The sequence below is a fragment of the Rhipicephalus microplus genome, chromosome 2, assembly GCF_043290135.1.
Source record: "Rhipicephalus microplus isolate Deutch F79 chromosome 2, USDA_Rmic, whole genome shotgun sequence".
In the NCBI taxonomy this organism is placed as follows: domain Eukaryota; kingdom Metazoa; phylum Arthropoda; class Arachnida; order Ixodida; family Ixodidae; genus Rhipicephalus; species Rhipicephalus microplus.
Genome location: NC_134701.1, coordinates 196,373,320 through 197,376,100, shown reverse-complemented (window position 1 = coordinate 197,376,100; position 1,002,781 = coordinate 196,373,320). Strand labels below are relative to the sequence as shown.

Sequence of the window (1,002,781 nt, the reverse complement as noted above, 5' to 3'; positions counted from 1 at the left end):
GTACTTCAGCGGGAAGGTTACCGCTCTATGTATGACGACCCCACTGTACGACCTCGTCATCGGAAACATCGACGGGCGCGAGGGCCGAATGATCCAGAATGTTTGGGAAAAGACCCTAAGATAGAGCCCTCGCAAACCCAGCGACCGCGAGATACAACGGAGGAGCATCCCGTGACGGATCTCACTCGAGCCCAAGGTGAAGCCGAGATGCAAGAGACAGTGAATGAGAAGATGATCGTGTTGAATGAGTTCACGTGCTGGGCAGCTGGACTTACGTCGGCACGACCTCAGCCGACCGACCGTGTAAAGGTGACGGAGTCGGCCAGCCAGGCCCAATGTCGTGACATGAACAAACGGGTGACAGGATCGGTTGAGCGTTATGACCCGCTAACAATGTCGGAAGTGACAACGATGGCTGAGACGCCGCCTCAGATACCATTGGTGGAAAGGGCTTGCCAGAACAAAACGAGGAGAAACAAGAAGAGGTCGAGCGAGCACCGCAAGAAAGGACGCAAGCGCAGCTCGAAGTACACGGTATAGGTGTTGAGGTCGATTCGGAATGTGTTTGACAGTGCTATATGTTAAGTTAATGTGGTTGTTATCCTGTGTCACAACTGTATGTCGAGAGAGTCAAAATGTTTGTTACGGTGATGTGATTGTACAATTGTTGTAATGAGAGAACTTTGTACATTTGTATTGTCTGGAATATGTGATGGAGTGTTGTACTCATGCACCTGTGGTTATATTTCATGTGTTGTGAGATTGAATTACAATGTACAATTGTATTGAGTGATATATTGTGAATGTGACGTGTCATGAGCGACGGACTATGTTACAGTCTTTGAGAGTGTGAGGACTGTTCGCGCTCGTTTGTGTGGTTTTGAATACTATGAGATAATATTCTTAAAGTAGGGGGCAGTGTCACAAAACGAGCGCTCAAAGAAGGGTGCGCCGCCAAATGCTCGCGACGAAGCGCCAAGAGGTCAACGATAAAAAAAAACAAGCATCCAAAGACTCCCCGGGCGCGTGTCCCTCTCCCCTCGGAAGCATAGGTTCGCCAACGAACCTCCTCGCCTCGGCGGCCAAGCAAGCCCTGCCAATTTCTCGATGGAAAGGGGCGTGGTGATGCCAGGTTGCGTCATCCGTCGTGGATGGCCTTTGTAGCGTCTCGCCCTCTCCCCAGCCTTCGCTGCGTATCGTGCCGACGAAATGGTGAGAACTTTCTGGAATCTCGCGCGGAAGGTATTAAACCGAGCAGCCGAGATGGGAGATCAGGAGAAGACGGAAGTTAACGCCAGAGTGCGTAGGGCATCCCGCCGCGTCTGTCGGTGAAGGTTTTGTCCTTAGTGACAAAGCAGGAGAAGAAGAAAGTATGCGCCAGTGTGCGTAGGGTGTTCCGCCTTGTGGGCGAAGCCTTTTGTCTTCTGAGACAAAGCAGGAGAAGGAAAGGATTTCCACCTGAGGGGTGAAGACTCGAGCTACAGGCAAGAGTGTGTGTCTACCGCTATCGAGCGAAGACGCGTGGCAACAGCTGCGTGTGGGAAGCCGACGTGTTTCCGGCGAAGAAGTTTGAAGCTTGGAGAGCGGCCAAGTGAAGACCCGAGGTTTCCTGGAAGAGAAACTTCGGGGGAAGCGGAACGACAACAACGCTGGACTTTGAGTGAGTGATTCTCGGAAGAGTATCATCCAGACTTTTCTTCCAAGAACTTTGAACTGAATAAGTTTTCTAACTCTTTAGTCTTTAAGTGTCTTGGTTGTTCGATGCATGCGACTGCATTGTAGTGCGTATTGTTGTCAGCGTCCTTTGTTTCGAGAGCGGCTGTTTGTACTGCGTAGTACGTTGTTTGAATGGTGACATATTATATTCAACTATTGTCGAGTGTGCATACGTGTGTATCGTTTTGGTCGGCCATAATTAAGAATATAATTTTGTTTTGTTTATCAACTATCGGCTCTGACTTGTTCTTTGGGCCACAGATGGCGTTCACTGGCGCGCCAAATAGGACCACTTCTAAATTCTCCACGTTTTCGTGGTGCGGTTCGGGGGGCCGATACTTCGGCCCTTGGAATTAGCCCGGCGATCGCCTCCCTTATTTACGGGACCCGTGGAAGATGGACAGGCAGACGACCTAATGGATGGAGAAAAAAAGAAACAGAGAGATGAATGGACAGATAGACAGAGACGGACGGATGGACCGACACACAGAGAAAGGGATGGACGGACAGATATACAGACAGACGGACAGACAGATATGCAGACAGAAGGATGAACGGACAGACAGACAGACGGGCAGACAGATGAACGGACGGATGGATGGATGGATGGGCAGACAGACAGACAGACAGACAGACAGACAGACAGACAGACAGACAGACAGACAGACAGACAGACAGACAGACATAGGAATAAACGAACACACAGACGGACAGATGGATGGATAGACAGGCAGACGGACAGACAGGTGGAGGGATAGACGGACAGACGGAGGGATGGACGGACAGACTGACGGACAGACAGATGGAAGGATGGACGGAAGCTTCGCCCCACTCATCGTCATTGACTGCCTTGCTGTGAATTTTTCAATGAAGAAACTCACAGCAGGCGCCCCCTGCGTCGACGTTGGGAGGCAGGAGAAGGGGAGTGTAGGAGAGGGGAAGGGACGCCCATGCGTAATAGGGAGCGCCAGCAGGTGTTAGGAGAGAAATAGAGAAAGTAACGCACCGCCATAGTTTCATACGATAATACTTAGGGCAGAATCCGCCACTGCGATCGTGTACCCTATGGGAATTTCGGGAAGTATAGGCTTCAGATTGGATTGCGTTTGCTAGCGAACTGCCCTGCCATGGTGGTCTAGTGGCTAAGGTTCTCGGCTGCTGACCCGCAGGTTGCGGGATCAAATCCTGGCTATGGCGGCTGCATTTCCGACGGAGGCGGAAATGTTGTAGGCCCGTGTACTCAGATTGGGTGTACGTTAAAGAACCCCAGGTGGTCCAAATTTCCAGAGCCCTCCACTACGGCGTCCCTCATAATCAAATAGTGGTTTTGGGACACTAAACCTCACAAATCAATCATCAATCAATTTGCTAGCGAACTATCTACGGATTCTTTCCTACAGTGCCAGTTTCGTTCTTTGCGCAGCGTGGGTAGTAGGGTGTGGTTCTAAGCACTCAATCAGCGCCTTTGTTGTTCAAAAGGCTGAAGACCGCGGCGACGACGACGAAGTGATTATTTCACAGAGTGCTTATACTCTTGTCTTAGTTTTTTTTTTTGCTTTTTTGCAAGTTTTGGGAGCTACGGCTCCCTCCTTTGCGGTGATGCTTCAGCACGCACCTGAGAATGTTCCTGGCGTGCAACTGTCATGTCGGGCTTCTTCCAGGAAACGTGTCAACGCGTCGAGCCAACCGATCGCCGAGGCAACCGAGTTCTACTCCGATGGCTTCGAGTCATCGGACGATGACTTCAAGGTCGTCATGAATCGAACTACAAAACGAAGACTGCGGCGGACGGCGGCATCGGCAAGTGTTTCCACCGTTAAGACTGCACCACAATGCTGGCCGCACACCATGCTGTTCATACCCGAAAACCCTGCGTCTGATTTGTGACTCCTCAACAGACCAGTTCTTCCCGTGCTTTTTGAGAAAACCGCGCCGAATGAGATCAAACACGTCAAGATAAATGCACCAACAAATGTCCTTGCTGTAGACGCTATGCGCCGTAGCACGCTGCAAAGCCTTCGGCACATAACAGAAATCGGCAACGTGAAAGTTCGGCCAATAATCGCTACAGGTTATAATGGCAGTGTAGGCGTCATATATAATGTGGATCTTTCAATCCCAGCTAATGACCTGTCAATTATATTAATAAAGCCAGCTTCAGATGGCAATCGCATCACGCACATCAGACTTGGAAACTCACGCAGATTGAGGTTTGTGTGAGCCCTTTAGGTCCTGGCGTGCTCAAGCGAGGACAGAACCCCCGAAAGGTGTTTCCAACGCCGGAAAAACTAACATCCGGGTCCTGCAAAGCATTCAATGCCAAGTCCTCCGCACATGCTTGGGGCTACCTCGGTGCGCTAATACGTTAGCAACAATTGGTATTGCTAAAGACCATCCGATCACGACATATATAACTGTCGACACACTCCAGACACATATCCGTCACATATCCAGAGTGCCTAACCACCACCTTGCTAGCTTACCATTAGAAAGACCAAAGGCAGCGTTTTCCAAAGTTGTTGCGGCTAACCAGAATTCCATCTCGTGGAGATTCTCGCCCGCAACCATACCATTATCTCCAGAGTGGTGCATGAAAATACCGACTGTGCACCTTGAAGTGCCGAGGATATCTAAAAAGGCAAGCCTGTCATCTGCAGCCCTCAATCAGATCTCACTGGACCTTTTGCATTTGTCGTATGCTAACCGAATTCATGTTTACATGGACGGTTAGGCCTCGGGAAGTTCGACAGATGCCTTTGTCATACCATCTCGATCAATCACCGTCAAATTAAAGACACCACACGTCACTACATCTACAAGATCTGAGCTCGCCACTCTTCGAGCCGCTGTGTAGTTTGTTACGCAAGAATCCCCTTGTAGATAGGCCATTTTCTGCGACCCCAAGGCAGCCTTTCAATGCGTGCGAAGCCTACGACGTGGAAACTACCACCAGGTGATGTATCGTATTAATGAAATTTGTCATCGCGCTGCTGATCAAGGACACGACATTGTTTTACAATGGTTGCCGGGCCACTGTGGCATCAGTGGTAACCACCTCGCTGACGACGCTGCCCGATGTGCCCACGATGGAGCACCCACACTGTTAATACCCTTATCAAGAGAAGACGCAGCTAGAGAACTTCGTCACATCGTGCATAATGCCACGCTTGCACACTGGAATTCTCCACCTGACTCCAATCATCGCCCTAAGAATCTTAAGTCGTTACTTCAAAAACAACTGCCATCCAAGATTTCTCGACGTGACGCTACAATGCTGTGCCATCTGTGGACTGGGGTAGCGTTTACCAAGTCTTTCAGCCATCGCACTGGCATGGCGAATTCATCCATGTGTGAAAGCTGCAACTGTATAGAGACTATTGAACATCTCCTGTGCCACTGTGCCAAATTTTATGAAGATTGCCGGACTCTCCAGTGTGCCTTGACTAGACTCGATGACCGGCCATTTAATCAAGCAAAGATCTTAGGAGCCTGGTCGCGCAGCACATCAGCACAGAAAGCCGCACGAGCCCTCCTGAGATACTTGACAGCAACTTCATTGAGGGACTGCCTGTGAAACTCGGCATTGTGTGTGTGACGTGACATGTGTATATCCTTCTCTCTCTCTTTTACTCCCCTCTCCCCCTCCCTATGTGTAGGGTAGCAAACTGGGTGCATAGTCTAGTTACCCTCCCTACCTTTCCTACATTCCTTCTCTCTCTCTCTGACGCCATTAAAGAAAAGAGAGGAACTGAAACCTAACTTGTATAACCCGCAAAGCATCCCTAATGGTATTGACATCAGTTCTCGCGCTGTCGCGTTCATAAGAACAGCAGCGACAAACAACAAAGATGAAAGACGACGAAGTAGACGCTGGGCCAATTAAGTGCGCATTTCGATATTTTTTTACTCGTAAGCCGCTGTTGATGTCGCAATATAAATTTAACAGAATGTTTTAACACTATATAGAAGATATAATCACTGCATACATTCTCAGGAAATGCGTATTCTAGTGATCGCGGGCCTAAGAGCATCTGTTCTCATTTGAGTACATGAGGGCTCGGTGGTTGCCACGTTTCGCAGGGAATGGTGTGGCGTCTCGTGGCCGTACAGCTGTTTTTGAATATATTTCAGGTGCTGGAATGACACCTCAGTTCTACTCGGCGACGAGAGCCCGTAGGCTCCGATTACGCCACTCGAATGCGCGGATCAATTAATCGCTCAGTTGGACAATGGCAACCTATCAGACGTCGGGGATAGTGAAGATGAGGAAGACGATGGCTTCATTTTTGAATAATTATTATTTAATATCCAAAAAATTTAAAAATATAAAAGGTGAGGTGAAGTAAATGCAGCTGAGTGGTAGTCACAACACCTGAAATCTCAAAATTTCTCAAGTTGACTTTTCCACTTTTTTCGTTTCCTCTCTTTTTATGTGGTTTTCCTTACATTAGTCATAATATAATACAATTTCATTTTTGCACATACGTATAATGCTGTCAGAAAAATTGCACTACACTTTGTTGGCCAATCCTCCTGAGTGGGTGTGGACCATCAGTCCAGGGAAACAAACAAACAAACAAGAGTCTGGGAGCGATGACTGCGTCCTATAAACGCGGGAAGCGTCAGATGAGTCGGATAAGGAACAGGCGTGTGAAGAAACATCACGGTGCAGGAAATCTTTTTAGAAGCCATCGACTGATTTCAGTGGTGTTTCCGATGAAAATAAATCGTTACACTAAGAATCGCTTCTGCCTCCACTGCACCCATTGAGCCCTGATGTCCTCATTTGAGCACATGGTTCCAAACTTTACATTAACCTAACCACGCATAATTTTTTCAATGAATAACACTTACTTATCGTGTAAAGAAGAGGAATATCACATTGCAAAAATTGTAGGTATGATGAAAAAATTCCAGGGCCAAAAGGGTTCGAAGGAGACAGCCTAGCTACTTTCATACGTCTATGTTACCATGTTCACCACGCAGTACGTCCAGGCGTTCCGAAGCCACTACAATGCTACAAGTGTTTCAAGATACGACACGTAAAAGGTGTCTGTGAGAACAAAATTGGGTACCCGTGGTGCGCTGAATCCACGGAGGAAGGAAAGGTAAGGAGAGGCCCTGACGTCACTCGTTGTGAAGCCGTGATGAAGCCGGAAGTCAGCCATATTGGCTAGGCAAATTCTCCTTTCTTGTTTACATATATTGCAAAGCAGAAGGCGCGACTCGCTCTCCGGCTCGGAAAGCACGTGGGCTGCGCAGCGCGTGTGTCGTGACGATCCGAAACTAATGGAACTGGGCTCATCACTCTGAGCCAGCACGACACCTTCAGCGAAATCGCTTCGTCCGAGTAATAACAGGGAGTAACAGCTCACCGACAACGAAGCTACTACGAGGGAACGCGCGCTAGATGCACTGACAACGGCGAGTGCTTTCACGTCAATTCAGCAACTGTACAGACAACACGATCGGTCGTGCGCCTTCTACGGTTGCATTCCGCCAAGCGGTCGACGCAGCGTCCTGCCACTGTGTCCGTGTTCCCCGTGAAACTCACCGGCGTCAGCATTCTGCGGCCATGGTGACTTTGAGCACGGTGCTAGTGACAGTTGAATGTGGTTGCTGTTACGTTGAGATTACAAGCAATGCTGTGGAGAGTGTACCAAGCGGAACAGAAAAGGTGTTTTAATACGCACATGCAAGTTGTTACTGTACACACACAACATGGAACTACGTATGTGCACTTGGTCCTCACGGCGTCTTGCTGGGCTCAACAGCGTCGTCCGTTGTCACAAGCAGGACCACTGCTCAACCGTCACTGACCTGCAAGGCGTTCGTCGTCATTCAGCTTCGTCATGGTGCCCAACGCAATTTCGCTGAACACTAACTGCTTCATCCGCGTCATCCGCCGCACGACACATGGATATGCACTTGTTCTACGCACTGTTGAAACCCCGTGATGGACAAAGAGATTTATAAACGTTGCTAAGAGTAATGATACAGCCAGGAGAACACTGCGTAACCAATAACGCGGCGCAGAGCAATAACGCGGCGCAGATATTGTCCGCCATGGCTCAGCACGAGACCTGGGGATGCACGCATTCCGCCGCCAGCCGCGGCCGCTCACTGCTGGACCAGCTGCACTGCGCAACACGTAACCATAGCAACGCCGCCATTGTGCCTAGTGAATATGGCTGCCATGATGTCATTTCCGCCACATTTTTTACGCCCTGCGCCGGCTGGGCATGCCCTCTCCTTACCTTTTTCCTTCCTCCGTGGCTGAATCCAATTCAAAAGACACCTGTGGTGCCACCTTGTTCCGATATCCACGATGCGACGGCGCTCATGAAGCCTCATCGAAAGATTGCCCGTGGACGCGAAACGAGCACGCGGTACTCAAGCGTATGGTGCAGGGCATTGAACGCACAGGGAAGCTGCCGCAACATTTCGCCGACGACGGCACCGAGGCCGAAGACCACGACAGGACTGCTCTACCGATAGAGAGATGCCATTCTCTATCAAACTGGCTGACCCACAAACACTGAACTCAATGAAAACGAATACTGCGCAACAGAAGACAGGGACCGCAGTGCCACCTTCCGAACAGTGGCCCTCACTTCCATGAGGTCAGCCTACTTGGGAGTCGCATCAAATCCCACCGCCCTCGACGGCCCCTCAAACCAGTAATGCGACGAATGAAGATCAACAAGTGATAAGCTTGCTGCAATCGCTGATGATGCCATGCGTGTCCTACTGAGCAATATGAAGATCCCGTCTGCGCAGACCGCACTGCAAGTGCTGGACACCCTGAATCCGGTGCTTGCAGCTTTAGGGGAATACCTTAGGCAGCGAGGCACCGTCGCTTAGAGTGTAAGTCAAGAATGCATCTATCTTTCAGTGGAACGCCAGAGGTCTCCAGTCGCGCATGTCTGACTTTTGACAGCTCGTATTTGTCAACCGTTTCCCCATTATTGTGATTCGCAAACCCAACCTGTTTGCTTCAACCAAACTGTCGGGATATGAGTGCTTTACGTCCTCCATTCACGGAGACTGCAGCAAGGTTATTGTATTCATGCGCCGTGACCTCACTTACGTTCACCACACAGTCTCACCTGATGAAGAGAATCAATATGTGTGCCTTATTGTAAAGAAGAAGAAGGTTGCTTTCGCGATTCTTGAAGCTTACATACATCCATCAAGCCACCTTGACTGCGAGCGCTTACGCGGTATTCTGACATCAACTCCAAGCCCATGGGTGATCACTGGTGACCTGGATGCTCATCATTTTCTATGGGGAAGCTCCAGGGTCAACTCTAAAAGAACAAAGTTGGCGTCCTTTGCCTCGAAGTACGAGCTTTGCGTTTGTAATGAAGGAAGCCTTGCGTATTTACGCGGATCACCCTATAGCAGCTGCCTGGACCTTACATTGGTTTCTCACTCATTTACCAGAAATGTGCACTGGCTTTAAGATCTGGAAACGCGGGGAAACGACCATATTCCAACTTACCCGAGGATATAAGGTTTCACCAGCTCCAAGTCTTCCAAAGACCTCAAATAAACCGATTGGCCGAAATTCAAAGTGTCAATGGAAGACTGTTGTAGCGACGGCTCAATCTATAACCTAAAGGACTCGATAATAGATGACCTGCAGAATGCCACGCATTCAATTTTGAGCAGTTACAAGCGCACCGAATTTGACATCGAGCTTGAGAAACTTCGCGCAGTACATTGTCGTGCCGAACGTTGGTACAGACGGACAAAGTGCATGGAATATTTGAGGCTGGCTAGACGCATTCAAAAGAAAATGACTGCACATGAATAAACATGCTTGGCGACGTTGGACATCCTTCTGCAAGTCGTTGGATTTACGAAAGCCTCTTTCACTAATAAGGAGAACTGTCCGTGGCCTTAGCACAACCAATGGTCAGCGACACCCGTTTACATCTCTGGCACTTCACCTACAATGCTGAGAGATTGACGGCGCAGAATTGTTCTGTAGAAAAATTACTGGGGAGTCCAATTTCACAGAAACAAGAATGGAAACACTTGACAACCCACCGTCCTCAAGTATTGCTCGTATGGAGTGCCAGTTTTCAATGCATGAGCTAGAAGCGGCACTGGTGCTGTGTAGACGTTCTTCAGCACCCGGACCTGACTTCATTACGTACTGTGCCCTTTGTAATCTTGGAGACGAAGCCCGGGAGGCACTTCTACGCCTTCACAACGACTCCTGGCAGACTGGTACGGTTCCCTAAGCTAGGACGTCAAGTCGCCTCATTCCACTTCTAAAAGCTGGTAAATCTCCTTTGGATATTGCATCATACCGTCATATCGCGCTTGCCAGTTGTGTGGTAAAAACAATGGAAAGAATTATACTATTACGAATGGAGTGGTATTTAGAGCACTACGAAATTTATGCAGTAATTGTGACTGGATTCAGGTGCGGTCATTCGTCGATCGACAACGTTGTTGATCTGGTGACATATGTTGAACACCAGAAAGCCTGTAGAAGACTGTGTGCCACCATGTTTCTAGACGATAAGGGGGCTTACGACAATGTTATCCGTGAAGCCATCCTTAGTGCTTTGGAAAGAGTAGGTACATCTAGGTTTTAATGGCAAAATATATACGTAGGTGTACAGGTACTTACAGCTGAGATCATTCTTTATACGTGAAGACAGCGAATGGCCCAACACCTGATTATTACAGCGGCTGAAGAGTCCCTCAGGGAGGATTGCTAAGCGCTATGCTTTTCAATCTGACCCTCATTGGACTACTCGAGCATCTATCAAGCGCTTTCAAGAGCTTTCTAACAACGCTGACGTCATCTGTCTTTGGACATCAGGTGTGACAAGGCTTCAGCTTCACGCCCGCCTTCAGAAGGCTGCTACAACGACGTCATGCTACCTTCATAAACAAGGTCTCGAGGTGTCCTGCGGAACAGTTGCAGCGGTAGCATTCACGCGGAAACCAATGTCTGCTTACAGCATATCAATTAATGGAGAACACATATCGTTCAGCAGAAGCCACAGGTTTTTGGGAGTCATAATAGACAGAAACCTGTCGTGTACTCCACAAGTGAACTATGTGAAGAAACGGCTGATCGCAATATGTCACAGGTTCAAATTCCTTGCAGAGAAGAAATGAAGAGTGCCCACATCATCCATGCTGCAACTTTACAGAACGCTGTTTATCGGTTTCTTGCGGTACAGATTACCTGTAATATATAACAACGGCAAGACCAACCTGTGCACAAATAGGAGCATTCAAGCCTGAGCACTTAAATTATTTCTTGGATTACCCCGCAGTGCTTCAACGGCTGAAACCATTGCCATCGCTCAAGATCACTCAATAAAGACGCATAATATTATAGAGACAATGCGCATGCACCTCAGGCATTATACCAGGACCCCTTCCCACCACCTAACGAGCCTCGCTACTGAAAGGCCCCGCACGACATATGGTGCCACTGTCTGCAAGGATCGCTTAACGTTTATTGAGGCGTACGTACATGCACCAAAGCCACTGCTTCCTCCTTGGAGCTTGAGCCGGCCGCGAGTTTGCGTCACGATCCCAGGAATGCGGAGAAAATCGTATTTACCGACACATGCGCTGAAACAACTGAATATATTCCTACTACAGTAACCACGTGCACATTTATGCGGATGGCTTTACCACATCGTCCAGTTCAGGTGGAGCAGTGGTTATACTATCCCAAGGGGTAACTCGGCGTTTCAAGACTTCACAAGTGACGACGTCCACGACGGCAGAACTATAGGCTCTGCGTAGGGCACCGGAACTAATCAATTCTGAAGAAATACCAAGTAAATGAGCCGTGTTTCCTGACTCGAAACCAGTGTTACAGTTCCTGCGGTCAGTTCTCCGACGTAGATGCCACGACCAGTGGACCTACCAAACCGTGAAACTTCACCACCTCTTAATACAAAAAGACCACGATATTGTGTTTTATGGTTACCTGGCCATTGTGGAGTAAGCAGAAATGATTCTGCAAATCACGCTGCTCGCTAGTCACATGAAGCAGCAAATAGCGTTCCGATTCGGCTTTCAAGAGCAGATGCGGCGAGGCAGATTTGTCAACTGGCCCGCAGTCTCACACTGACTGAGTGGAATACACCAAGCATACGCCGTACAAAATTACACGAACTTGACCCTTCACTACACCTCCGGCCTCCACCAGGCCTACATAGACGTGAAGCTTCGCTTCTCTACCACCTTTGGCTGTGAGTTGCTTGCACAAAAGCTTATTCTACGTTAATCGGAGTGACTGACAGTGCAGCATACCATGTTTTCGGCACCAATGATAATACTGTGCCACTCTCCTTGATTCGCCCTAGACAGACAAGTACTTGTCTACGCAATGCAGCGACTGGATGATCGGCCTCTTTCCGTGCAGGTGCCATTACAGCAGCGTCCTCCTCCCTCGACAGCACACAAGGCAGTGAAAGCCCTGCTGTGTTTCTTGAGAAAGACGGGTTTGTGTGAACGCTTTTGAACTGCGGTGAACTTCTACACGCTGGAGTGAAATTTCTGTCGGTCTCTCCTTTTTTTCCGCCTCTTCCCTCTTTCTCATCTTTCTTGTCCCCTTCCCTAATACCCCAGTGTAGGGTGGCCAACCGGATGTCTTTCTTGTTAACCTCCCTACCTTCTCCTTTTTGGTTGCTTCCTTCCTGAAGACAACTCATTCTGAGATTTGCAGTGGCTTCTGAGCTGTATGAGTCTTTTTTTGAAAGTGTAAGCGAAGCGTCGTCCACTCACCGCTACGCATTGATGTAGCGTCTCATGCCAGTGCAGAATATTACATCAAGTTCGTGTTTTTTCGTAAGCGCTTTTTGCTAAACCTAATTTATAGCGGCTACATAACAACAGCGAATCTAAGTAGACGCACCGTCACGCTCCTCTAAGCCACCGTCAAAACAAAACGACAGGTGCGTTGGTGGCAGACCACTTTGATAGAGGCACCTGGCATTGCAGCAGACAAAACGTCAAGTGTCGCTCACATGATGGTGTGCTGTTATTTCCATAAATAGATAATGCGTACCTTTGAGTGAAAGCCAGGCATGTTTGTTGTCAACTGCAGCAAAAATATTTTATTATATCTTGATGCCAAATCTGGAACGCTATGGCGGAGCCATGCACATTATGGCGGATAAATTTGTCCAGGTTTCAGTCCTACGTCATTGTTGATTTGATGATTTGATTGTTATTTGGGGTCTAACTACCCAAAACTAACTCTGCTGCGGTGGTCTAGTGGCTAAGGTGTTCGGCTGCTGACCCGCAGGTCGCAGGATTGAATCCCGGCTGCGGCGGCTGCATTACGCATGGAGGCGGAAATGCTGTAGGCCCGTGTGATCAAATTTGGGTGGAGGTTAAAGAACCAGAGGTGGTCGAAATTCACGGAGTCCTCCACTACGGCGTTTCTCTAATCGTGGTTTTGGGACGTAAAACCCCCATATCAATTAACTTCCCAAAACCACCATATGACTAATCCTACATCAGCTTTGCGATAAAGTTTACGTACAAAAAATGAAGCACTTTGATTTAGATAGAATACTATGCCACTTTGTTTTATACCTCGCAAACAAGCGTTGCGAATCTCAAGAATGTGATCTTTTCGAAGCAGATCTGGAGCCTGTACTACTCATAATTCATATGGGGGTACAAGCGCCCCCCAAGGCATAGAGTTTCCTAAATGTACACTAGAGAGAACTCTGGCGCTAGTGTCTATGGGAGCTGCAACGAGCGGCGCTTCAACGAGCATGGGAACGACGGATAGTACACGGATTTGTCTAATCTTCGTACTTATTGCTCCGTGTGTGTTCAAGTGGCTTGAAGCTATTTTCTCACGAAACAAAAATCAGCAGATATTCAGCGGTTGCATTTCGCCACCTTATTTTTTCAGGCTTACAATTTCAAATCGGGTCACGAAGTTCAAAAAAGTTTCATTTTTTCTTCGAAGCAACACCAAAACATAACAATAAATGAAGTCGTAAGTACGATTGGCTGCCCGCAAGTACCAAGACTAGGCAACTCCGTGTACTACGCATCATGGTCACTGAACTATTGCACTGCCATAGTCCCCTCTAGGTAATTTCAGGAAACTCTATGGCTAAAGGAGCCCGCGTAGGCACTAGCACTAGAAGTTTCCCCTCTAAGAATTACTGTATCAAACTATAAAGAGGGAAGGAGGACAGTCGCGCTTACGCAGTGTGAGTGCGGACAATTGACGTGTGACATACACGTGAGCAAAAGATGCTCCGCACCTGAAAACGTTTATTTACAATGTATGTACAAAACGTGGACGAGGAAGCAGCCAATGCCCGATGGACCAGCCTTTTGCAAGCGCCGCCAATGGAATTTTTTCTTGATTTTACATGGACATGTACTCCATGAGGTAGATGTCTTCAGGAGCTTGTGGAAACGTATGGTGCTTCTTGATGTGTGATGCCACTTTTGCAATTTTTCTCGTAGGTGATGTTCTGGATCTATTACTGAACTTAGTTTAGTGAAGCGTTCTTTGTTTTCTTTTATTCCCATAGTCATCCATACTTTTCTAACCACTTCCTGTATGGGACTGTACAAAGGTCTACAGTATTGTTAAATAAAATAAAAAAATGAAGATGCCTGGCATGCGCCAAATAAAATCAACATGACATGCGCCTGGTTGTTTGGACAATTTTTTTAACAAGGACACATGCGTCATAACAGATCAAGAGATCGAATTCACCACTAACAAAAACATTCTTTCGTGTCCAGAACGTTGATACTTGGGGTGTCACTCGTGTTCTCGCTGCCTGAGAGTATATTTTTTTCTTCAAAAAAAAAAGAAAAATGAGGGAGCCAGAGAGAAAACACAGTGAAGTAAAAGCCCGCTTGATGCCCGTAGTGCCCGAGCACTTTTCTCCTTCAGCAAAATTTGAAATGCCAAACGATGGCCGAAAGTAAAATTCTGGAAATTTTGCTGTGTTTTCGGTTTGAGGCCTGCATGTTAGGCTTGCGGTCGGATTCTTTTTGCTTAGACATCTCAAGGCTACTGATAAAACGCTAGCAATATGCCGTCCGTGGCGCTTCTGTTGACCAGCGAATGTGGTGGCTGCCCGAGCGTGGCTTTTACGGAAAGTGCGAAAGAACTTTTGACGAAAATGGTTCTACTTATGAAAGAAAGGAAAGAAGAGTATCAGCGCTTTCAGAGGCGCGCGTAGGAAAAACAACGGCTGCATTATCGTGCGTGTGCGCGAAGGCCGAACACCGCTTTCAGGCATACGCACAAGAACGCCGTTGTTTTGCTCAACGAAAGCACAGACCACCCATAACCTGCCTTTTTTTTTTGTTCGCTATTTCATATCTTCCGGCCTGTTTGCGGCGCACGGCCTAAAGTCAACAGCCATGCCCTGTTTTTATGACGTGCATTCTCCCTGTTCTCTTCCTTTAGGGTAGCTTTTCCCCCAAGGCTTGCGAGCTCTAGTGGTAGGAAATGCGCGTACAGCCTTCGTTTCTTATGTCTAGCTGATCCCTTACCCTTGTTGAAGACAGGGCGGATTGTTTATTTTTATCATATTTTTTTCGCAGTAAACAGCGGAGCCTACGTATTTTCGTACCATAACCTGAAATTGAAGCAGTAGGGAACGACACAAAAAACGCAGTCAATGTAAGCTCCTGTTGTAAAAGCGTTTCTTCAGTCGACACACACCATTTGTTCGCGAGACGCCTAAACATAACCTAGATTTTTCGCAACCACACACACACACACACACACACACACACACACAAACACACACACACACACACACACATATATATATATATATATATATATATATATATATATATATATATATATATATATATATATATATATATATATATATATATATATATATATATTATATATATATATATATATATATATATATATATATATATATATATATATATATATATATATATATATATATATACTCGAGAGTGTTATCTGGCAGTGTTTATGCAGCGCTCCTGACTCGTTATTTTTTCTACATGTAAATGACGTGAAAAGCCCACCTGCTTTCTGTGGCTGTAGGTTGGTTGTCCTCAGCGCAGCCGCCGCAGCATGGTGGTCACCCACTCAAGCGTTTCATTTCATGGAGGACGAGAGCGTACATCTTTCTTTTTTTGTCGTTGAATGGACCACATGCCTTCCCTGTATTACAGCTTAAACACAGAATGTCCCTTTTTTCCACTCAAGTAGTTCTTGTGACAATTACTAAGGTTGCACTTCGATAAAGTAGGTGGGCTTCAGAAGATACGCGTCTCTGTATGGGACTACCCAGAGAGAGAGAGAGAGAGATGGAGAAAAGACTTTACAGGACACAATGGGCCGGCAATTTGGTCTCTGTGGCTTTAGGTGGCGGCTCGTAGTCGCTGGACACGGACGGCATCCTCGGCCTGCCGGATGGCCCAGAGTTGGTCGTTCAGTTCTGTACTTTGGAGGGCCGCCTCCCAGCGGCCAAAGTTAAAAAAAAAAATTGTACAGTCAGAAGTGTTGTGGCTCGAGAGAGTTGGTCATCCACGAACTTTTATTAGTGTCTTCCTTTCTTCTGCGTCTGTGTCTTTTACTTCCTAAATGAACCGCGCTAATTCAAGCTATGTCCCTGTACAGTCACCTAGGGTCCTTCCATGGCAAGATACAATAGTTGGCATAAGTTATCTAAAGTCCAATAGTTTGCTAAATGCTGAGCAGCGGCCGAGTGCGACGATATCTTCCACTGTAGCGATTGGGCGTTCTTATATCTGGGTGAAATATGAATAACGATATAATTGGATGAGAATGCCCAGATAAACAAAAAGAAAACACAACTGACTGATTGATTGATTTGCGGGGTTTAACGTCCCAAAACCACCATATGATTATAAGAGACGCCGTAGTGGAGGGCTCCGGAAATTTCGATCACCTGGGGTTCTTTAACGTGCACCCGAATCTGAGCACACGGGCCTACAACATTTCCGCCTCCATCAGAAATGCAGCCGCCGCAGCCGAGATTTGAACCCGTGACCTGCGGGTCAGCAGCCGAGTATCTTAGCCACTAGACCACCGCGGCGGGGCAGAAAACTCAACTGTTTCTTCAGTCTATACGGAGGTTGGAACCTGCCAGGTTGAGCCTGTCTACCACCTCCTATAAGATCTGTATGGCCTAGAGCTAGAGTACCTGGCTGTCGGAGGTCAAAAACGTCTCCCAATCCGCATCTGAGGGAGTGCCTAGGAAATTGGAAGAGGGAGGGAGGGGGTGCTAGAGAATTGGGTTAAGCCTGGCTATTGACCCACCAAGACAGCGATCCGGTTCATTTATGTGAGGGTATATACGTGCATAAATGCACGTACATAAGAATATGTGTCTTAAACTTGTGACAGACAAAGTCTTGGCTCTTGGTCAAGTTGCCTTAAGCAGGTTGTTTTAACTGCCTCAAAACCATGAAGACAATGAAGAGGTCGTTTCTATGGGGATATCTTTTTCACACTCACTGCTGTGGACCTGTTTCATAGTATTGCTAGGGTATTAGCCGGGCTGTAGTATGTGCCGGGTAGGTAGAAGAGGAAGACGACGTTGTCTGGTGCAGCCTAAGGACTCCATCTTTACCGCGACTGCCGAACTTCATCCTCACCCTGTAAATAAATCCACCTATTCTTTATTTCAACCGTAACAGTTTTGTGGTGGAGGTGCGGGGTAATGAACCAAGCAACACGACGCTTCAAGCGGCTGATCTACGACGAAGCCTCCGCCTTGCTGGACTGACCCCATAACCACTGGCAGCTGAGATGTCTCACGGTGAAGAAGGAAACCGGATCCCCGCAGCTGCAGACCTTCTACCAGTCCCAGCAGCACCGCTAGTACCAGGTTCGCGTGTGGCTGGTCCCTGGTTGCGTTAGGATCTGATAGTGCCTCGCACATCCAGTGGCGAATCTGGTGAGGACGTGGATGCCTGGCTCACACACTACAAACGGGTGAGCAAATACTACCAGTGCGATGTGGCAACCCAGCTGACCAATGTAGTATTTTTTTTAACGGACACAGCACTAGTGTGGTACGAGAACCACGAAGATGCCCTCACGTCAAGGGGTCGCTTCGTTTCCGAAATAAGAGCGTGCTTCGGAGACTCCGTAGCTAAGTGAAAGCAGGCGGAACAAACGTTACTGCAGAGAGCTCAGATCTCAGGAGAGACGTGCACGACCTATGTCGAGGCAATCTTGAAGCTCTGCGAGATTGTCAACCCTTCTATGTTAGAGGAAGACAAAGATGGCCACCTGTTGAAGAACATTGCCGAAGACGTGTATCAGTTCCTCATCAGCAAAGACAGCCTTACTACGGTAACCGACGTCATAAGCCACTGTCGCACATTCTAGACCCTGAAGATGCCACGTATCACCCCCAAGTTCGGTCGCCTACTGAATGCAACCACCGTGGCAAGTGTTGACAAATACACACCACTTGATCTCGCGTCGACAATGCGCCAGATCGTTCGAGAAGAGCTCACTCGACACGGTCGCCCGGTGCCGTACGAAGCCAGAACCGCACCGCCTCTCTCTCGCCCTTCCGTGTCAATTGCCGCAGCAGACAACGATGACTGCAACTACAGGCCACCATCACAACTGAGGTCACAGCGCAATAACTACCCGCTGCTGAGGTACGAAGACCGCTTCAGTAACCCCCATCAGCCAGCCAACACCTATTACGACCCGAACGAAGATGTACCCGTACCACCACCACGTCAGCGAAATGCCTTTCATGAGTACAATGCATACCACCAAGCCCCTGTGTGCTACCGTTGCGGTATCGCCGGGCATATAGCTCGCTTCTGTCGTCGAAAGAGAGAGCCGATATACCGATATCGTTCCCCATCAGAGTTTCCGCCAGCGGGCACTGGTCACAACAACGGTCATTGGCCCGCCTATTCTAGGAGTACCTCACGGCGGGGAAATCACCGTGGCTGTTCTCCCGCTTCTGACCGTAGTTTGACGCCTCCATTTGGCCGACTGCATCGTTCCCCTTCGCCGGGACGACGCCTGTCATCACCGCCGCCGCCGGAAAACTAGCCAGCGTGACCGATGGGGGTGAGGTCGCACAACAGGATTTGCCTCAGATGCCTCCGCCAGTTATATTGTCCAAGAACAAGATACGTGTGGAAATAGATAGATTTCGTACAAGTGCTTTGGTGGACACTGGTGCTACGATATCAGTTCTGAGTCTTTCTTTCAAAAGTCGCATTGGGCGCAAAGTTATGTTTTCTTGGGGCGAATCAACAAGGTTTTGTGGTGTTGGTGGGGAAGTACTTCATCCTGTCGGAGTTTGTGCCGTGAATGTCTTTCTGCAGGAAAGGTGTTCCCAACAAAGTTTCTTGTGCTGCAACGGTGTACCCACGATGTGATTCTCGGTCTTGACTATCCCCAAGGATGTGGCGCTTTCGTCGACTGTAGAAGCGGTGAACTTTCCGTCAGCGGTGACATTGTTCCTGCCCTCGTCGATGAGGCGCCGCAGGCCGCGTGGACGCTCTGATTGTTTCCGATGAGCTGACAGTGCGGCCATGGTCAATGAGGTCAGTTGCGGTGTTCGCCCCAGAATCTGCCACATCTTTTGACGCCATCGTTGAACTTTTCATCGTTCAATGTGCTAAGAAAGACATACTCGTCCCTCGTTGTTTGGTATCTGTTGATGAAGGAGCAATCTTTCTGTGGGCACTGAGCTGTTCGCCAATGCCGGTTGTGCTCCCTCGAGGGATGAAGCTTGGCGTCTTCGATGATTCCACTGAAGGTTCTGTAGCGGTCGTTAACAACGATGAAAGCGAGAAAGGTACAGTCTCTGGCAAGCGCAGTGGCTCTTACGAGTCGCATATCCTAGGCATGATTAGCGCCACTTTGAGGTCACACGAGCAGCAGACGTTACGCCACCTGTTGAGGCGACATGCTTCTGTGTTTGACTTTTGCCAAGAGGAGAAGCCACTACCTTTACCATGTTCTCGCGCTCACCATAGGATTGACACCAGCACTGCCCATCCGATCCGACAAAAGCCTTACCGAGTGTCGTCATCAAAACGAAAAGTTATTGCCGACCAGGTTCAGGAAATGCTGAAGAAAGGTGTTATTGAAGAGTCGTGTAGCTGGTGGGCAGCACCGGTCATCTTGGTTAAGAACAAAGATGGTGCCTGGCGGTTCTGCGTTGATTACAAAAGACTCAATGCCGTGACCAAAAAAGATGTATATCCGCTGCCTAGGATTCACGATGTTATTGACTGCTTACACTCGGCTTCGTACTTTTATTCAATAGACGTACAATCAGGATATTGGCAAATACCTATGCACCCTTCAGACAAGGAGAAGACCGCATTCGTGACGCCTGATGGACTGTACCCATTCAATGTGATGCCGTTTGGGCTTTGCAACGCCCCCGCCACTTTTGAAAGGTTTATGGACTCTGTCCTTCGTGGTCTTAAATGGGAGGTGTGCTTATGCTACCTTGATGACGTCGTCATTTTTGGGCGTACCTTCGAAGAGCACAACGTTCGTTTAAGCCTTGTTTTAGACTGTGTCGGAAAAGCTGGCTTAATTCTGAACTCTAAGAAGTGCTGGTTTGGTGAACGACAAGCTTTAGTGCTCAGTCACCAAGTTGACAAAGCTGGTGTCAGGCCGGATCCCCGCGAAATTGAAGCAGTCGGCACATTCAAACCACCGCAGACACTGAAGAAACTTCGCAGCTTCTTGGGCCTATGTTCCTACTTTCGCCGCTTTGTGCCCCGACTCGCGGACGTAGTCCACCCACTGACAAGCTTGTTTCGAAAAGACAGCCCATTCGAATGGACACCTGATTGTGATGCCGCATTTTCTGAACTGAAGTTTCTACTCACATCTGAGCTTATTCTTCGTCATTTCGATCCTTCTGCTCCTACAGAAGTGCACAGTGACGCAAGTGGAATTGGCATCCGAGGTGTGCTTGTTTAGCACCATGATAATGCAGAGCATGTTGTTGCTTATACGAGTCGATCTCTAAGCAAGGCTGAAATGAATTATACCGTGACAGAGCAAGAATGTTTAGTGGCTGTATTCGCCATTCAGAAGTTTTGATGTTACCTCTACGGTCATCCATTCACGATTGTGACAGACCATCATTCATTATGTTGGCTTGTTACCCTCCTAGACCCTTCAGGGCGCCTTGCTCGTTGGGCTTTACGCCTTCAAGAATTTGACTTCAGCATTTCGTACAGAAGTGGACGATGTCATTCGGACGCTGATTGCCTTTCTCGCCTACCTATGACCACGACAGAGGACAGTGCAGATACCCTTGACATTTGTTTTGCTGCGGTCTCTCACACTTTTCCTGACGCCAATATCTTAAAACGAGAACAATTGAATGATTTATCTTTAGACCCTTTGTTCGTTAACGCTCCGAATCTCGAAGGCAGTGGTTGCTTTTGCATTCGTGATGGACTGTTGTGCAAAACCAATTACTCAGCAACCGGCGCACGTTATTTACTGGTTGTACCTCAAAGTCTTCGATGCGACGTTCTTCGTACTATGCACGATGATCCAACGTCAGGACACCTTGGCTTCATTCGCACCCTGTATTGAGTGCAGCAGCTTTTTTACTGGGCTCGAATGCGAGATTTTATTAAACAATACGTCTCGAGCTGCGAGAACTGCCAGCGTCACAAACGACCTACCAGTGCACCGCGCGGCCTTCTTCATCCCGTAGAACCGCCTACTACGCCTTTCGAGCAAGTGGGCATCGACCTATTGGGCCCGTTTCCGCGATCTTCGAACAACAACCGCTGGATAATAGTGTGCGTCGACCACCTTACCAGATACGCCGAAACCGCTGCGATACCATCTTCTACAGCTGACGGCGTCGCTGCCTTTTTGTTACGCTCCGTTGTTCTTCGCCATGGTTCACCTCAAGTAACAATCAGTGACCGTGGTCGCCAATTCATCACAGATGCTGTGGAAGAATTGTTTCGCCTCTGCACTTCACAGTTCGGACATTCGACACCATACCATCCCCAGACGAATGGTCTTGTAGAACGTACCAATCGAACTCTTACTAACATGCTCGCAATGTACGTCACGTCCAATCACAAAAACTGGGATGAGATCTTACCATTTATTACTTATGCATACAATACAGCGAAGCACGAGACCACGGACTTCACGCCCTTCTACCTGCTCTACGCTCGATCACCACGCAGCTCCCTTGATACAATCCTCCCATTTAGGCTCCATGCCGATGAGTCCGTGGCCGAAACATTGTGCCGGGCTGAAGAAGTCCGCCAAATTGCTCGCTTGCGCACACTGGCATCACAAGATCGCTCCAAGCAACGATACGATCAACGCCATGATGCCATTTCATTCTGCAAAGGTGAATTCGTGTGGTTGTGGACCCCCCAACGAAAACCTGGTTTATGTCAGAAGTTTTTACCGCAGTACACAGGCCCCTACGTCATTGTAGATCGCTTGACTAACTTGACTTACGTTGTGGCACGCTTGACGACACCTTCTCGTCGGTCAAATTGAACGCAGTTGGTGCACGTGGCTCGCCTCAAGAAGTTTCATCCCTCCAGTGACATAAACTCGCCCAGCGGGCTTCGTCTGTGAACCGGGGATTGCTACGGTATGAGCCGGGCTGTAGTATGTGCCGGGTAGGTAGAAGAGGAAGACGACGTTGTCTGGTGCGGCCTGAGGACTCCATCTTTACCGCGACTGCCGATCTTCATCCTCACCCTGTAAATAAATCCACCTATCCTAACCGTAACAGTATTTTGGTTCTGAACGCACGGTAAAGGATTTAATTCCAGACTACTGTGGCTGTAGTGAATGTAGATGGACCATGGACCACGCTCTCTGTACTCGTACATTTGTTTCAGATGGGTATAACTGTAATCAATTTATTTTCTTATTTTGAGTCCATTGTGAACTCCCGGAGTGAGTTTCGTGGATCCTGTAGAAACTGCTTAGCTTGAGCTGCCAAGCACGATCGTGCGCACACTATCTGGACAAAAATTATGTTGAGGCAGTGATAAAAGAACATAAAATAATGTGCCTCTGCCCGTGCCACCGTGGTATAACAGGCTTGAATCGATTAAAAATAAACGAATAGGGCTTCCGCCAAAAGAAAATTTTGTTTTTAAAAGGAAAAAAAGAAAAAAAAGAAAAAAAATGTAATCTACCATCTAGAGTCACCCCAGCCACGGAAGCGGACCCAGACAGCGGGTGTTTATTTTTATGCTTAGCACAATATCGATACGTGGTTACTTCTTTCTTCACATTTTGACATTTTGATGCCTGGTTTCTTCTCATGGCTCTTGTTCCGCCGTACTCCTGCACGGCCTTTCTCCATCGGCTCTCTGTGTGTCTGCTGTTTGGCCGCAGTCTTCGTGCCCGAAATCTCGTTCTCGTCACCTACTCCGCCGTATTCTGCGTGTCCTTCGCCCAGATTTATTCTCAGGTTGCTCCCTGAGATCCTGTTGTCTCCTGCGTCCTCAAGAAGACTTTTATTACCACGAGCAGAGGCAGCAGGTGCTGCCTCTGCTTTATCCCCCCCCCCTCCCCCTCCCTGTTTACCACCGGATCTCACCACCCTTCCCTATGTCCCCCTCAAAGCTGTAGCCCTCACCTATTATTCATCTGCTTACCCTCCCATCCCACCCTTTGCTCCTAATGTGGTGTCGTTGTCGACCGAATGTGTGTGTAATGTTATCCTAATTTAGGTGGTGTTTTCTAGCTATGTGTTGGTAGGGTGCTCTTACCTGTCGTGGAAGCTCTAAGGGGAGATAGTTATGATTTGAGGGCTGGTGGGACCTGTTTCGTTACCTCTTTTGTGTGGGTTTTGTTTGTTTTGTTCCTGCCATGTATGTTGGTTTGCTTGCCGGCCAATCGGTTCTGGTACTCGAACTTGGTTGATATTCTATGATCTTGCTTCAGTGTTTCTTTTTTTCTCTTGTCTTTTCTTTATTGTTTGTTCATGTTCCTGCTCTTTTCCTCTTTCCCTTTGCTATTCCTCTGTGGTTCCGTTCACTAGCGGCAAACTCCTATAATGTAGAATTTTGTGTGGCGTTCAGTTGCACGGCTGCTCTATCTTTTAATGGTGTCGCCCCTTTATATTTCCCTGGTTTTTCCCTTCGCCCTACTCTCTGTTGGCCTCACAATTCCTGAAGTGGTTCTTTGTGTTTGAATTTGGCGCTCACTGGGAGAGAAATGTTTATGGTTGAATTGGGGTAATTTAAATGTTTGGTATTTCAGTGCCTCCGTGGCCCAAACATGCCAGCCGGGGGTGAGTGCACGACTCTCCTCCTGAGTACCTTTGATTGTGCCGTGTTGTTTCTTTTTTTTCCCTGCTGGTGCTCCTTCGTGGAGATTGCGTGGGTCTGGGATCTTGGCTTAGGACATAATGTCCTTGATCGACCAACGACCCCGCTCGTGGGAGCGTGGGTCTGGGATCCTAGGTAGGGTTAGGGGCCCGTGATCTACCAACAACCCCGCTTATTGATGAAGTTCGGGTCTGTGATCTATTGGTGAACCCTTTGGTTCAGATGGGACATATTGTCCTTGATCGACCAGCGACCCTGCTCGTGGAAGCGTGGGTCTGGGATCCTAGGTAGGATTCGGTGCCCGTGATCAACCAGCAACCTCGCTTATTGATGAAGTTCGGGTCTGGGATCTATTGGTGAACTCTTTGGTCCAGATCTACCAACAACCCACTGCGGTGATGAAGGAACGTAGCACTTGATGTTTTCTGTGTCGAGAATTACATCATGGTGCGTGTCCATGTAATTTCGTGCAGTGATTGCCCCTCCCAACGAAGAAATTGGGCCACGGAGGGGATTTACTTACTTAAGTTTGTTGTGAGAACTTCTCCTTATTTTCTAATTTCTTTTTGTTTTCCTGACTCATACTTTGATTTTTCCAGTCCCAGTGAGCTCCGATGTATTATTATGCTCGTAAGATTTTTTCGTTTATATTCTGAAATATTTCCTCTATCACTGCAATGCTTTCTTCGTCCCCAATAATCTCCAGTTTGGAGTTAGACGGTTTGGTGTATTTTTGTTTCAATTTTTGAATTTCCTTGGCTGTTAATTTGCATGAGTCTCAGTAGTGGTCGAATGATGGTGCTTCAACTCCGCACACACATTGCTCATGGTCTGTTATGGCAAATCGCTTGAAATAAAAAGGGAAACGGCCATCTCCTGTAACTGCCTGAACTAACCAGTAGTTCGGTGGGAAAGATGTTGGGATGAGTTTTGTGTTCTTTATCCATTGGTAAGTGTATGAATCTTTGCCTTGCAGATTCCAGTATTTATTCCATTCAAGCACGCCTTGTTTTCGAAGTTCATTTTTGATGAACGATATTGACATTGGAACTGAGTATTCTTCGCCCTCTTTGGTCGCCTCCTTAGCCAATTGGTCGGCAAGCTCGTTACCTGTAGTTCCCATATGTGCCGGCGTATATACAAGTCTTACCTTAATATTTTTTAATTGGTTTAGTTGTAGTCGAATTTTATGAACAAATGGGTTCGTGTTATTTGGCTTTTTGAGAGCTTCTAGTGTTGATAAACTGTCTGTTACTATCTGGTATGTATTAGTTTGGCTCATTGTGCCCATTTCTTTTATAGCTTCATAAATAGCTACTGTCTCAGCTTCGAAATTGTTTGAGTGTTCTGGAAGTTTCATTTGTTTGTATTTTATTGCTATCTGGACAGGGATAAACATGTGTTGGCTCATACAATTGTGGTGATGTGTTCTCACATGTAATATACGGCACAAACACTAAACGCCACGGTTTGCTGCAGCTCCCACGCTTCCTTGTTCCAACGTTTTCATGGGTTACGCCAGGTTGAATGCTGCAGGAGTAACCTGCATGCTACTTTAATTTTGTATACAATTGTAATTTGTTGCTTTTGTACTCATTGTGTTGCCCTTGTGATGGAACTGTGACTGTTTATTTTTCTTTGTGCGTTGGCTATGACGCCATGCGTGAATGCGACGCAGGCTTCATTTGCACGACGTAATTAACGCCTGCAAGCCCACTCGAGAACTTATCTTTTGTCTGTGAATGGCTTCCCAACATAGTCGACGCACCCCCCAAGACATGCCTCACGAACAAGGCTACTTGAATCGTATGCATACATCGGCCTTCCTCGTGAGAATTTGTCCAGCGTCAAACATTCCGATATATCGAACTCTCTGCGAAATTTTTTGCATAACTCCGATACCTCAATCAATCACAAATATCAGACAATGAAACCAAAGGAAACTCTAGGAAACATTAATTGCAGTAGTTGTGATGAAAAAGAGAACATTCACAAGTGATGAAAAGACGGCTGAGCTTAAATTCACATGTAGATATACCTGATAAATGGGAGAAGAAGACGATCGCGGCCGTAGTTCCTTTTTTAGAACGGCGGATGCGTTATTGAAGGTTGCGTGTTCGGTTCTTGCAAATGGAAAGAAATTTGTGTTTGCGCCATCTTTATTGTCTTCACATCGACATTATGATTTCAACAAATGGTGTTCCTAGAGCTTTTTTCGGTTGAGTGTCTCTCACTTGTCATTAAAGTGCGCCATAGCAAAGAAAAACGGCCCTTAAAAATTGCCTTTCTTGCATTCATTCTATACATGTACGATGTATGGTGAACATAAGTGCAAATAAAAGTTGATTAATCTTTTTAGAATTGCCTAACAATGTATTGACCTACCACTCTTGTTTTTTTCATGTTACAATATTCGATACCGTTTATGTAAAAAGTCTTTGCTCACATACAATTTTTTCTGGCTGAAAACGATTGCGTACCTTGCAATGAAGACGCAATCCTAAGACACAGCGGAGCTGGTGAGCACCTGTATAGCCCTGGGTTTCACTGTTTTGCTTAGTTTTCGCAACTGTTATGTTTCTTTCTATATTTATTTGTTTTATAGTTTCTGTTTTTTTATTTCATTGTTTATATTTATTTTTATTTTGGCGTTTTCATATTCTTTCTTCCTCCGTATTCTTTCTTCCTCTATTTGTTTCTTTTTTTCGATATTTCTGCTTCTTTCATTCCCTTCGCTCGATATCTCCTTCTCTCTCTATTTCTTCCTTGCTTCCTGTTTCTTTCTATCCTATTACCACTGTATATGTCACTCAACTTTTTTCTCGCTTTTGTTTGATTCTCTTTATTTACCTTTTTCTTTCTCGCAGCATTTCTACCTCTGTATTTCTCTCTCTCTCTCTGATTTCTTCTGTGCTATGTTTTATTCTCTCCCCTCCTCTTTCTAACCATTAATAACTCATCCTCATGTTCACTTTCTTTTACCACTCGCTCACCACAATTTACTAGGCAAGGCTATGTTACGCTCTAAAAGGGTGCCTGGATATCCCAGTAGACGGCTGAGTGGTTAGGGCGCTCAGCTTGGATGGAGTGTACGCAGGTTCGAATTCCGTAACGTGAGGTGGATTTTCCTCTCGCCAAAAACTCATCTTTTAAAGACAGTGACGCCAAAATTTTTGTCTGTCTCTCTGTGTGAACATTTGTCTGTTAGTCCACGGTAACAATCGCCCTAACGGCACCAAACAATACCTCAAACCGCCAACCCCATACGCAGCGCCCATGAATATTGCTCAAGTTTCAACGTTTATACTTGTGCAATTGTCAATTAAAAAGCAATTATTGCGCATATCTGAGACACCATAACAACACGTCGATGTTTTGTATATGTGCCTTTCCACTAGAGAAGGCACACACAAGTAATTCTAAAAGAACCGTAGCGTGCCAATGCAACGTGAACAATGCAACGCTATGCCCAAACAGGCAAGTGTTTCTAACGATTTGCTAAGACGACACGGTGGTGGCACCTGCTCGTCGCCTTGCGTTCTACACCTTATCGCCTCCAAGACAGGCGTGCATCTTTCTCCGCGGGCGCGCACGCCCTCCTTCGTTTTTGAAGATAACTGCCAGATGACGCTCGTGTCTAAGGTGCCTCGATGCGCTCGTTTGCCTTCGCTGCACGAACCAAGACTCTCTAACGCAGCGCTTCCAAAATACAATTCACTGATTTTCTCGCACAGAACATAAAATGAACGTTTTGTTCGCTCTCTCCACACGCAAAGCTATTGTTTTTCGATGACATTTCCAGTAAAACATGCATATGTGGGGCCAATTTTTTCTATGGCTTTCTTTTTGTCGCTTCTTCTACCTCTCTTCCTGTTATCTGTCCTTCCTGTTATCTGTTCTTTTGGTTGCGGGACCTGCCAAGGTTCACTTTCTTTTGCTTAGTGTCATCTAGGAGATTGAGCGAAAGACCTGGCTGTACACGTCTTTGTTCTTTGGTGAACTCTGCCCCTCTTCCTACAAACTTTTCCTTTACATCACCAGCTCTTCTTTATCTTGAACGTCACGAAGAGCTGGACAGCAATTCTGTCAACGATGGGCCTTAAGAGGTCCTCAGAACCGTGGCGCAGCGTGTCTGACATGTCGCTGGAAATGTTCTAGGGACACAGGGCTTGTTGCTCACTCTCCTACGCTCCCTTTATCTATTCAAAGATCAATAAAGCCATTTTGCTCTCTCTGTCAAATATTTCTTTCAGTTATACGACTGCCATTTTACATTTTAATAAACTTTGCATGGTTCTCGACCCCTCGAATCTCTTATTTAATATCCAAGATTCCTGCGGCTTGAAAGAGGAAAGCTCCTAACTAAGACCAAAGTGGCTCGGGACGAATCACAAGATACTTCAGGCTATCCCACGAGGGGCCACTTTAATATTAAAACAAAATAACCAGCAATAGTACACGCGATCTTTCCCTGAGGTGTACTTGGGAGTTGTGTGAGGCACAGTCTGTTGGGCGAGGCGTGAGAGGAAGACAGTTTGGTATGGTATGGTAAACAGCTAAGAATATTACCCCAGTTACGTGGTCTCGCCAGTCTTACGATGGACCTCAGTTAACCAGAGTCAACTACAGTGAGCTCCTACCGCAGTTGGCAGTTGTTGCACATGCGAAAAAGCCGTCCTTAGTTTAGGTCTGGGAAGCAGGTCACGCGACACTAAGTTTCTTGATTGAAATGCAACGTTTATCCAGTTTTCATAGCTATACTGGTATAAGTCACAGGAATAAGGTTTAAGTTACTGCACCAAATGGGAGGGAACTCCCATGTTTTGTTTAGTGATTGCCAAGTAATGGCAAGATATAGCAACAAGGCAGCGCGCGAAATATATAAAGCTATTTTTTTATTCCTAAGGTAGGATCAGGGTGTATGTGTGCCCCATCTGTCAAGTTAATACACAATTAATACATATATATATCGATGTGAAAGGCAAGTTTGACATATAAATAAGCTGCTTTTTTTCACATTCGCCATCACTTCCTCTTTCCTATTGCTGCCTCATCTCCTCGTCCACCGGAATGTGTACATATATTCCCGCCATCTGTGCGAAAAAGTAATTGTAAGTGTGCGCCTGACCTTTATCTAAATTTTTTGTATGAAAAGTTCGACGCACAGAGAAAGCTTTTTGCTTTAAGAATTCAGTGCCAACCACTCAAGCAGCTACCCTATAACAATGGTGTGCATACCCGCTATAAGGGACGCAAGAGAAAGACGAGGGCCGACCCTTGCGCTGGCCTTGCAAGGACAATTTGTGGCGGGCAGCACTCGATGGCGCTGTAGCTCCTTGCCACCATGAAGTGGATGCAGTAAGGGGCATAATGGCACATAATGGATACGATAGCCAAAGAGGGGCCACAAGCTCAAAGACCGCGGCACATCATAGGGCCGGAACAGCTGCCTTGAGGCATGACTCCCATTGCTAGCGTCTGTTCCGTCTTTTACACTTCCTTTTTCTACTCTTTTTAGAGAAGAACCACGCAACACCCATCTTGCTCTCCAACTCAGAAAGCCACATTCTCTTTCTTCACCACTCTGAGGAAGCAGAAAGCGATTGTGTAGAAAAGGAGCTTCAGCTGCAGTAGTTACAAGCAGAGAAATAAAACGAGGGGAAAACAATGCAATTCGAGATGGGAAAACTCGCGCTCGGGATGCAGCGATGAAGAAGGGAGAAAACGGGGAGCAAAGCGAACTATGGGTGGGAAGAGTGAAGAGACACTTCGTCCAGCGGCGGCAACTATTGGCCTAGAGAGGAGGAAGAGGCCTTCGGGAGGGAAGACTAGTTGCGGGATAGCTTTGTGAGGAGGAAATGTTTAAGCGAAGAGAAGGGAAGAACGTGAAGGGAACAAAAGGGAGGAGGGTTTTTGAGAGAAATGGGGAGAGGCGACGGGATGGAGTGGAGGAGGAGCCAGGCCCACCGCCACCGACCGGGGCTCGGATCGGTCCGGGCCCCCAGTCGCCGGAGCCCAGCGCCAGTGCAAGCAGCCTGGTCGCGGCTGCGCGCCCTGTGAGCGGCGGCGTGGCGCTACACCACTGCCCCCCTTTCCCCACTCGACGCCGATTTCGACGACTGGTGCCAGGATTCTCTCATCGCCGGGCGCCGGTCCCGAACGCGGACGGAGAGAAAGAAAGAGGAAGGACATTTTAGTGACTTGACGCTGTCGGCGAGTTTAAGCCCGTCTGTGCTGTGCTGTGGTTCCGACTTTAGCGCTTGTCGCTAAGTTTTATTCGCTTTTGAGCAACTTTTCTTGCTGTGGCAGGCGGCAGCGGCGGCACTCGGCAGGGCACAAGTGCGTGGCCCCATAATATTTTCTTTGTGCAGGCCTTTGCGTGTATCGTCCCTGGGACTCGGAGAACAGTTTGGTGGAAGTCGTCGGACGAGCATCAGGAGCTCAACTTGTTCCCCTTTCACGAAGACCCACTGCGTCTAAAGAGCACATCACAGGCTCCCTGTGACTTGGCGAGCACATATTGAGAGATCTGTATATCATAGGCACATATATTTTACTCCTTTGTCAAATAAGCGGCCAGAATGTTTGTTCTTTATTACAAGTTCTAAACAAATAGAAGTGCTTTATTTGCAATTGCATCAGTTTCTAATAGGGCATTATCTTGACTGTCTCTATTCTGTTCTCTAAGCGGCACGTTTTAAATAAGGAAGGATACGTTTCATTCTTTTCTCGCAAGAACAATTGCCGATCTCCACCACTCGAAATTGAGCCATTTTGTCACACGTTACGTACTGTGGTGTCCTTACTTCATGGTTATTTTCACTGTTCGAAAAATCCTGCGCTTATCTACGTAGCGTGCTCAGACTTGAACTGGACCTCAGTGCATCGACGGCGTTCTTCTGCTTCGGCTGACCAGCGGCGAGCGAGTGCTACGGACAACCTGTTTGTGTTGTCACGGACGAACTTTCACCACTCCTTGCGAGCAGAACTGATAAGGATCAGTGATCGTCGTGAACCGCGTTCAGACAGCTCGCGATTCAGATCTGCTGCCTGGATTATCGCGAGTCTCGACGCTATTCCGGCACCGGACGGCATTGAAAGCATCGTCCCTTGCGCGCCGCTAGCATCGCAGCTACGAAAGGCGTGGCTTAGACGAGGCCGCATTTCGTTGCGCGAGCTTCTGAGCTTTGCTCGAGAGCGTTTCCCTGCGTGACCCGGAACGATGTGACAAGACGTGCGCGCCGAACAGTCGTTGCCAGCCGTGAAAAACTCACCGAGGAAAAAAAAAAAGAAACTGTGCACTTGCTTTTCTTCGGGACCCGATTACGAGCCGAAGCTGTGGAGAGTCTTCACGAAGACGTATCAGCGGAAGCAACTCGAAAAGACGCGGCTCCAGCTTACGAGCGGCGGCCTTCTGAGGGTGCAAAACTGAGCCTCGGGCTTCATTTTCGCGGAGCACGGTAAGTTTTTATCGTCAAGTTTTTTTGTTTTTTTTTCGGGCGCAAACCGCGTCACGGGAGCGTTCTACAGGTGCTCTCTTCGAACGCGCTGGTCACGCTATTAGGATATCGCTTCACGAGTGGAACGTAGGACCTTCAAGTGAAGGATTTCACTGTGGCATGACATAGAATGCTGTTCCAGTGGTAGGAATTGTATTGTGTTCGGTTTTCACTGGATCTTTGTCGATGTGGCAACGCACCCATAAGATACTAATCTTGAGCCAATCGTTGGTAGTTCGTAGGTGCTGATTGATGAGGAAAAAGTGACGTGAACGATAGTGCAAATGAATGAGAAAAATCTTCGCTTTACCAAGGACCTGTTCTCGTTTGAGTCTTTTTTTTTCTACAGCATTGCGCTTCAGACAGTAACGTTTTCGTGTTAAAATAAAGCATCACGCTGCAATTTATCTGTACGCTTCAGCGTTTTTTCACCACTTCTGTCACTCGAAAGCAATAATTTAGTTGACAGGTTGTTCAAGGTAATTCGAACACTCTTCGCTACACCGGTGTTGATTAGATTTCGGAAATTTCACACGGCCGCACAAATAAATAACATTTACAGCAACAAGTCGTGTTCTTCCAGAACATTTCGTGGACCTTACAACAGCGCGAATTTTTTTTTGACGTCGCATGTTTCATAAAGGAAAGGGTATTTGTGCTTCTAGTTTTTGTTTGCACGCTTTTGCAAACAAAAATAACTGTCGCTGAGTTTCTAAACAATCGCCAAAACGGGATGACGAATAGTAATCATCGACTACTTTTGTTGCTTACGGGCATGAAGTTTCTAAGATGAACTGTGCCCCGTCGCGGTCTTCTAGTGGCTAAGGTACTCGGCTGCTGACCCGCAGGTCGCGGGTTCAAATCCCGGCTGCGGCCGCTGCGTTTTCGATGGAGGCGAATATGCTGTAGGTCCGTAGGCTCAGATTTGGGTGCACGTTAAAGAACCCCACTTTGTCGAAATTTTCGGAGGCCTCAACTACGGCGTCTCTCGTGATCTTACGGTGGTTTTGTGACGTTAATTTTCGCATATCAATCAAATAAAACAATCTAAGATGAACGGCTTTACTAAACGACGCTGCACAAATTGTGCAAATAAGTTGTAAAATGTGAGTAAAATAAAAAAAGAAAGCTAAACAGCACATCTTATTCTTAATTAGGTTGTTCGTTAATGGCTCCTAGGCTAGTGCGGGACGAAAACACCGGCAGTGAGCGGGGCTTCACGCTTTTGTGAAAGATACAGCTAACAGCTGCATTGATATTGTTAACATTTCGTAAACGTTCTTGCATGTGCTGATTCGCGTCGTTACACAAAGCTGTATCCACCGTGCAACCGACAAAGCGAGCAACAATGCTGACATTCACGCAAGCGTTTTCCATGCTAAAGTGGTTAGCAAGATGTGGCACCATATGGCTGTGGTTGTGGCAGTAAATGTGGCGTATACGCAGTAAAATAAAAAAAAACTGTGTGCACGCGGCGCTTCTTTGTACTTCTAGAGCATAAAATATGGTGAAATAGCATCTGCGAGAGCGCCTCGTTACAATACGAATAATAACTGTCCAAAAGATTACGGCGAAGTATTCTGACGGAATGGGTGCTTATCTCAGCAATTTCGCTACGCAACTTCAGTAATGACAATTTGTGCTGGCCCGTGCTTTTGTTAGCGTGCACAAAAAAACACCACAAGAAAATCAGTGCCTCATGGTCTTCTACACTATGAATCTGTTGTTTTTTTGCAAGATATTTTGTTAGGTTCTGGCGAAATTACTTATATATGCATAGAATGCAAGTATGACCATGTTTGTGCTCATGAGAGCATAACATATGAAACCATAATAGGAGTATGCCGTCATTCACGTTATGACCCTCAACATGTTGCAATTTATAGAGGTCAGTTTTGCCCAGTTTACGAACCTTTCGTAACGACCCCTTGTCTAGCTTCATTACATCATTGCATATCAACTTCAAAAAAAATCAACGATTGCCTTTTCTTTAATTGATACTAGGCCATAATTTGTGATTTGGAAGAATCCCAGTTTTAACATTAAATTGACAGGTATAGCGTATTTGAGGCGCCACTCTACTTTGATTCACCCACCACTATAACTTTTACGTGGTAGCCTAATGAAGTACTGAATAAAGGCAATCCCCTTTATTTTTCTCTCAGAGGCAGAGAAAAATGTGTAGAGAAAGCTTAAGCAAGCGCAAAAAAAAAACTATCTGGTTTGTTACCTTTCATTGCGTGGAACAAAAAGTAACAAAAAAATGAAAGTGCAAAAAATAATAAAAATCAGCACGTACAAGTGTATACACGCCTACAGTGGTCAACTATCATGTCTAGAACGAAGCTTCGTGCTCGTAACTGGAGAAGCAACATCCGCAGTCGTAGATACGCCACATCAGAGCATACGCGGCGCCAAAAACACACTTCCCTTGCTATTTCGATCCATATTTGTCACCGCAGATGCAGCAACCGCTTTGGTCATTGAAAACACACATGGTACAAAGGTAAAACAAATTACAAAAAACGAACCAAAGTCGGTATGGTATGATGCCTGAAACCAAGAATAAGTTCGCAGTATAAAATGCGCCGTGGGCGAGTGGGCTTTTCTCGGTGGTGTAGATTTGGCAGCCTTAAACAAGGTGCTGGACAAAGAAAACACGGACAAGGAAGTGAACGAGGACTGCGCCTGTCCTCGTTCACTTCGTTGGCCGTGTTTTTTTTTTTTTGCGCTGCGCCTTCTTTAATGATGTAAAACAGACTCGCCCAGCAGCATGCATTATTGAAGTTGACACTGCTTCGAAGGCCAAAGCAGTCGCCGCGGCCAAGAACAAGGACAAAACCTGCAAGGCAGGCACATCATTGCCGTCGCGCGTGCTCTGATGTTGGCCGCTTCAAACTATAGGTGTCGCTTGTATACTGTTTGGAGTGCGGTACTCCGTCATTCTAGACGTGAGAGTTGACAACTGTACACTACAGAGCGGGATTGTCATAGTTGCAGATCGAGGCTGGTTGACAACGGAAACTTCAGCAGCGCCCTCATCGCTTTAGCTCGAACGTGTCGACATTCCGAAATTGTTGGCTCGGAATGTGGCTGTTTATGAGTGGAGTAAATATTTCTGTGGCGATTCAACCAGGGAACGCTTCATCGTTCTCTCACTTAAGATGACCGTCGCCAAGAAGAAATGAATCAATAAGCGTAAACGTCTCCAAGGGGCTTGGTTTTAACCCGAGACACCACGCACCGAAAGCGAATGTCTAAACTGTGAGCTATGGAGGCACACTTGTAATGCTGCGCAGTGCTCCTTTATGGAATGCTGAAATAAGCTCCATTCCTTTCTTAGTCACTGTTCGTACTGAATACACTTGAATATATGAATTAGTCATTATCGCGGTTCCAAACAAGTGTAAAGAGAGAGTGAATTTCGGGGAGGCTTCGTTGAATATTGTGGTAGCGATAATATATCTGTGTCGCAACATGTTAAGTCGACGTGGTGGGTTATACATACGAGCTCAATTCAAACTTTGCGAAAATTGAACGCGAAAGTCTCGTTTTGGTGGTCGCGCGATGTGCGTTCTGGAAGTGCCGTTCCACACGCCGAAGAACGCCGTAAAGAACATTAAAGATGCCACGCTCATGCCCTCAGAAAACACTTTTCTAGGGACGGCCACAATGAAGCTATACGGGTACGGATCACTTAATACACACTCAGAAGAGATCACATGAAGATTTATTACAAGCTTTCCAACTTGACAGTTCCATGGATTTATGCACTAGAACCGCGGACTACCACTGTTCATAAAATTCTTGTCGCCTTTCGCAGAACACCCAGACACTGTTAGGATGCTTAAACGAAACGGCCTTATTGAAATAGATTATCTTTTCTCTAGTGAGGCCTTACACAATCTATTGCGTCTTTGCGATAGTGCGACACTTGCGCAATAGAAAGGAGCGAGTGAGTTTGAAGGGGCATTTAAAATTTTGCTTGTGACCCAACGAAGTGAGCGGTCTCGTGCGCCCGTTTTCCTATGAAATAGGAAACTTTCGCTAACAAAAAAAAGTGGCCGGCTGCATTTAATGACTGCACATTTTGAAACTCGTGCAAAGCTACAAACTTGAAATTAGGGGAGAAACAACAGACGGGTGCCAAACTACCAACAGTTTAATGCCAGAGCATGCCTAAGCTTCCACACATGCAAACTAAGGCACCAGCTCAGCCGAAACGAGTTCGTATACATTTCACGACTCTTTGGCCCATGATCGAGCCACTGCACTGATACAGGCGCGGAAAATCGACGTCCTGGGTATCGTCACACTTATTGTGCTAGGTATTCAAGATAAACTGAGAATTGAGCTGTCGCTGATAAAAAGATAGAGCAGGCGAAACTTAATATAAAAAAATTATGAAAGAGCCCGTTCATGGTCCATCAACAGGACATGCAGCAGTCTTGGTGACCGCTAAGCTGTTTCGCACGATATTACATTGGTTTAAAGCATTTGTGTCATTGGGGTCTATTGCCTAATTGCAACTCTGTCGCACATATCGAGTTCAACAAGCAGGGTATTTTACTTTGTGGGATATTCTGGTCGGCCCAACTTAATTCTGGCTCGAATCTACGGAGCCTTCAAAACGGGGGCGAAGGACCCTCGGCTTTGAAAATCTGTTTTTGCGCGAGCACTCATGTGTCAGTCATATACGTGCGTGGAATACTGGCACAAACTTTTTGCTCAGATAATGACGCGTCCGGCTGCGGTAGCCTAATTTTGGTGAAGGCGTAATGCGGGAGGCCCGTGTTCTGAGCAGTGCGTCAAAGAATCTCAGCAAATCGAAATTTCTGAAGCCTGTCACTATGCTGTCCTTCCCAATTATATTGGTCTTACGGAACGTGGGGTGTGAACCTCTCAACAACAACAACAACAACAACAACAACAACAACAACAACAACAACAACAACAACAACAACAACAACAACAACAACAACAACAACAACAACAACAACAACAACAACAACAACAACAACAATATATCGCACTCGTTTCCATAACAGATGGAGGGCATAGATCCATGTTTCATGCGTGTCTGTTGCCTACATTTTCTTACCACTCTCGTGGGCGTGCGCGCAGCATTTGGGCAACGTCTATAAGGAACAGTGGACATTTCAGTCGTACAAACTGCGGATCCTTTTGACGTAACGGCCACCGCAATATTAGGTCTGTTACTACTGACAGATAGCAGCGATGTTTCCTTTTTGCATTGTTTTCTTCATATTCGTCATGCACTTTCATTGCATATGGGGGGGGGGGGGGGGCTGCTTTCCAGGCACTGTCTTTATAGCTGGACATCGTCTGAAGATTTGACTGCACTCTTTCGAGAGGGAATTCTGTAAATGCCTCTATCGAACAGTTGTTAATGTTAACGATGCCAATGAAAATATATAGCGGATGTTATTACAAGTAACTGTAATGTAAAGGTGAAGAAAGAAAACGGGGCGAAAATATAACTTGCCGTGTGCAGGGACCATACCTGTGAAATAACGCTTCCGATGCTCTACCACTGAGCTACGGCGGCGATCCACTTTGTTGGGTATATATATATATATATATATATATATATATATATATATATATATATATATATATATATATATGGAACAACAGTTACTCTGAATTCCATTATGATAGCCATGCTTGTGGTAGAAGCGTCCGTGAAACGGTCATCCACATTTTAGTCTTTATGTAGACTTGAAACGCCCTAATCTTGTGCCTAGCCGCATTTCCTTTGCAATTATTTTATAAAAAATGCTGTTCATTTTGTTTTTGTGATGTGTTAACATGCGTATTAAAACTGACCCTAACAATTCCGATACCCAATTTAAGTACATCGTACAATGCTTTGCCCATAAATTAGGTTCGCTCTCATAGACGACACTACAGAAGGCATTTCAGAAAATGAGTAGAAAAATTCTTCAAAAATGGAAATACAATATTTGCTCGTAAATTGCTTGTTCTCTAGCGGCAGAAACCTGAAAATGGCTCGAGACAGCGATTCCTACCGTAACTGAAGCAATTAAATAATTCACTTTTTAATTGCTGGACTCATTATTGTCTAATCAAATGAGAGAATAGAAGCTTCTCGGGCAAAGAACCCCCCCCCCCCCCCCGCCGTTTTGAGAGTTTGAAAAAAGTGGCCTCCAATAAGTATTTAGGACCAGTGCTCTTCGGCTAAATTAATCGTTGAAACAGAAAGCAAAGTGCTTAAGAGTAGAATTAGCGGACGATCAGAACGACTTCGCTGTTCACACTGAATGCAGTGGCGTTAGCTCTTCTCCATTCATTAGCGTATACGTGCGCCGTGTGTGCCGATTCCAAGCGCAGCCCAGCCAAACAATAAGGGATTTCGATCGATCCTCGATGAAACTACGCTCGCTCATAGCGCGCGTCTCGGAAGAACAGAGAAGTTGTGATTTCCCGCGCGTTCAGTTATCGCCGGTGATATTGGACAGGTTTCATTGCGTCGTTAAAAATAGCACCGGTTCAATTTTTGAAAATACCGAACTGAAAATGAGCACTTCGCGAAAAAAAAGGGTTCAAATTCTCTTAGTTCATCCGACCACCTGTATCCAATAATTAGTTGCTTTATTTAACAATACTGCCGATCTCGCAAGATATTGTAGCAAGAAGGGTGTACTTATAGAACTGGAAAAGAAGTCCGGCCATATATGTGTCTGGTGGGGAATGCAATGTTTTGTATGAGAGAAAGAACGAGCTTCAATCAACGAAAAATATTCCCATTGGGTGAGATTCGAACCCGCGTCTCAGCGATCTAAAGGCGATGGTCGTACCCACTAGGCTATCTAGGCACATAAAGCATAAGCATGTTAGTATACTATCGTACGTCTACAGGAAGCGAAGCCGGAAGAATAAAATGAAGACGATGAAGAAGACGGCGGGAAGAACGCGGGATTGTTTATGATGATAATTTTCTATCTACGACACAGAACGAATTTCGACGTACCAGCTCTGCTGCATCAAAAACTTAGATTTTAATTTATTTCTTTACAATCTTAATTGCGTGATTGGTGAATCTAGCAATCTTAAGATATTTTCCGCTACAAAAAAATTGGGTTATGAACACAATCAGTGAATATCGCATTTTTCTTAGTATCGACTATATTTAGACACACTTTTTAGAAAAACCGTGTGAGTGTGTAATTTAAGCTGTAGAGCAGATGAAGGCCCATTTCAGTGTTGCAGCTAATGAGCGCAGCTAGTTCATTGCAGCCATCTGGCATGTTAGATATTTTGAATAATATTCACACGTCCCCTGCTCTAGCCTACAATGTCGAGCATTAATTACTAAACTCTTTAAACTCTCAAATGTCTACCGAGGCTTCGCCGATTAAAAGCGCTGTCTCTCACGCACCGGGTATGGGTGGGCATCGTTACTTCATAACCGATATTGTAAATGTGTTTCATTAATATGCGACGTCAAGTTATTCAGGGAAGGCCCGCGCTCTTCGGCGGGAGTTAATATAAAGTTCGGGGCTTAATCATAACTTTTCCTCTTAGAAATTACTTATGCGCGTTTCTGAAGAGCATTGATTGCTTTTCTTGGCAAGCAACTCCCCCCCCCCTCCCCGCCCGTCCTACACACGGAGTCAAGAGCTATAGTAAAGTTGTGATCATAATGCGTAGGCGTTTCATGTCATTATCGAGCCGTTCCCTCCAGCCTCACATACTGGCGACTCGGGGTATACCAAACAAAAAGTATAAACATTGCTCCTGTTAAAACGATTATCATCTACTTCTGCACTTGTGCACACGCCCCGCTGCCGTGGTCTAGTAACCAAGGTACTCAGCTGCTGACCCGCAGGTCCCGGGTTCGAATCCCGGCTGCGGAGGCTTTATTTCCGATGGAGGTGGAAATTTGTAGGCCCGTGTGCTCAGATTTGGGTGCACGTTAAAGAAACCCAGGTGGTGGAAATTTCCGGAGCCCTCCACTACGGCGTCTCTCATAATCATATGGTGGTTTTGGGACGTTAAACCCCACTAATCAATCAAATCAATCAATCGCTTGTGTACACGTATCCGCTAATCATACGTTATAGATGCACTCATAGGAGTGCATCTATAACGCGCAGTGAAATGCTGAACAGATATGTAGTATCACAAATGACAGTGAAATCGCAATATTGCCAGAATAGTCACCACTTGAAATTCAGTGCTATTGTGTAGCCTACTCCATTTATTTTTTGAACTTACCAATAACCTGTGTGTTGGTCACGAAAATATACCAGCTTGATAATGAACTGCCTTGCAGTATGCCTAACAATTGAACATTGTTGATGTTCAAAATGTTTTGTCCTTTCTCGCCCAACGTGTTCTGTTCTTAACATCGCCCGTCCCTGCGATTCCACCACGGGCCCTAATTCCGCATTAGTGATCACTGGACGCCCAAAAATGAGTCGTAAATTGATCGCAGTGGGGCAGTGACGATCTTTCTTGCATCAAACTTTTCAATCTTGTCTGCTGTGATTCTATTTTGTAAGTTAGGGTTGTGGCAGAGCTTCTGCTTTCTAGTTCGAAGACACAAGAAAGAAAGGAAGAAGAGAGGTTGAAGAGCAGGAAAGACGCAATTTTTTCAGCCCAATCACAACAACAAAAGCGCCAACTTGCTGTTTAACGACTACATCTAAAAGCATCCTCTCATCAACAGAAACGACCACTCACCAAAATACGGCGCCTAAAGAGAGTATATGCGCTTGCCTAAGCGTAATATATTGTTTTTTTTTGTTTGTGTTTAAAGCTGGGAGCAACAACACTATAGCGATGCATCTTTGTGCGGTACCCCAACTGAAGGTATATTTTACGATGCGCGTCTACCCTCATTGTTGCACAAAGCCTGTAAAAAAAAAAAAGCTGTAGTCTTCGAGAAAGAGGTGGCCATTTTCGTGAGCCCGAAGGGCCCGCATGGGCGTATAGCGAAGTAATGTTCTCGCCTAAACAATTTTTACTAGCAAAAAGAAAGAAAAAAAGGAACAAAAAGAACGCGGCACAAGGATCGGATATATCGTGTCATGACCGTGTACATAGCACGAGGCCATGACTCCTGCGAGTGACGTCAAGCTGTCCGGGAGAGAAAACATCGCGTCGAAGGCACAACAGGCGATTTATGACGAATGGTCGAAAATGATTCGCGTAAGTAGAAAAATTGAGGGCACTGAAGGATGACAAAGAAGCGGTGACGTGAAAAAAACAAAACCGAAAAGAAAAAAATGCGCACATACGCTCCCAATCCGGAGACGCCGTCGAAATATATGGGGCAGAAAGTAAATTCCCCTTTATTTCCATTCTTTCGGGACGATGCCCCGCTTCCAAACCAAGACAAAAGCAGCAGCCAGAGAGCATCCAAGCAGCAAAGTTTTTCTCATCGCTTTCGAGACGTCACTGGCTCAGCTGCCCGTGCGTTTCTTTCGGGGAAGCATTTTCCGTGCTTCGCCCTCGACTTTCGTTTTGTCGAATGATTAGTGGCTGCCTTCCTATTTCGCTGCCCGAAGCTAGTCTTCGGAGCCATTTTCTTTTTTTTTTCGCCGCAGGCAGTCTGAGTGCGGGTGGCGAAGGAGGGGAGAGGCTTCAGTCTTACCGGCTTCTCACCAGAGTGCGGCAGTGTTTATGAGGCAGCTTGTTTGCTTTTACGGCGTGCAACATCTCCCCCAAAACGACGGGAGAACAGACAAACAAGCAAACAAATCCGACGCATCTGGCGAATGAGACGAAGCTGGAGAAATGGATTTTGCCAGAAAAGCGAGAGAAGGAGACTGGGGCAACCGGCAACTAGAGAGATGAAGGAAGAGGAAAGGAGTGGCAGGGGAAGTTATGTGCTCGCGGGACGACACGAGGGGCAGTAGTGTGGTCCAATTCCCGGAAAAGATGGGCCTCAGAAGAGGCCCTTTGAGCGCTTTGGCAGATATAGGCAAAAAAAAGCGAAATAATAGCATTCATGGTAAACAAAAGAGCGTGACAAGCAGAGAGATAAGCAAGGCGGGCTTTGTTTTTGCGATCGCAGTTGGCAGTTATCGTTGCTCCACGCTTCCTTCTCTCCGCATTATCGCTTTCTAGCATTTTTTTTTTGTAGAAAATACTGGGAAAACGGGTGTCCTCGCTAGAAATAAGAGCCACCTGATACGTGCTCCCGCTCGGCAATTTCTTCGTCATCCACCACGTCTATCGGAAAAAGATGATGGTGTCCTACCCTATCCTGAGCCCAAGGCCTATAAAGTTGGGTGCTCCAAGATTCAGGAAGACGCAACACGGGCATATAAAAGATATGTACGAGCAGAAAACAAAAAAAAACAGTACAAGATTAGCTCACGACATCAGCGACACACAAGAGTACACGGATTATTGGATGCGGAAGCACAAGTCTGGGGACGATAAACGCCAGCTCGGAGAAATGGAACGCGAAGGCTTGCCTGGAAAGAGCAACAGTAGCTTCACTGGGGAGCCCCATTTTTAGATAGAGGCTGTCAGAACGTTTTCTACGTGGAAGCGGGATAAACGATTGAAAAGTTAACCTTCCTCTTTAACGACCAGAAAATTTGTGGGATAGCATCTCCGAAACGTTTAAGCGGGTTATGGTGGCTAGACCAGCAGGCAGATGTCGAGAGAGAACGGCAGAAAATATAGGCAGCTACAAGGTTGCTGACTGTTCGCTCGTGGTTACAAGTTAGTTTCTTAGCTTTTGTTTTTGAACAGTGTAGTCAATATTAATCAGTGCTAGTATGCCATTACACTATACAAGCAAATACTCGGCATTTTCAAGCAAATCTCATGAAGAGACACTCCGTGATACAATATTTCTTGCTTTATGGAACCATTTTACAGTCATAACTGATTTTATTTCAGTCACAAGACGTTGTCTTGACCATGTCAAACGTTCCAATGGGGGTGGAAAAGCTGTAGGTGCTTGTGCTCAGATTTGGTGCATGTTAAAAAACCCCAGGGGGTCAAAATTTCCGGAGTTCTCCCCTACGACGTCTTTCATAATCATGTGGTGGTTTTGGGACATTAAGCCCCACATATCAATCAACCATAGCGAACGTTTCCAACACAAGTGTTCGAATAAACCTGTGGATCGCCAGTGAACCCTTCGAATAGAATGTTAGGTCACCACGATACTGAGGAGTCCTTCATTCTGATTGTCCCGTCTTCAAAATGGTTGAGTAGGATGAAGAGCAAATGTCACTGTGCCGAGCATTAAGCGCCCAGTGACAGAGAAGGCACTGTACTGTTTCCACGCCCACAGGCAGTGGTGTTGATCACCATGTTGAGGAATGCTCATAAGCATTCCTAAACGCAAATAGCGACCTTAGCTTACGCAATAGAATCTGGTTTCTTAGGTGAAGACTTCATATAAAAGTCGATTGCTTATGTTTTGTATCCAGGAGAATTAGGCATGCATGACACGGAGCTCGTTTTGTTAACGTATGATGCAATGAATGTGCAAGAATGGGTAGCTTCCGTGCAGCGCCTGTCCTAGAAATGGTACTCAGCGATATTGGTGGTTTTGTGAATGGCCTCAGTTGGCAACTGGAGTGACTCGTTCAGTGAACTAGACTACTGGTTCGTGCGAGAACGTACGGGGCCCGGCGGCGAATTGTCGATTTTAGACAAAGGATTGCCATTTAAGGTTCGCTTTAGTTTAGGTCATAGAATGTACACTCGGGACCAATTGCGGGATTCCTTTGTCCAAAGGTGCCCCTGTGTTCTTTATACATGCGTGGTATTATATTATTGTAGGTTTAGATCCTCACGTTTTTCACATCATTAAGCAGCCGTACTATAGGAAGGATATGCCTGAGGTTTCTGTCTTATAGTGCTGAGAGCAAATGTTACTTTTGCCAGAGTAAATGCCGAATGCAACACATTAAAGAGTATATTCAGCAATTTGGTCTATCTAACCTCACCTTTACCCCCCTGCCCATAAAACATTGTTTCAGTTTGGTTAGAAAATTTTCTAAAATATAAATAATGGAAGAATTCATATATTGCTTTATTCATAAATTTCCTATGGGCCTGCGTTTGCACTTCTTTCCTTTCCAGCTACGTGATGCTCCCAAGTTCTCGATAAATTCTCTTCTTTTTCAACTAAATCTACTTCTTCAATCACTGAGTGCTTTCCGCTTTTCCGTTAATTCTTCGGAAGTTAACTTTTAGGAATGTAGACCACAGTTTTTATCGCTTCTAGAAGGGAGCCATATTTTGCCGGATCGCTGAGGTTCACGTGCAAGCAATAGCGGTTATAGCAGGGTTTGTTGCAGCAGCACATTTTAGTTCTAGATCCCGGTAGGAAGCATGACGCATCGTCAGTGGAATAGGAGGAGGGAAACAAAGAATATGACAAAGTAGAGAAACTGGAAAAAAAACCAGGGTCTCGTCCATTGATGGGGGAAGCCGATGGGGAAGAGACTGTCCTGCAAGTTGTGGCCGCTTAACTGTATACGCGGAAGTTGAGGACGCTTCTACAAACGGCAAGATGCTGTGGAGAGCCCCAAGATTGTGAGGCAAAGTGAACTGGAGGTTGTCCGTGGTCATGGCCGGAAGGCCCTGCTGCCTGTAGGCAGTAATGAGCCACGAGCGTTCCTTTGCCAACGCTGGACATTCACAGGGAAAGGGCTAAATAGGGTTGGAGTCATCACAACGTTCGCAGGTCAGCAGGAGGAACCGTCCCTTAGCGTAAAAGCGCTCCGATGCCCACATGCGCGCGCAGGCGCCGGAGAGCGTGGCACTCTCTCACGTAGCGATGGTGCCATCAGGGAAATACTAGTAACTCCTGCCATTGGCCACTCAAGGATACAATTGGAGGGTTATTGTCAGCAGTTTGTTCAAGCACTGTCTTGAAAATCAGAGGAAGCAATGACTATTCTAAGTGGCACACTGGGATGATGGACGGTTAGGACCAGCGCGTACGCCTGCTCATTACCAGCGATTTCCAGATGTGCTGGCCTCCATAGAAATGAGACAGGAATCTCAGTAAAATCAAATGAATAGATGTTGGACCTCAGCAAGGACTTCGTAAGCCCAGGTCATATGTGGTTCACAAGGCACTGCAGGGTTGGCTTCGAGTCGGAGACGACGCCTGGTTGCTTAGAAGGGTCCCAAGGCAGCACGTCAGCGGCTTGGTGGAGACTTGCTAATTCAGGTGCTCGCTGAGAATGGGTTTGACGTATGACTGCCCCATCCGGGATGGTGCAGGCAGCGGTGGTGGATCCGTTAAGGCATTCTAAACCATCAGCGTACACCACCTCCTGCATTACAATTGCTAGTGAAGCCTTGCAGACAAAGTGTGGCGGCCTGCAAGGCACCCACTAGATCTTGTATTGCAGGTGATGATGCACGCCGTTTGGTTGCCCTGCCAAGCGACAGGTGGACATCCACCGGGCGGTGGTGTGATGAAGGCAGGATGATTACTACGAACGGATGCATGATCACCTGCTCATGGAGCAGGGAGAGACTTCCTATTGGTGAGGACGGCTGCTGGGGAAAACTGGCAAGCACATCACCATTTCGAGCGCAGTGTGTTTGCCTGGGGATATTTCGCACATCTTCGGAGAAAGAGGCCATTCTCCAGCCTCCGCCAAAGTTTCGGTGACCAGCGAGTGCTTTCTAAGCCTTAGGATACCTTGAATAGCACTTAAGTGCAGTCCCTCCCTCTAGCTGCTGTGAGTGACCAATGGCTGCCATACAGCAGCCCTGAGTTGTAGCGGCTTCTTAGTGAAGCAGCGAGTCATGTGTAACTAGTGACATTTCTCGCGCATCAAGCCTTTCCTGGTACCAAATCTCTTTTGCTACGCGTCGGGATAAACACGCATCTGAAATTGTCGGGGTTTCGTGTGTACACTTGCTTTTATTTTCTTACATTGTTGTTATGACTTACTGTTTTATATTTCAACAAGAAAATTGTGCAATTTCTTCAATTCTGATCTTTATAACTAATCCTTTCTTACTACAGAATTGTCTCTGGAGGTGCCACCTCCCTGCCCTCCCTCTCTTTCTTTTCTTTTTCTCTATACTTCTTACTTCGAAACTCTCTTACCGCTTTTCCCATTGGAGAGTAGCATACCTTGTTTCTACACCGGTTAACATCTTTATCAATTCTCTCTCGTTTCCTTCCTTCAGTCAATAAAAAGTGCATCGCGTGATATTGGCACCGTTGTTGCACAGACAAAAGCAGAAACAGCACCACGTCTACTCTCACTTAAAAATGAATGCTGTATATGTAAATTAGATTGATTACATTGTGTTAGTGCGGCATCTTTAGGTAGAATAACGTCACTGCACAAGCGAGCGACCTAAATTTTACCGAACTTAACCTCGACATCACTGATCTGTCTTATACTTGGTTCCTAAAGACAGAAAGCCGGATAGACTGTAGGTGCCGCATCGGGAATTGTGTGGGACGTCAGTGTCTTAAATGTCGTGTACTGGCACAAGATTGAATGCTTTCTTTCAGGGTGCAGAAGAAGCAAAAAAAATAGCTATGTTTCACTCGTGCCTTAGGAATGAAAAGCCAGGGTGAATAATTTTGGAATCGCGTAGAAAAATAATCATCAGCTATAGGGCTTTCAGCGTCGAACAATGGTGTCTCTGTGACCCTAAAGCGATTACTAAAGACAGTGAGCGACACACAAAACGCTGTTTCTGAACGAAACGGAGCGACCTTGACAACAATAGCCAGGCTGCGTGCGAAGCGAGAAATCTGGGCCGCTCAATCAAGGCTAACGCTGGTTCTGAAATGCGTGAGGCAGGGCACGGTCTAAAAGCGCGAACAAAGCGACGTCTGTATGGATCGACAAGACTACGCTGAATGCCGAAACAAATTCCACGTCGTATTTGACGGGCAGTCGTCTCCCTTTTAACGATCGTTGTGAAGGTCACAAAATTTTCGCATGATTCTGGAACCGCGCATGTGTATGCGGCTCGTATGCAACGAAGTCACCGAAAGGTTGCCAAGTGGGCTCCTTTGTTCAATAAGTAGAAAGTGATGATTGATGGTGCGATTAAGCATGGTATGTTAAAGGTCCTGACCCTATTTGTGTTCGCAGTAACTTGGTGCGGTGTTTAAACTCGCACCTGTGCCCGTTCAAAATGACATCCTCATGTCAAAGCTGTGCTGTTAGTCAACAAGTTTCGATGTGCCATGTTATGTCCTTGTAAGTCATGCATGAGGTAAGGTTGATAAAAGTACATATGAAACATCTTTACACGTCCGACTGTCGCACTCTCGAAACTGAGTTTAGAGCTAGCATATATGTAGAAACGTGGGCAGTTGGAACAGCGTAGAAAAAAAAGACGCAAGAAAAGAATTGACGAGCCATGAAGGTAATTTGGATAAATTCAAAGATTTCGAGCATTTGAGCCATTGCTGGAATAAACAGTGGTGTGTATCTCGCCAGTTAGAGGTCACTTACACCAGATTGCGCTGTGCAGTTCCACAACTAAATTATTACCTTAATAAAGCTCAGCTCAAGGCGTCACCGCTATGCATTTGGTGCAACGAAATTGAAACAATTGAACATATCTTTTTTATTCTGTCATCGTTATTCTTATCAGAGAAAAAGATTTTTAGTAGCCCCATTACAAAAGCTAGGAATACAAGTAAATTTACCAGTAATTTTATCACTTGGCGGAACTTCATTTGGTTACTGCCACAGGGATGTATGCTCCGCTGTGTTTGATTACATCAACGCAACTAAAAGATTACCATGCTAGTGAACCACTACCTTTTCAGATATTTAGTTTATAATTCGTAGTTATGCCTTTCAAAAACAAAATATGGTTTGACCGCTTGCTCAGCACACATTTTTGTTTTTTGGTAGTATTATTTTAAGCTACTTCTTCAGATTGCCTTCATTTTCAGTTTAGATTCATTTAAGTATCCTGCCGCCCGGTTCTTGGCCCATCCCTCTTAGTGGGTAAGCGCCATCCATCATAGGTCATCAGCATCAGCATCAGCTTCCGTTTCTCTTCTTTTCTGGTCCTGTGTCTTTCGCCGCGTTTTGCTTGCAATGATGCCCAGCTCGAGAACAAGAAGTTATCACCTGTCAGCGCTGCCAGTGCAAGAACACCGTGCCTAACTACGCTACAGCAGACATGGCGCGAACACTGGTGACAAACATAATATAATTGATTGATTGATATGTGCGGTTTAACGTCCCAAAACCACCATATGATTATGAGAAATGCCGTAGTGGAGCGCTCTGGAAATTTCTACCACCTGGGGTTCTTTAACGTGCACCCAAATCTGAGCACATGGGCCTACAACGTTTCCGCCTTCATCGGAATTGTTGCCGGGATTCAATCCCGCGACCTGCGGGTCAGCAGCCGAATACCTTAGCCGCTAGACCATCACGGCGGGGTGAGCATCAAATACGGACAAGCTAGATGATATCTTGATTTTTTTTTTGTTGCAAATACGGAATACGGCTGCCGAAATGACATTTTGTGTTCTATAGAGAGCAAAATTAACAGCAGAACGATTTATTGAAGGGTGACTGGTACTGACCTAAATAGAGAATGCATATGAAAAACATGAAAACACACACACACATACGCTCACACACACACACACACACACACACACACACACACACACACACACACACACACACACACACACACACACACACACACACACACACACACACACACACACACACACACACACACACACACACACACACACACACACACACACACACACACACACACACACACACACACACACACACACACACACGCGCACGCGCACACACACACACACACACACACACACACACACACACACACACACACACACACAAAATTTAAGAAAACACGACAAACGTGAGCTCTCAAATTTGAGAGTTCCATACAATGAAAAAAATACCTTTCGTACTTATATGTATTGTTTTTCCGTAAATTTATTTTTTGTACTTCGTTTTTATGGAACAAATGGTAACGTGGGAAAAAAGATATAGAATGATTTTCGTGGGCGTTGTTATCACGTCGCGTACCTTAAGAAGCTATTAACGGTTTTCTTATTACTTCGGCAACCGTGTCATGCCCCATTACGCCGCGCAAATGATAAATGATTATCGATATTGTTCTAGTGCGAGAACATGCTTACGAACGCCCCGATATCCTTTTGCTCGGTGTTTCGACACGATAAGAGATGCGCCCAAATAAACGTCAAGTTCGCCGTGTGGCAGCTGCAATCAAGCGATGGAATCCTGCCTTAGTTTTTTTATCGAACGTGACTGCACATTACTTTCGCCTACCACTTCGCACATCTGACCAAATGGTCGAATAGACGCAGAAGTGAACCCTGGTGAGGATGTACATGCGGCCACTGGCCAAGCCGAGGTGAAGAAACACAGAAACGTTTCGGAACCCGTACGGGTACCTTGTTCAAACTTCACCTTGTTCACACTAGGCTTAGTCTGAACAAGGTACCCGTATGGGTCATGAAACGTCTGTGTTTTTTCTCCTTCACTTGGTCAGTTACCGCATCTACATCCTCATAATGATACCTGACCAGACGCACTTTCGTCGAACTCTCAATTAACGAGGGAACCCTCTTAGAGACCTGCAACAATATAAAGCCCATACTATGCGATTGCCCGTGCATACAGGCTCGGTGAACGAACGCTGCAAAACTGTCAACTCAATGTTTGCGGGCGACAACTCTGTAAGGCGATTTTCTTTATTCATACACTCGTACAGCTATTTCGAAGCTTCCATCGAAAGCGTTACTAAAGTTGATGCCGAAGTTGCCTCTGCAAATAGGTTCTGTATGGCGGCTGCCTAATGTACATAAACACTCACACTTGTACGTCGCCATTATTTGTCCATCAACTCCCAGTTTTCTTTCTACACGCCCAGATCGTATTCTTTTCAATTTAAGTGTAAACAGTTTCTCCATCTTTTAAGAACTGTTTTGTAAAATTTGGGAAATCGGCTGTATTTAGATGTCGCGCTTCAAAACTTTTGAAGAACGTTCACATCCCCTTAATCATGACAAGAAGGCGGCCCGAATAAGAGCACCACGCAGTTGACCCGGAAGCTATGGAAGTGCACCGTACCATAAACATGGGATATGTTCCACTATGGTCGCGCTAAACTAAATGAAATATATACTTTCTGACCCTTGTAACAACTCAGTAAGGTGAAAGGTTACAGATTGTTTAACATTTTTATTTAAAAGAAGACAAAAATAAATTGACAAACGTGCAGCTTCCGTGGAAGTCCTCACCGAGGGTTGAAACGGAAAGCACGAACGCGAACGCAATAAAGCACAAGGTTTTGGGCGGGGCAAGTCACTTGTAAGGAAATGAAAAAAAGGCTTGCCTTACACAAAAAAGGGGGCGTTGGGCATGCATAAGTAAGTGAAGTCTTGGAAAATAGAAGAGGAACAAATTTAATGCCCTCTCTGCTTCACACTGCTGTACTTCACTATGGTTTTCACTTATATGCCAGTGTCAGACAATCTAAACGATTGAAAAGCGCAAAGTAATGCAGAAAGAAAGAGAGGTTTTGCGAAGAAGGAAAGTGAAAGACAGAAAAGTACTGACCAGGAAGAGTCGTAAGGGTGTTGAGCAAGGCGGAGACATCGTAAACAAAGTCGAAAAGATGGATTGATATAAAACGCAGGTGATTGTAAATGGTGACCAAGACACAGTGGAAGGGCGCGGAAGCGTGCGGGCAAGTGTGTGTATACGCATTGGAAATCGATGCTGAGACGCCGTCGTTTCGGCTAAACAGCGATTGAGTTTCCCGCCCGCGTCCGATGTTCCACGCCTGAACCGGCCACACGCCTGACGAGTGACCGTCCGTCCTGCCGCCCGGCACCGTATACTTCTACTTTCTGTGGAGCAAGATGACGACAAAACACATCGCCACCACGACAGAAGCCCGAAACACGGACTGGCGCCGTCACTACGCCCCCCTTTTTTCTGTGTCTTTCCTTTTTGTTGACTCTCCTGACGGTGTTGTCTGGCGTCAAGCGATCGACTTCCCGGCGTCTTGTTCCCTGGTTTCACCTCATCGCATAACCCCCTTCCTTATTTTTATGGATACGTGTTTTCCAGTGGTGAGTTACTTTTTCTTGCGTTTAGCCCCGTGTACTCCTGTAGCTGCGACGAGAAGAACTACCTCTCCCCGAGTCGTCTCACGATCGGGAAAACGGCACCGCTGATGGAATGTGCGTGGCTCGGCTCGTCGTGCTGCCATCCACTGCCGGGCCTTTCTCTCTGTGTTAGTTTGTTTATTTTAACGGCTGACACACGAAACACGAAAAGTAGTCATGAAAGTGCAATAGGAAATAAAAACAAAGGTGCCAGGTCTAAAACGAGAAGAGGCGGTGGTCGTGGAATGGCAGGTAGGGCGCGGCAGCGCAGTCCTCTTGATGTCAGCGCCATACCAGATATTCTTTTTTTCCACTTCTTCTTATTCTTCTGGATTCTTCCTGGCGTGAAGTATTTCCGACGACGTGCCAGATTAAGTTTTGCTTGCTCCACTGCTTCCTTTCCTTGAGGGAAGAGCATCCGGCTCTTTTACGGCCGCGTAAGGTGGACGGTTGTTATCTTGTCGTCTCCGCGTCGTCTGGTCACTCTGCTGAGCACTATCCCGTACCAACGCCCAAGTGACTCTAACGATAAGGAGTCTGCTGTAAGTTTGAGGCTGAACATTAGTTTGCGTATACATTTTGTTCACGCCCGATATAACTACATGATTAAATAATGAGGAGCAGTGGAAGGCTGTCTTGCGTGGCTTGGAACCAGGGGTCCGAAAGGCCATCCTTTGAGACCATTCTGGGCTACTGGACTATCCAGAGAAGGTTGCAGAAGACTACCGCTTGCAGCAACCTACCACTCTCTCGCTCACTCTGCCCATTCCTTTAAAAAGAAAAAAAATCTGGTTTTACCTACTTAAGAAAGTACTACCCATTTCACTTGACTAGAGCCCAAGGAGCCTAAGCAAATGCGTCCTAAATTATAACACGGTCGTGCATGATAGTAGATACAAAAAGAGTGGATGAATTTTCGATGTTCCGTGCCATGCACCAAGTCTTCAGGTGCACTTAGAATAAGCTTAACGCGAAGGCTACTGACGATAGTAGTCGCAGAGGAGTATGCGGAGACCGTAAAACGAAGACGGAAGGAGAAGAAATATAAAGACAAATGGAGACATGAAAAAAGTAGCGGATCGTCTCATTTATCGAGTTGGTTGTTCATGTCACTCAGGAATATGAGTGCTTAACTGTGAACAAGAGCACGAGGAAAGAGCTAGTTGACTTGTGATCTTCGGTCCTTGTTTAGTTCTGTACTCGTATTCGCAAGTAATCAGAAATGGTCAACGTTATATAGGAAAATGGCATCTCATACGCATCTCGGAGTGTTCATCTGACATCGCTAAAAGAGTGAATCTCTAAATACGGGAGGTATGTGAATCGTGCAATTCCTTTGAAGCAGCAAAAAAGTTCGTTTTCAGTCATCTATTGCCTTACCGCGGTGATGTAGTGGTCAATGTACTCAACTGCTGACCCGCAGGTTGCGGGATCGAATCCCGGCGGCGGCGGCTGCATTTTCGATGTAGGCGGAAATGTTGTAGGCCCATGTGCTCAGATTTGGGTGCACTTTAAAAAAGGCCAGGTAATCACAATTTCTGGAGCCCTCCACTGCGGCGTCTCTCATAATCATACGGTGGTTTAGGGACGTTAAACCCTACATATTGTCTTCATAAATAGCCAAATATTGGGGAGGCGTTAAGGGCGGTTTCGTACCCTCGTAGACATGTTCTATGAAGTGTTACATGCTTTCTGCATTCGTAAGTGTCGGTCTTCAGAAGTTGAGTCACACTACCTACAATTACAAACGTGACTTTGTTTATAGCCATACGTTTAATTGAATCACTGTATGTGGAGTTGAATTGCAGTCACAATAAGCAGAAAACACCAGTACCCGTTTGTTACTCAATAAGAAGGCTGTACAATTTTATGTGAGAGAAAATATAAAACACCAAAAACCTGCCGATAAGACTGACAGCGTAAAAAGTGCGACAACATGCGCGAGCTGTAGTAACAGCAAAATTTAGTTGTCATCTTCATCAAAGGCCGCCACTCTATCGAGCTATTCTTCTCTGTTTATTCAAGCTTAGCCGTGATGTCGAAGCTATCAGGGGCGTACAATATTTCATTACCACCTCATCGTTCATTTGGTGAAAGCGATCCCATTTGAAATCGATACATAAATCGAACAGAGCGAGAAGGTAAAAAAAAAAAGGTGCATCGCTTCTAACCTGCACACCAACTCTGCCTAATTTTGACTTGAATCCTTTTATTCAGGTTTTTATCCTTACTCGTAACCGTTTCGCACAAGCAACTATCTGCAAGCCCCTCACGCTGTGCTCCGATTCACTCATTCTCATTGCGTCGTGCCCCAAATGACAGGAAAAAGGCAGGAAGGGTGAAAGTGACAAAGCATTAGCAGAAAATGATCAACGTGCCAGCGGGCGTCACTCACTCCTTCGCTGGGGTCCGATGCATCGATTTCCAATGTGTTTCGTGGCTCCTAATGTAGTTGCTCGAACTAATCTTTTTTACGCCGAGCACAGTAGGAGTCATATCGAATGCTTTTTTTTCTCTTCCATCATTTTTCTATTTTTGTTTTTCGGGGTTTTTTTTTGTCTGCGTGCTTCCTCCTTGGTCCATTGTTTTGTGACAACACGTGTCATGGGCGCTTGTCACTTGCTTGCTCTTGCGGCAGCTGGGGCGCTTAGCGATTTCGTTCTCTTTAGCCGACGCAGATGGCACGGTGTGTATCGTGTCGTCAAAGACGACTTCGTCCTCGTCGTCAACTCGAGATGAGCGGAATCGACAACAACACCACCACTGCCTCTGAATATACCGATCATGGCTGCTTTCCCGATATGGGTTTTTGTTATCTTTTCTTCTTTCTTTTCATATAGCAAACAAAGAGAATAGCAAAGGGCAACAAGGAAATCAATAAGTTGGCTCCGCTGCCATTTACTTGTGCTCTACGCTTCCTCTTCCGGTGTTCATGACGCATTCCTTCTTTCTCATTGATGAAGATTCATCTCTCCCTCACCGCGGCCTTCATCGCCCGTGCTCCAACGTTCTCGGTTACATCGGTACTTCGTTTGCTTAATTGATCGTATGTGTCGAAAGTTCTGGATTTTCGGTATCTCCAGGACGTAAGCACGTGAATGAGTGTGGGCATTTCTCTTGTGGTGACAAGTTGCTGGCATATACATAGAGGCAGTTCTTCGCTTTCTTGCTCCAACGCTGTTTTTGCAGAGTGGCAAGTGTGACACGGCAATGCGTACCATGGATGGTAAAAAAAAAGCTTTTTTCCTAAATTACGCTGTAATGTAAGAGGGATTTCTTGAGTTCAGCAATGCAATGGCTCGGCAACAATCGTTACAGGCTTTTGGAAGCCTCGGCCACTCCACTGAATTGGGCCAAAAAAAGAACAATGGAACGGGACGTACAGACGTCATGTCGCTGGTTCGACAGGTTGGCCGGCATCAAGACAGGAAGTCTGGCGTACGAGCCAAAGATGGGCGGGATTCTTGTGACGGGCAGCGGCAGCAAAGAGGAATCCGCTGTCGCAATCTGTTTTAAGTGACGTGGCCACGACCGATGGCGCCGCGAGGCCGGTTAGGGTTGCCGATATTAACGTTCGCCTTGTCTCCACCGTTTCGTGCTCTCCCTAATACCACCGCTTCGCGTCCGGTTATCCCTCTTATCTTTCTGTCCCTTCGTATCGATTGGCCCAATCACTATTGCCTCTTTTTCTTCCAGCCACGGCGTCTTTTTATTCTCTCTTTCTCCGATCCCCGCTTCCGCTCCAACCTTACGGATCTTTGATTAAATCTCGATTAACTGTGATTCGCGCTCAGTCGTCCACCATTGGTTCTTTTCGATCACGACTTTCTTCGCTCCTCGCTTCAGGCTGATGCTTCCGCTCTTGCGCCGGTCTTTTTTCTTATCTTTAGTTTTGTTTCGGAGATTCGAGTGCTGTTGCTTGCAGGCACCAAACCCTTTCCCAGAGATACGCTCGATGGACACTCGTGTAAGACGTCGTTGCTTCGCTGCCCGTTTCCAATAGAGATGATGACTTTTTCGTCTTTATTCTCTATCGTGGTCCTTCTTCATTCCCGACGCTTGTTTTTTGTTTTCTGTACTGGTAAGGAAAAGACGAAATTGACGCCAAAGTCAACAGATTATTGTAGGGTAGACGGATTCAACACGTCCTCTATAGGATTTCATCTTCCAAGCTCGACTTCGCAATCTATTCTTAGCGTCAGCACTGATTCATGCCTGTTTCCTTTATTGTCTTTTTCTCTGCGATAATTTTTTTCAACTTTCTCCCAGTCATTTCCCCTCAGGCTATATCTATGTGCGCCGCTTTCCCTGTCTGTAATCTTATTATTTTTGTCTTTTTGCTTTGAATATTGACGAAGTCTAGTATAGCTGAAGTTTGCAACGAATCATTTGCAAAACTCTGGACGTGACTACAATCCTTCGCTCACGTGTCTTACAGCAGCACTCAAACATCGACGTCCATGTTTCTTGATCTCGGAGGCCATGCAGAGAGAAGCGCGTGGTTGTGATCTGTTCCACCGGGTGCTGCAGCAGTCCAAGCTGCTGACAGGAAAAGCGGATGCTCTTTCGATGAACTCATTTTTTGATTCTTTATTATTTACCCTGACGGTTCATTGCCCAATACGTAAAATAATCTTATGCTCCTATATGTGCGCTCAATGCAACCCTTAACTTGAACCAAGAACACCAATTTTCTATCAGTTTCATTTTGCATAAGGCCCATTCTGAATTATTCGAAAAGGTCTATCTTGACTTCATTGAACCAAGATACAATATAATTACATATTCGTTTAGCTACTTATGCTGGTGGCATCCTAAATATACATAGATACCTACCTCCACTGATTCGGTGTCAGTGTGTATTGATTATACCTCCCTCGTAGTTGGTGAAATGCCTGTGTGATTTCGTCATATTTTTGTTGAGTTGAGTCGGAGCTGACAATTTAGGATCATGAACTCACCCGGCCCCTTTAACAGTTTTGCATTTATTTGAAATATTTTTACTGGGATAGCGTTAATGAGTACGTGTCGCAGAAAACCCGCCACTGGCGTTGTCCCCGTTGGTTGTGAGCGAAAAATCGTCTGTGCGTCTGTGACCGAAAGATCAAGTTATCGAGATAGCCACGGGTGGCCGCTACTTGTCCACGCGTGGGCGCGTGATCACGCTGAAAAAGTCGCACATTCAAAGAACAAAAAAAGTGCTCAAGGTCACGAAGCGCGGTAGTTTATTTGCCCTGCCACCCTTCCCTGTATAGCTTCCAGCGCTTTCGTCGGGAGGAGAGAAGAGATAATGCGATTGCAGCATGCGACAAGCGTTTGTAACTCCACTCGCTCTGGACGGATTCTTAAAATTCTTGCCGCTTTGAATTCGCGAGGCAATAAACTCTTCTAGTGAATTCATTCCATGGTTACTTCAAAAAGTGTTTCGGGGCCCCTTTAACGCATTTTGTTCGACAGGTGTCACGATGAAAACGAGCACATTTGGCAATAATAGAGCGCGCTGGTCCAATTTACTGTGTGCTTCGTTGTGTGCGTGCGTGTGTATGTAACGAAACATATGAATAAGTATGCACTTCGCGGTTTAAGGGTTCACTAAGGGCCGGATTTCGCTGTTGCATTCAACTCCTAAAGGCGAAGCTTAAGGGTGCCCCAATTTTTTTAAAAATCGGAAGTGACCAACCAGGGGTTCTTATTGGAGATAGAGATTGTCAGTTGTTCATCGCACCACTAATAGTTGTTTCCTTGTTTTCTGCAGTGTGGTAATTGTTTTGTCTACATGGCCTTAATCTATTGAGAGGCGTTCTTGCGTTTGATTAACCAGTCGCAATGGTGGATATCGTATCACTGACATCTGTATGCAAACTTGGTGCAGCCAGTGCAGAAACGTTATTAACGCAATGAAAATAAGGAAATTCGGATCCTTCTTGATTATAATACTTAAAAACTTCAATTCTCAAAATATTAACTCACGATTGCGTACTATCAGTGACTACCGCTTTGACGCCTCCTTAAAATGAAAGTCTCTCACAAAAGCTCGTGTCGCAATCGCTGTCAACAATTGCTGGATGACATTTAAGTGATGTTGCGAAACACCACATTGCTGAAGATACCATCACCTAAATTCCGCTGCAATGTTCTTGAGCTTTAAGGATACCTGGTGCGGCCTTGTTTTAGTTCAAACGTAAAGCTGCAGGTAAACTTCTCTAGATGAACTTATTTGGAGAACATCTCACGGGGTTTGTGCCTGATTTTTAGCGTGTGCAGGTGCCACACATCCTGAAAGATAATCGTTGATTTGTTAGGATCATGCAAACTCTGTTTATGTAGTACGTCTATTTGCACTATTTGTACACGCTCATCATACGGCTTATCAAACATAAATGTAACAAGAATATTGGTATCAAAGAAGAAATTCTCGACTATTCTGAAAACAATGTTATCCACATTTATACGCAGTTTGTGCTTCATGAAAGCTTTTCACAAAGACCAAAGAAAAAAAGCCTTATTAGACAAAAAACGCGCTGACAGATAATCGAGAGGCATGCTTTCCACGTATTGCCCGCTTGGCGTTTCGTCTCAGGCTAGGTAAAATGCTTTCAGCTCAGTACATGGCTTCGTAAAACGACGTTTTATACATATCTTGCGTTCGCCAATTCGAACATTAGAAATCAGTTTGCGAAGTGCGCTCTCTGACCAAACCACAATTTCAAGGACCACAGAGGAACGTGAGCACAAAACGTGCCAAAAAGGAAGTGGTTTCCCGTCGCGCGCCGCTCGTCAAACCACAGCTAACTGTTACACCGGACGTCCGGGTGGCTATAAGCTCGACCTACAACACGGTGAGTAGGGAGAGTCAAAGAGAGAGAGGGAAAGGAAGAGGAGAGACGGCCATGCTGCCAGCGAATGACAAAACGTCTGCTGCGAGTGGATTAGCCCAAATCCTCGGGATCCTCTGCGCAAATCTCTGTCGCTAATGATGCCGGCCGTGCGGCAAACAGCGGAGCCACGGCCAGTGTCGCCACGGAAGGAGGGCGGAAGAGATTGGCAAGCCTGCCATGAACAACAAAGACACCAACGTGGTACGTGCGCGAGTGCTAAACGCAGCCATCACGCGCGAATGTGACGGGCTTCGCCGAGCAAGAAAACCGCTCGCTCGAGCCACGCTGTGGCCCTTGGGATAGCGGCTGGCTGGTCGCTATAGGTTATAATAGCGCCGGCTCTATGATGGCCGGAGGGCGAGCACGTACCAGAGCTGATGCCGGCGCTTAGCCTCGGAGGAGTCTATGTCTGTTTGTAGCTTTGCTTCGGGGAAGTAGAGGAGCTCACGTGAGTGACGCGAGGCAAACGAGCGAGCCTCACCTGTTGGAGCTCCTTCAGAGATGGACGAACGAAGACCTCGAGAACTTGCAGCAGTGTTTTGTTTTTCTTTATTTTATTCGGGTGAGAGTCGTAGTTGCCCCATCAAATGCGAAACGTTGGTGTTGGTGTCAACCCGCGAGAAAATTATCACGAGTGATTACGCCATCTTGACACCACAAGGAGCCACAGAACATGCTGTTGCCTGATGATATCATCAAATACCGTCGTCGCTTCGACAAAGGTTGGCAGATCGCGGGTATATACTACAAAGCAAAGAAAGTTGCACGAAGCTTGAAGGACAACAAGAACAAGGGCCGAAATAATGCATTTGATGGAGAACAGAGGTCTTAAGGAAATGAATATGAGACCATGAGACTTTTTGGCAAAAGAAAGGAACTTTTTCAGGATACTATAAGCGGAGTGTTACTGTTAGCCTATATTTAGTCTGCCGCTTTCCGACTCAATAAATTTGGGGAATATAAGTTTTGAGTCTATAGTAACTTCCGAACCCGCGACCTCAAGCTGTGCAGTATGGTCCAAGGAAGATGCTGCTTGTGTTGTCCTAACTCTGGAGAATATCAAGTGAATAATGTGCGCGAAGCGTTTTGAAAGCCGGTAACTATGAATATGAATGGAACCGTTTGTTTTCGACAGACCATTTCGAGAAACTAGGCACAAAACAAAAAAACCTTCTTGTACCTTATCCAAAAGTAGCAAAAAGCATAAGCAAAAAGTAACTAAGAAAAGAAATAAAGTTATTTATGACTGATCGTTTTTTTTTCTGTTTATTTTAGGTAGGCGTATCTCTCTTAGACGCAATATTCTCGCTCATTTTCTCCTTTCACTAAACATACGAATAATAAAAAGCACAAAAAATGAAGCGCATCGTAAAAGTGAACTGAACTTGCGCATGGTTCCATCGTAAGAACAAAACAAGGTGAGAAGAGACGAACCCAAAATAAGAACTTATAATGCTTGCGAACCACCCGAATTTTTTATCGTTCTAAGTTTATGGTTGGATTCTAAAAAATATGCACTGACTAGAAAACACGTAGGAAAGCATTAGGCACCAGGAAGCCATAAAGTCACTGCCCGTCGTTTTCATAAAACATCGACGATTTTTGATCAATTTTTTTTACTCTGTGGAAAGAAGTGATGATGAACAAAATACGTTCCATACATTACAATGTATGGAACGTGCTTTATTTTCATTTTATTAGTAATTAACCGCCTTTAAAAGGGAGCGCCGTTGCCTAAACCCGATGCAGACTTCCCGGAACACTTGTGCTGTATGAAGCTTCCTGGTGTTCGATGTTCTCTGGGCCTGATCTAGGCGAAAGGGAGTGGTGGCGCAAACGTCTTGGCCAGGCGCCGGTTTCGCAAGCCCACCCACAGCTATTCCGGCCACCTGGTGCCGTAGTAATCTCCTAGTCGTGAATTATACCACTGGCCGTTTAACCCGGCAACCTACGCTGCTCGAACGTTGTATTTTTCTACATCATTTCCTTCCTCGCCCAGTTATATTTGCTGACTCTTCCGTTCTTTCGTGGAAGAGTTCCCGTATCTACCCAGCTAGCTTCCCTTTTGGCCGCACAGCCCATAACTTGCTGCCGCAGCGCAGATGTGTGCAATTGAGCGTGCGGCAGTGCATACATTGTTACATTCTTCCGTTCGCCGCATTCTCATACAGAGGAGGTGTCGAGACTGCGGGCACCGTCAGTTCTACGGTTGCCATAAAAGCAGCGTCTTCGTCAGCAATTGTGAACAAGAAGATACATTTATACAACAAATTAACGCTGCCATTCTTTGCATGGGTTAGTTCGCGCTTCACCAATGGCTTTTTTTTCTTCTTTCGTCTCTAATCGACATGCAGTGTTTTCTCCAGTCCTTCCACAACCAATGATGAGCTGATGTATGTATAAATAAATAAACAAATAATAAAAAAGGCAACTGCTTTCTCCACTACCAAGCCATATTCTTTCTACATTTGGCATGTATACGCCATCTGCGAATCAGGGCGCCAATACATATTTAATTCTTTTTGTAACATTCGTACATTATCATTTTCTTTTATGTGCTCTAACTTAATTTCTTGTTAATCGTAATTAGAATAAAGTTCAACAAAAAACTAGTAATACGGATGCTCTCTGATTTCCCTAGCATCATCTCATTTTCCTCTGTTTAGTAGCGCTTATGTATAACCTGTTTAGTAAAGAAAACGATAGCAAAAGTTTGGAACAAAGGTGATGCCACCACCTTCTGCATATATGTGGTGCTGAGGAACATTATTCTTGTAACTATTCCTTTTATTCACTTTATTCTTTTTTGGGTGAAAAACTTGCCATGTCCGGTGATCACCAATGGAACTGTCACAAATTACGCTCCTGGTAGCGGGATAAAGTAAGGTGGGAAAAAGCCAGCAGAATGTGGAAACGGCGGCTCGACGAAAAGAAATGTGGTGGTGATATTTCTCTTATTGGATAACCAACTAATCAAACAAAAATTTTCCGGTATTGGAATTTAAAACGCACTTGTGGCCTCTAATATATGCAGCTTGATGCTCAAACCACTACGCTACAAGTTATTTGTTTCTGTTCCTTTACTATTGTTATTCAATTTAAACAGGGTTGAAAATAACTGTAGTGCCGAACAAATAAACACTTGAAAGAGAAGCGACCAGAACTCAGATTTGATCCTATGAATCAGCTTTCCTAACCTATCAAGCCACTCCACTTCTTTGAAACCACTCCACCTCCTCGATTTTAGGGAGGGTACCACCTTCAACAGAAGATTTATCGCTCTCTATGCCATGTCGACAAAATTCCGGGGGTGGGAGACATGGTTCCGGTGTGCTACCCTTTTGCTACACCCCTGACTTCTACACCTGAATTGTGCTTGGCTTGTATAAGGCGAAAGGGGACGCCTTTAACAGGATCCCGTGTTTGAGGAAGCGCTTCGAGAGTTTGTCGCAGTCTCTTTTTCTCTCAATCGCCGACAAGCGATGATGATTGTCATGATGTTGTAGGTTGCCGATGACGCTAGTTAATCTGCCAAAAATTGGGCAACCCGTTTCCTGCTTTAAGAATGTGTTGTTCGGATGCTCCACAAGTTTTTTTTCAAGGATGGAGACTCGTCTTCGGTGTCGTCTCCTTCGCACGTCATCGAGGCAAGAGGCCTGCTCCACCACTGGCAGGGCTCTTGATCTCTCTTGAGCTTCTGAATATTTATGTAACGTAATGACATCTGCCTTATTTTCTTTTATATGTTCAAGTGACCAGCCTGTTACACCTGTAACCATCGCTTGACATAGGTCCGGCCGGAATGTCAGGGGACCTTTCCTAGTCTTCTGATAAGACTGCACGCGTAACACAAATGTCTGAGCCTATTCTGGAAGTCACCCTGCTTCTAACCTGCTTCTAACGATAACAGAATATTCCATACTGCATGTATAAAGTCTGACGAGTAGTGCTAGGGATCGCATTATTCGACTATAGCCGACTGTAGCCGCCGTTATCGCTGCCCTGTGAGTGTTCGTAGGTTTACTGTGAGTGCCCTGTGCCATCTGGCTAAAAAAATGAGTGTTACACGTTAAAGTTGTGCAGGAGGTTCGGGTAGCCCGAGCCTGGCCCGGCTTAAGGGCCTGGTTCGGGCGGAACGATGACTTCTTATCTTTGTTTTTTGTTGACAGGCTGCGCTAGACACAAATTGCAAATCAAGCACAAATTATAGGTGTTGTTGCCGGAACTGTTTTCCACCACGTAGCTCCTTTCCCGTAACCACTATACACTCCCTCTCTCGGTTGTGCTTACCTTTAGCCACTAAATACGCCAGGAGTGAGGGTAAAAACCACACAATATGAGCTCCGTGATTATCTGTACACGGAATAATCCCGTCTTCAACATTTGAGGTACTAAACTTCTGGAAGTACAAACGGTCCAAATATTTCAAGGATACTCTGCCTGCAAAGAATACATAGGCGATTTGGGTTAGCTGCACGAGCAGGGAAGGGACCTTCACTTGAGCGGCATATGGGACGCAGGAGCGCTGCACTTGAATAAAGCCCGCATCATTGGACGGCTTATTTTTAACCGACAACGTGTAATCGTTGCATAAAGGGACTGCCAGTGTCAGTTGCTTACGTCCCACTTCGGTATGTTGAATAAAATGCCACATTGTTGGAAAACGACACCTTGTTTCCGCTGCAAACCTTCCTATTGTCAGACCAGACCGTGTCGTTCACGGGTCGGGTGGCTCCGGCCCGGCTCGCAGCCCCCTAGCATCGGGCTCGGCCGATCCTTCGACGCAGTCAGCGGGCCCGGGCTATGAAATTCGGCCAATGCACGCTTCTGTTAAACACTCGCCGGCATGGCTGCAGGCAGCGCTAACACTCCCAGATTTGCAAGCACATAAGTGAACGAAGGGACGACCACCGCCATAGCTCATATTGTAAGAATATTGCGGGTGTAGTCCGAGCGTTACCGGTTGTGTCCCGTATATCTTTTCAGCGTTATTATCTATATCAAGATTAGTGCAATATATTTGAAGCAATACAGTATGCCTCCCCCTTACCGTCCTTGGCTTTACTGTCTCCTGGTTTTCATTCAAGTTGTATCAAACAAAACAAGAGTGAGCGAGGTTCCCTTTTTTCATTCAGTTTTTTTTACAGTAAATGTTACTTTATTTACTTGGCACAAGTTCGCCCAATAAAGTTGCATCTTGAACAGCTTGTGGTATGTTCACTTCAGCACTACGATGACGGTATGATGTTGTCGTACGTCATCTAAGGGACCGAACAGGCTGTGAGTTTTCACGCATACATGGGAGAAAATTGTTATTGTGCCATGGAGAAATAAATCATTCCTAAACCGTGTGTGAAGGCCTTCACTTCGATACGAAAATAGTTACTCGAAAAAAAGAGAGTGACAGCACATGCGAAATTAATACCAGGCATCTGGCGGAACAGCAGTCTTGCCCCTCCAGGTGGCACTTGTCAGCGTGCTCTCTCTCTTCTTCCTCTGTGTGTCTGTGTTAGCAAATAAATAAATAAATAAATAAATAAATAAATCACTTGCGTTGAATACGTATGTTTATAACGGAAGTGTTCAAACTTCAGTTCAAGTAAGCTAAAGTGGCATGCTGCTCTTCTGTCAACACTGTTGCCCAGTCTTGTAAGTTGCGCCTGTTGTCCCGGTGAAACAATTATGAAAGCTAACCTCAATGCCAATAGGTTCGAGTAGAAGCACGAGAAGTAAAGGAAACAGTGCTGGATGAGAACGACCCAATCACTTAGTCCGGGTAAAAATAAAGCTAATGAACCGCGCAAAGCGCTCAATGGCACGTGCGCACATTTCTTCCCGGCAGTCTGTTGTGGACAGTTAACGAGGCTCCATGCTTCGTTTATAGGACATTGGATAGGCCCATAGTGCAGGCTTTTGGCCTATATTTAGGATATTCAAGAAATTCGCTGCCTAGGTCGAATCAGGTTATTGCTTCTAGACGCGAAAATACAGTTGCTTTTTTCTCTCTCTCTAATAAGCATTAGCGAAAATTTTAGTCATGAATTTTATTGCTGCTTTTGGTCAGGGTGTATACTGTTTCTTGGTAGAAACGTTCTTGCAGAGATAACAGGTCTACATAACAGGCAGAGGTTAGAGGTCTAAACTTTAGGCACCTTTGGTTCCCTTTCGTAACGTAAGCTGTGGTCGAATAGAAACAAGCAAGGGTGCGTAAATAGATGTTGTAACGTTCAGTGCCAGTGTTTAAGTAGGTCGTAAATTACAAGACAAGGCGGCTTCTCGAGAACGTCATACGCGGGTCTCATTCCGAACACGACCCGAATACTGGCAGACTTTCTTTTTCTGTATTCGAGTTGGCACCGCGACCCGGAACGACGGAAGCGTTGGGGGCAGGATATTCATTGACTCAAAGCTCGGCATAATTTTCAACTTAACTTCTATTGTATCGGCAATGAAGGCGATACGTTATCCGCAGCCCGTGAAGAGGCTTAGGATCACACGTAGCGTCTACCACGCTTCTTCATTCGGCCGAGAATAACAAAAACAGTAAAAAAAAGCCCTATAGCTCGTTCGTGGCGCATTCGCATACTTTATGCATGGCACTGCGCTAAAACAAAGGCAAGCCCGCGGAAGTCTTTAAAAAACCGGGAGAGATGCCTTTCCCGCCCGTCTTCGCGTTTGCCAGACCCAGTTCTTTCTCTCAAGAGAGCTTTAACTCCGGAGAGCAGTCAGAGCGTAGGAGATTCCTCGAGGATAAGAAATGCTTGAAGTGTGACTCTCTCATAGAGGCGGAAGCCGAGGCAAGTATAGCAAAGGAAACAGCCTTTACTTTCGCATTATGCTCGCGTGTTTGTGGGCATTGGTATGTTTCTCGTAGCCACGACTGCTTTTCTTTTGAGACAGTTCATTTGAGCTTTCTTATCTTTCTAAGCGTTCGAAATCTTCTTTTAGTTTCCCGTATTCACTATGTCATGGGCTGACAGCCGGCATTCTCTAAGAAGAGGTTTCCGAAATTTTCGAAAAATAGAGACAAGATACAGAGAGAAAAACAGCAAACCCTCACCTAATAATGTAGATAAAAAGTAGGATGAGCGAGAAACTAGCGGATGTAAATCATCCGTTCTTACTTTAAAATTCAATTTCTTTCGCCCTCCTGCCTGCACACACACGTTCGCTTCCCCAGAGCAAGTCGAGGAGTGTATGCAGTGCGCTAGAACCGCCGAATTCGCCCTGAGGGTTTGAGGTCATTTACATATCCGTACGTGCTGCAAATGCCATGCTTGGCAGTGAGGCTCGCGGGTGCTCTTACGGTCGGAGGCCCTGCTGTCAGAGGGCGCGGCGCGCGTTGTGGATGTTCACAGGCGAGCGCGCTCCTTGGAATTCTCACCGCTAAAACCCGCAAGCTGTCCTGCCATCTTCCCATTCCTCGTTCTCGCACCATCCTTTCCTCTTTTCTAGACTCTGCGCCGAGCGCAAACCAAACGCGAAACGCTGCTGATGCTTCGATGTCGCATGGGAGCAGCCATGCATTTGCGCACCGTTTTCCACTCATTGCACCGATGGCGGGAACGTCACGAAAAGAACGACCATACGCTGTTAAAGAAATGCGGTGCTATGAAGCACGTTTATTTTCAATCGCTCGTCGCACTGCTTCTCAGTTTTTTTTTTTCACTTTTTAACCAAAGCCACATCCGAAGAACTGTCTGAAAGCACGCTATAGTCTCTATGTATACATCTAACAATAGCAACAAAACAACAGTGCTAATTTGCACAAGGTGAAAGGAAAAACACAAGTGACCGGAGGCTGGCTTTGCTGAAAGCATTGTTGGCAGTCAGCGCCCGTCACCTTTTGCTCTCTGACCGTATGAAAATTAGCGCTGTTGCTTTCTGTTAGTTTTGTTTTTACATTTTTTACAGTTTTTTTTTTACAGTTGTTTTTACAGTTGCCGTGCCCAGCCCTTCCTGGAGATCATGCGTTCCGTCAGTAACTTACGAATTAACACTTTGTGCGCCACGAATGCGTGTTGAAAGTATACGGTGTTACATTTGACATGAAACTAGAGTTCGGGCTTCTTATAACAAAAAAAAAAAACTTTTATAGAGAATTATTTTTCACAGTGAACTAGAGCCAAGTGTGCTCGCTCATGCTTCATTTAAACGGCATTTGTTGGTTTGGTGACGAAACAGATAATGAGTGCAAAGCACATCGGCTGTAACGAAGAAATATCTGGTTTACGCGTGTTTTTAGAGTTGCAAAGCAGCATGAAAAACAAAATAAACATTGCAGTACAGTGTACAGCCACGTTCTCCTTGAATTGTTTAGAAAAATTGCGCTAACTTTTCTGACATTGTGGGAAAATTAAAGAAACCATGACAACAACAACCAACTGTTCTCAGTGCACTGCCGTTTGGTCGAAGTGTAAATGTGTCAAAGTGACAGCAAATGTAAATTTTTTAATGCCGGATTTCAAGCCTTGAATAAGACTTTATTTTATCTGCCATATTTCCCGAGCCAGATTACCGGTGATATAACACCGGTGCTAATCTCTACTGTTACGAGGAATATAGGAAATTAGGAAGTAATTTATGGTCTGGATGCTTCTCTATAAAAAGGTACTCTTTTCTTCCTCCCTATCACCCTTCGATTTATTTAATTTAAAGACACTTCAGCTTCTGCACCCTTGCTCTTTCGTTCGTTCACTTATTCTTCTTGCATATGGCGTAGATTAAAAATCTCGACATTTCTTGACCGTGCATCTCGCAACCCTTAATGCTACGGCACGTAACAAAAACGACCTGTAGCAGCCCTGTATAGCCCTTGCTACTTTGCTTGCGTGCCCGCTTGCATGTATGCACGGGAGTGTCAAGCGATGGCTTCGGAATTTCTCCTTTGTGTCTCCTCCGAAGAAGACTCAAAAGGCAGGTGGAACAACCCCGTTTTTAATTACGGCCTCTCGTACTACGCCGCTATCGCTGTTATTCTGCGTCACGAGCCGCATTTGAAAATAAAGCAGGAAGAAAAACAGGTAAAGTAAATTCAGATGCGTTCTTTCGATAATATTGTTTCTTTCAAGCTAGCATTACACATTAGGAATTTCAGCCACGAACTGCAATAAATAAATTACCCCCACATCTTCGAAGGATATCGTGAGGAAATGCGAATCCAGCTTTTGCGCCGAGAGAGGGTACCGCTGCCGTTAGACATTCGCCTTCACTGACTTCTGCCATCGCTTTGAGAGGCGCTCAGCCAGCGAACCGTCGAGAGTGAGGAGCGAGCGGACGGGAGAGTGGGGCGCAGGGGGGGGAGAGAGCGAACGGCGAGAGAAGGAGCGGCGAAGCAATGCACCGACCCTCTCCTACACTCTCTCACACCATGCGCTCTGGTTGCTAAGGACGAGGATAAGCGCGCGCGCCCACAGCTGTTGCTATGGGAGATGCAGTGAGAGCGGAGAGAGAACACCTGCCGGTGCGCGGACACCGGACAACGCCAGATGGCTGACATAGCCCTACTAAGAAATGCATTCGCATTTGAAAGGCGACTTGGCTGAGTTGATATTGGTTGATTTTTCAAAGTATCAGCGCAGAGCGAAATGACTTGAATGATAGCGAGAAGAAACACGCGCACGCAACTACATTCAGTTGGGAATCGGTGCTTGTTGTGTGCGCATTCCTCCTCCTAGCAGTGTGCTCGTTTTGTTGTGCGCTGTTACTTTAAACTATTCGGCTATAAATGCACGCACAACAGAGCCAAGATCATCCGCGTCTCTTGCATTAAAATGGCATTCAGGGTTCGGCAAGTAACAAAATTGGGGCACGATACCTCACTATGAGTTTCTCGCCCTATCATAGCAGAATTTACTCAGCACCCTCATGAGACCTGAATGAATAAAGGAGCAGTGACATTGTTTTCTTTATTTTTGTGTCTAAGAGATGTCTCCTAGAGGAGATACATTTGCAACAGTACGTTCGAGAAACTTCCTCTCCATTCCTAGCGCTTTGTGTCCTCTCGTTTCTGTAGCACTATTTGTTTTCATGTGAGCAGGCGAGCAGCATCTTTGTTTTCGAATCATGTGTGCTTTTCACTTTTTTAATATAACTTTGCGCCTCGAATATACTTGAGGTTCCAAGCAAAATGTTTAGTATCTCTCCATCTCTTCGTTTTGTGTTCCTCTGTCGCTAACCGCCTGCATCTAGCGCAAACTTTTCATACTTGGCCCCGCATACTACATGCATCGCCTGTATTGCCACGGCCGATTGTTGATATATCGAAATGCTGCAGCTTATGCGACCGTGGGTGTGATGACAAGGAGTCTTCGAGTCTTTTCCATAAACTGCGCGACGCTTCCATGGAATACTTTCCCATCTGCATGCACTTGCGCGCCTTACGAAACAGCATTCGCTTTACATGCAGCACAAGTATAGGGGCCAGATAAGGTCAGCTACACTGCTATGCGAAGAAAAAAGTCTATGAGCGTACTTCTACAAAAAGATCAGAGACGCCGAAGCAAAGAAAGAAAAGTACTTCCTCCGCATTCCGAACCAAAGAAACGGCTCCGGTTTGCATGCAGTTGTGTGATAACGCAGGGAAGTTCGGGAAGAGAGCGAGAGAGATTGAGGGACAGAGAAGGCAAAATGTGGAGAGGAATAGGAAAGCAGAGATGGTGCACGAAGAGCAGAACGCATGTACGCTCCTTTTTTTTTTGTTTATTCGTTTTCGTCATGCTTGTAGGGGAATATGCAAGTTTAGGAACATTTTTCGCGCTTTTTTTACGTAACGATACTTTGCCTTCGTGCCTAGAATGCTTTCAAGTATGCCTTTATTTCCGTTCTATCGAACTGACTCCCTCCCGGTTTCTCTCACATCTACTCAACGTGGCACATATACAACTTCCCATTCTCTCTTTCTCTGTCATAGCATTACAGTCATTATTGTTATTATTTTTATTATCGCCTACTCGTCCTTGCACGCTCCCACAAAAATCCCGTTCCCTCCGCGCTATAGCGAGTTCTGCATTCTATAGGCAGCCATGGCGTGCCACTGGTCCCCCCAGAGTGCCTTAGTCGTTCACGTTTTCTAGTTCGCTCGCTCTCTCGCCCGGCGCAAAAGAGCGCTGCTCGCTGCACCAATGAGCTTTTCTGAACTGGAGAGCAGTTAAGGAGCAGTGTTCAGCCACGAGATTAAATTCTGAGAGCGGTGCCGTGCGCCGGTTCTCGCTTTGCCTGCGAGTCACGCGGTCTACTATGTCCCATATACCTTACTCGAAAAAAAAAGGACATTAGTTTGGCCTCGATTCGAAAATGCATACCCACTCCCTGCTCTCACTGTTTTTACTTAGCTTCTTGATTCACTTTTGCGTGCCTTTCTATGCACTCTGTCGCATCGTTTCCTCTCCGCATGCCATTAAAGACTTACGCTCTAGCTCTTGTTGATTGTGTGGATCACGGTGTAGTACGTCTTGTATGTCTTGTTTTCCATAGCGTTCTGTTTATTGTAGAATCTAACCCGTGTTATCGTTTCATTGCTTCTCACATTCTGGTTTTGGCGTACTGGAACGTTACGTTTCTCGCAGCTGGCATTTCCGGTTTGAAGCGAACTCGTGCATTTCTGGTGCGACGCAATACCTTTACGTAACAGTCGCCCGGTTCATGTTCCCACTCTTGTCGCAGTTGCCAATCTTCTCCCTCCTTTTTTCCTCTTGGTTCAGGGTTCAGTTCGCGTCAACACACACACACACACACACACACACACACACACACACACACACACACACACACACACACACACACACACACACACACACACACACACACACACACACACACACACACACACACACACACACACACACACACACACACACACACACACACACACACACACACACACACACACACACACACACACACACACACACACACACACACACACACACACACACACACACACACACACACACACACACACACACACACACACACACACACACACACACACACACACACACACACACACACACACACACACACACACACACACACACACACACACACACACACACACACACACACACACACACACACACACACAATCACACACAATCACACACACACACACACACACACACACACACACACACACACACACACACACACACACACACACACACACACACACGTACACGTACACGCACGTACACGCACGTACACACACGTACACACACACACAGCCCTGCCGTGGTGGTCTAGTGGCTAAGGCACTCGGCTGCTGACCCGCACGTCGCGGGTTCCAATCCCGGCTTTGGCGGCTGCATTTCTAATGCAGGCGGAAATGTTGTAGGCCCGTGTGCTCAGATATGGGTGCACGTTAAAGAACCCCACGTGGTAGAAATTTCCGGGGCCCTCCACTATGGCGTCTCTCATAATCATTTGGTGGTTTCGGGACAATAAACCCCACATATCAATCAATCAACACACACACACACACACACACACGCACGCACGCACACCACACACACACACACACACACACAGTATTCCAGCATGCTGGTTCTGCGAGAGCCTTGAAATATATATTTTCGGCCACTCACAAAGCGCGCTAAGTTGAATCCCTGTACAGTTCAATCGAATATGACCACAGCTTCTAAGAAACTTTGTTTTCTTTTAATGTTTATGTCGTTAAGCTTCGTTGAGGATGACTGTATTTTGTCTATGGTTATTATGCGTACATGTTTACACGTCAACTTGTACTATATAGGATTGCTGAAATTCCGTTTATTAAAACGTACTTTTTTCTAAATGTTTAACGACAGCGCGATTACTTCATCACGTACTGTGATAAAGTTCAAACAGTTCATGTTTTGTCAGACGGGCGGTACGGCGGTACGTGTAGGAGACATGCAGCAGTGTATTTCCGTATTGCAGAGTTCAACCGGTGAACGTACTGTGTGACGCAAGAACGTCCCCGTACCTACGAATATTTAAGCGCTCATTCAATGACGACTATTCATCCTGCTCCCACGTTTATAACGTAGAACGACGGAGGAAACACGGGGAGAGAAAATTTAATATCGCACACCCAATTATTCCGCCTCAGTAAATGTCATTACAAGTTATGTATATGTTCATTCCGGCATTACGATTGCCTTGACAATCGCTTAACCTCAATCACTAAAACGCTCACGTTTGATGCAATATTTTTTGCTGGTGTTGCAGAAAGTGGTCGTAAAGAAGCAAAGAGAGTAAACTGTCCAAAAGCGAGCCCTTTTATGCAGTTACACAACTAGAGATAAACATGGCCTGGAATATTGGCTAGTATCGATAAATATTTTCTTTTAGATGCAAAGCAGCTCTTTGACTAACCTGTGCAACGCTGCCGCTCCGTACGAACGCGCTGCGCGCCGAAAGTGTTGGCACGGTGCCAAGTAGGTCACGCCGCCGCTCTGCGTTGACGTCACTTTTTCTCTCGCCTGTTGTGCGCTCGCCGTGGTGCCACTTTGTCGGTTCATCCTCAACAACTGCAGCGACCGCCGTAATAATCTGCAGCGACCGCCGTAAATAAGGAGTATACAATCTAACGCGCGCCTAACGTGCGCGTTGAAACATGTTTGTACGTGTCACCAAAACGGCCTACGCCAGCCATTACTTCAGGCAAATATTCCAGCACTCACCGCCGCACCCTGTTAGGGCCGTTTAACCCATGATGTCACCCGTGTGCAACGCTGCTGCTTCGGATCCCATCAAAGTTGCCTTTGGGGAGATGGTCCAGTTTTTTTTTTTTTAGAATTCGATATGAGCACAGGCGGGGACGAATTTATCACCACTTCATTTCGAAGGTAGATGGTTGCCTTGTAGGCCCATGTGCTCAGATTTGAGTGCACGTTAAAGAACCTCCGGTGGACGGAATTTCAAGAGCCCTCCACTACGGTGTCTCTCATATGGTGATTTCGGGACGTTAAACCCCACACAACAATCATATCAATCAGGTGGTTACCTTAAGTCCGCAATGGGTTCCCGCCTGTAAGTATCGTATTTACCCCGCTCACTGTTCTAAATGCAAAGCATTTCTTAGCGAACTTTGGCGTCTTTGAGCCTATCTATCTATCTATCTATCTATCTATCTATCTATCTATCTATCTATCTATCTATCTATCTATCTATCTATCTATCTATCTATCTATCTATCTATCTATCTATCTATCTATCTATCTATCTATCTATCTATCTAGCCGCTTACGTTTGGGTGCTCTCATGGTCACCCCATTTACTTGGCATGAACCAAAGTTAGCATGAGAGGGTAAGATGCTTTGACGAATAAAACGCGCTTGTCAAGACATGAATAATGTCACAATTCCATCGCGTCCGTCGTAAAACACTTCGCGCCAGACAGTGGCACATGCCCACGGGTGGGTATGTGCCGCTGGTATGCGGGTATGTGTCACAGGTGATTGACACTAGGTATTTGCTCAGAAACGACGAGAACACACATGGGCAATTTGAACACCTGAGTGTTTAGAAATACCCGACTTCTGTAGCGTCGACTCGACGAGTCCCAGCTGCAATCGAACCTAAGCATTCTGGGTGTCAATGAAGCATTTTACCACTGAGCTACGCTTGGTCTCGGAATTATAATTTTCAAATAGAGACTAATCTTCGTGAAACGCTAATAGTGGTTTCAGTGATGCCTACCCAATTTTATAAACATTACATATGTACTATTCTGATACAGCCGTCACGTCGGGTTAACGTCAGATGTGGTTAGTTACCATGCGCTGAAGTTGACTTATGTAGAAGTGTCCAGGGCAAGCATCTTCACGAGCATCAGCGCTTCATATCAGCTTCTGCTGTTGCTAATACACATGTTCCAATTGGGATCGTTGCGCAAGTGCAAACAACTGGTTCTATAAACATCTGCAACTCTTCAACATATGTCTATGTGTTCGACATTTGTACATTATTTTGATGTCATTTCATGACGTGTCGCTCAATAAAAAAAATGCAACTTGGTCACATTTCTTCTGCAAGCTTCGCATAACGTGGATTCCCAGCTACGCGGGATCTGCCGATTTTTGACACAGCATCTTGTGAACAAAATAAAAACTAATATACGCCAGTATACCGGCCCTTTATTCAAGCCACTGAACCAGCAGCCGCGTTTCGATGTGGATGAGTTGTGGGAAGTCCGTGTTGCTTACAAAGGCCGAAATATGAGCTATTCAGTATAGGCATTCATGTTCAAGGGGAGAGCGTACAAACACAGACACAAGATAAAACTCCAAACACCAATGGCTTAACTGAAGGAAGTCGCGAAAGCTTATCTGACGAAGGACAAAATAAAGTCTCTAAACAGTGGTCGCTCTCGTTGATCCCAACGCATGCAGTATAGATAGGTTTTCCTGTTGCATGGACATGCGCAGATAAGTTCTTATACCTTTTCTTTTTTTACGCCGTTGTCTATACCATTTCAGTTGATGTTTGACGTGTGTGGTGCCGTGGTTTCTATCCTGTGTCCGTAATGAATAATAATTGATTGATATTTGGAGTGTAACGTCCCAAAATCACCATATGATTATGAACAACGCCGTAGTGAAAGACTCCGGAAATTTCGACCGCCTGGGGTTCTTTAACGTGCGCCCAAATCTGAGCACACGGGCGTACAACAATTCCGCCTTCATCGTAAATGCAGCCGTCACTGCCGGGATTCAATCCCAAGACCTGCGGGTCAGCCGCTGAGTACTTTAGCCACTAGATCACCGTGGCGGGGCAATAAATAATAGTAATGCCTCGGGTTTAACGTCTCGAAACCACGATACTAGTTTGAGAGACGCTGTAGTGGAAGCCTCCGAGAATTTCGACCAGGGGTTCATTAACGTGCACTTATATAAAAGCGCACCGGCCTCAAACATTTTCACCTTCATCTAAAATGCGGCAGGTGCTGCCGGGATTCCATCCCGTGACCTGCGGGTCATCGTTCGAGTACAATATCTACCAGACCACTGTGGTATGTTTTCTTGTGCCTGTGCTCGTGCACTCTGTATCCTAAACATGTAGTTCATGTACTTAGATGCACGTTAATAAACCGGAGGCAGTTTAAATTTGCGGAGCCTTCCACTCCGACACTTTTGACGGTTATGCCTGGTTTTAACATGCAATTCCCGTGAAAACAATTGCGCAAGCCTCTAAATGTACCGTCGGGCTCTACAGTTCGAACAGCTGTAATTCTCAACTTTCTCCCGGTTAAAACGAGATGCTGGAGGAAGACTGGAACTGGGAAATGGGGCCGTCTATAACGCGAACTTTCGACGCAGTCGAGCTTCTTTCCTTCACATTGGCTACAGATGTGACTCTGATAATAAGCGTTTTCATACCAACCATTTTTGTCATGAAAATGACGTTCGAAATTGAAATATTCCGCGCAGTGAAAACGTGCCGCTATCTTTTCTCAACCAGGACAAAAATTCTTCCTCCTCAAAAAATAAAAAATAAAAAAGGGAACAAAGTGAATTCATACTTTCTTTCGACGTCTTAAAAAATTGCGTAAAGCTCTGACATCTCGGATACGTTTTTTTTTTCTAAATGCTGGGTCAGAGCTGATTAAATTGTGCTCAAGGGGCTTATGCAAAAGTACACGCATATGAACGAAAGCTCAACTCTATATTCTTTTTCATTTCGTTCTTCTAGGCCGAACAAAAAAAAACAATGTCTTGTAGCAGTACCAACGCAAAAGTACAATAAGGTACGCTTCTTTTTATTACTATCCTGAGCGTAAGCTGCGTACTGTTGAAGTGTTACCGGAATACGTTTCGACTCAGCCGCAAGATATGAGCAATACTAAGCCAGAATTCGCTTATTCTTCATCCGCCGATGTTCTGCTCTGAGTGTTTGCTCAAAAAATATGAGGAGCACGGCTACAATGGGAACACCGGCTGTGCCACCTTGAAGTGGACTGAAAGCGGACATGTTGACTGAAAGAATATAATATACATAGAATAGAGAAGGCGTACTAGGCTACGGTACTTAGCCTTCCCCGCATCTCCTCCGGAATGTCAGAATTATTTGTTACTGCGCACTGTACGTGGAAGCGAAAAGAGACGTTAATCTCGAGCACGTCATATCAGAGCCATTTTGACTAGCCGAACACCAACAAGTGTAGTGAAAATGTTAGGGTAACGCTGCGGGGGCCTCGAGTGGTTTCCTGGAACATTCAGGGTTGCAGGTTTGCAAAAACACACGCTCATACACCCATGATGCTAGAAACAATACATGTTTTACTACAGACGTGGCTGCATGTTGCCTGTACGAAAGACGGTCCGGCGTAATAACCCGCAAGAGAGAAGCGCGAAAGCGGTGGCGTATTTGATGTCGTACGGAAGTCTTTGCTTTCACCTTTGCTCGTATAGCTCCTTAGATGGCTCCGTGCGTAAAAGAGGGGGGTAAATGGGAAAGTTACGTCCCTCTTTGGTTTTTAACATGCATGTTTAATTCAAGTATGGTGACCTCCCTTTTTTTCTATTTCTCACTGTACTCTTCGATGTAGCACAGCCCACCCATGTGGGGTCGTGCCGTGCCAATGCGGGCTTTGTCAGCCAGCATGGCTGAAGTGCGGGCCTGCCCACCTCGATGCAGGCTTGCTCTGCCGAGCCAAGCGGTCGAGTCGAGCCTTTTTACGACCGATGTTCGCTCTCACAGTATAACGGAAAGCCGCCTTCGCAGCGAGAGACAGCAGTAGTGTACAGAGCTTGTTCTGCCTCCTGCAACAAGTTCTGTGCGCTTCAGCTTTCTCCTTTTGTTGCATGATGTTGGTGTTTTTTTTTTTTTTTGCTGGCGGCTATTCTGTGTACTTACACCGCTGCTATAGAGAGACACACGCCGATCCCGCATTCCACACTCGTCGCCTTATCCTTTCTTTGTGTTCGCTAGCGTGCACAGTGCACTCCGGTGCTGTCGGTTTTAACGTAGCTATGCGTTTTCGCTCAACCCGCACACTACGCCTTGCAAAATGGGTCTTCCACTCTCTGTTTTCTATTACTATTTTCAATGCCGAAAAACTCAGAGAAGGGATCGGGCATTTCTGATTCGTGAATGTAGGGGCATGGCCAGTGGGTATCTTCCTTCCGGCATATAGTTAACTTGTTTTCTCCACGTGGCCGAATCTCCATCCTCCATTCTCTAACGCTCGTTTACTTCATACATGCGCTCCGCCGTGTATCGCCGAGAGCCTAGAGGGGTTGCCCCATATATACTGCCGCAAGTATCCACTGCGGTGGCCTGCTCCTAGAAGCTGTCGCGGCATTTTCCCGCTGTAGGATTTTTCTCTTTTTTTTTCCTATATGGGTTCCAGCCCCGGATGGAGTCCAGGGAACGACTCTGGGGCGGCGAAAGGCACAGTGCTGCCCTGCTCCGACTCGCGGCCAGTGGTAATACGCTGTATCTCTCGTCCTTGTCCGTTTCGTTCAGTTTATCACGCGAAGCGCTGCTTCGCGATGGCTACTCTATGCGCCCCTATTCTGCATCATTTACGCCGGTTGCATTTTCCGTGGTGCAGAGTTCCACAGGCAGAGAAAGATTGGTCCTTTATACGTGTGGGCTTCTTATATTCGAAGAGGCTCAGCCGTCGCTGGCTTCTGGATTTGTGCGAGGGCGCTGCGTTCCGCACGTCGTCTTTTGCGGGTGAATCCCCGTTCTGGGACTTTTATGGAAGCCAGTTTGAATTACTCTCCACTGAAGAAGTATTGTGGACACTGAGGAAAATGGGTAGTTGTGGTGAACCATGACCACGAGTATTTTCGGGCCGTGCCATTTTCGTTGTGGGATCGGTGATGGTATAGTCGGAGCAGGCAAGTTGTAGAATAGTTATTTTTACAGTAGGATGCATCGTGGAGAGTATGTAGCTTAAACCTGTGGTTGTAAGTAGGCCTGCCGGAGAGATTGGGTGCTTTGTCGGAATTATTTCTTTTAGTAATATTTTTTGCGAGCATCTTGTGCCTAGTATGAGCCATATCCGAGACGTAGCGCAAATTATGGTCATAAGGCAGGCGGCGTGTTTCTCTGACTTCTTTTATATCGAGCAATCTGAAGTGACGTGCATGATGGTGGTAACGAGACGGGGTATACATCTTGCGTTATGTTTTATTGCGAGCATTCCGTTTGGGTATAAACTCTTGTAAACATGGCTTAGCTTTGAGCACTAGGGTCATGTTCTCCGTTCCTGCTTTCTGCTTCGGTTCCTTTATTTATCCCTGTGTAATTTGCTTTTTTGCCAGGTGGTTTAATAGACGCATTTCACCCAAAGACAACGACGCCTATACGGCACCACTCTGACCAACTCACAACACGAAAAGTACAGCTGCAAATGTTTTTCGTCTTTAGATAACGCTCTCAGGTGGACGTGATATATGGCGTTGCAGTTCAGCACTCATAGCCTTCTAAGAACTTCGCTACCGGGAACAGCGCGTACACCTTGTTCGTGCACTATTACGTGGCGTGTCATTGCTGATTCTTCTGATGCCTCCCGCCTCCTTTTCGCTAAAAAAAACATTTCAGCTTCCTTTCTGTTTCGTATCTTCGACAGAATAGGATAACTTTCTCGGATGAACAAGAAAAAATAGCTGCGTACGCTAGTTATAAATTTAAGTTCAGTTTAACAAGCTCCACTCGTTGACGACTACTCGTAAGTCTTAAAAACAAGTGGTAGCAAAAGCTGTACACTATGCGCTGTAGAAGCACACCAGACTGGACACACTTTAAGCTTAACTGAACGGACACACCCACCAGCTACACCAGCCACGCGTTTGTGTATCCGCTTTCTGGCGCGGACGGGCGAAAATACTAGACATAGAAAGATCTCCCAGTGAAATAAATGTATCAGCCTAACATAATTTCTATGTAAATTCCGTTAACCAAGAAGAAATGGTAGGCTACAGGTAATTAGGAAGAAAATGGTACGAATAGGCAATACTTCTTACACGCAGGCACTGTCAGACGAGGGTACACAAAAATGCGACTTAGTGCTGCTTTTAAACAAGTAAGGACTAAGAATAGCTCGACATAAAGTTGGACTCTACAAGGCCAACGATTCACAGGGTGAGGAGGCAGAAGGGAAGACATGCGACAGAATGAGCACAGGAGGAAGCGCGCGTGGTGCGCAGCGCATGTACCAGGTCGGGTGAACGCGTGTGAGTGTCGATGGTCGTGGTTGTAGCGGTTGGCTTGTGTGGCGCAGCCATTTCGAGCTCCCGATCAATCTTTATTACCTCTCGGCGCTCTTTAATAAGGGCGGTTTACGACCGCCGACCGCGTTTCTCTCGCTGCATGCCCTTTACGCGGCTACCGCTTGTTTGCAGTCTGCCTCGCAGCAATGACACCTTTTTTCCGAGAAAAGCGAGGATATTTCGTTCTTATACAGCTGCCCCATTGGGAAAGCCAGCAGCGTCAACAAGGGTGCCATGTTGCTCAGAAACATTGCTCCCGTTTTTTTTATCTTGCCATTTCATTGGCTGATACTAACGCTGCTGGCGCTATTGATGAGTATGTACTAGTAGCACGGCGCCTCGTTATTTTCTGTTATTTCTTTCGAAACAGGGGTAGACTATGCCAGTAAGATAGTCAAGGTAAGTTTATAGAGCACGAGAACATTGCAGCGAAGATACATACGGAGCTGAGGAATTTCAGTAACGTGGTCATACGTCAATTGGGTCGGCGAGATGTTTGGACCTGAAAGTCCTCGCGTATAGTGTTGTAGAGACTGCCGCTGCTCCAACAAAACGTGAATTTATTCAGAAAACATGATGAAGCCGAAAATCCCAATTACACGGCCTCAACAACACATGCGCAGTAGTACTATAGGACAACTTCAGATGAATACGCTGTAGCCCAAGTCACATTGCCTCTGTTTTGAATAGCTTTTCTCACTGACCAGGTGTTTTTTTCGTATTTTGGATTGACTACCATGACCAACTACTTATTCCCTTGCTGCAGTTATTTATCAGCTTTTTAATGATACCACTGCAGGGAACTTCCTAGACTTTATTTGAGATAAGAGAGATTAACTCAGTGAATGGCGTTGGGGTGATCGATGTCTGAGTTACGAACGAGCTCACACTGGAAACGTAATTAATATTTTGAGATCAGCGAAACAGCACTGAAAGTATGAATCTACGGGCGAATTTTATTTAGAAACCTTTTCTCTGGCTCGTTGCGCTATGCTTAAATGTATGCCACACATCACATGTCCGCATACATGTGATTATCGATAGCGAGCTGCCAAACGTCGTAGGCTTTTAGTGGTCGAATAAAGCACCCATTTTTTATCTACTTCAGCAAAAAAAAGCGCAATTTCGTATACATTTTTCAAAGGTGACTTGAGAGTGAAATATATCTTGTTTTTTTTTCTAATGATTATATTGCATGCCCCCCCCCTCCACTCAATAAAATAAAATAAGATAAAAATGCACTCCTAGCGTGTTATCTTGCTGCATCCTGGAACTGGCTTTTTAGACCAAGCGACGTAGTCACGTAATGACGTGACTACGTCATTACGACGTCAGCAGCGGGCCACAAATATTGGTGATCTGTGAAGTCACAATGTGACGTCATTAACTCCAGCGTTCTAAAACAATGCGAGATCCTTGCGAAGAATTGCTGGTTTTTACGGCTGTGCTAAATATCGCGCAAGTCTCGTGAACAGTAGCGCCAATATAGACACATAAAGCTTGATACTTCGATACTTGTCCTCAAGTTGAGACACTCCAAGTTTTGTGGTAAAAAACAATTGAGCTGAAATTAAGTCCTTGTATCTAATATTATAGTTCAGATTCATGATTCATTTGTTCACGATATATATATATATATATATATATATATATATATATATATATATATATATAATAATGAGCTCGTTGAGACAATAATGCCAAGGAAAGTCTAGGGGAAGTTATTAGAACCTGGCATTATTGTCTGTTAGATCTCATTAATGTGTCGAAACACGGAAGAACGAGCCCTGAAGTATACACTTCTTTCCCTTATTTATTAACGAGCGTCTCGTACTGGCAGACTTGGTGCTTTAGGTTGTATACGAGGGACTATCGGTCAGATACTAGCTCGTAATAGGTTCACGTGCTATGTGACGTCACACAGGCGATTAATTAGTGTGCCACACTCGCCGCCATGGTAGCTCAGTGGAAGAGCATCGAACGCATTATTTGAAGGTCGCAGGTTTGGTTCCCGCTTACGGCAAGTTATATTTTCACTCACGTTTCTTTCTTCACATTTGCATTGCAATTTAGTCTAATGACTTCCCCTATACTTTCTTTGGAAATATTGTCGGTTAGATCTCAACAATATTGTTATATATATATATATATATATATATATATATATATATATATATATATATATATATATATATAATTACAGTAGGAGACTTCAGTGGGTCTGGTACGTATAAGAAAAGGAGCTGGTGTACGCACAAGAAAGCAAGAAATTTCTTTACAAATTTACGTTTTGGCCGTGGCATGGCCGAAACGTAAATCTTTTTTTCTTATATATACCCATGTGCTCACCCCGGCGTGCACGCTGAAGAGCCCCAGGTGGTCTGAATTTCCAGAGCCCTGCAATATGACGTCTCTGATAATCATACGGTGGCTTTGAAAATATAAACCTCATCACATATCAATTAAATCAGCTCAATTCACTCGGACTCGGACGTTTTAGTTGTGAGACCGGCTTTTTTTGTATATATATATATATATATATATATATATATATATATATATATATATATATATATATATATATTAGTCAAGTAGATCCTCTGTGAGAACAGTAACAACAAAAGCGTTTATTCCAACAATTTCGGCCAGAGCCGGGCGTTCGTCAGGAATGGAGAGGTTGGAGCCTGTATCGCAGCACCAGCGACTCCTCCTCATTTAGAAAAAAATCTGTGCTAAAGAATTATTACGGCGACACAAAGCGTCCTACAAAAGAACACAAAATGTACAAAGAAACAGCCCATGAGTTACTCACGAATAGTTAGGTACAAGCTTACCTACACCAAACATATTTACGTATCTAGTTTCAGACGATTTTAATACGTGTTCCGTTACTAAGGAACGTGACGAGTAATTGGCCTGGAGACATTCGCCATGTATAATGTAAAAACACTGTGAACGTGCCCCTTGAGGCATACTTTGAAATGACCCTTGCAATCCCTTGAATACAGCCTTGTTTAATATTATTTTGCAGAGCCATAAGAAAAGCAGCTGCGAGCAAGCTTTCCGGAGGCTTCCTATACGGTAAGGTACGAGAGCATGACCAGCGCTAAGCATAATTTATTAAATTTAAGATGGTGGCACTCTTCAAGTTCTCATACAATTACACAGGCCAAGGAGTTTCGTATATCGTACGCCTTTTAAAGCTTTGTCGATTCTATTAGTTCGTATTTGTTTCTTGCAGCTACGCATATCACGCAATTATCAATAAATATGAGCCCTCTTGAGTGCAGTGCTCGTATGAACTGTTCGAACATTTTTCCCTCTTCTGTCTTTCTTTTGAAGCCTCGGTCTGTTGTCTTAGCGTATGGTAGCCAACCAGAGGAGCGTCAGGTTGACCGACGTGCTTTTCCGTTCATTTCCGCTCATCCTTCCTCATGATGCTATGTACGTACATGCAGTTGTCAGTTTTCCGGGGAACTTAGACTAAGCCGATAGCCTTGAGCAAGCAAGCTCTTTCAGCAGAGATACCTAGAGCAAATATTATTTCTGCTCCAAGCGTCACTGAGAGGGCCGATTTGCCGGCCCATGGTGCGGTCTTACTATCTGTTTGTTATAGCCGCATCGACGCCAGCTGCGGATTTTCTGCGTTCATTAGAGTGGTGGTTCCGATGACAGCTGGAGAGGCTCACTTCTTCATTCATGAAAAAAAAATAAAAGTCCATAAAACTCAACGTTACCGGTCCTGTAATGGCCGTTGCCCTGAGTTACGTCCAGGAACCTCTGCAGCTAAGGGTCTTCCTCCTGAAAAAGTTCATATCGAACTACCATCCTACCTTCACTAAATTTGTGTTTAGTTGAAGGCGTGCGACGTGGCAGGAGGAGATTGATTCAATTGTCGGTGTGCTCCCCGGGTCAAATACGCAGCATTTGTATTTTTCAACGGCAAGCAGCATGGCTATTGTTCGAACCAGTCCCGCTCTTCCGTCCTGGTATAGTTTGTTTTCTCTGGAGAGAGATATGAACGTAAGGGGGGGGGGGGGGTATAAGGGGACCCTAATTTTTGTGTTAAGTGCCTAGTATAGGGATACACGTACATTGGTGTTTGTGGGCATCTGTGTTTTTTATTGTCAACATTATGATTTCTCGTGCCACCAAAGTTGATCTCGGAGGCCATGTAGGAAAAAGCGATTGCGTGATATGTTCTTCGCCCGGTGCCTCGATGGTCCCACCTGCATGCATACGAGAAAACCGTCTGTAATTTCAATGAACTCGTTGAATTAGTATTCACTTGTTTGTCAATTGATCTCTGTATTATGTAATCTTATACTGCGTTTTCACATTTGTCCAATAGGGCTCGTAACGTCAATTGAAACAATCGATTTCGCAAAAGCTTTTTTTAGGTGTCTTTTTCTGCAGTATATAGGAAACAGGAACTAAGTGCTCGACCGGAAGGGTTGGGAAAAACAGGAGCACCACTTGGCGTTCGTGCCATAAAAACAAGAAATGCACAAGAAGTGCATTTGGTGGGCTCTCTGAAGTTGGAGACAGTGACAAAAGCTAATACAAAATGAGCTTAAGTGTTTCAGGAAGGTATGTTTTGCCGGTTTATTTTTAAAGCTATTGAAGCGAAAATACAGTGCGTTTCCACCTCCCGCTCTTCCAAATACAAGTATTTATCTACGCTTATAGCATCACGTATTTACACCTCATTATCTGTAAGGATCGCAGGGAGATTGTAATAAAGACATTAGCAAGGGCAGTACCCCTAAGGTCTCACACTCGAAGACGATTTTTATTTGTTAATTAAATGGGGACCTCTAGTTTTTAAACTGACCCGATACAAATTTAGAGTGTTCATGAGGACATAAATCATCATAAACGTAAGGTGATTGGTTAAAGTCTGTACAAAAAATGGAGGTTTTAAATAACCGAAAGAAGCATCGCGCCAACGACTTTACAATTTGCCATAAAAAAGATTTTGTTGTGCTAAATCTCCTTTGTGGCTTCACATTAGCTGATTGTAGTGCTGGCTGTACTAGTTGCCAGGAAGCTAATGCCTAATGGCAGTTACTCCCGTATAAAAGAGTTACATAAATTGAGGCACAAGGGTCTCCAATTTACGCATCTTATAGGTACGGAGGCAGTGTTACAAAAGAAAACTTGCTTGAACATCTAAGGAATTACTTGCAAAAGACTACTTATCTCTTCATAGCACATAGAAAGATGTTTCAGACACAGCAATTATCCGATTTGCCCACCAATTTTTAGAGTCGATAAAAATAAGAAAACATAAGAAAGTAAACAAAGCGGTCATGGAACCGCGATTATAGGCAACGAACGGAGCGAGGCAAGGCAAACACTTTTTCGTTGCAGTGTAATCAAAGCGTTCCTTTGATCCGTACCGCAACAAGCAACAAATTCTTCACTAAGCGCTGCCATGATGAACACCACGACGAAAGCTTTGCTTGTGGTATACGAATTGACACTGGCCGGTTTGCGTTGCTCTCCATTAGGTAAGCGCACTTGCCATAGCAAATCATGCGGGCCTTATAAAAAAATTGCCTGCTGTTGCGCGGGAAATACTTGTTTGCGTTGCATTCCCCCTACTTGTTCCTGCAATATCCCGATCATGTAAAAACGCTAGAAGTGCAGAGAAGATACAAAGAAGACTACTATGCCTATGATTCACAAACAAGCGCTGCAAAAACTCTATTAGAGAAGATCCGATGAGCAGAAGGCTCTTTAGAAGGGTGCCTTAGTTTACTCTACCCATACAGCGCCACCACTTATCCAGAAAAGCCGGCTGATAATTCGTTGGTGTATAAGCGCAGCCGTCTAATGCAAGCTCTGAGATTCTGAAAAAAGCGACCATAAATAGGCAAACAAAAATGACCAAATTGTCGGGTAGAGCTGACGAACGATCTCTACGACCCGTTTTGCTTTTTCGCTACCGAAACTAACAAATGTAGCTGAGAGATGAAAGATGAGGGCTATTACTGATGTCGGCAAACAAGTTGTTTCGATCGTGGAGTTAGGCTCCCAGCATCACGTGTTCCTGATTCTGACAGATTCAACGGGTCCGGCCGTTGACAGCTTGACGCTTTGGTGCAATATATCTGGCATCAGCCACAGTCACCATGCTTTGTCAATGGCACGGTTCTTTGTGGGCGTTTTTGGTGTAATGATGGAGTGGGACTAAAATCCTTCTAACCCCTCCAAGTAATGTGATCGTTTATTCTCAAATATAAGAAACATGCCAGCAGCGTTATCATTCTTTTTAAAGCGAATGCTTTACTAGCTTAGCCTTTCCACGGGAACGGACTGAACTTGCGATCTTCGAATTCGAAGGTGGCAGGTTCAATCAGTCGAATCGCGAAGGTCTCTGCCTGCAGCAAGGTTTTTTTGAAACCTACTCCACTATCAAAAAGCAACGCAGCAGAAAATATTATTACACCAGCGCATGACACTGCCTGGATCCGTGCGTATACAACTTACTATTCCATCTGGCCTAACCGTGCGCATACGACTTAATATTTCATCTGGCCTAAACGTGCGTATACAACTTACTCTTCCATCTGGCCTAACTCAGATGACGGCTCTCTGCTGCATATGTCTTGGTGTGTCTTTCACGAATGTCTTTACTTGCCGCAACCGGTGGGCAGACATATAACCATTGCGGTGCTGACAAAACCATTGAACGTGCTTTATGCCAGTGCCCTTAATGCAGCCCTTAGAGACAGCCCCTCCCACCAGTGTTTGTACGCCTCGACGATCAGCCGCTTTCTGAGAAGCATGACGAAGTCTCTACACATTGCAATTTATGTGGTGAAACCAAGCCGACTTCAATGACGTATTTCTGAATCGCCCGAATAAACCCAAGTCGCCGTGGCAAAGATAAGGGCACGAGAAGCGATGGGAGGCTGTTCTGCACACCTCGCAACCGGTTTTACAGCTCAGGACAGTGAGCTGGGCTAGAGGAGTCACCGAAGCACAGGAGTGTCCAGCCAACTACAGTGCCCCGAGGGCCCGCCGTCGTCTGGCTTCCCCTTCCCCTCCCACAGCTCCCCTCAAATGTTTCTTTCATGAATCAATCAAGTTGCTTACCTACCTACCTACCTTCTGCGAAATCGATCTAGGAATGCCAAACAGATCGAGCTTCGCGTCGGGAAGCGACGAAAGGGCTGGTGAAGTTCCTGCGAGTGGCTGGCCTCGTTGAACGAGCGTGACGTACACTGCTGTGGGTTTCTGTTTTCCTTTCTCCCTCTCCTATTCGTCTCTTCCTTACTCTTGTGTCTCATCATACCCCGTCGCCCGTGCAAGGGAAGGCAAGTAGATATTTCTTTTTTCCCGGTTAACCTCCCTGCCATTCCACATCAGATTTCTCTTTGTGAACAAGCATAGCCAAGCATAAGAATCTTTTGCTTGCGATATATGGCGTGGCCTACATGGTTTGGTGCCATTTTTTCTTCTCATCGAATGCATGGCACTGAAGAGCTAAGGCTGATTGTAGTGCTTTCCTTGCTTATCGACATGTCTCATTTCTTCAATCAAGCTTGCTTGCATCTCATTGTAAGGAAAAAAGGAGGAAAGTAACAGAAAAAAGAGGGAAAGTGAAATCTGAAACATTTTTGTGTATTGTTTCCTGCTATTCACGTTGCAACGTTCCTTTTCGGGGCTCTAGTACGGTGATGTGTGTGTTCTTTCATGTCTCGTACCGAATCTGCACACTGCATTTTAGCATTACTTAATATATTGTCATTCACCTGTAAGCACCCACGCTGCGTTGAGGTGATGTCGATCGGAAGTGTGTCGCTTGCCGGGCACGTCTCGCATGCTAGGCTACATGTGGAGTAAAAAAATATCTAGCCACTGCTCGGTTCACGAGACGTTGAGGGCCTCCTAAAGTCATTGAGTGAGGTTGTAACTCACTACGCTGGTCATTCAGCAGCCGCGTCGCCGGATACTCTTACGTATCACAGATGTTATTGAAATTTCGCGGTTGTGCCAGGGGTGACCCTCTTCTTTAGGAAAGCGTAAGAATATTTTCGGCCGCATGCCAGGTACCTTGCTTTACAATGAACAATTTACTGCAGCAAAAACATTCACTTTCCCTTGGCTACCAGGCATGTCGGTGAACTCCCTCTACTATTCTGGCCATGTGCTATATAGATTATAAAAGGCATCTGCTTTCGAGTTACTTCATCTAGTACGTAACGGAATGTTCTTTAATTATATATATCAGGGCATTCACGTATAAAAATGAGATAACCATAGCTACTGTGCCAGTGAAACTGACAGGTTACCTTGAATGCCTTTGCGAAAAAAAAAAGAAACAGGCTTTGTCATTAGCGCTATGCAATTGAATGAGAAAAACGATCAAACGCATACAAAAAGACAGCCACAGGATGAATCTCAACTATCCCCACAAGAGTTATTGCGAACAGAAAAGCCGAATCAGCGAAAACCAAAGTTTCTCGTTTCTACTGGCGAGAAAAAGAAAAGAAAATTCCGAGCTCTTGAACTGTCAGGACCCGTGGTATCCCTGCGGCTCAAGGGGTGCTTGCCCAATGCGCCGTGACGAAGTCCCGCACAGTCGCGAGGTTCTCGGCCCGGCCCTCTTACTGGTCCTGCAACGGGTTACGCAAGGGCGGAAGCCTATCTTCACGGCTCGTCACCTTTCGCCGCTGCTTTTGTCAACGCCCTGCACATATACTTTTATATTTTGTTTGTCTTTGAACTACCGGCTTTTGATTTTCGAACTTTTATTATTACAAAACGTACAATGTCGTGTTACACTCATTCACTGGATCTTCTTTTCCTTGATCCGGCCCACACGTCTCTCGAGTGCAATTATATCTACACCAGCTAATGAGTACCTCAGCGTTTCGACAATAGCAAACTCCGCCGTACCATGCCCGCATGCTGTATGATGCAGACGCAGGCATCGTGGCTTTACACTACACACATTTCTTACGTGCAACACACACACACACACACACATATATATATATATATATATATATATATATATATATATATATATATATATATATATATATATATATTGACGCGTGTCTACATATGGACGATAACGATGATGGGGCATTTAGTGGGCACGAGGTAGTGGGCCTCTAGCTTCTCTCGAGGCTGAAGAAGACGATCTTGTGACTGAGCTGTTCAGGACACGCTGCCTTTTGTCGTCCCAAGGTGTATCTGTGTTTTATTCGCGTTGTACCGCGACACTGGTGGAGGCGCTGGGCCGCAACCCTGTCTGATGCTCCACACGCCCGCTGGGAGCCGCTCATCGAGTCCAAACGCACTGTCACCTGTAGAAACACCGGTGCATCGCTCCAGTCGACGGTTGCGAGGCCTCGCGCCAGAGCTGACTCACTCGCCGGAACCTGCTAGGCACCGCACAGCTCAACCAATGGCCAACGCAAGCCCGCAACAGGTGCCCCAAGGCAGCTTTTCGACGCACCCATCTCAGGTGACCCTCTTCCAACCCCTTGTTCCCGATCGCTTTAGTGGCGGTGCCCATGAAGACGTTCACGACTGGCTTGACCACTATGAGCGTGTTGCCAAAGTAAATCATTGGTCGGAACAGGAAAAGCTTTGGCGCGCCTATTTCTACCTTGACGACGGTGCTCGTACATGGTATGAGAATAGAGAAGGCAATCTGTCAGCTTGGCCCGACTTTCGAGAGAAGTTCGTCGATACCTTCGCCAATATCGATAGAAGGGACCGCGCGCAGCAGTTATTGGAGCTACGGGTTCAAAAACCCAACGAAACCGTTGCAATGTTTGCCGAGGACATGACTCGTCTCTTCCAACGAGCTAACCCGCACATGACGGAAGATAAAAAGTTGAGTTACCTCATGCGCGGTGTCAAGGAGCAGCTTTTTGCCGGGCTACTGCGCAACCCTCCGACTACCGTGGTTGACTTCATTAAGGAGGCTACGGCTATTGAGCGGGCCCTTCATCAACGCTGCAGGCAATATGACCGCATGTCCTGCAATGTTCCAATCAATGCTACCGCCATGACGTCTGAGAGTCAGAGCTGCTTGCGAGACTTGATTAGGGAGATAGTTCGCGAGGAACTGCAGAAGTTGCGGAATCCTGTTGCTGAAAATCCCATCGCATCGATCGCTGAAGTCGTACGCGATGAAATCCACCAAGCGTTGTCTACGGCTAGTCCTGATGCTCAGCAGCGTCCTATGAGCTACGCTGCCGCTCTCCGACGTCCACCACCAGCTATGCCGACGCTGTACCACCAGGTGCCGATGGCCCCTTCGTATCCGCCGCAAGAGCAGACACTGCATCAAACACCTACGCTACAGCCACACAACCAGCCATCCACAGCCACCCCATGGGCATCGACGCGTCCACCGACCCGGAAAACAGATGCATGGCGCACCGTGGACAGGCGTCCACTATGCTTTCACTGCGGAGGTGCAGGACATATTGCCCGTCATTGCTGGCATCGAGGTGATTCATTCCGTCCTCAACGACCTTGGTTTGACAGTCGACGTGCCAACGACGAATACACTCCGCGCCGTGACGACACCTCTTTCTATGGAGCCCGTTATCACTTTGAGGACGGCTCTACCACTGCAGAGAAGGCAATGCCTGCTCAGCCTCCTGGTCCGAGACGTCAGTCCCGCTCTCCGTCCCCCGCACGTTCGCCTTTGTCGCACCACCGCACCTATGCGAACCTTAATACAAGAAGGTCACCTAGCCCGCGCCGGGGAAACTGAGAGCGGCGACCTCCGGGGGCAAGGTTGCAGGCCATAAAGATAACGACAAGAAGCCCCCACAGCACGACGCCATACAGCCGATAAGCCGTGAAAACGATGAAATTGTGACTGCTGACCTTAGTGTTCTTCTCGACGGCCAGAAAGTGACAGCTTTAGTCGACACTGGTGCCGACTTCTCCATTATCAGTCAGGACCTCGCCGACAGCCTCAGAAAGGTGAAGACGCCGTGGACGGGCCCTCATATAAGAACAGCAGGAGGCCAGTTATTGATGCCCTCGGGAAGATGTACCGCAAGAATTGACATTGGAGGTTCTCCTTTCACGGCGTCGTTCGTCGTTATCGCCGCATGCTGCAGAGACGTAATTCTCGGCATGGACTTTTTACGGGAATATGGTGCCGTCATCAACATACCAGAGAGCTTGATTACGTTTTGCAACAGTTCGGGCTTACCCGATTCCCCAGAGGCGCGACCAAACCAACTGCGTCTTACTGATGACGATGTGGTTCTCCCTCCGAGGTCATGCACGCTTGTTTCTGTGGCCGCCGCTGCTCAGTTTGACGCCGAAGGAGTTGCGGACCGAATAAGCTCGCTGCTCTTCACCCACGGTATTTCTGTCGCACGAGGTATCGTCAGAGTTGCTGCTGGACGCACGGACTTGCTGCTGACCAATTTTAGTGCTGAGCGCCGGCATCTTCCTAAAGGCACGGCTGTCGCTTACTTCGACGATGTCATAGATGCCGAAGGCTGCTTGGCGGTAGTCGACGAGTCGCTAAATCTTGATTCAGCGCCTGTTCTGGACGTTAGCATTACTTTGCCAAAAGACGACCGACGCAGACTCCTTGAGTTACTGGCCAAATTTCAAGACTGCTTTTCGACAACATCAAGAGTTGGCCGCACGCCTCTAACCAGGCATCGAATAATTACCGAGGAAACGGCGAGACCTATTCACCAGAACCCTTATCGCGTGGCTCCAAAAGAACGTGAAGCGATACAACAGCAGGTAGACAGAATGCTTGAAGATGACGTCATTCAGCCTTCACAGAGCCCCTGGGCGTCGCCTGTAGTCCTCGTTAAGAAAAAGGACGGCAGCCTGCGCTTCTGTGTGGATTACCGGAAGCTAAATCAGGTGACCAAGAAAGACGTATATCCACTACCACGTATAGACGACTCTCTCGACAGACTTCGACATGCTCGATACTTCTCTTCAATGGACTTGCGGAGTGGATATTGGCAAATCGAGGTGGACCCGAGAGACCGCGAGAAGACCGCTTTTGTGACACCAGATGGGTTATATGAATTTAAGGTCTTGCCATTCGGTTTGTGCTCAGCCCCTGCTACCTTTCAAAGACTCATGGATACCGTGCTTTCTGGGTTGAAGTGGAAAACATGCTTAGTATATCTGGACGACGTCATAGTGTTTTCCGCGACGTTTGACGAGCACCTTGAAAGACTTGAGGTGGTCTTACGAGCCATACAGTCCGCGGGCCTGACGTTGAAGCCTGAGAAGTGCCACTTTTGCTACGAAGAGCTGCGATTTCTTGGTCATGTCGTCAGTCATGCTGGTATTCGTCCCGATCCTGAAAAAATTGCAGCCGTAGAACAGTTCCCTATGCCGACCGATAAAAAGGCTGTCAGACGCTTTCTCGGCCTCTGCGCGTATTATCGACGATTTATCGCAGACTTCGCACGCATAGCATCACCACTAACTCGCCTAACAAGAGAAGACGTCACCTTTGAGTGGAATAACGAAGAGGAAGCTGCTTTTAACGATCTTCGCCAGCGACTACAAAGACCCCCAGTTCTTGCCCACTTCGACGAGAGAGCCCCTACGGTGCTTCACACCGATGCTAGCAATGTCGGTCTGGGAGCTGTGCTTGTGCAGCAGCAAGATGGCGCAGAAAGGGTAATCGCTTACGCAAGCAGAACGTTAACACGTGCTGAGGCTAATTACTCCACGACTGAGAAGGAGTGTCTCGCCGTGGTATGGGCGGTTACAAAATTTCGTCCGTATTTATATGGCCGCCCCTTCAAAGTAATTAGCGACCACCACTCACTGTGTTGGTTAACTAATCTTAAAGACCCTACCGGCCGATTAGCGCGTTGGAGTCTCAGGCTGCAGGAATTCGACATGACAGTCGTACATAAGTCAGGGAAGCGACATATGGACGCCGACTGTTTGTCCCGTTCACCCATTGAGTCGGCAACCCTACCCGAGGAGGAGGAAACATCATTTCTCGGTGTCCTCGACACGACCACCATTGCGCAGCAACAACGAGACGACGCTGAGTTGCTTGGCTTAATTACCTACTTGGATGGCAGATCTCGGAAGGCGCCAAGAGTTTTCGCAAGAGCGTTGTCATCATTTTGTTTACGTGGCGGAGTACTCTATAAAAGAAATTTTTCGTCGACGGGATCTGCCTATCTGCTCGTCATCCCAGCAGCCCTTCGCACCGAAGTACTGAAAGCATGCCACAACGAGATTACCTCTGGCCACTTGGGTTACACAAGAACGTTGGCCAGGGTACAGCAAAGGTATTACTGGCCAAGATTAACCACAGCCGTGAAGCACCACGTCCGTACCTGTCTCGACTGCCAGCGACGCAAGTCACCGCCAACTAAACCAGCTGGCCTCCTGCAACCCGTACAGGTCCCAATGACTCCATTCCACCAGATCGGCATGGACATTTTGGGCCCACTCCCTACTTCTACTGCAGGCAACCGATGGGTTATCGTCGCGACGGATTATTTGACCCGTTATGCCGAGACAAAGGCTATCCAGAGAGGTACAGCAGCGGAGGTGGCAAGATTTTTTATCGAGAATATTGTACTGAGGCATGGTGCACCAACCGTCGTAATCACAGACAGAGGAACCGCATTTACAGCAGCTCTTTTGGACCATGTTTTGATGCTGAGTGGAACAACGCATCGTAAGACCACCGCATACCACCCACAAACAAACGGGCTGACAGAGCGTCTAAACAAAACCATTGAAGACATGCTTTCGATGTACGTTGACGTCGAACACAAAAACTGGGATACAATCTTGCCTTACATAACGTTTGCATACAACACGGCCAAGCAAGAAACGACCCGCATGACACCTTTCAGCCTCGTTCATGGACGGGAAGTACGAACCATGTTAGATGCAATGTTACCGCACGAAGGCGACGACATCGTCCCGGACGCCGACACGTTTACGGAACGCGCAGAAGAAGCTAGGCAACTTGCACGTTTACGGATCAGCCAGCAGCAAGACTACGATGCAGGCCGCTATAATGCTCACCGCAGAACAGTCGTCTACCAAACTGGCGACAAAGTATGGGTTTGGACGCCCATACGAAAACGAGGACTTTCCGAAAAACTTTTAAGAAGATACTTTGGACCGTACCTAGTTGTGCGACGACTGAGCGATGTCACTTACGAAGTTGTTCCCGACTGTTCGTATAGTACAAGGCGTCGCCAGCACCATCCTGAACTCGTTCACGTAGTCCGCATGAAACCCTACGTCAGCGAGTGATTGCATGATACTTTAATTTAGAAAAAAAAACTGCATTACAGACTGCGCATCGGGGCGATGCTCTTTGGGAGGGAGGCAAATGACGCGTGTCTACATATGGACGATAACGATGATGGGGCATTTAGTGGGCACGAGGTAGTGGGCCTCTAGCTTCTCTCGAGGCTGAAGAAGACGATCTTGTGACTGAGCTGTTCAGGACACGCTGCCTTTCGTCGTCCCAAGGTGTATCTGTGTTTTATTCGCGTTGTACCGCGACAATATATATATATATATATATATATATATATATATATATATATATATATATATATATATATATATATATATATATATATATATATATACAGTCTTGCATCTTTTGTGCAAGCTCGGAACCGATGGTCTTTCAGCCGCAGTGAGAACAAAGAAACCCAGTTGTTGGGAGGGAGGGGGGGCTCCTTGCACATGCCAAATTTAACCCGCACATTTTTCCTCGCGTAACCAGATGACCACCATTAAGTTTTGTGGCTGTAGCACTCCCGCAGCATGGAATGACATAGGCTGAATAAGAAATGCCTCGGTTCTGGATGGCTGAGCGCTCGTGCTTACCCGGATACGTGTTTTCTCTTTGTCACCTATAATAATGACAAAACGAACTTGCTTATTTTTTGATCAACTACCTTTGAGCATCAGGAACATCAGAAGCCACGCGGAGAATGCGAGTCGCTCGCCTTTCCTGACGCAGTAACTGTACGTGCTTAAGGATTCAAGCGTTCATCTTATATTCGTGGTATTGTGTGCTGGTATTGATGGGAACTTGAAGTGCGTTATTTTCCGCATGTTGATAATTCAGCCATAGAGTTGAATGATGCACAAATATCATTCTTCAGGATAAGCGGTGTACATCCCGCACCCTTGGCTTTGCTTTGAACAAACCCTTACACACACCTGAAGGCATGCATATGCTTCTGAAGGTCTTCACTTTCGATGTGGGTGTAGAAAGGTGTATCGGGGGTAGCCACCATTTCTCACAGCGCATGAAAAAGGTGAAATTCAGCTTTGGCACTAAAACACTCAACTTTGACGTGCTTTGCAGGTAGACAAATATAATGCAAGATTTTTGTTTTAGCAGAAAGCAGCAACAGATAGGACGTAAGCGACATGTGATGGCGTCGTGAACTTCTATATATGGGTCGGCATTTTCCTTATCTCTACTTGGTAGGGATGACAAAAACCGGCTGAAGTTGCAGAACTCTGAGGGCCGCCAAGCATTGAATGGTGTATGAAAACAACTTTCCATTAGCTACTTCGACACCGTGCGCTCCATGGCCTTGCGGTTAGCGCCGCGCGCTGTGGACTGAGAGGCCACTGGTTCGACACCTCGTGACAGAACCTTTCCTTCCCGTTTTTCTTTTTTGTGCAAGCTGATTAGAATATATTTTACTACGTCACACCCGTGACGGAAATACGTCGTTCGAGGCGTGGTTTACCCAGGCATAAAACACTTTTGTTTAAAAAAAAAGTCAGCTAGGGCAGCAAGTTCAGATAGTTAGAAACGAGCATTATAGGACGTGGATAATATTGTAATGGGCAGAAGACAGTAAAAAGCATACACTCTTAAAAATAAAGGTCAGCATATTCATTACCTAAATACTAACCATTCACTTGTCACATAAAGCACTAGCATCTTAGTAAGGGAAGGTAGTAAAATGCAGGTTAGAGAAAATTACAACCTAGTTAGTAAGTGAATAGTGCTGACTCGAGTGGTCAATCCATAACTAAATGGTTAGCAACCCCTGCAAAGAGAGGTTTAAGCCTATTTTGTTACATGTTCGAATGCGTTGCCATATCAAAATGATTCATTACAAAAGTGTACAATAAAAATGAATTGACATGGCCCTCGTAAATTAATTAATGGAATCTAACTACGTCATGTAAATATACAGTGGTAAGTGTGTACCACACAGCTATGTATGTATAGAAAATTGACCAAATTATCATATGATCAAATCAGATTCACATATGATCATACATATGTCAATTTCATGTGCTCATATGGGCCTAATATATGCTCATATAAGTTCTCATACTCAAATATATGCTCATATGAGTATGAGAACTCATATAAACGGATCACGAAAACACGCATGCAAACGCATACACAAGCAAATTCTCAAGACTTGGACAGAGCAGATTTCTACTGTAGCAGCAGCTTGAAGGCTATATATACCCCTGATTTAAAATCACATGAAATCACATACCACGTACTGAATAAAAGCACAGAATTTATAAGATAATTGTTGTTTTTTACGCATCATCATGTCCCCTTCTGTTTGCTTATGTGTGTGTCATTACGTAGCACGAAACTTCTATTCCAAGGTAGTAAATAAAATTAGAGCTTTCCTAAATTTTGCTTACGATGTCGCCATTACGACAAAATGTACTGCGGCATCTACGAAAGATCTCGCAACGTAGGTGGCTTAGTAGTCGCTCAGTTAAAAACACTAAGAAAGGTTCCCTGGTTAGTAACGGCGAATATTACTACCTGCACTAGGTGCTGGCTAGTAAAGGTATGCCAAAAGGGTAGTAAAATACTCTGACAACTAGCAAATATGCGCGTTTACTAAAAGATTACTAACTTTTTTTTTCTAAGAGTATAGGACTGCATTTCTTCTTGCTATCATCACCTTAGTTACGCGTGCCATCCCGTCGCATCAAGAAATCACATAATGAAAAAAAGCAGTCATAACTTTCTATTGTTTTGTATGAAACTGAATTGTTATCCCTAAGAGAACATGGTCATGAACATTATAGCCGGGTGCAGATCCAGTTCGCCTCCATTCATTCGACGGCAGTGGCTCCTTCCAGAAAGTGCGCGCGCAGAGGCGCTCTGTTGCGCAGCAGCAGCAGCATCAGAAAACCTCGAGAAACAAGCGAAGTCCTGGAAGCGGACAGCTTCGAGCGTTCGTTTGCTGCAGCCACTACTACGGCACTCGCTCCCTAATTGACGCGCAACGAAGCGGATCTGAGAGACAAGCGCGCAAGGACGGCGCCCCGCCCACGCTGGACGAACGCTGGCCTTCCATCTTCCCTAAGTTGTTCCTTCGCCACGACCGGAACTCGGAAGCAACAACTATAGCCCTTCCTTCTTTTTCTGCGAGAGAGTTTCCTTTTGCGCACTGCGTGCGCTCGGCCGCACACAATAGTTCGGTGCAATGCTGGCTGTTGACGCTTTTGCAGGCCAAGAGTCCTAACGAAAATTTGGTAGCGTAATCTGTCATTGTGTGCAGCTTCATGTGCCGTTAGGTGAATATATATTATTTTCAATTTTGTTTACTAATACCTCACAGACCTCGGAAGAGGCATAAAGGGAGGGGGCATACAATGCCTTTGAATACGCGTATTACCAGAAATTCGTGACATAACAAAAGTTATAGCGCAGGAGTGAATACAGATCGCAGTTACAGTACATAATATATTACAGACAAAATTCGATTGCGTCATTATACCCCATACATAGCCATCATCCAATGCCTAGAAGGGGGCGGAGGAGGGCATGACACGTGAATATATAGACTAACGTCACATTTTGAATAAATCAATTTAACTTCCTCTCTCTCACTATCTCTCTCTCTGGATTCACATACAACGGCAAAGTATCTGTGTAGAATGTAACGTTGAAGAGCAATGTTTTCAGTATGACCCAATGATCCCCCTTTCCTACACTGACACTCATTATAAGAACGTGCTCAGTAAATTTTGACCAACTAATAGAATACCTCGCAAATAAATCAATGAAAACTTGCCACTATAGCATACACGAGAGCCTATATATAGGACGGCAGTCGGAAAATGATCAGGATGACCAATACTGCATAGAATTCCAAAACCACTCTCCTTGTTCTCTTGCGGCACAATGTCACTCTGCAAGTTTGTCATTTCCAAGGTAGTATTTCACTGTTGAAACGGCCATTCACAGTCCTTGCAAATATACGACACAAACAGCTGTGGTTATGCGGTGCAAAAATTCTGCGTTGTCCGATGAAAATACGCAACTCCGATCCCAGAACCAATCATTGACCCGCAGGGTCGAGGAGCTTGAGCAGTACTCTCGTCTCAGCAATGTCGAGATCAAGGGCATTCCATGTACCCAAGGAGAAGACTGTGTTGAAATCCTGAAAACAGTGGGGGACAAAATTGGTTGTCCCATTTTGCCCTATGATCTCGATATTGTTCATCGCGTGCCTACCCGATCTATTGACAAGAAAAACATCATTGCTCGATTTTGTTCTAGAACCAAGAAGGCCGATTTTGTTAGCAAAGCGCGTAAAGCCAGGCTCTGTCTTAGTGATATAGGGTTGTCTAGTCAGTCCAAATTTCCCGTATTTGTAAATGAGCATCTCACTGCCTGTAACAAGACTCTCTTCTCCAAAGCTCTTTCATTGAAAAAAGAAAAAAAATGGTTGTTCCTGTGGACTGACAACTGCCAAATTAAGGCCAGGAAAACAACTACTAGTAAAGTTCTACGCATTCGGGACGAATCTGACCTAAACAAAATAGTATAAAGCTGTTTGTTCATACTTTGGATAGTACAATCATGGCTTCCGTACTAAAACCAGATCAATTGCACTCTTTTCTGAATGGATTTCATTCCATTATTCACTTTAATGCAAGAAGTCTTCATAAACGGTTTGACATCATTGACGGTTTCCTCACTTCACTTTCTTGTTCATTTTCAATGATTGCCATCACTGAAACTTGGTTGTCTGACGATGACAAAAATCTATATTGCTTTCATAACTTTAATTCTGAATACTGCAACAGAATAACCAGTAATTACGGTGGTGCTGCCATATTTGTTTCTTCTGGAATAGCTTATCGTAGAAGACATGACCTATTCTTAACCGTTGATAACTGTGAGTCTGTTTGGGTTGAAATAGATAACTGCTTTTTGACTGGTGACAATAAGAACCTCATATTTGGTTGTGTTTACCGTTCTCCTTCATCACCAATTAGTGATTTCTGTACTAATCTCGACCATATTTTGCATAAAATTTCAATAGAAAATAAAAATGTTGTCATAATGGGTGATTTCAACATTAATTTACTAGATGAAGGATCACCCATCTGTATCAACTATACTAGTCTGCTTCATGGTTACGGATATGATTGCCTAATTGACGCTCCCACGCGTGAAGATTTTTCAGGCTCATGTACACTCATCGATCATGCTCTCTCTAACTTACTAGACCCACCAGAGGCAAAAGTTTTACACATTGACATCAGTGATCATTACCCCATCATCCTACGCTTCAATACTAATGCTCGACCGCATTCCTTTTCTCACACAAGATATGTGCTGGACAAAGAAAGTTTTAAAACGGCTGTTGCTAACACTAACTGGACTGAAATTAAGTCAATAATCAACCCACAGAAAGCTTTTTCTAAATTTCTTTCACTAATTTCAACGCATTTAATGAAATTCACTTTCAAAACAAAATGTAAAAAAATCATCGCCTTCTCTCATAATCCATGGCTTTCGCAACAGCTATTAACAGAAATGCGCAAACGAGATAACTTGTATAGAAAAACTAAAAAACAACCTTTTAATAAGAACTTAAGTGCCCGATATAAAATCTTCTGCAATGCTCTTAACTACAAACTTAAAACTGCCAAAAGACTTTATTTTGAAGAAAGAATCCAACATGCTTCTAGCACTAAAAAGAAATGGGAGATTGTGAACTCTTTTTTAAACAGGAACTCGAGACAAGACGAGGTACGTCGAATTATAATTGATGGAGTAGAATATGATTCCCCTTCAGAAGTAGCTGAGGCTTTTAGCAACTTCTTCTTCCCTGATAATACCAATTCTCCTACAGAAAGCATTAACACTTCTCGCTTACCCCACTCATTCTTTTTATTTCCTACAATACCGGATGAAATAACTGATGTTATTCGTAATTTAAAAATGACTAGTGCTGGCATAGATGAGATCCATCCTGCTAACATAAAATCTATTGTGCATATAATATCAGACATTCTTTCATTTATTGTTAATTTGATGTTCAAGAATGGTGTATTCCCTTATGAATTAAAGCGTGGCAAAGTTATCCCTGTTTTTAAAAAGGGGGATAAATCATTACTAAACAACTACCGTCCTATTTGTATTTTACCATTCCTTGGAAAAGTGGTTGAGAAACTCATTGAGACACGACTAACTAAATATCTTTCCAAGTTTAACATTATCTCTTCCTCTCAGTTTGGTTTTCGCCATGGCTACTCAACAGAGATGGCGCTTATTCATCTTACTGATCAGATAAAAAAATTAATAGACGAAGGACGCCTAGTTGCCTCAATATTCATCGATCTAACAAAAGCATTTGACAGCATAAATCATAATATTCTGTTCACTAAACTGGAGTCCATTGGCATTTGCGGCCCTGCTCTTTTATTACTAAAAAGCTACTTACACAACAGAGTTCAAGTTGTTTCTATTTCCAACGTCTATTCCCGACAGCGAACCACTAACATTGGTGTGCCCCAAGGCTCCATTTTGGGGCCACTTCTGTTTTTGATTTATATTAATGATTTGCCCAAGTGTCTGTCTTCATCACAATGCATTTTGTACGCCGACGATACCACCATATTCACCTCTCATAAAGACATCTCATCTCTTGTAACCATTTTGAATACTGACTTAGAAAGTATTTTCAAATGGTGTAATACTAATATGTTGTCTATTAATGCTTCTAAAACCAAGTTTGTTGTTTTCACCTCACACCAGCGGAATGTAACATCAGCACCTAATATTACTTTTGGCCCCCACTCTATCTCTCCTTGCTCATTTTCTTCCTTCCTTGGCATCCTTCTAGATTGCAATTTAAAATATCAGAGACATATTGCTCACATAAAAAAAAAATTAGCATATGGTATAAGAGTCTTGGTAAAAACGCGCCCGTACTTCTCACGCAGCACATTACTATCCCTCTATCACTCTTTCGTACATTCTCATTTTACCTACGGTATAACATGTTGGGGCAATACTTACAATACTCACATTTCGTCTCTTCAAATCGTCCAAAATCATGCTATTCGACTAATTACATCCAGCCCACGTTTTTCTAATGCTAAATTTTTACTACATGAAAATAACATCCTTACTCTCACTGAACTTACTAAGTTCAACCTTGGCATTTTTTTCTACAGACTTCTTAATAATCAACTTCCCCCTACCATTTTCCCGTCTTCTGATCTTGTTATTTATAGTAATACCCGATTTGCACTAAACAATAACTTCCTTCTACCCAGTATACGTACTAATTATGGCAAACAAACTGTTAAATTCACTTCTATCTCATTGTGGAATACTCTTCCACTTAACATAAAATCTATCAGTTCATTTCATCAATTTAAGAAACAGTATAAATTGTATTTGCTTCATGCGGACTAACCATAAGACTTACTGCTTGTTTTATTTGACGTATGCTTTTGTTTGGTCTGTTTTTTGTATTTCTTTTTATTTGTTTTTTTTTTATTTCCTTTTATTATTTAGTTTTGTATATTGATTGTTAAACTGTTCTATCGCTTTTTTTTTTTTTTTTGTACTTCACACCTTTATTTTGTTTTCTCTATTTTTTATGCGCTCAGTTGTACGCTTTGATTTATACTTATGCTCCTGTTGCTTTAATGTGTTTAATAACTCATTGCATTTGTACAGGAGGTCCCGATACAGTCACTTGACTATGGGACCTCCTTCTGTATACTAAATTCCTGTCACTTGTACCGAATTTTATTAATAAATTTCTGATTCTGATTCTAAGAAGCATCAATTCACGTACGCTGAGACGTGTTTTCGCGAGCATGAACGTTAGTCAAAAGCACATTTTATTACACCGTTAGCTACGATGCATGGCCAAACGAAGGTATCACTCACGTTCGCTCTACCAATTCGGCTCGAAAGCTTTTATGACGATACCACGAATTTCACTCATGTTTGGCGTACCGGAATGCTGGTACGCAGAACATGCTTCGCATATAAAGTGCGTCTCCCGCCGCGAGAAGTTAACTATGCTACTGTTTGAGTAGCAAAGTAAACACACCGCACACACAGCGTAAACGCTTGTCAGCACACACATAAGTGTTTATCAGTGTACACGTTGTAATCATACCACCCAGCACCTAATGTATCATGTAGTTCAAATCTCTGGCATTTCATTAAACCATTTCTCTCGGTATCTATCACCAAAGAGCGAGAATTTCCTTTTCTCGAGTTCGGCGTGCCTATAGAACCAGTATTGTTCGCAATCTCCCAAACACGTCTCTGTCGTGTCCCTCACTTGTTACATCTTTTGGGGACTCCTTTTTCTTTCCCGATGCTCTTGCGTTGCACGAAGGAACCGTCCTTCATACAACCGAAACCACCGTAGTAGCTTGCGCAGGATGCTGGACTGCCTATAGGCCATATACGCCTGTACACGCCTGAAGAGGGCGGTGCCGGCCTGCCAGCGACGTTCGTCATCCCACGTTGTTTTCTTTCCGGACACATGCGAGCTAATAAGAAGATGGAGCGACGCGAACGAGTGGGGCACACGCTGTCTCGAGAAAGTTTTCGTGCAGGGAGAACTGAGAAACTAGCTGATCAGTGTGTACCAGTGCGTATACGGCGATGGATTGCGAAGTTAGTACCTTGAAAGAAAGGCGTTCTGGGCGCCCTATGGACAAGGCACGGCTGTTCCGCTCGAGCGGGAAAATAAAAGTGGGAAGACAAAATGGCATCTGAAGGAAAGAATTGGAAAGAGCTATGTCGGTCACTAGACCTCCGGCCATAATGAGCGACTACTTCCTTCTTAACACCCCGCCCCTTGTTCCATCTCTGTCCCGTTGCCGTTGCTTTTGCGCACTTCTTCCAGTGGCGATCGTAATTTCTTCATATGTCGTTCGTTTGCGTGGATGACGGGGTAAGTGAATGGAAAGCTGGTGAGCTTGCTGGTGAACAAGTTGATTGAGCAAATGGGTACTTGTGGTGGAAATGACATCTTCCTAACCACGCTTGCTCATTCGCGTTCGGTGCTTTTGGCGGTATTTATATGAATTTTCCATGTTCAGCGCCAGTTTCATGTTCGTTGACAGTGAGAGCGACCGTATGCCTAAGTCTATCACGAATGCATTACGTTTCTTTTATTTGTATTGGCGTTTTCATTACATAAAAAGCCTGTCTTTAGGCATGGCGATTCATGGTGTCAAACGTTCACAGCTAAATTTGCTTCACGTATGAAGAGTAACAGTGAAGACTCAAATGGCTCATTCAATGAAGGTTGAGAGGTCGGCCAGGCTGGAGGCCCGTTTGATGGGAGAGGAGAAGACGGCTTAAATACAGCTACATAAAAGTCACCAACAAGTGTACTGTCACGTCGCAGATAGATTGGGTCTCAAGATTGGCACGTCGTACAAATTGCCTTTGATCAACAAGAAAATTCGGCCACCGCTGCTAACAGTCGAACTCAAAAATGTATGGCCATCATCACAACAATAGCCACCACACTGGTTCCTCGTGTGCATGGCTGTTTACGTTTGTTTGAGGAGCTGAATTGTTGAGCCAAGCGAAGTCATGTATTTAGCTAGCCGTGCGAAGTGATCCAATGACACTGAATGGTATCCCTTGAACCTGATTGCTTATTACACACGTCTTGAGTGGCGTCATTGTCTTTGTGCTATTTAGCGAAGGCTAGGTAGCCTGGAAATATTCAGCTCCATTCCTTCAGTTTATTTAACTCTTTTCGGATGCGAGGTTTCTGATCGAATGAGCCATTCAATGGTTGACAGTTGAATTTCATATGTGAAGTAAATTTTCGTATGATCACTTGACGTCATGAGTTGCTATGCCTAGGGACAGGCTTGCAGAATCAATAAACTAGTAATAAAGAATAAAAGAAACATAAGACAGTCATGACAAACTTAGACAAGAGGTCGCTTTTTGCTGTCAACGAACATAAACACGGAGAAAACCCTCATGATGTAGGTTTCATAACAGTAGCTGCTGCAAAACTGCAGCTTATCCAGCAGGCTCCAAAAGCCACAAGACTGCTATAGCAAAGGCACAAAAATCACTATGCCTGCTTGTGCGCTGCAGCTTTTTTCTGTGGAAAAAGTTCCTGAAGACTCTGCCACTTATTGGCCGGCGTGTCCTAAATCAGTCTAGACGACTACTTATGTAGCGTGTCACTCCTTTATCGGCAGGTTAATGTGAACCGCCTGCTCTCACTTGACAGCCCTGTGGCATGACAGCTATGAGCTTTGGCTCCCTAATGAAAGCGCATGTCATCAACTACCACTGTCTCATACGCATTAAATTGGCTTCTATTATTTTATTCATGTCCTTGTTACTATATATGACGCTAATGCCTCTGTGGCAAAATATGGATGCACTATGGCCGAATCTCAGTACGTACTGAATAAACTGCGCCCTATCGTATATCATTATTTTCTGCATAGTTAGGGCAACAAGTGCCGTCACAGTATCTCGAGAACAAGTGAAAAGGCATACTACACATCTATACTCACGGCCTGAGTAGAATACGGAAACGCCGAGAAAGTGTGCATTCTTATTCAGTCATCTTTGTTGTTCCCGTGGTTGTGTTCCGTATACATATTTACTTCCTGACAATCCTGATAATCTCCGGTGATACCCAAGTACGTTAATTACACTGTGACGGATCACACTGATCTCCTGCGTGAATCTTTTATTTTTGTCAACGCTCAAGAAAGGCATCGTATACATAAAGCACTCGCAAGTTTTATGAACGACGCGCAAATCATGGAGACGCCGGCAACACCATACTTGAGAGGATAAGTGGTGCGTAGGCTGGTGCAGCTATGAGAAACCAAGATAGAAAAAAAAACGCGTGCAGTGACCTCCTTTCAAAATTGTAGGAGGCGGCACCATGGAAAAAGAAGCGCTGCCCAGTTGAAAGCGTGAAAGCGAAACTTCACGATTTAAATAAACACTAGACCGAGGCAGCGCGAGAAAGCATTCTCACTGAAATTTATGCATTTACCCGTGAGGAACAACTTGAGCCTACGAATCGGAAGCGGGTCACTTTAAGTGTGGCCTGAAAGCTCGGCAAAGTTATGCGCGAGTGAGGAGCACGAGTTTCAGCCGGCTGAAACGCTCTTACTTCGCCGGAATTCATCCAAGTTTCTGAAAATCCGCTTATTTGCGTGGAAAGTGACACGGAATAAGCGAAGCCTAATTACAATATGAAGGAGTGGTTGACAGGCATCGTCGCTGAAGAAAAGGAAAGTGATAAAGACGCATAGGTTTCACGAATAAACATCGTAAAAACGACGCTCACTCCCATATTTTTAAGCGAAATGAAGGGAACTTAATAAAAGTAAGGGCTAAAAGCTGAGGAAATGAGAAAAGTGGGAGAAAGAAAAATAGTCTCTATACTGAAGGCGTTCTCTGAAACTACGCAGCACGGCTGGCGACTTGCACATAAAAAAGCCGTCCATGCATACATGAGACGCTGGCCACTGCCATCTTTTTCTATATAAAGATATTTCACCAACGTCGAGGAAAGCTTTTGAACTTAATCCCGGAAAAGTTGGCATTTGACCTCAGCGACCATAGTGCGCATCAAATCCCCATCTTCTCTCTCTCTCTCTCTCTCTCTCTATATATATATATATATATATATATATATATATATATATATATTAATTGTTAAGGCGTTTATTAGCCGGCCCACAGCGAGCAAGCACAATGGCGACAGTAACGGCCAAGCACGGGCTCTCAGCGCGAGCGGCGTCCTTGTTGGGTGGCCCCACTAGAAGGTACTCAAGTGTTCGACCCATTTCATAGTTCGGAGGCTTCGCTACAATTACCCCGGGGTCGAAGAGGGAGCCGCCTGGCGACCTAACAGCTTGTAATTATGAGCGGGTCATAATAAGCCTTCAGGCGCTCCACGTTGACGATGTCTCGCCCACGGCGGCGCATGTCCGAAGATTGTTCAACGGGTTCGATCAGATAGTTGACGGGTGAGGTGCGCTCGATGACACGGTAGGGGCCTTCGTATTTGGGACGTAGTTTGGAAGAGAGGCCAGCGGCAGAAGTCGGGATCGAGAGCCATACAAGCGCACCAGGAAGGAACGTGGGCTCAGAAGTGGTGGAGCCATCACGGATACTCTTCTGCCGCTCTTGCTCTTGCGTCGTAAAAGTCTTGGCAAGCTCGCGACACTCTTCAGCAAGCCTGGCTGTCTCGGAAATAGGTGTACACTCAGATGGATCCGGCGTGTACGGGAGTATCGTGTCCATGGTGTGCGACGGGTGCCTTCCGTACAGCAAGTAGAAAGGTGAAAAACCAGTCGTGCTCTGAGGGGCGGTGTTGTAGGCGTAGGTGACGAAGGGCAGTATATTATCCCAATTAGTGTGGTTGGCAGTGACGTACATAGAAAGCATGTCGCCGAGGGTGCGGTTAAAGCGTTCGGTGAGGCCATTCGTCTGTGGGTGGTAAGCAGTAGTTTTGCGGTGGACAGAATGGCACTCCGTCAGAATGGCTTCGACGACTTCCGACAAGAAGACACGGCCTCGATCGCTGAGAAGCTCTTGGGGTGGTCCGTTGCGCAGTATAAATCGATGCAGCAGGAAGGACGCAACATCGCGCGCAGCAGCCGCAGGGAGAGCGGCGGTTTCGGCGTATCGCGTTAAATGGTCAACGGCAACGATGGCCCAGCGGTTGCCAGCCGACGTATGAGGAAGTGGTCCATACAAATCGATACCTACGCGCCCAAAGGGACGGTCAGGGCAAGGTAACGGTTGTAGACTGGCGTGCGACATGTGAGCTGACGGTTTACGGCGTTGGCAAGTGAGAAAAGAGCGAACGAACTGCTGCACATAGCGGTACATCCCGCGCCAGAAGTAGCGTTGTCGAATGCGATGGTAGGTTTTAAATACCCCAGAGTGCGCGCATTGCGGATCAGAATGGAAGGATTCACATATCTCTGACCGCAGACTGCGGGGTATCACGAGTAACCACTGCCGGCCGTCGGCGTCGTAATTGCGTCGGTGTAGAAGACCGTCACGAATGGCGAAATGGCGAGCTTGACGACGCAATGCACGCGTGGATGGCGTTGCGAATGGATCAGAGAGCAAGTCGATCAGCGGGCCGATCCAATTATCCTTTCGCTGTTCGGTAGTGATTATGTCAACGTCAATGGCAGAAACAGAAGCCGAGGATACTGAGCAGAGCACATCACCTTCAGGCAGAGGGGAGCGCGAGAGGGCGTCGGCGTCAGCATGCTGGCGTCCGTTTCGGTACAGCACGCGGATGTCGTAGTCTTGCAAACGAAGAGCCCAATGGGCGAGACGGCCTGAGGGATCCTTCAATGATGAAAGCCAGCATAGTGCATGATGGTCGGTGACGACATCGAATGGGTGACCATACAAATACGGTCGAAACTTTGTAAAAGCCCAGACGATCGCCAGGCACTCTTTCTCCGTGACGGTGTAGTTTGTCTCAGCTCTCGTGAGCATACGGCTTGCATATGCTACGACATATTCAGGGAATCCGGGTTTGCGCTGCGCCAGGACAGCGCCGAGGCCTACACCGCTGGCGTCTGTGTGCACCTCCGTCGGGGCCGTAGGGTCGTAGTGGCGTAGAATGGGAGGAGACGTCAACACATGGCGGAGCTTCGCGAACGCGTCGTCGCACAGAGACGACCACGAATTCAGGGACCCGTTACTTCCAAGGAGCTTCGTGAGCGGTGATATGATTTTGGCAAAGTTTCTTATGAAGCGTCGGAAGTATAAGCACAGGCCCACGAAACTACGCAGTTCTTTGACGGACGCAGGTTTGGGGAATTCGGCCACGGCCCGAAGCTTGGCTGGGTCAGGAAGAATGCCATCCTTGGACACGACGTACCCAAGGATGGTGAGTTGCCGTGCTGCAAAGCGGCACTTCTTCAGATTTAGTTGCAAGCCGGCATTGCTGACACGTGCAAAAACTTCTTTCAGACGTTGGAGGTGCGTAGAGAAATCTGGAGCGAACACAACAACGTCATCGAGGTAACACAAGCACGTGTGCCATTTCAAGTTGCGCAGCACGGTGTCCATCATGCGCTCAAAGGTCGCAGGTGCATTACATAGACCAAACGGCATGACGTTGAATTCGTACAAGCCGTCGGGTGTGATGAACGCAGTCTTCGGTCGAGCGTCATCAGCCATGGGTACTTGCCAGTACCCCGAGCGCAGATCGAGAGAAGAAAAAAATTCGGCTCCGTGAAGGCTGTCAATTGCGTCATCGATGCGCGGCAGTGGGTAAACATCCTTGCGAGTGATCTTATTGAGCCGTCTGTAGTCCACACAGAACCGCGCAGAACCATCTTTCTTCGCAACAAGAACAACAGGAGACGCCCATGGACTGTCCGAGGGCCGAATAACGTCGCGTCTGAGCATATCATCAACCTGCTCGTTAATTTCCCGACGTTCAGCAGGCGACACGCGGTAGGGACGTTGCCGTAATGGTGGATGGTCACCAGTGTCGATACGATGCGTAACAGCGGACGCACGACCGAGAGAACTTCGCCCGACACCGAAAGAAGAACGATATTCTCGCAACAGGTTCAGAAGCTGGGAACGCTGTACCGACGTGAGGTTGTCATCAATGTAAGGGCCAAATACATCAGGAGATGATGAATCAGAAGTGAAAACAGCACTGATGGTGCGCAAATTGGGACAACGCGAGTCATCAGGTACGTCCAGGACCTGTGCGTTATCCACTGGTTCCGCTCTGCCGAGACATTCCCCTCGAACCAAGGTAACAGTGTACGGAGATGGGTTGGTCACGGAAATAGAGGCGTTGCCCTGGGTGATTTGCACGGTCGCGAAAGGTACTAGCAACCCTTTCCTTCGGCAAGCACGGTCGGATGGCGAAACGAGTGCAATTGTGTCGGAGAGTCCAGCGCAGTAGACAGATACACCCATCGTGGAGCTTGGAGGCACTATGGTATCGTCTTTCACGAGAATCTTGCTCACTTTCGAAGAACTGTCTTTCGGCGTCAAATGCGAGAAGGGGGAGAGTTCAATTTCGGCGGCGGCACAATGGATGACGGCGTCGTTGCGGGAGAGAAAATCCCACCCCAGGATGACGTCATGAGAGCATGCGGGAATGATGATGAATTGGGTGACATACAGAACGTCCTGAACGACAACGCGAGCTGTGCACCCTGCTGTAGGATGGATATGATGCAAACCGGCGGTACGAAGGGACAATCCAGAAATTGGCGTCGTCAGTTTACGAAGCAAGCGGCAAAATTTTTCGTCCATAACGGATACTGCAGCTCCTGTGTCAATAAGAGCAGATGCGTGAACACCGTCCACAAGCACGTCAATGACATTAGATGGGCGGCTCTGAGGGCTTTCACAACATCGCAGTCCTTGCCTCGGGGACTGCGACGACTAGTTTTCCCGCTCGTGAGCAGCTGAACTTGGCCGCATGGGGGACGGTGAACGACGTCGTGGAGACGGTGACCTACGAGAAGATGAAGCTAGGCGAGTTGGCGGTGGCATAGACGGCGTTTCCTCGTGATAGGTACGCCTGATCTGGCCAGAAACAGGCGACGAGATATGGGGCGTCTGTACGCGAGTGCAATAACGTGCTACGTGGCCGGCGTAACCACAGGCAAAGCAAATGGGCCGGTTGTCGGATGTGCGCCATCGGTTCGCCGGGGTAGGTCTTGTCCATGACGCAATAGCCGATGGACGGAACGGTGGCTGGAAAGGCTGCAGGGGGTGCTGGAGCTGAGTCTGAGAGGTCACGTCAACATACGTATATATATATCCGAACTCACACAGGCTAGCTCTCGGAGCGCCGCGATTCGCTTCGTTATTGGCGCCAGGCTGTGGAGCACTTGAGCACTCGTATGCAAAGTGACTTAGTTGGCCGTTTCGGTTAAGTTAGTCTCGAATTTGCTGAAGGAGAGTCTGCTTCACGCACCGCGATGTAGACCAAAAAGTAAATGAAGATGAAAAGCCATAGCGGCTGGAACTTAAGAGGCACACCCGCTTATTGAGTAATACGTATATATAAGTGGTTATAACAGAAGAAAAGAAAAGTGCCGACCCGTAACTGTCTCTCCTTACAAGGACACCTCAACAGGTCAGCACAGGAATGAGGTATGGGGAATAAAAGATATAGGGAGGGAAAGATTGGAAAAGAGAAAAAAAAGATGTGAGGGTTATTCAATCTGCTTCCCGCAACGGACTTACAAGCCCCCACGCGCCATGCGCAGCTGACTAGGAAAGCTCCCAAATGCGGGAGAGAGATATCGTCATCGAGAGGAGAAATACGTTTGCGGCCAAGTGATTGCGGCGGCCGCAAAGTGTTCCTTGAGAGGCCGGTGACAGCGGTCTGTGTATATGCAGCTTCGCACCCCGCTCCGAAGCCCTAACGAGAGACTCCGAGTAAGGGGCGAGCCCTCACGAAAGCGCTTGTGGCAAGGTTGAATGCAATCACGACTCTCGGTATGGTGTCGCAAGGTTCGATTTACGCAGTCCTGATAATTATCTGAAATTACATCTATCACGAGTATTTCATTCGTGGTCTGCTGTTTCTATAGTGATCGTTAACCTCGCTTCCCTGAATCGTCACTTGAGGCAGCGTTTTTTTTTTAGGTCGAACTTTGTTATTATTCGAAATGCTTTTTATATATGTTTAACGTAAACTTTTTTTTTGTGTTGGTGTGTTGCGAGATTTTACTCTCAATTCAGAGTAAAAAATCATCAGCTCCAGTAATGAAAAAAAAATAACATGGAGCCTAACTAGGGTGGACTGGTTGGCTTCTGAGCAGTCCGGTTCTTCTCATGCCATTCTTGATTTTTTTTCTCTTGTGTACGAGTAACATTTGTTTTTTTATGTTATGAAGTCAAATGACAATAGTTATTTGTGTTTGTATATAATTAATAATATATATATATATATATATATATATATATATATATATATATATGTAAGCTACTGGAAAAAACTGTACTTTCGTTGTGTTGCTAATGTATTATTTTATTTTGTTTTGTGCGGGTTTTGATGCTGGTCAAGCAAACATGAGCCGCTCTTTTCTTCATTTGCCTCCTGAAAATCTGCTCTAGTCTCGGCGAAAATAAAATAAAGCATACAAAGCATACAAGCATACTTCGATATGCTGTAGGTTGATGCGCATTCGCTTTTTGTGAGTTCTTGATTGCATTTGGCACTTCTTCTATCCACATGAAGTCTTATATGCGTGCTTAACGTAACTTCTTTGCAATAACTTCTTCAAAAACAAATAATAGCATATATGTCAAAGAATTGCGCAATTTCATTCGAGTCCCGGAACGCCCTGTTTTCCCTAAAAATGAGCCATCGCGTTGTGTTATGCTATGTTATGTTTGTCATGTTAATGTTACGTTATGTTGTGTCACGTTATGGCATGTTATCTTTGGTTACGAAACCTGTTTCGTTAGTTGTTTTTCGCGTATCGTATCAGATAAACCCTGCGGCGGAGATTCGAATTGTGTTAAATCAAAGGCCCTTGCAAGATTGACGTTACTACTTTTATGTGAAGTGCACTCTGCCCTTCTTATAGTTTAAACCAACCTAACCTAACCTAGACAGTTTCAAGAGAATATTGTTTACTGCAGGTGCTCGGTTACTCGCCCTGGGCGTGAACATTAGCGTATTTTTTTGTGTGTCTCTAAGGATTTTCAATTTTCTTGATGTAAAATATTTTCCATTCCCCATGAGTCGCTCTGTCAGTGATACCACCCTACGCGTTGGCTATATACATTTTTCCTTAACGGCGTTAATGTAATTAGCCAAGCGACTTTAGAGAATAATTGTTTCTCCAGATACGCCAAAGCTTCAATTTCCTCCTCCTTGTCAGGTAACTGCTTTCTCAAAACGTCTTCTGTATTTGAACGTCATTCCTGGAAACGCACTCGGCACCCATGCACTTCTCTGTTCAAACAAGGAAGGACCAAAGCCCGGCGGAAAATTATGAGCGAACATTACGGGAAACTTGGGGATCAGCCGTAATTAGTCTTCATAATGCGTTCCCTGGTTACGACGTCTCCTATGCTAGAAGACGCTAATATTACGCCTTTGCCAGGGGAGCACATTTTGGCATGTGAGCATGTCCCTCGTATTATTTTTTTTCTATTGCGTTCTCGCAGATTCTCTTATCTTCTTTCGCTAAATAATTTTAAAGGGACCTTTCACTATTCCTACCTTCCTTTTTCGCTTTCAGTTGTTTATTTTGTTGCGTTTATTCTGAGATGACTTTTAACGTACTCATTTCTCATGTGTAATCGATTTTCTCTTTTTCTCCATTGACACAAAAAAAGATAGTGGTGGCGCAGGGGAAGGGTATAGATGTGTGTTTATATTCTACTTTCGCTGAGAGGTGCAAATGGCTCTGCCTGTACGGTCGTTTTTCATCTCCAATGTGTTTCAGCGAAATCAGAGCGCTGACCAAGGACCTCCTTTTATGGGGCTAACATGTGCGTTTGTGTTTGTACATAATGCGCTTAGATTTGAGGTATTTTTCTTTACTTCAATAGATTTTTTTCGCACCTTGTTCTATACAGTGCCACTTGAAGCCATGTTGACGACTAAGCCAAATTCATTACATTTATTTATCCTTCCCGCATCAAATTCCCCGGAAAAAGATTTTTCCCTTCAAAAATTTACCACTTTCGCTTCGAATTGAAGATAAAGAGAACACAGCTTCATCTTCAAATAATGTAGAAGGCAAACGGGTTAACTCACCCAGCGGAGAAACTATGAGGAAAGTTCCGGTAGCGGTCTTAAAAATAAAAAGTCTAAAGACTTAGAAATAAGAGTGCGCTTGGCTATAAATCTTTAGATGACAGAAATGTACGCAGTGTGTGTGGTAGATTGAAGATATATCTGACGCTGAAGTTCCCAGAAAAGTGTCGTAAGTGTCCATGGACAAAAGGTGCTCACTTACTCTTTTGTAACTAGTGAACAACAGGCGAGGAACTGTAAATGTTCCCGATAGCGTTAGAGAGCTCGTGTCGCAGAATTCACGCCGTCGATCTCGGCCCCGTTGGTTGTGAGCGAAAAGTCGTCTGTGCGTCTGTGACCGAAAAATCCATTTACCGAGATAGCCGCGGGAGGCCGCTACTTGTCCACGGGCGCGCGCGCGATCACGCTGAAAAAGCCGCACAGTCGAAGGGGACAAATTCTCACGGTCACGGGGCGGGGTAGTTTTTTGCCTCTGCCACCCTTACCTGCTTAGCTTCCAGTGCTTTCGTCTGGACGAGAGAAGAGATAATGCAATTGCAGCATGCGACAAACCTTTGTAACTCCACTCGCACTGGACAGATCCTTAAACGTTCTGCGGCGTTGAGTTCGTGAGGCAATAAGCTCCTCTAGTGAACTTATTCCATCGTTACTTGAAAAGGTGTTTCTGGGCCCCTTTAACGCATTGTGTTCGACAGGTGTCACAACGAAAACGAGCCGATTCGGCGATTTGTAGGCGCATTTGGGAAGCCTGAAGTTACGTCGAAAAAGGCCGGGATAGTGCAGCCATCACCGCTAGAAACACACAGGAACTTTCCAACAGCTCTAAAAATGGACAACTGTTTCCATCTGGCGGAAAACATATCATGCCTTTTCAGAGGCGTTGATCAAGCAAACAGCAAACGCTAGATGTGAAGCATTGTGAGACTTCTTATGGCCTCCAAGATGGCAAGCGCGCGACGTGTATCTTGGAGGCCGTGCGACTCTTGCTTTTGATCAAAATCCTGTGTGTACCAATCGCGCGCGCGCGCGCTGTTACCGTCTACTGTGTGTGTATGTGTGTACGTGCGTGTCCTTGTACGTAACACAACATATAAAATAAGTATGCACTTAGTGGTTGAAGGACGCACTAGGGGCCGGATTTAGCCATCGCGTTCAGCTCCAAAAGGTGAATCTTAAGGGTCCCACAATTTTTCGTTTCATTTTTTGGGAACTCAGAGAGAAAGAGAGAGATAGAGAGAGAGAGAGAGAGAGAGAAATAAACGTTTATTTAGAAACAGTGTTCCGAGCGAGGCCCGGTGTCACCCTACGGTGGGAGGGTTCCTTAGTCCAGGAACCCTCTGGCTTCGGCTGCCCTCTTGGCCCTGGCGACGAGTTGTCGCTGGTCTTCCAGGTCCTCGAGGACGAGCTTGGCCTCCCACGTTTTCATTAGGTGGTCGTCGTGTATTCTTGGGGCTGGGTCCCGCTCCAGTTTCACGTCGTGGTTTGCATGGCACTGGCATTTCAGGAGCAAGTGTGCCAAGGTGTCTGGTACGCTGCAGAGCGGGCTCATGTAGCCATGTGTCGTTGGGTAGAGGTGGTGCATTAATATGCTGTGTATGTAAGTATTGCTTTGTAGGCGTCTGAAAATCACACTCTCTTCTTTGGTTAGTCTTGGATGGGGCGGAGGGTACACCCGTCGCTCCCATTTGTAGTGTTGAAGTAGCGACGATCGAGTAGAAGTTTTCTACTACTTCCATCTCTGCAGCAACGGATCGGGTATCCTTTGGTTTCAGGGCAGCCCGGCTGACGTGCTCGCGGGCAGCGGCGTGAGCCGCTTCATTTGCCTGTAGACCCTCGTGTCCAGGAACCCAGATTACGCAGGTATATGGAAATGGAGAGCTTCGACGTTGCAGGATGTTAATTGCGTCGGCTGAGACGCGGCCCTTCACATAATTCCGGCAAGCGGCTTGCGAGTCAGTGAAAATCACCGCGGCGTCTTTACATGTGGTGGTGACTTCTTCCGCTGCGTCTGAGTTGCGTGCCTTGACTGTGGCCGACGCTGACTCTCGGCCTTGAGAGTTTACGACGCTGATAGCATACGCGTTTCTACGGGAGTACTTGGCCGCGTCGATATATCAGGCGTTCGGGTCTTGCCTGAACTCTTGTTGAAAAGCTTCTGCACTAGCCTTTCGTCTACCTTTGTGGAATAAGAATAGTTATTTGAAACAGACAAGGCGTTCTTCGAAATTCCTGCGGACGTTCAAAAGTTTTTGTGGAGCCATATAAAAAAAACAGCTTCAGTCAGGAAGAGTGAAAGTAAAGAAATATACGAAGATGGGACATTCATTCTAGAAACAAATGATTATTTGATACTCTTGTGGCCATGGTATGTAAGAAAGAAAGAAACTTGTGCAGACTAAAAGTAGTAATCATCTGGTCATTCTAATGATAAGACAAACCTGAATGGTTTCACTCTTGGTCCATCGAAGTGCTTTCTGAACTATGACAAAAGGGCCTCGTGGACATCTTTTGCCGTCCTGATATCGCTTTCGAGACAATTGACGTTTGACATCTAACAGCATCGGCTGGTGGACCAGCCTTCTTAGGAAGATCTAAGTGAAATGATACAAGTTGCCCTAGCCGAGGGCCACCCTCACAGTTTGGAGGCCCCCAAAACGAAAAGAAAAAAAGACAAGAAAAAAAAGAAAAGTTGCAATTATATTTATAGTACAACTATAGTTCAAATTACCCACCCGCTTCCGGCGGCTCTCCCTCGCTCTTTTTCTTCTTGCTGTCTGTCGCTTGCCTCGTTAGCCCGTTTGTTTCGTTTTCTTGTTTTTTTTTCTTTCTTTTTTCTTTTTTTCTCTTTTGGAAGCCTCCAAACTGTGACGGTGGCCCTCGGCTACGGGAACTTGTATCATTTCACTGAGATCTTCCGAAGAAGGCTGGTCCACGAGCCGAAACTGTTAGGATTAAATAAATAAATTATTGTTTTGTTTTCTATACTGGACTATTCTCGAAGTTCATAATATATATATATATATATATATATATAGTCCAGTAGTCCTCCGTGAGCGTTCACAACATGGTTTATTTCGACGTTTTGGCCTAGAGCTTGGCCTTCATCAGGTGTATATATATATATATATATATATATATATATATATATATATATATATATATTGAGATTATTCCTGACATGCAAATCGGGTGGTCCTTCGTCAACTTCACCAAAACTTAATCCGAGAAATAGTCTGTCACGTAAATATCAAGAATACTGGAGCTCAACAGGAAAGATCACTTTTTAGACAGACAGTTTCTATTTCACATCGTTCGGGATGAACATGAACTGAATTCACTGTCTCTCTCCCATGTTTTATTATCTTCGCTCCTCTTTCCTTCTCAACTCACTTTTTCCGTTCCCTAATTCCCCAGTGTAGGGAAGCCAATTGGAAGTCTTTCGGGTTAACATCTCTGGCATTTTGCTTCCTTCCTGTTTCCCGTGAGATTGCCTATCGTTAAAATATCGAATGTGTTTTCGCATTTTCCATCCTTCAGCCTAATGATTCCGTTTTCTCTTTTTTGTTTCTTCGTTTTGACCACGACAATCATGGTAGTGTGTTATGTAGTCTGTTCAATCAGGACTGTCTTTTGAGAAGCTCTGCTAATTCGGTGTTTTTTTTCCGTACTCCGTTTTACGAAAGTGTCAGCAGACTCCGTAAAAGTTCTGTCGCAGCATTTTTATGTCAAATATAATAATCATGTCATGCTTTGTGGTAGTGTGGACCAACGTAAGGGCTTACTTGAATATGTACAGCAAGCTACGCTTCTTCAATTTGAACAGTTCTACCACCTCCTCGAGGACACCTAATAGACAACGGGTACGTTAATGTGACTGTCTATTGTGTTGGAAACTTGCCAAGGCATACATCGGTAATATAATTTGAACGTTACTAAACCACGTTTATGATTGGGAAACGTGCCCTTCTTATCATGGAGACTTCTACAAAAGACTTTTCTGTAGTGTGTCATCGTTAGGCCTTGCGGCTAACCAACTCCAGACTGAGAAAGATTTCATTCAGTTTTTCTTATCACAAGTTTAGTCACCGGCTTTGTGGGCAGAATTGTGCTTAGTGCAGGTGCAGTTGTAAAGGCGACTACGCCCTCGATTGGAAAACGACTGGCGCGCACGTATAATGAGTGGCAAAAAAATCTATCTGCAAACGCCGTCTACAAAGACAGCACTGGTAAGAAGATACCGCGGAGAGCTTTGTGCGTGATCGGGAAATCGTTGGGATGAGTTACGGCTTTGCGTCGTTGTGATGGACTACCGCATTCGCTGGAACTACCGAGTCTGTGCGAGCAATGCGCAGGCATCTTGCACAAGATATAACGACAGCATAGAAAGTTTCCCATAGTTAGGGGACGCAGGTGTTTTACCGTCAACCTAATCGAGCGAGGGCCTCTCGAACTGGTCGTCCAGTACGTGCGTAGTCACAGCGATGCCTATATGCTTGCACTGCCTGAATTCAGAACGCCAATTTCGCGTCTTCTGCGACCTCTATCTATGTAGACGATTCGGTGAGTAGGTGGTTAGGGGGGCGGGTTGTTAGGAAATTGTTACGCATTTAGCTATGCGGTTCATGAAAGTGTGGGTGTCACCTTTTTACATCGAGAGCTAGGAAGCCTTCGTGGTCGTGCCGCCTCCGCAGGCGCGTGCATGAATGCTCCCAAACGAAGGCTGTATATGGCAAGAGAAGACGAAAACCCGTCCGGCAGCGGTATCAAGAGCGCTCTTACATTGGCTGTGTTATCAATTACGTCGTTCCCAAGCACACGCGCCATTTGCTGCGTTCTGAGTGACGTCGTCGCAGCCGTGGCTCCGAGCCCACGCGCAACAGTGTCTCCTCTCCGATGGAGGCGGAAATGTTGTAAGCCCGTGTGCTCAGATTTGGGTGCACGTTAAAGAACTCCAGGTGGTCGAAATTTCCAGAGCCCTCCCCTACGGCGTCTCTCATACTCATGGGGGGCGCTGCGAGCGCTCGATGGTGACGGACGCACTCCACATCGCCTCCGTAGATTTCCTGCTATTTCTGCGGACATCCACCTTGGTACCCCTGAAACTTGGATTTATCGTCACCGCCAAGTTCTCCGCTTCGCCTAGACAACACCTTCGTCCAGGTGGGTCCAGTTTTGACAACTTGAGGGACGTCCTTCACTCCCGGCTACAACGCCGCCTCGCTAAGGGCTCTCAGCCCGGCGATGGCGGCCGCTAACGTGGTTACGGGCTATGATCCTACCTCAAGCCAAATGCTGTCCATGGAGATTTCATCCTCCGAAAACACTATGCCATCAGAAGATGAATACCTCGACGACATGGTGAGACTGTGGCAACGCAAGCAAGCGAAATCGAAGCCTGCGTCTCAACAACAACGAGACGCCACAGCGGGCCACCATTCCCCAGCCTTGCAAGGAACGCCGGCGCGCCATCCCTCCGGTGGTGTGCCTACCTCTGCTCCGTCCTCGCAGCCAGCGAAGCAACGCAAGTGGCGTCCGCGTCAAACTCCTCGCCTCTCTCGCGACGACTACATCGTGGTAGTGAAACCTCGCGTTCCCTGCGAGTTACGCACATTTGTCCCGGCCGATCGCGCGGGCGACGCCATCCGCAGCTACCTTGGCGACCGGACTACCACGCAAATTCAAGTGTGGCCAATCTGGGAACAGAACATCTTAGTCTGCAGCACCACCATTTTGCCTATGGCACAGCGACTCCTCGGGGACTTCCAGCTGCAAGTGGGGGACCAGCAGCTACCCGTTCGAGGCCACGCCAAGGCACCAGGGGATACATGCAGGGGCGTCATCAACGTAAACCCTGCTGAAAGCCCGGAAAAGATAAAGTCTGAACTGTATTGGCCTCGAGGTACTATCCTTGCGGTCCGCAAACTCGGAGATTCCGCGGCGGCGGTGGTGACTTTCGAGGGCACGAAGTTACCCCGCTTCCTCTTCTACCACTGCGTGGCGACGTACATCCGCGCCTACAAGAAAACGGTCCCGGTTTGCACCAAGTGCGGTACCATCGGCCATCGACCACCTCAGTGTCCTCACCCCGCTCCAACGCAGTGTGCCAAATGTGGAACCCCCGCACCTGCAGGTCTCAATGCCCACGACTGCCACCGCAAGTGCCTCCTCTGCCACGGCGCCCATGAGACTGGGACCAGTGGCTGCACGGCAAAATATCGAAAATATCGGAAACGCAAGCAGCCCTCAACATCTCCTCGAGGGACCACCTCATGTTCGTCACAGCCAGACAGCGGCATCAACCTGCATCAGTCGGCTCCACCACTCCACGCCGACACTCAGGCATTCCCACCGCTCGAAGCACCAGCGGTGGTACCTCAGGTGAGCAGTTGGGCAGGGAAAGCTGCTTCTAAGCCTCTCTCACCCCCTTCTGTCGATCCTCCTTCTCCCGAACTTGCGGCCCTTCGCCAGCAAGTTGCGGCACTTCAAAAGCAAAATTCTCTTTTAACTAAACAACTCGAACTCTTAAATAAGCGACTTCAACCCCAACAACAGTGTACTGCAAGGCCATCCGGTATTGCCTCCTCTGTCCAGGCGGCTACGCCAGCTACGTCCAAGCTTAGTCCTCGCGCTAAGTCCACTCCCATTAAACCGCCGGTTCAAGCAACCATTTGTACTCCAGCACTCGGAACCGGTGCCACATCTACTCCAGAAGCTCTTGAGGCTCCTGGGGCACCTCAGGTTATCTTGCCCGCTAACCAAACTCTCCCTAGCGAAGAGCGCACCCCGCGCGTAGAGGAACGCCTCACGCGCGTCGAAGCTTCGATTAATCACCTCCTCACCAGCTTCTCGGTCCAACGCATAGTAGTAGAGGTTACCCAGGCTATTCAAGCCTGGGCAATCACCCAGTTTCAACCCAAGGCATCGCGTTCCCGCTCCTGCTCGGTGAGCAGTGAGGGTACAGCTCCACGGCGTCGTCGTAAGGTGGCTACCACCACCCCGCCGTCGGACAATCCGGCCTCCGTGCCCCTCCCTGCCTCTGAGGAATCCGAGCGGGACATGGAGGACCAAATATAAAACCTAAGACAGTCACGATGGCTACCAATCGTACGTCCCGTTCAAATATTGCGTCTAAATTCGAGATCATACAGTGGAACCCTGGAGGCTTCGGGAACAGGCGAAAGCGTTCACATCTTTCCCTTTTCCTCAGCTCACTTGGCTCTCAGCCGGCCGTCTTGGCGCTCCAAGAATCTGGCCCTGCTCCATCCCTTTCTGGATACTGCTCCTATGTAGGCGGCACCACCACATGCCTCCTCGTGCATAAAGCTTACACGGCGGTACAGATTGACCTCGATCTGGATCTTCCTTACGACTACTGCATGATATCAGTGCTGTCTCAGCGGAGGGGCCAACCATCAATACATATCTTAAACGTGTACTGCCCCCCTCGCCTTGCAAGGGCTTCGTTTGCGCATCTCTTCCATCGGGCGCTGCGTATAGCGGCCCGACAACCACTGGTGATTGTCGGGGACTTTAATGCCCCCAGCCCTCACTGGGGTTACCACTACGAGAAGGCCCGGGGCAGAGAGCTCAAGGAGCTCATTTCCTCGCTGAGCCTGACGCTTCTTACCGATCCAGCACAACCCACACGTTCCGGCAACTCGGTCACGCGAGACACATGCCCCGACCTCTCCCTCACCCGTCACATCCGCGATGCTACATGGGAGAATTTAGGCGAAAACCTAGGCAGCGATCACTTTTTACTCCGCATTTCGTTCACACCGCGGCAGAAAATGCGCCAACACTGGGGCCAAGCCCGTCTCACCGATTGGACTCAGTTCAGAATGCAACCATTCCCCGCCAGCCTCTCCTCGACTGAATATGCAGCGTGGGCATCATACGCTCTCCATATGAAACAAGCGAACACTCGCACCCTTGCAACCTCTAATTTGACTCCTGCAATCGATCCACACCTCCTACATCTTTGGCACGCTCGCCGCGGGCTCATAAGGCGCTGGAAACGCAACAAACTTAATCGGAAACTTCGCGCTCGCATTGAGGCGCTCACTGCAGAGGCGGCCGCATACTCCGCACAACTTTCCGATGCTAACTGGGCAGACACCTGTTCGAAGGCTGCAAACCAGATGAGCTCTAAGAGTGCGTGGCGACTCTTTAGAAGCCTTCTCGATCCCTCCACCACCAGGGGAGAAACGCAACGCCAGCTCCACCGTGTTCTGCATGCCTTTCAGGGCACTACGGATGAACTCGCGCGAGAACTTTGTGACCGCTGCATCTGCTGCACAAATGATCCCGCAGGCCCAGCATATACGTATTCCGGCGCCCCTAACACCGACCTCGACGCCCCATACACGCTTTCTGATTTACGATTTGCACTCACGAAAATGCGACGGGGTACGGCCCCTGGACGCGACGGAATCACAGTATCGCTCCTGGCAAATCTTCCCGACCAAGCACACCTCTCACTACTCCACCTTATAAATTCGATATGGGACGGCTCTCCGCTTCCAACGGAATGGACCACATCGGTCGTGACATTCATTCCCAAATCGGCAAAGTCCGTTAGTATTGAGGCACTGAGACCCATCTCACTTACGTCTTGCGCAGGCAAACTCATGGAAACCATGGTTCGCGAACGCCTTTCCACCTACTTGGAGGCCAGGAGGACCTTTGCCGACACGATGTTTGGCTTTCGCCCCCATCTGTCGGCGCAGGACGTCCTGCTCCAGCTTCAACACGATATCATAGAGCCGACTACTATGCGCCATAACGATAAAGCCGTGCTCGCTCTCGATCTCCGCGGGGCGTTCGACAACGTCAAACACAGCACTATACTCACTAACCTGTCTACCACAAACTGCGGGCAGAAGACTTTCAACTACATTCGCGCCTTTCTATCACATCGCACCGCCTACATTCGCCTTAATTCTACCGAACACGGCCCGTACTTATTAGGCACGCGGGGTACACCTCAAGGGGCAGTCCTGTCTCCTCTGCTTTTTAACCTGGCGATGATGAACCTCCCCTCTCTTCTAAGCGAGGTCGAGGGAATACAACACGCACTATATGCGGACGATATCACAATCTGGACCAACACCGGCTCCTTAGCGCAAATCGAAGAACGCCTGCAAAAGGCTGCCCTTCTGGTGGACACCTACGCAGGTTCATGCGGCCTGGAGTGCTCTCCAGCTAAATCAGCTCTTCTTTCAGTCTCTCCGCTACCGCCGCCTCAAATTTTTCTTCCGTCCGGGCCCGTCCCGTCAGTGCAAAACATTCGGGTTCTTGGCCTTCACCTCACATCGTCCTTGGATCCAAAGGGCACAATAGCAGGCCTCAGACGCACCAGCGAACAGGTGAGCCGCATGATACGGCGAGTTTCTACCAAGCGCGGCGGCCTCCGCGGGTCTCAGTCCCTCCGATTGGCCCACGCGTTTGTGACCAGTCGCGTCCTCTACGCCTTGCCTTACCTTCGCCTGCGTCGTCGACACGAGCACCAGCTGGACGTCCTTCTTCGTTCAGTATACAAACGCTCTCTGGACCTACCTATTGCAACTTCCAACAGCCGATTCGTGGCTCTGGGGGTACACAACACCTTTGCAGAGATGCGCGAAGCTCATCGCGTTAACCAAATCAATCGACTGTCGCAGACGCCTTCAGGGCGCCGTCTTCTACACAGACTTGGCCTTAACCCGATATCTGACCAAGACCCTCTGCAGCCTGTACCAGAGCTCTGGCGTCAAAAGCTATGGGTGGAACCTCTACCCCGTAATATGAACCCCGACCTCCATCCTGGCCGTAGACTAGCACGCGCCGCGGCCCTTCATACGCGACACTCCGATCGTCCTGGTGTTTTCTACGTGGACGTCTCGGGTCCCTCCCCCTCGGGTCACTTCACGGCTGCCGTGATTACAGAGGGCAAACACGTAGATGGCCTCTCCTTTCGAGCAGACACAGTAACGCACGCTGAAGAGGTCACCATAGCTTTGGCCGCCTCTCATCCTGCCTCACGCACCATCCTGACGGACTCGCGCTCGGCCTGTTCTCAGTACCTTCAGGGTTCCATTGCCCCGCTGGCGGCTAGCCTGCTACAGGCAGCCTCTTGGCGCTTTAACCCTCATCCCATTCGTATAGTCTGGACCCCAGGCCACTCGGGCCTGCCCGGCAACGAGGCGGCAAATGCCGCTGCCCGCGCTTCTCCTGTCCGGGCCGTTGCCCCTCCATGTCCCGAGACGGAATCTGGCAATACCAACCTGACGCGCTTTCGCGAAATTTTGGCTTATTACCGGGCTTCACGCCGCCTCTACCCGGACCCCGCACGTGGTTTGGAGAAAGCGGACGAACGACTGCTACGCCGCCTGCAGACAAACACCTTTATCAGTCCGGCGGTCGCCAGGCACTTTTTGCCGGAAATCAATGGCACCTGCTCGACCTGTCATGTCCTCGCCGACACATATCACGTCGTAGCATCGTGCCCAGTTAATCCCGTCCCTTTCTCACCCCCTTTTCCTATCCCAACTAGAGAGGCTTGGGAGGAGCACCTGCTCGGCTGCTCTACCTTGGCTGCACAACGCTCCTTGGTGGAGCGCGCACGGGCAGCTTCCAGCTCCACTGGCGTCCCGGAATAGGGTCTTGCCACTCTAGCACGCCGATGGGCCACGTCGGCACTCTCTAGTATACTTTTTCCGAAATAAATGTTTTTTACCACCACCACCATCATACTCATATGGTGGTTTTGGGACGTTAATTTCCACACATCGATCAACAGCGTCTCCTGAGGCCTCCCCGCCGAGTTGGCTCGCGATGTGAAACGCTTGCAACAGGGCTGCGTTGCGCCCTCGATGTGATGATTGCAGGAGCGCGCTTGCTGGGGCGAACGCCGCTTTCGGCGAGAGTTTCTCCAGCGGCACATTGGCTTCGGCTGTGATGTCTAGGACCGCCTATGCTTCAAGAACAATCGCTGTGAATAACGCATTGTCAAACGCATTTAACCGTTCATTTATTACTCATTGACCGTGATAATGCGAGACACACTGCGCGGCACGTGATGTAAACGTTGTGATAGAACTGAGCGAAAGGTGCAGCATTAACATGTTATAACAAGTTACTGGTATACCAGAAATTGTGAAACACTTTAGTGCCACGTAGGGTTGAATCCACTGCTAAACACCGGTGCCGCACGATTCAGCTTCCGCTGGTTAATCGTTTGTAGGAAATGCTTGGGTGGCGATTGTTTTAGGGGCGAAGCTTTTTATAGCGGCACCTGTTCGTCCCTCGTAGCCGTTGCAGTGTGTAGCAAGTATAACATTTTGACCTCTAAGGTGGTGCCGGTGGGAGATTTCTTCTGTGCATTGTTGAAAAATAAAATATAGTGCTCAATGTGCATGCCAATGGCTGCTAAGGGGGAATGAGAGACAGGAGATTTCGGCTTTTAGTTAACGCGCATGCTGCGAATTTTTCGTTGTGCAACAACGCACAGAAGATAAGAAAGGGTTGCTACGTTATACTCACTGATCGTAACCTCCTAGGTTTTAGAAAGGTTTAGCGAGCGTTAGCCGCAGTGCCATGAATACAGTGAACTAAGATATACCATGAACTCGAGGTGGTTAAAGGTGGGAAGTAGACACGAAGCGCAAGCCGTACGAAAGAGTGCGTGTGCCTCCTCTCGTTCAGTCCTTGGAATGTCCGCTGGATGGCGGTGCTTCTATATGAGGAATATATGATGAAAAGATGCGAGATGGTGGTACTTCGAGTGTTGAATAGATGGATGAACGGACACACAGACAGATGCATGGATGGACGCACGGATGGCTGCATGGACGGATGGACGCATGGACGGATGCAGGAGCGGATGCATGGACGAAAACAGCGACGGACACATAGATGAACGTGTGGACGCACGAACAGACGCATGCACGGACGGGCGGATGGACGCACGGGCGGCCACACAGACGCACGCATGGATGAACGGAAGCAAGAACGAATGGACGGACGGATGCTTCGCCCCACTATCCATCATTCACTCCGTGGATATGCTGCCAATTTTTTAATGCGAAGCATTTCTTAGCGAATTTCGGCGACTTTGAGTTTATCTATCTATCTATCTATCTATCTATCTATCTATCTATCTATCTATCTATCTATCTATCTATCTATCTATCTATCTATCTATCTATCTATCTATCTATCTATCTATCTATCTATCCGCCTACGACTTTTAGCTCTCCTGGCCATTTCGATAATGGTATCGATACCAAACTTGGTATGGCATAACATGACTATATGAAGAAATATTCTGACTAGTCGTAACATGAAAATCATGGCATGTATGTCATGAACGTCATGACTTACACTTCATGGTCCTGCAGCTCATGCGCAGGTTTCGTTCACAAGTCGTGTTGCAAAACTGGTATGGTATGACATGATTGCTTGTCGAACACAAGCGACAGACCCTAGCAGGAAAATCATGACGTGCGTGTCGTGTAACAACATGACTACATGCCAAGCTCATGATGCGCTCGTGGCCGTTTCGCTGGCGTCACATATATCAAATTCGGTATTACGGTAAGTAAATGGATGACAAAGGCATGCGACTGGTGCAGACATGATAATCATGACGTGCGTGTCATGTGACAACATGAATACATGCCACACTCATGATGTTCTCGCGGCTGTTTCACCAGCTTCACTCATGTCAAATTCGGTATCACATGACGCCAATGGATGACGAAGGTATGTGAATGGTGCAAACATGATAATCTTAAAATGCGTGTCGTGTGAGAACATGGCTACATGCCACAGTCAAGGTGCCAATACATTTCGACGTGACGCGGTGCGCGTGATCGCCGGCGTTCATTTTGACGCGTCACGCTGGCCTTGCGAAGCCAGGCACCGGTCCTGCCATATACTCGCTGGCGCGCCGCGCAGCGTTGCTCTGACGCGTTCGCGTTTCAGCGCGTCCGGCGTCCCTCCGTCACGAAAAGAGGGAGACGCAGTGCTGTCTGGGTAACGCATCGGCGAGAAATGTAGCATGTCGTATTTAGCACCGGTTGCCATCGGGCCGTGCCGACGGACGCTGGTCACGTTGGTCGCGCCTGGCATAAAACTGTAGAGAGCTCGCGTCTTACTAACGTAGCGTCGCTGTGCCCAGAGTGTGAGCGCGTCAACGCTATACATTAGAGTATATTGGGCCTTTTATGATGCGCTCGCGGCCGTTTTGCTAGCTCCACATATACGAAATCCGGTGTTAAGTGACGCCAATGTATGACAAAATGTATGACTGGTGCAAACATAATAATCCTGAAACGCGTGACATGTAAGAACATGACAACATACCACGCTCATAGCGTGCTCGCGGCCGTTTCGCTAGCTTCGCATATACTGAGTTTGGTATGACGTGACGTTAAAAGATGACGAACGTAAACGACACATCGAAACATGATAATCATGACACGAAAAGTCATGCAGGGTATTATTTACCTCCATTTCGTAACACAGTGCTCATCTTAATGTGACATATCAATATTTTTCATTAGTGCTTTGCATATCATTGATTCCCACTGTACGAAGGATCTGCCAATTTTTTTTAATCGTGCATGGGAGCTACTGAAGTTGGAAGCGCATAACGCGTTTCTCGCGACAGAAAAATGCCACGTGCGGCGAATGGCACTATTGGCTGCACGCTTTATTGGATGGATAGATGAAAAACTTTTATTGCGGTCCCGAAGGATTCCACCCCCGTTTTGTAGGGGTAGGATCACGGGCCACTCCCACGTTGGGACGGAAAGGCCCAGCCTTACCAACGCATCGTGGGCCTTCAGGGCAGCCTTGAGTTGTTGTATGAGAACCAGACTCGTGAGCATTAAATGAAAGGAGTTCTCAGAGAATTTTAGATGCGGAAGCATCTTATACTCGCGCCTTGTAGTGCGCCGTCCACGCCGTCCGCGCCGTCCGCACCGCTTCTCGAACATTCGACAGCTGACGCGCGCGCATGCGCCGTCGCGCCGTCGCCCACTCTTCCACCATCTGTGCATCCCTTCCTCCTCTACACACCGCGCGTGCTTCACTCCTCCACCATCTGTGCACCCTTCCTTCTCTACACACCGCGTTCGACATCTACAATTCTCCTGATTCTCCAGTGGATGATGATGAAAAACACTTATTATAAAAGAGAGAAGAGAGAGGTACGGGGCCAAAGCATGACCCTGCTACATGGTCGGCGTCCTTAGTCCGGGACACCGCATGACGAGGCCCCTACTCGCGCCCGTCTCACTAGAGCCCGTTGAGACTAGTGATGAGCAGTTGAGGAGGGCAGTCTCCCATGCCTCTCGGGAAGGGGTAGGGGAAGGGGGTAGGTGGGGATTTTTCGGACATGCCCATACCATGTGGAAGATATCACACGTCTCCCCACAGTATGGGCACCGCCCATCTGTGTTCGCATCGAAATGCTTTAGGATTGCAGGACAGAGTAGAGTACCTGTCTGCAGGCGCCTTAGAGTTCGCTCTTCCGCCTTACTCAACCCCTTTGCAGGAGCCGGGTAAAGGCGGTGAGTGTCACGATAATAGGTCAGAATTTTTTTGAACCGCAGCAGCGGTGTATTGGCCTCCGAGTCATAAGAGCCAAGGTGAGGAGCCCGGTGGGTAAGCGCTCGGGCGGCCGCGTCAGCGGCCTCATTACCTCGTAAGCCCTGATGGCCAGGAAGGAGCCCATACGATGCGTTTCGGGGCTGGATCAGCGAGAGCCCGTTTTAGAATTTGGCTGGCTAGGGGGGATATCTCTCCTACCAAGTAATGAGTACATGCTTTCCGGGAGTCCGTGATGATAACTTTCGAGTTGGGGTCCGCAGCAGCAAGCGCTATCGCGACTTCCTCAGCGCGCTCTGGATTTTGTGCTCGGAACGAGAGCCCATTGACATGCTTTTCCCGGTGAACTACAGAGGCCGAGTAAAATCCCGTGGGCGAAGGCCCTGCTATATCTGCGTAGAATACACCAGGTCGGGAGCCGTGTTGCCTCTCAAGCGTGCGAGCCCGCGCCTGTCTTCTGCTTTCGTGCGTATGCTTATCCATGTTACTGGGGAGTGGAGCGACCGAGAGCATATGCCGCCATAGTTCCGGAATACGCTCCGCCTCCTCTGCAGTGCAAGTGTGCTGTATATGTAAGCGGTTTAGCAGGCGGCGCCCGGGAGCCGTCTGCACGAGCCGCGTATATTGATTCATAAGGTGGGCCTCCCGCAACTCCTGGTAGGAGTTGAGCACACCTAACGCCCTCAGTTTGGCGTTGGAAGTGGCCACCGGGAGATCCAGAGCTCGTTTAGTAGCCTTACGAATGATGGCATCTATTCTTTCGTCTTCTTGCTTGTTAGTGCGAAGGTATGGGACGGCGTAGAGGATCCGGCTAGTCACGAAGGCATGCGCGAGCCGAAGCGCGTCCCTGCCCCGCAGACCACCCCGCTTGTTGGAAACGCGGTGGATCATGCGCCCTACCTGTTCGCCTATTCTCTTAAGTTTCGCTATAGTGGAGTCCGGTCTAAGTCTGTGGTGAATGAACAGGCCCAGAACCCGGAGCTCCTCCACCTCTCTGATGGGAACCCCAGACAGGGAGATGTGTATGGCTGACTTATCTCTTGGCTTCGCTCTAACGTGCAGAAGCTCTGATTTGTTTGGAGCACATTGGAGTCCACAATCGTTGGCATACGCCTCGACTATGGATGCGGCCTGCTGAAGGCGTTCCTGCATTTCACCAAGGCTCCCTTCAGTGGTCCAGATTGTAATATCGTCGGCATATACTGCGTGTTGTGTGCCTTCCACCCTGGCCAATTCGCTTGGAAGGCGCATCATAGCAATGTTGAAAAGGAGTGGTGATAACACTGCTCCCTGTGGGGTACCCCGTGTTCCCTTCTCCAGTGGACGCGCATGTGGCGTCGCGCTTCGAGAACATTCAACAGCTGACAGTGCATGCGCCGTCGAGCTGTATATATACTCAAGGTCGGCGCTCGCTCGCTCAGTTGCCGCTCGTCGGTTGGTTTGTACGGCGCGTCGACGTCCAAGGTCGCGGTGAAATGAATTCCAACGAATCCACAAACACAATGATCGACGTCCCTTCGACCAGCGCCGCCCTTTCGCATACGTGTGTACGTGTTCACTCATTTAACACCCCCTCCTACAACCACGTTTACCAATTTAGCCATCGACCCAAGTAAGTCGCAATTTAACACCCCATTTCACAACCACGTTAACCAATTTAGCCATCGACCCAAGTAAGTCGCACTTTAACACCCCGTTAACCAATTATATGCTCCGCATCCTCCTCAGTGTTCCCCCGAGGGAAGCTGCGGGCAATTTTTTTCATTATTTCTTTGTAAAGAGGGGCACCTCCAGAGCATGTGGTTAAAGTCACTGCGATTCTGGGAGTCCAGACAAAGTTCTGAAATATCGGAGTAATGGCTATAGGTCACGAGGCTAGAGTATGTTCCCGTCTGCAGCACGCGAAGAGAGATCGCTTGTGGCCTGGACAACTTTTCGTGTGGCATTGGAAAGGATCTACGGCCTAATTGATAATGCTTCGTGATCTCGTTGAAGGTAGTCAAAATGTCCCTAAAATGAAGGCTGGGGGCTGACTCCTTTGTCTGAGAACCACAAGTCTCGGCGCGGTAAGTGAAGCCTCGCGCTTTGGAGTGGGCTAGCTGGTTGACATTGGGAAGGCCTCTGACCCTCAAACCAAGGTGAGCAGGGAACCAAATAATTGTGTGCTGAGTGAGTTCCTTGTGAGCGAGAGTTCTCAAAACTTCCTTGCACACGCAACCAGAAGCGAAGGCCCTAGCAGCGGATTTAGAGTCGGTATAAATATCTGTCCTTTGTGGATCAAGGAGTGCTAGTGCAATGACCATCTGTTCTGCTTTGTAATAAGGAGTGGTTCGAACCTGACGCCGAGGATAAAATCTGACCCTCAGTATCTACGGATACTACCGCAAAGTGAGCGGAAACGCCATACTGGGTGGCATCAACAAAGCATGAGACAGACGAGTGTTTGTGAGCTTGAGCTAAAACAGAGGAGGCTCGAGCAACACGCCTGCCCACGTTGTACTGTGGATGCATATTTCGTGGAAGGGGGCGCACTTTGATGCGAGAGCGTATATAATCATCGAGTGGCGTATTTTGCACTTCGAGCGTCAAGGAGTTGACTCCAGTGTCAACCAGGATCTTTCTCCTCGCTGGTGTGATTGAAAGCTTGGCAACCTGTGCCGTTTGTTGAGCCTCAATAACTTGTTCAAGCGCTTTGTGGACTCCAAGTTTCATAAGGTTCTCAGTGCTTGTGCGCATAGGAATGCCAAGAACTTTCTTGATGCTTTTCCCTATGAGAATGATCAATTTATTTCTTTCATGGAGTTGCCACCTTTGCATAGATGCGACATAGCTTATGTGGCTCATCAAGAATGTATGGAATAGTCTTAGGAGGTTGTGCTCTTGAAGACCACCCCGACTGTTGGACATGCGTGAGATTAGTCGGATGACTCCTTCCGCCTTAGAAGTCAGACGGTCGATCGTGCGCCTGTTCTGTCCATTAGCCTCGATAATCATGCCCAGAACGCGTATGGAGTCTACCCTTGGAATACGCTGCCGCGATGCCATGTGCAGCCTAATGTCAATGTCGGCCAGTGGTTGCCAGTTTCTGGCTTTGGGTCTCCGTCTCGTGGGTCGATATAAGAGAAGTTCGGACTTTGCTGGCGAGAGCTTGAGGTCCATTTCATTTATGTAGACTTGAGCACAGTCTACGGCCTCTTGAAGAGAGCTCTCCACAGAGCCCTCCGAGCCACCGACACTCCATATGGTGATGTCCACGTAGATGGCGAACTTGATGCTTTCTTGGTTTGAGAGCTTTGCAGCAAGGCCGCACATTGCAATGTTAAAAAGCAGTAGAGAGACGACTGAGCCCTGCGGGGTGCCAAAGGAACCAAGATCGTAGGGCTCAGACTTGGGATCCCCAAGCTGTATAGTGGCTTTTCTATTCCTGAGGAACGAGCTAGTGAACTTGTGAAAGTTGGCTCCTAAGTTGAGAAAAGAAATGGAGGCAAGTATGTGTGAGTGCGAGACATTGTCAAAGGCCTTTTCAAGATCCAGACCGAGAATAGCTCTAACGTCTTTTGTCTCCTGATATATGATGTGATGCTTCAGCATTTTCATCACGTCCTGAATAGATAGGTGTGGTCTAAAACCTACCATGTTGTACGAAAATAGGTTAGCCTTTTCTATGTGCTTTGATATTCGATCGTCGATGACATGCTCGGTGACCTTTCCTATACAGGACGTCAGTGAAATGGGTCGTAAGTTGCTAAAACTGGGACTCCGGCAAGGTTTAAGTGCGTGAATAACCGGCGCCCTTTTCCATTGCTCGGGGAAAGTCCCCTCTTCCAAATACGATTGATTTCTTTGGTGAGGTAGGTGACCGAGTCATCGTCTAAATTACGTAGTGTCTTGTTTGTAATGCCATCCGGGCCCGGGCTGGAGTTCCAATTAAGATTATTTAAGATGGTCTGGACCTCTGCTTCCTGGAAGGGCTTGTCCATTTCGAAGGCTGGTGATCCCGTGTATTGCGCGTAGCCAGAAGGAGGCCGGGTTGTGTCCATAGGGAGGTATCTCTGTGCCATGCACCTCGTTATTTCCGTGTCTGATTTAACCTTCCTTTCTGAGTGCAGTATTAGATCTACCAAGCACGTCTGGTTGGATTTAGATTTGGTCTCCTGCAGTAAATGTTTGAGAAGGTTCAATTTTCCTTCTACTTTCATCTGAGCATCCACCTTGTTGCAAATCTCGTCCCGATGCTGTTTTTCCAGCGTCTGACGGTAACTCGTTATTTCCTGGTTAAGACTTGCGATGCGTTTTCGCAGTCTTCAATTCATACGGTGTGCTTTCCACCTGGCTAGGAGGGCGCTTTTAGCCTCAAGAAGATGAGCAAGCCTGCTATCCATTTTATTGACTCTATCGTTTTGGGGGCCGACTTGACGTCTTCGACCAGCTGAGACAGCCACTTGTCGAAATTCGGTGAGTCATTAATCTCCTCTGCGCTCTCCGCTCTGATCTTGCGGAAGAGGTCCCAATCTGTGACTTCGAAAGCTTTAGGGAGCTTTGCTTGAATTTGTAATGTCGTACTCAGAATACAATGGTCACTCCCCAACTTTTCTCCTAAGTTTAACCATGATACCTCCCCCGTGGTTGTGACAAAGGTGAGGTCTGGGGTAGTATCCCTAGATCAAGAATTTCTAGTGCGGGTAGGAAACGTGGGGTCAGTGACCAAAGCAAGATTCAGATCCGATACCACTTGCCAGAGCTCGGCTCCCTTGGCAGTGGTTCAAGGGTAGCCCCAAGCTTGATGGGTTGCGTTGAAATCTCCCGCTATAACCATGGGTGCGTCCCTTTTCCTAGCGATCGTAACGGCTTTCGATAACAGTGAGGTGAAGCGATGGTGCCTGCCTTTTGGAGAGCTATATATGTGGAGTATGAAAATGCTACTTTTAAGGTTGCTGCCAGGTATAATTTCTAAAAAACAGTGTTCAATCTTGCCATTTGCCATGTGCAAATTGTGCTCAATGTAAGTGTACCTCTTGGACACAAACGTGCAGACACCGCGGCCATCTGGAGGTTTCGTGATGTTATGGGTGTAGCCTGGCAGGCTCATTGTTTCCGTAAGCGTCTTCTGTAGCATAATAACATGTGGTCGAATTAGCTGGGATTTAATATACTGCTGGAGAGCTGCCTTCTTTGACTGGAAGCCCCAGCAGTTCCACTGCCATTTTACGAAATTGTTAAGGTGTCCCGCCATTGTTGGGACCCTCAAAAGCTCTCTCCTGGGAGACGCTACGGGTTGCCACCTTCTGCACGATCCTGACCTTAGGTATTGCTTGGGCCGGAGTAGCTTCGGCAGATTGTAAAGCTTTAACTAGGTCAGCCTCGATCTTTGTGACTCTGCTGTCCAATACCGCAATCGACTCGACCACCGCCCTGAGAGCATTGTTGATATTGTTACGCCACGTATGTGCCGGACGAAGAAGGAAAAAGAAGCAAGGGGTGTGGAAGAAGAAGATCATCATCATCTGCCTGCGCCGATACGGCTCGTCCCTCGAACCGTGTATCAATAAACCCCCAGACGCCTACTGAGGTCGTAACAGAGTGGTGGAAGGTGCTGGGTATAGGAACCAACGACGGGACCGCTACCCCTCGGATTTCGCCGGAGTCGTCGCCTCGCCGGCCTGCCTCCTTCTTTGGCCATCATGCCTGACGAAACAGAAGCTCGGGAACCAGTCCCCAGCAGTTCTTGGCCGTATCACAGAGAGCCACGAACCTTCTCCGGGAGGGCCAATGACGACGTGGACTCATGGCTCAAACATTTCAAGCGAGTAAGCAACTGCAACAAATGGGATGCTGCCTCCCAACTGTCACGCGTTGTTTTCTACCTCACTGATGTTGCCCTCGTTTGGTATGAGAACCATGAAGATATTCTGACAACATGGGAACGCTTTGTTGAAGAAATCAAGAAGTGTTTCGGCAACTCAGCTGCAAAAAAGAAGCTTGCCGAGCAGAGTCTTGCACAGAGGGCCCAGCTATCCGGTGAGACCTGCACCGTGTATACTGAAGAGATTTTGAGGCTGTGTAGGGAAGTCGATTCCAGCATGTCGGAAGAGGACAAGGTGGGGCATTTGCTGAAGGGAATTGCAGAAGATGTTTACAACTTCCTTATTAGCAGGGAAAGCCTGACTTCAGTGTCTGACGTTGTACGGCACTGCCGCACGTTTGAAACCCTGAAGCAGCGCAGAATAGCGCCTAAGTTTGGTCGTCTGGCAAATGTCACCTCAGTAGCCAGCATAGAAGCGGCCTCAACTGGTGACCTTTCGGCAACCATCCGCCAAATTGTTCGGGAAGAGTTACTCAGACATGGCGAAATGACACGTGAACGGGCAGCTGCCACGTCTCCATCCTATTTCCCGCAGGACACCACTGCCCCACAGCTTACAGTTTATGAACATCCATCCGTCAACGCAACGGAGGTTGCAGGGCCTCGGCGTATTCAGCAGTCAAGTCCGGTTTTTTACGAGCGATCACAGTACCCTCAACGTTTCCGTTCCGTACGCCCATACCACCCACCGACAACTGATTTCATTGAATCTCGGGCTTACGCGAACGCTCGCAGACGTGAACACTTCGAAGAACGGCGACGACCTCGTCCTGCGCCTGTGTGCTACAACTGTGGTCTGACTGGTCACCTATCGAGGTATTGCGATCGTTCGCGCATACCACGCTATGATCAGTGGACAAGCTTGACCGATAAACCTGCTGTCCCACCTTTTCAAGGACACTGGCCCACCGACTCAAGACCCGGCAGCAGCTTCTGGCACGGACACTGGCGCAACAACTCCCCTGCCTCTGATCGAAGTGTGACGCCACCTCCTGCGCCTCGATCCCACCGGTCTCCATCGCCACGGCGCCGCCCATCGTCACCACATCAGGAAAACTAAACAGTGCGGCCGATGGGGGTGAGGTCGCTGGTGACTTGCTGCAAAACGAAATACCCCCGTCTGTGTTGATGTTCAAGAACAAGGTAGAAGTTTTTGTTGATGGTGTGTGTACGATGGCTTTGGTGGATACTGGTGCTACAGTTTCGATTATGAGTGCTGCTTTTAAACACCGTTTAGGACAAAAGGTGATGTTTTTGTGGGAGAAGGCAACAACATTCTGTGGCGTTGGTGGTAACTCGCTGTGTCCCATTGGTGTCTGTACCGCAGAAGTGTGCTTGGGTGATCAAGTGTTTGTCACAGAGTTTACGATTCTTCCAAGGAGCACACACGACATAATCCTGGGGATTGACTTCCTTCGAATGTGTGGCGCCACTGTTGATTGTAGAAATGGAGAGGTGTACATATGTGATGCTGCCCCTGGAGAACTATTAGAGAATTCAGACAGGGAGCACGGTGCGCTCCGGGTCAGTGAAGATAGCATTGTGCCGGCATTCTCTGCAGTCTGTGTTCCTGTATACTCTTCACGCATTGAAAACAGTGACAGTGCGTTCGACGCATTAGTGGAGCCCTTTCATCTCAGTTGCATTAAGAAGAACACATTGGTGCCGCATTGCATAGTGTCACTCGTTCAAGGACGCACAGGACTATGGGCGGTAAACTGTTCAGCTGAGTCGGTGGTTCTACCAGGAGGACTGAAGCTTGCCAAGTTCAAAACATACTCACCGATGGCAGTGGCTGCCCTCAGTGATGCTCCAGGTGGGGCCTCAGCCAATACTTCTACGGCCGATTCAAAACTTTTACCTATGATCGACAAGTCACTTACTACTGACAAACGCCGCATGCTTCTGGACGTTTTGTCGAAATACGTGGCGATTTTCGATTTTTCCCATGACCATGCGCCCTCGATTCCCGCGTCTCGGATTCTCCACAGGATAAACACGGGAACAGCACAGCCCATCCGCCAGAAACCCTACCGAGTGTCGCCGTCTGAGCGCAAGATAATTGATGAACAAGTGCGTGATATGCTGCAGAAGGGTGTCATTCGAGAATCATCGAGTCCTTGGGCGGCTCCCGTGATTCTAGTCAAAAAGAAGGATGGTACCTGGAGATTCTGTGTGGACTATCGCCGTCTAAACTCCGTCACAAAGAGAGATGTCTACCCTCTCCCACGCATTGATGACGCTCTAGACTGCCTCCATTCAGCATCCTACTTTTCGTCCATAGACTTACGCTCAGGCTATTGGCAAATACCTGTGCATTCAATGGACAAAGAAAAGACGGCTTTCGTTACTCCGGATGGACTATATGAATTTAACGTGATGCCTTTTGGCCTATGTAACGCGCCCGCTACATTTGAAAGATTCATGGACACCATTCTGCGCGGCCTGAAGTGGAACATCTGTATGTGTTATCTTGACGACGTTGTTATCTTCGGGCGTACATTCAGTGAACATAACGAAAGGGTAGAGCTGGTTTTGAAATGTATTCGAAATGCTGGCTTGGTTCTTAATGCAAAGAAGTGTCATTTCGGAGCTCGACAAACACTGGTGCTGGGACATCTCGTCAACAAGGATGGCATCAGGCCCGACCCGAATAAGACGGCGGCTGTTAGAGCTTTTAAACCACCTGGCTCAGTGAAGGAGCTTCGGAGCTTCTTGGGCCTCTGCTCTTACTTTCGCCGATTTATTCCCGCCTTTGCAGAAGTTGCCTTTCCACTGACCTGTCTTCTCCGCCAAGGTGCTAGTTTTGAATGGACTCCTGATTGTGAAACTTCTTTCAACCAACTGAAGTTCTTGCTCACGTCGCAGCCTATCCTGCGGCACTTCGATCCTTCTGCGGCGACTGAAGTTCACACCGACGCAAGCGGCATTGGCATAGGTGCAGTCCTCATACAGCGATGTAATCAAGTGGAACACGTAATCGCATATGCCAGTCGTACTTTAAGTAAGCCGGAACGCAATTACACTGTGACCGAACAAGAATGCCTTGCACTCGTCTTCGCTGTGCAGCGATTCCGCTCATACCTATACGGTCGTCCTTTCCAAGTAGTTACGGATCATCATTCTTTGTGCTGGCTTATCAACCTTCGGGATCCGTCAGGCCGTCTAGCACGCTGGGCCCTCCGGCTGCAAGAGTACAACTTCACGGTATCGTACAAGAGCGGCAGGAAACACGCGGACGCAGACTGCCTTTCAAGGATGCCAGTTGATGCTACAGTTTGCGACGCTGACGATTTCGATCATCTGATTGCGTCCGTAGCACCAGCGTTCCCGGATAAGGCCACCTTTGAAACTGAGCAGCGGAAGGACGTGAGTTTGAATCCGTTATTCGTGATCGCACAAGCATCCACTCCGGAAAGCCGCTTTTGCGTCCGTGATGGTCTACTGTACAAGAAATCCATCTCCGGCACCGGTTCCCGCTTCCTGCTGGTGGTTCCAGAGGCACTACGGTCATCTGTTTTGTACGCCATGCATGATGACGCCACTTCAGGTCACCTCGGAACGACGCGCACTCTTCATCGTACCCAGGAACGCTTCTACTGGCCACGTATGCGCCAGTCAGTTGAGTTGTACGTGGCCAGTTGTGCGCAATGCCAGGCGCACAAATCTCTCTCAGCAGCTCCGGCCGGACATCTACAACCTGTGACGCCTCCCAGTTCTCCGTTCGAACAAATTGGCATTGACCTGGTGGGCCCTTTTCCGCGTTCATCGAAAGGCAACAGATGGATTGTGGTATGTGCTGACCATCTTACTCGGTACTGCGAGACTGCTGCCCTGCCATCCGCGACTGCTGGTCAAGTGTCGTCCTTCCTTCTCCATTCTATCATACTGCGTCATGGGCCCCCTCGCGTCATCGTAAGTGACCGTGGACGTCAATTCACGGCAGACGTTGTCGAACAACTTCTCCGTATGTGTGGCTCAGAGCTCAGACACTCGACGCCTTATCACCCGCAGACGAATGGTCTCGTCGAGCGAACAATTCGAACACTGGTGAATATGCTTTCTATGTACGTTGCTTCGAACCACAAGAACTGGGACGATGTCTTGCCGTTCGTCACATACGCGTTTAATACTTCCCAACATGAGACCACCGGCTACAGCCCGTTCTTCCTCCTCTATGTTCGACCCCCCCGTTATACTCTGGATACAATATTTTCCTTCTCTGATCGGGACCAATCAGAAATCTCCCTAGCAGAAACTCTTTGTCTCGCCGAAGAAGCTCGTCGTCTTGCTCGTTTACGTACAATAGCCTCGCAAGACAGATCGAAAGTTCGTTATGACAGCAAGCACCGGCAGGCCACATATATTCCGGGAGATCTCGTGTTGGTGTGGAAGCCTTTACGCAAACGTGGCTTGTGCCAAAAACTGCTCGCGCACTACATCGGACCTTTTGTTATCCTTGACCGCCTGAGCGCAGTCGACTACCGCATCGCACGTCTTACAGCTAGCGGGAGACGTTCCAGAAAGACAGAGGTCACGCATGTCGCTCGCCTGAAGCCTTTCAGTCAACGCGACACTGCATGAAACGCGCGGCGCGCTTTGTCTGCGAGGGGGGAAATGTTACGCCACGTATGTGCCGGACGAAGAAGGAAAAAGAAGCAAGGGGTGTGGAAGAAGAAGATCATCATCATCTGCCTGCGCCGATACGGCTCGTCCCTCGAACCGTGTATCAATAAACCCCCAGACGCCTACTGAGGTCGTAACAATATCATTCAAGGTATCCTTGACCTCTGTTTTGAAATCTCTGTCCTCGTTATTGGCCGGTTGTGCTAGCGCTCTCCTTTTTGTTGGTTTTGCCCCTGGATGGACGTCCATGGGAACCTCATCGTGACTCGCATTCGATGTAGCCTCTGTACAGGGAACTTTGTTTGAAGGAGACGGAGACAAAACCTGCTGTGATTTCCTTAAGTCGGCTATTTCAGCCCTGAGTTGCTCGACAATGGCCCTGAGATTAGCATTTTCCCTTTGCATCTGCACATATATATGAGTGTTGCTCTGGATTGGTACTCCCCTTTACCTGTGGTTGGGAGCCCTTGATCTTGGATGCCCAGGTCTAGTGCTGATTTCCTTGCTGCACACCATTGCGGATGGTAGGCACCCGGGAGTTAGAACGGCCCTTGGATCTAGAATGTCCTCTGGATCTCGAACGACCCCTTGCTCTGCCTCTGGAACGGGATCGCCCTCGCGGTGGTTGTAGCTGTTGGCTGACAACACGCGGGCGCCAGATGCTGCTCGGGCGCTCAGTCGTAGCGCGGCCGCCTGCAGCGGCTGGTAGCGATAGGAAGTCTCCTCCACCATCTGTGAAGTTCATGTCGTCGGCGTCTTGTTCCGCAAATTTCATCGTATATTGCATCCGTCTCTCTCGTGTTCGTCGACGGACTATGTAGGGCACTTGAAAACGATGCTTACACGCCTTGCCTGCCATGAGATGTGGACCCCCACAAAACTTGCATTCTTGAGTATAGACGTGATCCTTCGAAGGAGATGACATACCACACCCTCCAACGACCGTCTCCTCTGGATGGGGACAAACATCGGCTTGATGACCTAGCTTTCCACAGGCATAACAGACATCCGTCTGTCGACGATACAGGGTGCAGCGAACCAAACTATTTCCACATATGACGTAATTTGGCACTTTTAGTTCGTCAAAGAGGATGATCACCGTGGTGGAATTCTTGATTCTTTTCACTTGGAGTGCAGTCGGGTTCCTTGGGAGTACAATAAGTGAATAAAGTTGTTCTTGACCGATGTCCGCGTCAGTACCCCTGATGATACCTTTGCAGGTGTCATCGGGGGCAGCTCGGTAGGCACTAACATCAAAACTGGCGGTACCGAGAGTAATGGCGGTGATTTTTGAATACGCTTTGGCGTTCCTCTCCGCTAGAGTGCTTATAACTGCGATGTCCTGCATCATACTCGGGCATATCACGTCTTCCGTGACTTCTTCCTCACTGAGCGCTGCAGCCACTGCGAGTGCCTTCGCGAACCTAATTTGACTCACAGTTCTCATGTCCAGGCCATTTCTAGGTCTCACGATGGCTCGATGGTGATCTCTTGGAAGGTAAGGAAGTCTAGAAGCAGCGATAAGACGCTTCTTCACCGCAGCCCGGGAGCGCTGAGGCGACCACGCTTCGCGGTGCACGGAGACGCTTGCTTGCGTCTCGGTCCTTGGGGCATGCGTCCCACGACGTTTACGTTTAGTGGTAGCCACAGACCACCCAGAGTCTTGAAGATCATCGGGAGTGATATCCTCCCCATCGACAGAGACTTGCATAGACATTCCGTGCGTAGAGTGCTGAAACACCCTTCCGAGAAAGGCCGGCGGCCGCTCCGCCGTAGCTTCAGCCTAGCGCGCTCAGCTGAGCAGATGGGCAACCAGAAGAGCCTCGAAAAAGGGTCAAAAAGCTCATCTACAGTAAAATACTTGGTATCGATGTAGTCCGTGCGGTTTTATACGTCGAGTGGCACCAGAAGACGCTCACAAATGCACGAAAAACTGTCCAAAACATTTTCGAACGCGGAGCCGATGTTTTCACATCCACACGAGACGGCGTCCCCCTGGTCACGCTGTAATGAAAAAAAAAACATTATTCTTTTAACGCTGGGTTCTCACGTGCGAAATGCCGTTATGCGTGTTACGCAATTCATTCGCATTTCCTCACGATTTTCTTCAGAGTATTGGGGACATCTTTTTTCTTATGAAACTTTTTTTTCTCTTCTTATTCCCTCTTTATCTTTAATTGATGTGATATATAAGGAGATGTTAGAAGACAAGTAAGGCTTCGGCTACTCCTTAGCCCTTGAGTGAATGTTGAATGCATATTCTAAAGGAAAAACTAAATGCTAGTGCATTCGAAAACATAACACCCGAGCTAACATATACAAAAAACACGCTGATACGCATATATAAAACAACACCAACACAAATATAAAAAAATGTTCGAAAGTCGGTCAGTAATGTCTCTGGTAATGTCTTCAGTTAGCATTCAGTCAAACCGGCATAAAATAGCAGTCTACACGTCTGGCACTTATGGAGTCTTATTCGCTCATGTGTACATGTCATTCACCTCAGCACACAGATATAATGGATGTCGTATAATATTGCGCATAATAATTACGACATGTCTCATTTCTTCTTCTTACACTCATGCAGGGAAACGTGTTTAGTTTCCATTTTGCTGCCAAGCTTTGATCATCCATTTCTCAAAAGGCCGAAGGCCGCAACAGGTAGGTGAGGTAATATCTACCATTAACTTAACGAATTTGTATGACTTTTAACGTCCTTGCTGCATTTAAGCAATGTTCCGAAGCATTGCGCTAGAACAGTCGCTAACAAAGGGCAGTAAGTGGAATATAAATATCTAATAGCGAAACGCGCCCAGACTATGGACTGAAAGAGGAAATTGACACAATGCTGAACTCGCATATAAATTTATGATTGTAAAAGAAAGAACGTATGCATGAAGTATGAGTCTGCGAAACTTCGCCTATGTCCGGCAAACGAACATAAACCATGTCATAAACCGTAGTTACTTTACGACGAACATCCAACAACCAGCCCCACACGTGATCTTGCTTCAAAAAGGGTGAGATACTGGCAGACAGATAAGTACACTTGTGGGCCCAAGACCGAAAGCCATAATCCAGCTGGAGCTCTCAGAGCTGTCACTGAAAAAGAACGGGAGTCGACGTGGCCGTTTTCTACGCATACTTGACTTTAAATTAGACGTAGGGCTAGTAAAAGTTGCTCTCTGTGCTCTCACCCGTGTGGTATCTAACTAGGCAGCCGTGTTCTTCTGAACAACATGTAATGACGTATTCACCCCAGATCTTGCCCTGCTTTGTGAACTATAGCATTCCTATTGAGTCCTAATTTCTTACGTTCGCAGGCATAATACATCCTGCGGAATCATTCAAGCCAGCACGCTGAAAGAAAAAGTCGCTAACCTGTCTACACTGCACTGATTAGTCTTCGCGCGCTAGTAAGCGTGCAGAACACGTTGTTTCAACGTGACTGTCGTAAACATAGTGTGGGTAGTTACTGTATCACAAAAAGTTTGGAATTCTCTTATATTCTATACACCCCAATCTACCAGCACTCACGAACTTGTACACGTGCTGTATGTTTGGTGAGGAACGGAACATACGAATAGTTGCAATATCAACAAATCTACTCTGTTGCTAACAACGCAAAAGTAGGGAACGTACAAAACGCTACGGACCTCCATGCATTATGCGCTAGCCTTACCGTTGCGTAATATACACCATTTATTTAAACTATGTTGAGAATTTGGATGATCTCTATCTTAGAACATCGTAATATATAGATGGCATTTCAACTTCCGATTGTTTTCATGCTATTCAAAAAAAGACGCTTAATTTAATAAGGATGTACTACAACGTAACGCTTGCTCTTCCAATACCATTCTGTGGAGCAAACGTGGCAAGCAGTGTCCCCCTTGCTTTACGGAAAAACACGTCTTTGAACTGCCTTGATTCCCTAGGAGCCAATATCGCCTCTTCATTCAATATTGATTGCCCCGTATTTAATTTGCAGCCTCGATATTTGCTTCTTTGTCGTGCCTATAGCCCGTCGTTTCAAGTGTGACGTCACCGACGTCGAAACGTTTCGTAGAGTCCTGATTAAATTTCATCTCCCACCGCCTCTTGTCTGGCCATCTTCCAATCGCCGTAAGTGCTGCAGATGTAATGCGTTCCAGCCACTGCGGTACGTTTTTTTTTTGTTGTATTCGAGACGCTTGGCGGTGAAAAACCGCAGAACACACAGAAGAACGCGCTCTTCTTCCTCGAAGCGCACATGAACTTTAGTCGCCAGAATAGCTGGAAATAATAAATGGAGTCGCAATGTAAACGGAAGGAAAAGTGCCTGTTTCTATGTGTAGGCAAATACAGTGAAACCGAGGAACACAACATTTAAATATCGCTGGAACCCCCATTCGGGCATCGCCTGTAGTACTGTTTCTTTCCCTCTTTGTGTGATATTTCAGGCCTCAATATAAGATTTTTGTATATCAACAAATTGAAGCGCAAGTCGCGAAGAAAAGATCTGGGGAAAAAAATGGCGAGCGTCGTGTGCTTTGATAAGCCGTTCTGCCGACACGCAGAAATATGTGCGGCGCGCACTTCGCGCTATACTTTTATATGGAGCACGCTGAGTGAGAGTCCAGTGAACGACTTGCCGAGTCGTTTTCAACTCTCACGACGTCTTCCTGCGAAAAATAAAAATAAACAAACTACATAGTCGGCAAACGTGAGAGCTGGACGCGAAAGAAGTGCATAAACAACCACGACGCAGAATCAGCTTTCTAGGATTGACGACCGGCAAGAAAGAGAGAGAGAGAGAGAGAAAGGAAACGAGGACTTTCGTGATGAACGAGTTATGCCCCGTACACAGCCGTTAGTATGTACGGACGCACTTCCTTGCATATAGGATCATCGAGCCATGCAAGGCACATCCTACTGGCAGGCTGACCGGATTCCCTTTGTCAAAAAGACCACTGCTGCGTAGCTATGCCTTGATTACCTCTGCCTTTATTCCCCAAAAGCCGTCTCTCTATATAGCGTTGCTCGCTTTACTTTACAGCCCTCTCTCCCTTCTCCCCGTTTTTTTTTTCGCTCAGAAAATGCTCCAATAGTGTTTCGAAATAACAAATGACATATTTCCGGTGCGGAAGTGACGGCGTCGCTTCCTTCTTCCCGTCGTTTTCTTGTCTCTTTGCTTCCTGTTTAGCCCTGTGGCTAGAACGGAAACGCAGTGTCCGTTTTGAATGGGCAGTGCGAGGACTTGAATTTGTGACACTGTCCGTTCAGCTGCGCTTTTTTTTCTTACTTTTTAAAATATTTTTCGATGGTGCCAAAGCTATGCGAGGAACGTCTTTCCCGAGGCTGCAATAAAAGAGGCTCAATTGGGAACTTCGCGGGCATTTTAAACCGAATGGTTCTGACTGTAAGTCGTTTGGAGGCATTCATTAAAGGCCGGAGATAAATAATCAGAAACAAAAGCCGGCTGGCACTTTAATGTCCTTCCGAGCTCTCCCGACAGCGGGGAATTTATGAAGTGACGATTCAAGAAGCACTGCCGTTATGCTCGAGGCAATTATGATAAGAAAAAAAGAAATAAGGAGTACGGAAGGTGGGAAAGTTGTTGAAGATTGCGTAATAATGCGGGAAACATGTACGGTGTTGCGGTAGCGTCCATACCCAGCGTACAATTCGCGAAGATAGTGAAGAATTTCTCGACCACTGCACTTGTGCATTTCCCCGTGACAAATTAAGTACTTGGTGTTCAGATGTTGATGTTCCTCGGCAGTTTTGATTCGGTATCCTTACTGGTACGCCGTAACTAGGTCACTGTTCTCATCACAACGGGGAAGCGATCTTGGCTTAAACCTTAATTCGCCCACACGGCCGACATCTTATGTGGGTCTCTTATCGCAGCTTAGCATTTAGAATCGCAGAAAGGCGAATGAAGTAATCTAGCTGTAAACGCTTCCGTATATAACGAAACTTATTTTTCGCCTTTACCAAATGGGCGGAAGTCGTTTAGGTTCGCTGCTGTATAAAGTTTAGTCGCTCTCGTTTCGAATGGCTCACTCGGTCTCTTTATTTCGTGATTTACTTCTTCATTATCCCAATCTTCGCGCAGTAAAACGAACACTGCGTCATTATTTACCTCGAGGTTAAAATAAAAGCCGCATTAAAAGGTTTTCAGAGATCGCTCTACAAATGCAAGCGCTGCTGACTCTCTACAAGCAATATTTACCGACGCTAACTTTCCCTAGCATTGACGACGAAAAAGGAAGGAAAAAAAAGGCTTGGGCTCATCTCGAAATACAGCCTCTGTTTTATTGTGCAGCTGTACAATTTTCGACTGAGGGATATCCAGGCTTTTTAACTTACGATGAAAGGCTCGAAGAATCGGTGTATTGGGACGTGTGAATTATTCAAGCCTGACCATCCTACTTATTTTTTTCTTCTTGAGGAAGATGGCGTGCTTGAGGGACGAACAGAAAAACAAAACTTAAAAGAAGAACGACGAGTAATCGTCTCGTGGCTTCTATTTGCCGAGCTTAAGAACCTATCGTATTTCCTCCTTCGCCGCCAAATTTACATTTCGCATTATTCGCTATCAGTCTTACTTTGCGGGGTAGCGTACCGAAGTATAACAAGTCACATGGGCGTTTCCTTTCAATCTGAAAGGAAATGCCCTGAGGTCGGTGTAGATAGTGTGCTTTATAACTGCACATCGCGAAAACGGAACAAATTGAGCGCATAGCTACAGAGATTATCAAGTGAAACAATACGAAAAAGATGGGGATGACTGTGACGTACCAAGTCCGAAGGGAAAATTCGTGCACATGATTTCGCGGCATTTTATTGTTGTAATTCTTTGACATTTGGCTTTTGGAGGGTGTGTTGGTCTACATCGAATGCATAGTGAAGAAATTTCTGAAGCACTGCCGTCGAAAACCACCAACTAAAGTCTAGCGTAATGGCTGACAGTCAGCTAGGGCGATCTTTAACAATAATATAGAGCTGTTATTAACATTTCAAAACAGGCGATATTATACAGAAGCACTTTGACAAAGATGAGTCCCCTTATTGAGACTTGCGTGCCTTAAGTGCTGGTTTCCTTTTCATGCTACCAGAACGGTTACTCTGTCGACTATTTTGAAAGCCCCGCACGCGCATTTCTTCAGTTACTGCACCATCGCGACTTCCTCCACCAACGTGCAAAAAGTCAGTTCCTGGAACTATCTGTAATATAGTAGCTGGCATTGAACAAAAAAAACTCTATTTTTTTTTGTCAACACCACCGCGACCTCAGTCCCATTTTCATCTCATCAATCTACGACCCCTCTCCTCTAACTCCCCCTCACTGAGCCGTCTTCGGTCCGCATCCATTTACGCTCTCCTCCGAGTACACGTTTCGTGCGTTCGTCGAGCGCGTCCACGCTTATGCACAGAAAGGCGCGAGAAGCGATCCTGAAAGAAACAAGGCCAAATAAAGACAGGCAAAAAAGTATTGGTGAAAAAAAATGCCACACACGTTCCTTTCTCCAACTACCACGCCACCGGTCTCGGGCCTCATTCGGTGGCCAGGCTCGAGCAATCCCTCATTTTCATTCGAAGAGCGGGACGCATTGTCCGGGCCTTGGACTTCAGCCGTCCACGAAGGTCATTCGTCTTGTGGCGGCGGAGGCTGCCCCCGGAACACTAGCGCGGTCACCACGCACTATAGCTCTCTCCCCTTCCACATCCCTGCCGGCGGGGCATACAAGTGCGCCCATAGTCCCGCAATGTACACACAGATAACGGTCCGTTGGATGCAGACTCGTCGCCACTATCACGCGCTCACGACACCATTCAAGGCACTCCGAGGGCTCTGTCGAACAGCGGCGGGATGCTTCTCTCTCTCTGTCGCTGAGGCGCTTGTATGAGAAAAGGAAGAGGAAAGATAGCTCCGCGGAAATAATGCAAGAGTGAGGGCCTGCCCCGAAAGTTCCCAGGAATACATAGAATAGGACCAACATTATCTTGCTTCTGAGTGGTGCAGTCCTGTATTCGTGGTGATGGGCATATAAGAATTTTATTTCAGCCATGTTGTCATTGTCTAAACGCTTTCACATTATGCACCCGGCAATGTGTTCTTACATCTCGAAGAAATGCAGTAGTTTGGCGTACACTGTAGTTTAAGTGTGCACTACGTTTTGTGACATTGCGAAGGCAATAAAAACTTGGAAAACTTTGTGGCACCGTTACATTAAGTGCACCAGAGCGACCACTATACCATTTGGCTTTATAACTGCATATACGTCAGCTTTGAAAGGCACTATTTTATCGCTCACGAAATTCGCTGCACTCAGCTATAACGCAACCCGGAAGTATCGGGTAACATGGTTTTTGCTAAGCAAGCAGGCATGAACAGCAAAATATTTAAAAAATAAACTCTCATAAACTGAACGAAGGGCACGAAGCAGACGAGGGAAACAACTCGAACTCTGGGCAGATTGCTCGAGCTTATTCTGAAGGAAGTAATCTGCGCAGTAGTTTAAACAGGATACTTTGTATCAAGAGGAGGGGTGAGGGTGGCTGCAGGCGTTTAAAAGGATAACCATGCACCTCTCTCGCGCTGTTTTTTTCTCTCCCATGTACTTCAAAAAACGCCAGGCCTGCGCGGAAGGCGCAGCACCGTCACAGCGAAAGCTAGAAGAGCGGCCTTTCAGAGCCTTTCCAAAACAGCAAGCACACTTGCTTGATACCTGCTACGGCATTATTGATAAACTTTTGGGTAGTAGGTCGGCATTCGCTATGCTATTTTTCGTCATTCTTCTGAGAAGCTTTCGTCATTCTTTTGGTATCCGCTAAGCACTTGCAAGGAATTTCGTTCCAGCCGTTCCTGCAGTGGCTGATGACGATGAGGAAGCGTGGCTGAAGTGGGTATGCGCCACAGTTAATAGGGGGACAAGAACAAGCTTTTGTAGTGGGTTGGAGCATTGAACGGCCCACTCGTTACGCTATTCGTAATGTGCGACGACTGGATGTTCTTTCGCTGTTTTAAAAGGCTTTATAAATCGTATTGACGCGATTGCTTTCCAGGCATCAAGCCTGCTTAAGGCAAGTTTGCGAACAAGTCGCAAGCACTGGTGTAGCTGAGTGGTAGAATACTGGGCTGGCACCCAGCAGATCCAGGTTTCTAGCCCCACTGTGTCTTTGGTGTTAAGTTTTTTTTTTTAATTTTGCACGATATGGCTATGGACGCCAGCGGCGGCGGCGGAGAACTGTGTGTGACCTGAGTTGTGACCTCGTAACAGCTTTCGCTGTAAAAGAGGTCGCGCTAAGGTCAGCTTTCTGCGATCCTTCGCTCCGAAGCCACGCTTTTTTTTTTCTCTTTGGTCACTTCGCAATCAGGTGCAGCCTCAAACCAGGACACTGCACTGGGCTGCCTGTATAATATTTATCTCGCTGCACAAACTGCAAGATGAATATGACATTGGTCACGCGCGTGATGTCTAAAAGCAGTACCCCGTTGCAAAAGAGCAGCTGCCGAAGACTTGGTCTGGTATTTTCTCCGTAGTCTTTAGCGATTCGCATGTTTGAAACCTTGTAATGAATGACAAGCTCTGAACAGAACGCTTTTTATTGGTCTGGAAATTGTTCATACAAGCTTCACTACCGGCACAACTCCTTTGTAACCAGCCGTCAAAATTGTGTAGTAGTCCCTTTAGCAAGGCACTTCAGCCAGCCCAACGATTGGTGTTCTTGAAGCACCGCTGAAAAAAAAAAACAAAGATGAAGTCAGCGACTGTTTCGACGACCAATTTTTCAGGAAATTTCAATTTCATTCATGAACCCCTCCAGCTGAAAAATAACGGGTCAATAGATACACAAGGCACATACCCAGATATTTACAATGCCACATAAACTTAATGTATGCGTTGCGTACTGTTAACACATCTACTTCTCCTTGCCTCGGGTTTATGCTACTAACATTGGCACCTGTGTTACCGCTGCCTTACTGAATTATCGCCCTTTGTGTCTCGCCCTTTTGTTGTAATACTTACATTGAGCTTGCTCCTTCACCGGCTGTATTCACGAATCACAATCTTTTTATAGACTTTTGCATCACTCCTGCACGTTACCAACCAATATGAATGAAGTTTTATGCTGCATTAATAATGACTTTTGTGATGAGGTTTGTTGAAGTAGGGAAGTCGCAACGTGGTCACAATGAAAAAGTACCATAGCAAGGCTGGCAAAGGTGGCACGGGCTCTCACGTAACCAGAACTTGGAGTTTTTCGTCCTCTTTCGCCGGCACATACACCTTGGTGCATGTGCTCCACTACACACTGAATAACAAGTTCCCTATCGACGACTGGTCCGTTAAAATGTATTTATATAGCACTTTCTTTCCTCTGAAATTATGTAACGTGGCTGCTTGCTATTTTTTTTTACGCATTGGCACTTCTACACCCATTAGACGAACTACGTGTCACTGCATACGCGTCAATCAACAGGTCTAAAATTGAATTGACATTTATCTCTGCATATCACATGAGAGAGGTTGCGTAAATCGAATACGTAACAAAACAAAAGATAGAAATGAGGTTTTAGGAGTGGAAGTGACACCGAGGAAAGCGGGAACAAAAAATAAAATTGCTCCGAAGACTCCGGATCATTCGCAAATCTTGCCTCGCAAGCTCACATTCGAAATGGCGCGTGACCCTCCTAGCTTACGTCAACTGCCTTTGTAGCAGGGCGCAGTTTCAACCGGTACGCGCAGAGTTAACTACGCTTGAAATGACGATCTCTCTGTTGCGCAAAGCACTTTATGATGATTTTGCTTCGTCCTTCCATAGAAGTCCTTTTGATTGCCTGTGAACAGCATGCCGTCAACATTGAAAAAGAAGTACGTTTCTTTCGCGTATGCATTGTAAAACAGGCAACCAGTGAGCGAGCCTGAAGACGAATCGAATAAGTGGAACGGGTGGCGTTCCGCTGGGCTGAGTTTGGCGGCAGCAACAAATCAGTCCCGCCCCGCTCTCAAATGAGACGGAAAGAAATAATTCGGTTTTTCCTTTCCGGCGGCCTGGAGTATTCATGATGGCCTCCCTTTTGGCGTCGACAAGGCTACGCTTTCTTCCAGCCCGTTCAGACATGTTACTGCCGAGTTTTCTGGCAGCCTGTGCGCATAAAGTCAAGAGTAGATCGCAATCATAGAGCGGAACTTGGATGAGTCAAAAATAGGGGCCGTGAAAAAAAAAAAGCGATCCGTTTGTCTTCGTCTAAGCAAAACCTTGGAGCTCCCGCTCATTTTCGGAATCTGAAATTTATGTCCTTTTTTGTTGTGCGTATTCTTTTATGTATTGACAGCGGTATACCCTACGTAAGACGTATATATAACTTCTATAAATACCTACACCGTCGACACGATACAGTCAATTTTGAGTTGGCTTTTTTGTTCTCTTGGGAAGGGACCACTACGATGTGAGCAAATGGCGCAGAGCTTCTCTGAGCTAAAAGTATCAAGAGTGAGAACTCGTTGTGACGCTACACTTTCTTTGAACTGTGGTATTTATCCCCTGGAGGTCCATGTAAATTGATTGAAAGAGATTGGCAGAGGACGTCACGTGGGGATGAGGTCAATTTGTTCATTTTGCAGTGAGAGAGGAGCTGCAAAGGCAACTACGGTTGAAAGTACTTGTTCAACGAAGCCCATCATTTGCGCACGGAAAAACAACGATACCTTGTCAGAAGAATAATATACATTTCTAACTGACGACGGCCTACTTGTCTTAGTTTATTCTTAAGAGGTTTTCGAGTCCTATCACAAGCGTCACTCCAGGCAACAGTATTATGCCGTTTAGTCGTTGATAACAAAGCAAGCGCAGTAAAAATAAAAAGGTTGTTAACTATTAGGAGCCGCGTTGGCATCAAAACTGCGGCTGTGATTGGTCTTTTATGTAAAATGTTTGGATCCTAATAAATCTGCAAGCTATAAATGAAAACTACGCGCGACCGCATTCACGCATGGCTTTAAATACGAATATACATTTATCTATATATGAAAGTGAAGGAAGCTGGTATGGGTCGCGATGGCAAAACTGAATCAACAAAGGGGGCGTTATTAATCTTGGTCGCGTGTCGGCTGCAAGAGGCTCACTCAATACTGTGAAACCCACTCAATACTATGAAAAGCATCACACTAAAGCAAGTGCAAAGTGACAAAAAGGTGCACATAGAAAGCAGGGAACCACTGCTAGGCTCGTGTCTATATTCAAAGGAGCAGGTCGTTCAACGTGAAATGTACAGCTTAGCGGAACCCTTCTACGTATTGCGATGCACTAGAGTGAGATATCACGTCAATCTTTAACTGTCTAATGGTCTCCCGTTTCAAAATTCTTGGCACCGCATAACCATTGCACTCGTCGGTATCATGCCATAAGTGCCACAGGAGAAGGTTAGGGCAATGTTCAGTAGACGAGTGCACTTTCGTAGCTACTGCCCGTTTGTAACGTCATGATTGATGACACCTTGCTTCGTTCGGCGACTGGTGGTGGTCTATGAATTCCTTCGAGATACGAAACTCGACCTATAATGGCGAACCACGGGTCCGTTTCACAGGCCGAAACCTTTTCATCCACACGCAACCTTTTCATTCGCAAAGGCACTGCCCTTTCTACGGCGTAATGACAGCACCCGCTGGGTTTGAACTGAGGGTCACCAGGCAGACCGCCTTTTCACGACAGCCGTGGAAGATGCAGCCCTTCGAGAAAAAAAGTAAAAAAAACGTGATTATCCCATCTATGCTTTCGTTCTGATGCCTTACTTATGCGGGCCTCCGCTTTGTCTCGTATGCAGTGAGCGCCCCAACTGAGATTATTTTCTGTTCCTTGCTATTGCATATCCACGCAGCTGGAGCTCGCACGTGTAGTTCTCATTTTCACTGCTGTCGCGCCTTGTAGCACGCACGTTGACGGCAAAGCCTATAGAGAGAGGTAGTACAGTAGAAACGCATGCAGTTCCACACTGCTGGAACTCGCACGTGTTTCATTCATTTTCCCTCTTTTCTGACGTAGTGACGCTTAGGTGACTGCGAAGCCCGTCTATTATGCAGTCTGAACGCGTCAATGGCGTTGGTCGTCTCCGCAGCTTATTCCTCCCTCATTCATCTATTACGACCGGGGCTCCTGGAAGCGGCATCTTGTCGTACATTCGTCTGCGTTCCTGCGCATATATCTACGCAGCACGAAGTGACACTGTTCTGCATGGGAGAGTTGGCCGTCACTCGTCATGCCGGTCACTAAACTTCTTTCACCCGGATATAGTGAGCAAAAAGAAAAAAAAGGCAGCCGGGCTTCTGGTGGTCTGCAAATGAGCCGCTTCGCCCGATGGTAGACTCGCACGTGCTGCGAGCGACATGACGAATGGGCACGAGAGAAGTGGCTCGTCAATGGGGAAGAACGAGGCGCATAATTATCGCCGCCGTTCGGGCAGAGATTTCGATCCATTCGTCAGCACGAGCACCGCCCTGATGCCCCCCTCCCCTCTCCATCTCCCAGAAAGAGGCACAGAATTCTGAAGTCGGCAGTCATTTGGCATTGACGACGACATTTGAAGTAATAAAAGAGCACTGCCGAATGCAGTTTCGAGCTCAACTCCGTGCAACTGCGCACTTCGGTGCAGCTACCGAGACACCACAACGTCGTTGAATGGGCGCCGGGAATGGGTGATTTATCGCATTGATACTAGAATTCATGACGAGAATTTATTGTTATTATTATTATTATTATTATTATTATTATTATTATTATTATTATTATTATTATTATTATTATTATTATTATTATTATTATTATTATTATTATTATTATTAGGTAGCATTAGCACTAGTAGTAATATTAATAACACTGTCACCAGATTACCGGCAAGGGGTACCACAATCTCTTGCAGGAACACTCGTCGCTTTTGCAAGGTGTGCGAATGAAGCAAATTAAGAATATTCATATGAATCCAAACTATAACCTCCAGACGACTACAATATGTCGTCGAAGTCCACATGGCGAATGCATCGTGTATAAAGAAAGCAAGAAAACGCAGGAAAATACTTTATTACGAATGAAATAGGTGTTCGGGAATTTTTTAGGCTATTGAACGAAACCTAAAATCTAAATGGTGGAGAATGAAGAGCTTTGTCCCTAAAAGATTCTCCGTCAGTGCACAACCATTAGCGTGCTCATCCAACAATTGGGCTCTATCGTCAATCGTTGCCCACTCATGGAGAATGTTTTGAGAAAAGGGCTCCCCATTCTCCGCCAGTGCGCAACAGTTGCTGACAGAGGCCATTGTTCGGTGTGCACACTACAGAAGTTGTTGTAACAGGATTGGTGACGCATGCTGTAGCCACGCGTTTTGCTTGGCACTTCTTTTAAAAAAAACAGCATAATCTTCTCTTTTGTTTGCTGGTTTATTTTACTGTGATACTATAGCGGCGACTCTGAGGCAAGACTGGGCCCACTGAAGATTTTATAAGCATAATCAAGCTCACAAAATGAGGAACTGCACGTGGCTGCAGCAAGCAATTCGTAAACAACAATAATAAATATTCGATACCGACAGCATGCATTTAATGTAACTGAATACCACATTTGAAAGTATTACGACCATTAAATTAGCCTAGAAGACCTTTCGGAAACCTGTTGGTTAGCGTTGAACTTCAAGCTCGCGGCTGCATTTAATATATAACTTCCTGGTACTAGCCCACATCTATCGTAATGTATGCGAGATTAATCAAACCGTTTCGGGATTTCGTGCTAGTTTGGTGCTGCACCCAATCAGCATCGCTGGGCGAGTGAGGAAGATGACACGCAAATCGGGTGGCTGGCGTGCGGTCAATGATTTACGTCAAGGATGCCGCTAGAAGGTCGATATTATAACCGTGACGGGTTTCAACGTGAGCGCCGAGGCAGGACGTGCGGTAGGTCTGGAGATTTGATGAACGCCTGCACGGCCAAATGGGGCGTGATAATGATAAGAATATGCTGATGCCACCCCCTTCCTCTCCTATCTCTACGCCTTCCGAGCGTATGAGTTATCTGCGAGAGCCTTCCGGATGCTCACTGTGCTCGGTTTTGTATGTTTTTTTTTGTCGTTTTTACGCTGCTGTGTATCCCGTGGTGTCACTTCGAGCGACGAAGCATTACTTGGTTCATGGCCTTCGTCGTCTGATGCGAAGCTTGAAGTTTGTGCCAGCTTGCACACAGCGATTGATTGATATGTGTGGTTTAACGTCCCAAAACCACCACAAGGTTATGAGAGACGCCGTATACTGGAGGGTTTCGGAAATTTCAACCACTTGGGGTTCTTTAACGTGCGCCTAAATCTGGGCGCACGGGCCTACAACATTTCCGCCTCCATCGGAAATGCAGCCGCCGCAGCAGGGATTCGATCCCGCGACCTGCGCGTAAGCAGCCGCGTACCATAGCCACTAGACTACTACGATGGGGCAGCGTGCAAACAGTGCAAATGTCTTAGCATGGTCATTCATCAGCGTTTTCTAACATTGTTCGTCAGAGCAGGCGCGCAATGGGTGTCCTTCTTCTTACTTTCCTTCTCACTAAGTCATGAAATTCGTAATTTTGTAGGGCTTTGCAAGACCAAGGCGACAACACTAATGATGAAACAAAGTAACAAAAGTGTCTAAGAAAACCTATCCGGATACTCAAGTGCACGTGCGCCAGCCGATGGCGTACAGACATCGTCAATGACATGGTCAATAACGTCACCGTTAATGTTGTGGCGTCGTCACATGACAATGTTGTGCGTCAAAGGCGCGAACATCACGAAGGCGATGCAAAGTCACGTGAAGTGAAAATAGTATGCCGTGCTTCACATATCGGAGGCCATGCAAAGTAACGTTAAGCGCAGCGAGCTATTAAGCAGGGGGAGGGGGGGGGGGAAAGGAGGGCTAATACCAACACAACTGGGAAAAGCAAAAGCAGGCTATACAATGCATAATGCATAATGCATCCTGCTTTGTTGTTTTCTTTCTTACATGAAAGTGTTTTACGCTGGAGTCCACCACGGCTCTACTGACATATTTCGTCAAGGACGTGACGTTCTAAAATATATACTAAGAGATGCAAAGAAGAAAAAAACGAGAAGAAAAGGTTTTGTCGTGCAGCGTCTAACCACTACGCCACAATTTTTACATTGTCATGGTGCTAACGATAAGTCATTTATATGCACTATAAACCGTGTGGTGGTTCTGAGATCTCCGCAACTTTAGCGCGTTTTCGTTATCAGGAACGAGATGGCACGACAAGTTTGCGTTCGGCACGCTGTATAGGTCATCGCCTCCACGGAGCGTGGTCTCTACTGCGTGGGCGCTTAGCTGACTTCTAATTGGAGATAGGACGAAGGTCACTTCGCTCGCTGCCTCGGTCACGTTTACGAAAGAAGCACGCGGCTGACACGCGACGAAGCAAGGATTGCGACAGTTGTTGGCGCTTGTCCTGTGTACACTTTTGCGCTCGTTTGATGCGTCTTTCTTTATGTTTGAGGCCGTGTGCTCAGATTTTGGGTGCACGTTAAAGAACCCCAGATCGTCGAAATTTCCGGAGCCCTCCACTACGGCGTCTCTCATAATCAAATGGGGCTTTTGGGACGTTAAACCCTATATCAATCAATTGTTCTGTTTGACGATGCACTTCAGGCGTCGATCTGTGATAGTTGTCAGTCCACGCTCGTTCTGTGTATGCTGATTTCGTGCGTGCTTTCTGCTTGAAGTGTGTGCTACAAGTTTCGAGCTGGTTTCCGTTCTTCACGTGACTTTGCAATTTGTTGATTTTGCTCAAACAATGGAGAATAAACGCTCAATTATGTCGGTGAAGACACGTATCACTTTCGTGTTATGCCGATTCTTAGATAGCGGCTTCAGCCACGTTTTTTATTATTGTATTAAAGAGCAGTTTCTGTTCAGTGAAAGTGCTGCAGGGAAAATAAAGTGAAGATAACTGAGCACTTCACATTTCCTTAATAGCATCGCCACATCCGATGACCTCAACGATCGATAGCAGCGGCAAAAAAAGAAAAGCAAACTGTTGACCGTGAAACCAACGTCAAAAATAGTGTACCAGAAACGGTAGCAAAATAGTGTGTCAGCAACAGTAGTAGTAAAGACATTTCGATGTGTTGTATGACTTTTTTGTTAAAGTTGTGGATACACTGTCCACTACAATCGGAACGTTAAATTCTATATCCAAGAATGATGACGCGTTCCCCTCGATTTGATGTCGATGGGTGTTTGACGTCTTTTACACCAAAAGCATCCAGCCGACACTCACACACAAATGGCGCGGTCTTGCTGCGGAGCCCCGAAATGAATTGCTCTTCACCTGCAAACAGACTCACCAAACAGAACCGTGTTGAACTAAGCCAGGACATCAGTCAAACTCAGAAGAAGCAGCCCGGGCTGTAAAACCACGATGCTAATACTTCCCAATTCAAACAAAGCATCCCGAAAGCACCTCATCCTGGGCACGGCGGCGAGTGTTGTCTCTCGAGAACGTGTTGTTCGCGCGGAATCATTATTTACGCGCAAGACCGTCGCCGGTGCTTCGCGCTACAAAGAGCGCAATCGGGTTGAGGAGAGCTAGTCCTTGCGGCAGTTTGCGGCACGGCACACGTGTAAGAAGGGGAGGGTAAAGAATACTCGAGGCATCTTCCTCAAAGTATAAGACAAAGGGGCGTCTCGTAAGTGCAGTGAGCCGGTGTAGGGGAGAGAGCGGTCGAGTTCTTCGTCAAGCGAGTGGGAGTGATTTGGTCTCCTTTCCCTTTCTGAAGCTTGCACGCAATCCAGCTCCTCCTCCTGAACATCTCCTTGACGCCACGGGGATGACTCTCAAGTGGCTGCCATCAGGCACGTGCCCTAATGAGCGACCTCTCTCCATCATACCTCCTCCCAACCTTCGGAGCGTTCGTCGCTTCAAAGCGTCGCTTCGGTGCGTGCCGCCGAGTTCAGAGGGATCGAAAACTTAAGCAAGCGAGATCCTCCTATGAAGCGCTGCCAGGCGAGTCGGGAAGTTCGTTCTTGGTGAGCGGGAACTAGTCGGCGAGAAGAGGGTGAGTGGAGGGCCCGGGTATTTCCCATGTGCGCCGTGAGAGGGACCAAGCCAGCGCGTAGGGAAGATTAAAGGGTTGGCGCGCCGATGACTGTCGTCTAATTCGCTGCACCACTGACGAGGTTGTCATGTGATGCTCTCGTGATCATGGGCGACCCGAAATAACCGATATGCATTCATTGAACATACTTGTTTCTTGTGGTTGTGCGTCTTTCATGCTCTGCTTCTCAGCTTAGGTTTGACCTTGTGCGCAGGACTTGTGCGTCCCAAAAGTTGAACCGAACACTTGGATATATAGGGTACGCAAGCTATGGAATCGCTGTAAGCTCCATGGTATGCACGGGGAAGCTGGCTTCCAACTTCGGTACATGGTACCTGCTTAGTCTGTGTTTAACGTATATTAAGGCACCACTGTTCACGCTTGATATCACCTTTCGGAATACTCTGATTGAAGGTCAAGTATTCTTGACAACGAAAATAGTCCTGAGAACTTGGATCGGCGAGAAACAGTTCACATGGCTGCCGACTACAACCAGTACCACTGGTAAATGGCAGCAACACTTGTACCGCGAAAGCTGTTATAAGGTCAGAACATAGATCACGTGAGGTTCAGTGGTTGTCCACCGCCGCCAATGGTGTCTGTAAACGATGTTAAAAGAAATAAAAAAAACTTAGTAAATAAGAAACACTAACCCCCGTATTCACAAATGCTCCTCGACTCGAGTTTCACCCTTCACTTGACAGAGTTGCGCACTGCGCCGCTGCTCGGCTGAAAATGACGCTGCGCTACTCAAGAATAGCAGCAAATTATCACTGAAACGCAGTGACTTTCCCTGCCTAGAGATGGCGCTCCCATCGGCTTTTCCAAGTGAAGGTGGAGCGTTGAGTGAAGGGGTGTTCTAGAATACGGGTGTAAAGACACAATGGGATTCCAACCCGCGTCCGATGCGTGCTAGCCCAGTATTCTACCACTGAGTCACGCCGGCGCTTGACACTCATTTCAAAACTTACCTTTGGCAGTGTTGATGTCGGGAAATAAATCACGCTAATATGGGTAATAAAGCATTTTAGAACATCAAAGAAATAACCGGGCGTCACATAATTGAATCTGGGTGAAGAGTGCGTCGTCCAACAATCCAGCCTTTTACAAAATCTTCTTCTTGTACACCTATATGTCACGCATACCCACTTCAGGCACGATTCTCCATCGTCGTCAGCACTGCATAAAAAATATTGCACAATATTCCTAGGAAGTGTGTAGCGGATACCACGCTTCTCCGAGGAATGATAAAGGATAGCATAGTGAATGCCAGCCTACTACCCAAACATTGTGATTATTTATGGCGTACTGGATACCCAGATAAGCGTGCTTGTAGCAGTTACTCCAAGAGTATGAAGAAAGGTCTCTGAAAGGCCGGTCTTCGAGCTTTCGCCTAGACAGTGCTGCGCGTTTTGTGCGAGCGCGTCGTTTTTTTTTTGAAAGACGAAAGTCTTTCTTGGGGACTTTCGACGCAAAAATGTTGGTCTGTCTGTCTGTCTACCTGTCTGTCTGTACATTTGTCTGTTTGTTCATTTTTACCGGCATGGGATACTTGAAACGGCTGACCCCATTCGAAGCGACCACCAATGTTGCTAAAGGTTCAGCATTCATGCTTGTGCAATTGTCAATTAAAAAGCAATTATTGCGCGTGTATGGGGCACCATACCAACACGCATATATTCTGCATATGCATTTCTTACTACAAAACACGTACATAAGTAACTTTAAGGACCGTAACGCTTGTCACGCTGCGCTTACCATGCAACGCTTGCACGGATCGGGATGTGTTTCCAACGCTTTGCTAAGACGAAATGGTGGTGGCACTTACCCGTCGCCTCGCGTTCTACACCTTATAACCACCGAGACGGGCGCGCACGGCCACGCGCTTTGTTTTCCAATAGAAACTGCCAGATGGCGCTCATGGCTCACGTGGGACATGACTTTATGCGCTCGTGAGCCTCCGCTGCCCGCTCCAGGCACTCTAACGCAGCGCCTCCGGAATACCATTCACCGATTTTCTTGCGCAGAACATCAAATAAATGTTTTGTTCCCTCTCTCCGCACGCAAGACTCGTCTTTCGACGACATTTGCAGATTACATGGAGATACGGGGCCAATTTTTCCTTTGTTTTTTTTGTTACGTTTGGTGAAGGTTCCACCTTTTTTTTTTATCGGTTAACTAATTGATGTCACCAGCGTAGGTATGACGCCCACCGCGGAGGAGATGTGCCATTGGTCTCCAAGATGAGGACGGCAACTACCAGTCTATCTGCATGCTGACGCTGCTTTCAATATCGTCACTGAGAATAGTTTGTGGCCCGTAAATAAAAACAGATTCGCCGATAGACATAGTGTAAACAACAAAGGCATGCTGCTGGGAGACTGATTCTTGCAAGCGATGGTTGTATAAAGCAGAACAAGAAAGCTTTGAAAAATATCTTTTTAGCTAAGTGTTCAATTTTAAAGCAATCATAGTTTTTGCGGAAAGTTTCTGAAAGTGTATCAGAGCTGACAAAAAGAGACACTTTAATTAGATTCAAAAATAATGGATGTTGTAGATGCACACCCTTTAAGTGAACTTTTACGACAAGTTTGGTCCTGGCTTTGAAAGCAGTACGCTTGCAGGATCGCCGAACAGCGTTTTATTACGTCTAATTTCCAAAGCCTTTGTGTTAAGGAGTAGTTAAACCACTCTTCCAGTAAATGTTCCACAAAATATTGTTCAATACTAAATGTCCTGGTATATACACGTTCTAAGTTTATTCAATGAAAGACAATAAAACACAGCTTTTTTTGTGTGACCTGCGTCCATGACCATTCATTCCGAACACCAGTGGCGTGCTTCGCCACGTTCCTCAGTTTGCTGCTAATGACTCACGCCTTGATTGTTTCGTCCATTTCGGCGGCCGCAGCAACCCTGTGTGGTTTGTACAACACGAAACCGTCTAGCCTTTCTGCATTTCTCACTAACTTTTTTTCTCTGGAGCGTCGGCTTCACCTGATTAATTACTGAAGCCGCCGTGCAACGGGACGCCACCCGTTGCTCACTTCTTGTAGCATGCAAAAACGTTCACCCAGGCCGTCTCGTTGGAGCCTGGCCCGGGTGACAGCGTGCTGTGTCGCTGCTTCATTATGCGATTGCTTCACTTCGTTTTCCTTTTTGTTTGCATCTTCCGGAGCGAAAACCCCTTGCCCTCCGTCAAGCAGCAGCATGATCCTAGCAGCTTGAACTATAGCTGAGGCAATCAGAGCGTGACCCTGTTTACACCGAACAACGCGCCCCTCCGCTCTCCCGGGCGTGCAGCTTCGCCTCATCTATATGCGAGCCGAAACGGGAGAGATTTTTACGTTGGCGCTTCCCTAATGTCCAATAAACAACAGCAACAAAAGAAGTACTGCTAAGAGAATCGGAAACGGCTCTGGCATCGCTGTCGGGTGCGGAACGGGGTGACATGACTATTGTTTACGTGCGCGTGGTGCCTCTTCCGTTTCTAGTATTGGTTCTCGCCAGATCGGGTAGAATGAAATTGCGCGACCGCTGCAGTACGTCTGGCTCTCGAAGCTGTTCTCTTCCTACACGTGTGACTGTCGCCTACAAGCTTTTTGTCTGTGCCAGCGAGCAAATACCGTACCCGAGCACGTTGTGGTGCGATACTAGCTTATGCAAAAAAAATTTTAAAAATGGGTCGAACGCTGTCTTTCCCCCGTGAGAAGCGATTCTGGTCCTCCGAGAGGCACATCGTCAGAGAAACTGCAAGAGGGGTGAATGTCAATGTTGCCCGCATCCGGGCACTGTTGCTGTTGCTGTACGTAATCACCGCAGCTGATCCGAAGTCTGGGACTTTCGAGAACAGAGCGAAAGCGCCGAGGGGGAGCGTATAAAGATTGCGTGCGGAGACCATTTGTTTTTCCTGGCACTGCTATACGTACTCGCGTGTTACAATAGATGAAATGGATCAACAATATATTAATCTATCACTCTCACTTGTTTAGGAACGAATGAAGGTGCGCATTCGGACATTTTTTTTTCACCTCATTTACTTGCAAAGCCGAGTATCAAAATAAATTGGATATTCAGGAGTCATCACACACTGTGTGGTGGATAACCAGAGAAGCTATAGAGAACATCACACATAGATAAAAGGTTAATGCATTTATGTCTAAAATTTTGTAATGATAGTAACATTAACGTTAAGATTACTGTTACATACATTGATTCGGTTCAAGCGGAAGATCTTTGCTAGCAAAAATAAATTTATAGATGACCATTGTTGAGTAGATCAATCACCTTGAATGTGGTTGCACTTCAAACCAGATGCTCTTCGTAGAACCTGAGTGAAACAGTTATCCACATAACAAAAATGTCCACACAGAAGTATCCAACAGTGAACATAACAGTACCGTTATATTGGTTAAACTAGGCAAATTTTGCGAATGTCACTAGGCTTGGGCGAGGATTAAATGAAGCGTGTATATTGGTATGTGTTTATTATAATATTTCTACTTATTATCGTCATTAAACCTGCAGGACTTGAAACCTGTTTTGCTTCCGCCACAGATCGGCCAACTCTCACCTTTTTTTTTTTCGTTGTCCAAGGAAGCAAGCCAAAAATGCGTGAAACTATGGCCAAACAGCCAGCCTCGCTGCAAAGCAAGAAATATGAAAGGATAATTTTAACCGAGGCATATGCAAGATAATCGTATGCAGAATTCGTATTCTTTTTGTGACAATGACTTTAATCAACATCGCCAAATTTGCAGCTACAGCCCGTCGTAAGACGAGAGTTTCAAGAAAGAGAAAGAGAAGAAAAATGCTGCTTTTACTGCCCTAGTTGGAACCACGGCTCAGCGTCTGCAAGCGCAGGATGAAGAAAAGACGGGTTAAGAGGAGCATAGAGGCGTCCGTGGCCGAGGACATGGCGGACGACCTCTACCATGCCCTCGGCTAGTAGCGCGTCGTAGTGTGTTCTGTTTTATCTATAGTGAGCTGTATTTACGAGCCACCCTAAGTTATCTTGCTCCACAGCCAGATAACTGGTGTTCTGGTAACTGGTCAGTCTGGTGTTATTAAGAAGGGGAAGGTTTGAATACCAGGGTGTGGCCATGGGTCGAAAACGGGAGGTCCTCATGGTACACCACTGGCAGACTCTAGCCTCGTACCACTATTGGTGAAGGCTACACTATACTGCAATCGTACTCGCCTTCCTCAATGCCAATAAAAATGATTAGCCGGGGTCCCCTGTTTGCATATAAGACGAGTTCAAGCCGAAAGCGTGTACGGCCCTTCAAAGGTGGCGCTTGTTATTATTACTTTTTTGCGCAAATGTCACAATGAGGAAGTGAGCGCACAGCTCGTGCGCCTCGAGTCGCGGTATTTTTTCGTCCTGCAGCAATTTTTTTTTACACTTTCGTAACCACACTGAATTTTTCATCGCATGAAGCACACACTGGTTTCACCTATCCAAACGTTTTCTCTTGCGTTCTCCGTATCAGAGTTCTCACCAACGGTATCTTCGTCATGACTTCGTGAGTGACTACCTAACTTAATGACGTACGTGCTGCGCCGAATTCTGACAGATGGCCGTTATTTCAAACCCCGCTACAAAAGAATAGCATTCGCAACTCACGCACTTCTGATTTTACGTGCGCTAGATCATGGCCTCGCATGTGAACGGCATTGCCGCGTTTTGAAGTCTACAAATTGCAGCACGCCCAGCAGCTTTCAGCTTCGTTGAAGCGAGGAACGCGCGGAAGCATCCTAGAAGATGGCTGCGAGGATCTTTTTTCCTCCACTCTTCGCGGGAGCAAGCCTTCCTCGACAGCGCACTCACGGACTCCCGCTGAAAGACCGTGGCGTGCAAGTTCCAGAAACGATGCGCTGCCAGTCACTCCTGAATAAAGATGAATACTGTCCCTCTTTTTCTTTCCTCTCTCCCCTTACTTTTTTTCTCCTCTGTCGCTCAGCGTTTCTGCTTACACTGCACGATGCTTTCTTGCTCCATCTTGTTCTTTTTTTTGCTGCGTTAGAACGAGCTCCCACTCTTCTCATCAATGTTGTTTGCGCTCGTGTCACGCAGCCTTGCTGTCTCTGTGTTTCCAGCCTTGAGTCGGTAATGTACGTAGAGTTACCGCGCCGCGGTGCCGTAGTAAAACCTGAGACGGCCCGAATAAAAGAGCAGGAAACTGAAGTGTCGAGCCAAAGTGGGGCAAGGCATAACAAACAAACCCAGAATGCACGCAGCTGGTGAGTGAGAAGCCAGTGAAAGACGCAAAGTATCGGAAGCTGTGAACCATAGACGAAGGTAAAGCGGAGCAACGGTGATCCGTTTCCCTTATCCACGTCAGCCACTGCGGCGCGCTGAGCCGCAGCAGCTGCCGGTTATATCAAATCTTTCTGCGTGCATTGGAATTTTCGGTTTTGTTTGCCCCTTATTCTTCGGCGTTCTCAGCTTCGCGTGATGTATTCGGGGCCGCGTTTTGTTTGGTTATGTAACTTCGCGCGGGAAGAAAGCTTTGGTAGGAGAGAAAAAAAAGGGGGTGAGACATCGACGTGCTGAGTAGCCGAGTGATGACACTTCTTTGTTCAGGCTCACTCTTTATCCATAATTGAAAATTTTGTTGAAGCACAGTAAAAAAACGGACGGACAGAAGAGGCTGACAAGGACAGCACTGGCTCTCACAACTGAAGGTTTATTATTCAGAAAAGGTATTTAAAGCGGATACACGGTCTTTCGTGGATGTGCATCAGAACAATTTTCAATCATGAACGTAATCCAACTGGCCCAACTTGCCATCTTGCTGCCACTCTTTATCCCCATTTTTTCATTCGGGTATTTAAGATTTTTATGTGCGTTTCGCTTTGCCAAGCCGTCTATATTGTTATCAGAACTTTAAAGCCCAGCTTGAAGTAGCAATATTCTGGTTAGCTATGCTGTCTATCTCGTTTCTATTGTAAACCCAAGAGATTTCGCTCTTTTTGAGATCTGGTTGTGGTGGTAGACGGCTTTAGCTTTATGTTATCTACACCTAACTGGTCTCGCGCTTCAGCAGATACAAATACCCTTGAAACGAGAAGCATGTTTAGTGCAACACGAGCTAACGGCATTCATTAGAAGGTTTCTTCACTCCAAAGGCGAAATGAGTTCGGCGTTTTTCTCTTGAGTTAACACGCTAGTTGTAAGAAAGGATGGGCTTCAAGTCTTCCATATACCTCCACAGAAGACAATCGGAAAGAATATTTCACATCCAAGCAACATTTTAGTCATTTCTGTATTCGCTGGGACATTTTTGATCGGGAGGTCGCCGCAGTATTTGCAAGAACGTTTGTCAGGCACTACGGGTCGCCTTAATTGCCTTGTAGTGTGTTATAGGTTGACGCATGCACACGCACACACGTACACCTTCACGAACACAGATAGTGGCTTCTGGAAGACCCGTGCGAGATGAAGCAGAAAAAAGCAATGACATATATGTGAATATTTTGTTATAGAACTCGACCACTGACCTGAAGTTCACGGCATCGAATCCTGGCCACGGCGGCCACATTTTCAATGGAGGCGAAAATGCGGCGCACGGTCTTATATCTTAACTAATTAGAAAAGCCCAGGTGGTAAAGATTTTCGAAGAATTTCACTAAAGCACGCCACGTATTTTTAAATATTTATTTATTTATTTATTTATTTATTTATTTATTTATTTATTTATTTATTTATGAGAATACTACCAGTTTGAATGTTAGACGTTAGACAGGGGCGGTTGGTCGCAAGAAATAGAAAAACAATAATACGCAAGAAATAGAAAAAATGTTCAACAGAATATGCAGCAGTATAAATGGTGGTTAGGAAAAAAAATGAACGCGTTGATTCACATAGACAAAACAAGAGCAGAAAGTGCAGTCCATAAATACTGTGCAACACAAAGCGATACCAAAAACTGTACAAAAGTAGTGCACGAGAAAAAAATGATAGTGTGGTATTGGGACGTTCAACCCAAAACAAGTGATAAATATGTACATTGCCTCGTTAGTGCAACATAATCTATACGTATAATTGGTACGCTCTGCTTCCGTGCCAAAGAAAGTGCGATTGTATAAAGCTTATGGGCGGCTCATTTCAATTATTTATTTTTAGTTTATATTTCTGGAGCGCCCACGGAGCAAAGTTAAAGCGATCTTGTTGATTGAAGAGCTCATAATTGTTTCCATCAAAAAAGCTGGTCTCGTGGCGAACGCGAATGCCAGGCATCTACGTCTTCATTATTTATAGCCCTAGGGGATCAATTACCACCATGGCGAATCTTTGAAAACACTCTGTTTAATCGAAATTTGCAACTGAAAGCGAGCGGAATCAAAGCGCTGAAGTATTGTTCGAATATAGCGCCGCGTCTGCCACAGGATCAATACGAATCCTCTCATTGTATTATTCTGGCACAACATGCGCAAACTTGTGTTCACAAGAATTCCGGAACCTGCCTCTATTGATCGCGGGGCACGTGAAAGGGCGTATTCTGCATAAAGACTCTCAAACTTCGTAGAATAAAAAAAAGGAGGGGGAGGGGGTCGTTCTCCAGAGGTGTCTTTCAAGCTTTACTCCCGCAATATATGTACTTCCACAAAGGCTTCTACTTCCCTTGTTTTTCTTATTAGTACTCCACTCATCAATCTTCGTCTTCTCATGATCTTGTTTTTATTTCTTTTTTTTCTTTCATCACCCACGTCCACGCTCTTTATGCATCGGCGAGATGCTAATGCCTTTCTTTTCTCGCTCACCAATAAGGAGAACAGACCATTAAGCCTTCCCTTGATCTGCATAGGGCCTGCACGCACATGAATACCCCACTGAAGAGAGATTAGCTGTTGGTCAGGAATGGCACGTGCGAGGAGGCTCGGGATGAGCTTGGCGCTCTTTGTGAAACCAATGAAGCGGGCATAGGTTATTCAAAACCAAAGCAAATGTGGCCTATCTTCCTATACGCACTGTACTCTGTGATTTTAGCAGCAGATTTTGCGATTGTGAAGTTGTATGGCAATTGTGAACTATGGCAAGTTCACGCTGACGGAAACAAAAGGATCTTGTTGCTCCGGCTGGTCGCGGATGGTGCGTGGTGACTCTCTCGAATGCCATATTCTCGCTAACACCGTGTTCTGCCGACGCGAGACAAAGGTGGCTCCCGGAGTTCTCGAGTTAGACTTCTTCTTTTGCAAACTGGGTTGACGAATTTTGCAGTTTTCAGTTTGTTTGTTTTTTTCACATCCTTGATATACAGGGTTTCCCACGTAACTTGAGCAAAGAATTTGAAAATGACACACTTCAGTGACGAATTCAACCAAACGCGTACTACCCGCACTAGCCTGTAGGTACTCAGGCAGTTTTTTTTTTATTTCTCCCCATACTAATTCATTATTACTTTTAATTACCTATTTTTCAAAATATGCTGTTAACTCAAAATATGAACACTGACATGTAGAGCACTTTCAGAAAGCACCGAAAAAACTGTTTCCTGTACGATTTTCCGCGTTGTAAAGAAAGCCTATCACAGCAATATTGTAGTGCGCTCACGGTCGTCACACAGCTTTTTTTTTTCACGTTTCGCGGGCTTTCTTTACAATGTGAAAAAAATTACAGCGCGAGACTTATCGCACAGGCAACAATTTAGTCGATTGTGTCTGAAAGTGCTCTACATATCGGTGTTCATATTTAGAGTTTGCAGCCCATAATAAAAATAGATAATTAAGAAATAATAGTTATTCAGTATGGGGAGAAATAAAAAATATAGCCTGAGTACCTACAGGCTAGTGGGTGAAGTATGCGTTTGCTTCAGTTTGCCTCCTAGGTGCCTTTCAGTTTCAAATTTTTGGCTGAAGTTATGTGAAACACCCTGTATATCGGTCACCCTTAATCCCAAAAGCTACAAAAGTAAACGCTCATCTCGATTCGAGTCTGTGCGTCCCTTTGCCGTCGCCCAACCGCGGTGGTCTAGTGGTTAAGGTGCTCGGCTGCCGCCCGCAGGTCGCGGGATCGAATCCCGGAGTCGGTGGCTGCATTTTCGATGGAGGCAAAAATGTTGTGGGCCCGTGTGCTCAGATTTGGGTGCGCGTTAAAAAACCCCAGGTTGTCGAAATTTCTACAGCCCTCCACTGCGGCATCTCTCATAATCATATCGGGGTTTTGGGACGTTACACTCCACATATCGATAAATATCACTTTGCCTTCTGCTCAACTCTTCGAAACGCCCACGCCACGGCCAGGGCCCGAATTGAGTATTCCACAGCACAAGCTCACCTAAACTAAGAAATAGTGTGGCTTCCTCTGAATCGGTTGTTATATACTGTGGAAGCTCTTGGAGACTTATCCATAGTTACTTTAGCTATTTTCAACTACAGCAACAAAATATTTTGTAAAATAGCCAAATATGAGTGAGTTCAACAAAATATTTCTGGTTGCTGACGTTCGCGTCGCGCCCAGCTAAAACTTCAATTGTAAGCTCCTTAAATAATTGCGACAGAAGCACGTCGTTCGATTCATTGAGGAAAAGCTCAGTGTACGCCGAACAAGGTCGCTGTTGGTTAGCGATGCAATCAACAATTAGGCGCAGCTTTTCTTTATGTGCAAATCACTTGTAGCTTTTTGAGAGATCTTGACTTTTGTATAAGCATTTCAGGCCTGGGGGTGTCACTTGACAACAATACACAACATTTCCCTTAGTAACCTCAAAACTCAACTAAAACTGATAATTTTTGGGTGAGTGTTTCGTCACTGATCCCCACTGCGATCTACACCACAATTGTAGACTTTCTGCTGAACTTGGAGCCAAAAAACAAGAAGTCACCTGACTGAATTCATGGGGGACGCCGAGGTGGGTAAGCTGAGGCGGGTAAGCGCAATTTTGGGATTGCAGTCGTAATTTGTTTCAAGGATTTCCACACTGCTGAATGAAAATTGATTCATATTTTATGTACTCTAGTGGGTGGGTGAGTGTAAAACTTTATTGTTGTCTGGCCATACGCATGTTTGTGCGCAGTGGGCGACTCCCTAATCGGGACGGCCAGGCCAAGCGTCGATTTTACTTTGTGGTCTTATGAGGTCTTATAAGCATTACGAGATCACACACGAAAATGTTCTCCGGCCAAACTAAAAAAAAAACTCGGGGCTGCCAGGGTCAATTACGAGGGGGGGGGGGAGGCGTCAAATGCATACACTTCCGATACAAAACTCAGTTTGCTTTACATTCGGAATTGACCTTCAGTTTCGAAACAATATCGCTGTGGTAAGCTCTTCAGTGTCGGCGGCATTGTTGCACCTGCGACGTAACACTGATAAATAGTGAGCTTGAGGCAAAAAAAAATATCGTGTAAGAGCAAACTTTCTTGAGCAATGAATCTCGTGTGACACGCTTGGCACATATCCGATAATCTAGCATGATCATAGGATAACACATATAATTTATATATGTTCATGGGAGATTATCGGATACGATAACCTTATGTAAATTTGCGATAAGGTGGTCTCTAAAACATGTTGTACAATTAACAGCTCTTCCCCGAGGTGTAAATTTCCACATTATTTTCTAGTTGCTGGTTTAAACCACAGTATTCGTTGCTTTGAATGCCTTAGATGAGACGTGCGCGTGTTCGTAAGTTACCGTCTACTGCTCATATTGCGCGCTCACGCATATCACTTTGCAGTTTATCACACCTGAATATAAGTATACGCAAGCTCTTGTTCTCTCAACTTTTGAGTGCGCCGCAGATGAGCTTCTGATACTTTCAATGCCCACGAAAAAAAAAGAGGTACTCGAAATTGCACTCAGAGGTATACCAAGGGCTTGAGGACTGCACTCTTCTAGGTGAACCTCTCGGTACGTGAGTGGTGGTCTTTAGTCGGGGATTTTCCTAAGTCGCTTATGAGTATTTACTTAAAACGGACGCCGTATGGGTTCATACGCGTTGTTAATTCGTACGTCATGTTGCGTGGTAATCCCGATGACCAAAGCAAAAAAAAAAAAAAACTACACATGCACGTTTGTGCTCGACATTTTTATTCTCAAAATAATTTTCATAGTTTAATGTTATTTATGTGTGCAAAAACCAGTACCCAGGCATAATATATTTTCAATGAGATACAGCAAGCGGACAATCAGTTACGAATGAAAACGAAATTCTATCCAGTTCCGATTACAAAGACATGCCTTAAAGCCCTAACCAAACGTGCGTGTTACAACAATCAGCATGTGGCGTGCCCTCTCTTAACTTAGGGAGGGGGCGCACATAGGGAGAGGGCGTGCCACACACTGACGCCATGTAACGCGCACATGAGGGGAAGGCTTAACAGTTGTGGGATAACATCATTTTACAGAGATGTTTTACTTCTAGCATATAGGTTTCTGAGTAACCTGAAAAAGTCCCTACCTTTGCCATATCGTCAGTGCGAGGTAAAACGAAACAGAGTACGTATAATGTATAATACCACGCCAACTACGAAAGTGATGACGTGCGCTCCACTGCATATAGATGCTTTCAAAGGTGAAGCCAACTTTAGAAAGGGGGTAGGGGGGCTTTTCAGTAGCAAGGGAAGTGCCTTGAACATGACCTTCCGTGGATGTAAATAGCGATGACACCTATAGAATACGCCTCTTCTGCCATTTCCACCACTTCCTTGCTGCTTGGCAATGCAATATTGGTAATACTGTGTAAGAGCTGGAAACGGCTAATGCTCGTCTTAGCGTCTTATCAATAACAACAGCAGCATTACCGCAACGCATAATTACATGCCTACTTCTTTTTCTATCTATCTATCTATCTATCTATCTATCTATCTATCTATCTATCTATCTATCTATCTATCTATCTATCTATCATTCTATCTATCTTTCTATCTATCTGTCTGTCTAATTAACATTTAATTAATTCATCTTCATTTGTTTTCACAGCGCAGGATAGGTAAATAAGCAATTTCTGGTTAACATACCGTACCGTCTGCCTTTCATTCATTGTTTTGTTACAGGTGACCACTCAAACTTGTAAAAATGCTGAGCTAACCGACTTCGAAAGCACCGCCCGAAACTATATCTTTCTGTCGTTTATATTTGCATTCGAGAAGTTTCTATAGCAATGAAAACGTTGAGTTTAGAAAAAAGGGTGGCTAACTTGGGCGATTTTTTTTAGCCGCGCAGTCAAGAAATTACGGGAAACACGGTAAATAATACGTTCAAGGAGTTCACCTCGACAGGTCTGCGCTTGAAAAAAAAAAAATGGCTGCATATCCACGGAGTGAATGATGGAGAGTGGGGCGAAGCATTCGTTCGTTCATTCGTTATTGCTTCCGTACGTCCATGCGTCCGTCTGTGTGACCGTCAATGTGTCCATCCGGCCGTCCGTGTGTGCGTCTGTTCGTGCGTCCGTCCCTGCGTTCGTCCATGCATCCGCCCCTGCGTCCGTTCATGCGTCCTTCCATGCATCTGTCTGTGTGTCCGTTCGTCCATCTATTCAACACTCCAAGTACCACCATTTCGCACCTTTTCATCATATATTCTGGATGGATGGATGGATGAATGGATGAATGGATATTCCCCATATAGAAGCACCGCCATCCAGCGGGCATTCCAAGGACTAAACGAGAGGCGGCACACGCACACTTTCTTACGGCTTGCGCTTCGGGTCTACTACCCACCTTTAACCACCTCGAGTTCATTCATGGTATATACTAGTTCATTGTATTCACAGCACTGCGGCTCAACACTCGCTAAACCTTTCTAAAACTAAAGAGGTTACAGCCAGCGAGTGTAAAGTAGTAACCCTTTCTTGTCAGATAGTGCTCAATGTACATGCCAACGGCTGCTAATGGGGAATGCAGCGTGCGTGTTAACTAAAAGCCAAATGCTCCTGTCTCTCATTTCCCATTATCAGCCATTGGCATGTACATAGAGCACAGTTCTTTATTGTTCACCAACGCACAGAAGAAATCTCTCACCGGCACTGCCATGGAGGTCAAAATATTATACCTGTTACACACTACAACGGCTACGAGGGGCGAACGGGTGCTCCTATAAGGAGCTTCGCCCCTAAAAAGTCACTGCTTTGTCGCAACGGCAAAGCAATTAACGCGATTGCAACAAATTGGAAGGTCACGCGCAGATTCGCAAGGAGATCAAAACGTGCCCCGCGTTTCTCGCGCACAAAGGACACACGAAACCTACTCACAGGTACAGATCAACGCGAATAAGCGTCTCAGTTGTTACTTCGCTGTGTCTGAGAAGCGCGCCCTTTTCGCAAACGGAGGCTGTGCCACGATTGCAGTGACTTTTGTGCGCCCCGGTAAGTGCAACAGAATCGTTCCGACCAAACTCAAAGGCTAACCAAGACGTACGATTTTCCCCACTGTAAGATAAGAGAATGCCATCGAGCGTACACCCTCCTTATTCTGTACGCGGGCCAAAGTACGCGTGAGAGATGACAGTTAGCCCACACTCACTGCGCCATCTTGCTGATAATGCTGAAAACACGATAGTCCCCCCCCCCCCCCTCAGGTGCCCGCCAACAGCAGTAAATGCTACATATGAATAGCTTGCCGTTAGAACGCTGAAGGAGGTACCTCACGGTGGCTCAGTTGTTAACGCCTCGCTATCACGACGCGGAAGTCCCACGTTCGATATCACTCGCCACTCGCCAGAATCTTTTTTTACTAGATTTTTTTCTTTCTTGCGTTTTCATATATATATATATATATATATATATATATATATATACGGTGCATGACGTCGATGCCGACGTCCACGTCGGCGCTGACGCCGGCGGCGAAATCCATCTGAGAGTGCCGATATTATAGCGATAGCAATTATGTTATTCATACTGGTTGCTTACATGCTGTGTACCACTCCTGCCGTATTTTCCCCATCACCAGACGTATATTTTTAAATGCATTAGAGTGATTATTTATCAGTAGTGGATTGTCAGTATCCGTCCCGGCATCACAAAAGATGACGTGCATCAAGCTGAGGTTTCCGGGTGCATGATTTTGAGTGACGTGGAAGTTTGTGAAGGCATTACCGCAGGAGCCTCCCTACGACTCGTCAATCACGTTGTCTCCCGCTTCGTGATCCTGGCCATGCCTCACTGTCGGGTAATGAAGACGCTCATGCGGCTGCTCGAGAACTCACCCTCCGAGCGGCCTCGCGCAGTGAAGCGGCCAACACCGAGCCAGGTTCTCCACTTCTCACATATCGCGAAGTCGCACATCATTACATACGCCAACGACAGCAATACCAACTCCTACCAGACTCCTTCACACGTGAGGGGGCTGTCACACTTCGCCAACTGCAGACCCGAGCTCTTCCAAACCTCCACTTCACGAATAAAATACACTCGACTCTTTATACTGATGCTTCTCCAGGCCTTGGCGCTGTCCTTACAGCTTCTCACGTTACCGTAGAGTGCTCCGCCACTTACTTCCCTCCGCTCCAACCATTCCTTCGGTCCACCCGTGCCCCAAGCAGTGGGAAGGCACCCTTTGCGACGGCGCCCCCGAGGTCTGCCGGGCCCTCGTTCTCAGGGCCTGGGCTGTCGCATAGGTTACCATAGGAGTCATAAAATAGGGACCCTCCCCGTTATCTTTTAATTTTCACAGTAAAATGTTTTTATCATCGTCATCATCATCCCGCTTCGTGAGTCTCTTCGTTTGTGCCGGATCCCTGCATGATGCGCATGGCGTAGTGCTGGAGCTGAGTGATGTGGTGCTTGTATATCCGGCACGGGTCTCTGGCGTCAGGCGACATCTCATGGTGTGCGGTGGCATCGTATATGGCCATGGAGTACACTTACTCGGTTAAGCGTGGTTCGTACCAGCACTGCTGCGCGTACTCCCGATCGTCGACTTGCTTGTATTTGGGGGAAGGCAAACTGGAGACCTATATACTGGCAGGATCGCGCCCCGCTGCGGTGGTCTAGTGGCTAAGGTACTCGGCTGCTGGCCCGCAAGTCGCGGGATCGAATCCCGGTTGCGGCGGCTGCATTTCTGATTGAGGCGGAAACGCTGTAGGCCCGTGTGCTCAGATTTTGGTGCATGTTAAAGAAACCCAGGTGGTCGAAATTTCCGGAGCCCTCCACTATGGCATCTCTCATAAGCATATGGTGGTTTTGAAACGTTAAACCCCACATGTCAATGAAATCAACCGGCAGGATCGTGCTTGAAGAACGTGTAGGGAGAGAAGTACGGCTCCACGTACTGTTGCTTCTGGGGCAAATCCTGAAGGCACATGGTGCCGCGTGACGGATAGTACAAGAATTCGTCATGTGGGTCATGAAAGTAAGACGTATCTGCCAAGCAGTGGCTCAGGTTGTGGGAAACCGTATCTTTGGAGTTGATGCACATGGTGTACCCGGGGTTGTCCTTAGTCATCGAACTCTTCATGGTGCTCCTTCCGAACGAGTCCATGCATCCAATCACCGTGGACCACGTGGATAGCGACAGTTCTTGCGGCGTGTACCCGAAACTCTTCAACTGGGGGGCGGGGGGAGATGGGCTCGAGGTAAGTAGTCCGTGGGCTTGTGCGCGGTGAAATGCGTAGCCTGTGTTAGTCCGAAGCGAGATACTGACATTGCAGTCGGGAAACCTTGAGAAGGTAATGTCGTGGTCCACTGGGAAGACAAGGCGAGGGGAGTCGTGAGGCCGGTTGATGGCGAAGTCACGGCTTGCTGCAATGTCGAAGCGAGAGGAGTTGACAGACCGGACGAAGGCGATGTCGCAGTCTGCTGCGACGTCGAGACGAGAGTCATCGTGAGGGTGGTTGACTGTGGAGTGTCGGCTTGTTGGAACGTCGAAGTGAGAGGAGTCGAGAGGACCATCGAAGGCAAAATCATGGCCTGCTCTGACGTCAAAGCAAGAGGTGTCGAGAGGCTGGTCGAAGATGAAGTTGCGGCCTGCAGCGAGGTCGAAGCGACAAGAGTCGACAGACCGCACGAAGATGAAGCAGCTGCCTGCTTCGATGTCGAGGTTAGAGGGTTTGAAACGCTGATCGAGGACGACGTCGCGGTGGCCTGCGATGTAAATGCGAGAGGCTTACGGAGTGCTTCCAGAGCGTAAACCCCGTGTTGAAACAGGGTACACTTCCAGAGCGTGAACCCCGTGTTGAAACCTGCTAAGAGGGAACTCTGTTTCTTTACTTCTCTTTTGCTTTTACGAACAACGTCTTCGTTTACAGTTACAGATTCAAAGATATCAGCAATAGGAGTAGATGCTTGAACGGCTACTTTTGTTTTGAGCCCATTTACTAATCTGCGAACTGTTGCACGGCTCACTATGACGCTCTAAAATTATTAATTCATCACTACAAAAAAAAGCCAAAGTGCACACGTAGCCACCCAGTCCTTGCCGAAACCTTACAACTTTCGTGTGCCTCTTCCCTTGTGTACTATGGTTTTTGGTATCCCGTTACTTCAACCCCGCGATCTTGCCATCGTCGTTGTTGCGTGATTTTTTTTTTCATTCTCTGCATCTGCTTTTCTCGAGTATCGTCTGAGTAGCGATCACCTTCGTCCTTTTTGCCCATACGCCTCATCACCGTCGCTTCGCCGCAAGGCCTAATCACGCATGCATACTTTGTTTCGAAGGAATAGCGACAAGCAAATAGATTCGCAGATGCCAGCCTTGGGAAGTAGCCTGTTCATAATCATGCCTACGGGCCACCGTTAGCCTCTTGCCGCGTGATTAGCGCGCTATTTCCCTCCCTCGGGTACCCTGAGAGAACATTGAGAAAAGAGCACAGGTGTGCGTAAACGAGACATTTCTCACGAAAAGCCGTCATGAAATCTACTCAGTGCGAGGTGCCCTAAGATAAATAGAAAGTGCTTGCCCATCACGTAGGTAGGATAAAAAACTGTAACCATTGTTCTTCACGCTGAAGGCGTTTAGTTTGAATTATGTGGTGCTTCGGAGATTCTAATTGTGACATTGGTAGTGTACTCAAGATTGCACACCTACTACGAGTGTAAGTAGCTACGAGAGACATAATCTCATGTTGAAAAAGACGGTGTCATTCGAGATATATATTTTTAGCTTCTTAGGTTCAAAGCACCTTAATTACTTGCCGACGTGTCATGTCGTCATCTAGGTTCATCATAAACGAGTACGCACCACAAAAATTTGATAAATTGTTTTACTCGCCACTGGTCTACACTATCCAGATTATGAGTTAAAGGTTCGTCGCTACTACGTAAACCATTGGGTTTGGCTTAGCAGCGGTGTCAGGATCCCCGATGAAACTTAGCAAGATGCCAAAATTTGTTAGTCAAAACTAAAAACACAGACATTGATCTCTATGGTAAAGTCATCTATTTGAAACACTACTTCTCGAAACATATCTGCTAAGTGGCGGTGCTTTACTCGCCACCTTCAGCTGTTTGAAAAATAAAATGCTTCCTTTTTCATAGTTTCGTAGCACCGTATAGTGTAATATTAAAAATGCGTCGAGAGTTCGTGTAAATTACACTGACGCAATTTCGAATTTTTTAGTGTATCGGTGTCTCTAGCGTTATTTTATGCGAGTCGAATAAACATTTCCCAGACCACTGAAAAGAAAACGTGAGATTGTTAGCATAACAAATCACCGACGACGCTAGTGGAGCTAAAACACTTTTTCCTACGTGCCATAGGAAACTGCAACAGTGTATGTAGAGGACAATAAGAAGATGAAACACCTTATAGGGTAAGCTGGATTTTGACGCAGTTTTACGATGATGTTAGGGGAGCTGGAACGCGTATCCCAATATTTTCAAGCTTTTTTTCATAAAGAAAACTTCAATTCCTGTTATTCATTTAGGGTAACTTTTCTTAACACCTGCACGCTACCTTATGCTGAGCTGCTTTTTAAAGCTACTTGCTTTTTTTTTCGTGTTTTCAGGCTTTATGGTGTTTTAGCCAAGCTGTTGGTCGTTTCAAATGGCCATGCTCTTTTCACAATGTTTAATTGCTATCTGCACACTTCTCATTAACAAATTGGCACCTCCCCGCATTCGCGTCATGGTCACTACTGCTTTCACACTTCGTGTAATAAGAGTAGTTGAAAGCACACCGATAGTTCTTCTAACCTCTGCATTTATATGCAGCTAGAATCGAACAGCCAAGAAATGCAAAATTTCTTTGTACTTTATGGTATGGCGACAGGTAAGCGAGCAATCAAAAGTATTAGTAGGACAACAAATACAATAGAACGGTCTGCTGTTTGATAATAGAACGCGAAGTATCCAACGAAAAAAAAAATTACAGCATATTCACGAAGAGAATGACGGTGAGTGGGCGGAGCTCAATGGGATCATCAACTACCGTCTTTCTTTCTTTCTCTCTTTCTTTCTTTCTTTCTTTCTTTCTTTCTTTCTTTCTTTCTTTCTTTCTTTCTTTCTTTCTTTCTTTGCTTCTTTCATTCCTTCTTTGTTTTCTTCCGTTCTTTTTTTTTCTTTCTTTCTTTCTTTGCTCCTTTGCTTCTTTCATTCCTTCCTTCTTTCTTCCTTTCTTTCTTTCTTTCTTTCTATCTTTGCTCTTTTGCTTCTTTCATTTCTTCTTTCTGTGCTTCTTTGATTCCTACGTTCCTTCTTTCTTTTTTTCTTTCTCTCTTTCTTTTTTTTCTTTCTTCATTTCCTTGCTTTTTCCTTTCATGATGTGCATTTCATGACCTTGAGAGAGAGAGAGACTAAATTGAGCGCGTTGTGCAGCTCTTTGAGTGCCGCAGCGAAAGAAACAGCGCTCCACGAGTGCGCCCAAGACTATCGTTTTTCTCTTCTACCCACGATCCGCGCGCTCGAGGTTGGCGCTCCCAGCGCGGGCAAGCCAGAAAAACGGCCATCGGAGGGACAACACTTCACCCTAAAGTGTTTCGACTCTAACGGCCTAGCTATGAGTGAGTGCTAATGTTGAATTAGTGCCAACCTCACAGTAATCATACCCGTAAATACTCACAAAAGAAATAATAATTTGCGTTAGTGCCGATTAAAGGTGACCGTCAATCTAATCACTTCCACTTCAACTGCGCATCTGCGACACTTTTTTTACCAGTTTATCAAAGGTTTCCTTCCAACGACCTCTGTCATTCTATAAGTGGTGATGTATACGCGCGTTCTCGTGTAGTTGAAGCTCGTTAACGAGGAGATTACGAGATAATAATGCTGAGACGCGTCACAATTTACGTGCGCTTGTACCTGCTTCCCATTAACCTTCCTAAAGGAATTGTACGATTCTTCTCTCGATGTCGAATTGAAAGGTTCGCCCGGTATTGTCTATCCAGAATTGTCTGACTTGACGTCGAATGAATGTGCACAGTTTGATGTGGTGCGGCAGTTAGTTGGCTCTTGGCAATCTTGCATGCTATCTTTAGATCTTCCGGGTTACAATGGTATATGACAGGCGAGGTCTGAGAAGGACACAGGACGGGTGCCTGTGGTCTTTCGCGCGTCGCTGCGCGAACACCAGGCGTCTCGCCATTAGACACCGAAGTTCATACACGGAGCTTCGGGCGGCTCACTTAACTTTCGACTGTTCCGCAGGCTCGCCTCTCAATTGCGGGTGGCGACAGGTTGGCAATGTGTCTTCGCAAGCTCTGTATTTCTGAAGGCTGAAATGCATGCTGTGAAGGGGAGATATTTCCTGCAGGCACCCACTCGTTGATACGTTCACTCTCGATGTAGCTCAGTGGTGAGGTTTAATTTGAGAAAGAGCTCGCTTCTACCAATGTAGACCTCTGGCCCTTCCAGTATGTGATTGCAGTGGCGGCAGCTGGCTCGGTCAAAGGTAACGGTGGCGACGTAGGCGGCTTTCATATTTCGCACGCCATTATAATGCGGCCGCCCAACGGAGTATAATGATGCACGCCCGAGACTACTTTGTGCGTTCTATGGCAAGCAGGCATGGCTCGGTGATTGCAAACAATGCTGTAGAAGATTACGATTATATACCCTTGTGGACCCACTCCTATACAAGCTGCTCATGGCCTCCACTTATAGCTGTCATCTAACCGGGGCTCCAATTATTTAACCTGCGGCTCACGTACGAAGTGCGCAATGGTAACCTTTGTACGCACGCCACCTGAGTAATTCTCCTCTCAATGAGGACCCCCTTCTGCAGCTATATACAACATTAGGCTAGCGCGATGATCATTAAACGTACGCGTGGAAACACGTAGCACCTGATGGATGTTCCAAATAGCGTGTCCACACTGCCGAATGAGCCACCATTCGCTCGCTCTGATGCTCACAACTGACACTACTGAGAACTGCCGAGGTAGATTACGGGTCATAGCAACCCTGTTGCTACATTAGTGGCCGCAGTGGTGGCGTCATAGAGTCGGCGAAACTCTTAGTGGCCGTTATTACGTCTTCTGAGATTTCCGACACACGGCCTGAGGAACGGAGGGAGATTGTAGGGAGGCGTGTGGAGGTGAGTGAATGGAAATAAGCTTTTTTGCCAAATGAGTACTCGTTAAGGTAGCCGTGGGAGCTGCCTATCTGATTCGTAGGGTCATCGGTCGTGGCTAGGACAAAGTGACCACCGCCTTTTTTACTGCTCCCTCGTGGGCGTCTATTGAACTCTCCTCAATGATGGTCCGAAGTTGAGCAAATGAGTTGCGCTGTTACATTCTGACACTTCTGATTCCGAATTCCCAGCGGAATTTGTCGATGTTTAAAGCGTGCCGCTTGCAAGGTCGTCCTCGTGGCATTGATATGAGGTGGACGGCGTTATGTCACTCGAACCCGTTTTCATTTCACTACGCACAGGCGTCGGCTCCTTCTCGTGAGAAAGCTTTTTACGTAAGGGGGAAGTGCGATTCGTGCAGGTGCAGTGCACTTTCCGGGACTCGCCGAGGGCTACTGGCTTCGTTTAGCGTCAGGAAAGCTGAAGTGCTGTTGGAGTGAGAGACACACCGGTAATGGGGAATAGCAAAAAAAAAAAAAATAGACTGTTAGACCCCTACCTATAAAGCTTCTTCTGAGCTCTCTGTTTTTTTTTTTTTTCATTTGCAAAGCATGCATCTTGGAGGCAGCAGTTGCAGAAGTTGTTCATTTGCTTTCTTACTTTTGTACTTCAGCTTTAACTGCTGCATAAGTAAAAATGTGCTCAATGAAAGGAATGAAGTGACGTGTTGGAGGCTTGCGCGTTACGGCACTCATAACTACTAGCTGAGATGAAATTGCGCGTATGTCATGAACGCAAGTGCTTTCGTGCAATTCTTTGTAGTACTGGGCACTTCATCGACACCCAACTAGTCGTTCAGCATCAAAACAAAACTTTTGTCTACCAGACATTGGGTAAATAATTCTAGCAATAAAAATAGGCCAGACAAATTATCAGATGTAACTATGGTCATGACAACACATAAGCTACAGCAGCAATAAATTCTAAGAGGTTATAGGCCAGAGTACTACAAATTACCGAATAGTTTGTGGGAAGCCTCCAATTAATTCGCAATATATGTGCACCCGCGAATGCGCACCTACTGTTGCATATTGTTCGTTTGCGTCTGCTAATTGCTGGTCGACGCTCGCTACCATTCGCTGATATTGATCATTCGCTCTTATTAAGACGTGATAAAATGACACATGTGCGTTACCATATCTTTACATCGCTTGTTTAAACTCTTGACACAGTAGGGCAGTCACATATAGAGTGTTTCACATCGTAAGGCGCTATATTATAACCCGTGTCTGATCCCTTACGTGGTGTGAAAATATGCAGTGTCCAGTTTAGTATAAAAAATTGCAGATGATGGTCTTTTCTTTAGAGCACAATGGTAGGCTTCACAAAGTGCCAATGTTGACGTTTTTTGTGTTACTTTATACTTAATAGCGTCAGAAACCATTGTCTACATTTATTTACTTTATTCACGCGGTTGTAAATTGATTCTAATGTAAGTCAAATCCACTAAAATTGCACGAAAAAAAAAACAAGGTCATTCTTAAAAAAACAAGAGGTCGCTGAATACGGTGTCAACTCGTCATCCCTCGTCATGAATTTCGATGAGCAGGTACGGCTGGCATTAAAGTACGTCCTCAAAAAAGGCATTTCTCGTGCCATGACGCGGGCTTTATGCGTGATAGTTTTGTCTACGTGTACGAAATGACACCAGAGAGAAGTGCATGAGCGGACTGGTGCTGGCTTCGTAGGGAAGGCGAGGAGGCCTTATGTCACGTCCTTCTCTCTCACGCACTTACGAAAATTAGCGCTGGAATAATTTAAGTTAGACGACATTATTCACAAGCCCCGCAACTTCTTCTCTAAAGCGCGCGAATTTCGTTAGGCAAAGGTAAATTCACGACATTGCTTTAAAGCTGCGCAAATAAGCTAGCTTTGCAGTAGTATGCGGGGATCATTAAAAAAAATCCGCGTATAGTAGCAGAAGGTACGTGTTATACTCATAAAAATTTGGCATTATTTACAGCTAGAACCCGAATGCAAGCGTACAGAACCATGCTACAGCACTTCCGACTTCTTGGTTGCCCCTACGTGATTGGTTTTACTAGCTCCGGCTTTGATTCTGAGTCGACGCCCCAACTTTCTATTTGAAATTCAGCCAAAATTCATCGACCTACAATGATGTGAATACGGTAAGCCTCAGCGCCGCTCTGTTATCCACGAGTGTTGTCAAAATACTGCACATCTTGGTCGACAGACTAGGTTAATGAGAACAGTGTGTGTGCAGTATATTAGGCGAAAAATTGTTCGCTATCAGGCGACCTCAAGGCTACGCTTGCCCCTTGATTTCGGGAAACGCCTAAAAATAAACAAAAGAAAAAGGTGGTTAGCGACCCTTTTCAAAACGACATCTTCACGAGAGAGATAGTGGAAGGTGTGGGAATGGGGTGGTTGTCCATCGAACCATCATATCAACTTACAAGCGTCGGAAATTCTGTAGTCGTTTCCCGAGAAACATCGGAGCAACTATGAAGAAGGGGAGGAAAGAAAACACCGGCTAGTGAGATAACAACGAGGATAGAACAACAAACGAATGAAGCGACGAGGAGGTGGAGGATGAAGAGCGGGAGGGAAGAAGCGAAAGTCTCGGCAATGGACGCCGGGTTGCGGAAAAGATAAACAGAGCCGTGTTGAAGCTCCGTGGGTTCTTCTTGCCAACGAGAATGCGATTAGAGAAACCGAGCCCGGCAAGCCTTGACCGCTTGTTTTTTTAGCGTCGTCGCCGCTTCCGTCCATACGCCTTTTCCAGTGCCGAACGCGGCCATGAGCACTTATCCCCGGAAAGCCAGCGTGGGGAATAACAAACGCCGCCATCGACTAATCCTGTGCATTTTACTCCTTTCACCGACATCGCGTGGCGTCAATGGCAAAACGGCATAGTTGCAGAAGTGCACGCCGTTGAGCTGCAGGGTGTCTTGAAGCACACGTGGGTTATGTGACGCTGTACCAGGCTGGCGTGACATGGTATCCTGTGCTGATAATTTCTGGTCGCTAAGTTGTTAAAGTGCGGGAGACAGAAAGTTAGTTGGGCAGATAAGATTAGAAAATTAGCAGGTGGAACGTGACAGCAGAACGCTCAAAGGGTTATGATGAAGATGTTACAGTGCGCTTCCATGTTGACGGGATATATAGCAAATGAACTAAGCTGGCGCTTATATGAATTGGGGACGATTGCGTCTGGCACAGAGAACACACTAGCACGGGGCGAAAAGAACAACAATCTTGATTAGTAGTCGACCTCCGTCCATTCTCTTTCCATCTCTTTTGAGAGAGAGAGAGAGATTAGAAATGTAGATAAAGAGTGAGATAAAAGAGAAAACCGCGGACGGAGTGATAGAATGCTAACTGAAATAGGTCTAGCAGGCACTGTTGTAAATGTCGGTGGCCGCTGTGCGAGAATGCAGTTTGAGGAGCAAAGCTCCTCTTAGTCTAACCTTGCCCCGCGTCAGGCGTAACCGGTAGTATATCCCGAACAGTACAATAGATGGCGCTGTCTAATCACCATTTCTCGTCTCATTTCCCAGATGACATTAGTCCAATAGAAGCGTGTGCAATAAGACAACCAGATGGACGGATGGACAGGGGCACGGACGCACTGACGAACGCACGCATGGACGGACGGATGAAAGCAAGGACGCACGGACGGATGGATGGACGGAAGGACGCACGGACGCACGGATGGACCGATGGACGGATGGATGCATGACCTGACGCACGGAAGCGCACACAGACGGACAAATGAACGCACGGAAGAACACATGGACGGACGGATAGACGGAAGGACGGACGGGCGCTTCACCCCACTCATCATCTTTCACTCAGTGGATATGCTGTGGTTTTTTCAACCAATCTTGAGGTAGAAATGCGTGCGCCTCGAAGCAAAACATACAGACAAGAAAATAGAGGCGCAGCTTTTCACGTGAACATAACTCTTTTGAACTCACCCTAGACGGGGATTCGCAGCTCCCAATGTGTAGTGAAAATTCGAAATAATTAAAGAGAGGTTCTAAAAGAGAAGTTCGCTTCAACGTGATCAGTATCATAGCAGAATCAATACTGTAATAATTTTTCAGTTTTTGCATCTTGACATAATGATTATCAAATGCCTAAACGACTCATAATATGTGGAGTCCCAAAGGACTCCGGATATTTCGACCACTTTTGGTTCTCACGAACATCTTGGATTCAACCACGTAAATTTGCACACACTGGTCTCCGGCACATTGATTCCGAAAGCAAAAATGTAAAAGTGTCTGGGAATGCCCGAGTTAGATTATGTGTGATGAAAAGTGATGTTAGCATCATTTTTCCCCAGCACCTATTTCTTCGAGGATGCCATGTGCGCTTGTGCTTTCTTTTTAGGAGCGAAGCTAATAGGGAGTTTTAGTGTTGGGTACCCAAGCGGCTTGCGTACGCAGGACGTTGGGGCGGCGGAATCGCGCTTGCGCGAAACCCCAAACAGATGCGTCGCAAGATTGCGGGGGCGATGGGGCCATGCGTCCGCGCGGTCCACCTTCGCAAGAACTCACGGTATCCGCACTGCGGATACTCTAGCCGTCGAGTTAAAATAAGCCAAAGTGCGAGCACTTATAGTGATTACACGGTTTCAGCCAGATTTCCAAAGCTAAAATGGCCTGGAACATAGAAACTAAAAAACATATGCCAGCCCTCGGCCAGCTGAATAGGTGGCGCCATCTAGCGCGGCCATAATGAAACAGACAACCACAACTTTGTTATTGCAGAAACATTGTGCATTGTACATCTGGTGCAAAAACTGCGCAGCGACAATATTACATATGAGTAACCTTTTTATTCATTTTCACCTCAAAAACATTACGCGTAAGCTAACATGTTCATGACTGCGGTTGCATGAATGTCACAAGATGTCGACACTGTCGTTACAGTAACCTTGTATTTTTCACTTTTTTGCGTATACCTGATTACTGTACACAATAAAAAAGTGTACTGATCACTATGTATGTTTAATTTAACAGTTTAAATCATAAAAAGACCTAAATAATACTTACGCGACTAGACGCTATGGCTCTGCGAGCGCATGTGAACTTCGTGCGGCTTGCGTTTGCGTGCGTGCCACCATGGCGCCAACTAAAAGTCATTCCTGTTGGGTATGGGTTGGGCACGTAACGCCGTGCGCTCCCAAGCCCGCATCGCCCCAAGAGAATGCGTACCCAGCACTAAAACTCCCTAATTAAGGCGTGGGCTGAGCGTCCCGTCGTACTCGTATGTAGCTACCTGTCGTTAGTTCTTCAACCGTCCGTAGAGGGCGGTTCTTGTACATATAACGAAATGCATATACGCTGAAAAATGCAAATGGTACGATGCTAGAGTATGTTACTTGTACTATGATAAATAATAAAAATCACATTATATCCATGGAGTGAATGATGATGAGTGGGGCGAAGCGTTCATCATTCCGTCCGTTCGTTCTTGCTTCCGTCCATCCGTTCATCTGTCCATCCGTCTATCCGTTCATCCGTGCATCCATCCATCCATCTTTGTGTCCGTCCATTCGTTCATCCATCCATGCGTCTATCCGTGCTCTCATGCGTTTATCTGTGCGTCCGTTCATCCTAGCGTTCGTCCAGGTACCCGTTCGTCCTTGCGTTCATTCGGTCATCCATGCGTCCGTCCGTCTATCCATGCGTGCATGCTCTCGTGCATCCATCCACGCGTCCATTCTTTCGTGCGTCCATGCGTCCATCTGTTCGTCAGACAGACAGACAGACAGACAGACAGACAGACAGACAGACAGACAGACAGACAGACAGACAGACAGACAGACAGACAGACAGACAGACAGACAGACAGACAGACGACGAGAATAAGCGGCCAGCGGATGATTCACGATTTGCTGATAAAAATTCGCCTCGTATCTGCATGTTACACTGCAAGTGTCGTCGAAAGATGATAGTCTTCCGTCTGAAGAGAGTGAAGAAAACGTTTATTTGATGTTCTGTGCAAGAAAATCGGTGAATGGTATTCTGGAGGCGCTCCGTTAGAGTGCCTCGAGCATACAGCGGAGGCGAACGAGCGCAAGTCACGTCACACGTGAGACATGATCGCTATCTGGCAGTTATCTTCGAAAACGAAGCGCGCGGCGTGCGCTCCCGTCTCGTAAGTGATAAGGTGTAGAACGAAAGGCAACTGGTAGGAGCCACCACCAAGTCGTCTTAAAGCGTTTGAAGCACTTGCCTTATCATGCAAGCGTTGCATGGTCAGCGCAGCATGATAAACGCTACGGTCCTTAAAATTACTTGTGTATGCCTTTTCCAGTAAAAGGCGCACATTCAGAGTATATACGTGTTGTTATGGTGTCCCAGACATTCGCAATAATTGTTTTTATTTGACAATTGCACAAGTATGAACGCTCATGCTTCAGCAATATCGGTGGGCGCTCGAGCAATATCGGTGGGCGCTGCGAATATGGTCGGCCGTTTGGGGTATCGCCTAGTGACCTTTTAGGGTAGCGGTAAGGGCGGACAAACAGACAAATGTCAAACAGACAGACCAATATTTTTGCGTCGAAAGTCCCCAAGAAAAACCATCGTCTTTAAAAGTAAGATACGTGCAAGACGCGGTGACTCACGCTCGAAGACAGAACCCCAGTGTGCGCGCGTGCGAGAAAATAGGATAATGTAACACGAAGACGTTGGCGATCACGTGTTCGTCGATGGCACCCTACGCTTGGGGGCGCTATGTAGTCAAACATAAACCATTGTGGTGTGCGTGCGTGTTCAGGTCGGTGGATGAACAAGGCTGCTTAGCGGCGGGTGTGCGCTAGGCGGTGGCGGCTCGCGCTCGAAGACAGAACCCCGATGTGTGAGCGCGCGAGGCAGAAGCGTGCCGTGAAGCTGCGCGGCAGCGCCGACACGATCCCGGCGTACGAGAATGGGAGGCCGAAGCGCCGCGGATGCAGCGTGCGGACCCAGCTTCACTCCACTCTCCATCATTCACCCCGTGGATGTGCTGTCATTGTTTTTAGTCGGTGATGACGCATTTATGGTTCTGGCATGCTTTAATTCTGCTTCAGATTGGCGGTCAGTTGAACATCGATAAGGCAGCGGCGGTGAAGTCTGAGGCCGTGAGGCTGCAACACCACCTGATTGAAAAACGTTCTTGGAAGCAACCACTCCCGATCATGCTTCAGCGCCTTGCGCTTCATATTCTTATGCGTGAATCTCCCCAACTATTCGTATCGACGTAACTCCAAATGTAAAGGTAAACAAACATGCTTTAGAAACGCTTATGCTTTTTGTGTTTATTTGTTCTTACCTTCTGCAATGTATTCTTTTGTGCACTTCAGATGCAATTGTTATTACTGACTAACTCGGGCAGAGAGCGACCTGACGCGGAATTTTCCCCTGAAACGTTAAAAACGCAAGTACTACAGAACAGCCGTGCTGCCCTTGGACTGTCACGCGTGGCGTTTTAAACATTACTATCGCTTCCTTGCGTGTCTAGGCCTCGTTTTGTTGGAATCGGAAAAGATTATAGGATTTATTTGCCGGTAGAAATGAGTACGCTAGAAAATAAGGCTGTCTCCGACGAACGAACCCGAAAGCGTCATTGGTGGCCCCGGGCACGGGGAAAATTGCTCGGACAATGTATAGCGGTGGATTTCCGCTGCACCTGCGCGCCCAGGCGGCCGTCTGCACGGTTTGACAAATGAACCCAAATAGAGAAGGGGGGAAAGGGGGTAGTGCCGGTGCCATGGAACTTCCTTTGGCGGGCGGCCCCGTTATTCCACTTATTGACCCATTTAATCCATTTCCGAAAAGGCCAGCACAATGAAATCAAGAAAGCCTGCAAAGAAGAAATAACATAACATTAAAAAAAGGAAACGTGAACGCCTTACCGATTCCTTCTGTCTCTCTCTCTGTTGGTGGGAGAACACCCAGCATATTGATCTGCGCTCGAGCATAATGCGGGTGTACCGCAATGATATATATGCTAGTACCAGGACTTCGGGGACAAACAGCTTAGAGTTATCATTGCAAAATGAAAGTAAAGTGGGTGTGCAAGGTGAGAAACAGAAAATGCAGGTTAAGTGGAGAGTTGCACGGAATCGCGTGTGGTAGGGCATGGAGGCATGAAGGCAGTTGAAACAACAACCGATCACGAATAAAAACAACATACAAAGAACAAGACGTTTCGTAAAATATAGGTAACATAAATGGCTCGTGTTGTTCTTTCATCTTCTTTCAGACCATTACCCTGTCCTTGTATACTACGGTAACAAGGATGGACAGGGTCTAGTTAACTTTTGTGGCTTTCGTTCATTCCTTTTGCACCCCTTCATATCTTCCTGCATCTCTTTCTCTGGACGGTTTACACGCAAACAGATAAACCACTATATGTAGATAGAACGCGTACGTGTATGTATAGAATCGTTACTAATATCAGTGAGACAGAACGAAATCATGAAGCCGTGTTAATTGCAGTACAGATAACCACGGCTCGGCTTGGGCATCAGGTTAGGATAACACAAAAAAGAAGCACAACGGAGAGGAATGGAACAAAAGTTCGTGGAATGAAAAGAGAACATGTCGAAAGGTTGTAATTGGTGCAAGGGAGACCTATCGCATGGGCCCCTGGACTGATATATTTATGCTACGGTCACGGTGCATTACCTGAGGAGGGTTAACGGTGACAATGCTAAAAGAAAATTACGAGGAAGAAAGCTGATATACGTTACGTTGTTACTGCTTAGAACAAATTGCCGCTAGTACAGGGTCCTAATTTTTGCCCGCACAAATCATGAGCATAAGCAAACTAATCTCGGCTGAAAATAAAACTTATGGGAACAAAATACATCTACGCTACAGTGTAGTTCTTCCCGACTATACTATAAGTAACTGTGTGTGGCTACTCAAGATAAAAGTATTTTACCAAAAATTGCTGATTCGGCGACAAAGGCATTCTCGTTCTTGCGGAGCAAAGCAATACAGAAACTTCATATTTGGCTGCTCACATCTCTCGCTGTGAAGCAGTGTTCTCGGCTATTACACTTCGTGTATGGCTTGAAGTTTGCCAACTTGGTGGTCTAGTGATTTTAATGCTCGGCTGCTCACCTGCAGATCGCGGGATTGAATCCTGATCGAGGATGCTGCATTTTCCCATGAAGGCGAAAATTCTCGAGGCCAGTTGACTTAAATTTAGGGGCTTGATAAAGAACCCCTGGTGGTCAAAATTTCCAAAGCCCTCCATTACGGCGTCTCTCGTTGTCATATGTCAGTGGTGGGATGTTCAGCCCTACCATCTATTATTCTTGGTGCTGTCTTTTCCCCGCATCTGGAGAGAGTTCCGGGTTCCGAGAGCTCAATTACCTCAATTTGCAATCGCAGAGCGGATCTTCAAAATTTTACGTGACGCTACTCACAACGCATGTTTTTTTTTTCTGTTTTACTTCGAAGCGAAGTGCGCAGTGTGAGGGAGAGCCGAGCTGCTTGCTTCGCAGTTAAATATGCATAACGTGGCAGCCCTGTTTCCTCATAGAAAAGTTCATTTGTTTTATCTGCCACCGATTCGATTATCGCTGGTCATATCTTCCTTCTATCGATTGCGGCTTATACACCCAACCAATTTTCTTCAATATGTACCCTAATCTTCCTGCATTTGTCTTTCAAGCCAATTTCAAATTTTTTTCTCGCTTCCCCCCCCCCCCTGCCCCTCTTTTTTTTTTCAGGCAAATCAAAATCAGCGGCTGAACTTTGCAGTCCTAAAAGCTAAATAAACACTGCAATTTCGCAATTTTGCTTTTTCGTATTTCTCAGAAAGTCGTTCGCTTGACCACTTATTACGAATTGAAGACTTTCCGCTCTCTGCATCCTCTTGAACGATCATAGCGACGAAACAGTCATTGTACATTTGCACGATGAGTAAAGACATGATTCGAAAATTTAGCAGGTTGCGCGAAAGGCAAATTGTAATGCCTGCGCTTCGACGCTAGAACAAGAACAAACGATGCAGTTGTGAGTGAGAACGAGGCGGCGGACGAAGAATCGCAATTTTCCATTCCTTTGTCTCTCTCTCTCTGCCATCTCTATTGTACGTATGAGCAACGAACAAAGTGGTAATCACGGGCGAATCCCCCACCCTAGATGCCTTAAAGGAAGGTCGATGTAATCTGAGAGCGAAGCCGGCACTGTGCGCATTGTCAAAGACAGCTTCCCGTAGCATTGTGCGCCTGCTCGGGCGGCAACGCAGGCATGGCTGCCGCCGACATCTCTAAGTCCGCTTGCTCTTCCGCCTCGGCTTCTTGCACTCTCTGCACAACTGACTCATCGAAAAAAATGTTGGCTTTTTTTTTTAAATGGCCATCGACTTCCACGGCTTCCGTCTTTTGAATCGGTCGTGCGTTTAAGTTGCACGCGATGTGATGATGAGCGTCGTGAAGGCACGAAAAAAAAGTTTAGGCTGATTAATTTTTTAGCGACTTAAGGTCGGGACTAAACAACGATAAAAATAAGTAGGCTCTGCATAGTGTTGTACTCTGGATCATAACTTTCAGCCTTTTGCTCGCTTTAATGAAAGTTTGCTATCCTCTACAAGGGTAAAAATTAGGCCTTGTTCGTAACAGATGTATGAATTTTCAAGAGATAAAGAACAATGATGAAAAATGAGGATCAGCTCGTGTTCTGTTCCTCCGTTTTTTGTCCTTGCGTAAGCTAATAAGTTAAAAAACTTCCTACTTGCTGGGATTTCTTTTATCCACGTAATACCAAAGATGAGTCCTATAAAGGCGTCACTATGACAGAGCCTGTCATATTCTTTCGAAACGAGTGCAACGTTCACTAGGGGTGAAATTTCTCAGTGACTGCACGCTTAGGGTAGAGGATTCGGTTGCTTACAGCAGAGGCTCTGATAAAAATATCCTACAATAACATTTTGTTGAGCACTGGTTGGTCAGTATTTGGTGCTAAACTAACAGTGTTTGCTTATCAATCGCATTGTTTGTATTTATCAATGTAGAATAACGTATAACGCAGAATTGATCGACATCGTAAATTTTAATCCGAGTCAATGAATAGAATGCAGATGAATAAAATTAATGTACAGCCCTCAGCTAGCGCATTACTCATGACTCGTTGTGTATATTGGGAGTGTAACACTTGGTTTAATCAATGAGCCGCAATGTACGGCTAAGATGTGCGAAATAAAACGAGCGAGTGAAAAATGATTCATAAAGTGACCCCGCGCAATTATACTTACGAATATAATTTTGTCGTCTACGCCGAAGCAAGCAGTCACGTCGTTGATTTACGGCAAGCTCTAGATTGATAAGGATGGCAGCTCTACGTTCAAAGATACATGTTAAATGTGTACGATGCAATTTAAAGTTTATAATATATCACCTGAATAAGTAAAACACCAGAACAGGAATGATGTTTTGGTTGTTCTATAAAAGCAACGGAGAGATCCTTCACAAACTACCTCATTTATTTATAGACATATTAAGTGGAAGCGAGAGGTCACATACTAAAACGACAGCACCAGAAAGAAACTAATTCGTAAGCCGTGCCCAATTCGTGCTGTAAAAGTAGACTACCAATGTGCGCAGCACATGCAAAATCTTTTTTTAAAGCCTTAGCAGCACGATGTAAATGAAATCCAAATCTTATATCGAACAGAACGTCGAAGAAGGATACAAACTTGATCTTGGCAATGCCGTTCAATAAAACGCACTTCATAAATTGTTCTCCTGATCTGATTTCTCAGATTGCGAACTATTGTCCCCAATTTTTCTTGCTTATAGACCACGCAGGAATTATTTTAGCTCGCCTGCAAGGCTCTCCCAGAAGCTGCGGTCAAGTCAACAATGTGCGATTGCTTCTTGACCTTAGCACGTAAACATAATTTCGATTTGTGCGGAATGCGTGTTCCTCTAGCCAGTCAGGTGCTTTTCCTTTCGTTTCGTGAACATTCTATTAATATGTGATCGTGGAAGGGAATGCATCAGGCAGGCACGCGTGGGCAGTTCTATTATTGATTTTATCCCGAATAAGGCTCGTCGTGCGCAAATCCTTCAATGTCGACGCACATAATGAATCTGATCCATCAACCGAAGGTCAGGCCTGCTAAAGATCGGCCCGGAACGTCCAAAACACGACTTGCCGACAGGAGGGAACGCGCCAGCGTGACGCCTGTGTACTTTTCATGCTTTTCTTTTTACTGAGTCGCAAGTGCGTGGGCCTAAAACACGAACTACGTTAATGCAAGAGAAAAAAAGTCACAGCCCTTCGTCGTTTTCCTGCAACAATTTCGAACAAAGCCAATTTCGTATTCATTGCTCTCTTTTATCTGCGAACGTATTCCCGAAAAAGCGCTGGTCGTGACATTGGTTCAAGAACAACGTTAACTTCTGACGTATTGGCAAAATTGCTCTTCCTCGGTCCCAGCCCCGGGGATCGCATTTCAATTACAGGAAAATTCGTTAGGCCAGCGTACCGTGCGAAAGTCAGTTCGCCTTAAAAACCACCGGGTAGTCTAAATTCCCCGAACCCTCCACTGCGGCGTTCCTCGTAATCATATCGTGACTTTGGGGCATTAAATCTCCACAATTATTGAATTTCTCCAACTACCTGCTCAAGATTTCTATTTCCCTCTCTTGTACTTTTGAAATAAGTTGTTTTTGGGCCAGTTAGTACATCTTAACGCAAAAGGATTAACGACGGACTCGTAAAACTAGAAGCACACATAAGCGCAGACCTGCAACCAATGTGTACGCCGTGTTTATTTATGTTCTGTTAGCCTAGACTGACTCCCTATTCAAACTTTCCCTTTGTCATTCCAATAATGTGGGATGTTAGCTTACGGGATTTATGGGTTTTTCGCAAGAATCTTAAAGAAACATACGGAATTGTTGCAATGCGGAACGTTTCAATATGCCTGGCCGAAACAATTGATTGTTGGAATTGTTATTAGTGCATAATCGTCCTCGTGCTTGCCCTCGTCTTCCTTCTCACGTCTTTTGCAATTCTGTTATTTGGGCTTAATACTAATCTGCTTCGAATTCAATGAATGGTAGCCAACTGAACGCTGCTTGAGGTAACCACCCTGACTTGTTGTGCCTGTGTTTCTTTCCTTGATAACATTGAGCACCACATTGAATTCCTTTCCGCCGTTTCCTCACGGAATTGCAACTAACGTTGAGCAGAATAAACAAGGTATTGATTGTATGCTGCAGAGTTTCAAGTCTCGCTCCAGAATCTCTAAATGCCCCTGGATATTGCTAGCTGACTCTTTCCTATGCCAGCAGGATTTGATCGTTACATTTTGATTGTTAGCGTTGCACTCACTAGTACTGCACGATTGACGCTGTATTGTACCTGAGCCACTTCAGTACTTATACCAAGAAAAAGCTGCAGTATCTCTAGGGGTGCAGCGACACTTTGAAAAGTGAATTCGAAAATTTCACTGTACAGCCGGAGTAATAATAAGTATGGCGAGAAAATGTGCAAAGCATAGCAAAGGCAGGCCGAAGTATCATCTAAGCTCAAAATTAGTTTTAAGCTGTGTTACTTATGTAATTACTTATGTTATTTTTTGTAAGAAAAGTGCTTTTTGTAAAATATTGCAATGTTTGAGCAAAAAAGCTGAGCTCAAAGTGCGATCATTCATCAAAAAATTAGATTAGATGTATTTGTTGATCATACTGTGGTCGATCCCTGACGCGTCCCGATGAAAATTGTACACGAACTTCAAAAATATTGTTGTGTGAGAAACTCAGATAATTACCATATGGTACAATCGCATTGCTCGTCAACGTGTTAATAAATAAAGTTCTAAAAATAATTTTTCAAGCCCCAAGTGCCCGCGATTGATACGTTTATGAAAGAGAAATTCTCTACCAGGTGATTTAAATCTCCGAAGACATTTTCTTATTTTTTTAACAAAGATAATTTCATATCACCTTAAGTCTGCTTGATGAGATAAATAGGGTACATTTCAGTTTATCAACTACATAAAGATTCTGGAAGGAATCTACAATGGACTTAGAGCCACCATCGTTTTCCATAACGAAAGCGAAAGAATCCCAATACTGAAGGGCAAGCAGACACGATCTCTCCAGTGCTATTCACCGCGTGTATACAGGAGGTTTTCAGGGTCCGGGATTGGGAAGAGTTAGGGATAAGAGTTCATTGAGAGTAGGTTAGTAGCCTGTGATTCGCTCATGACATTCCCTTGATGAGTCCCTCAGGGGACGAACTACAGATCTTGATTACTGAACTGGGCATGGAAAGCAGAAAAGTAGGTCTGAAAATTAATGTGCACAAAACTAAATAATGTGCAACAGTTTCGGCAGAAAAACAGCACTTGGCTATAGGTCCATGGAGAGACGATGAAATTTGTAAAGGAATATGCCTACTTAGGACAGGTAGTAACTGCGGAGCCGAACCTTCAGAGTGAAACAACTAGAAGAATCAGGATAAGGTGGATCATATCCGGCAAGCATTCTCAGATCATGAATGCTAATCTGCCACTAACCTTCAAGAGGAAGATATATAACAGCTGCATCTTGCCGGTACTTATCTATGGAGCAGAAACGTGGAGGTTTACAGAGAGTGTTCAGCTTAGATTGAAGACGACGCAGTGAGCGATAGAAAGGAAACATTGGCCCAAATCTGCATGTTACACTGCAAATGTCGTCGAAAGACGATAGTCGCGTCTGGAGAGAGTGGACAAAACGTTTATTGGATGTTCTGCACAAAAAAATGGGTGAATGGTATTCAGGAGGCGCTGCGTTAGAGCGCCTCGAGCGTGTAGCGGAGCCGAACGAGCGCATCGAGGCACGTTACACACGAGCGCCATCTGGCAGTTATCTTCGAAAACGAAGGCGTGCGCGACCGCGGAGAAAGATGCGCACCAGTCTCGGAGGTGATAAGGTGTAGAACGCAAAGCGGCGGGCACGTGCCACCACCTTGTCGTCGTAGCAACGCGTTGGACACATTTACCTTTTTGAGCATCGCGTTGCACTGTCAGCGCAGCGTGATAAACGCCACAGTCTTTAGAGTTATTTGTGTGCTCCTCTTCTAGTATAAAAGCAGACATACAAAACATCCACGTGTTGTTAGGGCGCCTAAGATATGTGCAATAATTGTTTTTTAATTGACAATCGCACAACTATGAACGCTATACCTTGAGCAATATTGGTGGGCGCTGCGGAGGGGGTTGGCCGTTTGGTGCCCTTTGAATTATCGTTAGGACGGGCAAACACACAAATGTACAGACAGACAGAGAGACAGACAAAATTTTTTTCGTCGAAGGCCCCCAAGAAAGACTGTTGTCTTAAAAAATTATAACTTCAGGAGACAAGAAGAGAGCAGAATATGTTAGGAAACAAACCGAGTAGGAGGATATCATAGGTGAAAATCAAAAAGAAGAAATGGAGGCTTGTATTACGCAGGCAAGATGACCGCTGGTCAAAAGTGGTAACTACTGTGTTGCTGGAGAAGGCAAAACTCACGAAGGGGAGACGGAAAGCTAGGTGGGCCGATGAGAAAAAAGAGCTCACAGGTATAGCGTGGCAACGGAAAGCACAAGACCGGGCTGATTGGCGGATCATGGGAGAGGCCTTTGCCCTGTTATGGGCGTAGTCAGGCTGATGATGATAATGATGGTGAGAGTTACAAAAACGTTACAAAAATCTTACAGTATTTTTTTTCGCACTCCTTGGCTGATGCTGCTTCTCCTTTTTTGTTCATGCGATTGTAAAAAAAATATTGCACCATTCTGAATACTCATGCCTTCCCATAATTTCTCCACAATTGTTGTCTGTTCTCCAGCAGTTGGCAATCGTGTAGAATCAATAGGTTTCTGAAAATGTTGTTTCAGTGTGCACGACCTCTAATAAAAAGAAAGCGCATTGGCACCTCGGTGGTTTCGCAAGATTCCATCCAACTTTCTCGCCTACAATTACGTTAGCTGCGTCAAATATTTACTCAGTGGAGGAACGCGTATTTTTCTCACACAAGTTTCTTTACAAACTGCATTTTAGTTTCACTGTGTGTTTAAAAGTTTCTGTGGATACTGACAGCCCAGTTTCGACAGTCTTCGCAAACACTGAGAAGTCGTTAAATTTCGCAACTGTACCCGAGTTCAGACCAACACTAACTGGTACGATCAAGTCGGGTTTCAAAACTTGTCGAGCGATGCGACCACTTCGAATTCACTACTGAGAGTGTTGCTGTCTCTCTCATGGCGAAATCGGCACTGCAGAAATGTGCGAGGTGAATATTGGTATCGTGAGCTTATATTGTTGATTATATTCAACCTATACAGATACATAGGAAAGACAACAACAATGTCAACGTCAACAACAACAATGTCAACGTCAACAACAACAACAACGTCAACAACAACAACAATAGTAATAATAATATGCAGGGCTTTTACGTCCCAAAACCCCGATGTGTTTGTGATAGACGCTGTAGTGATGGGCCGCGGAAATTTTGGCCATCTGGTATTCTTCAGTGCGCACTGACATGACGCGAGCCTCCACCATTCCGCCGCCACCAAAATGTGACCGCTTCGGCCAGGATTAAACCCGCTATACGTTCGGGTCAGCAGCCGAGCCACTGTTCCACCAAAGCAGACAGACGTAAGTAAAATGACCCTGGTATATTCCTTGTTCATCACGCATATTATCTCATCAATGACGGTCCATTGTGGTAACAGTATAAAATCCTGTAGTATAAACAATAAATTCTCTCGCCCCCCCCCCTCTTCTTTTTTATTTGAAAGTACAAAGATGGTCTTAGGATGGTTTTAGATCGGTGGTGTGAGAAAGAATGATAACACAAACTGAAGCAACAAGGATACGGCGCCACGTTAACGTAGAGATTACCGAGCTCTGGTGCTGACGCGAAGGCCACACTATTCTTTAGAAGGACAGATGTTAAGGAAAGTAGAAGAATATAAATATTTAGCTGTCATAATTTCGTTAGATCTCAAATGAGACAAGCAAGTAACATACGTTGTTAACAAAGCACTGACCGTTTTGTACTCATTGAAACGTTCGCTTAGATGCGCATCCGTAAATACTAAACGCCAAGCATACTTGTCACTCGTTCGATCAATACTAAAATATGCAATAATATGTTGGTTTCTCTTCCGTAAACATTACACTGCAGGTCCGATACCGGCCACGGCGCTCGCCTTTCGACGGGGGCGAAATGTTTGAGGCACGTGTTCTATGCGATGGCAGGGCACGGTAAACAGCATAAGATGGTTTCCATTTCCAGAACCCTTCACGGCGGTGTCCATCAAAATCATATCGTGGCTTTGGGACGTGAAAGCTCAGATTTCGGTGTTAATATGTGACTATTGTTATGCTCACCGCCGTTTTAGAATTAGTTATCAACTAGCCTTGAAGTTTGTCGCACAAAAATGACTTGATCGCTTTCTATTGAGACGAGTCATCCGTGAGGCAAAATCCTACATATTTACGCTTGCGTCACGTGCATTCTTTCGACGCGAAAATGCTGGATTAGTCGAGTTAGTTAGTTAGTCAGTCGACAATTTTTGTTTTGCACGACTTTTTTTGTCAATGGAAGCCATCCCAGAATCCAACACAATAAAGCTTCGCTTTAAGAACATTAAAAAAACCACAAGATTAAAAACAAAAGCACTAAAATAATAAAACTGCGGGGTTCCAAAATAGAAACAGCAAAGAAAGTCTACGCAAGTGAGAGCGTTAACGAATGGGATTTTTAAACCGAACACAAAAACAAAAGAAGCAAAGTTCTTGACAAGAGACTCTAAACAGAAACCATAAATGGACAGAAAAAAAAACTAGACATGAATTGTGGAAGGAAATATTACGCAGACAGCGAGTACATATTCCAACGTGAACAAAAAAAAAGAGAGAGAGAGATGGAACACAGGCCATTTTTTCTGTCGGATTGATCCGAGATGTGCCAGTTTTCCAGGGGAGAAGCAGGTGCATCTGCCTTTATAAATTAATCTTCGCCTAGTCAAGGCTGCGCGCACCTTCAATTTCCCGAGCGCCCATGGACGCGATTCGGGAACAGCGAGTTCCGAGCAGCGCGTAAGAGAAAATAGGGCAAAACAAAAATAATAAGAAGTAGAGCGGCTGGTTTCGCACCTGCCCGGGGCAGAAGCTTGGCCGCCGCAGACCGGAGATAGCCGAGAAAACGCCTTTATTGTCAAGGTCTCTGCGCACGTATATATCACTCACCACCCACGCACCCCCGCAGTCTGTGTTTGCCGGCGCTGGCGTGGTATAGGTACGAAGCAAGCGACAAAATGCACCGCTCAAACACCGAGTCTATATATATATATATATGGACAGACGAAGGTTTCATGTTATTCGGTTGAGGATGTGGATACAAAGTCACAGTGCAAAACACAATTATTTTGACAGTGCGAGTGGAAACGTGGTTTTATCAAAGATTATCTTGAAACGTACAATAACTATTATGTTCTTCACTGGGAATTTTGGTGCATGTCTGTCACCAAGTAGCCCGAAACATTCTCCTGAATATATATATATATATATATATATATATATATATATATATATATATATATATATATATATATATATATATATATTTACAGAGAATATATAGAGAAATGTAATATATACAGAGAGAAACAGAGAATTTTGAAAAAACAAAGAACACTACAGAAAGACTCGTATCACATGGTGGTTATGGGTTATGGTCGTTTTTCAAGGTTTATAAATTCCCCATATTTCATATGTATTCGGACTGTTTTCTGTTTCTTTGCTGTTTTCCTTTGTTCGCCTTTTATGTGTTGACGTTGTGCTCGCTACTGCAACGGTGGACCCACAAACTTGTGCGGTTACTATAATCCCAATACGACTTCAGCAATATCTTTTTTTTTCGTTCCTAATATTGGAAACCCAGGTGGATGTTCTAGCTTCATCTATTTTCACACATCACCTTTTTCTGTTGTTGGAAGTGTGCGTGTGCGTCTACCTGAGTGCACTGGAAAGCTACAAAAGAAATTGTCATTTTTTTTTCTTGCTCATGAGTCTATTGTACGTTCGTACAGGCTGACAAAGTTGGTCCATCTTACGTTCTGCATCATATTATTTTCTTTTTGTTCACGAACACGTGCAGGTCATGCTAACGCGGAATGCCGTTTCGTTGAGAAAGCGGCTCGTATTCTGCGGCCCTGCAGTAACTTCCTCTTCACACTTCTGGAGGAAAAATTCCCCAAATTCAACGTGTAAGAACTGCAATAACCGGGAAAGCATAATTTTATTAGCGTTCCGTACTTTCCGGCTACGCACCCTCCCGAGTTCCTAGCAGTTCACCTTCGGTTTTTTATAATTTTTTACATCTATGGGTTTTAAATCTCAATGGCGACGCCCTTCTACCGGCTTTATAAGTTGTGTTCACTTTTGTGGAATCATGAGCTTGTCACTGCTAACACGATTTGAGCCGGAAGGGGCGTCTCACCCGTGCTTGGAATGAAGGCTGGCTGCGAGATGTCTGGCCTGGGGAGTACCGCTTGTATTTATGGCAATTGTTGAACATCCACATCAGTGGTATGCCTCCTTTTTTCCGCGGTAGCCTTCTCTAATGCACACACATTTTTCGTTGTGCAAAGCGATGCTTTTGGTCCTTTCAAATGAGACCCTGCATGGTGTCTCTCGCTATCTGCTACGAAAGTGAAAGTCTAGATTCTGTTGGGGCTGTAAGGATTCACTGTGTTGTTGTCTTCTTTGTTGTTGTGTTTGTTTTTGCTTGACGCGTAGCTCATATTCGTTTTACAATAATGGATGGAGCTTGTTATTGCGCTCTGTATTTCTCCTCCCACTCCGGCCTCGGGCCTGAAAAGCAGGATGGAGTGGGAGGAGAAACAAATGAATAAATAAATAAATAAATAAATAAATAAATAAATAAATGAATGAATAAATAAATAAATAAATAAATAAATAAATAAATAAATAAATAAATAAATAAATAGAAACAGCTCCACGCAGAATTATTTTAGAACTAAGTGACGACAAGCGTGGGTGTTTCTTTCAATTTCTCGGCACCTTAGGGAGCCCGACCGTCTTATATATGCTGTCGTATGTTGTGATCCTGTGCCGTCATCCTCGCTCTGTGCAATGCAGGCAAACAAACATGTGACATAACAAACTGTAGCACACTGAACGTCTACTTGCGCTACGCGGAAGCCTTCTGCCTTCTTCGAGTGCATTGATGATGATAATAAATGCGAAGAGTTCTCCTGTGTTGAGAAACACGGCAGAACAAAGCACGTATGAACGTTGAAAGAGGAAGCGAGCGAGACATGGGAAAAGAGAAGGGAGGGAGGAATTATGAAGAAAAGGAGAAGTGAATAAAAATAACGAGAAAATAAAGCACAACTTGAAAAAAGAAAAAAAGAGAGAATGAAAGAAAAAGAAAATAACAATGAAGGCTGCCTAGTTTCACAGTTACGTCAGGCTCAGGACATCTATAGGGCGAAGCTGATTTAGTTTTTAACTATTATTATTTACGTGATACAGTTGCGGCATTACCTAGAATATTGTCTTATGAGGGAACCAGCATGACGTCTTTCACGTTTCAGCTTAGCGTTTCTCAGCGTCTGGAAGAAGCCCACGGGAGTCCGTACCGCGATTGTCTAACCGCGTGTCATAACGTTCAGTTATCGCCAGGTCGAAATTTAACTGATGTGCACAATCCTCCACGGCAGCTTCGAATCTTGTTGAGCTACGTGTCTATTCAAGTAATCTTTAATAGACACGTAGCTCAATAATATGATATCCCCCAATTTTTTTTAAATGTGTTTCTGAAATGGTGCCCTACCTTACCGAGTATAACTCCAAGACAGGGAAATATGAAGACATTCTTTAACGAGAGTTGCATGTGATGTTTTTTTTTCTGGCCATAAGACTCATGTTTGCTTTATTCCTGGTGAGAAAGGCGATGCAAAATTATATACACACACGCGGCTTGCTGTTTTTAATTGAGCTAAAATTTAACAACCACTCTTCTTCTCGTGAGATTGCTTTTTTGTTTCTTATTCTTTCCTTCTTTTTTGGTGCGTGGCAATCGGAGCGAAGTGTTCGCAGAATAGACATAAACTGAGATCGCGTTTTTTTAGGCATGAAAAAGTAAAGGGGCGGCAAATCCGCCGTCGTGCATCAGTGATTAAGGCAGCCAGCTGCTGAACCGAATCTCGTGAGTTCAGTCCCGGTCACGATTGTCGGATTTTCATGGAGGTGAAATGGCGGAAGTCTGCGTAGTGTACGATGTCCGTTCACGTAAAAGAACACCATTTGGTCAAAAGTTTCGAAGCCGTCCACAACAGCGTCTCTCCATAATCATACGATGGTTACGGCACGTAAAACACCAGATATTTTGCTAAACTGTCAGAAAAATCAATTTTGATGTGAGTAACTGATAGAACGTTTCATAGATCACACGTGAAGTTTTACCCGGCAGTTTAACATAAGTGTATCAATCACTGCAATGCCGAATAATTCTGGCCACTTATTTCTGGACACCGGTTTAGTCCAAATCAGCGGACTTGTTTACATGTTTTACTGACAGTTCTTAAAGCAACTTTATTAAATTATCAAGTTCACTACGATGAAAGTTTGGGGACCAGAAGTAACGTTCGTGATCACCGTACTCCCGCGTCAAAAGAGAGTTCGCGAAATAGCAGCGCCATTTCGTAAGAGCGACAGTGTTTTTAGCCTATGATTCTCCACAAACTATTGTTTGTCCAGATGATGTTGGCAATTGCTTTGCGTAATATCTGATGATAAAATCTCAAAGCTCGAACTTTTTATTTCTCTCCTAAGTATACGCACGAGAGAACAGTGGCTCGACTGTAATTTTTGTGTTTTTCCGTTTTTTGTTTACAGAAATGTTTGTTCAGATCCCCGGGTGCCGTATATAAGTCTCTCTCAAAGAGATTTCGGGGCGTACGACACCGGACAGAAAGATTTTCTGGACTTAGTGTGCCGCATGAAAACGGCATTCCGTGTCTGGCTGTGCGAGAGATAGCTCGCTCGACGAACAAAGGCGCAGACGTCAGCCACTCCCTGACTGCGCGATGCGGCGTAAGTGCGAGCGACAGATTAAAAAACACCGAAGAGCCCGTCTCGGGGAATGTTAAGAATCAACAGTGAAAGCCAATAAAACTTGAATCTCACTCTTTTCATCCCACTGCCTGGGTGTTTTCGTTTCGTTCCAAGCGAAAAATAAGTCAACCCCGCGCCTCTATTATTTACTTTACTAAGCCTCGAACGTCGGTGGTTAATCTGCCAAAACGATCCATACGAAACAGAGCGTCGGTGCTCATGTCGGGTGCACTGGCAGATGGGATCCGACGTGCGCAGACTGTGTGAAAGGGATTGTCAAAGTGGGATTGGCCGATCGTGTTATTTCGCAAGTACTCGCTATAAAACGACACGCTGGCGATTCGGGCAGCATAATCCCTATCTGGACAGCCTAAATGCTTCTTAGGCTAGCGAATTTGGACGATTGATACTTTGAGAGGATTTTGAAGATGAAGTTAGCTCACAGAAAGGCGATATTAGGGAAGTCGATGGTGAGCTACGAAATTGAAAGGCTACCGTGATTGGCGGTGCTGTCGTATTGCTGTCAAATGACGTTGAGTGCATTTTTTATGTCACCTATGAATTAACGAAACGTTATCAGCATATATATGCTTCAATTACGCTTTTTGTTAACCTCTCGGAGCTCTTCAGATCGAAGCCTTAAAAATACTCTTCATTTGCATATGTCACTCTCGTCCTCATCCATAAAGCATATCAGCAGTAATTCTGATTGTTTCTAGATGGCTTTGCTCAGCAAAAAAATATTGTTGAGGAGCACCACCTGCGCGATGTGATGATGCAAAATCCACTCATCACGCTTCCCGCTCAGCGTTGTTTCATCATTAGTTAGTAACCGACAAGGACGATAATGATTGCGTTTGTGTTTTTTTTTGTGTGTTGGCTTCGAAATTGGAGGTATTGTTCCGAGAATGCATCGCTGTTCAACTAATAATTCTCGGTCTTTTATTCTAAAAGAAAGAAATTCACAATTGCCAGGTTTCCATTGTCACGCACTGATATTTACATTCTGTTGCCATTTACCAAAAATAAGTGAAAGCGTAAACGACAAATTAAGAAAAATGACTTCACCCCTTCACTTGGTATCATCGAACACCCCGAAGAGTTAGCACTAACAACTGCAATCCAAAACATAAGTAACGAACCTCGTTTTGATAGGCCTCGGCAGCTACTAATACCCACTTAGGAACAGACGTGTCTCTATAGTATCCAACTACAACACGTGTTACGCTCTATTGCAGACGTAAAGAACCTATGGCACTGATATACGCAAAACCTTTGGAGCGCATGTCTCTGTCTACGTCTCCGAAGGCAAAAATAAAACGGACAGTGGCTATGCGGAAGAGATACAACGGCGCTTGTCACAAACAATCACAAGCACATAACTCACACGTTGTTTAAATATAGCTTCCGTTTCGTTTTTGTCTTGCCACGTGCGCGCTTCGCTGATCTTCAACGGAGGTGGTAGCGAGAGGAACCATATGTTTTCCCTTCCCTTTAGCGCCAAGCTGTCACCCCTAAGCGTGACGTATACGACGGCACATCGTTGTATATACGCCACCACACGCGCGGCCACCCGACGTCCCGAGCGCAGTCTGCCCACGTTCGCACGAGCCATCGGCTTCGGGAATGAATCCTCGAGTCGTGGGCGAAGCTGGACGACCGCACCTTTGTTTCCATTATTCAAGAAACCTTACCCTACTCCTGTGATGGGAGTTGCTTACACGCAGAAAGCGTGGCAAACACACGTTCCCCATCGGGTGACGGCACTCGCGTTTTGCTTCACGAGTGATCCGTGACAGTCGTTTGTCACCCGTAGCACACGCTGCGTCGTACTGCGTTGTACTCTCGTTAGTTTCTTTTTGTTATTGTTGTTTTGCGACCTGTGAAAGATGGTAGGTCCGATGTAGATCTCCTACGAGTATCTGCATAAACATGCACTAACCCACCGGTGCATTTCAAGTGTATCTGCTAGACTCATTTTTCTCTACAGGCAGTGCATGTTGCTGGGGGTGAAAGTATTTCTTATATCAATCTGCAATGTGATCTCTCAGAAGCATGAAGATAAATTGTCGGTGACAATTTTTTTTTACTATAACGGGTAAAATAAGGCTAGAAAACGACCACATGGTCGATAACAAGGTATTTTACTGGTTTGAGCCGCAACGACTTCGCACAATATCAGGAGTCCTCCTTCGCAGTTACTCTGAAGTCACAGACTCCATACTATGGTTGCTAATTTCTAATTCTTGGACTTTCACTAAGGTTTCAACCATTCTATTTGCGCCCCGCCGCGGTGGTCTAGTGGCTAAGGTACTTGGCTGCTGAACCGCAGGTCGCGGGATCAAATCCCAACTGCGGCGGCTGCATTTCCGATGGAGGCGCAAGTGTTGTAGGCCCGTGTGCTCAGATTTGGGTGCACGTTGAAGAACCAAAGGTGGTCGAAATTTCCGGAGCCCTCCACTACGGCGTCTCTCATAATCATATGATGGTTTTGGGACGTTAAACCCCACATATCAATCAATCAATCATTCTATTTGCGTGCAGTGTAACTATATTTAGTATTTTTTGTTTAGTGCTTTCGTTGCCCTTTTTTGCGAATTCACGCCATCGGATTTAAGAGAACCATAATGGGTGAAAACCGTAGGTGGTCCAGACCTTCTCTGAATTGCAAACTACTCGCCTATCAGTCTCTCTTGAGAAGTATATTACGCATAGAATAAAATATTTGGAACCTTCATCAACTGTATCAGAAGGATCAACTCGAATAGCTTCAAGAATAAGCTGCATGTTGTATTCATTCTAAGTACTCATGGGACGTTAGCATATCGGTACTGAAAGCTGAATTCAGATTATCATTAGTCGCATCTCGTCACCATACTGCCAGCATTTATCTTTTTCACAAGTTTTTTTTTTTGTTTTTTTACAACTCTCACAGCAAGCCACCACACATTATCCCCCCGACACGTTCCTCCAGTTGCACCTATCACCCGAAACAAGTTTTGGGCCTGCTGCCCGTGCCATCACCTTCTCGTCTTCTTTCATTTTTTGTGCAGCAGCAGACTGGAACGGCCTTTTGAATCACTTCACACTCATTACCTCTGTCTGCACATTTTGACCACCTTAGCAGATTACTTTGCACGGTAACAAATATACAATATAAAATATAATGAAATGTAATGAAATATATAAATGTTCAATGAAAGGATATAAAAATAAAATGAATTGTGTAACTCTCGAACATGTTCGATTGAAGCTCGATCAGGGAAGCAACTCGATGAATTAGGAGCCGTTTATACACATATTGTTGACATGTGAGGTTAGATGATTTGGGGAACTGTATTAAATGCAGAATAATGGGCAACGTCTTTTGTTAGAGGGAGCACCCGCAAAACAAAGAATACGGTACAGAATTTATGTGAAGCCATTTCAACCGATATTGATTGACAGTACTGTCAAAAAGCTATGAAAGAATTCGGTTTCATCAGCAAGATGAAACGTTACCATCTGTGTGCATTGTTTATTTATCCCTCAGTTACACTAAAAACGTAATAGTTTCGTAGCAAGGGCGAAGCGATGAATGCGATAGCAACAATCTGTAATGCAACGCAAGAACGGTAATTAGATCAAAACGTGCAGTGCGCTGCTCAAGACAAAAAAACGCACGAATAAAACACCCAGAGAACAAGCGCGAGCAAACGACGTTCACCGCTCAACCGTCAGTGCGCGGCTCAAACTCAAAGAACGCGCGAAGCGTATACGGACAGGTATACACAAGATGAGTGCGAACTAGTGCCACAGTCGTTACTTCACTGTGTTAGAAAAGCGCGCTCTTTACGCAAAATGAGAGACCGCAGCGAGTGAAGTGACCTCTGCGCTCCCTGTCACTGCAACAAAATTGCTCCGGTGAAAGCCCAAGACGTACGAATCTCTGCCACAACGAGATGAGCGCATGCGCCTGAATAAAGGGGGGAGGGTGAATACAACGTAGGGCAATGTACACGAGTGCGAGAGGTCATCCGTTCAATTCCGTTCGTCGAAAAATATTTTCTTTTTTTTATTTTGTGAATTATATATATATATATATATATATATATATATATATATATATATATATATATATATATATATATATATATATATATATATATATATATATATATATATATATATATATATGTACTTAGACTTGGGTGTGACACTCGGCGCCACCAGTAGCCATGGTGGCGAGCGTAGTACACTCTTTTGAGCTTGTTTGGCGTCACTTAGCACGTGAACTTATTACGAGCTGACAGCTGATCAATAGTCTCTCGTATATACAACCTAAAAGCACCAAGCTTGCCAGTGTGGTAGGTCAAGTATGGGACCGTCACTTTGGTTCAAGTGCGGTGCGGAGAAGAAACGAGCCAACGAGTAGTGACGCGGCCGGCCAAAAGCAGCCCAGAGTGTCTATATAATTGCTGTCGCCTTCAAAATACTTAAAGCGTCGAATAGTATCAACCCGTCAATTCGGTAATACTGCGTAAACTTTTTGTTATTTAAAAGAAATCTTCAAGAGATATTGGCAGCTGTGCTACATTTTCTTTGTTTCTCGCCTGCAGGCTCCCGAGGCCTGGACGAAGGACAACGTTGACTGCTCTTCCTCCTTCATACAGAGTAAGTTTATGCTTTCGATCACTCTTTCTTGTTTAATTAGAACAAGGAATAGTCTGCTGCAGTAATAATTCCAATACAGGTTTCTTTTTGAATTACTCCTGCATATTCTTGCACCCATTCCAGAACTTTCATGCTATGCCACTCTACGCAATGAGTGTTTGCGTCCGCCACGTCTCTTTTTTCTGTCACTTTAATATCTCAGTGTATTCATTTCTTGTGCTCAACGTGGTCATGTTTCTCTGCGTCTTGCGCAAGCCTTTTAAACACACATGCTTCAATGCCGAACCGCATTTCGCCAAAACCAGCGTTTTTCTACACGGCCTGGAGAAGTGACCAACGAACCGGTTCGATATGCGGTTTTCAATAGTTGCCACGCTTGCCGTAGTGCGCTCTGCACAAGTCTAGAAAACTTCTACGAAATGCACCCAATCTGCGAAATCGCATTGTGACTGTTTGTCACCTGCATCACACATTCAACCCATAATTCATGTGATAGACCAACCATCGATCAAGTCAGGTTCCATATCATCCCGAATTGCGCTCATTCGCCGTTCTTTTTCAAACTGCTTTGCACATAAAAATTTGAAGAAAACGCTTAATTGTTTAAAAAATTCTAATACACACGTGTGTACTCCATTAGCATAGGATGGTATCCCGTGAATTTACATTTTTTGATCTCCAAGAATTCCTATTCTGCAGTCCATTACAATGCACGTTTTTCGAATGTTAGCTCACGCCGCAAGTGCGTGAAGAAAATAAAATGTCAAGAAACGTGATAAAAACACAGACGGCGTACTGCCTTAAAGAAACAACTATCTATTTAAGCTTGTTTTATTATTGTCTCGAACTCCAGTCGAGATTTCTGGCGCGTCTTTCGTATGTACACTTCCCCAGGGTCAGGGCACTCACTCCCAGAGCTTGTTGTCGTTTCGCCATACCAGGTGCCTTGATGGTTGAGAAAGCGACAGACAGAATGAACAACGTGAAAGCGAAAAGAGTGCTTGAACAGAGATGAAGCTGTTGAACTAGCTTTATCAATTGATATACTGCAAACGAATAAACTAAAAGTGCAGAGAGCTTCGAAGACACGCGTCGGACAACAAGCCCTAGGATTTATTTATGAGGAGAAAATCTACAGTAGTGATGGGGCGGAGAGACGGACTGCGGTGGCCGCCGCATTTGTCAATGTCGCCCAAGAAAGAAAAATGTCAAGGGTGAACTTGTTTCTCTTCTTCACTGGGTCGAGGAACTCCGGAAGAAACGCTATAAAGCAGTGAAAAAGAAAGAAGAGGTGGAGTAGAAATGAAAGTGTTCCTCTAAACGTGAAGCGTGAGAGGTGGAGGAAGTCGCACCACGAAATTTCTCCAAGCAGCAATCGTCAAGCTTTGCTTACAGGTCTGAAAAAAAAAAGATACGATGGAAGACTGGCATTTCCAGAAAAAGAAGACGTCGCGTCAGACGCAACACGCGTGAACCAGAAAAGTACTCGGCAAACTTGCGAAGACGAACAACACCAGCCGAGAAAACTCGAAGGTCGAAAACAAGAGGCGAAGAGCATACACAGGCCAACTTCTGAGGCATCCAGAGGGAGAGGTCGATTGTCCCCGTTTGCTCGCACACGAAAGCGAGACAGTTAAAAAGTAAATAACTTTTTTTTTGAAACTGACGTTGGAGGAATCGCAAACAACAGAACTGCATGATAGAAGCACGCGTCAAAGAAAAGGTATAGGTGCTTTTTTTGCAGGTTGCGTTAAACAAGCCTCACCGGGTCCGTCGTGCACTTGCCGCTCGAGCAAACACATATTCCTCCAAAATCTTTTTTTCAGCACACTCGTTGTTCGGAGCGTATGTACGAGTCCTCCTTATGTATTCATTTTGTGACCTGCATGTCGAGGTCTTTCTGTATACCTCCGAAGGCATTCATTGTTATACGACTCTCACATAGGTTTTTTGTCTGTGAAATATCTGTTTCATCGTTCTCTGCGAAACTGGATATTCGCGTCGGTACACAGCAGTATATGTTCATCGCCTGCCCTCCACAAATCTGGAGCGCTTCTTTCGGTCGGTTGCATGGTGTTATTTGCCGAACCCGCGACTTGTCCTCCCTGTGACCTTTTCGGTTAACTTTGCATTGCCTAGTTTGAGTGCGTGGCAAGGGCATCTTCCTGGATTTGGTATGTGTCCTCTCTTTTGCTCATGCATATATTTTTTTCTTTATTTCCTTCTTGTTTTCTCTTTTTCTTTTGTTCTTTGTTTCTTGCTTGCTTTCTTTCCACTGCACGCACAAACACGAACTACTTCTTCTTCTTCTTCTTCTTCTTCTTCTTCTTCTTCTTCTTCTTCTTCTTCTTCTTCTTCTTCTTCTTCTTCTTCTTCTTCTTCTTCTTCTTCTTCTTCTTCTTCTTCTTCTTCTTCTTCTTCTTCTTCTTCTTCTTCTTCTTCTTCTTCTTCTTCTTCTTCTTCTTCTTTGCAGATGCCGCATGTTTTGAGCTCGAGTTAAACCAACACAGCATAATTAAAGAATGAAAGCAATATAAAAAAATAAAATAAATAAGTCAACAAAAAAAATGCCACGCCTGCGCGGAAGACGCAGCACAGTCACAGCGAAAGCTAGAAGAGCCACCTTTCAGAACTTATTCCAAACAATCATTGGGTAACTGCTGCAAGCACACTTGCTTGACACCCACTATGGCATTAATAATAAAAATTTTAGGGTATAGTAGGTAGGTATTCGCTATGCTATTTTTCGTCATTTTTCTGAGAAGCGTGGTGTCCGCTAAACACTTGCAAGGAACTTCGTGCCAATTTTTCATGCAGCCGCGGACGCCGATGAAGAATTATGCCTGAAGTGGGTATGCGCCACAGTTAATATAGCTCAACAAGAACAGCTTTTGTAATCTGTTGGAGCATTGGATGACCCACTAGTTACGATATTTGCATTGTGCGACGACAGGTCGTGCTTTCGCTGTTCTAAAACGCTTTATAGGTCGTATTAACGTGATTGCTTTCCCGAAATGAAGCCTGCCTAAGGCAACTTTGCCAACAAGTCCCAAACACCGTCGTGGCTCAGTGGTAAAATCCTGGACTGGCACCCAGTGGACCCGTGTTGGAGCCCCACTGTGTCATTGTGCTAAGTTTTTTTTTTTCTAATTCAATGCGATGTGGTTACGGACACAGGGGGCGGCGGTGGCGGTGGACAATTGCCCGTGACACTAGTTGTGATCTCGTAACAGCTTTTGTTGTAAAATTCTATCTTGTGCGAAAAGAAGGGAAAGCGCTACGCTCATTCATTATAGGTGATGCATCCGTACAGCGCGAAAATGGCGTGCACCTACACACTTGTATATGCGAATGTCGTGTGATCTTGCAAGGAAAACAAGACCACGTCACTCTCTCCCTCTCCTTTTTTTCAATGAATCCATACGTAACTAGGGCAGTCGTCACTCCGCGAACAGTAATCCTGTGCACAGGACATCCCTTCCACCGCTGTGGGCCGTAAAGATTGGGCAGACGCCGCACGTCGTTACTGGTAGGGTGCACGAGAACCCACGGGCCGCAAACACCATGCTATGTGTCACACGAATCGGGCTACAGCCCCACCACTGAACCTTAATTCTCTTGAAGATCATGCTGAATGAAATGAGCACGCGGCAAGCAAGGCAAAACGGTGCATGTCCCTGCGAAAATTGGAGAAAGCGAAGCACCATGGGTGCGCAGCCTGAGAAAACAGTGGAGAGGGGAGAGTTCCCCTTGTACAACCCATTGCTTCACTGCACATGGCTTTCTTGTTTCCTTGCTTGCTCGGCCTTTTGTTGTGGCTCTTACCCACTAAAGGGCATGGGCCAAGAAGCCGGTGGTTGATGGAAGGGGAAAATTAGGTCTGTGCTGGGTAAAAGTAAAAATAATTACGTTGTTTGTTTATAACTAAATCTGACAAAGAAAAATAAAAAAGAAGTAAGAACTACTGAATCTTTGAATATTTTAGAATCACTCATATTACATGAAGATTTAGTAGGTTTAATTATTACTGTGCAATAATTAAACCCAAAACATAAGCCTTATTTGGAAAGAGAGCTGATCAATGATTTGACAAGGTAATCTCCTTTTGACACACAGGAATAAGCAGAGGGCCCCGCAGACGTTCCTGTCGCTGAATTCCAAGAAGCTCTAAAAGCCTGAATATTCGAAGCACTAAGAGAAATTCTTAACTCCTTCAATAAAATTTCAAAGCATTTTTCTAAACGGTGCCATGTCAATAGAAAATAGTCAATATTTTCACGTTCGTTACAGCTAAAGCACGAAGGCAATATGGCACCAGACCAGACCTGTTTAAGTGGAAATTAAGCGGTTGTATACAGAATCGTAGTTTAGTTGTGGGTAATTTGTATTTACGCGTGAAACAGCATTGATTATTCCATGCGAAGCGCAAGCTTAAGAATTCTGGATTCAGTATAGCTAGAAGGACTCCAAGAATTTGAACGATTTGCGGACGGCAGCACTAATCTTTTTAGACACCCACCATTGTAAACAAAGTGGACTGTGTTCTAGATACAAGTAGCACTATTTTCAAGCAAAAGATCAAGAAGGCACCAACACAGAACAACGTTGAATATCCTTGAGGTTCAGCCTCTGTTTGCTTGTGATGGGTTTTATGTTTTATTATTGCAAATATCACGCCGTGTACACTATTTCTTAAACATGTTTATTGTTTTTTTTCAAGCATCTCTGTGTTTGCATTAATACGTTGAACACGAGAATTCTTGTGAATATATACGTTTATGAATAAAAGTGCTGTATTGTTGCTGTACGCGTTACAATATTTTGCACGTGTACCTTTTTTATCTCCTTTATCATTCATATCAATTGTATCTTGGTAACTGTTTATGATGGCTTGCGTATCTCACTGCATTTGGAGAAAACGCCCTTTGTCAGGCTTCTACACCTTTTGCCTACGCTCAATCTTCTGTTCATGTACAGAAAGAAAGAAATGAACAATCTCTGATAAGTTCTCAGGAAGAGAAAAATTTTTCAAACTCGCTGCTGTAACATAATCTGTAAGAGACCTGATTCGAACAACCGGACCAGCAAGATATGTTCACGCGAGTGAGTCAGCCCTTTTATTTAAAAATAAACTATGGCTAGGCGCCCATATCAAGCGCACTCGACGAGAGGAACGATGATGAGAGGAACTAGCCCATGGATAACAAATCAGTCATTATCACAGCTGTCGAATCAGTTGCAGGAAGTTTCCGAAACGCCAGAATGCTAGCCGTTAATACCGCTTCAAATATAGGTGTATAATCTGGGAGGTGTAATGAAGATGAGCAGGATAATCAGTGAGAAAAAATACCCACACCTGCTTCATCACTCATAGATGAATTCGTTGCAATTAGAGTATTCATTACTAATTGAGGCAGGTATTCTTCTAATAAGCTGATGAAATACTTAGAGGGCAAATATCTAACAATCGTTGGAAAGATATCATCGTGTTCTATTTGCACAATGCCGATGGGTTTGTCTGATGGAATGATTTCCAATATATTAACATTTAAAGCATCCAGTAGGTTTTGAGAAAACATTATTTGAGCTTTATAGACTCTGAACCAATACTCATTGGGAAAAAACAAAAAAAACACTGCATTCAGCACAAAATGCAAACTTCTCCCTCCTCAAAGTGTACTTAAAAATGTTTATGAAGGAGAGTGGGTATCCAAGATTCTTGATATAAAACGTTGTTGTAAACTTTGGCACGCCTAAACAACTGCGGCGACCTTCCCGCTCTGTAGAATCAAGTAGTTTATCTTGTATGGTGGTCCACCAGAGAATAGAACGCAACCAAATTCAAGAATTGGGCAAACATACATGCGGTAAATCATGATCAGTGTATCTGTGCATAGGCTGAAAAGGGGCTGGCCAAGTCTGCCTATTATCCCAACCACGCGTGTATGTCTAATTTTATAATGTTTAATATGGTTACGCCAGTTCAGATTTCATTACACAGTACACCCAGATATTTATTACAGTCAACTTGAGGAATTATTTTTCCTGGTGTTGACCAAAAATACCAACTGTCCTCTCCAAAGTAAATACCAGTATGAAACTTTTAGTAACGTTTATTTTCATATGAACATCATAAAACCAGGTTTTCGACGTTGCTAAATATGACTGTAAAGTTTAATGCAGTAAGCCTGTATCACAGTCCAACGTGAAAAACACAATATCTTATGCATATTGTAACGGATATAACAACCTCACAACCGGGACGTCCTATTTACAAGGTTTAATAAGGGCGAACTTGTGCCCAAAGCCAAAAGAACTACACAGTAGCTGGGAGAAAGCAGCGAACGCTCGTCGTCCTCTTCTTCTCTTCTTTTCCGCTGCTCGGTAGCAGCTCGTGCACAGGCTGGGCCGGCTCGTGCCTTCCGGCGGGCTTCATGAGTCGTAGCGATGCCGTCAGCGTTCCTCTTTTAACAACGTCTGCGTTGTACTGCGCCTTAACAATTCCTCGTGGCATTATCCCCCCTCTCAAGCGGCATCGCCCCGATGCTTGCGATGAGGCTGTTTTTTTTTTTGTGTGTGCAAGTTTGTAAAAATGAGGTTGCAGTACGTCAAGGTATTGGGGTGGCTAGGTTTGGAATCGGTCGTAGTACGGTTTCATCCGTACAATGTGTACACGCTCCGTGGGATTGCGTCGCCTCGAATGCAGGTGGCCTGCAGGCTTGACTTCGTAGACGAGGTCATTGTGTCGCTGTACGATCTCGTAGGGGCCAAAATACCGGGAAATGAGTTTTTCGGAGAGGCCTCGTCGTCGTACTGGAGTCCATATCCACACTTTGTCGCCAACGTCATATCGCGTGTCAAGTCTTCCTCGGTTGTAGCGGTCGGCATCGATGCGGTGTTGGTGGCGTATTCGGTATCTTGCTAACTGGCGGGCTTCTTCCGCTCTTTGTAGAAAGTCGTCAAGATCGGGGGGGTAGTCATCTTGGTCTATTGGTAACATAGCATCCAGTGTTGTGGTAACAGCACGACCGTAAACTAGTTCAAATGGGGTGATTTTGGTGGTCTCTTGCACAGCCGTATTGTAGGCGAAAGTGACGTATGGTAAAATTTCGTCCCACTTTTTGTGCTCGACATCCACATACATGGATATCATGTCCGCTAAAGTTCTGTTAAGGCGTTCGGTCAGGCCATTGCATTGAGGATGATATGCAGTGGTTTTCCTATGAACAGTGTGAGTCATGTTGAGCAGGCACTTCAAAAGTTGCGCCGTGAAAGCCGTTCCGCGATCGGTGATTACAACCGTTGGAGCGCCATGTCGCAGGACTATTTTGTGTACGAAGAATTGGGCCACTTCTGCTGCCGTTCCTCGTTCCAAAGAGTCTGTTTCGGCGTATCTAGTTAAATAATCAGTGGCCACAACGATCCATTTCTTGCCGAGTAAAGATGTCGGGAAGGGTCCAAGGAGGTCCATTCCAACTTGGCGGAAAGGCGCTTTCGGTGGATCTATAGGTTGTAGAAGGCCCGCTGGTTTAGAACGTGGTGTTTTTCGTCTTTGGCACTCGCGGCATGTTTTGACGTAGTGTTGCACTGAAGCTAGTAGCTTGGGCCAATAATAATGGAGACTGATCCTTGCAAGCGTTCGCGTCACACCCAAATGTCCAGATGTGGGCTGATCGTGACACGCTCGAAGTATTTCTTGTCGCATAGTTGCTGGAACGACAAGCAGGAACTTTTCGCGGTTGGGCTTGAAGTTTCTCTTGTAGAGAACGTTTCCTCGGAGGCAGAACAATGCGAGGCTTCGAGAAAATATACGGGGTACTTGTACGTCAATTCCTTGCAGGTGTTCGATAAGCGGGAGTAATTCTTTGTCTGTACGTTGGAGTTCGGCTATTTGAGTGGTCTCGACAATTCCTACGAACGGAAAGTCGTCTTCTTCTGATAGTGGTGTGTCTGTAGGAGCCCGTGACAAACAGTCGGCATCGGTATGTTTTTTGCCAGATCGGTATACCACTGTTATATCGTATTCTTGCAGTCTGAGGCTCCACCTTGCTAGTCGTCCAGATGGTTCCTTTATGTTCGCCAGCCAGCAAAGCGCATGGTGATCGCTGACTGCCTTGAATGGTCTACCATATAGGTACGGCCGAAATTTACTGATGGCCCAGACGACGGCAAGGCATTCTTTTTCCGTGGCCGAATAGTTTGTCTCTGCTTTTGTTAGAGTCCGACTGGCATAAGCTATCACTTTTTCTTCACCTTTCTGCCACTGTATTAGAACGCATCCAAGGCCGATGTTACTGGCATCTGTGTGTATTTCCGTGTCGGCTGTCTCATCAAAGTGAGAAAGAATCGGGGGGTTTTCTAACCTCTTTCTCAATTCGTTGAAGGCGCTTTGTTGCTCGTTTTGCCACTGGAAAGGCACATCTTCTCTCGTAAGTCTCGTTAAGGGTTCTGCGATCTTTGAAAAATTTCTCACAAATCGTCTATAGTACGCACATAGACCTAGAAATCTCCGTACTGACTTTTTGTCTGTTGGCACCGGAAACCTTGCGACGGCGGCCGTCTTATCAGGATCAGGGCGAACACCTTGGGCGCTGACGACATGCCCAAGAAAACGAAGCTCTTCGAAAGCTAATCGGCACTTCTCTGGCTTGATTGTCAAATCTGCCGAACGGATTGCCTCTAACACTGACCGAAGGCGCTTGATGTGCTCCTCAAATGTAGCCGCGAAGATGACCACGTCGTCTAGGTACACTAGGCAACACTGCCACTTCAATCCGGAAAGCACAGTGTCCATCATGCGTTGGAACGTTGCCGGCGCACAACAGAGACCAAACGGGAGAGCCTTAAATTCGTAAAGTCCGTCCGGGGTAACAAAAGCAGTCTTTTCGCGATCACGTTCATCAACCTCGATCTGCCAGTATCCACTTTTCAGATCTAGTGATGAGAAGAACTTGGCACACCGAAGTCGATCTAACGTGTCGTCGATGCGTGGAAGGGGATATACATCCCGTTTAGTCACAGCATTCAGTTTCCTGTAGTCGACACAAAACCGTAGCGTGTTATCCTTCTTCTTGACAAGCACCACGGGAGATGACCACGGGCTGTTAGAAGGCTGGATAACATCATCTTCAAGCATTTCTCGTACCTGCTTCTTGATGACTTCCCTTTCCTTAGGGGAAACACGATACGGGTGCTGGCATACCGGCCTGGTTGTCTCGTCCGTTATGATCCTGTGTTTTGTAATGCTCGTGCGCCGTACCTTTGAACTGTTGGAGAAACAGCTGCCAAATTCCCGCACGAGGTCGTATAGCTGTTGACGTTGAATCTCTGAAAGATTAGGATTTACGTATATTGTGTCGCAGGCATCAGATGGAAGTTTCACATTCGGTGACGTCGTTTCAAGACTGCATATTTCTGTCACTTCACAGAACTCATGAAGAAACGCTATTGCCGTCCCTTTTGCGATGTGCTGGAATTCGTTACCGAAATTCGTCAAGAGGATGTCTGTGCACCCGTTTCGCAGCTGGATAATCCCTCGTGCCACACAAACGCCTCTTTTCAAGAAAACATCCACGTTGCTCTCCGCCACACCCTCGTAGTCGCTGAATGCATCATTATGCACGAGAACCATTATACTGCTCCGTGGCGGTACAGTCACATCATCGTCGACGACGCGCAGTGGAGTGGTACATCGTTCATCTGATCGTGCTACCTTTAAAGCTTGCTCCGTCGAAAAGGACACGCTCGACCTCTGTAAATTGATAATCGCACCATTAGCTTGTAGGAAATCCATTCCCAGTATCACTTCCCTCGAGCACACAGGCAGGACGACAAAGTCACCGACGTAAGTGAAGCCCCGTATCATGACCCTTGCGGTACATCGGCCGGAAGGGGTTATGAGGTGACCACCTGCAGTACGTACTTGAGGTCCACCCCATTCGGTCAGAACTTTCTTGAGTCGCTTCGCTAATTCGTAACTTATCACAGAATAATCCGCACCAGTATCGATCAAAGCATTGAGCTCTAGTCCGTCAATCACCAACGGCAAGTCTGAAGTAATTTTCTCTGTACTGCACTCCTTTACCTGGAAACAGTCGTCGTTATCAGGCTCGTACCGCAGTGGAGGATCTTCATATCCCAAGTCGCCAGCGGCCTCGCCTCCACAGGTCGCCCTCTTCAGTTTCCCGGATTTGGGCTAGGCGAACGCTGCCTAGACGTGCTTGGGAAGGGACGTGGGCTAGACGAGCGGTAGCGCATAGGGGATGGTGAGCGTGGTTGATGACGACGAGGCGGGTCAAATTCCCGACGTGAGCATAGGTATTCTTCAATCTCGGAAGGTCTTTCGCCGTTTCGCGGACACGGTGCATTGATGGCGAATCCCCTAAGACCAGCTTGACGATATCGGCAGAATCGGTACAGGTGGCCAGCCTCTCCACAGTGGAAACACAAGGGCCTACGTGTGGCATCTCGCCACACATCGCTCTTCCGTGGCATCATCTCTCTCGCACGAGGTGGAGTGCGTGTTGCCTCTACGATTTCAGGCGGGCTGCGCATTGTCTGTACATAAGTACTTGGTGTCTCGATCGGCGAACAGTGCAGAGTAGGTCGCCTGAGCACCTCGGAGTACGTTACCGCCCGTCGTGTCGCCGGCACATCACTCCGCGGCTCCCGCATGGCCTGTCGAATTTCGTCTCGGACAACTTCAGCAAGAGACAGCTCGGGGGTGACATCAGGTGACTGCAGTTTCCTTAATTCTTCCCTGACAACAGACCGGACGAGCTCGCGCAATGTGTCAAGATTATCCACGACGCCTGCTGAGTAGACTCCTGCGGATGCACCGGCTACGTCGCGGTTGTACTGTCGGGCTCTCTGCTGAAGCGTCGTTTCGATGGTTGTTGCTTCCGACCGAAACTCAGCAACAGTACGGGGCGGATTGCGGATGAGTCCCGCGAACAATTCTTGCTTTACCCCGTGCATGAGGTGGCGCACTTTCTTGTCTTCCGTCATGCCAGGATCAGCTCGCTTGAAAAGGCGGGACATGTCTTCGATGTACATCGCGACAGTTTCGTTCGTTCGTTGAATCCGTGTGCGGAGAGCTGCTTCCGCCTTTTCCCGGCGATCACTGTTGGCGAACGTACTCAGTAGCTGCCGCCGAAACTCTTGCCACGACGTCAGAGATGCCTCGTGGTTTTCGTACCACACTCGTGCAGAGTCTTCCAACGCAATGTAGACGTTACGCAGCTTGCCTTCCTCGTTCCACTGATTTAGATTTCCCACTCTCTCGAAATGCTCTAACCAGTCTTCGGCGTCCTCGTATGGGTCACCATGAAACACCTTTGGGATGACCGGTTGGCTTACGATGAGTTGTGCCGGCGTAACTTGGCTCGTCATGGTGGTGGCGGCGCTTGTCTCCGTCACCGATGCCCTTGATACAGAAGGGAGTGGCCCAAATTCTGGCAACTCTCCTCGGATACGGCGGCTGACTCGTTGGTGCACCGGTGTAAGCTCCACTGGTTGCGGCTGGTCAGTGCTTGGACTTCGCTCTTGCGTGGGGCTCGGAATCATGTACCCAGGCTCCTCCACCAGAAAATGTAACGGATATAACAACCTCACAACCGGGACGTCCTATTTACAAGGTTTAATAAGGGCGAACTTGTGCCCAAAGCCAAAAGAACTACACAGTAGCTGGGAGAAAGCAGCGAACGCTCGTCGTCCTCTTCTTCTCTTCTTTTCCGCTGCTCGGTAGCAGCTCGTGCACAGGCTGGGCCGGCTCGTGCCTTCCGGCGGGCTTCATGAGTCGTAGCGATGCCGTCAGCGTTCCTCTTTTAACAACGTCTGCGTTGTACTGCGCCTTAACAATTCCTCGTGGCAATATATATACTCTTGTACGTTATCACACAGTAAAATTGAACTTAACGAAAGGGTAAACAAACGAGTGAGAAAACAGAACAATAACAAACACCTATCGTTTGACTGTACTTAAACGTAGAAACACCTCTTTGGGAGCAAAAAAAAAACAAAAAAAGAAAACGTTCTATCGTTTAAATACTCATGCAACCAATTTGTAATATACTGCGGGAAATTGAAGTATTTGAGGGCATTACTGAAAAAAAAAACTTGTTCAGCACTGTCACAAGCCTTAGCTAAATCAAGGGTTATTAAAGCCACGCCATCTGTGTCGAGCATGCTTAATACGAGCCTCAAAATCGACATACCTATGCTATGCCTCGCCCCTTTTCCTTACGCTCTTCCTTAAGCTCACTTCATATTCCCACCCATTCTATGATATACGTAACTTCAGAATCTACAACTCATTCTTTCTTTCCTTCTCACCATTATATCAGTCCTCCTCGCCATCACTTCTTTCTCGTCTCCTCGCTACACCGGGAGCTGCTTGGCGCATATCCGCGTTCAGTGGCGCGCATACTTACCGAACATTTCAGAGCACCTCTAAGCGGAATATCTGCCTTAAACACCCACAATGTTGAAAGATGCGTGTTGCACAAATTGAAAACTTTAAATTCATAAGCTCCGTTCAAAACAGACTTTCTTTACATTCAATCGAGATTCTGCGTCGTTCCATACCTTCCATCGAAATTGTGTGTCACCTGCCCCGCCGCGGTGGTCTGGTGGCTATCGTACTCGGCTGCTGACCCGCAGGTTGCGGGATCGAGTCCCGGCGGCGGCGGCTGCATTTTCGGTGGAGGTGAAATTGCTGCAGCACCCTGTGCTCAAATTGGGGTGCACGTTAAAAAACCCCAGGTGGACGAAATTCACAGAGCCTCCATCCACTACGGCGTCTCTCATCATCATATTGGTGGCTTTGGAACGTTAAACCCCACATATCAGTTGTGTGTCACCCATGTGTGTCACCTCGTTTTGTGCTACTTTGCAGGTCCTCTACATTCACGGAGCGCAATGGCTGATGCTATTCTTTGAAACTTTTTCATTCCTTCGCTGTGCACATATCTGTATTGCATCGCAGCAGCGTGCACGCGTCCTGTCCTATAGAATTCAGGAACTGTAGAGGGCAGAGGGTGTAGAAGGGACAAATATTCTTCCCTTTACTTTCTGCTGATTCCTTTTGCGCTTTCAAACAGAACTGTTTTGGAGTTATTCCAGTGGGAACAATCGCAGCAAAAAAGAAAGGCGGAGAGCTTATCTCCAGCGAGCGTGAAGTTCACAATGCGTATGGGTTGCATCCAGCTGCGCTGGGGCAACGAGATAAAGAAATAAAAGTGCTTTTAAACACGCATTTTTCGGAGTTCTCGTTAGGGCTTTTTTCGTGTGCCTCGTCTGAAAACAAGTTCCACTACTGTAGAAAAAAAAGAAAGGGTGCTATAACTCTCGGCTTACCTCCCCTTATTATTTCTGCGCACTCTCTCGTTCCCGGAACAACCTAGCTTTCCCCTGGTATGTCGCTTGCCCTTTTAGTTCCGTATTCCCTAAACGTCATTACCCTTTGCGTGTGCTCAGGTGCGGCGGGTCATACGTCATAACTCGCCTGGGTTATGCCCATTATGGTTGCTCCGTATAACTCTTCGTTACGCTAAGGACTAAGTGCACAACTCGCGTAAACCCGCGCGAGCTAACCGCTCATGGCGGACACTAATCTCAGTTCCTCGCTCGACTATTTTTTATGCTATCACGTCTCTGTTTTTGTATTCATCGTTGTTGCTCAGAGTACCCGAGACAATGGGCTTTATTTTTCTCTCTTCTCGCTAACGAGTGGCGAGTATCTCGGAGTCTTCGCCCGCTTGCTTTATCTAATCATCGCCGTAACGCCTCGTGGCTAGGCAATGTTCTCCCGTTGCTCGTGAAAGCTCGCGTGCGCATTGTAGCGTCGGTTCAGCTCGCAAAACGTGCTACGCCACGTTCTGGTTGTTTTAGCTCGAGCGCTGTTATTCGCACCGCTTCCTTGTCCTCATTTTTTTTTTGTCCCCCTATTTCTGACAAAACACTCACGCGCAGGAACCTCTTATCTGTGAGGCAGCAAATGCTTTACAAAATAAAAAAAAAACAAAGTTCACCTCTCGCTCATCGACACGCAGCCGAGCTCTGCTAATGGTTGCTCATTTGAAAACGCAGCGCGTTCTGTTTGTTTTCGGGAGCTAGGGGAAAAAGTAAAAGAAAGGGAAAGGGGGGGGGGAGTGCGTTATGGCGTGTGATGCAGAATCAGACGGGAGGATGCACCATTTGCCGGTTTTGTTCTTTTCATTAGAGTTTTCCTTCTTTGAGGCGAGCGCCCGCTTTCCCATTGTTTTCCACATCTTCTGTTTCCTCAGATGGCGCTGCAAACGTTCGCGTCCTCACCCCACCCCCCTCCCTGCCTTCTCCACTTCTCGTTTGCAGCGTACGAAACAGTGAGCGAGTAAGCATTCCGCGAGCATTCAGTGGCTTCTCTGAATGGCTTGAACAAAAAATAATAATTAAATTGCGCATTTCCAGCCACGCGTTTTCCCGCGTCGGCGGGTTCATATCGCGATGCTTCAGCTGTCGTTATAGCGGCTAGCGTGCACTTTAAAAACGTGCGTGGTTTGTGTTTTCTGTCCCGTTTTGTATCAGCTTGCGGTTGAGCACGTTGGAAACAAGCGTTTTGCGTGCGGAGTTATGGCACATTTCACTCTCATTGAATGCCTCGTGAATAGGGAGAGGCATTCAATGCATAGGAAGAGATGTGCGCAGCCGTCCGTTGACAATGGTGACCTCGATAACCCGTCGTGTGAGTGAAGGCGTAATCAACGACTCGTTCTGACGCAGTTGTCCGCTTCCTGCAATGATTTGGAATCCCGCACGGAGACAGCGATTCGTACTTCGAATGAGCAATGCCGGGTCAGCTGACGTTGACACGGCTTTCACGTTAGTACACGTGCGATGTAACATCTAGCTATCACTTCAGTCGTCATGGAGAAGGTGGTGAGCAGATATTGGTTGTGAGATTACGTCACGAGTTACTATTGGTATAAACTCTAGCTAGATTGGAGTGCATGTCATGTAGCTATAGTATAATTGGTGAAAAAATAATCATAAACCCAAGGAAACCATGAGGAACATGTGGAACATGTATTACATGTGTTACACGTGGAACATGTGAACATGTGTTACAAAACACGTGGAAACCATGTGTTATTTTTAGCGCGATAGCGTTAAATAGGTCGTTTTGCAGAAACTATGGCGTCAGTGTCGGCGTCGTTGGCTGTGAGCAAACAATCCTCACCTTATGCGCGACCGATTTATTCGAAAACAATGGAAGTAAAACAATTAAAAAAAATCTTGGGTCAGATTGGAGATCGAACCCAGGTCATTTAGGGCCGAGTGGAGATAGAACCCGTGTCGTAGGTGTGGCAAACAGATGTTCTACCATACGACCACGCCTCTGCTTGGTAACACAGTGAAAATAGGTTCGTCAGCTTAGAAATTTTGTGAAATTAACTCATTTCTTTACATGCACAGGCGTCCTGTAAAAATTACTCCCAACGCAACATAAAATATTGCAGTAACAATGCCTGGTACAAGCACCCATCGCCATCGGGTGTCAGAACATGCGACAATTATAATGACTTCGTAGTTTAACGCTGATATCTTACTACAGAAGGCACACGTGCTACTGCGCCTGTTCTCTTTAAGGTCACTTAGTCGGTTCATAGCAGTTTCGAAAAGGTTTCATGCTCTAAGTGTTTGAAGTACGCACTAGAAACAGAACGTTGATATCGCGTTCAGCTCATAAAAGTGAAGCTTTGTGGTCCCTTAATTTTTTATACTGTAGGTCCTGAGACGTCTAACTCGGACTCGTTCAGACCCAGATCGAGCTGTGAGTCTGAGTCTGAGTGAGTACAAGAGAGAATGTTTTTGTGAGTGTGAGCCCGAGTCAGTTTGGCTCAGAAACATTGTTGTGTGTCTGAGTCCGAGTGAGTTCAAAGCGTGAGATATATTTGTTGAGTGAGTCTGAGTGGCTTTCACTTTCTTTTGCCGACATATGGTCATATCTACTCATCTTCATCATTACTATCAGCCTTACTTGTCTTCGCGTTTACACTCACGTATTCTAGATCTATATATGAAAGCAGTGTCTTTCATACACCATTTCTACATTTATTGATCAGAGGCGTGAATTACGTAAGGGAAGGCCTTGACCCTCCTCTCTCCCCGCCAACTCTTGCAAGGCAGTTCTTATCTTATGTTGGCATGTTTTTCAGCAAAAATGACCTTACTAAATTACGAGACTTCACAACTCTTATTCGAAGACACTATATCAAAAGGCACCAAGAATGTGCATCAATTACATGAGATATTAAGGCTATGAGGCATTAACATCGTGCTTGAACAACATAATCCTAGACTAACAGACTTATGAGTCGACTCTCTTTTTCAAAATTCAAATTCTCTACTGTTGCCTTGTAAGGGCAGAAAAAGCTGTCAGAGACAGCTTGACAAAGCCACGACACCCTTTTGCTCAGCAGCAGCTTACAGCAAGGCTAATTAAACAACAGTATTAACATAGTGTACTGGCAAATAACCAATAATCAACAACCACAAGGGAAAAAGGAAAAAAAACACAGGAAAAAGGAAGAAATAGGCGCGGTGCCGTTCACTCTGTCTAAGCACGTGCCGCTAGCTGTAGTGCTGAAGTCGTGGTGCCCTCTCTTTTGCGCTAAATCAAGTCAACCGTCGTGATAGCAGCAGCAGCAGCAGACGACAGCGCCCGCTGACACACTGAGACCCTAAGTTGCATCATCCCTTAAATATTTGCTGTGCAATTGTACTGCACATGAGTATCAGTGGCTCTAGGTGACTTATATGGCAAGCCCTTAATAGAGCAGGGAACTTGGGCAACGTGTCTTAGTTTTGAACAAATATACAAAAGCGCTGTGGACGTCTTGAGATGCGCATGCTGACACGAAGGCTTGTTTATTAATAATTAACTGGATGTTCAACGCTTCTTTGCGTTTGTTTCGTACAAATGTGCGACAATTTAGAGCACGAGGTACTCTACTAAGGGAGACCAATAAGCTGCCCCAGTTTCAATAAGCCATAGATAAGGATGTTATACGAGCATTACCGGACCTCCTTGCTTTCCAGTTCCATTTTTCCTGCTCCATTGCAGGGTATAGCCAACCAGGCTTATTCTCGCTAACTTTCCTACCTCTTCCTTATCTCTCTCTCTCTCTAGTTTTCACACGCACCACCACTATCGCAAACAGTATATGTACTTAGAAGGACCATTCCTGTTTACCCCTTCATGGTTACCTGAAAGATCAGAGTATAGTTGAAATAAACCCCATGCAGAACATAATAAATGGTTATGAAATAACCTGCGCCATAGTTTTCTTAGGCTGTCTAATACGTAGATTAGGTTCATTTGCATACGGACGTCATGGGCAGTGGTTTCTGTTTTGCACGTTTTGCGTAGAAATGATTCACTTACAGTGCCCACCAAAGTGCGTGGTCCACTTCCATGTCCTACCAGTGCCGAAAGCTCATTTCGTGCGCGCGTTCGTACGCCCCTCACAAAGGGAGAAGGGACAAGGGGTGCCAAAAATAGCAGCTCTTATTATTGCCGGCCACGGCCTGCATTTCCTCTCGGTCAGTACTCATTGGTACTTTCTGATTACGTCGTTTCTCGCCAACATATAAAGGGAGGCGCCTTTCATCTCACCCGTCTCCAGTTTCGTGTGTGAGCGACCGTTAGGTCGAGAGGTCAAGACGGCAGGAAGCGTAAACGGAGCCTATTGCGTTTATTCCGCCGACGCACCACACCATCGTCAAATGCATCGCCATATATACCGAACGGTGCACGAGCGCTCGGTTGTTGCGGCTCCGCTGGTGGCGTGGTACCCTTATATTAAGGCCGCTCATTGAAGGTGGCGTTTCCCTCGGTCGCCCCAATGCAATCTTCGCCTAGCCAGCTATTAGCTCGACGATTCTCTTCTATTGCCTCCTAAGTGACGGCACATCTACGTCAATTCTTCTGTCGTAGCCATTAACGTCGTTTACTCGGTATTTTTTTTTTTGCCGTACGTATGGCAGCGCAGTCTGTATTTTAGCTCTAAGCAGATCGTTAGGCAACTAGTTTCGAGACATTTGCGAATAAGGTTAGTGTGACCATCAGATCTCGTTCTCTCACGGAGCGATTTGTCAGTGGTTTTTTTTTTTTTTTGTACATACTAAGAACTACTTGGTTATCTTTAGTCTGTAAAGATACACCCGGGTTTCGAGACAAGAGAGATAGAGAATAAATTGAAAGAGAGAGGCAGGGAGGTCAAACATAGTTTTAGCACGCGGTTTGCTATCCTTCACTAAGGGGAAGGGGAAGAAGGAAAGCGAAGAGAAACGTAGAGCCGTGGAAAAAAAAGCGCGAAGTTGCTATAGTATTTAGTAGGCAACTATCACACAAAAAGCTTAATGAGGCCTTGACTAATTTTCTGTGCGAAGGCGGATCGTGTTGCCATTCGGGCACTGGCCGTCCTGATAAGGGTCTGTCATGAAGGCGGGCTAACGGAGCAGCTTGCGGCAGTCTGTGCGTGCTGTAGAGAGGGCAGTCACACAAAAATTCCTCTGTCGTTTCATCGCAGCTGCAATGATCGCAAGCGACACTCTCTTCCATGCCGATTCGGAAGGCAAACTATTCGGTGTAAGCGATACCAGGCCACAGTTGGCAAAGCATTGTTGTCTCAAGTAGATAGAGTCTGAACTAAGGCCGAAGTCGTCGAGACGGGTCCAGCCTATTCAGTCACGTGTGCCGCAAGCTTGCTGTATTCCACAAGGGTTTTACGTGTTCCTCAGCAATCTGTCGTATGTCCATGACTGCATCAGTCCTTGAGATCGCGATAGATGATTCTACACCGTGGTCATGTACCGATCGAGTTGCTGCTTCAGCATGTTCACTGCCCAATAGGCCGCGGTGACTTGGATGCCGCTAAAACGGGATGCCATGTCTTTTGACGAGGAGGTGGTGGAACAGCTCTCTAATTTCTCGCACTGGTTGTTCATGAGGTCCACAGCGTAGGGCGAACAGCAAACACCGTAGTACTTCTGCCTTGAGGTCCGTGAACACGCTCCATTAGAGAACAAGCTGGAAAGAAAAATGGTAGCGGTTTAACTATTTTTCACCTATTCACGAGTAAAGGATGGCATTTAGACTGTTTTGCGAATAGTAGACGCATACCTTTACCTGCAGACCACGTGTTCCGGCAGCGTCTTCGAGTGAGCGCAGCTGCGATGCCTCTCTAAAAAAGACCAAGTGCAGCTACACCATGCATGTCACGCTGGCATTATGTAGGCGCTTTTGTTCCGGGGGCTTAACGAAGGCGAGTTCCTCATCCGAAATGTTGGCCTGAAGCATTCGTTTTTTGACGGGTAGATCGAGCTTATCACGACTCGTGAATGATTTTGAGAGACATGATGCGTAAACTTTAAGACGAATTTATCTAATTCGACCGCAATATTAGATATGCGTGTTTTTTTTAATTATTGCTTCATTGTGGTGGTTATCAGCAAATTGGCCGAGCGAGTGAGTGCAACAGCTTTATTCGCTTTACGATAAAGAGAACGTATTTAATGGGGCCACTCAAGGTTGCCCCTGTAGAGAACATATAACCGGTGCCTTGATTCTAGGGTCTTCACGAAGGCGAAGTTCATCTTCCGAAACGTTGGCTGACCCCTTGAGCAATCTTGTATGACGACTGGTCACTTTGATCCTTCCTTTTCATGTCTAGCTTGTTGTGACTTCTTGCGTGGGGAGCTTCACTTAACGAGTACTGTAATAAAGAAGTATGCAGCAACGTTTTCTTTCATCTTTTCTTTGTTTTTATTTGACATAAAAATAATCGCAAACAAATTTAGAGCGTAAGGCTACTGGAAGCTTCCAGGATTTTATGTACAATTTTTGCTTTACAGTTGGCCCGTTGCCAGGATAAGCCAGCTCGCGAAATAATGGCAGTCCCTCCAAGCGAATGTAACCTATCATTGAACTGAAGATTCAATAAGCCAATTTTTATTAACATTTACAATACGATAATAAAACACACACAGACTGTTGAACTAAATATAGCCTGCGGTTGTCCTGCGTAATACAGCCAATCTTTCTAAGTTTTTTTTTTAAGAGCCTAACAAGGTATTTGGCACAGAATGATGTGAGCGGGCGTTAAGACTAAGTCAGCAGACAAGTTTCTTCTGAATGTTTGTTTCTCGTAGCTTTGATTGTATCTGTTGTTGACGTAGGTATATTCCCCGATTTCAACTTTAGCTTAGTGTTTCTCTCTCTGCCTCTCTTTCTCTCTCTCTCTCTCTCTAAAATTGAACATTATTCACCTTGTTTTTAAATGAAGTCTACATACCTATCAAAACAAAATCCTGGCTTACACCTTTCATAAAAGAATTGTCCTTTGCCTGATAAGAGTAATAGATAAAAAAGCGTGAAGCAGCCACTTTTCCCACCGCGAGAACAAAAAGAAGGCCAGGGCCTTTCGTGCGGCTGTGCAATCGGTAATGCTTCTTCACAACTGGCCAAACAGGTCATTAACTTCTCCGAACAACCTGTGTTCTTCCGTAGCATTACCCGCCTCAGTGGTGCACCGTGGCCTTCAAACACCTTGTACTGTCTATCGAACGCAAAAGAGTCAATAAAGTGATTTATGGCACCACACGAAACAGTTGGGAGCCCGTCATGAAGAACTTGTACATCGCTACGCCTCCAGGGTATACTGCTGGTGGAACATGCCCGCAGTATTCCTTTCTGATTGTTTATCGATTGGGGACCCAGAGCAATACATAGCCGGTCTTTAATGCCGTGAGTAATATCGAGGGGTGAGAACAGGTAGGCAGAATCGGTCGATGCATTTTTTTTCTTATGCCTTGTGCTGATGTCTTTATATTGTAGAAATGATCGATATTGAACGCAATGGCTTCTTGGTAGCTTGTAGTTTACCGTGGGTGAGCGATGCGGTAAGTGAAAATCGCGAACAAAGAAGTGTTCTGTGCTTTACAAGCTTCGATTCACCGCTTTCTTGTGGTTTATTGCTAAACTCACTTATTGAATCACACTGACATAAGAGCACATGCACATTGCACATGTGCTAAAGATACCATGTCGAACTATATATATATATATATATATATATATATATATATATATATATATATATATATATATATATATATATATATATATATATATATATATACGTTCTTTCTACAGATACATGCATGTGCGTTGATAATGCTCACTATACACAGCTTATAAATACGCAGCTCCAACTTGGAGCAGAAAGTGTTGGCTGACAAAAGTATGACAATGGAGAGGCATGTTTAATGGCGTCACATTGTCTCAAAATAGAGCATAACTCATTTTATGCGCACAAAATAGAAACTAGGCTCGTTTATTGTGTGGACCAGTGCACAGTGATTATCCTCCTTATCCCTATGAGTGTGCTTATCATCCATTTAAATTCCCTTAAACTTACGTTCAGTTATCCTTGCGGTTATCTATGACCAAGTTATTTTGGTGGGTTCTCCGCGTTTACGAGTTATGCGGTGCTGTCTCACAATTCTCGGATGTTCGTGTGCCGACTGCAGCAGTTCCCGAACACTGCCCAGTGGATTCAACAACAATTCTCCAAGTGAAATACGTGCTGTCTACCTTTATCCTTGAGCTTTCTATGGTCAAGCAGCGTGGAAGAATCGAAACCACGCGCCATATGGCACACTTACCCCGCAAATAAACTCAAATATGCATGACCATTCGCGATATGGCACTACTTGTTATGCACTCCTGCTTTTTGGGGCTCAGTGCAGTTTCCTGGGGTAACAGTCGGCGAGGGTGCGACTGTTATTGTATGCTAGCTTACCGCTGTGCATCCACTTTAGACAAACTAGAACGGTATGAGTTAGAGCAATTGGGGAAGCAAGCCACGTGCAGCACTTGATAATAGGCGTATTTTTGAGGTAGATAAGAACAATAATTTACAACAAGATAGAGTTAGGCGAACCCGTGCGTCAGAGCAAGTTCAGTGCCGCACTTAGCCGCTGCGCGTGTCTCATTTTAGATCCGAGTCCGATAAAAAAAACGACGGGATTAGTATTCGCTGAATGCCGGGGAACAAGCAAGTCAACGCTTATGCTACTCTCAGCAGTCCAGAGTGTAGGCGATAGTGTGGGAATGAAATGGAGGGGAATTGTGCACGCGGGAAGGATTATTATTGGTCTAGTCGCCGTCTACCGCGTACATGTACTTGTTCTCGCTAGCAACTTTTTTGTGTCTTTACATTCGACTGCGTGTTTCGCTGGTTATTTGGCCATATGCAAGCTGCACCTGAAATTTTTGTGGCTCTCTTCATTGGGGTTACGCTGACGCTGCATACTTTGGAGTTACGTTCAAATGAAATGGATTTAAAGTGCAACATTTGTAGAGTAGAATTCCAGTGGGCTCATAGGCAATACTCTTGAAATGCGTGCATTTCAATGGAGCCAAATATGATAACGGAAAAGATTTGTTACGTTACGAAACTCGTTACAACGACTTTCTTAGTATTGCGGTCCGTCTTCACAATAATAAAGTGAATGCACGCCTTTGTGGAGTTCAACTTATTGCATGACCGTGAAACGTGTGAAGGACATGGACATAAAAATTGACTTTGTTGTTTTCTCCAAATAGTTGAAATTTATTGTCCATTCCACACGCTTATTTTGAACAAATAGGTTATGCACACCGCGCTTTTCGCATTTGATTAGTGGGTAAGAAGGTCGTCATTTTTAATGAGATAATAATCTACACACGGATCAACACTTTTTCATAGGATTTTGTGCTGCATGTAGCGATCCGGATATTTATCTTCTGGTTAACCACCATTTTTCACATTATCTTCCTTTCTTTTTTCTTTCTTTCTTTGTTTGTTTTTCTGTTTCTTTCTTTGTTTCTTTGCTTGTTTATATATTTATTTTTTTCTTGCTTCCTTTCTTCCTTTCTTTCTCACAATATTTTGTAGAGTGTAGGTGCTTTTGAAGCGTCATGGCTCAATAAAGTTATTAATTAAAGGTAGAATAAAATATGACGTGTGACTTATGTGAAGGGGCTTGAACGATCGCCTTTGTTTCAACGGGATCATAGGACTGCAAAAAACACATGTTTCTTACTTTTTGGGTCAGACACGTTTCTATGTACCATGCGGCATCATCCATGGAGGGAACAAGTGCTACCGTGCTGATACGAAGTTTTGCGATTCCCCTGTTTCCCATACAACCATTCATTAAAGCACGATTTTTCATGTTTTGACACTGAACATTACTACGCTTAATATGAGGAGGTTGAATACAATGAGTGTTTTGTTGATAGGAGCTTTATGAGGAAGATCAGTTGCAATGAGTTCACCTAGCCTTTTGATAGCCTGCGATAATTTCTCAGCACATACGCCCTTTTGAAGCCCGGCCTGGTATATTATATGGTTACTATATAGTATACCGCTTACTATAAGGTTACTATATAGTACACCGGTTACTATAGGGTGACTATATCGTATACGATGAACCTTGTCGCCTACATTTAGTAAGAGCCTTCCGTGGTCCGTGAAAGCTTCTTTGTTAGTAATACAGCACTGCTTAGGCATTCCGGGCAACTTTTCATTGCCTAAAATAATATGTCTACGCTGTTTGAGGTGACACAGCGATATTCCCTTCAGCTGACTGGTTCATCGATTCGTAACGTGCTCATAAACAATACGTGACAACAGCACTGCCACAACCAAGACACCCGCCACTCGCCATCACCCATCAATTTCGCTTGCCACGCCGATAACAGAAAAAAAATGACGTCGGGAAAAAGAAAGAGACAAAGAGATGAGACCAAATGGGGAGGTAAACTGGTAGCGTCACCGCCATGCAGTGTCATACGACCGCTAATTCACGTCCTACATCGTCGCTCCTAATTGAGGTTTGGTGCATCACTTAGCACTGTCATCATCGTTGCCCGTGGGCTCTTCGTCTGCTCATACGAGAGCCGAATCCGCTGCAGGAACGCGTGAGCCAAGCGCCCGAAATCGCAGCGAGGACCGAGCCTAGTCTCCTCTTCTCAGCCGAGCCGTGTATTCGCGCCATCGAGCTGGCCAAAAAGCCCTCGTTGTTCTACCAGCGCGAGAAATGCTTCGCTGAATGATTCGCTGTGCCGAGGCTAAATGCGTTAATCTCATCTATTCGTGTCGGTGCCCGGGCTGGCGTGATCTAGGCGCTGACGGAAGCCTTGCGTGATTACTCGTCCGGTTTTCTGGGAAGCACCGTACTTGAGATATACCCTTCTGTTGGGATCCTCTCTTTTGCCTCACGCCCGCAAATTCTCATGACGATGTCCATCCACTGCGCTACTTCCCACGCCGTTGACAGGCGAAATGTCGTAATTCGTTGTTGTCCTTGTGTTTACCGCTTGCGTGAAGAACATTCAGAGATGAAGTTCAGTGACACCTACGAAATAATAACGCGTGCAGTAAACATTCATGAAGAAGAGATCCGTACGTAGGAAGGAATGATTGTCCCACGGAACAATGCGACAGAGATATTGCCCAATCGCGTGGTATTTTCTCGTTTCTCGTTAGCAACACGTACAGGTAGATGCACCGAAGACGCTGGTCATGTTAAGTGCGCTCGCATGTCGGTCCGCCTAAACACTGACACGTATAGGTTCCAAGCCTACTGCGCGCATTGACGTCATAAATACTTGCGAAGCTACGTGGTGTGTACTGTCATAGTTGTGCCAGAGACCTGGCATATCGCTCGCTTCCATATTCATGCATTTGTGGTGCATTAGGGGTGATCTGTTTGTCCGCACACGTTGGGCGAATGGCGAAAGTCACTCGAGGTACACTATCGTCGTGTTGTTGACTGACGCGTAGACATGCCTAATGGACTCTCCCTGCCTACCTATTATACCCTGCACGTGTCTTTCTCGAAGGCCAGAAAATTTGGGTGCAAGCAGATTGAGCAAAACATTATTTCTTGTGGGATGGTTAGGTAACACGGCTTGTGTCCCAGAGAGAGATGACGAGCACTCTCTGAGTATGGAGATGAAAGCAGTGTCGGCGTTACTGATGAAAGGGAATATGGCAACATGACAAATATAATCACGAGGAACATTCTTTATAGTTAATCAACTGGTACGTAGCGTTGTTGGTCTAGAATGCTGATTTTGTGCGTCTTGAAGGGACTGCATGAATTCGCAGACGAGTAAATGAAGCCGACGCCGCGTCAAAGTTCACTCATTTTGCACTAAAATATGGTCGCAGGAGTGGATAGTATGGGTTAAGTGAACCATGTGCAAGCGAACCTATTAGCTTTACAATTCTCCTATCGCTCCACTACATGGATTACAAAAGTAATCAGGGCACTTTTTTAATTGTCTTGGGGGTCATTGCACATCACCGTAAAATCGGCGGAACCCTTCATAGGCGCCGAATCAGTTAGCATCGAAAGAAGTTAAAATATCAAATATTTCGAGCTTTTTTTTTAAGCACAAAGAAATCGTCGCACTCGGGATAAAAATTTTTGCAGATTACTTCGATGTTCTCGTTTTACACTTGTTGCCCTATTGGTAACAAGGAAGTTCCATTCCATGGCGGCGCGTTCACTGATCGTGGCTGCGATAAAACAAACCGTCGCGATATTAGAAAAACTCTGTTGCAATTGCCATTTTAGGTCACTTCATTCTGTCATGCACTATGCTGGGTTCAGCTTAAACTTGCTAATTAGTGCGTCTTTCCCTCAAGTTTTTACGTGAACTGAGGCATCATTATTATAGTTGACTTAAACTCACGCAACCCATTCGCGGTACATTCGGTTTTTATGCTTGTTATAGAACAAAAAAGTTATGCTCAATAATGTTTTAGTTTCTCAGCTCTCACATCGCATAATTCTCTAGGACCAGCTGCAATTACGGCAACCCACGAAAAACACCAATATCAAATATCTGGCTACCAATTATGTGCACTGCAGACCTTTTTTTCGCGCAGTTTTTTTTTTCATTATGCCAACATAACTGCCTCGCCTTTTTGCTGTTTTTTTTTTGTTGGACGCGAAAACATCGTGGAAACCGCTATAGAAATTGACGCCATTTCGAAACTTTCCATCAAGGCTTGTCCCAAGGACAAGCGCAAAGTTTGGCATCCTTGTTTGCTTTTCTTTCCCATTTTTTGTGTGTGTCTTCGTGTCAGACTCTAGCAATGCATTAGCGCATACCTTGTCTCTTAATTTATTTTTTCCCCTCTTGTCTCTACACCCCACCACTTCATCCGTTCCGGCCGGATAAAAGCGCAGTTTGCCACGCAGTTGTCCCTTAACCGATCTCGGTATCCCATTCGACGTCGCCTCTTCTCCCTCCCAACAAGCTCGCTTCGTTATATTTCCTGGGTCACGGCTACGCTAGCGAGTAAGCCACTATCGCGAGTGTACAAGGAGCAGCCAGCGAGAAGGCCAGTTTCATCTCCAGAGAGCTGGCCGCCCAGTCGTGTCGGCGGTAGAGCGAGTTGGATTGGAGAGTGCGGCGGCTGCCGCTATGGCTGCGTGTGCAATCTAACCGAGGTCTCCTGCAGCCTTCGCAAACTCAGTTCTAATTAACTAGACCGTTCCTCTCCGTTGTCGGTGGCCGCGGGGACCCCGCGATTAAGACGATGCTCCAAAGCGAGACAGGCTCACTCGACCACCCTCTCTGGAACATCCTACACCAGCCCACATACTTAGTATGAGACGGCTCCACTGCAGTACTCGAATCTTTTCTGGTTTCTTTTTTTGCTCCCTCTTTGTAATCATTCCCCGTGCGAGTGTTTCTCGTGTACGCTATTTTCTGTTTACGAATTTGTACGTGCACGTCGCTTCGCTTAGCGTCCTAGGTTGAGAAGCGAGACACATACAACAGAAAGGACAGCTTCCAATTTCCCTGTGTCGGTTTTTTCTTGTTGTTGTTTCTCGTACTTCTTCACCTTGGATACCATTATTTACAATTCTTTCGGGAGGAACAAGGAAAGAAAAGAGATATGCACAAAGTTGTAGTGTAACTGCGATGGTATGAGACGAATTCCTACATTCTTACTTTCAACAAGAACAAGTGAGTGGAGAGGAAAGAGATGTTCCAGCAAACTTATTTTCAATCACGCTTGTCTTCTTCGAAATGTTAGTCTTTCGGAGTCCCTAGACACTTTCTGGCGCCGGCTGTCTTCGCAGCGCGTCTTCAGTCTTTCGTGTCCGTTCTAGTTGGTGATTAGACTTCGAACGAAGGTCCACCTCAAGTATGGGTATCCGCAAAGCAACCGTTTGTGGCACGGCGTACTTACTCAGAGATGCTACTTAGATTTGCCATTTTCCTGCGCTATTGAGAAAGATTATACTGCAAATAAAGAGCTTAAGATGAATTAGCTTATAAGCATACTTGTTGACTGAAGTATATACGTCACTATTGCTTCTGGTCGAAATATTTTGCTATGAACGACCGCTTTGGTGAATGCAGTGCAAGCTTTTACAAGACGTAGAGCGTTAGCAGTATGAGTTTCAATTTTTCGGTTACCTTTGTAGGAATGCTGGCGGCCACCAGATAGCAGTCGCCTGTAATTTGAATCAGTCACTGAATTCGGTTCCTGAAGAAGTCCAGCATGACTTACTGCACAGTAATGAAATAATTATTTACATTTTGATTGCGTTTTCTACCTGTACCGTGCGCTTTCATTTTTTCTGATATTTTCACTTGGTTTCAATTTGATCTTCAGAACGTTGACATCTAACCACGAAAATTGCACCCATTCAGACGTAGTCGACGCGCAAAATTTGGTTGTCGCAAAGGGATAAAATGTCCATTTAACGTATGATGTTGCCCTGACAACACCGTTTAGTACAAGAATATCTCTCCTTTTTTGCTATTATGATCGAGAAGCTCTTAGACAAATATGCTAACTGTAAGAAGGATGGTTACAGAATCTTCGGTGGCTGAGAGGCTTCATCGAAACGTCATGCTGCATTTTTTTATTGAAATAAAAAATAAACGAAGGAGTTTTTGTCACCATTACTTGGCGACGGCTACCCCTTTCCACTTATTTGGTACAAATGAAAATATGAAAAAAACAATGGTATATATACATATATACAGTCCTAAATGGGTGAGAGCAAAAGTTCTCCTATATGGGCAGAACAAACACCTTCTTCTGTATGTCACTTTCCGGAGATACTATTCACTTAGAATTAGGTTACCGTGGCTTTCTCGCTGTAATTAAGAAAACCCATTCGAGAGGAAACATGGCATTAAGCAAAAAGAAAACTCTCGCCTTGGGAAGCCATTAAATTTGGCAGAAACATGCGAACAGCTTTTTTTGTTTCTTTGTTAACGTAGAACGACCGGCTTTTCATGGCATGTAATCAGACAACATTGTACACCAAGCTGTGAAATGGAACAGTTTTAGACTAAGGTACGTGAGAGGCTCGGGTCCCAGTAAAAACCATGCTTGAGTTTGGCTCTCGCGAAAGCAAGCCGTTTGCATCTCCCAAATGAAATCTTTTTTTAGCCTCTTACATTACATTCTTGAACGAGGCGCTACGCCTACGGTCGCCGATAGCGAATGTGGGACGAGCATCATTAGCATTGGTTAAGAAGATAAAAGCGAGAAATTTTCGAACTGCCGCAAGCCTTTAATTGTAACGAGACAAGGCGTGCAATCGTCGTAAGATAAGAAAATATTTCTGGCAAGCTTTAGCTTACTTATTGATAAGTACTGTTCTATCTTTTCGTAGTTTTCGAATGCGAGATGAAGCAGTCAACATCTGTGCTTGATATATACGCCGCAAGTTATCAAGGCATTGTGTATGAAGTGTATCCGTTGGCATTATCGTGAATTGCTTGAAAATATGCAATACTTTCCTACCACGGCACTTGTATTTGCATTTCGTTTGCGTTCTCCTGAAACGCCGAAATGATGGCCCCACACATATTGTGGACTTCCATAGGTCCTCAATTAAGCCGTTGCGTCATCTCCATGCAACGGGCCTCAGACCAGGCCGACCACCCGACCTTGACCGCTGGATCAATGGTCCTCACCACCATTTATTAGTTGACTTGACACGTGAAGCAAAATTTGTTTTTATATTTTTGATAAAACCTAATTATTACGTCTCAGAGCATATTTTCGAAAAACATTGGTGTGAGCCAGAGAACCGAAGCATTAGGTTAGTGTACTAAAACTTGGTCGATGTGCATGCGTCTTGAAAGGAATTGCAGGACGGAACAAACAAGGCAACGCGGTCACACCTGAAATTCAGCGGTACTAGAACACTGAACCGGCTCCGGCTTCTTTGCATCTTTCATATTTTCTCGAATATTCTTTTGCTGCCACAACCACTTCTTCATCCTCATCTTGCGCTCTTTGCTTTCTCCTCCCATCCCTGGCGTTGGTGTTGGGGCCACTAATTTTCCGGGTCCCTGGTTATCGCACACGCACGCACAAATTCATTCAGCCGCGTTACAGCTCCATACCTTCGAGCTCTCCGACTTGGCCGCCATCTTGCTTTTCTCCGCATAATGCCCCTCTTCTAACTCTTTCTCTCTCCAGCGCTCCCTTACGTACGTTGGTTGTTCTGTTTTGTTTCGCAGAATTTTCTTGTCTCTCATCCTATTTCTCATTGCGCAACGTCGCGCACATCTCCATATCTCTCTCTTCCTCCTGCTCCTCTTCCGTCCCGTCGCTCCTGTTTCTCCGGTGACCGACCCGGGGGTCGTTTATTTATTGGGTTGATTAGGCGCGCCACACAAACCTAATTTATATGCGTCGCCGGGACAGCCAGAAGCCGACGTTGCGCGCGCCGACCGAGTGTGCGCTCATGTGGGGAGGCGTAATTGGAATCAGAGCTCCCTTCTCTTCCCCCGCCTTATTCCCCGTAGCAGGCGGACTGCACTTGCGCGCGCTGCTGCTGCTGCAACGTTTGTTTTCGCAACATCTCTTTTTCGTCTCCACCTTTTGTTTTCATTTTCGTTTTCTTTCCCTAATGCGGATTTGTACGTTGGCAGGTGAGGCTATAGGCCACGATCCTCAGCGGTGAGCGCAAAGCCGGCTGTAGCCGGGAAAGCTGAGCGGCTAATCGTTTTCCGTGACGGCTGGTAGATGTATATGTGGCCCGCGGGATGGCGATCCCTAAGTGGAAGAGCTCGGCGAATGCGCGCTTCTTGCTTTTAAGCGATTACGCGCGGCACCAGACAGGCGATGGATGCGGGGCTAAAGTGGGTGCTTCCGTGGGTGTTACGGGCGTCGCGGGGAGGCCACGTCTGAACGTTCGGTGTGGGATGGCCTAGTTTGTTGGACTTGGCGAACGAGGAATGGCGATAAGAAGGCGCACCTGTATACGTTCTTCTTTCTCGTGCGTGGCGAGGAATCTTAATCGAATTAGGAAACGCGTTGCCTGCTCGCCACACCGTAAGGATGCCCAGTGCTAAGGTATTGAGGAGGAATCGAGAATTGAATTATCGAAAATGTTTCGGTGCCCCCCCCCCCTTCCCCCTCAAGTAATAACTCGAGATTTTCTTTAGATAGTAAGTACACCTGAGTCAAATCTGTACGTGTGAGTGAAGTGCTCCAAGTGTAGTGTACTTTTAGATCTGCATGGAAGCAGCTTATCCATGCGTCTGCTGGTAAAATTCGCTACCGGCTGTCCGGAACAGCACTCTAAGGCCGTCTAAGTACTGCGGACGCATGCTGCTTGCATTGCCGTATATGGAGAGTTGCTAGATCGAAGCTGCAGACAGCTAGGTTCTGGTAGATGGCGTCCGCAGTCAACCCCATGCTTAACAAATTTTTGAAGACGATGGTCTTTCTTGGGGACCATCAACGCAAAAATTTTGGTCTCTCTGTCTGTCTGTACATTTGTGTGTGCTTTCCGCCCTTATTGATACCCTGATAGGCAATAAGTGATATCACAAACGGCTGACCCCATCCGCAGCGCCCACCAATATTGCTCAAGATTTAGCGTTCGTACTTGTGCGATTGTCAATTAAAAAGCAAATATTGTGGATATCTGAGGCACCATAGCGACACGTCAAAATTTTGTGTGTGCGTGTCTTTTTACCAGAAAAGGCATACATGAGTAATTCTAAGGACCGTAGCGCTTATCACGCTGCGCTGACGATGCAACGCTTGCACGAAAAGGCAAGTGTTTCAAACGCTTTGCCAAGACGGCACGGTGGTGGTACCTCCCCGTTGCCTTGCATTCTACACCTTGTCGCCTCCGAGACAGGCGTGCACGCCGCGCCCTTCCTTTTGCAAGTGAACTACCAGATAGCGCTCATGTCTCACGTGTGACGTAACTTGATGCACTCGTTCACCTCCACTGCATGCTCGAGGCACTCTAAAGCAGCGCCTCCAGAATAAACCCTTTCAAGGTTTACAAAAATGGCCCCTTGATGACTTCCGGTTCGTCCACCGATCTGCTTTATTAGCATTGGTGGATCACAAGGACTTTGGAAAATTGCCGCTGATTTTCCACCCTTCCGTTTTCTTGTTTGGTCAAATATATTAAATCAAATGTTCTTTTAAGCTACATAAAATTGATAAAATATTTCCGTGTACTTTTCACACATTTCTTTTATGTGAAAAACAAAAGAGAGAGTCTTCTGACGCTTGAAAAAAAAATTGGAAACATGCTTTCATTTTCGACATTAGGAGCTGGTAAATGAGGTGACCGGGAGTTTGTTTTGGTACAATGCTTGTGACCTTGAAACCGTCTATACTATTCACCGATTTTCTTGCACAGAACATCAAAAAGACGTTTTGTTCACTCTCTCCAGACGCAAGGCTATCATTTTACGATGCGTTTGCAGTGTAACATGCAGATGTGGGGCTTATGTTTTTTTTTTCGGCGTTTTTCAAGCCTTTGCCACAGGTACCTTTTATCCCCATACCACCGCTGGTGTCTCTTTCACAGGTGTCGCGACGCTCGGCGGTGGCACTTCTCACCAATCGTGGCGCCCCTTTACCTCATGATGTAGAAATCACACTGTTACCAGTTGTTGTCATTTGGAGTCTCTGTGAGATAGACGCATGTCATTCGCTCGTAATGGGAAGAATCGAAGGATTGGCAACGAGCACAAAAACGCGATGGGTGTGAAAAGCCGTGGAGCCACTTCAAAAGAACCGGCAACTGCAGCTGCTGATTTTGATCACTTCCATCTTCATAGTGTAGACGAGCTCTGAATTTTCATAACTATCAGTGTGGCTATGACAAGTCCACGCAAAAATAATCATGTTTTTGTATAAACGTCAGAACAACTTTTGAACGTTTGTTATATTTTGCATAATGTCGTATACTTTGCTTTTCTACCAAAGTGATTTCTAATGAGAAGGAGTGGAATCACAGGTTCGTAGACAGACGTGTATTGTTTACTGGAAAATCTATATACCCATTCCATGTTTGTAAACAAGGGTATAAGCACCGCTGACCTACTGCGGCACTTGGTAAAGACGTCGTGGCACGTAGGCTCTGCCCATCCCAAAGCTGGCCCTATGTGATCACGTGACAACTGCTACAGCAGCTTCACAGCTGTCTTAGAGCCCAGTGCACCAGGAAGCCTTCCGCGCGTACGCTCTATGCTCTAGGGCAGTTATGCGGCTGCTGTGACAGTTTTCACGGGATCATAGAGGGCGGTGGCGAGCTTTCGGATGAACGGAGGCTTCGTGCCGTGACGTCTCCATCACGTGCTCCAGCATGTTGATAGCAACTACCCTTGTTTACCAATGTGGAACTGGTCCATAGTTCACAATAATAAACGTAAGCTTTAAAAGCTCAAATCATGCAACAGGTGCGCATTTCTCTGCTTCATCGCAGCATTCATGCACCAACGAAGATAAGAACGGTGGCCGTCGGTGTGAGTTTCGCACAGAACCACTTTCTGATCACACCGAACTCTAGGCGCTGCTTCTTTCTGCCAACTTTTTTTCGAAAACGCCATTCAACACGACCTTCGTGGGACGAGTTTTTCTTCTACACGTCTTGATAATCACAGCTTCTTATACCTGGGGTAAACTTTTCGGCCAGCTTGTGACATGACGTGCTATTTAATGTGCGGATAACATTGTGCCTTTCATACCAATTAAAAATATCGAACGCCAGCGCTTCTCTTAACAAGTATTGCTGATTTTCCTTCTTATTCAATGAATTCACACCTAAGTCGCACGCAGGCGCATCTGTCTGCAAAGCACGTCGATTTCAGGCTTACAAACGTAAACGAAAACAAACGGGATCCACTGGTATCGAGTGCATCTCTGGCATTTATTATTTCATTTCCGCTTCACATCGGGACCAATTCTTGGACGTACACTACAGCACGACATGGTCGCCCTCTCCACTGCACGCCCCCACGTGGTTTTGTTACAAATTCTTTCAACGTATTCGTTTTGTCAGCTTTGTACATCTTTCATTTCGCCGTGTTGTGTGCTGCCAGCGGTGACAAAAAAGATCGTTGACATCTGCCCGAAACCGCGAAAAACGTAAGCGTTGCAAGAAACTGATAGAAATCAGCTATATGGGATTCATCTAAGAACCACGCGGTGCCACAAAAAGTTGTTTCATGGCGTATAGTTTTCGTGTAAGCTCTAACTACGTCCTCAATAGAGCGCCGAAAGCACTCTGCTGCATGGGGCGTGCCTTTGTAAACACACTGCGCCTTCTCCTTTTGATTGTGAGGATTGACAGCGCTATACAAGAATAGCTATAGAACGGTGAGTGCGAAGCCTTGAACATACTTTGTAGGCATATCTGCGCCTTCAAAGCGTACACGCGTCTTTCTTTACGCCGCTGCGAGCGCTAAAAGCATCTTGCATTTCGCTTCGCGAATGCCTTTGAAGCGACAGGGCACGTGAAACTCGTAGATTCTACGCCGTTATGAAGTCTCTCCCCACGACGTGCTTTCGCATGTTCGTCCGTTTGTTTACCCCTGTATGTCTCCGAGTGCAAGAATACATTTCGTGCGTGCTGCTCTGCCAATGCGCTCCTTTTCTGTAATCTGAAAGAAAGACTAGTGGATGGGTGCGTTGGAAAAAAAAAACCTGGGAGTTGGAGGGAAAAGGGTGATAGCTGTCACCGGTGCAAACGCAGGAGGCCTGTGCACGTTTCGAAACAAGCAACACCGGATAAATATTTTGAGCAAGCAAGCATACAGTGTAACTGTGAAGAGTTTGAAGAAAGCATATCTCTACGCCCGCGTGGCCGAACAACGACCGGCTCATTCAGTGCAGCCTTTTTAGGGGTTTATTGTTCAGCCATTCCTTTTTTTTTCTCTGAATGGTTCTATATCGTGTTGGTGGATACGAAAAGAATTTCCAAGGCCCTTTCGTCGAAAATGTGCACGTACACTGCATACAAGAACGGGCGACGTCTTTTTAGCCCCGGGAGCTTTAGCAGATTCGAAAATAAAACTGGAATAGAAGAGAGTTGTCGTTCTTTACTATGGTTTTCTGATGCCTTAGGGTATTAGAAGCTTGACGAAAGAATAGAAGCCTCTACAGTAGTAACCATATGCTCAGTGCAAAAAAGAAAGGAGAGGGAAGGGAGGGGGTAAAGAAACCCTATCCGTTCTATAAACTACTTCGCTGTAGCATCGTGCGTCGTGTTTTGGGTTATTGTGAGCCCTTTTTTCATTGCGTCGAGATTATATACTTCCAAGATTATTAGTACAGGTTGTATAATGCAGTCAGTATCCAGTTTTTGCTGTAGTTCCCGTGCTTTTGAGTCGTTTTACTGAGTTACAGTTGAGTTGGAAAAAGAACAGTAGCCTGAAGTCACGTCAATGACACACGACCACCAGGATGTATACGATTCACCTTATTCTAATCGACGATACGTGCTCGTGTGTGTGCCGTGCAAAATACGATTAGCAGACAGAAATACGGATGGATAGATGTACTCAGCGTTATTGTATGAGGTAGTGTACACGGAGGTGTGCTGCTTTCAACTTAGCCAGTTAATCTATATTCATGCATAGAAACACTCGAAAGCCAGATGCAGTCACTACCACGGCTTTCCCGTCTGCCAAATCATTCAGAAGATTGAGAGTTCGGACGACGCAGTCAACGTTGGCGTGTACACATTTATTTTTTAGGAGCACGATTGAAATGAACTTGACTTCTTTTTTTTGTTATTTTGTGTTGTTTTTTGGTAAAAAATCGAATTGTTCTTCAAATGTCCTGCTTGATTGCCCGCTTGTGCAACAGTAAGTGACTCCAGAATTATCACAGTATATCTTACTATTTTTTTCTATTGTTCATAACGCAATCAGCGCACGCTGGACGTTTTGACCGTCACCTCACCATGATGGCGGTAATTCACGGACAACCTCACTGCAACTTTGTATTCAAGACCTAATAGCCGTACTCGTGGCCTTACCAGTCTATCCGACTCACGAGAGCTCCAGAAGCACCACAGGGCACCGCAAAGAGGCAAACGGTTGATCGGTGCATGGAGGCTCGTTTCCCTGATCACCCAAGCTGGGCGCGGGCTTTGATCGTCTTCAACTCCCCCGCGTACGCTCTCGGGGCAGAGCAACCCGAGATCGACCCCTCGTCTAGTGTTACGAGAGTATACAGAGTCCTGACGGCACATTAGGCTTTGAGCACGATGCGCTGTCCGTAGCGGCCTAGCTTCCTCCGCGAAGGGCATTACTGTCTTTCTGGGCCGAATGAAACACCAGAGACTTTCACGTACTGAGCGAAAATCTCGCGCAGGAGGCACATTCGTTGTGACAATGCAAACGCTAAGTTATCTCTATTTCTATATCTGAGCCGTGTAGCATGTTCGCAGAGAGAAAATACGTGTTTTCAGCGTTCTTATCCACTTCACGGTTTGTTTTGTGCGTGCGTACACGGTTGAGCTGCATGTGTTTCGTGATGTGTCCTACACTACGTACGTGGTTTTTATACAAAAAAAAGAAAAAAACTCTTTTGGCAGTTTTACACTACCGTTGCATAACCCGAGGAAAGGCAGGAGCTGGGCCAGCTGCCTTTGAATTGCTGAGTATTTTGAGCGTAAAAAACACATTCACACGACAAGAGCACCGGACGGGCCCTGCCGTGGTGGTCTAGTGGCTAAGGTACTCGGCTACTGACCCGCAGATCGCGGGTTCAAATCCCGGCTGCGGCGGCTGCATTTCCGATGGAGGCGGAAATGTTGTAGGCCCGTGTGCTCAGATTTGGGTGCACGTTAAAGAACCGCAGGTGGTCGAAATTTCCGGAGCCCTCCACTACGGCATCTCTCATAATCATATGGTAGTTTTGGGACCATAAACCCCACATATCAATCAAATCAAGAGCACCGGACGGGTGCTACTTTGGTCAACTATGCACCATATCACCGAATATAAAGATTTGTTAAACCATACACCTTCTAATAATTTATGTTTAGTCAATTTTTCTTTCTTTTTCTCTTTGTTTGCTCTATTTTTTTGTTGTGACTGTTTCTATTGGTTTCTATTTTTATCTTATCTCGCTATTTCTTTATTTTTCTCGTTCTACCTATCTTAATTTCTCTTTCTTTTCTTTCCTTCTCTCTATCTTTGTTTCTCTTCATTATTCTATTTCCATCTCTTTTTGTATTGCTCTGTTTTTTTCTATTTCTCATCTGTCTTCTTTATCGCTTTCTGTTTTTTGTTTTGTCTTTCTCTCTTTATGTATTTATTCCCGTTAGTTTTATTTCTCGCTTTCCCTTTCTTTTTATCGCGTTCTTTTTCTCTCACCTTCTCTCTTTCATCCTCTCTCTGTTTTTCTTTCTGTTTTATTTCTTCTATTTCTGTCTTTCTCTCTTTCGCGTGTTTGACGTGCTTCATTTCGCCTAACAGAGTTTTCGTTTAATGCTCGCGCCTGCTGTACTCGGTAATGGGGCTTTGCCAACCTCTTTGACGCGCACCTACCTGTGGAGTTTCGCATGAGGTAGCACAAGTTAACGATAACCTAAACAGGTTGGCGGTTAAATGTTGAGGCAAAACTACACAGATACCGGCTATATTAATTAAAATGTGTCATGAACATGAGAATAAAGAAGCTCCGGGACCAACCCAGGACAATCGTGCTTCCTGGACATAACCTTACCTCTTGTTCGAGCTGTGTTTTGTTGTTCGATGACGATTATATGAAAACTCTAGATAAATTATCACCGCCGCCGTCGTTGTTGCCACGGAGTTCAGCATAATTTCTAAAGGCGACGACAACGCCGAAGGCTTATCATGCGTTACGTGCGACTGAAAGCGTGTATGGGCACACGACAATCGGAGCCCAAGCGGCGACGATACGCGTAAGTAATCTTTCGTCCAAAAAAAAAAAAAAGACTCATGGTGTGTGCTGATAGTGGGGGACGTGCTGTACGGCTGCGACAGCAATGCGGACCATGAATGGCAGAGCCCGGTCGCGCGCGCTTTATCTTGACAGGAATTAGCAGGTGATTTGTACGCTTTCACATGGCGTGTTCTCTGTTCTCATCGCTAAGGTTGCGTTGAAGCTATAGACGTGTCGCTAACACTTACTTCACGTCAGCACTCACGATTCCACGTGCCAGCGTTTCGTTCTGTTGCGCCAGGTCGTATGCCGAAGGAGATAGCTTCTAGCCAACCGCGCCAAGCTTGGTTTACCTTCCTGCCTTTCCTCTTTATTTCTCTCCCTCTCTCTCTTTTCTAGCCTAACTTCCCATAATGCTGTGATTTCTCATCGCATTTATTGCTTTTTCCTTGTGCAGAAAATGACCCCTTGTTTTCTTTCTTTTCAAATTTGCTCTCTACCTTCATCACTATTATGACTGCATTACACACATTCACTTGCTATCGCTATCATACCTTTCGAGAGCGGCGTGAACAGTCATGCAGGTGATTATAGCAGGAGAGCTGGCATGGTGCAGAAGACAGTGATGGTTGAAAATCCGACATATTTCAAACATAAATAAATAGTTATTGCGCTTGCGTTTTAGGATTATTATCGTGCCTAATGTGTTTTAGCGAAACTAGTTGTAAAAAAGATGGCTGTCTGCTCACCACCAGTGTCCGCTGGTGAACTTCTTTTTTTTTTTTAAGTGTGGCTCCTGGGCGCTTCTTTCTGTGTTCAACGGCGTCACCGTTGCTCTCGCCGTCGCCGTCAGTGGCGTAACAAAAGACAAGAAGAAATGAAATGAAAAAAAGATTTTCAAGATCAAATTGGATACAAACCAGCACTCCCTGCACGACAGTCGCATATTCGAGCACAAAACCACGCTGTAGCTTGAATTTTATTTGTAAAAAAGTCCGTATGCATGAGTCATGTTGGGCAAGAAGTCGTTTTGACCTATGTGATTAAGCACGGCAGAACCGTAAGCTAACAAGCAGTCATCACACAGTGCTAGTTGCACAACGAGTGTGCGATGACAGCTGTGCAACCAAGAACACTACGATGCTTAACAAATGTTTACCTCCAAATTGGATAAGTATGTACCAATTGAGTTGTTGTACAGTTAAGTATACGGTACAAAAATAAGGTGCCACCTAAAATTTATTTTTCCAATTGAACCTACAATAAAACAACGTTCTTCAAACTCTATTGCGTTCACCTCTTGGGAGTACGTTCGCTGAATAAATTTTCAATGAATGGTAACGGGCATTAGCTATAGCATCTTACAACTTACAAAGTGAACAGCTTTCAGCTGTAAATAAACTCATTGTTAGGAAAAATAACAAAAAGAACAAAAAAGTCTGACGCTGGCACAATGAGTAGCAGGCGAGGCATGAAAGAGCCAGCATAGACATCTCTGTCACGAGTTTCCACAGAGATAAGCGCGAGAAACGCGCTTGCGACGCTAATCCGTACCCCCGAGATTAGGCCTGCAGCACGCAAGGGGGCTCTCGCCATTGCCACGAAGGTATGAATAAATAAAAGAAGCTACACGAAATTATAGTAGGCGTGGGCAAGTAAACAGAAAGTCGGGCAGCTATAAAAAAAATCGCCCGAATCCGTGCCAACGGTTGGTTGCTTTCCATGTTCTCAGACCTTTAGAGTATATACAGCAGCCACCACAACGAGTGCTTGCGTAGCCAGCGACTGATCTCTCCCGGTGTATCAGTTTTTGCCTAACCAGGCATGGGACGGCTCTTAGGCCAGCCGTTTTCACCGTTACAGTGGTGATTGAAAGCTGGCTCATTGCTCCGATTTATTCCTTGCACACCGTTCGCCTTTCTTTCTTTCTCGCTCCCGGAGTATGCGGCGAGATAAGAGCGCCGATGCGGCGATGCAATTGCCCTCACACCCCATTTGGTCGCCTCTCCAAGAACCACGCAACACGCTCCGTGGCCCAGGAGAGAGATTCTTTGAAAGGCTTCCCGTATGCCTTAACCCTAACCGGTAAAGCCGCATGGTGTCCCTCACTCCGGCACTCCGGTACTCCGCCACACTGATAGATAAGCTCGGGAAGAATGGCCCCCGTCTTGGGGGACGGCAGGCATAAGCTTCGTGGGCGAGATCGACGGATGCCATCAGGGGAGGGTTCGGTTGCCCCGTCTCACTTCCTTTTATAGTGCTCAATCTTTGCGATTTCATTCCCCTTGACGCGAACCTATATCTTCACAGACGGTATAGATGCGTGATACGTCCGAGCTGTACCGCAGGAGAGATCACCTCATTCATGTTGCTTGCGCAATCACCTTTCTCTATTGACGGTGTACTCGAGAAAATGGTTCTCCGAGACAGCAAATACCGCTTTTGCGACTCTATAGCCCTGTGTATTTTTATTGTTTGTCTGCACATTGATCTTTAGAGCTTTCTTCGTGGCAAAGATAAGCCTCACAAGTGCGCTAGACCCGATCTCGTGGTTGATTGCAGCGTTATTACCTATCAGCACGAACGATTGTACACGACAGCGTCTTGAGCGTTCTTTTATAAGCCTTATATGCTCAGCCTAGTGTGGACGTATTGTTAAATGCCAAATATGGTGTATATGGTGACGTCAAAATGATCATTGACCTATGCGTTATGACAGACATACTTTGAATCATCTAGGGACATAAAGTGCGACAAACTACACCTTTAACTGACACAGCTATAGCCACACAGCAGAGCCTTTTCAAGAAACAGCGCAAGAGTGGACAACGAACACAGATGGGAAAAACAGTGTTCGCTGTGCCCTTTTTGTGCCATTTTCTGCTTCTGCACTTTTTCTTGAAGACGAACCACAAACTAATGCAATCTCGAATCTCGTTTCATATAAAGCTTATTGCAACACGTTATTTATGGCACACTAGAAAAAATATATGTCATGTAATACTCTCATCAGTCCACCATCGCCGTGCGATAGATTAAAAATCCTGAGTAATGCGTTAAAATTTATTTCAGCCTATCACAAGTGAATGTCGTTCGTTAGTATCATTACTTTTTAATTTGTGCTCAAGTAGAGAGAGAGAAATATATAAAAGGAAGAAACAGGGAGGTTAACTCAGGGGAACTGGTTTGCTACTCTGTACAGGGGTAGGGAAGTAAGAGTCGGAAAGAGGATAAAGGCAGATATATATAAAATAAATTAGCGCGTCAGCCGGGTTGCCCTGGGACCAAAGGATACCCGATCCGTGGCTGCAGAGATGGAGGTAGTAGAAAACACCAACTCGTCGCTACTTCAACACTACAAACTGGAGCGATGGTTGTACCCTCCACCCCATCCAAGACTAACCAAAGAAGAGAGCGTGATTTTCAGACGCCTACAAAGCAATACTTAGATACATGGCATATTAATGCACCGCCTCTACCCAACGACAAATGGCTACATGTGCCCTCTCTGCAGCGTACCAGACACCCTGGCACACTTGCTCCTGGAATGCCAGTGCCATGCTAACCACGACGTGCAACTGGAGCGGGACCAAGCCCCAAGAATAAACGACGACCACCTAATGGAAACGTGGGAGGCCGAGCTCGTCCTCGAGGACCTGGAAGACTATCGACAACTCGTCGCCAGGGCCAAAAGAGCAGTCGAAGCCAGAGGGTTCCTGGACTAGGGAACCCTCCCACCTTAGGGTGACACCAGGTCTCGCTCGGAACACTGTTTTTTTAAATAAACGTTTATTTCTCTCTCTTAAAAAACTCACGTGTTCACAAATGCAGGGTGTTCCGATCAGAGTTGTTTGGACAGGCCGGTCAAACGCAAAAAGCGCGGGAGTGCCTTCAAAGCCTTCTTCAGCGACATGAAGTCCTGTCGGTAGCACAGGATTCTTTCTTACAAAAGAGTCTGATTGTCCAGTTCGTCTAGTGCATTGCAGAGTGAATGTCTCTGCGAGCTGAATTGTTGGCATTCACACGGAATGTGCCAAGTTGTTTCGTCGCTGCTGCAATGGTCACATGAAGCAGTGTCGGCCATTCTTATGCGGAACGCGTACACATTGGTAAATGCAACGCCCAACCATAATATGCACAACATAGTAGCGTATCGTCGGTGCAGTTCTGGAGGAATTCGAAGAATGAGAGTTAGGGATAAGGTACATAATCCTGCGTGGGTGAAATGTGACCCGTTCCAATGCGACGTCGTGCGCTTGCGAGCATGCATGTAGAGTTTCCGTGCAGCGTTAGCTCTGGAGAGACAGGTAAGTTTATTGCAAACCGGTAACAGCATTTCAGGTGAGTACAACTGTCTGGCGTAACAAAATCACTTCAGTGGCGTGTACAAACAAGAGAACATAGACATGATGTAACACAGAGCTCTTTAATATTCTCACAGTTCACGAATCACTCAAAAACAAAAAAAAGAAACGCAAAAACACTAAGTTGAAACAGATTCACATATTACGTGCGACAGGAAGCAATTTTTTTTCCTTCCCGTTTTCCCGAGCTAAAACGACAGTAAAGGAAATTCAATATTCCCATTCCGAACTCCAAAAAATGTGTATGCCATGTATGTCACCTTCTGATGAAGGCTTCTTCACACGGAGTTTCAATCTGTTCGTTAAGGTACCGAACCATGATCATTAAAATCTGTAACGCTGGGTATGCAGCTCGTTGGGGTCGTCGCCGTGCTTCGGCCATGCAGCGGCGACTCCACAAGACGAACCGTGGAATCAATATTTGATCTCTTTCAGTATGGGCAGAATGGGCAGCTCGATCGGCCCGTAACTCCTAATAAACATCATAGCCCTTACAAGTTCAGTTTCAATTTGGTTTTCATCCTCATTGTGCTAATGACATCTGGTGGTTTGCTGTGACATAAACTTGAAATGTCTCTGCTAAATATAGTGCAATCTTTATCGAGGTAACAGCATTATTCTTTAAACTGGTGGTCAAACTATTTTTCTGGCTGTCCTAAACATTGTTTTCACAATGAAGCACAGTGGCTTGCAGAGGTGTTTCATTTGAATTAATCGGGTTCTAGTTCTACAACGTCGGGCTGTGGGGATAGCTACTTCATTGGAAGCAAAAGTTCCGTAGTAATTCACAGCTGTATTGAACTGCTCTTATGAGAAACCACTTTGTTCCGTGGACATAGAATAGCGTAGCGCAATGAAATACACTGAAAGCAAACTTTTTTCTTCTCTCTCGTCTCTCCTAAAGAGCTAGATGATAGCTGAATGCGTGCATAACTGCTTTATTGTAACCTCGTAATAGATAATATAAGTAGACCCTATACCGCGAAAAATAATTCCTCTTACAAACATATTGGCAGGGTGAGAGAAAGAGTCACCTAAAGTAAATGTATATATAGCCTGGAGGAAAGTCATGACAGGGTTCCGAGCCTCCCATAGCCCACCCCCCCCCCCCCCCCCGCAAACATAGTTTTGGCTGCTCTGGGTGAGTGACGCAGTCACATTTCTTCATTGAGCAAAATGGCCGGCAACATATCTCCTCTTTCCCGAAAGAGCGCGCCAGATATCAGCAGTGCTCTCTGGTGGACGCCAGCATCATTTCGCACGGTCAGGCAGCATGCCAGCGTATAGTGTCACTAATCCTGACGTACTGCGGCAGGCCGCAGTTCCGCACCTACGCAGTTCAGGGGGCGGCGTCTACGAAGGTCCCTCTGCGCCACATACGAAGCGTGGTCAAGCGACAGCCGACGAGCACCCACGCAAGGGGGGCGGGGGTTGGGGGGGGGGCATTACGCTGACCGGAGAATCTCTCCTCAGTCAAGCGCCTGCGAGGCCAGAAGCGGGCAGGCTGCGGGCCGACTCGTTCATTAGGGTGCCAACGCGGTATTCTAGTGGCAGTGCAACCAACGCTGGCTCGTGTATGTGCGCGCATTCCCGTCAGGCGCGCAGTTCGGGCATGTCTCTGGCGTGGCCGGGAATGGAGGGCTTGAATCGCAAGAGTGAACGTGAGGGAACGAAAGGAGGAGGAAGTGCAGGCGGGTGTGTTGCTCGTCACCAGTCAGCGGAGCTGTCGGCGCCACTGGCTGCCGACATGTTGCCGGAACCCTGTCTTCTGTACTTGGGTTCTTTTGGTTCCTTCTTCACCCGTGTGTTTCCGCCTTCTCTATTCCGGCACATCTCCGACTCAACCATAGCTGGCGCCTTGCAAGATCGAAACGGACAAAGAAACAAGGAGAGAGAGAGAGAGAGTGGGGAGAGAAAGAAAAATAAAGAAGCCGAGACAAGGCGTCGCCTTCCATCGGCGTTCGCGAGCGCTACCGAGGCGGTCTTCGGGGACCGAGATTAATTGCTCGGGCCGCCATGGCCACGCCGGGGAGACATTTATCTGGACACTGTCCACTCAACTCGGCCCCGATTGCCGAACGGGCTGCAACACAGACCGCGCTCCTACTGTGCTCAAGGCGACGGCGTTGGTATACACAGGGCAGCGAAGACGACGGCGACGACGAAGACTCGGTCGAGGATGGAGAGAGGCCGTGCCAATACACCGAGAGGTGCGAGAGACCGGAAGGGCTCAGCGATGCTCTGGAGGAACCTGGTATGCTCGCTCTTGCCAGATAAGCGCGCCGAGAGCACGCTCATGGGCACGAAGAGTGTGGGAGGTGCGAATGAAGCTGGCGGGCCAAAAGGGGTGGGTGGAAAAAGTGGACCAGAGTGAGGCATGTGACTAAGCGGATGCAAGGACGTTCTCCCTTCTCAAGGACAAAAAAAAGCATAAACAATACCCTTTTCTTCGGTATCAGAAAGAGCTGTTTCGAAAAAAAAAGGGGGGGGGGGAGGGAGAGTGCTAGCTCGTCTACACTTCCATAGAGAGGTCACTGAAAAAAGGAAGCCCGATAGAAAGCAAACAAGTGAGGAGAGTAAACATCACGTAACGGAAGGAAAGAGTGTGCCTGAGAGGGAGAAGCATATGAAATATAAAAAAGAGGGTTAATGTGGCAAGCCAGTATTTCTTAGTCCGGGTTAGTCGATATCGACTCCGTTTATAAGAAGTGGCCCGTAGCCTGTATGCGGCAAAACGTAGCGTGGTGCGGCCGGCAAGTTCTCCTCGGTAACCAGATGATAAGTGGCGAACGATGGGCCACCTCACAAGTGGACCCGCTCCCCTCTTCACTCTGGGGCTCTCACCGGACCGAGGCCTTCGTTTCTGGTGTCTTATTTTTCTTTCTCTCCGTCTTTAGCCCAGCACTCTATTATATACGGGAGAGGGGGGGGGGGGGGGAGGGGCGACCTTATAGTCACCCGTTCCCAAGCCCATCTCCTTTATGTATTTCGTGTTTCCTCCACTATTGGCTGAGGAGGAAACAATCTCTCGTCTTGCAGTTTTCTCTCGCTGTTGTATAACCCACATCCTGGTACTGTTTGTTGTCCGCAACGTTGGCGCCCCAACGGAGCCAAAGTGAAATACCACGCGTCTTTCTCGGGAGGAGTGTGTTCGAAGCAAACTGTGTTCCCACCGACTGACCTCGCTTTTCTGAGCCTCCTGTAGTTGTTATATGGATGGGGCCGCGATACAGATCGCCGCCGAGTTACTTGATAGATCGGTCTTGGGATGTGTGTGGGGAGCGAAGGATCTTTCCGAAACTGCTTGGCACGCCGCCAATCACTCTACCTTAGATTAACGTGCTCTGGGGCTATTTATATTCTTCGCGCCACCCATTCTGGCGCATAGATCTTGATCCGTAGGATCTCCCTAACGTTTGACGAAAAAGGTATAGCAGTGGAATAAAAAGTGAACCACAACAAAATTGTTATAAGGCGAAGAAATCGTAGCTGAACTTTTACTCGCGTTTCTTTCAATTTTTCCAACAACAAAAATATCACATATCCACAGAGTCAATGATGATGAGTGGGGCAAAGCGTCCGTCAGTTCACCCGTGCTTCCGTCCGTCAATTCGTCCTTGCTTCCGTCCGTCCATGCGCCGTCAATGTGTCCGTCCTTGCGACCATTCATTCATGTGACCGTCCGTGCGTGCGTCTGCTCGTCCATCTGTCTGTCTGTCCATCCATCCATCTAGTGAGCAGTCCAAGTACCACCATCTCAGATATTTTCATCATATATTCATAATATACATGTACCGCCATGCTGAGGACATTCTAAAGACTAAACAAGAGGTGGCTACCATCATAAACACGGGACAAACTGCCCAAGGCGTAAGAAGCTTCGCCCCTATAAAAGGTGCTACGAAGTAGTAGATAAGCTGTTGCATATGCAGCTTATTGTAAACCATTGAGTTATACAATTCTACCTACCTGAATGAGCACGTTCATTTAGTAAATTGTTGTTCTTCCGCTTCGTGAAACAGCATACGGGAAGATCTAAGTCTGTATTTGCACCCTTAAAGAAACCCAGACCATTTGTCGAAGCGTTAATTACAGCTACACTCCACATTAAATTGTTTTTCATGCATACGGGGCGTTGCCTTCATTAGTATTTTGGGAATAGTGCAAATTACGAGTTACTTACTTGTGTAAAAATATCTACAGGTACCATAGTGTTCAGTCTGCTCAAGCATTTCGTTTTCGCCACATTGCAGACTTCCCGTGAAAGGGTATCAGTTTTTATTATCAGCTGCCAAACTGCAGATTGTGCGACAAGCTTTACCGCTTAAGCTTAGACTATGTCAGGATTCATACATGTGTCAAAAGCCAGAAGCTTAATAGAGCCTCACGATAAAAATCAATGACACGTAGCAGTTGTCTAATTCTAAGTTGATTTGATCGATCGATATGTTGGTTTCGACGTCCCAAAACCACCATATGATTAAGAGAGACGCCGTAGTTAAGGACTCCGAAAATTTAGACCACCTGGGGTACATAAACGTGCACTCAAATCTGAGCACATGGGCCTACAGCATTTTCTTCTCCATCGAAAATGCAGCCGCCGCAGCCAGGATTCGATTCCGCGACCTGCGGGTCAGCAGCCGAGCACCTTAGCCACTAGACGACCACCGCATGGCTAATTCGAAATTTGAAATTTAAATTCGCCCTATATAGGTTCTTTAGAGTGAGCACTGATGAACAAAACACAACGAACAAACGGTGTCGCTCTTCTAAGGGACGGGTGGCCACGCGTTTCACACCCTTGACACCTTTCGTGGCTGCATTGAAGTTGCTATGAAGATAGTAAGCATACACACAACGGAAACAAGCACACCTGTGTGCGTACCAGACTGCACGTACTGTGATATCGAAATCGCCACGGTGCTTTGCTCTGGAGATTAGGGTTGACGGATTGCAGTGGAATCGGCGTGACGTTAATGTTTACGAATGCGGGAATGGCTAGAGCACTCGTGTGGACGTTGACACGAGAGAACAGTCGACTAATTGCAACCAGTCTCATACTGAAAGTGTGCAGCCACTTATTACAGCTACCTGAAGTGGACGCGTGACCTCGTGTTGACAGTGTCTTTTGTAGGCACATGTTGTTGACAGAGGGAGAACGTAGGTATTCCCCTAAAGGCTTTGAACAACCAAGATTCGGAAACTGGACACACTAAGAAAGAACGAAATAAAGAAACATGCAGAACGGTAGAAGGTAGAAATGTTGATTAGAAAAACTTCCTGTCACCTACCTTATACCGGGATGTAACTGGAGGGGAAAAGAAATATTAGGGAGAGAGAGAAAGAAAAGCAGACAAAAAATAACAGGAATACAGAATAAGGGTAAAAAATTATGGCCCCGTATCTGCATGTTACACTGCAAGCGTCGTCGAAAGACGATAGTCTTGCGTCTGGAGAAAATGAAAGAAATGTTTTTTTTTTTTCCTGCTCTGCGCAAGAAAATTGGTGAATGGTATTCGGGAGGCGCTGCGTTAGAGTGCCTTGAGCGTGCAGCGAAGGCGAACGAGCGTATCGAGTCACGTTAGACCCAAGCGCTATCTGGCAGTTATCTTCGAAAACGAAGCGCGTGGCGTGCGCACCTGTCTCGGAGGTGATAAGGTGTAGAACGCAAGGTGACAGATAGGTGCAACCACCGTGTCGTCTAAGCGAAGGGTCGGAAACACGTGCCTTTTAGTGCAAGCCTCGCATGGCCAGCGAAGCGTGATAAATGCTACGGTCTTTAAAATTACTTATGTATTACTTTTCTAGATAAGGACACACATAAATATTGTTGACGTGTTATGTTGCTTCAGATATACGCAATAATTGATTTTAATTGACAATCGCATGAGCATGAACGCTGAATCTTGAGCAATATTTGTGGGCGCTGTGGATCGGGTCGACCGCATGCAGTATTGTCCGTTGCTATTTAGGGTACATTTAAGGGCGGACAAACAGACAGTTGTACGGACAGACAGACCAAAATTTTTTTGTTGATGCTCCCCAAAGGACAATTGTCTTTTAAAACAGGGAGGTTGAGCAGAAAAAGATGAGAGGAAAAAAGAAGGAAACTGTTGCTTTCGCGTTTGGCACCCAAATTCGTCAAAGAACGCCAGGACTGCGCGGAAGGCGCAGGACAGTCACAGCGAACGCTAGAAGAGCAGCCTTTCAGAGCATTTTCAAAACTCATTGGGTAACTACTGCAAGCACACTTGCTTGATACCCAATAATACTAAACTTTTCGTTAGTAGGCCGGCATTTGATACGCTATTTTTCGTCATTCTTCTGAGAAGCGTGGTATTCGCAAAACACTTGCAAGGAATTTCGTGCTAATATTTCACGCAGTGGCTTACGACAATGATGAATTATGGCTGAAATGGGTATGCGCCACAGTTATTAGGGGAACAAGAAGAAGCTTTTGTAATGGGTTAAAGCATTGGATGGCCCACTTGTCACGATATTCGCATTGTGCGACGACTGGTTGTTATTTCTCTGTTTTAAAACGCTTTATGAGTCGTATTAACGCGATTGCTTTCCCGGCATGAAGCCTGCCTAAGGCAAGTTTGCCAACAAGTCACAAGCACCAGCGTAGCTCAGTGGTATAATTCTGAGCTGGCACCCAGCAGACCCGGGTTTCGCACCCCGCTGTGTCCTTGGCGCTAGGTTTTATTTTTCTAGTTTCGCGTGATGTGGTTACGGACACGGATGGTGGCGGATCACTGCGCGTGACCGGAGTAACATCTTTTGCTGTAAAAGCCTTGAACTGACACGGTAATTGGCACGCATCACAATTGAGAACACGTATATTAACACGAAAGTGTTTTATGCTCAGGTCCGCAGAGCAACGCAAATTGTTGCGTTTTCGTTGCACATCCTCGTACGTTAACCTCTTGGGGGCTCCCGTTGAGTGACGAACGCTAACGCTATGTCCAAAACGCCCGCAAGTTTGCGTGCGGTATCTAAAACTTTCTAGTGTGTCTCTTTAAAGGGACACTAAAGACAACTATTAAGTCCAAGTTGATTGTTGAAATGGTGGTCTGAAAACCTTGTAATGTTACTTTCGTGCCAAGAAAGGGCCTATTTCGAAATAACATGACGTTTTAGTGTTCCGCATTGGGTTAACGCACTTCAAGTTACCCGCCTCAAGAAGCGGACCGACCGGACCGACTCACGTCACTGTTGCCATGCACAACGTTGCCCGGCTTTACTGCGCTGATTGCAGCAGACCGAAAGCAGCGGGAAACACAGCAGTACCAACGGCCATTTATCAATTCTACGCCACTGGCTTTGAGATTGCAGACGCTTTTGTTTCAACTGCTTTCCGCTAGATGGCGCCACTCGTCCCGTGTGACCACGGGAAAATTTAATTCTTGAACCACTCGCGCTATTCCTCATAGTAACGTCCAGTGGTTCTTTTTTTCATTAATCAAATAGAAACGAACAAGCAGCATTTTATTGCGTCTCTTGATGCATGGAACGTTCTTTATTTAGGGAAGTTATATCAATTAATACTGAACATTTGTAGGTGGTCTGTCTGATGTCATCGGGATCATTTTGAAAATGTGCTACTGCGGTGCTTGTATTCTTGTGCATTTACCTAAATTTCTTGGTAAGTAGGGCAGTGCTGTTGATAATATCCTCGTTTTAGATATTGTCTCACATTAAGCTTTCCCTCTGACGTAAATCGTTATTTGACTTTAGTTTCCCTTTCATTAGCGTTATACACATGAGAGCCGCGTATATACTAAAAGAAAATCAAGGGACTCTTGTTGTCTTTTTTTTTTTTGGAAGCCAACTTTTCTAACGTAGAGTGCTCGAACAGCATCATCAAAATTGTAAATCTCCCAGCCCCGGTTAGATAGCAGTAATCCTTTACCATTATTAGATTTTGCTCTATATACTGCTGCGGGTGGAGGCCCTCACTGTTTTACTTGCGAAACAGAACGCAATTACATTCTACGTATGGCTTTATTTCAATATCGCTACACTGATGGCACCCAGCTATTTTAATACGTCGATGCATTTAACACATATTATTGGGCGAGTACTGTTCCATTATACCTTTTCTTAGTACAGTATCGTGCTTCCTGCTTGACACCAGTTCATTATCTGCAGTGACAGGCATACTTGTGCTTTTACGAAGGCTTAGGTAAGAGCAGCACTGGCGTCTGAAGCGATTACGCTCAAGCGAGCGATGGAAGATGAAATCGCTTTCTAACTCATTTGCCGAAATGTCAGCCACGTTGAAGGGCAAGCTGTCTGACTGGCATCTATTGATAAACTTTTTGTTCTCGGCGTTTTTATGACGCTCTTCGGCACAGTTTGAAAGGCTGAGTCTAAGTCAAGCAGCAATCAGTATGATGGTGTCATTTCGAGCACATTGATTTGCGTATTCAGCGTACCCCATGCTTGAGAAGTTTGATTCTTTGGCAAACTGAAAGATTCACTCACCTATAGCCTGTCTTAAGTTGTCTTAATAGTCCCTAAGGGTAACCTAATGGATTCCAAGAGAAGGCAAGTGCACGAAACGGAGACAGAAAGTTAGGGGGGCCGATGAGATTAAAAAGTTTGCAGGGATAACGTGGCAACAGAAAGCACAAGACCGGGTTGATTGGCGGTTCATAAAAGAGGCCTTCGCTCTGCAGTGGGCGTAGACAGGTTGATGGTGATGATAAATGGTGACAGATTACTAACTGGATGGTGAGGAGTTTTATGGCTTAAATTATTCTATACCGACATGGTGGGTGGTATTTACGGAAAGCTCGTGGCGAAAATTGTGGATACTTTGAAGGAGCCTGTTTTCTTGAAATTATCAGTTTTAAGACTTTTTAAGCTTGCACACGTTTAAAAATGCATTGCCATGGGTGCATATAAAAGATGCTGCGTGTATTGTTCATGATTCGAATGCAAAAAAGAAAAAAAAAAGGCCTCGTCAAGGAAACCATCTTCGCAATTCACTTATATACGTTGCCGTCCTCGTTGTGGTCGTTCTTATAGGATAGGTCGCGGATCTCTTTAGTTTTCATGGAAAATGGCCAGCGAGAGTGCTATGTGCAGTGAAGAGGGTTAACCAAAATAGAAGCAAACAATAGGTTGCGCTATTCACCCTTACAACGCCATTAACACTTGCGAGCGGGTAGCAAGAACTCCTGTACAGCTTGAACTTTCAAGTAAAAGCTTTGCTAGACGGAGAATTTCTCACTAATCTCGTGCTCTGTAAGCCGGCCGTCGCCTTCTAGGTAGGGTGCAGTACATCACCGTCAAATAATTCATATGACAGCTGAAAGTTGGCAACATCTTCACGTTATGACACCAGCACTTGATAGAAAAAAAATGACACGCACAGTCGCAAAACTGTCGCAGATACACGCATCGCACAAGCTTCAATGCGTCCGCAGCAAATATAGTGCACACGGCCCCCTTCAATTCAGTTGTATACTTCCTTGAAGCCTATGCATAGATGCGCGAAGTGCATCCAGAGTTGCGCCAGACCCGTTTGTTTTTAATTTTTCAAGAATTTATTTTTGTCACGTATAGCCCGCATTTTTCTCCTTTTTATTGTCTGATGTGGTTGGCGAGCGTAACAACTTACAAGCACAATATCACCGGTTTCTTTGAAAACGGTCCTCGCACCACCTCGAATAAAAGTGTGGCATCAGCCATTCTTCACGTTTCTTTCTTCTCATCCTTTTACTTTTCGTGAACAAAATGACCTGTCATTTCCCTTGCACCGCTTTTGGCTTTCACCAAGGTGCCCCATCTGGCGGTGAATCGTCTTCAGATTTCAATATCCATCTCCTCTCGCATTTTTTTCCTAGCTGTGTGTCAGCCGTACACGGACGTGAGACATCATGCGGAGTGCATAAAAGGTAAGAATAACAAAATGTGTAATGGAAGCACGTCGGACAGGATGAACAAGACGTATCGCAATTTCTCAACAAAATAGCTGGAATATCCTCGCATCCGTCTGCATCCGCGGAATGCGAGAACGAAAACAAAAATTAATAGAGAGCGTGGGCTCGCCTGAGAGTTGTAGAGCTACAAAAACCAAAGCCCAATCTGGCAGCCTTCAAGTTTTTTCCGCCTCCACGAATACGCACGCGAGACCCGCAAGCTTCCCGCGGGAGATACGTGCCACGTTAGACATTTCAAACTACGCCCCTCTTGCCCGCTCGCTCCTCTTTCGCCATATTCCCGTCCCGTCGCTATGCACCGTTATTCATTTTTTTTTTCAACTTAGTAGCCCCTTTCGTATGTATCTCCTTCTGTTTCTGGATTTTTTTTTCATGGCTGACAAGAAAAAAGTTCTTCTAAATCTCCAGGAATGTCTCACCCCTGACTCCTTCCCAACTTTTCGCCCGTCAAGTGCGCGGCGAGTGAACGCCGGAGGGATTTTGGGGAGTGAACCGAGGGATGTAGGGAGGAGAAGGGGAGGTATAGCGAGAAAATTAAGCCGCCAATATAGAGGAATACTGGCTCTGTGAGCCGGCATACTTGGCACTCCTGCTTGCCGTGAGGAAAGTGGTAATAAAGCCTGTGACATAAGAGAAGCACACATATGAAGGAAAACTAAAAGGAAAAATATAGCCCTACGCAGAAAAGGAGGGAAGAGGTGGGGGGGGGGGGGAGCCCCACAGGTTTGCTCACTTTTTTTGTTATTCCTGTCGGAGCTTCACTGTCCCGGTCGTATTAAGAGCTATGGCAACCATCCCAGATTCAATTTCCTGCCCCTGTAGTCTCTTGTTTCACCGGCCAGGGAGTTTCGTTCACTTGTCGGGGCTCATTCTTTCGCTGTATATATTTCACTGCCTGTTGCTGTCCAGCCTGACTTCCTTGCGGTGACGTCCTTGCCACTGCTACTTTTATATATTTAGTGTTCTTTCTCGTTTTCTGATTTTTTGAGATCGAGGATACTTTAGCAATGATCGCTCTTTTAGATAAGCACTTAAACGTGAACTTGTCGATAAAGAAGTGAAGTGGATGCTGTGGAAGGAGATGTCCAAGTTTCCCGACGCTCCTCGTTTTGCGTGCTAGGATTCTTGCGTCAAGTGCACACCTGCTGACACTGAAACGCCGACCACTTGAAATTCCTTGAACTTGGCTTGCACCGTTCAAGATCTCCCTCTTGTTTTATTATGCAGGATTACTCGGTGACATAAGACGTGGCATCGAATGCTACAATGAATAACGTAATGACTTGTTCAGCCATATATCGCGCATAGGCAAGTCACTGACGGACAAGAAAGGTTTCCCAGTGTTTGACAGGTCTATAAAGCAGCAGTCGAATTTCCTTTGAAGCAAGCGTACACACGTGCCCTGTGGTAGTGGTTGCGGTGCTCAGCTGCTCATTTGAAAGTCACGGGTTCTGTCCCGGACGCGGTGGTCGATTATAGAAGGAGGCAAAATCCTAAAGCCTGAAGTACATTGCGATATCAGTGGTCGTTAAGGAAGACCAGATTGTCAGACTTTCCGGAGGACTCCACTACACTGTGCCTCCCACTTATATCAAGGTTTGCGCACGTAAAACCCTGCATATTATTCACGGTATACTTGCTTCATGAATCCTCACGTCCGCCTTCATCGGACATTACTGTCCTTTGTAAGGACGCTGACGTTGAGATCATTCGCCTTCGAAAATTTTCTCACAGAAAACTTGGGGTATACTCAATCACGTCCCAGTAGGTGCTGAATTACGAGACAGGAATACAACGCAGGGCGCTGTTTCACTGACTAATAAATATGTGTGCATGGTCGCACGTGACCCAAACGCTCACAAGCGGCAAAACAAAACGATTGCGAAACGTTTCTACAATGTTATTTCATCTGATACAGTGCAGAAAATAAACGCTGTGATACAGGCTTTCATTATATAGAAGCCTTCTTTCAGTAGCCATCCGAGCCCTAGTAACTAGCGCTGTTTTCTTTCAATTTGATAATTGCCTTACCCATCGTAATGATTGTACATGTCAGAGCATGTAGTGATGATTGGGTTTTTATTCGCACGGGACGTTTTCGTTGTGTTACAGTTGTGAACGTTGATTTTGTTACAGACGCATATAGTTTTGTCTGCCCTTCTACCACCATTTCCCAGTCTTCTTACACTTTTTCTTTCACGCATAAAGAAAACATAAAAATAAAAAACACTAGAACAATTTGCAGTGTCAAAAATGTGGACCAGTGTTTAAACGTATATTATTGCGTCGTTATGTTCTGTTTTTATTTTACTGCCATACACTTTGCATTTTCCTCCCTATATAGAACTTATGCTGTTTCTTCTTTATGCTTTTCACTTGGACAAGCTGCCGTGCCATTGCTGCCCATGTTCATGACACAGAAATTGGAGCCGGCTCTTTCATGTTCTCATTTTCTTTTACTTCATGCATATGCAGTATTCCCTAAGCACATCTTCCAACTCTTTAGTACTCTATATATTTAAAAAGAAGCTTAACTAAGCTGATAGTTTATATAAAGGTAAGCTGAAAGCATTTACATTTAAAAAAAGTGAAAACCAATGCGATAAATAAAGATATAAGTTCATCTTGATTTGAAGCTCATCTGAAGCTATAACCAGCTGCATCTTTTCAATTTTCTCATCTTCCAATCTTCCCTCCCACACTTTTCACACTTAAAGCTGCTTCCAAAAGTTGCCAAAGAACAGAAAGTGGATGGTCTGGAAGCATTACGGCACACCTGGGAAAGTCGACTACAATAGAAAATGTGAGAAATTCTTTCCAAAACAACCGCAAATGAAAGGCAGGCAGTGTTCCTGAGGCTATCATGCCGGAAAAGAAAGGGAACAGAACTATAGAAAGTGTGCGATAACCATTCGTTTGCCAATTCTAACCCTATTCTGAAATGTTCCAAATTGCTTCGAGTTTTCTGCAAGAACATTTTTTGCAATGGCCCTTTTACCTCTAGTAGGTTCTTTCTGGTTGGTCGTTTATTCATCCTACTATTCCCCCCATCTGCACCGTCAGAAAAGGTACGCGTCGGTACAGTCCTATTCTGTGATTTCCCCTCCGAACCCGTTTACGTCCGTCCCAGCCTGCCTGCCCGACTCCGGCAGCAACGCGTCCTCTAATCCGGGGATTTCGGGACGCGATCGCAGATTGCGTGGGTCCGAGTAGGTATTCGTTCGGTTGGGCCTCCGGCTAGCCAACATTTCGCCCCGGGGCGTTCGATTTTGTAGTTAGTCAGGAGCTTCGCTTCCTTTTTTTCTGCCCTTAAGCAGGGATTACCTTTCTCCGGAAATGAACTTTTCTTTCCCCTCCTTTTCGCATCCGGCTTCCGCCCGAAGCTTTGTTTGGGAGCCTTCGAATTACCCATTCTGGAAAGTATTGCACAGTGGTTCAAAAAGATTGTTCAGTGTTGTCTTTTATTTCTCTTTGTCTTTTCATTTTTCATGAAAGTTCGCACGCGTTGTCAGAAAGTGAGCATCCGCATGAATACCATCACAGGCGCATGAGCGAAGAGCGCTCTCGTCCTATTACTCCATTTTTGGGTAAAGACAGGGTGGGTCTCTTGAAAAAGAGCGTCAGCCTGAAAGTAACGATTGATTGACGTTTCTTCGTAAAGTAAGCTGAAGGAAGTGAGGTTTTGCAACAAAGACGGTAAGCAAAACGGGCTCTGAAACATTTCACACTGAGCAATTCTCGGTATGCGCAGTGAATACTTCTCAGCATGCGAGTTGCCCTGCCGTGGTGGTCTAGTGGCTAAGGTACTCGGCTGCTGACCCGCAGGTCGCGGGATCGAATTCCGGCTGCGGCGGCTGCATTTACGATGGAGGCAGAAATGTTGTGTGCCCGTGTGCTCAGATTTGGGTGCACGTTAAAGAACCCCAGGTGGTCGAAATTTCCTGAGCTCTCAACTACGGCGTCTCTCATAATGATATGGTGGTTCTGGGACTTTGAACCCCACATATCAATCAAATCAGCGTGCGAGTTGTTCAAAAAATATCTATCATATCTTACCTTATTTCTTTTCATATTTTGAGAAAGCCTTGAAGATCTCATTTAAAGCAAACATTCTTTGGCGTTCCGCGTCGGCGGCGTCAAATCGAGTGATGCCAGACATTATGCTCACATGATTACGCTATCGTATGACGTCATTATGATGTCGCATACAAACAAATGTGTGACGTCATAAGTGCACCACTATGACGTCACATGAAGACGCAATTTCTTGCTAAAAAAATGGCGGTCACGACGGCCTTGCAAAACTTGTGGTTGTGCTTCCGAGATGAACACATCACTGGGAATATAAACGTGGCTTTCGCCTTTGAGTTGTTCTTTGTGCATGCGTAGGGACCCTGGGAATTTGAAATGCGGATTATTTTATAGTCGGACCTACTCACAAATGTGCAGTCGGTGGTGTCGTTGATACCCCAACTGCGCATGCTCGCGTCTCGGACCAATGGTCGCTCTCTCTCCCCCTCTCTCGCCTCGCAAGGCTGGTGCAGGCAGCGTCTGCTTCAAAAAAAAAAAAAAACCGACTGCTTGCGCTGCACAACCGTTAACTGGCCACCCCGCATATGTAGGCACTGGATCGCGCGTTTGGAATTCAGTCAAGGGCGTAATTATTTGGCTTTCGCATGAATTCATGCTTTGCTTGATTATAGTAGATGCGATGGAAGTGACGATACCTTCAACCAGTAGTGGGCACAATCCAACCTCAGCGTCTCACCATTCAAAACATTGCTTCTTCCTTCATTCAATAAATGAAAATGATAAAGACGAAATAACATTTAGTCATTCCCAAATTTTATCCAATTACGCAACATTCATGTGATACCCCCACCGTTCTGCGACGCATTTACTCGAGTTACCCTCATGCGAAGATGCGGTAGTCTTTTTTCCCAATTTCCTCTGGGTAGGGCAGCACCCCGTGTGCAACCTGTTTAAGGTGTGGATGGATATTCCTTATGTAACGGTTTCGAATGCGCAGAACATTTTTACTCATATATATATATATATATATATATATATATATATATATATATATATATATATATATATATATATATGCGCGCGCGCGCGCGCGCGTGTGTGTGTGTGTGTGTGTGTGTGTGTGTGCATTCATCTTCTTCCATAAACCGAGGGGTGAGTGTTCACACTAGTATGTCTTCTTGTCTCACGTCCTTTTATGTTGTGCGCCCGCTGAAAATTTCCCACTATCGTTTATTGTCACAAACACTTATGTATATAACAGAGGGGAGAGTGCTTGTGCTATTTCTGCTAGAAGGTTCCTCTCAGCTTTGCTTTCCTCTCTAAGAATATAATATGGGAATTGAGAAAATAAATCAATTACAAGTGCATGTGGAAGCTCACTCGGACGTTCAAAGCAATTGCGATTTCTATACTAGCTCTGGACTCTTGCATAAGTAATGTGCATTGAGTAATTAATGCATAGTTTCACTTATAGTAAGCTTGGAAGAGAGATTTCAAAATCACGTAATATTTGTTTATATCTTCACGTTGATGTGTTTGTGTTTGTGCTAGTGTGTATGTATCTGAAATAACGAGAAATAGTCAAAGAAGGCATTCTGACACGCGTACAAAATTTCAGGACTGATTGTTGGATATTGTTCTGGCATTCATTTGTTTCGTTTATCTCATGTTGTTAAACATATCAGCACAGTTGCGGTCGTAAACCAAAACTCGCAAGGCTTCCGCCTTCGGGGAGCATGTTTTACAATCAAATATCTCTGCTATTATCCTTTACATTGTCCGCTGCAGTAAATGATTGGAGTTAAGTGGGCACTGGCAAAAGCTAAGACAAGATATACAAAACCAGCATTAAAAAAGGTACTTTCCATCCACTAGAAATCGCTGGAATTGTCGGGGCAGAATCAGTAGTAGAGCAAGTTTTTTTTTTTCATAAAAGCAGCTGTTTAGGCAATGCTAGTGAAACATAAGAGGCCAGCATATAGTGTTCTTAAGATGCTAAAGTACACATATTAATCAATCAATCAATCAATCAATCAGTGAATCTCTCCAGACATGCTTTTGTTATCTCAAGTCCAGCAATGATCCCATAAGGGTGGCTTTTACATGCAGATGAACACACTTGATGTTGGAGACATGGTATGGTAACTGCTCCTAGAGACGCAAAAAACAAAAAACAAAAACGCCAGGCCTGCGCGGAAGGTGCAGCACTGTCTCAGCAAAAGTAGAAGAGCGGCTTTTCGAAGCCTTTCCTAAACACTCTTTGGGTAACTGCTACAGACACACTTGATTTCTGGGTTTCCAACACGCCATTATTATTCATAGTCTTGGGTAGTATAGGCCGGCATTCACTATGTTATTTTTGGTCATTCTTTTGTGGCTAAACGCTTGCAAGTCGTTTTGGGTCATCCGCTAAATGCTTGCTAGTCGTTTTGTGCCAATTGTTCATGCAGTGGCTGACGACGATGACGATTTGTGTCTGAAGGTGGGTACGTGCCACAGTTAATAGGTGATCAAGAACAAGCTTTTGTAACGGGTTGGGGCATTGCACGACCCACTCGTCACGCTGTTCGCATTGTGTTACGCCTGGTAGTTTCTTTTCTGTTATAAAGCGCTTTATTACTCATAATAACGTGATTCGTTTCCTGACATCAAGCCTGCCTTAGGCAAGTTTGAAAACAAGCCCCTAGTACAGGCGTGCTCACTTGTTGTCGTGACCTCTACGTCATTGTTTATGCACACATTGTCTGTTACCGGGCAATAAAGCAGAAAACAAAAACCGGCGTGGCTCAGTGGTAGAACTGGCACACAGCGCGCGGTCCTGACTTTGAGCCCCACTGTGTGATTGGTGTTTTTTTATTTACTGAGTTTTTTTACTTATTTCGTGTGATAGCGGTTACGGACGCCGGTGGTGGCAGCGGCGGACAACAACGGCGCCGCGCGTCACCCGTGTTGTGTTCTCACCTCAGCTTTCGCTGTGAGAAAAAAAAACACCAGGCCTAAGCGGAACGCGCAACACAGTCACAGCGAAATCTGGAAGAGTGGCCTTTCTACAAAACCTTCTTTTTTATACGTCATTTGGGTAACTGCTACAAGCATAGTTGCTAGATACCCACTGCACCATAAATCATTATATTTTATGTGTAATAGGGAGGAATTCAAAATGCCATTAACTGTCATAATGAATTTTGTGCAATTTTTAGTGTTGTGGCTGACTACAATAAATAATTATGCCTGAAGCTTTTGTAATGGGTTGGAGCATTCAACAACCCACTCCCTACCATATTCGCATTGCGTGATTATTTATTGATTGATATGTAGAGTTTAACATCCCAAAACCACCATAGGAATATGAGGGACGCCGTAGTGGAGGGCTGCGGGTATTTCGAGCACCTGGGGTTCTTTAGCGTGCACCCAAATCTGGGCGCACGGGTCTGCAACATTTTCGCCTCCTTTGGAAATGCAGCCGCCGCAGCCGGGATTCGATCCCGCGACCTGCGGGTCAGCAGCCGAGTACCTTAGCCACTAGACCACCGCGGTGGGGCGCATTGTGTGGTTAGAAAAAGTTGATGATTCGAACTATACTTGATACTCTACTATGGGAGAGCGTAAAAAGCACCGTAGTACTTGCTTTCACGCTTATTTATGAGGCCGCGTTGTGCTTTGCTGTTCTGGGCTGCTTTATTACTCATATGAACGAGATACCTTCCCTGACAAGAAGCCTGCCTATAGTAACAGTTCTCACGAAGTTTCAAGCACGGGTGCGGCTTAGTGGTAGAATACGGGGATGGCATGCAGGGGACACGGGTTTTAATCCCATTGTGTCATTGTGTTTTTTTATTTACTTAGTTCTTTTCCTATTTCGTGCGATAGTGGTGGACAACAACGGTGCACGTGAACCTTGTGATCTCATAACAGCTTTCGCTGTGAAATAATAAATTTCTTTACGAAACCCTAGACTGCACAGAAAAAAAAAATAATACAGTGCATAAGAATTCAGAACTGACTGATTTCCATATACTAGGCTCTTAACCGGCTTTAGCCAGAAATTCACAGCATGAAATACAATCATGCTGCAAACAAGGTAAGCTGAGAGACATTTATTGTGGCCAGCACAAAGAAAACAAAATATAGGAAAAGTCCAGAAGGCTATGATTTCTTATTATATTTACTACGGGGAGCCCTGGCACTGCGACAGTTCAATCACCATGGGATCTAGTGATTTGTAGTACAAAAATTTTCCTTATCATCGTACTGGCGGCTTCGAACGTTCTTGTCGCTCTGTTTATTGTTGTGTTTCGGCAACTGTTTTGAATAAAAGAATGAATTGTTTTGAACTTCGTAAGCCGATTTGAAAAGTGAGCCTAAAAAGTTTTAGGATTGGTTGATTTGTGGGGTTTACCGTCCCAAAACCACCATATGATTATGAGAGATGCCGTAGTGGAGGGCCCAGGAAATTTTGACCACCTGGGGTTCTTTAACGTGCACCCAAATCTGAGTACACGGGCCTACAACATTTCCGCCTCCATCGTAAATGCAGCGGCCACAGCCGGGATTTGATCCCGCGACCTGCGGGTGAGCAGCCGAGTACCTTAGCCACTAGACCGTGCACCGTGGCGGGGCTAAAAAGTTTTAAGACTGTGAAGTATAACTGCTAAACCATCGGGGAACTTCATCTTGCGACCAAGTGGCTTCAGGCGACACGGAACCAAACGAAGCCGAAAGAATGAAGCTTAGACAAATCCGCGTACTCCCATGCTGACTCTCATGCGTTGGCATGCTTACTGAAGCGCCGCGCCTTGCTGCTGATAGTAGCACCGGATTTTTCTTTGGTGTATCATTAGGAAGCTAAGACGGCAGAGGCATGGTAATATGGTGACATCAAGAAAGTTATAGTCTATAAGTAGGTGACCTGGCCGGCTATCCCAGACCATGGCAGAAAGGCTATAGCCCGGTTGACAAGCAGAACGCAGCCTGAGCTACAGCCTTCCTTTACAGGGGTACCGCCTTCTTCAAATCACTCTGTTTATTACTTCTACCACTGCTCCTTTCAGACGCAGTGATTTCTCGCTATTTTCGATTACACTGAGCGGATATGCTCAAGTTCAATGTCGTGGAAAAATAGGTGATCCGATCAGCTGGAGGAAACATAACATTGCAGTCCACTTTGCTAGTGCAGTGGATGCTCGGCTGATGACCCAAGTTCGCGGGTTAGGTTCCGTCCCTGGGGGTTTTTCGATGGTGGCAAAGTGCTAGGTGGCCGTGTACTGCGCAACACTGATGCGGGTTAGAGGACACCAGATGACGTAAATTGCCGGAGTCCTTTACTATGACGCGCCTCGGAACCGTACGTGGTTTTTGCGCGTAACGGCATATATCATATGACATAACATAAAAATAGGTAAATTGGAAAGCGAACGCACACATGGAAAAGACGTATACCATAGGCGCGATGAGGAGCGAGTTATGCTCGATACATCAAACACTGGAGCCCGTCAAGCGAGCGCTCCACAATGCGGTTATAAGCAGTTCTTTTCAAAATTTCGCTCAGGCGTCACAACGAAGACCGCAGCTAGCTGAGCAGATTGGTTCTCTAATCGAAAAAAGAAGAAAAGAAAGGTCAGGTCGGTGAAGGGGTGGTTCGCTGCTCGCGCTCACTTTATAGCAGAACAGTGCTTCATGCTCTGGCGTACCCGCTGGTCACGATGGTCTACCTTTCCTTCCTTCACTCCTTACTATTCGAAAGATAAGAAAAACCAAAGTCGGATGGGGACAGCCGTAAGCTTTAAATAAACCTCACTCTCGAACTCCCTTGCCATGTCACTTCGTAATTTCGAACTTTCAGTCTAGGAACCTGACCCTTTCTTTCCACCCTAGCTGGTGGCCTCTTTAGAAAAAAGAAGTGAGCAGCTGGTCACACATTTCTAAGGAGGTGCTTTTTTTTCTCTGGCAATCGACGTGGCGTATGTTTCAGTTGTTCCCCTTTACTTCAATTTTGTTTTGGTCGTGCGAAAAGGGGCAATATCGCTGGCCAAGCAGGAAACGATTAGACTGTTTCGATTGCTCAAATTCTCCCCCTTCACATTCGTCCTCCGTACTACGATTTTTTACAGCTCCCCTTTTTTTAATTTTCCGTGCTTCGCTCACGTCAGTGTTCCGCTCGCATTCTCCGGATTTCAGTAGTTTCATTCTCATAAATCCCCTTCTTTGTTTTCCCACTTGAGCGTTGCTTTCTTCTTGGTTTTTCATCTCTTCATGTCATAAGTTGTCAGTAGCCGAGTGTTTAGTCCTTTGTTCTTTTAAAAACTCTTTTATGTCTCATGGCTTCTGTATTAGTTATACTCATCACTCTCCTTCCCAAGTCCCCGGTGTCTTTCTATTGTTTCCTTTACGAAGAAGTGGCTTTGCTGTACGCACGCTCCCGTAGCTCCAAGTCTGAGTGTTTATGACAGCCCCGAGAGGCTGAAGTAACGAACGCGCACACACAGCTAAAGAACAAGCGAGAGCGCACGAGGCGCGGAGAAGTGAGCCGAAATATAAGCTCAGGTCTAACAAAATCACGCTGAGCCAGCGCTTGCCTCGTATTCACTGGGCTGTTTCTCGCCCGCCTTGCTTCTTTTTTTTTTTGAATACCTTCGTTCGCTTTCCGACAACGTCTCTTTTTTTCTTTTTATCTTCGTTATTGCTTTCGGCCTGAAGGTTCTCTGCAGCACGAAAAAGAAAGGAAACAAGGATGAAAGGGGGCTACATGTGAGGCAGGCTAAGGAACAGCTATGTGCACAAGGGGCCAAAAAGAATGTGTGCGCGTATAAGTGAATTAAGCTGGACATTTGCTGTCCGGCGCAGGCGCTTTAAGGGATCGAGCATAGGAAGTAAGGAGTGGACAGGGAAGCGGCCTAGAGACTGAGTGACAAGCATGCACGCACGTAAACGCTGAAAAAATAACAATAAACTTGAGATGGCAGAAGGAGAGCTTCAACATTGTGTCAACCCGCCTCTTTTGCTTCTCGAGCCTCGTCTTTGTTGTATGAAAACGCTGCCATGCTACCGTTCACTTGTTTTTTTTTTATAAGTGCCACCGATGCTCATAATGTACTTTTTCTATTGTGGGCTATGTTTGTTATTCACTAGAGCAGCGGCACTTAGCACAAAGGCTTCGGGCCGGGGAATCATTTACAGGGCAGCCTTTGTAGAACAGCGCTTCCAAAACAACCTCGCTTGTGGGCAATAATGAAAGCTATGGAAACGGAGCTGCGTTGGTTTGGCTACAGAATTATTAGACAACCGTACAGGTGGTCTGCATTAGTTCAAATTTACGTGTTAGCACCAGCTGTGACTATTCCCAACGCTGTTTCTCTCTCTTTTTAGGTTAAAGTGAAATGCCGTGCTGTAGTACTTTTAAGCTTTCACAGGAAATTACGCAACGTTTGAAATGTGCTCGAAGGTCATCCAGCCTTACTGAATCAACACTAAAAGTAAGACCTCTATTGTTTGTAATAATACACAGTACTAGGCTGGGGTGTCAGCCATCTTTATTTCTAACCTCTTCTTCCTCCTCGTCTCCCTCCAGCCCTGCCTAACGTCCACGTACACTCCCCCTCTTTGAAGACTCATCCCTCCTGGGGTGATACATGAAAACGTTTCCAATGGTCGCGAATTCCAGCACACCATCATCGTTGGTGTAACCGACCCTTTTGAGAACGCCATGTTGCACTGCCATCTGCACCACGCGATAACGTCTCATGTACACCTGCTTTGTGCCGGGAAGGTCTTTTCTGACAAGCACCAGATCGTTCAGTTGTATCTGAGGTATCCGCGTGTTGTGGCTACGGTCAAAGTTCCTCTCATACTTTCCCGGTATCGCTGGTAGGCTTCCAAAGTTTTTCGTTTTTCGCACAATTGCAGGCGGTCTGCAATGCAAAGTTCTTGATCAGCAGGAAGCACTGGTACCTTTCCGAAAGCTGCAAAATATGGGCTACAGCCGATGCTCGCAGTGTGCGACCGATTATGATGAGCGACAGCTGCCTCCAAGCAGCACTTCCATCCACCCTGAAAACCTGGATACATTGAAAACATTGAAATGAACTGCTTCAAATCCCGAATAATTCTTTCAGCCATGCCATTTCCTGGAGGATGGTACGGAGTGCAGCGTCACAACACAACTCCTCGTTCCTTCGCCCAATCTTGCAAACGCTGACTGAAAAACGCTGGCCCATTGTCTGATATTACTATTTTCGCATTCTTGAACATCTCTCGACTCAAAAGAGCGATCACATTATTTGCGTCTTCCCTTCCCGGTTGTGCAGCCACTATTCTTGTGCACTGGTCTATGTGCACTGGTCACTGGAACGCAGTCTTTCCACTAGAAAAGACTGCGTTCTTCTTACTCTTGCAGCCTTCTTCTTGAGCTCTGCGAAATCCAGATGAATGACTTCAAATGGTACGTCGGAATGTTGAGGCAAAACCATCTCGTCTGTTTTCTGAAAGTACTTGGCTTTGTGAACTTGGCATTGATGACAAGACTGAGCATACCATTGAACGTCTTCTTTCATGTGTTTCCACTGGAAAAGCCGTCATGTCCACCTAAAAAGCCGTCCAAAAACCGTCTAAAAAGCCGTCCAAAAAAAAACGTCTAAAAAGCCGTCCAAAAAAAACCGTCTAAAAAGCCGTCCAAAAACCGTCTAAAAAGCCGTCCAAAAAAACCGTCTAAAAGCCGTCATGTCCACCTAAGTGCGGGGAGTCATGATAGAGCTCCAAAATTTGAGGCACCATTGTTTCTGGGACTGTGAACTTTCTGTAATGGAACCTGAGTTCTTCAGTTCCCTCCCACAATAATGTTGCGTTGACAAAGGATAAGGGTGTTGCAGTAGGTCTCCAGCTTGAAAGCGGGCGTCGCTCCTCAGCTCGTGTGGCCCCGGTATTCCTTGCAGCAGGTGTCATGGGTGGACGTTGGGTTCCTAGGTCCTGGAGGTAGAGGTTTCGCATTCCCTGCAGAAGTTCTTCGACCGTCTTGGGTCCTCGCATTTGTATTTGCTTCTGGAGGTTCGCACTTAAACCATGGATGATAAGCGGAACCACAGTTGTCTCAGGCAAAGATGAGTCCGCGAGCTGTAGCAAGCGCCTTTTCTCATAAAAAAAAGCTGAGTGCAGATCCAGATTTGTATTTGAACGTGATTGCTTTGTCCCATAGCAACACCTTCTTCTCGCCGAAGGAGCTCAGAAAGCTTGCTTTCCACTCTGTCAATGGTTTGTTGCTGTGAGCGTTGAGACGCCATTCGTACCAACTCTTTGCTATGCCCGATAGAAATAGTCGCATGTTTTTCACCTTATCTTCGTCGCTGTGCCAGTAGTTTTCATTGCATGCATACTCGTAAAACGTGAGCCAGTACTCGGGACTACTAAACTCTCCGTCAAACATGTCTGGCTTCACTTGTTTGCGACTCGGTCTGCTTAATCTTTCCGTCGCGTTTACAAGCAAGAGCATTAAATCATTTTGCTGCCTATTCTGTTCTTGGTGCAGTTCAAGAAACTTGTTGATCAGCTCGATGGAACTGTCAGGCGAAGCAGCGGTAGCAGGCTTCGCGTCGTTTTTATTGGAGTCAGCACGAAATTCTCATAATCCTGAAGTTTCATGTTGATCCTCACCGTTCTTTTAGCAAGTAAATGGTCTGGAGTGACCTTCATTTTAGTGCTTATACAGGAAACAAATGCGTCCGTGCTCACTGCTTCCGGAAGAGCTAGTTCCTCTTCATGTTGAGGCGTTGCGGTCAAAATCCGGATGCCACCGCATTTATTTGCTCCAATGCTGAAGTCCACCCACATCTTGAATGTCCGCTCAGAAAGTATACGCGGCTGCGCCAATTTGTAATAATACACAGTACTAGGCTGGGGTGTCAGCCATCTTCTTTATTTCTAACCTCTTCTTCCTCCTCGTCTCCCTCCAGCCCTGTCTGACGTCCACGTACATTGTTTACTAATTTGGGGGCTAGGCACTTAGATGAGGATGTTCATCGTCTTGCTGAACTTATTCATATTACTGATTCCTCTAAAAACTGTAGCCTAAATTTTCAACCAAGTTATCCCACAAATTCGGCACAACTGTAGACTAAACAATCGTTCTAGACATACCCGTGGCTCATTAGAAGCACATATCTTTCGCTAAAACTTGTTGCGCATGGCAGCATATTTTATACCATTTCTAATACTGACACGCCATCTCTCATACACCTTCTCCATGGGCTAATCAAGTTTTGTCACTTTGTCGCTTCCATTTCGTCTCCCACATCAGGAAATCTTATTTTATGAGGAATCCTTGATTTGAGCCCTGCATGCAGACGTCGGACGATTGTGATCTAGAGCATTGAAGAATCACAAATAGCTCCATTGAATCACTGTAACAGTCGAGACGCGCAACTGTATATTTACACTCGCTTGCTACTGAATCACCATAACTTGCTTATACTTTGTGGCTACATTGAAATGTTCAAAACAACGAGGATCAGTTTCTAAAAAAAGCCTGCTATTCACAAATGTTATCTGAAGTTGCGTGGCACTCACGCACTCTCTTTACTAATAAGCTATATCAGTTAAGGTTCCTACATAATGTTAGTCCATATATTATATCCTTCGTGGTTGTTCCTCTAAACGACGATGGGCAGGACTCACTCGGGTGCAGAATAAGTTTGCCTATGCCTCTCCATCAAACGTAAAGTTGAGCATATAAGTGGAGTGCAGTCAAGCCCGCTCTCTGATGCGAATTCGCTTTTATGCACCAACAGCATTTCAAGCGGCGTGCTCCCAGTCAGTGCGACAAGCCCCTCACGAAACTATGACCCAGACAGAGCATTCCGAAACTTCGCAATGCGGCTCTTTGGTAACTCAACAAACGCCAACTTAATTTTCTATATTTTTCTTTGTCTTGTTAAACGTGACTCTGTGGTTCCCTATACGGTTTTTTTTTTTCCTCGAAAAAGACGGTATTTGATGTTACGCGCGGCGGATGAACAAAACGCTTCGCAATGCCCCGCAGGCTCACACTCGAGAGCTGAAGAACCGTTGTCGGTGCGAACCCTGGTGGTTACGTTCCTGCAATGCACTGGCGGGCCGTCGATTACGAGCCTCGGAATCGATCATGTGTCGTGCGGCTCAAATGTGGCTTGCGTGAGCTCTTCAAGAAACTTTTTAAACACCGGCTTGAAAGGGAGAAATAGAAGTTTTCTGCGGCATTAGCATACTTCGATACGCGCAGGGGGCTTCATTTTTTGTCTCAGATGTGCACAGGATGTGGCGGAGTGAGCCCCGAGTTTGTGCCCTCAGTTATCCGTGAGCTTCTTTTGTGTGTGTGCGTGTGTGTGTGTGTGTGTGTGTGTGTGTGTGTGTGTGTGTGTGTGTGTGTGTGTGTGTGTGTGTGTGTGTGTGTGTGTGTGTGTGTGTGTGTGTGTGTGTGTGTCTTGGCTATTTCGTTGTGTACACGTCACATTATCAAAAGAAGATAGAGTCCGTGGGAAATGTTGAAGGACAGACCACATGCGGGATGAGGTAGAATAAACCTTTTTTTTGCAAAATGAGATTAAAAAAACAAGTACAGAATGTTTGTTGGAGTCAAAAATTACCGCGTCTTCCGCGACTCTGTATAATGGAGTTCACTGCGTTGGATTCACCCGTACGCTTGCTCTAAATCCTCCCCCCCCCCCCACTTCTTCGTCAGGATTTCTCTCTCGTCACCTTCGCATTGTTTGTGCAACACGAAGGCCACTTTTCTTTTTCTCCGCAATATTGTTTGATTGTTTTTTTCCTCGCTTCCCCCATTCGTTCCTTTTGATACTTGCGAAATTGTGAGGCTCACAGTCCTAAGAGCTGGCACAGCTCTCGGTTTCAGATATCCTCTTCCTTCGACAACCCATTAAAATTTTCTTTTTGAATCCGACGCGGCTTCTTGGGCTGCTATGAATGTGAGTGAGATGCTGCTGTAGAAGCTAATAGAAGTTCGGTCAGGTTAGACTGATTCAAGCTGCACATGAAAAAACCGCACAAATATTTTATCTGTTCTTTTCTACATTCTTTCCTCATCCGATTCCTTTGCGCAGGAATCACACGTTTCTGTGAATGAAGCCAACGTGCCAAGACATTCGAAACCTGAAATATCAGTGGGTCTTAAAATAAAGAGACTTTTTTGGGACTTTCTTCAACGACATTTTGGACCAGCTACGCAGCTAGAATGCTTTTCTATTGTGATTACTGTAGTCTTTCGTGGGGGATTACGTTAGTGAGTTTGTATTCGAAATTACCAGCACTCCGAGTGGGGAAATGTCGTAGGCTATTTCTGTTTATGTCGGTCTTTGTAGCAAGTTGGGAAAAAATGCGAACAGCGCCAAATGACTCCGGTTACAGCGACTTGGTAAGAAGCTTAGTTCTTTCTTGGAAGTTGGGAGTCAGCTTAGAAAAATCTACTTTGTTCGACGTCTTGCTTTGCAAATGGGGGATATCTTGAAACCTCGTATGCAAATGTTCACTACACGCTAGCAGTTACTGCAGACAGAGAGTAAGCCTTCCTGGGGTGCGACCGCTAGAGGCAAATACTTAGGAAGAATGCGTACAAGTCGAAATGGCTTCGCTCTGTTCGCAATGCACTACCGAAATAACCAGCGTAGGCGTATTGCTGTCCTTTGTACGATTGACTTGCCCGGTGGGCTTTCGCTAGGTGAACCACATGCTGATAATACTTATATAGGTGGCCACAGTGTAATGACAAAGGATGGTCAACTTCGCTACCGGCTTTATGCCTGGGAGACAGCTGTTCGTAAAAAATACACAAATAAACACGTGGATTTTATAAAAAGAGCAAGTTGTGATGAGATACGAGTGTCACTTTATCTCCGTTAAAAATTTACTGGATGACATGCGTCTGTGTGTATTTGTGTCAGTATAGAGGACCTAACTATAACTGTTTTGACCGAACTATTGCTTCACGGCAATTCGTAATATATCCGCTTTTATTCTCACAGATTTGTAAGAAGTTGTTGTACGTACTTCTACTATACACAGACATTTATCTAACATTGCGTAAAGAGTTGAGTCATTTCTAAAAGATGCCTCCCTCGCCTCGTCGTGTGAAATGTTCTTTAGGATAACAGATTTCTGTAAATATCTTCATTAGTGTCTTAAATTGGGCGGGTTGTACCCAATTAACCACGGTACCCAACACTGCATGAATACCTCGGCCCAATTTGCAGCGTACCTGAAATTTTGGACCACATGATCCTCGCGCACTTTTGAAATGTACAAGCATACACATCGCCTTCACTAAATACCTGTGACACTGGTCAAGCAAACGAACACCTAATCGGAACGTGGTAGGCCAAGCTCGCCTCAAAGGACTTGTATAATCAACTATTATACAACGATTGCCAGAATCAAGGAGGCAGCAAAGACCAGAGGGTTGGTTCCTGGAATTAGGAGATCTCCAGCCTAGCGTAGCCACTGCTCTTGCACCGCGATACATAATCATCATCATCATAATCATCATCATCATCAACATCATCATCATCATCCTGACTACGCCCACTGCAAAAAAAAAGGCACAGGTCTCTCCCATAATCTGCCAATCAACCCGGTCTTGTGCTTTGTGCTGCCACGTTACACCTGCAAACGTTTTATTCTCACCAGCTCACCTAACTTTCTGTCTTCCCCTCGTGTGTTTTCCTTCTCTGGGAATCCGGTCTGTGATGCTTAACGACTAACCGTTATCCTGTCTTCGCGCTACGTGTAGGCCCTATTCATTTTTTCTTCTTGATTTCAACTATGACATTCTTAACCCCAATTTGATGACTGACCGATTCTGCTCTATTTTTGTCTCTTAACGTTACACCTATAATTTCCATTTCCATCGCTTGCTGTGTCATCCTCAACTTAGGCTGAACTCTCTTTGTAAGCCTACAGGTTTCTGCTCCGTAGTTAAGAACCGGCAAGATGCAACTTTTATATGCCTTCCTCTTGAGGTGTAGTATTAGGTTACCAGTCCGAATTTGAGAATGAGAAATAAGGATGGTGTGATCCACACCACCTTTATTCTTCTATATATATAGGTATTTCACTTTCATGGTCCTGGTCTGTAGTTACTACCTATCTTAAGTAGACATACCGCGATACACTTTCGTGAAGTAAACGTTTATTTCTCCTCCTACTCCTACGCCACCTATATTAAAGTAAGTAGTAAACTGCGTCATGTGGACTAGACTATGTCTTCATTTTCTGGTGTGTTTTTTTCTTGTTTACGCGAGTCTTCCACCGTGATACGTGTGACTAAGTTTACAAAACGTCCGCTCAATGAATAAGAGCGAGCGTCAAGGATCTGGCGTAGTTTTTGTCTGGCGCAATACGTGCAGAAAATGCGGTGCTTTAGCTTCTGCTTCATTTACCCGTAATGTTCACCGCTAGTGTAGCTAAGCACATTTCAATGGCTGAACTACAGATATTTCACGGGCAATGTTAGTGCACTTCATCGGGTGGAACGCCTCTAGACAGCAACTGAATACTGCCACATTGTATGAAAAATCTAGGAAATAATTTTAGCTCAATGTGTGCATCATCATTATCATCATAATCATCATTATTACCATCAGCCTGACTTAGTCCACTTCAATGAAACGGCGTCTTCCACGTTTGTATAAGTAACCCGGTCCTGTTCCTGCTTTGGTCACGTCATACCCACAAATATTAAAATTTCGGCTCGTGTTGTTTTCTCGCCCTCTCCCCCCCTTCCATGCGTTTGCTGTATTCTGCAATTTTGGCTGTTGAGTTTAATGAACAACAGTTATCATTCCTTTCAGCTACATGCACTGTCCATATGCTCTGTAAGAGAACTATGAACTATGGTGAGAAATCGGACAAGTAGCCATCTTGCTCTTAGCACCCTCAACTTCATCGTCTACTCTCGCTGACCTAGGCTGCGCACGTTTATTCTTTTTCGTCATGTTTGTCTTGACTTTGACTAAGATGTACCTAACATGCGTATCTTATTCCCTGACCCACTCTGCTCTCTTCCTGTTCCTTAAGCTTACGCCTATCGTTTTCTTTCCGTGGATCACTGTGTAGTGCTCAATGTGTGTACACGCTCGAGCATATCGCTGTTACTAAGCAAATCACTGTCACTGCTAAATATGTCACACCGGGTCTCGTAATATCTGTATCGCACTATTACGTGCCCTCATTTATTCATTGTGCAAAAAACAAAAACTCATCTCGCACCACCTTTTGCCCACCCGGCAGCATGCAGCAAGCACGCGATGTATTTTGCCAATGGGCTCATTTATTTCGTTTGCACGCGTCGAGATCCCCTCGCTGGCAAAGTGTAGACACAGGCACGGCGTCGTCGTCAACAAACGTGCCGTGACAAGACTTCGTCAGGTGGACTACACACGCATGAAGCATAGACACACGTGCACATACATGAACCCACCAGTGGCACGAGGCCGCGCTGATTTCGTCTCGTCCCTTCCGGGTATGTGTAGCGGTGGCGCCTCGAAAATGCAGGTATGGGCGCAGTAGCACCACGCCTGGCGACAGGAGAAACGAGCTACTGCGTGTTCACTTTAAACTCGTTGCACGTCATCACTCATCGGGGTGGGCTATTAGGGGAATCGCCGTAGAGATAAAGAACGCAACAAATAGGAGTGGTTGCTCACTTCGCTAACAGCTGCATGTCCGTTGCGTTGATGACTGAGGCGGCTTTTACGGTACCTTTTTTTAAAGACAGGCCACCAGCTCATGCAAGTACCGGGAGAGTACTGCACACCTGAAATATTGGTAGTTCAAATTAGAGACGTAAGAGAACTGAAAATGCTTTACGTACGAAGTGCCCTTGCTTATAGCTTATCGGTGTTGCCTGTCGCCACGGCGCGTCATGTGGTCGGGATCCGTCATATTTCTCGTTCATGAGATGAAGGTGGAACGGCAGATGTGGACAAAAAATGTGGTGTTCAGAACAAAAGTCGGTGCATGGCCATGCAAGAGAAAAAATGCACTGTAATTCGTCATACGTTGAATGGTGGTATTATACGCGAACGTGACGAAAGGAAGTATAGTGGCCCAGATTTTGTGATCCGGTGGAACGTATACATGCAGATCATGTCAGACAAAGTGTAGTAGAAACGCTCGGTCGGACAATTAGTTTGTGGATGATACGCTGATTGGGTTTTGTGGATGGTCTTAGAGGTCTGGAGGACTTCACCAAGGACATGCAAAAGAAATGTTTTGCCCCGGTCACTAAGAAGCACACGTTGGGTGCCATGTCATAAAATAATGGCGCGAAGGTCGAAAGTCCAAATCGGCGGCTTAAGAGGTAGCAAAACAGCGATTCGGCCTAGTTGGAATCTATCCATCCTGAAAATGTATGCGCAGGCGAACAAGGACAAAGAAAGGAACACAAACTGGCGCAATCTAACAACTGATTTATTAATCGAAAAACATTGACTCTTTTTAACCCTCGGAACAGCGCTCCCTGGTGACCTAAAAAAAACACACAATGCACTGCGCACTTACGACAACGATAACAAAAACATAAAAACGATAACAGTTTCATTGATTGACAGACAGGAGCGCGATTTCTTTTGTTAGTAAAGCTACTGAAGGGTGGCTAACACAGTTGTCTTTCTGCTTGTCTATATGATATGCCTCCATTATCTCCCTTGACGTCTTGTTTCTACTCCTATACAGCAAGGTAGTGTCGCCAAAGCAAGGAGAGCATGCGCACTCATTGCAATGCATTGCCAAATGGGTTACAGGCCGACCTTTCAGGCTTGACATATGCTCTCTTAGCCTCGTGTTAATGCACCTGCCAGTCTGCCCTATATATACACAACCGCATGATAAAGGTATGCAATACACCACACTGTGTGCACATTCAACAAACCTGAGCTTATGTCTTATGCTACATCTCTTATGTGCGTTGGTCCCTCTGTCGCATTGCTGGTTGACCAACGCGCACACTCCTCCTATTTTGTTTTTGGCCGAAAACACTACTTTCACATCATACTTTCCAGCCACCTTTTTTAATCTATGTGACAGCCTATGTACATAAGGGACCGCTACTACCTTAGAGCTAGAACCAGTCATCCCACCTGTTTCCAAACATGGCGCCGTTTCCCGTCTGAGCTCCCATAAGCAGGAGGTTCCTTTTAGGCCTATTGTTTCAGAAAAAGGGGCGTGGCAGAAGCTAGTTGCGGGGTATCTGCAAAAGATGTTGAAGTCGTTGAAAGTAAATGACCCTTTTCTGCTGGCTAATTCTGAGGGTCTCACGGGGTTTCTTGCATCAGATAACAGAAAAAACAGTTGGGGTATCAGCATTGACGCTCAGGACTTGTATTACTCGTTGCCGCATGTGCCTTTAATGCATTGTGTCCTAGAGTGCATAACAGAAAATAATGAAGTGACGTTTCGCAACACCTGTGGTATGCCCGTCGAGTCTTTTCTTGAGCTTCTGAGCTTTTATTTAGAGAACACTCACGTGGGGTTCGGGGATAAAACGTTCATCCAGGCGAAGGGGGTATGCATTGGGTCAAAGGTAGCGCCGGTCCTTAGTGACATTTTCATGGGCAGCATAGATAGAGATTTGTCGTTTTGCCTACAAGGTGTAGTCTACAAGGTCTTCAGGTATGTCGATGACTACTTGGTGTTGGGGTGCGATGTGCACAAAGAGGACTTCAGGGTTTCGGTATTGAATGCTTTTAATTCTCTAGGAAAGGGGTTGACATTTACTTCAGAAGTACCGGTTGAAAATAAGCTACAGTTTTTGGATTTGAAGCTGGACTTTTTGTCAGATCATGTGTGTTGGACCTTTTCGCCTAGGGCAGGAAAGCCGCTTATGAGTTTCGCTTCATGTCATTCTAAGCTGGTCAAGAATGGAATTATAACAAATTGTTTTCGGTCTGCATTGGTTAAATCCTGTTTCCATACTGTTCATGCGTCGTTTCATGAACAGGTCTCTAGGCTCCAGGACGAGGGGTACCCATTCTCTGTGATGTTGGCCGTAGGCACTAGGTTATTAAAGAAGCTCAGACGGGAAACGGCGCCATGTTTGGAAACAGGTGGGATGACTGGTTCTAGCTCTAAGGTAGTAGCGGTCCCTTATGTACATAGGCTGTCACATAGATTAAAAAAGGTGGCTGGAAAGTATGATGTGAAAGTAGTGTTTTCGGCCAAAAACAAAATAGGAGGAGTGTGCGCGTTGGTCAACCAGCAATGCGACAGAGGGACCAACGCACATAAGAGATGTAGCATAAGACATAAGCTCAGGTTTGTTGAATGTGCACACAGTGTGGTGTATTGCATACCTTTATCATGCGGTTGTGTATATATAGGGCAGACTGGCAGGTGCATTAACACGAGGCTAAGAGAGCATATGTCAAGCCTGAAAGGTCGGCCTGTAACCCATTTGGCAATGCATTGCAATGAGTGCGCATGCTCTCCTTGCTTTGGCGACACTACCTTGCTGTATAGGAGTAGAAACAAGACGTCAAGGGAGATAATGGAGGCATATCATATAGACAAGCAGAAAGACAACTGTGTTAGCCACCCTTCAGTAGCTTTACTAACAAAAGAAATCGCGCTCCTGTCTGTCAATCAATGAAACTGTTATCGTTTTTATGTTTTTGTTATCGTTGTCGTAAGTGCGCAGTGCATTGTGTGTTTTTTTTAGGTCACCAGGGAGCGCTGTTCCGAGGGTTAAAAAGAGTCAATGTTTTTCGATTAATAAATCAGTTGTTAGATTGCGCCAGTTTGTGTTCCTTTCTTTGTCCTTGTTCGCCTGCGCATACATTTTAAGAGGTAGCACCATACAGAAGAGCTGCCGCCTCCGTGTAGCGGGTAAGATGGTCCACGGCAGTAACAATCGAATGGTGACAGGTCGGCGTAAGCGAAAGAGGTCCGTTTAAGTATATATGCCCACGAATTCAAAGGGAGTGGACGATCACAGAAGTGGTTGTAGTATGGCCCCGCGCGGGAAAAGACGTGGTTCGTTTTCGGGGCTGGCACGACGAGCAGGAAGTGACGTACTTGGCGACAGAAGTGGAGAGGTCAGGTCAAAAGCAGCCAGACTTGAGGCCGTCATATTATCATGTTACACAACGATGAAATGCTGTATTTTGAAGCGTCATTGTCGTCGTTGGCCTAGTGTGACCATGAGGTCTGGCGACTTCGTCGGTGGGCGACTTGTCAGTCGATGCTTAGCGTCTGCCTCGTGTCTTCATTGGGGTTATGACAGTGCCATGTCGCTCTAGTGTAAACGCGCCTTAAGTGGCCAGCTGTCGCACCGTCATGAAACGGTTGCAAACGTTCCAGACGAAGTGAGCGAGGAATGAAGGGAACTGATTGCTTAACGAGAGGATAGTAAATTTGGCGACATATTGCTTCATGTTGAAGCTTGAAACGGGCCAGTTGTCGTCTTAGGTGACTGTTTGGAGCACGCGACAAGCCAGTGAGCCGATCGATGATTGTGCGGCAGTAGGTGTCGGCATGTTGGAGCGAGGCGAGATCTGTGGACGAAAGAAGCTCCGCCGAGGCAATGAGTTCTTTCGAGCCAGCAGTCCTCTGCTTGGTCACTTGGGTGGTCGGTGACGAACAGGTGGAAGGTGACATTTGGGCACTTGGCGAGAGTGGCCAACGTGACAAAACGTCGGTATCTTGGTGCTGCCGACCCGATTTGTATGTGACACTGCAGTGATATACATATGACGACGCTGCTTATACGTGGGATTCCCGTTCCAATACACGCGTGAAAGTTAAGAACGCTCAAGGCGAAGCACGCCGCCCGGTCTGACAAAAGAAGCAGTGCGACATAAAGCTGATAAACGTGAACGCACGAAGCGTTTTGAACAAAACAGAAGAACTAGAATCGTTGACACTAATTTATGACCCTGACTTCGTGGCTGTAACAGAAACTTGGCTAACAGAGGATGTTGCAGATACGGATGTTTTTCCCATTTCATTTCATGTACTGCGTAATGACAGACTAACCCGAGGCGGAGGCGTTGCTTTACTGATTAAGAAAACTCTTCGGTACGAATTATTGTCGCCCATTAAAGACTGTGAGAACGTGTGGTGCAAATTATTTATGGGAGATATCACGTTACTTGTAGGGGTTCTCTATAGGCCCCCCGGAACTTCAGTTGATATTTTTGAGAAATTGGATGACTACTTGCTAACAATGACAAACAAACGAAGCAGAGTAATAATCACAGGCGATTTTAATTTACGAGGTGTTGACTGGAATGCACGAGTTGCTGGGCCGCTTAACAGGCCTCTTGCAGAAAATCTGCTTGACATCATGATCAAGTACGATTTGGTTCAGGTAGTTGACAAGCCCACTCGAGTTCAAGGACAAACCGAGACATTGTTGGACTTACTATTTTTGTCACAGGAAGTGTTTGAATATAAAATAAGTATCGAGGATGGAATCTCGGATCATAAGGTGGTTGCAGCAACTCTTAAACCAAATAAAAAATTAGATAAAATAACCAGAGTAAAGGTGTACAATTTTCAGGCCGCAGATGATACCTCAATTCTTGATTACTTAGAAATGGCTTTTGACGCTATCCCGCCTACAGATGATGTAAATGACCTCTGGGAATACCTTAAGAAGGTAGTACACGACTGTTTGTCACGTTTTGTTCCCCAAAGAGAAAAGAGAACTGCAAAAGCTAACCCATGAATTACCAGAAGTATCATTCACCTAAAACGGCGACTATGTCGCGCCCGTCAGAAAATACCAAAAAACTCGTCTGTTATTGCTCACATTAGTGCTCAGGTACGAAGAGAAGTCAAGCAATCTAAAAGTAATTTTCTAACTAATATAGTGTCTGAATACATATGCAACTCTCCCCAGAAATTTTGGCGGTACCCGTCTAGTTCGCAGTCTAAAATAACTGGGCTTTCTATAGACGGGACCTCCTATAGCGAACCGATTCAGATTGCCGAAGCACTCAATCATTACTTCAGTACTGTTTTTTCTCCAAGTATTGATCATTCAAAAAAAGGCTGTACGTTCGATGATACTAGTTCCAATCTTCTTACCGTATATAAAGAGGGCGTAATGGCACTACTGCTTGAATTGGATCATAAAAAATCACCTGGTCCGGATATGATTCCCAACGAATCTTTGAGGTGCTACTCTGATTGGGTTTTTAGTTTCTTAGTTAAAGTTTTTAATTTATCTTTGTGTACTGCCACTGTTCCGACTGATTGGTTATTAGCTAGAGTAGCGCCCATTTTCAAAGCTCGTGACCGCCTTATTGTTTGTAATTACCGTCCAATTTCTATCACGTGCATGGCGTGCAAAGTAATAGAACATATAATTTCAAAATATATATTTCAATATATAGAAAACAATAATCTGTTTTATAATAAGCAACACGGTTTTAGAAAAGGCCTTTCAACTGTCACTCAGCTTTTTGAATCTGTTCATGCTTTCGCTACAGCGATAAACTCAAAAGAACAAGTCGATGTCATAGCAATTGATTTCTCTAAGGCCTTTGATAGAGTATGTCACCAAAAACTTATTCAAAAAATGTTAACACTTGGTATTGATCCCGCAATTGTAAGATGGGTTGAAGCGTACTTGCGCAATAGGTTGCAGTTTGTTGAAATAAGTGGCGCACGTTCTTCTCTTTTACGCATATCCTCGGGTGTGCCACAAGGCTCCATGTTGGGACCTCTACTCTTTTTAATTTATGTGAATGATATTGCAACGGTTGTGCCTCCTTTTGTTGATGTAAGGTTATATGCAGATGACTGTCTCTTGTTTTGTCATGTGAAAAGTGTTTCTGATCAAATGCTCCTCAATGATGCTCTTCTATGTATTGACAACTGGTGTGAATAATGGGACATGAAAATTAATTTTGATAAAATTGTTTGCATGACAATTTCAAATAAAAAATCCCCCCTTAACTATAAATACGCAATAAAGAATAGAGAAATTAAGTTCTAATGAGTTTAAATACTTAGGTGTTACTATATCAAGCAGTTTAAGTTGGACAATCATATTGACAACAAGACAGGACTGGCGAAGCGAAAGCTGGGTTTTCTGAGAAGGAAACTCCGTAATGACACGCCCTCTGTTAAATTGTTGGCGTATAAGACTATTGTTAGACCAACGGTGGAGTACGCAGCTATCATCTGGGATCCGCATACTAAAACTGAAATTAACAAACTTGAGCGAGTACAAAGATTGGCCGCGAGGTTTATTTATTCAAATTACATGAGAACACAGTCTGTATCACTTTTGCTTGCTAGGGCTGACCTTCAATCGTTAGCTACACGTAGAAAAATAGCTCGCTTAAAATTTATTTATGACCTGTATCATAATAACTACAAGCTGAATCCCAGTGTATACCTGCGCCCCCCAAGACGAGTGTCGGCTCGTACCAATCACTCATTTTCTGTCCAAGCTTATGTACCGCGGGTGGATGTATTTAAGTTTTTGTTTCTGGTGCGATCTATTGTTGACTGGAATGCGCTTCCTCCCGAGGTACTTACGGGATGTAGATCCTCACATGATTTTCAACGACGGCTGGACTTGTTTTTTGCCTAACATTGTTTGTGTATTGTTCACCTGTTCACCTCCCACCCCTGCTACAGCCCGCAAGGGCTAGCAGTATTGTAAATAAATAAAATAAATATACTCTTATAATCGTAGCACCCAATGGCCAAGGCGTCCGACAAATTTTCGAGAGACAATAGCCAACACAGAGCATGATGTTCAGTCGCGATTGTGAAATGCTGGCCGTATAAATCACAGTGTACGGGATGACGTCCGGTACGGCAGTAACCAGGTTATATTTTCAATCCAGACGCACGAGCGGAAGCAGCCCAGCCCACGTCGCGTGACAGACGATGATGATCTCTACAGGTTTGGTTTTTGGTTATACAGATTAAGATGAAGTTCACAACACCACAACACACACATCCTATATATATATATATGTATATATATATATATATATATATATATATATATATATATATATATATATATATATATATATATATATATATATATATATATATATATATATATATATAAATATATATATATATATATATATATATATATATATATTCTTATCTACTCTACTCGTAGTTATAAAGCACTGATTCCTTTCTCCTGCACAGCTGACCGAAGACATGTTTGTACCGAACCCCTCTTATTCTCAGGTCACAGGGGAAAGCAGAACGCGTGGTTTGGGCCCCGCGTTCTAAAACTGTCTCAAAAACAGCGTTAGGCTCGGACGAGCAGCGGCCACGCATCGATTGAGGCATGCCCCGTGGTTTAGGCGGACGCCACCACGTGGAAGAGAACGAGGTACGCCCCGCCGAGTTATTAACGTCTTCGCAAGCTGCTCAAAAATACCCCTGGTGTTCGCGTCTTCCTACACGGCGCCCAGCTGGGAGGACGGCGAGGACGACGATGGTTCGCGTGTACAAAACTAAACAGTGCGGGACCAGAAAAAAAAACGACAGTGATGGGAAGCTTCAAGCTGAGAGTGAGAGAGACATAGAATCTGAGCATGCACACCCTGTCTGGATCACAAAAGCATGCAGCGTTGTAGAGGCTAAAAAGCACACAGGATGACACTAACGTTCGCCTGTATACCGACTACAGGCTGACGTTACTGTAGCCATTCTTATGTAACGGGAGGAGATTTGTCAGGTCACGAACATGCTGTAATATTATGGCAGTAAAGTCTACGAACCCACGTGGGACAGCCTTCTGCAGCAGGTTATGGTTAGATTGATGATTACAGTTAACACAAGAGACACGTAGCCTCTGGAAGGCTGCACGCTTGTCGAGCAGGGCCCACGTGAATTTCAAGGAATGTCCCGGGGACAAGGATAGCAGAATATGAGAATGAAAAGGGTGGACGCCTTTCAATATGTTAGAAAAAAAAATGGGGGGGGGGGGGGAGGGACGGAGGTTGGAAACTCGCTAGTGTGGCGACTCTATTGAGAGAAGACGTTACGGAAATATCCCGATCCTTCATCGACTGGATCCAGGAAAGAGAGCGTCTTCGCGCACGTCGCTTAACCGATGGCGGCCTGGGGGAGCCGCGTATGCTGCTTGGCGAAGAGATCTTGATTACCGGTTTCTTCTTCGGTTTTTTCTTGCGTTGTGATTTTGCGGCTTCCTGTAAAGAATTACGATAGTCGCAGCTTTCCCTAACTCATGTTTTCTCTCAACGTGCAAACACGTTGCACCCCCCTCACCTTATACCCCCTCGCCTTTATGGTTTTGAAGCGCAAAGACACAGTGAATGGTGTCCCCCAGTACCTGCCTCTCGGCAAAGCATGCCTTGCGGAGAAAATGAATTATAACGATTCCCGAGTGCAACTTGTGAAGGTCCTCATATATCAGGGTGTCCTTCCCCCCACCCCCTTTTTTTTGGCCTCACATCGCCTCTGGTTTTTTTTTTTTTTCTAGTGCTTGTCTTCTCGCTCTTCTTGCGTTCTCTGACACTTTTTGTCGACTCACTGTTGCTCACTTCCATCCCGTGACATCTAGTAACGTTTCACGCAATCGCTCTTTTTTTATCTCCCCTGAGGCATTATTCGTCACTCTATTTATCAATCCTTTTCCTCGGTCCTTATACACTTTGTACTTAAATGAACTCCTGTATTCGCTCTTTTTTTTTTTTTCGTGTCTTCGCTCTAAGCGTAGTGTCGCGCCTTCGCTATCCTTGTTTCGCGCCATCTCTTTCCACCTCTCCCCCGCGTTCTTTTCGTGTTGAAGAGCATTTTTTTTCAATTCTTCCTTCAAATCCCGGGCAGATTGTTTCTATTTCACGCGCATTGTCAACGTCAGTGCTGTAGCGCACGCCCAAGTAAGCTTTTTTTTTCTTTACGCGTTTCAGCGTAATCATTATATTATTTATACTTCTAATTCATCCTCTCTCCCTTTCTTTTCCTTGAGATCATTCTCTTCAGTTTTTTTTTCCCAATTTTTACCGGTCTTATTTTCTTTTCGGCGAAGACAACGGAAGAATGACCGTTCCTCCCATGGGCTTTCAATGTACCCAGTATACTGTTTGGCTTCATTTTTTGTTTTGTTTTGTTTCATTTTTGTTTGCTTTTTTCCAACACGCTTTTACATATGCTCGGGCAGCCGCACCTCATTGAAGATTGATGAGCTTCATAATTCGTTTGCCTTGGCTGGTCAGTGCCTCCTGTACTCCTACCCTACGTGAATTCGTGTCTGCCATATGCACCCCTCTTTATATATATATATATATATATATATATATATATATATATATATATATATATATATATATATACGGCCTTTTGCGATGCGCTCGCTTTGCTAGTGTAGTCGTCCGGCGGACAACGCGTTCGACGCGTTTGCTCTCTCCGATGTCTATTTTATCACGGAGAACAAACAACCCTCGGCTCGTTGGCGTAAAAACGGTGCCTATACCACTGAGAGGAGCGAGTCTTGCAATCTTCGACACTGCTGTTGCTTTTGAAAAGTGAATCCGGGCGGGGGAAGAAGAGAGAGAGCTATTTTTACGGGATTCGTCTAGTACGTTTCTAGTCTTGCGTTTTAAGACTGTCGGAGCGCATATTCTTTTCTGAAAATGATTACATGGAACAAATTTGGCTTTGCCACTGAATCACTCCGGCAGCGAGTTAGTCGTAATTCGTAAACTAGGAGAACTACAACTTTTATGAATGTTTATGCGTTGAACTGGTGTACGTTGGACCACTGTGTATAAAGTGCTCTCACAAACAGTTATCTAAATCAAAAGCGGCGAAGGAGCAATGTTCTGATTGTGCAGTGCTCCTACTTAAAACGACCTCTTTGCCAGATTCTATTCAAAGAGGTAAATCGGCTTAAGAAATCTGTAGAAAGCGTCACAATATATCACGCTCTTGAGTGACAATGACAAAGTCAGCTTACGCGTATGCCTGCAAATCTGGTATACAATTGTACGTCTTTACGTTCGGACGCACTGCAATGTACGAGATATATATTCTTTAATTAGGTGAACACTGTTCCTAACGCATCTATGAACGTTTATGTGCACTTTGCGGTATTTAGCAAGGTAAGGAGCCAGCTGATGGAAAGTATAGTGCAGTGGATTTTCCCACAAGTGCACTGGATCTGATTTTCGTAGATGGGGTGCGGATGATTCGGGAAGAAGTTTAGATGTTCTTCTAACATTCATCAGCGAATCTGGCCGGAGTGACACTTAATAAACATAACACTTGAAAAAAGCGTTCAGTTGGAACAATAATCGATTAAGTCTGCCAGGCTGGAACCGCCTGTAAAAACATCACCACAACCACCATAGTGTTAAGAGGGAGTCCTCCGCAAATAAAATAAGTGAGCCTCAAGTGTACCGGGAAGTGAATCATAAGCGTAAGGCACTTTTCTCTGAGGTGCCGCTCCGCAGCTTGGTAGATTTCAAGTAGAAATTCTTCATTCTTTCGTAGACGAGGATATCTCACCAAAAAGTTCCGACGCTGTCAGGCGCTGAGTTACAAGTGACTTCGTAAGCTTCTCGTTTCAGATTGCGCATGCGTATTATTACATGTAAGTTGACTGACGAAAGCACAAAGCTTATTTGTTATCTCATTGCAACTTTCATCGGGAATCATGCCGGCGACAACTTCACCTCTCCATTTCTTTTTTTCAGTTAAAAACGCAAGTTATAAATGCATCGCAGCACTTCGTACCTTCTTTGTTTCCTTTTTCTTTCCCTTTCTCTACTTGTCATTGTATAAAGGCTAGCTTACTATTTCACTTGACTATATTGTTCAACAGTGGCACGTACGTCCTAAAGCCGCCCCGTTCTTCTGCTTATACCTCAGTTTTTTTTTTTCGGCGTAATGTGAGACTGCCTTACCTGCGCTTCCTTAATGTCTTCCGATATCAAGATATAAAGAAAATCAACGCTTAGGCTGTGATGAGCAGAGCAGCAACGCAACCGGCAGTCAACATAACCCTACGGAGAACCACAGGTCTACCTGCATTAGTGGTTTAAGGCAAGCCACACAAACCGGGGTCGTATAGTTTTGCATGTCAAATGAGCGATTGCGTCATGTGCATATATAGTGCCGTCTCCTGCAGGCGAGTGCTGCCTCCCAGAGCTGTTTCAGCCAGTTCTCTTTTTGTCTTATATATTGAATAACTCTAAGCTACAGTCACCTGATGGAAAGTTGTTGGTGGCGGCTTTCACACGCATCACTATAGAAGCAAAAATCAGTTTCGTAGAACAGGGATAGAGAGAGGAAAGGTTAACCGTTGGATGAGGGAGAAGACAGGCAGATACAAAAGTCTGAAGAAGAGAGTACGACAAAAAAAAACGCAACTCGCAAATAAAGGCCCTACTTTGTGACTACGATCGTGGCGGCTATATAGGAAAACGAGAACACTGTCCTACCCGCATACGGAGGCGCTTTATAGAGACATGAAAGAAGGGAACCACGCGAGTTGATGGAACTGTACGTTCCCCGAAGCCAGGGCGCATATGTACGGCACACGAGGCCCGCCGCGAAACGGGAGTTGCCGGAAGCGAGCTCGCACGCGTCTGTAAATGACGTTTCTGCCGGTGCGGCGCCGGCTCGCTCCTTTCTTCCAGCGAACCGCCAGATTCGGTCCGCCTTCGTCGCTAACCCTAGCGGCTGGTTCTTTTAGAGAAAAACCTATATGTATACTAGGAGAAAGGCTGAAGGAACGGTAGGGACACATATTTTATGCAACTCGCGCTCCAGCCGGCCAAGCGGCAAAAAGCTCGCGCGGGAGCGCAAAATACGGCTACGCGCCGCACGTATGTAGGCGCTCGGCAGCTCCGAGAATCGAGCTCAGCCGACCGCGAGCATCATCGCTGCTTTTCCTCCACGCGGAACTCTTCAAAAGAACGCACTGCGTTGTTGCCGCGTTTTCCCGTTGTCCGTTATGGCCGCGTCTACTGAATGCATTTGGCAGGTGGTGCCGCCTGCCCGGCGCAGTTTCCGAGTTTTCTTGGAGGAGGAGCGCCCAGCGCTCCGCACCCGCGCAAACGCAATACGTCGTTCATCTCCACCGGGTACCACTGCGTATACCTCTCTCCCAGCAATCCCTCCCCTAGAACCCTATTCCTTATTCCGTATTTTCGTTCACGTACTCACGTGCGCTCCCAGATGAACATGTACGAACAAAAAAAAATGGAAAGAAACCATGAAGTTAGGGTACTGGGAAGATAAACGAAGCCCAGAGTTTCTCGGACTACCACTTCAAACCGCGTTCTCTTTCGTAGTGGTCAGTTTTTTTGCCGCGGTAGTCAGCCGCCATCAGTTCTTGCGGGCGGTGTAGCGCTTCGCTAGGACAATATTTTTCTTGGCCGTTTGGAACGACGTCTTCGTTTTGCCATTCCGTCTGGTGCTCCACCATTGCCGCCTTGCTGTGAACGATGAAACGAATGCGAAAGAAAACACGAAGGCGGCGCTTTTTTTTTCTCCTTCTCTTCGTCCTTTTCTGCCGTCATTTTCCAAATGGTTCGTTTTATTGATTGCTTCTCTGCATATATATAAAAATAACAAACAGTGCTCGACTTTTCAGCGCTGGCAGCTAGCTTAACGTTCCTTTCTTTGGCGAGATTCGTTCCCGTGCCTTGTTAAAGAAGACGTGCCCCGAGTTTCCTTAATTTCCTCCTCTCCCCTCCCGGGTAGAAAATCGCCTTTCAGCATGCGACATCTTCGACGTGCTTCTAATTCCCGCTGTTGCCCACGAGAACGGGAAATGCTGTCAGTACAGCGCGATTAGCGAAGAAAGAAAGCTGCTTTGTAGAGCGTAGCTCTCGAACAATTCGTACTGTTCGTGCACGCAGCGTGGATTTCCGGCTGCAAATCGCCCCGCAGCGCTTCCGTAATCTTTCGCGCGCAACCACGTCTGGGAACAATTGCCCTTAAGAAACACACACACAAAAAACCGGTGCACGTCTTGTATTTCTCGCGAACATACTAAAACCTGTGCGTGTGTGTGTGTTTTTTTTTGTACGATACGCATAGCGCTTTGCGACTTAACAATGGCATTATAGGAGCACTATACGAATGGTTCGTTTAGGCTCGAGTGCGCTTTCCTGGCGTTGTGGAAACGGCGTGGTTATATTCATTATATTTTTCTTTTGAAAAGAATCACACAACGCAGCGTTCTGCGTCTCGTATTTTATAATTAACTCTTTATTACGCAATTATTCTTTTTGGTTTTATCGGACTCTTCTCCTAGCTCTCTGAAAATTCAGTAGTCAAATTTATGCGATCGCCGTGTTATTTTCATTTACAAAGAAACTACTCACTTATTAGATTGATGTTATATGAAGACGACAAATGGGGCAGCACAAATAAGCGGCGTCAAATGTAACAGCACTGCTGCGTGTTGCGACAGCGGATAACGGCCGTTAGCCGGTATTAGCCGATAGATTACACGCTCTAGTATTAGCCAGCAAAGGCAAGAATGCGTAGTCCTAGTTGTATTTGAGTGATTATGGCATCTGAAATTCAGTCATAAATTACTAATGTTATTACGGACGACAGCAGTGTCATCATATCTGATCAGAGAGAGTGGGTGAAATATTCAAATGTCGGGGGGGCTACAAAAAATTTCAATGCTTCGTCTCAGTTCTGCGACTGATTTTGCGATGTCGCTTAGCAAACATTCACGAATGATTCACGTTATGTTTGTGTTTTCGTTAATTTTCCCAGCCATGGCTTTGCACGGGTTTTGGCTGATTTTTACTTGGGGAAGCATTGCCGTGCCACAGATCATCGCAATATCTCATTTGTAAATTGGTGATAGAGAGGCCAAGTGCTTGTTTTCTTAGTGTTTTTTTTTCTTGTACGTGTTGGCGCCTTGCAGCCATTTGCGTCTAACACTTCTTACGCTTTAATGATTTGCTTTATTTTTATGTTCCACGCTTCCCAGTATATATTTGCTTTTCATTTGTTTTTTTAAGCAATGCATTTGTATAATGGCATCTACTTATAATATCTGTTTTACCCGCCTCCTAAGTAATGCCTTGAATAAGGCCTTGAAGTGTTCTAAGTGTTAGATAAGTGATTGTGATGGTCTATATTTGTTTCGCTTTCGTACGTCAATGAAAGTAAAACATTTCAATACTTCATTTTCTTGAAATATCTGTCTACATAATTTCTAGAGGGTCATTTTGTTACTGTAATACTCACGGCAAGTGTATCTCTACGTTGCTGCAGATCTCTGAATACATTATTGTACACATAAAGGTCAGACAGTACGTGCATCTTGTCATAAATCCAGCTCCACCTTGATGTTTTTGGTGCCCAAGCCTGTGTCAAGGCTCACATCACGCCCATTATTCCTGAAAGAAATCCTCATGGGCCCCTGAAAATACGCAGAATAAACGAGCACTGTAATGTCTCTTGGCGTGTTTTCGCCTTCCTTGTGCACTTCGTAACGCGTGAACAGTGATTCTGATGACTTCTATAGTGGACATATCCTCGATTTGTTCGTATACGCGAAATATCTTGTGTGAATTGTCTCCTGAATTGCTTTGCCACGCCACCGCCTCCACTTTCTTTCTTGTCCCGCACGGGCATCGAGCGCGACCAACCGATTTAATTTTTCATCTTGTGCGTCTCCGACTGCACAAACGGTGATAACAGCGTGCAGCCGACAATCGCCGAATTTTGATCGGCTCAACACTCAGGGCTGACATTGATCGTGTGTTTTAAAGAATAAGCGGTGAGGAAGAGATATCGATTGTACGAAAGGTAGCGAATATGAGCAACAAATCACTGCCTCTTTTTTAAACGTGCGGTGGTGAGCGGCCTTTTAAAGTCATTACCAACGTATTTTCAAAAACTTAAGCGTTGAAATCTGCATCTTAAAGATTTGTCACATTAGCTAATCATAGAGTCTGCCAGAGAAAAAAAATCGAATTGCGTATTCTTACAACTACATCGACGTCTTCTGTTACGTTTCCCCTCGAATATACCACATTGCTCCGCCTATAATTATGTTATCCCTGGTCCTGCATTTCGGCTCACTTCGTGCACAAGATGGCTAATTCGATGTATGTAGAACGCAAGCAATAAATAACTTTTGGCGTCTTCTAACTCACTGCATCATTCTTCATTAAACATAATGAAGTTGGAATGGGGGGAGTATCAACAAAGGTTAATTCGTTCAGTGATAATTCATTTCGTTCCCTTTTTGATTATTCGCTCACTCTGCCAGTCGATTCTAGGTCGAACTAGTCTTTATGCCTAAAGAGACGACTCAATTTCAGTAAGCTCGCCCGCTTCCCGACACGTGCATCGCACTTATTTCTTTTTAAGTTCATGTGGGGCAAAAAAACTCGCTTTGAGTATTTAAAACATTACGCGAGCACCTGCAACAGGCGTCAAATTGTCTTCTCGTATGGACACGCCACCTTTTGGGAAAACTTCGTGTGCCTTTTGAAACAGCACTGCAATTTATTCAAGCAACCCTGACCGAGGCTGTACTTACTTTTAATCCGGTCTCAAACCCTTAGATCTCGCGTTAACAAGAGACAATGGACTAAAATAAACCGGGGGGTTGTGCCACCACTTTTAAATCGAAGAAAAGATACTTCATCTGACAGCTTCGCTTGTAGCGTCCGGACGGTTGCGAAATTGTTTCAAACTCTTCAAAATGAGACTTTCGCGACATGCGCCCGTCTCATGCTTCGTGAAGCAGGGTTATTTCGGCGAGACGGTCGAATGGGGCACGATTTCAGCAAATGTCCTCCCTCTGTCTGCTTACCCAGCAGTCTATATACACTCGGCGTCATCATGCAAAGCGTGCCGCCAGTGGCGTACGGCATCACGCCATGTGCCGCGCTCGTTCTTGCAGCAGCAGTGTTGAAATATTTCGGATGCACCGTCGCGAATGCGCTATTTTGGAGATGACTGCGCTCCATTTTGTCTTTCTTTATTTTTTGGTGGCTACGCACAGCAAGTAAATGCACGCTCGGGTCTCCCAACCATTGTTCTTTTTTCCCCACGGTCTTGCGATCCTATTCATTTGTGCGATGTTATCCAAGAGTTTTTCAGATTCAATCCTGTACTGTTCTTGCATTGTTTGCATGTTTCTGTAGATAGCGTAACTTCGTGTGCTACAAGCAACAAAACAAGCTAGGCCGACCAGTATATTCACTTCAAGCTGTCCCTGACCATTTTTGAAAGTTTTTGAAGAGACGAAAAGTAAAGACAGAAAGATGGCAGTGAGGGGGGGGGGGGGGGGGTGCCGTGATAGGGCGAGTGACCTTCACCAGGCAGGCTCCATGAATGCGGTGCCTCCTTCTCTGTCTTTCCTTTTGAATGAGCAGTGCGGAACAACGGAACGTTACGCCGTTAAACCATGCGAGATAATCAAAGGTTCTCATTGCATAATGTGCCAGGGACAAAAACAAGCAGTACCGAGAGACGTGGTTTAAAAAAATTGGACACGAATTCAGTGCTGGCGAGCTCGGACTGGTCGATTCTGACAAAAAGTTTTTAGAAATAGTCGGTGGTTCTCATTGGCGCTTGCGCAATCGGCGCATAATGCGAGCGGTGGACCGATCAAACAATGTTCGGTCTCGGATTTCGCAATATATTTTACAGAAATAGGAGACAAAAAAAAGAAACAAGAGTGCCATATCTCTAGAAGAAGAGCAACAGCAAAGACTCAAAGCAGGGGGGAGGACTAATCTAGATTCCTTGGAAACGGAAATAACTGGTGGCCCATTAGGTCATGTAACGCGAAAGAATTCGTTTGTGGAGTTTATTCCGGACCTATTCGCCTGATCCAATTACGTATTAAAAAATTTAAGTATTTATCGCGAATTCATAGGCCTAGCTTTTCAAGAACATTCATTACATGGGGTGTATTAGGGGTGCCGATGACCTGTAATACATTGAAATGAAGCAAAGATGGTGAATATCCACGATCAAGAGCCTTCTCATCGGCCTATACAAGAAAATAACATGGCTGTCAGAAACAGGTTACCTGTATTCAATGTCTGGGCAGTGTTTGGAATGTCGTGTTTCAGTAATGTCGTGGTGTTTATTTAGTTGAAAATGAAAGCAATTTAAAATATTACCCGTTTCATGTGCCCAAGGTAAATCAGCGAAAATTTGTATTCCACTGTGAGTGGCGTACAGGCTGACTTACAAGGTGTCTGAATCTCCCGCTCCCAATTTTTTAACGCGATAGCGTTAGAGAGCTCTTGTCGCAGAAGTTTCGCCATCGGCGTCAGCACCATTGGTTGAGAGCGAAAAACCGTCCGAGAGCAAAAAACCTCGAAAGGAAGAAATAAAGTCAAGGATAAAATTTTATGTCCCACTGAGGGTGGAACCCAGGTCGTTCGCGCGGCAAGCAGGTGCGTTACTTGCAGTTGCTGCGGGAAAAAACAGTACATGAATGCCATGGAGTGGAAGGAGTCTCCTCAACGCATTTTGTTCGACAGGTGCCACTACGAAAATGAGCCCATTCGGCGATTTGTTGGTGCATTTGTGAGGCCAATAAGCTACGTCGAAGAAGCCCGGGATACTGCAGCCGTCGCCGCTAAAAACACACAAGAACTTTCAAGCACCTTTAAAAATGGACAACTATGTTCATCTAGCGGAAAACATATCACGCTTTTCCAGAGGCGTTCATAAAGCAAACAGCAAACGCTAGATAATGTGCGGCTAACTGTGAGGCCTAGTGAGACTCTTCATGACCTTCACGAAAATGTCATTTAAACAAACCACAGCAATTGGGTAGATTTAGCTTTTCATTCTCACGACACCGTTAAACAAGTGAAGTACTGCAACTCCAATTTCACCGACCAAATGGCGATGCTTGTTGCGGGTGGCCGGAAGAGATCTCCTAAAAAAAAAAAAAAGAAGTCGAACAATTGCCAGATAACTAACACAAGACGTACGAAAGAATGTGACCATTTACGAATACAAGTGTCACGCCTACGTACAGCTCATAATACAGGACCATGGGACTATATTACTGTAAAATATTTTCATGAGGATGTTATAAAAGAGCTCTTAAATGAACTGAAAACTTGTACAATTACTATAGATACGTCCCGCTTGCGCGCGCGCGCGTTTGTATGCATGTGCATGTGTGTGCTGTTGTGCGTGTGCACGCGTGTGTGTGTGTGTGTAGAACAAGACGTTTTAATAAGTATGCACTTAGCGGTTGAAGGGCGCACTATAGGGCCAGATTTCACTATCGCGTTCAACTCCTACAGACGAAGCTTAAGGGTCCCCCAATTTTAATACAAATATACATCATCACGTTGAAATGTGATGCTTTGTTTCTGCGCCTAAGTAACGGTTCTCCGTAAATGAAGACTGTGCTAGTGACTGCGTGGTCAGTTTTACGTATGTAGGAAGCAACGCTGGTATCCCAGAATGATTGATCTGCTCGGCGCACTCTTTAAATAAGTAAGCTTGTTTTGGTATAGTGCACTATCAATAGATTTTAGTAAGTTCTGAGGAATAAATAATTTTGGGACTCGGATATATATTCTTTGCAAGAAGTGAGAAAGTTAGCGCCACAGAAAACTTATCACTGTGCGTCAAGCGAGAGCTTTATAACGAAGCGAGTGGGCATGACCTTTCCACCAGCTAAGTACAGCATAATACGACTAGTTTCTCGAATATTATAGACGTAAGTGCAAACGCTGGTTTAACTTTTGTTGAGGACTCCTAGACAAACGTCCGACAAGGCTAGACAGGAACTGAAGAAAAAAATAACAAAAAGCCCACTTATTACACCAAGCGTAATGTATCATTTATTTATTATTATTATTTGATTTGCATACACAAATACAAAAGGACTCAGAAAAAAGAGGTAGAGAGCAAGCTGGCAAATGCCACCTGGAGGGGCACAACGCCTGCTCACTGCGTAAGTAGTGAAGAACGAAACCAGACAGCCAGGGTGCGCGAACGAACGCACAAGCAGGGACGAAAGGAGGAACATGAAACTCCTAGCCACAACATATACGGTCGAGTGAAAGCAGTGATAAATGCCGTAGCCGGGCAAGAGTGGGCGCAAAAAAGGGCGCGAAGATGAGGGAGTCCAATATTAGGGGCGGGATTCTCAGAATTCCAAAACCCCCCTGGCGCTGCACGCCCTGCTGGGCTTACTACACGGCACAGTGCGCTCGCCAAACGGCGAAGCAAGCCTGCAGGCGAGACGACCACTGGTTTTAGTTCGGTGTTTAATTTCTTTGGTTCCACTTTTTTTCAATCTCACAGGGAACAGCTGGTTCTTATTCCACAGACTCCAACGTCAGGCAGCAGGCAGTGCCAACGTTTTTTTGTCATCCCTATTTTTCCCACCTGGTAGTTTGCACAACAAGTCGGTTTTTCTTTCTTTCTTTCTTTCTTTCTTTCTTTCTTTCTTTCTTTCTTTCTTTCTTTCTTTTTGTCTTGCGGTTTTGTTAAGGCTCTCGTCTGCGTTATGCTACCCAGGTGTATTCACGCAATCATCCTTAAAAATTTAACTTCTCTTTATACAATTCTTTCCCGAGATAAGAGTGCAATTCGCACTAAGTTGAGCATACAAAGATTGATGAAACACACACACACACACACACACACACACACACAGATATATATATATATATATATATATATATATCTGTGTGTGTGTGTGTGTGTTTCCACGCTGATTCAGACGGTGCAGTTCATGCTTCTACATCCCGTTTTCTTTGACTAAATTCTATTTTATCTGTTAGTTCGGTGACCTAGAATATGAATACCAGCTGTTGTGTTTTGGACGGCTGTTATTCTTTCTTTGTCGTAAGATAGGCACAAAGCGTCATTTGTTTATATCTTTTTTTGCAGATCTACTGGAGCCAGCTAGAGCACTTGCGAGCTTTTAGCGTCAATTAGAGCCGCATTTTTAATGTACATTTAACACGTGCTCAAGTAAAAAGCGCTAGCACAACTGTACTACCACAAAGTATGTAAATGGAAAGGCTTACATGAGGAGCGCTCTGTCTCCCCCAGCAAGGAGAGGCTTGCAAAGGGAGTGCTACGGTCTCCTGCATAGCGCAAGACAACCCCACTACACTGCAACCATCGACTATATACTAGTTCTGTAGATGAAAAGGGAACCTTTTTGTCTGCCTTGTACGCGTCAAAGAGAGCTGAAAGTGGAGGAGCACAGAAGCCCACGCTTTGCGAAACGGCACACAAATAAACAAGTGTTGTGGCTTATATTGGTACGAAAAAAAAAGCGAGAAAAGAAGCGAAAAACTTTCTCAGGTCACCCATTCCTTGGAATCGACGTCATACGAAGCAGGCAGAGGGAAGGTTGCCGTACTTACGATTTTTGAGTGACACGTCATGAAATTACGTTAAATATATGTACAAATGTTGTAGGCACTGACATGTGTTGACGAGTTGCAGATGCTTATATAACCACTTGTTAGCACTTGTACAATGATGCTAACTGGAACATGCGTACTAGCAACACCAGAAGCTGATACGAAGCGCCGATGCTCGCGAGGATGCTGGCCCTGGACACTGCTACATAAATCAACTTCAGCGCATGGCAACTAACCACAATTGACGTTAACCCGACGTGACGGCTGTATCAAAAGAGTACAGACGTAATGCTTATAAAATAGGGCAGGCAGCACTGCAGCCACTATTGACGTTTCACGAAGAGTAGCGTCTACTTAAATAGTATTTCCGAGACCTGGCGTAGCTTTGTGGTAAAATGCTTAATTGCCACGCAGAAGGCTTGAGTTTGATTCCAGCTGTGACCCTGACATTCATTGTTTGCATTCGTCGGGTTGACGCTACCGATGTCAGGTATTTTTTAACGCTCATGCGTTAAAATTGCCCAAGTGTGCTCTCATCGTTCTTGGCTAGATACCACGGAGTGGTAGATACTCTCATCACCTGTGGCACATACCCACCCGTGGGTATGTGTCACTGTCTGGCGGGAAGTATTTGACGACGTACGCGACGGGATTGTGGCATTATTGATGTTTTGATCAGCGCGTCATATTCGTCCAACCATCTCACCTTCCCATTCTATTTTTGGTTCACGCCAAGTTAAGGAGGTGACCACGAGAGCATCCAAGCGTAAGCGGCAAGACAGACACACAGACCGACAGAGACAGATCATAGAGTTTCTTAATATACACTAGAGGAAACTCTGGCGCTAGTGCCTATGGGAGCTGCAACGCACGTCGCTTCAGCGAGCATGGGAATGATGGGTAGTACACACATTTGTCTAAACTTCGTACTTCCGGCCTGATTTTGGCTCCGTGTGTCTTCGTATGGCTTAGAGATATTTTCTCACGAAACAAAAATCAGCAAATGTCCAGCGATTGTGCCTAACCACCTCATTATTTTAGCCTTACCTTTCCAAATAGGGTCACGAAGTTCAAAATGTTTGAACCTTTATTTCAAAACAAAACCAAAACTTAGCCATAAACGAAGCCGCAAGTACGATTCGCCGCCAGTAAGTACGAAAACGAGACAAATGTGTGTACTACCCATCATTCCCATGGTCGCTGAACGATCGCAGCGCCAGAGTACCCTCTAGTTAGACAGACAGACAGACAGACAGACAGACAGACAGACAGACAGACAGACAGACAGACAGACAGACAGACAGACAGACAGGCAGGCAGGCAGGCAGATAGATAGATAGATAGATAGATAGATAGATAGATAGATAGATAGATAGATAGATAGATAGATAGATAGATAGATAGATAGATAGATAGATAGATAGATAGATAGATAGATAGATAGATGGATGGATGGATGGATGGATGGATGGATGGATGGATGGATGGATGGATGGATGGATGGATGGATGGATGGATGGATGGATGGATGGACGGACGGACGGACGGACGGACGGACGGACGGACGGACGAACGAACGGACGGACGGACGGACGGACGGACGGACGGACGGACGGATGGATAGTGCCCAAAGTAGCTGAAGTTCGCTGACAAATGCTTCACATTTAATGGCCTGACAAAAAAGTAAGACGGGCCCTCGAGTTCTTTTCTTTCATTCCTACTACTTTCAGCTCACGAAGTCTACGATGCGTTGCATCAACTGGCTCAGCATACCAGTTATAAAAATTGTTCTTTGTCTAGCTCGAAGTTGCGCTCGCCAAACTGCGTTCCAGGTATTGTTTTCATGCTTACTTTCATCGTGCTTTTCATGAATTGTAATATAGAACTTTCTTTCTGATGGTTCTTTATATCTGAATCGGTCGAGCTCAGTTTCGAAACCGCAAGTGAACCCAAGGTACTACGTATTTTCAACGCAGTTCGTTCAATAAATGAGCATTTTTTAATGAGTGTAACAAAAAAAAACTCGGGATTTAATTCAAGTCTTAAGTGCATTTTAAAAGACTCCAGATGGGTAAAAACATTTTTCGTATTAGTCTTTATTGGGTCGCCCCTTATCGCGCAGTGCCCAGTTGAACAGGCTAAAAGTCAGAGCGTATTTGTTATAAACGGTATGACGACAACATTTTGTGTTATGCGTAATCCCTCCAAAACAACAGTACTGGTATACTAGTGCTGAGTAAGATCATTACGAATCCAAAAACACCGGCTGAAAGAAAATGAAGCAAGAAACTAATTGTGTCTGACATTTAGAGAATTGTAGCGTGGAGCAGGGGAAGAATTGTTGCGTAGTGAGATAACAATGGTTGTCTACGTGGTTTAGTCCATGTATCCACGGCGAAGCTGTGATATCAGTAGACGGAGGTGGTGTTACCTTCTTACGTTCAATAGATGAGTAATCACATTGGTAGGGTAGACATTTATGTTGTCGCTGAACGGCGATTCGAGGTGCTCTCAAAAGTGGATTGATCTCCTGAGTTGTGCCAAATCGAATTCGACTATAGCTTTGGGCCGATAAAAATTTTAAAATGTGGTTTGTAATTTTTTAGGGTGAACTGAAAACTTTAAGGCGCACCGAAAGGCCAACCTTTAAAACTAATTTCTTTTAGCTGAAACCAAGAGGGCCACCTCAAAGGCGGCCCTTTCGTCTCTAAAGCAGCCCTGCAACACTTTTTGGGCATGATCAAAAAACGCTTCCGATCAATAGTAGAGGCTCTCGAGAACATGTGAGCAAAATAATATAGCACAGCACGCGGCCTTAAATTCAGAATAAATTGTCAAAGTCGACCAAAAAGTGAATTCTCTTCTCTCGACATATGACGGAAGACGTCAGAAAATCACTCCTAGAAGGCCATCTAGCAGCCATTGGCTGATTTGAACGTGGCGCACTCAGGTGTCGCAGGGATCGCCGCAGGAGGCCACCACTTGTCCACGCGTGCACATGCGATCACACTGATAAAGGCGCGTTTTTGAAAAAAATATTCTCAAGGTCACGAGGTGAGCGTGGCATATGTTTTCGCCCCTGACATTTCTTCCCGCTTAGCTTCAAGCGCTTTCGTCGGAGCGAGAGATGAGAGAATGCGATTACAGCGGCTGCAAATCTTTGTAACTCCGCCCGTACTGGACAGATTTTTAAATTGTGTGTGGCATTGAATTCGAGGATGAATGGCAGCTTTAGTGATTCCATTTCATGGTTACTTGAAAACGCGTTTCAGGGCCCTTTTAAAGGAGCTCTATAACACTTTTTGAGCATGGTCAGAAAACGCTTCCTGTCGGTAGTCGATGCTCCCGGTACCACGCGAGCCGAAAATTATTGCGCAGCCCATGGTTTGGAAATTACGTTTACAAAGTCATCTGAAAGTCCTCTCTCTTCTCTTAATGAATGACTTCACAAGCTGAAAAATTCCTCGCCACAGCCATTGCATCAGCTGTTGGGTGATTTGGGCATGGCATGCTCGGTCGTTACTGAGGCCGCCGCGGGAGGCCGCGACTCGTCCGTGCATGCGACCACGATCGCACTCGGCAGCCGCTTAAACGAAGAAAAAGAAAAATATAGAAAAAGTTCTCAAGGTCAAGAAGCACGCATGGCGTATTTTCTCTCTCTGTGCCATCCCTCCTTGCTTAGCTTCTAGTGTTTTCGTCGGGATGAGGGAAGAGAGAAGGCAATCGCAGCGTGTGACAAGTCTTGGTAACTCCGCTCGTACTGGACGGGTTTTAATAATTTTTGCTGCGTTGAATTCATGAGCTCCTTCAGTTAATTCATTACATGGCTACTTGAAAAGTGTTGCAAGGCCAATTTAAAGTGAATGGGCTGTATTAAATTTCGAGATCACATGTCGTCAGCTTGTTTTTCAAATACGTTTATTTTCTACTACGAATACATATATTGCTGACTCACTATTCCCTGTTAATTAGGGAGAATATCGCCGGGTTGAAGCACAGACAATTTACAATTGGTTCCCTTTAGTACGCCAGCAAACGCTGGTTGTGGTCCAAAAAACGAGACAGAGTCAAGAGTCGATAACAAACACAGAAATATATTCTCAGATAAGGCCGAACAATCAACACACAAACAAGCACACTCAGCAATAATTCAATACAATACGTTGCCAATCACAAGAAACTCAAAAACAGTGGGCTGCACATCACAACGAGATACACTGAAAACAACGGACGTGGACAACAACACGTGCTACAATGCAATTTTATGCATTAACTTAAGAGACACCTATAGACTAAAATGTTCGTGAACGTATTGAGTACAAAGTTCTTTGAACAAAGCTTCAAGTTGAGCGTATCAAATCGCGGCTGCGGTGGCTGCTTTTTTGATGGAGGCGAAAATTCTATAGACCCGTGTGCTCGGATTTGGGTGTACGTTAAAGAAGCCCAAGTGACAGGTGGTCGAAATTTCCGGAGCCCTGCACTACGGCGCCTTTATAATCATATAGTGGTTTTGAGACTTGTTACTTATCCGTACTTACTGCCTCATTTGTTTAATGGCAACTACGCATGATTTTTTATAAATGCTTTATTACTTTTCACCTCTATGAAGTTTTCAAGATGGCTTTGTTGCAATACATTAACACCTAACAGACAAAGCACGCTTTACAGTCATTGACACTCAATGACAAACATTCATTCGAGGTCAAGCGCTGGTTGTCATTTCATTGCTCCCGAAGTATCTCTTCTAGGGACTTTTGCTTCGTCAAATATCTACTACGCTTCAATACCAAAACTTCTTCGCCGGTAACACTTCGGCCACTCACGCACTGCGACTGCAGAGCACGTCTTCGCCCGCGGGTGGTAATCACGCAAACTTTTCTTGTGCTTGTAGGGGAAGCCTTCTCCCGCAGGTGGAAAACTTCTTCATCTCCTGCTGTGACTCCGTCCCCAGCTGACTTGTACTAGCCGCTCGGTTCCCAAAATTTCTAGGCTTTTTGTCGGAGCGCCGCGCAGCCAATGCTGTAGAAATGGCGGGACCTTTCTCGTAACGTGACGAAATTCTGCAGCACCACGCCCATTTCTTTCATTATGGTTCTGGAGTTTATTCGGCAATAGATGCGAGGAGGTTGGTCGGCGTAGTGGCGGCGCCTTTGAGGGGTAGAAAAGCCGTGCGTGCGGCGTGCTTTGATGCTTATTCCTTCTTTGCACCGGCTTCTGTCGCATCTGCTCGGTGGCTAATTTCGCGTAGCGGTGAGAATTCGGATCAGCGCGTTTCGTTGAGTGCACGTTTGTGACACTGGTGACGTATATTTTAACAATACTGATTGTTGGCCTATTGGTACTTGCATGGGTCATTAAACGATGGCGTATAACACCAGAATTGTAGGTTTCAATCTAATGTGCAAGCACGAAAGTCTGGCTCAGTGTTGTGCCTTATATAGGTATTGAATATGGCATTTTGTTAGGCAATTTTGGCAATATGACATTTTGTTAGACAATGTTAGGCATTTATTGCGCGGGCATGCAGAACTTCACGAAGCTTGTCGAGGATCCGCGATAGTTGGCGAGAAACCACGACACCTTGCGAAAGCAATCAAAACTCTCGGAGACCCGTGGGACATTAAGAGAGACCTGGCAAAACATTACAATATTTTGTACACGTGCTCCCTCGAAAAAAAAAGATTTTCAGTATATAAATAAACTAAAGAAAAATATTAGTGTTGATGGCACATGTTTAAGGCCAGAAAGTGCTACCCCATACTTGTCTGGAGCTGGCGTTTGCATTTATATACGCGTTTGGAGGAGAAAGTGCTCGACAGAGAAGTGCGCGAGTGTGCGTCGGCGTTCGCGACGGGGATTACGCGGGGATTCGTTTAGGGCGCGCTTGGACCCGCTACTAATTCCCACGCCGAGCGACCGGTGGATATCTCAGTGCCCGGCGGATATGATTCCGCTCACTGTACGAGTATCACGATGTTGATATTCGCTTCCTGCCCGTGTGACACTGTCTATGACGGCTTCCGTTGCTCTCCACGATGAGCCGGAAGTTGCTACAGTGTCGGCCTGTCCTACACGTGTCTTAAGGCGATTGAAGACGAGGCACTGTGGTACAACGAACGATGGCACTGTCATTCTCGCGTTCACTAGTTCTACAACGAAAGGTGGTCAGAGTAAGGCTGTGTAGAAGGACGTGGCATCAAGTAAACGGAATAACACTGCCCGCGTTCAGAAAGAGTACACACTCATAAATTATTCGTAAGATAAAGTTACAGCCGATCTTTACACTGTCCATACGTTCCTTGCTCGAATTCACGGGTCCGATTCCCGATCAAGGCAGCTGCATTTGGGTGGAAGCGTGTTCCGAAGATCACTGTGCACAAAGTTTTAGCTTCATACTAAAAAAGAAACATGTATTGAAGATTAATCAGATGTTCTCCATTACTGTGGGTTTCGAATTCAAATCTTCGGTCTGGTACATGAATTTCCAGGGTTCAGATCTTCTATGTAATGTACGTCATAAAAAATGATTTATCTGACCCATAACAATTAAAGAAAAAAACGCGAACGAAAGCTGATGGACGTTAACACTAGCACATTTATACCTAAGGAAGAAGTAGCTGTGGCAATTATTTCTGTTCATAACACCTCCACTGCACGCAGTACTTTAATCGCGTCATTCGTAATGCCAGAAAGTGTGACATGTGTTTTTTACCTGCATCTGGTAATTAAATACAAGCACAGGATGGAATTCTCCCACGAGAGGTCAAGGTGGGTATCAAACCGAGAAACGCTCGCCATTGCTAGGTAAGGAACAAGCTGCGGAAACTTCCAAATCCTTCTTGAAGAAAGAAACAACAGATGCAAAGCAAAAGTACGATGGGAGGCTAATTGACAATTTTCGGTGCGCGGTGCGTGCTGCCCTTTCGAAGTATTGAGTGGAGGAAAACGAGCGGGCAATCTCCGCAGGGCGGCGCTATTGGCGTTGTCATTTGGTCGACGGGGCTGGATTTCATCAAGTGCGGTTCGCCCGCGACAGCTGCCACCTCGGCCACCGCATTCAGCCTAAAATTGTTCGAGACGGGAGGTAGCGGCGCAACCGCGATATGTTGCCTTCTCATGACTGGCGGCTTTCCTCTCTTGCTGGAGGATGCAGTGGCGAGCAGATTCAAAGCCGAAACAAAATGGCCGTCGCCACGAGGAAGAGTCGTTTCATTTTCTCGGGAAAGGCAATAGCTGTCACTCACTCTCACTCTCAGAGTACGCACACCAGCATTGTAAGAAGAAGACGAGATGTTGAGTCTCTTCGCGGTGGCAGGCTTCTACGTGCGCCCCTATTGTTACGGCTAACAGTGACACTGAAGGTTCAGCTTTCCCTAAAGTAGCTGGCTTTGGACTTTGCGCAGCTGGGCTGCAGCTACTCACCACTACCATGTGCATGGGCAGCCCATGGCTAACAATTTAAAGACTTTACTTTCTTAAAAGTAAAAGTGAGGCTGAAGTACCTTTTTTTTTTGTAGTCCATCGCGGTGGTGTATTGGTTGTAGTGCTCGGATGCTGGCCCGAATATCGCGGATTCTATCCCGGCTGTGGCGGTATTATTTTGATAAACGCAAAGCGCTAAAGTCCTTCGTGCTGTGCGATGCCGATGCACGTTAAAGAACAACTGATGATCGAAATTTCTGGAGCCCTCCACGATGGCCTCCCTCGTAATCATATAAGAGTATTCGGACGTTAAATCCCAGGTATTATTATTATTATTATTATTATTATTATTATTATTATTATTATTATTATTATTATTATTATTATTATTAACATTCGTTAGTATACACTCAACGCTGCAGCGTGAAAGTTTCAGTACGTATGTGTATTGTTGTGTTTTCTTAAGGCAAAGGTCCTGTATGTTTTTTTTTTCAAATGTCATAAGCGACCATCGGCTTCGACGGGAGTGGTGCCAAAAATCACGACGTCACATATTGTAAAAAAAACTAAAAACTTGTGAAGTCTTCATGACGGCACGTGACTTCAAATCACGTGACGCCACACGATGACGTCTTTGAATTACGTCACCGCTTCCTTGAGGGTGACCTGATCCTGTAACCTTAGCAGAACTGTTGGTGGTGTTTACAGAAAGTGTCCATTACACCCGAACCCGGAGGCACTCCAAAGCGACGTCGGGTGCAGAAATACTTTAGGGCTGAAGAAGGTAGTTCAATACAATCAAATGAAAAGAAAATTAGGATGGCTTTCGCTTTCTGACCGTCATGGACAAGTTTTTAAGAAATCTTGTCGATTCCTTAGAGAACAAAATGCTTTTTTGGGGCTGAATACTATTCCAATTTAGGGGCTTGTTTTCCGAACATATCGACTATCATACATGGCAACGAAGTTTTCGCGCAAGGGATCATTGTGCAAGGAGCAGTGTCTATGAAGCAGGCAGGTCGCAGTGTTGCCCCGTGGCTATTAGTCAAATGTAAACATAAGCCTGGTCATAGCGATAAGCACTGATGTGTATAGACTAAGCGTTCTGTTGCTCACAAGAATACACACGGAAAAGGCAATGCTAATTTCAAACAATATGGTGTGAAGGGCTGAGGATAATGGTACGCAGAACTTGACGTACGCTAGCACATGGCCTCCTCCTGTTCCAAAATACTTGCATTTTTTTTTTATTTTGTCGGCGAGCTTCAGTATATGTCTATTATGCTAACGGCGTCCTTCTCTATGCTTTAACAGTGACTACATCATACGTTTGTAGCCACCTGATAGCCGTTGTGCTCAGGCGTTATGGTCTCGGACTACTGAGTATGTATTGAATATTGTCCCAACTGCAAGCACATTGGCGATCATAGGGTGCCAATGTTAATGATATTCCTTGAATACTCATTCATTCTGATTATTATTATGCCAGCAAGTAACAGGAGCTTCTAACACAACAACTAATCCGTGAGGAATATATTTACACTCAGCATTCGGATGATACTGAACTATGTAACATCCTTTGAAGAGTGTGGGTCGCGTGCTGTAACCTTGTCATTTGAATACTCCTGATGGAGAATTCTTCTCAGAATGTAGGAAAAAAGGTCTTTGCTGAGAGGTAGGCCCACATAACAAAGCGCTATCTTACACAGCTATCTCGTGATTAGTCATGTTGCTCCGCTGAACCTGCAGCGTCGAAGTTATGCAACTGATTTTTAAGAAAGTGGCAGTTTTCTAGGTGAAAATACGAGTAGTTAACCATTCGCATTCTGCCTGAGCAGGGTCGAGCCCTTCGTGGCTAAATTTTGCAGGAACCACTTTGAAGCGACTGATAGCACAAGTACACGAGGAGAAGGCAGATCGCTATACGACTCCTTGTCGATTTCGTTTCTAACCTATCTGAATCCTTTGTGAGTGGCGTAAAGCATTCATGGTATTTCGGTGCCTATTAACAAATGAACATGCTTACATAATCATTCTGATATGCAGAAAAGGCTTGAAGGACGCTTTGCCTTCAACAGTAGAACGTGATCGCGTCTTCTCAATTGCCAGCCTGGCTTCGATTCTCGGTGCATGCCTCAACCATGCCGTCAAGAAAGGAACGAATGTGTGCGTATCATAGGCTGTTTCAATTTATCCCAAAATGCCTTACGCCAGCACTTAAGTGCCCACTATGCCTTTTGCGGATCAGAGAAGGGCCTACTACGCTTCCGTAAAACAACACGCGAACCTACACCGTTGCTCACTTTGTTGAGAATCCTGCAGCAGGTGATGAATAATTAACATGTCTAAGCGCTTTCTATTTGGTGGGTCTTTGGAACATACATTCATTGCGCAGTTCATGTGTTTCGACACCTGGCGCGATTCCGCGCTTCTGCTACGCTATATAACATGCCTTAGGCAGGCACCCTTCTCTACGTAACAATCATGTAGTGTTTTATTGTGAAGATCCTTCCAGAAATAGTGAGCCTCTGTGGTGGAACGCCTGCTTAGAACGCTCATTTTCTGGGTTTGAGGCTCTTTCAAACCTAAAGATTTTGATTCTTTATTTTATATGCATCTTTCTCAATCGCTCGGTCGCGGCCAAGATGATTATCTTTCGCTCACCCCCACCGACGCCAACACCGGAATTTCTGCAAAACGAGCTCTTTAACGCTATCCTGTTAAAATAGCACGTAGTATAACGGTGGCCTGGTCATCTACAGAGTTGTCTTTCAGTGTCATCACCTACAGCAACCCCTCAAGACCTTCCGCATGGATAGGTGGGTGGAAGAAACCTATTGAGGTCCAATAGGTCATGCTATTTTCTTAGCCCGAGGAGGGACGTTCCCACTTAAGGACATAAAGGCCTAGCCTTGCGGCTAGCCTAGTTTTGCTTGCTTGGCAGACTCATGAGGAGATATACTTTTGTTGCGTTTAATTTTTTTTTCATGTCTGTTTTATCATCACATCACTCTAGAGTAGACAACACAGGCTGCTATAAAATGTACTTCAAGTTCGCTGTTTTGTCGCCATTACATTTCCCGTCTGCACTTGAACAAACTTGTGGTCATCTTGAGATGACAATGAATGATTTGCTGTTGAATCAAATATTTCAGTGAATGCATCAATTTATTTAGACGCAATTCTAGCGTTGACCACAACGGGGGAGGAACAATTAAGATCATAACAGTTGAATAAGCGTCAAGTGCACAACAAATACCACATGAATTGAAGTTTACATTTCTTTTGTGCAATTTACAAGAAGCTAGCGATATCCACTTATGTCAAGCAAAATGTCTCGGTCGAATTTAAGGGCTCTCTTCAAGACCCGCGACGCATATCGTTGAAGAAAACAGAGTCTCGTGCAGAACTGGGGAAAAGTATCAAAGAATCAACTTATTTGCAGTCTCCGAACAGACCAAAAGCGGGGGGGGGGGGGGGGCGGGGAGTTTTCTGTGTACTTACATGTAACAATAGCTGAAAGATTTTGTCACGTCGTTGGAAAACTACCCACTCGTGTACAGCCACCGTTATTGGCCTGATAACATATCAGCCGTTTGCATTCCTATTAATACCATCTAGGGTCTCTGCCACATAATGCTAGCAAGCACACAAACACGTGGTATTCTAGTGCCTACAGCACGCTTTCTCTCTTCGCTGGGTGACATAAAAAACAGCAGAAGAACAGCTTGCTAAAACATCATTGTTGCGTGTACATATTCCGCAACACCTAATTACAACTAGCTACACGGCGTGTACATGCAACCTCATTATGTGACCTCACGACATTTTAAAGTAGTTTAATTTAGCGCACTGAATATAAAGAAGAAACTTTGCAGCAATAGTTTCTCAGCAGAAACCTCAAATCCTGCGCTTCATCGTCTTCTCATAGGGTAATGCGTGTTACTTAGAAACTTGATGAATGATACGTGACGCACTTTAACCTCAATATGCAAATAAAATCTTTGTTGGGAATCCCTCTTTTGTTCATCTCTCCTCGTTTTTGTCGCTCTTTTCTGACTCGCTATCATCTCTTTAAAAAACGGATTATCAACTCCGATCATTCCTATGTTCTTCAAGAGTTCCTTCTTTTAAGACACAGTTTTTATTTATTTATTTATTTATTTATTCATTTATTCGATCAGAAATTTGTATTATGTTATATTTTAACGCCGTACTTCACTATAGCCGCAGAAAGCGTTTTTTTATTATTTAGCGCCGAGTGACGGGGAATGGAAAACCGCGTTCGCGCGAGTGGTTCGAAGAGGCGAACGGTAATTTCCGAGTACGAGTAGCCCGCTATGATATCTGCTTCGAATAAAAAGAAATATGTGAAAAAAGCAGCAGAAGGTATATTCTCAACCCTCGTGGCAGGATCCTCTTTTTGGCCGGTCGATCGGTGGACTTGTTCAATCGATTGGCATAGACGCCTCTCGTTACATTTATTTTTCTTCTCCCGCACGGCGCAGCCGGGCAGCGTTAGGCCGAACGGCGTGATTACGTGAAGTGGGAGTCGTTATACACCATAAGGGTTTCGTCGCTTCCTCTTTTTTTATATACGCTTCCTCTTCCAGAAGCCTAATTTCTGGCAACATGATTCGCTCGCCTTGTATATATATTTATACACATCCCTGTTTTCTTGGAGTCCCGGCAAGCTCGCATGCTTAGTCCAAAGCGCGACCCATCAGCTGGCCAGCGGGACCGCCTAATTAATGCTTAGCACGGCGAACTTTATGGCACAAACACACTCAGCTTCTCTTCGCTCTCTTCTATTAAGGCCCTTCGGCAAACTGCCGGGCTAGGACGTTCGGAACCAACAACGTCATCATCGTGGAAACAGCTCTCTTCTTAACCACCCTTCCGCCCCTTTCACTTCACCGCCTCCCTCTTGTACACCTTTCCTTTACGTATGCCGCAGAAACTCGCGTCGCTTAGCGAAAGCGCTTCTGAATGGCGGTCATTAGGAGAACAAGTGTCTGGAGTCACGGTGCTCTACTTTGTTTTCGTTTTTATAGGTATTAGCGCTTTCCCTTCTATTCCGCCGCATTTTTGTCGGTAGCTTTGATCCAAGCATCCTCTCTATTTTTCTGTTAATTTCACTGGCAACGTCTCGAACATTCGCGCTAACTGTTGCTTCGTCTCTAGTTGTTTCCTTTGCATTCTCCTCGTCTCGTCTCGCGTATTTTTGTGCGAGTAAAGAAACGACGAACACGTCTCCTTGAAGTTGAACGTACTTATACCATACGTTCCCGAAAGAGTATTACGATAGGGAACTTTCCATACATCAGAAAAGAGGTGAATCGGGGTTTGCTTTGCTATAATGCCTACTTTATTGTTCTCTCTACTGACTTCATTTTATTCACTTGTTGTTCCGGGCGTGTTGTTTTGGTGTGAACATCGCTAATAACTGTGCATGCTGTCGGTCCGATGGGCTCTTATCAGCAGCCCGCACGGTGGAAGCAGGGCGAGGACAACACACACTCGCATTGCCCATACGCGTGACTAGCGTCGGCGTGACATAAAGGGGGTGGTAAATAGCTAGCCGCCCCCTAAGGTACTCGGCAGGATCAAAACCTGGCTGCAGTGCCTGCATTTTCAATCAAGGTGAAATTGATTGATTGATTGATTGATTGATTGATTGATTGATTGATTGATTGATTGATTGATTGATTGATTGATTGATTGATTGATTGATTGATATATGGGGTTTAACGTCCTAAAACCACCGTATGATTTTGAGACACACCGTAGTGGAGGGCTCCAGAAATTTCGACCACCTGGGGTTCTTTGACGTGCACCCAAATCTGAGCACACGGGCCTACAACATTTCCGCCGCCATCGGAAATGCAGCCGCCGCAGCCGGGATTCGATCCCGTGTCCTACGGATCAGCAGCTGACTACCTTAGCCACTATACCACCGTGGCGGGGCATGGGGGTGAAAATGCTGTAGGCCCGTGTGCTCAGATTTGGGTGCACGTTAAAGAGCCCCAGGTGGTATGAATCTCCGGAGCCATCCACAACGGCGTCTCTCATATTCATATGGTGGTTTTGGGGCGTTAAACCCCACATATCGATCAATCAAATGGCTAGCCGATAAGAAGGGAGGTCAAACGAGCCCAGGGCTTTTAAGAGTTCGCACGACGAAGGGATACGGTGACAGTCGGGGCGATGGTTTCCCTCCGAGAGTGCTGCAGAGCGGACGCCACGCTGGTTTGGGGTGCCCACTAAGACGAGTCGTTGGCTCGTCTTGCACTGCAATTTGTTGCGATTGAGACTTCCTGCCGTTACGTCTCGCGCCGGCTTTCCTGCTGTTACGTTTCGCACCGTTTCTTCTGTTGACCGCCAGTCTGCAGGCAGTGTAAGCTTTTGCTTCTGCAGTAGGCATTTGTGCCGTCTTATGGTGGTCCGTAAGGCTTGTTGAGATTCTTTTGAGTCGTGAATTAAGAGTAGTTCTTGTTATCGGCATTGCTGGCTCGTGTCATGCGGATTCCGGCTCATTAACCCCCAGAGTCGACATTGCGCAGTGTTGTGTATCTTGTATACTTTTCTTTTGTTTTCTGCTCGCAATGAATACATTCAAGTACAGCTGTACAAGCTGAACTGACAACGTAGCTGTGTATAAATATTACTAGAATTCCTACTATTGTAATTGTTGTCGCTGTTGTTCCTGTTGTAGTTGCACAAAATCTTTGTTACCTTAAACATACCAGCCTTGTTTTCACTGGATTACATGGAGACTGGGGCCAAAAGAATGCTGGGGATACCGAATGTTGTAGGCCCGTGTGCTCAAATTTGCGTGCACGTTAAAGAACACCAGGTGGTAGAAATTTCCGGAGCCCTCCACTACGGCGTCTGTCATAATAATATGGGGGATTTGGGACGTTCAAGCCCACATATTAATCGACGCTGAGGATACCGTAAACCATTAGATGACTGTAGAAATCAATGTGAAATGCTTCGAATATCCAGTGTTATGCAAATCCCCAAGAGACAATTTAACCATCAAAAAGATAATCTCGAATCAAGTGCCACCCAAGAGCCAGTGCACTTGCATCAATGGTGCAGTTAGACTTCTCTTCTTGCAAATATTCTGATACGACCTGTACTATTAGCGTTACGTTTTCTTTTCTGTGCACATGGCACAAGACAGCACAAGACTAAATCATCACATTGTTCTTTCTCCTCCGCTGTGTCTTTATACTTTGCGGTCATACGTTAGCCAACGTATGACAGGAAATTCTCTGTCATACGTTTAATCATATGGTGGTTTTGGAATCTTAAACCCTACATATCAATCAATCCCTGTGTTACGTTAGGAAGGTTCTTTCGAGAGATTTTTTTTTTTTGCCTCCCGCCACTTTTAGAAATGTCGCTCCAGTAGGGTCCTTCATTGAGCGTTTTCATCACTGTTACGGTTCTCTTCACCGACTCTTCTTCTTATGATGTTTCGTCATTCATTTAATCTCTTCGTCGTGCGCGTGCACCCCTTGTAGCTGAGAAAAAGTAAACGCCAAACGACTTCTATTTGTCTCGTAGACACTGCCATTTGTCCTGCGCCCGTTTTCTTACTTTCTTAATGCCCACATCAGTATATTCTGCTTGGCCAAGCTGGCTGAATGGTCTCTTGCGCCTCGCTATTGAACGCAGAGCACCCATCAGTGCTGCACAATTGTGCAACATCGTCTGGCGGGGAGAGATTTTCGCCCTATAGGTTCTTGTTATGTGATGCCGAATATAGGTATTAGTATATGATGTTCTCAAGTACGGGATGTCCATAGACTTGCGTGTAGTTGGAGGTCAGGGGGATCAGGGAGACCTCCCCCCTCCTCCCACTTTACGTGACACGTCACCTTCGCACTTTGCTCTAATGACCTCAGTGGGAGAGCGTCGAGAAGAAATAGGGGACAATTTCTACCACGGTGAAACCTAATTTTGTCTCTGCATCCCTTTTAGAAAACCCTGCACAGGTCGATGATTACGTCACTTTTTTGCAAGTTTTATTTCTGTTCTAATTTTACGCGCCCTACACCAGTTATGGTGGCTCAGCTTCGTCAGGCTTCCATAGCATTCTAAAAAAATGACAGTAATGATAAATAGCTAGGGACAGCGATCACAGTCGGCGATGCCAATTCCGTTTCCTTACGCCAAGCTGCTTTTATCTTTCACCTTGGACATCTGTAACAGGCGCAATCTATGCATTTTGCGTGCTTTAGAGCTGCCTTGTTCAAACTCATCTGGCTCAGTAAACTTAGCAGAAAATCAACGTGTTTTTCGTAACTCTATTCTGTTCATGTACCTTCTTCTGAAGCTCGTCTTGACACTTCATTCCATGTAGCTGCTTAGTGATTCTTCGAATCTGAGGGCAAATGGTAGGGGAGTTTGTCGCAACAAATTATAGCCATAAGCGCTAAACTTGTCTGCGTTTTGTTGTCAAGTGCCTGAACCCTACAGTGTATTTACTGCGTGAGTGTCAAAAATCGCAGGACAATTCCTATATCTTTGTTTTTGGAGATACAGCTGTCATGGTCTTAATGTCTTAACCTTTGAATACCGCCGGATTTGGGTAACCGGTGCTCTTCGTCGAAAGAATGTAGAAGTTCTTTCTGTGTTAATAAAAAGAGCAAAATAGAATAGAAAGTCGCAGTGCGCTGAATGTAAGGGAACTTTGTTTTTATTGGTCGCAATTGAAGGTGTTACGTCTCAGTTACTTGGCTTTTTTTGTAATCTATTTACGTACACCCATCAACTAAATTGCTAACTTTTCTCATTTTATCTGATTCGCGTGTGCTATGTGAAACATAGAACGACCTATAAGACCGCCGTCATGCCACAGGTTACTATTAGGGGAAGGAAGAATTAGCTTAATGTGTCTCCACATCTTCAGAACCACTTTTTTTTCACGTAGCTTTCACAGATAAGGATGACGATGTCTGCAGTTAGCATGAAATATTTCAAAGGAGCAAAGCATCTCATGTTATCTGCTTGTCGGCGTCTAATGTGGTCACATTTGTCATGTAATCACGGCTTTTCATAAATGGCTATGTACCACGAAAATGGGGTACGTTGCACTACTCGCCACCGGTCCTCTAAAAATGGAGAAGACAGCAGCTATTTTAACGAATAGCGAGCGATGGTGGTGGAACTGAGACACCCTTACCTACAAGCCGCAGGGAACTGAAATCGGGCCTGTGGAAAGAAAGACTCACCACCTCAGGGTGAGCTGCATTGTGGCGCAGTTTTCAGGTGACGCTAGCGGAGCGGAAAACACCCTTTTATACGCGTCCGGTTTTGATTTTGGCAGCACTAGTGTCTCATCAAAGATATAGTTTTTAAATCACTGCTTGCTTTGCGTCTCTTCAAGTTTCACGCGAGTGGTGTTCCCAACACACTTTACCCCTCTCTAGTTTCTTTATCGCGTAAGTAGAGTTCTCTACATATTGTACCCGTCCCCAGTTTGTTTTTTTATCGCGTAAGTGGAGTTCCCTACATACTTCATTCCTCCCCAGTTTTTTTATCGCGAAAGTGGAGTTCCTCACATACCTTATTCCTCCCGAGTTTCTATTTTAATGCGTAAGTTGAGTCCCCCTACATACTTCACCATCCCCAGTCTTTTTTATCGTGTAAGTCGAGTTCCCTACATACTTCACCTCTCACCAGATTTTTTTTAAATTTTCAATGTCGAAAACAACACTCCTTAAAATATAATTACTAGCGCAAATACAGAACATCCCTCACAAAGAAAAGAAGATACACACACGCGGGCTCGTGTGTGTATCTTCTTTGCTTTGTGGGGCGTGTTCTGTGCTTGCGCTGGTAATTTTAATTCAGTGATACGTACCAACTAGGTCCAAATGAAGTTTTATTGAGAGCAACATTGACTGCTCGTTTCGGCGAGTGCCCCGTGATGCAGTGCGTTACTTACATCGCACTGCGTTTTCAGCGTTTCAGTAATTATTACGCCTCATCCACGATTCCCTTTCAGGTGGTGACTCTTCAATCGAACGTCAGAGTGCCGTAATTGTATATAATAGAGAAACTATGGTTTTAGTAACTGAGCTGTTTTGTACGCGCATTGTTTGTCCTCCTTTTTTTTCTCTTATCACCGTTTCCTTATCACCAACGCAGGGCAGCAAACTAGACGAATCTTTGGTTAACCTCTGTGCCTTTACTCTTGTAACTTCTCTCCTTCTTTCTCTCGCTACGATGCACTGCACTGCGCCAGCACTTGCATCACGCTTCATATTATAACGAAGGAGCATGTTTCTCCCAAATTTCGGCTCTAGAAAATGAAGCGATAGTGATAAACAACGGCTCCTGATATAGCCAAGTAAACCATTTTCTCTGAGTGTAAGAACATATACTAGTACGCACAGGCATTTTTCCCGTAGATGATACGGGCAAGTATATATTATAATGATATAGCTGTCTAGACTAAACGCTTATTCTCAACATGTGCACAGAAAATATTGGCTTTTATGGCTTTTCGTGCGGGGCTAATACCAGATCACGACTTAGGAAAAAAATACCGCAGTAAAAGAAGGAAAGTGGTAAATGACCTGGTGAGCAAGTACAGAAATTTGCTTTGCAATGACCACCATAACTTCATGCCGTGCTTTCTGTCGGTAGTTTCGTAAGAAGCGCAGCCTCGGGATGACCACTTACGATGAATGATCCATCGTTGTCTAAACGATGTTGAAGTAACCAGCTGTGGAAACTGATCTTGCGTCTTCTCGAGAGTGACTGAAAGTCAAGACATTCCGCAATTCTACAAAACAAGAAAAAAATAAACAAAATGTTGCACGCCACACACAAATCGCGCACAAGATATTGAGCGGGCGCGTGCGATATTACAAAACCGACCATAAGAAACAACAGCTGCACAGGCTTCTTTTGGTAGAAAGGTGCTCGAACCCTTGCCTGCGCCGTTTCAAACTTTTCGGCTGCTGGCTGACCAAAGTAATCAAATACTGACTTGTTTCGCCACACCAAGTTCCTATTTCGTTTCTAAACTACAACAAAAAATGAAAAAAAGACATTCTCTGATCTTACCGATCGAAGAAGTCTGTTACAAGAAAGGAAAATGCGTGGGTGCTCCTTGAAAGGCAAAAGAATAAAAGAAAGTATTGCGAAACCTGCGTTGGCTTTACCCATTTTGTAACGAGGTGAATTCTAGGAACACATAAATGACCACGGGCATCTACAGTTTCTCTGTCCTCTATATCTGCTTAACTTCTAATATTCTGAAACCATTCCGTTTATATCACTTACGTCTACATTTTGCAGCACGGTGCTACTTTTGTCTTTTCTGCTTGAGCTTGAGTCGTTGTACTACTGCGGTTTCAGGGACCATGCTCTATGACGATGCAAATAATAAAAGAATGCGCAGATATTCTGGTTCTTCATGACTTGACTGGTTCTGTATAGAATGATTCCGTGAACAGCAACACAGAATCTAACTGTACTCAATGCAAGTTCATCATTTTTTCACTAATACACAATCAGTTTAACCTTAGCCTGTGCGTGTGTTACTATAGCTATGTAAGTTTAGGTCGATTCAGAAGTTAGGGTATTTCTACCCGACTTCGCGACATCGTTCTAGTATTTAAGAGCTTATATCGACTACAAAAAAGCATAAAAGCAGTCGACGCTATGTTTTTAAATGATTTGATATTACTATTTGTGCGACGTGAGCCAAGTTGTGTAAGAAGAAGGATGCCACACCGGACAACCTGGTTAAGGCTCAATTTTGAAATAACCGTAAATTACTGCAGCACAAGACAAATACATTGTCCTACGATCTTCTTTTTCTCGTGTTTTCGTATTTCGCACAGTGTACACGCATACTAAAAGTATACCTTGAAACTTGCGATACCAACATGCGCCAAGTATAGTGTTCTAGTCAGTGGGACGGAACCCCTTGAGGAGAAATAAATGGTTAGTAGGACCATTGTACCTAAGGTTTCCGTGTACTCTGTCCAACTGAGATCGGTATAAATAATGCCGACGTACCCGTATTTCCCTATGCTATGTATTGTTACCTATGTGAATCTGCGCTAAAAAGCTGCCGTCGTTTCCTAGTAATTTTTCTTACATATAACTGTTTCGTCTAAGTCAGTTCCCCTCCGCTTGTCTCAGCAGCACGCGTCACACTTCGGTCAGTGAACTGTTCACTTCGACTACATCACCATCACCAGAAATCCAGATGTTACAACAAACACAGGACGCATCATGAACTCTCAGTGCAGTGTGCTAGAACCATAATCCCTATATTGTGTAAAGTGCTGATGATTTGCTGGCGTAGTTGTCTCCACGTGGATGGTACATCTACTAAGAGACATCTCGGATGTGTATATCATATAGGTACAACAATGGTCTGCTACTTCTTTTTTGTGCGCAATGAATAACTTCAGTATAGTTGAAATAAATCCCAAATAAATCCCTCCATTCATAGTATTAGCGACTTCCTTCACTATTATTTCCATTAAGGGGTGTATTGCATAAGCGTTGGGTTGATGGTTGTACAGAACACAAACAGTAATCACACATACAAACGAAAAAGAATTAGTGCTTAAGCTTTTCAGCAAATGTTGATGGGCAATCGATTTCAGTGATAGAACAAGGCAGGCCATTCCACTCCCAAACTGTGCTTTGAAATCCTCACGACTTAGTCAACAGGTTTGCTTCACCTACTAAATAAACTTACTGTGACGGTGCACCCTTTACAGGACCCTTTGAGTACGACTGGACTTAAAGGCACTTGTTGCGCTCTTCACTGTATTTTTTACTGCTTCCTTCCATTGTGCTTGTGCTGTACGCGTTCTCTCTTGTCTCGCACCATCAACTGCTCTGAAATCTTGGCTAGTGGTCAGGGGGGTGGAGGGACAAGGGGGCAAGAAGCTGTGTCCGTTAATCAGTATGCGTCATGACCTTGAGTGTCTTTCACTTTTTTTTTGAACGCGTGGCTTACTTCCAGTGTGCTCGTGAGTACGTTCATGTAATTCTAGCACTACAGAGCCAGATGCGTTTGTGTTGCAGCATCTCGTGGTGGCTACGGACACTATACAACTCCTGAGGCTCAAATCAGACAATGGCCGTAAACTACCTGCTTACGACACGGTCACATTGGAATTTGGAATCATATGTCGAGAGCAGAGTGGGTGATCTTCAACTGATTTTCTAATAAAATAGACATTTTAGCCCGCGTGCTGCGCAAAAATCTATGTCATGCCTGTTCTCTCGCTCAAAGAGTGTTCCGGGGTTCCTTAAGTTTAAGGAATCCAGAGGAAAAAATTTGAAGTAATTACAGAACGCAGGAGGATACCAAGTTATCAAGAAAAAAATGCTAGCGTATTCGCCATTCACTACATTACCTTATTCGGTGAATGACACAAAGCAGGCGCACGAAACAAGAAGATAACTCTACGCACAATCGATAGTATTCTCCTGGCAATCACCGAAAGTCGGCCTGCACACCGATGGTTGGCCCTCTCTGTACTCCAGGAAAGAAGCCAGAAGAAGAGAGATCAGAAGCAGGGTAGTCAATCACACGCACGTCCGGTTTGCCACCCTGCTCGGGGAGAAGGGATTAGAGGGTTTAAAGAAAGGGAAGAAGGGAAAGGTAGGAGAGCACAGTCAGGCTGCTATCTTAAATTGCACGCCTACAAGCAGTCACTTAATTCAGTCGATTAACAAAAAACATTACAATGCTCACGTCACTTTGCTGGCTTACGACGCGTAGAGCCACAATCTGAAGATCCTTTCGGAAAAAGGTATATCGTATAGTTTCTTCAGCGTATCGTGCCACACATTGCGTTCGCTCGCAAAAAGATCATAGGAACACAGTATATGTTGTATTGTTTCACGACTCTCGCATGAGCCACATCTGGAGGTATCTATCATTCCTATGCGAAAAGACTACTGCTTCTTGAAAGCTACTGTTAAGCACATGCTGCACAGTAAAGTTGTGTGCCACTGCGAAAGGTTCGATGAAAACTTGAACCTTCCTCGATGGGTCGATGTTATGTAGGCGGTGGTTCCCGACAATGAGGTCGCCCACCTAAGTTTGGGACATAGTGTCAATGACCGAGTGAGGACCACTTGCAGCGTCAGTTCTCGACAAGGGTATTGGGCAGTCCGTGCATTATCGTCGTTGGAACAGGCAGAATTTTGAGCGAGGTCATTACCGGCTATGCCACAATGTCTTGGTAGCCTTTGGAACAAAACCTGATGACCTTTCGATAAACTTTGATGAAACACTTCACTCATTTTATTTACTAGCTGCTCATGCACCTTTCGTCATAACGTGGATTAAAAACTTTGAATGAATGTCTTAAATAGCCGATACAACAGTTTTGAGGCTGAGCTTCAGGAATTTATAGAATAGCAGCACGTAACACAGCAAGCTCTGTTGCTGTGGATGTCTTCCTGCAGGACAATGAATTTTAGAGTCACTTGGCACACTGGGATTACAACAGCACTTGTGTAGCTGTCAGTCGAGACCGGTAGATTGGTGTAAATGTGAGTCTTTTGGCCATACTGCTCGTTGAGTAGTGACAATGGCGCTTGTCGTAGGATCACTGTTGAAATACGGCTCTTGTTCGTAATTCGATCCTGGAAATAGTGTGGCGTATCTGTGGCTGTTATAGGTACAACGGAGGCAAAAGTGGCCTTTCTGCTGGAGTGAAGTCCAACAGAAGGCATTGTCTAGAGTGGAAACAATGCTTTAAAACATGACTTGTGGTCTCGGAAGTGGCGACGTAGCAATATGGTGACCGGGAGCTGGGCAGAGGTATCTACTGTGGGCTCTCAAATTGTCAGTGGTGACTTATGTTGAAATGGAATGCAATCTTGAGATCATAAGGTACACTGAGCTAAAGTCTTAGGCGTACAGAAATCCAAGCAATGAGCGTAGTGAATGTTCTCACGTTTTATTGTGCCACCATGAGGAGTTGATTGAAAAATTGCGAATGCGTTATGGCTAAAAAAGAACCTTATTTTTATTTCTGATCAATATTTCTAGTGGTGTTTTCTTGTTCACCAGACATCTTCGATTGCGTTATAGTTGTTCTTCGTTCACTGGTATTGTAAAAAATTATTCATATTTCTAGTCATGCAGGTAAAAGTATAAAAAGTACTAAAATATCTATAAACCCGAAAAAACTTATACATATGAATCACAATGTTAAAAAAAAGCCGTAGTGAGTTTCCTGATAGACTACTGATCGAGGTGTTCCCTTACAAAGTAGGCATGTGTACTTGCTTGATGTTTCGCAACAGGTTACGAGACAAAGCACATTTCAAAAATTTCGTGAAAAAGTGGACAGATGGATAGAAAAACCTTTAGTCAGAAAAACACTCCTAAAGTAGCCGGCCCGGGTGCAGGCCACAGATTCAATGTTGCTCAGTGAGACATACCTCTTCCATCACTGCCAAGGTAGTTAGCATTGTCAACGCTTGCTCGTTCGCATCTTAGATAGTAAGAGCGTTTAGCTATCGCTCTTAGAGAACGTCTGGTCCTATGTTGTTCTTCGTGAAAATTACTCTGATTTCTCTGAACGTCCATAGGATACGTGCTACGTCTGTATGTTTTTGTCTGCAGAGCTTACCGCTCGCCTCTGGGAATTATCGAGAATTCACCCTGTTTTAAGAGTACCAAATTTAGGAATGATGTTGTTTCCAAGCGTCTCCAATCTCTTTCTCGAAGACATTGTTAGCACTTAGGTACCAACAACCCACATTAGGTAGCTCACGAAGGAAAGATTCTTTAACGTGCAGATTTGGGTGCACGTTAAAGAACCCCAGGTGGTCAAAAGTTTCGGAGCCCTCCACTACGGCGTCTCTCATAATCATATGGTGGTTTTGGAACGTTAAACTCCACAAATCAATCAAGGAAATCATCACCAAAGCTTCTGCCATAAGAAAAATTCTCTGATGGAGGAAGGGTTAAGAGAGAGAGAGGGGGGGGGGGTAGGCCGAGTCGTACGCTTGCTTTTATCTTGTGATAACATTGTTTGCCGAGAAGAAAAACTTTACGCCTCTTTTTTCTCGGCCAGAAGTGTAGAAGACATTTTGACAAGGGTTTCTTTTAAATTTTTATTCGCAATCATAAGCATACACACATGCTTTGCTAAAATGTTTTCACTTCTGTAGCTTCTAGTCGGACGCAGTACAAACTCTTCCAAAGCGATATATGTACTTTATATTTTTAACCGTTTTCCCGCATCAGTCAGCTTTATCCTTAGTTTCGGAGGCAATAAAAAAACTCCTGTGGACATCTCCAAACTTTGCACATTATGACTGTTTCTCACGGGCGAGTGAACATGAAAGCGACCGCTTCGTAACAGCCACGTCTACTGTTCACAAGCGCATGCACAGTAGCTCTCTTAAAAAAATGCATAAGACAACAAAATTAAACCAAGTCTTGAGTTTTCTGTATGAAGAAAACGTGCAGTACCCTCGGCAGAATAATCAAAACTGAAAGAGAAAGTTCAAGAATGGTATAATAAAAAAAAGCAATGATTTTTTTTTTCATTTCAAAATACGTGTAGCGACGAGTCAAGTTTCCTGTTTCCCGCTTTTCATACAAATAGGGTGCTTGAGCAGAGACGCCAGAACGGCACTCAGCGCATCGGCCACCGTCAACACGTAACACAAGCGGTTTGTATTTTTTCTGCTTTCGGCTTCACGTGTTTCCGCGAGTTTTCGTACGTTCGCAACTAGCCTGGCGATTTTTCTGCATCTCTTTCTTTTCCTTTCCTTCCACCCTCCCAGTTCTACCTCTTCTTGCTTATTTTTAAAGCCTCAAAACTGCTTCTAGCGGGCTAAGCAGGAAACTGTCGAAAACAAAATGGCATTTTGTTCAACGTTATGCTTTCAAGCCTAGCCGACATAGTGCCTACGGAAACCTAAACTATATATCTGAAATAAAACAGAAACGAATATACCGGGTGTGCGCGCCCTGCTCAGTAGTAAAAACGAACGAGGGAAGGCAAATGGTGAACGAGAGGATGCCGAGTAGGGGGGGTGCCCGCAAGAAGGCGCTGTAAAACACGCCTTACCGCGAGTGTACAGCCAAAGCGGAGTTTGTGGGAGGGAGGCAGCGTAGACGAAGCGCGGATGAAGACTTTAGCGGAAGAGGGAACTCCGCTCGGCAAGCCCCACTGGACGTGTCGTCTCTCGACTTGATACGTGACCCGACGCACGATCACGTCTTTTCCACGGCCAATGTGTTGCGCGGTGCGAAGCGACCCTCGCCAATGGATACGAAAAAAAGCATATAGAGTGAAAAAAAGAGACACATAACGTCTACTTCGAATGTAAAGACTGCAGCCCTTTGCCATCATTAAAGCAGCTCGCCGGCACTGTTGTTCCCTGTAGCCACGCTGGTACACGTCTATAAACTTGTGCGCGTTTGGGTCTTTCGCTTCGACGGTGACCCCCTTTCCCGCCTTCCCTGCTCATTGTCCACTGCTCCTTTCGTTTTCGGTCTCGCTGTTCTCACAACGTTCCACACCAACGCCTCTTCTTCCGTTTTTCGGACACTAGGGACCTACCGAAACAAAGATTATTTTTTGTATTACGTTATTTTCTATTCACTCTCTTCATGGTGCGTTGTTTTTGTAGCGGACTTTCCGCAGCCTCTCCGTTCATTGGCGCATTTCCTCTTATTTGTTCACGTCGTCTACGCGTCGCCACCTCTGTAATGCGCCTCCTTCGTTCGGGTCGAGTGCACGGGAGGCGAAATAAAGTTTTCTCCGAATGACCACCACCGCCACGCATCAGTATTTTTCGCGGCTGGACGCGTCCGCAGCGCGTACACTCGACTCGCTGTGCGCGACTTGCTTCGTTTCCTGTCGAGCGAAAAATCCCGCGCCACCTACAGGTCCCCAGAGGCTTTACTCCGGTGTTCCTCGCGCCTTCCAACGCGGTGCTTTGCCTGCTTTTTCGTTTTCTGGTTGTAGTTCGTCTCTCGCGTTATTTCCGCTCTTCCAAAAAAAAAAAAACATCCAGCACGTCTGTAGTAATTCTTGAGAGTACATTGACGAAGCCGAATTGCTTGTTAAGCATTTATCAGATCTACTTTTTGTTCCTAGTTTTATCTCGGCGCGCTGACTGAAAGCTTAGTGTAATACAGAAAAGATGTAATTATGGTTAGCCTTACTGCCTTTACCTCTTGTATGCCTCATTTTATCTCTTTCTCTCTCTCTCTACATATATATATATATATATATATATATATATATATATATATATATATATATATATATATATAGAGAGAGAGAGAGAGAGAGAGAGAGAGAAAAGTGAGTGAAAAAGAACAGATATATATATATATATATATATATATATATATATATATATATATATATATATATATATATATATATATATATATCAATCGAACCGTTTAATGCGTCGAACAGCAACGAGACACAAGTCAGTGGCATCATCAAAACCAGCACGAGCCTCAACAACAACAAACGTCTTTTTTGTTGTTTCTCCAGCAATGCCAGTAATTGTCACTACAATGACTCCCTAGTAGAAAAGGAGCCATCCCGCCGACCACATAAGCACAGGTAGGACTGGTGGGTTGTAGTGAAGTTTCGAACGGTCGACGTGCACACTCGCGCGCATGCCGCGTCGTTGATCTAGGTGGCTGAATAGGCTCAACAATGTAGTTGACTGGCGACGTCTGGTGCAGGACCCGGTAAGGAACGTCATAGCTGTGTATGAACATTGAGGAAGTGGCGGTGCACGTTAAAAAACTAACGCTGGTCTTAATTTTTGGGGCCCTCCACTACGGCGTCTCTCATAATCATATGGTGATTTTGGGACGCTGAACCTCACATATCAATCATCGAACTTTGAGGCCGGGGGCAGATGACTGCATGCTGGGCCACGTGATCGTTCGAAGGGAGTATGAAGAAGGAGATGAGCTTCGGTCATGAGAGTGCTTCTGGAAAGCTTATTGTGCATGGTAAGTGAAGGTGTATGCTGTCGAATTATTTTTTTTTTTGGGGGGGGGGGGGGCATACGTGGTGGCTTCGGCAAAAGTTTTCAATTCTGAAGGGTCTGGGCGGTACAAAAGCACAGAGTCCAAAAAAAAAACGAGTAAGTTTTTTTTTTATCATAAACGAAGAAGAACGGTGAGAATCCATAGCATATTGAATGGCACTGTTGCACGCATACGTGACGAATGGCAGTATGCGGTCCCAATTGGTGTGGTCATCGGAAACGTACACAGAGAGCATATCACCTAGCGTGCGATGAAAGCACTTGGTCATCCCGTTGGTTTGAGTGTGATATGCGGTGACATTTCGATGCAAAATGTTGAATTCGAGCAGGGGGGATTCGACAGCTTCGGACAACAAGGAACGGCCGCGGCCAATGAGGAGCTCGCGGGGTGCACCACGCCTAATTACGAAGCTGCGAAGAATGAAGAAGCCCACTTCATGCGCAGTGGCCTCTGAAAATGCCAAAGTTTCAGCGTAGCGCGTAAGGCAGTAAACAGCCCGGATGATGCAGCGGTTGTCATTTGGTGTTTACGGTAGGGGACCGTACTAGTCAATGCCGATGCGGTCGAAAGGCCCAGAAGGAGAAGGCAGTGGTTCGAGTGGCTATAGTAGTGCGAAGAAAGCTCTTCCTGCGTTGGTACCAGCAGTATGAACGGACGTACTGCCGAACAAAGCGGTACTTTCCACGACAGTAGAAACGAATTGATTACGGGCATACGTCTTCCTCACACCAGCTTGGACGCATTGAGGATCCGCGTGTAAGGAGGCACAGGCATCAGAACGTAGGCGGCTAGGGATCACAGACAACCATTTTCGGCCACCAGACAAGTAGTTTCGACGGTAGAGAAGGCCGTCGCAGATTGTAAAATGACGATCAGTTTGTCGAAGTAAACAGTGGTGGCATGTATTCTAGGATATACACTATCCATGGATGCCTGCGTTGCTCAAAGGACATGTCGGCATGTTTAAGTGAAGAACATTCGCAGCCGGAAAAAGATACTGTCACATAATCATGGGGCTTTGCCTAGGATCCTATTGTACCGAAAAAAGGTTGAAAATGACGGTGTATGAGCTGAAGAAAAAAGCTTGGTGAAAGATTCGCTCCTTTGAGAGAGCGTCTTGGGAGCCTCTCAGTCAACTCAGGCTTTACACTGTTGGAAATTGTGAATCAACGTTTGTCATTCGAACGCTGTTTGTATATTCAGAACATTCAAAAAATGGCGCAATATGCGGAGACTTCCAAGAATAAGGCCGTGTTTGGCTATGTTGGTTGCTTCGTAAAGAGTGTTTTGTATGTGAAGAACACTTGTTACGGTGACGACATAGTTCAAGTTCGTCATTTTGAAAAATGTGTGGGACGTAAACATTGAATACCTTAGAGGACACGTCGTACTCAGTGAAGTTGGTGAGCAGCTGCCGTTCCGACCATAACGCAATGGTACATGGAGCTTTGATAGCCTGAATCAGTCCTCTACAGATCCATCGTCTTTTGATCAGGTGTACTTTGAGATGCCGAGGTGTGGCCTAATATTTGTTGTTGTGTACTGCTAGGAGCCAGGGGAGTACCCAGGCTGTGGCACACCAGGTACGTGCCCCCCCCCCCCTCCCCCGAATTTTTTTCCGGCAAGGCATAGAGAGCGAAAAATGGCCATTTTAAGTGAGTGCCCCTCCCGAAATCGAGGTGGGGCCGCTGCCCTCGAAATCAATTTTTGGCTACGCGCTTGCGAGGAGCTGCTGGTTTGGTACTCCATGTCTGGTCATTGCGCCTGTTGGAGAGCATCGATGATGTGCAACTGATGAAGGAGTTGGCAGGTCTTCAACCTGTGGACGACTTGTGGAAAGCTACATGTTAGAAACGTGGCTTAGCTCTTACGCCATATCTTCATTTCATCTCGTCACACACACACTCACACACACACGCACGCATGTAGATAGATAGATAGACAGATAGATAGACAGATAGATAGATAGATAGATAGATAGATAGATAGATAGATAGATAGATAGATAGATAGATAGATAGATAGATAGATAGACAGACAGATAGATAGATAGATAGATAGATAGATAGATAGATAGATAGATAGATAGATAGATAGATAGATAGATAGATAGATAGATAGATAGATAGATAGATAGATAGATAGACAGATAGATAGATAGATAGATAGATAGATAGATAGATAGATAGATAGATAGATAGATAGATAGATAGATAGATAGATAGATAGATAGATAGATAGATAGATAGATAGATAGATAGATAGATAGATAGATAGATAGATAGATAGATAGATAGATAGATAGATAGATAGATAGATAGATAGATAGATAGATAGATAGATAGGAATTTGTGTACCCCAAATGGTGGACCATCACGAAGTTTAAGCCTTCAAATTTTCCAGTTCCGGCGAAATCGACCTTGCATTCATTGCTACGGCATGTACATTTCTGGCGTTGATTAATTTTAGCAGCATGCGTACCTGTGTCATTTATTTTTCTCTTTAGGCACCTGTCGAACTGCGCCATTGGTGCTTCTCCACGTGTGACACCGCGTGCTTCCACCCTTAAGTATAATAAACCGCCAAACCTCAGTGAACGACCACACGAAAACGACGTGGACGGGAGAAACAGTCTCTCCTAATTGTTTCACGAAGCATGGGTCCGCGCGCACGTGTGCAGGTCTCAGAAAGAAAGCAAATAAGAAGTGCTTTGAGATTATCCGACGCTCGAACGAGTTTCTTCACTATAAGTGCTAGCCGAAAGGTTCAAGCTCCTATACCCGATCCGCCGCGCATCAAATAAATAATGCGCGAACACGTCTGCCGAGAAATGGCTGGGCGCCCAGCGTCGGCGCTGCTATCGAGCGCCTGCGATTGCCGGTGCTCAGGGGAAAGAAGCGAGTCGACAACCCAGGGTTGCGTAATTATTCAGGGACCCATGAGAACGTAACAAAGCGTCAGAAGTCTCGACCTTCTATAGTGGAGTAAACACTTTTACTCCTTTCTGAACAAACTCACCCGTAAAAGCCACGAAACAAGAAAAAAGCTAACTCTTTGAAACAAAAATAACATTCACTAAGCAAGAAGAGGTGCCGTTGTCTATGTACAGGAGAAAGGGATGAGTTGAGTGTCTAAGAAACGCAGTTTTTGCTTCATTCACGAGAAGAACTCTTAGCTTTTTTTTTTCCTGATGGCCACGTTTCGGGAAGCCACTTACATGGTAGCGGCACGTCGCTGCAATCATTTATCTTCGCCGTTCCCGCACTCTTGTTCCTGGGGTCTTTCATAGTTCACGATTCGAGGCAATTTTCGTCGATGATACAGGCGAAACCTAAAAAAAATAAATAAAGTGGCTAACCTGCTGCACGTATTCAGTGGTATAAGCTATAACATTTCGTGGTTTGCGTATATGCGGGCGACAGCTTGTACCATGTGTGCCGAGATCTAATATGCAAAAGTGCTTTGTACGACAGTGCTGCCGCCCCTCGTTGTATTCACTCGGGAACTGAGCGTTTGGGCTATGTCAAGGATCGTTTCATGGACAGCGGTTTTGAAAAATGGAAAGCCAACTCCTTTTTTTTTTTATTCGCATCCGTGCAGAGCTGCTTGAACCGGAGCAAATCAATAAATAGACCCGATGGCCGGGCCACTACAATGCCTGCCCATGCGTCGCACTAGGAGTGCTAGTCAGCAAGAAAAAACTAGAAGCAAGCGCACAATATAAAGCTAGAATAAACAAGTGGCATATATTAGCGTAAAACACTCTTTTGGGCTAAAGTTTTAACACGTGTATCAAGCATTGGGGAGCTCTGTGATCCACAGGCGCGAAGTTTCTGTTCTTGCTCCTGCTTTTGTTGAGTTTTCCGTGGCTAGAATGAGCGTTTTCCAGCACCGTCTATGCGACACAGAGTGTCCCAAACTTTTTTCAATATACCAATGGAAGAATATTCCCTTCTATGCTTCTTTTCCGTAGTTCTACACACCTGAAAGAAAAACAGTTGTCTGTAAGAATTTAACGATGAATCAACGACGTTTGTACGCATAGTTCACCCGAAAGCCTGCTCACAAGTGAGACAATGAAATGATAACAAAATCGCACAACCAAGGACGTTTTGTGGAGATGACGATGCACAGTGACAAACACAACTGAGCTTCTGGTACAACTGTGTTACAGTTATTTTAGAGATAGCTAAAATAAGAACGTAATAAGGACTTTTAGCTGACCGATTTTGCGCTCCGTACCTCGTTTCGCTGATACGCCTAACGTTACCAGAGTGCAACGCACGTTTTCAGTTTTAGCCAAGCGTCGTTTGGTCAACGCTATCGCGACGCCACCGGCACATGAAAGTTACTTAAAAAAAATTATTATAGTTCTTATCTTGTGGCAAGATAGAAACTTCTGTTTCGAAAGAGTGTGAATTCATTTACTCTTTGGCGCATGAGTATTTTTTTTATTTTTTTGTCACCTTCACTTGGAGCTGGACTACAACCGAAGCCTTCAAGGCAGCCCAAACGCGTTTCAAACGCCCTGCCCTGAGGCAGCGTGTTCATCGCGTTGCAATGTGGGAAATCAAACTAAAGAGCTTTGCTGAATAGGTGATAGATTGGCTGCTGTTAAATACTAACTTGTTACTATTGTTACATGAAATCGCTTACCATTGAAAAATCACGAAGTAGCTTTGACGGAAATACCAAAGAAGCATCTCGAGACGCTCTTTTATGGCCCCAAGTGTCAGCCCGAAGTATCAGACATGCGCAGATTCTCGAAGAAATATGCTGCGACGCCTTCTCGGAAGAGGTACAGATCTTTGTGCGTCTTGAAGTGCCGTCGGTGCTTGCTTGTTTGCAGAACAACCACTGCGTTTCTCGAGCACCGCGGACTCGAGGAACAGGAGGCTGCCATTTTGGTAGTTTACCCTCGCGTCACGTGAACCTTCGCTCGCTAAGACGGTGCGCTCACACGCTGTGTGTCTGACCTTATAGCGCACGCGCATGCAGTGGCGCAAGCACCGACTGGCTGAGCGGAGCAGGGGGCAAAGTACGGTCAGGTAAAAGTCCGTAATGTTAATAGTACTAAAATTACTTGCGTTGTACATGCCAAAAACCTATCGATCGATCTATATGTAGGGTTTAACGTGCCGAAACCACTATATGATTATGAGAGACGCCGTAGTGGAGGGCTCCGGAAATTTAGACCACCTGGGGTTCTTCAACGTACACGCAAATCTGAGCACACGGGCCTACAAAATTTCCGCCTCTATCGAAAATGCAGTGCCAAAAACCTAAATAATTAGGAGGCACGCTTTAGCGGGTAGCCACGGATTGTTTCAGACCACCCGGAGTTCATTCAAATGCTCCTAATTCCAAGTAAGCGCTTGTTCTCTGTCTTTTGCCCTTATATATCCAAATGCGTCTGCCGTGGCCGAGAGTCGAACTCACAACGCCGAGCATGAACACAACGAAAAACTGAACAAACACGTCTAATGAAAGGTTTCCCTTTGATTCACACACACACACCACACACACACACACACACACACACACACACACACACACACACACACGCACACGCACACACACACACCCAAACACACACACACACACACACACGCACAACGAGAGATAGAAAGATGGTGATTTCTTGACCTTATCGCGAGCAAGCCCAAGTGACTAAATCACTGCATCGCATTTAAGGAGGTCTTCATAGGACGGTGCAGATATCTTAATAATGATGAGCGCGGTAAAGAAGTAAAAATGTTCGACTATCATCCTATGGTGAAGTGAACTTGACTGTAGTAAATGAAGCCCGGTGCTGGAACAAAAATCGGAACAAAGAGGGATTCCAGTCTGCTAAAGCACTGCCAGACGAGAACCATCTGTCGGGCTCCGGTCGTTTTTCTGGAGAAACGAGAGAGAGGGAGGGGGGGGGGGTAAAGAGACTTGCCAGAGGCTGTGTCTACAGTCCTAGTCATCCAAGATCACTTTGAAGGTACCGTGATAGCCGCAGGAAAAACGATTAGCAGATATAAAGGAAAGGGAACCAAACAAAGCCCGTCATATACGAACGAAGGTGCGCGATTGCGATGGGCAAAAAAACGTTATATTGACCGTGCCATAGTGTGGAGCACAGTGCCTAGTTTATTTGCAGAAGAAGACGTAAATAATGTGTGCGCTTGAGTGCTTCTCTTTATTTGTTTTCGGCATCCCCCTCTCATCGGTCGCGGAGCAAACGTCAGTCGCATTCAGTGGTCGGAGAGAGGTTATTGTTGCGGGCGTCGCACAGACCAGCTGGGTCACACCCATAGCAACAGGCAATATGCCGCAATTTGCGCAGTACCCGGTCGTACGCCGATGTGTGTCGATAGTGACGCCAGAGGCGATAATACCTTGCCTGCAACCGTGCGTGTCGTCGTATTTTCCGTGCAAGCGCCCTCTCTGCCGTTTGTTCCATTCTGCTATTCTATTTCCATGTTGCTGCTGAGCAGTGGCTGATAAGATAGTGGAGTTACATTTATAACTATTGCATTTAGTTCGGTGCACCTACCACCTCCGTGAAGTGCAGCGAAATATGGAAATGATCTTGCGCACTTGGGGCGCTGAGAAATACCAAGCCCCTAAAATATCTGCACAAGACGTCAATATCTGTTTAGCCTAAAAGAACTCGTAGCGGCTTACACGCCGCTTCCAAAGAAAAAAGTGATTTACAAACAGAAAAACCGTTTTTAAACGAGGTTATTAATCATGCACGTTTTTCGAGTACATTATGATTATTGGCGACGATGATAATGGGATCATAACGTGATAAAATGATTATTCCTGCATGCGTTTCTGGTAACATGGATACAAACGCATAATGATAGCTAGGCATCTCGACAACATTAAAGAAAGCTCCGATTCAGTAATAACACCTGGGATTTTACGCGTCAAAATTGCTGGGATTTTACGTGTCAAAAGATGTGATTGTGAGAGACGCCGTGCTCAGGCTCTCTGAAATAACTCGTTCTATTTGGAGTTCTTCAGCGTGAACCTAAATATGCGCTTTCCGATCTCATTGATATTCGGCCGTCGTATTTGTGACTCGAACCCATGCCATCGAGCGTAGTCAGATATAAAACTGTAGAGACGGGAAAGAAGCAACTGTACTGACAACAAATGCCAGCAAAGTTTCAATAAAAACAAAAAGAACGAGCATGTTCTTCTAGCACTCAACAGTAGAGTATCAAGTAATTCAATTAAACGTGCTTTTATAATAAACGCTTTTCGCTTAGCATTTGCGATCTGTGCGGAATTCGAGGCAGATGTATGTTCACATGGCATTGAATTACAGAGAGAGAATACAGGCTCTGATGACAGTGTGTCTCGTGTGTCTACACTTGATTTCACACAGTCAGCGCAATGCCGTCGAAGCTATGCAATAATGTAATTCAGCAACATAATGTCAGCAGCACTGATCCACTCTCTCATCTTAATGGTGCACTTGACCTTTAGGGCTAATTCACCCTCGTTACTAGCACCGATAGTGCGACCAAGCTAGCCGCGAAGTGACCGGTCACAAATGCCTGCAAATGGCCACTTTAATCGAAACGTGACTGCTCTGGATAGATTGTCCGCTGCTCAAGTTGTCCACGGCTTGATTCACAAACATTGGAGCTAATCAGATGCGCTATAATGAGGCTTCAGCCTATTTGGCGAGGCGATGGCTTCGCAGGCATATGTGAATTCGATGTGTCATAGGGTATGGGTCGCAGGCAGTTGCGAATGTCGATTGAATTCAGTCTTTTTCGTCACCAATCGAAGATGGTGAGATGGATCACTGATGGTTACTGGAGGGTATACAAGCCTTTAATAAATGCCTAATAATGGCGAGGGGCCACTATCAGGCGCACTACCATGGGACTATTACGCAACATTTTACTTTAGCTCGCATCCTTTCAGCATTCACTGCAATTGTGGTGGTTTCGTGCGTGCACGCTATCAACCGTACGACACGCTGCGCATATGAGGCGGCGTTGATAGAATGTCGCTTAAAACAGCCTGCCACCCCTTCCCTTTACCCGCCCACCTCTTTCAGTGAGGCATCCTTCACCACAGGGATGATACAAGGACGATAATGCTTACTCCTGACAGAAACTTATTAGCTTCATTAAAAAAAGCTAAACTGCATAGACTCTCAGATGAATATCTAGAGCGAGTGTATGTGGACAAGGGGTGGTGTGCTTTCCTGCAGCTTTATAGAGTCTTTCAATCACTAAAACATTTTGAGGGCTGATAATCAAGAATTTCTTAATACGTATATTAAAACAAAGTATAGTGAAAAAACGTACCATTAGGCTAACTGTCCCTATTCAGTGCGTTTCGTCTCCAGGAATGCGGCTGTCGCTAAGCGAGAGATGGGAATTTAACTCAATGCACGCACCGAAGGGCCTTAATAAAGATATTCATTCATCTAACCATTCATCCTTCCATCCTCGTCATCTCAAGAGCTTCGTAGAACTATAGGCTGATTAGATTTACCGTCTAACATATTATATGCGCGGTCATTCGATGAACCGATATAGTTACTTACACAGTTATTTTCCATTTACGCGGTAATTAGCTGCCACTGGAGAGGCCAGCACATTATTCTTCTCAAGTGCAGAAGAGAAGCGGAGCTTGGAGCAGAAGTAGCTAAGGAGAGCAGTGTTCTGTTACGACAGCGCCATAAAACCAGCGTGCTAACTAGCGGCGTAACGATCTGTCGGCCCATTCCGGGTAGCTAACTAAGTAAGTTAGGTACTAATTACAGTGCCGCAACAGATCAATATTGGCTAGGGCTCGTATCGCCTGGGATTCCAGCCAGCAAAATATGCTTCACCTTATCGCCTTATAGTAGCTCTGCAGTGCGGCTGAGAAAGATTTCTATATTACTACTCATATATATATATACTGCCCACATGAGACAAACGACCACCACGCCTGCCTTGGTAAATAAAAGAGACCTCGTGAGTGCGTAAAAATTGCCGTTTCCGCTTTCTAGACTTGAGCTCTTTCTGCTAATGAGAACGTTAGCTCTAGCGGTTCCGTGGCGCAAAGTATGCTCTCAACAAAAGACGGCTGCTGGCGATATTGCCAAGCGCTCGTGTGGTCCAAGTTAATGCGGTGCTGACTCTATACATAACTAATCGCAGACGTAGTAGACCTTGAATCAGTTTGCAGTTTGAAGCCTTGCAAGTACGCAATAATAATTTGTTAGTCGTGTCATTGTATTATTTATCCTCTCTTTCCTTCTTAGTTCCTCTTTTCTGTTTTTTTCTTTCCCTGTCCACCGTGCAGACTAGCAAACCTGGTACAATCCGGCTGAACTTTCCACCTTTTCATTACATATATTTCCCTCTCTATTCCCACGTGCACCAGTTGTAACGTACATTTAACGGTTTTTAATTGTGTGTGTGCCTGTCGTGCTGTCACAATACTTTGCTGGTTATGTTGCATAATGTGATATTTCAAATAATAATTCACTCTTTGTGCATACGCTGCGCTGACTTGCCTTTATAGTGCTTGCAAGCGTTTCGAATAATATGGCAAGGCACTTTCTGGTAACTCAAGGGCTGAACGTGTGAAGATAATAATGCGTGAGAATGCGTGTAACCGGCGTCAATTTTCTTTTTGCCCTCTGATGCGGTTCATCGTGTCGCACGGTTGATCAGCGGAGTGGTTCTTTCATGCGGAAATTAGTTTATTATAAGCGCTTTTCTTTTTCTTTTTCATTTCGTTTAACTCACAATACAAATCTGCTGCTTTTTTCCTGTTGTAAACGCGGAGACGCCGTGTATTGTGTAGGAACCAGCTCTATATCATTTTTAGGGCTAGGAATAGGTGTGTGCACTAAGCTGAAATTGGGTTAGGCCTTGATCAATCATTCTAATATGAGCAGTTTCATTAAATTGTCCATTGGTAAATTGCCCTTTTTCACTTCTGATTTTCCTTGAAATAAACTTCGACTTCATTACTTTATTACAGAATGAAAGAAAGTATACAGTGCCGGCAGTAGAGAACGTTAACAAAAAAAAAACGTTTTTTCCGCATTTAGTGTCCATAATTCTTGCATTTTTTTTCTTACAATATAGAGTAAATATCAGCAAGCTATAACCAATAAACTATGGCGAATAAACAATTTTTGTGTGATACGTGCTCTCTAGCAAACCACGGCGTGCGCAAAAATGGCTCTTATAGGCCAACCCGCGTTCGAGCAAGCTTTCTGCAAGCACATATAGATACACACTGCATTGTGGCGCAGCGCTCAGGTGGCGCTTCCAAGGGAAGGCATTAAGCAGACTTAGAAATTGCGCCTCCAGGCTCCAGGGCTCCGCCGTGTTACAAAGAGCACCCTTATAGCATGCACTCAGCTACGTATATATATATATATATATCAATCTATCGATGTATCAGGTGCGATAGGCGGCGTCTGGATTACCTTTAGGTAATAGTGAACGAAACTTTATTAGTAAAGCTGTAGGCGTCTACATCGCCTCTGCGCGCCGTGCTTTGCGAGCTGTACCTCGTAAGGCTCGTAAGGTAAATTGGGTGATTATAAGGCACCTACGCCAGAAGACTGCTTAGCAAGCGGTGTCTGCGCCGCCGGCATACTCTTTAGTTGGATTTTTTTTCTTAATGTTTTTTTTTGTTGTTGTTGTCTCGGGAAGTTTTTCTCACTGCCATTTGGCTTCTCCGAAGACCCGTAAGAAAGCGTATGAGGCTTGTGGGAGTGAAATGGGATGGCCATTGTGCTGGGAAATTAGGCTCATTTGGTGGCGCGTTAGCTGGAGAACATTTCTGCAGACTTCGCACATCGGCGGTGGCTGGAATCCACCACTGAGTGCACCGTGTAGCAATTGCTCACCGCTGGTATTGAGTCGAGCTTACTTGTACAGCACTGTGGTCTAGCGCATTTCTACGGGCAAACGTTCACCTTCCTCGTTGTTGTTATGATTGTCGTTGTTGTTTGGTAGGTGACTATGGTTGCGCTTTTCGAACACAAGGAAATGGCAGACACGGACTAGTGCATACCTTCAACATACTTCATTTTTCTTTCGTAGTTAATAAATACGCCAATAATTCACACGGGGGGTATCAACAGTCATTAGCACACTCTGTTAGTTACAACAATCAGTATATCATTAGTTTTTTTATGTCGTCGTCGTCGTCGTCGTTGTTGTTGTTGTCGTTGTTGTCGTTGTTGTCGTTGTTGTCGTTGTTGTTGTCGTTGTCGTTGTTGTTGTCGTTGTTGCTGTCGTTGTTGTTGTTGTTGTCGTCGTCGTTGTCGTTGTTGTTGTTGTTGTCGTCGTTGTCGTTGTTGTTGTTGTTGTTGTCGTCGTTGTTGTTGTTGTTGTCGTTGTTGTTGTTGTTGTCGTTGTTGTTGTCGTTGTTGTTGTTGTTGTTGTTGTTGTTGTTGTTGTTGTTGTTGTTGTTGTTGTTGTTGTTGTTGTTGTTGTTGTTGTTGTTGTTGTTGTTGTTGTTGTTGTTGTTGTTGTTGTTGTTGTTTCAAACTAGACGCGTTCGACTCATGAGCGTCGGCAGCATTTTGTCTCGGGGGGTGTAACCTGTGTTGCGTCGTGGCTGGAAGAGGGGCGGAGTGCCAGTGTAGCTTGGGTAGGCGCAAGTGATGGCATGGATTGAACGGGGCGAGTGCCAACGGCGTGCCGGTGCCGCATGATTCGATTGAGCTTGCATGGTGTTTTGTAGAGGGAAGGATCGGCGACTATTCATTCGCTTCAAATACTGGAAGCGAAAGATTTTCTGCCCGAATGCGTCGAATTTTCAATGGAAAGAGGCAGCAGCAACACCACATGGTTGTTGTTGATGTTGTTATTGACGATGGCGATCCTGTACATGCCTCTTACTTTCAAAAGAGATTTCGGTATGCATTTGAAGGGTATGCTTAACATTTAACACGATAATGTTGGACAGTCCGGTTCGCAGAAAATGCGGTGTTGGGGGCATTCCACGCGTATAACGACTGTTGATGGATAAAAGGAATGCAAACTAGGGTTTGGGCCGGAATGAAAAAAGAAACGCAAGTTGAGTGTGCTGGTGTATGTTATATCGATGAATAACAGTGCCACGCAGTTGCAACATGGACAATGTAAAAAAAATAACATGAGCGCCTGCGGCCTTGTCTTTCAGTGCCGTAATTTCAATTATGTTTTACTGTAAGTTACTCCCTGACTCGAACCGATGCATTTCGCATTATAGTGAAGTATTATACCATGCAGCTATGCCCTCTACGAAACAGCTTTCCAAAAAGATCGAAACAGTTTCAAATTGTGGTATTACTGTTGTGATGTCGGCCGAGCAGGCACGTTAACAGGTGCATATTACATGGAAGAAGCGTGGAATTGCACCAAGCCTATAGCCACGCGAATTTGTTACTGTTTTAAATAGTTTGTACAGATGGAGACACAGACATCTCTTCGAAAGAGGATACTCTCATTGAAATAGATGCTTGCTCTCACGTTGAAATTTCCTACTTTTCCTCAGCTGCAATTACACTCAAAAGGGGTGGCTTTCTCACAGACCCATTATTTATTGGGTCGGTGCATGATAACTGGAATGTTCAGTAACTACCATCGCATTTATTTACACACAGAGCAGCCTCGAACATTCCACGCATACCTTCTCTATCACCTGCTTGCTCTTCATCTTCCAGCCTCTGGCCCTGACCGAAAACTTTTCTTTCGCCTCATTTTTTTTTTTTTTTTGCATTCACTCTCGCTTCCTTTTTCTCGGCAGTGGGGTGGCCCTCTCTGGCGACGCAACCAATAAGGCGTGAGTTGCGGCCTTGCGAGCCCTCAGATGACGCCGGCAAAGGGGTGAGCCTAATGAAGGCACTCATGATCGGTGATTAGTCTCCTAGCGGGAAGCGCGAGCAAAGCGCGACTAGCGAGCCTAACGCGCGATCGAGCAAACACGCCTCTTGCACGCGGGTGGGTTATAACGGTGGACTGCGGTGATTATGGCTACTCGGCACATTTCCTTTTATTCCCGCTCATATTCACAATGTACGCGTATGATTCGCTCCAACCTATTCCACTGCATGCATTGTTCTTCAACTCTTTATTTTCTTTTTTTTTCTTTGTTTACTTACAACGTGTTTACTGATATGCTTTCGAGATAAGCGTGCGCACTCGAACGTCTTCGCCAGGTTTAGCGGTTATTCTTTCTGAAGTCTGCTGTACCAGGCTACGTTGAGAGAGTGGGAGCGGGCTCTCTGTGCATCATTCGGCCACAAACTTGCACCGCCCAGCCACCGTTAAGTGGCTGCAGTTTTGTTTTGCATGGGTGAGCAGTATGACGGCCCGCGCGAGAAGATGGACGACCCGCTTTGTTGCTACGTACAGGCCACGCCAACTCCCTCTACTTCTACGTTTTCCCTATCGTTCTCACCACCGTGGGCGCACCGGCAGCTCTGTACGGTAGCAGGCAGTCTTTAACTGCCCCCTACAGCTTCTCGAAAGCCCAGTTTTCTTTCAACATGCGTCAGCGTCTGCGAGCGAGGCAGTTCTCTGCAAAAGCCCACCTCAGCGGCGCGCTGCCTGTGGAGCGTTAACGATGTTTTGCCATGCCGTAACACCGTTGAGTGAAAAGCAGATCGGCGTCTGCTTTCTAGTAAAAGCGTAATGCTTCTTGAAATGATAGTCTTGTAAATTATGCGGCTTCCTTTCGACGTCTCTCGCTTCCCGTATGGAACAGTTCTCATCGACAGTTGAAGGCACTTATGAAGGTAGTAGAATGTGCTTCTTTTGAACCTTTATTTAGGAGCATTGAATGGTGCTCACTGATATTCAATAAATTATGACCTAACTGAATGAGCCAAAACGCATCCGGATATCGCAAACGTCAGAAATGGTACACCGAAATCTTTCACAATCCGACGACGTATTTGGCTCTTTGTGTCTCATTTTGTGCTCGTCAAGCCTCTTCTCGTCTGGCGTTGCAAACTTTTGTACTTTTTTTTACCAGCAGGGTTATTCTCAGGTCGGGTATGATGACAAAGCGTGCGTCGCGCATTGTTACGTTGCAGTTTTCAAAAACACTGATAGATAGAGTAGTTGCCTGAACCTTCTAGTGAAACACGACATTAACGACGTGCGCGAACCTTCTAACAAAACAGATTATGATTAATATGGCACACTGAACGAGTCATCGTGAAGAAATTCCACAAAATCACCGATAGTCAATGTGTTGCTTTTGTTCTGATGGCCCCCATAGTAGTCGCACTACGCGCTGAGGCAGTAGGAAGTACTAGCTTGGAAAAGCGCCCCCACAAAAGGCGCAACCTACGTACTTCATATTGGAGCCTCCCAACGGAACAGATTCCGCCGTAAAGCGGGTGGCACTTCGTGGGATACTTTCAACCTCAACAGCAATAAAACATTTTCGACCTTGTTCCGTTATGTTCTTTGATTTATATGTGGGGTTTAACGTTCCAAAACCACTTTTGATTTATATGTGGGGTTTAACGTCCCAAAACCACCATATGATTATGGGAGACGCCGTAGTGGAGGGCTCCGGAAATTTCGACCACCTGGGGTTCTTTAACGTGCACCCAAATCTGGGCACACGGGCCTACAACATTTCCGCCTCCATCAGAAATGCAGCCGCCGCAGCCGGGATTCAATTCCGCGACCTGCGGGTCAGCAGCCGAGTACCTTAACCACTAGACCACCGCGGTGGGGCTTCGTTATGTTATTTAGCGAGTACCCGGGGTATATTGCTCACTCCGAGTAGACTCCTTGCCTCCGAGTGTTTTAGTACTAAATTAGTAAATAAAATAAAGCTCGTGTCATACTATATACCAATTGCCTAAGTGATGATCGACAGCATAGTTCCTCGTTTGTATTGTAAGCGTTGTTATGAACTACAAAGTTTGACGAGAATTCATTCCTTGTGTATTTTCTAGTTTCGAGTGCGTTAATGAGCACTCTGGGAGAACCTGTGAAAGTAGGTTGAATATAACAATAAAGTTCTGCTAGTGAGCAACATTGTGGTGTGTCGACTCTTGAGCTCCAGCCAGATACGTTGTAACTGTTGTTTGTAGTACGTTAAAAAGCTTCAGATGCCAAAATAATATTTACAAACTCAAACCAACGTACGCCGCTGTCCTGTGCAGCCTTTATTCGTTACAATAGCCTTACTTTATTTCAATGCTAAAGTCTGGTCTGCGCAGTTCTAGGGAGTTTGACAATGAAACCTGTGGCATAAAATATGCAATTCTAACTTAAATTGTACTCCTTCCATTTAATGACACTCGTGTAATACAAAATAATTCAATTTACGAATACTTGTTTGATGACAGTTTACCATTCGCAAACAATATTGGGCCAAGTTTTAGTATACAGTGCCTGAAGAACTTTGACACAATACGCACACCATTTATTTTCATCCTGTGCAACGTGCCGAGAAGGGATAGGATCAATAAGAGGAGAGAGAGGCTTATAAAAGTATAATTTTTGTTAAAACGTACAGTAATGTACTATGCTTGCTTGCTCTTACGCCACTAACAGCCATGTAAAAAAAATTAAAAACGTCAACGTCTGTTACGTAACCATTGCCTAAATTTTGTCATGGCCGCGGTAATATTATTCCTGACAACTCAATACCGGTCTCATAATCTGACGGCCAAAAGCAATTGAATGAAAAAGTACACTAATACGCAAGAACAAAACCTTTTGTCTTTATCGTAGCGTACCTTTCTGGAAATAGTTTAGCCTGATAGTTCCCGCTGTTTGGTGTTTTAGCATTTTTCTGTAATGAAGTAACAGTTACATGCGGGATATGATCACGCATGCTTTCGTTTTTTTTTTTTTCAAGCTGCGGCCTGATGTATGGCGAAACGTATTAGCGTTCAGCTAGACAGAAACTTCCATCCACTTTGTCTTGTTTCACATTTACTTCTTCCTGATGAGCGTCGCCCCGCATTTGAAACGCCTATGCTTGGGGGTAAAGCTGGCAGCCATTAAACGCGCTTGCCTTCCATCGCAACCTAATGAGAACTTTTCTGATGACGCGACACAACCGGCCGCACAACAGATCAATATTTAATTACTTCCTAGTTAGGCTCACTGGCTGAAAAGTTGCGAATTTACAAGACAATAAGCAACGGCTGGCATTAATTTTCACCTACATGCTGGGAGTGAGATGCGTGCTACTGTTGTCCGATTTCATTTTTTTCGCACAAATCAAAATTGACGTTAGGCGAAAATTCACGCATCAGCAGTGGGGATCGTTCTTACAGTAAGTCACTCGTGACATTGGCCAGGCGCACTTGTAAATGAGTGACAATGCGTATGTTCCGTATATGCAAATCGTTTTTCGCCATTCAGCCGTCGCTTCGCGCACCCTTAACTCCGCGGTGTAACAGCTTGTCGGCATTGCACTCTTGCCGCTGCTTGCCGAGCTTACTTCCGGGGGTAGCTTGGTGTCTGCGTAGACGTTGAGGCGCCGCATACCGCGATCTCGCCTCCGGAGTAGCAGGTTCTGTTCGGTGTTGCCACTTCGCCGACACTTCGCAAGCTCTCATCTCCGAAGTAGCTTGTCTGCGTCGGCATTGCCGTTCGTGAGTGAGAGTGCGCTCACGTTCGTTTTCATCCCTGGAGGAAAGAGAATGTTGGTTGGTTGGTTCCTCAATACCCTGGCGCAACCCACCTAGGGGGATAGACCATGAATGGGGCGGTGCCTTGTTTTTTGTGTGGTTCGGTGCCTGCAGCGTCGTCGTCATCGTCACGGTGGCTAGTGGGTGCCTCGCATTGTCATCAGCGTCACCTTCATCGTCACTGTGAACACGAACAACGCACAACGTACAAGCCCAGACCATAACGTGCTCTGCCCCCGAAAACCTGACAAAGGGCCCAGAACTCTGGTATGTAGTTTGGACATAGCTCACATTGGTATATAGAAAATAAGACATATGAAAAGTAAACAAATGAAAGCTTTAATATTGCTCGATTCAACATTTAGGTATGAAAAATCAGTTTTGGTGGTGATGGCAGTCGTCCGCGGCACAGATTTGCGTTTTTGAGGATCCAATAAATGTTTTTTTTTTTCAATCCAGTCCAAGCAATCTGTGGCTACGGAAACTATGTTCATACAAAACGACAATCCACCGCCTTTCGCAAGTCTCCGACCAAGGTGTCAGATCTCAAAAGTTCTCTTTAATATATTTTGTATGTGCGTGTGTGCATTGCTGTGATTTATCTTTAGTTACGTTACAAAAGATAATCTCGCGCTACTAGTCTGAACTAACGTTTCGCCAGAAGTCCATAAGAGCTTTGGTAATTTTTTTTACATTAAAGTGGGCTATTAAAAAGAATACATTTCTCCTGTACATCTGCGCCTAGTTTTTTTTGTTCTTTTTATCCTGAAGGCTTTCTTGCCCCTAATATCTTTTTCTTTTCTGTTTTGCATAGCGTAGGATAGCAAAAGAGATGTTTTCATTGCTGTTGACACCTGCTGCTTACTTTCACTCACTCACTCACTCACTCACTCACATTCTGAACAAGCGTTGTTGAAGTATTTTTATCGTTTGGTGGAATGCACGTTAGAAAGGTTGTTCGATAAAAACTATTACCGACAAACTCGATTCTGAAAAAATAATAAAATAATAAAAATTAAACCCTACGGAAACACAATCCATTTGCACGGTTAGTGGAATCACGTTGCAATAAAAATAGAGATAACGGTTCGACGAACGCTTTTCCTACGTGACTACTTAGCCTCGACGGTGTCATTTACGTTATATGATTTTCAGTATCGATTTTAAACTTACTATGCTTCGTACGGGTGCCAACCACCGGCGCTGAACCCATTTCTCTCAAACAGTTACCTTCACTTGAAAGGTCGTTAGCGCAGAGCTAAATAAGAATACCTAGAAAGTCTCGAAGCGTTCCACCTTGCTCCTTCTCTTGAATCTTCTTTTTCATGTTTTCTTTACGCTTTTTATGGGATCATCGCATGATCGTTGTTACAAATGGTTGTCCCAACCCCCCCACAAACGTGGTCATTCTTCGTTTGGTTGCTTTTTTTAGTTCTCTTTCTTTTTAATTTATGGCGAAATCGTGACCATTATTCAATTTTATAGTCTCCGCTGTAGTTAAGGTTTCCTAATGCTTTTCCACCCAAAAGATACACATTCACGGCAGTAGAAACTAAACCTCGTACACATTTAGTAACTAGCGCAGAATATGTAGATCACGCTATTAATCAACTACCGAGTACTGTGCTGGGCTTACTACATCAATTAGGTTTTGGTCCGCGTCACAGACTAGCGTTAGGACGAGTTTACGCTCCCTGCTAGCCAGGTGATACTCACAGCTTACACAATGATGAGATTGGTGAGTGTGTAACTTACGAGAAGTAAGCAGTCTGGCATAGGGTAGATATTATTTCGTGATTGTAAAATGATAAGAAGGCAAGTAAGACCACACATATGAAAGCCGCTTCTTCACTGCAGTTTATAATTTACGCAGGCTCGTCTTAGTTGTAGCAAGGATCCTCTCTTTGTCTGCCTAAAGTAAGTCGCACTTTGTTCATCGGTGTGGATGGAATATGTTCCTCGTTTTCTAGTAGACGACGCCCAAGACGCCCAATAAGGGCAGCTGAAGCATTTATGTTTCATTGCGTTGTCTCTCCTGACGATGCCAAAGTATCAGAAATAATAGGTTGTTCGGTGTTCCGAGCAGCTGCCTTATACGAACACGGTCTATATTCCTTTCTTTGTTCAGTCTTTTAGAATCATGTCTCACACTTGAATAAAACACGTCTCATGCGAGATTCGTAAATGCCGTCGACATAAATTGAACGAGGCGAAATGAATCCGTTGTGTCAAATACAAGGCTTGGTGAGTGAGCTGGGTGCTTCAAAAAGTAACGACAAAAACATCCTTGGCGAATCACCAACGTCATCATGTGGGGAACATAGGGGCAAAGGCATTCGTGCTGAGACAGATATATTCAAATATTCAGGGACCAATTGGCCTCCTTTTGGGGATATCTTTCGTATTTCTCTCTACGATGCGTTTACGGGTTCATAGCTGTTTTTTTTTTAATGAACAATCTATTCATCTTTTAGAACTAGTACTTCCCTTCGAACGTCAACTCTATTTCACTAAGCAGGTGTTCGTTCATCGGCATTCTATGCAAATTGTGTTTATCCCGCTGCACTGTCCTAAAAAAAACGGCGACAAGAGTTCTCTTGTTTACAAATTCACTCATACTGCATATGGTTGCCTAATAGCCTAAATAACGCTTCGAAGCACGACTAAAGGGTGTTTTTATTCCAGTCCTCATCGAAATAGGAGTCCCTCATGTGGGTACAAGATAAATTTGTGTTTCAACTAACAGATTCCAAAAAAAGCACCGCACAATTTATTTACGTTATGATTTATTGAAGCAGCAGTGCAGTTCACATTATTCTTAGTATTTGTGAATCATCTCTGAAAGGCCATAAGTAATGTGTGAGTAGAATATATGTCTGGCCCTTTATTTGAAAGTGAATGCATGCGTACGTATTAAATCGCGAAATGAGTACAGTTCTACGATACGTAGATACGATAGGGCGCCCCAACTTTTCTTGATGTTCCCTCCAAGACACAGGGTTCACTCCAGCGCGTGGGTGAGAAGTAAAAAAAGTACATTTAATGGCTTCATTATACTTATTTAGAAAGCTATGGGTCATCGGTACAGCAGCCCGAAAGAGTTTCACGCCACAGATGTTCTTACCTTGCATACGTACTGGAAGTTTGCTCATATACATGTTTAGATGATTTTAGAGCTTCATGTAGTTTCTTGATATTTCATAGACGTGTAACATCTCAAGTCCTCACCAGTTTCTGACTATTAGTAGTTACTAGGCTTGTGTCCTTGGTCGAATGCTAACAAGCACATCAAGGCTAACGCTACCAGGCAGTCCGACTTGGTGTCGAAGTTTGGAAGCACCTTGCCAGCTGCGATTCCTGTACACTTCTTCCAACCTTACTATTCTCAGTTTTGCTCATTGCATCACGTTAAAAAGGTGCAATCTCTAAATCGAATTTTTCTCTCTCGCGCACATTTTATTTCACTCAAAAGCTTAACATTTCCACTCCTTAATTGTTCATTGGTCTTCAAATATGGTAGCTTTCACTCCTACTGAACATGATGGAACATTGCGTGGCATTAAAGGCTTCTGACAAAAAAAAGGCATTTGCAGTACAAGTCAGGCTGTTACTTCGTTTCTCAACTGCTTTACGGCAATGGCTCATTTCTCTGGAGATGATAAGTGGTTGGTATCAATACATATGGTTAATGGCACGGCATGTGTCCACACCCATTCGGCATAAAATATACGCTGAAAATGACCGTGAACATGGACTTATCACATCATCGTAAAAAAGGACCGATATGTTGAAGATAGTGACAAGCGCTGTTCATTTTTTGATTGATTGATATGTGGGGTTTGACGTTAAAAATCCACCATATGATTATGAGAGACGCTGTAGTGGAGGGTTCTTGAAATTTCAACCCCCTGTAATTCTTTAACGTGCACCCTTATCTCAGCACAAGGAACTACAGCATTTTTGCCTCCTCCAAAAACGCAGCCGCCGCAGCCGGGATTCGATTCCGCGGCCTGCGGGTCAGCGGTCGAGTACCTTAGCCAGTATAGACCACCGTGGAAGGGCTGCTGTTTGTTTTTCAGCTGCACGTTACTGCCTACAAATTTGTTTTTGGAACAAAGTGGTTTAGATTTTTCCGATGTGAGGCAAAGCCTTGACGAACGAAGAGCCCTACGAAGGTTCACGTCGTTCCCGGTTATTTCTGCTTTGAAATTTCACGCCCGCTGTCTGAAGTGGAATTCCCTGGAGGAAAAAGTAACTATAGCTAATCCTGTGAGATGGACATTGGACTGTGCCTTGCTGAACGGATGAAAAATTTCGAAAGGTGTAAAGCGCGTGCGCTTAAACTTGATCTTCCAGGCCACCTTGAGAAATACAGATAAACTCAACGCTAAACCTTATCCGATCTCTTTTTTCCCATCAAAAAACCAGAGCAAGCAGATATAATGCTCAATCTTGCAGCAGCCGTCGTAATGCGCACACGTCGCCACAGTAGCTTTCTCTCGCAGCTGGCTTCTGTTTTTTTTCTTAGGCCATCAAATTTTCACAGCGTAAACTCTAAGCGGCGTGCAGTCACGAATGTCGTAAACAAGAATCTAGCGCAACCAACATTTAAGTGACCGGCCGCCGTCCCAGATATACAGCACTGGCTGCAAAAGCAGAGTGATATATACATACGCGCATCTCCAGAAGCTGCTTCAAAAAGACCGTAAGAGCGTCTAGCTTTTTCTCCTTTCGCACTGACGTCACGCTTTTCGAGAGCTATACGGCAAGGCGCGAAGTCTGAATTCAAAGCTATTATCTTCCGAACTTGCCCGAAATTGACGATTTCTGGTACATTTTCTTTGAAGCCCTCTTCATGTCCTGCCTATCGAGGACTTGTTTTTTGTGTTTCTTATCAGCATTGATTTCCGTTTACGCACATAAATCTATCTTGCTCCCCCAGCCTTCTCTTTGGGAACCTTAAGCGAATTGGGGTTGATGGAAGCGAAAATTGGCTTCATGGAACGCGGTGAGCGCTTTAGAGGCCATTTTCGCGCCCATCGTTGGTATGAGCATGAAGCGCCATCCTCTCTTTCTCTCTTCATCTGTTCCTAGAACTCATTTAATACCGTCGCCCATAAAGGCTCTTATATCGCGCGCAAACAGGCTGAACTCTGAAAAGAACGGCGGTGCAAGAGCGCCTGCATGGCGCCACTGCCAATCAATACATAAACAAACAAACAGCCCTCACTCAACCGGGAAAAAATAGCGGGCTACTGCAAATCTTGTTGGGAGTCGCGCGCGCTGGCCGAAACGCTCACGTTCAATATTCGCTTGTCGCCGGGACGTTGCACCCTCTGGCCCCCTTGCGTCTCGCTCTCTTTTGCAATGTAGGTCCCAGTAGGCTTGACATTGGAAAATGGGTATTCGTAAATAATGCGAAACAGTTCTCCATTCCACTGGTTTGTTTCCTTTGTCGTCTGCTGCTATAAGCGGCTTTTAGGCGAACGCTTGTGCAAATACGCTTGTTTTCCGTGGGATATATTTCCACGGGTTCACTTTAAAACAGCGGCAAAGACGAATGAATGGCGAAAGAGGGAAGCGGGTGATTCCTTTGAAAGTTTTATCGTCTCCGAGTATAACCAGGCACCCACGAGTGGTGTCTGTTTAAGTAAAGTGTTAAATGCCTTAAGAAGCTACTGGGAACCTCAACAAAACTTTTCAGTAAATCGGTACCCCGGATAAATTAAGGCGGCCTTTGCCGTGGTAGCTAGGTGGCTGTGAAGTCATGCGGTTGTGCTCAAATTGGCACGTTCTGTGCAGACCACGCCATGCTGAACATGAATGCAAGAAAGCTCCGGCGCATACTAGATTTTTACGCATGCTTATAAGCACCTGCGTGTTCTCCGTTACTCTGGAGCCCTTCCAAATGTTCGGTATGCCCTCCGATCAGAGGAGGATTGTGGCGAGTGAAGAACGAATATTTCTTCAAATATTCACTTCAACAAGCAGATGTTTCACTCATAACATCGTCCTAGTCACAGTCTCTTAGCACTACCGTTGCCGGGTACAGTTACACGCGTTTAGTTAGTTACGTCGTCCGTCGCGGTGGTGTAGCGGTAATTGTGCTCGACTGCTCACCCGAAAGTCATAGGTTCCATCCCGGTGGCGGTGGTCTCATAATAAAGGATTTATTTGATTTGTGGGGTTTCACGTCCCATAAGCACCATATGATTATGAGAGACGCCGTAGTGGAGGGCTCCGGAAATTTATTATAATAAAGGAGGCCAAAGATTAGGGCTCCGTCAACTGTGCGATGTCAGTGAACGTTAAAGGAACACCGGATGGTCACAACTTCCAGGGCCTTCCACTGTGGCGTGTCTCATGGTGATATCATGGATTTCGACTTTAAATCTAAGAAAAAATATTATTGATAGTTACTCAGGTCGGTTCGAATTGTTAACCAGATGCACCCTGATGTGTCAGTTGCTTCGTCGATATAGCAGTTTCTACGTATTCAGAGGGTCTGTAAGCTGTTCAGGTAGTCGTGTACTTGCGATTGACTTTAATATTCATGTCTGATGTAGTTAGTTGTATTATCAATGCTTTTAACTCTCGCCTACATGTTTGCGGTCAGCGATGAAACAATTAGGATCATGTGAGAGCTTACCCATATTGCCTTCTGTGCCATCTGGTGGCAAGCTGTCTACTGTCGAAAGCATTGCGCCGGTGATTTCGTGACCTGAGTCGCGCTCTCAACATCAAACAGCCCACCACTAGATGTACCAGACAGCAGTTTTTGGCACGTGCTTAGGTTGTCCGTATTATTGAGGGGCACACTGCATGCCGTATCTGTAAACAAGCTCGGCGTATATGTTCTCCGACCGCGCAGGTTAGAGCACGTCTTTCGCTGACGGCACTGTCAACCAACGTGAGAGCACACGTTGGTGCTGGGCGTTCACCAGCATTCGTAATGATCGCTGCCTCGTTTCAGCCATCCGGCACTATGCATTGACGGCGTCCTTGGTCGTCACTTCGGTGCATAAGTGAGGGCGAACCCTGCGGGGAATGCGTCGCTGGGATAGTAAATCCGAGCGAAAATCTCATCACAAGGACGCAGCTGTTTGCTGACATTCAACTCTAATTGATATCGTGAAGCACCACCTGGCGCTAAATTCCCACTAACACAAACACCCCAACGAAGGACAACTGAAAGTGTTCGTTGAAACTAGATTCAAACTTTTAAATTGAATTTGGGATTGGGTTGTTGCTTTTTAGACGATGCTATAGATAAGTGATAACTTTGCACTTTCGTTACAGACTCTCTCCTTCTCTTTCGTTATCTGGTATTCTCTTTTCCCTTACACAGTAGAGTGCCTCCAGCCAGATACTTCCTCTGGTTATCCTCGCACTCTTCCCTCCGCCTTTCTCTCGAGCTTTCTCCTTCTTGTCAATTTGCATTCTAGATCCGTTTTGAATGTGCTATCATAGCCTAAACGTGCATGAAAATCTAGCCTCACTGTTCTTGGTACCTTACTTGCCTCGTCCTAATAAAATAATCATATCTTTGGTTTTAGGTCCCAAAACCACGATATGTTTGTTAGACACCATAGCTGAAGGCTCCGAAATTTCAACCATCTGTTGTTTACCGTGCACTGACATTGCCCAGCGCACGGGTGTCTATTATCTTGTCGACACCTAAATATTACCGCCACAGCAGGGGTCGTACACACGATCTTCAGTTCAGCAGCCGAGCACTCTAGCCACTGTTACACCGAGGCGGACCTGTGTTATCCTGGAGGACGCTCCAATGCTGGCACCCTTAACCCAAGGGACAGGTCAACACAGAGTTTGGGGTCATCTGAACGCATAATATAAAATGCCGCCTTCAAATCCAGCATTCTGAAGACTTTATATTTCAGGAGGTGCCGCAAGAGCAATGTGTCTTCGTTAGCGCTCTTTCTTCTAAAATTTCCTAAAACACAAGGCCGGACGGCTGTGCTACGCTTGGGTCTCTGATGCAATCGAAGTTAAGTCGAGCCTTGACCAAAACTGGGGAGGCGATAATCTATTTTCATTTCCTCTACTTTCCCACCAGGCCTGCTTCTCTCATCCGTCTTCGCAATCGCATTTCTTACTGCTTCAATCCGCAGTCGTAAGATGGACGAAGCCGGCGAGCTTGCGCGATGGCTGCTGAAAATCGATGGCTGATTTCCCGAGCCGTGCACATGGCGGAAATTCAATTTGTTACGGCGCGTTTAGTTGGCAGACGTTGTTTTCTGGAGCACCGCCGCTTCCGCGTGCGGTTCGCGAAGTGCGCTTCTCTGTAAGACGAACAACGACAACACGATCGAGTGAGTTGCGCTCTCGGTTAGACATTAAGACGGTACAGCTCCGCTGTTTCTCAGCGGACAAGTGGCTGCATCGTTTCCTTTCTGTTCGTCCTGGCCTGCGCTGTTTGTACGGGTGCACCGTCTGGTGACGCATGCGTCAGCTAGCACAGTCTGACGCGAAGTTAGCTTTCTCGCAACGCGCATCTACGTCGCTGAAGAATCGGTCGCTCGTCCCGCCCAGTGGCGCTTTCACGATCTCACTCGGTTCTCTTCTGGTTACAGAAATGAAACGCGAGACTCAGGATAATGTCATTTGCAGTAATGGACAGTAATGTACGAGCGTCGTTATCGTCCGTTACCTCGGGGGGCACTGAAGCAACACCGGAATGAGAAAGTATGTTTAAACGCGCGCGCACACACACACACACACACACACACACGCACGCACATACATACATACATACATACATACATACATACATACATACATACATACATACATACATACATACATACATACATACATACATACATACATACATACATACATACATACATACATACATACATACATACATACATACATACATACATACATACACGCACGCGCACGCACACACACTGCAAAAGGAGCCTCACTAGCAAAAGTAGCCTTATGGTCTGCCACATTTGTAGTATCATATTTAAACCACTCGTGTACGTCTTTACTTTACGACTGTGTAGCTTGGCTATAGGACGTAGTCGGTCTAGCTTTAGCCCTGCTTACTCCTTACCTTTGCCCTACCGCTTATCTGAATCTATTTCTTAGTGTAAGAAAAGGGGAAGCCTGAGAGTCCAGACGAAATTTTTCCCTCTAATTTACTAGTCCGGCCCACTTGACATTCATAGTAAATCTTCCGTATAGTCTGTTCGTCATGAGACAGATAAAGAAAATAATAAAGATTGTGCAGAACAGTATGCTTGTGAAACGAGTGTGGCCAGCGTCTTCGCTGGTCTGTTACTTGAGCCAAGGGATCCAGTGGTGTTAGTTCCCCGTTACACTCGATAGACCAGTTTGGCGCATCCATCGAGTCAGAGCTAAACTACGCTGCTTTCAATTATATATACGTACCATGTATCAAGATGTAGGGTAGGTGTAAGGTCACATCCTGTCCTAGAGAGTTACATATTCTTTGCAGTATGGTTTCACCTCAATGATATGTAGGGTTTAACGTCTCAAAACCATCATATAATTAAGAAAGAAATGACAGTGGCTAAATGAAAATTTCAACCACCTGGGGTTCGTTTAAGTGAACCCAAATCTGAGCACTTGAGCCTACAGCATTTTCACCTGCTTCGAAAATGCAGCCGCCGCAGCCAGTATGGTTTCTCCTCAAATGCGGAGCAAGGAATGTGATTAAAAGAAATAGGACTGTTATACAATGTAGGGCTATCAGTGTATCTTTTTTTTAGGATCTGATCTGGCACACATATGCCGAGCAATAGCGTAAGGAAATACTGCCGCTGCGGTGAGTGAAGCAACTTTTGGCATGCTTGTCGCTTGAACGCAAAGTAATGAGAATGCAGCAGATGCAAAGGTGTGATCCTTCGGCTAACCTCCTTCAAGGTAGAGCCAGTAGAGCATGCCTGACTACGGGGGCGTTGTATCAAAGTTCTCCGTCGCTGGCTCAATGACGTACTCCTCTACCCCCGTCCGTCATATTCTTATGACGAACACAGCCGGCGCGTTTCATTTTTGCTGCAGGAAGCCCTCACATGATTTGATCGCACTTAAAACGTACGATACGTGGGTCAATTTATTCTACATAGACTTTATACGGTACATAGCGGCGACGGTGAAAACGCGCATTGGGTGTATTTTTAATTGTTATCGTATTAGTAGAGCCCAAGGTGTACAGGATACATTCTTCTCTGTAGTTCGCGCCACGCTGCGATTTTCTAGCATGCAAAGCTTCGCGCTCATATTTATTAGAACATTTAGGTGCGGCGAATTATTTAAAATTGAATCACGTCTTCCGGTTAATGCGCGTTTTCAAGAGCCTCCCGCTCGATCAGAGCAGATCTGAGGCTTTCTTTTTGTTTAACGAAAGATATTGACGATTGATCGATACGTGTGGTTTACTGTCACAAAACCATAATGAAAGTTGTCGGTTTGTGACTTGGTTCGCCATTCTCAAGGAATATAAACTGCATGCAACTTTTTGCGGAAAGTAGGTCAGCCGGACAATCGCTACCACTGCATTTTTTGGCCTGCCCATATTGACCTCTTGTCTATGTTTGATTGGGCGCGGTACGTAATCCTTCCCCTTCCTTTCGCCTCACTGATGGATGGAAATGAATTTGCTGGACAGTCATTGATATCTGGGCTGTAGGCTGTTTCACACTGTATGGACCGCGCAAACGCGTCTATGACAAAACCACCCGCATGGAGGCATCCTTGGTTGCCATCACGACAGCGGGACTTCGGTGACTTGAGATAGGAGGCATCGTATAACCTAGCTCAGCTCCGCAAACACAGGGTCAGTTTGCGCTTTCCGAGGCCATACCCACCCAGCAGCGAGCCAGCTCTCGAGCTCCCTTCCTTTTCCCTTCCTCTCCCTCCACTTCCTCGATCTTCCTCGCATCTCTTATATTTGCGAGATACACGCCATGAGAACACTTGGTCATGCCATGCTTGCTCGGGCCCATGGTTGCCAGTTTCTTTCCTTTGCTTGTTTCTTCATTCTTTCCTTCTTTTCCTGCTTTCTTTTTCTTTCTTTCTCTCTTTCTTTCTTTCTTTCTTTCTTTCTTGCGGCCCACAATGGCGTCATGTATCACGGTTTTTCTATATCCAGCCCTCGGCAGAATGGAAACACCAGACCTAAATGGGCTAAACAGGTACCGAATAACGGTTTTCGTGATTCAGGCTTTTGGCTCACCGTTTGTCATATCTGGGTCGTGTTGAATACACCGTAACAAACCTACCGTTCCTTCTTTGCACGCGTAATCATTGGTCGGATCAAGCTGAGAAATATGCGCGAAACTACATATGCGCAAAATGTGAGGACACTCGAAACAGGAATTTATTGCTGACCCGCCGCGGTGTTCTAGTGGCTAAGGTGCTCGGCTGCTGACCCAAAGGCCTCGGGAAACGAATCCCGGCTGCGGCGGCTGCATTTTCGAAGGAGGTGGAAATTCTGTATGCCCGTGTTTCGGAGCCCTCGGAGCCCTCCACTATTTTTTGGAGCCCTCCACTAAGGCGTCTCTCATAATCATATGGTGGTTTTGGGACGTTAAACCCGGCATATCAATCAATCAATAAATCAATAAATCAAGGAATTTATTACTGAAAACAGCTTTACGAGAAAAAAGTAGCGTGTTATGGAAACTTTTGTCGGATAGTTGAGCGCATTAAAAAGCTTTCAAAGCACAAAAGCTGAAGGAATGAAAGTTAAATGAAAAAACAAGGCCCTGTATCTGCGTGTTTCACTGCAAATGTCGTCGAAAGACGATAGTCTCCCGTTTGGAGAGAAACAATAAAATGTTTATTTGATGTTCTCCGCCAGAAAATTGGTGAATTGTATTGTGGAAGCGCTGCGTTAGAGAGTCCCCATCCGTGCAGCAAAGGCGAACCAGCACATTGAGGCACGTTAGACACGAGCGCCATATGGCAGTTATCTTCGAAAACGAAAGAGGGCGTGCGCACCCACGGAGAAAGATGCGCACCTGTCTCAGAGGCGATACGGTGTAGAACGCAAACCGATGGGCAGGTGCCAGCACCGTGTCGTCCTAGCCAAGCGTTGGAAACACTTGACTTTTTGAGCATCGCTAGTATCGCGTTGCACTGTCAGCGTAGCGTGATAAACGCTAAGGTCCTTTGAATTAATTCTGTGTGTCTTCTCTGATATGAAGGTACACATACAAAACATCGTCGTGTTATTATGGTGCCTCAGATAAGTGCAATTGCTTTTAATTTGACAAGCGCTCAAGTATGAACGCTGAAAATTCAGCAATATTGGTGGGCGCTGTGGATGGGGGTGGCCTTTTCAGGTATCCTTCGGTGTCATTGAGAGGATCGTTACCGCGAACAGACAAGTGTACAGACAGACAGAAAGACGGACAGATCAAAATTTTGGCGTCAAAGGTCCTCAAGAAAAACTATAGTCTTTAAAAAAATACTGTGAAATAAACCTACCGAAACCACGGCGTCCCAGGAAATGAAGCTTGCTTGCGCGTTAACCTAAACTAAGCCGAGTGCAGCTCTATTCCAAATGAAGTTGCGATTATGGATCGATGCATACAGAAAAGTTGGTGCCCTAACCATTTCTGACAGCCCGCGGCGTTTCTTGCTTCCCTCTAAGTTTACGACTTCTAAACCGACAGTACAAATCACTCACAGCTGCCACTTCCACACTCCACAATTCATCGTGGTGGTACACGGCATGCACGCGATCAACGCGACGGTCGTCTCAGTTGAACTACGAGAACTTCAAGCAATCCTCTGAACAAGTAATCAAAGCGAACGATGCGCCGCGGTCGCCTGCGAGGAGTTCGATATGGCAGTACAGGCCTGATTGCCACGAATGCCTTCACATCGATGCGTACTAGCTGCTGAACACCGTTATGGTTCTTTTTTTGTTTTAAGACGATAGTCTTTCTTGGGGACCTTCGACGCCAAAGTTTTAGTCTCTCTGTCTGTACATTTGTCTGTTCGTCCGCGATAACGATCTCTCAAAAGGATAGAGTTTAACACAATAATAACTAGAGAGGAATCTGGCGCTGCGATTGCGTACCTTCATAGGAATTATGGGAATTACAGGTTTCGGATTGGATATGGTTAACTGACGAAGTGTCTACGGACTTCTTTCTACAAATTCAGTTTCGTTCTCCGCGCAGCGCGGGTCGTGGGGTGCAGTGAAAAAGGCTGAAGCAGCGCCTTTGTTGTTCGAAGAGGCTGAAGACCACTAGATGCCCTGATTTTCTGCGACGTTGTAGCTTTACGAGCCGTATTAACAGTTTAAATGGACCACTCACCGCTGCACGTAGATGTAGCGTCTCATGCCAGTGCACAATATTGACTCGAGTTCATGTTTTTCACGAGCGCGTCTTGTCTAAGCTCGTTTGAAATTGACTGCAAAGCAATGATGAAGCAAAGTAGACGCACCATTACGCTCTGCTGACTCGACCTCTCAACAAAACCAGAGGTGCGTTGAGGGCATGCCACTGGGACCACTGGGACAGACGCACCTAGCGTCGCAGAAGGCGAAACAATAACTGTTTCACACCTAATGCTGTACTGTTACTTCCATAATGAGATAGTACATACTTCTGTGAGAGAAACAAGCATGTTTGTTTTCAAATGTTGTAACAAGTGATTTATTTAAACTTGATGCCAAATCTGGAACGCAAACGCAGAGCAATGCAAACCCTCATAGTTGAGTTAGCCCAGATATCATTTTTGCCGTCTGGTCGCGAAAACTTTTTGCTATAAAGTATGCGCACAAAGCATTGAAGCAAGCTTAAATTAAATTTCAGTTCATATCACTTTGTTTTACACCCGGAAAAGCAGCGTCGCGAATCTCAAGAACGTAATCTATCCAAAGGGGATCTGAAGCCTGTACTTCCCATAATTCCCATGAGGTGGAAGTGTCGCTGAAGGATCTCGCGTAGACACTAGCGCCAAGTATGTTTCTCTATGCTAGCGCCACAATCGAATCGAGGTATTATTGTATGAAACTCTATGCTCCAAAGGCACCAAACAATTGCTCAAACGGCCAACACCATCCGCGGCGGCCATTAATATTGCTCAAGTTTCAACGTTCATACAAGCGCGATTGTCAATTAAAAAGTGATTATTGCGCATATCTGTGGCACCATAACAACGCGTCGGTGTTTTGTATGGGTGCCGTTATACTAGAGAAAGCACTCAAGTTATTCTAACGAACGTAGCGTTCATCACGCTGCGCTGACAGTGCAACGCGATGCTCAAAAAGGCAAGTCTTTCTAACGCTTTTCTAAGATGACACGGTGGTGGCACCTGCCCGTCGTTTTGTGTTCTATTCTTTATCGCTTCCGAGACAGGCACCCATCTTCCTCCGCGGGTGCTCACGCCTTTCTCCGTTTCCGAAGAAAACTGCGAGATGGCGCTCGTGTCTGACGTGCCTCGATGCGATCGCTCGCCTTCGCCGCACAGATCGAGAATCTTTAACGTAGCGCTTCCAAAATACAATTCACCAATTTTCTCGCGCACAACATCAAATAAACGTTTTGTTCACTCTCTCCGCACACAAGACTATTGTCTTTCGACGACATTTGCAGTGAAACATGCAGATACAGGACCAATTTTTTTTAAAGGTTTCCTTGACTCGATCATTCGACCGATCTTGAAAGCTCACGAAGGAAAACCGGTTGGCGCACTAGCATAATTCGATTGAGAGCAACTGGAAAGCAAAACAGTGAGCTCTGGTTACTGTTTGCTCTTTGACGCTGCCCGCTCAAGTGTCTCCCCCTGAGGCGTTCCAAATTTCAGACTCTGGTCGTGGATAACTTGTTTCCTTTTTCTCTCTTACTCTTTTTGTTTCCCACCATCGATGCTCAGTTAGCTGATGTGACTGGACGAATGGAGATTAGGTTGGCCTACAAGACAAATATTTACAGCAGTCGTCTTGCTTGGCGAAATAGGGAGTAAATTGGCTCAATAAAGTTTCTGTTTTGTCTTCATCGCATGCCCGATTGGCAAGCGAAGGAGGCAAAAAGAAAGCTTTTCTGGTTGTCTTCGGTGTGAAGCGCTCCTTGTCAATTCGGCATTATAAGTTTCTTTTAATCCTCCGCTTGTCAGGTATTGTAGGAGTAACTAGAAAAGTGACCTAGCCTGATTTTTCTTCTTTTTTGTTCTTTTATTGGTGGACTCGAAATCAAGATTCGCTCACTCTGGTGTTAGAAAATACAGCTATTACAGAATGTTGCACTTTTTCTTGAAAAGCATACTTTGCTACAGTGCACTGCTGGCAAGACGTTACGAAAAAGGAAGGTCGGGGCTTCTTAGTAGCGGGTTTGTTTGTTATACATAAGGTGTGTTCCAACACTCACCGTAGATGCCTAAGTAGACAGCTGATTGAACATTCTCACATAGTCGGCAAAATAGACAGCTTCAAGAATAGGGCACCATAGACAGAAGTGATGTAGGCCACTTTGCTGTCTGAAAAAGATGGCGGCTCAGCGAAATGCGCGTATATAGCTGGGATCTCGCCGGAAGGGTCGTCTGGACACAAGCAGAAAATTTTACAACGAAAACGGTTAAGAGATCACAACTCGGGTCACACGCGGTGCCGTAATTGTCCGCCGCCGCCACCACCCGTGTCTGTAACTATTATCACACAAAATAAGAAAAAAAACATAGTTACAATTACACCATGGGGCTGGAACGCTGATCCGCTGCGTGCCAGCCCAGTATTCTATTACTGAGCCACGCCGGTGCCTGGGACTTGTTCGCAAACTTGGCTTAGGCAGACTTGAAGTCGGGAAAAAATCACGTTGTATGAGTTATAAAGCGTTTTAGAACAACAAAAAATAACTATCATGTGTCAGACAATGCGAATAGCGTAACGAGTGTGTCGTCCAATGCGTCAACCCATTACAAAAGCTTGTTTTCGATCACCTATGTACTGTGGCGCATACCAACTTTAAGCATAATTCCTCATTGCCTTCAGCCACTGCATGAACAATTTGCACGAAATTACGTGCAAGCGTTTGGCGGATACCGCGGTTCTCAGCATAATGACGAAAAATAACACAGCGAATGCTGGCCTACTACCCAGAATATTTTATTATTGTTGCCGTAGTGCATACCCAGGAAGTGTGCTTGCAGCAGTTACCCGATAGGTGTTAAAAAAGGGCTCTCAAAGGCCGCTCTTGTAGCTTTCGCTGTGACTATGCCGCGCCTTCCGCGCAGGCCTGGTGGTTCTTTTTATTTCAGGCGCATAATGTGTGTAACGTTCATATTTCGCAAATTTGAAAACGAAATGACAAAAAAGTAACAGTTACGTTTGTTTATCTTAGCTTTCTCTTCTCGACCTGAAGTGGCGTCTCGTCGCTTAGACACCATCCTTATGCGTTTCATTTCTCGAACAACATGGGCTTGATGCTGTCTTCTAAGTTAACAGCGTCGACACTGTCTACGATGCTGTCTAGAATTAGAAAACAGCCATAGTGAGGAGTTTTAAGGCATTTGATTAATTGATTTGCGGGGTTTAACGTCCCAAAACCACGATATGATTATGAGAGACGCCGTAGTAGAGGGCTCCGCAAATTTCGACCACCTGGGGTTCTTTAACGTGCATCCAAATCTAAGCACACAAGTTTGCAGCATTTACGCCTCCATCGGAAATGCGGCCGCCGCAGCTGGCATTCGATCCCGCGACCTGCGGGTCAGCAGCCGAGTACCTTAGCCACTAGACCACCGCGGCGGGGCGAGTTTTAAGACATCGGTGGCGGCTTGGTTGACGACAAAATTTGAGTATCGTCTGTGTGTGAGTGCGAAGGTACCATTCACACTCACAGGATTTGTATTTAAACTCTGTTTAAAGTCGCTCCGTTTTCCGCCTACCTTTCTTTCTTATAGGGGTGAAACCCCTTATGCCGTTGGTCGTATCTGCCGTGTCGTCGTAGTCGTCGTAGTCATGGTAGCCAGGTGCATTGCATGTCAATAAAAACGGTATCACAGCATATCCACGGAGTGAATGATGATGAGTGGGGTTAAGCATTCGTCAATTCACCCGTGCTTCCGTGCGTCCGTCCCTGCGTACGCCCGTGCGTACGTCATTCTGTTGGTGCGTCCGTTCATTTATCCGTCTATGCGTCCGTGCGTGCGTGCATCCGTCCGTCCGCTTTGCCCCACTCGTCATCAATCACCTCGTGGATATGCTGTGATTTGTTTTTCTCTCATTGTTGCGAGATGGCTGCTTTACGTCGTATCCGGGCCTCCGAAATGGCTGGCGCGCAGCGGTTTTCACTCAGACCGTCCATATCCCACGAAGAGAGCGTGTTTTTTAAAGGTGGGCGTGGTCCGCTCTTTTCTCCGCACCACGGCGCTCTTTTGTATGGTCGAAAAGGCTGCCGCACGGTTGGCCAAACTTGCACATTACGAGTATAAATGGTTTTGCGTTTTTATACAACTTCACACTCATTTGACAATATCGAGCCAAGATGTACGAGAGGCAATGTCAATGCTTTGGCGTATTCTCAAGTGGGTTAATTTTGCTGTATATTTGCGCCGCCCATATTAGAGCACCTATAATTGCGAAGCCTCTGCAAGAAATCCGCATGTGCTAGACACTTATTTTGCTTCGAAGTTTGCAGCCTGTATAGTATGAAGGGCACTGGCGAAGAGAAAGAATTACAGCCCGATTACTAAACGCACTTGGAAGAGTACTACGTTTAACGCTCACGGGTTACACTGGGTAAACTGGTTGCTTTTTACTTCATTTCATGGAACTAGCGCTGCTTTTCATTGCAACGCCGGTTCAAGTAACCTCCCGTCGAGCCGCAGAAGCAGGATACAGGGAGGAGGGTGAAGGCGTTTGCCATCAGTCTAGAATATGTCTGCACTGAGGGTCGCCGGTTCTGCGACGACCACGGGCTGGTTACAGACAAGTTTTGGCCACTTATGGTCGCCCATTCGCACTGTGAATTTCACGGTGTTTAGTGGGTACGTTGGGCAATGTAAGAACGAACATCGAAATGTTTTGCATATTCGAAAAGTGCGCAACACGCGTTCAGAGTTGATATATCTGGTATGAAACACTGCATTATTACATGGCAGTGACAATTTGCACTTTTTAGGGGCCGAGCTCCTTAGGCCGAGGGTCTGTCGCTCCTCTGTATGTATGTATGTATGTATGTATGTATGTGTGTATGTATGTATGTATGTATGTATGTATGTATGTATGTATGTATGTATGTATGTATGTATGTATGTATGTATGTATGTAGCCACCTTCAGTTTAGTTTACGAACGGTTCAATAGATGTTGTCGTGCGTCCAGAGTGATATCAGTTTCCGGGAAAAAAATCACAGCATATTCATGAGTGAACGAGGCTGAGTGGGGCGGAGGGTCCGTCCATGCGTCCCGACGGACAGAGGCACGAACGTACGGATGGATGGAAGCACGGACGCACGGGTGAACGCATGAACGAGCGGACAGAAGCACAAACGAACGCATGGACGGAGGGAAGCATGAACAGATGGACGCACGGATGAAGGAAAGCACGGGTGTGCAAACAGACGGACGGATGCATAGACAGACCCCTGGATGGACGCACGGAAAGGCAGATGGACATACGAACGCACGGAAGCATTGACGGACAGACAGACGGACGGCCGTACGAATAGACGGCAGGATGCATGCACGGACAGACAGACGGACGGCTGCACGGACGAATGGAAGCACAGACGCATGGACAGACGGGTGAACGGACGGACGGTAGGACACGTGGATGTACGGATGGACACTTTGCCCCACTCATCATCATTCACTTGGTGAATATGCTGTGATTTGTTTGTTTAGTAGCCTGCCTCGGGGAATACTTAGTTTTCACTAGAAAGACGCCGTTATGCTACATGTGCGACGCTTTTATTTGGATGCAGTTGAAAGTACAGAAAATGAACACGACGCTGATAGTGCCATTTTGCTACCAAAACATAATCAAAGTTCAGATGAAAAAGGAGACTATGACAACTCAGGCGCTTTCACTGTGAGAAGCTTGGGAAATTAATGTAGATCAGCTAATTGGAGCCTTTATTCCAGCATAAACTACTTCTCACGTACTTTATTTCAATGGCAAGACCAGGAAACTCAGTTATCTAGAGCGTAACTGTGCTTCGGTTGACCGCCTAATAGTTATCTGTACGCGATATAATCGTAAAATTATGAGTCAGGATAGGAGAGCAATACGATTCAACGACAATAATTAGCCCAGTTTTCCCCCATACAAGTATCCAGAAAGAAGTAATGCTAGAATGCATCCATATATCTCAAATCTAGGTATTTAGTGCCGAGAGAAAACGGACCGCAATGAAAAAACAGTAATACTGCCGCAGACAAAGTGATCCCTTTTTACTATTACTCATGAGGAAAATGCACCAGTTGCATGTTTTTTTAGGTAAATTGGACCAAAATAAATGCCGTAACAGAAAAAAAATGCTTTCCTTCAGTACAGCCAGAAGATCCTTTCGGTGATTCTTGCGTTTAGGCAGAGAAAAAAAAACATTCGCATGCGGGAATTTTGTGTGCTCTGCTTTATGCCATGGTTAGCCATGATCTGCGCCGCCGCCGGAACCTTCACTCAATGCGCCCTCTCGCGATAGCCGGGTGCGCGAATTGATACTGCTTGGTTTTGCTGGGAAGCACGGCGATTGGGATAGTCGGAGACAAACACGCGGTGCACCCACCATCTCGGAGGCCATGGGCGTACATTATTACAAACTTGTCTAACTCGTTGCTCATACGTTTAGCACTCGCTGCTCTAATGATCGCTGTTTTACCAGTCGCAAAAACACTGGGATATCGACGAATGGCAAACACGCAAGGATGCTTGAACTGAAAGCGCATTTTCAAGACGGTAGTCTTTATCTTATATTTGAACGAATAAATTTTAATCTGTCTGCTTGTCTGTCGGTCACACGATTCAGCCACCCGGGAAAAGTTTAAGGACTTGCTGACGCCCATGCATATTGAACTGGTGACCGCGTTGATGTGAACATTGTCCATCAAGAAGCAAATATTACGTATATCTGAGGCGTAACACCTATACGTATTAGGTGGTCTGTGTTTTACTAGAAAATGTACAAATATATTATTCTAAATACCGTAATATTTCTTGCGCTCCGCTGAAAATGTAACGCTATGCACGAAAAACCTGGTTTTTCTAACACTGCGCTGAGAATGCGGTGCTGCACACAGAAAGGCGCTCTGCCGACGATTGGGTGCTGCCACCTTGCAGCAGCCCTGGGTTCAGAAGCACATGTTGCCCGATATCACTGCCAGATCGCGTCCGTATCCCACGCAACGCCTTCTCTTATCTCTTCAATGCCAGCCAGATCAAGCCGAATCAACATAGATAGAAGGCGCTGTCTCATGCAAGGTAAAAAGTAAACAACAGCTTGGACGGCAGAAGACATACCGCCTCTCGACGACACATGCAGCCAAGAACTCAGATATGTGGCCAATGTTTTTGTCCCTCTTCGACGTGCCATCACTGAAGTATTTCATATAAATAATAAACATCTTGCAAGTGAACGTTCCAAATGTTGGTGGGCGAGCATTTTAAATGCATTTAGAGATCGAAAGATAGAAACAAAGCTATAAAGAAACAAGAAATCGCATCAATCTTGTACACATACACAAATAAGAGAGAATAACAGCAATTTTGGGGGATCGACGTGTCAAAACCATGGACGTTGTAGTTGTGAGGCAGTGAGGGGGCCGCTCAATATATTCAACCACATGGGGTTCCTTACCACCGACTTCGATCATAGTACGAGGCTGCTTCTTGCACTTGGCCCTCATCGAAATGCAAACAATATCATCGGTAGTCGAACCGACAACCTCTATCCTAGTGGCGATACAACTCATCCTGCTAGGCTAACACGGCAGCTAAGTCAGAAATACTTTACGAGTTGTGAGTGACGTTCGAGGCATACCGAATTTTCATACGTGTGGAGAAATAATTGCGATAGAACATTCACAACCAGTTACCAGTTAATTTCTCTCACACGCAAGAGACAGCTAAGATGTAGCAATTACGCGAAAGACGTCTGTGTGCGGCACTCGATGGGACAGCGAAGGACGGTGGTCGGCCTCAGGGTCTTCTCACAAATGTAACGAGCGCCTAGCGTGCTCACCGCCGGTATTCGGGTCTACAAGCGCCGGCAAGGCTCACTGTGGTCAACGTTTATGGTATCACTGGCGGAATATTTCATTGTTACAAAAAGCCACAGGACATCGAGCGTTCCTCCGTGAAAGCTCATGATCTTCCAGGTCACGCACGAGGACTCTAAAGGTGACTTTTAACGGCCATGGTGGCACCATTAGATTCATTGTTGAAGAACTAGACTTCAACGCACCTTGCAGATATGCATGGAATAACAGGTAATATTTTTAATGCATGTTAAAAGAGAAAAAAAACGCCCCACCGCAGTGGTCTTGTGGCTAAGGTACTCGGCTGCTGACCCGCAGGTCGTGGGCTGAAATCCCGGCTGCGGCGGCTGCATTTCCGATGGAGGCGGAAATGTTGTAGGCCCGTGTGCTCAGATTTGGGTGCACGTTAAAGAACCCCATGTGGTCGAAATTTTCGGGGCCCTCCACTACGGCGTCTCTCATAATTATATAGTGGTTTTGGGACGTTAAACCCCACATAATAATCAATCAATCAAAGCCACAGTGTGACAGTTCAAAGTGAGGGCCACCTGTGAAGACTCTTGAAATTCGGACAGCTGTAACTCACCTAGTAACGCCGGTAGGAGTTTTCACAGCGAGACTTCATTAGCAACCCTACCGATTTACCCCGGAAGTTTCGTAGTCCTACAACGTTGCTTCTGAGACATGATTCTTGGTATGAACTTCTTAGGCCTTCATGGTGCCGTCATCAACCTGATATTAAAGTCGATAACACTACCGACAGAATAAGCCCCGCCACCGCACACGTCATCAGTAGGGCACGCCTTGAATGTGCTTGGAGACTAAGTCACCATTCCTCCTCACTCCAGTGTCAGTATTTCTGTCGGCACTTCTGAGTACCAGCATTAACAGACATGCAAGGCTTCGTTGAGGGTGAGCAGCACCTGTTGATCAACCGTGAAATTCGCATTGCCAGAGAAATAGCCGAGCTGCGAGGAGGTAACGCAAGAGTGAGGCTCACGAACTTCATCAACGAGATCAAGCACGTGAGCAGAAGCAAAATGGTTACCTACATCGTAGAGATACTGGTAGCCAGCAACGCTTCCACTCTCGCTGGGTCTACCAAACCTGCTACGACGAACCAAGCTTGCCAACTAGTTTTTCACGTTACTGAAAGCCTTCCGACGCATAAGCAAGAACAACTGACAACTCTGCTCCGACAATACAAGGAGTGTTTTTCACCGTCGTCAAGAATTTCGCAGAACCCTGTCGCCAAACATTGAATCCTAACAGAAGAGAGTGCCAGGCCACTCCGTCAGAGCCCGCACACAGTGTTTATGCGAGAACACAAGGCCATATAGAAGCAAGTCGACGAAATGCTACGCGGTGACATTATTCAGCTTTCAAAAAGCCCATGGGTGTCATCCATTGTGTTAACCAAAAAGAAGGAGGGAAACCTACTATTCTACGTCGACTATCGTTGCCTAAACAAAATCACGAAGAATGACGTGTACCCTCTCCCCCGTACACACGACGCCCTGGATCGACTTCCCAACGCGAGGTACTTTTCTTCGATGGACTTCAAGGCCGGCTACTGGCAGATTGAAATTGATGAGAGAAACCTAGAAAAAACCACCTTCATAACAGCGGACGGCTTGTTCAAGTTCAAGTTCATGCCCGTAGGGGTTTGCTCGGCACCCTGGACTTTCCTGTGAGTCATGGATACAGTACTAGCTGGCTTTACTGCCATCTCTTCAATTCTCGCTGCATTGTCTACCTTACACATGGATTTTGGTGCCACCGTCACGAGTTTTATCATTGCCGTTAAGTATCTTTAACAACTAAACAAACAGTGCTACAGTAAATACAGACTCATTCTCATGAAAACGGTAGGGTTCTTACATTCAACGTTTCTTGACCTTACTCATTCGAGTCAATTTTTAAAGAGGTAAGAAAGCCTATGTACAACAGCCCAAGGTGAACGCGTCCGTGGGTCTTACGTAGAATCATCTATACGTGGCAAGAAAGACTCAGCGAAAATAATAATGTGAATTTGAGGGCTCGTGTCTTCGTTTCACGCCGCCTGAAAGAAAACCAGCAGATAATGAGGGCAGAGAAAGTGTATACGGGACGTTAATCGTACTGTTTTAAGTGTGTTGTGGTAATTGCAGAAAGTAAAGATGACAGAATGACAACTTGCTGAGGTAGGGGCCAAATTCGGAGTTGTCTTTCCGTACACTTGACTTTATTCGCATACCTACCGCGATTACCAGGATACAATTAAATCAGTACAATTAAAGTCCCCTATATGCCTTCCTTGCCCTCATTATCAGCTGGTTTTCATTAAAGCTGCGTAACCAATGAAAGTGGCACATGCGCAGTCATTTTTAGAGTACCATATTACCATGAATATATATCATAGTTGCAAGCGAGCTGTCGGTGGATTATAATTTATTCGACAAGAGATGAGTTGCCTCTACTAAACACCTTAATCATTGGGACTATCACGTGCTTAAATCACGAGGGAAAAGTGTGAGAGTATGCGAGGTTTTGATTCAGTACCGAGAGCAAACAGCTACAACCACGAACTGATTTTTTTCGTTTTAAGAGCGCCTGCTTGGAAGTAAATCATTCAAAGCACAAAAATTAAAGCAAGGAGAAAACGTACTATGGTTTGCCGCAGTAATAAAAGGTAGCAGCCTATTTGTACCTATTTTCAACAATTACAAATTCTTTGTTGAGCTACATTTGTGGGGATAATATAATATTCCGCGTTATAAGTGTGTGCTTGTGCCTAGAGAAAAGAAGATTCAGCAAGAAATGAAAAGGACCTAGCCATTTAAAAAAAACGGAAATAAACTTAGACGCACTCAATTTCTCGCACAGCTAATGAGGTCTCCACAGTTCTCAGAGCGCCAAAAAAAGTCACAGCTTTGCCGCAAAGGCGAAGCAATGTACGTGATAGCAACAAATTCGAATGTCACGCAAAGAATAGCAAGCAGGTCGAAATGTGCCCCATATTGCTCACGCAGAAATGATGCTCGAAACGTAATCACAGGTACAGATGAACGCGAATAACTTCTGACAAACGGTAAATATTCTGCAAAACGCGCATAGCCACTGGATAACTAGCTGTGTCTCAAGAAGCTTCCTCGGTGGCTATGTATACTCGTACGCATATTGTCAAGTGCAGTTCTTGACTGTGGCAGGGTGATTCGACAAAATCAATTTCACCGAAAAGGTAGAGCAGTGATTGTGATAGCGACAAATTGCAATGTTATACGAAGGGGACTGGAAGTCAACTCATTCAGATCCAATCTCCCATAACTCTACAAAACACTGGTGTAAGAGAACACAGCCACTCCAGGTACCTTCTTGGCACCGTTTTTTTCGTGTTGAGAGCGCAGCCCATAGAAACTCCCGCCTGCTTTCGGGGCGCAAGGCGTGCGCTGATTGTTCCCGCGATAGCAAGGCAAGCATAAGCGTCCCCCTCCCCTCCCCTTTTTGTTCACTCACGAGATAAGCGCACGTGCAGACGACCGAGGCCAGAAATGTGATGTTCGCTCAGCAGAAAGAGGAAGGTGGCGCATCCTTCTTCGTGTATATATACACACATATACATATACGTGAATGATGATGGTGGCAGCTACAGCAAAAAAAAAACAGCCTATCGCAATAAATAGGTGACAAACAAAAGAACCCTCACATTATAAGACGGCCATACTATCGTGGTTTACGTTTATGAAGCGTCTTGCGGTTCTTTTTTTGTTCGTCGATCAAGGGCACATAGTAACTCACGAATAGGAAGCATGCAATACCATGCATGCTCGCATATTTTCTGATTCTCGTATTCGCGTTCGCTACTTCCTCAATAATTTGTAAGCATCACACGCCTTCTCCGGTATTCTACCTCACATATTTCCACGCTCCACTGCAGACACCAGTCTACGCTCACCCACCGCTTAACCATACGGCTCTTCAGACAGAGTAGAGCACCCATCTTATTGCTGAAGCGTGTCATGTTTGTTATATATATTCTACTCACATAAACCCATCTAGAATACAAAAGTTTTATTTTCGATTTTTACTTACTTTACTTTGTTGACCCTGTGGGTGTTATCAGGCCTTACGAGATATTCAAAAAAAGAAAACACGAAGGACACTTAAGCTTCACCTTTAGGAGTGTTATTAGGCCTACCTGTCACAAGCATACGATGCCCTGAACATATTCCGTCCCTTCTTTTTGAAATTTACAAGGTGGCTTTGTATGCGGGTATATTAGAGAGAACAGACTCACATAAAAAGAATAACAATGACAATAGTAGCAATAATTACAGTCATACCATACAGCGGAAATTGTTCTGCTTATAATAATAATAATAATAATAATAATAATAATAATAATAATAATAATAATAATAATAATAATAATAATAATAATAATAATAATAATAATAATGATATTCATAATGCCTGGGTTTTACGTCCAAAGCCATCATATGATTATGAGAGACGCTGAAGTGGAGAGGTTCGGAAATTTAGGCCATCTGGTGCTGTTCAACGTGCACCGACGCTGCACAGCAGGCAGACCTATACCATTTCACTTCTACCGTAATGCGACCGCCACGACCGGGATTGTACCCACGACCTTCCGGTCAACAGTAAGGGTGTTACTCTGCTAGTTCTTATTATTATTGTGTCTGACAAAAAAAGACCAGTCCTTAAAATATTCCCTCCTTCCTTTAATTTATGCTGGTAGAATATCTGTGCATTTCGTGGAGAAATCTTACTTCTGAATTGATTGACAACTTTGCATCCAAGTTGGAGTGAGGCCCAGTGAAGATATTTACGTCTGGGTGTAACTCTAGCATCAGGGCACTCCATCGCGCGCGGGCATAGTTATCTCGAATGGCTTATTCTTTCGTACAATGCAAGTGTACCGCACCGCACTTAGCTGCTTTACACTGCAATTTTATCACGCACCACGTTACATCAAATATATTTGATCCCCGAAGATATCGCGAGACAGAATCTGTGGTGCAACTTAACAACACCTTCTTTTATCTTTTCCGTGACGTACCAACTTAAGAAGCGTAATTCTTTCCGACATATTTCATGAAAGGTACTGCTGCTTTCTTTCACGCTTCAGTTAAAAATTGAAAAAGGCATATAAGGAGACGCCAGCAGAATGGCTCAAATCAGAGTTTCACAGAAATAGTTTTGACACACTTGCACTCTTCGAAGTTGGTTAGCATGTAACCAGTTCTTCATTTATGCATAAATGTGACCTCTCAGCGCAAAAGGACATCACATAAAAACAAATGTGGGCCCATGTAAAACAATACGGGGACCGCTGGCCATTTATTATCTGAAGTAAGTAATTGTCGAATTCAGTCCAAAGCAGCCTAGACACCGCCACTTAGAGAAATCTGGGGGAAAACTCGACCTCAAGTAAATGCAAATATACGTGAATCGCCTTGCTCATAATCGTATCAACAAATACATAAGGGCAAAAAGAAAAGATGCAAATTGGTTGCTAATCCTTCGGTAAGCCCATCTCACAGGAAAAAAAAAAATGATATGATTACGACTCTTCACTTTTTGTTGTCTGACCACCTTGTTATCGCATTATTCAAACAAGTTTTTCGTGCACGTTGAGGAGATAAAAGCAAATCTCTAGACTGCTCCATCTCGAAGGAGGCGCAATCTAATTTGGTTGGACGGATGTTTGGCAGATCAGATTTATACACAGGCAACCCCCCGACTAGCTAAATCAATGCAAATGTCAGCTGTTCTTGTGAACGCAATATTTGCTAGCGTGGAGATCCCACATATTTTTTTCTCGCCGTCACCTCTATAGCACTCAAAGTGCGACCTGCATCTTTATTTTTCCCGACGTATTGCTGTTGATGTTCCCTGTGGGAGCTTTGGACCTTCACAGGTGAAATATGACTCAACATGTCAGATATTTACCATGAATAACAAGGCTAAGTGGCATCAAAATACTTTTACGTTGTGGAATTGGGTTTGTTTCTTTAGGCCAACTGCTCAACTTTTCTACCACAATATCTATATATATTCTTTTTATGAACGTTATTGTAGAAATTTTATCATGAGTCTGTAGAATCAGATTACATGGTACCCATCACCTGCCCCTACTAGGAGTCTGTTTAGATGAAAGACTAAATCTAAAAAATAATAAATATTCTCTATTAGATTATGCAAAATCATTTCTTGTTTCAGCATAGTTTGGTCTTGTAATTGTTTTAGCGTGCTGAGGGTTGACATATCACACACTGAAATGAAGGCCACTGTTTCCTTCTTAGTCTTTTGTGTCAAAACTTCAGCCATTGAGACGCCATCCCTTAAAAATGTATTTTTTTATGTGAGAGATGTTGTAAATTTTGCGGGGTCCACAAAGTTTGATAGGATATAAATATTCCACGTCTCTGAAATACAGTGTATATTCACTTGTCGAAAATTAAATTTAGCTTGACGGAACGTTGCTGAAAATGGTGTATTGTGCAAGAATTTTCAGAATAATTTCTAACCATGCAGCCTCGCGTCTTTTGTCGCCTTCATGGTTTCATCTCGGAGAGCAATTGTCCGTTCTGCGAAAACAAAAACGTATTTAACGCAGAAAACGCACGACAGTAAACACTGGGACGAGATAAGCACCGGAGAAGTGTTGATTTTTTTTTTTGTGCTCTTGGCGGTGGTCGCACATTCCATGGCCAACACTTTAGGCGCAAAACTCCTTAGCCCCGAACCCCACCATCTCCGCCGTCGCCGTCGAAGCTCTCTACACCCGACAAGCACGCCGAGCAAAACAATAATTACGTGCTCCCAACGTGCGCAGGCGTGGCAGCAGATAGCTCGCGCGGTGCTGCACACACATACGCTCACTTTCTCCCACCACCGAACGCAGCACACGCTCTCCCTATCCGCTCCCCACTTACCACCTTTATGAACGCCAGCAGTGAGATCAGGAGCGCAGTCGTTTGCGTCCCATTTCTAAAGAGCTTCGCTCATCGGTTTCATTCGTAGATGAAACAACTGCTGTTTTTTTTTTTTTAGGGGCGAAGCTTTTTAGGGCGTGGGCTGTGCGTCCCCTGTAGCCTGTATGTAGCCACCTCTAGTTTAGTTCTTGCAGTGTTCACTAGATGGCGGTACCGTCTCCTGTATGTAGCCACCTCTCGTTTATTTCTTGTAGTGTTTACTAGATGGTGGTACTTGTAGCTGATGATGAAAAGATGCAAGATGTTATAAACTAGAAAGCGGTACTTGTAGTTGATGAAAGACGCGAGATCTTATAAAATAGGAATGATATCACATATGGCGCGTGTCATTGGTTGAAGGCAATCGTTCGATTTAGTGCGGTGACGTACGCTAGGGGGAGCGATGTAATAAAATCGAGTGGGCAAAATGTACAGAGGATTCATGGTTTACCAGGTTTACCTCCGGAGCTTCGCCCACTCATCATCATTCACTTCGTGGATATGGCGGAATTTTTTCACCTACGTCTTACCAATTGGGTCATAAAACTGCACCGATAAAGTGGAAGCATATGCTATTATAGTTTATCTTTTTATTACTTCATGCACCTTAAAGCTGTATTTATTGTACGTTCAGTCTGCTGCTCTCAATAACAGGTGACATAATATGTGCAATAATTAAAAACGTAAACAAGCTCTTCTTAACTGACAATATTTTACTGCGTGGTAAACCACATACATTTAATGCTTATTTTTCTTTGTTCACAATGTTGTTGTTAGCAATGGTGTAAGTTCACAATGGTGTATTGTTCACAATGGTGTAAGTCACTATGACAACGCCACTATGGGCTCTGTGTAGCATGTCCGTATTTGCATTCTCACTTCGTCTGTTGGGTAGCCTATATCAATAAATTTCTGTTGTTTTTTGTTTTTTTTACGTGCAGGTATTAACTGCGTAAACCGGAATACACTGGGCAGCGAAACAGGGACTTCCTCTGTCATCTAAAGAGCAGGTGAGTGTTTGCACAATTTTTCACCTAGGTAACTAGAAAATCACAGTAGTACATTGGATTGCTGTAAAAGTTTTCTTACTGTCAGGTGGTCATCAGGCAATGCAGCCAGTCATAAAACGTCGATGCACGCTAAGTAGCCTTGATTACTTTTGGCTATTTCGCTCAAGCGATCTCACGTCAGTTGTAGAAAAAAATACAAGCGTACAGTACATACAACACCGATGAAAAGACATGTCCGCATGTCTTTCAACTCGGAACGCAGGGCGTCTGTTCGGTACTTTCTCGTGCATGTATATTCATTTATAATTAGTGAATGAGCGACGGGATAACTCGGATCTAAAATTGTGATCTCAACGAAGTATCTAATTGAGATCTAAAATTTTCCATCAAAATGGCCTTTGGGAAACCGGAACAATTCTTCGCACAAAACATTGATCTTGGTGTGTAGATTTATTTAAAGTTTAGTACCCATGCATCTTGGTGTGTTATGACACCGTCACCAATTCTGCTTGAATGTTTTAGCCTAAGCAAAGCACCATGTTGTGAAGCGCTGTATAGATAAAAACGGGGCTATAATCACGTCACTCTACTTAACGTGACAAGCCCACACAGCCGCACGTAGTGGATAGGGGTTGTCTTCGCACATATATGTTATCTAACTGGGCTATGGATTCAAAACTTCCTGCATCAACTTTCATCGTTCCTCTCGAATACACACCACATTTGCGCATATATGTATTTCAAAAGTAACACTAACTCTTTACATTTTGAAAAAAAGCAACGTTTCGGGCGTTTGAAATTATATGTAAGGGTGCATGGAGTGATACCGTTGTGCGTTGTTAAGAGAATGGCAAACTCAAGCAAAGCCAAGCGGTGTCAAGCCAGAAGAAGCCAAGACGAGAGAAGAAAAAGCGGAGCCGGAGGGCGAACACAACATCCGGACAAGCACGTGAACATTCCATGTTCTTGCCCCGAAGTTGTCTCCGCTCCCGCTCTCGCCAAGCGACAACGGCGACGTCTCCGTGACGAGAAAGGAAGGACGTGTTTGCCGGCACAGTGACGGCCAAGACATGCCCTGCGAAAGAAAAAAAAACAGATCAAAGCGAACAAGTGAGACAGATGGCATGCGTGAGATTCGTTCAGAAGTGGCGAATGTCGTCGCGTAAGCGCTATGGCAGGCTCGGCCAACATGGCCATCGTAGGAAGAGTCTTCTACAGTGAACGCTGTTGCAGCGATTGAATATTCCGGGAAATAGGAGACCCAGGAAAATGGTGTTGCTAAGTATTAATGATCGTAATGGTCAGTTACGTGATACGTAGCGGTCGTTCCCTAATTTACGATACTGTCTTTAAAAATTCCGCCCACTAAATGATTCATGAGTTGCAAGGAAAGCGGACAGTGACGACAAATCGTTTCTACAGATCTTACAACTAACGTTCTCTGTAGCCCCGCAGCGATGGTCTAGTGGCTAAGGTACTCGGCTACTGACCCGCAGGGCGCGGGTTCGAATCCCGGCTGCGGCGGCTGCATTTCCGATGGAGGCGGAAGTGTTGTAGGCCCGTGTGCTCAGATTTGGGTGCACGTTAAAGAACCCCAGGTGGTCTAAATTTCCGGAGCCCTCCACTACGGCGTCTCTCATAATCATATAGTGGTTTTGGGACGTTAAACCCCACATATCAATCAACGTTCTCTGTAGAAATAAGCATTGTGATATCAAATCACTTAAGACAAACTTACCCTGGTCAACTCGGTACAGTATTGTAAAAAAGAATTCAAAGAAATCATTTCGCCTAATTGTCCTAGAACAAGCTTGAGTATTAGAGGCTGTGTAGAACACTCATCCAGGAGAATGTTCATTAGGCAATAATGATAAAATCGTGAGTTGAAAAAAACAAAAAAGAACCTGTCTTCTGCCTTTAAGACAAACGGGTGCAGCGAGAGCGATGCATATTTGCCGACGCGAAGATGCGTAGTGTTCATTGTTCTCGTTCTTGCGTGTTGAGGAACATCAAAATGACGACGAATATTCACCAAGTCCTTCCGTCATTGCCGTCGCCACAAATAAGAAGTTTCATGACTAATTTCAAATCTGCAAATCGTGAACGTCTAGTGGCACGCTAATCAAAATGGGCCAATCAGCAGCTTTCCAACCAAACAACTGCATAAGCGTACGAAACACATGATAGGTAAAGAGTGAAAACCAGTTGTCTAATATGGCTGCTGGCGGCTCACTTCTGCGTCACGTCAACTCTGTGCGCAAGCGATGGTGAGACTTTTTCCCGCTCCGCGCGGATAGCCTGGCGAGTGCTTAGGCACATTGCCTTCCTGCTGTTTATTTAACGTGCCTGCGTGCTCTCCCAAGGAAAAGAAACAATGCCAAGAAAATGCGGAGGAGCACGTCCAAGGTTATGCTTTTCGATCGTAAGTTTATATGTGCAAACAAGAAAGACCCTAAATCACACGCCCCTTAGCTTTTTGAAAGCGTAAACAGACAGCGTACAGATCAGCACGGAAAAAGTCTATACAGTTATATATAGGCAAGTTTTCTGCGGTAGCGCTCGTAAAAAAAAAAAAACTTTAGCTCTTGGCTTTCTCAAAGATGCGAATAGGCTTATACGTAGCACTAGTTTTTTTTTTTTATCTCTCCGCTTCCCTGGTGGTACAGAGTCAGGGTGGTAAACTGTGCTGCTGTCAGTTTTTGTCGCGTCTATCACTTCTATGATCTGGTCACAATCATTGACTCTATTCTCGACTGCCTATATTCTGGACAAGAGATCCCACCAGAACTATTTCTTTCCACTGAAGATATATATCTTATTCAAAACTTGTCATTACAACGTTCTTTCTTGAAACATTCATCGGTGTCTTAGCATGCAGTTTTGCACACTGTCAACCTTAACATCACTGTTATCTGAGCCGCCCTCGAGTTCGGACCACATTGAATGGGTCTAGTAAAAAGTTTCTTCGAGTGAATGCCAATATGTTCTTTTTATTTCTGTAGTTATTGCCTAACCATGCTTTATGACAATTGTAATCCGGTCTTCATCCTCAGCTATTGACTGTAATATTAATGGGACTAATCAGCGTTATCGTTGTATTTCTTCACGATTTGACTGGAGATAAATCAGGCAAGAGGTGCGGTAAAATATATATGTTCTCCAAGTTCCCGTCATTATCGAATAATCATTGCCCAGGCTTTGCACTGCACTCGAAGCTAAGTTTGGTCTACAGTTTTTCCCTCCCCCTTTTTTTTTCACTTTTTTGCCTAGTGACTTCATGCCAGCTTTGTTTTTCTCTTTCTTCGACGTTATAGACAATGCTTCGAGGAACGCACGAATCATAAGTGCCGGCTAGTTGAAACAAGAGAAATCAAATGCGCCGATAAAATGGCTCGAGAGCTTTACAGAATTGTCGAATTAGGCTCACCTTCCGGATCGCCGGTGAAACAATTAGATTTATTTGTACCGCTCCGCCTTTTCCTTAGCGCACTCCTTCGTTGAATTTCAGGGCTTGTACCGTGCTGCTCTTTGTATAGATTCTTCGCTTAGTGTTTGCTTTCTGCCAAGTTGGCAGTCATTGTGATATTGAAGAACGATCAGGAGATGCAAAAAAAAAGATAACATAAGCAAGAAGCACTCAGGTCAATTCAGCCTCTTGATTTTATTTCGGCCTAGTCACTGAACAAGCACGCAGTTTTTTTAAAAAGTTTAATATTGTTCTATCGATGAGGCATTCAAGCCGCCGCTTCGCCATTCCGGCTAAAATTCGAAGTGCCAGAAACGCTCAAGCCCACTGCATTATCTATTTTCAAGCGCTCACAGAGTGAAGCAGTACCAATTTGACACGTTGGTATTAACTCACGCTAGTTAAACGCAGCGCTTTTAAATTACCTTTACTCCGGTATTAATTAATCTTGGGATATGATTAAATTAGTGCACCATGAAATACAGCGGTGTGGTCTATTTGTTATGTAAGGTACATCCTAATCATATGCATATAGCGCACGTCTCGCCAATAAATGACTGATGCTGGAGCATGGTACACTCTTGAAGCTCACGGCTGAATTTATTTTCTATTATACATTCACTGCTGTTCGTTGTTTTTCGCATTAGCCTTGTTCTTTCGTAACAAGCACCCTTATTTTACGCAATGTTGAAGCTAAAACGATCCATCAGATGGCTGTTCTCGCGATCACTAGCAAGAAAAATTCCCGATGTTTTTTTTTTTTTCGTTTCGTGCGTTTTTCCTGTTCTGGGACCATGCATTGCAGTTGTATTTTTTTTCCTATTACCTGTTGCTTCGCAAGATTTTTCTTTAAACTTCTATGTTACTACCATCTTGCTACTACCAGCATGTAAGTTAATTTCGTTTTTCTCCGTTTGGTCTTTCAACAGAACGACATTTGTGACATTGCCTTAAATTGTAGCGCCTGGAACTCAACGCTCACTTTCATCGGTGCTACCTAACTCCACCGAAACACGAAAACAACTGCGACGACAAACAATTTATAACTGTTAGGCGTTCCAAACGGTTGGGTTCGACCCTCGCGAAACTGGTTCCCGAACTCCGTGTTTCATAATTCGTGGAAAACGCGTCCTTGGGAGCGACTCCTTGGGAGCGACTTCTTGGGAAGCTTACGAGTGCTGTGAGGCACGTGTTTACTCGCAGTGAGCCATCACACACACAAACGCGCGAATAGGTTAGTCCATATTATGTCAGCCTCCGTTATACGGCCTCGGAAAGTTGTGCCGTATAGAAAGAGGGAAGTGGTTCGCGGACGCGTAAAAGAAGCATACAGGCCATACCGGGGAAGTCCCTCGCCGGACGGCGCTTGTATTGCGCGCCCTCTGGCGTTCCCCGACCCATTCTTCCACCCTGCGCGCCCTTTTGACCTGTTTCCGTTTTTACGACTTCCGGAAAAAAAAGAGTTGTGGATGTTTATGTTGTTGCTAGACGGGCCGTGCACTGCAGTGCTCTCTGCAAGGGGCAGGGCGATGACGAGAGAGTCGTGTCTAGTCCCGGTAGAACTGCCTACAATCTTTCCCCTACTCCCTCGAGACCTTCTACGCGTTCCTAGGTCGAACGTGTCGGGCGCTCACAGTGGTGCGACGTCGTACAAAGGAAGCATACGGCGACCGCTAACTTCCGCAGCCGTACGGCCCCTCGCCGAGCTTGACTCTTGGCCACTCATGCGGTTTCCTCGCGAGCCATTGCGCCCGTTTCCGAATCGCTTTCATTACCACGTTTCCCTCTCCCGCCCTATACTCTCCGAAGATCTTAGTGTATCGCCCTTCGCCTTATCTTTGAGCTTTCTTTTTTTTTTTTGCCGTCTGAACGACTGCATGCCGTATCGTCTCCACCACTGGTTCTCGCGACCCTTCCTGTATCTGTGTATTCCAGCTGCCATTCCCCTTTCGCTCTTCCTTCTACCCAGTCTAAAGTTTCTTTCACGCGTCTTTAGTTTTGTCCCGAAAATGTGCGTCGGTCCTGAACTTTTGCTACCATTGCCACGTCGGGCTCCGTGAGACGGGGTAAAACGAGCGAAAAATGTAGGCCTTTGTAATACCACACTACGAGTCCTTTTTTTTATTTTTTTTTGGCCTTGCTCACCGCTATTATAAGCGTCCATATGAGGTAAGAGGGGCAGCAATGAGAAGTTCGCGCTCGAGTGAGATGTTCGAGCGTTTCCGCGCCCGCCTCTCGGAAGGGAAGCATTAAAGTTTGTCGCCATTTGTAAAAATCGACCCGGTGGGTGGCTGACGGTGCTGGGGCCGTCGTAAAACAAGACTTCCGTTGTTTGCTAGCCTCTTTCTTTCTGCTCATTCTTACTACCATGTTGTGGGGTTTATCTCATCTCTATAGAAATCTCGTAAAAAGCGGCACCCATTGCTCGGCCCGCTTCCATGCGCGACGTAAGCACTTCTATTTCTTGCCAATCTCCAAGTACAGATGGGGATATTAGGCTTCCCGAAGTGTTGGCCGTTTGCTTATCTCTATTTGTTTATCCTTTTTTAGCACTGTTCTAGGCGGCGCGGCGGGCCAGCACGGGAGGGAAGGAGGCACACACGGAAACGGAAGAACGCGGGAAAACACACACAGAGGAAGAGAAACGATCGAGTGACTTCCGTTTATTATGGTTCCTGCCTTAGGCCGCCGTTCGTTCTTACGGAGCCGCAAGGAGCAGACAGTAAGAAAGGATCAACAAATAGGAACTATTGGCACGGTTTGCTTTTACAAATGCCGTGAAAATAAAAAAAATGGAGAGAGGAAAAGCGCACGATGATGAGGCGGAAGAGGCCAAGGTTCTCACTCTGCAGTTTCCTCTTAAAGAGCATTCCAGTGTTTGCGGGCCCATTTCGGGGGCAGCTCCGTACGGCCTGGCCATAAGAGCGCCCGTACGTAACCATTGTGAATAGCCCGGGGGTTTGCGAGCTTGAGGGACACCTACAGTTCTTGAATGAACGGCCCTTCTCCACCAATATTCTTGTTTCTTTTCTTTGTTTTCTTAGTGTGGAGAGAGACTTGTTTGTATTTTAATGGCTTTCTTGTTTATATATATGCGTGCGATAACAATGAAACATCGATTTGATTCGCTTCAACGAGCGTGAGGCAATACCGCGAGCACAGCTATATTGACTAATCGGGATAAGTGCGCGTCAACCGATTCCTAGATAAAACAAGATTATGAGCAAGCAGATTTGTGAACCTAATTTAGAGTGGCTCTAGTCAACATATGTGCGTCGATATGACAACGCCTGTTATTATGATCAATTTGTGTTGGAGTACTAACAGACAACAATACCAAGAAAAGTATAGTGGATGTTATTAGAAGTAATTGTAATACGAATGCGAAGACACTCTTATAGTTACTCCAATGTTGTAGCAAATTTCGCTGTTTCTGGAAATCATCATAGGATTACGTGTGTGTCTTTATGAAAGAAAAGTTTCTATATGGCATCAGGTGCATGAGCCCGTATGATTTTTTGAGGGCATCGTGACAGCGTGATACTACACACGCTTTAACTTCTTGTGGATATGATAAATCCCACTTTTTTTCTTCACCACGTTTTACTCTTTTAGATCAATATGGCTGTATAGGTTCCTTACTAACTGTTAGTGCAACCACGTTGATATTCTGGAAAGCATCGCTGGTAACTGTTTTGATGGTCTCCGCGAGGTGGCAGCACACATTCACGCTCCAAACTGTTCCCTTGCAAACGCTTTATTTTTATTTTCTCATCAGATTTTGGCATGTTCTCTACTCGATTCAGCATGAAATGAAGGCTTGAAAAGTTTATTTCTTTTGCACGAGTTTCGAAACGTGCAATTATAGTGCATTTGTCTGGTCCTACTCATTCAGTTTTCTCAAAAATGAGTGCAGTGCAAAACTGACAAGCATTCAATGACACATTATCGAAGGCGTAGCCAGTCTTAGATTGTGTATAGCTGGTTGTAGTTGTCACAGTGATTCATGCAGGGAAGTTTTTAGCTGGGAAAGGAGCCGTTAAGCTTAATTAGTGGAAAAACTTTAGACTGTTCCAGGCACGCCCACTACCCACATCTGCTGCTCGAGTTCTGTTATAGGGAGTGGATCTCTACATAAAACACTTAGTCAACTTTATTGGGATAGAGAGTTGGTGTTTGTAGTTTGTGTTCTTTTTTTATTGTATGGCAGCAGCAAGTTCGCATAGAGAAATACAGTTTTTTTTTTCTAAAGCAACTGCCCTTCAATGAGCAGTGGGACACATGTCTCCCACTTTTCAGATACACTCATAAAACAGAGCGCGGCATATTTCCCGCATTTCTTCTCCAGACACGTAACAATAGAGAACTCAAATTATTACATACCATAAGAAGCTGATACAAACTACTATACCACTATCAATTGTTGGCGTGCGTTGTTCATAACATAAGGGCTCATAAAGGGGGGCTTTTTAATGATTTTGTCGATTTTTTTTTCAAATATAAATTTAGTTCGAAGGATATATTCCGCGCATCACATACACATTTATTTGAGACTGTCAAGTGCGCAAGTTCTTAAGCGGTTTCGATGAACTGTATCAGCACGTGTCCCGAAGATGACGCCCCACTGAGTTTTCCGCCGTCCCTGTATTTCTTCCGATGTCACGTGCGCGAGACTAAATCTTGAGCAAGTTGGTTATATCTTATGATGGACTGGTAGTGTAACCACACACTGACAGAGCAAAGCAGAAACTCGTGACACCGAGTGGATCGGTTCCTTAGCGCCGGTGAAAAAGGTCATTGCACAGCTTTGTGGCGACACCGGTGCAGTGGTCAGGCGGAAAATCCTGTAGCGTAGCCCTTGGGATCTTTGGAGCACGGGTGGAATCAGTAGTTGCAGCTGGTGAAGGGGTTGAAGAAAACAGAAGCTGTCCTTGAGAGGAGGGTGTGCCTTTTTTGTCTGTGTCTATGCTGATACAAGGAGCTGCATTTAAATTACCTGTGCGAATGATTCATTGTAGCTGCAGCTTTTTCATCTGCGTAATTGAGAAAATCTGTTTCAGCGACTCCTTGGAGAACTGAGCCTTTTGAACAATTTATTACAGAACAAAGTGAGACACATGTCTCGGTTTCTGTTCTACGTGTATACGTCAAATCTGGCTTTCTGAAGGTGACAGCTCACCGCATACTCACCATATTCTACCGCATCGACAACACAAAAGAGATTAACAATGACCGCTGTATATTATGCGCGAAAATTTCTTCTATGCTTGCTCCGTAAAAAAAAATTGTACGCATGTGTTCTTCAGCGAAATATACTTTTGCAAGGTTTTCAAACTGACTATAGGTTGCGGACTATACCGCGTCCTTCATCCTGGGTTTTAGTTGTTGATTTCCGGTGATTGATCCTCCCTGCAGTTAAATGTTACCGTTAAACTAAATAATTCTACTGACCTATCTTGAGAGCATATCCTACAAGTATTACGTGTTTCTGATAGGTATTGATAGCATCAGTGCACTACAGCCTGGAATTGCCTTTTTTGTTTTCAAAGAGTGTTATAATCGTTCACGGGGGAAAATAAATATGCAATATGCAAGAGCAAAAAGAAAGACTGCAAAGTGTTTACGTGTAGTATCATTGAACATAGGAAATTTCCGGGAGTTTATTTCTTGATCTGGCACAACCTAATGATAATCAGCAAAAAATAACACGAAAGATGGTATAGAGAGTGCTGATTGTACTGCTTTTAAGTGCATTGTAAGAACTGTGACCTAAATGTAAAAAAAATTATAGTAGACGCAAAAGACAACCCGAGTAGCAAGAGTAGCTGGTCACATAGAGTCAACATAGAGCCAACACAGAGTCAACATAAAGCCAACGTAATGTCACATACAGCAAAAGTACCAAGTCACACTGCCCGTACAGTCACCGTCATATAAGGCACCACGAGACGCCACAAAAGGCAGAATATTCCGGAACTTCGGGCAAGGAAGCCTCGCCCCAATTCAGACGTCTGGTGTTATCTAAAATGTTCTTACGACATGTACTGTGCACTTCAACTAAATACAGTGTTCGCTTGCTGGGAAAGTTGTTGCTTTTGCTTTTTTTAACCTAGTAGTCTCGAAGCTTTCAACTCCGTCATGATCATCATTGGCCATCATTGACTTTTGCTTTTTTAACCTAGTAGTCTCGAAGCTTTCGACTCCGTCATGATCATCATTGACCCTACAGAGGCTCCACGAAGTATTCAACATGATTCGCTTTTTAAGTAAACTAACACAAACATTATACTGATGGACTTCTGCGGCAGAACCGGCATATCCGTATTTTCAAGTTTGACTTGATCTATTCCTACGTTGCATCAAATGTCAATGTATTTAGCATCGGCGGCTGACCCGCGGATCACGGAATCGAATCCCGTCTGCGGCGGTTGCATTTTCGATGGAGGCGAAAATGCTGTCTGTCCGAGTGCTCAATTTTGGGTGCACATTAAAGAACCCCAAGGGTTAGAAATTTCCGGAGACCTCCACTACGGTGTCTCTCATAATCATATGGTGGTTTAGAGACGTTAAACCCCACATTTAAATCAATCAATCAATCAATCAATGTATTTCGCAAGTAAATAGAGTGACGTGTAACTGTACGGATGCAGCGCTGAAATTCCGAACTTCGTCGCGTAATACTCCACTTTTGCGGCCAATTCCGCGTCTGACACTGTGCAATGGCTTTGATTCACATCGAAGCATTATTCTGGGTTTCTTTTTGCTTTTGTTTTTTACCCCGACTTACAGCATATATATGTGCGTCAGTCCATCTTGACTAAGCCTAAGACTTTTTTCGGGGAAAGGCTTCGTCAGGCGTCACGTCTCTAGGTGTCCCGGCGGTTGCTGCTATGGGACTGCCTTTTTGTCACCGCTCATGGATTCATCAGGGATGGAGATTTTGCAACGTGCCTCTATATTACCGAGGGGCCTGCGCGATTCGATAAGACGAGGGTTGTCAGCGCAACTCCTAGAAAGTGACAGATCTATAGAGTCTTACTTTGCCTCTTTCACAACGCCATGGAATGGTAAAAGATGAAGGCGTCTAAGACTGATTTCGCAAGTAAATGAATTTGGTACGAACGCATCCTTCCTTGCAGCGGCAGACTGCACACACGAAGGGGCTCAGCGAAGGTCACTCAGCAGTGTGCATCTCTGAAGCCAAAGTTAATCAAATGGATAACGCAGCAAAGAGTGAAAATTGGTAAGTAATATCGCTTCGTGAAATCTCAGCAGCAGAAACAAAAAAAACGAGAGAGAGAGAACAATTTATTGAAATGCAGAGAATTTAGCTGGCATATAAAATTCGCTGACTTGCTACTCTGCGTGGGGAAGGGAATTGAGGATTGAAAGTACGAATAGAAAGAGAGAGAGAAAAAAAAGACAAATTGTAAATACAGATGATAGAATAAAAACAAAAGAAAGGAAAAGGCCACCTCTTTGACCATATAATGAGGACGTGCGTTAATAGTTTTTCCATGGTTCCAAGCTACAGCTACAGCTTGTCTAGCTGACCGATGCTGTCCAAGTACGCAAAAAAAAGTTTCATAGCACGCCTCTGTAAAGTTGGGCAGGCTAAACGTCCCAATACCCAGTCAAAGGAGAAAGTTCTCTCGGTTATAGAATGCATGCAATGTTCATAAAGCACACGCTCCTCAGCTTACGCTCTACACTCAAACATTATATGTTCCACAGATTCGATGGAGCCACAGTTGTTGCAATACGGACTCGCTGACTGACCGAAGCGGTACCGTATAGGCTGTTAACATAGGCACTGTTTAGACGCAGACGATAATATAGCGTTTCCAGATGGCGAGGAATTTCGAATGCGAGTCTTGTTCTGAGATAGGGGTCGATTGAGTGAAGGAAGGCATAATGATGTGTCGGAAGGTTCCAGCGTCTCTTATTTTCTTCAATCGCAAGTCTTTTGGCCATCTGAGCTGCATCTAATTTAGTTAAATAAGTTCATCTGTAATTGTGGTGTCGAAGACCCTTGCGCGCTGTTTCATCTGCTTTTTCGTTGGCGGAAATTTCACAATGAGCTGGTATCCACTTAAATGTGATAGAGTTCCATTTGATCACATCCAGGTGATGTAGATATGCTCTGTCGAATGAAATGGGGTGAGAATTCGTTTTCTTTAGGAGGTTGAACAATATCTGCAGCGCTCCCTTGGAGTCGGTGAAAATTTGTGGGGCTGATTAACAGGGGAGAACTGAAGCATTCGCACAGCGTGGCCGAACGAAGAATTGCTTTAAAAGGGGGCTGAGGGAAGAATCGGTTTCTGTTGAAGATCGTCTTTACAAGTTGGAATATTTCAAATGAGTTGATAGGGGTGTGTTAGTAAGCACAAAGTTAGTAAGCACAAAAACAAGCAAGTCCAACTTATTAACCGTCTTCTAGAACAATAGACTTTGCGTTTCCTTCACTTTGTTTCGGGTTAACATATCTTTTGAACACGTGTAAGGTTACCTATGCCTGTAACCATGAATACTAAATTTCAAGGTATTGGCTAGCCCGCTTAGGAACAAATACGTGATTTTGCTTGACGCAGAAGAAAACATTAAAATGACCCGAATTATCCGTTTGATTTACGAGAAAAGAATGCGTAAAACATTAAAAAAGTATGCTTTGTCGGCCCTGAACAATCGCTATGCCTTTGCCACTTCTGGCCACTATTGCCATTCTCGTCACAGCTACCATTTTATTTCTATGCTGTGACGAGATGCACAGCATAGAATGGTTGATGTTTCATTACAGTGGGTGTTCATCTGTCAAAGTGGATTCCCACACTGCACATCATCACGCTACAGAAATAAGGATGTCACGAGTGCCGCAGTTGTGTATCTCGCAGTGCCGCAGTTTCTCCGTGTTTGAGATGCCTAAAGTAGATCAAGGAGAAGGCGGAATGCCTCAAAATGGAACCACGCAAACGAAATTGGTGTAATGGTTCGCCGAAAGCTGCAGTCACCCTTCGAGAAAGATGGGCAGAAAATTCCGTGAAGTCGGCACGAAGAAGTAAAAGAAATCTTCAATGTGAAATAGGGGTCCCCAGCTTAGGAAAGTCTCGAAAAGAAATGGATGTATCATTGCTTGGGCGGAGTCCGTCAATGCGCCGCCTTAATCGTTTTACTGTCATTTTGTCCTGTTCGTCCCTTGAGCTGTCCAAAAAAATAAAGAAAATTAAATTTTTCCCTTTATGGTTGTCACATGTCCACTCCTCAAGGTCCCCTTCAAGCATAATGTTTGTTCTCCCATTTCCTTGCAATACCGCAATGTCATCTTTTTATTTGTGCGTGAACAACGTTTGCGCATTGCTCAGCAACAAAACTTAAGTGCGCGCGTGCATGTGTTCGTTCGAGTGTTTGTGTGTGTGTGTGTGTGTGTGTGTGTGTGTGTGTGTGTGTGTGTGTGTGTGTGTGTGTGTGTGTGTGTGTGTGTGTGTGTGTGTGTGTGTGTGTGTGTGTGTGTGTGTGTGTGTGTGTGTGTTGGGGGGGGGGTGCGCGTGCGCTTCGGGTCCTTAGATACCTTGGGGTCCCTTAGCCTTAACTACTTACTTATACATGATCAGCTCCTCAGCTAACACTAACCAAAGAAGCGCTATAGCCTGGTCACTTAATCACTGCCCCTTCCCCCCGCCCATACCTCGCCCACAAAGCACAGGAACCGTACATTTGAGCTGCTGCTTTCGGCAAACAGTATTGACATTGCCAATGTTTCAAGGGAGGGGACCAAAAGTAACAAAACAAAATGTATAGCCTCAAGAGGTACATTCCGAAAAAACGTAAAAGGAAAACAGCGGATTCCCCTGCGACTTGAAAAAGGTGCAGAGGGCAAACTGGCAAAAATTGTCGTCACGCACCGAGCCTGGGAAAACTACAAAGCAAGAAGCGAACAAAATCTCTGAGCGCGCGATTGGCCAGCCTATACAGGCTTTCATCGAGCAAACAAAGGCTCTGATTCGGACGCATGCAGCTCCTACACGTTTACTCACACACGTAGTACTCGGACAAACAGTTCCAGGACAGCACGTATACACGTGTACGCTGTACAACACGCTGCACTAGGCCATCTGACACGAATGACTCGGGAAGCCTTACTGCAACTTGGCACTCAAGGAGCTCCGCTCGGGCTGCGCCCAGAACTGTTGTCGAATTCATCCACGCGAAGCGTAACTTTCTCCCCGAAGTGCCGCGAACAGTGTCGTCCCGGATATTGCCGTCGACGTCGTGGTGCTCTGCTTCGCTTTAACCCTCCACCCCTCTTTCCCCCTGTACATCCTAGTCGACAAGCGGTCCCGGCAGGGAGAGCTCGGCCCCACCGAAGAACTCTCGAATTGCGAGTGGCCATCCCTTACCGCTGCTGCATCCTCCTAGCTGCACAGGAGTGGCCCACGTGTCGCAGGAAATATGCGATTTAGGGTACAGGGCCTGGGCCGTTTTCTCTGGAAGCGGCAGCGATATGTCCCGCCTCTTCTCAATTCACTTTATTTATTTTGTATGCCTAGAGATATGCCATACAGACAGACTTTTCGAAGCTCCATCGGCCCACCTTATTGCCTCGTGATCCTCTTTTTCGTTCAACGCTAGAAACTTCCTCTCACGGTGTTCATTTGCAAAGCACTGCTGCAACAGGGCTTTCGTGCAAGCACTGTGTATACTGGATCTGTGCTTCGTAGAACATGATCCTGTCAACAAAGCACCCCTTGAGCGCCGCTCCACGCATACAAACCTGGTGAGCACAGGTCCTTCGCAAACAGAGCTAGCTATACGAACCGAGCAAGGCGCAAGTGAGTGCCCATGACGGTTTGTGTAGCGTCAGCTGAATATTCACTGTTCATGTTGTATGCATACTTGCAGGAAAAGATATGTTTGAGTAAAAGCTGGGGCACAGTTATTTCTACATTCCTACTTCACCGCGCTTGGAAACAGATAATCCAGACACTGCAAGCAAAAGACAGTCTTAAGCAAAGTACAGACAGACGCTGCCAGCACAAGGACGGGTGGTTTTCACGACACGGTGTTCTATAGGTACGTCCATAGAGATCTAAAACAAAGATCGAGCAGCACATTAGGCTCGGATAAGAGAAGACAACAAGGAGTGGAGGCCTCGCGTACGAAAACAGGCTCTAGGGAATCCAGCTTATCGTGCGGCCACCGGAACTTAGTTGTGTGATTTGGTTCCGACGAAGCGCCCTGCATGCGACGGAAAGGCGCGTGCTGCAACCAACTGCACGCGCAATGTTCGAACACCCTCGAGACGTACAACACGGGTGCTTGCTCGACGGAGCGGGCACACAGAAAACGGAATCCCGCGAAACGCGGAGCTTCCCTCTTTGGGTGCGTATGGCGCTTTGCGTCTGCACTCAGTTGTTTGCCTCGCGTCTCGAGTGCCCCCGTCTTATGTACTTGACCCGGACACACCCACGCTTCTGGAGACGCTCTCGCTCTCCAGCCCTTGCATTGTCAATCCCTACCAACGACGACGAAGACGGTGGCGCCTAAGTGAATCAGAGCGGCGGCGAGCGACGTTCCCTTCTCGTACGTGAGCCCGTGCTCGCGCTCTCTCCGCCTCGGCGCTCACCACTCCGCTGCCAGCGACTGAGGAAGGGCCCTCGCTGCCGTATCCAGATTTTTGTCGGCGCGGGCCTCTTTTCGCTCGCCACCGTCGCACCACGTCTTCTGCGCGAGCCGCCACCGACGTCGTCGTCGCCGTCGGAGAAGCGGCCGCTTGGTCGGAGACGTCAACACAGGCCGCAACGAGGTTAGCGCACATTTGCGCCGAGCACGCATTGAAGAAAAGAAGACGACGCTCCCCGAGAATCACGGCGCCACCATAAAGTGAGGAAGGGAGCGTCTCAAGTAGAGAGAATCAGCTTCGGTAGTATGACGCAAACGACGTTGAAATAAATACGAGGACGTAAGCGACGACAAGAAGTGCCTGGCGACAGCTGCGCTTGTCGCGCGCCCGTTTTTCGGCATACGGCTGCGCGCGTACGCAATCTAGCTGCGCGTGTCGCCAGAGTGAAAAAAACAACAACACGTCAAAAACGAATAAATACATCAGCATTGCGCGCGGCTTGACTTGTTAGCTGGCACATTCTGCCTTCTTCGAAGCGGGGATGCCGAGGAAGAAAGCACTTCCGCGCGTTGTCAAATTTCTAGCCGCTCTTTTACTCATTAATGTATGCCGGTTCACTTCAGAAGGAAGTAATACTGCTTATACAATCATATTAAAAGAACCTGGGTCCGCAGAAAACATTGTTTGCCATTTTTTAGTAGCGTCTGTTTAAATTACTCACGGTGGGCGTGTAGAGCTCAAAGGTGATTCTATTTAAGACGAAGGGTTTCCTGGGTGGAATGCTAGTTCCACTCTCTGTTATTTTTTACCCTTTTTATTGGTGCTTGTGCAAGATGCCGTTCTTCTGCCTTCGGAAATGAACGTAGAATCACCAGGGCTTCCTCCCATACTTTCCACGTCTGCTGCGGCCACTCTAAGAAAGTGCTCCGGCAGCTCCAAGTAACGCTGACAGTCGGGACACACTGATATACTCTACGACTAGTGATGAGAGCTCCGATGAAAGTGACTTTCTGCCCGTAACAAGGCACAAGGCGAAGAGGAGGCTACTTACGACATCTCCTTCCCAAAGTAAGGCCACCACTAATATGCAAGAGCCACTGGTTCACACTATTTTGTTTGTCCCGCTGAGTGCAGCAGACAGCATGAACCGACTTAATCGCTACGCTGCGTCTGTGTGTCTTGAGGTGCTCGTTCCGGTACAAATAACCGACGTTAGAATCAATGGCCGCAAGAACGTTCTGGTGATAGGCGTTACGCAACGTACTGCTCTCGACCTATTGAACAAAGTCCATGTGCTGGACAACATCAATGTACGTTCTTACGCACCAGATGGCAAGGACTCTAGTGCAGGTGTTATATACGACGTCGACACTTCTATCAGTGACATTGATTTTCCCATTCTAATCAAACCAGTGATGAAAGCTACCATCTTCTTGCAAGCCCGCCGCCTCGGGAGATCACAATTCGTTAAACTTGCTTTCAAGAGTGACAGTCTTCCATCTCAAGTAAGACTTGGTCATTTTGACACACAGTGCGGCCGTTCGTGCCGAGACATCTTCAGTGTCGGAACTGCTGTAAAATGGGACACGTGAGCGCTGTTTGCACAAGTTATGCTGTGTGCTCCCGATGCTCGGAGTCGCACAACACAGAAGCCTGCCAAGCAGGAAATCGCAAATGCGGCAATTGCCAAGGTCTTCACAATGCGTCTTCAAAGAATTGCGCAGATGTGAAGAAGGAGATGCAAGTGCTGAGGCAGACGGCCAGTGAGGGCTCCACCCACAGGGAGGCTGCTGCTAAAGTCCGACGCCGGCGTTCGCGCCACAGGAAAACTTCAAGGACACCTTCCGCCAAGGCCAAGGATACACAGCTACCCCATATCACGCACTCACCACCGCAAGCACCAACAAGTGCCAACAACAAGCACCCTCAAAAAGACGCAAGAATCATTGACCCTGACGCGTGGTCAGCGCTGCCGTCGATGACACCTCCGGTAGAGCCGGAACATCGCCCTCTGAAAGTTACTTCAGAGCGAGTAAGTCACGACAGTCAAGATAACGAGGTAATAGCCGTGATTAAGACCCTCATGAGGACCATTCAAGTACTCCTGAATAATATTCAGACGCCGGCTGCTCACAGTGCTCTTCGAATATTAGAAGCTTTTAATCACGTGCTATCAAGCCTATAAAGAAGCACCATGACTGTTTCTCTGCAGCCCTTCCGTAAACAAGCGAAAGAAGACTCCATTTTCTAATGGAATTGCCGAGGCCTTAAACCCCGCATTTCGGATTTACGGCCTTTTGAATTCAAGAACCAGTTGCCAATTATCGTCATTTGTAAACCAGCCTTCACAATGCTATACCACTATCCAAATACGAGGCTTTCAGATCTGCAGCCTGTAACAAAAACAGCAAGGTCACTGTTTACATTAGGTCAGAGCTCACATATAATGAGCATCCAGTAACACCGGATGTCAACAACCAATACGTGTGCCTGACAGTTAAGCGTACGAGCGTGATTTTTACGCTAGTGGCATAATATATTTTGCTTTCAGGCTGCTTTGACCCTGCAAAATTAAGTGCCATTATATCAGGGACACCTGGGGGATGGATTATTACTAGTGATTTTAACGCTCATTACCCACTGTGGTGAAACCAGAATTTCGACCATCGGGGAAGACATGTGTCCTCCTTTGCATCTGACCACCAGCTATATTGTTTAAATGACAGTACTCCTACGTTTTTACGAGGTCAAACATACAGTAGCTGTCTCGACCTAACTTTTGTGTCAAGTAGCCGAAGTACCAAGGTGCAGTGGTGTGCGGGCAATGAAACTCATGGCAGTGATCACATCCCAACCTATATAAATATCAATGAGCTAAGCAAGTCGCAGATCGCTTCCTCTTCACGAGTCGACTGGTAAAAATACAGATCATCCACAGAAAAGCAGTGCAAGGAAACCAAGAAGGCTTTTTTGAAAGCCTAGAAGGTATATTGAAAGCCGCTATCCAAGAGGCAACGTTTCCTTGCGGACCTTTGTCAGATTTTTGTAAATATGAGGTGGAGCTGGAGCGACTGCGAGCAATCCGTCTTCGTGCTGAACGACGTTATAGGCGCACGAAATTCATCTACGACTTGAGGGAGGCGACACGTCTACAAACGATTCAGCGTCGAATCAATGCACTACAGTCACTACGACGAAAGTCATTATGCGAGTCACTCGATCACCACGAACCTCTTTCGCAAATAAAGAAGAATTCACAGCCTACGAACATTGCCACAACAACATCGCCCGTCCAAATGCCTTGCTCTCCACCAAAGCCGACGTGAAATCGATGTAGTAGAAGACCTTTGTTCTAGGGTTGCTATCAAGGGGTCCTGGATCACCGTGAGTAACCTTCGAAACGCGCCGATGTCGAGAGACACTCGCATGAACATGTTTTTCTCTAGAGGAGCTTCAGGGCAGCATGGGCAGCATGCAAGCACTCATCATTTCCTGGACTCGATGGAGTCACTTACATGGCTCTTGCTAACCTCGCACAAACAGCTCGTCGTGCCCTTCTAGCTGTTTGCAATGACTAGTGTAGTACGGGATGGTTCCTTTTTCGTGAAAATGTAGCCACCTTGTGCCCCTGCTCAAACCAGGCAAATCACCTCTGCACATGGCCTCCTATCAGTCCATTGCGCTTGCCAGCTGTTTTGGAAGGATAATGGAGAGAATGGTGCTCACTTGCCTAGAGTGGTACCTGGAAAATAAGAATATATACCTCGATGCTTTGACCGGATTTCCACGTGGACGGTCTTCCATAGACAATGTTCTTGACCTTGTCACGTCAGTACAACAGCAGAAAAACCTAAAGAGATTATCAGTGGCACTGTTCTTGGATGCTAAGAGTGCATATGACAATGCATTGCATGAAACCATCCTAGACACCTTGGGCGACGTTAAATTCAGGGGCCGTATCTACCAGTGGTTCTACAGCTATTTGAAATACAAAACCTTCTTCGTTCAGAAAAAAGATGGTTCAACAAGGCACCATAATACTTATCGCGATGTACCTCAAGGTGAGGTCTTAAGCCCCATACTTTTCAAACGTGCTCATCGGCCTCGTTGACGTCCTGCCACACTTCGTGCATCTGTTGATCTAGCAGACAACATCTGTATCTGGGCCGCAGGGTTCACGCGTTTACACGTACGAGCCAGGCTTCAGAGAGTGGCTACACTGACGTAAAACTACCTTCAAGAACGAGGACTGGAGCTGTAATCTGAGAAATGCTCACTGATTGTGTTTACGCATAAGGCAATGACCGCAATCATCATCAGAATTAATAGACACACGATCAGGTATCAAAAGACCTACCGTTTCTTGGGAGTAATAATAGATCGTGACTTGTCCTGGAGCCCTCTCATCACTCGCATGAAAAAGAATCTCACTATGATCACTCACGTTCCAAGGTTTCTTGTGAGAAAGTCATGGGGTGCATTGGTACGAGCCATGCTTCAACTGTATATTGCACTTTTTCTATGCTTCATGCGCTACAGCATACTTGTGCTCGGCAAGGCCCGAATAACAAACGTACGCGTCCTCCAGTCAATACAAGCTCAAGCACTGAGAATATGACTCGGGCTTCTGAGATGCGCATCCTCAGCAGCGACTGTCGCAATCGCTCATGAACATCCTCTCACAACCTATATTCGTGTCGATGCTTTAAGAACGCACATAAGACATGCCACCCGGATTCAATCGCATCACCTCGCCTCCCTTCTGACTTCTCGGCCCCGATCTGCGTTCTGCTCTATTATCGCCCCACATCGCACGGTGATTCCCGCGAACTTCACTCACACAGCAAGACCACCGCTACCATTGTGGTGTACATCCACTCGAAGCCCTCAGAACCATCACCGGAAGGCAAAAGAAGAACCATTTGTCAAATTTGGCCCTAAAACAAAGAACATTGCTGTTTCTGCATGAAAAACACAGTGGACACATCACATTTACATGAATGGGTTGGTTACTTCAGCAAGCTCACAGGCACCGTGGTGATTCCGGAGAAATCCTTGGCCAACGGCTTCCCATACGCGCAAAGCCACGAAAGCCCTCTTGTACTTTTTAAGGAACACCAAACTTCACGACCGCTTGTGAAAGAACTGTGCGAGGCCGTGCTGTGTAGTTTCGAGCTGACTATTTATGCTTCTCTTTCTTACTCCTCTTCTTTTCTGTCTCTTTTCGTTCTATTATTCCCCTTTTCCCCCACCCCAAGTGTAGGGTAGCCAACCGAGCCAAGCTTGGTTAACCTCCCTGCCTTTCCTCTCTATTTATCTCTCTCTCTCTCTCTCTCTCTCTCTCCGGAGAAATCCGTCATGATAAAGTTCAGGACATCGCATCTCACATCATCCACGGCTGCAGAACTCGCCGCCATTCGTGCCGCTCTGGAGTTCATAGTTGAAGAACCGCTGCAGATATAGACAATCTTCTCTGACTCCAAAGCAGCCCTCCAGGGCATTGCTTCGCCATGTCGTCATGGACCGAATCAACAGCTTGTCGCTGGAATAAAACTGCTTCATCACCGGGCTATAGATAAACAGCATGACATAGCGTATAAATAGATACCGGGCCACTCAGGGTAATCCACCGCTCAATGGAATTCACCGGCACACTCACCAACGTCCGCCTTCATAAATTGAACCCACACCTACAGCTCCGTCCTCCATCAGAAATAACCACAGCTGAGGAGACACTTTTGTACCGTCTGTGGATTGGGGTGGCCTTTACGAATGCTTACTTGTTTCGAATCGAAATGGCCAGCAGCCCGACATGCGACAACTGCGGCTGCGCGGATACATTCTCCCATCTTCTGTGCGAGTGTCCTCGCTTCAGTGCGCCAAGAAAATAACTGTCAAAAGTTTTAAATAGACTAGACAATCGCCAATAGTCAGAATTTTAAAAGGGTATTAGGACACTTGCCGAGGCCGTCCGCGGCACGCATGGCATTGGGGACATTGTTGCGCTTTTTGCGGACAAGTGGTCTTAGAGACAGACTCTAAGCAACGTCGTGGATAGTACTGTTGTCCTGCTCCTTTTTATTTCTTTTTTCTTTATTTATTTTTTCTCTACTTCAACATCTCTTTTCTTTCATCTTTTATTCCCCTTACCCTCTTCGCCAGCACAGGGTAGCCAGACGGTCTGAGAACAGGCTAACGTCCCTGTCCTTTCTCCTTCAATCCTCCTCGTGCTCCTGTTTAACCAGCTGACCATGGTCCGTCTGGCAGGAAAAATATCTGCATGTCTTAGTCGGACGTCCACCTCATTAAAGTTGTTTCTCTCTCGCTTCCTTCTATTCTTGAATGAAGGGAAAATTGCGGGGGATAAGTGATAAGTTTCTAAGCAGCTTTATATTCTACTTATGCACCTGTAATACCGCTTTCTTCTCGTAATAAGTCCTACGAATTCGCAAAAAAAAAAAGTCACGCAGTTATCGTGCCACGACTTCTTATGCTTTTAGGGTAGCGCAGTTTGCAAGAAAAGTTAAAGAAAAAAATTATTTGATGCTTATCCTCCAGTAATTCCTTTGTATCGTGTCTTTGTGTACGGTCTTCATGATGCGCAATGTGCGCTGTCCTTTTTGACAGCCATCGGTGGTTGCATGGAATGAAGCGAAGTAATGAGTGAAATACTGTGCTAACAAAACTCCGCTGTTTTTTTTTTGCTATTTTTCACTGTTGTCGCTGTTTTCTCAGTTTTACGTTACCATAGACATTGAGTCAATGAATAAAAACACGAGGGAGAAACAAGAACGTAATGCTAAACTGTAACGCAAGGAACACGTTGTAAAAAGAACGGCGTTTGCACAAAACATGGAATGCCTAATTACTACTACAAGTCTCGAATAACCTTCATTCTGCTTCTTGGATGACATAACGCGCATTAAAATTAGTTCCGACTGTTTTCCATTGATTAAATGGGAAGTCTTTGCCCTTTAAAATGTTTCCGCATGAAACCGTAAGGCGAGTACTTCCCAACTCTAGTCTACCCTTGACCCAGACATCCAGACAAAAAAAAATACGAGAAAAAAATGCGAACGGTGCACCACTGCTTATAAAACAACGACCTCGCACCACGCACCACTCGGCGCTGGCACTCCGAAGCCTCGCATCGTTGCGTCAGCTTTTTTTAAATGCCAGACGAGAGAGGATATGGTGGTGGACCAGCGAAAAAAAAAAGGCGCCGGCAGCAGGAGCTATAGCTTGAGTGCGACGAGGCCGGATGAGCATAGCGCTGGCTCGCGAAGGACGGTGAGAAGGTGGAGGAGCGGGCGCTGGGATATGAGGTCTCTCCTCGGAGTGCCATATTTCCTAATAAAGCGCCCTGGCACGCTGGCACCCTCGTTCACGCTTTTCCAAGTCTGCCCGGTAAAGTCCAATCATCTTTCTTCTCAGCTACACCCCCCTTCTCCTCTCCGTCGTTTTTTGTCGTGTGTTTTTTTGTATTTTGTTTTACCATACTTTAATTTGGGTTGTCGGTAATTTTCCTATTTCTTCTATTTTTTTCTCGGCCTCCTTCGACAACAGTCTTCTATGTATGCCGTAATAATCTCCTGTTATATCAAAATACAGGGTCATTATGGAGTGGTCGCGTGAAGCAATGCGAAGAAGCAGTACAAGGGAGGACACCGGTGCCTCGATAGAGACGTGAGTAAGACAAAGTGCGCGCGAGAGAAAAAAAATAGAGAAAATGAGTTGAAACAAATCACCAAACACCAATACCGAAGCAAAATTAGTTGGATTAATTATGTATCACTCCTTGGTATGTTCGATGCTAGAACGGGAAAACAGAAACAGGGAGAGGAGGGAGGCCAGCTCGACGCTCGATCAATGGTAGGGGGCACCAGCCTGAGGCTCGCTACTTGATGCAACTTGCGTTGCCCTTCAGGCAAAACACGTCTCCAAGCTCGAAGAATGTCTGTCCTGGCATCATCTTTGAATATTAAGTCTCGTTTTTTTTCTTGCTGTTAACCTGCAAATGCCGATTGAGGAAGCTGCGCCTGTAATCATATTCACCACGCAAGAAAAAAAAACGCGCATGCACAAGAAACACATAACCAGTACAGGGTGCTAGCGTTGTGTGACTACACGAATATGACTACAAGTGACTCAAACCAACTATAATCCTCATCACCGCCTTGAAGGCTATGCCTTTCCGTACGCTGTGCAGTGCACTGCGGAGGCCTTGTTCATTTTGTTTCAAATACTCAGCGGTAAGCGTTAGCAACAAGTAGCCGAGTGCTGAGTGCACAGTTTCTGTGACTCGCACTTTTGACCAAACCCTATGTCCTTGCTTCTAATCGATCAGCGGTATTTCTAACCGTGTAAGCAGGTATTATTTCTAGCGTCATAATCTCACTCGTCAAGTTGCTCTTCGGTCAGCCCGGACAAGACAACCGGGTGCAGCCTCAGCCGGCACTCGGTAGCAGTAAAAGAAACGAATGCATTCAAGGTGAACTAGAGCTGGACAAGACGAAATAAAAAATCGAACACTGCGCTAGACAAACGTTGCTATAACACTCCAATGTCCAGCATTGAGGCACTTTAAGAACAACGGCGGTCACAGCAGAGTGCGTCTGACAAGATATATGCCAGGATTTAATCATTGCACCATGTGACTACAGCCTTGTTTTTCGTTACGACTCATTGCATCTTCCTTTCTTTCTTTTTTTCTTTCTTTCTTCATTTCATTCGCCAAGGCTAAGTTTTTTTTTGTGAAAACACACTATCATAGCAGACATTCTGGATTTACACTGCAAGGCAGAAAAATGTAATTAAAAAGGTAAGTAGGTATGTGAACTCTGTTCTAGTTTTCTTTTAATTTAGCAGGCAGCGCTATCGCTACGGATTACAGTTTACTTCTCATTGAAACATACATATCCCGTTCCCACCTTCCATACGGTCTGAAATAACACATACCTGTAAGACCAACAATTCATGCGAACTGAGCCTAAAGAAATTGTTTCTCTCGGTTCTTTCCTTCATAGTGAGAAAAATACGGACCGAAATGTCATCTTTTTTCTTTTCAACCTTGTCAGCATCTGTTCAAAGTTTTCGCCGCTTTATTGTTGCCATCTGTCAGGTATCAAACGATAATGGTTTTCTATGTTAGCACTAAAGCACTGCTTACTTTTTTGTTTCATTTCTTTTCGTATTGTAAGCTCTAGGACAATTTCCCGTATTCTTTTTTCTCGTTTGTTTGTTTCTCATGGTGATGACGTAAGAGGTTATAGGCGCCATTCAGACGAGTGATTACACTTTCCCCTCGCTTATTCAGTGCTAGAACCAAGGAACGTTCACAGAAGTCTTCTGCAATTATGTACATTCCAGCATCCAAACAGCGAGAAGTCAGAAAGAGATAGTAAAAAAAATGTGAGCTTTTCTCTGTGTGAAAATAATAATGAGCGAAGCTCAGCAAACTGCGCAGAGATGACACGGTGGAGGCGGGGTGGTGAGCGGGCCCATCAACGTTCGAAACATAGCCCCGCTGTGGCAGTGTAGTGGCTAAGATACTCGGCTGCTGACCCACAAGTCGCGGTATTGAATCCCGGGTCAGCGGCTGCATTTTCGATGAAGGCGAAGATGCTGTAGGCCGTGTGATCACATTTGGGTGCACGTTAAGGAACACCACGTGGTTGAAATTTCTGGATCCCTGCACTACTGTGTCTCATAATCATGTGGTGGTTTTGGGACGCCAAGCCCCGCATGTTAATATCAACGTTCAAAGCATTATGGAGTGCCTGTACCGTAACACAGCCCCAATGACACTGGCCATCGAGGTTATGAGTAGGTTTCACTGCTTACTTTTTTACTGCTTTTTCTCACACATTGTGTGAAAAACCAGCTTTCAAAGACCGAAGCTTACACCGATCTTCTCAAGGCTGGCTTCAAATTTAAACACGTGTGTGTTAATAATAGAGCTTATTTATAGCTTGCAGTAAGAGCTGCTATGTGAAAGTACTAAAATACTAAGATATTTCTTTGTTCCTACAATAATCACTTGCTGTAGCTCTGAGGTGCCCGCTTGCGCCGTTTACGTTCGCGTCACTGCTGCCTTCGTATTTTTGTTGACAACACGTTACTCGGCGAAAGATTTAACTGCGGGACGAAATACAGGACATTCATATGATTCTGATAAACTCACAATTAGCAGGTGTGGATCTGTAGCCTAGCGGTTATGTAGGCTCGTGTGCTCAGATTTGCGTGCACGTTAAAGAACCCCAGGTGGTCAAAATTTCCGGAGCCCTCCACTACGGCACGTCTCTCATATTCATACGGTGAATTTGGGAAGTTTTACCCTACATGTCAATCAATTACGCATTCAATCAATCAATCAATTAAGCCTAGCGGTTCAAACAACTATTTTCTAAGCGTGGGTTTAAACCGTAACACTCCGGTTGTAGTACATCACTACAACCGGAGTGATGTACTACGGAGTGATGTACTACAAAAACATCCGTTGTAGTACATCACTTTTTTCCGTCAAAGCGTAGTGGGCGCCAGGGTTTCCACTTTATTGATTCAAACGGCTTCAATACAATCAATCTTCCGCTTGTTATTGCTTTTAAACATAAGAAGAAACCTATTTACCCCGGTTCTCACGCCAATACTTTTCTTATCTTGATGCATGAAAGCGAAAAAAAGAAAAGAAATAGGAATGAGTGTCAGGCGTAAAGCAGCCAACGGATGTGGGAAACCGTAAGCGGGGTCGTATGCATACGCCGTACTTCTGTACACGCAGACTGTGTGTGTACTTCACAAATACATTGGAACTTTCGTTGAAAATTGTGTTTTGCAGTATTTATATTCCCCACCAGGCTATTCACACTGTTTATTCATGGACGCACGCTGATTGCTGCATCGCCAGAAAATTCACGATGGAGCAGTTTACGCTCGCACAGCCTGAAACCTACAGCATCTGCGCACCAAATTTTCATCATAAAATCTAAGCACAAACATTGTACACAAGAAAGTAACACCACACTAATTCAGACGCGAACACAACACATACACATAAGAACACAATCTAAAGCGCACTACTTCACTTCCGCCTGGTTTCAGCGTGTCTGTCGCATGTATTCTCTCACATGAACGTCTTGCTTCCTAGCACGCCCATTTTGCCTTCTCTTTATTTCGGGTAACTTGCTGCGCACAGGAGAGGTGCCACACTGGAAGAGTAAACTAGCGCCGTTGGGACCACGTTGTCCTCTCGCGCTGTACGCAATCTTCACACTAAGTAACACGGCCTGTTCTGGTAATTTCTCATTAGGGTGTCCATCGCGGGAGCTGACGATGGCGTTTGGTACACACACACAGGCTCCTTACTAAACACCAACGAGCGCACGAGCCGGTGGTCATATTTCCTGATCACGTGTCTTCGTTATCAAAGCTAGCGCGTAGGTATACACGTTTACGCTGGCGTCTTCGTAAACACAGCGGCTTCCTTGTTGCCGCAGTGCGGCCGGCAGAAATTGCGGGAAACTATAGCTAGCGATATACAGCCGGCTGTGTGGTGACGCCTTTATTTATATACGGCCATGCGACAGCGTAGAAGCGCTCTTGGTGCGCCCCACTCCACGAGAAATATGACGAGGAACGACGATGGGCTGTTACCCAAAATCTAAAAAAAAATGTCTTAGCACTCGCGAAAGTGACTGTGTGCGAGCACTGGCACGATACACTTACCGCGCGTTCCTGGGTTTCCGGCACCTGCTGTCAAGAGCGCGCATAAGCTTCCAACAACCAGTGAACTTTTTGTTTCCTATTGTAACTCTTTTTCTAGTTTTTAAGTGGTTCTATCTTTTCTGCGCACACAACACACTGAGCTGCGCAACGGAGTGGTATTTATTTGTAAAAAAGAAATGCTACCAACGTGCGAAACCGACCAAGAGGTGTGCTTGGAAAGGGATCAAGCTCTCGGAGCGTCCTCTTCTTGTGCCAAGTGCACATTGAGCCCTACAGCGGCTGAAATGCAAAGCACCAGCAGGCTCACTGAGATCTGTTGCGACAGCTATGCGTGCAGCGAATAATTTATTATCTTTTTTTTTAGCATGAGCGCGTCTTCTTTGTGGTCGTCACGAAGAGAACTCTTAGTTTCCGCACAAATAGTGCAGGGGAGGGAGTGGGTTCTTTACATTTTCAACTTAAAAAGGTGACAAGAGACCATTTCGGTATTCTGTGGTTTAAATGTGCTACACTCGCTATAACTCAGTCTGAATACTATGCAGAAGGGATAGTGCCAGTGCTCGTCTCTTGTATTCTTTGTGATCCGTCTTGGTTTGCGTTGGAGTTTTCACCTGAAATTCTATGCATCAACTAAGCCCGACGGGAGTTTTACTGAAGGCAGTGGTTGTATTACTGAGGCATGGCGCTGTGTTTGTTCCTTTAAAAATGACGATGCCTCGATGTTCTTGCGGTTCTGATTTTAGAAACCAGTTGGCGTGAGCGTGATGCACTATTGCTACAAGGGGCGACATCTTTTTTTATTTTATTAAGGGCTTCATGGTCTGATAACTTTTGCTTTCGAATTGTCTGCTAATCAAATGACCCAATGGGCGGGGCTGCTCTCCGCTGTCAAGTCGCTTTTAATATAGTGGCAACTTACAGTGCTACGTTATATAAACAGAACGTTCGAACCCTGTTTTCTTATCCATAAAGTATGATGCAGTGCAGCTTATAGCATTACGCGAGGAGTCAAGTAGTGGTTTGAGGGAGGAACGTTTACGGAATAAGAGAAATGCGTGACAGAGCATAGTGATAACATAAATAACCCGGTCGCCTGATGGCTATATTTAAAAGAGAGAGAGAGAAGGCAAAAAGTTATTGCATTGCGATGACATTATAATCTTAGACAAGGTCGTCGACATATCTGAGATCTTTATGAAAAAATTAATGACCCCACGCAATACTTTGTGTCGAGACAAGTGTTTGTCTTAAAACACAGGAAGACCTTAAGACACAGGAAGACAGTGGCGCTTATGAAAACGTTGCTAACGTGTAGACGACATTCCAGCTTGCCCCAAGATAAAGAGGGTGGCTGCACAGTGGACGTGATTATACTTGACACAAATTCACGTAAAGAAGAGTCCGTCACAACTTTGAACCTTATGCTTTTTTTTTCACTTGTTTCTATGTTTGCTTAAACGAGCTCTGACTGCATAATACGATTTCACCGTCTTCCCATGCTTCTTGTCCGCAGGGGCTCAACCACCTTAGAGCATTCTCGCTAGTATAAACGCTTCGCACAACTCCTCTTCACCGCAGTGCGACAAATTTGCCGCAAGGCGAAGCGTCACAAAATTCTTTCGAAAGCACACACAGACGCACGTGCAGACGTCCGGGTTTTGGGCAGCTCTGACCAGGGTCTTTCCTTACGTCGGGCTTGTTTCGGACCTGTCTCTTGTTTCACTAAGTAGCTCACGCATGCCTCTTTCTGTCGATTTGACGTTTACCGTAAACTATTCACGGCATGGCATATCGTTCCTCTTTACTTTCTCACCCCGAGCTCTGTATCTTCGCTCTCATTACTCTTTCTGGCTTTCCGTGTCGGCAGATTTCAGCCATTTCCATCCTCATTTCCGCTTCTACCCATCTTCGTGCTCCCAGTACAGCGATCGCGACCGGGAGAGAAGATGCGGAACTACTCATTACGGGAGTTAAACTAATGACGCTCCGCACAGCCAACTGAGGAGTGAACGGTGCCCGTTCCAGTGACCTAACTCGGCGCAGCGCTAGCATCGCTGCGTGTCCCACTCGCATGACCAGGGGTCACACGCATACACGCATCGGGTGCATGCGCGCGCGCGCTCGTAAACCCAGCGGCGACAGGCTTCCGTCCGCTCGGACGAGTCAGATAGCATCGTTGCTCCCGAGACTCTTCTGTGCCCGCGGGGCTTGCTGGCAGGAAGAGAACATGCAGGAGAGGCTGCCGTGGGCGGGGAGGATGCACGACGTGTGTTCCGACGTATCTATTATCTGGCCCTCGCAGTCGGAACTCTTCGACCAACCGGCCGTGTATGTCCCGCTGCGCCGACAACACGATACGGCCACGCTTCACTACAGCCAGCGGCACTATCGCGCTTCGCTAGCTTCGAAGGTCGCCTGAAAGGCCAACGACGGAACGCTTGGGTATCTAATTTTAAAATGTCGGGATTCATCGCTTCTGTTTTTTGTTTTTCCGCAGATAAGCGATCCGTGTCACATAGGCGCCATCGCCCACGATAGTAAATCGAGGCAACTTTGGGCTATTTTACGTCACCGGGCTCGGCGTGTCGTGTCGGTCTCAAAAATCTCTGACCCTTCGGATCAGTGGAATAAACTTTTGTTTACATGTTTGCCTGCATGTTTGCCTGTGCATGTTTGTTTTGTTTGCAGGTTTGCTTTTGTTTGCAGTTTGTTTGCGTGTTTGCTTTCCACATGTAGCGTAGCCCTTCTTTCGTTGTAACCGATTATCCAGAATACTTTTCTTATTCATGGAAATAAAGCAGATACAGTTTCATCATTTGAAGTGCCTTTGCAGTACGCGTTTCACAACCTTCAAGTTCATTTTATTGCTGCTAGAACAATTACATGTAGGTATGTTCGGGCAACACTGACGACGTCAATGTCACCCCCATTTTACGGCTGTCCCAGTCGATGGCGCATCTGCGCGCAGTTTCAGTTTCCATATATATTCATGGAGTGTGTTGCTCTTGGGCCGTACGCGGTGATGGTAAAAGTTGTTTTCATTCACTTTCTTTGACGGATACTTGCTGCATTTCTGGATAAATGAAAACCCTGCACAGAGTCTCAGATCTTGTAAGTTCAACAAAGGCATGTAAATATATTCTGTGATTATTAAACCTATTAAGGCTCCTGGTGTGCATTTTAAATGCTCTAGATTTTAGGCGATTCACACTGTCGTCTAAGTTGGCGCATTCGTCAACAACGTGGATAATAGTTTAGCAATCATTGAGGTCTCACGTCCCAGAGCGATATCATTATGAGAAACGCCGTAGTGGACCGTGGAAATTTTCGACCACAGGGGGTTTCTTTACGTGCACGCGGACATCTACCATTTCATCTCAATCGAAATGCGGCCCTCATGACCAGGATTCGATCGCCCAACTTTCGGGTTAGCTCTCGAGCACCATAAGGACTGGACCAACGCGGTGGCTTAACCTAGCAACGTGGTGTTTCTCTTATACACTTGAACTAGATGAATCAGGATTTATAATTATTGTATAACTTCTCCATGGACTCTGGAAACGAAAACCACGAACGCTATCTTAAAAACAAATTAACAGGCACCATTCAACTCAGCGTCGTCTGCTCTCTGGAGCTATAACATTCACAAGTGTAAAAACTAGTTTTCGATTGTTCGTTCTGTGCACTGTATGTCTGGCTTTGGTATCAGGTGTTGCAAAACAAATAGTTTACGACGCCAACACAATGAACGAAAAGATACCCTAGTATGTATTACGCGAACTCTGAGCAGTACAGCAAATGCAGCAGAACAAAAAACAACAGACCGGCCAATGTGCTGTGAGGACGCCGGGATGGAGCAGCAATGGGCATGGACGGACTGAAACAAACGTTAACTCGGCTCAGGGAAATGTAGTGGACCGGGGATATTGAAAGGCCGCAACCTAGAAGAATACAGGAAAAACGGTGACAATGAAGAGTAAAAACACAGAAAGAGAAGGGCTTCTTCGCTAATGATGTCGAATCACCGCTGAGCCAAACATCACTGGGGTGATGCAGGAAGGATTGCGTAGCTCGCGCTGCGAGCTGGTAATTCAATTCTATTCTTATTTTCACAATTAATTCATTTATGCTCTGGTTCCCATGTTATTCTATTCAGATGCGTTTGTCGTCCCACTGCTCGCGATCCTTCATACCCCAGTGCATCCACTTGCGGAACTAGACTGCATATAAGCGTTTCTCTCCCCCCCCCCCCCCACCCTCGCTTTCGTATACCGCGTTTCGGAAACCTTGCTGCCAGCATTAGGGCCATAGTGCTTCAAAACTAGATGACAACTCATAAGAATACAATGATGAATGAAATACAGTCTACATGGTTCAAGAGTTGTCCGCTGTAAGCTCTCGCGATGGTGGTTGTGATAAAGTGGGGTGCTTCTGACAGTGGCGGCTTGCTCGCTAAACTATCTTCAACATGCCTGCCCCCCCCCCCCTACTCTCTTTCATTCACAAACAAACACTGGCAGCCCATCTTCCCGTATCCATGACCAGTAACCCGCTCCCATGAGAGTTTTCGCACTCCTAACGCTTGTATAATTTCTTTTTTTCTTTCCTCTTCCAGCGCTTCCCTCTTTCTAGTTTTTTTTTACTCTTTTTTTTTCTTTAGAAATAAAACAGAGTAAGAGAGCGAGAGAGAAGAAAGACGGATGCTCGGGTAATTAAATTCTACTCCGGCCGCCTCGTCCCGTTGTGGTGTCCCCGGCGGCACCGCCATTATTTATTGGCCCTCCAACGATGGCTGCAACGGCTTCTGGCCGAGCCAACAGAGATGGGTTTGCTTGCCCACCACTGCAGTACATCTCAGGGTTCCAACACAGGCACTGGCCGAGCCCTCCCCCTCTTTTTGTTTTGTTTTTCTCTTTTGCTTGTCGTTTCTTTTCTCAACCTCTCCTTTCTATTCTATCACTCTCAACACTCACTTTTTTTTTCTCTCTAAACTCTATATTACGTGCTTCATTGCTGTTTCTCCTCCTCTCTCTCGCTCTCTCTCTCTTTCTTCGTCTTTCTTTCTTTCTCATTCTCCGCTGCGCCCACTAACTTCAAATTTCTTTTTTTTTCGCCTTTTCTTTTTTTTACCTCAGTTCTGGGGTGGCGTGGTTCTTCTGGTAAATTTTAGGAGCACGAGCAAGCGTTAACAAAACGATCACCAAAATAAAATTAAAAAAAGAACACAACCACATGAGGTCCACTAAGTAAAGTGCGGAGAGCCCAGAAACGAAAGAGTCGCTTGGGGGACGGAGAGGGAAAGCGCTGCAGTGGCGATGGCGCCTTATTGAAGCAGTCAACCGGCGTCGCCGGTCTACCCTCTCAAGTGAATTACCGCGTTATCCAAAAGTCCTTTTTCATCCTTTGCCGAGCCAAATGCGAAGATAGTGAAGGCCGTCACGAAGTGAGGGACGCCTTTCTCCAGCACTGCTAGCCGAGTGGGTTTCGAGAGCCAAATGAGAGAGAATATATAGATCGTGTGCACGCACATTGCCGAGTCTGGTCGGCCATAAGAGTCTTCTGTTACCCGGTGGGAGGAGGGTGTTCTGCTGTATTATCACTGTGCCCGTGCTGGGCGAAGTTTGAAGGCACGCTCCATATAGCTTCAAATGTATGGTAAGCTCGGTGTGTAGGTAATCCATTTTTGAAATCAAATGTAGCTGTACAGAAAACAAAAAAGCAAGAGATGATGCAAAAGTGCTGACCATCATGTCAATATATTTTTTTTTATTTTGTCGTGCGTAGTATCACGCTATACATTGAAGTACGTTATCTATAGCTGCACTTCATCAATGTGGAAACGTGAAACATACTTGCAAAAAATATGAAAGGTATATAATAGGGTGGCAATCAAAAAAAAACTGTAACAGGGGTGCGATACCGGATGGCCTGAGTTCAGCGAAACTCCTCATCTCACCTAGCTTTGGCGACACCCTCTTTTGAATGATCTGATAGTACGAAAAGCAAAAATCCAGCCCTCGGCGCACGCGGCGTTCCGTTGGTTATGATGTAACGTGGCTACCCACCATAAAGCGGCATCACGTCATGGGATCTTGACGAAATTCGTCGCCTGAAAACACTTTCCCACATTTACACAGGTTACACAGAATATACCCTCACAGATACAGCAATCAGTGTCTACGTCTATGAGAACGTTATATATTAGTGCACAAAATGTCTGGAGGCTTCCATCTCGAATACGAAGAAGCGAGCATAAATTTACTACGCCTAACGCAGGAAGATAAAAACCTCCCAAGCAATTCCCCGAGGGTGAACATGGTTAAGTGCGAATGCACGGGGTGATGCTATGAGGGGTATTTATTAATTCGCACTATTATATTTATTAATCACACTATGGTGCCTTTATGGTGTAATGGTTTCTGGGAATCGCAATTTGATCACACGGGGGAGTTTACGTTAACTCACCGGCGAATGCCAACGGATTTTAACTTTACTCCCCCTCATAGCATCACCCGTGCATTCGCACTTAACCATGTTCATCCTCGGGGAAATGCTAGGGAGTTTTATTACTGATGATCATGATTAAAGTGTAATTAATGAATTTAAGTGTTGTTTGTCATGAAGCATTTGTACACAGATACATTATATACGAAGTATTATTTATTTACACTTCACGATTTTCGTACGATGCATTAAATGCACACATCGTGAGCGCGTCAAACACACACACACAAACTACACTACAGATTAGCACCTATTCGTTTTATCGTTGTAGCTCACGGTTAGTACCAGCGCTTTGCGGAGGAGCGAGCGAAGGGGGAGGGGGACACGCGCAGCGGCGTTAAAGATATAAGTCGCGTCACTGACACCGATATCAGCGTCGCGTCCGTGGCTTATTCGGTAGAGCGTCGCGCTGGGGCCCGCCAAGTCCTCTTTCTTTTAAAGATAGAGAGAAGACTGCGGACGCCGCCGACGGCGGTGGATGGTTTGGGGTCGCTTATAAAGTGTATTCGCACTTAAAAAAACCCCACAAGTCTGTTTAACTAGCGTACCAGTACGTGTCTCCGAATGCTTTCCACGCGTTCGACCGTCACCATCACTGCTGTCTACGTCCTTCTGTAGCCGATGTTCTATCGGTTTTTTTCTCGACCCTCCCGTATACGCAGTCGAAGGCGCTTACAGGCAAAGTAACAAGTACCGCTACGGTTGCGGCGCTGCCCGCCTTAACTCGGCAGCAACTACGCGACGCGCTTGGCCGGCCTTTACTGCACAGGAACGCACTTCAGCAAGAACTCTCCGAGTAACTCACGATGGGCCATTGCGTCCCCTTCCAACAACTTTCGTCCCACAGTGCCTTGCTTGCGACAGTAATCTAGTCTGCGGAGTGTCCACTTAAAGGGCCAGTAGACGCACACTCATGGCTGCATACGCATCTCTCTGTTCTTTCTCAGACCACCCATGCCATCGCAATACGCTTCTCGAAGAATGGCAGATGTGTGGTGAAGGAGGGCCTGCGAGCGTGCATGGACCAGAGTGGTACAGGAAGGCTGCAACTACTTGGAGCTAAACGTTTTCGGGTCTTGCCAAACGTCGCGCTCGGCAGAAAAAAAAAAGCTCTTTCCTCACTTTGAGTGGCTCGCGATGCCTCTCCGTCTTCTCGTTGTTGCACGAAGAAAAGGGGTCCCTGAGTAAATGCAGCCTTTCAGCGCAGGCATTGTTGGCACGGTCGGCATGCCGCGCTTTTCCTATAGCAAGTCGTTCTGAGGCAACTGGCGGCATCTGTGGCAGCGACCTTGTTGTTGGCTATGCTTGAGTTTCTGCCATTTTGCCGGACGTTCTTTCCGGAGGCGCATTTCTTTTACTGATCGTTGCTTGGCCGCATTTCTCGCGGCCGTCCTTGAGCGAGCGTTTGCGTGCTATACACATATGCGAAATTCCAAACGCAACCAGTTACATTCTGGCCATAGCGTCAAAGGAATCGGCCGCCAAAAAAATTGCGCTGGCGCAAAGCGCTTTGTGCACGTAGATGCGTATGCAGCCAGCATAGGACGTAAGACGCATTGCTTGTGGCTAAAGGTGTAAGGAGGGCTAAATTGAATGGGCGACAGAATACGGTGCGTGTTCTCGCCACGGCTTCCTTGCAGGCGTGCCTGCATTAAAATTCTTGACCGGGCCAGCTGGTATGAAAAGAATGTGTTTAGAAGAGCTGGTAACATGCGGTGCGTTCTCCCCAACTTCCTTTTCCAATTCATTCCTTTGTTTTCTCCTCCGAAGTGTTTGCATTGTCGCCGCGCTTCAGCACGTTGTCGTCGAACAACATGCATGCCTTGTCGGTGCGTTTTGTGCGTCTTTCAAGGAGCGAACATGAAATGCGGTGGCCCACCAAGAGAGTTTGCTACTGACCCTGTTCTGAGACTGAAGATACGGTGTCATCACTGTGATGCTTTCGAAGTGGCAGCAGTGTTGCCCTTTCAGAGCCAAGACGTCTGTCAACGTTAGCATCTATGGTAACGAAAAACTTCAGTTGGTCACGTGGCATGGAAAAATTCACCTATCTATACCTCGATAATCTTTCTTTTTTTCTACGTTGTTTTTGGCTGAGTCTACACAAAACTCTTTCTTGTTGAAAGAAGGGGGGCATCTGTCCCGAGTTTTAGGGGAATGCAGTCAAACTTCTCAAACTTCCATCCCTGTTCTACTTTACGCCAGATATAGATGGGCGTCCAAGTCTATAGTACTTGCATCTCACGCTCATGATTGTGTCAGAAACAGTTCGGCTTATCAGGAGCTTCTGTTGACTTCAGAATCGGGGACCTTGGGCAATCAGTCATTGTCCCGGTATTGTAATTCAGGTTTCGTTCTGTAGATACCACTAGCTGTACTCCCGTCATATAGGTTTAGGTAAAGACTATTGTGTCCTCCTTCTACGCGCTAAACGAAGTTAGGTGCTGCTATCAACGAAATATCATTTGTAAACGGATGTGAAGACTGCGTTCTGCAGCAGCAGATGGTTCAGTCGAGCCTCGTTCTCGATCGGAGCATCACTGGCTGATCACTTGCTATACGTAGCCCCACCGTGGTAGTGTATAGTGGCTAAGGTACTCGGCAGCTGACCCGCAGGTCACGAGATCGAGCCCCGGCTGCGGTGGCTGCATTTCTGATGGAGGCGGAAATGCTGTAGGCCCATGTGCTCAGATTTGGGTGCACGTTAAAGAACCCCAGGTGATCGTAATTTCCGGAGCCCTTCACTACGGCATCTCTCGTAATCATATGATAGTTTTGGGACGTTAAACCCCCCATATCAATCAATCAATCAAGCACTGTCCATGACAATTTCTTTTATTTTTAATTTAACATACTTTGACGCGATCACACCTTGAACCAGCCGCCATTACTTTACTTCAAAATAAAACGTGCTCCGATCCGGGGAACATTGCGCATAACGAAAGACTGGTCCGCAAAAATGGTCATGTTACACGTTGTTCCCTCAGCAGAGTAGGAAGATTTAGTATAGCGAAAAACAGAAATGAAAAGATTTAGCGTTGCCAGCTCCACACTGAATATGTGCAGAACTTGAACGTATCCCGATCACTTACTTACGGATGCAATGTCTTTATTGTGGCGTTCAGTGCTCATGCACGCAAAAGATTCCATGCGTGGGCAACATGGCAGTGCCTGTTGAAGAGAGAGCTATCCACTTCGAACTTTTCTAGTCGTCGGCCTGCATTATTAAACTCATTCATACCCTGTTAATGCTCGTATTTTATTTATATTTTAGCAATGAGGCTTTTCATGCCATGCAATCCTGGTAAAAAAAAAAGCTCTGTTTTTGATATACACAACCGATTGGCAATGTAGAAAGTGTAACAAGGGTTTTTTACAAAGCTCGCCCATGTTCTTTGTCGGCATGCAGAGATAGCTGCGCTGTATTCCGTCTGCAGTTTCCAAGAGGTAAATACGGCTGCAAGTCAAGCCGAGACAGCTATAGGGGACTATAGACAATAGAGGCCTCGGAGTATATTGCGGCAAGTGTCGAAAGAAAGCGATGTGTGAAGGGCCGTCAGATGCAACACTGAACCTGTCGAGGCACGCAGATGCAGCAGCGATTACTTTGGATATGCCTCATTTTTTCCCACTTGTTGATTCTACAGTGAAAATACTATTTTATTTTGTGCCTTCATGGCGCTATATGAGCAGGCGTTAAAGCCTTACTGCGTTAGCATTAGCGGGAAAGCTTTCTACTGTATACAAAAACCACCTGTTCGCACGGTGAGCAATTAACCTTGAAACGCACGCTAACGTTAACTTAAGCATTTCTCGTTTTACCAAAACTCGCTAGTATTACGTTGGTAGAGTTAGTGTATAGCTTAACGAAACATTCATTATGCAAGCTGAAATTCAGCGAAGATCAAGAATCGTTATTCCTATTCTGTCTTTTTCTTATTTTAACAGGCAATTGTTTTATTCCGTGAACCATCAAGACTTCATTGACATGTTGCCGTCACAAATGCTGCGTGAAAAAAATGTAAGAAATCATAGGGCGAAGAGAAATGAACCTGAAGCGAACCCTGATTGGATGCGAATCAGCAGTGGTGCGCACGGCGTTGACCCGGTTGAAAAAGGCGTCGACGCGGGGGCTCCACGAATGGTTTGAAGCAAAACTCGGCGTAGCATTTACTCGACTAAACGTTCTTTTGAAACGCAAGGACACAGGAGGCGGCTTGGGTTTCGTGTGTGTATGACCACACGATATTGCAGATGGTGGAGAGGGTGAAGCGAAGAATAAGTGTGTTGAAAGCGGGTGGAAAAGCTAGCAGCTGCGGCATCTGTGGAGAGCGTGCTGCAGGTGAGGGTAAAAGGGACGTCAGCGTGCACTTGTGAAGGAAGTGTGCAAGGGGAACTTGGCATCAACGTACAGTTGTGGCGTGACCTACTTGGTACCGCTCCAACACCTTCGGCAAGTGGAACGCGTTGCGGCACGTTCGTAAAAACGCACGTACGTACGGCGTTACATACATGAGTCGAAGACCTACTTCGCATCTTAAAATCTTCTATCAACGGGGAGTCCAAGCTACTTCCTCTCAGTATCCGGCAATGGAAGCCGGGCACGTGATCCGCTGCGCCACGGTGACACACTCTGAAGGCTTTGTTTCTTGATGATCAGTTTGGGCCGCAAACATTTTAGTTGGAAGTAGCTCCTTGACTCACGTGTGTAACGCCGTACATACTTGCGTCCGTACGAATGCGTCGCACCACGTTACCCTCGCCGCAGGTGTTGCAACTGTTCAAGAGTAGGGCACGCCGCAGCTGCGCGTTGACGTCACGCTACCCTCGCAGCGTGCGACGACGTCACTCTCTCTCTTTCTCACCTGCTGCGCGCTCGGCGCAGCATCCGTAGCTGCCGTCTCGTCCGTTTGCCCGCAGCACATGCCGCTACCGCCGCCCGCTCCGCTACCACGACCACCACTCGCTACACCGCCGACTCGTTGGTTCACGAGCAATAAACCTAACGCGCACCTAACGTACGCGTTGAAACGTGTTTGTACGTGTCGCTTCTCACTCGCTTCAACCTGTCGCAACGCTCGAGGTACATCGAGTGGTAACACTCTTTCGGCTCGTTTATCTGCGATGGAAAAGACGCAGAAAGACGACGCTCCTTCTTCCGCCAAGACATCCGCTGAAGCGATTAGGCCTAACCTGACTGTCGCCGGGGTTGTGAGGGTTAGGGAAGCCGATCATGTTCGCGAATGGCGACGTCATGCCTGCAACACTGACGAGGCATGAACCAGAGAAGCCGAACGCAAGCGTTGGCAATGCTGCGGCTTTGCATCCCATCAAGGTTCCCCATGGGAAGATGGTGTGAATTTTGTTAAAGGTTGTTCCTTCGTTTCTAATCACCTATTGGGCATACCAAGAACGAATTATAAGAAGACAACAATGTGGCAGATAATCTTGGTCTCCCAGTAAGTCCGGTTCATCACAACACGTCCAGGGCGTGCATTCAAATTTAAAGAGGCATTGAACATGTTATTTTTGTTTATTTCTACTTTCAAGAAAACGTAGGTTAATCGCCTCTGCAATTAACCTTGAATGGCAACCGACGCAAAACGCCCACTTTTGCGTTTAAAAATCAGCAGGAATTCGTTGAAATCTCGCTGGATTGCAGGCATACTTTTGATCCGAGTCCCGGGCACTCGTAATGAAAAGCAAGCGATGGTACAGCGGATTTTCTCGGGGGGAAACTAATTTCTCATTAAGCGCAGCCGGATCAAGAGGTGCTGCCCCAATTAACGACATCTGCGCTCTGCAAGCGCACGGCGGCACAGCTTTTCGGGTTTAAAGCGCCGGCCTGGATTGCTCGCAGAACTGCGTGTTTGAACCATAAGAGAGCCCTGGCATTTGAAAGAAAGCTTAAAACCGGTAAAGGAACCAATTTACTGGCGATACAAAATGTTTTGCCCAGTAGACGAGAGCCCCCACAGTTAGCTCGTATTAATTGAAAACTTTGTCACCGTTTTAATTTTTCTTGATCTTTTTCTTTAGTATTGGCGATTGAAGTCTACCTCAGCGGTCTTTTTCATGTATCATCGACCCTGTATTTTTATTACCTTTTGAATAAATTTATACTTGTTTTGCCGTCTTTTGATATATTTCGATAATTATAATGTGCGGACTTTTTTCTCTGTAGTCACCACGACGAAACTGTTTTAAATCAACGAGCCGTTTGGTTCTAATTGAAAAGTGTTGCATCCGTCCTCTTCGTGCGAATAATTTATTTTCAATTAATGAATGAATACCGAAGACATTCAATATATATATATATGGGTGTGTGTGTGTGTGTGTGTGTGTGTGTGTGTGTGTGTGTGTGTGTGTGTGTGTGTGTGTGTGTGTGTGTGTGTGTGTGTGTGTGTGTGTGTGTGTGTGTGTGCGTGTGTGTGTGACGAACCACTAGAGTACGGTGTGGTGGCGTAGTAGAGAAGGAGGAAGAAGGCGAAGACAGATAAATGGTTGATCGTATAGCCATGACTTCTCCTAGTCGACAGGATCTACCGCGCCCGTCATCATGGCGACATCCAAGAAACTCATGAACACCCCGAAGTACTCGGGAGCATCCAAGGACGTCCCCTTTGACAAGTCGCTCCGGCTCTGCGAGGTGAGGACTGCGGCCACAGCATGGATGGAGCGAGACAAGCTTTGCTACTTCTCCGATCACCTTGAAGGTGAGGTTTTCTCATGGTTTCTCACCGAGGTTGTCGACACTGACGCGTCTTAGGAGAGCTTATTTGAACGCACGAAGGAGTGCTTTACGAGCGGCGTCACTGATTCTTTCTGTCAATTCATTCATTGGCGGTTGAGACCAGGCCAGAGCCTGAAGGAATACAGTAATGAAAAAATGTCTCTCGAACGCCTCGCCGACCTAAAGGACGCGCACCTTATATCAGGGCTCATCGACGGCCTTCCTGCACATATGAAAATGGCGCTTGCTGGGCCTACATCGTCTACATCAGTGGCATGGCTTACAGCTGCACTTCGTGTAGAGTCAACCATGCAGAGAGTGAAGTTGCAGCGCCTTCCACCAGCTCGGAATACACAGATTAACGTAACAGGTGACAGAACTCGTCAGCGCCCACGTAATACAGTGGTACGAACACCCGTGTGCGAGTGTTCGTACCACTGTATGCCACTGTGTACCACCGTGCGCCATGGATGGCTTACCCCGAAAGATGCACTGGCATAATGAATGCCCACGACGCGCAAGCATTACCGCCCTCTCCACCAACCAGGGAAACGAAGAGGGCAACCCAGAGTTCAGGATTCAGCAAAGATGCCACCTGGAACTGGAATTCGGAGTGTGAGCTGGCTTTGACTCAGCTCAGGAAATTCGTGACAGAAGAGCCCATCCTTAACATCTACGATGCCCCTAAGCCTTATGTGCTATACTGCGATAAATCCAACAGAGGTATCGGCGCCGTCTTGAAGCAGGCTGATGATGAAGGTAAAGAACACCCAGTTGCATGTCATTCACGAAAGTTACTAAAACACGAAATTATTTACGCCATCACAGAACTCGAATGTTTAGCAATTATTGACGCTATTGATAAATGGCACTGCTATCTATACACAGGAAACCTTTCACTTTGATCATGGACCACGCAGCGTTGCAATGGCTTAGCATCAAGAATCCCTGAGGCTGACTTTTCCGGTGGTCCTTGAAACTTTCCATGTACGACGTGAACATCAAACACCAAAAGGGGATTGACAACATTGAAGCTGATGCACTATCTCGAAGCCCGGTAGTTCAACTCCTATCTGCTGAGCAACTGCGAGAGCATGACAACGACAAACCACCCGGAAAGCATACCATTGAGATCGGACTGAGTATAGTGACACGCAGAGGAATACGAAAAGATTTTGTGCCTTTTACCCTCCAGTCTTGTCTTCTCCAAAAAGCCTATGACGCTTTTGGTCATGTCGGGGTAAAGAAGATGTTGCAGATTCTCTCTCCACAGAATGGCCCGACATCATTACCGACTTGAGCGAGTACATACGGCACTGCGATACTTGCCAGCGCTGCAAGAAGCCGAAGACCAAATGATTTGGTTCCTTGGAGTCTTCGCCACCAGCGGAACAACCATTTGATCTTCTGGCCACGGACACTATATGGGGTTTTGGAAACTACGGCTCATCCAAAAGATTCATTCACATAGCCGTTGATTATGCCACCCGTTATGTGTGGGCTTTCGCACACAAGAATGAGACTTGCGACGCCTACATCTCTTGCCTGAAGAGTATCTTCGCTGCTGGAGAGCCTCGGAAGTTCCTTTCCGACCACGGCACAGGATTCACTTCTGGCAAACTTAAGCAGTTCCTCAAGCACAACTTTATTCATCAGCTTTTAACAAGCTCACAACGCCCGCAGTGTAATGGCCTAAACAAGCGCACTAATCAGTCGATCGTTACTCGCCTTCGATGCAAAATCCATGATGAACCCCGAAAAACGTGGCCGCGTCTCCTCTGTGACGTTGTCGACGAGTACAATAGAACACCTCACGAAGTCACGGGCTAGCCATCCTGCCTTCTTATGTATGGCACAACATCGTATCCCAATCTCCTTTCAGACGTTGCCGAAAATCTGCAGGGAGCTTGTACAAACGCAATCCGCAATTCAGTGGCATACCACGAGAACAACAAGGTCATATATGACAAGAAGTTGCTTCCACCAGAGCTTCACTTCGTTCTATATGAAACACCCTGCCACCCGAACCGCGGCAAACTCAGCGCAATCATGGAAGACCCCTGTACGATCATACGCAAGATCTCGGCAGTTAACTACGAGATCGACCGTAGCATGGCTCCACTCGGTCGCCAGACTGACATCGTTGATGTTGAGAGACTTAAACGATATCATCCGCCCCTGCCTCTACGTCTCCATCGGGGTAGGGGGGAAGCGTGTGACGTACCACACCAGAACGGTGTGCTGGAGTAGTAGAGAAGGAGGCAGACAAGACAAATAAATGGTTCATCGTATACATATATATATATATATATATATATATATATATATATATATATATATATATATATATATATATATATATATATATATATATATATATAATTGGGTACATATCCGCCGGGACAACGGTAACAACGAAAGTGTTTATTTCGTCGACAGTTTCGGTCAGAGTGAGGTCTTCGAGAGGAAATATATATATATATATATATATATATATATATATATATATATATGTGTGTGTGTGTGTGTGTGTGTGTGTGTGTGTGTGTGTGTGTGTGTGTGTGTGTGTCTGTGTGTGTGTACTTCCTGTGATCGAAAACAGTAGTCCTTTCGCGAAGCGTTGACGTTAAAAGAAGACCTCACGAGAATGACCAAGTTACTTCCTAGACTTTGTCACCGCAAAACGGCTTGAGTATAAGAGCTTGCTCCAATTGTGAATTGTGAACAACATGCAGAACGCTTTCAAATCGGATGCATCTAACTGTGCTTCGAAGCTTGTTTAATATGTTGGCTTTTCGTTCATGGTGCGAATGTTTTTCCGCCGCTCATATCGGAAAGGGCACTCCGGACGTCCCATCTCGCTGCAGCTCTAACAAATGCGTGGCGTCCGCGCGGCAAACGAGAAATTAATCACTCGTCAGCAGCCACGAGCTCGACCGTGACGTGGACGCATTGTCATCGCAATCGGCGGCTACCCTCGCCACCACTGCCTCACATATAGTGCGGGCGTCCGCGTTGGTGTGGCGGTGTTGTCCACACCCGAAGCATTTGCGGCAGATCTAACCGCGTCAGCGCCCTCTCATCGATGGCCAGTGCAGCACTATGTAGTTGATATCTGCAGTGGACAGCCGGCCCAATCGCGGCGGCGCATTTATGTGCCCTGACGACGATGGTGCGCGCGCATGGGCAGCATTCATACCATATAGAAATATACTATATCGAGAGAGGCCAGTGAGGCCTTTTCGCGGCCCATCAAAAGAGCGTCTTTTCGACTGGTGGATAGCGTACCCGTACTTAAGTTTACTCTTTTGTTAAGACATGTAATAGCCTTCTCAGATGGACAAGGAATACCCAAGTTTGACATCGATTTTTTGCAAAGTAAAAATTTTGATAACTTGTGCACTTTTTTTATATCCGCTCTACATGACGTTTCGCTTAGGGCATTTAACGCCTTACAACAGAAAACAGTGAAGTATGACTAGAAAGTATTGTCTTTCTGGATTCGCTTTTAACAAAGAGGCACATTCATGTGGTTTAGATGCACTGTACATGTATTCCCTTTGTGGACACATCGGTGTGAAGCCTAGTGGTAAAGACACTCGCTTTCGGAGCAAGAGGGTACGAGTTTAAAGTCCAGGGTCTGAACGAAAAAAACCTTTGTTTATGGTGAAGACATTACCGGGTCTGACCAACCGCTCGTGACGCTGAAAGCAGCGCAGTAGCTGGGCCGCAGGGTTATACGGGAGTGTCCGCTCTTTATATACGTATGTTTCACTATGTTCGTACACGATGCGTATAGGCGGGTATAAGTAAAGTGATCGGGCCGCCTCGTCTCCTGAACGTGCGTCGTCGTCGAGAGTGGTTGTCTTGCGGAGTAGGAGCAGCAAACGTACCGAGTCATGAGTTTATAACCACCTTTTGTGTAATTTTACTTTGACTGGTTCAACACTCGCACGCGACTGGCAAGCGGGTCTAATGTGACTCTCAGAGCCACAAATTTGCGGATCCCGCTCCGATATCGTGGGCATCGAGATTTGTTTTTCATCTTGTATGAACAATGTCGTTCCAGTGACTAGACGTGCCTGTAGTCACCAATGCGGGTGAAAGAGCGAGTCCGCATTTCGTCGGCATCGTTTATTTCTCCTAAGAGAATGTGTTCTCGCGTATTTTGGGGTTCTTTTATTTGCCTGTGTGCCTTGTTGAACGTCTTTGCGTGCAGGCATTAGTATTAGCGTATGTGTGCACCCCTTTGTCCTGTTCTATTGAAGGATTGCCATGTCTTCATTCGTTTGTTTTCGGATTATTTATGCACTCACTTAAGAAAGGTATTCTGAGACTGTATGTGTTTTCCTGTCTTGTTTTAGTCCTTCCATTTCGCTGAAGAGAAGAGAGGAGAAATTAGATTGCTACTTGTATAGTTTTTTTTTCCTTTCTCCTTCGTAAGTCATCTGCATTCAATTTCGTTTTATTTTTGGAACAAGGAGATTAGTAGATATAATAACAGTGATTACTGGCGGTTGTCGGCCCTAAAGAACTTGAGTAACCGTGTATGGCCACGTATAAGCGCCTGTCAAAGCAGTGCGCATGGCGAAAAAAAAAAGGCAGATTCCACGTATAGTGGGAATCGATGATATGCGAAGCACGAATGAGAAAGTGTTGATATGTCACTTTAAAATCAGCACAACGTTACGAGATGGAGGTAAGGGATGCTGTACATGACTTTCATGTCATGATTATCATGTTTGGATGTGTCTTTTACCTTCGTCATTTATTCACATCACGTGACACCAAATTTAGTATATGGGGCTCTAGCGAAACACCCTCGAGCAAGCTATGAGTATGGAATGTTGTCTAGTTCTTACATCGCACGCGATCAGGATTATTATGTCTGCACCAGTCATATGTTTCGTCATCCAGTGACGTCACGTGACACCATATTTGTTATATGTGGAGCTAGAAAAACGGCCGCGAGCGCATCATGAAGGGCCCACTATACTCCAATGTAGCGTTGACGCGCGCGCACGCTTGGCACAGCGACGCTACGTGAGCGAAACGCGAGCACTCTATAGTCTGACCCCAGGCGTGACCGGCGCGACCAGCGTCCGTCGGCGCGGCCCGACACGAAATGCGACATGCTGAATTTCGTGCCGATGCGTTACCCAGACAACACAGCGTCTCGCTCTTTTCGTGATGCATGGACGCCGGACGCGCTGAAACGCGCATGCGTCAAAGCAACGGCGTGCGTCTGCAGCGAGTATATGGCAGGACCGGCGCCTGGCGTGGCAACGCCGGCGTGACGCAACGAAATGAACGCCGGCGAGCATGCGCACCGCGTCACGACGAAATGTATTGGTGCTTTGAGTGGTGCATGTAGTCATGTTCTCGCATGACACACATCTCATGATTATCATGTTTACACCAGTCATGTACGTTCGTCATCCATTGACGCCACGTAATACCAAATTTGGCATATGCCTAGCTAGCGAAACGGCCACGAGCGCATAGTGAGCGTGGCATGTAGTCATGTTGTTACACGACATGCATGTGATGATTATCATGTTACCACCAGTCACATACCTTCGTCATCCATTCACGTACCGTAATACCAAATTTGGTATATGTAATGCTAGCGAAATGGCTGGGAGCGCATCATGAGCGTGGCATGTACTCGTGTTACATTACACGCATGTCATGATTTTCATGTTAGGGTCTCTCGCTTGCGTTCATCATGTCATACAATACCAGTTTTGCAACATCCCATGTGAACGAAACCACCACAACACCACAAGAGCAGCAACACCTATAAATGTAACTCATTACATTCATAATATACATGTCGTGATTTTCATGTTATGGCTACTCAAATACGTTCTTCAGACAGTCATGTTATGCCATACCAAGTTTGGTATCGATATCATTATCGAAACTGACAGGAGAGCTAAAAGTCATAGGCGGCTAGGTAGATAGATAGATAGATAGATAGATAGATAGATAGATAGATAGATAGATAGATAGATAGATAGATAGATAGATAGATAGATAGATAGATAGATAGATAGATAGATAGATAGATAGATAAATAGATAGATAGATAGATAGATAGATAGATAGATAGATAGATAGATAGATAGATAGATAGATAGATAGATAGATAGATAGATAGATAGATAGATAGATAGATAGATAGATAGATAGATAGATAGATAGACAGACAGACAGACAGACAGACAGACAGACAGACAGACAGGCAGACAGACAGACAGACAGACAGACAGACAGACAGACAGGCAGACAGACAGGCAGACAGACAGACAGACAGACAGACAGACAGACAGACAGACAGACAGACAGACAGACAGACAGACAGACAGACAGACAGTAGATAGATAGATAGATAGATAGATAGATAGATAGATAGATAGATAGATAGATAGATAGATAGATAGATACGCTCAATGTCACCGAAGTTCGCTAAGAAATGCTTCGCATTTAAAAAGGTGTGCCTTCAGACCTATGGCGCACATGTCTATGTATGTATGTATGTATGTATGTATGTATGTATGTATGTATGTATGTATGTATGTATGTATGTATGCACATGCTATAATATTTTATTTCCTCTCTTCTGGAATCTTTTAAAACCATTTACCAACCCTATACAACCCTATGCCAACCCTATGCCAGTGGTATGTATAAAACTGGCAAAAATATGTTCTTCTCATACAAAGTCTTTATCTATCAGTGTATGTATAGGGCTCACGTGCACGATGTTCCGTTTATTTCAACGTAATGTGATTTAGTAGTCAAGCCTAAAAACATATAAAAGAATTGTGCGAACGCGGCTCCATCTTCACGTTTCTCCAAAAAGGAAATTCGTCAAAGAGGCACTAAAACGCTTCTTCAAATAACCATGGAATGAATTCACAAGAAGAGCTTAATGCCTTACGAATTCAACGCTGCGAAAAATTTCGAGAATTTTTCCAGTGTGAGAGACGTTAGAAAAAATTATTGCATGCTGCGATTGCATTATCTCTTCTCACGTCCCGACACAAGCGCTGGAAGCTAAGCAGTGAGGGATGGCAGGGGCAAAGGAAATACCTCACGCGCGCCTCGGGACTTTCAGGACATTTTTTGTTTTCCCTACATGCGCGGCTTTTTCAGGGTGATCGCATGCGCATGAGTGGACATGTCATGGCCTGCCGCAGCGATCTCTGTAACGATCGAACGCGCCATATTCAAATCAGCCAATGGCTGATGGATTGGCTTTATACGAGAGATTTTTGAGCGTCTTCCGTGATCTGTTGAGAGAAGAGGAAAAAAAGTTTTAGCTGAATTTGATAAGCTTTTGTGAATTCCAGGTCCCGTGTGGCGCTATAATATTTGGCTTGCGTGTTGTCGGGAGCCTCTACTACCGATCGACAGCGTTTTCTGACCATGCTTAAAAAGTGTTGCATGGCTTCTTTGAAAGGACACTAACGAGCAAAGATACTTTTTGCGTATTGGTATAGTATTCAATTTCAAATTCCCGAAAACACCACTCTTCCCGCGTCACGACGCTTGGTAAGCAAGACTGCGCTCGTAAAAAAATAGTCGTGTAGGCGCCACCGTGAGATCCCCGCGCCAAACACCGTGACGTAGTAAATTTTGAAGGAGTCCACTGGGTCCTACGTAGCTTTTACTCGATAAAATGAAGTACATCGTCCTTTGTGGGTGTCCTAAACCTACCATACGAAGTTTCGGAAAATTTCATCGCGCCAATGTCATGAAAATACGAAAAGTGCATTTTAAAATTTGCCACGTCACGAGTGGAAGTTTTGGGCGTGAAATTTAAAAATGAAATTTAAACCTAGGTTTTCTTCGCTAATAGTTAACCCATGACAGTGAAACTTTAGTAAGGAGAGTTCTCAGAGTGCACTATAGCAATCTAGACCAAGTCATTGTTTCTTTTTAGTGTCTGATTGAGAAATATTGCTATTGCATAAAGCATGACACCTTATTTTTCTATTTCGGCTGAATGTTAAAGTATAACCTAGGGAAATTCGAGAGCCAGCCATTAGTAGATTACTGCCGGTGTGATGAGAAAAAAAAAGCGCGGTACCTAAAAGTCGCAAAACATCAGCAAATATGATAAAGAAGGCAAGAGTAACGCGACAAGCCGCGACGTAGCTAAAGTGAAGTATTCGACTCTAGTGCACTAAGTTGGGTTGAGTTTCCTACTTTACTCGGTACACTCGAGAAGTGTTTTCTCCGACAATCGTAGCGCCTTCTGAACTCTGCGTGCCCAAACTATATCGGTAAACACTGCAACGATTGACGTAGCGAAGACTCGGCGTTGAATTCCCAGAAAACGCGGCCCTGTTCTGTGCAAATGAAATCGACCACTCACTGGGCATCTCTAAAGAATGGGTAAACAAAGGCGCGCATAGAGTTTCATTGGATTATCGAAATTCTTTCGCACGCCAGGATCAGAGTTCTTTGTGAGACGTCTCCCACGCGGGTCGTCGAATTTCAAGTGACAGTTAGGTGACAGAAATAGCGGTTACTATGGGAGCAGTTTCTACTGCAGGGACGTTCCATGACCTTTCGGTAAGTTCCTGCTGACTAAATCAATGGGTTCCTGACATTGTAACAGTATGCATACGCAGCCTTAGTCTCAAATTTTCATGCGTGGAGCAAGTGTGAGGTACAATCACTCGCATGATGACTTAATATTGGAGCCTATCAGAAGGAAAGAATGCCAAATGGAGAAATCAAAGAGGTTATTCAGACAGCAGTCCGGTTGGCTAGCTTACGCTGGAGTAAAAAGGAAAGGTGAACGGCAAGATGAGAAAGACAGGCAGAGACGAGCGGCAAAAAAGAAAGTAAAGGATAAATAAATGTGCGGACACGTGTATGACTGCGGCACTGAACAGTAGTCACAAGCATTCACAAAAGCCCTTAGTCCCTAAAAAGTACAAAAGTTCTTTAGCTGCCCTCTGGACCGACGAATGATATGTTTGGTGCTCGAGTAGCATCTGCGCGAAAACTGGCTGATCGTCCAATCGTCACATCGCATCAGAAAGCGTTAGTCTTAAGAAAGGCGAATCGAGGGCAGTGACATAGCAGACGATAAATGTCTTCCTCGAAGCCGCAGACCTCTCATGTTTCACTGTCTGTCCCTCCAATTCATTTTGTGTGCGCCTTCGTGAAGGCAACCGCCAACGAAAGCTGACAATGAAGCGAAACTTCACGTCGACAAAGTCCGGATTAATGTGGGAGATCCAGCGTGGGGTTCCATTAAATAATCCCCGCGTTGGAGTGTGCTAGAATGTGAAACTACCATTAGAGAAGAATAATATCAAGACAATTATGTTCCAAGCACTTTCACGACTTGGCAAGACGCTATCTCGTGAAGCCTACAGGAAACTTTCACGCAAATCGTGGCATGCTTTTTTGGACTAGGGAGAAAAAAAAACAAAAAGTTAACGCAAGGCTCTGTTTCGGGGTACTTATAAACCGGGAAAAAATTCAAGCGCATACAACTGTGTGACCTGGCTAAGAGATAAATCAAATGACCAGAAATAAACTCCTGCATAAAGAAAGTGCGCCCTTTCGCTTCCCTAGCAAATTCAGCGTGTCCCCGGGGGCGTCGACCGTGAAATCAAAAGAAAGAGTTTGAGTTTCATGGATGATATAGACAGAAAAGTAAGGAGCAGGCACGATGACATGGCTACTTCTAAACAGCGAGATGAATCCGAAAAGCAACACCAAAAACTGAACTTGCGCTAGGGGAGTATACCAGGAAGCAACGGAGTGAAAAGGAAACAGCAAAAAGGCGTGCTTCTGGTGACGAAACCAAGCCAAGTTTGTTGCTACTTTTGTTGGTTCGTTTCGGCTCAGGCGTGTGACTGCATTTGGGACGACCTGTTTCCCCCCTGGCTGCCCTTCGATCCGTCTGTTGATTTCCTTCTGGTCCGCTTGCTTGCTCGGGCCACGTCAAATGCGGCCGTCACGACCGAGTCGGGCTTCGTAGTATGTCGGGACAGGGTGGCCCGGGATACCGACGGGGGTGGCCTTGTTGGATGGCGCTAAAGGCGGTGACACGTCTGAGCTATATGTATCGCGGATCGGCCGTATATGAGTTCCGGTGTCCAATGGCTGCACTGGTGTCGATCTGTAGACGGCGGACCTGGGATTCCTTCAATCTTTCACTTATGTCTGTTAGGCGAAGCTATGACCTCTCGCACCAAATCGAAGTGTTCTAAACTAGAGTGCCCTCATGCTGCTTCTATTCTTCTAAATTGTAAGGAATTGTTGGTGTACAGCGGCGACATGGCATGTATACCATGAATTCACACAATCTGGAGTTTTGACAATTTTGTGCCCCTTAGCATTCGCTAGCATGATATACAGTACAGTACCACCTGTATCCGCCATAACCGAGACGCAATATAAAAAGGAGCTCGCGGGTGGCCTCCACACTTGCAGGTTGTAATTAACGGCTGGTTGGGGGAGTTAGAAAAAGTGGGAAACGATTTAGACTACCAGGTACTCTACTATGGGAGAGCTTAGAGCCGTCCCTGTAACAAGTAAACTACAATTCTGTGCAGAGCGCGGTTAAATACATAAGTGTTAAAGAGTAGCGCTCGATTCGGCATTCTGTTGCATGCACTGCGAAAAGCACACATCGCGGCTGGACGCAATCCACAGATTTACTGCGATGGTCGAAGTGAAAATGAAGCATCGACTAAATTACCCCGAGCGCGATTTCGCGCGTACATAATACAAACCACTTTCCACAGACGAAAATGTCGTCATTACGCCACTTCACTTTTCATCGCCTTTATTCCGGCGTTCGTTAGCTACCAAGAGATACTCATTCCGCCTGCACAAACTAGTAGTCGTTTTCTGTTCCAGCGCGCTCCGTGCAGCTCATTTACCAGGCTAATTACGCACTCAAGACGAATATTATTCCGGCTGCACGCTTTGCAGGGGGGATCGCGCAAATCCAACCTCCCTCCTATGCAGTTCCTGTGTTTTATACCGGATCGACGCCGGTCCATTGGCTTCTTGGCTGCGTCTTTACGAAGTCAATGCGGAGCAACGCGTAAGAAAGAAGAAGGAAAAGGGTGGAGGAGGAGAGTGGCGTGGTATAGCCCAGGATGTCAAGCCAATTTATTCGTTTTTGTTTGTCGCGTCAGACAGCCTTCCCCCGCGCTGCAAGTTAGTCGGAGACTTTCTCCCTTTCTCTCGACTACCGCGGCAGGATGGTTCTTTCTTCTTCTTTCCCGTTAAACGCGCTCGCGCTCGTTGCCCGAGACCCTTTCATGACGGCGTCAGTGTCAGCGTCGACGGCCGAGTGCTGAAAGGCGAGCCACCTCGGTTCCGAGTGGTGGTCCCACATCGTGCTACGTCGGCGGCACTGATGCCGGCTGACTGCGTCGTTGCCGTCGTCGCTTTGGTGAAAGGCTTTCCTCGCCTCAGTTGCCGATCGTAGAGAAAGAAAAAAAAAAGACCAAACATTCATTCATTTCATTTCATTTTTCATTTATTTATACTGTTAGCCCAGAAGTGGGCCAATACAGGGTGGAAGTACAAACAATTATTTGTGAAGAAGAAGTACCGTACAGGTCTCGAGATAATTTCTCGGTATTATTGTGAGCAGCAACTCGAAGTTATACATAACAAGAAATGGAACACACATGCGATGCAATACATACGCGCAGAACAGCACATGACGCATTTGAGGCGGCACTTTTGCATTTGTCACTGTTACATTTGTCACTGTTATTCAGGGATTTTGTCACATTTGTCAACGTTATTCAGGGAATAAACGTTTTAGATTCTGTTCAAATGATGTAAGTGAGGAACAACCAATTATAGACTCTGGCAGCATATTCCAATCTTCAATAGCACGTGGAAAGTAACTGAACTTAAAGCAATCGTTACGTGGGACTAGTAGTGGTATGTACATATTATGGCGATGTCTGGAGTGTTGTTGTGTGTTGACCTGGAAGCAATCTGAATAGTTTAGTTTAAAATGATTATGAATTAACTGGAAGAGGAATTTCAGACGCTCAATCCTCGTCCTAAGTTCAGGACTATCCAGTCCAGCTTTTTTACAAAGTTCAGTAGGTGAATGATGTCGGCGATATTTGTTAAAAGTAAGCGTAGGGAAAAAAAAAACGACAGGATTGCGCGGAACCTGCAGCACAGTCACAGCGAAAGCTGGAAAAGCGGCCCTCAGAGCTTTTTCTAATCACTTTTTGGGTAACTGCTACAAGTACACTTGCTGTGTACCAACTACGCCAAAATAATAATTTTTTGTAGTTGGCCGGCATTCAGTAGGCTATCTTTCGTCATTTTTCGCAGAACCGTGGTATCCTCTACACACTTACTATGCCTGAAGTGGACATGCACCGCAATTAATAAGTGATCAAGAACAAGCTTTAGTAATGGTTCGGATAATTGGACGACCCACTCCTTAAACGAATTGTATTGTGGGCGCCTGGTAGTTCCTTTGATGTTCCTAAACGCATTATTACTCGCATTAACGCGCTTCATTTCCCAGCATCAAGCCTGCCTAAGGCAGCTTTGGAAATCGCGTTCCAAGCACTGGTGTGGCTTTGTGGTAGACTACTGGGCCGGCACACAGGGGACTAGAGTTCAAATCCTATTATTGTCTCCTTGGTGTTCATATTTACTGAGTTTTTTTTCTACATCACACCATGTTGGGTACTGACATCGGCGAAGGCGGAGGACAACTACGGCACCGCACGTGAACCGCGTTGTTATATCATAACAGCTTTCCCTGTAAAATGAAACACTCGAAACAGAGACGAACGTAACTCTCTCTCACGAATCGTGGGTTCGGAAGGAATGGAAAAGGAAGCCCGTCACCGTGGGCTATCCAATATGTGTCCCTGTGTGTGCGTGGTACACATGCGTGATCAAGTGTTTCGCTACTGTTGAGTTCTGTTTTTTAGAGAAGTGCACGTGAATTTTCTGTGCTGGTGGATGTGAAAGGCCGATAAATAACAGCTCCCTTCAGACTCATTTATTTATGTTTTATTTTATTTTTATTTTCGAGATAACGGGACACTAGTACGTCGTTATCAGATGCAGTCAATATATTAGGTTGATAAAAGTTCAGTCAATGCGAATTTAGTCAGTTAATGCTAAAATTATATCAATCAGGGCATAGCGGCACCAATTTTTTTTCTACCTATATATTGCGCTGCATCAACGACACTTTGACCTTTCCGAACTCTTTATGATTTCTCTCACCAAAAATAAAAAGAAGCTCCTGCTTTTCTGAATTGCTTTTGTGCACACATCTGTGCTTCGATAGAAATCCTTACGTCTCCTTATTCGGCAATAAACCTGGGTCACGAGTAGTTGCTATGGTGACACTAAAGAAACGGTGAGTCTTCTGTGTTAGCCACTCAGGCCCACGGCAATTTCAAGATTTTCTGAAAGTCAGTGTCATGTTGCAACTTTTCATCTTCGAAGCAAGAAACGGCGTTGCCCCTAACCAAACAAGCACTCAGGTAAAATGCATATAGAAAAAAAAGAAAGGGAAAGACCTCTCATTCGTGGGTCTCAAAGTTGGACCCTAACGAACGTCCGAGATTTCATTGCTTTATTTTTTTTAATTTAGTTCTTTTCTGTAATTTTTTAAACCGTGGAAAGAAAGTGCGTGGATGGGACGTTCTCTTATTATGATTGTTCGATAATTGGCTTCCCTCCAAGTTCACGGTTGTGGATGGACGATGCGCCTATTTTTATACCTCCTCTCTTACTCGCTGCTGATTTTTTCTGTTTTCTTTTTGTTTTGTTTTTCAACTCTTACTCTGAATACAGGCGCTTAACTCAACGCAGTCAAGAACGCAGAACTGAGACAAATTAGTGAGTCCGGGACTAATCTCCGAAGGCATTGGTGGTTTGGAAATTTAATACCATTATCGCAAGGTGGAAGGAAGTTCCTTTTTTCTTTCTTTTTGGCTAAAAGTGGTCTTAACTCGAGACCTCATTTCCGGCTCGGAAACGCCTGCGCAGCTAATGTTTCCTGATTGCTTCCACCATTGGGAAATACTGTAGGACGCACTCTAAGAACTTTATCCGTAGACAAGAAAAAGAAATCTGCTGCCGTCGCACTGCACTGACACAAACAGCTAAGCGCTATAAATGGCGCGCTCTTCTTCCTTTAGATGTTCGTTGTTGGACAGGATATATTGTGTCTCGTGCTTCCATTTTAGGACGAAACACACAGGTGGAGCAGTGATGAATTTGTGTTAATTTCCTTTTGCCAATTTCTTCTGTAAAAATTTGCTATCATCGGTTCAGCCTTTAAAATATATATCTAACTGCCAGCAGGTGGAAAAACACTCTTTCGGCGAGTAGGCAAGAAAAGAATGTTTCACACTCGCCGTCACGGGTGCGATAAAAATCACAGATGTACACAACGAAGGCGAAAAAAAGGTTGACTTCAGCTGTGACTCAAACGGTAGAGCATCGGATGCGTAAATCGAGGGTTACAGGTTCGGTCCGTATCATAAGCGTCAAGTCATCTTTTCATCGCTTTATTTTCTTCAGATTTACTTCACAGATACTGCAAATAACAACCGCTGTACTTTCTTTCACATGATTGTCTCTTACCACTCGTTATTGTTAGGCCCAATAAAAAAACGAGGCTATATATTTTATTCTCTTCTATATATCATGACTTCGGCGTAGCCATGGAGGTGGGGTTCATTTCATATTACCGTTCTAGCAACTTTTTTCACAATTGCATGTGTGTATAGACACGCACACACAGACATACGCACACACAAACATACGCACAAACATACATGCAGAAAGATTTAACAGGGATCCCCTCTACTCTCCTAGCCAGCAAAATTTTGGTGACATCCCAGTATTACGGATAAATGGGTTGGCCCTGCCTCTCAATTTCTCATCGCCACACCGCAATAACATGAAATAATTTGAGGAAGAATTTTTAGAAACGGGCACTTCGTGGTAACTGCTGATCACTGTTTAGCCTACTGCTCACGACACGCATTTGGTATGTTTCTACCATCGGGTAGAAGAACAACTATCTTTCCTCCTAGTTATTATTAAGGCAGCCAATGATGGAAGCAACTTTAATCTTATGGAGACGTTAGTGCTGAATAAAAGATCATAAAAAAAGGACAAACAGCGTGAGCCACAGGACAAAGAGAGAGACGGACCAAGGGCCGGCTTACAACCAAAGCTTTAAGCATACAAAGTAGCATATATACGTGTATATGAATAACGAAAAGATGATCGGGAGAGAATAAGAGCTAAAACAGCGCTGTCCGTTACAATTTCATGTAGATAACTGTAATAATAATAATAATAATAATAATAATAACACTTTAACGCCCCAAAATTGTCTTACATATATATGAGAAACGCCGTAGCGGAGGGCTCCGGAGATTTGGACTACCCGGGATTGTTTAACGTGAACCTAAATCTACGTATATAGGGCATTAAGCTTTTTCGCCTCCATCGAAAGTGCGACCTCCACGGTCTGGATTCAATCCCGCGACCTTCTGCTTTGCAGTCTGGTACCATGACCACTAGACAATCGCGGTGGGGGAAATAAAAAACAGAATAGGCCATCATTTTCATGAAATACACGCAAGTTTTAGGAACGAAACTCCTCAAGGCGTGGGTCGGTGATCATCTGATGTATGCATGCACGTAGTAACTACTTCACAGCATATCGACGGAGTGAATGATGGTGAGTGGAGTGAAGCTTCGCAGGGTTTTATCGGCACACCGTGTATCATCCGTTGGCCGCGTCCATCCGTGGTCTGTCTGTCTGTCTGTCTGTCTGTCTGTCTGTCTGTCTGTCTGTCTGTCTGTCTGTCTGTCTGTCTGTCTGTCTGTCTGTCTGTCTGTCTGTCTGTCTGTCTGTCTGTCTGTCTGTCTGTCTGTCTGTCTGTCTGTTTGACGCACGGGCTGACGGATAGGCGGATGCATGGACCAACGGATGGATTCACGATGCACGCACGATGGACGCACGGACGGATGCACAGATGTGCGCTTGGACGGTCGCACGCACGGACGGAAGGATGGGTGCAAAGATGGGCGTACGGATGGATGCACGATCGGACGAACACACGGACGGATGGGCGCACGGATGGATGCACGGGCACATAATTGGTTTCACGGGCGGATGGAAGCAAGAACGAACGGACGGACGGAAGAGCAGACGGACTGATAGACGCTTCACCACACTCACTCATTATCATTCGCTTCATGGACATGCTGTGATTTTTTTAGTGAGGAGCGCTATCGAAGCCACTCTCACGCATAGGTCACTTTTTTGTTTCGATGCAAGAGGTTTCATATAATTCTCTTGCTCGTTGGTCACCATAACTTCTTCCCATTCACATTGATCAAAGAGACAGAAAAGGCAGGGAGGTTGACTAGATGCTAGGTACTGTTATGAAATATGGCCAGAGAATAACATATGGTGTTATGCGTTGATGGGCGACTGCCAACATAGTCCTCCATTAGATCGTGGTGTTCTCTACGGTGGTCTCTTAAGACACCAGGCACTTTGGCTGATCTAAAATAAATCTAAATAACATGGTCGATGGAATTCCATCGACTATGTTATGGTGGCGTGCAACGAACGCTTGCGTGTTAAAAAAAGTGCTTAGAGGAATGTGCAAAAAAGTCGGTTAAAAGGATATAACCAATGCCAGCACTGAAGAAAGTCGTTAATAAATGCTCAGGTGAACACAGTGAAATAACTCGACAAGTTACAGAGCTGAAAGCTTTGATAGGTAATGAACGGCCAGTGAAGTCACAGAAGTAGGGCTCACTAATATCTATAGCGAGAAAATACGGGACACCATATCGCCTGGTACTATCGGTGCAAATCGCAGACACAGAGAAGGAACTTTGACACGTCTGAAAGCATTAAGCACTACAATTGACAAATGAATCCTGGAGGCCATTTTGTTACTCGAAAAATAGAAAGAAAAACGCAATACAAAATGGCGTTCGACATCATTTTATCTCCTTCACTGAACAGACAATAAGGCGCGGAATACCCTAGATCAAAAAAGACTGAAAAAAAAAACAATTTAATTTGCACTGTAGATGTTTTCTCCTGGAGATTTCTGATAATATTTTTTTTCACTTTTTCTGTGCACTCTTTCGACACTTATTCTTGCCTCTGCTGAAGTGGTTGACGGTGGATAACGCACCCTTTTTTCCCTCTGTGAAGACACTTATCCTATTGAAGCCGGCACATTGATTCGTACTTAACTTTAACGAAACGGCGTTCATCGACTCTGCTGACAACAAAAATTTTGGAAATAAAAACCGGACCGCATTTCTCGAGTTGAAGTTTTCACGTTCTCTGCAAGCGAGTTGGGCATTTCGTAAGCACCGCAGCGAAGACCGACTAATCGTTTTAACTTGTTTATATTCTTCCGCGTTCGACTCACTGTTATTTTATTTAGCAAGATAAGTCTGTCTTATGTAGCGAGCAAACGTTTCCCTCTCGTCATTGATAACAAACAGTAAAAAAGCGTCGTTATCAAGAGACGATAAGTTATTGCGAAACCGCGAATTAATGAAGCGGAAATTCACCTCGCACGCGACTCGCTGATTGTGCAACGTGCGTGTGTAGAGTCGTCGGCATTAGTAAGAATGTCACGAACTCGAGAACAAAAAAAGGCTGACGATTTTTCTTATCTCTCTCGACTAGCTACTTTCTTTCTCCCACTAAGCTGCCTAATAAATACAGGCAGGCGCTATGTACGATCATTATCGAATATCCTCCTTCCCAGCCCCGAGGGGTAGATTACTTCAGAACCTCAGGGAGCTTATTGTTTCTTTTCGTTTTTTTTTCAAGTTTTCAAGCAATGGCGGGCGCTTATGGCATTAATCTGCACCCTTACCGGCAGCCCCGCCCGAGTTTGTATATTTTTTTCTTGTGACAAATTTTCAGAGTGAATAACAACTTTGTTCATCTATAGGGGTGTTGAGGGTGAGGAACGAAGAAAGGTTCAAGCAACGTATACATCCAGGCCGCGCTTCTCGATGGTGTCCTCAGCTGTTGCCAGGACCCATGTCTGAACCTCTTGGTCTGTGCTGAAAAGAAGCGTCTCCCATTGCTCCTTAGGGGGGGGGGGGGGGGGCTGGCCAAGGCTGGTGGATGGCAGGTACTCCGGCCAAGCCCAGAGAATGCGGTTGAGCTAGGCAAGGCCTCCACGTGGGCACTAGCGTGAATCGATAACGCCCGGGTGGATGTACGAGTACACAGAGAGGCACCGAAAAGTGCGGGTCTGCAGTTGGCGCCAGGTAACCAGGACCTTTAGAGAAGGCTATCGTGAGGGGATGATGGGTAGGCATACTGTTCAAGGCGATAATGTTGGGTTATGTCATTGTAGGCGACCAGGGGCTCCGGCGCCAGCGCGTCTAACTCAGAGGAGCCCACCGCTCGGTTGACAAACCCTCGAGCGTGTTGCTAAGCCTACACGTTGCCGGAGTTACCCGAGCGGACGGGGACCTGCATCACTTCAATGTGGCACCGTTCATCCCGCTGAAAGAGCGGGCGAAGGAGCCGCAGGGTGGTAGGTGAAACAAGGCCTCGGGTGAAGTTCCAGATGGCAGGCTTAGAATTGCTGAGTACAACAGTGGCTTCGGTGGACATGGCGGCCGAGGCGATGGCCGTCTCCTCCGCCTCGACGGCGTAGGTTGTGCGCACGGAGCCAGCTATGACTGTCGACTTCCCGCGCAGTGGTGGTACGGAGGTGATGGCAAAGGTGCCGGCGGGTGAGTTTTAACGAGCCGTGTCCACGCAAACGACAGCTGGGTGCTAGCCGTATTTGTTACAAAGCATGGCCACGCGGGCTTGGCGGCGAGTGTCATGGTGGCCCGTGAGCATGTTCTTTCGTAGCAGCTTGACGTAGAAGACCACCGGCGGTCGTGAGACCAGGTGCGGTGGGGGATAATAGGTGTCATGACCTATGAAAGAGAGGACCCAACGACCAGTCAACGAATGACAAAGGCGTTGCACTTGAACGGTACGGTGGGCTTCAACCAACTCGCATGGTGTTGTGTACCCGAGGCGGAGTACGCCTTCCATCGACGCGTTGGGGGGAAAAGATCGAGAACAGTGTTAATGTTCGATGGGTGAGCTCTCCAATCTTGTCGCGTTCGAACGTGAGTGTGAGGCAGGCCATAGGTGAGACGGGAAAAGATGGAAGCGTCAATTAGGCGAAGTAGATCGTGTTCGCGCACACCCTCGCACCTTGCGCGAACACGAGCTCGCGTGCACGTATTCTGCGAAACAGAACGCGAGAGCTGGTCAATAACGTGAGTTTTGAGATGGTAAAACTGCAAGACCGACCCCAGCACGCGTAGATGCGAGACGACAAGAATGGGGGTGGATGAAGTTGGCGTAAACCACGATGAATGCGTGGAGTATCTTGTGGCGGTGATGGTCGGGATGAGGAGAAGAGCAGATTTGGGCGCTGAGCAATTTCTTTTATTGCGATAGCAATTATATGGACTCTCTCGGCTGGATTTCGTCGCTGGCGTCGGCGTCGATGCAATGCACCGTATGAGTACACTTATCTATATAAGAAAATGTAAGAAAGCAAAACTCCAGAAAAAAAAGATTCCCGCGAGCGGAATCGAACGTGGCACCTACGCGTCGTGAATGCGAAACGTTAACCACTGAGCCACCTAGGTGTACCTCCTCGATCGGCAGATATTTATGTCTATCACTTACCGCTGTTGGCGGGCACCCCGGGGGGGGGGCGCTTCCATGTTTTCAGCATTTTTAGAAAGGTGGCGCAATGTGGGCTTTCACGTGCCCGTGGACAGGACGGGAGCGGATGATCTCTTGCACGCCCATATCTCCCGGTGGGGAGAATCTTGGCTGGCGTTGGGCTTCCACTGGAACGATTCTGTTGTAGTTACGGGGCGCACAAAGATCACTGCAATCGTTGCACAGCCTTCGTTTGCGAAAAGGGCGCTCTTTTTAGACAGATGCACCAAATTGAGCAGGTGCAACAGGAACACATAACGTAACCGAATTGTTCTCTATAGGTGCATTGCCACATCCTGAGAGCTTTGATGATTGATTGATTGATTGATTGATTGATTGATTGATTGATTGATTGATATATGGGATTTAACGTCCCAAGACCATCACATGATTATGGGAGATGCCATAGTGGAGGGCTGCTGAAATTTCGACCCCCTCGGGTTCTTTAACGTTCACCCAGATCTGAGCACACGGGCCTACAACATTTCCGCCTCAATCAGAAATGCAGCCGCCGCAGGCGGGATTTGATCCCGCAACCTGCGGGTCAGCAGCCGAGTACCTTAGCCACTAGACCACCGCGGCGGGGCAAGCTTTTGCTGAGGTTGGCACATTATTTCATAAGCGTTTTTTAGTGCTCTGCACACTCCTGTAGGCGCACTAGTCTAAAGCGTTATGGGGATGTGTTCGCTCGGCCATTGCATGCCGGCTATTTTGTTTATATTAAATATTTCTTATACCTGCAAATGTTTACCGGCGGTGATGATCTGCTGTGGCTCTGACTGCTTGATTAGTTAGGTAATACTAGTCAGAAACATAGGTCAGAAAACTCACTTCTCAGTCGACTCACTCAAACTCACTCAGGCTGACATCTGACGCGTGAGTCTTAGTTCGAATGAGTTGGTAGTAATACGTTTCTGAGTTTGAAATTAAGCCGTTCCAGCTGGAGAAAATTCTCGTGACTCTTGAGTCCGAGTTGTCCAGCTTATGTAAGTATTAGTCAGTCTGAGTTCGACAATGGGCTACCTCATATTTGTTGATCCAAGGCGTGAGCAGGGTATGGGTGAGGAAGGGCGCCGTGAATTTCACCCGCAATCTCTTTGACGGGAAGCTTTTGATTGAGATTTATTGAACGAGTCACGTAGTACATAAAAAATGTCGCTACTGCAATGAAACCACTGATAACTCGTATTTTAAGGAACAAGATACAAAGTTGTGTCGAAAAGCACTGATTTTACGGGAGCTATTGGCACCAAAAAACATTGACACTAAGATTGAAAAAGCTAATCCTGCGCTAACAAACTCAAGATTCAACTCACTCAGGCTCTTGAAGCGATCAGTTTGAGGCTTAGTGAGTCCGGTTGAGAAAAACTGTGATCAAGCTGAGTCCGAATGAGTCCTTAGAGCAAAACATATTTTTTGAGTGTGTCTCAGTGAGCTCAAAATTTCTTCGCCTGCCTATTGTCACGAGCCACGACGTAGCTAAGATATTTGAAGAGTAAGCTCTTGCTCCGCTTCGCATCACAGCACACCTCTTCGCTTGCACAGCACACGCTTGCATGTTGCCTCACATGGTTCCGAATTCTCACGAGCCTCGTTCAGAAGTAGGGCTAGATACGTAAAGTGGACACCTAATGACAAGTTCGCACCTGGATCCTGAACTAAAACTGGTGCATTTGCAGGCGTCTATATGGGGGTCGAAATGTGTCGCGTATTATTAGCTCCATGTCAGAGAGCTGCCATAAGTGAAATCCTTGAAATGCATTGTTTTACATCATGTAGCATTCGATTATGCCCATAGAATTTTAGCATACGGGATTATCAATTTCGATTCTCGTTAAAAAACGTTTGTGCAGCATTGTCACCCACGACTCAACTTTATTTTATGCTATATTTGTATTCAAGACTTTGAAACATACGTTACGAAAATGATGATAACATACGATGCCTTACGCATCGAAAACACGATATGATGATGACGTAGCCGTTGGATGACTCTGAATGGTTTTTCCATCTGGTGTTCTTGAACTTGCACGCACCTCGCCCGATAAACAGGCCTCTAGAATGTCACCTCCTTCGAAACGCGACTACAGCAGCCGGGTTCAAACCCGTTACCTTAGGATCAGCCTCCGAGCACCATAAATCCTACACCAGAGTGGTAGACGCGCGCCTTATAAAGCGTGTGAAAATGAGATGTTACATTATTATCCACGCACCAATCTCATTACCTATTGAGAGCATCAATTTGAGTCCTAGACCTACTCAGATTAGCCAGCGAACCGACTAAATGAATTTCATTCTTGCCTATTGAATACATAGCTCGCAGTTTTACACATTGTGAAGCCGACTTTTCAGTTATTAGGATCCTCCAAGTTTCACTCGGTGGAACACAGATTCGTCATTTTACACAATGTTACACTTTGTACTAGGATTCAACAACAGATTTTCATGAATACCTTGTATCACTTGTCTTTATTTACGCATAGCAGTACATGTCACACTTTGCTGTTTGTGAGCTTTCTCATAGATGGTGATATGTAATAAATAATTTTCTGAAAAGCCACCTATTCATTTTTTTCTTTTGCAAAAATATACACAGGCTAAGGTTATTTTAAGAGGTCGTGCTTTCCAGTTTCCCGTATTTTGTTTCTGTTTTTCGTGCTTTTCTTTTTTTAAAAAACTTTAGGTAATCAATTTTTTAAAGCTAAATGCTGAAACGCCGGCTGGAAATAATATCTGAGGCAGTTTAGGCAACGTCACGTATTGGAAAATAATGTAACGAAACAATTTTCAGAAATTCGTGTAATTTTACTTTCATACATTCCAACGAATAAAAATATTATGACGGTTGTCGAGAACGTTTTAACTATTTGCGTTAGCACTTCTTGCTTCTGTCTTTCACTCCAGCAATCCCCCAAATAACGGCTCTGTGTGACTGGCTCTGTGTGTGTATCATGACGATATGTTAATTCCGTCAGAACTCAAAAGCAGTGCTACTACGCCACTGAATATACAATAACATAATCGTTATACGTTACTGTGCTTATATTCCCTTTATGAACGTAAAATTCATTAAGTTAATATGGTTATATTCTTTTTCTAAAGGTAAATTCCCATCTCTAACTGAAGTTATTTCGTGTGGTCTCAATAAATCTCGCAAACAAAACAAAAAAATTGGCAGATCCCACGTACAGTGGGAATCGATGATATGCGAAGTACGAATGAGAAATGTTGATATGTCACTTTAAAATCAGCACAACGTTACGAGGTCGAGGTAAAGGATGCCGTTAATTACTTCCGTGTCATAATTATCTTGTTTGGATGTGTCGTTTACCTTCATCACCTATTCACGTCACGTGATACCAAATTTAGTATATGTCGAGCTAGCGAAACGGCCGCGAGCACGCTATGAGCGTGGTATGTTGTCATGTTCTTGCATGACAAACGTGTCAGGAGTATCATGTTTGTACCAGTCACATATTTCGTCATTCATTGACGTAACGTAACACCAAATTTGGTATATGTGGAGCCAGCAAAACAGCCGAGAGCGCATAATGAAGCGCACTATATACTCCATTGTAGCGTTAACGCGTGCGCACGCTGCGAACAGCGACGCTACGTTAGCAAAACGCGAGCACTCTACAGTATGACGCCAGGTGCGACCAGCGACCATCGGCGCAGCCCGACGGCAACTGGCGCGAAATGCAACATGCTGCATTTCGTGCTGATGCGTTACCCAGACAACACTGCGTCTCCCTCTTTTCGTGACGGAGGGGCGCCGGACGTACTGAAACGCGCATGCGTCAAAGGAACGCAGTGCGGCGCGCGCCTGGGAGTATATGGCTGGACCGGCGCCTGGCGGGGAAGCACCGGCGTGACGCGACGACATGAACGCCGGTGAACACGCGCACCGCGTCATGACGAAAAGTATTGGCGCCTTGACTGTGGCACGTAGTCATGTTCTCACATAACACGCATCTCATGATTATCATGTTTGCCCCAGTCATATACCTTCACCATCTATTGGCGCCACGTAATGCCGAACAGGGCATATGTGGCTAGCGAAGCGGCCGCGAGCGCATCATCAGTGTGGCATGTAGTCATGTTGCTTCATGACGCGCATGTCATGTTTATCATGTTCGAACCATTATCATACGTCTGTCATCCATTCACGTCCCGTAATACCAAGTTTGGTGTAAGTTAAGCTAGCGAAATGGCTGCCAGTGCATCTTGAGCGTGGCATGTAGTCATGTTGTTACAAAACACGCATCTCATGATTATCGTGTTTGCACCAATCACATGCCTTCGTCATCCATTCGCGTAGCGTAATACCAAATTTGGTATATGTGACGCTAGCGAAACGGCTGCGAGCGCATCATGGGCGTGGCATGTAGTCATGTTACATGAAAAGCATGTCATGATTTTCATGTAAGACTGTCGCTTGTGTTCGCCATGCAATCATGCCATACCATACCAGTTATGCAACATGCCATGTGAAGGAAACCACCGCAAGAGCTGCAGGACCATGAAATGAAAATCATGACATGTATGCCATGAATATCATGATTTACATGTTAGGACTAGTCATATATGTTCTTCATACAGTCATGTTATGCCATACCAAGTTTGGTATCGATACCATTATCGAAACGGCCAGGAGAGATAAAAGTCGTAGGCGGATAGATAGATAGATAGATAGATAGATAGATAGATAGATAGATAGATAGATAGATAGATAGATAGATAGATAGATAGATAGATAGATAGATAGATAGATAGATAGATAGACAGATAGATAGATAGATAGATAGATAGACTTAAAGTCACCGAAGTTCGCTAAAGAAATACTTCGCATTTAATAAACATAGCACAGTGGATGGCGTAGTTAACGTAGGGGAGGATTTTCTCATGCAGCTGTGACGTAGGACCGGGGAAAATGATGCCCTCTATTTTCATAACGCGCAAATTGTTAGATCTTTCTAATGATTAATACAGTTGCTGTACTTTCGTGTCGAAGGCGACACGATGAATGCGTTGAAGTTACGTCGAAGGTAACTTGAAAAACAAGACAAAAACTCCGCATTTAGTTAAACGATTTCAAGCTGAACTTATTAGCATTGTACGCCACTGTATGAATATAATAATTTTAAAGGTACAATGCTACATAGTTATATATAACTTAGCGAAATACGTGCCATCTGTATGCCATGCAGTGTGCCTGAAACGCGTAACTCGTCAAAACACAGCGAAACCCACTCAGCGATTCATCAAGCAAGCGATTTATAAAATAACTTATTCAAGTAGCACGGTAAGGTTATATATATATATATATATATATATATATATATATATATATATATATACCGAGCAAACTCTCTTTGAAAGTAAGCTTTTTCTCTAAAACGATCTGTCTGCCAAAAAGCGCGCTTTACAGGGGTGAGTAAACGTTAGCAGTGTATGAGTTTGACCAGTCCAAATTCCAGCCCCGTCTCTATCTTAATCATTGAGGCAAGAGCCTTAGACGCCTCATTTACTACAAAAAGTGTCGTTCGAAGCTGGCGGCATCAACTTGAGAGATGCGAGAAAATCTCTAACGAGGTGGTGTCACCACATGGCTTCATAAAGACGTTAAAGGTCCTCGGAATTCGTGACGTCATCCTTGACTTCACTATGGCGTCATCATGCCGCCATCATGTGATATAGTTTCGTTTGATATTGGTTAAACGTGTGCCGATCCATAAGGCACGGTGACATCTCGAGGACTACCAAAGACTTCGAATGACTCCGAACACGGATGCACTGCAAAGTCGCGTTGAGTGCAGAAAGCGTTGGAGGAGATGGAAGTTGTGGTGGAGGGCAGTTCATGCAGTGTGAGACATTGCGACGACTGCCCGCATGCATAGTATTAACAATAACTGGCTGCAACCTATATCACTGCTTAATTCCGGCTGGGTTGTTGGCAATATTGGCAAATGAATTTGGTTCCCATTCACACGCTGCACTTCTCGCACCGCACTAGTTACATTGGACCTGCCGCAGCCTTTCCCCGATAGCACCTGTACGGCGTACTAAAAGAGTAACGAACTAAGAGAAAACAAACTATGGGCCCCCGATTTCTCAGTGCCAAGAGAACGTGACCGACAAAGAGCTGAGCGAGGAAAAAACGCGGAGGGCGCGTTTGAGCCGTACGTCACTAGCTTCTCCCGCGATGACGCAGGTGCCTCGCGGCGCCTTGCCTCGATCGTCAGAGAGCCGGCGGGAAGCGAAAAAATGCGGGAGCGGCGGAAATAAAAGGGGAAGTTTGATGGCGAAGAAAGTATTCGTATAGGTCCACAGATGGCGCCAAGCGTTCCTGGGACCGGAAGCAGCGCGGAGCGTTGACGTCAGCAAAATGGGGGTGTGGCGATCGCTCCGCCGCCACTTTCCTCCTCTCTCACACAGACTCGCGGCGGGCGGTGGGTTCGAGGCACCGGGGCCCGGCGGTGGGGCGGCAGCCAGTTTTTTTGCGCGGCAAACCTCGAGGAGCAAACAAGCATCTCGCCGTAAAGCCGCTGACGACAGTGGCAGTCCGTCGTGGCCGCGCTGTCTTCTTTGGCAGCCGTCACCTTCGTACCAAGTAAACCACCAGTGAAGCGCGTGCCGGAAATGACGCGTGCACTGTAGCGGGGCAAGGAAAGAAGGTAGCTTCGTTTGCCCGGAACTACTGATACCCTCCCCCGTGGTTCAGACTTCAGCCTCGTTCCTGCTTGGCTGCAGTCGCCAGCACTGGATTAAGTTTTAACACACAAGTGTCTTGCCTCCGGCTTGTCCTGATATGTGCTTGAACCGTAAGCAATCAAGGACGGCGGGTAGCGACCGACTGCGTGCACTGTCGTTGTTTGAAATCCTCATTCGCCTTGGAATTCAGAGGTAAGCGCTGATTTTCTTATGGATGGCCAAGATGCTGATTTAGTGTTGCAGTACTAAAATAAGCACGATTATTACTATGGCCCGTCAATGCATGAGCATCACTGTGCAGTGTCAGGACTGCATTCCTTGAAAGCTTTGCCACTGCTTATTCAGTAAATGCTGCAAATCTGTTGTGAATTTCTGTCCGGGTGATCCTTGCGTTTGCATGGAAGTGATAGTGCGAAAGTATGCATCAGTAAATGTCAGTTTTTTCAGAGTACGTTTCCAAGACAAAATGAAAATGTGGGCTGGTAAACAATGAATTTAAGATTTGTTTAGTCTAGATTTTTATCGCATTTTTTAAACTGTCTGTTTTAACGCCGAAGTCAGTAAATATATGCCATGTTGTAGAAATCGCGCAATATTTGCTACGCTGTGTGAAGTCGCGTTTTAGCATGCTTACAGTTGAATGTCGACAGTAAAGTGAATCATCGCATCGCCAAAAAACAACTTATAAGCTCCATATAAAAAAAAAGCCTTCGAAAGGCAGTGCCAATTTTCGCTACTATACTACTAGTATGAATGCATTACAGTAACTTTTCCGTGTAATTCCCGTCAACCTGCGCAAGTATGCGAATAAAAATAACCGGGTGATTGAATATTGATCTTGTTATGCATTCATTTTCCCACTTTGCTTGTGGCATAAGATGTTTATGCTAAAGTTAGTGTCAGCTTATAAAGCGTGGCAGTAAATATCGCCTGTCAACTTGCCATGTTGTCTGTAGAAGATCTTCATTCTATGCACTTTCTAGCCGTGTTACAGCACGTACAAGTGCAAAAAAAGAACGGTAAACAGAAAGTACACAGTTCTTAGTACTTTTGTTTTCAATATTTACGTGTGCTTCAATGTTGCAAGCAAGCGTAGGGCAAACGCGTCCGCCTGTACGAATTATCAAAGTTCGTTAGGCAACTAAGGCATTCATTGTGTTTTGTGAGGTGAATCATTGCACTTATGTGCATTTCTACCTCGCATTTTTGCAATAAAAAGGAACAAAACGCACTTTGTCATCACGTACGTTGTGCCACAATACTACGAGCTGCTTTTATTTGCTTAAATACATTTTGCAGGACTCACACGATAGCTTATGCTTGAATATGCTTTTTGCAGAATTCATGTATTCTCATGTCTTTATCAGCTCTACAGTTACAAGCGAAGGATTATGTCCATAGCTAGCAGAGAAAATTCTGGAAGCCTCACTCTGAGGCGAGCACAAAATGCAGCCTTAAGTAAAACAGGAGAGGAATGAAAAGAGAACATGCCGTCACTGCATTTTCAAAGCAATCTTGAAGAGAAGTGCAGCATCTAGTAAGACATACTTCCCATGCCGTGCGAGTGTGTAGTGGTCAAAGTTCCGTGGACAAAGGGAAATGACGTATTACATTTCGGATTTCTTTGATAAGTTTTCATTACCGTGTGTTACCTTTCTTTTCAACGTAAATGTGTAACAGCTGATTTAGAGCAGTGTCGACTTATTACTGTGCGAGTAACCGTAAAGTTCTTTAGGCTTGTGCTGACTTAAATTCTGCGCAGTTTATTTTTTCGAAGTTGCCGAGATATTTTTAAGAGATAATAAGTTAGGCACGTACAAATTGCAGCTTTTAAATTTCATAAAATTTTTGTCACCGCCTCTCTCTTTTTGTCACTCTCTCTTTCTTTGTTATTTAAATTTAATACTTCCTCGGCTCTCACCCAAGTGTTCGGCAGCTTATCGGTGATTCTTGGCTGGTTAATATCTTTGCGTTTTCTCCTTACCTCCTGTTTTCCTCCCTTGCTTGTCACCGTCGTTGGATGCAAATATTGCGTAATAATAGAAATCAAATATATGCACTACTGTAGCCTCTTGCTTTATTATAACAAAGCTTATCGAGACGATCACCGTTAGGGTTTCACGTCTTGAAACCACGATATGATTATGGCAGACGTCGTAGGGGAGAGCTCGGCGAGTTTCAGCCACCGGGAGTTTCTTGACGCGCACCCAAATTCAAGCACACGGGCGGGATAAAACGGAAGCGGTGCATTTGAAACGTGGAAAAAAAAATTGAGGCCACACGCCGAAGGTTCGACTTTCATCGTTTTACGAAAAAAAAAAGGAAGGATGGCGAAGCCAAAAAAAAAAATGAAAAAGCAGGCGATCGACTGGGTTCAGAGTAGGCGAGGAGCATGCGATCTTGTGCCGCACGCGTTACGTAAGAGTAGAATCGATCAACCAGGGCGTTCCCGGAACGGTGGGGTCAGAGTACACTTTTAAAGAGTGCAACGCTGCGCTGCATGAGGCTGCGAACATAGGACTTTTAGGGAAGAGGGTGTACGCAGAAAGGAGAGTCACGAACATAGTTCGGAGCACACGCTACGACGATTTGACTCCACTTTTGGAGATTTCGTTAATGCTTACATTTGTACTTACATCTTCTTTATCACCTTCTAAGTATTTCTTACATCCTCTTCCCTCTTCTTTAATTTTTTTTCACCGTCTCTCTCCATTCGATCCCGCGAAGCACTGAATAATAGATGTCCTCGAAGAAACCGAATCAGTCCGCGTCCTGCTTTAAGTTCCCCTGTGACAAAATGTTTCGCGGCTTCCTGTAGATAAGGGTTTGGAAGAGAAAGAGTGGTGCCGCGTTTTTGTGTTTGTTTTTGGGGCCTTCTGTGTTCCTATGATCGTTCTTATGTCACCTCGTGGTAGAGTTTTATGTGAGCATTATTTATGCTGCACGTTTTGGAAAGATTGGAAGGCTCCGTGAAAGAAAACGGAAGCAAATACATGTCCTAGGAAGCTAGTAAAATGAAATATGTGTTGTTTTTACGCGCTTTTCCATAGTTCTACAAGCTATTTCTGTCTTCCTAGAACATGAGTCCTCTAAACAAAAATGTGTTTCCGCAGGTCTAAGTTTAGCGAATGACGGCTATAGATTTTTTGCCCTGACGTAAAATTGAAACTCGGGTTAAGGGCTACAAATGCAGCATAAATCTTTTTTTTTTATCTTCCAATGAAACCATGAAAATATAATCACGCATTTTGTGTGAGTGCAATAACTCTTTGACGTTGAACCCCAGATGCTATTCTTTTATTAGCTTTTTTTTCGCTGCTGTGTACTTTACGGCATTTTTTCAATGAATTTGAAAAACACAGCTAATGAAGATCAGTGCTTATTTGACTAACTGTCAATACAGTCGCTCCAACTGAGCTTTCGTAATCAACGAAGTCCTCATTGAAATCATTTAACAGTTAACCAGTGTCAGCCTATAAGTAGTATTGGGCTGAATATACAAAATGCCGTAGTGAGCTACTACCACACAATGTTTGCTAATGCTCAACTCTGGATAGTACCGCGTCCAAGAAATGCACTAAAGCAAGGCCAATTGTGATGCCCTCGAGAGCTAGAGCTTAGTCATGCTTGTGACACTACAATCACTTTAGGTGTTTTCATTTTTTATTTTTCTTCATTAGTGTTACTTTGTATACCATGTGTTAATAAAACTGTTGCTCGATATCGACCTGTGCGCATCTTCCTCTTGCCCTGTTTTAATTGCGCTACTAATTTGTATTCGAGTCTCAACCAACTAGCCCAACTTTCAGCTTCAGCCGTACGTCACAGAGCGCAGTCCTTTCATCCTCCAATGGAGGAACTGCACTAACGCACAAAGATGGCCCCACATCTGTGCCGTCGAAAAGCTTTTGTAAACAGTGCTGTACCTCATACACCACACACAAAAAGTGAGAGCGTTCTCTCTTCGCGCGCGGACTTCAGAGATCGCAGAACTGCGCCAACATGCGTTTTAATAAAGCTCGCCGGCGCTCGTCCGCTTCTGCATACTGTCTACACAATATATAGAGACGAGTCGGGGCCGCCGAACTCGAAAGAAGAATGTAAACTATGCGTCACTCTACCGCCTTTATGAGGATTTCGGTTTGCTGCCTTTTTCTTACCGCTCTTTTCGTTGTCCCATTGTTTTGTTTTGTTTTTCGTCTCGTTTCTGGCTACCCTTTCGAGCAGCCGTGTCAAAACAAGCAATCAGTGCGGTGCGCGCCCTTATGACACGCTTCCCAAGATAGGCCCGGCTCGGCTTAGCTACAAACGTCAGTGTGTACCACACACGCTCATTGTCTGCAAAGAACGCCGTGTTTTCGGCTGCACGCACGCAAACAACAGAAGCGAACTCTTTGTCACCGGCAGTGCTGCGCCCGCGGTTCGTTAACGAAAGATCAAAGACGGTTTGGGATTTCGTGCGCCATGGCAGGGCAGCGAAATATGTCGCCAATGAAGGAGATACACGACTTTCTCTATTGTTGGCAGTGTCCTGGGTAAAGAAAAACAAAGCAAAGAAGTTACCGTCTTCTTTGGGAGAGAATACGTGACTGCGAAAACAAAGTGCGTGCAGACGGGAAGTCATTGACCTCTCTTTCTCCCACATCTGTCTCTCGCAAAATAATTACGCCAAGGATGGTATAAGAGCAGCTTAGTTTACTGTTTGTAGGGTATAGTAGTACTTGTGATGTAGCTGCGAATAAAATAAAGTGGTAAACTTGCTGCCGGCATGAACCAGACCTGTAACCTTGGGATACTGTGACCGATCATTTACCACTTCAGTTATTGCGGCGGTTGTACATGTACTTACGTGAATTGCGAGAGAGGAATATCACAAAGTATACGCTGCACTTGAATAAATGTGTGATAATGAACGTACTTGTCGAGAAGTTTAAGAGAAGACAATAATTTGTAAGACAATCAGCCAGAATTACCAGTTCTAAAGCGATTAATTTCAAAGATGTGGGCGAAGTGTGAGCTAAACAAACATTCTGCTCATCTCGGTGTCCTTGAGAAGCCCGTAGAAAGCGAAAAGCCGAAGGCAGTTGAACCTGAAGCCGAGCACGTCATCCCTGATACTGGGCGCTGTTGCTCGTGATTTGATTTGGTCAATAACCATAACGGTCGAGTTCCACATTTTCTAGAATAATAACAATATCCGAGGTACTGCGTCCCAAATCCGTGGTAAGACTGCCAGGAGGCGCCGTAGTGGAGGGCTTCGGAACAACAGTCAGTCTGGTGTTTAATGTGCAGTGACATCACTTAGAACACGGACCTCTACCACTCCACTTCCACCGAAATGTGACCTTTGCGTTCGGGATTAAACCTGTGACCTTTGAGTCGAAATTCAATCGCTGAGAGTGCGCTCCCGCTTCATTTGTATGCTTGTACCCATGGTCAGCGTTACAGTCACCAATCATAGCCGCAGTGAAAACGCGTTCTCAACAAAACCAACTCCGAGATTGAAAAAAGTGGTTCTTTCATCGTGCTTTTTAGTCACTGTCCTTAATTGATTAGGTCATCTCATAGTGCCTTTTCTAAAAAAATATTTCGAACATAAATAAGTAAAAAAATAAAGCCACAACTTGCTCAACAGAACAGTTTATTAAACAATACTTTCCTGATAACGCTCTAGTGTGAGACACCAAATGATGAATTAAGCTCTCGAAGACAGTAACTGCTTCACCGCCACCTCTATAAGAGGACGTCCTGATAAGGAAACGGTGAAGCAAGGATGACCCAATTCTCTCCAATTCCTTATCTTCAGCAGGGTTGCGTTGCGTACTCTATCCCCTGTATCTCCCTCAAGCCTTCAAACTTCGCAAACTTCGATAAACATATCCGAAAGGTCACAAAAAAACTATGCAAAAGATTCTTGAAGGGAGTTTAGATGTACTTACCTTCCTATTTGCTCACGATTCCAATGCCTCTAGTAAAGTTCTTAGTAATTGAAAAAAATTTGCGCTCTCTTAAGAGGGTAGCGTACAAAACATTATGAAATATGAATAAAAAACAGGGAGGTGCTTTTATTAAAACTTCAGTTGGCGTGAAACTAGTGCTTCGATGAAGAGTATATGCGATGAAGAGAGAAAAATAGTAGAAGAAGCCATGCTAATAGAGTAATTCGGGAAGTCTTAATGACAGCTCAGTTATCGTATATCTCGAACACGTCCGTTGCTACGCGGCAATAATTTAAAAATAGCAAAGCGAATGAGAGGCTTCTCTAGGGAGCACCGATGATTGCTGCAAAAGCGAATTAGGATCTGGAATAGATAAAGCAATCACTTCGTGCGTGTGACGGCATAAAGAGGATGAAAGTGAAATGATAGTCGCCTGGCAAGAGCCAAGCGATAAGGCATACTAGAACGGTGCACAAAAGATTGAAAAGGCGACAAAAGACAGAATGAATTCGTGTGTCGCACTTGATCGCTCAAAGTGGGAGGGCGGTCCGTTCATCGTGATTTAATTAGGCCCGCTCCAAACCTCGGGGAAGGGGGACAGTTGTGACTCAGGGGAAAGGGCAAGAACTTCTTTCGAATTTGACCCGGATCAGATAATCAATGTCAGAAATCATTTAAAGGTTACAGGTACAGATCTAGGTGAAACCAGTTCACAAAATATGAGATTTGTTGCTCATTGCATCGCCAGCCCTTTATCCTGCCTCACCACTTTAATCTACACGAGTGGAATGTTTCCTAGTCAGCCGAAGAAAGCGAAAGGCCACACTTGCATTTCAAATTATCATCGTGTTGCTATTCTGCCTTCTTTTAGAAAGGTTACTAAAAAGTTCATCGAAAAGTGCCTTCCCACATACCTCTCAAAATTTAATATTCCTTCCTTCAATCGATTCGGCTTGAGAGCAGGTTCTTCGACTGACTATGCTATACTTTATTTTACAAGCAAAATAAACAAAACGCCATAAATGTCGGTTTCTACGCAGGATCAGTTTTCATAAATCTATCTAAAGCATTTGACTATAAATCATGTCATCCTTATTTCTCATCTACGGGCAGTACCTGTCGAGGGAACCGCGCTGAAGCTTATAAAGTTATTCAACAGACAGACAACAGGCCTTATGTTAAGTAGAGAGGAGGCTGAAAAAGAAAACGGGCTGTCTTTTAACTATAAAAAACGCGCATCTAAAATGCAGGGTACAAAGCGTGAAGGCGCACCCCAACGCTGTAGATCTTTATCATCCCGGAATGGGCTGTAAGTCGAGTAAGAAAAAGACTTTCATGCCTTCTCTTTCGTACGTCCACGTTTCTTTCTCTTTCATTTTTTTTTCTTTTCATTGCTTGCACTGTCCTCTCCTTCGTTCTTCTCTCCCGTTAAAATGTTTGCCAGAATCGTTAAGCCGACCAGCTTTTATTTGAGGGAGCTCCCATAGCGGCACAACGATTTTCTTATGGATATGTCGTGTTACTCTTTTTTTTCCTGGGTGTTATGCGACGGCTCGGACTGAACATCATGCCGGTTCTTTCTTGGTGCACTTCATTGTGTGCCTCGAGATGGCCGGTGCTTTTACTTTGAAAAAATTAGAGTGCTCAACGCAGGCGAGTCGCCTGAATAAACTTGCATGGAATAATAGAACAAGACCTCGTTTCTGTTCTGTTCCTGGGTGTTTGTGTGTCCTGTGATTTTCGAAGAATCACGCCAGTGCGCTGACTTGGAAGTTTCCGGCTGTGCCCTCCATTGTTTTAGATGAAACGTGAACCGAGCGAAACTCGAGTTTTTCCGAGACTCTGCGTGTCGATGGCGTCGGCACGTAGTAAGAAGTACTTTTCTTTCGACCTTACGCAAATCAAGTCCCTGCAGAGTGTGCGCAGTGTTGGGGACGTGTTGGGAATTGAATAAGAACTTAACTATTTTTTTAGAAAAGTGAAAACAAAATGATGGATTGAACTCTATTCACCCCCACCGATCCGACAGCAGTTGTTCGAGGTGGTAGGCGTTTATAATCAAGATGTCATGTGTAAGAGCTGAGAGCTTGGCCCCGTTCGCGAGACGTCGATGGTCTTCAAGTCTTGTGTGTGTTAGCTGGGCCTAGAACTACTCCACACTTGGTACTGGCAGTGTTAGGCAGCCCTGATGGGTTGTGTCCTGCCCGCCGCTCTGCAGCAGTGATATTGACGCTTGGCTGCTGACCTGAAGGTCGCTGGTGTGATATTGGCCTCGGTGGTCACATTTCGGTAGAAATGAAGTGGTACAGACCGGTATAGTTTGTGATGTCGTTTCGCGTTAAAGAACACCACGTGGTCAAAACTTTAGGACCTTCCACTACGGGGTCTCCCATAATCATATCTTAGTTTTGGGACTCGAAATCGCAGATAATAATTCTATTGCGACAACAATTATATGGAAACTCTCGGCTGAAGTTTGCCGGCGGCGTCGGCGTCGGCGTCGGTGTCATGCACCGTATATGTATACGTATCAACATACTATAATATTATCGGTTGTGTCTACCTTCCCATATAATATTTTAGGTTGAATTCGTTCCAGAGTAGCACATTTAGTAGTTTCGTTAGCATTCGAGGCACACAGCGCGGAAAAGAAAAAAATATAAATGAGGCACGGATAACCTTAACGTAAAATCAGGTTTAGATTTTTACCTAGCAATCAAGAATGAGAAACAAAAAAAATAGAGGGGGTGGGGACTGAGTGTGATTCTGAGAAGACACATAGAGCGCAAAAGCACGAATGCAAAGCGGTAATTATCAGTACATAGTAACACAACGCCGCATCACATCACCAATCGAGAAGGAAGATCTTCTGGCACTTTTTACGTCCAAGTTTTAGGGTGGCAGATGTGTCACAATCCAATGAAAAACAGCGAAACATATATTTTAGCTCTCGCACTCTGACTTCGGTCCATGATCAGCCATAATGATGTTTGAGTAAACAATAACGACTTGCGAGTGGCACTCCACGTTATTCGGGGCACAGCTAACTGTAAATAAAATCATTCCACGCTCGACGTTATGGTATTACGTTTTCCCTGTTTTACGGGACAGATTTTTTTTCTATTTTTTACCACGTCTCTTCCTCCGCCAACTACCTCTGTTTCTCTGAACTTCGAGCGCTCCTCGCTTATTCAAATATGGTACACCATGTTCATTTAGGAACACGCCTCGTGTCGGTATTAACAACGCGTACTGTGCATTATGAAAGAAAGACTCTATATACGTACCTGTCTTCCACGTCATTCTTCAGCGACCTGCGCTATCGAAGCTGGGGTATCCAACACGCATGAAATAATACACGAGAGTATAGGGTTGTGCAATCCACATACTATCGTGCTCACTGTCTAGACTTTGTATCATATGGCCGTATTTTGACTCTGACACCTACATCACAGCCAACATTACTGTATAGCAGACAGGTCTCGCAGCTACATGACGCGCTTACTCCGAGCACTTGCTCAAAGCAGTCGTTATGCTAAAGTAAAATTATATATCGCGTTTCAGTTCGTCAGTAAAGTACGCAATGAAGCTGTGTGCGGCACTATGACACTAAATGAATGACAGCTGAATATGCAAGTTTCACGACTGTTGCTGCTGTGCAGATAGGGACGAACTGCCGAGAAAGCTGTTTCTTAACCGTCGCGCTATATCTTATAGCAACGTGGCTGTTTTGCTGAGCAGCCTCATTCTGCTGGTTAATGCAATGCGAAATTGCTTCAGTATGTGCATCATGAAGAGTCCCCGCGATCTGCACATGCCGGCTGAGTTCCCTGCCTTTCAATAGAGAGTTCTCTCTCTCTCTCCCTGTCTCTCTCCAACGCAGTGAAAACTATTCCTTCATCCGAGCTCTATCGATTCCCGTATCGGGCAAATTATCTCTATCCTTATCAATCTAGAACACTTGCAAGGGTCGCCCACCGCTTTTTCGTACCGCCACGAGGCATACGACTTTACGAAGTCAATTATTTAAAAATCTCTCTATTTTAAGGACTACAAAAATAATCCTTTTTATCTAAATGCGCGCTCTGAAGCATTGATGTTTCTTTTCTGAAAATGTATCCCCTTTAATCATTATCGGTCTTTTTTTTTTTGCTGGAGCTTTTTATCACTTTCGAACGACAGTTTTAGCAGGTTTGAAGCTACTCTAGGGAGTTTCCATCATTGCAGAGCCGGTGACGTTTAAACCATGCTCTTATATCTCCCCCCTCCCCCCCCCCCCCCCCGTCAAATACGCTTTTTTTAAAACGTTGTATAAGAATAAAAACGATGTTTCGAAATTAGTTATCTCCAATTGCGAAGTTACTCCAGAGACTTACGTTGAAGGAAGAAAGAGTGTCTGGATTATGAGCTTTCAAAACGAGTTTCTGTCGTGAAGAAATCTGGTCTTCGGAATCCAGTTTCTCAATGCCCTTCAACGTGACAACGCTAGCTGCCTGAGAAGAGAGAGAAAAAAGAGCCTAAAGTGCTTTCTCGCTGCCACATCAACGTACTCGAAGGCGAGTACTATGACGTTAATTGGAGCTTGCATTAAGTGACGGCATTTGCATACCCAAGTGCCGGCGTCGTCAAGATAGCCGCACTGACTTTTTTACTCTACCACTAAGACAAAAGAATGATAATTTTTCGGAGCGAAAAACGCGGCCTTCAAAGCTGTTTTTTTATGGTTCGTATTGTAAGTTCAAGGTCTCACATTTCATCCTCTTTTGGACGTCACTTCGCTGCTTCACGTTCACTCTGAATAGCCTCTTCCTTTTCATGTTCTTTTTCAGCGCCACGTGACGTTTGCGCAATCTGGCGGAGTGCTTCGCGCGGCGGTAACTTGCGGGCATTCTCGCAATCTATAGTCGCGAGATTTGGACCAAGTGCAAAAGAGCGCGGCTCAGCATCGAGTTTCTCTCAGACTTACCCAACCACCTGACACTGGAGTGCGGCTTCACTTCTGAGTGCTTTTTTTTATCGTCAACATAAAACTTAAGTTGCTAAATGGGAAATATCTAGCGTACATATCTTCAAACGCTGCAGTTTATAATGTTTTTGTCCTAGGTTCTTCTTTTCGTTTTCTTTATCTCTTTTTTTCATTTTTTTGCATGAGCAGCAACGATTAGTGGGCTCAGTTTACCAGGTTCCGCCAGAACTCAAATAAGTCGCGGCTCTAAACTCATATTCCACAACCACCACGAAAAAACGTCTTACCTCCCACTGACCGCCCCTCCCCCCTTTTAATTCTGATTGAGGTTTCTCAAATCATCGTCGGAGATGCCAGCTGAAGCATATATCAGCATTTACCTTGTAATTAACCTCGGCGCTAAATTAGGCCTTTACTGAAATTGCACATAATTTTTTGTTATTTTATTTAGTTTTTTAGAGAAAAGGGGCACATAAGCTTTATTTATCATTGTTATTTTTCTGTAAAAAAGTATTGGTGTTTTCACTGGCAAAGATTTCTATGACCACAGCTATCACATAAAACTTTGGCAACTGTTCAAACAACCAGATCGAAACGTTTCATAAATACTACACCAAGCCTTCCCCATTAAAGAAGGCTGTTGGTTAGCTACCACGTAGCCTTACTGGGTTGATAAGTGGCAATAAGGTACGTATGTGACGCGAGCAGTTGTGCTGTAAACTCATCGCATCGTAATATTGTGCGTATTCTGTTTTATTAGCGCGTCATGTTTAAAAACGTAACACTACACCTGCGTACGTTAAACCCACTTATAATAAATTATTTCGTATATGTTGAGTGGTTCGAAAATTCCTCACTGACAATTTCTGTGTTAAAAGGTTGTGTCCGAATATATATATATATATATATATATATATATATATATATATATATATATATATATATATATATATACGTTTGTGTGTGAGCGTGTGTGTGTGTGATATACGTTGCATATGGGACTCGTACATTACGTAATGGGCGGACTCTAGGCGCGTATTTGCGCACTCGCTCTGCAGTGACCTATTCTGTTGGGATGCCATGGAACCGAGTGCTGACCTTGTCGTTAATCTGCCTTACTTGCCCTAACAAGCTCCCTTTCTAACTTAAGTACGTTCGCAAATGGAATTGCGTACGTAACATATTTCATGCACGTGTTTGTATTTTTTTCATTCCTTACAATAAATTCACATATTTCTCTGCTTAACCAAAACAAGAAAGTGCCAGTTAAGTGGCACTAAATATCAAAACAAACGCATGATAATTGGGCACCGCCTCTTTCATTTCGTACCTCTGCACCTGCTATAGTCTTCGGAAAATTTACGTGCACTCCACGGTGACGTCAGCGCAACAAATACGTCCACAAACTCCCAGGGACGTTTAGTGCCTCTTGAGGAGACACCGGTGAGACGCTCTAATGATTTTCACAGGCAATTAAACAGCTAACTCAAGTCTCTTCATTTCATTGTGATAAAGAAAAAGCTTCAACGAAAACAACGATGAAAGAAAACGGTAGGCGCGTTCAATATTGGGGGCAGTGCACGCGCGCCTACACGTACACGACCACGCCCACTGTGGTGTATAGGACCTCTGCCTTATTATTAACGGGTCGACGTGACGCTCAGGCCCGGACGGCGGCAATGACACGAGCCAGCCAGACCCTCTTGTGACTGCACATCTATCTTTCGCATCCTCTCTTTATTCGCCCGTGTATGTAGTGCGCGAAACTTTTCGTGCTCTTCCTTCAACCGCAGATAACAGCGGAGAAAGAAAAGAAAGCACAATGTCCCAAAGCGTTCATTCATTGGACCCGCAGTGTCATTGCTCCGAAAATGGAGGCGTTATTCTTAATTTGGGATTCTGCGTGCGTCTACCTTCCTTTCTTTCTTTTTTTTTTCTTTTCACTCTCTGAACGGCTCATACCTGTGGGAGGTAGAATGGCTTTTCTGAACATCTTTCTTTTCGCCTCGCATTTATCCTTAATGGTCTCCCTTCAATAGTGCGAAAAGCACGATAACAAAAGTGCGTGTGTAGATGGTCTGTATTCTTTCGGTATACCCTTCACTTTTTATGTTGTGAAAAAACTGCACGTCTAATATATTCATATAGTTGTCGAATCGGTGCCTAATAGCAGAGTTTTATTGTAGGAATGTATATAGTAGCAGCGTTCTCTGCTACTTAGTTTTCTGACATCATTGGCGTGGTGTGCTTGTTTTCTGTGCTTATTTCTATATTTCGCTAACGCCTGTAACGGTGCAAACAATGGCCTGTCCCATGGTCGTGGATGCGCGTGTTCAGAACTATATTTTTGCGACGTCAGACATGCGCGATGCCCGACGTCGGCATTACATACGTTGTCCCACAGACGGCTTTTCTTGAACTGTCGAGCAATATTTCGACCAAGCCTCTGTATGTAGCGTTCTCCATCTGCGTTTGTTTGTGTGACCGAAAGAAATTATTCATATGCTTCAAGTATATGGGTACTGCTGAAGCGTTAAAGAAAAATGATATTGTAATAGAAGTCAAAGTTTATCTGGAGTATACAAATCACTGATGTTGCTACCCTGTGTGGTGAACGAGATAGGGGGTTGAAAGATGGAAAAAAGAAAAAAAGAGATGGCTATAAAATGTTAAAATAGAGTTTAAAAACTATATTAGTATGAAATTGAGAAAGTTTTTCTGGCTCTTGTGCGGGGATGTGCGCTGGTAGTCTCTCATAGTGCGTATTCAAGGTGCAGCCAAAGCTTGTCGAACTGATATCTACTATCTGCATATGTGAACACAAGTCTCATTTCGTACCTCTGTGGCATGAGGCAGGCTAACGTACTCAAGGCACAGCCAAACGATAGATATTCGAGCCATCGAAAGCATGCACTACTTATAGAGATCACGCTCTCCGCTATACACTGGACATTCGAACTATATTTGGTGTACAATTTCAATGGAGGCACAATTGCTAGCTTGCCGCTTGATACAAGCGGTACCATACGCTGTTTACGTAGGCAGTGTTTAGCGGAACACGGCTGTACAGGGTTTGCAGATGTCGAAGACAGGAGGAAAAGGAGGGAAAAGAAAGCCAGGGATGTTAACCAGTCTGGAGCGACCGGTATGCTACCCTACACTGGAGATAGGGATGAGGGAGTTTCAAATATGAAAAAAAATGAAAGAAAAATTTGAGATACTGGTTTCGTTCTAGAATATTTGTCGATTGACAGAGTAAAAGCGTAATGATGTGTCGGAAGGTTCGAGAGCCTTTGCTATTCTGCACAACCAGGTATTTTTAGCAAGCTGGGAAGAAACAGGCTTTGTGAAATAAGTTAGCCGATACTTGTGCTAGTGAAGTCCATTGCGTGCCACTTTATATGCTTTTCTTCTTGGCAAGAATTAAAGCGTAGCTCAGCGACCAAGACGCTATCCTTTGGAGCGTGTGTCCTTTTTTTCAAGGGCCATCACCGGCCTGACAATTATCGTTTCATGAACTTCTTTTCTCTTTATAGCAGCGGTGATCTTATGTGCATGACGAACCTTCATGCAGTTTTGTTGTTGTTGTTGTTGACACATAAATTTTGTAAGCGCGACACGTATGTAAGATGAACAAAAGGACGCAGGACAAGTGCTACTTTCACCTGAAATTTTAATGGAAGGTTACACCAAATATGTAGCTTTAGCCACGAGAAGGGAACCTATATATTTGGTGGTGAAGTGTTTATGTTTGATGTCACCTTCCATGAAATGTCAGTTTAAAGTAGCGCTTGCCCTGTGTGCTTGGTTCTTCGTACGAACGCATTTTCAAAAGCAATGAATCAGTATTAAATAGCATGATCTGAGTGCCTTCAAAGTTTTTTTTTCTTTTCCGAGTCAGTATATACAAGTGCTTATATAATGCTATTCATTAGTGCTAAGGGGAAAAATGTTATTAATTGTTGTGGAACTCTGCGCTATGGCCGTACCTATGCATTGAACCTTCGTGAACTGAGAAACGAGGGGTATATATTATTACGATGCAACAGTATTTAAAGTTAGGCTAGCTGGTACGGCGGCGTTTTGGGTGACAGCGTGCGATCGACGAAAACGGAAAGGACACAGCGCCTGTTTGCGTTCCTTCCGTTTTCCGTTTTCATCGATCTCGCGCTGTACCTAAAATTGCATCAATACGAAGCTTTCACGCTGGCTTTTAACCACGTATGGGTTGGGAAATATAAGAACAGTTTTGTAATCGGTTTATTTATTTATTTATTTATTTATTTATTTATTTATTTATTTATTTATTTATTTGGTTATTTGTTTACTATTTGAAGATAGCTTACCCACAGCAACAGGCATTGAGTTCCGTAATTTCAATCAAAGTTTATAACATATACACTAACCATAAAATGTCTGCTATGGTTGTGCAGTGGTTATGGGGCTGCGTTACAGACCCGAAGGATGCAGTTCAATTTTCGTCACGGCAGTCGCATCTTTACAAGGGCGAACGGTCGATTGCGGTGTACTGTGCGATATCAGTGGGGGGGGGGGGGGGGGGTAGAAAATGTGGGTTACGATTTAGACTACTTGGTGTCCTACTATTGGAGAGCTTATACAAAGCCGTCCCGTGGGACTCAATGCCACACTATGAAGTAGGAAGGAACAGCGGAAAAAGTTCCACCATGGGACGTTAAATTCCACCAGGTCACCACAATTACCAGATCTACAACGGCGTCTCTTATTATCATATACCGCGGTTTTGGACCGTCATACCCTAGATAGTGCATTGTGGTATTTATGGTAATGTATACCAGGAAAAAACACGAGAAAAAAAAGTTGGAGTAATATCTGCTGAAGTACAGTGTTATACACAAGATTCTTATTCACTTAAACGCAATACTTGTCATTGTAACTTTATTGCACACCGTATAACTAGTCATGACTTTTGGTTGCCCTCCCTGCTGCGGAAGTTTTATCGCTTTTCCGGTCACTCATTATGACTCTACCGAAGCGATACCAGATGTAAAACAGCTGTAGAACAGTTTCCGGTAGTCTACCGAGTCCCCGTAGCCTTCGTATGCATTTATTCCTTTCACATTGAAGCTATAGTGTTCTGCCGACTCCCTGCAGGTGCAGTTCTCTTCTTCATTTGTTCCGTTTGCTTTGCAGCTTGGCCTTCGTTTGGCACACTCCCTGTCATCATCACGTTCGACTCGGCGCTTTCTTTATATCGATATATCCCCCGTCTTTTTTTTTTTGTCGCCCCATAAGGACAAACACAGTGCATTGAGGAAAGCAGTAAACGTGTACGGCTCGCAGCACCCTTTACGACGGACACCCATTCGCGCGGGTCACCCCGTAATTCCCGGGAGTTCCAAGAGCACGTCCGAAGCTGCGCTGTCTGTCCAATATGCGCGTTAGCGGATGAAGCCCCCTCCTCCCTGTCCACCTTTTAATTATCCTGCCTCATGCTCGACCCGGCACCGATCCGGCCCAATCCGGGCCGAGCCTCTGACCGTAGTGGCAGCCCGCTCAAGAACTGCGCCGAGAAGAAGAAGGAGAGAGGGATGGCAGATTAAAGATGACAGCCATCGACAGCTTGCGTCCAGTTCCCTCTCACGCTTTCTATATGGCGAGTGTGCCTCATCGCGACTGGGTTATTGGCGTACACACTGGTATGGTGACAAGGCGCGCGGGGTGAGATGGGGAGGTCGGTAGTGGCGCAGTTATATGCGCCTATAGCCACACCCGGGCGTCTTGAACTGTGCGGTTTTTCCGGGAACTTCATTTTGTTAGTTTGCTTTTTTTTCATTTACAGGAGAAAGCTTCTATTGTGACTCAGTCACGGCTGTTTCGATTACAGGCCACGAATGAAGAAGTCCAACTAACTCCAAGTGTACCGATTTGCAGACGGGAGGATTTCAACTCTTCTCCACAGAATCGCTTACCCAATCCACAGTTGACGTCATCTTCGCCGTCGTAGAGTTAGAGTAAATAGAAGATAGACATAAGAAGGGGAGCTTAACTATAGTACTGATTCAGCTTTTGAATGAAGATAGGATAGACAGATTAGAGAAGAAGGTACAGAAAAGAAAGTGCAGCTATGCATTGCAGTTAAAAATGTAGGGACAGTTACCGGAGGTGTTTTGTAGGTGGTTGACAAATCACAAATGAAAGTGCATTTAAGTAATTTCTACCTACTGCTTTCAACTCACACATGTTCACTGCTGATTTTTTTTAATGCGAAGCATTTATTAGTCGCACGATGTCGTGCTTCGGCGTCGGTGGCGGAGCCGTCCACACCCTGACTTGTCATGCTTTCGTCTCGTGCCGCCTGCTTGCGTCTCGTGCCGGCACAGCAAAACAGCCGCAAAACTGTCGGTGCCCTTCCCCTCTCTTGCCTCGCGAGGCCAATGAAGGCAGCGTGTGCCAGTTAAAAAAATGACTCCTGACGCAGCACAACCGTTCGCTGTAAGTTTACTGGCTACCCTCTAGATGTAGGCACAGGATCGCTCGTTCGGAACTCGATCAAGGGTGTCTTTACTTGGCTTTCGCTTGACGTTGAAGGCAACGCTTCTCTTTCATTTAATAAATAAGAATATTAAAAAGAAATATCAATTAAGCGTTCCCAATTGGTCAATATCCACGTGGACCCTCCCCCCTCCCCTTCTGTGACGCATTCACTTGAGTTCTCTTTGTGGGAAGATGCGGGCGGCAAATTTTTCTGGTTAACTTTTATGGTGGCCAACTCCAATCAAATTGCGATTCTCAGCGCAACTACACATAATAGATTAAGCTTTTCACCTCACCTTCTTTTTTTTCGTATCTCGTGTGTCTTTATTACATAGATCCACCGTGGCCAGAAACACAAGATTGAGTAAGTCGTGAAAGTACATCTTTCTTTTCTTTTATGCTTAGCACATGGAGTGGGACTTCCTAATGCCTCTTGGCGAGCAATCACTTCATCGAAGCCGCCCAATCGGCACCGACGTGGGGCGGGAGGCATCGCTTGCGGTGCGCAATGAGCTCTGCGCACGTCGCTCCTATTGTGCGCACGAAGTCTGCTTGACGGGGATAAAAACGTGATGATATAAGGGGTGGCGTGGAAGGGCACCAAAACAATTACGGAGGAAGCCAAAAAAAAAGAAGCGGAAGGGATTACGATAGGCTACTCGCTGAGTTCGGAATGGCGCCGATGACTATACGAGACAGGAAAGTACGGAAGTGCTGGAACAGAACGGAGAACTCGCCGGTCAACGTGAAGACCCCATTTCCCATCTCATCGCCTTCGTCCCGTTAGCATGCACGTCGCTGCTTCGATGGTGGACATAGAGGAGGGTTGATCTCGAGACCACACAGATAGGAAAGACTGCAGACCAAGCTAAGCTCCAAATCTATCTATCTATCTATCTATCTATCTATCTATCTATCTATCTATCTATCTATCTATCTATCTATCTATCTATCTATCTATCTATCTATCTATCTATCTATCTATCTATCTATCTATCTATCTATCTATCTATCTATTTTCACCGCGTTACTCCCTCCCACATCCTCTTCATCTATCTCTCATTTGTCTTTTGTTCTGCTACTCTCTGTTTCTCCTGCCAGACACATCGCAATTCGCAAATCGTGGCTCCTCTTTTCTGCATTGCCGGCACGTACACCGATGCGTCTCCCGGGACACTTCTGTGGGACCAGTGGGAAAAACCGGGGGAAGCAGACCAAATCAAATACGAACTGAATCTCGTTAACTGTGCCTTGCGTTATGCATTCCGAGTTTCGTGTGTACAGTCGCGGCTGTGCGAGTAAATGATGTGTGCGCGCGTGACGGCTCTGGCCCGGGCGTGATCTCAGCGCCCTAATCCTCCCGCTTCTCGCCTAATTTCGCGTAAACACACGCTCCGGTCACAAGCGACAAAGAAGAGGAACGAAAACGAATGGGAGTTGTAAGATGTGGCGAAAAAAAAAAAACTAGGAAATGCAGAGAGGGTGGAATAAGAGAAAGCATGAAAAAAAAAGGTCTTGAAATTTAGTCGCAGCAATCGCTTCCTTCCGCCGTTTCTACGCAAACACCACTGTCTCTCTTTCTTTCTTTCTTCTTTTTGTTTTTTTTTTTCTTTTCTGTTTGTCTGTTTAGGTTTCCAGAAAGGACAAGGGACAGTGTTTTGAATCGGCCTGTCCAAAAACTTACAGCGCGATGTCGCTCTGCTTTCGAGTCAGGCGGCCCAATGGCATCACAATGTCGGGTTTTTCTTTATTTTTCTTTTATGTTATCGTTCAAAAGCATCCGTCTAGTCCAGCCAGCAGGACAGTCGTTTCACAGTTGATATTGAGACAACCATTTTCTTCTAGTTTTGTTCACATTTAGTCTGCGGACAGAATGGTGTATACGTGTTTGACGCGACGTACACTGTGTAAGCTGCTCGTCTGAGGTTCAGTATATTAGACTTTTTTATAATTTTTGTATAATTTTCTGCTGATTTTCTTTCTTTATTTCTTTATTAACTAGAACTCTCGGCATATATGCACGTCTATGCGTACGTGTGTGCGTATTCTTGTTTCTTTCATTCCGTTGCCATTCCTGGCTATCTTAATGTGCGCACGCTGAAAGCTCACTTCCTTCTATAGAGCTTGCTCTCTGATCACGGCACTGTGATGTGGGCAGGAAGCAAATATCCGCTTAGGCCATCAGCAGCGGTCATGGAAGAGGGGAGTCCATTAATTCATAGCATGACATTATTATCCCCAAACGTACAACATATCGTTAAGAGAAAGATTATTGTAACTCACAGAAGTCTTACGTGTATACGGACTCAATCTTCACTTGATATTTAAGGAACACCACAACTGCTATTTCTAGGAAACGTCTCTTTCAACCATATATGGCGGTACCGTCTTGAGCCGCCAAAGCAGGTGTGCCTCAAAGTATCGACTCAGCTATGGCTAGACCACTTCATTTTTGACTTCATTTTCGTAACGCCTCGCCTATAGCTGATAGATTTTCGGGCAGTTTTCGCATGCTTTCGTGGTGGTCAGACTTATACCGCCCGTGAAAATAGACGTAGTTGCGGGGCATGTTCATTGTTCGGTATGATAAATGATTTGGCTGCTCTAAACGTCAGCGTGCGCTTGTTTTCAATAGGCCTCATTTTGTAGATTTTCAAACGTCCTTCTCCTATACCTAACAAGGTCACCGATGTCGGCGCTTACTGCATACCACTGCGAATTGTGACGTTTACAACGGAACATGCGTTGGTCTTTCCATTTGATTATTAACGACTTTATTTTAAAAGCAGTAGTGGTGACGGTTGGACGACCACACTGTCTGCTACAGTTCAGCTGACTGAAGTATTGCACTGCTAAGCCAGAGGTCGTGGATTTGATTCCCATCCATACCGGCTCAATTTAGGTCAAGTACCAATGCAGTGATAGTGCACTTAGATTGAGGGCGCGTTAAAAACTCCAGCTGGTCGAAAGTCATTCGGTATCCCTACTATGGTGCGCTACTAAAGTAGTACTACTACTAAAGTTAGTAGTAGTATGGTTTCTGGACTGATAACCCGCACTGTGTTATTATTATTATTATTATTATTATTATTACTATTATTATTATTATTAGTATTAGTATTAGTATTAGTATTATTATTATTATTCGAGTACATATACTGCCAAATATTACTGTTTTGGGTAAACCTCCTTATACTTGACGCCAGTAACCCGTAGCACTCGCGCACCTCAAGCGCGTGCACTGGACGCACGTGTACGCACTGCCACCGTATTGTGTGTGGTGCTCGTCTGCTCACCGGCAAGTCGTGGGTTCGATTGCGACCGCTGCCGTCGCATTTCTATTGAGACAAAGTAGTGGAGTCTCTTGTACTCTGCGGCTATCGGTGCACCAGATTGTCGAAATTTCCGTAGGTTTCCAAACATACTGTTTGCCTGGTGAACATGCGGTGATTTCGCCCTACAAAACCTCACAGATAATATTTTATTAACACTGCCACCAGGGTATAACTCCAGCTATTACATTCTCAGAAGCCAAGCTCCATCACATGGATTCAAGACCACTGACAGAAAAGGAGATACCAGGACCCTGGCCTATGGTCTAGCGCATGCGCAAGGCCGCGAAAGCTATCTCGTGCTTCTTGACGGCCACCGGGCTTCACGAGCACTTGTCTGCAAATAACGCAAAACCGCGTTGCATGAATTGAAGCTGACTGTTTGTCCATATCTTTCTTGCACTTTTTCTCGCTTCTCTATCTTTTGCTTTCCACTATTCACTCTTTCCCTTACCCCAAGCGTAGGGGAGCCGACCGAGCCAAAGCTTGGTAAACCTCTTTGCCTTTCCTCTCCATTTCTATATATCTTTCTCTCGCTAGGAACTATGCTCGCTATGATGTAGCAGAATTCTCGTCTCTTAGATAGACGCACGCGAGCCACAGCCTGTGAGCAGTACGGCAACTGATCTGGGCAGTTTGTCTTCCGGTCGCCTTACCATCTATCACACTGCCGACAGAAGAGAAGGAAGCCGGAGGGGGGCAGGGCTTCTCGGGGTGCCAACTAAGGAAGAATTATCGCTTTGCGTCCACCCTGGCGAAAGTATCGGTTCGGCCAGCAGAGCCCGCGCGGTTATTTCTCGTGTCAGCGGAGAAAATAGAACAACCGTTTGCGTGGCGTCACATCGGCTTTGACGTGTCCTACGAGAGCCTAGCAGTTATCGGCGAGGAAAACACTCAGCGGGAGAAGGAGCAAACTGGCGTTTACTACCCTTCGTGTATATCATCGCCTCTATTCAGTGCGTTCAGGCTGACACGTGGGTTAAAGAGATCCGGGTATACTTCAACATCACCATCATCTTCAAATATACTAAAGCGACGCTAATGCAGGTTCACCTAGTGACACGAAGACTTCCGTTTCATTTTTGTTAAGTGGGAACGCTCAATTAAACGCGAAAATTGAGTGTTCGCGTAGTCATCAGAACTAGTGGTGCGAAAATTGTCGTCACGTCACCGTATGACACCACGAGGACATCACATATGAGAAAAATTTGATACGTCATCATGAGGTGACATCAAATGGCGTCCCATGAGGACGTCATCACATGAGCTCATCGCATAATCAAAGGTGTACCGGTGTCAGAAATGAAGGAAAACAAGAAAGAGAAGAAAGGTGGTGATGCTTGGCTGTTTGGCACAACCGGTATGCTACCCTGCGCAAAACATTATTATCATGAATAATTGAAATGAAAATGAAAGGATATAGATAGATAGCGGAGCACACACACATATAACGTGGTAGAGCAGAGCCACAGTCATGTGCGAGATACGGAATCATTGAGTTTTTAATCATTAGTGCAAGTGTATTGTAGTTAGGACTTTGAACAATACCTTATAGTTGCTTGAATTCACGAGGACTGTTGGTCGCAGAGCCTGTCCCAAAGGCACTTGCGAAATCCCGCGAGGAGCAGGCAGTTTCGTTGGGATGGGATCAATACAATTGACTACGAAGAAAAAGAAGAACCTTTCACCGTTGAGTCACCTGTTGCGTGTGCGTAAGGAATAGACTAACAAGGAGCTGAGCCACTTCGGGATGTCTCAATGTGTTCGTGTTTGCACTACCTGGCGTTTAGAATTCGTAAGGAGCCGAGAAAAAATTTTCGACGTCAATGACGTTCAAAATGCAGGTGAATTTTGGTGTCGCCGTAGTATGCTGCCGGAACTTTTCGGGAAAATAAGAATGGGCAGCCCGCGTCCTGTGCACCGTGTGTACAAGATTCTACTCGTGAGGGTATGGGCCACAGAAGGATTGCGAGGGGTTAGCGTTTCCCGCTGTCTGCCTCGTCATGTACTCGGAATGACTGTCCAGTGCGGGACTATACTTCGGCTCCTGGACTGAACAATTCTACCGGCGAAGAGTCGCGTTTTCCGGAACTAAAACAACGTACGAGAACACGTGCTTGATAGTCACAAAGCATATCAGATGCCTTCCGAAACGTCAAAGGTGACTCTCAGCGACAACGCGAGAGGTGTAAAAAAAAAAAAACGTCGTCACATGCTGCAGTCACCTTATGACGTGTTTATGACGTGACAGGTCACTATAATGTGTGACTTCAGGATAACGTCATCCGAATATATAATCGTTTGCTCTAACGCGGGCCCAGTCCAAATACTCTGCAAAACAACCTCAGGTGCAGAGATCTTCCAAGGTCCCCGATCCAGGAACCAGTGAGAAACCACGCTGACTGTTGAAGTTTTTCGGGTGATTGGGAGATTCTGAGGATTATTACTTATATTTTCTTTTACTTATTGACATGCAAAAACGTGAAAAAATATTCTGTTCATTATTTCTTCATCCACTCTCATATGCGGCCCGCCGCGCGTACCAAACATAAACCAGTAAACTTGTCACTCTGTACTCGTTTTTTCTAAGTACTGAGCTCTGCTGGCACAGATCACTCAAATCCACAAATCCAGCAAGCTTACTTGGAACAGAACAAGCGTCGAAAAACAAAACACGTGTGAGGGACGGAAAATACTTTTTTTATTTTCGCCATTGACCAGCAGTACTCTTTTGTTTTTTTTATTTTTAAAGTGTAATTTTTCACAGAGGACAGTAAAAATACCCTAGCGAGATGGCGAAGGATGATCACTGCAAGGAAAACGACGTCGCCCGTGAATGTGGTCGCGTGCAATTTCCTGAACAGCTTCCGCTCTTCGTAATAACCATACGGGTACCGAGAACTAGCGCTTTGCGTTCGCTGAAAAAAAAAGAGTAGTAAAAAACAAATACACGAAGCGAATAATGTCCTCTTTAGTGCATAGTATTTTTTCTTTCTCACTCTCCTATTTCCCCCTGCTCGCAGCTAAACTCACTTTAACGCTGCCTCTGCACTCCCAATCTCATCTAGTTTTCCCAGATTGTTCACTATTACGATTTTTTAATTATTTTCTTTACTCTGTTGACTTTTCCTGAACTGTTTTTTTTTTTCACTTTCGCTTCATACGCTCGGCTTGAGAATGCGCGGGGCATAAAATGAAGGAACCCCGTAATCATGAAACCTTTACCACCGGTCGTTAGGCGCGCTAGATTTTGGCCTTGTTTTTGTTTTTCTTACGAGCTGTTGTTCGCTGTTGTATAGCTGCTTGCTGTGCGCCACATTTGCGTTGTTCATTATCTTCTATAATGCGTACGACGGTGCGTTGAGCTAGCTTCGCGGCGGCGTTCGGAAAGTTAACGCATAGTAAGAACGTTTGTCACTTGTTAGAGAAAATTTTGCAAAAAAAAAAAACTAAGAATAAACATCTGCCGAATGGGAGCTCGGTGTTAAAGGTTCCACGAAATCGGCGGATGAACAAAATTTCGACCGCATTAATGCCCTAGTTATGGTCTTTCAGCTGAATATTTCACCACCGTAATATGGTAGCACACACTGAATGCAGGCATGCAACATTTAATATAGATAAACAAATCGACAAGATAGTACCACAATGTTTTACAGCACAGAATTTTTCTTGTACGAAATGAGGCATCGAGATTAACCTGATTGCAGCATCAATCTTTCCCGTTACTATTCTACGCTTAGCTTGGGTAATAGCGGATACTAAAAAAAATTGAAATAAAATTTAGTAAAATATATATAGCCAGTCCTTACAACGTGCGTTTCAGGAAAAAAATTATTGGCTCAGTCATAATCTAAAGTAAATGCAAGCATATAAAACTACCGGCCAAACAGATAAGTTCGAGATAACAGTAGGAGCAATGTTAATACGTGACAACGACGTAACGCAGGTCTGTAAACATACTGAGCTGGAACGTACCTGTTTTGAATTGAACCTCGTGGCTGGTCTCGTCTCGCCCGTAAACCATGAGCCCCGCGCCAGACGCTGCTGACGTGGTCACGTAGCGCGTTGCCATATATTGAAGGGTGCGCAAAATTCACGGTGTACTAGCGTTGAAAAGAGGTCAAGCAACCTTGTACCAGAAGCGAAAGGTATTTTTTATTTTTCATTTTCATTTATTCAACCTTAAGGGCTCGAAGGCATTACATAAGGGAGGTGGTACATCGAGGTTGCAAGTTTCTAAGCAATGTAACAATATGAGGGTGCACACTGATTACAATGATTAAGCAAATAAAGAACACAAGGGGAAATAACACTCATAACAAAACAAAGAAAAGTATATGATAGGCTATAAATAAATTCCAGGAATACAGTAAAACAACTATAAACGCAAGAATTAATGGGCAGTTAGGACATAGTATTTGGATTTTGGAAAAGAGTTAGTTTTTCGCGAAATTTTGAGCGGTCTCTGCAACAAACAACATTATCTGGCAGCGCATTCCAGAGTGTTAGGGCATGGTAGCAGCAGGCAGGCAGGCAGGCAGGACAAAATTTTCCTGTCGAAGGTTCCCAAGAAAGACTATTGTCTTTAAAAACAGCAGAGTGACGCTGTTTAGCTCGCTCGCCGGGCGTGCGCAGCATTCCTCCGGTCGCGCGTTTCACTCGTGCCAGTGCGATTTGCTCCCGGGTCGATCGTTGGCCGATTTCGGAAGTGCGTAATAGCGGCACGCACGCACGCCTTGGCTCGTCACGTGTATTGTCGGATTGTTGGGGCCTTTTTTTCCCGCAGAACACCGCGTTTTCTCGCGTGCGCTGACATCAGCATCTCCCGCGCGGTGACGAATCAGAATCACGCCAAATAAACTTGTGCAAGTACGCGCGTTGTTTTCTTGTTGCTTTATAGGAGTAAAATTAGATCAGAAATATCAGCTTTTTTTTTTTGGTGACGGCTTCCTCCTTTTTTCAGCTATTTTATAACATTCAGGATTTTTTTTTAAATATAGGCAGCTCTACTTCATGTGGAAGTTGTTCGATTTGCACTGCATAGATTCGTCTGCGTTTCTTTGCTTTTTATGTTGTGGTTATGTCCTCTTTTTCTGTTATTTCGCGCTTATTCGTGTGTTTATCTCCTCGTTTCTCTCCTCTCAGGTTGTTTTTGTATTCTTCCAGTTTAACAGAGCAGATTGTTTTATCCTTTTTTGCTCTTGGGTATATGATATATGTTTTGTAATCATTTTTTTTCCTAATTTGTCTTTATGGTCTTCTTTATACCGTTTTTGTTTCTTGAAGCGTTGTTAGTCTAACCCCAAACGCAGGTAATTAGCTGTAACTTCGTTGGCTCAGACCTATGCATTAGCTCTTCGACGATGCTGGCGCTCACGGGCAGAGGTAAGCAAACTCGTACCTGAGTCGACTCACTCAGACAAACTCAGACGTGAATCAAGCCGCGAGTCTGAGTTCTCGTCATTAGTATTTTGCTGAGCTTAAGTCCAAGTGAGTCCGATGGAGAAGATTTTCAACGAGTCTGAGCACGCGTGAATCTTCTTGAAGAAAACATCGATGAGTATGAAGGAAGGAAGGAAAATAGAGGGAAAAAAGGCAAGGAGGTTAACCAGCCTATAGGCAGTCGGTTTGCTACCCTGCGCATGGGAGAGGGATGGGGAGATGGAGAGAGCGGAGAGGGAAGATAGAAACAGCACATTCGGCAGCACACGCGCGCACACTCAGTCATAGTCCAGTCTTGTCTTTCGCGGTGTGTGACATTGCTGTTACAGTCGCTTGTTCAAGTCGGTGTCGCGTAGGAATTTCAACAGAGCCTTCGTCGCCTTCTGTTGCAAGGTCTTCTCTCGGGCACTTGACAGAATAGTGTCCACGGACATTTGGCTGTTGTCGATGCGCGCAAAAGCAGACGCCAGTGACTGTCTCTGGATTTCATACAATGGGCAGTCACACAGGATGTGGTGTAGCGTCTATTCGCAATGACAGGCATCGAAGAGAGCGTTGTCGGCCATTCCTATGACAAAGGAGTAAGATTTTGTAAATGCCACTCCTAGCCATAAGCGATGAAGAAGGGTGGCTTCTCTTCGGTCGAGTCCAGTGGGCATGCGGAGAGCCATCAAAGAGGACAGGGGGTGTTGACGATTCGTATCGATGCTTGGTGGGCACCATAGTGAAAACGTGATTTCACGCGCAAGTCGTCGAAGATTACTGGCAGCATCAATCCTCGAAAGTGGTATGGCTTCTTCTCGTATGAGTATGAGTTCGCGTGGGCCCTAAGGGCGAGATATGTTTCGCGTGCGAGTGTGAGTGAGGTCTTTTTATTTTTTCGCCGACCTACGTTTATCGGCAAGCAAACGTTTGCGTTCAAAACGTGTAGCCAGTTCGTCTCGTCTGTATCGTATGCGCAGGACCCGCATGGTGCCAGTGCGAAACGAGGACAGGGTGATCCTTTAACTGCTCTTCAGTTGAAACGTAAGATTACAGGTTGTGCAGGGCCAGTTTGTTGCAAATTATTTTTGATACAGCGGTACGAACTGAAGAACGAGCAAAGATCAGTGTGCCCGTCAATTGCGTTTTCAGGATGTTCCATATCAGTGCTTGCTAAATACGCTAGATATCCGCACGATCCATATTTACAATCGGCATTATACGTATGTAGTACTTGTCCATCTGGTTGTACGAAAACGTCGCCTTATTGGAACTTCAAATGATGCGGTAGCCTTTTGTGCTGGTTATAATTACTGCGCTATCTTTGTCGACAGTCCTAGTATATAGTTCGATATGGTCTAACTGGCGGCACCCATATTACCGACTACGTATGTTTATTTTTTTCTTGCGTATTCGTACCGATAGCGTTTGTAGTACTTCTCGTACAGCACGATTCTCTTTAAGTCAAGAAGATTGTTTCTGCTGGCTTATATCAGGGATCTAAATATCCAGTTTTAATTAGAAGTGCCTCCCGTGTCAGATTATATAACTGATAGCATGAGCGTTGGTGATCCTTGCTGTCATAAAGTGCTGTAAATGACAGATAGAAGCATTAACTGCAGTTTTCATGCACAACGCTGCAGTCACCTCCAAAAGTCAAATATTTCCAAACGAGTGCAAACACATATGCAGCGAAACAATGAATCAGTGCCAGGAAAATGCTTAACCATCACGGACGGGTGGCTTCAAATATACACTTTCTAGGTACTAAACACATAACACACGAAACTTCATTTGGATGAGCTTTCAATTAAAAAGTATCCTTTTTTCCCGGTGTTATAATTCGCCCGATTTGGAGGCAAAAGTTGATTCACAAGACGGCTTCTTCATAATGAGCCTCAATGGACCTCCATGTGCCACTTTTTTTGGCGCCTGGCTCTGCACTCAATGCCCTCCGAGACAACGGCCCAGCGGTGCCATTGTTCGGCGACGTCACACATGGAACGAATTTTTCTTGCCCCGGAGGCAAATCTAAAAATAATGGATGCCAGCGTAAAACGTGCTCGGGGCTCTGTTCTCTCACGGGGTGGCAGCGCGCTGTTACGTGTACAGGTTTAATAGATTTGGTGATGTTTAGGCGATGGCGCCAAAAATACACTGGTAATTTAAAATGTCTTAAAGCAATACATCTATTCGGTCAAAACGTAAGATCTGTTTGAAGTGGTGAGCACTTAGTTACGAGTGGTCAAACATAAGCTACTAGACCGAGCCACACTTCGCTCACTGGCCCCCTCAGGCGGACGTCTGCTGCCGTTCTCCGCATAAATTTATGATCAGCAAATCGGATGCACGTTCGCCAAAATACAAAAAATACAAACAAAATAGTGAAAGTTGTCCTAAGATTGGTTGCTTTCGTAGTAGCAAGAGACTGAACAAGCAACAAAAAAATAAGCAGGAGCCGTCACTGCACTGGGACGAGGTAGGCAAGTGACGCTTGTCGTGCTCATTCGTGGCGTAAAACGTTTGTTTCTTACATTCTTTTTCTCTCTTTTTCTTTCTTCTCACTACGTAATCCTCCTTCCGAATCGTTATCTTCCTGCGTGCCATGAATTGGACCTTATTCGACCTGCCTATCAACGCAATACTTCCCTTCTCACAGGCGACAATGACGGTCATACCGTCGCGTCCAGGCAACAATGACGCGTGGCAAGCTGAAGTGAAGAGGTATCAGTTGAGATAGCATTAAGTATTGGAAAACAATGCATATAAACAGATAGGACCAGTGCACTTTCGCGGGCCACATTTATTTAGGTTCACCCGCACTGGGTTTCATTTAAGGCATCGCCAAAATCTGTTAATAAAGCTTCACAGTCAGTATCTCAACCAAAAAAAAAACTGCAGAATAAGTTGCAATAGATGTAATATTGCCGCATGCCCGAGTTTTTGCGCATGGTACTGTAGTAGTGCAACAAAGGAACTTCCGGTCACATTTGTCTTCATCGTTGATCTGGATATCACCGGTAGAACTAAAGCCAACCTATCTATCTTTCCTTAAATAACTTATCTCTCTCTTGCTCAACAAAAGTTTTCCGTGCTAGCACTTTCATTCCCTCTGGCTCTTGATCTCTTACTTGCTTTATTTCTTAGGTATCGCTCTTCTCTGCTGCTTCTCCAGTGCATGGTATATTGCTGGATATTTGTCGTCTTGTCAAACTCTCCATGTTTCTCGTCTTCTATATCTCTATAACGCAATCGGGATGATTACAGAGAGTATAACCCTTGTTTAAGTTGAACGCGTGTGTAAGATTCTACAACTCACGTTTTTTCTGAGCACATGATGAATCTGCGCTATGTTTTCTCCACGCGACGTGACGAATACATTACTAGAACTGTGGGTATTGTTTTCTTTTTCGAAGAAGTTAAGGTGTGCAATGAAGAAGGATGGGATGGCTCACGCAATCACCGGCATGTGGTGATTCCTGTCATATCCCGACGCCATTACTGCGAAAAGTACCATGCTTTAGGAGCATGCGGCATTCTCTTATACTTCTATTAGCTTGCGCTCTTACTGTGCGGAGACGGTAATCCGTTCTCAGTTAGTTGAACGCATTAATTTAGGTTTTTGGTGATTTTAAGAGAGAAATACTAGCCACAAGACTATGCGTGAACGCATAATTTTGGTCTGCTAAATTTTTACTCCATCTACTCACTGGAGCTTAAAAGTCTAGAAATTTGGTTTTGTTGAAGTTCAGAGACAAGAAATCGGTAGTCAAAGGTGTCGGTGTAATCATGTAAACAAGTCAGGCACGAAGAATCATATGGGCGTTACTCTGTCACGTGTCAGTGCTCAGTGCTGGCAATCCAATCATGTGGTCGTGATCTGCATGCCTAATTAAAAATAAGAAATACTTCAGTGCGTGCAATTCAGGCTACATACGTACACCTAAAAGCAAAAAATTGTGAGACGTTGGCTTCGCAGCAAATGCTAGTTTTCTCTCTGTTAGTACCTAATTCTTCTATGAATAAACTGCTGACTGTATATGTTACAATGCCAAGTAAACACGCTCGGACATGTATTTCGAAGTTATACGCTCCCAGACAAAATGATAATATAGCTTTCGCGAACATTTCGCGTCCTGCATCGTTTGATGTTGCGTGTACATACACAAAACACAGCACTATAATGGTGGCATTACACTTTGTGCTCAAGCAATCATTGTGCGTTCATCGTCCCTTGGCATAAACGCGAAATGCTCAATTGCTGAACCGTTTATACGACACTCGTGCCAAATACAGAACGAGCTCCATTATTAGCAATGACCGTTATCTTAATTCATATAAAACACTCGACGTTCGTACCGAATGCATCGACCGCACTTCACGTCAAAGCGTAGGCTCGCAACAGTTATTACTCGATTAATGTAATCGCCGGCCTGAAGTGAGACAAATAAGTACTCATGGGCATACTGTGTGGACCCTGTACAACTGCGTGATCCCTGTGCGAAACACACCCACAAGTGCACTTGCATTTAAGCGGTTTGACGCCGAGCAACTGGTGTTGTGGCGCACGCATCTGCGCAGACAACTGTGCTCACGTTTTCCCGTTGTCGAAGAGTTGTACGGCGGCGTTAACTACTACAGGCGTTTCAATTCAACCTCTTCGAAATCAAAAATACGTGTTGGAGCCTCAAGTGAGCCCACCGCGTCACAAAAACTGCCCCGTCACGTGTGCAAAGGCTGCGCTATCAGTCGCAGTAGAGTAAAGCAACGCTGCTCCCTCCTTCCGCTGCCATCGCCTCCCCTCCTTCCCCTAAAAAAGAAGAAACAAAAGGACTCTTCGTCGCTTCATCTCAAATCGCGGAACGTCGCCGCTTCTCGTGCAGTTTGTCGAGGCTATGAAGATTGAGAGCATCCGGACAAGAAGCAGAGATCAGCCAAGCGCGCCTCAATTAGAGCAACGCCGAAATTTCGCTCTCTTTCTATTTCTTGTTTCTCCGAGACTGTCATTAAACGCTGCTCTCACAGAACCAGCGTGCGCTGTATAAGAGAAAAAAAATAGCGGCAGTGAAAAGGGAAGCAAGTGGCGTCGTCGTCGATCGGCGATGAAGGGTAGAAATGTCTTCGAGCGAGGGTGTGATTAATAATGCGGTCGGTGGTACGCACAGTTTTGAGCCAGTGTGCTAATCGCCTTTCCCTTCTAGATTCGGGTACCACGCAGTTCAGAAAAAAACGAAAGAAGAAAAGAAAACACCATCAGCTAGAACAAGAACGTTACGTGTGTCGAAAGTGAAGAATCGCTCCGAACGTCGGTGTGGGAGTCGGAAGGAGAAGGGGGTGTGGGAAGGCGGCACCCACCGCAATGATGTCGGTCGTTCAGCCAAAGGAGGGCGTTGTAACGAGGCTCCATCGAGGCATTCGCAAAGCGTGCGCGCCGCGGCTTTTTCACTAATGTTGGTTTCTCCCGATCTCCGGTTTCTTTTTCTTCTCCTGTTGCTGCTCATTCTCTCTCTCTCTCTCCCTCCTTTTTTTAAAAGAAAAATGCGTGCTAGTCTTCTTTTTACACGTCGACAAGATGAAAAGCATGCTCGCACAGCCCACATCACACCCTGTCGACGCCTCGAAATCAATATAGCGCGCGGCGTTAATGGCTTCTAACGTCGATCTGTGTCTCTCTCTCTCTTTTCTGGCTTAGCACAGCTTGTATTACGACGCGCGTCGCATCTGTGAAGGACCGTGTAATAGATTTCTTCCTGCGGGCTACCGATTCTGTGGATTGTTACCGAGTAATATTTACAAAACAACTCTGAAAGCAAAGTGCATATATTATCAGTGATGTTAGAGGAAAATTAGGGCACACGTCAGGGGTTCTAGGCACATTTTTGTCAGCATCGGGGTCCGCCTGAGACATGGGGCTAAATAACAACATTTGCCTTTACATGCTTAGCGTTGTGCCTGTGTTAATTCACATATTAGGGTAAGAGGCTTGAGCTCTTCCGACCGAGCCCGTATGGAACAACTTATAATTACTCATTTACACAACAGAAGTGATGATGTTTATTGTCACATTTTTACAACGCTACAAATGAGACAGTGTGCTAAGCTTAGATGTTATGTGGAATCAAAAGCGCTTGTCCCAAACGAGGTACGGTTCGCGTTACTCATACATGTAGATTCTTGTAATTATCTCTTTGTTTGGCCGGCAGGGTTGATTCTATTAGCTGCATACTATGGGCAGCGAATGTGTCAGCTGGAGCACTGAAGACACCAGCTGAACCATTTCCCATCTCTCGAAAGAGTAAACTATGTTTGCTTAACAGCGAGTTCCCCATCGCTTGATTGTATATCTATTTTACTGTCATGTCCTCAACCAAGCGCGCGTCTCTTTGAACCCCCCAACGGGTAGAATATATCGAATTTAGCGTACAAATGGGCCAGCGATTCGCCCCTAAATTCAGTCATTTTGCTGCAAGCTCATTGGCTCTCAAACGTGCTCACAAAAAATCAAAAAACAAAAAAACGCACCGAATGTTTCAGTGGCCGTGGAACTATATACAAGGCATCCCAATTATCAGGCAGCATGACTTGAAAAAAAAAAGTAACGGTGTTACGTGAAGCAAACTAAGTGCATGTCGTTCCCAGTATACTGAAGTAGCCGCAACTAATTCTCAATGCAAAGCATTTCTTTGTGAACTTCGGCCACTTTGAGCGTATCTATCTATCTATCTATCTATCTATCTATCTATCTATCTATCTATCTATCTATCTATCTATCTATCTATCTATCTATCTATCTATCTATCTATCTATCTATCTATCTATCTATCTAACTAACTAACTTTACCTCTTGTGGCTGTTTTGATGAAGGGATCTATAGCAAAATTTTTATGCCATAACATGACTGTATTACAAGCGTAATTGACTAGTCATAACTTGAAAATTATGACATGAATGTATGATTTACATTTCATGGTCTTGCTGCTCTTGTGGTGGTCTCCTTCACACGACATGTTACGAAACTGCTTGGTATGACATGACTGCACGGAGAACATAAGCGACAGACCCTAACATGATAATCATGAAATGCGTGTCATCTTACAACATGACTAAATGGCACGTTCCTGATGCACTCGTGGCTGTTTCGCTAGCTTCACGTATACCAAACTTGGCATTACGTGACGTGAATGGACGACGAAGGTAAATGACACGTTCAAACATGATAATCATGACATGAAAGTCATGTACGGCGTAATTTACGTTGGCCTCAAAACGTCGGGCTGATTTTAAAGTGACATATAATCCTTCCTCATTCGCACATCGCATATCATCGATTCCCGCTGTACGTAAGATCTGCCCTTTTTTTTTTGGGGGGGGGGGGATGAATTAGTCTGCATATATTTGTAACTCACGAAGCACTCACCGAATTATCAAAATGTCAATGAGGCAAATGTGCACATGTTGAAATGACATCTGTCTGTGCTACTTCAAAAATGCATTTCGTGCTCATTTTTTTTTCCTGTCAATCAAGAAAGCCTGCAAAATATGTAAGTTAACACGTTACTACGCTCACACCCGCGAAGTACAGCAGCGCCGAACAAATAATGTTACTGGAAGCAACCATTTTGCCTCTCCCTTTTTTTTTTTGTTGCCAGTGGCAGCGCTTTGCACCAAGGGTGCAGGTTGGGTGCCAACAATATGTGTCACAGTTTTGCACGAATTTCTTTCGCTTGAGAGTGCGTCGCTATCACCATTGCATATCGCGTGGTCAACTGTTCTCATTGATAACGCGTCCGGACCGCTGTTCTGAATAGAGAGATTGCAGCCTGACTGTGTAAGATAAAGGCGGCACGTTGCTTCGAACGGGGAAAGGCAGATCGTGCGATCCGCATTTCTTTTTTCATTCTACATTTCCTTCATTGCTACTGGCTATATCAAAGTGAGCTTGTTTGAGCGCGCAACAGTCTAGTCACGTGTTACTTTTCGTATATCGCCGGCTTTTTTTATTCTAGGGAAAAAGGAGCACGCAATTAGTACATTGTTGAAAGTAGCGAAGACGGATGTATAGGCATTTTAATATTTAGCCAAGAACTTTTAGTTACAAATATGAATATGACTAAATAATTAATCGCCAATAACGAAAAATTAAGTAGTGGCTACTACAGTACACTGGAAACAATATGCACTGGCTTGCTTCGCCTAACACCGCTCCTCTTTTTTTTTTAATCGTGCTGCGTGATAATTGGGACGCCCTGTATATAGACACTGTTCCAAACACCCCGGCAAATCGATCCCATTTTACCCGTAAACAATGGTTCGCCACTTTCGCTTGCCACACCGCATCTTCATAACTCATCCCCCAATAACGGGCACCCACTTAACTCGGTTTCACGGGCGGGTTATTGCGTTCGCGGCATACAGCGCTCAAACACAGCAGTGCCTACTGTAGAACACGGTGTGTGTGCTAACGGCCCGCCACAGGGAGCTCGCGAATGACCCCGCCCTGTCTTCATCAGTTAGCGGCGGAATCGCCGAAAGCGTCGCAAAGTGCTACCAGGAGCTACTTCCTTATGGCTACGTTCGCGAGGGCCGCTGCCCTTGACAGCGTCGTGAGTTGCGGTGAGCTGCGCACTCACGCTCGTTCGTCGTACACCGTCCGATGCACCCGTAGCAGCGGGTCGCGAGGAGGAGCAACTCCAGCGGGCCCTAAACTTGGGTAAAACGCTTTCGGCAGCCCGCTTCTTCCGTGGTACGGGCGGCGATGGCGCACCGCTAAATATAGCGGGAGTTCGTTGCAGTTCCTCGCAGCCACTCGCTCGGCATAAGCCGAAGACCATGGTAGATACACTCCCATATTGCCATGAGAGAGAGTGGGGGAGAGAAAAGCGATGAGAGATAGAGCTTGCGCCTTGGAGAGACCCGAAGGGGCTCGGTGGTTCGAGCGATTGCTTTATTGCGAGGATGGGAAGAGCGTGGCCCCGGAGCTTTGGGGGCTCGATCGAACATCGCCGCGCAGCTTTTCCCTTTCCGAACGGTGTTCATCCTCGCTCCCGCGCGGCCAGGTGCGCGCTTTCTCAAAACTGCTCCGGTCAGCAGATAACTGTGGATAAAAATAAAGGCAAAACGAACGCGTACTAGTGAACGGGCGAGGATGCGCATTCGCGGACCACCCACCGGTGGCGTTTCGGTTCGTCTTTCGGCGTTATTTCGCGACAGTCACTGTCGTTCGTTCGCACATCGGCTGCCGATGACGATCACCATGCGTCGTCGCCACGGGACAAAAGAGAGCGCGTTCCACTCTTCCCCCATCTCGTCTGTGGAGATTTGGTCGCTCCAGTGGGCCGTTCTATCCGCTTCCTTATATACTTTCTTTTTCGTCTTTTTGTTGCGTGCGCTGTTCGGTACGGAACGGGAACGAAAAGTAGACAATGATAGAATACTCCTCTCGAGTGAGCTAGTCTTCGCACTCAATCATTCAGTGCCTGGCGCCTTTTGTTCGGCGAAGGCGTTTACTGGGTAATCTTGTTCGTTTTATTATTATTATTATTGTGAATTTCTACTCGCTTACTGTCATGATGCTGTCAACTGCACATTCGCCCATACGCGCGTACCAATTGCGTACGTCTGTGACTGTCCGTTCTTTCGAATTCGAGGGAAATCATTTCCACCTGTAGTGATTGCTTGCCCAACTACGGGGCCGCCGGCCCCTTCGACCGGTAAGGCGCCGTGTTAGTTCACGTGCATTGTTCGCTTCTGTGAGTCTTGTGTCGTCGTGTTTGCGTTTCGTGGCGAACTTTCGCTTCGCTTGAATGGAGGCGAAATAACAGCGCAGCACGAAATTTTTTTGTCCGAGACCTGCCATTACGGAATCGGCCTGGACAGGTAGTGTGGAGAGGTGGAGTCAGAGACGAGCTTCTGCCATAACACGTATGCCTTATGCATACACCTGGTAGGCAAGGACGTTTTCGCTGCGGGGGTGCTTATATTGTAGGCATTGCTGCTAACCCTTTTGTGTATGCATACGCATCTCACGATGCCCTTTTTAATGTAAAGAAAAAACAAATAAGTGGTACGCAGCAGTGCGTGCTCCGCCTCCTGGGGGGGGGGGGGGTGTAAATGTTGTGCGGATGTCGACGGGGACATTTCAGACAGGTAATCTAAGCAACAACAACAAAAGGCTGTACGAACGAACGCATGCTGCATTCGAGGGTGTAAATGTCACTCAGACGTCAACGGTGCCAATCAAAAAGGGTACGCAATGCGGTGTTCACACATGTCAATACGAGCGCGCCGTCCCGGATTGTTATTAAATGCACATATAGGCAATATAACCCACCCATAGTGAGAATGGCCATTGGCTCAACAAACAAAGATGCGCTATACAATAGGATGGATATATAGAATTACGAGACAGTGCAACATTCTCGCTGCCACCTGCTTTCACGGGCTTGCATTTGCTCAAGCCGTGTCAAGGTGGCTTCGCCTTAATAACGGAGTCCTGTCATTCTTTTTTTTTTTCCTTTTGAGTAGAGTCCACCCTTTCTCGAGACACAATATTGTGCCTTAGGAAAGACGGCACTCGGGCAGAATGGTCAACCTAGTAAACCGTCCTTTTCCACGCACCTAACTCTTTCCGTACCGGAAGCAGCTCGTCAACGAGAAGCATCTAGTTCTAACCAAACAATACGTTTACTTAAATATCTGGGCTCGCCAGCATGCCACGTTGCAGCAGATGCTTTAGGATTGCTCAAATAACAGGTGGTTAAAACTTAAAAGAACAAACTTCTTTTTTTTTTTCATAAAAGTGTTGTGTTGCTGAGCGAAGCTCTATCCATCGGTCGACATTGGTAGATTGATGGCGTCTCATTTATGACGTTAACTGACGCCACCTATCAATCGTGGTATAGTCTAAAAATAATCGTAATTTCGTCTGTTATCAGAACGTGGGCTTTATGCCCACGTGCTGGTAACAGACGCGTGCACACTCTTCCAAATTACGCGTGCACACTCTTCCAGTTACACAGTACTACCATGTGGGTGAGCAAGATGCGAGAACATGGTGTATGAGGGCTCGCTGTATACATATACCCCTGCCGCTGTATTGCTCACCATGTTTATAAACGTGGCACGAGTCTGTCCATGGTTCTTGTTTTCGGCCGTAATTGAGTCGGGAAAATGCACTTACTGTTACTTAACTCGTGCTTCTCTGAAACGGCTGTCATGAAATTTCTTACGCAAAGACATATACTGAGGCGTGAATCACCACTTGAGTCATGCGTCGAAGCGCGTTTATTACGTATCGTTTCATCACATTGTTTTGGCTTATATTTGCTCAAACGACATCGGTATCACGCTGCCTCTATAGCGTCCCTTTTACAGCAGGCCACCTGAAGGAGAGCAAGTTTCACGACCGAGTATATGAACCACCACCGCCAGTTCGTGTTGTATGTGTTGGTTGGTTGGTTAGTTCCTCAACACCTTGGCGCCACCCACCTAGGAGTATAGGTCATGAATCGGATGGTGCCTTGCTTTTTAACGTAATTCTCTTCTCGAAAGAGAGGGTTGAATTAATTAGGTAGTATTGGTAATAATAAAAAGGTGTTAAATTTCTAAACAAAAAAACTTGAAAAGAAAACATAATAAACACACAAAAAGAAAAAAATTAGAGATAAAACAACTGAACTTACTTTCTCGCAAACTGTTTATTTTCGTTTCTGTTTTCTTTATTTCTGTAGTTATTTCTTCCCTATCTTACCTATTCTTACCTCCACCCCCACCCCACCCCCGCCTCACGTGTAGGGTAGTGAACCGAGCCTAGCTTAGGTAATCATACTACGTTTCTTCTTGCTTTCTTTCTCTCCCATTGCCACAATATATCAACGAGAGACGCAGCACAAAAATAACTATGAACGCGGCAAACGAAAACTAGTATACATATCACAAGTCGGCCATTCGAAGTTGTGACAACGTACACACCTTAGAAAACATGAGCGTTGTCTAATACATCACGAACGCTGTTTATCCACTAGAACCTCACAAAACGGGGGACGAGAGGTCGAGAGAGATGGCGAGAACAAGAAAAAAAAGCGGTTAATAAAAACAAAAAATAAAGCTGGCACGTGTGCACAGCCGAGTAGCTGAAATTCAATAAGCGCCCGGCCTACACGGCAGAGCCCCATCAAAGGTGCTCAACTTGTCGCGATCTGACCTTCTCCTTTACGCACCCATACACCAAACGTATTGCTCAAATCGCGCTGTCAAAAGCCCTTTTCACTCATCGATCATCGCTGGCAACGCGAAGTGACAAACGGCTCCGCGCGTTCCTTTCGGTCGCAGCCGTGTCGTTGGCGGTGAAGCTCAAGAGACGACGACGATGACGCCCCGTAGAGACGAAGTTATCATTTTTTTCTTTTCTGTATTGGTGTCGGGGTAAGCGCTCCGCTGATTCGCTTGCCGTTTTGCGTGTCTGTTATTCCCTTTGCTAAAGAATGGTGGATGTACAGTGTACAGTAAACGTGTTATTGGTGAGGTCAAGCCGTGCCCGTGATGTTTCTACAACGGCGGAAATGAATAATGGTTTTGTTCGTATCGGCGCGATCCTATTGGCAGCGAGGGCCTCCACGAGAGAGGCCAGCGCGGCGATCGTTTTGACGTCACAGATAGGATGCGTGTGCTCGCCTTGCTACGTAGTAGTTGAAGGATACGGTGACTTTGCTTTCGCGACACCACTTGCATCGTTCTCCGTGCGTGCACCGGTTCTTAGTTGCAATTTTACGATGCAAATTAGACACGATAGTGGCACCGGGGGCACTGATCCATTCATTTCATTCATTCACTGTTTATTCAGACAAAAAAAAACAATGATTGTCTAGGTTGAAGGGACTAAAGGCAGATTACCTCTGCCTGACTAAGGTCCCTTTACCCATACATTTCACGAGCGTGTATTCGTAGTTTGCTTGCCTTTATTGTTATGTCTTACCGCTTTCCTCAAGCACAGAGCTTCAAAACGAAAGGAAGCACCCATGGTGTCCACAGCAAAAGCGCAGGAAACGCGGTGTTCTAGCAGAAAAAAAACAACCAGGCATTCGATGAGTGACGTCATCACGTAAGTGGCGCCATGGTTAGTCCTCGAGTCCAATAGTGCGCAGCGCCGAGAGGAGATGTAAATTGTATTTTGGCCTCTCTTCCGGTAAACGCTCAAGATGGGCCAACTCGTTTGTGTTCCATTGTACAGAACAAAACATGCCTGTGGGTGTTATGCTGCATCCTTGCTCGAACGATTGGGAACAGCGAGCGTATGTATGATCACTTTCGGTGTGCTCACGCTGACTTTCTCTCTTTCATTTCTCATATTCTTTGTTTTCTTTACTTAATCTGTCATCCTCTTTTTTCTCTGCCCCAAGAATAGGGTGCACGCAAACGAAGTATACGTGTTTGGTTGACCTTTTTGCCTCTCCCAGTCTTCGTTTCCGCCCCTTTACCTCTTTTCAGGCAGCAATCGAAACTTTCGCGGTGTTCTGATGATCATGCATAGAATGTGTGTCTTCGACGAACTAAGCCCGTCTGAGCCTTTTCTTATTCTATATTCTTTTTCAAAAGCGTGATGTGTAAGCTTTTCAAGCCTTTGTATATAATAATGAATGAGCCGCACGTACAGTTGGGCTCTTTGTGTTGGTGCACTTGTTTGTAACTGGGAAAAACTGTGTGATAGTTTCTGGATGTGATACAGAATTTTTTTGTTAAGCTTGCTGCAATTTATTTATTTTACTCTGATAAAAAAAGGACCGGGGGGTAGAGTGCTGCAGCATTCATTGTGCCACATCAAATTAAAACTAGGGGATCTTATTTTCCTAAACCAGAACAAAAGAAAATTACGAGGAACTTGGTTTTTTTTCTGACAAATGGCACCAACGGCACGGGCACAGAACTTTCGCGACTTGGGTTTTATAACGTCATCTCTTTTATAACGCAGTTTATATTCTCATGCAGTGCACCTGACATTTTTTTTTGGTGCACATTTACTACATGGAACGAAATAACTTTATTTAGCTCATTAGAAGTGGGTGGCTTCACGTAGCACCTTTACGATATGGCCCCACCCAATCACTTAAGTGTGCTGCAATTAGCGGCTGGTAACCCAATCTTGTTCATTAAAAATGAAAACACAGAGAAGACAAACAAGAGTCTTAGCCAATAGTCTTTGTTTTCTTAGTCTTTGTACTCTTTGTACTAAACGCTGAGTTATACAGGTTTTTTCCTCTGTCCCAGCCACTTACTGTACAACTGTACATGGTAAAAATAAATGTAACTCTCTAAACTTTAAACTCTCTCTCTGTGCGTGGTGTCGATACGCATTAAAGAACTCCAGGTGGTCGAAATCCCCTGGAGGCCTTCACTACGGCCTCTCCAGCAGCCTGAGCCGCTTTAGGACTTTGACCCCGATCAATTAATCTATCCTATATTCTTGAACCGAAGAGTTTCTACCCAGATCATTTTTCTTGCTGGCCAACTTAAACGTTTTACTTTGCGAGAATTCCCTTATCGTTCATTCAGCCACGACAAAGCCCGTTGACGGTGACCTTGCAGAAACAATTTATTCCGCAGCGCACACTAGACACTCCAAAGTCGTTTCGACACCACTGTGGAGGCTGCCGCGAACGCATCTTAGCTGAGACTCTCAAGTTCGTAGCACGTCCTCTTCAGGTCCGAAGAGGATAATTCTTGGGATCCACACAAAGAACGAAGGCTTCCACCGTGCCCGGGCAGGGTTACAGTCCTCCGGCCGCCGGTCGATGACGAAGTCGTCTGCCTTCCCCAGAGGGCATGCCACGGCGCAACTGTGAGAGTGCTTTGTCCGCTCCAGCTGTCGCGTTCAATTTTCGCGCGCACGCTTTTCTGGTTACCACGCTGCGGGACGGCATGCCTCCCGGCAATGGATGGCTGCCGCAAGAAGGCGACGACCTTCCCACAGGCCCCCGTGGCTCGAGTAATACAGACACGCGCCGTCACTCGCTCCCGAATCACTCGAATTCGGCATGTACGGACGGCCTGAGAGGAACCGGGCACCTCCGCGAAACCTCGGGGCGTTTAAGAATGGGCCGTTTCGCAACAGCGCACTCGTTCTCAATCGTCACCCAAGAAAGCGAAGGTGTGTGAACGCCGTCGTCTCACGCTTTGCAAGATTCCATGCTCGCTGTAGGTTACCCAACTGCGGTCAATATCTTGTGCAGTGCTGGCAATGCCAGTAAACCTCGGATGCACTGGCAGACCGCTTTGAAGGGTAATTCGATGAAGAGTAATGCGATAACGCGAAGCTTTAAAGAGTACTGTTTGTCAGCTAACTAGACTGTTCAGCAGGTTGGCCTTTTCAGCTCTAGTCTATGGATGTTTCTTTCTGTTTCTCTCTTTCTCTGTATGTTTGCACGAGAGAGAAAGAGATAAGTCCGTGTTAATCAAGTATACTTAAAACACCCACACTATCGCGCTTGCAGTAGTAGTCTATTGAAACACCCTTAAATGTGCAAGCTCAGGCGGGCTTGTTGATTCTCGCTACGGTGAATCGTTTTTAGCTAGTCTGTCACCGAGACCATTCAGAGTAAGCGAGGTTCAAACCACTCACTCTTCAGAAAGCAAAAAATCTTTGTAGGAATATGACCCGCGGTTGGTTAGGATGCTCATTTTCAATAACTGGTCATAAATTCTACATTTGTGAATGCGGAAGCAGCTTTGAAAAGGTACATTTTCATAAACTGATGCTAGCTCCTATAAAAAGGAAGAAAAGTGGGTTGTCATTGTACTTGAACCTATATTCAAAATGCATATTTATAAAGACTGAGAGATACGCTCGCGGAAGAAGACAGAAAGGAGTCCGAGAGACAGAAAGACAATGCCAACAGGTGCGGAAGATTGAGCTGGTTGGCGTTGCACCCTTCAAGCTTGCTACAGCACCAGGTGCATCCGAAGCCAGTACGCATTCAAATGACGAACTACGTTCCGTTTAACAAGTACAAGTCGCAACTTTCTTTCTTTCTTTCTTTCTTTCTTTCTTTCTTTCTTTCTTTCTTTCTTTCTTTCTTTCTTTCTTTCTTTCTTTCTTTCTTAAGTGTCCGACCTATTGATATTTTGGACGATTGTTCTTCTGCTGGACAAGTGACACTGAGAGCCCCTTGTCTAATATATAAAACCTCCCAGGTCTGTCGGCAAAATCTTCTCTTCGTCGTAATCTCTTCTTGAATTCTCAAAGACCAACGATAACGGTCTTTCGACTGCCGCTCTTGACACTCCCTGAATGTTATCTATAACCAGGCGCAGTTTACCCGCAGCGTTGCTTACACCTTTATTATAGCGAAGAGTGTTCAAGTGTGCAAAGGAAGCGATGGCAACTTCGTTTTACGTTACCCCTAGCAACGCTAGGAACCCTAAGCTCCGAAATACATTGTTTCAGCCGCAGCAGTTACTGATTGTCATGGTTATAGTTTATCCGTAGGGGTTCCTCCCTCCTTCTTTTTGTCTCTCGCACGACAAGCTTAAAGCAGTCAGCAGACCTACCAGCGAGTCTCGCCTACGCATAGAGAGTTTGTATACATCGGTGTTATACCTCGTCACCTACTACCACTCGCGCCTCGCTGGACCCCAGTTGCTCTAAACTCTCCCGCCTAGAAGAAACAAGGGAAGAAATTCCGCAGCGTCGGACTTGTAGGCGAGCGCTTTGGCTCGGAGCCGTTTATCGCGCCCCCGAATGTATAGTTTCGCAAGCTCGCTGGGGCTGTGCTCGTGAACCTCACTTCTCAGTGTCCTTTACCCCCCCCCCCCCCTCCCCTGTCCCCCTATGGTCTTAACTACTCTTCACGGCTGACCACGGCTCAGCCTTTCACAATCGTTTCTGCTGAGCACACTCTCTCGCTCAACCCCCCCTCCTCTCCCTGTTGCACCGGTACTGCCCGGTTATCCTTTGGTAAACCATCGGTGCACTTCATCTAATTCACGATCAACGAGGCGAGGGAGAGATAGATGAGGATACGAAGGGGAGAGGCACTGAAACAATGCATGCAGCGGTATCCCTGGCGTTGGCGGTGGCATAGCTCTTGCGCGTGGTATTCACTTGACGAGTCATTTATATCACTTTGCAGAGAACCGAAAGTTTTTCCGAGGGGAGATTGTGGCTCCTTCGCCCCTACCACAACTCCTCCCTCTCGCTTCCCCCATTTGCTCTCTGGTTCTTCTTTCCTTTTTTCCCTTTCGCTATTTCAAACCCCCGTTTTCACTTTGCCGTAGCAAGCTGAGCTAGTCTTTCATACTCTCCCGTCACCTCGTTTACCGCCGTCTTGCTTTGAAAGCTGGATTTATGGGCTGGGCTGAGGCCCCGGTTAGAGCCCTTTGCAAAAGCTCGCGTTGTATATACGTCTAGCTCCCATCTCTCCACCCTCTTTTTCGTCCTCCTTTTTCTTCCAACGATTCAAGTTTGCTTCGGCGGAGGCTTTTCAGCCCGTGGGAAAAGGATGCGTGCGAAAGAGAGTAAATTGCCGGAACAGGCCCCTGTGAAAGGGAAGGGTAGGCGTGGACTCTACGCTAGGAAAAATTCTACGTTTTTTTTTTCATACCTAATTCAGAGTTCATATAATAGCGTGGGCGTACGCCGATCCATAAAAGCTTCGAGACGGCCGCCCTAAATGAATAGCGTTCCGCAGACGCGTGCACACTTTCGCGATTGACTCCACATAATGCGTCTGTGCAGAGCATAAGTGTGTGCTGCATGTCTACTCTCCCCTTTCAACGATTTTTTCTGAGCCTCTTCGTCTTACTCTTCACTTCTGCAAATTTTCACTCGCAGTGCGTCTACTTCTTCAGTGTTCACTACTTAACCAGTGAAGTGTGGCGCTGTTTTCTTATTCCTGTTAATTTCTCCACCGGTCAGGGACACGGATCGCGTACATGAGATCACCTATGTCTTAGAAGACTCTTCTGACCAAGAATTCGTTCACGAATGAGGGCGAGAAAAGTACATTCTCTGCTAGACGCAATAATAATTAGATCTAACAGATAACCAAACCATGTTTTAGATAATTTTTGCTTTGAACTGGATGGTCTCCCCTTTAGTGTGGGAGCAAGCAAAATGTCTTAAAACATTCAAGCTTTTTGTTCGTTCGCTGCCACCTTCATTATATAAATGAACACTTCCACACTGCCTTTATTTTTAGCCCCTTCACCAACGCTGATTAGCAAATCTGAACGATGATTCTTGCCGACCTCACAACATCTTTACTATTATAAATCGCTGTCTGTGTGTTCTCTTTGCAGGGCTATTCTACTATAGTCAATGCTTCCCGCAAATGAAAAATATAATAATTAATTATAGCCCGTCTATGACCGCAGTGATTCTCTCGACGTCGCTGGCCGCGTTTTTGTGTGTGTGTGTGAATCAGTGATTTACAGTGTCTGTTGCGTTGCGCCATTCTGTTCTTTATCCGACCGCTCTCATAAATGAATTCAGACAGTCGTGAATAGCGGCATTTGCTTGATACTTTGAAGAAATTCCGCAGCTAGCACACGACATTCAACTTACTCCTAAGACATGAGCCGCCTTTTTACAGCCCCTTTCGAAATTGCCTTTGGGAAAACATTTGTTTACATTGATGTTGCAGCTGTCTTTTTATATTATTATTCTCATGGTTCTTTAGAATGCAAGAACAGAAAGTTATTCTTTGTTTCATATATTCAAACTGTTTCGGACTTTCAAGTTCATTACACATGTCTACTCATAATGGACCATAATGTCGCGTAAAGTCTTTAACTGTCAGCAGTTATTTTTTAACTAATTTTCATGCTTTCACACTTAAAAAACAAGAAAAATTATGAGCCCACGATGTTTTTGTATTAAAGAGTTTTCACGTGAACGTTGCAGTCCCTTTATTTATTTATTTATTTATTTATTTATTTATTTGTATCCCTGTCTGTTATTGTTAGCTAGTTAGTTAGTTAGTTAGTTTGTTTGTTTGTTTGTTTGTTTGTTTGTTTGTTTGTTTGTTTGTTTGTTTGTTTGTTTGTTTGTTTGTTTGTTTGTTTGTTTGTTTGTTTGTTTGGGTACAGGAATCAACGACTTTCGGAGCATTACGTTCAGTGTTGCAACCATATAACGGCGTCCACATTTCACGCCACTGCCTCCATCCCAGTTTTCAGCCTCCGTTCTGGCTAGGCGTATATCGATTGAGTATGTTCGGGTGAGCAATATCACGATTCCTCTTCAGGCTTCCTAAGTGATCAGATCGGCCCTTGCTCGGCGCAGTTAGATTACCAGCTAATGGCACGACGTCTTGGCTTCTATATGGCACACCGCAATCACAGTCTGACAATCAAATCCCCGGTTGTGTTTTATGCTCACACAAAGTCTGTTATACACACGCGGAACAAATCGGCTTACAGAGAATATTGACAAAGACGAGGTCGTATAGGTTTAAACCAGAATTCTGTCACATCAGTACCAGTTCATCCACGGGCATTGCTTCAAGAAAGCGTGGTAATCCATCTAGTGAGAGCGAGGACACCGAGCCGTACTCTGCATCAGACTACGAGTCCTCGGAATACGGCTTCGAACCTCTGCTCTACCGCAAGGCCAAACGACGAATCATGAACGCATCATCGGCATCAAGTACAGCCACTGTGAGGACAGCGCCTCAGCGATGGCCTCACTCCATTCTGTTTGTGGCGCAGACTACTACTGCCAATCTACGCTTCCTCAACAGGCAAGCACTGTCCTTGTACCTTGAAAACATTGTGCCTAACGAGATTAAGGACATCAGGATAAACACGAGGAAGAATATTTTGGTAATCGACGTGAGGAACCCGAGTGCACTGAACACGCTACAGCATGTGTCGGAGCTGAGAAACATCAAAGTCCGATCCATCATACCAGCGAATGGTGACACCGTAACAGGAGTTATCTATGACATAGACACTGAAATCACCAATGAAGATCTTCCTGTACTGATAAAACCAGTGAGCGAAACAACGTCATTGTGCATGCTGGTCGCCTAGGCAACTCTCGTTGTGTGCGAATAACATTCAAGGGTGACTGTCTTCCCTCTTACGTGAAGGTTGGCCATTTCCGTCACCAGGTTCGCCCATTTATTCCGAAGCCTGTGCAGTGTTTCAAGTGCCAGAAGATTGGCCACGTGCAGGGCGTTTGCAGAAATTCCGCAGTGTGCCCCCGATGCGCTGAACACCACTCAGAAGACGACTGTAATGCAACTACGTTGAAATGCCCCAACTGCCAAGGCGCTCACAGTGCTTCCTCCAAGGACTGTCCTCAGATTACGAAAGAGATTTATAATCTGAGGCAAATGGTGCGAGACAACTCGACTCACAGAGAAGCTGCGCAAAAAGTAAGGCGAAGGCGCCGCCATCGTCGAAGGTCCTCACGAAGGACAGTGCAAAATCTGACGACAAAGTAAGAAACTCAGGGGAAATCGACAGGCGTGGCTCCTAGCACGGCAAACATCTGCGCTGAAAGAGAAGATGCCGGAAGATCTCTCTCTCCAAAGGAATGGCCACTCCTTCAGCCTAGACGATCTGTTGAGCCTCAACAGAAGCCGCCTACACGACCTGTTGAGCCTCAACAGAAGCCGCCTCAAGAACAAGCACAAAATGCTGCAACAGCCGGGAAGCCAGATCATCGCGTGATGATGATGCTAAGATCATTAGTGGACACCATTCGCATGTTGTTAAACGACATGAATACACCGTCAGCCAAAAGTGCCCTTCAAGTACTGGACGCGCTTAGTCCAGTGCTAGCAGCCCTAGAGTAGACCATGGCTAACCCACCACTATCTTTCAGGGATGAGGTTCGTAAAGCAGCAATACTGCAGTGGAACGCCAGGGGACTGAGATCGCGCATTGGTGACTTTCGTCAATTTGTGTACGTCAATATGTTTCCCGTAATCATCATCTGTAAGCCTAACTTATCGAGTGCAATACGACTCTCGGGATACGAACCTTTTATGTCGTCTACTGTTAGTGGAAGCAGCAAGGTTCTGGTGTACATTCGCCGAGACCTCACTTACATCTTTCAACCTGTACTACCTCATGACGGAAACCAATACGTATGCTTAAGAGTGAAAAAGAGGAGGCTCAACATCACGGTGGTTGGCGCATACCTATCACCATCAAGCCGTTTCGATCAAAAAAGACTACGAGACATCATAGCGTTAACTCCTGACCTGTGTGTTATCATCGGGGATTTTAACGCTCATCATACATTATGGGGAAGTCAGAATACCAACATGAAGGGCAGAAGCTTGGTGTCTTTTGCCTCCGACAACTAACTTTGGTTACTGAACGACGGCAGTCCTACATTTTTACGTGGCTCCACATACAGAAGCTGTCTCGACTTGGCTTTTGTTTCGCGAAGCCTAGTGGAACATACTGAATGGTTCACGGATATAGAAACGCACGGGAGTGATCACATTCCAACATACGTCAAGATCAGAGGATTGTCGCCTCCTAAAGTGCGCGATGTGGTTAAAAGAGTGGACTGGAAAAAATTTCAGTCTTGTATGGAAGACCAATGCCAAGAACACATATCCGATTTACAAGAGGCCATCCAGAACACTGTAAAAGAGACTGTGTGTACGATCCGATGCCCTGCAAGATTCACGGACATCGACATAGAGCTGGAGCGGCTTCGAGCCTTGCGACGACGAGCTGAAAGAAGGTACCGGCGTACGAAGGACATAGAAGATTTACGGACTGCTAGACGTATGCAGAAGAAGATCAAACGTCGGTTGGACAAGCTAGCATTCCAACGCTGGATTACTTTCTGCGAGTCACTCGACCCTCGGAAGCCTTTATCGCACATATGGACGACGGTTAGAGGTTTGCGGTCATCGCCCATTCAGAAGTCACCATTCAAGGCCTTAGCCCTTCACCAAAATCGACCAGATGTGGACGTTGCTGAAGAGTTCTGTGCCGGATTATCAGGGCAAACTACAGCCATCAGCAGCTCACCACTTTCGAGCAGTTGTCCGCCACCACGTGATTCCTCTATGGACTTCCCGTTCACCATTCAGGAGCTCAAAGCAGCACTCGCTTCATGCAAACGTACCTCTGCACCAGGACCTTACGGAATCTCCTACAGGGCCCTGTGTCATCTGGGTGAGCGCGCGAGAATAGCTCTACTTCAGCTATATAATGATTGTTGGCTAGAGGGCACTGTCCCCTTAAGTTGGAAAACTAGTCGTCTAGTACCATTACTGAAACCTGGCAAATCACCATTGGTACTCTCCCCCCGATCGCATTGGCCAGTTGCGTGGGTAAAGTGATGGAGGGAATGATTCTCGGCCGACTCGAGTGGTACTTGGAGTATCATCAGACCTACCCAAATGCCATGGCTGGCTTTCGACGTGGTCGATCATCGATCGATAACGTCATCGACCTAGTCACGTACGTTGAACACGAGAAAGGCCATAAGCGTCTTTGCGCCTCTCTGTTCCTTCACGTCAAAGGAGCCTATGATAACGTGACACATGAATCCGTCCTTGCTGCACTAGAAGAGATTGGAGTGGGTGGCCGAATGTTCAAGTGGATACGCAGTTATCTCCAAATGCGATCCTATTTTGTGAGTACAGAGACCGGGAACACGTCTACACATTTCAGTTGTCGTGGCGTCCCTCAGGGTGGTGTACTGAGCCCCGTGCTATTCAATATAACACTAATCGCTCTCCATACGCACCTACCAAACAATATTTATCTATCAACATACGCTGATGACATCTGCATATGGACATCTGCGGTAACTCGCCTGCAGTTACGAGCGAGAATACAGAGAGCTGCTACTTCAACTGCTTTGTATCTACGCAATCTAGGCCTGGAAATTTCCTCCGGAAAGTGCGCTCTTCTGGAATTTACGCGCAAACCCATGTCGAATTACAGAGTGTCAATTAACGGTCAAAATATACCATATCGTCGATGTCACAAATTTCTGGGTGTCATAGTCGACAGAGACTTATCATGAAGCCCTCATGTGTCGTATTTGAAAAAGCGATTGACAGGCATATGCCATCTTTTCAAGTTTCTCGCTGGAAAGACTTGGGGAATGCAGCGTAATGCTCTGTTACGACTGTAGAGGGTGCTATTCTTTGGCTTTTTACGATACAGTCTGCCTGTATTATCAAACGCCAGTAAAACAAGTCGACGCATGATACAAAGCGTTCAGGCGCAGGCGCTTCGAATATGTCTAGGTCTGCCTCAGGGTGCCTCAACAATGGCGACTATAGCTATAGCCAAAGACCACCTCGTGCAGACCCATATTGAAATTGAAGTTTTGAGGATACACATAAGGCATGTGGGCCGAAATCCCCATCACCACCTAGCCTTTCTACCAGTGGATATACCTCATACTTCCTTTTGTCGAACAATAACTACCCATGGTGACTCCCTACCAACTGGTTTTACGCCCGCGGCGAGACCTTCAATTCCTCCATGGTGCCTCAAACAGCCAGTCATCTACCTGACAATACCAGGCATCCAGAAAAAAGGTGATTTCTCAATACCAGCCCTCAAGCAGCTCGCATTACTTCTGCTTTACGAGAAGTACCAAGACTGCACCCACGTCTACACAGACGGCTCCGTCCTGCCAAACAGCTCAACTGCGGCGGTCGTTATTCCAACGCACGCCACAACCATCAAATTCAGGACAGCTCATGCAACCACAACAACGGCAGCAGAGCTTGCAGCGCTTCGCGCTGCGCTGCGTTTCATTAACGACCAAAGCACGCAACGGTGGACGATTTTTTGCGACTGCAAGGCGGCACTGCAGTCACTTCTGTCAAATCTACGCCGTGGTCCACACGAGCAGTTGATATTTGAAACAGCAGAAATGCTACACCACATAACAGAGAAAGGGCACCACGTTATATTTCAGTGGTTGCCAAGCCACTGTGGAATTATCGGTAACGAACGAGCTGATCGAGCTGCCCAATCCACCCATACAGAAGACAACGACCAGTCAATACCTCTCTCAAGAACGGACGCTGCTAGGAGGCTCCGCATGCTTGCTCGCCAACGCTCCATGGCTCTTTGGAATGAGCCTCTCTTTACGCATGCAAGATTACGATCCCTTGATCCAACGTTGAGCATGCAGCTTCCAACAAAAATTCGACGAGGCGACGCTACTGCTCTGTGCAGACTATGGTTGGGAGTCGCGTTTACCCGTGCGTACGCGTTCCGCATAGGTATGGCCGACACCGCCGACTGTGCACACTGCGGAGATGAAGAAACAATTCGACATATACTGTGTGACTGCCCGAAATACAACCTGGAAAGACAACACCTTTCTAATAAACTAAACAGGTTAGATGACCAGCCGCTGTCAGAAGAAAGGATACTGCGCCATCGTCATGACTCATCGTCACAGAAGAAAGCCGTGGAAGCGCTACTGGGCTTCTTACGAACTACTGGCCTGTCGGAACGCCTCTGAGTGGACTGATTTTGTGTGTGCGTGTGTGTCGGTGTTTTTCTCTTATTTATTTTTTTAACTCTCCCTTTCTCTTTCAACCCCCTATTCCCCAACCCCAGTGTAGGGTAGCATACCGGATACTAGCATCTGGTTAACCTCCCTGCCTTCCTCTTTTCTCGTTTCTCTCTCTTGTCACATCAAGAAGTCAGGCCGAGTTGTGAAGGGTATTTTAATACATGAAGTGGAAGTTTATGCGCAAATCAGAGTTGGTTTCCTTTCGTATAGTACATCTGAATTCAAGGACCAACAAAAACACTTCTTATACAGTGATGTTTCGTTTTTTCTTTCATTCACGTTTTCGCTTCGTAGTTTCAACTACTCGGTACACAGCGAGGAGTGTAAATGAATCAAATCTTCAACTTGCAAAGCAGAAAGTACAAAAAACTGTCAACTGCGTCACAGATTCCGTACACCGAGTGTGCGGGATCTCCGACGACCAGCAGAGAGACAGCATGTGGGCTTTTCCGCGAACAACAGTCAAGAGAGAGTGGGCCCCGGGAAGCAATTTCCTCTCGTCGGAAGAGCCGATCGCCAGAGAACAGAGCGAGCACGCAGAGGGCAAAAGGCCCGCGGAGTGAACAAGGCCCGACTGTAACAGCTGCGGAAGGACGCGGTGGTGGCCGGGAAAGGCAAACAAGCGAACCGAGGGGGCGAAAAAAAAAATAAAACAAAGGAACAAGCTTGCGACCCCGTTCACCCTCGATCGTCTAAGCGTTCAGCACGCCGCTTGCTCAGCGACGGCCAACCCCAACAACGCTGGTTGACTTTCCACCCCACGTCTCTTTCTTCCAATTAGATTGCAGAGAGCAGAGTGGTGCCAGCGGTGCTGCGGCAACAGTTTGTGAACGGTCGGCTGGACGGCAGTCAAGTGCCGACCTCGCTGGCGGCGAGCTTTCCAACTCAGCCTTCCGTTCTGTTCGCCGACTGCTGCGCGTCGCTTCTGCGTGAGCCAGCCGCTCTGTGGGATTTGCGCGCCCATGTTTTCCCATCGCAGGCACGCACACGCGCCTCTACACTAGAAAAAAAAGGGGGGGCCAAGGGATTTTGTGTTCGTAGTGACAACACAAGACATTCGAGTTTGGTCTTCCCAGCAGATCACCAGCATCCTCCCTTTGCCCTCTCACTTCTGCGGTCTCTAGTGGTGTGGCTTCTTTTATTTTAACTCTCTTGTGTTTCGCTTTCTACCCGCTATCTCGACGAGCCACGAACAGTCGCGGCCTTCGAGCGTGCGCCTATAGTGCGTTGTTGCTTCGTTTCGTCAACGTACATGATCTTCTTTGACGTTCTAAGCTTGTACGCGCGCCAAGCAGTGAAAATGGCGCCGCACTCCTGCCCTGAGAGTTCGTCCGCGAGGGAATACTAGGAGAATTCCTACATTCACGTTCAGTACTGCTGGGGTTTATCGGCCGAAGGTCACGCGTGGTCTCTCCAGAGTCCAAAAAAAAAGACCGGAGCGCTAAGGCTTCCGAACGCCATCCAGCTCCTCTGTTGTGCTCCTCAGTCAGTTATTTGGCCCCCTCGAATTGTGCGGCACTTCCTGCTGTTGTACATGCCGAAAACATTGCGCCTTGACGGTGCTTGCGCGTGTTTTGCTAGTTACCGCGCTTTTGAAGTCGCCGGAAAAGCACGCTTTGTCGTCTTTAATTAACGCTTACGGCTGAGAACTCGCAAGTATTTTCCTCTAACGGGGGTTGAGGTCATCAACTCAGCCCACCAGTGCCTTTTCGTAGGGCTATGTTTGCTTGAGCAGTGAGTTCACTTCGACCTGACAGGCTCGTGTTTAAGTGCAGTGACATCGGAAAACCAATTCTTTTGACTCGTTTCTATCACACATTTCCACAAAATGTTTACCTTAAACGGTAGATAAGGCAGATTGTCTCAACCACTAATTTATAAGCAGTACCAACATTGAAAATGGCGTAGAAGTCGATAGCCGCCCGACTAAATGCAACGCGCTCGAGCGGTAGAACAATAAGGTGGTCATAGGGGCCTCCACTTAAAGCCTACATAGTAAACTGACACCTATTACGAGAATAACGTGATGGTAAAATCTTCTAAGTGCGGTACACGTACAAGGAAACGATCAGTACTAAAATACCTGAAAGCTGAACAGTAAGTTAAGCGCTTATGTTAAAAAAAGAACAATAAAAGCAGGCAGTTGGAACTTTGCAGAAGTAGCCTAATGTGTTCATCAAGCGGGGGAAACAAAAAGCTTTACCTGTAGTGTTTGTATAATGCTGTGGTATTAAGGAACAATAGTGTGCAGTAAAGACATCAGTGCTAATCTGGAGGCGAGTTTATCTTTTCTTTTCTTCAAACTTGTCTTCATTTCGTGTCAAACGTGTTTTGTTTTTGTTACCATCGTTTCAGGCCCGCTTCCTTATACTTTTTTCTTCATGCGCCTACATTTAGGGCAGGGAAAATAAGTTTCTTGTAACAGTGTTTGGTAAACACGCAAATCAATGGTTCTTTTTAATTCTTTCACCGATTCGGTGTAGAGCGAAGCTAATTAGGTTGTCTTTTGTCATCCTAGCTATGACAAGAAGAATGTGTCCACCCGTAAAGCGGGAATTTGTTTTTACACGACATGCTAATAGAATAAAAGCTAATCGACACAGGCTGTAAGGTTGACGTGTGCTTGAGGATTTTGAAAACGCGGTCGGCTTTTCCGATGCGACGATGGCGTTCGAGTGGCTGAAGCTGAATTATTGCATCTAACAAAAATTTTACATAGCTATTCAAATTCTGCAACAACGCCAACATACAATTCCTGAGTCCTCGACGTGCATGGTAAATGGAATGCGTGAGCCCGTATTCAATCCAACTTGATTATAATTTCACTTTCTTGGCTCGCAATCAAACCCGCGACTTCTTGCTTAGCGGGAAAGTGCCATATCAGCTTCTCTCTGCAAGGAGATTGAATAAATGCAGTATTGCTTCTGTCACAGTGGTTGACCGGCAATAAAAAGCGTTAGTTAACACTTCCCTTCACTTGTAGAACATCATTGCAAGAACTAGTCGACACGCAATTAGCCATCACTTAGTCAACATTAGACATTGTTATACCAGCATTAAACGCCATTACCCAGTGACAACAGCTCCCTGTGTTACGCGAGAAATTGCGGTACATTGGGATCATAGTGCACCATGAGTGCTCAGTGTTAAAATAGGCAGGGAAGGAGGTGGGAGAGAGGGAGTATTATACATGCAAGATGCATTCTTGCATATAGACCTATTCTATGTTTGTAAACAGCGGTAGACGCCGTCGACATACTAAGGTGTGCTTGCAGTGAATTCGCGGTGCGTAGGCCCCACCCAACCCAAAACGTGCTTCCGCTCTCTATCTGATCACGTGCCAACTAGCACAGAAGCTGCGAAATTGTCTGTGAACACAGTGCGTCGGGAAGGAGCCTCCCGTGGACCTCAGAAAATAATGCGAAAGACTCCTAACACAAACAAGAGGCTTCTCCTCAGTAGGTTTATAATTGTGGTGAAATACTCTTTACAGGCCTTCGTCCAGTTTTTGTGATCTTACGTCCGCATATTTAGTTCATGAATGCCAATAAAACCGCTCTCTAAACATTGATGTTTTTGGAGAATTAGTAAATAAATGAACCGAACAATAGATGAACAAATTAGGCGCAAGAGGATTCGTAGGTGACGTATACCTCTCAGTTGAACGTAGAATGTGGAGAAACTGACACTCATGGTGCTCGAAGGCAGCTTTCAAGCTGCTGTGCCAGTTGTCACGTGACCACAGAAAATGCGGTGGTGAACTTTAAGCTGGGCAGAGCCCGCGCGTGGTGACGTCAAAACAAGCAGCTCAGAATGTCAACGGTGCCTGCATCTATAATACGATAAGGCACACCATCATATCCTCAGTCAAAAACTCGTCCATTGCATCAACTAAAGCGCCCAAAACCGAGGCCTTGTTTAAGTGAAGCGAGTTGAACAACGGCGCGTGCGTTAGGGATAGGTTTCATTTGCTATAGAACAGCAGTCACTCCAGAAATAAATCCATCCAAGTTCAACAAGAAAACAGACCATGTGTAAGGGATGCGGAAGAACCAAAGATCCATTGTGACGTATGTTGCGGGACCATCGTAATTAGCCGCCTTTCCAGGAGAGAAAAAAGTCTATTCAAGAGAGGGCGACGCTTCAAGCTATCCCGCTTCATAATGAATGACGTACTGCTCTCTTTCGAGCCTGTCTTCATTCCTAATGTCGTTGAGAAAACACTCAGTTAGCGGCCTTATGTGAATGCACCAAAGTGGAACGAATTTGTCATGCACGCGAGCAACTATAAGAATCATGGACGTCACTGCATAGTTGTGGTGCAATACCGGAAGTTTCGCGTTCACAATAAGGGCGCTCCTAATGATGTGCCCTTACTTAGACTTCAATATTATGTGTGTGATGTGATATATAATTAGACATGGTGGTGCGTAGATGATGCCTACTGAATGCCTCAGAAATTCACGCGAAAGGCTCCTAACACAAACAAAGGGCTTCTCCTAAGTAGGCATTATATTGCAGTGAAGTACTCTTTACAAACGTTTGCCCAGTTCATGTGTGAGTTCACGTGCGCATAATCATAGCACGAACGCAATCATAAGAGCGCTGTGTCAACATTAATTAGGACCCTCATGAATGAATGAACAAATGAATGAAATAATGAATGATTTGGATGCCAGAGGATTGGTGGGCGAGGTATACCCCTCAGTTGAACGCAGAATGTGGAGAAACTGACAACGATTAACATCTCGTGCGTCATTCCAGAAAGTGAGACTCCGCTACACAACTTACGAAAAAAATTAAATTCAGCGTAAGGTAAATCTAAATACAAAGATAGACATGTACATGTACAGTACATGTGCAGTACATGTCCTCAAGTATTTAACCCACAGTGAACGTGGGATTTTTTTTTTTTCATTGAAGGTGCTTGAACATTGCCCCCTCTCCTTGTTCCGTTAATCTCCTTACGTTTGCCACTCGCCTGCACAGATGCACTTAGACACATCAGCTGTCGCCTCTTAGAATCCCTTAAAGTTAAGCCGTACACGTAGGCGATATAGCGCGTCTGTGCGTGGCGTTCCTTCTCTCTATGTGCGCCCACTCACTACGTAGGAACGTGACAGGATGCCTTGTCTTCACGGCACGCGCTAATGCATTGTGGTGCGTAGTAATGATTATGGTTCAATATATGCGCTTGGTCGCATTTGCGCTCGCTCCGTTAGCTTAAAATGAATGTGGACGGCGTTCAGCAGTGAGGTCTAGCAGACTGCTGCGTGCTCGAATTTTTGTAAAGGGTCCTCAACGTGCACCCTCACTGCATTCCACACAGAGCTTGAATCCCAAAAAGTTAACCCGGCTCGCGCCATTACGCCCCTTAAAACCAGATGAGATTACGTACATTTCTCACTTGTGTTTTCCCGGCGTAAAGTAAGCCCAAGTGACGTCATAAGAGAGCCTACACGTTACATCGCTAGTGCTTCTACAGAGAAAGCAGAAATACAATTAGGATTCATCACTGGCCTTCACACTGCGAAAGTGTTTCTACTAAACCCTGGAATAATTGTGGACCTGCTTACACTTGACTGATAGGACGCGTAAGCACTCGTCAGGATAGTATGATTGCAGACTTTCAGTGAACAAAAAACTTCTCTGACCTCAGCGTTGGGTGGCTTCTAAATTGGCGCCTTCACGTCTTTTTGTCTTGGGGTAAACGAAATGTTTTATATTGTCAATGAATTATTTCAACCCACTTCACAAAATCGACCCCTACTTGATAATTGTCTACTTTCCGTAATAAAGTGGTATGAGCAGCTTTGCAGAAGCCGGAATATTTTGTAGAGAGCTCCAATCACTCTTTGTCGTTGAGAAAAGGTAGCACTTCTTGATCCGCAGATCAGCCAGTTTATTTCTCACAACTGTATTCCTTGAGAAAATGTTTCTATCTTAAGTTTGTCTGCACTTCAAATGGCTTAATGTGGATGCAGTTTTTTTTTTTCATGTTAAAGAAAAGAGCTCAAAAGATGCGTCATTCCGGTGCTTCCCGGTAGAACTATGCTTCATTCCAATCAAACATTTCAATAAAATGTAACTTTGGCATTCGTTCGACTTGCGTACTCGCTAATTGCGTGCCTAAGCAGAATCGACGAAATCATCGCTGCTATCCTACATGCCTTCTAAGAGCAGGGCGTGGCAATTAATTATAGAGCACTGTGCTTCGCGAGCTACTTGTGCTTCACTGGTCAGGCGGTTTCGCTGCGCGAAGAGGCTGGCAGAGTTTGACCGGAATTTCTCCCCAGTTCTCGACAGCTGTCAGAAACGTCGCGTATGGGATAGGAATAGCGTCGCAAGTGACTACCAGTCAGTTCGTTCTCCCTGGTGGCGCCCATCAAAGCAGCTCCTGAGAAGAGACCAATTTAAGTGTCGGCTTTCCGGAACCGTCTTCAAAGCGCACCGAAACGCAACAGACAGCAGTCGCGTGTCTCCTTAAAAAAACCCGCCTCCCTGTCAAAGGACTTCGTTTCCGTTTCAAGAACGAATGTCACCGACTGGTTGGTCGCGTTCGGGCAACACTCCTTTTCTCTTTCTCTCGTTTACTTGTCTCTCTGGTAGAGCCTAGGGTGGCTTTGCCTCATCTCAAACTTTTGATTCTACCATACGTCTTCTTGTGCATGAAAACGGTGCTCGCTGTGATCCCGTCTCTTTAAAAAAGAAAGTGCCCTACTGTGGCGGTCTAGTGGCTAAGGTACTCGACTGCTGACCCGCAGATTGCGGGATCGAATTCGTCTAGAGAAATTATTAATGTCTACAGAACACTAATATTTTCTGGAAGCAGCAATAAGGAGTAACAGTTCTGCTTGATGACATCAATCAGGCTGTCAATTTAATATTTAGAAGGAGGGTTAATCGACTCCGATTTAAAAACCGAAAGCCGGAGAGTCGACGACAAGATGTCCCTTTTTACCTTTCAAGGAGGATGTTTAATTTGGTGAATTCGTATTGCACGATTCGACAGCGCCAATTCTTCATCCTAGAAAGAAAACAACGGAAGAACGAAAATACGCTGAGGTAGTGTTAGTAATGTCCACTACGCTGGATAAGTAAACGTAATGCATATGGCTGCCAACCCGAGCGCGCTTACGCTGCTAGGGACTGAAAATATATTCTTCATGTGCTTCCCTTGCATCTACCATACAGCGACTGCACTACAATTCTGCCTGGTAAGCTGTGGGTGGGACAAAAAGCTCCGGCTCGTTTGCAGGAACCGTCGTCAACAGTTACCACCGAAACAAAATGGGAGGGCTTGGTGCTCCGCTGAACTAAACGTAGACGTATCATCACTTCCTTAGATTGCAAGCACGACAATGCACGAACCTCCGATGAAAACAACGAACAAACGATAAGTGTTTGGGTGGAGGGTACTTACAGTCTAAAAAGGTCCGGAAAAACGAACTATGAGAAGAAGGAGTGTGATCTAATTAATAAAAATGAGAACGCAGACAGTAAGAAAGAACAGATTGAGAGGGGGTACTAAGAAAAGGACATTCAAAAAATATTGCAGTGATTGCAAAAAGAAAAAAAAAACAGGAGGCCTTGCTCTATCGACAAAATGAGAATGAGCGAACACCTGAGAGTGCGTATGCCGGACGGCACTTTGCCTTTTTTTTTCTTTTCTTCTTTCCTTTTCGTGTTTTTTTTTTCATTCGCATTGCGCAATGCTCCCTTTCAACTGCTTCGTTTCTCCATGCCGTAAATTGTAACGTCATCCACGTGCTTAGCAGCGCAATGCTTCAGTTGATACAGGCAACAATGATGGACGTATAAGTATGATCATATCAAGGCAACAATGGAACCTAGCAAGCTGAAATAACACGTGTCTCTGATTTCTTTCATGAAACGGTAAAATACCACACTTCCGTATCATTCGATCAATCAGTGAACAAACTTGACGGTGTGTGGCCCCGCCGCGGTGGTCTAGTGGCTAAGGTACTCGGCTGCTGACCCGCATGTCGCGGGTTCAAATCCCGGCTGCGGCGGCTGCATTTCCGATGCTGGCGGAAATGTTGTAGGCCCGTGTGCTCAAATTTGGGTGCAAGTTAAAGAACCCCAGGTGGTCGAAATTTCCGGAGCCCTCCACTATGGCGTCTCTCACAATCATATGTTGGTTTTGGGACGTTAAACCCCACATATCAATCAATTGACTGTGTGTGAGTGATTCTTTATTCGTTCAAAAAAAAGAGGAAAGAAAAGAAAACAAGAAAGTTGGAGGGGAAAGGTGGGGAAATGAGGTAGGGGAAGTCCTAAGGAACTACACAATCGTAGAGAGAGACGATAATTTGAGAGAAATGCAGGGAGATCAACCAGTACTGTAGCATCTGGTTTGCTACCCTGCACTAGGAGGACAGGGAATGACTAAAAAGATGAAAAGTAAAGCGAAGAAATCAACAGGTGCGTGAAAAAAAAGAGGCGATGCTATAGCCTATAAATAGGTCACTACCACACAAAAAGTTCAATAAGGCTTTGATCGATTCACACCGCACACGCTCTTTGTCTGACCGGCAAGCCTGACCAAAAGGTTTAAAAAAAAGTGCCGCCATATCCACGAAGTGAATGATGATGAGTGGGCGAAGCTCTGGAGGAAAACCTGGTAAACCATGAATCTTCCGTACATTTTGCCTACTCGATTTTATTACAATGCTCCCCCTAGCGTACGTCGCCGCACTGAATCGAACGATTGCCTTCCACCAATGACACGTGCCATATGTGACATCTTTCCTATTTTATAACATCTCGCATCTTTAATCATCAACTACAAGTACCGCCGTCTAGTTTATAACATCTTGCATCTTTTCATCATCAGCTACAAGTCCCGCCATCTAGTGAGCACTGAAAGAACTAAACGAGAGGTGGCTACTTGCAGGAGACGGTGCCGCCATCTAGTGAACACTGCAAGAACTAAACGAGAGGTGACTACATACAGGGGACGCACAGCCCACGCCTTAAGGAGCTTCGCCCCTAAAAGTACAACGTAAAGAAAAGATGAACAAGTGATGCCCAACCGGGCAATGGTAAATGTCTTAAGTCCAGACGTGGGACTTATGCTATGGTGCGTTACTCTTCTACAGAGGATCAATGATTGAGTCAGTCAATCAATCAATCAGCACTTTTATTCAGCATCACAGACACTCAATGACGCTTGGTGGTTACATACAAAACTACATACATCAAGCTCGATACTCTTTGTGTTCCCCGGCTTCGCAAACATGGCACGTGATTGTATAGCATAGAAGAAACAAAGTGCAGAAATTTCATGGTGACTCTTCTCTTTTTCACACGATGTCATACTGACTCTTGGACGCCTTCGCTTATTAGGGCTTTCTACTTTGTGTTATATTTCTGGAAAAGAAGAAGTCTTTTGCAGTGGCTTGTTGCTCTCCCATGCTTAATCCTGCCACACTTCTCGAACGGCAGCAGCTGGCCCGACAGAAAAGACTTCGCCGCAAAGAGTGGTTGTGCACTCTCTTGTCAGACCATTAGCTCGAATGTTTTCACTGCTTACGAAAAAAATGTGTTTAAGACGATTAGCATTGCATATTACCTCGATTATTTCCTTTTCTCTTTCTTTCCAATGTTCCAATTTCTTGTCTTGGGCACTAAGCGAGCATTCACTGAAACAAAGAATAACTTCCAGTAGTCCTTTACCTAATAACTTTTTTTTACTTCGGTGACAGAGAAGCATTCGGCCTTCTGATCCTACCGCTATTTTGCTTTCTTTATCTTTTCTTCTTTCTGAAGGATTATAGGTCATAACTACATGACGTGTGACATTTATCTGGCCCAGATCTGCCACTCATGAACATCAGCTTTGAGAATGGCCTTGTTGACGCGACCAGAACTTACGCGCTTTCTCACAGTACATTGCGGCGCAAGTTTAGGGAATGTCAGTCGTGAGTGGCGTAACCTTAAATCAAGCAAGTTACATTAGCGGTCACTTTCTGGCGTTACTAGCTAATATTTTCTTTCAAGCATTCTTTCCCTGTTTAGTGTTGCTTCGTAACTTCAGAATAAGTTCGAAGTTTTCTTGCTTCAAAGTGAAGGATAGTTTGGGTACGTGTTATCGCACTGTTCAAATTTAATTACTAAACTGTACTTACTACAAGGTTTAGTGATCCGGAGAGACTTGCAATGACTGTGCCGTCACCATAATTCTTCACTCGTCTTGCTTTCTGCGAAGCATTTATAAAGTCATTGTCTGTAGTTTTATAACGTTATAACATTTTGTTACAACAACCTGTGTTTTATACAATGGTTTGGACTAGACTTATTGTTTCCACAGCAGCAGCCAATCAATATTTCATCTTGCACCATTCTGCAGATACGAAACTCTCGTCACATATGTAGCATGCGCTGGTTGGTTAAGCACTTACATTCGCAAAATATTGTGAATAATTGTACAAGCCAGCGACTCTCCTTAACTTATTGTAAACAAGAAATGTTACGAATTCACCTAGAATGCAGTGATACAGAGTCACTCTAAATGATCTAAAGTTTGGTATGCTAATGCGGGACATTACGATAAGATAAACATATATCCGACGTGAATGCGCTCACCATTACGTACGCACAGTAATGCCGAACCATGCTTGTCGGGAGCGAAAAAAGAAAACAAAACAAAGAACAGAAGTAAAATGCGGGCACCCGAGACTGAACAAGACGAAGCAGAACGTTTTGCCGGCTAAGCAAACAGAGTAAACGTCGCCGATTAAAGATTCACACTGCGAGCCGCTTGTCAATGTTTACCTCTAACGACACGCAGCAGCGTTTTGTTCTGTCTTCATTTTTTTTTCGTGAGTCTTCGTTCACTGGCTCACAGTTACCAATGCTCCTCTTTTTCCGCCGTGCCACTTAACGTCACGACCACCCTTGGGAGGCAACAACCAAACGAGCCTCTGCGTCGTAATCTGGAGGGAAAAAAGTCAGCCGAAACGGCAGATCTGTCTCTGACACGAGCCGGGCGGCCGACGATGCCCGTTTCTTCGTAGTTTTTTTTTTTTTACTTCGCTAGCTGCATTGCATACGATGCCCCAAGGAGACTTTAAGGGGCTCTTTGTACACGCATCCTGCTTTAGCCCGAAATCGAACATGGCTCTTCCGCCGATCTTTATGTGCTGCTCGACGTCCTTCGCATTTTATTGTCTGTTTCTTTGCTTCTCCCTAAGCAACACTTGTACCATTGCGTTTCTCCGGCCGTCACTGAATGGTCACGCTGGGCAGAGATGTCAAGGAGGGCTCTTCACTCGGGTTGGTTAAGGATAACTGGCGCAACGTGTCTTCATTGTGCTATGGGTTCGCCAGCATTGTGGGTTGGCAAGGAGTGCCAGAGGGTCAGACTTCAGCAGCCATTTCTTACGCTGTTCACTTATCTTTTTACTTGGGGGGGAGGGGGGGCAGCTTTTTTTGTAGAGTTATGTGACCTTTCATGGTCTATTTTATGATGCTGGGACTACCACGGCACGTGGAGCCGTGCCACAACTTCATTTGTGAAATGGAAAAGGCGTGGATGCCAGGTTTGGTAGATAGAACATGAAGGCTCCTATACTTTACCAATATATTTTCAGATATTATCTAGTTATTTAGTAAGAGTTTGTCACTGGTTATATTGATGTAAAGCGGGAAAGGACAAACACGTCCTGTGACATTACCAGTTCACACTCTAGTTAACACATTTAGTTATCTATTGCTATATATTTACTGGATCAACTTGATGAACCGTGACTGCAACGAACCTACCACGAGCGATAAAGCTTGGAACAGCAAGTGCTGACTGTCATGGAGTTTTGACTTGGACGCCTCGCTTATGGCGAAGTGCTCCGTGTCTAGGCAACGCTCGGCGCTTTGGGCTACAACAAGACTGCGCTTCATTTGTCTGTCTGATGAGCCCGCAACAATATTGTGATTCTCGGATGGTGTGAAGATACAGTAGAGAGAGAGAGAGAAGTAAACGTTTATTTTGAAACAGTGTTCCGAGCAACGCCCGATGTCACCCTGAGGCGGGAGGGCTCCTTAGTCCAGGAACCCTCTGGCTTCTACTGCCCTCTTGGCCCTGGCGACGAGTTGTTGTTGCTCTTCCAGGTCCTCGAGGGCGAGCTTCGCCTCTCTCGTTTCGGTTAGGTCTTCGTTCGTCCGTGCTGCTTCGTTAACAGTCGTGTGTTGTTGCAGATTACGTCTGGCAATACACTGGCATGCAAGAAGCAAGTGCGCCAGGGTGTCCGGTACGTTGCAAAGTGGACAAATAGAGCTATATCTCGTTGGGTATAGACGGTGCATTAGGGCCCCATGTGTGTATGTGCTGCTCTGCAGGCGTCTCAGTATTACGCTTTCCTCTTTTGTAAGTTTTGGGTGTGGTGGAGGGTATACTCGTCGCTCCAGCCTGTAATGCTGGAGGAACGACGAGTAGGTGTTTTGAACAACTTCCGTCTCTTCAACGACGGGTCGAATGTCCTGTGGGCAGGGGGCAGCCTGGCTGACGTGCTCGCGGGCAGCGGCGTGGGCCGCTTCATTTCCCTGCAGACCTTCGTGTCCTGGCACCCATAATACACAAGTGTATGGGAGTAAAGTGCTTCGCCGTTTCAAAATATTGATGGCATTGGCTGAGATACGGCCCTTAGCGAAATTCCTGCAGGCGGCTTGTGAGTCGGTGAAAATCGCCACGGCGTCTGTACATGTTGCCGTTGCTAGAGCGATTGCCGATTCTTCTGCGGCGTCTGAATTGAGTGCGTTGACTGCGGCTGACGCTGATTCTCGGCCTTGAGAATCGACGACGCTGACAGCGTACGCGTTTCTATGCGGATACTTGGCTGCGTCAGTGTAGCGGGCGTCCGGGTCTTGCTTGAACTTTCGTCGAATAGCGTTAGCCCTAGCCTTGCGTCTACTTTTGTGGAAAGTAAGATGCATGTTGCGTGGAATAGGTGCGATGGACAGCGACTCTCTAATGTACAGCGGGATGCGCTTTTTCCGGTCTGCATCGGCGATGAACGTGTCGCTGTAGTTGAGGTGCCGGAGCACCGACCTCCCCGTGGGCGTCAGCTGGAGCCTCTCCAGCTGACTATTCCTATGCGCTTCAATGAGCTTTTGCCCCGTGTTGTGGACGGCCATATTTAGGAGACGTGTGGTAGAGGCCATTGGCGGAAGTCCCAGGGCTACTTTAGTGGCCTTTCTTATCATGATATTAAATTTTTCAATTTCAGCGGTTTTCAAATTTAGGTACGGCGTGCCGTACGTAATGCGGCTGGTGAACAGAGCTTGCATTATACGTAGCGTGTCGTGCTCTTTGAGTCCGTTTCGTTGATTCGCGATCCTCTTGACGAGGTGCGTGAGTTGTGATAGTGTCCGTTGGAGTCTCGGTATGGTGGCAGCTCCCGATCCATCCTTGTAGATGTGAGCTCCAAGCACTCGCAGGGTCTCGACTTTTGGAATTAAGGTCCCTTTCAGCGTTACGCTAGGGTCGGGCTCGTCGTATAGAGGGGGTCTGCCTCTTGTTCTCGCTTTGAGGGCGAGGTGCTCGGATTTCTCGGGGGCACAGCAGAGACCGCAGTCTCTGAGATACCGTTCGATGGCATCTACGGCGGTTTGTAGGCAGGTCTCTTGTCTCCCAGTGTTCGAAGCCCTGGTCCAGCGCGTGATGTCATCAGCGTAGATCGCGTGCCGTAAATCAGGTATAAGATACAGTAGTATTCGCAATAAATATTATATCATGCGCAGCACATAGCGTAAGTAACGGTAGCCTCATTAATGTCACCATTTTTTTCCAAGTTATGTATGCGCAGCCATTTCTCTTTGTTCATAAAAACAAAAAGCCCTATCAGTTGACTACTCTTTTGTATAGGCAGATTCACACCAAATACAACAACAACAACAACAACAACAACAACAGCAACAACAACAATAATATCAATAATAATATTATTAATAATAATAACAATAATAATATTATTATTAATTGCGGATTTTCGTCACAATATCACCAGGACCCCGGAAATTCTGATGATCTGGCGCTTTTTAGCGCACACTGACATTGCTCAGTACACCTTTAATGCGTTGCCCCCCCCCCCCGCCGCAGCTGGGATCGAACCTACGACCTTCGGATCAGCAGCCGAGCACCGTAACTACTGATTCATGGACAATGGCGGACGCCACACTTCTACGGCGGACGCCGCGAAATCGGATGGCCATCGCTTGCTCAGCCTGGGCTTGGCATTACGCAAAGACTGGGCCGGGATTACCAAAGACTGAACGGTTATTGCGCCACATGCCGTTGTGGTGATAGTTCGTGCTTCATAATTTTGTATATAGTATTTGTCTGCTCGTAGCGAGAGAGAAAGAAACATTGAGAGGGAGACAAAAGACAAATGAAGCCAACACCACGCTCAGGGTTCGGAACAATATCCTGGAAAAAGGGCAAACAGGTTGACAAATGGAAAGGGCGAGATAGGCTTGTGCTTCATAACTATAACCCGCTAAACCAAGCAAGCCTTCCGCGAAAGTTGACAGTTTTGTTTACAAGCTTCAATTGTCACTCCGAGAAAACTATTTCTGTCAGCGTGTTATCAGTCAGGACAAAACACAGAATAAAAACTTAATTCTATGCCTATGTCACGTACTCACGCGTCATCACGGCAAGGACGAAAGGAAGAAAACAGGAAGGCAGGAAGAAAGGAGGCTAACCAGACAGCGCTCACTATATTCACTGTGCTTGCGACAGGAAATTACGTTGGATGTTGTTTGTGGTAGGAGCTAAACCAGCACAACTCAGTGGGAACAAGTACTCGAGCTAACACAAACAGTGAAAGAAAGACATTACTGGGTCTCACGAGAACATTGTGGCCCGGATGTCACGAAAGTTTGGTGTGTATTTGCTCACAAAAAAAAAAAAAGAATTGAAAAAAATTTGCCGGCCTAATAAATTTGGAGTGCGACGTGTCCCGACTAACTGGGCACGTGGATGAACTCTTCGCAAAAAGAACGCCACAGTTTAGTGAAGACAAGACAAGTTTGAAGAAAAAAAGAACTACAGAGAAGTATATATATTAGAATAAGAAAGCGAAGTCTAAGAACTGGAGAGTGGCCATGTGAGAGGCTAGCCAACCCCAGGGGAACAATAAAGAAACGAGAGAATGAATGATGATACCATTAAACAAGAACAAGAGGCGAGCTTCGAAGCCGAAGCCAAGAAGTGGGGGCATTCAGTCGATTCATTAAGGGTTCTCGCATTACAATAAAAGGAGGCCATATAACGACCGTAAGGGCACTTACCGCGCTCCGCGGCAGCCAGCTATCGTTAGACCCGCACGTTGTTCCCGGACGACCACCTACGTAATACATGCACGTGTAAACCATCGTGGCTTCCATGCGTGACCAATGCTTTCGCAACGGCGCCTCCGAGGTCGGGACGTCGCTGCCCTACGCAATAGGCAAACCCTGCCCCAGAACGTGCAGCCGGACCGGGCTTCGCCTGTACCGCAGCGCGTGTGGCAGCCATTGATCTCTCTGTCTCTCGGTTGGCCTCCCGGGGACTACTTGGCTGACCGAAGCCCCTTTGCTGTTTCCGTACTGACAGTTCAGAGTTGCCCTCCAGCCGCCCCAGCCCCACACCCTGCGACACTGCTGTCACAAAGCGCTTTTTTTTCGTTCACTTTACATCTACATTTATTTCGTGTACGTTAAGTCTTTCTTCGTGACGCGTAGATGTCCGATGCGCTTCGTGAGTGTCGTTCCCTTACTGCCGTCGTGAAGGCTAACGCTCAGCCAACGGTGGCGCTGCCTAAATGATGCGTTGTTGTGCAAGGTCGTCTGAGGGACAACCAGATCGCAACGACGAGCGAACGAATTGTGTAATCGCGAGTGCAGTGTTGGCCAAACGAACAAGAATGAGGGAAAAGACACTCCGGGTAGCGTAACGGGTTTAAGTTCAGGGGAACTCTCGTTTTCTTGGCGCGTGGGTGTGGTACACAAAGGAGATAGACGCAGTTTGGCAGAAAGAAACTCTCGAGATGGGCAGAGTAAGTCAGTATGCAGTGCAGCGTCCCCTTGCGGTCGGCGCATTATTTCGGGTCTGTGAAAGGAAAGCATCTCTGCAACGCTACGCTTACAGAGCACTCCCCCCCCCCCTCCCCACCGTTTTCGTGCAATGCACTTTCTCTTTTATTCCTACCAGCGCAGGTAAAACGTTTATGTGATTAAAAAACATAATCGAGTCTACAGCAATGCAGGATTACTGAGTCATTATGTGACTTCACCGAAAATGAGAAGGCATAGCTCCCGTCAGTCGCTCGTTGTACGCTGTGCTCGTCCGTGTGGAAACGAGACGCCCTCTGATTTCCATTATTCATTGTATTGTAAAGAACCAGTCCGGGTAAGCCCATGTACAACCTCTCCCACTGCTGGCGTGACTACGTGCACAAGTTTGGTGGAGCTCTAGTGTTCAACAACCTTGCATTGGCACTGTTTATTTACGCACCCCTGAATATGACTTTTGTATTTGCTTACGTATGTCCACGGTGTACTATGAGCAATCTACTGTTACCATGTGCTCGCCATGACAGCCTTTAGGCTTTGAAGCACATGTAATTGATGACCTAACAGTCACGTAGCGTCTATGGTCAAATATTTCTTGCTCACATTCAACACAGACGCCCTCTTATCTCTCTCTCTCTTCACTCAATCTATCTACCATCAGAGTTATCCCATACCATGCCGAATGAATAGGCGCTCGTTTTGCGGCAGCGAAGCAGCCTTAGAGAAGATGAAAAGGAGGAATAGGGCGCCGTCACGATGATACTTTTCTGCCTCCGTCTAACGGCACCACGGCTAGAGTGGCCTACTAGGTCAATCTAACTACGGTAAGCTCAAAATTACCGCTGTAAAACTGTGTGGAAAACGTGAGAATGGTGCAAGGTTCGCCTTTGGGTGCGTACTCCAGTGTCACAGAACCGCCATAAGAAAATAATTACCGCACTCGCATCGAGACAATGCCAGCGTGCCAAAAAGCAGGAGGGAACGCTGGAGCTATGACGCAAATACGAGCCGGCGACGCGGCACGCTATCGCGCACCTGCATGGTGTTCGAGATAGACCTGCAAGAGTGCATGACAGACGTGTGTATGTGCACATGTGTGAGAGAGAGAGAGAGAAAAGAAAGACAGTGGCGACATAGAGTACTTATATGCCTGTTTGCTTTGCTACATAAAAAAAAACTGCCAGGCCTGCGTGGAGCACGCAACACCCTCACAGCAAAAGCTTGAAGAGCGACTTTCAGAGCCTTTTTAACACTCTTCGAGTAGCTCCTGCAAGTACATTTGCAGGTACCCACTACGCAATCAATCAGTGGGTAGTAGGCAGGCATACACTATGCCATCCTTCGTCACTCTTCCGAGAAGTGTGGTACCCGCTGCACACGTGCAAGACATTTTGCGAAATTATTTATGCGATGGCTGACGACGATGAAAAATTCTGCCAGAAGCTTTCGTAATCCCGCGCACAATCCCCCACAGTGGGAATGCGCCACAGTTGATTGGTGAACGAGATCAAGCTTTTGTAATGTGTTGTAGCTTTCAACGACCCACTCATTGCGCAATTCGCATTTGTATGACACGAGATTGTTCCACTCAGAATATCTCAATAATATGAGTAACGAAGTGTTTCAGAACAGCCAAGGAAAAATCGGGCGTCAAAGAACGTGAATTTCGTACCGTGGAGGTCGGCCAATGCTGCAACCTCGTTACTAGAGCTTCAGGCATAATTCTTGATTATTGTCAGCCACGGCATCAGAAAATTGCGCAAGATTTCTTGAAAGTGTGTAGTGGGTGCCACGCTTCTTCGAAAAATGACGAAGGATGCCATAGTGAATACCTCCCTTTACACAAGAGTTATGATCATTTATGTCGGAGTGGGTACCTTGCAAGTGCACGTATAGCAGTTACCCAAAACGTGTTTAAAGAAGGCTCTGAAAGGCCGCTCTTCCAGCTTTCGCTGTGACTGTTCGCATGCAGGCCTCGTGGTTTTTCCGGCCCTTGCTGTCAGGCCAAATGAAATGGCGTGTCACTTTTGTGCAGTTATAGAACGCTGACGTCGACGTTCTTCGTTGTTCACTGTGTTTTGTTCCGTCTCATTCTATCTCAGAATGTTCTTTTACCACAAGAAAAGGTGATGATTATTAATACCATGAGTGTCGTCAGTATTTTTTCTTCCTCGCTTCGGTTAAAAAAATTATTGCAAACGTGTTTCCATCATTTATATCTAAAATGTTTTTTTGATTGGAGTGCACGATCTTTCTGGTGAATTCGGCCGACATTATTGTCCGTCGATGTGCATATTTACGTCTCGCTATGACTCTTGAAAACTTGCAATCATACCTTCATCTACCTACCTACCTACCTATCTACCTACCTACCTACCTACCTACCTACCTACCTACCTACCTACCTACCTACCTACCTACCTACCTACCTACCTACCTACCTACCTACCTACCTACCTACCTACCTACCTACCTACCTACCTACCTACCTACCTAGCTAATGTGTCCTCTACGAGCAAAAATATTCAGCGGCGCTATGAGTTGATGACATGGTGGAATCCTTCGCCTCACTCAGAGTAACTGATCTACGCAAATTTATTTCGGTTACGTGACCCTTCTTCTTTTTGATCCGCTCACATACCGATCGTGCCCATCTGTAGCAGCAGGATGGACGCTGTCCTCCTTCACTGTCTCCTTCACTCTCTTTCTCGTCCCATCTTGTCTTTTCTTTCTTCAGACAGTCTTATCCATTCATTATCCACCTCAGCGATCTAAACAGTGCCAGAGGCCCACGTAACAATCGCCTCAAAAGAGCGCGGATGAGCGCGTGCAAAGAGGTGCAGGCTTACTATCGCCCTTCTTATACAGTGCTGCCGCTCGCCATGCCCAGCCAGCGAGTGCCACAGAACACGTCCGTGCGTTATCCATTAGGCAAATACGAAAACGCGCTCTGCTTGCTCTGCCGACGTGTACCCGCACTTTGATGATGTTGGCGCGCTTGTTTATTCCCATCGTTAGGACTAACTTCCCTTCCGTGGCCCGGGAGAGAGAGAAAAACAAAACAAAAGGGGAATCGGCGTTTTCTCATTCCTCGTAAGGGGCGCGGCCAGCATATTTCTCTTTATTGCCTTGCCGCTAGCCTTTCTTCTTTTTTTTCTGCTGCCCTCGCTACACAGTTTCAGTCCAGCGCTAGCTTCCAACCATCCCTCTCTCCCCTTCCTTATTTTTCGCACCCCCCAAACACCGGGCTGTGCCGGACACGTCTTCCAGTTCCCTTTCTTGCACGTTCTCCACTCCCCCCTTAGTTCCACAAGGTTGCGCTATTTATTTCTGTTCCTCTTTTCTCCCCGTTTTCAACGCGTAGATGACAATCATTGCTGGCTGTGCCGGCAAGGAAGCCATCGTAGCTGGCGTCGTCGGCAGCCAGCGATCGCACCACTGGGAATCGTTGAAATATTCAGAGTCATTAGCCGTTTCCGGTCCATCTCTGTTTTTTTCTGTCCTTTACCTTTTTCTAGCTCTTGTCGCTCGATCTCTACTTCCTTTCCGTTTTTACGTGCTCTTGTTTTGCACATACACAAACCCCTCCCCACTTTTCTCGTTCCTTTTTCCTGCAAGTCCTTAAGCTGCGCTCTGTTGTCCCTGTTACGACGATCCATCACGCGATTCTTCGCTCAGAGTGTTGCGACTTTGTTGCTCCCGTCCGCGCTGCGCTGTATAAGGACTGCGTCTCCATGTTTGCTCTTGCTTTCAAGCCCGCTCCGCATCTTTTGGCTGACGCTCGCTGCTTCCGCTGTATCGCGGGGCTCGCTTTATGTGCTGCGGCTGAGAGTCCATTGCGGTTAATGCTCTGAAACTTGTCCGTGAATGAATTTATTTGTCACAGCATCCTACTTTCTCTGGTGCAGCCCCTCCGCCGCTTTCGTTTAGACCGAGACGCCTACGGTGTTTCTTCTGTAGACTAATCCGTAAATTATGCGATTCGTACAGACCTCGAAGTTGACCTCATGATTCAAGTAGTTACATGAATCTTTTCTTCTTCTTTTTTTTCTTTTTTTTCTTTTTTTTCAAACAGCCGGTGGCCAATATTATCAGGAAACATTTACTAGGGCGTGTCTCTTAACTATACCGTCGTTTTCAAGTGTGAAAGCCAACAAGACATGGTCACGCTCCAAATTGCGTAGAAGATGAACACCATTCAAATCTGCGACGCCTATTCGCCACTTTCACCGCCTAGAGAGGGCGCTGGTGCAAGCCCAACATGGCTGTCGTTTGGGGGATCGTGCAGCCGGCGCGCCGGCAGCCGCCACCGGTGTGCCCGTTAATTCGACCTGTGTAGTGTTTTCGGCTGCAGCCACCATATCGTCAAGGCTTTGCTGAGAAGGTTATTGACTCTAGCATGTATTATATCCCACACTGCGTGTTGAGAAACGCGTGTGGGGTGTATATTGATGGAAAAGAAGTTTCGAACTCCGGGCACATTGTCTGCTGTGGTGTACAGCTTTGTAAACGCTGCTAGTGCCACGGCCGGGGAAGACCAAGCGGCCGTGCTTGTGAAAAGCAGGAAACCTCGCCTTCGACTGCACGGCGTCTGCACAGCGGCATCCAACATATTTTGTGATTCTTCTAGCTCAGCAAGAAAACAATAAAGATTAAATCATTGCTACTACGACTTGCTGTAACTGTCCGACTTCACAATAAATAGTATAGAAATTGCCAGCGACAAAGTACAAAACACCAGCGAGCCGCCCAAGTTAGGCCGGCTGAACGATGGCATGGGTTGGCTGCATGGGCATCTCCCAAATGACAGTTACGACGGATGCCGCATGGTGACGCCACTATCTGTGAAACTTCCGAATTGCTTCTTTTGTGCGAGCTTGCGCAACAGAGCCAACATTGATCACTAAGAAGGTGATTCTAAAAGAACAATATCAAAAGTAAAATGCTGTAGTGCCAGTCATTTGTATTTTGCACCAACACCCACATAAACAAAGAACGAATGGGGGGGGGGGGGGGGGGAAGAGAAGGCCTGTTCGATTATCAACAGACTGTCGTGGGGCAAAAGCACCAGCACAACGTGTCCTCCAGACCATCCAGGCAAGCTTTATTACATTTTTCCTGTGTCCTACTTCCCGCGTGTGTTTTCTTTTTTCACATTAACCACACAGGCAGCTGTGTCAACGGATGAAAAGACAAGCCAGAAGGTTTGCGGTGAATACCAGAGACACGCGCAAGAAAACGACAAGCGAGAAAGATGGCAGAGTTGTCGCACGGGCGGGCGAGTCACGTCCAAGGGGCAACACCCTCGCGCTGAGCGTATTTCCATGTTGCGCCTCGTCCCCCCTTCCCCACGCTCGCGCCATCTATACGGACTCATCTCTAACGTTTCGTTCCCTTTGGCGCGCAAACGACATCTGTACGCCGCGTGAAATGCTTCGAAACGTGTGCCCAGGGGACGCTGTGTTTTCGTACTTACAACTACCACCTCGTTCACTCTTCACTTTTCTGTTTTGTTTATTTCGTTTTTTTTTCTGCCTTGCGCGCTATCATAGTTGTCAGTGAGTTGAGGCTGTGTAGAAATTCTCCTCCACACTTGGCTCTCCGAATGTGGGGAGCCAAATTGGAGTTGATGTACATGTATTAGCTTTTAGGATAGAGTTCAGCTGCTTGCTGGCCGGCTTTCTTTTTTTTTTCTGTGTTCCTAAAAGCTGTCGAAGCAGTGAGCTTTCATTCCTTTCCCTCCCTTTCTGGCTCGCTCGCTTTCTACATCTTTCTCTCTAAACTAGTGAGAGTTTTGTGGCCGACAACTTATTCACACGCCTCAAAAGCTTACGCATTGCCTAAACAACACGTTAGCTTGCAATGCTAAAGTACGCCCCGCCCCCCTCCCCCAGGCGTGTGCTTGTAATTCGACTAATGCATGCTTTACAGTACTGGGTTAGGCTCTCTAGCCTCACCTGGTAGCCCCCCCCCCCCCCTCCTCTTGCTTAGTTTTTCTCTGGCGGAGAAAGAAGGTGCCCTCGCCTAGTGCTTTGTTTTGAGGGTGCTCAATGTTTTCGAGAAGGGGACCTCCGCTTCCTTTTAGCTTCTTCACTGACCTTTAGCCTCACGCCGTGATTGCGGTGCACGTCTATTGACCTAGAAGTGACGAGTTCAAACCCATGCGCGGCAGTAGCTTTTTGATGAAGGCAAAATATTATGTGCTTAGATTTAGGGGCACGTAAAATAAGGCCAGGTGCACTTTCCACTGCATTGTAACTCATAAACATATCTGTGCCAAGTTCAACAGCGTGCGTACCGCGAACATTCAGACTTGAAGCTTGGACACTCTTCCAAATGATGTGGGTGTCTGTACCAAGCTGCGACGGTGAAAGCGCGCAAATGAAAGCAATATACTTTTTTTCTTCTTGAAAAGAAGGTGTAGCATCAGTTGTACAAGTGTGAGTTTTGTTTACAGTCTTCCATTTCTGGGCTTCCGTGCCTCCCGTTTTGTTCTTTTCACTCAAACTAGCACGAACAAACATACAGGCCCACTTACCATGCGTAAGTGCAGCCTAACTTGCACACAGATATGAGAACCCGTATACGAAGCGTGTCACCGAAATTGCCGATTTAATCAATTTATTATAGGTTAAAAGATATTGAAGTGCCCCGGTAATACATCACCAGAAAGCGAAACCTACACTCTTCAGTAACACTCTATTCGCAAGCTTGAATAGAAACTGCAGACAATGTGCCTTCTCTGTGTTGTTTCATGTGGCAGGCGCGGAGTGATATTATAGTAGTCGTTAGGGGCAAAAAATCCCGTAAGGCTCAGCGTCGTTAAAGGTTAAAGAGGACGAAATAATAATAATAATAATAATAATAATAATAATAATAATAATAATAATAATAATAATAATAATAATAATAATAATAATAAAGGTAGAGCTCCGCTTGCCAAGGCCATCATATGTGTGCAAGTTGTGTCATACCTGTGCGCAAGTTAGGCTGCACTAACGCATGGTAAGTGGCCTTGTAACTTTGTTCGTGCTAGTTTGAGTAAAAAGAACAAAACGGAAGGCACGGAAGCCCAGAAATGGAAGACTGTAAACAAAAGTCGCACTAGTACAACTGATGCTACACCTTCATTTCAAGAAAAAAAGTATATTTCTTTCATTTTCGCCCTTACACAGTCGCAGCTGGGTACAGACGCCCACATCATTTGGAAGACTAGTCCAAGCTACAAGTCTGAATGTTCGCGGTACGGACGCTGTTGATGAACGTGCACGATGACGCTCTTGAATGAACCTTAACGAACCATTCACTTGCTGAACCATTCAACAGAATAATTGATTACCGTTCTTTGTTTGCAGCTTATAGCGTCGCGCCTTTTGCAGCTTAGTGATTTGCATACCTGCGCGCTTGCACTCCGTTGGTCCAATTGCGAGTTCCTTTATGGAATGAGCCGAAAGCGTGCCCTGAAGCCCCTTATATTGAAAATTAGAGAGGTTCCTGCAGTGGCTGTATAAAAGTGGCACGCACGTTCGCATTCCATCGGCATATGTCCAACGTGTGATTTCTGAATGTTGGGTCACGCATGACGTGGCCTGGGCTTGCATCAAGGTCTAATTATGTGCATCGCTTTACATTCATTCAGCTTCGTCAAGCACTTGCATTGAAACGAATGAGTCCATCAATTTGCAATTCAGACGTTTTTTTTTTTCTCTCCGCTATCTTTTTTTTCTGCGTCAGATACTCAAAGCGTGGTGTGTTAATACAGAAGCTTCTGCGCAAATTATTCGTGCTGATTTCATGTATTTTCCGTTTGTGAGAGTATTCGAGATGAAAATTACATTTAAACTGAGCTTTTTTTATTTCATTTCATTTGCATCCCGCATAGTCACTGTACCGTTGTAGACGTTGGTGTTAACTAGGAACATTCACGTCAACGCTGTTAAACAGCGCTTTTATAAGCCGTCTATATTTCCGTACGTCCTCATAAACCGTGCACTACACCGCCTTCGAAGTGCATCAAAACACCGACGTCTCCACTCATGAGGGCTATGTTTTGTTGTTATAGATTAGCGGGTCAAAATCATTAGGCGTCTAAGTCTTAGGCGCTGCTCGCACCTTTAGTCGATGGTTGTCGTTAAAATTTTTGTGCCCATCATGATTGTTCGGTCGGACATGTGCAGGCTAATGGTTTTTGAAAATACTTCGTTTAGAATATTGCTACAGCAGTTTCATTCATGAATTACCTGAGAGTACGTTCTCATTTTTCTTAATAAGTATTGTTGAGTTTTTCGTCCCAAAACCATGACGTTATTATGAAAGACTAGATGAGGGTTCCGGTAATTACAACCATGGAGAGTCTTTTGACGAGTGCCGAAATCTAAGCATATGGGGGGCGAGTATTTCATCTCGGAATGCGCTCCCAGTCGCCTGGATTCGTTCCCATTACCTGCGTGTCGGCAGTGAAGTGCCGTGACCACTACGCTACCGTGAAAGCTTATTTGCTATTATAATATCGACGTAGCGAGGGCATGTATCTCGTGTCGTAAAACTGTCCTAAAGGAATTTTAGCTACTGAAAAAATATGAAGTGAGTTTGATACGTATATTGTAGATGGGTGGTAAATTAAGCGTCAGGATGACAATCGAGCCATCGATCACCTGCTACTTTCTTCAGAAGACGCTTACACGGATATACATCTCCTCATGATTGCTTGCCTACTTTTTTCATAGCACGTTTTACAGTGCTGTGTCTGTGCATCACTGTGTTCCTCAAGTCCAACTCTCACAGGTTCAGTTCCTGGCCTCGACAAGTTGTATTTTCATCCACTTTTCTTTCTTCAAATTTACACTACAATTAGTTGTCACAACCTCCTCTATACTTTCCTTGAATTATTGTCTGTTACACTTAATTATTAGTGTGCTAACAAGAAAAAACGAGCCATTAAGTATATATTTCCTTATATATATATATATATATATATATATATATATATATATATATATATATATATATATATATATATATATATATATTGCAAGCTTTCGTCATGCTCTTTATTTTATATATGCATTATCATAATCATCATCATCCCTCTGGGTCTCTGTCCTCATCTTCACTGGGTGTCACCAGAATCAACATCTGGTGTGTGCACGCTCGGTCTCAGACTGCCCGTTATATATATATATATATATATATATATATATATATATATATATATATATATATATATATATATATATATATTCAATTACTTCAAATGCAGCGCAGGGAACTGACTACATATACATTTTTTTTGTTCTTGGGTTCTTGGGTTCTTGGGTTCACCTCTACGCCTTTTGGATGTCATCTACACCTCTGTTTTTCTTTCCTCGCTATTGCTGCAAAATGGACGCAACTCATTTCCGACTCATTTCCGACATCACGCCGAAAATGAGTCGGAAGTACATCTTTGCGTCGTCCCAATGGCCACTTCCGCTCCTGTAATAACTGCGCCTCGGATGACGCCGTGCCTCGGCTACGTAGCCATTTCTAACGCAAACTACACAAAACAATCCGATTCAGCCAAAAGTAAGCGCGGTTGCCAATACGACGAGCAGCAATAATGCCACCCTCCGCCGTGGTGGTCTAGTGGCAAAGGTACTCGGCTGCAGACCCGCAGGTAGCGGGATCGATTCCCGGCTGCGGCGGCTGCATTTCCGATGGAGGTGGAAATGCTGTAGGCCCGTGTGCTCAGATTTGGGTGCGCGTTAAAGAAGCACAGGGGTTCTAAATTTCCGGAGCCCTTTACTACGGCGTCTCTTATTGTCATATGGTGCTTTTTTCCACGTTAAACCCCACATATCGATCAATTCAACAGCAGTGAGCATCCACGCAAAATCGTACATGAGGTACAAGCCGTCATGTCATGCACGCAATCATTATCAGATTCCGTTCATTGTTATCTGATAAAGGGCAAGCCACGCGGTCGCGTAACTCGTATTTTCGCAAGACCAACCACCCGAAGGAAAAAATACCTCTATTGATTGCCTCGACTCCTTTATGCTTTGTTCTTCACTTGGAGCTTTTTATCGCCTACTGCAAATAAATAATCTTGTCGTAAATTCGAGTACAACCCGTGTTGTCCGCAATAAAGTATATTCTTTCATTTTATTTTTTTATGGCACTCATACGCAGGCTCCTACATGCGTGTGTATAAATCAATCGTTAGCGCGCTTTGCTTATTCTTTTACTTTTTCTTTTCATTCCTCCAGCGATTCACTCGCATGCGATAAAATCGAGGTCATAAAGGGCGCGAAAAACTTTGACGATATTCCATCTATAGCAGATACATCTCACTACCCGTAGCATTGCACCTGCATCAACGGAGTTCTCTTTCTTTTTTTCTTAATCGCACTATGCCAAGCGGTTATGGCACAACCGTCCAGAGCTATCATCGAATAAGAGGCAACCGCCAAATTATTTCACTGACGCTCTTGCGTAAACCGCACGTTGGACGCAAAGTCTCTACAGGCGAGAGGTTTTTAGGTGCCTGATTTTTTTTCACATACGCTCAAGGGGTGCGCGTCACTGGAGAGGGCGCCATATGGCTCGAATCAGTGGAGAAATGAACAGGGTGAGGACGATGTGTTCAGGCTTAGCAATACCGTGCACTATGTCGTAAGCCAATGTTACAGATAGTCGCGAAGACCATTTCGAACGTTATTGAAGGATGATGCTTTAGCGGAAGTCGGTACCTGTATAGTATGGCCATTTGTGGTAGTTAATTAGACGACGATCGCAGAGCTACCTATGTCGTTGGGAAAAAGCTTTTGACAGCAATTGCCTTGTGGGTTGTTGTGTGCGACACATGGTCATTGTTGGACGCTGGGTAAAAGTGACCCCCAGCCAGAAGATTGCAAATGACACACGGTGTAAAATATTATAAATAAATTTTGTGACCCGAGCGGGCCTTGAAGCATCTTTTTTTGATCAAGCGTAATGTTATTATGTATTCGATAAAAAAGAAAACTATTCTTAATTTTTGAGATGAAAGTTAGCCCCAAAACAAATATTTCAACGTAACGATTTCGTAGCGATGGTATTCTACTCGTCGTCCTTCACGTGACGGCCATCTCACCGACGCTCCCGCGGAAGTCTTGAGAGGGTTGCCACTGACGTTGCCGCACCAAAAGGGATTTTATGAGAACTTGAAAAGATTGGGGCAGCAAAGCAGGTGAGGTGTCACGCTATTAAGTTGGGATACGAGGGTTGAGGTTTCGGACGCCACGGCCGTACTAACATGACAGCGTAAAAAAAAACTTGTTTCGCAGAATATCCGATGTGGACCCCGGTGGCGTCGGTATTGTGGGCGACAAGAGTAGCGTTGGCAGTGAAAGAAAATTCGAGGTAGACGCAATAAAGATAGGGACTATTGTACTTCTGCTTCCCTTGCGGCACCGTTGTGGTCTCCAACGACGAGAACCGATAGTCGAAGGTAGGCTAGCGATTGGGTCTCCCTCTCTCTCTCTCTCTCTCTCTCTCTCTCTCTCTCTCTCTCTCTCTCTCTGTGTGTGTGTGTGTGTGTGTGTGTGTGTGTGTGTGTGTGTGTGTGTGTGTGTGTGTGTGTGTGTGTGTGTGTGTGTGTGTGTGTGTGTGTGTGTGCGTGTGCGTGTGTGTGTGCAGGTTTCGCTAGCGCGTTCATCTCTTGAACGCGAAGCTAAAGAATCCACTAATCTTTTTATGTGCGGCCAAATGCAAAAACGCTCTTGTACACTTACACCAAAGCGCACACCCCGCGCCGATCTGGTCGTTATGGCTCGTGACTGCTGACCAGGAAGGTCATGGTATCGAATCCCCGCCGCTTCCGCAACAATTCGATGGACGCAAAATTCTACAAGGTCATGTACTTTGATTTAGGCGCGCGTTAAATATCTTAACGTCTTTTGAATTTCCGGAGCCATCCAGTCGTCATATTCATGCCGTGGTTTTGGGGCGCTAAACATCAATAATTCACTGAATTAGATTGCACTTTAAAGAACTATAAATTATTATTAATAATAAAATGTCTACCACCATGGCAGGGTTAATAATCATGTGGTGGTTTCAGAAAACTTAAACCGTAGAAGTAAACTTTTTAAGAGAAATCGTGCGTGAGACGTGTTACAGATGAAATACGAAAATTTGGTAACACTGCACACAAATTTATTAACTTGCGTTTTACCGTTGTATGCCATGTGACCAGCTGTCCCTCATCTGGTGGGGCTATAGCTTTCACTGCAACAGCACGGAACAATTTTTGTGACCACCGAAAAAGCGAGCGTATAAAAGGCGCAAGAGGCGCAAGAAGCGCGTAAACAAGTCGGTTTCAGTAAAATTCATCCAACTGTATACATTTTTCTTCCCCTTTTTCATTTTACTTCGGCTATCCCGCCAACGCAGTGTTACGAGCCAGCTGGGACCTATAAAATCCAACGCTGTCGCACCGCTGCAGACGACAGCGCCGTCTAGGAGCAGGGCCTGCAAACAATACCGCTGTAAAAATCACGTCACCATGGCGCAGCCTTACTAGCTTTTGCCAGTTTGGGTGCTGTCTGTGTATATCACGCAACGAGCCGCAAAACATTATTGTCACATTCAGAGAGAGTGTGGTGCGTACGCTTGCTATAATTTTTTGGGAAGAAAGGGTGAGTCAGGGGGGGGGGGGGGGGGGGATCGAGTGGGAAGGATGGAAGGAAGCGACTTTGATACTACGGCAGTTGCGGAGCAGATTTCCCGATATTAATACCGATTGATTGATATCTGGGGTTTAACATCCCAAAAGCACTATATGATTATGAGAGACGCCGTAGTGGAGGGCTCCGGAAATTTAGACCACCTGGGGTTCTTTAACGTGCACCCAAATCTGAGCACACGGGCCTACAACATTTCCGCCTCCATCGGAAATGCAGCCGCCGCAGCCGGGATTCAAACCCGCGCCCTGCGGGTCAGCAGCCGAGTACCTTAGCCACTAGACCACCGCGGCGGGGTTATTAATACCGAGGCTTACTTTACGGAGTTCCCGTGAAGTGCGCAGGCATAACACTGAATGAGGGGACATATTATACGCTTCCAAACCTCGTTCGTACGTATAAAAAAAAACTCGAAAATTTACGCTTGTTTTTTTTTTTGTCATCATCTTCACTTCGCAACTCTGGCTTAACAAAATTTTACAAGCTACCAAATTATTCCTTTTTACTTTTCCAAAATATTTTTAAACTGGATATAAAGAAACCGTTCTTTCGCGTCTGTAAATTATTAAGTTACCTAGTTTGGTTAATGGACCCGTTGGGTATAGTAACCTCCTCCAAGTTCACAGGAGTATCTCCGGCTGACTTAGGGCTTATGGGCGAGCCTGTAGTGCGTCTGGTGAGCCGATACATTGTTTCAGATGAGACCATGCACATCGCCTTTTTCACGATAAAGGAAGTGTGCTGGCAATGTGCCCGCAAACCATCTGCGTTTGACCTTCCAAGTCGTAGTGGAGCGTCTATTACACTTTTATGCAGACTACCGCTGTTCATTCCTCTGAATGCGACATGAATTGAGCCATTTTTACGGTGCCTTGCGCGTATATGTTAGTCATAGTTTCACTATACGAAGAGTATAAAAAAATATTCTGCACAGTGGCTAGAGAGGTCCAATCGACTAGAAAAGAGTGGGTGGGGGATTGGCACTTATAAATGGTCGCTTAGACAATCCATGCCAGGCCGGGCTGGAGGGTCCGCTTGACAGCTACTCATCCAGTGCGTCTGTTAGGTGATAGCCACAGGCGTTATGCGGCGAGTTTCTCGCAGTAGCGGGAGTCACCAGTGAATTAAAATTACACGAAATGTAAGAATTGAAGATTACATCTATTAAAATGAGTACAAAATGGCAGCTCAAACCTCATACCTGCTTGCTGCCATTTTCCACGTAATTTTCGCGCAAGTCATCCATCACAGTCATCTAGTTGCGCACTTGATTTTCTTGAAAGACGAGCAAATGATACATCGCTGTCTTACATGCACAGCGAACGAGCCCTAAATAGTGGTACACACACACGCCTTCTCACTTTTCTGAATGCGCACATGCATACATGAACAGGCACAGACTGACGCCATAGACGGACGCCTGCAGCCATAGATTTTCCTGTAAATGCACTAGAGTGAACTTTGGTGCTAGTGTCCATGAGAGCTTCAACGCACGGTGCTTCAGCTAGCGTAAAAATGATTGGTAGTGGGCGGATAACCTTGCACACAGAAGCGCACACATAAGTACACATGGTAGCACCATTCTGGTTCCGTTTGGGTTCGCGTGTCTTGAAGCTGTATTGTCACAAAACGAAAATCAGCAAGTGTCGAGCAGTTGCGCTTCCCCACCTGAACATTTCAGGCTTACCATTTCAAATCGGGTCACGAAGTTCAAAAGCGTTCCTTTTCTTCTTTGAAAGAAAACCGGAACAGTGCCACAAACGAAGCCACAAGTGTCGCAACTACGAAGACTAGGCAAATCCGTGTACTGCCCATCATGCCCATGGTCGCTGAATGATCGCAGCGTCAAAGTCCCCTGTTGTTAATTTCAGGAAGCTGCCTATAGCCACTTGCTCGATTGGACAGACGCAACAGCTTCAATTTGTTATTGCCTCAAAATCAACGACAAAAAAAATCTGCAGATCTCTCGTACCGTGGGAATCGATGATATGCGAAGCACGAATGAGGAAAGTGGATATGTCGCTTTAAAATCTGCACAACGTTACGAGGCGGAGATAAACTATGCCGTACATGACCTTCATGACATCATCATCATGTTTGGGCGTGTCGTTTACTTTCTTCATTTATCCCCGTCACCTCATTTCAAGTTTCGTATATGTGGAGCTAGTGAAACCGCCGCGAGCATGCTGTGAGCGTAGCATGCAGTGATGTTCTATATGACGCACATACCATGATTATCATGTTTGGGCATGTCGTTTACCTTCTTCGTCTATTCATGTCACGTGATACAAAATTTGGTATATGTCTAGCTAGCAAAACGGCCGCGAGCGCGCCGTGAGCGTACCATGTAGTCATGTTGCTACATGACACGCATCTCATGATTATCATATTTGCACCAGTCACATAGATTCGTCATCAGTTCACGTCACGTAATATCAAGTATGGTATATGTGAAGCTAGCGAAACGGCCATGAGCGCATCACAAGTGTGGCATGTAGTCATGTTGTTACATGATACTCATCTCATGATTACCATGTTTGCACCAGTCGCATACCTTCGTTATCCGTTGACGTCCCGTAATACCGAATTTGGTATATGTGAAGCTGGCGAAACGGCCGCGAGCTCACCATGAGCGTCGCATGTAGCCATTATGTTACATGACACACATGTCATGATTTTTGTTAGGGTCTGTCGCTTCTGTTCGCCATGCAGTTATGTCATAACATACCAATTTTGCTATCGATACCATTATCGAAATGGCCAGGAGAGCAAAAAGTCGTAGGCGGCTGCATAGATAGATAGATAGATAGATAGATAGATAGATAGATAGATAGATAGATAGATAGATAGATAGATAGATAGATAGATAGATAGATAGATAGATAGATAGATAGATAGATAGATAGATAGATAGATAGATAGATAGATAGATAGATAGATAGATAGATAGATAGATAGATAGATAGATAGATAGATAGATAGATAGATAGATAGATAGATAGATAGATAGATAGATAGATAGATAGATAGATAGATAGATAGATAGATAGATAGATAGATAGATACGCTCAAGTTTGCCGAAGTTCACTATGAAATGCTTCGCATTTATTAAACCTAGCGATGGCTTGGCTCGCACTTACGCCGACGAAATGGGAACGCTGTTCGCTGACGCCGCTGAATACACAGACCACTCGTGATTCGTAGTCATGGTCGTCGATTAAAAAGGTGAAACGCGAATATCGACAACTATTCGATGCAAGCATGCACAAGAAGCAGGGGAAGTAGCGGTGGCGCTCTCGCTCCCAAATCCGACTGTTTTCTGCGACTCGATACAATCAGAAACGTCGCCAAAGGATGGATCTCGCCACGAGCGGCCAAAGTCCTGCGCAATAGAAAACTTCGTCAGGAGGTTGAGCTTCAAACCAGAATCCTGTAGTTCCTGGCTCATATGGGACGGGTATCGGAGACACACCACAACCTAAACGAGACTGCACACACCAAGGCGCGCGAACTCTTGAACCGCACCAGCGACCATCCTCTATGGGGAAACACCAAAGACCGTTTGATGACCTATAATATTATTACCAAGTCCTTCTACCTGGCCCACCGAACCTTTTCTCCACCCAGTGAGAAGCTGAACAGGACGCAGGCTGTGGTATACGACAGCTGCAGACGCACATGCATCCCAACCCTTCAGTGTTCAACAAACAATACCCCATTATATATCTGACGATCATATGCAAGGTATGCCATATTGTGGTTGCCGCATTAACTTACAAGCTATGGAATTGTACCGAAAATCCGCAAGGAGCTGAATCCAGAACTTTTCCTGCGTGGTGGGCCGCTTTTTTTGTGCAGCCCCCGCCGCGGCAAAAAATTTGGGCCGTCCAGCAGGCCCGCAAGACGGTGGTCAGGGAAGGTCTTGACGTCCCCACGCAGGTGAAATAAGGCCCAGTCGGCGAAAGCTCTGCTGGACTACCAATAAAGTTGTTACCAACTAATGGCTTAGCTAGGCTATGCCAGGATATACGTAGCGCGAGCTGTGGATGGATGGATGGATGGATGGATGGATGGATGGATGGATGGATGGATGGATGGATGGATGGATGGATGGATGGATGGATGGATGGATGGATGGATGGATGGATGGATGGATGCATGGATGGATGGATGGATGGATGGATGGATGGATGGATGGATGGATGGATGGATGGATGGATGGATGGATGGATGGATGGATGGATGGATGGATGGATCGATCGATCGATCGATCGACGGACTAGCGAACGAGCTCACGCGAGGCAAATGCCAGTACATTAGAAACAAGTCGCTCCAGGAGCTTCCAAGCCTTCTTTGGCGCGCCAGCTTTGCGCCGTGTGACGTCATTGCTCCTCGGCATGCGCAGGGGCTGCGCCAGAGAAAAGGACACCCCACCCCCCTCAAAAAAAAATTGTTCCCTACCGCCGCCCCTCAAGAACAAGCATAGTCAATACACAAGACATAAGTTTCCACGCCACGCGAAACTGCTCAACCTCGACCAGCGTAGCTTAGGCTAGAAAAACTCGCAGGGTCCTCTAAGCATTCGTCGGAGAAGACTGCAATACAAAAGCCCTCCTCTTTTCCTTTTAAGTCCATGGGTCGATGTTCCCAGCCGCCCTTCGAAAGCTTTCTGTGCCTAACGTGTTTTACACGCCCTCCGAGATCGGCGCAGCTTCGACCAAGCAATGACGTCATACTGACGTTGTCATGATGTCACAAATATTGGCCACCCGAGGTGTCTTGACGTCATATTGCGTCCTCGTCAGCGATTATTACTTTCCGAATCAATTGTCTTAATGGGAATGCCGCGGGATGACAGTGGATGCAAGCGATCAAATTTCGAGTTTGGTGAGGCATGGCCACCGAGATGGCAGGCGCGCGGCATGTTTCCGTGCACCCGCCATCTCGGAGGCCATGGGTGAGGTATCTTAAGACTGTCGCCTTCAGAAATACATTGATTCGAACCCCATAAAACAGACAATCAATCTGCGAAAGACCGCGCACAAGGATAGCTGAGTCTCGCTCTCCCTTTATATTCAGGCATTGAACATATGCCGTATTACCCGCCGCAGTGGATTTGGTGCTCAACCGCTAACCCGCAGGTCGCGGAACCGAGTTCCGGACGCGGCTGCCACATTCTCGATAAAAGCGAAGAGCCCCAGTTGATGAAAATTTCCGGAGCCCTCCACTAGAGCGTCTCTTATTATCATATCGTGTTTCTGGGACGCTAAACCTCATCAATTATTATTGTCATTAGAGCATGTTTTATATTCGCTCTCTGATTGGTATACGAAGGCGTGCAGTGCCGGAAGTGAATTGCGATGAATGTATATATAGCATCCCCCCTAATGTGAGCTATCGCAGTCAACCATCCCCCGTGGCGCTTCTTCGAGCGACCTTGTGACGCACGAAGACTGAGCAACAGTACCCAAGACGGTGTTTTCCGTATTATCTGCCACTACATATCTACTGCTGGGCGTACCCCTTTCTTTTCATTTTCCCTGAGTTTTCTCGGAATTTTCTGGTTGCAACCGCGAAGCGTCCTCTCTCTGTGGGACTTCTGACATTTTCGAAACCGATTCCGCGGCCCCGCTGCCTCGGCTATATTAGGGCTGAGCCATCTTTTCTGGTCAGTCGCTGGCTTCACCGATCGCGCGTCGCCCGAAACCAAGCTTGGCCACCTGTCTTCTTTAAGGTGACGCACCAACGGCAAGAGGCCAGAGAGTTGTTGCAAAGACACTTTTTTTTACTTCCTCTCCTTTTCTTTATTTGTTCGTTGCGTTCGCCATCTTCGCTTTCACTTTTAGCGGTTAGCTTGAGCGTTTCCCCGTGGCAGGCTATGGTTCAGCGCTGATGGCACATTGCACACTGCCGTAGCTTTCGATGCCTTTATTTGGCATCTTCTCTGGGAGTATAATTCACGACAAAGGTCACGTCGTTACCCTGCACACCCTACGTTATTTTTTTTGTAATTCTGTGTCTCTCTCTCACTCTCTCTTCCTTTTGTTTTAGGCACATGGCACCATCCCAGCTTTGCCTGTGCACTTGTTTGTTTCAAGCCCAGCAACAAGGTATTAGAGAGTTCCCGGATCAGCACTTTTTTTACTCGTTGACCGCAGCCTGATCACTTTCTGAGCGGCCCCTTTAAATTGTTTCTTAGCGTACAAAGAACACAAAAAGCACGGCCGGGTCGATAGTCAGCTGCAGGCTCCCTGACCTGGTATTTCTCAGTATCGTTCAACCACATTTCTCCGAAGAGCCAAACGTGCCTTTCTGACACCTTTTGGTATTAAAAGTTAGGTGGCGCTGCTTGAGAGCACGGTGCGCAAGGTTTTTCATTTATACTTACATTTCAATGATTCTGCGTCGTGAAACAACAAGGCCATCCAGACACTACGTCTCGACAAACAAGCTTTAATAATGTTTCCATTCGTGCGTTTTCAGTGAGGTCATATGAATGTTTTTACCTATGGACGAACGTACACGTACGGCGACAGGAGTGGCCTTTATGGGCATAGCCATGTTACTTTACTTGTGACTACTTTCCTTCGCAGTTGTGCACTAGGCATACCACCAGGCACAACAGTTAACAGGGTGTAATAATGGGCTATTGGTGGTTATACATCGCGAAACTTGTGGCGTATTAAAAAGACACGGCAAAGGAAGTGATGATGCGCGTGATCAAAAGTGAGTGCATCGGGCCGTCGTCGCTTTTCTTTGTGCGGGTATTTTTGTGCGCCAAAAGTTCCACGGCAACTCTTAACTTTTGAACTCTATCTATCTATCTATCTATCTATCTATCTATCTATCTATCTATCTATCTATCTATCTATCTATCTATCTATCTATCTATCTATCTATCTATCTATCTATCTATGATGTGGCATATGTAAATAAAATGACAGGAGGGTCCAGCACAACCATAGGAGATCTATAGACTGTGTCTAAACTGTCAAAGAAGTTTTGAAAGTAGATATTCCAGATGAAAGCTTGCATTCATTTCGATCGCGGTTGAAGCCGAAAAACGGAAACAAGACAGGAGCTGCTACATTCTTGCTTTGTTCGTATATATAATCAGGTCAATAATTTACTTCAATATGCGGGGCAGTCGTTTTGCTTTGGGGCACATAGCAAATAAATATTTGTTTGTATTCGTTTTTTTAGTACAAGTGCGCAGAGAATTAGGGGCGAATAATCCTTCAACGCACTGTATGAGGCTGATGAAGGAGATCGATCTAAGTTACGTGCCAGGTGAACCGCGCTGTATCGTTAAAAGCTGCAATAAGCGATTTTATAGCCGGAGAATAATAAAAAAAGACTGCAGGTACTTTAGGGACACCACATGACTGCAGAGGCACTAACTTCTTTTTTTCTTTATTTTAGCTTGATACTGACAAACGCCACCAACATAAGCGAGAGGCTAAACAGAACGAAAGCTTGTTACTAATTCTCTGTTGTTTGTACTGGCAATTCGTCTTGCGATATTACCTCCATTTGCACAAACAAATGAGATTGCGTCGTCTAGTTGCACTTTTATGATGACAATAAAATGAAGCGACCAAACTCTCATGGGGATGGCGTAATTACTTCGCTGTCTGCGACGCTTTTTTTTTAGTTCACCAATGTCAGCATTTTGCCATCGTGGTGAGTAAGCACATAATGGAAGTGGCCTGCAATTGTAACAATTCTCAGCTATAATCCCAGACTATTCCCAGAAGACCGAAAACAGTGGTAGAGAGTTCGCGTAAATTATTGCGGCAGCCGTAGACCCCGCAGTAACAAACACAAACTTCTTCCAGATGTGGTAGTCGTAAACGCGGTATACTTCTGCAATGTATAGGCATGGCCCCTTCGTGTGTATAGACTCGCTTACCGTCGTTCTTTGTGGCCAGAACATTGTCGTGTTTTCTCACTGTGTACCTAATAAAAGTTACGTTCAAACACAATGGGCTTACGCCTTGAATCGTTTTCTTGATAATAAAAGACAACGAATCCTTACCTTGCAAATATTTATTATTTGCGAATGTAGCAGCCCTATGATAGGCAAGTCTTGCGAACGGAGGGTTGTATTAAGAGAGTTTTTCGTCTGTAAGTCCGCTTTGGCCCTTAGCTAGCCGGCATTTGTTAATGGCATGTCTAGCCTCCGGATTCGCTAACATATATTTCTTTCTGAACGATCCCGGCAGAGTTGTCTTTCTGCGAGTGTGGAAGCCAGGGCAATAAACGTACTGAATCTAGCTTCTGTTGGCAGTAAAAGTTTATTTATTTGTTAGTGACAGAAGTCCTGAGTACGAAAAGTGGGGAATTCTCCGAGGGGCTGGATTTTTCTATAGTAAACTTATAACGCCGTCAAATAATTCGGCTAGGGAAGGCACGGGGGACATTATACCAATTATCAACACTCTCTCTCTATCTTTATATATATATATATATATATATATATATATATATATATATATATATATATATATATATATATATATATATATATATATATATATATATATATATATATATATATATCGCCATTCAACCCGGTCTGTGCTTTCTGCTGGCACTGCTATGTTTCCGTCCCCTCTTCGTGGGTTTGCCTTGTCTGGAAATTCAGTCATTTACCTTTAATGACCATCAGTTATCATGCCTATGTGCTACGTGCCCGGCCCATATGTCCATTTCTTTTTCTTGATTTCAACTATGATATCCTTAACCCCGGTTTGTTCCCTGAACCCCTCTGCTCTCTTCTTGTCTCTTAAGGTTACACCTATCATTTCTTTTGCCATCGCTCACTGGGTCTTCCTCAATTTAAGCTGAACCCTCCTAGTAAGCTTCGAGGTTTCTGCTCCGCACGTAAGTGCCGGCAAGATGTAGCTGTTGCATACCTTCCTCTTGAGGGTTCAAGGCAGACTGCCATTCCCGATTTCAGAATGCTTGCCGGATATGATTCACCTTATCCTGATTATTCTAGTTATTTCATTCTCATGATTAGGTTCCGCGGTTCCTACCTGTCTTAAGTAGACATATTCTTTTACAACTTCCAGCGTCTCTCTGCCCATCACAAAGTGCTGTTTTCTGCCGAGACTGTAGCACTTTAGCTTAGTTTTGTGCATATTATATTCAGACCTACTTTTCTACTTTCCGTGTTCAGTTCAGTAATCATGACTCGGCAATTCGTCTCCTGAGTTACTCATCAAGGCAGTCTCATCAGCGAATCACAGTTTACTAAAGTTCTCTCAGTTAACTCTTATTCCTTACTCTTCCCAATCCAGGACCTGCCTTACTACCTTCTTGTTCGGAATTCTGTTGCTTTCTTTATGGAGAATGGTGGTTGCTGTGGATCCGCTGTAGATTTCTTCTAGTATGTTTTTGTAGGGTTCGTTGATGCCCTAATTGCGTAGTGCCCGCATTACTGCTGTTTTCACGACTGAGTGACACGCCTTCCCATAATCTACGAAGGCTATGTATAGGGGTTGGTTTTATTTCACGCATTTCTCTATTACCTGATTGATATATGAATATGGTCTATTGTGGAGTAGCCTGTACGAAATCTTGCTTGGTTGTTTGCCTGATTGAGCTCTAATCTAGCCTTGATTCTATTGGCTATTATTTTTTATAGAGAAGTCACGGTAAGCTGATAGGCTTGTTTTTTTTATTTCTTGACGCCTTTCTTTATGAATTAAGACGATGTTGATGTTCTTTCAAGACTCTGGTTACCTTTCCGTTAAGAGACACTTCGTATAGAGAGTGGCTAGTTTTTTCTAACTCAATTTTTTCGCCACCTTTCAGCAAGTCTGTTGTTACCTTATCCTCACCAGTGGCTTTGCCTCTCTTCATTTCTTCTAATGCTTTCCTAACTTCCCCTGTCTTTACTGGTAGGATGTCAAATTCCTGTGGACTATTATTGCTTCTTACAAGATCACCTTTGTAATTTCGGTTTCTTTACAGCTTTCTGTAGAACTCCTCGCTGCCACTTCAACTATCTTAACTACATTGGTTATGATATTGCATTCGTTGTCCCTTAATGCATACATTTGGTTTTTGCCTATGCGCAAGCTTGCCTTCGCAGTTTCTAGGCTTCTGCCAATTTTTGCAGCTTGCCCACATAAAATTTGCCTCAAATTCGATGCTTACTAAAAAAACTAGTAAAAGAAGGACGCGCTTTGAGCACTATCTGAGCAGAAAAGGTTGCCACGTTAAACTCGCTAAGCGTAACCACCTTGGTTTTAGCAAAGCTGAGCGAGGGTTAGGCTGTAGTGCCATGAACTAGCGGCGGTGAAAGGTGGCAACTATACACGAAGCGCAGACCGTAAGAGAGTGCGCGCGTGAAGCTCCTCAGGTCCGGCCGTGCCACCTCTCGTTCGTCCCTGGAATGTCCGCTGGATGGCGGTACATTTGTATAATGATGATTGATTTGTGAGGTTTAATGTCCCAAAACCACCATAAGATTATGAGAGACGCCGTAGTGGAGGGCTCCGGAAACTTTGACCGCCTGGGGTTGTTTAACGGGCACCCAAATCTGAGTACACGAGCCTACAACATTTCCGCCTCCATCGGAAATGCAGCCGCCACAGCCGGGATTTGATCCTGCGACCGGCGGGTCAGCAGCCGAGTACCTTAGCCACTAGACCACCATAGCGGGGCGTCTATATAATGAACATATGATAAAAGGACGCGAGATGACGGTACTTGGCGTGTTAACTAGATGGATGGACGAATGAGCAGGCGCACGGACGAATGGACGGATGGACAGAGACAGATGCACAGAGGGACGGACGGAAGAACGGACGGAAGAACGGATGGATGCATGGATTGGCGCACAGACGGGCGCAGAGACAGACGCACAGAAGGACGGAAGCAAGAACGAATGGACGGACGGAAGCATGGACGGACTGACAGATGCTTCGCCCCACTCATAATCTACACTCCCTGGATGTGCTGTGATATTTTTTTCATACTCGTGAATATTCTGGTTTCTTATCTCATTCCCATTTTTCGTTTGTACGCATTGAGCTTTGCTTGCCTCCTACAATTTCTACTCTTTCCATCGCGCAGAAATGCTTTACCCGAGCAGACGTGCTTTTGCTACGTTTTGTGTTTTTTTACTTGCATTTCAGTGCAATCGGATGCACTAGAGGTATACACAAAGCGCGGGTTTATCGTTTTAGTTTCGTTTTGCATATTCGGTGATACCCGATCAGATCTCATCTGCTATAGATTATTTTAGGACGAAAATCCTGAATGCCTCATCAAAGGGGAAAACTGGCCGTCGGCGCCCAGCTGCTTCGGGGAAGAGCGAAGGAAGATGTTAACGTCATGCGATAACGTCACCGCATGATGCCACGATGACGTTAAAGATCACCAAAACTTCCGACGTCAGTGTGGCTTGATTGTGGCATCGTTTGACGTAACGTCATCACATGACAATTTCACTTGTTCAGTGGCACTGCGATGGCAAAGGCAATGCAAGACCACATCACGTGCCTCCGATCTCGGAGGCCGTGCGAAACCACATCACCAGTCGAAATTTTTCGGAAGATGGCGGAGCAGGATTGAGTGAGAAGAAAAACACATTGGTTGTCGCCATCGAGTAGTCCTAAATGAATGCACATGTGGGACCCTGGGTATTTTCGTTATACGAGCTGCCCTGTGTATTTCCAAATCAAGCGACCATGTTTTCACGGAAAGAAAAAATATAACCACACGTCCGAGCGAATTACTTCACGCTGCATCGTGTTTTCAATTACCGCCAACTAGATTGCCGTAATAGTCACTTCACGTGACACTTTGTGCGCCTTGTCCGCCTCGGTGGAACACTGGCTTGGTTGCTGGGCTGCTGACACGAAGATTGTGCGTTTGATTTCAGCCGCGATGATCGCATTTCGATGTAGGCGAAATGGTGAAAACCCGTGTTCTGTGCAATGTCTGTGCACATTAAGGAATGCCAGAAGGGCGAAATTTCCGAAGTCCTCCACCACGGAATCCCTCATATTCATATCGTGGTTTTGGGAAATAAAGCTCCAGATATTATTATTATTATTATTATTATTATTATTATTATTATTATTATTATTATTATTATTATTATTATTATTATTATTATTATTATTATTATTATTATTATTATTATTATTATTATATTATTATTATTATTATTATTATTATTATTATTATTATTATTATTATTATTATTATTATTATTATTATTATTATTATTATTATTATTATTATTATTATTATTATTATTATTATTGAAGCGCTTTGACGAGCTATACGTATGGTCCCTGTAAAAGCATTAAAAGCTCCATAGTGTGTCCGAAGGAAGCCATCCGAATTTCGTCGTAACGTCTGCAGATAGTTCGTTTGGCGCGCTTGAAGTCTACCGCTTTGAATATCTCTGCACCTTAAAAATGTACTGCAAAAAAAAAAAATGAACTCGTTTGGTTGTGCGTACGTCCGATAAAGAAGGCTACCTCTCTGCGTGGCCACTTGGATATGTTCGTCGTAATTCAAGCGAAATTTTATAGTGCATGTTGTCTCTCTTTAAGCATTTAGCTTTGCAAAGGAAGCACCGGCGCCCACACAGTCGTATACTACTGTTCTAAGGGACACGCCCTGTCTGGCTTCGCAAACCCGACTCTGATATATTCGCGACGTGTCGCGCCGCGAGTCTTGGTCCGGAATAAAAGGGAACCGTTATCTCTAAGAAATTACCCGTCCCTTACAAAACAGCAAAGTCTGCGAAGAACTTCAAGACGTGAAAAAATAGGGCAGATGAACGACGAAGATTTTTTTTATTATTTTCCTGTAGATGGCAACCGAGTGGACGCATATATATTTGGCGTCTGTCTGCCCGAAGTATCGGCAGCAAACCTGCAGCCCCACGTATTTGCATAGGCTGATCGCATCCAGTATCCTTTCCATATATATCTCATTCAATCGTGGTGTCGCTGCTATTGAATGCCGCTGGTGTAAAAGAGTCCCATCTGCAAAGCGAGATCGTGGCCTGTCGCGGTTGTGCAACGATACACCCGCCGACGCACGACTACTCCGTCACTATCGGCCAGCGGCACGCGTATATACTCAACAAAACGGCAAAGTCCGAAACGCCCCGTATACCCTTACAACTCGTCTCGCAGCTAAAGTAAGAGCAGCCTCATTATTCACGCAAGCGCGTTAGGCTAGTTTCGTCACAACGCATCAGCGTGGCCGAGCGAACCCGAACACACACACACACGCGTGCGCTCGCTCGCCGGATTTGTCAACATACGGCCGTCTCTAGATACGTCGCGTAACGCGGAGTGATTGATCAAGTATGCCGGGTCCGGTAGTCTGCCGCCCGGGTTTTCTGATCCGAGTCACGTCGACGCAACTAAATGCCCGTGCGACAGTGATGCATCGGTTCCTTTCGAAGAGTGTCTTTTGGTTGCGGACCAGGAGGCCTCTTTCACTGCAGTTTGTCTATAGCTGCTCCCGGCGTTTTCCCTTCCGCCCGCCACGACTGCCAAGCGCGACCCGAGCAGAAACCAAAGAGGTGGATTGCAATAACAGTCCGGCTTGTAAATTAAATTACTCGTCTATTTATGTTTCTCACTTATATGCTCCTTTTCCAGGCAGTATACGTCACAAAGTGCTTCAATTTCGTTTCGTATGATACGTAACGAGTTTAATGGCAAACTCCAGCTAACGTCGTGGATCGGACCGATAAAGTGGGATCGAAAGGGTTTTCGCTATTGGCTGGGAGTTTCAAGGTATTGTCAATGTACCTTTATTTATTATGTGTTTCTTTTGTTTACTTGCTTTTCACATAACGTAGTGGCTTACAGGGAACGGTAATGCGCGGCTGACCCGAGTGTCGTCGCTTCGGTCCCGGCCTCGGTGATCGAATTTTCGTTCAAGGCGGAAATGCTAGAAACACAAGTGCTTACATTTACGCGCCATAAAAGAACACTATGTGCCTGAAAATTTGTGATTCCCCGTCCCCTACGGTGTCCTCACAATCAATCATCGTTGTTTGGGAAAGTAAAACCCGAGCAAATGTCATTAGTTTACTGTATTCATAGACTCCAGTCTTTACTGCTTGATATCGGTTCACTTCGCACTTGGGTCATTTAAATTAAAATTATTTGTTTCAGTGACATATTAAATTAGTCATCTAATCTTTTTCTACCGGATGAACACTTACCTCTCCCATGTAGAGTCTATACATATTCGTCGCCATTGATCCAAAAGCACACACAAAATCCGTGAAGCCACGCACAAACACTAGCTTAAAGTCGGTCAAATGAGACACTGGGTAAAACGTGACATCGTTGTTTTTGCCCGCCCCTATAGCTAATAAAGAAACTACTTTTCTTTGTTTCTCTTTTCCAGGGATACGTCCTGGTTCCAGAGTATCTTTTTCTGTGTATAAGTTGATGATTTCTCACAGCGCTTCCACGGGAAAAATTACGTGGCTAATGTCAGTGTGTTCGTGACTCGTCAAAAAGGGATGAAATTCTGTGCGACCAAAATTTCGCATGTGTGCATGAAGCTACTCCTGCGTCAGTAGAGCAACGTAAATATTTATTTTGTTACTTTAGACTACGGGCTACATGACCCAAAAGTTTAGCTCGTTTCCTGCCTGAGGACAAAGCAGAACTTTTTTTTTTAGAAATTTGGCGTGCGAGTGGGGCAAAATAAGGCAAAAAAACGTCCAATTGCTTTAGAGGGTAGGTTTTTATTTGTACCAGAAATTTACACTAGTTATATATCACAATTATGTGTTTAGGAGGGTTCGAACAAACAATAAAATATTATTAGGGGCAAACTCCTTATGGCATGGCTTGGGCGTCTCTCGTAGTACGTAACCACCAGTAGCACATACCCGAAATAGGTATAACATTTGACCTCCAAGGTGGTGCCGGCGAGAGATTTTTTCTGTGCGTTGTTTAACAATAAAAAATAGTGCTCAATGTACATGCCAATGGCTGCTAATAGGGAATGAGACACAGGAGCATTCGGCTTTTAGTCAACGCGCACGCTGCGATCCCCATTAGCAGCCATTGGCATGTACATTGAGCACTATCGGACAAGAAAGGGTTGCTACATTATACTCGCTGGGCGTACATTCCTTGGTTTTAGAAAGGTTGAGCGAGCATTGGGCCGCAGTGCCATGAATACAGTGAACTAGTTTATACCATGAACTCAAGGTGGTTGAAGGTGGGAAGTAGACCCGACGCGCAAGCCGTAAGAAAGTGTGCGTGTGCCTCCTCTCGTTTAGTCCTTGGAATGCCCACTGAATGGCGGTGCTTCTATATGGGGAATATATGATAAAAAAATGGCAGCATATCCACGGAGTGAATGATGGAGAGTGGGGCGAAGCATCCATCCGTCCATGCGTCCGTCTGTGTGACCGTCCATGCGTCTGTTCGTGCGCCCATCCCTGCGTTCGTTCATGCATCCGCCCCTGCGTCCGTTCATGCGTCCATCCATGCATCTGTCTGTGTGTCCGTTCGTCCATCTATTCAACACTCCCACCATCTCGCATCTTTTCGTCGTGACGTGACGAAATAAACGCCGGCTAGCACGCGCACCATGTCACGTCGAAATGTATTGGCGCCTTGACTGTGCCATGTGGTCTTGTCCTCACATGACACGCATCTCATGTTTATCATGTTTACACCACTCACATACCGTCGCATCCATTGATGTCACGTAATACTAAATTTGGCATATGTGAAGCTAGCGAAACGGCGGTGAGCGCATCACGAGTGTGGCAAGTAGTCACGTTGTGACATTGCACATGTTGTCATTATCATGTTTGGAGCTGTCATTTACTTCGGCGACATTGACCGTATCTATCTATCTATCTATCTATCTATCTATCTATCTATCTATCTATCTATCTATCTATCTATCTGTGTCTGTCTGTCTGTCTGTCTGTCTGTCTGTCTGTCTATCTATCTATCTATCTATCTATCTATCTATCTATCTATCTATCTATCTATCTATCTGTCTGTCTGTCTGTCTGTCTGTCTGTCTGTCTGTCTGTCTATCTATCTATCTATCTATCTATCTATCTATCTATCTATCTATCTATCTAGCCGCCTACGACATTTAGCTCTCCTGGTTATTTCAATAATGGTATCAATACCAAACTTCGTATGACATAACATGACTGTATGAAGAACTTATTTCACTAGGCATAACATGAAAATCATGATATGTATGTCATAAATATCATGATTTACATTTCATGGTCCTGCAGCTTTTGCGGTAATTTCGTTCACATGTCATGTTGCAAAACTGATATGGTATGACATGATTGCATGGCGAACACAAGCGAAATACTCTAACATGAAAACCATGACATGCATGTCATGTAACAACATGATTACGTTCCACGCCCATGATGCGCTCTCGGCTGTTTCGGTAGCGTCACATATGCCAAATTTGGTATTACAGTACGCGTATGGATGACGAAGGTATGTAACTAATGGAAACATGATGATGGTGAGATGCCTGTCATGTAATGGCATGTCTACACGCCATGCTCATGATGCGCTAAAAGCTGTTTCGCTAGATTCGCTTATACCAAATTTGGTATTACGGGATGGGTATGGATGACGAAGGTATGATACTGGTGCAAACATGATAAACATGAGGTGCGTGTCATGTAACATAACGACTACATGCTATGCTCATGTTGCGCTCGCGGCCATTTCGGTAGCTTCACATGTACCAAACCCGGTATACGCGACGTCAATAGATGACGAAGGTATGTGACTGTTGCAAACATGATAATCATGAGATGCGTGTCGTGTGAGAACATGGCTACATGCCACAGTCAAGGCGCCAATACATTTCGACGTGACGCGATGCGCGTGCTCGCCGGCGTTCATTTCGTCGCGTCACGCCGGTGTTGCCACGCCAGTCGCCGGTCTCGCAGGTGCGTGCCGCACTGCGTTGCTTTGACGCATGCGCATTTCAGCGCGTCCGGCGTCCCTCCCTCGCGAGAAGAGGGAGACGCAGTGTTGTCCGGGTAGCACACCGGCACGAAATGCAGCATGTCGCATTTCACGCCGGTTGCCGTCGGGCCACGCCGACGGACGCTGGTCGTGCCTAACGTCAGACTATAAGTGCTCGCGTTTTGCTAACGTAGCGTCACTGCGACCAGTGTGCGCGTGCGTCAACGATACGTTGGAGTATATTCGGCCCTTCATGATGCGCTCGCGGCCGTTTCGCTAGCTCTACATATACCAAATTTAGTTATACGTGACGTCAATGGATTTCATAATATAGGACTGGTGCAGACATGATAATCCTAACCCGCCTGTCATTTAGGAACGTGACAACATACCTCGCTCATAGCGCGGCCGTTTTGATAGCTCCACATATACTAAATTTGGTATCACGTGACGTGAATAGATGGCGAAGGCAAAGGACACATGCAAATATGATAATTGTGACAGGGAAGTTATGGATGGCATCATTTACCTCCAACTCGTAACGTTGTGGTGATTTTAAAGTCACATATCAACATTTCTCATTCGTGCTTTGCATATCATCGATTCCCACTGCACACGGGATCTGCCTTTATTTTTTTGCAATGGCATACAGAAAAGAAAATGACACTCAACCACATCTGCCTGCCTAGCGCCCACCCCCCCCAACCAATTCAAATCAGAGGTGCCCCTCCCCCTGAAAAAAAAATTTCTACCGACGCCCCTGGTCAGGTGTACGTCAGTTGTGATTGGTCTTGATTGTATAAACCACGTTATGCTAGCGTAATATCCTCAGGCATTAGTGTATCGGATATTAAAGCCATACGACATGTTTGCCGTGTGCTGTTTTGGGAGGATTTGCATAACCTCTTCCAACATTCAAACGCATTGCTCGGCTACACATTCTGTGCCAGAGAAAACACGACATCGGGAAATATATATCACTACGCTGCCTTTTTGTTTAATTAGTAATTCGAAATGTGTGGAGTAAATCGACGAAAAATCACAAGGGAAGGAGGGGCACAGAAATCGGGTAATGGTGGCAATCTTCTTTGAAAATAGAGATTTTTTAACATGACACTTACAACGTGTTCTGACATATGATTTAAAAAGGAGCGTGGGGTTCGAGCTCAAATAACTGCATTCTGCTATTCAATCTTTTTTGCACTGGTCTACTTGCTTTTATAATTTCCACAGTCTCACCAAGATGACGAGTATTGAACACAAACACACGTTAAAAAATCACCATCATTTTAAAACAGTTTTATGCACCGTACTTAACTGTCAGGTAACTCGAATATATGATGTTCGAAACCTAAATCTCAAGGTAATAATCAGACAAGGGGTGTCCCCCCCCCCCTGCCTGTTCGCAAGGGGGGGGGGCGTACTGCTTATCACACATAAGTTATTGTTATCTGGTTTGGGGCACAACAACATTAACGAACATTCACAAATTATATGTCACACAGAAAAAGGCAGTTCGCGCCAGTGCAGATGTTCCGTATGGAAGTCACACGTCACCGCTTTTTGAAGAAATGAACTTATTAACCCTACCATATTACTATCAAACAAGTCTTATAAAACGCTATTACGCAGGACTAAAAAGTGATTACTTTTTGGGCGCACTTGCTCGTATAAACCCGCGGACCCTTTTTTATAACACTCGTCATATTCACACGTGGTTTCTACTACGCACGCGCACGAACTACGGCAAGGAGGTGCTGCGCTTTCTATTGCTGTTCCATCTGAATCAACAAACACTGTGAAAATATTGCTGGAGATGCGTTTTTGTCCTACCTGTGTTCATGTTATTGTATTTCTTTTTTTTTCATTTGTACACTCTCATTGATCTTTTATGTGATTATCAAAATTGAAGTTGCTACATTGTTTCAAAGGTTAATTTTTTCGATCTGTTTCGCTTGCATTATCTGTCTATATGTGTTCATATGTAAATGTTTATGCATTCCTTTACAGTACTATTATGCATTCCTTTACAGTTCTAATTGAGCGACATAGTGTTGTCTGATTTATTTTATACTATAATATACACTCGCCTATCCCTGCCACTTTGTACGGGGTCGTGGTCCTAGTCAAGCCCGTGGAAAGGCTTTTTGACTCTAGCCCTCAGAATCCCAAATGATGGTATGTTGGAATAAATAAAGTTCAAAGTTCAAAGTTCCACTGACCCCTTCATGATTTACGGCCATGTTCGAGCTGTGACAGAAGCGGTTCATGTCATGCTTTCTTCTCATTTTGCTTCTCTCTCTTGCGATGCAGGAAGACGGCGCTGGGAACCCTGTTGCCGCACATGGGTGCGCACCCCGAGGATTATGCCAGCGCAGTCTGAAGCACATCCTCCTCCACCTCTTCGCCTGCACGGGTGAGTGATACTTCGTTCGTATTCTTTTTCGGGGCGAGTACAATCGTTTAAGCTGCATGCGCGCCACAGTGACTTGAAACTGTGCGCTAACCACACGCGTCGTGTATTGTTGAGAGTCGAAGCATGCCACAACGGTGCATAGATGTACATTGTATAGTTCTGTCACATCCACAATAGTGACACGCTGCACCCCTCGTTGATTCCGTATAGTTGCCAAGATTGCGAGGTTCGAGAATGTCACGCCAGCCTATATGTTATGCGCTGCCAATTATAACTAAACGGACTGGCTGGTCGATTTATTTGCCAGTTGGAATGCGTTTTGAGAGAGAAACAATTACGGAAGCCAAGCCATTTTGTCTAAGCCGTCCGCGTCCGCGAGCTACGACGAAGGATTGATCTTCGAAAGTGCTATTAGGAAATTCAACATACGGAAAAGAAAATTGTATTTTTTTTTCCTTTTCTATTATTTCTGTGACAGCACTTGCTCTGAAACAAGTATACGTGTTTTCTTATGAAACAGCGCCGCTTCGCCGTTGGAATATACGGCATTATATAAGGTAGTTGCGAAAGGAACGCGAATGTAGCTATAGCGGTTCCCTTCGCACCACGTGAGGATGCGGTCACTCAATAGCAAAGCCCCCAAGCACACAACCCGGTCGGTGTGGCTGAACACAACCAAACAAAAAAGAAGGTAAAGAAACAAGAGAGAAGACGAGGGAACCCTGGCTGTGCAACTTCCATTTCCGCCGAACAAATGGGAGCTGGAGACGCGTGTTACTCGATTGTTTTGGTTGTGGCTTATATATACTATCTGCATGGGCTGTATGGCGTCGGTGACGTGGTGGTGTTCCGCAAATGTTGCGAGGCTGCACGAACAGTTCTCTTCCGCATTCTCTTCTGTGTGTGTTTCCTCTCGTGTTGTATGTGACCGCTAAGCGTCCTTTCGCAATATCTATCGGCGCGATGTTGATAAGTCACTCGTTTGATCAAAAACAGAATTCGTGTAACAGCTGTCTCTGTTTTAAACTACGTGAAAATTTCAAACTAATTGAGAGTGAAGATTTTCCTGTTGCATGCCTTCTCCCTATGCTTCGGTGACGTCTTTAGCGCTAATTTTTTTACGTAAATTTACGGTTTACCAGTTCGGAGTGCTTACTTCCTAAATGCGTAACTATAAGATCGTGTCTGTATATTTTAACGCAACTGTGTATATCTACAATTCAGTTGTGACACTTTGTTTTGTTTTCCAAGTGATGAGATCTTAGGCCAAAGGTCTTCCAACGCTGGAAATGTCGCACGAATAAACAAAGGCGAAACTATTTTGTACTTCTTCCCCAAAATGCGCTAAACGTGGCGATTACATCAGTTTAGTATTTTTTTTCAGCAACCTACTTATTAAATTTGAGTCGGGAGAGTTATGTCAGAAAAGGCTATAGACTCATACAAACACGCGTCTCATTAGATACCTCTGAGGCTGTAGCCTGGTAATTAGGAAATGCAAGTAGAACGTTATTTTAGTGGCGGTCTCCCTCTCTAGGCATCAACGTTCTCCCCGATGCTCTTGTTAGTGCGTTGTCTTTTCCATTGGTTCCGGAGACCGTGTACAGACAAACTAAGCAAGATCCCGTTTGACTGGTTGTTTTCAGGATTCGTTTGAACACGCCGAGCTCTCAAGAATTGTCCAGCTCTACGTTTTAAAAAGTTCTACGTCAAAACGTAGTTGTCCTTTTTGAAAACTCGTAAATCTCTTGAAGAAAACTTAGCAGTGGATTAGCTCGGGTATGCCAGGATGTACGTGTAGGATATACGTGTAGGATATGCCAGGATATACGTCAGCTATGGACGCACGTATGCACGGAATGACGGACTAGAGAGCAAGCTCACGCAAGTCAAACGTCAGCCCTCTAGTGACGCGTCACACCAGGAGCTTCCATGCCTTCTACGGCGTGGTCCGTGTGACGTCATTGCTCCTCGAACATGCGCAGCACAGCTCTCTTTAAGCCACGCGTAACTGCTCACGCTCAATCATGCCGTGTAGCCTACGCTACGAAGTTCTTTCTGAAGATCAACACTTTAGCAGGCAATCATTTCACCAATTTTTCATACACCCAGCTTTTCGTGAGCACATTTCCAGTCTTCAAACCAGGCGCATTTATTTTATCGAATTTGCTCTTATTATTTATAAACTACGGCCATCGCGTCGCGTCACTTTCACAACGATCATTTTTTTTTCTCGACAGCCCTTGCGCAAAGTATACTTCCCGAAGCGCCCAGCATTTTTAGATAAATCAGCGCCTGTTTCGTGGTATATAACCACCCCGCGCTGACATCACTGAACTTCAAAGCCCCCAGTTTCCGAGACTAGGTCCACTTCTGAGCACTCTCGTCAAGAAAAGCCGTAGTCTCACTCTCGAGGATTATCAAACTGCGCTAACGAGGCCCGACATCACCTGGAACCTTTCTTATTAATTTGATGAGAACTCCTAAGAGAGCGATAATAAAAAAATATCGTGACCAGCTCAGCTAAGCCACCTCTCCCTCTCTCTCGTCTAATGTTCCAGGACTTGACGCTCGCACAATGTTCCGGGAAAACGCCAAAGTTTCCAAAAAAAAGGGGGGTAGGCTTTCTCGTTGAAAAAAAAAAATGACAGCTTGACATTTGACGTCAGCGGCGCAAAGCTCTCTTTCGCGCTATACTTCGTTCGCAACGTCACTGTGAAAGTTTTTTGTCGATACCCAGGAGAGAAGTGCGAGTGTGGAGAGGGACTTCCTGATTGTAACAGATTGCTTCTCATGTTTTTCTATACCGTCCGCGGACGAAATTGGGGAGTAAAACAAGAGTGGATTTGATAAGGACGCAGAAAGAAAATAAAAAAAAGACTGGCGTGCGCGAAGGAGAGGTGAAATTTCGATGAATGGTTTAACGAGACACTGAAGTACGTGGAACTTCGATGAACGGAAGGGTGCGGCTTTGGTTCTGACGAAGGGCCGTCTAGGCTGTCGTGATTTTATAAAAAAAAAAATGAAGCTGGGAATGAAAAACGCAGGTAACTTCTCTTTTTCTTCTTTTTTTTAAGGGAGGAATTTCTAATGCACGGCACTTTTTGCAGAGACGTGGGTTTGCGATTAGTTTTAGTGAAGATAACAAAAAAGTAAAGGGCCGTCCCCTCTTTTTTATATCGATGACCTCTTAATCATGTAACATACGCTACAGTTTCTAAGAATAACGCGGGACAGTGCCTTAAGGGTAATCACTGCTCAACTTAAAACACATCAACGAGAAACTGGAAAGATGTTGAGATATTTTTGCTGAAGTTTAGTTGATGACTGTGCTGTGCTCTCTGAATTGACAGCTTTGCACACTTAAGCTTGCGTGCTCCCAGATATCCATGAATGGCATCACTCGACTCGCCCCGTGGGCGTGCTCGCCGCCACAATATAAACTTTCAGAAGAAAAACGTTTGGCGGTAAGTGGCATTTTTACAGTGAGCTACCGATTCGCGCTCCTGTCTTTGACGTCCTAAGCTCACTCCGAAGATAACCATTATAGCGACAGACTTGTACGAACAAAATAAACAGGCATTAAAATTACACAATATTCCGCTATATGGAACCATGTGTAGCTGCGAAGCAGCGGGTGCTATCGCTTACACTGGCGGTGGCGTTGACGCTGGCGCTCATCGCGGCGTGGCGTAGGAGAGACACATGGGGAGGCGCAAAGTACACGGTGATAGACCAGTTTTTTAAGTGTGAATACACTTTATAAGCGACCCCAAACCATCCACCGCCGTCGGCGGCGTCCGCAGTCTTCTCTCTATCTTTAAAAGAAAGAGGACTTGGCGGGCCGCAGCGCGACGCTCTACCGAATAAGCCACGGACGCGACGCTGATAGTCCCCCTCCCCCTTCACTCGCTCCTCCGCTCTCCTCGCTCGCTGCAGCTGCGCGCGCACCCCTCTCTCTCGCGCGCCCGCCTTCTCTCTCAGTCTCCCGTCGAGAGCGGGTCTCGCGATGGATGTCCCGGAGGCAACGCTACCATCTGGATATAAGGAGCGTTACTGACACCGATATCAGCGTCCCCAATGGATTTTAACTTCACTCCCCCTCATAGCATCACCCCGTGCATTCGCACTTAACCATGTTCACCCTCGGGGAAATGCTTGGGAGTTTTTTTCTTACTGAAACATGCCAATCGGTACTGATGGGCAATGAGATACAGACGACTTTCATTGAACACAGGGACTCTCATTGCGCTTTAGGTTAACGCGTGCGCGGCGAATTTTCATAGTTTGACGACGCACAGGAAAAACCTTCCCCCGGCACTACCTTGGAGGTCAAGATCCAGTGCCTATATAAACGGGGTTGTCAGTGAACAGTTGTGCTGCGCGAGCAGCCGGTTTTTCCAATCAAGAGACTCGCTAGCAGACGCTGCCTGCATCGGCGTTGGGCGGAGGCGACAGAGGGGAGTGTAGGACAGAAGAGATGTGGAGGGGTGCGCGTGCGTGGTAAGGGGGGTCACGCCGCACACCGGATTGAGCTGGACGATGAGACGCTTCGCACATAGAAAATAACATGTAAGTGCTGTCCTGCTCGGAATCAATGTTCATCGCTAAATTCAACTGCAATGTATAAGAAACGTTGCTCTAACAATTAGGCAATGCTAAATTAGCTTCAGAGTAAATGATGGGAGGAATTTGTAAGTTTTGTTTAATCAAAATTTTGAGAATGAGGCGCATGTCTTGTTAATGCCGTTTTTTTCACTTTCCTCTGCTTTTTTCTATTTTTTATTGCATAAGTTTACCCTACGGCACCAATACATAATAATCAAAATTAAGCGACTTCGTTTCCACCGTGATGTCGAGGAGAGACCTGTCGTTTTTACCCTAAATCTATTACGGAAATTCAGGCGTCCTGGTGTGCTGGAGTTCCGCTCGCTATAGGTGGCGTCGACGAGCCGCTTGAAGCCCATGGCATGTTCATGAAAATTGGTTCAGGTCTGATTCCCGCACCGGCGTGGGACAAAATGGGCAGCTTTAGGTTGTGTAGGTGTATCTCTGCTTCGCGCGGCCTGACGGCAACACGGCTTCACTAACGCGAACCCTTCAGAGTCGTACCTACTCTTCACGGATATGTCCACTTGGGAGGTCATGACTACGCGGAACTGTGGGAGCTTCCATGGTGCATCGAAGATTTGTGTGTGTGTGTGTGTGTGTGTGTGTGTGTGTGTGTGTGTGTGTGTGTGTGTGTGTGTGTGTGTGTGTGTGTGTGTGTGTGTGTGTGTGTGTGTGTGTGTGTGTGTGTGTGTGTGTGTGTGTGTGTGTGTGTGTGTGTGTGTGTGTGTGTGTGTGTGAGCGTCCACAGTGTCAAGAGGCGGCAACAGGAGCAAAGGTAGGGGGTAATGAAGGTTACAGGATCTGCCGCGGCGTGAGCCAGAAGACTAGATCGGCGACTCCAGTACACTCGAACTCAGCACGGATAAGCTGCAGCACACTGGTGAAATTACACTGCTACACCCACAGAATGGTCAACGCGGTGAAGTGCGCAAATTTCTTGCGTCGAGTTCATGTAGAGGACGACACTTGATGGCTGCTGCATCCCTACGAGTGGCTGAAGCACGGCAAGTCATCACAGAAAGGCAACCAGCTATGTCAGTACAGGTGTAATGGGGGTATCTAACGCTTAAAAACACCTACATGTCTCACCCACATGTGGGTGAGACATGTCAGAGTGAACCAAATGAAGAAGGCATGTGATAGTGCACATGGCTTCACGATTGAGAATTTCCGATCTCACCCATTCTGCTTTGGTTAAGCGCTGGAACTGTGCTTGATACACTAATCGAGGTTGGAATACCGAACATATCAGTTGCCGTGGGATACGAGTTCGCGCTCCACCACACCGCTGTGCAATGCGTCGAAAAAGATGAAGCATGCTGGAGGCTGTCCTGTGGGAAGACCGAAGCCATAGTGAGGCCAACCCAGATGCAGAAAAGTCTATCCCAAGGACGTGGATTGTAGATGCCTCAGTGGGAACATGACCATTAAGCACTGGTCGTACAGGAGTTAGGTCAAGTTTGCGGTGTCCTGAAGCCAAATGCCTCATTCGAGTACGAATGAGTACTGTGAAACGTCGCTGTTCTGAGCGGAACTGCTGTCGGAATGATACCTGTCGAGAACCCAAATGCACGACGATCACTATTGCCACGCCGTGTGGCATCGCACTACAGCGCAATAATACGAGGGGCATTCCAAACTTCCATATTTCGTGGGTAGTGACGTATTCATTGTACATGATGACGCCAGAATTTACTAGCTGTCACTTGTTTATGTCAGCTATTCGCTAGTTTATTTTTTAGTACGTTTCTCAATGCTCTTAGTTTAAATTCTTCATGAAAAAGCGGGCATTAGATAAACTTTGCACACCACGGTAATCTCGTAATTGTGTGTCGTTTGTTTGATTAATATAGCTCCGTAATAATTCTTCCTAATTCGTAGCCTTATGGTTCACAGGCATCCATCGAAGACGTCGGCACTTTCCAACCGATGAATGTTCGAAACGTTCACTCCACTTCAAATCATCCTGATATGTTCTGCCACCGTGAGAAGCTCTCGAAACTATTTTCCACGAACTAAACTTTCATTACGCGTACATCACGATGGATGACAGTCTTCCCCAAAAGGCTCTGTTTCTCCGAACGTGTTGGAAGGGTATACTGTTGACTGGAAGAGGGATCCAGCAAAGATGGAGTAAAATTTTCTTCCTTTCTGCGAAACCCTATCCACACGTATATTTCGCGTGCCATAGGTGCTGTGTCTATAAAGAAATAATAAACAGGCCGAGAACTTCCGATTGCTTCTTGGAAGCGCAGCATACTGAAGGTGAGAGGCGGTGCGTGACAAAATGGTGTTGACGGTACAGCGCCCATCCACGTTCGTTGTGGCCCTCTCCTCTTCTATTTCCTTTCTCCGGGTCGATGTCGAGGCACGTAACTCCCGCGTGCCGTCATTCCCATCACCTCAGCTTCCGTGCCGGCGTCGATGGTATATACGTCGCGGTGTCTACTCAGCCTCGCCGCACTACTACTGCTACGGCGGAAAAGCGGGGTTAGCCAACGACCGATATGAATAAGTGATAATGCTGGCGCATCTGCCGGGCGAGTCGTGCCTATAGCCGTTCCTCCCAACTCTATTTACCGCTACACCACAGCCGTGCGAGCAGAGCTTCGTGTGATGTTGTTGTAGTCTTCGGTGCCTTTGCGGGAGTGCGCGCCATTTCTCGTTCTATAGCGCACTGCAGCAATTTCTCTCCTAACTAAGGCACATCATGTTAGAAGGTGCTGGGAAAACTCACCGCATCCGACATTCCCATATGTGTCGGTGACGGGGGCTTGAAGGGGCACGTCTATGAGCACCGCCCGTGTAGTGCTGATTGTGTTGGGGGGCACTTACAGTTCTCGCGCTCAGGAATGAGTTAGGGCTAACCATCCTCGTTTGTAGGCGGAGCAGATGGTCATTTCCCACAGTTTGCCTCGTCTTTTGTGAATGTGTTTAGTTTCGGACAGCTTTTAGGAAGAGCTCCGAGTTTCTGCCATCAAGGCATTCGGGAATATGTGCGAGTCGGCCGTCAAGGAACACAGCACGCCGGGTCTGTATAGTGAAATGTCATTTGTTGGCACGAATTGGATTCGAGGGTCTGCGTACGCTTTGTTTTCGTGGAAACACACTTACGTAAGTCCAGTAGCCGGTAAGTAATTATAACATGATGTACAGTGTAAAACGGAACTTCTGCGACCACTCGGATGAATATTGGCACCATCTTCTCCTCGAGTGCTGCAGCTTAGGAATTTGCACACACACACAAAAAAATCTGAGCTAGCGCACTGCCCTTGGATAAGGAACCATGCACTCTACCATAAACACCCCCCCCCCCCCGCCCCAAATAAAAAAAGCTGAATTGACAGTGGGCCTTCAAGTAAAACCATTTGTTACATTAAAGAATATCTTATGTCGACATTAAAACCTATGGCATGTTCTGAAAGCCGCTAACTTCTATAAAAGAAAAGAATGAACACGTGTGATGTACTTGAAAAATTATTCTTTTGTTAGAGTCATGTCGTTATCTTATGTGTATGTTCCTACAATAGTGTACCTTTTTTTGCGTCAAACATAGGGCATCGAACACACTGTTCTGTCTTTTTATGAACGAATGTACTTCGAATACGATAATTTCAGGATAGTTGGTGGAGTTTTATCGTTAAAGGTGGCAAATAATGTGGTGAATGTTATTTTACCCATTATCATTTCTTTCTTTTATTATTTTAAGTAGCTTACTTCGGTGAGCAAGGAAGTAGCCAACGCAGCTGAAAGGCTACGGCCATTGCTGTGTCATTATGTCAGCAGAAAATTTGTACACACTTGCCGGAAACCACTGCAATAATAATTGTGTCGCAAGCTGAAGACGTTGTGCAGCTGCGTAGATATTCTTAGTAGCTATTACATTGTGTTGAAATCTCTTTCCGCCAGCCATCTGTATGATCGGCATCTGAATCCTCCACTTCAGTCTTCATACTCTCATCAAACGACACTCAGTGCAAACGTTGTCGGGGGGAAATTTTCCGACGTATCGTTGATTGCTACCTACGACGAAAAAAAAACAATAAGCCCTGCTTTTCTTTGTAAAAGTTTTCCGTGGACGGCATTCGAACTCCGGCAGACTCTTGCACTACTGTTTTCTGAATCGCCTAAGCGGTGGTCTTAAAGAAAATGATGTAGCGAGTTTATTGCTTTAAGGTGATACAGCATATCTCATAAAATTTTACCTAAGATCAAGTTATACCTCATCATAATCTTGCGTTCATCGCTAGCTCACAACTAAAAACAGCGCGAAAGTGTATTGTGTGCGTAATGACGCTTTTCTTTTCAGTAATGCACAGAATGCTCTGGATAGACTCAAGAGTGAAGAGCGTGACGACATATTTATTTCAATATGTAGTATAATTTAAAAATACAATTGACGACACTGAAATTAAAAAAACGAACAGAAAGATCCGTCCGTGCAAGCACACACCATGAATTCACTGTAGTTTTATTGCGCGTTTGCAGGGTCTAGTTACCCTAAGCCATCACGTGATTGCTGAGGGATTGTAAGTAGGAGAGGCCTCAGCATCTCACACAAAGGCTGTGTTCCAATTCTTAGACAGCACGTAGGCAGTCTACGGAGACTGCTTAGAAAACAGCACCGAACTCATGCTGTCTGAAAATTGAAACACATATACACCTTTTCACAGGAAGGAAAAAACACCGCCATGATGGGCTGTGCGCGGGAGTACAAAGGCTAAGTGCGCAGCGTTGTCAGTGCATTTTCGAGGGGACTCACCAATTTGCACAGCCCAAGGAGAGCTATGGCGGCGCCCAGGGAGGCGTTTATGAAAAGGTGAATAGACGGCTTGTACGCGACGAGGCGCCACCTCGCGTTGAGAATAGAAAGCCAAAACATACAAACGTAACAGCTGTATTTTATGGCTTAATTTGTGTTAAAATCTGAAGTAAGTAAACGTTACTTACATTGAGCTTCTGGAGAAGTGTCTGCTTGTGTGCAGATGACCATTCAGGCGAGATCGGTCCGTCTGAGCGATTCGCTGAGCCGCCATCTTGTTTAGACAGCGAAGTAGCCTGCATCGTATTTGTCTACGATGCGGTCTTCTTGGAGCGGTCTCCTTTGCCGGCTACGCGAGTATTGTAATGGGACGTAATATTGCTGCCATTAATTTAGCTGTCTATTAAGCCGTCTACGGTGAGTATTCGAACACACCCAGGGTCACTTGCGCAGGCCGGTACATGCCAGCGCATGAGCGGGTTCTGGCCGTGCGTGGGCCAGCTGTTGCGCACGCTCAGTAAGGGTGGTCGTGCACCTCGGATTGAGCTGCGCTATAAGCTGCTTCGTGTCTGAGACTAAGCAAGAAATATGAACATGACAACGGAGAGTTTGCTGAAAGGAGAATTTTCGCAACATTTCGACGCATATGTAACAGGATGAAACATTTAAAGACCTCGCTAAGACCACATCTTCTTCGCATACGTTCAGCAATCCCAGTCATTTGTGTCAAATAGGTGGATTATCGGACGGCAATCAGATATGTGTGGTCATGTGTTTTGAAAGATCAGTGCGTAAACAATTCTCAGTCGTCTGTTTTTTACCAAACGAAGCGCGTTCCTTATCGCATTTTCAGCGCAGCCTAAGCAACACCATGTGTTAAGAATCACGTATCTGTATATTTTCTAGCAAAGCAACTCACCATATAATAATTGGGTATTGATGTTACGCCTACGATATGCTCATTATTTGCCTTTTGATCGACAGTGTTCACATGTATAGGTCGCGGGATCGAATTTCGTTTGCGGCGGCTGCATTTTCGATGGAGGCGGAAATGCTGCAGGCTCTTGTGCTTAGACTTCGGTGCACGTTAAAGAACCCCATGTGATTGCAATTGTCAGAGCCCTCCAGGACGGCGTCTCTCATAATGATATGGTGGTTTTTAGACGGTAAACCCAACATATCAGTGAATCAATAATGTTCACATGTATGAACACAGCTATCAGTTTGAGATGGCTGGGTGATCGGAAAGTGCTGAAATCGAAGCGTGTTGCTTACCGAGCGTGAAATTTCACTTCGTGTCCTATTACTGTATAATATCTCGGTACAGCTTTATGCTCTTCCACAGTAGATCACCTAGTACTCTCAATAGTTAACCGCATTTTCTAAACACACGTGGAACTCTAAATCGTTATCCGCTATATCTAAACAAATCAGTACAAAATCTGTTAGTAGTAATGATTCTGCAAATATCTGCGCAAGGATGTTAGGGCACGGCCTTGCTATGTACGTCGAATATCTCGTCGTGCACTCGTTCATGGCGTGATTTTCGTCAACACGGCCTCATCAAATGCGACGCCCACGGTACGGCTTTATGCTCTCTCACAGTAGAGAACCAAGTGCCCTAAATTGTTAACTACGTTTATTTGTGGAGCATTTCTTCGTCGCACGTCGGCAGCGATGTCCACACCTCCACTGCGCATGCTCGCGCCTCACGTACGATGCTGCATGCTTGCATCTTGTGCCAAATGTTTGCTCCACCTGTCCTCTCTCTCGCCTCGCAAGGCCGATGCTGGCAGCGTCGGCTATAGTAAAAAACTGACCTCTCGAGCTGCACCACCGTTCACTGGCCAGCCCGTAAATGTGGGCACTATACTGCACATCAGCGTCCCGCCACTTGTTTAAGGCAACGCTTTTCTTTCATTTAATAAAAAAGGATAATAAAAAAATAACAATAAAGCATTCCAAAACCATACCCAATTACGCAACATTCACTCGATACCCCCCCCCCCCACCCCCTCTGCAACGCATTCACTCGAATTGCCTACGTGGGAAGATGCGGGCAGCGTTTTTTCAAACACAATCACTTGTGTGGAAGAAAAACGCCAATAAACAGAACGGTAGCCTGATATGGCCACATTTTAAAATTTATGCCGGTGTTTGTAGACAGGCTCTCAACGACTGGGCATCCAAAAGTGTTCTCACGACGCACACTGTTGTGAGGAATAGTCGTAAAAAACTCCCAAGGTAGCCATAAACGACCTATCAAACTATACGCCAGCGATGTAGCTGCATAGTGTATTTCTCTCCAAATGTTACTGATGTCTTCCTCCACCAGTATTTTCGCTTTTCCAGTGTATCCACACTAACTTCACTGTCTAGAGGAAAATATCCAAAACAATAACGACAATAGCAGTTTGTGCTTTGAGCAGAACAATATATAACTATGCAGGGAACAGCAAGCTATTTTACAGCCCCATATAGTTTTGGAAATTGTTATTGCAGGTGCTTTTTTGTTTTCTTTTCTTTCTGAAGATTTGTATTACTCACACCCCGCATAAAACGTTTGGAAAGTATATGTATTGCTTGCGCGACCGCAAGCATCTGGCTCGAAAAGACATTTGTTACATGATAAACAAGCGCCCTATCAATAAGAGTTATCGAGGCACTTTCGCATAAACCGGTTACGAGAAGTGACGCGTGTGCGAGTGGAAGTAGCGACGTATGCACCGTTTTCAACGCATTGTGAGCTACGGAGTTGTGAACAACGAGTGTTGCCAGCTACATTGTCAATTTTCGTTTGCTCTTCCCTGACATGTTCAGCGTGACACATGATCTTAGCTTTCTCTTGTTTATTAATATTTATTTATTATTTATTTAATTTGCATACACGGATACACAAGGCCACGGAAAAAAAATGAAGAGAGTAAACTGGCAACTCCCTGCCACCAGGAGGAGCACTACGCCTGCTTACTATTTCGGGAGGAGGGAAGATACAAAGGAAAGATCGGAGAGAAAAAAAAAGGCAACTGAACAAAGAATTATGAGCGTAAGTAAACAGAGCAAAAAAAAAAAAACGTTTATGAACGAATGGCCAAGTACCACTAGCGAAAAAAGCAACAATCGCACTTGTTTTTGTCGTTCAGCGCACAACATTCTACAATACTGTCTTGCCGAGTTACGTGTTACCCGTCGCTGCTGAATAAAATGTGCCAGAAAACTTTTTATGCATGCTCCGTGCTCCATATGACAAGAAAGAACGTAATTCAAACGTACCAACGCACGCACATCTACACCCTCGTCAGTCGTTGCAAGTGCGCCCGGGAAACGCCCGATTGCCATTTTCACTGCTGCATATTATTATTTTCTCCAAGAATCTTACGCCGTAAACTCCCATAGTACTCGCCTCTACATCCATAAAACGTGCGGGAAAACCCCGTCTTTCAACTTTCCTTTTCCCTCACGAGGTGGCGCCCGCATCTGAGATAGCAACTAGCTTGCAACAAGCTTAAGTACCTCCGCCCTCGCGTTCGAGACCGACGTGGCGAAACTAAAAAACAGCCCCGTTTCGGGAACCGTGGTGAATGGGCTTCTCGCTATGGCGCATTTCCTTATAGAGTGAAAGTGGTAGTTGAATACTTGCAGTTATGGCGCGCTATTCGCAACGCGCGCACACTTTACGCTCCGTTCTTGTCCTTAAACTTATTATAGAACGAGAAGCTACTTCTATCTACTCGTACCACTCGTAATGTTTGTGATGTGCTACGTTGCTGTAATAAAAACGTCGCCAGGCTCGCGCTGAACACGTAGCACTGTCACAGCGAAAGCTAGAAGAGCGGGATTTAAGAGCCTTTTTTGACAATCTTTGGCTAGTATATAGCTGCAAGCACAATTGCAGGGTACCCACTACGCCATTATTCATTGTGTAGTAGGCAGGCATTCACTATGCCATTCTTCGTCATTCTTCGGAGAAACGTGGTACCTGCTGTGCAGCTGCTGCAATTTTTGTGTGCTGTGGCTGATGAGGTTGAAGAATTAAGCCAGAGGCTTTTGTAGTCCCCACAATTCCTCACAGTGGGTATTAGCCACAGGTAATAGGTGAACAAGATCAAGCCTTTGTAAACAGTTGGACATTTCACGACCCATTCGACACGCAAGTCGCAGTATCTGACAACTGTTCCACCCTTTGCGGTTCTTCAACGCTTTATTAGTCATATTAAGGCGATTTCTTTCCCGACATCAAATCCACCTAGTGCCAATTTGCAAGGAAGTTCCGAGCACCAGTGTGACTCAGTGGTAGAGCACTGGGCTGGTAAGCAGAGAACCAGGGTTCGAAACCCATTGCGTTCTTGTTGTTTTTATTTACTGACTTTCTTTTCTTACTTCATGCGATAGCCGTTACGGACACCGGCGACGGCGGTCGCGGACAACTACAGCGTGCACGTGATTGTTGTTGTGATCTCCTATCAGCTTTCGCTGTATTACGGACCCCTGTATACGGACGCAGTTTTACAGCTGTACTACCAGTTCTGGTTATTTATACGCCTACATTGCGCGGGATGCATATTTAAAACTATCATCATCACTTAAAATTAGCCTGAAATAAAGACTCATTTTGTATGAGGAAGGGAACGTTGTCAGTCTCACAAAAAAACTACAAGCATTTTTTTTTACCAGTGAAGTTTTTAGCAAATTGCTCCTTCTGAGTCGATTGCCGAAAGCCATGATAATCTTAACGGGTGTGCACCACTGTGCAGCGTACGAAGAGGTTATCATAATAAACGAGTATGTGCTACAAGTTTGTGTAAGTCCCACTAACGATCACTGGTTGACATAAAAAAATTACGGCATATTCACGGGGTGAATGATGATGAATGGGCGAAGCTCCGGAGGGATTCATCGGTAAACTGTGAATCTTCCGTGTAATTCGCCCAGTCGATCATCATGTAAAGACGTGAGAAACGCTGTGTGTGTATATACACAAATCAACTTTTATTTGTTCTTAGACGATGGATGGCTTGCGATGTCCCTTGCCTCGCGCGCTCGCACATCGGGATTCTGTCTGCGAGCGCGTGCTGCTGCCGCCTTGCGCTCTCTCCGCTGTGCAGCCTTATCCATCCGGCGACTCCGAGCGCGTGCCAACAGCGACCGGATTTTATTACAACGCTCCCCCTAGCGTACGTCGCCGCACTAAATCGAACGATTGCCTTCAACCAATGACACGCGCCATATGTGACATCATTCCTATTTTATAAGATCTCGCGTCTTTCATCAACTACAAGTACCGCTTTCTAGTTTATAACATCTTGCATCTTTTCATCATCAGCTACAAGTACCACCATCTAGTAAACACTACAAGAACTAAACGAGAGGTGGCTACATGCAGGAGGCGGTACCGCCATCTAGTGAACACTGCAAGAACTAAACTAGAGGTGGCTACTTACAGGGGACGGTACCGCCATCTAGTGAACACTGCAAGAACTATACTAGAGGTGGCTACATACAGGCTACAGGGGACGCACAGCCCACGCCCTAAGGAGCTTCGCCCCTAAAATCGCAGCATATCCACGTAATGCACGATCGGTGGGGCAAAGCGCCCGTCCGTCCGTCCGTGCGTCCTTCTGTGCGACCGTTCGTCGTACATTCGTCCGTCTGCGTGTCCATCCGTGTGTCCGTTCATCCATGCATCCGTCCGCGCGTCCTTTCATGCATCCAACCGTCTGTCCATCCATCCATCCATCCATCCATCCGTGCATCTGTCTGTCTGTTTGTTGATCCGTCCGTCCATCTAGTGAACACTCCAAGTACCCCCATCTCGCATCTTTTCATCATATATGCATCATGCACAAGTACCGCCAGCTAGCGTACATTCCAAGGACTAAACGAGAGGTGGCACTCGCGCACTTTCTTACGGCCTGCGCTTCGTGTCTACCAAGGAGGATTAAAGAAAAATTGCTGGAGTGGAAGCTCCCGCAACGCCTTACTAGTAGAAGTGAAGCTAGCTTTTGCCACTGCCAAGATGGCAAAACATGCTCTTTTCTGTAGTGCCCGCTTAAAGATCAAGTGGCTTTGATATGTTAATGTAAATGCTACTACGCTAGTTCTATATCAAAGTTAGTTGTTCCCGATGAAATAACACACAGAAACGAGTAAGGGTGACTCATTCTCCAAGGAATTTCGCCTCCAATTAGAGGCTCACTAAGGAAAACTAGTAACACTAAGACACGCTTAGAGCACTATGTGACTCGAAAACGTTTCCACATTACACTCGTTGGGGGGTGGGAGGAACATGCTCCGTTCCTAATAGCTGAGCGGCGATACTTTATCATGCCCCTAGTAAGATGGCCGCTGCCGCCGCGATCTCGCCAGATACACGGCTTCACTTATAGGCAATCATTTCAACTCCAGCAATTCCTTTATATCCTCCTTCGTGTCTACTTACACCTTTCACCACCTCTAGTTCATAAATATCTACTAGTTCACTTTATTCATAGCACTGCGGCCCAACCCTAGCTAAACCTTTCTAAAACCAAAGAGAATACGCCCAGTGAGTTTACCGTGGCGAGAAGTTCTGGTCAGATAGTGCTCAAAGTGCGTCCTTCTGATACTAGTTTTTTTCTTTTGTAAGCATCAAATGCAAGGTAAACTTTACCAGATATTAGGTCACCAACACTCGTCTATGTAAGTTATTACATCAGGCCCCGCCGCGGTGGTATAGTGGCTAAGGTACTCGGCTGCTGACCCGCAGGTCGCGGGATCGAATCCCGGCCGCGGCGGCTGCATTTCCGATGGACGCGGAAATGTTGTAGGCCCGTGTGCTCAGATTTGGGTGTACGTTAAGGAACCCCAGGTGGTCTAAATTTCCGGAGCCCTCCACTACGGCGTCTCTCGTAATCATATGGTGGTTTTGGGACGTTGAAGCCCAGATATCAATCAAAATTATTTCATCAGAAACAACTATCGTTTTTCTCGTGATTAACGTGCGCGGCTTTTCTCCTCAATCCTCGATTATCAAGGGTGGGCACGTGCCACGCCTCTTGTCCGGCCGGGTAGGTGGCTACCTATGACTACTACTACATATATCACGGACGCACGACCCATGGCATAGGGAGCTTCGCCCCCAAAATGAACAGGGCAACAATTGACCCCACAAAAAGTGGCGAGCCGGATAGGCCAAGAGCCTATACAACGAGAGATTTCTAGAGAACGAGAGTGGCAACGGCGGCTGCGATAACACCCCGAAGCGATGGAAGATCTGTGCCAACGACGAAGTTCTTGTGGATCCGTGTGGGGCTAACGCTTGGCCTCGGCTCGAGTTTCTGTCTCGGGAGTGTCGACATCCGTATAGTGTTCGTGACTGTTTGTGGATTAGCTTGAACTCCTTTGGGTTAAGAATCAACGTATAAACAACTTGTATCGCCTATAACTGAAGCCTAGTAATGACCTAGACGCAACCACAATAGTATTGAGAACCATCTAGTGTCGCCCTTTGAAGCCTTGCGCGGCGTGGAAGCTTATATATATATATATATATATATATATATATATATATATATATATATATATATATATATATATATATATATATATATATATATATATATATATATATATATATATATATATATATATTGCCATAGATTCCTTCATGTAGCAATTGCCCCTTGTACCTCCATTACCCCAAGCCCCAAGCCATAAGTGCGACGAGGCACACAGATGAGAATAATCGATCCAGTGTTGGCTTTGCCCTGGTACGTTTCCAGACAAAAAAATACTTTTCTCCTTCAGTGTCTTTCGATTCCTATTTGGGTTCCCATTGAATTCCCATTGTTTTGATTGTGGGGAGCCATAGCTAACCCATTTCTTCTTCTGAATTTGCTTTGCAGAACAGCAGCATGGACTGGTACATGGGCTCACAATTGACCGTGATATCTAGACAGTTGGTACCCTTCAGTAACCAAACAGACATTTTGAATAGCAAAAAGGTACGCATTTGGGCTGGTTGGTTCATGGTTTAAAAAAAACAGCGCTAAAAAGCCAAACGAAGGCACGTGTATGCCCTGGCTTCGTCCTGCCTTTCGGCGATGTTTTCTACGGGAAGTGATTTTCACATGGCTTCTTCTTCACTTCACTTTATTTTCCTCAAAGACCTCGCAGGTAGGTATTACATAAGGAGTGGGGTTAACATAATAGTGGCTACATACAAAACAGTGGTTACATACCTTTACAAGATAGTGGCTACGATGCACGTACAGAATAGTGGCTACAATACATTTATTGAGACATACCCAGTTTTATTTTTTCGGAAAATGACGATGAGCAGATGGTTTCGACGATATCGCGGGGCAGGCTGTTCCTGTCAGCTGATGACCGACAAAAGAAAGATTCAGAAAAAGATTCTTGCGTACTTTTAAGAAAAACACAAGTCATTTACGAAGCGAAGGGTTCATCTCGTAGCCTCACAAAAAATGGGAGAGCTGCGACGTTAACAAAGATCGTCCAGTAAGAATTATATTAAAGCGAAGTTCGGAAAATGCATGCATGCGTGACTCTTACGGTCAAAAAGACAGGTAGTCGACCGTATTCGATTGAAAAGATATCTTTATTTTTGTTATTTTTTTTCTTTCCCGCTCCTCCGTGTCTAAGAGCAGCATACTATACATCGACCCGACATATCTCCTCCATCCTACTCGTCCTCTTAAACCTCTATTACTTCCCTTAGTATGGAAGTGAGCTCACCCAAACGTAACTGTCCTTCGAATTTTGTTATTTCTTTCCCTTCTTCTTTTTAGTTTGTACTTCCTGCCTTCTTCTTCACCGTTTTTTTGACCAAAAACACCAGAAAGTTTTGCGTGCACAAACATGAGAAAGCTTTGAAATAGAACTCCTACCCCCCCCCCCCCCTTTGCTTTGCCTTTTCGTCCGGTTTTAGATGACAGCCACGGAAATGTGTGCGTTCGCAAAACGTCCCCGTAATGCATACCGGTGATGTGATGTACGTAACGGCACGCGAACATCGCCTCGGAGAATTTCGAGCTACGACTGCAATGCGACTAACTTCTTTTTATCTTCTATTTTTTGTTACGCTCCTTTTTTTTTTTGCAGGTACTCTAGACACACCCCCGCAGCATCCTCCTCTAACCACTAAAAGCTAACACCCTCCCTTCACCCCCCCCCCCTTTTCGCTTCTCCCTCCTGCCACCTTCTCCGCTTTTCTCTGAAAACTACTACGTCTAAATTGCAACAAAATACGAGCCAAAACAAAGAAATTAGGAAGTTGTTCTTGCGAAGTTATTTTTTTTCTTTACGCAGACCAGTTCATTCCAGGGTATTGCTTTTTATTGCTGTGCTTACATTATTATGGGGTGCAGATTCTGAGCAGACTAGCTACGCGCCCTATTTGCGTTACTCTTCTCGTTTTCTAGCCTTATCCAATCATTCAGTGTGAAATATAGCCTAGAGAGCGGTTAGGATAGTGCCATTATTTGGCTTTTATCTATTTTCTTGTCTTTATCTGTCCTTTTAGCTCACGCAATGCTTCCCAGTATTGATTTGATTTGTGGGGTTTAACGTCCCAAAACCACGATATGATTATGAGAGACGCCGTGGTGGAGGGCTCCGGTAATTTCGACCACCTGGGGTTCTTTAACGTGCACCCAAATCTGAGCACACGGGCCTACAACATTTCTGCCTCCATCGGAAATGCAGCCGCCACAGCCGGGATTCGAACCCACGACCTGCGGGTCTGTAGCCTAGTACCTTAGCCACTAGACCACCGCGGCGGGGCAACTTCCCAGTAATAACGTAGTAAAAGTAACACCAAAGCTGTTATGCTTGTAGTCTGTCATAACACCGCCTGCAGCAGCAATGGAGAGCATAACAAACATGACGACTGGCTTCTTGCCACTTGCGGTAGCTTATAGAAATTGTAACCACAATTTAAAGACGTTTACGGTATAGGATTAAGAAAAAGGATAACATAGTTATGGAGATTACTGGGGCTAAAACGATAGATCGTTCGAGCACGCGCTGTGTTTGCGCACCGTCTCCTGGCTTATCCGAAAAACAAATATAACATACGCTTGTTTAGAGTGGTTTGAGATTAGTGTCATGCTTTTGTTTCATGTGCTTACGTTTTCATTTAGGCACATATATTTAGGTGTGTGTTAGTTTGAATTAGCACTGGTTGAAAGTTAACGCTTGTGTTCTCTTGTCTGCCTTTTGTATCCCTGTCTAAGTTTGCGCTATTCAGTCGACGTGAGGAAGTCCGGGTCACTGTAGTTACCGCCATTATAACTCTCTCACGTACATTCTTCACGATGAGGCCACAGCGGTGGCGTTCGTGCCCGAATTGCCTAACTGGGTTTTGTAGCGGTGGTCTGCAAAGGGCTAGGCTTTTTTATTTTTTTTACGCATGACACGTACACCAATAGGGTAAAGATTTATACGCATGTTTTCCTTTTACGCCATTGCTAATACCTACTACCATTAGTAATTTGATTTCACGTATGCCTTCCGTCGCAGCGCCGAATACCTGTACGACGTGGTAATCTGGACAAATTAGTTCATCAATGGTGAGAAAACAGCATTGGGAGTCATAGGTATAATAATTAAAACACCTACGTGTGATCGTCAGGCTACTTATTTATTGCTTCCCTTAGGGTCACTAACTGGTATAGATGCCTAGCAACGTTCTTTTTATTCGTATTACTTATTTAGTTCTACGTGCACGTGCCTATAGTTAGTGGCTGAGCTTCAAATGTTCACCTTTCCTTGTCTTTCATTTGTTTTTCGTGTTTTGTCTGTGAGTGCTTTATGCTTGACCTTTCGCGACTGTTGATTCTCTTAAGCACGAGTACTCCCAGTAATGTTCTTCTCTGTCTCTCTTTTTCTAACCCCTTTGCATTGTCTTCTTTTTTTTTTTTTTTTTGCTTTCTCTAACCCTAAGACAACATCGTATCTGCGTGCGTTCCTCCCCACGCATGTTTCTGTTGTCATTTGTTGCTCTCGCGGTGATTTCGCGAGAACCCGCCTCCCCCCCCCCCCACCCCTTTCTTTTCACTCAAGGTTGTCAGCGGCAGCCTCTGCCTCCCCTAAAACATCCTTCATGTCCTTATTTTTCGCTCTTCAGGAATACCTACCTTCCTCTCCCTATTTTTGACTTCTGTACATATCGATTCACAGCGCGACTCTCTCTCCCTCGCTCACTCTCTCTTCCTTCCTTACGCCTCGTAGTGCTTGTTTCCTCAAGGTCTTCCATTTTCGTGTCCTTGTCTGTTTGTATCTCGTCACGTTTTCTTAGTGTTTGTGCGCTTGTATTTTTTATCATTGACACCTTTGTTCGTTTGTATGTTTTTGTTCGCTTGCTCGTTTGTTCGTTCCTCTATTTGCCCATTCCGTATGTTAGCTTGCTTGCTTGATTGATTGTTTGTTTGTTTGTTTGTTTGTTTGTTTGTTTGTTTGTTTGTTTGTTTGTTTGTTTGTTTGTTTGTTTGTTTGTTTGTTTGTTTGTTTGTTTGTTTGTTTGTTTGTTTGCGAGTGCCATCGTGCGCAACGACGATTCCGTTTTCTCGACGCCTCCCACTGCAGCCGCGGGGGCCGTTATCGGGGATATCTGCGTTCGAGTGCTGCTGCGCTCGTTGGCTCCTCGGTATAGGTACAGAGGCGCTTCATCTTCCGCGCGCTTACGCGTTCTTTTTTCGTTTTCCGCCACCCCATTTCCATTCCACTGCTTTCACTCTCGCTGCGTCTCCCACACAGCCGCTCGCCTCTCCTTTTAGCGCTTCCCGTTTCCTCTGTGCCCTAAGTGCAGCGGCGATGCGAGGAATAAGTTTCGTTGTTCCGTGCCTCAGCGCCACCAGAGCGGCCACTGACTCCGCATATGCCGAGCGTGCACCGAGCATTCACGGTAAATGCGTTAGTGCCTTGGGTCAAGCAGGTGGCTCCCATGTTTTTGTTAATGCTGTAGATAAAGAAAGACAGAATGAGAGGCAAGAAAAGAAAATTCAGCAGATCCCACGTTTCGTGGTAATTTATTTTATGCGAAGCCTGCGGAAGCAAGGTCAATGTGTTTTGAATTTTTTTCATTGAGCGAGACGTTATGCAGTGGTGCTCAATATATTAACAACTCCACGCACGTTCATACGTTTAACAGCCTCATATGTTTTATATTAGCAGTTGTTTACAGTTGCGTAACTATTCCAACGGCGGCATAGATATTATCAACACCAGAAGCGGTGATAACACAAGAATCACTGGTGTTTGCGCTGGGGCTCACAAGTATGGTAACCCTCAACACTGCTATAAAAAATCAACCTCAGTGGATGGCGCCTAACTACAATTACCCTCAACCCGACATGAAGGCTGTGTCATAGGAGTACATATGTAAAGTTTATCAAATTTGATAGGCAGTATTGCAACCAGAATAGACGTTTCACGGATATGAGGGTCTATTTGCAAAGTAATTCTGAGACCTAGTGTGGTAGAATACTAGACTGCCACGCAGAATACTAGGGTTCAATTCCTGCTGGGACATTAACATTTATTCTTTGCATTTGCCCGGTCAACTCTGTCTATGTCCGCTTCTTCTTAACGCTCAAGCGTTGAAATTACCCATGTGTGTCTTCGCTATTCGTGGGTGAGTGATGGAACAACTTTATTAGCTCCGCAATAGACGCGAATTAACTTAGGCCCGTATTCACAAACCAATCTCAACCTTTCCTCGAGTTTTCCTTATCGGTTTTAAACATTCATTGTGCATGATAAACAAATTGGACCAGTATTCATAAACCAGTCTTGTCCTTATTTTTTGCCCTGTTACCATCTTTGTGCCTTTAAAACGCATGTAGAGAGTACAGGAAGTTGAGGAAAATGTTAGGTATTGCCGAGGTTGGCTTGTGAATACGGGATTTAGCGTCACCTGGCTAAGTCCACTAAAGGGGATGGTCAAGTTAAACGGGCCAGGTTAAACGTGCGCGACGGTCCAGAGGGCCCTCGCGCAGGGCCTTTGGAGGGCCAGGATTTGAGAGGTGAGGTTGTGGGCCTTGATATGAAATGTCTATCACCTGTGGCACATACCGGCATACCGAAGAACACCCTGGTATCTCCGAGCACATACCCGGCCCCGGGTATGTGTCACTGTTTTTTGGAAAGATTCGACGACGTACGCGACGAGATTTTGACATTATTCATGTCATGACCAACGCGTCGTATTCGCGAAACCATCTTACTCTTTAGGCAGTTAGATTAGATAGACACATAGATAGATAGATAGATAGATAGATAGATAGATAGATAGATAGATAGATAGATAGATAGATAGATAGATAGATAGATAGATAGATAGATAGATAGATAGATAGATAGATAGATAGATAGATAGATAGATAGATAGATAGATAGATAGATAGATAGATAGATAGATAGATAGATAGATAGATAGATAGATAGATAGATAGATAGATAGATAGATAGATAGATAGATAGATAGATAGATAGATAGATAGATAGATAGATAGATAGATAGATAGATAGATAGATAGATAGATAGATATCAAAAGTTCTTGCAGTACGCAAAGGAATGCTTCGAATTCAATAAAAGCCCGCACTCTGGCGAACCATTGAACTGTTGCTGAAATAAATATGACATACCTCACCTTACATTTGAGAATATGCACGAAACAGAATCAATATAATATAACGCTGCAGCTTGTTTATCAGACCTCAACATAATTAACTATTGAGGAGTTTTGCTTATGGATTACGTCAGAGCGTAAGCAGTAAACCCTTAATTCTCGCCAAAGACATGCGGCCGTGAAGTTACGACAACGTTAGATGCGAACCCTCCTCATGTAAATGATGATGATATCGACACCGAATAGTTTACACAACGTGCGAAACAACTAGGCAAGTTGCCTGTTTGTGAATCGCTGAGCAATGAGGATTTCATGCCGGTTACCGAAATCTCCGGCACAGACCACTTATACACGGTATGCTGGAATAAGTGTGTGTCTAGACGCCTATTTGTCGACTTGGGCTCTCTGAAATGCTCCTGCGAAGGGACACTTCGGACGTTGTGCAGTTCTCCAACGCGCAAGCGACGTCAGTCACGAAATCCTTCTAGACGAATCTTGGTGTTCAAAAGTACCGACGTAATTTGCCATAAACCGTTCATGTTTGAAATGTCAGGCGCGATGACGACAATGGTCAAAGGGAGAGTACACACATGCAGAGCGTAGAGTTCATGTGTTTTGGATCAAGCCTCATTACTCTAAAATGTAGTGGCGCTGTCAATTTTCGTTTTCTTGCTTTCTTAACGTTTATCGTCAGAAGGATGTTTCCCTTAAAGGGGAAAATTTCACGCGTACGTTTTTGGGACGATAACATAACAGCGCAGGCCCAGAGAAGACGCTGTTGCATGAACTGTTTTTTTTTTTTTTTTATGGGGATCTACGTCCTCATCGACCCTTACACTGCATAGGTGCTACAACCAGCATCATGCAGAGTTACGTTGAGAAAGAGAGAAATAGAGATGCGAAGAAAAAGAAGGAACATCCAAACCAGTCACTTTTGTGGCTCGCTGCCGTACTAACGGAAAAAGAGCTTGAAAGAAGGGAAATACAAAGAGTGCTGCTTTTTTTTTTTTTGAGTGCGCGTCACAGCACAGTTACTCATTAAGGTCACTATGAAATTTGGTTTCTCAGCCTTAGGTGGGGTATATTTAGCACGAGGCGGCAGACGCCACATGTGAAACATAAATGATGTCCACGAAGACATGTTAACGCACTTCCAGATTTAGTGGAACATTCTTGCTTTGTTCGCTGCACATAGGACGGTTAATTGGACTTGATAACAGATAACAGGTTCATTGATTGGTTGTTGAGTTCAAGTTCATGTTCTTTGAGGTCGCGAAACAGCCTCCATTGCATGAAAAAAAGACAGCAAAACAGTGATGAAAGGGAGAGATGTTGACTAGTTTGGCATAACCGGTATGGTATCTGCATAGAAGAGAAGAGAAAAAATATCGAGAAAATAAAAAAACTCATATAAAGTTTTGTTATTTTATAATACAATGTAAAAAAATTAGCTACCAAACGAGGTCCCGTAGTACACATTGAAATGGCTCATCCTATGACAAGTAAACATAAGTATTTGATCGGATACAACTGTGGCAAAAATAATTGATTACGAGGTTACAAAGAATGAGATACAGTGACAATTAAACGACTGTGCTAACATCAGCTATATGTCATCGGAAATGTAAACTGTAAAAATATCTGTAAAAAAAGAGGGAGACAAAACAACAAGACACTAAAAAGAAAATGACATGGCGACGGATAAATCATTTAGGCAAACGAAATATAGTCACATTAAAAAAACTTTCTCTCAATTCATGGTGAAATTTGTTTTTTTTTATTATTATTGCAAATATCGATGTATTCTATAATGATTTGACAGCAAAGTGAACTTTCTGTTTGCCATAATTAGTTCGCATTTGGGCAAAATGAAGTTGTTATGCTGTGCGAAAATAGTTGGGTAAGTATTTAATGAAGATAACGAAGCAATAGCGATAATGAGATTTCTTCATTATACAGTTTGGAAAAAAGCGTGTTGAGATTGAATTTTACAGGGGCGGCAACATCGAGAATTTTATTTTTATAGCAACTATCCAAAGCTCTAGGTGGGTAGACCAAGCGTGATTAATTGAATTTTCTGGTTCTTAATGATATTTTGTAGTGGTTTTAGGTGAGTGATGTGCGTGTTGCCCTCTGAGGTTATGCAGCAATCGCTGTGCGAGTGTGCAAGCGTGATAGTAAGTGAGAGCGAAACCAGACGTGAAAAAAATGGGCGTGCTCTGATGAGGATGCATATTCTGTGAAATGACTTCCCGACTTCCCGTGTCGGCACATTCGCCACTGGACCAAACATATACCCGCCATGACTGCTTGGGCTACCAACTATTAAAACGTCAATAGAAGGACTTCGCAGCAAACATGAAGTGCCAATCATTGCCGCACAGCAGTTGGCATCACATCATCTGTTTGACAGGTAGCAAGGATGCACTCACGTGTACACTGACGGCTCCGTCGCCAAAGAGACAGCGAACTCAGCATTCATAATTCCGGAATTGGACGAAGAATATGCGTGTCGGTTGGGCCACCTCTCTTCTTCAACAACGTCGGAGCTCGTAGCAATTTTGCTAGCCATAAGCTTTATTAAACTGTCAGCGACACCAAGGAAATAGGTGGTAATTACAGAATCTCTGGCAGCACTGGCATGTGTGAAAAGTGCCACTTCAAGACACATTGATGCGCGTATAGTATACGCTATACTAAAAGATCTTTCAAAAGCTATGAAGTCTGATCATCGAGTAGCATTTCAGTTGGTTCTCAGTCACTTCAGAATCAAGGAAAATGAAATGGCAGATGAGTTGGCGAAAACTGCTCATCATTCTACGCAAACGTGGTGCATTCCTGTATCTCAATATGTTGTAAATAGAATTTCAACAACAGCGAAACGTGAATTATGCTTGTCTACCTGGTTCACAGATGAAACAAAGAAATCGATACTATATGCTGTTGATCCTAATCTTGAATGTCAACTATACCGTGACCTCCCAAGGCGTATCGACACACTCATTCATCGCCTACGACTTGGAGCTGCTTACACAAAGCACTTCATACTTCGTATTCAGCGTACAGCATTGTCAGCATGTTCATGCGGCCACGATGACGAGAACATCTATCACCACTTGCACGAATGTCCGAAACACGACACACACACCGAAGGCGACTCGAACAGGAACTCCATAAGTTAGATCCCGAATGGCCGTTTGCGTTGAATAAAGTGCTAAGTCCATGGCCATCTAAACCATATGCAAAACAATGAAGGTACTGCAACACTTCTTCGAAAAAACGAAGATTTGTGGCCGCTACTGAGCAGACTATAGTTAAAAGTGAGCGTGGCGACTACGTGTTTGTTCTGACCGTAGGAGAACTTTTGCTCTCACTTATGTAGGACTGTATATATGTATATATGCTATTTTGCTTTTTTTCTTTATTTGTAACATTCAAGTGAAAAGGGGTAGGCGTCGCCAAGTAACAGTGACAAAAACTTCTTCGTTTATTTTCTATTTCAATAAAAAAAACTTCTTGCTTTCTTACCTTCTGATATCAGGTGAAATCCACTTTTCTCAGAGGCGCCACCGCTAACACCGCTTTCTCTTCTGTTTTTTAGCTCTTTACCTTTCTTTCACTGCCCGTCTACTCCTGAACACACACCAATGTTTGTTCCTACCCTGTTTGTGCGTGCGTGTGTGTGTGTGTGTGTGTGTGTGTGTGTGTGTGTGTGTGTGTGTGTGTGTGTGTGTGTGTGTGTGTGTGTGTGTGTGTGTGTGTGTGTGTGTGTGTGTGTGTGTGTGTGTGTGTGTGTGTGTGTGTGTGTGTGTGTGTGAGAGAGAGAGCGCTCCACCCGCTTCTTAGAAAGAAATGGGTGTTGACTCTTTTTGTTCGGGTAAATCCCTTTTTTGGTTTTTTGCGCCCTATGTGTTTCCTACGTCCCTCCACTTTTCTCGACATTCTCCTTTCTTCGTGTGTTTGCGTTTCAATGACGCTTGCGTCAAACTGCTCGGAGGCGTCGTCGCCTAGCTCCGCGTGCCTGAGTGAATCGCTTTTCTCCTACTCCCCGCAATCTGTGCTTTTGCAACTATCTGCTGCTTCTTTATTTATCGGAACATGTACGTGTGTGTGCCTCGTCTGTTGCTCAAGCTACCGCAAGGCGTTACCTTGAATTTGGATTCACCCTGTTTTGCCTTGTTTTCCGTGTTCTCTCGATACTGTGGTCGCGGTGCTCGTTTACTGCGTATAGTTTGCTGGTACCTTCGGTGGGTGGACTGCATTAGAACACAGCCGCTCGGAGACGCCAACCGACAGCAAATTGAAAGTAGACGAAAGACTCGTAGCGAGAACCGGAGGTAAAGGGAGACAGTACAAATAAGATAGGATGCCGGGCCGAAAGCTAGAAACAATATTACTAATACAAACAAACAAAAAACAACATATGTGGTCAATACCCATGGAATCACGTCCACGCTGGAGCAAATATTGGTCCTGGCGCGCCACGGGGACGCCGGCGGGGCTACGTTGACGGTGCAGGCGGCGGCCAAGGAGGGGAGGAGAGAGAGATTGAAAGAGGGGGAGGTGGTTAAAGTGCGCTTCGTCTAGCGTAGACAACGAAATCGGGAAGCGAAAAGAAGGGGAGCAAAAGGAAACACACTGGTGGCTCTCGGAACGGGAAAGGCGGACGGATAAAATGGGAAGTCCGGAAACAGAGGTCACTCGAAAAGATACAAAGGAGATAAATGTATAGGACGATCGGGAGATGAAGAGAAAGAGAAATAAATCGGTTAGAGAAGGAAACGGTTAGCCCGACGTAGGAAGAGGAGTGAGACGGAGAGGTAAAGATCTGTAATTTATTCACTGAAACAGAATTCTCGAGTGCGGCCCGCATCAAGGAAGGAGGATTTCAGAGGAAGGGGAAAAAAGCTAATAAAAAGGAGGTGTCCGTGCGAAGAAACCATCGGTGTTAGTGGTTCATAGATTAGCGTAAGCGTGAAGGAGAAAGGATTAACCGGTGCTTTATTGTACCGTTAATCCCCCCCACCCACACACACACACACACGTGAGCACGGAATGAAGGGAGGGTAGAAGGGGTGCAGGACGTAGGCGTACGCACGCGCGGACGCTCCTAGAGCCGAACCAAATCGAAAGTTCCCTCGAGCGAAGTGGAACGCTTGGCCGCATCGGAAATCATTTTGGCGCGGCGGTACCTGCCTCTGCGCCCTCCCCCCTCCACACATCCAGGCTCTCTGTTCTCTGTAGCTGAAGCATAGTGGACCAAGTTTAGAGGAGGTAGGGGCCGCGCCTGAACGGAGAGGAAAAAGACCACGGCAGTAATAACGAAAGAAAAGCAAGGAAGTGCGAAAGAAAGTGTACCCATACCCATAGTGGGCAGCGCACAAAAGGAAACACACAAGAGAAGGAATCAGGACAAGCGCTGGCTGGAAAGTGTACGTTGAGTGGGCAACCCACGCCTTCGTAACCCTCGATACAAGACGGTTGCCGTGATTCTTTCGCGAGCTGGAAGCCGCATTCGCCTTGTCGTAGACCCTCGGTGCTTAGCGTATATAGTGTCGGCTCCGTGCCACCTCGCTGGTTTTTTTTTCACCGCACCTTGTATGCCCACCAAACCGCACACCCAAACGCCCCATCTTTGTATGTATGCAAATGTACTGGACACCTGCGTTCACTGCGTATAAATGTTCGGGAAGGAGGTGCAGTTTACCCTGTGTTCAACATGATTTCAGATGCGAAGCATTTCTTGGCGAACTTCGGCGACTTTGATCGTATCTATCTATCTATCTATCTATCTATCTATCTATCCACCTACGACTTTTAGCTCTCCTGGCCGTTTCGATGATGGGATCTATACCAAAATTGGTATAGCATAACACGACTGTATGACAAGCATAAGGGACTAGTCTTAACATGAATATCATGATAATAATGTCACAAATGTCTTGATTCACATGTCATGGTCTTGCCACTCTGGCGGTGGTTTCGTTCACATGACATATTGCAAAACTGCTACGGTAGTACATCACTGCATTGCGAGCATGAGTAACAAACCCTAACTTAGAAATCGTGACATGCATGTCATGTACGTCATGACAACACGCCACTCTCATGATGCGCTAGCGGTCGCTTCGCTAGCTTCACATCTAACAAAATTGGTATTACGTGACGAGAATGAATGACGAAGGTATGTGACTGGTGCAAACATGATAATCATGAGATGCGTGTCATGTAAAAACATGACTATATATGTACAAGCCACGCTCAGGATGCGCTCGCGGCCGTTTCGCTATCTTCACCTCTACAATACTTGGTATTACGGGACGTGAATGAATGAGGAAGGTGTGTGGTTGGTGCAAAGATGATAATCACCAGCTGCGTGTCATGTCAACATGAGCGTGTCACTACATGCCACGCTCATGATGCTATAGATAGATAGATAGATAGATAGATAGATAGATAGATAGATAGATAGATAGATAGATAGATAGATAGATAGATAGATAGATAGATAGATAGATAGATAGATAGATAGATAGATAGATAGATAGATAGATAGATAGATAGATAGATAGACAGATAGATAGATAGATAGATAGATAGATAGATAGATAGATAGATAGATAGATAGATAGATAGATAGATAGATAGATAGATAGATAGATAGATAGATAGATAGATAGATAGATAGATAGATAGATAGATAGATAGATAGATAGATAGATAGATAGATAGATAGATAGATAGATAGATAGATAGATAGATAGATAGATAGATAGATAGATAGATAGATAGATAGATAGATAGATGGATAGATAGATAGATAGATAGATGGATAGATAGATAGATAGATAGATAGATAGATACGCTCCAAGTCACCGAAGTTCGCTAAGAAATGCTTCGCATTTAAAAACCAACTGCTCGTGCTGCACAACCATTCACTGGGCACAACGTATATGTAGGCACTACATCTTGGCCTCTAAAATAGGGCCGGCGGGAGCTTTCTTCTCTGCAATATTAAATAAAAATTCGCCGCGTGCGCGTTAACTAAAAATGGATTGTGGATCTCTGTGTCCTATCGGAGTCGTCTTTCTTTCGTTGCCCATTAGCGCTGATTGGCACGTTTCAGTAGTAAACACCGGTGTATCACTCTGTGCTTGACGCCTGCCCCAAGTTTTTTTTTTTTTTTTTTTTCCTGTGCAACGCTGCGACGAGCGCCAGCGTCAACGCCGCTGCCAATGTAAGCGTTAGCTCACACTGCTTCGCTTCTACACATGGTTTCGTTGAGCGGTAAATGGTGTATCTTTTTTCCTTTGTTGTTTGGCTGTAAAACATAAGAAATAGAATAACTGGTGTGCTTTCTCCAGAACAACTCAACCATGGAAAAAAAGGAGAAAAAGCGCAGGCTGCCATAATTAACGACTGCACCATCCTACCCATCGGCAGTCTGCACCCTGTTATCCTGACCCTTCATTAGCATCTCGTTGAAACAAGCAAGGGCTTAAAGCCAGGCACACTAACACTCTGCGGTAGTTTTCTCTGTTCACGTGGTATTTCATTTTGTCATGCTAGGAAAGTTGAACGCGCATAATTATTTCTCGCTAATTATTTTTCCCCATTATCACCCTTGGTCAGCAGAACTTAGATTCGTACTTCCCCGACTCTGATACCGCAAGGCGAGAGCAAGTCTCCGATGATCGCTGTAATTACCGCTATTTAAAAAAAAAACAAATCACGGCTTGAAGTTTTACGTGTCGAGGCTGTAAAAATATTAACTGTTGTGGTTTAACGTCCTAAAACCACGATATAAAATCCAGAGAGACGCCGTGTAGTGGAGTTTTCTGGCAATCTCGACCACCTGACGTTCTTAAATTCAACGATTACTTAAGCCCAAGTACGTGGGCTTCAGGCGTTTTCAGTCTCTATCAAAAATGCGATCACCACGGCCTGTATTTGAATCCACCACTTTTGGCTTAGCATTCGAGCGTCATAACCACTACACCATTGTGTGACGGGCGTATCAAGGTCTTAATGACAGTTTACGGTGAATCGGTCTAGTTTGTGATGATAAATCCCCTTAATTGTGCGCGTTCTTCCGGGCCAATCAGTTAGTAGAATGTGTAGCAGTTTTTTTATACGGCTTGCTGTAGCTATCGTTGCATTGTATCTTAGTTTTTATGCATACCATTTCCGGCATAAAAAAAAAACTATCAGGAGACCTGTTGTAGTTCAGCGCCTGCCTGGTGTGGGACTCTCCAGTTCTGTGTACGCTTGTAGCGCTACGTACACAATCAAGATCGCGACACTGTATCGTTGAGCGGCATGTCGACTTAATAACAGGCCGACATCAGAAGGGAGAAAGAGCCATAACCTGTATTTGAGGCTCGATTATATAGGCAGGCCAACACGTGTGGCCGAAAAGAGAAAGGGCATATCTTCCGCCGAGTAAATAAAATACATGACACTTCGGCACATGTTTTATAGCATGGCGATAAAACCTTCTTCTAAAAAAAATAAAAAGGTATCATAATACGAAGACTGTTCATGGCACTTGGTGGAAGTTACGGTCGTATCGGAGCCACGTGGGAGGCCAGCTATGATGAAGGTGCGCTGTGATGAAGGATTGCTTATCAGTTTTCGCCAGCTGGGTCTCTTCAAAGAGGGCCAAGATAAATGTATTTTAGAAGCACGGACTGCTGGGCAACTTGGTAACTCATCTTAACACTTCCGGTAACATCTAAAACATCTGGTACATATAGTAACACATCTTAACACACCTTGCAAATTGTAACTCACCTAATGATTTTTATAGATGTTTGTTGTTGCGATAAATTATCAGCTGTTAGTTTGCACCATGTTTTGTATCACTCACTTTGGGTTATCTTTTTTTTTTTTTGCGCGCCACTGCATTGAGATAAATGTGTACGGGTGCTTCTGCATTTCGCCCCCGACGGAATGCGGACGCCCTGACCTATAGAATCGAACCCTTCGCGTCGAGCATAACTGCGCAATACTACAGTCTCTATAGGCTATCATGATGCTTCTGTAGCATCCACTTATAAGGCCATCCAAATAGCTGGAAAACGAGTGATTCTACAGAAAACATAATGATAGTTAAAAACGACCATTTTTTATACGTTTCGGTTACATCGTCTGCGCAAGCGGGGTAAAAGAAACGGGTAAACACGCATGCGTGGAAGCGGGGGCTCTACGCCTAACCCTAACGAGAGCGCACAAGAGGTCGCGCAAGGACTCACTGACCGCGCCACCTGCGCAGTCCCTCTGCCTCGCTGCGAACCCTTACTTACGTTCAACGAAATAACAAAGCACTTCTATCTGTCAAGAAGGGTATTCCTCCTCCCACACCATGCCTTTCGCAGGGCGCAGGCAGTTACCCTTGGACTATTGCAAGCCAATGCGTATCCTAACCCTGCGGTTCTTCATGCCATGTACCTTGAACGGTATCCAAGTGCGTATTTCCCCGCCTGTGGACTGTTAGCAATATTCAAGCCTGTGTTGTGGGAATGTGAAGTCATCGGCTCCTCCCTCAGCGAGGCGAGGACAGGTGAGGTGCACTCTTACGCAGCCCCGAACGTAACGATCAAACCTTGGCCGTCCAGAGGGCCCGTGAATGGGCCGCCAAGCTCGGCTTGACGGTCCCTACGTGGGATCATCCGGGTGGCGCGGTGTCTCCCCTGCGTCTTCTCAGGACCAAAGTAAAGTATTAATCAATCAATCAATCAAATACGCAAAGGTAGTTTGAAGTGCGTTTTAACGAGATAGCTTTAAAGAGCTCGCGTCACAGAAAACCCACCACCGGCGTCGGCCCCGCTGGTTGTGAGCAAAAAATTGTCTGTCGCGTGTGACCGAAAAATCAAGTGACTGAGAGAGCCGCAGGAGGCCACTACTTGTCCACGCGTGCACGCGATCACACTAAAAAAGCCGCGCATTCGAAGAAAAAAAAAGTGCTCAAGGTCACGAGGCGTGGTAGTTTCTTTGCCCTGCCACCCCTCCCTCCTTAGCTTCCAGCGCTTTCTTCGGGACGAGGGAAGAGATAATGCAATTGCAGCATGCGACAAACCTTTGTAACTCCACTCGCACTGGAGGGATTCTTAAAATTTTTTGTGGCATTGAATTCGTGAGGCAATAGGCACTTCTAGTGAATTCATTTCATGGTTACTTGAAGAATTGTTTCAGGGCCCCTTTAACGCATTTTGTTCGACAGGTGTCACTACAAAAACGAGCCCATTCGGCAATAATAGCACGCGCCGGTCGAATCTACTGTATGCGTGTTTGTGTGCGTGCGTGTGTATGTAACAAAACATATGAATAAGTATGCATTTAGCGGTTAAAGGGTGCACTAGGGGCCGGATTACGTTATCGCGTTCAACTCTTAAAGGTGAAGCTAATTTTTCTGTACCTTGGCGGTGTTTGTGTATTTCGTAAGTTTGGTACAATCATAGCTTCTTTGTAACGTAATGCTAAAAGCCAGAAGACAATCAGAATGAATTCTTTGCATGGTGTGATAAGGTATGCGAAGATTATTTCACTTCTCTCCATGTATCGGGTCCTTTCGTAGCTCCTTCTTCGAATACTGCATCTTCCTCGGCTTGCCCACTCAGAAACCCCCAAAGCGTCTCCGAAACAATGATCAGAAATATTGACGTAGCAACTGACATCATGCCCAGTCAAGCCTGTATAGAAATTCTGGCGTTTCGTGTTTGGTACATAGTGTTGAATGCAAAATAATTAACATTGGGGTGGGTCGTTAGTGGTGGGACACTCGGTAAGGAAGCGCGAGCGACAGAAACAGAAATCACAAAAAAATCTGACCAGACGGGTAACTAACTTTATTACAAAGCACTGAAAATATCACCGGCTATCGCCCTTCCCTTCCTGGACGGTGAAAGGGAGGTCATCTATAGTGACTCTAGGTCCGCTATCCGCGCTTTCGAGCCTGGATAGCGGGAAAAAAAAGTCCCAAGAAAGTCCTGTGCATGTTTTTGAGTGTTGGCCGCGATGGTATCAAACATCGCGTACTTATCTGGTTTCCCGCACATGTTGAACAGGTCTAAAGCGCTCCCCGCCAGATCAACGAGTATGCCCATGAGACCACGCGTGCGCCAACCGACCGCGCCGGTTCCGGGCAACGATTCGGGATTAACGGGGTGGCCGAAAACAGGGACGCGCCTGCCACGTACAACGAAATAACAAAACATTTTTACTTCGCGCTAGGACTATATCCACTCCCTCATCCAAAACCTAATAGGACACAGGCCCTCACGCTCAGACTACTGCAGACCGACACGTACCCTAACCTGAGATTCTTTCACGCTTTCTATCCTGACGGGTTCCCCAATGACGCTTTCCCCGCATGTGGGGACGTAGCCATGCTGGCTCACATGTTCTGGAAGTGCAAAGCAATGTACGCTAACCCCGACACTACTTCGGTCAGGTGGGAGGTGGCCCTACACAGCTTCCTCCTGGCCGACCAACTTTGGGCCGTCGGGCAGGCCCGCGGAGCGGCCGATATGGCTTGGCCTAACGGTCCCGACGTGGGAGTCGCCCGCTGCGCGCCAACGCGTGCCTTGCAAGACCACAATAAACTTTCGCAACCAACCAACCAACTAAAAATATCACCAAAACATCTACGGGTGGATGTTGGCATGTGAGATTGTATGAGCTGAAAAGCTCGCTAGAAAGCGCTGCATACTCACACGTGGAAAGTACTGCAGAGTGCCTGCTACATGTGAGTACTTTCTACATGTAGTACTGAAAGTACTGCATGTAGAAAGTACATGTAGAAAGTACGGCATACTCACCTTTGTAGATAAAATTGTTTTCGTGTATGGTGATCAATTAGGGCACACCATGCAATCGAAGAAAAAAAAAGAAAAAGGTCTGAACGTGTAATTCAAGCTTGTCTTGAGTAGATGCACATGACAGTGAATATTTAATTTTCTACCGCTTCACAATACAGTGTAAACGTGCATATTTGACCAGCTTTCGCGCTTTATAACGAATACACTGAGTGAACCAAATCCATAAGAGAAAATTTTAGTGTAAGTGAAAACTTAAGCATTTGCGTGGGTTTCTAACAAACTAAATTACTAGTCAGCGCTTTTCTTTCCCTATCTGCCTTATTCGCAGCCGTCATTTACAGTGCCTACGATGAGTGAGCGTACGTGACGTCAGTTCGACAGCGCGATGTGCCTATTCGAGTGTTGCGGTGTAGCTAGTGGCTCAAGACGCGTTGTGCGGACATGGCAGCACCATACGAGGATGGCGTTGTTGGGGGATGGTGAGCATACGAGGGAGAAAAAGAGCCGATCTGTCTTGGCGGGTTGAGCTCCCAACCAAAGACCCACTACCAAACCAAAGACCCACCATAGACCCACCATTGAACCAAAGAACCCAACCAAAGACCCATGACCAATTGGAAGGTGCTCGGGAAAGGTGGTAGAGTTGAAGGGTGGAATTGGAGCACGACTGGCTGGAACAAGAAGGAGGCTGTGTCGGGAAAACCCTAAGTGAAAGCAAGCTGGTGTCAAGGGTCATACTATCGAGTTACAGACTCAAGCGAAATGGTCCCAAAAGCGTTAGAGGTTCCAGGAGGTTGTCTACAGCATACTATCGGTGTCAAATGAAACGCGAACAGCGGCAAGCCTTAGCATCTCCACTCATCACCACTGGCGTATGTGCGCGCGCATTCAGTTTGATAGCACAGCACATACGCGCGCCTGTCCATAGTGATGACTGAACGGCGTGCCATTGACAATGCTAGCCGCTAGTCGCGTTTCATTTGACGCCAATAGTACGTATGTGGATCGGAGGCATTCCTGTGGATCCGGTCACCTGTCCTGCTCCTAGACTTCTCCGTGGTGTCAGGCATCACACTCGAGGTGGACGATCGGGTTTCCGCAGCTGGTTTTACGCTGCGGGACCAGCATGGAAGCCTACGACCAGTCAACATGGGGCGCACGTGAGCACATCTCTCTGTTCGCATCCGGAGGTCACTTGCCTGCTGTAATTGAAGGCGTGTCTGACTACGACTTCACGGCAGACTTTTGTACACGTCCGTTCCACTAATTCCATCCGCCTCCGTCGAATCCGCTGCCTTGATCGACGCAAGCATCAGTACTACCGGTGACTTTCCTTTGTTCATACGTCGAACTCAACATCGTTGAGTTAACTTGATTTTCCTGTCGCAGTAGATCAGTTTAAACTGTGTCTGTTTTTCTTTTGCTTATTTAGAATTCTTAAATTTTCTAGTTCCTGTGCGAAAAACTGGCTCGTATTTCCTTTATCTGAGACCCTGTCTCAATCTAGCAAGCTAAAGGCTAACCCGGCAGCACTCTGCACCATCAAGATGAGAAACGCTCTTCGAATTACCCTTTGAGTAAAGGTCTTGTATAACTGGCAAGTTGTGGGAAGATGTAGATAAGGATTCGTTTAATGATATCAGAAAAAAATATGTACCTTTCGTCTTTATATTACAATTAGTACATTTTACTCATTTAATATCTCTCGAAGAACATCTATTTCCGGGTGTGGCGAAAGAAAGTGCAGTGACATCATCCGTGTGTCACTAATTAGCGACCTTGATAAATCCACGCTAAAAAGTTTCGAGAAGTCACTAATGAAATGAACGTTTGTAGTATACATAGATGTTTTCCACTGGGGTCAAAGAAGGTAAAAGTCAAAGAAGATAAAAGTCAAAGAAGGCCATCACTCAACGCAAGCTCGGAACGCCTTTTCAAGCGAGGACACCAAGAAGTTACAATAACTTTTTTTTTCAGTTCCCGTTAAGGAACACACACAACATGACGTAAAGAGTAACTAAACGTGCCTTCCGGGCCCACTCGCGTTTTTTTTTCTCCGGATGCAACCAGCAACAATCACACCACGCACCAAATTCACACCGAGCAGGCAGATTTCATCCGATAGCCTAGGCACAAAAAAAGCCCCGCCGTTCAATGGAAAAGCGAACAAATAAACTGTGTATTCAAGGTACGAAGAAAGTCTGGAAAACTATAAAGGAAGCATATGCGTAGAGAGACGCGAGCGGAGGGCACAGCGCGAGACCATCTGCATTCTCACACAGTAAACCGGAGGGGCTGAGAAGGGAAAGCGCGTGGAGGTGGGGGAAGGCAGGAACCCTGCGGTCGGGCGTGGAGGCTGCGTGCCGTTCGGGGCTCGATTCTAAATGAGTCTGATCTCCCGACCCTTTCCACCCTTCTTCCACGGTGGCTCCCTCCGGATTCCAGCGGCACTCTTCTCACCTCCGCGCGTGCCTGCTTGCTCCCTTCCCGAACTACCGCCTAAAGGTCTCGATATCGATCCAAATCGTGATCGCACGAAGCGGCGACGAGGTCTCTCCGCGCCACCACCGCCACGGGTGCCGGGGCGTCCTTATTACCACTGCCAAAGGCGAGAGAGCACGTCAAGAAGATTGCTAGGATAGAAGGGGAACGAAGGGAAGAAAGAGAATTCTAGGCAGGAACGTTTAGTCAGCCGAATAGTACGCTACTCCCCACGTCAACGCTCCCCCCCCCCCCCTTCGTATGCGTGACAGCTCGCATACCTCGCAATGTGCAGCGCCGTTCGCATCGCTGCCCCGCTAGCATCCGATGCGCGGGCCTGCGTCCCTATAAACGTTTTATGTAAGGCGCCATTGCCATTGTGGAACGGCACCGTCAAGGTATGAGCGTGTAATTTCGCTAATGCGTCTAAGAGTAAGTGCCCGGGCAACGCTTATTGGAGCTTATCTGGCCTCAACGTTCTGCGGCCGAGAGACCCCCTTCGGGATCTCGTTGATAGAACTGACGGTTAACTGATCAGCGCGCCCATTTCGCGCTCGAGCCATCCGTGACGCTTAAACGAGTTGTCAAGCGGACGAATGAACGTGCGAATTGAGTAGGCGCGGAGTTATGTTTCCGAGCCAGTAGTCGTTTGGCGCATTTTTCTTAGACGGACCACTTTTCGCGAGAAACGTTGTCAAACGCGAGAGGTATATTCTGTTGTTCCATCTTCTCTAACTGAAAAGCTCTTTATTATTGCGAGAGCAATTATACGGACACCCGGCTGGATTTCGGCGTCGGCGTCATGCACCGTGAATATATATATATATATATATATATATATATATATATATATATATATATATATATATATATTGTAACAGACTAGAAAAAGGTAGAGAAGAGAAGCAGAGGAAGACGAAGAGTCTTGGCACAATCGCAGTGTGCTGCCGCAAACGACCATCGTTCACCTCCTGTAAATAAAACCATCTTATCACAGCTCGCTGTTACAGTTGTGGTGGACGTGCTGGGTAATCGACACCCGAAGACGGAAGGTGAATCGCAAGTTCTTCGACGAAGCCGTCGCATTGCTGGACTTCCACCGAATCCATCTGGTCTGGACATGTCCCACAACGCAAGTGAACATCGACCCCTCTCGACTTCTGCGCCGACCAGTTCGGCTCCACAACTGAGAGATGCTCGTCCCTTTGCCGGCAGACCAAATGAAGACGTCGAGGCTTGGCTCATCCATTACAAACGGGTGAGCGCCGCTAACAGATGGGATGCCGCTTCTCAGCTTTTGTACGTCGCGTTCTTTCTGACGGATACTGCATTAATGTGGTACGAGAATCGGGAGGAAACACTAACGACGTGGGAAAGATTTGTTTCTGAAATCAAAGAGCGTTTCGGTGACCCAACAACGATAAAGAAAAGAGCAGAACAGACACTAATGCAACGCGCTCAAGTGCCAGGTGAAACTTGCACGACCTACATTGAGGAAGTCATAAAGCTATGTAGCACCATTGACTCCGGAATGTCTGAGGAAGACAAAGTCGGGCACATTCTAAAAGGAATCGCCGAGGATGTTTACAGTTTCCTCATCGCGAAAGACACCTTAACATCTGTCACCGATGTCATTCGTCATTGCCGCAATTTTGAGCAACTAAGGACGAGGCGCATCACGCCAACGTTCGGCAGGCTACCTAATGTGACGACCATCGCGAGCATAGACAGCAACCAGGCGCTTGATCTTGCAACAACAATCCGGCAGATAGTACGTGAAGAACTCGGCCTGTACGCGCAAGTGGCAAACCGCCCAAGCACTCATCCCCCCTATCAGCCGCCAGAGTTCGAGCGAAACGTTGCTTCATTCTCCTCGCACCAAGTGGCGGAGGGCTTTGAGGATTCTGATGCCACACCTCAGTATTAGCCACGTCTATACGATAGAGGCCCTGCCTATGACGCACGATCATGATGAGCACAGTCACATTCTTATACTCAGGGCTCTCAGCCGGACTACGCTCCGCTGCGGCAAGGACAGTACCAACCCTACGACCAACCCTACTACGAATACAATGAATTCCAGAGAGTGGCAGAAACCCGTTCTTCGCGTGATAACGAACTTCCTCGCCGACAGCAGCGGCCCAGGATTCGTACCATTGAATATAGTATAAACCGTGACCCTCCCGTGTGCTACAACTGTGGTTTCAGTGGGCATATTGCTCGGTATTGCCGCCAACAACGCCGCCAACCACGAAGGACACCAGCCATGTCTTCGCCACCAAGACCCGGTGCTTCATGTGACCTGCGGACAACCGACTTGTTTCCAAGGGACCGTTTTTCGCGCGAGACCAGACGCAGTGATTCGCCAGCATCAGCGGAGTTTGACACCACCATCCAACCGTTCTCGTCGCTCGCCGTCTCCTCTGCGTCGTTCTTCTCCACCGCCGGGAAACTAGCATCCGTGGCCAACGGAGGTGAGGTCGTCGGACGGTCTTTTCAATATATACCTCTGCCTATTGTTATGATCAAAAACAAAGTGAATGTGTTGATTGATGGAATACCGACGATGGCGTTAGTTGACACTGGGGCGACTGTGTCTGTGATGAGCCTCGCCTTCAGGAACCGCTTAGGTCGCAAAGTTATGTTTTCATGGCACGATACAATCACCTTTCGTGGTGTAGGCGGCGGGTGGCTTAATAATCTTGGTGTATGTGCTGTCAGTGTTTCATTGGCTGGAAAAGTATTTGTATCGGAATTTCTGGTTCTATCTCGTTGTTCGCACGATGTCTTTCTTGGTATCGATTTCCTGGAGCAATGCGGTGCTTCCGTTGAATGTGGTAGTGGGGAAATATCACTAAACAATTTGTTTATACCGTCGCTTTCCGAAGAAGACTACCGTGGCGAAGACAGGAACACACTTAGTGTGATTGATGAAATGATAGCACCATCTTGGTGCTTGACACCCGTTCGAGTCTCTTCCACAGCGGTTGATGATGCTTGTGTTGACCTCGTAGTGGGACCTCTACGCAAGAACTGTTTTAAGAAGGACATACTTGTGCCTCGTTCTGTGGTGTGCATGACAAAAGGAGTAGCAACATTGTGGGCGCTGAACTGTTCTGCCACGCCGGTTGTGCTTCCTCGCGGGATGAAGATAGCTCTCTTTGATGAAGCCTCATGCAACTCGATAGCAGCAATAGCTACGGACCTCCCCACTCCTTCCTCTACTTGTGATATTCGCCATAATGAAGATCTAATGCTCACTATGATCAGCAAGACTCTCAGTACGACGGAATGGCAAGCGCTGGTGCAGGTCCTTTCCCGGCGTGTTGCTGCTTTCGACTTCAAACATAGAGATGCACTCATTCAGTTACCCTCGTCCAGCGCTCGTCACAGACAAGACACTGGCTCTGCACACCCCATCCGCCAAAAGCCTTACTGAGTGTCATCCTCTGAGCGCAAAGTTATCACCGAACAAGTAAAGGACATGCTCAACAAAGGGGTCGTGCAAGAGTCGTCCAGCCCGTGGGCAGCCCCGGTAATTCTTGTGAGGAAGAAGGATGGTTTTTGGAGATTCTGCGTAGATTACAGGCGTTTAAACACTGTGACGAAGAAAGATGTATATCCCTTACCACGGATTGATGACGTCATAGATTGCTTACATGCCGCTTCCTATTTTTCAACGCTTGATTTGCGGTCAGGTTATTGGCAAATACCTATGGAACCCGGCGACAAAGAAAAGACTGCTTTCATAACTCCGGATGGCTTATTTGAATTTAATGTCATGCCTTTTGGCCTTTGTAATGCTCCAGCCACCTTTGAAAGATTTATGGACACAGTATTACGTGGTCTAAAATGGGAGATATGCATGTGCTACCTTGACGATGTTGTGATCTTTGACCGTACGTTTGAGGAACATAACAACCGTCGCAGTCTTGTTCTCGACTGCATCGAAAAAGCCGGGCTAGTTCTGAATTCTAAAAAATGTCGTTTTGGCGAACGTCAAACTCTCGTGCTGGGGCACTTGGTCGACAAGGATGGCGTCAGACCCGATCCTCGCAAGATAGAAGCAGTGAGCTCTTTTAGATCACCGCAGTCCGCACGAGGCCTTCGCTCATTTGTCGGCCTATGCTCATATTTTCGTCGTTTTGTTCCACGATTCGCGGAGATCGTGTATCCGCTGACAAACGTCTTGCGACAGGATGCAACCTTCAACTGGACGCCAGAGTGTGACGCCGCATTCTCACAACTTAAGTTTGTACGAACGTCAGCACCACTGTTGCGTCACTTCGATCCATCTTGCCCGACTGAGGTCCACACGGACGCTAGTGGTATCGGTGTAGGCGCGGTGCTTGTACAACGTCACAATGGCGCAGAGCATGTCGTGGCATATGCCAGCCGTTGCCTGAGCAAATCAGAACGCAACTACACAGTTACGGAACAGGAATGTCTGGCAGCTGTTTTCGCTGTACAGAAGTTTCGTTGTTATCTTTACGGGAGGCCATTTAAGATAATTACCGATCACCATTCGTTATGCTGGCTGGTCGGTTTGCTTGACCCATCTGGCCGCCTCACACGTTGGGCGCTGCGACTTCAGGAATACGACTTTACGGTGTCGTACAAGAGTGGCCGTCGTCACGCTGACGCAGACTGCCTCTCCCGGATTTCTCTTGCGACTACTGACTGCGATGCTGAGAATTTTGACGACTGCCTTGCTGCTGTTACAAGCACGTTCCCCAACGCGGCTGCTTTCCAGAGAGAACAACGCAACGATCTCAACTTGGATCCTCTTTTTGCAGCCGCACGTGCCTCCCAACACAGCGGTCGCTTTACTGTTCGAGACAAGTTGCTCTATAAAACCAACTACACCAGACCTGGAGCACGTTTTCTTCTAGTTGTCCCCGAGAGCCTTCGCTCCGATGTTCTACGTGCCATGCATGACGATGTGACGTCCGGTCACTTCGGCTTCGTTAGAACGCTGAACTGCACGCAGGAACGCTTTTACTGGCCCAAGATGTACGAAACGACGAAGCGTTACGTCGCTAGCTGCGAGACGTGCCAACGTCACAAGCGCCCGGCCACCGCTACACCAGGTCCCCTTCAGCCGTTAACACCACCCAGCACACCTTTTGAACAAGTGGGAATTGACATTATGGGTCCATTTCCGTTATCTAACAATAAGAAGCGTTGGATAATCGTCTGCATAGATCATCTTACGTGGTATGCCGAAACCGCAGCTATTCCCTCTTCTACCGCTGCATCCGTGGCGGACTTCTTGCTTCACTCCGTGGTCCTTCGCCATGGCCCACCGCGTGTTATTATCAGCGACCGTAGCCGCCAGTTCACTGCCGATGCCGTTGAAGAATTACTACGCGTGTGCACGACACAGTTCCGTCATTCCACACCGTATCACCCACAGATGAATGGCCTCGTTGAACGGACAAACAGGACGCTGACCAACATGCTTGCCATGTACGTTTCTTACAATCACAAGAACTGGGATGAAGTGCTGCCTTTTATCACGTACGCGTACAACACGGCAAAACATGAAACAACGAACTTCAGCCCATTTTATCTGTTGTACGCCAGGTTGCCACTAAGCCCTCTAGACACTTCCTTACCCTTCATTCTTCACAATGACGACTCTGTGTCGAACACCCTGTGCCTCGCGGAAGAAGCCCGTCGAATCGCTCGTCTTCGTACTTTGGCCTCTCAATGTCGTTCGAAGGAACGATACGACGACCGTCACGAACCGGTTTTATTCGAAAAAGGTGACTTGGTGTTACTTTGGACACCGCAACGCAAGCGTGGATTGTGTCAAAAGCTTCTGTCACGATATTCAGGCCCATTTGTAGTTTTGCAGCGTCTAAGCCAGCTCACTTACGTAATAGCTCGTCTTTTGTCCAATGGTCGACGATCGAGCAGAACGCAGCTCACTCACATTGCTCGCCTGAAACGTTTCTACCCTCCTTGTGCATCATAACTCGCCCTACGGGCTTCGTCTGCTTGCGGGGGAATGTAACAGACTAGAAAAAGGTAGAGAAGAGAAGCAGAGGAAGACGAAGAGTCTTGGCACGATCGCAGTGTGCTGCCGCAAACGACCACCGTTCACCTCCTGTAAATAAAACCATCTTATCACAGCTCGCTGTTACAATATATATATATATATATATATATATATATATATATATATATATATATATATATATATATATATATATATATATATATACGTATATATATGAACGCAAGAAAAAAAGAAATCCAGAAAAAAAAGACTCCGGCGCGTGGAATCGAGCGTCCGACCTCCGCATAGTGAATGCGATTGGTTAGCCACTGAGACACCAAGGGGTACCTCCTTCAACGTTCAAACAGCAAGCTATTTATATCTACCACTTACCGCTGTTGGTGGGCATCTCGGGGGGGGGGGGGACTATCGTGTTTTGAGCATTATCAGCAAGATGGCGCAATGAGCGTGGGGCAGCTCTCATCTGTCACGCGTACATTGGCCCGCGGAGAGGAGGGGAGTGGACGATCTCCCGCGCCCCTTTATCTGCCGGTGGGGAGGATCATACGTCTTGGCTGGCGTTGGGCTTGCACTGGAACTATTCTGTTGTATTTACGGGATGCACAAAGGTCACTGCAATCGTTGCACAGCCTCCGTTCGGAAAAGGGCGCGCTTTTTAGACACAGCGAAGTGACAACTGAGACGCCTATTCGCGTTCACCTGTACTTCTCGGTATGTTTCGTGCGTCACTTGTGCGTGAGAGACGCGGCGCACGTTTCGATCTGCTTGCCGTTCTGCGCGTGACTTTTCAATTTGTTGCTATCGTGTTCATTTTTTCGCCTTTGCAGCAAAGGTGTGACTTCTTTGTACCTGCGCTTAGTGCGCAATTTCATTGCCATCTGGCCATGGGTGTGTGTGTCAGTTTTCACTTTGCAGCGATTTCTTCAGTCCTCTCTACACAAACATATGCACGCTTATTTGTATTCCATTTGTCATCGTTACCTGAACATTGATAAACATTTGCCGCATCAGGCCTTTTTATCAATAAATAGCATCGGATTTTCAGTTTTCACCTTGAAATATTGTACTTAGGACCTCGCCCTTGATACCGTTAGAAAGAGTAAATTTTATTGTTAGGTAGGAAATTATTTCTCCCATATTGAACTCTTGCCTGTAAATCAATGAGCTACGAGCACATACTTGTGATTTTCTATTGAAAATTGAGCATACGGGCAACATAAATGAGTTAAAGAAGCACTGCTAGCTCGTATTTTTTTTTGTGGATGACGCGGTCATCTCATTGTCATCATCAGCCTGGCTGTGCCCGCTGCAGAGCAAGAGCCTCTCCTTTTGGCAATCAACCTGGTCCTGCGCTTGCTGCAGACGCGACCTCGTTACACTGTATTGGATCCCCAAGTTGTGAAAAACGGCGGTGAATCAGGTAACAGTCGCGCGAAAGGCCTGACGTGAGAAACTGTGCATTTAAAAGGGCCCTGAACCATTTTTTTATGTAACCGAAGAGCTTATTGCCTCACGAATTCAACGCTGCAAACATTTTAAGAATCCATCCAGTACTAGCGGAGATACAAAGATTTGTCACACGCTGCAATCGCCTTCTCTCTTCTCCCGTCCCGAAAAAAGGGCTGGCAGCTAAGCAGGGAGGAATGACAGGGTTACAGAGAAACGTCACGCGTGCCACGTGACTTTGAGTACTTTTTTTTTTTCTCTGAATGCGCGGCCTTTTCAGTCTGATCGCGCTCGCACGCGTGGACAAGTAGCGGCTTCCCGCGGCGATCTCTGTAACGAGCGAGCCCGCCATGTTCAAATCAGCCAATGGCTGATAGATGGGTTTCCTACGTGTGATTTTTGGGGCATATTGCGTGATTTGTCGAGAGAAGAGAAAGCTATTTTTAGCTGACTTTGATAGTTTATTGTGAATTCCAGGCCGCCTGCTGCGCTATAATATTTGGTTCGCGTGTTGTCGGGAGCCTCTACTACCGATTGACAGCATTTTCTGACCACGCTCAAAAAGTGCTGCAGGGCCCCTTTAAGAACGGCATCTTATGCATCTATGGCTATCTGCACAATCCTCTCATGTCGCTTCGTCAGGACAGCTATGCAGAGTGATTTCCTAATGCGCCACTTAAGTTAACAGCTGTGCAACAAACACATAAACAGCGGAAATACGGCTGGAGGGTCAACGTAGCAAAAAAAAAAATACCAAATCTCCCACTAAAGCGAACCACGAGTAGCATGCGAACAAGCGCATGGGTCGACTGAAAGTTCCATTCATCATGGGCACCTTTCCCGATGTTATTGCGTCGTCCTTGGAAGTGGAACACACCACGAATTCACTGTAGTTTCATCGCCCGTCTGCAGAATATCGTTCCCTCCCCGAGGCCATCACGTGAGTGCTGAGAGAGTGTAAGAGAGAGAGGTCACAACGTCTTACCCAGTCTCTTACACAGTCTGTAACACGCTACCACGTGAGCGCGTTCTGTCATTGCTTCCACGAACTATCTCACATGCACAGTAAGGGTGATCACGTACACTAGATGGAGCTCAACCACTAGATGCTCCGCATCTGATAATTGTTTTAAAAAGGCGTATTGAGCAGCCCTAAGGTTGACACCTTTGTTTGTATGCGCACCGCCGTGACTGCTCTTACGATAGGTCTAATAACAATAGCGATAGTTTTCAGAGAGGTGGAGCTAGCTGTGGTTGTCTCTAAATGGAAACAAAGCGTGTTAGAAATGTCGACGCACGCCAACAAACGCTGTACATTCAATAGAGTAATGCCTAACTGCAAACAAACGAGATTCTCCAGTCGACCCCCCCCCCCCCCCCATCTTGGCCTTTGATTTTAGCATATCACTGTAACAGTGCCCTGGGACGCTACAAACACAGTGTCGCTGACCCGCAGATAAAGCCGTGTGCTTGGCAGGCATCGCCGACCCGGCCTGCGTGCGTGCGCTGCTTTTGACAGCGTTGTTTACAACACCTAGCACAACGAACTCGTGAGACGAAGTACAACAAAGCGGCGCTATTTCCAGTCGATAACGTAGCCAGCTAGGCAGCAAAAAGGGCAGCATGAACAGAGAGAGTAAAAAAAACACAACAAAACTAGATTAGTACCCAGCGACTAGATCTGAGCTGATATCCAAACACTTAAGCCGTGATTCCCTGCAAACATTTTAATAAATTAACTGAAAGACAATATAAGACAATTATCAGCCATTCAACTCTATGATGGTCGATGACCGGTAAAGCTGTTCACTACATGAGACAGAACTTATGCAGAATTTCGAACCAAGGTATGAAGACATTTGTTCTCTTGATCGGTGCTCATTTTGGCTAAACGTACAGCCAACCAACAAGCTTCAACTGGCGTGCGCGAGTGGCGACTATCCTGTGCGTTAGCGCCGCATGACGGAGCCAAATTGCAAAAAAACAGCGCAAGAGTATGCGCATGCCAACAAAGCGGGCTCATGTTTTTTTTTTTTTTTGTACGGGTATGCTCTTTAAATGTGAAGCATTTCTTTGCCTACTGTACGCACGTTATCATCTATCTATCTATCTATCTATCTATCTATCTATCTATCTATCTATCTATCTATCTATCTATCTATCTATCTATCCAGATCGATTACTAGTGATTAATTGTAGGCTGTTCGTCTGAAGTCATCTAGATCATTTTGAGATTGTCCTAGTGCGGCGCTTGTGTTCTCATGCATTTACCTTAGTTAATCGGTAAGTTGGGCACTGCCGTTATAATATTGTCGTTTTAGACGTTGTCATACATTGAGTTTTCACTCTCACGTAAATTGTTATTTGACTTTAGTGCATATTTCATCTTCAGAATCCTTCAGTATTGCTGTTTCAAGGTTTGCATGGCTTGGGGCAAGCATCACGTTATTTTGTTTTAGGTCTATTTTCGCTCCTTTGTTCCTTCCCCCAACGTAGGATAACAAATTAGACGTGCATATATTTACTTTCCTTGCCTTTAGTTATCTTTTTCTCCCACTAACTGTCTCCCTTGTTCACTTTAAGTAAGGTGTGCTGTTTCTTCAACGGTGCGTGGATTAATGGCTTATTCCAGACTGTGCGATCTCATCGACGTGTGTGGTTCAATAGTTTCCGCGCACTTTATAAGCGGTGAGCGCTATGGCTCGCCATTCATCGCTCTTCTTTCTTCCCACTGTTCTGGTTTGCGCAAGCAGAGCAGCCCACCATCGTCGGCAACATCGGCGTTTCATCCGCCGCATGCATAATTTATGATTAAGTTACCCTCATTGAATTCCCGCTTCATTGCCTTGTGATGTTTACACTGCATTTTTTGTGTGCCCACCAGAACTGAGCATCACCAGGCAATTATATTGTCCGACAACTCAACTGATTACTGTTTATATACGAGCGTTTCGCGTTAATATGCAAATGGGAGCCTCACACTTCGCACGGTCGCGCGCGTCAGCGTGGAAGTTTGCAATCAATTCGGTAGACAAGCCAGGCCGACGAGCGTTGCTTTGTTTTCGTTTATCCGTTTCGGCGCGGGCCAAACTTTTCATTGGCTTGCTATGCGGACAGAGTGCGAGTGCAGTCTACCGGTAAGTGGGCCAACTTGCCGTTCCATTAGCCAGACGCACCCGTTTGTTGTCGCGCCTCCCCATTTAATGTTTCTTTTTGTTTTGTTTTAACCCGCCTGTTTAAGTTCGGTCAAAGGCAAACAGCACGCTCGAGCAATCTCGGAGGTCGGTACAGGTAAGTCGCTGACCGCGGCTGTGTGAAGGAGGTGGCCGCTCATATGGGCAACCATTTTTTTTTTCTCTACTTCTCCCCTCCGACTCTCCAATACGCGTCGCTCCTGGACACAGCCGCCACCTCACGCTTCAGTAGAGAGTAATGGGATTTTGCTTCATTTAGCGGACCACCGCTCTTATACTACATGAGGTCCACACGAATGGCGTTTCTGGCGAACGCCAGTTCATCGCGAACTCTATTTTTTTTCTTCATTTCTTTCTTCTTCTCTCTCGCTATTTCTGCGTTATTCAAGTCATACTCCCTTCGTTAATTTAGGAGATCAAAGAAAGACAGTACTATTTGTGTGTTAGGCAGTGGACCACAGAATTACGAAGCAATGTAAACGGAATGAGCACAAAATTAGTGAGCGTGGTTTGAGAGGGCTACAATGCAACTATTTTGCCACTATTGCGGGCATTTTAGGTTTGAGACACGCTGCACGAAAACAAATGACGCCATATCCACGAAGTTAATGATGATCATGGAGCTTGCTCTGGAGGATAAATCTGGTTAACCGCGAATTCTCCATACAACCACTAGACCATCATACAAAAACTTACAAAGGCCCACGCAGCAGCCGCCTTGTGAACCCTCCGCTCCACCACCTTAGCTACTTTGGTGTTCATGCTGGGTAGCAGTATCGAAAAGCACTGAGTGATCTCCGTCCGGCGAAGGGGGAGGAAGCGCACGATCGAGCGTTATATAATGACGTGGTGCCATCAAATTAGTGCACGAGCTGAGAGTCGAGCGAGCATTGCCTAAGCGGTGGTGCGCCATCTAGTGAGCGCTCTTGAAACGAAGAGCACAGCTGCGCCTCTAGCGGGAGCAACGAGCCCTAGCGCACACACCGGCGCGGCGACGAGAGACAACCCCCCAAAAAGAGGAGCAAGCTCCTAAAAGTAAACGCAGGTAGAGAGCTCAATCATTGTATTTACATTGGATGAAGAGAATTTGGCTGTTTTATAGCAGCAGATAGCCACTATAAGCTATGGGAGCTAGCCATGGCAAACTAGTGTTATCCATGATTTAACCATCACTTATTTATTTTAGCCAGCTTGTCAATGTCCGCATTATAATTGTAAGTATGCCAGCTACCTAAGGCAGATCTTTAGCAGAAACATGTGATGAACTAGGCTACAAATTATCGCCGGTGTTAGTGCGCACATTGTGGTCCTCATTCTAGCTGTTGTAGAAAGAAAGTGGTGGGGGAAAATTTTGGCGATCAAGTTGAACGCCGAAGACGTTTTCTTTTTTTTTTTTTTGTCGAGTTTTCACTGCTTTGATAAATATAGCATTTTCCAAAACAACAGAGCCGTAAAACGTGACACTTTACAGTCAGTCAGCAGCGTTACTCCACTGGAGAGGATGAAATTATCTGGGCGCAAAATGAGGAGCATTGCTGAACGGGCGAGTAAGGTGTATCGTAAGCAGTCCATAGTGTGCTTCTACGCATGCGTACCGCACGCACGAGCGCCATCTCAACGCGCCATCGCGTCCGGAAGCTTACCCTTCCCTAAACAGCAGTTCTCGAATTGCATTCACCCTCAATTTCGCACACTCCTTTATTGTTTTGCTTCCTTTCCCTTTGAGCGAGTCGACATGCGACGCTCATATAGTGATGTCTCTGTTTACGCAACACAGGATCCTGTTCCCGTCCTGGCCACCGACACTGTTGTGGCGTGACAGCGGACGACGCTCCAGTTTCCACCCACGGCTCTCTCGCCTCGCACGCCCGGAACAAATCAGGTATTCATGAGGCACCGGCCGTTCACCAAACGCACTGTCGCCGGGCGAGCCTTTTTTCTCTTTCTTCCAACCTTCAGAGCATTCTCTCGTCTCATCTGCGCGCCGGTGCTCTTCTTGCGCACTCAAACAAACAAAAGTGTGGCGTCGTATACTACGCGGAAACTCTATACTACACCCTACAAAAAGACCCCCTGCAACTCCCCTCAGCGCGTGAATCCTTCCTGCCTTCGACATCTGTGCGGCGCACCGCTCCCAAAGCCGCTTGCGCTTCGCTTTCGCTGCCTAAACAAACAGCTGGCTCCCCAAGTGGAGCGCACGCCCACCTGCTACAATACAGACACCATTTGGGCAGTCACAAACGACGTGCTTGTGGTAGTGGAGCGAAAAAAAAAAAAGAAAGGCTGTCTCTCACCCTGGCTTTCTTTGAGCGCAGCTTTAGCACCCGTACCTCACGTTGAGCGCCGTCACCGTTAGCGGCGTCGCAGTGAACGAGGACGAAAGAGTGTGAACGCGGAGTCTGTCGATATGGTGATCCCGCTATCATCAACCTTTTCCTCCGCCAAGTGCGCTGGTCTAGGCACTATACCTCGGTCGGAGCTCGTGCGAATGCAGGGCTGTCACGTGCACTGTGGCTCGCTTGTCGTATAACGGGGCTGTCAGCGTTTCGCTCGATTCGCGACGCCTGCGACGCGCAGAGTGGTGTGCGCATAAATCGAGCGCTGACAGTTTCTGTGGCAATACGCAACGAATGCTTACATGGTTACAAATGCGAACAGCCGAAACTTCAAGCACACTTGGAGTTGCCCCAACACGAAGCTGCGCTCAGAACTCGCATTAGGAAGCATCATATAATCATCGGTGAATTTGTTTCTTTTGATTTACTGTACGAACGCAAATGGAAACAATGAAATGCAAGGGTGTGCTTAGTCGCGGGTTCTTCGGTTTCCTGCTGGCTTCAAGATGCGGCTGATGCGCTCGTTCTCCCACTGCTAAGAACGACTCTGCATTCTTATGCAACATTTGCCACACCGCTTTATTTTCATTATAATTACATCGTCATATGCGATTAATACTGCGTTGTGCACTCGTATTATTTATGTGTTTTTTTTTTCTTTCGCTCTGTCTAAGCCATAATCGCTAGATGTGTCACATGTGACGACAAGCTGCACTAAAGATTGTACATTACGTAGCGTATTAAGAAAAGAGCGCCTATCATTAAATGAATATATAAAAAAACGAGAAATGAACTGGAAACGTTCTACGCCTTCCGAAACGCGTGACACGAGCTTAGCACACGAAAAACAATCACAATAGAAAAATACGCAAGAAGTTGCAATGGTGAAACGCGAGAGAAACAAAGAGCATAACATTGATATGACATGCATAGCTTGACTCGTAGCCGGGGGTCTACGTTCTCGGTGATATTATTTTTGGGACGCTGACGAAGCTCCCCTCTTATGTCAGCAGTGAATGAGGTTTCCTTTTTTTTTTCGTAATTTCAGTTCCTTCGCCTCTGTTTACATTTCACGTCACGGCGACCGTAATGAACGCCGCGTTGCGCTTGGGTTGCCAACGTTATGCGTCAGCGTTGTTTGTACACGCTAAGAGCGGGTGAGCGGAAGTGACATGGCTGCGGAGAGGTGACAGTCCAACTGACAGCATGTCGCAACACCACTCGCCTCGCAACTCCAACCAATGAGGACGTGGGACTCGCCGCCCCGTTTTCTCCCTCCTTTCCCGCTCTTTTCCCTAGCCAGTCCCATCGTGTAGCTGAAACGCGTAATCGGCGGTTGTGTGCGCAGGCCCGGAAGTGTGCCCCCGGATAGCATCAGTATTCAAGCGGCGGTTTGACCCCTGCGGCGATAGTGGCGACGCTGTTTTTTTTTTTTTTTTCGCGGGGATGCCTGCCACGCTACGTCGATGACGGCACGCGAAATCTTTCTGGCAGGCAGAACGACAGCGAAACCAACAGAGGCTGCATGAACTGGGAGCGACCTGCGCATGCGCAGTTTGGCTTTGCATCTGCGTTACGGGGCGCATGGATGTAAACGGAAAGCATATTCTTTGGCGCCGAACTCGTCTGGCGCTTTTGTTTACCTCCGGAATGGTTACGTTGTTTTGCTGGCTGGCCGTCGCGGACTGAAGGAAAGCGAGAGAGATAGGAAAGGCAGGGATGTGAATTGGAATATACCAGCCGGTGGGCTGGCGGTTATGCATATAGAAAAATAAAAAATCAAGAAAAGGCAATGTGGTTAACGCGAACTCTAGCATTCAGTTTGCTATCCTACAACAGCGGGAAGGAAAAGTTAAAGAGATTGAAAGAAGAGCGGATGGACGAGTAAGCACGTGAAAACAAGCAAACAGGAAAGGAGGGTGTCGAGTGGAAATACCATAGCCTATCGAATAGGTAAGTTCCAGGCAAAAAATTCAGTAAGGGTGCGCTATACGAGAAAATTCGACTCGTATCTGCGTGCTTGCACCAACGTTTACACCAGCAGCATGTTAAATGTAAGATGGGAATCAGCTAAACAGTAAAAAAATAACAAAAACCTACGCAAAACACGAGGATGAAAATTACGAATTTCTAGGAGGTGACGAATACTTATCACTTTATTGGTGGCAGTTACAACATCTTCGCTCTCATTTATCCCGACCAAAAAAATTGGCAGCATATCCACGGAGTGAATGATGGAGAGTGGGGCGAAGTATTCGTCCGTCCATTCGTTCTTGCTTCCGTCCGTCCATGCGTCCGTTGCGTGACCGTCCATGCGTCCATTCACCCGTCCGTGCGTGCGTCTGTTCGTGCGTCCGTCCCTGCGTTCGTCCATGCATCCACCCCTGCTTCCGTTCATGCGTCCATCCATGCATCTGTCTGTGTGTCCGTTCGTCCATCTATTCAACACTCCAGGTACCACCATCTCGCATCTTTTCATCACATATTTTCCATATAGAAGCACCGCCATCTAGCGGACATTCCAAGGACTAAACGAGAGGTGGCACACGCACACTTTCTTACGGCTTGCGCTTCGGGTCCACTTCCCACTTTTAACCACCTCGAGTTCATGGTATATACTAGTTCACTGTATTCATGGCTCTGCGGCTAACGCTCGCTAAACCTTTCTAAAGCCAACGAGGTTACGCCCAGCGAGTATAACGTAGCAACCTTTTCCTGTCAGATAGTGCTCAATATACATGCCAATGGCTGCTAATGGGAAATGAGAGACAGGAGAATTCGGCTTTTAATTTCTTACGGCTTGCGCTTCATATCTACTTCCCACCTTTAACCACCTCGAGTTCATTCATGGTATATACTAGTTCATTGTATTCATGGCACTGCGGCTCAACGCTCGCTAAACCTTTCTAAAACTAAGTAGGTTACATCCAGCCAGTATAACGTAGCAACTTTTTCTTGTCAGATAGTGCTCAATGTACATGCCAATGGCTGCTAATGAGGATCGCAGCGTGCGCGTTAACTAAAAGCCGAATATTCCTGTCTCTCATTCCCCATTAGCAGCCATTAACATGTACATTGAGCACTATTTTTTATTGTTTAACAACGCACAGAAGAAATATCTCACCGGCACCGCCTTAGAGGTCAAAATGTTATACTTGTTACACACTACTACAACGGCTACGAGGGACGAACGGGTGCCGCTGTAGGGAGCTTCGGCCCAAAAATTTCGAATGATAAAAACAACAGACAGACTAGTTAGTGGCCAACAGACGTTAGTCACTATAAAATACATTTCACATCGTTAGCGTTACCTTATTGCGACCGCGTATAATCGCAGAATCAGTGCACCGTTCGACGAGTAGCGTCTCAATCAGGTCACGGCGATTAACCGTAGCTTTCCAAGTAAGCAGTAAATTTTTTTTCTAAACAACACGCTCTCTTTTTAATTTATAAATTTTCTCTGTTCAATAAATATCATATTTGCTTCCGTTGGGCTTGTTGTTACAGCCAACTTCCCCGTTGAGTTATTCGTCATCCTCAACGTGTAATCCTCGGCTGCTGACCCGAAGGGGCGTGGGTTTCAACCCGGTCCTGGCGGTCACATGTCCACGGGGGTGAAATGACAGAGGCCCGATTACTGCGTTATGTCAGTCCACCACCAGGTGGTCAAAATTTCCGGAGCCCTTCTCTACGGCGACCCTAATAATCGTATCGTCACCTAAGGGCATCACACTCGAACGATTATTATAAGGTATTATCGCACTTTTCGTTCGTAGTCTTTTTGCCCCGCCGCGGTGGTCTAGTGGCTAACGTACTCGGCTGCTGACCCGCAGGGCGCGGGTTCGAATCCCGGCTGCGGCGGCTGCATTTCCGATGGAGGCGGAAATGTTGTAGGCCCGTGTGCTCAGATATGGGTGCACGTTAAAGAACCCCAGGTGGTCTAAATTTCCGGAGTCCTCCACTACGGCGTCTCTCATAATCATATAGTGGTTTTGGGACGTTAAACCCCACATATCAATCAATCAATCAATCGTTCGGAGTCTTTGCAGTTAAGCAGTTAAATTCCTCTTCAATAATGAAGCGCGATGCAGCTTTCGAAGTGATTTTGGTTTCAGTTATAAAGTAAAAAAAATAACCGAGTACACTTCCCACGTTCGTCGTTGGTAATTGTTCGTCAGAGTGTCAAAATAGTTGAATTCAGTGAACGGACTTTCCCTAACGGGTCCGTACTAAACACATTCCAAATATAACTCGCCGCGAAAGCAGCTTCGCTTTCTACGGCCGACCCTTTCCTCAGTTCGCGTGCGGACCCTATAGCAGCGGCGGGTTGTAAAACCGGCCTCTGAGGAGGCGGGAATGGGACGCGGGCCATCTCAATCTACACAGCGGCGGCGCGCGCAATGGCCTAACTGCCAGCACTTTCCACTTCTCCGAGAACACTTGAAGAAACGAGTTCCCCCGGGATCATATAGCTCAATAAAAAACCACCGAGTCGGGGTCGCTTGCGAAACGTCCGCCGCCTTCGTACGACCCTGAACGCGGACAATAGGTTGGAAACTGGCGCGCATGCCTGCAGACGACAAGCGAGCCTCTTCCCGTGAAGCAATGGCCGCTTAAAACAACGACGCCCACTCGAGCGTGTGGCTGGCAAAAAAAAAACTATAACAAGTGCAGAGCGATGTCAGCGCCTCTGCCTCCTTGAAATTTTCACGACATCAGCGCAGCCACTGAGAGCAACTGCGGGACGGCCACGGCACGTGGCTGACGCCCTGATTTTTCTTTTCGGTCCCGCACAGTGGGTGTCCGGTATCTTACGAAGACAGCCACTCGCTTCTGCGGGCATGACAGGCCGCCCAACACTGACCCGCGAATATATGTAAGTACCGTGGCTAACGGGGCTGTTGGAACGAAGTTGTGTGCAGCGCCGCCGCTGCTGTAACGAGGTTCTTGCGTTTCTTGTGCGCGTATGGTCGTAAAGTCTGCTAAAAGAAAACGTAAAACAACGCTGGTTGCTAGAGTTACGCAAGCGGCACGATTCAGCCAACGCGGTAATCAGCCGATCTATCAGTAAGCTTTCTTTGACAAAATATTGTGGAACAACTGCCTGAAAGATTTATGACAAACGGCTGGACGAGGTGACTTCTTTTGCGGGAGTTGGGGGAAAATGGGTCTGTGTGTTTGGGTGAGTGAGTGTGTGGGTGAAGATGGGTGTTCTCGCACCGATTCAAAGCACAATTCAGCTAAATAAACGTTCAAGCAAGGTTACTTCACCTTGAGAAGGAACAAGTTCATGAAGTGCTATTTTTCATCATAGTGACGTGTAAATATTGGTATGAAACACTACGAGTCAAGAGTTGAAAAAGAGATCAGGAAGAAATACAACACAAAAAGAAATTGCCAAACTGTCAGTATCAGAAGGAGTCAATTACATTACTGTAATTCTTGGATTTTGTTAAACAAGTAGTGATATAGTGCGAAATTCGTCGTTTTACTAGTAATCATTTTTGTGTACAGGTAAACTAAAAAATTATTGTTTGACCATCGCGTAATGAGTGCTTACATTTTTTATCAGACACTGGCAGTTCGATATAAAAAAAATTCTTTGGTTCCCTCGTGAAATGGATATACACGAGGCCAAAGCTGGTTTGTTCACTACCTATGTAATGGTGCAAGACGGCTTATCTCAAAGCGACTGACAAGTTGTCACAACATGTGATTATAACCAAGCAGGAATGAAAAGGTCGTCTTATAATTACACATATGGGCATTCTTTTGGCACTTTCAGTAGGATATTTGGGAATGGCGTTCCAAGGTCCACCAGAACCGGTATTTCGCACAGCCGAGTGGAAGAGCCTCGATTCCGCTCTATTTAGTCAATCTATGTTCTTATCCTGTATCATTTTAATTACGACAATAATATCTGGGGTTTGACGACCCAAAACCCAAGATATGATTACAAAGAACGTTGTACTAAACGGCTCCGGAACTTTTGACTATCTGGTGTTTTTTAACGTGCACTCGCATCGCATACTATACGGGGCTAAATCATACTAGATTGTGTAAGGCTAGTTGGTTCATGTTGAGGTAAGGTTAGGGACCCAACTGACATTGACGAAAAAAGAAGGGGACCGGCTAGAGCGATTATAGACTCTATATTGTCCCTTTCTTTGTTCATGCGTGCGCGAGTTGCGTCCTTAACCATTCTTCGGGGCATTTCGCCACCTTCGAAATGCCACCGCTGCTATCGAAACCGCCATTTTTGGGTCAGAACCTCGTTTCGCTTGATTTCTGAGTTTCCTGGGAGCTACGCCACTTGTACTATAGCTTTCTCGTCTGTCTAATGAAGCAGCAGCCGAGAAATTCACCACCGTGGTGGATGTAGACCGATGCTTTTTACACCCTGTAATTGGTGCTCAAAAGTTTATAGTCTACATGTAATATCATTCATACACGCTCTATTTTGTGCTCCTTTTGAGGTGAACGGACTTCGGGCTGAGAAGTGGCACTGCGTTGGCGAATAGCAATGGAATGTGCTGCGAAGCGTTCAGGAAGGTTGCGTAACTATAAATGATTAATGCCCGCATATGCGTGCATATGCCTATGTTTTTTTTTTAATGTAGTGTTCAGCGAAAATATAAGGACGAGATACACACTCGCGGCCTCTCAATGCTTACAAGTGTGGCTGTTGACGACTACCACAGGGCACTGGAGCGCGATGCATGTCACGGTTGAGTGGTATGGAGTGGTGAAACTTGTTGCAAATATATAACAGCTAGCAAGCCTGCGAGCTGCAAGTACTTCGCAGCAGTTCATGTCGAATGACGCGGTGACTTGTAATGTATAATTTTACGCTGACATTGAAGACAACGTAGCTTTGAAAACATGGCAGTGAAAACACATCTCAGGCTGCACGTGTGCACCATCAAAAAAAAACGCACACGCGCGTCTTTCTTTCGCTTTCCGCTGAACGAAAGTAAGCGCCGTAATAATGTCGTCGTTCACATTGAGTAATTTTAATGTAAGATTGCGTAACGTGCCATGCGGTGAGCACCGTTGAGCGAGAAGCTTCCCCGAAATGTAGGAGGTTACCGTACACGACGCGAAAAACACTGATTATTGGAGGCGTGTCGTCGCTTACGTCTCGTCCGATTACGTATCGAATACCGGCGCTGACGTGCACTGAATCTCCGACACTGACGCTGTCCCTGCAGCATCGGCTACCGCATCCACCTCACTTCGAACGCCCTTATCTGCCATTATATTTGATAAGGAGACCAAACACCATCCGTGGAATTACGCGGCATTCTCGTGCACGATTTTTCCTCCCTCTGCATTTTCTCCATGCGGGACGTCTGCGAACAACGACTGTCCTCGTTCCCATAATGAGCCCGCGCAAATGGGGAGAAACGGCTCAGGCGCCCTTTTCTTTCATCCCTTCCCTCCTTGCCCTTTCCGCTGTCGTAGCACGGCGCGAGGCGCGAATATGAAGGCGAAGCGCTTCCCTCAGCTATTGACGTCATTTCCTATTGACGTCACCGGCCCGGGGACCCGTGACGTTATAGGGGAGCAAATTTCCCGAAAACGCGCGCGCTCCCGCGCCGCGATCTCGCCGGGTCTTTCGCTCTATTCTCCCTTCGGTTGCCTCTGGCTCCCGGCCTATATAGATCCGCGTTAGCAGCCCGGACAGAGAGCGACGTTTCGTCCGGGACATTTCTTTTTTTTTCGTTCGCCTCAGTTCTGGCCCGCAGTAAAGGGAAAATGGATCAACAAAACTTGCAATAAGGAAAGAAGTTGAAAAAGGAGTGACGTGTTTTGTGGGCATTAAGACTCGTGGATTGATCAAGAAAAAAATTACAGCGAGATTAAAATCGCTAGGTAGAGGGTAGACGGGCAGGTTATTTCAACGTACGTTTCGAACCCGGAAGGGAAAGCAGAAGAGTGGGATATGGAAGAGAGTGGGTGGAAGGAAGTTACGGCTACGGGATGGGGAAAATGTAGGTCGACAGATGAAAACGTTGCGACGAGGTGGGACAGGTGGGTACTACCGGTCGAACGGAAGCGGAAACATTCGAGCGATAAAAGTTACCGTAACTTGCTGGTGAGGCAGATATATACGTTCGGTGGCTGTCAATTTTTCGAAACGAGTAAAAAAAAGTGATGCTGGGAAGATATCAAGTTGCTATAGGTTTAGGAAACATTGCTTGACTGTGGCGTTTATGGCCTTAACGATGAATTGACAAATAAAATGTGCACCGGGAGATAAGAAGCAGGAAATGTGTAATAAGCAAGACGCAAAGGGTGCTGAGAGTCGGAGAGAAACCGCTATATCGAGCTTATTAAGGAAAGCTATGCAGTAAAGATGAGCCGGACATGAACTGAAGAGAGAGAGAGAGAGTAAGTGAAAAAAAAAAGAGGAGAAGCAGGAAAGCTATATAAGCTTTCACTCAGTCGGCTACCCTACATGTGAGGTGGATGAAAGGGCGTATAAAACAAAAATATAAATAAGTAAGAGTTAGAGAAAGAAGAAATGAACATACCCGACCAGGCACACATACATGAGCGCGCTGTTTGATGACAGGGAGAATAGTTAATAATAATAATAATAATAATAATAATAATAATAATAATAATAATAATAATAATAATAATAATAATAATAATAATAATAATAATAATAATATAATGGTTTTATGTCTGAAAACCTCGCTGTGATTATGAAAGATGCCGTACCACAGCGCTCAGGAAAATTTGAGAATTTGGTGTTCTTTAATGTGCACTGATACCGTACAGTACACACGGACACCTCGCATTTCGCATCCATCCATCAAAATGCGACCGCTGCGGTTAGCTTCGAACACACGACCTTTCGGTCAGCAGCCGAGAACAGTAATCACTACAGTGCCACGGTCTACCAGGGGGAAAAAGAGGAGGCACGGGAAGCGTTGGTGAAAAAGTTTTGGGAAGGTGGCACCGTAGAACTGGAGATTCCCCTTTATCAAATGAGCGATTACACAAGCTCACTTGCTCCCTAATCGTCACTCTACGAGGCGGAACACGCGATTGTGTGGCGCGCTTTTTTTTGGGGGGGGGGGGTGAAAGGAGGTAAGGAAGTGTAGGGAAAGAATGGGACGAGGAGGGGATGAATTAATGTCCTTCGATAAGTGTTCGAGAGGCCGCGTGGCTTCATCGCGGCAGAAAGGGGACTTCTCGCGGAGGCCAAACCCTCAATGCGTATACATTCTCCCCACGTGCCACCGCTGTCTTTCCCGTCTCATCCTCTCTTATACGAGTGGATCAGTAAGTACCCAGAGATGGAGTCGGGGCACTGCTTCTCAGTTAGCCCCTAATCGGTGCTGTTTTTTTTTTCTCGATGCTCTCGAAAAGGAAAGATTATAGGGACAAAGGGAAACGCAAAAGCGAGCCAGTAAGACGACGAGAGGGCGATAAGGGTCGATGCATCCTTCCCCTGTTTCCCCCTCACGCGTTTTTGCTCGCTTGTTTCCTTGTTGCGAGAGATTATTACTTTGTCGCAATTTCCCCCAGCCCGCGGATGCTATGAACTATGCTACTGGTTCCGTCCTATAGAAACAATGTTTAAGGCTTCCGCGTCCCTTTCAACTGCCGCTTCGAGCTGTGTTTATTGATCGCATTGCCAGAACACTCGGGCTTCTTTCAACGCTCGTAGTGCCACGACGATAAAGGGAGTATGGAGGGCGAAAATGAGCTAACTGCTTCGACAGCCGTCACCGCCACTCGTTGGGAGCTTGATTTGCTTGGCTCTTTCTCTTTCTCCGATCTCAAGCAAGGGGTTTGCGATTTCATCTTACGTTTCTTCATATTTTTTTCTGCATTTTTGTCTCTAAGCAGCAACGCGTTGCTGCCTCCGCATCTGTCACCGGCAAGATTTGGGTATTTACAGGCTTGCTGCACGCTTCGTGCGCAGTAGGTTCAAGTTTTAGTTTGTTCATGAGAAGTCTCATGCTGTATCAAACGCAATAGCTGCATGTACGTATTCCACGAGATGATGGATAAATTAATTCAACGCAAGATGGTGCGATCGATTGTGTTTACAGTTTCATGGCTTGTAGTACTTGGGAAGTTTGCCCAAGTGGCCTGCTTATGTCCCCAGTTCAAAATAAAAAAAAACACATTGAAATAATTTTATAATCAGTTTTGGAAAACTGAAAATTATATAAGGCAATGCTTTAAAACCATTGAACGAAAGCAGGGCTTTCGAAATTTATTTTGACGCAGTCGATTATAATATCAGACACATGCGTTCAAAGTACCAACCTTTCGGACAGCAATAAAGAAACATTTTAAACAGACGTATCGACGGCAGTTACCATCAGCAATGCTTATTATTTCTGGGAGGAAGCCCGATCAAATTTGACCCTATTGTGTGGAAACCTAGGATGATTGCAAATTTTAACGCTCTTTGGAAATTCTAAGCATGAAAGGACTAATGCATGCCTGACACAATTGTAGTATTGTTCTACCTTCACTTTTAAGGATATTGTGGGTAACCCACATAGCAGCAAGTGGCCGGCCATATAAATAGCACTTCTGCATTAATATGAATGAGCACTGTCGTTAAGGGACGTTAACCGCAAGATATATCAAATTATTGGCGTTATATCTCATATTGATCTTTCACATGCTTTCTACTCGCTAGCCAGGTAATGGCGGGAAACACTTGTAGGAAACGCATCTGAAAGTCGAATGAAAGCCACAATCAACGGCCCATAAAAACTACGAAACACCCAGTGCTATAGCCACATTTATACACATGTATCAAACAAGATCGCTAGGGATGGGGCACCTATGTACGGTAGCATGAACATGGCCATAACACAACTGATTGATTGATTTAGTGAATGATTGATTGTTTGATTGATTGATTCGATAACCAAAAGCTCCCAGTTCCACTTACCTGCTTCTATCTGTGCAAGGCTGACAAACAGGCCTCGCAACACTGATGAATGCGCAGCATCCTTAATGAAAGCAAAAGGTTCCCTAAGGACACCTCTTACAAGGGCGTGTAATTACGCACGCCCTTGCGCACATAAACAGCAATCTTGGGCAAATAGAAAAAAAAAGCAGAAAGAGGGGTCGAAGGCTCGCTAGTGCTTAGCGCTTAATGCGCAAGGCGAATGCATCATTAGCGACTCTGAGCACTGCTTGACCTTAGGTAAGCAGGAAGTAGCGAAATAAGGATACCTCGATCAAGGCATTTTTGAAATATTCATCTAGCTTTTCGTGTGAGGTGGCTTCCTTGTTGCTGCCGAAAGTTGCGGTGCTTGATAAGAAAAAGCAAATTAGCACATTTTGAACGGCGCCCACGCGCTTAGCTCACTGATGACTCAGTAATTGTATAACTCGACGAACTATTTTCAATTGCTGTATGCCTTAAGTGCGATTGTATTCCGTTCCTTGATGATTCCCCCGCCCCCATGTAATGCCCTGTGGGCCCTTAGGGCATCCAAAAAATAAAAAGTAAGAAAATAAATTATTATTTGTTTACCTAATTAATCAAATAAATAATAAACCTAGATACGGCCTGCTTAAAGGAGCACATAGCCGAATTTCAAACATTTACGTGTTTTTGCTCTTTTAAAAACTTGGGTGTCGAGAAGGCTAAAAATAAAAAAAGTGCGTTATGCTTGGCAATATATTAAATATATATATAATATCGCTGTTAAAAGAGTGATTATGGCTTCGGTATCAAGGGGGCGGCTTTGTATTGACGTGTCAACACAAGTCTGACACCACGAAAAGACCGCACCTAGCCAGATCGTAGCAGTTCCCGTAAACAGCAGCGGGTGAATTGTCGTCGAGAGACTGTGACAGCAATTTCTGTGACTTAAGCTGAATGCAATACGCAACTTAGTTGCTTACGTGACGGCTTCTATGTAGTTCAGTTCATTTCCCTGACCTAGTTTTGTCATGTATCTTAAAATGTATTTTCACGTATCTTAAAACATTCTATTCAAAAGATGGGGCCTCGTTTTTTGCGCTGCTCAATAGCGTGTCTTCTGTGTGGACAGGACTAAAGACATACTCTTTACAAGCTCGTCGCAGTGGCATTGCCCTTTTCTGTACAACAAGCCTATACAGGAGGATCTAGCGATGGGTCAACCGCCGATCTCTGCTTGAATAGCAGTATAACTATACCCATGTGCTCTGTCTTTGTTCTTCTTTCTTCGTCTTCATTGTTTTACGTCTTCTTCTGCAACGCGGCAGCGCTGTGCAGGCGACATTCTTTTGATTTCAGTCGGCATCCCAGCCTTTCTTCTCCATTATCTCCCTTTCGCATGTCTTGCCTCGGGCGTAATCATCACACCTAGTTAAAATTGAGTGATGCTGTGCTACGAACGTGCGCGAGCAGACGTTCTATAATGTTGAAAGCTCCCAGAAAGCTCCTTAATTCATTCAATTATGTGCCTGTATAGCAAGGGCGAAAGCCGGAGACGTCCCGTTCCATGTTGCGAAATGCCTCTCTTTTTTTGTCTAACGTTTAATGTATTTTGCAGTAGCCATTAGAAGCTTCAGGAAAGGTAAATAAATGCACTAAGAGTCACTTTGACGTAGAGTGGGAGTAAAAATCTAATGGCGTACTCGTGAAGGAATGTTTACTTCCACAGGTGCGTATGTTTATACAGACCACAAGGTCCATTATCTCGATCAGCGAGAAAGCCTGTACGTGAACGGGCTGATACCATGCTTCTCTCTCTCTCTCTCTCTCTCTATATATATATATATATATATATATATATATATATATATATCTGTGCGTGTGTGCGTGGTGAAAGGGAGGCTCTGTACACAATGCCACAATCCACTCGCTCAATCTTTTGAGCACTTTTGAATGCGTTTCTTAATATCCCTGCCTACGATTTGTGACAGAATAACAATAAAACTAAGGGACTCTTAAGCTTCGCCTTTAAGAGTTGAACGCGATAGCGATATCCTGTGCATGAAATCTTTTTCGAACTTGGCGTGCACCCAATACGTGGCCTCAAGGGAATACGTGCATTAACATGTGTGCCTATTGTAGTGGGTGGCCGGCTTCAAACCATGAAGTCGTCAAGATCATCACATGTTTTAACGCCAGATGGTAATGTACGCCTGTACCTAGCAGTATTGCTGCAATATTACTGCAATATTGCACGTTGCATTGTATATCATGTATACAGGACGTGTGTGTTTGTAAAACATGAAAGTGACTTTCACTGCATTTCCAAGCAGATGAAGGTGTTTTCGCAGCATTCACAAGGAGGCGCGTGTTGGGTGATAGAACGCCCGCTTGCAACGCAAACGACTCTGGTTTGATCCTCGCTCGCACCCAGAAGTTTTTATTCTTCTTTGCGTCTTTCTCTGTTTTCGGTCACGCACGAAAGGATCGCCTTCGCTAAAAATCAACGAAGCCGACGCCGGCATTCCTGCGAAGTGAGCTCTTGAACGCTATCTCGTAATGAGGGAAACCACACAGCGTCCTCTGTTTTTAAAGCAAGGAGCTAAACAGCTGTTGACGTTCACGTTTACCGCACATACTTACGAAGACGGGGCCACTAAACAACAGGCCCAAGAGCCGATCCTTGCTCAGCTCAACAGATTTTTCGGAGCAAGCGATATTCTCAGAGCTTACCGAGAGCAGTATTTTCTATGCTCGTTAAGCTCACTGCGCATCTTTAATTTTTCACTTCACTATCACGTTTTGTGCGCGGCTTGTCGTGCCTACCGTATAAGCACACTCTATTTTGGTATGACTCGACTTCTTGCGGACCTAGGTGTTTCCGTGTGACGGGGCTCTATGGTTTTTCCTGTTCTGGCTTTGTCGGGGGTATAAAATTAAGAATCAGTGTTAGATTCATCACGTGATCGCTTTGACATTCAAAGTGTTGCGAGAAGCCAACGCCATTTCGAGGCGACATTTTGTAAAGCAGCTGCAAATAAATATTACTAAAGTTTCCTTTCAGTACCCTAACATCACCCTAATGGTATCTCTCGGATTCTGAAATCCTGGTTCCTTGCAGAACACACATGAGAAACGGCTAGGCCAGTGTAGGATCAAATCAATACATTGAGAACTTGATGTCTTAATAGATGATTACCGTAGGGGACAAAGATTTGAAGTTACATGTCTAAACAGAAGTTTACTTAGATGACAAAGCGTGCATCGCAAACACACAATTTGCATTCTCGTGCATCGCTCCCCGAAAACCACACGTGTAAACCTGTGATTAGCTCACAAGAAAATTTCCTAACGCCATTTAGGAGTTCTCGCTGAAAGGCAAGCGCAGGAGAACTCACACGTTACCTTCCTAGTCTGGCTTGACACGTTCGTGATTGCAGCCCATTATCCCTCAACCCTGACCTTTATTTTTTTAATGTTCGGAACGAACGACTTTTGCAATAGACTTCTGGACGCAACACTTCTTATTAAAGGATTGTGGATGCAATAATCGATAAACAAATGAAGCCAGCCATAAACGGGACTGGATAATTGAGAAATTGTTTCTAGGAAAAGTGAAGACACGCCCTGCGTTTGCAGTGTCTGCTATCACTTGTACGTTTTATTTTTCTCCAACCGTTCTCACAGAGAACTTGCATTAGAAAAAAAAAGAAATGTGGGTGGCCTGGGTGCACCGGTACGGCAGCAGCTTCGCAAACACTGAGAACTGCACACTCCCTCGCATTCCTCAACATCAGCCTTTCGTTGGATGCGGCAGTGTATTGATTAAAGTGCAAGCGTCGTTCTTTTGTATACCCATGTTTTCTAAGCTCATCATGCCATAAGTACTTATTGCGACAATCATGCTCGCATTAGTAAAATGCCTTCAGCTTCCCCTCCGAAGCGCAAAGGAGTTGAGTCCCCATTTACGGTATTTTCATGCGTTCTAGACACAGAAGACGCGCAATACACTTCGTGACGTTTCGCACTCTATTTGCGCCAACCTTTAGAAAACGGAGCATATTCAGATTTAAAGAAATCGAGTTAGGCGTATAGTTTGCACGAAGCAGTGAGTGTCCACAACGTATTTGCCTCGCCAAAGCCTTGGTTCCACTTTGCACAGACCAGCGTGCGGGCAGCTGCCCGTCGTCATCCTGCCACTGGTATGTCTCTGCGTGACGCTGACATTGCTGTTGCTTTACAAAAATAAAAAAGTCAGGCCTCCCTGGAGCACACAGCACAGTCACAGCATAAGCTGACTAGGAGTTCTAGCCTTTCATGAGTCCATTACACACTGTTTTTGTGACCGCTATACTGCATGTAAAGTTGCGAGGCCCCCACTAGGCCATATTTCATCACTTTGCGAAGTATAGGGGTATACTTGCCTTGCTTATGTAAGGCTATGCGCACGCCCGTGCAACTGCGCGCTTCAATGATGTTGTGTCTGCTGATGGGGAATTGTGGCTGAGCCGTTCCTAACGGGTGGGAAGCATAAAATTAGGCACTTCTTCGCGTAGAGGAACACCTGTTGAGAGCTTACTCATCTGCGACGCACTGTTGCAACTGTTAACGTGAATCCTTGCCCAATAATATTAACGTCTCTATAGAATATTTTGCCAAGAACAAAAAAGTGCAGGCGTGGCTGTGTGGTAGAATACTCGACTACCACGCAGGTTGCCTACATCGAAATCCCATTATATTGCAGGTGTCTTTTTTTTAAATAATTGTAGTAGACAGCTGAGACGGACATAAGCTGTGGCAGTAGCGGTGTTAGAAAGTAACTTAGTCACAAAAATTGGTTGTTATTCTGAGCTCACAACAGCTTAAACTGTAAAGCCTGCGGAAGAGTGCTAGTGAGTATACAAAGTATGCGGTGAGTTTAGGCCATTGATGATGAATTGAGAATGTATCTGCCATTTTTTTTCGTTTATTGAAATGGGACGCAGTAACCATCACAGAACCGTTTGTTACGTGGCAACGTTTCGCGCGAAGTGACGTAGTTGTTGAATAAATAAAATACTCCACCTATTGTTTTGCTTGCACGTACGAAGCAATAGATTTGCTATGCAAAACATAGTATGCTTAGGGGCAGTAAATTTCCCATTCTGCAAAAGAACAGTGAAAAAAAATAATTTGAACGCTATTAGTAAGCCATTTTTCTGCAAGGCCTTACCTTCCGCGTTTACGGTGCAAGGACTGTTGCTATGTGATAAATACACATGCACAAATACACGGAAAGCATCCGGTCAAGGCGCCGCTTTGAAGTCCCCGCACTATACATCAGGGCTCTTAGCAGCACCTACTCTTCCCCTTTGTCGATGAAGGACTGCAATGTACTTGGCGCTGTGGAAACTGATTGATTTTGTTGGGTTTAACGTCCCAAAACCACTATTTGATTATGAGAGACGCCGTAGTGGAGGGCTCCGGAAATTTTGACCACCTGGGGTTCTTTAACGTGCACCCAAATCTGAGTACACGGGCCTACAACATTTCCGGCGCTGTGGAAACTGAACTTGGCAAAAGTTGGAGAGCCTTTGAACACCGTAACGACCTTAATACCATAAAATACCACCAACACTGTGGCTTAAATCGTGCAACATACCGGTGGATTCGTTGTGTCCCGTAGTTTGAAAAAGAGACGCTTGGTGTTAGTTTTTCCTTTTCCTTTTTCTTTTCAATGTGATAGCCTGTCACCATCCAATTAGTGAAAGTAGTAACGTAAGAACTGGTTCTCAAACTAAGCTAAGTGCTGTTTAACTGACTTAATGACGCTTAGTTCATGGCTCTCGCAACTAGAGCTAATCAGAATGTGTTGCAAGAAGGAGGAGTAAAGGAAGGACAGGAAGGTTAGCCAGTTCTTAGACTGGCTGGCTACCTTGCGCTGGCGAAACGGGTAAGAGGAGTAAAAGATGACAGAAAAGAGATGTTACAAAGAGAGCAAGGAGACAAAAGATAGCGAAAAAAAGGGAGTGGTTGCAAGTATCTGCGATGTCGCCCTGGGCGAGCCAACGCCGCAGAATCCGAGATACCCCGGCATGCTGGCTCATGCATGATGTACCGTTTACGTGGACGGGAGAAATGTGCGTGTTTACTCGCGCGCCGCGTATGCTGCAGTATTTACCGTGGCACGCCGATCGTTTCGCTATAGCGCTTCCTGCGACGTGTGCAGCGATCGTTTTCTGCGGCACGTGCACACGGCGTATTGCCTGCTTCGTGCAGCTTCTGTGTGGCGTGGCGAAGGTCAACTGCCAAAGCCAGTGTTCTCGTCTTTACGCATTTTCTTGTTTGAGAAAAGAGGGGTCAGTATTGCACGTTTCCTCTAACGGCGATAAGTGTTTATTTCATCCGACCTTCAATACATTTCGCCTGCCCTATATCTTCCTCTGTCTTCCCCTTTTCGCATCTATCTATCTATCTATCTATCTATCTATCTATCTATCTATCTATCTATCTATCTTTCTATCTATCTATCTATCTATCTATCTATCTATCTATCTATCCTTGCTTTAGCAGAATGACATTTTTAGCAGAATGACATTTTTCTCATGCGTTCTTATACTCTACCCTGTGCTGTCTTTGCGCTTTGTTATTGTGTGCGTTTAGCTAAATTAACAGGGAAATCTACAACAGCAGTCGAAGAGACGCAGTCATCTTCGACTGCTGCGTAATAGTCATTGCGAAGAGACGCAGTCATCCAGTCAGCGATGCGACTCTCGAAGCAAACACACGCTCAGCAGTTGAAGCGACCAAGTCGTAGCGGTGCGTTGTACAGGCATACACGGCGAGAACACTGTTCGGAAAAGAAACACGCCCCGTTCGCCGCTGCGGGCGGAACGAGTGAACGTAGCGATTGCGGGCGAACGCTACACCCCACGAAGAACGAAAATGAAAAAGAAAGAACGAAATGGTGGCCGGAATGGGAATGTATTTACAAACGGCAGCACCGGAAAATAACCAATGAGCGATAAATTTGCAGCCGGGCTCTTCACGAAGCGAGCTTTCGTGCTATCGCGTCCTTTCCTCTGTAGTCAGCACGTCCTCCGGCACACCACCGACATTCATCTTCGCGAAGCAGGAATCTCGGAGCGTCGGCTAAAAAAAGAAAAAGAAAAAGGAAACAATACTCTTTTCTTACCAATCCCTCTTTCCGTCGCTGCTCCCTTATTCTCGCATCTCACAGAGCTGACGTTTTTCTGGCCGAGAAACCCTTTTGTATTTGAGCACCCTTCCCCTTGTTGACTCGTCACAAGAGCTACCATGAATGCCGTATTCGCGCGGGAACGTGTCCCGCGGGTAATTACAGTCTGTCTCTCTCTTTCTTTCCCGTTGGTTCAACCACTGCTCCCGATCCTGACAGCTTTTCGGGTGCGGCGTCTGCACAGCCGACGCGACGCGTGCTCCCGAATTCCCAATTATTCCCTAAGCTCATCATCTTCTCCACCACACAGAAACGCGTGCTCAGTCTTTTCTGTTGCCATGAAACAGTAAGTGGCTTCCTTTCACCGACGTGGCCAATGCGCCCTGGGGATGCTGCCGGGACCGCCAAACTCATTCCACCCCCCCCCCCTTCCTCCTCTCTCGTCCCCTTTTGTATAAATGTTTAACTAGCTGTGTTAGTAGACCAGGATTGTGATTTGAAGCAGTCATACAGAAAGTGCGAATAAACCGGTTCGATGTAGGTATTCGCTGCTATCTATTCCTTGCAAAGCTCGTAGTGTGCTTTCTGATGGTGACCTACTGTATCACAGAAATCAGTGATTCCCTGTTGACAGATTCCCTGTTCACATGCGACGTGAACTGAATCCAATCACCATGAGCTGCCATTGCATGTACCATTTTAGTGCGAAATGTGCCGGTAACTTGTGAAGTTTTGGAAATTTTAAATTGAAGCTTTTGACAGTCTAAAGCAGGCAGGATAAAAAGAAGAGAAAAAGGTGGGGAGGTAAGCTGTTTTAGGGGAGGTTTGATACCTTCCCGTGATAACAGCATTGGGAAAACCGAAAGATGTAAAGCAAAACAGGAATAAAAATTACGCACGTGCAGTCACTGCACACTCCATGGGCTACGGAAAATGTTTCAGTGTCCAACTTCTATCAGAATAATTTTCGTCATTTACTAGGGTGTTTGGCCTGTCTTAATTCGTGAACTATTCCGATTACATGGTCAGGAGATGTGAAAAGTGAGTTGACTTGTACGTGTTTTACAACTCATAAATAAAACATACATGTATGCAAATAAATCTTTCAGCCGCTACATTTTGCTTCATCAAAAAAGAGGTCGTTTTGTCTGGAAATCAAATCACGAATTCATGTCCAGCCACCAATCCTGTGAAACACAGTGTGTTGTTGCCATGAATTCGTGCTGGCTCACTGTTGCGGGCAATGTACCATACATAATAGCTTAGATAGGGTGAAGAAGCCGAAGTTTGGTACGGTGCGTGAAGTTTACATCTCCCTAATCCTTGAAAACATTCACCACTGCGCTAATACAATGTCAGAGTAAGAATAAGGAAAGGCTCCGTGCGTGGTAAGATTCTCGTGACATTTCAACGTAGCCAATATTTTAATCAGCTATTAAATTCATTCAATTGAAGTGTCGTTAGCATTCGGACTGATTAGCATACCGGTGTTTTGTGTTGCTCTCTTTCTGACTTTCTTGGACTGTCTTGGACTTTGTTCAAGACACCTAAACAGAAAACAAAAATGATACGTTAAGTGTTCTACATGCTGCTTCAGCTGCAAGCCAAGAACATCAGTGGTTAGTTTGTAGAGTTATGAAAATAGATAAAAGGTCACAGAAGGAACACAAAATATTAGCAACGTAGCTACATGGTCCAAAAGTGTATATCTATAAATTCTTACGGGTTCCTAGGCAAAAGACTCGCGGTTGACCAAGAAACTAGCACCGTCTAGCTCCAGTATCAATGTATGTTCTGGTGTGTCGTCGCTCTACCAGCTAAGCTAACCGTGAGAATAGCCTATGAAAAATGTCTAAGCTATCCTCAAGATTGACACCAATGTTCATGTAAAGTTGACCCTTTAGTGATTCTCAAGTTGTCGCAAGTAAGTGTACCTTCGCCTGTAGTTTTTTGTTCAATGTTTCCCGTAACTTATTGTATAATGCCTTTTGGTACTTAGAGTTGTCAACGATCAATTTTATTCCAGGAAAACATCTGCCAGTCTTCTTTTTCGCGCTCAGCTAGCACAGCAACCTAAATTTCCTTACCACGTCCAATTGTCAGACCACAGCAATTTCTTACCTTTCCGTCTCAGAAAGGCATTCTGTTATCCTACGTGTGTGCATGCTGCCGTCAAATGAATGACAACCTTTTCTGAGATTTTAAACATTGTGACCTCGACTTGACTGTTTTTTATCGTTAATGTATTAATGATCGTTAAAGTTATCTGGCTGCATTACATAAAAGTTCGTTTCGAAAGAATTCTTGCATGATTCATCATTGCTCCTACTAGGATTAAATGGAGACTAACGAGGTGAATTCGAGATGAGAGTCGAGACACCGGTTAGCCATAAATCGAACTTGCGTAACAACAGTTTTGAAAGTGCAACCATTACTCTATATGATACAGTGCCAATCAACGACAGATTCGTTGTACATGAGATGTAGTTTTATCCAGTTCTTGTTCACGAAGTACCGTGGTCTTCAAGAAAACTTCCTTGCAAAGTTATATAATAATAATTATTAATGTTCAATCATAAATAATGATGGTTGTCAGAGTCTAAAGTCACCGAGAACCATGATATGATTATGAGAGATGTCATAGTGGAGGGCTCCGGAAATTTTGACTACCTAGAGTTATTTAACGCGCACCTAAATCTAAGAATAAACAAGCCCCAAGCATTTTCGCCTCCATCAGAACTGTGGCCACCGCTATAGCTGTGTACAAAACAAAGCAAAAATTTAGAGATTGTATTCAGATTAAAAACTAAAACAGCTGAAGACGGGTTGAACGTTTGGTTTAGAACCACGACTGGCATAACATTCACGATATGTATTCAAGTGGCATGAGTACGCCTTGAAAGATTTTTATGAGTCATTGCTTCCATTGCGCAACATTCGACAACCGTTCACAGTTTACTACTGACTGACAAGTAGCAACCTAATGACAAATCATCAGCTTCATAGGAATTTACACAATTCCCGAAAAGGCTCGCACAGAAGCAACGTTTGCGACATGTTTCTTGATATGGCACACTCTTCGTTTTCCTATCCTCAAAATATATCGTAGCATACCAGTTGATCTAGACTGGTTCACATCCCCGCCTTTCCTCTCCCTCCTGTTCATTCCTTCAACCAATCTGCATGAACACTGTCAGCTTGGAGTCGTCAATTCCTTGTCTACAGCCAATCTCCGAATGTCCTTATGTCCCCCCCCCGCCCCCCCACGAAACAGCGACGACGTTTACTACTGAAATGCTAGCACGTGGTTTCAGTGTCATTCGGAGGATATTCCTTGTTTTTGCTTCACGTTCACCTCTCCGTGACGAATATTCTGTGCCTGTCTATGAAATGAGGGACAGGCTGGCGTTCTGAGAATGCCGAACAGTCTTTTTCATGCACTCTATCATCGAGCTAGCCATGTACTTCAATCTGCGTCATCTGTCTTCGGTCTGAAGGCTCTACGACAGACTCCTACGAAAGCCTACGCTATCAATGTGTGCACAGTATGGTTCTCACATAGCGGTTGGTGGTAGCTGACGGCCTGTAAGTGTCTCTGTCTATGAAATACAGATGCGGCACCCACGCGGATGCTTCGTTTGTTGAATGGCCGCGTGCGAAGAGCTCTTTTGTTCCTCGCGTCAGCGTGTTTGCTTTAGCTTTACTGGAAACTGCAGCGAGGAAGATGGCGTGCATGTTTCCTGCGTGCCGCAGAAGCGTACTCTTTTGTGACATGCGTGACACCTATGGGATAAACCCTAAGTGCTAGGAAGATGAGAGCCAGTCCTTTATTCGGTATCCACGAGATACCACTGTGACCGAGTCTGCGCCAACACTTTGAGTAAATAAACGTACGGGAAAGAACTCTTGCGGAGAGGTGATGCCCTTCGCGACGTTTCTAACGAAAGCCGCTTCCTGTCACGTCGGTGTAGGTTTACGTAGATAGCTGTGAAGTGTCCCTCTCCATTGGCCACGTAGATTTGACAGGCCATTCTTGCCTTCTACAAAACAGTGGATATTTTTCTCTGGAAATCCCCCGGTTGCTTCGAAGGAAAGCCTTGCCAACACAGTTCATGTTTGTGTAGAATACTGGTATGTAGAGAAATGCATAGTGACATGGCCACTAGAAGGAAGAAACTGAAGAGAAAGAAAAGGCAGAAGTGTTAATCAGACTTGAACGAATGATGGGGACGTGAGGAAGTTTGAAAGGTGGAGAGTGAGAAGTTAGCCCGCACACATAAAGTCGCCAGAAAGGTTATGCTTATCCCAGTATATCTGGCAGAGACATGTCCGATTTGCTTTCATGCATATTGTGGTTGCGTCCTAAAGGGGTTCCGCAACACTTTTTGGACATGGTGAGAAAACACAGCCGATTAGTAGTTGACACTCCCGAAAACACGCGAGCCAAATATTATAGCGCCGCACGCTGCTTGGAATGCACAATAATTTGCTCCTGTATTACTGAGCTTCGGTTACAGGGTCTAAAGACCCTGTAACCGAAGGCAACACTTTTCGCACACGCAGCACAGCACAGACTAAAAATGACACAGATATTACAGGGGAACGTCCAAGCACTACTGAAAAACTTCGACGATATTCAAGAACTTTTACAGAAACGTACGCCAAACGTGCTGTGTGTACAAGAGACACGCTTAAAACCAAAACACACAAACTTTCTACGCCATTACGTTAAGTTTCAAAAAGATCGGAATGATGCAATCGTGCCATCCGGTGGTGTTGCCATTGTTGTGGATCCAGGAACGGCCTGTACACATTTGCCAGTTCAGACGTCTCTTGAGGCAGTAGCTGTCCGAGCCGTTATTTTGAACAAACTGGTCACAATTTGCTCTACTTAAATACCTCCTCAGCACCAACTTAGTAAACAAGAATTCCAGGCGTTGATTTACGAACTTCCGGGGCCGTATCTTCTCCTTGGAGATTTTAACGCACTTAGCAGTCTGTGGAATGACTCGCGCTGCGATGCGCGTGGTCGTCTGATTGAACAGTTTCTTTTCTCTTCTGGCGCACGTCTCCTCAGTAAGAATGAGGCAACATATTATAGCCTCGCAAACAATACCTGCTCGTCAATCGATCTAAGCATTGTATCTCCATCGCTCGTTCCCCTACTCCACTGGAAAGTCACCAATAATCCTTTTGGAAGTCACCGCTATCCTGTATTACTGAGCTCAGCAGTACTAAATGAATGCCCTCCACATGTACCTCAATCGCTGATAAAGAAAGCCGATTGGGACCAGTTTTACAAGGTTGCTAGCTTAAGTTGGACTGACATAAGTGGTTGTAACTTAGATGCAGCTGTAGAATACTTTACTGCTTTTCTTATTGAAGCTGCAGCTAAGTGAATTCCGCAAACATCTGGACTGGCCAGAAAATCACGCGTCCCCTGGTGAAACAGTGAGTGCCACAATGCTCGCAAACAACAAAATATGGCATGGAGGCTGCTTCGAGGCTCACCAACCACTGAAAATTTTGTCAATCTTAAAAACATGAAGTCTCAAGGCAGGAGAACGCGTTAACAGTCTAGGGGGGAGAGCTGGCAGAAGTTTTTATCTGCAATCAACTCATATACATATGAAGCAAAAGGCTGGAGCATGGCCGTTAGGGTAGCAGGTTGAGAACCACATCGTCTTCCTCTGGTAAACACTCAAGGCAATGGTACGGAAGACCAAGCGAACTCCCTAGGTGCACACTTCGAACAGGTTTTCAGCTCTTCCCATTACAGTGCAGCGTTCCAAAGGTACAAAGCAAGAGTAGAAAAACAAAAAATAGAACGCAAATCCACAAGCAATGAGGTATACAATGAACCTTTCGCCTTAGCTGAGTTACAAGCATCGTTTTACTGCTGTAACAGAATCGCCCCATGTGCCGACCGTATATTATAAGAAATGCTCGAACGTCTACCTCCTGAAACCCAAAAAGCTCTCCTTTCTTTGTGTAATGCCATTTGGTTTTCCGGTGGGATCCCCTCCACCTGGAAGGAAGCAGTCATTATTCCAATTCTTAAACGGGGCAAGGACCCATGTTCAGCATTAAGTTACAGGCCCATAGCATTGACGAGTTGCCTTTGCAAGGTCTTTGAGAAGCTGGTAAACAGGCACGTGATGCGCTTCCGTGAAACTAACGGCCTACTTGACCCATGGCAGTGTGGGTTTCGAGAAGCTCAGTCCACCACTGACCACCCTGTTCGTATCGAGGCACAAATTCGCGACGATTTTCTTCATAAGCAATATTTTCTTTCTGTGTTTCCCGATATTTTCTTTCTGTGTTTCCCGACACTACGAGGCGCTTTGGCATACTCCGAGACTTGTCACATTAAGGTGTGCGGGGAAGAATGTTCGCAATTATCGAAAGCTGCCTGTCCGACCGGACGTTCCGTGTCCGAATTGGTACTGTATTATCTCGAATATTTGTCCAAGAAACAGAAGTGCCTCAAGGAAGTGTTTTGAGTTGCACACTTTTCAGAGTCGAAATAAATTCCTTGCACCTGTCTCTCCCATGCAATATTTTTTACTGCACGTATGTCGATTATGTACAGGTTGGTTTCAAGTCGTGCAACCTTTCAATGTGCGAACGTGAGGTTCAACTAAGTTTGAACAAGGTTTCTCAATGGGCAGATGAGAACGGCTTTAAACTCAATGCGCAGAAGGGCACATGCGGCTTGTTCTGCCGAAGGAGGGCCCTCCATCCCAACCCAAACATTAACCTGCAGGGTCAACGTCTCTCTGTGAACACCGGCCATAAGTTCCTGGGCCTAATATTAGACACAAAACTAACCTTCATCCCACACATCAAGTATTTAAAAGACAGGTGCTTAAAAACCACGGATATTTTGAAAGTGTTTCACACACTACGTGGGGCAGTCACAGGAAATGTCTGATAAATTTATATAAAAGCCTCGTACGCACGCGCCTAGATCATGGGGCCATAATCTATCAGTCTACGACACCATCAGCCTTAAAGATTCTCGACCCTGTCCACCATCTAGGCGTTCGCCTCTCTGCGGGTGCTTTTCGAACTAGCCCCGTAGAGAGTCTGTACCTAGAATCAAACGAATGGTCGCTCCATCTGCAGAGACGTTACATGTCCTTCACATAGTATCTCAAGGTTAACGCAGACGAGCAACATCCAACTCACTGCACAATTAATGACCTGTCGAATTCCACCTTGTTCAATAACCGTCCTTCGCTGAGACAGCCCTACTCACTTCGTGTCAGGAGGCTCGCTGAGGAAACAGCTGTGCCACTTGTAGAACGCCGTTTGATGGCTCGAGCAGTATATCCGCCACCGTGGCAGTGGCAAGTCATAGACTGCGGTCTATCTTTCGTGGAAGTCACTAAACACGCACCTTCTGCACATATCCGCACGCACTTCCTGGAACTCCAACACAAGTACACTTGCCTAGAATTTTTCACCAATGCTTCAAAGTCTCACACTGGTGTGTCCTATGCAGCTGTTGGCCCATCCGTCTCTAACTTTGGTATTCTGCCCTCTGAAACAAGCATCTTCACCACAGAGGCTCACTCGATATCTGTGGCCGTGAAGCATATTAAGGAACTGCAACTACAACGCGCGGTAATATACACAGATTCGCTGAGCGTAGTAATGACTTTCAAAACTCTGCGAAAACATAAATAGCCTGTCCTTGCGTCACTATACTCTGTTATGCAAGATCTATGCTCTCGAACGACATATTATTGTGGGCTGGGTGCCAGAGCACCGCGAGATCGCTGGAAACGTGCTGGCGGATCGGTTAGCCGTCTCCGCTCAAGAAGACGCTGCCACCAATACATCGGTAGCTGTCCCTGCACTTGACCTGAAAGCTTTCTTACGGCGGGAGCTCAGGGCATGCTGGAATGCAGCGCCTATGGGATAGGCAGACAGAAAACAAACTGCATGTTGTCAAACCGAAAATTGGAAATTGGCCAACGGCATCCACATCACGCTGCACACAAGTCACACTTACAAGTCTACAGAGATTGCACACACACTCAACACATTCATACCTTTTGTCTGGCGGTGATGCACCTTTGTGTGCATCACGGCCAGACAAAAGGTATGAATGCAGACCGCCAGACAGGATGCGGAGAACCACTCACGGTTCTCCACATCCTCGTCCAGTGCAGTGATTTAGATGCCCTCAGAAAGAAAACACTTTTTACTGCTCTACCGATAACAGATATTCTTGCACCCATCAATGTTCACTGGTAGAGAACCACTTTTCACACATATATTATTGCAGGCATTTTAACAGTCGTACGTACTTTTAACATCATGTATACCCTGGCGCTCCGTAGCGCGACCTCTGAACACAGATTCCTGCCGTGGTACCTACATCTACATCATTGTTGTACTATATTACCACGTTTCACCATTCACTCTCACGGCACATAATTAACGCCATTGTCATAGTTTTAATGCTTCTATGTTTTACCCGCTTTAGCGCGAGGAATTTTAAGGTCTTTTTACAGCCACCCATCATAATTAATCATCGCTCGCATCACTTGTCCACTGATCGGGCGCTTTTGGCCATCAAATGAACCTTCCGCCATAAAACACTCCACATCATCATTATCATCATCATCATCACCACCATAATCATCATCAGCTTCATGGTCATCATCACTAACATTGCTCAAACTAAACTTCAGCAATTATTCAAATTCGCGTTGCACTGCACTACGCTAATGTGTCTGGGCGGTGCCGTCAATGTCGCGCACGTGTCCGCATTGTTGCAAGCTCAGTACAGGGCTTCAATAATTGAAAAGCGGCGTCGGTGTGTCGCATCGCGCCAGCGAGTGTACACAACTCATCTGGAAAGAAAAACAAAGAGAGAGGATAAAATGAAGGGAGAAGCTCGTCGCGTGAATCAATAAAGCACTCGAGGCACGAGTAATTGGAAGCTCCGCCACTTCCCATTTGGGTTGAAAGAAAAGAAAGACGTGACAGCTTTTCGAGTGGGAAACACGTTATCCATTTCTTCACGTTCTTGAGGGAAGAGGAGAAGGCGTAGCTGCAACAGACGCTCGCTTCTGTCGTAATTTTCAGCTTTATAACGCTGCGCCATAACAGGAATCATTCGAGTGCAGCAGCCGCACATGGTGCTTCGTGATTCAGCGATCATTCTCGTTTCACTTCTCGAGCATCCGAATTCCCACTTTGACCCGTAAAAAAAAAGAAAATGAAAGCGAACGCTCGTTGAATGAGCGCGAGAACAAGTTCTAGTTGAAACCCCAAAAATTTATCTTTGATGCTGCAGCAACGAAAAGCTTCGTCTTCAAGAGTTGAACGCCACTGCGTAGTCGGGCCCCGTTCGACTCTCACTTTCTCAAATTCTCTTCCTACGTTTCTCTTTTATGTGGGGGCGTCAACCGCACGGTGAAGATAGCATCATCCGTAGGCGTAACACTCACTGCTTTAAACTCTACTAGAATACTTAGTGCAAGTACGATTGCTCATTGCCCACAATTCTATGTTGAATCATTTTGCAAATCAGAAGTACCCGATACGCATTTGTAACGTAACACGCGCACCTACACAGCTTCACTTTCTCTTCATCTTGTGGCTGATGATGATGGCCAATTATGCCTGAACCCTTTGCAATGCATGGACTATTCAACCATCCAATCACTGCACATTTCGCGTGGTGTGACGCCTGTTGTGATCCTAAGCTTCCTCCAGGCAATCTGACATGCGTTGCCGCTGCTCCTCGCACTACATGATTCCTGTGTGTGTGTGTGTTTGTGTGTGTGTGTGTGTGTGCGCGCGTGTGCGTGTGTGTGTGTGTGTGTGTGTGTGTGCGTGTGCGTGTGTGTGTGTGTGTGTGTGTGTGTGTGTGCGTGTGTGTGCGTGTGTGTGTGTGTGTGTGTGTGTGTGTGTGTGTGTGTGTGTGTGTGTGTGTGTGTGTGTGTGTGTGTGTGTGTGTGTGTGTGTGTGTGTGTGTGTGTGTGTGTGTGTGTTCATGCACTAGCATGGCACTGTGATAGATCACCTGACTATCACGTTGAACTTATCCCGGCGCGAACTTCTAATATCTGTTATGGGTGTAGTCCCGATTTCTCGCTGACGAACCGCGCTGACTTTTTGGTCAAAACTAACACCACCAACGGCGACGCCGAGATTTCTGCGACTCGAGCTTTTGAACAAAATCGCGTTCGAAATGTCTACCTACGTAAAATTTTGTGCATTTACAAGGTTCGTACGCGGGGATGCTCCAGACGCAAGACTTTAGCGAAAGCGAAACTTCGATAATTAGTTACCTGGTAAGGCTTTAACTGGAGTAAACTAGGAGCTTTTGACTACCATGCATGGACTAGCTTTTGAGCATAACTGCTGGCTTATAAGCCCAGTGCCTGCATTAAACGTTGTTCCGTTCCCTTTCCATAATGTGTCAAATAGGTGTCATAGAAGAAGCATTGTGACGAAAGGTCTATGGTCCAATTTGTTGAGGATAGGTGGTTTATGAGTCTATAGCAAAGACTATTAGACATTTGCCGAATATTTATCTGAAGCTATAAGATCATTGTATCGTTTAAAAATACTGGTCTTCAAGAGGTTTGCGTGGCGTAGTTATCCAGCAAGTTGGCCTTCAGCCATCACGATATTTACATAATGACATCACATAGCACCTGTCGCAAAGGTAGCGCAGATGAAGCACAGGCCGTATGTCTTGTGCCCCAACTGACCCTCTCCGCTACCTCTGACCCACATACAATAAATGCGGCAATTATCACAGCGAGCAAAGAGCATAGTTAGCATAATATTCAAGTGAACGAGTACACTTTAAAACTTCAATGCCGGCCGTGGCTACCACACTTTTGATGATGGCGAAAATGCCTTCAGCCGTGTGCTTAGACTTAGGTGTACGTTAATAAGCCCCAAGCAGTCGAAATTTACGGAGCCCTCCACTCTCGGGCGTCTCTCACAATCACATCGTGCTTTTGGGAGGCCGAACCGTGGCAGTAATTATTAACTGAAGTTTAAACTTGATATTACGGCTATGGGGTGGTACAGTTGAAGCAACCCAAAGTGAGTTTCGTCTCCTCACATTCAAGAAAACACCCATTATCGGCGCCACAGGCGTCGTCGATATATTGCGCCGGGCGCGTCAATCATACCGCAGGAAGCGGCAACTACGGCTGCTTCTTCTTCACCGTTGATGCGTCGCCACGCGTGATGTGCGAGAGTGAAAGACGAGGGGCGTTAACCCCTCAAGAAATGTGTACATGTGCGCGCACGTAGACGTGCTCGGCGCTGCGGCGTTGATGGATGAACACCGGCGCGACCCGTGGCCACGTTTATGAGCGCTTACACGCGTGGCCCTGTCGTGGGTGGCCCGCATGGTATAGCAGATGAGAAAGTTGCGCCATCGTATCAACAAGTCTTTGTTTTCTTTCGTTTCCTTTTTTTATTTTACTCTCGCTCAGGGATATTGACCTGGCTTTGCACTTTTGTCTGAAGTATCTCTCCTCTTTTTTTTTTATTTTGCGTGGCTACAACCTTTCGATGACGCAACTCTCGGAGCCTCAACACCAAGCCCCAGTATATCGACCCACTCCTCGCTGTTGCGGTTCACGAGACCACGTTCGTGTTACCTCTCCTTTCCTTTTCTTTATCTTTTTTTAGAGGTAGCCGTCACCTGGCCAGCATTCTTTTGTTAATACATTGTTAGGCCTGTTTAAAGAGAGGCATCTGAACTTTTTTTTTTTCATTGCACACTCATTCCGGCGCAATAAATTAAGACCTCATCATTTATCACGTCTTCCTTGCAACCAAGGCCATCCGTAGAATGTGCTCATTAATTTCGAGGCGAGCGCGCTCTTAGCTACACCTCGCAGTAGCCGAGAAAACCTCGTGAAATATTTTTTTGTTTCTTACGCAGGCATTCTTTTCTCCGGGAATTGTGTAACTCCTGGTGTTACTCTTTTTTTTTAGCAGAATTGGCTCGGTAGGACACAATGTAGATAAAAACGAAGCCCAGAATTTCACTACAGTTGAACCCGCCTATTTCAAACTCTAAGAAAAACGGAGATTAGTTCAATATCTTGCTTATCTTCATACAGAACTTTTGATAAATTTATCTTATTTTCAAGACAAAGTTTGGTGAGCGAATTGTCTTCACGGCACTATACTCAGCAATATTGTAAAAAAAACAATTTTTACACCAATACTCGCAACACTCTCTCTCTCTCTTCTTTTTCTTGATTTCTTATTTTTTCGCGGTTTGTTGTCAGACATGCGGACAATTTTTCAGGGGTGAAATATTAAACCCCACGTATCAATAATTAACCCCTCATATCGTGAAACGTTAAACCACACATATCAATCATCATCAAATACTGTGAAAATGCCTTCCTCTGCTTGTAAATGCAGAGAAAGTAACTTGCATGCTTTGCAAACCCACGCGTCCTGCACACGTGCTTGCTTCACAATAAAACATGTAATATCGCAGTAATATTGCGTGCTACATGCTTACGTTGCGATCATGCGTCAGAACATGATACTGTCACGACTTCATGGTTTAAAGCGGTTGAGCCACTACAAAAGGCACACACGTTACTGCGTTTTTACCGTCAAGGTCACGTAGCGGGTGCATAGCAAGTTCGAAAAAATTTCACGCGCGGAATGACCCGTGGTTTAAAGCATTCTACCTATTCATCCAAATGCAGCCATAGGCGAAAGTTTCGCAATCCATTTTGAGCTCAATACGCACTAGGAACAGGATATCGTTATCTCGTCTAACTCTTAAAGGCAAAGTTTAAGGGTTCCCCAATTTTTCAAGCTGTTATCACTAAAAAACAACTTGTCCACCACTAAGTCTTAAGGGGACAGGGCAAGCAAAAAATATATATCGATTTTTTTTCTTGTGCTATTTTAAATCAGTCGCTTTTTCTGAATCAGTATCAGTCATTTGTTTCAGTGCAATTTTTTTTCACTAGGTGACATATTTCATAACTTGTGCGGTGGCCTGCCATGCCCCCATTCTTACGTAGCAAGGGATTCGTCGCAGTACAAGCATCGTGGTCATATAGAGAAGTTACAGTTTGCAAGCAGGAGATCATTTGGCACATTCAGAAGCGAATACGTCCAGAACTTCGAAAATGAAATACAGCAGGGGCATCAATATTTTCCTCGAGAAATATATATCTGGCCCGAACCGCCTTACTGGTGTGATAATGGGCAAGCACCAAAACTATTATCGCTTGGCCATTAAAGTAAATAGAGCTTTCTTGGACGACATTTGGAAAGCTGTCCGGGCCACATATTTTCATATCCATTGCATCAAAGAATACCAATCCATCCAATCGCCTTTGCCCGAAGGCCGCTGAAATTCGCTGTAAATTGAACAAAGCCCATTTGAATGTTGAACCACTTGTTCATAAAGGACACCTTCCGGCATCTGGTATTGAGGCTGTTACGCCAAACTATCCGGAACTAGCTCCTCCAGAATTACTTACTTATTGCACCAACGGGAAAACTCAGAACCCTAATGAACAGTAGAATTGTCGCTTGGGGGCGTGCTACAAAACATGTTTTTCTTGGACACCAAACACTAAAAATATGCACTGTTGATGCTGTGCTCATTATTAATTATGGCTAAATTGTCTGTGTGAATGCACTGAACTCCTTTCAAATTTCGCACAGTGCAAGGCCTACGCACTCTTGACCTGCGTGAACAGTACTTTGCTGAGAGGGCTGCACAACAGACGACAGAGGAGGCCCGCCATTCAGGACGTTTTAACACAAAAAATCGCAGCATATCCACGTAGTGAATGATGATGAGGGGGGAAACGTCCGTCTGTCCATCCGTCTGTTTGTCCATTTGTTCGCCCGTGCATGCATCCATGCGTCTGGTTGCGTTCCGAAATGCAGACGGTGTGCGGGTAACACCGACGAGACGCGAGCCAAGGAAGCCGAGCGCAAACGTCTTCAACGCACCCGCCGCTCTGCTTCGTCCATGCCCACCAACGATAGAGAGGCACTCTTGCTCCGCGTAGCCAGGCACAGCCCGCGCAGCAGCCAATCTGAGAGTAACGGTACAGCGCCATCTAGAATATCCTCACTCAACTGATTTTTATGTACTTCTATGAGACAGCACCGTCTATTATGCTGTTCGGGAGATACTGCCTTCTTTTTTTCTCGTCTCTTCTCTCGGTTACGCGGGACGCATGACTAAGTTAGCCTAAGAGAAGCTTCGCTCTTAATATATATATATATATATATATATATATATATATATATATATATATATATATATATATATATATATATATATATATATATGTGTGTGTGTGTGTGTGTGTGTGTGTGTGTGTGTGTGTGTGTGTGTGTGTGTGTGTGTGTGTGTGTTAGGGTTGAGCATCTGGTTGATGCCTTTTGAACAGCTTCACCAATTTGCTGTTATTTCGTTGTGCTTTTGAAATAATGCAAGCATTATATTGAGAAACATTGATTTCGGCCAATGCTTAGATAACATGATAGGGAATATGCTAAAGCAGAATTATTCTGTGATGAGCTGTTCTTCTTCAACACATCCAATAGCTAAATCCGATTGATAACTAGGTATCTATAATAAAAACTAGGTAACTAACTAACTAGGTACCTAAAATAAATGTGCAAAAATGATATTTACAATTTTTAGTGCTAAATCTGCTTCGGTAAAAAGAGGAATGACTTATGATAGCAAGAAGAGTAAATAATTTCTTTAACTCTTACGGTTATGGAGAAAAAGGTATACAAACTACTCCTAAAATACATGGTGGTTTTACTGCTTACGCTGTTCGCTTAAGCAAAATGTAAAATCGCTGCTGCGAAATGTGTCAGACATCTTGGTTCACGTGAGTAAATGTCCTACAGGAAATGCGCAAGTAAGCAGTACCTTTTCACTTACAACACGCCCACGTTAACGAAGTGAAACGTAACCGTAACTTTAACTATTTGCTTGGCCACGCTTTTTCATGAAGAAACGTATACGAAGCGTACATGTTCATATATGCAATGCTATTTTCTTTTTCACGTATAAGTATATTCATCAGCGCTGCAGTATTATTTCGCAATATAACCTTTCCGATGCACTTATCAATTTCGGCTTGTTCGTCTGCATATTGATTAAATGCAATTTATTTTTGACGAGCTCGACCCATATGTTTTGTCAGCTCACGCATACACATCGTAAGCACAATGCGCGCGCGACACAGGAACGGATGTGTCACATATTGCTGCTTCGTTACAAGCTAAGCACCACGAGAGTGCTAGAAAGCAATAGAGTGACAATACGGTGGCCAGAAACTGCCCCGCATTCTCTACAACGACTTATAGTAAAAGAAGAAGAAGACGTGTGTGCTGTTTACGGCCATAAAGTAAGTCACCCACACTCCAAAGCGGAGCTACCAGAACCAGCACTCGCAGCAAACGGACGGGCAATAAACGACGCCGCATTCCTCTTCGTTCCCATCCCCCTCTTCGCGACCTTCGTCCGGCCGCCATGGTGAACAACGACTGCAGCGCCGCTCTCTTTCTCGCAAGTGCGCTAAATCGTCTCGCTCCGAAAAGGGAGGGTCGTTCCCAACGCCGATGCAGCCTGAAGTGCTCGGGAAGACGTACGGTCGCCGTCCAAACGCGCCATCGGCAGGCCGCCGCTGCCCGCGAAACGACATGGTGACACTTAGTCGTTCACTTTTGCCTGAGCAAATGCCTCGCGACCTCCCCGTTTTGTCGATCGTAGTTTAGAGTTCAGATCACTAAGCGTTCGCTTTCGTACTCCTCCGCCCCGGTGGTACAGAGGTTACAGTGATCGGGCTGTTGACCCAAAGGTCACGGGTTCGAACCCTGCAGTGGCGGACGCATTTCATTGTAGGCGAAATGCAAGAGACCCACGTTCTCGCCCAACTCTTCAGTTAAAGTGTCAATAGCGACGGCTTTCCTGTCAGACTTCACCGTATGATGGAAAAAAACGGGAAAAAAAATTTTGTTGGCATGTACTTTGAGGGCATTCGTTTGCCCTCACCCTTTTTGTGAAGATACACAGAAAAAAAATGCCACTCTCACGTGGTAGTTAAATATTTTAGTTACTGTATTGTGCAATGTCAGTGTGCATCATCGTCATCGTAATATCATTAGCCTGACTACGTTCACTGCAGGACAAAGACCTCTCCCATGTTCCGCCAGTCAAATCGGTCCTGGGATTTCTGCTGCCATTTTATAGCCCCATGCAAACTTCTTAATCTCATCTGCCTACCGAACTTTCTGTCCCCCCCCCCCTAACCCACTTGCCTTCTCTGGGAATCCAGTCAGTTAGTTACCCTTTAATGACCAGTGCTTATTCTGCCTACGTGCTGGATGCCGGGCCCATGTCTATTTCCTCTTCTTGATTTCAACTATAATATCCTTAACCCTGGTTTTTTCCCTGATCCACACTGCCCTCTTCTTGTCTCTTAATGTTACACCTATCGTTTTCCTATCCATCGCTCGCTGCGTTGTCCTCAATATAAGCTGTACCCTCTTTTTAAGTCTTTGTAAGTTTGGTGTGCATCAAAGGACACCAAATGATTGAAATTCGCGCAGCCCTCCTCTACGGCGTGCTTCGTAAACATATCGTTATTCAGGCACGTAACTTACCGGACATCATTCACCCTCGTTCTCGTGTGTGAGCGTAAGGTTCATCTGTGAAGCACCGACGCGCCTGTATCATTGCCCGCGCCAATGTTTTCGCGGGAGCACTGATTGGTTTACTGAAGAAACTGCGCCAAATTAGTAACTTCAGCTTTCGTTAAACACCCGTTCTGTCTATTTCGAGTGGCGCGCCAGTCGTTCTCGTTGCCGCTAATCAACCTTATATAACTCATATTATCAACCTGCATAAAAGTTTATCTTTTCAGGACTTACAGGCTCAAGCGGTTAGATTTTCAAGTGGAGCATGGTGTTGTGTTCGTTTTTTAAAGTTCGTTCAGGCTTTCCAATTTACATAAATGAAGCCCCCAATAAGGATTATGCAAACAATCAGAGGAAATTCCTGTTGTGAATACAATGCACCTATATGCAAGCACACAAGACATAGTACTCCTCCCTAGCAAACACTGCAAGGTGTTTTAAAAGTAGCAATTAATATTGTAAAACTAAATATGATATGCTTGTGCGTAATTAGTGCTGCTAATCAAGGAAGTTTTATTTGAATGCGTCCAAGTGCGAGAGCATCTTAATCGGACACGCTAATTAGTTGCGAAGCAGTGTGGCTGAAAAGTTGGTACTGAATTTCGCATAATTAATAATAGGTTTTCGTTATATATAGCTGTTGGCTGAAGTGAATGGGGTAACCTGCTACGTTGACACTGGCTGTCAGTAATTATAGATAACAGGAGCTTCCCGTTAACAAACTTCTGTACAATTATTCGAATCGAGTATTTATTTTATTTAGCTTTTGTAATGATAAAAAATATCAATAAATGTGCACAATGGAGATTCCTTTGGTGTATAGCTGCTACGTCTGATCACGCAACTTGCAAGATTTTGGGGGTGATGCATGGTTTGTAGCGCTTCGTTGGTTAGCATAAAAAAGCTCGATTCCACCTAGACTGCGGCGACAGCATTATTACGTCAGACGACAGAAAGCGTCGGTGATCATAAGCCCCAGGGATCGAACCTCACATGACTGCTGGGGTAGTGTAAGTGTAGTCAGTGTTTGATTGAGACACATAAGCACACCTGCTGGTATTGCAGTTATCGTTGTTCTACTCTTTGTTTTTTGTGTGTTAGTGTAGCGAGAGCCAAGAACAAACTCTGATGTTATGGCTGGAGGCATGTTATTTTACGGTCCTTACTTTAATTTGGAAGGCTTCGATACCTTATCAAAAGCGATAAATTACCGTCGGTGTCAACACGATTGAAGTGACTACAGGATAGTGCGTCACCATTCCGAACAGTTGTACTAGGATATAAATTACGAAAACTATCAAAACCACCTTGGACGCTGTCGCTTCTAAACGTCAACTATGAAATAAATGGCATACGCAGGAAAGCAGACATGGCACCTTTAACGGCGGCACAGGTAGGCTTCATGGTTTTCATAGAATGCACAATAAAAACACGAAGATGTATTGAGATAGCTCCTTCACTGAAAAAGCGTCAGCGTTTGCTGTCTTTATAGATAAAATTTAAAAAAGAGAGAATGCCTAAATTATCGCACGAATCTTCATCAATGACATCGAAAATTGTGACCCTTTTTGAACAATTAAGTTTATCTGCAAGAATTCTGCGAACTGTTCGTGGTATGCGCGGATAGTAAACTCGCCCTTCAGATAATCAAGCATGCGAGATCACATTTCAAAAAATGATTAAATAGCACTATGTATTGTAGAAACTGTGGAATATGCCTCAGCTCTCGGTCACGACGCCGTATTGCGACGGATACCTAGCCGCGCTGGAATAAAGGGTAATGAAGAGGCAGACAGCCCCGCCAAGAAAACGTTGAACGAAGGACGGGATTGCGCAATTCCCATATCTGGGGCAGATACTGAAATTTTTTAACCCGAGGAGCTAACCACCGTTATATTGCAAAGTGGTTTGATAGTCCTGAGTCAAAGCAGTGCTTACTTTATGAAGTTGATCCGCACAGAAAATTTTGAATAGCGACAGATCTCTCACTACACTTAGAGATTGATTGATTGATTTGTGGGGTTTAACGTCCCAAAACCACCATTTGATTATGAGAGACGCCGTAGTGGAGGGCTCCGGAAATTTTGACCACCTGGGGTTCTTTAACGTGCACCCAAATCTGAGTACACGGGCCTCCAACATTTCCGCCTCCATCGGAAATGCAGCCGCCGCAGCCGGGAATCGAACCCGCGACCTTCGGGTCAGCAGCCGAGTACCTTAGCCACTAGACCACCGCGGCGGGGCATTACACTTAGAGACGTTAATTCACATACGTCGACCGGAAGTAGCCTACACAAACACCTTCGTACAAAAAATGCATCAATCCAACTCACCGGAGTGCCACTGTGGTCATGCAGATGAAAATTTTTGCCATATTCTTTTGGAGTGCGTAAAGTACACAAATAAAAGTAAAAAAATAAAGAAGAAATTAGCAAGTTCTTACACGCGGCCCCTCACATTAAAAAAAAAAACTTACTTGGACCATGGCCTGAGATGAATCTTCAGAAAAAGGCGAATATCTTTGTGACAAACATCTTAGTGGAGACCGAGCTAGATAAGCGCTTGTGATACAGATAGAGGTTGAGATATATGGAATGACGTGTTAGTACATTTACTGCGAGTAGAAATAGCAAGACGTGCATGGAAACGCGTTATGACACTTTGAACGGCTGCAAACTGCACATTGGTATGTTATGTAGACTGGTATCGATGTGCTATTCTGTTTTTGGCTGATTTTTCATTTTGGGTACTATTCACTATTATTTGTTTTCGCTGCTGTAATTAATGATATGAAGTAGCCGAAATAGTATGGGCCTCAACTTCTCAACAGCAAAATAGTTGGAACAGAAAATATTAGATGCAATAATAATAATAATAATAATAATAATAATAATAATAATAATAATAATAATAATAATAATAATAATAATAATATCGCGGGACAATGTCGTCAATACTGTCATCACGCACCATTAGAATACGGGGCGTGATCATGACGCCATAGTGACGTCACTAGCCCGATTACGTTGTCACCGAAATTCGTCGCTTGCTCAAAGGTGGGCCAATTTCGGAGGCTTCGCATAACAGCCTTGGGCACAGAAAGCCTGCAATGCTTTCAATCTCCGAGGCAGTGCCATTCGACGTTAGAAGCCAGAAGGTTTCGGATGGTGGCGTTAATACAATTTATGGAGGGGGGGAGGGGGCTTTCTCTCCCGAGTCGACTTAGGCAAGTTTGTATGATACCACGAATTTTCACCGCTAAGCCACAAGCTACGTCTGGTTGCTTATCTCCTCGCTTCCCTACTTCAATGTTTGTGCATGCTAACCCATCTAGTTCCCTGTTATTTTGCGGGTCCGTGAATGCTGCCTTCGAGGAGCTTAAGTTAAGCATGTTTGTTGCTCAAGTTTTGCATGAAGCCAAGGTGCTCCTTTAAAGGGACACCTAAGAGCAAAACGGTTTTCCCGTATCAGTAAAGTTCGATTTCACAATCCCGGAAACATCATTCTTGCCGCGACATAACCTTTGGTAAACAAAAAAAAAAATCACGTGAAAAGGAAATGCGCGCGGAGATTTTAACTTCATAATCCCACACTAAAAACTGTTACGTCATAAATTTTAAAGGCGTATACTGGGCCCTACGTAGCTTCTAATTGATAAAAATTAAGTACACTGTTATCTCTGGGTATCATAGACCCTAACATAATCAAGTTTCAGAAAATTTCATCGAGCCCATGTCGCGCAAATACGAAAAATGCATTTTAAAATTTTCGACGTCACGCATGAAGATTTCGGCGCAAAATTTAAAATTGAGAGTTCAATCTGAAGTTCCTCCGTTAATAACGAACTTATGACAGTGGCATTATGTGGCATTAGAGCTCTCAGGGTGCAGTTGGTCAATTCAAACCAACTCAATGTTTCTGTTTAGTGTTCCTTTAAATCTGGCTTTTGTACAGTAATACTCTTAGTGGGGCGAAGCCAGCTTGCGTAATACATCAGCGTTCGTTTTTAAATGCGAAGCATTTCTTAGCAGATTTCAGTGACCTCGACTATCAATGTGTATATCTAGCCGCCTACGACTTTTAGCTCTGCTGGCCGTTTCGAATACGAGATATTTACCAAAATTAGTATGGCTTAACATGACTGTATGACGAGAATGAGTGACTAGTCCTTACATAAATAACATGACATGAATGTCATGAATATCATGATTTACATGTTACGGCCTTGCTGCTCTTGCGGTCGTTTCACTAGCTTCACATATACCAAGTTTCGTATTACGTGACGAGAATAGATGACGAAAGTAAATAACACGTCCAAATATCATGATAATTACATGCGTGTCATGTAAGAACATGCCACGCTCGTGGTGCGCTCGCGGTCGTTTCGCAGCTTCATATGTACCAAATTTGGTACAACGTGACGTAGATGAACGACGAAGGTAAATTACGCGTCCAAACATAATAGTCATGGCATGCGTGTCATGTATAACATGAGTACATGCTACGCTCATAGTGCGCTCGCGGCCGTTTCGCTAGCTTCACATATACTAAATTTGGTATTACGTGACGTGAATACATGACGAAGGTAAATGACACATTCAAACATGATAATCATGACATGAAAGTCACGTAAGGCATAACATGTCAACCTTCTTCATTCGTGCTTCACATATCATCGATTCCCATTGTACGTGGGATCTGGCAATTTTTTTATTGATTGATATGTGGGGTTTAACGTCTCAAAACCACCATATGATTATGAGAGACGCCGTAGTGGAGGGCTCCGATAATTTTGACCACCTGGGGTTCTTTAACATGCACCCAAATCTGAGCGCACGGGCCTACAACATTTCCGTGATGAGTTCGAAAATTTTACGGTGCTATGTCAAATTGAAATGTTATTGTAGGTAAATAATTCACCTCTAACAAGCTGAGGTATAGCGTGATAGACATTGAAACAATGTCAACACTGTAGCAGTGGGCGTGTTATCGTATGAAGCAGATTAGATGCCTTGGGATTAACCTTTGATATTCAGTGCACTGTTCTGAATATCTATAAACGTCTATAATTATTCTGGTGATCATTCTGCCAATCAATCAGCTGTGAATGAGGCTCTCAACCATTGTGGGCCAGGACATCTTACCCGAATCGACGCTGAGGTGAATTCCGAAAGATGTTAGAGGTTCAGAGCTGGATGTAAGGCACCTGAAAATGCGAGTGATGTGCAGTACAAGTACGAGACAGGACAATGCCGTTAAAGCTTTGTAAGCGATGGAATAAATGTTGCAAGGTGATTATCCGTACTTTCGCATGGGAGTGTGAGTCATTCGCGTTTGCTTCCCACTGTACGTCAAGACGGCGAGTTGAATGGTAATGTTAAGATTTACTGGGCCAATTTCTGACTCGCTAGCTCCTTGGAGTTGCCAGTTAGCTGACTGGCTTGGTATATGACTGTGTCATTTGGTCTGCACTGACTCATACGAGCAGCAAGACATAAAAATTGACACATTAAACAGTATCGATGTGCAAACACTATTCTTGGAGATTTGTATTGTTTACATAGGTCACTCTGTATTGCTTTGCATCATCTATTGTGTACCTTTATATATTTTTTTCTATATTATTTCTTTTGTGTAACCTCATTGTGTACCTTTCTTATGTAAGAAAGCGATGATACATACTCTGCTAATTACTGTGCTCATGTGTTTATGAAATATTCGTTTTTGTTTCTATACCTTGGCCTGTCATTTACTTCATTTACTTTGCCTTCTGCTTGTATTGTTTCTTGCTTTATAATATCTGTTTTTTTTTTATTTTATTGTATTTCGTTTTTACCCTGTCATTGCTGACGTAGTTTGGACGGTGCTTAGTCAAGCTGCAATACCTGCAGCTTTTTCGCCGTCTCCCCATTTTTCGCCATTGTATCTGTTTTAGTGAAAATAAAATAAAATAAATAAATAAATAAATAAAATTTATAGGAGTACGATTATGTGTTCAACGTTTTATTTCCGTGGGACTATATAGCCTATATAAAAAAGGGAAGCCCCAATAAATTTCTGTATGGCTTTAGCTTCAGGGTTACGACATCGTCTTAAAACTTACCTTTAAGCAAGCTTTCACAACGGTAGCAATGTACAAAACGAGCTAAAATGTAGCAATCAGAAGCCTGCCCACAAGTCAACAGTCACATATATAGAAATGACACCTGCGTATCCAACCTTGGGAAGAACTCCAAGAATTTATGAAGGAATTGGAAAACGTTGCAATCTGTGCACGTTTTCCAACATACATACAAAGAGCACGGTCTGCGTAACACTCTTTCAAGTCGATATCACTTTCGCAATCAGTGCTCAAAAGATTGAGTGAAATCAAAAGCAAGGCGGCGTACTCTTGACCGCTTCTTACCGAACAAAACACACTGCAAGCCGTGTTCGAGGCTTTGTTGCGGCGCAGCCTAAAACTGTATATTCGTTCTGGCACTGTCTCTCCTTCTGACACTCTCTCTTATGCTTCAGTAGTAATGCACTTTTGTCTTGCCTATACTACTACCCGCGAGGTATCCCTGTAGTCTTGCGAAGTGTCTTTTTGTGTATACATTTATATGTATGGTGGCCTCTGCGGTAAGATGCCATCGTGAAAACAAGCGAGAAGAAGCGAGTTGATATGCGTAGAGGTTGCGGCACCCATATAAGAAAAAAAGAAAGGTTTCGATTCGGCTCTAAGCTGCCGAGACAAGATTCCAGGGACACTTGTAAGAAAGGCAAGAGCTGCAGGAAATCTCTTTCGCGGGAGAAACACTTTCGTAACAGTTTTTCTTTGTTTCTTAGACATGAGTTTTGTTTTTATCCTCCCTTTTTTATCTTTCTTATTTTTTTCACCATTCTCGCACCGCTCAGAATCCCCGGAAACGGAATTCTGTTGTCACCGTAATCTAGTTCTAGCCCGATGGAAAAAGAGAAGGTCCGGAGGGAGGGAACAAGAGAGAAACAGAAAAACGACGAAATTTCGAACCTCGAAAAAGAATAAGTAAATTTGTGACGCCGAAAAACTAAAGAACAACTCGGAGCACCGGATGTAACAAACAACGTATCCACAAAGCAGCTTTCGTTCGTTGTAGCGAAACCCAGTGCAAAGAGAAGAGCCGCTTTTACACATCAGAGACGCTGACGCCGAGGAACAATGCGGGCTTGGAAAGCATTACAAAAAAAGCGACAAAAGACGAGGTAAGCGGATAGGGTGAGAAGGAGACAGAAGAGGAGCCACCGCGTAGTAGAGCCAGCGAAGAGCAAACCGACGCACAAAGCGTTAGTTCTTATTTCCGACGCTCCGTCCGCATTTTTTTTTCCCCTTCCCATTTTCGCTTTGCGGCCTCTCTATCACTTGACGCACCCGCGACGAGTGGACTCTATCTGGGCGTCTTTGTCTCGGACCGGGACCATCTGTCCCTTGATCCATTATTTTTCTCTCCTCCTATATCTTTCCGGGCCTCAGAGATTCGCACGGCTTCGCTTCCGCCTCTGTTTACTACTCTCGGTGTCAGCGTCTTGCGGAGTTTTTTTATGCTTGGCAGAAGATGCAGCTTCACCCGCGAGTTGCTCGAGAAGCGCTCGGTTGTTGGGAGTAAGCGGCTCGTCTTTCTTATCTGCGACGATGCCATCCCACACACACACACACATACACTCGGCGTCCCACGCAATCCCGCGAGCCCGACAACGACCCGAAACGCTGGCAGCGAACGCAGGACCACTCGACTCTACACTCAATGTTATCTCTCTGATTGACTGTTGTATCGGAAACTCGAGCCCCCCGTGGTTACAAGTGGGTTTGCTCGGTCGCGCTTCTAGTAGTGTTCTTCGTTACTGTTTGTGGGTGTGTAACGAATTGTGCGTTCTCGCCAGATGCGTTATTTGACAGCAATATATTTCATTGTAACCAGTATTACACTAGCATAGGGTTACAGATTATAACCAAAAGGTTACGCCTCAGCAAAATTGCTGCAGTTAGTATTTTTGTTTTGTTTTAATTTTTCGACGTGAGGAACCTTGGAATGTTCGCCAAGGCACAAAGCGCAGGTTATTCACAAATGTGGTGGCCGTATCATGCCCCATTCATGAGTTCAATTATGGTTTGCACACTGAATTGTCATCAGTGACAAATTATTGAAGCGTTGCTGAAGAAGTGTCAGTTGCCATAGTTTGTAGGGCTAAACGTACCAAAAAGACTAAACCTATGAGAGAGGCGGTAGTGGAAGGCTCTGAAAGCTTCGACCCCCTAGGGTTTTTCGTTAACGTGGTTTGAAATCGTACAACGCACAAGCATTTAGTATTTCGCCTCTATCAAAATGTGACAGCTGCTGCCGGGATGAAAGCCTAAACGACTCGATGGTGTGGCCTAGCACTTGAACGATGAGTCTGATGGTGGACGCATAACGGATCAAAATAGTAGGTTCTTGCATTCGACGTTTCGTAGACTTATTGATTTGCGTCGCGGTGTATTACAAAGGAAACAAACAGTCGGTTGACATCTTAATGTGGCGACGCCAGTGCGTCATGAGAAATCGTGCAGTCTTATCATTCTCCTGCACAGGGGGATGCAGTCGTGGTTCTGATACTGAGAACAGACACAAGAAAGGTGAAGACTGGCGTCTGAGGCCAGGTCGTTGGCTCCAGCGACATTCCTTTTTTCGGTTATTTCTTGTCAACGCACGTACATGTCACATAATGCGTATTCAAATACAGGCAAAGCAAGCCGGAGATGATAGGTGAGTAACCTGGTACTAACAAACGAAATTGGATAGTGTCTCCGATACCAGCACTATTTTATTAGTAACTCAAAAAGTTTGTATAAAACCGTATCATCGGTTCAGAGCATGTACGCCGAGCTTGTAACCCACTCCGGGGCATGGCATGCCCTCGCTGCAGTCGATCAATCTACACCCGCACTGATGACAGGCGTCTCGCTGACGAGTCGATCAAACAGAGCACGCTTACTGCGGTGCAGAATATCACGTGACAGTATGGAGACATGATTGCCAACATTTCTGACACTGCTTGCTGATTAGATATCTTCGAGAGGTCAATGGACGTTGAGCTAATGACTGCTTGCCATTGCGAAGATACAAATCAAATAGCTGCAATGCGCCAGAAGATTAAAACTAATCATGAACTTCAAAGAAATGTGTTCCTAACCAACTTGTCCTGCCTTGTCTGGGTGTGGTCGCGCGAGCCCTATCTTAACACGGATCAGCGGACAACGCGTACTTTTCCACGCACTGTATTCTGACCGCTCATTTGCCTGCGGAGGTTCTGCCAAAGTCAGTGTGCCTATCCATACACGATTATGGAGTGCTTTAGTTACTCGTCCTCAGGTGCGTGCGCGAATACAGTGGGCAGCAACCCTCACAACAGCCTATACCTTCAGAAACAAAATCTGACTATATAAAGTGTGTAGTGCGCGCTGATTGCGTTCACACACAAACCAATGACGCCATACCCTGTTTACATCAATGGGCAGAGTGTCAAATATGCACGGACGCATCATTTCGTGGGCCTAATAATTGACAGAAGTCTTTCGTGGAGCCCTCATTGCGCATATTTGAAGAAGAGACTGCTATCTATTGTACATTTAATTAGTCCATGTGTGAGAAAACATGGGGAACTTCTGTGGCCTCCATGCTACAGTTGTACGGGGTCCTATTTCTGGGTCTTTTGCGCTATAGCTTGCCGGTACAGACGAACACTTGCGAATCCAATATTCATTCATTGGAAAGTTTGCATGGTCAGGCGCTGCATATCTGTCTAGGACAGCCCTGATGCGCTTCTACCTATGCCACAATCGTGCTTGCCAAACACCCTCCAGTCAGAACATATACAGTTGTGTATTGCCTCAGAGCGCGCATTCGACAAACCAGCCGTGTCCCCGACCACCACTAGGACTTTCTACTCTCCGAAATACCACGTGACACGTTTCCAGACGTCATAGCCAAGCACCAAAGCAGCCTTCCGTCAGGATATATGCCAACTACGAGAATTGCATGTCCCTTGCGGTGCCTCGACCAGCCGCAAGTACGTCTAGAAATTCCGGGTATCAAAAAGAAAAGCAATCACTCCAGAGTAGCATTGAAGCAAGCAACACTGCTATTATTATATGAGTTGTACTTGGACCAAATACAGATATACACTGATGGGTCAGTCTCGTCCAGCAGCTCATCAGGTGCCGCTGTAATTCCAGCTGCAGCAATGACAATCAAATTTAAGTGGTCACATACGACTACGTCTACGGCGTCAGAGCTTGCTGTTATAAGAGCCGCTTTACAATATCTCGTTCAAGAACGTCCAGGAAAAGGGGTCATTTTTTGCGATCCGAAGGCAGCCGTTCAAGTTTGCAGTTTGCCATGCGTAAAAGGAATCATGAACAATTGGTATATGAATTACGACATTGCCACCATCAAGCTATAGCACGAGGTCATGTTATTATAGATGAATGGCTGCCAGGTATTACTGTAAACCTATTAACCGATGATGCAGCCCTCTCAGTCCATGAAAGAACACGTGTGGTCCGATTCCTCTACCGAGGACTGATGCAGCAAGATAACTTTACTTGCTGGCTCGAGATCTTACACGCACTTTCTGGTCGTCTACTAGCTTCCAAAGGTGTCACTTATATGAAGTGTTTCTTTCGCCCAAGATACAGCTACCATCGCAACTTTCCCGTTCAGATACGACACTGTTATGCCGCCTTTGGTTACGTGTTGCATTCACAAAGGTGCACTCCTTTCACATCGATATGACAGACACCTCTATATGCGACTCCTGCGGAGCTGAAGAGACCATCAAACATGTTCTGTGCAGCTGCGCTTGCTACAACACGCAGCGATGCCAGCTCCAGATAGTTTAGAACCAACTGGACTCTAGACCATTCTGTGTGCAGAAGATTCTGGGACATTGGGCATCTGCCTCAATTACGCAGAAATCGACTAAAGTGCTCGTACATTACTTGAAGACAACAAACATGAGCGACCGCCTGTAGACTGCCTGTGCTCCCCCGAGTGTGCTCGTGATTGTGTGTACCTTTCTTTTCTCTCTACAACCTCTTTTCTCCCCTTCGTTCCTTCCCCAGTGCAGGGCAGCAAACCAGACGTTCGTCTGGTTAACCTCCCTGCCTTTCCTTGCATCTTTATCTCCCTCTCTCTGACCACTGAGTTTGTTTTGAAGCGATAAGGAGCAAGAATGTCACTTCTCTCGCTGCAAAAACCATGTTTTCTTACGGCAGCATTTTTCTTAGTTATGCCAGGTCGAATGCAAAATGCAGTCCACTGTTAGATTTAGTTTATGTAACATTCCACACTGTTGCTATCTCATTCACTGATTCGCCCTTGTAATGAAACTGTCACTTTCTCGGTAATATTTCGACTTGCAAATATTATGCTCAAACAATAAATACTCTTCCGAAAATTATGGACTATCTCCCCTAAGCAAATCCTGATGGGATGCGAACCAGCAGCGGTGCGCGCGGCGTTGACCCAGTTGAAACGGGCGTCGACGCGGGAGCTGGAAGCACGGTTTGAAGAGAATTTCGGTGTAGCATTTACTCGAGTAAACGTGTGTTCGAAACGCAAACACGGGAGGCGGGTTGGTTTTTGTGTAAGCTTCATCGCAGATAACCGAGCCGAGTGTTTCCACTCGACGTGTGGTCGAGTGTTGCAGGTGTAGGAGAAGGTGAAGTGAAAGAGAAGTGTGTTGTGAGCGGGCAGAGGAGCTGGCAGGTGCGGGTGAGTGAGATAGTGACGTCAGCGTGCACCTGCGAGGGAAGCATGGAAGGGGAGCGTGACGCCAACGCGCAGCTGCGACTTGACCTACTTAGCACCGCTGCAACAATTACAGCGATGGGAACGCGTTGGGGCGTGTTCGTACGGTCGTACTTTCGGCGTTACACACGCTAGTCAAAGAGATGCTTCGCAAATTATAAAGGTAGTTTATTTTAAGAGCGAAAACACTTTAAGACCGTACAATGTCAATCCTCTCATAAACCACCGCCCGGCTTCTACTGAAAATATAGAAACACAAGCATCTGGGAACAACAAAACGGTTATCAAAAGGCTGTTAAGAAACACCAACGAGTGGCCACCCGTCAATTAAAATAGGTCACAGAGCAAAAGTTTGACGAGAACAAAATAAAATACCGTTAACCAGAACAAAATTGGAGGCCACCATTCATGATGGGATGCACACTGCTTCGCCCCGTGATCAGCATTCACTTCGTGGATATGCGGGACTTAGAAATGGCGAAACAGCACGTACCGGAAGTTTGATTGACTGCGGTGGTGCGACGCATCGCCCACTCGACAGAGACTGTCAAAGTAGGGCGTCGTTCCCAATGATCACTGCTCCAACTGCGGCGAAAGAGAAACGGTCCGCCAGACGATGTTTGAATGCGTAGCCACCAAAACCATGTAGCACGTCGGGCGTCGTCGATTCTGAGTGTCAGTTCTTTTGGGCGGAACGCCCAGAAGGGGCTTATTTGAACAATTTATACTTTACGTCACGATGTTCGTCTTGTGGGGTCGGCGCTGTATGGCCGAAGCACGCCGTACGACCCCAACGAGCTGCATACCAAGCGTTACAGACGGTCGGACTGATCATGTTTCGGTACCTTACCGAACAGATTGAAACGCAGGGTGAAGAAGCCTTTGCCAGAAGGTGACACACACACTTTTTGGAGTGCGCAATGGGCATATTTAATTTCCCTTACTGCCGTTTCAAAACTCACTCGCAAGGACAAAAAAAAATCTTGCTTTTCGTCACAATAATATGTGATTTCGTTCAAACTTAGTTCTTTTTGTGTTTCCTTTCATATTTCTTAGCGAACTTCGGTGACTTCGAGCGTATCTATCTATCTATCTATCTATCTATCTATCTATCTATCTATCTATCCATCTATCTATCTATCTATCTATTTATTTATCTATCTATCTATCTATCTATCTATCTATCTATCTATCTATCTATCTATCTATCTATCTATCTATCTGTCTATCCATCCAGCTATCTATCTATCTATCTATCTATCTAGCCGCCTACCACTTTTAGCTCTCCTGGCCGTCTCGATAATGGTATCTGTACCAAAATTGGTATGGCACAACATGACTGTATGACGCGCATAATAAACCAGTCATAACGTGAAAATCATGACATGCATGTCATGCATATCGTAATTTAAATTTAATGGTCTTGCAGCTTTTGCGATGGTTTCATTCACATGAAATTTTGCAAACCGGCATGGTAAGACATGACACCATGGCGAACATAAGTGACAGACCTTAACGTGAAAATCATGACATGCATGTCATGATTTTCATGTTATGACTAGTCATGACTTCATGCCACGCTCATGGTGCGCTCGTGGTCATATCGCTTGCTTCACATACCAAATTTGGTATTACGGGACGTGAAAGGATGACGAAGGTACTTGACTGCTGAGTGAGCGACTGAATGAGTGACTGAATGAATGAGTGAGTGAGTGAGTGAGTGAGTGAGTGAGTGAGTGAGTGAGTGAGTGAGTGAGTCAGTGAATTTTATTTGGTCCGGCAAAGCGTGACAAAACGCGCACCTGGGTAATCCGACGGAACCGACAGGTCTAGCCTACCAGCTCGATCATGGGCACGCTGGACGGCGAGTATTTGATCTGCGAAGATAGTACTTCGTAGGAGCGTGTCCTACTTTTCTTTGTTGGTGCAAACATGATAATCATTCGATGCGTGTCACGTAAAAACACGACTACTTGCCACGCTCATGATGCGCTTGCGGCCGTTTCACTAGCTTCACTATATACCTAATTTGGTTTTACGTGACGCCAATGAATGACGAAAGCATATGACTCGTGCAAACATGATCATCATGACATGAGTGTCGTGTAAGAACATGACAACATATCACGCTCATACTACGCTCGCAGCGCTTTCGCCAGCTTCACATATACCAAATTCGGTATTACGTGACGCCAATGAATGACGAAAGCATATGAATTGTGCAAACATGATAATCATGACATGAGTGTCATGTAAGAACATGACAACATATCACGTTCATACTACGCTCGCAGCGCTTTCGCTAGCTTCACATATACCAAATTTGGTTTTACGTGACGCCAATGTATGACGAAAGCATATGACTCGTGCAAACATGATAATCATGACATGGGTGTCATGTAAGAACATGACAACATATCATGCTCATACTACGCTCGCAGCGCTTTCGCTAGCTTCACATATACCAAATTTGCCGATTCGCCGATTCTTTTTGCGCAGAACATCAAATAAACGTCTTGTTCACTCTCTCCAGACGCAAGACTATCGTCTTTCGACGACATATACAGTGTAACATGTAAATTCGGGCCAATTTTTTCTCTTTATTTTCTTCAATGATTCGTGATCAGTGAGAGTATTGCAGTGCTCTAAGTTCATCATCATCAGCCTGACTACGTCCACTGCAGAACAAAGGCCTCTCCCATGTTCCGCCAGTTAACCCGGTCCTGTGCTCGCTGCTGCCAATTTATACCCGCAAACTTCTTAATCTCATCTGCCCACCTAACCTTCTGTCTCCCCCTAACCCGCTTCCCTTCTCTGGGAATCCAGTTAGTTACCCTTAATGACCAGCGGTTATCCTGTCTACGCGCTACATGCCCGGCCCATCTCCATTTCCTCTTCTTTATTTCAACTATGATATCCTTAACCCCCGTTTGTCCCCTAATCCACTCTGCTCTCTTCTTGTCTCTTAAGGTTACACCTACCATTTTTCTTTCCATTGCTCGCTGCGTCGTCCTCAATTTAAGCTGAACCCTCTTTGTAAGTCTCCAGGTTTCTGCTCCGTAGCTAAGTAGCGGCAAGATACAGCTGTTATATACCTCCCTCTTGAGGGATAGTGGCAATCTACCTGTCATAATTTGAGAGTGCTTGCCGAATGTGCTCCACCCCCCTGCTCTAAGTTACAACGTGTCTTTTTTCTCTTGTTTGCACGTGCCACTGAAGTGATTTTGTTACACCAGACGGTTGTACTCACCTGAAGTGCTGTTACTAGTATACAATAAACTTCCCTATTTGTTCGTGCGCGACATCCTGTTTCCCATCGTTATTGATCCGTACGCACCCTCGTGTAGCTTCCTGCCTCATTACTGCGTTTTCTCAGAGCACTGGCTTTTGTACTTTCTTGCTTTCTTTCTTACCAGCGCCCCTTTACTTCGCTGAGCCGTGGTGGCGCTCTTTGATTGCGTCCGATTGTCTTCCAGGCGCGTTATTAAGTGTTAGCTTCTCGGCGCGTCCGAGCTCGCTGGGGAAATCCTGCCGATAACGTGTGCCCTATACCTCCCGTCTCCGTGTCTCCGCTCCCCTCCTCCACCACCCTTCTGCTCTGTCCTCCTCTCCTTGCTGCAGACGCCGTGCGCTACGCTCTGCTCCTCCACCACCCTTCAGCTTTATCCTCCTCTCCTTGCTGCAAACACCGTGCGCTACGCTCCGCTCCTCCACCACCCTTCAGCTCTATCCTCCTCTCCTTGCTGCAGACGCCGTGTCTCCTCTCCGCTCCTCCACCACCCTTCAGCTCTATCCTCCTCTCCTTGCTGCAGACGCCGTGCGCTACGCTCCCGTCCAATCGAGGCCGCGTGCTGTGCGACCGAAGCCGTCCAAGAAGTGTTGAGGTGTTTATATTAGTTCGTATTATGTGCTGAAGATGGTCGTTGTAGGCTGACGTCATTACGACCGTAATATTGTTGTACAGCCCACATAATGCAATGCGCTTTCTTACGCTGGTCTGCTTATCTGAATAGGAGGGAAGTTACGAAATATACAGGATGCTACACGTTGGCGCGTCCTGTGAATACGATCTATATTGTCACGGGATCGTGACTTGTACGAAGGGAGCAGACTGTAAGTTCAAGATGAAACTGTTTGGCCGAACTTTTAACCGGTGAACGGAAAGTCAGATTACAACGGGACATACTGGCACTGATAGCGGTGAACTGAGTGTCATGTACCAAATAGCATCCGAGAGTAACAGTAAGGTGACACTTAAAAATTACTCTTTGTGACTGTATATTTTGCCGGGTGTGACGTTAAGAGCAAACGACAAGGTACGAAGTCAATCAGCGTGTAAATATACGGTAACACAAACCATGTTTGCGTATAATAAAACCTGTAAATGTAAGGGCACAATTTCCTTTGTTAAGCACAAAATTAACGAGAACGAACAGACGATAATGCCAAGCTATATGGGAAGTTATTACAAGTAAGTGTAATATAAATCGTAGTTGAAAGAAAAGTGGATGAGAAGATAATTTGCCACTGGCAGTGACCGAGCCAGTGACCTTCGAATAACGTGCCCGATGCTCTATACCACTAAGCTACGGTGGCGGTCATTTATTTTCCCGTCCACTCTATAGGGTGTATGTGTGTATATAAACGTGAAAGCGTTCGTTCTCGCCACCTGTTGCCATTAAACATTCCTTTTTCCCTGTTTTGCGTCACTTATAGTACGTTGTCCTATTACGAGCTGGCAGCTGACCAGCAGTTCTTCGCATACCACCCCAAGGCATGAAGTCTGCCAGAACGAGACCCTCGCTATGAATAAAAGAAAGTCTAAACGTAACCACTCATTTTTCTTTGTTAGGCACACTGTTAATGAGAACAGACAATAATACCATAGAAAGTATAGGGGACGCGATTAAAAGTTATTCCAATGTGAATGTGAGTTGAAAGAAAACTGGACGAAAAGAAAACTTCCCACTGGCAGCGACCGAACTTGTGATCTTCGAATAACGCGTCTTTTACTGTACATTGAATTGTGTCTAACAAAGGAAAACGATTCCCTACGCTTTCATTCATTCATTAGCGACCGTCTGGCTCAGGCAGACTTCATTGCTTGAGGTGTCATGTGAAGGATGATGAGTCAGCTGCTACCTCGTAATATTATTACATAATAAGTGATATCAAATAGGCAAAAACGAGTGTTCCACACTCGCCGCATTGGCAACAGGTGGCGCTGACGGGCGCTCCCACGTTTAATGCACAGATATGCCTTATAAAGTGGGTGGGGGACGACTTCCACTGTAGCTCAGTAGTAGAGCGTCGGACGTGCTATTCGAAGACCGTAGGTTCGGTTCTTGCCGGTGACAAATCACCTTTTCGTCCACTTCTCTTTCAACTCACATTTAAATTGACAAAAAAACTTTGCGGATAATCAGATCACGTGATCCGGACCGAACGCATTTACTTTACAGTCACTTTTAATAACGTCCCCAATACCTTTCTTGGCATTATTATCTGTTAGTTATGATAAAACCTGTTTTCGATTATCGTCCACATTTTTTAGGGGTGAATATCCTCAAGCCGTGGTTGTGCGTTCTCAATGTGTGTAGTAGTAGCAGGTAGCCACCTCTCGTTTAGTCTTTGGAATGTCCGCTGGATGGTTGTACTTGTATATGATGAATATGTGATGAACGTACGCGAGATGGGGGTACTTGGAGTGTTACTAGGTAGACGGGCGGACGGGTGGACGAGCGGACAGACAGACAGACAGACAGACAGACAGACAGACAGACAGACAGACAGACAGACAGACGTGGAAAGCGGACGGACGATTCACGGTTTACCGATAAAACCTTCCGAAGCTTCGGATATGCTCTGACGTTCTTTTAGATGCGGAGCATCTAATACTCGAGGCTTGTAGTGCGGCGCCGTCCGCAAGCTTCCTCCTCCTTCTTCCACCATCTGTGCATCCCTTCCTCCTCTACACACCGTGCGCGCTTCTCCTCGTCACGAACATTCGCTAGCTGTATAATGTAGCGCGAATGCGCCGTCACGCTTCGAGAACATCGGCAGCTGACGCGCGCGCATGCGCCGTCGCGCTTCGAGAACATCGGCAACTGACGCGCGCGCATGCGCCGTTGCGCTGTATATATACTCAAGGTCGGCGCTCGCTCGCTCAGTTGCCGCTCGTCGGTTGGTTTGTACGGCGCGTCGACGTCCAAGGTCGCGGTGAAATGAATTCCAACGAATCCACTAACACAATGATCGACGTCCCTTCGACCAGCGCCGCCCTTTCGCATACGTGTGTACGTGTTCACTCATTTAACACCCCCTCCTACAACCACGTTAACCAATTTAGCCATCGACCCAAGTAAGTCGCAATTTAACACCCCATTTCACAACCACGTTAACCAATTTAGCCATCGACCCAAGTAAGTCGCACTTTAACACCCCGTTAACCAATTATATGCTCCGCATCCTCCTCAGTGTTCCCCCGAGGGAAGCTGCGGGCAATTTTTTTTTAATGTGCGCTCCTTGCATTGACAAGTCTGTCGCGTAGCAGCACTAAACACCTGCAGCACAGCAAAGGGCTCTGCGAGCGTGGAGCACACTCTGCGCTCGAATTTCGAATTATATTAGATTGAATGGACGGCTTGTAGACTGTCATTATCAGTGCTTCTATCCCATCACAAACATTCGTCTCGCTCAAGTATAGTACGCATGCTTAATAAAAAATAACAGCATATCCACGGAGTAAATGATGATGAGTGGAGCGAAGCGTTCGTCCGTCTGTGCGTTCGTTCGTCCGTCCGCGCGTCCGTCTGTGCACCATCCGCACGTCCATCCGTCCGTCCACGCGTCCATCAGTGCGTCCATCCAGCGTCCATCTCTCCATCCGTATGTCTATCCATTCATGTGTGCGTTGGTCCGTCCGAGCGTGAGTGCATTCGTCCGTCCATGCTTCCATCTGTCCATCCTATCGCACACAATTCTATTGTACCAACGCCATCTAGGCAATAAGACGAGAAATCGGCATTATGCAGCTCCATCTATAGTACTATTCGGGAGACACTGCCGGTTACGCCTGACGCAGGACAAGGTTCGACTAAGAGGATATTCGTCCATAAAAGCCGCCCGCACCTTCCCACGGGAGGAACTCGTGTAAATGCGCCCCAGAGTGGTGAGAGTATCGCATGATTGTACTTGGGTATGGTTTGGGAATGCTTAATTGTTATTTTGTCTTTATTATTCTTATTTATTGAATGAAGGAGAAGCGTTGCCTTCAATGAGTGGTGGGACGCTGATGTTGGGTGGTGCCCCAATACTAGTTGAAAGTACTGTTGCTTCCGTCGCATCTACTCGAGTCAAGTCGATCGTCTGTCCGTTTGTCCGTCTTTTTGCCTGTCTGCCTTCTTGGTACGGACGGACGCTTCGCCTCACTCATCATTCACTCTATAGGCATGCTATGAAAACCACTAACGCCATCCAGTTATATTAATACCAAGGACGTATACACACAGCGTCATATATAGAGCAACTGATAAACTAGAGTTGGCTACATACTACTACTACTACTACTACTACTACTACTACTACTACTACTACTACTACTACTACTACTACTACAGAGGAGCGTCTGTCATGATCATATGGTGGTTTTGGGACGTTAAACCCCTCATATCAATCAATGCTACCGCAGAGGAGGGAATATTGAATATTTGCCTTTCATTGGGAAGATGAAGAAGAGGAAAAAGCCATCGAAAAAAACGCGTGAACTCTCAAGAAAGAAGAGAAAGAAGAAAGCGGCCGCCATAGACTGTTCCAACTGCTATGTGTTAATAATGTAAATATAGTCTTGTTTCTTGGTAAGCGTGGACAGTTATTTCACAAAGTGGTGCCGAAACCCGGGACCGAACCAAGGACCTTTAGATCAGGAAATTTTCTTCTTCAATGGTTGCTACCAAGTCGCGCTTCCGTGTAAAGAAAGTCGTGGACAACAAGATGATAACCGAATACAAGCAATGAAACGGCTGAAGTATCTGGGGAAAAAAATGAAGAACAATCCGAAGTTTGCTATGGAATATGATGACACCGTCAGGAACTATATGAAGATGGGGCATGCCGAGAGAGAGTACCACATAAAGTTGTGGAGCAAGCAGCTTGGATTTACTACATGCCGCATCACGCAGTTGTGCTGAGTCCACGACAACTCGGGTAAGAGTAGTTTTTTTACGCGTCCTCTCACAATCCTGATTCATCATCCCTTAATGAGCAGCTCGAGCAGGGACCAAAGCTACTATCCAACTTTGTTACTCCTCTCATACGTTTTCGCCTTAACCGTGTTGCTCTGAAAGCTGACATAGAGAAAGCTTTTCTCCAGATTTGGGTAAAAATTGAAGATTCCTATGGTTCGAGGACATACCCTGAGAGAATAAGACTGAGCCTGAAGTGAATGAATGGCGCACAACAAGGGTTCCTCTTCTCAACGCCATATTACAACATCACATGAAGGCAGTGAAAGGTCCAACCGAATAAACGGCCAAGCGGCTTGCAGCATCATTCTATGTTGATGACCTTCTTATCGGAGCCAAACATGAGGATTCAGCAGAAAGAATATACAGAGACGCAAACGCCATTTTGGAACAAGCAGCAATGCGTTTGAGGCAATGGTCATCAAATTCTAAACTGCTGAGAGATTTCATTAGTACAGCTTAAGAAGATGGTGCAAGCGCAGGAGTTCAAGATAATGGGGGTCTTGTGGGATCCTCGGACGGACCAGATGACAGTAACGGCAAAATCGGCGTTATGGTTCTTGGAGAAAGGGCAAAGACCTTGTAACGTGCTGCAAGCAGTGTCAAGAATATTCGACCCACTGGAATGGTTGCACCTTTCAGCATTCAGACCAAGATATTGTTTCAGGAGCTGTGGCAAAGAAAAGCAGATTGGGATGAAGATTTGCCTTCAGAGATTGCTGTACCGTGGAAAAAATGGTGCTTGAATTTTCAGCGCCTTCTTTCTATGACTATTGCGCGATGGATGAAGACAGGGCTAACAAGTCACTTTATGCAACTTCACATATTTTGTTATGCTAGTCAGAAGGCGTATGCAACTTGTGCGTATTTAAAATTTTTTGATCAAGAGAATGTCGCTCATAGTCGCTTCACAATGGCGAAGTCGCGAGTAGCGCCTCTGCAGAAGGTGACTTTGCCAAGACTGCAATTACTTGGCACTTTGCTTGCAGCAAGGTTAGGGAACTTTCTGAAGGATCTTCTTAATCACTGCAGGTTGAAAACATTCTGTTGGACATATTCCAAGGTCGCACTACACTGAATAAAGGGATCCGCAAAGAAATGGAAAGCTTTTGTCGAAAATAGAGTGACTGAAATTCAAGCATGTTCTGTGAATGGCTAATGGCAACACTGCCCCGGTAGGGATAATCCGGCGGATTACCTCGCACATGGAGTACCATTGCAACTTCTCAAGACAAACACATTGTGGTGGACAGGACCGCCATGGTTAACAGAAATGGAGGATAGATGGCCCAAGAACATTCTTGAAGATTCACCTAGTGATTATGTAGACTTAAATGAAGCTAAAGTCATTGTGCAAACTTCTATATGTGAGAACATATATGCCTATTTTAAATCTTCAACATTGCTCATGCTTGACAAAAGTATTACGAATAACTGCCTGGGTATTTCGCTTCATAAATAGTTGCAAAATTCAAGTATCTGAGCCCAAGCGCAACTCACACAAGAAGACTTTTTCGGCGCAGAAGATTGCTAGGTCAAGGTGGTTCAAGAGGATGCTTACGCGGAAGAAATATGTCAGGTTGGAAAGTAACAACAGCTGCATAACAAGTCTGATATAGCAATGCTTCATCCTTTTCTTGACAGGAAACGCCGGTTGCGGAAACGACTGCAGTTCTCATAGGAAGCAGAAGTCAAGCATCCTATTTTGCTGCATCAACTTCATCAGTTTACAAAACTTATAGTTAGAGATTGCCATAAGCGAACGCTCCATGAAGGCTTACAAGATACTCTTGCCGAACTTCGAGAAATATTTTGGGTACCACGCGGCAGACAAACTGAGAAGAAGATTATCAGAGCTTGCAACGGTTGTGTCAAGATGCGCTTAAAGCTAAGCAGTGCACCTGTTGCACCATTACCAAGAGAACGAGTACGCCGGTCAGATCCCTTTCAAGCGGCTGGAATGGATTTTGCTCGACCACTCTATGTGAAAGCTAGTTACACCAGGACCTATATTTTACTGTTTACTTGTGCCGTCACGAGAGCGCTACATCTTGAATTAGCCACCGACATGTCATCAGAAAGCTTTCTACTCACGTTTCCCCGATTTATAGCACGTCGAGGATCGCCTGATGTGATCTGTACAGATAACGCACAGACTTTCAAAAAAGTGTCAAAGGAAATCTCCTTTTTGGCCGGAGTATTATTGTTCGGTAGACAGCTACAAGACTACTGCTCTCAAAGAAGGATTGAGTGGAATTGAGCGGGAGAGATTGATAAGAACTGTCAAGACTAGCCTCCGGAAGATAAGCAAAGTGAAGCTTTCGCCTGATGAGTTAACCACAGTGTTGTATGAGGTAGAGGTGGTAGTTAACTCCCGGCCTCTCACTTACCTGTCAACATCATCGTAGGATAGTGAAATGCTTACGCCTGCTCATTTCTTAAGCGGTAAACGATTTACCAGCTTTCCCCATCCGAACGAAAAGGCCAACACTTCAGAATCAAGATCTACGGTCGCGAGAAAGTGGCTCCATCGTAAGCAATTGTTTGAACATTTTTGAAAAAGATGGAGGAAATAGTACCTGCTTAACTTGTTGTCAGTGCACTTAGTCAATGTGCAGGGTTCTAACTATCTCAAAGCTAGTGACATCGTTTTTCTTTATGAAGAAAGCATCAAACGTCAGCTACGGAAGATGGGGATAATTCACGATGTACATCGGGAACATGACCAAAATATAAGAAGCTGTTCGGTTAAACTTTCGACAAGCTCTGTAATGCGACGACCTGTCCAGCTTCTCTACCTAATGGAACTGTCTTCGCTGTAATGAATTCAAAGTGCGCGGCTTTGCGGTGGGCGGAGGGTATTGAACATTTATTTTTCGTTGAGAAAAGATGAAGAATAGGAATAAGCCATCGAAAAGAACGCGTGAACTTTCCAGAAAGGAGAGAAGGAAGAAAGCGTCCGCCATGGACTGTTCCAACTGCTATGTGTAAATAATGTGAATATAGTCCTGTTTCTTTGTATGGCGCGACCAGTTAATTCACAGGGAACGACCCACGGCGTATTCAGCTTCGCCCCAGAAAACAGACCACGAAAAAAAATTGTGGGAGACAATGAGACGCTCGGAAGACCGTCAGAACCTTTGACACCTCTCCCGAGTCGATCCGATCGCGCTGCGCAGGCGACTTCGCGTAACACACCACGCCTCAGAATATTGCGCGTAAGGAAATAGTGCGTGGCCAAGGAAGAAAGACAGAGGGAATGCGGGGAGAAGTTCAAATTAAGAGTGTCCGAGAGAAAGGTGGGAAACAACCCTGGATTATTGCGAGCGAGGATCTGTCCAGCCTAATCAAGAAATACTACGTATCCCCAACCCGCACAACGTGCCTGATTGCTCGTGTGGCTCTTCTCTGTGCTTGATTTCCTTAGTCGAGCCCCCTAAATATCTGCCTCTCTATCGCTCGCTCAGAATTTCTCTTTCTTTGTCACTGGGCCTTCAGTTAATTGAGTTCTAAACGATCGATCCGAGAAACAATAAAGCCTGGAGTGCCGGCTCGGTTCAAGCACTGCTTCGCTGCTGGAACTGCCACTGCTCTCTGTCCCTCGGGATATGCAGAGCGAGGAATCAGATGATTTTAATGATTCGAGCGCAACTAAAGAAATAGCTCTAAAAAAGAAACAAAGTCGGCTCGCTTTCGGATGGCTTCCTGATGTGTCCTCTTTTTGCGACGGCGAAATTCACGAGAGCTAAAATTCGCTGCATAAAAACTTAGCCGTGCGAGCACGGGCAAAGGAGAAGAAAGGCAAAATGTAATAGGATCTGTGTCACAATCCTAACTTTTTTGTTTGTTTGTTTGTTTGTTTGTTTGTTTGTTTGTTTGTTTTAGTATATTATGCTTTACTCCTCATTTACAAACTCGGAAAGAGCCCCCTTCCTTGAGTCTTGTCTTCCATCTCAGCCGAGTACATGTCAACATCTCTGAGCTGCGCCAGCGCTGCGTAAAATAGTTGACATGCTCTCCGCTAGATGTCGCTAAAGGTTCTCGCCGAATGATTTCAATGATTTCAAGTCATGATTTTCAAAGACAACGAAGGTAGTGAGCTTAGAATACAGGAGATCACGCTAGAGATAACAGATAAATACAAATATCTGGGTGTATGGATAAGCAATGGGACCGAATACCTGAGGGAACACGAAATATACGTGACGACTAAAGGTAACAGGAATGCAGCAGTGATGAAAAATAGGGCACTGTGGAATTAGAATAGGTATGATGTTGTGAGAGGAATATGGAAAGGGGTCATGGTTCCTGGGCTGACGTTTGGCAATGCGGTCTTGTGCATGAGATCAGAAGTTCAAGCAAGATTAGAAATTAACCAACGTGGAATAGGTAGGCTTGCTTTAGGAGCTCACGGGAATACACCAAATCAGGAAGTACAAGGTGATATGGGATGGACATCATTTGAGGGCAGGGAAGCTAGCAGCAAGATAAAATTTGAGAAGCGATTGAGAGAAATGGAGGAGCGTTGGGCTAGGAAGGTTTTCAGCTACTTGTACATGAAGAATGTCGATACAAAATGGAGGAAGCGAACCAGGAAGTTGACTGGTAAATACTTAGAAAACAGCAGGTGGCCAAACCAAAAAGAACTTTCGGTTAAGAAGAAAGTGAAGGAAACGGAGACTGACATGTGGAGAATGGGCATGATTAAGAAGTCCGCACTAGAGATCTATCGAACTTTTAAGCAGGAAATTGCCAAGGAAAGGATCTATGACAATACTCGGGGTAGTTCTCTACTGTTTGAGGCCAGGACGGGAGTACTGCGAACCAAGACATATCAGACCAAATACGAAAGGGTAGACACAGTATGCAGTGCGTGTGGAGAGGAAGAAGAAACTGCCGAACACTTGATAATGTTATGTAAAGGGCTTCATCCTATAGTTCAGGATGATGGCGCAGAGTTTTTCAAAGCACTGGGGTTTAGGGACAGTGAGGGCAAAATAGACTTCAAGCGGGTAGACTTAACTAGAAGGAGGTTATCTGATTAGTGGCTAAAGTCAAGGCACGAGTGAAAATTAAACCCTTCACTGCGAAGTACGAATCCTCAGCTTCATTATTTAAAGGAAAAAAAAGATAAATGTAATGGTTAGTTCACTAAGTATTACGGCTAGGTGGCGTTAGACGCCGCCCGATCTAAAGGGTACAGCCACATCCATCCATCCATCCATTCGAATAGAATAACTGTATATAGTCAGTTACTCTAATGCCGAAGAGTTCGGATCAAAGTTTCTGCAGTGCATCGGCTCGCTAGTAATAAATTTTATTCCTCGCACCTCGCCTGTCATTGATATGTCTGCAAGTGAGCTTTAGAGGAATACTAGTACGGCGTGTACGCGAAAACGAACAGCGGCTCAAGCATGGTCTCCGAGATTTCATGCCGAAGAGTAGCCTGCCTGCGCGTAATCTGGGAGGCTAAGTCTCGAGACCAATCTTTCGTGCCTCTACCGCCAGAAAAACTAGGTGCATCCAGGTTCATCGTGCGTTTACGCCGAGAGTGCCAACAGCACCAAGCATCTTCTGTGTGTTGTCTCGCGGTGCGATTGCAGATGCGGTGGTGGCTGTTACAAAAAAAAAAGATAAAGCTGTCTACTAAAACTGAGATATGAAGTAATGACAAACCTTTTCAAACCTACGATTTCCTCAGTTTGCTAACATTTCAAAGCCTAGTTATCGCTCGACGAACTTTGTTCAACCATGTTCCACCACGTCAACTTTTCTGGCAATCTGTGCGTTGAAACTCGAAGCACGATATCGTTGAGATGGCACCCATATTATACAATCAAACTTTCAGAGGTACGTACAAAGCCCCTGTGAATTTCTGGAATGTGAAAAGAAAAAATGAAGTGGTTGTCACTTCTTTAAATAAAATTACGGAGTCAGCAACCTTCGAATGGCTTTATATCTCTTTCTTTTATTGGCTTGCGCTTGATATCAGCCGAGATAAGTACATTGGCGGGAGAAGTGCTCACTCATTTAAGTGATGTCGCAGCCGTCGATGCACACTCGTGCGGCAGTGAGCCCGTTAACAAACTATTAAATTGCGCTGCGAGATATTTTCACATGTAAATCTACGTAGTGACGCAATTCGCTGCGTTCACTCATAAAGAATGAAAAGTGAACTTTTGCATTTGGCAAAATCTCAATAACACAGCGGTAAATCGGGAATAGTCTTACTTGTGGTAGCCCTATGACACCTCAAAATGTGTTCCCTTGAGAAAGAATGCAACGTATTGTAAATGCAAATAAGAATATAAATTCCTGAAAGATATTTTCGTATATTTCGAAATCTGCAAGTCCTCGATTATTGTGCGTATTTCTTATTACATTAGAAACTGGGAAGAGTATTTCTTATTACATTAGAAACTGGGAAGACTAGTAGTCGACAGAAGTTGCGTAAACGGGTGAGATATTCCCGAGAACTCATCGCGAAAAAAACTTACTCGGGATTAAAAGATAGCGGAAATCGAACCCTCCGTTTTATACGATTTTCTTTAATAGTTCATTTTTGTATTGGGGTAATCTTTCTTGTTTTTTTTTTCAATTTTTGATCTTCAGAATGTGTAACAATTGAGTAGCAGAAAGTACAAAAACCTCAAACTCTTTACAGCAAGTTGGATAAAACAGGACAGAGAAAACCAAGTTTGATTTTGTTTGTTGAAAAGATGTCAGCGCTAAACCATAGAGAGAAAAGTAAACGTTTGTTTAGAAAACAGTGTTCCGAGCGAGGCACGGTGTCACCCTAAGGTAGGAGGGTTCCCTAGTCCAGGAACCCTCTGGCTTCGACTGCCCTCTTGGCCCTGGCGACGAGTTGTCGCTGGTCTTTCAGGTCCTCGAGGACGAGCTTGGCCTCCCACGTTTCCATTAGGTCGCCGTCGTTTATTTTTAGGGCTTGGTCCCGCTCCAGTTGCGCGTTGGGGTTAGCATGGCACTGGCACTCCAGGATCAAGTGCGCCAGGGTGTCCGGTATGCTGCAGAGCGGGCACATGTAGCCATGTGTCGTTGGGTAGAGGCGGTGCATTAATATGCCATATATGTAAGTATTGCTTTGTAGGCGTCTGAAAATCACGCTCTCTTATTTGGTTAGTCTTGGATGGGATAGTTTAATTTTTTTTCTATATACACGTAGTCAGAAAAAAAATATACGTAATGAGGTAGAACGTAATATAACGCAAACTTTACCGGCTAGAAGAAATGTAACAAAGGAGGAGGTAAAGTGAGTGCAGTGTAAGTGAAATGCTTATGAGCGAGTACACGTGCTCGATAAGTGATTGTGGAAAACTGCAAGTTAAACATGAAAATTTCTTTCCTCTTGCTTCTTTTCTTCCCTACTGAACTTCTTACTTCTTTCTCTTGAAGCCCCACTTCTTTCGTCGAAACACTCATTACCTTTCCTGCTAGTAATGGAGAATTTTGTAACTCTCTTTGTTTATTTCCTAGAAATCTATCTTAATTAATTCACTTATATTAGTGTATTTTTGTCAGTATTATTGTTACAAAGGCGGTGAGAATGCCGACGATGATGAAGGCCTACCATATTAAAAATACCTTGCTTGATTCTTCCTCGATTCAGCTGCTATTCAGATCTGCACGGGCAAAAAAGCAGTTTTGCTAGGGTTTCGCTGAGAACTCTAAGTTTCGCGGCTCGCCATCGCCATCTGTCGGGAGCAACGGGAAACCATAGACCAGATAATAAAAAAGCGGGTTGTTGCTTTTGATGAATCTGATAACCACTGTGGTTTTAGTGGGGGTACTCTTTGATCATTGAGTACTGACAAGAGATCGCTGATTTGTTATCGTAAACGGGCTTGAACCCTCTTTGAATTGAGGACGACACATCAAGCGATGGAAAGGAAGTGTAACCTTAAAAGACAGTGGGGCAGCAGAGTGGGTTAGGGTACGAACGGGGCATAAAGATATCATAGTCGAAGTCAAGAAGACATGGACATGGGCCGGACACGTAGCGTGTAGGTAGGATAACCACCGGTCATTAAGGGTAACTGTTTGTAGTTCAAGAGAAGCAAACGCGTAAGAGGGAAGCGTGAAGTTACGTGCGCAGATCAGAATAAAAACTTAATTACTGCTCTAGAGATGGTTCAGAACAACTCTGTACGTTTCATTCGCGCTAATTACAGTCGCACCGCCAGCATAACTTCTATGAAATCAGACCTTTCCCTCCCATCATTATCACTGCGCAGAAAAGTGTCACGCATTGCCTTGTTTCATAAAATGTATCATCATCCTGATCTGCGCGATCGACTCATCCCTCAACCATCTTATGTATCCCATCGCACTGATCATCGTCACAAAGTTGGATTCGCTTCATGTAATACTGAGTACTTTTATCAATCATTTCTACCACGAACCTCTCGCGATTGGAATGGCCTTCCCGCTGACATTGTAAACATTAATAACTGTAAACATTTTCGCAATTCTGTAGCTAATATTGTATACTCAGGCTCTTTCTAACTTATAGTGCGTCTCTATTGTACTTGCATATTTTGTTCCTTTTATTTTGTTACCTTTTTGTGCTTTTACCACTCCCCCTCTGTAATGCCTCTGGCCCTGAGGGGTATAATAAAATGAAAATGAAATGAAAAAGTTTGCAGGTATAACGTGGCAGCAGTTGGCGTGGTTGATTGGCAGAACATGGGAGAGGCCTTTGCTTTGCAGTGGGCGTAGTCTGGCTGAGGATGATGACGGCGTTCTGGAACCACGATATAATTGAGGTGCGCCGTATTAAAGGACACTGGAAGTTTCGACTTGCTGAGGTTCTTCAACTTTCCCCTAGATTTATAGGTACACAGGCCTCTATCACTTCGCCTACATCGAGATGTGACCACCACAGCCGGAATCGAACCCGAGACCTTCGGCTCAGCAGCCTGACACCATTAGACTGTAACACCAAGGTGGCTGAGCAGGAAACAAGACGCAAGAAGAAGCGACAAGCGGCGGCAGATAGTGCTCAAGTGATTTTGTCGTAATCTTAGTTTGGCATGCATATTCAATAACGTACCAAATGAGTGGGATAAGTGCAACCAAGATTTCAAATAAAACTCTCATTTATTCTTGTGGTAATCTAGGCCAAATAGTGCGCTTTTGTTTATATCCTTGCTTTTAGTGTACATACTTTGATACATGGCATAATAATGGTCCTTCGCTCACCGTTTTTATTTTTTGGTCTACCATAAAACCACTATATAGTACCAATGCCAAATGATGCACCTGCTGTGGCCGCTAAGGTGCTGACCTTCAACGCTGGAAGAGAAGTATTTGGTTCCCAGTCATGGCGGCCGTGTTTCTATGAGAGCGCCATGCAAAAATAATAATAATATTTATAATAATAATCAGTAAGTAGACAAACGTGTACTTAGATTAGTGTTCATGGTTGAGAACCCCTGCTTGTCGACATTAAACTAAAATCTCGTACTACGGGGTGCCTCCTATCCATATTATTCTAAACGAATGTAAAACATTAGAATGTTATTAATCTGATTATTCGCCCTCGCATACACACGGACACATACTCCGAGTGCGTGTCCTCTCCAATTGCTCGCGCCAAGGAAAGCTCTCTGGCCTCGCTCAGCGCTTACACACCGAAAGGAAACCGGAGGGGAACCCCCAAGTGGCGGAACAGGTCCCGGGGGAAGGAAGAAAGAACCCCGTGAAAGGAGAAGACGAACAAGAGAGGGCAGTGCGCAAGCGTATGGGGAACAGTCAGGTGCCGGCGCTGGGAAAGAGCGCAACAGCGTGCCGGCGCCTGATTAATGGCGCTTCGCGACCAGCGGCCCGGCCGAAGGCTGCTGGTCTACACGCATCGCTTCGTGTGAGGGACGACCGCCTGCCTCCTCGGCCGCCACCGCCAAAGCAACGACGACGGCTGCTCTCTCGCGCTACCGCTGCCCTCCGCTGGCGTCGCTGCTTTTCCGGAACAACATCGGAACACGGGGAGGAGATGCACACGGGGCACGTGGGAAAACAGTTTGTTTTACCGCTCTGTGGGAGGTCGAAACGCTTCGAGTAGCTGGCAACCAAAAGATGAAAGAAAGAAGAGGAAAAAGAAAAGAAAGAAAGAAAGAAGGGAAGAAAAGAAGAAAGAAAAAAGAAAGAAAAGGAAAGAAAGAAAGAAAGAAAGAGAGAGAGAGAAAGAGAGAGAGAGAGAAAACTATTAGAGAAAAATCAAAGGGTGAAAGTTGAAGATATTTAGTCTTTACTCGATGGTTAGGCATTACGTACCAACTAGTCAAAGTTTGTTAATAAAGGTTGCGTATCACTTGAATTAGTGAGCTTACGTTAATGTCAGGTCCCCTCTTTTTCGCGAATTGGGCGGAAAGAGGGTTAGTGGCACGCAGCGCGAGGAAGTCGAAACAGGGGGAGAGTGACTACGGGACGGTGACGAACGAACGTCGAGCGGTGATGTAGTGGCTTACGGTGTTTATTAATGTAGCAGTACATGGTTACGGCAGGTAGTCCTCGGCTATAGTGTTAGTTAAGTTATAGCTAATGTTAAGAGGTGCAGGCCATAAGCACAAGTTAACGTTGCTAAGTGTTTGCTTTGGCTATGATTTAGGTGGGTGAGTTTAAAGGTGGATTGCGTTTGTAAATGCGAAGCATTTCTTTGCATACTGCAAGCACTTTGCATCTATCTATCTATCTATCTATCTATCTATCTATCTATCTATCTATCTATCTATCTATCTATCTATCTATCTATCTATCTATCTAACCGCCTTCGTCTGGGTGATTTTGTGATCACCTCCTTATCTAGTGGCGAACGAAAGTTAGTATGAAAGTTATGGTTTGACGAATATAATCTGCTAGTCATCACATGAATAAAGTCACAATTCCGTCACGTACGTCTTCAAACACTTTCCGCCAAACAGTGGCACATACCCATGGGCAGGTATGTGCCCTTAATATGCGAGTATGCGCGGCAGGTCTTTGACAGTTTATATGTACTCAGGAATAGCGATAACAGATATTGGTAATTGAAATGTGAGAGCGTTAAGTAAATCTGACACCGGCAGCATTGACCCGTCGAACATCAGAGTCCCAGCAGAATTTTTTTCGCGACATTCATGCATTTTACCGTAGAGTTAAGCCACATCTCGGCATTGCTTTGGAAAAATACTCTTATCAGGTGCAATGTTGGTGAAATGTCGATTGTGATTGCAATGTTGGCTATCTAATCTTTTAAACAATACATATGTACTCTTATATAAACACGTCTTGTCAGGTTAACGTTAGTTGTGGTTAATTGCCATACACCGAATTCATGTAGCCGTGTCGAGGGGTCACCTCTTCGTGAGCAGAAGCGTTACATATCAGCTTACTGTTTCTCGTGTTGCTAATACTCGTGTTGCTGTTGGTATCGTTGTGCAAACGTGAACAACTGGTTCAATAAAGCATTGCGACAGTTCAAGATATATCTATGAGTACAACATTTCTACATATATTTAACGCTATTTCGTAACATGTCGCTCAATAACAAAAATTACTACGCGTTAGCCTTCCCTGCACATGCTTCGCATAATGCCCATACGCAAGGTACATGGGATCTATCAATTTTTTTCCTTCATGACTGTCCGAGTGCAACCGTATGTCTACAACACCGGTCTTACCGTATTGAATTTAGCGCCATTTCTCGTTGTCTCATTATCAGCTAAGCAAGTCAACATTATCCTCGTGCAAGTCGACACGAGTCATGCAATCCTTTAAGCCGTGTTACCACGACACACCTTGAGCACTGATTTAGGTCTGTAGCGCGTATGGTCGCCAGCATCTTCATATAGAAGAGCAACCTTCCAGAGATTCTCGTACGCAAACAGGGTATCTCTGCTGCGTAAGGGCATAATCGATATCTACTATTCATGATTGCTGCACACCGGACGCAAAACATTACGAGCATACGTGCTCCGTCGCAGGCCTCCGTACACAAATAGCTGCAGCTGCTTCGGCCGGAATGTAGGGGCCTACCACACCGGCTTTCTGTGTATATGCACTCCTGCCACGCTTTTTCACTATCGAAAGGCAACACTTGTGCCTCGGTCTTTCGAAAAATAAAACGGATAAAGGCACTCACCGCATTCTATTACTCATGTTCTCCTCATGCATTTGAAACGCATCCGTCTTTTTACGATAGATTAAACTCAAAGAGGGCAATCGATGTGTTTTTATTGACTTCGTTTAGTGTCATTGTTATATTTACCAACCTTTCTTTCTGCTCATTAGCTTGTCTGTCGCGATATGACGAAGCGAATCGATGACTGTGTAATGCGGCTGGCATGAGAAAGCTTCGAGCCGTAAGTGGAAAACCCGAATGGAGAAACCACTGACCGTGAGATACAATCATAGTCCACCCCCCTTGCTCCCCCCTTGCTCCCTTCCTGCTCCATCTCCTCCAATTTTTGTATAGCTGTGGAACATCTTTACTCGCTACCTCGTCTACCGGTATGTGCTCGACTTTTTAATCACTCGCAGAGCTCTGTTTCCCCTTTTACTCGACCACACAATACCGTGAACGCAGGGGTAACAATGGCACATACGATTTTTAAGAACCTACTCTGTGACTGAACTTGAAAGGAAGGCGTACAGTTAGCAACGAAAGGGGCAGGTAGTGTTCCGTCACTTATAGCACAAAATCTCAGATCTTGTTGGCCTGTTGGCTTCTAGCACGGACGGATAAGCGCAGGCGCATTTGTCCAAACCCACTGACTAAAATAAAAGCCTTTTTTTAATCCATGTTTTTGTGCTATACAGCATATTTACAGTAAAATACTACTACTGCTACTACTACTACTACTACTAATACAATTGATAATAATGACGACAATGATGATAATTGGAAGAAGAAGAAGAAGAAGAAGAAGAAGAAGAAGAAGAAGAAGAAGAAGAAGAAGAAGAAGAAGAAGAAGAAGAAGAAGGAGGAGGAGGAGGAGGAGGAGGAGGAGGAGGAGGAGGAGGAGGAGGAGGAGGAGGAGGAGGAAAGGGCTCGGCAATTTTTTTCCTTTCCTGCACATTTCGCGTAAAAGAAAATGGCGCGTACGCATGCTGCTCAAATAGTGGCACGGCGCGATCATACCAGAGAACTATATATTTTCGGTTGTCAAAGCTGTAAGTGTGTGTGCAATTGAGACAGAATAGAAGGCGACGCCGTATACTGGAGCATCGACGTGCGATCCACGCCCTTAAAGTCTTCGTTTTTCTTGTTTTTAGTGCGTGAGGTATTCAGCAAGGCCGTAAAAGCATTCACCTGCCACAATCAAGACAGTACGGAAGGATTAGGAAAGAAAACGTCATTCTAAAAAGCACCTATGGAGTTCCAAAGGAAGAATAAACCGCTGTCCTCACTGTGGGAAAATGTACTTCAACGACATCAAAGGGAAGTGGGGCAGTTTGGGCTAGTTGGTATGACTTATCGATAGTTATAGCGCGAAAGCAAAACGACTTTCTCGTCTTTATGCTCTCACGCTATGACTATCGTCATATTAAAGGGAACTCGCACGGCAGCAGGCTGACATACCATTTAACTTATACTTTTCAAAGAGAAAGTGCAATCACAAATCCACTAGAAAGGAACAAAACTATAGGCGTGCTCAGGGTTCCCCACAAGGGAGATGAGGTGAAGTGTCACCTCAGAGTCTCGCACCCCTGGCCTTATAATCGAAAGAACAACATGCTTCACAAGGAAATAAAAAAAAGAAATTAAAATTAAGTGATAACTTGCTTCGCACAATGACCTGCCTTTAATCTACCAAATCGTCATATGTGCCATATCTCGAAAGCGCTTAACGAGCTCTTTGCACGAGACAAACTTCAAGTATTCTTTGGAGATCGAAGGTTTCCCATGATCGCCACCTTCATCCTCACCATCATCAACACCCACTCTTTCCTGTCTTTACTGCATTTTCCTTCTTTACTAACGCTGAATATCAGGCTAGAAAATTGATTCAAGCCAACCTGTCAGCTGTTATGTCACAATACATGATTCTACATCTCTCTCTCTCTCCCTCTCTCTCTCTCGCTCTGGCTTTCCAGAACTAAACACTGGAAGTGAACAGCTTTTGGAACCCAACATCGAAATCTTCAGGCAGCCACTACTGTCATAAACCTTCAGGGCCGTAACTGGATGAACACACTGGGCAACGTTCACGCCCACCTCGTGCTCACGGCTCTGAAAAATATATATATATATAAAAGCCGTTGTTTTAGCCTGAGTCATAAGTCTCTACTTTCTGGCATCCTAAGCCTCTACACTGCGCGGACCGAATGCGGCGATCTCAGTGCTACGACGGCTAGCGATTATAGATGGAACCATCTTGCGCAACTGATACGATCAAGCAGGGAACGCCGGAGCGGGTATCGTACACCTGTCGAAGCCTTGTCCTCCCGGCCTGGCCAATTTCGCCCGCGTAATGAGGCGGTCAACCCAGGAATGACGTCACACCCGCCTGTCATTTCATGCGTTCACCGGCGGCCTTGCTGACACAGTGTCATCCGCAGCTGCTCTGAAGCACGCCAGTATTCAGAACGGCATGAGGACGCTCGTTTATGCCGGCCAATGGTTGCGTATGGTTGGTAAAGCCAGGCCATAATGAATTTGCGCTCTCGCTGTACTCCTCTGCCTTATCCGAGAAACGGTCGCATCGCTTAGTTTAAACAGGCACTGAAAGTACTTATTAGTCGAGCCCCTCCGTGTAAGTGATACCTTCCTACCTACAAATAGAGACGAGGGCACAGACAGGTTTGCGATGGAGTACCTGCCACCGATCAATTCCCGTGGTGTGATTTTAGTAACGTAATGCATGCGTACAGAAACAGAAAGCCCTTTTTTGCGAAAATTGAGAAAATTGATATACCCATGTAATTACCCAATCATCAGATACAGAGCGGACGGAATTTGTATACCTATAAGTGAAAGAAATTGAAACGTTTGGCGCCAGCATGATTCACTCGCACCGGAGTTTGTCGGGCCGATTGTGTGGATGAGCTTTATTGAAGCATAATGTTACGGCAGGACTTTCCCTTTGAGGCGATCGTGTACTATGGCACCGATATGATGAAATGTTCACTCTCTTTGTATACCAATCAGGTTATGGTGAGCTCCTCGATAATGTTCATGAATTTGTAGTAATAAGGCTGGTCACTGTGACAGTCGAGTGGTGGTACTGTGTTGGTATTCTGCGCAGTGATTTGTACTAGCGCTTTTTTTTCATCTCGGGTGCAATAAACGCAGAATAAACACCGCTACAATTTTATTGCCTGCTACAAATCTATATATAGTTTCATTCTGTCACTGTTAACACAATCGACGACAGATTTAGTCCACTACACAAAGCCCTTTCATATGCACCTTGAAAAAATAAGTCTTCTGAGAAACATTGTTTCTTTGTGCAAATGAAGATTTACAAAACAAAGAGACCACGCACCTACAAGGCTCTTTGTGTGTGCATGTATTACAGAAGGTAGCAACTGCCCCAAAAAAACTCTTTAGTGAAGAAGTGTCTTGTTTCTATACAGACGTGATGCCAGGATAAACACTGATACATAATACCTAGTAGGGTTTCGAAAATCATGAATTCAATAAATATAAAGCAGACAGTGGTGGAGGGCTAAGAATTATTTTCGACCACATGGCAATTTTCAACGTGGACCTAAATGTAAGCACACGGCAAGGTCTGTGCATTTCACACACATCGAAAGTCGGCGGCTGCGGCTTGGATTCGAACCGGTGCCCTCAAGCTTATTGCCACGCGACACCTTACGTGCTAAGCTACCATGGTGGATCAAGGTGATACATTGCGAAACACTGAAAGCTCGTAATTTTATCGATAAAGAACAAAGCCAACCGTATAGACACAATGTCCTGCAGCTGTATAGTTCATGTGAATGCAATGCATATTTAGTGCAAAAAAAAACGACAGCGCCAGTGCCTTGTCCGGTCTTCTGTATAAAGGTGTCTTTTTTTTTTTCGCACTTCAAGAATACGCACGCTAAGCAAGTGTATACTGATCCAGTAAAAAGAGAGCACACGCAAACCCTGTTGCGTACACGAGCGTGAGAAATCAGCCCATCGGCGTTAACGTTACGACAGACTAGAACACTAACCCGTGATGGAGCATCAGTCTCTACAAAGGCAGGTTACACTCACCGCCGTGCGCTTGATGGTTAACGAATACGGCTGCTTCTGAAGGGAAAAAAATTCGTCCGATACTTTCAGCGAAGAGAAACAGAAGCGCGGGAAGAGCGAATGGAGGAGAACTAACCCGCCCCGTCGGCGCTAGTCTCGGGAAAAGATGGAAGAGCGACGCGAAGGAACAGATCCGTCTTCTATCCACAACCCTCGAGAAGATGCGCTGTCGACGATGGGCACTGTACAGCGCGGAGCGCCGGCGTTCTGTCTTGTCTCAACCGTCTTCTCTTGTGTGGGGAAGGGGGACGGGGATGAGAGCAGGAAGGCTGGAATTGGAAGGATGGTGCGTCAGTACTTTACTGGCAGTAATGGGCAGGGAAGGAGAAAAATTTGCCACGAAGAAAGCGTGGCAGTATATAGAGGAGAAGGTGGGGCATGTCTACGAACCAAAGTGTATAATGGCTGTTTGGTAACGCAAGACACAACTTTACGTTCGTCTTCCCGGCATTTTCTACGAAAAAGAAGCGAAAGCACCTATGTACACACAAGCGAAAGGGCAAATTCTGGCAGACTTATTGCAGCACCTTCCATTTTTCTTTGTTTCGGCGCGTTTTCTCTTCTCTCGTGTTTTTTTTTACGTGCCTGAAAGAAAAAGGGTTTTGGTCTTGTTTAATTACTGTCAATCACAGTCTCGGTGGCATCGACCGGAGGAGGCTTCGGGATATCGAAACCGGCAGAGGTGGTGCGTTAGATAGACGTCAAGGGGCATAAAATTGAAGCGCGTTTTCCACTAGATCTTCAATCACCGGCTGCACAAGCACCAGACACCTATCTACTCCCACCGTGCTGACGCGAGTGTTTCACGTTAACACGCCCGTGAAACTTTACCGTCCAAAGATGTTCTCGTCAGCTATAGACACTCGAGACTCGAAGGCGCTTCTTTCTTTATATGTATTTGACGTTGCCTTTAGAGTGTACCGCAAAACTCCTGACTAGATGTTCCTCGTTGGATAAAAAGAATAAATAGAATGTTGATATTGGCATAATTCGTGGTTCTCAGCAGTTTAGACGCGATCATCTTGTTTCACTTCACTCAGGCCGGGATTTATGCTTATAGCGTTAAAAAAATGCGTCCAACAACCCTGAGAAATAAGGGCAGTGAGAGATATACTTGATGTGTTCATAATTATCTTTACTCTGAAGCCAGGCATCTTAATTTGTCTGGACAAAATAAACTGCAGTGTTAATTATGAAAATTAGGATAAATAACTCTCCCAAGCGCATACACATGGAAGCGGACAATGCCGTGTTCGTGGATGCCGCTGTTTATCGACACAACCGAGCCTTCGCCGTGGTCGTGGTATCATCCGCGCAGCAGATTCCTAACTCTGCCATAATATTGACCCAAATCCCGGAAGTAGTGGAGCAAGTCGACATCAAACGGGAAGTCATCTGCAGCGACTCTAGACTATCCGTCAAAGCCTTCGAACACGGCGTTGTCTCCGACCAGGCGTTACGCATCCTCCGCAGCTCGGACCCAAGTGCGCTGAAGCACCACACTGTCATCTGGTTCCCCGTCCATCTCAGCCGGGGGCCTCATCTAACCTCAACGAGATCACCCATGATGCAGCGCGCGCACTTACCGGCCGCGCCGCCACAGAGCAACCCCATCTCGCTAAGTTAGAGACCAATCGGGATGCACCCATTACGTACAACGACATCACAAAGCACTTTTACCTTGAACGCCGCATTTTGCCACCCCACCTTGCAAACCTAACAGACCACAGGCATTAACCCTACGCCTATTACAGACACACATGTACCCAAACCTTGGCAAGCTTCACGTTTACTATCCCGATGAGTCTGTCTGTACAATAGTCTGTCGGTCCGCCCTTAATTTCAAACAAGTGGGAGAGGTCCCTCAAAGGTCCATCAAAGGTCCATCAAAGGCCCAGCGACACGTGCCCCTCGTGCATGGTGACACACGGTGAAACTCGCACACACGCCCCGGGAGGGTAAAAACGCTCCACCCGACTTTACCTCAAACAAGTGGGAGAGGTTCCTCAGAGGCTCACTTCTCGCCGACCAGCAACGGGCCGTCCAGCAGGGCCACGAAACGGCCACCAGGTGCTCCGTGTTGGTTCCTACGTCGTAGACGCCCACTACGCACTAAGCGCGTCCTGCAGGGCTAAAATAAAGTTTTAAAGACGATAGTCTTCCTTGGGGACCTTCGACGTAAAAATTTTGGTCTGTCTGTCTGTCTGTCTGTCTGTCTGTCTGTCTGTCTGTCTGTCTGTCTGTCTGTCTGTCTGTCTGTCTGTCTGTCTGTCTGTCTGTCTGTGCATTTGTCTGTTGGTCCGCCCTTAACGAAACCCAAAATGGCCGACCCCATCCACAGCGCCCACCAATATCGCTCAAGGTTTAGCGTTCATACTGGTGTGATTGTTAATTCGAAAGCAATTATTGCACATATCTGAGGCACCATAACACCTCAATATTTCTCTGTGTGGCTTTTTATTAGAGAACGCGCACAAAAGTAATTCTAACGACCGTAGCGTTTATCACGCTGCGCTGATAGTGTAACACGATGCTCAAAAAGGCGAGTGTTTCATACGCTTTGCTAAGACGACATGGTGGCGGCACCTACCCGTCGCCTTGCGTTCTACACCCTATCACCCCCGAGACGGGCGCGCGTGCACCGCTCGCTTTGTTTTTCAAGACAGCTGCCAGATAGCGCTGATGTCTCAGGTGTGACGTGACTTGATGCACTCGTTCGCCTCCGCTGCACGCTCGAGGCACTCGATCGCAGCGCCTCCAAAATACCATTCACCTATTTTCTTGCGCAGAATATCAAATAGACGTTTTGTTCACTTCTAAGGTGAACCACCGCGTTCGAGCATTTTGCATACTTACCCTGTTAGACTGGCAGAAGTAGAACCCACCGCTTTTTACTGTTCTATTCTGTTATAACTGTATTGCTGTGGAGCAGTTGAAGTCCATATTACCTCAGCTATACTTCATATCAATGAGTTCTGCAGCGAAAAAAAAAAGAACCAGAAACCTCAAGCACCAACTGCAGGCTGCGGCGCTAAAATCCAGAGCATTTCCCGTTGTGATAGCAGTGTCCATAAACCAGTTCTGAGCTTCCGACACCTCTACGGAACTCCAGTTATGCACGACAGTCGCACAACGCCTAAAAAGAAAAAAAGTATATAAAGAGAACATACGTATATGGGTAGACGCTTTACTCCTATACGAATACACCTCCCACAACCGCCACTGGCCCTCAAGGAACGACTCGCTCGGCATTTCACGCACGTTTGTACATAAGTACACGCCCGCAAGGATGCACACCAACACGCACAGAGGGACTCCCCATGGCGTGCAAGCAAGCAAGCACAAGAACACACGGAACATAGTACAACAAACTTACACACAAGACAAACGAACACCGTTGGTTCTGCTAGCAGTCCCAAGTAAACCAGATACGGGGAGTGGATGGGGAAGGTAACACAAGTGACGTATGCTGCATGCGTTTCCCCACTGCAACGCCGTGGGCTACCTTCCAATCACGATTATGCGCCGGCAAAGGGCTCGCAACCGAATTGGATACCGTTGGTGGGGGCCACTGCGCGCAATAGAGCCGAGAAGAACTGAAACGTACACGAAAGCAAGACACATGCTGGCTGCAACGGAGCAGCGTAGGTCTTAAACAGTCTGAGCACGTGGCGCCGCATGCGACGCTGCATGTCCCCTCGTGTACGAACAGCTTCAGCCTTTTCTTTTTTTTTCCCCCGCATTCTGGCCGTCTGACTCGCTGGCAACAACGCACATTCTCTTTTGTGTTTGCGGGACATGGTTTCCCTCATCACGCTGGGTTTTTTTTATTATCCATTTTATGTACTTTGTCCCTTTCTTGATACAGTTAGTGCGGCTCTTTTGAAACTTTCGTATTGATTTCGTTCATCGCGTTGCTTGGTTCCACGTCTTCATTCGCTTTGCAGCAGCGCAAGAGGCAACTGTGGTCCCCTTGCTTCTCGTCTTCAGCCAGCGCCCTGTAACCCTGCCCCGTTTTGCGATATTTTGTTTCTTTTCCCCCATAAATGGCTCGTTTCAGGAGGCGCCATGTATCCATCCAATTTTTTACCAGGCGAAACCATGCGCTGGTTGTATTTCTTGGGACATTTAACGCCCTCTCGAACAACAACAAAAATAGCAAAGAATAAAAACTGCTAACTGTACAAGTTTTGAAGAAGTGTGAAGCAGTCGCTTTTGTTTGTTTGTTTCTGAGTAAAAAAACTGAAATACAGGATAACCTGTGGCCCGTTTTTTTTGCATGGGTTACTCCCTCCTTTTCACTCGGCGAATATTTTTTTTAACAAAAAGCCTATTTATGGATAACAATTCCTAAGCATTCCGATATTTTGTGAGCTGATGTTTAGCGTAGCTTTGCAAAAGCGAAAAAAAAATGGAAGCCACGAACGAGGAATTCGAAGCCTCCCACGTCATTTCCCGCGTTTCATTTATCATTGCAAAGGTGCTCTCTCTTGTCAGCTGTGCGAATAGGCGGGGCGTGCCGTGCGCGTTATATACCGTTGAGAATTGTACAATAGGGAGTTTTAGAATACCGTTTGCAAGCGCTGCGGGCGTTGCGGGCGAAGTGGGCGCCATATGAGTTTTAGACTAGCGTTTGCCCTGCTGCGAACCACAACGCACGATCGCAGCGACACCGCAGGCTCGAAACCAGCGCTTGCGGGCCACATGCGGGCCGCCATGACCGCACGCAATTTCGGATTTTTTGCGTGCGGTCAGCGAACGCGAACGCCGACTCGCGTTACGACGCATGCGCAGGGGCAGTGACCGCACCGCAAGGGCTCGCGGGGTGCTATTCTAAAACTCCCTAATGTCCCTCTTTGTCCTAATGCGCGAACGTTTTCGTTGCTCGGGTTGCAGTTTCCTCGCCAGTTCTTTCAGTGGGGATCCGCGGCTATTCTAACTTAGTGGCTCTCAAACGATGCGCTTTGTGTTTTATGTCTCCGTGAGTATTATCTGCCTCCTATGCTCTCTACTGGTCCAACAACTGCGCTGTTCTGTTTTGCCATGCATCATAAAGGCACTGTATCGACCATAGATATGACCCATCTGGTAATAATGGTAATATCTGTGTATAACTACGTATTGAAACTACCGCGTTCATGAGAGACGTCGTATTTCGGAAACCATGACGATCTGGTGTTCTTTGACGTGCGCTGACATTGCGTAGCACACGAGCTTCTAGCCTTGCGCCTCCATTTATGCACCAACTCTTGGTGTTCGGGTCAGCCGCCGAGCACTGTGGCGACTCTGTTGACTCCACATCATGAATCAAGAGGACGTCTCTCAAACGTCGTACAATCGTACATAATGCAGATTGAGTGTCCACTTTATTACGTGCGCTCTCGTTTTTTCCTTTCTGTATCATTGTTCTTCATCAGGGCTGCCTCTAGAAACATTCCTGCCACGTGGGCCGAAAACCTGCTGCCCTTTCTCTCCTTCTTCCTTTCTAATGATGGCAGTAGCTGACGATCCTGTGACGACATGTGCGCGTATGCGAACACATGTGCGCATGCGCTCCTTACATGTCCGAAGAAAAAGAAAGGAGGCAGCATTACGTCACGTCGCCCACCTTGGCAAGCCAACCCGTTTTGAAGCAAGCCATGTCGGCCTAACATGTGAACTTTTGCGGCGAGATCACGTAAGCAACGAGATTTGCTGATACATCGGAGAATAGCGCCCGGTATGTTTTAACCGAAACGCGCTCGTTCGACGCAGACTGGCTGGCCCACGCAGATGGATCAAAAAACGGAACACCACCGAGGCTACTAAAACCTACTGCTCGCTTTCATGTATTGATCACGTGTTGACCCGACACTGTGGACTTGGCTTCACTCGCTTGACGTAATGCTCCCTCTTTTCTTTTTGTTCCTACGTAAGTCACCACCATTCCCGGTGCCACAGCACTCGAACCCCATGAAAAACAAGTTGGGAGGACGTGGTGCCATCCCTCGGCAGGTGACGACAACTAAAGGCAGTGCTGCTACAATGAAATAGTGAGCAAGCACTATCCCATTGCTGGCCTTTAGATATCCTATTCCTCGCTATCCCATTGCATCTGTCCCATCGCTATCCTCTGTGGCATCGCTCTAGAGGATAGCGAGGCGGTGGTGGTGACGTCGCTCACAGAAGCGTTTCTATAGGATAGCGAGGAGGGGTTGGCTTGTAGAAAAGGTGTTTGATTCACTCTTGAGGAGGTGGGGGCTTCACTCGCACGAACTTTTACACACGCACGAACTTTTACACACGTCACTATCACGCGAGACACGCTGCGCTGGAATGCATAATGACGTTCCTGCTTTTGACATAACATTGCGACATAATTGTGTGCATGACGCGAACAATTGATGTTTTTTTTATGCGAAGCATTTTTTAGCGAACTTCGGTGACTTTGAGCGTATCTATCTATCTATCTATCTATCTATCTATCTATCTATCTATCTATCTATCTATCTATCTATCTATCTATCTATCTATCTATCTATCTATCTATCTAGCCGCTTACGTTTGGTGCTCTCGTGGTCACACCCTTAATTTGGCGGGAACCAAAATTAGCATGGGAGGGTAAGATGGTTTGACGAAAATGCCACGCTGGCCCAAACATGCGTATTGTCACAATCCCGTCACGTAAGTCGTCAAACTCTTCACGCCAGACAGTGGCACATAGCCACTGGCGGGTATGTACCGATGATATGCGGGTATGTGCCACATGTTATTGACACTTCGTATATACCCAGGAATGACGAGAACACACATGGGCAATTTTAACGCGTGAGCGTTAAGTAATACCTAACATCGGTAGCGTCGACACAACGAATTCGAAAAATAAATGTCAGGGTGCCAGCTGGAATCAAACCCAAGCATTCTGCGTGGCAATGAATTGTACCACAGAGCTATGCCAGATCTCGGAACTACTTTTCAAATAGACGCTAATCTTCTTGAAACGTCAATAGTGATTGCAGCGCTGCGTACCCAATTTTATAAACTTTACATACGTACTCCTTTCATACATCCGTCACGTCGGGTTAACGTCAAGTGTGGTTAGTTGCCATGTGCTGAAGGTGATTTATGTAGCAGTCTTCAGGGCCAGGATCCTCGCGAGCATAAGCGCTTCTTATCAGCTTCTGGTGTTGCTAATGCGCATGTTCTGATTAGCATCGTTGCGCAAGTTCAAACAAGTGGTTATATAAACTTCTGCAACTCTCAGACATACGTCCGTACGTGAAATATTTGTTCATATATTTAGCGTCATTTCGTGACGTGTCCCTCAATAAAGAATTGCAACACAGTCACCTTCCCTCCGCATGCTTCGCGTAACGTCGATCCCCAGGTACGTGCGGTCTGCCGAACTTTTCCCGGATTTATCGATGGAACTAGCCGAAAGTGTCAAATTTCCGCTCACGTGTGCGTAAAAGAAGCCTTTCCTCGGTCACCACACTATCCCAGAACAACTAGGCTCGCAGCCATCGTACCATTGCGATCGTATTTTATTTCTTTGTTCGTTCGTTCACTTGCTTGCATGTTTGTTTGTTTGTTTGTTTGTTTGGAGCGCAGGTGTACCCACTACAGAGCTTCATCTTTGCCTGCTTGATTTTAACGTTACTTACCATGACAATCATGTGACATAAACTGGCAAAGCTTCATAGCCGCGAGTTTGCTTATTAGCTTTCGCCGTGCACATGCGCGGTCATCAAACTTCTCCGTGCGTGGGAAGATGTTTCTTTTATCTCTGCGTGATGAAAGCGATGGACTAATGCACCCACCTCAAGCTCTTTTATCACCCCTCCGAACCTTACCGACGTCTGTGGCGTTTACTCTAATTTATAGTGCCCTGCCCCGTCGCTCGGATATATTACGTGGCCAGCTTTTTACATAACCAACCAGACACGTCTCTTAGAGACTCATTTACTTCTCCAATAAGACTGTTAATCTGTTTCCTTCAGAAGGCCTGAAAAGGTCACGTCAATACTTGGTTTAAACTTCTGAGTGATTTCGTCTACGCTCGAAGGCACTGTACGGTCATTACTTACTAATACGCCATCAAAAAACAAAAACAAAAGGAGTGCGAGAAAACAGGGCGAGGAAAGAGGAGGGACACCGAAGAAAAGCCATATGCTTGATTGCACCCGAGACACGCTTTGACTAGGCCGTTCCGATACACTTCCCCGGTCCTTATTGCGACCCACGGGCTCCTATCGTGATTCAATGTCACCGCAGGAATGTCCGAGTGGCGGTGCGAAGCACCATTCGACACTCGACACGCTCGGCGAGCCAGCGACCGGCGAATTAAAAGTCATCCGTCTTCGCGTCGTACAATTCGCCCACGCCGAGGCTAAAACCACCCGGTCTCTTCAGTCGTCCTGCTTGCCGACTGCTCTGCGCTGCAGCAACTCTACGCTGTGTAGGAGTTGGCAGAGAAACTCTGTGGATGTAATGAATCACCGTAACTGTCGAACTATACAGCAGGGCTTGTCGACGCAGGCCGGGTGACCCTTCTCCTTTTTCCAGCGGGACAGCGCTTCGCACGCTCGGCTTTTTTCCCGCCAGGCCACCGCTCTAGCTCTCGTCGATCAGCTTGTGTTTTTGGAGTGCAGATACACCATATACTCCAAGTAGAAGTGGGCAAGCTTGAGTTATTAGATAGCGCTATTCAATGTACGTAAGCTAGCATTAGAGTTCATCTTGTATAGTTACTGATGTGTTAATTTCAGTGAGTGAGTGAGTGAGTGATTAGGAGGAGGGGAGTGGAACGACTCTAACTGTCCCCTGACTACTGATGTTAAGGTAAAGCGGCAAACGACGAAGACAAACAGAAGGGGCTCTCGTCCGTGTCTCTTCCGCTCTACTTCGTCATCGTCGACTTCGGGATGCACCTAAACCTGTCATCTTACCAACTAACCCATCTTTCAATACCCTGTCTGCGCCATTGGCTGCCAAGTTTCAACGCGAAATATGTAAAGCCTATTTGGAGATGTCGTCATGTCCGCTTCCTTCTGCTGTTTTGTCCACAAAGTAACTTTCTAACGCTGGCAGCAATGTGCAAGGACACGGCTCAAGACAAACATTGCAGTTGCGGTGCGAACTACGCAGCACCCTTCTAGGCTTCAGAGGCATCGAAACAAAGAAAAAAGTTTGCTTATAGAAGACAGCGGGCATATTATAGGATGGCCGCGTATAGTGCAGGAAAAGGTATTCATTGAGAAAACCAGCGATGTTGACGGAAAGAAAAACGTTTCCTTTGTTGTCCAGAAGACGATCAATCAGAGTAGTCCGGAGCGAATGAACCCCATTGTGATCGATGACAATCGCCGAGCACTTTGTTTTGGACGAGCTTCTACTGCAAGGGTGACGAATAGGAAAAGAAGTGATAAGTGTCGATGTCTAGACAATCCCTCTATGGCTCACGATTAAATATTAGTTTGAGGTCTTGCGAATACGCAGACAATGAAACTGGGCAGGACATCACTTACATTCATTGCCTGCGTATTCAGTGTTCTTCAAATTAAATGTAATAATGAACGTCAATCTACTATCCCAACTGGCGATTTTGTTGGTTCTATGGGTGTTTGAACAAGCATGAATCCTTGCCCTTCGGGCTACTTGAATTGATTGGTTGATTATGAACAGTGTACAACATAATTTTTGTGCGTGATGCGAGTATATGAAGCGGCGATATTCTCACCGCTATGCTTACTCTCTTTGTACGTCCTTCATGAATACTTGTCTCATTGATTTGAGTCAGTAATTCTAACTTCTCATAGCCCTAGAATTGAATTTCCTGTTCGCCGCGGTGGATCAGTGGCTACGATGCTCTGCTGCTCACCCTGAAGTCGTGGGCTCAAACCCAGCCGCGATGATCACATTTTAGTGGAGGCGAAATGGTTTAGGCCCTTGTACTGTGCGATGCCATTGCACGTTAAAGAACGCCAGGTGGTCGAAATTTCCAGACCACCCACTACAGCGTTTCTCATAGTCATATCATGGTTTTGGAACGTAAAACCCTAGATATTATTAATATTCCTGACGCACCGCACCACTTACACGCATCCATGCACGTGTGCCTCGGCGCAATTGCGAGCTGACTCGCCAAACAGCTTCAGCAAGAATATTTTGCAAAGTTTACGCCTGGAACAGAGTTATCCGGCATCAGGAGTTGCGCTGCTTCGTTTGTGATGTTTTTTTCTTTCCTCGGAGAAGTTGTTGTTGGTACAAGTCCGGAAGGTACGCGTCGTCCCGAAGATAACGCAATGCTTCCGTCGCGTAACACCTACATGCATGCCTTCACGTGCCGCTTCATTTTATTTCGCCACTTTGCACGCTCGGATTAGGCACGAAGCTATACGCGTTCCCTGTGAAAGTGAACACGGTTTAAGAATTTAGTAAATGCGCCCGATAAAAAAAAATATTGAAGTCTCAACAACGTTTGGGTAACTATATTCCTCCTCTGAATTCGTAAAGTGCGACAGTGCGCGGTAAACGACATCGAATGGTCGAAATTTTCAAAACCGTCCACTACGGCATGCCGCTTTGAAGTATTGTGGTTTTGGCTCGTAAAACATCGGAACTCATTAGAAATCAATAGAATTGCAGAGAGGTTACAGTTGACTTGACTTTTTTCTACGGAAGAATATAGGGTAAAGAAAGGGAAGCCGAGAATAAAAGAAGTAAAATAAACACTTGTCTCGCACGCTTTATAAGTATAGTCTTTTTTTAAACACGTACACGTAAATATCAAGCATACATTTATATGAAAAATGAGGAGAGGAATGGCGAAGGAACAAACGAGAACAGACGCTGAACTACCAATCAGTTCGTGTTCGTTACCCGTTTGTCTTGTCACATATTTAGCGCCGCTTCAACTATACACCAGATAAAGCAACTTGCCCAAAATCGATAAATTTTCGCTCGGTCTGTACCGCAACAATCAAGAAGCAAAGTACCACTTGCAGAGTAGTTCAATCTGATCACCTCCGCAATGCATGCACGTGTTGAGAACCATGCAGTAACACTTGAATACAGGATTTGGTGCAAATCTCACAGACCTGTTGCGTATGACACCTTAAATAAAACGAAGTAGTGCATTGTTGAACATAAAATCAACATTGGCTTGCAAAGATAATGAGAAGAAAATTGTTTTTTTTTTTTATTTTCACTTCTTGAACCATAGCTAACCTCAATCAAGTTACTCCGGCCGGTATAATACAAAGCAGTCCATTAGGCTCGCTCCTGTTACTCGCCCATTAGGAAAGCGCTCACAACAACCCAATCATGTTGGTCATGTAAGCGGGACGCCGTTCAAACTTCTCCGAGGAAGTGCGAACAAAAATAAAATTCAAACGTAATAGAAGCACTCTAATACAAGCAACGTCAGGTACCCAAATCATGCATCGAAGAGTGAAAAATAATTAACGCCGCAAATGAAATGTGAGACTTTGTTAAGACCCGTTTTTTTTAGTTGCTTTGTGTTTGGCTGCAGCGTAGATCATGTTGTGAACCGCCTCGAATAGTGTCCTCTGCAAGCACACTCCATTTCGTTATCGCTGACGGCATCACCAACGTCCGCGTTTTGTGCTCCGCGTAATTCGAGCCGGAGTCCTCTGAATGGACCCGATGAAACAATTACCGAACTCTTCGTCTCATTTACATTACATTATTGGAACTCCCACGCGCCTTCATAGTGAGACTTGAACTTCCATGAGCGCAATTACTCCGACACTGAGTCATGCCGTTGATTACGTGCAAAAAAGCCGGGCCTTAATTCAAACAATGACGCCATGATTAGCTATCTTTTCTTTTTATTTTGTTGCAGTCAGCTCTATAGCCATCTGTTGCTTTCGCCCATGAATTGGGCAAATGATGTATTTGTAAATAAATCATTATATTTTGCCGATTCGGTTTATTATTGTTATCATTACTAGTTTAGTTAAGCTAGTCGTTCATTCATTTACAGATGTGTAATCACGAACACCTCTGTTGAATAAGTCTGTGGGCATTGAACGAAGCGTATAACGTACCAAAAGTTCAATTTTCTGTGAGAACTCTAGGCAAAGCAATTTCGTCGGTGTAGGAAGGAAGGAAGCCGACAAAAGAAGAAAGCAGGGAGGTTAACCAGGAAGACGTACGGTTGGCTACGTATACACTGGCGGTTTAGGGAAGGAAACAAGAAAGATGAGAAAGAGGAAGGAGAAGAAAGTGGGAGAGACAGTAAATTCATTGCAGCGTGTAAACTCCACCGCAAACATTCTGGGACACAATTACACTCTATTGAGTCAGGACACGTGTTGTGGAGCTGAAGTGTCGTGCTTCACGAAAAACACGAAAAAGTGCTATATTTTCTAAACGAGGACGCGGCACTCAAACTGAAGGATTTTGTTATCAGATTTCTAATGTATGATGTTGTCTATTACGTTCATTAATAACGGCATTTTGCTACATGCCGCAAGTACGCCAAAGCTTTTTTTCTGTACGGCGCCCTCTTCTTCAATAAAAGCAGGAAGTCAGTACATAGACGTACGCCATTGCGGTAAAAGTGCTTCCTCCAAACAAGCATGCGAATATGCAAAGTATGCGAAACAAAAAATATAAAATAATTAAGGCAGCTTCACAGTAGTGCTGCTAAGCCTGAAGGAGGTGCGGGGCTCGATGGTTTGCCTTGTTGCTCTTTATTTTAATCTTTGCGCTCTCTCTCGCTCTCTCTCTCTCTCTCTCTCTCTCTCTCTATATATATATATATATATATATATATATATATATATATATATATATATATATATGGGAAAGAAGTGTACACCTAAGGGCTCGTTTTTCCGTGTTTTGACACAATATTAATGAGATCTAATAAACAATAATGCCAAGGACTGTATAGGGGAAGTTATAAGAACCAATGTATAGTAAGTAAGAAGAAAGAACAGTGGGTGAAAAAATAACTTGCCGTTAGCAGGAATCGAACCTACGACCTTCGAATAACGCGTTCGATGCTACATATATAAATATATATTATCTTTTTCTATCCCTCCTTCTCGCTTCCTCTTTATTTCTGTCTCTTGTTTTTTTTTTCTCTGTCCTGCCCATCATTTAATGCATCGCACACCGGGCAAACCGGCACCCATGTTGTGGCAGCAAAGCGGGAAGGTGAAGCAGTAGATGAAGATGAAGAAGAGAGGGCGTGCCGGTTTTCCCTTCGCTCTGCACGTCCGTCCAGAGTGAAGAGAAAAACCGGGCGCGCCATCCCACATCCTTGCAAGCGAACACAGACGTGGCATAGCGTTTAAATTTCCTATATAAGGTACAGTGTGGCCCATGCCACTTGTGGGTATGGTCCAAGGAGTCTTAAGCGACAAAACTAACCGGAACTAATATTCAGTTTAAACGGCTCTGCTGTTAACACGAAAGCAAGCCGTTATAAACAGTGACCTGCGTGGGCTATTTTTAAAGAAATTGTGGCGGCAGTTCTACGAATACAACCTTCGTATTTCGCAGTGTTATTTGAATTGCGATTGAACCTCCGCAAAAGTCGGCGCTCAGTATATTCCACCGACTCCGCTAGTATCTTGCGCAATGCGAGAACTCTATAAAGTCTGTGGGCGTATTGGTACACATGCCGTGCGTAGCAGTCGAAGTGGGTGATATTGTGATGCTCACCTGTGATGCGAGGCGTCTTCGTTCTTGGTCCTCCCGTGTAGTAAAGCAATGTCGCGGCGGCTCATCTGCATGTAAACAAAAGCAGAGCTTCCAATGTCGACGTCTTTGTGACGCTTTGGTTAGTTAGACGATGCATCGCCGCGTCAAAGTTCGTACGCCATGTTGAATATGAAACGGGTTTCGCATACATTTCGCATAGGTCATCACATCTTCTTCAAAGAAACATTCGCAAAAGGGTGTTTTTTTTTCTCAACTGCGTAATAAAATTGCTGCCTGTTTCTCAAACCACAATTCAAGGATAAAGGCGAAGGGAATGCTGGGTGTGGTGCTTAACTGTTCGGTCATAAATTTTTGTTCCAGTTCGAGCTCGCTTGTTTTTCGGCTGCGTTGAAGTACATATACCAAACCACGCTTGTATTCAATTTTCAATGGCTTGCGATTAATCTCTCGCCCCGTGTTTTTTCCCCAGAGCCTACACAAGCATTCGCGAAAATTTACTGCAGGCCAACTAGTCAGTGCGATCGTGTTCGTATTTTTTTTTTCTCGTAAAGCAGAAAAATAAGGAAATGGGTCCCGCTGACGCCACCTCCCACGCACCGCGTAAATTAAACGGTTTATTTGCATTTCCATAGCGCAACAGCTAATTTATTTCTTTTTATCACTGCCGCAAAAGATGAAAAAAAAAGAATGGGCGACGGCGATCGAAATCTCACAAAAACAGCTTTAGCAACATCCGGCAATGTTCCGCCTTCTTGCTATTTTTTTAACGCTACATGTCTTCTTTTTTTCTTTCGTGGACGGGACAAGGTTTCTAAAGAAGCCAGAATAAACTGTTCAATAAGAGACGTTCAAAGAATGTCATTCGGAAAGCCCACACACCGATACGCGTTAAAAGCTTTTGCCCATACGCACTTCTTGGCTTACTTTTGTGTTCTTTTGCCCAGAAGCTGAATTAAGGTATAGCGTGTCTCGGTGGAAACCGGCTCAAAAACATCCGCGGAGAGGATTCTGTTGTTCGGTCCATTCCTCGGGCGCCATGTCTTGTTCCCGGAGAGGGGGGCTGCGAGCGGCTCCAACGGTCTATCATTAACCTTCTCGGCGTTTATCGTTAGCGAAAATCTTCGATGAAGTCTCGCCTATGGTAACGTCTACGGTCGACCGAGGTTTATTTTATTATCGCGCCCAGTACATTACGAGCTGCTTGCATTCGATCCACGCTCAACCGCGCGTTGTTTATCGCTTCCTTTACATTCTGTCAAGAACGCGAATAGCAAAAAAAAAAAAGAAAGTACGTGCAAGTTGTTCGCGATGGAGGTGAACACTCGCCCGTGTATATGTATGCTTAAACTCTTAACTCCCGCACACATCTATTCATTACATTTTATTAGCTTGTTTTGTTTTTGTCCATTGAGCTTATCGAGATTGCCAAGAAGCTGACTAACCTTTACCTGCAGCTTATGCAGCACACGGGCAGTATCGGGCTTGATAATATTGACAAGCGCTGCGTGTTAACTTGCTTTAAACTCGGCGTTAGTGGGTGCACCTACTAACGATGAGTTGAACTGAACACACTACGCTTGTCTTTATCAAACACGATACTCGTTCTGGGTAGGAGGAAGAAGAAGTTCTGGAGATATACATTTTATATTCAAAAGACAGGCGTGGTTTATAATTTGATTTGTTGATTCGTCATTGACTGGGGTGGAAATGCTAAGTGGATTACGATACAAGGTAGAAAAGTACAGCAATTCAAATCAGCATATAAACAGTTTCCCGCCCTGCACTGGGGATAAGGGTAAATAACGACAAAAGTGGAGACGTTATTACTAGCGACGGTTTCATGAAGCTTTTAAATAATTATATCAAGTTCAACGCCGAATCAAAAAGCTCGGCTTTCTATGAAAACGACATCTTGAAACTCACTATAGGGAATGCGTATTTACTATCGGTCACAACCATAGATTTGCGCATAGAAGGCCAAGAGGGGGAGGGGAGGGGCTTTCCTAGTCTTCTAGGGGGTTCGTCAAGTTGGCCTTGTTGACCCGATCGGAAGTAATACCGTTTAATTAAATTAAGAAAATACCAACAGCGCATTTTTACATACCAGAACGTCTGAAGTTATGAATTTATGTGCCGTAACAGAAGGTGGTTTTCCACAGAGAGTTTACATGGCATACTAATGTAAATGCTGGTCATCGTTGCACGCTTTAAACGTTTGATATCATAAACATGATGCAATCTGCAAATAAAAAGCACGGGAACAAAATGACTTCCATTGGGGTCGGGCAGGATAACTAACTGGCGTCCTATATGAATGGATGGATGATGAAACATCATTAAGACCGATGACGCGATATAGCACGTTATGACCGGTGAGCATTACCCCCCCCCCCCCCCCCGTATTGTAAAACTTACGAAAATATAAGCACAAGCTACAAGAAGGACTACGTCGACGTGAAGCTGGCACGACACATGTAATGAAAAATTAATCGCGCAGTCACATGCCACTAGGTCGGAAAAGAAATGCAATACCGCCTTTAATGCCGTGTGGGATTTGATTATAATCCTGACTCTTTCATTCAAGGGAAAAGCGTTGCACCTGCAAACCTCTACAAGCTGCGGTTTTTATGGCTTCTTCAGGAGCTGAATGGATTAGATTAGGGGCCCGATCACAACATATAACACCGAATCCCTCACAGTATTCGATTTTAAAGATATTAATGGGTTCAGTTTATAGGAAAGATTCAATAAACTTGCGCTTTCATATGGCTAGCCATGGTCCAAAAAATGGCCGTAGATTGTGTCATGCACTCTCTTTTCTGTACATCAGCTGCATAATGAGCGGCATGATACGAACCGATTTTACCTTTTGCACTTTCTATAGCTCTGCCTATATGGGGATGTTACGGCCTATCAATATCCCCATCTCCTTATCATCATGGGACGACTTCGTGGTAACTTCACCATCAAGAAGGTGTGCCAAGGGTAGGATAAACAAGTGTAGCCGATGCACGCTTTTTCGCGCCTCTCCGTATATTGTGCACGGTGAGTGAGGCTGACATTATAACAGTTGCACTGGCGAATTCGTTTTGTAATCGTAATTTCTCGTACTCTGCTCCACCTTCCTATGAGGGATCATTTGCAACAACGATGCACAGAACTACACGGTCATTAGGGGGCGTGTCTTTCTCTCTTTTTGTCCTACATTCTCACACACAGGCGCAAGTGTTGTTATGGCAGAATAACTACAATCGTAATTCACAAATACTAAAGTGGTCTCGTAAAGCAAACGTCATCGTTTGGAAAGACTGCGGCTGTCAATTGAGAATTGCAGCATCATGTTACGCGACGTAACTAAGTTACGTAACCTACAGCGTAAACCCATGAATGAAAGTATACTGATAGCAATACAATTACGGACCGTCTCCCCGAAGGGAACCATGATGGGATGCGAAGCAGCAGCAGTGTGCACGCCGTTGACCCGGCTCAAACGCGCATCGACGCGGGTGCTGGAAGAACGATTTGAAGCGAAACTCAGTGTAGCGTTTAGTCGAGTAAACGTTTCTTCGAAACGAAACACAAAGACACGGGAGGCGGGTTGAGTTTCGTGTAAGTGTCATCGCAGGTAAACGAGACGAAAGAGTGTTTCCACTCGACGTGCGGTTGAGCGTTGCGGGTGGTGGAGAGGGTGGAGTGAGGGAGAAGTGTGTTACGAGTGGGCGGCGGAGCAACATCATTTAGGTGTGTTGGGAGGAACCGGCAGCTGCTGCGCGTGAGGGAGAGAGTGATGTCGGCACGCAGCTGTGTCATGACTTGACCTATCTGACATTGTTCCAACAACTGCGGCGGAGGGGACGCGGTGCCACGCGTTGGCACGGAGACATGGACGGACAGCGTTACACAAGCTAGTAAAAGAGCTGCTTCGCATCTAAAAGTCGGTTTGCAAGCTGTTTTTTTTTCTTTTTCATAATGTATAACCAAATAGCACAACCGTTTCAGTCTTGCTTCCGCGACAAAGAACACACATTCGGCGCCTCAGCAACGACCGTGGTCGGTCTCGTTCAAAGAATGGGTCGTTTGGAAGTGAACAGGGTGCGTCTGCATCTGCGCCAGTGAGGATTGACCGCTACTCTGAAATGCATGAGACGTGAAGTGCGAAGCGAGGGCAAATTTGAGCTCGCGAAGATTGCTACGGCAGCCGTGCGCATGCACTCGGCAGATTGCGGGTGCAAAAGTCGTTCCGCAGCGGCGGCTTACCGCACCACCGTCGAAACAGAGTTTCGAAGAATGTAGCCATGGCCTTGAGAAAAAAAAAAGATACAATGCAGGATATAAATGCACCTCACAAGTCGTCCAGGCAGCATTTCGAAATAATGCTTCTTGATCAAGGAACACATTGCAATGAACGCGGCGACGAACAGGGGAAGATGAGAAGGAAGGTCGAGAGGTTAACAAGAAATTGGCATCCGGTTTTCACACTGAACTAGGTTGGAGGAAATAGGGGTCAGAAAGAGGGTGAAATGTTAAAGAGAGAGAGATGTAAAAAAAAAAAGATGGGTGCCTAATGCTGGAATGGCACAACGTCACAGAAAAAGGCCCTGCGCACCTTACTGTGCTTCGTGCGATCGACTAGCCTTTCTGAACTACGACCGTAATCACAACGCCCTTTCCATGTGCTTTGTTCTTTTTTTGTTTTTGCGTTGTGTGAACATGCAAAAAACAAAATTAACGTGTAAAGCTACAGGAAGAAATTGCTTGTAAGCTAGGTGTCAAATGAATAGGTAAACAAGGGAGCCCTAAAGGGGGCACCGAGAAAAGGAGCGTAATGATTCTTACCACAATGTATTACCTGTACGCCTAAATGAAATATATGGCTGTTTGTAACGCAACAACATAAAGCAGCAAAATATAGAAGGACGTTAGAGAGAAGATGTCATGACTAGCTGAGCCTTGCGCTGTTCTGTGCTCTAAAGACACCACCATTGTAGCAGGCGACGTTAAATAAGCTTGCTTCTTTTTTCTATCTTTTTTCATTTTTATAAATATTTATACATTAGTAGTGAAAACTTACATATACAGTAAAACTTAATGTCACAGAAGTGTGCGGGTGTTGGAAACGTGTTTATTAACACCATTTGTATATAAGCTTATTCATCCGCAACGTACGATATAGATAAATGAAATATCCGCATGCCCGAAATCGGGTCATTTACAATAAAATCTACTTCGTTTCATAAAACCCTCAAGCCCGATGTAAAATATTGAGCATTGAAACAACCTAATCTGCCATTTCCGTTTTTTTCTTGTTTTGTTATTGTTCAAATTTCATTTTCTAATCGAGAAGGGTTAGCCGCTAGTTTCATACAAGCACGAACTTCTCTAATACATCAATTCATTATAAACATTTTTTAACTTGAAATAACTTTGTCATGAAGGTGGGAATGTTCAGTAGTGTTCAGGTTGCTATCATTGAAGCTAAAATACGGCTGTATTTGGAGTGCACACGAGAAGCGTTGGTATAGAGTTGTTGTCAAGATCACTTTAGTAAGAACATGCCTGTTTTACTTGTTTCTCTGCCTCCAATATGGCGACATTGAAACCCATCCGTAAAGCAGTCTACACCACGTGCAAAATACAGAAAATTACCCCGATCGACTGGTGTATTAAGCTTCACGTTCATCGTTCATAGCAATTCACGCTTCTTTATACGGCGTAAACTCAGGCTCGACCGCTTTTCTCGTTCGTATTCCGAGTCAAGTTGACAACGTTGTAGACATTTTTATTTATTTTTTAAATATATCTACTCGCTTTCTGCCTCCATACTTCTCTCCTCATTCTCTTATCCATTCCTTTATTTTAACAGAAAACTTTCAGTTTATCCTCGCGGGTTAAACCTTCGAAGTGGTCACTTTTGGAAGGAGAAACCTTCCGCTGGGGCCCTCTCTCTGCGGCCCGTAGACGGCCACCTAGCCTTCGCCGCTGCCCTGCGGATCACGTCGTGAAATGTGATCACCGCCACGCTTTGAAATGCGAGCGTGTCGAAGCGCACACCGCTCCTCACAGGTCGCTTCGGATGCAGGGCACGAACCAGTCGTAGGCGCCGGTAGTATACATTAGCGGCCTCCGCAATTATATCGAGAAGCATTTTAACAACGTGTCGCCGTTCGTGCTCTTTGACAGCGTGGTATTGGTGTATGTCTCGCTGACAGCTAGATAATTAATTGGTTAGTTAGTTAGTTACTTATCTAGGCAGTTGGTGGGCTAGTTAATAAGTTAGTTTGTTAGCTAGTTAGTTGGTTAGTTAATTATTTATTTAGTTAGTTAGTCAGTTAGCTAGTTTATCAGTTACTTGGTTGGTTGGTTGGTTAATTAATTAGTTAGTTAGTTAGTTAGTTAGTTAGTTAGTTAGTTAGTTAGTTAGTTAGTTAGTTAGTTAGTTAGTTAGTTAGTTAGTTAGTTAGTTAGTTAGTTAGTTAGTTAGTTAGTTAGTTAGTTAGTTAGTTAGTTAGTTTCTAACCCACCTCAGCACTGTCTTCCGACAGTTTACTTTGTACCACTTAAATCAAAGCGATAAGGAGAAAGGCCGGATCTCGAGGACAGAGTTATGTCTAAGAGTCACCGCTGGTTACGCCACAATGTCCGCGGAAAATGCGATTTGGTCGCCAGTTACCTCAACCATCGCCAATTAATAATCGTTCTATATTCGGCACTGGCTGGCGGTCTTAGAATCTTTATGAATGACTATTGCAGTATTCGCTTAGCCATAGAAAAACATAAAGGTGGTGCGGGAGGGTGTCGCATTTTATCGCTACCGCAGGGCGTTTAGAATGCTCGGCAAACTGCATACACCTAGCTTTTTTGGCCGATCGATTTGATGGTGGTGTTATCTGAGGAATGTTGAACACGTGACAACTGGCTACGAAATGCAGTTGGCCTTCGAGATTCGCTCTCTACAGCGCCGAGTCCTGCGAAAGAACGATGCACACGCGAGATTGCCTCCACGGCTCGAATAGAAAAAAAAAAAAAACAAGATAAGAGAGCCGAGACGTGACTCTCACAGACTTCACGCTGCGAAGCGGCAACTGAAAGCATACTCGGATACGATGCGAGAAGCGTCGAATCTGCGCCAGTTGCAAGTTATGAATTGAAGACACGTTTTTCAAAGGTAGCGCATTCGGCGTCTTGTTTTCCTCGAAAGGCGGGGCCATACCGCTGCCGAACGTGCAGTTGATAGCGCACCGTATAAAGTTTTTAGCGAGGAAAAATGTTTAAAAAAGAAACATTGCCTTTTCTTGCATGGGTTCCCACGCTTTCTAGTAAGCAGATACTTCTCTATATAATAATACGACCTCCTCTAACGCACGAAGGCAACAAAGTGCGGCTCGTGTAAGCACATTTCTACGAGGCATATCAGCGACTTCAACGGCAGTTACCCCCTTCTTTAGAAAATCTGATTCTACTACCCTTGATGCAACATAAGATTGCAATTTTCATATTCGGTAAAGTAAATTAGTAACTTGTACCATCGCATTTGAAACAGGTGTTTTCGAAATACACAGGCATTACTGACCAAGGATCAATGAGTGACTGAGGTACTTCACAACATTGAGAGTGTGCAAGTTTCACCGCATTATTTGTGCGCATTGTGGTTACATGTAAATGAATCGACATTTCATGAAGAGAAAGCACGTGCATACTGCTACATACATACATACATACATACATACATACATACATACATACATACATACATACATACATACATACATACATACATACATACATACATACATACATACATACATACATACATACATACATACATACATACATACATACATACATACATACATACATACATACATACATGCATACATACATACATACATACATACATACATGCATACATACATACATACATACATACATACATACATACATACATACATACATACATACATACATACATACATACATACATACATACATACATACATACATACATACATACATACATACATAAAGTGACGAACAGTTGATATCCGAAAAAGTCAGCATTAACTAAAACGCATTCTTTCATTCTTTGCTCAAGTACCTGTAGTAGCAGGGATATTTCGGCTTGCACGCTTAATTTTAGGCCCAAGTCATTTTTAAAAACCGCACGATTAGCGGTCCGAGATAGTGCTCTGAGGTTATTACTGGCGAAACCTATACTAACATGTAATTATTTGCTGGGCTTTCATTCGTGGTTAAGTACCCACAAGTTTTAGAAACTCGTATGGATCTTGCGGCTCAAAAAAAAAAAAAATAGAGAGAGAAACATGGCTGTTTTGGTATAGGAGAAGCGGTACTACAAGTGTGAGTGCGTATATATTTCGGGCTGACTCCCAAGGGATTTCATTTCTCCCTTCGTTCTTTCATTCGTTTCTGTGTGCGTGTGTGCGCGTACGCACTCGTAGAGGCACCCAGAGGTACACTATACGGCGATATAGCACAGGCGCACTCCGCAGCGTGCGCGTAGCCAAAAGAGGGCTCGCAAGAGACAGCAGCAGCCACTCTCTCTGTGCGACACGTTGCTAGTCATGGTTTGCCCCCGTGGTCCCCACTTCTTGTTGCAGCGACCCGGGCGCGTTATCGCGCCCGAACCAGGCGAGCCACACTCGACGAGTCAACGGCGGTGCCGGCACGTGCTGTCGTAATGCTCGAAAAAAAAAATCATCGCACTCGAGACTCAACGGAACCCCTCCTCGCTTCATCTTCCTTTATGTCTGCCTTGAGTCGACCCGTGAACGCTTTTTCTTTGTACTTGTATGAACGCGTTAAACATGCTCGTATATACGAGCATGTATATACGAGCGGTCGCCAATCGTGGTATACACGTTTCATTGCATTTCGGGCTTAAACCGCCCGTTTAAGCATATTTATGTGTTAACGACAACTCGCATTCGACAGTCACAAAGATTTCTTACATTCTTCGCACCACAGTGAGTAGAGGCGAGTGGCTCAGCTAAGCCATCATTATTTTCAAGGCTTTTTTGCAGAAGAGCCAGAAAAATAGGCATCGGAATTGCTGATTCACATTTCCTTACTCTCTTTCTTATTGCAAGGATGTATAGCAGAGGTCACTGCCCTTATAATCGCACCGGTTTCTTCACACTTTGCAAACGAACTATGGAATACTGAAAAGGTTAAGGGTAATTGCACACTCGCGCACATTCTTTGTCAGTTCCCGGTGTAACCCAGCGCAAAGTTCGGCACCGTACAGGACTGGGAAAGGGCCCTTAATAGTTCCGAGCTCTCAGTCTCGTTCTCGGAAGTCCAGGAGGCCTGTGAACGGGCGGAGGGCCATGGTTTTTTACAATCTGCGTGGGAGCGGTCTGGAACTGCGTCGGACCCCCCTTCGGGGCCTGTTAAATCGCGTTTCTCTCAGACCAAATAAAGCTTGTGTCACTTTCATGACATAACTTTATTTTCCTTAAAGACCCCTCCAGGGGATATTACATAAGATGTAGCTTAACATATAAAAAAGTTTTTATTGCCACAATTATTTATCTTGGAAAATGGACCCATAATTGATAAAGAAATGATGATGAGCATTCATTGGTGACATCATGGGGAAGGTCATTCCAGTCTTTTTCTGCCCGTATAAAGAAGGACATACAAAAGGTGGTCACCTTAATCCATGCCCGGGCAACTTGAAGTGAATGACAAGTGTGGTGAGATATGCGGGCCGGTAGAACGATGTACGGATGACGAAGCGTGCTGTGAAAAAACTTATGAAAAAGGCTGATACTAGAGATCCGGCGGTGAATGTCAAGGCTAGAAATAAGCGATTCTTTTTTGAGCGATGATACACTGGTATTCTATGAGTATGAAGAATGAATGAAACTGACGGCACGGCTTTGAACTGCCTCGAGTGAGTCGACCAGATAGGCTTGGTGTGGGCTCCAGACTGCAGATGCGTATTCTAATTTGAACCGGATAAGGGACTTGTAAGCTTGTAGCTTGTCATTTTTAGGTGCGTACCGGAGGTGACGTTTCGGGAAACCCAGTGATTTGTTCGCTGATGATATGATGTTAGAAAAGTGCGCGCCAGTTCAGATCATTACATATGGTGACACCGAGATACGTGTATGACTGCACGTGTTCGAGGGTAACGCTAGCAATTCCACGAGTGGACAGAAAGGGGTTGTGGTGGCGGGGAAATGAAACGGTCTTGCATTTGTTGGGATTAAGTTTCATCAGCCACAGGTCACATCATTCTTGAACGTGGTTTAGGTCATCTTGGACAGCGGTTTTCTTCGGTGGGGTTGGTGATCGTGCGGTATATTACGCAATCGTCGGCGAACAAGCAGATACAGGAGGAGACACACGAAGCTAGGTCGTTTATGTAAAGCAGGAAGAGATGGGGCCCGAGAACGGAGCCATAGGGGACACCTGACACTACTGGAACGGCCCTAGAGTGTACTTCATCGATAAAGAGAAATTGCAAGCGGTTAGTTAGAAATTCCTCAATCCAATTTACTATGTCAGGGTGTATATTTAAATATCTATGTTTCATTAGAAGCCACCTATGACGCATTGCATCGAACACTTTGGAAAAATCTAAAATATTGCGTACGTCTGCAGATTATTGTCAATATTGGCATGCAAATCTTGAACGAAGAGGGCTAATTGGGTTGCGCAAGAGTAGCCCTTATCAAACCCATGCTCGTCAGGGTGGAAGAAGTTATTGTTGTAAAGAAAATGAATGATTTGAGAAAATATGACATGTTCAATCATTTTACAGGATATGCTTGTTAAAGAAATTGATTGGGCTATAGTTTAGATATACCCGATTTGAAGACCGGAGTGACCTTCCCCATCCTCCAGTCGGCTGGTAAGTGGCCGGTGTAAAGTGAGTGTGAGAATATCAGTGACAGAATCACTGAAGAAATACATTTGTTCTCAAGAATTTTATAATTGATTCCGTCCACACCTGCTGAAAAAGACAGTTTCAGTTTTTCAATGATAGACATTATATTCCCGGGGATAAATGTTATGCGCGACATAGAAGACAGCACACAATTCAGTAACACAGGGAATGGCATAGGGGTCTCGTGGCTGAACACAGACGAAAAAGCAGTATGGAAGAGCTCAGCACTCTTAAATTTACCGATATCGTCACCTTCTTCACTTTTCAGTGTAATGCTGTGCGTTTCCTGCGGATTAATTATTTTCCAAAATTTCCTGGCGTTATTAGTAAGTATCTTGGCTAGGTCTGTGTGAAAAAAGGAGTGCTTAGTGCTGCGTAAGGCAAGCAAATATGGTTTTTCAGCCGCATAGTATTTTTCACAATTGGCAGCACTGTGTTTTAGCTTGGCAGCCCAAAATAGCCGTTTTTTTTCTTATTTTCAAGTCTTTTCAATGTTTTTGATAACCATGGTTTTTTGGGAAGACGTGAGAAATGAAGTTCTAGGTATGAATTTTCTTGCTAACTTTCCTATATTGTTTTTGAAAATTGCCCAGTTGGCTTCCACTGATCTACTCGAAAGGCAAGCTTCGAAGTCGGGTAAGAAGCCCCGAAGCTCGTTGTTGATTGCCTCGTAGTTCCCTTTGTGTTACAGACTGATAGCCTTCGATTGAATTTGGCTGGGCAAGTGACTGAAGTTGAAGACTGAGTGTATAACCTTATGGTCGCTGATTTCGCGCATGCATGTAAGTGAAGATAAACTTTCGGGGTGCGTTGTTAACATCATGTCCAATATGTTCGCTGAACTACACTAGCTGTGAAGTCGAAGTTTAAGCAGACATTGACGAAATATTTTGCTTCCGCGCATGTTCCTGACAAAGCTGCTTGATCTTGCCAATCAATGTCGCGATAGTTAAAGTTGCCGAAAATTAGGACGCATGCCTTCGTATGATTCAAAATGAGGTTGTTCAGTGTGTTGTTAAGTTTCTGTGGAAAGTCTGGGTTGCTTTGTGGGGGCCGATAACACACTCCAGAGGGGGGGGGGGGGGAAGGAGATGAACAACGAGAAGGCAGGGAGGTTAACCAGGCACATGCCCGGTTTGCTAACCTACGCTGGGGGAATGGGAAGGGGGCATAAAGATGAGAGAGAGGAAAGAGAAGAAAAAGAGAAAAAAAGGATTGTCAGTCAGTGGGCTGACGCGTATGCAGCGGTGGCACTACACAAAAGTTAAAGGTGGTCACGTAGGCCTGTAGTCCTCAAAAAGCACAATACAGCTTTGACTGCTTTTTGAGCCGACGAAAGGCGAGGACGGTGTTCCAGTAGCGTCTGCATAGAGATTTGCCGATCGTCCAATTGTCGCAATGCGCCCGAAAGCTTCTGTTTTTCAGAGGCAAATCTAGGGCAATGACATGACAGATGGTTGATGTCTTCTTTGGTGCAGCATACGTCGCATTCCGCATTGTCGGTAAATCCGATTAGGGTTGTATATGCTTTTGTGAAGGCAACACCCAACCAAAGGCAACAAAGAAGCAAAGCTTCACGTCGACGAAGTCCGAATGGAGGTCGAAGTTCCAGTCGAGGATTTATTTGGTAGTGTCTCGTATGTCTTATGCTTGGGGTGTTCCATTCCAGCAGACACAGACTACGTGCCAGGTGACGAAGTTGCTTTGCAGCGTCAGTCCTTAACAAAAGAATAAGAACGGTGTGCTCTTATTGGTGCGATGTGCGAGCGGCTTTGCCTGCGGAATCATTGCCGCTGATCCCACAATGGCCAGGTAGCCACTGAAACTTGACCTTGTGGCCTGTTTCTGTGACGTGGTGAAGAAGCTTGACAACCTCGTAAGTTAACTGTTCATGGCGACCTCCTCAAAGGACTGACTGCATACTCTAAGTAGCAAACTTAGTGGTGCGGAACGAATGAGAAGCCATACGAGAGAGAGAGAGAGATAAAGATGCAAGGAAAGGCAGGGAGGTTAACCAGACGCACATCCGGTTTGCTACCCTGCACTGGGGAAGGGATAAAGGGGAGAAAAGAGGTTGCAGAAAGATGAGAAGGTACACACAATCACGAGCACACTCGGGGAGCACGCACAGTCTACAGGCGGTCGCTCAGGTTTGTTGACTTAAGGTAAAGTAGCAGTGCTTTAGTTGCTTTCTGCGCAACTGAGGCAGATGCCCAAGGTCCTAGTATCTTCTGCACACAAAATGGTCCGGGGTCAAGTCGATTCAAAACCATCCGGAGTTGGCATCGCTGTGTGTCGTAGCAAGCGCAGCTGCACAGGACGTGTTCGATGGTCTCTTCAGCTCCGCAGTAGTCGCATGTAGGAGTGTCTGCCATACCAATGCGAAAGGAGTACACCTTTGTAAATGCAACACCCAACCAAAGGCGGCATAACAGTGTCGCATCGGAGCGGGAAAGTTGTGATGATAGCTTTAGCTTGAGCGAAAGATCCAGTTCATAAAATTGACATCTTTGGAAGCTGGTAGACGACCAGAACGTGCGTGTGAGATCTCGAGCCAGCAGGTGAAGTTGTCTTGCTGCATCATTCCTTGATAGAGGAATCGGGACTACACGGGTTTCTTCATGGGCTGAGCGGGCTGCATCATCGGCATAAAATTTCTAAGTCAGTCGTAATGTCAACGACTGAGCACGAGAGTATAGCTTACTAGCGGCAATTAAAACACTCCCCCCCCCCTCCCCCACGGGCACCCTTACGACCATTACGAAACACGTCGAAGTTCGGGAGATCAGTCAGAATTTTGTCGTCTGTGACGTCACCAGAAAGCCATGTTTTGGTGAGCACAACTATATTGCTGCTAGGTGACGAGAAAAAGACTACTTATTTTCTCGCGTTTTCAAAGAAAGCTGTGCATGTTTGTTAGACCACGGATGTTGTGATATTTGCTCGGGCGTCATCATGGGTGCAGTGTGGCAGTTGGCGAGACTGTTTGGGTGAATTTCTTTGACAGTTTGCGATACTTCATCGAAGGCATAACGCTTTGAGCCAAGAAACAACGTTTTGAAAGGGCATGAAAAAGCAGTCGACTTGTTTCTGGCGAAGGCTATAAGGTGTTTTCATGCATTTTGGACCAAACGTGAGAAATCCTGCCTGATGGCGTAAGTTGTATACCTTTAAGTTTTGTGCCATTAGAAAGGGTCTCTTCTTTAATTTTAAAAGATGTAAATCTTACTATGATAGGACGCTGTAGGCCAGCCTCGTAGCGGCCGAGTCGATATGTCGTTTCAATTTCCTTCGGGTCAATGTTTATGTTTAGGTGCTCACTGCAGAGCTTCATAATTAAACCTTTTGATTCCGAGAAAGTTTCCTAGTGGTTAGCATCTGGAGTTCCGTGGAATAGCAGGTTGTTGCGTCGCTAGTGATTTTAAGCGTCCTCGAAACGGGCATCTAAGGTTTCAATGTGACGCCTGGGGGCAACCATACTGGTCCGCAATGTCGCTAGTTCAGACTTCACAGTTGAAAGGGTTTTGTAGTTCTCCTGCAATTGTACTACTCTATCACTTAAGCCACGAAGAGTTTCTTTCGTAGTATGCAGTTGAACTTTTAAATCTTACTCTTATAGGACGCTGCAGACGGCAAGCCTTGTAGCGGCCGAGCCGATGTGTTCTTTCAATTTCCTTCGGGTCAATTTTTATGTTTATGTTTTACGTTGTTTTATGTAATAGCTGTTGGTGATGCTGATGAACATTAGGCTGCCAGTGGCTGCTGAATCCATAGTTCTCCGGGCGGGGGCGCCGCTTGACTTAATTCGGATGGAAGATCAGACTGCTTGGTAGATATTTTTTTTAGCTCAGCAAGAATTACATGATCAGTAGGACCTGAATTGGTTTCTATGTCCCGTGACAGTAGCAGTATTAAACATTGAATGGCTTCGATACATTCAAAAACCAGGCATACACAGTACTGCGGGCTTGGCAGCTGGACCAGACAGTAATTACGTGATCTTTTTTTTTTTTTTGAAAACAAAGAGCTTTTTCTACCAACCTACATGGCAAACAGAAGCGGGTTAAACGACTGTCCCGTGGCGTAGCCACCGAGCCCACGGCGCGCCGCGCAGGGATGTTCCGGTTTTATAGCTGTTGGTGATGCTGAGGAAGATTGGGCTGCCAGTGGCTGCTGAATCCGTAGTTCCTCGGGCGGGGGCGTCCCTTGACGGGCCAGCGCATCGATGTTGAAGCCACATTTGGTAGGCGTATCCGTGCTGGTATCGGGCCACAACGGCTCGCATGCAGGCTGCTGGTCTGTGAGGTATTGTGCCGAGTGGGGCAGAGGCAAGTGCGTGAATGGCAAGCATCACGAACACATGCATGGCAAAAAGGAGCGGGTTAGACTACTGTTCCGTGGCGTAGCCACCGAGCCCCCGTTAAACGCATTTTTTTGACGCGGGTGCATAGGTATCTAAAACATTTCCCGACGAAACGAAAGAGCTGTTCGATCGAAGTCAGAGTAGTTCAAACAATCGAATGGACTGCCAAAGTTTAGAACGATTTGTGACGATGGTGGCGCACAGCGTGTTTGTGCTACGACAATACACCGACAGCAATCACACAGGCGGAGTTTGACTTTGGTTCGCAAACAACCTGCGGCGATTTACTACGACTGTCGATCGGTCACAGGCTTCCGACAAAAACAAAAGCAAAAAGAAACCTCTCAGAGGACCCAGTTCTCCCTTCTCGCACAGCAATTTCAAAGTTGTTTCAAAGCGGCAGCAAAAAAAAAAAGAAAAAAGGTAAAAAAAGAAGAAAAGAAAGCTGTTGCAAGCTGGAAAGAGGATACGAAGTCTAAAAAACGTAAGCCATTCTCAAAAATGTTCCCTCCATCTGCTATGTATATTTCTGCCTAATTGAATTTCAAATCTGACGAAAGGCAAATCGTGATGTCAATATTCTCCGCAATGTTCCAGTTCTCTTCGTTTCCTTCTCCTTACGTTAAATATTTGATATGATTATTTCAATTTTATTTTGTGTCTGCAACTCTCTCTCTCTCTCTCTCTCTCTCTCTCTCTATATATATATATATATATATATATATATATATATATATATATATATATATATATATATATATATATATATATATATATATATATATATATATTGGGAGTAATAATTCAATGGGCCAGTTAGTCTTCGTGAAGGTATGGAATATGGCACAACGGGAGCGTTGTCAACAAGGATAAATATATTTATTTTCCAACAGTTTCGGGAGGGGTCCTCCCTTCATCAGGGGATGATAACTCTTTTTTTATTTACGACCAGTTGTTTAACATTTTCACAGATATTTTTCTTGTCACATTACCACGGGTTGATTCACGGCGAACTTAACTCGAAAGGCTTCGTAAGTCCATTCAGTGGCACGTTGCGTTCGACCCTAGACGCTTCGCGACATGCGAGCTTTTCCTATATACTGCACAAAATTACGCCTTACAGGAGTCGCGGCTCTCGCGGAATGGACTGTATCTAGGACATCGGTCGCCATAAGTCGGTACCAACAGGATTACAAGCACCAGCGACATAGGGTATAATTCACGCCGTTATCGACGCCATCGACGCCTTGTCTGTTTTGGCTATTACCGGTGTGCACATATTCATATACATTCGCGGCCACAATCAATCTCCTAGTGTGCATCTCCTTTTACTTCTATTGTTACCCAATAACATGTAGCCTGCTGAACCCCGCGAGACTTGCTCCAGGAGCGTGGACTTGCCGCGGAATAAACGGAGTGCGTCATAATGCCGAGAGAACGCGGTAATCTCTGGCGCAGAAGGTGGTCCTGCCGGAGGCGCATTTGCCGCACCACGGGCACGGACCCCCACTGGGGGCGCCATCCTCGCGTTAAGCACGTTACGTAACACCCTCGTAATTTCGCTCCGTCCGCCGCAGTTTCGTGCAGCAGTACACGAAGTACACGACATTGAAGTACACGACATTTCAAGTCGCCATTCCAGAAGAGATGTAACTCCAATAACCTCGTGCTCCGGCGGGAAATATAATCATTTAATATGTGCACCGCTGGCTGGCTTCGACGAGCTTGCGGGAAGGTCATCAAAGGAAAAACGCTTGTCACAGCGCATGCGCAAAAGTCTGGAAAGATAGCGGTGCTTTCCGAGGAAGAACACCTCAGTGTGCCTAGCAACGTTACACCAATACGAGGTGCGACCTTCAGACTCTCCTACGGGAAAATGACCGTGCTTTGGAGGGTGGCTTGATTAGGTGATGACGACATTGCGAGCCACAGTGACATGTATGTCGGCGGAATTGAGAACGATTTCAACACACCATCTTTCCTCTCTCTATGAATCGCCTAAATGCATTGCTGATGTGATGGCAGGCATTTTCTGACCGCGTCTGTTGGCTCAGGTTGGCTGACTTTATTGCTACATGTTGCGCCTGATGAAGTCATTGCCTGGCGGAATAATACTGAAATAGCATAGCACATGTGTCTCTTCTGCTGACCCAGCCGGAAATTTACTTTATCAGAAGCAACATGAACCAATAAAGCCAGCCAGCTTAAAAAAAAAACTTTGTGGGTCATATATTCTAGTCACCCCTAGGGTAGCACCAGATGATGCACCAGAAACTGCACCACCTGAACTGATGTTCAGCAAGATAGCAGTTTCTTCCCCCATCGTGAACTGCTGTTTCCCTTTCCTTGGGCTCTTTTTCTTCATGATTTTCATTTCAATATATTAAGTTGATAGTTTGCGCTTAAAGTATCGCGTTCACTTCGTAACATGTTCCCTTCCTAACATCTTTTGTCCCTGTAACTTTTATGATTGATGGTTTATATGTAAGGTTTAACGTCCCAAAATCACCATATGATTACGAGAGACGCCGTAGTGGAGGGCTTCGGAAATTTCGACCACCTGGGGTTCTTTAACGTGCACCCAAGTCTGAGCACACGGGCCTACAACATTTCTGCCTCCATCGGAAATGCCGCCGCCGCAGCCGGGATTCGAACCCGCTACCTGCGGGTCAGCAGCCGTGTACCTTAGCCACTAGACCACCACGGCGGGGCGTAACTGTTGTGCAGTTTTTTAATCAAATTTCTCCTTCATTGACTCGATCCCAAGAGACGTGATCAGACCTGCACGTTGACGTATACCAATCGCTGATCACCAAAACTAAACTATAAGCCATACTAATGCCCGCAACCTTGCATGACGCCGAAAATTCGTTTGTTTTCTACATTGAAAACAATTCGCCATTGCTGCTCACATCAAGCAAAACTGCGATAGTTTTCAAGCCGTATGAGTGCCTCCTCTCATCTTCGCTGAAGAAAAACATAGGCTTCTCTGTGAACGTTCCCGTCTGCTGCTCACTTTAGCTGTACTTAATTTTTTTCTCTTAACACGAAATGTTCCCTTCTAGGCTTCCTCAGCATCTTGGAACTTCTTTCCGTAGCGCAGTGGGGCAGCATGCTCTATTCACGCTCGCCGCTGCCCGAGTACTGCGTGCTAGTAAGGGCGCGAGTTTTAGCCATAATTTACGTCACACGAGCAGGGCCCTAAGATAGAAAAAGATGGGGGGGGGGGGAGAAAACATACAGAGAGAAAGGGAGATGTATTACGCCAGTCGCCTCTGGTCGTTATCTGTGTTCTCGCTCCTACGCGTTGCGCGAAAGACGACCGTTGCGTAATTCGTTGTTCGTGTTAAATTCAGTAGAAACTGTGAAATGGCGTCCAAGAGCCACTGCAGAAACTCCGGTCCCCTTCGCATACAAACTGCCGACGATATCCGCGGTCTTTCGAGGGTGCTGTCAAAGAAATAGCTGGCTCGGCCTCGTAGCTTGATCCTTTAACCCAAAAAAAAAAAGCAAAAGAAAGCAAGAAAAAGTGAGAAGGAAGACGCGACGTGAGAAAAAAAATGTATGATGAAATGTAGCGATTGCGTAATGTTTGGGCTTTATCATTCTAGTATAGGTTTTCAAGAATCGTGATCACGAACGTTGCGCACGAGCACTTTATGGCGTTTTATCATGCCTCGCTCTAAGAGTGCGATTGAGAGTCTTACCCCCGTATTCACAAACGCTCCTCGACTCGACTTTCACCCTTCACTTGACAGAGTTGAGCAGTGCGCCACTTCTCGGCTGAAAATGACGCTGCGCAACTCGAGAATCGCAGCAGATTATCCCTGATATATGCAGTGACTTGCCGTTCTTAAAGATGGCGCTCCCATCGGCTTTCTCAAGTGAAGGTGAAGCGTTGAGTGAAGGGACGTTCTTGAATACGGTGGTTAGATTCGTATGCCGAGAACGATGACCAAGCGAATCTCTGCAAGACGTTTTGTTCTCAACCATCGAGCCTGTCGAGAAGACCGAGAGCAAGTAACCGTCTCGCGAGCCCTTTGTTCAACTCATCTTGTGTATTGTCCTCGCTATAGCTCAAGCAAATGTTTCACTGATAGTTCCCGGAAGAGACTGCATAGTTTATGTGGCATTTTTTTATTCAGAATTCTCGATAATTTAGCGTCATTGACATATTTAGTAGGAAAGGCCCTTACTGTTAGTTTCCTTCTCCAATATCTGTAGCAGTGTGCCTGACTGGGCTGGTTAGTAGTACATCGTAAAAGGGCGAGGAGATTACTTGCCAATGAACTGACGGACTAACAGTAGTGGATTGTTAGTTAACGCCTTGTCCGTCGTTTTCGCTTTGTCCTGTACAAAGTGCTGTTTCGTTCTCTTCAATAATTAATTCAGTATTGTTGATGTTAGCAGACTAGAGAGTTTTCAAATTGTGTTTCTTAAAGTTTTCGTTGCTTGGGCACGTATATGCGCCATCTTAAAAACGTAACGTGCGTATATCTACGAGGTTAAACGCATGCGTGACGGCGACGAACGTTAACACAAAGCTTTGGGTAGCCTACTCTGGTACTACCTACCAACACACACGTGGCAAAACATAAAGCAAAAACAAATAATATCTGCGTTCGTCACGTCTTCTTCAACTCTGGTGTCTTGTCTACAGCGACTGCTAAGTTCCAAAATAAGGCCTTGCGAACTAACCCGTTCACAAACGCTTCTCATGAGGAGGCTTGAATTTTGCATGTCCCGCCTGTGTTAATGGTAGCAGAAATAACGCGGCCGTGGAAGGACATTACTGCTGAGAATATTTAGGGGTGTTTCGCACTTGTAGCCGCCAGGAATGAGTCAGAAGTGTGCTGTAGGTGTGCCGTATGAGCATTGGTTTCACGCTACCGTGAGTAATAACCGTTATCCCACGATATCCCACTGTATACTGACAATACGTTGCCTCGGAATCAAAAGTAAAACAGGTAATGAACGACAGCCTGCTTTGAACTAACAATTCTAATGGTTATCGCAATTCGCAGACAGGGACGACACTAAGCAACTGCATTTGGTCCAGCTGGTACAGAAATTTGGTACAGAAATAGCGCACAGATTATCACTCCACGCGAAGGTTCGTAACACTCATGAAGTACCTATGGGCGCGTTTATGTTAGACGTTCCATCAATTTCAAGCGAAGTTCTCGCATCCACGTAGTTCCCGTCACTCTTTATGTGCCATGCTCCGTCATTAACAGCTACAGGGTGCGTACGATCATCGATTTAATTCAAACTCCTACAGGTTTTCTCATCCCTCACGTCCGAAGACAAATTTTGGCTTGGAATTTTCTGACATCATATTAATCGTTAAACAAGTGTTGTCCGATCGCTGGAAAGAACTGCAGCTATAACCGGGTGATGCGAAAATTTCCAGACTTCTGCGTTTCGATATCACGAGTTTTCAAACTTCAGTCTCTCTATTTCCCCGTTCTTCCTCCTTCTTCTGTGTCTTCAACAATTGAACATCTGACTAAGCTTGGGTTAAACGATAACTTGGGTAAAGTTAATTGATGGCGTCCGAGAGAGCAATCGGAAAAAACGAAAAGCACCGTTCCACTTTCAACGCAGCGCCAACTTACACAGCGAGCCCTGAGAGCACTTTTTAGCGGGTACGTCTTTTAAGGAACAAGTGCCACGAATAAATGGCGAATGCACGCTATGTTTGTGAAGAAAACGTCATGCATCGTTAAACTCGTGGATGAGGTGCGGTGACTCGTTAAGAAAAAATAACATTAAAGAATTACCTCCATTAAAGTTTTTTTAATGGCCGCTCGTAGCAACAAAACCAAAAGAAAGTTGTTTAGAAATGTTTATAAAAAAGAATACAATTTAGAAAATATTGAAACAGGCTCTCTATTGAAGCAATGTGCGTTAACTGTGCGCGTCAGTTAGTACATCGTTAGCGTTTGGAACATTTGTTAACTGTTACCCAGCCCAAAACAGACCATTTTCGCACACTTGCCGGTAAAAAACCCCGTGCCTGTTCTTGGTGCGACCAAAGCCGCTACAAAAAAATGTTCCTAGCATCCACAACGCTTACATATTGCACAGAAATGCATATAGTACCATTTACACATCATTAAAAAGATATAAATAAGCTAAAACTATTCGTAAGAACTAAACTCCAGCCATTCACGTTGTAACACTTAACATATTTAATGAATGCCGTCATCTCATGGCAAAATGCAGTTAGGAACGATGAGCTATGGAAAATAGGTTGCTGTGCCGTACCACGTGCGTTGTTTCTTATCAGTTCCTTTTTTCCCCTTTTATTTCACGCCCTTCATAACAGCAGCAGACCCGCTGAGATGGAGTTGTCGAGAACCTCAATAAATTATTAATTATGCAATACGAACGGTGACTCCAAATTACCTTCAGCGTGAGGTGTCGCTGAAGTCATCGAGTGCTGCAAAAAAGAAAGAAAAGTTTACGCGGAGGTGCCAGATTATGGCCAATGCTGGGGACTCCATTCGCTGGATTTTAAGATTTATGAGTTTTTAACTTTCGGGCGCTGAAAACAGTACACGTAAATGAGCTTAAAAGCGAAGGGGACCACATCCAGGCGCCATGTACAACTCCTACGGACGCCACCAAGACCAACATTCTTTCACGGTTATATCAAACACCAGGTTTTTTACACTCATTCCTACGGCCCCGGATGTTCCTACCTCCTTTCTTTCTATAAAAAGCACCCGTTTTTCCCGCACCACCTCGTTTCAAGCATGCAGCTATAAGGGGGGCACTACCAGGACTTCGCGGGCACTCGTGAGCAATTCGCTCGAGGTCGTGTTCCGTGGGCCCACACTGACTGTTCAGTTCTTGCTCTTTGATCTCTCTCTATCTCTTGATATACCCTTTCCCCCACCCCTGTTGCAGGGTAGTCAACCGAACCACGACTTTTTTAACCACCCTGCCTGTCCTTTTCACATCCCTCTCTTTCTTTATTTCTCTTTAGAGCATAAGGAGGTTTGCCATTGTGCATGTTCATTCAGTCCTTGAACAAAAGTTGTAACAAGAAGAAGAAAGTGAAAGACATAGAAACTATAACGATAAAAAGAAACAAGAAAAGTGTGATCGATGCGTTCATGAAAAAAAGAAAGAAAATATCCACAGTAATACGTCAGCTTGTTGTTATAACACTGGATGGTCTGATTTTAATCAACCTCGCCGTACCACCATCGCAAGCAGCAGCAGCAGAGGCGATACCAGAAGCAGTGGCGATACCAGCAGCTATAGCGCTGCCAGGTCGGGAGGTTAATTCGCCTAGGCGATGCCGGTATGCTCGAGAGTTTGTATTTTGTTTTCTTTTCATTTTATTTTTTGTTTCATTTTTTGTTCCCTGTTTTTTTTTCATTTACTTTCTGCCGTTCGCCGGCCACGCCCCGCACTCTGACGCGGCACCGCTTCCGGCTTCTCGCGCAAGGCGTCATCACGGGTGTCATCGAGTGCACGAAAAAAAAAAAAACGCTAGAGAAAAAGAGAGGGTCGGAGGGGAGTGTGTCGTTAATGCTGGTGCCAGCGTTTTCTAATCTGCGCACACAAGTATATACGCACACAAGCGCGTGCACAAAGGTGCCGCGAGCTCAATCGCATAACACCCTGCAGGACGGGATCAGTCATCGCACTAGGAGTGCTTATTATATAAACTCCGTTCCCGAGTCCTTCGCTCCATCACTCACTCACTCTCCGGTTCACCCAATCGCACGCAAGAACAGGTACGTAGGCGCACGCGCAATCGACGCACGGGCGGGCGCGACACCAATTAGTTTGATAAACCTCCCGGATATCACACCGCAAAAAGGAAGAACACCAAAAAGCAGGCTAGCATGCGAGAAATAAAAAAAAACAACAAGATTGAAGCTAAGCACGATCTATCGGCTCAACAGGGTGGACGTTGCTTCGACGCTGCCGTGTCAGAGTGACGGCTCGCGCTTTTAATCTCGCCTATGCAACGCCTGGGCTCGCGGCAGTGGCGAACTTTTGTTGCCTCGTGTTTTTTTTTTATTATTGTTGTTATTCTTTATTCGTTCGCGTAACGCCGGCAGCAAAAATGAATAATTGATGAAGGTGGCGGCAGAAGGACGTTACTCAGCGAACAGCTTCGACGTGGTCACCGCCCATGGTGGCGCCACTGTGTCTTTGCCTTCGATCGTATTTTTTACTATTTTTAGTTGTATCGCTTACGCTACTCTGATTTTGCGTTAACGTATAGCGCCTGAGTTCCCAAAGTGTTGCTTATATATATATATATATATATATATATATATATATATATATATATATATATATATATATATATATATATATATATATATATATATATATATATATATATATATACGGACTCTCTCAAGCAGCACTTTGAAACGGTGCCTGACGTAAGAGCAGCGGCTAAGCCTGACTTTTTTTTTTTCTTAGAACTCGTGCTTGTTGCCAAAGTGTGTACGGGTACGCCGCAACAAGGTGGCCAGGCGAGATCACGCGAGCCTTTGCGATTCCTTCTACGCACTTCCTGAAGCTGCGTGCCTGGGCGCACTCTCGCGAATTAGGCTTGAGCTTGGAACTTCACTCGGTGTAACGACGTAATATAAGCGTCTTCATGGCTCTCTTCGTTTCTCGGGCAACTTTCAGAGAGTGGGCTAGCTGTGCTTGCTCACGTGCGGGCATATTGCATACAAAAGATGCGGTTCTCGCATCCTCCACAGCTCAGTAAGCGTTGCCCTGTTACTTCGCGTTGGACAGGCTGTTAGCTGTATCACGAACTATACAGCCTGAAGCACCCCAGCAGCGGAGGCATGCCCCTCACCACCAACACCGCTGCTCGGGCCTAATTGTACGTATCTTGAGAAGTTTGTCATTTTTTTCCACTTCTCGGTCGCACTAAACTACTTGCGAATGCTTTTAGGGGCAGTGGTTTCACAAAAGAGCACACAGCTGAGCTGGCATTGTTAAAATCGGTAAATAGTACTAACTGAACTTAACGTTCGAGACACACGCTATGAAACATGAGACATTGCAATGATTGAATGTTTCTGTATTTGAGGTGTTTTTTTTCTAAAAGAGACAAATGCACTTTAAATGAAACTGAGAAAATCGCACTTTTTTTCTACTGACAATATTGTTGGGCCTGCTCAAACAACGTTTTGCCAGTATGTTCATCTCCCCTAAATACTACAAGTCTATAATGTGGCTAAAATCTACATAGCCAAATATCGTCAATATTGCAGAGTAAAGTTTGTATTTGGCTCATATAGACTGAAACATTTCCTTTATACATGAATTAGCTCTTTAAATAAGTGCAAAATGGTTCGATTGTATGGTATAGCAATATTTCGCGATAGAATTGACATCGTACTTGTGCTTTCGTCACTGCCGAGCTTCGACACATGTTCGTAATGGCGATTACTAGACTTAGAGAGCGGGTGGTTCTTCCTGGCAAAAGCGCCACTATTCTAGACTGTCATCAGTGTTTTCTTTTTTCTGGCATCAATTGAAGGCCTCGAAAAGTGTCCCAATTAGTTTTATGTCATGCCTTTTCTGACCACTTCTTCTTGTTTAGGGAATAGATAGACGCCCAATAACTTTATTTCATACCTATTTTATTTACTGTGTAGGAGTGAATGGAGGACAAGATACTGTTGCGCTAAAGTCGAAAGGAATTACTATAAAGCAAAAAAGCAGTAGGCAAGTCAGCCTCTTGCTCTTGATAATCGAGTTTTGTCATTAAACATCATTTCCTTCAGTAAGTGCCAACTCCCGCTAGAAAACCTAGTTGTGGAACGTAAGCACGATAACATAGCAACTAAGACACAAACGAAACATTTTGGATGGGACCATGTTGGTTGTTTTGATCATGTTTCTTTGCGCAGTGCTCGTTTAATGAATTTGGCTAACATTTATTGAAACGGTTCGAGTATTTGACTCATTTTTTATTAGAAACTGCCTTTTCGAGCTCCCCAATTCGATTATAACTGGTCTATAAATTGAAGATACTAAGGCATGCTTTACGTTCTACTGACTGAAATTTAGCCTATAGTTTCAGTTCCTGCATGTGGCTCTTTTAGAAAAAAAAACGCCTCATTTACAATATTATCGATACTAACTTTTCCAAAATGTTTTTTAACGGGTGCTTAAGGCATTTACAAACATTTTTTTTTTTTTTTTTACATTCTGTCTCCATACGCGGTTTCTGCAACTCATCTCGACCAAACGGCTTACCTCGTTTCGAAAAGAAGAAAGCCTCAATTGCGAGAGCGTGTGTATTAAAGGTCACCTGACGTTACCATTTACCTGAACGCCTTTTTCATATGTATGAGTCTCTGCTGGAGGGAATTTCATGCCAGGTTTTGAGAAACATATTGACACTGATTTTCGCAATCACCCATATATGGCCGCCGGTTCTGAAATAATCAGAATTCATTCCACTATGATGCCTGAGTTCACAGTGACCGCATGAGGTACCTCACGAAAAAAAAAAACTGCTTGGAACCGGTCCCATCTCTCCAGCTTGCTCTAGTAAAGCTTTATTAAACGCAATAGGCAAGAAAATAATGCGAGTACTACATAGAGGTGTCACAAAATTTTGTTTTATTTCATTTAAAGCCATGGGTCACGTCTTTGGGACCTCTGATTAGAAGGGCAAGAAAATTATTACGAGAGTATACGACGCTTAAATACAGAACTGATGCAGTGTTCAGCAGTTCAAACGCGATAATTGGCCCGCATACCGGTCGGCACCTTTTTGCGCCAAAGACAAGCGCCGCGGGGTTACCGAGCGGGCTCATAACGTGGTACAATTAGCGTAAGCCATGATCCCGCATTGTGGCAGCGTTTGAACTATACAGGCGATGACCCACCGCTTAATAGTGGTGCAAATCAATCACAAGCCGTCACGTGGGCTGACTATCACCCACGTGCGAAAGAAAAATGCCATGAAATGAAACAAGCACAAAACTTCGAAGGTTCCGAAATTGCAACGTGGCTCTGACTACGTCGTCTCTACATGCTGTGAGGCACGATTTCATTTTGCTTACTGGGCCTAACAACGCGAGAACCAATGTGTAGCTGCTTTTTGAAGAGTTAGGAGCACTCGAGGTGCCCAGGCTGCCTGTCGTGTGCTCCCGTATGCTGTTATCTTACGATGTCGTCGTCTCTTGGCCTAACGCATGCGAAACCGCGTATGTTTTAGCCATCTGTAATCTAGCCATGCATAGCAAGGGGGCAGGAAAGGAAAATGAGGCCAAGGAGGACTGAAATGAGAAAGAGAGGGAGAGAAGAACGGAAATAGGCTGTCATCGTATCCTGTCATCTTATGTCACCGCATGGCGCGAAGCGCCCAAAACAATGCACAGCATAGCCGTTTGTAGTAAGGGGACCGGAAAAAGAAATCACGGTGAGGAGGATTGATGACAGGGTGACGAATATGGAAAGGAGGAAAGGAGAGGTTGAAGGATAGCATAGTCGTGTATCGCGTCACGCCGGCAGTACCGTGTATAGCACAGCCATCTATAACCAGGGGGTGGGAAAGACGTGTGTGAGAATGGAAAGGAGGAAGACAAAGGGTAAAGCGTAGTAAAGTCATATATGGCTTCAGGCAGGCAGAACCAACCATAGCGTAGCCATGTATACCAAAGGTGGCAAAGGGAGAAGAGGCTGCTGAGTGATGTAAGGGTGAGGAGGACCGCATTGAGTAAGGTGTCACGCAAGCAAAGGCATGCATAGCGCAGCGGTGTGTACCAAGGATCGGGCAAGCGAAGTGATAATGGGGAGGTTGGAAATTAGGAATGGAGAGCTAAAAGCATAGCGCAGCCAAATATGGCGTCACGCAGGAAAGAAGATTGGTAGGATAGCCGGGTACAATAAGGGACAGCGAGAGGAAAGCGAGGGCGCGGATTAGAGAAAGGATGAGGGGAGAAAATAAAGCACCGTATAATACTGTACAGTGTTAGCCATGCAAGACAATGTATATCACACCCAAATCTTGCACAGCTGCGTATAAAAGAAGAGGGTAAAAGGGAAGTACGGGTGAGGAGAAAGGAAAGGAGGACGGGATTACGCTGTCATCGCATGCTGTTATCTCATGTCGTCGCTTGGCATTACGCAGGTCAAATCATCTATAGCATAGCCAATTACAGAAAGTGGGTTGAAAAATGAAGTCAGGGGAGGAGGAGGAGAGTAGAGGATAGCATAGCCGTGTATGATGTAGCAGAGCAACTGCACGGATAATAGAAAGAAGGTTCCGGAGGAGCGTTAGAAAGAGATAAGAGGAGAAGAAATCATGCCACGGCTAAGACAAGCGTGTAAAACTTCGAGATAAAAAATTCGGCAGATTGCATGTACCTGGGAATAACGTTATGTGAACCATGCGGAGAAATGTGACAGTGTTGCAAATTTTTTATTGAGTGACACGTCATAAACTGACGCTAAATATATGTACTAATGTTACACGTACAAACATAGGTTTAAGAGTTGCAGATGTTTATCTAACCGCTTGTTCGCACTTGCGGAACGATGCCAACTGGAACATGCGTATTAGCAACGCCAGAAGCTGATACGAAGCACTGGTGCTCGCGGGCATGCTGACCCTGAACACTGCCACATAAATCAACTTCAGCGCATGACAACTAGCCACAATTGACGTTAACCCGACGTGACGGCTGTATCAAAGGAGTACATATGTAATGCTCCTAAAATTGGGCAGGCAGCACTGGAACCACTATTGACGTTTCACGAAGATTAGCGTCTATTTGAAAATTAGTTCCGAGACCTGGCGTAGCTCTGTCGTAAAATGCTTCAGTGCCACGCAGAATGCTTGGGTTTGATTCCAGCTGTGACCCCGAAATTTATTCTTTGCCTTCGTCGGGTCGACGCTATCGATGTCGGGTATTTCTTGAAACTCGCGTGTTCAAATTGCCCATGTGTATTTTCGTCGTTCCTGGGTAGATACTAAGTGTCAATCACCTGTGGCAAATACCCGCATACCAGCGGCACATACCCGTTCTGGGTATGTGCCACTGTCTGGCGGGAATTGTTTGACGACGTGCGTGACGGGATTGTGACATTATTCATGTCTTGACCAGCACGTCATATTCGTCAAACCATCTTACCCTCCCATGCTAATTTTTGTTCACGCCACGTTACGGGGGTGACCACGAGAGCACCCAAACGCAAGCGGCTAGATAGATAGATAGATAGATAGATAGATAGATAGATAGATAGATAGATAGATAGATAGATAGATAGATAGATAGATAGATAGATAGATAGATAGATAGATAGATAGATAGATAGATAGATAGATAGATAGATAGATAGATAGATAGATAGATAGATAGATAGATAGATAGATAGATAGATAGATAGATAGATAGATAGATAGATAGATAGATAGATAGATAGATAGATAGATAGATAGATAGATAGATAGATAGATAGATAGATAGATCCTCCTCCTCATCATCATCAGCCTGACTACGTCCACTGCAGGACAAAGGCCTCTCCCATGTTCCGCCAGTTAAACCCGGTCCTGTGCTTGCTGCTGCCAATTTATACCCGAAAACTTCTTAATCTCATCTGCCCACCTAACCTTCTGTCTCCCCTTAACCCGCTTGCCTTCTCTGGGAACCCAGTCAGTTACCCTTAATGACCAGCGGTTATCCTGTCTACGCGCTACATGCCTGTCCCATGTCCAAATAGATAGATACGCTCAAAGTCACCGAAGATCGCTAAGAAATGCTTCGCATTTAATAAATTCGAATGAGGAAGAATAAACTTAGTGGCTCAGATCACCACAGATAGTAATACTCTCCGCAAAAGTTGTTTGCCCGAGCAAAGTCTGTTCATTTTCCAGCCTATACAAGGAGTGCCCTCATGGTTGCAACAATTCGCACTTAAGCGCATCGATAGCCATTTCTCTTTCAAGACAATCACAGTCGGCAGTCTGACCAAAGTTTGTGTGTGTGTGAACGCCATTTCTTGGACTTCAGTGGCATTAAAACAGAGCACAGTGGTTTTCCGAAAGCTAGATCTTTTTTTTATTGAAATAGAAAATAAACGAATGAGTTTTTGTCACCGTTACTTGGCGACGGCTACCCCTTTCCACTTAATTGATAGAAATAAAAATACGAAAAAATAGCATATATAGATATATACAGTCCTACATGGGTGAGAGCAAAAGTTCTCCTATATGGGCAGAACAAACCCGTAGACCACACGCTCACTTTTAACTTTTGTCTGCTCAGTATTCGTTACAAATCTTCGTTTCTTCGAAGAACTGTTGCAGCACCTTCATTGCTTTGCCGTTTGTTTTCGATGGCCATGGACCTAGAATTTTATGGTCGCTCAGGATCTAACCTATGCAGTTCTTGTTCTAGTCGCCTTCGGTGTGTGTCGTGTTTCGGACAGTCGACCAAAAGTGACAGATATCCTCGTCGTCGTGGCCGCATGAACATGCTGACGATGTTGCACGATGGATACGAAGTAGGAAGTGCTTTGTGTAAGCAGTTCCGAGTCGTAGGCGATGAATGAGTGTGTCGATATGTCTTGGGAGGTCACGGTCTAATTGGTACTCAAGATTAGAATCAACAAAATATAGGATCGATTCATTTGTTTTGTCTGTGAACCAGGTAGACAGGCATAATACATGTTTTGTTGTTCTTAAAATTCTATTTACATCATATTGAGATACCGGAATGAGTCATTTTTGCGTAGAATTATGAGCGGTTTTCGCCAACTCATCCGCCATTTCATTCCCCTTAATTCCGAAGTGACTGGGAACCCGCTGAAATGCCACTCGATGATTCGACTTCGTAGCTTCTGAGAGCTTTTTGGTATAGCGTAACTCTATACGCACATCAATGTGTCTTGAAGTGGCACTTTCCACGCATGCCAGTGCTGCCAGAGAGTCTGTAATTACCACCCATTTTCTTGGTGTCGTTGACAGTTTAATAAAGCTTATGGCTTGCGAAATCGCTACGAGCTCCGAAGTTGTTGAAAAAGAGAGGTGGCCCAACTGACATGCATATTCTTCGTGCAATTCCGTAATTATGAATGCTGATGTCACTGTCTCTTTGGTGACGGAGCCGTCAGTGTACACGTGAGTGTATCCTTGGTACCTGTCAAACAGATGATGTGATGCCAACTGCTGAGCGGCAACGGTTGGCACTTCATGTTTGCTGCGAAATGTCACACGAATATTCTGTCATGGCGATGAACGAGAATATGTAACGATGACCAGAAATATCATAATCATATCGACCTATAAGTGAATAGGAACGTACATGTAAAGAATAGAGATAATGACGGCGTCAGAAATAACAAAATCGAAAGACCCATTTGCTCGCCACCAATGTGTAACAGCATTCATTTCCGTAGAAACATCAACTTGTAGAGGCTGCGAGCTTCAGGTTTTTTTGTTGCAGTACGTGAGGCATACGGTGAACAAAGCCTTGCAACAATTCGCGCCAACATCGACAGTGGCGCCATTATTCGAAGCCATATAACACTCCTTCATATATGAACTGAATGGTGGACGGTTTCGAAATACGAGCAGTCGAGTGCATCGTTTCAGCATTATCTATGATACTCTTGTTTCACATTTACTGCATTCGTAAGGCTTCGAACTTGAGCCGCCTAATATTAGCGACACAGTCGAACTAAGTTACTTGGGTCTACAAGTCTGCATCGTCTGGCACGAATGCACCACGTTTACGTTGCTGTAGTTACAAATTAGATAGATAGATAGATAGATAGATAGATAGATAGATAGATAGATAGATAGATAGATAGATAGATAGATAGATAGATAGATAGATAGATAGATAGATAGATAGATAGATAGATAGATAGATAGATAGATAGATAGATAGATAGATAGATAGATAGATAGATAGATAGATAGATAGATAGATAGATAGATAGATAGATAGATAGATAGATAGATAGATAGATAGATAGATAGATAGATAGATAGATAGATAGATAGATAGATAGAATTTTTTGAGCACTGACACAGAACCAACCCCTATCTTATACAGCGGCGCTCTATATCGATGTGGCAATCCACGACCATGAATACCAGGAGGGACCAATTCGCTTGCGACACGTTGATCGGCGTGCTGCTTTAAAAGATGTCGGTGGATCAGCAAACAAGCGTTGTCCAAGTGGCGTAAAAATTTTTGGCAGTCACGCTCATATGAGGCAGAACGCACTTCAAACGTTGTCTAATATTAAGCGTCATAAGGTAATTGCAGTTAAACGTATACGTATAGCGGTAGCGCACATATAATCACATGGCCGTACCTGACAAAAAAAAAATGTTAATAAGCTGACATTGATTCTGCAACAGCTGGCCGTAGTGATTGCTTTCTTCGCTTTAACTTATTTTTCTTTCGCGAGGAAATCAATGTTCAGGCTTACTTAAATAGAACATTGTGAAAGGACGTTCTTTGAGAGGCGAGCCGACGTAAAACCCATGACAGCAATTTGAACGAGACAAGGGCGACGGCCTTTGTGACACCCGTTGTACGAAGCCTTCGTATACCTATATTCAAAGTATCTCTTCCACGACCGAATGTACACTTCTAAGTTATTTTTCGCGTCTCTCACGTGCCTTTTAATGCTCCCCTTTTTGCGACCGCCGACCAGAAAGCAATAACCCCTCTTTGATCCGAAAAAGGAAGCGCCCTGAGATGTCAAAATGTCGTCCCGCGTTGCTTTGAATGCGCTCGCTCCGTTCTTTCCAACATTTCGACGCAATTTCTAAGGTTTTACTCCTCTCCTGATCTCGTAATCCCTTACCTGCATTAGCACCGCGTGAGTTGCTTCTGTTATTTCCGTAGCGGTCCCTAAACCGCTTAGCGACGTCCTTGCGTTCTCCCCCTTTTTCTCGCTGTGCGCGCCGCAGCGAAAAGGGCGCGCATTCAACGAGGCCGTGTCTGCGCGCCGCACCTGACACAATTATCTCGGGCGCCAACAATAAAGAAACGGCCGCGTGCGCTGGCAGCCGCCGCTGCGAAGCGTTAATGCCGTTAACCTTTCCTCCTTACGTAGGCGACCGGGGTCGACGATTGCACTTTTTAAACGAAATTCCCTACTCGCCTACATTACATTACAGTAGAACGCCTCTGTTCAGATTCACTCTCTCGCGTTGTTATTTTTTTGTTTTTGCATGTGTAGACGTTTTTATAAGTACGTAATGTAACGAAATTAGTTTGAGATATACGCGAAAATGGCGTTCACGTCTCTCGGATGCAGTGCGCGAATGTAATAAATTGTACTATAAGTCTCTTTTTTTAATGCAAGCAATTAGAAGCAACCAAGCGATGCTACGCCATAGTGAATTTTTTTTTCTTTTAGGGAGGAGAATGGGAGGGGGGAGAGGTTATATTATGTTTTGTTCATGTCCGTCTTTTGATGTTAATGTATGTTTGTGCGTGTATATATACACATGCAAGATTGAACAATTTTGAGGAGAACAAACTATCGCCCGCCCAAGAGACGACAGCGAAAATGAGATGCGGAGGCCGGACGATGCATGTGTATACGACCAATGTAAAAAGTAAATGCACGGAGAGGTAAGCGTGGCGGTTGTAAATCTACGGACATTCCAGGAATTCCAAGGACGCAAAGTTGTCTCTTCAAAGCTGTTTTATTGGTTCGCGCTCTCAACATACACCTTCGTTTTGAAAACCACCTTTTCTTCTTGGTCGCTTTCTCCCTCCCGTTTTTTTTTTCAGAATTTTTACTTTTTTTCGGAATTTTTACGATTTGTACGTGTGGTCACGAGCCCCGAACAATTTGTGACTGACTAATTTCGTGCTCGGCGTGGCTCGGATTCGCAATCGTTCCCGGGGCAACATCGAGAGAGCGTCGGCCAGGCGACCTCACATCCACACCCATCTTTGCCACGTAGATATATATATATATATATATATATATATATATATATATATATATATATATATATATATATATATATATATACAATTAATGAAACTTCGCATGACCTTCTCCGTGAATTTCGCGAGTTTTTACATAAATGTGCATCTTGCGCTGGCCTTGCTCTCAATCCCCCTTTTTCGTCTTTCTGTTTTTTTATTTCTTCACTTCGGTTAATGACCTGTGAATCTGGTTTCACAACGAAGAGCTCTTGTTATTTTTATTTTTGTTGTTTTTTTTCTTTTACACAACTTTTGTGGTGTGCGTGTTCTTCTTTTTATGGTATTTGTAACATTTAAGAAATTTCACACACCCGTCGAAATTTGTCTAGCTCTACATTGCGAGGGGACGAGCTGCTCTGTACGGACCGCTCATCCTCTTGCTACAATTCAAATAAGTAATATCTATCTATCTATCTATCTATCTATCTATCTATCTATCTATCTATCTATCTATTTATCTATCTTACTATCTATCTATTTGTCTATCTATCTATCTGTTTGTCTATCTATTTATCTATCTATCTACCTATTTGTCTATCTATGTATCTATCTATCTATCTATCTATTTATCGTTCGACAAATAAGTGATATCTCAGCATAGGTATTCATCTGAAAAACTAAATATGTATGCAAGATGCCTATCCCCCTTTTTTTAATCTCTCTGTTGGTCTGCTTTCGGTTCCTCTAGCCTCAAACAAATATAAGCTTTTCCAAAGCCGTCTTCAGCGCTTTGTTTGCCTCTTCTTCCCTGTATGTAGCCATTGCACACACAACATTCGTTTCTGGGACAACATGCCACATCTTCCCGTCATCTTCACGCCGTTCGAGAACGCGGCTCGACGTGTGCCGCCCTTCTCACCCGTCGAGATGATGGGCGAGAACGACGACGCTTTCGTAATGCTACGGTGACCGAGGGCGGCGTCTACAGGAATTCGCCTACATATACTTGCGCGTGTACCTTGTGTACACAGCAGCCGTCGTACATGTGCGTACCGTGCCATACGGCGACGACGACTGCGACGACGTCGAGGTCTCCGTCGCCGGCGAGCGCGAATATTGTGTGAAAGGAAGGCGAGGGTGTTCCTTTGTCATCTTGGAAGTGAGAAGAAGCGTGGTCTCGCTCGCTCACCTTCTACTGCAGCGTTGGTTGGAGAGGCGTCACGGGCCGCCCCAAGCCGACTCCCCCCCCCCCCCCCCTCGGCTTGTTACGGTGTACGCTCAGCCGTTTAATTTTATTTCGATCTCTGGGTTTCTTCATTCGCCCGCTGGAGACATCGTGTGTGTCTGAGGCGTTGCTCGCGACGATAACCCTGCGAGAACGCAAGCGTGTTACTTCGGTTGACGCCCCGTGGTGGTCGGGAGCGTTTCGTTCTCTCCGTGAAGCTCATCTCCTCCGCGTGATAACCAAGGTGCGAGTTGAATTCAGAGGAGCTCCCGAACACTGTGGTTGGCCACTTTCGGCGCGCTATCGCGGTGAACTTTTTTGTCTATTCAACTATTTTTTTTTTCCGGAGGCGTGAATTTCGGTGCCACGCAGTGCCCAGCAAGTATTCTGTGGAGCGTCGCTTGAACAAAGGTAGGTCCACTGACGAAAACATTGATTTTCAAGAATTATTTGCATGTGTTTATATTTTTTTATCAACTCAAGGCCCTAAGAGATTAATATGAAGAAACTGGAAGGGTTAATGGGGAGTTTTCACATAGGCACAGCAGCCACGTTGGTTCCTCAAATAAGTAGCGTCAAAGCCACAGCGCATGCGCGAGACTTGGGTTTTGCGTTGGAGACTCCTATTTCTCGAATTTAGCGGGAGCCGCAAAGCCTGTGCCAAATGTTTTGCGTCAGATAAACGTGATGTCACCCACCGGCCCCCACTGCTCTCGATCAATACTAGGGTGACATGAATTAGGGGTGTGTCCAAAGCACCGCAGACCCTATTCGAAAGCCCTTATATCCCCCTGATTGAACCAAAGCGAGCACGCGCAATGGGCAGCCTGCCGAGGTGGTCTAGTGGCTAAGGTTTTCGGCTGCTGACCCGCAGGTCGCGGGATCAAATCCCGGCTGCGGCGGCTGCATTTTTGATGGAGGCGAAAATGCTGTAGGCCCGTGTGCTCAGATTTGGGTGCACGTAAAAGAACCCCAGGTGGTCGAAATTTCCGGAGCCTTCCACTATGGCGTCTCTCATATCCACATGGTGGTTTTGTGACGTTAAACCCCACATATCAATCAAATCGAGACGCAATGGGCTTTGGGGCACTAAATGTTTGGTAAACCTATTAGAAATGTGTAACGTTAAAACGGTGCGTGAGCGTTATAATCAGAAGACAAGGATGAGAAGAACATACCCTCTCGACCTTCCTTTACTTATTCCTTCGTATCCGAGGAATCTGATCAGGATATGTGGCAAACGGGGATCCGTGTTTTAAGTGCGTGACAAGAAACACGAAGAAATTATATGTGACATCCGCAACATGTACGTCGTGCGTGATGCCACTGCACAACGTGAAGCACTTGCGCTCCTGCCAAAAACTCCCTCTTGCCGCACACATGCGGAAAAATACCGCAGGTGGTACTTTTCCGCATCACACGCGTTTGATTCTCTGGAGATACGGCGTAAAACTGGCAAATATAGGCGGGACATAGTCTTATCACACGTCCGGCTTCTTCCTGCTTCTCTTAATTCTCTTAAGCCTGAAACTCGTTTCGAACCGACGCAACGCGGGGCTTGTATAGTCTTCACGCGACATACTCTGCCGAAACGTTCCTGTTCGCGGTACATTAATTCGTGGCGCTTGTGTATGTGTGTTGCGTGAAGTTGTATGAAATTGGCACGAATACCCGTTTGACTTGCCGCGAGCTTTACATAACATTAACGTGCGATTATAGAACTGGGGAGGGGAAAAGGGGCAGGTGTTAGTATATAAATTAGCTTACACTTTAGGTACGTTTGCTGCGCCGTGATGGACGCGAGGCGTGCTTTTCTATATAAGTGACAGGGGGGGGGGGGGGGGGGGCATTTTCTTGTTGTAAAAAAGAGACTATATATATATATATATATATATATATATATATATATATATATATATATATATATATATATATATACTTGTGCTAAACGTTCCAACCCGCACTTATGCCTTTGTGCCTTTGTTAAATTTATCTTTGTGTATATAGTGGCATAGTTCCTTGATGCATATATATATATATATATATATATATATATATATATATATATTGTCACGGGGTCGTGACGTGGCCGAAGACAGGAGACTTCTTGTTGGAATATAACTGTTTATTTGGGCGAACCTGTGCCCGGTAAACAGAAAGTCCAATTACAGCAGCAGTCTCGCACAGATTGCAGTCTCAGACTGATAGCGGCGAACGGAGCGTCGGCCTTCGATCAACAACTGACAAGCGGCGAAGCGCGTCGGCATTTATACTCCCGCCGTCGAATGTTCTAGCGCTATCGCTGGCGGCGGCGAGCGTTCCAGAACAATCTGTACCATTCGCACAGTGGGCGTGATCTTATCGAAATGATCTACTACAGTCCGGAACCCTCTAGAAAACTGCAGGCGCGGTTTGTGCTGAGAATCGTGTGGTGTTTTGGGACGATAACCAAAACTTGGGAAATGGAACGTGGCATTGCCCCCCTCTGAAAAAGGCACCGTCTCGATGCTTTAACTAAAGATGAAGGTACAATAATAATGCAAGAAAGTACAATGAATAAATTACGATACAACAATAATACAAAAAAAAACACTGTTTCAGTTTGTTAACGCGCATGAAACGGCTTGAGGCGTGCGACAAGGACGACGTCAGGTCGCGATCGGCGTCGTTGAGAGTTCGTGATGCCGTCGGGGACAACCTCGTAATCAAGTGAGCCGAGACGTCGAACCACCCTGTACGGTCCGAAGTACCGTCGCAGAAGCTTTTCACTTAGTCCACGTCGGCGTATCGGCGTCCACACCCAAACACGTTCACCGGGCTGGTATTCCACGAAGCGTCGTCGAAGGTTGTAACGGTGGCTGTCGGTCGTCTGTTGATTCTTGATACGGAGCCGCGCAAGTTGTCGGGCTTCTTCGGTGCGATGAAGGTACTCGCTCACATCGAGGTTTTCTTCGTCGGTGACGCTGGGTAACATGGCATCGAGCGTCGTTGCCGGGCTCCTTCCGTAGACCAATTTGTATGGAGATATCTGCGTCGTCTCCTGCACCGCCGTGTTGTATGCGAAGGTCACATACGGAAGAATGGCATCCCACGTCTTGTGTTCGACATCGACGTACATTGACAGCATGTCGGCGATCGTCTTGTTAAGCCGCTCGGTGAGGCCGTTGGTCTGTGGGTGGTACGCTGTCGTCCGGCGGTGGTTTGTTTGGCTGTATGCCAAGATCGCTTGAGTTAAGTCGGCAGTGAATGCCGTTCCTCTGTCGGTGATAAGGACCTCCGGGGCGCCGTGACGTAGGACGATATTTTCGACGAAGAACTTAGCTACCTCGGATGCACTGCCTTTTGGCAGGGCTTTTGTCTCGGCGTAGCGGGTGAGGTAGTCGGTGGCTACCACGATCCACTTGTTTCCGAAAGCCGACGTCGGGAACGGCCCCAATAGGTCCATACCAATCTGCTGAAAAGGTCGGCAAGGTGGATCAATTGGCTGCAGAAGTCCCGCTGGCCTTGTCGGCGGTGTCTTGCGTCGCTGACAGTCCCGGCATGTCCTCACATAACGAGTGACGTCGGTGGTAAGACGCGGCCAGTAGTACCTTTCTTGTATCCTCGCGAGCGTGCGAGAAACACCGAGGTGCCCTGCCGTCGGATCGTCGTGCAGGGCCTGCAGGAGTTCTGGTCGCAGAGCTGAAGGCACCACAAGGAGATACTTAGCCCGAAGCGGTGAAAAGTTTTTCGTTTGTAGAAGACCGTTTCGTAGAAAAAACGACGCAAGTGCGCGCTTGAATACCTTCGGGACTTCGGCGGTCCTGCCTTCGAGGTATTCTATTAGGGCCTTAAGTTCCGGGTCGGCCCGCTGTCGTTCAGCGAAGTCGTCGGTAGTGATCGTTCCCAAGAAGAAGTCGTCATCCAGGTCGTCGGGTAGCGGTTGGTCGACAGGCGCACGAGAGAGACAGTCGGCGTCGGAGTGTTTTTTGCCGGACTTGTAAATGACAGTAATGTCATATTCTTGAAGTCTCAGGCTCCATCGTGCGAGGCGACCTGAAGGGTCCTTCAAGTTGGCTAGCCAACACAAGGCGTGGTGGTCGCTCACAACTTTGAAGGGCCTGCCGTAGAGGTATGGGCGAAATTTCGACGTAGCCCAGATGATGGCGAGGCACTCCTTTTCTGTTGTGGAATAATTTGCTTCTGCTTTGGATAGCGATCGGCTGGCGTAACTAGTAACCCTTTCAAGTCCGTCAGCCCTCTGCACAAGAACGGCGCCAAGACCTACGCTGCTTGCGTCAGTATGTATTTCTGTCTCGGCGAATTCGTCGAAATGGGCAAGTAACGGAGGCGTCTGGAGGCGATGTTTAAGCTCCTGGAAAGCGTGTTCCTGTGGCGTTTCCCATTTGACCTCCACGTCGGCCTTGGTAAGGTTAGTGAGAGGATCGGCGATGCGGGCGAAGTTTTTCACGAACCGCCTATAATAGGCGCACAGGCCCAGAAATCGGCGCACGGCTTTCTTGTCAGTGGGCGGCGGGAATTTGGCGATGGCGGCTGTTTTCCGTGGATCAGGACGAACTCCAGACTTGCTGATAACGTGCCCCAGAAACAAGAGCTCTTCATACGCAAATCTGCACTTTTCTGGCTTCAGTGTGAGTCCGGAAGTCTTGATGGCTTGAAGTACAGCTTCAAGGCGCCGAAGATGCTCGTCGAAACTCGAGGAAAACACGACGACGTCGTCCAAGTACACAAGGCAAGTCTGCCACTTCAATCCTGCCAGTACTGTATCCATAACGCGTTGAAAAGTTGCAGGCGCTGAGCAAAGGCCGAAGGGCATCACCTTAAACTCGAAGAGGCCGTCCGGTGTTATAAACGCCGTCTTCTCTCGGTCTCTTTCGTCGACTTCGATTTGCCAATAGCCAGTCTTGAGGTCCATTGACGAAAAGTACTTGGCGTTATGGAGCCGATCAAGTGCGTCGTCTAATCGTGGGAGAGGATACACGTCCTTTCTTGTGATTTTGTTCAGGCGGCGATAATCGACGCAGAAACGTAGGGTCCCATCCTTTTTCTTCACTAACACCACGGGGGATGCCCATGGGCTGTTGGACGGCTGGATAATATCATCCCGCAGCATTTCATCAACTTGTCTCTTGATGGCCTCACGTTCTCGCGTCGAAACCCTGTACGGACTCTGACGGAGTGGTCTGGCATTTTCTTCGGTTATGATGCGATGTTTCATGATTGGGGTCTGCCGCATTTTCGATGACGACGAAAAGCAATCTTCGTATTGCAGGAGCAGGGCCTTGAGCTGTTCTTGCTTATCGTTCGGAAGTCTGGGATTGACGTCGAAAGCTATGGGAGGGGCTTGGTTCCTCTGAGCAGATTCCGCAGAATCGGCGAGGGCGAAAGCACTGGTGGCTTCGACAATTTCTTCGATGTATGCGACCGTTGTTCCTTTGTTCACATGTTTGTACTCATTGCTGAAATTTGTGAGCATAACCGTTGCTTTGCCTCCCCGCAACTCTGCAATTCCTCTTGCGACGCAAATATTTCGGGTGACCAACAGATGCTGACTGCCTTCAACGACGCCTTCGAAGTCAGGTGATTCAGGAGCGCCGACTGAAATAATGACGCTTGAGCGAGGCGGAATGGTGACTTGTTCTTCCAGCACATTCAAGGCATGGTGTCTAGACGGCTGCGCGGCGGTAGTGCTTCTTCCCCAGCACCTCCACCAAATGTCACGGGGTCGTGACGTGGCCGAAGACAGGAGACTTCTTGTTGGAATATAACTGTTTATTTGGGCGAACCTGTGCCCGGTAAACAGAAAGTCCAATTACAGCAGCAGTCTCGCACAGATTGCAGTCTCAGACTGATAGCGGCGAACGGAGCGTCGGCCTTCGATCAACAACTGACAAGCGGCGAAGCGCGTCGGCATTTATACTCCCGCCGTCGAATGTTCTAGCGCTATCGCTGGCGGCGGCGAGCGTTCCAGAACAATCTGTACCATTCGCACAGTGGGCGTGATCTTATCGAAATGATCTACTACAGTCCGGAACCCTCTAGAAAACTGCAGGCGCGGTTTGTGCTGAGAATCGTGTGGTGTTTTGGGACGATAACCAAAACTTGGGAAATGGAACGTGGCAATATATGTATATATATATATATATATATATATATATATATATATATATATATATATATATATATATATATATATATATACTTGTGCTAAACGTTCCAACCCGCACTTATGCCTTTGTTAAATTTATCTTTGTGTATATAGTGGCATGGTTCCTTAATGCATAAGACTTCTCATTTTACCACAAAGTGCACGACAATACAAAGTTAATCATTCATCAATAGAGAGAAATAATTAAAAGTAAGAGACAGGGAGGTTAACCTAGACGACCTGGTTTGCTACACTGTACGGGGGTGGGGAAAAGGGTCGGAAAGAGGATAGATATAGAAAGATATGAAATAAATTAGGAAAAAAACCACATGCACACGCATTCAGGGAGTTCCGTTCACAGTCGTTTGGACAGGCCGGTTGAACGCAAGAAGCGCAGGAGCGCCTTCACAGCCTTCTTCTGCGACATAAAGTCCTGTCGGCAGCGCAGGAGTTTTTCTTCCGAAAGAGGCTCATTGTCCTGTTCATCTAGTGCATTGCAGAGTGACTGTCTCTGCGAGCAGTATTGTGGGCATTCACACAGAATGTGCCAAGTTGTTTCGTCACTGCCGCAATGGTAGCATGCAGCAGTGTCGGCCATTCCTATGCGGAATGCGTACGCATTGGTAAATGCGACGCCCAACCATCATCATTCATCAAAAAGTTTACAAAACGTCATGGTATGAATGAAAGATCGATCACAAAGTTATAAGAGTATTGTAGGGCCCCGTAGTGCGTGTCCTATCCGCAAAAGTCGTGTGCATGGTCGCGTTCGCGAACTGTGAGTAGTTGTGTGACAGATCACCAGGCTAACTAGGTTAGTTACTTGGGCTTGACGGTTTTGCATGATACAGGGTGAAAGCGCGTAATACAATAACCGACGTTAAGCTTGACACACACGAGCGCTGCTCGTGTATGCCAAGCCTCTTTTCAGTTTTCTTCTTAAGCGCTTTCACCCCGTATAGTACACCAGGCTAACATCTCCGGGAATTTCATTGAATATTGTCATTTTTTTTTTCTCAGAATAGTAGGATAGGCTGAGTCTCCCACAAGACCCATGCGCTTCCTTAAGTACAAGTACGTATATATAGAAATAACCACATTTGTGCCTCTTCCTAACAGCCCCTTTCACCTTGAACAGTTGCCAGATTGGTGTCAGAAAGACACGAGGATTAGCGGTGCTCTGATCACGTTTCTTCGTGTATAGGGGAGTTCGTTACGTTTGAAAAAAAATTGCCCGCAGCTTCCCTCGGGGGAACACTGAGGAGGATGCGGAGCATATAATTGGTTAACGGGGTGTTAAAGTGCGACTTACTTGGGTCGATGGCTAAATTGGTTAACGTGGTTGTGAAATGGGGTGTTAAATTGCGACTTATTTGGGTCGATGGCTAAATTGGTTAACGTGGTTGTAGGAGGGGGTGTTAAATGAGTGAACACGTACACACGTATGCGAAAGGGCGGCGCTGGTCGAAGGGACGTCGATCATTGTGTTTGTGGATTCGTTGGAATTCATTTCACCGCGACCTTGGACGTCGACGCGCCGTACAAACCAACCGACGAGCGGCAACTGAGCGAGCGAGCGCCGACCTTGAGTATATATACAGCGCAACGGCGCATGCATTGTCAGCTGTCGTATGTTCGAGAAGGGGGAGAAGCGCAACGGCGCATGCGCGCGCGTCAGCTGCCGATGTTTTCGAAGCGCGACGGCGCATGCGCGCGCGTCAGCTGCCGATGTTCTCGAAGCGTGACGGCGCATGCGCGCTACATTATACAGCTAGCGAATGTTCGTGAAGAGGAGAAGCGCACGCGGTGTGTAGAGGAGGAAGGGTGCACAGATGGTGGAGGAGTGAAGCGCGCGCGGTGTGTAGAGGAGGAAGGGATGCACAGATGGTGGAAGAAGGAGGAGGAAGCTTGCGGACGGCGCCGCACTACAAGCCTCGAGTATTAGATGCTCCGCATCTAAAAGTCTAACTTGAGATTGCTGGATCACCAAGGTCGGAATTACCAAGCGCTCGTGCTACAAATGTCCTGTCCAGCAATCCAAACGAGAGAGTAGTTCGTTGAAAGATGGAGGCTCGGAGTGTTGAGAAATCATCGAGCAGGATATGTCGCTACGGCCGACGTTTCGACAAATGTACTTACCTTTGCCTTTGTCAACTGCTTTCCTTGCGCACACGCTTCTTAGACAGAAAGATGCCACCTTCCTTAGCAACCAAGCGTTTACACTTGGGTTAGTTAATTGGGGTGGATACTGTGGAACATTGTACTGGTGAACAAAGATATGGGCAGGATGGGAAGAAGCACACAAGGCAAGGCCAGCGTTTCTGTTATTGGGTATTTTTGTTGTGTCCATACTGTTCGCCACTACAAAGATTCGCAGTATTCTTTAGCAGTGATGTCACCATGAATAACAGACGAGTCTACTTGACAAAACATTGCCACCAATGGCACTCTCGGTCCCGCAATTCAAGCCGACAATACAAGGCTCTATACGAGTACAGCTGCGTTTATTTTATCTTTAACGATTAGTTTTTGACTGCTGTACTTAACAGGTTTGCACGAGATGGCTTTATCTATTAGTGTGACTCAACATGGCTTTTCTGTTGTCGTCTGTGATTTTTATTACTTGGCATCCATCTTCTAAACATCGTATATTTATAACAAAAAAGGGACTTATTTTTGTCCGGCAACCAAAGAAGCTTCAGCAACCGGAGACGTTTGAAATGCCCTCGCATGCCCCATTTCGCTACATTGAGTCAACATTTTACAGAAAACTGTTGAACAGCATCGGTTCTGAAGCAATTGCTCTGCGTTCGTTCGGCGCTCACCGAGCGGATAAGGGGTTGCTGTATTTCGAAAGAGACGCCAACCAGCCCCATAAATTTGTGACCTACGCTCGTGACCTGAGCACCAATGGAGTGGCGTTCCGCCGAAAGGCTGGCTAACTCAAGAAAAAAAAAATACGTTTAACTTTGGAATAGTTATTCGATGACAAGCGCTGTCTTCTGCTAGCTGTTCACCGTTGCACTCGGTTACTAAGCAGGATTGTATACGTTAGGAAAGTGTGGCAAGCAAATAAAATAGTTGCACAGTTTGAATATTTTCATTGGAAGCCTGCAGCATTAGAGCGAAATGTCGACAGCCTGTATTCATGCAATTTTATGTGGAGCCAATCCATACTTCATGCAAAAAATAATAAAAAGGTGATTCCGGCTTTTTTTTTTTTAGTTAGTGGGAATAGAGAAACGTGAAATATATGACGTTTAGTCATTTTGCATACGCTTTTTCGTACGAATAATTTATTCGCTGGAATAGAAGCTATAGTGCAAGTTAATTATTTTCCGTGAGCACCACTGAAAATATTATCTCATCAGTGCGCACTGAATGCTGTACGTGGAACGTCCGTTCTTCTAGTTAAGTTGGTTGTGTCTATTGTCACACTGGTCTGCGAAGTAAAATACAGCTGAAAATTAAGCTCTGTGCACTGTTTCTGTTACCGCTGAACATATCTGAGGCAAAGTGGTCGGTACGCCACATTGTGACTATTGCAGAAAATTGGGAAAAAAGAACAGCACACCGCTGCAGAAGAGCTACGAGGTGGTCATTACAAAAATAAATAAATAAGTACATTACAATTAAATACTAAATGAATAAATAAATAATGTAAGCGTAATAGCCAACTAACTAAATAAAACGATTAAAATTCTTCTCGCTGACATTACGAAAAACAGTACTGCATAACCTCTTGAACACCCAAGGCGCTCTATAAAGAAGGTCACTTTTAACCCTGAAGGATAATAAGCATAAGATCATTGATAGTAAATCTTTGCGAGAGTCTATATAAGCGTGAGTCTTCTGTTGCTGCATTTTTTTTGTGACTATCGCTTGCCTTCACTGAGGAACATCGATGTTCGATATTTGAGCAGAAAATCATTAGGGGGGGGGGGGGCGTCTTATAATAGGTTTCTGTGGTTTGCTGTCTTGGCATCAATGCACTCAGAAATACATATACGTTACTCTTTTCTTCGAGTCCTGAAAGGGTCGCAACGCGCATGAGAATCGTTCCGTCTCCATCCCTTTTTATAGGTGCGGATGCTCCGCGTCTGCCGGCGCCGCAAACAAGATAACAAAGCATGCCCTATAAATACATTACACAACTGTGCCTGCAGTGTTATCTAGAGACGCGGTAGGTTCTCTCGGTATATTGCGCGGGGGATGCAGCCATTTCGTGAGCTGCAGGCGCTCTAGACAGAATGGCCTATGCAGCTCCGGCTTTACGCTATATACGCATACGCCTCCGTTCGTCCGACTGTATACTACAAGTACTGGACGTTAAACTTCACCTCCGGCTTCTCGAGCGAAAGTCTGCTATCGAAAAACGTTCATTACGAAACTGTAATCCCACGGGCCAACAGAAAAATCTTTTCATTCCGTGCTTCATGGTGATGCGATAAAGCGGGATGCAAGAAGAAATGCAATGGCGTGTGCTCTGATCACCAATATACCCTATGTATACACCGACTGAATGATGGACAGCCCCGAATTTTCGTAATATCTATCGCGAAATGCCGGTCGTTACCTTCTTGCGTAAGCCAGTTTGTTTGCGCTGTGGGGTGGACTTGAAAAAAAACAAACTTGCGGCGTACATAGCTAATGGGCAACTCGAGCTTTTTGCAACTGAAGCAATAACCCTAGAATAATTTGCATATGCTGAAATGGAACTTTCCATCAGGTTCTTAGCATTTATTTTTTTCTCCAGGCCAGGAGCTTTTTTTTTTCATTACGTCTCTCCCTCCCTCTTCTATTAATTTTGGCAACTTAGAGAAACTTTTGTAATCTGTTTCTTTCGATTATTCTCTTTGGTACACAGCTTCGTGTTCTTGACCATGGTTTTATGATAGACAAATGCGTAGGTAAGGAATAATTTTCAAATGCGAACCATTTTTGAGCGAACTTTGGTGACTTAGGGCGTATCTATCTATCTATCTATCTATCTATCTATCTATCTATCTATCTATCTATCTATCTATCTATCTATCTATCTATATATCTATCTATCTATCTATCTATCTATCTATCTAACTATCTATCTATCTATCTATCTATCTATCTAGCCGCTTACGTTTGGGTGCTCTCGTGGTCACCCCATTTACTTGGCGTGAACTAAAATTAGCATGAGAGGGTAATATGGCTTGACGAATACGACGCACTCGTCAAGACATTAATAATGTCACAATCCTGTCGCGTACGTCGTCAAACACTTCCCGCCAGGCAGTGCACTGGTATGCGGGTATGTGCCACAGGTTATTGACACTTGTTATCTTCCCAGGAACGACGAGAACACACATGGGTGATTTAAACGTCTGAGTGTCAAGAAATACCTGACATCGACGGCGTTAACCCGACGAAGTCATAGAATGAATCTCAGTGTTAAGAAAAACCTCGTATAGGCTACGTTGGCCCTCCGACGAATGCAAATAATCAATTTCAGGGTCACAGGAGGAATTGAACCCAAGCATTCTGGGTGCGAATGAAGCATTTTACCACATAGATACGCCAGGTCTCGGAACTACTTTTCAAGTAGACTCTAATCTTCGTGAAACGCCAATAGTGGTTGCAGTGCTGTCTACCCTATTTTATAAGCATTACATATGTTCTATTTGATACAGCCATCACGTCGGGTTAACGTCAGACGTGGTTAGTTGGCATGTGCTGGAGTTGATTTATGTAGCAGTGTCCAGGGCCAGCATCCTCGCGAGCATCAGCGCTTCATATCAGCTTCTGGTGTTGCTGATATACGCATGTTCGTGTTGGAATCGTTGTGCAAGTGCAAACAACTGGTTATATAAACATCTGCAACTCTTCAGCATATGTCTGTGCGTGTGACATTCGTACATTAATTTATTGCCATTTCATGACGTGTCGCTCAATAAAACAATTGCAACACGGTCACCTTTCCTCCGCATGCTTCGCATAACGTCGATTCCCGTGTACATGAGATCTACCAAAGTTTTTTTCAATTTATGCTCATTCTGTGGGATATAGTAATAATAAATAATCTGTAGAGTGCTAAGAGATTTAACATGTTTGCTTTGAAAAAAGAGGACGCGTGTTAAACTGCCTAGCTGCTTTACTTGAGCCGAACTGATAACTCTTGGGCGACGTTTTTTCTTGTTCGTTTGAAATAGAGTGTTAAGAGCTACTGCCGAATACAGAAAAATAAGGTAGAGGAAAGGCGTGGAGGTTAACGAGAAAGAACTTCGGTGGCCTACCCTGTATTTAGAGGGGGGATAAGGGAGGTTGCGACGTGGGAATAAATTATTAAAGCAAAGGATACAATCACGCTTTCTAAAAGCACTAATCGTCGTCGTCATCATCACCACCACCACCACCATCATCATCATCATCATCGTCATCATCATTATCATCAGCAGCAGCAGCAGCCTGACTACGTCCGCTGCAGGACAAAAGCCTCTCCCATGTTCCGCCAGTTAACCCGGTCCTGTGCTTGCTGCTGCCATTTTATACCCGCAAACTTCTTAATCTCACCTGCCCACCTAACCTTCTTTCCCCGACTAACAGGCTTGCCTTTTCTAGGAATCCAGTTAATTACGCTTAATGAGTAGCGCTAATCCTGTCTATGCGCTACATTGCCGGCCCACGTAAATTTCCTCTTCTTGATTTCAACTGTGATATCCTTAACACCTGTTTGTTCCCTGGTCCACTCTGCTCTCTTCTTTTCTCTTAAGGTTGCACCTATCATTTTTCTTTCCATTGCTCGCTGCGTCATCCTCAATTTAAGCTGAACCCTCTTTGTAAGTCTCCAGGTCTCTGCTCCATGCTTTCAGCAGGAAGCGCTCATAACTATAACGCTAAATGATAAACAACATTAGTAAATTAGAAAGATTGGAGTGAGGAAAGGAAAGTATAGGTATGTACAACAGCAGTTAATATATAAATCACCTAACGTGTGCAGCACACGAATATTTCGGGAAATGCGGAGTGATAGGAAAATTTCGAAACTGAACGTTGTAAACGTCAGCAAGAAGTGCCGCTACCGCATTAACGCTTATGTAAGATAATCAGTGTGATGAAGAAAACTTAAATAAGGCATTCATGATTCACGTACACAGAAACGTTCAGAGAGCAGGGAAGGCAACTAGAATTGTAGCATCCGGTTTGCTACCCTGCCCTAGGGGGAGGGGGAAGAAAAGATGTAAAAGAAAACAAAGAGAAGAGCAGGCGCGTAAAAAAAAATGTGTATATAGAGCAAGAGGGCAACAGCCTATTTAATAGGCCACGCACTGCCCAACAAAAAGTTCAATAAGGCCTTGATTGATTATTGGTGCGGAGACAGTTCTTGTCGGCATTCAAGCAATGACTCTTCTTAGAAAGGTCTTCGTCAAGGCGTTCAACGCAGCAACTAGCGGCAGTCTTTGCGCGTGGGGGCAGCAAGTGCGCAAAGCATATTATATCGTCCCATCGCTGCCTCAGTGGTCGCAACCCGCGGTGTCTTTCATGTGGATTCAGAAGGCAAAATATTTGGTGAAAGCGACACCTATATAGCCACTGTCGGCAAAGCACCGTTTCTTAGTCGAGATCAAGGAGTTTTAAAATCTCCTTGGTCGAGATATTCCGGGCGAATGCCGAAGTCGACCAGACGTCGTGTATGATGAAAGGGGTGTATCCCAGAAGGATTTATTGTCTTCATTAGTAATATTTCGTATTTTTATTGGAGCATCTTGCCGCTTGAGAATGGACAGAATTTTCGCACACCATTTTCGTGTGCACGTCGAGCATCAGTGTCGGCATGTTCGTTGCCCAGTAATGTTATTTGACCTGGAAGTAACTGAAACGTGATGTTACGTCTTTGCACGAAGAGTTGACGCAGCCGCTCTCTAATTTTCAGCTGAAGTTGTTAGCGAGAGCGTACAGTATTTGCTATATTTATAAATCTACGCAAATACGTCCAATATCGTTTAGCACACATTCACGCATTCATTTATTGGAGCATCTTGCCCCTTGAGAATGGAAAGAATTCTCGCACACCATTTTCGTGTGCAGGGCGAGCATCAGTGTCGGCATGTTCGTTGCCCAGTAATGTTATTTGACCTGGAAGTAACTGAAACGTGATGTTACGTCTTTGCACGAAGAGTTGACGCAGCCGCTCTCTAATTTTCAGCTGAAGTTGTTCGCGAGAGCGTACAGTATTTGCTATACCTATAAATCTACGCAAATACGTCCAATATCGTTTAGCACACATTCGCAATACGAGTGCTTCTTGATCTGCATGTATACCCCCGACACACCATGCCGCGCACTTCACAGGCCGTTTTTTCATATGACAACATTCCGTGTTGGGTACGTGGGACTTTACCAACATGCACAGTTTGTTTGTTTGTTTGTTTGTTTGTTTGTTTTGGTTGGCTGTTTGTTTGTATGGTTGTTTGTTAATCTACGTCCTTTGTGGGTCAAGTGCTCACGTCGGCAAGTGGCCTTCCGGCCTTTCGAAACCTCACCTTTCCCCAGCGACATAGATTGTGTCGCTCCTTTTCGAGGCACGCTTCGCGTTGTACGTGCGATCCCTCGAGTGTTATTTCTCGCTGCCAGTGGTCTCCCCGAGGCACCAGACTCTAGTAACTGCATATTTCCTCCATCGCTAGAAGTGTAAAAAAAAAACAAGGAAGGCGAAAAGGCATGCGCTGGCACTTAAGCTTAGAGGTACGTGAGATGACCATCTCTCACTCGGCGAGTTAATGCCGCGTGCTATATCGCCTTCACTGAAAAGCTGCCTTCCGTAAGCGGTATCGCACTCGTGGCGATCATAAACAAGGACAACCAAATACCAAGAGGCAGTGGCAAAACGTTGGGATCCGTTAATGGGCTACTTGAAAAAAAAAAAAACTTTCACGCCAAGTTCAGATTTTCGATAAAAACGAGATATGTAAATCAGACGCAGCCTTGTTTACGTCTCTAGCTTATCCTTGGCCTTTCTCTCCGTCTTTTTTTATCTGTAATTTTTTGAAAGCCTGCTTTTCGCGAAGGAACAGGAGTTGGTTCGTAAATCAGGTTTCAGGTTAAAAAAAACTGCCAGGCTCGCGCTAGAAGCGAAGCATTTTTACCAGGATAGCTGGAAGAGCGGCCTTTAAGAGCCTTCTTTAACACTCTTTGGGTACCTGCTGCAAGCGCACTTGCAGGGTACCCACTACGCCATTGATCACTGTGTAGTAGGTCAGCATTCACTATGCCATGCTTCTTCGTCATTCTTCGGAGAAGCGTGCTACCTGTTGCACTCTGTGCAATTTTTGTGCGCTGTAGCTGACGACGATGAAGAATTATGCCAGAAGCTTTTGTAATCCCCGCAAACTCCCACAGTGGTTATGCGGCAAAATTAATGCGTGAAAAAGATCAGTTGTTGTTTTTTTCAAAGGGTTGGAGCATTCGACGACCCACTTGTTGCGCAGTTCGCATTATCTGACACCTGGTTGTTTCTTTGCTGTTCTATAGCGTTTTATTGCTCACGTTAACCCGATTCCTTTCCCGACATCAAGCCTGCCTACATAGGGCCAGTTTGCAAGGGAGTTGCAAGCACCAGCATGACTCAATGGTGGAATACTGTGATGGCACGCAGGGTACCCGGCTTCGAATACCATTGTGCTCTTGGTGTTTTCTATTTACTGACTTTTTCTTTATGGGCAGTAACAGCGCACAAACTCCCGCGACGAAGAGAAGAGACACAAACAGTGCTTGTTTGTGTCTCTTCTCTTCGTTCCGTGAGTTCGTGCGCTGTTACTGCCCATAATGTACCGCCAACCAGCCCAACTATCAGTCCTGCTTGACTTTTTTTTTCTTATTTCGTGCGATGGTGGTTACGGACACCGGCGGCGGCGGCGAACAAATACAGTGAGCACGTGACGCGTGTTGTGATAAGAGCTTTCGCTGTAAAGCTTGGTAGTATGCAGTGGCCTTCGCTGAATCGTAGACTTCGGTGCGAGTCAGAATTCTTCGCGTCATCGCGGAGCGGCAAGCTGTAGACTGCGTGTCTGAACTTCAACCCCGTCCAAGTGCACCGTGCCTAGAAACGTCATGCGGATGACCCCACGACTGAGAATCCATCTTCGCGGCTTTCTCAATCAGCTACGCTGCCCAGCTCGTGACTCTGCTTCTTGTGCGTATTCACTAAAGCCGCGTTAAAATGAGCATGGGCACTCACCGAAAAATGGACAATGTCCCAAGAACAGGGACTACTGCAGAGTCGCAATCACAGTGAAATAATTAGTTTATTTTTTTCTTTAACGGATCCTCGATATTATCACGATGCTTCGTCCGCAAAAATATTTATGGTCTTCTCACTTCTTTTTAAACTGTTTTGCTAGCTACTTGGTAAGCACCACGGCAACGCTGCAAGGTTTTCGGAGGATCAGCAAAATGTAATCGATTCAGAGTACTTGGTAGTTTACAACGGGAAAGCTGTGTGCAGAGTACCTTATAACCCCAGGTGGTCAAAATTTCCGGAGCTCTCCACTACGGCGTCTCTCATAATCATATGGTGGTTTTGGGACGTTAAACCCCACATATCAACAATCAATCATCAATCAGAGTACCTTAAACGAAAGCATACGTAGATTGAACAGTAGAGTCGGTCGTGTTGCCTAGTTATGAAAAAAAAATACGAGGATGATTGAGGCAACTAAGTATTCTGCTACAAAAAAGCGGTAAGCTGTTTCTTCATGCCTATAGTTCAGTTTTGAACAATCACCGAGCACGATCAGCTGAAGTCGTGTGCATCTGAAACTAAATCTCACGAGCTTACAAATTTTCTGGAGGCTTATGTACTGTGCAATGTCAGCACATGTTAAAGAACATCAGGTGGTCTAAATTTCTGGAGCCGTCCGCTATGTCATGCCATTATAATTTCGTGATTCTCGCACGTAAAGCTTGATATATTATTATTATTATTATTATTATTATTATTATTATTATTATTATTATTATTATTATTATTATTATTATTATTATTATTATTATTATTATTATTATTATTATTATTATTATTATTATTATTATTATTATTATTATTATTGCTTGCAGTATAACTTTTAGTAGTAGAAAATCATCTTGCATGACGACAGTAGTAACTAATAAATTAGATATCACAACTCTTTTGCTATGCATAGTCGCCGCAGAAATAAATTACTGCAAGCGACCACTATAGGTGGTATGATGGCTTTTGCGAATCTTTGTGTGCGGTGACTATACAACTCAACATATTTTGTATAAGTGTGTGTGTGTGTGTGTGTGTGTGTGTGTGTGTGTGTGTGTGTGTGTGTGTGTGTGTGTGTGTGTGTGTGTTTGTGTGTTTGTTTGTTTGTTTGTTTGTTTGTTTGTTTGTTACCTTTCCTACGCAATACCTATGCACAATATTCTTAGAAATATTGTTGTATATATCATTATAACTTCACCTATGCAGGCCCACACATCTTAATTAGGTCACGCTTAAAGGGCCGGATATAGAGAGGAAATCGGACATTTTCTTCTGGCTTCCTAAATATAGCCAGCATTCAAGCAGAACCTGATTAAGAATGTATACTTCAAAAGAGCAGTTGTTTCAACACAGCAGCATACTACGTGCTTCACTGAACACCCGAAAGCATTAAATATATTGCTCGCGTTCCCTAAACCATCGTGGGCTCAAGATTTTGTCAAAATTACGTTCGCCCAGTCGTCGTTCTCTTGAGACTCAAGAGACTAAAGCTTCGCAACTCTCTGCCAGCTCAGCTGGATCTGCCTCGTTGAGAAGAACATGGTTACGAGCCTAAAAAAAAATAAATCGCGTAAACGCGGGGCAGGGCACTTAATACATTCGCGCACAAGTAAACGTCCGAAACGCCCAGGCTTGTGTGTGTCGTTGAACAAGCTTGCCGGAAGGAGAGTGTTTGGAAATTGCTCTTCCGGGTTCGTATGTATTACACGCGGAGAAGTAAACACCGGAAGACGAGAATCAGGGTGGCTGGAACATATCCCTTTCGGCGACGCCACGCTGTTTTCAACAAATAACGCCTCTTAAAACGACGCGAAGCAGCGACCAAACCCGTTTATTTACCGTTAGCGAGGTCGTCATGGCAAAGTGGTTAGGTGAGGTTCCCATGTAGGTTTCGTCAGCGGCGCCACGATTGAAGAAAGTCATGTGTGTGTACTATTAGTGCTATGCGCCTCCGGTACGGTTGGGCTGTAGTTGTTCTTGTTCACCTATTGCCCATGGCGCGTACCCTCTGTGGGGAATTGGCGAAGAATAGAGTGGTTTTATGAAATTATGTGCAGTTTTAGAATAATACAGGTTATATAATAAAAATATTACTGATTACCTAGAAAATTTTGGTGCTTTCTCTAAGGCATACATTTATATGAATATACAAAAATATTCTTAAAATAGACCACTACTCTGAATTTTCATATATTTAAAATGTTTCTCTTCTTTTGTTTCCCCTATTTACTTTCTTTGACTGCACTGTCAACTTTTTGTGGATTCTGTATAGGTATGGTTTTTGTGCGTGTCATTCTACTTGTATACTGCAATTGTTTATTTGCGCTACACACACAGAGAGAAAGGGAGAGAGAGAGAGAGACAAATACAGAGGAAAGCCAGGGAGGTTAACCAAGCTTAGCTTGGTTGGCTACCCTACACTTGGGAAAAGAAAAAGGAAAATATTAGATATGAAAGAGATAGAAAAGAAGAGAAGTAAGAAAGAGAATGATGAATAGTCAGCTCGAGACTGCACAGCATGGTCTCACACTGTTCTTTCACAAGTGCTCGTGAAGTCTGGTGGTCCTTAAGAAGTACAAGAGGGCTTTCGTGGCTTTGCGCGTATGGGAAGCCGTCGGCCAAGGTCCCAGGATCTTCTTTCTGTAAGCGGCCGTGAATCCAGCTGACAGAAAGCCATGATATTGTCACGACTAAAATCTGTCGGTATGGTCGAGGACGAAGAACCGACGAGCACGAGCAACAACCTCCACTAGGATCTGAATAAGACTACGTTGAGTTGTCCTGTTTGTGGAGTAAATGAGTCAACTGATTCATTACCTCATTTCCTATAATAGATTATTTGCCTTAACGCAAAAACACTTTAGGTGCCGTTTGCCACCTTCTCGCAATAGGCTTAAATGCAAAAAAAAGTGCTTTCTGTCGGGGCTTTGTCTCTTGGCCACAGTGACGGGAAGATTGTTGGCGCATTGCAGGGGTTCTTTAAAGGTTCAAAGAGGTTTAAGTGTTGCAATCGTTCTTCGGTGGATTTTATGACTTTTTCCTATTCACTTTAAATGAAATGTGCCGCTTCATTGCATTACACTACAGTTTATTTACTATTCTACTATCAAATTCGTGTAGTTGCATCTTTGTTTCTAGCAAATAGATCAATCGTAACCTGTTATTAAGGAAGTAATTCATAAAAACTGTCCGGTTCTTCGCCAATCCCTCAGCGTGGGCGTGCCACATCTTCAAAGAACTTGATTGGACTTGTTAGCGATCTGTAAATACAGACCTTGGTTTTTCTTTGTCGCACCAGGGTCCTGTCTCCTGTTGTTTCCACGTGGCGACAATGTGGTCTAGCAGGAGTGGCTCATTTTAGGAAACACAGAGATATATATTCGCGTTGTGAAAATTGACAATGTAGGTGATACGCGGGAACAAGTGAGGGTTTTAATAGTGATGGGTATAATGAAAGAATGACAAGACACAGTGCATACGATATCAGTCACATTGAAACGTTGAAACTGAGTTGCCATTCACGTAAACATACTCCCTCAAGCCACAATCGTTCGTAAGTGTGCGTTTTATCCAATCAAAACGGTTGCTTGTTGCTGGGGGCAACCGGTCAGTGCTAAACTACACTTACGAAAAATTGATCTAATTAAACCGTGCCTTATATTCTCAATTACGCGCGCTTACCCTACGTTCCAGCAGTTTCTTTTTTTTCCACTTCCGGGTCATTCGAGAGCACAAAGAGTATTTGTATCACTGCACACTTAAAGCGAGCCTTTACTCACAAGGAACGCTTACTCTAAATTCCTAGGCAAGAGCCTTGTGTAGCCAGTCCTAACGCTGAGCCTGACATCAGCGAAAACGGCTAGTGAATGGCAAATGGTACTTCGAACGACCGGCTTTCTAACATTTGGTTCACAACTCCTATCATTTCTTTGTACCATTGTTTTTTTATTTTATTTCTCCTTTCCCTGTGACGCTGAGCTGCGCTTCCATTCGGGCTGTCGAAGTTAGCTCCGTCTTTCTTTTCGGACAACGATGCATTCGCCAATAAAAAGACCTCGTTTAAGGGGTACGCATGTAGCGTGAAGCACGCCGTCTTACGTGTAATCGTCTCGCGAACAAACGCACGCGAGATAGCGGAGCGAAATGCGCAGACGAATCTCGGTGCAAGGAGACCGGATAAGCAACGAGTGCAGTCCTGTGGGTCGGAACAACGACCGAGTTCGAGAAGCCACCGTCGGATGGGGTTGCGGGGGTGGACGATGGATGCTTCCCATACAGCTGTCACGCCTTGTTTTCTGTAGCCGTGACGAATAGCGCTGCTGGAACACCGCTCGCAAGGGCAACGAAGAACAGCACGAGGTGAAAGAGGGAACGAGGCCCTCGTTGGTTTGGCCGCATAGCAGTGTGCGTGTGTGTGTGTAAGCCCAGTGCATCATTGTGTAGTGTATACCGAGGCACCCCAAATGTACCGGCGGGAGTACAGGCACTCGTGCTTGTGCGTATCGGGCGTCTGTCTGCGTCAAAGACGCGGTGGTTGTCTATTACAGCACGCCGTTCAGCCGAGCGCCAAGTCCGCGGCGGGAAATGAAGTACAAAGGACCCCGACTGAGGGCTCCGCTGTGTGCTTTGTTTTCCACCGCACGCGTAGTACTTAGCGGGAACTGCAGTGCTTAAGCAACGTACAGGGCCAATCGTCGTGCGCGACTCTAGTGAAATATGCTGAAACTGCGTGGAAATGTGCGTCTCGAAGTATTTTCGCTGGGGGCGTTTCCTCAGGTTGTATAAAAAGGCGTGTCCGTTTCACGGTGTCCCGATGCGCTGTTATTGTGCACAAAATTAGCGTAACCGACGAGTGTTATTGATTTTAAAAAACATATAACGGACATATTGTACTGCATCATTATTGAGGCAATAAAAGCATGGCCCACGCTGAAACTTCGCACCAAGTGTGTGAATTTCATGTAATTTGCGCTCTGTGTGTGTTCCAATACGGATTGCCTTGAAACGTTGACATAATTGTTGGGGTTTAAGGTCTCTAAACCTCAATAAGATAATGACAGACGCCGTGCTGGTTGGCTCCGGAAGTTGCGACCACCTGACGTTATTTAATGTACACCTAAGTAGCCTATACATGGGCCCGAAGCATTTTTGCCACCATAGACAATGCGTCCGCCAGGGACGGGATTCGATCCCGTGACCTACGTGTCAGAATTTGAGCAGCATAATGGCTATAGATCACTGTGGCGGGTTGCAAACGCTGTCGTCGCGTCGAAATTAGAAAGTAGTATTTGTGCCATGGCGGCACATAAACTAGCCATAGAAATGCGCAGTCCGTTTCAGTGGTTATTCTACGTAATACAGCGCCTCGCGTAACCTGCGTAACTCAATCATATTCTCTAGACTCGTGACTGCAGTCTTAAAAGAAGTTTGGGAACATCGAGGGGAGTTGCCGGAAATGAGAGAGAATTTTGCCGCTGAGCAAGTATTTGCGATCGCTAAACCGGCTTGCGCAAGATTTGTTCTTACGAAAAACTTGTGAGCCTTCAACATAGCTCAGGTCATTACGTTAATGCTTTTACAAACAAGAACCCACCCGTAGCCACTGTTAATTAACAAGATTTTTCTTTCGGAGTTCTCTATTTTTAGAAGATGCGATAAATGCCACGACGCCATGTAGATCTCACTCATTTTCTCTCTCGTTACGCTGCGTTGCACAGCGACAAACAAAACACTGAATAACGGCAGAACGCAGCTCTCCACAGCCCTGTACACTAGAGGGACACTTATAGGTAGTCTAACGGGCCCGCCAAACAGCCGAAATGCTTATAGGTCTTTATGTTTTAATGTGGGAGTGGCCCACTTCAAGCTGGGAAAATAGCGCGACCAATTGTACCCTAATGACATTCTTTTTTACAATTATCTATATCACTTCATCTTTTTGTGTGAGAATGATAGAGAGCCTCTTTAGGAGGTGAAGGCCACACCTGGTATCGAAGGCCGGGCTGTTAATGTATCCATCATTGTTCAAACGACGGAGCTGAGTCTGCTGCGACACGTCGATGACGACACCACAACCGAGGTTATGAGTAGGCTTCACTGTTATACCAAAAGTGGGAAAGCTAGATTTGCCAATGTTATGCACAATTCCTTGAAGTTAACAGCACACGTTCTCCAAACACAAATGAAGTGTTGAAAGGACATTTTTCTCGGAGATATATCGACTGTACTTTGTCATAATATGAAAGCACTTGGACATTTTTATTGCTTTTTTGTGTTATAATTAGTTACTGTTGCACCACGACACCCTCTGGTGCCATTGACATTCCCGTTGCTATATACCATTCATCTTTCCAGGTAGGCACGGTGCAGTCCGAAACTCCGAACGACAATTGTACAAAGTACGAGGCATAACATCGTTCAGCTGTATTCACATTTCGCTAGCGTGGGCGTGTAGCCTTACCGACAATGCCATTATTCTCGGCCATGCCGACATATTCGTTGATCCGAGTCGGGACAGGCCGGTATTCACAGCGTCGCTCTATGAATCAGAAGTCACAGATTTGATCCTTTACGTTTGTGTTTCGCTATGATCTAAAATATTGGGACGTGGTTGAGTCTAAATACCACGTCATACTTGATTATACCTAAATTTAGGTACACGTTAAAGAACACTATGCATGCGGTCAGATGAACCCGACGTCAGCGCGCCATTATTTCAAAACACGGGAATGGACGAGCACGTTAAACGCGGGAAAACTATTCTTGGCACGCTCATCAAACTTCGTGCAGATTATTCAATCTACGTACTGCGTAGATGAATTGCGAACGCTTCTTGATACGTACCGTCCTTTACTTTCGCCCTCGCCCACGCTGATGGAGCAAACTTTCTCATAGTTTGGTAGTTTATGTCATATGGGTAAATAAATGATCCCACAATACCGCCGACAACCACCCAAGTAGACGCATCTCGCCCCTATGTACACCATTCAATATAACCGACAAACGCGTAGGAATCTATTCGCGCCTCAGAAAATAGAGGCGGCCGCCCTGCTGCGCGCCCGAACCGCTGCTAGCTCGGACCACGTGCATCTCCGATCTCTCTCTGCGTGGCCGCCGCTCGTTCATCGCTCCATGACGATCAACATAAATCTCGCGCCCTTCGACTACATTCTCTCTTGTTTTCTTTGTTTATTATTATTGCTCTTTTGAGCATCTTCCCCCGCGAACTCTGATACTTCCGCCCTTTATCTACTTCTTTGCTCCCGCTGTTCCTTTTCGTATCGCAAAGAGTGGCGCAGCGCACCAAGTGCCCCTAGATCGAAATTCATCCCTTCGTATACCCCTCTCTTCCCACAGAGCGGTTCCCTATTTCCTGCCGCACAGCCAGTTGCGTCCGAGCACCTCTCTTCTCCTCTATTTAGCATTTTGTGCTTTCTTGTTTCGCACTTTGAAAAAGAGAGACGCGCTATGCGCTCAGCATCTTCCAGCATCACTCCTCCGGTCGCCATCACGCCGAGATTGCATCGTTGACGAATGTACGCCTCCTCCGGTCGGACGATATTTATGGCAGATACGCAACGCCGCGTGGCGTTTGTTTGCGGTCCACGCTTAAAGTGGCCTTTCTTCAGCCTCCTCTCTCCTGCTCAACTTATAGCCTGTTTAGCCTGGCCTCAGTACTTGATTTTTTTTTTCATCTCTTCGCATCTTGACGTTCTCCATTATATGACATCCGTTATTTCACCCTCACTCTCTTTCTCATTCCTTATTCTGAGCGGTCAACTTCGTATATGACCGTACATGGTCGTCTATACATGTCTCTCCAGAAAGGAAAGAAAGCGTGCAGCGTTGCAGAATTTGCTTCTATAATTCACTATATTTCAATAGCAATAGTTTTTTCTACGTTTACGTGATGGTTATCCAGAGTTAAATAGTGATGTTTGTAGCAGCGCAAACCAACATAACGAGCTAACTTTTTAATGGTACGACCGTATACCAAGTAGTTAAAGGGGTATACAGACACAAACTTTTTCTGTTTTCAGTTGTATTTCACTTTTATTTTCTTCCCACCAAGAGAAAGACAAGAACTGCAAGAGTTTATTAAATCTTTTAGCAGTGAGTGTAGCCGAAAATACTAATTGTGATGTAAACACCATGCGATCATAAGAAACGCCGTATAGTGGAAAGCTCCGGAAATTCTGACCACCTGGGGCTCTTTAACATGCACCCAGATCGGAGCACATGGGCCTATATTGCTTGTAACAGCCTTGTTTCGGTACCTACTGTACCTGGCGTCGCGACATGCTATGAGCTTGCATATAATGTATAATGACGTTTCCAAGGTCACCCCGCTCCGTGTCTCCATCGGTGATGCGCAAGCCGTGGTTTTACACGTATCGGTACGTGTCGTCATCACAGCTATCATCATCAGCCTGACTATACTCCAACTGGCGGGCAAAGGCCTCTATCGTGTTCCGCCAATCAAACCAGTCCTGTGCTTGACGCTGCCACGTTATAACCGTAAATGTCTACCCCTCGCCCACTCTGTCTACCGATGGTGTGCTATAGCCTTCTCTTTGGGTCTTATCTGTTGCTCTTGGTGACCAGCGGTTATCTTGCCTACGCACTACAATCCTCGCTCATGTCCGTTTCTTTTACAAGGACTGCAACCATATTGGTGTGTAAGTTCACTAGAGTGGATAATGTGACCACGAAGCCACGCTATTCGCAATGCCAGTAGGTTCGCTACGTGAAAATAGATCTTACTCAACATTGTATGTCAAAATGAAATACCTCGTCAGCACTTATACTGTGTTCCATGCGTGCTCAGATCCGTCTTTGTGCAATCCATCTTTGTAAAAGTGTGAGACCGTTGTCAAGCGTTCCTCGCTTTTATTCTCACACCTTCCATCAAACTAAATTGCGTACACGGTAAATAAATCATCATTATTATTGTTATTACAATAGGTCGCCGAACTCGCTTATCAGAAGACCCACTCAGACAGAGATCCACCCCTGAGCCCGAGACTGAATGAGTCCGGGTGAGTAATATATTAATGAGTTTGAGTCCGAGTGAGCTCAGCTGAGATAAAGTTTAGCGAGTCTGAGTGAGCTCTGGAGCAGATTGTAATAGTCGACTGAATCCGAGTGAGCTCCATTTTGTAGGCTTTTTTTTTTGCCAACCCAAGCTTTCTACGCACGATCTTTGCAAGACAGAGTGAACTCAGTCAGATTTGGGTGCACGTTAAAGAACCCCAGGTGGTCGAAATTTCCGCAGCCCTCCACTACGGCGTCTTTCATAATCATATGGTGGTTTTGGGACGTTAAACGCCACCTATCAATCAATCAGAGTGAACTCAGTCTCGGTAACATGTGTCAGGGCTCCTTTAAGGCACCTCCCGCCATACATAGCGGACGTATACGCCACGCATACCTTCTGCCAACGGCGCACTGTTTTAACCATGCGAGAAGCTCCTCCCTCGCTACCCCTCTGGGCAGTTCTCCATCTCCTTATTGTCCCTTCTTTAAATTGTGACACTGTCGCCGACCGGGGAGTTTCGCATTTCGACGGCGTCCCCTTAGATGCGGCGCCTCGAGAGGAAAGAGACCGCCGACCGATAAAAGAACGCCTCGTCGCTGCGATATTGAAGTTTCGTCTTCGTTTTTTCAATGTTTATCGTTTTCACTGTCTCCACACACGCTTCTTCCACGTCACTGTGCATATATACATATATGAAAAAAAATCATTCGGGTTCTCACTCGGGAATATGAAGGTCGAGCTTCATTTCATTTTAGTGCGTTCCTCAAACTTGGTCGATGCTGATCACGTCGTGGCGTGGCGTCGCTTTCACTGCACTCGGTTCTCATATGCGTCTTTACGGTTCATTTTAATGCCCAATTATCCATGTGAACGGCGAAATAGAATTCCATGTTCTTTGTCTTTCCTTTTTTTTTTGTACCACAGACTGATACTTTTTTACTGTAAATAATAGGAACTCTGAAACCAATACGGCCGTCATTGCTGTTAATGCTAACTACTCATATAATTAAAACAGTGTATTTATGCTTTCATCATTCATTCTGTATATCACTTACATTAATTTATTCTTATCACTGTTATGACTAACCTTTCTTAAGGGCATTTATGGCACGAGGCTACAAAAGGCAGTTGTCCGAGGTCCTTAAGAGTTGCCTGCGCTTCGAATCATGTGTTTAGGTAACTTCAGCCCAGAGCTAAAGGACCCCGTTAAAGCGGAGCCAAAATATGGCTCCTCGTGAAGCTAGCACAAATTAAGTACTTAATAATAAGTTAAACTTAATGTCCAGTCAACACATCATTAAGTCGACGTATCCGCTGCAAACTGCATCTACCCCGAAGTGTTCAAAGGTTAATAACAAATCAGTGATAATTGACTTCCGCACTCCAGGATATGTTTCGTCAATGTGCTATACTGCGAAGCGAAAGCTTCAGCTGGGGCCTTGTTGCGACAGTTTGTAGTGGTCACTAGAAACCTTATATACTCTAATATACTGTATAACAATCTACACTGTAGTAACACTCTCGTAGAAAGCGCGGTGCAGTCAACACGACAGCACCACAGGTGTGTCTGTCAAGCCCCGTTAGTTTCGAACCGTTCGAAGAAAAATAACACCTGCGACTTAAAGGCTGGAACCTGCGAGACACCGGCAACATCCTCGGCTGCCACCTATAACCTCAACTCCCCCCCCCCCCCCCTCAAGTTACTTACCCTACTTACCACGTCGACAGTTCCAGCCATAACAAACTTCCGAGAATCTGCCGGCCGGACTTAAATGTTGTTTTATCGCGCCTGCGCTGGCGCGGACGCAAGCTATTCTCGGTATATGTAACTCGCAATAAAAACAAACACGCCCCTGCATAAGCATACTTGGTGTACCGCGAAGTGTGCCTGCTGTTAATTAGTGATGTTTATCGTCGCACACATTAGTCGACGTGGGAACTCGTACAGCTGATCGGCGTTCGGAGGTTCCTGTGCACAAAGCGCGACTTCCAGTGCGCGGTTTGCTTACTTTCTTGAAACGCGATATTTGCACGATGTCGAGGCGTGCCCCGTCCTGGAGTCGTGTTCGAATTGGCGCTGCATAAATCAACACACACACACGCCTGCCGCAGCAATTCGTTCGCTAAAGTCGTATGACGCGGAGGGTGGCTTTTAGCACGTATACAGTGGGCAGTCGCATGCAGCTGCCTCGTTTTGATTGATTGATATGTGGGGTTTAACGTCCCAAAACCACCATATGATTATGAGAGACGCCGTAGTGGAGGGCTCCGGAAATTTCGACCACCTGGGGTTCTTTAACGTGCACCCATATCTGAGCACACGGGCCTACAACATTTCCGCCTCCATCGGAAATGCAGCCGCCGCAGCCGGGATTCGAACCCGCCACCTGCGGGTCAGTAGCCGAGTACCTTAGCCACTAGACCACCGCGGCGGGGCCAGCTGCCTCGTTTTGACGTCTAGACGGAGTTGCGTGCGAGCGAGCTTTTGTGGGCGCGTTAACTATTTTTAGTTTAATGGTTTCGTGGTAACTAGTGCTGCGTCAAGGCTGCCGAGCCCCGGGTGTCAAAATTAGTCCGTAGTGAGCAAATGCAGGGTGATCGTTATTACATTGGAGCTATAGCACGTAAAAAAACATGAAACATTAATTACCTTGAGGCTGCATATAAGAGGGAAGTGGAGGTTCGAAGCGATGAAAATTCTTGGACAGGGCACGGTGCAAGACTAGTTTAGGTGAGTGAACCAAGGTACATGTAAACTGGTAGCGTAACTTCTGTAGAAGCCCGTGGATCCAATAGGGGATAGCAAAGTGGCGCGTCGTCTGCTACTGTACTTCCGGTTCGAGGCCTATACATGCGCTGCTTCAATGTAGTACCTGCTGCGCAGTGTAATCGGGTGGTAACACGTGCAATTCTGTGGTGGTTTTGCTGCCACTCGTTCGATCATTGTGGTCTTCAATTCTTGTTTTTTTGTGTGTGTGTGAATGAATACATGATATCTCGCGCATTTCAGGGAACGAAGCGAGACGGGGACATGGGCGAAAACGAAGAACGCTCAGAGATGGGTTCAGAGCACAGCGTCCGGTTATGCTTTGAAACATGCAGCGATATGTTGCAGAATATCCTCGATTTAGTGTTTTCGAGCACATACACTTACCGATACCACTTCAAAATTACCCACACATATGTTCACATACGTACGATGTCTACATATGTACGCGTACTCTGCGCGATCAAGTATGCCGATATAGTATATTTCTATTGTATAATCTGCATCGCTAACTTTCTGTCAAATTGATTGAAACAGGTGGGTGCGTAAAAAGCCCACAGAACAATACGGCCACTCAAATAATGGTATCGTGCGACGTAAAACGATCGAAGTCGATTTTGAAGCAACGAGTAGCATGGTATGGCGTCTCTATTATGTCACACTTGCAAGCGTGTAGTGCCGATAGATCATGTTGTATTCCGACACATAACCTTAAAGGCTATCTTGCACAACTGCACGATGAGTGCCGATAATTTTGCATGCATTGAAAAAGATTGTTCGAGCGTGTGACGGACGACACCTCATTCGAAGAGATATTTAAAGGCGTAGAAAAAATAAGCCAGAGAACTACGAGCACGTTTTGTTTAGAGCGTTCGAAACACATTACTACGGCCGTTCGCTATATCGAGCCCGGAATGATATCTTTGCAACCAAAAAAAATTGGCAGATCCCACGTACAGTGGCAATCGATAATATGTGAAGCGTGAATGAGAAATGTTGATATGTCACTTTAAAATCAGTACAACGTTGCGAGGTGAAGGTAAATGATGCTGTACGTGGCTTCCATGTCATCATTACCATGTTTGAATGTGTCGTTTGCCTTCGTCATCTATTCACGTCACATGATACCAAATTTAGTCTATGTGGAGCTAGCGAAACGGCCGCGAGCACGCTATGAGCGTGGTATGGTGTCATGTTCTTACATGACATGCTTGTCAGGATTGTCATGTTTGCACCAGTCATATATATTTTGTCATCCACTGACGTCATGTAACACCAAATTTGGTATATGTGGAGCGATCAAAACGGCCGCGAGCGCATCATGAAGGGCCCCATATACTCCAATTTAGCGTTCACGCGCGCACGCTTGGCACAGTGACGCTACGTTAGCAAAACGCGAGCACTCTATAGTCTGACGCCAGGCGCGACCGGCGACCATCAACGCGGCCCGACGGCAACCGGCCCGATATGGGACATGCTGCATTTCGCACCGATACGCTACTCAGACAACACTGCGTCTCCCTTTTTTTCGTGAGGGAGGGACGCCGGACGCGCTGAAATGCGCATGCGTCAAAGCAACGCAGTGCGGCCCGCGCCTGCGAGTATATGGCAGTACCGGCGCCTGGTGTGGCAACGCCGGCGTGACGCGACGAAACGAACGCCGGCGAGCACGTGCACCACGTCACGTCGAAATGTATTGGCGCCTTGAGTGTGGCATGTAGTCATGTTCTCACATGACACACATTGTTCTCACATGACACACATCACATGATTATCACGTTTAAACGAGTCACGTACCTTTGTCATTCATTGGCGTCACGTAATACCAAATCTGGCATATGTGAAGCTAGCGAAACGGCCATGAGCGCATCATCAGTCATGTAGTCATGTTGTTACATGACACGCATGTCATGATTATCATGTCTGGATGTGTCATCTACCTATGTCGTCTGTTCGCGTCCCGTAATACCGAGTTTGGTACATGTGAAGCCAGCGAAACGGCCGCGAGCGCATCATGAGCGAAGCATGTAGTCATGTCGTTACATGACACGCATCTCACGATTATCATGTTTGCACCAGTAACATACCTTCGCCATCCATTCACGTAGTGTAATACCAAATGTGGTATATGTGACGCTAGCGAAACGGCCGTGAGCGCATAATTTGCGTGGCATGTATTCATGTTGTTACATGACACGCATGTCATGATTTTAATGTTGGAGTCTGTCACTTGTGTTCGTCATGCAATCATACCATACCATACCAGTTTTGCAACATGCCATGTGAACAAAACTACCGCAAGAGCTGCGGACCATGAAATGTAAATCTTGACATTCATGACATCTATGTTATGATTTTCATGTTATGACCTTCATGTTATGACTAGTTATGACATGTTATGACTAGTCATGTTATGCCATACCAATTTTGGTATCAATACCATTATCGAAACGGAGAGCTAAAAGTCGTAGGCGGCCAGATAGATAGATAGATAGATAGATAGATAGATAGATAGATAGATAGATAGATAGATAGATAGATAGATAGATAGATAGATAGATAGATAGACAGACAGACAGACAGACAGACAGACAGACAGACAGACAGACAGACAGACAGACAGACAGACAGACAGACAGACAGATAGATAGATAGATAGATAGATAGATAGATAGATAGATAGATAGATAGATAGATAGATAGATAGATAGATAGATAGATAGATAGATAGATAGATAGATAGATAGATAGATAGATAGATAGATAGATAGATAGATAGATAGATAGATAGATAGATAGATAGATAGATAGATAGATAGATAGATAGATAGATAGATAGATAGATAGATAGATAGATAGATAGATAGATAGATAGATAGATAGATAGATAGATAGATATGCCCAGAGTTGACAAATTTCCTCCAGTCAGCTAAGAAATGGTTCGTGTTTAAAAAAGCGCAAGCATTTGCGCACTGAAAGATCGGCGGTAGCAGCTGTCGCTACGTGAAAGCATACCCACTCCCAGGGCATGCGAAGCAGGCATAGACACTCCAGCATGGCGTGCGGCATATGTATACCTTGGCAGGTCGTCAACAAGCGCGGAAAACAACGAGTGATGATTGGAAGTGCGTCAACGGCGCCGTATGGAACAGACACCTAGCCTTGCAGTCACAGCTCTGTTTCCGTTCCTTTAATTTATTTATTTTTATTTCTCTTGCATTTGCGCATATACTTCGTCATAAAGATTGCGCCAAGTAATGTCAACGCAGACTGCCTTGGTGATGTTGACAGGTCGACCTATGCTTCTCATTGTCATAATAACTAAAAGATATGCAGAATTCTATGAAAGCTTGGAGGTAGGATCGTGAATGCCTCAAAATTGTTTATTTAGAATTTTTGGTAAGCAAGCGACCTACCATGCCAGCTGAATATATAAAAGGTCGGGCGATTCGCGTAGCCTTACTTGTCACACCGATACTCTGGGCGACTACTGCTGACTGGCCGAGTTGGTGCATGATAAAATTATATTGCGTTAGCGCAGCTCGGTTTGAGCATGAAGGAAAGATACTATACAGTCAAGAAGGAAAAAAAAAACAGACGACAGTGTGAGCGCTAACAACCAACTTTTCTATATCGCGTACCCTTACAACACATTATATAGCTCATTCCATGTGACGCAACACAGATGAAATAAAAACCGCACACGTGTGGCACAGCACACTATCAAGTGCTAGTGACGTCACGCTGTAAAGATCTATGTATAAAGCAAAATGCATTCCTGCAGTGTACCGTCTTGGAGGTTAACAGACACAAAAACGCGTCTCTAAACACGTCTCTTCGAGCGAGACAGCCGCTGAACAGCCAAATCTGCGACCGGCCTCGCGTGACACGCCGTCTATACAGCGTCATCTCATGTATGGTGCCTCATTCACAAGCATTTCCCAACAACCTAGGGTGTGGTGAGAACAACTTTTCTTGCTGGGGCAATGTGATCCGTATTGTCAGCATTCGCTCTCGTTGATCCCATGTTTAGCTTAACTGCGAGTAGTATGAGTAGACTATACAATACCGGTATTCTTGAAGACCGACGGTACCTTTAGGAAACATTCTGTATGGGGCGCTTCTTATTAGAGGGCGCTCAGTGATGAGAAGCCCGTACAGGGACATGCGTGACGTCCGTGAGATCTCACTACCCATTTCTTCCTTCCGCACGTGTGCTTCGCGCCAGCATGTACGGTGCAGGCAGAGCCCTCCTAGGGAGGAGCAGGTGTTCCGTTCTCGAACTGTGGCGCCCTTGCGAGCGTGCGCGCGCTTTCTGCCGGCGGCGCTGGCGTGCTCGCATCGGCAGCTGACGACGGCGCGTGTTGCTTTCGCAGGCGGAGAGCGCGAACCCGCATCGGCAGACCCGAGGCGGCGAGCAGCGCAGCGCCCTTGGAGGAGGAGAGCAGCCCGCGTATCGCGAGGCGGGGACCTGCGGACAGACCTCTGCGGCCGGCGGTGCACCGAGTGGCGTGGCCGACCCCCGTTGAGCGGGTGGCGGCCATGCCCCTGACGACCTGCGGCGGCAGCGAGTGGCCCTGCTGCCGGCTGCTGCGGCAGCAGCGACGACGAGGCGAGGCGCACGCACAGGGGCCCGTGCGGCGGCGGCCATGAGCAACGGCAGCAGTACGGCTAACCTGAGCTGGCTGGACAGCGTGGCGGCGCTGAACGCGACGCTCGACGGCAATGGCTCGGCGGCGGCAGACGACGAGACCGGTGGCTGGCCTCCTGCGGTCGAGGACCCGTGGGACGGGTCGCCCTACCCGAGCCGCTACTCAAAGCTGAGCTTTGTGGCGACCGCGTTCGTGGTCACCTGCATCATGATCCTCATCGTGGTGGGCAACATGCTGGTGTGCATCGCGATCGCCACCGAGAAGACGCTCAAGACGATCCAGAACTGGTTCATCGCCTCCCTGGCAGTGTCCGACTTCCTCATCGGGCTCATCATCATGCCGTTCTCGCTCGCCAAGGAGCTGATAGGCTACTGGATCTTCGGCGCGCTTTGGTGCGACGTGCATGCTGCACTGGACGTGTTAATATGCACCGCCTCCATCAATAACTTGTGCCTCATCAGCCTGGACCGGTACTGGTCTGTCACGCACGCCGTCGAGTACCTCAAGAAGCGCACCGCCTCGCGTGCCATGGCCATGATCTGCTTCGTGTGGCTCCTGTCGGCACTCATCTCGCTGCCTCCGCTCGTCGGCTGGAAGAAGTCCCAGCAGGCCTCCGATTACCCCCAGTGTTCTGTTTCTGAGGACGTCGGTTATGTGTTGTACTCGGCCCTTGGGTCGTTTTATGTTCCCGCGGTCGTCATGGTGTTTGTGTACATCCGGATATTCCTGGCGGCCCGCTCGCGCGCGCGCCGGCACGTCAAGAAGCAGGCCCGGCACGTACCAGAGCTCACGAACGATCCGGTGCGTGATAAGTCGACGACGACAACGACGACGTGCACCAGCTTCAGCAACCCGAGCCCACCGGACTCCTCGGCGGCGGCGCACAAGATGAACGGCGGCGGCGGCGGCGGTGGTGGTGGCGGCGGCGGAGCGCAGCGCAGGGGCCTCCTGCCCAGCGCAGCGCCGCAGATCATCATCGAAACTCCCGAAGAGCCGAGCTCGGTGCCGCCGTCACCTCCATTGCCGCCCCGCCGCCAGGAGGGCCTCGGCGGGCTCAGGGCCCCGGAGGTCGGCCTCCGAGCCGACGACTCCGAGGCGGCGCCGCTGCAGGGCTCGCACGACGCGCCGGGCTTGCTGAGCGCGCCGCAGTCGCGGATCGCGCGCTCCCCTTACGGCTCCACGCTGTCGCTCAATGAGCGCGACGAGGACAGCGAGCTGTGCGAGTCTTCCAACGCGGCCGGAGGAGAATCCTCGGGTGGCAGCGGCGGCGGCACCAGCAAAAAGGGCGGCCGCCCCACGCCCACATCCAAGCGGCGACCGGTGCCACCTCAGGGACTGACATACGCCGTGGCGCGCCACAGTCCATCGGACGCCGAGCGCCACAAGCGCAAGCTGGCCAAGGCCCGCGAGCGCCGCGCCACCATGATTCTGGGCTTGATCATGGCCGCATTCATCCTGGCTTGGCTGCCCTTCTTCGTCCTCTACGTGCTGGGCGCGCTCTGCAAGCGCTGCGACATCAGCGGCACGGTGTTTGCGGTCGCCTTCTGGCTCGGCTACTGTAACTCGGCCGTCAACCCTATCATCTACACCATCTTCAACCGAGACTTCCGCAAGGCCTTCCGCAAAATCCTCTTCAAGTGATCCTGCGCCGCCGCTGCCGCCATCCGGCCCGGCGCTGCTGTCTTCCACGGCGCCGCCTGGCCTGCCACTGCCGCCGGCGCGGCGCAGCCTCGCCCGTCGAAGGATCCCCGCCGCTGAAAGAAAAAAAAATCCCGCTGAGCCCGCCGCTCCTAATCCTCGTTGTTTACTATTTGGGAGCCTCCACCACGAACCGAGAGAAGGCGCTCCGTGCGTGCTCGCCCAACGGAGTTCCGCCTTCCGCGCGCGCCCAGGGACCTGTCCACGCCGTCTGTGGCCTGTGCGTCTCGCGCATCGACAGTCCAGCCGCGCCGCCACCACCACACGCGCACGTACCGCCCATCTCCCGGCGTGAAACAACAACACCGTGTGCTGCTGTGCCGTGCTGTGCTCCGCGCTGCGCACACATGCCACGACCGCACAACTGTGTATACATGTTTGTTAACTACCGTAGCACTGCGCTCTCTCTATCTTTCTTTCTGATCCGCACAAAACCCACGTCCTGTATAAGCCGTGGTGACGCCGCCATTCAACTCGCCGTATCTACTTCTTGGACGGTCCCATTCAAGTGGGTGTCGTTCCGAGACCTGACGAGGGACGATCTCCACCGCTAACTCCCGCAGGCTTTTTTTTTTTTTTCCAAGAGGTGTCGCGCACCAGCGCTTCGCCTGAGGCCTAGCAACACGCACAATACACACGCAGACAAAAAAAAAACGAATTTCGCAGCTACTGTTGTTGTCCTGGATGATATGCATCCTGGTTGTACGTGAAATGTCTGTAGCTTCGAGGCTCGTTACCTGCTCGATAAAGTAGCAAAGTATCAGGGGCAACTTTACTTCCTCCTAGAGTACACCAGCAGGCAGATGAAAAGACGTTGAGCTAACGGGTAAACCTTACAGCAAAATTTGTTGCCCTGTAAAGTGTGTTCATGCAGACGTTGCACAAGTCGGTGCGTAACATCTTCGGGCATCGTTGTTTAAAAGAATGTGCATATGCAGCTCAGAGTTGGCATTTTCGATGTCAATATATTCACAGCTTCTTTTTGTCTGGCTGCCGGGGTACAGTGTGTTGTCTGGTGTCAGTGCTTTTAACATCACGTTCGTAGTCTTTCGTTGACGCATTGTGGGCTTCTCGAGGTGTCGCAAATGAAGCGACTAGAAGCGGTGAAGGACGTTCTCAACACTACATTATGCAAGGCAAGCTTTTAGACAAAGCCTACATAGACACGGAGGGCTTTAGGGATTACTAACTCTTTACATACATACATACATACATACATACATACATACATACATACATACATACATACATACATACATACATACATACATACGTACGTACGTACGTACGTACGTACGTACGTACGTACATACGTACATACATACATACGTACATACATACATGCATACATACATACATACATACATACATACATACATACATACATACATACATACATACATACATACATACATACATACATACATGCTTACATGCTTACATGCTTACATACATACATACATACATACATACATACATACATACATACATACATACATACATACATACATACATACATACATACATACATACATACATACATACATACATGCGTACGCACGTACGTACTAGAGGTACGATCTCGTGCGCTGGTATATACATAGGTTATACAGCAACCGAGGTGTACATATTACTACCTTGTGCGATAAATGTTATGCTGCCCGAAACATTTACAAAAGTGATCTTTTAGAAGAAAGAAAGAGCTTCCCGAAGTCTGAACTTTGTAAGAACTTTTCAGAACGGCGTCATCTACGTTTTTGTTTTGTTTTTTTCCCTCCTCCGATCGTGGGGCCACTCAAGCGCCCCACTTTCTCCCACTCTCTGAAGGCACACACAATTACACAATTATAAACACCAAAGTTGTACCCTTTGCCATGTCCTCACACTGAAGTCGGCAGACTACAATGCATGCGTCCCAGAGCGATCAAATGCAGAAACAACTCAAAACAAAAGAATGCATCTCCTCTTCTCCTCTTCTTTACTCATTCATCATTACGTGAAATTAATTGTTTAGGCATTTCCTTTTTCTTTTTGGTACGTTTTTCTTTATTTGTCATTTCTGTTTTACTCGTACCACTGTGGCAAGCAGTACTAGTCATTAAAAAGGCATCTTCAGTGACCGTATGTACAACGTTAGATGTGTGGGGTTTTTTTTCTTCTTTTTTTTTTTCAAAAGAGCGCTGGTCGAAAGCAAACGCTCCGGTACAACGCAACGTTTTCAAAGAAGTGCGGTGTTGCTCGCAGCTTAGACTGACGCAATTGTGTTTCTGGCAAAGAGCTCGTATTGGTTAAAGAAAGCGGGAAAATAAAAGGATGACTGTAACGGTTCGCTGTTAGCCACGGCACATATAGTTAAACAGGAGCAAAATGAATATATTATCACGTACTTTTCAGCTCAAACAGACGCCTCTTCAACTCGCAGTGTTGAAATCTTAGATTACTGTTTAGATGAACGGCTCTACCTTAGCTGAGCGCACGCTTTTCCTAGAAAACCGTCTCGTTAATGGGAATAAAGAATTCTGTTCGCCCATTCCCGGATGACTTCAAGTGATTTCTTTTATCTGACAAATGATTTGGCGGAAAGTTAGCTTTTCTGCGAAGCAGTACAGCAACCCTGCATCACAGGAAAGCTAGCTTTGGAGCTGAGCAATATGTATGTTGTATTCACTTTTTTTTTTGTTCGAATAATTATCACATTCGTTATACACGTGTACAGAAAAATCTCAAAAAGGCTCAGTCATGCTCGGAAATGCGGGACACGATCGTGGAATAGGTTCTCGAAGAAGGTCAAGCAGCTTCAATTGCCTCTACGCGTTACAAGCTTAGCTAGAACTCGCGACATTCACCGGGCTTACGGGCAGTTTTCAAGCGCACAAGGTGCGTGTTTTATAGCATCCGATGCTAACTAATTCAATATGCATCGAATAATAAATGCTTCCAGTGGTTATTTTGCCCACAGACATGCACTGCCACGTGGCGTTTATTTTGCTTATTCGAGAGCGCACCACCAACCTCTAGAAACTAACGATACAGTAGTTAATGTAACAGCTATTGCCGACTGTTAATGTAACAGCTAGTTAATGTAACAGCTATCACTAAAAATAAAGTGCTCTCAGCTGAAGTAACAGTCTGTTGCCGACTGTTACATTAGCTGAGAGCACTTCCTTTTTTAGTGGTACTCATTAACCCCTACGGTCGCACTAAAAGAGACAGTTATTTTAGACAATAAAATTGAACGAATGTAACATCTAATACAAGTACTTGCGTTCCGACAGATGCGGAAACGATCGAAGTTAGACGCAGAGAAAGTCTTGTCTGTTCATTGCGGGAATCCTTTTGGTAAACGAATGTTGTCCGGAAACGGCAAGGGAATGTCAGCCTATACGATGGTGCATGTTGTGAAAGTATGGGATAACTATTTCTGTTGGCTCGAAACGTGATCCTGCGACAGCTATTTGCTTCGTCACAAAGGAAACCAACCATTTGCATTCAGGGGTCACCCGTTCACAAGCATTCAGCTTTAATCTTGCGAGGAAAGAAAGTGCTATGGTTGCGAGACGAAATTCTTGGGTGTTGCGGTGACATGTGGTCCAACAAGGACGCGACTAATGTATTCGATGTTCTGAAAGCATGCCTTTGCTGCTATGTTTTCCTGGTATATTTTTTTCTTCTCGTGTTCCCTTTCATTAATAAACCTAGCCAATGCTGTTACTGTCACTTTCATGAAATTATCTGATGAGAACTTTATTTTTTCAGTGTTTTTATTCTTGCTATTGTATTTCATTTGCTACTATATAGGTACAACTGTAATTGTTACGAAAAAGAGTCAGAGCCATATAAAATCTTTTATATTGGCCTTCTTTAGCGGAGATTTACTTGTCGGGTTAGCTAGAGTGTAAATATGTGCACTCTATCAATAGGGGTCGTCTAACGTCATGCTGTGAAGGATTAAACAGAATAATAAACTGGCCGAGTGATATAAAGCACTCGGTATAACAATGAGAAACTTATTATTATTATTATTATTATTATTATTATTATTATTATTATTATTATTATTATTATTATACGAGGCTAAAATTAGCAAACATATGCAAAGCAGCATGGCTAGAAGAGATAAATTACATATCTCCACCTTCAATGACTGATGTGTCCCCCCCCCCCAAAATAAATAAACAAAAGGCAACAGAGCGTGCCTGGTCATGCCCGTTATAGTCTTCGTATTTTATTTATATTTAAACGAAAATCGCCAGCACGATACGATAACAACTAGGGGGTGCGTAATTAGTGGCAACGTAACTAATTACTCGGACCGATAAGGCGACGCGACTCGGTGAAGTGAAACGTCAAGCTAAACGCCTTGCCCACCTTGACAAACGACTTAAGTCATTAACGCGGATAGTTTGCAACTGCTCTTTGAGTTGGGTCGTGTAAGTATTGCGGCATCGCTTCAGCCACACCATCTTCAAGCTCAATGTGGGCGGGGCAGTTTCATCTTGACGGAGTGTGCATATAGGAGAGAGCAGCGAGTAGACGGCCTCCTCGGGACTCGGCCCGCTCCTAATGTCTCGACGTAGTGCTGAGGTCTGTGGGCTTGAGTGGAAGCGAGTTCGGAATGCCGGGAAGGGGTAAAACTTCATCCACACCCGCCATAATGAAGCAGCCTGCGCACGCTTATGCTTGGTGACGCACCTGCAGAAGTTTGTAAAACATACCGGTGTGCCGCAAACAATGTTTCATGCGTACTGTGCGCATATAGAAATGTTGGAAAGGTTCGAAAGGAAAGTGGTAGCTTATCGGGCACCAAACTGTTTGAATGATGTGAAAAAAGAAAGACCCCGTTTACCGTCCCGCAAGCAGGTATGCGTCTTATGGCTCGTCCAGCAAGTTCCACACGGTGTCTTGTTGACGACACGTGTGCAGCTATTTCGGTAGGCGTACCGTGTGAACTTCTCTATCTCTTGTCGCACGAGCAAAACGAACGGAGCTTGCCGCTTTGAGAGCCCACTATGCGAAAAATTTCTGTTTCCGACCATTGGTGACTTGCGTACACCTTCGGACTCTATAGACGTTAAGCTTCGTTCTTACTTTTTTTAGTTTGTTGCTTGAAACAAGTCGTTCATTAATTCGAACGGTAAAAAAGAAGATTCCTCTGTCGTTACTGTTTTGTTCTGTTCCATCTGTTTTGCTGTGAAGAGGTTGAAGTCCATATTACCTCGGCTACTCCATATCGATAAGTTCTGAAGCGAAAAAAAAGGTGTTACTGAATGATACCCAAAATGAACAATCAGCAAAAAAAAAAAAACAATAGCACACAGAAACCAGTTGAATTAACATTTCAATGCACAGTTGATCACCTGTCTAAGTCATCCCGTTTATTTTATTTTTTGTAATTCAAATTGTCAGTACCCCAGTCTTTATTACTTTGTACGCTACGTAAAGCCTATGAGTTCAAGAAACGTGCTTGGCATGAATAGTTGAATTATGTTCATCTGCAAACAATGCACACAGAAGAGAACACGACGAAGAACCGACGAAAAGAGGCGAGACGTGTCATCAGTTTTTTTTTTTTCAGAAAAAGGAGAAGCCTACCCCTAGGCGTAGTAATTCGTGGTATCCAAAATATAAGTGCAGATTTGCCTCATGCATAACGTCTAACAACGAACGTTGAAATAGTTTGTGAATCCAGTTCTTCCTTGCGTCTTCGTTAGTGTGCACTGTTTGATGATGAAGGTATACAGGCTAGTACAAATTGAATTAAATTCAATTTTATTTGCCAGAAAGATATGTGAATGATTATATAGATGAAAAAACAGCAGGATCTTTAGCATCTAGCTAGTTTGGATTCATACCAAAAAGTTTATAAATGTGTATATGCAAAACTGCAACTTGAACTACTTACATTTTTTGCAGGTAGCTGACAAGGCATTTGAGTAAGATGAAAAACATTAATACAGGTCTTTAGAACAGAGTTCCAGGCTAACAGGAAAGTTCTTACTTTGTTTCATTTCGACTGGTAGATTGATTTACAAAGTTGCTTCCCTGCTCATTGATTTGTGCTTTTCTTGCCAAACCATGATCAATTGAGAGCTGTATCCAGCACGAATAACAAATTCAAGTTCACACAGTGTACATAACTCAATTCGCGTTTTTTTGAAAGAGTCTCATATATTTGCCAACCGTTCGATGCATCATAGTGTGAAAATTTGATATGGTAACGTTGATGGCTTTCTCTACACAAATGGATTTTGATCACCGCCGACAATTAAAATACCCTTTTGCCAGCATTTTGAACAGAGTATATTGGCAGATTGCTTTATTCTGAGATTTCGCTCAGCACGTGAGACGCGTGAAATGCTTATGGTACGTTCAATGAAGCCTAATAAGACAGGTACTAAAGAAGGAGGACGGAACGTCCCCACCTAATCAGCGCTATGCTTTCGTTGAAAATAACAAACCAACTGACCCAAAACTGTGTTCTCTTGTAATTATGGCGCTTTGAAATCTGAAAATTTGTGATCCGAAAGAGGCCTCATTTCTTTATGTGCCGGGGTACGTGGTCAGAGAGGCGAGAAATACAGTTTTCATTTGCTTCTTTTTTTTTTAAATCGGGGATCTTAGTCAGCAATATTTCTTTTCTGGAAGCTTGACTTTCAGAAACGTTTTACAGTATAGTGTCATACTATCAAAGGTATTCAGTGAGTTTCTACTTTCCAGCAAAAAAAAAAAAACATGAAAAAATAGTATTTTAAACGGTGCTTAATTTGGCCTTTCTTTCTCCTTCGCTCGTGTGTTCTCCAGCGCGCGAGATACGAACCAACGCTGCCGACTACGAAAGCCTCACTGCGCGTGCCAAACGAATAAGAGGAATAGCAGAATTAGGAATGACGGCGTGATACTGTTAGTAAGTGGGAAAACAGCCGCTAAAACTGTTCACATAAGTTTCTAGGCGTCGCTAAGGAAACACATAACAAAATCAATCAAATGATTGGCACTCTGTCCAAATTTGACGTAGAAGAATATTGTTCTTTTTGCGTGTGTGATTGTGAACACAATTCCTCATGAAGGTCGAAGAATTCATGAAAATTCACTAAAGCTACGTCACAAGCTAAAAATATTCTTCACTTAACCACGCAGTGGTACGCCAAGGTATGCCTCCTCATTTACCCTTTTCTTGTTTTCGTTTTTTTTTACTCCTATCAGGCGCTATTCCAAAGCTTGTTGCACTCAGTTCATATTCGCACATTTAACAGTCGTATCATATTTCCTTTCTTCATTCTATGATTGACCTTATCTGTCATTTCTAGCCTACCGCTCCTCCCCCAGACACCCACGTCTTACATGCTCCGGGCCCGATAGCACTAAAGACTACAGCACCTTGCATGCCTCCGAGTTATCGAAGCTATGTGAGTGCACATATACACAAGCACTTCCGCAGATAAACTCATCACCTTTCGGACAACACCTGCAAACTTGTTCGCACAAATTTTATTTTCCGCCCTACACTTGGTAACCTGCCTGAGACCTCAATTCCCGTCATCCCCAACAGCAGCCTCGGTGTCTGGTAGAGCCTATATATAATATTTAAAAAAAAAATCAAGAACCCCTTCGAAATTAGGTTTTGAAATGATGATATTGGGGATCGGGCAGTAAAACTTGAGAGCCATTGAATTATAACCTATTATTCAGCTATCGAATAAGCGAAGTCTAGCTTGGCTGAAAGAGACGTGAAAAATGATTTTTCGCCAGGCAGTTCAGAGAACGAGCGTTATATGTCGTCTTTATCTGGTCCTGGGTGACTCACCGATTGTCATACGGAATTGATTTCCCGCGCGGGAAATGCTGAAATATCCTGCTATTTTTACCAGCGTAAAGTTCGTACAAACATTCGCAAAACACTTGCGGGTGACAGCGTCCATCTGCTAAAGATTCGAATGGCCCCAACGCTGAGTCAGCCACGTTTTTGTTTTAAAATGAAGAAATAAATGTTCGAAACGTATGCAATTTCGGAGAAGGCTGAACTGATTGTTAAAAAAAGTGTCAATTTTTTAATCCGCAAAACCCTTCGACCTGTTTGTTTCTGTTTAATCAATCAATAATTCAGTCAATCTGCTTAATGACCTGTAGGCTTTTGTTTCAAAAGAGCTCACGGAAAAGTATGAGCAGTGATAAGACCTAGGGTGTGGACATTCTTGCGTTTAATTGGTTAGGTTAAAATCTTATTGCGCATATGATTATCAACAGGACAGACGTGGTCACTTACAAGCTGAACTGAAAGAAAAATTCAGTACCAATAGTTTTTCCTCACTAATTTCAAGTTCTCAGAAGCCCAGCCTGCTTAGCCAGAACATTCGTATCACTTACTTTTTTTTTCTATTACCATTTTTTTCTGCTATCTGAACTTTGTAGTCTTTGGAATTCTAACTTGGTGGAAGCTCCCACTTTTTTTTTAACGTAAAACGGGGGTAGCTGAGATTCTTGTCACATTCGAAATTTTCACGGTTTGTTTCTCTTCCCATCATTACAAATATCTTCCAAAAAGAAGACGGCTACCTCCTTGGGTTCACTGTTCACAAAAACACAAAACTCTATTTGAGGCACCCGTACGTTTGTATGTATCTAGTGCAAGTTCTCATCACAAGCTCACCCGCACTTAACGGCACTGCCCTCTCAGTTTGGTGCGATAAAGTTCCCTGTACATGTTTGCCACACTTTGAGTTCACACTCCTTCGCGGTCTTCTCAATGAAGAAATCGAATGCAAGAACACATAACCAACGCTCACCCTCCCACCGACGCCCACGACACAGGTGACAACTTTTATGAAACACACATCGTTTCTCAATGGTGCTGCAAAATAAAAAAACATGTATATCCGCGACTGGTCTTTCCTCGACTGAAGCATAGCTCCTTTGGACTGACAACGCTTCTGCGCTGGACAACTGCACGGCGAGATGGATCTGTGACAAGAAAAAAAAATGCAGAAAAAAAAACTGCGATGTGTGTATAGATTAGCCGGGAAAATAGGTGCGTGGTATAAAAAAGAAGTGTTCGAACACTTTTCTTTGTGTATCGCGCGGTATCTCTGTGTGTCGTCTCCTTCACTCGTTGTTCTTGTTGTTGTTTGACCACAAATGCAAGGTTTTTGTGTGTGTGTGTGTAGTGTGCGGTGCGTGTGTTTTCATTGTTGTTGATGATGCATAGTTGTGTGTTTTTCTTCTTTTCGTCTCGCTATACACTTCCGCATTTTTTGCCAGGCGAGGTGAGATGGTTGCAAGTAGATTGTATGACGCTTCCTGAGGATTTGTGTAATTAGATATATAGAATTTGTAGCCTTGTAGCATTGGCTGTTGCTCGATCATAGAATTCCATGACCTATTTTCTGTTGTTGTTTTTTTCAGTTCCCTACTGAGCTTTTTTTTTTTTTGCTATACTACTCCGTGTTTGCTTCCCGCACGCCATCGGCACAAATTTCTCGCTCCACGTAACAATACTGGCTCAGATAATCGGAATGTGAACCTCATTGTAATTAGCCTGACCGTTTGACTCTTCGATTACAGCAAAACGAGCTTTACATGGCTTTGCGGAACTGCACCAGTTTATTGAGTTGCTTCAGTTCCACTCTCCGTTCAGTGAGCCATTAATAAATACATTTGAGGTGCTTCCAAACTCCTCCTTTGCTGTGAGACTCGATGCCACTGAATAATAAGTAGTCGTAATAGTAACAGAACACTGCTTATGCGACAACTGTTGATTGACGCGCGATTAGACGGTTCAAGTTAAAAGTTAGTTTACGAGGTGTTTATCACATTGCGTCAGTACACAAGAACAAATCTTGTAACAGTTATTAAGCGTGCTTAGCAATCGCAAGCTTAGCTACATTTGCCTTGATATGAAATTGGGATAATAATTGATGCCTCTGTTTTTTTTATTAAATATGACTCACGCGTGCAATGGGCTAGAATTATCCCTCAGCTCATCCGCGGAAGTGTAATAGTGTTTAATTCTTCGTACAAAACGGGTGGTGAAAGACGTAGCCCACTCCTACTTATTCTAATTTTTCTTTCAGTTACTTGTCTTTAAGTCAACAAACGTTTGCTGTGGTTGTGCTTGCAGGCATTTTAACTCGGCCTTTTTTTTGTTGTTGTTGTTTTTCTCTGTACTCGCATCAATGGATCTTCTGTGCAAACCACAGCCCGTCTAAAGCCAGGTACACAAACGTTAAAGCACCAACTTAAGGCAATTTCTCGTCATTGTGAACGCTCAAAAAGCAAACTGTCGAGAGTCTCACGCAATGTGTGTTCAGCCACTCATAAAAAGTTCGCGCGCCAAAAACATCGCCTTCTTCATCAAAAGGACACGTGCCGTGCACCTCAGCGCTGTGCGGTGCCTACACAGGGGACGTTATTGCCGTACAAGCTTGCAGGGGGACATAAACGCTTCCTAGGTAGACTGAGGAGTCGTCAGGGTAGCCGTCCGTGTATGGATGTCGCTCTCGAGGGTGTAATTCTCACCGAGTGCGATTTCCCCGGACGTAATTCTCCCGGCTGAAATTCTCTCGAAGAAGGCTGGACATATAATGCAGCACCCTAAAACGCACCGCCGAAAAAGCACACTGCTTCTTCCCGAATCGAATGTTGGCTTGTTGAGCGTTTCCGTTTCCTATAGACACACGATATGATTCGCTCCCTGTTTGCTCCAGTATATTTTTACACACCTTCAACTAAACTGAGCCGTGCAGTGTGTCCGTTGGCAATGCACCGTCGCGGTATAGCATTCGCGTAGTGTCAGTGTCATGTTCTCGCCTGCGTACAGCTGCTGGCGATCTCCTAGCGATCGTCCCAGCCGCGCTCGTTATTCACACTGTGGGGTTGCCTCTATGTAATACGCATTGTGATTGTGCACACATACACACACGCTCGGCACGCAAGAGTCTCACACAAAACACATGCAGAGTCGCTCTCATTTATCTCTCTCTGTTGTCGTGTTTGTTCCAGTGGTTGCGATATTGTTGTACGAATTTATATATACACACATATGAATATATTATACACGCATATATGTATAATATTATCCAATAAAAAAACGCGATATTCATGCCTCCGATGGGGCCGGATATATGAGAGGACCTGCCAACAAGTGGCCCGTTCATGCCCAGCCCTTGCCGAGCGATGAGTGTTACACATAGTACGGTATAAGTACATTATATATATATATATATATATATATATATATATATATATATATATATATATATATATATATATATATATATATATATATATATATATATATATATATATATATACAAGATTTTATCGATGTCCCGAGCACCACGCTTGGTCGTCGTTAAGTGCGAATGCCGAACCGTGATGACGTATGTGTGAGTGTAGATGAGTGCATGTTTTTTTTTCTTCTTTGTTGGTGTTTTGTCGCGTGAGAGTCTCTGTGTGTGGGCCAGTACAAACGTGTTTCATGTTTGAAAAAAAAAATCGGTTTAGAGACAGTGGCAAACCGTATGCATACGTGGTCTGTTTTTTCTACGATGCAAAGAAAAAAGGAAAAAAAAAAGCGAGAATAAAACAAAAAGCCGGACGTAAAAGAATCTACAACTATACTGCACTTGAGGTTTGCAACACGAAATCAAAAGCTTATTTTGCTGTCGCTGTCCCGCGCGTATCGAGTGGGTCATTTTTTTATACTTTGTTGTTATTTGTTCAGAAGAAAAAAAATATTAACCCTTGACGCCTCCACTTCTGATTATTTTTTTGTACGCCACCTTTCCAGCACCTGTATATTACGTCGTTCTCATGTAACTTAAGCGAAGCTGGACAGGGGACGCTCTACACTGAACTGAATAACATGGTGCTCGTTGAACACAGCGTTTCTTAGCTATATGCCTGTAGCGCGCATACCGTGCAGCTGTATACTTGTGCCGCGTTGCAGTACGCTTGCGAGCTACAGTTAAAGCAGAAGGCAAACAAAAAAGAAGAAAAAAACATAGCAAACGGGATGGGCTGGTGTGTCCGCAGCGTCGCGCAGGTTCGCGAGCATTTCAAAACTTTCGAAGTGATTATGACGCCCTAAGCTCCTTTATAGCCCGCAGACTAAGGTCGAGATACGAGGCAATTAAAGTTTAAAACCCAATTCTACATTCGAGATTGCTTTAGGCTGAGTAGAGAAAAGTTGACCCCTGATGAACAACGCTGTGCTTGAACACGGTGTGTATGGTTGCATAGCCGTGCTTCTGTTTAGTTTGCACTGCGTTTTGCGTTATGGTGGTTCGAGTACAGTTTAGCCTACCTATAACGACACCAGTTTTAACAATGTATCGTTTATAACAATAAGAAAAGGCTGCACCGTTAGCTTTAGCATGTTTTCGATGGCTAAATAACTCACAGCAATGCCCGAATGCCGCTTTATTGGTGATAACAATCCATTGTGGCGGTTGGGTGTCCGTGCCGAGAGGTACTGAAGTGCAAGGGTTTTTACAAGAACGAATAAAATGAGAAAGTTAATCTGCAGCACCACCACCCAATGCGCGAACTTAACCCAGCGCCCCTTCGGACTCGCAATATGTTTTGCCGCACAGCGCGGCAGCCCTGAGGTAAAAGTAACTTTTGAAATGCGCTGTTACGCGGTAGCGGTGCTGACTTCCGTTTAAACATGCAATTTGAGTAAAAAGTTAAAGCTTAGATTTTCAGCATCTGATACTTCAGACGTGGTTGCAAATTGGCTCTATGGGCCTAGTGGCAGTGCTGTGAATTTTTTGACATGTCTGAAAAATCGGCAGCTTTGTCATCTTTGCCACTGATGTCTGTTGGCATATGCCTGCCCATTTTATAGTTTTCTCACAGCAGCCTGCCGACCCCCCCCCCCCTTTTTTTTCGTGTAACCCGCTCATAGCACTCATTGGTTATGACAATGAAATTTTCGTGGTACTTGAGTGTTGTTATAAGTGGGTTCAACTGTATACAGATTCCGGGGAGGTGAATACGAAACTTTAGGGGTTACCATGACGACTGTCAAGCGCTACACTAGTGTATGTCAGGGGCGTAGGGCTAATCTGAAAGAAATAATGAGCATTTCTCGTACTGCGCATTTCTCGCGACCAGGTAACACCGTTGGTTGCTCCTTTTCGTCTCTTTCGTTACGCCTTGTTTGTATTGCGCAATGTCGCCCCGGACGTAAACGTCTCTCACGAGGATGCACCAGGTAGCACGACAGCCGAGACTACCTCCCAAATACACCAAGAAGTCATCGGCGCATAGACAAACTTTTTTTAAAACCGTAAATAAGCTTCGTTACGCATCGTTGGTGTATTGCAGTGAAGGAAAAGCTTTTGGCATGTGACAATTGCGGCATGTTTTCAACCCCCCCTCCTTCACTTTCATTTCAACGAAAAATAATGGTGAAAAATTTGAACAGAATTTCGAAATGGCAAATGACGCGTAGCGCCCCTCCTGCGAGAAGGCTTCGTCTGCGCGCCGTACTGTTATAAGCGCCGTAGTCACAAGCGCATTTCACGTGTCTATTGACTTCTTGTATTTCGCAATACATTGTCTCAGTCAACGACATTCGTGGCGTCGAGCATTATCCGCGAAGAATAAACGCGTTGTCGCTAATAAGTTCGCACACAGCTGCTAAATATTTTCCCCCCCATGGCTCTTAAATAACAGCTCGTGGTGAAATTATAGAAATAATGGTGGTTGTTAAAAGTGTGCCACGTTGCACGTGCTGCCTTCATTACTTTCTTTAAAGCATGCGGTCGGGCTGCTGCGGCTATAGCAAAATCATCGTTTGTGACAAACAGCGGATAGTCAGCTCAACCCTCCCCACAGCTTTGTAGCTTGAACTGTAATTGTGCCACGGTGTGCTGCAAGACCTTATCGCTAGCGGAGTGACCGGCGAACTTTCTGGGAAGACTGCATCCCCGCCTTCTTTCTTATAAGCGTTAGCTCGCATGTTGTGGTTGCTTTTCGTTTTCTAATACCTATTTGGCGATCTCCTCCTACGTAAGGTGAGAAGTAGTCTAACGACTCGTTTTTCCACGTTACGTGCTATAGAACATTGGTCGGCGACAAAAAAAATTTTAAAAAAACAGCCCAACCTTAATTTAACTGTTTGGACGTAAGACATTACATCGTCTCGTTGTACGCGCCATGCGTTAGCTCATAGCAGAGTGGAACTATAACAGAGTGAAAGTAACGAACAAACCGAAACTATACAGCCCAGCCTTATTGCACGACGCTTCAGGCAGTCTCTTTCTCCTCGGCGAGAAAGAAACAGACACATTTCACTATCATTTATTTCCCGCTTGCCCTCGGAATGAAATCTCTATTTTCACAAGAACAAATCGCGCTGATTTTTTTTTCTTTGATATCCCAACTGCTATGCCTTCCTCTGCCTGTTCCACGCAAGCACACGCTTGGCACCTTCCTGAACACGGTGTATAAGGAAGGCAATACAACACAAAGAAATCTTTTTCTAGCATATGTATAAGAAAGCGAAGTGTTTGAAAATAAGATGGTTGATATCCATTCTCCTGAGTGCGTGTTGCCGTCTATTGTTTATTTAATGCTGCGTGTGTATTGTTTGCTCGTTACTGTCTTAACATTTACTTTTCTTTGAACACCTGTTAATCAACGTATTCCGCTGTGAATACCTTTTGAGGTAAATAAAACGAACTTCAATGACGTTTTCTAGTGATTTCATTTTCTGGAAAATGCTTTCTGGCTGCGTGTGTATGTCGCCTTTAGTACGTCCGTTTCAGTTCGTTCACAAAGCTTATTGAAAATATCGCGAAAGTGTTTCGATCACTATGTGAAACCCATCGAGCCGATCGCGTAACACCTTCGCATTATTAAAGGGACAATTTAGGGTGGGGGAGGAAGAATGTCTCAGCCTTACCCCCACGATAGTACAGCGGACCTGTAATTCGCGGGACTCATATGATTAGCTTCTTAACGTTCGTAGGAGAGCAAAAAACATGAGCTGCCTGCTCCGGTAGTATTGCTCGAATAGAGCACTTGTAACAGACAAGTGTGACCCTGTGCTTTGAGGGTGGGTGGGTGGGGGCAGGGACGCTGCAAAGAAACTTTGCTCACTTCGCCACCCTCCCCCCTTCCCGTGGCCTTCCCAACGGAGAACCCTGAGGAAGTCTACAGTGACGTGCATCCGTTTATAATTGTGACCACGTCGTCTGACAGGTAACAAATGCATGGGCTCCGTTCTCCATCTAAGCCCAGCCTTCTCCGTCGTAGTGGAGAGGGCGCAGGCTTGATGCTAATCAAAGGAGTGCTGACGTGGTTGTGAGACATCGTAATATCGATGTTGTTTTTTTTTCCTGCAGTGTTAACGTCCTGCACACACCGGTGTCAGACAACAGGTATAAAATATTTTACTTTGATTTTAAAGTTTTCTTCACTGAGCATTAGTAAGTCAGCCCCGCCGTAAGGAAAATGATCCCGACGACTGTACAACGTTCTATTGAGTTGGCGAACTCAGCGTCCTGTACGCAGCCAAAATCAATGAAACATCAATGGAATCACTGTCGCCGTAACTGCACGATAGTTTCCTCACCGTTGTTTGCGTCGGGCACCACCAGCAGGCGATGGTTCTGCCGCGAGTACGACTATAGTATAAGTCGTGAGTAGCTGTCTTCCCGTGACGACATGCTTCGATGACACGTCCCTGAGAAGCAACCTTCTCAATATTGAAACCGAAAGTGTTTTGTTTTGTAGGTAGGGATATGAAATATATGTTCGACGCATTCATGGGTGCTAAAACACTCCCTTTAAGTTTTTTGATACCACTGCTTTTATATAGAGCAGCAAGGCGAGAACATTTATTCTTCGTGTTAGCACTCCTTTAAAAGCACGTCCATCCTGCTGGAGCAAGTGTTTATGTTTGTGGAGCGAGGTGAGTGCTTGAGGTGAAAGGGGAATGGCCGGAAATTCTGGCTTGCGGGAAATGTGCCTGTTACTCAACAGCAATAGTGAGAGGGTTCGCAGTATGTTTTAAATCCTGTATACCTCGATGAGGTACCTCTATAACAATTCACGGTGGGTTTGGACAGATTTCTATTACCATATGAACCTTCTTGACATCCTGAACAACCGCTGAAGAATTAGCAAAGATGCCTCGTTGTTTAATTGGCTGCTTATAGGTGACATCATGTGCAGTTTTGTGGGGCTTGAAGCTTAGGGCGCTGGCTTCCAGTTACAAATAACACTAGTGGTTGTTGATAAAATTATATGTGGTAAATCGCGAGGCACCCTCTTTCCCACATATTTTATTTCTCGTTACTCATACATGGACTACCGCAGACGCTGTCACTCTTGCCACGAGATCTTCTTCTCTCTCGCTCAGCTCGAACCAAGGAGGTCACAAAATTAAAAAAATTGAAGTGGAAGTTCTCAGAACGCCTCGCCAGCAAAAATAAAGCCTGTGCTTGCCATCGAAAATCCAAGAAACAAGCTATTTCTGGTGGTGCTCCCTTAGATATAAAGTGGCTTTGGTTCTCTGGTGTAAATGCTGCGTTAATTACTGAGAAGAAAAAAAACTGTTGTTCCTGATGAAAGCAAGACACCGAGATGAGCAAGAGTGACTTGATCTCCAGTAATACTTGCCTAAGCTTCAAGGCTTGCTAAGCAATACTAGATAGAACAACTTTAATCAAAATAAACGAACCCCAGTCCGAGTCCACTAAAAAAAAAACATATCAGACAGGCCTAGAAGTTTCAAATGTTCGAGCAATGTCTTCATGAAGTCTGGGAAGGTGTCCGCCAGCCACTATTCCAGGGTCGCAGGTCTTAGGTTCATAGACATGGGCTTGTGAGACAAAGACCCACTTCGAGCAGTATCTGAACCAAATCAGTTGCCACATTAGACTCGCCAGACGTGCCAGGGAAGAGCCTTTTTTTTTTTTTTGACGAAGGTATGTTCTGCTCCTGCCAAGATGGCTGCCGCAGCGGCCATCCATTGGGAGCGCTGGTTCACTTTCGAAGGATAATTTCCGCTCCCACAATATTTCTAAAACTTCCTTGACTAGAACGTGCCGAGTAGCTGAGGCGCAACTTTATCGTGGTCTTTCAGACGCTGACACCCCCCCCCCCCCACTTCTTAAGCAATTTCAGTGATCGCAAAAGTCGTATGAGAATAAGGAATGACTATCACTGTAGGACTCCATGTTTTCGGATCAATAAAAAAAAATGCGCCGGTGAAATTTTTGTCAATCTGGATTTATCCGATGAACTTAGATTTTAAAAGGGCATATTCCAAGTTCAAAGGACATTTGCAAAGCTGAGAATCGCCATTCGAAAGGAGTACACCACACTCAGTGACAACAACCTTGTAAAGTATGCCTGCGTATTTTATAACAACCTTTAAGGTTTCAATATACGCACAAAGGGAGGTGTTTCGTGTTCAAATATTCGTACTTGTATATGTGTTTATATACCATCTATATACCGCGGTATATATGTGTATATATACCGCGAAGCCGAACCACGATATCATTGAAGTAACTATAAGAATAAGAATGGAGTGGAGCACATTTGGCAAGCACTCTGAAATGATGACAGGTAAATTGCCACTATCCATCAAGAGGAAGGTATATAACAGCTGTGTCTTGCCGGTACTTAGCTACGCAGCAGAAATCTGGAGGCTTACAAAGAGGGTTCAGCTTGAATTGAGGACGACGCAGCGAGCAACGGAAAGAAAAATGGTAGGCGTAACCTTAAGAGACAGGAAGAGAGCAGAGTTGATTAGAGAACAAACGTGGGTTAAGGATATCATAGTTGAAATCAAGAAGAGGAAATGTACATGGACCGGGCATGTATCGCATAGACAGGATAACCACTGGTCAATAAGGGTAACTAACTGGATTCCCAGAGAAGGCAAGCGGTTTAGGGGGAGACAGAAGGTTAGGTGGGCAGATAAGATTAAGAAGTTCGCGGGTATACATTGGAAGCAGCAAGTACAGGACCGAGTTAATTGGCGGAACATGGGAGAGGCCTTTGTCCTGCAGTGGACGTAGTCAGGCTGATGATGATGATTATGATGATGATTATGATGATGATTATGATGATGATGATGTGTATTTGCGTTCAAACTTTCCAGACATCGAAAATACAGTGTATACGCCTGTTTTCGAGTCAAGCTATTATTTCATTTAAGGGTAAACATATTTAAGAAGAAGAAGAAGAAGAAGAAGAAGAAGAAGAAGAAGAAGAAGAAGAAGAAGAAGAAGAAGAAGAAGAAGAAGAAGAAGAAGAAGAAGAAGAAGAAGAAGAAGAAGAAGAAGAAGAAGAAGAAGAAGAAGAAGAAGAAGAAGAAGAAGAAGAAGAAGAAGAAGAAGAAGAAGAAGAAGAAATAGAAGAAGAATAATCAAAAGAAGAAAAATTTATTACCATTTTGATACCACAGCAGTGCAATACGAACTCGGCTTTCCAAGGCTTCAGTGGGCTTGGAGAATACAGACGACAGACAACAAAAAAAAAGGAGTTTATTTACCTAAAACCTCATAACTGCAGTCTGTTTTTTTTCTTTGCGCGAATACATGCAAAATATAAACGGAAGCTACTATTCATGTTCCGATTTTAGCACAAAGCCCAAGCATGCGGTGTTGCTACGTTTGGTATCTTTACGGCATCGGTCTATGCACATTTTTGCAAAAAAAAAACGATTTCTAGAATCAACGTCTAGAATCCGACTTTTCACCAACTCACTCAACAAAAAGCTCCCGGAATTCGCCAATATATTCATTGAAGTATTGTCACGTGGTTGTGGAGGGGCAGTTGAAACAGTAAAGATTCGGTTATTGAATAGGTGAAGTTTGGTCCAGTGAAAACGAACACCCAAAGTGCGTAATAATAATTTCTGGCATGTTCTGGGCCAATACCACTATATCATTATGAGGAACTCTAACCTCAAAAATTTAAACCACCTCGTTATTTAGCATCCAATGCCACCGCACTGACCTCGAGCATTCGACTCCATCAAAATGCGGCCGCTGTGGCCGGGATTCGAACGCGGGACCTTCTGGTCAGAAGTCAGGAACCACAACTGCTAAACCGCTGTAGAGGCCGGTTCTCTACCCAACCGAATGTTCCATTCGTTTAGACTTCTGCATTTCTCGATAGTGACACCGTAATGGTTAAAGCGAATTTCTAGATAGGCTGCCGTATTCCCAAACAACCGTGATAATTAGTAATTACTTTTCCTCTGTTCAAAGCAGCACGAGAGCTGATGATGTATGACTTTTTTTTTTCGGTGAAAAGACCACGCTGTTGATATATTTTAATAGTGCCGACAATCACACAAGGAAACAATCTTTAATCATATAACACCTTAAAAATATTTATTGATGAACGGTTACGTATGGTGCCGACAGCTTCTGTAGAGTTCACTTGGCCGCTTCGTCATCCCGGCCTTGTTCCCAACTGGGGGCACCCAAGCCGATCGCACCGGCACCCTCGAACATGGCCAGTATCACCATCGCTGAACCGAGGGCATCTCGTGAAGAACTAGTTGTTTCAGAAGTGCACGGAAAAATTGACGGCATGTCTCACTTCTCGTAGCACTTGAAGGTGAAAGCCTGCCGCTGCACACATGACAATGCAATAAGTTGTGCTGTTGGGGTCAAGGCCTCCTTACAAGTCGTAATATACCACAGTGTAAGACACATACATTAAACTACCTTGCTGGATTCTCAGTCGATGGCGTTGTTACTCCGTCCCCCCCCCCCCTTCCAATGAAGTAACGTGCAACTTGACGATAGTTATAGCGCGATACCAAAACAACGACACAGAGACAAGAAGACGACACAGAGACGAGAAGGTCTTTCGTGTCCTTGTCTCTGTGTCGTCGCTTTGGTCTCGCGCTATAACTATCGTCATGCCATACCAACTAGCCCAAGCTGCCACACTTCTAACGTGCAACTTACGTAGTGTTGCGTGGCCTCTTGGATCGGTACACCTTTGACCAAGCGGTCACGTCATGCGATGACGTCATTTCGTGACACCATGACGACGCAGAGATTCCGGAGATCTCAGAAGTCATGGTGCTCGGCAGCAGGCGGTAACATTGGTTTTGCGGACGGAGCTGACGAAAGTGTCGCGCAACCTCGCAAAGCCGACCCTGCGGCGCAGCGGAGCGAAAACGGACTTTGCTCTCTTTCTCAGTGGTGACGGTCATCTCCCCCACGACGGTTACCTCGAGGTGCTCGAGCAAAACAGCAGGCGGCGACTTCACACAAGACCTCGAACGTGGCATATACTGCATGCGTGTCAGGGTTTCCGCGACGCAAGTGGGAGGCCCTTGCCACTTCGCGGGACGTCACTGTAAGGCGAAAATTTCACTCGTCGGTGCTTCCAGTAACCATTGCTCGTTGCAGCCTGCCCGTGGCCTTTACGGTCACGTACGGGAAAAAAAAAATGGCACCAATTTGCTCGATGATTTCCTGGCACTCTAAGACGACTCCGTGTCCGCCTCGGTGGAACAGAGGCTACTGGCCCCGCCACGGTCGTCTAGTGGCTAAGGTACTCGGCTGCTGACCCGCAGGTCGCGGGATCAAATCCCGGCTGTGGCGGCTGCATTTCCGATGGAGGCGGAAATGTTGTAGGCCCGTGTACTCAGATTTGGGTGCACGTTAAAGAACCCCAGGTGGTCGAAATTTCCGGAGCCCTCCACTACGGCGTCTCTCATAATCAAATAGTGGTTTTGGGACGTTAAACCCCACAAAATCAATCAATCAACAGTGGCTACTGTGATCGGCTGCTGACCCGAAGGTGGCGGTTTCGATCCTGGTAGCGGTGATCGCATTTCGATGGGGGCAAAATGATAGAAACCCGTGTGACGTGCGATGTCAGTGCACGCTAAAGAACACTAGATGGTCGAAATTTCCGGAGCCCTCCGCTAGGGCGCCTCTCGATCATAATCATATCCTGGCTTTGGGACGTAAGACCGCAGACTTTATATCATTGCTAAGACGACTCCGCTTAGAGGGCATTCCTGGCGACGCGTGGGTAGGCACGCGCATCGATACAAACAGCGAGTCTAAACTGGCCAACCGCGGCCACAGATAAGATATCCCTTTGATGAGGCTGCTTCTATGTACAGCAGAGAAAGCCTTGATAAATGAGAAGGCGGCAAAGACCAAGCACGCCCTCCGGTGGTGCCGGGCTTTCAAAAGTGTGTTGTGCAACTACATTCATCAAGAAGACAGTATGCAGTCCAAAGGGAAGCTTGAAGACTAGAAGTATGACGATATATACATACCTCTAAAGGGTCTGGTACGCTCTCACATGTTTTGAAAAGTTCGCGACACCTCTGCTAAGCGGCATTAATTGACACGTTCAGGTAATTTTTTTTTACATAATAAGCACTGGTGATCCTTGCCAAACACCCCAGCCTTACACCTCGTTTTCACCACTGGTGAAAACGCTTTGTTCAGGGTGTTAGATGGAAAGGGAGTTTAACGACTCGTTTTCTTAATTCGACACATCAATTACAACCACTGACGGTGAAGCCAAGGGAAATTATTTGTAGTAATTTTGATATAAATTGGAATTCAATGTGCACGAAAATGAAACTTCCCACTGACAAGGACCGAACATGCAACTTTCGAATAGCGCGTCCCGTGCTCTAACAATTGAGTTACGGCAATGGTCTCCTTCCCATACATTTTATCGGGTATGTCTGTGCATTTAAGCACGGTAGTGTTAGCGCATGCACGTGGCGATGACGGCGAGTATAGAATTCTACTTTCGCCTGTTGGCGTCACGTAGCACGTGATATCGTCTCGAGCTGGCAGCTGTCCAACACTCCCCTTGCATACTACTTTAAAATGTCAAGTCTGCCTGAACGACACAATAGCTGTGAATGAATATCGCCCGCCATCTTGGACTTACGGCGCTGCTGTTCCATTTTGCTCATAGGGAGCCTTCATGTGCGCGCCGCCAGCTTTCAATGTTAAATAAATCTCGTTTCCGTACAATATCAAAAACAAATCACAGCATGTCAACGGACTGAATCTAGCTCTGTAAACAAAACTGAGCTCTATACATTCCCGCAACTTCGAGGAGGTTGGCTGTATAATTTCATTTGTACGCCAAGAAATAGTCAGACTAAAAATATCAACTGAAATTATTAATAATTTAGCGCAGGATTTATTGCTACACAATCGCTACAGAAAGTTTTCTTTTCTTTTTTTTTCTTGCAGTGTTTAAGACACAATGCAACGAAGATACCTCCGAACATTCTTTTTCACCATTCTGGATATATACATCGTTCACCTACCTTGTCTACTTGTCGAGTGCAATCGTTCTTGTTGGAACGAAAGGTAAAATGAACGCCAGTGATCAATAAAAAAAAAACAGAACCGAAACCGAAAGCTCAGTGCTGTAAGCGACACAAAAGTTGAAGCGGACAAAATGGGAGACAACGCGGCGAAGCCCGGTTTGAGGCTACCATTTTCTCAAAATGGCGCCCAAAAAAATGTTCGTTTCAAGATGGCGTACGTGCGCGACAGCGACACTTCGCTGTGGCTACACAACAAGCTCGGAACAAGCAACGACCTGTGGTCGGGTTATTCCATTTGTTCCCAGCTGAACCAGGATGTGTTAAAAAACATCAGGGAGTGTTTCATTGACCTACAGTCTCAGGTTAAGCTAAAACTGTTACTTTCCTTCCTGCACATACCGAGGCGCAATGTCGAAGAGGTAAGACCTCCGTGTCAGCTATATTTCGCCTTATTAATAGCGTCCGCGAGATACTTACTTGCGTTCAGCTTGTTCTACATAGTATCCGTGCCGGTGTACGACACTCTGCGCGCTTGTCTAAGCTCTGTGTGCGCAGCTGCGACCCGCTTGAGGTAGCACTGGGCTGGTTGGTAAACACACCAGCTGGAAAGGTGTCACAGGACTAGCGCGGCGGCTTGGTGCCGCTGAACGCCGCGATAGCCACTTACGTCGAGACTTCTCGCGTACGTCATAGCTGCCTTTGCACATGTTTCCGTGTGTTTTTATTGTAAATTTTTTACCCGGCCGGACTCGATTTGAACACGCGGTAGTGTTTTTCCGTAGTGTTTTGCATTCGTAGTTTCTCATCAAGCCCTCATTTCCATAGTAGGCGCGGCGAGTGTGGTAGCGAACTTGGCGAGAGTTTCTCGTGGCGCAGAGCAGAATGGTTCGCGCGCGCTTAGTAAGATGAGATCGCCACTGTAAACATAAAATCGGTGTTTGCGCCCATGCCGTTCGATGTAGTGGTCCAGCGATCAGCTAGACCACTACATCGTGCAGAAAACATCAGTGTAGAAAACAATCGGCGCGCTTGTTGTCTGTGTTAGTGACCATCTCCAGCCTAGCTGCTGGTTTTATGAGCTGCATAGCGCCTGGTAAACTATCAGTCACGGGATAGGCGTTAGCACATTAAGCACTGCAACTGGTTCGTATTCGCACCCCAATTTAACGCAGTGGCACGACTGTTGTCACTATGTGTCCGTTTTGTGCTTTGGGGATGGTGCATCTCGGATGTGCTACACCCACATTACACTTATGTGAAACGCATTTCTGTGTTCGGTTGACGTGTTTCTACAGCCTGTCTTCTTCAGCCAACACTCAAAATATGATCTCCATGGCGCTTTTCTCTCCATCGTCTTTTCGCTTATTTGTCCACTTTAGGGGATTCATATCAGGTAGGGTGCTTGTACATAGCACTTTACGTTACTGGGAAGTATTTTTGTACAGAAACAGCTGTTTGCTAAGCTGTTGTCTTGTGTCTTTGTAACACTGCGCTCAGTGTTGGCTTTCCATGTTTCACACTTATTTGGTAATTCAAGCAAATTAATGAAGGTAGCGCAACATTACTATGATAAAGAAACTTCAGACTTTCGATTTCATATATTCCATTCAGTGGCAGTGCATAGAATTGTACACACCTATTATGGAGGCACGACACGCACCACATATTTCTTTATATGGCTTGAAATGCAGTGCATGTGTTTGTACAGGCTTTCTGATTGGGCTAGTATTCATCATTCAACTTTACTGTACCACATATAGCTGCAGAGTGTCACATTGCTGGATGCACTACCATGTTTGACACTGGTTCAACATGCCATGTTTTAGAACCAACATCAGGAGTATTATTTTTCTCTGCTCATAACGAATGTAACCAAAAAACAAGCAGGGCATGCGTGTTGAGCCTAATGTATGACTCTTTTTATGCGAGAATCGATGATGATAGATTGCAGAATAATTAGACATTCAATTGAAAGGTGAATTAGCATTATAATTACTGAAACTTGTATAAGACGGCCTATCTTTTTATTTTCTTTTATGGAATGCAATATCGAGTGCCTTGGAACTATCTTGTATAAATTTGACACCTTTTTAGACACTCCATCGTGGTCCATGTCTGTAGGGGATGTTGAGGCTTTATTGCGGCCATATATGCAGATGAGACAGTGGGGATGAATTCGATAGTTATGAATTGAAATGCAAGTTGTTTTAAACTTAGTCTTCTGGTTACTGGCAAGAAACTAGCGTTAATAAAAAAGTGACAGGCCACAGGGAGGGGGAAAGATGTCCTTTTTTTTCGTATTTCAGTAAAGTAGGGGTATCTAAACAGTGAAATAGTGATTCATTTTTTTTTAGTAAAGTAGAGTAATCTAGACAGTGAGAGTAGAATAGGAGTATCTATTAAGTGAAAGCCTATAATTAGCATGAATTCCATAATTGCTAGGGAGCGCCTCTGTATAGTGACTAAATTTGTTGCAAGAGCAAAGGGTAGCAAAGTGTCAATCTTAAAATGATTGCTCATTGGTGAAAACAGTTATCTAACCCAGCTTTACGCTTTTATCGAGCATAGCCAGCCTTGCCGTCGTACTTACATTCTAAAGCTTTGTTGATAAGAATCCAAAACAAATTGGACAGCATTTTTTGAACTGTCGCTCATCTTGTGGTATTTATTTTACTTACGAATCCTAAACTTTGATTGCTGTATTCAGCGTATCTGAGGAGAAAATCTGTTTGTTTTCATTTTACTTGCAGTTGTAATGAACTTCGTTGCAATTTGCAATATTACGTTGAGTAGTTATAAAGTAAAGATGTGTTAGGGATTTACTGTGCTGATGAACTCGTTTCAAGAATTTAGATGTCTCATATTATTGTCGATTTTGCAAGATAAGGTAGGATGACTTGCTTAACAATCTGAGACCATTTTTGCTCAATTGCTCGCACTGTTTGAATATGCTAGTAATCTTTGTTCCAAACAAGCTTCATGTTCTTGCATGCGTCATAGTCATGAGAGGCATCTTAGGCAGTGCAGATACTTGGATTAAGAAAAAAGCAGAGATAGTTTATTGCAGTGCATAATATGTATGCATCCTGAGGGGTGTGTTGATAGAAGTTTCGGAACAGCTCAGTCTATGTGAAAGCCGAGAATTTATGGCCTCATGAACTCAGGTGTAGTTGGGATGGGTTAATGGAGTTTGGCTAGGTTAGGCTATACAAGTTCGCATTTTCTGATGTTCTGTTATCATTCCCCATGGTGCCTTCTTGCCCTCGTGCAACACCAGTGGAAGACTGAGTTGGAGGACATTCTGGAAGTGGCATCGGCCGACAGCGACCAGTGGGTCAGTATGCTCGCTGAGCTGCTGCGCTCATTTCCAGGCAGTGGAACGCTGAATTTCAACATTGAGGAGAACTCCGGCGTCTTTGTCGACCTCTGCAACGACCTCCGAAAGCTAGGTGCGTCCCCTGTCGCTGTAAAGATCACGTAAGACCACTACATGACTCTCAAAATATACTAGCTGCTGTTCCTTGTTCAAGCATGCTGTCATGTATTGTTCTACAAGGGAACACTCTTGTAGTAACATTTTCAAGCATTAAAGGGACTGACTACGGCCTAGAACTTGACAGACATGACTCTACTGGGGGATCGAGAATCCTTTGCATTGACTCAAAGCAACCCTGTTTTTTTTTTTCGTAAGAGGTGGATTTATATTTTTATTTCTTTATTGGCTCGCCTCTGGCAGCAAAGACATTAACGATCTGATGTACCCAGCGACGTGATTGTAGATTGCTATACGCGGTCGACAATATTTTTTGTTCCTATTCAAATATTGCTACGCCTTCGACAATATTTTTTGTTGCTATTCAAATGTTGTTTGTTCCTTTATATTAAATTATACTACTCCATGATTGTGCTACATAATAGGCCTGCATTAATGTTACATTACAGGCACGGGCAACCTTAGGTACAGGTGCATGCAACGCGGTATTAATACAGGAAAGGTATATAATCTCATTGTAACAGCTTATTTTCAAAAATAGCTGAAAAGCTTGCAAGAACGATGGTTAAGCCTAGTTATAGGAACTCTAGCGAAAGCAGAATGGCGGCAGCTTTCACAAATTGCGTAAAGATCTGGTGGCATCGCTATGAATTCTCATTTTTGCTGGAGGAAAGGTACGTTCGTGTTTATAGCCTTCCAGATCTAAAATTGCCGCTTGTAAAATAACTACGTGCTTTTGGGATTGACTACTGCAGCCACAAACACTACAAAGGGTGAGCTTTCTGTCGCGTCGTAAAAAAAATTGGATTGAGAAAAATTGCTTGCCAGCCCCTTTAAGTTGTTATTACAATACTGGAGTTCGCTTTTTGCATTAGGTGAAATATTACGTATGTCTTGCCTTGAGAGAGCCTGTGTACTTTTTCAGCCCTTATGCATTTACAGCCGATGCTCTATGGCATTACTGGTCTGTGTATCACACCATTGGTTCCCGCTCATTCACCTGCACGAAGTATTGAAGAAAGCACACTACAAGATGTGATGCAAGTGCTTATAAGAAACAGCAAACTTCTTTGACATGATTTGTGTGATCGAGGAACAGTTACAGGCTGTCACCCAGGCGCCAGGGAAGGAGAAACTCATGGGAGGCTTCTTAGTTACAAGAACAGATGCTTTATTTTCATATTTACGTAGGGAAGGCCAGAGAGAGAGCTCCCAGCACACACGCGATGCACTCATTATGTCTCCTGGTCCGTACATGCGCTTCTCAACCAGTGTTCTTGCTGCACGTGTACAGCGTTCTTTTACACGTGTGCGCTGACCGTACTCTTTTGGGTTGCAGGCCGCTAGGATGAGGTAAGCTAGTGATTGTCCTTTGCAGGTCATGACTTTGCATTGCTGGTTATAACATGATCAAGCACGATGAGCAACCTAAAGTAACAAGAATGTTTTGGAGATGGAGAAAATTAGCTAAGGCTGTGCCTTAGCTAACCTTCTAGATAGCCATGGAATGGATTCGCTAAAGGAGCTCATTGCCTCATGAATTCACCGCTGTGGAAATATTCAGAATCTGTCCAGTATGACCCAAGTTACAAAGATTTCTCTCCTGCTGCAACTGCATTATTTTCTCTCATCCCAACAAGAGCATTGGAAGCTTAGCAGGGAAGGATGACATGAGAGGAAAAATACATCATGCACGCCTTGTGCCCTTGAGTGCGTTTTTCTCCGAATGCGCGGCTTTTCAATGCGATCGCGTGAACACGTAGACAAGTTGTCACGGCCTTCCATGGCGACCCTAATAACGACTGAGCGTGCCATGCTCAAATCAGCCAATGGCTGATACTTGGCCCGTGGTGCAGTGTTTTTTGAGTCTGTAGCATCATTTGTTGAAATCAGAGAGCGATTTTTAGCTGAAAATTTTAGTGTAAACTCCAGGGCTCTACTGCGTTATAGTATTTGGCACGCCTGTTCTCGGGAGCCTCAACTACCAATAGGCAGCGTCCTCTGAGCATGCTCAAAAAAGTGTTGCAGTGCCCCTTTAATGCACAACATTGTATTAGAGCTTTTGTTGCCGTGAGCATTTGCTTTGTGGTGGTCTTTGTCCTGAATGGTGCATCCTAGCTATATGCATTATTGCAGAGTCCACTGGTGGTTTAGTCAGGTTTGGTGAGTAAATTTCTGGCCATTATGAACAGTGCAGTTATTATCATAACATATCTGGTTGTTGTAACATCAGTGGTTGCAGGATAGTATGTACTTGTTTTAAAGTCCTGTAGAATATGTACCCTATTTAAACGACTGTAGGTCGACCCCCCCCCCCCCCAAATCGCATGGCAAGAAAATTTAAAAAAGAAGAATACGAGCACTAGCTCATGTTACGCTGTGCTGCTTTGTATAATAAAAGTGCTTACTTCTCTCACACTAAAAAAATGTGCTTACGATGTCTCAAAAAACAATGTCAAACTCCAGTGTGCCAAGGTGGCTTCACAGCAGTGCTTTAAAGTTGTGCAGGAAAGCTAGCTTGGTGAGAATATGTTGGGTTCATTTTAAAAAAGGCTCTATAATCTAAACTAGTTTTTGAATTCTAGGTCGACCCCCGAGTTGAAATTAAGACAAAATGGCTCGACCTACATTTGTGTAAATATTATTTGCTGCTTTTGTATGACGTGCAAAATAATGTGCTCTGCAGTGAAAAAGCACGCTGACAAGAACATCCTTCCCCTGGAGTGCCTGTACCTAAACAAACATGCCTTGACCGCATTGGTCGGCCAGCTTCCGCAGCCCGTCAAGCACTTTGCTCTGAAGCGCAAGCCCAAATCAGCCGCCCTCCGTGCTGAACTGCTCCAAAAGTGTAAGTTGCTCACCTGTGTTTGACCTCCAAAAGGTTATCTTGCATCAGCACTGCTTTTTTCTTGTACTTAGTCATGAGATGTACAGGTATATGAAGTTTGATTCAACTGACTGTAGCATAACGCTGCAATTTCTTCCTTTCACAAAGCATTCTCTTTCCTGAAGGCTTCTGCCAAGCTGTTTTGCTATGACCTGCTGTATGTGTGGCTTATGAGAAACACATAAGAACAATATCTGAGTTTACTATCTGCGAATTTTCTCAGGCTTGATGTAAAGTATGCATGTCAAATAATAGTAATACAGTCGAAACCCGCAATAACGAAATCCTGAGAGAACGAAATTCGCACCGCAACGAAATATTTTTGGAGCACCGGCGAACGCCCATAGGAGTCAATGCCTTTTGTAACTCGCGACTACGAGAAATATTCATACCGCAGTCTCTCATTAATGAAACGTTTGAAACCTGAGTGCGCATATAATCTACTCTTGCAACATTTACATTCGAAAACTGCTGATATGCATTCATGCTACACTTAGATTGTGCAAAACTATGGCTAAGTGCACTTGAGAAGCAGCCGTCATCATTGTTTACAAAAGAAACGTAAAGCTGGCGACAAAGATGATGATGATGGCTTGCTGAAACACCTGCTCGTTATCGCGGACTACTTACGTAGCCAAAGCCACAATCGTCATGGAGTGTCGTTCGTTGGCTTGGCTCTGTGCTTGGCCTTGTCGGCTTTGCGAACACATGGTCGCGTGTGTGAAAGCATTTGTGGAGAGTTTGCTTGGTCGCTTGGTGCAACGTGAACCGTGTGATGCAATTGCTTCATCCGATTTTGCTGCCTGCGAAGATACCGCCCCCAACGAAAAAGCGGAAGTTCATCATGCTGGAAGATAAAGCTGCAATCATCAGCGGGGTGGAAAAGGGCAGAAAAAAAAGTGGACATCGCCGAAGAATTCGGCGTTCCTTGCAGCTTGTTGTCCACGATTCTCCAGAACAAGGCCTCTATTCTTGGTGCACTTGAAAACAGCACGAGTGCAAGAAACAAAACCATGACGGCTGCAGCGTTCCCGGACGTGGACAAGACGGTGTTCGCGTGGTTTTGTGAACAACGTGCCAACAAGGTGCCATTATCTGGCAGTATCCTGCAACAGAAGGCGCTAGACTTCACTTGTATGCTCAGCCACAACAACTTTAAGGCGAGTCTCGGCTGGCTGAGCCATTCCAAAGCTCGCCACGACATCGTGGCCAAAGTCATCTCCGGGAAGGCAGCAGCTGTCGACTCTGTGACAATGACGATGTGGCTGCTGAGTAACAAAGAACTGCGCGGCCAGTACAAGCCCTCGGACATATATAATGCCGATGAAACGGCATTGTTTTATAAAATTCTGTCATCCAAGACCTTGGACTTTAAAGGCCAGAAGTGCCACGGTGGCAAGCACAGCAAGTGGCGTGTGACGATTTTATTGTGTGCCAACATGGATGGCACAGATAAACGGCCAATGCTCGTTATTGGCAGGAGCAAGGAGCCCCACGGTTTCAAGGGGAATCGCAGGCTGCCAGTAAGCTACATCGCGAACTTGAAGTCGTGGATGATGCGGGCTATTTTTAGCAGCTGGCTCCACTCCTTCGATGCCAACATGCGGAAGGCAAACAGGTCCGTCTGCCTTCTTCCCGGCAACTGTAGCGCCCATCACGTCGATGTGCAGCTCAGAAACGGGCGCCTGGCGTTCTTTCCACCAAACTGCACTTGGGTGCTGCAGCCTCACGATCAGGGTGTTATTCGCAGCGTGAAGTGCGCTTACTGAGAGAGGCTGATTCAGCGTTTGCTGCTAAATACACATATGAAGCACCCCACTGACTTGGACATGTTCATGGCGCTAGAGATGATCGCCGCCGCATGGTTTGGGACGAGTCCAGCCATGATAACGAATTGCTTCACACATGCCGGCCTTGTCACTCCGCAGGCATCATGCACTGATTCAGCGGAACTGGAAGAAGGTTCGCCTGTAGGCGCACTTGATGACGGTACTGGTAACAGCGCAGTGCCGCCGTCACTTACCAGTGCATGGGGCGAACTTTGTGCCGTGGCAAACGAGATTCCCGATGGCCTCGGTGTCCATGAGTGCGTTTGCGCGGGTGAAGGCGTCGTCATGCACGAAGAAGTGACTGATGAAGCCATCGTCAGTAGCGTGTGCGAGGCGGCCGATCCGGATGAGCAACGACCGGAGCAGCCAGAGAAAATAACAAGCCCGCAGGATGTGGTGAATGCCTTCGACACAATTCGCTCGTTTTTCGGCGAGCACGATGACGACGTGGCGATGGACCATTTCTTACAGTGTGAGTCGAGAGGCATGAAATTGCTGCATGGTAAGGCCCGCCAAAGTAAACCTACTGACTTTTGGAAATAAAATGTGTGTTTTTTTGTAAATTTTATGTCTTTTTCTGCCGCATTATTGCGCCAACAAAATTCCCGCAAGAGCGAAATTTGTGCTTTTCCTGCCGATTTCGTTATTGCGGGTATCAACTGTAATAGCAATAGCTTACGTGTCCAGATAGCTAAATGTGCCTGAATGCAAAATTAGGGAATGCTCACAGTGTATATATAACCAACACTTTTCTTAGCGCTTGGATGCTGTCTCACGTTGACTTGAAGTCATGAAGTGGCCGTGTCATGGGCTTTACAGCCTCACGGCTGAAAGAATTTTGTGCTTCATGCTCACTCTTTGGAGTCTGCTGCAGCCTCTCGTGAAATGATGATGATGTAATAGAAAGGTTGCCTAACACACGAACTCCAAAATTATTACACCAACACTCTTGGAGGCCGTGCCTAATGAATATGACATCTTTTGATTCTTTGACGTACAAGACAAGGCTAGACAGGCATGAGAACACCATATAAAAGGCGTCTATCTTTTACATGGTTTGATATATTGTGTTTATGTTGAGAGACTGACTGGTCTGGTGGCGGCATTTCTTTGACTCTCGGGGCTATGTCAACTGGCTGGATGTTGCGTTTATATTTTCTGACGTCTTTTATTTTTTTATTTCAGCACAAGACGCCTTGTCGAATGCCAAGCGGAACACATCGTCTTCATCTGTGCCAATTAGGTGTCGAGGGCTGACAAAGAACATGAACGATTCAAGTAAGGTTCCACATAATGCAGCAACCTATTATAGCTGTACATGCCACCTTACTCTTTCTTGATAACTTTACAGCGTGGCTGTGTAAGCGATAATGGTTGCATATACAGCAAAATCTCGTTAATTTGACCCCCGTTAATTCGGAATTTCGGTTAATTCGGCCACAGCGTCTGGTCCCGTCTAAAATATACATTGTTCTGTGACTGAAAACTCATTAATTCGAACAAATGTGGCCGCCCTTCGTTTAATTTGAACGCTCGACCGCGATCGAGACACGACGGGGAAGCAGCAGCGGATTCTGCTGGCCAAATCAACAGCGCACCTAAACAACTTTGGGATTAGATTGCAGCCTCAGATTCAAAACTTCGTCCATGGGTGGTACATCTCAAAGACACACCCCCCCCCCCCCCCCCCGGAAAAAAACAAACAAACCACACGGTGGTTTTAACAACCAATATGGAAGGCAGGGAATCGCTACTGTAATCAGCAACAAGCAACCTACGAATTCGCCTTTCCTTTTTTCTCACGCGTCGGACACATCTGCGTAACGGTTGAGTTGGATTGCTCACCTCTAGTGGGCTCTACATTATTTATCTGTATGTGATCAGTGCTATCTGCAGTCTTACTGTTAGCTATTTTTTGAAAAGTTTGCCGGTTTTTATTTCGTGCATCACCGTGCACGAAATCCGTGTTTATCACCGTGTTTTATCACCGTGCATTTTTTTTGTGTGTGTATTTGTGTTCTCTACTTGGCACACGCGCGCGTGACCACTGCGCGAGCAACGCGGGTTGGCTTCCTCTCCGTCTCCTGCGGCCCCAACTGCCCCAACTTCTGAAGCGAAGAGGGCGAAGTACGAAGCAAAGGATTTGGCTGCGAAGGTGAAAATATTGAAGGCGTTGCAAGCGGAAGCATCTCGAAAAGAAGTGATGAAAAAGTTCAATGTGAAGAAAAGCTCGCTGACCACGTACATGAAGAACGAAGAGCAGATTATGCAAGCATATGACGAAGACATGTTTCGTGACCAAAGGAAGAAGCTTCGAAGGGCAGCGCAGCCCAAGCTAGAAGAAGCGCTGTTGCGCTGGATTGCCGTTTCACGCGATGCACGTTTGCCCTTGAGCGGCCCCCTTATCTGCGCACAAGCAGAGAAGTTCACAGTGACCATGAACATTGACTTCTTCAATGCATCGGCAGGCTGGTTCGACCACTTCAAGAAGCGACACAGGCTGGTGTTCCGCAACGTGTGTGGTGAAGAGAGGTGCAGTTGACGAAAGTGTTGCACAGGACTGGCGGTCTGGACTATCTGCGCACCTTTCTAGGTACGAGCCGTGCAACATTTCAATGCTGATGAGACATAGCTGTTCCATAAGGCTCTGCCTGAAAAGACAATCGCGTTTAAGGGGCACCCGTGTGTCGGTGGAAAACGAAGTAAAGAGCGTGTGACAGTTCTTCTGGCTCCCTAACATAACCGGCACAGAGCGGCTGCCGCTGCTGGTGATCGGGAAGGCTGCGAAGCAAAGATGTCTGAAGAATATTAAGCAGCTGCCTGTCGACTACCGGTTCAACAGAAAGGCTTGGGATGACTGCCGAACTCTCTCAAGCCTAGCTGAATCAGCTTGACCGCCGCTTTGCGGCCAAGGCTCAAAAGGTGTTGTTCCTGCTATACAACTGTAGTGCACACACGAAGGTGTTTGGGCTCGAGAACATTGAACTTCTATTCCTGCCTCCGAACACAACGGCTTCCCTGCAACCGATGGAACAGGGAACCCTATAGTTCCTGAAATACCGCTGTCGACAGCAGGTACTCGAGCGGATGTTGCTCTGCATGGAGTCAGGCAAGCAGTACGAAGTATGCCTGCTAAGCGCAATCCATATGCTGACATACGTGTGTAAGAATGCGCCGCTAGCAGCAGTCGCAAACTGCTTTAGGCATAGTGGCTTCGTGCTAGACGCTGCTGATCCGGGGGCAGTGGCCGATGAGAAAACTGGCGAAGAGCAAGACGGCCGCTATGTGAGCATCATGCCAGCTGATGTGTCCCTGGGCAATAACTTCGCAATTGATGGCGATGTTGCCGTGGCCGGCACAGTGACCGACAGCGATTTTTTCGCCGAAATCATGGACGGCGGAGGGAAATCAGCTGACGAAGATGTAAGTGATGCTGACGAGCGTCCACGCCACACTATGACGGAGGCTGCGCATTCGTTGGCCGTTTTGGAGGACATATGCCTGCTTTCCTTGGACATTGTGCGCCGACTAAGCCACCTGCAAGAACTTGGCAAAATTGTGACTTTGTCGCGAATAGTGTCCGTGAAACAAACCGCGATCACAGACTTTTTTAAGAAATAAGAGTCTGATGGTGTAGGAGACATTTTTCAAGGGTTCTGTTCGTACTCGTGATAATTTGCACCCTCGGTTAATTCAGACATTCTCTTTAGTTTATGAAGTCTTAATTAACGGGGTTTTACTGTACACTCATAGTTTATTACAACAAAGTTGCATCCTACATTAAAATGCATTTTTTATATTCAAACGTTTGTTGTAATGGTTTATTACTAACACTGTATCGATTGAAAGACTATATTTAATTTACTTCGTTACTACTATTCTTTTGTTATAACCAGGCTTGTTATATTTAGATTTTAGTGTAGTATGAAGTTATTGTCCCAGTGAAAATTCAAATATGGAGGAGATGCGTGCTGCACCGTACAACGATAACTCAACAGCCCATAGAACACTTTGCAAATTGATACAAGCTAGCCCAGTTGTTGCCTCATAAATGTGCAGAAAATTTGGGTTTCTGTACTGAGGATGGGTTGTCGGGTGTTTGAGTAAATTAACGTGCACCTTCATTCTCTGTTTGATGAGAAATGTACATGCACCTTTCACACAAATGGCTTGGTTTAAAGTCCATTTCTTGTGTCTTATCGGATACAGCATACGTGTCACCAAAATGGTTTCTACAAATGTTTGTCCATTGATTATTGTCACAAGCTAAGTAGATGCCTGAGGATGACGACGACGAAGTGCTGAACGTGAACGTGCTCAGACTGCAGCAGCGTTGTACGCATTTGCTCGCCAGTATATTCGCCAGTATGCATTTGCTCGCCAGTGTATACTTTATTCCCCGTAACATCATTGGTGGAGGTGTCGGGGTACCGTATTTACTCGATTCTACCGCGCCCTCGATTGTAACGCGCACCCGATTTCCACCGCGAAAAAAAAAAAAAACCGTAAGACACCGATTGCAACGCGCACCCATTTTTCTCGCTAGCCCGCACGATCACACCACTCGAAAAAACGACTCCTTTCGGGAGCGTCTTCTATTTAAATATGAGGTACGGGCGAAGCTTGTGCCCATCTGACGTGTAACAGAGCATTGCCGTCACTGTAGTTTTACCGTGGACCGATGTCAGCACGCGAACTTGCTTCGCCCCCTTCTTCTCGACGGTTGTGGTGCCAGGCATGTCGAAGTAAAGAGCCGTCTGATCGGCATTCCCGATTTGCCCAAGCAGGTAGCCATTGTTGCACCGCAAGTTTAGGACGAACCTCTAAAAACTGTGAAGCTTTTCATCGTACTCCTCCGCAAAACTTTTCGCATATGCATGTTCCCCTTCGGAGGAAAAAGCCTTTCCTCTTCATAAAGTTAGTTAGCTAGCACCTGCTCACTTTAAACTGGCTCCGCATTAGACCGTTTTCTAAGACTAATTGCATAGCCCGCACTTGGAGCAGTTCTGTCGTCACGGGCCACTGTGCCGCTCGCTGCTCAAGCACATACTCGCCGAGCAGCTCTTTAATTTGCGGAAACCGACCCTGCTGTAGTCCACTGAAGCCTTTGCGTGAAGCTTTGCTGTTGACAATCTCCTGCTTTTGTTTCCGCCGGTCCCGCACGCACGTTTCGGGAACTGCGAACGACCGCGATGCGGCCCGATTTCCGTCCGTTTCTGCACACGCGATGACTTTTCTTTTAAAAGCGGCATCGTGGTGCACTCAAGTTTTTGGAGTCGGCCCTTCCACACTGTCGATGCTAATGCACTACTAGATGACGAACTCCTCAGCACACGTACGTAGTGCCGCACATGGGAAACACATAGGCAGAAATGGCCAACGTGCCATGCCGACGCACATAGGGGGCGGCCATTTTGGATTTGCCGATGGCAATAGATTGACCGTAATTTTTGTTCGTACTCGATTCTAACGCGCATGTGATTTATGAACTCGCTTAACCGGAAAAAAGGTGCGCGTTAGATTCGAGTAATTACGGTACCACTCGCTATACAGCCCAAGGAGCTGGATCTTCGCAGCGGACGGCGCATTGCAGCTACCACGATGACTGACCAGGCTACTCAATGTCAACAAGGTCCGTCAGCCCCGCAACCGATCGTTGTGGTACAACCTCGTGACCCAGGCCCATTCAACAGCACAAGTGGCATAGACGTCGATGACTGGCTGGTTCTATATGAGCGCGTCAGCAGCAGCAACCATTGGGATCCGACGTTTATGTTGGCGAACATCATCTTCTACTTGCATGGCACGGCAAAACTCTGGTACGAGACACATCAAGAAGAGTTGACTAGCTGGGACGTCTGTAAGCAGATATTGTGCTATCTATTTGGGAAACCCATCGGACGTTAAGTGGCCGCAAAGAAAGAGCTTTCGACTTGTGCCCAGACATTCACAGAGCCGTACATCGCGTACATCCAGGACGTGTTGGCTTTGTGCCGCAAGGTCGACAAGGACATGCTCGACGAGGACAAAGTCGGACACATCCTGAAAGGAATTGCCGATGACGCCTTCAATTTTCTCCTGTGCAAGGACTGCTCGACGGTGTAGTCGGTCATCGAAGCATATCGTTGCTTAGAACAGGCAAAAAGTAGGCGCATAGTTCACCGATTTGACCGCCTTCCCAACACGGCGGCTACGCCCTCTTGCGAAGATTTGCCCACACTACATCAACCACCAGCGCCGAAAAACGTCACCAGAATAGTCCGTCGGGAACTCGAGGCTATGGCACCAGCTATGTCTAGCGTCAGCTCGCCAGGACACAACCTCGATGCTGTTTCAATGATAAAGGCCGTGGTTCACCAAGAGATCGCGAATATGGGCATTTCGCCACCTCATCAAAATGCCCCTGCTACTTCCAGCTCGACTCCAGTCGTTGCGGCTGCCATTCCGAACCGCACGTTCGCGCCACGACGAAACTCAGCTGAATGGCGCACTCATGATGATCGGCCCATATGTTTCACGTGCCATCGGATAGGACACATCGCTCGCCATTGACGCAGCCGTTGGACCTCATCACCTTGACCGAGCTTCTATGATTGAGGGCCTCGCTCCGAATGTGCACCTTATGCCCCGTCCTACCGGGCTGAGACAGGTGCAGAGCATAATCCAGAACGTCGGACCAGCCGCTCGCCATCGCCCCTGCGTCGTCAGTCCCGCTCGCTCCAACCCCGCCGTTCTCGGTCTTCCTACGACGGTCGCTCGGAAAACTAGCCAGTGCAGCCCCCGGAGGTGACGCTGCATACACGACTCGGACTGCGAATCCTCTGATTACTCCCGACCAGCGGTGCAACCTTCTTACAATTCTCGTTGATGGTTTACCTGTAACTGCTCTTATTGATACCGGTGCACAAATATCTGTGATGAGCTCAGACCTCCGCCACCGCCTCCAAAAAGTTCTGACGCCTGCGATTGCACCTACCGTTCGTACAGCGGATGGGAGTACTCCTTCTGTGCATGGAATGTGCACTGCACGATTAACGATTTCTGAGCATCAAACTTCAGTTCTGTTCGCTGTATTGGAAAATTGCCCTCATGACCTCATCTTTGGACTCGACTTTCTGACTTCACACGCTGCGCTGCATTTCCGATGGAGGCGGAAATGTTGTAGGCCTGTGTGCTCAGATTTGGGTGCACGTTAAAGAACCCCAGGTGGTCGAAATTTCCGGAGCCCTCCACTACGGCGTCTCGCATAATCATATGGTGGTTTTGGGACGTTAAACCTCATATCATCATCATCACGCTGCGCTCATGGACTGTTTCAAAGGTCTTCTTCTACTCGAACTACCATTCTTTTCAGAGACCGTCTCTACTAGCCCACCTCGTCTACGCTCTGTCGATTTCCTCAGACTTCCGCCGCAAGCCGCAGTCCAAGTCCAACTCTCGCCATATCCTCCAGTACCCGATGGTGATTATGTTGCTGCCCCAATTTATGACATGGCCATGACACGTAATGTTGCACTCCCCAACACGGTGGTTACCGTTAAGGACAACCGAACTTCATTTCCCGTCCTCAATTTTGGCTTCTCAGCGCAAGTTATTCCTCGCGGCATGTCACTTGCACATCTGACACCACTGGTCGACCACACAGTTTCCGCCCTAACCACCGATTCGCCACCCGATTTTTCATCAACGTCGCTCTCGTCACGTTCTTGTTCCGACCTTTTAAAGCCAATGCTATCTGACAAGGTCACCTCTGAACAAGTCTCTGCTTTCTGCCGTGTGCTTGCTTCTTATCAGGACATCTTTGACTGCGGTGACCGTAATTTGGGCCAGACATCCGTGGTAACCCATCGCATCGACACCAGTGACGCTCGACCCATTCGCCAACGACCCTATCGTGTGTCAGCCCTGGAGCGTGCTATTATACAGCGAGAAGTCGATAAAATGCTTCATAAGCGCATAATCGAACCCTCATCTAGTCCCTGGTCCTCACCCTTTGTACTTGTTAAAAAGAAGGACAATAGCTGGAGATTCTGTGTTGATTACCGCCATCTCAACCATATTACCAAGAAAGATGTCTATCCCCTACCGCGCATAGATGATGCACTCGATTGCTAGCACGGAGCCAAATATTTCTCTTCAATAGACCTTCGCTGAGGCTACTGGCAGATTGCTGTGGACGACAGAGAGAAGACGGCCTTCGTGACTCCTGATGGACTTCATCAGTTGAAGATGATGTCTTTTGGATTATGCAATGACCCTGCGACTTTTGAGCGCATGATGGACTCTCTCCTTCGAGGCATGAATTGGACCATCTGCTTCTGCTATCTTGACAACGTTATTGTTTTTTCGACTCCTTTCGACGACCATCTTACCCGTCTGTCCACAGTGCTTAATGTTTTCTGACGTGCCAACTTGCAACTTAACTCGTCCTAATGCCGCTTTGGGCAGCGCCAAATCTGCGTACCCGGCCATCTTGTTAACGCTGCGGGCGTTCAAACAGACCCTGCGAAAGTCCGAGCAGTTCGCGACTTCCCCACACCCCGCTCAGCCAAGGACGTCCGAAGTTTTCTGGGACTGTGCTCCTATTTCTGTCGTTTTGTCGAGAAGTTTGCTGAAGTAGCCCGTCCTCTAACCTGCCTCCTCAAAACGGATGTCGCATTCACCTGGGGCCAACAGCAAGCAAACGCCTTCTCGTCGCTTGTTGACATTCTCACCAATTCACCAGTCCTAGCACACTTCAACCCATCTGCCGCCACGGAGCTTCGTACTGACGGCAGTGGCCACGGCATAGGTGCAGCGCTGGCGCAGCGGCAACAAGGCATGCACCGTGTCGTCGCGTATGCAAGCCGACTGTTGTCGCGCTCGGAACAAAATTATTCGATCACAGAACGCGAGTGTTTAGCTCTCGTCTGGGCCATTGCGAAATTCCGACCGTACCTGTATGTCCGACCATTCTCAGTTATTACGGACCACCATGCGCTTTGCTGGCTCTCCTCACTCAAGGATCCTATGGGACGCCTTGGTCGCTGGGCGCTGCGCTTACAAGAGTACACTTTTTCCGTATCCTATAAATCCGGACAACTTCACAAGAATGCCGACTGCTTGTCCCGTTACCCAGTCGATCCCCCTGACACCATGGAAGATGGACTAGAGGCCTTCGTTCTTTCAATTACCGACTTCACAGACATAGCTACTGAACAACGCCGCGACCCCTCTTTGCGTGCTATTGTCAATGGTCTGCACTCTCCCCACCCTGACCACTCCTTACAACTAATCGTTCTTCACAACGACATCTTGCACCGCTACAACACCCGCCCTGATGGTGCTGAGCTTTTACTCGTTGTTCCTGTGCATCTTCGCTCAGACGTTTTGGCCCAGCTCAATGATGTCCCCTCCGCCGGACACCTAGGGGTGTCACGCACGTATGACCGCATTCGCCGCCGATTCTTTTGGCCTGGCCTCTATCGTTCAGTGCGACAGTACGTTGCGACATGCGACCTCTGCCAGCGCCGCAAGACACCTGCTCCGGGACCTGCTGGTACCCTCCAGCCCATTGAAGCACCAGATGAGCCATTTTTCCGAGTCGGCCTTGATCTTCTAGGACCTTTTCCCGTGTCGGCCACTGGTAATAAGTGGATTGCTATTGCTACCGACTACGCAACGCGGTATGCCGTTACACGCGCCCTCCCCACCATCTGCACTACTGATGTAGCCGATTTCCTTCTTTATGACATCATTCTGCGTCATGGTGTTCCTCGTCAGTTGATCACCGACCGCGGCAGCTGTTTTCTATCTAAAGTAGTCGACGAGCTCCTGCGATCCTGTTCTACCCACCACAAGTTCACTACAGCATACCATCCGCAAACCAACGGCCTCACGGAACGCCTCAACCGTACCCTGACGAATATGTTAGCGATGTACGTCTCCAAGGATCACAAAGATTGGGACATCCACTTACCTTTCGTTACCTTCGCAAACAACAGTTCACGACATGATACAGCTGGATTTTCACCTTTTTACCTACTGTTTGGTTATGACCCGCCTTTGCACATGGACACCGTGCTCCAATCTGATGCCCCCTCATCGACTGCTTATGCTCGTGATGCCCTGGCCCGAGCTGACATCGCCCGCCAAGTCGCCCGGGATCGTTTATGTGCCTCGCAGCTTAACCAAAAGAGTGCTTACGATCGCCGGCACCGCGACGTACAGTACTCTCCGGGGTCGCTCGTCTTGCTGTGGTTACCATCACATCGTGTTAGTCCCTGCAAAAAACTGATGTCCCGTTACGTTGGCCCCTACCGCATCATACGCAAGGTCACCAGCGTGACCTATAAGATAGCTCCACTCTATACCACGTCAGTACCAGCTTCATTCCCGACCGATATAGTGCACGTCTCACGGCTTAAACCATACTACTCACGCCTCGAGAATCGATCGCACCGGGACGGTGCTTCTGCCGCTTGCGGGTAATGTCACGGGTTAAGTAGATGCCTGAGGATGACGACGACGAAGTGCTGAACGTGAACGTGCTCAGACTGCAGCAGCGTTGTACGCATTTGCTCGCCAGATATTCGCCAGTACGCATTTGCTCGCCAGTGTATACTTTATTCCCCGTAACAGTATCTTTATTTTCTGTGTATGTTGCACATTATGATGAAAAATAATTGTCTTCCTTGAGGTATTTTTTCTTAACTGTGAAGCTTTTTATTTTTTTCAGAACTGCAGTGTACATTTTTAATTGCAAAAGGGTTTGATTTGAAGATTGCTAATGCACATAATTACTCCAGTTTCTGTTATTTAATCGGATGTTAAGAATGTGAAAAAAGCCACCCTTATTAGATGCTGAGAGCAGCAATCTCTGTGCTAGTTGAGACAGTTGCCGTATCATTGTAATTCATGTGAAAATAACTGTTATTGACCCATGGGGGTTACATGTGAATAATAACATGACATTAGAGGCAAGCACCTTGAGAATAACATGACATTAGAGGCAAGCACCTTGAGGCTGGTTCTTGGAATTTAATGTTAGCTTGTGATGCTTGATAGTTTCTGTTCGTTGTCTGTGACACCATGAGGACCTTGGCCAAACTTATGTCGGCTTTGACAACAGTGCATTTATGAGTTTTCTTTTGAGTTCCACTGTGTGGATCCTCAACCCCTGACGCTTGCTTTAGATGTAAAGTTGCATGCATACAGAACTCTGGGATATGGGTGGGTGTGTGGGGCAGTTTCGGAGCCAAAAAGAAGAGCGGGGCTTGAGGCCAGGGATCCCCAAAATTTGGATAAAGGGAAGGTTCTACCCAGAATAAGTAATAGGTGTTTTTCAAGGTTTCCAACAATTGTTCCCTCCCCTCCCAAAAGAAAAAAAAAAAATCCTGGATACAGGCCTGCTGTCGGGGATGAGTAAATGACTGACCTTGGGAGTGACAGCCACAAGGTTAGAGGGTTAAGGATCATCAAGTATATTTTTGTCTGTTTGGACCCTAATTTCGGGGGCACATTTCAGGCCCTCTGCGAGGTATCCCAAGTCGTGTGCCAACCGGTGGCTTCAAGACGCCCACTAGTGGCAACCGTCTCAGTTCCGGTACTCCGCTCAGTCGGTCTCTCACCAAGCCTCTGGGGAACAAAAAAGATGGCGGCATCAAGGTGAGTGACCACTGTAGTCTAACTTGCTGACTATGAGCATGCATACACAAGTTTGCAGTGCAGTAACTGCCATTACATTGATGTTAACAAGATACGCTTAATTGCGTGATCGAGACGGCTTTCACCGTCATAATCGTCAGCCCATTCGATGTCCACAGTGGGATGAAGGTCTCTCCCAAACCCCTAGTCACATCCAACAGGAAAGGTTAAGCATCTACAGGTAGTGCGACTGCCTACTGCACCAATGTGCCACCAGCATCACAGTGGCCAATTGTGGCCAGTTCAGTTTCCACTTGCATGCTCTGAATTGTCTCTTTGTCTGCTCTGCCCATGTTGTGTGCAAGTGCGTGGGAAAAGGGGACATGTCAAAATGGGTCCTTTAAAAAAATTAGCTGTGCAGGTTCTTTTAGAGCCTCAGATTAAGAGAAAGAAGATGATTGGTACACAATTAATCTTTTTTTGACGTTACAGGCCGCATGGATGTGCAACAGAGAGTTTTGAAAGGCCGATTTGTGTGGCAGGCAGGGTAAACCTGGAAGCATGGGCTGTCGCAAAGCTCTATTTTGAAGTTAAATGAACATATTACCCTCACATGAGTTCATCTAAAGTTTAAAAGCTTTTTATTCTGGCTTGTATAACTAGAGTGTAGTAACTTTTATAATTAGTAAATAGTAAAACAATGTATTTTACGTAATGTAACATGTTATAGCCACGAAATCCAGTGAGCATCTCCTTAACATTTACTTTTTCTCAACATCTTTCTTTGTCTCTTTTAATTTTTCCTCATTTTTTCCCTTGTGAACTACTGCTCAGGTGTCGCACTTAGCTGCAGACAGGTTTGGGGTTCACTTTGCTTTCAATTTCCCTTTCTTAAAGATCACGCCCCCTCCCCCCAGACTGAAGAGGGAGAGATTTCAGAACCAACTAGTATTGAATTTCGCATTTCTTTACCCTAGGTTAATGCACATGTTGTGCTCTTGCACATTTTGGGGAAGAAGTTTTGCGTATTAAAATTGAGTGAATGCTGTGCCTTAAAATGTTGCTTTTAGAAGCAGTTTGAAGTAGTGGATGCAACTTGTAAAAATTGCTCTGTTATTTCTGTGTGCAGCTGCTGGATATCAATGAGCAACCACTTGGTTACGGAAGGGATGCAAAACGGCGGAAGAAACCTACGGGTAAGTTTGTGTCTGCCCACTGATCAAAAACAATGATGCAGGGCGTGTGGTAAACGTTACTTCCTGAATGATTGACATGGCTCGGAAGATGGGTGAGAGCTCACTACACTTGCTACTACCACACTTAGGGTTGCATAGGCTTATCACTTGACTCAAAGTGACAAAAAGAAAACTCGTAATTGGGCTCTTGCGTAAGACATGTGCATTCAATATATGAAACTGTATTTCTGCATAAAGTGAGTGGTAAGTTTTGTTAACGTACCTGCCTGCATGTTGTCCATTTCCCCTATACTGCAGGTGAGAAAAAGAGCATTCAAGTTCCTTCTTGCCCCCTCGCCCACACTGCAGTGGTAAAATACACTGCTCCACTTTGGCTCTGTGTTCTACAGCACATGATTGAAAAAATGTGTTTGCTAATGTCACATACAGCTGACTCTCAGTAAATGGAAATTCGTCAAATGGAACGGCTGCTTAAATGGAACAACTGCCTCTGATATGATTAGTGTTGTCCCTGAATACTACAGCCTTATTCATTTCTCAGTGAACGGAACCCCTGTTAAGTGAAACATGTTTTCCTAGTCCCTTCAGGTTTTGTTGAATGAAAATCTACTGTACTTTGACCATTGGCGCTTGCTGAAGATTCAATTGTATTCTTTCTTTGAGGCAGTAACGAAACTTTGTTATTGTGAAGTTCTGGGTTTGCATGCTTTTAAATGCAAAGCATTTCTTAGCAAACATAATAAAGTTGTTTACTACTACTTAGCGAACTTTGGAGACTTCGAGCGTATCTATCTATCTATCTATCTAGCCGCTTAAGTTTGGGTGCTCTATAGCAAACATAATAAAGTTGTTTACTACTACTTAGCGAACTTTGGAGACTTTGAGCGTATCTATCTATCTATCTAGCCGCTTACGTTTGGGTGCTCTAGTTGTCACCCGCCTAACTTGGCGTGAACCAAAATTAGCATGGGAAGGTAAGATGGTTGGACGAATATGACACGCTGGTTAAGACATAAATAACGTCACAATTCTATCGCGTACGTCGTCAAACACTTCCTGCCAGACAGTGGCACATTCTCACGGGCGGATATGTGCCGCTTATATGTGGGTATGTACCACAGGTGATTGACACCCAGGAATGGCGAGAACACACTTGGGCAATTTTAACGTGCGAGCGTTAAGAAATACCTGATATCGGTGGCCTTGACCTGGCAAATGCGAATAATAAATGTCAGGGTCCCAACTGGAATCGAACCCGAGCATTCTGCGTGGCAATGAAGCATTTTACCAAAGAGCTACGCCAGGTCTGGGAACTACTTTTCAAATAGGCGGTAATCTTCGTGAAACATCAATAATGGTTGCAGTGCTGCCTACCCAATTTTATAAACATTACCAATGTCGTGTTAACGTCAATTGTAGTTAGTTGCCATGCGCTGAAGTTGATTAACGTAGCAGTGTCTAGGGCCAGCATGCTCGCAAGCATCAGCGCTTCATATCAGCTTCTGGCGTTGCTAATCGCTTGTTCCAGTTGGCATCGCAGCGCAAGTGCAAACAACTGGTTATATAAACATCCGCAACTTTTCAACATTTGTATGTGCATGCAACATTTGTACATATAATTAGCGTCTTTTCAGGACGTGTCGCTCAATAAAATAATTGCAACACGGTAACCATTCCTCCGCATGCTTCGCGTTACGTCAATTCCTAGGTACGTGGGATCTGCCAAATTTATTATGCTGACGTAAAAAAAATATCCGGTGTTCCATGGCATGATGTTATAATGAGATAAATACTTCGATATATGAAGGATTTGATTAAAATGAACATTTAAACCACGTTATGTATTGTGTTATACCATTATATCGTGTTATGTACCATGTTATACCTTGATGGCATAGTCATTGGTCGTGTTGCCGACTCGTCAATCTGCATCACAAGCTGCGCGCGCCCATGGCACAGAAAAAGCCATGTCATGCTGCTGATACCTGAAATCACAGTAGGTCATGCAAGTTTTATGCGTCTAATGATCGTTTGTTTACTCTTTAAGAGGCACTAAAGGCAAAAAACAAAAACTACTGGTTCTCTAAGAGTTGTCTGCCTTTAGTACTTATACACTTTTCGTAACACCATTATGGAAAGCCCGATGTGACAAGATTCTAATCTGTGAGTTGACGAACTATGAAAACTTTAGCAACCAATTATGCACGAGTGTTCTGCTCTTGGCATGCACTGTTCAAAACATGAAAACAAAAGCGGGAAATGAAATGGCATCTCACCTGCTCGTTAGCACACCAGCACACTACAAAAGGTGCAACAGCCGAATACATAAATCGCTCGAATAAGCTGCCAGTTGGCTGAACGCATTCTCAGTTATGTTGATATAATAATTGTCATTGAAAGCAACCAAATAATGTGCAGGCAGCAGACTGAGCCGAGCTCTTTCATGTGGAATTTTAACACACACTTACCTGTACTTTCATGTCTTACGATGCTTATTTGACTTGCGAGTTTATTTTATTTGACATGTAATGCTTATTTTCGAACTTATGCTTATTTGACATAAGATGCTTATTTACATAAGATGGTTATGTGCAATACCGCTTATAGTGCGGATATTCATGACTCCCGCGACTTAGGTTATAAGCAGTCTATACTGTATGTACCATTGGTATAGAAAACACTGCATCTTCCCCTCTTGTGGTAAGACTCCTGGGAACATCACAAATGTGTGTGTGTGTGTTTTTAACTTGGTGTGGGCAGACTTCTCAAAGTTTATTGGAAAAGTGCACAAGATTTGAGCGAATATGGTATAGTATCACTTACCTGTCACATACAATGGTGTGTTATCAGGGGTCGATTTAGAGGCCTTTTTTTATTGGTCGTTTGTAGCTGAATTTATCTACTGTATCTTTTGACGTATTCAGTATGTAGGCTCTTTCGGATGGTTCTGGTTCGGCACAAATTGGTGGTTGCAAGTGCGTTCATGTTTTTTTATGAAGAAATAATACAAAGAAACTATTTTAGCACATGCGTAATCCATTCCTTTCATTTGCTTTTTCTGCTCTTTGCAGAAGAAATACCCGAGATGCAGAAAAAAGACAAAGAGGCACCGACTACTCCCACAACATCTGCGGCACCTGTGACACCTGACTATGCAGCTGGCCTGCTTTCATCCTCGCAGGTGAGAATTGCAAGTTGTGTTTGTCTTGTTTTGCGTGGTATTCATTGCTGACTATTGCAGTGGAACAAGCTAAAACTGACACCTTGTCCTCAGTTTCAGTTTGTGCCTTGCATTATAAAACTGGTTTTCACAGCAGCGCTGCTTCCTCTCGTCTCACATCCAAACAGGGCTAGAGAGAGCCAGTTTAGAGCTATTTTTCTGCTGTGTAAAATATACAGTGCACTGTAACCCTTTAAAGGTCAAGGATATGTGTGACCCCACAGGAATTTGTCTTCAGTGTCATTTATTGAAAAAAAGTCTGTCCTAATTTCTTTAGAGGCCATAAAGTTACAAAAAAAGTGTTTTGTAAAGGCATAGATGCAAGAAAAAAAGATCTGTGATGTGCCGTAGCTTACAAGTTAGTGTGTGTGAATCTTAGGATTGTAAAAGGGTACCAACGCGAAAACTTTCAGTTGTCATTTTTTTTTTGCATCAAATGAAAGGCCAAGATATTTGAAGAAGCAGCGCACAGAGGGACACAAAACATGCACGCATAAAAGACGCAAACACAAGCGCTGTACTGCGACTGATCATATAAAAATGCTAAGCCCTCAAGAGCTTGGCAAAGGGCCGTATTTTTGTGCATATAATTCGCACCGAAACCCGATAATTTCAGTGGCAAAGTGGAGGTGTGGATAATACGTTGGGTTTTTTTTAAAGTGCTGCTTCACAGCAATAAGTGTTGTGCCATGAAGCCCCTTAATTAACAATGTAGCGAACAATGGTGGTTTCCACAAATTTGTGTTGCTCCACAAGTAGTACGGCAGCTGGCGGATAATTTTGGTTTTACTTGTTTGCATCGTTGGAGCATTTAGAAAAACATTTTGAGGACAGACAATTCGATTGTTCAGTGTAAACCTCAGTGTCACATAACAAGCATTTTTTTTTATGTTTGCGGCCACACGGTGACCCTCCACATGCCCCTACCTCACGGACCTCATGTTACTTTGGAAAAGGGCTTGCCGAAAAGGTAGCGCTGTCTAAAAAATAGAAAAAAAGGGAAGGTATTTTTGCAAAGTGAACTATACCTGTATCTTACCTGCAGCTTCCCCAACCGTTTGGGTTTTATAGTAAATAAAGCAGTATCTATTTCAGCAAGGAGATATCAGTAAACTTAAGTACTAATTTTTGGCCCGGTAGCTGGCACGTATTTCGGTTTTGTTGCTTCCACGGAGCTGCCAAGAAAAAGTCGCCGAGTGTGAGCACTCTTCACCTCGCTGGTACCACTCGTTATCTCGACCCGTTCGCCAAGCCTAAATAGATCTGGTCTGTCACAATGAGTAGCGCCCGGTGGCTGTCCTTCACCCCACAGCAAAAGCTTAAGATCATCGCTGTCTCCTAGGAATTCGGAAATCGCTAAATGGGAAGACTGCACGATGTGAACGAGTTTGTGTGCGATGGTGGAGAAAGAAGAAACACAGCTACAAACCGCGCGCCGCCGCCGTAGGTCATTTCGTAGCCCCAAGACTGGCACCTGTCTCGAGCTGGAGGTGCGGCTAGTAAAGATCATCGAAGATGTGCGAAGCAGGGGTTACACCGTATTGACCGAGATGGCCCAAGTGGAAGCGGGGGCGACTGTCAAGGGAGCTAGGCCTACCTCACAAGTTCTGTGCAAGCCGAAGATGGCTGCATCGCTTTATGAAGTGCCAATCATGAAGTGCTCAATCAGATGGCGGACTACAATATTTCAGCGCTTGCCTATTTTTAGGAGAAGCTGCTCAAGTACCACACAGAAAAAAAATCACTGCATTTCAAGCTGCTTGAAGATAATTATGGGGCGAAGCTTTCGAAGGGGATTATTGTGATTGAAGTTGAGATAGTAATGAGGCTGATTGTGGTTCTGATACTTATATATTTTTTTATTTAAGGAGATAGTGCTGAGACTGATTGTGATACAGTAAAAGCTCGTTAATTTGACACCCGTTAATTCGGATAATTCAGACGGCTCTATTAGTCCCGGCCAAAGTGCATGTTACCGTATTTACACGATTGTAAGACGACTCGAATGTAAGACGACCCCCTCAAAATCGCATCTCAAAAAAAAAAAAAAAAAAAGAACACGCGCATTTTACAAAGGGAAATTTATTCACGTGGTTGCGGAGGATTATTCATCGTCGCTGGAGTCGTCCTCGCTGGTGCTGCTGCCGTCATTGCTGCTGCAGTCCCACAGCACGTCGTCAAGTGTGAGTAGGCCGCAAGCTTCGCCTCTAGTTCCGAAAAGCGGCCAGACTTCGGCCTGCGAAAGCCACGGCGCTTGGAGTCGCACGAGAAAATTTCCTCGCGCTGAAGCCGCCACTTCCTCACCACACATTCACCGATTCCGAACTTCCGTCCTGCTGCACAGTTGTTGGTTTCCTCCGCATGAAGAATAGCAGCCCGCTTAAACGCTGCCGTAAACGAGCGCCGAGTGTTCTTCGAGCCTACGGCACTCATGTCAGACAGAAGTGACTCGAGAGAGCCGGTCGTGAACACAAGCGACAGGAGCACGCGGCGACGCGCCCGCTTAGAAAATTGTATCACAAAAAGGAGCTCTTCCGTCAACTACCAATACCCCCCTACGGCGGCTCTTCCATCGATTACCGGTGCTCCCTTAAGAGCCGTGTGCTCGTCATAAAGACACTTGTAATGCGCGCAGTAGATGCTAAAAAAAGAAAAGCTTTTGTATAAGCACGCGGAAAACTATGCGCTTTGGGTTGAGCGGGTAACTATTCGAGATGACAATACATGGTTCGATTTCGATTCTAGGACGGCCCCCCAATATTGGATTGTCAAATTTGAAAAAAAGGGTCGTCTTACAATCGTGTAAATACGGTAACCTATGGGACGAAACCTTCGTTATTTCGTTGGAATTCGGCTCCGCACCGCCTAATTCGAACAAATGCTGACGGCTGCTGCTACACAAAAGTGTGATAAAGCAGCGCTGGCACCACTGGAGTGAAACCGAAACCTGAGTGGCATCGCCATCATCATCAACTAGTGGGGGCGATCGCAGCGTCACCGAACGTCGGCGTCTTCCTTCTTCTCCACTCAGCGCCTCCGATGCCATTTGCTCTTGTGTTGTTGTGTCGGAACCATCTCTTCTTGCGGAGTTCTCTTTTTCTTTCATTGTGACTGTATTTGCATGCCACCACCATCGCGCGCTACAGTGATGGCAACGCCGAAAAAGCGGCAGAACTACGACGCGAAGAACTTGGCGACTAATGTGGAAATTTTGAAAGCACTGAAGAACGGCGAATCGCGACAGCAGGTTATGACCAAGTACAACGTGAAGCGGAGCACGTTGGGAACGTACGTGAAAAATGAACAACAGATTCGACAAGCCTTTGAAAGCAAGAAGTTTCATGCCTCTAAAGAGCGGTTGCGAACCGCAGCTCATCCCCAGCTCGAAGAAGCTTTGCTCCGGTGGATTACTGACTGTCGCAACGCGCATCTGCCTTTGAGCGGACCTCTCATCATGGCGCAAGGTGAGAAGTATGCTGCAATGATGAACATTGAATCGTTCAAAGCGTCAGAAGGGTGGTTTGCGAGGTTTCGAGAGAGACACGAACTTGTCTTCAGGAGTGTGTGCGGCGAAAAGGCCAGTGTTGACGAAAACGTGACCACCGAGTGGAGAAATGTGAAGCTGCTGGAGCACATCGCCGCATATGAACCACGTGACGTGTTCAATGCAGATCAAACTGCTCTATTTTTCAGAGCTCTGCCCGACAAGACGGTGACTTTCAAAGGGGACGCGTGCATTGATGGCAAGAAGTGCAAGCAAAGGATAACTGTGCTTCTTGCCACCAATATGACTGGCACGGAGCGCTTGCCACTACTTGTCGTCGTGAAGGCGCTTAAGCCACGTTGTTTTAAGAACGTCAAAAGCCTTCCTGTCGAGTACACAGCGACGAGGAAGGCATGGATGACATCGGACATTTTTCGCGGCTGGCTGCAGCAGTTGGACCGGCACTTCACGTCGAAGGACCGCAAGATAATTATGGTTGTTGACAACTGCAGTGCCCATAACTGTACAGTCGAACTGAAGAGCATCAAGTAGTTTTTTTGCCGCCCAACACTACGTCTGCTTTTCAGCCAATGGACCAGGGTATCATTCACTACGTGAAGTCGAAGTACCGCAAGCACCTGCTAGAGTGAATGATCCTATGCTCAGAAGCTGGAAAGTTGTATCAAGTGGACTTACTCGGCGCAGTGCACATCATCGCCCACGTGTGGAAAAACACTCCGCCGCAAGTCATCGCCAACTGTTTTCGGCACAGCGGTTTTGTGAGGCCCGAGCATGCAGCAGTAGCTGACGATGGCATCGAGGAGGTGTCAGCTGAGTCCACCGACGATGACTGCCCGACTTTCAAAGCTGTCCTTCCCACAGATGTGACCTTTCAGGACTACATCGCGATTGATCATGGTGTCGCCACGAGTGGTCTCCTGACCGATCAAGAGATTATTAATGATGTCACGGGCGCCCATGAAGACCACGATTCCGACGAATAATCATGCGAGGAAATGCAGCCGCGACCTCATCGCACCTCACGGGAAGTCTCGGAGGCGCTGTTAATATTAGAGGACGCTTGCCTGAACACTCCCGACAGCTTGCATGTTGTTGGCCATTTGGAACAGTTAAGAAAAATTGTGATGTCAGCCGGAATCTGCGCGAAAACGCAGACGACAATTACAAAATACTTCAACAAATAAAGGTATGCTTCTGCGGCTTGATTTTAAATGTTGTTTTCCCTGTTCGTTCGTTAATTCGGACAGTTTTTGCGGTCCCGTGAAATTCGAATTAACGAGCTTTTACTGTATAGCGGTGATTTTTCTTTACAGCTGATATGAGGTTCCGAGTTTCGGGTTACGTTTTGACTTTGTAATCACAGCTTCATTAGCTATCGTCTCTAGTGTAGAATTTTCTTGTCGGTATTGCCGCCTTGCATCTGCTTCAAGTTGTTTCAACTGCGCGTCAGCTTGGCGTTTTTCCCGCTTAGCCTTTACTTCCTTAGCCCTAGTCTGTGGTGTAGAACTTTGTTGTCGTCGTCGCCGCTTTGCATCCGCTTCCTTCTCTTTTATCTCCGCGGTAGCTTCCCGTCGACGGCGACGCTGATACTCAGCACGTCGCGCTTTCCTGCGTTCGTCTTCGTCCATGTGAGAGAAGAGAATGTGTGGTATGGAACATGGTTATATATATTGCCACGTTCCATTTCCCAAGTTTTTGTTATCGTCCGAAAACACCGCACGATTCTCAGCGCAAACCGCGCCTGCAGTTTTCTAGAAGGTTCCGGACTGTAGTAGATCATTTCGATAAGATCACGCCCACTGTGCGAACGGTACAGATTGTTCTGGAAGCTACGCCACCGCCAGCGATAACGCTAGAACATTCGACGGCAAGAGTATAAATGCCGACGCGCTTCGCCGCTTGTCAGTTGTTGATCGAAGGCCGACGCTCCGTTCGCCGCTATCAGTCCGAGACTGCTATCTGTGCGAGACTGCTGCTGTAATTGGACTTTCAGTTTACCGGCACAGGTTCGCCCAAATAAACAGTTAAATCCTAACACGAAGTCTCCTGTCTTCGGCCACGTCACAACCCCGTGACATCTGGTGGAGGTGCTGCTTCGTTCATGTACCGGACGCCCCCGTCAAGCCGTGAACCCAGCCCACGTCGCGGAGAAGACACCGACACCAACCAGGAGCAGCGAACAAGCCGCCGACAGCAAGGGCTACCACCGGAGTACGGGCTTCTACCAGACAAGGCGCGGAAGACGAAGGCCATGACCGCGACTGCAGCGACAATGACAACCGCAGCGTCCCAGCCCACGATGGTCATGCATCAACCCAGGGAACCACCAATTTTCCATGGGTCATCGTTCGAAGACCCGGAGTCCTGGCTGGAGACATACGACCGAGTGGCCACCCTCAACCACTGGGACCATGACGAAAAGCTGCGTCGTGTGTTCTTCTATTTGGAAGACACCGCAAGGACTTGGCTTGAAAATCGGGAGTCCACGCTCCGAACGTGGGATGTTTTCTGCGGCGCATTCCTTCAAACGTTCGCGAGCGTCGCTCGCAAAGAGAGGGCCGCTGCTTTATTGGAGACTCGGGTTCAGCTACCAAATGAAAATGTCGCCATTTTCACAGAAGAAATGACCCGACTATTCCGTCACGCTGATCCAGACATGCCTGAGGAGAAAAAAGTTCGTTTCCTCATGCGAGGGGTCAAACAGGAGCTCTTCGCGGGACTGATGAGAAACCCACCGATAACCGTCCAAGAATTTGTAGCAGAAGCGACCACTATCGAAAAGACCCTGGACATGCGCACCAGACAGTATAATCGTCGCCTGACTGCAGACTGCGCTGCTGCTCAAGCCAGTAACTCCGGAGACCTGCGTGAAACGATCCGAGCGATCGTGCGGGAAGAGCTGCGCAAGCTGTTGCCTTCGGCCCAGCCTCAAGTCGATTCAATTGCCGACATTGTGCGAGAAGAAGTTCGGCAATCGCTTCAAATTCCCCACGCACCGCTGCCCGAGCCGGAAGCTATGAGCTACGCCGCTGCACTGCGCCACAACGCTCCTCCCCGTCCACGCCAAAACGCCGCCCCATCGCACTTCCGTCGACAGACGCCACCGCCGGCACCACCCCCACCGACGTCATACCGTTCGCCAGCGGCCCAGCGCAGTGCACCGAGGAAGACTGACGTCTGGCGCACCCCTGACCATCGCCCGCTCTGCTACCACTGCGGCGAGGCCGGACACACATACCGCCGTTGCCAGTACCGACAGATGGGACTGCGTGGCTTCGCCGTCAATGCACCGCGTCCACAGCCAGGAGAACGACCACGTGACATCGCCGACTACCTGACAGGAACTCGGTGGACACCACGAAGCCCTTCGCGTTCGCCGTCGCCCAGCCGCCGCACGTCACCGCACCACCGGCAGTACTCTGGCCCAACGCGGGGCCGGTCTCCTAGCCCGTATCCGGGAAACTAAGGGCAGCAACCGGTGGAGGTGCGGTTGCTGTGCGACGAACTACCGAAGATCCTCCGACGACGCCGCGACGGAGCTTTCCGAACACAACGCCAGCCAGGCAAAGCCCTGACGGCGAAAGCTCATTTACCGAAAGTGGCCTGACGACGCAGCATGGAAGCAGCGGAACAAGCCGACGCAGCCGTGACCCGACGCCACGCCCTAACTGTAATGCGAGACGGCGAACTAGCGACCTCGACGTTCTTATCGACGGCCACAGTGTGACTGCTCTCGTCGATACTGGAGCCGACTATTCTGTCATCAGTGGGTCGTTCGCCGCGAAGTTAAAGAAAGTTAGGACAGCTTGGAAAGGCCCTGAAATCCGCACAGCCGGAGGTCATCTCGTAACGCCTGCAGGAATCTGCACAGCGAGAGTCACCATTAACGGCCGTATTTATCCTACAGACTTCGTAGTCCTACAGCGTTGCTCGAGAGATGTCATCCTTGGCATGGACTTCTTATGCCTCCATGGTGCTGTCATCAACCTAAAAACAAAGTCGATAACGTTATCCACAGAAGAAGCACTACCGCCGCGCACGCCGTCAGGACACCATGCCTTGAATGTGCTGGAAGAACAAGTCACCATTCCTCCTCGCTCAAGCGTCATTATTTCAGTCGGCGCTCCTAAATCACCTGACTTGGAAGGCGTCGTTGAAGGCAGTCAGCATCTGTTGGTCACCCGAAATATTTGCGTCGCAAGAGGAATTGCAGAGCTGCGGGGAGGCAAAGCAACGGTTTTGCTCACGAATTTCAGCAATGAGTACAAACATGTGAACAAAGGAACAACGGTCGCATACATCGAAGAAATTGTCGAAGCCACCAGTGCTTTCGCCCTCGCCGATTCTGCGGAACCTGCTCAGAGGAACCAAGCCCCTCCCATAGCTTTCAAAGTCAATCCCAGACTTCCGAACGATAAGCAAGAACAGCTCAAGGCCCTCCTCCTGCAATACGAAGATTGCTTTTCGTCGTCATCGAAAATTCGGCAGACCCCAATCACGAAACATCGCATCATAACCGAAGAAAATGCCAGACCACTCCGTCAGAGTCCGTACAGGGTTTCGACGCGAGAACGTGAGGCCATGAAGAGACAAGTTGATGAAATGCTGCGGGATGACATTATCCAGCCGTCCAAGAGTCCATGGGCATCCCCCGTGGTGTTAGTGAAGAAAAAGGATGGGACCCTACGTTTCTGCGTCGATTATCGCCGCCTGAACAAAATCACAAGAAAGGACGTGTATCCCCTCCCACGAATAGACGACGCACTTGATCGGCTCCATAACGCCAAGTACTTTTCGTCAATGGACCTTAAGACTGGCTATTGGCAAATCGAAGTCGACGAAAGAGACCGAGAGAAGACGGCGTTCATAACACCGGACGGCCTCTTCGAGTTTAAGGTGATGCCCTTCGGCCTTTGCTCAGCGCCTGCAACGTTTCAACGCGTTATGGATACAGTACTGGCAGGATTGAAGTGGCAGACTTGCCTTTTGTACTTGGACGACGTCGTCGTGTTTTCCTCGAGTTTCGACGAGCATCTTCGGCGCCTTGAAGCTGTACTTCAAGCCATCAAGACTTCCGGACTCGCACTGAAGCCAGAAAAGTGCAGATTTGCGTATGAGGAGCTCTTGTTTCTGGGGCACGTTATCAGCAAGTCTGGAGTTCGTCCCGATCCACGGAAAACAGCCGCCATCGCCGACTTCCCGCCGCCCACTGACAAGAAAGCCGTGCGCCGATTTCTGGGCCTGTGTGCCTATTATAGGCGGTTTGTGAAAAACTTCGCCCGCATCGCCGATCCTCTCACTAACCTTACCAAGGCCGACGTGGAGTTTAAGTGGGAAACCCCGCAGGAACACGCTTTCCAGGAGCTTAAACATCGCCTCCAGACGCCTCCGTTACTTGCCCATTTCGACGAATTCGCCGAGACAGAAATACATACTGACGCAAGCAGCGTAGGTCTTGGCGCCGTTCTTGTGCAGAGGGCTGACGGACTTGAAAGGGTTATTAGTTACGCCAGCCGATCGCTATCCAAAGCAGAAGCAAATTATTCCACAACAGAAAAGGAGTGCCTCGCCATCATCTGGGCTACGTCGAAATTTCGCCCCTACCTCTACGGCAGGCCCTTCAAAGTTGTGAGCGACCACCACGCATTGTGTTGGCTAGCCACCTTGAAGGACCCCTCAGGTCGCCTCGCACGATGGAGCCTGAGACTTCAAGAATATGACATTACTGTCATTTACAAGTCCGGCAAAAAACACTCCGACGCCGACTGTCTCTCTCGTGCGCCTGTCGACCAACCGCTACCCGACGACCCGGATGACGACTACTTCTTAGGAACGATAACTACCGACGACTTCGCTGAACGACAGAGGGCCGACCCGGAACTTAAGGCCCTAATAGAATACCTCGAAGGCAGGACCGCCGAAGTCCCGAAGATATTCAAGCGCGCACTTGCGTCGTTCTTTCTACGAAACGGTCTTCTACAAAAGAAAAACTTTTCACCGCTTCGAGCTAAGTACCTTCTTGTGGTGCCTTCAGCTCTGCGACCAGAACTCCTGCAGGCCCTTCACGACGATCCGACGGCAGGGCACCTCGGTGTTTCTCGCACGCTCGCGAGGATACAAGAAAGGTACTACTGGCCACGTCTTACCACCGACGTCACTCGTTATGTGAGAACATGCCGGGACTGTCAGCGACGCAAGACACCGCCGACAAGGCCAGCGGGACTTCTGCAGCCAATTAATCCACCTTGCCGACCTTTCCAGCAGATTGGTATGGACCTACTGGGGCCGTTCCCGACGTCGGCTTTCGGAAACAAGTGGATCGTGGTAGCTACCGACTACCTCACCCGCTACGCCGAGACAAAAGCCCTGCCAAAAGGCAGTGCATCCGAAGTAGCTAAATTCTTCGTCGAAAATATCGTCCTACGTCATGGCGCCCCAGAGGTCCTTATCACCGACAGAGGAACGGCATTCACTGCCGACTTAACTCAAGCAATCTTGGCATACAGCCAAACAAACCACCGCCGGACGACAGCGTACCACCCACAGACCAACGGCCTCACCGAGCGGCTTAACAAGACGATCGCCGACATGCTGTCAATGTACGTCGATGTCGAACACAAGACGTGGGACGCCATTCTTCCGTATGTGACCTTCGCATACAACACGGCGGTGCAGGAGACGACGCAGATATCGCCATACAAATTGGTCTACGGAAGGAGCCCGGCAACGACGCTCGATGCCATGTTACCCAACGTCACTGACGAAGAAAACCTCGATGTGAGCGAGTACCTTCAACGCGCCGAAGAAGCCCGACAACTTGCGCGTCTCCGTATCAAGAATCAACAGACGACCGACAGCCACCGTTACAACCTACGACGACGCTTCGTGGAATACCAGCCCGGTGAACGTGTTTGGGTGTGGACGCCGATACGCCGACGTGGACTAAGTGAAAAGCTTCTGCGACGGTACTTCGGACCGTACAGGGTGGTTCGACGGCTCGGCCCACTTGATTACGAGGTTGTCCCCGACGGCATCACGAACTCTCAACGACGCCGATCGCGACCTGAAGTCGTCCATGTCGCGCGCCTCAAGCCGTTTCATGCGCGTTAACAAACTGAACTAGTGTTTTTTTTTTGTATTACTGTTGTATCGTATTTATTCATTGTACTTTCTTGCATTATTATTGTACTTTCATCTTTAGTTAAAGCATCGGGACGATGCCTTTTTTCAGAGGGGGGCAATGCCACGTTCCATTTCCCAAGTTTTTGTTATCGTCCGAAAACACCGCACGATTCTCAGCGCAAACCGCGCCTGCAGTTTTCTAGAAGGTTCCGGACTGTAGTAGATCATTTCGATAAGATCACGCCCACTGTGCGAACGGTACAGATTGTTCTGGAAGCTACGCCACCGCCAGCGATAACGCTAGAACATTCGACGGCAAGAGTATAAATGCCGACGCGCTTCGCCGCTTGTCAGTTGTTGATCGAAGGCCGACGCTCCGTTCGCCGCTATCTGTCCGAGACTGCTATCTGTGCGAGACTGCTGCTGTAATTGGACTTTCAGTTTACCGGCACAGGTTCGCCCAAATAAACAGTTAAATCCTAACACGAAGTCTCCTGTCTTCGGCCACGTCACGACCCCGTGAGAATATATAGCGTTGACAGCAGCGCCATCACATCTACAATTAACCACAGCGCCCTCTGTTGCTTATAAGTTGAAGGTTACATGAAGGATGGATGGATGAGGCTGTACCCTTTAAATCGGGCGGCGGCTAACGCCACCTAGCCGTAGTACATAGTGAACTAACCTTTAGATTTATCTTTTTTTTTTCCTTTGAATAGTGAGGTTGAGCATTCGCACTTTGCAGTAAAGGGTTTATTTTCACTCGTGCCTTGACTTTAGCCACCAATCGGATAACCTCCTTCTAGTTAAATCTACCCACTTAAAGTCTATTTTGCCCTCCCCGTCCCTAAACTCCAGTGCTTTGAAAAACTCTGCGCCATCATCCTGAACTATAGGGTGAAGCCCTTTACAGAACATTATCAAGTGTTCGGCAGTTTCTTCTTCCTCTCCACATGCATTGCATACTGTGTCTACCCCTTCGTATTTGGCCCGATATGTCATGGTTCGCAACACTCCCATCCTGGCCTCAAACAGTAGTGAACTACTCCGAGTATTATCATAAATCCTTTCCTTGGCAATTTCCTGCTTAAAAGTTTGATAGATCTCTAGTGCGGACTTCTTAATCATGCCAATTCTCCACATGTCAGTCTCCGTTTCCTTCACTTTCTTCTTCCACCTGCTGTTTTCTAGGTATTTACCAGTCAATTTCCTGGTTCGCTTCCTCTATTTTGCATCGACATTCTTCATGTACAAGTAGCTGAAAACCTTCCTAGCCCAACGCTCCTCCCCCATTTCTCTTAATCGCTTCTCAAATTTTATCTTGCTGCTAGCTTCCCTGCCCTCAAATGATGTCCATTCCATATCACCTTGTACTCCCTGATTTGGTGTATTCCCGTGAGCTCCTAAAGCAAGCCTACCTATGCCACGTTGCTTAATTTCTAATCTTGCTTGAATTTCTGGTCTCATGCACAAGACCGCATTGCCGAACATCAGCCCAGGAACCATGACGCCTTTCCATATTCCTCTCACAACATCATACCTATTGTAATTCTACCGTGCCCTATTTTTCATCACTGCTACATTCCTGTTACCTTTAGTCGTCACGTATATTTCGTGTTCCCTTAGGTACTTGGTCCCATTGCTTATCCATACGCCCAGATATTTGTATTTATCTGTTATCTCTAGCGAGACGTCCTGTATTCTAAGCTCACTACCTTCATCATCATTGAAAATCATGACTGCTGATTTTTCCTTACTGAATCTAAAATCTAACCTATCTCCCTCATTACCGCAGATGTCCATCAATCTCTGCAAATCTTCCTTGTTGTCGACCATTAGCACTATATCATCTGAGTACATTAATGCTGGTAGTGCTTGATCAATGAGTTTTCCTTGTTTGACTAAACATAGGTTGAAGCCCAGTCCACTTTCCTCTGATTTGGCCTCTAATCCTTGTAGGTACATCATGAATAATAAGGGTGACAAAAGACACCCCTGCCTAAGACCCCGTTTTACCTCTGCAGGCTTGGATACCTGTTTTTCCCACTTTATAACTACCTTGTTACCTTTATAGATATCCTTTAAAAGATTAGCCACTACATGTTCCACGCCAAGTGTGTCCAGTATTCCCCACAATTCCTCTTGAACCACGCTATCGTACGCTCCCTTGATATCCAGAAATGCTAGCCACAGGGGCCTGTGTTCTTTTTCTGCTATTTCGATGCACTGCGTCAGTGAGAACAGATTGTCTTCCAACCTCCTGTGTTTTCGAAACTCATTCAGCAGTTCCCCCAGCACACCCTCATCCTCTATCCATGCCTGCAGTTTTTCCTTTATAATCTGCATCGCCAGCCTGTAGACCACTGATGTCACTGTTATAGGACGGTAGTTGTTTATGTCAGCTTTGTCCCCCTTTCCTTTATAGATCATGCTCATCCTGCTAAGGTTCCATTCATCAGAAACTTCACCATCGATTATTAGTTTGCTCACTGCCTCTCTCAAAGCCTGCTTGGACTTCAGACCTAATGTCTTTATCAGCATAATTGCAATGCCATCTGGGCCTGTTGATGTACTCCTAGGAATCCTCTTCTCAGCCCTTTCCCATTCTCGTTGTGAAAATAGAGCCATTGCGCCACTTGATTCATCCTTGTCTATTGTGGTGCATAAAGCACTTCTTTGTTGAAATTTTTCTGTCACCCTTGTTCTTATACATTCAATAGCTTCGTCCCCTTCTAGCCTAGCACCTTGGGCTGTAGTTATAAACCTCTGCTCTAGGCTCATCTCATTTCTTAGGGAGTTTAGATGGTTCCGAAATTTCGCAGCTGCCTTTCTATCTTTTGTATGTTCTTCTGCCAGCCACTGAGCTCCCTTTCTTCTAATCTTTTCATTGATCAGAAGGGATGCATCCCTTCTACTGCTTAGAAAGGTTTCCCATTTTCTTTCAACATCATCTGTCGGTTCACCCCGCTGCTTAGCATGTCTGTGTTCCCTAGAGGCTTCCTGACGTTTTGCTATGGCTCTCTTAACTTCCTCATCCCACCAACTTTTGGGTTTGTGTCTTCTTTTCCGGGGTGACTTGTCAGATGCCTTAGCAAGCTCTAGCTCAAACAGTCTAATTAGATTAGTGTATGTCCACACTGTTTTATTATCCTCAGTGATTACTTTCTCAATTTGTTTAGTGGCTATTTCAATTTACCTTTCTGAATAAAAATTTTACTGTAGTTGCTCATCTTGTCTCCTTCCCACTTTCACTGCTCTTCCAAAACTTAGCTTGATACGTTTGTGATCACTACCCAGACTTCTGGAGCCACCTTCATCTATGTGCATTCCCCTGAGCTTATCGTACATCCTATGTGACATCAGTGCGCAATCTATGGTCGACTGCAGCATTTCTACCTCCCATGTTATTTGCCCTTCACACTTTTCGGTACTGTTGCAAATGATCAAATCAAGCCTTTCACACATATCCATGATCCTTTTGCCTGTCGGGTCGGTATACCCATCTATATCTTCTATGTGCGCATTCATGTCTCCTAGTATAATTATCTCGCACTCTCTTCCTAACCCCTGAATGTCCTTTGGTATACACTCTATCATTGCCTGGTTTTCCTCTCTGGCCTTTGCTCCCGTCCACAAGTACACGAAACCCAGGAGTGTCATTTGACCTGCCACTTTCCCTTTTAGCTATAAATGTTCCTTGCACTCCTGCTTGACCCTTTGCCAGTCGGTACATTTATGAATGAATGCCCCAATCCCACCCCCCATTCTGCTGCCTTCTGATCTATTACAATATTCCCACGCGTAGTCCGGATTGTTTGGAGGTTGTTCCATGTCCCTGAGATGTGTTTCTACAAAACCGTATACCATCGGCCTCTCTACCCTTAGCTGTTCTTCTATCTCTTCCAACTTCATCCTGTTCCTACCACCCTGCATGTTAATATACCCTATGTCTTAATTGGCTCGGCGCTCGTGGCTACGTCTATTTATGCCCCGGACTCTACCTATCTTAGATACTGGTGCCACTTTGGAATGGTATCTGTCCATACCACCTGTCAAAGAGTCTCCCTGGTTGTTTTCCTCGTTACTAGCTATCCTGCACCCGGAAAGGCCCGCTTTCCCCCCAATAAAGCTACTGCGCATCCTGCAAGTCGCCAACCCACCTCATGACCTAGCTGCCCATCGCAGTGAATTCTGTCTTGTTGAAAACCACCCCACCTATGCACCTCTCTGTTTATTTTCATCACCTCAAAGCCTTTCTCTCGACTCATCTGCCATATCTCTTGGTTTGCGTTGACAACCGCTCTTTGCAGGTTGCTATCACGCACCGGTACCTCCGGTATCGTGCATATTGCTACCTGTATCTGAGGAGAAGTGGCGCGCATGTCATCGACGCCTTTCGCCAGTGTGGTTGCTAGTCCTGCTGTATCTTCATTTAAGACGTCGTTTAAACCGCCTGAAATTATCACAAGGTTTCGTCTATCAGCTGTAGTTTTGAGTTTTGCGCTCGCTTGCCTCATGACTGCTTCCAGCTTGCGTCCTGGGAACGCCCCTGCTGCAACCCTCTTGTCACCTCTTACACTCTCTTTGATGGCTTCTGTGCATCGATTTAAATTCGAGTCCCCGGCGATTATCACATGCTGTGACTTTTCAGCTGGGGGCTACTTGCACCTGTGACGCCGGCTGCTTTGTCCCCTCCCAGCCCCACCACTACCTCGCTGAAGCTGGGCCTTGCGACATTTGAACCGGCTGAACCTGTTTTTTCCAAACTTGCTTTCCGCCGATCTGGTTGCCGGTTCCCTACTGTTTTCTCCGTAGGCCGCTCCTTTGTTCAGCTTCGCTAGTGCTTCCTCGGCGGACTTCAGTCTTTCTCCCATTGCCCTCGTTTTCTCTTGCTGTGTCGCCGACGCAGTCTCGAGCTCGGCGATCATCAGCAGTTCACTCTGGGCAGCCATCATTTTCTTCATTTTTTCCTCGACCTCACATTGCCTACACTTCGCGTCAGCCTCTTCTCCATCCGCTTCTACACTTGGGTCCACTTTCAAACCCACTCCACTTCCTAAACACTTTACAGTCTTTTTAACCATGTCTTTCTGACACCAATTGTCCCTATACTCGATAATTACTAAACTCGAGCCCTGCACTATGAAAAAAAAAAGAAAGTCTAAGCTCTACTACAAAAATTTGCGTGTTCAAAGTACACGCACCTCCCCCACGGGGTGGCAAAGGAAAAAAAACAAAAAATTCAAACACACACACCCGCAATAACCAATAAATACCTGGTGACTGGCCCCCGTAAAAGCCGTACCATAAAACAAATGCTATGAATATTTCAACTGCTGCCTTATAATTGTGAAGACAAGCTCAAAACATGCAAAAACACTTATCTGCACAGTCGATCGGAGCGCTCAGAAAACACGTCCATCCACCTTGACAGTCCGAACCGAAAAACGGTTACCACCAACGCCCTCTGTTGCTTAAAGTTGAAGATTACATGGTGTTACGGACAGACGGGAGACGGCGGACATCGTGAGGTCTTGAGAAGCTTCGCCCCTAATATGTAATTGGCTTGGAAAAGCAGCACAAATACATTTTGTCGCAGATCGGCGATACAAATGAAACTCCAGTTTTTTTTTTTTTTTTTCAAAGTGTCGTTGGACACAACAATTGAGAAGATGGGCAGCAGTTTGGTGAGTATGCTGACTGGCGGGCACACGAAACTTTGCTGCATAGTCTTGCTTTGTGCCCTCGCCGACTGCACGAAACTGTGACCGTACGTCATCCTGAAAAGGAAAACTATTCCAAAGATTCCTTTGCTTGCCGGTGTGGTGGTGTGCACACACGAGAACGCGTGGATGAACAGGGACGAACAGGGAGTAGACTGGGCCAAGAAGGTATGGGAGAAGAGGCCTGGTGCGATGCTCGCAAAGAGGTTCCCGCTCGTTCTTGACTCGTCCCGCAGCCACACAACTGAGGAAGTGAAGAACCGCCTTTCACGCAATGGCACTGACTTAGTTATTATACCTGGTGGAATTACGTCAATGCGGCAGCCTCTGGATGTGTCGCTTAACAAGCCTTTCAAAGCGCAATTATGCTGAGTGGACGGCCAAAGGCCTCTACAACTTGACGCTGACAGGACGCGTCAGAAAGCCTGGTATTGCCCTATTCTGCAAGTGCATTGTCGAGGCTTGGAAGTCTATTCCAGGTGAGATGGTGTGTAAACGTTTGAAGAAATGCTGCATCACAAACAATATAAATGGAACCGAAGACGACCTTGTGCATAACAGTGAGGACTGGGGCTCAAGTAATAGCTCTATCGAGAGCAAAGAGAATAAGTGAATTGTGACTTGCCTTGCAGACAGCGTATTCTGCTTGCTACATAAACCTTTTTCGGTCAACGTATGTGCAATGTTGCTTAAGCGGTAGCTTTTGTGGAGCCTTTCCTTTATATCAAATGTGTCGGCAATATGCAAAGATTTTTTTTTTTTTGTCCTTCTCGGCAAGCTAAAAGTGGGGCTGCGGAATATATTAGCTTCGAATGAGTTTAGATTCGATACATTGTTAGAATAGATACAGTGTTAGGAATATACTTCAGTTATTAATTTTTTTTTAAATAACGGGCTGACTTTCGTATATGGTTCTACAGTAGAACCCCGCTGTTGCGTTCCCGTGTGCTGCGTTTTCCTGGCTGTTACGTCGTTTTCGGCCGGTCCCGGCACAGCTCCCATAGCATCCAATGCATTGGGAACCCCGTTGCTGCGTCGCAACTGTAAGACCGTTCCCGCATCATACGTTGCAAAGTGCCACGACGCGCCGGCCCGAGCGGCCATGTTGTCTTTTATGTAGCTTGGCTTGGCGGCTTGACGATGGAATTGGCCGCCCAAAGTGCCGGGGGCAACACCTGTGACATATTTTCGGTTCATGCCAACAAAAGCATGACCTTTGAGATCCGTATTTGCACTCTAAGAAAGATTGTGTCTATGACTCGTTGGGGCCCTAAAATTGGTTTTGGCATCTGTAAAAGTAAGGTCTCCGAGACCCGTTGTTGTTTTCTTGGGAAGTCACGCTGGCTTAAACTTATCGCCACCGGGTCGTGCAGGCGGCCCGATTCAAAGGGTATAGCCCGATCGCCATCACCATTGCCCATGTGTGCCCGTGCTACCCGTGCTTGCTGCAGTCTTCTCGCATTGCCTTTATTTCGTGTCAGTCATTGCGCAGGTTCTACGAGCGTGCAGCATAGTGCCTTTTCACTTCCAACGCTTCAAATAGTCTTCAAACAGGATGACATCAAGAAAGTGGAAATCACTTTCGCTGCAAGAGAAGTTGAACATTCTCCGCGTTGTGAAAGAGAACCCGACGCGGAAGAAGGTGTGCATAGCAAAGGAGTTAGGACTGACGCCTTCCACCTTGAACTCTATCGTTGCAAAACGGATCGAAATTGAAGAAAATGTCCGAACCTTCGATCTCGTGTGCAAGCAAGCCCAGAGTTCGGAGCACGTACAGCTTGACAAGGCCGTTTTCAAATGTTTCACACAAGCCATGGCCGCAGGAGTTAACTTCGACGGTACCATCCTGCAAGAGAAGGCACTCGAGATCGCCGACAAGCTCAGTATCGACGGTTTTTGCCCATCTAACGGTTGAATTGACCGTTTCAAAAACAGACATGGATTATGCTACCGCACTGTCAACGGAGAGGCTGCAAGCGTGGACACGGAGAGTGTTGAGGCCTGGAAAGAGACCGTGGTGTCTATCATAAAGGACTACGAGCCGAGAGACATACATTCGAGCCCGACTATATTGAACCCGTTTATATCAAATTATCCCGTATATCGATTAATTCCTAAACACGGTAAATTTACATTGAGAATATATAGCAAAAGTTACTGTTTTATTGGACAAAAATAGCAACTACAACTGGTATATCAAACTCCATGTGCCTCAAAAGTGCCCCAGCAAGTTGGCTTTCCCTCGCGGTGGCGGGGAAAACTCCTGGCGCCACCCCAGAAAAAGTTGGTTAGACTTGGTTGTGCGCGGTCAAACACCCCCGCCAAGAAATTATCCTGGCCCGCTCGCAGCGCCTACAGCCATTCAGAGGCCGTCGTGCTTTCTACGAGGTGCGGAGGCGGTAGAAGTGAGTGCCATTTTTTCTTTCTTTATGCTTGTGTGCCTGCTGCTGCCGATTCAGCGTGGTCTGTGGTGTTGCCTGTTGGTGCTCTGTGAACTGTAATGGCGCGCTGTCATCATGGCTTGCGCAAAGAGGCATAATTAGCCGTTTGCCACGAATCTCGAAATCATCAATCGGGTTGAGCGCATTGAAAAGAAGTCCGACGTCGACGCCGCGTAAAAAAATTCCAAGGAGCATCTTGAGTGCTATCCTGGAGAACAAGGCAGACATCAGGGCCAAGTCGGACAAAAGGCCAGGTGCCCGTGGCGCCCGACGTGTGTGTGCTGCTGTGTACAAAGATGTTGAAGCGGCCGTTTACAAGTGGTTTGTGGACATTCGGTCGTGAAACATCCCCGTGTCCAGCCCAATGATCGAGCAGAAAGCCAAGGGTCTTGCTTTTCTGCTAGGAGAAATTATTTCCAAGGCGGTTCAGGCTGGCTTCAGCGGTTCAAAGAACGGCATGACATCGTTGGCAAAGCCGTTACAGGTGAAAGCAGAGTGGCGGACCTGGACAGCGTAGAAAAATGGCTTGAGGAAAACTGGCGTGATATCGCAGCAAGATATAGAGCCCAAGATATCTTCAATGCGGATGAAACCGCTCTATTTTGGCAAATGTTGCCAAACAATACACTTGCGTGTCGTGGCGACAAGACGAGCGACGGCAAGGCAAACAAAGTTCGTGTGTCCGTGCTGTTGGCAGCTAATTTAGACTGATCGAAAAAGCTTCGACCTCTGGTTATCGGGAAAAGCACGGCTCTGCGGTGTTTTCGAAATGCGCTGTCGCTTCCAGTTACCTATCAAGCAAACTCAAAAGCAGGGATGACCGGGGAACTTTTCAGCAAATGGCTATCGTCGTGTAATGATGATTTGGTAGGCGAAAATCGCAAGGTGTGCCTGCTCGTGGACAATTGTTCATCGCACCACTGCAGTACGACCTTCGGCAACATCGAGCTGCGTTTTTTGCCCCCGAACACTACGTCTGTACTGCAACCACTGGATCAAAGCGTTATACCCGCAATGAAAGCCGGCTATCGGAACCGCCTGGTGGAGAGGCTGCTCAGAATCTTGGGGTCGGCAGGGAGCTTAAGATCGACTTGCTCGGAGCTATTTCTATGTTGAGTAGATCGTGGGCAGATGTTAAGAAGGAGGCGATCCAGAACTGCTTTAGGCGTACCGGCCTCCGCATGCTTGGTGATGACACCCCAAATTCTGACTGCTCTGAAGACACTGCAGGTGTTTCCGCCGAAGTTTGGAACGAGCTGGCAGAGTTCCCGGGTGCTATTGACGGATCGACATTCGTCGAGTTTGTCAGTGCGGACGATGATTTCCCCATCATAGGCCAATTACAGAATGAGGATTACATTGCAGACGCCGTGCCGACCACAAGCCAAAGCGACAGCAATATGGAAATCGACGACGGCCCATTGCCTACATCTTCCGAAGTGATTAGTGCACTTGCGTTGGTCCGGCGCTATTGCTTCAATGTGGAAGGTTGCGGCTGCTCTGACTCGTTGGACAACGTGAAGGTGTGCGTGCTGTCGCAGGCAGTGAAGTCGTTGACACAGAAAAAAATCCAGGACTATTTTGTTCCACAGTAGGGCACGCAAGTAAGCCACCATATTTAAAGTACTTTTCTTCTAGTTTGTTATGTGCTTTTGTGTCAAAACCTATACCAGGCCTATATCGAATTATGCCATATATCGAACTAATAAACGTTTTTTGGTGAGTTCGATATACCCGGGTTCGACTGTATTCAATGCCGATGAAGCAGGCCTTTTTTTTTTTCAAGGTACAGCCCTCTAAGACGCTCAGCTTAAAAGACGAGGCTTGCCACGGTGGAAAATGCAGCAAGAAACGACTAATGGTGCTGCTGTGCTGCAGCTCCGATGGTTCGGAAATGAAACCGTGGGTGACAGGAAAGTTTCGGAACCCACGCTACCTTAAAATATTCGTCACCTGCCCTGCCACTACAACAATAATACCAAGGCGTGGATGACGTGTACACTTTTTGCAGAGTTCTTGAAATACATGGACTCCAGATGGGCTGCCAGAACAGAAAAGTCGTTCTTTTTCTCGACAAATGCTCCGCACATTTCAAGGACACTGCGTCGCTGTGGAATGTAAAGGTAGTTTTTCTTCCTGCCAACACCACGAACCACCTTCAGCCCTTGGACGCTGGAATAATAAAAAATGCAAAGCACTTCTATTGCAAGTGCATTGTAAAGCGGTCCCTGGCCAGCGTGGAGCGAAGGCAGCAGCCAGCAGGCATCACCATCTTAGATGCCATGCATTATTTAGCATCAGCGTGGAGCACCGTCACTGCTGCTACAGTTGAACACTGCTTCAACATGTGTTTCAGTGTGCGCGCAGATGACACAACAGAAGCTGTTAGAGACGGTGCGTTCTGTTATGCCAGCGAGTCCTCGTCAAACGTCCGTGCCTCTGAAAAAGGCAATCTGGGTCAAGGCCAGTCCGCCTGGCGCGATCACCTCGACGGCGTGAACACGCGCGGCGCCCCTCTGGCCCATGTGCAGTGAGTCAGCGGCGCACGTGACAGCGAGCCGGCGGCCGCGTGTCTGGTGGTCTGACGCATGGCGCGGCGGCCCCCATTGGCGGAATCTGCCCTGACAACCAGCGGCGCTTCTGATTGGACATTTTGGTTGGACCCGGTGCAAATAAAAGAAGCCCTGCGGCGTGTTGCGATCAGCGGTCTTAGGCGAAAGGCTGACCTATGTGTTAGAAAGGAGAGCTCGGCTCTTCGAGTCTCTGTCGGCCCCAGTGCCGAAATTGTAACGCCTCTGTATATATGCTGTACATAAACCTTGTTTAACTCACCGTCGTCTCGTCCGCTCGTCTTATCGGCTCTGCGCAGAAGCAGTCGCGAGCTGATAAACATACGCTACGCAACAGTGGTTGGCAGCTGCGGGATCGGCCGGCGTCAGCGACATCGATGCGGTGAGTGCCTGATGTTTTCCCCTCAGTTCACCAGACTACTCTAGCTCAGGTTGTAGTAGTTTAGAGAAGGGCTGTGTGAAGCATTAGAGTGAGCTTTGATCGTTTCAAGCAAAGTCGAAGTGCTTTGAAACCAAAGTTAATGCGGAGGGGGTAAACACGGGAGAGTGAAAAATTGCTTGCGCGTCTTGCTAGTTGACTTATAGTGGGTACGGCAAGTAAATTGTTAACAGGGGCAAACAGAAAGAGGCTAGTGTGAACGATGGAGAACCTTAAAGTGAAGGAACTCATCGAAATTTGTGAGGAACTCGGCATTACTTTGGGCCGTGCGAAACGAAAGCAAGCGATCCTTGAGATCATGAAGGATGAGGGAGTGTCGGCTGAGGAAGTCGATGAGGCCTGGGTGGATATTAAAGCACGCCGTGAGGAGGCTGAAAGGCGAGAAGTAGAAGCTCGCGAAGAAGCTGAAAGGCGCGAAGCTCGCGAAGAAGCTGAAAGGCGCGAAGCTCGCGAACGTGAAGAAGCTGAAAGGCGCGAAGCTCGCGAAGAGGCTGAAAGGCGCGAAGCTCGCGAACGTGAACAAGCTGAAAGGCGCGAAGCTCGCGAAGAAGCTGAAAGGCGCGAAGCTCGCGAACGTGAAGAAGCTGAAAGGCGCGAACGTCGCGAGGAGGCCGAGAGACAGGAGCGCCTTGAGATGAAACGACTAGAATTGGCAATCCTACAGTGTTCGCAGGCGCCTAGCGCAGCTTCTCCGACGATTCAGGTCAGCGGTATTAGAATTCGGGATCAACTGCCACCGTTCGTAGTAGGCGAGGACATGGCGAAGTATCTCGTCAAGTTTGAACACGTCTGTGAGCGAAATGCTTTGGAGCAGTCTCTTTGGGCGCGGAACCTGCTAGCTCTTCTTCCCGGCGAAGTGTCCGACGCGATAACTTGCTTGTCGAGGGAAGCATTTGAGAGCTATGACGAGGTTAAGGAAGTGCTCTTGAGACGTTATAAGTTGTCACCCGAGGCTTTCAGGCAAAGGTTCCGGTATGCTAGAAAGGGGAATGAGTCACACGTTGACTTCGCGTTTCGTCTTAAAGCCGATTTGATTGAATGGCTCAAGGGCGAAGGTGTTTATGACGACCGCGATAAAGTGGTGGAATGCGTTGCACTGGAGCAATTCTACCGCTGCATCGAGGAGGATGTCAAACTTTGGCTGCAGGACAAACTTGGTGAAGTACAGCTAAACAAGGCAGCAGAGTTAGCTGAGGAGTATTATACTCGCCGAAAGTTGCATAGCAGGGCAGTGCGCGTTGAAAAGGATGAAAGAAAAGAGGGCTTTTCAAAGAAACCTGATCAACGGAAACCCGCTCCGCACCGTAATTTCAAAAAGGACCCGTCTCTTACGAAGGACACTGTAGAGGAAGGGAAAACAGAAGCGGAAAAATCGAGTGAGGTTTCTAAACAACGCACTGATACCACACGGGCGTTTGAATCACGGAAGCCACTAATCTGCTACAACTGCAAAAAGGAAGGGCACATCGCGATAAACTGTAAGCAAAAGTTTGCTTTTGCAACAATCAGAGAATCGGAAAAGAACATGCGGTTGTTGGAGCCGTATATCCAAGAAATTAGTGTGAATGGGAAAGCGTGTCGAGCACTTAGAGACTCCGCGGCAACCATGGATGTTGTCCATCCTTCATTGGTGTCTCCGGACGACTTTACAGGAGAATGCGCGTGGATCAGGCAAGTCGCCGAGGAGCAGAGTGCTTGCTTACCAATCGCCACGGTTGTCATTGAAGGCCCGTTCGGTAAGCTTCGCACCGAAGCGGCTGTGTCTGCCGCGCTTCCCGATCGTTTTCCTTATCTCTTCTCCAACAACTCAGAGCAGCTTCTCAAAGAGCAGGGTAAATCGTTCTTCCCCAACTTAGCGTACATGGCCCTCACGCGATCGCAAGCGCGGAAGCTCTCGCAAGAGCTTGACCTTGTTCAAAGCGGTGAACTCTCAAGTGACCTTGTCGGCGGGTCGACGGAACCTCAGAGAGGAAACTTTCCGCGTGAGTCATGTGAGCAGTCGCGCGAGCGGCCCGTCGCCGGACCGACCAGCGCGGTTCCCGTGGAAAGGGGAGACGACATGGCGCCATTGGATCAGAGGGAGAGGGCTGCAACGCTCTCGCCTGTAGCGGAAAGTTGGAGTGAGCTGTCGAGGGTTGATCGAGAAACGCTCATTCGAGAGCAGCGTGAGGACCTCTCGATTAAAGCGCTAATGGAAAGCGTAAACTTAGAAAAAAAGAAACAGAATGTTTCTTTTTTTGAGAAAGCGGGGCTTTTGTATCGGAGCTACACAAATGCGCAAGGTCGCAAGTATGAGCAGCTCTTAGTGCCACAAAAGTATCGTCGCCAACTATTGGAACTGGCGCATGAAAACGCATGGGCAGGGCATCTCGGCATAAAAAAGAGCAAGGCTAGAGTTTCCCTTCAGTTTTATTGGCCGAAATGCTGGAAGGATATCGAAGACTTTGTGCGCTCATGCGACACTTGTCAGAGAGCGGGGAAATCCACGGACAAGTGGAAGGCACCCATGAAGCTTGTGCCGATTATCACAGAACCTTTTCGGCGCCTAGTAATTGATATAGTCGGGCCATTGCCAGAGTCAAGGCAAGGTTGTCGGTACATCCTGACGGCTCTCTGTGTAGCCACAAAATTTCCGGAAGCGATACCCCTTAAGGAGCTCAATTCCCCTCAGGTCGTGGATGCGCTGCTATCTATTTTTGCACGCGTCGGATTTCCTTCTGAAATCCAATGCGACAATGGTAGTGTCTTCACCAGCTGCCTTACCTCTACCTTTATGGATAAATGTGGAATAAAAGTAGTGCACAGCTCGATCCATCACCCGCAATCTAATCCGGTAGAGCGTATGCATTCCGTTCTGAAACGGATACTGAGAGCTCTCTGCTATGAGCACAAATGCGACTGGGAAGCGTGTATTCCTCCCGCTATGTTCGCTCTAAGATCAGCTCCTCATGAGAGCACTGGTTTTAGCCCTGCAGAACTTGTGTATGGCAGGAGTTTGAGAACACCATTGCAAATGCTACGCGAGTCCTGGGAGGGATTCGATGAGGACCCTAATGTAGTTGCGTATGTTCTAGACCTCCTTCAGAGGCTTGGAAAAACGAAAGATCTTGTGGAAAGCCACATGAAGGCTGCACAAGTATTGTCGAAGCAGTACTACGACAAATCGGCGAAGAAGCGCACATTTGAAGTTGGTAGTCAAGTAATGCTGCTGCGGCCGTCCAAAAAGAACAAGCTTGAGGTTCATTGGGAAGGGCCTGCCAAAGTAATATCGAAGCTTTCGGATACCAATTATGAAGTGAAATTAGGAAGGCGGCCGAACAAAATTTACCACAGTAACTTGATGAAACCATACGTTCAACGTCAAGCGGTCGTAAATCTGCTGTTGAATGCTGCAGAGGAAGAGGGAGAAGAAATTTTGAATTCTAGTGATGTAATCGAAGGGGGATCGGAGGTAATCTTGGAGCAGTTGAACCTAGAGCCTAGGTTAAGTGAAGTCCAGAAGGAGGACCTGAGAAGGATTGTTTCCGAGTTTCAAGACGTGTTTTCGGACCGTCCCGGAAACACGACGGTGATCGAGCACGATATCGAGCTAACTTGTGAGGAGCCAATCCGTAGCAAGCCGTATCGTTGTTCCCCTGTGCAAAAGCAGATCATGAAAGAGGAGATCGATAAAATGCTGGAGTTGGGAGTCATAGTACCGGGCGAGAGTGACTATACATCCCCTCTAATATTGGTTCAGGTGCCAGGAAAAGATCCGAGGCCATGCATCGATTACCGGCGTCTTAACGCAATAACTCGAGACCAAACTTACCCGATACCCAACCTAGAGGAGAGGGTGGAAACTGTGTCACAGTCCAGCTATATTTCCACGTTAGACCTCGTGCGAGGGTATTGGCAAGTCCCCCTTACAGAGCGTGCCAGCCGCTATGCCACATTTGTTTCTCCATTTGGAACGTATCGCCCACTTAAGCTGAGCTTTGGATTGAAAAATGCACCCTTTTGTTTTTCAGGCTTAATGGACCGCGTTCTTAAAGGCCTCTCTGAGTTCGCTCTACCGTATATTGACGATGTCGCCATCTTCTCCAACGACTGGGAAGAACATGTCGAGCATCTACGCGTCGTGCTGAACAGGTTGAGAAAGGCTGGCCTTACCGTGAAACCTACTAAATGTCACCTAGGGTGTGGCGAGGTGTCTTACCTGGGGCACGTTGTGGGGCGTGGCCGGCGTAGACCTTCAGAAATTAAGGTAGCCGCTGTCGTGAACTATCCACGACCAACCACAAAATCAGAGATAAGGGCATTCTTGGGCTTGGCTGGATACTATCAGCATTACGTGCAAAATTACTCTAGCATTGCCAGCCCCCTCACTGACGCGCTTCGAAAGTCCGAGCCGGTTAAAGTAGTATGGGACTCAGAAAAGGAGATTGCGTTTTGCCAGCTAAAACAGGCCCTAAGCGAAAAGCCTGTTCTCATGGCACCCGATTTCTCTAAGAGATTTGTGATTCAATGCGACGCGAGTGATCGCGGCATGGGAGCTGTATTGTGCCAGGAGGACAGTGCTGGTAACGAAAGGCCAGTTTTGTATTTAAGTCGAAAACTCAGCGGCAGGGAAGAGGCGTACAGTACCTCTGAAAAGGAATGTGCTTGCCTCGTGTGGGCCGTTCAAAAGCTAGCTTGTTATGTCTCCGGTTCGAGGTTTGTGGTTGAAACGGACCACTGTCCTCTAACCTGGTTAAATAACATGTCGCCTAAAAGTGGCCGGTTACTGAGGTGGAGCATGATACTCCAACAGCACAACTTTGACGTTCGCTACAAAAAAGGAAGGCTAAACGCTAATGCCGACGCATTGAGCCGTGCGTTTAGTTAGTACCTTCTCAACCTTTCGGTTTCTCGCTGGCGATTCGGGGCAAAATTTTGACCTCATCACGACCTGGGCCGAGCGCTCTCGTTCAGAGTGCTCTCAAGGGGCCAACTTTATGTGGTATTCTAATTCGTTGCGTTGTTGTAATTGTGAAAAATTCAAGTTCTTACTTTAAGAGTCTTGTGTCCCACATGTGCCTCTTGATGTAGAGGGAACAAAATTCCGATAAACACGTAGATAGGTATATGTTGTACTATACTTTGTCTGGTGTTCTGTCGGGTGACCGAGGGCACTTGCTTGTGTCGTGTGTTGTCTGTTGTCGAACCGTTCTTAGCAAGTTGCAGAACCATCGACAAGTGCTGAAACCGAAGATGGTCAGAAGAGACAAGTGAAGCTGGTCAGCAAGTTGTGGCGACAAGCCAGTGGAGCTGGGATCCGTCGTCAAAAATGGGATGTGTTCCCGGAACAGTTTGGAGCTGTATTCTCCACATGGCCCTGGAGGCGAACCTGGAGGGACCTGGCGAACGAGCGCACCTGACATCCGAGCCCCGTGGAAGCAGCTCGTCTTTCCGGTGCATTGTCTGGCGGCGGGGGTGCTGTTATGCCAGCGAGTCCTCGTCAAACGTCCGTGCCTCTGAAAAAGGCAATCTGGGTCAAGGCCAGTCCGCCTGGCGCGATCACCTCGACGGCGTGAACACGCGCGGCGCCCCTCTGGCCCATGTGCAGTGAGTCAGCGGCGCACGTGACAGCGAGCCGGCGGCCGCGTGTCTGGTGGTCTGACGCATGGCGCGGCGGCCCCCATTGGCGGAATCTGCCCTGACGACCAGCGGCGCTTCTGATTGGACATTTTGGTTGGACCCGGTGCAAATAAAAGAAGCCCTGCGGCGTGTTGCGATCAGCGGTCTTAGGCGAAAGGCTGACCTATGTGTTAGAAAGGAGAGCTCGGCTCTTCGAGTCTCTGTCGGCCCCAGTGCCGAAATTGTAACGCCTCTGTATATATGCTGTACATAAACCTTGTTTAACTCACCGTCGTCTCGTCCGCTCGTCTTATCGGCTCTGCGCAGAAGCAGTCGCGAGCTGATAAACATACGCTACGCAACAGTTCGCAGAGTGCGACGAACTGAACACTGCCATGGAGACTGTTAGTGCCAGTGGAATCGCGTACAGTGACTACGCTTCTGTTGACAACGCTGTTGTCACCTTTGCCATGTTATCGTCGAGGACATCGTGGCTGAGTGCGCCGATCTGTGCGCCAGTGACGAGGAAGTTGAGCAGGAGGTGGAGCGGATACCGGAGCCAAAGTCCTCATCGGCTGTAGCGGCAATAGATTTATTGTGAAAATATGTGTGCACCAGTGACGATGGCGAGAGCCACATGGCACTACAGGTGCTTGAAAAACGCCTTGTGCATGTCGGGCATGAGAAGATGCGCCAGGCTACGCTGCATGATTTTTTCAAGCGAAAGCATTAAAATAAAACTATGTGCAGTTCACCACTACTCTTATTTCTCAATTTTTCGCGTTTCTCGGCTGTTGCGTTTCCGGGCTCCTACGTTTTTTTTTTACGGTCCCTTGGAAAACATATCAACGGGGCTCTACTGTACTTTGTTATATTGAGGTTTGGGTGTAGTGTATCTAACTTTTTCTGCCCTCATGAATGCAAAATGGAGACAGGTCTGTTGCCCAAATTTTAGAGCTATGGAAATGACCAAGTCAGAAACTTTATGAGCTTACCAAACATCTCGTTGCCATTTTCTTCATATCTTAAGTATTCATGTTTTCTTAAATTTTATATCGGCCGGAATATTCTTTTTACTGCAGCTCTCCTCAGTGCCAGCATCTCCTGCTGCATCTTATGGCATCCCTGCCACTGGCACAGCCTTACCAGCCATTGCTGCTAAGACAAACCCACCGTTACAAGGTAGGCTGTACTGTTGTTGGGCTGATTTTAGCTGTTTTCAAACACCAAACTTTCTGAGAGGTGCGTTAGGATTTTGCTTTATCTTTTTGTCATAATTCATTTTTTATAATGATAATTTCACTGTTCAGCCTGGTAAGTTTCTAATGTTGCTTCCGAAAATGGTAGAATGACTGAAAAGATTTGTTTCATTAGGCAACTTGCAAAATGCCTGTTCAAGAAACATTTCTTGAGTTGCATAATATATAAGTATTTCTGCTTGTTGGAAAAAGAAGTGTATTTTTTTTTTACAAAACTTGGTGTGGTCCACTTACTTTGGCAAAGCATTTCCTAGAACGAATTTTTTCATAATTGAACGGTAAAAACACGAAGCACGAAAAAAAAATTGTGCTGGACTTGTGTACTGTTCGTGTGTAGTTGTCTTGTCCTCGTTTTTTGTTTGTCAGTCATCCCCCCCCCCCCTTCATGCTTCTGGTTTCGTCTTTTGAAATTGCATCATCATATTGCAGCCACAAGCATTTCGGTCTGTTTGCTTGCCAGAATCGGCCTCTTCTGTGTTTGCTTTACTCATCAGTCCTTTGCTTTGTATCGTTGTCGGTGCATCCCAGTGATACATGCAGCAACAGATTCGCACAGGTACAGCCACAATTGTGATGACGTCTCGACATGCAAACCTTTTATGGAAGTAAAACAGATAATCATCTTTTTGCGTCACTCGTAGTAGATACCGCATTTACTTGCATAATCCTTTCACTTTTTTGCCGGAAAACTGATGCAAAGTTGGGGGGTGCGAGAATTACGCGGGGAAAACTTTCCACGAAAACGTACAGAGCAAAAAAAGAAAACGGAGTGGCCTCAAATCGGGATTCTCACACCTGCAACTTAAGCAAGCTTTAAGAAGTACTAATTAGAACTTACCTCAACAATCAAAGCAGAGGTTCAACACAAGGCAAGATTTATTTACGACACAAAAAGTGCAACAAATAGTCGAGAATTAAAATACCATACGCAAAGCTTGTGGGTGTTGCGGGCCTAACGGTAGCGTTCGTCGCTCAACAGGAGCCCTCAAAAGGTAAGCGTAGGACGTCAGTATTGGGCTGATGGCTATTTAACAGAATCGTCCGCAGTTTCCTTCTAAAAAAATAAAGTTTACCATCAATCCCAGTTTTAGGCCCACGGCAGGCCCAACGCGTCTTGGCGGCTTTCAGCTGCTGTCACAAGTCGCAAACACAAAACTCGTAGACTCCGAAGGGCCTACCGGCGGCCCTGTTGCCGTCGTTTGAAGCATGATCTATTACTTGCAACTTGAAGCAGCCGTGTAGCTTCAGTATCGCCCCATAACGTGCCAAGGCTCCCGACACAGCATACAAAGCACGCCGCAACACGCACTGGCCACTTCGGCTTAGCTTGGATTGGATTGAATCTGCGCGCAATAGTACGCTTGATGCTTAAGAGATGGTGCGCGCTATCATCATCAGCAGCTGGAACGAGCAGACGACATTATTGCGGCAGTTTTCGGGGGTGCGATAATTACTCGAGAAAAAAAAAATCGTATTTTTCTTGGGCGATGTGGGGGGTGCGAGAATTATGCGAGTGCGAGGATTACGCGAGTAAATACGATAATGCAAGAGGTATTTGGTCTGGTTCGCGTTTATTAGATTTGAAGGGTATCGCGAAATAGATGCATTGTCAATATGGTATGACTGCAGTTAATTCTAGATAGGTAGCACGCTCTACTGCAATGCGGTTTCTTTTGTTAATGGTATGCTTTTCAGCATCACAATGTTCTTTTGCATGGGAGCGCCTACTAAGGCAAATTTAGGGTAGTGGAGCTTGAAAGGAACCCTTGCCTGTGAGCCTTCCATACATCTTGAGATGTTTGCACCCCACGAATCATTGCTTTCACGACATGTAAGTACATTCACGCTCAATGCCTTGTGAGACTGCCGGCTGAAGCAGGGTCGTTTGGTCCGCATAAATACTTACAAAGGTATGAGGAGCGATTGCAGCCCCGTTAGAAAAAGCAAACTTGTAGAGCTGCAGCATGACACAGTGTTCGAATATTCAAAGTGGCATTTGCTACGCTTTGTCATGTGGGTCCTAAGGGAACATTACAAGCATCCTGCACAGACATCAAAGGGACACTGAAGTGAATCAGGTTAGATTAGGGCTGTGCAAATATCGAAATTTTTGAACAGGAATCAGGTACGAGTACATAGCTTCGAATGGGAATCGAATATGAAGAGGTGCGATCCAAAAGGTGCGATTTTTTCGGCAGTAATATTTTACTTCATCGTATATTTTGTGGAAAACAGTGCTATCCTGTTATTGCATAAAGAATGCTAGTCTGTTATTGCACAAAGTGCTACCAACTCTACTTGCTAGGAAGCATATGACTGCGCTAAATAATTGAGCTTGTGACTTTGATTGTTAAGGTTCAATTCACGTATTGAACGAATGTTTTTTTTTTCTCTTTCTTTATTTAATTGGACTTTATTACTAAAAGAAAAGCACTTATACCTGCCATGACACTATCAAGTACGAGGCCGCTAGTTTAACTCCTGCCATGGCTCCTGCATTTCAATTAGGTGAAAGGTAATAGTTGATTCACTTGCACTCAAATCGAAGTGATTATTCGAGCACCCCAGGTGGTCAGTTTATCCGGGTTCTCTCACTATCACTTTCGGCATGTACGACCCCCGATTTCATCGCCCCGTGTTCTCATCAGTTGACACACTAAGGCAAACAGGAGTGCTTGGGGCGTCTCTCGACTTCACAGCAATGCTTGTCATCTGGCTTGCTTTCATTCCCTTTCTTAAAATCTATATGCTCGTCATTTTCCTATCAAAAGTTGTCTGTCACGATGACATAGCTGCACGATCGAAGCCAACGAGTATCGAGCACGCGGTGCTAACACAAGGCACACAAGACAGATGGGGACTGTTGCTTGTGAGAAAAATGCCCCAATATGCCTTTTTAATACAATATACTACTGTTATACTGTCTTTGACTGTATAACAGCGCTTTGGGCTGCTCAGACTTTGGTACTATTTTGCTTGTAAACATGGCAGCAGAGAAGGAATGTTATGCTTTCCCACCGCAGCATTAGCTATGCTGGAAGGGGATTTTTATGGCGATAGCAGTTGTACAGAAACACTTGACGAGCTTTTGCCGTTGTTATTGTGATGTTCCGTATAAGGTCCATAGCACTGCACAATGTATGTTTCTCCCGTGAGTAAAAAGACGCAAGTAAGAACACAGCTGAGGCTTAGATGAAATGAGCCAGCCATTTTTCATCACACAGAGGGCACATGCGTTAAATCAACCCGAATGCAAGGTCTGCTATCGAATTCTATTTAAGCAGGGAGGACACTGTCTTTCTTAAGGAGCATGAAGGGCAACCAGGGGAGGGAGGGGGGCTGTGTTGCTCGAGAAGCAAGTATGATTTTTGGCCATAAGGGGGTAATCTCACATGCTGTCATACACGCTCTTTCGGCAAACATTGGCAAACCTCTTGGGTGACACCGACAAACTATGCAAAGATTTTATGCTTAGACCGGTGAAATTGGTGCACTTTAGTTTTCTGCAACGACTGCACAAATATGTTGTTGACCATGAGCTATTATATAATTTTCTGTTTTTCTTACCTGCTGTTGCGAAACTCTCGACAGCCTCGGGTGGTGGTGGTAGCCAAACTGGGGCCACAACCAAGCCAGGAGCTACGCTGGAACAGAGCACAGCTGCGCCGGCGCAACCACACGAGGCCATGCCACCCAGCACCAGTGTGGATGCCAGCACAGGGTTTGTAGCCGCAGCAATGTCTAAATTGCTCCCATTCTAGACTTCGTGTGAACTCATGCAAATACCACTTTTTTGCTTCAAATCGAACAGCAATAGTTGAAGAACTTTGCAGTGAATAGCTTAAATAATCGGGAAATTTTTTTTTGAATCCTGTCATGGCAACTTGGAAGTTTGCAACTCTGGAAAAAGAGAATGAAGCCAACTCACCCCTGATAAGAACTGCCTGCGATGTGATGGTGATAGGGGTGTGTAGAAGTGTTATACAGTGTGCAGTTTCTCTGTCTTGAAGCTATCTAAAAGCTGTGGGTTGGGCCTAAAAAAATTATCGGATGTTACTCAAAAATATTGTTTCTAAAGGGACACTAAAGTCAAATAACAATTTACGTCAGAGTGAAAGCTCAATGTATGACAACACTTGAAACGACAATATTATCAACAACACTGCTCTACTTACCGAGAAATTAAGGTAAATGCACAAGAACACAAGCACCGCAGTAGGACATCTTCAAAATAATCCCAATGACATCAGACGGACCGCCTACTATTAATCACTAGTAATCGATCTAACTGCACTAAATGAAGAACTTTCCATGCATCAAGAGACGCAACAAAATGTTGCTTGTTCGTTTTTGTTTGATTTGTGGACAAAAGAACCACCGGACGTTACTATGGGGAATGGCGTGAGTGGCTCAAAAATTCAATTTTTGTGTGGTTACACGGGACAGGTGGTGCCATGATAACCGTAGTTGTTAGGAAGTAAGTTAGGGGAGCAGGCTTCATGAGTGGTGTCAAAGGTGCTGCAAGGAAGAAAGCAACTGGTACGGCACACAAACGTATATTCAAACAGAGAAAGGCACAAACGACACAAATACAGTGAGAGAATGAACGTGCAGAGCATCTTTAGAAAATGGTTCAAAGAAACACTGTGCTCACAAATTTGGGGCTTGGCTTAGTGGTCGTGGTCGCATTGCTAGTCTCAAGCGAGAAGGGTCAGGTGGGTTGTCACAGGTTCATTTGCATCTGCTGGGCTCCGGAGTAGAAGACTAGGCTTGTGCGAATGTTGAAGCACTTCAAATATCCAACTGAATACCGTATTTACTCGATTCTACCGCGCCCTCGATTTTAACGCGTGCCCGGTTTCCACGACAAAAAAAAAAAAAAAAAAACTAAGACATCGATTGCAACGCGCACTTATTTTTCTCGTTGGCCCGCTTCATCACACCACTCGGGAAAACGACTCTTTTTGAGAGCGTCTTCTGTTTAAATATGAAGTACGGGGGAAGCTTATGCCTATCTGACGTGCAACGGAGCATTGCTGTCACTCTAGTTTTACCGTGGCCCGATGTCAGTACACGAACTTGCTTCACCCCCTTCTCCTGGACGGTTGTGGTGCTAGGCATGTCGAAGTAAAGAGGCGTCTGATCGGCATTCCCGATTTGCTCAAGCAGGTAGCCGTTGTTGTGCCGCAGGTTTGGAGGAACCTCTGAAGACTCTGAAGCTTTTCTTCGTACTCCTCCGGCAACTTCCGGCATGTGCCCGTTCGCCTTCGGAGGGAAAAGCCTTTTCTCTTCATAAAGTTAGTTAGCCAGCACCTGCTCGCTTTAAACTGGCTCTGCATTAACCCTTTTTCTAAGGCTAACTGCATAGCCTGCACTTGGAGCAGTTCTGTCGTTACGGGCCACTATGCCGCTCACTGCTTAATCACATACTCGCCGAGCAGCTCTTCAATTTGTGGAAACCGACCCTGCTGTGGTCCAATGAAGCCTTTGCGTGAAGCTTTGCTGTCGACAATCTTTTGCTTTTGTTTCCGCCGGTCCCGCACGCACGTTTCGGGAACTCCGAACGACTGCGATGCGGCCCGATTTCCGTCCGTTTCTGCACACGCGATGACTTTTCTTTTAAAAGCGGCATCGTGGTGCACTCGAGTTTTTGGAGTCTGCCCTTCCACGCCGTCGATGCTAATGCTTTACTAGATGACGAACTCCTCAGCACACGTACGAAGTGCCGCACATGGGAAACACATAAGCAGAAATGGCCGACGCGCCATGCCGATGCACGTAGGGGGCGGCCATTTTGGATTTGCTGATGGCAATAGATTGACCGTAATTTTTTTGTTCGTACTCGATTCTAACGCGCATGCGACTTATGAACTCGCTTAACCTGAAAAAAGGTGCGCGTTAGATTCGAGTAATTACGGTATTTAAAAAAATATCATTTGGAATCACTAATTAATATCCACATTCTTCATGGCACCCTCATCTTCCTTTACTCTCAAGAGCCTTTGTCAACTTTTTTGCCCCTTAGGGTCACTGTCATGTGGTATGTTTCAGTGCTGCTATGTCAGAGACGTACCTAAACATCACTCACTCACTCCACGTCATTGTGCACATTGATGTGGTGATGTTTTTTAATGTGATTCTACTTTCTATAGTATATGTCTAAAATCTGATTCTCTCCCATCTCAGTTTACAAGCGCTAGGATTTTGTTAGCAGCTACAGGGATGTACCTTGTGGAGCACGTACATTCGCAGTTGATTGACATCTTCCTTTGTATGCAACTACAGTGCGATTCTTGATGTACTAGATATTCATGCCATATTGCAAGAGCATACAGTGTTTCTGTGATCTTTTTTTATGATATAACTTTTTTTTTTTTTTCATTTTGCTAGCTTGGCTGCACTGTAGCCGCTTTCTGGTGACAATAGGTGTGTGCTTTTTGTTGCACTTTTTCCAGGAGAGATTTTCCCTCTAGTGTATGTCTAATATGATTGGTTGCTCTCTTTGCTTTGCAAAAGTGAGAATTCAAGTAGTATAAACAAGAGCACTCTTTCCTCGAGCTTGGCTGCATAAACAAGAGCACTCTTTCCTCGAGCTTGGCTGTATGGGCGCTTCAAAATGTTTGATCGTGTAGGTCCTTCAATACTTTTTGCTCAGAGCCGGAGTGGCCCTTTCATTGGTGAATAGGAGCCAGACCGTGACTTGTAAAGGGACGGCTTGACGGAGGGAAAGGCAGCTTCGACTAAAATGGTTTCTAATCCTGAACCTCAATGGTTTCATTTTGAAAGTGTGTGCACGGCATTCTTGTGCCCTTCCAAATTCTCTGAACAGTCAGATAGTTGGGAAAAAGAATGGTCCGACATTGATGTTGCTGTGTAGTCAGTTTAGGCAGTACTTCGAGAAATTAATTTGGTGCTTTATAAAAGACTTGGTGTTTATAATTTTCTGGTACAAGCTTTAGGCCATTTTCTTTAATGTAAAAAGTGCATGCACCAAACTTGGTAGGCGTTGTGCTACTTGCCTGTCTTACCACTTGCAAATCTCGTCTGTTTCTCATTCTTTGCCATCAGTCCAGCCTCAGTGCGTAACCTCATACGCAGTGTGTATTGCAGTATGCAAGACAAAATTTTTATAATGGCTTAATCGCCGCCACCTCTCCCGGCCATACGCAATGGGAGGATAGAAAAATCGGGGCTCACGCAAAGGATTGTGGGCTATGGCGATCGCCTGCATTGACTTCCGGTTCGAGTTGCCTGGCTGCCCGACGGGCATTCTTGCGACTGCTACCGCTTTCTGCGCTTTTCAAACTAGCACTCTCGAAGGCCCGTTCTAACAAATTGCTGCAAAATATACTGGAGTGCTATGCAGCTTAGATGAATAACGAATCCAATCACTAAGAAATAGTCATAATGGTTCGAGTGGTCATTTCTTCATTCAAGCTGCACGTACTTCTGGACTCATGCGTATTGTTTTGCAGCAAAGGGTGTTTTCGCGAATGTTTTCTCATACACGAATATTTTTTGTGTATCATAGCACCATGAGACATCTGCCATTTTTTTTTATGTTGCTTGTGCGTAGAATTTTTATTTACTTCTGTGTTGTGAAGGTATCATCTTGGGTTCGTTATAGCGAATTGCGACTGTAAACTGTTTCTTATTTAAAATATCTAATGTGATTGCAGGTCTTTAGCTTTCTTTTTTAAGCCACTCAATCCTCCTTTACGTGTCGTTCCCTCGCACACTCGATGAATGTGTTTCAGTGCATGCTCAACATACACTTGTGAAACATAGCCTTTATAGATATGAGTGGGAGCACAACACAGCCTATTGGCACTTCACGTTTGCAGGTCCGTCGTAATAGAGACATCATACCATAAACTCATTTTGGTGGAGGGTGCTCCACCATACATCTTCAATTTTTTCCGAGGAATGAACTTGGTTGTTTTGAAAACTTTGAAGCAAAAAAGTAATTTTTTGGTTGGAGCCATTTGAAAATCTTAATAATGAGCCCAGCCAGACAGTCTTTTCAGTGAAATGTGTAGCATACAGTTCTTTATCACGTTCTGCCGCAGTAGCACACAGTAGGCATTTGCTTTAATCAATGTTTGATTAAAGATAATGATACTGTTAAAGCAAATGATTTAGTGAGTAGTTTATCACCTTTCTTTTTCTTTCCCTAATTAGATTCAATTTCTCCCTACATGATACATATGACCATTTGTTTTTTGTTTTCAACCAATCGTTGTGCAGCATGTCATCAGCAGCAGCAACCGTGGTTGTTGCCCCTACGACAAGCACTGTGGTGTCTGTGGCTGCGCCGCCCAATGCAGTGGTGCGCCGCACTACAGTTACCTTAGGGGAACTTGGCGCCCTGAACAGTGCCACCACCACCACGGCAGTGCAGCACATTGCGGTGCAGAAAGTGCAGCCCGTGGTATCGCAGCAGACGGCGGTCGTGGTGACCACCCAGCCACAGCAGCGCGTTGGACTCTCCCTCTCGGTGAGTAGTGGCACGTGCCCCTGTCGTCATATTGGCAATGTTGTACACTTTTTCTATGTTTATGCTTTGGCAGGATGTTCAGTGACCACACTAAATTAGCTGATGGCTTGAAAACGTCTTTAGTGGCCAAAATTTTAAGCGAAAAGGTGCATCCATTACTTATGCACAAAGTGTGTTACACTATGTGCGCAACTAGTGTAACCAACAGACACAGGCTAACACTCCCGGGTATTAAGCACTCATAAATATCCTACGAAAAAAGTTGATAACAGAGCACCCTTCATTGTAGCTCGAATGGTGGAGCGTCGGCACATAGTTCAAAAGTGGTGGGTTCGTATGCCAGTGACGGAAAGGGTGATTTTTCGTTCACGTTAGTACTGGCATGAGTGGTTTTCCTTAGCTGCACTATGGGGCAAGTTGAGTGCTCTCAGCTCTCTCACTCCTTTTTTTATGGCACTGTATGAATGCAACAATAGCTTGTAAATAAGAAAATGCATGATACCTTAACTAGTAATGTGTGAAGGAAGGAAGTCTGTTTGTGTGCCATACGACAAAGTTTTTTTTATACATTATTCATTTCTCTAAGTAAAGAAGGCTAATGAAGATGTCTTATAAGCGCAAAAAAAAAGGCGATGCTTATTCGTGATTACAATCTAGTGTTGTTCTATCCGAATTTTCGTAAATATTGAAAGTGTGTTAACTGCACAAATTTTGAAAAAAAAAATATTAAGAAAGGTATGGCAGTGCACTAGATTTCAGTGGTATAGCCTAGCCTAGCTTTTTTCAAATCTCTAATGCTAGCTTGCCTCAGTGTTACAGTGCTCGGCTGCTGACCCTAAAGTTCTGGGTTCCATCCTGGCTGCAGTGGTAGCACTTAAGTGGAGGACTCTTGTACTGTGCAATTCGAGTGCATGTCAAAGCACAGCAGATGGTGTAAATTTTGCGGAGCCCCCACTCGTAATCATAATCGCCCTTCATAACCATACAGTGCGTTTGGGACATAAAACCCGACATTATTATTATTAGTCCTGAATGATAGCATTGCGAGCTTCTAAACGTGTCAAGCTTGTGACTACGGTAGTACTCTGCACTACAAGATAAATCTTGTGCCCTATGTGTTGACAGCTCTGCTATTATTTTTCTTTTCCTTTCGTAAACTAGTTGGACCAAGTTTCTGAGGCACAAGAGATGTTCAAGAACTCCAACAAGGTGTCACGTTCCGAGAAGGCACTCATTCTGGGTTTCATGGCTGGTTCCAGAGGTGGGTGGGACTTCATTATCATGCAGAGAGGTTTTTCTATTTTATTCGAAGGCTGGTTTTTATTATATGGCTTCTCCACCCCTTGTTTAATGTTATAAGCAAGCTTTAGCTTTGTGGATACTCTGATTTCACTATCAAAGCACAGGAAATTTAACAAATGCTGAGGGGATTTCATGAGTTAGCTGTTGGAGTGGACCAGACATTATGGCCACGTGAAGTGAAATCCTGCTACGATTCAAAATTGTTTCCCCTTCCTTTGAACCAAAAAAAGGGCATTTGTGCAGGTCTTGTTTTAATTTTTAGAGAAGTATTGTGCAACTTTGACTTGGGCGAGTTGGCACATAATTGGATAGGCTTCAGCGCGATTCAAACAAAGACAAATAGAGACAGTCCTCTGTGTTCTGTGTGTGTCCATTTGCTTTCGTCTAAATTGACCTGAAGCCTATCCAAGTAGTGTGCAGGTTAGTTAAGTCATGACAATTGTGGCCATTTTTTTTTTTCATAATAGGATATATACTATACGAATTTGATTCGAAATTATTCTACCGATATCACTATTCACTTTGAATTCGCTTCGAAACTAAAGTTCACTATTTGCACAATCCTATAAAGAAAGGCTTTTAAGTCACTGAGCAGCTATGGATGATAAATTAAGTAGTAAATTTTTATGTGTTACACGTGAACTTGGAAGGAGCGAGTAGGTAAATTTCTGATGACCGTGCTGTAGCACATTCATCAGACGCAGTCATGTGGCATGGTCAATTATTTAACGTTGGTCTTGTCGTCTGGGATCTAGTGTAACATGCTAGTTTACTGGAGGGCAAGCCTCATTTCTGCGACAAACTTTTTTTATTGCAGCCAATCCTTGCCCAGAACTCGGAAACCTTATCACTATCCGGCTGAGTGAAAACAAGGAAGAAATTGTCCAGCCCAACGGCACTGTCAAGCAGGCCATCGTGGAAACGCACTTCCAGATGAACTACTCCACGGGGGAGTGGAAGCGGGTACGAAAGATTCGGGAAGTAGAAGACTGAAAGGAAGAACGGAAAAATCTGCCTTGGCCAGGTGGACTTCGTCCTTTGTTTGATTGTGGTGAAGTGAGAAAGGTCTGAGGCTCTATAGAGGTGGCATGGATGTAACATCACATTTCTGACGAGGCTCATATCAGTGTGTTTGATGTGTCACATCAAAAAGAAGGAAGAGGACTCCACGACTGCAAGTTTGAGGGTGTAACGCTACTGATTTCCTCTTTGTCATCTTTTTTTGTTTCTTCACTTGGTTGTTTGTGCATGTGTCCTGTGCAGGCAGCAAAAGTCAGTGCAGCTTCTTGTATTGTTGTATAAAATGAAGTAAGGAAAAAGTGTCTGTACTTTATTTCTGCCATGCATGTTAGTGAACGTTGTTAATGGTGCATTCAGACGACGGACTGAATTCGGGTGTGGCGGGACAGACGGCGCGTCACGTGACCTTGCAGCAGCGATTCCCCTCGTCCGCGCGGCTCGCGGACGGATGACCCCAACCTATTTCTCACATCGGGATTCTGGCGGAAGAGAGCCGGTATTTCAGCGGAATAGCTCAGGGTTGGTGGCAACCAGTACACTTTCCGCCTGCTCGCGGTATGTCCTTCATGGCTCGCGGACAGCTAGCTGCATGACTGGTCGGCACCATCTACGCTTGAGCATGGTTTACTTAGTTTCCGGGGGCCTTGTTCTCAGGTGAATAAATACGCAGATATCACTTTTGGTGGTTCGGGAAATGTTGCCACCGTTGTTTTGACACGCGAGATTTTTAGCCGTCATGGTGGGGAAATATTCTAACTTCTGCAACCGGCGACGTGCCGCTTCTAAGAACGAATGGAGACGCGTTTAGAAGTTCTACAAGTGGGGAACAATAGTGTTGAAAGAACATTCTGCCAGCAACTACCTTTTCTCCTGAAAGAATAACACTCCTCGTTCATTTGTCACAACGCGACAGATATCGCAGCCAAGCGTCGCTTCTTGCGGGCATCCATGTTGAATACTCTCAAACCAGTCTGCTGCCAGCAGGCGCAAGTGAGCACCGAATCTGCTGTCGAGGGTAATCCGGCTGTTTTCTCCTAGGACACCGTCCGTCGTGTGGATGCGCCTGCAGGCGGATCATCCGCGGATTAGCCGTCCGCGTCTATGACAAATCCGGATTCTGTCCGTCGTCTGAATGCACCATAAGAAGCTAAAGGTGGCCATGAAGGTGACGAATTGGGGCTGTGTTTATACGGAAAAAAAATAGCCTTGCACTGTGTCTTTACTGCAACTTCGATCTACAGGTGCTTTTTTTCTCGCACTCTCTCTTTCAACAGTGAAAGCATACTCTCAGTCCTTGCAAAATAGGCAAAGTATAGAGAAAAGGCACATTAAGGGTATGAACGAAATCACTGAGCCTGTGCCGACTCTCGTAGACCATGTTTTATCAAACGCACCGTGTCGACTATGCCAGGCTGCTTCTCAACAGCAACCTTCCTCCTTACTACGGTTTATTGCACAGCTGTGGCCATGATACATTTGTTTTTCTTTTTGACAAGGAATGCGGTTACCTGTCTTTGATCTCAGGAGTGCCTTCCATTGGCATCGTATTTTGGGGTTTCTGTCAGGCTGCTTGGCAGAAGTTTTCGGGATTGCAGGCTTTGTATTCGAGAGTTGACTGGTAGTTAAAAACCAAATGTACTTTTTAACCACACATAACATGTATCACTGGCTACTCCGAACACCTAATTCTTGTATGTGTATGGCACTTGCTCGTTCCAATTGCCCATCTTACGCTCCCCCCCTCGCTTCCCACCCTTTTGTTTTTCATTTGTCATTTTTGCAGAGCGTCACTGACGACTTTGTAGGTAGTTGCCACATGTCAGAAGTTCGTTCCGAGAGTCTTTTAAACCTTGTACAGTGTACATCCTGGCATCATTACGACGAAGTCTTTTCACACTACTGCTGTTTAGTCACTAAGAGAAGACGTTTGGATTTGAAGGCAGCAGGTCATTCGTGTTTGAGCTTGTGTATGATAGTCACTTTGCAAACAACCTTCAATGTACATATATACTATACACTTGACCCATGCATCATTTTTCATCGCTGCTATTTTTGTTTTACGTGTTTGCTTTTCCAAGCGAGACACCACTTGTATTATGCGAGGCCTGTTTGGCTAACTTTTAAATTAGAAAAAAGAAAAGCATTTCTATATTCTGTATTGACATTTCAGATGCCCTATTTATTCCTTTGTTCATTTATGCATCATCAAAACTCCAGAGATGCTTTCCTTCTGTGGCACTGAAAGAAAAAGAAAATATATGTGTTATTGACGTTTCATTTGCCGTAAAAAGCGAGAAAGGCATCGTGAAGGGATAAATTCTCACGACTGCTAAGGCTGTGCAATTCTGGCGAGATGTGTCAGTCTGTGCTTTCCTTTCAGTTTGTTGTTTGTTTGTTTGTTTTCCAATGTACTTGGAGGACTGCCTGTGTAAGTGTGAACTTTATCGCCGCGTAATGTATAATGTGTAATATCCTCTTCTCTCATGCCGAAGGTGCCATGTTTGGAAGAGGAAGAAATGATACAAATAAATATTTTCACAATGTTAAAAGCTTCCCGAGTTGTACATATTGCGCACTGTTGCCCGTTCGTAAAGTCTTGGGGTTTGCGGTGGGCCGCTGCATGAAAATTCACGATTAAGAAAGTTTTTCTATATCGCACTGCCCTTCAGTATTGATTCAAATATCGTAATTAACACTTTGAGCTACTTCTGCAATGAGTGCACTTTTGTTAATGTTAAAAGTAAACAGGAACTGTAGCAGCAACAGCAGCCGTATACTCTTATACTTGTACTTAAATGTACCTTGTGAATTACTTTGTTGACATTACTTAAAGCAGTGCTTATTCAAATTGGAGATGCACAATCTTTTAACAGAATTTAATGTTGTTATCGTTGTTATGTGAAGAATCTGTACATTTAAAATCTGTGTATTTTTAAACATTTAAAAAAATTTTGATTATTTGAATAGAAAAAATACTGGTGAAGGTATAAATAAGCAAACCAAGGCAAGGAAGACACGTCCAAAGAATAAAAAAATCTGTATGACTGGACTATGTGCTGTATCTGTAAAGAACGTAAAAAAAAAGAACATCAGTTCGTTTGGGCCGGTGACCTTAAATGACTTACTTTTTCAAGCGATCCCACAACGCCGGCCCCGCCGCGGTGGTCTAGTGGCTAAGGTACTCGGCTGCTGACCCGCAGGGCACGGGTTCAAATCCCAGCTGCGGCGGCTGCATTTCCGATGGAGGCGGAAATGTTGTAGGCCCGTGTGCTCAGATTTGGGTGCACGTTAAAGAACCCCAGGTGGTCTAAATTTCCGGAGCCCTCCACTACGGCGTCTCTCATAATCATATAGTGGTTTTGGGACGTTAAACCCCACATATCAATCAATCGATCCCACAACGCCCCGCGGGCGCGCGAAGCATTATGAAAAAAAGGTGGTACACTGAGCAGACCGGCTCTTCCTCTGCCTACTGCTTGTTGGCACCATGCGAGCACAGAACGAAAAGAACATGCTGCCACTTGTTGAATAGGGTCCGAATGCACCTGCACGTATATCTACACATAAAACGTAAAATGAATAACGCATTCAGGGTAGATATCACTTGGCGGGTGTACATCGAATGTATAGAATATGAGCAGCATGCGAGTTGTTGCATACCGATACATGTGTTGAAAACGAGCTATCGTGAAGAATGTGAGCTGGAACACGGAATTCATAGTTATTCAACCATGAACTGCTTATAAAAAGCTATGACATTTAATACCATGGCGGTTTCATTGGGCTTATGTTAACACTCGAGACTGCAGCGAAGTGTTACAGCTATAAAACTTTCTAAAATTTTTGTAGGCAATTCATGTACGGCCTGAAAATAGGAAAAGTAAACACATTCTAAACGTATTTAAGGACGAAGGGATGGAACAAGAATTCACGTGCGAAATACCTTGCCCCAATAATTTGCGCTTTCTTATAAGATGCTTAAGTGGCTCTGCGGAGATTGTTTGCTGGCAGTATATTCCGCATTGAGTGAGACCGCTGTTGAATTTCGCGTTGGCGCATTCAAATATTGTTCAGTAAAAAATAATGATGTACTTATGTTTGGCAAAAGAAAAAAAAAAAACTCTGGCTCATTATCTGAGCAATGTTTTCCAGCTGCAAGAAGGCACGGTGTCCTGCCTATATTATGTTGCATCAGTTTGTGACCAGCTCATTCGCACTGCAAACAAAAATTATTTCGTACAACCTTCGCACGCTAAGAAACTAGGAATATTGTAGTTATTCAATGCATACATTCTGCACAGTCTGCAAGTAAATTGGGAAGCTATACGAGGTGTGGAACGTGTTTCAAGTGCTTAGTAATATTTCTTCCGCAGACCGTAAAAGGTCGCAGTGGTCCTCAGTAGGCAGAGAAAAGTACTATATGAGGCGTGCCAATTGTTCCTTCAATTTTCGTGCAAGACTAGGTAACCGAATTCCCCTTGTGTTCACATATATGCATAGGTCAGTGTGGTTTATGTATGGACACGTGCCTCAAAGAGCATCGAAATTCATTGAATGAAGCCATCACATCGCACCTCGCATTTTCAAGATTTGGGTGCACGTTAAAGAACCCCAGGTGGTCAAAATTTCCGGAGCCCTCCACTACGGCGTCTCTCATAATCAAATGGTGGTTTTGGGACGTTAAACCCCACAAATCAATCAATCAATCAATCAATCGCATTTTCAATCAGGCAATTTCTTCATCGAAGGCCTAGTAATCCTGCACAGTCACCCTAGTCAGACCACGTGAGCAATCTCAGAGACATATCATAAAGAACACTGCACCTTGTTTAAGTCAATTAATCTTCGCTATCGCTACAATGCAAGAAATGTAACTTTATTGATCAACTGTAAACACGTGTCTTGGTTCTTTGCTTTTTAGTGCCTGTTAGTGACATGCGCAATGCGCCCCCTTTTTCCTACATATGTTTTTCAACATGTGCGATAACCTTTCAGTGGCGAGTGAGCATTTCTGCTGTGCATATTGATTCCTGGTCTTAATTATTTATGTTTACCTTTTATGCCAACCCGTAATTATAATTAGTGTCAAGGAAAGCTGGTACGTGCATATTGTGCAAGCGACATGCACACGGTCTATTGAATGTATTTTATTTTACACAATACCAATTATTTCTAAAGCACTCTTTAAATATACCAGAACCGTACATTTTACTCGTAAACAGCGTCAAAAAACATTGATTCCTAATGCATGCCTGAATTTATGAACAGTGCTTGCAAATTTTTAGCTACCAGGTTGTACTGCTTTTTACTTATGCGGAAGACAGACTGACGCTAAAGAATAATAATAATAGCTCTGAGCCACTCAGCTGGTTGAACAGGGGGACAAATGCAAATTGTAGACAGGCCATGGCGCCTAAAAACAAGTTTGTGAGTAAATCACGCGGTAATATATCGCACCTTGGCGAGTTCATTTGATCTGAGAGTGAAACAACTTTATTGTTGATCCGGCATAAAGGGCAAGAGGTAGGGTAATTAAAGGAAGACTCTGGCGTACTCGGACGTCCCGGAGCAGCAATCTGAGAAGCGCCGGCACGGTGCAAAGGGAATGTTGAAGCGATAGGCCCGCGCGCTCGCCGTGGCGGCTGCTGTAGCGTACCAACTTTTCCCATAAGCGCTTGCGCGCCCGTTGGCGGTGCTAGTGTGCTTGAAAAAGGTCTATTCAACTAAAAGTCACAGCTTTGTCGCAAAGGGGAAGCGATGAATGCGATAGCAACAAATTGGAATGTCAAGCGACGAATGGCAAGAAGATCGAAACATGCTCAACAAAATCGTTCCGGTGAAAACCAAGACGTACGATTGCCCCCACCCCGAGATAAGCGAGCGCACGCGTGAGCGTCCCCCCTCCGCGGGGCAAAGTACGCGTGGACGATGAGAGCGTGCGCCGCCGCGTCGTGACGATGTGGCGACGCTAAAGCCCCTAGAACTCCTTCGCTCTCGTTTCTCCTCTGTCTCCTCTTCTCCGCACTTTCGTTTCGAACGTGGCGCCACCTACATTGCTCCTGCGTAGCAGACGCCCTTTCGCGACGAGAGCACTTGCTTGGCAGGCAGCGCGCTGAGGGCTGTCGCGCCAGCTGTCGAACTCACCCTAAAATTATTTCAACGAATCTAACGTAGTCCCACGACAGCTTTGTTTAGCGCCACGCGCTACGTGTGCGTGTGATCACGCCTTGATCGAGTCACTCGGCGTCGCAGTCAAGGGATGTTAACTTTGTGAGCATTACCCCTAATATGTATGTTCTTAAACGTAAAATTGTGATCGTTAGTGAGAACCCCCGTTTTTGTTTTTGGTCCGTCGTTTAGGGTGTCTGCGAATAAGTTTTACACTGTAAATAACATTGTTAAACGTTCTAGCCGGCTGCTATGGCTCTCCTTTCTGTTAGCTGGCCGGATAGCACCCGATGGGACAGTGTGGCTGTCTTTCCTTACTCAGCGCATGGGTGGTGCAAGTTTCACCGTATATAGGGTACACAATATGTGCAGAGAGCATCCACAGTGACTGTCATGCAGTGAAAACAATAACTCGCGTTGACGCGTGATGGCGATGTCGCCGGCGGCCAATTTTAGCGTTTGGTGAGGCATCTAAGGCCTTCATAATGTGTCAGAAGGCGCACAGTTGATACACTCTAACAGCTGTGGTTGTTTCGCGAAGTGGTTAGACGCCCTAATCATATTTCGGAAATGCGCCGTGTAGACGTATCTCACATACGATCTATATCGCTGAAAGAATGGGCTAGCGTATGAATGAACTAGCGGGCCACCATACGTGATTACTTCGCGAGAGCTCCACTCGCGGATATAAACCTTCACACGAAGTAGCAAATAAACTATCACGCGCAATGACACGTATCTGTGAGGTTCCTAAACGACGCGCCCAATGACTCGAAGGCATGCACGCTTTGCATAGCCGCATGCCCTTGCGTCGCGGGCCCCTCGGCTGATCGGTCAACGCAAAAGAGCCACAGAGAGCAATTCGATCTGAAACATAGGAGCGCGCAACAAAATCCAACGGAGAGTGCCAATCTTAATCGGAGTTGTGGCACTCCAGTTTTGTTTATTCAAAACAGCAACGCGAAATGTCTAAAGTTCCGTATTCACAATTTCGAGTGTCTTTCCGCGTACATTCTAAGCGCACAAACCAGTACCGCGAACTCAAACCAGTCGGCGCGTAACGACAAGCAGAACACGTAAGCATGTATTGTTAACAAAAAAAAAAACAGCCCCCCGCAGAAGCGTGAATGAAACCTGAGTTAGAGATCGCTACGTCCTGCACAATTAACTGCGACTTGTCCGCAGTGTCAGAGCACGCATTGAATTGAGCAAACATCGAACCATAGAAATAGTGAGAGACGCGGAACTTCGCAAAGTGGATTAAAAATGTGCTGAAGTTCTCATTTCCGATTATACGTAACCATGTCTTTCGTCGCAACTCGTTGCGCTTAACGGGCGATACCATAAAGAGCTTTCGGCCATCACTAGACTTTTTCTGGCAGGAAAAGGCGCAACAACCACTCACGGCAACGAACAGCGACATCATTCTTAGATGAAAAGTATTTGACAACACAGCGCGCACGAAAGGACAATTTGGTAACTGTCAAAACCGATGCGCTGCGCCCCTAGGAGTCCTTTCCTCCAGAGCAAAGATGGCAGTCGCGAGCGATCGTAAACAAACGAACACTGCGAGTGGTCCCACGGGACGGTATCTGGCCAATACCGACGCGTCGCCGCGCGGTGGAGGAGGAGGAGGAAAAGAAAGGAGGCACGTGAATAACCACGTACGTCGCTGCTTTAGGAAGTTTTAGGGGCTTTATGCGGCGTGCGCTCATTGCGCCATCTTGCTGGTAATGCTGAAAACATGATAGCCCCCCCCCCCCCGAGATGCCCGTCAACAGCGGTAAGTGGCAGACATAAATAGCTTGCCGTTTTAACGATGAAGGACGTGTGGGCTCTCTGTGTCTCAGTGGTTAACACCTCGCACTCACATTTCAGATGTCGGACGTTCGATATATAGATACACATACATGTACGGTGAATGACGTCGACGCCACACTCTTAAAAAAGAGCGAGTAAAAAGGGTGTCATTTTGTCCCACAACAATAATCGTCATCTATATTGCGTTCCATTCTTGCGCTATCGCCCTGCGCCCGGTACATCCCAGTCACGATCGACATGCCCATTATCAGGGTTACATTGCATTCTCGATAGGACAGTGGCCAGCGCCGAGTTTTCAAGAAAGGAAACGCACGCAAGCCTGATGACAATTATTGTTGTGGGACAAAAAGACACGCTTTTACTCGATATTTTTTTAGAGTGCAGCGGCAAACTCCAGCCGTGATAGTGCCCATATAATTGCTATCGCAATAAAAGCAATAACATGACAGCGAATGAAATGAAACGTGGTAGCGAAATATTTGTTATTACGTTTTGCAGGAATTCGAACTACCAAGACAATCAGGTTGATACAAATAAAAATGCAGCAAACCAGATAATTAACATGTAGTAACGTAAAAAAGATAGAATTTATAAACGGAGTGCTGATCATACTGAATCTTATAGGCACATTATTAATTACGATCGGGGCGAAAAATTGAAGTGATACGTCACAAAACGTCAAAATTGCTGATGCTTCAAGCACATAAAATTATGGTGAAGCGTCCATTGTAGTTGCAACTTGCAATGCTGGCTATCCAATTTTTATGAACATTACATATATCTTCTTGCCACACAGCCGTCACGTCGCGTTAACGTCAATTGTAGTTATGCGCCATGCACTGAATTTGATTCATGTAGCAGCGTCCAGTGCTAACAACTTGACGAGCCTAGGCGCTACATATCAGCTTACCGCTTCTAATGTTGCTAACACCCACATGTTGCTGTTGGGATCGTTACGCAAGTGTAAACTACTGGTTATATAAAACATATACGTCGGCTAACTTATGTCTGTATGTACAACATTTGTACGTATATTTGAGCGTAATATCGTAAGTTTCGCTGATTGCACCACAGTCACTCTCCCCTAGCATGCCTTGCATAACGTCGATCCCATGGCACGTGGGATCTGCCGAATTTTTTCCAAAGCAGTCTGGACAAATGATGTGCTCCTGTGGTAGAATACGTGTTTGTCACAGAGACAGCTTGAGTTTGATCCTTCCGAGAGCTTTCTCTATTATTTTATTTGCATTTTTCTCAATTTTTCGGTATGATTTTTTGCTCACAACCAACGGCACCGATGCCGTAATTGCTGCGAAACGAGCTCTTCAACGCTATCGCGTTAAAATCCGCCAGATCCGCACATAGTAGATAAGCGACTGAACCAAAGCAGTCGCTTTTGCCACCAAACTGTCTATTTGCGAGGTTTGCGACTAACTTGGTGGCGCGACTAGTACTTTAGGTGTGGAGGAACCATTATCTGTAATGGAAAGGCGAGCCACCCTGAAAATAGGTGAAATGGCTAATTAAAGAAAGACTATTGTTATGAAGGATGCCACACTTGAGCACCTTGTACTGGAGACAGCCAACGCCACCGAGATAACTTAGGCCTGCTCACTAGTCTGCCATGGGCTCTGACGTCACTCCGTTTGACCGGTGTGTTAAGCTGCACAGACGTGCCTTATACTCTTGCTCTCGTTGCTCGACAGACATGGATTGTGAAGCCCGACAAACGTTTTCGTGGCGTGCTTGTCGGTGACTCGAGAATATCGTCTTTTTCTGTGTATGTGAACTGTGCTGTGGATATATGATGCGTTTTGAGCACTGGGTATTTGCAATCCATTCGGTTGCACGATGCTGTGTTGCGAATTGTCGCGGCAAAGAGACCGAAGTTGCGAGTGTTCTCGTTTACTAAGGACAACTGGAAAACGAAATGGGAGCGTGTCGTGCGTCAAGCTGACGTCGACACGCTCATTATTGCGCATATCTGAGGCATCATAACAACACGTATATATTCTGCGTGTTCGTCGTTACTAGAAAAGGCATACATAAGTAATTCTAAGGACCGTAGCGCTTATCACGCTGCGCTGTCCATGCAACCCTTGCACGAAAAAGCGAGTGTTTCCAACGCTTTGCTAAGACGACATGGTGGTGGCACCTACCCGTCGCCTTGCGTTCTACACCTTATCACCTCCGAGACTGGCGCGCACGCGCGTCTCAGGGCCACGTGCTTAGTTTAAAGAAAAAAAAACTGCCAGATGGCGCTCATGTCGCATGTATGAAGGGACTTGATGTGCTCGTTCGCCTCCGCTGCACGCTGGAGGCACTCTAACGCAGCGCCTCCAGAATACCATTCACCGATTTTCTTCCGCAGAACATCAAATAAATGTTTTGTTCACTCTCTCCACCCGCAAGACTATCGTCTTTCGACGACATTTGCAGATTACATGCAGATACGGGGCCAATTTTTTTTCGTCTTCTGTCAGTACGCGGCAACGCTGAAACCTAGCCAGCGCGGCTGTACTGTATACGTACTGTATATACACTCTTGCGCAATTTGGAGGTTCCCTATTTATCGCGCGAGTATAGAGTATATAGTGTCCAGCGAGCGTCGACCAAGGAAATGAGCACCACCACAGCCCAGAATCCTCTGATCCTCTTTTGAGAAGTATGATGTGTGAGGCAGGTTTCCCCTACGCTCTTTGTTCCTCAAGCAGCGACCAGTTACGCCCGAGAAAGGCGCTTTCGTGTATATATACTTTATCATTATTATTATTTGCTGCACGGTAAAGGCAGTCATGGTTGGCGCTCGAAGTGATTCGAGTGAAGCATTTTTTAACAAAAGCTTTTCCAAGTCTTGAAAGAAAATTCAACGGATAGATAAAACATCATGAAAGAACCGTAGTAAACCGACCAAATAAAACAAAACAAAACAAAAACAAGAAGAAAACCTCGTTTGCGGTGGGTTGCGCCAGGACGCTGAGGAACAACCAACCAACCAGTTTCGTTATCGTCCGCGAAGATAAGAGCCAGCCAAGTTTATGCTTGATCGCAACGAATGAAAAACTTGATAAAATAGAGGGAAAGGGTGTCATCGTGGGAATGGGGGTGATTTTTGTAGCTTGGAACAGCAAACGAAGAAAAGAACAGCTTAGCCTTTAGCGTTCAGAAAAGGGATCGCTACGCCCTTGCACCGTAAGCCTGTCGGCACTCGCTCGATTACTTTGACGTCGCGCTAGACCTGCATACGATGACGCTCACAGTTCGCGCCGTGCGCTTGTGCGGAAATGACTGAGAGATGTAAAGCAAGTGTTGCAAAAGTGCCAAAGACTACATTGAAGAGCACTGTGCGGAATATGTGCAACGACGGCCCGCGGTGGCTTCTGTTGGACACACGAAGTGCACGCAGTTATTTGTGGGTAAGTCGAAACTGCTTTCCGCGTTCGTCCGCGCTACTAGCGCAACATTCAGGTCATTAAGCCAAATTTACTTTTAAGGCGATGGATGTTGTGACGTCTGAAGTTCAAATCAAGGCTGGCTTGCTGTGACGAACTACGCACTGCTTTCGTCGTTCGGCGGTGACGACTGGGTACTGTTCGGCTAAGCGAATTAAGAATGGCATAGAATCGATTGTTAGAGATGTACACGTTGTGCTATACAGCTGAAGTAATCAAAGTACGTGGTTTTAAACACCAAAATGCACTGCGGTAGACATGTGCTTCAGCATATAGTGATGTCCTACGGATTAAGGCGAAAGCTACAGAAGCCTCATCAAACGGGAATAATTGACAGGGGGCGTTGTCGGCGTAAACATGAACAATGCAAGAAATCATGTGAAGTCACTCTATAGCCTCCGTGCAGATGTAAGTTATGAGGCCGTACCCCGCCGCGGTGGTCTAGTGGCTAAGGTACTCGGCTACTGAACCGCAGGTCGCGGGATTGATTTCCGGCTGCGGCAGCTGCATTTTCGATGGAGGCGAAAGTGCTGTAGGCTCGTGTGCTCAGATTTGGGTGTGCGTTAAAGAACCGCCAGGTGGTCAAAATTTTCGAAGCCCTCCACTACGGCGTCCCTCATGACCATATTGCCACATGGTTTTGCTTGGGTGAGATCGAAGAGTGAAAGAAGACAAAGACGATCTCTCTGAGCCGCTGCTTGAGTAGTCGACTAAACGAGCCCATTTTTATCAAGTTTGTCGAGAGTAACGTGACAAGACTGGTGGAGGTGCTGGGTACGACGTCTCGCAATCCACCCGATGCCCAAGACCCCGTCCAGCAGCCGGAACACAAGCCCTGCACCCGTGGACACTCCTGCTCATAAAGTAAGCCGCCGCCAACGAGGCCTACCGCCTGAGACACCAACCACTGACGCAGCGACTATGACTTCGACACAAGATCCCATGCACACAAGATCCGACACAAGATCCCAAGATCCGAAACACAAGATCCCAACACAAGACACAAGATCCCAAGCTCCGGAACGTGTACACGTGCCTAAAAGACGGTGCCAAGACGTGGTTTTTGAACAGGGATGATGTTCTGACATCTTGGCGCGAGTTCCAGCGTCGCCTCCTGGAGACCTACAGGAGTCCCGACCACCGCGAACGGGCGGAGCGTGCACTACAATCACGCATCCAGATGCCCAACGAGACCGTCTCGATGTACGTCGAGGACATGACACGGCTTTTCAAGCGAGCGGATCCTGCTATGGCAGAAGAAAAAAAGTTGCGCCACCTCATGCGTGGTGTGAAGGAACAACTTTTTGCTGGTTTGGTGCGTAGTCCCCCTAAAAGTGTTTCTGAGTTCCTTACTGAAGCGGCAACAATGGAGCGAGTACTGCACCAACGGTCTGCCCAGTTTGACCGTCAAGTGAATGCTGCCTCAACTCCCGAAATTTTCGCCACCCCTGGGAGCAAGAGCCCCGAATGGATTCGCGAGATCATTCGATCTGTCGTCCGGGAAGAAATGGAAAAGATGTACGGGACAAGGCAAATCGACGTTGGTTCTATCACCAGTGTCATCCGCGACGAGGTCCAGCAGGTGCTGCACGCCCATCGTTTTCCGTCCACGTCGGTTGATCCGGAAACGGCCCCTGTGTCTACTGACAGTCGCCGTCGTACATACGCGGAAGCCTTGCGATCTGCCACTCCTCTTTCGGGTCAAGGAGTCCCGATCCAGCCAGTGCCACACGTCCCGATCCAGACAGTGCCGCACGTCCCAATCCAGACAATGCCATACGTCCCGATCCAGACAATGATGCCGTCAGTCGCGATTCAGTCAGCGCACGCTGATTTGGACATCGATAGTCGCCATACACCGACGCGCAAGTCTGATCTCTGGCGTACGCCAGACAGACGACCCCTCTGCTATCATTGCGGTGAGGCTGGTCACGTTTACCGCGAATGCCCATACCGGCAACTTGGACTGCGTGGATTTTCCGTCAATTCCCCTCGTCCCCGAATTGGTCAAAGGCCAAGGGATATCGAAGAGTATCTCGCGCAACAGCGTGCACCCTTTACACGACGGCAATCGCGGTCACCATCTCCGAGGAGACCCGCAGCCACTGGGCCACGTTTCGGGGTGACGGCACGGGAACGCTCCCCGAGCCCTCGTCGGGAAAACTGAAGGCAGCGGCCTTCGGGGGCAAGGTCGCTGGGACTCAAAGTGCGGAAGACCTCCCATCGATGCTTGCACGCAACGCCGAAGGCATTTCGTCAGAGAATAATCGCAGTGCCGAAGAAACGCCGACATCCGCATCCGAACTTAGTGACCGCGTGTCACTCGACATACCTGTGCTGGTTGACGGTCTTCAGGTCAGTGCATTGGTAGACACTGGTGCAGACTATTCGATCATCAGCGGGAGGCTAGCGAAAGATCTCAGGAAAGTGATCACGCCGTGGAATGGAACGCGAATTCGAACAGCTGGAGGACACGTTGTAACACCGCTGGGTCGCTGTACCGCAAAAGTGAAAATTCGTGCGTCAACGTTTGTGCTCAGCTGCCTCGTTCTTCCCGACTGTTCGCGTCAGCTGATTATCGGCATGGACTTCCTTCGGGAATACGGTGCCATCATAAATCTCCGTGAGCGCATCGTGACCTTCTCGACTCAAGGCGCAACAGATCGAGACGCTGATAACTGCCGTAGACTTGCGCTGCGTGTTGCTGACGACAGTGTGACGCTGCCACCTCGAGCAACTGTTCCCATCGAAGTCACTTGTGAAGACTTCCAAGACGGCGACGTGGTGGCTGAAAGCAACTTATCACTTCTGCTGCTCCAAGGTGTATGCGCCGCCCGAAGTGTTGTGCGCGTCCGTGACGGACAGTCAACGATACTAGCTACGAACTTCAATTACGAGCACCGGCATCTTTTCCGTGGAACCACCCTAGCTTATGGAGAACCTGTTGCCGACGTCACGGAGTGCTTCGCGTCCGAGGAAACGCATGAGGATGAGGAATTTCTAGACCACATCGACATTAATTCGACGCTGTCAGACGAGAGAAAGGCTGCACTTCACGACCTTTTAAGGGAGTTTAGATCTTGCTTCGCCTCTTCTTCTAAAGTCCGTCAAACACACCTCACGAAGCATCGAATTATTACCGACGATGATGTCCGCCCCATCCGGCAGCAGCCTTATCGCGTTTCTGCCAAAGAACGCGAGGCTATTCAGACACAAGTAAAAGAGATGCTCGATGACGGGATTATTCAACCATCCAGCAGCGCTTGGTCCTCACCAGTCGTTCTAGTAAAGAAAAAAGACGGAACGCTGCGATTCTGTATTGACTACAGGAAGCTTAATAGCGTCACAAAAAAGGACGTCTACCCGCTTCCACGGGTCGACGACTCCCTCGACAGGTTACGACGTGCGAAAGTATTTTTCGTCCATCGATCTAAAGAGTGGCTATTGGCAAATTGAAGTGGATGAACGAGACCGAGAAAAAACCGCGTTTGTGACTCCAGATGGACTTTACGAATTCCGAGTTCTTCCCTTCGGCCTCTGTTCTGCACCAGCCACTTTTCAGAGGATGATGGACACAGTTCTCGCTGGCTTGAAGTGGCAAAGCTGCCTTGTCTACCTCGATGATGTGGTCATCTTTTCCGAGAGCTTTGAAGAACATCTGAAGCGTCTGAGAAAGGTTCTGGAAGCCATTCGCACAGCTGAACTTACGCTGAAACCCCAAAAATGCCATTTCGGCTATGAAGAGCTGAAATTTCTGGGACATGTGATTAGTGCAGATGGAGTGCGACCTGATCCAGACAAAACTGCTGCTGTCGCCGCCTTCCCTGTCCCATCAGATAAAAGAGCAGTACGCCGTTTCCTCGGCTTGTGCGCGTATTATCGCCGATTTATCGCCAACTTCTCTAAGATAGCTGAACCTCTTACGTGACTCACCCGAGATGACGTACCCTTTACTTGGGGCGCAGAACAAGATACAGCGTTCACAGAGTTACGACAGAGAATGCAAACAGCCCCTGTTCTTGCCCATTTTGATGAGGACGCTGCTACAGAAATTCATACAGATGCCAGCAACGTCGGACTTGGCGCTGTCCTTGTACAACGACACGGCGGCGTTGAGCATGTGATAGCTTACGCCAGTCGCCCCGCCGCGGTGGTCTAGTGGCTAAGGTACTCGGCTGCTGACCCGCAGGGCGCGGGTTCGAATCCCGGCTGCGGCGGCTGCATTTCCGATGGAGGCGGAAATGTTGTAGGCCCGTGTGATCAGATTTGGGTGCACGTTAAAGAACCCCAGGTGGTCTAAATTTCCGGAGCCCTCCACTACGGCGTCTCTCATAATCATATAGTGGTTTTGGGACGTTAAACCCCACTTATCAATCAGTCAATCAATCAATCAATCAATCAATCAATCAATCAATCAATCAATCATTAGCTTACGCCAGTCGTACTCTTTCTCGAGCTGAGACCAACTATTCTACGTCAGAAAAAGAATGCCTCGCAGTCGTGTGGGCGACGACCAAATTTCGGCCTTACCTCTACGGTCGTCCCTTCAAAGTGGTGACTGACCACCACTCGCTCTGCTGGCTGGCAAATCTCAGAGATCCATCCGGCCGTCTCGCACGGTGGAGTTTGCGTTTGCAGGAGTTTGATATTACGATTGTGTACAGGTCAGGGCGCAAACACGAAGACGCCGACGCGCACCTGTGGGGAACGCTGTCAGGGGCTCCGAAGATGAAGATGCCTTTCTCGGAGCAGTTAGTGACTCCGAATTTATGTCAAAGCAGCGGGCAGACGATGAATTACGCCCAGTCATTGATTCCCTGGAAGGCCGCAACTCTCAGGTTCCTCAACACATTGCTCGCGAACTGTCCTCTTTTTGTCTAAGAAGAGGCATTCTTTACAAGAAAAACGCCCGTGGTAGCGACAAAGCCTTCCTACTCGTTGTTCCTACCGACATGCGTGATGAAATCCTCCTGGCGTGCCACGACGAGCCCACGTCAGGACATTTGGGCTATTCGCGAACTCTCGCCCGAGTACGCCAACAGTATTACTGGCCGCGACTATCAACTAGTGTACATCGATATGTGAAAGGCTGCCGTGAGTGCCAGCGCCGCAAGACTCCGCCTGTGAGACCCGCGGGTCTGCTCCAGCCGATCGCACCACCACGGACACCGTTTGACCTCGTGGGAATGGACCTTCTCGGGCCCTTCCCTTTGTCGTCCTCTGGGAACAAATGGATTATAGTTGCGACAGATTATCTTACGCGTTATGCTGAAACAAAAGCGTTACCCCGTGGCACGGCCTCTGAAGTGGCACAGTTCTTCGTGCACCAATTTGTCCTACGGCATGGTGCCCCGTCATGCGTGATTACGGACAGAGGGACGTCGTTTACAGCACGAATGATGGAGGACATTTTTAAACTGAGCTGCACAAGTAATCGAAAAACAACGGCTTATCATCCGCAATCCATTGGACTGACAGAGAGGCTTAACAATACCATAGCGGACATGCTGTCAATGTACGTGGACGAACAACATAAAACCTGGGACGAGATTCTTCCATACATCACGTTTGCTTATAATACGGCAACGCAAGAAACAACGCGATTTCCGCCTTTCCGACTTGTTTACGGACGCAACGTGCGAACCATGCTCGATGCTATGCTTCCGTGCGACCAAAGCAATGAACTTGCTCAAGATGCTGAGCAATACACTCAATACGCCGAAGAAGCTCGTCAGCTAGCTCGCATAAACACCGGTCACCAACAAGATGCAGACGCATGACGTTACAACCTCCGCCATCGAAATGTCACCTACCACTCTGGGGACCGAGTGCGGGTGTGGATCCCTGTCCGGCGACCAGGCTTATCCGAAAAACTCCTAAGCTGTTATTTTGGACCGTACAAAGTTCTTAGACGAATCACAGATCTTACCTACGAGGTATTTCCGGACGGCGCAGCGTCTTCTCGTCGACAGCTTCGGCCCGAAACCGTGCATGTCGTTCGGCTGAAGCCCTACTTCACACAGTAGCCCTTGTGGTTTCACGTGCTACGACATGCCGTGACATTGCGTTGCTGCTGCTGTTTGTGTTCTCCTGTGTTTTTATGCCTTTTCTTTTTGCGCTTGGCGGAAGCGTTGGCGAAACTTCCTAATTTGCGCTGCGAGTAGTGACACTCTCCCTCTTTTGGTTCTCTATATCTGCGTGTGTATACCTTCATTTTTTTTATTTACGAGCATCGAGTCGATGCTTTAAAAGGGGGGGGGGGGGGACTATTGCCACATGGTTTTGCTTGGGTGAGATCGAAGAGTGAAAGAAGACAAAGACGATCTCTCTGAGCCGCTGCTTGAGTAGTCGACTAAACGAGCCCATTTTTATCAAGTTTGTCGAGAGTAACGTGACAATATAATGGTTTTGGATGTTAAACTCCTCATATAAATCAATCAACTTATAAGACTGCTTCTAGCGACAACAACCGTTGATTTGGCGGGATGTTAGCCAATCGTGTAGCGACGCCTTTTCTCAAGCCAATGTTTTTCGTGCTTGGCGAGTGGTCAGAGCGACGGTCCGTCCACGTTATCAACGCGGTCAGGCAGCCGCGAGTGCTGGACGATAAGAATAGCATATCATAATGCATAATGTTGCACTCCGTGACAGCACCCCTTCAGAGGCCATGACAGTGCAATCACTTCTGTCACAAGCTATACCGCCGAGTTTGCTGCAGCGTTCGCCCCAGAATGATAAGCTTTGATCGCATCGCGGGCGAAGCGACGCACTCTATAGTGCAGTTTCGCTCAACCGGTTGGTCGCTCCCGTCATTTTTGCCAATACTTTGATGTGGCCGCGTTTGTCTGAGGACGAAGTCTGGCGAAAAAATTGCCGCCTGCATCTTCCTACAGGAGGAACTCGGAACAAATGCGTCGCTGATTGTGGGGGCATCGCATGAATATTGCGTGATTGTGAATGGTTTGAAAATGTTTGTTAAAGTTGTTAGTCGTGCGCCGTAACCATTAGACCACTGTGGCGGATTTCTTTCTCAAGCAACTCAAATGGTATGGTACCTGCTTGCCGCCTCAAGCGTATAACGTTCTTTAACGATGTGGCCTGCCGCGTCGGTCCCCTTTCTCAAGCACCGTACGAGAAAAAACTTTGCCCGGGCACCTTTCAATATTACTTTGTGTTTGTCCACTAGATCTGTGCATTCTGGAGCGGCAGTCACACTGGAAAACTCCACTGCGTGATGCCTGTACCTGTGCGTGCGTGCGTACATGCGTGCTGTGTGTGTGTGTGTGTGAAAATTTATCTGCATTTTCAGCCTGATTCTCTGCATCAGATAACACATTCTATTCTTACTTTGTCTATTATTCCTTCTTAGAGTGTCCACACAACAAAAAGCCAGTTAGGGTTGAAAGAGCCTATATAGCTGATGTTTTGTGAAAGCGCTATTCGCAGCTTCCAGGTACCGTGGCGCCGTGGAGCGGTGGTGGCCGGAAGCTCTGTTGGGGTGATTTATGTTTTGAACCTGCTTCAAACAGCAGACGCTGCTGCTTGCTTTCACGTGTTTGTGGTCGTTTTTCGACGTTGTGAGCGGTAGAGATATCGCTGTAACCCCTTGAATTTCTCAAGTTACAGGGAAAGCTGAAAAAAAAAAAAAAAAGCCGACTGATTTCACTGCGAGCCTTGATGCTCCGGGAGGAAAATTAAGCGTCCCGTTCAAATTAGCGCCACAAAAAGCCATCAGGAGTTTAGAGGGTCAAATTCAGCAAGCAAATAACCAATACCCATGAATGTATGCAGCAGCCATTTTCTGCACGAGTACATCAACTTCCAGGTTTGCTTTTCTTGCGCTTAGTTGGTCTGCTCAATACGATACAATTTTGCGCATATTTATCTCTCAATATGCTACCCGGCATTCACTTACTTATTATAGCATGTTAGCGCTCCCTTACTTTCTCAAAAAAAAAAAAAAATAATCCAAGGGCCACCGAAACGCGAGGAATTGCAGCCTTCGCCAAAAGTGTACTTTCCGGTATCGTCTATTGCGGGGCGATTATCTCAACGACCGCTATGTTGAATGTACAATCGCGCCATTTACAGGTCGTGAAAGTTGCGAATATCCCTGGTTCGTGAACAATGGATAACGAAACCTTGCTTTCAGGCTTCAGTTGCTTCGCGTTCTTGCACATACTTCAACTTCGCGCGATTGAAGACGAAGTTAGGTGTGTGCCCCAGTTCTTTCGGCCTACCTTTATTACTCCGAGATGAAGGTGCGGCTTTGTTGTGTGTGATGCAGCTACGGCGGGCAATTTACTCGAGCAAGTGACGGAACAGCAGCGAATACATGGATCGCATCACTAAACAAGCTAATACGGCTAGCAACATCCATAAACGCCGTGGAAACGTGGTATATTCCTCTCCGAGCATCCAGAGAAATCCATCTCGGTCACCAGGGAACAGATGCCGCGCCAGACCGTGCGCTTAATCAGACTCGAGGCTTGTTGCAACGTTTTCGCTGTCTAGAAAAAAGAAACAAACAAAAAACTAACATATACTGTTGCCATGTTCGTGGCACCGAAGTATGACAAGAGGCTGTGTGCCCACTAGGGCTTTTTATTAGGCTGACTATCTAACAAATATATAAGTGGTTGCCGGCCGGACAACTATAGATTCGGTTGAACTCTCCGACAGTGGTGCAACCAATTACAGACTCCCGTAAGACTACACGCGTAACACGAAATATTTCCGAGAGACACTCTTGTTGGCCATCGTACCATTAGGTATACGCTTAGCAGCACAGGTCGACTTGAGTCTGACGCAACCAAATCGCAATTTTGTACATGATTCTTAGCTTTAGATTGAAATGATGTCAGATGTTTTGGCACCAAATATGTCTGAGTAGCTTTTCCTGGAACCCCTAAGTACGCTTTCCCTGGCCCAGGGCCGAATTAACAGTGTGAAATGCCCGGTTAAAAAAAAAAAAAATTAAGGGGGCCTCTCGGCCAGCTCCCTTTCTTTCTGGCTTTGTCGTCTGGTCATGCATGAGACTTGAAGCTTTTTAGTTTTAGCTGCAAATAACGTAAGCCACTTTTATTCTCAGCCTCTCCGGAGTGTTTAATATCACCTGGGCGTTTTCTTTCCTGTGGAGCTCGTGGAGAGATTCTCATCCTAATAATTAACCATATCAGGAGACGAAGACACATGGATAGCATTAAGATTTGTCTGATTCGTTGAATCATACTGAAAGCACACTAAAATGTGCAAGAAGTTAAGAAAAGGAGGAATGCACACGGCACTTAGAAGTGCAGTCCAGGCACCGTGTGTATTTTTCCATTTCTCTAAGCCTATAGCGTTGTTTCTCTTTATTTCAAGAGAGGACATCTTCCCTCGAAGATCAGGGAGCGCCTTTGTGAAAAATAGCTTCCTCTATCTGTTTCATCTTCACTGATTTGGTAATGCACGCTATGGTGGCCTGCGTGCGAGTAATGCCGAAGTTGACAGGTGGGCCTTTTTCAGAAAATATTCGCGCGTACTTACAGTAATAATACCAATCTACTAGCTACATTTGATTTCATTTAACACACGCTTAAGCTTTTCATAGGCATCATTTCAATATAGTGCTATTATGCACACTGTATATGCATGCCTAATGATTACAAGTAATACAGATGGTTTAAAATTAAAATATTTTTAATGTGGGAAGGCGGTGTGCCTGATATTTTGTCAAAGGTGGCGCCTATAAAAAATGAAGTCCTTGTACAACTTTCACAAAAACATTTTTAATAACACTTGAAAAACAGCCACACATATTTTCATTTATGCACGTATCGTTCGTTTTTAAACATGTAATATTTTGTGTTACGTATTTACGTGCAATATTTACTTTCATAAGGCTATAGGAGAGGGAAACAAATTCATTGCATACGTATTTTCTGCGGTTAAACTGCGAAATATCTTGATATCCTAATGAAATATTTCTTCCTAAACACAGTGTAGAAAGTGAACTCTTTCGCAAAAATGCAACGTTGAAATGGGGCGTGTATACCTATTAACATATCTCTTTTTATTATTCTTTGAAGTATAGAAAGAAGGCATGTACAGGCTGTTTCATACTTAGGGAAAATCTCGCAGCACCAGGCATCGCGATGCGACTAGCGCTGCAAACACGTGCCAGCAGCAGCTCACGCATGTGCAGACGCTTTAAAGGGGCCCTGCAACACTTTTTGAGCATGGTCGGAAAACGCTGCCGATTGATAGTATAGAGGCTCCCAAGAACACGTGAGCCAAATGTTATAGCGCAGCACGCGCCCTGGAATTCACAATAAATTATCCAAATCAGCTAAATACTGCTTTTTCTCCCTTCAACAAATGACGGGAAATGCTTAAAAATCACACGTAGATAGCCCATGTATCAGTAATTGGCTGATTTGAACATGGCGCGCTCGGTTGTTACAGAGATCGCCGCAGGAGGCCGTCACTTGTCCACGCGGGCGCGCGCGATCGCACTGAAAATGCCGCGTATTCGGGAAAAAAAAAAGAAAAAAAAGTGCTCAAGGTCACGCGTGACGCTTTTTGTTTGCCCCTTCTCATCCCTCCATGCCTAGCTTGCAGCGCTTTCATCTGGACGAGAGAAGAGATAATGCGATTGCAGCGTGCGACAGATCTTTGTAACTCCGCTCGTAGTGGACGGCTTCTTAAACATTTTGCGGCGCTGAATTTCCGAGGCAACCAGCTCTTCCAGTGGAGTAATTTCATGCCCCGCCGCGGTGGTCTAGTGGCTAAGGTACTCGGCCGCAGTGGCTGCATTTCCGATGGAGGCGGAAATGTTGCAGGCCCGTGTGCTCAGATTTGGGTGCACGTTAAAGAACCCCAGGTGGTCGAAATTTCCGGAGCCCTTCACTACGGCATCTCTCATAATCATATGGTGATTTCGGAGCGTTAAATCCCATATATCTATCAATGAAATAATTCCATGGTTATTGAAAGAAGTGCTTCAGGGCCCCTTTAAGGCGGCAGAGTTGAGCTGCGTAGTCTGCTATGGCTGGGTGCATGCCGCATTGTCGGCCTGCGCACGGTTATCACTGTTAATGCGGGAGCTGGGCCGACATTTTGCACTGATGATTTCCAGATAAATTTGCGCCGCAGCACGGAGCGCGAAGAAACAAGGAACGACAAACTCGCACATGCTTTCTTGTTTCGTGTCCCGTCTTGCTGAGCAGTTTTTCAGATGTTCCCGCAGAGGGCGGAAACTCGTACATTCGCTCTCGCGTGATGATACGCGGTAGCGCCGCTTTTACCACTGGCGACTGTCGGGCATCCTGCTAGAAATAAATCACGAACAGAATATTTCTCCCATGGTGTCACTGGTAAGGTCACCAGAGGAGAAGGACGAAAAATCGAGAGTAAAGAGGGTTGCCGTGGAAGCCCTCCTTACCCACTTAGCATGCAAGAGGAATGCGTTCGTGCCTTCTTTCAAGTCCGCTGGCTGCTTTTGCGATGCGGCCATTCGTAAAATTTTGTTAACCATATATATATATATATATATATATATATATATATATATATATATATATATATATATATATATATAATTTCTTTGTGTGTTCTGATGTGGCGAAAGTGAAGCTGACTGGTTTCTCAATAAGACTAAACTCGATCGGCACTTACAAAGTGAGTTTTTTTATTGCACGTTTTGTACGAAAAAAAAACAGACACACGTAGGGTGATAGTATCAATCTATCAATCTATAAAAGCGCCTTAATTTTACACTGACACATGGACATAATAAACGAACATTTAACAAATACTCTCCAAACCAACGCGAAAATTGTCAAAGATCAAGAGTGGGACACATCGTATTTGACCTAGTCACGTTTGCTATGACAGCGCACATAGTTTTCTAACATAACTTCAGTACGAAACGCGACTTAAGTTCAGAAGCACGGAGAGGCTTGAAGCATTCATAAGCTCTTCAAGAGAGAAGGTAGCTGGAAAAAGTGTTTCGGCAGTTTGAGTTGTCCTCGTCAGGGCAACGGCGTTGCTTTGACGACGTTTCCTTGTCAAAACTTTCGCTCCAGTGACATTCACTGTGATGATTTTTGGAAGAATTTAGTACATCACGTGTATTTGACAGACAGTATTGGAAGTAAAAAACTCAAACCGAGGATACATGAATTTCATGAACAGGAAGAAGCCTATAATTACTTGATATCATTTGAACTACATGCCAAAAGAAAAAAAGAAAAAAGTATTCGGCCAAGTCAACACGAATTCAAGCATTTCATCAAACGTATTTCGCCTATAGCAACTTGGCCGCCGTATCGACCAATTAATCTAGCGACACTGAACTTCTGCAAGTTCAGTCAGCGCTTGCGGAGAACGGGGTTTACTCATGTACTCGTGCAAAATCAATACCTGCTCAAATAATGGGTTCAAATACTTGTGCTCACGCGTTGCCACTATAAAACCTCGAAAACCTTCGCCGATCTGGATATCGCGGGGTTAACAAACTCTTAGGGCCGTGCAAAACATGTGATGCCTTGATTTAGCCATCTTCGTCTAATGCATGGTTGACCTGATTCACCAGCCCGACTGCGGCTTCCTTTCGCTGCACACTACACCAAATGCCGTATCTTCGCCGTATTCATACTTGGCACGCTGACCGAGTGGCACAACCGAGCGCAATCTAACATGTGATATCAATGAGCAAATGGAAAAAAGGGAGCGGAGGCAAGTGCTAAACACATGTCTTCCCACACTTCGCCCGATCCAAAATTCATAAAATAAACAGAAGACAAATGACCAAGCAATGACTTTTTTATAATTGGTTTAAATTTATTTATGATAAAAAACTGGTGAAAGACAACAAATGCCTACATCCACGTTAACCTCACTTAGTTAAACCAGATCTTAGGATGCCCAGCAACTGCTACGAGCGCTATAACATTCCCTGAAACTGAAACTAGCGCTGGGTTTTCGGGACCTGGTTTCCTTACCAACTCGTCAAACTTTCAACGCTTGTCTGCACTGAAGGTTGTGCAATGTGAACTTTTTAGCCTTTGTTCATAACTATGGGGTGCTAGAAACAGTATTTGACAACATACCTTGTTTGTTCTATCGAAACATCGAGGCACTGTGTGCGTTTACGAATGTTTCTTCATTGTGTTCGTGTCGCCGTAAGCTTGGATTAGGAAGACACAATAATGAGCATTTACTGTGTGGAGCCTCTATTTAAGTGATGTGGAGCCTCTATTTAAGTGAAAGAAAGCACTCAGTGCTGACTGCTGAGCAGCTGAATTGGTTTACCACAACAAATCAATTGGGAATGAATTCAGGAATGATTTAGGATCGAACAACCACCTGGACTTGCTTATTCTCGACAAAATTCGATCACAACAGAAAGGACTCGCTCCCGGTACCAAAATTCACTCGCGACGCTTCCGACTTCATGTCCCTAGCGGTTGCGATGATGGTGCTCACTCTAGACGGCAATGAATGCATGGTGCCAGCAATATGTTCTGCCGCAGCATGTTCCATTCATTGACGTTGGGGGCATTGCATCACAAGATCCAGGTTGAGTTCAATAAAATAGGGGCTCATCTGCCATATGTTTTTCCATTTTTTTCTTGTTTGAAAAGAACACTACTGTGTTGTTTGCCTGGTTTACCATGTCCCATATACCAGAAAAGCAGAGACTTAAGAATATCAAACTCTGTTGTAAAACTACACTCCATTTTGGAGCCGGCTAGCGAGTCTTGCGGTAATGAAATGTCGTCATAGAGACACGCTCAGGCTCTGTCCTCACCTAAAACATTTCTGAATTTGTTCCCATTTGTTTTATCATGTTAAGCCAGCGCAGCAGGACGTCTCTTACTGTTGAGTGCTTTTTTATTGAAAGCCAAATCAAGAAAACGCACATTGCGTGCTGACTGTCGTAACTTCCTCGTCCTAGCGTATCGCAGTGCACACACAGCGAAGAAATATTCATGAACGCGCACATCACCACGGCGTTTCCAGAGAGTAAATAAGGTATGTTGTCAAATTCTGCTTGTAACACCCCATTATCACAAATGAAGGCTGAGAGCCCCGCCGCGGTGGTCTAGTGGCTAAGGTACTCGGCTGCTGACCCGCAGGTCGCGGGTTCGATTCCCGGCTGCGGCGGCTGCATTTCCGATGGAGGCGGAAATGTTGCAGGCCCGTGTGCTCAGATTTGGGTGCACGTTAAAGAACCCCAGGTGGTCGAAACTTCCGGAGCCCTCCACTACGGCGTCTCTCATAATCATGTGGTGGTTTTGGGACGTTAAACCCCACAAATCAATCAAATGAAGGCTGAGAGGTTGGTGTCACACAACGTTTAGTGCAGATTATTGACCCAGTTCCTGCACTAACAATGATATCCGCACGCTGCAGGCCGACAATACGGCAAGCGAGATCCACTGTAGCAGACTATGCGGTTCAAAACTACACTCCCGAATCATCCACGTCCGCGCAAACAGCTAACGGCGCGTGGCTGCAGCGCTGGTCGTATCACGATAATACGCGCTTCGAGTGTCAAATAGCCTGTACATTTCTACAATCGTTTTCGTGCGTTGTGCTGAGACACTTTGCTGATGACCTCTTCAACATTGATTCTCCTGAGAACTCTATCTCTACGCTCAGCCGTGACAAATCACTGAAGCGGCGGTCGGTCATCGTTGATCGAAGCCTGTTTTCGATCAATTTCAGTTTTCTGATTGTTCGTTCACCTGTGATATTCGTAACTATTACGCAGGAAACCATTATAAGAGCCTCATGGACATGGATTTCATTTTCACGGATTAGAAGTTTCAGCATGTCAACCACAAAAGAACGACCTTCGTTGCTCGCATATTAATTGTACTTTTCAAGCTCATCAGAAAATGTGATAGGTGGATAGAAAGGGGTATTTTTTCACGAGGTACATGGCCTGCAGGCGTTGCTGCGCTGGTGGTTTTCTATGTCTCCATGTGTCTATCCAATGGATCAGCTCCTCGCCTCTACACGATCCATGGTCTAGGGTGAGTAAAACGTTTTTTACCACAGACTGCAGAACTGTCAGCTGACTTCAAGATTATGAACGCTATGCAACGAACAACCTCTTAGAAGCATATATATTGATTGTTGAAATAGATAATCTGTTTTCATCATGGGAATCCAACTGAAAGGTTAAACTTTTAACAAGAAAACAACGAAGTCGGCCACTATTTCTGGCCCGTCACGGGGGGCCCTTAAAGCCGGATGGCCCGGTTCATTTGAACCATTTTAACCCTGGATAATCCGCCCTTGTCCTGGCCCGCTGAGAAGCTTAGCTATCACTCACTATTGACGTCATCACTCTATAAAAAGGCACTTAGTTTTGATAATACTGATGGTTAGGGTCTAACTGGAATGCCAACGTTAAATCGGAGCATATATAGTCCCCCTGTAAACGTCATTGTAGTCGCCATTCTTGGTAAGACCATGATGTGCGCACAACTACACCCATAAAAGCAGATAAATAAGCTTTATTACACGTATCTCAATGCCAAAGAATGTGGCATAGCCAATCACTCGCCGTCTGCTTCGCATGACACAATGATGATGATGATGATGATTCCACAGCCGTGGCTCGTACCCACTCTTATTTTTATTTTTATTTTTATTTTATTTATTGCACCCTCAGGGATTTACAGCATTGCAGAGGGGAGCGGGCACTGACGAACAATGTTAAAGAAAAGAATACATAGACAAGACACTGGAACATTATTAAACACTGGAAAGCAACTATTATCAACTGCAACTATGTTATACAGCCAGTAGATTATACAAAAAAACTAACAACAAAATCAAACGTTTACATTTCCAACACCAAGATGTTATCGAGCGATGTTTTAAAACTGCAAGGCGAGGTGATGGATGCAACTGATTGTGGGAGGTAGTTCCAATCCTTGCAAGTTTTAGGCAGGAATGAGTGGGAATATGTTGATGTCTTGAAGCGAGGAACAGCAACTTTCTGCGCATGGTCAGTACGAGTTGAAATGTATGACGGTGGGGTTATTAAAAGTGAACGCAGAAGGGAGTTGTTGTAAATTTTGTGGAAGAGTACGAGACGGGATATCTTACGGCGTGTAGCGAGTAAAGGAATGTCAATAATTGATTTCATGTTAGTTACGCTAGCGGTACGGCGATAATCTGATAATATAAATCTAACAGCGCGATTCTGAATGCTCTCAAGTTCATTAACTAAAGTGATATTACCAGGGTCCCATATCGATGACGCGTATTCCAAATGGGGACGAACGTACGTAATGTAAAGAAGCTTTTTTAAATCAACAGGGGCCATGTAAAAGTTTCTTCGCATGAATCCTAGAACCCGGTTTGCCTTACATGTGACAGAGTTGATATGATGTTTCCAAGATAAGTTGTTAGTAATATGGACACCAAGGTATTTATAAGAGGGGACGGGATCGAGTACGGTGCTGTTAAGGAAATAATTTGGACAAGCGGTAGTATTACGTGATATGTGCATAGACTTGCACTTCAAAACATTTAATTCCATTTGCCATAATTTACACCAGTTAAGCACGTTAGTCAAATCTGTTTGGAGGGTAGTGATGTCATTATTATTAGATATTTGGTGATAAATTACACAATCATCCGCGAATAGGCGCATTGTTGAAAAAATATTGTTAGGCAAGTCGTTAATGTAAATTAGGATAGGCAAGTCGTTAATGTAAATTAGGAACAGCAATGGCCCAAGGACAGACCCCTGTGGCACTCCGGAGCGAACTGGTGTAGTAGACGAGTCGAAATTATTAGCCGAGACGTATTGGGACCGGTTAGTAAGAAAGCTACGGATCCAAGTGAGCACATATCGAAATATCAAATCCACCCACCAGAAAAAAGAAAGAAAAAAGAAAAGACACCCTAGGCAGAATGAAAGGAGTTCAATAGTTGTTTGTCACTCGTTCAGATAAGACAATTAATCATTACATTGAATAGGAATCAGCATGGTTAAACAATGCTCTTGTGTATGTTGGAATATTTTTTTGCACAAATAATAATCACGCAATTAAAAGCTTAATTCTTTTACTTTCGTTTAGGTACTTGCAAACTGCATAGAAAACGTTCTCATGGCTGAAGCCCAGATCGTAAGCACCGAAGGAAAGCATGTTTTCTATAGTGAAATTCAGCCCCAGGCTAGCGAATGGGAGGACTAAGAGTGTTTTCCTGAGCAATTTGTATCGGCGACATGACAAAAAATAGTGCTCTATTGTTTCCAATTCTGAACAAAAGTTGCATAGTGGTGATATCGCCAGACCAGCCCTAAGTGAATAGAAATTTAACGGGGGGACACGACATCGAAATCTAGTTATTATGGTTTCCAACTGTCTTGTAGCACACCAATGAATTTTCCATGGAAATCTTAAATGAGTAAATTCTGGGGTTGACAAGATTGCTTCCATAGCGTCTGCACTAAGCGCAAGTTTTCGGTATCTTGTCGCAGTTATAGTGGCCACTTCGAGAAGGACTGATAGTACTGGCCCTTCCAATGCTGCTCGTGCTAGAGAGTCGGCGATTTCATTTACTTCTAAGCCGCAATGACCGGGTACCCATACTAATTTCAGTAGCTGCAGCTGAGGAGGAACTAGCATAAGGAGCGTCTTTAAGGCCATCGATTTTGTTGACGCCGTAATCGACGTACATACTGACAGAGAATCCGTGATTATGATCGCGTTAGCAGCATGACACCTATTGTTGTCGTCGTCGTCGTCGTCGTTGTTGTTGTATCTGGTCTCTTTCTGTTCATTCTGCTTTTAGAATGAAATTTTGATGATCACTGATCTGTACTTATTATAAAGGTTTTGTTTCAGTAATAGATAATAACCTAGATGAGAACCTAGCTTACAAAAGAAATAAAATATGAGAAGTTATGCGTATGTCAACACAGAATAATAATATTAGTTTGTTTGCCTTTTCGTTTCATTCAGATAATTCCGCACTGCCTCGCAAGCTTTCGCACTGGCAAGCCCAGAAATAGAGGCTCCAAAAGACAGAATCAAGGGCATAGATAAATTCATTCCAATAGCACGTAAACGATTTTCTTACTTGAATCTACGAGCTGTAGCAAATCGTCTACATGTCAAAAAGTAATGATAGATAGTTTCTGGCTCCCCACAGAAAGCGGACATTATAGAAAGAGCCTGACCAGACCAATTTCCGCAAATCGCGGGATTTGCCAAATTTTTTTTTGGTCCACCAGTTCTGTCCTATAAATATAGTGTCTGGAACCTCACTCGATTGGAGGCAGGATTTTAACAATTTTATTATTAGTAAAAGATGTACTTAAAACACCTGTTAATGCATATTCTTGAGTTACTTCTTCCCCTTGGTGGGCAGAAAATGATCTGGGTGTATCAATGACACTAAATACTTCGCACCTTGGGGCCGATGGAGGCGGAAATGTTGTAGGCCCGTGTGCTCAGATTTGGGTGCACGTTAAAGAACCCCAGGTGGTCGAAATTTCCGGAGCCCTCCACTACGGCGTCTCTCATAATCATATGGTGGTTTTGGGACGTTAAACCTCACATATCAATCATCAATCGCACTTTGGGGACTGACATTTATCATTAACCCCTACCTGCGGATGCGCGCCCCTCTTTGAAAAAAGCGATGTTCTGGTAAGGCACAATTCTCAATTGAATGGCGAAATTATTGAAGCAGCATTTCATCAGCAAGTTCGATAGCACAAGCGTCAGTACTCTTTGAATTGCATTTTCATCTCGTGAAGTATCACGTCTGAACGCACCTTATACAGCATTGTGCACCGTGGCATTTGCACTATGTATAACATCTAGTAAAAACTTCTCGTGATTTTTTTTCTGGTCATCGCGCAAGTCAGTGGCATATGTATAAATGCTCATACTTCCCTTTCATTGAATGTTTTTTGTTTGCCCCCTTATACTGGTGCAACCCACCGTGGGGAGCATTGCCTTGCTAAATAAAATAATTTGTTCATAATTTAAATATGGTAAGTAATAGATAGTTTTGAAACAATTATTTTTCAATAAAGAAGGAAAAATAGGGCTTACGTTTTTAATGAATATGTTTAATTTTAATTATATTTAAGTTGAATTATTTTAATAAATAAACTGTCAGCGCTGTGTAGACGTCGCGCTTCCTTGTCCCCCGTCTTCTTTAGTGCTGTTTTTTTTCTAATCAAGACATAATTAAAAAAAAATGACTCTATAGTAATACTTATCTTAAACGGGGGGTGGGGGGCTCAGTACAAAAAGGGGGCAAAAGAAAAGAACAGGTTATCTTCTATTTACCCCGTTTTGTATATATATTGTGAGCATTATTTATGCGTCCCATCTTTTCATCTGTAAATACTCATCATCACCAGTCAAGTTTAGGTTGTGGGGCACATACTCGAGTCAATAAAAGGAGAGTCTCGAGTGTTCTCGACGCCATCTTACAAGTGGTGGAGAGTGCTGCCCGGTTCCTGCGTCCTCTCGCGTTCTCGGACACCCCAGCGTCTTCTAGAAAACATCCCTGGAGCTCCGTTCAGGCCGCCGCTTAAACGACCTGGGTCCGGTAATGTCGCAAGCCGCCCAGTCCAGCGTGCCAGCTTCGCCACCGCTCCCACCGGCAAGAAACCCTTCTCACCTGGTCACCAGCCCTCAAAAGGATCCTCCGCTGTTCGCAGGGCTTCCGGGTGAAGACGTTGAAGACTGGCTAGAGGAGTATGACCGCGTGAGTGTTATCAACAACTGGGATGAGCCCGCGAAACTCACCCACGTTGCATTCTACCTGAGCGGCGTCGCAAAAACGTGGTTTTTCAACCACGCCACAGATTTTCCGACATGGCCCGCCTTTACATGTCAGCTCCGCCAGATTTTCGCCAACCCGTCAGTACGCTCGGATATCGCCAAAAAGAGGCTTGGCGCACGTGTTCAACTCCCCGGCGAGTCTTACACTTCTTACATTGAAGATGTTCTCGCCCTTTGCCGCCGCATCGACAACCATATGGCGGAAAACGACCGCGTGCGCCACCTCCTGAAAGGCATTGCGACGGTCGCTTTTAATGCGCTTGTGGTGCAAAATCCTCAAACCGTAGCCGATGTTGTCGCTACCTGTCAGCGCCTTGAGGAGCTTCAGACCACTCGGGTACAACCTGATATGTCTGATCTGAGCTCAAGTCAAGATACAACAGAGCTGCGTGCACTGATCCGCTCTATCATCCGCGAGGAACTTCACGCACAGGCTTCACCTCGCCACCTCGATATCCGAAAGACGCCACCCGCCACTAGTTTGCGCGACGTCGTGAGGGAGGAACTGGCCTTGATGACTAGTACACCAGCTCCGAGCTCACATCCCATGCCTAGTTATGCTCACGTTGCTGCAACGACACCTACGCCCCACCAGAGCCTGGCCTCGATGACTGTCACACATGTCCCGAGCTCATATCCTGTGGCCATGCCAACGTATGCTCAAGTTGCTGCTAGGACGCCTGCACCCCAGCAAAGCCCAATGCAGCTACCAGCGCCCGAAGTGCATGGTTCGCTCAACACACTCGCACCGCGACCATCTTCCCAGCCTTACAACGCCTGGCGCAGTTCGCGGCCGACTTGCTTCTATTGCGGCATCCGTGGTCATATTTCAAGGTTTTGCCGACGCCGTCAGCAAGACGAACGACGAGGCTACGATAACCTTGAACGGGACGACTTCTACGCGACTGGACCCCCCTATCGTCGGCTGTATCCGAACAGCACACGTCGGTCGCCGTCTCCGCAGAACTTTGACCCAGTTGGCAGTTCCCGGTTCTCACGTCGTCGCTCACCTTCACCGATGCGGCGTTCTTCTTCTCCTCTCCGACCTTCTACTTCAATTCCCGACCGCCAACTGGAAAACTGAACAGTGCAGCTTCGGGAGGGAAAGCTGCATCTTTCGAACTCCGTCAAACTCCTCCGGACCGCCCATCGAACGTTTTACTGGTGTATGTTGAAGGTATACAGACAGAGGCACTGGTGGACACAGGCGCATCACATTCCGTAATTCGTGCAGATTTTTGTGCCCGCTTGAAAAAAGTTAGGACGCCCTACGATGGTCCTCCCCTTCGTTGCGCAGATGGAGTCCCTATCCAGCCTTCAAGTGTTTGCACAGTCCGTGTTTTCATAGATGGCATCATTCACCACATTCAGTTTCTTGTACTTCCTTTGTGCACTCACACAGTAATTTTAGGATGGGACTTCCTTTCTTCGGCATCAGCTTTCATATCGTGTCGTCAGCGAGTCATTCGAATGTCAGCTACTGAGAGTTCATCGGATGTCGATCCATACAGCTTCCGTTTCATTGCTGCTACTGATTGTTTCATTTCGCCAGGAGATGAACAACTTCTAACGATCGCTTCGGATACTATAGTTAATGGTGACGTGTTCATAGCTCCATCAGTTCGCTCGAAACCTGCGGGGCTTACCATAGCACCCGGCCTTGTGCGGTTTAACGACGGTAAAGCATTGGTCACCGCCTTGAATCCAACTTCTTCGCCAGTGATGCTGCCCCAGGGCACTGCTGTGAGCTGCTTCGCTGACAGTGAGTCCTTTTCACTGATTCCCCTTCACGCAGAATCACCGCCTTTGTCTGCTACTACTGATATCAAGGCTACCACTGTTACCTTAAATGACACCATAAGTCCTCACCTCACTGCCGAGCAAAAGAGAGACCTCTTAGACCTTCTCCAAAAGCACAGCCTTTCGTTTGATGTACATTGCAAAGTTCTGGGCCGCACCTCCGTTGCAGAGCACAGCATCGAAACCGAAGGCAGCTCCATTGTACGCCGCCGCCCATACCGTCTCTCTTCGGCTGAACGGCAAATCATCGAGAAAAACGTCGCCGACATGCTCAAACGGGATATTATTCGACCTTCATCCAGCTCCTGGTCGTCTCCTGTGGTGTTGGTCCGGAAAAAGGATGGCTCTGTCCGCTTTTGTGTTGATTACAGAGCGCTCAATAAGATCACGAAAAAAGACGTATATCCGTTGCCACGCATAGATGATGCCCTGGACTCCCTACAAGGCGCATAATATTTCTCCAGCCTCGACCTCCGATGCGGGTATTGGCAAATACCTATGCGCGAAGCAGACAAGGAGAAAACAGCGTTTGCGACGCCTGACGGGCTTTACGAATTTAACGTCATGCCCTTTGGCTTATGCAACGCTCCAGCAACATTTGAGCGCATGATAGATACTGTCTTACGTGGTCTCAAATGGAAAACCTGTTTATGTTATTTAGACGACATCGTCATTTATTCTTCTACTTTTTCTCAGCACCTTAAGCGTTTGGACGAAGTTCTAACGTGCATTTCGAACGCTGGCCTACAGCTCAATACAAAAAAGTGCCACTTCGCCTGCACAAGCATCAAAGTATTGGGTCACCTTGTCAGCAAAGACGGCGTTCGACCCGACCCCGACAAGGTTGCTGCCGTAATTCGTTTTCCACGTCCGCGCAATCAAAAACAATTGCGAAGTTTCGTGGGCCTGGCGTCTTACTTCCGCCGCTTCATCCGTCACTTTGCTGCCATTGCGGGGCCGTTACACAAGCTTCTGACGTCAGGGACGGATTTCACGTGGACTGACGAGTGCGAGTGTGCTTTCCAAGCCCTTAAGCGTGCTTTGACATCAGACCCCGTCCTCCGTCACTTCGATGAGAGTGCACCCACTTTCCTGCACACAGATGCCAGCGGCCACGGAATCGGTGCTGTCCTCCTCCAGCGTGACGACACTTCACGTGAGAGAGTAGTTGCGTATGCCAGCCGCGCACTAACACCTGCAGAGCAAAACTACTCAATAACAGAGCAGGAATGTCTCGCTGTCATTTGGGCCATCCAGAAATTTCGACCTTATCTGTATGGACGCCACTTTACTGTGGTTACCGACCACCATGCCCTATGCTGGTTGTCCTCGCTGAAGAATTTGTCTGGGCGCCTCGGTCGCTGGATACTGCGTTTGCAAGAGTACACTTTTGACGTTGTGTACAGGTCCGGCAAACAGCATCAGGATGCTGACGCTCTCTCTCGCTGCCCTCTGCCACTTTCATCTCCAACCACGCATCCCGAATGCCCCTCAGGTGATCAAGCGGCTTCCTGTTCACTCACGTTATCACCCCTGGCAGTTGCTGGGTCACTACCTTTAAACAACAGCGCCCAGTTTGCCGCGTACCAACGTGACGACCCCTACTGTAACCGCATCATCGGATACTTGAATGGCTCGCCTTCTCCACCTAATGCCAGACTACGTCGTCAGCTACGGCTGTTCAAGCTAGAGAACAATGTCCTGCAGCACTATACTTACAATGCGGATGGGCATCGGTGGGTGCCAGTACTTCCCCGTTCGCTGCGAAAACAAGTTCTCGAAGCATTGCACGACGACCCCTCTGCTGGACACTTGGGATTTCAAAAGACCTACAACCGCGTTAGGAGCCGTTTCTTCTGGCCTGGTCTTTCTACCTTTGTGGCTAATTATGTCGCTTCTTGCGCACTTTGTCAACGCCGGAAACGACCAACTTCAGCTCCTGCTGGCTTCTTACAACCCATTCCATGTCCCGACACACCTTTTGCCGTTGTCGGAATAGACCTCGTCGGGCCACTTCCCGTAACGCCAGCGGGCCACCGCTGGATCGTCACAGCCATCGACCACCTCACACGATACGCGGAGACCGCTCCTCTACGCACTAGCTCCGCCTCAGACGTTGCCGCCTTCTTTTTAGAAGCCATTGTGTTGCGTCATGGTGCACCTCGCACGTTGTTGAGTGACCGGGGCAAGGCCTTCATGTCGACAATTCTTGACGAAATTCTAAAAACTTGTGGCACACTTCATAAGACCACATCCGCTTACCACCCGCAGACAAATGGGCTGACAGAGCGATTCCACCGGACTCTAATTGACATGATATCCATGTACATCGGACCGAACCACGATAATTGGGACAAAATCTTGCCGTTCGTAACATTTGCACACAACACCGCTGTTCAACGAACCACCGGGTATTCACCTTTCTTCCTCGTCTATGGTCGTGCGCCGACATTCACCATTGACGCCTCTTTCTTCCATGTAATGACAAAAACGTCGACGACTACGCCAGAACATTTCGTCTCAAGGCTTGCTGAGGCACGGCAACGTGCTCAACTCAACACGGAGGCCAGTCAAGAAGACCGCAAGCAACGCTATGACAGCTTTCGTCGAGACGTCACCTTCCGTCCTGGAGATGAAGTACTACTTTGGACGCCTGTTCGCACACCCGGATTGTGTGAAAAGTTTCAGTCTCGCTTTCTAGGACCTTACGTTGTTTGTGAAAGAACATCTCCGGTCAATTACCTCGTCACTCCCGTCGAGGGTTCCTCGGACCGTCGTTACCGTGCCTCCGAGATTGTCCACGTTTCACGTCTTAAACCCTTTGTGCGCCGTACCTTTCCCGCCTAAGTCTCGGCCGGGCCGGCCGCTCAAGTGCGCGGGGAAAATAAGTGTGAGCATTATTTATGCGTCCCATCTTTTCATCTGTAAATACATCACCAGTCAAGTTTAGGTTGTGGGGCACATACTCGAGTCAATAAAAGGAGAGTCTCGAGTGTTCTCGACGCCATCTTACAATATATATATATATATATATATATATATATATATATATATATATATATATATATATATATGTGTGTAGGTCTGGGATATGGCACAACGGGAGCGTTGTCAAGAAGGATAAATATATTTATTTCCCAACAGTTTCGGGAGGGGTCCTCCCTTCATCAGGGGATGAGTTATACTAACATGAGCTCCCAAACTTCGCTGCTGCCGCGTCCCTCTCGCCTTGAAAGATGTTTGCGAGAGTGAGAGGGAAGTAAAAAAGGAAAGAAAAAAACAAAAAAGGGGAAAGAAAAAAGACGAAAAAGAAAAAAAAAGAAAGTAAAAAAGAGGAAGAACCACTGTCAACACCGAGAACGAAAGCAACTGTCCGTGTACGTCCACATACGGTTCATATCACGTGCTGTTCAGTTCTCGACGTGTGTCGGGCCACCCAAGATTGTCGCCGCGGTGCCGGGAGGGTCCATGACGGCGGCGTAAAGAAAGGGTTTCCCCGTAATGGGTCGGTCAGCGTGCGGCGTGCGTAAAGGAAGGGTTTCCCGTTGATGGGTCGGTCGGCTATTTACCTTTAATCTTCGTCCGTTTATATAATCATTCCGTATATATAATCAGTCCGTATATATAATCATTCGTTTAGACCCACCATTACTTATGTCTCAAATCGCATTTGATAGCCTGCATCGATCCCTGCTCAGATATACTCCTTTTTCGATTTTTGGCTTTTCTTTCCCTATAATTTTTTTTCAGTCCAAAATTACTTTGTGTTCAAAACCATAACCCTTTTACTTAAGATCCTGCCGCCCAGTTCTTGGCCGATCGCCCTTTGTGGGTGTGCGCCAGAGTATCAACGATCATCATCATCATCATCAGCTCCTCCATTTTCGGTGTTTGAAAGTGAATGGCCACCAACTAGCCCAAACGGCTGTTTTGCTGAAATACACGTAGGAATACTGCCCTATGGTAGAAGGGTGGGATTTCTTTAATTGAAAAAGGATATGTCAATTTAGAGGTAACTGTCGGCTTCGTAAATATAGACAAGCACTACTGACTGGGCGAGTTGGTGCGTGATAAAATAATATTACTTTATCGCAGCTCAGTTTGAGCGTGAAGAAAATATGTTATGCAGTAAAGAAGGGGAAATGAAACAGACGACAGCGTTGGACGAGTTGCCAGTTAGCGCTCAGACGACACTTTACTGCGTAGCATCTTCTCTTCACGCTCAAACTGAGCTGTGCTAAAGCAATATCGTTCGTAAATATAGATTTGCATGATTGGTTGGTTGTTCCTTAGTCCTGGCGCATCCCATCGCGGGGGACCGGCTATAAATTAGCATGGTTGGCAGTGCGTTGAGAGGAAGCAACGAAGACAAATACCCCGCGCTTCGTTGATTGTCCGAGCCCACGCGAGCGGCGCAAGCTATAGCTCGAGCTATAGCTTGCACGAGCAAGCGTCCTGGCTGTCAGTTCGCCGTGAAGCTCGGAGAAACGAATCGTCCCGAGATGAACTCGCTGATCGGCGAAGATGAGCAAGGAGACTACAGCCTTCGCGACCGGCAGCTAGGCGTCGTTATACTCCTGGTCGTAGCCATCGTGGCCGGCTTCGTCCGTGCTCTTCGGCGCATCGTCAACATCCCGGTAGTGGCGGTCGTCGTGGCGATAGGCTTCGTTGCCGGCCGCATGGTGGGCACCTACGACCTCAAGGAGAAACTGCTCCCGGTCACAGACGCGCAGATACGGGAGCTTCTGTTCCTCTACCTTCCCGTGCTCATGTTCACGGCCGCCTTCAACCTGCGCCACCATCTGTTCAGGCAGTGCTTCTGGCAGTGCGTGCTGCTGGGGTGCGGCGGTCTCGCGTTCAGCACCATGCTGTTCATGCTGTACATGTCGGGCACCCGCGACGCCGAGCAGCAGAACCTGGCGGAGACCGTGCTCATCAGCCTGCTCACCTGCTGCGCCGAGCCCATGTTCGTGTCGGACTTGAACGTGCTCTCATCCGCTCGGTCTCACATTCTAGAGACGATCATTATGGGGGAGCCCTTGGTTGGTGTAACTTGCCTGTGGATGGCTTACAGGTTCAGCACTTTTCCCGGTAAGCTCACCATGTTCTCATTCCTTAACACGGTGGTATGCACGCTGTTCGTGGGACCAATATTTGGCAAAATATTAGGTCGCGTACTAGCTATGGCCACGATTGCACTGTCGCAAGACTTGCCCATCTCTTTCATCGTCAACGTCACCAGTGTGATTGCCACGTGGGCGTTTGCCGAGAAGTTCCTGTACGGCGCAGGTATTACCACTATTGTCTCGATGGGGCTCACTGCCAGTGCCCATTCAGCGGCTACTGTGCATAATCCGGTCGTGCTCAGAAAATTCTGGATGCTCGTGAGGTATGGCTACAACGTCGTCATCGTTTTCCTCTCGGCTTACCGAATCGGTCGCGACACGCGTCAGCACCTTGGCTGGCACGAGATTATGAGCCCCATTAACGCGTACGTGGCGAAGATTGGGGTACGCTTCGTTACCACTATCGTGCTTTATCCACTACTGGCATCTGTTGGGTACAACCTGAGCTGGCAACAATGCCTCATCCTGGCATGGGCGAACTTCAAAGGCGCCATCATGATCGGGCTTGATCTGACCAGGGCTTTCCCCACAATAAACCTCGCGTTCGCGCTCAAAGAACAGTTCATACGCATGGGCACTTTGTTCCTCGTCCAATTGCTCAACACCACCACGCTTCCGAAACTTATGTCGATGCTAGGGTTGCTGACGCTGTCGGACGTAGAAAGGGCTAACATGAACATGGTGATCATGGCGCTTCGCAACACGGCTCGCGCCTCGACGAACTTCCAGCGTCGTGACAAAAAGTTTTCAGGAGCCGACTGGAAGTGGGTCCAGATGCACACCTATATCGACAACCCGTACGGTGGCATTGAAGACGAAGAGCGCCCTGAGCAGACAGACTCCTACGTTCCGGCACGCGTATACCGAAATGCTGCCGCGAGGAAGGCAAGCGGCTGCATCTTGAGGCTGCAAAAGGTCTGCTACAACAAGCAGTATGAGGATGGTATGATCCACAACAAGACAAAGGCCACCATTATGGCTGCCCTGCAGTATCCGATGGAGAAGGAAGGCTACCTCGACTACGCCATGATGAGACCCTTCATAACAGTCCCTGAATGGATCTACCGACTGAAGGATCTCGTGCAGCGTTTTGCAGGTACTGAGGCCATCGAGAAACGTCTCACCAGGTCCAGTCGTTCCCGTACCAACGAAGAAGACGACGACATTGAAAACGTGACCATGCTTTCCGCGATGCTAAAGGAAGGCTGGTACCACGTGCTCGTCGGCTTCGTTTCACTTGGTTTCGTGCTTCTACTAAGCGGCCTCGCTCTGTTCATGTTCAGTAAGGGCACCGAAGCAGCTCAGCACGAGCTGCTGCTTTCTGTTGTCACCTCTGTGCAGGGCGTTTATGTCCTGCTCTACTCACTCGAGATGGTGCTGCTCGTGCACAATGTTGGTATGCTTCATGTAGGGAAGGACGTCTGGAAGCAACTGGACGTCATAATGTATTTCCTCGTGGTCGCCGAGTTTGTGCTTATAAGCATGGCTTCCGTGCAAAGCGAAAGGCCAGGAAACGTGTACCCCATTATCCTTCAAGGCAGCTTCATTACGCTCGTGTCATGCCGCATCGTCAAGACCCTGCAGAAGCGCGTAGTGCTGTTTGTGTGGATTTGGGACCTGCTTGACGGTATCCTCAACCGGAAGCTGTTCTACGCGTACGACTTGAGCTGGGCGTACATCACGGCGGAGGATGAAGCCATGGCTAAAGTGTTCCGCTTCGTAAATCAGCCACAGCTGGCTACCACCATACGCGAGAACAGCGGCTATAATAAGCTGCAGACTCTGAAGAACGTTGTCGACATACAGCAGCGGTACCCCAACATCGAAGTAGCCACCAAGACCCGTCAGGCCGCGCGCAGGATCCTCAATAAAGCGCTCGACGGTCTCAAGGAGCTGCACGAAGGTGGTCTGCTGGATGACAAACAGTTCGGCCTGCTTTTCGGTAACCTCTCCTGGATGATTCAACGCGCTGACGGCATGCCCACCAATGTCGTCGTGGGAAACGCTGCGTTCAACACAATGCTCAGCGTTCCCTGGCTCACGCACGACGTCGTGCCCAGACTGCTCCAGTCCTTCTACCAGTACCTGAGGGAAGGCGAGCTCCTCGTGGAAAAAAACAGCATGCACGACTGCGTCTTCATCATATGCTCTGGCATCGTCCGAGTGAGCGGGTGCAACGAGGAACCCTGGGTGAACCCGGTGCACCTGGCTAATTCGGATTCGACGCACTTCTACTTCTGCGAGGGGGCCTTCCAGGACTATTTGGTTGCTCCGGACACGCTAGGTCTACTGGGCTTCCTTACGGTCATGCCCTCGGTGTGCCAGTGCGTCTGCGAGACGGACGTTGAAATGTGCTGCATTCCAATGGAAGAGATGACGCTGCTGGTGGAGCAGAACCCCGAAGCGCCTAGCCTCGTGTACCGTATGTGGTTCAGTGTCGCCATCCGCGTGGGTCTGGCTGTCCTCGTCAACCAAAAGCGATACCAGGTGAGAATGCGACACGATGCCTTTTAATATTTGTGCCTTTAAGAATTCAGCATGCGGTCACTCGTTAAATTCTGCTTGAAAGTTTTATGTTAGGAGACTGCGTAGGGCTGTTTGAGTAGTCATCATAATCAACTATTATTTATTTAGCCTTGCGGCTACTTTATCCTACATAGTCATAGTATTTCATTGAATAACAGCTTGTGCCAGTGAGTAGTACAACCAGATGAAGAGCCATATGTTGGCGATCTGTGATCATCGGACATTTATGTACGTTGATCACATTACAGAAACGCTATAAAGTCAATTTTGTTGGATAGCGAGACCTCGCACCTCGAAAAAACCTACGGCCTTCTTGCGTGCTTTGAAAACTAGCGCAGATGAAAGATTATATATGTGTCTAGACCAGGGTCGTCATTTTTTGTGGCGGAGGGCCATGTTTCCATGAAGCCGACACAGCGGTGGCCAGATGGCAAATCAGGAGGAAGGGGAGCTTTGCTTTCAAGGAGAAAAAATTGAGTGAATGGACAATAACGTACGAAATTAAAATAAAAATGATGTTTTTGCCCGCATGTTATAAGGTTGTAATTTACGAACATTGGTTGCAAGTGAAAACTTCAACTGCGGTCACGTCGGCCTCACGGAGGGGGGAGGGTTCTCATAATGTGCCTGGGGCTGCACAGAAGTTATGCAGAGTTAAGCTTTCGTTGGGCCGTTCCAGGCCCTAGCGAAAACATTCAAGAAGAAAGGTGGCATGTCGATGCCACCCGAAAATAACGTACCTGAGTCACCCGCAACCATAAAGTTTCAGGATAAAACCCAGCGCTTACGCGACACTAAAGAACTGCCGATGGGGTTTCTGGAATATTTTCTTCGCTTGAGACAGTGATTTTGCAAACAGCCATGTTCGTAACACCCACTGGCTACAAACATGCAGGAATGGACACACGACAAGCTGAAGCGGTTCCTGGAAAACGGGATCATGCCCAACCTGTACTACGCCATCGACTTCACGTTGGACGAGGCTGTGTTGGACGTCATCCTGATCCAGGGAGTGGTCCAGTGCCCGAAGACGATGGAACTCTACACAGGCCCCACGTACATACCGAACAACGTGCGAGAGATGACCCTGCCGGGAAGCCCCTCCGGACGCGCGCGGCCCATCATGCTCATCACCACAGTCATGCGCTATCACCTACCAAGTGACCTGGACTGGTTCCACCAGCCGCTCACTCATTACGATTACAGAAAGCAACGGGCCAGTTCCTTAGCAGTCGCTCGCCCCAGCTAACAATCAAGGCATTGCCCTGGACTGCCCTTTACCGAAAACGACGAAGAACACTAGTCTTCATCTAGATGCCACTTGACAAGCTCTGCCATTGCAGTGAACGATATTAAACGTAAACGAACTTGATTAAACTTAATACTTTGATGGTTGCGGACTGATGTACCTCGAACAATGTCGCATCATTACTTAGCATAACGAACGTATGATCGTTGCATTAGTGCCAGAAAACTCGTACTGACCCTGTCTTGGATATCTGAACATAGTCACTTCTGAGATCTTGCACTCACGTGCGAGTTTGCCTTGTAGATATTCTGAGTCATTGACTGCTAGGACAGCGATTCGCCAACGCTTTAGCCTGCTTGGCGTACTCAGTATGCTAAAAAATACGTGCAGCCAGTACAGGGGAATGCGAGGTTCTGTCGGTCGTTAAAAATTGAGCTTCCTCCGACTTCTCTACTGATAATTGTGCTGTGTGATAAGGGATTTCGGACTTTTGAACCAACAGAATAAAGTGAGCGCGCCTTATCAGCTATATATGACCGACTCCTCACATCCTCTTTCGACTGCCTTGCAACTAAGGGTGCCTGGAGCCATGTCTGGAAGCGTGCACCTCTATTCTATACACGTCAACTATTCGTGCTCTGTATGTGTGACCGCACTAAGTGCTTTTAAAATAACACAAGCATGGCGGCGAAAAATTAAATGAAAAGCTGCTAGGTACATAGCAAAGTTTGATCTTGCATGTTTGTTCTTGAAGCTTGACGACATATTGAGCGTTAAGAGACAGGGCCATTAGAGAGGACAACAGTGTTGTCCTCTCTGATGTCCCTGTCTTTTAACGCTCAATATGTCGTCAAGTTTCATTTACCAACACTCCCACACAAATGGCAATGCTAAAATTGTTCTTGGAGGCTTGCAATATTTTTACAGAGGGTGCGTATGGTGAGAGTTTACCGTTTATTTTGCGCTGTGCGTTAACAAAATAGTATGGGCGGCAGTATGCCGCCTATAAGCTGCTGCTGCCTTTTCTCTTGCGAAGCAAATTCTTCGAGGAACCATGACGTGCTGTCCAAATTGTCGTTGTAGCACCATGTATATACCGGTTCTGGCAGTCCTGGTGCTGTAGATATAGTGGTATACTTGTAGTAACCTGCCGGCGCATACCGTGCTGCCTTCGTTTGGAATGTTTAAAGCCACCTTTCCGTCCCCTGCACCTTACTCGTTTCAGCGTCCTTACGATGGAGTGCGTGTGAGCTCTGCAAGTACGTTTCGGCGGAAAACGCAGCTAGTACACTGCGAATTCTCGTGCATCTTCCTGGATGTTTGAATAGTTTTGCCGCTATAGATGAATTTCAATGACTGTGTTTGTTTTTTTTTCACCTAGGCAAGGGACTTCCACGCGAGTTTTGACTGTCATTCCAGCACAAGGCATGTATTCCGCCACTCCTTACTAAAAAGACGCGAGTCATCACGTTTGTACTGTTTACCTTGTGTCTTGCAGTCGTGTCCATAGGTGCGCGCCCTTGGGGCGGCGGAGGGAGGGGGGGTTATGTAGTAGGGAGGGCAAAGCGTCGGCTTCCCCTATAGGATTGAGATGGGGGGGGGGCACAAAATCTGGCTTCGCGAATTGTTAGGCAGGAGGGGAGCTGCGGCGAACCTTCGACCCACCCTCCCGCCGTAAGATAACCCTGCTCACGCGTGTCCATCCATTGGCTCCTGCGGCGCGCTTAATCGCCATTGAGCCGACATCTTGTTGAGTTGGGATTTCAGATTGGGCTGCTCAGCTTTTGAATGTTAGACGGAAAACATTACCAACTTCAACATTGCTATTTCAAATCTAGGTATTAATCATGTGCAATTAGCCCCCTGCCTTTATACACAAGTAACAATTTAAAGACGAGAATGCGTCGGCTGAAGCGCTGAGGTATGCACAGTGGTGGGTGAGGGCACTTGATTGTGGCGATGAGTATGCTTTCACTTCCGTTGTGTAGTGAACGAGACCCGTTTCCAGAATAATACAATCACTGCGAACGGAAGCTCCCGTTTCTCATAACGGCACTGTACTTTTCGATTATAGACGTATGCAAATCCGATTCTTTGTGCTCAGTGACGCGTTCTGTGGAATGCATTATGTTGCGGCCCGCTAAAACGTCCCTCTTGTGCTCACCACGCTTTCGTGTCTCTTCTGCATAAATTTCCGTACAGAGACAGATTAGGGAAAATCTCGCGTGCCGCAGAACAATTCGTATGTACGTAATAAACGGACTCTTCCGCTTTTCCAGATATTGCTGGAGAAGTTTCATAGCGTACGCCTATGTTTGGAACGTGACTTTGAGTATCAAATCGAGGATGCGAGAGGCGTGTACCACGAGATGCGATGAGCTGTTGCGCAGAGAAAAAACAGAGCGAAAACAAAGAAAACAAGGCAAAACGCTTACTTTAACGAAGTCTTTCTAGAGAGTGCCTGCTCCATCAGCCCTTTATGATGAAGGATCTTCCATTGCCGTGTTAAGGAGCGAAATTACTTACCAGAGTTTTCCCGCCACGCGTCGTTATTCCAAAAGTCGGGATAAGGACTCCGCACCGCTTGAGGATCACAAATCCTCAAGCGGTGCTTTTAAGGCTTTCCGCTCAATTCCTTGGGGCTTATTATTTTTTTTGCACACAGCGAGCTTGTAGCTCAAGGTAAAGTGGCGCAACGGCTGCGTTCTTGGTTATGGTGCGACTATTTCTTTGTATTTGATGCGTTGGTCACCACGCTACTTATATTATCCTTACCGTATGTCTACTTTTTTTTAATAAACGAACTGTAGGCTAAAGATATGAGTGAGGAAGCGACTTCGGGGCACAGGAAAGTATCTTTCTCGAAACAATGAGAGATGGCAACGAAAGCTTCTTTGCCATGGAGCAACTGCGATGGGGAAATTGTATGGGGACCATGGGAGAACAGTCGCTTGAAGCGTCGCATTGTATTGTGTTCAAATACAAAATCACCGTACAGCCGCTAACATTAAAAGAAGGCCTGCCTTTATATCAGGCTAAATTGCTTAGCACAGGCGTTTTGCAGGTCTTCTTGTTCTGAAGCACACATTGTTACTATTTATGAAAACCCAGAGGAAAAGGAACTCGAAAAGCTTTGTTTCGCGTCCACTCCCGCAAACTGCGCTGTCGAGACTCATTCGCATTGCCACACGAAATAAAATTTTCAAACTGTTTCTTCTCCCTTTTTCTGTATGAAAATAAAATATTGACGCTGTTATTGGGAACTGTTTCACCTCTTCACGGGGAAATAAGACAATAAATATAGAAAGTTTTAAGACTACGAGAGATAATCGAGTGCCAGAAGTGTTTATCAAGCTTTGCGCATAAGTGTATGCGAAGGTAATGAAACGAGCAAGTAGATCTATTTTTGTTTACAAGAGAGAGCACACAAAAATGACCAAGCTGTTTGCTTTGTAAAATTATATTTTAGTTTTTTTTTATTTTTAAACACTGTCATTTTGCTAGCGATGTCACCATGACAGTGACCATACTCGCCACTGCCTTTAGTCTATGGGCGTATGAACATGAACTTAAGGTGGGGAGACACCAGCCTTTCCTCAACGACATGTACCATATTTAGTCTAAAGACACACGCTTATACAAATTTTTGCCGCCGTATGCTCACATCTGTGCGCGAGAACTGGCAACGCTGACACATGTGCTGTGGGGGTGTGACGCGTGTGCGGAGGGTGTGATCACCGACGCACTACCACCGGACATCGTGAACCACAAAGGCTCGCCCAATCACGAGGTGCAGCTCAACGCCATCCAGCGGCTTGACGTGGCCCTGGCTCGGCAATGACGAACGGAGCAAACTCGTAGTAGCTTACACTGGGAGTGCCGTCGTTGAGGTATAGATAGACAGGAGGCTGCGGAACCCTGCGCGGTGCTCTCACCCTCCCCACGCAGGATTGCCCAATAAAGACTATTTCTCTCTCTCACTTTGCACTTAGTCACGCACGCAAGAAACGGTCGAAACGTGCATGGCGAACCATAGATGATCGTATCGCTGTACGAGTGCACAAATAAATTTCCGATCAACTACTGTTGAAATCTTACGAATTATCCTAGGAAGCGCTGGTGTGGGTGGTGACCAATCGCCAATGGGCGTTTTTGATTGATTGATTGATTGATACGTGGGGTTTAACGTACCAAAACCACCATATGATCATGAGAGACGCCGTGGTGGAGTGGTCCAGAAATTTAGACCACCAGGGGTTCTTTAACGTGCAACGAAATTTGAGCACACGGGCCTACAACATTTCTGCCTCCATCGGAAATGCAGCCACCGCAGCCGGGATTCGATCCCGCGTTCGCGGGTCAGCAGCCGAGTAGCTTAACCACTAGACCACCGCGGCGGGGCAATGGGCGTTTTTGGCTTAGCCAAATGTGCCCAATATATTTTTTTTTATTTACAGTATGTGTGCAAACCCTACCGTCAGAGCGGGTTAACTGAGCCAAATTATTGCGCATTTCGCTGAAGGCAATCCCTCTCTGTATGCCAGGCAATGCCCGCGAACGTTTGAACCAAGATGGCGTCCACAAAAGAGCGTCTCCATCCTGTTCCGGAGGAGCACACCGATGCATCCTACCGCCGGCTAAAGACACTGTCACCTTTAGGTAGCATATAGAGTAACACTACCACCAGCGAGGATGCAACGCCCGCCCCGCGACCTCCGCTTGCAGCGCACTAAGTTCTCCCATATAGTTACGGTGAAGCGTCATTAGCACTAATTATATATTCACGAGTACAGATTCAAAACGAATTCCTAGTGCTGAAGCACTTGGTGCGAGTGGTGGTTGTCGTCTCTCATGAGAGGGTTACATTGACAAAGGGGGCAGTTTATGACGTCAAATGCACTAAGCGACGTCAATCGCTTATCAAGCCGGAAAAACCATTACCGAGTGTACCATTCATCACCAGCACAAGCTACTGCTCACCACATTTCTGTTTTCGTTGCAACAGCTCGGGCGCACCATAACCATGTGCAACATGGTTATGGTGCGCCCGAGCTGTTGCAACAACAACAACAACAACAACAACAACAACAACAACAACAACAACAACAACAACAACAACAACAACAACAACAACAACAACAACAACAACAACAACAACAACAACAACAACAACAACAACAACAACAACAACAACAACAACAACAACAACAACAACAACAACAACAACAACAACAACAACAACAACAACAACAACAACAACAACAACAACAACACAGTTATATACTTTCGACATCCATTGACGTCATGTAACACCAAATTTGCTATAAGTGGAGTTAGCGAAATGGCCGGGAGTGCATCATGAAGGGCCCAATATACTCCAATGTAGCGTGGACATGCGTGTACGCAGGGCACAGCGACGCTACGTTAGAGAAACGCGAGCACTCTATAGTCTGACGCCAGGTACGACCGGTGCGACCGGTGTCCGACTATAGAGTGCGCGGACGGCAACCGGCGAGAAATGCAATATGCTCGTGCCGATGCGTTACCCAGACAACACTGCATCTCCCTCTTTTCGTGACGGAGGGACGCCGGACGTGCTGAAATGTGCATGCGTCAAAGCAACGCGGCGCGCCCCTGCGAGTATATGGCAGGACCGGCGCCTGGCGTGGCAACGCCGCGGCGTGACGCGACGAAATGAACGCTCGCGAGCACGCTCACCGCGTCACGTCGAAATGTATTGGCGCCTTGACTGTGGCATGTTGTCATGTTCTCACATGACACGCATCTCATGATTATCATGTTTACCCCAATCAAATACTTTTGTCATCAACTGAGGTCACGTAATACGAAATTTGGCGTACTTGAAGCTAGCGAAACGGCCGCGCGCGCATCATGAGTGTGGCATGTAGTCATGTTATTACATTACACGCATGTCGTGATTATCATGTTTGGATGTGTCATTTACCTGTCTCGTTCGTTCGCGTCACGTAATACCGAGCTTGGTACGTGTGCAGATAGCGAATCGGCCACGAGTGCATCATGAGCGTAGCTTGTAGTCATGTTGTTGCATAACACGCATCTCATGTTTATCATGTTTGCACCAGTATCGTACCTCTTTGATTCATTCATCTCCCGTTATACCAAATTTGGTATAAGTGAAGCTAGCGAAACGGTCGCCCGCGCATCATGAGCGTGGCATGTGATTATGTTGTCACATGACACTCATCTCATGATTATTGTGTTTGCACCAGTCACATAGCTTCGTCATCCATTCACATACCGTAATACCAAATTTCGTGTATGAGACGCTAGCGAAAAGGCCGCGAACTCATCATGAGCGTGACATGTAGTAATGTTGTTACATTACACGTATGTCATGATTTTTCATGTTATAGGGTCGGTCGCTCGTGTTCGGAATGCAATCATGTCATACTGTACCAGTTTTGCAACATGCCATGTGAACGAAACCACCGCAAGAGCTGGAGGACCATGAAATGTAAATCATGACTATAATGACATATATATCATGAATTACATGTTACGACTAGTTAAATATGTTTTCCATACAGTCATGTTATGCTATGCCAAGTTTGGTATTGATACCATTATGAAAACGGCCCGGAGAGCTAAAAGTCGTAGTCGGCTAGATATATAGATATGCTCAAAGTCACCGAAGTTCGCTAAGAAACGCTTCGCATTTATTAATAATCCTTATTCAACTTCTTCAGTTAACGACGCAATGTTTGCCGAGGGGTCGCGAATATTCCGGCCTGTGTGCCTTTGAAAGGAAACCATCACTTGAAAGTATGCGTATCTTTAGGGATGATTAATGGGAAAATGTTTTGCTCCACTAACCACTGTTTTGTAGTTAGTCACTGATCCGTTATACCCCGCGGCAAGCCGAAGCTGACTGATTGCTCTGCAATATATCTGAGGTTTGGCTTGGAGGTTTCTTATATTGTTTGATTAGGTGCGGCAAGATGTTGCGTCATTCCCTGTTTGTGTTCTTTGCGGTGGAACGTTGCGCGTTTACTTTCTCACTTTTCTTCCGACCGTGCGTCTAACCACCGTGGCCCTCCTTTTTTATTGTTTTATTCGATAAACTTATTTCTGCCGTTCTTTTTCTGCCTCCACTTCCACAAACGCGTGCACAGGTAAAAACAATAAAATAAAACAGTGATGTTTGTTCTAACAGGGCAAAAAAGAATTTGGGGCTTGTATAGGGTGAATAAATGCCCTGTCGGAGAGCGCGCTCGGTAATCAGAGGAAATGGATTCGGGTAATGGTAGTGCGGTATATTGGCTTGCCGGCTTAATGACACGAACAAAGTAATGGACACAGCGGAAAATACGGAAGGCATTTGATGAACTCTGCGGGTAACGTTTTCGCTGGCGAGTTTATCGTTCGCTAAAAAGGCGGCCAATTGCGGGTTTCGGGCGGCGGCGCCTTCTGGGAGACGGAATTGCGGAGCGTATAGGCGAGGCGAGCCGAACGCGGCGCTGCAGCCGCCAGGCTTCTGCGTGGGCCACGTCTTACGGAGAGCTGAAACTCGACGAAAAGCGCCTTATAGTTTCTTTAACGGGAGCGTTTTTTAAAACTTTCCCCTTTTTCGTGTTGCGGTGCAAAAGCTCCCCGCTCGCTTTTTCGGTTGTTATTTGCTTTTGTGAACTTTTACCGCGTCAGATCGCAGATGAATGTAAAGGTGAAATGTAACAATAAAGCTGCTAGCAAAGCTATTTTTCGCAGAACGGCCAAGCGTGCCACCATTTCCTAATAGGCTGTTTGGGGCTTGCGACAATTTCTTGTTGTTTTTGTTTCTTTGTCATTTCCTCTATAGCAGTATTTACCTTTTCATCCCCATAGTTTCATTTTACCGCGATAGCCCCGCCGCGGTGGTCTAGTGGCTAAGGTATTTGGCTGCTGACCCGCAGGTCACAGTATCGAATCCCTGCCGCGGCGGCTGCATTTCCGATGGAGGCAGAAATGTCGTAGGCCCGTGTGCTCAGATTTGGGTGCACGTTAAAGAACACTAGGTGGTCGAAATTTCCGGAGCCCTCCACTCTGGCGTCCCTCATAATCATATGATGGTTTCGGGACGTTAAACCCCACATACAAATCAATCAATCAACCAATATAATTAATTAATTATTGTACCGCGATAGCGTTTAAGACCTCGTTGCGCAAAAATTCCGGCGTCAGCATTGGTGTGAATGTGGGCGTGGTTAGTTCTAATAACGTAACATAGAGCAAGATGCAAACTGAATTAACAATGTTTCCGGGTCTGAGGGAGGATACAACCCAGGCCATTTGCGTGGCAAGCAGGTGCCCTACCCCACAGCCACGCGTCTCCCTAGAAAAACAGTGCTTTCACGCTTTCCAAACACGCGGGTCCTGTTTGCAGGCGTCACTGTACAACGTGTAATATTGCAGTAATGTTTTGTGGTACAAGCGTACACTGCCATCGGTCTATCTAGCTGATCTATGAGCGACCTATCTAAAACTCTCATTTCACCACAAGTTGACGCAACCAGAACGAACAACTTGCGTTCACAAACATATCCACGCCACTGAAGAAATTATTTTAAGTTTTCTAATGAAACAGCGTAAAAAATTCAACAACACTAAAAAAAGACGAATGGGCCGATGATTCAACGTACGCTTGTGTGAAGACCGCTGGACACTGCAGAGTGGTAACTTCGGGTATTTGAGCACGCATTAAAGGGCCGGTCAGGTTGCGTTGCTGCCCACAATCGAAACGAACTTGTTTTCCGAAAGTAGAACTGCACTGACTATGGAAATGGTAGAAGCGGTCCAGATTGATCGTTTGATATACGCATCCTTCAGAATATATCTTACATTGATTTGCATAGAAAGGAAGGAGATTATCCTTTCTGTGTGGATTAGTTCTCAAGATAACGGTACTCACTTTCTAAGTTTTTAAGTTTGTCGCCTGTCAGCGCCTATGTGCAGTGCCCGTATCATGTTGTTTTGCGCAGTTAAATCTTTCCACTACTTATACGCGCCTTTTCCAATTTAATGAAAATCAGTTGCAAGTCAGTGCTAGTACTTGTCGGCTCAATTTCGGTAACATGTATTGTTACCACTTTCTATTGTCACGGCACATCGCATAATGTCAAAAAAACTTTGGACCAAAGAATTTCCTTCATGTCATAAGCAGCGAAATTCAAACGGTCTGCGAAGTCATTACCGAGTTCACTGAGACGGCAGGAAAACAGAACCACAGATTTTCTTATCTTTCTTCAATTTAAATGCGAAGCATTTCTCAGAGAACTTTGACATTTGCCCATATTTATCTATCTATCTCTCTAGCCGCCTATGACTTTTACCTCTCCTGACCGTTTTGATAATGGGATCTATATACGAAAATTGGTGTGGTATAACATGACCGTATGACGAGCATAAGTGACTAGTCATAACATGAAATGTATGTCGCGAATGTGATGCCCCCCCCCCCCCCCCCCGCTGGTCAGGTGGCTAGGTACTCGGCTGCTGACCTGCGGGTAACGGGATTGAATTCCGGCTGTGGCTGCTGCATTTTAGATGGACATATCAATTAACGGTGTTTGTACTGCTGTATTAAAATAAAATCAAAGCCCCCCCACCTCCTACCGACTTTGCAGTAAACCCTCATTTGAGTGAACTTCAAGGGGCCCACTAAAATAGCTTACTAAACTGAAAATTCACTACACTTAATATTCACTAAAATACGGAACTGAATTGAGCAGAGCAAAATCAAGACAACCGTGTAGGCGCAATTTATTCCAAAAGAACTCTGCAACTTTAACATGGATTCAGTGCATTGGCTCTGGCACGGCTTGTTGTGACACGAAATAGCGCAACTTTCTAATATTCTACAGCAGCGCCTTGAGATAAAGAGTTGGAACCTGCCTCAGCCATTACGACTTCTTCACACTTTTTTCTTTCGGTTTAGGATGACCACCGAAAACAATTTCCAAATCTGATTGCAATAAGTGAAGCGCACGTACAGTACACTTTCGACTCCCGCACGGTCACTTCGCCTCAGTGGCGCTGTGTGCACAAATAGGTTGCACCGCCCCCGATGTATGATAGATGGATATGATGTGGGGGTGGCACGCGCCGGCTACACCTGTCCCGCAGAGCACAAAACCTTATTGAATTAATGTCATAATTTAGCATGAGTCGGCAGTTTGTTCAACTTAATTATTGACTATCCAGAGGTTCATTTACGTGAAACATTTTGCATAGAAATGCACAAAGAAACCACCGAGGTTTTTGCGAAAGTTTGTTATTCTGAAGTAGTCGTTAAACAGACGTTCTTATGCCATAATTTTTCACAGGAAAACTGATATAGAGAAACTTGCGTACGCAGTGCAGAACGGAGAAGATAGCGAAGGGCGGCAAGACACCAACCACGAATAACGAGAACTGTCTTGGTTTTACGTCCCCAAACTGCGATATGACTATGAGGAATGCCATGGTTGAGGGCTTCGAAAATCTTGACCCTCTGGAGCTCTTTAGTGTGCACTTAAAAGTTAATTAACGGGTTTCGAGCACTTAGTCTTTATTTAAAAGCTACCGTAGAGACTGGGATTCGTTCCTGTGACCTTTGAGTCAGCAGCCGAGAACCATGACCACTATAGCAATGTTCTCAAGCTCACCTCAGATAGCGGGTCGCAGTCAAGAGGTTTAGTTTAGCATGAAAAGACATAGGGAAAGAGGTAGAATCAGGCGGGGAGTTTGAACGAAATGTCACCTAGTGCTGCCTTTTCAAAGAATGCATTTCTCATATCTCGTATACAAGTCATTTCTGAAGGAAAGTTGGCATGAAGATTCGAGAAACGTAATAATACTGATCTGCAGAATCATTCAACTATGTACACTCATACTGAAATCGAGAGATTTCGTTACATGGTTTTGTTTCCTCTATAAGCACTTCGCTTGTGCCTCATAAGAAAAAAAAGTACTTGGGACAAGTCCCGTATCTGCAGCCTATCAGGTTTGTGCTATCACTACAACAGGCGAGTAAGTATAAGGCGAGTATCATTTTGACAAGTCACAAACTATTTATTTATAGTGAAGCCACGTGCCTAACAATATGTCTGGGGGCTTCGTGTTTGAGAACCGTGCCCAAGCCTGCGCGACGGGTAGGTACGCAACCACAACATATCACAAAAGTTGCCGCTGATACCCTGTCTTGAGCGCATCGCTTGCTCTGTTTCTTATAATTCATATGTTCTTCTTCGGAACGTTTTGGGGTATTCATGGCGTAGTTGTGAAGTACTCCTAGTGACTAATATACGCAATTTCAGTAAAAACAACTACAATACTAGGAGTATGTAGGCCACTGACGCAACCAAGATACGAGGTACTTCGAGGTACTTTCTGAACAAAAGATTCCTACTTTCTGAACAAAGAGCAAAATACATAGTATGCCTTGTCTGGACGTATATCTCTCCGAGACGTACACTTTCTCCTGCATTATTGACGGGTCTTTCAACGCTTGAAAGGACGGAAATTGGCCTGACAGCCCACCCACTCTAGGCGGGCGTTGTGCAGGGAAGCACACTCAACGGAGTGGTCGTAGTCGCCGCTGACATCTGCAACTCTCAGGGATAGACTCAAAGATAAGCGCCGCTCCTTTCTCAGGGGGTTCGAAGAATGCGTTTTCTATGGATCTACTGGAATGCACATGGTGTTGCAGTCAGTGGGGTCGGGAGTCGCATGCGCGTTCATACACGCGGAATGTGCCGTTTTTCAGGTCCTGAACAGCGCCTAAAGTGGAGATCGCCGAAAGCGAAACTGGGCGTCAGTGACATCTGTAGTTGTCAGTAGAAATTCTCTGGGGCCAGGTATTTTTTTTTTTGATAATTTGCAAATGGCGCCAATCATTGACCCCAAAATGATGATAAGCATGACATCATCACCACTGCGCAAATGCAGTCTAGTCTCCCGAAAAAGACCCATTTTGTAGAAAGACGAGAGGAAAGAAGGATGGGGAGAACGAGAGATAAGCAAAGTAACAAAGAGGGAAAGAGAGAGTTAGAAAGGGGAGTGAACAGACGAAGAAAGAAGAAAGAAAAGAGAGGCAAAAGGCAGCCTTCTAAGAAAGAAATAGAACGTGTTACACTTTTTGCGAGCCCTGACTTTCCACCTGTATGAGCGTTTACAAAGCAACGCGGTAACCCTCTTTCGAAGCACTTGGTATAAACGGTGCAAAAAAAAAAAAATGTTGCCAGGAAAGAAAACACAGCGGTGAAGCCGTAGCCGTGTTTTCTGTATGTATGTCCAACTAGCCCTGTCCGCTACTATACCCTGTTGGGTCCCACGACTCTGCCACGAGGGTATAGTGTCCGAGCTCGCCGATATTCAGGCTATCTACCAACAGGCCTCGCACCAGACTTTTCCGATGCTGTATAATGATCTACAATAAGAGTTCCTGTGTCTCGCCCCACCGCGTTGGTCTAGTGGCTAAGGTACTCGGCTGCTGACCCGCCGGTCGCGGGATCGAATCCCGGCTGCGGTGGCTGCATTTTAGATTGAGATGAAAATGCTGTAGGCCCGTGTACTTAAATTTAGGTGCACAATAAAGAACCCCATGGGGTCGAAATTTCCGGAGCCCTCCACTACGGCATCTTTCATAATCATGTGGCGGTTTTGGGATGCTAAAATCCACATATCAATCAAATCAATTGAGTTCTTGTGTCTCTTTAAAGAAAAAAAGTCATGTACGCGGCAAGTCAGTGCTTACATAAAATAGTCAAAGTAAACTTTTTTTCTTGGAGTGCGCAAGGTTAACCATTAAGGATAATGTGTCAAGCTTGCCTGCAGGGAGGAGGGGGAGGGGGCATGAGGTGGGAGCGCTTTAAAGATAAAACGTCGGAAGATATACAGAGAGAGAAAGAGAGAGAGCACTGATAACCACATGCACGACTATCGGTCTTTACTCCAGCTGACTTACACAATGCGGCAACATTTCTTTCGCAGGAATCTACACCAGTACATGTTCTAACCTCTTGCGCAGGCCCATTGTACTTGCGAAAGTTCCTTCGTATCACTCAGCTGCAATTAATCAAGAGGCCGGCATTCGAAAATCGATTCTTTTGATAAAGATGCGGGATGAAAGCGAGGTGTAGTGCTATTTTGAGCGAGTGTCACGGAGCGTTATGCAGCGAAGACAGTGAGATATGCACGTTAACGAGCATATAGAATGAAAGATAAAGATCTTCAGAATAAACTGCGCAGCGGGATGGGACACGAAGAAAAAAAAAACGACAAAAACGAGCGCAGACTCTTAAATAGCTTATTGAAGAACCGGGTCAACGTTAAATAACCACAGCGAGGATACTGTGTCACTGACGGCGAAAAAAACACCGAAAAGCCGCGTAACCAAGAAACAACACCGGTCAAAGATTTCAAACTGCCAATCACATCCACTTAGTTAAGTGTAGCGCGTGGACCGCGGAAAATTGAATTCCTTGTTGAATTTCCTCCAAGTCTGTCCTACAAGAAATTCGATTATCTGCAACCCAAGTCTTTGAGGGGTGGTTTTCTTGGCTACGCAGTTTTTTCCGTGTTTTCTTTTTTCCGTTCTGTCAGTGACACATCATCCGTGATTCGGTTATTTAAGGTTTGCACAATTTTTCGATGAACTGTTTTTTTGAGCCTGCGTTCATTTTCGTCGTTTCTGTCTTCGTGTGCCACCCTGCGGCACAATTTATCCTGTAGGTGTGCCCGTACCAACTCGCAAAACTTTCAACGCTTGAAAAAGACAGGAAGAGCACGGCTCATTTTTTAGCTATGCTTCATCAACTAACCGCACAAAACGTACTTTGGATTCTCGTAGAAGACTCCACTACGGTAGTCATGTTACAAGAATGTTCAACACTTATTTACAAAAAGTAAAAAAAAAGATATAATGAGCAGGCTCACCACAAAGGGTAAATCGGTTCTCTAACTATAAGCTTCTTCGTAATGTAAAAACGCATAATGGTGAATGTAGCCCACAAAATGTTATGTAAGCTTCCCCGGAACAAACTGGAGACATTCAAGTAATACTTCAATGTACCAAAATAAAGCACAGCACGCACTAAGTTTCATGTTAGCACTAACTTGTTTCAACATTGAAGATACAAAATAAAAAAAGGCAGTTTGTTTCAACCTAGAAAACTGAAGCTTTGTTCAAAGAGCATAGTTACAAAAGTGTTGTATTATGAGTATTCTAACTTGGCTGCGACCTTGACCCAAATGTCATAGACGCTCGGCGAAAAGAACTGAACACTCATTTAGAAATGGAAGCACATGAAATTAAGAGAGAGCCAAGATACTTGACCATATCAAATAAAAGAACAAACAATCTAGATGAAGTATGAGCTTCTTTATAAACATGATGCTCCTGATGTTCCATTTCGCGCTGGGCGCTTTGAGATTGAAATCGAACACTTTTCGTACTTGCCTGTATTTCAGCGCGTGGAATAGAGCGTTTGCTTGCCTTCCGACATCATGAGAAGCTCATTACTTGTATTTTTGCTTTGCAACTGATCTTTGATATCCTACACGAAAAAATGACGTACGGTGTAACGTGACTTGTGCCTCAGGGTGCTTCACTTTGGCAGCCATTGATTTCTCTCTGCCCATACTACCACAAAACCATTTCGATGGTTAGGATTGAGTGTTGTCATGCAAGGAATATTTTTGGAAAGGCAGCAAACGCATATACAAAGAGAAAGCATGACTTTTGAAGATTAGTTCTGGGAGCTGGAGTGGCTTTGTGGTAGAATAATTCATTCTCACATATAATACAAGGGTTCGAGGCCTGCTGGGATGCTCAGATTTATTTTGAATTCATAGGGTCAACGCGACCAGTGTAAGCTTTTTCTAAACGCTTATGCGTTAAACTTACCCACGTATGTTCTCACCGTTCCTGCGTAGATATAAAGTGTCAATCAACTGTGGTACGAACCCGCATACTGGTGACGTGTTCCCGTCCGTGTATATGCGCCACTGTCTAGCGGAAAGTGTTTGACGACGTACGCGACGGGGTTTTGACATTGTTCATGTCATGACCAGTGAGTGATGGCCAAGTGGACGCAGCTGCCCGATCCTCCCTCGATGGTGTCAGCAGTGTCGACATTCCCATTTGAAGATCCGATGCCGCAAAATAATTTCGTGTGCTTGCCCGTCGTCTGACGTTGGACTTGTGGCACTCAACGACGTTCACAAGTTCACGGGTACATACTTTGGACCATCACCTTTAACTACGTATCCCACCCAGCTTGTCGGGACGTGACACTACCTAAGTGGCATTCTCAAATGCCTATTCATTTCTGATTCGATTGGCTGACAGCCCTTCATGCAAAGTATGCGGGCGCAGCGAAACGGCCGAGCACCCTCTCTGTGACTGCACCCACTTCAACTGTGAAACAGCAACCCTTTTAACCGCACTAGGCCAGCTGAACAACCACCCGCCCACAAAGAAAAAAATAATCCTGGGGCCCTGACTATTACACCTGCATCACGTGCCACTGTGAGGGCATTGTTGCGGTTGCTGCAAGTAGCCGGATGGTCAAAAAAAAAAAAAAAACTGTTCGCGGAGAGTGTTGCTGCTTTGTGCTCGGTTAGTGCTTCCATCGCTCTATTTTTTTTTCTGACACAAACTCTTCTTCTTCTCTTTCGTTCGTTTGCACACCTTTTTTCCCTTGTCTATAGTACAGGGCAGCAAACAAGTGTTCCTTTGGTTAACCTGCCTGTCTTTCCTTATTAGGTTAGCCTCCCTGTCTTTTCTTCTCTGTCTCTTAGGGACTTCAGTAACGGGGTCATTGCTGATAATCCACCTTGTTCTAAACGCCATCAAAATCTGACTAAGGCAGCACACGTGGTGTGCATGAAGCTACGCATATCCGACTGACACGTTCTATTTCTCGCCCACTGCAAATCAACTATCGTAACTAGAAAATTGGTTGACTCGGCGCGACGAAGTGTTTTTGTGACGCAGGGCTGATGATGCGAACTCTATAAAGAGCGAAAATGGCACCGAATTGTCTTTTTCGACAGTTGATAATACATAAAAGCTCTGTCAGTCAGTTTTCTTGAAAGTGCTTTATTGGCTAGGGCATCTGCTCTTTGTGCTTTATTGTAGTGGATACCTTCGCTGGCAGCAGCATGTGAAGGTATCCACTACAATTTTATCTTCGTGTCTATTTTAGTATAGTCTTTCAGTGATGCTAGCTCTTCTGCACATATCCTTGTACGTTCAGCTAATCAGCTTCCTCGACTGTTTATAAGGAAACATTTAGGTGAATGGTCGACTGCGTGAAACACTTCTTTTTGTGCACTTATACTTGCAAAAACTCTCTTTTCCTAAGTGAATAGACACAATGTTTATTTTCAGTTGTGCAATTTGTTTACACAGACGCCGAGGAGCCGGGAGAGGTTGAATGTTTTTTTTTGTGTGTGTGTAAAGACTACCAATCACTTGCCTGCGATCACAAGCGCCTATTTTACGACCTCGTATTTCAGGTACAAAAAGAAAGGGAAAAGCGCATTTCGAATGAAGGCTGCTATTTTACAAGAACTGATTATTTTTTACGATTGAATCTAAAACGCAGATGTCAGCAGACATCCAGCTTCTTGCCTCACTTCGGTAAGTTAATGTGTATCGCCACCAGTATTCGCAATCTCAAACTTCTACAAACGAAGTACGAAGGTAAGAAGGCTAAACGGCTGCAGTTGTTCATGCAGCCATGATTCATACCAGTATAAACACCCGTTGGTAAAAAGCGAATATAGTCAAGGGAAAAAAAAAACGTGCTATAGGAAATGCGTTCTATAAACTTACGCTGCACGGGGCTTCAGTTGATGCGCAGCCATTTGACTCCAACATAACGAAGCGACAAAAACGTGATAGCGCAGGCGAAGCATTCGGCCTTGTGTCATCGAGTGTTTGCTTCACAGCTAAGAATAACAGCAGCTAAGGCAATGACTTCCTCCTTGGCATGATGCATTGGGTTAGAGAATACGCTTCTGAGGCTCTTGTCTTAATATGTCAGTTTTGACAGAGCCCTTAGCGTGCGAATAATGCGTGTAGCACGGGAGATTTGAATTGAGTATTTGCGCTGCATAGTCGCAAACGAAGACACCACAGACGAAGACACCAAAAAATGTAACGGTGCGATTCACACAAACCCTGGCGCTTTTCCATCGTGTCTTTCGTTTGTTTCCAGGAAGGAATGTTGGTGATGCTGGCAGCAACTGGTGATCATTTAAGCAGTGTCCCAGGGGTTGCTCATAAAAGGTGATCCTAGGATCTATATCTTTTTGCAGGAACAAACAAATCCATTAGGTTAAGTTGTCAAAAACCAACCAGAAAAGTTACAGTGTTGGGAAAAAATTAGGAGTCCTTATCTAATCGGCAAAATGGGGGGAAGTGACGGCATGTGCGCGCCTGATCTATCTATCTATCTATCTATCTATCTATCTATCTATCTATCTATCTATCTATCTATCTATCTATCTATCTATCTATCTATCTATCTATCTATCTATCTATCTATCTATCTATCTATCTATCTATCTATCTATCTATCTATCTATCTATCTATCTATCTATTTATCTATTTATCTATTTATCTATTTATCTATTTATCTATCTATCTATCTATTTATCTATCTATTTATCTATCTATTTATCTATCTATTTATCTATCTATTTATCTATCTATCTATCTATCTATCTATCTATCTATCTATCTATCTATCTATCTATCTATCTATCTATCTATTTATCTATTTATCTATCTATTTATCTATCTATTTATCTATCTATTTATCTATCTATTTATCTATCTATTTATCTATCTATCTATTTATCTATCTATCTAATCTAATTCGAATGAATAAAGATGGCATAACGTAAGTTTACCTGTGCACTTAGACCGATATGTTTTTTTAGGTGCACGTTGTATAACCCGGGGTGTTCAGCATTACTGTGGTGTTCACGACTAAGGCATGTTTCCTAATCACATCGCACTTTCGGAAATTTTCGGAAAGTTTGGTGCCTCATTCAAGTTGTATGCTTTGTTGCGCACTGTAGCGATGTCACGCTTTTAGCATTGTGACAGATAGTCGCATTATGCGATCTCTTTAATTTCGAAATACCCAAGGGAAAGTACGTAATAAAGTTAACCCATATGTTCGAATTGCGTTATTTTTTTTTCTTTTTTGATTGCATTCCCATTATGGAGCGATAAAATACAGTTTTTGTGACGCTGGCTGTAAGGTCCCGTTCACATGCCGCCATTACCACTGCGCTTTGCATTGCAAACAAGCTATGGCAGAGTAGTCAATTCCTCCGCTGCTTCAAGTTTTGTAATGACTTTCTTGTCTTGCACGTTCCTCTTAGTTATTCAAATTTACTGTGATTGTAAGTTATATAGCCCATACGTTAGCCATCAACCTTCCTCTTTTTTTTTTGCCATTTAGTGAACAACAAACTGGCTATTTGCCCTTGACATACAGGACTAGTTGGCCGGAAGCCATCGAATTGTGATCTTTGATTCGACATTACCATACGGAAAATGGAAGCAGACAGACAGCAAATAGTAGGCGCATGACGCGGTGTCTTACAAATGTCCACAAACATCCATTCTACGCGCGCTTGCAATTCGCAGATGTAAACATGTAGCAGACATTCCGGTACTTCACTTGAAATAACAAAGTTTAGTTTCGGAATTCCGACTTTTAGTTGAAAACTACGTCTGCTTTCTGACAAAAGCGCAGATATTTGCAGCCGGAACGAAATGCCGACGCGTTTAGTTTAAACATGTGAAACACACATCGTCCTCGGAAGGCTGTTCTATTTTTCTTTTTCTTTTTCGGATTTACCTCTGAAGTGGCGTCATTTGACCTTGTTACTTTGATATCTATGCAACTTTGGGTGACTTTCTTCTTTTTTTACATAAGTCAGCAAGAAAGTTTCAAAACAAGTTCTTCTCAGAGTGATTTTACAGCATTCGAGGCTCTCGAAATCACAAGGTCAGTGGCGTGCACAGCATTTTTCACAGCTATAAAAGTGAGCGATAGCTTGTTGCTCGAACGTGATATATAGAAACGAACTCCAACAGAAGCCGTATGACAGCTGGTGCAATTGTCATAGAGTTCACGAAAATACAATACCACACAGAAAAAATATTCCTGTTTTGCAGTGTTCTAGCACACATAGGTGGATTTGCACTTTAGGGCTGCGACCATGATCACTGATTTCCACACAAACCCTTTACCAACGTATGTCTTGAACTTGTGTTACTAGGTAAATGCGTGGCTAAAAAAATACACTAGCTGTGTAAAGATTAGGAAGTAGCAAAGCTGGACATCTTAGGGGCTAAACACGGCCTTGGCTGGTGCTAGGTCGTTTATTAGTGTAGACAAAGTACAGTCAAGCTATAGACCTTTTAGAAAATGCCTTCCTGGGCACCGCCATAGTCCTCTTTGGACAAATTGGCGGGACCCCTAAAAAATGCACTGACAAGGCTGCGCCCTTGGCCTTTGTACTCCCGCGCGCAGCCCATCATGGCGGGGTTTTTTCCCTCCTGTGAAAAGGTGTATAACCTGTCGCAGGCGTCGCAAGAGTATCAAAACTTCATGCCCAGAAACTCACGTGCAAACTGCATGCTTGTCGCACATCCGGTAGAAGCGTTGCCTTTCGTCGCTTGCACTCGGCTTGTGCCACGGCCGCCACGCCGGGAAAACTATAGGCGCGGCGGCTGCGCAAACTGTCTCCGTCAGAGGGCGCAGCTTGGCGGCTGCTCTTTCTCGGTGCATGCGCGGCTGCGTCAGGATTAACTCTGGTGGTGCGCCGCTGTGACGTGGTTGTTGATTGTTTATGGCATGGAGTTTTTTTTTAAGACGATAGTCTTTCTGGGGACTTTCGACGGAAAAATTGTGGTCTGTCTGTCTGTCTGTCTGTCTGTCTGTCTGTCTGTACATTTGTCTGTTTGTCCACCCTTAACGATACCGTGCACCAAACGGCAGATCCCATCCGCAGCGCCCACCAATATTGCTCAAGCTTCAGCATTCATACTTGTGTGATCGTCAATTAAAAAAAACAATTGTTGCGCATATTTGAGGCAGCATGACAACACGTCGATGTTTTGTATGTGTGCATTTATACTAGAGAAGGCACACACAAGTACCTCTAAAGGCCGTAGCGTTTATCAAGCTGCGCTGACAGTGCAACATGATGCTCAAAAAGGTAAGTGTATCCAACGCTTTGCTAAGATGACACGGTGGTGGCACCTTCCCGTCGCTTTGCGTTCTACACCTTATCACCTCCGAGACAGTCGCGCATCTTTCTCCGCGGGCGCGCACGCCTTCGTTTTCGAAGAGAACTGCCAGATGGCGCTCGTGTCTAACGTGCCTCAATGCGCTCGTTCGCCTCCGCTACACGCCCAAGGCACTCTAACGCAGCACCTCCAGAATACCATTCAACTATTTGCATGCGCAGAACATTAAATAAACAAGTTAACGCGATGGCGTTAAAGAGCTCGTGTCGCAGAAAACCCACCGCCAGCGTCGGCCGCGTTGGTTGTGATCAAAAAATCGTCTGTGCGTCTGCGACCGCAAAGTCAAGTTACCGTGATAGCCGCGGGAGGCCGCTACTTGTCAACGCGTGCGCGCGCGGTCACACTGAGAAAGCCGCGCATTCGACGAAAAAAAAAAAGTGCTCAAGATCACAAGGAGTGGTAGTTACTTTGTCCTGCCACCCCTCCCTGCTTAGCTTTCAGCGCTTTCGTCGGGACGAGAAAAGAGATAATGCAATTGCAGCATGCGACAAACCTTTGTAACTCCACTCACACTGGACAGATTCTTGAAATTATTGCGGTGTCGAATTCGTGAGGCAATAAGCTCTTCTAGTGAATTCATTCCATGGTTACTTGAAAAAATGTTTCAGTGTCCCTTTAATGCATTTTGTTCGACAGGTGTTATGACGAAAACAAGCCCTTTCAGCGATAATAGCGCGCGCTGTTCCAATCTACTGTGTGCGTGTTTGTGTGCGTGCGTGGGTATGTAACAAAACACATGTAAAGTATTCACTCAGCGGTTGAAGGGTTTTTGGCTATCGCGTTCTACTCTTAAAGGTGAAGCTTAAGAGTCCCTCAATTTTTGTTCGCTCTCTCCAGACGCAAGACTATCTTTTTTCGATTACATTTGCAGTGTAACATGGAGATTTGGGGCCAATATATTTCTTGCAGATGGCGGACCTTTTATCTTAAGTTTTCGCTATTTAAAAAGGACTAACCGGAGAATACACAATGCGCTGAAGCACGGAATTGTGAATATACGTAAAAATCTCCTGCAACTAGAACACAGCCTGGCTATCTTGATCAACTAAGTGCCCCGGAAAGCATGACTTTGAATTTGCGATGAAGCAACTGTTTTGCAGGTTGCAGGTTTGGTACTGGCTGGCGGCAAGTTGTCTTTTCTTCCACTAGAATTACTTAGTATTTACATTCTAATAACTACAAATAACATCCTCTATGTTTTTTTTGGTTCCAATCTTGTTCGCTGCCGTTAACATTGTCTTGCATACAAGTAATAAGTGGCAGTTTATCAGAGTAAGATTATTGTTGGCATGTGCGTGTGCGTGAGTACACGCAGACGTTAAAATGAAAGACGCAGATTTTAATGTTGAATATATGAGACTCATTGCTATTCGGTGACGTACGTACGTACGCACGCACGCATGCACGCATACATACATACATACATACATACATACATACATACATACATACATACATACATACATACATACATACATACATACATACATACATACATACACACTCATGCATACATACATACATACATACATACATACATACATACATACATGCGTCGCCATTTGATACAGTTCCGTTATTTTTTGTTTTGTGTGGGACAACAGCAGCGAAACTCGCATATAAAAGTATAAACGGAAAAAGTCATCATTCTTATCCCGCTACGATCGAGCTGTGTAGTGTGCTTAGGCTGGTGGTGAAAAGTTCGCGTAAATATAATGCATAGCATGTTCTAAAAAAATCTCGTACATATGTATATTTTGTAAGGTATTCGACACTCTCCAGCACATGGTGTTGGCATGCCGACACCACGAAAAAAAAAAGAAACACCAAGACGAAATTTCAGCACCCCTTAAAAGCCACCAAGGAAACGGGGGAAGAAATGGTGACGGCAGAAAGTGTGGAAGATAGCAAACTCTGGTAGATGGCTGATTGGTGCTGTTATAATGGCATCGGCTAGTCCTCGCTTAGAAAATGAATATGTAATAAAGAATAACAACAGTGCACAAAATGTCGCACAGTCAAACACAATATGTGCATGCGGATGCAGTACAATTTAACACCTCATGGAAGGTAAAATAAGTTCATAGTTATCCGTCCTCCTCCAGAGCAACATTTTTGGGAGACGTGTTGTAGGTGTATACGTTATTAACTGCAGCCCATTCTATTTTGCCTATAAAGGAAGACAATGGACCTTTGTTGCGCACCCACACCCAACAATACACAGTGCACGTACCTTGATTGGGCTCACGCATGAGACATGCTCACATACAACAAACAAGTCCGCCGCGACCAGGAGCAGACCGAATCCACAGGAAAGTATCAGCGCTTACTCACCAACGCACAAAAAGCGTCGCCATCAAGAAGCCGTCCTAATACTTCCTGCGGACAGCCGGATATTGAATCCTTAGATGGTCTTTCCCCGCTGCTGGAGGGCATTGTCGGCGCTCACGCAGACCAGTGACTGCAACGAAACTGGAGCTCCGAATGCAAGGAACTCCTTTTCACCTGCCTGAGAGTAGCCCGCTTTGAGTAAAAGAAACGTGAACGTAAACACCAGCTCAGGTGAAGCAAGGAAAAGCTGGAGGCAGTACTCTGTAGCCTGGGTTCATCATCCGTGCTCGACTGTACCAAGCTGATTGCACGGGACTGCGCGAGAACTTTCTCACCAAAGAAAATACTATGTCCGTGGCCACGAAGGGATATATAGCAAAGCGATGAAAGTTATTCAACGTTGATTTTTAACACAAATGTTTGTGATGAGTGTTAAGCGCACTACATCGCAAGAGTTCACTACGCTTGGTTGTTTCCTGTGTTAAAACGGGAATTTCGGTACACGTAAAATGCAGGACTGCAAACATTTACAAAGGTCTCCTGATTTCTTATCTTAACCAAGTGTGAATGGGTAATCTTTACCAAGAAATGGAGACATCTCCATTTATTCTTTATTTCAAAACACTCAATCACTCACTCACTCTCTATTATAATTGACATTCCTGGATTGACGCCGCTTGGACGTTTGGGACGTTGCGACGGAGTCTACCCTAATTTCTTCCAGGTCAGAGCTTCCATAGTTGCGCCAAGAGTGGTGACAACGCGAAAGTCGTTTTTCGAACTCTGCAATGCTGTTGTCTCTCCTTGTAGAACCCTTTGAACATGCCCAACAAAGTTACGGCTAAAAAGGCCTAATTTCAGTCAAAACGGCTTAGAAAGGGTGGTCCTCTCTGCGCGGCTCCGTTCGCCAGAGTGCAGCGGACAATAAGACCAGCGCCTGGCATTCGTGTTCGGGTGCATTTACCACGTTTTTCGTGATGCCGTCATGTCACCGTTTCCACAAACCATCGTCGGACTGCAGCCGCACACTCATCACTGCAGCGGACTACAGAGTTGATTTGCACGCAGGACCCAACGTCTTCGCTGTACCCTGTGTTGTGTGCCTATATATGTATTGTGCATTGTTTTCTACCTCGCCATGGGACGAACTGGGCGTGCATTTCTTACCTCTTTCTTGGGTTGGCAAGGAGGTGGTATTTCACCGTCCCATTTCGGAGCGGAGGTGTAAACCGCATTTTCATGAGACTTTCCTGGCTTCCGTTCTTTTTTCATGGGAAAACAAGGATTCCCCTTCTCTTCCCAGGGAATATGCGAGCGCCGAGACGCTCCCGACAAGCTCCCAGAAGCTCCGATCAAACTTCCATCGAGAGCTTACATGACGTTACCATCAATCATGTAATCACGCTACCTAGAGCCAGCAAAGCCCCGCCATGGTGGTGTAATGGCTAAGGTACTCGACTGTGACCCGAAGGTCGCGGGATCTGGTTGCGGCGGCTGCATTTTTGATGGAGGCGAAAAAGGTGTAGCCCAGGTGGTCAGATTTCGGTGCACGTTAAAGAACCCCACGTGGTTTAAATTTCAGAAGCCCTCCACTACGGTGTCTCTCATAATCACATGGTGGTTTTAGGACGTTAAACCTCACATATCAATAAATTATATCCTGTAAATGATGTAAATAATGTTCTTAATGTCAGCCCTGCTACTCTCTTCGACATCTCCTCAAGTCCTTGGCTGGCTCCGGTCCTATAGCCAGATCCGGGACTATACATCGAACACACACACACACACACACACACACACACACACACACACACACACACACACACACACACACACACACACACACACACACACGCACACGCACACACACACACACACGCACACGCACACGCACACACACACACACACGCGTTCACGCACGCACACGCGCACACGCGTTCACGCACACACACGCACACGCGTTCACGCACACGCAAGCGTCCACCCACGAGCGCGCACGCACACGCGTTCACGCACACACACACACACACAAGTGCGGCTAGCTGTTTTGTGAATACGCCGCAGCGTCGGTACGCCGTGGTATGCTGGATGACAGCAGCCTGCGGGAAACACACACAAAAAAAATGAATAGCACCACAATGACTAAAATGCTGTCTATGGGAAGTCCGTTGTCGCCAAGCCTCGTTTTATTTTTTGTGAAGGTTAGTGCCAGAAGATGAGATTTTTTTTAGTTGTATACATAAGGCGTAAGTTAGTCACTTTTCCCAATAAGCATGTGAATGGAAGAACACGCGAGGAAGAAAAGGTGGCATACCGCTGTTAGAAAACTCATTTTGCTTCGTTAACTCTATGCGTGACTAGTAAAGGAACCAGAATTGTTAAAAAGTCTGTCACGTGTAGAAATTGTTCCTGGGTGCATGAACATGGATTATATTTGAACCTACAACATTCTGACGGAAGCAGACAGTAGGTAAAAAAAAAAAAAGAAACAGAGCCATTTCATTTCGTTTGCAATCTACGAGAGTGTGCAAGGCTATTTATAAAAAAAAAATGGTATTCTGTGAGCGAAAATCACTCTTAGCAGCTGTGACTCGTTAGGAAAAATGATTGCCTTATCTCAAATCTATACACTTTCGGATATATTCTTGAGGTTCATTTGCAACAGGTGTGCCGTTCTGCCAGCCAGACACAGTGCGTCTAACTCACTGTCAGGCTAAAGATTTAACCTCACGACTTAACCTTCAGAAAAAGGTAGTGCTGAATAAATATACAAAAAGTCGCAAACTTGGCGCATTTATATTGAGCGAAGGGTCTTATAGTGTAGACTCTTGTGTAATGACCCATTAAGACTGATTTCTGTATATCACCACCACGAAGTGACTTCGCTGCCATTTGAATTAAGCTTTTGTCAAATGTTTAAGCGTGCGAATAGTTAATTTCAAGATGGAATCAAGTAGAATAAAGTAGCGGGAGAAGCGAATTGAATAACGTACATTTTTAGATTAGGTGCAGAAACGAAACAGTCATTTAAAAATAATTGCAAATGGATATTCTTATGACCGAAATCAGTATTATATAGCAGTAATAGCTCAAATCAAACAGGAACGATAATCTCCACGAACGATAAGCCGACCTCTCCTTTAGCGACGTAGCCAGCTTCACCATACGTATATTTCGGAGGGGTAACCAGGTTTGAGGCGGGATTGAAATCTGACCACCAAATTTTCCAATTATTAAGTGTGTACTATTGCAGTAAAGCTGATAAATGGGCGAATTGGCATGAATGTTTTTTGGTCATACAATACGCCTGTGGGAACGTTACGAACGACGCGATTTTGTCTAATTTAATGGAAGTGACATTTCGAGACGTTCGCAAACTATTCGAACATTATTCGCAAGACACTTGTCTCGACACTAATTGGTAGCAATGAACGAAGGCTGTGTGAACACAATGGTTAGAACGGTATTTGATGGAGCTGTACATCCCGAAGTCGTGATATGATCATAACGAACATCCTAGTGGAGCGCTCCGGAAATTTCGATCACCTGGGTGTTTTTAACGTGCACCTAAATCTAAGCGCACAGACATACAGCATTTTCGCCGCTACCGAAACGTACGACCTCCGTTTCCGGGACTGAGCACATGACCTTCCGGTCAGCAGGCAAACACAGTGACCACTGTACCACAGCGGTGGCTGCGATGGCTGTAAAGAAAAAAAATATACTAACAAAAGATGGCCGTCACGAAATCCGATAATATGATGCTGTACAAACGCTTCACACCAAACTAGACGAAAGAGAAACGAAAGCTGGGGAGGTCGAACCGAATACAAAAGAAATCGAGGATTCTTACACTATAGCATAAATTGAAAAAAAAATGAGAGAAAGGTATGCGACGAAATCCAGAAGTAAAATAAAGATTTATTATATTGGAAGAAACACAGAAATATATACTCAATCACAGCCATTCAGGGCGTGGTATACAACGATAAACACCGGTCAGTACTATAATGTGGTTTGTGCAAATTTGTTGTCCTGAAAAAGTATACAGTGATTCATTCGCACATATCACTCTTGCAATACCTTGCAATGTTTACGTCAATGCTTCCTTGATTCATTTCGTAACACTTTTGGTGTGTCTATGAATGTTGTGTTCTGTCGCGATGTTCTGTTGGATTGTAGTTGATGTTCACTGTCCGTGAGAATAAATTTCTCTAAACATTCATTTTGCGTGTACACCCACAAGCACGCCTCCTGACAACAAAACAGTCGTTTACAAACCGATAGCAAAAAAAAAAAAACTGAACAGCGGGAAAGGATCGACTCGGCATGGTCCACGTGGCATAGTCTCATCAGAAAGAGTAGGGTAAGGCTGAAGATGAAGTGTCAGGGTGTGGCGTTCAGAAAGTACAACATTGCCAGGAAAAAAAAAAGACGCCAGCCTGCCCGAAGAAACACAAGGTTATTGACATCGAACCTTGATTCACGAGTAGGACCACAGTGGGCGGCAGCAACAGCACGTCGATTTGTGGCTCCCATCGGCAATTCGTCCACGCACGTCGAGACTGTAAGTCGTCACCTAGGATGCACCGGTTGCTCCAACGCAGCACTGCCATTTCGAGTCTTATTTACTGTTCGGGAATACACACACAGACAAAAATAGAGAAAACCATAGGACAAAGTAGTAAACTGAACGTAATGAAAAAGAGAAACGCAACGGCTGTCGTCGTCACAGAAGTAAGTATGGCTTCACGGGGACGTATTGACCCGATGGTATACGCTCAGGTCTGTGTGAACGCGCTGCCTGCAAATAAGACACGATTTACGAAGGACACAGTATTGCGATAAGCACAGGTGGACTGGCCATTTCCAGAGTAGATAGAAAAAGAGAAATGAAAGATTGTGCAATGCTGTCGCACATATGAATCACTGTACAGCACAGTTTTACGCGTTGGCCCAACTGCATTCGCGTTACTCGGCTTGTCGAATCGCAGTGCGTGTGCGTGAGAGACGGGGAATTAAAGCAAGGGTTGTATTATACATTCTCTTTTTTATTGCGATAGCAAATATATGGACACTCTCGGCTGGATTTCGCCGCCGGCGTCGATGTCATGCACCGTATTTGTATACCTATCTATATATATGAAACGCAATAAAAATCATAGAAAAGACTCCAGCACGCGTAATCGAACGTGGTACCTCCGTGGTGCTTACGACGTGGTGCTTACGTGGTGCTTACGTCGTGAATGCGGGGCGTTAACCCCCGAGCCACAAAAACACAGCTCCTTCAACATTTAAAAGCCAAGCTATTTAATCTACCGCTTACCGCTGTTGGCGGGCATCTCGGGGGGGGGGGGGGAGCTTTTGTGTTTTCAGCATTGTCAGCAAGATGGCGCAACAAGCGCGCGGCGGCTCTCATCTCTCACGCGTACTTTGGCCTGCGTGGAGGAGGAAAGTGGACGATCTCTCGCGGGCCCTTATCATCCGGTTGGGAGGATCAGACGTCTTGGCTGGTGTTGGGCTTGCACTGGAACGATTGTGTAGTAGTTACGAAGTGCTCAAAGCACTGCAATTGTTGCACAGCCTCCGTTTCCAAAAAGGGCGCGTTTACAGACACTGGGATGTAACAACTGAGACACTTATTCGTGTTTACCTATGAGTACTTTCCGTGCGTCATTTGTGCGTGAGAAATGTGGGGCAAGTTTCGATCTGCTTGCCATTCTGTGCGTGACCTTCAAATTTGTTGCTATCGCGTTCATTGCTTTGCCTTTGCGGCAAAGCTGTGTCTTATTTTTCAGGAGTGAAGCTCCTTAAGCCGTGGGCTGTGCGTCCCGTGTTTCTAGTAAGTAGCAGTAGCCACCTCTCATTTAGTCCTTAGAATGTCCGCTGGATGGCGGTACTTGTATATGAAGAATATATGAAGTGTGACATGACGGCACTTGGAGTTTCACTTGATGGACGGGCGGATGCACGGATGGATGGTGGCACGAATGAACGGTAGCACAGATGGACGTATGGACAGACTGACAAATCCTTTGCGTCATTCATCATCATTCCTTTCGTGAATATGCAGTGTTTTTTTTTGTTTTTCAAACCTCTGCACTGCAACGAATATATAGATTGAGAAAGTGTATGCACATGTGTTCTTTGAAGCATTCGGTACATAATAATAGAGTTGTGACTTCTTAACACAGCACTACGCATTTATGCATCATATTAAATTCGAAATCCTTCTTGAAATAGAAACTTCCACCCGGTAAACATTGTACCAATGCGTATGTGTTCCGCATGCAGACAGCCGACACCACATCCTGTGAACACTGCGGCAATGAAGAGACGATTGCATATATTGTGCGAGCACCACAGAAACAGTGCGGAGAGAGCTACGCCGCGATGGCCTAGTGGCTTAGGTACTCGGCTGCTGACTCGCAGGTCGCAGGATCGAATCCCGGCTGTGGCGGCGGCATTCCCGATGGAGGCGGAAATGTTGTAGGCTCGTGTGCTCAGATTTGTGTGCACGTTAAAGAACCCCAGGTGGTCGAAATTTCCGGAGCCCTCCACTACGGCGTCTATCATAATCATATGGTGGTTTTGGGACGTTAAACTACACATATCAATCAATTAGAAAGCGCAGAGACAATCGTTTTCGCAACACGCTCAAAAAGTTGGACGAGCGACCTTAGTCAGGTCAATAAGATTCCTATGCCATTGCAAATTAAGAAATCTCTGGAAGCGCTACTGCGGAAATCCGTGGAATCGCAATTTACCGTCCTATCTGAACTATATATATGCTACAATTGAAACGCCCTTCCCGTGTCTTCGCGCGTGCGCGTTCTTTTTATTTTCCTTTTTAACGTCTCCATTTGTCCTTTTTACAACCCCAATTTTCTACAACCCCAATTAGCAGGCACTGATATTGACGACAGTTGACTGTTTTTATTCAGGGTAGTTACCTTTTAAAAATGCGAATGACGCTAGGCGAGATGTCCTTTGCAAACTGCTGCACGTACGAACCGTTCAAGACATGAAACAATGTGTGCTTTTATTTAACGACCGAGTGCAAAAATGTAGCCTTCGCCAAGAAGTGGAGACAATTCCTACTATTTTGAGAAAAAAGAAGGAATATAAAGTACCGCACTCATGAATGAAAAGTGTGTCCACTTTAGCTAACAATAGAATATTTTTGCTTTTTACCAATAACACACCGCTGAGCCAAAGCTGAATATTAACAGCCTCCGTGGTCTGGGTGTTAAGGTGATAGACTGCTGACTCGCAGCTCACAGGATCCGATCCCTGCCGTGGCTTCTTCACTTGCAGTGGGAGCGAAACTGTATGAGGCCCGTGTACATAAATTTAGGTGCCCGTTAAAAAAATTCCAGCTGCTCGAAATTTCCGGAGCAGTCCACTACGGCGTAGATCTGCCATAATCAGATCGTGGTTTTGGGACGGTGAACCGCATCAATTACATTATGAATAAAACTGAATAATAAATTTCCTGCAGCATGTGTTCTTCACGAAACAGGGTAGGCTTCCAAACGTGGTACAATTCATTCAGCACGAGCGTCCACTATTAACTGAAGGGGAGAACAGGGGAGAACAGGGGAGGACAAAAAAGTTGACACAAAACTCATCGGCGTATGCTCATGTGCAGAGCGCCACCTGTTCATTGGTCACACATGCGCTATTATGCGGGACACTTTAGTTACTTTCTGTGCAAGTTAATCGGCGGCTGGTTCACGCATGTGGTTCCACTGTTATTGGTATTACAAATCTCGGGACCCCCGACGAGCGTCTCACTTCGCCACTCGCCACAGTCATGGACAGTTACGTTCTGACGTAATAAAGAGGTCACATTTCCTGCGTGCTAGGTGCGGTTAGCTTTTAAAGTGCCCCTTAATCTCGGCGATGAATATTTATAATTACGTTCGACTTTGGCGATTCCATGAAATTGAGCATGCCATAAATTGCGATGTCCCGCAGCTCTCTCGTGTAACCAAGTGCCCTCAAATAGGCACTTAAAAAAAAAAACCCACTGAATACCTTTTGTTAATTATCTACTTTGTTGTCACCTAACATGCGACAAACAATTTCCAACTCTACGTAAAATCTACAAAAACGACAGGTGCCTAACTATCATAGGATATTTATTCAATATCTGCAGACGCTTAAGAAGGACCCTGCTTAGCGTGTGAAGTTTTTTCCACCAATGACTGAAGTTTTCGTGGCTAATTTATGAGCTAAAAGTTGTACTATGGTATCGATGTACGAAATTCTGCACCACACGTATTACAAAGCAGTGTCAAGCCACTACGATCTATAGAAGCTACGTGCAGTACCGACGCACGTGTGTTTTTGTCCTTCACCGGCTTTTTATGCCCTCTCTTTTGAATCTCCGGCTATAGACTCAGATCATGGGGACGTTATCTGTACCTCGCGATCGAAAGCACGCTCTACATAGGCAGCTAAGGACTGGTGTACGTATCGCTGAAGACAGCGTGCCGTACGCGACAGCGATCAGGTAAACAAACTTCGTACGTGGCGTAACAATCTCAAAGGTTTTCACTGTCTCTTATGGCGGCCTTCACCCCGGAAAGGTATCGGCTGTCCACACTGCTACTTACATCGAGAAAGAAGCTCTACTACGCGTACATGGTCCTGGTTTGAGCAAGCTATGAAATAACGCATAAACGACTAGGCTAAAAGGGAAAACAATCAAGACATTTTTGCGTGTTCTTTTAGTTGACCTACAAGGACAGTCTGCTGAAAGATTATGTTCCTTCAATCTAGATTGTAGTCATGATTCAAGGCCAGTGGGTTTTCATGGTTTAGTCCGCCGCCTTTTGACTGCTGTACGTTGAAGCCAACCAACGGGCTGCTGTGTGAGCACGTATTGCTTTTTAAAGTCCTCTTGCATTTAATAATTAATTATGTATACAGCTACATCTATATACCAAACATGTTTGCTGAGGTTTCATGCCACAATGCGAAATTTCGAGTAAATGAAGAAAACTACGTCGATTAGATTTCTGCCACAACGATCCTTAATTGTTTATTTATCTTTATTTTTATTTTTCATTTTTTAAGGTAACACACAGGAAGTAATATTGCAGTGAAATGCGGCTAGAACTGCCACTTTCATGAAACAGTGGATACCTAATGACGAACACCACTTTTATTAAAAGACGCGCAATAATTTTTTCGTTTAAAAGATTGTCTTCATTTCTTTTTCATGCGCGTTATTTTTCTCGTTGCCGATTACTGTATTGCATTAAAGGCGCAAGCCGGCGCCTAACATAGCTAGAATTAAGTTGGCATGGCGTGGTAGGTACCACCAAATGCCACCATGTTATTGTAGTCGCACTAGTTTATCGTTCTCATACTACTATTCTGTATACCAGCGTCGGGACGTGTCTGAAAGCGCTGCCGTAATCATACAAGCCTCATTTGATTGCCACGGTATCGTTATTCTGTGACGCATTCATGGTGGTTTCACTACAGAGTATACATAGCGCAAACGTATTGCAGTGTCAGGCAATAATTATTGGAAAGGTTATACCTTCCAGAACAAAATTATGATGATGGGGCACGTCATATGGGATTCCCGGATTAAGTTCAATCACCTGGGGTTCATTAACGTCGCCTTAATATACGTACACGTGTAATGTACTTCGCGCCTATTCAAGTGCGGCTGCCGATAACCAGACCCACGCACTCCAGCTCAACAGCGTGACATCATATCTGCTAAGCTACATGTATTCTTGTCACGCCATGTCTATGTTAATCGCGGTCATACAGTCATTGTTTCATTGTCTTCATTAATTCCAAATCGAATTGTTCTGACAGTGCCGCCATTATTAAACTTCATTTATTCTATCAATCCAACCAGCATCATCAAGTGGTCATCATCTTACCGTTGTCTTTGTCTCGTCTTCCTTCCAGTGCCGTCGTCTCGTTTTTACTGCACGTGAACTCGTCGCATTCTTGTCTTGATTGAAACCTCCGCCGAGACAGATTTCCAACACATGGGGGGAGGGGGTTGCAGACGATGATGAACAAACGTTTGTTTTTCGAAGCAGCTCGCCACTTCTGCTTTATGTGGGAGGTCTCCTTATTCTGGGAACCCATTGGCCTTAGGCGCCTTCTTGAACCTGGTAACGAGGTGTCGCTGTTGTTCCGGGTGCCTTCTTGAATCTGGAAACGAGGTGTCGCTGTAGTTCCGGGTCCTCGGAGACGAGCTTGGCCTCCTATCTTTCTTGAAATCATTGCACATTTTCTCTACTGTAACTGGATTCTGTTGTACTCGCGGACGACTTTTTCTTGACAGTGAAAGGAAAGCTACGGGGGCGAAGCTACTGCACATGTAGGTGCTCCTCTGCGAAACAGTCTAGTTGAGGTGGTGTTTCGAACAAAATGTTTATTCGAATGATAGCGCTCCACACTGTTTGATGCGTCAGCTTATACGTACCCTGTCACACGTAGCAACTTAAGTGCACTTTGAGAGAGTACACTTAGCCGCGAGTGTCATTTGCGCGCTATCACCAACACCGACTAAATTCCAAGGCCGGAAGGCTGCCGCAGTGACGTCAGAGGTTGGAGGCCTAGTTACCCAACTGAGCATGCTCAGTAAGACTTTTTTTTCCACATCTTTTATTCGGCCCAATCAAGCCGCAGCAGCTGCGAGAACGGGAGCGTTTGTTCTCCTAAAACGTGAACGAAACACCAGCTTTCCGCCGCGTTCGCGGCGTAACTGGGCCTCCACCCTCTGACGTCACTGCGGCAGCCTTTCGGCCTTGGAATTTAGTCGGTGTTGGCTATCACACGAGCAAGTTTATTCTCACCCACTGCTAAGTACACTTGCCGGCAAGTGCGTTCCCAAACCTCACTTCACTGCGGCAGCTGCGATGAAGTGTGTAGCCTCGGTACCAGTGGCTTGTACAGAAAGACGCTGGTGTCTAAAGCGGCTTTCATACTATATTTAAACCATTGTTATTCTTACGATGAATACTGCTTTGTATAAAGTGAGTAATAAAATACAACAACAACCTCGCTACTTTCACCGTCGGGCTGTTTGCGGCCACGTCCGCTAGGGGGATGCGGGAGCACATGCACAGCAGGGGCTGCATTCATCGCGTTGTTTGCTTCTAGGTGCACTTGCTCATGTGTAGGTGAGTTGTTCTCTAGTCATTTAAGATGGCATGTGCCACAGGTGCTATTTCCACGAAGACAACGTGGTTCGATGATGAGACACAGGCGGAAAAATAACAAATATACGTTGTGCTACAAATCCTTCAATCGCCACTGCCATGATTTCCAAAGTACACTTCTTTTTCTCGTGTAGCAGCGAACTGCCAAAATGACACTTCGTGAGTGCCAGTACACTCGCTTAAAGTGCACTTAAGTTGCCATGTGTGACAGAGGTATCAAAGAGCCATTTATGAGTGAAATCATTCTCAAACTCATTTATCGAGTCGTGGGATTGGCTTGAGGGCTACGGGCGCTCACCCAAAGGTAAAAATGCTGTTTTGACTGTGAGGTGCATGTAAAATGGGCGACGTCTTCACACGAGCATGGATGCGAAATGACATTGCATAAAGTAAAACAAAGTTATCAAATATCAATATCTCCTCAGTGCGTGCTGCGTCTCTTTATAAACAGTTTCGCATAAAGAATAGTCATGCTTCTTTTTTAGTTTTCATGCGGAGAACACAGACTCAATTGTGGAACTACATTCCTCAGCGGTGGCAAACCTCCATTTTGGCTCCGTAGCCTTCCCTTCATTGCCAAGAGAAGTTAAAAGAAATTCACACTACGCAAACCACCGGAGAAGGGTGGGCGAAAGAAAAGAGCGCATATTTTTCTCCAGTGGTTTACATCGTCTGAATTTCTTGTGACATGCACCAACTAACAACAATCTCTACCAAGAATAGTTGTCCACGAGTTTTGAGGGCGGTGACTCTGAGTTGAGACGTCAAGGCCACTAGAGAATCAGCGTGTGAAGATGCCTGGCGTGTCGCTCTCCAGACAGACGTATCCTTGTGGTCATTGGTCGTGTCTGCGGAAGAGCATTATGCAAGAGTGAGGCCTCTTCTGTATAACCCAAGCAGTAAGAATTTCCTAAGCCCCCCACTACGGCGTCTCTCGTAATGATATGGTGGTTTTGGGACGTTAAACCCAACATATCAATCAATCATCAAATCATGTTTCTTCTTTATGATGCATTTTTTTCCATTTTACAGCAGCACTGTTGTGGTTGAGGTTTGACGTGCGTCTTAAACGGAAGATTGTAATCATAAACCAGCACGCGCTCTCATCATGTCGAACCTCTTCTTCTTCTTCGTCAGTTTGACTTCCAAAACACGAGCGCCAATTTGTCCGGTATGGTATGCGATAATCCAGGTGGGTGAGAAAAAAGTGCACAAGAAAGAGAGAGAAAGAAAAGCAGAGAAAAATAGAAAAAGAAATTTCAGGGGGGAAAATTTTTCTTGTCGGGTGGGACTCGAGCCTGCGTCCAAATGATCCGGAGGTGTGCAAGCATGACGACGTGAAGTGTAGTATAGCAAGCGGCGGGAAAGAGGTAGGTGAGAGAGTGAAAGTGTAGTGAAGTCAGAACCAGCTGGGTTCCCACCAGCTCTGCTGTGACACAGCCTAGAACAGCTTACTGCAAAATGCACCATCTTTTTTTGTTTTGCTCTGTTACGCCTCTTCTTTAAAGATAGGTGCATGAAACACGTGTATGGGCTATTTACAGTAGCTGTCTTTTCCCTGCTATCATCAGTTCACCGTGCTTGCGAATAGTTCGTGGCTAAGAAATAAAATCAAACAAAAAAACAAAAAACTACAAGTCATTGTCACGAAAGAGTGCCGTGAGGTTACGCTGTAAGTGGAGGCAAACACATTTGGTTCTAAGAATGGCTGAAGTGAAGGAGGGGGCAGCTCCACCGCTTTTTCTGTATCAACACGAATGTGAGAGCATACGTAGTGAAGGGTTTTCGCATTAACAGCACCGCAATCGCTTTTTGATAGGTTCAGTTGAGGTGTCATGCACTCACCAAGTGCCTTGAGGTAGCTACTCACTATTCATTACTAACGTTCGTTTGGTATCGCAGTCAACATGTGCCCCCTTATCTCGGCTTCACGTTGTTTAATATTTATTTAGTTGATCTCCAAAGAGCAAGGCTATTGTAATTCGATGCCGTTGAAAGCCAATTTTAGGAGTATTAGATGAACATACAAATCGACGACTTGTACCGATGTGAGCTTCGTCTGATGAGGTTTACCAAAATGCACGCCCAAAAACTGAATAAAATTTATGCCAGGTCTAAGTGCAACGTTATATGTGTAACAGTTTTTCAGCAATGTGAGGGCACCTCCAACTTTAGGTTTTCTAATTTTTCAGCTGCACGTTTCAATGCGCAGTAAGCAACGGTTGGATTTTGTGTTTGATTGATTGATATGTGGGGTTTAACGTCCCAAAACCACCATATAATTGTGAGAGACGCCGTAGTGGAGGGCTCCGGAAATTTCGACCAGCTGGGGTTCTTTAACGTACACCCAAATCTGAGCACACGGGACTACAACATTTCCGCCTCCATCGGAAATGCAGCCGCCGCAGCCGGGATTCGAGCCCGCGACCTGCGGGTCAGCAGCCGAGTACCTTAACCACTAGACCACCGCGGCGGGGCGATTTTGTGTTAGATTGCCAACAATCATCGCTTCAGTTCCGGATGGTTGGTTTACTTGTAATAGATAATGGCTTTCGAAATGGCACAGTTCTTGTTTCATAACTAAGCTTTTTTTTACCGTATTTCAAATTGAACGGTCAACAGGGAACTAAAAAGCGATAAAAATAAAGAATATAGGCGGGAAAACCAAACAAATAAGTCACTGATTATTTGTAAAGAACGTTTTCTTGTTTCACGTGCGACCATTGGTAAAAAAGAGGGTAATGGCTTTCCTCCGTCCTGTAGGTTATTCCAGTAACGACAGAAACAAATGATCAAAAGACAGCCAACAATAACATAAAAAAAAGAAGGAAAGACACTACTCCAGACCAACAGCAGCAACGAATGTGCGGCTGTTCCTCGCCCAATTTCGTGCACGTCAGTTGTCGGGAGCTTCGTCTCTGATGTGCTTTGCCATTGTTCACATGCCAAACACAGAAACACAGAAACACATAGAACGAATCGTTTGCTGTATGTCTACTGCACGCAGTTGCTCTCGAAGCAAACGGTGAAATTACAATTCACCCGAGCGGACAACCTATTTCGCCTCCACTAATTGAACGTTTTTTGCTGTGCGCGCTATGAAGACTACAATAACGAACGTAAATTTCTTCATATTTAGGTTACAGGAATTTTCTGTTTCTTCACACCCGCAAAGGAAAACATCGCAATGATTTCTAGAGGATCTCCTCCCTAAGACAAACCGCAGTCTCTTTAAACCAGCGTCTTTCAGTGCGAAAAAGCATGTCTGGAGTTCATTTTATATGTAGACATTGTGTCTGATTTTGTCAGCGCAAAAAACATTATTGTGAAACACTTACGATTGAAAACGATTGCGAGTAAATTTAACGAACGACAAAGCACGAATAATCATTTAGATATAATGAAACATCCCATCTGTGGGCGCATGAAGAGGACGAGGTTGAGGCGGCACCAGCTCGCGAGCAGCTCCATCTCCTCTTTCAGGTGCGAAGCACCTTAGGGTGAAAGCCTAGTCCCTCCGATGTCCCTTGGCTTGGCTTGCATGCACTGTGAGTGGCGGCCTCGAGCTCACCGATCGTATGCAGAAGAAAACGATGATCGCGGGTGTGCTCGTGGTATGCCGTTTCTTTTGCAGCGGTGCCCCAAAACGCACTCGCTGCCGGCTCTCTCTCTTTCTCTCTCTCTCTCTCTCATGGTCATGGAATACACTTCGTTATGAATGAATTCACCATGGCTCGCAGCGTAGCTGCACGGCAACGCAGTCCAGAGTTTCTGGCTCACATGCAGAGTGGCTGCAACACAGCAGCCCAGACAAGCGGATCCAGACTTGCGGGCTCACGAAGCTGCAGCGAAACGGCAGCGCTGTCAAGCCTGCCCGGACCTGAGTGTTCACGAAGCTGTAGCGGCACGGGAACGTCGTCTTCTCAAATTTCAGGTTGGACCCTATGCAAGAACCCTTAGCTTTACATTTCAAGGATCACAAGGCTGTGATAATGAGAAAAGACGTCGCCCACATCTCAACACCATATCACCATATGCCCATTGAGATTAATAAACAGCTTCGTATATGCCGTACACACGTGTTGTCACGCCTTTTCATTATCGAGTGGGCAATGTGCTGGAGTTAATTATCCCCCGGAGCTTCACCTAGTCGCAGTTATTCCTTTCGTGGATATGCTGTGATATTTGGCTATGCAGTCAATGCACATAGTGTAAATAAACGCATGTTATCGTCACAGTTGGGATGGCAGGTGCTGGGTAAGCCAGCCACTGCCAAGTTAGACCGGAGGGCAACTGTTTACTAACGACGGAACCGCAGCAGTTGGAGCTTCGCCGTAGGCGCTTGCCACCACTACTTCAAGAGATGAGCTCAGACGGAGACATCCAGCAACCGTCCACGAGGGTGTCGCCTTGCCACTACAAAGAGCCACACACCCTGAAAGAGATATCCGGCAATGACGCTGAAGAATGGCTCAGCCACTACCAACAAGTGAGCTGAGACAATGGCTGGAATTGCACTAGCCATTTGTTTCACGTGGGTTTATTTCTCGACTTCCCTGCGTTAGTATGGTTGGAGAATCACGAGGACACTTTGACAACGTGGGGCCAATTCATGAAGGAAACTAAAAAAATGCTTTTATGACCCCGCGACGAAGAAACGCGCAGAGCAAATGTCTCGGAGAGCTGAAGCCTGTGGTGAGACTCGAAGAACGTACATTGAAGATGTACTGAAATTATGCAAGTCTTTGGATGCCGTGGGAAGTGAGGCTAGCCCGCCGGCATTGCGCAGGCTTTTTTGGCTATTTCTGCTGTTCTCATTCCCTAACAAGACTATCCCCTCCTCCACGGTTTGTAAGCGCTGAGGAAGCGGGAGTGATGTTAACCGCTCTCACAAGGTAGCGGAAGTCGACTGTGGCGCGGCGCTCGGGGCTCTCGGAACATCTCGCGCGCGCACGTCTGGAGTCAGTCAAAGAACTCTCCGGACATCGGAGCGTGAGCACGAATTTTCTTTTCCGTCCGTCGACTACCGTTGTTAGGAGCTCGCTCGGACTCGTCAACGGTGCCGTGCGCCCACGGTGAACGCGTACATTTTGTTGCCACTTTGATAACGCCAGGCAGAAGAGCGGGGCGGTGTCCTCACGCGTGGTCGTACCACACCGACTCGTACCTCTCGAAGCCAACGTGAGCGGAGTTTGTTCTTGCTCGAGCGATCGGGCCCTGTGGTCACAGATCGTGAGAGCACGTAGCATAGTCTCGAGGGCCCGTTTTTCTCAGCGGTGTGTCACCGTCAATCCCTTTCGCCCCCGAAGACGTGCTCGCGGCATTATTTGTGGTGTAATTTTTCCCACGTGGCATGGTTAAGCCTCGTTCGCTTTCCTGCAACCGTTTGCAATGAACGCTGTACTGCGTTTCTTTTGGTGTCACCCGAAGCAATAGCGTTTCAAGGTTTGCGTGGCTTAGTGCTTAGTACGAGCTTCGCCAATTATTTTTTTTCCTACTTCTTCGGCGTAGCATACCGTGGTGATTATATAGCATCCTGTTTTGCTTGTGCTCTAACCCGAAGTTGGCGCTCTACTTCACACTGTGACAAATAGGGAGGCTAAACCACGACGTACGTGTGCTACGCGACGACAACGCAAGACTCCCTGCAACGGAGTAAGGTCAGCAATTAGGAAGTGCCGAAACGACCTCTTTGTCCAACCATTTTTACTTTCCTTGCGTCAGCCTAGAAGTCGCCATGAAGCAAAATATACAGGGCTTTAGCTTGTCCCGAAGCTTCTCTGCAGTCCTCTTAGCCTCCATTGCGGTAGCTGGCATCGGCGGTAAACGAAACAAATGGTGTCAAATAATGGCAAGAGGGAATTCCAGGCCCCACACTGTCCCCGCTTGGCCTTAATTTTCCCCACGTGGTGATTATTTTTGTCTTCTTTTTCTAAACTGTGTTCTGTTGTGCTACGTTAGAACAACGAACCTGCACCCGCTTTATCATTACATATACGGAAGGGCACCTGCTACACTCCTAAGTGTATGGACTCAAAGCTCCGGTCCTAGTATTCCCAAGCCAGTATGATGGCACTGAAGGACAAATCCCAAAAAGTTCATAGTTCACTCTTCTTCGGAGGGGCAAGTTTGTTGCAGGATTTTAGGAAGGCAACAAAGCCTTGGGTAGCAAACGCAAGTGTTAGACACAAGAAAAAGAAAATACTAGATCCATGGCCAAACAACTGGCCTTCTTAAAAGAGCGCTCGTCGACCTCAAGAAGTTTCTCGAAGACACAAATATTTTCTGGAAGTATTCCCGTACCCGAAGCTGTTCCCTTCTCTTTTCTGGAAATGAATGTGTAGCGGGTGGATCGTGTGCTTGATTTTATGCGTAAGAAGTCGAGGAGAGCCCTTGAGTGAAGGAGCATTTGTGAATACGGGGGTTAGTGTGTTTTCCTCTGTGACACAGAATATGTGAGTTTTGATGGGCACATGCGAATGTAACATGCCTATTTGAACTTGTGTTTGACTAGGTGGGACTGATATGGTTTTCGATTACTATGCATTTGACCATCTTGTCTTTCACTGTATAGCATTTTGAACCCTTCTTTTGAACATTTTGTTTCATATTTGGTGTGTTAATCGAGAAGGAGTATCGAGTGCCACTGTCATGCGCAAACATCTCCTGTTCATCACATCAATAATAAAAAATTACACGTCATCGTCTTTTTTTTAAACATCAAAACCATGGGTTGCAGTTTTATCCTGTACCGTTTCTTTCTATCTTCATTATTCTTTCGTAAGTGTAAAATTTTGCTTATTTAGTATAGAGATGGTTAAACCAACAGCTAAAGAGCTAAGCTGTCGACGCTTATTGGCAAAACGCATATGGCAAAAATGATGTTCCAAAAGTAGCTGAACACTTGCATCACGAGGCCTATTATCCTAATTGACAACAGAAGGTCTAAATGCTAAGCATATTATAGCGAATGAAAGACACATTAACCATTCGAATTCATCAATATAATCTATCTATCTATCTATCTATCTATCTATCTATCTATCTATCTATCTATCTATCTATCTATCTATCTATCTATCTATCTATCTATCTATCTATCTATCTATCTATCTATCTATCTATCTATCTATCTATCTATCTATCTATCTATCTGTCTATCTATCTATCTATCTATCTATCTATCTATCTATCTATCTATCTATCTATCTATCTATCTATCTATCTATCTATCTATCTATCTATCTATCTATCTATCTATCTATTTATCTATTTATCTATTTATCTATCTATCTATCTATCTATCTATCTATCTATCCCCGTCGCGGTGGTCTAGTGGCTAAGGTACGTGGCTGCTGACCAGTAGGTTGCGGGACCATATCCCAGCTGCGGCGGCTGCATTTTGCGATGGAGGCGAAAATGCTGTAGACACGTGTGGTCAGATTGGCTCCTCTCATAATAATATGGTGATTTGGGGATGTTCAACTCTACATATCAATAAATAAATAAATAAATAAATAAATAAATAAATAAATAAATAAATAAATAAATCATCTATAGCCACCTACGTGTAGGCGCTGTCACGGCCGTTTCTCATGACATGAATAAAGCGTGAGAAACTTGTCGCTGTGTCATATCACCCTAGCCTTCTGTCACATGTAACTTATACCCGTAAACCATGGCCCCTGGTATGCGGGTGAATAATAGACTGTATCAACCATAAAGTAATGGTGAGAATAGACTTCGGAATTATGAACGAGATAACATAGCTTGAAGCAGCTCTTGTCGAAAATTCGATCCTGTTTCTTAAGGGCCAGCAGTCGAGTACCATAAACACTTGGCCACCGTAAAGGCTAGTTGGAATTGCAGTGTTGACTGTCGGCTCTTATGATGAACACAACATATTCTTTCGAATGACACAGCATTCTATAATCAGTCGTTCAGCCGCTGTAGCTCACGTCCCTTCATATGCGCCTAATGAAGTATTCCATATGGAAACAAATACTCTTAATGAAGTCCTGCTTAATGTGCTAGACATAACCAGGAGAGCTGACATTTTTTGTCTGTATAGCTTCTTGGATATAGCCAGGATTAAAGCCAGACCTGATGAATATATATACAAAGACGTCGGTGCACCGCATAACTCTCGGCTTGAAAAAACTATAAATGCGACATAGTCTGATACTGACTTTTACTGCTTCGCATGAAATCTCCAGGGCTCCCATAATGCGCGCGGAAAGCCGAAATTTTTCAGTGAGTCATGAAACTGCGAAAGGGTGCGACCTCGGGCTCATAATTTGAAATGAATGACAGCGCGTAAAACAAGGTCGCAAAAAGAAAGAGTGACAACACCATTGCCGAGTTCAGCACTCATGTTGTTGCTCGATGATGATGATGATTGTCTTTGGATCATTATCATCATTATCGAGTCACAACATGAGTGCTCAACTCGTTGTTTCCTCTCCTCCTCTTCTTCCTGCTTCATCTTCGTCTTCATTTGTATGTAACTGTAACTGCCGCCTTGTTGCTGTGTTGTCCTTGTGATGGGGGCAGTGGACTCATCGAACTAACTGAAGACTGCATTTATTCGACGCCCCTTCTCCTGTTTTCGAAATAGACAAAAATGAAATGAAATAATAGCTTGATTGATTGATTAAATCGCATGCATCTATATATCGTTCTCAATAAATGGTAGCAAGGCGTAAGGTACGTGCGTCCTATGAGACACTCTCCTTTCACTCACTCGACTTTAACTCTTTTATACCTGAGCAATTCGTGCAAACACTAATGTGCTGCTGCTGAGGGAGAATCGCCATAATAACGAAAATTTGCTCTACTAATAACATGAAAATTTAGGCTAGTTGGTGATGCATGTGACCCACATCACCCTTGTCTCAATGTGGCGCTGTGGTTCCCTACACTGTTAATTTCTAAGTTTTAGCCCCACCGCGGTGGTCTAGTGGCTAAGGTACTCGGCTGCTGACCCGCAGGTCGTGGGTTCAATTCCAGGCTGCGGCGGCTGCATTTCCGATGGAAGCGGAAATGTTGTAGGCCCGTGTGCTCAGATTTGGGCGCACGCTAAAGAACCCCAGGTGGTCGAAATTTCCGGAGCCCTCCACTACGGCGTCTCTCATAATCATATGGTGGTTTTGGGACGTTAAACCCCACATATCAATCAATTTCTAAGTTTTAAGAACGTTGATCATTACCAACCTTATGAATGGTGTCATCGTTTAAAGTTCGGCAAGAGAACGGGAAGGAGGGCATACTTCCTATTCATAGTTTATATGATTCTTACATGATAAAATTTTGTCTTAACAGCGGTGATGTTTAGGCTCGCCGTTGGTCCATGAAGGGTGACCAGGAATAGTGATTATAATCAGCCGGCACGCGCTCTCTTGGACCTTATACGACATGTGGGCTAGTCGTTGATGTGGCATGCTGAGTGTTACCAGAAATAAAAGATTAGACGCACGGACGAAGGAGAAGAGCAGGAAGACATTGCTACATTATTTCCATGTTTTCATGAAAAAGATATGAGGTCGTCGACCTCTTCTTTCTATTATTCATCATCTCCTTCACTCCCAGCACATATTTGCCGATTTGTCCGCAGCGGGATGCAATAACTGTGATGGGCTAGTGAACGAGCGTTGAGAAAAATAAATGGACAAAGAGGAATTCTTGGCGAGACAGGATTCAAACCTCCGAAACACCAAGGCGAGCATTGGATTCACCTAGCTATCCAGGCACGCTAGCATAGCCTTGTATATCACCACCAGCACCACCACCACCACCACCACCACCACCACAATAATAATAATAATAATAATAATAATAATAATAATAATAATAATAATAATAATAATAATAATAATAATAATAATAATAATAATAATAATAATAATAATCAGCCTGACTACGTCCACGTCCAATGCGTCTGCGCGACGACATTGCGCCCTTGTGTCTTGCCTGAAATAATGTGAGACAGCTCTCGTTTTCCTGATGGTCACTCTGCACATTATATAAAGATACATTATACAAAGACCTCTCCCATGTTCCGCCAGTCAAGAGAAAGAGAAAGAGCAAGAAAGAAAGAGTGAGAGAAAGAAAGAGTGGGAGAAAGAAAGAGAGAAAGAAAGAGAGAAAGAAAAAGAGAGAGAGAAAGAGAGAGAGTAAGAGAGAGAGGAAGAGAGAGAAAGAGACATAAAGAGAAAGATTAAAAGAGTGAGAGAAAGAGAGAGAGATAAGAGAGAAGGTAAAAAAGGGAAGAAGATAGAGAAATTGAATGAGAGAGAAAGACTGAAAGAGGAAGAGAGTGAAAGAAAGAGAGTGAAAGAAAGAGAGAAAGAAAGAGAACGGGAGAAATAAACAAACAGATAAAGAAAGAAATAATTAAAAAAATAAAGAAGTAAATAAAAAGAAAGAAAGAAAGAAGGAAAGAAAGAATGCAGGACACCCAGCTGTGCAATTCCTTCAAGAGCAAACCTCATAAGCGCGAAAATGCGCGCGACAACGACGAGCGATGCTATGAGCGACGAAACAGGGCGTTCGCGCGACGTGTCGCGTGCTCGTTTTCGCGCGATCGCTCGGTTCTCCAGATTTGGAAACCGTCGCTCATCACCCGGAAGTGCTGGCCTCAACCAGCCAATAGCGAAAAAGATTGCCCGCAGCTTCCCTCGGGGGAACACTGAGGAGGATGCGGACCATATAATTGGTTAACGGGGTGTTAAAGTGCGACTTACTTGGGTCGATGGCTAAATTGGTTAACGTGGTTGTGAAATGGGGTGTTAAATTGCGACTTACTTGGGTCGATGGCTAAATTGGTCAACGTGGTTGTAGGAGGGGGTGTTAAATGAGTGAACACGTACACACGTATGCGAAAGGGCGGCGCTGGTCGAAGGGACGTCGATCATTGTGTTTGTGGATTCGTTGGAATTCATTTCACCGCGACCTTGGACGTCGACGCGCCGTACAAACCAACCGACGAGCGGCAACTGAGCGAGCGAGCGCCGACCTTGAGTATATATACAGCACGACGGCGCATGCACTGTCAGCTGTTGAATGTTCTCGAAGCGCGACGCCACATGCGCGTCCACTGGAGAATCAGGAGAATTGTAGATGTCGAACGCGGTGTGTAGAGGAGGAAGGGTGCACAGATGGTGGAGGAGTGAAGCGCGCGCGGTGTGTAGAGGAGGAAGGGATGCACAGATGGTGGAAGAGTGGGCGACGGCGCGACGGCGCATGCGCGCGCGTCAGCTGTCGAATGTTCGAGAAGCGGTGCGGACGGCGCGGACGGCGCACTACAAGGCGCGAGTATAAGATGCTCCGCATCTAAAACCGGAAAAAGACAAAAACTGCATAGGTGCACGTGACCCTGCCCGAGTCACGTATGCGCAACAAGAAATAACGCAATGTTTACGCATGTGCATATAAAGAAAGTGCTGCGAGGCATCCATAAACACTTTCCGTTCCATTACACAACAATATATCTTATTTTTAAATTACATACCGCTCACTACGCAGTTTTCTTGGTGCGAGTAGACGGCCTCATGCCAGCAACAGTGAAGTTCACTCGCCGAAGCCGTCGCGTGAATGAGGTTTGCCTGCGCTAGCGACTGATCGCGCGAAGACGATCTACGTCGCATCGCTCGTCGCTGTCGCGTGCATTTTCGCGCTTATGAGGTTTGGCCTTCAGTCTTGAGCCTCGTGCGATGCTGCCTTAGGTTTTTGTCGTGCACGTGCACAATTTCACCTTCGTTGCTTTTATTTTTTATCGTTTTCGTAGTTTATTTCCTCAAAGATTACACTTTGCAGGTGCCACCCTCACTATTGCTGAAAGGCGGTGTGGACGATGAGGAAGAACTAGAACCATGCCCAGAAATTACAAAGCCGCTGTTCTTTTATCTAGGAGCTAGGAGCATCTTTTAGCCTGGGCAAATACGCGTTCGACACAGAGAACACCGACTGACTTCCAGAAGAGAATACGTTGCTTGCATGCTTCATGAAAATTTTCTTGGGTATCAGGCTTGCAGGTGCCAAGGAGAGGCTCACGAAACGAGAACGCATTCCTTCCGGTCACATAATGCGTAAAAACTTAAAGCCGTATGCAACAATAGGAAATCATGCACTTAACTGTGCCGCAGCTTTTGAAACAGCTTGGTATGAAGCATCCGACTACACCGACGTTATTTCGCACGCCATTTGCGTTGGACTACACACGCCGCATGCCTGACGAAGTACCAGCACGGCGAGGCCGACTCGCCGGTATTAGCGTCTGCGCAAAACCTTGGCACGAAAACTTACCTAACGAAACTCGCTGTGCATAAGAGCGTACAAAAGAGAAGGGGCGGGCTGTCTTTTCACTACATACTTATCGTAAAGACCTCAGTAAGGGGGGGGGGGGGCTTGGAAGATGACGGGGAAGAAGGCGCAGTGGAAAAACTTCGCACACCGTCCTCCCAGTCGAACACACTGTGCATGCCTATGCGCGCATGCATAACCACTGTTTCCACAGGAATTCGTCCAAGCATTGGAGCGGACGCGCATCGGGGCGGCGGAAAGCAAGAATAATAGCATTGGTAGGCGAACTATGGTTTAGCGGCACGTTCTCGAGAATAAGGCTCGTAAGTGCGGGAAAAGGAGCGATGCACGGGAACAAAGGACATGCAAGTTTTGTGTCGGGATGTGAGAAGGGATGGCTTGCGTCTTCGCGACGACATTGCGCCCTTGTGTCTTGCCTGAAATAATGTGAGACAGCTCTCGTTTTCCTGATGGTCACTCTGCACATTATATATTTCATTTATTTCATTTATTCAACCTTAAGGGCCGAAGGCATTACATAAGGGGGTGTCGTACATCCAGGTTGCAAGTTTCTAAGCAATGTACTAATATGAGGGTGCACACTGATTATAATGATTAAGCAAATAAAGAACACAAGCAGAAATAACACGCATAACAAAACAAAGAAAAATATATGATAGGCTATAAATAAATTCTGGGAGTACAGTAAAACAACTATAAACGCAAGAATCAATGGGCTGTTAGGACATCGTATTTGGATTTTGGAAAACAGTTTTTCACGAAATGTTGAGCAGTTCCTGCAAAAAACAATGTTATCTGGCAGCGCATTCCAAAGTGTTACGGCATAAGGGAAAAATGAGCTGCTCATTGCCGTCGTCCGGAATTTTATGGTCATCAGAGGGTGCGTATGGGACACGCGAGATGACGTTGTTAATGGGCGTTTTAGGAGAGGGTGTACCGATTTTCTAAAGTAAAAGAATGTGTGAAGGAGGCAGATACGAGAGGTTATGCGACGTGATGCGTGCGATGCGAATGACAATTTTTATTTTAGGGCAGTTACGCTGATATGCCTTGAATATTGTTATGTAATAAAACGAGCTGCGCCATTTTAAACGGCTTCCAAATCATCGATGAGATAAGCTTGTGAAGGATGCCAGATGGATGACGCATACTCGAGCTTTGGTCGCACGTATGTCAGATATGCGAGTTTCTTATCTCAGGAGATGCAGATCGCAAGTTACGTCGTGAGTAGCCTAGTGTGCGGGAAGATATATATATATATATATATATATATATATATATATATATATATATATTATGAACAGAGCTTCTTATGGCTACCGTAATGAGAGTAATGTTGTATGAGAAACAAGACATTTATTTATTTAATCTGGGAGAAGGGCATGGTTCCTCAACATTGGAAGGAAGCCAAAATTATTCTTATTCCGAAGCCAGGAAAAACACCCGACCTACAAAATCTAAGACCAATATCATTAACATCCTGTTTTAGCAAATTATTCGAAAAGGCGATTCACACACGTCTCACGACTTACATTGAAGATCGGAACCTTTTTTCAACTAGCATGTTTGGATTTCGCCAACATTTGTCAACGCAGGACGTCTTCCTTCTACTTCGGGAAGAGGTACCCTGCAATACCACGGTTGGTGCGGAACATCTCGTCGTAGCTCTTGATTTGAAAAGCGCATTTGACACTATGTCCCATGAGCTCATCTTATCTGAGCTGAATGACATCGGTTGTGGGCAAAAGATAGATGACTACGTTCGCGCTTTTCTAACCTCTCGCACTGCTACAATAGTCCTAGGCAATACACACTCAGATCCGTTTCCTATGCCCAATAGAGGCACGCCACAAGGGGCGATACTATCTCCGCTTCTCTTCAACATCGGCATGAGACGCTTAGCAAGAAGACTAGACGGCGTTTATGCGGATGATATTATGCGGATGATATTATTATGAGACGGCGTTTATGCGTTACGCGTTCTATGCGGGTGATATTACCCTATGGGCCAACAGTGGCTCTTTGGGACAAAAAGAGCAAATACTACAAGACGCAGTGACCACTGTTGACGACTTCGCTTATCATAGCGGAATGAGCTGTGCTCCCGATAAATGTGAATTTATTCGAATCTGAGGCAGAGGCCGCCGCATTCACGCGCCGGACAACCTCTTTCTAGGAGACCACAAGACAAAGCGGTACAGAAAATGCGATTCCTAGAACTGTGGCTACAAAGCAACAAGCGAGTGGACCACACAATCACAACCCTCAGAACAACAGTAAAGCAGATCTCACGTATGATTTATAGGGTCACCTATCACCGAAAAGGTTTCAAGGAAGCTGAGATGCTCCGGCTGGTTCAGGCTTTTGTCCTCAGTCGGCTAACATATAATTTACCTTTCCAGGATATCAATAAAACCAATTTAAAGGCCCTAGATGCGTTGATACGAACATCGTACAAGGCGGCTCTCGGCCTACCACTTGGAACGTCCACAGAACGTCTCGAAGCCCTCGGTATACACAAAAATTATGAGGAGTTACGCACAGCGGTGCTTATTTCTCAACGGGAGAGGCTTACCTTAACCACTACTGGGAGAAAATTGCTACACCGTGTAGCTTACCCAGCTCGTCCTCAGTATGCGGGAGAGGAACTGGAGTCCATGGCTAAACAGCTACGTGAAAAGATTCTAGTATCCTCTATTCCCCCCCCCCCCCCCCGAAAAAAAAAAAAACATGAGCCCCCGATATCACAAAGGTCGTAGGAGTGCGCGAGCTCGCAAGTTACAGCGGCAATTCGGGAACAATCCGGACATGGTGTACACAGATGTCGCCCTATGCGGCACAAACAAGTATGCTCTCGCAGTCGTAAGAGCGGCCCCGGTTCAAGGCCTTCTGACTTGCGCCACGGCACGAGCCACGTCCGCGAATAACGCTGAGGCTTTAGCCATCGCGCCTGCTATTAGAGCTAAGGATATTCTGGGACGATCATCCCTTGTTCTCGCCGATTCCATGGTCGCATGTACACTCTTTCTCACGGGAAGACTACCACACAACACCATTCGCCTATTAGGACCGGACCTAACGCAGGACCATGCTATCATCTGGTGCCCGGGTCACGCAGGACGCGATGGCAATGAGAGAGCGGATGGCGCAGCTCGCGCTTTAACCAACCGAGTGGCTTACCACTCCGACGACGGCCCCTTTTTACCACGAGAAATCCTTGAAAACCAACGGCTTGAGCGACGAAGGTACAGTGTACTACACACAGCTTTACCCGGCCGGAATTCTTATGACTGGCGCCGTATATACAAACAAACACATATCCAAATCTTTCGTTGAAGCATGCCATTCACCCTGCGATGTACAGTGGTAGTTGTCTGCGGTGCGGAGGCAGGCCCACTCTCGGCCACATAACGTGGTATTGTCAGAACAGGCCAACCGAAATTAATTCGCCGCAAATATTCGGCAAAATTTCCGCAAGGGAGCAGTGGGAGACTTTGCTCGCCAGCGAAGATCTGGGAGTGCAACTAGCGCTCCTCGACCAGGCGCAGCGGGCCGCTAAAGCCAGTGGAGCCCTGGAATAGGGGCCCCATCCACATGCTCCCCTTATCTTTTTTTCCTTGTTTCTTTTTTCTATTTCGCTTTCTCTATCTCACCCGCCCTGAAGAGGTAAAGACTGCAACCTGCGGTCTTTACCTCTTTCTCCAGAATTTGTTGTCAAATCTCAGGAGATGGCAAGTATTTTTTTTTTCGTGTGAATAGAAAATGCAAGGTTAAAAAAAACGTTTCTATAGCTAATGCTAATCTACCTGCCTGAAGTCTGAAGAAAGGGCGTTACAAAGTTAAAGAAACCCATTATTCTCTAAAAATTATTGTGCCGATCGAGGCATAGACGGGGCGAGCAAGACAAGTTTTTCTTACAGTAATTGCATATGATAGCCAAACAACTCGTGCGCACAAGGCCTACATTTTATTTATCTCCTTCATATTATGTCTGAAGTGAAGTAGGAATGATACATCAGTAAAGATAGACAGCGCTTGGCGACGACAATTTATCTTCAGACGCACTTCAACTGTTATTGAAACTGCTAAAGAAAAATGGGTCATTCCGCCTTTCAACTTGAATTGTACATTCAAAGGAAATTAACAGTACGGAACACTGCATTCGTTGCTTGCCAAACTTTTATTTCATTTCTTTTCGTTTGCGTTGAGGGCATTAACCACTCTCTTTTCGAAACGTCTCCATGGAGTGTGACATTCAGAATTCTGACACTCAATTTCGAACGTTCACCATTATCCGCGGAAACTTTAATTTGCTAGAGGAAGCTGCTTGTGACAACTCACACAGTCGTTTTTAATCGAACGTTCCCATACGCCAAAATTACCAAAAATTTATTTGCCTGAGTACCATCGCTGTGACGCCAAGCTGTCAGAGCCAAAATCGTACAAGAAACAATACAGCTGAACGAGAAATGCGCAATATGGCTAGCGTGATCTCGAAAAGAGCGCGGCAAATTTCTACTGATAATGCGTATTTCATCTTTTATGTTTATATATTCCTGTCTGGTGCGTAACGCGTAACAAATGATGAATAACTTCTGATCTGTTATACTTTACTATAATTTTGTGACGTCTCAAATACTTATTTTCTTTAAGCTAGTAGCCATACTTTAATGCAATCACGCTTTTTTCTATAATCGCTAAAATCGATCCTGCAATTACGATAGTGTATATCTGAACTTTTTGTGTCAAGTTTCAATGTGTTACCTTTTTTGCGACTCAATTAGCGACCTTCCTGACTCTTTGAGTCACTTAATATATGCATGCGTGTGCTTATTGTAATAAAAGAGTAGCAGAAAAAAGGTATCATGGAAGTAATCGGTTTTTGATTACTTTTTGAGATTGTAATTTAAAGTATAAAGGCTTATGTTTTCCTGTGAAGTAGTTGTGATTTGGATTAATTTTTAGTTGTAATAACGAGTACAACTCTGCTGCTAGGTTCTCCAATCCGAATGAACGCTATAATCTGGCTATTACCACAGTGGCATCATCGACCACGAAGGGGGGGGGGCAATGTGTCGCATTGGCGAAAAATTTTCATTATAAGAAATCTTTATGAGAAAAGAATTAAGTAAGGAATACGTAGCCGATCCCCCTATCTTGGAATCGGTACAACACGAAAGTAAAAGGTGTCTTCGTATGGGTAGTTGAGTGTTTGTTATGCACTGTTTCAGCAAGAGCAAGAAATCGCAAAGTCACGTGAAGAACGGCAGCAAGCTCGAAACTTGCGGCGCACACCTGAAGCAGAAAGCACGCACGAAATTAGCACACACAGGAACAGCACGGACTGACAACTGCTACAACTCGATACTTAATGCTCGCTGTTCAAACAGAAAGAAAGACGCACGAAAGGAGCGCACAAGTATGCACAGGACAAGCGCGAACCACTGTCACAATTCTTACTTCATCGAGTCTCAGCAGTGCACTGCCTTCGTAACGCGGCCGTGGCACCGAGCGAAGTGACCTTCGTCCTCTCCCCAATTACAAGTCCGATAAGCGCGCGCACACGAGAGACCACGCTTCGTGGAGGCGGCAACCTTCAGAGCACGTCCAACGTGAGCCCGCCGCGCCATCTAGCAACTGATAACAAAAACACGCTAAAGTTTCGGACCCCTGAGGAGTGCCAAACGGTATATAGTGCATATAAATAGCTTGCCGTCAGCATCTGTGGCCTAGTTGTTAGCGTCACGCGCTGGGCATCCAGAGTTTGCTTGTCCGACGCCACGTGGCATAATTTTTTCTCTCGTTTCTTTCTTTGCAATCTGTGAGTATACAATTTACAACGTCATATCTGTGACAAAATACGTCAGTGGAACCGTGGTGGACCTAGGCATAAACAAAGTTGGTGTAAAAATGATGAAAGAAAATCGCACAGCCCGACACAATATCGACCATGTGGTCTTTTTCGCATTTTCATTCGTCAGGTGTGAGAGGCCTTGCCAAAAGGACAACAGCACAGTTGTCACACGGCGCCAAGTGGTGCCGCATTCTTTTTTTGACACGGGGTGGCTCTTCACCCCTAGGCACGAGTAGAGAGGCGCCGAAAGGTCTGGTGTTCTTTAACAACTGAGGTATCATTCAGCCATGAAGGGCCCCAGGCTGGAAGCGCCATCCGCCCGATTGTTATTTAAAACTTCAAAGACAAAAATGAAGAAAAGAGCTGACTGTAGAAACAATTGTGAAGATCATTTCCTTTTATTATTTTTCTTAGTTGTCCCCCCCCCCCCCCAACGGAAAGATTGCCTACGAGGCATAAGCAAGCCTAATGGAAGTCGATGCTCTTCAACAAGCGTGAAAAGGAAGCAATAGCAAATGCTAGTGCGAAAGGTGGTGCGAAAGAAGTACGTTGCGGACGCGAACGGCCGGAGAAAGACGCGCGTGTCGCCAAAGTGAAACGTGTCACCAAATTTAAATAAAAGAGAGTAACAAAAATGCAGTGGCAACACCACACGATTGGCTCGAGCCTGCACATCTCAAGTGTGGTGTCAAGTGCCGAAACGCATTCGCTGAGACGGAACAAGTAAACTGTTGACGGAAATAAACGCCTAAGCCTACACTGTGAGCGAGTGCCTTTGTGTTGTGTTATTTATCCTGTCCTTCCTCTTTCAATCCTTCTCCTCCTCCTTTACCGACTGAAATTTTTATCTCGTGGTGGTTGCAAACAACAATAGATCCAATTTGTTTATATTGTTTTCTGACAATTTGGTTTGACCAGAAACTATATGACAGTAGGAAACGAACAGTAGCAGAGTCGATGTGTCAGATGTCTTCGTGCAGCTTGTTGTGGTAGGATAATTGCCAGATTATTGCTTGTCTCTGCCACCAGCTGCCTATCTCTGGCTGTCACTTGTCAACACTGTGCCACCAGGGCTTTGACAGGTCGCAGCATTTGCTACTACAGCTATGAACATTTATCGAATCGGCGTCACAGAAACAACGCTGTCAGCGTTTGATGCACTGTGAAGAGAGCCAGAGAATCAGAAAAGACCAGTAAAAAGACAATGTCCTACAGTGTGCTCACGTCCAAATACAAATACAACGCAATGAGGATAAAATACCATCAATACAGTTGTTTGAAGTTCGCGAAAGATGTTGTGTTTCTGTTCAATTTGCTTTCTTAGCTTGAAATTTCTTATCTACTTCACTTGTTTCCCGTCAAATGAACGGCAACATATTCGTTTAATGGGACATATGCTCGCGTACACTACATTTGGCGTTTTTGTTTTTTAAAGACGATAGTTTTTCTGGGAATGCTTGCACGCAAAATTTTTGGTCTGTCTGTCCGTATTTCTGCGGTTTCTGACACTATCCAGCCGCCCGGCCAATGTGTTGGCACTTGCTGAACGCCCAGCCATCTTAAAGTGGGGGCCGTGTTCGTACTTGTTCCGGAGCCCTCCACTACGGCGTCTCTCATAATCATAGGGTGGTTTTGGGACGTGAAACCCCAGATATGAATGAGATCGTGTTCGTACTTGTGAACATTGTCGATCGAAAATCAAATATTACGCATATTTTAGGTACAACAACAATACCTAAGTATTACACGGTGTGCTTTTTTTTACTAAAATTCATGAATACGCATTTCTAAAGACCCTATAGTGTTTCTCAGCCTGTGCTGAAAAATCAAAGCTCTGAGAGAAAAAAAAAAAGGTCCGTGGAATATCGTGTTTAAACGGCATTTGCAATAAAGCACGCACATACGTGGTCAATTTTTAAGTTCACTATTGCCACTACACCCTCCCCCTCGTTTTCACGGTGAACATTTTGTTTAGTCGAGCCTTTCATATCTGGCGGCCTTCTTGGATGCCAAACTGGTATGCGCGATAGAAAGTGGGTAAAGCTTTCTGCGGACATGTGCCATTATCTCCAGCGCTCCCATTACTCACTACTGCTACAACTCGCCACTACACGACCACTACTGCTTTCTCGCTCCTAGAACTTCACTCATCCTCTTCACGTCACTTTATTCCTACTTGATGACAGTTAATTGCCACTTTTTACCACATCATTCAATTTCATTCAACCCCTATTCAAGCCACCAGCTTCGCTGTTTCATCATTGCCCGCTAAGCGGAGCTGGTTGAATTTTTTCAAACCAACTAGGTCATGCCTATGGTAATGAGATTTTTTTTCTTTTCATGGAGGCGTTTGTAAATACAGCTCATGCACCAGAACTGAAAGTGCTCTGGGATCGAAAAAGAGGTCGATCAGTGCGGGAAACTGGGGTCGCGTTTCCTTATCTGACAGTTTACGCATATGTCGGCGGTTTAGCATAACTTGGAAGCGCTGGTCTATTTATAAGCCCCGTTTATAGAATGGAGGAGCACCGATGATATTTTGTGCTGGGTATTTCGTATCCATCACTACTTCTGTTTTATCCATCGCTTTATTTCTCTGCGTAATTTGTAGATTCTAAACACCGAATCGCATGTCCTTACCATACTCAATGTTGTGGGCACTTCAGTTATTTGGTTTGTGTAACGTTACCGCGCATCCGTGGTTGAGATAAATGTCGTAAACTGAAATTATGGTACTCCGAAAGACAGAGCAATAAAACACAGCATCCGAAACAGCAGTCTGTACCAGTTAGAGACGCCAGGGTTTGGTGGTGTTCTCTCCTCTTTTAGAGCATGCGATAAACCGCGGAACTCCTGTTCGTGGAACTCGGGTCTGAAAATGCTTTGTGTGCCGCATAAACAGGAAGCAGCCAGCAGTTAAGGCTGATAGTGTATTGAAATTTGCTTCAGAGGCACGCATGAGTTCCGAATCCTCGAACAAGTAATCAACAATCACTTTATTAGCAATAACGTAAAAAGAATTCCCACCACAGTATGTACTAGAAGAACGCCATTTAAATATTTTCTAGCCATGAAGCGAGACGCATACAGCTGCTCTCTCATTGCGATCAATCTGCAGCACTGAAATTGGAACTGGTGCCATGTTTACGTGCAATTTTTGCGGTTTTCTTCGAACAGAGCACTTGTTGGGTACTTATTTCTAGCCGTCATCCTCTGTTTCAAAATCGACTAAACGTTGGTGACACGAATGTGGATTCTGCACATATTCAAGGGGAACCTAAAACAGCCATGGCACTAGCAAGAGCAGCGTTATTTATTGTGCAGGCATTGAGTGATTCACCGCGACATCAAGCGCTGTTCGAGAACATTTCAACCAACAGCGCTCCCGTGATGCACGCATATGTATTCCTGTACGAGGCAGGGAATATAGGCGTTGAGACATACTGACCTTTAAATATATTCCCGGTTGTCGCAGTGTATGTCCCACTTGTTTTCCCCTAGAGTCTTCCTTTTCATTGCATACAAAGCCATCAAATAATGGGAAACGATTAAAAAAAAAAGAAACGCTCTTCGGCTTCTATTTTTATTGCATCTACCTCAAATTATCTCTCACGGCCAAGGCTGCTTTTTTTTTCTTGCTCACAGCCAAAGACTCCGATGCTCACTTCGCGAACGCCCTAATTTCGGCGAAATGAGCTCTTTCTCACTGCCGCGTTATCATACAAACATGAACCCTAATCAATTATCCAGTATCGATATAAATGAAGGGTATTTCTTGTCTTTATTGAGACTAAGAACACTATAAGATCATATTTTGCCGTGTAAGGAGCATGCATAACACATATATAGTGCACCTCACGGTCTTTGACTTTGCGTTAAATGACAACGCTTTTGTCCTAGTTGGGATGCAATGTTTTCATCTGGTGCTTCGATGGTTAGCCAAGTTTAACGTCCCACAGCGACCCAGGCATTGAGAGACGCCGTAATGGAGGTACCTGTGCAATTTCTATCAACTAGGGTTTATTAACGTGCACCGGTACTGTGCGATGTGTGGGCCTTCAGCACTTTGTGCTTACTCCGGGAACTGTACCCTGTAATTGACCAAGGAAGTCACGTGTGCAATTTATTGCCATAGCTTAGTGGTTGGTTCGTACATTCGGGCGTGCTTTGCTCGCACGGAAAGGTCAGCGTTGAAGCGGCGTACGATACGAAAATCGCTTTGGTCGCTGTAGTGTCCGCGTTTCCTCACGCCAAGGTTTAGTTCAGTTCCACCAGGCCTGATGAACTAGTAGTTACCTGCTAGTCTTACTTTGCATTACAATCAAATTAGTTGCAATCGCATCCATTTGCTTCATCCTTGAAACAAAACTAACTGCAAACTTCACCGTAATTACCAATATGCGTAATTAGCATAAAGAACCTGCATCGATCGATTAGTCAGTAAATCAAACAAGAATAGAGCTGAATGAACGAATGAGTCAGTAGAATGAATGAGTCAGTGAATACTGCATTGCCGATGTGTTCCTTGAGCATGAAGCCTCAATTGTCTTGCAGTTATAGTTTGTAATAAGTACAACGTGGCCAGATTTCCTTGCGATGAAGCTTACACAGCTTATTAGGGGGGGATTCAGATAATAAATGATATAAACGAGACCATGATCTATGCGAAATACTTATATTAGCAGTGCGTTTGAGCAGAATACAGTGCTTAAATATGAAAGCAATAGTTTCTTTCGCGCATCATGGTTTATCGCTAAAGACATAAAACATAGAACAAAAGAAAGCTTTAGTAGCTGCAAGTCTCATAACTGCAATTTACGTCACGCTCGTTGTTGTCTCGGTATTCTGCATCCCGCGAGGTTACTTAACACCCTAAGCGCAAATCCTGCCAAATTACGCAAATGACGTTTCGTAATCATTAAAAAATGAGCACAAGGCCGCCATCAACATGTCCACAGTTACTTTTGTTTCACGATCACAACGCGTCCTCGTGCTCGGTGCCTTCAAGAACAAGAACCATTAACTCGGTTCTAACAAAGACAGCCATTTATCACGCTTAAGAATGCTATGGAAACAACGGTCTCCAGGGTGGCAATGTCACGCTGGGCAATGAAGATATACGTTGCTGTCCGCACGTAAACGAAGCTAGAAGAAAAAATTGTCATCTTCCGGTGAAAGGGAATGATGTGATGCAAAGCAGTGGGCTCTAACGCCTTTGAGAGGGATGCCTAAAAGAGAGAGAGGGGTGAGCGCGGGTAGACTGGCAGGCTCTGCCTGCGTCGATGTTGTGAGGCGAGAGGGAGGGGAAGGGGCGCTTATTCGTAGTAAGGGTGGTCACGCCGCACACCTGTTAAGCTCGACCATGACATGCTTCGCATTCAAAACAAGTTAGTGATAGATTCATACTCGGTGTAATTTGCATTGGCTGACCAGTGGGTTGCTTGGCAGGAAAGGAGAAAGCGATAGTTTTTATTCGTTTTACGAGTGGTAACAAGTTATAGACTGTGCAATACTTTATAAGCGTGCACTAAATCTCAACTTGGGTTGCCAGCTAGCTTTTGTCGACTGTGGCTGTGTTCCGATTCTCAGACAGCACGTAGACAGTCTACGAAGACTGCTGAGAAGACAGCATCGAGCCCATGCTGTAAGAGAAATGGAACACATTTAGACTGCTTTTACGCGACGATGCGCCACCTCGCGTTGAGAATAAAAAGCTAAATTAAACAAACGTAACAGTTGTGATTTCTGGCTTGTTTCGTGTTGAAATAAAAAAAACAACAAATAAACGTTACTCACATCGACCGTCTGGGAAAGCGTCTCCTTTTGTGCAGACGACCATTCCGGCGAGATTTGATCTATCTGAGCGATTTGCTGAGCCACCATCTTGTTTAGACAGCAAAGTATACCCTGCATCGTATTTGTCTACGATGCGGTTTTCTAGAAGCTGTCTATTTTGCCGGCTACGTGAGAATTGGAATGGGACTTAAGATGGCCAACGTCCATTTAGCTGCCTATTTAGCCGTCTACGGTGAGTATTGGAACACAGCCTGTGTGAATTTGTGACAGTTTAAGCGACAACCCCACTAGCATAGCTTCCATGAATAACGGCCCAGTTCTCTTTACCTTTTGCATCATTACAAATTAATAACGTTGAAAGTTCAAAAACTGTACACATGTATGAGCACACGCTGTTACGCATCTTCTACCACACTTGCGTGCATTATTAGCTTGCGTGCATTATTAGATTTCCTTTCCTTCTCCCAAGCTTTCAGTTGTTTTTCTCATGAAAAAATGAGTTCATTATTAAACTAAGCTTCCGCTTGTTGATTTCGTACTCACTAGTATCAAAAATACAAATTCTGGACGAAATAAAAGGAAATAAGTGTGAGAAGAACAAAACTAAAATAGTACGAATGGGCAGCAAAAAAGGAAGTTTGAGGAAGGCAACAAAATATGAACGCTCTATAAAGGTCCATCACGAAGAAGGGTGGCTGACATGAACGCAGGAGAAGAAAAAAGACAACACAAATAAGTTTGTGTTGTCTCGCTCCTCTCCTGTGCCCGTGTTTACACGTGCACGCTCTTTCGTGGCAAAAATTTGCCAAGTATAGCTCAATCTCCTATCGTTCTAGGCTCTGCTAGCCAAGAAGAAGGTTTCAAAGCAATGGCGATGAAATTTTCAAGTTTTTATGAAACAAACGCATACGCAGATACAAGATGGGAGCTTTTTTTCTTCTGTTAAATGGGGAAATGGCAATACAACTTAGCAAACATGTTTCTCGGTTAGCTTGAGACATATTATTACTAAAAAAAAAAAAACATCGGCAGATTCTACGTACATTGAAAATCACATATTAAGCGAAGCTTGTAGATGGAAGGTGACCATGTTGAAACTTTTTCCTTGAGCAAAACGTTTCGAACTTGCACGAAATATATGTACAAACGCACTCACAGGCTAAAGATAAACAGTCGTGTACGCTTTACATATCCAGTTGTTTACAGCTGCGTAACTATGGCAACAGCGATATGGATATTAGCAACACTAGAAGCAGTAAGCTGATATGAAGCGCTGGTGCTCGTGACGGTGGTAGCCCTGGACACTGCTGCATAAATCAACTTCGGCGGACAGCACCTAACTGCAGTTGACGTTAATCCGGCGGAATGGATGTGACATATCTTAGCAGTACATATGAAATGTTTATAAAATTGTATAGCCAACACTGCAACAACCACAATTGACGTTTCACAAACATTATGGTTTGTTTGAAAAGTAGTTCCGCGACCTTGCGTGGCTCTGTGGTCGAATACTTGATTGCCACGTTGAATGCTGGGGTTCGATTCCTGCTGGGGCCCTGAAATTCGTTATTTGCCTTGGTCGTGTCAACGCTGCCGATGTTAGCTTTTGCTTAACTCTCATGCGTTTAAAATTACCCATGTCTCTTCTCGCCGTTCTTGGGTAGACATAAACGTATTAATTATTAAACACCCAATTAATTTTCATTACTAGTTTTTAATCTCTACTCGAGCCACAGGAGAGTATACATACGTGCGTTTGCCCCTTATTTCATTGTACTAGCAACATTGCAGGCAGCAACGATGTCATTTAATGCGATCATTAAGAACCTGATCATGACACTGAAAGTAACTATAATGAGTTCAATACCAAATAATATAGATTCGTGCTTCATTTTTAGGGCACGCACCTGTGGAAGATACCTGGCGGGCGGGGGTTGGAAATGTGCCACTCATCTAGCGGGAAAGGTTTGATGACACACACGATGGAATTGTGACATTGATGTCACGACCAAATCATATTTGCCAAACAATGTTACCCATGCATTCCAATTTCGTTTACCTCAAGTTAAGGTGGTCCTCATGAGAGCCCCCAGTCGTAGATTGATAGCTAGGTAGGTAGGTAGGTAGGTAGGTAGGTAGGTAGGTAGGTAGGTAGGTAGGTAGGTAGGTAGGCATATAGATAGATAGATAGATAGATAGATAGATAGATAGATAGATAGATATATAGGTAGATAGATAGATAGATAGATAGATACTCAAAGTGCCACAGTCAGCAAACAAATGCTTCGAACTTAATAGGGGGAGATAGAGAAGTACATGACAGAATGGGCACTTACTCCATGTATTTTTATTGAAACGACGCTCATGACACTTTATGTCAATAACAAGGCAACGGACTCATGCACAATCATAAATCCCACGCTGTCTATTGTTCTTTCATGCTCTGGCGTGCATTTCGTTGCCCTGTATTGCTACAAAATGCCATGTGTGTCGTTTCAATAAAAGTAGTCGGCCCGTGTTAAACGGTATGCGGCACACGTGTTTATAGGAAAGGGTCTGATGAGATGCGCGAGGAGATCTTCATGTTATGCTTGTCATGACCAACCATGCAGATTCTTCAAACCCTCTCACCCTCGCATACTAATACTGGTCTAACCCAAGTCATGTAAGGTATAATCACGAGATACCCAGACGTAGGCGGCCAGATAGATAAATAGATGGCTAAAAACGCTTAAGGTGCCTACAGTTTGCTAAGAAATGCATCGCGTTTAATAAAATCACAGCCATACTTTCACTTAAAAACTGTCATGCACTTATAACAAATATCTGATCCTGAAAAACATGGTCTGCGAACCGTAAGGCGTCTTCGTAGCAGGAGGTAAAAATATAAGAAGCCCAAAAACATCTCAAGATGAGCTGTGCTTATTGCTTTATAACAAATGACAGTATAGATCACCAATAGCTGAAGCTCCAAAACCATATACATTAAGTTACGTAGCTACTTGTGTGTGACCCGATTTCCTTGAACATTAGTGCACACCAGAAAAGAAAGTATTTCCGTGAAAAATTCTAATCAGTGCATCCGTAAGCACTTGAAAGCAATCTGTACTTTGGAGAGGCATTTCGTTTACTTGTGCGCCGGCGCGGTTTCGTCAAGTCACTAACAGCCTGAGGGATTATGTAGAGCGCATATCTCCAGCCTTTACACAATTAAAATGCATAATATACACTTTGTTTTGTAATTTACAGAGCTTATCTGCAGCTGTGCATTCGTAATAAACTTAGTTTCAAAGATTGCAATGTTCGTTTTTTCCTCCTTATTAAACTGTCTCAACCATTCTGCAGAACGCATCATTGGCAAGGAGTAATCTTGTTGCCGAAGAATATTGTGAAATACCGGTCGTCGTAATTATGGGACAGTGCAATAAGGCTGATTGCTGCCTCCGGACAGGACCTTTGATATTTGCGTAACATCAATGCAGTACACGCCAGGATGGCACGCATTCGTTAAAGTTTCGTGTACCTTGATTACCGTACTAAACCGAGATATTGCGGCATCGCGTAGTTTCAATGTAGCTGATTGCATCGATAATTTGCTATTGAAAAAAAAACATAAAGCGATAACTGGGAGAGATTGAGGTTGCTCATCACAAAAAAAAAAAAAAACTTACTACAGACATTCCTGGTTCTTCGTGCTGTTCGTAATTGGGCGGCGGCAAATGCTTGTATGCCCGTCATCATCATTATTGGCTTCCGTGTATGATCTTGCGAGCATTTGTGATATAAGTCTTTGTGTGTTTCTTTACTTTGGCTTCTGCGGTGATCCCTTCTTCGTCAATACGCTCAAGTATACACATATACTGACACGTTCTCGTACATCAAAGTGGTGCGCGTCGGTGTTCTCAAGACAGCAGCGTTAGGTTGTTCGTTGTTCACTAGAATAGTAGAATTAGTTAGGGTGTTGGTTCTTGTAAATAGATACAATCTAAAGCCCATACAAACAATTACTAATTTTTATTACGAGTTTTCAATCCCTACTCGAGCCGCAGGAGAGTATACACATTTGCGTTTGCCCCTTTTTTATTGTACTAACACGATTACAGGCAGCAACGATGTCGTAGAATGCGATCATAAAGAACCTAATAATGACACTGAAAGTAATTATATTGAGTTCAATTCAGAATAATACATATTTGTGTCTTTATTTTTAGGGCACGCACGAGAAGGACGATGACATACCGAGTGACAGGCCAAAATAGTATTTCCTTATCTGCCACCGCCTTCCGTCCTGCAATACAAAGAACCGCAGCAGGTCTCATGATCGGTCAACGAATTCTCTTTGTGCGCTATTGCGAAACCAGATTACATAGGTAAAGTCACTTCAATAGTATAGTATAGCAATCTTTATGGAAGAATTTTTAATATGCGCACGCTGATGAAACTTTGTAAGTGCTGAACAGTGAAGAATTTTGTTTTTATCACCGAGGTGTACTTGGCTCTAGCTTTTTTATTCTAATAATTGCCCTAAAGGTAGTAGCAGTGACATTTTTCAGCTGATAGTATACGTGATTTATGAAGACGGCTTTTGAGGGCACCAGCAGGACGGGCACTTTCACCAAAGTAGCCAAGAAGTGGTTTTTGCGTTTGACAAGGTTCGTTGTCCGGTCAGATTCAGAGCCCAAAACACGCCCTCGGGTAGTAGGGAGACAAACTACTTGTACAGTACTCCCGAATTGCGTGTGCGCACTCCAAAGGACACCCGGAGTGCGCACGCGCCGCTACATGTACCGTCGCTCGTGGGTGCACGTGGAATCAATGTATTGCATTTTGATATAGGGTAAGGGGGAGAACACCTACTGACAGGATTTCTCCTTCCGGTCGCCAAAGAGTCTGACGGTAGATTATCATGTGCACACTGCCAGTTTGGGGCTGCAAGCAAGCCTTGCGAACATTCGCATGTCGACCGAAGTGGCTAGCCGCTTGTTCCTCACTTGTATTGCGGTGCCAGGTGCATCTGCGTGCTTAGGCGATGTGGTAAGCATTCCGTCCAAGTAAGAAACAGGATTCGGCTAGGATATTGTGCCTAGCGTGTGTTTGTAGACGCGATAATCTTCTCTAGAAAATCATAGAAGGTTTACTTCGCGGTTTCTTCCATGACATGAAAGTACGTGAGTTGCAAGCCTGCCATCGTGTAACATGGAAACAATATCATGTATTAGTGCCCATGCATGCGGCAAACTGGAACCTATCGTTGAATAATAATTGTATAAGCTGGCTCGTTCTTCCGTAACTGGTAGGACTACGAAAGTTTGCCAAGTTTAATAGCCGCACTTTTTGCTGCTCGGGGAGAAACATCATGGTACTAAGATGTTGTTTCAGTCCTGTGCTTCTATAGCAATTGCCGGTGGCCACCTCATCACGACTCATATTGATGTTGAGACACTCAGGACGCCTATAAGGCATGTGGCTCGGACACCCTGCTACCACCTTGTCTCTTTACCAGCCGACAGGCCACGTGCGTCCTTTTGGCAAACGGCAACTACGTATCGCGACTCTTTGCCAACATGCTTCACACCCGCCGCCAGGCCTTCGACTCCTCCTTGGTGCCTGACTCGGGCTAACATTAGGCTAACTATACTTGGCATCCAGAATAAAGCAGATATGTCGTCACCTGTTCTTAGGCAGCTTGCTCTGATCTTGGTATACCAGTCGTATCAAGGCTGTATACACGTATACACCGATGGCTCTGTTTTACAGAAGAGTTCAATGGGATCATTTGTTATACCAATAATAGACAGAGCAAGCAAATTCAAGACCTTCCACCTTACGACATCAAGGGAAGCGCAGGTCACAACTCTTCGTGCTGCATCGCAATTCATCAGCGATCAACAGCCACAAAAATGGCCAATTTTTAGTGACTCGAACGCGGCACTGCAATCCCTTCTATCACCTTCCCGCCGTGGCCCGTACGAACAGCTGGTATTCCAGATTGCAGAAGACTCACCATTTTATTGAGAAAGGACATGAAATATCTTTCTTGCTAAGAAGCGCAGCCACTATAACAAAGAACACACAACACGCTTCTTAGCAAGATGGATCCTTACCAACTGGCCCGATACAATTGTTTATTGACATGAAATAGCCTTTGAGAGGCTTCCAAGTCATTGTAGAATAATTGGCAATGAACGGGCCAATCAAGCTGCCCGTTCTGCCCATACTGAAAGCGATCAAATATTGATTCCGCTTTCCAGAACTTAGGCTGTGCTGGGAAACTTCACATGCTTGCTCGCAAGCGCAGCACGGCGCTGTGGAACGAGCCACATTTCACCCATGCACGATTATGTACCTTAGACCCAACTCTCAGTCTTCGAATTTCTCCAGAACGTCACCGACGAGACGCTACAATGCTGTGCAGATTATGGTTGGGTGTCGCATTTACCAATGCGTACGCGTTGCGCGTATAGGAATGGCCGACACTGCTGCATGCTGCCATTGTGGCAGTGACGAAACAACTTGGCACATTCAGTGTGAATGCCCATAATACGCTCACAGAGACAGTCACTCTGCAATGCACTAGATGAACTGGTCATCCAGACTTTTTCGGAAGAAAGAATGTTACGCTACCGACAGAATTTTATGTCGCAGAAGAAGGCTTTGAAGGCGCTCCTGGGCTTCTTGCATTCAACCAGCCTGTCCAAACGACTGTGATCAGACCACCCTGCATGTGTGTGCATGTGAATTTTTTTCTGATTTATTTTATATCTCTCTATCTATATCCTCTTTCCGACCCTTATTTCCCCACCCCTGTACAGGGTAGCAAACCAGTTCTTCTAAGTTAACCTCCCTGTCTCCTCCGTTTATTTATTTCACTCTCTCACCCCTGTACGAAAACAAGACAGTGACTGTTGCTTTTTTTTGTGATGACGAAAAGCGCGAGAAATTTTCAATGGTTTTGTGCAGATATTTATTAGGTTTACGAACGCATACCGCAATTTCTTAATTGAATCCTGTTTCTTACTTGTGCAGTGTGTGTGCCGCATCTTTGAAGGGCGCGGAATGAGAGAGTCGTTTGCTCGCGCCGCAATATAACTGGCACACACCACTGAGCCTGTTCGGGTGGCACGCAAAAGCGCGCGAATATTGCAGTGCCACGCTGCCAGTGTGCACATTTTGAACGGGATGCCGAATCTTTAGCGATACGAAGAAGTAATTCTGGTCTATAGGTGTTGTCCCCCTATCTATACCACAATGAAACGCCTTGGCTCCAACGGGTACCCGCTATAGCAGCGGCACATGTACCGGTGGCCGTGCTTCGGGTGTTTTATTTCAATCCGTGAGCACTGTATACACTGTTAACGTGATTCCCTACAAAGCTAACTGAAAAGACTCATAGCAGTACAGCCTTGGAAAGAGTTCAGAATGACTGGTTTGTTAGATGACTCCAGTGTGTTTAGCGCACCAAAACGAACCATGTTCTAAGAGAGCTGCCGTAGTGGGTGGCTTCGGATAATTACAATTGCATGCTGTCCTTTAACGTGCTCTGGAATGATTATGAGGACGAAAAACTTGATTCTTCAAAGTTTTCTGCGCAAGTGGGCGGGTTCCTCAGTTAAGCGCTCCACTGGCGTTGGCGGATCGGGCTTAGTCGAACAAAGCCAGGCGGCTTTCCGGACACATTGCACAATACACGGGTGCCTATCATTTCCCCTTCATCACCATGCGATGGCTACGGCGGCGTTCACACTCATGTTTTTCAATTCTGTAGACGAGCTTCGTAACCGCTACACTACCGTGGTGGAAAAAATTCTACAAATAATGAAGTGTCAGCCTCCGTCTCGTTCGCTAGTTCAAAGAAAATTCAAAAATTTGCTATAGCTACAGAAGTGATTTCCATTGGTTTTATTCGCAAGGACATACATTTTTTTTGACCACTCGAAAATTTTTTCTCGCGCGCTTAATCCGCTCAAGTGGTTTTTGAAGGCCATTCTTTGAAGAAAAACAATTTGAGAACTGGCGCTGCAAACCACGCGTGGGTGGTTATAGTTTCCGGCACAAGACGTAACCTGTTGGTACAGGAAGCTTTGCTGCCAGAGCTTCTAAGAAGCATTGAATGGAACTATAGAAACGCTTGAAATTGGTTTTTCACGTCTCGCGTACAAGTGACAACTGTTTGCGCTCGAGTTCTCGCGAAACTGCAGCGCGCTTTTTTTACTAAACTTGTTCGTCATCAAATTGTTTAAACCTAATTTTTTACGTGAAAAAAACATGGGGGTAGTTAAACAACCAGTTTCATTTCTGAAAACTTATCGTTTCGCTTTCGGAGATCAAAACGAACAAATACGCATTCCTGAAAAATTCAAAACTGTTGGAGTTTCACTACAGTTGACAGCAGTTCAAGATTTCACATGACACTGCTTGCTGCGGAATCGGGCTGCTTTCAGTACTGAAATTAGATTGAGATTGTAAAAAGAGAACATTTTTGTTACAGGGGCTAACAGAGAGCGTCTACCAACACTAGCATGACAAAAGTGACAGGCATTTGTCATGGCAGGGCCTACACAAACATTCGTGAGTGTTTATTAGCTCGGCTGTTAGGCGGTATAGGTAAATTGGATTTAATACAGTGATTTTGATTAAAAAATAATATTTGCAAGGAGGTAGTTCTAGAGCAAAAGTAAAAAGTGCCCATGAATTCATAAAAAAACACCTGGAAGCTAGGTGTCTGGTTGTGGTACACGCACGCCGGCGTTGTGAAAAAAGACTGAATTATCGCCATTTATGTCAGTGAAGAGGCATCACATCACCTTACCCTTCGGCTTTTTAGGTCGGAAACAAATTTAGTTGAGCAGCGATAATAAATAGTATTAATGGTTTTACGTCCCAAAACCACAATATAATTATGAGACGCCGTAGTAGAAGGCTCCGGAAATTTAGACCATCCGGTGTTCTCTAACATGCGCTCACACTACATACTACACGGGACTCTACCATATTGTCTCCATCGAAATACGACTGCTGCAGCCGGGATTGACCCCGTCACCTTTGGGGCAGCAGCTCAGCACTGTAACACTTACTCCACCACGGTGGACAGACAGTTCAGCAGTGAATATCGCGGAGCATGTCTATTGGCCGGAAATAGGGGACTGTGCAATTATTCCTCTATACCACCCGAGGGGACTGAGGTTCTAAGTGGAGCAGTGGAAAAATTGCGCAAATCAAACGGTACGAATAGTGATAAGTAATACAATGTAATTTATACAGAAACAATCGGCTCGCTTTCATAATGCCCCAATGTATAAAATTGCATGGTGCATAATCTATTATAGCACGAAAGTATTCTTTCCTGGGAGCAGCGCCACTGTCAGTTAAGTGGCCTTAAGAAATTGCCAGTTTTGAAAATTGGCGCACAAGCTTTTTTTTTTTAATTTGTGCAAACGCCACCTTGTTTGTCCGCGTCTGGGTGGTCTACTTGATTGGTGCATGCTGCGTGGTGTACCGCGCTCGAGTTTGTATGGTGGTTCTGGGTGCTTCGTACAGTGACATACTGTGCCAGTAATAGGAGGAGGAGGAGGAGGAAGGGAAGAAATGAAAGGCAAGGAGGTCATCCAGACGCACGTCCGGTTTGCTACCCTGCACTGGGGGAAGGGGTGAGGGGATTAAAGGAGAAGAGAGAGAGAAGTGAAGGGCAACGTGTATGTAGGTGTGACCTTGTCCATTGCACGCTTATAAGCGGTCGCGTAGTCCGGTCGTCTTTAGAAAACTTAGCAATGCCCGCGTCGCTTTGCTGGCCAGCGACGCGTAGAGCCATGATGAGCCAAGTATCTTCTCTTCGGAAAAAGGTCTTCTGTCTAGTGTCTCTAACGTTTCGCGTAGCAAGTTGCGTTCGCTCGCAAAACGTTCACATGAACACAGTAGATGTTCTATTGTCTCGTCAGTGTCGCACGATTCACATCGGGAGCTATCCGCCATTCCTATGCGAAAAGAGTACGCCTTTGTAAAAGCTACTCCTAACCACAGGCGGCACAGTAAAGTTGCATCCTGGCGGGAGAGGTCCGATGGAACTTGAAGCTTTCTCGATGGGTCCGATTTGCGTAGGCGGCGGTTCCTGACACTGGGGTCACTCAGCCAAGTTTCCGACATGGTGTTGGCGAACGAGTGAAGGCCCCTTGCAGCGTCGGTTCTCGACAATGGAATTGGGGTTGTCTGGGCGTCCGCGTGGGCGGATCGGGCAGCATTATCAGCAAGGTCATTACCGACAATACCACAATGTCCCTGTAACCACTGGAACACCAAGTCATGTCCTTTCGATAAAACTTCGTGAATCACATCTATTATTTCATTCACTAGTTGTTGATGCTCCCTCTGTCGTAAAGCTGATTGCAAGCTCTGAAGGGATGCCTTGGAGTCACAGAAAACAGCCAATTTTTGAGGTCGGGCTTCCGCGATATAAAGTATAGCAGCACGTGAGACGGCAAGTTCCGCTGCTGTGGATGTTGTCCTATGCGACAGTTTGAGCTTTATAGTGACCTGGTACGCCGGAATGACAACAGCACCTGTGGAGCTGTCAGCCGAGACCGATTCGTCGGTGTAAATGTGGGTCCTCTGGCCGTATTTTTCGTTGAGTAGCGACAATGTCACCTGTCGTAGGACCACTGTTGAATGATGGCTCTTGTTCGTTATTCCCGAAATAGTGAGGCACACCTGTGGTTGTTGTAGGCACCACGGGGGTGACGCTGGTCTTGTTGCGGGAGTGAAGCCAAAAGGGAGGCATCCTCTATGGGCAGAAATAATCTTTGAAAAGATCGCGTGTGGTCATTGAAGTGGCAACACTGCAACATGGTGACCAGGAACTCGGCAGAGGTGTCTTATGTGGGCTCTCAAATTGTCAGTGGTGATGTATGTTCGAATTGGATGCTCTCTTGCGATCATAATTGCCCCGTAGGTTGAGGTGCATCGCGGAAATCCTAAGCACACGCGTAGTGCTTGTCCTTGCAGACTTTCGAGAGTGCGGATGTTCGTCTTGCACGTACTTGCCAGTAACGGCAAGCTGTAGCGCAAAAATCCCAGAAACAATGCCAGTAATAGTAGACACAGGCACAACAGCAGAAAGAAGCTGTTTTATTACAGCGGCAAAAAAATCTGTACTTTCTTGAAGGACACATTAGAGGCGCTGGTGCAGCTGCTAGAAGAGCAGGCAGAGGCAAAAGGACGCAGTGGGTGCTCTTAAATATCTTTCCGAGACTCGAGCCACCCGCGTGCCTTAGTAAGTTTCTTGCGCTCTGCTGACGTGTATAGTGTCTTGCAGCGCAAGGGCCAATGATGGCCCTAAGAGCGCCATCCCTTGGGTAAACTCTGTGGTACTTCGCACTGCCGAAGCTGATCCCAGAGGCAACGTAGAAAACCTTTGGAGTTTCACGTGTCAAAACTATATACGATGCTATTATGAGGTAAATGACCGTACAGTGTTCCGTTACGCGCGGTGACATTACACAGTGCACGTTCCTCTAGCCTATCGCCTCCAGCGAAATGCGGCTGCCGTGGCCGGGATCAAATCCACGACTTCTGAGCGTGCAAGCCTTAGCTTTTTAAAAAGACATTCCGAACAGTCAGATAACCGGAACTGACTACTCGATCGGAAGTGCATGCTTCGAAGAGAAATGAAATTGCGCCTGGGGGCTTGTGCCAGTGCATGTGTGCTCACGCCTCACGCCATTAAACGTTTTGCACACGCTCACATGTATCTCCAATACATTTCGCTACATTTTTTTGTGTTTGACGCTTGTCATGTGAACGCGAACTTGCGGTTTAAACTGCTGTCGTGAGTCGAGTAACTCGGCAGGCGTACCCTAGTGGCAGCGTTCCAGACAACCATGGGAGAAAACGTGTTGCTGTATAAAGAAAAGCAGCACGCACCCACAAAACAGTGGTTGGTTATTAAAAAGCCACCTTCTAAACTACTATAGCAGCGCACCACCAGAAGTTCCTGGCTGTAGGTGACAGCAACGTTCGATGATATCCATTACGTACCTGTTCTTACGGTGCCCATATTGTAGGTGGTGTGTGCTTCGTTCGCGATGAATAAAGAAAAGGAGGAAAAGAAGATAGGCCAAAAAGATTTCAGTAGGCCGTCTCCAAGCCAGCACTACTTGCGGATGAAAATATGGGAGCGCGCACAAAAAGAGTGTGTTCCCGATATTTAAAAAAGTAAGTTTTGAAAAGATGAAGCAGTAAATGCGTTAGTAATTGTGATGGTTACGGACGTTCGTCACTATGTTTGTTTATAGTGGACGAGAAAGGATTAACATGAGCAATTTAAGCGAATAAAAGAAGCTTTATATTGCACACTAGAGAGGAAATGGCAGGTGAAAATAAAACTATATATCCAACCCTACACGCCAAGCATCACGCCACCTGCACAAGAGTCATACCTCTATTATGCGGAGAGCTCGCGGCTACGCTTACTCAGTGTCCAGCGCGTATAGTTCTCGGTTCGCAAGCAGAAACCACTGCCTCACAGTTTGGGTCCCCGTCGTCCCGACATGATGCGGTCGTCGACGTGCGCGACGGCAAAGGTGGCACGGCTGGAACGGCTAACGGCACACGGATGCGCTACCATGTGCAGCGCCGTTTAGTCGGACGTCGCGGCCAACCCAGCAGTCAGGGTCGCAACTCCTGAGGTCCAGGGTCACCCTGCTCCCGGCCACTGCACCCAGGCAGGAGCCGTTCAGCAGGCCCCGCCCTTGGACCTTGTACAGGCCGACGCACTCGACCTCGAACAGACACCGGAGCTCGACCTGGCCGACACGTACGGGTCCCACGTCCGGCTCAGGAACGCTGCCAGGAACTCGTCCTCTCGAGCGGCGCACCGCTTCCTCTTGTCGATGGGTGACGCTCTGGTGACGCCGACGCTTGATGGCATGGGTGCGGCTACGGAGCAGTCAACCCGCATCGGAGACGCGATGCTCCATGCGGGGAATGGCCAGCCCGTCCAGCGAACAGCTTACGTCGAGACGCGATGCTCGGCACAACCGTGACCATTAGCCAGGCCACGTTCATCGCTGTGCCGAACGGCTGACCGTGGAGATGCCTCGCCGAGATCCGCGATGCCCTCGGCAAGGAAGAGAACAGCAGGCCAGGCCGCGCCCCGAGATGCAGTACTCGTGCCGGCAACGTCACTCCTGCTGGTAGTTGGACGGCAGTAGCGTGGACAGCCGCGTTCCCTGGCCGGAACCTGGATCGCCTGCGTCCGACGCTTCGGCCCGCTGTCTTCCGTCTCCCGCTGCTTCGGCTCGTCCCCAGCCACAAAGCTTGCCGCCACGTAATGGTCACACGTGGCCCAATCGTGGCACGCCACCTCTATGGGCCACCACAGGTCATCAGCTGATTGTCTGATCTCACGTGCGCATTACACGCGCCTTGCCCCGCACTTCCGTCGTTGTCGTTTTCATCACTCATCACAGTAATAAATATGAAAGTTTACGAGGAAGGCCTAGCCACACATTCCTTTAGCACGCCATAAAGCGTAACTCAAACTAAAGGCTGGCGTAAGGAATACTGCCCCGGCAGCGAGTGATGGGACCTTCGCGCTGTCTATGGCTTCAATACAAACTATTTGATGAGAAGACAACACGCATACAGGCATGAACTCTCTGCTGGTCACATATAAAGACACAGCACGTGTGACCACGAAGACCAGGAACAGATAAACCGAAGTACTCATGCTGAAGCTGATGCACGCTCCCTACGGCTCCTGTCTCCATGCGCCTTTCGCGGGGCGGCGACGGCTGTCTTGTTTCAACATTACTTGACCCTCGCATTTCGGACGCTCGCGAGCTTTCACACGCACTTAAAAGACACGATGCACGTGGTGATGTATAATCTACTTGGCATTTGTACAGAACACGATGGCGTTGGGCAAACATGCACCTGGTGTGTTCAATAATATCTATCGGAATGAAAATGCACGCAAGATGCCTGCATGTGATAATTCTCTAGAGAGAGAGAGAGAGAGAGAGAGAGAGAGAGAGAGAGTGAGAAAGGAAAGGCCGGGAGGTTAACCAGATATTGGCATCTGGTTTGCTACCCAGCGCTGGGGGCAGGGAAGTAGGGGCAAGAAAGAGGGCTTAGATAGAGAAAAAAAAAAACGCACGCGCACTCATAAAAAAAACGAAAACACACACAGAAAGGGCGTCCTAGCTACAACCGTTCAGTAAGGCCGGTTGATCGCGAAAAGTTTAGTAGCGCTTTCAGGGCCCTCTTCTGTGAAGTCGCATCCTGACGATACTGCAGAATTCCCTGCTCCGACAGAGGTTGATCATCTAATTTGTTGAGTTCCTTGCGAAGGCATAGTCGTTGTTTACTATACGCTAGGCACTCACAAAGAATATGTTGAATGGTTTCCTCTTTGCCACAGTGGCCACAGGCCGCGGTGTCGGCCATCCTAATGCGGAAAGCGTAGGCGTTGGTAAACGAAACGCCCAACCACAGCCTACATAAAAGGGTCTGGTCTGCTCGGCGAAGCCTCGACGGGACTTGAAGACTTAGCGTAGGGTCAAGCGAGTACAGTCGGGCATGCTTGAAGTGTGGCTGATTCCATTGCGATGTGGTTTGCAGGTGAGCAAGTCTGCGGAGCTTTCGTGCAGCCTCTAAATTATTAGTAAGCACCGTAGTGACGGCATTCGCTGGAACATTGCGGTCAGGAGGGATCGGCATGGCATCTCTCATTTTCAGTTTGGTGTTCGCCATCGTCTTGAACGACCCGGCGAGAGGCCCTTCCCCTCCTTGCGGGAAATTTTCGCAGACCCGGAATTTCGCTCAGATACGCAACGATCAATATCGACTTTGCACAGTGTCCCACGCAGAAATTTTATTCCATAGTCACGAAATATTTCGGGGAATTTTTCAGAAAGTGCTCCCATTTCAAGTTTTTATTTCTGCCACTGGTATTCGACCGCGCTGGAACAGTAGCTACAGTGCTCGGATGCTGACCCGTAAGTCATGCGTTTGATCATGGCCGCTATGGTCTCGTTTCGGTAGAGGCAAAATGATAGAGGCCTGCGCGGCGTCTGCGCACACCAGATGGTCGAAATTTCTGGAGTCCTTCACTGTACTTAGCGTCCCTCACGATCATGTCGTAGTGCTGAGAGAAAAACTTTTATACCAATAATATACTCTCCAGCCACCTTTAGGGCGAATTTTCTAATGTTAAAAGATAAGAACTGAGCAATTCACATATTGTACCACCGGTACGAAGCCTTCATAGGGTTCTGAAAATGTGTGAGTATACGAAAGACCTCAACCATTCCACTTCATTCATTGCGTGATTGTTATACTTTATAGAGGGCAAAGTCATATGCTCACACAACGTATAGGGTGAAAGCAAACGTCGAATACGCCATAATTTCACTTGTTATACTTTGCCTTCGGAAACTTATAAATGCCTGCTCACACCTGTATTACTGCGCACACAAAAAACGCGTGCGGCGCCAAGTTGAGCGATGTTACTTAAATTGAAATGCTAGGAAGCTACGCCTTCTTCTTTCATACGCCTTACGCAATGTGCAAAACTTCTCGCGCTTTTATGAGCTTGTCTACGGTATTTGAAAAATTTTAAATATCGGGACAAAGCATGTACCATTCGAAGGTAGCATATATACCACCACGCAACTTTACATGCAAGCTTAGAGTGGAAGGGCATGACGAAATTCGGAACTCGCACACCTGGAGTTACGCCGCCACTCCGGTGACACATCCGACCGCTTTGCGTCCACGCAAGGGCGCATAACCAGGATGCGAACGTAAAACAGCACGTGAAAGCAGCCTTTCTGAACGAGCACTTATTCAGCAGCAGCGCGTTTTATTGCAGGTACGGGTGCGTAATACGCCGCAATTTGCACGCGCACCGAATGCACAGCAACACATCGAACGTCGGAACCGTTAGGCTCTGCATTCATTCAAGTCACGCACTTCCGGCTTCGGCGGCCATGTTAGTGCAGGTGTGGTAGGTAAAGAAAAAGAAAGGGAGACGGGGAGGGGGCCGAAATAACAGAATACAAAACACCAAAAAGGTTTCTTCAGACGCACGTTCCACCCTGCTCAACTGCCATATAATTTCTGATACTCTTTTCCCTTCCATATTATGTGCGTTCTGGACAAGCTTTGGTTCTATTCCAAAGTACGCGCTGCACTTCCTTTCCCTTCCTCGACCCTATATCGCCCCGTTTTCCCATGACTCCGCAGGCGTGCACGGAATACGAAGGTATGCGGAAGTACATATACTCGTCCCAGCCCTAACGGCGCATACGATACTCGTTCTATCAGTGGCGTAGCCACGGGGTGGCAATGTGGGCCAGTGCCCCACCAATAATGTTCCGCCATGGTATAAAGAACATAAAATGACAATTTTAAATAGCCCCCCTCCCCCCATCCTAAGTTTAAAAAATCTCACCTACGCCTTTGCATTTTATAAATGACATAGTGTGAGCTGGGGTTCATATATTTTCGATGGTACTGTGGTTAAGCGATAAGCAAAACAGAAAGACTCAACAATGCTGCAAGCCATCAGTATCGTTTTTCTTTTGCAATAAATGTGTGTAGGATTTTGAGTATGCTTCTCGAGTTTAGGCAGAGCTGATGATCGTGCTAAATCAGGGCGATAAAGTTGGTTATGCGGGTTCACACCTGAGTCTAAATATAATCAAAATCACGGGTTCAAGATAAGACTGATAGTGGGATTTCAAGCATCACTTGATCGCTTCGTAGTGCATACTATGCACTATGAGTACGCTGTAAATGTACCAACACTTGGTGACGGAAAAAATTGCTACTGCACTCAAAATTGCATATATCGAATTGGTAAACATGAGAATTAGACTTACGTACCCACGTAATATTCGATATATCGAATCCCGAAAAGTTAAGTTTAAAGCATTTTATGCACAAGTTGGTTTGACGATAATGCAAAAGAAGCTTCACAGCAGTACGGGGTATTTATTCATTTTTAGTTTTTATTATTTTTCAGTTTATATAATCAGTTGCAAATTGAAAGTCTGCGTCATTAACTTCTCAAAGGCGGACGCACACATGCCTGCACCAGTGGGGTGTGCTCTCCATAATGACGTCATCAGCCACATGGCCAGTGACTCCACCTTAAGAGTACATTGGAGGAGTGTAACAGCTGGACTAAATATAGTCTACTCTCTGGACTGCTCCTATAATTTCAGTCGCGATGGGGATCGACTGCGATGCTTGTTTCGTATGGGTGGGGCCTCTTTAGATTTCTCCATTTGTATCCAACCTTCTTCGTTTGTTCATGATCTGGCTTATCTCAAGAAGCAAATTATGCGCGAGAAAGTACGAGATCAGTGAAAACAGCCCGAAATTTTCAAACGCAGCCGTACGTACTCGTCGGGCGCCAGTAGCATTCAGTCAGCCTTGACCCTATCACTTGGTTTGCGTACAAAGCAGGTGCTGTCATTTCGCTGCAACCATCGCGTTTACGAAGAGAGCGGAGTATCACGGAGAGACGAACGATGACCGTTTGGTGGGAAGTGGTAGCTTCCACCTGATCTGCGTGGGGCCCAACTTATCACGCCGTTTGCTCTGACTAATGGATGCGTCGAATTTTCCAATCACAAAGAAAAGTCAAGTTCTTGCGAGTGAAAGCTTACATCTGGGGATGCTTTTTTTTTATTACCAGATGTTGCACGTATGAAGTGCTACAGCCACCTTTATTTAATTTAGCCATTAATACTCATATGCAGTCACGTTAAAGCATTACCACCTTCGAAAATAGTTCAATGTAAAGAACTATTTCATGTACCTTAGCTGGATAAGGCCGTGCTTGACTCCGTATGATCCTTAGTGATTTTGTAGTTAATGTGACTGAACCAGTCGTATATAAAGACATACACTTAAAAATAATCCGCCATTTATCTCAGCGTCGACGTAGCATATATTACCCATACCCCAGTGCGTGTGTTCAATACACTTTATTCAATTCACACGTAGCCTCGTCAGGCTGAAAAACCACACACGTTGAATCATGAGCGTTCACTATACGCAACTATTTGGCTTCGCAAAATATTTTCCGCTAAGGAACCCACCTCCTCCTCCTCAAAATAAAAGAAAAAGCCAAAGCACGAAAGTTCTGGCACCATATTTAGGTGCCAGAATTTCTAATCAACGAATAGTTTAAATAGTTAGCATTTGAACAATAGAAAATTATCTTAGCCATGCTTGCCTCACGCTTACGCGGACGCTTAAACCAATTGTGAGAATTGATTTACTGCTTGATGCTGCGATTTGCGTGACTACTTACCTAAGTTACTGCTGTTCCACATGACGAGATAACTTTGTCATGCCAATGAGCCCGTGTGGCTTAACCTGAATTATGCAGAGCGTGAACAGAGACATTGACTGTAGTCGGATGCCTCTTAAGAATTCTGTAAATTCTGAACGATCGAAACGCAAAAGTCGATTGCCTCTAATACTGAATAAATAGTCTCTGTCATGCACAACACAATGTTCTCCAAAAGTGGCCCACCGTCTGTGAGGCTCATCACGTCAGCATGGAAGTGAGCACCCATTGGTGCAGGCTCATATGTGTCCACCATTGAGGAAGAAATGCGGCGGGTTTTCCAAAGTTGTGTCAAACTATATAACGAAAAAAAACTACCGGAGTGCGATAAAATACTTCAATGATGATATACCGCATGAATAACATCTGTTAATGGTTAAGGTTACGATTGGGATGTTTATTTTTATAGTGAACACAATTACATGGACACTCTCGGCTGTATTTGGCCACTGGAGTAGCTATTTATATCTACCCCTTACCGCTGGTGATGGGCATCTCGGAGGGAACCATTGCGTTTTCAGTATTACCAGCAAGATGACGCAATGAGCGCGCGTCGACGCATCGCCACGACGCGGGGGTGCGCACTCTCATCTCCCACGCGTACTTTGCACCGCGGAGAGGGAGGCGGGTGGACGCTAACGCACGCGCTTATTTCATGGTTGGGCAATCGTGCATCTTGGCTGGCCTTGGGCTTTCACCGGAGCGATTCTGTTGTAGTTACCGAGCACACAAAAGTCGCTGCAAACGTTGCACAGTTTCCGTTTGCGAAAAGGGCGTGATTTTCAGACTCAACGGACTAAAAACTGAGACGCTTATTTATGTTCATCTGTACTGTGAGTATGTTGCGTGCGTCATTTGTGCGTGAGAAACGCGGGGCACATTTCGATCTGCATGCCATTCTGCGCGACACCTTTCAATTTGTTGCTATCGCGTTCATTGCTTTGCCTTTGTGGCAAAGCTGTGTCTTTTTCTAAATCTATGGTTTTTAAGTCATTGCTTTTTTGTGCTGTGCAGTTCTAGAAAAAAAAAAGCCGACAGACACGATGTCGGTTTGACCATCAAGAATTTCCTTCGTTCTTGGGTTACTTTAGATCATCCTACGTAGATAGTCTTTCAATCGACTGGTGCTTCATGCGGCAATACTGGTGGACAGCCATAAACAAACATGTACGCACATGAAGCATGTGAGAGGGTAATGTCGTGCTCCCTAATCAGCCGGAGCGGAGGGGGGGGGAGGAGTGCTAAGTCCTTCACCGTACACATTTATTCAGTCGGTCCTGTGCCATGATTATTTACAGCCATCCCGGTTTCGGACCATAACGGTGACCATCATGCTTTCGAAGAACACTTTACTTTTTCCAACCCTCTTTCTTAGAAAACTGGAAACCAAAATGTTTATTTATCCACTGCGAAGATTGTGTCTTTCAGTATCCGTTACACTGTACCTGAAAGGGGCGAGGGGTCTGCTTTGAAACTTGGCCCCTCCCTCCTTTACTTATTGGAACACTATGCGCACACACGTAGTCACTGAAAGAACAAACTAGTCTCGACATACACATAACGAAATAGAAGTTTCAAAAGACTAGAAGCTTCTTTCGTTTTGCTTTAAGAGCAGTAGCAATAACTCAACAGCTAGAAGTTGAAGCTAGCGCAAGAAAAATAGATCGACCATGTTGAAATGATCCCTCGCACATCCCTTTCAGTTCACTGGACGCGTGATGGACGAGAGATAGATCGCGGATAACGTGAGAGATCGGTTAAACCTGTATTAAATTGCGCAGCATACTGTTGCGTGAAAATAAAGACGCTTTAGCTTCTCAGAATCACTTTCTATCTATGCGAACGTTCTTCAATGTAGACGCAGATGTTCATTGTAGGACGATCAAACTTAGAATTAATATACTTCCGTATGACAGGACCTCCAACCATGCGAGAGTCTCAACTTCAGATCGCGCTTTCCACCACCACAAAGGTAACATCGAGAGCGCTGTGGGCATCAAAAGTTAAAAAAAATAAATACCTTGATCTTTGTAGCATTCATGATGAAATGTCTTTTTATGACTAAACAAAACATCGCCTTTCGTACGCCACAATGTATGTCTAGCTAAGTGTTTCGTTCAATTGTATGCTTGACATTCTTTTAAAACCCGACGAAACATAAAGAGAACAATTCGAGAAATATAGAGAGCCGCCTTACTGAAAACTTGCACGGACAATTTAAAAATGCATGAACAGTGGCGAAGCTTGGTGCTTTCGTAGGAGAGACATTGTATAAAAATTCTTTTTAAAAGTTTGTAGGGTTAGCGACACCAAATTATTCCAAGCCATTAGGCGGTAACTTTGTATAATGACAAGACTCGCTCACGGCCTATATCTCAAACTGGGTTTGCCGTACAACTTCCAGTCTTCTCCATTTTTAGATTCTTTTTTTCTTGTGCAGACCATTATAAGAAACTTCAATTTCCATCCGCCACAGGAAAGACTCGGCGTTTGCGAGATGAAAAGTAATTTGATTTTGCGAATATGCGCATTAGATGTAGGGCCTCTAATGCGTTTTTTCACAAGGAGCTGGTAAATAACAAAGGTATTAAAATATGTTCTTGCCAGCCCGTTATCAAAGTCCAATATAACATAAAAAACATGGTCCCCATTTGCATTACTTATAATCGTGTATCTGCGAATGTCATCAAAACTACAAGTGTACACCCAGACAATGGCGGCTTTAATGGCGTGTGGCTTCATTTATACGCTTCATAAGCTTCATATTCCGTGTGACATCTCACTACCTGACAGCACCATTTTACGTTTAGGTTAAACATTGACTAGCATTTAGTGTGCGCGCTTCTTTGTTGCTTGAATGGCGAGCAACCCGCTCATTACACCAGTAGCGACCGTGCAGTGATTGCGTACCTCCTCTTCAGTCATTCTTAAACTAACAATGAGTAACTATCTCATATATACTAATCCAGATGTAAAAAGCACCACCATTTAGAAAAAAAATTGAACTTTCTACATTTGCATGTAAATGCATTAAAAGAGAAGCTGTAGAGACGTTCCTGTGTTGGCACTAAATAAAAAAAAATGAGGGACCCTAAAGCTTCGCTTTTAGGACTTTAGCGCAACAGTAATAATACAGTACCTAGTGCGTGCTTCAAACACCTAGCAGAGGGAAACTTTCGGAACTTGCTATGCACCCGCTACATGGCCTTAAGGGAACAGGTGCAGTAGCGTGTGTATCGTAAGAGGCCGTAATTGGCTGTAGATTTTTTAATAAAGAGTTGTTACCCTCACCACCATTAAGACTATAGCCTTTATGAGTTGAACGCGATAACGACATCCTGTCCCTAGTGCTTACTTCAACCAGTTAGTGCAGTTTTTTTTTATCTTCAGTTGTTACTACAGAGAAACCTAAATTGGGTATTGCTACAATGCAATCGATAGTGTTGAAAGTGACTTGTGTAAGTGAAGTTGTCGCACGTGTCTGCATTCTGTGTATGGGGTAGCAAGCATTAAAACCTGAGCAGTTTATGCACGTGAAATGTTTTCGAACTTGACATGCACTCGCTACGCGCTCTCAATGGAATAAGCGCAGTCTCATGTTGCGCCTTGTTTACTTTGGTGAGCTCTTTCAGCGTGTCGTATGTCATACTATCCCTTATTACTGCCTTGTTTGTACTAGAGAGTGAGCTTAATGCAGCCTGTGAGTCACTGAAAAGTACCCATTTTCTAGCGTCTGCTGCCGAGTTTATAAACTTTAGAGCATACAGAATAGCGAAGATCTCAGCTGTAGTAGATGATATCATGCGACATAATTTAAACGATTCCTGAATATTGAGCTGTGGTATGATAAAAGCCGATGTTTAAGACGTTGTAATACTTGAGCCACCTGTGCAAATGTGTATGTACCCTGGATACCGCATGTGTATCTGATGAAGCGCTAGTTGTTGAGCAGCTTGGATGAACATGTCTCTCTTTCTGATAATGTCGTCCACTCAGAATTCAATTCTTGGTATTGCAGGAAGCCATAGAGGATAGTCCATTTCAGAGCTCCAAAATTCATTTCTTGGTAATATTTGTACATTACTCTGTATATCTTTATGAGCATTGCTTTTATCCCTTCGTAAAATATCCAGTGCCAATGGGTGGTCCTTGTGTTGCGTCTTTAAGCAAAAAAAAAAATGGCGACATGTTTCGATTGTCCTCATGACTGGAAAGGGTGGTTGTCGAGTCTCTGCTATGACAAGGCTGCTGGAAGTCGCTCGTGGAACAGCTATGCAGACGCGCAGTCCCCTAGTTAATAGTCTTTGAAGTCGCTCCTCTGAAGTGTGGGAAAGGCCGTGTAAGACTGTCACAGAATATGCAACTTTTTGTCGTATTAAAGCATTGTGAACAGCAAGCATGGATGATACAGATCCACCCCATGATGTCCCAGCAATTCTGCGGAGTATATTCACTAGCGTATTCACCTCGTTTTTGAGTTTGTCTATGTGAGGTGCCCATGATAGCTGCCTATCAAGTATTACTCCGAGAAACCGATGCTGTGTCACTATCAATAGTGGTTCTACTTCTAAATTGAAGGATTCAAGGTTCAAGGGCGTCTTAGCCGGTTTTATGATCGGAATGATGCGAGCAAACCTCCAAGACTTGGGTACAATTTCCTGTATCCATAGATTATTGTAAATATCTCAGAAAATAGTTGTGCCTGTGAGCCCAAGGTTATATAGCATATTGTACGCAATGCCGTCCGGTCCAGAGGCCGATTTTTTACGACATGATGCTATAGCACAATGCAGCTCCCTTAACGTAACTATAGGGTCTAGTTGAGGATGCGGGGCCCAAAAGCAAGCATTATTTTCTTGCTTGCTAACGCGACAGAATTATCAAATAATGCACATTGTGATGCAGCGGGCCTACTGATACGTTGAAAAAATTCAGCTGCTCCCACAACTTCTGGTTTGTCAGATGCTACAGCAAGAGCACGAAATGGGAAGCTCTGTGATACAGGGTCACTAAATGCTCGAAGTACCAGCCAATTTTTTTGGAACAACTGTGTGGGGAGAGAGCGTGCCACAAAAATTATGCCAGTGTCGTGAACCTAAATTTTCTAGTAGTCTGCGCATTACACTGTGGATTTTCTGTGCATTTTTGTATGCTTCTAAACTTCCGCTGCGTCGATATGCCCTCTCTGAACGTCGTCTCAGGGCTCTTAGATATTCATGCTCTCCATCGGCTGCAGCATAGTCTTTTGGAATCGGGACTTTCTTTGTAGATTTATTCGCTATATCTTGCAGAAATTCAGTAAAGCTTTTAACTGTCATTAGTTCAGTATATTGGTTTGTTAGGCGGTATCGAAAAACTTTCCGGTTGGTCAGTTTGCTGTAGCGCCTGATGTCGTCATTTCGCAAGTAGAGATGATTTATAAGAATGGGAAAATGATCACTGGAACACATGGTGACATCGACGCAACTCGAGTAATTATGCCCTCGGAGAAAAGTTGTGGAGCTGTCATTTAAAATCGTCAAATTGCATTTGTCGGCGCAACACTCAACAATTCAGTGGAACGAAATTCCAGTGGATACCTGGCTGTTTCGACATTCCTGCAAAGACAGCTGCCGATGAAGCAGCACGACAAGCACATCGTAAAGACGTTACTGTTTCTTTACCAATTTCGAAAAAAGAATTACGTAGTATTATAAAGACTACAACTTTCAGGCCGCGTTCACACTGAGCATTCCGGCCGCCGAAAGTGCTCCGAATCCAGTTCGGCGGCGGCGAGATCCGCCGAAAGGGCCCTCTCCGCGCCAATCGCTCTCGGACCAATTTTTGCGGCGTCTGCCGCCGAATTGGTCACTGCGGACCAATAGGAGCGCTAGTCGAGAATTTTGAAAAATGGCGGCCAAGCCCTACTCACTTGTTATGCCGCAGTACACGTAACTGAAAGTTGAAACCCACGGGAGTTTAACCTACTCTGTGCCTACTTAGCGTCCGTATTTCGTGAAAGAGGTGACCGAGCTTGCTGTTGGCATGACCGAGCTTGTTGCGGTCTTGCAGAGCAAAACGAACCCACCAACGCCGCTGGCGTCAATGGTTTTTCTGCTCTTCGTGCATTACAAGACAGCCACTTGCCAGCAAAGTAAGCAGTACTGTCTTTTCGTGTTTTTTGCTTACGAGAAACGTCGAAGTATACACCACCGGATAGCGTAGTGGCGTTTGCGAGCCGCGACAACAACCGGGTGACAGCGCATCCATGCCGCGTTCGCCCCGTAGTAGATGGCATATTCGGCGGCGCGGGGCGCATCCAGTGCGAACGACGCTGCGTTTTGGCGGCAGGGTAATTTCGGTCGCTGTAGAAAGCGGATGTTTCAGTGTGAACTAGGCTTCAGAATGAGCAAAACAGCTTGGTTTGACCAAAGTACAAAGAGCTGCGATTTATATTGAATTTAAATTTACGAATTCAAAATTACAGTGGCATTACGTGGAAGTATGGAAACTTTGATTGATTGATTGATTTGTGGGGTTTAACGTCCCAAAACCAACATTTGATTATGAGAGACGCCGTAGTGGAGGGCTCCGGAAATTTTGACCACCTGGGGTTCTTTAACGTGCACCCAAATCTGAGTACACGGGCCTACAACATTTCCGCCTTCATCGGAAATGCAGCCGCCGCAGCCGGGAATCGAACCCGCGACCTGCGGGTCAGCAGCCGAGTACCTTAGCCACTAGACCACCGCGGCGGAAGTATGGAAACTCTAATCACCGATTGAGGCTAGGCACCGCATACACAAAACATTTTTTTGCACAGAATCTACAGAGCTGATATTCCCGAATGCGAACGTGGATTTATAGATGAAGACGTATGTCACCTTCTCATGAACTGTCCACATCATGACACGCCGAGACGCCGTCTTAAGTCCAAACTGTTGGCATTAGACCGCAGACCATATTCGGCTGCTGACCCGCACGTCGCGGGATCAAATTCCCGCTGCGGTGGCTGCATTTTCGATGGAGGCGGAAATGTTGTAGGCCCGTGTGCTCAGATTTGGGTGCACGTTAAAGAATCTCAGGAGGTGGAAATTGCCGGAGCCCTCCACTATGGCGTCTCTAATAATGATATAGTGGTTTTGGGATGTTAAACCCCACACAGAAATAAAACCGCAGAACGTTTAGCATGACGAAACTTCTGGACCCGTGGCCACCTGGAGTTTTACAGTCGCATGCTTTAAAAGCATTAACACGTTTTTTATAAGACAGCGGAATTGCTGACAAGTACTAAGAAATAACGAACTTTCATTTGTATAGCACATGTACTTATTATGTGCAGTATCATGTGACACCCATCATGTGCGTGCTGTGAAGTGAATGACGTGTCGACTATTATGTACATACGAGCGAATACATCTTCACAAGGACCAGACGTGTACTCTGCTGTTTTGTGCTGGGTGGACCGAATATTAACGAGGGACGTTATCAGAGACTTCATTCGTTGATTTTCGAACATTTACTTATCATTATGTTGTGAGATGTGCGTATAAGTGTGTCTTTGCATATCTGTGCCCGAGTGTTCTATTTTCTACGCGCTGCTTTGTATGTTTTACTTCAAGATACGTGTTCAAGTTTCACTCAACGGCTGAGGTGTAGCCGGTGCTATATAATGGTGCGCCAACATCTCCTTATATATCATATCAATAAAACAAATACGCGCAGTAACGTCTGTGCTTTCTGTAGTGGGTGACCGGCTTCAAACCAAGAAGTAATCATGATAACCACATGTTCTGACAACCGATGGCAATAAGTGCTTGTATACCACACGTTACTATCGCAATATTTTATGTTGTACTGTTAAGCAGGCGTACGGGACGCGTGTGTTAATAAAGCAAGAGTGTTACATTAACTGTATATCGGAAAAGAATAAGTTATTTTCACAATATTCATGGGCATACGAGTGGCCGTGTGGTAGAATATCCGCTTGTCATGCAAACGACCCGGGTTTTATTGCCGCTCTTACGTCAGATTTTTGAATTAGTTGTTTTATTTGCGCCGTTCTCGATTTTTCGGTCACGTTGAAGAACATGCTTTTTCGCTGGCACCAACGCCGACAACGGAGTTTCTGAGAAACGAGCTCTCTAATGCAATCGTGGTAATATATGAGAAGAGTAGATTGAAAAATTATGATTGTGCACATTGTGGCATTCGAGGTGTGAGCGGTGCATTTGATTCCCACAGACAATTTCGTCTTCACAGTCAAAGCCAAAGTCGTGAAGACAAAGTCGTCTTTACAGACAATGAGGAAGAGCCCTCGGGCACTCATAGTGCTGTTATGTTTTCCCGCTTATTTTGCGTCAGATTCTTTAAATTACTTTATTCAAACTTTAATGTGGGAACAATTGTTGGGACAGGAGCAAAAATCTGCTACTATTGCGGTTTAGAAAAGGGCCCGGCCCCTGTAGAATTTGGCAGCGGACAGTCAACTGTTCTCGCATATCAACACATAAAAAGCTTCAATTAATTGATATTCAAATTATCCCCTGAAGAAAGATTACAAGTGGAATGCTTACATACGTTTTACAATTTTAAATTGTTAAGAATATTTCTCGCTCTTTTTTTTTGTCCCATCATACACACCAAGAGATTTCTTGAGAACACTGGACAACTTTTTCGAACAAAATCACAAGAATATATACAGTAGCGAAACGATACAGAATTCAAGACATATGAGAGTATAAAAAACGACATTTCCACACAACAACAATGAAAGATATATAATACCTAAGGAGCAAGCGAAAAAAATCAAACACGAAATTGCATAAATTGCTCATATATAGCCGCGTGGCTAAGAAAGTACTGTTTTAGCATTCGACGTGAAGTAATATTTATATTCATGTTTTTCATTTCGACGTAGTTAAGCAGCACTGATATGCGGCATGATAGCATGTCTTTTCCATGATTGCTTCGCAAAAAAAGGGGGGGGGGGACATTCATTGTTTCTCACTCTCGAATGTCATGTATTTGAGGTGATGTAGTTTCTTTAGATTACTACGATCAATTAAACCACTGTGGCGTCGTGTGATGTTTTCTGTATACTTCGTTGCAAGGTTATACTTATAAAGGTGACGAAATGGTAGAACGTTAAACTGAGGCAGTAGTATAGTACTTGTATGGCTGTCGTAAGGAACACAGGTAATATGGCTAAATGCTTTTTTTTCACTTTATCTCTGTATAAGAAATAACGTCTGAAAGTTTTTTCTGTGACTTTGTTTCCCATACAAGTTTACGACAATTCGAATGAGAACTCAGTATTACATTTTACAGTGGTAGCTGTAGTTTTTGATGGCAAAGCATCTGGAACCCTACAAAGCGTGTCACATTATTTTGACTTGTCACTTGTTGCAACGCGGTCGATGTGTATGTCTCACAGCAAGTGCTCATCAAAAATTACTGCAAGTGTTTTCGCGTCAGTCGCGACTTCAATTCGTTTTGACCAGCAGGATATGTATTCCTTACGATTCACAAGTTTTTAGGCTGTTGAAAAAAGAATTTTTGTTATTTTTTCGTCGCACGTAGTACTATTACCAGTTAGACATATGCTTTGATTAAACTACCTGTCTTTCCAGTGAACCCCTTTCTTGCTTTATTTCGTGCATGGTTTTAAAGAAGTAATTTTTTTGTGCATAAATCTAGCCCTCCTTTTTTCCCTTTTGCACACTATAGGCTGCCGTCATCTCGAAAGTGTGATTGGTACAGAGGTACGTGTGAGGCTACTTCCTCTATGCTCGAGGAAGCATCTCCAATAGGCTCCGTAGGCCGGCTCCTTTATACCAAGTCATCTCACTGCTCAACGCAAAGTAGCAAGTGGTTGTATTATGATCGAGGTGAAACGCAAATATAGGTGTGGGGTCATGCTTTACGGCCGAAGGCTCAGCCCGGATCCGTGAAGTGAAGCACATTGAGGAATTTCATGGCGTGGTTTTGCGATGCTCAGTGGAGAATGACGTTTCATCTGCGTATTCTTGAATATGTATAAAAAACAGAAACATAGAATAAATTTGTGCAAAGAACTGTTTACAAGCACAGTGCGAAGTTGCAATTTATTTTTTTTTTCAGGCACCCACTTTTCATGCAAAGGCTGGTGCTCACTCTCTTCGAAGCTTTCAGCGCCTACTGTTTCACGTCTAACGACAGATGGCTTGCTATTGGCCAATAGCTGGCATAGATAGAAAGTGACGTTTGGACCAGATACGTTTCTCGCCATGCAGTGCCGCCACGTGCATGCACTTTGCTCCACAGTGTTCCAACATTAAACAGCCATATTCTTGCAAAGAACATGGGAGAGAGCGACCACGTTTCATCACGCGTCGTAAAGGTTAACGCTGACGTAACTGCTCTAGTGATCGCCATACCTAAATGCGCAGTTCTTTCAGTGATCCTGTCACGACAAAAAAAGAAAGGGCTTAAAGCGTGCGACAAATTCCCGTGACTCCACTCGTTCTTGATGAGTTCGATAAATATTTGCGGCAATCGACTCAAGAGGTCATAAACCCCGGTACTGAGGTGTTTCAACAATTACTTGGAAAAGTGGTTATAACCCCTTTATGCCTGCAGTTCACTGTGCTGCAAGTGAGGCCATTCTCTGCACTCGCTCGATATGCTTGCGACGATATGTGAATAAGTGTGCACGCTGTGTCTTTTCGTTCTTCATTTTATGTAAACACACATCCTCTCCTTTATAGATGTCAAACAAGATTTGTTTTAAATTTTGCTAAGCCAGTACGTATTCCTTTCTTTTTTCCTGTCGACTTTTGGGTACTGTGCCACCACGCAAAAATAAAGATGGCGCAAAAGAAATCACTTTAAACGTGAAAGTCAAACTCAATAAGTTTTTTTTTTGGTAGTCGAAATTCAAAGTACTCGGGAAATGTTACCCTCCACGTGGTCAAATTTGTCGATAGCCGTTCTGCTTTCAGCTTTTCCAATACCGGGATCAAAGGGGTAATCAATCTTCATCTCATCATCTCATCTGACGTGTGCAGAGTAAAACGAATATATTGCTTCACTATTTTAGCGTAATTGTTAAAGCGAGGGAATCTGTGCGAGATGTGGTTTCAAAATGTTAATATGGATTGATCTATGCCCCCATGCATTGACCCTAGTAGTGAATGATAGATCGTTCACTTTGCTTAGTATAGGAAGGTAAGCGTCAGCCGAATGAATAAACGTTGGACGCAGTGGTTTTCTACGCTGAACGAGCCCACTGACTGGCCTCACTGACATTACAGATTTGTCCCACCGCGGTGTTCTAGTCGCTAAAGCACTCGGCTGCTGATCCGCAGGTCGCGGGATCAAATAGCGGCTTCGGCGGCTGTATTTTAGATTGAGGCGAAATAGCTGTAGGCCCTTGTGCTCAGATTTGGGGGCAAGCTTAAAAACCCCAGGGGGTCAAAATGTCCGAAGCCCTCCACTACGGCGTCTCTCATAATCTTATGGTGGTTTTGTGACGTTAACCTCCACATAATATTATATGCTACAACTTTTTCTCCCTCTGTTCTGAAATATTCAAACACATTAAGCGCGTCGGGGTTATTCTCAATAAATTTGGCCTTGGTGAAAGTTTTCGTTTGCCCTAATATAAGCATAAGAGGTCACCGTAGAGATCTCTTCAAGAGCTAGCCGTTCTATTTCAAGTCTGAATATTCTGTTAATGACAATAGCTGAAACTAGAAGCAAAAGCTGTATTTTGGTCGGCGCTTAGAAACTCGCATTCTATCATATGTACCACGATTCCTTTTGTAATAATTGAATATTTCTTTAAAATATCTATGTTAGGTTTACTAAAGTAATTTACAGACGACTTGTCTTACTCGTTGATCGATTACATCTCTCTATATTTTCTATTATTGAACACAAAAAATATTTGAGTACATAGCTCTGATAACAAAAATTCACTCAGAAATTGAAATCAACATGGTACTGCTCTTAGCATAAGGGCTGTTTTTAAAGCAACTCGAGCCCTATGAATACAAATTGTGATTCGAAAGCAAGGCTCAAATAAATATTTGAAGAAAGTGAATGCGTTGGCCAAGATAGCATTTGCCTGCAAGCGTACCCGAGTACCTGTCGAGCTATTAAGCGTAGGCAGTGGCTCAGAGGAACAGACTCTTTGGTCTTAATGTCACCTGATTCACGCCGCTCCGCACTTTTGAGCTAACAAAAAAAAAAAAAAGCCTTGAGTCAAGTTAAGCATGGTGTTTCCTGGGCTTGATTTACCTGATTCTAGTTATTCTTCAATTATGTCCTATCACGTACTCTTTTCACACGTCTTCCTAGGGGTTCATACGCCTTTCATACGTCTTCGCAGACCATGCCAGTCCCAACATCACACAAATCATTTAACAGCAAATCAATCCATGTTCACCACGCACCAAGAGACTATCATCATTATCAATGGGTATGTGCCACAGCAATAGGATAAATCCCCTTACTCACCCCTGGTCTACTAAAAATAGAGAAAGTAACAGTTAGCCCAAGGAACCACAGATGTTTGTGTGGCTCATCAGAAAATTGCCATCATAATTAGAGGTGTGCCTCAGTGAGTGGATAAAAAGTAGCTTTGAAGCGATGGCAGCGATCGAAGACTTGGAGTGCGTAAACCAAGAGTACTAGGTAATCCAAGATGGAGTGGTCGCTGCCAAAAAATTCTGAGTTGTCGAAAATCTTACGCCAACGACGACATGCCAGTGCTGCGTATGTGGTTTAACTCAGACGCATATGCCCAGAGAACCAAGATATAAGCAATATAGTATCGCCTATCTAAAGCCCACCGACCAGCATCTAGTTTAGGCCTAGACACAGTTTGAAAGAAGCCAGATTAGTCTTTTATAATCACACAGTTTGACTGTTTCATGGCTTGCACGGCTTATTGCAAGCTTCGATATTTTTTTTAATGTTCCAGTTCTTCAAGATGGCAAGATTAATAATAAATTTCATCGATTTCTCGGTCAAGCTGTCTAACCTCATCGTCCTTTACTTGTTTCTCTCTCCTCCTCTCTCTCTCAGAAGCTGGTATAATGCCATTTGTTAGAAGCGAACATGTCTTGCAAAGTATCTTGCTGTTATTGGCAACCCAAAACACGCGTTAAAGATATTTAATTGGAAGCGTATTACACTGTAACTTATAACAATATTATTATAATATTAGTTATATCATTCTATTTATTATACTGGGTATTTTCTTTCCTCCTACAGATAATGTGAGTTTCTCACAATAGCCTACTCATATGAGGAGAATTCTGCTGAGTGCCGCATACCATCTTTAATCACTATCTTCACTAGCAAAATCACACTGCATTACCTGGAGAACACCACGGAAAAGATTTCCGATAAACTGTCGATAAGACGCCGGCCGCATAACTGGCTCAATATGTCGTCAAACGTGCCCCGCCGCGGTGGTCTAGTGGCTAAGGTACTCGGCTGCTGACCCGCAGGTCGCGGGTTCGAATCCCGGCTGCGGCGGCTGCATTTCCGATGGAGGCGGAAATGTTGTAGGCCCGTGTGCTCAGATTTGGGTGCACGTTAAAGAACACCAGGTGGTCGAAATTTTCGGAGCCCTCCACTACGGCGTCTCTCATAATCATATGGTGGTTTTGGGACGTTAAACCCCACATATCAATCAATCATGTCGTCAAACGTGCAAATACCAACTAATGTTGGCGTAAAAGGTTGCGTGTAAAGTTTGCAAGTCTCTCGAACTGCTGCAATTACACCTACCCACTTTGGCCGCAATAGTTTTTTTTGAAAATCACTCGCGAAAATCAGTGTCGTCTAGTTACAGTATGATTGTGTGGACATGCATCAGTACACAGAGCAATCTCTTCTTTACATCCGATTCATTCATCAGACACAATGTTTGTGTCTTCTCTTTTTGCTAAATATAATGTAAACTAGACATATATAGCGATTTCACGGGTTTCACGTTCTAAATCCAGAATATGAGCATGAGGCGCAAAGTCATTTGGTCTCTTCAATTTGGCTTGCACTGCCTGCCCTAGTTCTGAAAAGTGTCAAAGCGGTGCCAGCGGTGCCATGGGCGCGCAGCACTGGTTCAGCAAGTGCAGATGCAGCCGCGACACTACAGTGTGGCGGCTTCTGCCAAAACGAAGATGCAAGTACAGGTAGAGTTTGTCGAATAGCCAACGCGGTGTGTATCGATGACGTTGTTTACCAAAACACTGCCGCGATGGCTGTCTTCATCCCGTATAAAGAAAACTGCTTGACAGCGTCAACGATCCCGACAACGGCGATCTGTACAGTAACAGAGGAGATGTTGTCGGGGTTTGTGTTGGTCATTTGGTCGTTGTACGTGAAAATGTCGGTCATGTTCTCAGGTGCAGGAATGCTGTCGGGCGGTTCCATGACTATGATTTCAAGAGAGTGTTCGTACTGTCCAGAACGACGATTTAGTGGTTTAGTATTCGATCCTGTATTGTCAGCCTTCTATTCAAGTGCATGCGAGGCCGTAGAGCAAGAAAAAAAACCAAAAATACTGGGGGTTCTTTGACCACCAGAGCCACTTTTCTTCACGCTCTATCAATATAAGACACGTTAGAAAGCTTTCCTAAAGACATATTTTAAAACAGTCTTTTTGAAGGCTTCCTACCACATCGGTTTTACGCTTTTATAAAAATGAAGTGAGCTTGCGTCTCGAGCAGCATCATTATTGCATTAAACTTTTTTTCCTGGAATTCTTAATAACTACACAACAACGTTGAATTCTTCGGCTCATCAGACACACACGTAAAATAATCCGTCTTAATAGCTGCCGTTAAGACACAGCTAAGAATACCCATTGGTGGCGCGAGCTTGACTTAACTGTTTGAACGCATGCCCTGAACAACACGCCGCATCGTCTGCTCCAAGCTTGGGAGGAGAAAGGGGCGCACGCCGTGCTTCACCTCTGTGCACCTCCTTTTGAGCAAGTGCAGGCCGGCAGAGAACTCGTGCAGCACTACGCTTGTACCACGACAAAACGAGGAAGCCAGTGAAGAGCGCGTGCGCGCGGCACCAGTAAATTGAGGAGAAAGGTGCTGCACTTATTAAACTGGTGCCGCAGGTGCCGCTAAATCGAAGAGACAGATCGAGGGCTCCAGAAACAGCAACCGTCTTGTACTCTTCAACGCACACTGACGTCGCACAGCGCGTGCGCCTCTGGCTTTTTGCCTCCACCAAAACACGACAGCCACGGCCAGGGTCGCACCCCAGGTGAGCCCCATAACCACTGTACCACATCAGCAGACTTATACCGAACACATGACGTGAGGGCTTGAAGCAGTCTACTACTATGTATCAAGCTGAGCCAGTGCTTTCCCAGACTTGGTGAAGGAATAGACTCGCTGACTACAAGATCAACAAAAACAAATGGGAAACGTGGTAGCACGGGCAACGTGCGACGCGTGATTAGGGTTCCGACCCCCATCAACAATTAGGAAGAGTAAACATCACGTCCTTATTAATATAGTACACGTAAGAAGGATAAGGGAGCACAGCGGATACTTGGAAAGGTGGAAACGCGAAACAACCCTCACGATACGTGACCTGTTTGTTCACCGCATAAAAGAAGCAGCCAGCGCGGTTCGCCTGTGTCGGGGAAAGTACGGAAAATGGAAGCAGCGAGGTCGCTTTTCCTTTAGCCAATGAAAGTAACGGAGGGCTTGCGCTTCTGGGGTGCACTGCAACCCTAATTGCCAAACGATGCTACGAAGATAAACATTGTTGCACTTACGCGGGCTATAAGAAAGGGGCCGCATGATTGCTTGTTGATTGAAAAGGAGACGAAGAAACCCAATCTTGGTGTGTGCTTTGACCTCTCTCTATCAAGCTTATATAAGTAGGGAGGAGTATGAGGAGCGCCAGCGGCGCATGAAAAGTGAACAATACATAGAAGTGAGAAGGACAGCAGTGTCGGCCTTAAGTGAGCTTCCGTGTATCGATTTTACTTTAAGTGGCGTAATTCGGCATTCGGACATTCTGTTCCTTACTGCCTCCAGACAGAGGTTGAGGGCTGAGAGGTGGCTCGAGTAGAAGGAAGTATAGGCATGCTCTGCGCGCTTCAAAGCACACCAAATGCAGCACTGCGTGAATGCTCCATTACAGGAATGGAGGCTAGAAAGAGCGAATGGAGGCTAGCAAGAGCGAAATGGAGGCTGGCAAGAGCTTGGCGCAAAGATAAGCAAGCTACGCTAGAGTAAACTTTGACGAACATTATTCAAGCCTGGGGCCAATGTAATTAAGCGGCCTCATAGAAAGATGCGAGAGAATAGGTCGAAGTGCGAGAGAATAGGTGAAACTGTAAGCAGCTCAAAAAGTGTAAAAAATTTGTGCTCTTGTTGCGGTTCTCAAAAGAGGTATCCTTTTTCAGAAGGGTGGTCAGAGGACGAGTGATGTTGCCAAATTTCTTTTCAATGTGACGAAAATAGAAGCATGAGCCCATGAAGCTGCAAACATTTTTGTCGACATAGGTATAGGAAAATCTCGCACAGCGTGAACTTTCTCTGGATCAGGTTTGATTACTGCAGCGTCTACGAGATGTCCGAACATGGTAATTTCGCGGCGAGTAAAGGTGTATTTAGATGAACTGAGTAGATAGGCAGCAGAGCGAAACTTAGTGTACTCTTGGTAACGTGTATCTTGTGTTTTAGTGCTTATGGAATCATCTTGTGTTTTAGTGCTTATGGGGTCATTTTATCCGGTGCTTGACCTTTTTCTTCAGACTTTGGTAATCTAGGGAGACCGTATTTCATGATGTGTGAACACTTGTATCGTGTGAACTCTCCTGCTGTGTGAACGGCGTCTGGCAGCAACTTCAGGCTTTAGGTGCTGCAAAGTATTTTCGCATCGACATAGAATTCATGTGCAAAGAGTGCAAGCGCACAACCCATATCATTTGGAAAATATACATTACTTGCCTGCTATCTTAAGGCAGGAAATGGCAGGCAGGAAAAAGAGATCGACACGGGTCCAAAAGTTGATATTTTAGATTTCATTTAGTATTTTATATTTCGTGCACCTCTCACCAGGTAGCCCGAAAGTAAACTTCGTTTTATGATTAATGGCATAACTTACGAGAAAAAAAAATATCAAACTTCACCAACGCGGAGGCACCAATTTCGTCGCCTGTCATTTTCGAAAACTGCAGATGCTATAAAAAGACAAATATTTTTGTTTTGAGGAAGATATTTTTTACTTGAAATGCATGTTTAATGAAAAATGAATTCATACAGTTTCAAGTTTGTAAACCTTAAAAAAATAGCTTTTAAAAATATCTAATTTTGCGACAGTTTAAAATAAGTTTCGTATTCCCCATTTTTTTTCTCCGAAAGTAAATCAAGCAGCGTTTTCAAACTTGAGACGTTTTAAAGATATAGTGTGTTAATTAAGTACATAAATTATTGCTGCCGTAGGGCAAATGTACATTTTTATATATTGCCTCAAAGTTCTCATATTGGCAAAAGTGTACTCCACTGACATTTGAATAATTAAAAAAACACCATCTTCGTTTTTTCTTAAAATCTCGTAAATAGACAACCGAGGGCCATCATACAGTAATATAGAAAAACATGTTGCATTATTTTGTTTTTAGCGACAATATTCGTGGTACAAATCAGAGCTTTTCGAGAATGCGCTGATAAGTTGAGAATTCTAGAAATCGGAACTGAAAAGCGGCAATAAGCTTCAAACGCAAGTAAACGTGACCGAATTTGGTGAAGAAAGGCTGTTTTAGCAGATAGGAGTAACTATTTTGAACACGGTATTCTACAGTATCTGAATTCACTCTTATACGTAGAGCACTGACAGTTCTAATATGTGGTGCCTCTCCATTACTGACACACAGATGGAGCTGCTGTGACGGCCATGTGTTTGCAACACTTTGGGTAAGAAAATTGAATGTTGAGTGAGTTCATAAACGATTCATAACAAATTTTTATCATTTGGGGCACGAAGACTGCCGAATTAGACTGAAGAACACGCTTTAGGGCAAGTTGTCATCCGTCGTCTGCTCTACAGATGAATTGCTGTGCGCCGCATCTCGGAGGCAATGCTTTAGATCTTATGGTTCAAAGTAGGGACAAAGATTACGCCTCCCGTAATTTTATCAAGAAAAACATTGTGAAATTCATTTTAACGTACTATACTTAAGTTTTGCATTCGCACTGTGGATACATTCGCACTGTGGATATATTAACATAGAGCGGTGCACGTGCTATCAGCATTTATCCCCCATCTAAATTTGACAACCACCTCCATGATCAAACTCCTGACTTTTGGGTGAGCAGCCGAGCGTCATAATTGCTCCACTACGTAGTCCGACACATAAGGCATTTGAAGCGAACGGTCACCTTACTTTCTCAAAGCGCGTTAGTTTCTTCCGTAATATAATAGTTTTGCCCCATCAAGATTACAAGATTATCTATACCTTCATCAACATAGGGCATTTACACGACTGATTATAGTTCGACACTGTAACTCTCCTGTCTTAACTTTTTTTGTTCATCGATCTGCGCATTTCCTTCTTTGACCTATATCTATCATTGCCTATTCACTCGTGGAATATAATGTAAGGGGATATTGATGGCTTAACGCGGGGCTTTTCAATAAACAACTTTATTACTCTCCTGCTTTTTATGCGTGACGTAGGAATTCCGGCCGTCATTCCCGCTTGTTAGTTCCTCGGATACCACAGTGCTCTTACGTTTAACGCTGTACTATTTAACACTGTACTAAGAGTAAATACTGCAGACGAATACTGGCTCTCAGGCTGAAAAATCTCGTGATCTGAAGATGACAATCGCATTAGAACTCGGTAGCATATTATTATCTCATGGCATTTTATTACCTTATATATACGCTCCATCTTTACCACGTGTTTTATCCTTTTCTCTGTTTTAGTATACGAAGCCTCAATCTCCACTACGTACCACAAAACAGCACAAGTGCCAGAACAATCGACACCGCGAGGTCATAGTATAGTTTTACAGCTATAACTTCGGTCCTACGCCTTGGATATTTCGCTGGCTTCGTGTGACCCCACACAATTCGTATCTTCATATTTCTTCCGGGAACTATACCGCACTGCAATCACAGCTTAATTACAGGTACCCCATTTGGAGATGGGTTGCAGTAAAGCAAGCGTGTGAATAGACGGAGAAAAAAAAAAACACGTTACTGCTACAGATTCAAGTACTTAGGAAGTAAGAGTGACGAAAGCACATGACTGTGACAAAAATGTAAAAAGGCACGCCGTAAAGAGAACCAGTACTAGTGCGGGTGACTCAATCATCGATTTCCTTTCGAAGGCTGCCTGCCTCCCGTTGGCAATATTTTTCCCGTTCCGAAATCCGTGCCCATTAGCCAAAAAGGAAAGTGCGTGACAGTGGAAATGGAACATTAATTACTGGTGTTCCAGTGTACTTCTTGTTAGCACGGAGTAAAGAAAAGTACTTAGGACGTTTAGGTGGCGAAAAAAGCACTGGAAGAAAAAAGGTGTGTCTATTGTGGAGAGAAGATTCCTTTCCTGAACATTAGGAATGCTCCTTTTTATGCCTTATAGCCGTTAGCAAATTCTCTTACTCGGTTTTGTCTTTTCCGCTTACTCTAATGGGAGACGAACAGAAAGTCGGTGTGGTCTAGGTAGACCGGCGTCGGAGTATACGAACATTCTTTAATTTTTTCCCTTTGTTTGGAACACGCATGACTTATTTCCATTTCCACTACATCATTACAAGCATGAAAGGTCCACTTCTGCTGCAGTCACTATTTAATAAGGGGTTCGGTTTTAAAAGGCAGTTAATATAGTTTGTGGATCATTGTGGTGATTCAACCATTAGTCACGTTTTGAGCTTATAGACTCTTTCTTTATTATCGTTAGGCTAGGTTTTCTGCGATGCATTTAGCCCATCAAATGGATGCTAGTCATTTCTGCAAACAGCCTGCTCAAGCAGAGCTTACTTGCACTGCGGCACGGATATTGTGTACACTGCTCTAATTATGTAAATTAGCATAACAGACAAGCCAAAGCACGTGCAACTACCACGTCCTTTCCACTTTAAGCACAGCAGGTTCCACCATCAGTTCGGTGTATGTGTAACGCAGTAAAGCGAGTACGTGGATTATAAAAAGGTTGTAGTTTTTTATTATTTTATAATCATACAAACTAGCTCTTAAAAGTACTCGCTGAAAAATATTTAAAAAGCAGGAACGAGTGCTCGGGTCATAGCGCTATTGAGTGACACTATATGCACCAATAAAAGATTAATCTATTCTGATTATCTGCTTCGTAATTAATAAAGACATTTACAGACCCAGAAAGATCACAGAAAGCGTTGAGTTTTTAAAATTAGCAGTGAACAGTCATCTTCTATGTTTTTTTGGTTACTTTTGTTGTTCCTTTTGTTGGCATTGTCAGCAGCAGCTCCACTCTTCACCTATAGTTTATTTAGAAAATCTTCACCCTGGGGCACCAAATTCGGAATGCTTAAGGCGCGTCCTTTCTGTCTGTTCTTGTGAGAACGCAAAACCACAGAACTTGAAGGCTCATTTGCAACATGGCTTGAGCTTGAAGCTGCTGCACCATTTCAGAGAGTGACAAGACAGCGGTTGTACGAGGCGCAACACCAAAGCGTTGTTGGTGTTTCTGAGGAACTCTCGACTTAAATCGATTGTGAATTACTCTTTTATGCATATGTGTGTTTGTGACTATACAAACTATTTGTGTGTGTGTATGTGGTAGTGGCCAGTGTATACGTCATAATCTTTCGCCCACACATGAAGTAGCAATCCATATAAGCTAGAGGCTATAATGTTTGAGAATTTCATCAAAGATATTTGTTGCTATCAGGCAGCCCCTTTTTTTCTTAACTTAGTTTTCTTTTTTTTTTCGGTTTAAACATGTGGTCCTCTGACACCAGAAATGATATGTGCATTTCGGACAAGCGCTTTGCTTTTCCATGGCTCATTCTCCTCAGTGCACCATTCGATCACAGTCCTTTGTCTTAGTTATATCTGTAGGAGTGTAGAGTAGAGCTGTTCTCCTCCCGTAAAAGAGTTATGCTGAACTGTTCAATGTGCAGCTTCTCCCGGAGAGCAGCAGCTCTACTCTCATGACCACTTGTTTGCTGTAATGTGTTACAAAAAGCAGCAATATATAGCTTGTGAAACCACAACGAACAAACTATGCAAACAGTGATTGCACAATATCGCACAGCCTCTTCCTTTTTGACCGGCGTTCATATTGGCTTCATGTTATTTTCCCCACGGACCACATGGGAGCTCGAGCTTAAATATCTTCGCAAACCTAGAGGCGTGCCATGAGTCGCTGTTTTCGCTCTGATGATTTTATTTCAGTATGACTACATAACATGGTTTTCTCCACAAACAAAGTGTAGGCTGTTCGTTGAATGTTTCGAAACAAGAGCGAAGCGTAACACTGGAAGAAAATGAATGAGGATACTTTTTTTTCTATAGCGATGAGATATACAAATAAAGCATCTCTTCCTGTTTACTTGCCGCATCTCTTTAAGCCATTGCCCTTTTTATGACAGTCTTCCCGCATATGGCATGGACGGTATCGCATTGTCTTGAACTGTGCTATCTACATAGCCATTTGCATGGACCATTTGCATGGGCTGGCTGCGGACATCGCAATCCCGCCTGGGGTATGCTGCTGCAGAATTCTCGCAAGAGGGATCGCCAACACCGCGTCAATTTGGTTTGTTCGTTGTGGCGTGCTAATAGGTTTTTTTTTTACACTCCAATAGACGAAAAAAAAAAACAAGGAACACAGCACGCAGTCTCATCTATCTATTCAATTTAATGCAGTTGTACCGGAGGGTTGTCTCACGAATGGTTTGTTTCTGCTTCTCAGTAGTATTTCAGTAAGAAAAAATTGCTATAGTAGAAAAAAATGTTTAGCTAACTTTGCGTGAAGTACACAACATTACAAAACCACTAAAGTAAACAAATCAAAGAATGCATAAAACGCAGGCATGACAATGAAAAGCCAACCGACGACGGTACATGCAGAGTAATCATTAAATTGCGGATCGGTCAAAGGCAATAAGCAGGCGCGTAGCCAAAAAAAATTTTCGGAGAGGGCACCACCCTGCTTTCGGGAGGAGCACTTACCCCCTTAAAATGGCCATTTCTCGCTCTCTATGCAAGAAAAAAAATTCGCGGAGGAGGGGGGGGGGCGTGTTTGGTGTGCCACCCCTTGGTTTACGACCCTGACGATAAGTGATTGCTGGTGTTTCAATGCTTGCATTTTACTACATTTAAATATGCGTTGTAGACTGCTTTCTACTTGTTTATCGTGGCACACTAAACTTTAGACCCTGCTTATTTTGCGTCAAGTTGCACCATGAAAAAATAAAAGATGAGGCAGTATTACAAATGTATTAACATTTCGTTATGTTTTCATTGTTATTCAACATTGGCGCCACCTCACCTGTGGCTGAGGGAAGGTCACAATGTCAAAAGGAAACACTTCAGTCCATAAGTTTCGTTTTTGATGCGTGGCATGGTGCAGTGGAAACTTGCTGGATTAATATACACCTTGATTAACACTGCTGTAGCCAAATTTTTAAATAACGGTGGCCACGACTTTTAATACTTGACTAAAAATGTCAAACAATAAATACAGCTGATGAATACGGGCGCCGTACCACAGAGTGCAAGCACTATATTATTCTGCAATCTACGGGAGGCCATCTGAGCTGTTCCGTTGAAAAAACTGCGCAAGATGTTTCCGCGTCATTGCCTCAATTCGGCTTTGATAGGTGAGGTCGTTCGAAAAGAAGCAGAGCGTTCGCTGAGAGTTTCTTCACTGTGGTTTCGAAATGCCACAGTCTCGGCTCCGAAGTGATGGCACCGTCGTTGTTTGTTGTACCAACTCACTGCTTCTAACGCGGTCTTCAACGTGGCACGATTTCGTCGCCAGCCGGCGTCCACCTCAGGCCACCCAAACATCGTAGTGCTCAAGTTTCCAAGGTATAGACAAACACATAGCGTTCTCCCGGATAAATGGGCCAAGGCAACGCTGATGTCATCACCGCCAAGCCAGACTTCATCTCGGCGTTTGTGATGTTCTAAATTGCGCGAACAGCGTCATGTGTTGTTTCTATGCAACGAGGACATGCTCATTAGCAACAGATAAAGAAAGAAAGGGGAGGGAGGGGTAGTTGAAGGGCGATGATTGCGATCCGTCAGTGTTTACACAACCACCGCCATGAAGCCTTTGATAGGCGCAAGACGCGCCAGCAGTACACGAAGCTTCTTCGCTGTTGGCCATTCTATTTAAAGGAAACTATCGATGTACAAGATCGCAGAGGGTTTTCGAGTGGCGTTGGCTAGAGGTTACAACAACAAAAAGACATATCTGATTTTATAGATGTTTTTTTTTTATTTCGGTCGTTTTGTCACTGCATTTGAGGTGAAGCACTCAGACAAATAAGAGGGAAAAAAATAAGTTTTTAACGACTGTTGTAAAAGTTGTCGGTAGTACCACCGTGGTGGTCAAGTGGCTAAGGTACTCGACTGCTGACCCGCAGGTCGCGGGATCAAATCCCGGCTGCGGCGACGTCATTTCCGATAGAGGCGGAAGCGCTGTAGGTCCATGTGCTCAGATTTGGGTGCACGTTAAAGAACCTGAGGCGGTCAAAATTTCCGGAGCCGTCCATCACGGCGTCTCTCATAATCAAATGGTAGTTTTCCAACACTAAACGCACATATCAAAGGTTATTGGCACACCTCGTGTGCTTCAAAGTGCTAAAAAAAGTTACATCTCTGGATGGTCATATAGATGTATACCTATATACCACTGTATGACTGATCTATCTGTTACTTTGCGTTATGCATTATGTGCCTTTTGCGTTGGTCCTTCTGTGTTTTCGGTTGCATTATTTCAATGTGCTGCATTCACACTCCCCTGACAGCAAGTCGTACTGATATGCATCCTTTTTTTTTGTTTTTCCATGCATCCCTTTTTTTTTGTTTTTCCAGAAGCACCATTACCTTTCAAACTAACCGCTTTGATCCCGCACAAGTACTAAAGCGTCTTCACAAAATGGTTTGGGATTGCAAATTTGTATTGGAGGAGTGTTGGTGAAAAAATTTTTGAAGAAGTCATCTACGTTTTTAGAACAATTGTAGAACCTCTTGGGCAACCATTCCTGCGTTTAGCGGTGTCGCCGTTTCCGTCGCCGTGGCCGTCTGTGGCTAACCAATTGACATGAAAAAATAAAATGAAAAAATATTACGAGAATAGAATGAAATTCGAGCTTAGGCACTCTGCGTGACACTAGGGTATTCCACTACAGTGCCTCGCTGGTTTTTGAAAGACATATGCGGAAAGACCTTACGCAGTAACATGTAATCTACAATGACAATAATCTCTGCAACTGTCATCACTACAAGAAGGAGGAGGAAGGGAAAAGAATGGCGGTGTCCTGAAAGAGACGCGTGCCTGGTTTGCTACCCTACGCTAAGGAACAAAAATATAAGATGTAAAAAGTGAGTATACGAAAAATCCACGTGAGCTTAAACATAACTGCTCTGTTTCATAGTTCTGGACGCAAAATACCAAGCGTATCACATTTCACAGCGAATATTTGAGTCATGATGCCTACCGAAATCTTTCAAGGGCTGGACAAAGAACACTCCGTGCTTGTTTTGTGGGTTTGAGACTCGAATTCTCGATCTTCCAAGCATGGAGAGCACCAAAGCCTCGGACTCCGAAGTAGACAGTCATTCTAACAATGCAACTTCTAAGTGCAACGGGAATTGAACGATCAAAGTTTCTGAAATACTGGAGCTCAAAAAAAGTAATGTGGATAAGGAAGAATGCATTTTTTATCGCCATTCGTAGTTGGATTGCTTCTGTCTCATCGCATGGCACGCGTGTGCGAAATAAAATTCCTACGTTGAAGCAAGTGGCACCGATAGATACAGAACCTGAGATAAAAGTGTATATGTTACGTTTGCATGCTTGGATGTAAAGTCACCAAAAAATTTTATCCAACAATAGTAAGATTGCATTTGTGCATTTTCTAAAGACGTTTTGCGGTTCATGTGCACAAAAATTTTCATGCAGTAATTTTTTTCTTCTCACAGAAAAAGAACCAAAAAGCTATCGCTGACTTGCAGGAAATATTGCGGTACTTTGAGGTTAATAGTCATTTAGGCTAGCTTTGCTGATGCGCTTCCTGCTGATGATGCAATTACTGTTGCTGATTCATTGATGTAATATGGGTGTATGGCCTTGTCCTGCACCAAGTTTGCTTTGTTGAGATTTTCCTCATCTGCTACGGTGGAACAGTGGATAAGGTGCTCGGCTGCAGACACCAAAGTTGCGGGTTGGATCCCAGCGGTCGCATTTCGACGGAGCTGAATGGTAGAGGCCCGTATACTGGGCAATTTCCGTGCACGTCAAAGGTGCCCTCTAAAACTTTTCACGACCTCATTGTTTTATACATGTTTTTCTAGCTGGTTGCGTACACTGAATGCATAGGAGATAAGTACCGCAAGAACGGCCGTGATAGGCGCACGCTGTGCAACGTTATTAAGAGTGGCGATATCAAAATAGAATGAAATGAATGCTTACCTTCAACTCAATTTTAGCGGACTCACTTGACCATGTTTTCCTAGCCCTGTGGCTTCGGAAGACTGCCCCAAAAATTAGCTGAAATCCCTACCGTACAGGAAGCTCGCTTACCATATTGCGCGTTATGTACAACGTATTGAGGACGCCGTTGCGATGGTAACAATAATGTGGTACTTGAAGAGGGAACAACACGTGCGAAATGAGGCAGCTCGCGAACGCTTCGATAATGTTTTGTAGTTTTACTGTTTTTTTGCGATGACATCTATACATAAACGGTCTTACATTTTTTCTTTGAGTTACCACAAACAATGGCACCTGGAACATCCCCGGTGCGTTTTCTCCAGCACTGGGGCGCATTATTTGACCAGCCTTGCAGTTTCCAAGCTGAAAAAGTTGTAAAGTTTTATTCTCCTCCGCGTTCTGTAAAAAACCGCGCTAAAGAAAAAAAGGGCATCCAATGATAATTCCTATATTAATACCATGCCACGATACTAGTTAACGTTATATTTATACAAACAAAGGTCTGTGCAATCCGTTGTCATTTCCGCTGGCTAGTTCTGGCGAGTGGCACTGCGTGTTATGCACTCCACACCAATGTTTTCAAGCGTAGAGAGCCCCTTTAAAAACACCAGATTTTCGCAATTCCCACAGCCCTTCACTACGGCATCCCTAATAATCGTATCGTAGTTTTGGGACATAAAACCAAAGATGTGTATACTACTGTATATATAGTATACTGTATATGCACCTTGTAAAAACATTGGTCCCGCTTTTCATTAGCGGACCGGACAATACTTTACTTGTCTTAGGCACATTCCAAGAATGCCGCATGAACTTTCTTAATGGCTTCGTGCCACAGTAAGGTATGCAGATAAACGAAGTTGTTTAAGGTGGTCGTAGAAGCTTTGGTGTGTAGATTGTCTACAAAAGGCTATCATTATCGTGAACCAGCACGCGTTCTCTTCATTCTCTTTGCAGTGACACTGGTTATGCAAGCATAGACCGGCACCTCTTGCCATCATCAACCGGCACACCCAATGGTCGTTTTCTTTGCCGTGAAGCTGTCGAAGCAGTAGGTAAGTTTTGCTCCATCGTGCGAAACACCTGAGGTGGCGATGCGTTACAGTAATTGGGTAAGCTCCGCGACCGAGTGCAGCTGGTGCGAGCGTTAAACTAACACTGCTTGGCCAAGTGGAGCACGTGAAGAAAAGGTGGAGCACGTGTCGCCGAGAAAGGAAGAGAAATAGAAAAAGAGGTAAGGAGAATGAAAGCGATGGAAGGAAAGAGAAAAAAAAGCGAAGTTTGAACAGAACAGCGCAAGAAATCAAAGAGGGAAGCTGCATGATTCTGAAGTTTAACAATACAACCAATATAGGCTAGAAACAACCTAACAACAACAATCTGAAGTGTGGAATTGACATGAAAAAGCAGAAAACAAAATGGCTAAGAACACAGTAGCTACCTCGAGGAAACCTATCATCACCGAAGTAAAAGCCTGTTTCATTGATATAAAAAATTTAACGTACCAGAACTATCATATGATTGTGGGAGACGCCGAAGTGGACGGCTCTGGAAATTTCTACCACCTGGGGCTCTTTAACGTGCAAAATAAAAGCCCAGAAACTGCCTAGAAGTAACACGACACCACCTAGGAAAAACCAGAGCCTGGAAACAAACTTGAACTAGCTTAGAAAACAGTTAGCATCACCTAGCTAAAGTCGAGCAATAGCATAGAAGCAACCAAGACACAGCTTATCATATCAAATAGATAAAACATATCAATTACCTATAATTGACATACAAACAATCCCGTGCCACCTATAGCTAAAGCTTAGCATACATGTCAGCAACAGTAGTCATCAGAATTATCCATCTTCGCTGTTTCAAAGCCTGCGTGACTAAATGAAAGCTCCACCTTACATTTTTAATGCTTATTCGAAGAATAAAAAGAACTGACCTTTCGCTAATTCACGGGACTTGGCGACCTGCTCAAGATCAACGCAGCACACTCAGAAGTAATATAGTTTTTAACGAGAAAACTTTGCATACAGGCCCTGAGAATCGGTTGGCTAAATGATTTGCTGCTTCTAAAGAGCTTGTTGAATTTAGCCCAAACGCGGGAGCGAACAAATAAGAAGAGGGAGAACAAAAAAAAACAAAACAAAGGACAGTTTGAAAAGTAAGTGGTGACTCATAACCCAATTACTGCATCATTTTTTGGCACACCATTTTCAGCCCACATTGCCACAGCACGTGACATTGCTGTTTTCATTTATTCCTCTGAACGATCTCAGAATGTCCTCTATAGTATTTGGGCGACTCGTTAATAAACTTCAACTCCAATTAGGATACATGCCCGGGTTGACATGGGCGAGGTCAGCCCTACTGCTGAGCCGAAAATTAATTTGTCGGGTGGTAGAAGCAAGCTGTCGCCGAGAAGTTCTCGTACTTGGAGTGGAAGCCTGCCCGTCTGTTCTATCTCACCCATTTTTCCGGTTCTCGTTGGCCATTATTTTGGCACTGCTTTTTTTTTCTGGTGATAACGCTTACAATCTACTATTAAGAGCAAGTGGGTAACGTGGGTTGGTGTTGGGATTATTTTTGTGTTAGGATGATGAGAAAAATTGTAAAGGTCGAAATAATATGGCGTGTATACTTGCTGTGCAAGAATGGAACAGCTAGGTTCTCACGTTCAATAGCAGCCATTTCGTTAACGAATGGAACTGAGAAGCCAATGGCTATAGCCCACACAACTGCCGCAAAAAGAACTCATAAGAGAGAGCGCGCGATAGCAAACGATAGTTTTTACTCGATCTTCGCGGCATTCTTCTAACAAATCACACTGGTCTCTGCAAAATCTGCGCGGAAAGGTGCCCTTCTGCGAGAAAAAGCCAGCTTCTTTTGAGGGAAAACGGACGCCTTTGCGATGTACCACTGATGCAATTTCGATATATCAAGCGGGCCGGCGCTTCTCGTTATATGTAGGCGTAGATTTTTCTATACAGTTATGATAAAACGTTGTCATGTACAAAAATGATTCTTCATTAGGAATAATTTGAATTATCAAAGTATGATATAGTCGGCTTTAACTGTACGAAAATCGACAAATATCCGCGGTGTAGATTATGCGATTGTTTCCTCGGCAATTTGAGCATATTGAAGAGGACCAAATCAAACTAATCAACCAACGTGCCAAAGTGTCCATGCCCTCACCCCCCTTCCCTTTTCCCTTTGCCTTACACCCGCACTCTTTGTATACGGTAACCCTAGTATACTGTCGAGTGTATGCTAATTTGTCTAATTCGATGTGATATTCTGCGGGTTCAAAAAAAAAAAAAAACGTAGCGCATTCAGCAAAACTCTTTTAACACGTCTCTGCGAACTCTACTAACGTATCATCAAGGTGTGGTCGTATTGTAAATGTATCTGGCCACGAAATTCGAAAAAAGTGACATGATTGTCGTTTTCACGCGTACCTGTGAACATAATCTGCTATGCAGAAATTTCAATATCAGCATGGCAACTTTAGGTCACACATAAGGCATTTCGTAGCCCAACGGCAGAATAGAGATAAAATATTTAACCGGTTGTGAGTAGAAGAAATCTTTTTGGGCAGTAACGAAGACCATACTTAGAATGAACCCTCTAAAAAGGTGCGGGATATAGCGGTGCCATTCCTTGGAAATACAAAATAAATAAATAAATAAAAGCAGCAGAACTCGTTCGTGCAGCACAAAAAAATTGCCAGACTCCAGATACAATGTGAATCGATGATATGCAAAACACGAATGAGGAAGGTTGACATGTCACTTTAAAATTAGCGTAGCGTTATGAGGCGGAGGTAAATTAATCTGTACATCACTTTCATGTCGTGCTTATTATCCTCATCACATTTACTGATGATAGTTGTGCCCGCAGTTCCCACGCTTTGAATGTAACACCTTTCTTTGCTCGTACTAATAATACCTTTAAATACAGTTTTTTTCCGCGTACAATAGAACTGTGGAATTCCCAGCCTGGTAGCATTCGCTCCTTACCACTAACCGACTTGATAGTTGCTGTCGATGAATATCGTACTGACGCGTAATTAACTTCATTTTTACTTTTGCTTTGTTACGATTGTACTTGCTTCACAATATGTATTATTTGTTTGTATTTTTTCCCTGTTGCCTTGTATTATACAACGTCCCATTCCTGTGATAGCCCTGAATAGGGCTGCAGTATGTATAAATAAATAAATAAATAAATAAATAAATAAATAAATAAATAAATAAATAAATAAATAAATAAATAATGTTTGGACGTGTCATTTACTTTCGTCATCTATTCACGTCACCTAATGCCAAACTTGGTATATGTTGAGCTAACAAAACGACCACCAGCGCATGATGAGCGTGGCATGTAGTCATGTTACATGACACGCATATCTTCATTATTATGTTTGGACCAGTCATTTACATTCATCGTCCATTCCCGTCATGTGATAACAAATTTGGTATATGTGAAACTAGTGAAACGGCCGCGAGCACGTTATGAGCGTAGCTTGTAGTCATGCTTTACATGGCACGCACATCGTGATTATCATGCTTGAACGTGTCATTTGCCTTTATCGTCTATTCCCTTCACGTGATACCAAATTTAGTATATGTGGAGCTAGCGAAACAGTCCGGTTACACCTGATCGCCCTCACGCGAGCCCTCTGGACGAGCAGAGGTCCGGTCCTGGGCCTTAATGAGCTCACTGATTTTCTCTTGGTGGAAATTAGGAATGGCAGAGTCACAGCCCCACAGGACATGCTCGAAGTACGCATAACTACCCACAAGGCGCAATCCAGGCTTGAGAACCGTCTGGGGTATATTGTGTGCAGTGTCGCAGAGCTCGGGTAGGTTCTTGTATGGAGCAATCTGAGAGTAACACCTTGAGTCGTGCACAGCGAGGAGTGTTGAAAGGGCAGCAAATGTTCTTGAGAGATAATAGTGCTTGTATATCTCGTTGTACGTGCAGAGAGGCTCGAATCGCCCAGGAGATTACGCGTTACCCGGCACGCAGTCAGTCGAACCTCGAGCAGCCGAATGCGCCTCCTCGTTCGGATTTATTGAAGCACCCTGAGTGGTTCTAAGGTGTGCAGGAAACCAGACCTATTAGTAATTTTCGGAGTATTTGGCTTTTTTGAAGATCTATAGTATCTGGGAAGGCACAATACCCATTCGAAATCCTTTGATAGCAGCCTTAGAGTCTGACTAAATTGTGTCATGCACACCGTCCGTCTATGCAAGAGCAGTGCCAGCCTGCTCTGCAACAATGGAGCTAGAAGAGCTAGAAGAACGAATGGGAGTGCAGCTGATTGATTGCTTTTGCTACAAAAGCAACGGTGGAGGTCGTTCATTGCCATTTTTTTGCAACACTGCTGGTGCTTCGAGTGTGTACATGTATCATCAAAGGTTCGTGAAATGCTGTGAATTGTTTTCTCCTGTACGCCTGCACGCATTAGGTGCAAGTACGAAGATTCAATTCATTTGGTCGGACACGCCGTACAAAGCGCGTTTTTGTTTTATTACGATAGCAATTATATGGACACTTTCGGCTGGGCATAGTCACCGCCGGCGTTAGTGTCGATGTCATGCACCGTATATGCATACGTATTTATATATGCGAAAATGGAAGAAAGAAAAAAAATCTAGAACAAAAAAACACCCCGGCGTGTGGAATCAAACGTGGGAGCTCTGCGTCGTGGAAGCGAGGCGTTAACCACTGAGCCACCCCGGAGGGCATCTTTTACCGTTAAAATGGCAACTCCTTATATCTACCACGTACCGCTGCCTATACGAGCATCTCGGGGGGGGGGGGGATTGTGTTTTCAGCATTACCAGCAAGATGGCGCAATGAGCGCGCGTCACCCCATCGTGCGGCGGCGCCCGCTCTAATCTCCTACGCGTACTTTGCCCGGCTTAGAGAAGGGAGGTTACACTCCCTCATTCGCCCTGATCTCGCGGCGGTGTGGAGGGGAAGGTCGTACGCCTTGGCGGGCCTCGGGCTTTACGTGGAACGATTCTGCTGTAGTTACCGGGTGCACAAAGGTCACTGCAATCATTGCAGTCTCCATTCGCGAAAAGCGCGTGCTTTTCAGACACAGCAAAGTAACAAATGAGACGCTTATTCGCGTGTATCCGTACCTGTGAGTACGTTTTGTGCGTCATTTGTGCATGAGGAACGCGGGGCATGTTTCGATTTGATTTCCATTCTGCGCGTGACCCTTCAACTTTTTGCTATCACGTTCATTGCTTCGCCTTTCCGGCAAAGCTGCGGCTTTTTTCTCTGCATGTGTCTGTGCTTCTATTGTTGTCACGATAAAAAAAACTGAAGCTAACGGTCTGGTTATAATAAAGAAGAAATTGAGTTGTTTCTTTCCGGTTAGTGTGCGTCCTCACTAAACAAAAACGAAATGAAACGGAATGATGCTGGGGATCCCATGACGTGGGTACAAGCGAGTTTTGGAGTCGTCGTCAGCAGCAATATCAACGACTACCACAACATGAAGAACAGCCATATGGTAAGCGTGAGATTGTGCTGCAGTGTTCTTCCTACTAGCGTCCTCAGATAGCTATTGTCTCTAGCACCACCTCACAACGACTTTACGTTTTCATGCTTGTTCAGTGACAGGCTGCGTATATTGGAGCACGACAATACATGTAACTCTTCACAAAACCTATTCTTTTCCAGCGCAGCTTTGCTGGTGTTCACTGATCCCCTAGAGGAACGACACCGAGGTAGACGTGGCACCGAATGTTTCGCTTCGTCATTCCATTTCGTTTCCTCCAGCTGCCGCGTACTTGCTAATCAGGTAAATAGACCCGGGTTTCTAGAGTTTTTTTTTGCCAAAAAATATCAAAGGAGGCGACAGACATGATTTTTATCTCTCTTTGTTTCACTGACTTGGGCGTCTCGTCCATCAGTGGAAACATGGCAGAGCAATCTCGGTATAATGTCTGCACATGCATAGTGCTGTTGATTGAAACACGAATTGCAGTAACTAGACATACATTGTTCACTAATGACTGACGCTCCTGGTAGCCATCGTTGACTGCCTTAAACTAACCGATACCTAAAGCGACAAATTAGAGAACAGAAAAAATGGGCCAAAAGCTACTGTAACACGACAAAAAATGACATGTCGTGTTTGTTTTTCTTGCTCTATAATAAGAATCAGCCTGCACCTGCTGGCCCTTTTGTTCCTCGTTGTCCAAAAAAGTGCTTTGAATAACGAATTTCAGTTTACGATACTGGATCAAAACTATACAAGTGGATTCTTGTGTTTCAAGTCCATAATGGAGGACTCAAGATAGGTATACTCATAAAAGTGAGCACAATATGACCTATGAACGCCATGCGAGGGTAAAGAAACAGCAAGGTGAACCTTAAAATCGGGAATATTGTTGGCCTTGGCCACTGATTGATTTGTGGGGTTTAACGTCCCAAAACCACCATATGATTATGAGAGGCGCCGTAGTGGAGGGTTCCGGAAATTTCGACCACCTGGGGTTCTTTAACGTGCACCCAAATTTGAGCACACGGGCGTACGACATTTCCGCCTCCATCGAAAATGCAGCCGCCGCTGCCAGGATTCGAACCCGTGACCTGCGGGTCAGCAGCCGAGTACCTTAGCCACTAGACCACCGCGGCGGAGTGTTGGCCTTGGCCAGTTGCTAATTGTAATCACAATGTAAATTAGCAGTTCCTCATATATTTATAATCAAATGTAAGATTTCATTACCTTAACGTGACGAAACTAGTTTACACAACATTGCCGCTTTTATGATTAGTGGCTTTTGTCAGTATAGAGTATGCTTAATTAGTATATTTTGAAATTTGCTGGTCTGCGTTTTTATTTGATCTGGTTGACGTTTTTGAAAGTTTTCTGGGAAATAACTTTAATCTAACCTGAAGGCTGCTCTGTAGCAATCTGTCAAGAACCCACGTTGACTTCCTCATTTCCTTCAAGGCCCGTTAAGCGACCATGAAATGTAGTATCTAGGATTTTACGTCCCAAAACCACAATATGATTATGAGAGACGCCGTATTGGAGGGCGCCCGAAATTTCAAAGACCCGGTGCTCTTCAACGTGCGCTGTGACCACACAGTACACGGACCCCTAGCATCTTGTCTCCATCGAAAAGCAACTGCCGCTAGCTGGTTATTACCCGCTACCATGACGCTGTATACAGAAAGAACTGTTGCTCTTACAGAACCCAATCTGGACTACCCTGCTTTGAGTGAGAGGGTGTATACTGAGTCATCTTGTTTTAGCTTGTGCCTTCCGTAACCGTTGCTTCTATTGTGTCTTATCCACATGCTTGCGCGCGTCTATAGTATAGCTGACACCCCGACAACCGCGGTGTTTCAGTAGGCAGAGTCACTGCAGGAAGGCGTCGAACTTGTTTATTAGGGCAAAAGGAGAGAGACTGGATACAAACGGGTAACATAAAAAGAGGAGAGCACATAGGAAGGCATGTAATCTCACATGCGAGGCCGCGCGGATGGCTGTAGGTATCGTGACTCCTATACGAACTGTGCCTACGTGCTTATGCCGAACACACCCGGCGAGCGCTGAAAACAAACGGGCGCGCAAAGATGTCACGCTGTACCAGCAGCGAAAAAGGAGGCGTGGCTGGAACGAAAATTGACGCAGGGAACTGGGCGCTATATTGCGCTTTTGTACGCTCTTTAGCACCTAATATATTTTTCTTTTACGAATCATATCTATTCGGACGAGAAGCGATGCAACGTGTTAGCAGCCACCCGGCACGTGAGTGGACTCCGCGGAACCACTTTTTTACGAACGTGAGGTGCGTTCCACGCCAGCACATTGCGCAGGCGTCTTTTCAACACGCCTCCGCCATTTTTTGTTCGGTTCCATGAAAGGCCGAATGTGCACTTTTCGGTATGCACCTATATTTTTGGTTTTTGTGCACAACGTCATATACAACACCAGGTAATACGTAGCATCACTATTGTAACAAGTTAAACTAAGGAAATGAGACATGGTGCGATGGTGTTGCATATGCGCGCTCAGCAGGGCCTACTTCGGAAGGAAGAGGAATATTGTAAGGACAACGGTCCTCAATCTCGCAGGCTTCATTCGTTCCTTCATGCTGGCCGTGTGCGTGTCACACCTTTCTGTCGACACCAGAAGAGCAGTGCCTCCATGCGGCCTGCAAGTTCAGGCAATGTGCTCAAACGTGTTCGTTGCATAAAAACACGTTGTCGCTCACGTTGACGTCATCTTTCCGGTGTCGAGGCACTGTCGTTGTCGAGCCTTCAAGGCACTTGTGGTCGCTACTGTTTGTCATTAAAATTACCGATGTGCTCATTGCATATAATCGCATTGCCAACACCCATGCCATTGTTAATGTGGTCTGACGAAATGTGTTTATTGTAAACCAAAACAATGTGCCAAAGCGAAAGTTTAAAAGGGTTGTCACGAAACCGTACACTCTAAAAAGTCGAGTATTTGGGGAGTGTTTCTGCTACACAACAATAATCGTCAGGCCCACCGTGGTGGTCTAGGGGCTAAGATACTCGGCTGCTGACCCGCAGGTCGCGAAATCGAATCCCGGCTGCGGCGGCTGCATTTCCGATGAAGGCGGCAATTTTGTAGGCCCATGTGCTCAAATTTGGGTGCACGTTAAAGAACCCCAGGTGGTCAATATTTCCAGAGTCCTCCACTACGGCGTCTCTCATAATCATATTGTGGTTTTGGGACGTTAAACCCCACATATCAATCAATCAATCACCAATAATCGTCATCTACTTTGAGTACCTCCCTCGCGCTATCACCATGGTTTCGGTAGTTCGCGGTCGCGAATGGCGCGCGCGTTATCAGTGTGACATAACATTCCCGACAAAAAAGTGGCCTGCGCGGGGTTTTTAAGAAAGGAAGGGCGGTGCAAATCAGATGATTGATATGATTGATATGTGGGGTTTAACGTCCCAAAACCACCATATGATTATGAAAGACGCCGTAGTGGAGGGCTCCAGAAATTCAAACCACCTGGGCTTCTTTAACGTGCACCCAAATCTGAGCACACGGGCCAGCAACATTTGCGCCTCCATCGTAAATGCAGCCGCCGCAGACGGGATTCGAGCCCGTGACCTAGGGGTGCAAGTCAGATGATGATAATTGTTGTGTAGCAGAACTACTTCCCGATTCTTTTCTTAGAGTGATACATAAAAAGGGAGAACATACATCTTACAAGCGCGTCATCGTGGCGTTGTCAGCAAAGCACTGGTTAAGTGATGACAGTGGGTCAGTGAAACAGTAGTCACTGGTTGACAGGGCCATTGCAGTTATTTCTTTCGGACGCCACCGTAACAAAGGAAAATGACCTGAGGTAGTGACATTCATGTTCAATTTACTTCTATGAGGGGGTTTAGAGAAGGTGGAAGGGCTTAACAAGACGCATGGTTTGCAAGTTATACCCGATTCTGCCCTGTTCATTCTGAAACTTGGCCGTTTACTTTTCCTCTTTTGTACATTTTTGAATTCTATTTTTCAGGAGCGCAATTATGTTAAGTGTGTACTTGAATCTGCAGGGTGCCGGGCACTGCCGTCACACTAATTTCTGCAGTAACACTGTTTAGAGCTATGTGTTGAATTGAAATCTTCACATACATTATGTGGCCAAACCGACAGTCTTCCAGCTGCAAAACTTCTCCGGTGTATATGCCACATAAGAAGCGCTCGTCTGGCGAGAGTTGTGAGACCATTCATGAAAAAAAAAACAATTTGTCTCCTAAATGTTGTACTAATAGCAGAGTCCTTCAGAGTCCTTACTATTAGCACAGGGACTGTGCTAATAGTAAGCGATTGCTATACATTAAAAAATAGTAACTGTGATAAACGAGGCTTTTTTGCTTATTGTTATTCATACCGAAATGCTTGCCTAATAAGGGTTTCGTTAATACTAAAATTAAACAAAGCATAATTGATATCCGTTTCGACAATTAAAATCTGATGGGAAATTCATTCGTCCAGCGCATGCACCGCTGCTCATGACTTTCTCGTACGCTACCACGCCTACGATTGTTCCCTACAAAGACAAAAAAATATATTGAACTCTCACAGAAATCTATCAGTAGCGATTTACACAGATATCGGATTGAGCAACGACAATAATAGTAGTGTGCAACTCAGTTCATCGAATGCTGAGCGAGGCGTAATAAGTAAAAAGTGTACGCTTCACGCGAGGGTTTTAAGTTTCATCTTAAAAGCATTCACTCTTTTTATCTCGCAGTTTTATTTCTTATACTATTTGCACGACATGCACTGGGTTCCAGGTCTTGCGGCAGTAAATGGTAATTTCAGTTCCGATGGAGTCAGTTTTTTGCGTACTCGATGCACGCGGCGCCTTCATAGCAGAACCCCGCAGGCAGGGTGTGGAGGGGGGAGGAGTAGATACATGAAATCTCATCTGATTTCGAGAAAATCTCCGCTTATAAAGTAAACAAGACATTTGCCAGGCTTCGACGCTCTGCATTTCCTCGTGCGCGTCGCGCACGTATCACAGAACAAAAAAAAGCTGCATATAAAAGTCGGTAGACACACTGCGCACACGCCAAATATTTTTACGAGTCTCAAACTGCTTTCACTAGGAAGTCGCATTTCATTACAGTGTTTTAAAACGACGCTTCTACGGTGCAGATTGGACGCGCGTTTCGGTACTTAGGCCATTCCTTCTTCCATTCTATCTAAGGCCATCCATGCCCTCCTATACTCATTATGGTGTTTTTTTTGTAGGAACACAATTGCAAAGTAACCTACAGATAGCTTAGGGGCATTTTGAAAGAATTCACTCATTTAGCAGTCCCCTACATGCAAAACACAATTTGCATTTATACTTAGGTTGAAGTTCCTTTTCGATGCAGGTGTGTACGTGTGTGTCGGTTCTCTAAGGGGTGTATAAGTGTTCGCGCTGGTTTGCTCTTGGCTCTACTCTCATTAAAAAAAAAAGAATATTTCAAATAACTTACGGTCTGCACAACCCATTGGTTTGCACAACCCGGCTTCGTAATGGACTTCCTAGTGAATCGTTGTTTCACACTTTACCAAGTGGTCTTCACATGAAAACCGGGCGCTTCGAGTAATTCGACAGAATTAAATTATTCCCAGAAAAAAAAACATGCTGCGTTTACTAGGCCCACATGCATGTAAGATTTATTGAGTGCAGAGAGAAAACCAGATGTTGGTGGTATCACGAAGGGCGCAACGATTGCCGGTTGTGTATATTAAACAAGAAGTGGCGGACTACAAGCGATGTAAGATGAGAAGATTGCGAGTGGGCGATTCCGGAAATAGTTATCGCTCTGCATAACTACACCACGTTATCTTGGAATACCTATTCCTTTCGTGAACACTCTGTAATAGCAGCTAGAACCAAAGAGGAGAGACAAACGTTAGGCATGACACATAGTTTTTAAAGATGCACCACTTCAGCAACCTTATTGTAACAAAGAAGACATTCGAAGTGGAGCGAATGAAGTTGAAAAAAAAAATCACGAAGATCAGTTGTTGATTTGTATTTTCGTGTGTCTCCCTGCTGATATACGGTCATTTTTTTCTGATAATCTTACGTGAAATTGTTCATGAAAGAAAATAAGTTGTGGGCCTTTTTGAGAAAACTAAGTTGTACGTAATTTGCGAATGAGGAGTTTCGATGGCATTCGAAGTGCACGATTGCACACTGCGAACAAAAATGTGTTCTTGAAAAAAAAAAAAACCTAATTGCATGACATGCAAATTACTCTCCAACGTAGGAACTATACGAAAAGAGGTGTTTATCGTCCGGGCAGAACTGAATGACAAAGAGAAAAATATTCGTTCATGAAAACTTTTCTCAAAACAAGAAACCCGTCAGTCTCAAAGTGACCGTAGAAGTTTCTCAGAGCCTTGAATACAAAAAAAATCTAGAAAACATCGATGGTCGCTTTTATCATCATGAAAGTCGAACTTTCTGTCGATAGAATATCTCCGTTGAAGAACACCGCAGGTGCTGTGTATGTTTTAAAACTAAGACAATGTTACTTTAAGAGTTTCAAAATTTGATGTCGCTCATCTGTTCATCTCTAACCGTGCCCAGTGACGTGAAGTAAAATGTTAAACATGAACTCAACACGTTAAAATTTGGGCTAATTCAGCACTTATGTTAAAATATTTGGAATCAGTTGGTTAGTGAAGCGTTTATATTTATAATCAACAAGTAAATCCAGTATACTCGCGTCCCATCCCACCTAGAATCCCGCGCATACAATCCCGTATACTTGTGTTCCATCCGACGCATATCAGAAACTTGTATTAACCCACGAAGCACTATATAGTGATTGACTTTATCTCCATGCAAAGGTTACGATTATGTTCAAATCAACGACGCCGGCTGGCCTTCACGAGGGATTTACGGCCTTCACGAGAGATATACGAATCTCACACCGAGAGAAAAAAAAAACGAGAAATTATTGATTATACATGCCTTTTTCAAGCATTTATGATAATAATGCCCGGGATTTATGTGCCAAGACCATGAGAACGTCGTATTCGAGGGCCCCTGAAATTTTGATCCCCTGGTGTTCAGCGAGCACTGACATCACACAGTACACGATCGTCTAACAATTGGCGTCCCTCAAAATGCGTCCCTCAAAAGCGGCACGTTGTTAATTGTATTCCATGGCGAAGGCTAATTTGGAACACAAAAAAACTGGCGCAAAGAGTGTCGTGAACTGATTACATCCCGCAGTGCCTGAAAGCTCAGAGGCATGTGATAGGTCATGACTCATGACAATCTCATGCAGACGTGTTATACGTGTTAAATACATAATTTTATAACGCATGACAATCAAGAGCTCATTTTGCAGATATTTTCATCTTGTTCGTGACCGAGAAAAGTCGGGAAATACGCAAATAAAAGAAAAAAATTCTGGGTCAGAGTGAGGAGCGAACCTAGGCCGCGTGCCTGGCAAGCAGGTGTTTCGAAGTATATTAAGGTACAACCGACGACTATCATATCATGTACACTTTTCTGCAGTAGTATCTGTATGACAAATGCATCTTGCCTAAGTATCTTGTATCGTATCGCGACACAACATCAAACTGTTTTTACCCAGCCCTGCTTTCGTTATAGAGAGCGTCAGAACTACTACACTATGGAGGTACAACAGAAGAACTTTGTGAATGTATCGAAGTGTCTTAAGATACAACTGACAACTATCGTATCAGATACACTTTTCTGCAGTTGTATCTTGTATCGGTATGTCCAATGCATCTTGCCTAAGTATGTTGTATCACGATACAATTTCAAAGTATCTTTGCCCAGCTTTGCCGCCGTTATATAGAGCGTCACAGATACAGCCTCTCACCCAGAACAACGTTATTGCTTTCTGTATGGCGATGACGGCACTGGGTTGCCATGGGGATAAAAGCGAGATGCCCTTTGATAACTATTGCGCGACATGCGAAGAGCCATCTCGTTTGACGAGATGCGATGCGTGGAAGGAACTGAACGCACTTCGAGGGCAATGCGGACGTACAACATTTAAGATTGCTCTGCATGACGCTGCGAGAAGCCCGACTTTTTCTGGAACTTGAAGTGGAGCCAACAATTCCTTTGTGCGGAAAATGCGAGGACGAATTGCGCGGAGCCCTCTGACGCGTTTCGCTGATTCCTGCTCTCGTAATTCGAGACGAACAGCACATGCACGAACATAAAAACTCTTTATTCGGCCATAGTTTGGCGGCGATGTAGATTTCTAAAGTGTATTGGCCTGTCTCTCGACTCTGTGAAGGCCATGCGCAAATAACTACGAGATCAAAATGAAATGGCTGGCTAAAGAAGTGTCAGCGTTGTTACCCGGTCTCATTGTTCCAAGGAGGTTTGCCCACAGACTTCACTGCAGCGGGAGTAACCAGAAAGGCGTTGCAGCGTTCGCTTGAAATGCATGTTGGGACACTTGGCAACATAACGTCATTTGAGTCACATGTTGCAACACTTCATTCGGTAGTGTTTTCGCGTATTTGTCAAATATCGAAATTGTCATGATCACCTAGAGTGGCCTGCATGGAGAAATTAATGGCGACTTTTCTGGCCAATGTTTATGCCGACCAACTGGCGACCGAAAAATTTCCGGTAATCTTGAAAGCAAGGAGTGCGCCGTAAAAGAACATGACACACTTGTGCTGCCACAGTTGAAGCACGCCATCAGCTTTTTTTGTTAAGTTTAACGGTGCACCAATCATATGCTGTTTCTTTTGACAACAAAAACAAAAAAAAACATGACATGCGCAACTACAAAAAACATAGAAACACCCTTGACTAAAGAAAAAAAAATGAGCAGACAAAATTTGCACAACGTAAACAACGAAGCTAAGGAACGGTGTTTTAATGTGTCTGAAGTGCTTTTATAATATCAACGGTACGTAATATTACAATAGAGGCTTTCTTGGCGCTCACAATTCTTCGGTAAAGAACAATATCTTCGAATGAGAATAGCCTCAGAACCGAAGTGCACGTCACAACAAAACATGCACATGGTTATCCGCACTTATAAGTTTTGAGGTGGCACGTCTACGCAACTTCTGTCCACGAGTTCTTTGAAGTGCTAAAAACTGCGTGATTGTGTGCTCGTCCATTTGAGGTGGCAAACTGAGGTCCACTAACCAGTATCCACTGAACTGCTGCATTTTCTTGGCCTCCATGAAACCTCCGCGAAGTGCACTCTCATGGACTTTCCGCGGCCTTTCCCAACTATGGCGCTTGCAGACAATTCCGCCACTGCACGCATCAAATTATGGCACATGCTGCCGTATGTTGCCAAATCCCAAAACTTTATGTCGAATTCTTCATTGTTCTGCTGTTCAAATTTTTCGTTCAGCACGTTATGAGAGATGTAGTTTTGTTGAGCTCTGTTACAAGCGTTATCGAAACGTTCAAAAAATAAATATTACATTCCATGCCCCAGCAATAAATATATGTGTGCCTATATGATGCTCGCGTGTTTGGGTGGCGCATGGCATATGCCCCGTTTTTCGACATAAGAAGCCTTTTGACCTCGCCATGAAAAACCTGCAATCCTAACGCTATACGACGATGCGATGGCATGCGTCTTTTTCATGAAAACGGGAAAGCAGACGATGTAATCACTAAGATTGACAGACGATATACGAAGCCATGGTCTACATGGTTCGAAATCATAGTTTTTTTTTAAACGAACACAACGGGATTCTTAGTCGAATGCAATAACTGAAGACCCGTCAGTAAAAAAAAAACAAGTAAAAAACAATTCATAAGTGGTTTCCATGGAAGCGATACGGTCCGACAAAGTAATTTACTTAGATATGAAGAGTACTTGGCAGGCACGATGGCTTCGATATCTAAACTCATAAGTGCACTCTTACGCTGAAAAAGGCCGAAATGTGCCTAACTTACTACCTTACCGTTATGATATACTGCACCGAATAGTTCCGCTTATAAGTGAAGCTTAAGTTTTACAGTTTTCAAGGGAAAGAGAAGCACAGCGAGAGCAGGTCATGTTAAAAATTTACACTGAAATAATGAAGTGCATATAAGGCGACTTTACCCTCGGAAAACAATCAGGTGAGTATGTGACCTTCATGTTTACAAGGTATACAGGTACAATCACTGGTATGCACAGCCGTACTTCATGTGTTCCTCAGCTGAGCGCTTCTTCTCTTATGACATCGCAGAAGTACGTGTCGTCGGGCATCGCACTGTGGTTCACAAATCCACTGCACCAGAAATTTTCGAATCCACCAAATACTAGCGGAGTCACGGAGGTTTACGCGCTAACTACCAACTCTTGGTAACTAGCTTCAGACGCTTAAATCAGTCGATGACTGTGTTCGCGATATTAAGACGCTGTTGAAATTCAGCCTATGTCATTCTTTGCTGAGAGACAACTGACAGCTTTCTGACTTTGAGAGTTGATTGTATACTGCCTACCGAGTTTCGCACTTAGCTTTTGCCAGATGCCTTTACTATATACTTACCGACATTTTCTGATCGTGTTCAAAAAGTGTAGCCGGACGTCTTTAGACATATTGGTGCCTCGTACTTGAGCAAATAGCAAAATAAAAATAAAGGTTATTCATTTGTTATATTATCTTGGCCTATATTTCCCATGAAAAAAGTATTTAGCGACGCTCTTGTGTTCAAAAGTGGAACCGATCCTGAGGGGAAAGGCTTTGTTCAAGCAAATAGTAATATAACAAATAAAGGTAGCCATGTTTTCATGTTTGACATAACATGTCGTGTATTACCTCCTAAAAAAGATGTATTCCAGCAACGTTTTTTTTTTTTGCTATACGAGCTCTTGCAACTGCCATACGTGCTTCGCTGGTCGACCACCATCCCACGAGTCAAATGGCTGACTTTTTTTTTTCGTATGTGTTGGGCATATATAAATTGACGAATAAGGTACACATATCTGGCAGTAGGTCTACTGATACGAGGAAAAGAGTGGCCAACTCGAATATAAGCAATATAGAAGAAAAGCGAAACTGAAGATTGGAAGGTGTAGTATACACGCCGAAATGTCCAATTTAGCCCGTATAGCGTACAGAAGGACTAGTAGATTAAGATTTTCCGAGATTTCAAAAAAAAAAAAAAAACACATCTTATTTCTCGGAACAAAGCTTACATGTGTTCCCACGTCAGTTCTAATAGCCTCTGTTGACTAACTTCACAGCCGTTAGTGAGAACAACAGAAGTCAACATCTCTATTCTTTGAATTCTTTCAAGGTATACATTATTTTTGCTGAATGTTAAAACAGAATAAAGCTCCAGGGCGACTAAAAAACACAAAAGATAAGCTTCCTTCATGCATTGTTTCTGCAGCTGAAGTGCACAAATTAACCACTTCCCTTAAGGTTTCCTCTTCGTATTCAGTTGGCCGGACTAGTTACTTTGAATGATAACTGGCGTGCAAACAGTTTTGGTACAGAAATTGAATCTCCTACATTGTTTAGACAGCGACAAAGGTATTTTCACCTTTTGATATGCCCCCATTCTCCCGGGGTTCCAATCTGAGACAGCATAAGCTTAACCGAACACCCAGCTACATTTTTTATTTCTTTACACTCCAACGTCACGCAGGACCATTATACCACTTTTATTGTATTGTAATGCAACGAAGACCGATTATCCCTGTTTTCTTAAATTACGAGCCCTTATTTTTTGCCTACCTTTACTCTTCCTTCCTTATTTCTTTCGTTATTCCTCATTCTTCCCTCCTTTCTTGTTTCGAAGAGTTCACACAGTATCTATATGCCGAAACTACGCACTCTGAGCTCATTTAGCACATATAGTGCTGACCTTTATGCACGCTTAAAATAATCAACTGCCCCAATGCACTGTTTCCTTTTCCATGTTCTCTCCAATTGACAAGAACACCATAATTATTACCTTGAAACTTAACGTAACAAACACTCTTGCACTTAGAAAAAGGCAATGAAGAATACAATGCATGTCTCACTTTTTTCAAAAAACTTGAAACGCTTTCGCGACGAGTTGTACTCACTCTCTAGCTCTCTCTTTCACTCTCTCTCTCTCTCTCTCTCTCTCTCTCTCTCTCTCACACACACACACACACACACACACGCACGCACGCACGCACGCACACACACACACACACACACACACACACACACACACACACACACACACACACACACACACACACACACGCACACGCACACACGCACGCACGCACGCACGCACGCACGCGCGCGCGTTGATATTTAGGCAAATGGCTGCCTTTTTCATGATACCACCCAAATACAAGAAAATTCACTTTGGTTTTTGAAAGCTCGACAGTTTTCAAGCAGCTCTCGTCTATTTGTTGTGCGAAACTTTTCCTTTGAGATCAGAAGGCGCTAATTCATTTATCGCAGGCACTACAAACTCTACAATGTAGAGTAGGCAAGGACAAATCAAAAGAAAAAGAACACCGCAAGCACAAAGCCAGTTCATAGTAGACAGGCATATATGCCCTAGATATGAATGTCATGTGGACACTCCCAGAAACAAAACGAGGTCGAAACCTAGCACGGGCCACTGAATTATTGCTTTGTCGACAGCAGTCGTCGGGTCGTTTTCAAATATTGCTCGTCAACCATGGAAGGCGCCAGGAGAGAACACGCACATTATTTTGTCGTCGGGATCGAGTTACGAGAAATGGTGGACACAGCATCCCCTTAGCACAAAGGTGGTTCGCAAATGGTTGCTAACAAGGGCTTTATATTGTGATACCACAACTTATAGGTATTTGCTGCCGCTGTGGAGAAGAGTAGCGGTATAATAATAACGGCCAGCGTTTTCTTATTTCGTTTTCTTATGAGCTTGCGTACTCATGGTTTGTGCATGAAGTCGCGGTATAAGTCCCTTCTTTTCTACGTTTTTATTTCCAACCATGCGTGATAAACAAGTATTTTTTATTATTTCTGCCGCTATGAACTATTCATCTAACATATCAAAAGAATTCTGGAGTATATTGGTGAAATATTACTGAACACAAGAGCAAAACATGGGTGTGTATGCAAAATTTCTTTCTGGCTTTCTCTTATTTTTACATAGTACATTGTGTACGCACGAGTTAAGCATGGAATTTCAGTTTGCGAAATATTTTTTGCTGTCTTTATTTGTTTCCTGCTCTCTCTCTTTTATTAAGACATAAGTGTATGTTTTTTTTACTTCCTAAAGCCTGCTTTTAAGTAGAAGCAACTTAGCGTAAAAACTAAGAGCATAAACTTCCTTTACGCAAGAAGTTAAAAGTAGACACAGAGAGTGAAAGGGCATAAACTTTTCATTTACACCAAGAAAAAATCGGTGAGTGTACTGGGCCCTCGCATCCAGCCTTAGCTGACCGTGTAGATTGGAACTATAAACGTATATTCAAAAGCTTGTTTGTACCACAATGATCTTACTCCAAGCGTCGGCATCGCTCATATATCAATTATTCATAAAAAAAAAAAAAACGCCAGGCTTGCGTGGAATGCACGGCAGAATCACAGCGGAAGCTATAATAGCGGTCTCTCAGAGCCTTTTCTAAACACTCATTAGATAACTGCTGCAAGCACACTTGCTGGGTAGCCATCACGGCCTTTATCATAATGACTGGGTAATAGGCCACTATCTTTCGTCATTTTTCTAAAAAGCGTGGCATATCCGCTAAACACTTGCGAGCAAGTGTGTGCCAATTGTTCGCGCAGTGGCTGACGACGATGAGAAATTATGCCTGAAGTGGGTATGCGCCACAGTTAATAGGTGATCAAGAACAAGCTTTTGTAGTGGGTTGGAGCATCGGAAGACCCACTCGTTACGCCATTCGCAATGTGTGACGACTGGTTGTTCTTTCACTGTTTTAAAACAAACGCTTTATAAGTCATATTAACGCGATTACCTCTCCGACATGAACCCTGCTTAAGGCAACATTGCGAATAATTCTGAAGCACCGGCACGGCTCAGTGGTAGAATACCGGGCTGGCATGCAGCGGACTGGGTTTCGAGCCCCACTGTGTCCTTGGTGTATACGCTCGTCTATCTGTCGGTCTCTCTGTATGTCCGTCCGGGTGTCATCTAGTGAACTCTTCAAGTACCCCCGCCTCTAATCTTTTCGTCTTATATTCATCATATACAGGTAGCACCATCTAGAAGATATTCTAAAAACTAAACAAGATGTGGCTACTTACAACTACATATAACGAAGACGCACGAGCTACGGCTTTAAGAAGCATCGCCTATAAAACAGCTCTAGGATGCCCTTTCGCCTTGATTTAACTCCGCCATAACTCTACGTTCCCCACTAGTACTCGCCACGTGAATAATCACGGCCTCGGGCAGTGGTGTTCAATAGCTCTAGCATGTAGCGAGTAGGAGATAATAAATTCGGCGTCCAATCAGTCATGCTCTTCGGGCTGTCACATTGGTCTGTGTTGCCGCTCTCACCTTTTACTGCAGCTGCCAGAAGCTTCTATAAAAAGAAAGGTTCATTTATTCTTCAATGATGGACGTTTATCTTTGTCATAGAGATTTACGATTAAGCTTTAACAGTGATGCATTCACGTTAGGCGGTGCGACAGCTGTAAAACACCAATAAACATTGCTCAACCTGACACAACAAGATACAGTAAGCATTAAACTACTTCTGAAGGGACAGGTTTTTCTTTCATGTGTTACCTATTCCTATGACGGAGGAATCCACCGAGTTTTTTTCCTATTTTCATAGGTGTATTTTCTGTGTAACTGACGCGTGTCTATTTTGTGTATTAAGAACAAATTATTTATTTTGTCATAGCACTCCAGCGGGTCGCTCCTATAGCGCTGCACCAGTGTTAGCACCAGCATTATGCACGGCTGAGCGTGTATAGTCTACCCAGGCCCCCTGCAACTTAGCGAAATCGCAGTGTGTGCGTAAAGTCTTTGCCAACAGAGATGGCTGCCCACCTGATGCACCCTGCCTTTCTGCGCACATGGTGTTGGAAGTCGCGCAATATCAAGTTTCAGAGGTGCACTGAAGCCCGATGCAGCACGAAGCGTTTGCACATCTTCGCCACGTGGCTGTTGCGTAAACTCTACAGTGGTCGCTATTATTAAATACGAGAAGCTCATGCTTGCCTGCGCGCGAATGATATCCCACCGACTTGCATCTTTAGCAAGTGAATGTGCGTGGTAGCTTACAACAGCCGAGACAGAGGGAAGAGGGAGTAGCAAGAAAAGGATAGAAAGGACGGAGAGGCTATAGCCAGTTCTGAGACTGGCTGGCTACCCTGAGCGGGGGAAAGCGTTGAGGGGAGTAGAAGATGGCAGAAATGAGATGTTAAAAAAATGTAGAAAAAGAAAAGGCAGAAAGAAAGATGTATAATAACGATAGACAAACCTTCTTAGAGGCAGTCTCCGAGACCAGTCGCTCGCAAGAAGCGTAACAACGCCTTCAATGCCTTGCGTGCATAAGAGGGTCTCGGCCAATGTCCTAAGACCCTTTCTTTCGATAATCCGCGATTTGTCTGTGTAGATCTTCCGAAAGTTTTTTTCTTTTTTTGTGGCAGAGGGATAGCTTTTTATTGAAAACAGAATGTTCAGCGAGCGGAATTCGCCAATTTGCTATTCTGCAGGAACAGGGCAGAGGGGGGGGGGGGGGGAGAGTTAACAAGCCGGTGAAACTGTGCAACCCACTCTTCGTGGTTATCACTGCGGTCACTTTCAATGCCTTGGATTGAAAGCGCGAATTGCGGTATTATTTATAACATCATCTGAGAGCAGTAAAGTTGTATGGTGGGTACCATCCTGTTTTTCTTTTTTTTTCCTTCTTTTTTCCCCTTCACTTTTTTCCTGCCGTCTCCTCCTATAGTATCTTTCTATTCTCAATCCCCTTCCGCTACACAGGGTAGCATGTAAGCGCTATACTCCGACAAAATAAATGTTTCACATTAAATAGTGTTCTCTCACTCTCTCTTACTCACAGAAGGAGCCACTACCTACAAAATACTCTGTGAAGAGCGTCAAATTGTAGGAACACCTGGGACGAAGTAGACATAGAAGCGTCGATCAGAGGTTTCATATTAATATGTGATAGTGTCGCACTTAAGTGCACAATCGTGATTGCTCCTTGAATAGTGGTGCGCATTCATTTTTCATATTCTATCTTTCCTGATCTGCAGTTCGGTAGTCCCGTTAGACCTATAGAATAGCGGGGCGCAAATGGTCACTTTTTTTTTCCCGTTTGACCTCCACGTACGGGTATCGATCAGACTTTCTCTCTAGCTTTAACTTTCGCCGATTACTCCACTCACACTGTGACAAATAGGGACGCTGAGCTCCAAAAGGTGCGAGAATACACAAAGAAGAAAAAAAAAAGAAGAGAAAAAAGGCCTCACGCGTGTGGTCTCGAAAACTGGGCACGTTTTGTTTACTTCTAGCTTCTAGGCAACAGTGCTAGAAGTCCCACAACGTTAACGACCCCGCAATGGGTTGTACCATGCTTCAGTGTTATATATAGCATCGCCTTTCTACCCTCTTTTTGGCGCCCAGTAATAGCGATAAACGGGATTAACGATGACCATACTGGTGGGACCTCGAGTGTGATCTCTCCTGCGTGGGAAGCCTGTTTGTGCTGCAGAACGGACACGTTCTAAGCTACCATGGATTAGTTGACAGAAATAAAAGTAGCAGTGGCGTTTCTTATACAGAAGAATATCGCTGGCAACATAGCGGGATACTGTAGCATCAATGCGATGGTGGCAAGTATCGTAATTGAGTTTCACAAAAGGTACAAGATGAAGATGCTACTGACAATGAGCCATGATCGATTGGCTGAACGCTTCTGCGAAGATGTCGAGTGAGCAATTAATAAAGCTAAGACACAGCATATACTACACTGATGGGAAAGTTTAATGCCAAAGTAAGCAGTAAACACTCTGGAGACCATGCACTGGGGAATATGTCATCGGCTCAAAAGATGCCAGAGGGAAATTATTAGTAGAATTTTCAGAACGTACTAATTTACGGATCTTTACCTTCTATAGAAAACGGGCTAACCCTTAAGGGGACGTGATGGAGGCATGATGGTGAAAGTAAAAATGAAATTGACTTCATTCGTTATGCACACCCAGCCATTGTATAGCGTTCAGAAGTAGTTGTAAAGATCTGCTGATGCAGTGACCATAGGATGGTAAGAGCTCGAACACCCAGATAAATAAAAAAGCAAGAAGGTAAACTTATGAGCGAGAAGTAAATTATTGAGCTAGCGATAATGAGTAGAATAAATGAGTTCAGAGTATCACTTCAGAGTACATTCACAGCTCTAAACAAGGTAACCGACGTTAGCGTTAACATAATGAACGATATAGTGTCTTCAAAGAGTGTGCAATGGAAGTCGGAGGTACAGTCACTAGGCAGTACACTGGTAAGCTATCCCAGGAGACAAATGTCCTCATTAAAAAATGACAAACTATGAAAGCCATAAACTTCGAGTGGGTCTCCAGCTCATCGCACAATACTACAGAGTTTTAACGATACAAACCCAGAAAAGAAAAAGAGAAGCTACAACGCGAATCCACAACCCTTGAGTCACGCAACGAACTTTTATGTTCAGCTCAGCTTCAGACCTCAGTAAACTGCTGCAATAAGTTTTCCCTAGGCTCCGAACGTGTGTCATAAGAAATGCTGAAACACCTTCCCACTGAAACGCGAAAAGCTCATTCCTCCTGTATATTTCCCTCCTGCACAAAGCGTATATTTTGCGTAAACTAGAATATGCATCAGTGGTTTGGGACCTTATTTACAAAAAAAGATCTTCGAAAAGAGTGTAAGGTTAACGACAGCGGCAACTGTGAAGAGGTGTGGTTAGGGCGGAACTGAGCCGACAGCGTAACAGCACGCGAAGAAGAAGCGAAGAAAGAAAGAATATTCACGGGTTGAATGATGGAGAGTGGGGCGAAGCATCCGTCCGTTCATTCGCTCTTGCTTCCTTCCGTCCGTGCGTCCATCCGGCCGTCCGTGCGTGCGTTTGTTCGTGCGTCCGCACGTCCATCCGCGCGTACGTCCCAGCGTTCGTCCATGGATCCGCCCCTGCGTCCGTTCATGCATCCATCCGTCCATGCAGCCATCTGTGCGTCCGTCCATGCATCTGTCTGTGTGTCCGTTCGTCCATATATTCAACACTCCAAGTACCACCATCTCGCATATTTTCATCATATATTCCGCATATAGAAGCACCGCCATCCAGCGGACATTCCAAGGACTAAATGAGAGGTGGCACCCGTACGTTTTGTTACGGCTTGCGCTTCGTGTCTACTTTGCACCTTTAACCACCTCGAGTTTATGGTATATACTAGTTTACTTTATTCGTGGCACTGTGGCCCAACGCTCGCTAAACCTTTCTAAAACCAAGGAGGTTACGCCCAGCGAGTACAACGTAGCAACCCTTTCTTGTCAGATAGTGCTCAATGTACATGCCGATGGCTGCTAATGGGAATTGAGAGACAGGAGAATTCGGCCTTTAGTTAACGAGTGCGCTGCGAATTTTTTTATTGTTCAACAACGCACAGGAGAAATCTCCGACCGACACCACCTTGGAGGTCAAAACGTAAGACATGTTACGCACTACGACGAGGGACCAACGCGTGCCGCTTTAAAGAGCTTCGCCCCTAAAACTTGAAATGGTTCAAAGACGTGCTGTACGTTTTATTTTTTCTAAGTTTAAGTCAACTGATTCTTCCACAAAATAATGAAAGACGACATCCCTGTGCTTGAAAAACGCCGCAAAATCACACGCCTGAAGTTTTTGCATTCCGTTTATAATGGTAAGCTGAACAATCCTGTCCACAAATACATACAACCTCCTCACGCATCCAGGCATCGTCATATGCATAACCTGCTACCATACTCTACTCGGACTAACATCTTTAAAAATTCCTTCTTTCCCCGAACCAAGGTGGTAGGCTATTCAATGGAATAGCTTACCACCTTATATCGTTTCAGGTGGTGACTTTGAGAAAACATTGCTCGGAGCATCCAAACCATGATATAGGTGCACCTTCGCCATATTTCTAGTGCTTGTTATAATGTCTGTGCTTTGTTCTCATGCAATATTACTCCTTCTTTTATTCTTCAGTACTTGTAATATTTCAGGCGTTTCTCTATGTATAAATTTCGCTGTGCGTAAGTGTATATTATTTTTCTTCGTGCTTTAAGGCACGCCCCGCCGCGGTAATCTAGAAGCTAAGGTACTCGGCTGCTGACCCGCACATCGCGGGATCGAATTCCGACTGCGGCGGCTGCATTTCAGATGGAGGCGGAAATGCTGTAAGCTCGTGTGCGCAGATATGGGTGCACTTTGAAGAACCCCCAAGTGGTCAAAATTTCCGTAGCCCTCCACTACGGCGTCTCTGGTAATCATAGGGTGGTTTTGGGACGTTAAACCACACATATAAATGAAATCATCAATCCCTTCGTTTCTGTCATTATTTATTCTTATATATGAGTTGCTATATTTTTGTTACATTTTTGTATCACCCATTTTGTATTCTTGCAAATTTGTTTATTGCAAGAATTTCTCTTTATGTTTGCATACATTGCTTATGGTATTGTTTACCACCAGCGTGGTCTTCAGTGACCGCAGTAATTTATGAATAAATAAAATAAATAATGCTTTATGGTTTTCCGGCAAGGTCATCTCAGCCTGGAAAGGAGTCAAAGCGATTCTGATCTTAAAAGGAGGCAAGGAACCGGTCTCAGTTTCAAGCTACAAGCCACTAGGTATAACGAGTTGTCTTTCCAAAGTGTGTGAAAAATTATAAACAGGCAACTGATGCACTTCCTTGAGACAGGTGGCTACTTGACCGATATCGGTGCAGGTTTCGAGAGGCTTAATCCACCATTTATTGCCTTGTTCGTATCGAGGCGAAAATGCGTGAATTCGTCGCGCATAAGCATTTCTTTCTGTGCTCCTCAATATAGAAAAGGCGTTTACCAGAAATACCTGAAGTACGAAAATAGAAAAATAAGATGCGAGATTTGACACACGAAATCAAATGAAGATGGAAGTGAGACCATTATTTCCGATTTTATAATCAAGAAACTGTCGCTATGATGAAAATATAAACAACGTTTCAAAGTTCTTCTGACTATGCAAACACACCATTTAAAGCCTTCACCACAGTAAGTGCCTTCCTTTCAGTCTGGAACCAGTGCTTACTTACAATTGGCCAATAAGTTACCCCACAAGTTTGATGTTATCCCAAACTTTTGCTGCATCCATATACTAGAGCAAAGTCGGAGATTTGTGTTGAACAGCTGTAAAGATTTTTCGGAAAAAAGAGTGAAATGACCCCGATTGTGAGAACAAAAATAAGTGCAGCTGAATACTGCCGTTCAATGTCAATCATACCCGTATTCTAGAGCATAAAAGTCACGCAATACTCCACCTGAATCAGAAACTGTTTTCAACCCGCAGGTCGCGGGATCGAATCCCGGCTGCGGCGGCTGCATTTCCGATGGAGGCGGAATTGTTGTAGGCCCGTGTGCTCAGATTTGGGCGCACGTTAGAGAACCCCAGGTGGTCCAAATTTCCGGAGTCCTCCACTACGGCGTCTCTCATAATCATATCGTGGTTTTGGGACGTTAAACCCCACAAATCGAATAGAAACAGTTTTCAAATGAATTTGAAGCTTGGGTGGTTGGTTTTTATTTCGTCGTCCATGGTTCCATAAAGTAGAACAACGGGAAGAAGACCGAAATGAATTTTATTATAAATACCAGCATCTGATGCCATTGCGAATACAAAAGAATAATTGCGCATTCCTGTTCGATGCCATCGCGTGACCACGGAGAAAGAGGAACCCAAGTCTGCAACACACCCGGAAGACCAGCAGCATTCTGTGTGTTAAAGTACCTGTTTGCCTAACAAAATTTTGATAATGGCAAGAAAATAATACACATAGAATTGCATGTTAATATTTGGCTAGACGTTCATGGCGTGATTTTTGACAACACGGCCTCATTAAGTGCGAGGCCAACGGGAATGCTTTAAGCTCCCCCATATTATACAGAGTACCAAGTACTTTAAATTATTAACCACTGTTTCTAAACAGTGTCGCGAATAAAGTGCGAGGAATTCAGAAATTGGGTTTTTCTGTTAACGCATGGGCAGCCTGTGGTCAGCCACATAGGAGCGTTCTGCACGTTCTATTACTATATATCTAGCACGTACTTTTTACTTCGCTCTACTTTTCTCTATTTCACCATTGTCATCTCTTATTTATGGCTGAGTAACACGTCAGAACATTGATTAAGGCCGACCTCTCAAATTTTATCTCATAATAAAATTATCTCTTTCTGTCTCTGATGTCGTTTGAGTCTCTGCACTGAGTATAACAAGGCCACTCAGGTGCACGTCACCATTATGTCAGAGGTAAGAAAAGCGAGCCAATACCACAGGGCGGGCAAAGGTTCGGAGTCTTTTTTTTTTCTCAGACGGCGAAGTTTAATTACGCTGTGGTTTCTGCTCGCGTGACGGAAGACAGTCGTTTTGCCTTCTCTTCGTCGAATGTGGTCTCGAAGGAGTCTATCCTTTGTCATTGTGGATCTTAAACATGGCTCACGCTGGGATAAAAGCGACGCTAATGGGTGTCTCTGTCTCACTATGCAGTGAACCGCTTTGATGTACTTAAAACGTGTGTTTGTTTCGTCACTTGTGGGTATGTAATGAAATCATGTTGCTAAGTATCGCGTGGTCAGTTATGCAATTGTTGTTGTTGTTGTTGCCCCTTCGCACTGGCACATACCCACTATGGGGGATTGGCCATGAAATCTAGAAGTATCCTAAATGATATATATTAAAAGGTTTATCCTTAATCAAAAAACTAATGATGTAATAGAAAATAATCATTAACTAAAAAGGAATATTAAACTAAACAAATAATTAAAGATTGAATCAAGAAGAGAAAAGGTGAGGTAATACTACAGTGGAAGACAGAAATTTTGAGTAGACCAGACAATCGAGCTTATCTCACCCGGTCACAATCAAATGAATATGCAAATTTCATTCAAAATTAGACAAGTGTCGTCAGAAATATATTTAAGCAGGCATTATTATGACATGCGCTTTGATTCTCGAATGAAATTGCATACAGCATCGAATACGCTCCTGTGGCAATGTCCCAAGCTAAAGGCACCGAAACTTAGAACATTATCTGCAGTTAGATTTAAACCTACTGCTTGAAAAGGAACAATTAAAAGTCTTTTCCTAATTAATGAATAGTTTTTACATGTTATAAAGTAATGCTCTATTGTTTCCGTTTCTTCACAGAATGGACACAGGGGGGATATCGCCAGACCAGCTCTGTGCAAGTAAAAGTTTAATGGAGGGACACGGCATCGAAATTTGGTTAAAATAACTGCTAACTTTTTAGATTGACTCCACTGAGGTTTCCAGGGGTATGTTAGGTGCTGATAGTCCGTATGTTTAGTAATATTTTCCATAATATCCGTATAAATAGCCCATTTTCTATATCTGATCGACACTATGTGTTCCGATTCTGGTAGTACCGAGATCACAGGGCCATCAAGTGTGGCTCGAGATAGTGAATCGGCTATTTCATTCAACCGTATGCCACAGTGTCCCGGGACCCAGACTAACTTCAGGAACTTCACATGAGGTGGAACTAATGTTTGTAATGTCGCTAGAGCTCGTGATTGTTCTGAAGCTGTGAGAGTAGTACACAGCGAAAGAGAATCAGTAATTATCATTGCACTCTCTTCGTTTGAAGGAAGTTTTCGTAGCGCTAAAATAATAGCCAGGAGCTCAGCTTCGAAAACCGGAGTGAAGTCTGGTAGTCTTACCGAGAATGACCAACCGAGGTAATCTGAGACGATTCCTACTGCTGCCTTTTCTTTATTCACAGAAGCGTCTGTGGCTATTATGTTCTTTATTTCCGCATGAGCTATGTAGTCTTCTAACCTGTCATTTAAGTAACTCGAAGATTGAAACTTAGATAGTGGGGGAAAAATTTCATCACATTCTATCGTAATATTGTGATTTAATGCTTTGGTTCCAATTACCGATCTGATATCCACCTTTATGCTTTCAAGTTTCTTTTGTACAAAAATAATCTGGGGAGTACGAAAGCGTGGCCAGTGAGCGAGGAAGAAGGCGTCGGGGTCACTAATAAAGGCATATGCAGACCGTCTCGCTGATAAGCCATAAAATTTCAAGTATGTTTGTACTGTTAAGATACGGAATCGGCAAAGAATAGTTGGTATGCGAGCTTCCTGATATAGTACATTAATAGCGACATACCTGGGGAGTCGCAAACACAACCGTAACGCTTCTCGCTCTAATAGAACTAACGGTTTAATTTTGTACGTAGGGCCACCCGAAAATAATATACACCCAAATTCGAGTATTGGGCGCATGTACATTTTATATATCATTAATAAGGTGTGTCTACGTAACCCATATTTTCTGTTGCTCAACCTTCGCAATAAACCTGAAGCTCGTTGTGCCTTTGCCACGATATAGTCTATGTGAGGGCTCCAGTTAAGTTTCTCGTTATAAATAATGCCCAAATATTTGATAGACTCTACTTGTGGAATCGGTTCCTGATTATAAAGTACTGAAATTTGAATAGAATCTGCTATAGGGAACACCAGGAGCGCACTTTTACTGATGTTTAGAGACAATGAAATTGAATGCAGCCAAATTTCAAGAGAATACATGTACTTTTGCAATTTTTGATGCAAAGAATAAATGTCACTGTCTGCAACGAAAAATGCAATGTCGTCTGCATAAATGTAGACAGTGATATCTCGTTCAATGGGAATTGAGCTCATCAACACATTGAATAACAGCGGAGATAGGACCGCCCCTTGAGGTACTCCACGTTGCTGTTTGAATTTAGATGAGTGACATCCATCCTTTGCACAATAAAATTCTCTCGATTTTAGAAACTCTGCTACCCAATCAACAATATATCGCGGAAAGTCACATTCGTGTAAAGAATTCAATAAAATTGAGTGCTCAACGCTATCATAAGCTTTAGCTATGTCTAGTGTTACTAGTACCGCGTATTGTCGTCTTTTTCGGGCAAGCTGTATTCGGCTCTCTAAGTCGGCATGAGCACACCAAATTGAGCATTCGCTACGAAAACCTATTTGAAATGGTTTCAATATTAGCTTGTCAGCCATCCAAACTTTTAATCTATTATTGAGAACTCTCTCTATAATTTTGATCAGGTGAGATGTTAGAGAGATTGGTCTGATGTTGTCAATGTTAAAACCTGACCCTTGTTTTTTTAATATGGGAATCACTCTAGCTATTTTCCAGTCATGTGGTATCCAGGCATTGCTTAAGGAATAGTTTATAAGGTTGAGGACGTCGCCGGGTGATATCTGGAATAAAATTTTAATCATAGGAACTGTTATACCGTCAGGACCAGGAGCCGAAGAGGGTAAGTTTCTAATTACGCTTGACATTTCGGACAATGTCACTTTTTCGTAGTCAGTCTTTATAGAGGACTTTTGCCAGTTGATTGTCAAAGTCGACGAAAATCTGTTAGCTAAACCTCTTCCGATTGCCTCTAACGAATTAGTCATTTCTTCCGTCGATAACCTGTCATAATCAGAGTTAGCTAGAGACGGCAGAATTTTGCGCGATCTCATATATCGGAATAACGCTTTCTTATTTCTAGGTTTGGAAAGAAAGTCGAAATGTTTTTTGTCATAGTCTTCTTTAGCTTTAGCCACGGTGCGCTTAAATGTAGCAGCAATAAACTTGTAATCTGCCCAATTTTTGGGGGACTGATTATGAATAAGCTGCTTCCAAGCCGCTTGTCGTCGTCTATGATCACGAGAGCACTCAGAATTCCACCACTGACTACAAGGCTTTCTCGTATCAGACTCAATAGAAAATTCTGCTTTTTTGAACGTTCTTTTAATTACCGCACTTAATTTCATGGCTTTATTTTCATCGTTGTCTTCAGTGGTGGTAGTCAAAGCAACTTCTAGGTCATTTTTAAATTTGGAATAATTGATAAAGGTTCGAGCTTGGGAGTAAGATGGAATAATGGGGCAAGAAATTTCAAACAGTACTGGTAAGTGGTCACTGTTGGTGGCGCAGTCTAGAGTAGTCCAAGATACGCTAGAAATACCCGAGCTTATAAAACTCAAATCTAAGGCAGAGCGGGATCGGTCTCGGATAAATGTGGGAGTTCTAGCGTTGAGGCATGATAAATTATGGTCTATAGACCAGTCCCACAAGCGTTGTCCACATTGATCAGTCCTAAAACCCCAACTAGTGTGGTGAGAATTAAAATCTCCAACCAAAATTTTTTTTGTGCACCACGAATTAACAGCCATGTCTAAACATCGCGTGTCTTGTACACCCAGAGGAAAGTAAAGATTTACCAGAGAGAAGGGAGAGCATCCAGGCAAGGTGATGTCTAAAGCGAAAATTTCACATTCGGGGGATATACTTTTGTACGAAGTTTTGATCTTTGAACTAATTTTATTATTGACAAAGAACGCTAAACCTCCACCTTTGGATGGGCGATCCAGGCGAAAAGACCGGAAATTAGGTAGGTAAAACGAATTATGTGCTGACAGCCACGTTTCTTGCAGTGCAATAATGTCTGGATTGAATTTACAAGATAAATACAATAAATCTGTACTAGCTGAATGAATAGATCGGCAGTTCCAATGAAGAATTTTGATAGAACCTATCATTTTGACAGAATTGTTTCGGCAACTACCTTATCTAAAATGCTGTCTTTAAGAAAATCGCTCTTCGATAGGTTCTCCTTCTGGTATTTTTTGTTTTTTGAATGTTTTGAAGAGCCAGTATTTTTGGAGACAGGGGATCGAGTGCGCTTTAGTGATTTGATGTCCATGTCCATATCATCATAATCCTGACCATCCTCTAGTATGTCTTCACCTATCCTCTGGTTGTCTGTACAAGAGGGCCCTGCAGCCTGTACCCCTGAAGGAGATGACTCTGCGTCTGCTTCACTTGGTGGGAGAGTTACGTTGTCTTGGGAAGTATCCTTCATATCTCTTGGTGTCCCATATATTTGCGGCAACTGAGTGGCTACAATATGAGATAAGGAGTCACAAAGGGTGGTGGCCAGGCGATCTATAGCTTTCTCCATCGCTTTTTCAATCATGTCTGCAATGGACACTGAAAGAGAAGCTTCTAAAGTTGCATTATGTCGGGCTGCAACACCAGCATATCCCTGGGTTCTTGCCTGAATTTCAGCGATGGCGTCTTTTCGTGAACAGCGTCTGCGATCAACAATTTCCATAATTTGAGTCTCCCGCGCTTTGGCTGAGCAATTAGCGTTATCTGCGCAGTGCTGCTCATGACAAAGACAACACTTTTCTTCAGTACAATTGCATTCATTTGCAGTATGTGCCTCACCACATTTTCGGCATCTGGGAGCTGACCTACATCCTTTTAAAGTGTGTCCATAGCGCCAACATTTCTGACACTGGAGGGGACGAGGTGACAGTTGTTCGACTCTGAATATTAAAGGCCACGCCTTGATTTCAGTGGGGCGAATCGACCCGGCAAATGTGACAATTACAGACTCAGTAGGGATCTTTGTCTGTTCTACAACTCGTGAGCATCTATAAACTGCAATAGCACCTGCCTCAGAGAACATCTCTAGGACCTCAGCTGGAGTCATGTTGATGTCTACGCCTCGGACAATACCTCTGACGCATGCTAGGTGAGGAGGAATGAAGGCGCTCACCGGATTGGTAGCGAACATCGAGCATTTAAGTAAGTCTTTGACACAGAGCTGGTCAGGAGAAAAGCAGACAATGCCTCCCTTGCCAAACTGCCGGACCTCTGTGATGGTGTGATAGTGAGTTGTCGCTGCTTTGAGTTCCGACTGGATCACTTTAGGGTTTTTCATCTTAATGACTCCGTCGTTGCTTGGGACTAGGGCCACAGGAACGGAAGCGACGCCATTGCGTAGGAACTGGTCCACTGGTAGCTCCTGCGGTGAAAGAGAAGCAGACCAGAGATAAGTCCCTGGTCCAGGCGAAGAAAGCGGCATCTGTCTGGATTGACTAGCCAGAAGGGTACTAGCTAATCAATGCTAAGGCTTTAGATACGCCTATCCAAGAAGAAATTCAGTAGAGGCTACTCAGATTTCAGCCAAACCCCCAGAGCAAGCAAGCGTGCGAGCCCGAGCGACAGCAAGATCCCGCCAGCGACGATTCTTCTTCTTCATCATGCAATTGCATAATATCAGCCAGAGACTTAAGCCAGCTTCGTCCTTTTCTTTATCGCCCGCTGCATTGATGCATGAAATCAGCGATGCTTTATGAGAGAATCTTAGCCTCACGTGGGTATGTCTCCGTGCAAAGAATTTGATTTGAAGAGCACACATGAAATCGGCAGGGGTAGAATTTTATCAAATAATGGGTGTAAATGAACGCGGAATTATAACATAAAAAAATCTACGGAGTGAATGATGACGAGTGGGATGAAGCGTGCGTGCGTCCATCCGTCTGTGCGTCCGTCCTTCCGTGTGTCCGTTCATGAGTCCTTCCGTCCATGCGTCCATCCGGGCGTCCGTCTGTGCATCCGTTCATCCATCCGTGCATCTGTCTGTCTGTCTGTCTGTCTGTCTGTCTGTCTGTCTGTCTGTCTGTCTGTCTGTCTGTCTGTCTGTCTGTCTGTCTGTCTGTCTGTCTGTCTGTCTGTCTGTCTGTCTGATCATCCATCCATTCGTCCATCCGTCCGTTCATCTAGGGAATGCTCGAAGTGCCCCCATTTCGTATCTTTTTATCAGTATATTCATCATAGAGAAGTACCGCTTTCCAGCGGACATGCCAAAGACTAAACGAGAGGTGGCTACTACTACAAACATGAGACGCACGACCCACGGTGTATGGAGCTTCGCCCCTAAAAGCAGCATTTGTTGCAACTCCTTTTCTGTGAAGCTATTGTCTTCCCAACTCTTTCTCTTTTATATCTCGAATGGCGCCATTGACGGGAAGAAAAAAATATATTTTCTCAGGACTTTTGCACTTGAATACGAATGCACATGCTGAACTTTCTGAGGAATGGGGTGTGCACGTTTGCACTCCTCTTAGAGAAGAATTGCAATAAATGTGAGAAATCCCTCGATGGAACAGCGTGTGGTGTATAGTACTCATGGAGTGCAACACGTAAATTTAGGTGCTAAGTTACACTTGTACTTCAAAATCACGAAGAATAAATGCGCATGGGCAGGACATGCAGCCAGTAAGCAAGAAAAGCAAGAAACTTGTTGATCATTAACTGAATGGATTCCAAAAGATGGCAATCATGTGAGGAGAAGGCAGAAGGATAGGCGGGTACATAGAGTTTCCTAGAATTAACTAGAGGGGACTCTGGCGCTGTGATCATACAGCGACAATGGGAATGATGTGTAGTACACGGATTGGCCTAGGCTTCGTACTTGCGGGGGGCGAATCGTACTTGTGACTTCGTTTGTTACTGTGTTTCGGTTTTGTTTCGTTGAAAAGAACGAACCGTTTTCAACTTCGTGACCCTATTTGAAATAGTAAGCCTAAAAAGGTGGTGAAGCGCAACCGCTGGACATTTGCTTTTGCTAGTTTTGTGAAAAAAAACAGCTCCATGCAACATGAACGCACAGGAGCCATCAGTGCGAAGATTAGACAATTCAGTGTACTGCCCATCATTCCCATGCTCGCCGAAGCGCCGTGCGTTGCGGCTTCCATAGACACTAGCGCCAGAGTTCCCTCTAGTGTATATTTAGGAAACTCTATGTGCTGGTAGATGTTATTTCGAAGTGCGTGGTGGTAATGTAGCCACAGCAAGTACTATCGTGAGCATAATGATCTCGAACACGCGAACGCGTGGCAAAAGGCCTCAAAACCGAGATAACACGATGCGTGGATGGCGCTGCCGAAACAGTAGGGGCAGAGCAAGGTGCTCTTCCCCTTACAGTCGGCACTCCCGCATGATTGTGGCTGCGAAACGGCAGCTGATCGCGTGCCGTCGGCCACTAGCAATGATAACACCATCGATAAAGTGCACCCAAATCAAAAGTGAAAGATGCGCATCAAAATGTTCAGTGAACACTGTCTAGATGCAATAAAAGCATGGTCTGTCCATCACGGCAGGCTACGTCCCAGCCAACATCTTTGCAGCCGCAAAGCCTTATTGGTTGTGGCTGTGTGCGTTGATGTGAGGTCATGTCACCGCTAGCAGCCAGAGACTTGCTATAAGCTGCACTTGGCAGCACCAATCACTACCAACATGATTGATTGATTTGTGGGGTTTAACGTCCCAAAACCACCATATGATTATGAGAGACGCCGTAGTGGAGGGCTCCGGAAATTTCGACCGCCTGGGGTTCTTTAACGTGCGCCCAAATCTGAGCACACGGGCCTACAACATTTCCGCCTGCATCGGAAATGCAGCCGCCGCAGCCGGGAATCGAACCCGCGACCTGCGGGTCAGCAGCCGAGTACCTTAGCCACTAGACCACCGCGGCGGGGCACACTACCAACATCGAGGCGGAAGTGTCAACAGTAAGGGGAAGTGCAGCGCCCTTTCTGTTTTGTTTCTCAAGGCGGCCGCTGCGACTCGGCCGATGTAGGATTCGAGGCTATTTGCCACGCGCTCACGTATTTGAGCTCATATTGCTTATGATGGTACAATACCAAGTTTAATGGAGACAAATTGGAGAGGCCTTGCCTAGTATAGTGGGTGCAAGTGGGTTCAAGTTGATCTTGAATGTTTCTATTTTCGCTGATAGCGTCAACAGTTCCTGTTATATTAGTGTGTTTTTTATTCGAACACATAGAGTGAAGCTCACATAACCGCCTAAGCGGCGGATGTTACAACGGTACGACGCGGTTATAAGCAACAATTGCTTATAGTAATCGTCACGCAAAAGACAAAAAAAAAAAAGAAAAGGTCGCGATGCAGTTTGTTATTACTAACGTCGACAGAGACATAAAAAGACATCCATGATGACAAAGTGTAATGGAGTGTAAAACATAAACGCCCGCACTAAGCCCTTATCCATACTTTGTTAAAGTAGCGGAAAAAAAAATTGCTTCCCATTTCACCGAGAGTTGATATTGACAGGCCAGTAAGCCGGGCTCACATATCACTTACGGAAGAGTTGTAGATGTGTGCTGAGCAGTAAGTGATGAGTGTGCAAGCTAGTCCCGTGTACATATATATAAGGTTTATACAGTACAGAAAAATTAAAAAAATGATTTCTTTATTTACACCGATGAAGTTTCTTCCGAACCTAATGGGCGCTTTCTCTAACGAGTATGAGACAAACATTTGTATTCGATGACGTAAAAAATGTTTACAGACCAAGTGACTTTGCATTCACAAAAATACTAG

General features: G+C 45.6%; 3 protein-coding genes and 1 long non-coding RNA gene across 10 annotated transcripts in view; 3 read left to right on the top strand and 1 right to left on the bottom strand.

The window, feature by feature from the left end:
- Positions 1-31,208: 31,208 nt before the first annotated feature.
- Positions 31,209-738,542, top strand: Octalpha2R (alpha2-adrenergic-like octopamine receptor). 5 transcript variants are annotated; one of them, XM_075887215.1, is made up of 6 exons: positions 31,209-31,517; positions 202,216-202,270; positions 366,454-366,522; positions 531,852-531,954; positions 581,701-581,805; positions 734,036-738,542. In XM_075887215.1, the coding sequence occupies exon 6, from the start codon at positions 734,309-734,311 to the stop codon at positions 735,950-735,952; it is 1,644 nt and encodes a 547-aa protein (XP_075743330.1). In that variant the 5' UTR covers positions 31,209-31,517; positions 202,216-202,270; positions 366,454-366,522; positions 531,852-531,954; positions 581,701-581,805; positions 734,036-734,308; the 3' UTR covers positions 735,953-738,542. The 5 variants fall into 5 exon arrangements, with proteins under 5 accessions (XP_075743330.1, XP_075743331.1, XP_075743332.1 ...); XM_075887216.1 differs by lacking the exon at positions 31,209-31,517 and adding an exon at positions 80,834-80,884; XM_075887217.1 differs by lacking the exons at positions 31,209-31,517; positions 202,216-202,270; positions 366,454-366,522 and adding an exon at positions 432,869-433,276.
- Positions 738,543-755,343: 16,801 nt separating this feature from the next.
- LOC142796478 (uncharacterized) lies at positions 755,344-758,968 on the bottom strand. The gene is made up of 2 exons (XR_012893864.1): positions 758,790-758,968; positions 755,344-755,613 (listed from the first exon to the last, which is right to left on the bottom strand). It is a non-coding gene; the product is annotated as an uncharacterized LOC142796478 (long non-coding RNA).
- Nelf-A (Negative elongation factor A) lies at positions 758,493-822,419 on the top strand. Of its 2 annotated transcripts, none has more exons than XM_037421703.2 (12): positions 758,493-758,731; positions 761,590-761,761; positions 764,492-764,653; positions 767,707-767,799; positions 778,028-778,167; positions 779,276-779,342; positions 782,414-782,523; positions 811,043-811,142; positions 814,811-814,940; positions 819,467-819,716; positions 820,878-820,977; positions 821,836-822,419. In XM_037421703.2, exons 1-12 carry the CDS (start codon positions 758,522-758,524, stop codon positions 822,009-822,011), a joined length of 1,710 nt encoding a protein of 569 aa, XP_037277600.2. In that variant the 5' UTR covers positions 758,493-758,521; the 3' UTR covers positions 822,012-822,419. The 2 variants fall into 2 exon arrangements, with proteins under 2 accessions (XP_037277600.2, XP_075743329.1); XM_075887214.1 differs by lacking the exon at positions 758,493-758,731 and adding an exon at positions 759,603-759,705.
- A 10,719-nt stretch (positions 822,420-833,138) lies between these two features.
- Positions 833,139-1,002,781, top strand: part of LOC142796477 (uncharacterized) — a 405,078-nt gene continuing 235,435 nt past the window's right edge. Inside the window, exons 1-2 of one of the 2 annotated variants that reach the window (XR_012893863.1) lie at positions 833,139-833,443; positions 966,824-966,921. Coding sequence is in view for 1 of the 2 variants with exons in the window: in XM_075887213.1 (XP_075743328.1) it covers positions 833,312-833,443; positions 863,647-864,000 (486 nt within the window). In the remaining variant the exon portion in view is untranslated. Of the gene's footprint in view, positions 833,444-863,646; positions 864,156-966,823; positions 966,922-1,002,781 lie in introns of those variants that run through there. The other variant, XM_075887213.1, reaches the window with a different exon arrangement.

Excerpts from the sequence above, each read along its gene's own strand:
- Octalpha2R (XM_075887215.1), top strand. The coding sequence starts at position 734,309 with ATGAGCAACGGCAGCAGTACGGCTAACCTGAGCTGGCTGGACAGCGTG.
- Nelf-A (XM_037421703.2), top strand. The coding sequence starts at position 758,522 with ATGGCGTACGTGCGCGACAGCGACACTTCGCTGTGGCTACACAACAAG. Across the intron at positions 778,168-779,275 it reads AAAAAGATGGCGGCATCAAG|CTGCTGGATATCAATGAGCA; the intron begins GTGAGTGACCAC and ends TTCTGTGTGCAG. Across the intron at positions 811,143-814,810 it reads GACAAACCCACCGTTACAAG|CCTCGGGTGGTGGTGGTAGC; the intron begins GTAGGCTGTACT and ends AACTCTCGACAG.